We start from the raw sequence: 1,071,254 nt of genomic DNA on the forward strand, positions 1-1,071,254 counted from the left end.
ATCCCATGCTCATGCATTAGAAGAATCAATATCATGAAAATGATCATACTGCCCAGTGCAATATACAGATTCAATGCAATTCCTATAAAAATACCAACTTAGTTTTCACAAAATTAGAAAACACAATCCTAAAATTCATATGGCACCAAAAAAGAGCCCAAATAGTTCAATGCAATCTAAGCAGAAAGAACAAATCTGGAGGCATCATATTACTTTACAAATTATACTAAGGCTATAGTTACCGAAACAGCACGGTACTGGTATAAACGTCGATACGCAGACAAATGGAACAGAATGAATGAACCATGGATGAAGTCAAATACACACAACCAGCTGATCTTCAACAAATAATACAAGAAAGGGCACTCTAGTCAATAAATGATGCTAGGAAAACTGGAAAACCACATGTGGAAGAATAAAACCGGATCCCTCTCTCTCACCATATGTAAAAACCAACTCAAGATGGGTTTAAACTTGAATCTAAGACCTGAAACCGTAAAAATTCTAGAAGAAAACCTAGGAAAACTCTTCTGGATATTTGCTTAGGCAAAGAGTTTGTGCCTAAGACCCCAAAAGCAAATGCAATAAAAACAAAAATAAGTAAATGCAACCTAATTAAACTAAAAATCTTCATCACAGCAAAAGAAATAATCATCAGAGTAAACAGACGATTCACAGAATGGAGAAAATATTTGCAAACTATGTATCTGACAAAGGACTAGTATCCAGAATCTACAAGGAGCTCAAACAAATCAGCAAGAAAAAACAAATCATCCCATCAAAAAGTAGCTGATGACATGAACAGACATTTCTCAAAAGAAGACATAAAAATGGCCAACAAGGAAAGGATGTGCAACCATCACTAATCATCAGGGAGATGCAGATTAAAGCCACAGTGAGACACCTCCTTACCCCAACCAGAAGAGCCATTATTAAAAAGTCAAAAAGCAATAGATGCTGGTGTGGATGCAGGTGAAAGGAAATGGTTTTATCCTGCTAGTGGGAACGTAAATTAGTACAACCTCTATGGAAAACAGTATAGAGATTTCTCAAGGAACTACAAGCAGATCAACCATTTGATCCACAATCCCACTACTAGGTATCTACCCAAAAGAAAAAAAGTCATTCTATCAGGAAGACACCTGTATCTATATGTTTATTGCAGTACAATTCACAACTGCAAAGATATGGAGTCAACCTAAATACCCATCATCAAGTGATGAGTAGATAAAGAAAATGCAATATACAAATACCATAGAATACTACTCAGCCATAAAAAAGAGAGGAAGAACGTTGTTTGCAGCAAGTTGGATAGAGCTGAAGGCCGTTATTCCAAGTGAAGGAATTGGGAATGGAAAATCAAATACCGCATGTTCTCGCTCATAAGTGGAAGCTAAGCTATGGATATGCAAAGGCATATAGAATGGTATAACGGACATTGAAGACTCAGAAAGGGGGAGGGTGGAAGGGCGTGAGGGATTAAAACCTACATATTGGGTACAATGTGTACTACTCGGGTGATGGGTACACTAAAATCTCAGACTTGACCACGGTACAATTCATCGACGTAACCAAAAACTACTTGTACCCCTAAAGCTACTGAAATAAAAAAGAAAAGCAGGCCATGCATGGTGGCTAACGGCTGTAATCCCAGCACTTTGGGAGGCCAAGGTGGGCAGATCACAAGGTCAGGAGATCGAGACCAGCCTGGCCAACATGGTGAAACCCGTCTCTACTAAAATACAAAAAATTAGATGGGCATAGTGGCGGCTGCCTGTAGTCCCAGCTACTCGGGAGGCTGAGGCAGGAGAATTGCTTGAATCCCGGAGGCAGAGGTTGCAGTGAGCTGAGATGGCGCCATTGCATTCCAGCCTGGCGATAGAGCGAGACTCCGTCTCAAAAAAAAAAAAAAAAAAAAAGAAATGTAAATTCAAACCACAATGAGCTGTCACCGCACACCTGTTAGGATGGCTATCATCAAAAAGATCAAAGCTAGCTAGCATAGCCAAGGATGCGGAGAAAAGGGAACCCTTGTGCACTGTCGGTGGGAATGTAAACTGGTTCAGCTGCTATGGAAAACAGTTTGGACAGTCCCCCAACACCTAAAAGTAGAACTACCACGTGATCCATAATTCCACTGCTGGGTATATATCCAAATGAATTGAAATCAGTCTGTTGAAGAGATACCTGCACGCTCACGTTCATGGCAGCGCTATTCACAGCAGCCAAGATAGGAAATCCAGCTAAGTGTCCATCAATAGATGAAGAAAATGTGGTCTGTACACACAATGGGGGCATATTCAGCTAGTAAAAAGAAAGAAATCCTGCCATTTATGACAAGGCGGATGAGCCTGGAGGACACTATGCCAAGTAAAGTATGCCAGGTACAGAAAGACAAATACTGTGTGACCTCACTGCTACATGGAACCTAAAATCGCTGAACCCTCAGATGTGGAGAGTAGAATGGTAGTTACCGGGAGCTGGTGGTGGGGAGTGGTGGAGGGGGCAGGGAATCAGATGTTGGTCAAAGGGCACAAAGTTTCAGTTAGATAGAAAGAAGCTGATTTTGAGATCTATTGCACAGCATGGTGACTGTAGTTAAAATTTCAAAATTGTTAAGAGAATGTATTTCAAACATTCTCATCACAGAAAATGATGTGTGTGAGGTGATGGATGGGTGAATTAGCTAGATTTGATCTTTCCATAATGTACACATATATCAAAACATCTCATCGTACCCCACAGTTACATACAATTGTTATTTGTCAATTAAAGATAAAAATATGTAAAAATATATTTTTTTAAAAGATGCTCAGCATCATTAATCATCAGAGAAATGCAACTCACAACCATGATGAGATACAGTTTGCATCCACTAGGATGGCTAGAATAAAACAGACAGACAACTACAAGTTTTAGCAAGTGTGTGGTGACATCAGATCCCTCATACACTGCTGATGGGGATAAAATGGTTCAGATTCTTTGGAAAATACGTGTTTCCTCAAAAGGTTCAACATAGGCCAGGTGTGGTGGCCCACACCTGTGATTCCAGCACTGAGGCAGGAGGATGGTCTACGCCCAGGGGTTCAAGACCAGCCTGAGAAATGTAGTCAGATTCAATCTCTAAAAATAAATGTTAGCCAGGTGTGGTGGTGTGTGTCTGTAGTCCCAGCTACTCTGGAGGTTAAGATGGGAGGATTGCTTGAACCTAGGAGGTTGAGGCTGCAGTGAGGTATGATTGTGCCACTGCATTACAGGTATTATAGCCTGGGTGACAGAACAAGACCCTGTCTCAAAAAACAAGCAAACAATCAAAAAACTCAATATAGAGTTACCATATGACCCAGCAACCCCACGCCTAGGTATATACCCGAGAGAACTGAACATATATGTCTGCACAAAGACTGGTACACAAATGTTTAGAGCAGCATTCTTTATAATAGCCCCAAACTGGAAGCAACTCAAAGGTCTATCACCTGATAAATGGATAAATAAAATGCAGTCTATCCACGTAATGGAATATTATTTGGCCATAAGGAACACTGAAGTGCTGATACCTGCTATCACATAGGTGAACCCTGAAAACACGCTGAGTGAAAGAGATCAGTCGCAAAAGACCACACAGTGTATGGCTCCATTTATATGAAATGCCCAGAAGAGACAAGTCCAAAGAGAGAGAAAGTAAGGAGTGGTTGCCTCGGGCTGGGAACGGAGCAGGGTTGGGGAGTGACTGCTCAGAGGTGCAGGATTTCTTCTTGGGGTTATGAAAATGTTCTGGAATTAGATGGTGAGGATGGGCGTGCAACTTTGTGAATAAACTAAACACCAGTGAATTGCACACTTTAGAATAAAGTGGTGAATTTTACGGTATGTGAATTATATCTGAAAAAAAGTCAATGAAGGCTTAATGTAGAAAATAAGAAAAGAAGGAAACAGAAATTGCAATTGCAGCATCCGGAGATAATCACTGCAAATGTTTTGATGTAGATTTCCAGACTCTTATGTAAATCTATACAGCTTTGGAAAATAAAGTGGGATCATATAGCCCATGTACTTTAGTGAAAATTTTGTTTTTATATCACTATTACTTTTCCTTTGCATTAAGAAGTAGCCTCTTGGTAGGGCACAGTGACTCATGTCTGTAATCCCAGGACTTTGAGAGGCCAAGGCGGGCAGATCACAAGGTCAGGAGTTCAAGACCAGCATAACCAATATGGTGAAACCCCATCTCTACTAAAAATACAAAAATTAGCCGGGCATGGTGGCATGTGTCTGTAGTCCCAGCTACTCAGGAGGCTGAGGCAGGAGAATCACTTGAACCCCGGAGGCAGACGTTGCAGTGAGCTGAGATCGTGCCACTGCAGTCCAGCCTGGTGACAAAGCCAGACTCCATCAAAAAAAAGCCTCTCTAAGTATTGTGGATTTCACCTCTACGTCTTCTCAAATGTCTCGCCTTTCTGCATTTCTCTGCCAACCCATGCTCCTCTTCCCTGCTCTCTTCTTCAGGAGAACTTCCCAAACTCATCTGCTCTGTCTTCCCTCGGTGCCTCCATCTGCCCTGAGCACCTGCCAGAGCTGCAAGAGGAACCAAGGGGAACTGAGGCCTCCTGGAGCATCATGTTCATGGGACTGAGGGTTATTCTGAAGGGCAGAGTGAAGGTCAAGGCCAGCAGAGTTAGGTGGGCACGTCCACTCCAAGACACGCATACAAGGGGACGGAGGGGAGAGAGCAAGGTCAAAGGAACTCACAACTGGGCCCAAGAGGGATCTGGGAAAGGTGCTGCCAGGCAGTTTATGTGGCCTGAAGGAGTGAGAGGTTCTGGAGTTGGGTCCTGGCTCTGCCTCTTCCTTGCTCTTGGGGGGACTTTATCCCAACAGCTATAAAAGAGGGAACAGAGTGCTGAACTTTTCCCAACAGCAACACCAACTGTCCGCACTCCCAGGCTTGACCCACTTCCAGAGGTTCACCCGGGGGACTGACCCTTCCAGATGCTTCTGTCATGCCACCTAGATGTCTCCATCAGAAGGTAAGGGACAGTGATGCTGTCACAGAAAGAACTGAATTTGCTCCAGTTCACTGAGGGAGAGTCCCCACCTAATTATTACTACTCACAAGTTACTCAGATTCCACTTAGGGCTCTGAGGTTGGGGTCTTGCCCAGTCTTTCACATCTCCTAGGGCTGTGGTTTCCAAACTTGAATATGCACCAGGACCACCTGGAGGGCTTCATGAAACACACCAGCCCCACTCCCAGAGCCTCTGAGCTCGTGGTCTGAGCTGGGGCTGGAGATATTGCATATCTTGTTTTCTTTCTTTTTTTTTTTGAGACAGAGTTTCACTCTTGTTGCCCAGGCTGGAGTGCAATGGTACAATCTTGGCTCACTGCAACCTCTGCCTCCCAGGTTCAAGTGATTCTCCTGCCTCAGCCTCCCGAGTAGCTGGGACTACAGGTGTGTGCCACCCTGCCCAGCTTATTTTTGTATTTTTAGTAGAGACAGGATTTCACCATGTTGGCCAGGATGGTCTCGATATCCTAACCTTTTGATCCTCCTGCCTTGACCTCTGAAAGTGCTGGGATTATAGGCGTGAGCCACTGCACCTGGCTGGGATATTGCATTTCTAATACGTTTCCAGGTGACGCTGATGTTGCTGGTCTAGGGAATCCCATTTCGAGGGGCACCGTTCAACAGCCTCATCTTTTTCCTGCTCCCCAGCCACCTGCAGCAAGTGTCTCCCCACTAAAGTGGGGGATCCCAGTGATTTTGGTTGCTTTCTCCATTCTGGGGATAGTTTGATTGTCATTTCCGTCTCCCCTAATTCCTTTGGTGGAAGGATGGATGATGGAGAGCACGGTGGGTGGGAAGGGGGAGTGAAGGGAAAAAAGCACCAGAGCTTTAATAATAAATGGTAGATTGGGAGGGCGAGGCTGGCGGATCACTTGAGATTAGGAGTTTGAGACCAGCCTCTGGGGAGGCAGAGATTCCAATAAGCCAAGATAGTGCCACTGCACTTCAGTCTGGGTGACAGAGCAATACTCTGTCTCAAAAAAAAAAATGGTAGAACCAATATTTATTTGCACACTGGTCATTCTGATCACAAAGCTCCCTCTTGGAATCACTCTGCTAGATTCCCTTGGAAACATTTTTTTTTCTTTTTGAGACAGAGTTTCTCTCTGTCACCAGGCTGGAGTGCAGTGGCATGATCTCTGCTCACTGCAACCTCTGCCTCCTGGGTTCAAACAATTCTCCTTCCTCAGCCTCCTGAGTAGCTGGGATTGCAGGCGCCCACCACCACACCTAGCCACTTTTTGTATTTTTAGTAGAGACGGGTTTCACCATGTTGGCCAGGATGTTCTCCGTCTCTTGACCTTGTGATCTGTATGCCTTGGCCTCCCAAAGTGCTGGGATTGCAGGCATGAGCCACCGCGCTGGGCCGGAAACATTTTAATAGAGAACCCGCTGACAGGTTGAAGACACTACTTCCCAGCCTCTTTCTGGCAGCCTGGCTCTGCTACTTGTTAACTGTGTGACTTTGGGCAAGTTAAGCTCTCTGTAACTCAGTCTTCTCACCTGTGAAGTGGGGATGGGGATAATAGCACTCCCAATCCTAACATGGATAACGGAATTATCTGTAAAATATTTAGGACAATACCTGGCTCATAAGAAACATTTAATGAACATGTGCTATCATTCCTGGTTCAATACTTTTGTGCAAACTGAACTCCAAGATCACTGTAAAGGCAAATCACATGGGCTGGGCTCCCACTGGGGTTATTCTGGATGCTTCTCTCCACTAATAAGGCTCCTTGACAGGCAAAGCAGAAGCTAAGAATGTGAGAGTTGGAGTCATATTCCCCAGGTTCAATCCTGGCTAAAAAACTCCTTCTTAGTTATGTGAGCTAGACCAAGGCACCTCACTTCTTCCCTCTGTTAAGTGGGGAGAGGAGTGTTATCTGCTTCATAGGATGGTGTGATGGTTAATACTGAGTGTCAACTTGATTGGACTCAAGGATGCAAAGTACTGATCCTGGGTGTTTCTGTGAGGGTGCTGACTGACTTGAAGGATGTGAAGTACTGATCCTGGGTGTGTCTGTGAGGGTGCTGACTGAATTGAAGGATGTGAAGTACTGATCCTGGGTGTGTCTGTGAGGGTGCTGACTGAATTGAAGGATGCGAAGTACTGATCCTGGGTGTGTCTGTGAGGGTGCTGACTGAATTGAAGGATGCAAAGTACTGATCCTGGGTGTTTCTGTGAGGGTGCTGACTGAATTGAAGGATGTGAAGTACTGATCCTGGGTGTGTCTGTGAGGGTGCTGACTGAATTGAAGGATGTGAAGTACTGATCCTGGGTATTTCTGTGAGGGTGCTGACTGAATTGAAGGATGCAAAGTACTGATCCTGGGTGTTTCTGTGAGGGTGCTGACTGAATTGAAGGATGTGAAGTACTGATCCTGGGTATTTCTGTGAGGGTGCTGACTGAATTGAAGGATGCAAAGTACTGATCCTGGGTATTTCTGTGAGGGTGTTGACTGACTTGAAGGATGCAAAGTGCTGACCCAGGGTGTGTCTGTGAAGGTGTTGCCAAAGGAGATTAACATTTGAGTCTGTGGAAAGGCAGACCCACCCTTAATCTGTGTATGCACCATCTAATCAGCTGCCAGCGTGACCAGGATGTAAAGCAGGCAGAAAAATGTGAAAGGAGAGACTGGCCTAGCCTCCCAGCCTACATCTTTCTCCTGTGCTGGATGCTTCCTGCCGTCGAACATCAGACTAAAAGTTCTTCAGTTTTGGGACTCGGACTGGCTCTCCTTGTTCCTCAGCCTGCAGACGACCTGTTGTGGGACCTTGTGATCATGTGAATTTATACTTAATAAACTCCCCTATATATATATTAGTCAGGGTTCTCTGGAGGGACAGAACTAGTATGATGGATATATCATACACAGCATATTCGTTCTGTCCCTCCAGAGAACCCTGACTAATACAGATGGTTTCAAGGATGACCCGAGTGAAACTGCAAGAATGAAGCTTAAGAATAGTGCCCAGTGGCTGGGCATGGTGGCTCATGCCTGTAATCCCAGAACTTTGGGAGGCTGAGGCAGCCAGATCACTTGAGGTCGAGAGTTCGAGACCAGTCTGACAAGCATGGAGAAACCCAGTCTCTACTAAACATACAAAATGAGCTGGCCATGGTGGCGCATGCCTGTAATCCCAGCTATCAGGAGGCTGAGGCAGGAGAATCACTTGAACCTGGGAGGCGAGGCTTGTGGTGAACTGAGATCCTGCCATTGCACTCCAGCCTGGGCAACAAGAGGGAAACTCCATCTCAAAAAAAAAAAAAAAAAAAGAACAGCGCACAGCATGCACTGCAAGTCAGATACCTGTTTGACGGCATTCAGAGGGAGCTGGCACTGCACGTGGCTTGAGAGTCACCAATCTGTTTCTCCAAAGCACATCACCAGCCAGGTCTGTGTCAAACAGTCAGGAAGAGCATATGAGAGCGCAGATGATCCTGGCCTGAACTCGGTGGTTTCTTGGATTTACTTGTTTACAACGAATCACTCCAGGCTTTACTTCTCTTAGGTAGTCTTTCCCTCCAAATTCAAAAGCCTCGGCGGTGTTGTTTCTGAACTGGTGTGTCAAACGCACTTACACCTCAGATGGGTTTCCTCTTCTCGGCTTGCAACTAATGCATGTTTTATAAAGCGCTGTCTCTGGTTTCCTTTCAAACTACAGAGAGGTTAGCCTTTTCCTGTTAAGCTGCAGAACGATTTTTTTTTTCCTTTAAAGTGAAGCATTATCCTCCAGAGTTCTGTAAATAGGTTTGATGTACATATTATGGGGTAGCAAAGAGCTGGAAGGTGAAGTTTTCGTCGGAATTTATGTATACATGAGAAGCCTGTTATCATATTTCAATATATTTCAGGTTTTTACAGCGGTATCCAAGCACCAAGCATTACATATACACTGATACATGTACCACTGAGTTCTTTCTTTACCTTTCTTATATGTTCATTTTAGAAAACTTAAAACGTATAATTTTTAAAAATCACATGTAGTTCTACCAGCTAGAGATAATCACTATTAGCAACTTCCCTTTTTCCATAGGTGCTTGTAAATACTCCTTTAAAAAATGTGGTCAGGCTGCTGGTTAGTTAACACATTGCCTTTACCTTTTTTAAGCTGTAGGCAGCTGTTGGCATATAGTTTTTGGATGCGGCAATTAGTCTGTGTTTGTAGTTACAATCACGATTAACTTTATAAAATGTGTTTTTGAAATTAAAAATTATTAGCAGGCAGAACAAACTATTTAACAATAAATATATCATGAACAATCCTCTATGCCATTAAATATTCTTCTATATTAGTATATATTAAAAAAACACTTTTCTTCACATTGCGAAAGTAGTACATGCTATTTAGATTTTATTTTTGACACAGGGTCTCAGTCACCCAGGCTGGGGTGCAGTGGTACAATCATAGCTCACTTGAGCCTCACAGTGTCTCAACCTCCTAGGGTCAAGTGACTCAGTTTCCCAAGTAGCTGGGACTATGGGCTCACATCACTGCCCAGCAAATTAAAAAAAAAAAAATGAGGTCTCAGCCGGGCACAGTGGCTCACACCTGTAATCCCAGCACTTTGGGAGGCAAGGCAGGTGGATCACCTGAGGCCAGGAGTTTGAGACCAGCCTGGCCAACATGGTGAAATCCCGTTTCTATTAAAAATACAAAAATTAGCCGGGTGTGGTGGTGCATGCCTGTAATCCCAGCTCCTCAGGAGGCTGAGGTGGGAGAATCACTTGAACATGGGAGGCAGAGGTTTCAGTGAGCCAAGATCCCACCACTGCACACCAGGCTGGGTGACAGAGTGAGACTCTGTCTCAAAAAAAAAAAAAAAAAAAATCTGGGCCCTGTAATCCCAGCACTTTGGGAGGCTGAGGCAGGTGAATCATGGGGTCAGGAGTTCCAGACCAGCCTGGCCAACACGGTGAAACCCCATCTCTACTAAAAAAAAAAAAAAAAAATTAGCTGGGCATAGTGGCAGGCACCTGTAATCCCAGCTACTCGGAAGGCTGAGGCAGGAGAATAGCTTGAACCCAGGAGGTGGAGGTTGCAGTGAGCTGAGATTGCACCACTGCACTCCAGCCCGGGTGACAGAGCGAGACTCCATCTCAAATAGAAAAGAAAAGAAAAGAAACATGGTATCACTATACTGCCCAGTCTGGTCTTGAACTCCTGGCCTCAAGCAGTCTTCCTGCTTTGGCCTCTGAAGGCTCTGGGATTAGAGGCTTGAGCCACTGCACCCTGCCACTCTCTCACACTTTTTAAAGCATTTTTTTGGGGGGCTTTTCTCCTACTGATATGGTTTGGCTCTGTGTCCCCACTCAAACCTCATTTTGAATTGTAATTCCCACGTGTCAAGGAAGGGACCTAATGGGAGGTGGTTGGATCACGGGGGTGGTTTCCCCCAAACTGTTCTCATGATAGAGAGTGAGTTCTTACGAGATCTGATAGTTTTCTGTTTGGCAGTTCCTTCGTTCTGTCTCTTTCCTGCCACCTTGTAAAGAAGGTGCTCGCTTTGCCTTTACCTTTTGCCATGGCTGTAAGTTTCCCAAGGCTTCCCCAGTCATGTAAAACTGAGTCAATTAAACCTCTTTCCTTTATAAATTACCCAGTCTTGGATATTTCTTTTTTCTTTTTCTTTTTCTAAGACAGAGTATCACTCTGTTGCCCAGGCTGGAGTGCAGTGGTGCGATCTCGGCTCACTGCAACCTCTGCCTCCCAGCTCAAGCAATTCTCCTGCCTCAGCCTCCCGAGTAGCTACAGGCGCGAGCCACCATGCCCACCTAATTTTTTGTAATTTTAGTAGAGATGGGGTTTCACCAGGATGGTCTCAATCTCCTGACCTCAGATGATCCACTTGCCTCGGCTTCCCAAAGTGCTGGGATTACAGGCATGAGCCACCGTGCCAGCCACGTATTTCTTCATAGCACTGTGAAAATGGACGAATACACCTGCATTCAGTCTTTCCCGTGGCTTTGACTAATTTCGCCAGCTTCTACCTCCTCCTCATTCCAAAGTCACTGGATGCTTTCCAATCAAAAATTGTGTCTTGGTCTTTGAGAGTGTTCACTTTCTAAAGCTGTATGCCATCATCACGACAGGGTCATGGTGTATGAAGGCTCCTAGCCAGGTGTCAGTGTCTAGCCAGTGTCCGGGAGTCAGTCAGACATTTTAAAATATGTCCACTCTGCCATGACTAGTGAACCTATCCCCCTGGGCGAGGCACGGGAGGAACGGGCTGTGGTTATTGTTGCCAGGCAATATGAAGGGGGCAGGTAGGAAGAACAACACACTTGAACACCGCATGGTATAATGACAGAAACAAACACAAAATTTTAACAAGTGTCAAAGCTGCCTGTGGCCATCATTCCGTGTTCTAGGAAGCATCGTGAGAGGCAGCAGGGGGAGGTGTCATAACTTCACACTAGCGAAATATTTCCCAGAAGGACAGGGCACTGTTACCATGTGTATCACCAGAGCGGGATGAGCTTAGCCTGCGTCTTGCTAATTGAGTCGCTTCTGATGTTCTCTGTCCAGTGGTTAGAAATACATCATTTTTGGAGGGTAATTTGCTAATACACAGAGTAAGTATCCTCTATTTTAATGTATTCTCTTTCTCTCTCCATTGTTAGAGTATAGCAGAAAATCGTTTTTCTAACCGAATATGCAACTGGTCTACCGCTTCATTGAAACACCTCAGGATGCTTCATTTCCCTTGTAAAATTGATTTTCACTCCATGTTGGCATGGAAGGCACTCCATGTTTCGAATGTCTGGGCACCGTGTTAGAGGATACGCACACACAGAAGTCCAGACAGCTGGTTTCGGACGACTCCTTCATTGATCACGCTTGTATCAGCTTCACTTTGGAAAGCATTTTAAGGGAATGACAAAGTAGCTTAGTTTCAAAGTTTAGGTTCAAAATGTCTTTCCATTTATCAGTGAACAGTCTAAAATGGCCCAAAATAAAGCAATTAAAGAGGGCTTTAACTATCAGGACTATCTGGAATACCAATGTGTGTAAAGTATGTGGGGCACTACCATGCCGAGCTCCATTTCTAGAACATTCTTTTTTTTTTAACTAAGATCATTTAAATATTATTTTTGATTTCACCAACAATAAAATAGAAATAAACAAATGTTTATACATGTAAACAAATACGTATATTTGTTTATATATAAATATATATATATGTGTTTATATACAAATATGTATATACATATTTGTTTATATGTATATACACATTTTTTTATATGTATACAAATAATATACATACCTGTATATATTATTTTAGGGGGATAATTGATTTCATGTGTTTGAGGTTACAAAACATAATAGGAGTTGATCTGTGTAAATTCAAGTTGCTCTGAATCACTAGCATTTATTAAATTTCCATAGAGTGCAACCTGCATCTCTTTGGTCCATCTATTGATATAATTTCTCCAATTATGAAGAGCAGTGGTGGGGAGGTATTAGGGGAAATGGCAAGCCCACGTGATCTAAGAAATGGGATATAGAGGGAAGAAGAGTGCAGGAAAAGGCTCCTGCTCCCTTCCACAATATGGCCACTGCCCAACAGCCCCGTCCCTCCCCTCACTCTCAGTTTCTGGGATAAAGGCTCCGGGTTTGGGCTGATGGGAGAAGGGGAGTCACTTCCTGTAACTGGCAGCACCGGGAGGCCACTAGTCACTGTCATCAGAATGACTCAGTTGCATATTAATAAAAACCTGAGGTCCAACTTTAATTAGTCCACTCTTGCTGGGCAAAGGGGAGAGAGGGCATCCTGAACGTGTCTTCACCAGGGCCTGCAATCTTAACAGCTTGACATCACAAGGCTTAGATTCTAGTGCATGAAAGATGGGTGATAAACACACACATACATAAGCAAGATAATTTCAGAGAGAGGCAAGCGACGTGAAGAGTAAGAGACTATGACTTGCTGGAGCCTGGCATGGGGGAGTTGCGAAACCCTCTCTGATGGAGTGTAGCTGAGATCTGAGTTATGAGGAATGAATGGTGCTTGAAGGCTTGACTGGTTTGGGATGAAGCTCCCATTTCAGCTCTCTCTCTGGTTCAGGAACACGGGCAGACCTGTGTGCTGCTGTCCCCCCAGGGTTCCGCCCTCTGTCGCTTTTCTTGTGACAGTGTCTTGGTGAGCTCTGCAAGAGAAGGGACTTTGTTTGGTTTACTGCTGCACTCCCGCCCAGCAGAACACTGCAGGGCTCACCACAAGCACCTGTGGAATGAATGGATGAATGAATGGAGTAACTCACCTGTCTTCTCGAAATCACCACACCCGTGTTCCTTAGTGAGAGCAAGTGACACCCCTCCTGGTTCCCCAGCCAGAAATCTCTGGTGTTAGCTGTGACTTGTTCTCCCTGCTCCAGCCTGAGCTGATTCTTTCTCAGGGGTGGCATTGTGGGTTTTGGGCCTCTGCCAATAGCCTCTTCACAGGATCCGCTGTCTTCATCCCCTGCCCTGCCTCTTGCAAATGCTCCCTGCTTCAGCCAGGTGGATGTGATCAAGACCTTTCACTTCAGATGCTCGGCGGCTGCCCACGCCATCCCAGCCCCTGGGGATGGTGCAAGCCTGGCACAGTTCACTGCCAGGACGTGCCCCTGCTCCCCTTTCTTACCCTCCTTTCCCTTTTATCCGGAAACCGGTCGCCCTAAACACCCACAGTGTCTGACCAGTTGGTGTTCAATAAACGGTGCCACTGAACTCAGATGCTGCTGAGAAAGGAGCCAGCTGTGTCCCCAGATCCCTGAGTGGGGGCTGGGTGGGGGAGAATACAAGAGGTGACAACGGAAGCAACTGTGCTAATCTGGGGTCCCCTGGCCATTGGGTTAGAGAGGTCTTTGGGCTGTTGGATACCTACAAAGCACCCACCCCTGCCAGCCTGTGGGATCAAGGGCATCCCAGAGGCCTTTGGCTAAAAGATACGACGTGGGCCCCTGACCCAAGGGACCCCAGGAAGCTGGGTATCAGGGCAGAGGCGAGGGAACCAGGCTCCAGCTTCAGAGCAGCGTGGACACCTGCAAGACTTGCAGGCTGGAGCCCACGTGTTTCTGCAATAGCTCGCCCTGGGGCTTCCTGCCCAGGTGCGGGTGCAGCAGCTCCTGCCCGCTCACCCCCGCGCCTCCCCTCCCAGCTGTCTCGGGGCCCTCTAAAAGCAGGGCCCCAGAGTCAGACCCTGAACTGAAGCCCCGATGGAGCCGAATTTCAGCCCGCGGGTGCAGCCCGCTCAGAGCAGGCTGCCGGCCGAGCACGGCCGCGGGAGGCGCGGGGTGGGGGCAGGTGCCCGGCGAGGAGCGGCGCCCCCCTGTGTTCAGAGTCGGGAAGCGAGCGATTCTGCGGCTACTGCCGCTCTGCATCGGAGAAGATTGATTCGTCCTTCTGATGTGTTGTTTCCATAGAAGCAGGGCTTAACCTTTTAAGCGAAGATTATAAAGCTACCTAATTCATTTAAAATTAGGCTTCAAGCATCTCAGTACTTAACGCTCAAGTGTTTCTGTGGGACTTGCTGTAGTCATTGATCTAACCGCCAGACACAGCCTTCCTAGCGTCTGCAGGCTCTCACCCCGGCAGCAATCTAGGACGTTTCTTTATTTTTTTAAATTAACTTCATCAGGAGATATAACTTCTGTGGGAGTTCATCAGAGTATTAATAATACCTTTTAATTAATGAACAGCATTGACTTCTCTCCATAAACACTTAGGCGCACAGTCAAGATCCGCACGCACGTTCAATTAAAGTATTTATTGTGTTCTTCCAGAATGGACATAAACAGCATCTTGGGAACTGATATCACAACACGATGTTATACACCATCTTCACAACTAGGCTCGCGTGGAATTCTTTTTTAAAGAACATAGTAATTTTTAAAAATCTGAATATTTACATATTAATAAAACATATATACAGAAGATTGAGACATTATCCACAGATATGGATTTTTTTGCTAAGAAAGCCTATAAAAAGGATTTCTGAATAAAGTCTGAACAGTAGTCACAGTAAGTAAACAATTTTAATTTACAAAGTATGATTTTACTGTTGCAGTTTGGATATGTACTTCCAATGTGTGAAGCCATTCATTGTACATAGCTTTGAGCTGAACGAGCCTCAAGCCCCGCCTGTCCTCAAGTGCTCAGCACTCCAAGCGGCCCTGCCTTGGAAGGCCCTGCTTCTGAAGGCTCCCAGCGAAGCTCTAGCAGACCACAGTTGGAAGTTAGTGTTTCTGCCTTTACCAGCAACCTACTCATCCTATGTTAACAGAGTGAAAGGTCACTAAGTAATCTTTTCCCTTCCCTTGGGTAATACTTCCTTCTGGGAGGCAGAGGACAGATTTTTAAACCCAAGCTGCAAAAAACACAAGAGTCCCTCTTTGCAGGACTTCATCTGACCACTGGATACAACAAAGAGACTGTTTTCAGGAAAGGGATTACTTACTGGCCAGAATGGAAAAAGGCTAAAGAAGAGGTATGGTGGGAATAATTTCTCCAAACCTTCCTTGTAGCCCCCAGAAGAAGAAAAATAAGACACACATAGATGAGACGTAACGTGTCTACTAGTTAGATGAATTCCACAAGCCACACCTAAAGCCGGCTTTTTGTCACAGCACAGGGATGACTTCTGTCACCTTTGATGACTGGCTGGTCTTTGGTGGAAGAGGGATTTATCCCAGAGCATCCCCTCCTATCTCTAGGTTTAGCGTTTCAGTGTGATGTCACATTGCGATGTGACCACCCTGGACAGGGTAGTCAGGAAACTGGGGTTCTAGGCAGGGCCCCGGCCACTGAGGGGTTAACAGGCCCTTGGCAACAGCTTACCCTCATTCATCCCCACCTGCAGAACAAGGGGTGGGACTGAGTAGTCTCTACAATAACTTTTAGCTCTTAACATTCTATGCTTTGCTAAATCCAGGGCTAGGGGAAGGCACTGGAACTGCCAGTAGGCAGGTGTGGGTTTGGTGATCGGCAGTCCAAATTGCTTTCATGCCAATTTCTGGTCTTTGGGTCAAATGGCAAAGATTCAATGCAATTTGCTTATACAATAAAGGAAGTGTAAATGCACTGTTTCTAAATAACATAGGATTTTAAATTCACCACCTTATTAGAGAAAGAAATCTGAAGGCAAATATTTCTATAAAACAAATGCCTTCATGGCAAGATACCTTTTAAAAATAAATCCAGATTTTCATATATTAGTTTTATATAAAGCAGAGGGCAAGTATACTGGGAACCAAATAAATGATATTAAGTACATTTTTAGCTAGTTGCCACATGGTGCCAAAACCCTGGACCAGTTAAAACTATCTGTTTTTTAAAATGGCTGTTAGGTATCATGTAGATAATTGATTGATTTTCTCACCTTTTCATTAGTTATTTTGTCATTGTGTTGATGCAAGTTGGGTGAAAAGGCTTTTCTTTCCTAAGGACTCACAGGTCATTTGCACTTACTCAGTTACAAATGGCCGTTTGGGGGGGCACTGATGTCATGGATGATTTCATCTCATAGGTCAGAGGTATCCTGTCTCCCAAAACAACTTTTTCATCTTTCAAGATGATGAGGGTCCAATTACTTTTGGCCTTCACAACTGCTCTCTCAGCACCGGAAAGAGCCACTCTCCTTTATACCGCATCTAAGCAATTTACATTAAAATAAATAGGTTTCAAAGCTCTATGTATTCACATCGAGGTTTTGAATGAAAGCAGGGAAGAGAGAACCACTTCTTTATAACGGACGATGAACTAACTGAATCATATGCCAGACTTTTAAAGGGTAACAAATCAACCCGATAAATGATTTAAAAAATCTTATACCCAATTGGAGGTTTGATTAGCACACATTACAAAGAAAGTATAGGAAACTATTCAACATGACAGGTAAACTTCACAGAACACCCACACTTCGCAGGAACCTGAAATGCTACGTGGATCTTTTCGGAAATTCAAACGGAAGTTACGTATGCCACTGAACAGTGTCACTAAAATCAAGGTCTAGGCAATGAAACCTGGTTCTGTGTCCTCCGTGTTTTCTCTCCTGGTGGCAAATATATTACCTACAACAGAGACAAGAAAATGAAGGGGGAGAGCCGCTTCTCTAAGGAAGAGTTGTACATGTTTCTGTGACATGGCTGGAGGTGGGTGTTCTGGACCAGCAAAGAATTTACTGGGGAAGTATCTGTTTCAGAGTGAAGCTGCCAAGTTTTAGCCAAGGCCTTGGCTGTCCTCCATGAGCAACTGTAGAAATTTGAAATCTGTAATGACTGTTTCTTATGAGAAAATCCATGAATGTGTGTTACTATTAGAGTATATCCACATATTGTACAGGAATAGAAAATGGCCTAATAAAATATAATTTACCTGCAAAACAGAATATCATACAGCTATTAAAATAATGCATATGAAGATTTGCCATAAAGTGGAAAAATGCTTATTAAGGAAAAATAAAAAAAGCTTAGGAAACAAACTTTTACATGTTTGATCCCCGCCGTATAAATAAATAAAATGGAGAAACATTTGAGAAAAATCATCCCATAATGGTTGTCTGTGGGTGGTAAAAGCAATTGAAATGTTCTTCCTTATAGTTTATTAATTCTTTAAAAGAAAAGCATGTAAAATGTCCATTTATGACAATTGCTAAGTCCAGACAAACATCCTCCATTTCAAATTTGAAAGCCCTATTTTAAATTTTAGAAAGCACTGTTTTGATTTCACTTTCTCTTTTTTTTTTAAGATGGGGTTTCTCCATGATGGCCAGGCTGGTCTTGAACTCCTTACCTCAGGTGATCCACCCACCTTAGCCTCCCAGAGTGCTAGGATTACAGGCATGAGCCACTGTGCCCGGCTTGATTTCACTTTCTCTATAATTTTTTTCTTTTAATGCGAATTGTCCCCAGCTCCTAAGTGGCTTTTCTTGAGCCCCAGGCCCTCTCCACATGTCTGTGCTGAGCATTTATGTAATTCTTTCTGCCTCTCACACTAGTCTGAGGGCATCTGTATACCAGCACCCAACACAGGGCTCATCCTGGTAGTTGCCCAAAAAGGCTTAGTGAATAGGGTTAAGGGAATATAAAATAGACAGACCATAGACGGTGCATCCATTTTTGTTAAAACCTGACAAACAGAGGTTGCTTAAATGTAATGCATCCAGACAAATGTCATCTGACGTTCTGCCTGTAACTCTGCCCTCATCACTTCTGGTTCATAGAGACACTTGAGGATTTACGCCCCTTTCCCTGCCTTCCTCCAAACACACAGATCTGGAAGGAGGAAAGAAGACCTTACAAAAGTAATAAAAGCATCGTTGAATCCTGAGAAAGAACTAACTGTTGTTAGCTTGGATAAATGGGATGAGAGTCTGTTTCAGAGCCCCTGGTCGCTTCTGTGGTTCTGACCAGTGAGGCTCAAGTCAAGGATGAAGCCACATGTGTAAGAGAGGTGGAATTCTTAGAGGGCACCTGTTAGTAGCAGCACTGCATTCAAAGAAGCCAATCAGAATGGGAATTTTGCTTTGGAGGCAATCAAGAGACATGCTAGACTATCAAGATTCTTTAATTTTGTTACTGCAAAGTTCGAGCACCAATCTGCAACTTCGTTTCCTGTTTTCTAAATGACGAATGCTTTTATTTATCATGCTGCTTAGTGATTTGTATCAAATATCTATCAATAGTTTAGTGAGAAGACCTGCGGGTGTGTTATACTGTTTTCTTAATTATGACCTCACAGCCTTGGGTAGAGGTTGAGAAAAGGCTGGAAGAAATAAATTTAAGCTGCAGTAAACTGGGCCGACGACAAACATTTAATTGTGAAGACTGAGACAGCAAAGCAGACTCCTAAAGGGATTGGTACATCCATTATCTCTTAGCATCTCTCAGAAACATGCAGAGAAAAGCTGGCTTTGGCTTAGGTATGAGAAAGCTATGTGGTATCATGGCTGGGAGTCCAGGGACCCAGGTTCCGGCCAGGCCATCAACCAGCTGAGACTTTGGGAAAGTCACTTAATGTTTCTGGGCCTCAGGCTTTTTTTCCTGTAAAATAAAAGGACTGGATAAAAAGAAGGGATTGGACTAGATGATCTCTCACACTCCTTCTCATTCTCAGATTCTTTGACATTTTTTTTTTCCCCTGAGCTCAATTTTCTCATCGGAAAGATTTCTACCTCCATCTTCAGATGGGAAAATACAAAGGCATTCTGTACTCACCACTTGGAGGTGAATATAAACTTCAAGGGGAGTGGTTTTCAAATCATAAAAGCCCGCTGTGTCACATGATACAGGGAGGACAGGCAGTGCAGATGCCCGGGGCCGGGGGTGGGAGGAGGTGGCACTTGGGAAGCACAGCTAGAAAGGCATGGTGCTCCCCTGAATGGTGCTCCCCTGAAGGGCCTTTTGAAGGGCAGGTCTATTATGATTAGGATTTCATATATCTGCTGGGAATAGGCCAGGTGATAAGAATGAGGCTGATATGAGTGCCCTGATATTCAGAGAATGACAAACTGGGAAGGAACAACAGAGATCACGTATTTCAATTCTCTTAATTCACAAATGTGGAAAAACAGCCAAATAAGAAGAGAAATTCCTTTTATATGGTGGCGATATATGGGAAGAACTTGATGCAAGCATGTCTTTTTGCATTATGCAGCTTATTTCATTTATCTGTCCATCGATCTGTTGCTTAGCTACTTGCTAAGCAGAGAAAGCAATGTGTTACTTACACGGCTGAATTTTCCTGTTGCTCTGAAGTTCACTAACACATACCCATCCTACACCTGTGAACATGGCTTTCCTTGCCATTTTGGGATATCTGCTGTCAATGAACACATGGCCTAGTGCAGTTCCTACACAGCCTAGAGACTTCACTAATAGTTGCTAAATTTATTTATTGTTTATTTATATATATATTTTTGAGACGGAGTCTTGCCCTGTTGCCCAGGCAGGAGTGCAGTGGTGTGATCTAGGCTCACTGCAACCTCTGCCTCCTAGGTTCAAATGATTGTCCTGCCTGATACAGGGAGGACAGGCAGTGCAGATGCCCGGGGCCAGGGGTGGCACATGCCACCACACCTGGCTAATTTTTTGTATTTTTAGTAGAGACAGGGTTTTGCCATGTTGGTCAGGCTGGTCTTGAACTCCTGACCTCGTGATCTGCCTGCCTTGGCCTCCCAAAGTGTTGGGATTACAGGAGTGAGTCACCGTGCCTGGCCTATTTGCTGAATTTAATTAAAACAGACCACCCCGAATCTAGATGAAAAAACATTTGGCTGAGCTTTTTCAGTAAGAGGGTTTTGTGGGGGTATCTGGGTTTTGTGGACTTGAGAATCTTCAGGTATTCTTTTGAGGGCAGTCAGTAGAGTCTTGTGACCAATGGAGGGAATAAACTGTTTTCCACAAGGCTCATGGATCAGACACCTGCCCCTCTGGCTCTGAGATATGAACCCACACACAGGTAGGAAGCCAGGGTCAGAAGCATTACTTGAGAGTCAGATAATATGAAGCTGGAATTATGTCTATGGCTTAACACAACAGCGGCAGCAAACACTTCCATGGAAGGATGTCTTCAGCTGATTTGGTCCTGGTATTAGGAATGTGCCACTAATGCTGGATGGCTGGCCTTGTTCAAATCACTCAAAACACAGTACTCACTGGGTGTCCATTGACTGACTGCTTAAGGCTCTGAGGCCCTTTGGAGGAGGCGGGAGAGGACAGACTAGTCATGCATTTGATCACACAAAATTACCGGTCCCTGTTTTAAAGCGAAATCTCATTTCATGTTAAAAATATTTTGTAACGTCCAAAGGTTTGGGGAGGCAAAATGTTGTGATGCTTAGTTCTTAGGAGCTGCTCTACTGAGATTTTTATGAAAATAAGAGTGTGAGAAAAAAGGTAGCATTTCATGCTTTTTCTGTACGATGTGAAAAACATCTCTGAGTACGGGGCCTTGAGAAGCTCCAGTGACCAGCGCTTGTGTCCAGGGCAGGAGCAGTTTGCTCAAGCATGTGCACGTCTCATGTTAAAATCATTTTCAATGCAAATATTTTTGTGGGCTGCATTTTCCGGGTGATGAAAATGTAAATGTGTTTTATTTACCTGTTGGTGGGAGAGAAATACCATCCAGTCTTTCATCACCGTCAGCGATCTCTGCTGGTTACAAACATAAAACACAAATCTCATTAGTTTCAGGGAGCGCATTCATTTCACTGAAAACAGTGATATCATTTTTAAAACTCCGGTATGCATTACAGTTTTCGCCATTCTTTTTCCTTTTCAGCTATCGTTGGTTCACATTACAGATGTTAACATCATTATTTGAATAAAATATGTTTTGATGATAGTGATAGAAAATCAACTCTCTTATATTAAAATTTTTATTTAATCTTATGAAGCACATTCTATTGATCATGGATGATTTCTGTGTATTTTCACTTACTTACAAAGGCTTAAAATCAAACCAGCACATGGGTGAATTGTTTAAACAAGGTGATCGAGGGGGTGTGTCAGTGAGTTCCTGTTGTAGACCTGCACTTGGCATGGCCAGAATCACTCCCGGGGGGCAGCTTAGGAAATCCTGAGAATGAACCTTCTTTGGAAATGACCGATTCAGATCCTAGAGCTGCCAATCTAACTCTGGCCTCGATGTGGTCGGAAGAAGCACTAGGTGTTGCTTCATCTTCAAAAGATTCTCCATTTCTACATTTTAAAATGCAAACCTTCGCTCGTCTCTGATAAATGCATCCATCTCCTTGGGAGTTTTCCAAAGGTAGCTCCTTCAGTCACACAAAAAAACCTTGTGTTAAATGCAAAAAAAAGGTGCTCATGTGACTCCTGATAACGGATGGGCTTGTTAGTTTTTCCTAACATGTGGGGACAGGGGAAAAAAATCACATTATGGCCCCTGGGATAGTTTCGATGGTGCCCTCCATGTCCCAGGGCCTGTGCTCCCCACAGGAAGACCCCTGCTGACTGCACAATATGTGTGGGCAGCCCTCGGGAGGCTGTGGAATGAGGTCAGCCTTGGCACCACACTGTAACCCTGAGTCGGGAGAAGGGAAAACTAGTACCACATATTTGTTTTTATTGTTGCTGCTTTAAACGTGATCAGGGCTTAGCTAGGGCTATAAACATTGTAAGCTTCCCCCATCTCCTTCATCCTCCAACGTCTTGTCCTCAGACGGACATTCACTGACATTAGTGAAAGATCCCTTGCCTGCTGACCTGCTAGATCTACCACAAAGAGAAATCACTGAGAAGGGACGAAATACGAAAGACCCATCTAGGCTGGAGAAAATTAGCTGGCACTAAAAATGATGTTGTAGATGAATATTTCATAACATAAAAATATTCCGTCAAACCACAGGATACCTGGTGTGACTAAACTTTTGGAAACGGGTTGATAGAAAAAATTCAGGACATGCTAAAATGTGAACTGTGTTTCCCTCTGGATGAAAGGCTTTAGGGATTTTAAATTTTGTTCTATGGCTTTTAGCAACTGCTTTATATTTGAAAAATAATGAACATATGTTATGTGTATATTTAGAAGACATGCTTTTCTTCTAACTGGTTTGAGTGAGTTGGCAAAGTCAGCTGGTCTTCAGGGTGCTTCTCTCATTGTCTAGGATTTTAAGAATCTTTCAGTAATAATAATAATAATAATAATGATAATCTCTACCATTTATTAAATGCTTGCTGAGCACTGGACATACAACATGCCATTGAACCCTTAGGAAACTCCACAAGGTGGGTCTGTTGTTATGCCCATCTTAACCAATGAGGAAAGTGAGACCGAGGCTAGGAAACTCACTCCAGGTAACACAGCTAGTAACTAACATTGCCAAGGACATGAATTGGGTTACTGTTTAATACCTCTTTGCTATGAATAGTCCAGACATAACATACCATATCATACCATATGCATCATTATGAGCTAATTTCTTTTTCTTTTTTTTTTTTTTAGATGGAGCCTCGCTCTGTCACACAGGCTGAAGTGCAATGGCATGGTCTCAGCTCACTGCAACCTCCATCTCCTGGGTTCAAATGATTCTTCCGCCTCAGCTTCCTGAGTAGCTGGGACTAGAGGCGTGTGCCACCACACCCAGCTAATTTTTGTATTTTTGTAGAGATGGGTTTTCCCCATGTTGGCCAGGCTGGTCTTGAATTCCTGACCTCCAGTGATCGGCCCGCCTTGGCCTCCCAAAGTGCTGGGATTACAGGCATGAGCCACGGTGCCTGGCCTATGAGTTAATTTCTTAAATCTTCGAGTTCTAGTTCGTTTTATATTTTAGCAACTTTCTTTACATGTTTAATTGCTTTTCATTTAGTTATAACAAGGTCAGTTTTGGGTATAAACTGATCTTCCTTTTGTAATTCAGCTATCCTCCCTTTGAAAAAACAGGCCTATGCCATTATGTGCTTCAGTAAGAACACAATACATATAACCAAAAAATTATATAGGTGATTACATATAAATCAAAACATGCGAGCTGCATGAATAGGGGCCGAGAGGCAAGGAGGAAGAGCGTTGTTGCGTTATTCAAATTTAATTATAACATCTATCTGCAACAAGCAGCTCACAATCTTTCTTCCCTGGTGACAATCAAGTTGTTAAATTTGGAAAAGACTGGGCAAGTCCAATAAACATTTAATAGCAGTGACATCTTCACTCTGAGACCTAACACAAATAACACTGCGATTTCAGCTCCGAGATGATCTGATGAAAATGATAAAAATGTGTGCCAGGAGAGGAATCGAGGAATCACTGGAGTTCCCGAATAAAAATTATTCCACGTGATGAGAGCCCCACACGAATTGCTATGTGGATTCGTGCAACAGCCTTTCGAATCTGTGTGGGCACTTCTTTTTTTCTTTTCTAGAGGCTGTGCAGGCTTCCCCAAGTGGCAGCCAATTAGCTTGTGGAGTCAGAGTCTCCACCTCATTCCAAGAATGGAGCCGCATATGGTAAATAAGGTTCAAGTTGCTCAATATCTATGCGACACTGTTTGTATTATCGTTTAGACTGAAAATTGTCAAAACAAAAAGCATGACAGCAAGTCATATTATTGATCCAGACCTCTCGGTTCCTATTGGCATCACAGAAGGAAATACACGCGGCTCTGGTTTCAATTTGCTGGGGCCCCACTTCTGTGCCCTGGAGGAGGATGATGTGTACGGGATTTGACAAAATGGGGAGACAAACTCTATGTGGCAGGTCACTGCTGATGTGCTATCGTTTGGGTCTGCATGTCAGGGTCGGCTTTGTCTTACAGCCACCTTTCACTTCTCAGTTGCTAATAGAACCTGCTAGGAACGCAGAAAAGAAGGGCCAAGGTGCCGATCACTAGTATCTGGGAGGATCATCTAGACCAGTGGTCAAAAGTTACAACGTCTGACATCAAATATTCCTGAAGTCTAAGGGGCAGAAGCGGGCAGTCTTCCACATGAGTGGAGGCTCCTCCAGGAGGGGAGGGGTGGGGAGCAGGCTATGGCTTGGGTCTCATCCTTTAGAAATGGGCAAGCCTGGGGGGAAAATGGGCACTTGTGACATGAATTATTAATAGAAATGTGACGTGGTTAGGGGGTGTGTTCCCTGGTCAGTCTGCTTGTGGGAAAGAGAAGAGGGATTTGTGTTGGTGAGACATGGGGAGAAATAGAGACCAGAATTCATAATAATCAGTCTCAGCATCTAATGATAGAAGGAAAATAAGGTGTGTTTATGTCTAAAAGATGCAGCATGAGGAAGCCACCAGAACAGCATTTAAACTGTGTTTCTTATTCAGTCACATGATCCACCGCCAGCAAGGTCTTTCTGGGTCCCTGAGAACAACCTTCTATAGAATTTCCCCACTCTCTTTTTCTTTAAAGAAAGAGGGTCTTGCTCTGTCACCAGACTGCAGCACAGTGACCAATCAGAGCTCAATGTAGCCTTAAACTCCTGGGCTCAAGTGATCCTCCCATCTTAGCCTCCCAAGTAGGTAGGACAACAGGTGTGTGCCAGCCTGCCTGGTTAACTTTTAAAGGTTGTTTTTGTGTGTGTGTGTGTATATAGATGGGGTCTCCATCTCCACAAAACATCTGGAGATGTTGCTCAGGCTAGTCTCTAACTCCTGGGCTCAAGCAATCCTCCTGCCTCAGCCTCTCAACCATCTTTAATTTTTGAGGAATCTCCATACCGCTTTTCACAATGGCTATGCGAATTTATATGAAATTTAAAAATAGCATCTAGAGATTTGTGGCCTCCTAGAGATAAGTATTCTCATTTGATAGGAGAAAGCCGAATACACAGGGTTTCTTCACTAGTAAATTGGCCCCCACTGTCACTTTGGGGAAGCTGAGACTTCAGTGATCAAATCTGAACAAAGTTCAGCTGGTGTTCACTTTTCCTGGAAGAATAATCCCAGAATCTCTAAGTCCAGAATTTTAAACCCACAACCCACACACACAACTTGTGCACACACACATGCACGCACGCACACACACACACACACACACCCTTAAAATCCCTTTTACTTGATGTTGTGTTTCTGGTAAAAGAGTTTCTTTCTTCCTTTTTTTAATTACCTTAAACAACTTGTACTTTTATAAAGTCATGCAGACCCAAACAATAAAAATCAGTAGGCAAACAGAAGCAAACCACGAAAGAGAGATCCAGTTTTCATATAGAAGACACATTAGACCACAAAGGAGATTAGCACTCTTTTTCACTTGTACTACACTCAGAGCAAATGGCCTGACATAATTTTTACGATTTAGTCTGAAGGTGAGTTTCAAAATTCACTTGAATGAGACTTTAAGAGAGCAAATCATGGCATATTATACAGTGTCTCCTTCAGAAGAAAAGACACTGAAATAACCCAGAGTCAAGTATTGCACTTTACAAAGCCTAAGAATTCCTAAGTGCTTCTGCAATTGCTGTTTTGCATCTTAGTCATACCTGAGCCTCTTTTTAACCTTCTTCTGGCCAGTTTAATTTGATCCTGTAGAATCTGTACCCAATCTCTTGGGCCAGGAAGCTTATCCACATGGTTAGCTGTACAGTACTTTTCTGTGAAGACTAAAAGAAAATGTAAAATATTGTTAAATAACTTAGCAAGGAAAATATGCAGATCAGAAACAGAAATATACTCTAAAAGGAAAACAAAAGTGTACTTCTAAAGGATGTCAGTTCTGCACGATCTATGTTCAATATCTGTGTTATATTTCTTTGGCAAAGATGGATTAGCAAGCCCTGGCTACGTCCAATGCATTGTGCTTCAAAATGAAACTGGCGCTACTCACTAAGTAGCCTGTAAGGAAACTGCTCTTCCTACTGGCTCTGCATCCATGCGTCTGTCTTACAGGCAGAGAAGAAAACGCTTCCTAAGGGTCTACTGACCTTATGACGAGGTCTAGCAAATGTATTAAAAGAGTTCACTCTTTTGTTGTCAATTCAAAATTGAATGTGAAATGACACGAAACGATGGTCTTTCTCATGGTGATTTCTACTAACTCAATCAGCACTCAAATAATAATGCGGTTGGTGTCTTGATGAAAGTTCCAATTCTATCTCAAGTCAATCCCTTGCACATGGCACAAGCTCCCAGGAAAGAACTACCCGATTAAGCCCAAAGGAAACTAAGGAGAACCCCACAGCCGGACACCAGGGAGGCGGGATGGTGATCGTGCATAGGCTGTGCACAGTGTGTGGCCGCACGTGCGGCACTGGTGTGGATGTTTTGGCCTCACACTCACTCCCGGGCACGTTTAAACTCATCTTTTCAACTTGTTCTTCATGAGGCCAAGATCTGGTAGGCCACTGCCTCACACTGCCTCCTTGACATTTAAGATATTGGTAATTTCAATGTTTTAAACGGTTTCTCTTAAAAATATATTGACAGATTCAACTACAGAAAAAGGTAAAATTTCTATTGAAATAGAAATTTCTTATTTTCTGATGAAAAATAAGACATTTCATCAGAATGAGAAAAGCTAGTTGTACTAAATGTGACCAAAAAGGTTCACTACCTGCCAGCAGACAGAGAGCTCATTCAGATAAAAGAGCAGCTTTGAAAGTTCCATAAACAGGCAAAAAACTTTTAACAAAAAATATTAGGAAAAATGTTCAATTAATATGTAAACCAAAGAACTGCAAAACACACCTGCTGCCTACTAAGATTACAAAAACAATGTCAGAAAGCTAATACTTGATCCGGATAAAATTGTGCGGACATGGTACATTCAAACATTTCTGTTGGTGCAAACAGGCAAAAACCCTTTTGAGAAATCAGGGTAATATTTAATGGGAGACATAAAACTGTTGTAGCTTCGGACTGGTAATCTTCCTCCTGGAAATTTATCCTAAGGAAATCGTTTGAAAGAAGAAAAACAGCTATGCATGATCTCCACGGTGAAATGCATGGAAACAATCCAGTTCCGCAGGACGGGATGGATGTCAGTAGAGTGGTGGACACATCTCAGGGTGCCCAGAGTGAAGCAGGGGGCTCCCCTTCAGGCAGCAACTGCCAAAGTCTGAGCTAGTGAAGCATCTAGGGCCTCTCAGAGACTGGCATTGTTTGGTTAATCACATGACGTGGTAAAAAGAGAAGCAAGGGAAGGTGTGTGAGCTGAGAGGACATCGCAGGCTTGCTCTGGAGCATGCTGTTTGGCGTGTCTGTGCAGCACCCATGTGGAGATGGCAGACACAGTCCTGGTTCCAGGACCCCCAGCAGATACCAGAATGTGCAGATGTTCAAGTCCCTGATAACAGGCCAGGCATGGTGGGTCATGCCTGTAATTTCAACACTTTAGGAGGCTAAGGTGGGAGGGTTGCTTGAGGCCAGGAGTTTGAGACCAGCCTGGGTAACACAGTAAGACCCTGTCTCAATCAATCATCAATCAATCAATCATCTGAGAATGATGGTGCAAGCCTGTGGTCCCAGCTACTTAGGAGGCTGAGGCAGGAGGATCGCTTGAGCCTAGGAGTTCGAGAATGCAGTAAGCTATGATCACACCATTACACTCCAGCCTGGGCAATCAAGCGAGATCTTAAGCAACTTGTACAATTGTGCCCTAAGATACCGGCATATACAACAGCAGTGGAGGGGCACCCGGCCTATTTGCGTTATTTTTTATTGTTGCATTGAATTTTTTTTTCTGGATACTTTCAATCCACAGCTGGTTGAATCTGTGGATGCAGAACGTACAGACAAGGAGGCCAAGTGTATTTAGACAGAGAAACCTACAGTTCAGAGAAGGGGCCAAGCTGAAGACACTGGTTTAAGAGGCACAGATATACATGTGGTGATTAAAACAGTGAGAGAAGCTGGGCACGGTGATCTGTAATCCCAGTACTTTGGGAGGCTGAGGTGGGTGGATCACTTGAGGTCAAGAGTTCGAGACCAGCCTGGCCAACATCGTAAAACCCTATCTCTACTAAAAATAGGTAACAGTAGCTGTACATGATGGTGTGCACCTGTAATCCCAGCTACTTAGGAGGCTGAGGCAGGACAATCACTAGAACCTGAGAGGTGGAGATTGCAGTGAGCCGAGATAGCGCCACTGCACTTCAACCTGGGCAACAGAGAAAAGACTCTCACTCAAAAAAAACAAAAAACAAACAAACAAAAAACGGTGAGAGAGAACATTCACCAGACAACACAGAGTGGAAAGTGCACAGGCTGGGTTGGGAGCCCTGGGGAACGCCATGCTGCCAGGGAGAAGGTGGCAGCAGACTAGTGCCTGAAGGGGCCCAAGCGTGGCTGGCCAGCCAGGAGGGGTAGGAAAAGTGGTGTGCAGGTCAGTGAATGGCTCCAATGAAAAGGAGGGACCAGGCTGGGTGTAGTGGCTCATCCCTGTAATCCCAGCACTTTGGGAGGCTGAGGCAGACGGATCACTTGAGGGCCGGAGTTCAAGACCAGCCTGACCAACATGGAGAAACCCTGTCTCTACTAAGAATACAAAATTAGCTGAGCGTGGTGGCACATGCCTGTAATCCCAGGTACTTGGGAGGCTGAGACAGTAGAATTGCTTGAACCTGGAAGGCGGAGGTTGCAGTGGGCCGAGATTGTGCCATTGCACTCCAGCCTGAGCAACAAGGGCAAAATTCTGTCTCAAAAAAAAAAAAAAAAAAAAAAAAAAAAGAGGGACCATAGGGCGGCAGTGCAGAAGAGGGGCAGGAGGGGTGGCTTGGTGCCCTCTGAAGGTCAGTGAGGGCCGGGGAGACTAGCCGCTCTCAGGACGCCTGGCCCAGAGGGGAGGGCGGAAGAAGAGGGGAGACAGGATGGCTGAGGGATGGGGACGTGGGCGTGGGGTGCAGGCTGAGGGAGCAGCGGTGTGGTGGGAGAGAATGACATACAGGGAAAAGGAGTAGACCGTCAAAGGCACCACCCTGGGGGGCTGGGGCTGATGGATCTGGAATAGAAATGGAGGGGCTGCCTCCAATGGAAGGAGGGAATCGTCCTTTTCTCAACCCACGGGAAGGGAAGATGTTCGGTTCAGAAGTGGGTCTAGGCTGCAGCAAACACTCCTGAGGCCTCAGTGAGCTCAGGGGTGAGGGGCTCTGGAGGATGGAGAGTGTAGAGGAAGTGTGGGATCATCTCTGAGAAGAATTGGAGAGGAAGCAGACCATGGACAGCTGCCAACCCGCAGTCTATGTGGTAGGGCCACGCAGCGTGGCCACAGTCTATGCAGGCTGTCCCCCTTGGTCCCCTGCAGCTCCTTCAGGACAATGGACGGTAGGGCTGGTCTAGGCTCAGGACAGTTCTGGCAGAAGAACAGCGATAGAGGCCCTTAAAGATGCTGAAGGTGTGACCTGGCATGAATGAACTCACCTTTCCACTCCCTCCCTTCTCTTTCACCCCCAGATCTAGGAAGGACATGAAAACAGAAAAAGGCTCGTGGGCTTGGAGATGTCCATAGAGATCAGGGAATGCAGATGTGACTGATTGCCAAGCAGGGGTTGTGGCGCTGGAAGAACCAACCCCTGAGATGCCGGAGCATCCGCCAGCAGCTGAGGATGCTAAGGTGTGACCGGTAGTACGGGGCTGACACGCAGCAGAGGTGAATGGCACTACGGATGAGGTCCCGCCGCTACACAGGCTAGGCCATTGGTCATGTGTACAGGGAAGTGATCAGGGTGACAGTGGGGCCGGGGAGCGAGAAGAACACGTAGAGCTATGATAAGAGCTGTAGTGGAAAGGTTCCATCGAAGCCGCACCCGGGGAGAGGGGAAGTGATGGTTAGAAGCAGAATTAATGACTGGGAAGAGAGTCAGCCAGGCTGCCCAGTGTGTGATTTGCGGGGACTGGGTGGGGAGATGCAGAAGAAATGCTATCCCTGGGGGTGGGTGCTTTCAAATCTCTGCCACTAGATTGTAAGTAACGTCAGGGTCTTTCTCTCTCTCGTCTCCCTCAAAGCACCTACTATAATGCCTTTTTCTGAAGAAGAACTCAAGCATTTGATAAATAGGCAAACATATTTTCCAGTTTTCTTTCTAATGGAAGCAAATACATTAGCTTACAAATTTAGACTAATTGGGGGGAAAATGGTCTGTCTGAATTAGCAGGAAGTCTTTAATTAATCTATTTAAAGAAGCAAGGTCTTACTGCATTCAAATGCCCACAAGAACATTTACTAATCATAATTTCCAAAAGGTTCTTGAAGTCCTATTTTAATAAACAGAAGAAAATATTTCTATTTAGCATCCTCTCCATTTATATAACAATGTGTACTACAAAAATGACTGAATCCACTGTCTTAGCAGGTAAGCATCCCTCCCCCCCCGTAATGTTATTTATATAGTTAATTTCCATAGCAACTCCTCTTTTCTTGGGTTGTGAAAAGCATGTGTCCAAATTAGCACACATTAGAAAGTCATGGTTCCAAATTAGCAAAGTGGATTTGGACCATGCCAAACTGAATGATTCCCATGGGTGTGGACAAACAAATTTAAGATAAGCCAAAGGAGGCTGTGGAATCTCTGCTCCCACGTCATGAGGGGGTTCAGATCAGACCTTTCTAGTCCAACCCTGAGCTCAAATATTCCCTCAGTCACTAAAAGGGCAGCTGTGTCTGGTTATTTTTTTCCCAGCCTCAGCGGAAACTAATTTGGTTTCAATAGAAAAAAAGCCAAGAAAATCACTATCTCCCGGGTTTGTGTGTAAGACCTTTGAAGGTGCAGCAATAGGCTTTTCAAAAAATACCTATTCAAATAAATATTTCCACCGGGCATGTTATTGACACTCTAGTTCATGGATTACATCTAAACTTAAAAGAGACTTTTAACTAGAATTTACCTACTGAAGACGAAATCCTATTCTCTCCGTTACGATAGCAGATGAGGCCTCCAGAACAAGGCCAAAAGACTGTCGTTGCATTGATCTGCAAACAGTCAATGTGCTATGTGAATAGAGGTATTGGGGAGACAGAATGCATTTCTGCTACCTGAATCTATAGCTAAAGGTTAAGCTATTATCCTGGTAACAGTTCCATTAGGAGTAATGATGTGAAAAGAGGTATTGCATTAATGCACCGAGTTTTCTACTGTGTTAATAGTGGGTCATTAAGAAGCACAGTCGAATCATTTGCATTCATCTACAGAAGGCAATAGGTTCTAAAAAGAAATTTTCCTCCTTTCCTATTTTAATATATGAAGGAGAAGCAAGGGCTAATTTTAAACGAGCCCAAATAATCTGAAAAAGTGGAATAAGACTAACAATTTAAATAAAGGAGTTAAAGCATCTCTTCTGCTTAATATGAGTCCCAAGGCACAGGGAGTATGTTAGGTCACCAGAGAAGCGACAAAGGCTCAATCTGATCCGTACATAAATAATGACTTTTTCCCAGATGCTGGGCATTCACTTGAACCCTGCCCCTTAATTGTATATAAATAATGAATCAGCTGCTGGTGGCTGGGCAGACCCTTCCTTCAGAATGCTGCTCTTCGTGTAACCATCAAGTGAACATGGCAGCACGTGGCATGTCTGACATGCTGAATGTGCCACTCTGCGAATAGGGCGGGCTGGCCACGTTCCCCAAACAGCGATCTATCTGCACTGTGGTTCTCCTGAGGGACTTTAAATTTGGGTTTTTCTGGCTGGGTGTGCTGGGAAAAGCAGAATATGGCATGGACTTTGAAAGGAAGTCACCGTGTCTAGCAGACACTTTCAGAAGCAGGGGTAGGTTGGGAGAGCTTTCATTTTGAGGTGAAATCCTCAAAGAACCTGGCTAGCAGTCACAGCCCAGCTTCAGATTTGATGACTTAGTTTTAACTTGTGGTCAAATCAAAGTTTACGGCTGGGCATGGTGGCTCATGCCTGTAATCCCAGCACTGGGAGGCCAAGGTGGGTGGATCATGAGGTCAGGAGATTGAGACCATCTTGGCCAATATGGATAAACCCTGTCTCTACTAAAAGTGCAAAAATTAGCTGGGCCTGGTGCGCCTGTAGTACCAGCTACTCAGGAGGCTGAGGCAGGAGAATTGCTTGAACGCAGAGGATGGAGGTTGCAGTGAGCGGAGATTGTACTCCAGCCTGGCGACAGAGCGAGACTCCATCTCAAAAAAAAAAAAAAAACCAAAACAAAACACAACAAACAAAACAATCAAGGTTTACATCGCGCAAGGAAATCAAGGTTTACAGCACATAGAACTGAAAACCAGATCTTCATTAGATCTGCCAAACTCCTAGATCTCGCCAGGGGCGAGGGACAATAGTCTCTACGACCAGGTCCCAGGGGACAAGCAAAGGGACCCAACTGGGGGCGACTTGCAGCCAGGGATGTGCAGAGGGAGAGGGAGTTGTGGGAGAAGCCGGCCCACACATCTGAGCGAGTGGACCACAACCAGGCTCCCTCCCCTCTTTCCTCTTACTGCCTTAGAGCTATCGTTTGAGACTCCCCTGTTGGTATACCCCTCATTTAATCTCGCCGTAACCAGTGGGGGTAGATATTGTGATCCTAAATTACATATGACAAAATCCAAGTATGGACAGCTTAAACACCTGGCTTGAGACTGCACAGCTAACAGGAGTTATTTTCCACATATATGAATTACTTTTACAGTTGTATTTGAGCACACCGTGATTGTAAAAGAAAAATGGTTGAATTGTAAACATAAGCAAATCCATAGCTAAGTACATCCTCCCATGTTAAACTTGAGAATGCTGGGTGTTACTTTCAACCTCACAAAACAGAAGCATGGTGGCCAGCTGGGGAGAGGAACAGGGCAGGGGCTGGCGGGTCACCTGTCCCCAGGAGGCCAGGTGAGTACACGGCAGGGAAGCTGTGCCTGGACACCGGGCCATGGGGAGGATGGATACACAGACATTTCTTGAACTCTGAGATTTGATAACTGTGCCTCAAATTTTATCCGGATCTAACAGAGTATATATTTTCTCCGATAATATTTAGTGTGTCATTCTCCATTTTCAAGGAGAAAGTGGAAACTAAGTCATAGGCTTGATAACCATCGATTGTATTAAGCGGGAGTTGTTTTTGCTCTTGTCGCCCAGGCTGGAGTGCAGTGGCGTGATCTCGGCTTACCGCAACCTCTGCCTCCTGGGTTCAAGTGATTCTCCTGCCTCGGCTTCCCAGGTAGCTGGGATTACAGGCATGTGCCACCACATCCAGCTAATTTTGTATTTTTAATGGAGACGGGGTTTCTGCATGCTGGTCAGGCTGATTTTGAACTCCCAACCTCAGTTGATTCGCCCACCTCGTCCTCCCAAAGTGCTGAGATTACAGGTGTGAGCCACCATGACTGGTCCATCTATTGTATTAAAATAACAGTAACTGTGGCATGTGAAAGGCTACGAGAGGGTGGAAAAGAGCTAGATTCAAGGCTGGCTGTTCAGGCAGGGCCTGATGGTCCTCCACATCTTGGTGCAATTGTTCTAGTCTCGGAATGGGTTCTAAGCATATGGGCTCAGAAATCTCATTTTAGCAGACCACCCAAAAAATTCAGACATAAACCTAAACTTAGACACAATAGTTGATTGATATGCCAACTAGAATGGCAACTAAGTAATATGCAAGGCAGGGGTGAAGGATTTTCTTTCTATATCTGGAACATCTGATGTCATAACCCAGTGCTTTACTTGTTGGGGTCAAGGGGCCAGAAAGAGGGACCAAGCAAACAGAAGGTTGACTAGTAAACGTGGAGAAAGATCAGGATGTCCCCAGGAAACTGCCCACTTCTCGCCCCTGCTGCCCCAATGGGGTACTGCTTTGTTCCAGTGCCCTCTAAGCCACAGCTTGGCTGCAGGATGATGCGCCCTTGACCTAAGTGGAGTCAAGCCACAGGTGCGTCAAGTGATGAGCTGGCCTCTCTCCTGTCCTCCTCCTGAGAATGGCAGGCAATGAGGGAACAAGGGGTTTATCAGGAGCCAGCGATGCTAAAATGTCACAGTGCGAGAAGCATGATGTGTTTGCCATGTGCAAACCAGAACAGCAGGCAAAAGGTGGAAGCCAGCCGGCAGGGAGGTGAATGAAGGGGATGTGCAGAGAGAAGCAGGGACGGGAGACACAGAGATGCAGAGTCCAGGCCTGTCTGCAGCTCTGTTCCTGACCACTTCCACCAGCAGCTGCACCAGACATCTTTTTCCTAAGGGAACTGAGTGGTATTCCACTCTAGAAACCAAAGAGCCTTCTAGAAGAGAGCATTTTATACAGGTTGGAGTAAAGCCTGGCTCTTTCTCTGTTTTAAAGACAGGGGTCTCGCTATGTTGCCCAGGCTGGACTTGGACTGCTGGCCTCAAGCAATCCTTTCGCCTCAGCCTCCTGAGTAGCTGGGATGCCCAGTAAGCCTGACTCTTCATGCACCCTCAACGGCATATGGCTCCTCTTGTTTGGATGCCCCTTAGCCTCAGCCCACTGAGTGGGCACTGCTGGCCTCTGTGCACCCACACATCTTAGAGGCACATCGCAGGACACACAGCCACAAGTGATCTCTTGAGATGTGATCTATTTTAGCATATGGTTTTTCTCACGTTTTCATTGATTCTTATTAAGTGCAATTACAGTGGATGATGTTCTCTGATCCTGTATACAAACTGAGGGTTACGAATCTGGTACTGAAACCTCACTGTGACCTTACTACAAAAATAAGATGCATTAATTCAAGACATATTTGTCCACCACACACAATGTGCCAAGTCTACGCTACGTATTACTGAACAAATGGTCCCTTGTCCCCAAAAAGCCTGCAGTGCAGTGGAGGATAAAGGCAGTAAGAAGTCAAGGACAGCCCAGAGCACACCTGTGATCCCAGAAGCCCAGCAGGTTCACAGCCAAGGGGCACCTCGCCCATTCTCAGGTGGGAAAGTTTTCGGATAAAGTGATGGCTGAGCAGAAACCAAAGAAAAAGTGGACATGAGCTGAAGAAATGAGAAAGAGGCTGGAGAAAGCTCCAGTGAAGAGCATGTGCATTCCAAAGGCACAGCCTGCAACTGTCCTGGGGTGGGTGGGGGTGAGGCAGTGTCACATGAAGCTCAGGTTTCTACACCTGCAGGGTAAGGGCAAGGAGGTCTCAGGCCTATGTGAGCGGGGAGCTGGAACGAAAGCCTCTGGTGAGGCTTTGAAAAATAAGCATCTACCCTTGAGTACAGGGAGGCAACAAGCAAGCTCTGTCTAGGCTCTGAGGGGGAAAAAGAAAGTTTCCTTAGAAAATTCTAAATGCAGCCAGGTATGCTGGCTCACGCCTGTAATCCCAGCACTTTGGGAGGCCAAGGTGGGCAGGTCACTTGAAGTCAGGAGTTTGAGACCAGCCTGGCCAACATGGCCAAACCCTGTCTACTAAAAATATAAAAATTGGCTGGGCATGGTGGCATGCACCTGTAATCCCAGCTACTTAGGAGGCTGAGGAAGGAGAACTGCTTGAACCGGGGAGGTGGAGTTTGCAGTGAGCCAAGATTGTGCCACTGCACACCAGCCTGGGAGACAGGGCAAGCCTCCATCTCAAAAAAAAAAAAAAATTCTAAATGGTTGGCTTGTACCTGGCAGAGGTTTGGAATCTGAGGTTGTACCACTGCATAAAAGTGTAAGTGAGCAGAAGCATTGCTGTTGACACCCCTGGGCTCTGGACAGAAGAAAATGCAGAACGAGTCTGAAAGGATGACCTGAAACCTGGGCCACAACAGACTCACAGAAAAAAGAAAAGGAAAACAGGCCTTCCAGAGATGAGCTCATATTTAAAATAAGGACACATACACAATGACCCAGCAAATGCCAGAGGCAGCAGACTCAGAAGCTGCAGGGTGACAAGCCCCTTGCAGATGGCAACGAACAGCAAAGTAAGTGTGTTTAAAATGAGCAAGGAAAAATTCAAGGTACCAGGAGAATAATGGGCTGATTTCAAAAAGAATCAAATAGAACTTACAGAAATTAAAAACATAGTATCTTGTATTGGCCTGTTCTCACACTGCTAATAAAGACGTACCTGAGATTGGGTAATTTATAAAGGAAAGATTTATTTTATAATTTATAATTGACTCACAGTTCCACATGGTTGGGGAGGTTTCACAGTCATGGTGGAAGGTGAAGGAAGAGCAAAGGCACATCTTACATGGCAGCAGGCAAGAGAGCTTGTGCAGGGGAACTCCCATTTATAAAACCATCAGATTTTGTGACAATTATTTACTAACACAAGAAGAGTATGGGGTAATGACCCTCATGATTCAGTTATTTCCACCTGGCCTGCCCTTGGCACATGGGGATTATTATAATTCAAGGTGGGATCTGGGTGGGGACACAGTCAAACCATATGAAGGGTAAAAACTCAAAGGACATGTTAATTGATAAATTAATATCACTGAGCAGGTCAGGGAGATAGATCTGGAGAATGGAGAATGACTCAGACTGTAACACAGAGATGAGAGATGGAACTAGAACAGATAAGAGATACAAATGATAGGAAAAAAAGTCCAGTAAACACAGTAGATGTTTCAGAGACAGAGAACTAAAAGAATGAAGGAAAGGAAGGAGAGAATAGATGAAAAGTTTTCAGAATTGGTGAGTCATGGATCCTTGGTTCTAAGAAGCACAGTGACCAAGCAGATTAAGAAAAATAAATATATAACTAGACCTGTAGTAAGAAACCAAAGAACACTGAAGGCAAAGAGATCCTACAGGCAACTAGAGCAAAAAGACAGATGATCTACAGAAGAACAACAGCATAATCAGACTCCCCAACAACTGACTCTAGAGAACACTGGAATATCTTCAAATAGTGATGAAAAACCATCCTTGATCTAGAACAAATCACCCAACTAAACTCCACATCATTCCATGGTGATGAGGAAAATTTCAGAACAAAGACTAGAAGAATACAGCACACAGATCCTCATTCAAACAATTACTAAACACTGTGCTTAACCCTTTTATGGTGGAGGTTGCAAATACTTTCTGAAAAAACAAACCTTGGCAATGACCTTGAACCGCAGAATATAAATATCTCCCACAAGCTTAGCATTCCAATAATGGAACACTAGGCATAAATGGGTTCGATCTGTTTATGGGTCACAATAACCCATTCTTTCTTCCCACTTATGGAAGAAGGTGAAGGAAGAGCAAAGGCCCATCTTATGTGGCGGCAGGCAAGAGAGCTTGTGCAGGAGAACTCCCATTTATAAAACCATCAGAACTTGTGAGACTTATTCATTACCCCAAGAACAGTCTGCGGGAACTACACCCCGATTCAGTTATCTCCTGGTCCTCCCGTTTATGGGAAGAAGGAAACAACACAAAGGCAAAGAACTAGAGAGGAGAAAGGGGAGGAGGAGAGCAGAGGGCATGACCTGTAAGATCTTAAGAATTATTACAGTGCCAAAGTAATGAAATGACTCGAATAACAGATGAAGGTAGATAAAAGCCCACATGTAAACACGCGTGAGAGGAGCTCAGTATATGACAGAGACAGAATCGGTAGAATATGGATGCTGCTAAGATGACTGACTGTCCACAGTGAAAAACAATAAAACTAAATCTCTCTCTCACATTTTAGGTAAAAGTAAATTCCAGGTGGATTAAAGACCTGAATATAAAAAATAAAACTTTGTTGAAAAAAAAAAAGAGGATACCATTATATCATCCGAGTAGGGAAGATCTTTTAAAATGGGCACAAAAAGGCAAAAAGCATAAAGAAAATCTGTCTGCCTGTCAAATCTCAACTTTGGAAAGATAAGAGACATGTGGGCAACGTTTTCACAACTGGAAAATAAGGAGCGATATTTGTAATGCATATTGTTGACAGAAAAACCCAAGTCAGTAAGAGAAGAACCCACCTAGTGGAAAAATAGGAAGAGGATAGAAATCCACAGAGGAAAAATAACTAAATCATGACAAATAGGAAAGGATGCAGAACTTCGTCAGTGATCAGAGATTCTACCACTGAGTGTCACTTGAGAACCACCAGACCGGTGGAAATGATAGCCTGGTAACATGAGATCTTGGCAAGAATGCCAGAAAGTTGGATTTCCTCTACCTTGCTGGCGGATGTATCAGTTTATCAGTTTCGAGAGCGACCTGACAATCCCCAGGGACGCCAAAGATGCTGTTCCCTGTTACTTGGCTGTTCCATTGCCTGGTGTGTTCTCTAGAGAAACGCACACATGGGCACCCAGAAACGCAGAGACGACGGCTGCCTTGGGTGACAGGGGAAGAGAAGAGCCAGCTTCTTCTTATGAGAAGCCTGGAGGAAGAAAGGGCTTTGTCATGCAGTGGTTAGCAGACGAAATGGATAAGCTAGAGTTATAATATATTGAGAGGGACAAAGCTTTAAAAAGGAAAAAGGACATGTGAAACGCAACCAAGCTGCACAATTACAGCGTGATGCTGGGGATGCAGATCTGTGAGCATGACACAAAACAATAATAAATAGGATTTATGGGAACACAAGTGGTATGATAAGAATAAATAGGCTGGGCGCGGCGGCTCATGCCTGTAATCCCAGCACTTTGGGAGGTCAAGGTGGGAGGATCATGAGGTCAGGAGTTTGAGACCAGCCTGGCCAACAGGGTGAAACCCCGCCTCTACTAAAAATACAAACATTAGCTGGGTGTAGTGGGTGGTGCCTGTAATCACAGCTACTCGGGAGGCTTAGGCAGGGGAATCGCTGGAACCTGGGAGGCTCAGAGGCTACAGTGAGCCGAGATTGCGCCATTGCACTCCAGCCTGGGCGACGAAGCGAGACTCTGTCTCCAAAAGAATGGATAATTCAGGTTACTCTGGGGCGGGGAAGAGAGAGAATGGAAGGTAGAGGAACATCTTGATTCTTCAAATAGAGAGGCGGTATAAAGTAAATTATTAATAAGAGCTGTTTTAAATCTTAGGGAAAGGTAGAAAAAACAAATCTTGGCAAATGTCTTACCACATTCAAGATGGAAAGGGACACTGTTATTTCAACGTTTTAACCTACAGACTACTGCTAATGGGGACAAATGTCATTCTTCAGTCTGAACAAAATCAGAAAATTTCTCCTAGGGCTATGCCACAGAAACGTCAATGCTGACTAGATTTCAATTACACTCCTTACACACACTCTCTTTTGGGATAAGCACCAAAAGCTATCTTTAAAAGGGAGCTGGGAGAAGATTCAGTAATTTGCCTTCGGGGAAAAACAGAGAAGACATCAGTACATCTCATCCTTCAGGTCTGAACTGAGACGTGACCTTCCCAGATAAGGCCTGCCTGAGTTCGTTAACCAGTGATTTTAAAAATAACAATGTCCAGTGTTCACCAAGACTGCAAGCTCAAAGCGAGGGCAGAGATCAAGCCTTCTGTTCGCTGTTGGCACATAATAGGCAGGTATGAATGTATGCTTCGTGAAAGAATAAATCTGAGAACGCTTTTTCTCTGGTCTGTTACTTAAAGGAACCGAAGGAAGCATTTCTTCAGGAAGTAGCCAGAGGTCTCAAAACATACTGAACCCTGAAGTTCATTCCAGATTTGGTTTGACAGTAAGAGTTTAGCACAGTTCATCAACTACTGCACCTAAAAATGGTACCTTTAAATTAAGGAAATAAAGTATTACAGAGAAGGTATTTACTGATGAAATGAGAATATCTCATTGAGTTATAGATGTGAGGTTTTAGCAGGAGCTGGCATGCGGGGCAGTCAGATGTACAGACACAAAAGTCAAGGATTGCAAAAGCTGGCCGTGAGAACCTCCTCATACTCAGTGCTGACTGCTATGGTCTGGGGCTGTTATTTTCAGTCGGTTGATGTAATGAAAAGGGCCCTAGATATCCATACAATTCATTCCAAGCCATATTTATCTGGTTCTTTAGGTTTACTTCTGAGAATTTGGGCTACCATCTCTGAACCACAGAATCTCTGACCTGGAGACATTTATTATTATTATTTTAACTGGAGACTTTAAAAGTGAGTCAAGCTACACTTTTTTATTTTTCCTGGAGAAAGTGATGGTTCAAGAGCCTGAAAGGCAGTGAGGGGTGAATCTACATCCCATGATGTTCCCTTCATTATCTCCACACTGGTGGGGCTCTGAGGCTGGAAGAGTCTTGTTCAATCCCAGTGATTCTCACCGATTTGAGGCCAGAGCTGTCTCTCCCTCTCTCTCTCATTCTGTGTGTGTGTGCGTTTGTGTGCATGTGTCTGTGTGTGTGTTTGTGTGTGTGTGGGGTGTCCTGGTGGGAGGGGGTTACACAATATCCCTTGTCTTCCTTCATTCAGTTTTGCTGCAACGATATTTCTTTCTTTTTTTTTTTTTGAGACGAAGTTTCGCTCTTGTTACCCAGACCGGAGTGCAATGGCGCAATCTCGGCTCACCACAACCTCCGCCTCCTGGTTTCAAGCAATTCTCCTGCCTCAGCCTCCTAAGTAGCTGGGATTACAGGCGCGCGCCACCATGCCCAGCTAATTTTTGTATTTTCAGTAAAGACAGGGTTTCACCATGTTGACCAGGATGGTCTCGACCTCTTGACCTCATGATCCACCTGCCTCGGCCTCCCAAGGTGCTGGGATTACAGGCGTGAGCCACCACGCCTGGCCTGCAACGACATTTCTATCTAAAAGGAAGTTCCCAAAAGTGCTGATAGTGTTTCTCAAATTAAACAAAGTTAATTTTAATTTCCATCAGTTTAAGGAGGCACCTATTTATAATATAACTGTTGGGAAGAGGGACTTTCCTTTGGTGAGCTGTGTGGCGCCTTTATTTAACACGGTTGGTGTATTTCGATGGAGTAAGTCCTATTTATTAAGTATTAAGATCTGGGTAACAATAAGCTTTAGTGTAATGATGTTTATTTAATCCATTTTTTTTAGCAAAAAAAAAAGTTTCAAAATTATGGGTTTAATAGGCCGGGCACCGTGGCTGATGCCTGTAATCCCAGCACTTTGGGAGGCTGAGGCAGGCGGATCACCTGAGATCAGGAGTTTGAGACCAGCCTGGCCAACATGGTGAAACCCTGTCTCTATTAAAAATACAAAATTAGCTGGGTGCGGTGCTGCACACCTATAGTTCCAACTACTCTGGAGGCCGAGGCAGGAGAATTGCTTGAGCCTGGAAGGCGGAGGTTGCAGTGAGCCAAGATCACACTACTGCACTCCAGCCTGGGTGACAGTGTGAGAAACTGTCTAAAAAAAAAAATTACAGATTTATAGAAATTCTACTTGGAAGATGCCTTATGTTTTGTACAACTTGTTTATCTGTTGTATAGAATAGAACACTGAGGCTCAAGCAACATGAAATTTAAAAGACTGGGAATCACCAGCAGGGACCTTAGGCAAGTGGCAGAAAACACATGCGTTCCCTCCACACAACGTCACTGGGCTTGACCGTTCTTGAGATAAATGAATGAGGAGACAGTCATGAGTTTTTGTGTTTTTAAAGCTAGGGTTTCTCAGTATATGAATTTCAAAGTCATTCCAAGAAGCACTGAGTTTACCCCCTCGCCAGGAGGTCGGAATGAATGCCTCCAGTGCCAGAAGGCTCAGGTCAGACCCCAACCCAGAGGTGACAGAGGCTGGGAGAAGGAAGGTGAGGGGCTGGGAAGGCAGGCGCGGGATGCGGGTCTCACCCATCAGTGGAGATCTGTGCATTTCCCACTGTGGACATTAGGGGAAGAGGTGGGGGCGTTAGGACAGGGTCTGTGCAGCGAGGTATGATTTAATTTCCTGTTCTTTTTTACACGGTGGCAACTCCCTTTTCACTGAGATCAGCTGTAGGAAAATTTGGGGTTCGCATTCTGAGGCTGACAAGAGTTCTCAGAGTTTTATCTGATCCTCTCTCTTTCAGGCACCAAGCTGCTAAGACAAAGGCTAAAATATTCCTGGAGGGAAAGGATACGAATTTGTCAAGAGGTCTTCAGGTAGGAAGACTGGGAAACAGCACATTGAGCCTAACTATGGATAACATTATTCGGTATATTTCAACCAAAAGCCCACAACAAAATGATTATACTTCATCTCTTGAGGATGATTCCTCTCTAGTATGAATGAAAGCAGGACAAACTACACCTTCCTTGTCACATACTGTGGAGCATGTGTGTATTTTTTTAAAGTTTTTTTTTTTTTGCTATAAAAATGTTTTATCAGGCTGAACTACTTACTATGAAAATGCTTTTAAATGCAGCAGGAGGAGATGTAAAGACTCAAAGAAGTGAGTAGTGACGATGGCTATCAGAACACACTGAAGAACCCACACTGCTTCCCCCTTTACCTAGAAAAGGAAGCTTCTGTGCTACCTCCTCCTCCTCAGAGCCCTCACTGAATACAAACTTAAGGTTTTTTAGCTTAGATTACCCTGATGTTTTTGATCCACAAGATTACATTACCCTGAATTCCTTTTTTCTTTAACCTTGATTTAGTCCAAACTACCCTTAATTCCTGTATGCCATTTGATCTGTCTGTCGCTGCTGTTTCTTCTAATCTTCAAATTTATATTCTGCTCCTTGGATTTCAGCTGCCCTTTTCCAAATTCTCATGGAGAGGTTGTGTAGTTATGTTGTTATTCATGCGCTGTACACATCCAATGTGGGAGCACTGTTTTGATTTATATGAAACTGTTTTTTTCAGAGAAGATAAATTGACTGTCTGATTTCTTCCTTCCCTCTTTCCTTCCTTCCTACATTTACTGATCATTAGGTATGTGAGTGGTGCTGTTTCATGGGACAAGGAACATACAAAGCAAACATAAAACATGATCTCTGCCCACAGGAGCTTATAGTCTTGTTGGGAAGATAAGACGCCCTAATATAAACAGCATGACCATATATCCTGTTCTGCCCAGGAAAGTTCAAGTTTAAAGCGCCTGTTTTCCCAATGAGATAAGTAACAGCACCATATTGACTCTCAAGAGTGTCCCAGTGTGGGCAGTAAATGACATGCACTGCTAAGCCGTCTAGAGGCAGTAAGCACAACGGGCACTCAGAGAAAGGGGCAATTGGTACAGGTTAGGGCATCTGAAGAAGTCTCACGGTACAGGGGATGAGACTTGGGCAACACCAGGAAGAACGAGTCAGACTTGTCTATAGAGAGAGGAGAGAAGGGCACCACGACCCTGCAGAGAACAGCATCACATGAAGTCCAGAATGAATGAGTGGTGCTTGAGGAAGTGCCGGTGCTGGGCTGGTTCACCTGGGAGGACGCACCAGGAAATATGTTTGCAACAAGAGAGAAATTAAAGCTGTGGAGGGTTTGGAAAAGGCTGGACTTCAGGTTTAATAGGCCAGGCAGAGGTAAGTAGGAAAACGACGTCACGAGATTTGATTTCATGGGTGGTACAGGCTGTTAGGATACAGTGTGAACTGGAAGGAGAAAGGAGGGCAAGGGAGGATATTTCAAGAGTGTGTCTGCAGAATTTCAAGGACAAAGCAATGCGCAGCTAAACCAGGATGGTGTCGAAGCCAAAGGGCGCTGAATGAGAGAGGAGGGAGAAACAGAGTTGACAGGGTCAGGTAATTAAGGAGGGTTAGTTGCAGAAACAAACAAAAAAAAGCATTCAAGGTATTTCTGAACTTTCAAACTTGAAAAGTGAGTTGATGCCTCTGCTAAAAATAATGTAGTCGAGAGGGGGTATCTGTGTTAGGTGGCCCACGCCACCCCCAAGGTGACTGCTGTGTGGGTAAGCAGGGCTACTGCTGACTCTTCAGAAAGAGGCCAAGCACAGGCCCCACGCCCTGCAGTAAACTTGAATGTCCTATATATCCTGGTCTCCACTGTCCTGGCTTCCTAATTGGGATTGGCCCCCAGGTACCCATACCTGGCTAAGCAGTGATGGTGATGAAGCAGTGTCAGGAGGAAGGTGCTTCAAATAACAAATATTGGATTTACTCGGTGATCAAGGGGCAGGGCTGACGGAAGGACGCTAGGGTCGGGTATAAAAGGGTTTCTGAGAAACACTATGAGCTGACCATGGAGAGATGTCAAAATCTAACCAAGAGCAGGATGCAAGAAACACAACTTGGAAACACAGTCCATACAGCAGAAGACTTGACTGGAGGCAGCAGTCAGTGGGAAAACCCGATTAATTCCAGAAAAGAGCACCTGTCTCTGCTAAGCCTGTTTTTCACAGATAGGTAAAGCTGGGCTTCACTCTTACACAAAAATGTCTGACAGGCAGCCAAAATTGATGGCAGCTTTCAGTTCCATTTTAAATGAAGGTTATGGATTTCTAAGGAATTTTCTTACACTCTTAGTTTTAAGGGGTTTTGCATATACTCTTAGTTTTTTTTGTTTTTGTTTTTGTTTTTTTGACTATTCCATGATCAATTGCAATGCACCTGTAGGGCAGAAATACTAGCAAATACCAATTCTTCAGTCTTTCAGATTTTTGAGGAGTACCTTGTAGGAGATAGTCAATACTTGTTACAGAACTGAAAGGAAACATTTGCTAGATGACTGGCAGCAATTGCAGGTCCAGAAGAAAAGGAATGCGATCTGACTGATTCTGAACTTATTTTCCTTCCCCACAAGGGGAGAGAAAATAGGCGGATGTGGCATTAGAGGATGCTGGTGAGCATCTTTGATGAGCCAAACAGTTCAGCGAGTTAAATAGAAAAGAGATGGGCTGTGCAGAAAACACTGCCTTCTATTTTCAATGCCACAGCTAACCCATATGGAGCCACTGTTCAGATTAGAAAGGTGTCTTTCCTCAGGACACTGTACTTTCACCTGCAGGGAAATGTCACAATAAATATGAAATCCAGTGTCAGCAGCGGCAGTGGTGCCCACAGTGTAGTGTGGTGTGGTGCACGTTCTACTGTAGTGGCCCTGTTTATGCTCCAGAAACTCATCTCTTTTGACATGAGGCTGTTTTTGTCAGTCCTAGTGGTGGTGTTAAAAGGCAGGTTTTGTCAGAATTCAGTAACTGGGAGTTGCAGTTGAATCCCTGCTGGTGAATCCACAACTAGTTCCTGCCCATTATGTGACAGGCTGAAGGAAGATCAATAAAAGCCGCACCCTTCTTAGCAAGTTTCTCCACAGTTCCATTTTTGCTCCCGATGCAGTAAACATATGAATTCATCATTTTGAGGAAGATGAGATCCCTTTTTTGAGCTTCTGGTGATGAAGGAGTGGTAGACTCACTGTGGCCCCAGCCCCAGGGATGTGAATTCATCAGGTCTGGGATGCAGCCGAGGTAGCTTTAAGAAGCAACTCTGAGGCAGCAAACCACACTGCCATGTGTGTACCTATGCAACAATCTTACATGTTCTTCACATGTACCCCAAAACCTAAAATGCAATTTAAAAAAAAAGAAGCAACTTTGGGCTGGGCGCAGTGACTCAACGCCTGTAATCCCAGCACTTTGGGGGGCCACGGCGGGCAGATCATGAGGTCAGGAGTTCGAGACCAGCCTGGCCAACATGGTGAAACCCGACTCTACTGAAAATACAAAAATTAGCTGGGTGTGGTGGTGCTGGTACATGCCTGTAATCCCAGCTACTGGGGAGGCTGAGGCAGGAGAATCACTTGAACCCGGGAGGCAGAGATTGCAGTGAGCCGAGATTGCACCACTGCACTCCAGCCTGTGAGACAGAGCAAGACTCTGTCTCAAAAATAAATAAATAAATAAATAAATAAATAAATAAATAATAAGCAACTTTAAACTTTAAGAAGCACAGCTCTGGCTCAAACGCTTGGAGGTAAACTATCTCTGAGTCCATTTCACTGGCATCATATTCATGAAGTCAAACATTAAGGTAAACAGGTTGCTGAGGGCTTAAGGTCCACCAATGAGAATGAGCCTTAAACAGTTCTGGAGGCAAAATGCTTTCACCCAATGTTTTATTGAATTTAAGCTTCATTAAACATGCTCTGTAGTTAATCTTTTCCATTCTCTCTGCATTTGATATACTTCTCTTCAATCAAGGTCTAGTTCAGACATCATCTATTCTGTGAAGTCTTCCCCTAGTGAGATTACATCCTCTGTGCTTCCTTCTCCCCAAGCCATGTAATAGATATCTGTCATTTATTTTATTTTGCCTTGGAGCATGGCTCTGTTAGGGGTCATCATGATATGTCTTACTAGATTGCACATTCCTTAACATCGGGGCCATGCCTTAGTCACTGGCTTGAGGCAATAAATATGTTGTTGGCAGAAATTTCATGCCTGCTGATGATTTCTAGGATTATGATATCAATGAAATTATTGTAAAGGTTCTAGGGTTCTCATGGCTTACTCCAGTATCTAAAAAGCAGCAAGGATGGTGTCTTCTGTAACACACTGTTCGGGGAAAAGTCAGCTAACAAGTGCTTCAAATATACAGTCAAGGAGACCTTGGCCAAGAGCTTGCCAAGAAGGGATTCTACATTTTTTTTTTTTTTTTTTTGAGACAGAGTCTCGGTCTGTTACCAGGCTGGAGTGCAGTAGTGTGATCTCAGCTCACTGCAACCTCCACCTCCCAAGTTCAAGTGATTCTCCTGTCTCAGCCTCCTGAGTAGCTGGGACTACAGGTGTGCACCACATGGGCCCAGCTAATTTTTGTATCTTTAGTAGAGACGGGGTTTCACCATGTTGGCCAGGATGGTCTTGATCTCTTGACCTTGTGATCCACCTGCCTCGGCCTTCCAAAGTGCTGGGATTACAGGTGTGAGCCACCGCGCCGGGCTGGATTCTACATTTTCTTCAAGACTGTCATGACAAGGTTGTATGGAAAATGAAGTGGCATTTTCCATAAGTGATCCATAGGCGAGATCTATGCTGGAGTCTGGAAACGCCTTCGTCCACCTTGGTGAAGCGGGCAGCTATTCCAGCTAGTCCTGGTGAGGCACTGTAGCCGTGTCTGAAACAGGACCCTTGTGTCATACAACACAAAAAAAAGAATTTCAAACCCCCAATGTTCAAAGAATGATGGCAGCTGAGACAAGGCTACCTTCCTTCTCACTGATTCCAGGAGAGGGGTGGAGCAGCCTTTAGAAAACTAGGTGCTGGTGAGAAACAGCTGAAGGAGCCCAAGCTTCATTGGGGCCGTTGTGTATAGTTGATACCCATGTCATCCCCAGCATTGCTGTTAGAATTGGGGCTGACACCTGTCATCGCTGTTAGACTCGGGGCTGATATCATCATCACTGTAAGACTCGGGGCTGACACCCGTCATTGCTGTTTAGACTTGGGGCCGATATCATCATCACTGTTAGATTCGGGATTGACACCTGTCATCGCTGTTACACTAGGGGCTGATATCATCACCACTGTTAGATTTGGGATTAACACCCATCATTGCTGTTAGACTCAGGGCTGATACCCATCATTTTAGACTCGGTGCCGATATCATCATTACTGTTAGACTCGGGGCTGACACCCGTCATTGCTGTTAGACTCAGGGCTGACACCCGTCATTGCTGTTAGACTTGGGGCTGACACCCGTCATTGCTGTTAGACTCGGGGCTGACACCGTCATTGCTGTTAGACTCGGGGCTGACACCCGTCATTGCTGTTAGACTCGGGGCTGACACCCGTCATTGCTGTTAGACTCGGGGCTGACACCCGTCATTGCTGTTAGACTCGGGGCTGACACCCGTCATTGCTGTTAGACTCGGGCTGACACCCGTCATTGCTGTTAGACTCGGATCGATACCTGTCATCGCTGTTGGACTCGGCAGCTCTGACTGTGCTGCTGCTCCAAGTGGCATCTGAAAGCAATCGGAATCCTCTGCGGCTGTGTGTTCAAAATGCGACTTCTGGGACTACCCTAAACCCACTGAATCTATCTCTGAGTGTGGGACCCATAAGTCTGAATTTTGAACCAACACCCCAGGAAATTCTGATGCACACTAACATATGAGAACCACCATGGAAGGGGCTGGAAACAGAGGGCTACAGATAGAGAACAGCCGAGAGTCAACATGACCTCCTTGTCACTGGGCCTTCATAAATTGTGGGAAAATACCAACTACAACAACAACTAGGTGAGTTACAAACGCAGCCAAGAGGGAAACAATACTTCTGATGTAATTATACTGATGTTATGTATTATGTAAACATATCCTGTTTTAAGCAGATCTGATATGTCAAAATGTGAAGGTAAATCAACAGGTGATTAATCAGCTTCCCAAAAGCCAGTTTAAACATTTGGCAACCAGAACCAGCATTCATCAATCTGTTCTGATTGCCAAACACGTAAACTAGAATTTGATTTACATACAACGTTGGAACACAAGGTATATGAAGTGTTTACTCCCAAGCTCTTTTCTTGTGGTTTTATGTACTGAAATGTCTCAGAAGTACCTCTTTCTTGACGGAAGGGATCAGACTTCTCTTTTCCTCCCAAGCACATTGCGGCTGATTCTCACTATCTTCAAGAAAAGACCTGCCCTCACACTAGTGAAGAAATTGATGTCTAGCTATATTTTAACCAGAAAATCACTTTGAATATGCTTTGCATAAACAAGTAACTGGTCATCGGAAATCATTTGTATGTCCTAGTAAAATTTTAAAGAATCAAAAATGCTGAAGTTTCAGATAGAAATTAAAAAGTGGGACATCTTTCTTTCTTTTCAAATACTCCTTTTAGAAAGATTCAAGTGTTTAGTGTGCTGGAAAATGGCTTTGGAGTCACACAGTCCTCGGGTTAAGTCCTGATTCCACCACTTACTAGTTGTTTAAATTAAATGGGTTTACTTAACTTCTCATAGTCTCAGTGTCCTCTCCCATACATGGAAATAAAATAATCAGCTTGGAGGGATGCTCAAATCCAAGCTAATGTTTCAGCCTTGTTCTTATAAGTTGTTCTGAGAACACAGATAAGTTACTATCAGGAAGTAAAGAAATCAGATGCAAATTCCACGCCAACCATAGTAATTTAAACCTAAGTGAGATCAAATAGAAAATGGCTATTCACTTTTTAAAAATTAAATCCTAATGGAAGTAGAGATACTATAAAATAACAAATGGACCCTGGAAGTATCTAGAGTCACAAGAATAAAACAAGAGACTTGGTGCTGATATCTGCAGAGTCTGTGAAAGTGTGACAGCAGAAGTGACCAGGCATCCGTTCTAATCTTGTAAGAAGGCAGTTACTTTTTTGGAGTGCTATCAACCAAGGAGTGTCCCTCCCAGAGAAGTTTTGATACCTGTGGCTGTCCAGGCGGACCATCAGTGCTGGCTTCTCAGGAGAGCAGCAGTTTATGCTAAGTGGAGTGAACTAAGAACCCCCAACAAGGCCTTTGCTTGACATGCAGATGTAATTTCCACCGAAGGCAAGAAGATTCAAGACTCCAGGACAGTTTGATAGTAATAAAACTTTCTCAACTAATCACTATGAAGCTGAATTAAAAATCCTACATCTGCAGCTCTAAAAATTGCTTTATTGCAACTGCATTTTCTGAAGAGCATTCGGAGACTTAAATATTCTACCATATTTACACAACTCGAACCACGCTAATCTGCATGGTCTACGAGTACATCACAGCAAGAACTAGATGTGGACCAATTCTAGCCTCAGCAGGTAAGGAAAAGCATAGCTTCCACTCTGGCTATAAAATCAACTCCGAATCAAATCCAGGATTCTAAGCTTTATCCCCAGCACTAAAACCTAAGACTCTACTTAGTAAGATCGTAAGTTGCTTCTTCTTCGTTAATTCAAAATGCTCAAGTGAGTGTTTCTAATTAAAAACTCTCTCACCAGCAATACCTTGAGTCACACTTACCAACAAATTTTTAATGAATTATCATTAAGTGTCAGTCACCATAAAACAGATGAGATTATGTAAAAAATACAATCTCTACAAAAGAGGCTTATATTTTATTTTCAAGATACTGTCATTTTTGTAGTGGGAATATTAATTACCGCTACAAAAAGCTTTGCTAATAACCTCCACAACAAACTTTTTTTTCAACTCATTTCTGTTCCTACTTATAAGCATTTTATAGACTTTCATTCATCTTTTTCCCACTGTTGTTTTAACCAATCTAATAATCACTTGAACTCCTAATGTTACTTTCATTTCTGAGATTCTGTAAAATTAACCAGTCTTCCTATGTTCCTAGATAACGGGATTTTTCAAATTAATATACTACTGGCACATCATCCTATGAAAGACTGAGTAAGAAATCCTGTACATTTAAAATTTACAAAATTGTTTTCAAGGGGTGGCAGACAGTAAGAACAGCAAGGACAGCCTTGGTACAGCACTATTACGCATAAAGAAACCATTTATCACTTTCCCATATTACTCAGATTTGAAAGACTCAGGTTAGGAAAGTTTCTTTTTTAAAAAATCTCTACCAATAGCAAAAAAAACAACTGGATATAGCTATTCCCTAAGACCTTCAATTAATTGCTACTTCTTTTTTTTTTTTTTTTTGAGATGGAGTCTCACTCTGTTGTCACCAGACTGGAGTGTAGTGGTGCAATCTCAGCTCACTGCAACATCTGCCTCCTAGGTTCTAGTGATTCTCTTGCCTCAGCCTCCTGAGTAGCTGGGATTACAGGCATGCACCACCATGCCCAGCTAATTTTTCTATTTTTAGTAGAGATGGGGTTTCACTACGTTGGCCAGGATGGTCTTCATCTTTTGACCTTGTGATCCACCTGCCTCGGCCATCCAAAGTGCTGGGATTACAGGCGTGAGCCACCATGCCTGGCCAATAGCTATTTCTTAAAATCACTTTGTATTGTAATATGTGGGTTAACCTACTTTTAACTAAGGAAAATATAGTTAAGAAAAAATGTATTAGGAAGTTAAGAGAGTTGTATTCAAATTTATATTCAATTTTGGTTTCTATGTTTTAGCTTTCATTGGCATTTTACTAACTGGTAGAAATTTACAGCAATGTTTTAATGTCAGTCATTCCAGATGAGTTGTAAGAAGACATGAGGATGGGTATTTAGTACTAGACACATTATGTCAATAAATTAACGTCAAAGTCAAGATGAAAAATAAAAACCTATGCCTCTTCACTCATCCCACATGCATTTACGGAAATCCTGGTCTGTGTGAGCTCTCAGTGATGTGTGTAGGGTAGGGAAGACTTTCCTTCTACCCTCTGAGGGTTCAGTCTAGTCTATGAAATAAACTGATAGCAGGTAAGTTAACAGGAGAAAAGTACACATTTGTCATGTACACAGGAGCACCGTAGGAAAGAAGAGTGAGACCTAGAAGCTTACATACCCTCTTTGTAGGGAGAGGGGAGGGAGGATGGAGTAGATAAATTAGGGGGGAGTAAATGGTTTGGGGGAACGATGAAAGGGCCCTCAGAAGAACAGGTGATATCCTGTGACAAAGTCTCTCTGGGTGTGGTATCACCTCCAGTGCCCTCGCCTGTGATCTGAGTTAATTCCTCCTGGTTCACGACACTTCCAGGGAGGGGGTTCACGACTGAGTTCCTTTTGGAGGATCTGTCTTTGGGCAGATAAGGGAGTTCAGAGAGAGCCCCTCCCTGCATCTGCTGTTCCCCAAGTGCCCACAATTTGAAATAATCTGTGTACCAAAGCAGCATTTCTTACGGTGGCATTTCCTGAGCTCTTTCAAAAACAACAGGTAATTAAAAAATATTTAAGACAAAGCGTGTCCTTAAGAAATTTACAAGAAATTTTCAGCATAAATCAGGTAGAAATGTTGATCAGAATGAAAGAAATGTTCTTATAAAAGAGTCAAATCTGACGCCACATGCACATTTGAGTAAAAACTGTAAGAATGTAACATAACCTTGGAAGAGTGAGACAGATTACGGTGGCCTTTTTGTTCTCTATGCATTTTTAAATCGTTTGCATTTTAAAATAAATATGTATTATTTTTGTAATCAGGAAAAAAATCAAAATCAAAATATATGCCTATGTGTCTATGAATAAACACTGCAAAGAAATAAACTATTTGTTGATTTAGGTTGTTGGTAGCTTATGGGATTTCTATTTGTTTTAAAGTCACTGTGTTGTTATTATAGAATTTTAATTGATTTAATTATAAAGAAATTTTAAGTTCTTCAATGGAATTATCTACTTTATTATATATTGGGAGCAAACACCTCATTGCCATATTTATAGAGTAGAGCCGTGAAGGAAATGAGGTGTGTCCTCTATTTGTAATATACTTTTTCTTTTTTGAGATGAAGTCTGGCTCTGTTGCCCAGGCTAGAGTGCAGTGGTGTGATCTCAGCTCACTGCAACCTCTGCCTCCCAGGTTCAAGTGATTCTCCTGCCTCAGCCTCCTGAGTAGCTGGGACTACAGGTGTGCACTACATGGGCCCAGGTAATTTTTGTATCGTTAGTAGAGATGGGGTGTCACCATGTTGGCCAGGCTGGTCTTGAACTCCTGACCTGCAGTGATCCACCCACCTTGGCCTCCTAAAGTGCTGGGATTACAGGCGTGAGCCACCACGCCCGGCCTGTAATATACTTTTTCAAACTGCTGCATGATGTCCAGTCTAGATGGAAAATGGCAGAAGAAACCCTCATCGATCCACTTGTTATGATTTATTTCGTTACCATCTATTATTAGGATAACTCTTCTACTGCCATTAAAATGGACCATGGTCATTTACAGTTCCCTAATTTCCAAATGCTTTCATAATATTAATATGCTGCCCTGGGGAAAAAAAAGGAAAATTAAAACCATTTCTGGCTGTATTTCAGAAAAGCACCAGTAGCCTTGACCTTCCTATTTTGAGAAGGGCCCCTCTTCACTTCAGGAAGTCCTATTTACATCACTGACCATTTTTCAAATTCTGTCATGTTGTTTTTAGTGTCACTTCGGGCTGAATCATTCTTTTCAGAAATGGCACAGTTTGTGATATCTCTGTAGCTTTTCGTATTTAATACAACTCAACTGTCACTTTAAGTGAAAAAATTCTGATGGAGCATGAGAAATTCTCTGTTAATGAAGGCTTATGTCCTTCTGGCCATGAACAAAGGGTGCCTGGTACTTGCTAGTTCCATTTAAATACCGTATTATTTTATAAAGTTAACTGTGGATTTTCAAGAATCCTTTAAACACTATTGAATTCATTTACTCATTTTGCTAGATAATAGGGAACTGGAGGGGGCAGAGAAAGCCCTCTGAGTCAGTCCCACTTCACAACTGAACAAGGCAGGAACTGAGCTAGTAAGCACTGCACCCCTATCTGTCATTCCAGTTTTAAGCAAGGACTGATTCAGAGTTTAATTTTCATGGAGTTGTGTTTACATTTGAGACTTGGTTAATGTTCTTTTTGGTAAGAACTAAGTAGTTCTATTTCCTAAAGTTACATTCATCCGAATGTGAATATGGACATTTTAAGTTAAGAGAACTAGGTTTAGGATGTGGCACTGGATATGAATGCAGAGGTGCTCCCACACGCCGCTGCGCGCCCACCGTCATGTAGTGGAACACAGACGCATACTCCAAGGAGGTAAGGGGAAGAGACCCACGGTGGTCTCTGCATGGAGCTGGCATGACTCCATGGCACAAAACAAGAGGGAGCAGAGCATGCCAGCCACGTGTGGGGACGTACAGGGTTTGATGTCACAGTAAGGTCACCTAGATTTAAAATGTCTTTAGAAGCAATAACCTCGTAAAGCAACTCTAAACTTTGGAGAGAACCATTTTACTTTATCATTTTTTTTTAAAAAAAAGCATCATAGTTTTATTCTCATTTATAACTAAAAATTTAAGTTGACGTCATATTTTGAGGAAGCTCTTAGTTAGAAATGACAAATTACCTGCATTTTAAAAGTCAAGTAAGAAAAAAACTTCTTTTTGGTTCTGCAGCAAACCGGCTCTTAAATTATTGTTTTAACACATTAACATTACCTTAAATAATGAATTCTAGTGGCATCTGGGGTGGTGAATTACAGAGCTCACACCCACAAGCCATGCCAGTGGCTAAGCGGCCAATGGCAGATGAAGCTGGCCACAAGTCAGTCTACTGCAGTTTCAGCTGCATCCTCATGGAATGAAGGCAAAGCTCAACAAAGAACCCACAAAATGAAACGATGCACACCAACCTTTTATTGCACCCACAATATTTTGGTCTAGGCCTTTCCGGTTGTCATTGAGTCCTCTTTTCCTCTTCCCATTGGGTAAGGAGTTAGCCAAAGTCTTGTCATCAAAAAACGCACACACCAGTTTTCTAAACAGAAGGCTTCCTGAGCGAGTGTAGTTCGACAGTATAGAGTCCAGCTGAGATTTGGGCATAAACACATCAAAGCCTTCAGCAAGTTGTACTTCTGGCTACCAAAAGAACATAAATATTTCATTAAAAGCAAGATTTGAAGCATTTGACTTTGGGTACATGAGCAACAAAAAAAGACATCACTAGCAACTGAAATGTACATCACCTACAAATGAAAACACTCTCGGCTTTGTGTGCCACTATCTGTAATTTATGAAACCAACGACTAGTCCTAACTCACAAAACAAGATGCTGTAATTCCAACACTGGGCCTTGTCAAAAGCAATGGAAAAGGAAGTAGCCAAGAGAAGGCTGGGTAAACGCAGTCGTCCCATTCTAGTCCCAGGTCATTGAGACTTCTGGATGAAATATCTTCATTTTGTAAACGAAGGAGCTAAGGCCCAAAGAGATCATTAAAAAAAAAGACTGAGAAATAATTCAAATGTGTTCAGGACAGTACAGTTACAGATCACTTTCTCATACACTAACTCACTAAATTTCTTCCACCTAAGGACACAAATGTGGGGCTACCCCAGAGGGCCTCTGGCTCTTTCTATGCCAGTGGCTTTTAGCTACGGAGCTATTCTTTTCCCCCAATGAAAACTTTTCTAAACAAATACATAAGATACATAAAAATGATGAGCAGGTTTCCCAGGCAGTTTAAATCCACTCCCTATCCCTGCTTTTGGGAGAAATGTGAAACTATGTCCCAGATCACCCTTGGAAAACCAATGTTCCCCAGCAGGCGTTTCCTGACTGGGATATGGAATCAGAAGACAATCAAGGCGCCTTTCAACTTGGACGCTATCGCACACACTCGGTGCTCAGAACGCCTTTTCCAACAGCATGCCATGAGTTTTACAATTCGCCTTTTTATCTTTCAACCCAGTTCATACCTTTCCTTTGCAAAGCCTTCCAAATGAACTGATCTCCTAACTCCTTCTTGCCTGTGGAGGTAGCTACCACTCTGTTCCTGCTGTTCACTTAGCGGACATATGATTGTCTTTCTTACACTACATTAGAATTATTTGTTAGATTGCAGCCCTTGCTGATCCTGAAGCGCAGACTTTGTTACCTCTAGGATCTAGCATATAGCAGGCACTCAATAACCTCTTGTGGAACAGACAAAAGTTCATTAGTCACTACCTGCACTACTAAGTCATTTGGTTTATTGTGAATTATAACATGGTAGCTTTAAAATAATAACTTTAAAATGAAGAAATGCAATTAGTAAACTGTTATTAGGAAAAAAGCTGAAGAAAACCTCACTGAATGAAGATGTGCTATCAAAGCTGATTCTTAGACCCCCTATTCATCACTTTGCAAAACTGGCCCTGCCTTACAGTTTCTAACTCACATCAGAAATGTGAGGATCCGGGATGAGTTTCTCTCCTGGAAAATAAGAATGGTTACTTTTGCCTTTGTCTTATCACTTTTCAACATGCCACCCGCCTATGGTCAAAGTAAACAGTGCTTAGAGCATGGCTTAAATTCTTTGGATGACACGGGAAGGAGCTTGGGCCTGGTCCCTCCAAAATAGAATTTTTAACTGGAATATCCAGAAAGTCATCTCATGTCTCTGCCTCACTTTGCCATTCCGTGTTTGGTCTCTGAATGTTTGCTGAATATCACCGTACAAGCCAGGTTGTCGGACTTTCCCCCTGACTTCTGGATCTTGCTGCTTGCTGGTCCAGGTCTCCAAAGGAGGTTGTCTGAGCTGGAGGCTGCATCCCTAATTCCCAGAACAGAGGTGGTACATACCAGGCACTCAATAAGTCTCTGTCCAATGATTCAATGTAGACGATATTAGGATTGAGGGAATTTTACCATCATAACCTAAGATGAAGTTTTATTCATAATTAGAATTTTATTTTGCAAATCCTGTGCTGCATTTAGAACTTTTGTTCTAAATAAACTGATCTTGGATTTTTGCTAAGTGCTCTTGTATCATTTGAAAGCTATTTTAAAAAATCCAAGTTTGGCTGGGCACAGTGGCTCAAACCTGTAATCCCACTACTTTGGGAGGCCGAGGCAGGCAGATCACCTGAGATCAGGAGTTTGAGACCAGCCTGGCTAACATGGTGAAACCCTGTCTCTACTAAAAATACATAAGTTAGCCGGGCATGGTGGCAGGCGCCTGTAATCCCAGCTACTCAGGAGGCTGAGGCGGGAGCATCACTTTAACCCGGGAGGCAGAGGTTGCAGTGAGCCAAGATCGTGGGCCATTGCACTCCACCCTGGAGGACAAGAGCAAAACTGAGTCTTTAAAAAAAAAAAAAAAGTTTGTCTTGCAGAAGCTGCTACTCACAGCTATTTGATGGTCTAGGGTGGTTCAAAAGTTCTTAATGGCAAGAGAGGAAGGGGAAGGACACTAGTTACTTATATCATCTCAGTTTGATTCCGATAGATACCGTTAAGCAGGTACTTCAAACTCTGACCTCCAAGACTTCCCCTTCGATTCATCCTGTGAACTTGGACCCCAGTTTGCGAAACAATGACCTGAATGAGCTGCCAGTCGGAACTGGCCACTCCCTTCTTCAAGCGCTCAGACTGTTTTCTAAGAACTCTGTTTACAGCACTTTTCAGCAGCCTTTACTTAGCTGGGAGTTTGCATTTCTCACTGGGAGTGAGGACTCTGGTATTCAGAGTGTCAAGCACCCAGTTAGCACCCAAGAGATATTTGTAAGAATAAACAAAACAGTATGCAAGAATTCATTTAAAATGCCTGGTGTTGATTCAGAGATCTTTTATCCCTGTAAAAGGAAAGTGGGTTTGAAAGTTTGCCACGCTGTGCTCAGCATGTCTGCATCTCCTAACAGTTCACGTGGTAACTGCATGAGTTGGAAGACCTGGAGAACACAGACCCAGCTGATTCAGTACCTAATCACCAAGTCCCCTCCATGTGTAGGAATCTGAAGGCGGGCTCTGCAGACGAGACATATACACATGTAACTATCCTATAAAGTTGAACGTGAGAGAACGGAGCAAATGCTGTCTGAGACAGCATCAGGCAGGAATTGGCTGCTGGGGATGTGGGAGGAAGAGGGCTCTTGGGACTCAGGAGGGGACAGGATAGTATTCTAACAGGACCTTGAAGATGGGATTCAGGAGAGAGATACAGCCGCTGTTTCTGGCATCTGCTGCAGCTCCTAACAACCGGTATCTGGAGGTTTCTGCAGAGCTAAGAGACTTCCAATGCAGAAGCCATCACTGCTTTCCATTCCACTTTCTACTGCCAAATACTGTTATTTTGAACTGTTCTTTCCAGATCAAGGAACATGAACTCACTCCCTTGCAAGTTCCTTGCAAAGGAGGAAGCAGTCTGGTTAGTGGAATGGTGGTGGCAGTGGCAGCCGGCACAGGTGACTGGGCTCTGTCCTTCCTGTTCTTCTCAGCCTGTCTCCTATTCAGATTTCTGAGCCAGGAGTGGATGAGCGCCAATGCCATCTCCCTGTGCCAGGTGCCACAAGGCAACAACGCCTTACAAGAACAAAAGAGGGCAGCTTTGTTTACTGAAACACGAAGAAAAGCTGATGTTCACCAGTTACTTATTTTTACTATGAAATCTGTTTATTTCCTCCAATTGATGAATAAAAACACAGTGGATAACTATCACATAATGATCCACATCTTTGTACGTATATTTAAAAACAGGATCAAGCTCTTTAACTGTATCACCGAATCTCTTAGTTTACGGCTCTAGTTTAAATGAGATCTCTTTGCTTACCGATGGCTATGATGGAAAGCAATACTCTTCCAAATGAGTATCATTTAAAAACCAGACTTCTCTCGACAGATTCACAATTTGATACTCAAGCCAAAATAGAAAGCGAATGAGATTTTACTGAAATAATATGATGAAATAATGTGATGACAAATAAGATGATGACATCTAAACGAACGGTTCAAAATAACAGTCTAAAGTTGGGGCAGAATTGACGACACTTAGAGTCGTCATGTTAAAGGTTGGGAGTCTGACTTCCCACTCTAAATTTGGATTTTCTTTTTTCTTTTCTTCTTCTTCTTTTTTTTGAGATGGAAACTCACTCTGTTACCAGGCTGGAATGCAGTGGCGTGTTCTCAGCTCACTGCAACCTACACCTCCCAGGTTCAAGCAATTCTCCTGACTCAACCTCCTGAGTAGCAGGACTACAGGCTCGCACCACCACGCTCAGCTAATTTTCGTATTTTTGGTAGAGATGGGGTTTCACCATGTTGGCCAGGATGGTCTCCATCTCTTGACCCCATGAGATGTTTGCCTCAGCCTCCCAAAGTGCTGGGATTACAGGCATGAGCGGCCGTGCCCGGCCTAAATTTGGATTTTCATCTATGTCCTGCCTATTTTAGGTACCTCGGCCACTTAGTACAACAATGTATCAAATGCTGAATTTTCCTTATTCATCTACACTGGGTGAAGTTCTGGAGGCAAAAACAGCATACACAGTCATAATGACTATTGAAAATGTCCCTGGATCCAGGCCTGTGGACATTCGCTAATTTGTTTCTTTGCATTTCAGCTGTGGTCTCCCTTTGCTTAGAAGTAGCTGGGGTTAAGATCTCGTTTGGTTGAGGAATCTCCTAAGTAGGTAAATGAAAATGCTCCATTCTCACCCTTCTGCCCCTGTTACACTCCCAAGTCCCCAGGAACGTATCATGTGACTTCACTGGATAATCTAAAGAATAAAAAGTAAGGCCGGGCATGGTGGCTCACGCCTGTAATCCTGGCACTTTGGGAGGCCAGGGCGGGTGGATCACAAGGTCAGGAGATAGAGACATCCTGGCTAACATGGTGAAACCCTGTCTCTACTAAAAATACAAAAAATTAGCTGGGTGTGGTGGCATGCACCTGCAGTCCCAGCTACTCAGGAGGCTGAGGCAGGAGAATCGCTTGAATCTGGGAGGTGCAGGTTGCAGTAAGCTGAGACTACGCCACTGCACTTCAGCCTGGGTGACAGAGAGAGACTTGGTCTCAAAAAAAAAAGAATAAAATGCAAGACAATTTTTAGGAGATCATGCTAGCTAACCACCGAGGGAATATTTCTAACAGGCTATTTTATATAAGGTATTCATAAGTAAGTTACAGTAAGACACATAGCAAGCAACATGTGGTCACTGGTTAAAAGAAGCTCACAAATAATCACATTGGGCATTAACCCCAGATTTTCAATGGCAGATCAATAAATTACACATAATAGTGTGCAGATTCTGTGTATGATATAGGATCCCCTTTGCAGGCACATGCACAAGACTGTTTGGACAAGGTCATCTGCTGGTGGGGATTTGTGGGTCAGTCTCAGGCTGGCTCACCACAAAATGCTGAAAGAAAACTACAGACAAAGAGGCAGCATTCTGCTGAACAAAACTAACTGATTTGGGGCTGAAAAGCTTGTAACAGGGTCTATAAGAATGCTTAAAGGATGTGAATTTAGTCTATGTTCATACTACTATATACAACGATCTTTTGTTCTTAGTGTTTATTTTGCAGTGTATTAGATTTACTTTGAGAAAAATGTTCTTCAGTTTACGAAATTTTAAAACACAAACTTCCCTCATAATTGATTTAATTTTGCTCATAAATGTGATCTGCTTCTGTCTGATAAAAATTAAATGTTCCTGTAACTGAGGTCTGCCCCAGGTGGACATAGCAAGAATCACTATTATCATTTATATTTTCTATTCTTAAATTTTATTTATTTATGTTTTTTAGAGACAGGATCTCAATCTAGTGCCCAGGCTTGTGTACAGTGGCACGATCATAGCTCACTGCAGCCTCCAACTCTTGGGTTCAAGGGATCCTCTCACCTCAACTTCCCAAGTAGCTTGGGCTACAAGTGTGTGCCCAGTAAATTAATTTTTTTTTTTTTAAGATGGAGTTTCGCTCTTGTTACCCAGGCTGGAGTGTAATGACACGATCTCGGCTCACCGCAACCTCCGCCTCCTTGGTTCAGGCAATTCTCCTGCCTCAGCCTCCTGAGTAGCTGGGATTATAGGCACACGCCACCGTGCCCAGCTAATTTTTTGTATTTTTAGTAGAGACGGGGTTTCACCATGTTGACCAGGATGGTCTCGATCTCTTGACCTCGTGATCCACCGCCTCGGCCTCCCAAAGTGCTGGGATTACAGGCTTGAAAAAAAAAAATTTTTTTTTGTAGAGACAGGGTCTTGCTTTGTTTCCTGGGCTGGTCTTGAATTCCTGGCCTCCAGTAATCCTCCCTCCTCAGCCTCCCAAAGTGCTGGGATTACAGGCATGTGCTACCATGCCCAGCCAATTTTTAAAATATATGTATTTATATATTTTGTGTGTAGGGGGTCTCGCTTTGCTGCCCAGGCTGGTCTCAAACTCTCTGCCTCAAGCAATCCTCCTGCCTTGGCCTCCCAAAGTGCTGGGATTATAGGCAGGAGCCGACATGCTTAGCTTGTCAATTATTAAATGCTATGCTGAGAACACAGCCCATGAGGAGGATGGCCACAAGAGTGTGTGGGACTGGACGCTCACCACCATGGCTGGTCCTGTCGAGCAGCTCAGAACAGAGGTGGCCTGGGGACATAGCGGGCCTGAGCCGTAGCATGGATGAAGGAGAAGCATGCGTGGGTCCTATGTCGAGGCTCATAGTGGAAGGCTGCCCTCTTCTCATTAAGCAAAAAATGCTCAGCCAAAAGTCCTATCCAAAAGTATGTGTAATTTACAGGACGGCCTATAGTGAATGTTGAACAGGATAAAAACAACAAGAAATCATCCAACAGCCAATTCTTCATAGACATTTTTAGTGGACAATATTTTGGTAGCACCAAGCATTTAATTTTAGAAAAGAGAATACTGTTTGGTCCCTTGAAAGTTTCTCCATGTACTTGCATAATGAGACATTCCCATCTTTTAGAGATGCCTTTAGCTTTTTCCTTCCTCAGGTAATAAATTAATGACTCTGAAGACCAGGGCTTGATTTATGCTAAAGATATTTGAGCCAAAATGTGTAAGAAGTCTAACCACTGCAATCTAGCTTCTTCTCTCCTAAGGCCACTGACATGGTTCCTCCAAGGTGTCCACTCAGAGAGACTCTCCAGGCTCCAGGTAACCTGACTGCCTGTGCCACAGCTTGCATCCTACGCTATTATAATCACTGTTTGTGAATTTTCCTTCATGTGCTCCTTCAAGCGCAGGGACTATTTCATACACTTCAGTGTGCCCTGGAAAACAGCGATATAATGAATATTTATTTGCTACTTACTGTATTCCAAGCCCTAGGCTAACACATATTATACAGATTCTTTTCTAATTTGATCTTCACCCTTTGAAATGGCTACTATTATTATCCCCAATTTGCAGATGCAAAAACTATGGCTCAGAGGAGTGAAGTAATTTGATTAAGATTATCCAGCTAATACACGATGAAGAAAGGATCAGAATTCCCACAGCCTGCACTGGAATTTATACTCTCAGGCATACACGGCCTCAATCTCAGTGTGTCAATGAGTAAATTTAAAAAATCATTTGCTTGGTTTACTTTACACCAGCCCAGTGGATCACTGCATTTGACCAAGAAGGTGTTAAGAAAACAGATTTCAAGGCCGAGCTTGGTGGCTCACGCCTGTAATCCCAGCACTTTGGGAGCCCGAAGTGGATGGATCACTTGAGGCCAGGAGTTTGAGATCAGCTTGGCCAACATGGTAAAACTCCATCTCTACTAAAAACACAAAAATTAGCTGGGCGTGGTGGTAGGCGCCTGTAGTCCCAGCTACTCTGGAGGCTGAGGCAGGAGCATCGCTTGAGTCCAGAAGCTGGAGGTTGCAGTGAGCTGAGATCACACCACTGCACTCCTGCCTGGATGACAGAGTGAGACTCTGTCTCAATTTAAAAAAAAAAAAGCAGATTTCAGATACAGATATTCTGGTGAACATCCACAATTTATCTTCTGTAAACTTTTAAACTGGCATAATCTAGGATTACTAGAGACTATTTATAGTAAGAACAAATAGAAAAACATTTTCTATTATTAAAAATTATTTAAAAATATTGTTAAAAACCAGTCTGAGTGTTTCGCCAAAGCCGAAAAACAAGAAAAAAGCAACAACAACAAAACAAACTTAGGCCAGGTATATCTGCTCTGAAAACACAAATCAGTACCCACAATCTTGAAACACAGAGACCATAAGAAGTTCACAACTGTCTTGTCTCAACCTTGGTAGAGTATTGGGTTGTGAACTCATGAATAAAGAACCGAATACCGCATTGAAATGTGAAATTTAGTTTGGGGTTTCTGCTTCTGTGCTACTTTCAAAAGGGCCAAATAGTCCTGCCCTAAAAGAGAAATATTTCAGGCTATTCCCTTTCTAAAAACACTATTTGTTCACTGAGAGGGAACTTTTATTTTAAAATAGTTATTCCGATAAAGATATTTAGGTAAGAATGCTAAGATTGAAAAAAGAACTAATAGGCCAGGCACAGTGGCTCACGCCTATAGTCCCAGCACTTTGGGAGGCCGAGGTGGGCAGATTACTTGAGGTCAGGAGTTCGAGACCAGCCTGGCCAACGTGGTAGAACCCCCTCTCCACTAAAAATACAAAAAAATTGGCTGGGCCTGGTGGCGGGCACCTATAATCCCAGCTGCTGAGGCGGGAGAACTGCTTGAACCCGGGAGGCGGAGGTTGCAGTGAGACGAGCTTGTTGCCAGTATACTCCAGCCTGGGCAACAGAGAGAGACTCCATCTCAAAAAAATGAAAAAAGAAAAAGAACTAATATCTATTGAATGCTTAAAATGAGCCAGGCGCTGTTCCCAGTGCTCCAGAAGAATGACGTCATCTAATTCCTCCAACAGGCCAATTCCAGGAGACAAGCACTTGCTACCTCCGTTCTACAGAGAGAGGCGGAGAGGGGAGAGGTCAGGTTCACTTGCTCAGGGTCACACATCTGAGAGTCCAACCCAGACAGCTTGACCTCAGAGCCTGCTCCCTGACCCGTGAAGCTCTCCCCAAGGAACTGCCAAGTAAACACCATCAACAACCACAGCTGAAACTTTCAGTCTTTCATATGATAATCAGACCCTCAACAGTGACTGGGTGTCCCTCACACACAGGCACTGGGCTAGAATGGGCACCCACCAGTCCTCTGCACAGCCGACAAGGGCAGATGACAGACCTGGGGTGGTGGACATACTCCACTTTTCTTGGCTGTGTGAACCTGTGCAGGCTGCCCATAGAAAGCGGACAGTAAGAATACCTCAAAGATGGTACCTAAGTATTATTACTATTAATCACAGTCTGTCTCTGCTCCCTAGAAGCTGGGCTGGAAGGATAGATTATCATGTAAATGATTACCGAACAGTACAGGAAGTTCTATCCAGGAGGATCGTTCAAATCACAGTAGAGCCCTGACGGGGAGTGGGTGGGTACAGAGAGGAGGAAGAGGGAAAACAGTGAAGTGCAGTGAAACTGAGGAGGGGGGTCTCCTTAGAGGTAAGTCCCAGACTTCATGCTTCCTAAGATCATTTTGTACATTGAGCTTAATGCAAATGTATGTTTACTCCTTCGCAGGTTAAACAAATAACACATACTGAGTACCTTTTATGTGCCAGGCACTGCAATAGGATTTTGCCATATATTGTGTCTCATTTGACGCTCACAATACTCTGTCGTTTTGACATTTCGGTTGGTTCCGATTAGAACTTAGTGTTTTTCTGCAACTGAGTAGGGACTGTTGTTATCAGTTTGAAGACAGTGGCTGACCTGCTATGACTGACAGCTCCTTGTGAGCCCTTACATTCGTGTTTGTGCCACAGGTACACACACTGGCATTTGGGTGACACTAAGAGTCACAATGCAAACAGAGGAACTCTATATACACCGAAAACTTTTTACATTTACAAAAGCGATAAAGCATGGGTTTCCAGCATCGCTTTCCATCATTTCTAGAGCTAATCTTTCTCCTGTGCTGCAGGTGTCTAGCGAATGTGTTGAGGATATGAAATTCACTATGCCTTCCATCCAGAGCTGAAAGCCTGTGCTGACCCTGTTCTGCATCTCAGTTAAAGTCCCAGCTGGTAACCCAGTGAGTTTGCCAGATAGGAATCCGGAGCTCAGTTCCCACTCAGTCCCTGAATCCCTCCTGAGTGGCTCTCCCTGCTCCTCCTCTCCAGGCACACTGCTCCTGTCCAGCCCTCCTGATCTCCTGTCCTGCGGGCCGCACTCATCTTCCTCCCACTCTCTCCATCGCTCTGTCAGCCACATGCTGTTCCAGCTACAGTTCCAAAATACAGGCACAATTCTTCCTTTACTGGAAACTTGCAATGGCTCCCTCCTGCCCACATGTAAGGCTGAAGGCCTCACCACTGTACACCTAGACTTTTGCTCTCTCACTCCACCCTACTTTTACCAATGCCAGCCAGCAACACTGGGCCACTTGCCCAATCCTACGATTTTGTTTTTCGTTTTTTTTTTTTTGTTTTTTTTTTTGAGACGGAGTCTCACTGTGTCACCCAGGCTGGAGTGCAGTGGTGTGATCTCGGCTCACTGCAACCTCTGCCTCCTGGGTTCAGGTGGTTCAAGTCTTGAGTAGCTGGGACTATAGGCATGAGTTGCCACGTCTGGCTAATTTTTGTATTTTTAGTAGAGATGGGGTTTCACCATGTTGACCAGGTTGGTCTCGAACTCCTGACTCAGCCTCCCAAAGTGCTAGGATTACAGGTGTAAGCCACCGTGCCCGGCCTCACTTTTCTTTAGAAGCATGTTATTCTTCCAAGACAATCAACAGCTAACCCAGTTTTCATTAGCTGGGTGTGGTGACACACACCTGCAATCCCAGCTACTCAGGAGGCTAAGGTATGAGAATCACTTGAACCCAAGAAGCAGAGGTTGCAGTGAGCCGAGATCACCCCACTGCACTCCAGCCTGGGCAGCAGAGCAAGGCTCTGTCTCGAAAAAGAAAAAAGGCTCAGAAAATGTAGGAACTGAATGTACTTTGTGTTGAATTTACCTCTGTTTCCGAGGATGTGATCTACATGGGGTCTGACTCAGAGCCGTAGCTGCAATAGCAACATGATACCATCACATGAGCTGACTGGCCCAGGGTAGAACATTAGCATCATGAATAATTTTTTTAAATTAAATTTTTAGTCTGGAAGAACTTCTTAACAATTGTAGCATGTGTTTATAGATTTCTTTTTTTTTTTTAAAAAAAGCCTTTAACATCGAGGATCAGGAAAAAGTTCCAACAACTTTCCAACCATATCCAAAAGACTATAAATCGTTCTACTATAAGGACACATGTACACGAATGTTCATTGCAGCACTGTTTACAATAGCAAAGACCTGGAATCAACCAAAATGCTCATTGATAATAGACTGGATTGGAAAAAAGTGGCACATATACACCATGGAATATTATGCAGCAATCAGAAATGATGAATTTGTGTCGTTTGTAGGGACATGGATGAATCTGGAGAACGTCATCCTCAGCAAACTGACACAAGAACAGAAAATGAAACACCGCATATTCTCACTCATAGGCGGGTGATGAAAAATGAGAACACATGGACACAGAAAGGGGAGTACTAAACACTGGGGTCTATTGGGGGGAAAAGGGGAGGGCCAGTGGGAGGGGGAGGTGGGGAGGGATAGCCTGGGGAGAAATGCCAAATGTGAGTAAAGGGGAGAAGGAAAGAAAAGCACACTGCCATGTGTGTTCCTATGCAACTGTCTTACATGCTCTGCTCATGTACCCCAAAACCTAAAATCCAATAAAAAATTAAAAAAAAAAAAAAAAGGTCACAAGATGTTTTCGTCCCCTCCCTCTGTGCAAGACGCAATGTGCATAGACCCTAGCAAACTGTCTTCCCACAATTTGAAAGTGAGTACTTTTTAAAAAAATAGCAATTTGTTTCCTATGTAAAGTTTAAAAGGTACGACCAACCTCCAATCCTATACAGGCCTGTGGGAATTCACAGCAGGATTCTCATCCTATGCAATCGGGTAATAACAGATCCCCCATTCTTGTTTATTTTAAGAACTCTCCCAACAAGTTAATGTTCATAACACAAACATACTTAGAGAAAGACATTGTAAACAGAAATGCAATTGCAAATACAGCACACTATTAAACAAATTCACTTCTGGCCCTATGAATGTAAAATAGCAAGTCAGATGGTTATCTTGGATGTCATGCAGCATTCTGGCCATGATATTAAAATAGGAAAACCTTTGCAAAGCATTAACCTAGCATTACACGGAGTAAATGGCACGGCGCTGCCACCTAATTAGCAGTGTGGCTTGCATCTATAAAATAGAATTAGCATGACTGCTCCTTTTTTATTATTAGTTTGTGTTTCCAGAAAGGTATGACCTTATCTGCATGGTTCTGTTCATTTATGCCCGTCTACAAAGGATCTAATTATATTCTTTTAGGTCTTTATGCTAAGGAAATTGAAAACTGCTACCACAGAATTAAAAATGCAAAAGAAATTAGGGAGCAGATTATTTATGCCACCACCTCCTCCTTTCGGAGGCAAGGACTGGAAACCTGTCTAAGTAAATAAGGCACGAAATTTTCAGAAAAGAAAACTTCAGACAAGAAAATTATTACCGGTCTTCTTTTCTTCTGTCTCACATATATTCTGTAAGTTTATCTAGTTGTCAAAAGGGAAATGTACGAATACTATAAAATTCCTGAAAGTTACATTGCATTAGAGTCAGCAGCCAGAAAATAGCGACTTACATCTGAGGAGGGTGATTGCAGAACAATGCCGAATCCTAGCACGCGGCTCTTCTCCGGGGAGGTGGGCTCAGCTGCCTGGACAGCAGATAGCTCAGAGGCCACCGCCGCCTTCCTCTCAACCTCGGACCCGCCGGGCTTCTGTTTCACAGTAAGAGGTTCCACAGTCTTTGGGGGCACTTTTTTCTTTTTATTTCTCTTTCGTGAGACAGCAGTTCGCTGGGAGCATATAAGGGAAATTGGGGGTTGTTGTCTGTTTTGAGTTCCAACTGCGAATAATAAACAAAAATATGGTACAGGCACATGTGTCTGACTCAGGAAAACTTATCTCCGGTCTGTCCATGTGCTCTACAAACTGAAACCGAAACGAGGAAAACTCCAGGATGAAACTCACCAAATAAATCTCCCACTGGACCTAAATGTTAACAAACGCAAGCTCGGAAGCACTTTGAAGCCCTGAAGGCAGAGGCATACTCAGGAGAAAGCTTTACTGCAGGTGAACCGTGACAGCGTACTGCTGTTGGGTTCAATCCAGAGAAAGGATCATGAGCTGTGAGAACACACTTGAGCGTAGCTTTATAAATCACAGGACATGTTTAAACAAATGAGAACTTCGGGACTTAAATTTAGGTAGAGACGGGCGTGCTTCCCGGTAAGCCTATTTCAGGACGATTCCCACTGTTGTCTGGGTTTAGACTGATCAGGTCCCAATAATCTACAGGTGCCAAAATGGACAAAGATGAAATAGTGATGATCATTTGGGCAAGACTGATCCAAAGTAGTAGTCTGGGATGATTCTATAATACGGACCCGTAAGCAGGTGGGAAAAGCCTATTAGTTACCTAATTAGGACCGGTGAATCCTTCCTCACCAAATATTCTCCACACATCAACCGCCTCCAGAGCACCCTGCTACCTGGCTTCAGACCAGGCCACATCTCTAGACCTCGGTTTCCCATACTGGAAGGAGCAATATCATTCTGTACAAGTCAAACAAATTAGTGAAATCTAGAAACAGTTCCAAAGACAAAAAGCACAGTCCAGGGACCAAGTATTCAAACTGAATCCATACTTAAAGAAATCCAGGATGGCAAATTACAGTTCTCACAGGTGCGCTCTGAGGAGTAATGTTTGCTAACCATTCAAAAATACTCTCTTGGAAAGTGTAATTGAAAACATGGCATCACTGTTTAAATCCTCAAATATTAACATGGCTTCCTAAAGATGGCTACAGGGTGTCCCAGCTTTTCAACAGAAATGAGCCTATTAAACAAGTGAAAACTAAGGTCTTTAAAGGCACATACACATGGATCACTTCCTCTTACCTCTTATCAGTCTGAAAATAAAGAATATTTACACTTTGATCCTGATATTTTTGTCTCCAAATGTGAAAGTGATTCATAAATATTAGAAACAAACTAATTGCATGACAGAAGAGCACCGAAGTTTTTAAACCAGTTGTTATCTAGCTCACTGCTTCTCCACCGTGGCTGTACATCAGAATCACTCGATTGTAAACACTGAGATGCCTCAGCCCCAGCCCAGACTAAGTGAACCGACACTTCCAGGCATGCAGCCTGGGAATAGGTATTGTCTAAAAACTCTTCCAGAAATTCTACTGTGCCGCCAGGGTTGGGAACTTCTCTTTGTTCTATCTGCAATCAACCTCAAGGCTGGGTCTGCACCCCTAAAATCAAAGGGACCACAAATAATGATCATGATGGTCTAGGCCCCAGGCCTCGCTAAGCCTCACGATTCTAAATGAAAAATGACAATCTTTTGGTTAAGAAACACAGGGACTATCTGAGGTTTTCTTCTCCTTTCACAAATCTAGACACAGCCCAAGTCCCTGGCATCCAGATCTTACCTCTAGGTCTTATTCCTTGTCTTCTTAAAAGAAAGGTGAAACTTTCTAAATGTAATTTAAATCTAAGTCTTCAGGCATTAAACCCTTAAGTAAATCTACCCACATGACACAAATTTTTTACGTTTAAGAAAATTAAAGGAGAGTAATTTATTCAGTTGATCCTTTGTGCCATCCTACAGCTTTGGAATCGTTTACCTCCCTAATCTGCAAAGGTTCAGAAAAGAAAACACAGCGACAAAGTGGCATTTACTTAATAGATTCTAAAAAGGCTTCCGTCAAGGATTTAAATGGTTGCAATTTGTAGCTTGCCATTTCAGTAGTAAGGAGCTTAAGTGACAAAATAAATCATTACAATTTCATATGCATATTTTCTTAAGTGCTAACAAATTCCTCCTCGGAGAAAAGAATCCCAACATCATAAAGTAACCTTTCTTTCTGAGCTCCTTATTTAGGAGACGTTAACCTCTGCCAGGTTAATGACAACACGGATTATCATGGTGGAGCAAGGTGAGTCCAATGCATACTGACCTGAGCAAAATGCTTCCTTGGGGTAAAATCAAATTCAGTGATTAAAAAGATGCTGTTTTTCAGAAAGTAGCTCATGCTGCTTCAATGTGATCTTGGATGATTGATATATCTAAGTATTAAGCTTTTCCTACCAAAACCAAATAATTTTTATAATTAAAATTTTTTCTATCAAAAATTATACTAGAATTCACTAAATGGCATCCTGAACAGCTTCTGAGTGGCAACCTCCCTGAATGCCCTTCCGATGAAAGGGCAGGAAAGCCAGTCACGTCATGGCTAAGATCAAGGGATGATTTCCCTTGACAAGAGGGAAAACTTAATAAAATGATTTATTTCTATGTGGGACAAAAACAATTCTGTTTCCCCTCAATTGTGAAGATCAGAAAATACAGCTGCTATTATCAAGACCCAGACTAACAGACTTCTCTAGAACGCTCCATGGACTTTAAGACCACACTAATAAAACAGCTTAGGCTTGTACTATGCCTTATAAAGTTTATTTACATCTACTACGTCATTCTATTTTGACAACAACCCTATGAATTAGACACAAATTCTCCATTTCCAGACAAGAAATAGGAAGCACAGATGCATCACACAGCTCGAAGAGCAGAAAGTGGAGTCCAATCCCAAACCACAAATCCACTGCTCTTCCGTTCCTCAACTTGCCTGACAGCAGTGAAAACGAAAAGAGAAGTCACAGAAACAAAGAGGACGGAGTGGGAGGGTCTCTGAGCTTCTGAATGGCATCCTGAACAGGAGAGAGAAAAGCCACTGAGTACAGCCTGGGGCTCAACATTTCTTATCTGCTTACGTCCTTGAACACTGAAGCCCATGCTTCCTAGAGGGCTCCTCCATATACAAGTGTTCCCAAATTTAATTAACCGACATTTGTGAAGTACCAGGAGATCATGGAATGCAGTCTATCAAGCACACGCATATAATTATATGAGCTGTATCGGTAGCAAGACAAAATACGTTTGATTCGCTAAAGGAAAAATGGATTGCAGAGAAAGCTGAAAAAACAGATAGTTGAAAAGGCACAGCAAGCCAGCAAGGTGAGAAGGAGGCTTTAATAAAAGCATAGTGAACATTCCAACAGAAGATGTCAGATAGGCACTAAAAATCAAAGGACTCATTCCGAGGCCTGAGCCTTGTACCTGCTTGAATTTGCATTAATTTCCGCATGGTCCTGAGTTCCTGGAGAATGGCCTGCAACGTTGCCTGGCAGTTACAAGTACAGCAGCTGGATCCAACTGATGAATTCACCACTGGAAGCTCTCCTGAGCACGAAAGAGAAGAATGACATACTCCAAACAAACAAACAAACAAAACACATAAAGAGCTGGGGAGAAAAAAGAAGTATCTTGGCAGGATTTTGAAGTATGTGTAATTACGATGACACTGTGACTAAGGAAAACGGACCCGCTAATTATCACAGCCTGAATCTGGGGGTCTGACTTTACCTAATGATCCCGGCTCCCATATGCAAGGTATGTGCTGTGGCTCGGTGCCGGAACCCACATGCACACACACACACAGTGAGCGGCCACAGCGGGCCTCCCTATTGTCAGAGCCGTCCATCTCTAGTAACGACACCTCAGAACTCATTGTAAACACACTCACACTAGCTCACACAGAAAAACCCTGACGACAGCCCTGCAAACACTATTTGGTAGCTGTGCGTAAGAGTTCATATCAGGAATTGAGTTCTATTGAAAATAGTTTTGATATTAAGCACATTATTTCAAAAACAAAGACCTGTGCACACACGAAAAGTTTTAGAAGCCTCTGTGGGTGTGGCGTTTGGGGTAGGGAAGGACAGGAGTAGGGATGGGAGGGTATACTGAAATTGGATGGGTTCAAGGGTATTGGCGGGCTGACTGGCTTTTCTTCAATGTAATAAATAAAACCATCCTACCTCTCTTCTGCATTCCTCTTTCTTATCTTTCCCTTACCCTAGCCTCTTTTTCACTGTTTACATTTAATGACTTTTCCAGCTGGGCACAGTGGCTCACGCCTGCAATCCCAGCACTTTGGGAGGCTGAGGCAGGCGGATCACCTGAGGTCAGGAGTTCGAGACCAGCCTGACCAACATGGCGAAACCCTGCCTTTACTAAAAATACAAAAATTAGCTGGGCGTGCTGGTGGGTACCTGTAATCCCAACTACTTGGGAGGCTGAGGCAGGAGAATCACTTGAACCCGGGAAGCGGAGGTTGCAGTGAACCAATATCGTGCCATTGCACTCTGGTCTGGGTGACAGAGCGAGACTCCGTCTCAAAAAAAAAAAAAAAAAAAAAAAAGCAATGCCTTTTCCTTAGTAAACCTATCTTAGTCTGTTTCCCTTATAGGTAAGCAAGTATCTTCCACTGTCCTTAGGATGAAATGAGACATTGGGAAATTGCTCTTACAGTGGGTTCCCTCCAGCACCTGTTCACACCGAGCACCGTAAATGGAGCAGCTTACAGACTCCCAGCTCTTACATTTTCTCGGATGGGAGCAAGGTCAGTTCTACGGCTTTGTTCCAACGATATGTTTTATTATACTTTATATACCTTACATCCTGTAATACGCATTATCTGGGAATACTATAGAAAAATTCACCAGAGCAAAACGATGACATACTTCAAGATAATTTAGTGATCATAGTAGTCCAATTATTTACATTCAAAGTTGTAGCAAAACTGCAATGTTAGAGTGTTAAAACTGCAAATAATCCCAATGAAATACCAAAGTAGTCACAGTTATATGTAATATATTTCTTTTCTTTTCTTTCTTTTTTTTTTTTTTTTTTTTTTTTTGAGACAGGGTCTTGCATTAGGCTCTAGTGCAGTGGCATGATCTTGGTTCACTGTAACCTCCGCCTCCCAAGCTCAAGTGATTCTCCTTCCTCAGCCTCCCAAGTAGCTGGGACTACAGGCACACGTCACCACACCCAGCTAATTTTTGTATTTTTTAGTGGAGATGGGGTTTCGCCATGTTGGCCGTGCTGGTCCGAGCAATCCACTCATCTTGGCCTCCCAAAGTATTAGAACTACAGGCATGAACCACCACTCCTGGCCATGTTTCTGTTGAAAGCATCAAATCAATATCTATTTTCAAACTGATCTGGGGCAATTTATGTTTGTAACTTTTACTAACTTGACTGATACCTTCAAAGCAGACCCACAGTCCCTGCTATACTCTGGGAAATAGAACTCTGTTTACTCAAAAGTAGCCGATGTGGGGTTTATTAACTTCACACACACCTAAGGGTATTTTATTTCTCTTATTCTCTCTTCCATTGCAGTAGCATTGGGACAGTCTCAAAAAATATTTCTAGGCACTATTCTAAGTACCATCTTTATCATTTTTAGAGGACAAAACCAACCCTTTTCAGCTTGTTATAAATCATTTTTTAATTTTAAAGAGAGCTGACTTTTTATTTTTATGGAGGAGTCTTTAAAGAGCCATGTCCCTCTAACCTGGACACATGCCAGCATGGGAACTTTGATACTGGCTTATGTAATATTGAGAGGAAGAGAAGACACCCATACATCTCTGGGGTCCTTCGCTGTCTCACCAATGTCTCAGGATGGCTTTTTACGCCTCTGAACCGCAAAGTGTGTTTAAATAAAAAAACCAAAACAGTTCTCTTTTTCTTGAAGGATATTGTGAAATGAAAATGAAAACGTATGGAAAAAAATCCTTAACTTCTTAAGGAGACTGAAAATGCTTTCTTACCTTTTTCTTGTTCTCTTTGTGAAAACTATAGATCTGCACATCTCCACACTGTTTATAGAACAAATATTATAGCATCCAATGTGGCTGGCTAGAAAACTAGTATGACCAGAGAAAGCATCAGGATTTTTCCTTAAGCTTTGAAAAGAAAAACTGTTGTTTGACTCTTTTCTTAACAATCAGGAAACTTGAATTAAGAAAATTTTAAAGGAATACTTTCCATTGCTAATGAAGTATGTTATAAAATATGGATCACTGGGTCCAGTACTGACATGGGATGCTGGGTTATGGCCCTCCCTTTATCTGGGATTCCTCTGATAATGGGAAAGGCGAAGGAGTAAACGAGAGGATATGTCAGTAACACACCATAGGACCAGGAAGCTTCTTTTAATGACAATGGCCAGCTCTTTCTGCCCTAATGTTCAGTTTTTTTGTGATGATAATATCTGTATATTATCTGTATATTGAACTCCTCTGCTGAGGCCCCACAGAGCCTCCATCAGATATTATCTGACAATATACAGATAATAAATAATCGCTTTAACTTTTTTTTTTTTTTTTTGAGATGAGGTTCCGCTCTTGTTGCCCAGGCTGGAGTGCAATGGTGGGATCTCAGTTCACTGCAACCTCCGCCTCCCAGGTTCAAGCAGTTTGCCTCAGCCTCCCAAGTAGCTGGGATTACAGGTGTGCATTACCACGCCCAGCTAATCTTTTGTGTGTTTTTAGTAGAGGCGGGGTTTCATCATGTTGGCCAGGCAGGTCTTGAACTCCTGACCTCAGGTGATCTGCCCACTTCGGCCTCCCAAAGTGTTGGGATTACAGGCGTGAGCCACTGTGCCTAGCTCGCTTTAACTTCTTAAAGGGCTAAAATCTCTACCAGGAAATCTTCACTTACAACATACAACCCCCATCTTTCCTAATTCTCAATTTCGTTTTTTTTTTTAATACTCTCCAGTTTTGTCCTTTGTGTCTCCCTGCCTTTTATAGTAACTCTGTGAAGGCAGGTAGCTATCGGAAGATTTAATAAATTGAACTCAAATAACACAACAAATATTTAGAAATAAAACACAACAGTACAAATCCCCATGAGAGCCTTCTGAATGTTTGTTGACAACCGTACCGTTGGAGCTCGCAGCAGGGTGGGGCTGGCTTTGGAAGGTTCGAGAACGGGTGCCATACTGCCCTGAGAACTGTCCACTCTGGGGTGGTAGCTCATTCCACACACCACGTGAAGACGGATGGAGGCTCTGTGGGGCCTCAGCAGAGGAGTTCAAACGCGGAGGCCAGACTAGATCCAGGTCCTGGGGCTCTTCCTTTAGTTTCTCTCCTTCTTTGCCAACTCGCTGATATATCCGCCCAGTGCTGTCATTCAGTAGTCTTCTCATCCCTGTAATTTGCTTTTTTATCTCCATGCTTTCATCTCCTAATGGAAACAGGGCCAAAGTTAGCATTCTAAATTAGTGAAAGAGAAAAACCGTTCACCAACCAAAAAGAAGAGAAAGGAAAAAACAACCCTTCTTTGGAAATGGGAAAGAAGACTGATTCTGTAAACTTAATCTGTAAAATGCAAAGGCAGGAGAACTGGCTACAGTCTGAAAAAACCCATCCTATTTCTACTGCATCTCATTTTAAGCTCTTTCTGTAAGTCTCTTACAATAAAAGAGGTTTCTTGAGAGTGTGTCATTGGCAACAAACAGGAAATTCCCTCTTTGGAAGCATTTTCTGAGTGAGAAGGTCATGAGGAAACAGGCTGAGACAAGGTCAAGGATAAGACTGGACAGTAGAAGCCCTCTGCCCTGATGTGCCACAGCCACCTGTGAGGAACAGGCAGGTCGCTAACATGCTCTGCTCACTGTCGGTCAGCTTCAGCAGGCGGGGCGAGGGTAAGGAAGAAAGCCTGGACTGGCAGAGATGCAGGGCATCACTACCAACACGATGTCCTCCAGGATGACACGCTGGAGACATCACCTTCAGAAAGGAGGGCCGAGGCGACAGAGAGGCGCCAAGTGGCAGCGTGACAAGTGAGGGGGCTTTGTTTTTCTGGCACCCTGACTCCCATCACGTCAGCCCTGGTGATGACTGACGGGTCCCTGCCACTTGAGGTCACTGGCTGTACCAGCACAGGAAGGGTGGCAATGCAGCTTCCCCACCTTGCCCTCCTCCCATGCCAAACGCACTGCCACCTCCCCACTGCAGCGTCATTACGTGCGAAAGGTCACGGGCGACTGTGAAACCCCACCTCACCCACACTGACTTTGTTGTTGTTGTTGTTGAGACAGTCTTCCTGTGTCACCCAGGCTGGAGTGCAGTGCCTCCCATCTCAGCTTGCTGCAACCTCCGTCTCCTGGGTTCAAGCGATTCTCTTGCCTCAGCCGCCCGAGTAGCTGGAACTACAAGGTGCGTGCCACCACACCCAGCTAATTTCTGTATTTTTAGTAAGACAGGGTTTCACCGTGTTAGCCAGGCTGGTCTTGATCCCCCAGCCTTGTGATCTGCTGCCTTGGCCTCCCAAAGTGTTGGGATTACAGGTGTGAGCCAGTGTGCCCAGCCTGACTTCTTTTTTTTAAGATATTTCTCCCCCTCAGGAAATTTTTCTTAAACTAAAGAACTTCTATACTGCACTAAAGAGTACTTAATAAATATTACTTAAAGATGTCTATAATATTGTATAGATAGAAAATATTTTCCATCAATAATAATATCAGAGGATGCTGATATCTATTGGGAGCTATTTCAAACATACTATCTTCTTAAACTGTGCATTAGCCAGTTTAAGATGAAGTGTTCTTCATAAAGATGAAGTTCTTCATAAAGAAGAAGAGAAATGGACTTTTTTCCCCTCAAACCCAGAAGATAAAATCTTAGGCCACCAGCAGCCATGGTGGCTCACACCTGTAATCCCAACACTTTAGGAGGCTGAGATTGGTGGATCACTTGAGCTCAGGAGTTTGAGACCAGCCCAGGCAATATGAAGAAACCTTCTCTCTACAAAAAGTACAAAAGGTAGCCCAGCGTGGTGGTGTGTGCCTGTGGTCCCAGCTACTGAGAGGCTGAGGTGGAAAGATTGTGTGAACCCTGAGGCAGAGGTTGCAATGAGCTGAGATCATGCCACTGCTCTCTAGCCTGGGTGACAGAGGCTAACCTTGTCTCAAAAAAAAAAAAAAAAAAAAATCATAGGCCAAGGTATGTGTGTGTAAACATTCATGCAGTTACTCTACTAAATGCTTGCAATTTAAACTGTAGGAGAAAGACTGGCTGGGTGCCGTGGCTCACACCTGTAATCTCAGTACTTTGGGAGGCTGAGGCGGGTAGATCATGAGCTTAAGAGATCAAGAGCATCCCGGCCAACATGGTGAAACCCCATCTGTACTAAAAATACAAAAATTAGCTGCACGTGGTGGCGCACACCTGTAGTCCCAGCTTCTCAGGAGGCTGAGGCAGGAGAATCGCTTGAACCTGGGAGGGAGAGGTTGCAGTGAGTCGAGATCACACCACTGTACTCCAGTTTGAGTGACAGAGCAAGACTCCATCTCGAAAAGAAAAAAAGAACTAACAGACAGCATCTGTTAAGAAAAATACAGCTCCTACAAACAAATACAGCACATTCAAGATAATATGCACTTGGATCATGTACGCCAGGTTTCTGTGTAGAGCTGGGAACTGCATGAGAACCCAGGCACTCGGCGTTGTGCAGTTAGAGATTTGGCTTATTAATAAATGTTCTATGCTACTAAATAAGGAAGTTTATTTTGAATTTGTTGTTCACTATTTTGAAATAAATATCTTCAGTTTTAAAAAATGGCACTAAAAACATTACAGAGTATATTAATTCTGTCTACTTGAACATGGGTGAACACAGAAATAATACAGATTTCCAAATTTACAATATTGCTACGTGTTGCTGGCATGTGCGTGTGAGAAGAAATATTCTAATTTGCAATAAAAGTATCTTTACTTCAAACCCCTGTGAAAACTGCAACAATAAATCATATTCCAGATTTTATGAGAATGAATGACCAAGCGAGATTTAAATAGGGCAGAGTCAGCAAAATGTACTACTTTCTCAAGAAGCTATGAAACAGGGTGTGTCAGGAAGAGCTCCCAGAGGAATCCTGAAAGATAAACCCACAGGCAAATGGGGTATTAATTTCAGCATCCCGACACATATGTTCCCTGCTAGTTAACATCACAATTCAAGCAAGAGGAGGCATCTTTCCTGTGCGGTTTCTACCCACAGCCCTCCCCATCAGGCCAGGCGTGCCCGCATTAAAGGCCGTGCAGAGACTGACCTTTGCTGACATAGGTTGGTGGCTGCCTCCCCCAACTCCAGGCTCCCTGAAAAGAATGGCCACGGCTAGGCGCAGTGGCTCATGCCTGTAATTTCAGCACTTTGGGAGGCTGAGATGGGTGGATCACCTGAGGTCAGGTGGTCAAGACCAGCCAGGCTAATATGGTGAAACCACATTTCTACTAAAAATACAAAAATTAGCCAGGCATGGTGGCACATGCCTATAATCCCAGCTACTCAGGAAGCTGAGACAGGAGAATCGCTTGAACCCGGGAGGCGGAGGTTGCAGTGAGCTGAGATCACGCCGTTGAACTCCAGCTTGGGCAACAAGAGTGAAACTTCTTCTCAAAATAATAATAATAATAATACAAGAAAGAAAGAGAAAAGAGAGGCTACAGCCAGGCGAAACGGGGCAGATGCCCGCCCCGGCTCTCGAGTCCGTGCCAGCTTGCTTCTCCACGCTAACCCACACATCACAGGAGAAGGTATGTGTCTTCTGTCAAAGGTCCTGCCTCGGCTCTGTACATAGAATGCTAGTACACAGGGCTACCATTAAGGAAAGGAAGGTGTCACAAGGATTCTGGAACCTTCTGAGGGCAAATCTGCTTTGTCATGACTTCAGTTTCAGAGTTCTGGAACTTATGCCTATGAAAAGTATGTGGCTGAAAATACAACTGGAGTTTTGCCTAACTTTATATTTTCATTTTGAAAACCAGCATCCTAAGCTGCAGGTGGCGATGCGGGAGGAAGGTAGCAGGTATGAGGGGTTCTGGCAGTAGGCTGCCCTTGCGGTGTACAGAGACATGCCTCCCAAAGGCAAAACAAAACAAAACAAATACACAAAAAATCAGGACGTTGGGGAACTGAGGAGGAAGAACAGTGCTGAAAGGAAGAGGGCAGGAGGCTAGAAGCAGGGCCATCCTCAGAGGAAGTAAGCTCACGGCCTAGCTCACTGTGGCACATTTTAAAGGATGAAACACAGGACTGGGCGCAGTGGCTCACACCTGTAATGTCAGCATCTTGGGAGGCCGAGGCGGGCGGATCACCTGAGGTCAGGAGTTCGAGACCAGCCTGGCAAACAAGGTGATACCCCATCTCTACTAAAAATACAAAAATTATCTGGGTGTGGTGACATGCCTGTAGTCCCAGCTACTCAGGAGGCTGAGACAGAAGAATCACTTGAACACAGGAGGCGGAGGTTACAGCGAGCTGAGATTGCGCCACTGTATTCCAGCCTGGCGACAGAGTGAGACTCAGTCTCAAAAAAAAAAAAAATTATAAAATAAATATAAATAAACAGATAACAAAAAAGGATGGAATATAGAAAACTGCAGTAACTGCAGAGGTCTGCAGGGAAGGCTGAAGAAGGGCAGGGTGGGGAAAGTTCCTTAGGAGAGATGATGGGACGCTCAGGAATGGTCTCTGGGTTTAAGGAGTCACACACTCTTCACCCAAAGCAGCGGGAGCAGCTGAGCAGGTCACCCCTGCAGCTGCTGCCTAGGAGGAGGGAGTTCTGGGGCTCATTCCGCATCGGGAAATGATGAATGACAGGCTTTGGCAGACAGGAAGAAAGAGGTTTCCTTGCACATTTGGGGCAGATGGGGCAGAGGATCAGAAATGAGGCCTGAAGACTTAAAGTGCCAACGACAAAAAAGCTGAGTCAACCTAAATAAACTGGGGACAGTGGGTGCGTGGAGCAGACTAGAAGGCAGAGCTGTAGAAGCTCGGTTGGTGTGGCACAGTGCTAGTGAGGAACAGGACAGGCAGGGCTGCTAGTATATTCTACACCTGGACTCACCTCCTAACTAGACCCACTTGCTAATAGATGCCAGACAAGCCACTGAATATTCTCTGGTTTCCTAAATCCGAAAGCAAAGGTCTGAACCATAATCCGAGGGATGCACGGTAGTCCAGCAGGGACACAGGATTTTCATGGTCACCCAAGTGTTAACCAAGTATTTTGTGGCTCTAGAAGTCACATGCATCCTTTTCAGAAGATGGACCTCTATCATAGTGGAACCTAAGTTCTTTAGTTAAAAACAAAAATGGTGAGAAGTATACAGGAGATTGAGATTGGAAGCATTCATTGACTTCTGCTGGTCTTTCCGGTTATAATTAGTCAATGACTTCTCCATGCATAGACACCAGGAAAAGGAAGCTCTTAAGAGCAATGGGCTCTCAGGATGCTATAAGGAAACTTGTATGTTCTTCCCGATCTCTTTTTAAGAGGCTGAATCCTCATAAGAAAAACGAACAAAAAGAACTCTTATTAAAATGGATCCATGCCACATGGCTACCCTACTGGTAGCCTGAAATCCTGTGGAGAGTTCAGTAACTACACTTCTTGGACAAGATCTAGTAAGACCGCATGCTGGATTCTCCCCCTCACCGAATTTCAGGACTCTAGGGGATCAGGTTCCTTTACACAAAGTCTTGCAGGATCTGATAAGTATGAGGGCAACACAGAAGTCACCACACCAGGTGTCCCTCAATGTAGCTAGGAGAGAAGGAGCCACCACATGGAACATGATTATTCACAGGTCATCATGACAAAAGATGGTAACAAACAGAGAGAGGGCACCGAATGTGCATAATTTTATGTTCCCTTGGCATCCATTTTAAATATAAGTGGGAGTTTCATTCCAGAAGCAAGGCTCTGTCATCTTGACAGTTTCCAGTTCTAGTCACTGTACCCCCAGTTCCTCAACGTGGTCGATCCAGACATCTGCTTTACACAGCTGCTGTCTGGTGACGACCTCGGATAGCTAGAGGCGGCCTGCTGCCCTCGAACCCCATGAGGACTGTGATATGCCACAGTGACTCAGTCCCTGCATGGCCTCCTGCAACCCCTGCCTGCTTGCTTTCAGTCCATCAGTTATAGCTCCCTACAGGAAACCTGTGTGACTAACACTCTTAACACAATAAAGGTAACTGGCCATGGGTTCCTCTCTCCCCTGCCTATGTGCTCTGGCCTGTGTGTGTGTGGCCTCCAGGGGTGCGCTATATCCCCCAGGGTCCACAAGTACTAAAACTTCTTAAACCCTCACACTGAGCTTGTGTCATTAAAGGCCCACAATCCGACCCCTGTCTGGGAGCCTGTCCCAAAGGGACCTGTGCTTGTGGATCTCTTGCTGGTGCTTGTCTGGGCCTCTTGTGGCTGCTGGGGACAATGCTATCAGTTAAATTAATAATGAAACTCAAGGAACTCCATCCAAAACAGAGCAGCTGCACATGTGCTCATCTATATGCCTCCTTATTAGGACAATTGCTGGTAACAGTCACCCTATCTCTGCCCTACAGATGTCCCAGTGCTGATGTACAGTAGGCATTCCATAAGCCTTTCTTAAGTAATTGAAAGAAACCGGCTCATTAAAAACAGAATGAAGTCCAGAGTGCAACACTAAGGTAGTAAACAAATCACAGGAAAGAATGAAAATGTACCAGAAATAAATTATTTGACAAATATTTACCAAGTACCTCCTAGGCTCCAGAGATACCAAGATCATCAGGTATAAATGGAAAAGTGCCCCAACTCCTCCGCAAATCTCTGAATATCTCTTACCCAAATCCCTTTATATAGATTTCTTGCTCACAACAATGGTCCCAGTTTTCCTGGCCCACTGACCCCTGCCTCTTTTAGCTGTGTGCCCTGGAACTCTGCTTGGCAAACTGCCCTCATGGTTGCAGATGGCATGCTCTCTTACGTGATGGAGCTAGACCTGCCTATTCCGCATGGATCCTGCCTTCCCAGTGGCCCCCACATGAAAATGATTCATTCTTCCTTCCGTTGAGGCTGCGGTGGGGACTTGGCAGCTCTTGCTTCTCTTGCTCCCTGAAACACTGCTCTTCTAGCCCCTGGTAGAAGTTCACAGAGGTGTATTACCTTGTACTCCTCTTCCCAAGCAGCAGTTCTACAAGCCAGGAATTTAAGATTCAAAGGAGATGAGGCAGGCAACGGAGCTGGACGCATAGTAAGGCTACCCCACTAGGACACCATGTGAAGGGTGAACTGGAGAACTGTACACTGGAGCCATTGGTTACCAGGCTGGGTTACTTTAGATTCAGGTCTCTTTTCATATAAGGATAGTAAATAATCAGATATATCCTTTAGAAAAACAATTCTGGCAAAATTATGGTGAAACTGGTATGGCGTAGAGAACCCTGTTAGATGTTATCATGGAGGCCTCTGTGAATGGTGACGTCAGTCTACCAGGATTTTTGTGCTGGAAATGGACAGAGATGGGGAGAGAGACACTGAAGAATTTTAATCAAATGGGCTTGAGGATTAGCTGGATTTGCGGGTGGTGGGGATGGGAAGAATCCATGAACAATGACCCCAAAGTTTCTAGCTCGGGTCACTGAATAGATACAAACACCAGTAGGAGAACTGGAAAAAGATGGTTGCAGGGGAGTGGAGATATGGAGACTAGTTTTGACGAAGAAAATTTGGATAATAAGCAGGCAATTGAGCATGGAGCTACAGGAGCATGGAGCTGAGCACGAAGCCACACTTTGGTTCTCTCCATTGGTAGGCTGGCCCCTCTGCATTGAGTAAGCCCCTGACAGTCAAGGATAATTTGGGGTGGGGGGGGATGGAAGACATCTTATAAGGAGATACTAGATCTTCTCCTAATCTAGCATGTAGAGAACTCAAAACATTCATTTGTTACTAAATATTTTTTTAGAAATGACTTCATATGGTCATATGGTTTCAAGCTGGTAAAGTGAGTCAAACCTATCCCTGAGGCAAGTAACTGTACTCTTGATCAGAACCAACTGACTCGCTCTCCCCACACACCAGTCTCAAATCCATCATTCGGTGCCATGCTCGGTAACTCACCTGGGCAGAAAGGACTGAGGGTGTCTGAAAGAAGTGGGGTCCAATCCTACCTCTACCTACACTCAGTATGACACTATCATGTCCCGTTTTGTCGTAGGTTTAAGAGGCCCTTGAGAAACTTGAGGAGATAATGAAAAAGCCAACTGAACAGATGAAAGGAACAGGAAAGATGAGGAAGGGTTGGGTTCTTTCACTAACAAATAAATGGCTGCTTAGTGACTTAATTATCCCTAAATATACTATGGAGTATTATGAGTAGGACATTGTTCTTTATCAACAAGAAAAACAATGAACTGAAAATGCAGCTTCCAGCCTGGAGGTCAGGCCACAGATGCGCGTAAAGAGCTGGCCTTTCCAGTTCGTAAATAGCAGAAACAGCGCAGAAGCATCTGCCAGAGAGGTGGCAATGAGGATGCTTCCCTGTGGTAACAAAAAAGTTCTGGAGGTGGACACACAACACTGTGAACATATTTTAAAGAAAAACACTTTCCAACTCTTTGCATTTTTGGGGGGTGGGGGCGTAACAGCATGCTAAAGAGAAAAAGTTGAGTTTATTAGTGAGAAATAATAAGATGACCAGGATTATACTATACGGTCCAAAATATTTCCTCTTAAAAACTCGTAGAGGTTGGTATGGAGCCTTGCTGTGGATAGACTGATGGGCAGCCTGTCAAGTAGGAGACAGGTGGGAGCGTGGAGCTAGAGCCTTCAGGCCTGCGGGCAGCTCTCCACTCAACCTCCATCAGTGAGATGAAAGAAAAGGAATCTGAAGCAGACCCTGTGCTTTGAGGACCTGAGACCTCATTCCAGACCCTGCTAATGTGCAGATGATATCAAGGTCCCGACTGGCAGCCCGCAGGGACCACAGCCATATTTATGAGGGACACACAAGACTGGGAGCCGAACTCAGCACCAAACACTGTGAAAAGCATCAGTCTATGGAACAGGGCAACGGTTTTCCAAACAAGCCCTTTTTTTTCCCAATTGCAGTCTAAAGTGGGACCCCAATAAATAAAGAGCAAAGCTCTGCTGAGGAGACTGCGCCAGAACGGGGTTCCCGAAGCCGCGCTGAGAGGACGCTCGAGAACTCTAAGGGTTCCACACCTCACAGTCTGAATGGCACGGAAAAGGAAAGGCCGAAAAGTGGCTAGAGAATCATTTCATTGGTTGAATCAAATACTATGAAAAGGAGATACACAAATGTATCTCCATGTGCCTGAGAACCCTGCTCAGCAGAGAACGACAGGTAGAAAATAATTGAGCAACCCTGTGTCTACATAGCATTTACATTTAAAGGACAGCTAAGATCCTTTCAAATCTGTTGTGATACTATCGGGTTCACTCATCCACTTAATAAATATTTATTGTACTACTACTAAATATGAGACCCAATGTGACCGAAAAAAAAAAAAAAGAAAAGAAATGATACACAGTCTCTTCCCTTCAGGAGTTTATAGCCTAGCATGGGAGACAAAGGAGTGTGTACACAGTTCTAAGAGGATAATGGGACTCTTGTGATGCATGGGCAGGCGTAAGTGGCACAGGGTCAGCCACGGCTGGGGGCAGGAGCGCTCTGTAATCACTGCTGGAGATGTGAAGCCAGGACAGGCACCAAGGGGGAATGCCGCGGGTCCTAGCGGGGAAAATAGGCACTGAAAGCCAAAAAGGCACAAAGGGCTCGAGATGGGTATTTAGGGTCCAAAAGAGCAAAGAAATACCAGGAAATGAGGCAAGAAACAGCCGTGCAAAATGAGCCACCAAACGGCTTCTCACCTTTGCCCTCAAACAACACCAAAAGCCAAAGGAGAGTAAGTAATCTATGAGAAGTTTGCGGGCAGAGTCCTAGGAGGGAAATAAGGAACAAACCATTTTCTTAGACGTCCTTAATGTTTTCTTTTAAAAAGTGAAGGCAAGTATTGTCCTATACGCGCCTTGTTTTTGCATTTCATTTTAAAACAACCTTCTATCCACCAAGATGCACAGCTTCCTACGGACCCTGGGCCCCAGCACTGGGCACCCCCGGTTGGTTACAAGTTTGCCAGCTGACAAGCAGGGCCAGGGGTGGGCGGGCTGGCCCATCACAGAGGCAAGGGCTGGTGCTTGTGAGTCAGGCTCTGCAACGTCACCAGCGACACTTCCTAGGAGCACAGTTAACGGTGCCCATGACTGAGCAGAGAAAACTAAGGGAATACATGATGAATGCCTCAGAAATCGCGTAAGTGACAAGTGTTTCAGGAACTACAGAGATAAAGAGATCACTTTGCCCTGGGAGGACTACGTGTCACAAAGATGGCAAGACTGAGGTGGTCCATCAATAACACTAGCGTTTCCATGGGCACTTTGGGGAGGAGAAAAGAGAATGGCACTGAACAAAGCTTGACGGCAGAGAAAAGTGAAGGGCAGTGGTGAATAAGCGAACTTAGCTGGAGCTAAGGCAATGAATGGGGCAAAGTCAAAAACAAAAGGACCCTGACACTGTGACTTTATCCTCAAAGTGACAGGAGATCAATGAAGATTTTTGTAAGAGCTATGGGACACAGAACTACCCAGTGAACTCAAAGATTTCTGTCTACTGATTTCTCCTCCAAATGTTCTTATATCATGGAAAACAAAGTTTTATTTCAGAATCAATATAGCATGGCTGTCCAGTGTTCCCTGAGGAGTAACTGCATCCAACGTTAAGCAGCGCGGTCTGAAACCACCACTTCGAGTAATGTTCAAGAACAATCAAGCCAAAGAATCTAATCTCAAATGCATGGAAGAGGTCTTATAAATCAGTAAAGAAGATGACGCATACTAGTAACGGAAGAATGGGCAAAGGACGTGAACATGTAATTCACAAGAGAAAAAAATGATCAACGCAGCTTTTTAAGTATCTTATCTCCCTAATTATTAATGTAATGAAAATTAACATAAAAGTCCTTGTCTTTTCATGTAATTATAGATTCAAAAAGCCCATTTTTAGTGATAGTTTAGGGTCCCAGGAACTCTCATATGCTGTTGGTAGGGATGTAATTAGGCAAAACCTTTTTGGGGCAGAATATGGCAATTTCACTTGCCAAAATTTATCCTACAGAAATATTCCAACAAGTACCTACGAACGTTCACTACAGCATCATTGTACAAGGGAAATAAATGGGAACAACGCAAACATTTATCATGAGAGAAATGAATTATGGTACAGCAGTAGAATGAAAGTAGGATATTTCATATCTGCAAAGGGTAAAATAGACCCGTCTAGTCATTTGAAAGTATGTGCAAGACAAATTAGAAGCTTCATGAAAGTTGAGCTCATGATCATCTCATTCACTACAGGACAAGTAGGGGCTAAATCTGCCTGGCTCCAAGTAGGCCATCAATATGAGTGAAATAAATGAAGATTAGGTTAAGTGAAAAAAGTTGCAACACGTTATACAGCATAGTTCTATCTTCTTTTTCTGTGACACACACATATTTCACGCACACCTCTACTGGTAATAGTGGTTATCAATGGAAAGTGTGATTGGGACAAGACTTTCTAAATTTTTATTAAAAAACAACAACAACAACAAAACTAGTCAAGGGTGGGGCGTGGTGGCTCATACCTGTAATCCCAGCACTTTGGGAGGGCACCAGGGTGAGTGGATCACTGGAGGTCAGGAGTTCACGGCCAGCCCGGCCAAGACGGTGAAACCCTATCTTTACTTAAAAAATACAAAAATAAGCCAGGCGTGGTGGCAGGCACCTGTAATCCCAGTTACTCAGGAGGCTGAGGCAGGAGAATCATTTGAACGCGGGAAGCAGAGTTGGCAGTGAGCTGAGATGGCACCACTGCACTCCCGCCCGGGCAACAGAGTGAGACTCCATCTCAAAGACTCTCCCAAACCCCCCAAAAAATTAGTCAAGTGTATTAATGAGAAGGGGAAAACAGAGGAAGAAGGAGTTCGACCTACAACTCACTGTGGACAATCAGCTGAGGTAACTCACTAACTTCAGACCAGCCAGGAGCTTTTACTTTTTACTTTGTTTTCCACTTTATAAATTTTAACTTTAAAAATGGTTTCAAAATGAATATATATGACTGTTTTGAAGGAAAAATAATCTAGAAGAATTATTTACAAACTTTTCCTTGTGGTGTTCTCAAGCTGGGTATTAGGCAACTGGTCGATGCAGCTGTGGACCTGAACACATCACCATCAAACTGGGCAGGAAAGACTCAGCAGCGGCTAGAGACAGCAGCAGGGAAAGTCAGGAGGGGAGGGGCTGGGGTGTAGTGTGTTCTGTAATCCCTGGAAGACATGCCTAAGATCAGTTTCTCTTGAAGTTCATTACAAGTCATGTATCCTTAAAAGGCATTTGGATGTATTTAAGGGAAAGCGTGTTAAAGCCATTAATATCACTTACAGAGCACTTAGTATATACCAGGCCTCTGGCGAGCACCCTGCCACATTTAATCCTGACACCAAGCTAAGAGGTTCGAGCACTGACATATACATTTTACCCAGGAGAAGCAGAGACTGTGAGGTAGACTGTGTCAAACCATCCTCACCACAACCTTCTGAGGTCCTCCCGTTATTATCCCTGCTTTTCTGATAAGGAAACTGAGGTGTAGTCAGATTAAAAATTTGTCCAAGGTTACACAGCAAATACTAAAAATGGACCCAAACCCAGGTCCATCTGACTGCAATGAAAATCCAGTTTAAAAAAAATACAAAAATAGAGACAGAATGAAATAGGAAAGGGCAAAACTAAGACTCCAAGCTCCAGAGAAAGGGTAACATGTACTGAAAGCAAAAGCCAGGGAGGACAGAGCCAGGCTTCCTCCTTGTGGGCTCCGGGGATGTTTCACTAAGGACACTGGGATCCAAACTGCAATTTCCTGACACAAACAGGGATACGACATCTTGATGTCCTACGTAACTCACCATCCAAATGGAATTCAGTGTTCTGATATGATTTAGAAGAAAGGAAGCAAGTAAGGATGGGAGGGGGAGAGAGGAGTCCACGCTGATTATATGCGAGTAAGAAAAGGAGGCGAGAGATGAGGATGATGGGTTTGAGTGCATTACTGGGAGGTTAGCGAATCACTAGCAAGTGAAGGGAGGTCAGGTTTTGGAGGAGGAAGGGGTGACATGTTTGCATGTGTAACTGTTACGTGTTGGTGTAAAGTGAAGCTCACTACACCTGTGTGAATGCTGGCAGATGGCTGAAGGCACAGAATGGGACTGTCATTGGAAGCATTTGCTCAGAGAAAACAGGTGGAGCCACACTGTGTCTTCTGTCCATGCCTTTGTCCTGAAGTCCTCTCCTCCTAGACTGTCCTACTTCCTTCCCCTTGGCTCCTGGCAAAATCAGCTCAGAGATCACTGCTTCCAAGAAGTCTTCCCCAGAACAATTTAGTTGCACAAGAAATTTTAAGAGTCAAAAAGGAGAAGCGTTATTAGCAAGACTGAGTGGGTTTTACAGTTAAACACCTATCCAAGGCAGGATCTAAGGTGTGCCTTGTCCCTTCTCTGATTTCCTCTCCAACAGAGATCTGCATTGGATGCATCAGGCTTCTGGGTCCCTATGCTGCACTGCTCTACCAAGCTGCTCAAGAACTAGCTGAATGGCAGGAAGGGCTCCATTTGTGAGACAAACCAGTGTCCAGGGGGCTGTCACAACAAGACACGGGTGCCGTCTGAACTAGCTGGTACCGTAACTACCTAGATATATTAGCACACATGGTGGAAACAAGGAAACCACCAAACCAAACCATCTTCACAGATTCTGACTTAGTTGCACTGCTCCAAACTAAGAAGAATGAGGCTCAGATATTTCCTTTTAAATTGGAAATTGGGACTTGGGAGGCTGCGGCAGGAGGATCACTTGAGCCCAGGAGTTTAAGCATGCAGTATGGTATAACTACACCTGTTAACAGGCTCTGCACTCCAGCCTGGACAGCATAGTGAGATCCTATCTCTTACAAAAAAAACAAACTGGAAACTTGACCCACGTGAAGCCTGTTAGTTCTACAAAAGGCAAAGACGAAATTAAAGTTTATGTTCATGATTCTTTGAAACACATAGCAAAAGTCTCCAAAGGCTGACAACACACCAAGGAAAAAATAGAACAAGATTATAGATTAAGAGCTGCTTCTGAATTCCCACAGTAACATAGGTCTTGCCTTCATTGGACAAGAAAATGTTCATAATTTACTATTTGCAAAGAGACACCCTTTCAATAAAAGCTGAAATGTCGATCCTCTGCTTTCCTGCACAGGAAACTTCTGGAGTCTTGACACAGAAATGCAAATCAGCCATCCTTCTGGGATGTTAATTTCCATATCTACCTCATCGATCCGGTAAGTCTGAACACTATTAAGTACCATCTAGATTATATTTCTTCATTTAAATTTTTCATATATTCTGAGTTAAATACACATGCTATTGCACAATTTCATTTTCAATGTAAATACTATTAATGATGATGACAAATAGATCACATTCACAATGCCCTTTTCTTCCAAGGATCTCATGGGATTTGGGTAATTTTGGGCCCAAGGCACCCGGAGAATGGCAGCCTTCCCTGAGTGAGTCTTGTGGGAAATCTCTGGGACTAAGGCAATAGTACCTTAAATCAGTGGCTTTCCAACTTTTCTGGCCATGGTTCATAGCAAGAAATGCACTTTTCACGATGACTAAGAACTGACATACAGATACGTATACCATGCACAGAATTCTTTCTTTTTTTTTTTTTTTTTTTTGAGAAGGAGTCTCACTCTGTCACCAGGCTGGAGTGCAGTGGCACAATCTCAGTTTGCTTTGACCTCTGCCTCCCCGGTTCAAGTGATTCTCCTGCCTCAGCCTCCCGAGAAGCTGGGAGAACAGGTACCCACCACCACGCCCAGTATGGTCTTGATCTTTTGATCTCATGGTCCACCCACCTCAGCCTCCCAAAGTGCTGGGATTACAGGCATGAGCCACTGCGCCCAGCCCCATGCACACAACTCTTAACAAGAGTGTCATGAGTTTCTCTTTCCTGTATGCAGTGTACCTTGATGTTTTCTATCTTACTCTATTTCTTTCTTCTTCTTATTGCTATTGTTACTGTTGCAGCTACTGTTGGTGACAATCCACTAAACTGATACCATGACCTACTTACAGGTCACAACCACTAGTGTGCAAAACACTGCCTTCAGTGTCCACAGCTTTAGGACACTGGCCCAGGCCGTCTTCACGCCCTCCATGCTCTTCCCGGATCCACCCATCCTCTCTCCTGGCTCCACTGACCATCTGCACAAGAGGACTCCAGCCCAGGTTCCACCTCAAGGTGCCAGAGCCATACATCCAATTGCTTATCAGAGAGCCTCACTTGGACATCTTAAAAGCAATCTTTAACATCATGTCTAAAAATGTTATTTTATCACGACCCTCCCCCCGGCTGAGTAAACAGGCCAACTTAGCTATATGAGCCCAAAACCTGGGAGTTATTCCTCTTCCCCTCCCCACAGCTGACTAGTAGTCACCTAGTGTTGCTTCTCACAACTGTGAAGTTACTTTAGAACCCGACTGCTTCTCCCTACCACCACTCCATCCTTGGTATCCCTCAATGGGGCGACTGCCACAAGCCTTCAGAATTGCTCCCTCCCATTCGATTCTACCCTAAAGCTAAAGTGATCTTTCAAAAATGCAAATTGAATTACGGTGTGAACCTACATGGGGTACCAATACCCCAGGATGGAGCCGCAGCTCCCTGAGGCCTCCTTGCCTTTGCTCCAGCCCTGGCTCCTGCCGCATCTCCCCTATTCTATGGAGATAGCTGGCTCTCAGGTCTGGCTGCACATGAGAACCACTGGGGCAACTTTTAAAAAATAAAAGTGCTGGTTGGGCATGGTGGCTCATGCCTGTAATCCCAGCCCTTGGGAGGCCGAGGTGGATGAATCACCTGAGGTCGGGAGTTTGAGACCAGCCTGACCAACCAGGAGAAACCCCATTTCTACTAAAAATATAAAATTAGTTGGGCATGGTGGCACATGCCTGTAGTCCCAGCTACTTGGGAGGCTGAGGCAGGAGAATTGCCTGAACCCGGGAGGTAGAGGTTGCAGTGAGCTGAATTTGTGCCACTGTACTCCAGCCTGGGTGACAAGAGCAAGATGCCATCTCAAAAATGAATGAATGAATGAATGAATGAATGTGCTCAGGCCTCCCTTCAGAACGATTCAATCATAATCCAAGAAGCGACTGTCTGTGCAGCTCTGGCTCTGCCGAAGGCCTTCCTGTGTCTCAGAAGAGCCCGAGTACTGGTCCCCACATGCTGCCCCTTCTGTGTCCTCAGCCCCAACCCCAGAATTGCCCTTCAGGTCTCAGTTTTAAGGTCATTTTCTTAAGGGCCATATTCCTTACTTCCCCAGGCCTGGGAGGCCTCCTGTTCCATCCATATTGCCACAGCATCCTTAATTTCTCTTATCACAGCCTAGTGCATTCTGCAACCTTCCAGCCGGGCACAGTGGCTTCAGTAAGTATCTACAATATGAATATATTAACTTAAATTCTAACAAAAGATATGACGAGAAGACATGACTGAGGAAAGCTGATGGAAAAACCCCACAACTGATATGCAAGAGACAAACCCAGATCGGAGGCAACTGTGCAGCTCTCCTTTCTGTAGAGTGTGCAGTGGGGTGGCAAGCAGAGCCCATTTGGTGCTTAAATTCGGCCACATCTTCTCATGAAAGCCTTCCCGGAGAGACATGTCTCATCTCCAGCTTCCTCCTAGTTCATCGCAGATTACAGGTAGGAAATTCAGTTTCTCCAACCTCGACAAATGTGAAGACAAAGCTGCCTGTCTAGAATGACCAAGTAAACCAGGGAAGCTGGTTCGACCCAGGGCCACCCCGCTCCACCATGTGCTGGCACCAGGCCCTCCCTCCCAGCAGAGTTAAAAAGAGGAACGCGGAACTCGTAGAGAAATGCTAAAGCTAATATTCCTGCAGCAACTCCTCAACCACATTTCATGCTGTGTATATTAAGGTACCCATTAAAGTCTTGCTAGTAATCGAAAAAATTATCTATGTGCAGTGAGAATGAGTTAATGCAACAGAGGAACCTTAACTTCTGCATCTCCTGACTTTTTACTTTTAAGAGGTCCCTTAACCTTGCTTGCGTTTTGGTGGGGGTCTTCACACTTCCTGTGGAGGTGTGAAGTCATGGTCGAGGTATAACTCCATTCACCATGCGAGCAACTTCATGGTCTATTATGTTGCGTCAACTTTTTCTGTGAAAATAAATTGTTAAGGGTATTATTCCTGGAACAGAATAAATTCTTGGAATTACTGAGTAACTTATGTAGCATTCCACTGTTCCAAGAACACATTACTTATTTTATCATGACAATGTAAAGGTATTAATCTTTTGGCTTCCATTTCAACAATGAGAAATGCTGCAAGAAGCACAGACACCTGCGTTACATTCAGCTCGAGTTTATATCATCATAAACATCTCTGTTTTGGACACCGCAGCCAAACAAATGCTCGCAGAATACTCGATGTAGCATTCGAGTTTATGGGACTATGAAAGCTCCTTGCTGTTAATTACAGAGACAAATGTCTCATCACACATTTGGTTACCAGATAGCATAATTCGTTTTCTCCATTAACCTTTCAGATATAAAATTTGATTTCAAGTAAAAAACATTGTAAACCCCTTGGAATCCAGATAACACGGTGTATTTCTGCATGTTTGAAAAAAATGCAATCATAAGAAAACAATTTTATGGATTCTTATTTACAAGCATATTGGTTGCATGGAACACTGAAAGAAAATCTGTCTAAACTTTGTAATGATTCGAAAATATATTATCAAATATGTGTGCGATAAGCTATCCTTTGTAGATAAATGAGGCACAGTAACCTCACCCAGTGGAATGTCCCCTTTGACCTCTCTCTCCTAAGTATGGTCACAGGGCCAAATTGTTTAGTGCAGCCTCTCATCCGCTCCCCCTTCATCCTGGCATCTGTGAGACAATGGACCAGGGAGGTGTGTTGTTTAGTTGATGGCAATGGAATAGTTTTTTTCTTGTTTGAAGCCAAATTGCCTTCAGGATAACTGATCCCACAACCCTGGCCTGCTACGGGCGGTGCTGCAGAGGGCGCGTTTGACCGGCACAATGTTTAGACGGTGTGCTATCAACATTGATGTACGTTTATGCTGCCAACCTGTGGAGGCTGGGATGAAGACCTCATGTGCCACATGTGACAATACCGCACAAGGAAATGGCCTCAAGTCAACCAGTCGTCCCACTCTGATCTACTGATAACTGGAGGCGCATTACATTTTAACATGTTTAACACAGAACTCATTCATTTATTCAAAAATAGTTATTAAGAGTCTACTCTGTGCCTATTTATTTATTCAAAAATAGTTACAGGAATAGAGCACTGAATATTCAAGAGTCTTGCTCTGAAGGAATTCAAGCTAAGACTGGAAGGATAAATAAAGGATCATGGAGGCAAGGGTAGCTGAGGTCACTCTAGGCAAAGAGGCTGGTAGAGTGCATGCCTGGGTCACAGCGTTGCAAGATTCGAGGGGTGCTGTCCCTTGTGCCATGTGAGTCTGCGAGACCATAGTGTGAGACGGTGGAGGCTGGTTACATACGGGGCACAGTAGCGAATCCAATTTCAGAGTTAGATTTTAAAGAAGGGGGACTGCTACCTAATAAAACAGAAAACAGGCTAGGAGCAGTGGCTCACGCCTGCAATCCTAGCACTTTGGGAGGCCAAGGCAGGTAGATCACTTGAAGTCAGGAGTTCAAGACCTGCCTGGCCAACATGGTGAAACCCTGTCTCTACTAAAAATACAAAAACTAGCCAGGCATGGTGGCATGTGCCTATAATGCCAGCTACTTGTGAGGCTGAGGCAGGAGAATCACTTGAACCTGGGAGGCAGAGGATGCAGTGAGCTGAGACCACACCACTGCACTCCAGCCTGGGTGACAGAGTGAGTTCCATCTCAAAGAAAAAAAAAAGTTTATTTAACAAGTACTTATGATATTTCCTAGAATGTGCCAGACACTGTTCTGCAAACAAAAATGCAGAGATCAGGTTAAATGATAGCAGGACACACACAGGCTCTGAAGAACTGACACCAAAGGAGGCTCTTCGATTTCTAGTGCCAGAGCGCATTATATTTAAGTGTTCAAGTAAAGGCCATATTTTTCAGTCTCCATTGAAGACATATGTGACCGTATGAAAAATAAGGGTTGATTGGAATATCTGGTTATATTCTTTAAGAAGCAAGCAGAACAAATAAACAAAGCAAGCCCTTGCTGCCCTTGTGGGGTTTTCTGTTTGTTTCTGAGACTGCGTCTCACTTGTTGCTCAGGCTGGAGTACAATGGTGCTATCTCAGCTCACTGCAACTTCCACCCCTGCAGGCTCAACTGATATTCCCACCTCAGCCTCCTGAGTAGCTGGGACTACAGGCGTGCACCATGATACCTGGCTAATTTTTGTATTTTTTTGTATAATATTTTTTTTTTGCAGAAGAGTGGCAGGTGTGTCAATGAGGTGAGGAAGTGCACTGCCGAAAATGTAAGGAAGGGGGGCTGCTGCAGGAATGAAAGGTGGCCTGGTATGGTTGCACATGGAGGCCAGAGGGCAGTGTCAGGAATCAGCTGGAAGAAGTTGCCAGGGGGCAGTTAATGCAGGGTCTCAGCTGTCATGCTAAGAAGTGTAGGTACACTTAGATGATAAAGAATTTCAAGTATCATATCTCTAATCCCAGGACTGTGGGAGGCCAAGGCAGGAGGATGGCTTGAAGCCAGGAGTTCAGGACCAGCCTGGGCAACTAGGGAGACCCTGTCTCTACAAAATATCAAAAAGTTAGCTGTGTGTGGTGGTGCATGTCTGCTGTCACAGCTACGTGGGAGGCTGCGTAGGTTGAGCCCAGGAGTCGGAGGCTTCAGTGAGCTATGATTACACCACTGCACTCCAGCCAGGGCAACAGAGTGAGACCTTGTCTCTGAAAGATGGAAAAGAGTTTCAGGCGGAGGAGCAGCCCAAGTTGCAGACAATACTCTGAGGAGCCTAAAGGCACAGTGAGGATGGAAGGCTGCAGGCTGCAGGCTCAGGTCTCTGCCCTGCCCCAGCCCCGCCCCAGCCCTGCTCCCCTCTACTGCGCAGGCACTACTGTCCGGGTTACTTTCTCTGATAATCTGCTACTCAGAAGGATAAGGAACTTCCTGCACGAACGTCCCAGGTCTGTTTTTGACTTGGAGATGCAAAACACACGGGTTCAGAATCTTTATTTCACTGTATAGATGGCCACACGGTTTTCTTCCGAAAACAAAATCATAGGCTGAATTAACACATTTCCTTAGATTCTGCCCTTGATGAATTTATTTATTTATTTATTTTTTAATGATTTGGTCATGACCAGTGTAAGAAAAGTAAAAAACCACAATATATCACACTTCTCATTTACAGGGCAGTTGCTGAACCACACCGAGCCTTCGTGAGAAACAGAAAGAGGTGGCTTTTTCTCAGAACAGCTGCTGCCCCCACGTGGGCCGTGGCGAGCAGGCTGCAGGCTGGATGCCAGCCCCACTGGCCCCTCACTGGGCCCCCTGGGCAGGTACAACTCTGGTGGCTGTGGGCCGGGGCCCAACTCCCTCAGAAACCCGACAGGCACGAAGGTTTGCGGGTGTGATCTTTAAAGCATGGCTGCGTGTCCTTAAATTAAGGTAGAAAAGCTGGCTTCACGTGGAACCTGAGAAGTCTGCAACGTCAACATCAGTTTACAGACGGGCCGGCGCTATCTTAAGCACCTTTCTAAAGCTGAACCTGTGTTAGAGCAGAATAAGGAACAAGCAGAACAAATGTGATTTTCCAGTTTGGGGTTTCAACATGTCACTGGCTTTCATATGCGAGTTCTCCTTTTTGGTCTCCTCTAGATTTGAAAAAAGAAGTTGTATCTCACAAATCAACATCAGAAATCCCACATTTCTACTCCAGCATAACACAGAAGTTTCTTCAAGTTAAATGAAGCATCTTTTAGTTTGGCTCCCTAAATGTCTCTCAAATCTCAATACCGCAGTATACTTCACAGTAAATCTTCAGAGTCCTAAATACAGCGGCCAATATATTTGTGCATTTAAATCACATATCTGAGGACCTATCAGCAGTGCACCTATTACGGATACAGCATTGTGCTAGGTTCTCAAAGGATCCAAAATGAATTCAGGTCACACTTGCCCTCTAGGATCGACAATTTACATTAGGAGAGATTACCAGAGTCCTGCAAATAAACACCTCCATTTCCATGTGGCAGCTGTGAAGGTTCGGGGGAGGACGTGCAGGGTGACTTGGAGCACAACAAAGCCACACACGAAAATAAGGAAATACTAGGGATCACATGGTAAGTGCCAGAAAAGAGTCATGTTATTACCTAGTGCCCAAGTGATCGGAAGAAAAGATAACTCCTAAATTTGGGAGGAGGAGGGAGCAGGGGATAATAAAAACACAAATACAGCGTTTTCGAGTTTGATAAAGGGTTTTACCTCATAGGATTTCCCACGTGCATCAGGAAAACGTGGCGATGGTGGTGAGGGCCAACATTATTATTCTATTACAGATGATGAGGAAAACCCCTCGAGAGTGTTATCCAACGTGTTACAACTGGAGCCTGAGATTCGAGGCAAGGTTTTCTGGCTGTAAATCTGCCTTCTCTCTACTACGCTATGTAAACTGAGAAGGCTTACAAGCCAAGGCAATATTTGAATTGGGCTTTAAAAACCGATAAGGGAGACAGAATTTGACTAGAAGGAGTTTGGAGATAGGGTCAGGTCTGGCAGGAGGCTAGGATGGAGAAGAAGCCACAGGCAAAGGGCGGGGATGAGGTTGGGAGGGAATGACTGGACCAGTTTGACACAGCACATGTTTTCAGTGAGGGTAAAGAGCGAGAAGGCTGAAAGGTAGTCTAGAAACAGACAGTGAACTGAAAGAGGGGAGAGTAGGGCCTCACCCCTCCAAGGCAGCGCAAAGATGACAGCCAGGCCATGTTCAAATTCCAGATCCAAGTTATGTCTCCTAGCTATGATCTTATGCAAATTAACCATTCAAAAGGCCCATTTTTCTCATAAAAAGGTAGAAGTGACAACACCTTCTCAGAGCTTGTCTCAGCGTTAAATGAGACAAAGTTAGCGAGTACCCAGCACACACGGGAGATGTAAACAAACCCTAGCTCCTTTCTTCCTGGCAGGAGGGGGTTTTCCAGGCCGAAGCTCCCCCTAACCCCATTCCTTCTCCCTGAGGTGCCCGCTCTGTGCCTGGAAGTCCTGCTTTGCTAGGACTGGCTCAAGAGAAGGCAGTTACATGAAAGCTGGAAACAGGGAGATACAGATGCGTCCAGCTCAGACCATGCGTAGGAACACTCAGTGAAGAGCTTTGCCTTGATTCTAGAACCCAGGACAAGGCAGCTGAAGGCTCAGAGCTGGAGAGAGGGTGAGGAGTTATGTATTAAGATCAGCCCGGGCCGGGTGCGGTGGCTCACGCCTGTAATCCCAACACTTTGGGAGGCCGAGGTGGGTGGATCACGAGGTGAAGAGATCGAGACCATCTGGTCAACATGGTGAAACCCTGTCTCTACTAAAAATACAAAAATTAGCTGGGCATGGTGGTGCACCCCTGTAGTCCCAGGTACTCAGGAGGCTGAGGCAGGAGAATTGCTTGAACCCAGGAGGCGGAGGTTGTGGTGAGCCGAGATCGAGCCATTGCACTCCAGCCTGGGTAACAAGAGCGAAACTCCGTCTCAAAAAAACAAAAAAAAGATCAGCCCGTGTAGGCAGATTGGAGCAAGGAGTTGTGACAGCTCTGACAAGGTGAAGAACTCAGAAGTAGATGTCAGGAGACCCGACTGGAAAGTGTGGTCAGCTACTAATGACCATGTAGCCTTGGGCAAATCACTTTCATCCCTGATCTCAAGTTCCCATTTGTAAAACATGAGGCAGACCCAACACCAACCTCATAGTGCAGCTGCAATAGAAACTAAATGAGAAATGCGAGTAGCTAGACAGCCTAACTGCAAATGCCTCCCAAACTTTAGGCAACAAGTAATACATGACAGTGACAACGTTTTGCATCCACAGCTACTGAAACACATTTTTATGTGCACATAAATTTAAAGAAGCTGTCGGTATTTAAACTTCCTCAAGAGGCTCTCCAAACTTTGACTTTGCTTGCAATTGTTTTCGAAGCCCGTTTTTCGGTCCTAGAGTATATAACTGGACATATCAGGTGCTATATGAAACCTTGGGAACTGTCTAGACTAGGGGTTTTAAAATAGTGACTGGGGGTACCCTAACATTCTGCAGAGGCCCACGGAGGAATGTGGAACACATGTAAGGCATTCTGGGTCTTCTCGACCTTTCTTCAAGCAGCTCGGCTACCCTTTGATCTGCTGGACAGGCCGAGGGTTCCGCTTGGGAGCGCACTTGAACAAAGCATGCCATGCGGTGAAGGGCTTGCTTAGGAGACGGGCAGACCCTGGCTTGCATCCTGGCTCCGCCACTGAGAAAGGCTGTGAACTCCTCAAATTCTTCATCCATAAAGAGGGAATGACAGTACCTTTCTTGGGACAATGAATGGGATAACATTTACAAAGTCCTTTACATAGTGCCTGGAACACAGCATGCTCTGGGTAAATGACACCTTCTATTACTGGCCACATTGCTAACCCCAAGAGACTCTCCTGGTCGTCTGTCCCATTCACTTCACCATCAAAAAAGGAGAGAACTGACATCAAAGAGGCCAGGGACACAAGGACACAATGGGGTCAGGGAGCTAAAGGTGGAGCTTTCCGGAGGAACAGAGGAAAGCACTTGCTTCCAAATACTGGGATTTCAGGGTTCTACTTTTCCCCTCTTTCCCCCCTTGCCTCTTCATTTTCTCTGAAGTTATAGCTGCTGCCCAAGGAATGGTGACACATCAGATCCTTCTTCCTCTTGGGAGCACAGACTTAGCTCCCTATCCTTCTGAAACCAACCAAGAACCAGGGTGGGACCCAGGCCACCTGATTCCAGGTGAAGAAGGCCTCCTCCATCTTAAAAACCAACCTGCCTAATTCACCAGGGAGGAGAACGATGTTATGGCTAGGAGTTAACTCTCTAACTTGTAAACGTGCACAGGAATTTTTCGAGTGTGTCCTCTTTGGGGAAATTCTGGGGACTCTAGGGGGGGTCAGCTGTCGTCGAGAAAGCCACTGAAAAGAGATTCAGAGTTGGCTGGGCACAGTGGCTCATACCTGTAATCCCAGCACTTTGGGAGGCTGAGGTGGACAGATCACAAGGTCAGGAGTTTGAGACCATCCTGGCCAACAAGGTGAAAGCCCATTTCTATCTAAAAATACAAAAATCAGCCGGATGTGGTGGTGTGCGCCTGTAATCCCAGCTACTCAGGAGGCTGAGGCAGAAGAATCGCTTGAAACTGGGAGGCAGAGGTTTCAGTGAGGCGACATTGCACCATTGCACTCCAGCCTGGGCGACAGAACGAGATTCCGTCTCAAAAAAAAAGAGAGATTCAGAGTTTCAGAAATCTTGACCCTGCTCAGCTGGCGTGGCTGCCACCCTGTGTGCTTCATCTACGGAAAGCTGAACAACTGAACTGAATATGAAAAAGAATAACGAGAACAGGGCTTGGCATGGATGCAGATGGAGTGCAATGAATTTTTGTTGACTGCATAAATGAATGAGACTGAAAACCTGAAAAAGAAACATGTTTCAAATGTACATACTATGATAAAGCTAACCCAACATCCAATGTGTAAAAACGGACTTCATTTAATATTTGCATTACTGCTATGAATAATAAATTAATTGTCTCATTAAAACACTTCTAAAAGGCTCCTGCTAGCAGCTAAGGTCTCCTCCATGCGCCTAGGCTTTGTCTGGCTCCGCATGGCAGAGGGGAAAGATCTTTGAGAGGAGGCCTGGGTTCCTCCGGCCTCTGCTATTCATGAGCAGGTCAGAGAACTGAGCTTCGGCTCCCATTATTATAGGAATCATCATCTGCCCTAAATACCCATAGGTATACAGTAAGAAAACAAATGTAAAGCACTTTCTAAACCATAACATATAGCACTCATGGTTGATTCATAATGATGGTGTTGGTGGCTCCCTCACCCTTCCCACCTGGAATCTTCTCCAGGGAGGAGAAATACGGGGCAACTCTTTCCTGTAGTACAACAGCTTTGCTTTGCAGAGCCCTCTCCTCTACCCCTTCCAGCTCTGCATTAACTGTTGCCCCAACCATTCACACTTGTCATTTAATTACTGTTCACAGAGAGGTGGTTAAGTGGAGCGTTCAACACTCAGGCAGAGGTGCACTGGAACCCCGCCTGTGGCACTTCCTACTTGGGAGACCCTGGGCAGGCCACCTTGACATCTCTAGGCTCATCTACATGGGGATGATGAGAATTCGTACAGACACACTATGAAGAGCAAATCAGGTCTTTCGGGTAAAGCACTCAATGTCCTGCCTTGCACACAGTAAGTGCTCAAACAATTGTAGCCCTTTCGATTGCTGAATACTGCTCCCTGTTCCCCGAATTTGTCCAATTTCCTCCCCAACTGGATTTGAATCCCCAAGATCAAGGTCCCTGTCCTATCCATTTCTGCGACTATCTCTGACCCCACTCCCATCCCAGAAGAGAGCTGAGTTCAGAGTATTTTCTCATAAAGACATTGGCTGAATTGATTTAAAGCAACTGTTTTCCTTCAAACGGTGCTTAAATCTTTATCCCAGTCCCATCGCTTGAGAAGGTCAATGTCCACAGGGTAAAGTAACCTCTTCTGACCCTATTATCCAATTAAAAATATGTGAGTAGGCTGGGCATGGTGGCTCACACCTGTAATCCCAGCACTTTGGGAGGCTGAGGCAGGCATATCACGAGGTCAAGAGATCGAGACCATCCTGGCCAACACGATGAAACCTGATCTCTACTAAAAATACAAAAAATTAGCCAGGCGTGGTGGCATGCGCCTGTATAGTCCCAGCACTTGGGAGGCTACGACAGGAAAATTGCTTGAACCCGGGAGACAAGAGGTTGCAGTAAGCTGAGATTGTGCCACTGCACTCCAGTCTGGGTGACAGAGTGAGACTCCATCTCAAAAAAAAAAAAAAAAAAGTGAGTAATTCCTAAAGCACACAGCCAAGCCATTTATACCACCGAGCTACCCCACCACGTGAGATGTGCTACCTTAGTTAACAGACTAAAAATGTTCCAGAGAAGTGGACTTGATGTAGAAACCTCTGTCACATTCTGGAAGACTCTTTTTCACCTAGGACATAAACTTTGATCTTACAGATACAGACAGTATTAAAGAGAACACATATAATGTAGAAAATCCTATAGAACATCCCTGGGACAGTGCGTCAGTATTTTGTTATAAAAGAAAGAGTACCAAACCCCCTTGGATGTCAAAAGCTTTCCATAAAATTCCACGTCTTTCTGGACAGGCTTTAGCAATTTATAAAATAAACATGACTGAAATGCTTAAATCTATGTTTTGAAAAGGATAACTATAAAACTATAAACCATAACACTGTCAACAAAAAATTCCTACTTTCAGAGACCATCAGTAACTATTCCCAATTGCTCCAGAAATCATGCTGCTGTAACAATTTTTGTTATTTTTTTAACCCACCTGGAGATCACAAAATAAAAATGTTATTTGGGAACCAACTAGGTCGTGCCTTCAGAATGAGCAAAAGATTGGGAATAACACACAGCACACTCCCGGGCGGTTCAGTCTTTTGTCTCTTGGTGTTGAAGGCCTTCTGGAGCAACCACTCTGAAAGTGTATCTATCCCAAGCCTGGTCTTTCATTGGAATTCTTGTATCTTCCTCAACTCGGACTAGGAAGAAGGAAAGCCACTATGTCTACCATCTTCGGGAGCTTCCAGCTCACCGAGTCCTGGGCACTGGCGTCCTGTTGCTCTTCAGATTCCCCTCTCTTATCCTTATAATTCACTTCCTTCACAGCATCTTTACCATTTTCCTAACACACAGAAGCAAGCACGGGAAAGCCTGCGTTGCTAGACAAGAACTAAGTCAAGGATATGATGATCCATTTGTATCGCAAATGTGAATTTTCTACTAAAGGGCAAATTCTTTATTTCAAACGGCTATACAGAGTGGTACTTTAATAATAAAGAATTCCAACTGACCAGCTGAGTGCGGTGGTTCACGCCTGTAATCCCAGCACTTTGGGAGGCTGAGACGAGTGGATCACCTGAGGTCAGGAGCTGGAGACCAGCCTGGTCAACATGGTAAAACCCCGTCTCTACTAAAAATACAAAAATTTAGCCGGGCATGATGGCGGGTGCCTGTAATCCGAGCTACTCGGGAGGCTGACTGAGGCAGGAGAACCACTTGAACCCGGTAGGCGGAGGTGACAGTGCGCTGAGATCGTGCTATTGCACTCCAGCCTGGGCAACAAGAGCAAAACTCAGTCTCAAAAAAAAAAAAGAGTTCTAACTGTTCAAATTTAGGGGGCTGGAAAGCCTGAAATCCATGAATATTCTCTTTCTGGGCCACAGCATTTCACTTGATTATTAACCTTTTGGCTTCTTGCTCTCCTAACAGTAAACAGGCACTGGGAGCAGCGCTGGCCCCAGTACTATTCTTTCCCTCAGCAGAAGGATCCATGTGCCCTCAGTGATCGCTCATGTAAGAAATGCTGACATTTCCCTCCTATTTTCCTCTCAACTTATATATTAATATTTGACTTCTTCCCCATGCATCCCGACCCACTCTTTCCACCCCTCAAAGCAAAACCAGAGAGATTCTGGCGAGAGCTTCGTCTGAAGGAAGACCCACACTGGGTCTGAGCAGCAGTCCTGCTACCTGAAGTTCCCCTTAATGGGGTAATTCTGGCCTTGCTTGTAATTGCTCTCACTCTGACACCTCTCGTGTTCTGCTTCCTTGCTGTGCAGTGCTGGGCCCTCACTCTGCTACCTGGGACTGCAGAGGTCCAAGACCGATAAGGCTGAAGCCAAACGCCACCATCTACTCTCCACTCTGACCTTATGGGTATTTCACTCTTAGAGGCAAAATCCTATTTTTGGCTGATGGTGTGCAAATAAAAAACTTACACATCCCAAGTCCTTCCTGCACAGTATTTGCACCAACACTGCACGTGGAAAAGGTCGCAATGTTTGTGGCTACCTACCCAGCCATCGGGCAGCTACGCTTGCTGGAAAGTCTCGGAGATGCTGCTTTAGCTCTGCTCACCCCTGAGGTGAGCTGGGAACAAGGATGGTAGGAGTTCCTTGCATGCAGCTCCCCCTACCCCAAAATGCTGGTGTCAAAGGAGCACAAAGCCAGGAACGTGAGGAGCTACCCGACGATAACTAGCACTATCAAGAGCTGGTTAGGCAGACAATCACACTTTTATTTTCCTTATGCTTTTTGACTGTAGATTTAATTTAATTTTGTCATGGCAGGATTAGCAACTGGGCCACAGAGGTGAAGGGACATTATAATAAGACAGCACATTAATCCTCTATCCCACCCAAGGCAGAAGCAAAACCAAACAAATAGCAGCTTCCTGGAAATTGAATTTCTGTTATCCAGATGTCAAAGATGTAATACCCCAATTACACAAACTATTGCCAGTGAAGCATGCCAGCGAATATGCAATGTAAATGGGGTGAGCGCAGAGCCACAAAACTGCACAGTCAGCATCTGGCTCTGTGAGTGAGTGATAATTAGCACTGTGTGTAGACACTAATAAACATTTATGTCTGAAATTACAACTTTTAGCAATGTTAATAAGGGATATATTGGCAATCTGTAAAATAAAAGGTCTTGAAAAGAATGTCATACATTAAGCCACGGCAGACATTTCCCGTTCCTCAACAATTTCCTTTTTTCCCCCTAATTGCAAATGGCCACGATGTTTTGCTGAGAAATTAATTGACACAGGAACCTACCTAAAAAAATGGGTTGTGTCTCTTTGGCCTCCCCATTAACATCGCTGCTGAATTCTGGGATCTTATATACCTCATGGTGATAATCTGGCATGAGAAAACAACCAAAAATTAGCCTCCTAATGACTTCAAGACAGGCATAAGCAGTCAAGTCTAGACTCTCATTCTATTTAGTATGTATAATCTATAATTTTTAAATAAACTTTTTGAGAAGTCAATTATCACAGAATTTGTACTCAATAATAATTCCTAAAACGTGCTTATTCTGGAGTACGAAAACTTGGAAAATTACTTTGACTAGAGAAAACGGCTTGGCATGATCACATCATTTTCACGGTAAATTGTGCCCACAGCTGCCAATTTTTAGGCTTCTTTTCTTTGAGGTGACAAGTATGTTTACAAGGAAAAGAAATATCTCGCCCAATCATAGAGCAGGGGAGGTTTCCAAATTTCTCCTCACAACCCATTTTCACCAGTATATCAACAGTATGCTTTAAAGTTAGACAGCACTGCAGTTTTCTCAGTTTACCCAGCAAACCTCAGCCTTTAAGCAGCTTAAAGGCAAGCACACATGTTTCGTTATTTCAAATGTATAGCATAATTTGGATAAGAAAGCAAGATTTTCATCTTTCACACAAATGACTCTTTCGCATTCAAGCTACTGTACTTTATTTAATATGCAATACTTTATTTTCTAAAACCACACCTGCAGAGAGAGAAGAATCAGACCCATAATTTGCCAAAAAAAAAAAAAAAAAAAAAAAAAGAAGGAAAGAAAAAAGGAAAAACTTGCTATGTCAGTCAAAGTTTAAAATACAACACTTTACAAGCTTCTCTATGGAGGCTACTGCACTTTGGCTTCCATTTTTGATAAGTAGGGTTACCTAGAAATAAAAATAGAGTTTCCTCCTTAATACCTACTCCCCTTCCTTTGGCCTTAGACCTCACAGGACAAGGTCAACAAAACTACTCTCACTTTTAAGATAAAGCAGTTAAGTTCTCTGCGGTCAACAAGAAGCAGCAGCCTACCTTCCTGAATGTATCAGATAGCAGCACTAACAGGGCAGTCACCCAGACAGAGACTTTTAAAAGTCCAAGTAACTGAGTAATCAACACGGATGTGGAAAAAAAAAAATTTACTCAGAAAGTGGGAAGAGCCAAGTATTTTGAATGAGTGAAACGATTTCAGGCCTCTTTCATTAAACAGTATCCAAACTAAATTAGGGGAAAGAGATAAGAATAGATCTTCAAAATGCCTATAATCAAACCATTTTCATCACGAACCAAATCCACATCTTAGCTAGCTTAACTCAGTTTGAAAAATTCGATTACTTGCAATTGTCCACAATTTTTCACTAATTTTCATCAGTTTACACGTGACTTTGGCAGTTGTTGAAGAGTTTCTACTCTGATGCCATGCTAGAGAAAACGACAGAGGAAAAGTGGACAGGTTCTATGGCTTTGACCTCAACTTGATTCAAAGACGACATTTAAACAGAGCGAGTGTAAACTCAATATGAGGACTGGTGACATTACAATGAGAAAAGTCATCTGCCCCTAATTAAAGATGACAATGCATTTTGAGACATATTTTCACGATGGCTCTTACCTTAACATTTTTTAAAAAAGTGAAATCAGGAAGATGAAGACACTTAACAAGTAACCGAACACAAGACTGTATTCCACTTTCCCCTCCCTGACCAAATAAAAACCCAAGAGTGTGGTGTACACCTGTTAATTCATCAGGAACTAGCTGGATGTCTTTTCTTTCCTTTCTTTTTTTTTTTTTTTTTTTTTTTTTAAGGATACTTATCTGACTGCTACGTGATAGTGTAAAACACCTTTCCAACCCAAATCAGCTAGCTAGAGATGTTGGATGACAATAATTACACCTTGGGCTTGGACACCGCATGAGCTTCTTTCTCCTTCTTAAAAAGAACAACAACGGGCATCCTTTTTCCTCCTCTTGGCGGGGGGAAGGGGTTAGACCCCAGAAAACAAAAACAGCAAATCTCAGGTCCGAGGGTCCACGCTCGGCCTGATGGCCAGGCAGGTCCGCGGCCGCCCCGGCCCAGCCCCGGAGGCGCCCCGAGGAGGGCTCTGCCCCCCGGTGTCATTGTTTGCTAATTTCCTGAGCTGCCCTCCGACTTGTTTACGTTAAATAACACCCCACCTCCCCCCGCGCAACTTTCCCCGCCGCCCGGCGTGTGCGGCCGCGGCCCTGCCCGCCAGCTCGGCGGAGGCACCGGGCGAGCGGGGAGGACCGGGGGCTCCGGGAGGGCGCGCCCACCGGCGTGGACCCCCGCGGGCGGCCGAGGGCGCGGCGCCCGCAGCCTGCCCCCGCCGCCCGGGCGGCCGCTTACCTCGGCTCACCAGTTTGAAGCTCTGGGATTTCCTGCTTCTTTTCCTCTCGGAGAACTCCATGGTGCGGGGAAGGCGGCGGCGGCGGCTGAGGCGGCGGCGGCGCGGGCTCGTGTCACCGCCGCGAAGCCGCCGGGACCAAGGTCCGCGCCTGGAGTCGGCGGGGGGAGGCCGCGGGACGGGAGGAACCACCGCGAGCCCGCTCGGGGCTGCTGGCGCGGGGCCCGGCGGCGCGGGCTCCCGGGTGAAGTTGCCCCCGCGCGGCGCCGCCTCCAGTGCCCTAGGCGCCCCCGCGGCCCCCGCTCATGCCGGCCCGCGGGTTCCAGACGCCGCCCGCCGCAGCCCAACTTTCCGTTGGGAGCGGGCCGGGCGGGGGCGCGGCGGCGGCGGCGGCGGCGGCGGCGGCGGGGGCGCGGGGGCGCGGGGGCGGGCGGCTCGGGGCGGCCGGCCCGCCTGGGCTCAGCCTGCGGACGCGGTGGCGGCGGCGGCCCCGGGGACGCGGCGGGCGGGCGGGCGGGCTGCGGGGAGGGCGGCGGCGGGTGCGGAGCCGGCCGGGGCGCTGACCGCCCCCGCGGGAGGAGGGGCGCCGGCGGAGGGGGCGGCGCCGCCGGGACCCCGGGGCCACCTGCTGGCGGAGCCCGGCCGCCGCCATCCCCGGGGGCCGCCGCCGCCGCGGGCCTGGTCGTGCGGCGCCCCGAGGAGGCGCGGAGGCCGCGGCGCAGCGCCCCGGCCGGGGCCCGACCGGCCTGCCTGCCCCCGGGGACGCCGCCGCCCGGGCCTCCGCTCGCAGACCCCGCTGGCCGGCCTCCCTCCGCCGCCGCTGGGCCGAGCTCCTCTGAGCACCTCGCGGTGGGTGCGCGGACCGCCCGGCAGCCACCTCCCCGCCCTCGCATCCCGGGCGCCCCGGGGCCCGACGCGCTGATTTTAGGCAAGTTTTAGGGGGGAAAACTTACCCATCTGCGCTCTCTCTGCATGGACAGGAGGTTTGAGAATATTGTGGAGAAGAGTACAGTGGAGAGAGCGCCCGTGTCCTAACCCAGGCTGGGCGGACTGTGGCAAGAGCCGAGGCACATTGAAGGAGAGCACTTGGAATGGGGGGCCTGGAGAGGGTGGAAGGGCGGAGGGGGCCTGGTGGCCCTGGGGACTCTCAGGAGGCCATGGTCAAGGCTGGTGCAGGGCCCTCTGCCTCTCCAGGTCATAAGTCGAAATCATGGACCTAAACACAAAGCGCTTATTCGTTTTGTGTAATATGCCTCTCAGGGTGCAGCGAGAGCACCCCAGGCACCATTTCTTCCTCACATCTTTGGAGTGGGCCCGGAAAAGAATTTGACACCACCTGGGAATGGCAGGGTAGGAACGTGATGGGACATGCGTGAAAGTATCCGCCAAACCCAACCAGGAAGAGGATAAAGAGTCTGGGCGGGGGGCCAACTCTCCAGCACGGGACAAAGGCTGGGGGCCCCAAAAGAGAAGAGAGGAAAAAGGGGAGGTTGACAAATGTAATGGAGTGTCACCATGGGTCCCACCCAAATGAGGCGGCCGCTGAGGGGCCGCTCTTATTTCAGGGACACAGAGCAGGATGACTGCTGAGGAAGGGGGACATTGAGGCAGCTTGCAGAAACACACATGGAAAAAACAGAACCAAAGAACAGGGTAACCAGCAAACCAGGCAATGGAGGCAGGGATGGTACCATCCCGAGGCCTTGGGTGGTACCAAAAGTGGCACACCAGGCAGGCTGGTTATACCTGGCATGGAGGGGAGAGAGCTGTTCTTTCCGTTCCATAAAGCAAATCCTCCAACAGACGTTCATAACCTTTTTGGTCACTGTTTCCTTTGAGATTATGTTCAAAGAGCCCCTTTTCCCAGAAAATATGTGTGGGACACAAAATTTGGTACAGATTTCTTGTAGTTCTTCGACATGCTTGATGCTCTCAGAAAATTAGTGGTAACAGTAAGGCAACTACCCTATTTGGGTTTCTTCCTTCCTTACCATCCCTTTCTTTAAAACCACACATCAAAACCTAAAGATGTTTTGGATTTTTTTTTTTTTTTTTTTTTTTTTGAGACAGAGTCTCATTCTGTCACCCAGGCTGGAGTGCAGTGGTGCGCGCGATATCAGCTCACTGCAACCTCCCCTCCCAGGTTCCAGCAATTCTCCTGCCGTAGCCTCCCGAGTAGCTGGAATTACAGGCACATACCACCATGCCCAGCTAACTTTCTGTATTTTTAGCAGAGATGGGGTTTTGCCCTATTGGCCAGGCTGGTCTCAAACTCCTGACCTCAAGTGATCTGCCCACCTCAGCCTCCCAAAGTGCTGGGATTACAGGAGTGAGCCACCATGCCAGCCTGTTGGGGATGTTTTTAAAGAAGCAAAGCATACTATTTTGTTCCCCAGGCTGGGATCCATTCTTTCTTCATGTAATGCCTTTTAAAATGTTATTCTCAAAGACGTGAGGCTAAGTTCTACACCGACTGAGGAACTTCCAGGATCGTTCATGCCTTGGAGCATATAATGAGATTTTATTATGCTTCAATTATGATGAACTCAGTGAAGGTGTCATCCCAAGAAGTAAATCCCTGGAGAAGGTATTAACAACTTAGCATTTCCAGTTCAAGTGGGAATGCAAATTCCATTTACCAAAGAGAATATTTTTGTTATAGTTAAGAAAATATTTGAGTAATAACATTTTTAAATAGTAATCATTTCTCCTTAACCCTTTTTAACCTGGCCTTCCGAAGATGGTCTATGAGTGAGTTGGCCTGCAGAGGACACAGGCTAGGCCTGTCCTTTTAGCTTGAAGAGAAAATGTCTGTTTACTCTCTACTTGGTGTAAATCACTATGCTCTTATCTAACAAAAATGTATATATCACATTTAGTATCAAGATTAATTATAATATTTAACTAAAATGAGATCACTTGGGGCCTGGTGTGGGGGCTCACACCTGTAATCCCATCACTTTGGGATGCAGAAGGGTTGCTTAAGGTCAGGAATTCAAGACCAACCCGGATAACATCGTGAGACCTGGTTTCTACCAAAAAATGAACATACAAAATAAAACAAAGTGAGATTGCTTTAAGTGGCAGCTATTCACGTAGTAGCCTCTCTATCCTTGGGGAATATGCTCCAAGACCTTCAGTGGATGTCTGAACCTGAGGTTAGTACCAAACCCCATATATACTATGTTAGTATCGAACCCCACGTATACGATGTTTTTTGGTTTATGTTTTCTGATAACTAAACCAACTACCAAGTGACTAATGAGCAGATAGTGCAGACAATGTGGACGCACTGGGCTAAAGAATGATTCCCGTCCGGGCCAGAAGGAGAGGGTTGGCTAAAGATTTCATCATGCCACTCAAAATGGGCCACAATTTAAAACATATGACTTGTTTATTTCTGGAATTTTCCATTTAATATTGTGGGTAACTGAAATCATGGATAAAGGCGACTACTGCGTTAGCCTTCTTAGGCTACCTTAACAAGTACCACATACTGGGTGACTTATACAACAGAAATTAATTTTCTTACCATTCTAAAGGCTGGAAGTTGGAGATTTGTGGCTGGCAGGGTCAGTGTCTGGCAAGGACTCTTTTCTTAGCTTGCATATAGCTACCCCTTACATGGGATAGGGAGACCACGATCTTTCTCTCCCTCTTTTTGTAAGGCCACCAATCTTATCAAATCAGCGCTCTGCCTTTATGACCTCTTTTAACCTGAATTATCTTCTATTAAAGGCTCAGTCTTCCAGACAACAGTCACATTAGGGGTTAGGGCTTCAACATATGAATTTGTGGGGGACACAAATCAGTCTGCAGCCATCTTGTTTTCATTCAAATATAGTGTCTGTATTGGGGGGGGTTCTGGAAAGGCTTCTAGGGGATCTACTAAGGTCGTTTTTTTGCCTCATTCCTCAAAGCCTTCTAAAGTTCCAGAACCACAGGTTTATGTGTTACCGAAGATCAGAGATAATTGGTCAAATATTCAATGACATCACGCAAACCAAACATTTTTTTAGATGACCATGCTTAAACCCACTCGATTATAAAGATTACATGTTGGTTTCAATCCTTGACAAAGCCAGATAATTTGGCCAGAAAGCATTAAGTAAACTTAACCGTAATAAAACTGAAAACTGTCCTGAGAGGAATAGTGTGAAAAGTTTCATCTTTATTTAGAGCTCTGCTGTCGAATAAAAATACAATGCAAGTTATATAGGTAATTTAAAATGCTCTATTAGCCACACTGAAAAAAAGTAAAAATAAACAGATGAAATTCATGTTACTAATTTATCTTGTTTAAGTGAATACATTAAAATATTATCATTTGACATGTAATCAATATGAGAATATTATCTAGATAGTTTATATGCTTTTTGTTGTACAAAGTTTTGAAACTGGTATGCTTCTTACCCTTAGATTACAGATCAATTAAAACTAGCCAGATTTCAGATTCTCCATAGCCACATGTCATTGGTGGTGACTACATTGGGCAGCTCAGATTTAGAAGGAATGTCTGATTTGAACCATGCTATGTACATAGATGTAGTCTGTCTACAACTTGATTATCGTTTAACTGTTTTATTAATAATCCTCAAAAAGAAGATGAGCAGAATGGGATGATTGGGCTTCAGGCTTTTTATAATCTTTGATGGGATTTTCTGGAATTGAATATGCTGTCATTAAATAGATTCTGCGAATCCTTCAGGAAGATTTAATAGTATGAATATCTACTTTGCAGTGTTAGGACAATCACCCATCATGGAAAGAATGGACAGCCCTCCTTTTAGCACCTGTTCCCTAAGCGTGGCTGGCCTAATGCAGTTCTACACTCGTTTACTCCCTTGGTTTTGGTGATTGTAATTGAAGAGAAAGGGGCAGTATTTATGAGATTACATAAGTGAAGATGAGAGTCGGAATTTTCCATGAATAATATTATCCTATATTTATACAGGGCTTCTTTTATAGCTCAAGCATATGTATACATTATCTAATACTCTTAATAGTGCTATGTGATTGGTATATATTAATATTCCAATTTTGCAATTGAGAAAAATCCATTCTTAAGTTCATTTTTTAGTGAAACCAGAATGGTCTGCTGTTTCCTGACTCTTAAATATGACGCATTAACTTTAATTTTTCTTACCTGTTTCTTTAAAATACTTTTTTTCTGTTCTTTTTAAGATCTACCTGATACATAACAAAGAACACAAACCTGAAGTGGATACCTCAGTTAATTTGTTTTGCTTATATGTACATCCATGTATCCTCCACCCTGATGAAGATTCAGAATTTTTTTTTTTTTTTTTTTGAGATGGAGTCTTGCTCCATCACCCAGGCTGGAGTGCAGTGGCACAATCTCGGCTTGCTGCAGCCTCCGCCTCCTGGATTCAAGCACTTGTCCTGTCTCAGCCTCCCGAGTAGCTGGGATTACAGGTGCCGGCCACCACACCTGGCTATTTTTTGTATTTTTAGTAGAGACAGAATTTCACCTTGTTGGTCAGGCTGGTCTTGAATTCCTGACCTCAAGTGATCCACCTGCCTCAGCCTCCCAAAGTGCTGGGATTATAGGTGTGATCCACCATGCCCAGTCTATTTAGAACTTTTCCAGCACGCCTCAGCTCCCCTGAGGCCCCTTGCAGTAGACAGCCCCCAAGGAAACCACACTTCTAACCTCTATCACGATAGCTTGGGTTTGCCTGCTCTTGAACTTCATATAAATGGAATCATACTATGTACTATTTTGTGTTTGACTCCTTTTTTTTGAGACAGTCTCACTTTGTCGTGAGGCTGGAGTGCCGTGGCATGATCTTGGCTCATTGCAACCTCCAGCTCCCTAGTTCAAGCGATTCTCTTGCCTCAGCCTCCAGAGTAGCTGGGATTACATGCACATGCCACCACACCAGGCTAATTTTTGTATTTTTGGTAGAGACGGGGTTTCACCATATTGGCCAGGATGGTCTCGATCTCTGACCTCAGATGATCCGCCCACCTCAGCCTCCCAGAGTTTTGGGATTACAGGTGTGAGCCACCGCGCCAGGCCTTGTGTGTGACTTCTTCTGCTTAATATTATGACTGTGAGAGTCATTCATGATGGTGACTATGGAAGTAGTTCATCTCTTTTTATTGATGTACATTGTTTCATGATAAGAATGTACCACAATTTTTTATCTACTGTTGATAGATATTTTTGTACATTTTTTATGTATTTTGGTACACATAAGCACACTTTATCTCATGTATATCCATTAGTAGGATTGCTGTATTACAGTATACACATTTGTTTAGATCTAGTAGACTACTATTAAAATAGTTTTTCTAAGTGATTCTCTTTTTTTATTTTTTTTGGGGGGACTGAGTCTTGCTCTGTCACCCAGGCTGGAGTGCAGTGGTATGATCTCAACTCACTGCAGCCTTTGCCTCCTGGGTTCAAGCGACTCTCCTGCCTCAGCCTCCCTAGTAGCTGGGATTACAGGTGCATGCCACCATGCCCAGCTAATGTTTTGTATTTTTTAATAGAGGTAGGGTTTCATTATGTTAGTCAGGCTGGTCTTGAACTCCTGACCTCAAGTGATCCACCTGCTTCGGCCTCTCAAACTTCTGGTATTACAGGCATGAGCCACCACTCCCAGCCATTTTTCTAAGTAATTATATCCATTTACACCCCACCTACAGTGTATGAGAATCCTAGTTATTCCATATCTTCACCAACACTTTGTATTATCAGTCCTGTTAATTTTAGCCATAGTGAGAGGGTGTTTTTAATTTGCATTCCCCAATTGTCCAGTGACATTAAGCACATTTTCTTAAGCATATTGGTCATTTGGTCATCCTCTTTTATGATGAGCATGTTCAATCTTTTGCCCATTTAAAAATTTTTGAGTGTTGGTCTTTTAAAAATGATTAGGCTGGTGCAAAAGTAGTTGCAGCTTTGCCATTTGAAGTTCTTTTTATATTCTAGTTATGTCTTTTGTAGGATATTTGTATTACGAATGTCTTCTCACAATCTGTAGCTTGCACTTTCATCTTAATGTTTGTAATTTTAATGAAGCCGAGTTTATAAATGTTTTTATGTCATGTTAAGAAATTTTCTTCTATTCATATAAACTTTTCTCTTAAGCTTGAATTTGTCAGTGTATCAGTTTCCTGAGGCTGCTGTAACAAACGACCACAACCTTGGTGGCTTAAAACAATTAAAAATTTGCTATTTCACCGTCCTAGAGACCAGACGTCTGAAATCAGTAGCACTGGGCTGAAATCAAGGCGTCCTTCAGCCCAGGTCCATCCAGAGGCTCCCAAGGAAAGTCATACCTTGTTGCCTCTTGTCTTTCCTCCTCCAGCTTCTGCAGGCTGCCGGCATTCCTTGGGTTACGGGCGCATCACTGCAATTTCTGCCTTGCTTTCTCTGTCTTCACATCACCATCTTCTGTGTGTGCAAGTCTCCTCCTCATCTCTTATAAGGACACTTACGATGACATTTGGGGCATACCCAGATAATCCAGGATAATCTCCTTTCACAGGATCCTTAATTCATCACAACTGCACCACCACCACCCCGTTGTTTTTTCCAAATAAGGCAACATTCACAGTTCCAAGGATTATGATGTAGGATCTTTTCGGGATTTCTTTTTCTTCCTCCCAGTCAAATTGACTCGGGAGCAACTAAACCCCAAAGACAGTGATATTATAGACAAAATTCTGGATGGGTTTAGGGAGACTCGCTTACCACTCACCATGCAAATTTCTATTATTTGTAAGTTTCAGTTTCTTTATCTATAGAAAGAACATGTGCCTTATCAACTCTGCAAAGTTGTTTGCAGGTGAAATCCTGCATGTGAAAGTGATTTGAAAAATTAAAATTTAGGGTCATTTGGTATTAGTCCATGCCATACCTGAGATGAAATTGAGCACCTTACCGTGATATTGCAGTTCTCATTATTGCAAGGAATGAAACTCTTAGGTAAGGAAATACCTCCTGCAGCATTAGAAGTATTCAGACTGCAGACAGTGTTAACTCCAGTTTTATCCCAAAGGTTTGTGACAGTGTAGCATATGAGTTTGTGGCATATACTCTGGAGACTCCTGGGTTTGAAACTCAGGTTTATCACTTCATAGTGGTACAATACTGGCCAATTCTGTATCTGATACACTACATTACCCTGCCTGTACTATATCCAGGGAAAATTTAATGTAAAGAATTGTTAACTCTTAGAAGATGGTTAGTTACTAAAAGAGGCGTCTAAGGGGTACAGAAGTAGCAGGTGCACAGAGGCAGCCACTACCTTTTGCTAAGGGAGAGGGGATGCTAAAGGAAGGAGGGAGGAGGAAGGCCCCTCACCCCATCCCACCCCACCCCCAGGTGGGGATTCAGTTCATTTTATTAAGAACACGCAGCCTGCTGGAAGCAAACGACTTTCCAAAAGGTGAGGGCCAGGGCTTGTCTGTAGAAGCAGCTACCTGCAAGATCACTATGGCCTGAGCATGCAGCTGGAACTCCACCAAGCTGGCCCCCTGAGTTCCTACAATGAACATGAACAATGGAGGACCAGACCCCTGCACAGGAAGGGACCTCCCCAGGCTGTGGCCCTGCGGCGTCCCTCTGGTGCCCTCTGTTGACAAGACCTAACGTGCCGCCAGTTCTACGGTCACAAAGCAGGGTGGCTCTGGAGTGGAGAGGCGAGCCATTGAAGACTGACTGGCAGTTCTGTATTCTCTTATGCCTTATTTTCTTCACTCAGAAACCAGGATACTAATTGTACCTCTCACATATTGTGAAGAGTGAATGAATTGATGCCCGGAAGTGCTTAGCCCAGGGGCTAACGTGATCTATGTCAGCTCTTCTAGTTGGCTCTTATTCATTCATGATACCAGGCCCATGTGATGAGCTAACATAAAAAGACAAGCGAGACACAGCCTGTGCCCTCATGGAGCTTCATCTCTAGCACCTTTAAGAAGATCGTCAGATCTGGGTGGGCACAGTGGCTCACGCCTGTAATCCCAGCACTTTGGGAGGCCAAGGCAGGTGGATCACTTGAGGTCAGGAGTTTGATACCAGCCTGGCCAACATGGTGAAACCTCTGCCTCTGCCAAAAATACAAAAATTGGCCTGGTGTGGTGGTGCTTGCCTGTAGTCGCAGCTACTCAGGAAGCTAAGTCAAGAGAATCACTTGAATTTTGGGGGCGAAAGAGGTTGCAATGAGCTGAGATCGTGGCACTATACTGCAGCCTGGGTGACAGAGGCAGACTCTGTCTCAAAAAAAAAAAAAAAAGATTGTCAGATTTGAGCTGCTTCCTGCTTTATTTATTAAGGATTAATATGGTCTCAAAGCCTACCATTAGGAATTTTAAGAACTTCTTCCCACAGTATAATAAGTTTTTGTTTTCTTATCTAGCTCTTTTTAGCAGAGAAGTATGCATATCTTTGTTTGATTCTGTAAATAGAGAATCAGTGCCAAGTAATGAGTTCATTCCTTCAACTGATATCTGTTGACTACCCAGGATGAGCCAGGCAGTCTTCTAGGCCTGGGAGGGAGGGTTCAGAAGTGAACAACACAAAACACAGTATCTGTCCTCGTGGAGTTTAAATTCTACTTGGGAAGCCAGGGGACATAGACAATAAATAAAGTAAAAATGTGGGATCAATGATAAATACTATGAAGAAAAAACTGAGAACAGAGTTAGACTTGATTCTTCCCCAACCTTCACCATAAAGGCATGTGAACCAGAGCGACTCCATCTTGAATGGGAGCTTGGTAAAATGAGGCTGAGACCTGCTGGGCTGCATTCCCTGTGATTCCTAAGTCACAGGATGAGATAGGAGGTCGGCACAAGATACAGGCCATAAAGACCTTCCTGATAAAACAGTTTGCAGTAAAAAGCCGGTCCAAGGTGCCCCAAAAGTGAAAGCGACCTCTGGTCCTCCTCACTGCTACACTCCCTCCAGTTTACAGACACTGTGGGCAAGTCAGGAAGTTACCCTATGTGGTCTAAAAGGCGAAGGCTTGAATAATCCACCCCTTGTTTAGCATATAATTGAGAAATAACTATGGAAATAGGCAACCAGCAGCCCCTGGGGCTGCTCTGTCTCTGGAGTAGCCATTCTTTTATTCCTTTACTTTCCTAGTAAACTTTCACTTTACTCAACGGAATCCCCTGAATTCTTCCTTGCGTGAGAAGCAAGAACCCTTTCTTGGTGTTTGGATGTGGACCCCTTTCTTGTAACATCACTAGGGTAAAAGAATGTGTAGTGGAGGTGGTGGTGGTGGTGGTGGTGGTGGTAGTGTGTGTGTGTGTGTTTCAGTGGCAGCTCCGTGCCTATAATTCTCTATCAGTGTGGAAGTCAGAAATTCCAGAATCCCAGGAGACCCTCTGCTGGGAAGTTTTTCCTTTGCACAGAGAGATTCTGGTTAAATTTGAGGGAGGTTCTCCTTTTTAAAAATCTTTCCTTTGTATGGCCGGGTGCGGTGGCTCACGCCTATAATCCCAGCACCTTGGGAGGCCGAGGTGGGCAGATCACAAGGTCAAGAAATTGAGACAATCTGGCCAACATGGTGTAACCCCGTCTCTACTAAAAATACAAAAAATAGCTGGGCGTGGTGGCGTGTGCCTATAATCGCAGCTGTTTGGGAGGCTGAGGCGGGAGAATCGCTTGAAACTGGGAGGCAGAGGTTGCAGTGAGCCAAGATCACGCCACTGCACTCCAGCCTGGTGACAGAATGAGACAACGTCTCAATAATAATAATAATCATCATCATCATCATCATCTTTCCTTCCTTTTATAAATATGTTCAGTCCTTCAGTGTATTCAGATTCATTATCGAATACCTGGGGGATGATGAAGTCCTCTCCCAATGGACAGTCTTTTTTCTCTCCCAGCTGCCCAACTAAGGCGATTATATCTGATGCTCTGCTAAAATCAATCTTTTCACCTGTGTGCCAACATCTCCTTCAATCTGAGCAGGGCCTCCATGTTACTTTCTCCTTTTAACATTGTTTTTCTTTTAAATATGAATATATTTATATCAGGAATGACCAATCTCCAACCTGTGAAGTGGAGGTAGAAGTTTTAGACAAATTTCTTTCATTTAATTCCCGATTCCAAAGACTTTGGAAACAGGTCTGAAAATTATAGGAACCACAAATTTAAAAAGTGTTAGTTTGATATGTCTGAAATTAATGCCTTAATTTATTCACCACAGAATGTCTTCACACATCACTGTTTTCTGTAATTTACACCATATATACTGTCTACTCAAGCTAATGTGTGAAGCACAGTTAAATTATACCCAAAAAGGAAGATGAAAATTATCTACAAGACGGTGACGGGAAGAGGGTCTAACTAGGAGTAATGGGGCAAAATTTAAATGAGACAAATTGAAATAGAAGTCTTAGAAAAACTGTCAGGTATTTCAGATGTGCCTAACTGGAATAAGCGCCTCAGAAAAAGACTTCAAGACATTTAGAGTCCTGGAGATGGAATAGACAAAGCTCTAGAAAAAATATATGTGTGTGTGTATAAATATATGACAGAGTCTTGCTCTGTCACCCAGGCTGAAGTGCAGTGGCACAATCTTGGCTCACTGCAACCTCCCAGGTTCAAGTGATTCTCCTGCCTCAGCCTTCCGAGTAGCTGGGTCTAGAGGCACCCACCACCCTGCCCGGCTAATTTTTGTATTTTTAGTAGCGATGGGATTTCACCACATTGGCCAGGCTGGTCTCAAACTCCTGACCTCGTGATCCACCCTCCTCGGCCTCCCAAAGTGCTGGGATTACAGGCGTGAGCCACCGCGCCCAGCCTAGAAAATATTTCTGTAGGGAATGTGTAATTGTCCATGTGGCCTCAAAAGCAGAGTAGGTAATCAAATAATCTTTTCTGTGTCTCGATCTTTGTTTAATCATGTCAAGGAAGGTTTGGGATAAAGATCACATGAACAATTCTAGAGAAAAGAAGGACATATTTTGTCAATACGATTTCATTTTGTCCTTTTTCCTGATGTGTAGAGCACGGTGGCAGACTTTCATTACTTTCTTATGGCTAATTTAACGCTGGTGGAGGTTGCCGAACTGTTAACTCAGGAGACCCAAGTCTCATACACATTTCCCTGACTTTGCGCTTCAGTCTTGGTCTGGAGTCTGCGTGAGAACTGTCAAGGCAAGAGGATCTCTATGATTCTGTTCTGTTTCATTTTTGAGAGCAATCATATTATACTAATTGGTGTTTTTCTTTCCTTTCTCTCTCTCTCTCTCTCTCTCTCTCTCTCTCTCTCTCTCTCTCTCTCTCTCTCTCGACAGGGTCTTGCTATGTCACCCAGGCTGGAGTGCAGTGGCGCGATCTTGGCTCGTTGCAATCTCTGCTTCCTAGGCTCAGGTGATCCTCCTGCCTCAGCCTCTGGAGTAGCTGGGGCTACAGGTATGCACCACCACGCCTGGCTAATTTTTGTATTTTTAGTAGAGACGGGGTTTCACCATGTTGGTCAGGCTGGTCTCGAACTCCTGGCCTCAAGTGATCCACCCGCCTCAGCCTCCCAAAGTGCTGGGATTACAGGCGTGAGCCACTGTGCCCAGCCACTAATTAGTATTTTTAAATGTTAGCAATTTGGAGGTTGCATTTATTAATTCAGTCTCAATGCCAACTTATGTCCACAGCACTTTGTTCTAGGCTCCAGCCCCTGTAGGAAATGAGGGTATCTAAGAGGCTGCTTCAGCATTCAGTCAGCGCACAGGTTAGCAGGCTGTTAAGATGAGAAGGACCTGCTGTGTTTCACATCAGACGCCACATCAAAAACACTAACAGCAACATGGACTGGAATTCAGACAGGTCGGTGTTTGCAGGTGGAGAGGGAATGTGCAGGAAGAGGGCGCCAGGTCTGGTGAGTCTAGGTTTATTTTCCTCGATGACGTTTAACAGTCTTGCTTTAACCCTGCAGTCATATTTCAGTAGCACAGCACTCTTTTCAGAGAGTTGAAGGTTCAAAATACTTTTTGGAATTCTTCAGTGAAAACAACAGCAGGCTAGTCCCTCACCTGCTCCTGCCTGAACCTTCGTCCTGAAGCCCCACGGTGCCCCACTTCTCTGAACACACCCCAAATGCCTCTCCTTGTTTCTCTGCTCTGATATCTGAGATGCTCCAAGTTCACTCAGGCTCCATCTCATCATTGACCCAAACTCCTTATTCACGGCCCCATATGATTTCAGGCAATGGGGAACGGCTGTGTGCTTCCAGCACCACGGTGACTGCTGTCGAACTGAACTAGCACACTCCTTAGTCTGGACTCACTGAGGGGACCAAACAGCCTCTCATTCTCACACTGTCTCCAGTGCAGTGGTGCCATCTCAGCTTACTGCAACCTCCACCTCCCAGGTTCAAGTGATTTTCCTGCCTCAATTTCCTGAGTAGCTGGGACTACAGGCACATACCACCATACCCAGCTTATTTTTGTGTTTTTATTAGAGACAGGGTTTCACTACGCTGGCCAGGCTCGTCTTGAACTCCTGACCTCAAGTGATCCACCAGCTTTGGCTTCCCAAAGTGCTAGGATTATAGGTGTGAGCCACCGTGGCCAGTGAATGTTTTAAAATTGGAAGGAAATCTATATTGCCAAATTGAGAAAACGTAAAGACCATAGATACTACAATAAAATGTAACTACATTGACTAGGAAAATTTAAAGAGTGATAGCAGGAGGCATTGCAAAAGTGTTCAAAAGCTCGTGATTTTTTTTCTTGAAAAATCTAATACCATTTGAGTAGAAAAGTGAACATTCAAAGTGATAAATACAGTCTTCTGATGTGGCTAACTCACTTTCTTATCTTCAATCCTGATCATTCTTAGAAAAAAAGAAAAAAGGACTCGCACCCCAATTCTTAGCAGATATTGAAACTACAGCAGTGTAACATCATATGACTAAACCATTATTTAAAAGCTAAACAGGGCTGAGTCTTTTTGTATTGTTCAGCAACTAAGTCTTTTCCGGAATCTCTTCAGCTCCCTCCCCCTCACGTTCCTTTGGCTAATGTAGGTCCCATGCCCTGTGCTGGATCATCTGTTGTCAATTCGGTATCAACACTACCCCTTCTAAGGTCTCCTCTGCTTTGAAGAAGAGAAGCCTGGAACTATCTTTGCCAGAATCCCCTTCGTCATATGGCTCCAGGGTAGAATGTAACAATGAAAGGCACCTTGTGCCATAGCAATGAAGAAATCATTCTCTAGACTCAGTTGCATTCACAAGTATCAATGGGTGTGATACTGCTAAAAACTTCAAGGTGAGTTTTAAGAACCACTTGCTTGAGTGCTTCAGGTTGAGAAAGTCAGTGGTAGTGTATTCGTCCTTTCTTGCTATAAAGAACTACCTGAGACTGGGTAATTTATTTTTTTTAAGAAAAAGAGGTTTAATTGGCTCACAGTTCCATAGGGTGTACAGGAAGCTTGGCTGGGAAGGCCTCAGGAAACTTACAATCATGGTGGAAGGGGAACCAGGCACTCCTTATATGGCTGAAACAGGAGGAAGAGAGCGAAGGGAAAGGTACTACACACTTTTAAACAACCAGATCTCATAAGAACTAACTCACTATCATAAGGACAGCAAGGGAAATGTCTGCCCCCATGACCCAGTTATCTCCCCACCAGGTCTGTCCTACAATTTGACATGAAATTTAGGGGGGACACAAATCCAAACCATATCATAGCTTCTGTGACCAATGCTTGTTTAGGTTTTTCTTGGGGGTGTCTGTCCTATGGTGGGGGAGAGGACGGGAACCACCAATTCCCTATATTAAAACCCTTAACATCTCACTACATAGAGTAGCTTCTGGTTTTCTGATTAACATATGAACCTTCCTAAAAGTGACTGATGCAAGGGAAATAAATTGTAACAACCGACAGCTTAATCAGGACTTACCCCCAAAGATAGGTGGGAATATGAACATTTGAACAGAACTGCTGCTCTAACACAAAGAAAAATTAGGTAGAGGTAGGGGACATGATTCCAATATGGAGCAAAATACAATACCAGGAAATTTGGCTTCTGGTAACAGTTATGTAACTTGGTGGGACTAACTTTTCCATAGATAATAATGATAAAGTCTGGTAAATATATCAAAAATCACCTATCTGAAGACACCAGACAGAGACTGAAAGCAGGCAAAAATTGAAGACAAGTCTACCCTTAAAGGGTTGGAACTATACCCGTGTGATTTTTGAGTTTGTAGTTTTTGCCCTGAGATGTTCACTAATCCAATAGGTGGCTCAGAATAAAGAAAGTTGCAGCCTTACTGGACTGTGGTGTCAGAGTTCAGTATTCAGGATTGAAAAGCAGTGAGGAAGTTGGGGATAATTTTAGAAGGGAGGGCTGCATAGAGTAATCAGCCCCCAAATCTGCATATACATTGCTCAAATTCCTGTCTGAAAACGGAAATATGCAAATTAAAGTTAATTCTCTACTAGAACGGAAATCAACACTCTTCTTAGCAATGTAACAGAATCCAGACTCTCTGCAATGGATCATTCATTATGTCTAGTATATAATAGGAAATGACTAAACACATAAGAAACAAGCAAATGTGATACATATGCAACAGAAAAAAACCCCAGTCAATGAGAACCAAACCTTAGGTGGTAATTAGCAAACAAGAATTTTAAGGCAGCTATTATAAGACTGCTTAAAGACTTACAGGAAAATATACATAGTAAATTAACAGATGGAGAATCTTAGCAGCAAAATGGAAACAATGGAAAGATACACATGAAAAATTTAGATGAAAAATACAGTAAATAAAATGAAAAATTTATTGGACATATTTGATGGCAGACTGGAGGTGGCACAAGAGGCAGTGAACTTGAAAATAATGAATGGAAATTATCCAAATTCAAGAAAAGAGCAGGAAAAGATAGAAGATATATGAATAGATATTCAGGGAACTCTAAGAAATACCAAGCAGTCAACACATGAAATTGGACTGCCAGAATTAGAAAAGAGGGAAGAAAAATATATTTGAAGAAATAATGGCCAAAGTCTCTCAGATTTAGTAAAAACATAAACTTACAGATCCAAAAGTTTAGTTAACCACAGCAGAAGAAATGCAAGGAAAATTACACTAAGGACATGGTAGACTGTTGAATTACAAAGAAAAAAAGAAAGAAGCCAGGCAAACAAAAAAAACAACCAAAAAAATCCCACCTCTATACACTATGTAAACAATAACACAAGTGATGACAGACTTCTCGTCAGAAACAATAGGGTCAGAAAACTAAGATGCACACCCAGGTAACCTTCAGTGAAAAACCTGTAGCCCCAGCTGTGAAGAGTGCTGTTAGCAGATACATTGCAGTTGTCCACTTCTTTAGGAATTGCCTCAGCTGTCAAGAATTGCCTCACTCTACATCATACCCCTTCTTGAGGTGCCTATTGGTGTGAATTCATGGCTTTATAGAAAGATAGATAGATATACATGTACTATGTGTATTTATATGTATATTTATATATACCTGTGTATATATCCATGAATATATGTATATAATTGTAGATATATAAACACATACATGTAATTTCTAGTTCTGCCCATATAACTATGTATAGATCTATGAATATGTGCATATACTTGTAGATATATATATACGCATACACGTAATTTCTAGTTCTGTCCTCTGACAAGACTTGAGAATGTCAATACTCCAATGGTACTGAGCACAGCTAAAGACTCAATCTTGCTTTCTGAAAACCATTCTCAACCAAAAAAAAAAAAACCCGAGGCTTTTTGACAAAATCAATGATTTGAGGACTGGGGCAGGGGATGTACAAAGTGAGCCAAAAAGTTTTGCGCAAGGAAATAAGGAAGTCCCCAAATAATGATGGGGCTCTGTTAAAGAGGCATAGGATCCACCTGGAATGGGCTCCCCCAGCCAAATCTGGGACAAGTGACATCCAAATTAATAGTAATCGTAACAAATTGTGGCCGGACACAGTGGCTCATGCCCATAATCCCAGCACTTTGGGAGGCCAAGGCGGGCAGATCACTTGAGGCCAGGAGGTTGAGACCAGCTTGGCCAATATGGTGAAACCCTGTCTCTACTAAAATACAAAAATTAGCTGGCTGTGGTGGCATGTGCCTGTAGTTCCAGGTACTCTAGAGGCTGAGGCAGGGGAATCACTTGAACCCAGGAGGTGGAGGTTGCAGTGAGCCGAGATTGCACCACTGCACTCCAACCTGGGTGACACAGAGTGAGAATTTGTCTCAAAAAAAATTGTAACAAATTATAACTCATTAGATAAAACAGGAATCCATGAGTCCATATTTGGTATAAAGAAATGTGTGAATTAATTGAAAGATGGGGAACAGACATTTACATAGGTTTACTTTACCTCTTCAAAAACTCCTGTTTTCAGGTAATTAAAACATTAATTCCATAGAGTAAAACAGTCACTTTACAGTGGAGAATCGTGGCCAACACCTTCTTAATCAAATGATCAAACATAATACTGAAGCAGAACAGGCAAGCCCCAACATTGAGGCTTAGCCCAGGAGGGTTCTTGGCTTTGCCTGGGAAAGAATTCATGGGTGAGCCAGTGAATTAAACAGTAACTTGGCAGTGTACAGCAGCAGGAAAGGTACAACTCCTTGTGGAGCAGGGTTTCCCCACAGGCAGTGTGCCCAGAGAAGCAGTTCAGAGGTGATTCTGCACCCGTATTTCTACCTATTTTAATTATATGCAAATTAAGGGGTGGTTTATGCAGAAATGCCTAGGATGAGGGTGGTAACTTCCAGGTCATCAGGTCGTTGCCATGGAAAGGCCTTATAATGTCCAGGTGTTGCCATGGCAATGGTAAATGGATATGGCATACAGGTGGGTGTGCCTTATGGAAAGCTGCTTCCCCTGGGAACCTCTTTTAGCTAGTTCTCAATTTGGTCCAGAATCTGAGCCCCACCTCTGGAGTCAAGTTTTGCCTTATATCTCAATATCACTGGTTAATAGGACAAATAGAAATCAGAACCCCCTGTCAGAAGAATACCGTGAGAACACATCACTTCCACGGTGTCACTGTCAAAGATTCACAGCCCAGATCTAATCATGAGGAAACACTGGAAAAACCGAAATGACGGGATATTCCTTAAGGTCACTGTTCTATAGTCATCGGAATTGTCAAGGTCATGAAAATCAAGGAAAGAATAAAGAATAGCTTCAGACTGAAGGAGACTAAAGAGATATGACCAATAAATGCAATGCATAATTGTGGACTGGCTCCTTGCATGAAAGACATTATTGGGACAACTAGAAACTTAAATAGGGTAGAAGGATTAAGTAGTAGTCATGTATTAATGTCAGTTTCCTGATTTTGATGGCAGCATTTTGACTGTGCAGGAGAATATCCATCTGCCGGAAATATAAACAAAAGAATTTGCTAACAAAGCTGTAGGTTTCTGGCTTTCTCCTGTCTTCTTTTACCACTCAATTATCTGTTTTCCATTTTCCTAAATTTTATTTTATTGATTTATTTTATTGTTAATCCTTATCTGTTATTTCCCTCCTGTTCAGTCTTCTTCTTCTTTTTCTTCTTCTTTTTGTGAGAGAGTTTCGCTCTTGTTGCCCAAGTTGGAGTGCAACGGCACGATCTTGGCTCACTGCAACCTCCGCCTCCTGGGTTCAAGTGATTCTCCTGCCTCAGCTTCTTAAGTAGCTGAGATTACAGGCACACCCCACCATACCTGGCTAATTTTTTGGTATTTTTAGTAGAGACAGAGTTTCATCATGTTGACCAGACTGATCTCAAACTCCTGACCTTAGGTGATCTGCCTGCCTTGGCCTCCCAAAGTGCTGGGATTATAGGCATGAGCCACCACGCCCAGCCAGATATCATTATGTAAACAAAACTCTGCTACTTTATATCTTTGTATACCTAGTCCTAATGAACATACTTGTTTAGTCATTCTGCTATATAGAAAATGCAAAAAACTGTTTTGCACAAACTGATGTGGATTGTTATAAAATGTTTTATTGCTACTTAAACACCAGTCCTTCTCAACAAAATACTAGCAAATCAAATTCAACAATGTCTAAAAATTATATACTAGGTGCCTGCCACCATGCCCGGCTAATTTTTGTATTTTTAGTTTTTTAGGTGAGATGGGGTTTCAGCACATTGGCCAGGCTGGTCTTGAACTGCTGACCTCAGGTGATCCAGCTACCTTGGCCTTCCAAAGTGCTAGGATTACAGGCATGAACCACTGCACCCGGACCTCTATATATCTTTTAACAATGATAATGCCTTCAAAAGAAAGGAATGCTAATAGAGTTTATTCCACCAGGTTGGTGGACTGTATCATACATACACATTTGATTCTATATACATAGATATATATTTTTATTTGTTTTGTTTTTGGTTGAAGGGTCATTGCTCCAACCAAAAATATATGTGTCTTTACTTATTTTGTTTTTGGTTGGAGGGTCACTCTGGATGTCAGTCTCTGCCTGCTACAGATAGTGGGTGCCTACCTCAGCAGGCTGTCTCTTGCAGACTCTGGATAATAGATTTTCTTGGATTCAGAACCCAGGTCCATTAGCCGTAAACCTGGTCTGTGGCTCTAAGACAGACCTTTAATATTGAAGAGTCCCTCCAACCTGACTTTTTATAAGCCTTCTTGCGGCTTGCAGTCTGCGACCTTCCCTAGCTTATACAACTGGGCTTCAGCCCTGGTTTCTTGTTTGCATTTTAGCAACCTGGTGGCTCTGGAGCCATGACACAAACCTAGACCTATTTGACTAGATTGTGATTTCCTGTCTAGCTTTTGCCACCTTCTGTGCCCCAGGGTGTCTGACACCGTTCCTTCTAGTTCTAAGAATATTGCAACTTGAATAGACTTCCCTTGGACTCTGGTTCTGGTTCTGCATAAGTTGCTGCTGCTACTCAGTGACTATCGAAGCTGTGCCCTCACTTAGCAAGACAGACTTCCTGGGAGGGTCCAACTTGAGCTGTGGCCAAATTTCTGTTGCTCTGGTGGATACTGTGGCATGAATCCTGGGACCCAACGTTGTTTCTGGGTTGGTTCCGGTCTCCCTGTTTCCAGTTCATTCCCTAGTCCCTGATGGGGAGCCTCTGGAGTCCAACATGCTTCACATTTTGGTCTGTAAGTGTTAGGAAAGAGTAATCAAATCGCAGCACACAGAAGATAGAGAGATAAGCATAAAGGTTATCTCCAGTAAAAACGTGACAAGATGAAAGAGGCATTTTGGGATGATTAATCTCCTAGTGCTGTGCGGGACAGATCAGAAGCCAGGCCAGGTTCCGTGGCTTATGCCTGTAATCCCAGCACTTTGGGTGGCCGAGGCGGGTGGATCACTTGAAGTCAGGAGTTCAAGACACCCTGGCTAACATGGTGACCCCTCATCTCTATTAAAAGTATAAAAAATTAGCCAGACATGGTGGTGTATGTCTGTAGTCCCAGCTACTCGGGAGGCTGAGGCAGGAGAATTGCTTGAACCTGGGAGGTGGAGGTTGCAGTGAGCCAAGATTGTGCCACTGCTCTCCAGCCTGGGTGACAGAGCGAGACTCCATATCAAAAACAAAAAAAAAGAAAAGAAGAAGCAACAGGGGACACTGGCTCACGTGTTAATCCATTAATTGAGGTATTTCATGCTTAAGACCTGGCCTAGGGTAGTAGTGAACATGAGAAGTAATGAATCTAAAATACTTTATGCAAATAAGATGCTATTTGCATAAAGATGTTCGCTACAGAATAACTTGTAATAGCAAAATCTTGCAATGACCTAAATATCCAACAACACAGGAATGATTTGAATAAATTCTGGTTATAGTCCGTCCACTTAATGAAATATTACATAACTAGCGAAGCCACAATGAAGACTGTGAATCAAAATGGGAAATGGATGTGATATGATATTAAGTAAAAGACAAAAGCAGGATGCAAAATAATAGGTCGCACGATTATTACAAAGTCTATACACATGTAATTACAAATGCACCCACATTTTATCAAGCGGTAACAGTGACTGTGTGATAGATTAGAATCATGCATGATTTTATTTTCTCTATTTTCCAAATTCCTATAATATGGTTATATTAGTTGCGAAGATTCTGTGATTCTAACTTCCTATTTAGAGTAATTCTATCTCTAATTTAAGTGATCATGTTGGTAAATTTATTGGTGCCCTGATATCTCCTAGGTCCTAGAATGAACCTCAGGAGAGGGTAAATAGCCACGTCGAGAAAGTCACGTTGTTTGTTTTTATTTTTTCACCAAGGGCCAAGCCAAACCTGCCTTTGGCAGTTGAGGCCCTTGATGAAAAAAGAAAAACAGACAACAAAACATCATCTTCCAGGCACCCCAAGAAGACTTACTTACCGGAAATTTGTGCATTGGATTTATGTTGATTTCTAGCACAGATGGGCCCCAGCTGCTTCCCAGGCCACCAGGTGCCCATACTTTGTACTCATTTTCCCTTTCTGTGGCGGGGTGGGGGGGACCCATAGGAATAATGTTGAAATCAACAAGCCCTAATCATAACTGGCATGTTTTCCCCCCTTAATACTGCTTGTTTTTCATCTTTACCTTGAGGCACTATTAACTTTGTTGATGAAATCATGGACAGACCTGGTTTGAAGTTCTGGGTCTGGTGCTCATACCTGTGTGATCGTGGGCAAGTTACTCAACCATGCTGTGTCTCTATCAGCTCAGGGTATGATATTGACACTTTGTAGGATCGTGGAATCATTGTAAGGAGGTCAAAGAAGAGCTATCAGTAGAGCTATTTTGCCTTCATTTAACCTCACCAGGTTGCTGCTGAGGAAGAAGGGTGCTGGCCTCTGAGTGGATCCTGTACTTCCGTTTGGGGGAGGTCAGGACAGGACTGTGCACAAAGACACCTTACGTTGCAACTTGACACGTTCTGAAATGCTGCCTGCATTCATGACTCTCCTGGGACAGTTTAGATGTCACTCTCATCCAGCATCTAGATGCGCTTAGGCAGCTACAGAATTTATTGAGGTAAACATGCAACGATTTTCAGAAGAGGCTGGAAACAGCATTCTTTGTATATCTTATGATGGCAAAGATGAACATGTCTTAGTCCATGTATGTTGCTAGAAAGGAACACCTGACTGGATAATTTATAAAGAAAAGTTTTTTTTTTTTTGAGATGGAGTTTTGCTCTTGTTACCCAGGCTGGAGTGAAATGGTGCGATCTCAGCTCACCGCAACCTCAGCCTCCTGGGTTCAGGCAATTCTCCTGCCTCAGCCTCCCAAGTAGCTGGGATTACAGGCACGTGCCACCAGGCCCAGCTAATTTTTCTATTTTTAGTAGAGATGGTGTTTCACCTTGTTGACCAGGATGGTCTCGATCTCTTGACCTTGTGATCCACCCACCTCGGCCTCCCAAAGTGCTGGGATTATAGGCGTGAGCCACCGCACCTGGCCTATAAAGAAAAGTTTACTTGGCTCTGCAGGCTACAGTTCTGCAGGCTATACAGGAAGCACTGTGCCAGCATCTGCTTCTGGTGAGGCCTCAGGAAGCTTCCACTTACTGCAGGAGGTGAAGGGGAACCAGCATGTGGCGATCACGTGGTGAGAGAGAAAGCAGGAGAGAGGAGTTGCTGGCTCTCATGTGAACTAATAGAGTGAGAACTCTCATTACTGGAGGATGCACCATGCTGTTCATGAGGGATCCACCCCCATGACCCAACCACCTCCCATTAGTCTCCACCTCCAACGTTCAGGATGAAATTTCAACATGAGGCTTGGGCAACAAGCATCTAAACTGTAGCAAACAGGTAAGTGGGAAGTTCAGAAATAATGAATGAATTTCTAGATAACAGCTCTCAGCCCATCTCGCCTGAATACTCCCTCTTACGGTATCAGTGGTTTTTCCACCACCTCTTCCCAGTATCATCCAGAACCTCTGTGAGGCTGGCTACTGGTTAAATCTATGTGGGATCTCAGGCTGCCAAGGGGCATGTACAGGCCTCCCTTGAGCACCGCAAGGGACTGGACAACCCAAGGCCACAGTCAACTACTAACAAATAGCAAGGGGAGTAATTCAGACAGGTGGTCTCCCAACTGTCTTTCCATATAGCTCACACCTGTCCTTGCAAGAGAGTCCAGAACTCTTCATGTTTACAAAGTTTATAGCTGTTACTGTGCCCATGTTCAGTTCCCCTCATGCATGCTATTCCACCCCAAATTTCCACACCAGTCCTCTATAATACACTCTGAACACCCACCCTGGTAATCTCATGTGTGGCTCCAAGTAAATGATGAGTGAGATTGATGCAGCCCACAGCTGCCAAGACCACTTACAACTCTGGTTCAGTGAGAGTAGGGGCACAGATTACAGGATGCTCACAGGATACTCACACCTCAGAGAGCAACTCCAACTTCCATCAAGAAAACCCAGACTGGAAACCCTGTCTAATAGGTGGAACCTGTTGGAGGAGATGACCTGCCAGTGTGTCTTTCAGCTGGCCAGGTACCCCAGCACATGAGTCCAATGCTCAGTGCGAATGGACTCCTGCTCTGATACTTTGTGCACAGCCTAGAATGCCAAGTATTTATTTCATGATTGCATTCTGCTTTGTGAAAATTCTTCTGGTCCCATCAGATCTTGATCCCTTTGCCCTTCTTCCTGTTTATGGTCCTGAACTTGTCCTCTTTTTTTTTTGGAGACAGAGTCTTGTTCTGTCACCCAGGCTGGAGTGCAGTGGCACAGTCTGGGCTTACTGCAACTTCTCCCTCCTGGGTTCAAGGGATTCTCCTGCCTCAGCCTCATGAGTAGCTGGGATTACAGGCATGCACCACCATGCCCAGCTAATTTTTACATTCTTAGTAGAGACAGGGTTTCATCATGTTGGCCAGGCTGGTCCTGAACCCCTGACCTCAGGTGATACACCTGCCTTGGCCTCTCAGAGTACTGGGATTAAAAGTGTGAGCCACCATGCCCATCCTACTTGTCCCTCTTATGTCATGAGTGATGCTGCCCTTCAGGCACAGACTTCAAAGTTCTCTTCACAACATGGATTTGCTCCTTGCGTTATTTCTGCTTCTGCCTCTCTGAATTAACAATTCTGCCTGGTTCCACCCAGCTCCTACAGCACCTAGCATTACTTCCTCAGGTTGGAGAGTTTCACCCCGATCCTGCTAATAGGAATCACAAATAAGAAACTAACACATAGCCCACCATCTACTGTAGGAACTATAGCATCACAGCAATTTTCACCTTTTTTTTTTTTTTTGAGATGGAGTTTCGCTCTTGTTACCCAGGCCGGAGTGCAATGGTGCGATCTCGGCTCACTGCAACCTCCACCTCCTGGGTTCAGGCAATTCTCCTGCCTCAGCCTCCTGAGTAGCTGGGATTACAGGCACACGCCACCGTGCCCAGCTAATTTTTTTGTAATTTTTAGTAGAGACGGGGTTTCACCATGTTGACCAGGATGATCTCGATCTGTTGACCTCATGATCCACCCGCCTCAGCCTCCCAAAGTGCTGGGATTACAGGCTTGAGCCACCGCGCCCGGCCCAATTTTCACCTTTTTTACCCCACAGAGTCCATATCTAGTGACAGGAGAAAAGTCTATAGAGAACACAGTCAGAAAGCACTTATCTACGAACGTTTTAAGACAGACAGGGTACAGCAAAAAAAGGATGTCAAATATCATTAAAACCAAGAAGCTGTAAGGAATACATTTGTCTAATTTTCTTGCTCATGGATTATGATGTCTGCTTTTTTTTTTTTTTTTTTTGAGATGGAATCTTGCTCTGTGGCCCAGGCTGGAGTACAGTGGATCTCAGCTCACTACAACCTCCATCTCCTGGGTTCAAACAATTCTCTGTCTCAGCCTCCTGAGTAGCTGGGATTACAGGTGCCCACCACCACACCTGGCTAATTTTTGTATTTTTTTTTAGTAGCGATGGGGTTTCATCATCTTGGCCAGAGTGGTCTTGAACTCCTGATCTCATGATCCACCCGCCTTGACCTTCCAAAGTGCTGGGATTACAGGCATGAGCTGCTGCCCTGCCTGGCCTGATGTCTACATTTTTTAACCTATGTTTCCTCTCTCTCTGTCCCTGACTCTAGCATATCTCTTCTTGCCTGAATCCATGAACTTGAAGGCTGTTCTTCTTGACTTAGCTCTTCCACTTGGATTTTTCTTTTTTTTTTGAGACAAGGACTCATTTTGCCATCTAGACTAGAGTGCAGTGGTGCAGTAATGGCTCAGTGCAGCCTTGACCTCCTGGGCTCAAGTGATCTTTCCATCTCAGCCTCCCAAGTAGCTGGGACTGCATATGTGCATCACCACACCTGGCTAACTTTTAAGTATTTTGTAAAGAAGGGGTCTCACTCTGTTGCCCAGGCTGGTCTTGAACTCCTGATCGCATGCTGTCCTCTTGCTTCAGTCTCCCAAAGTATTGAGATCACAGGCATGAGCCACTGCACCAGTCTGTTTAGCATTTTGACAATGGCCCAAATTCTCTATTGCCTGCCTGTTGCTAACCCCCCCTTGTCCAGTATGGAAGACATGTGTGGGTCTTCCTCCTCAACTGGTCCAGTTCTCACCTGACCACTTCTCCCAATGCTGACAAGAAACTGTTCCTCAGCACCCAGCTTCCTCCCACAGGCAATAGAGATTGTTCAACAGGGCTAAAACCCACTATGGGAATTCAGAAGAAAGCTGGGCAAGTGATACGGTGAGGGAATGAAGCCAATAGATAGCAGAAAGTGGGAAAGCGTAGAAACATCAGGAGAGGATCATGGAGGGAGAGGAAGAACCGTAAAGTCATTCAGGTAACAGTTGGATGATGATATGGTTTGTGTAAGAGTTGAGGAAGGAAGAAAGAAGCACAAAAAGTGGTTCAACAGTCAAAAACAGGTTTATTTTAAAGAATAAACCTGAGAGGGGCTTCTGGCAGAGTTAGGTCAGGAGCACTCTCTCTTCCAGACTAAGAGTTTTTAAGAGTTCAGGGTGGGAGAGCTTATCCCAGGCTGGGAATGTTTCTGTGTCTCTTTGTTTTGCTTACGTGGGAGGGAGAGTTTTATGTCTTTTCCCAAAGGTCTTTCTGCAGCTGCAGGCATACTCCTCCCTCCCACCAGGCTGCTTTTAGCTTGCCTATCTTAGTGCACCTAAAGGGAAGGGAATGTGCTTATTAGGGCCCACTGTTTTACAGGAGCCCGTTGTATGAGTGTGAAGTTTGGTGTTTATCCAAGAGACTTTCCCCACTCCTTTGGGGCCTGAGCTGTCTTATCTGTGTTTTACTGTCTGCTGCTTCTGGCTGCTTGTTGTTAGAAGTGATTTCCCTGAAATGGATGAGGTTAGAAAGCGAGCTGGAACTTAAAATGGCAGTGTTTGTCCAAGATGACCGTACTTCTGCTCTGTCGGTTTGGATCTGCATCCCCACCAAATCTCATATTGAATTGTAATCTCCAGGGTTGGAGGTGGTTGGAGGTGACTGTATCACAGGGGTGGATTTCTCATGAATGGTTTAGCATCATCCCCCTTGGTACTATCCTCAGGATGGTGAGTGAGTTCTTGTGAGATCTCGTTCTTTAAAAGTGTGTGGTACCCACTCCCACCCCTGCTCCTGCTTTAGCCATTTATGATGTGCCTGCTCCCACTTTGCCTTCCACCATGATTGGAAGCTTCCTGAGGTCTCCCCAGAAGTCGAGCAGATGCCAGCATCGTGGTTCCTGTACAGCCTGAAGAACTACGAATGAATCAAAGCTCTTTCCTTTATAAATGACCCAGTCTCAGGTATTTCTTTATAGCAATGCAAGAACAGACCAATACAGGCGATAAAACACTAGAAAGAATAAGGATGAGTGGTAAATGGAAATCTATGAAGAAGAAAAACAAAGTGTGTGGTGGTTACAGTTGAAAATAAAAAAAGAAAATGGGTGTAATGTTTGGAGGGAGGTGTGCAGAGGTGGTGAAGGTGGAAAGATGGGCTACAGAGCCATTTCAGGGCAGGATCATGAGGTGGGAACCCGAGACCATCAGCCTATTACTGCCATTAGAGGGGCTGTAATAGCTCTTGCCTTCAAGAAAGGCATGATTCAAAAGGTGGCTTAAATAAATACAAAAATATATAAATAGACTATTAAACACAATAAGAGAAGTACAAATAAAGCATGGTGGCATCACCATGATATGATATTCACATGAATGTCATGATATTCAACATGCTGTCCCTTATCTCTGAAGAATTTTGAGACTGAAATTTGGGGATTCTTTTCTTTTTCTTTCTTTTTTTTTTTTTCTGAGATGGAGTCTTGCTCTGTTGCCCAGGCTGGAGTGCAGTGGCACGTTCTTGGCTCACTGCAACCTCTGCCTCCCAGGTTCAAGCAATTCTCCTGCCTCAGCTTCCTGAGTAGCTGGGATTACAGGCACTTATCACCACGCCCAACTAATTTTTGTATTTTTAGTAGAGACAGTGTTTCACCACATTGGCCAGTCTGGTCTCAAATTCCTGACCTCGTGATCCACCTGTCTCTGCCTCCCAAAGTGCTGGGACTCTCAGTGTGAGCTACCCCACCTGGCCTTGGGAGTTCTTTAGCAGAAAGTTACTATGTAAATATATTAAATTATTAAACATCTTCAGCAATCAAAAGAAAATTATGTTTGATAGCAAAGACTTACTCTGATTTAGGGTCTATTTATAATATTAAATGTATACATTTTGAAATACTTTAATCTTGTTTTTTTTTTGCATGAAAATCTCTGTTGGTTAAGTAAAGTATGATCTGTATTTTGCAAATTACTGGCCTAATAGTACACCTCTTTAAGTGACAAAGCCATTTTCTACTTGTCTTTTTTTTAGTCTTGTGTTTTTTTCTAGATAATTGTTGACATGCTAAAATCTGATATTTTCTGTGATTAATCAGTAGGATTTTTTTTTTTTTTTACTGTAAAGAGTAGAAACTCTGGCCCTATTTTAACTAATCTTTTCACTGGTAGGAGGATGAAACAGAAATAAAATACACTGAGGAGGGTAAGTAGGAATTATGAGGAATTGGCATTTGGCCCTGGTCGTTTCTGAGGAGATTAAAAAGACATAAACATTAACAAAATGCAATGAACTATTCAGCTCCTAGCATCGTCAGTGCTAAATAAATGTTTGTTGAAATAATGAAAGAACGGATGGATGAACTGTAAAACACAGAAATGAATATAATAATACATAAAATGATTGAGTATTTACCATATGGCAGGCATTGTTTTAGCCCACTGTAGGCATCTCATTTTTTTTTTTTTTTTTTTTTTTTGAGATGGAGTCTCACTCTGTCACCCAGGCTGGAGTGCAGTGTTGTGATCTTGGCTCATGGCAACCTCCATCTTCTGGGTTTAAGCAATTCTCTGCCTCAGCCTCCTGAGTAGCTGGGATTACAGGCGCATGCCACCATGTTCGGCTAATTTTTTGTATTTTTAGGAGAGATGAAGTTTCACCATCTTGGCCAGGCTGGTCTTGAACTTCTGACCTCATGATCCACCTGCCTCGGCCTCCCAAAATGCTGGGATTACAGGCATGAGTCACCACGCCTACCCCTAGATATCTCATTTTAATCAACACACTAATTCTCTTACGAAGGTACTGCTACTATTTCCCATTCTGCAGAGGAAGAAACGGAAGTCCAGAAAGATGAAGTAATTATAATACAGAGGCCCTGTCTCATTTATAACACTGCAGCAAGTTCCCGATTTCATAAGAGCCCTGTGGCAAGTTACCTAATTTCATGGTGTAATTAGCCAGCCACACTCTTCCTAAGCCAGCCAAGCCCAAGACCATCCATTGGTTGTTTCTGTTTGTGCTGCCACCTGTGGCTGATGAAACCTGCTCTTGTACCCTTCCACCATCAATTTCAGCTCTGTCTGTGACTTCTTACTCCAAAGGCTGTGATACCACTTCAACCCTAACTGGAGATAAGAGTAGGTGGGAACAAGGCTATTAATTTCAAACATAACGTGGAGATCCAGGACTTGGGCTCCAGGCTTCCATTTCTGCCTTGATTCTCACCTCTGCTTTCTTACCCTTGAAAGCCAATGCAGAATTCTCCGCATCTTCTAGCCAGCCATCCTGTATTTTATTGACTCTATGATAGCCATTTATTCAGAGATTCTGATGTAATTGTTCTGGTATAAAAAGAAGTGTACCGTTAAAAAATTTTCATCACTAAGAAGGAAACATAAACATTCCCGATTATAACTGGGTGATGTTATCAATTGAAAACATGTGTCCCCTTTTCAGAGAAGTTAAATGTGAAAAAAGACATGTTAAACTGGGTGAAATGTGTCTACAACAGTGTCTTGAGAGATATTTCTGACATTTGGGGACATTCCTAGTCAGGGTGCCATGAGTTTTTATATTGTTGGGTGCTACATTCCGCTGTATTCCTTTAAAAAGATTTGCCTTTGATCTGACATGTAGTTGTCATTTGGAATTTGTTCGATCCTTTTGAAACGTGCTTTTAAGCTTTGTTAGGATGAGTTAGAACAGCAGGTTAGTCTAAGGATAATTTAGTCCCATTGCTTGGGTAATTCCCTTTGGATGACTCTGTCCTATGCCTCATATATGCCTATTCCTAGGTGAGCTCTGGGCATGGTGTGTCCCATTGCTGAATTATAGTTCTTGGTCTGGTCTTTGGAGTTTCAGCCAAACATATGCATCTCAGGATTCAGTGACTGATTTGAAGGTACCCCCACTGGAGATCTCTGGAGATCTTCCTACATGCCCCTCTCTCATCTCCAGTACTCTGCCCCATGGATTTCACCTCTTCAGTCTCCCAGAACTGCGATTTCTCTTCCCTCTGTTCAGTGAGACAGGTGGGTTCTGTTTGGGTTTCCCCTATCTGTACTGAATCCTGGAAACTGCTTCAAGGATTCCAGGAATCCAGGAATCCATGAGGTAGGGCTCACCTCATGTGTTTTCTCTTCTCTCTGGAAAGAGAAGAGAAACCCTTTGCTGTTAGTTATCAAACGTCTGAATATAGTTATTTTATATATTTTGTCTGTGTTTTTTTGGTAATTGTTTGTGGTAGGAGAGCAGTTCTTAGGGCAGTTAGCCTTCTATCTCAGAAGCAAAAACTCACTATGCTTTTCCATAATTTGTATGACTATTATAGGAAATTTATATTTCCATTGGATCTGTAAAATCAGTTTCTTCTATTGTAAAACCGTGTGCCATAAGAATGATAAGTGAAACATGGACTCTCTATATTACTTTTTAGAAGTTTGACTTTATGTTATTTTGCCTCCTTTGCCAATAGCATTTTGCTATTCCTTTATTTGGGTGTTGCGTTATGTCCTTCAATAATTTTTATAACTCTTTCCCCATGTAAGCCGGGCACAGTGGCTCACGCCTGTAATCTCAGCACTTTGGGAGGCCAAGGTGGGCATATCACTTGAGGTCAGGAGTTCGAGACGAGGCTAGCCAACATAGAGAAACCCCGTCTCTGCTGAAAATACAAAAATTAGCTGGCACGGTGGTGGGCACCTGTAATTCCAGCTACTTGGGAGGCTGAGGTAGGAGAATCGCTTGAACTCGGGAGGGAGAGGCTGCAGTGAGCTGAGACTGCACCAGCGCACTCCAGCCTGGTGACAGAGTGAGACTCCATCTCAAAAAAAAAAAAAAAGAATTCTAAGTGAAATGTGGACTCTCTGTATGACTTTATGGAAATTTGACTTTATGTTACTTTGCTTCCTTAGCCAATAACATACTTTGCTCTTCCTTTGTTTGGCTGCTGCTTTCTAACCTTCAATAACATTTCATAAATCTTTCCCACGTAATCTGGACTTTCTTTGTTCTTTATTTCTAAGATTTTGTAGTTTTTAACTGTAACATTTTTCTATTTCTACCTTTATCTCATTATTCGCATACACAGAAAAAAACATCAAATTTAAACCTATTTTGATTATAGTTATGTTAAATTTCCTTGCTAATTCTAGTTTAAAAAGACAATGGCTTGTAGGCTTTTCTTGGAGCACGACTGAATCATTGGCAGACTGCAATAATGTTGTCTCCTTTTTTCCAGTATTTCTACTTACTATTAATTTTTTTCTTATTTCTCTCATAGAATATCCAAAACAAGATATTCTATGAGAATAATAAATCATATTTATTTAAATTTATTTTACTCAGTTTTTCAAAAAGTTAATAATGATTCCTAAAATTGAATTAAATGCCTTCTCAGGATTTAAAAAAATGTAATTGTTTATTTTTTCTCTTGTAATTTGTTGACATAATTAATTATTTAGGTAGATTTCCTTGGAATATACCCTACTCAGTCATAGCATGTTTTTTATGCACCGCTAAATTCTATTTGCTAATATTTTAAGCAGCAGCTTTCAATCTATGTTCATGAATGCAATGATGATACATGCATAGTTTTTCATGGGTCCTATATCAGGCTTCATTGTTAACTTTAGAATGGCTTCATAAAACATGCTGGAGAGCTTTCTAAATTTTTCTGTGGTCTAGTATAGTTTTAGTGCAGCAATTCTCAAAAGTGTGGTCCATTTAGGGGATTGGTGAGGTCAAAGCTATTTTTTACAATAACACTAGCATTATCTGCCCTTTTCAGGACGTTGACATTTGCACTGAAGGTACAAGAAACAACAGTCAGCGTGCTGATACATTAGCGTGAGTCAAAACACCTGCACCAAACCTTACTGGCTGTCACAGTCTTCACTGCCACAGGCTCACAGAAAAAAAAAAAAAAGCCAGTTTCACTTAAAGATGTTCTCAATAAAGCAGTAGAAATTACTAATTTTATTAAATCTTGACACTTGAATAAGCATCTTTTTAATATTCTACGTGATGAAACAGGAAATACACATAAGGCACCCTGCTGCATACAAAAGCGTGATGGTGGGCTTTAGAAAAAGCATCGTGCAATTGAATACAAATGGAACTATCTTTTTTTCCCCTTGGAATATTGCTTTTACTAGAAAGAAGAAGCAAGAGACAAACTGGTTACTCCAAGTTGGGTATCTGGTGGACATTTTTTTGCAAATGAACAAAGTGAGCCTATCTTTTGAGGCAAACACCAGACAATATTTGCTGCTAGTGATAAAAGTGAGCTTTCGGTAAAACTTAGCATTTTGGAAAGTTGTATCTGTCACCATGAGCTTGATGTCCTCCCAGGGAATAAAGGCTTTTCTGGTTGCGTGCAGTGGCTCACGCCTGTAATTCTAGCACTTTCGGAGGCAGAGGCAGGCGGGTCACTTGAGCCTGAAAGGCGGAGGTTGCAGTGAGCTGAGACTACGCCACTGCACTCCAGCCTGGGAAGCAGAGCAAGACACTCTCTCTCTATCTCTCTCTCTCTCTCTCTCTCTCTCTCTCCCTCCCCCCCCCCGCCTCTCTCCCTCCCCCCTTCTCTTTTCCTTCCTTCTTCCCTCCCTCCCTCCCTCTCTTTCTTTCTTGTCTTGCTCTGTCGCCAAGGCTGGAGTACAGTGGCTCCATCTTGGCTCACTGCAACCTCTGCCTGCCAAGTTCAAACAATTCCCCTGCCTCAGCCTCCCAAGTAGCTGGGACTACAGGCGTCCGCCACCGTGCCTGGCTAATTTTTTTGTATTTTTAGTAGAAACACGGTTTCACCATGTCAGCTAGGCTGGTCTTGTGCTCCTGACCTCATGATCTGCCCACCTACCTCAGACTCCCAAAGTGCTGAGATTACAGACGTGAGCCACCGTGCCTGGCCTGATTTTCTTTACATACGTAATACTGCCACAGATCAAATGCAGAAGTAGAGAGGAGAATCCATTGTTCTCCCTCTAAGTTAGACATTAAGGAAGTTTGCAACAATATAAAATCCAGGGGGCCCAGAGATTATTATTCATGGTTTACTCTTCACCTGTCTTCTCGAAAATCTGTTTCACTCTTTTTTCTTGATATTCCAACTTTCTTTGCTAAACAGTTTTCTGGTAACCGGCCAATATGGGAGGTGGATCATCGTGGCCGGCGCTGTGCTGGAAATGTTTAAAGTATGGCCACTCTGGGGGAAGAAAAGGTGTGCACATATATACATAGGATTTTTGCTGACATAAAGCATGCAGAGGACACAAGTTATAAATACTAATAAACTGCACGATACTCTTTATCGTAAATTCCATATAGCCCATTGATTCTCCCAGAATGCTTTCATTGATTTTTGCAGCACTCCTGCCTCCCTAGCCAACCTATGGTTTTAATTGATGAACACGTCCAGCTCCATCTGACATGAACACTGGCTGATATTTTTGCTTCAATCAATGAATAAGACAAAAGTGAAACAACAAAGATGTATGTCAGAACTTCACTTGTTTGTCAATGACAGGAGAGACTCAACTGCATCAGATGATAGTCTTCAAATACAAGAAGAATATTTCCTTAATTTTTTTGTCCTATTTACTAAGTAACGGGTACAGACACGACACTTTTAAATTTAATTTTTCTTTGGGAGGCCGAGGTGAGCAGATCACTTGAGGCCAGGAATTCAAGACCAGCCTGGCCAACATGGCAAAATCCCATCTCTACTAAAAATACTAAAATTAGCCAGGTGTGGTGACGCATGCCTGCAGCCCCGTCTACTCGGGAGGCTGAAGCATAAGAATCGCTTGATCGTGAGAGATGGAGGTTGCAGTGAGCAGAGATTGTGCCACTAAACTGTAGCCTGGGCGACAGAGGGAAATTCGGTCTCAATAAATAAATTTAATTTTTATCGGTGGTTCTCCACTAGAGAGAGATTTGGTTTTTCAAAGGACATTTGGCAATCCAGAGTTTTTTTTTTTTTTTTGGTTGTCACAACTAGGAAAGGATGTGACTGGCATCTAATGACATGAGGCCAGGCGCATCCCTCGACAAGAAATTATGTGGTCCACGGTTAAAAAACCCTGATCTGTATTATGAACATTTTCTCCAGAAACTTGAAAGTTTAGATAGCCAACAAAACAATAGCTCAAGTTTGCCAATTTTTGCTGTGTAAATGCTCCCACTGTGATGGTTAATTTTCTGTGTCAACATGAGAAGCCTAAGGGATGCCCACCCAGATCCCGGTAAAACATTATTTCTGGGTGTGTTTGCGAACACGTTTCTGGGAGAGATTAGCATTTGAATCGGTGGACTGAGTCGTGAGTGGGCATCATCCACTTTGTTGAGGGCCAGGAGAGAAGAAGAAGGGTGAATTCTCTCTTTCTTTAATTAATTAATTTTATTTTTAGTAGAGATGGGGTCTTGGTATGTTGCCCAGGCTGGTCTTGAATGCCTGGCCTCAACCGAGCCTTCTGCCTTGACCTCCCAAAGTGTTGGGATTACAGGCGTGAGCCACCGTGCCCCGCCTCTCTCTCTTCTTGAGCTGGACATCGCCTTTTATTCCCCTTTGCCATCAGAATTCCGGGTTCTTGGGTCATCAGACTCTAGGACTTATACTAACTCGGCCAGCTCAACCTCCCATCTCCCTGTTCTCAGGCCTAAGGCCTCCAGCTGAATGACACCCCTGACTTTCCTAGTTCTTCAGCTTGGAGATGGCAGATTGTGGGACTTCACCGCTTCCATAATTGCATGAGCCAATTCCCATAATAAACCTCTTCTGATAAACACCTATATATCCTAGTGGCTCCGTTTCTCTGGAGAACGCTGATGAATATAGTCACTAACGCTGATTCCCAGTTACCAGTGTGGGGTCTTCAAGCCTGGAACTGGTCAGGGGAGTGCGGGTGCCCCCATTTTATAGCATTTCCACCACAAAGATACATGCAGCAGTCCTAAATAACTTGGAGAGCATAACGGTAAGAATGCAGTAAAAGAAGAATTAGGTTCTGTGTATTCATTACATTCGTGTCTAATATCATTGATTTGATTACAAATAAACTCATTTGATTTTTGATAACGGCCATGTTTAACAATGACACAAAATTCTCAAAAATGTAACAGTTGGCTCTGGTGGGACAGTAAGCACTAGCCTGGCGGAAGTGTCTGTCACTCGGGAATTCACGTTTTATCTGTCCTGCGTCTTAGAAAGATCCACTCCATTCCAATTGTAGTTTTTTAGGGAAAGGACTCTGATTGTCCCAGATTGGATGAGGCATTCGCTGTGGTCTAACCCAACAAAGCAGTTTTGTAAATGTGGCTGGATCCGGAGGGAGCCTGTCTCCTTCCCATATGGAAATTCCCAGAAGCAGCATTACTGGGCGTGGACAGGTTCCCTTCAAGGCGCCTGTGACAGGGCTGCAGACAGCACCGACCCAGCCTTCCCCCTCTGCTCCCATTCTCAAGACTGCATTTCAGACAGCAAATGCACTTTCCCCCCCCAGGAGATGACAAAATTATATATATATATATTTGATACGGAGTCTCCCTCTGTCACCCAGGCGGGAGTGCAGTGGTGCGAGCTCGGCTTACTGCAATATCCACCTTCTGGATTCAAGCGATTCTCTTGCCTCTGCCTCCTGAGTAGCTGGGACTCCAGGTGCGCACCACCATGCCCGGCTAATTTTTGTATTTTCAGTAGAGACAGGGTTTCACCATATTAACCAGGCTGTTCTCGAACTCCTGACCTCGTGGTCTGCCCACCTCAGCCTCCCAAAGTGCTGGGGTTACAGGCATGAGCCAGCACGCCTGGCCAACAAAATAATATATTAGGTCGCCAGTTCTCAAAATGTGGCCCCTGGATCAACAGCATCCACTTTCCTTGGGAGTCTGTTCAAAATGCAGATGCTTGGGTCCCAGCCCAAGCCTATGAAAAGACCATTTCTGAAGTTGGGGACCAGCTGTCTGTGTTTCAAAAACTCCTCCAGGTTATCCCGAAGCACGTGAAGAACTGAGAGCCACCGTGTTGAGTCACAGAGCCTTTCTTTGCTGTTTAAGTTACATTCCATCTTTTAGGGCAGCAATGAAACAAATCCGGGTCATGCTGATTCAATCTGGCACTTCCCTTAAGTCTCCAGAAATGGCAAAATGACAAATAATTTCCTACAATGAGTCACCTCCACAGAGGAATATCTCATCTATCCTGTACCGATGCTTACTCTTTAGAGGATAACCGATTTTTAATTTCTGCAATTATAGCCATAGATTACACCGATAAATCGTATATAACTTACATCATTCAACATTTTAACTTTTCAAGAAATATTTCTTGATTCCCCAACTAGCTGGCTATCTCTTTGTGGGCAGGGTGTATGTTTTGGTTTAGGTCACAGAAGCTAATACACTACAGAGCTCATATGTAAGACAGTTAAATATTGGATTGAATAACTACAGAAATTTAAAAAATTCTTTGTCTAATCCTTTATTTCATAGGTATTCTTCAAAATTTGTCATATGCAATGTCTAAAGTAGACATGCTAGAAAATTTATAGTCTGAATAATAATCAAACAGAAAAGGACTGTTATCTGTACCTTCCCCCCCATATTATGAGATTTGTACCAAATTGTAGTATAAAGTAAAACATAAGGGTCTCCAGTTGTTCTGTGGTCCAGAGAAAGACTTGATATTTTGGTACTTTTCCTTCCAATCAATGTTTTATTATGTCTGTATGGTTTTGGTAAAAAGCAGAGCCCATATGCTATAAAGTTTCATTATTCTACCTTTGGACTGAACATTGTATCATGAGCATTCCCATACCACTGAAGTTTTTAAAACATGGTTTTTAATTATGCACGTTATTTGGTTGTATGATGTATGTTAACTGTATTTCTTTCTTTCTTTTTTTTTCTTTTATTTAGGTCATTTATTTTCCTTCTAGTCCTGGGTTCAGTACATAGATGGCTTCTCTTCACCCTTTGGGTTGACAGTTTTCTCCAGGTTGCTGCTCATGATATGATAAAGCTCAGCACAGAAGGCCCTCAGGTCGAGCACCACGGCTCTGAGCTCCCCATATGCTCCCTTATCTCTCTCGTACACCGAGGCCCAGTAATCCATCACAGGAGTCTCCTTGGAGGCCTTGGCCACAGCATCCCCATGTTCTGAGAAACACTTGGAAATGGTTGTCTGGAAAGCTTCCACTTTGGTCTTGATGGCATTCATCCTCTCCAGCACCTTCTCCTGGATTGCTACCCCAAAATCATTTCCATCTTCAATCTTGGGGATCAGGTGCTGGATCCATGTGATCACCAGAATGCATTTCTCTTTGAGAGTCCAGACTTCCGGCTTAACCAGGGCAAGCAGGGACAGGACCTTCTCATTCCCAGGGAGGAATCCACACGTAGGGACTTCTTTTCTTCTCCTGCGTATCTGTTTCCATCTCATCATCCTTGGAGGATCTGGGATGGGGGTGTCCACTGGGGCTGGAGGGAAGTTAGGTCAGCCACATCGAGGGAGTCCTCTTGCAAGAGCTGATTCAGGTATATGATTTTCTGTGGCAAGAATCTGTAGAGGAATTGCTCAGCCTCCTGGAAAAGATTCTGCCCAAAGACCTCCACCTGTTTGTTGGCCTTCCCCACACGGCTTGGCCATGCTGCTTCAAGTCGCTAGATCTCTGGTCTCCTGTATACACTATATTTCATTTAACTATTCCTCCACTTAGGATATTTGGGTTGTTTCCAGTTTTTCACTTTTATTTTTTATTTTATTTATTTTTGTTTTAGAGACAGTGTGTCACGCTGTCGCCCAGGATGGAGTGCAGTGGTGCGATCATTGCTCACTGCAGTCTTGAACTCTAGGGCTTAAGTGATCTTCCTGCCTCAGCCTCCCAAAGTGCTGGGAATACAAGTGTGAGCCAGCATTTCACTTTTTAAATAACGATTGTGATGAAATGGAATGCATGTTTTTTTTAAATGAATATGGTCTCTTTTAGGGTCAGGGTGATTTTTTTCTTTTAAATGTTTCTAGATGCTTCTGGATATCTTTTTTCCTCCCTTTTGAATTAAAACGCTCGCTTGTCAGTCGCTTGTTCAAGTATCTCTCTCAGTCACTCTTTGATCTCAGGCCTTAATCAGGATTTAGTGCATGTTTACATAAACAGAAATCAACGAAAGTCTAAAATGTAAGAGGAGGCTGTTAACTGTAGCTGGTACCTTCTCTGGTTTACACAGATAGTTTCCCAGCTGGCCAGGTGTGGTGTTCTTTGTAAACTTCCATTGCTGTCTCTGTCATCTCTCTTAACCCTTCAGGTTTTTTCCTGGCTAACAGTCCCTAATCCCTAAATCAGGAAAATGTTGATAAATTATTATTTGCCCATTGAATTAGTGGCTTGGGAAACCCACATTCACACAGGAGTGTTGCCATATTTACTTCAAGGAACTTTTCCTATGTTGCTTTATTTCTGGCAAAAGTCAGGTATATTTAAATTTATTTTTCAGACAGGGTCTTACTCTGTGTGCAGTGGCACAATCTCGGCACACTGCAGCCTCTACCTCCCAGGTTCAAGCAATTTTGCTGCCTCAGCCTCCTCAGTAGCTGGGACTACAGGCACCTGCCACCACATCTGGCTAATTTTTGGTATTTTTAGTAGATATAGGGTTTCACCATGATGGCGAGGCTAGTCTCGAACTCCTGACCTCAGGTGATCTGCCTACTTCGGCCTCCCAAAGTGCTGGGATTACAGGCAGGAGCCACCGAGTCAGAACTCAGATATCTAGTAGTTAAAATATTGCCACCCCCCACCAAAAACTTTCTCAATTGAAATGAACAATTCAATTGTTCATTTTTTGTTTTGATAAAGCATCTTACCCATTATCAACTGACTGAACAGAATATTTCTTATCTTTTTTGAGTGAGAAAAACAAAATGTCAAATATTGTTCAATTATGCTTTAACAAAACAATTTTCTTCCTTTTTTTTTTTTTTTTTTTTTGAGACAGTCTCACTCTGTCACCAGGCTGGAGTGCAGTGGCACAAGCTCAGCTCACTGCAACCTCTGCCTCTAGGTTCAAGCAATTCTCCTGCTTCAGCCTCCCGAGTAGCTGGGACTACAGGCATGCGCCATTACACCCAGCTTGTTTTTGTATTTTTAGTAGAGACAGGGTTTCAGCATATTGGCTCAGATGGTCTGGATCTCCTGACCTTGCAATCCACCTGCCGTGGCCTCCCAAGTGCTGGGACTACAGGCATGCGCCACCGCGTGGCCCCAAAACAATTTTTAAACATGCTTCAATGATATAAAACAAATATGTCCAATGTAAACAAGTTTTAGGGTCTTAAAAAAATCTCTGACATGATTTTTCTCTTCAATTTAACTTTTTTTTTCCCGTTGAGTTGGACTTAAAAAAAAAAAAAAGGAATTTCTGATTACATCTCCAGTCATGTCATTGAAAAATCTTGATTGCTAAACACATAACCAAGAAAGTGATTAGTTAGCTTGAGGTAAATGCTCAGTTATCACCAAGACTGGGAAGCAATCTAAAGCAGAGGGGGTAGAGATAAGTTGACTTCTAAAATGCCTTAAATGGATGTAGTCATTTAAGTTCACAAGAAATTTAACGAACTAGTAATGAACACTGCCCTTTCATTCTATACTTACAAGTTAGTATTATTATTTAGATTTTTCTCATTCTTTGGTACACGAATTTTGCAAGCAAGCAACTTCAGAAACCCTGATGTGAACTTCCAGTTAATAAAGATCTTGATTTAACTGGCATAATTGAGGTGTTCTTCGAGAAGGCTTTTGGAACTGAATTAGCAGGTGCAGAGGGTATTATTATAAGACCCAGGTTTCAGTCCACGTTCACATAAACCTATAGGGAAAACTGCAGGCACACTGCCGGAGGGCGCCGCCAGGTGGCACTCACGCACAGCTGCTTTGGCCACCACAGACGCCCCGGGGCGCTCTCTTCCCTCCTCTCGCTCATCCCAGCTTCCGCCGGAAGCGGCCCTTGTCTGTTGTTGTCCTCAGGTGTTTGGGCTTGTTGGGCTGTATATTCAGTAGGTTTGCGGCCGCCGGCCCAGTAGGGCTGTGTCCGAGGAGCTGGAGCGAGAAACTGGAGCTTAAATTCTGTCGGCGAGATGGACATTCTGAAATCAGAGATCCTTCGGAAGCGGCAGTTGGTGGAGGACAGGAACCTGCTGGTGGTGAGGACCCTGTGGTCGTGGGGGTCGGGATGGAAGAGTGAGACTGTGTGTTTCGGGGTGTCGGAGTTTTGGGGTGAGGGTGATGATACTCAGAGGATTTGGGCTGGGAAGGGGCTTAGCGAGAGTCCTGCCACCGCCCCTGGGAGGCTCCCTTTACATCCAACCCTTGGCGTCTCACTGAGGCTGGAAAATAGGGTTTGGGTGCAGGGAACTTGAGGCCAATTCGCGCTGACTTCCCAAAGCTGATCAAAAGGAAAACACCTGGGTCTGGGGGCGGGAACCTGAGGCCAATGAACGCTAACGTCCGAAAGCCAAGCCAAAAGGAAAAGCTCCATCCTCCCACCGCCGAGTAGCAAAGGCTCCAGGCGCCTCTCAGATGGTAAGGGAGCGTGCCCTGCATTGGCCGCAGGCCAAACACGGGCCATCCCTTCATCTGCACAGGGCGCCAATTCACGAAAGCCCTTAATTAGCCACAGACCAAACCCTTCATCCAGATAAGGGGTAACTGATAGGGACCTCAGAAGGAGTACCTGGAACCCAGAAAACTTTGTAACCGGGCCCTCGAGCCGCTAGCTCGGGCTCACTCGCATCCTGTGGAGTGCTTTCTCGCTTTAATAAGTCCCTGCTTTTGCTGCTTCATTCTTGTGCTTTGTTACTTTATTTGTGCGTTTTGTCAAATACTTTGTTCCAAACGCCAAGGACCAGGACAACTCACACTCACGGCCTCCCTTCCTGCAACATCTTGGGAGCCTTAGGGATGGAAGTGTGGGAATTGTAGGAGAACACCAGGTTTTGGCTGTTTTCCTCCTCTGATGCCCCTATTCCCCTCCAGTTTACTTAATTGCCCCCATCCCCACTTCCACCTGTTGGCATTCTGCGGACGCGCCCTGTTATACTGAGACTTCTCTTCCGCCTAAGGAAGGATTTGTGCCTAATTGAAACATGGAGGAAGGGCAGCCGGGCGCGGTGTCTCATGCCTGTAATCCCAGCACTTTGGGAGGCCGAGGTGGGCGGGTCACCTGAGGTCAGGAGTTGGAGACCAGCCTGGCCAACATGGTGAAACCTCGTCTCTTAAAAATATAAAAATTATCCGGACGTGGTGGTTAGCGCTCATAAACCTAGCTACTGAGGAGGCTCAGGCAGGAGAATCGCTTAAAGCGACATCACACCCCTGCACTCCAGCCTGGGCAACAGAGGGAGACACCATCTCAAATAAAACAAAAAATTCTTTCTAGCTAGGCGTGGTGTGCGTGTCTAGTACCAGCTGCTCCGGAGACCAAGGCGAGGAGGAGAGCTTGAAGCCCAGGAGTTCAGGCTATGGTGAGCTGTCCTCATGCCACTGCACTCCAGCCTGGGCAAGAGGGCAAGTCCCTGTCTCTAACAATAAATAAATAATAAAACTTCCTTTTTAATATTAAATCTCAATCTTGTCACTCTATTCCTCCTCCTCCCCTCTTCCTCAACACATGCAAAGTTACCACTGCTTTTCACTCACAGTGCGGATGTCATTAGAGTGAGCAGGCAGATAGTGCCTTACTATAGAAAACAGTTTCTACCTTCTGAGTCCTCTCAGAGGGTCTCCAGGACGCATAGAAATCTGTGGGTCACAGGACATCTGAGTTACTTGGATGTTGCGTACGACTGATGAATATGATGGAGTGTAAGTAAGAGTTCTTAGCTTGGTAGGTGGCAAATTCCATGATCATTGAAACTTTAAAAACGATTCGAAAAATGGAGGTAATAGAATGCCATTTGGTAGATAAGGGGGAAGCTTGTTCATATTTGTAACTGAATGTTTTTACGTCTACTGCAGGGACCTTTTTCTTTGGATAAGTGGTTTGGGAGTATTTTAAATTTAGGTGTTGGAATAGATAGTTCATGTTAGGAAGGGCCAGAGTGTTGAAATCTAAGTGCTTTAAAGGGAATAGTGAGTCACAAAATACTGAGCCCATCTTCATGGTTTACAAAATAAATATTTGCATAATTATGTTCTTTGTCGTTGAAATGGACCAATCTATCAAAATGATCATCTTAAAGAAACCCTCTAGATTCTTCAGGGTCGTTTATGATTTATAATATACAAACTTTTCCTGGCTGTCTTTCATTTTTTAATTTAGCAGTTGATTTAATAATCACATAATTCCAATCCGAAGATAAGATTGATTTTTCCAATCACAGAGCAGTCCAGACGCACAAAGGGCATACATGGAGTGGGAATTAAAGCACTGACATTCATAGTTTCTATTAACAGTGATGTTAGGCATCACGTAACGTGAACAAAGGGTTTGAGGACCAGAGTCCCAGCTGCTGCTACTCATTCTTCCTGAGTTCTGGGAATGTCACCTAACCTAATTCTTGGCTTCTCACCTCCAAAAAAGGGTGAATACTATCCCCCCACCCATTCTCAGGATAGTTTTCATGTTCAGATGATGCCATTGGTTCCTTACCCCAGGAAAAAACTTCATCTTTATATCGAAAAAGCTGTGCTTGTTGTGTGGTAGATAAGTCTGGAAATATTTGAGAATGAACTTAGAAAAACTTTATTCTGAAAGTTTTAAACATAGTAATAGAGTTTAAAGACAAAAATAGAGAAAATTGTATGATGAGTCCCTGTATATCCTTCCCCTGACGCATGTAACTCTGAAAAATGACATGTCCTTTTATAGCTGAAATCTGATCACACCCAACAAAATTGAAATTAGTTTGTTAATCTTATCAAATACTCTCACATTCATATATTTTCCGACATAATTAAAATATATACATATTTATACTTCTACAGTGTTTTTTCAAATCACATCAACATAAAGTTTGCTCATGACATTTTTTTTATTATGAATCTTGGCTTCTTTTAATGAAGAACATTTTCATTTTCCCAGTTTCCCCAGTTTTTTCCCCTGCCATTGACTTGCTGGAGAAATTGGGGCTAGTTTTGTAAAATGTCTTCAGTTTGTCTGATTGTGCCCTGGCATATTGACACTTAGTTAATTCCTCTGTTCTCTATATTTAAAAAAGAATACTTTGTAGACAATGCTGGGTAATTCCTGTGGTATAACATAGGTGGTACGTAATCTTACACATGCCAAGCTCGATCATTGGGTTCAAATGTTGGCAGGCTGATCTTTCCATTGTCACCATCAGCCTTTTTCATAAGGTTTCAGCATCCATTGATGATCATTGCCTGAGTGAATGAGCTTTGGAACTGTAAGTGCTAAATAACGTGTGGAGGTAGTTAGTGTAGAGGTAGTAGTGTATCATTACTGTTAATACAATAGGGCAGTACCTTCATTTGAACAAAGTTGTCAGTTGAGTAATGCCCAAGAGCCATAGCAACAGGCCTCCCGATTACGGACTGTAGATGTAACAATAAGGGTACATTTATGTATAGTATGGAAAGGACTGACATCTTTCTAGATGCAAACAAGACTTAGGACTGCTCTCTTTACATCAAATCATGTTAAAACAAATACCTTGTGAGGATCACTGGAGTCCAGGAAGTCAAAGTTGTGGCCTTAATTGTGCCACTGAACACCAGCGTGTGTGACAGAGAGATACCCTGTCTCAAAAAAAAAAAAAAAAAAAATCTGGAAAGACACACAAAGCCCCAAGTATCCTTAAATTATTTTTTAAATAAAAAGGTTCACCAAGACCACCCTATATCTAGACTAAGGATCGACATGATAAGGTTCCAGGTAACAAGAAAGAACTTAGACATACTCTTGGAGTTCCCTTGTTATGTGGGATTTCAAATGTAGGCCATGTATGTCGTACCTTTGTTTCCGTTAGGAAAAAATAATTGAGATATACCATTTTATGTGGTTCTTAATGAATCCATTTGAAGAATTACCTTTGAACTCAAATGTTAGGAAATTAAAACAGTGTGGACATGGGGAAAATATTCTTGGCCTCCTCTTTGCTGAGGAACATCCCTGCTAATATGATACTACAAGAACAATCCTTGACCTCATCACACATCAGAGCCCATAGTCGTTGTGGGGGGTTGGCGATGTGTTTGGGGAGTCAATGTATTTATCTCTGGAACCAAAAGAATTTATCAAATTCTTGAGAGACTGAAGAATGTTTTCAAAAGGTTTCTAAAGGTACTTGTTGACTATGGGACATGAATTTTGCCCAAGGATATATTACTAACATAATTTTTTTCTTTAACAGGAAAATAAAAAATATTTCAAGCGTAGTGAACTTGCCAAAAAAGAAGAGGAAGCATATTTTGAAAGATGTGGCTACAAGGTAGGAATGCCTGCTTTTATGTTAAATTGTGTGTTTCTGAGTTTTAATTTATACAGCTGTTATTAAATGACAATCATTGATCTCTGTTCAATTTATCAATGTTATACGTTAGCCTATAAATGAGAAGCCATCTGGAGAGGTATGAGTTTTTGGTTTTGCATTTTAAAAAAAATCTTGAATTCAGGAAAATACATGCATGACTTTTGGCTTGGAATGGTTTGGCTTTTTGTGGATGGCATGAAGTGGCTTGACACCAAAGCTTGAATTTTTTTTTTAAATTAAGTCCTGAATCTGAGACTGCCTTATTTTCAACTCCACCACCACTCCTGTCCCCCACCTCTCCCAATAAAACAGCCTATTGGAAAGAGTTCAAAATGTTTATGCATCTAGCCACAGCAGTAGTAGTGGTGGTAATTTCCCTGCCTTCTCTGGAATATTTTAAGCCATTCATTTTATGTTTGCATTGTTAATACGTCCTTTTGGGTCCTAAGAACCTCTGCCTGAAATCTAAAGCCAGATATATTTATATGCTTTTGTTGAAATAAGGTATCACATTTCAAACAATGTTTAGTCTATTGGATAGAAAATGTAATCTTGGAATATTTCTTAGAAATAAATAAGTTGAGGCTGGGCGTGGTGGCTCATGCCTGTAATCCCAGCACTTTGGGAGGCAGGTGGATCACAAGGTTGGGAGTTCAAGACCAGTCTGGCCAACTTAGTGAAATCCTGTCTTTACTAAAAATACAAAAAATTAGTAGGGCAGATACTTGGGAGGCTGAGGCAGGAGAATTGCTTGAATGCGGGAGGCGAGGGTTGTATTGAGCCAAGTTCGCGCCATTGCACTCCAGCCTGGCAACAGAGCGAGACTTCGTCTCAAAAAAAAAAAGGAAGGAGTTGTCTGGAAGGCTTTGCTTGTATATTTTAGAAGCATGACTGAAATTGTCTGAAATTATCTAGTTGATAATGTATTGTGGTTTTATTGGGAGGGGTTAAAGGGTATGAGGTGGAGAAGTTACGTTTAAATTATTTTGAAAGAAGACTATATCTAGCTTAATTTTTAACTCAAAGCTTAGAGATTTTATTGAAATACTTTTGCCAAATCATAAACTGGTAATGAACCTTTTGCTTGTGAAATATCAATATAAGATAATACTTTTGTGCATGTAATGAGGGAAGTTCTGGAAATGGATTTATCCTGCATAGCATTTTTAGAAGGAAGCATGAGGAATGCACCTGGTATGTATATGCATTTGGTTTTCTTTGTAGTGCTGGGAGAAGACACATATTAAAGAAAAATGTAATTTTCAAAAGATACTAAGTGACTTAAAAGTTACTTAAAAATGTAATTATATTTCTGATATGTTTTTAAAATATGGGAAAGTTTACACTTGTATTTTGATGTTTTTCCATAAAGATGTTTGTTTTATTTGCTTAATTAGGAAATGAAAATAAGTTTTATGTGAATAACCACTGAGTAGGTAATCGGGAGCTGTCATTTTTGCCTTGCCCAATGTTGTCTAACGCACACTTGGTCTGGGATAAGAATCACTTGCATAGGTTTACTCTGCTGGCGTGTGGCATTCCCAGAGTCCTAAATTTGAGCCTTTTCAACTTTTTGATAAGGTAGGAAAGTAATTTAATATAATGGCAGTTTTTGCTTTTGTTTAGTGTGCTTTTTTGTTGTTGTTGTTTATATAGAGGAAAGCACTGGAGAAAATAATTACTGTAAAGATACTTGCTTATAACTTTGAGTTTAGCTGATGAAATGACTTAGATCTTTTCCCCAGAGCTATTAACTGCCATTATATAATTAAATGTGTTTTTAATCCTGAGATTTTTTTGGGAAATATGTTTCTGTGCTTAAAAGGTAAAGCACAGGTGTTTCTAAAGATTTTAAATATTTCTGTCTTGGTAGTAATGACATAGTAGTCATTACTTTTATTCTTTTGTAGAAACTAGTTAGCATTTTTTAAGGCTTGCTGCTGATTTGACCTGCAAAAATATAAAGGCTTCGTTTGTTACCTTAATTTTACCTCAATGTCAATTAGTTCTGGTAAACACAGACTTGAACCGTAAGTTGTAGAATCATGAATTATGTAATTTTCACCATACAGCCTTTCTTCATGTGAGTTTCTTTCTTAATGTTGATCTTTTACGTTCATTTGATCTTACTCCTACTTTCAGCATTTCAGATTTATCTTATGGTCAAATGGAAAACCACGTTTCAGTGTTTTTTTTTTTTTTTTACAGACTCCATAATGGGGCTTGTAAATTGCTTAGTTCAGTTTTCCTAAACTGAGACTTGAGCAACAGATTTGAGAAAATATGCGAAGAGATTTTGTTTTTCCTACAGATTCATATGAAGAATGCCCTCTCTTTCCCTGGGTGGCATGAATAGAGAGGTGCCCTGCAGGGTTCATAGCTCAGGCTGTGGACCAGCCCTGTAGAGCATTAGGAATTTTTCCGTATGTCCAACAGTGATTTCCATACATTTGATATAATATGTTTCGAAAAGCTGGAGCTTTGAGCTTCACAGGTTGCTGTTGCAAAGAAATTCTTTTGTCTTCAGTGTAAAGCTGAGCCATAATCAAATAACCCTCTAAGGTGATTAAAGAGGAAAAGCAAGTCGATTGTTTTTAAGGAAAAAGTACAGCTCTTTAGAGTCCGGGGAGAAGGAGACTGCTAACTTCCGCCCTGCTGAATTTGGAATTTGCAAACCGTAATCGTCGTATCACTCTTCTGTAGCAAGAATGCTGATTCCTTTGTGCATGCTCTGCACTTGTGAAGCCTCTGACGTGGATACGTTTGGCCCTCTCTTACAAGCATGCACATTTGTTATGAGCTCTTTCCTTAGAGGAACATTAGAAAACCTTCAGTGTCGAAAACATGGTTAATTTCCATGAATAGCTAAGGTAATAGAATGGTAAATATTAATTATATTTTTAAAGCTGAATTTCATTTCTTTTGGCAATTAATATAGATACAGCCTCAAGAGGAGGACCAGAAACCATTAACTTCATCGAACCCGGTGTTAGAACTTGAACTGGCAGAGGAAAAATTACCCATGACGCTTTCTAGGCAAGAGGTAAGTTTAGTTGTGGTTGTTTCATGATAAAAAGTAAGATCTCGACAGTGTTTACATTTATCTCCAGCTTTTCCAATAAGTTGAATGTCATTATTTCCTGTATAAAGTGACTGACCTAAAAATACTGTGCAGCTAGTTTTCTTCATGAAGTTCTAAACTACTCACTGCTTCTTGATACTATTATCTTAACTTTTTTTAGAGCGTACCCTTTTAAACTTTAAAAAAAAAAGATATTCAAAAATAAGTATAATTAAATGTATTTATGCTAATTGTTTATGGTTAAATTATTATAATTACTATATTGTTTTGTAACATACTTCTTTTTCCCTTATTTAATAAATAGTACATCTTTCCAGATTAAAATACAGAGATCTGCATAATTTTGAATGAGTATATAATTTTTCATTGCTTGTTTGCGGCATAATATTTATATATTTATTTTTGAGACTGATTCTCACTGTGTTGCCCAGGCTCGAACGCGGTGGTGTGATCTTGCTTCACTGCAACCTCCACCTTCAGGTTCAAAGGATTCTCCTGCCTCAGTGTCCTGAGTAGCTGGGATTACAGGTGCCTACCACCACACCCAGCTAAAATTTTTTTTATATTTAGTAGAGATGGGGTTTCATCATGTTGGCCAGGCTGGTCTCAAACTCCTGACCTCAAATGATCCACCTGCCTTGGCCTACCAAAGTGCTGGGATTACAGGTGTGAGCCACCCTGTGCCTGGCTGCACCGTAATATTTTAAAAATCATTTATTAATGATCTTCAGCATATCCTTATTATAAATAATACTAAGATGAGCATCCTTATATAGACATCATTGGATGCATAATGTGTGACTATTTCCTTTGGAAGCATTTCTAAAAGCATGATATCTAGGGCAGACACAATGTATATTTTTAAGACTTTGCTCCGTATTACCAGACAAGTCTTAGGTATTAGACTTGTTTCACTTTATACTCTTCGCTGTCGTGTTTATAGTGTTTGTCTATACCTTGATCGGTATCAACTATTATTTTACTTAAAAAAAATTTAAAAATACTCATGTGATACAAAGAAATCAAATGAATACAGAAGGCTGTAAACCAAAAATTTCTTCTTTTTTCTATCTTCCATTTCCCCCAGTCCCCCTCACTCTGCCCCCGTCTCCTCTCAGTCCTTCTGCTACCCAGTTCTTCACCTGTACAAGCATCAGTGTGTATGTGTATACCTTTTTTCCCTTTCACACAAACAAACACGATTATTTATATGCGTTTGTGCCTTAGTCTTTACACTCAAAATACATTTTGAAGGCCATTTTGTGTTGGGGGGGGGTGTGCCTGAACATTTTTCACAGTAAACGTGATTAAGGCAGGTTAGCTGGTCTGTTCTCCGTTTCCTTATGTCTGAATGAGGGTGATAATTGGGTCTACCTCAGGAGACTTTCATCATAAAATAAGGTAATACATGAAGAGAACAACAGTACTTAATAGTGAGCTACTCAACACATTTAGGTATTGTTTTTAGTAATAGTTTTGTAATTTATTAAAATTAGCCCTTTACTGATGGATATTTAGATTAATTATTTGCCATTACATACAGTGCTAAGGAGAACGTCCTTATACATATGTCTTGATATTTGCAAGAGTTTACAATAGGTAATTTCCTAGGAAAAGAATTTCTGGTCAGAGAGAGTGTCTGTGGTATGTCAAATTGTCTTACAAAGAAGCTGTGCCAATTTACATTCCAACTTTAAGTTTGTAAGACCATTTTCTTAGCATTTCAGTCAACTATTTTCAAATGTTTTAGTCTTTGCCAATCTGAAAGCAGTATTATTTTAAATTTTTGCCAAACCGATGGGTGAAATAGGTATCTTGTGTTAACTGGAAACTTTCTATTAGTGATTATTAGAATTGAACATGTTTTCATGTGTTCAGTGGTCATTAATGTGTTCTTTTTTGTGGAATTGCTGTTTTCATTTTGTGAAATTTGTCTTTATTTTAAATTAACATGTATATGTTAAGGGTGTTAACCTGTGTTCATAGTGTATATGTATCAGATATACATAGTGTGTATATATATGTGTACACACACACACATATATATATGTCAGTGTATTTGTGTTTTGCCATGCAGAAGTTTTAAATTTTTATGTGATGACATCAATCTTTTACATTATATTTTTTGTTTTGGGTATCATGCTTAAAACGATTTCTTCCATTCCTAAGAGTTAAAAAAATATGTATTATTTTTACTACCTTTATGAACTATGTATAGAAAATACTATTTTCTTTATATTTTAATTTTGTATCTCAAGTGAGCATGTATTAACTTCATAGTCAGAAAAATACCTAAAATTTCCTGTCACTTACATGTTTTAGAAATCTGTTACTTTTTGATTTTTTGAGACCAAGTCTTGCTCTGTCACCCAGGCTGGAGTGCTGTTGCGTAATCTCAGCTCACTGCACCCTCCACCTCCTGGGTTCAAGAGATTCTCATGCCTAAGCCTCCCGAGTAGCTGGAACTATAGGTATGCGCCACCATGCCTGGCTAATTTTTTAGTGGAGATGGGGTTTTGCCATGTTGGCCAGGCTGGTCTTGAACTCCTGACCTCAAGTGATCTGCCTGCCTCAGCCTCTCAAAGTGCTGGGATTACAGACATGAGCTGCTGCACCTGGCCTAGAATTTACTTTATCTTTAAACATCGAACAGTTTAGGTTAAAAGACAGTACTTTTAAGAAGTTGTTCTTTTTGTGAGATTCATCATTATTAAATCGTTACTGATTAATAGTGGCTCATCAATTAAGTACTAGACATGATACGGGGAAGATGTCTCTGCCCTCACCGAGGGAGCTTCTATTGAAATAGTAAAAGAGGAGTCAGAGGCTCAAGTTCTTTCTCTGATGTCCTTTTAGTCTCTGTGTCATTTTTTTTGGTGGTATGGGGCGGGGGAGTGGTATATTTCAGCTTTTTTATTGAGAAAAGTTAGAATAATAGAATTCTTGTGCTAAAAGAAATTTCCAAGTCAGGTAGTGTATTACCTTGCAGAACCACTGTCTCGTAATTCCAGATAGATGAGAGTTAATTATTTAAACTGATATCTGGAAAATAGTAAGCGCTCCTCACTAGATGCCTACGTTACAGCACCCAGTCTTAAGCAGTGTTTTACAGTCATAACTAGCTCACATCCCTTTTTGTTTCTCTTTAGGTTCTTTTTGTTTTTGATTGACTGACTTAGGGTCATCTTTCATTTTTATGAGTCCTCAGTAGTCTCTCTGTCACACCTCTGTGATTGTGGATAGGGCTGAATGTAATTCATAGAGATATAGTGTCTAGATCAAAGGCTGTGGATTCTGTACTTCTCACAGGTTGACATGCTGGCAGTATTATTTTTTAGTTCTACATTACCACATTTTTATGATGGACGTTGCACAAAAGGCAACTTTCAGAGGAATGATGACTGACTCTAGAATCCTATGAATCATAATCATCATATGGAGATTAGGTGAAGGAATTTAGAATACTGAGGCTGGAGAGAATTATTAGAGATATCTTAAAGAATGCATTGAAAGTAGCTCTGCTTTTGGAGAATTGGAATATTCTCTGTGGTTTCATAAAGTGAAACTAGGATAAATGGGTAGAAGTTTGAGGGAAGTAGATTTCAGTTTTGAGAAGTAAAACACATCTGTTCAAACAGTGGGACGGGATGTTTCATGAAGAAATATAATTCCTGTCATTGGTCAGACTGGGACCTGACAAGGGTGTTTATGAGGTCATTTCTACATTGATTGGAGATAGCATTAGATGACCTCTTTTTTTTTTTTTTTTAGATGACCTCTTAAATTTCTTTTTTTTTGAGATGGAGTTTTGCTCTTGTTACCCAGAGTGGAGTGCAATGGCGCGATCTCGGCTCACCGCAGCCTCCGCCTCCTGAGTTCAAGCAATTCTCTTACCTCAGCCTCCTGAGTAGCTGGGACTACAGGCACGTGCCACCATACCCAGCTAATTTTTTGTATTTTTAGTAGAGACGGGGTTTCACCTTGTTGACCAGGATGGTCTCGATCTCTTGACCTCGTGATCCACCCGCCTCGGCCTCCCAAAGTGCTGGGATTATAGGCGTGAGCCACCGCGCCTGGTCTTAAATTTCTATTTTAATCTCAAACTTCTGTTAATCCAGTGGGAGCCCTCCCAGTGGATTCTAGGTGTGATGCTATTTATGCTCCAAGGTAAAACTCTTGGTGTTTCTTATTTTTGTGTTTTAAAAAAATTTAGACTAGTCTTTATTTTGTTAATTAAGTTTTCTGGTTCTTCTTTTTTAAAATGAAATATAGCATGTATATAAAGTGTATGAAACATTACGGCAATATCTTACACATGTGAATAATTATGAATAATTACAAAATATTCATGTAACCATCACCCAAGTTTGGAAATAGATCATCAGCATCTCGAAAGCTGTGCATGTGCAGGTTATAAACTCCCTTTCCTCTGAGGGAGAAGTTTTTGGTGTGATGGTGGTATCACAATGCTGACTCTCCATCATGGTAATTGCGTTATCAGCTGGCTTCAGATTTTATTTTCCTTCTCTTTGTAAATGCTGTTATTCCCTCCCATTTTAGTGTTTTTCCTGTGTGTCCTGTTGCACAGATTGGTCCTACCAAAGCAGTTAGCTAAACGACCTAAACTTTATGGTTACCTAAGGTGCAATAATAACACAGTATATGTTTTCATGGAAAATTAAAGAATAAACAGCTTCCTTTTTGCATCTACATTTCAAAACAAGTGTGTGGTCACCAAAAACATGCTGACATAAGGGATTACTGTGGTCTTTCCAGTGTTTCTTAACGAAGACAGAACAGTTAGAGGTATATAAAATGAGGGCCAAAATCATGCCCTTTTTCTTACAAAAAAGAATTTTTTTTTAATCTCACAATAAAAGAGGTGGTTTATATTAGGATCGTTCTTTAGATTTGAATTGTAGATTCATAGACCACTTTCTGGGAGCTATTCGGTAATAAAATTAATAACTGACTTTTGAGTCAAAATAGGTTTTTAACTAAAGAACTTGATTTTGTCTTTGATTCAGAAACAGCTTTGTTTAGCCTAATTGAAATGCTTTAAAATATTTGAAGGCTTTTATACTTTACACAGAAACATGTGTTTAATTAGCTTTATTAAACCTAGGCTTGGCTTTTAAGGTACGATATACAAATTGTTTTGAGATGTGTATTTTTTTCCTCTCTCAAAAGTTAAATAATTTACCGAGTGTTTGTTTCACTTTATAGGTCATCAGAAGGTTGAGAGAAAGAGGAGAACCAATCAGACTATTTGGAGAAACCGATTATGATGCTTTTCAACGTTTAAGAAAAATAGAGATCCTCACACCAGAAGTTAACAAGGTTAGAGGACAGAACAAAGCTCAAAAAATGCCACTGTACCTTGTACACTAGGATAGAGTTTCACTAAGTGCATTACCATAGGCAGCAGTGCAAGAAGAAAGTGGACAGATTACTGCTCCTGAATGGAAGTTTCCATTAATTTTTTGAAAAACACATGTCTTAAGTATAATGTTTAGTGCATTTTGACAAATACATACAAGCATGTAACCACTGCCCTTATAAAGAAACAGAACATTTTCACCACCAAAGAAATACCCCCGAGAGCATCAGGAAGAGCAGCAAATAGATGCTGGGCTTAGTCCCTGGGTGATGGGCTGATCTGTGCAGTGACAGCATGACACACGTTTACCTATAACAACCCTGCACATGTACCCCTGAACTTAAGCGCTGAGAAAAAAGGAAATTTCCCCACGTCCCTTATCAGCCAATCCCCATATCCCTCCTCTTCCACTCCTGGGCAGCCACCGTTTGAATTTTGTCTTCATGGATTAGTTTTGCTTGCTCTACTATTTCATACAGATAGACTCATAGGGTGTGTGTCTGGCTTCTTTTGCTCAGCATAACAGTTTTTAGGTTCATCCATGTTATTGCAGATATCACTAGTTTCCTCTTCATTTTTCAGTTATACTCAGTTATATGAGTATTCAAAATTCATTTCCAGCTTTGGGCTATGGGGAGTCAAACTGCTATGACCATTCTTACGCAGATCTGTTTTTGGAACTATGTTATTTTTCTTGGGTAAATATGTTATATCTTTTGGGAAATACCTAGAAGTAGAATTGGTGGAGAGTAAGAGTAGATGTTGGCTTAACTTCCTAAGAAATGCCACTCATTTCCAAACTTCAGCATGTGGTCTGGTTTTTAAAATTGTAACCCTTCTCTTGTGTCTGGTAGTAGCACACTGTGGCTTTAATCACACTGTCTGATGACTAAAGAGGAGGAGCATCTTTCCATAGACTTGTCTTATATTTTTGTGAAGTCCAGTTTATGCAGTGTCTATTAAAAAAGTCTTTCCTTCCTTATTTATTTTTGAGACATGGTCCTTCTCTGTCACCTACACTAGAATGCCGTGGCATAGCCATGGCTCACTGCAGGCTCAGCCTCCTGGGCTTAAGCAGCCCTCCCACCTCAGTCTCTGGAGTAGCTGGGATTACAGGTGCCTTTTGTTCACTTTAAAGATTAACTTGTCTTTTTGTTGATGGATTATAGGAATTCTTTATATATTCTGGATAGAAGTTCTTTGCCAGATATATGGAAATGTTTTGTGGCTATTTTCTTGTAGTTTATGGCTTTCCTCTTAATTGAATCTTTTGGTGAATAGAAGGGGTGTGTGTGTGTGTGTGTGTGTGTGTGTGTGTACGTGTACGTGTACGTACACACACACTTTTTGAGACAGGGTCCTACTCTCACCCAGGCTGGAGTTCAGTGGCAAAATCATGGCTCATTTGCAGCCTCAAACTCCTGGGCTTAAGTGATCTCCAACCTTAGCCTTCCAGGTAGCTGAGACCACAGGTGTGTACCACTATGCCCAGCTGATTTTTTAATTGTTAGGGAGATGGGGGTCTCCTTATGTTGCCAGGCTGATCTTGAACTCTTGGACTCAAGCGATCCTCCTGCCCTGGCCTCCCAAACTGGCCAGCCCAGAAGTTTTATGTTTTTATGAAGTCCAGTTTATCAGTTTTTTCTTTTATGGTCATTGCTTTTTGTGTCCTGCTTAAGAAATCTTTGCCTATCCCAAGGTTTCAAAGAGATATTCTTTATTTTCTTCTAGAAGCTTAATATTATAGTTTTGCTTTTACATTTAAGGCTCTCATCTTGTTTCATGGCTTAGCATATAGTGTATTCCATGGGCTCTTGAAAAAAGTACTGTTTTGCTTTCATGGTACAGTTCTACACATGTCAGTGATGATAGTGTTGTTCAGATGTTCTGTGGCCTTATTAACTCTGTATCTATTTGCTCTCTCAATTATTGAGAGACAGGTGTGGTATCTATGACTATGTAACAGACTACCCCAAAACTTACTAGTGTTTATTTGTTATAAATTATTATTATAACATCTGTTTTTGGTGACAAGCCGCCCCGAAACCTGGTAGCTTAAGATCATTTGTTATTGTCTTAACCAGCTGTGTGGTTTGTTACTGGGCTGGATGGAGCAGTGTCTTGCTTGGGGTCTTCCTTGTGATTGCAGTCAGATGAAGGCTGTGGCTGAAGTCATCTGAGGCTGTCCTGGACTGGTCCTCTTTCCTGGCATCTCAGTTGGCATGGTGGGAACAGCTGGGGCTGGCCAGGCTCCTCTCCCTCAGTGCTCTCTGTCTGCTAGCTTGGGCTGTCTCACTGCTTTCTCAACCCGCTTTCCTGCTTCACCTCCCAGCATTGCCATTCCAGCCCCACAACACTAGCAGTTGCCTTCAGTCCTCTTTGTCTGTGATTATCACTTTTCCTTTGCCTGCTGTGTTTCTCTCTTGTATGCTGTGGTTGAAATCTTGTTTTTATACTTTTACATGTAATTCAGTGACCACGTATTTTCTCTGAATTGATTTTTGATCTAAGTCAGAATTAATTGCTTCGTTTTCCATGCGCCTATGATAAAACTTTGTTAGTGTCCTTAATGTATTTCACCATTATTAGTTATATGCATATTTAGCTCTTCCTGGTGGGCAAAGGCTGTTTTAGCTTTGTATGCCAAGTCTAGTGATGTGCATCTAGAGGTTTTGAGGACAGAGCACAGGAGCACGAGGTCTAGATTGCATTCCTGGGTTATAATCATCAATTGTGTGACTGTTGGCAAGTTTTTAAAATCTATTTGAGCCTTAGAATCCTCATTGGTAAAACAGAGATAGTGATATCTGGCTCACTGGGATATGGTGAGAATTCAGTGAGATCGCCTCTGGGAATTCCTGGCATCATACTTTATACATAGCAGGTGGTCAGTCAGTGTTTGGGAAATTAAAAGTGTTTTGAGTTGAATGTTTCTCTTCCATGTTTATGAAAGGACAGTAGACGATGGTCAGATGCTTCTCGTGTAAGAACGTTAGGAGTTAACATTGGTCGAATGTGCACCGTGCTCCAGCAACTGTTCAAAGTGCATCGTCCATTTCTTAGCTTGCTTACTTGACGTGATGTTTGTGAGGTTCTGGAACAGCCCCATCACATAGTAACTGTTCACTGCAATAAAAAATGGCATCCTCATGACAGCCCTACATAGTAGATGGTGCTGTTTTTCCTATTTTGTAGGTGAGGCAACTGAGGCATACAGGGGTTAGGCAAGCGGTGGAAGAGCTGTTTAATAGCACCTGGCAAGGATTTGAACCCAGATAGCCTTTGCTCTCAACCATTACCCTAAAGCTACCTCACGGCCATGGTTCCTTGGCTCTTAAACCTTGCAGCTGATTCTCATTCTTAGGAAACTGAGGTTTCCATTTTTTATTAAATGGGCATGAACTATATGTGCATAAAATGCAGAATTTGCTGATTGGGTAGAAACATAGTTGAGAATCTAGGCTATAGATGAGGCACCAATTTTATTCCACTGACATTTCTGAATGTTGTGGGAGTTCACAGTAGTTGAGGTTAGACATTGTAAATGAGCTGGGCAAAAGGGTTGGGGACTCTAGTGGATACCTGTCACTTTCACTAAGCTTCACTAGAAAATTACAGCATTTATGAAGATTCTTGTTTGGATTAGTCACTCAGGTGTATTTTATTTTTCTGACGAGCAGACTGGCCATTGTTCATGCATTATTTGAGTTTAAATATATTCATAAGAATTATCTTTAAAGGACAGTAATGATAGTTGTGTGATAAATGGATGTCATTTTAGTCCCTGCTTTTTCTAAGCTCTTAACTTCTTGGGGAGGGTGGAAATAATAGCAGTTATTAATGAAAAATCAAAGGTGAAACATCAGTGAAATTTCATAACAGTTATTCTTTTTTTTTTTTTTTTTTTTTTTTAACCTTTCTTAGGGATTGAGGAATGATTTGAAAGCAGCCTTGGATAAGATTGATCAGCAGTACCTGAATGAAATCGTGGGTGGTCAGGAGCCTGGAGAGGAAGACACACAGAATGATTTGAAAGTTCATGAGGAAAACACCACAATTGAAGAGTTAGAGGTAGTCTCTACTCTAAGCTCAGTGCATCCCCTCCCACCCCTCTTTCCTGTGGAGCAGATGGCTGAGTCGGACAGATTGTTCAGTGCAGAGCACACTGCCTCTGTTGGGTTTTTTGTTTGTTTATTTACTCCCTGTTTTTATTTATTGACTCCCCTTTTTCTCATCCACCACTCACATTCCCCTACTTCTTGCCTTCAACAGGAACTATTCTAATAGGCTCTTGTGACCTGCAGTGTTTTGTGAGCATGTATTTTTGATTTATATAAATGATGCTATGCTGTGAAATTTTTTATTTTTTACTTTTTTTTTTTTTCAATTAGCACTATGTTTTTAAGAGCCACCCTTAATGCTGTATGTACATTTAATCCTTTGCTTTTAATTGCTGCATAGGGTTCCATGTGTTCTGGCGTTCACTGCATTTGATTTTTTGTTCTCTGGTAATGATGGACAGCTAGATTGTTTCCAGCTCCCTCCTGCCACAGACAGCTTCCTGATGAACAGGCTTGTGTGTAACCACGATGGCCTAACAAAGCAGGACTGTGGGATTTATATATGCATATTTAGCTTAAGTATTGCCAAGTTGCTCTATGGAGTGGCTGTCCTAGTCTACACCAGCAGTGTGAGGGTCTTGTGTCTTTCCAGCCCTGCCAACAGTTGGCAGTATTTTGCTTTCTAATTTCTGCCACAGTTCTGCATGTGGAGTGTTAATGTATAATCTTAATTAAACAGCAATTTTGTATCATGTAAGTAGCATGTAAAATAAATATGACTTTAAGTTCTTAATGCTTAAGGAAACATAAAGTGTTATTTTTCTGTTTAATTCCTGGCTCTTGCACATGTAGCTGTCCCTCTGAATGAGATCACAGTTGAGGAAGATGTCATTTTAATCCCCTCCCTCCTCCAATATCTATCTGTGGTCCCTAAATTTTACTAAAGTAATTGGTACGGGTAACCACTTGTGGGCTTTTTCTTCCTATTTGTGTATTTATTTATTTTTAATCACAATCTATATTTAGAACATTTTTGTTCCCCCCAAAAAAATCCCTATTACCCTCTCTTGTCTTTTCATAAAAGATAACATGTTCTCCAAGTTTCAGGTTTTTGCTTTCAGTTTCTTACCTAGAAATTTCATCTAGTTTTTAAGTAAAAATATGAACAGCATATGTGACCAAGAGCCAAGTTTAGACTGGTGTTGGTAATATATATGTTTAATTGTTGCCCTGTGCTAATGAACAGAAGCATTGTTACTTTCTCTTCAGGCGCTGGGAGAGTCCTTAGGGAAAGGCGATGATCATAAAGACATGGACATCATCACCAAATTCCTGAAGGTGCATGTCTTAGGCTGGGGAGGAGGGTGCTTTGGATCCTTATGAGCTGTTCTTAGATTTTTAGATTACCAGGGGTTAAAGGCTGGAACAGGAAAACCTCAGTACACATTTCTTGCACGTACATGATATGATGTTAATGATATCGCTCTGCATTTGATACAGCAGAGAAAATGCATATTTACTTTTCTTGTTGCTCCTTTTTTTTTTTTTTTGGACACAGTGTCTTGCTCTTGTCTCCCAGGCTAGAGTGCAATCTAGGCTTATTGCAACCTCCACGTCCCAGGTTCAAGCGATTCTCCTGCCTCAACCTCCTGAGTAGCTGGGATTACAGGTGCCCACGACCATACTCGGCTAATTTTTGTGTTTTTAGTGGAGACAGGGTTTCACTATGTTGGCCAGGCTGGTCTTGAACTCCTGACCTCAGGTGATCCACCTGCCTCAGCCTCCTAAAGTGCTGGGATTATAGGTGTGAGCCACTGTGCCTAGTCTACTTTTCTTGTGGTGTATTTTTAAAAACTGGCTTATTAATATAAACACATAGAAAAGAATCACAACAGCAGAATTAATAAGAAGTTGATGGAGTTTCTTATTTTTTTCTTGAGAGAGATAGTGTTGCACTGTCACCCAGGCTGGAATGCAGTGGCATGGTCTTGGCTTGATGCAACCTCTGTTTCCCAAATTCAAGTGATCTCTAGATTCTCCTGCCTCAGCCTCCCAAGTAGCGTGGCACCATACCTGACTAATTTTTTTTTTTTTTGAGTAGAGACAGGGTTTTGCCCTATTGGCCAGGCTGGTCTCGAACTCCTGACTACAAGTGATCTGCCCGCCTTGGCCTCCCAAAGTTCTGGGATTATAGGCATGAGCCATGGCATCCAGCTGAATTTCTTTCTTTTTTTTTTTTTGAGATGGAGTTTCACTCTTGTTACTCAGGCTGGAATGCAATGGTACGATCTCAGCTCACTGCAACCTCCGCCTCCTGGGTTCAGGCAATTCTCCTGCCCCAGCCTCCTGAGTAGCTGGGATTACAGGCATGCGCCACCATGCCCAGCTAATTTTTTGTATTTTTAGTAGAGACGGGGTTTCACCTTGTTGACCAGGATGGTCTCGATCTGTTGACCTCATGATCTACCCGCCTCGGCCTCCCAAAGTGCTGGGATTATAGGCTTGAGCCACCGCGCCCGGCCTGAATTTCTTATTTTTAAAGATAACCCAAAGAAGAAGTGTGAAAGAAGGTTCTACCTTTTTTTTTTGGTAAGAGAAAGGGTCTTTCTGTATTGCCCAGGCTTGTGTAATCATAGCTTGCTGTAACCTTGAAATCCTGGGCTCATAAACCTCCTGAGTAGTAGGGCAGGTACCACTACGCCCAGCTTATTTTTTAGTGTTTTGTAGAGACAGGCTCTCACTTATGTTGCCCAGGCTGTTCTCAAACTCCTGGCCTCAGGCAGTCTGCCTGCCTCCACCTCCCAAAGAGTTGGGATTATAGGTGTGAGCCACCACACCTGGTCTAGAAGCTTTTATGAGAGGTTGACAATGGTCAGGAAAGGCAGGAGGTGGAAAGACACTGTCAGTGAAAGAGGTAAACGCATCCAGAACCTTTCAGAGTGTTCATTTCTCCAGTTCTACAGATGGGTGCCTATTTTTGCCGTGACGTGCTGATTCCAACTTTCTTCTCAACATTCCTCTGTTTAGTGGTCTTAGACGGTGTTTGAACAAATCACAAATATTTTAACTGAATAAACTGAACAGTTTATTCACAAACTGTGTTCAGACTAAGATATGCATGCAAATAATGCTTTTTCTTGTACGTACATTTTAGATACAACATACTAGTCATCAAGACTGAGTATATTGAGAATATGGCATGGAACTATCTAGATAGGGCATAGGAGGTAGTATGAACTAGAATTTCCTCTTTGAAAGATGGCCTCCTCTTTTCTAGGACATGTGTAGACAATGACTAGGGTAGAACACCTTCCTCAGCCTTTTCTGTTACCTACTTCTAGAAAGGGTGCCATTTATACATTTAAACCCAAGGGGCACTGTGGTGGTTTTCTAGGGGTATGGGTGGGGTGAGAATGCTGGGTCATGGTTTCTGTTTCTCTTTTTCCTCCTCCTTTAGTCAGGTGCTTTAGTGGGTTTTAAACTTAATTGTGGTCTCTACAGCTTTCTTGGAACTTGTAACGTTGAATTTTATATATATAATAGAAATACAAATAGAAGTTTATTTCCTGTCAAATAGTTAACTGTGAAACTTGATAGTTCTTTTTTGGGGAAGTACATTATCTTGAGCTAGGAATAGATGTAGACTAGGAGGTTGGTGACTTGCCAGAGGTACTGCTTCTTAGCATCACCATGATGAATGAGCAGAACTACCTTATTCAGTATCATTTGGTGGCGTTTTAATCAAGACATTTACTTTAAGGATGATTGTATTCTGTGTTTGTGTGCTAGAGAGCGTTTAACTTTACTGAACCACTGGGTGGCATTGTGGTCTAAATTGACCCATCCTTTCAACAGTTTCTTCTTGGCGTTTGGGCTAAAGAACTGAATGGCAGAGAAGATTATGTGAAACGCAGTGTGCAGGGTAAACTGAACAGCGCTACCCAGAAGCAGACCGAGTCCTACCTCAGACCGCTTTTCAGAAAGCTACGGAAAAGGGTGAGGTTGCTTGGCAAATACCTTTTTTAACTGACTTAAAAACTACAGTATAGATTTGGAATAAATGCAGTAGTCTGTTTTTTCAGTATACATAGTAGCTTCCAAAATTCTTTTTTTTTTCCAGAATCTTCCTGCGGATATTAAAGAATCAATAACGGATATTATTAAATTCATGTTACAGAGAGAATATGTGAAGGTACATTCCCATGCTATTCTTTGAAATTGTTAAACGTATATCTAGGTTATGTACGTAATATAATGTTCATTTGGGGTAGGAGGATTTTACGTAGTAGATTTAAGAATAAATGTGAGATGAGTTAGTAGTAAAAAATGTTTTATTTTCTATTTTATTTGCCAGCTTTACTGTTAGGCATTGAATAACAAACCTGACTAAGAAAATACAGACCTCAACTTTGTTTTCTTAGTCATTTTTAAAGTCCCTCTGAAGGTGCTTTGGAGCATGAACTGTATATAGGCAGTGTTCATTTGACCAATGGGATTGAATTTCAAAGTTTTGTAAATGGCTGGTTATGGCTTGTAACAAATTTTCCATAGAAGCATTGTATAGATTAGTTTCTCAGGATGGTTCTAAAAGCCCCTTTAATCTGTAATATAGCTGAACAGTTGTACCGATGGTACAGTGGGATTTAACCACTGTTCGTGATTGTTTCTATGGGGAAACAATTCAAGTAGGCTTCCAGGACTCATTTCTCCCATTTCAGCTGTGACAGTAGCAGACCTCATGCAGGGTAAGCCTTTCCTCCCTCGCCCCATGTCTTTACTCCTGAATGAGCTGTGGGAGGTGGTGGTGAGGGAAAGGGCGCTGGTGTCAGGGCTCCCTGCAGTAGAGTTTAGAAATGAATGAGTGGAGGACTCTCAGTTGGTACCGGGTAACAAGAAGAGAAGGGCCCAGTGCACCAGGAGTGGACATGAAGAAAGGACAGAGTTGGAGGGAAGCTTCTTGTGGCTGTGCCTCCCAAGACACTAGGAGTAGAGCATTTCAGTGCAGCAAGCACAGTGCCAGTGCCAGAGGAGTAGGGAACTGGGAATAACATTGCTTCAGTGCTGTATCTGTACACTCACGGAACAAGGGACTGCTGGCATTCCTGAGTGACCGGATGATTTACTTGATTAGAGCCTTAGGCTAATGAGGTTCCTGCAGTGATTTTTACTGCTTTTAAGAGCCAGCCAGTTTTCTCAAAGAAAATATTTTTGCCTTACAATTGTAATTTTGCTTCTTAGATTCTATCAGTTGCATAATTCTTACTAAGGATGATTGCACTGGCATGGATAGATAAGGTCACCATCACTGCAGGAAGAAAATTCACATCACCTGCCTGCTGCAATGGATGCCCCTCCTCTTACAGCTTTTTCTCGTGATCACATATCAGAACTAAGTGCAAGTGTAAGCTTATTTTGTATAAACTACAGAAAGAACCAAGAAGCTTTAATAACCTTTTTAGACAGTTTCTTTGGAATTTGGGGGAAACTGAATAGTGGAATTTTTATCAGTTAAGATCTAATGTTAAAATTTATATGCATGAAAATTAGTGATAAAAATGTACATATGCCCTTAAAAAAATTAAGCTTTCTAAAATCTGTCGAGCAGAACAGGTTCAGATTTATCTTCGGGCTAGAAAATGATCTTCTAGCTACCCTATTTGTAGTATCTGATTTAAAAAAAATTAACTCTACCTATCAATCTCATAGGTATCTGATTTTTTAAATTAAAATCTATTTGAGACCTGGCTTTATAAACTTCTCTTAGCCCTTGAGGTCTTTTAGAATTTATTTGCTTTCTGTTATTTTTATTTTATTTTTTTGTTTTCCGTACAGCTAGCCAGGTTTGGTTAGGAAAAAGAGCCATTTGTCTTCCTTGGTTTCTGTCTTCACTTTTTGTGGCTCTTTAAAGGTTCTTGGCAGGTGGGAGGTTGGATGAGGGGCAAAGTGGAGCGATCTCATCCTTCAGCTATTTGATTAGAGGGCCAGCGTTTCCTCTTTGTTTACACATCTGTTATGGACCCTGTGTGATCATCCCTGCATACTGAGCCCCCACTGCCTTCAGAGAGCCACAGTGCTGTGTAGGGAGTGGATATTGTTTTGGGTTAGACAAAGAAAAACTCATTAGCCCCTGTCTTCTACATGACCCCCTGTGGAGAAGACTGGGCCTGCAGGAGATCGAAGCTAGAATTTTCATCAGTGCATGGAAGTGCCTACTTGCTCATTCCGGATCTGAAATGTTATCGATTCCAGCACACAAAGGCTGCAAAGGAACATTTGCCTTTTTTTTACTCACAACCTAGCTTTGGCTTCTGTTTTTCCATGGACATTTGTGGTCCTGGGTGGGGCAGTCTGCTACCCTATATTTTAATCTCTTTTGTTTGCATAACCGTAATGGTAATATTTTTAATGTACCCAAGAGGTGGATGAAAATTACATCATAAAGGACTGTGAAATACTTGAAATAAGAATTTGGGTCAATACAACTTTTTGCCTATCTGATTTCTTCTTACACGCTCCTTTTAGGCAAATGATGCTTATCTTCAGATGGCCATTGGAAATGCGCCTTGGCCCATCGGTGTCACTATGGTTGGTATCCATGCCAGAACTGGAAGAGAAAAGATTTTTTCCAAGCATGTTGCACATGTTTTAAATGATGAAACTCAGCGGAAATATATTCAGGTAAGCAGTTTGGAGGGCCAGGAATTGCCCTGGAAGTGAATATTCTCTAATTCCCAAAAAACTCTGTAAGTCTGGAAAGCAGGCACAGAATTAAAGCAAATGGAACATAGCATGATAGGATGGAAGTCCCCTCTCGATAAGCACTGGCATTGAAGTCACCTTCACTGAATAAAGTAAAAACCTTTCAGCTTTCACGTTTGATGGAAGACAGGGTGAGTGTTGTGCTTTAGTGTTACCTTAGCGCTGATATAAAATGATTGCCCTTTGCTGCCTTTTTTTTCCTTAAAAGATGTATCTGTCAGCAAATAAAAGTTGCTCATCAGAGAAGTTTGGGAGTGTAGTGAAGAATAACAAACTTAGGAGTATTTTACAATAAACCCTGCTTTGTTACTTTCAAGGTAATCTAACATTTACCGAATTAAAAAGGTATGGAGAGGAAAGACTTGGCTTTACTCTGTATAACCATCTTTAAGTAGCATACAACAATACTTCTCCAGTCATGTGAATAGGTCTGAAGTGTTGATGATTTGTTTTCTCCAGGTTATACATGCCTCCCATAAACTTGTTACTGTGGTTGGGCTAAACTTTTCTCCTTATTGAGAAAATCAACTATAATACAGTTTGCCAAATAGTCATAAATCCGAGATTGTGTCTGTAAAATGACTTGCTGGATGATTGTTCTAAAACTTGATACTGTGGAAGTTTACTTAAAATTTGAAGTTTACTTAAAATGCGTAAAAGCACTTTTAGATTTTGTGCCAGAGAATAGTCATTACCATATTCATGAATTATCTTTTTGTTTTTATTTCACTTCCAAGTGCTGAATGCTAATTTGTGTCATGCTTTATGCCTTAGTCACATAGATTAGCATTTTAAAATACACTTTCAATTGGACTCCCTCATGTGAACCATATACAGAGTTCAAATATGCCTCTAGAAATTCGAACACATTTCCATTTTTTAATAACTCCCAGTGAATGTGTTAAAGGCACAAACTTTTAGTTGAGAAAAAAAGTTACTTGGTTTTGGCCAGGCACGGTGGCTCAAGCCTGTAGTCCTGGCACTTTGGGAGGCCGAGGCGGGTGGATCACGAGGTCAAGAGATCGAGACCATCCTGGTCAACGTGGTGAAACCCCGTCTCTACTAAAGATACAAAAAATTAGCTGGGCATAGTGGCACGTGCCTGTAATCCCAGCTACTCAGGAGGCTGAGGCAGGAGAATTGCCTGAACCCAGGAGGCGGAGGTTGCGGTGAGCCGAGATCGTGCCATTGCACTCCAGCCTGGGTAGCAAGAGCGAGACTCCGTCTCAAAAAAAAAAAAAAAAAAAAGTTACTTGGTTTTAACAACAGAAAACAGATTCCAAGGATTAAATTTGCTAATTGTTTTCATCTATACTGTGGCCAAAGCTATTGTGTATAAAAGTTCATATGATTAAATCAATTGTCTGAAAAATAACATTTCTGATGAACAGTGATGTGATTTTCACTTCCCCAAAGAGTGATTTTTTTTTTTTCTTATGTATACCTAGCATTTATTCAAGAATTCCAGTTTAGTTTGGAAGCTATGTAGTGACCTGTTCTTCCTTTTTAACTGTTCTCCCATTAAAAAAAAATTCTTTTCCCACAACGTGATTAGAGAAAAATGGGTGAGCATACTGAATCTGAAATTTAGGAAGGTTTGATGTAGACCCAATGATATTCTTGTGGATAAGGCAACTCGGGTTGGGCTCATAGCTCATTGAGAGAGGGGGAACCCATGGAGCATTAAACAATGGACTCATGTCTCTTAGAGTCATGCTAGAGATGTATGTCAGGGGTCTTAGGGACCTCAGTGCTATCCATTCAACTTCTAAGGATTGACTTGGATGACTATACAGAAGGATAGGTTTATCAGGTTTGCAGACTCTAAGAAATTAGAAGGGATAGAGTGTATGCTAAGGTGAAAAAGAAACTGCTGTTGTAGAAGTTCTTGACAGACTAGAGAGAAGGACAGAGTAAATATACCTTATGTAGGAAGGAAGGATTACCATCAGAAAATTGGATCCATAACCCATTTGCTTAAGCTTATAATTTAGGCAGTGGATTTAGAAAAAAATTAGAGGCTGGGCATGGTGGCTCACACCTGTAATCCTAACACTTCAAGAGGCTGAGACGGGAGGATTACCTGAGGCCAGGAGTTTATGACCAGCTTGGGCAACATAGCGAGACCCCATTTCTACAAAAAATAAAAACTAGCCATGGTTGTGTGTACCTGTAGTCCCAGCTACTTGAGAGGTTGAAGCTAGAGGATCTCTTCAGCCTGGGAGTTCAAGGTCGCAGTGAGTTGTGATTGTGCCACTGCACTTCAGCCTGGGTGGCAGAGCAAAACCGTGTCAAAAATAAAAAAAGAAAATTTAGTAGACTAAATTTAGTGTAATAAAATTGGTAGTATGATATGGCCATAAGTCCAGAAGGCTTTGATGGCTTATGCTGCATTATGAGACCTAATAACTTAGTGTAGGTTCCGCAGGGCAAAAGCATAGTTCACTGTTGTACCCCTAGAATCTAGAACAGTGTCTGACTAATGCTCAATAAATATTTGCTAATTGAATGAATATGTGATAGAGCAAGAGAGGCGATAATAATAGTTCTTTTTCTAGTCCTCCAGAAAGGAGACTCTCGGTGAGAATCTGGACAAAAGTTGTAGATCAGCAGTCCTTGACATTTTTGGCACCAGGGACTGGTTTCATGGAAGACAATTTTTCCATGGATTGGGGAGGTTGGAGATGGTTTCAGGATGAAACTGTTCCACCCCAGATCATCAGGCTTTAGATTCTCAGAAGCAGCATGCAACCTAGATCCCTCACATGTTCTGTTCACAGTTGGGTTTGCACTCCTGTGAGGATCTAACGCCTCCATGGATGTGACAGGAGATGGAACTCAGGTGGTAGTCCACTCACCCGCTACTCACCTCCTGCTGTGTGGCCGTGTCCTAACAGGCCACGGACCAGGACCGGTCTGCAGCTCAGGGATTGGGGAATTCCTGCTGTAGATAATGGCATAACTTTCTGATGGAAGAGGATTAAACTTGTTTTATACAATTGGACAGATTTTTAGTCAGTGAGACAAAGCTTTTTCAGAAAACCTTTAATTTGAAATAATTTTAGACTCACAAGTTGCAAAAAAAATATTAAGAAGCTTTTTAATAGGTAGAATTGTCTCAAGGTGGGAGATAGAGGAAGATACTCACCTCTTGATGTCTGCAGGCATAAGCCATTGCCCTTTTGGCCCCTCTGGCCAGATCTCTCTCATTTTCTGCCGTTTTCTCTGGAGGCCATTGCTTAAATCTCATGTTTCAACTCATGTGCCCAAGAGTCACTAAGATAACAAATGAGCTGAGTGTTAAAGAAACCTCTGGCCTTCTGTCTTCCATTTCCTACTCTTTATATAGGTGCACCTAGCAGCAGCATTTTATTGTCCTCTGAACTGTGCTGTAAGTGAAATGAATTATGCAGAAGTGATACTGAGCGTCAGTGATGCTTGGCGTCTCTGTTGACAGAGTCAGTTGAGCTCATTGTTAGCTTGTAGGAATGTGGTTCCAGTGTTGCTGGATCTTCCATGTATTTTTTTAATGAGAAGTTAAATTTTGGTTTTTGAAAAAAACATACTCTCCTATTTGTAAAAGGTAGGAATAAAATTTATAAAAAAATTAACATTGTGTAAGGCTAAACAGAATGCCAGTTTATGATCTGTGTCTTAAACTCATAGTGTAACTCAAACAGAAGAATGCAGCCACCCTGTTAGAGTTTTGTGAAATTCTTGGTTGCAATTCACTGAGTAATTTACTAAGCTGTCTAAAAAAATCTTCCTGTTGTTACTTTGGTATCTGGATGAGGTTGATTTGAATTCTCCTAAAAAAAGGACAATTTATTATGTGAAGTTTAAGTCGAGTTGGCAGAATTTTTCTTAAAGGATCAGATAGTGAATATCTTGGGTGTTATATTTCTTGCCGTCTTCAACTACTAACCCATGCAGCTATAGCACGAAAGCAGCCAGTAGCTGTGATCCAGTAAAACAATGTAGAAAACAGGCAAGTGGCCTGAGAACCACAGTTTGCTGCCCCCTAGTACACGTGTAAACCCAAACCTTTTTTACATTAAGATATTGGCTGGTAAATGTGAAAATGTGAAATCATTTAATATTTCTTTTTTTTTTTTTTGAGACAGAGTTTTGCTCTTGTTACCCAGGCTGGAGTGCAATGGTGTGATCTCGGCTCACCACAACCTCCGCCTCCTGGGTTCAGGCAATTCTCCTGCCTCAGCCTCCTGAGTAGCTGGGATTACAGGCATGAGCCACCATGCCCAGCTAATTTTTTGTATTTTTAGTAGAGACGGGGTTTCACCATGTTGACCAGGATGGTCTCGATTTCTTGACCTCGTGATCCACCCGCCTCGGCCTCCCAAAGTGCTGGGATTACAGGCTTGAGCCACCGTGCCCGGCCAGTATTTCTTTTTAAATTGCAGTTTAAAATGCCTCAACAAACACGGTAGTGCTTGAAGTATACTAACCTTAATTATGTAGCCCAGTGATTCTTGATTACATGTCATGTATATCAAGCTATAAACAAGACCTAGAGTTAGAACATTTCCAGCAGATTCCTTGGTGCCTGTTCCCAACCTGAGTCCTCCTCCTATCAGACGTAACCATTATTCTAACACATACCATTATGGGTTAGTTTTGCCTGTTCTTGGACATCACGTAAATGGAAACTTGTAATGTGTGGGATAATTTTTCTTTTATTTAGAAATACTGGTGAAAAAGAGGTTTCATGAAATTTAGAAAATAATTCAAGGGGCTGTTTTACTGGAACATAGATTTCATCTTTTGGTTTTATGCAAACTTCTGTAGAATTTAAACAATGAAAGCTGTTTGAAGTGTTATATTTCTCACAAAATTTAAATCTACCACAGGGAGGGTTCTCCACAGGGAGGGTTCTCTCCAGGCAGATCAAAGAAAAGTTCTATAGCTTATTAGCTTGGTTCGAGTCTAGGGTTAGATGGAAATTGGTGGTGGTAGCTTTAAGGCCTTTGTTCATTCTTCCAAATAGAGATGTAACCACTGGTCCAGACTTTGGGTGAAGCTTCTTTTATATAGATGATAGGAAACTCATGATTATTTACAGACTTTATAATTCAGTAATTCCCAGATAGCTCTTGAAGAGGTTCACATCTTGGGTACTCTTTATTTGTCAAAAAGAAGGGAAGGAAGGTAGACAGGAGAAAAAGCTGAGGTGAAATGCACGTCAGAGAGCTATCACCCTGCCGGAACACTCTCACCCTTCCTCACTGTGTTCCCTCCAGACGTGACTTATCGACGACACTCATAGGCACCCTGGCCCTGTGACTTCTGACTGGAGCAGAGGCTGAGAAAACTGGAAAGCATTTTATAGGTTGGAGGAGAATGAGTTTAGGGTATTTATTTTCCTGACTTCCTTCCTACAGAGGTCCCTAGGGTGACTGCACCCCTCTGCCCGAGGCCATCGCTTCTCTTGGGGGCTGTCTCCATACAGCTACCCTCCCTGGGTTCCAGTGGCCACTCTCCTCCCTTGCCTGCAGAACTTGGGTAGCCACAGCTTCCAAGGATTGCCAGTGCCAGGATGCCCTGCTGTGTCTTGTTGGTCCTAAGTCCTGCCTACTCCTTTGTAACATCCTCAAAACTACCACCATCACAGTATCCAGTTCGACTGCTGGTGTCCTCCTTGATACGTGTAGATGAATTGATCTGTGTACTGTGTTACAGATTCCTTTGGAGGCTAGAAGATTAAGGAATAGTAATCTTCTAAATAATTTATCTTAAGCTTTTGCTATTACAATAGGTAAATGTCCTATAATATTGTTCTCTGGCAAGTTGTTTTCAGTAAGCTAAAGTTTATAAATTTTCTAGTAAAGATATCATTCCAATATTTTATGTCAATTATTTCAATCCATATTTCAGGTTTTGGCATAATCTATACTAGCATTTTCCAAATTTATTTGGCCCTGGAACATTTGTGAATTTGTGATGTGTTCACATGTTACCAAAACTGATAAAACAGAAACATTCATTACTGCAATAGTGATCACAGCTTTATCCGTATGTTGCACACACAGTATCATAACTGCTTGTAAATTCTCCCATGTCTCAGTGCTATAATGTATGTCATATACTTGTGGGTCAAGTGGCTTCATGCCACAGCCTGGCATTCTTGCCTATGAGAAGCCATTTCTTAAAGGCAAGTGGCAAGTTGTTGCATGATGGCAGCTGTCTACCCATTTACTCTTCCTGGCATATTAAGAGAGTACATTTTTAGAAAAACATACTGCTAGTATGTATGTTTTACATAGTAGTACCTTTTAATATCATGGAACATTAGTGTGTTTTGGAAACAGATTTGGGGGAATGCTAATTTAAACTGGGCCATGCTGCTTCTAGCTGGCAGCTTAGTTGATGGGAAAGAGGCATTTTACTTTAGGGTGTTAAATCTTAGGTTTCTCAGCCACATGGTTAGAAAAAGCCAGACCAGTCTCCATTGTGAAAGCCTGGTACATAAGTGAAATCGTCCCTCAAATTAGTCTTTTGAAGTATGTTTTTCCTTAATTTTTGAATTGTTGTTTGTAATTTGGTGTTACTTTCTGTGAAATGAACCTTTGCAACGGAAACTTGTTATCCTATAGAAAACGAAAATACAGATTAAGTAAAAAGAACAGCAGACTGTTTCTTACCATGAATTATGCAGGCGGTTTGAGTTAGTCCCAAGCTGTTTTCTTTAGTTTTTTGATAAGTCCTTCAGATACTGAAGTTTTTGTATGTTTATTACTTACGGTGGGGCTTCTCATTAGAACCAGCGTGCAGTTGCCTTCGTCTGCCATCATCCCTGGTGGCTGAACCCAGATCAGTGATTTGAAAGTCTAGAATGACTTGTTTGGATTAATTCAATTTTAACAATATACTTGTGTGAAGAGAGTTCCTTTAAGCAGTATTTGAAGTATTGGCCTTTTAATGCATGACTACAGATCTTGGTTGAAATGATAGAAATGTACTTATTAAGTACACATTTTTTGAGCATCACATCTCAGGTCAAAAGAGCATTCCTAGAGTATGAAGTTAAGATTAATTTTTTTTTTTTTTTGAGACAGAGTTTCGCTGTTGTTACCCAGACTGGAGTGCAATGGCTCAATCTCAGCTCACCACAACCTCTGCCTTCTGGGTTCAAGCAATTCTCCTGCCTCAGCCTCCCGAGTAGCTGGGACTACAGGCGTGCGCCACCATGCCCAGCTAATTTTTTTGTATTTTAAGTAGTGACAGGGTTTCACCTTGTTGACCAGGATGGTCTCGATCTCTTGACCTCGTGATCCACCCGCCTCAGCCTCCCAAAGTGCTGGGATTAGAGGTGTGAGCTACCGCACCCAGCCTAGGATTAGTTTTTAACTGAAGTATTGCATGTTAATTCATTACTGTATTAGAACTTTTGCAGTTTATGACAGAATTTTAAATAGCTGGGTGGAAAATGTCACTCATCTTACTCCTCATTCACATTTTTAGGATGCACCACTAATTGGATCTGTGCTTTCCTCTTTAAGGCTTTGTTTCATAGTGTAGACTAGCAAAAAATACAGAAATAATTGATTTAATAGAATCTCTTTATATGCCAATATAAAGATTATTTATAAACAAAATATTTTCCTCAAGTTCTGATGATATATTAAAAAGGCAAATCTACGCCATGCATGGTGGCTCACGCCTATAATCCCAGCACTTTGGGAGGCCGAGGTGGGCGGATCACCTGAGGTTGGGTGTTCGAGACCAGCCTGATCAACATGAAGAAACCTGGTCTCTACTAAAAATACAAAATTAGCTGGGCATGGTGGCACATGCCTGTAGTCCCAGCTACTGGCGAGGCTGAGGCAGGAGAATCACTTGGATCTGGGAGGCAGAGGTTGTAGTGAGCCTAGATCGTGCTGTTGTACTCTAGCCTGGACAACAAGAGCAAAACTCCATTTAAAAAAAACGCAAATCTAGGCAAAGAACTGTGATTGCAGTTCGGTTTGTTTTAAAAAGTTTTTGTTTTCTGCAATAACAAATTGCTAATCTTTTTAGTGGATGCAGGTTGGTGGTTTTAATGGTTCATTGATTTCTCTGGGTATAAACAACTCTCATTATCCAGGATATATCCTGTATCACATGCTGTGATACACCAAAGTATGTCTGTATCTGATATTTTTATATCATGTCTGGAACATTCTATATTACTTCCATTTAGACTTAAAAATTGTGACATACATAACATAAAATTTCCCATCTTAACCATTTTTATGTATACAGTTCGCCCATCATATAAAAATGGTTAAGATTTATTTATTTATTTGAGACAGGGTCTCATTCTATCGCCCAGGCTGGAGTGCAGTGGCATGATCTTGGTTCACTGCAACTTCCACCTCCCAGGTTCAAACACTTACTGTGCCTCAGCTTCCTGAGTAGCAGGGTGTGTGCCGCTATGTCTGGCTAATTGTTTTTGTATCTTTATAGGGACAGGGTTTTGCCGTGTTGGCCAGGCTGATATTGAACTCCTGACCTCAAGTGATCTGCCCACCTCGGCCTCCCAGAGTGCTGGGATTACAGGCATGAGCCACGGTACCTGGCCTCACCAATTAGACTTTTAAATGCAGAACATTTTCCTATAAACATATTGATGTTTGAAAAATCAACATAGCTAAATACTGTGTGGGAGGCAGTCATTAAGGAACCCATCAGTTTCCACTGTAGACACTAGAAAAGCTTTGGACGTTGGGGGAATAGTAGGTACTTCTCAAAGGCCAGGCCATGGGAGGAGGCTGAAAATAGGGAGTGGCTGAGAATTAGGATAAGTAGTCCAGAGGTTCCCTGTCCAATTGGGGTCCCTGCCCTCCTCCCACTCTAGCAGAAAATAGGTTTGCTTTTGGACAGATGTGTACTTCTCAGGAAGGGTGGGATGCCACACTGAAAACAGAAAAATTAAGTGGAAGTCTGTCATATTGATGAGACCTTTAGTTTATAGATTCCTCTGATGCTGGCAGCCAGGGTTTTACTTACCAGGTAAGAAGTTGGAGAATTCTGCTCTGTGAAACTGACCCAAGAGAAAGGATCTAAGTTACTAACACTTAGTGTTCCTTCAGTAAAAAAACCATCTTGCTGCCCTGTCAACTGAAAATGCAGTCCTGTGGACAAGCCCCACCCATTCAGGGAGGTTTTCTATTCAGCTGTGTAGTGCCTTACTCATCAGCATGAATATTCACCTAAGATTCATCAGACATTTGAAGAAAATCTCCAACATTAAGACTGAGACCAAAACAGAGCAAAAAAGACCTTCAGAGAAACAGAATGATAAAGAATAGAAAAAACTTCAATGAGAATGATAATATCCTTAGAGGCCAGCAGTGGTGGCTCATGCCTGCAATCTCACAACCTAGGGAGGTTGAGGTGGAAGGAGTACTTGAGACCAGGAGTTCTAGACCATGCTGGACAAAATAGATCCCTTCTCTACAAAAAATAAAAAAGTTAGCTGGGCATGTCTTTAGTCTCAGCTACTTGAGAGGCCGAGGTAGGAGGATTGCTTGAGCTGAGGAGTTTGAGGCTGCATTGAGCTAGGATTGTGCCACTGTACTCCAGCCTGGGTGACAAAGCGAGGCCCTGTCTCAGCTACAGAAAATCTTAGGTAAGGTTGTAGCCATGAAATAAGAACGTTAGACTACAAAAAAAGTTTGAGAATCAAAATGAACTCTTAAACATAGCAGAAATTTAATGATTACATTAGCGGGTTAGAAGATAAAGTTGAGGAAATTTGAAAAGCAGAAAAGATAAAATGTGAGTCAGTTTTTTTGTAGCTATTCCAGTAGACATGGGAAGATAGAAAATAAAGAATTAATGCAAGAAAACTTCCCAGACCTGAAGGACACGAGTTTATAGAATTAAAAGAAGAATTCACTTAACACAGAGCAAATGAATAGGAAGAGTTCACATCAGGGCACAAAAGAATGCAGTGTTGGAAGGCCAAGGCTAAAGATAAGATTTCAAATGCTTCAGGGAAAAGGTCACTTACAAAGGTGCAGGAATTAAAATACTGTCGTACTTCTTGCTGATAGTACTAGAAGCTAGAGGACAGTAGAGCATGTACCTTTGCAATAGCTAGGGAAAAAATGTCCAACTCAGAATTCTTTTTCTGTCTGAAACATCAGGTGAAGGGTAAATATAGGCTAATGACATCTCACATGCACACATTCTCTGCAGTCCTTATTGTCATAGCTGACACTTGTGTAGTGCTCACTCTCTGCTTCCCTTCAGTACTTTACAGCAGCAAAATGAGATGGACACTAACATTTCCCTGTTTTGTAAGTCAGGAAACAGGCATAGCGAAGTGAGTTCTCAAGGTCACATGGCTGGTCAGTAGTAGAATTGGGATTGGATCATGGGCAGTCTTGACTCAACCTGAGGATGTCCTCCACCCAAACAGAGATCCAAGAGCTGAGATCCACCACAGAGCAAGGTGAGAGGAATCCCCAGGTTGGAGGTGCAGGGATGCCATGCTCCAGGATCGTAGCAGTACAAGTGGGTCCAGGTTAGAGTAGATGGATGAAGGACTCCAGGAAGAAAGGGAAGAGGTTATATTCCCTGGTGTGTCTGATCATGTCCTGAGTGATGTTTGGGCATGCGAGAGTCGTCTCATGTTGGAGAATGGATTAGAAAAGCAAAAAAAAAAAAGTATGAAAGGGGAGGTCATTAGCATATATGTTATGTAGCTTTGTTTTGAATGACATTTGTGTAGCCTTTCTAAGGTAAACCTTGAGTATTGATTTCACTAAGAATTGTGGTTTGGGAGTGTGAAGGAGAAAGTGCTTTTTCGGCGTGTGTGTGTATCTGTGACGCCAGTGGGCAGTGTAAGAGTGAGATCCTCTGCTTCACAGTAGGAAGTCAGGAGATGTTACTAGCATCTGAGACAGAAAAACCAAGCACTGCCAGTATAGTATTTAGAAATATGGCAGTAAAGCCAGAGGAACTACTTAAAAGGTTTGAAAAGGGTTGCCTCTGGAGAGCTGGAATTAGGATTTGGGAAGAGTGAGGTAGAGGACTGTTACTATTTGATATAAGCATTGTATGATTTTTTTTTTTATCTCAACACACAAAACCCTGAATTATCTTTGACTTTTTTCTTCCTGTCACAGCCCATATCCTGTCCATGTCAAAGGTTGATGGTTCTATATGCAAAGTATGTCTGGAGCCCGATCCCTTCTCACCACCTTCCCTGCTGCCACTGGGTCCAGCCACCATCTCTCATCTGGATTATTCCAGTGTCTTCTCTCTGGTCCCTGAGCTTCTCTTCTTGCCCCTCTCCAATTTCTTAGCAGCAGTCCCCAGACTGATTGAGTTCAGACACTGTCAGATCGTACATATTGCTCTCTTGTTCAGAGCTCTGCAGTGGCTTCCTAGTATACAGAGTCCAAGCCAGAGTCCTTCAGGTTGCCCCACATGTCCACACACCCCATTTCGCTGCTTTATTTTCTCCAAAGCAATTAGCATCGTTGAACATATTTTTTGTTTTCTATGAGTTTATCTTGTTTCTTGTGTCTTCCCTTATTACAATATAATTTCAGGAGGGTGGGATTTTTTTCTGACTTGTTCTCTACTTTATTCCCAGAGCCTAGAACAGTGTATATAGTAGGCACTGAATAAACATTTATTAGAGAAAGGTATTGCTTTATAAAAATAAACCAATTAAAAATACCACTAGTTTTTAAGCCATTTGCCATAAGCTAAGGTAAGCAGCTTTTTGTTCTACTGGCTTAAGCATCCTTAAGCAATTTGAACTGAAATCCTGAGGGGTCCAATTGAAAAGATTTGTTTCCATATGGAAAATAACCATATGCTGTCCTGAGATGACATACCTTCAAATATCTGTGCCATGTACTCTCAGACCTGTTGACAAAAATTTATCATAGTACTCTGTGGTAACTACTTATGACTCAAACGATTGAGTTTCACAACCTTTGGCAGCTAAGATCTCAGGCAGAGCACTAGTATATATTTTTAAATCACAGAATCTGCTTAGTGAGTATAAATAGGCATCACCCACTCATCTTCTGCAAGGAACATACACCTAAGATTCCAGTTCTTCTAATGTGGGGAAAACCACCTCCCAGGCAAATTATCAGTTTGCCTTCTGCTTGCTCGTAACAGTTCTTGCCTTTCTTTGCTGCTGAGCGAAGCTATTTGTATTTCATCAGGGTGTTCTCTTGCCTGGCTTTGCCCTTCTTCTAACCTATGCCTTCAGGAACCTTCAGATGCCAAATTAGTGTTATCACCTGTATTTCCATGGCTACTGATCACAGTTCCGCATGCACATGATTAGAATTCACAGCAGGAGAAGCTGGACTATGTGAAGGAATGGTCTTTATCCCGAAGCAAATGCCTTATTACACAGGGAACAACAACAAAATAAGCAAAGTGAATCACGTGCACAAAAGCCTTTCTTCTTGCAAATTAGTTGAAAGATAACCTCCCTCCACACCCCTAATTTCTAAATCACATAATATGGGCAATCCTTGAATCCACAAAGTACTTTAAATACTTCACAGTCCTGTTTCTCTGATGTGGAATCTGTTAGATTATGGCTCCATTCATAGAAGTACGTCAGTTGTCCCTTTGCATCCCCAGGGGTTGGTTCCAGGACTGTGCAGATACCGAAATCTGAATGCTCAAGTCCCTGGTAGAAAATGATGTAGTATTTTCATATAATCTACACACGTCCTCCTGTACACCTTAAATCATCTTTAGATTACTTACAATATCTAACACAATGTAAATGCTATTTAAATAGTTATTATACAGTATTTACTTGTATTTTTTTTATTGTGTTCTTTTTTGTTGTTGCTGGTTTTTTTCCAAATATTTTCTAGCCAGGGTTGGTTTACTCTACGGATACATAACCCATGGTGATAAGTATTTGTGTTGCCTGCTTACTATGGGACCAATGAGATTTTGCAGGGATGTTTGTGGTGGTGTTTGTTTTGGTGATTTTACTGAGCTTAACAGTGTTAAGTTACATAGATTTCAGTAAGACCTTTGGCAAAGTCTTTCCTTGTAAACAAAGAAATGTGTGCATTAATGGATTACACAGTTAATAGGATTCATTGCTGGTTATAGACTTCTTTCCAGGACTGTTTTGGAGAGAGCTTGATCATGGCTGTCTCAGGTCTCTGTCCTTGCCCTGGCCTGTTTGCGAAGAGTATTGAGTATTTGGATAATGACTTAGCAGACGTGTTTACTGAGCGAACATGTTTACTGAGTGGTGGATGAGAAAGCTAAGAAGAATAACTCAAGCTAAATGTCAACCAAGGATTTTAAAAGATTGCAGACTGAAGGATGAGTTGAAAGAAACAGGATGAAATTGAATAGTGATAGTTGTTGTCATTAGTTTAAAAAATCACTATAAAGTTTTACACTGGAGAACTGGCCAGGCTGCTGAGGAGACAGAAGGCCCTTGAATTTTGTGAGATCAGTGGGAATTAGGTGTGTGTATTGTAGTTGCCTAAAAACAGCCAAGGGTCATAGTTACAGTTGCAAAGACCCAGAACAAAGTCGATGCAGTCACTGCTTCTAGTGAATTCTGCAAGAATGGCCAGGTCACACTTGGCATGTGGTCCTCAGTTCTTACTGACATATTAAAGTGTTTTTATTGTGTAATGTTTAGTACATACAAAAGAGAACATAGAAGGCACAAGTTATGAAGTAATAAAATGAATGTCTAAAAGCCTTATTCCCAGTTTAAGAACTAGAACATTCTGAAAACCATTGAAACTATTTCCCGTCATACTCCGGAAGTAGCCGTTAGCTTGCATTTATGTTTGTCATTTTCTATGTTTTTGAAGAAGAATTCCACCATGTTAGCTGTGTATTTCTAAGCAATACATTTTTACTTGTTTTTGAATTTTATGAAAAGGATATCACACTGAAGGTAGTAACACTTCATGCCACCTGCTTTTTACATTCAACATTGCTTCTAAGCATCATGTGTTGGCCTTTCCTAGCCAGAGCTCCTCATCTTGACCACAGAACACAGAAAATAATTTCACTGTATTTTCTCAGTCCTCCCAACTGATATGTAAATAGTTTCCTAAGTTTTAGATGCATAGGGGAGAAGTTACCTCATTATTTAAATGGATGCCTTAGGCTGGGCAGTGAGTTTAATTCTCTATTGGAACCTGGTTGAGACAGGCCCAATTGTTAGGTGTAGCTAGAGTTGATTCATTCTTACTGCTGTAAGACATCCCGTTTGTGAGCACACTAAAGTTTTTTCCTATGTCCTCCTATGGATGGAAATTTGTGTTGATTCCAATTTTTTGGTTGTTATTGGGAACAGTTATGTGATGAACATTCTTGTGCGGATCTGTAAGTGTACAGCAAGAAAACATTTCTCTAGGCATACATCTGAGTGAAATTGCTTGGGTCTGCTGCGTTGTGCTGGGGACCCTGACAAACTGATGCAAGTTCAGAGAAGGCAGTTAATAATTTAACCATGTCATAACCAACCTTTGTTTTCTTCATTTTCTTAGGGATTGAAGAGGTTAATGACTATTTGCCAGAAACACTTTCCTACCGATCCATCCAAATGTGTGGAGTACAATGCACTGTGAGATGTGTGTATGGTGTGTAAATAACAGTAAGAAACTTACAGAAGCTGGCTGTGGACTTTCGGAATCACCAACAGGAATGAGGAAAGAAGAAAACTGGAGTTTCCAGTCTCTGAGTTCTACCTGATGTCACCCTTGATTGGTTTTCGGAACTGTGTTGGTCTTCGTAACGTATCTGACCACGAGCTGATTTTTCTTTCTTGCCTTCATTTTAATTAGCCCAAAATTAAGTTTTAAAGACTTTCTATAACAATTTAAATCCGTAGACAACAGAAGGGGGTTTAAAATGACCCTTTTTTCAGTTGATCTGAAAGTTGTGATTAGATGATTAAAAAGAAACATTTGAGGATGGACTTGATTATTTCAGTAAAATACTATAATTTGCATATTGTCTTTTATGTAGTATTTATATAAAATATTTTTATATATTTCAAAAACATGGGACCATTGAATGAAACTTCATAGTCTTTAAATGTTGCTGAACTTTTGCCGTCTTGCGATAGAATTTGAATGTAAATAATATTACTGGTACAACTCGAATGTTATTTTCTTGCATTTCCAAGCTTGCTTTTATCTTCTAAGAACTTTAAATTTTATTATTTGTCATCTCTCAGGGCAGATACAATTAACAGGAAATAGAAGTGTGAAGAAACAAAGATGGCGTATCATACCAAACTAAGTTCAGAACAAAGTAACAACAGTGCATCGAGGTTAAGGTGGGACAGTGGTTTGTGACGCCTGGGAGAGTGGGGAAATTGTGATGAGGTCAGTAGACCCAGGCAGACTGTGTTCCCAGCCACACCTGTCAACAGACGAGGAAGGTGCAGGTACTGATTTCCCCACCTGAGAGTCTGTCCTGGCCTTGGTTTTCCACAGTGAGGGCTCCTTCTAATGTTGCACAGTGTCATACTCAGATCATTGTGACCCGTCACTGTGCTTTAGAACCTGAGAGGCCTCTGTTCATGTGGCAGCATGGGTGAGCGGATGCTGCTGGAGCAGGTGGGGGGCGCTGGATAGTGGTAAGGGCGAGGGCTCCGAAGGCAGAACGTCCAGCTTCAGGTCTCAGCTCAGCACCTGCTCACTGTATGACTTTGGCAAGCAGCTGGATCTTTCTAAGCCTCAGCTTTCTCATCTTCAATGGTAGTTAATAATAATAGTCCATGCTTCACAGCCTCACTGTTGTGCTCAAGTGGAATGCTTAGCACACTGGCAGATAAGAGCTCATCAATATTAGTTGTTGTATCATTGTTGTCTTTAGAGGGGAGCCAAAGTCCCTGTCAAGAGCCCTGTGTTTAGGGGTGCTGTGTGCTCACATAACAATAACAGTAATCATCCTAGTGTCAGCTGCAACAGCAGTAATCATGGAAATTTCACGAAGTATTTACTGTATCTGAGCCCTGTGGCTGCTCCTGCTTTCAGCCAGTTCTGCATCTAGAAGGGCCAAGGATGTGGTGGGAGCTGCATGTCACCAAGTAGGTGGATGTAGATTCACAGTGGCCTATTCTGGCCCCTCTTGGGAAGGTTCAAAAGCCAGTTTTGGCCACTTGTGGTCTTCTGCTGTGCCTAGACAGGATCGTTTCTGCTGGTTACATGCATGGTGGTGGCTGAGGTCCACTGTCTGGAATTGAATTGGGATTCCCTACCTCCCACTCCCCCATTTGGAAATGTTTTCTTGTGATTAAATCAGAGCTTAGTGGAACTTAACCAGCACAAGTGAGAGACAGACTTTCATAATAGGACAGCAATCTAGAGTTTCATCTTGGGGTCTTATGTAGGACCTATTTATAAGTGTTGTTGAATGAATACTCCTCAAGTTACTTTTTCTGTATTCACCATCAGGTCCCAGTAGGATAGTCCATTAATTTCTTGTTATCTTCTGTTTTGCTGTTAATATTCCACATAAAGAGGAAACTGTCATGTGACACCAGTACCTCCTAAAATTGGTCAGTGTGGTTAGATGGTTTGGGGAAAAAAAGGAATCTGTTCCACAGGGCTGGGCTGTGACTGACCATTTGGGGCTGCCAGGGAGGGAAACTCAGAGAAATTTCCATTTCCCTGAAATTTAAGATCTTCAGATGACTGCAAACAACATGAGGATATATAGAAAAATGCCCTTCCCCAATTTTCAAATCGTGAAAATTTGGTTCAGCAGATACTACATATTTCTCTCTGTAGTTGTTTATAAAATCATAAAGACATACCTTTTAAAATCAGCCACAGTCCTTAGATAAATATATTTCTCCCTTTCTTCCTCCCCAGACTCCTATCCATAAGGGTTGTCTCAGAATTCAAATTTAACAAAACACTGAGTTCCCCTCAGCAGTAAACAGTGCATTTCCTAGGCGTATCATCGCCAGCTGCAAAGACAGAGCAGTATTTGTCTCAGTGTTGCAACACAGAGCCTGCAGCAATCTGGAAGTTGTGGCTGTGATTTCAGTCTTTGGGGGACAATTAGGAAAGTAAAGCTGAGGCCAAAGATAATTGACACATAGAGAGACAGAGGACAGTCCAGGTCTCATAGGAAGAAGGCAGTGGTCCTGAGAGACCAGAGCTAGGCAGGCAGCTGTCACTGAGAATGGAACTTTGTGATCTGCTGTGGGCTCAGAGCACTCAGTGAAAACTCAGAGGACTAGGAAACAGGCTTGATGGCAACATGACTTTTTAATGCTAAGCTCTGTCTTCTGGTAATTTCCTAACCGACTCCAGCACTTTAGAGCACTCCAGGGTTTGGTCTTGGTAAATAACTTAGAAGTACAACCATCTTTTTGTTGGAAAGAAAGTAATAATATATTCAGAAAGAAAGCAGATTGGAAAACACTAATGTTTCCAAATCTTTGATAGATTTGAATTTGGGGATTCATATCATTGGCTCCTTTTCAGCCACATGTGCCTGCCCTCACAACCCCACCACCCACCCCCAGCCACCCTGCTCCGCCAGGTTAATGCGTCTTAACACAGAAGGATGGTAGAACTAAGTGGGGCAGTTTGAATGAAAGGGAACATTAAGCTGAACTGTGCCTCTTTCCTTTGTCTGCATATCTAGTAGAACATAACTGAATGGATTGTGCCTCCTCCCTCCCCAGTACACTCCCATGAAGCCCCTAAAGAATAACTTTATCACATAGCAATCTATGGTATGGTGTCAGATTGGGAGTCTTGAGCTGAAAAGCACTTTCTCACGGCATATTGATGCAAGAGCTTCCAGCTGTCCAGAGCACTAGAGCCAGCGCCAGTCCCCAGAGGGTTGCTATGGGAACACTGTTATGGCAACTGGTTTTCATCACAGACTCTACAGTTCCATTGGCCGAACTATAACCACAGGCTAGTCCTTTAATGGTTAACAGTAACCTTACAATGATTTGAAATTTAAAAATAATCTCTGGTGGTGTGGAATAGCTAGGGAGTGCAGCGTGGCCAGCCACACAGCTGTGGTATGAGCTGACCCCATTCAGAATTTTGGGAAAATGCTCTTTATTTATTTATTTATTTATTTATTTTTGAGATAGAGTCTCTGTCGCTAGGCTGGAGTGTAGTGGTGCGATCTCGGCTCACTGCAACCGCCACCTCCTGGGTTCAAGCGATTCTCTTGCAGCCTCCTGAGTAGCTGGGATTACAGGCACGTGCCACCATGTCCAGCTAACTTTTGTATTTTTAGTTGAGACTGGGGGTTCACCATGTTGGCCAAGATGGTCTTGGTCTCTTGACCTGATGATGCAGTTTGGGAGGCCGAGATGGGTGAATCATGAGGTCAGGAGTTTGAGACCAGCCTGGCCAATATGGTGAAATCCTGTCTCTGTTAAAAAAAAAAAAAAAATGTATTTTGTTGTTGGCCAAAACAATTTATCATAAAAGCATTGATGAATTATTTCCCCCTATTGTAAATGTTATGCAGCTTGCTTAAATGAATCCTCATGTGCCTCTGCTGGTTATTCTCACTAGTCCACTTCCTTCTGTTTAGTCTCTTCTGCCCTCTCTTTAAGCACCAGCTTCCTCAACTTTTTCTCACAGTGTTCAAGTGTAACACATGATTTTACCAACGAGAGCAGCTGAGAAGTTTTGAGCTGCCTTTCGGTGATCTCAGACTCATTCACTGAGCTTCAGGCCGGGACAGTCAAGAGTCACTCCCACAATCTGCTGTCCTGGCCCTTCTGAATTCCCTGTTTTACAACTTGCCAAAACTAAATTTCCTTTGCTGCCAACTGCTTTTCCTTTCAGACTCAGGAGATGTTAAGACCAATGAGTGTTGCAGTCTGAGCCTGCCTTTCCAAGTTTGGCCATCCTGGGAAGTAGGAGTGTAAAAGCTGTAGAATTTGAAACTTTTGGACCACAACTCAAAGCAAACAAGTGCATGGAGACCCAGTAGTACATGTACACAGGCACGTATACCTGAAACAAAAGCACTGGCCACACCATGTGCAAGGCATTCTTACGTTTTCTATTCTGTTGTTTCTTTTAAAAATAGGTTGGTGGTTATCGTCAAAATTGGTTGACAACTCATTAATGCGTGGTGGTCAGTTTGAAAATCACTGATTTTTTATTTCTAAAATTTCAGACTTATGGTCATTTCAGGGGTACATGTGCAGGATGTGCGGTTTGTTACATACGTAAGCACATGCCATGGTGGCTTGCTGCACAGGTCATCTCATCACCCGGGTATTAGCCTGGCGTCCCGCTAACTATTCTTCCTGAACTTCTCCCCGCCACCCGCCGCCCTCCAACAGGCCCTAGTGTGTGTTGTTACCCCTGTGTGTCCATGTGTTCTCATTGTTCAGTTCCCACTTAAAAGTGAGAACACGTGGTACTTGCTTTTCTGTTTCTCAGTTAGTTTGCGAAGGATAATGGCCTCCAGCTCCATTCATGTCCCTGCAAAGGACATGATCTCATTCCTTTTTATGGCTATGTAATATTCCATGGTGTGTATGTACCACATTTTCTTTATCCAGTCTGTCACTGATGGGCATTTAGATTGATTCCATGTCTTTGCTATTGTGAATAGTGCTGCAGTGAATGTACATGTGCATGTGTCTTTATAATAGAATGGTTTATATTCCTTTGGTTATATACCCAGGAATGAGATTGTTGGGTTGAATCCCCATGGTATTTCTGTCTCTCGGTCTTTGAAGAATTGCCACACTATCTTCCATAATGGTTGAACTAATTTATACTCCCACCAGTAGTATAAAAGCGTTTCTTTTTCTCCACAACCTTGCCAGCATCTGTTATTTTTTAACTTTTTGATAATAGCCATTCTGACTGGTATGAGATGGTATCTCATTGTGGTTTTGATATGCTCTTCTCTAATGATCAGTGACGTTGAGATTTTTTTTTCATATGTTTGTTGGTTGCATGTATGTCTTCTTTTGCAAAGTGTTCATGTCCTTAGTCTGCTTTTTAATGGAGTTGTTTGGAAACCACTGATTTAAGCAATTATTAGTAGAGTTAAAGAAGGAAATGACCTGTTAGATGAATCTAGGGCAAAAGCACTATAGCTCTTTCTTGGTTATTTATTTATTTATTTATTTATTTTTGAGATGGAGTTTTGCTCTTGTTACCCAGACTGGAGTGCAATGGCATGATCTCGGCTCACCGCATCCTCCGCCTTCTGGGTTCAAGCAGTTCTGCCTCAGCCTCCCGAGTAGCTGGGATTACAGGCACACACCACCATGCCCAGGTAATTTTTGTATTTTTAGTAGAGACAGGGTTTCACCTTGTTGACCCGGATGGTCTCGATCTCTTGACCTCATGATCCACCCGCCTCGGCCTCCCAAAGTGCTGGGATTACAGGCTCGAGCCACTGCTCCCGGCCTTTCTTGTTTTTTTTTAACATGGAAATAACACTTGGCTCTCAAGGTTAGTATGAAATTTAGCAGATTATAGAACCTCAGATGCTTCAAAGCGCTAAATACTTCTGTAGCAATATGTAATTAATATGTAATTCTGAAGTTAAAATGAGGAGATGTTTATAGAAGAATTGAGAAAAGCAGCTTGTAAATCATCTCTAAGAAAATGGGCAGTATGCATAGGTGAGCACCTTGGGCTGGCTGCACATTGTTGGATAAAGCAAGATTAAACGAGGTATTGCAAAATAAATGGGAGGTCAGTTAACGTACGAGATAGGTTTGGCTGGGTGTGGTGGCTCATGCCTGTAAGGCCAGCACTTTGTGAAGCCAAGGCAGTCAGATCGCTTGAGCTCAGGAGTTTGAGACCAGCCTGGGCAACATGGTGAGGCCTCATCTCTACAAAAAATACAAAAGTTAACTGGGCATGGTGGCATGCACATATGGTCCCAGCTACTTGGGTTGAGGTGGAAGGATTATGTGAGCCCAGGAGGTAGAGGCTACAGTGAGCAGTGATCACACCACCACATTCCGGCCTAGGTGACAGAGTGAGATCCTGTCTCAAAAATGAGTAATTAATTATGAGACAGATTTCAGGCAAAAATAGATGCAAGGAGTCTAGTGTTATGCACCAAATGTCTTTTGAGAGGAAAGTGGTTTGGCCCTTTGAAAGTTATTTCCTAAGACTCAGTGCTAAATTACATTTCTTTTAATGTAAATTTTCTTCTTGGCAGTATAACATATACACAGAAACTCACTAGAGTACCACAATATAATAGGTTTTTCACAAAGTAAACATTTCACAAAGTACCAGTAACTAGCACCCAGATCAGAAAAGGTAACTTACCAATGCCCCGGAAATCTCTTCATGTCCTCTCCTAGTCATAGCCATGGTCCTAATTTCTAACATTATAATTTTAAAAAAGTCTTTATTGATGTGTGATTCGCGTACCATTAGTTGCACCCATTTAAAGTGTACAAAGGTTTTCAGTATATTCAGAGTTATACAACCATCACCATAGTCTTAGAATACTTCCATCATTCCAAAAAGAACCCTGTTTGCCTGTATTTAAAATTTGCCTGTTTATAAATGGAATGTATGTGCTTGATTTCTCCGACTCAGCTTAGGGTTCTGATATTTATTCATTCTCATTGTGTGTAGTTGTGGTTTTTCAGTCTTGATGCTGTGTCTCACAGTTTATTCTGCCGATTATGGACCTGAGTTGTTTCTGGTTTTTGCATGGGATGTTTTGTATATGCTTCTTGGTGAACATATATTTCCGTATTTATATTCACAAGAATGTATACCAAGGTGTGAAATTTCTGGGACATAAGGTATGTATAAACTTGGCTATAAAGAGTTTTCCAAAGGGCTTGTACAGTTGACAGTCCCACAGCAAGATGTGAGAGTTCAGTTACTCTACCTCCTTGCCACACTTGATATGTCCTCTGTCCTTTTCATTTTAGCCCTTCTGGTAGTCATAATGGTATCACATTGTGGCTTTAATTTGCATTTCCCTGATGATTAGTACAGTTGAGTACCTTTTTCATATGTTTAATGGAAATATGTTAAATATCATTTGGATATTAACTTCCGTGAGGTTCCTGTTCAATATCTGTTTTTGTCCATTTTTTCCCTACAGAATTGCCTGCTTTTTTCTTACTGATTTATAGTACTTTCTGTATTCTGGCTACATATCTGTATTGCTAATACACCTTCCACTCAGTGGCTTCCCTTTGTACTAGGTTACTTTTTATGCAATGGAGAAATAATCTCATGACTAACTCAAATGTTGATGTAACCTTTGCCAACTATCTTTGCCCGATAGAGTTTATAAAAATCAAATAATGTGTCAAGCTTAAATAACAATTCTTCCTCTTGTTTAAATGATGTGCTTAAGAGTGTAAGACCTGTGTGAAGAGGAAATTATGTGAATTTTTACATGTTTTTGTTAAATGTTGTATTGGATTCTTTTCATTGGAGACGTGGCTATTTTTGTTTTGCTGCTTTTGGTGTGCAAGTTTATGTGCCATCTATGTGTGGTGTAGATATTGCTAGTTACTTACCCAAATTTCATTCTCTCTCTACTAACAGCCCTAATGAGTTTGGAACTGGAATGTGCACAGTTAAAACAACTTGTCCTACCAGGACCTTTTGTAGTTAGGGTTGGCCATGTGACATGATCCTGCCAAGAAGATACAGATGGAAGTTTGTTGGGTGTGTGGGATTTCCTGGAAAGCTGTTGGTTTTCTAAGAGAAAGAGAGACTTGACTGACATCGATATTTTCTTTGTCCTGTGAACATGATGCATAGGTGCGTGGTGTCCATCCTGCAGTCTTGATGATGAAGTTGTGTTAAATATGGCCAAGCAGAAGATAAAGCTTGGGTTTTTAAAATGGCATCCTGGAAGCATTTTGTGGAAAACTTCAACTGCTCTATTAATATTTTACAGAAAACCGAAGAGATAGGAGATAGAGAGGGAGAAAGAGAAGGTTGTTGGCGGAGGATGGAGAGAGATTTATTGTAAGGAATTGGCTGAGAAAATATATGATTGTGATTTCATCATTTTGGGAAAAGCAGCTTGATCTGCTTTGACTTGTTATTACTTACAGTTCCTTCTGAGATAGCAACTCAAGTTACACTAACGTGGGCCAAAAAGTGCTTGCGTGTTTGACCTTCATAAAATTTTTCTAAAATTAAAAAGCTGAAGATTAGTTTGTCTTAAATATGATAGCAATATATTTTAGAGGTCTCTTTGAGATTTGAGAGCCTGTTAGTTCATCCTTTGATTAGGAACTTATAGCCAGGACTCAGGATAAGTGTGCAGTTTCTGGTCAGGAGAGGTGGCTGTGAGGCTATTGTCTCAGCTCCAAACACACCTTCCATACTCTGCTTTGTCACGAGACTCTGCAAACCACATCTGTCCTTTGCTAGATAGCTTTTTGTTAGGATCTGACAGGAACAGACGTGTAAGAGATTGTAAGAGATTGGAACGTGGAGGTGGGAAAAAGGGAGCTGCCCCTTTCTCACTTCCTGTTCCTAACAACGATGGCACAGCCGTGGCTCTCGAGAAGCTGAGCAATGGCTCTTCATTCCAGAAGGAATAGTAGGTTCCAGGGTGTACTTTTCCATACTCGTAGAACCAGCTTCATCTTGCCACTCAAAGGTCGCAGCATTGTCAGCCGGTGCCCCCTCTTCAGAGCTTTGAATTCCAGCTCTTTGGGATCCTCACATTTCTGAGGTGCCAGTACCAGGAGAGTGGTGTTAACTCCTGAGAGGTTTCACTCCTAGCTCCTGGAAAAGCTCCCACATTTTCACGATCCAGGCCTTGCCTGTGGTTCCCAGCCCTAAGCGTGGTGGCTGCCTACTGCCGTTATCTCTGTGATAACTGCCCCTTTTTTGCCTCCCACCTCTTCACTCACTGGTTGACAGTCGTTTTTCAGCCATATCTCTTAGAATAATTGCTGTGGTCTTGGTCCGAGATAAAACAGGCAGCCAGGTTTTCAGCTCCTGGAAAAGAGCTGTGAGATCCAGGTAGGCTTCTACACAATCCCAAGCTCAGGTGGATTTTTCACTAGCTTTCCTCATCACAACATAGGGATCTCTCCCTAGATGATGTGATTCACCCCCACGGGGAGAGCTGCAGGATTAGGGGTAATGAATGTTTCACCTACACCCTGGTCATGAAGACCTCTCCTTGCTCCCTCCTTCATTCCCACCCTGCAGTTCCTAAGACCTCTGTCCCTTCACTCCTCTGTTTTTCCTACTTAATCAGCATATTTTCAGCTTCCCTTTTCTCTAGTCAGTCTGGATACCATTACCATCATTTCAGTCACCCTCCAGTCCCTTCTACTCTTGCATGCTTTTGTTGCCCTGCCATACCCGATGACAAAACCCAAGCCAGAATCATTCCAGTCTCTCTTCTCCCATGCTCTGACGCTAGTAACTGCTGCTGGAGGAAATTCACAGTCTAAGCATCCACTGAGCCAGACCCCGCCCACCCCCACCCCCCACCCCCGCCCGCCGCCATAGCTCTCCGACACCTCTGCTCTGTCCTGATCCTACCCTGCTACCTCCTTCCCATCTCACTTGGAGGGTGGCCTCAACTACCCGTCTCATACAGCTTGAATATAGAGGCAATCTTAAGGTCTAGTTCTACTTCCTAATCCACCAGCATCTTGTCTTACTTGCTTTGGAGAAAAAGCTGTTCCTCCTTCTGTCATAGGCTAAATCTTCCACTGTCCTGCTTTCTATTATGTTATCTAAATTACTTTCTGTTGTCTCCCTCCACTCTCAATGTAATCTAAGTCTTACAAGGGCAGAGAATTTGTATCTCTTTTGTGTAGATGTGAGGTGTGAGGAAAAGAAAGCTGATGAAAAATCTTGGATGATTGTAAGATTTTTGGCCTGAGCACTGGAAGGCCTGGAATTGCCTGTACCTGAGCTGAGGATGGTCATTTGTGAGGCAGATTTGGAGGGAACAGTCAGGAGATTAGTTCAGGACATGTTAGCATGTTAGACATCCATGTGGGGATGTTGTGTAGGCAGTGGGATGTACAACTTTGAGAAAGCAGGTCTAGGGTGTAGGGCTAAATATAGATGTTGTCAACATAAAGATGGCATTTAAAGCCGTGAGACTGGATAGGAGCTCTAAAGAGTAATTGTCAGTATTAAGAGAAGGAGTCTAAGGACTGAGCCTGGGGACACTCCAATGCCAAGAAGTCAGGGAAGAAAAATTACCAGGGAGATTGAAAAGGAGAGCTCTGGACTACGGTAACAGGTGAAAACCAGGACAACGTGGCATCCTGACGTCCCAGTGAAGAAAGCGTTTCAATGAAGTGTCCCACTTCTTCACACTCCAACAAGTGTGGCTGGCAAGTGATACTAGACGAAAACAGAATTAACCATTGGATTCGGCATTGCAGGGAGCCATTGTTGACTCTGACAACAGCGGGCTTAGTATAGTGGAGGGGATGAAAGCATAGTTGCAGTGTGTTTGAGAGAAAATGGATTAATGAAGGAAAAAACAGCTTGTGGGGATAAAAATTATGAAGGTCGAAGTGGGTTTCTGATTTAAAAAGTCAGTCTTGATGCCATTATAATCCTATGGGCTCTTGCAATAACTGTCCACACTGCTTTATTCTTCTGAACGCAATGCAGGTTCTTCAGCTGTTGCCTGAGTAGAGAGCGACTTTGCTGGAGAATGCAGAGGCTTTACCTCTGCAGCACCTCTACTTTTTCCCTGCCATCGCTGACCACTCAACTCAGGTCCCAGTGAGAGACGCGCTGTCTACACACACTCATTGATCACTTATCCTTGGGAATAATTTTAATCTCTTCCTGTTTAATGCTGGTGACCTCCTTTCCCCATATATGCGGTTGCGTGCCTGTTTGTCTCATCTGTGAGAGTAAGCTTTTACGAACTGGAACTCTGCACCAAATGTGCAATGAAGTGACTTTGTTGGAGATCCATTGCCTGCCTGGTGGCTCTCATCAGTGGTGACTTCACACTCGTCTTTTTAAAGAGTTTTATACATAGAACTTTTTTGAACTGGGATTCTGGGAACATAAAGAGCTGGCTGTTTGTAATACCTTCTACTAGGAGTGGGGTGTTTACTTTGTGTTCCTTAATAATCAGCTGTTTGGAATTATCTTTTTGGCACAGTGAAAGGGGAGACAGATCACCAGATTGATAGGTGAAGTGGTGAAAATTAAGAAGGGGTGGGAAAGAAATGGGAAGAGGATGTTCCTATCCAGTTGCTTTCATGTGATAGAGCTTAATGAGAAGATAATAGGTTAATTTCCTGAGCTGTGACATATTTACATGTAAGAGACTTACATAAGGTCCCTTTAAGTGTAGATGATTTTGAGATGGACTGGTTGCTTCCCCAAGGAGAGGAGGCTTCAGGGTCTCCCATGGGCAGTTTTTAGGATGCAGGAAGTAGAGAACACTCTTGATGGGCTCACTTCCAGATGTGATTCTCAGTGGATTGTCTTCGTTTTTGGCTGCATCACCTGGCTCTAGTGGCCAAGGCTTCTGCAAGGCTTCCCATCCAGGAGCTTTTCATCCAGGGATGCTGCTGGAGGCCAGACTTCCAGTTTTGCTAGTAAGAGATGCCTATTAAGTTGCGGGGACAGGGATTCAATTGCAGCAGTCTCTACTCAGGTCAGCCAGTCACCATTTCTTCCATAAGTCAGGGGCTCTTTGTACTTGCAGTCCCAGTAGGTACTTGCTGTGATGATGTGATTTAGACTCAGTGACAGGGTTTGAGCTGCAGTGTGAACATAGAGGATCAATGGCAGTCACAGAGAGCCTGAGCAGCCTGTGTGAGTGACCCTCTGCATCCTACGTGGAACCAAGGGAAAGCATGGAGAGACTAAGGATGATTCCTCAAAGCCTAGCTTCCTTCAGTGTTCCTTCTGCTGTGGACTGTCCTGCAGGGACGGTACACAAGCTGGCACATATTACACATGGGCAGCTGTTTGCAGTGAACAGTGATGCAAAGGCTGAGATAGTATCCTGCTAAAGACTGATCTCTCAAGTCCTTTTTTGTAGTAGGAGGAATATATAATTTAGACAATATTGTCTTCTACAGTTAACAAAAGGAAACTAGAATGAGGGATTTCGCCTCTGCTGATCAAATAAAGCTTCTCTGTATCATCTAGCAAGCCCATAAAAATACCATCCATTGGGGTTTCATCACGTTGGCCAGGCTGGTCTCGAACTCCTGACCTCGTGATCCTCCCTCATTAAAAATAATAATAATACCATCCATAGACTGACTTTAATAAAGGAGCCCCACTGAGGACACAAGCACCTGAATTTACAGATTCCTGGAGCACACACAGGCGTGTATGTCTGACAAAGGAACAAAATCTCCAGGAGGCAGCTGGGATCTTTTCATTTTGAAAATGCTTTAATAAGTGTTGACAACACTGTTTTGCAAAATGTAAAGGTACTATACAAATTCTTAATACAAAAAGAATAAATTAAAAGCAGATTTCTTTTTTAATTCTGCAACTTTGTCTACAACGTACATCTTTTTAATTGATTACAGTTGAACAGAATCCAGTAAAATCATTTTACATGCTCTACAGTCAGTTTCAGGAGCAACCTAATCTTTTTCCCCCCATTATTAAACTAGAGTCCATTTTACACAACTCGTAATAAACTATTGACATGAATGTATATGTAAAACCTTACACCTAGTTAACTAAGCAGTAACTGGTCGTCTGATAGCACCTGGATGGGTTTGCTATATTTAGAACTAAACTAATAATGAAAACAAATTGGAATTTTAACAGATTCAACACTCACCTGCATATAATAAAATAAAAAATCAACCTGGCTCACAACATAGTCTGATGTATGTGTTTCCACCAGTCTTCTGGCTGAAATAGGCAATTTCTTATACTCATCTGAAGAATCCAGTAGGGGCTTTATGTCAGACCAGGGACTTTGCATTTCACCTTATTTTGTTTTAAAGAAATAGGGATATATAAAGAGTTTGCAAGTGCTCGTGTACAATAACTACATCGTTTCCCACCACACTGATCATTAATCATGTCAGCCTCAAAGGACTAACGCTTTATGTACATTTTGTATCAACTGAACTCAGCTAAACAGTAAAACCTGTTTTACTTAATCTCTGTCTTCACTACCAGACTATCATGATGTTTGCTGAAACTGTAATTCCTGCTCCCACTCGCTTTTTCTCTGTCCCCCAAATTGAAAACATAACCCGAGTTTTTAGGCTTTTTGCCTACCATTCCTTGCTTCTCAGCTGGGATAGAATCTTGATGCAGTTTTCTCCAGACTAGATTTCACACTACTGTGCATGGTGTAGAACCTGTAACATGCAGCCTCATCACTTTGTTACCCTGTTGACTTTTCCTCTTGCACACAGTTCAGTCTGATTATGCATGCATCTTCTTTGAGAGAAAGAAAAATGGCCCAATGTATAATGTTTCTGAATGCGAAAGGGAGAAAAATCCCTGCTCTTTGTAGCTCTGACCATGACAATAAAAGCAGCAAAAATATCCCCCAGTGAATCCCTAGAATCATTTAATGATGTAACCGGTTTCTGTTTATTCTGCAGGTGGACACCAAAAGTGTCCTGGGAATACTGATCCCTTCTGCAAGCTGCAATCACCAGTCCAGCCATGCATGGAGCTGGGAAAAGCAGGCCCTGAATCATCTACAGAGACTTGGTGGAGGAGGCCACAGCCTGCCTTTTCCTGGGCAGGCCCCAGCCAGGTGTGTGTGCCCCAGCCCGACTCTCAGTGGTCTCCAGGCTGCAGCAGAGGAACACTGTGAGTATTTATTTTAATGTCCTTCCTTACCCTCCTGGTCTGGTAGAGCCTATGGTTATTCTTGGATTCCACATACATGAAAAACGAAGATTTTTCTGTTCCTTTGATGTTAAAGCTAACTTCAGTTCTGCTTTCCCACAAAACTACCCCCACCCTGGCTCCTGTCCCTGGCTGTCAAATGCCTTTCCAATAGGAAGTCATCAGAGAAAAAAATACCACCCCCCCACCCCCCACCACTTGCGCCAAAAGCACAGCATACCACCTCTGCGGAAACCTTTCTGTGCCATCTTGAATAACCCAACTAAGGTTGTGCACTTGTTAGTTATTATAAAAGTATTTTTGAGGCTTTTGAAGATTGATGGCTTTCCAGTTGTGTTTGAAGCATAGCTCAAAACACATGTAAACATGCAGCTCCCACACGTTAATTTTTCTTCCTCTTTCCTCCTCTTTCACTGTCTGCACACAACTGTGGTGCATGACAGGAACTGATGATATAGACACACAGGCCCTTTGGGAGCTGCTATTTTTTTTTTCACCCCTGCTCTGACTGTTGGCTAGTAGACACATGAGTCAAATCTTCTACCTAAGGGCATCGTTGGGTTCTTGGAGTAAGTGACACACAGGAGAAGTCGGATCTGAGCTCTTTTGTCACACAAGTGCTAACAAACAGAAAATGAGCCACGACAGTTAAACACTGAATGGATCGCAATGTGCTTTTCCCTTGGTTTCCCATAAAAAAGAAAATGAAACACCTTGTGCAAAAAAAAAACAGGATACGCTTTTACTGGTTGTTTTAATGAGAGAGAACCACTTTTGGCCATTATCACCTTACGTTTACTACAGGTCCTGAAAGGAAAGCAGCTTTGAGTCTTGGGCTTGGCTGAATCCCCTGCTTGGACTGGGGCTAACAGTACCCTCCACGACTCCTGCGGGTCTCTCTTCATGTCCAGATGGATGGCAACTGTGAGTGAGCAATGCCAGCCCAGACTCCCTCGTCTTCACCGTTGCATTGGGTTAGTTTCTCAGGCTTTCTACGGAGAGAGACGTGGAGCATGAAGGGAGAAGGCTGGAGAGAGGACACCACTGTACACGGGGTTGACTTTCACTTGTGTGTAGTAGCAGTTCAGAATTTAAAAGCAATTTCCTTGCAGAAAGACTGTCTTCCTCTTGGCCCCTCTTAATTTTTTATGTTTTTGTTAATCTTTGGCAGCACAGAACTGATCGTGGTCCTCCGATGCATCTCTGGTGTCGAGAGCTTGCTTTCTTATCCTCCCCTCCCCCACAGCCACTCCCCACAAACTGTCTCATCAAGGAATACTTCAGGTGTAAACTGAATATGCCACAAGGCCTCCTCTTGGTGCAGTGCTTGGTTGGCCTGTGGGTGGCAGGCTGGACACAGCTGAGTCGTCTTTCTGGGTCACCCTGTAACTTAAGTCCCCTTTCCGGTTTTCTCCCAACACTACTTGTCCGCAGGAATTGGATGCCAGCCGGCCCCCTTGACAATTCCTGGCCTAGGGGCTGTCATGGCAGGGGGAAGCCACCAAGGTGCCATTGAGGATTGGTGTCTGGCTCTCTATGGGCAAGAGAGCCAGGGGACACACAGTGGGACCGGAACCTTCCAGAATGTCTCCTCAGTCAGGTTTTCAAAGGAGAGGGAATGTGGAGACAGGAGAAAAAAAGTGCTGAGGGCCGAAGCTGGTGCAGGGTGACGGTGCGTCTGGGTAAGGCAAATGAGAGGCAGTGAGGTGATCTCAGAATGGCGTTGAGGCGGTCAGATTAGGCCGGGCTGGCTCACACGAGGGTTCCAGGCTTGGCTTTTTCCTGCCCGTACCACTGGACGTCAGCTAGTTCTGGATAGAGGGAGGAATCCAGGAAACAGCTATCATTGTAGCTCCTGCAGGAGGCCCAAGAAAGGAGATGAGATGGTTAGTGGAGGAGGATGGGCTTGGCCAGGCCTGCACTGAGGAGGACGTGTTCACCTTGACAGGGCTCTGTGCTAATCACATGTCATTCCTGTACAGAGCAGTGAGGCCTGAGACCCTCCATAGTGCTGTGTGTACAGAAGGCCCCCAAAGACCCTCAGAATCCACACAAAGGGGCCTCCTATAAAGGAGGAAGATGGAAAGTAACAGTGCAGTGGCTCATGAGTGTGGCTGCATCTGGGGGAGCATCTGGGAACTCTCAGAAATACACATGCCTGGGTCCCTCCTCAGGGAGATGCAGGCCTATTAGGGTCTGGGGTGTGTCTGAGCGCTGGGGCTGTCAGAGTTCCCCACCAGGTGATTCTCAGATGCATCCAAAGCCAGAACCCCTGGACCGTGTTCCTCAGGTGGCTTTTTCCAAACCACAGCTCTGAGAGACCCCAGGGCTAAAAAGATGTCACTAGGAAATTTATATTCTGTCCCGGAAGACCATTTGAAATGTGAAGTTTCCCTATAGTGAAACTGTGGTGGTATTTTGAATTGTGTTTGAAAAATTTTAAAGAAATCAATGCTGACTTTGCTTTATTCTAAGTAATATGTATTGTTTTGTGATTATAAAACTGTGTTCATTTGAAATATGTAGAAAAGTCTAAAGAAGAAAATAAAAGCCTTTTAAAACATATTTTAGGTAGGTATCACCAGCTTGGTTGGGTAGAAGTAATTCTTAAGCAATCATAGATATGTGGATGCCAATAGTCATTACGAGGGATCATGATTAGGAAAAACAGTCTCTCTCCAGTGATCCTGAATGAGCCCTTTGAATTCCTCTCTGGCAACGGATCTCCCCATGGGTAGTGCTAGGGGAGTGGTCAGGGATGGGTGACAGGAAGTGACCCTACGTGAACCTAGTGTAGTTCACGGTAGGTGAGTTTTAGGAGCATTTCAATACCAAACACAGATTCATGATTGAGAATAATCAGTCATCCTGTTTTCTGTTTGATTTGCTAACTTCTCCAGGAACAACTGGATGTTGTAAATGTTTCTCATCTGGCCTTAAAAAAACAAAAAAAAAAAACATGAAAGCTGAAAATGCCAAGGCATCTGTGCCCATGCTGGTGGATTTTAAAGAGAGTCCTGTGCTTGGAACACCAGAAATAAACCAGCTTCACAAGCAAAGTAACAAAAGGCCTTGGATGGTGACCCTGGCCCTGGCCAAGGGTATTACTATATGTAGGTGTTAAGTGGGTGATCCTGGGACACCTGTCCTGCAAACTGTCCACCCTGACTCAGCTGACTTCTGCAATTGTGCCTGAATAACTGAAAAACTTCTAAGGGGAGAGGTGGCTGGGCCCTCCAGGGGGAAAATCCCTCCCTAACTCCATGTGATCCTGGTGGTGCTGTCCACCATGGTACCATCCTCGCTCCCACGGGGGCCAGGGGACAAGGAAGCCAACTGGCCCAGGCCAATGAGAGTCCCCTGAGAGTTCCTGGTTCAAAGATGGCCACATGCCTGAGCAGCTTTGAAACCACAAGGATGTCATTTCCTCCTAAGAACGAAGTTAGCAGGTGGAAGGAGGAGAGCTAGAGATGGAAAGAGACCCAGCCAGCCTGGGCTCCAGTGACATCAGCTGGTATGTGCTCTTTGCTTATGCTTGTTGAATAGAGTTTGTTTTCATATGAAACTAATGAATACTGGCACATTTAAGTAGTTTCTTAAACTGTTGATGTAATTCTTGTTTCTAACACAAGCATGATCTGGGTCTGTTTGGGACAAAACTTTAGCCCTAAGAGGCTTTGTGAGGTCTAAGGAACCACTTTAGCCAGTGTTTCTCAAAGTAGTCCTGTGAGATGCTCTGAGGGAAAAAAAGGTTCCACGGGTAAGTTTGAGGACTGCCTTTCACAGGCCTGAAATGTACATGAGACATATAATAAAGGTTCTGAGAAGTCCTGCATTATGCTGTTTGACCCAGAACTTCTGGAACAGTATCACCTATTAACACCCACAGGACATACTTTGAAAAATACTCAAGCTAATATTATAAAATGTAGTTGACTCTCTTGTATGTTGGATCCTAAAGAAAAAGTTGAGTAATAATTGTGTCACAAATACCAAGTACTTTGGTGACAATATAATCTGCTTCAGAGGGACTAAGTCCACTATGTATTGATCATAAAGGCTCAAGGAAAGACCACGGAGATCAGAGCAGTGACGTCTGGATAAGGCAGACGAGGGTAAGGGTTCTTGTGGTGCTTGATTTGGTACATGAAGAGCCTAGCTCTTGGCTGGCCCATGCTGCTCTCCTGCATTTCATCATGGAGGCTTCTGGGTCACAGAATCCACAGAGAGAGCATTGAGATCTGGATGATGGGGTGGGATGGGAGATGCTGGAATGGTGGTTTGGTTCCCAGGCAGCTCCCAGGGGGGCCGCAGAAACCACTGGCCTGCTCCTGCCTCTGACAAGGGTGGAACTTGCAACAGTCCGGAAAAGGCTGTGACTGGTCTGACATGTACATTTTTTTTTCCAAATTAAAATTTATTTACTAAAGGAGTAAAAGAAAAAACCGAAAATGAAGCCGGAGAAGATGATTTATTTTTCCAAACTTGCAATGTTTTCTTAGTGCTTCCCCATTGCTATTGAAGTAAGGCTTTTTTTGTTTGTTTTTTTTTAGTCAGAGTTTTGCTCTCTGTAACCCACGCTGGAGTGCAGTGGTGAGATCTCGGCTTACTGCAACCTCCGCCTCCCAGGTTTAAGCGATTCTACTGCCTCAGCCTCCCATGTAGTTGGGATTACAGACGTGAGCCACCACGCCCAGCCAAGGTATTTTTAAAGCTATCAATGTTGCTTCATGTGTTGGTCTCTTAGGTTTGGAGAAGAAACCTGGTTGAGCTGCTGAGCTAAGCCTTTGTCTCTCAGTACAAATTCAATTTTACGGTAATAGTTAAGGAATGCCATGTGCTATGAAAGGAAAATTAATAAGAGACCATTTAGGAAGCATTTATTCTTCACGAATAACACAAATGGGGCCATTAAATAGTTGCCCTAGTAAACTGAAGTCAGTCATTCACTGGAACATGAGCCAGGGCAGGATGAGGATCTAGGCATGCTCTCTCAACTATGACCCACAAGAGTGGCTTCGACCTGGGCAGTCTGGGTCACAGAAGTGGTGACTTCAGAATCTGCGATAGCCTATGCCTATGGGGATTTTTCACTGCAAGAGTGCCCTTTCCCAGGGCTATGCTCAGAGATGTGTGGCCTGCAAAGGGTACTCGCTAAGCAAGGGCCCTCTGATAGCAGACAGATGGCAAATTCACCCACATCTCACTGGAGTTTGTGATTTATAACTGCTTGGCATAGGGAGGTAAGGCTGCTGGGAGGGAGGAATTTCAAAACCGAATTATTACTGTAAATGTATATTTCAGCAGTCCTTTCTCTTCATAGCTTAGCATATTTGAGAAACATGGTTTAACTTACAAAACCAACTGGTGACACATACTTTGGTTGTTGAATAGTCCCACAGTTGGTCACAGGCCAGAGGATGGGCGACAAGGCCCTGTAGAGTCATCTGTCTGTCTTACCTGGTCTGGGAAGGGGCTGCTGCTCAGTCTGTGTCCATGCATGTGCACATGTCTGCATGAGCATGCACTCTATATGTGTGGAGGTATTTCAAGCGGACTTGCCTACGTTCTCACAGCAGCTCTTTCAAACCTGGTTAATTCTCAAGTTCTGGCTCTCATCCCTCCCTCCATCACCTTTAGCAGATGATCAGCTCCCCCATCCCAGGGGAGAAAAAGTCCATTCTCCCTACTTCAAAAATGTTGGCTCATGACATCATCCTCTCTTTTTCTGGCATGTGGTTGTTGGTGTGGTGGGGGGAGGGAGTCCACCTTCCTTTCAATGCCTAAGTCCCCCGATTCTCCGTCTCTCTCCTAATTTGTTCATACTGTCCTAACCTACTTTTCAAAAGTCAATTTTTTTTCTACAGTAAAACAAGACTATCTGTTTGCCGCCCTTCACCCTTGTCTCTGCATCCCTGCTTTTGTACTTGGAGTGATCTCTCCCCATCTCCACCTGTCTAAGCCCCGCTCCTCTTCCCTCCAGAGGCCTTTGTGTCTAAGTCTTAGAGCACATAATACGTAAGTGTGGCAGTTTCTCATGCCCCTCGTATATTTCCTGATAGGCAATTGGATTTCAATGCCTAGTGTCCCAGTCAGACTGTAAGGGCCCCGGGGCTAGGAACCAGACCAGGTGGTACTGTTTTCTGCCCCTGTGCTTTGCAAATTTCAGTGTGCATTGATTTGCTCAGGAATCTTGTTACATGCATGTTAGGTTCAGTAGGCCAGGGTGGTGCCCGGGATCTAGCTTTCTAGAGATCAAAATGCTGGCTTATGGACTGAAGAATGTGGGTAGGACATGGTGACCCTAAAACGTACTTTGTGGCCAGGCATGCGAATCACTTAAGGACAGGAGTTTGAGACCAGCCTGGCCAACATGGCAAAACCTCATCTCTACTAAAAATACAACAATTAGCTGGGTGTGTGCCTATAGGTACTAGGGAGGCAGGAGAATCGCTTGAACCTGGGAGGCAGAGGTTGTAGTAAGCCAAGATCGCGCCACTGCACTCCAGCCTGGGAGACAGAACAAGACTCTGTCTCAAAACAAAACATACTTTGGGGGTCTTTTCTGGCAAATAGTGTTGACAATATCTAACATATGATGGAAGAACCTCCATCTAAACATAGAGATCCATGTATCTAGAAATATGGCATAAATACAGCATTCAGATGCCTCCTTGTAGAAACGGTGAGATGGAGAAAAGCAACTCATGGGCATTAGGAAGCAAATTCCCCTTACGGTACCTCTATTCGTCAGTACTTTGGTGAGGTGGAGACTCAGACCCATCCAGAATGGGTGAGTTTTCTGTTGCTTCTCTGAACAAAGGAAAGCAGGAGGAGGAAGAGAAGAGAGGTCATGTTACAGAGAGGAACTGACACAGACACAATTGGTAGCTTATTAATACATCGGAGAGGCCCCCTGATTAGACACGCGAGTTAGCAACAAGGCATGCAGAACTTTCAGTCCCCATAACTGAGTCAAGACCTAGTTTGTTAGGCAGGCCAGGCCCTCTTTGGTGCTTTTTACCCGTGGCCTCATTTCTTATCATATCATAGCGAACGGTTTACGTCAAGAACCAAAATAGCTCTTTTGTTTCAAATTTGTCTTGAGTCCTCACTAGTTGTAGATGGTGAAATAGGCAAGTTTCAAGGCCATCTTAAGTGCACAGGACCCTGAGGAGTGCTTGTACATTTCAGAGCTTGTTGCCAGTGAAATAATACAATCATATATTTGGATCTGGTGACACTGGACATGATTCAGAAAATTTGGAAGCTCTAGAGAGGGATCTTGCGATCTGAAGTTTCTTATTTAAAGGAGGTGGTTTAGTCAGTGGAGGGATGTATTACATATCCGAAAGATGTATCCTCCTCTAATGAATTAATCTTAGACCCTAAACCTTATAGAGGCGGTGTGGCCACACAGGTGAGAGCTGGGGTGTGGGTGGTATCTGAGCAAACGTTAATGATCTGTAGTAAGGACAGATGGGCAGCCAGTGCCCAACAGATGGAGAAGTAGGAGTGGGCACAAGAACACTGAGCTGGGGGATCGGAATCAGAGGCAGCATGGGATCGTTCAGTGACTGTCAAACTTGAGTGCGTGGCAGCATTACCTGGAGGGCTTATTAGATGGTAGATTGCTGGGCTCCACCCCCAGAATTTTGGATTTTTAGGTACAGGTGAGCCCGAGAATTTGCATTTCTGACAAGATCCCAGGTGAGGCTCACTCATGCTGCTGCTTTGGGACCACACTTAAGAACCACTGGTGTAGTGGAAAAAGACAGGATTTGGGGTCATAGAGGGCATGGCTAGAATTTCAGCTCCCTTCAGCTCTCTGATGGTGGGCCAGGCACTTATTTTTCCTTAGCTATGAAACTGTAACATCTGGGTATTTCCCTTGCTAGAGTGCAGTGAGGATTATATAAGCTCATATGTGTTTAGAAGCTGCTCCCAGCCTTTGAGTACACAGCAAGCACTCAATAAATGTTAGGACCCTTTCTTTCTTGCCAGAAAACCTGGTGTAAAATTGCTACAGATAAACTTGTAGGAACAAAAATGTCGGCCAGGAACATGTAATCCCAGCAATTTGGGAAGCCAAGGTGGGCAGATCACCTGAGGTCAGGAATTCGAGACCAGCCTTGTCAACATGGTGAAACCCCTTCTCTACTAAAAGTTAGCCAGGCACGGTGGTGCACACTTCCCAGCTACTTGGGAGGCTGAGGCAGGAGAATCACTTGAACTGCGGGGGTTGCAGTGAGCCGAGATTGTACCACTGCACTCCAGCCTGAGCAACAGAGTGAGACTCCAAGTGTGAGCGCCTGAAAGGCAGGCACTGGAGCCCATTCTGGAACTGTGCTTTTCTCATGATTCAACTCCCAGCTAGTTGTCCGATTTTTCCAGACGTCCCCCGATGCTCCCAAACTGGGGAAGGGGACTCGTTACTCCTCCAACCAATAGATGTTGACAGAACCTAACATCTACTTAGAGACCATGTCTCAGGGACAACAGAAGAGGCAGCTGCTGAAGGGCCAGGCAGGTTACCTGTGTCTGCCAGACCCTCCAGTCGGTCCGAACAATCTCACTGGCCACAACATTCTAATGCTCTTGCACACATAGAAAGCTATCAAAGAAGTTGCCTTTTGGTTTCATTTATTTTGCTGCCTGTAGCCTCTGATGAAAGGCTTCAGGGCACCTGATCTCGTTTGTGTGCTGATAAAGAACAGCGCTTGGCCGGGACAGAGCCTTCTTTCTTGTACCCTGAGACATCCTACAACAGCAGATATCACCTGCCTCTCAGTTAAGCAGCTGGCTCTCTCCTCCTGACATTCTTGCCGGGCATTTTGAGTTGGCCTGGGTATAATCTGAACTGAAATCAAATGCTATCTGGAAATGTGACTCGAGCAGCACAGTCCCCCTTCCTGCTTCCATCTTCCCACATCCCAAGGACCACCACCTACTTTAAGAGAACACAGACAGTTCACCTCTGTAAAGGCACAGCCAGGGAAAGGAGTGGGCAGAGGTGACAGCAGATCATGGGGCTTCTCTTGAAAGGAAGACACTTCCCAGTGGTGAACTCTCATTGTCAGTTTACTGTCTTACCCTTATGTCACTAGGATCTGAACGTCTATGACACTTTGGAGCGGACACAATGAAGAACATGGAATAAGAACCAGGCCAAAGGCCTGGAAGGAGAACTCACCCAGTCTGCCAGGTTAGGATGTGGTGGGGGCTACTTGGGGGGGTGGCTCCAATTTCACTTGAGGGTGTTGAACTTCTCTGGCTTTGAGGTAAGGCAGCTGGATGCAGATGGTGCAACAAAGGCAAAGAGAAGACAGGGATCAGACACAGGCAAAGGGGCTTGTGACTTGCTGGCCAACACCAACCCAGCGGCCAGAGGTCACCCTGTCCAGGAATGCTGGAAAGGACCCCATGTCAGGGTCTCAGCCTCCCTACGGCAAGGTCACAGTGGGGAACCATCTCTGCATGCTCCACCACCCCCCTCCCCTGCAACCTCTGCATTTTCTCGTCACTACCATGCACCTTCCTTCTGAGCCAAGCTGACCTGGGATCCTAGGTCCCCAGTTTGCCATCAGAGAGTGGCCATAGGGATGGTGACAGCTTCTGCAGCAGCAAAGAACCTGATGTCCTCATGTCCTTTGAGAGGACACCTGAGCAGGGCTCATATAGGAAGAGCCTGTTTCTCTGGCCTCAGGGCATTTTCAGTGTGGCCCTGTTTCTCTCCATTGTGAAGACAGTGCACCCAGAAAGATTCTTAAAGCCTGCTCTCTCTGCTGTTTCAGGCTTATCATTGCTACTGTAGTGCGTTTTGAAAAAAGCAGGACTTTTAGTAGCTAATCCAAACCTGACTGGTAGGCATTTACTGATGCAGGCAGATTTAGTAGGAAGTCAGTCCTACTTAAATGCATCCTTTGCTTTCTTGGGAATGGAATCTTTTCCATCAGTAAACTTCAGATACAGCTTCTTAAAAGTTTTACTCTAAAGTATGTTCCAAAAGATCTCCCTAATCTCTTTACATAAAGCAAATCTACTAGACAAGCGCTGCAATTTTGATAGAACATCAACACTCCAGTTTGGCGGAGGTATTTACAAATTGCTGGTTCTTTATCTAATAGGGTCACAGATGAGTGTGCTCAAGATGTTCCTGGGGAGGCAATGGCGAATTTCACTGTGCTGTTTTACAGATGAAGGAGGAATATAAAGAAGGTTCCAGGACCTTGAAGTCCATGGAACTCCCCACGACTGCCTGATCTCTGGAGCTTGTCATTTGGCCAACAACAGGGATATGGGGACAGAAGGCAGGAGCCTGGCTCACTTGGGCAGTCAGCTTCTGCCTCTTTCCCTGCTGTCTCCAGGTACTGAGAATGTCCTACAGTTCCCCCAGGATGAACCCCACATTACCTTTCAGGTCACTCTCTTTCCCCTGATCTTTGTCAAATTCCTGACTCAGAGCTCCTCCCATTGGCTTCTGACTCTCATTTTATCCTTAGTGTTAACCATTTCTGTTCTCTTCATTCTCCCTTTCTGTGAGTGCTAGAGTATGTAAATATGCCAGTGCTGAGACCAGAGCGCAAGGCAACTGCTCAGGGTTGGTCATCACTGTTATTGTTATTAAATGTAGCCTCATTAGGGAATGGTTGGTTGGTTTCTTTCTTTTTTTTACTTGATTCAATACTGCACAATGCTGTTGCTCACAAGAATATAAGGTCAACCTTAACCTTAGATTATGGAAATTTTCAGGCATAATATCCAGGATATTGAAGACGCTTAACTAAAATTAGTTTGTGGCTACGCTGTAACATTGTCACTGAAATGGGAAGCCAGGAGCAGTCAGGAGTTCTGTGACATGCACGGCTCTGGCCCTCTGTTTATCAGCCAGTCTGCCCCTACGTGGGGAGACACTGGCCCAATCTCTAGGATTGACCCAAGCGCATCCCCAACCAGCTTCCTTTGCAAGCCACAGCTGTGGGCTCTCACTTCCTGGCATCCTCTCCTTACTAGGGTAAAGGCGCACCTTTGGTTGGATAAAGCCGGAGACATTACTTAACTTTCTTGGATGGAAGAGATGGTTTAGACCTTGACTAAGCTGGCTTAGTGCCCTCTGGAGGGTCAGGGTGCAATTAGGAAGGGGAGTCAGCACATGCCTCAAGTCTCCCGCAGCTGACAGCAGCGTTCCCGGAGTGAATGACTGACTCTGGTTCCTCACTGCACCCAGATGTAAGGGTACCTCCCGGCAGTAGCCCTGAACACCAGCAGTTCGCACCCAGGCCTTCCCGAACGCGCCCGGCCTCCCCCTCACCTGACGTGGCCTTGCACATCTGAGGCATCCTGGTGACCCTGCTGTGCGCCACAAAGGTGCTCTGGGAGGAGGTGCTGTACTGCGAGCCGCTGTCCGAGGAGGTGGAGCTGGTGTGCGACAGGCGGCTGTGCTCCTTGTGTGAAGCGGTGGAACGCTGGTACCACTGGCGCAGCTCGTCCGACACCGCGGCGCGACCCGCGCCCTTGTCGTGGGAGCCCTCGCGGCCCAGTGATGGAGTCCGCAGGATCTGAGATCGCGATGGCGTCAGGCGGCCCGTGTCGCCCTCGTCACCGCCGCTGCCGCCACCGCGCCAGCTCTCCTTGAACAGGCCACCCGCCGTGTAGGAGTTGGAGGTCTTGAACTGGGCCTTGACACTGTAGTGGCCCTCCTGGTCACTCTCCAGGCTGCGCACCACCACGGGCGTGGCGCCACCCTCGATGTACAGCGGGTACTCCTTGATGCGGTACTGCGAGCTGGGCTGGCTCTGGCTGTGCAGGTACACGCCGCCGCCTGTGCCCCCTGCGCCCCCCACGCCCCCGCGTGCAGCCAGGTTGGGCATGCTGCCCGAGCTGGCTGAGCCCAGCGCGCCCGCTGCCCGCTGTCGCTGCCGCTGCCGCTGGCGCGCCTTGGACGGCGAGTCCTCGGCCAGCGTGGAGTAGTTGGCGTTCATCTGCGCTGGGTAGTAGTGCTCCGAGCTCGAGTGGCTGGTGCACGACGAGCAGTCGTCCATGGGGTCCGAGCCGTTGCTGCTACGAGTCCGCGGGGTATAGAAGTCGGGGCTCCCGGTGTCGTTCTCCGAGCCCAGGAGCTTGCCCTGGGACTCCAGGCTGGAGCTTCGGTGCCTAAAGTGCAGTGCGAGGCTGTGCAGTCGCGTGGGGCTGATGTCCACCGACCTGCCAGGAGACGCCCAGGTTGGTCTGGGGGTGGGAGGTGGGGGGGTGGGCCCGGGGAGGAAGGGGTCCCAGGTAGGGCAATGGGGGCCTCCACGCGGGCTCAGACCCCAGCCCAGCAAGCCAAAGTCTCCCTCAGCAGGGCTGTCCCGGGGATCCGGTAACTGCCTGCTGTTTCCACATGAATGGAATTGTCCTTTGTGGGAGGCGAAGTTAGGGTCTCCACCTTGATTCCCAGTGGGACCGAAGCTAGGACACTCACAGAAGGATTTCCATTTCTGAGGCTTTTTTTTTTTTTTTTTTTTTTTTTTTTTTTTAAGTGGAAATGATTCTGTAGACACAAGGAGAACCACAGAATCATGACTCCAGTATCATGTTAAACCAGCCACCTGGGCACGGTGGCTCAGGCCTGCTATCCCAGGGCTTCAGGATGCTGAAGAGTTGCTTGAGCCTGGGAATTTGAGACCACCCTGTGCAACACAGTAAGGCCTTGTCTCTTTAAAAAAAAAAAAAAAAAAACTTGGAAAATTAGCTGGGTGTAGTATTGTACACCAGTGGTTCCAGCTAGTCAGGAGGTTGAGACGGGAGGATTGCTGGAGGCTGCAGTAAGCTTTGATCAAACCACTGCACTCCAGCCTGGGAGTCTATATTTTTTAAAAAGCAAAAACACAAACCAGATGAAATGTTCATATTTACAAATCAGATCAAAGAACAGTCCTACAGAGGCCCTTCATATAGTTTAACCAAATCCTGTCACAAAATCCATATAAATAGACTTCCTTTTCCTGTGAAAACTGGGAAATAGAAGGCTGATGGCAAATGAGATAATTAAAAAATGAATGATGCAGATACTCACCACACCATTACTTTACAATTCATTCTGCTCATCTGAGTCCATTCAGGGCTCAGGGAAGTGTGAAACAGCATCACATGGCAGATAACGTTGCCTGATGCTGGGACTACACATGAAATTCAGTGGCCCTACTGGCCAAGCACAGGAAGAGGTAAGCCCCACTTCCGACTGCCACTCAGAAAGGAGCTGAAAGCACGCATCACATGGCCTGCAGTGATCTGGTTTGCTTCTTTTCAGAAACAGAAGTTGTGATTCACTGAAGCCTCATTTTTGCATGGCTCTTTGCTCTTGATGAATTTACACTTTGAGGCACTAAAGGAAGTCCAGTATAAATTTAAGCCTCCATAGAAAGATATAAGAGGACCACTGATTAGCGATCACCCAATCCCAGCTCTTCCCATGCTAACCCTGCTAGCCTCTGCTGTCTCTGCTTTGATTAGGAAACCTTCCATGCTCCCTGTCTCCAGGAGCCTGGTGATTCTCTCGCTGATTCCAAGTGCCCTCTGCATGGGTCTCTTGGCTAACGGCGTTGACCGCTGCCAGCCTGGTTTTTTATTCTGCTTCATTTATCCTCCTGGGTTCAGGTTTGACTGCAGCTCATCTATTATTTGGGCCAGCTGGGAGCTGGCAATGCCCAATTTTAAAAAAGAAGGTCTGGTTTGAGCAGGGAGGTGGGACTCACCTTGTGGAATGGACGTAGTGGGGACTCCGGACCCGCAGGTCTGGCGTGGACGGCATGCTGGACTGAGAGTTCCAGTGTGGGAGGCCGCGGATGGGGCTGTTCTGCAAGGAGTTGCTTCCTCCGCCTGCTTCTGCACAGCTTCCTGTGCTGGGGAAGCGCTTGTGGCTGCTACAAAGCAAAGGAGGCCATGTGGTCACTGCCAGACAGACAGCACCTTTGTGGGGGGTGGGGGATGGGTGCTAGCTAGTTCAGGACATTGATTCCAGTATGGGGAAAGCTAGCCCATGACTCCCACCTCGCTTGGTCAGACCTCTACTGTGGTTCTCAGCCTTTCCCCAGCAGTGGGTAGGCATCCTGGTCCCTGAACCGCCCCCCAAGCCCTCTGCAATATGAGACAAAGACCCTCGTCAGCCTTCTCTTTATCAGGCAGTGTGACTGCCCTGCCCTTACAAATTTTGTTTTCCAAGAAACAAATATTGAGCTGTTGTGGTACCCCCTTGAAGCTCAGTAGGGTGACTAAAGGAAATGAGAAAAGCAGAGAAGCAGATCCCAAATGCCTTCCAAAAAAGAACCCTCTCTCCAAGGTTGGCCTGGTAATGAGCTGATAATACACAGCTTGGATTACAGCTGCTTGGCAGGAGAATTCTGCTGGGTGAGGGGGTGGAGTTCTGAACCACTCTGCAGTTGCTACAAGTGGACTTCGACTTGCCATTTCGGAATAGCGCTGCCTGAGATCTCCTAATTAATTCCTCTGGAATTTAACAACATTCAAGCCATCTGCCATCACGTTGATTGTGGGCCAAACCCCAGATTTCCCTTTAAATCACAAATCTGTACCTCAACAGGGTCGGCAGCAGAGGGTGCTGTGAGCACAGCCCCGTGAAAGGCAAACCCCAGAGGGAGGAACTAGGTTGACAGGGATTTTGTCATCGTGGATGCTACTTGGGACAGCCCTTTGATTCTTCCAAAGCATAAACAGAGGCCTCCTCTGGCCTCATTCACAACCCAGCTCACCTGGAATGGCCGTGAGAGGAGCGTTTCTTGACCTTCTCATAGGGCTCATCTAAAGAGGACTCACTCCACATCTTGGGCTTGATGGGGGACTTGTCATAGTCGTTGCGGTGATAGTGCATCTGCCGGAGTCCCTCCAGGGACTGAGGAGGAGGGGGCCTGTTGTGCGAGGGTGGCCGAGGAGGGAGTCCCTTGTGAGGAGAATGTAGGGGGGATATTGTGCTGGTAACCTGAGAGTCTTCTGCACAAAGACAGGAAGAGAGGAACTGAGCCCCGGTCATCCTTTCCACAGGCTGCAACAGAGCCCCTGCCCCCTCCAGCCCCCCACCCCCACCTTGGAGCCACACAGCCAAACCCACACCTTTCCTTCACTCCTGTAATGAGAAACCCTGGGACTCTTCCCCAGTCGCCAAGACAAGTCAAGACGAGTCAAACCAAACCAGGCAAACCAAACCCCGCTGCAGGCGGGACTGCATGGGAAACGAGATGCGTCACTTTTGATTTGACACAAATGGAGAGAAGTCTGAACGTCATTAAACAGCATCGACAAATGACTGCTTCACACCAAACAGCAAAATGTAGTTACTGCTCCAGAGTAAGTTGTCTTTCAACAGACACTAAGCATCTAATTCACTTTGGGAGGGTCTGAGTTTCAGGAGGGTTTTGTCTGTTTCACTTGCTGCTAGATCCTCAGCGCTGTAAATGACAGCCAACACACAGTAGGCGCTTGATAAACATTGGTTGGAGTGAGAAAAATGAATGAGGTCTATCCGTCCATTGTAAATACCTGCCGGGTGGGTCAGGGGCGTCTACTCTGTGCTTTTTTCCCCAGAGCTGTGTATATTCTCTTTTAATCTGTTCCTGTATAATTTTGAAACTGCCTTAAGAAGGAGATGCGCTACAAAGATTAAGTATGAATAAATGATTCCCTGCCTGCAGGAAAGGAATGCTCTCACACGTTAGTGTGCTAGAGGACTGAGAAAAAGCAAATTCAGTGAGACTAGGAGGTCCTGTGAGAGAGGCTGGTCTTGAAGGGGCTTGAGCAGTGGCCAGGCAAAGAGGAGGAGGAGGAACGAAGGGCTTGAAGCAAAGTGTGGAGGCCCCGAGGGCAGGATGCCAGCTTACAGGCACATCCGGCCAGGCAGGGGCTGGTAAGGTGGAGCGGAGGAGTGAGGGAGGCTCTCTGGTCAGCACAGCTGCCTTCTGTGTATACCGTGAGCATCAAGAGCCCAGCTGATGGGGGCCTGGAATTCCAAGCTAAGGAGCTGAGATTTTGAAAAGCCACAGGATAACTTTGCAATGTCTTAAGCACAGATGCATCGGGGTGAAAAATGCTGTTTTACAAGTATTCACCAGGCAGCATTTCTAAAACTAGAAAGGAAGGGAAAAAGACTGGAGGGGGATAAACGAGGACTCCAGGCTGGAGGTCAGCATTGAGGAGAGAGAGGAGAGAATGATTTAAACTTCATGGGAAAGGCAGAGATGGGAGCTGGAGGGCAATAGTGCACAGAAGCAGACCTTAAAAACAATCAACGACCTTTCGCTTGCCCCTAAATCCATTTTCAGTGATTCCTCTCATAGCCTCATTCTCAGTCCCCCAGCAGTGTTCACCCACTTTGCACCTACTCCTTCTTTGCCCTCATATCAGTAAAGGAAGGATCCCCAGAAAAAGAGCCTGCAATGGGACCGTGGGGTGCAAAATGATGTGACGACACCTGTGAGGAAGTCCAGGGTCTGGATCTGGAGCACGGGGAGAAGCTGGAATCTTGAATGATACCTCAGAATTACCTACTGACATTACCTCTTGCTCAGGGCACCACTCTGTTACCAAGGAATAATCTCTCTCAGTCTTTCCTTTTCCCTTGCCAGGAGAGACTGGGGTACTCAGAGGCCAACCATAGGGCTGGGATCCCTGATGCTCAAGCCCCCCGTTTCCTTGTAGCCCCATGTCCCCCCCAACCCACCCTGCCTATGTAATGAAACAGACAAAAATATTCCAATGTGATTTCTAACAGCACAGCCAAGGTGACTGGGTAATAACCCGCCAGACTTTCCCCACATCAAGAGTAATCATTATTATTATTGCAATTATCATGATTACTATGACTAGTGTGGACCTTTTCTGTTTTCCATCTGAACAGCCACTTATCACTGCCTGCCTGAGGTTTCCCTACAGGGCAAAAAAATTAACTGCCACTTAATATATTTCCATATAATTAATGCGCTTGCCTCCCAGTGTGATGGTTCAACATCCACAGGAACATTCTCAGATGGTTCTGGGTTTGGAATTCTTACTTCCCCTACGGAGGGTGGTGGTGGGGGTTGGGGGAGGGATCAGTTCTGTTTTTCTAAGAATTTCCCAAGAAATATCCTGCTAAATTCTAGATTTAAGAGTTCAATGGGAAATAAGAAGACAGTTTTCCAGCCTGACCGTGCGTCTACGGGGATATCTTCCCTCTTACTTTCACTATCGTCTTAGGATGCGACAGAGGGTTTGTTCCATTTCTTCTCACGATCCTTAGACCCTCCTCGTGGGTTTCAGTCTTTGGTTTGTGATCTAAATCAATTTCTACCCTTTTCCTCTAGATACCATGAATACTCAATAGGAAGCTATGCCTAGTATTAGGATTCTCTGTCTAAAAATGTGGTTTTGGGCCGAGTGTGGTGGCTCATGCCTGTAATCACCCCAGCACTTTGGGAGGCCGAGGTGGGTGGCTCGCTTGAGCCCATCAGCAAACATGGCAAAACCCGACTCTACAAAAAAATACAAAAATTAGCAGGGTGTGGTGGCATGCTGTATTGTCAGCTACTGGGAAGGCTGAGGTGGAAGAATCACTTGAGCCCAGGAGGCAGAGGTTGCAGTAAGCTGAGATCACACCACTGCAGGCCAGCCTAGGTGACAGTGTGAGACCCTGTCTCAAAAAAAAAAAAAATGGGTTTGGCTTCTAAAAATGTAAAGCCTCACTCACTGATGAACTTACGTCTAGGCCACAGGAAAGTCTAAAATTCCAATACACATGGGTTAATGCAGCACCCACCCACTCCCAACCAAACAGGTGGATACTGGGAACTGAGAGAGCTTGCTGGGAGCCCAGCTGCCTTGTGGCCTGGCTCGTGCCTTTACACAGGGCAATCCCCAGACTATCTAAGTTCATCTCTGTTTACTCAGCACTTCCCCCGCCTCCTGGTGGAGTTCCCTCAGCCAGGCTTTCTCTTTCTGATGCCCCATTTGAGACCTTCTGCCCCCTTCCAAAGCACTTGGGGGTTCCAAGTTTGTAGGGAGGAAATGCATCAACCTACCATCCTCAAGAACAAGGGCATCTGAGAGGGAGCTGTCTTCACTGGCAATGTTTCCATCTGAGAAGACAAAAAGCAACAGCCTCTGAGTTCAGCACATTCCTCCAACCAAGCCCTGTCTGTAAAAACAGCATGTCTACCACCACCCCGGACCTTTCTCTTTTTAGCCAGAAAGAACCTATGAGATACAATAAAAATGCTGTTGAGTGTTTCTTTCAACAGTCCCTGTGGCGGGCCATTAGCTCGCCCTCCGCACCCCGATGCTGCCATGTGCCCTAGCCTTTGTGTGTTGTGCCCTGGTTTCACAGAATGCTACAATGCCCCAGCCTGATGAAACCACATCATTGTCCCTGCATAAACCCAGGGCATGTACCAGCGAAACCAAAGGAAGCGAACTGCTTTTATTCTACAAATGCGAAACTAGGGTAGGGACTTCGCTTTGCTCCTATGGCAATAAATGGCTTCTCAATAAACTTTGTCAGTCATTAGCAGAGAAAACAAGCGTGCTAAATACAGGCTCCATCTCTCCAAAGCTTATTTTTATAGATGTCATTTAATGAACCAAGAGAACACACCCAAGAGGGAGACAGTAAAATAATCCTGCCTGTTTCACTGCTGGGGAAACTGAGGGGTAGGAAGGGAAGGTGGTTTTGCTTTCTGGCAACGTGAATCAAGGTCTCAAGTCTTCAGATTCCAAGTTTGGTGTTTTCTCTCTTAAAATAATATGCTAAGGAACGAGCAAGAACCTTAATTACTCCTCTAGCTCAGGTGGGCCCTTGGATGTTTTATAGGAAAATGTTTGTTGGCAACCCCCAAGTGCCTTGGGGGCGGGCAGAAGGTCTCAAATGGGGCGTCAGAAAGAGAGAGCTGGGGCTGAACATGGTGGCTCATGCCTGTAATCCCAGCACTTTGGGAGGCCGAGGCAGGCAGATCATGAGGTCGGGAGATCAAGACCACCCTGGCTAACATGGTGAAACCCTGTCTCTACTAATAATATAAAACATCAACCGGGCATGGTGGCACGTGCCTATAGTCCCAGCTACTCGGGAGGCTGAGGCAAGAGAATTGCTTGAACCCAGGAGGCAGAGGTTGCAGTGAACCAAGATTTCGCCACTGCACTCCACCTGGCTGAGGAAGCTCTACTAGGAGGTGGGGGAAAGTTGTGTGGTCTTGGCCAAGGACAACAGGGTAAGACAGGGAAAGATGGTTATTCCAAATTTCCTAGTGCCAAAGGATTAAATTTTTTTTCTCTCTTTTTAACTAAGAATTCACTTTATTAGTGTTGCACGATGGACTATGAGAATACACAGGAGCTCCAAGTTTGACATGTTGGAATCTCCAGCACGTCACTGCCACCCTAGGATACTGAGTTTAGGTTGCAAATCTGTATCTATCTATATTTATCTATCTCTGTAATTGTAGGGAAATATATTAACATCACATTTACCATGTTAACATTTTTTTCTTCAGAGATGCAGTCTTGCTACACTGCCTGGGCTTGAATGCAGTGGTTACTCACAGGCAGAATCATAGTGCACTACAGTCTCAAACCTCTGGCTCAAGTGATCCTTCCGCCTCAGCCTCCTGAGTAGCTGGGACTACAGGTGCATGCCAAAACCCCAGCTTCGTTATTTGTACCTGTACAGTTCAGTGGCTTGAAGCACATTCACACTGTTGTACAACCATCACCATCATCCATCATCTGCTTGAATATTTTCATTTTTCCAGACTGAAACTCTGTATCCATCATGCAGCAACTCCACATTCCCCTGTCCCCTAACCCCATGGAAACACTGTTCTACCTTGTGTCTTTTTACAGCAAAAGTATTTTAAACATGTGTACACATGGAGGAAAGAATGCTTACTGTATAGTTTCAGGAAGTCACTGACTTAGAAAAGAAGGATTCTAACAATTTAGGGGACCTGATGCTTTGTGGGTAGACTCTGGGGGATTTGCTTCTAGAGTTAACCAAAGGTAATCACCCAAATTCCTGACCCCTGACTGGAGCTCAGGATTCCAGACCATCAGATGGTCCAGTCTCCCCAAGCCTCAGCTCAGGGTTCCAGAAAATCAGAGGGGCCAGTCTCCCGAAGCCTCAGCTCAGGGTTCCAGACAGTCAGAGGCCAGTGTCGCCGAGCCTCAGCTCTTGGGATTGGAGGCATATGGGCCAGCAGGTTGGCAGGGGCTGCTCAAGGAGAGGGGTCACTGCTGCTGTGTACCGCAGCCCCACTGTCCTTCCAGATTTGAGTAGGGGCAGTCAGGTCCCTGAGAGTGTCAGCCTGGGCTAGCCCAGTCAACTCAGCTCAGTTCACAGTGAGGGCTGAGAAGAATGCTACCTCCTAGAGGCAGGTTCTCCCAGGGAGGAAGACAATAGGGATACCAACAGTTTGACTCACATAATCCCTTCACCTGTGTCTGGGTCCACGTGGCTTCTCTCTTGGGATGGGATCAGGCCTTATTTGCTTCATTTTACAAATGGGGAAATGAAGGCACCATAGTTAGGTAGCTGCTCAGGTCATGTAGGGACCACTCGTGGAACCTGGTGTCTGGTTCCTGAGGCCTGGGCCTGGGCATGGGAGTGAGGTGGGGGCAGCCAGGTTGGCACTGACCTTCTATTATCAGTGAAGCCCTCTGGGTGGGTTTCTTCCCAGACTTGATACGATTTTCATTGATTGCATTTTCAATCTCCTGCAGTTTCTTCAGTGCATTCAGATACGAGGTTTTTCTTTGTTTCTTCAGTTTTTTGCTGACATTGGGATCACTGGCTAGGCGGCGGGCAGCCTCTGTGATCTGGGACTGAATGGCAAACTCTCGTTCCAGGCGTTCCAGCTCAGCTTCCTGTGGGAGGGAAAGCACCAGTTTGCATTACTGGGGATGCTAAGCAGAGAGACATTCATCTAACCCCTCTTCTATCCCCAGCCCCAAGGCAAGCCCAGTTCCTTGGGAGACACTCAAGAATGGTCCTAATCCTCTGGGGAAATTCAGAGCCCACAGAGGCTTTGAAGTTGCCACTTCCTTTCCATTTTGGATGTAGGATGCAGCATGATTCTTGAAGTTTCTTTATGCCATTCTTCTCTGTGGGCTTGCTACCAAGGAGCTAACACACACGCACCTAACGCATGGCCTCTGACTCATACACTGTGTGACCCTTACATGCATCTAACCTACGGGGCTCTGACCCACATAGTGTGTCTTTCCCTGTATCTTCACATATTGTGGGGATGTGAGGAAAGACGCGTATCCCCACTCATCCGTGTGTCTTTCGGAAGCTCTTTTTTGTTTTTTTAGATGGATCTCGCTGTTGCCCAGGCTGGAGCACAGTGCTGTGATCTCAGCTCACTGTAACCTTTGCCTCCCAGGTTCAAGCAATTCTCCTGCCTCAGCCTCCCAAGTAGATGGGATTACAGGTGCACACCACCACACCTAGCTAATGTTTACATTTCTAGTAGAGACGGGGTTTCACCATGTTGGCCAGGCTGGTCTTGAACTCCTGACCTTAGGTGATCCACCCACCTTGGCCTCCCAAAGTGCTAGGATTACAGGTGTGAGCCACTGCACCCAGACGCAGGAGCTCTTCTGCAAGCTCCAGCTGTCCGTCCCACATCTGCCTGTTCATGGATGCCTGCTGGGCTAAGCCTGGGCCCTTCAAGGGGCAGGGATGGACAGTGGGTGGAGGTGGAGGCAGTCCACCCCCCATGTCCTGCAGCTCATTGGATGTTCTTCCTCTCTTTTTAGTGTAGCTCCCTCCCACTTCCATCCTTTCCTTTGGCCAAGAAGTGCAGATGGATGAGATTCTCCTTAAACAGAGTTTGGGGACCTGGAAGAATGAAGCTGTGGCTGTCAGAAATGGCTGATGGACCTAACGGATGACACCCAGACAGCATGTTTGCTGCTGTCCTTTCTGCTGACCAAGCCTCTCCTCTGCAGATGCGTATTCACCAGCTGCTGAGGGATGGGAGAGGCAGCTCGTGCATGTGTGAGGATTTGGGGGTGAATGCAGAATCCCCCCCAAATTGTTCATTTTTCTATTTCCTCTCTTCCCTAGTGAAACCCCTCTGGATCAGACCTAGCTCTAAACAGCATCTTCTTGGTTGTGTTCTTGAGCAGTGAGCTGTCTTACTGACAGGGTCCTGCAGGGTGGGCATACTTGGGAGCCTGCAGGAGATGTAGGATGTCTGGCTAACTCCACAGCTAGTAAACCCAGGACAAATGCATCAGCAGCCTCTCAAGGCCAGGGAGAGAGCATACAACTTGCCCCAGGAAATTCACAGATTTCTGAAATTGGATGCGAACTGATCTAGCCTAATAGGAGGAGATCAACTGTTGGCTGGAATCAACACATCTTCCTGTTTAGTGGCTCAGTAAAACATCCTTGCCTCTGTGCATAATGCACCAAGCTGGAGGCCACCATCAGGGAGAAGTTCTTAGCCTGATCTCATTGACTTTTGAGCACTTGCGGTCTAAAGAGAGCGGGAACCAGGAGTGAGAGCAAACGGTGAAGGTTCAAGGGAACTATTTCTGAGATAATAAACTCCTGCCAAATCCTGCCAGTGCTGGCTGCATTTGTTCTCTCAGAGGGAAAAGAATATCAACATGGACTCCTGCCTGGGGTCTTGAAATAGGCAAGTCACCAAGGGACAAAGACTGTTCTGTGAGTGTGGGCTCCCCGGGGCAGCTGTTCCTGAGCTGTCACAATAGCCCTGGCGCCAGACTCTGATTCAGAGTTTTGTGGGGAGCCCAGGACAAATTCTCACTATTTAAATAACTAAGACAAGTCCAAGGCTGAACGCCCTGACCGTGCAAACGGCTGCCGAGTGTACGAACAGGGAAGCAAAGCGCATTTCCAGGGGCTGCAGTGCAGGCGCCTCTGCTTTACCCCTGTCGGTGCCAATTCTAGGGACGCCCAAAGAAGTAAAAGTTCCATTTAACAGATCAGGAACTGTCTAACTGAGCTTTAGTTTAGATTTTTCTCTTTCTTTTACTTTTTTTGAGACAGGGTCTCAGTCCGCCGCCCAGGCTGGAGTGCAGTGGTGCGATCCGCAGGTGAGCATGTCATGCTTCTCAGAGGAACTCTGCAGAACGCCAGCTGCTCCCGGGCTGCTTCCTTGTACAACCTTAGGAAAGATCCTGTGTGGCGACAGTAAGGAAGCACATGCCTCGGGCGTTCTCAGGGAGCTAAAGTCACAAGGTACTGAGGTGTGTGAAAGGTTCGGTGGGACTCTGGGAAGATCAAGGAGGAACAGTATTGGGGGAAACTCCCTAAAAGTGGGGTCCCTCTTTAAAGCTTAAGGGCCAGGTATCTGCCCAGCAACAGGAGAAGCTGAAGTTCCTCTTGAGGGAGTCTCTGATGACCGGCAGGATTTGGAAATACCTGACCTCAATCCCACCCTCTGTCCCCTGCAGTTCCTGCCTTGAGTACGGCTCCCTTCCTTTGAGATTTCATCTCCCCTTCCCCTCAAGCAACGGTTTGCTGAGCGTCAAGAGTGCCAAGTACTGGCTCATTCAATCCTAGAGACACCCAAAGAAGTCAGGGCCATAAGCTCCATTTTACAGATCAGGAACTGTCTAATTGAGCTTTAGGGTTTTTTGTTTGTTTGTTTGTTTTCATTTTGAGACAGGGTCTCAGTCTGTTGGCCAGGCTGGAGTACAGTGACAAGATCTCAGCTCACTGCCACCTCCAACTCCCGGGTTCAAGCGATTCTCGCCTCAGCCTCCTGAGTATCCGTGATCACAGGCACGCACCACCATGCCTGGCTAATGTTTTTATTTTTTGGTAGAGACGGGTTTCACCATGTTGGCCAGGCTGCTTTCAATCTCCTGACCTTAAGTGATCTGCCTGCCTCGGCTTCCCAAAGGGCTGGGATTTTGTAGCAAAAGGCGTGAGCCACTGTGCCCCGCCCCATGAGCTTTAGTTTTGATTGAAACACATTGGTGTATGTACCTGTGTCCCAGAGAACTTCCACTGCAGATCTTAGGAGATTCCGCTAACACTCAGATGAGCCGCAAGCTCTTCGGTCCCTCTCTGAATTCACCCTTACCCTAATCCTACCTACCCCAGGGGTCGGTTTTACCCAATCGCTTTCTTAAAAGACTAAATATATACAGTATTACTTTTCCCCCAGGCTCTAAGTCCTGACCTTTTAAGGCCTCTGTTCAAGAGCATGTTAATTAGTAACTTTGTTCAGAATAAATGTGGGAAAGCATTTCCTGGTGGGGCCTGAAGGTATGTATGCCTGGCCTCTACTTTCATTTGGCCTGAGGCTGGATTCTCATTAACCAGCCAGAGATTCAAGTCTTCACTGTTTTTTTTCTTCCCCCAACATCTGAACTCTCCAGCCCCAGCTTCATCGGTGTTCAGTCGGAAGGAAGAAAGTGGCTTCTCCACACACAAACAAGCGAGGCCAGGAGTGCCCAAACATCCTGCACACGTTCTCCTGGGGATTTGAGTAGCCAGGTGAAGCTACCACCACGGGACGGTGCACCCGACCAGTCTCTCCCCAGCCAGTGTACCCTTGCACCTGATGCTATGGCCTCAGTTTTCCTTCTCTTGGTGGCTTTTCTTCCACAGATCAGACATCAAGCTTGGCTCTGAGTAACTGAAGGCTGAGAGGCCATTACAAAGCCCAATACAGACAAATGCCTATGTAAAATGGCATTTGGAGTGAGCATAAATCAGAGTGGGGCATGTCTGTTTCTTAGAACACACGCACGCGCGCACACACACACACGCACATGTGCACACACAAATGCATGCATGTACTTTGATGCACAGATTCAATGCCGATGCCAGAAACATTCACACGAATGCTACTGAAATGTTCTCCCCAAGCTCAACATGGCTGCTTGTGCTAGGCGCACAGTGTCAGACAAGCAGCTTCAACAGACACCCAAATGCCTGCAAATGCAAGCAAACGAATCCTCCCAAGGGGAGCCACGTACCCACTAGCCAGTTCACTCAAGAAAAGTTCTCAGCAAAAATACTGGCGTTGGGCAGAAAGGAAAAGATTGTTACAATAAACCTGGAAGGCCTAACAAATGGGAAAAAGTAGGATAACGCGAGAGAATCCAAGGACAGAAAGGAAGGACACACCTCTCCTTTGGGCAGGATTTTCTGTTCATCCAGCTTGAATGCCGTTCCTATTCTTCTCCGGACAATGGGTGGTTCCTCCCCTGGATCCAGGGGATATTCGACTGGCAGCTTGCCGGTGAGCTCCTGCATATGTGAAATGGCATTCAGAGCGAGCATAAATCACAGTGGGGCATGTCTGCTTCCTAGAACACACATGCAAACACACACACACGCACACAGACGCGCGCGCGCACACACGCACAGACGCATGCGCGCACACACACACACAGACGCGCGCGCGCACACACACACACACACACACATGCGCTTTGATGCAGATCCAATGCCTAGGCTGAAGCATTCACATGAAGCACTACACCTCAGTAAGAGTTCCAGAAAGAAACTCTGTTTCTCTAACAATGTCTCTTACATAGAATAGATGCACTTTCAAAGTTTTTTTCCAAAGTACATTTCTGTTAAGTCAACACAATTACCATTTTGGCTTTCATTATAACACTTTATAACACTTGAATTTCATTATAACACATTATAACACTTGAATTTCATTCATTCGTTAGCTGAACAAATATTTCCTGCCTGCACGCTCTGTACCAGGCAAGCTCACCCAGCCAGTTAGGAGCAGCGTCAAGATGAGTTCTCAGGTCATCCTAACTTCAAATCCCACACTCTTGAAACTGCATCAAATAGTCCCGCTCAAATATCTAAGTTTAAAGCTTCCTTCAAATGAATTTTCACAAGAGGAGTGGTATCTATACAGCAAATCCCAGAAAAGTGCATTATACATAATTTAGAAACGGAGTAAGGGTCGTAATCTACTCTGGCCAGATGCTATAGGAAAAGGCTGTGCTTAAAAGACATTAAACTGTTTAATTTAAAAGTTTTAGTAGAATGGCCAGGCACAGTGGCTTATGTCTGTAATCTCAGTACTTTGGGAGGCAGAGGCAGGCAGATCTCTTGAGGTCAGGAGTTTGAAGCCAGCCTGGCCAAATGATGAAACCCCGGCTCTACTAAAAATACAAAAATTAGCTGGGCATGGTGGTGGCGCCTGTAATCCCAGCTACTTGGGAGGCTGAGGCAGGAGAATTGCTTGAACCCAGAAGACAGAGCTTGCAGTGAGCTGAGATCGTGCCACTGTACTCCAGCCTAGGCAACAGAGTAAGACTCTGTCTATTAAACAAAAAAGTTTAGTAGAAACTGAACATAAAACATATAATCCATGTTACTGACAAGGCTACTAAAAAACATCTGTTGTGTATGTATTTAGGGCCTTGGAAATCTAATTGCTGTAGGTACAAAGACAGTGAATTTAGCTGACAGACTTCCATGGTCAATCCTGGTGGAAGGCTGAGGTTCTGGGGTGATTAAGGATTAGAATCAGGCTGTCTGTGAGTGAGTTGTATCAGGGCTGAACAATGATCAAATCAGTCAGCGGCTGCCCTGCACTGTGGAGGCCAGTCATCAACTGCAAGAAGTCACTTCCAGGGACCAGAAAAGGCTGGGGGACCCACCGTGTGTCTGCCTCCAATGGCAAAGTGGGCACTGCCAGGCAAAGACCAGCTCTGACGTTCTAGTCCAAATCCATGAGGATGCTACACAAAGACTCAGGAGCTGCTCTGACCAGGAAGTTGAGAAGGCTCTTTTCAGGAACATCCGTCAGTCACACAGAAAGCTTTCACGCAGGACAGCCCAGGCCTGAGTGCCCAGCAGGTGGGAAAATCCAAATCGTGAGACAGTGATTCTGGGCCTTCTTCTCTAGCTACTGTGTGCCGAGTGCGTGTGCGTGTGCGTGTGCGTGCGTGTGCATGTGTGCGTGTGCGTGCATGTGACATGAGCATCAGCACAATTAAACCCTCAGTCACCTGCTTCTCCCCTGCTGTGTTCAGATCGTTGGGCAATGACCCCGCGTACTTTATATTCCTCAATGTAAGCATTTCAGAGCACAACAGCCAACTATCTGACTATCAAACTCCCTGCAATTTTCTTCCCTGGTTTTTTCTTTTTTTAAAAAAAATGTGGTTCAAATGTCTCCAAAGTAGTTAAGTGTTTATTCCGCAACTTTTTTTTTTTTTAAATCTGCTTCCCTAAAAGTCTGTCTATAAATAACACAACTATTGAGGGTTTCATATTGTCAGGATTTTATTTTTTCTTTAACCTAGAAACTTCCAAAAAGGAGGGAGAAGTTGTTAAAACTGCCATGGATTTATAACTCTAAACTGTTTGTGGTTTTAAAATCTAGTTTCAATGAAGCTACTGATTTTTTTTCACCATGCACTTGAAGGTATTTGAGTCAAAGTCTTGATTCTCCAGATATTTAATCTGATTTCATGTGTAACTGGAGCTGCATGGCGAAGATATAATTTAACGCTCTGCAGTGGGACCTTGGCTTGGTGCCTCCCTGTATCCTGCCAAATGTTCTCCCTCTCCCTCATTCTAGCTGCCCCTCTCCCCAGCGGTCAAACAGCGCTTCTTGATACTCTGAGCTGAGGGCAGAGATACAAAACAGCACACATTTAGCAAGAAGACTTCCCCCAGCCCTTGAGGACATGGGAGTCAAGAGGCTAAGGTGAGAGAAACTATGGCGGAGAAATCTGCCTGCAACTGACTCCTTGCTGGGTTACTGCCTCCACTCAAGTTACGTTTTCTGGTGTTAGTTAACATTATAAGAAGTGGCAGCTTTGTTTTCCTTCTTTTGCTTTTGTCTTTAAGAGAGTTGCTGAGATTTTTCTGATAACGCATGCTCATCTTGCCCTGACGTGCACCTTGTGTTTTTCAAATGTCGATTGCCTCCTGGGTTTAGGGACTTTTTATTAAAAACAAAATAAGGCTGCCCAAATTATTAAAGGCAGACACCAAAACCCATATTTTTTCCCGTCCTTCAAGCCTATTCTTTATACAAATGTTGCTAATATTAACAGTATCACATAGCGCATTCCCCAGCCAGGCCAATTGCTTTCCTAAGATTTGCAATGGATTTGTGCTAATGTGGTTCTGCTCTGAGCAGGCCCGGGTTTAAATCAAGCCAGACTGTAATTAAGCCAAGTTGAAGTGTAATGTGATCTCACTCCCCGGCCCCTCGTTTCATTCTTCCTGCTGCAAGGCTTCAGTGTTTGGGGGAGGGGCATACATCTCTGACTTTGACTTCCCATTCTGAACTGTTTGCCAGCAGAGCTCTTTGTAACGTTAGGTGGTGCACAGTCGCTCTCTCCCTAGAGAGCTCCCACCCCATTGTGCCCAGGTACACAATGCAGACGTGTGCACACACACACACACACAGTCACGTGTACTGCATAAAAACATGAAGTCTTCAAACACTTCTAACAGAGTCATGCAATAAACAGAAGAAGGTGGAAATGGATATTTAAACAAATGTACACAGCAGCTTGCAGCAACTTCTGTGAGACTAGCACATGCACCGGCTTGAGAAAGCATTACTTTGCATTTCCTGTGTGTGTGTGTGTGTGTGTGTGTGTGTGAGAGACAGGGTCTTGCCCCGTCACCAAGCTGGAGTGCAATGGCGTGATCATGGTTCACTGCAGCCTCAACCTTCCAGGTTCAAGCAATCCTCCCACCTCAGTCTCCCGACTAGCTAGTACAGACACACACCACCACTCTGGGCTATCTTTTTAAAAAGTTTTCTTTGTAGAGATAGGGTCTCAGTATGTTGCCCAGGCTAGTCTCTAACACCTGGCCTCCAGTGATCCTCCTGCCTCTGCCTCCCAAAGTGCTACTATTACAGGTGTGAGCAACTGCGCCCTGGCTACATAACATTTAAAAATGTCATTAGGCTAAGATTTCATCTTTTTTAATGAAAAAGTTAAAGAAACACCAGGTCACAGGGTCTAAAGGTGATTATATATGAAGTGAGATTCTGGTTTCCTTGTTGATCACCAGTGCATCTCACTAAGATGTCCAAAGATGAATCTGAAATACCCTAAAGATGAACAAAAGCCTCCACAACAATAAACGCAGGCACAAAGCCTTGAGAAGATGGTGGCCAGCCATTATCATCAGTGAGGCATCACGTGAGCAGATGCTTTATGAACGACCAAGCCAGGATGAAGGATCGTCATTAGGACCGGGCACATGGACTCCCGTGGGGTCCTATCTGAGATTTTGCCGGCACCAACTTTAACTGGTCCTCATAGTGCTTCATCAACTAATTCTTTGATGGGTTTAGGGACTTTTTCTTTGACTGAAAACAAAACAAGGCTTTCCAAATTATTAAAGGCAGACAACAAAACCCGTATGTTTTCCAACCCTTTAAACATATTCTTTATAAAAATTCACTAATACCAACAGTATCACATAGCGCATTCCCCAGCCAGGCCAATTGCTTTCCTAAGATTTGCGATGGGTTTCTGCTAACGTGGTTCTGCTCTAATTCTTTCTCTGACAAAGCACGTTACAGAGGTTTGGACGTTTCCGACATTTGTGTTGCAGGAGAGTGCTCACCACCCAGATAGGCTCTCTTTTTATCACCACCCTTGTCTTCTGTCAAAATAATCAAATGACATCAAAAAGATCAAATGACATCAAGAAGATCAATGACATCACAGACAACACGAATTTCAACAGGACAAGCTAGGAAAGGCTTACAGCTTCTCGGAGACACAGCTTCTTCAGTTCCTCCAGCCTCTGACGCAGGGTTTCCTCCAGAGCTTCCTGCCTGGACTTCAAGGCAGCCAGCATGTCCTTCTTGGCTGACTGCGAGCTATCTGATTCCTGAGAACCTGTCAATAAACAGTGGGGTTACTTGGCCGGCTGACAGGGGACACACATCTGGACTACTAATGAATTTAACTGGAGCCCACGCTGCGGAGATGGGATTTACCCCAGGAATCAAGGGAGTGTGAAATAAAACAGGTGCTCAGCGCTCTAACTGTGAGAGGCACATTCCAGCACTGCATGGAATTTACAGCTAGGCAGGAGAACCTGCAGGAAGACAGTTTGGTGTCTTCCTGAAAAAGAAGTTTATTTTTCTTGATTATCTTAAGATATGTCACATACCTGTTTTAATTTTACTAGCAAATTCTAATCGACTTTATACAAGAAAGGGGGAAAGAAAAGTACATGCCAGCAATTTTAATATGTATTATTTATTTTGAGACAGTCTCACTCTGTCGCCCAGCCTGGAGTACAGTGGCACTCTCAGCTCACTGCAACCTCTACCTCCCAGATTCAAGCAATTCTCGTGCCTCAGCCTCCCGAGTAGCTGGAGTTACAGGCACCCGCCACTACACCTAGCTAATTTTTGTATTTTTAGTAGAGACAGGGTTTTGCCACATTGGCCAGGCCGGTCTTGAACTCCTGACTTCAAGTGATCTGCCCACCTCAGTTTCCCAAAGTGCTGGGATTCCAGGCGTGAGCCACTGTGCCCAGCCGTAATACATATTTAAAACGTTATTTATTTTAAATACTTAAAATAACGTTTTAAAGTTATTTAAAATGCTTATTTTTGCTTAGTGCAAAGAATGCATGTTGATCATAAAAACTGAAAATGCAGTTAGGTACTGTTATGCATTTTCTTTTGGCATTTTTCCCTAAGCACATATATTTAAAAAGTAAAATTAGAATGTTATTGTATTTTTTAACTTCACATTTTGTATCATGGGCAAATTCCCTCCTAATAAAAGTTATGCATATTTTAACATGCTTTTCCTGGGTAAAACGTGATGATTTCAATAGCAGAGTGCCAGATAGGAAAACTCTGCGGAAGGCAATCTTCAAACCAAACAGAAGGAAAATAAGCTGAAATGCCAACCGGAGGAATTTAGGTTAGACTAAAGGAGTAATTTCTGGACTGCCAGTGTTTGGATTGTGAAATAAGTTTCCTGCAGTGAAACTATTATGCTTTTTCTACCTTGATGGCTTAGAAAAGGAACACTGACTCTCTACAAACGGAAAAGCTGATTATAACTTCACTTTGCATGCCCATGGTGAGCAGAAGTGTCAGAAATGGACAGGTGTTAGTGGGTGTGCATTTCAGGGGCTCCCACCATGCCACTGACAACTGCATCAAAGAACTTCAAATACCTAGGGAGATTAATCTAATTAAAGATGAGCAACACCTCTACCATGAAAAGTATCCCAGTCTGCTGAGAAAAATTAAAGACCTAAGTAAAGAGAGAGATACTGTGGTCAAGGATTAGAAGCCTGATGTTGTGGAGATGTTCATTCTTCATGAATTAAACAACGGAATCAGTGTAACCCCAATAAAACCTTGGCAGGATTTCTTTGCTAAGAGGGAGAAAAAATTGTATTTCCATAGGAAACAACAGAAGTTTTGGACAATTTTAGTAAACAGTTGACAGATGTGAGAATAATCTAGTCAGAATTCCCAGAATCAATAGTTCTGTTTCTTCCAATGGTAGAAAAGGCATCGCAAATCGTAAGGCTAGAAAGAACTGTGCCATGGTGTCAAACAACTCTGCTTTACTTAAATTGTCCCATAAGTATACTATTCTCTTTTATTTAAAGTCTCTGAGCAGAAAACCTGTATTCCATCAATTACCATACATATAGGCTCTTACAACCCTAATCATCAAGAATTCTCAATGTCTAAGGACATTTTGATTCTGACATGGATTTTGTTCTTTCCCTCCTCTACTCAATTTGAGCTTGAAACAGAGAATACATCTATCACCACAGAAACATACTATTTCTATGCCTCCAAAGCAGCTAACAAATATTAGTTTGAAGGAACAACCTAATCAAATGTTCTCAGTCATATGCTTGGATGCTATAATTTTTGTCTCCTCTTGGTAACAAAAATCTAACACCTGTAAGTTGTTCCACTGTAGAACCTATGTTCCAATCTTTGACTTATGTTTGTTGTTTTTTTTTTTTTTTTTTGAGATGGAGTCTTACTCTGTTGCCAGGCTGCAGTACAATGGTGTGGTCTTGGCTCACTACAATCTCCGCCTCCCCAGTTCAAATGATTCTCCTACCTCTGCCTCCCGAGTAGCTGGGATTACAGGCACCCACCACCACACCTGGCTAATTTTTGTATTTTTAGTAGAGTCAGGGTTTTACCATGTTGGTCAGGCTGGTCTTGAACTCCTGACCTCATGATCCACCTGCCTTGGCTGTTTGTAGCTCTTTCCTGGATTTTGATATACTTTAGTTGCAGGTCTCCAAATGCAACTGCACACATGAAAGCTTCATCCTTACCAAAAATCCAGGACCTCATGGTTCTCATCTACTAACTCCATATAGCATCATATTCACACAGCACATCACGGGACATTAATGCAGGTTCCCCTTTTTGAAATGGTTCAGGTTCTCTCCCTCTGTAAGCTAATTACCCTGTGTTTACCAGTCCTCAGTTATCTCTAGTTTATGTCCCTCCTAGGTTACATGGCTAAATCATTGGGACTCTTCATCTGGTTCTCTCAGTAACAGTGGTCAATCACATTTGGAGACTCAGGAACATTGACTGAGGTACTGTCTGCTTCATCCCGGAAAGAATCAATAAGAATGTAAAATAATACTGGAAGGAAGTCAGACTCTAGATTTAAAAAACAGGCCTAGAGAAACTTGGGTCCAAGAAGATTAAAGGATTTCTAGCTCCAGTGAAAAATTCATTGTTTTCCCTTTCACCCCTGCCTAACCTTTCAATAGGAAATGATTTATTAAGTCCAATCTTAGAATTAACTATTCAGGAATGACACAAATCACAACAATATGAATCTCAAGGGAGGTAAAGCACACAATTTTTGGATAATCATGTTGCTAGTTATGGGATTAGTTAAGATTTGGCCCTGAGTTCCACGGCTCATTAATGCTACCCAAATTATTATCATTTACAATAATTAGCCTAGATTCCAAGCCCACAGAAAATAGGCAAGAAAGTCTTGGCAGACTCCATGGCTCAAGAGCCCCTCTCTGTACATGGTAGCATTAATGCTGGTTGGCTCTGTTTCATGCCATTAGCCTTGGAGTTACTTCAGGGCAAAGATGGTGCCTGGGTACCAAGCGAAATCCCTGCAAAGTCCCTGAGCCAGCCTGCCCTGGATATGCAGATTTCCACTGTAGTAGTGGTAACTGGATGGTGGATAGAGGGTAAAACAGATCTGGGTTTGACAGTCAAAACCACTCACTGGATGTGTGTGGCCTTGGGTAAGTTACCTGCCCTCCTTAATTCATAAAGGCTGAATGAGAAAACATATCTCCAGCACTTAGCACTGTGCCTCGAATAGGTTAACCCTCAAACTAGGGCAGGTTGAACATGAGTGTGTGTATGTACACACACTCACACACACACACATGCACACACACACACACATGCACACACACACACACACGCACACGCACCCCCCCCAGTAGAATTAGAAAGAGAGAAATCATTGCAACTGCCTCCTCACTGTTGTTTAATGAAGAATCAGTCACAGAAAAGAGCTTCCTTATTCAATTTTGTGAAACACTTGAGGTCCAAAGTTCACCTTTAGAAAGCAGCAATACAGAACTAGTCAAGATTTTCTTTTCTTTAAAAATTTTTTTTTTAACTGACACATAACAATTGTATATATTTATGGGGTACATAGAGATGTTTTGGTACACACAATGTATAGTAATCAGATCAAAGTAATTAGCATACCCATTATCCAAACATTGATCATTTCTTTGGGTTGGAAATACTCAATATCCTCCCTCTAGCTCTTCAAAGCTATATAATACCCTACTGTTATCTACTATCATCATACAATGATATAGGACACCCAAACAAATTCTTCTTACCTCACTGTAATTTGTGTCCTTCAACAAATCTCTCCCTATCCCCTACGTTCTCTACCCTTCCCAGCTTCTGGAACCTTCTGTTCTACTTTATACTTCTAGGAGCTCCACTTTTTAAAAATACACAGTGTTCACAGATGATGCTTCCTGAGTTCCTGGGTTTACAGCTCCATCATTGAGGCAGCTACGGATGGAGGTGGAGGTGGAGGTGGGGTCAAGGAGGTTCTGTGGCTATTCTTACACAATTCCACTTCACATTCCTCAAAACAGCAGCTCCCTGAGAACCTGCTGCATGTATTCAGGGTGTCCTATTGTAATGAAAAGAGGTTCCCACTGCCTTTTTTGTCATTAAAGGCAATCCACTGTTCTGGGGCAAGGGCTCAGAGCTCTCACAGCTGCTCTATCTCAGAGCTTGTGTGTTCTGTGCCTCTGGGCTGCTCCCTGCAACTAGGCAAATGTGGCCACCAAGCGGAGAGGTGGCCAAGTGTCCAGGGACATGTGCACACTAGGAACATTCCACAGAAGTGGCTCAAAGGGCATCAGGAGGAGGAGCCCAAACTGCCCTCTAATGTTGACCTGCCTTCTCATCTCCCCGACAAAGGCCCACTAGGTATCCCCTGACCCAGCAGGTTGGTTTTAAAAGGGAAGAGGAAAGAAGCTGCCAGACAGGGAGAAATCAGGGAAGTTCACTCTTGCAGGCTGCCTTCATGCCCTCAAGTGACAGAATGACTTCATGAAGAAACTGAGGCAGGGTGGAACCTTAGGGCTCAGGGAAATGGTAATCTTGAAAACTAAAAGCTGGCTCTGGTGGCTCACACCTGTAATCCCAGCACTTGGGGAGGCCAAGGAGGGAGCACATCCCTTGAAGACAGAAGTATGAGACCAGCTGGGGCAACATGGTGAGACTCCATCTCTACAAAACAACAACAAAATGTAACCAAAAATTCTAATTTCAAATCAGCACTTAGACTTCTGCTGATTTATCCATTTCCAGTAATTTGAACACATATCTGCTTTTGCATGTGCAAATCTCTTTGAGGTTGGGTTTAGCCCCTTAAAAATTAAAAAAAAAAAAAAAAAAAAAGATCTAGGCTGGGCGCAGTGGCTCATACCTGTAATCCCAGCACGTTGGGAGGCCGAGGTGGGAGGACTGCTTGAGGACAGGAGTTCGAGACCAGCCTGGCCAACATAGTGAGACCACCTCTCTACTAAAAAAAAAAAAAAAAAAAAAAATTAAAGGATATAAATCTGCTATCATGGAGAGGGCAGTAACTGATAGGAAAGACACCTGGATTTTCATCACATATCTGCCATTAAATGGTGTAAGGCCTTGAGTTACTAACCTCATGGCCCCGTCTATAAAGTGACCAATTGACCAATCTCTAAGATTCCTCAAACTGAAGATGCTATTACTCAATAAACAGCTCACCCGGCTAGTCCCTCTTGCTGCTGGCAGTCATTTTTGCAATTTTGACAATAGGAACCTTATACACGGCTCAATCCTCCCCCGGGTTTTTCGCTACCATCCCAACCTCTAGCCTTCTGCCAACTCTGCTCTCATTTCAGTTACTGCTACAGCCTCTCCTGGGTTGGAAGCATGTGTGTCATTATCAACCAGTGCCTAAAGGACTTACCTCTTCATCTTATCAACATGCTGAAGCAAATATTTGTACACTCAAATGCTGAACAGAGTTTAATCTGAGCTGTCTCTGGGACTAATGAAGTGGAAGATGGATGGAACCTCTTGACTGTAGGTAGAAGAGTGAGATTTCAGATTTTATTGATTGGAAAAACAGTGCTACCTGGAAAGGGCTGTCCAGGTTTAATGAGTTGGTCAGGACTCCAAGGAAAAACAGAGGTGATCTCAATACTTTTTTTGAAAGATACACATAATACACAAATATATAGGTACAATTTTGGTAAAGTTTCGGGCAACACTCAGATTCGTAAGAGTATTCTGAATGTTCTTTGGAAAACACAAACTGGTATTGTACCCTCCTATAAAGCAGAAGCGTACAGCCAGTGGTTTCGAGTTAACAGGGCTGGGTGTGCGTTCCAGCCCTGCTGTTTACCAGCCACGGGGACTTGGGAAGGCCACGTAACCTCACAAAGTCTCAGTTTCCTCCTCTATAAAATGGGAATTAAAACAGGACTTCTTCAAAAGTTGGGAGAATTAAGAGAGACAATGCTTGGAAGAGAGGTCAGAATATATTAAGTGTTACATAAATACTAGTTACTTTTTCTATTTAAAATCGAGGCTGGGGTGGTAGCTCACACCTATAATCCTAGCACTTTGGGAGGCTGAAATGGGAGGATTGCTTGAGGCCAGGCATTTGAGACCAGCTTGGGCAACAGAGCCAGACCTCATCTCTACAAACGTTTAAAAAAATTAGTAAGGCATGGTAGTGCATGCCCGTGGACCCTGCTACTCCAGAGGCTGAGGTGGGAGAATTGCTCTAGCTGGGGGTATCGAGGCTGCCGTGAGCTGTGACTGCACCACTGCACTCCAGGCTGGGAGACAAAGCAAGACCCTGTCTGAACCTCCCCCACTCCCCACCAACACACACCGTTCCTAGCCCTCACTAGGAGTCAGTACCCCAATTCAGAGCGCTCCAAAATGGAGAAGAGAAAGTATATTTAGCGGACAACCAAGGAGACGTGGAATGCTTGTAGACATACCACCCACAGTGGCTGCATCAAGTCAGGGAGCTCAGGAGGAGAAGGGAAAGGAAATGGATTTTTATGGAACTCCTAAATAGGAGCTTCCTACCTGCTGCACAGAAACATCACCCCCATTTTCATAGCAGAGGTCACAGGGGCATAGGGAGGCTGAACTGGGAGTCTAACTCTGTGGTTCTGTCTTGCATAAAACTCCACACGGGGAGGAGCTTTCTGTCTTGGTCCCAGCTGGGATGCCCTAGGAAACCTGTACAGAAGGCAGTCACATCACCTCCCCAGCTGGGGCTCTTTGCATGACAGTGCAGGAATCAAAACCTAAGAGCAGGAAGCAGGAGATGGAGGCAGGGGCTCTTCGGATCTGCCAACAAATAACAGATGCCTCTGGATCCCCTTCCATGTTTGAGGTGGTGTTGGGGAGACAGGAACAGCAGACACACATCCAGCACTCAGAGCTGCTCGCCAGGAGGCAAAAGACAGCCGGCCACAAGAATAGGCCGGGTACGGTGGCTCATGCCTGTAATGCCAGCACTTTGGGAGGCCCTGGTGAGAGGATTACTTAATGCCAGGAGTTTGAGACTAGCCTAGATAACATAGTGAGACCTCGTATCTAAAAATAAAAAAGTAAAAAAATTAGCTGGCTGTGGTGGCGCGTGCCTGTAGTCCCAGCTGCCCGAAAGGCTGAGGCAGGAAGATCTCTTGAACCTGGGAGTTTGAAAATACAGTGAGCTATGATCACACCACTGCACTCCAGCCTGGGTGACAGAGTGAGACCCTGTCTCTAAACAAAGAGACAAAAAAGAATGAGATGGGTAGGAGGTGCTATAGAAGGGGGAACTCGCACCCGGGAGCTAACTGGGTAATTATCCTGGACTGCAACTGGTCACATCTAGCTGGGATTTTTTTTTTTTCTTTTTTGAGATGGAATCTTGCTCTGTTGCCCAGGCTGGAGTGCAGTGGCATGATCTCAGCTCACTGCAACCTCTGCCTCCTGGGTTCAAGTGGTTCCTTTGTCTCAGCCTCCTGAGTTGCTAGGATTACAGCATGCTACCATGCCCAACTAATTTTTCTATTTTTAGTAGAGATGGGGTTTTACCATGTTGGCCAGGCTGGTTTCCAACTCTTGACCTCAAGTGATCTGTCTGCCTTGGCCTCTCAAAGTGCTGGGGTGACAGGCGTGAGCCACCGCGCCTGGCTGGGTGATTTTTTTTTTATTGCCTCTCTGAGGAGGTTAAGCCTGCCTCTTAATTACTGTTAGGAAAACAGAGTATCAGGTCAGCTCTCCAGCAAAAAATCTTTCCTCCCAGTTACTGGAAGGAAAATATCTACTCGAATGATACTAGACTGAAGATAGAATCCGTTGTTTCTGGCGAATTTATGACCACGTTTCAATCCTAATCCAAAGGATTTTTATTGAACCAGGTCACTAATTTGGCCAACAAGGAGGACAAAAAGAGATGATCCTAAAGAGACAGTTCCCAACCGAGCAGAGAGAGATCTAGTGACTCACACCAAGTCAGAAAGTCATTTTTGGGGGTATTTGGAAATCTGTGAACTTCCCAATGCTACGGACATTGTTTGAGACCCTGGAGACTGTGCCTGTGTCACTGAGGGTTTCCCAGTTTCCAGCTGGGGAAGTCCAGACTCCAGCTGGGGGACAGCTGGGCGTGGAGGGGCGGATGTGGAGGGAAGGCCAGCAGCACAAACAGCAGCTCTCCTCCCAGCCGGCGGACGCATGGAAGGGCAACCTCATCCAGCCACAAGCCAGAAATGCTCCAATTGTTCAAAAGACCCCCGGCGACTCAGCACCGGACATGAGTGCACATTCTGCCCAGAGGACATTGTCAGGAGCCACGCATGGCTCATCCGTTTTAGACACAGAGGGAGTACTGATGAGCAGACACTGATTTCAGAAGACAGAGAAGGGGCGCTTTCCTCTCTAGAAGGAGGGGAAACTTCGAGGCAAACAGTGCTCCAGAGAAGAAAGGAATCTGCTGCTCAAGAACTAAGGAAGGGAAATGACAACCTGTCTCTTTAGATTTTTAGGGGGGAAAAATGAAGAAGGCATATCCCCAGCAGATCAAGAAAAGCGGTAAGGAAAAGTTCTGGCAGATACCCCAGGAATAAATATAAGGAAAAGGTTAGAACTCTTCTTTATGATAAAAAGATATTTATTTCCCTGACAAATCCTCAATGATGAATTCCTGACATAAAAGATGTCTTAGGAGACCTGGGGAATAATCCCACATTGCAGATTGCGGGATAAACGTGTCATCTACGGGGACCATGGCAGAGAATTAAATGTGATGCTCGACATGAAAAATTCATGCTTGGAGAACTTTTCATCAGGCTCAGAAATTTTAGAAATAAAATAGTTCATTTCAGAGAGCACTGAAACTGAAGCTCTTTGAAAAGCAAGCGCCTTTTGAGGGTGGCTGGGAGCCTCTGGAATAGCTCTGCTTTCTGGCTAAAGTCCATGGCTCACTGGCAGTTGGTGAAGAGTGCAAATGTAATTTACCAGAAAGAGAGGGAAAGAGAAGAGAGAAAGAAAAACAGAGAGAATAAAAACTGAACAGGCAATTTAAAAAATTGTCAGCATCCAGTAAAATATCCAGTTGAAACTATGGTTTGTAAATGCTACAGTTTCCATTTCTCAGGCTGTGAAATGAGTGAGCTGACCTATCTCCTGGCTCTGAGCTTGGGAGGCTATTGCAATGCCAACGTTTGCAGATTAACTGCGTATTTCAGTGACCCGCGTTCTGTGCTCTCAGCAAAGGAGCACTGGAACAGAGGGCTGCCCTAAATGGGAACAGAGAAATGCTCGTGGGACGTGAGAGTGATATCTCATTTTCAGTATTTAAAATTTCATCACAGTCCTACCCACTCAGGAGGCTGAGGCAGGAGGATCACTTAAGCCCAGGAGTTTGAGGCTGCTGTGAACTAGAATTGCGCCACTGCACTCAGGGGGACAGAGCGAGACCCTGTCTCAAAAAAATTTTCATCATTGGAAAGTCATTCATTTAGGTTACATGTTGTCATTCTGTCCTGGTTCTCTTTAGTGGGCAAATGCTCCTTTATTAGTAATACCTGAAGGCATAAATGACTTTGTTTTTATTTCCCTCAAAATAAGAGCAGAAAGGGATAACTATTCTGTCTCCTTCTCAATTTTGACTCAGGTCAGTCCTGCTCAAACAAATCCAGAACCACTCATCCCCCAGAAAGAGATTTCACAGCTCTCTGGGCACACGGTCCAGCATAAACAAACCCTGGCACACTCTGACTCTGGCTGTGCCCTGCGGCAGAGCAGAGGCTATGACCAAAATTAAGGCCCCTGGAATCCTGTCCATTGTTAGACCTAAAAGGAGAGGCCACAGGCCATTGGTAACAGAGAACTTTAAAAGGCCAGACAGAGAGAGAGAGGTGGGGAGGAGGAGGAGGAAGGGAGAGAGAGGAAAAGGGTAAAGACAAAACCAAAAAACGTCGTGTGGTTTATGGCAGTGCAAGACACTGAACTTTGAGCTGAATACAGCTGCGATCATAACGTTGGCAGAGCCTATCAGCTCTCCTCTCTGTTTGGAGAGATGTCAGATAGCTGGCACCCTCATTGTTACATTAGTTATTAATAAACTCCTTCACAATGGGAGGAAGTGCTAGCATTCAGAGAATGGGAGCGTGTCAACAGTTGAGGACTGAATACGGACAGATCCCAGAGAATGCCGGTCCCACGTTGAGCACAACCTGTTTTCTCCCAGAACGGAAAGTGTCAGAGCCAGGGTACAATGACAGACTGCAGGTTTTGTTTCATTTATTATTATTATTATTATTACTTTTTTTTTTTTGAGACGGAGTTTCGCTCTTGTTACCCAGGCTGGAGCTCAATGGCGCGATCCCGGCTCACTGCAACCTCCACCTCCTGGGTTCAGGCAATTCTCCTGCCTCAGCCTCCTGAGTAGCTGGGATTACAGGCACGTGCCCCCATGCCCAGCTAATTTTTTGTATTTTTAGTAGAGACGGGGTTTCACCATGTTGACCAGGATGGTCTCGATCTGTTGACCTCGTGATCCACCCGCCTCAGCCTCCCAAAGTGCTGGGATTACAGGCGTGGTCATTTTTTATTTTTTAAACCCAAGATCCATCATCAGATTCTTCAGAATCTTGCTGATCACACAACAGATGACTCAATGGCCACCTCATTAATCACACAGCCAAATTCCCATTTGAAAACACAACATATCCCTTAGTTCTGTAGAGAAGGGGTAGTTCACGGCCCTAGACTTCTAGTCAAGAAGCCAAGAGTGGCCTCATCATTCCATGTAAGAAAAGTTGTAGTCCCATTTTTTTGTTTGGGTGGTTAAGGCAACAAGCCACACATCCCTGCAGAACACTGGGTGTTTTCTAAGTGGGTTTGTGCTATTTTCTTTAAAAAGGCTGAGAACAAAAACTAACTCTCCCAGCTCCTACTGAAATCTGAGCTGTTCTCTGACGGCTGGGATGGGTGTGGTGGTTCACGCCTATAATCCCAGCACTTTGGGAGGCTGAGGCAGGCAGCTCACTTGAGCTCAAGAGTCTGAGATCATCCTGGCCAACACGATAAAACCCCATCTCTACTAAAAATACAAAAATTAGCCAAATGTGGTAGCCTGCACCTGTAGTCCCAGCTACTTGGGAGGCAGAAGCAGAATTGCTTGCATCTGGGAGGCAGACGTTGCAGTGAGCCAAGATTGTGCCACTGCACTCCAGCCTGGAGGACAGAGACTCAGTCTCAAAAATGAATGAATGAATGCATGCATGAATGAATGAATGAGTGAATGAACTAGTCTCTAATGGAAAATCCCCAAAACAATGCTTAGAACAACTCTCGGGCTCTTTCTCACTTTCAGACAAGCTACGAAGGGGGCCGTGCATCTCCACCTACAACGATACACACAGATACTGCTGCTTTTGTTGTTATTCCCTTTTTTCTCCCCTCCAGCCTTTTCCGGAATTTCAAGCAATATGAGATGGGAAGGGAGGAATAAACCCATTGAAGTTCCCACAAAATGGATTTTGGATTCTTCTTTTTTTAAAAAAATCTCTGAATATGTTTTAATCAGATGGTTTGAATTCACAGTTATCCTCTTAAACTGTCCCTGAGCCTTCTGAAAATGTGTTATCTGAAAACACAGGAGCAAAAGCAACAGAGAGATACAGCTACAAATGTGGACGCAATCACCATCTCTCCAGCCGTGAATACAACGGGCCCCGCCTGCCCCGCCTGCCCTGCCTCCAGCGGTCAGTAAACAGGCACTGAGTCCTTGTGCAAATGGATTCAGGATATGCTTCCCTGACCTTCCTCCCATCTGAATGCCCCTCAGAGCTGCACCAGGAGGTGAGAATATCATTCCTTTTCTTCCAACACAAGCTCACAGCTTTGACTCCGATGGTTCACCACCTCTAAGGGCCTCCACTTACATCCAGGTGTGCAGGGTCTCACAGGGGACAGCTCACCGCTCTATGTATCACTACTGTGGGATTCAGGGTCCCGGTCTCAAGCTTTAATTAATCACTTCAACTATGCTGAAATCATCCGCCACTGAGTTACTGCAGCGTGATCAGCAGGACTGTGAAGAATCTGGTGATGGATCTTGGGTTTAAAAATTAAAAATGAAACAAAATCTGCAGTCAACTATGTTGACTTTTTCCATTTGAAATGCTAAACCGTGGCTCAGAGCTTTGGTAGACATGGATATTGGCTTCTTACTTATTTATTTTTGAGACAGAGTCTCACTCTGCCTCCAAGGCTGGAGTGCAGTGGCGCAATTTCAGCTCACTGCAACCTCTGCCTCCTGGCTCAAGCAACTCTCCTGCCTCAGTCTCCCAAGTATCTGGGATTAGAGGCGTGTAATTACACGTGTGGCTAGTTTTTGTATGTTTGGTAGAGAGGGGGTTTGGCCATGTTGGCCAGGCTGGTCTCGAACTCCCGCCTGCCTTGGCCTCCCAAAGTGCTGGGATTACGGGCCTGAGCCATTGCGCCTGGCCTGGCTTCTTTAATAGATACCAATGACATTCTTCACTTCTTTAGCATATGAGGCCTCAGATACCAAGTACTAAGCTTCAGTAATTTTAAAGGTAATTAAGTGTCCTTAAATAGGCAAATTACCTTCAAAGTTACTAATAGCTTAGAAAAATTTTATGCCCTTTTTTTTTTTTTGGCATCAATAAGCAGTACACAAACTCTTTGCAGAGATGGGCTATAAGTTTTTAAAGTGCTGGGTATAGGGCCGGGCGCGGTGGCTCATGCCTGTAATCCCAGCACTTTGGGAGGCCCAGGTGGGCGGATCACCTGAGCTTGAGAGTTCAGGACCAGCCTGACCAACATGGAGACACCCCATCTCTACTAAAAATACAAAAAATGAGCTGGGAGTGGTGGCATATGCCTGTAATCCTAGCTACTCAGGAGGCTGAGGCAGGAGAATTGCTTGAACCTGGAGGGAGATGTTGCAATGGCAAAGATTGTGCCATTACACTCCAGCCTGGGCAACAAGACTGAAACTCTGTCAAAAAAAAAAAAAAAATGCTGTGTACAGTACGTGGCAGAGCTGGGAGCTGGCAGAAACGTTTATTCCACAGAAATCTTACAGGGTTGTGACGCTGCTCAGACACACCATGATTTGGGTATAGATGACGGTCGGAGAACGAATGAAAGATGACAAAGGTGGATACCACTGCAGGAGGGGACTGACGTGACACAACCTCAAAGGTCTCATACCAGTGTGACAAAGGCTTACAATAGAATTTGGGAAAAAATACTGGTGGCAGATCCTATGAGAGTTCTCAGCAAGGCCCAAGGTTCCATAAACTCTACGAACATAGAAGATTAGAAGATTCTTTTTTTGTTTGTTTTTTGAGACAGGGTCTTACTCTGTTACCCAGGCTGTAGTACAGTGATGCCATCACAGCTCACTATAGCCTTGAACTTCTGGGCTCAAGTGATCCTCCAGCCTCAGCCTCCCAAGTAGCAGGAAATATAAGCATGCACCACCAGGTCCAGCTATATTAAAAAGAAGATTTTTTTTGGTACACATGGGGTCTTGCTCTGTTGCCCAGGCTGATCTGGAACTCCTGGTCTCAAGTGATCCTTCCTCCTCCGCCTCCCAAATAGGTGTGAGCCACTGTGATAAGCTGAAGATTCTTAGAGCTCAGCACACGCAGGAATCTTACTAGTATTCTTCAGTTTAATTTCAGTAACTGTGCATTGAACACTTATTGGGTGTTGGGCACTGGGCCAGTGTTAGAAAATTCTCAAATGGTGACTAGTTTCTCAAAATGCTTTTAAGAAACATTTATCAGATACCATCTACCAAGGAGGTGAAAGAGAAAACTGTTGACCAAATTGGATAAATGGGATACTGGGTTATGTGCATCACCTTTTCTGAATGGACACCAGAAAACAAAATGCAGCCAGTGTAATATGAAGAGTGTTAACAAGCAGTGGGGCTTGTCCTCTTTGCCAGAACACATTCTAGGCAAGAGGGCAGAAAGGCCGGAAGAAAGGGGTGGAGGTGAGCCAGCCGCCTAGATCTTCAGGCCAAGGCTAGATTTCCCCATTGCAAGGGGTCTGAAAGCAACCCCTTTCAGAAGGCACTGCCAATGGTTTCATCAGGGGAAAGCTTTATCCTCCTGGTGCAAGGAAAGACTGGCAGCCATGAGCCGTCCCAGCGGGAGGGAGAACAAGACTGAGAGATGCTAGAAATTCCCTTTGTTCCCTGATGGAATGTTTCCTGTTTGCAGTGTGTCCCTCCAATGTCTTGGTGCTCCTAAGTCACAGGAGGTGGGTGTGGGGCACCCCAAGGAGCCTCCACCCTGGCATTAAAGGATGTTTTGCAGGCTCAAACTTGCAGGGCTGGGAAGAGTCGGACCTGCCCTCTGGTTGAGTCATGGGGCTTTCTCACCTTCTCACTAGGGTTTCTTCTTGCTCAGCTGTGCAGCAGCAGAAAGGGCTGAGGGCACTGAAACGGATAATGGGAACCGCTCTGCAAGTGGCCCCAGCTGCTCCTACTAACACCTAATCACCTTAGCCTGGGGCCCCAGCGCCAAATGATTAAGCATTTGAAAATCACTTTAATGTTTTGGCATACCGATGCTTATATATTCGGTGTATGGGTGGATTAAGCAAAACGTTTTTCTAAGGATTTATCTTCTAGCCCACCAGATTGATTAGCAGTGTCCAGCCTGCGGGCAGTCATAGAGATGAACAAGTCTTAAAGATGCTTGGATTTCATCTCTCTCTCTCTCTCTGTGTGTGTGTGTGTGTTTCAGACAAAATCTTGCTCTGTTGCCCCCAGGCTGGAGTGCAGTGGTATTATCTCGGTTCACTGCAACCTCTGCCTCTGGAGTTCAAGTGATTCTCCTGCCTCAGCCTTGAAAATAACTGGGATTACAAGTGTGCACCGCCACGCCTAGCTAAGTTGTGTATTTTTAGCAGAGATGGGGTTTCACCATGTTGGCCAGGATGGTCTCAAACTTCTGGCCTCAAGCAATCCACCCGCTTCGGTCTCCCCAAGTATTGAAATTACAGGCACGAGCCACTGCGCCCAGCCAGGTTTCATTTCTGATGGGTGTGTGATATCAATTTCATCTCAGGAGGTTTGGGGGTCCTGTTCACAGCTTCATCTATAGCTGCTATTAAGGTAAACTCTTGCCTTGGTGACCCCTGGGAGTCTGCCAGACACTAGGGGGCCCATGCAGATGGACCAGGACACAGGTTTAAAAGTGGGCATACCTGGGTGCCAGGATCCTGAACTCACCCACCTCAAGCTTTTGTGTCTTCCACAGCAACAAGAGAGTCTCTCTAAGTAAAGTGCCTAGACCCGCAGCATCAGCCTCACTTGGAAACCTGCTAGAGGTATAAATTCTCAGTCTCCCCTCAGATCTACAGAATCAGGAACTCTGAGAGGTGTTTTGACAAGCCCTACAAGCAGTTCTGATGTACACCAAGGTTTGAGAAGCACCGAGCTTGAAGAATCCAAGCTGGAGCCAGCCGGATTCCCTATGCTAAGGGGGAAGGTGGGCTGACAGCCTCTAATCTGACGCTGGGTTTTCACAGGGTTAGGGAAAAAACGAGAGTAGGCTGTATTTAAAACACAAACAAGGTGTTGGCTCTATCTGCTCTGGGTCATTTGGCAGGAGACTGGGAGTGGCTGTAATTCGAGGTAGGGGTCTTCAGCTTAGAATTTCATTCTCTGTGATTCTAGAAGACAACACTCTCTGCAGTCTTCATTGTAAACTCCCAAGCCTCAAAAAGGATGAGCATTGAGCCCATTTTTTGGATGAAACATTTTTGAAGGACCCAAGCAGGATGGGGTTGACAGTGGCCCCCAGATGATGCGGCCGAGGCAGATCTACGTTTATGGGACCTGAAGCTTATATAATTTTAGTGGGTTTTTTTCTTTTGTTTTGAGACAGAGTCTTACTCTGTCGCCCAAGCTGGAGTACAGTGGCACGATCTCAGCTCACTGCAACCTCTGCCTCCTGGGTTCAAGTGACTTTCCTACCTCAGCCTCCTGGGTTCAAGTGACTCTCCTGCCTCAGCCTCCCGGGTAGTGGGATTACAGGTATGCACCACTACACTTGGCTACTTTTTGTGTTTTTAGTGGAGATGGGGTTTCACTATGTTGGCCAGGGTGGTCTCGAACTCCTGACCTCAGGTGATCCGCCTACCTCAGCCTCCCAAAGTGCTGGGATTACAGGCTTGAGCCACCACACCCGCCCTTCAGCAGTTCTATTTAAGAAAAATAATACAAAATATATTATGTTCACAGATTTTGCAGAAACACATGACTGTGTGAATACATGGCTAAGGTCCCCTGAGGGCCGTGGCCTGTCCAAGGAAGGGCGCTGACCTTAGCGCTCCACTGACCCCAACAGTAACCTCGCCTCTCAGTCCAGGAAGGATATCTGTCCTCTGCCTGGTCCTTTAAACTTTTTCCTGGCTCTGATTGGATCACGCCAGCCAGAAGCTAAGGAGACGTTTTTAGCTCCTTTTCCTCTCCTGTCTTTTCCTTTTTCATTTGTTGTTGTTTGCAGCCACTATATACAGTGATATAAATTATTGGGGAAGACTTCCGGCTTTCTTTGCATTGCTCAGAGACAGCTGCACAGCTCCTACATCAGTCAGGGTTTTCCTCATGTTGCCCTTTTCTTTCTGTTTTGTTTCTTGAGACAGGGACTCGCTCTGCCACTCAGGCTGGAATGCAGTGGTGCAGTCATTGCTCACTGCAGCCTCAATCTCCAGGGCTCAGTAATTCTCCCTACTCAGCCTCCCAAGTAGCTGGGACTACAGGTGCTGTGCCACCACACCCGGATAATTTTTTTTTTGTACAGACAGTGTCTCACTATGTTGCCCAGGCTGATCTTGAATTCCTTGGCCTCAAGTGATTCTCCAGCCTCAGCCTCCCACAGTGCCGGGATGACAGGTGTAAACCATTGCGCCTAGCCACAGCACACTTTTCTAACATTTCCAGATCGTGGCTGCCTCCCTCCCTCCCTCCCTGCTTCCTTCAAACCCACTCCTCCTCCTGCCATTTCAGTGAATGGCACCCCCGTTTTTTGGTCAGCCAGATCTAAGACCTTGGAACTCCTCTGTCCCTCCCAACATCAAAAGACAAAATGACTTGGCCAAGGGTGGCTGAAATGCACGGCGGAACCAGATCTCTGACCTGCAATTTCAAAAGGCACTGAGTGGAGAAACCACACCCTGTGACAGCAAGTCTGCCCTTTCCTACACAATATTCTGCATTTTTAAAAGCCTGGAGAAATCACCTGGGAGTAGAATGCAGCATCTCCCTGCACCAGACCCTGAAATTCACAACACACGAGTGGGCACATGAGCGGACCCCACTTTCCACCCTTGGACCTGACATTCCCCAGTCTGCCACTGGCATTCTGAAAGGCTCTGGGGGGTACCTGAAGAGACTGATATGTGACCAGCAGGTCTTCCTGCTGTGAATGTTTCAACTGATCCTTTTTTTTCCCTTCCACTATTTGATTCTATGGAGCCGTTTTCTCAGATTCACGTTTTCTCAGGATCCCAACCTTGGCCTGGAAACCAGAGCGAGCTCTGGAGCAGCCTGCCCAGCAGCGTCCCCTGCTGCAGCTGTCCCCGCCTTCCTGGGTGCCCTCTGGGGTCCCAGCCATGCTCAGGAAGTGCCCCTCCAGCTGGCCCCTGCCTACCTGAGGACAGCAAGCTGCCACTGCTGCCACTGATAATCTTCCCCTTGCTGCCCATGTTGGCCAGCTTGGAGGTCTTCAGCGTCCCCGTCTCGGTCAGGTCGATGGCGATCTCACTCAGACTGCGTGCCGCATGGATTTTGGACTGGAAGGGAAAGAGCAGCAGGTCAAAGAAGGGATGCTCACCCCACAGAGGAGACAGTCATACCTTGCCCGCCCCTGCTCACCTCTCAACATTCCACAAAGGGACTTATCTCCCTGACTGACATGCTGCATCCCTCTGCCTAATCATTAATCACCAAAACTCTCTGCAAAGGGCAGAGGCAGCTCAAGAGCTGCACCAAGGGGGGACGTTTTACGCCTCAGATTCTGTAGGCTGCACTGTGTTGTCCTTAAGAGAACGTCCTGATGGAGGCAGAGTGACTTCATCTTGCTGAGCCTCATTATTCCCAGCCACAAAACAGGGTAGATGCTACTCGCCACCCAGGGGTTGGTTCTGGTCAAAGGGAAGTGTAGGAAGATTATTCCTTCCCTCTCCCTCCTTGTCTGCCTGGCAACACAGCTCTCAATAAATAATGTGATTATAATTATTTGGTGCTTAAACAAGGAGGAAAAAATGATTTTCAGCATTCTGAATGACATATGAGATTTAAACCTCTTAAAGGGTTAGCCATGTGGTCATGGAAAGTTTAGTTGACAGAGAAGTGACAGTGGTTCTCCAGCTTGGGCGACACAGCAAAATCCCTTCTCTACAAAATATTAAAAAATTAGCGAGGTGTGGTGGTGCATGCCTGTAGTCCCAACTACTTGGGAGGCTGACACAGGAGGATTGCTTGAGTCCAGGAGTTGGAGGCAGCAGTGAGCTGTGCAATGCCTCGAAGCTGGCCAACACGGGCCATAATGGTTGCACCATTGTACCCCAGCCTGGGCAACAGAGTGAGACCCTGTCTCTTAAAAAAAAAAAAAAGAGAGAGAAATGACAGTGACAGCTCTCTAGACCTGCAATCACAGGGTGCATGATTGTGGAAAAACTGCTCGTTTGGGTTCTGGGGTCCCACGAACCAGCGTTTGACACGGTGCTTTGCTTGTGTTCTGACATCTAAGTGCATGTGCCCAAGTCTCCCTATTATGGTTCAAAGTCCACTCCCTTCAGTCCACGGTGATTGGTTCTATTTGGTTAACAGTCACAGCAGGTGAGACTAAGTAGAAAACAAGTTCACATTTACATTACAAAAAGCAATGTTTTTTCTCTTTTAATTTTTAATTTTTTTTTTTTTGAGACAGAGTCTCACTTTGTCACCCAGGCTCGAGTGCAGTGGCCCAATCTCAGCTCAATGCAACCTCCGCCTCCAGGATTCAAGTGATTCTCCTGCCTCAGACTCCCTAATAGTTGGGACTACCGGTGCTCCCCACCACACCACGCCCAGCTAATTTCTGTGTTCTTAGTAGAGATGGGGTTTTGCCATGTTGGCCAAGCTCGTCTTGAATGCCTGACCTCAAGTGATCCTCCCGTCACAGCCTCCCAAAGTGCTGGGATTATAGGCATGAACCACCACACCAGCCAAAGCAGTAGCTTTTCTAGGGCTATCTGCTTCCGCTTCCATCTCTAGTAGTGACAATGTGTTTGCATTTCCCACACGTGATTCCAATGTCTGCTTGATTCCTTCTTTAATCAACTTTCTGTGAGTGTACTTAAGGCAACAGGCTTTGCCTGTATGCAGAACTTCGTGAAAACAACTAGAAACAGTGGGATGCCCTGCACATTTGCTCATTTGTCCTTTCTGCGGCACACACATGGGCAGAACTGGGCGAGGTTCACTGTTGAGGCTTTGTGCCTGGCCTGTGGAATGCCACGTCTTTCCCACACAAGGGAGAAAGCAGGTGTGGGGGCACTGGAGAAGGCCGTGCAGGGCTGTGGACCCACCGCTCCTGGATGCCCTCCGTACGGCCTTCCTTCCGTGCCCAGGGGCCCTCATCTGTCCAGCCAGGACTGTCTGGATGCCTGCAACTCTGCCCTTCCTCTGCCCCCAATGTTCCTGTCAGTACTGGCAAGGACAACTTCTGACCTCATGTTAACATGATGGAAATCTGCAGGCCAGAGGAAGCGCTGAGACGTGGCGCTCGTTTTGTTCACCTGGTGTGAACCATCTTCCTCCTCCTCCTTGCCCTAGGCTACAACATCACCTCAGTCACTCAACTAAAGGACAAGCTTCACATGGCTATCGAAGTGTCAGCCACCTCCCTGGCCTCCCTCCAGCGACAAATCACGTCACTGGCCCAGGTAACTCTCCAGAACCAACGGGCCCTTGACCTGCTGACAGCAGAAAAGGGAGGTACCTGTCTGTTTCTTCAGGAGCAGTGCTGCTATGACGTCAATGAAACAGACATTGTAGAAGAAAATGGCAACACTCTCTATCGCCTCCAAGAGGACCTCCGCAAGAAGCAGAAAGCATCAGTCTCGCCTCTTAACTGGTGGCAATCCCCCATGCTAACCTGGCTAACCCCAATTATCACTCCCATCATCGTAGTTTGTCTTCTGGTAATGCTAGCCTCTTTTTCCCTGAGGTTTTACAGGCCTGCATTAGAGAAATTTCCAGGGTGGCCGTAAACCAGATGCTACTTCACCCCTATGTCCGACTCCCAATCGAGGCACCAGCCAATTGACCCTTCTCCCTCACTCTGTCCCTATTCCGCAGGAAGTAGCCAGAAAGAGCAGTGTCCTATATCATCAAAAGGGTCGGAATGTAAGGCCGGTTGCCTCGCCGGGAGGCCAGACACACCCACCTCTGCACTCAGTACCTGACTCTGCACCCGGCGCTTGGCACCTAGCTCTGCCGCATGGCTCCCCTGGAAGGCTCCGGCTGATGCAACCCTGGCCTGCTCTCCCACCAGAAAACCTGCCCAACAACCTGCCAACCAATAGTGGCCCGCCCCGTCCCAATCCCGCTCCCTTGGAGCCAATCAGAGCACCCAGCTGTTGCTCATTCCTCATAGCCATAAAAACCCCACGTCCCAGGAAGTCAGCGTGACTTCTCTGGCCCCCTTTCCCCAGACCATAGAACCTCGCCCGGGAGCTGAATAAATTGGCATTTAATTTTCTTATACTGGCCTCAGTTTCCTCATTTTAAACTCGACAATAACCCTTACAAGTGGTGCCCAAACATTGCTGAGACATGGTGCTCATTATGTTCACCTGGTGTGAACCTCTTCCTCCTCCCCCTCCCCCTCCTGTCTACCCCATGGACCTTTCCTCAACTTTCTTCCTTGCATTCAGACCCAAGTCGACTTCCTCAGGGGAGTTTCCCTGTTCATAAAACAATCCTGGCTGCCAGGCCCTCGAAGGATTTTGGCTTGCTGCAGAAGGAAGGAAAAGGGCCTTTTATTTCATTTTGACACAGCATATCAATTGCACCCATCTGGTTGAGTTTTACCCTCTAAGCAAGCATGGCATGTACATTCCATGACTTTCTTTCTGCACCACTCTGTTACAGAGACCCATGTTTTAATAAAAAGTAGCCCACTCCCAAACGGTGATGTAACAATAACTTACGAAGGCTTAGACCAATTCAACGTGGGGTGAAGTCAGAATGACCTGAATTAGAGGCCGTGCGTGATCGCTCAAGCCTGTCATCCCAATACTTTGGGAGGCTGAGATGGGTAGATCCCTTGTGGGCAGGAGTTTGAGAACAGCCTGGCCAACACGGCAAAACCTTGTCTCTATTAAAAATACAAAAATTAGCACCTGTAGTCCCACAGTCCCAGTCCAAGCTACTCGGGAGGCTGAGGCAGGAAAATCACTTGAAACAGTTGGGGGAAGGGGGGCGGGGGGCAGAGGTTGCAGTGAGCCCAGATCACGCCACTGTGTGATCTCATTCTTGCCTTAGTGCTAGAGTGAGACTGTCTCAAAACACACACACAAACAAAACACAAAAAACAAAACCCCTGAATGAGAACCTTGACTTCCTAGTGAATCACTATTGGACTTTGACCCTTCCCTTTCCTGATCTCAGATACCTGTTTGTAAAATGGAGGTCTTACAACCCACATCCCAGAGTTGTGATAACAATAAATAAAACAAACTCAACCTTCACCTTAAAAAAACAAAAAGAAGCCGGGGCGGGGGGGAGGTGGCTCACGCCTGTAATCCCAGCACTTTGGGAGGCTGAGGCGGGTGGATCACGAGGTCAAGAGATCGAGACCATCCTGGTCAACATGGTGAAACCCCCGTCTCTACTAAAAATACAAAAAATTAGCTGGGCATGGTGGTGCGTGCCTGTAATCCCAGCTACTCAGGAGGCTGAGGCAGGAGAATTGCCTGAACCCAGGAGGCGGAGGTTGCGGTGAGCCGAGATCGCGCCATTGCACTCCAGCCTGGGTAACAAGAGCGAAACTCTGTCTCAAAATAAATAAATAAATAAAGACACCAAGATGAGAAAAAAAAAATAAAGTAGATGATTTATGTAAAGGCCATTGCAGCAAGAATGGGATCTGCATTAGACCCTGGCTGTTGTTTGCTGAGGTTAGATTGATGGCCCAACCAGATATTTTGGGGACCTCACTAATCACATGAAAAACTTGTCCCCCTTGCCATATCAGGACTCTTGCCACACATCAACCTTAAAACAAAAATATGGACAAAAGGCATCCTTCCTAAAGGGGGCTAGATTCCTGGAAGCTTTAGAAAACTACCAGATTTTTTTTCTTTTCTTTTTAAACAGAGTTTTGCTCTGTTGCCCAGGCTGGTGGAGTGTGGTGGCCCGATCTCAGTTCACTGCAACCTCTGCCTCCCTGGTTCCAGCAATTCTCCTGCCTTGGCCTCCTGAGCAGCTGGGACTACAGGCATGGACTACCATGCCTAGCTAATTTTTGTATTTTTTGTAGAGACGGGGTTTCGCCACGTTGGCCAGGCTGGTGTCAAACCCCTGCCCACCTTGGTCTCCTGAATTGCTGAGGTTAAGGGTGTGAGCCACCGTGCCCTGCCCAGATTCTTTCTAGAATGAAAATATCACAGTGACCTAACAGACTCAGTGGAGAGAGGACCAGGAGGACATGGGCACTGACAGGGAGAGTATCTCTTTGCAAAGACCCCAGACTCCGGAACGTTTTGCTCTGCAAGTCTTTCCCGATACATGTGACTCAGTCTTCTCACTGATATTCTGGGAGCAAGGCTTCAGTGTCCCTGTCCCCCTTTTACTCTGCCTTTGACCCTAGATAGAATAGAGAACTGCATCCGGGAGAAAAAAAAACTTTAGGAATAAGGAAAGACGTTTGGATTGGGGGCCAATTCAAGAAGTTCTCACTCTGAGTTCAGAGGGAAAGTGTCTAATGTTTACTCTAAACATTTTGAGCTTTCAAATATTTTCCTGCAAAGTCTCTACGACATTCCTTGGCTCTGCTTCAGAGGCTGCTGGGATCTAGCAGACATTTGTGATCTCTGGGTCAGCATGTAAGTTACCAGTTATAATCGCTGCCTGTGCGGTTTCTCATTCTGAAGGAGCTACAAATAAGCAACCAGCACAGCCTCCCTCCACCCTGTGTTAGATGGTACAATGGTTTCTTGATGTATATGTGTGGAGTGCTGATGGAGGGAGGGAGGGAGGGAGGGAGAATGACAACAGAGAGAAAGGAGGAGAGATTTCCTTAAATGATCTGCACAGCCCCCCTGAAAAGAAAATAACCAAGTGTCAGGAAAGCACCTGAACCCTCACAGCTCCCCACCCTCACTGACTCAAACCACTAGACCGCACTTGTCTCTCTGCGGTTGAGAAAACATCACCCGGGAGGCCTGGGCTTTGCTGAAGCTCTTCAGAGAAAGGAATGATTGGCACGTCCCAGTACAGTGTGAGCAGTGGCCAGAATGCCAGCCAGAACTGGCTGCCCAGAAATATTATGTAGCTCTCTGTCCCAGCCTCGCCAGCCATCACTCACCCAGAGTGTGTGATGCCCATCAGAGATGAATCACATTGCTGTTCTATAAAGAACATTCCGGAAACAAAAAGATGTTGTAATGTAATTCCCAAAGGGAATGTCCTCATCTCTGATTTCATTTGGAGGCCTTTTAGAGAACTTAAACTTCATGCAAGTGTTGGCCAGGGACAGTATGCTAGATTAACATTGACATTCATAAAAGATGGCATGTATTTCCTCAAGCAATTTCACAAACGTGGTGCCATTTGACCAATCAATAAATGAAGTCAGGAATTTTATTTGCTGATAATTGGGGAAAGCAAAGCACCAACGATGAAACGCCCACCCGGGGTCCCAGAGCTGGAAAACAAAGGCCTCCAACTCCCATGTAGTGGGTGGCGACCCTCACCTGTCACTGCCGGCTGGGGAACTGGTTCCTATGAGAAGCGTGGGGGTTTTAGGGCATCTGTGGGTATACCAGGCTTCCTGGGAAAGGTTCTCCCCTTCCTCTTCCTGGGAGTGTGGGCCTTTTCTTTAGTCCCCCAGGGTTACTTTTACAAAAGGGACAACTGAAACTTTCCTAATGCTATGGGCATTTGGTTTTGCCTCCTAAAAGACACATGTTACTAAGTGATCTACTATACACACACACACACACACACACACACACACATATTTGTGTGTGTATATATATTTTATATTTTGAGACAGAGTCTCACTCTGTCAACCAGGCTGGAGTGCAGTGGTACGATCTCAGCTCACTGCAACTTCTGCATCCCTGGGTCAAGCAATTCTTCTGCCTCAGCCTCTCTAGTAGGTGAGATGCCAGGTGCCTGTCACAATGCCTGGCTTTTTTTTTTTTTTGTATTTTTAGTAGAGACGGGGTTTCCTCATATTGGCCAGGCTGGTCTTGAACTCCTGACCTCAACTGATCCGCCCACCTCGGCCTGCCAAAGTACTGGGGTGATAGGCGTGAGCCATGGCACCTGGCCAATAATTTCTTTCTGAGATGTACTTGCTTTGTCAGTGAGGTGACCTGTTAGCCTGTTGAATAACAAGGCTTTCTAGCAGCAGAACGAGACCATCTTCCAGGGTCGGGTGGGAAAGCCCTAAGAACAAGCTTCTTGAGATGCCCAAGAGACCACCTATGTAAAAAACCAGCACAGAGAGGAGAAGCCCGAACAGCCAATGCCGTGCTATCCTCAGGCAAAATACACATTTTCTTTTTCTCTTTCCACACTGTGCTACAGTGTGTGTGGGGTCTGCCCTCAAGAGGAACTGGCAGTGGGGTTCAGGAGCATTGCCTAATCCTCTACCTTCACCATCCATCACCCAACAAAAGAGGATGAAATCAGTGTTCGCAGGTGTTGACCTGCATCGGCTGCCCCTGGAGAGCAAAACCCTGACACCAACCATGTCAATATCTAGCATGAGTCAAAACACTTTGGCCCCGTTTCTTTTGATCTAATCCAGCTTCAAATTCCTGTGCTAGGATCCATCATTGCCAGGAGAGCTGAGGAGAATGAAGTCCTCCGTTCTGCAGTCATTCATCCCAGAAAATGACCAAAATGGGGTTCAGAAAGAAGCCGAGGAAAAAATATTTCACAAAGGAGAAAATAATGGCTACAGGGGACATACCTTGATTTAAAATGGAAGCATAGGGATTGTTTCATGTCTTCCTGTCCTCTTTTCTCCTTTTTTTTTAGTAGAGACAGGGGGTCTCACTATGTTGCCCAGGCTGGTCTCGAACTCCTGAGCAAGGTGATCCTCCTGCCTTGGCCTCCCCAGGCGCTGGGACTACAGATGTGAGCCACTGTGCCCAGCCCGTGTACTCTTTTCTTACTCTCTCTTATCACCTCCCCCTTGACCCCAACTCACTCACTCTCCTCTTCTCCAGGGAGAGAAACCCCTTCAAATACGGAAAAGATGGCAAGAGAAAGAACCGTAGAGGGCACTGATTCAAGTGATTCTTGTGCCCAATAAGCATGGCATCGTGCCACCTTCTCCCAAGAACTCCCACAATGGAGGATTTACCTCCGGAGGTGCTGGAAATCATTAGTGTAGGTGCCCAGCGTGATCTCCGTCTGTATTCCCCCACCCCAAGCCCACAGCATCTTGAGAGAAGCTGCAGGGCCATCTTCGCAGGGCTCTTTCCCTGAGGGAGAATTAATGGGTGTGGCTTGTGGGGGGCTGACAGGGGAGTCTGGGGAGACAGGGCTGGAGGAAGAGGGGGAGAGTGTTGATATAAGCCCTGTGTGAACCAAGGAGACGTCATCCTCTCACCCACCAGAAAATGCAGCTGCGTGCCCAGAGTTGGGGGTGGCCACATCTCCCTGGAGAAGGGCTGTTTACCAAGGCCCCAGGCTCTAGGTCTACCTAAGGGAAACTGGGTGGCTGCTTTTGCTTTTTTTTTTTTTTTTTTTCCACTTTTCCAGTTTTGCACTTAAAAAAAAAAATAGATTTGGCAGTTGGAACTGCCTGAGGGATCTCACAGCAATTACCCTAAACAGTTAAGTGGTGTCTATTCATTGAAAACGATTACATTTTTCTTTTTTTTAAAAGGAAGATAATATGCCACTGTTTAAACACCAAAAAGGGCTTGCCTTTATGCTGCTAGCAGGGGTCTCCCGAGGGCCAGAAGCACAGTGGGAATTCTTCAAAAGGGGCCTACCTGGCCAATACTTTCTTTTTGAGAAGTACTGTGTTAGTGAGTTCACCTGTTAGCCTTTGAATAACAAGGCTTTCCAACTGCCGAGCGAGACCATCTTCTAGGGTGGGGTGGGAAAGCCATAAGAACAAGCTTCTTGAGATGCCCAAGAGACCCTAAGCCCATTCAGCAGCTTGAGCTGCTCTGATGGTAGGCCAGAGCCCCCCGGACCAAGTTTGATGGAATGTTCCCTCTTGAAGAGCCAGTCTCATTCCTCCCACCTACAGCCCTGAGAGGCAAGTCCATACCTGTGCAAGGTATGGACCAGGGCAAGGGACATGGCACCTCCCCCACCCATCCAATTCTCACTCCTAAATGAGAGAGGCTGACAGCGTCCTCAGGCTGCTCTGAAGCTGGCTGAGGGCTTGGTGAGAGGTCTGGTCACTCACCTTACTCTGCTTTCTGTCCAGATAGAACTGGTGTTGGCTTATGGCCATAGCCCAGATGGACTTGATCAATGCAGGACATGCATACCATGTGTGCACCGCGATGCCACTGTGCCCAAACGTCCTCCTTGTCACTGAAGCCCTGGGGAAGAAAGAATCACAGGTTCAACTGTGTTTCTGTTGAGAGAAATCATTTCTTAGTCAACAGCTTCTGTGCAGAACCCACTGGGTCCTGGAAGCCCTGGTGTAAAGGTGGCAGCTGAGCACTCACACACACCTAAACACACACACACTCAGAGACAGTGGCTGGCAAAGGCCACCTTCTGATTTTCTGACCTCCTAGAGTTTGGAATTTGGCCAAGTCTTGGCCTTGTCTGGGATAGGATGGGTCATTCTAGGTCACTGGATGGTCCTTTTCAATCCTGGACCTGGCACTGAGCCAAGACAAACTTCCCAGACAAGAAAACCTTCAATGATGCTCCCTATGAGACAGGAAATGTGCCTATGGTGGGGATGAGTACATTCTTTTCTAATCACCACAGGTTACAGCATCCCAAGGAATCAGGACTTCTGATGTAACTCTAACCCAATGTTTCTTGAAGATTTGGTGATCAATTTCCCATCTATTCAGAGGGCAGGGAGGGTATAAAGAATCAGGAGAGGAAAGGCAGAGAGAAATATGCTCAGTCCCAATTCCTTCAACCTCTGTATATACATTTTTTTTTTAAGACGGAGTCACACTGTGACTCCAGCCCAGGCTGGAGTGTGGTGGTACCATCTAGACTTACTGCAACCTCTGCCTCCCAGGTTCAAGTGATTCTCCTGCCTCAGTCTCCTAAGTAGCCACCACACCTGGCTAATTTTTTGTATTTTTTAGTAGCGAGGGGTTTCACCAGGCTGGTCTCAAACTCCTGACTTCAGGTGATCACCTGCCTTAGCCTCCCAAAATGCTGGGATTACAGGCATGAGCCACCATGCCTGGCCTTGTCTATATATTTTTAAACCTACATGGAGTAATCAGACTTTAAAAATGAAAATGGGAACTGCTTATCTCCATATAATTCACCACATTCATAGAGTTAGGGGAAAAAACGTTATATGGTCATGCTCTCAGTGAAGTATATTTTATAGGATAGGCAGATTATTTTGCAAACGAAATCTGAGAATGTGTGTGTGTGTGTGTGTGTGTGTGTGTGTGTACGTGTCACAAGTTGATGGGAAGGTGAGATGGGATTTGGAGCATTTTATCTAGACATCAGAAACAAAATGTGTGTTCTCAGGATGAATGCATCTAATTTGGAAGAAACCTGGGGTAATTAGGACTTGCAAACAGTAATTTTTTCCCAATGCTAATTGTCCCTTAAAGAACAACTGAAAACTGCCCATGTCATCTTACCTTGGGGGGGGCTAAAGATTTAGAGTGGAGTCTTCCTCACCCTCACTTTTAAGGAGAAATTCAAATCTGGTGGTTAGTTAATGATACGGATTCTACAGGGCTTGTCTTCTCCCTTCAGTTCAAACCAAAGTGAAGGGAAAAAGAAAAAAAAAAAAAAAGCCAGCTTGTGAAAGAGGGTGCAGTTGAAAATAATTGAGAAAAGGAGCCAGTGAGAAAGTGAGGGGGGGATCCCTCCATGGTCTCTATAAATTTAAAAGAAAACAGGATCTGTGCTCCCAGCTTGGCTTCCAAGCAGTTGCTGCTCTTGGAAATAAATGGTTCCTCCCCGCCAACAGAAAAGCCCAATTAGACGAGAAAAGTATCTTGAAAGGTGGTGCAAGGCTAGGTACCTCCATTTTTCAGGAACTGGGAAGAAGAGGTAAGTGGCTGGTCAGGTCCGGGTAGTTCCCCAGAGCATCTAAATCAGATACTCGGAGTTCTTCTCCTGCTCTATTATTAATTTATCTCCTCTCCTCATCTTTCCCTTCAAGCCCTTCCTATTTTGCCCAAACCTTCAAAATGGAATATTGGCCCAGCCTGGAGAACCTGAGGAATGAAGCTAAGTATTGAGTTAGGATCACCAGCAGGAGAAAGTGCACGTGTTTTCCAATGCCCTGCAGGCAACGGTGCAATCACACCTGTGCCCATCAGCTCAGAAAGCAGCCTCTGCCCTAAACAATTCCCATTGATTACATCTTCATTAAATGATTGTATCTGGCGCTTCCCATCCCATTTCTGTGGTTCTGACTCCTTTCCTGGCTTGGGGGAGGGGCTGAGCCCTGAACCCCATCCTACCACGGGGCCAATTCCATTCCTCTTCCCTGCCTCAAATAAGCCAAGCTGCAGGCAACAGGACGACACATTCCACTGAAAAAGCACAACGAGGTATATTTCAAAGTACCCGGAAAAGAGGACTAGCAGGGACACTGAAACAAAAAGAGTAAACAAGGCCGTGGATACTCCACAAAGCCCGCCTTGATCATTCCACGTTCTAGGCACGCAACACACACACGCGTGGCCCGTAAATACATGAAATATTAACTACCAGTACAAGAGAAAAAAGGCGCCGCTAGGATGTGAAAAGAGAACTGAGCGCAAGAACGTCCTTGCAGGTCACAGCTCTGGTTCTGCCACCATGTTAAATAACTGACCTGAAGCCATTTCCTTTCCTCCTATGTCTTTAAGGCTGAAGTCAACCTGGGTCCCGATCTCCGGGCTCCCTGGGCCTCTCCCCCATGCCTGCCTGTCTGCAGGCATATTCAGTGTACTCAGAGCGAGTTTGCCTGGGAGGAGAGACGGCTTCAGTCGTTCCTCTGGGCTCCTCCACCTCCCACTTTCCTCCAGCCAGACCCTCCCTCATTTCTTTACCCTAATTGAAAAGCCCCCACCTGACATCTATGTCCCCCTGAGGGCCCACCACATGGCTTTAATCCTAGTTACTCCTCCAGGTTCTGCTCAGATCTCTTTCCTGGTAAGCCTCTCCCTTCCTGACCAGCCACGCCTCTGGTGACCCTGCCATTCACCCTTCATGGCCTATGACATCTGGCCCTTCTGTACAGTAAAGAGGTGAAGTGCCTGAGCTCCAGGTCAGACATCGTAGGTTCAAATCCTGCCTCTCCTGTCTACAGCTACTTGTCATCTAGAGTAGCTTCTTTTGTTTCTTGTGACACCCCTTAGTTCCTTCTTCTCAGCTGGGTTCCAGGCAGTGGCTCACACTTATAATCCCAGCACTTTGAGAGGCCAAGATGGGAGGATCGTTTGAGTTCAGGAGTTCAAGACCAGCCTGGGCAACCCTGTGAGACCCGGTCTCTCCAAAAAAAAAAAAAGCTGGGTGTGGTGATGTGAGCCTGTAGTCCCAGCTGCTTGGGAGGCTGAGGTGGGAGAATTGCTTGAGCCTGGGAGGTGGAGGTTGCAGTGAGGTATGATTGCACTACTGCATTCCAGCAGGGTGACAGAATGAGATGTTGTCTCTAAAAAAAACAAAAATAAGTTCCTTCTTCTGCCTGTCTTCTCAGCTACATTAGAAGATCTTTAAGGAAGAGGACCCTGCCTCCGACTTCCTTCCTTCTCTGCCACAGCTGACACAGCGCCCGAACATGACACAGAAGCTTCTCAAGAAACGTGACATTGATCACTGCTGTCTAACAGGCCCACTGAATAGCCACGTGTGAGGTCTAGTCTTTCCTATATCCCTGGGCCTTGGGAAAGAGAAGAGAACTTAGTAGCATTCACTGATAGGGTGACAGACGCAGAGAGAACACAAACACACATGCACAGATACACGCTTGTGTGGTTAAAGGATTTGTCCAAGGTGCCTGGGAGTTCACTGAATTCCCAGCAGAGCACAGGCATAGCGGAGGGTCTGTTCCCTGCACTCAGCCCCTTAGATTACGCAGTCCCTCATTTTTATCCTATGGAGAACCCACTGAGGCAAAGTTCATTTCACTTTTTTTTTTTTTTTTTTTGTGAGACAGAGTCTCACTCGATAGCTCAGGCTGCAGTGCAATGGAGTGATCTTGGCTCACTGAAACCTCCGCCTCCTGGATTCAAATGATTCGCCTGCCTCAGCCTCCTGAGTAGCTGGGATTACAGGTGCCCGCCACTATGCCCAGCTAATTTTTGTATTTTTGGTAGAGACGGGGTTTCACCGTGTTAGGCTGGTCTCAAACTCCTGACCTCAGGTGATCCACCTTCTTCGGTCTCCCAAAGTGCTGGGATTACAGGCATGAGCCACCACACCCAGTCCACTCATTTTATACTTAAATTTCCCCTCCTCTTACACACCTAAGAACCTGGTCCGATTCAGTTCACCTGGAAAATGGACAGTAAGTTTCTTCTTGGCTGGAATATTATTTTTGGAATCTCCCTACCTGCCCCGCTTGGCCTGTGCAGATGGATCTGTGCTCCGTGGAGTGGGCTTCCGGCCATGAAACCCTTGCAGAGGGCCCTGAGAAATATCGGATAAAATATTCTTCTCTTAAAGGCTACCATCTTCACCTGACTGCAGAGATGCAGAAACTCTGAGCTGCTCTCCACTATTCCTGCAGTAACTGTGCTGCTGAGATAAGCTTTTCCCCTCTACAGGAGTGGCTGCTGGAGGCAGATTACCCTGGAGGGCAGGCATGGCTTCATTCCTACTGGGTTATCATGGGCTGCAGAGCAGGGGCTATTGCACAGGTCCGAGCCCTCTCACTGGGCAGAGTAACTCCCAGTCTTCCTCCTGTCCAGAGCTCGTGGCGGGGAGGCAGCTTGTTTTGAGCACTAGAAGCCATGTGTGAGCTGGAAATGGTGCCAAGTCCTCTTTCTAAGCCCAGGCTGGAGCATCAACAGCGCCTAAAATCCACTCTGCTCCTCTGTAGGGTCTGATCTTTTCTCCATTTCCCCAGGGCTACCTTCTTAAATGTTTTTGGACTTATGGAAAGTGAGTTTTTAGTTGTCAGGCCCGGTTTTAGGGAATGACGCTGCTGTTTTTGGGATGCCTACAACTTTGGGTCCAGAGGCAGACAAAGAGAGGAAAACAGTGGGTACCAACTGCCCAGACCCCGGCCACTCCGGGCTTCCTGCATTCCAGTCTGGGGCCCCACTGTCTCGAATCTGAATTGGAGAGCAGGGACCTTTTTACAACACTGGTGCTCTCTGGGGTACAGTTTTGGGTGGAGGGAAAAATAATTGCATCCCTTTCACATCCACCCACAATACTAACGCCCTAAAAGTACAGCTCCTGGAATAAAACAATGGAACAACATTTCTGCATTGACTGTCCTGCCTGAAACACTTTTAGAAGCTCTGAGGAGGGATTCCTCAGACTCTTCTGTAGCAAAGATTTCCTATGTGGACTTACTGGTGTGTGTCACGAAGTGCCATAAAGCTTCCTCCAGTGCCCCGGCAGGTCAGACAAACACATACAAACACACACACACATATAAGCCAGGGACACATGTGGCCAGATGAGATGGTCAGGGAATTGCTGCTTACTTCACACACACACACACACACACACACACACACACACGTGCAAACCCACTGCGTTTATCAACATATGTAATCCAAAAGAAAGCCTCACTGATTTGAACTCCATTCCCCCCAGGAACACCCACCCTCCCTCCCTGCCAACTGACGGTCAACCACCACAGTCCCCAAACCATAAGATAAATAACATGCCCGGCCGAGAGCCACGCTGTCCCGTAAGAAAAGGACTTTTCAAGCTTACCTGCGTGGGTCATGAACTTCCACGGAAAACTTCTTTTCTCTGAAATACAGGTTTTCCAACTGTCTCCATTGGAATATCTGGACAGAAAACAATGTAGTTTAAAATTAGGAGGGGCTGGTTCCTGGGCCGTCTTCCCCTCTCTGCTGGTCAACTTTCCACAGCTGGTAGTTTCCTTATCAAAGCAGAGACTGTAGTTTGTGCTTCCTCCGCCCCTTGCTTCACACACACACACACACACACACACACGGACGCACGCAGCTCTCCAGTTCAAAACCAGGCAATGTGGGTGTGGATTTCCCTGCAGGTTCCTTAACTGGAACAAAACAAGTTCTTTTCAAGTTCTCCGCCTTTGGTTGGCCTTTGTTGGTGTGCCCCTGGCGGTCCCCAGCTTGGCAGACTTCTCCCTTGCAGGAGAGGGAGGAGCGATGGAGACGGGAGAGAGGGACCGAGCCGAGAAGGCGGCGGGGCGAGGGGAGAGGAGCGAGAGGCGCGGAGCGAGCTCTCAGGAGGGAGCGGTGGCCATCTGCGTGGAGTGCTGAGTCGGGCTTCCTCCCTCCAGTGCTGAAATGGGAAGGCGTTCAGATTCCCAGCCTCCCATCGGGACTCCACTTCCTGCTCACTAATGGGTAAGAGCCTTGCTAAGGGCGGAGGAGGCTGGGACCTTATTTCGGGACAGGCAACTCAAGATCACAGTGTGAGCCTGTCAAGCCCATTCTTCCTGCCGCAGCACAAAGAAAACCAAGAGTTCTGTCGCCCGGAAGGACGCGGCGTGCAGCCGGAGTCTCTCCCTCAGGCTTGGCCAGGGAGGGTGAGAAGGGGCATGAAGGGGCCCTGGCGGTCCTTCCCCCTTCAGACCAGTGAGCTCGTTAACTAAGAAGCCGACTGTAATGTTTGGAAGTAATTAGGGCTGCCTCCAATTGCTCCAGGAACGCGGTTCCTTTCATTCATTGGATGCAAAAGAAAGTTACTTTCCCCCTCTGGGAAATGTCACAGGAGGTTCAAGTCGTGTGCACACACATTTACACTGATATTGATGGTGACTGCATCGCCTTCAATACACTTGGAATTTCGGTTTATCTTGCAGAAAGAGGGGGTAAAGCAGGAATCTTGTCAAGCTTTCTCTGGTCACTGAGATGAATGCTTTTTAGGGTCTTACCCCCGGACTCCTCAGACCTGAGGCTCCTGACCCTCTCTGACATCCTCATGTTCTCTCCACCTTGGAGACGTGATAGCCATTTCCTGTATCCCACCCACCTGTCTTCCCAGGCTGGGGACACGGCTAATCAACAGTTGGCCAGTGGACCCAGCACCCGGAATAATACTGGGCTGGAATGAAAACGGCCTCTGGAACGGCTGCCTTCTTTTATCTTCCTAATCTGCTCTCTGGGATTTTACAAGTATTTTGTCTGTGTAAGTACTGAGAAGGAGAATATCTATTATCTCTTATTACAGAGCGGCCTCTTTTGTCCTGGGCTCAGAGTGCATTTCACTCTGAAGCCCAAGGAAATAGTATTTTCCTTTCTTGTTAAGCATCAACTCCAGGTGGGTGGAGAGACACTGGGAGGAAAGCAAATGGTCCAAAGCTGATGTTGGCTGATAGCTTTGTGTCACAGATTCAACAGCACCTGAACGGGGTCTTATGCTCCTCTCTGATGCTTGGCCACTATAAATCCTTCAGTGAAAACACCCAAAGTTCCTCTCTGGTATCCAGTTGTTATATATTCAGAGACATTCCACCTGAACTTAGCCAGAGCTACAAAAATACCAGAATGAACAGGTTCTATGACATTGGCCTCATAACCCGGGGGCAGTACACTGAGCAAACTGGTCAGGCACTCAGGCTTTGTGATGTGACTGCATCTGTTTCAATCCAGGCTCTCCTACATTAAAAAAAAAAAAAAATTTGAGACAGTCTTGCTCTATCCCCCAGGTTGGAGTGCAGTGTCATGATCTCGGCTCACTGCAACCTCTGCCTCTCGGGTTCAAGTGATTCCTGTGCCTCAGTCTTCTGAGTAGCTGGGATTACAGAGTGTGCCACCACACCTGGATAATTTTTGTATTTTTTAGTAGAGATGGAGTTTCACCATGTTGGCCAGGCTGGTCTCCAACTCCTGGCCTCAAGTGATCTGGCGGCCTCAGCCTCCCAAAGTGCTGGAATTACAGGGGTGAATCACCATGCCCAGCGCGAACTCCACTACTTCTAAGCTTCTGGATCTTACACAAGTTACAGCACTTCCTTTAGCCTCAGTTTTCCCCTCTGTAAAATGGCAAAAATGACCCCTCTAAGGTAGATCTCAGCAGCCACAGATCTTAGCACGGTGCTGGCACAAAAATGACCTTAGATCTTACTATGAATCCTAATTGTTCTTACTTCCAAATGCTGGCAGATTAAAAGAGAGTAACTCCAAAACAACCAGAGTCATTCTTTTCTTAGATTTCCTAACTCAAGCCCAAACTTTTGGGTTTTAAAAAAATTATTAAGGGTGTGCTGCAAATCCTTACATGCAGATAATTTTTCTCCACTGCCCCTCCCCTCCTCTTAAGTAAGGGATGTGGATGGTATTTCAGTGAAAAGTTGCTGTTGGCTGCACCCCACGGGGGTCTCTCAGTCCCTATCCTGCACCTGCCTTGCTCAGGCAAAGTGAAGTCTTGGACAGGACCAGCCTTCTGGGTGTGCCACCTGAGGGCTCTTTGCTGAGAAGGTCATTGGCTTAGTTTCACAATCTGCTGTTGACATCTTGAAATTCCTAATAGTTTTTTCATTCTTTCTGTCTTTTCTTCCTTCTTCCTTTCCTTTCCTTTTTCCTTTTCCTTCCCTTTCTTCCTCCCTCCCTCCCTCCCTTTTTTTTTTTTTTTTTTTTTTTTTTTTTTTGGTTTTTGTCTTTGTTGCTATATGCTTTAAAAACATTATTTCCATAGGTTTTTGGGGAACAGGTCGGATTTGGTTCTGTGAGTAAGTTCCTTAGTGGTGATCTGTGAGATTCTGGTGAGCCCATCACCTGGGCAGTGTGCACTGAACCCACCTAATGGTTTGATCAAGAGACCCTGCATTTCTATTCTGCACTGGGCCCTGCTCATTGTGGACTTGGTCCTGGCCTTACGTCCTGGGGGGTATTGTGGGGTAAGGTCCCTGCCAGCCTAATGGGCAGGCCCAGGGAGGTGGGACCCTCAAACCCTTCAAGAGGAGGAAAGAAAACAACCATGTGTGAGCATGCTTGAGAAACCCCCTGTGCCTTTCATGGGAAGCCCCCTTCCCACCTGATGAAGAATCCCAGCACAGAATGCTCCGAGGGGTTGTTTCCCTGGAAACTCCTCTTTCCCCCGTTCCATGCAAAATAAAACACAAACCAAGCTTTGCTTTAAGTGCTCCCTGATGCGGTTCGGCATGGAGAGCTGCACGTCTGCCAAAGGGCCTGGACAAAACCATCTGGATTCTGCGGCAGCACCCCATCCGTGGCTGCTGTAGCTGCCCGTGGGAAGGCCTTGCCTCCAGCTTCTGCCCTTGGCCATGAACCATGGAGTCCTGGCTCCCAGGCGTCTCCCCGGGATGACACACTAGACATTTTTGTAACTGGGTGCAGAACAATGGATTCCCTTGATGCTTGCTTTAAGCAGGACCTTTTGTTTTGCAAATGCAATCCTGGGAAGGAAGGGTAAAACTGAGGTGAAGGGATGGGTGGTTTTCAGGATCATATTTTTGCATTGAGACATTAAAGGGTCCAGGAATAGTCCGGGCACAGTGACTTATGCCTGGAATCCCAGCACTTTGGGAGGCTGAGGTGGGCGGATCACTTGAGGTCAGGAGTTCGAGATCAGCCTGGCCCACATGGCGAAACCGCATACAAAAATTAGCCGGGTATGGTGGCAGGTGCCTGTAGTCCCAGCTACTCAGGAGGCTGAGGCAAGAGAATCACTTGAACCTGGGAGGCAGAGGTTGCAGTGAGCCAGGATCACGAGACTGCATTCCAGCCTGGTGACAGAGCAAGACTCCCTCTCAAAACAAACAAACAAACAAACAAAAACAAACAGCTCCCAGGAACAGAAGAGGGGGTGACATGTCAGAACAGTGGCCGGATCCTTTTCTCTTCACTTAGGAGGGAGGGGGTGAGCTGGGGAGCAGGAATATGAAGACAGCAGGGACCAGGAGGGTGGGAGCAGCTTCCCCTTGCCCCAAGCTGGGGAGCAGCTTGCTGGAAAGGCATTGTGCTCTTCATGGGGGCATTTCTGCCCACGGGCTCTTGTGCCCACGGCTCAGAGGCCCTACCTGTTAAATACTTCACTCTGAGGCTGGCAGAGCAAACACAACAAGCAGGAGATGCTCTATCTAGCCTCCCTTTTGTAAACAGGGTAAGGTGGGCTCTGACTGAGCTGGTTTCCGGGCAGCCCCAGTGGTCTGTGCCACATCAGGGGAGCGTCCCCAGCTTGTGCTGGCTCGGCGTAGCCCTCGTAAAGCTGCCAACACATTCTGCCCCTCCGTGTAAAGACACAGCAGACACCCACAGTGATTATCAGGATGACTGGGCAGCTTCCTTTAGGATTCTGTGTAACTCCTATGGCCAATTACACCCAAGGAGCTAATGAAAAAGCTAAAATACATAGTTGTACCAATAATCAAAGAAGGTATTAATTCGTACCTATTAAATCGGGGCGTTTCTGATTCCCTTCATTTAGGCATCTTTAAAAAGCCCTGCAAACATTGTTCCTTTGATCTTTGGCATCCCCCGAGAAGAGGGAGTGGGAAATTTACTTCTTGGGGTAAATGAGGTCCAGAGAAATTAAGGAAAACTGCCTGAGGCCACACAGCAAGTGACTGAGGAAACCGGAAATCGAAGCCAAGGGCACCTGGTCCGTGACTCTAACCTTAACTATGCTGCTGTCCCCAGGAGTCCACCAATAGTGGGAACAACTCCTGCTAATGGATGGTTTACTTTACAAGTGGAATGAGTTTTACAAAGGAGCTACCAGATGATTAAGGAGAGAGTAAAAGAGCAAATCTTTCTCGTCCTGCACCATGGCCTGGCTTTCCTTTTGTACAGTAAATGATAACAAGTATTTTCTTTTTCTTGGAGTCCTGCTTCCTCTAGTTTCCTACACAGCAATGCCTCAGTACTCCATAGCTTTCATCCAAAGACAAAAGCACAACTACAGTTCTGATGAAGAACAGCCCGGGCGGGGCGTGGTGGTGCACGCCTGTAATCCCAGCTACTTGGGAGGCTGAGGCAGGGGAATCACTTGAGCCCAGGAGGTGGAGATTGCAGTGAGCTGAGATCTTACCACTGTACTCCAGCCTGTGCAAAAGAGTGAGATTGCATCTCAAACAACAACAACAAAAACACAACAGCCTGGATGCCGGGATGGTCTGGGCTTGCACGGAACAAAACTTAGAGGAAACCACCAGGAAGTAGCTTCCTTGAGACTACGTCTGTCCCTGTTGTTGGGACTGGCTGATACTGGATGTCGATTCTTGGTTTCTGACCTAGATTTGCTGTGATTCCCAATGCGATCACACGTCCTCCACTTCCCTCTTCTGGGCCTCAATGTCTTCACATATTAAAACAGGAGATGCGAAACATTTATCCACGGAGTGCAAACAAGAGTGGCTAAAAATACTGCCTTTGAGCCCTGAATGCAACAGAGTCCACTGTAAGTACTTAATGAGCAGGGACCAGTTACTGGATTCTAGCTGGCCTGCTGGATTCCCACATCCTGTGTTTGGCTGAAGGTTGGGGCAGAGGAAGGGGCCTTGGCCTCACTGGACTTCCTCCCTGGCCAGCACTTATGGAGAGCTGGGACTGCATGTGGTGTGGTGGGCAAGCTCCCAGGATGCTGCGGAAATAGATGCTTGAGAGGAAGCTTGGTCTGGTGCCTCTGATGCCTGACCAGGACTTTGGAGAACCTTGTCTTCCCCCGTTGTCCCTGAGGCTGAGTCACCGAGCTTCTTACTGACCTCCCTATGAGTAACTTCCTGCATCACCCAGGGGGGCTACTACACAGAATCACAGCAGCCATCTGGTCCACCTCTCCTTGCACAGATAAAGTAACCCCGGTAGACGGAGGTTAAGGGACTGGCAGAAGTTAAATAAGTAACTGATGTTGGCACCCACATCTTGTGGTTTCTGCTCCTGGGCTCTTTCTATCACACCATGAAGCTCTGTCAATGACTAAGAACAAGGTTGTTTCCAGCTTCTTGTTCTGGGTCTCTATGTAAGAAGAATTAGACGCATGGACAGGAATAATCTCCAAGCTCAGAAGGAAACATATCAACTGAAAAACTCACTTCCTTATCTCACTTCTGCCCTTCTTACTTTCTAGAGCAGACTGGCACTTGCAAATCTCTAGGTGGGTTTGTATTTTCAGCAAATGCAAATGGGTTCCTACACATCTAGAGGGCTGCAGCGCAAAACAGAGGAGTCACTGAACCAGAACCGGACGCAATTTAAAATGTGAGAGCACCAAAGAAAGCCCTAAGCCTGTGCTTTCAGAGGACTGGATCCCATGTTTCCTGGTAAGGTTTTGCTACTGGGGCACAGTGGGTTCTATAGGGACAACAGAAGTGTGTGTGTACATATACACACACACACACACACACACACACACATATATATATACTTTTTTTTCCAGAGATAGAGTCTCACTCTGTCCCCCAGGCTGGAGTGCAACAGCACAATCTTGGCTCCTTGCAACCTCTGCTGCCTCCCGGGTTCAAGCAATTCTCTTGTCTAGCCTCCCAAGTAGCTGGAATTACAGGTGCCTGCCATCACACCAAGCTAATTTTGGTATTTTTAGTAGAGATGGGGTTTCATCATGTTGGCCAGGCTGGTCTCAAACCCCTGATCTCAGATGATCCACCCACCTCAGCCTCCCAAAGTGCTGGGATTACAGGCGTGAGCCACCGCATCCGGCCCAGGTATTTGTTTTTAGTGGGCTGAAATCGTGTGTCAGAGGTTTTTTTCTTCCTATCAGTTCGATAGGGATTCAATATATTTTACTTTGCACAAAAAGGAGACAGAAGTAAGGCCCTTGGGTTTTAGGCAACATTGAATTCCCATTCCCTTTCTAACCATTCATGTAGTGGTCATCTATTTTGTACTGGCCTGTTCTAATAGGCAAGAGGAAACATGTGGTGCCTAATATATGTTTATGTTTGTAGGGAGCTTACGATCTACTTGGGAAGGCAAGACATGCATAAAGTGGCCTGTTTTCATGCTATGGGAATCCATGATGGAACTTAAAACCATCTCTGGTGGCCGGGCGCGGTGGCTCAAGCCTGTAATCTCAGCACTTTGGGAGGCTGAGGCGGGTGGATCACGAGGTCAAGAGATCGAGACCATCCTGGTCAACATGGTGAAACCCCGTCTCTACTAAAAATACAAAAAATTAGCTGGGCACGGTGGCGCGTGCCTGTAATCCCAGCTACTCGGGAGGCCGAGGCAGGAGAATTGCCTGAACCCAGGAGGCGGAGGTTGCGGTGAGCCAAGATCGCGCCATTGCACTCCAGCCTGGGTAACAGCAGTGAAACTCCGTCTCAAAACAAAAACAAAAACACAAACAAAAAACCATCTCTGGTTTCTGTACCAGGCTTTCAAAACTCGACAGAAGTGCCACGCTGCCTCATTCAGATATATCTCATGCTTTTGTCTCAAATAATTAAGATTCATGACTATTGTTTATTCTTGATTATTTTGGTTTTTCACTTTGAGGAGCAAGAACCCTGGGTGGGAGGTGGAGCCCTCAGTTCTAGCTCTGACTTTGTAAGGCTCTCTCCATCTTTGCTTTCTCCTCTCTAAAATGAGGGGTGAGTGGGCATTCCTGCATTCTGTGCATGGGCTGAAGGTCGGCATTGTAAATCCAGAGAACGTCAAGCTGCAGTTCTTTGGAATTTAAAAATAAAGTAGCTTGATTTAAACATTTCCTACTGATGGGAGACAATACAGAATAGCATGGATTAAAAGCAGGGTTTTCAATGTCCTACAGCCTGCTGCTTACTGGCTGTGTAGTCTCAGAAATTCAGTTTGTGTCTTAGTTTTTTCATCCTTGAAGTAATAGAAATAATAGCACTTTTCTCATAGGGCTGCTGTATTAATGAATTAATATATATTAAATGCTTAAAATGGTGCCTAGTACATAGCGCTCAGGAAATTATATGAGGCTGGTGTTGTGGCTCACATCTGTAATCCCAGCCCTTTTGGAGGCTGACTCCCATGGATCGTCTGAGATCAGGAGTTAGAGACCATCCTGGCCAACATAGTGAAACCCTGTTTCTACTAAAAATACAAAAATGAGCCAGGCATGGTGGCGTGCACCTGTAATCCCAGCTACTTGGGAGGCCGAGGCAGGAGAATCACTTGAATCAGGAAGGTGGAAGTTGCAGTGAGCTGAGACGTGCCACTGCACTCCAGCCTGGGTGAAACAGTGAGATTCCGTCCCTCCATCCAAAAAATACTATGATCATAAGGGAAATACTTATGATTACATGCCAACATTATTCTTAAAGTAAAACAAACGTACTGAATACTTTCAACACATATCAGCACAAGGTACAGGTTTGTGTAACTTTTTTTTTTTGAAAGACAACTCAAATGGTGCCACGAACATTACAGAAACTCATTTCTGAGTTTTCTGTGAAGCTGGATTTACAGTGCAAGCATAAGCTGGACCCAGGGTTCCCATTCATTCATTTGTGCTGGAGTTTGCTATATTCTCTTTGGGATTGTTTATTCCTAATCTTATTGGCCAATTCTTCTGTTCACTGCAATCTTAATCAGAGTCAGTTTTGACCATTTTCTTGTTACGACTCCTAATCTCAAAACATTCACCCTGAGAAGAAAGTATCCTATTGTAAGATGACGACTCAGTCTTATACGGAACAGAGTGGGCTATAAAGGGAACACATCAGGCCCTCCAAAATACCCAGTGACGGCAGATCATCAGCTTCCTAAATGGGTCAGAGGCCGTCCTCCATAGATGCTAGGGATGCAAAAGGGCTCCCTAGCATCTCTTTTCTTCAGCGATGGCCACATCCCCAGCCCAGGAGACAATGGCTGATTTTTCTCTGCAGCCAGCCTAATGGAAGCAAGACGTTCTTCCGGCCAGTTGCGTCTTCCTCATTGTCAGAGAACAGGAGCTCTAAATTGATTTGATTCATTCAGTGACAGACACCCAGAGTACCAGGCCTTGACCCCTTAATGGATGGGCTCTTTTTAACCCATCAAAAACCTCTTAGCTTCCTTTGGCATAAGAGTCATTACTAGGGGAAAAGAGAAAGAGGTTAACAAGTACTTAACAAGCCCATTGAGATGCAGGCCATTTTGTTTTTCCCCATTGCACTGGATTTCCTTTCATTTTTCTCCCTAGAGGCCTCTCTCTGTATTATATTCTTGTGTATATTTTGGCTTTTCTTGCAGAAAGACTTTACCATGAAGCTTTGGTGAATGTAAATACTTTCAAGAGAAGCTGGAATTGTTTTTCTTTTCCCGTCCTCTGCCCCCAACCCCCCAAATCATTCCTTCCCTCCTCAGAGTGCCCCAAGGGACTGGCTGGGGTCAGCGGGCTGAATGGCTGAAGTTGCCCAGTGATTTGGAATATCTGGGTCTAGCTTTGGTTTTTCTTTTTTCCTCTTCCTCCTTTTTTTTTTTTTTTTGAGATGAAGTCTTGCTCTGTTGACAGGCTAGAGTGCAGTGGCATGATCTTAGCTCACTGCAACCTCTGCCTCCCAGGTTCAAGCAATTCCCCACCTCAGCCTCCCGGGTAGCTGGGACTGCAGTCATGCACCACCCCAGCTAATTCTTTTTTGTATTTTAGTAGAGACAGGGATTTACCATGTTGGCCAGGATGGTCTTGATCTCCTGACATTGTGATCTGCCTGCCTCAGCCTCCCAAAGTGCTGGGATTCCAGGCATGAGCCATTGCACCCAGCCTGGTTTTTCTAGCAATTTAGCACTGTGACCCAGTGATGTATGGCTTAACCTCTCTGTGCTCCAGTCTTTCCTTGAAAAAAAAAAAAAAAAAGCCAAGGCTAATTATGCCTCTATGAGGGACCTCAGTGGGATGCTTCAAAGGGGAATTAATCAGTCTGAGAAGCACTTGGTTCATCTTGGGAGAAAATGATGATGGGCCCTTTCACCTGCTTTGGCCCAGACATTTCTTTCCAGATTGCTGTAAAGTTACTTTCTAAAATTTTTTTAAGTTTTAAAACTTTTTTAATTTTCAAATTTTTTATTTTTGAGATGGAGTCTCACTCTGTTGCCCAGGCTAGAGTGCACTGGCACAATCTTGGTTCAGAGCAACCTGTACCTCCCGGGTTTAAGCGATTCTGCTGCCTCAGCCTCCTGAGTAGCTGGGATTACTGACAGTGCCACCACGCCTGGCTAATTTTTGTATTTTTAGTAGAGACAGGGTTTCTCCATGTTGGCCAGGGTGGTCTTGAACTCCTGACCTCAAGTGATCTGCCTGCCTCAGCCTCCCAAAGTGCTGGGATTACAGGCATGAGCCACCGTGCCTGGCTAATTTTTTTTTTTTTTTTTTTTTTAAACGAGGTTTTGACTACTTTGGAGGACTGCCTTTAGGGAGAAGCCTGTTGTTACTTTTCTTCCCTATTTTTCCAGGGGTGGCAGGGAAGTTGGCAGTTGGCATTTTTCCTATGCCTGCTCCAGCTCTGCCCAGACATGTGGCATCATAGAGACATCCTGATCTCCTCTGTGGACGTCACCAGACTGTATTGAAGATGGTAATGGGACGGAAGGAAATGGACTGGCAGCCAGTTCTGCAGGGAAGTACGGGCATACGCTCACTAACACTGCTCTATCACGCATAACACAAAGAAAAAGAAGCTAATACTCTACCCTAGTGGTATCTGTGTGACAAACTCGAGCCAACCAGCGAGGGCTTCGGCTCTGGGGAATAATGATTTAACAGCGGCTTGTTTGCACTTTGGAACACCTCGTGCTTCCAGAGCCAGCCGATCCTGCCGGGGAGGGGAAGAGGTCCCAGTGCTGCTGTCTGGCAGACCGCGGTTTCGGTGGGCACCCGGGGTGAGGCAGATTGCCTGCTGCTGCAACTTCATGTGTGAGCTCCAGGCTCCCCTGGTTGGAAGGTGCCAGGGAGTGAGGCGGGTGAGCGGGCATCAGGCCAGGGGTTTGTGGTTTGCTTTTCCAAGTCAGGCTGCTGCTGGGAGAACACTTGTGGTCTCGACAGCTGTTCTGCAACAGGAGATGGTGGCCTGCCCCGCTCCAGCCTGGAGGGCCTGGCCTCTCAGCTTGACCCAAGGCATGCAGGGGGCGGCTGCGGCCGGGCCACAGTTCTGCAGCTGGAGCCCTGCTGGACTCTCACGACTCCTTCCTATGGATCCTCTGGCGGGAGCCCTTTGGTATCTGCTCCGTGAGGTTTCCTTCCAGAGAGAAGTGAGGACTTCACATCCAGACTTTCTGTCTTTCCAGGAAGTCTGGTCCTATTTAAACTCTGCTCTTTCCCCCAGAGGACTTCTGCAGTGCACAGGTCGACTTGGGAAACGAATTGAAGGGAGGAGGCGGGGTGGAAACAGAGGAGGAAACTGAGGCTTCTGTTCCACAGCCTGCCTTAAACTATTTTCTTTTCACCAGGGCTGTGCCAAACCTCCCAAAATTCCCAGCCCTGGTCTGGGCTAGTTCTCCCAGATATTCATACATATACCTCAGCCAAAGCAACGATCTTCAGTGCCGTAATGGTTTTTATGCTCTAATGTCTTCCTCAACCAGACTTAAGTTCCTTGAATATGTTTTCCTGGCACCTAGCATATACCTGGGGGCATATTAGGCCCTCGATAGTTGTCTGCTGAGTGAATGAATGGATGGATGAAGAGCTTTTTGAGGTAGGTATTATGGCAACTGAAGTTCAGAAAGGTTAAGTCACTTTCTCAAGGTCACACAGATGACACACGGTGGGAGGTGATACTTGAACCCTTTTCTGTCTGCTCAACTCCATGCTATTTCTATCATGGGAGGAACCTCCAGTGGCTGAACCCAGATATCTTATTAAAAATACATTTCTAACTGGGCGTGATGGCTCAATCCCAGCACTTTAGGAGGCCGATGTGGACGGATCACAAGGTCAGGAGTTTGAGACCAGCCTGACCAACATGGAAAACCCCGTCTCTATAAAAGATACAAAAATTAGCTGGGGATGGTGGTGTATACCTGTAATCCCAGCTACTCAGGAGGCTGGGGCAGGAGAATTGCTTGAACCTGGGAGGCAGAGGTTGCAATGAGCCAAGATCATGCCACTGTACTCCAGCCTGGGCAACAGAGTGAGACTCTGTCTCAAAAAAAAAAAAAAAAATATTAGCTGGGTGTGGTGGCGGGCGCCTGTAGTCCCAGCTACTTGGGAGGCTGAGGCAGGAGAATTGCTTGAACCCAGGAGGTAGAGGTTGCAGTGAACCGAGATTGTGCCACTGCACTCCAGCCTGGTGCCTGGCAACAGAGCAAGACTCTGTCTCAAAAAAAAAAAAAAAAAACCCAAACAAAAAAAATAAAAAATTAAAAAAAAACCTTTCTAAATTGCAAGCGATGCAGTAATAGGGACGTGGCAGTCAGGGTCAGCTCAAGGAGGGAGGACAGTAAGGGGTACAGCCCGGGAGCCACAGCCCTTCTTTCTGGGAGCTCTGTTGGAAATAAACTCTACTATTCCAAGATGAACTGGGGAAGTCTATGATCCCAGCAGCTCATGGTCTCAAATTGGAATCCTGCTCCCAACCTAGAGGTCAGATCTTTGCAAATCACATTGCCTAGAAATTGCCTCTGTTTGTCTGAGCTGTCAAGAATGACCCAAGGCAGGTAGTACCCAGACTGTGCATCGTTGAGCCCCACCTTCAGGTGCCGATCAGAGCCCCAGGCTGGCAGGAAGGGTTGGGCAGAGTTGGGCAGAGTGCTGGCTGTGCTACGGTTTGGTGTTAAACAGGTTTACATTTTCCGGAAGGTCAATTCAGCCTGGGCTTCCCCTCTGAATCAAACTCATTAAGAAGGAGAAGGTGAAAAAAAGCCTTACACAGCTTCCTAAGTATTGGCTGGTTCAGCAGAAACAAGTTGTTAAGACTGGCCAAGACAAAGGTTACTAGAAGTCGACAAGCAGGGTTTCCCAACTGCACACATCCTTAGAAGAAAGAAAAGGAGCTGGGCGTGGTGGCTCAAGTCTGTAATCCCAGCACTTTGGGAGGCCGAGGCGGGTGGATCGCGAGGTCAAGAGATCGAGACCATCCTGGTCAACATGGTGAAACCCCGTCTCTACTAAAAATACAAAAAAAATTAGCTGGGCATGGTGGCACTTGCCTGTAGTCCCAGCTACTAAGGAGGCTGAGGGAGAATTGCCTGAACCCAGGAGACAGAGGTTTCGGTGAGCCGAGATTGCGCCATTGCACTCTAGCCTGGATAACAAGAGCGAAACTCCGTCTCAAAAAAAAAAAAAAAAAAGAAAGAAAGAAAGAAAGAAAAGGAGTCTGGATTATGCAGAATGATTCAAGGTCTGCGCTACTCCCACAACTCACTCGTGATGTCCTGATTACTCTGTGCTCTTTTGGTGCAACAGACAAAAAATAAAATCAAAGGAGAGCACAGATGGGAGCAATTTTTTATGCTTTTCATTTTTTCATCAGCAAACCTAAGCTGTAAAATGCTAGTTTCCCTCTCTTCCATTCTCCTCCCAACTGTCTTACTTGCTATATGGAATTCTCTGCAACCTTTCCTTAGATGAGTTATATATATATATATATATATATATATATATATATTTTGAGACCAAGTCTTGCTCTGTTGTCCAAGCTGCAGTGCAGTGGGACAATCTTGGCTCACTGCAACCTCTGCCTCCTGGGTTTAAGTGATTCCCTTGCCTCAGCCTTCCAAGTAGCTCAGACTACAGGCGCCTGCCACCATGCCCGACTAATTTTTATTTTTTGGTAGAGATGGGGTTTCATTATGTTGGCCAGACTGGTCTCGAACTCCTGACCTCAGGTGATCCACCTACCTCAGCCTCCCAAAGTGCTGAGATTACAGGCATGAGCCACTATGCCTGGCCCCAGTTATGTTCTTAATGCATCAATCTATGAGGCCACTATCCACAGACATAGAGAAGAGTCTTTGACATTGGCAGTGGGTCACAATAAGTGATTAGCTATTCCGCTCCGACAACTTTTATCCATTCAACAACCACTTTGCTGAGTATCTACCATGGCCCAGCACTGTGTCAGGCACTGAGAATACAGCAGTGGATAAAACTGCCTCGTACATTCTTATAAAGGGAGATTGAAAAGAATCAGAAAACTACATGGTACATACAGTAAGTTAAAGGATAACAGGTTTCAAGCACAAAAGTGAAGCATGGAAGGACAGGACAGGGTTTGCCATTGATAACAAGGTAGCCAGGGAAGGCCTTGGTGAAGTGACGTCAAGTCAATATCAGAAAGAAACCAGGGGCAAAGCTGGGCGGCTATGTGAGGGGAAAGAATGACTGCAGATGCAGAAGTCCGGGGCATCATTTGTGTGTGTGTGTTTGCTGTGCTAGTGTAGAAAATGCCGAAATAAACATCAAAGGATGATAGAATATTATGCAGCCCTAAAAAAGGAATGTGGTATTAATGCACACTGCAACAGGGATGAACCTTGCAAATATTTGCTAAGTCAAAGAAGCCAGACAACGAATGGCCATATGCTATATGGTTTCATTTCCAGAACAGGCAAATCCATAGAGAGAGAATAGATGAGTGGGTGCCTTGGGCTTTGGGGGATGGGGAGAAATGGACAGTGACGAGGTGTTCCCCTCATGGCCTTCTACTCCTTTGCCTGCTGAATCCTAGCCTGGATTAATCACAGATCACAAGACAGTCTTTGATTAAAACTCAACAAAACTCTGGTTGGGCCCAGTGGCTCACACCTGTAATCCAAGAACTTTGGGAGGCTGCGGTGGGAGGATCACCTGAGATCAGGAGTTCGAGACCAGTCTGGCCAACATAGTGAAACCTCATCTCTACTAAAATACAAAAATTAGTCGGGCATGGTGGCGTGCACCTGTAGTCCTGGCTACTCAGGAGGCTGAGGCAGGAGAATTGCTTGAATCCAGGAGGCAGAGGTTGCAGTGAGCTGAGATCACATCACTGCACTCTAGCATGGGTGATAGAGCAACAGAGCAAGAGTCCGTCTTAAAAAAAAAAAATTTAAAAAATACACATGTGCATGCCTAAAAATATACACACATGCAGAGGAAATTTTCTCTGCTGTGACTTCTAATGCTCATTAAAGGTAGGACTGGGATTTGATTTTCAGAAAAATGTGAGGATGGGAGAGGCTGCAGGGAGAGCTCCTCTGGCTCTTGGCCTGCCTGTTCAAAAGCCAGAGAAGAGACACCCACGGCAAGGAGTCTGTGCTCGCTCCAGGGGGTACAGGGACCCCATGCAGTGCAGCCGATGCCAGTGTACACCTTCCAGGAAGATTATAAGCATTGGTGAAGAGATCTGCAAAACCCCGTGCAGCCACTAGAAACACCTGTTGGAAAAACTAGAGAGAAATAATTGGGTGGTTGGATGGACCATTTCACTGGCCACGGCTCTTTTCTGTTTTGTTTTTCTGACTCAGGGTCTTGCTCTGTTGCCCAGGCTGGAGTGCAGTGACGTGATGATAGCTCACTGCAGCCTCGAACTCCCGGGCTCAAACAATCTTCCCACCTCAGCCACCCAAGTAGCTGGGACTACAAGCATGTGCCACCACGCCCAGCTAATCAAACAATTTTTTTTTGTAGAGTCAAGGGTCTCTCTCTGTTGTCCAGGCTGGTCTTGAACTCCTAGGCTCAAGCAATCCTCCTGCCTCAATCTCCCAAAGTGTTGAGATTACAGGCGTGAGCCACTGTGCCCGACCTCATGGAGCTCTTTGAAGTCTCTCCAATCACTGCTTTGATTCTCACCTATACACGTTTGTCATGAATTCTGCTATCTGTGGGTAACTTCACCACCACCAACTACAGCCACAAGATAGTAAACTGGAAGTCCTGGCTGACACTTTATGATAAGCAGTATCACTCAAGGGGGCTGTGCGCAGAACATTCGATAGGAGAGGTGGAAAGCAAGGGGCCAAGAGCTGGTTAGCTAGGTCTCCATGCTAGTTAGCTAAGTCTCCATGCTGGTTAGCTAGGTCCCTATGCTGGTTAGCTAGGTCACCATGCTGATTAGCTAGGTCTCCATGCTGGTTAGCTAGGTCCCTATGCTGGTTAGCTAGGTCTCCATGCTGGTTAGCTACATCCCTATGCTGGTTAGCTAGGTCTCCATGCTGGTTAGCTACGTCCCCATGCTGGTTAGCTACGTCCCCATGCTGGTTAGCTACGTCCCTATGCTGGTTAGCTATGTCCCTATGCTGGTTAGCTATGTCCCCATGCTGGTTAGCTACGTCCCCATGCTGGTTAGCTATGTCCCCATGCTGGTTAGCTATGTCCCTATGCTGGTTAGCTATGTCCGTATGCTGGTTAGCTATGTCCCTATGCTGGTTAGCTATGTCCCCATGCTGGTTAGCCAGGTCAACACAAGCCTTTGTTTGCCAGTCACAGTCCTGATTTGTTTGACATCATGGGATAATTATTCACTAATCCCTCTTTTCACCTGCAGTGGTATCTTGGTTTGTGTATTAAAACCCTATGGTTACTAAAAGACAAATAATTTTGATTCCACTTCAACAGAAAGACAAATGACTTTGATTCTATTTCCATCCAACAGAAAGTAGAATGATGGTTCCCAGCAGCTGAGGGGAGAGGAAAGGGGAGTGACTGTTTCATGGGTAAAGTTTCAGCTTTGCAAGATGACAAGCGTTCTAAAGATCCATTGTACAATGATGGGAATATACATTACTGAACTGGCTGCTGAAAAATGGTTACAATGGTAGATTTTATGATGTGTGCATTTTATCACCATTTGAAAAAATCTTGTTAGATGACCCCCAAAACCCCTTACCCACAATTGTGGTATAAAATGTTTGGGAGGATGGAAACTGCGAGGGCATTTTTAGAAATGTTCTTGAGAGGGAGATATTCTGTGAGCTCGCTGCTACCCACAGGGGAAGGTGGAAGATGAACTGTTCTCCTTGGAGCTAGTAGGACAGGGTCCATTAGGGTTACCTGGAGAGCTTAATAGTTGTCCCCAACATCAGACAAACTGAAGCAGGATGGAGCCCAGATGGGAGAATGGAGAGATTTAACTTTACAGCAAGTTTGAAGCCTTGATTATCATAAAGAACTGGCCACTCAATTCTTAAAAGCTTATTTTGCAGCTAGGTGTGGTGGTTCATGCCTGTAATTTCAGAACTTTGGGAGGCCAAAGCAGGTGGATCATGAGTCAGGAGATGGAGACCATCCTGGCCAACATGGTGAAACCCCGTCTTCACTAAAAGTATAAAAAATTAGCCAGGCATGGTGCCGCGTGCCTGCAGTCCCAGCTACTCAGGAGGCTGAGGCTGAAGAATCACTTGAATCCAGGAGGCAGAGGTTTCAGTGAGCCGAGATGGCGCCACTGCACTCCAGCCTGGGTGACAGAGCAAGACTCTGTCTCAAAAAAAGAAAAGCTTATTTTGCTATTTAAAGTGACTGGGTGACTTCATAATACCCGGGAAGGATCAGAAAAGTCAAGGGACTGCCTGTGTTTTGATTGAGAGGCAAGGAAAGAATACATTCAAAGGAACACTGGGAGATAAAAGATAATGTGTCTTTTGAGTCCCAGGTGGTCATTGTTCTTATACTAGCAAAGTCTTCTGATTTTCAGACAGAGAAATTAGATCTGTTCGTAAATTACTACTGGTTCATGACTTCTTTTGGAGGAGCGAGGCGATGGGAAGCTCCCCTGCAGTGGTTTGGGAGCCGATGACAGCATTTGGTTTTGATTTGCTTCTTCAAATTCATCCAAGGACAACGGGGTTCCCTGAGTAGTGGGAACCTCCCTTGGTAGAGTTATTTAGAAGACAGCCAGTCTCAGGGTGGCTGCTGGGTCGTCTGGCTGGGTGTTTATTTGCATATAATAAATACCAAGTGTTGTGTTTGACCCCTACTGTCCACACAATCAACGTGGCTATTTATGTGGCCTCTTCAGAGACAGGGAGAACAGCAAGTGGAGGAGACCAGGCATGATGTGGGAAGCAGATGAATCCCAGGAGACCACATAGCCCCAAAGACATACCAGCTGCAGTAGAAAAGGTGCTTTCAGCTATTTCATCACATCTAGCTTAAGCACTGGTTGTGTGGAAGTCAAAGACAGATGTGGGGTTACCCACTTAGAAATTGGCATTTTTGGCCAGGTGCGGTGGGTCACGCCTGTAATTCCAGTACTTTGGGAGGCCGAGGCAGGTGGATCACCTGAAGTCAGGAGTTCAAAACTAGCCTGACCAACATGGGGGAACCCTGTCTCTACCAAAAATACAAAAAAAACAATTAGCCAGGCATGATGGCACATGCCTGTAATCCTAGCTACTCAGGAGGCTGAGGCAGGAGAATTGCTTGAAACCAGGAGGCGGAGGTTGTGGTGAACCAAGATCATGCCACTGCACTCCAGCCTGGGCAACAGGAGAGAAACTCCATCTCAAAAAAAAAAAAACAAAAAAAAAAAGAAATTGGCATTTTCTTCTTCTGCTTTCTTCTGGGAAACTGCTGCTTTTCATCCTTTCTTTTATTCATGACTCCCCTGTGGCTTTAAAGGGACCTTGCTTTATTTACCTTGTTTTATTTCTCTTTGTTTCTGGTTTTAAGATTCCTTCAACTTCAGGATTCCTGACCATCTGCATCAACCAACTTGTGGAGAAAACTGAGGCCAAGGAAAGTGACTCACAATCGTGTAGAAATGTGAGATGCCTTGACTGCTGGGCCAGATATCCTGCAAATAATGGCAGGGGGCAGGTCCGCATCACCCCAAGGGTATCTCAGGCCTGGAGAATGACCTCAGGGAAAGCTTGGGGAGATTCTTGGAGCTTGAGCGTACCCCTTCCAGGAGGTGCCCGGGAGGGAAGTGTACCCCTTCCAAGATGTCACCTAGGAGAGATTTAGACCTGGCCCTCTTTAAGGGATAATTACATTCCTCCTCTCCTGTAAGTTTCCAGATTCATTACTCTCATGTGATAGCTGCTTTCTTAGAATTATTCACCTGAACAGGGCAATGCTTTTTTTTTCCTTTTTTTTCTGTTCATAGACAGGTCAGCATTCCTCAAAGGTGACAGTTGGTCACCAGCATGGGTGCAATGAAGACACAACAAGATACAGGCTGGCGCGCTTGGAAGCTTGGCTTACTCAGACCAGGCTCAGGATGATCTTCCCAGGACCCCGTGGGAACCGAGGGACCCTGGCTTCCCAGATCCAGTGACCAAGAGAAAAATTAACCCTCTTCACAAAGAGACCTTGTTTGTTTTTTGAGGCCATTTGCCTCTTGAGTTCAGTAAAAGCGACTGTAACGATATTTGCTATGTCAAGGGCAATGGCACTTTTCTCCTGGGGAATGAGAAACTCTGACAAGTAAACTTACTCAAGATGAAGAAAATTAGATGACATCCACGCCGTGTCTCTTAGTCCCCACTTCACAGATTTAAAAAGAGAGGCGCTGAGAGGTTAAATAAATTTCTAATCATGACTTTCTAAAATATCCCGGAAGTGAGTTAGTGCCAAAATTCTTTGGTCAAGAAAATTCTTTTTTGGGGGCCTGGGCAACATGGCGAAACCCTCTATCTGCAACAAAAATACAAAAATTAGCCAAGTGTGTTGGCACAGGCCTGTAGCCTCAGCTACTGGGGAGGCTGAGGTGGGAGGATTGCTCGAACCGGGGAGGTCAAGGCTGCAGTCAGCTATGATTGCACCACTGCATTCCAGCCTGGGAGACAGAGCGAGACCTTGTCTTAAAAAACGAAAACAAAACAAACAAAACAAAACAAAAAGAAAAAGGAAAGAAAATTCGACTTTGGGCCTTGGAGTGGATACGGAGGTCACGGATGTACAAAGCATCTCTCTCTCTGTTTAAAAGTGTAACTGTGCGAAGAAAGGATTTGATTTAACTCAGACTAAAATGCTTTCTTAACAACGATGAAACAGTGACGTAGCATCACAGAGAAAGTTCCTCACTAACTGCCTGTATGCAGAGCAGTGGGCCTTAAGCTTCACACATGTGCTCAAATTCCCTTCAGGGCTTGTGGAATTAGACTGCGGAGTCCCATCCTCACACTTTGAGCTTGTCAGACTCAGGTGGGGATCCTTAGTTTCTATTGCTTTCTTTTTCGGGATGGAGTCTTGCTCTGTTGTCCAGGCTAAAGTGCAGTGGCGTGATCCTGGCTCACTGCAGCCTCAACTTCCTGGGCTCAAGCATCCAGAGTAGTTGGGACTACACAGCCATACCACCATGGCTGGCTACTTTTTGTATTTTTTGTGTGTAGAGATGAGGTTTCGTTACGGTACCTAGGCTGGTCCCCAACTCCTGCAGTCCTCCTGCCTCAGCCTCCCAAAGTGCTGGGGTTACAGGTGTGAGCCACCTAGCCTGGCCATTAATTTCCTTTTTTTTTTTTTTTTTTTGAGACAGGGTCCCACTCTGTCACCCAGGCTGGAGTGCAGTGGCACGATCTTGGCTCACTGCAACCTCCGCCTCCCGAGTTCAAGTGATTTTCCTGCCTCAGCCTCCCTAGTAGCTGGGATTACAGGCACGTGCCACCACACCCAGCTAATTTTGCATATTTAGTAGAGACGGGGTTTTGCCATGTTGGCCAGGGTGGTCCCGAACTCTTGATCTCAGGTGATCCACCCTCCTTGGCCTCCCAAAGTGCCAGGATTACACGTGTGAGCCTCCGCGCCTGGCCTTAGTTTGCATTTCTAACACATTTCCAGGTGATGAGGATGCTGCTGGTCCAAGGACCACACTGAGAACAGTGCTGTAAAAGACACCATGCTCCACTGATGGGCCGCTCTCTCCCTGCAGGACCGAAGGATGCATGCCCTCTCCTGGAACCAGTCTCAGCTACCACCTTGCCCAAGGTTGCCACCCTCTCACCAAGGGGCACACTTGGATCTAATGACTGGTTAATACTGGGGGGTAAGCCTTGGCCCGCAGCCTCAACAGCAATGGCAATGGCTCTGAGGGTCGTTCTAGCTTCAGAGCTTCGTCCAGGTTGAGGGACACCATGCTGGGACTGCACCATAGCTCAGCTTCTCTCTCTGCCGGGTTCTGCTTCCTTTACTTTCCCATTTGTTGTTAGTCCCAGAGCACACCCCAGTGACTTCCTGCCTGCTAGTCCATCTTAGACTGCTTCCCAGGGAATGGTAGGTACAACACTCAGGAGTAGAGAGGCACTGAAATGGACCTAGCTCGGAGAGACCCTTCCTGACCATCCATCACCCTTCCTACTCTTCCTTACTCTGAGCTATTGTCTTCATAGAATTTAACTCTCGGATCTGAACGTGCCTCATCTTGTCTGACCTCGGAAGCTAAGTGCCGTCGGGCCTGGTTAGTATTTGGATGGGAGAATTTAGTGCTCAAACACTAATGTTGCAGATTTCTTTAACAAATACATTTGACCGCCTTCCCCATTAGACTGTCAGCTCTCTGCATGAGGGCTCTAGTCTCTCTTGTTCACTCTCGGTAGTATCTGCAAAGCCAAGGGCAGGGCCTGGCACCCAACAGGCCCTCAGACACCACCTACTGAACAAGTGAATGAAGGTCCAGGCAGGAAGAGTGACACATCCTCACCAACTCCTAGAGTTTCAGAAAACTAGGAAGTCAAGGAACAGGGAAGATGCTTTCAAAAGTGTGATCTGTAATTGGAAATGCCTGAAGTTTGTTTAGTGCCATTTTAATGGAGAGGATTTCATATTCAACACCCTATACTGAAGTTCTAAGTCCGGCTCAGTGCTTTCAGGTGATCACCATTCTTTTTTTTTTGAGTTGAAATTTCGCTCTTGTTGCCCAGGCTGGAATGCAACGGCAAAATCTCACTGCAACCTCCGCCTCCTAGAGGAGCGATTCCTCAGCTTCCCGAGTAGATGCACCACCACGCCCAGCTAATTTTGTGGTTTTAGCAGAGATGGGATTTCACCGTGTTGGTCAGGCTGGTCTCAATCTCCTGACCTAAGGTGATCTGCCCGCCACTGCGCCTGGCCTGTTTTTTTTTTTTTTTTTTTTTTGAGATGGAGTCTTGCTCTGTCACCCAGGATGGAGTGCAGTGGCACAATCTCGGCTCACTGCAACCTCTGCTTCCCAGGTTCAAGCAAATCTCGTGTCTCAGCCTCCTGGGTAGCTGGAACTGCAGGTGAGCAACACCACACCTGGCTAATTTTTATTTTTAGTAGAGGTGGAGTTTCACCACGTTGGCCAGGCTGGTCTCAAACTCCTGACCTCAAGTGATCCACCCACCTGGGCCTCCCAAAGTGTTGGGATTATAGGCATGAGCCACCACACCTGGCCGATTACCAGTCTTAAGAGTTTGGGATAACTTTTCCAAATAGAGATGATTCAGCCATATCTGATATTGGTGGTTTGAGAAGGCAGATGTCTAGGACTGATGCTTTGACAGGAAGATCTCAATTTTCTTAGAATAGGATTCCTTTTTCTTGGAGAGTTATTTTTAAGTAGCAGATTCTGGAATTTTCTGTGCCCTCCACCTTCTACTCCCAAATCCCCACCCCTTCCCCAAAGCAGGCCTGGTCTTTAGCTTTGCCGCCAGCCTCTCTAGAGGCCCAAGACCAGGACCTGCCACTCACAGGCATCGAAAGCTTCCAGGTCCACTCAGCCCCGCACTGTGACCTCAAAGACTGAAGGACTGATAAGATATGTGGAGAAGGCCCTTTGGTCCTAGCCTGTGAATGAGGAAGGGAGGGCTGCAAAATGCTAAGAATGCTGAGTGCATCAACTGAAATGTTTCCCCCAGGTGTGCACAGGGTGTGGTTTCCAAGCAGAATGCAGATGCAGGAATGAGGGAGGCACCCACCCAGGCCGGCCAAGTCAGAGGCCCAGCAAGCAGAAAGCAAGCCAGGCAGATGCCGACAGAAGAGAAAGGTGACTGTACTGCACTGCATAATTTAGCGGGGCGAATCAACGCCAAGTTAATGGAATATTTCCTGTAAATATTATTTTCCCTTCCTGTCTCTTCATCTCATTTTGTTCAAAAATCTTTACCAATCCGGTGGAGTGAAAGTAATGCATCAACTCCCAGAGCCAAAGCCCCTGCTTCTGAAATACCCTTAGGAATCACAGGAAGCCACCATGGCTGCTTGGGGACAGGGGGCAGGCCATTTACTCTGGTTCCTTCTCCTAATGCCTCAGAGGGGAACCCACAGTGCTCCTAATTGTGCATCTAAGTGTACATAAAAGCCCCCCTAATTGCACATCAAATAAATAAGTAAATGCCGTCTGCTGAATATGTAACAAGGACTGATGCTGCTATTCCTTCCCAGTGGGGAGAGTTCATTAAATCTGGGCTGGGAAGTGGGCTGCGTTTCTTAGTGATGATTTACAGAGATTGAATATTCTTTGCAAGGGAGGGTTTTCTGGAGTCAAGTGCCTCAGATACAGCCTGCAGGCGGACTCTATATTCTAACTCTTAGAGTCCCTTTGGAAAGTCTTTTCCGTTTTGATGTATTGTCTCCCGATGATCAGATGGCTGTTTGTCGGCAGGTTTGAGGACTGCGGGACCGGCTGCTATCCCCATGCCTCAGTTACTGACACTGCAAACGAGGGCAGATTGTCTCAGAGATTAGAGCGCTGAGGCTTTCTGGGGCTTCAATCTAAGGAATGTAAAGACCCCTCCCCTAAAGAGGCAGCTGGATGAGACAGATTTTGTCCAGACTTACTTATTTTTTCCCCGTGGGACCCTGATTCTGTGAGATTTAATAAACAAAGCCTCTTCAGTAGATAGTATTTAATTCTCATTCAAATTGCTTTTCTGTACCAGCAACACCTCCCCGAAACCCGTGGGATACCCAGTCTGAGGCATGTCGCTACTGACCGTCATTTCACACAGCTGGCATGAGCCACCATACCTGGCCGATTACCAGTCTTTGGGATAAGCGTTTGGGATAAGCTGGCAGTTTTCTTTTTTGATGGCCTTGGTCTCTTAACTTGACCATAAATGGGAACTAAGATGAAACCTGGGATTTACCTCCAGTGCCTAAATGCTGACCCGACACTGTCTCATTGTCTCCTGAGGCCAGTGGGATTCTAACTGGTGAAATACCGAGCCTCTCACTTCAGCAGCGCTTCTTTTTTTCTTTTTGAGACGGAGTCTCGCTCTGTCGCCAGGCAGGAGTACAGTCAGTGGCGCGATCTCGGCTCACTGCAACCTCTGCCTTCCAGGTTCAAGCGAGTCTCCTGCCTCAGCCTCCTGAATAGCTGCGATTACAGGCATCCCCCACCACGTCCAGCTAAGTTTTGCATTTTTAGTAGAGATGGGGTTTCGCTATGTTGGCCAGGATGGTCTCTATCTCCTGACCTTGTGATCTGCCTGCCTTGGCCTCCCAACGTGCTCGGATTACAGGCGTGAGCCACCACACCCCGGCCAGCAGTGATTCTTTCTATTCCCACACATATGCACATGCTAAAATGGAATTTGGTAACTAGAATAAAATAGGGAGGAACAATTGCTGCAAGATTTGTTTGTTTTGCTAACGTGACTCTTCTACTTCTCTCACCCGCTGCTGAGCCAAGACAGACAGGTAAGATCCTGTCAGCACTGTACCTGGATGCTACATTCACAGCTGTGCAGAGAGACTTCCAACCGTAGCCATGGCAAAGGGGAGAGGAGAGCTGCAAAGAACTCAGAGGGATGTCCCCAAGGGTCAAATGGCATTTGAGTACAAACAGGAGCTCCGAAGTGGGGAGGAAGGCAAAGAGCGAGGGGAAAACAAACCGCTTGCAACTGGAGAGTGAGGGGCGGGCTCCTGCTGTGCTTCCTTCTAGACAGTCATCAGCTACTCTACCTCGGTGCCTTTTCTGTTTGTTTGGGCTTTTTTGTGGGGGAGGAGGGGTGGGTCATATGGAAACACTTGAGTGGATTCTCAAGGCAGCTGCTGAGCCCCCATGGGTGTGCCGACGGGTTGCTGATGCTGTTGGAGTGGTGCAGGCAGTGGACACCTCTGGGCCCTGGGAAGGACAGGGAGCAGACTCCCCCTGCCACGGCCTCTGCTTGGATACTGGCTCTTCTTGCGGTGGTGCTACGTGACAGAGCTGCCATAACTGGGTCAGAGTGTCAGGGAGGGCCTCTGTCTGCTGCAGGCAGGCGGGGAGACGCAGCTGTTGCTGCCGAAGCTTCCAGGTGCACAGTGCTGGGTGCCACTCCCTTGCCTGAGCATCCCTGGAGGCTTAAGGTGGCAGAGGTGTGCCAGGCACCAGAGCCAGGAAGGAGCAGCATCCCCTGGCACACCACCCCTCCCAGATGGTTCACCCAGCCATGAGCCCTGTGCACGGGACCTCCCCTGCCCTTGGTGTGCAGGGACACTGCTGGTCACACCTGTGAGCCTGGCTGTCCTTCCCCACGTCTGAGTTTTCAAAGCACAGAGGGCTGACAGCAGTGGCTTTTGTCTCCAGGCACATATCAGAATCCCTGTGGGGCTTCCACCAGGCTCAGAGGCTTGGTCAGGGTACAGGTGAGTCGGCCTGCAGGGGGCTGTGGCATCTAGACATCCCAGCAGCTTCAGATGAGTTAGTGACGTACACTGGCCCAGAGGCACTGAAGACAGACTTTTGGCACTTCAGATGTGGGCTTGCTTCGACATTCATTCACATGTGTGTGCATCCTTTTAGATTCTGAGATCCAGGATCAGAGGGTGGGCTTTCGGAAGTCTGAGTAACTGACATGTGCCTTAAACATAACAAAGGTGGCCTTTTTATTATAGTGACGAGGTTGGCAATGCAAGAAAAAGAAACAGGCGCCCTGTTTAGGTCTTCATGTAGCTGAGACTCCTTACAATGGCTCTGGTTGTCCATGGCCTTGCCTTTAAGTTCCATTTCACATCTTAGCAGGGGTGGGTACCCCTAGAAGCTAACAAGGCTAAGGTTTTGCTTTTCCTCAAGGGCTTTTCAAAGGCCTGTTCTTTTTTTTTTTTTTTTTTTTCCTGGAGATGGAGTCTTACTCTGTTGCCCAGGGCTGGAGTGCAGTTGTGCAACCTCTGCCTCCCAGGTTCAAGTGATTCAGCCTCCTGAGTAGCTGGGATTATAGGCACCCATCTACCAGGCCCAGCTAATTTTTGTATTTTTAGTAGAGATGGGGTTTCACGATGTTGTCCAGGATGGTCTTGAACTCCTGACCTCAGGTGATTCCCCCACCTCAGCCTCCCAAAGCGCTGGGATTACAGGTGTGAGCCCCCACGCCTGGATAAAGACCTGTTCTTAATTGTATATTCAGATCGTACATTCATTTCTTAAGGAGGACCCCAAATGATGTAAGCTTCAGGGCCCATGCAACGGAAACAGCCTCCGCATCTTACGTGATCATCATGATTGAGAAATGAACCCTTCACTCCCAGCTACTGGTGCGCCAACTGCCAACCCAACCTCCTCTCTCTGTCCAGTCCCTGGTTCAGTGATGCTTTGGAAATTCTTGCTACTTTTGAGCTCCAACCGAAGGCCCCACTGCCTACTAGTCACAGCCACCTGGATGTCCCATCACGCCTGCAGCGTGGCATGTCCCAAGCTGCACTCATCCCTCATCTGTCACTCCCAGTCCTCCCCTTCTTTTAGCGTCCATGCTCTGGTGGAGCCTGAAGCCTGGGAGTTATTCTGCATTGCCTCCTCCTCTCATGGCCTCCCTCTCCCACCCACAGGTGACCAGTAACACATGCCTTCTCAGTGTCTTGGTTCCCCATCTCCATCCTCAAGCCCCGCCAGGTGTGGCCTGCCCTACCATCATCATGTGCTGGTTTCTGAGTTTTGTCGTGGGTTTCTCCTATCCATCCTCCAAGCAGTTTTGAGAGGGTGTTTCTACAGCAATGGAAATCTGACCCTCTCTTCTCACCCAATGTTCCAGTGTGAATGGCACTGTGTCCCCTACCTCTGTCACTGTGGTTTCAGGCACACCGGCCTCTCTCCTGAACGCTTCCCCACCCCGTTCCTCCATCTGCAAAATTCTTTGCATCCTTGAAGACCCACTCCCTCTCTGCTTCCTCTGTGAGGACTTCTCCTTACGCCCAGTTGACAACTGCCTTCTGGAATCACCATCGACCTTCACACAGATTCCTATTACACCGCTCAGACACCGGCTCAATATCACATATCTTGGAGGACAGGATTTATGCCTCATCTCAGTGCCCAGTGATGTGCTTGGCACCTAATAGGTATGCAATAACTGTTTTGTTTTTTGAGATGGAGTCTGGCTCTGTCACACAGGCTGGAGTGCAGTGACGTGATCTCAGCTCACTGCAACCTCTGCCTCCTACGTTCAAGTGATTCTCCTGCTTCACCCTCCTGAATAGCTGGGATTACAGACATGCACCTCCATGTCTGGCTAATTTTGTATTTTTAGTAGAGACAGGGTTTCACCATGGAGGTCAGGCTGGACGTCAGGTGACCTATCCGCCCACCTTGGCCTCCCAAAGTGCTGGGATTACAGGTGTGAGCCACTGCGCCCGACCCCAATGACTATTTTTTTGAGTGAATGATGGCTCTGACAGCTTGGTAGTCTGTCCTAAATTAGAAACAGGCTGGAAAAGTCTAACTTCTTCTTCACAGGCCACAGAAACCCAAGTGATTTTCAATAACAACCCAGTCTGTGTTAGAGCCAATGCCCTGGAAAATGATATTAACCTTTTAACATTTTAAATTCACGGACCCAAATAAGTTCCATTCATTATTGTAAATTCTCTTATTCAATGGCTGATTATTCATGCCTTTGGCTTCTTACTTTTCCTTATCTTAAAGCCTGTTTTAGCATCTTATAATAGTTCTAATTGGCCAAGCATAGTGGCTCATGCCTGTAATCCCAGCACTTTGGGAGGCCAACATGGACGGATCATGAGGTCAGGAGAAGGAGACCATCCTGGCCAATGTGGTGAAACCCCATCTCTGCTAAAAATATAAAAATTAGCCAGATGTGGTGGTGCGTGCCTGTAATCCCAGCTACTCAGAAGGCTGAGGCAGGAAAATTGCTTGTACCTGGGAGGTGGAGGTTGCAGTGAGCCGAGACTGTGCCACTGCAGTCCAGCCTGGCAACACAGCAAGACTCTGTCTCAAAAAAAATATAAACAATAATAATAGTTAAAATTGATCGAGCCCTAGCTATGCGTCTTCTCCTGCGTTTCACATACATTAACTGCTAGCTCATCACCTCTTCAATCTTCATTAGAACCTCAGTTAGAGAAATAAAGCTTAAACATTCAACATATTAATAAATTGAACCCAACAAGTATGAACCCTTACTTGTTACCATGTCTCCTAAAAAGCTTAGAGGGAGAAGAGATTTTAACTGCTGGATTTTAATTATCTGTGCTATAGATCTCCATTATCCACGATGGCCTTGGTCTGCCACCACTACGGGCAAGAGAGAGCTCAATGTATTGCAGCCTGAATTTTGTTCAAGGCTTTAGGGAGTATTCTTGGATTTTGCAAGCAGCAAAAACAGTCGGTTAAAAAAGAGAAGGGTCAGGTCAGGCGCGGTGGCTCATGCCTGGAATCTCAGCCCTTTGAGAGGCTGAAGTAGGCGGATCACTTGAGGTCAGGAGTTTGAAACAGGCCTGGCCAACGTGGTGAAACCTCATCTCTACTAAAAATTATTCGGGCCTGATGGCAGGCACCTGTAATACAGCTACTGGGGAAGCTGAGGCATGAGAATCACTTGAGCCCAGGAAGCAAAGGTTGCAGTGAGCCAAGATTGTGCCCCTGCACTCCAGCCTGGGAGACAGAGCAAGACTGTCTAAAAAAAAAAAAAAAAAGAAAGAAAGAAAAGTCATTGTAAAAAGAAGGAGGGAAGTGAGAAGGAGGGAAGAAAGGCACAGAAAATTATAAAAAGACCACGTGGGAAAATGGCACAGGGGAAGCAGGAAGAAAATACAGGGAGGAAGAGGAATCCCACAATCCAGGAAAACAAAGCCAGAAAAAAGAGGCACAGAGGGTCCAATTCATTTCTCATTGCACATAAAAGGATAAGAAAAGGCTTTGGAGATAGCCTCAAAACAACACCCTCTCCACACCACAAAGAGCCAGCTTCTTCCTGAATGGTACCCAATGAATAATTCCCCCATCATTTGCTCAGGATCTTTTCTTAGAGTTTAACTGCCTTGCTGAACAATGAAGTGAAAATCCTCCCCAACATGGGAATGTTTTTTTCTTCTGTCAATTTAATAAAGAAGTTGGCTAGGGACAGATGTTAACCAGATAGCCTACGATCCACTCAGATGTGTAGTGTGGGTTTCAATGCTATTCGTGGATAAAACAGCTTCGAAAGCAATCTGGAGTGACATAATGGCCCAATATTGCTTTCTGTCTGCTAAAGCAAGTGTGGTTTTGATAGGTTTTTAATATGTTTTTCAGGGTTTGAACTGCATACCATCTCTCTGTTATTCTCTGCCAGGGAATCTGAATGACAGCACTCGCCTCTAAGATTGTTTCCACTATAATTTTTCAATTTGTTCTGGTCTGAAAAATGTGTGTAAGTGAAAACAGAAAATTCAAACACTGTGTCCCCTTCAAACATTCCGTTTTAGGTTTACAAGGACTTTGCAAACCATTCTCTGTTTCTCTCCCTCTTTGGCAAATAATTTTATTTTCTGACCACCTTTACTAGCCAGAAAATATGTGCTGTATTTCCAGGAACCTCTCTCTCTTATTTTTCAGATTTTTTTTTGCTTTTTGTTCTGAGACAAAGTCTCACTCTATCACCCAGGCTGGAGTGCAGCGATGCAATCTTGGCTCACAGCAACCTCCCGGGCTCAAGTGATTCTCATGCTTCAGTGTCCCAAGTAGCTGGGATTACAGGCAGGCACAACCTCGCCTGGCTAATTTTTGTATTTTTAGTAGAGATGGGGTCTCACCATGTTGGCCAGGCTGGTATTGAACTCCTGGCCTTAAGTGATCTGCCTGCTTCTGTCTCCCAAAATGTTGGGATTACAGGCGTGAGCTACTGTGCACAGCCTTTCAGCTCTTTTTGACCTGCAATCTCGTCTTTCAGCTCTCCTACCTCCTTCGATCCTGTCCCAAAAACCTTTGGGAGAACTCAGATGGCTTCAGTATTCAAGAGAAATTTGACATCATTTTCCCAAAGAATGCAGCCCCATTGGAAATTAAGGAATACGACAGTCTCTCAAAAGTCTCTTTGCCCATCTGCTCTGGAGGGAACCGAGCCAGCCATCTCACCTTAAGCAATTATAACAGCTTAGGTTTCCTTAGAGACAGGGAGAAGAAAATGAAAAAATATTTACCCAGAGAACTCAGAAGGGATTACTGTGGAGTAATTTGCATACACTTAAATTAGCAGGGGATTGGGGTGAGGATTTTTTAGTCACTTCTACACCTGCTCCTCTCTGGATCTGAGAGGCATCGCATCCACTCTTACCTTCCTTGGCTTCACTTTATCATGGTAGTCATACTGGAAGATCCCTTTGTAGCTCAGGCCCAGCCACCATGGTATGCCCTGCTTGTCCTAGGACATCAAAAAAAGTGCATGTAATTATGGGGCTGGAGGAAGTAAACACGTGCCAAGTGGAGATTTCCTGGCTTGGGTGCCAGAGGAGGGAAAGTGCCATTTCTTTGGAATGGATGGAGCCCACCTGTCCACTTCATTCCTTAACAGATGCGCCCGCCCCTCATTGAAAGATGCTCTGTTATGTAAGAGGGTACATGGGGAGTGGTGGGGTCTGGGGTCTGGCTCTGCTCCTAATCAGCCACACAGCAGAGGTCCTTTCCCTTTAGAAATAACGAGTGAATGTCCTGCTTTCTCTCTCTCCCTCTCCCTCTTTTTTTAACTTCTAAGACTTTAGGCATTCCATGCTGGGATACCCACTCACCACAAAGGAAAATCTGTGAGATGTGAGATGTCATACCTAATAAAAGGACCCTCTGGGCAGAGAAACTGTCATTGAAGGTCAGAGCCACAGGAGCCATGGGGACTATGGAAAGTGACTCCTCTCATTTTAACAACAAATCACAGGAAAGAGTTGGCCCAGCTTTACCCAGGACCTTCCCCAGCCCTGGGGAGCATGGGCCAGAAGGTGTCACCCCAAGGTCCCGCTCACCCAAGGTCCCGCTCACCCAAGGTCCAGGCAGGGTGTTAGGATTCACGCTGTTGGACAGGTAGCAAAATGAAAGCCGAAACAGTCTCAGGACTGAATTAGAAACACCAAGTCCCTGTTTATTCCTTTTTTCCTTTTTGAGATAGAGTCTTGCTCTGTCACCCAGGCTGGAGTGCAGTGGCATGGTCTTGGCTCACTGCAACATCCACCTCCCATGTTCAAGCAACTTGCCCACCTCAGCCTCCCGAGTAGCCGGGATTGTGGCATGTGCCACCACGTCTGGCTAATTTTTGTATTTTTTTTTTTTTTTTTTTTTTTTTGAGACGGAGTTTCGCTCCTTACCCAGGCTGGAGTGCAATGGCGCGATCTTGGCTCACCGCAACCTCCGCCTCCTGGGTTCAGGCAATTCTCCTGCCTCAGCCTCCTGAGTAGCTGGGATTACAGGCACGCACCACCATGCCCAGCTAATTTTTTGTGTTTTTAATAGAGACGGGGTTTCACCATGTTGACCAGGAGGATCTTGATCTCTTGACCTCGTGATCCACCTGCCTCAGCCTCCCAAAGTGCTGGGATTACAGGCTTGAGCCACCGTGCCTGGCCTAATTTTTGTATTTTTAGTAGAGATGGGGTTTTTACCATGTTGTCCAGGCTGGTCTCAAACTCCTAACCTCAACTGGTTCGCCTACCTTGGCTTTCCAAAGTGCTGGGATTACAGGCGTGAGCCACTGTGCCTGGCCCTCTTGTTTATTCTTTTAACAGAGAACTCTTGTCACCTGAGTGTAAATTGCAATTCTATATGCAAAAAGGATGATTCTGAGTTAATTAGAGCTCCCAGAAGCTAGGATTTTATAGTGAAAGCAGCTTTTCCCTAGATATGCCCTAATAGCCAAGTTTCTAAACAATGTAATACACCCCCATCGTGGGTGTCTGGAAAACTCGAAACTGGCATAATGGTTTCAGAATATTTGTGGGGCATGAGTTGTTTCAAGATGAGCAAAAAGATAAAAGGCAAAAGAGATACATTTTGAAATTTTTTAAAGCTTCAGGGTGTATGGTTAAAAAAAAAAAACTTGAACAGTACTATAAAATTCTCGTCCTAACCCCCTGCCTCTGGGAAGTAGCTGTGTGCACTGCAAAGGCTTCAGAGAACAGAAGAGGAGGAAACCGCATGCCACTGCAACAGCGGATTGACCAGGTAAGTGCTGTCATCACACCGTAAAGCAGGGCATCCATGAGATCACAAGGCCACCAGACAGGGAGCTTGATGCAGCTGGGCCAGGCTTCCTGGATTCGTGCTCTTTTCCAAGTGAGTAAAGAACCATTGCTTATGCTTTGAGATTCTAATCACCAAACTCCCATACTCACTTGGCACTTTGAAAATCACAAGCCCTGCTCTGATCTTTAGCAAACTGAAATAAAGAGCACAGTTTTGAAGTTTCCTTGGAAGGCAGAAAGCATATATATCAGAGGCAGCCTCTCTGTCAAGTTCTAGGGCTGACAAAGAAATGGACCACAGGTTGAAGTAAGTTGAAAGATGGGATGAAGTTTCCTGCATCTCAAATTGTCTCCTCCACAGCATGCAATCTTCCTGACCAAGGTCCCCCTGAGCTCCATTTCCACCAGGAGTTATAAAGAAAAAAAAAATAATGAGGGCTGGGCACGGTGCCTCACGCCTATAATCCCAGCATTTTGGGAGGCTGAGGCAGGAGGATGACCTGAGGTCAGGAGTTCAAAATCAGCCTGGCCAACACAGTGAAACCTCGTCTTAACTAAAAATACAAAAATTAGCTGGGTGTGATGGCAGGTGCCTGTAATCTCAGCTACTCAGGAGGCTGAGGTAGGAGAATCACGTGAATCCGGGAAGCAGAGGTTGCAGTGAGCCAAGATTGTGCCACTGAACTCCAGCCTGAGAGACAGAGTGAGACTCTATCTCAAAAAAAAAAAAGAAAAAGAAAAAAATAATGAGCACTTTTGATTTGTTTGTTTAGGGGAGCTTTAGCAACCTTCACCAAATGAGTTCACTCACCTTCACTGCATAATAGTGAACCCCATAGGTTGGGAGAGATTCCACGATGCTCATGTAGCTGGAAAGACGACACGAAGAAACACACAGAACACACACAAAGCTGGTTACTCAGCAGATCTGGCATCATATACGTATTTGTGTATGTGTGTGTGATCAAGTTCTCGGAGTCATTATTTACTTGAAAACTAAATTGAAACATACCCCCACCCCTCCACTCCCAGATAGGTCTTTGGAGAGGAAATGAACAATCCTGATGTGTGATATATTAACACATACAAACACTATCCCATGCGAGCCGGAAGGGTCACTTACTTCACGATCGCTTGACCTCGTGTCTGACCGTTCAGTTTCTTGTAGTGCTCAATGACTCTGTCTTCGCTGCAATTAGAAGAAAAGAATGCTGTTAGTGGAGTCCCTAGGTCAACAGCCTAGCATCCTGCTGGCGAGGTATTTCTCAGCTCCATCTCATAAGCAGCTCCAAGGCACCAACAGCTCCTGGAAAAGTGATTTGTCCTGGAATGGCATTTCCAAGCTCAGTCTGAGTGCGACCTATTTGGATGTAGATTGACTCAAAAAATGATCTGTTTCCCCTCAAAGGACTTGCATTCTCTTTATCTTGGATTTCTTTTTTTCTTTTCTTTTTTTTTTGAGACGGAGTCTCACTCTGTCACCCAGGCTGGAGTGCAATCAGTGGTGCGATCTTGGTTGACTGCAACCTCCACCTCCTGGGTTCAAGTGATTCTTGTGTCTCAGCCTCCCAAGTAGCTGAGACTACAGGTGCGTGCCACCACACCTGGTTAATTTCTGTATTTTCAGTAGAGACAGGGTTTCATCATGTTGGCCAGGCTGATCTCAAACTCCTGAGCTCAAGTGATCTGCCCACTTTGGCCTCCCCAAATGCTGGGATTACAGGTGTGAGCCACCGTAGCTGGCTTATCTTGGATTTCTAATCAAGAAATATAAGACTGGAGCCCAAGCTGGGTGCAGTGGCTCATGACTGTAATTCCAGTGACTAGGGAGCCTGAGGTGGGCGGATCACTTGAGCCCAGGAGTTTAAAACCAGCCTGGGCAACATAGTAAGACCTTGTCTCTATCTAAAATACAAAAATTAGCCAGGTATGATGGGGTGTGCCTGTAGTCCCAGCCACTTGGCTGAGGTGGGAGGATCGCTTGAGCCCAGGAGGTTGAGGCTGCAGAGAGCTAGGATTGTGCCACTGCCCTCCAGCCTGGGTGACAGAGTGAAACCCTGGCTCAAAATAAAAAACAAAAGAACAAAAAGACTGGTGCCCAGGTTTTGCGATCAGCTCCTTGGAAGCAATGGTACCCTAAGAAGAGGAAGCAGACAGTGTTGACTATGCGTGGATACCCAGACTGAACTCCCTGGGGTCCTTCTTATCCTCATCTCCCGAGTCCTGTCCACATAGGGTCTTATGGGGGGATGGCAGGCATTGACCTTAACCCACAGCCTGCCTGCTCTGAATGAGAAGTCAGGGATGGAAGGCTTCCCAGGAGGATGGAATGTTCTGGAATTTGGGCCTGGTTAATATAAACCATGGGGCAACGAAAGCCACACAGGAACGCTTTGGGGAACAACAACAAACCAGCTACCAGACTTAGACACGAACTCCCTCCCTTTCCGAAAGCTAGTTTTTTTTTTTTTTTGAGAAGCAATCTTGCTTGTTATTCCGGCTGGAGTGCAGTAACTCAGCTCACTGCAACCTCCGCTTCACAGGTTCAAGCAATTCTTGTGCCTCAGCCTCCTGAGTAGTTGGGATTACAGGTGTGCATCATCACACATAGTTAATTTTTGTATTTTTAGTAGAGACGGGGTTTCGCGTGTTGGCCAGGCTGGTCTCAAACTCTGGGTCTCAGGTGATCTGCACATCTCTGCCTCCCAAAGTGTTGGGATTACAGGCGTGAGCCACTGCACCCAGCTGAAATCTTATTTCTACTATGACAAGAGGTTAGCTGGCTCCTTGACAGCAGTGTCAAGCCTACCCCCCGAGATGTGACTCTGGTGCCCATGGGGTAGGAGATACGGCTGCTCCCACTCCTGCCTTCGGATGGGCAGAGCCAACCTCAGGAATCCCAGGGAAGCAGGTGCAGGCAGAAAGCCTTACCCCACCTGCTGAGGTGTGGAGTCTAGACACCTCGGCCTCCCTGGTCCATCCCCAGAGCCTTGGAACCTCAGTTCTCACTCTTCTGTCTCACTCCTTGTCACCCTCCCTGTCCTCCATCAAAGCTCTGTATACCCTCAGGTTCTCATTAGAGGATCTTTATTATCTATTATTATTACTTTTGAGACAGGGGTTTGCTCTATTGCCCAGGCTGGAGTGCAGAGGTATAACCTTGACTCACTGCAACCTCCACCTCCCAGGTTCAAGCAATTCTCCTGCCTCAGCCTCCTGAGTAGCTGGGATTGCAGATGTGCACCACCAGGCCTGGCTAATTTTTGTATATTTAGTAGAGATGGGGTTTCACTACATTGGCCAGGCTGGTCTTAAACTCCTGACCTCAAATGATCTGCCTGCGCCAGCCTCCCTAAGTGCTGGGATTACAGGTGTGAGCCATCACACCGGCCCTATTATGTATTATTCGTCACTACAGGATCTACCTAAAGCCTCCTTCTACCCACATTTTTCTATTTTCATTCTTAGCAAGGTCAGCTTTGCGGTAACAGGTTCTACATGTTCATCACCTAGCCCTTGGGGGTAATTTATTTCCCTCTCAATAACTACCTTAACCTCCGATTAGTATCTTTTAATTTTAATATTCTGGAACTTGATGTGCAGAGGACAGTCAGAAGTCTTGATAAAGAAGGGTCTTTATAAATACCCAGAATGGGGGCCAGTGGGCTACAGGGGGCCTTGCTTCAGCTGGAGCCACTTTTATGGGGTCTGGACATTCTCTATTCAGAAAGGGGCAGACCCAGCCATCTCTCTCCTGGGCTCCCACGTGCCAAGGAAGTTCTATGTTACGTGTGACAAAGTTGTCTCCTGATAGATGATTACTAAAGAGCGTGTCCCCCAGGTGCAGAGCTGGCCTCACTAAATCTGCAGTGCTGTGTCAGGAGGTTCGGTGGTTCCAGTCCCTTCCATCCCACTCCTTCAGTCGACAGCTGCCTCGGAGTGTAGGAACTACCACGTGGTCTGGGGTTTTGTGAGGTTGCCTCCTAGGTCCAGGGTCAAGCAACTCAGTGTAGATAGGGGCCTTTTTCTCTTGCAGCTCTAGGGAGAGGGGGTCCCTGGGATGAGGTGAGGAGGTTCAAGTCATCATAGCATTGTAGCCGCAAACACACAGAAAGCTCCGGAGAAATACCCATGAAGGAAAGTCAAAATCACTGTCAGAAAGCCGCGCTGCTGTTTAACAACATGTCCTGACCACAGGGTTCGGGTGGCTGACAGCTGCAGAAATCTTTGCCACCCCAGTTCGCGCTGGAACGCCTGCTGTCTGAGACCATCTGTGAAGCCACAATCGTGGCCTTCTCCATCCTCAGCTTTTCCTGCTCGCTTTGCCACATGGTGGGCTCATCCTGGGATAGCAGGCTCAACCCTGACCGAGAACCTATTCTGCTCCCAGCTTGTCCCCACCTCTGCTCTGGAACTTCACAGAGGGCTGATGTGCTCTGAGCTCTGCAGACAATTTCCGCATACCCTAGATTTGGAGCAGGGACTCAAGGGGATAACTAGCAGAAATCCAGGACGCAGAGTCAGCACTGTCTGGAGGACGCAGGGTTACATGGAGGAAAAAGGCAAATGAGCAAAGCTGCCTGTGCCCGGGTCGCTGGCTGGGTTGTGTTGCTAAGTCAAACGACCTCTCTGAAGAGAAATGGGTACTGCTTGGTAAAATGCATGGGTGGTGGAAGGAGAAATAGGGGGACAGTGACATGGTTCCCTGTCTCGGATCAGCTGCTAGCCTGCTGTGCTCAGCGGTTTCGCAATGTAGAAAGATGTCCCTGCATAGCTTACTGAGGCGGTAGGGGTGGGCAGGTGGTCCCCACAAACTAGGCCTGCCGGGGAGAATCCAGGTTAGGGTCCTGATCCCACCTTGTTGTGCTCCCCTGGGTCCATCATTCTAACTTTCTGCCTCAGTTGCCTCAACAGGAAAATTGCATGGTGTGAAAAGTCCATGCTTGTCAAACGTGTGGGAAATTGAGCAGAAAGGTTTCTTGCACCATGACTCAGCATGAGTATGCTACTTTCACTGCTTTCCAATGGTGTGATGTGACTGTATATTTCCTCTCTTAATTACCATCTGAGGTAGGTTGGTGGGTGTCATCCCATTTTGCAGAGGAGAAACTGGCGAAAGCCACCTGGATGGTCACTGCACAGGCTTGGCGGGGATGTTAAGACCCACTGCCTGCAGGTTGCCCATTGAATGTGTGAACTACAGCAGGGGCAGGAGAGTCCCCGAAGAATGGTGAGGATGCCTCCTTAGTTCAGGAATGATCAGGGGACTTTGAGACTCTGGGCAACTGTGGTGAGACGGGGAGAAAGGTCTCCCCCACCAGTGAGGGGTCCTGGTTAACCTGGCTGAGTGCTGATTCTGGGGCCCAGAGAGAAAGACAGTGAACAAGCTCTGTGCACCTGCTCACTCTTCATTCTGTATCTGTCTGAAGCATGGATAGCACTTAGCCCTCGCCTTCTGGCTTTGATTTTTAGAAATCTAGATATAAGGGGTACGAAAATAGTTACGTAGAAGGAATACGTTCTAGTATTTAATAGTACAGTAGGGAAATTATAGTTAACGATCATTGGTTGCATATGTCAAAGTAGCCAGAAGAGAAGATTTGTAATGTTTCCAATACAAGGAAATAAATGTTTGTGGTGACAGATATCCCAGTTACCCTGATTTGAACACTCCACATTATGTACAGATATCAGCGTATCACATATACACCAAAAACATGTACAACTATTATGCATCAATAAGAATCAAAAATCCATATAAATAAGGTTGAACTATTAGAGCCAACACCAGCTAGCCAGCTGTGATGAAATGTTGTGGTTGTTCCAGCAGGGTGTCATCAGGAGGATCCCTGTCATTGACATTTATGCATTGGCTGGGCTGTGATGCGGACTGAAAGTCCCCCGTCCTGCCACCCTCTCAGGGCATTTAACACTGGCTTGGGCACTTATGGGTCTGAAGGGGGCTCAGGGGAAGTGCTGGCCTGGTCATGATGGTACTGGACATTCTGGCAAGCCAGCTATAGGTGAAGATGTTCATACTGAGGAGAGACAGAGGGAGTGTAGGGAGGGGAGGTGCTTCTGGGTTCGTAATCATGTGAACACAGAACAGATAATGGAGATGGTGAAGGGAGAATCCAGAGAGGTGGGGCGAGGAGAAGAAATTCAAAACTCTTGAAATGTACATAGCGGTGCTCTAAGGTATGGAAAGGAATGAACGAAGAGATGACTGAGGGACCCACACAGGACAGCTCTCAAAGGCGAGTACATTCCTCCCTGGTCCTCTCTAGTTATGTCTCACATCCCTGTGGCCTTGACCACTGAATTTTTGGAAGTGAACAGCCAGGAGGCTACAGAGGGATAAGGCCCAGCAGCATAAGGAATTCGGGAGGTGGGGAGTAGGGTCCATGAACAAGGAAACAGGACCATCATCTTGGGCTGCAAGTCTCGACATTTGGAAGGTGATGCGTGCAAAATCCCTGCAGGTTAAATAGATTTTGCTCTTTGGGGGCAGATTGTAATTAGAGAAAGCCATTATCTATCTACATCTATGTTTCCAAAAGAGGAGTGGCAATAAAACAGATGAAAGAGATGAAATGAGGGATGCCAGACACAGAAGGGAGCTCGCAGCCTAGGGCCCAGCTCCCCCGGGATGTGATTTATGAGTCAGAGTTGAATCCTGCTAATGAACCCTGCATCAAGCATGCCCCACCCCAGCCAAAGGAATCTCTGAAAGCCACCCGAGTCAATGAACAACTAGTTTACTGTCTGGAAAGTGTCCAGACAAGATGAAATGCTCATAATCCTTATATTTCAGAAACTGTCATCAAAAGCACTTACATAAGTCACATGTTGTGCTTTCCTAGGATCGACCTGGTCTGTGCTTTTGTTTTGCTTTTAAATAAAAGCAGTTGTGGCCAGGAGGTTGCTCATGCCTGTAATCCCAGCACTCTGGGAGGCTGAAGTGGGTGGATCATGAGGTCAAGAGATCGAGACCATCCTGGCCAACATGGTGAAACCCCGTCTCTACTAAAAAATGTGCAAAAAATTAGCTGGATGTGGTGGCGTGCACCTGTAGTCCCAGCTGCTCAGGAGGCTGAGGTGGGAGAATCATTTTAACCAGGCAGGCAGAGGTTGCAGTCAGCCGAGATCAAACTACCGCACTCTATTCTGGGTGACAGAATGAGACTCTGTCTCAAAACAAAACAAAACAGCAGTTGCAATGATTTCTGATAGGGAATCAGAAGGAACATCAGAGAAGCAGTTTCAGAGTTATTGAAGGGCAGTGGTCAGGGCTTAGGAGGCCAGCGAGATTGCAAAACCTTATTCAGGAATGCAAGCCCTGCCCAACTGTGGCCCAAACCACAATCTGGGAACCTTTCAAATGCCTGAATCATTCAGAATCAGTCATTTAGGGGCTGACACATGAGCTTCGGCATAATGTTACATTGCGACGAAATCAGGAGATGTGAAACATCGAGGGAAAATAAAAAAATCAATCAATCTCTTCTGCAAAGAAAAAGACCCTGGTTCTCCCACGTCTAGGAACCTCTCGCATCCTGTCATCAAATGACAGGTGTTCCAATATGAAACTCTAGCAGCACATGAAAGGCTCTCAAAGGCAGTGAAGCTTCCAAAGTGAAAATTTAGAAGGTATTCTTTTTGAAAATTTAAAAAAAAAAAAAAGAAACAGAAAAGGAGAGGTCTCATTTGCAATACTTCATTTAAGTAAATGCAGAAAACGGGCTGGGAGCAGTGACTCATGCCTGTAATCCCAGCACTCTGGGAGGCTGAGGAGGGCAGATCACCTGAGGTCAGGAGTTCAAGATCAGCCCAACCAACATGGTGAAACCCCATCTCTTCTAAAAGTACAAAAATTAGCTGGGTGTGGTGGTGCGAGCCTGTACTCCCAGCTACTCAGGAGGCTGAGGCAGGAGAATGGCTTGAACATGGAAGGTGGAGGTTCTAGTGAGCCAAGATCCCACCACTGCACTCCAGCCTGGGTGACAGAGCGAGATCCGTCTCAAAAAAATAAAAATAGATAAATAAATGCAGAAAACGGTTTCATGAAGACACACGGTACTTGATATGGCTGTGAGTCCAGGCTGGCATGTGGGAGCTGGTGGAGGGAGGGTATATTCAGTTGTCCTGTGTTGAGAAATGCTGGGTGTATGATAAAATCTATTGTTTTCTGAGAAGAACGACAGCAAGGAAGCTACTTGGGGCATTCTAAAGTAGCAAGACAGTATATGTATATCATACACTGGTTAAAACAATTCTTTAAGCACGGGCTATGTGACCCTGCCCCTGTGGCTCCCTCCTGGAGAATACTTTCTAGTTTGTCCTTGATCAGTGGTAAGTGGGCACCAGCTGCCTACATAGTTCATTGGTTCTGTGAGAAACACAGAACACCTGCTTGTTAATAATCATCACCTGTTCAGAGAGAAGAAACACGTGGGTCAGAGTCTGCTTGAGGCCCTCAGCCTGAAATACTGTCAGCACCCTGAGGCTCTCAGCTGGGAAGGCTGCTGGCCCCCAGATAGTCCCACTTTGCTGTTCTATCTGGGTGTCTGCTTCCCAATTCCCTCAGTGCCGCCTGGGTGGGGGACTCTACAGCCGAGCTGGTCTCAGTAGTCCTGTGTCCCCTCACACCCCAGGAAGGGCTCGCTCCTGGGGAAGACACCAGGGGTCTTACCAGTAGGCCAGGGAAGGGTGCTCCTTCAGGGCTTGGGTGGGCAGGGCTGGCAGCTTCTTCAAGTCACTCCTCACGACTTCATTGCTGAAAGAGAGAATGCCCAGAAATGCGCTCACCCGCTGAGAAAATAATCACATTCTCTGATCCCACCTGGGCTGGCTGCCTTGTCTGAGAGACCCCACATCTGCTTCCCTTTTAATAAAAAGCAGTGGGAAGAAGGAGCTCTCTCTTCTTATTTGCTTAATACAGATGTAAACGAAGGCAGAATACACCAAGCCCACTAACCGGCTTTCATGGAGCAGAAAGCTGGCAAAGTGCCCCCAGATGGCCAGGGGTGTCTTCCCAAACACTTCTTTCTCAGAGGGGCACAGACTGAATGCCCCTGAGCATCCCTCATCAGGAATTCAGGGAGAAAGGTCCCCAGGGGTCCCTCAGGGGTCCCCCAGGGCAGAATCCTAGGAGAAGTTCTCCAGGACCCTGCCGTTAGGCTCACAGAGCTCTGAGAATGGGCAAGCAATCTATCCAAATGCTGTTTCCTTAAGAGCATTTGCTCTGTTAATATACAAGGCTGGTTTTCACAGCTTACGTTGACCACGTGCTGGTAACTGTTTTCTGAAATCTGACAAATAAATACTGACAGAGTTTCCTTTATCTGAAATGCTTGGGAGCAAAGGTGTTTCAGATTCCGGATTTTTCAGATGTTTGAATATTTGCATTTTATATACTTACTGGTTGAGCATCACAAAACCTGAACGTCTGAAATCCGAGGCGCTCCAGTGAGCGTCATGTCGTCACTCAGAAAGTTCCAGAGTTTGGAGCATTTTGGATTTCAGATTTTCAGATGAGGGAGACTCAACTTGTAACTTTTGCTTTTGACGAGGCTCAGAAACTACTTAGAAAGTGTGAACTGCACCATCTGGAATAGGCTGAGCATCCCATATCCAAAAATCCCAGATCAGAAATGCTCCAAAATCTGACACTTTGTGAGTGCCAGGATGACGCTCAAAGGCAATGCTTACCGGAGCACTTTTGGATGGCGGATTTTCAGATTTGGGGATGCTCGACCAGTCGGCATATAATGCAAATATTCCAAAATCTGAAGGAAATCGGAAACACTTCTGCTCTCAGGTTTTATCCGTCTGGTCCTGAAAGCAGAAGTTCATTTCCCATAGACTCATGGATGCTTAGGTTTGGAGGATGCTTTAAACTCCCCTAGTTTAGCCAGCCTTCTTCAGGTGCCTGACTCCTCCCGAGACACTCAGCAGGTCGGCATTCCCTCTGGGCTGGACCACCTGTGGTGTCTGCACCCACCAACTATCTCCGGAGTGACCAGCGACAGCCACTTCGGGATGGTTCTGATATTGAAAGAGCGTTTCCCTATCCTGGTCCACCCAAGAGCCTTGGAAGCCTCAGCTGGGTTTGCAAAGGCGCACGTAGGAGAGTTCTGCCTTCGATCCGCAGTTCTGACTTGGGCTATGGTAGCAGCTTCAAGGTTGCTTATACTAATGAAGGCAAGTGCTGGCCACCAAGACCCTGGGCAGTGCCATCTAAAAAGCAATGAAACAGGAACTCAAGGTATAAATCCAAAGGAAGGAAGGAATCTCGCAGCCATAGACGGGAATTCCTGAGGTGCTTGGATGGTGGATACTCCAGCACCCGTGCTGCTAACTGGAGGATGCATCGTTCCCTGTGTCCCTGGCAAGAAACACGGCCAAGGGCAATGCAACCAGCGGTGTGATCATTTGATACCCAGTGCCACTGGGCAAAACCACAGCAATACAAGAACACATTAGTTCTCTATGTGTGTTGATAAAGAAAACATGGAGGTTATGTGACATTAGAGCACTCCCAGAAAAAGCATTTTTCTGGTGCCCTAAGAAAGAATGAGGCCAGGCGTGGTGGCTCATGCCTGTAATCCCAGCATTTTGGGAGGCCGAGGTGGGAGGATCACTTCAGTCCAGGCATTCAAGATCAGCTTTGGCAACATAGTGGGACCCTGTCTCTACAACAAATATAAAAATTACCCATGCATAGTGATGCATGCCTGTAGTCCTAGTTACCCAGGAGGATAGCTTGAGTCTGAGAGGCTGAATTTGCAGTAGGCTGTGATTGCACCACTGCACTCCAGCCTGGGTGACAGAGGGAGAAGCTGCCAAAAAAGAAAAGAGGAAAGGAAAGAAAAAAAGGGAAGTGGAAAGAAAAAGGAAAGAAGAGAAAAAGAAGAGAGACTAAGAGAAGGAGGGAGAGAAAGAGAGAAAAAGAGAAAGAGAAAGAAAAGGAAGGAAGAGAGGAAGAGAGAAGGAAAGAGAAAGAGAAAGAAAGAAAAGGAAAGGAAAAAGGAAAGAAGGAAGCAAGAAAAGATAGGAGGAGAAAGAGTAAGAGGAGAGAAGAAGGCTAGAAAGAGAAAGAAAAGAAAAGAAGGAAGGAAGGAAAACAATGCCATGACTCGTGGTGTTGGTGAATCCTGGCTTTAAATGACCAACCAGAGGGAAAAGCTCAATGTGTCAACTGTTTGAACCAATCTATTCAAGTACTTGAACTGTTAGACTCTAAGTGAGGCAAGGACTGATCAATTGATAATCAATAAGCTGAAGGTGTTGATGAAGCCCCTGCTATTACATGGAAAGAGCTGTAGGGGATGCAAAAAATGATGAGATATGGTCCTTAACCAGCAGGTACCCACGATTTAGCTGGGAAGGTGAGAGGAGCACCTGCAAAGCTCACTGACCACAGGGTAATGTGATCATGTCCATCCAAACAACAGGAAAACTCAGAGGAAATAACAGTCCCCCTGGGCTCTGGTTAAGACTAACTTTAGGGGAGGCTGTGCATGAAGAAAAGCATAAGAATATCACTTTTCTCCCCAGTGGAACACAGACAGACATGGGGTCACATGAACTGAAGAATCCATCAGAGTCAGTGGAATGTCAGGGGCAATACGCTGAAAAGGGCAGGACAGGCACTGAATTGTCAAACTTTAATGCCAGGCTCAGAGGCTTCAACCTCTCCTGGGTTTGATCCAGGAAGCAGATGGCAGGACAGCCCCTGGCGGCTTTCAAATGGGTCAACTCCTAGTGTTCAGGAAGATTCCATTCCAATCCCAAGTATAATTGGTAATTTTTACTCGCATGCTATAAAGGCATAGTTTCAGCAAATTTTCAATTCACTGAATACATGAGGGTCCACTATGATGAATTTCCAGATCTTCTCTCCCTGCTTCACAGTAAGTTCCCTGAGAAAAGGGATTTGATTTATTGGTTCATCAGCATGCAGAGTGCTGGCTTCCATGTGAAAGGCACTGTTCTCAGATGAACTTATTGGATGAAACCATGAGAAAGGCAATTAGTGGCTCCCTGAAGGAGCTGAAACTTGAGTGTGGGTTTACTCACACCCATCACATCTAAAGTATATTTGGGGAAGGAAGGAATTCCAGGAGGAAGGGATCGTTTTACCCACCAAACCCTTGCTTGTTGGCAAACAAGTTTCCCGGGTGACAGCCACAAGTTTGACTTCCTCACTGAAGCCTGTGGTGGGTTCTCTAGTTCTGCTCCAGGGCAAGGTTACACAAAAAAATACAACAAGAAATCACCAAGGCGTGAAGCCTGTCCAAATCCATTATATTCTGGAAGGGATCCATGACCCTTCATCCTTCCCCGAGGACAAATCTGTAGAAATGTTGTTTGCTTTTCTGCTGTTTATAAACATCTGCAATAACTTAGAAGTGTCCAGTCCTGTCAATCCGGCCAAACTCAGTGGCTGAAAATCAGAAAGCTGCCCTAATAGGAAACGTGGTCACTCTACCCCCAGAGACTTGCAAGGCTGTGGCGTAAGGAATGTTCTAGAAGTTCATAGCTTCCTTCCTCAATGTCTTCCACTTCAATGTATTCCCCAGAGTTCATGGCATGTGATAAATGCCAACTTGTAAAAAACTTTAAAACAGTTCATTATGGCTGCTTCCGTTTTTGGAAAAGCAAAAAAGGGCCCGATGTGGTTGGCTCATGCATGTAATCCCAGTACTTTGGGAGGCCGGGGTGGGAGGATCGCTTGAGTCCAGGAGTTTGAGACCAGCCTGGGCAACATAGCGAGACTTCATCTCTACAAAAATAAAAATTAAAAAAATTAGTCAGGTGTAGAGGTTTGCTGTTGTAGTCCCAGCTATTCGGGAGGCTGAAGTGGGAGGATTGCTTGAGCCCAGGAGTTTGACATCACAGTTTGCTATGATCATGCTGCTGCTCTCCAGCCTGGGCAACAGAGGGAGACCCTGTCTCAAAAACAAAAAGAAAATAAAAGAAAAAGAAAAATGCAAAAACCTATCTCGGAGAGCCAGTTGCTGAATTGAGAACAACATTCAAGTCTTCTTATCTTGACTATTAAGCAGCTTTTCTTAAAAACTCTCAGGCAGTTATTCATGTTGCCAGCATGAAGATGGTAGGTCGCTGCTATACTGGTCTTTGATTTAGTGGGGATTTTTTTGAGCTGATGTGCCTGTCTCCTACAGCCTACAGTCCTCCTAAAACAAGGAAAGTTAGAATGATCTACTGAGGAAAAACAAACATTTCTAGCAACATATCAAATAGAGAATTTGCCACAGTGAACAGCAACACATTGAAGCAAGATGCCAAAAGAATTCTTCCTAAAACCAGTCGTTTCTTTTCTTTTCTTTTTTGAGATGGAGTCTTGCTCTGTCACGAGGCTGAAATGCAGTGGCGCAATCTCGGCTCACAGCAACCTCTGCCTCCCGGTTCAAGTGATTCCCCTGCCTCATCCTCCCCAATAGCGGGGACTACAGGCGCATGCCACCAGGCCCAGCTAATTTTTTTGTATGTTTAGTAGAGGTGAGGTTTCACCATATTGTCCAGGTTGGTCTCAAACTCCTGACCTCAGGTGATCCGCCTCGGCCTCCCAAAGTGCTGGGATTATAAGCGTGAGCCACTGTGCCAGGCCCAACCAGTCGTTTCTATCTGCACTGGGACGAAAACAGCAGAGCACAAAACCCTGCATGTTATACTAGCATAACAGAAAGGAAGAGCCTGAAACTCAGAAACAGTAACATAATGTTAGCATCGGCCTAACTCCTCCATATTTTATGAGTAGATTATGAAGGTCAAGTTCTCCGGGGTGGGATATTTCCTAAGTAGAGTATTGCAGGTCCTTAAGCCATTATCACAATTCCCAAATTCAAGAAGCTCTAAGAAACATTTCTGAGTCCATTTGGCTCAGAATCTTTCTGCACAAGGCAAGGATGGACCTTTCTATCTGCACCCACTTGGTAGGCACATCCATGTTCTGTGCGGGGGGTGCTAATGTCTTTAATTCCAGGTGCTGCCCTAGGCCCTGCCCAGGGTGTGGTGCAAGCTCTCTATTACCTGCCTAAAACCTGCCAAGCTCTGATTCCGTAAACACTGAGAACCTAAATTTCTAGATATGTGTATGTGACTCTGTATTCCTTTATGCAATCATACAATGGATCTCGAAAACCAAGACAGATTAATGAGGGAAGTTACAGATATTTTATTCCCTGCTGATCTTTAAGAAATAAGGCAGGAAACAATCTTCTTTCATTTCCCTTTCCTTCCTTCCTCCTTTTGTGGGTAAACCAAGGTGCAGTTGGAGTTACAACAAAGAAAATAGAGCACCTGCCTATCTCTGCCCCATCACAAGCTTTCGTCCCCAGGTGTGCAGGAAAGGCTCCATGAAGCGATGGCTCCAGCAGCATTGCAGGGGTTGTCCACCATCGATTTGGGCCCCGTCTGCCTGAGAAACTTCTCCTGCCACAGTGTGTGACTATTTGCAGACAAAGGGAACCAGCTGGAGGCCCCAGGAGTTTTTCGGATTCTGAATTCTGCGCATGTATCATAGATACATCACATGAATTTACCAAGTGGGGAGGCAACATTGCAAACACATTTATGAATTATGTGCCTTTCTATTTTTTTTTTTTTTTGAGACAGGGTCTTGCTTTGTTGCCCAGGCTGGAGTACAGTTTTGAGATCACGGCTCCCAGCCTCAGTCTCCCAGGCTCAAGTGAACCACCCGCCTTAACTTCCAAGCAGCTGGGACTACAGGTGCTTATCACCATACCTGGCTAACTTTTAAATTTTTTGTAGAGATGAGGTCTCACTATGTTGCCTAGGCAGGTCTTGAACTCCTGGGCTCAAGCAATCCTACTGCCTAGGCTTTCCAAAGTGCTGGGATTATAGGCATGAGCCACAGTGCCTGGCAGTGCCTTTCTTTCTGATGCTAATTGTTAAGTTATTTAAGTAAAGATTTCTTCCTGGATTAGTGAGTCTGGTTTTCTGGGGTGAAAGGAAAGTTTTGGGAATTTCTAATTTAGGTTAGATATAAACATGTAAAATTAAAAACAAGATTAAAAAATTCAGGCCGGGTGCAGTTGCTTATGTCTGTAATCCCAGCACTTTGGGAGGTTAAGGAGGGCAGTTTACAAGGTCAAGAGATCAAGACCATCCTGGCCAACATGGTGAAACCCTGTCTCTACTAAAAATACAAAAATTAGCTGGGCATGGTGGCGCGTGCGTGTAATCCCAGCTACTCAGGAGGCTGAGGCAGAGGAATTGCTTGAATCCAGGAAGTGGAGGTTACAGTGAGTGGAGATCGCACCATTGCACTCCTGCCTGGTGACAGAGCGAGACTCTGTTTCAAAACAAACAAACAAACAAACAAAAAAAACTGTTTCATAAGTCTACAATTTCAGGCAAACAATTTTATTCAAAAACCCCAAGAAGAAATGATTAATTTTCTATATTTCTCAATATCACCCTTTAGTTTGGAAATCTCCACTCAGAAAAACTGATACAGTGCTGTAGTCATGAAACTATTTGCTGTTCACAGGTATAACTCAAAATATGATATTTTAATATGTTAAATAAATGCTTAACAAAAGAAGTAAGCTGTCATAATACAAAAACTTCCTCCTTACTTGGCTTCTAAGCAGTTCGCATAGGATGTGAAGAATATCATCCTGCAGAAAACACCCCATCCCTAGCCAAATACTTTTTATGCTTTGAAAATGTGAATTACATACTTGAAAGCTCAGTGAAATGGACTTTTGTGCACAAAACAAAGCTTTCTGTGACAATTTATAACTTTTACACTTAACCATTTAGCTTCAAATTTTTATAGATTCTGTTTCTTTCAAAAGCTGTTGCTAGTGTGAAAGATTCCAGCTGTCCTTCAATTACTCATGGCCCTTAAAGCCATTTTTAAATCATGGGAAAACACCACACACAATTCTTGTGTGTGTGTGTGTGTGTGTGTGTGTGTGTGTGTGTGTGTGTATACAATAGTATATAAATAGTATATAAGAATAATATTAATTTTAATTCTTCCCACAAAAACTATTCTTTGGGCTGATTAGTGTGTTTCAAGTTTGACAGATAAATGTTTTTTTTTTCTAGGATGTTTCCAATAGAGAACTTTGCAAGTTTAAACAGATATTAAAGATACTGTTAAGTTACATAAGTTATATTCCAAATGTTAACCATTTCAAACATAACTGAGTATTTTTTCACTAATTATCTAAAAGTCTCAGCAAATCTATTTCTCATAGCAGCTGTTTTCTTTCAAGTGGCCAATTAAAAAATTGCAGGGAAATATGCCCCAAATGATCTAATCACGACCTGAAACTGAGCTTTCTTCGAGCTGTAGCAGTAAAACCACTTATGAAAGTGCAAGGAAATGATATTGGGATACCAGGAATGGTGATTCACAGACTGCTGCTTCGGATTAATCAAGTTCTCCATGTGGTAGCTGGCAAGAAAATAACTTTGCCATCTTTTTAAAGATCGCAATAGATATAAATGTTTATATTACTTAAAAAAAAAGTCATTTAAAAGAAAGCTAGTTCTTCGTGTTCTTTTCCTGTGGATCATTTAAAGCTTTTCCTTTAGCCCATGACTTCCTATAAGTCATCCTCTAGCCTGGCAAAAAAGACTTACAATCCTGGAATTTTCAGATACCAGTAAGTTGAGTTGAGTTTATACTAATTCACAAATGGCTCTTTGTAAAGTCAGAACAGATTCCAAAGAGAGAAAGAAAACAATCAAGAAGGTATTTTTTTTTTTTTGGTCATAAAATTTTTTTTCTCTCCACAGTAGTGAGCACACCATTCCGTGATTTATAGAAGATAAAATGCCAAAAGGTCTTCACATGTTGGCCTCTAACTGCTCTCCTGGGCACATGTGGTTTGTGGAAGTTAATGGGAATTTTTTAGCACACATAAATACTCCAACTCCTCTCCTAAAAAGGAAGGGAAAATCAATTTTCCCAGTTAATGAGGGACTGCTATTTGTCTCTATTGATTAGGTGATGCATTGTTTCATTTCTAAAAGCAAGCTGCTTTTCAGTTTTTGTTTTAAAGAAACAGAACTAGTTAACTTGCAGATTCACACCACAGGCACACACTAAGACTTCTTGGCCACCACACACTACGCTCTGATAAGCTGATCTTCTCTCACTTGCACAGGCGTTTCATCTGGAACAGATGTCCTAAAAACTGACCTCCAAGTATACAATCACAACATGAGTTCTTTTCCTTTGGTGACTGTGTTTATTGGGCATGGTGAGCCTGAGACGCAGGGTGCCATCCGTTGCCTCTTAAGCATGGGATGGGCTCCAATGAACAGTCTGCCAGGTAAGCAAAATGTGGCCCAAGAATCTTTACATGGAATTTCCTTACTGTCTGTCTTTTCTAGGTGGTGTTTGCTTTCTGGTCCTAATAAATCTCATGCTGGGAGAATCCTGTTTTAGTGATTAGCATCAGTATATCCAGTCCTTGGAAACAAAGATATTTCCAGATCCCAGAAGATGGTCCAGAGTAACAGTTTTACTGATCTGCTTTCAATAAATCTTTTTAGCAAAAAATTCTATAGAACAGATGTTTTTTACTTGTATCTGTTAATGTACGGACGATTCTTTCAAAGATAGTGTGGTTTTGGCATTTATGATTTGCATTGTTTAGCAGAAAATATTTAAAAAATGTTTCAATATTGTAAAATGCTAAATATTGTTTTTTATTTTATGTTTTGAGACTGGGTCTCACTCTGTTACCCAGGCTGGAATGCAGTGAGGCAGTCTCAGCTCACTGCAGCCTCTGCCCCCTGGGATCATGCAATCCTCCTACCTCAGCCTCCCAAGTAGCTGGGAATACAGGAACACACCACCATGCCTGGCTAATTGTTTTTGGACTTTTAGTGGAGGCGGAGTTTTGCCATGTGGCTCTAGCTGGCTCGAACTCCTGGGCTCAAGCAATCCGTCCACCTCAACCACCCAAAGTGCTGGGATTACAGGCGTGAGCCACCATGCGTTGCTTAAAGTTGTTATTTTAAGAAAATCTGTGGCACATTTTTAGTAAGATCAGAAGGGCTGACAGAGTTGAAGTGATTCTCAAAATCAGGGTAAGGAGATTGGCTAATAAGGGTTTCTGTTAAGGTCTCGTTAGAGACAAAAACCAAAAAATCAAGTTTTTGTATGTAGTGCCTCACTTAATACAGAGTTGCAATAAGACTTACGTTAAATTAAATGAGAATGTAACTAGAAAATGTGTATGTCTTATCAGTGAGTTAAATGAGGTATTCTCTGCACTGACCTTTTTAAGGAAGAGAATTGTTTTTCTACCATAACCCAAGAGTTGAAAAAAGTTTTGAAATAGAAAACACCAGTGCTCCATTCTCAAAGTCCTTCAGTGTTTACGATGAATAAAGTATGTATGAATCATAGATAATGTCTGTTAGCTGACCAATGGTCAACAGCGATTATTGAGAGAGAATGGTTTGTTTTTAAACTGCATCAGCTCTTGTCTTCCAAAAATTTGGTCCACAGCTGCCTTTGTTAACAGCTTGGAGGCTCCTGAATTGTTTTTAAACAGAAATGCCAACTCTACTGACTTCCTGATTGTCGACAGACATGAGGTTCTTTGTTTTACATGTATATACATCAGGAAATGAAATGAGATTACTACATGCTGTGCTAAGGAAAACAATACAAGTGAAAAAATGTTATTTTTAGATAAGACTATTTCCTAAACCTTTAGAGGTATCATAAAAATTTGTCCACCATGTGGTAGAACATGAACATGTGTGGCCCGTATCTCTTCCTATGGCGGAAAATACTAATTATCTATCTATATTACAGTCATTTTCTCTCACTCAGCACGCTAAACCTGACATTTCAGTGTAACGTCCACTACGACAAGGAAGTGAGCCATTCTGTTAACGGGAAAGAAAAGAGACTTATGTAAGAATAAGCCTTCAGGCATCTGCTGAGCAAAAAAGAGCCCAAAAGAAGAAACGGAAGAGCCAGTGAGTTTCATAAGAAAGACTGGTTACAGTTCAGAGTTGACTTTATATAGCTCTCTGTCTGTTAAGGTGTATCAGCACTTTTGACTTCTTTTTTTTTTTTTTTTTTTTGAGAGTTTTGCTCTTGTCGCCCAGGCTTGAGTGCAATGGTGCAATCTTGGCTCACTGCAACCTCCACCTCCCAGGTTCAAGCAACTGTCCTGCCTCAGCCTCCCGAGTAGCTGGGATTACAGGCGTCCGTCATCACACCCAGCTAATTTTTGTATTTTTAGTAGAGATTGGGTTTTACCATGTTGGCCAATGTGGTCTCAAACTCCCGACCTCTGGTGATCCACCATTTTTGTCTCCCAAAGTACTAGGATTACAGGCCTGAGCCACCGTGCCCAGCCCTTGACTTCTCTTTTGTAAAAGTAACCCTCTTTTCTCTTGTACCTCAAGGAAATTGCTCCCATAATTTATGAATTAATACTTATTCCACAGAAATGTAATTTGGATATAGTCCCTGAAATGTAAATATCTAGTATAATAGTATCCTGAAGAAAATAGCCTTTTGGGAAGTCATACATTCAGGCCTCTCAGGCTATGAAAGGGTTACCTTATCTTTTGTGGTGGCCGTTCATTTAAAAGGTTATTGGATCCTCTAGATTTTAGAATATCTTAGATTCAACTCTAGACCCTGTATTATAGCTAGAAAAGCCTTCCCTAGGGTTCTGTGTGTTCTAGGCTGATACTTTATTAATATTGGCTACAGTATGGAAGTCAAAGCCATTCTTTTAAATACAACTAAGGTTGTATAGTCATGCATTTAATAACATAGTGATAGATGCAGGAGGCAAGCAGATGCAGACAAGGAAATCTGTACAGGGTCTTGCCCAGGTGTGCCTGCAAGGGACTGGAGCCCAGATGCACACTGGGAGAAGGGGGTGGAGCCCCCAGGAACTTGCGCCTTATGCAGGGGAGGATCCTGGTATTCAATCTGTGAGGTGGGAGCCTGTTGGCAGAACCCCCCGTTTCTTTGCTGAGAGCCTCCTTTTTGCCTAATAGTCCACTCTCCTCAACCTTCAATGCGTCTGCGTGCCTAATTTTTCCTGATTGTGAGATAAGAACCTGGATTTTAGCTGAACTAAGGAGCAAAAAATCCTGCGTCAATAGCAAAAACAACTTTCTATAAAAAAAGTAAATTAATTTATATAAATTATATAAGTTATGAGAATGAGACATCTAAAATGCCTAATGCTTAGTCACTGAAGCGAACGTGGTCAATTTCAACGTGTTGGGTATCTTCCCTGAAGTAGATGGGAAGAAACGTGTAATTCTCTTGCTCCAGAATTTTAGGCCACAAGTGTACTAGTTTCTCTGGACCTCTGAAGATGGCTTTACTAGCATGGGCCTCCTACAGAAAAAGGGTATTTATCGGGGACTCCCATGTAACAGATCACCCGCACTGTCCATGGTGTAAACTGACCTTTTGGATAAACTGTCTGACCTCTCCCCTCTCCCCTCTCCTCACAGTGAATTCTCTTCCCAGACAGCTGCCCTTACAAACAAATTGCTGGGTAGCAGTAGCACTTTGAAAAATAGAGCGCAACGCAGATCCTTTGTTTCTTCGAACTCAGCCAACAAGCTGGCATTCCAAAAGCTCATAGGGGGCCATGAATTACTGCTGAGGCCAGGCCTACGCTTCCTTCTCCCTGGCAATCCATGTGGCCACACTTTCCCATGATCCAGGGGCCAGATCATGCTATTCCCAGTTGACATTCCATCCTGTCAGGGTACTCTCAAAATAAATAATATTTATGGTAGAGTTCAGAGCTGGCGAAAAAAATGTGGGGGGAAAATCGTATCTTCAGAGTAAGTAGACTAGACACTGGAATCCATCGGATTTGTGGTTTTTAAATCATTTTTTTCATGGGACTTCAGAAATCTTTTAAGTAGATATAGACTGGCACTTATCGAAACCTCAAATTCCAGGGTCTTGAAATGAAAAACCTCAAATGAACGTCATAAAAAAGTAACAAAGAAAAATTGTAACAAGGATTTCGTTTCTATAACCTGAGAACACATGTTCAGCAAATGCACTAAATGGTTATTGGCCACCTACAAAGTTCAAGGTCTCCAGCCAAGGCTACTTACAGTCATTATCTATTTAAAAATTTGACTGCCACTGCTTTGTACCAAAAACTTGGAAAACTTAAATAAAAGGGGCCTGGAAGTCTTTTTATACAAATATTCGAACAGAGCTTGAAGAGATGGGATTTGAGATTAGAATCAGCAAACTACAACCCCCTGGACAAATCCAGTCCTCTGCTTGTTTATGTATTACCTATGAACTAAGGATGGCTTTTACATTTTTAACCAATTAGAAAAAGAAACAAAGGCCAGGTGTGGTGGCTCACACCTATAATCCCAGCACTTTGGGAGGCCAAGGCGGGCAGATCATGAAGTCAAGAGATCAAGACCATCCTGGCCAACATAGTGAAACCCCATCTCTACTAAAATACAAAAATTAGCTGGGCATGGTGGCAGGTGCCTATAGTCCCAGCTACTTGGGAGGCAGAGGAATTGCTTGAACCTGGGAGGTGGAGGTTGCAGTGAGCCGAGATCACGCCACTGTACTCCAGCCTGGTGCCTGGCAACAGAGCAAGACTCTGTCTAAAAAAAAAAAAAAAAAAGAAAGAAAGAAAGAAAGAAAAAGAAATCAAAAGAACAATATCTGGTGATGCATGAACATTTGTAGGAAATTCAAATTTCTGTATCCATAAATCAAGTTTATTGAATGCCATCAGGCTCATTCATTTACTCATCCTATGGGGCATCTTTTGCACTGAGGAAGAGTTGTGTAATTGCAACAGAGATTGTACTGCATGCAAAACTCAACATATTCACAATCTGGCTCTTAACAAAAAAAGCTTGCTGATCCTTGTTTTAGACTGTAAAATAAATTTTTGCTTCTGCTGAGATGTCTGACTAAGAACAGTCAACATGGTGAAACCCCATCTCTACAAAAAAATAAAATAACTAGCCCGGTGCAGTGACCCATGCCTGCAGTCCCACCTACTTGGGAGGCTGACGCAGGAGGATCACTTGAGCCCAGCAGCTGGAGGTTACAGTGAGTCATAATTGCATCACTGTACTCCAGCCTGGGTAAAAGAAGGAGACTCTGTCTCTGAAAACATTTAAAAAACAATAATAATAAAAAGAAAGCCTGAGAATGTACAAGGAAGGCAAGAAGAAAGCGGTTGAGACCTGAAAATCCAGTGACAATGACAACCGCGTACAGGTGGCCACAAACAGAAGCAGTTTTTGCTGTATTTACAGATGAAATCCCTCAAAGCATGGGGAAACAGACAGGTTCTTAGATGGAGTAGAGGTATGATTTGTGTTTCCTTTTACCACTAATTTGCTAATTTCCTGTTGATGGGCCAGAACCTTATGCCTTGATGCTTTCCTTTCCTGTTCATGCAATTCACTCTTTTTGTCTCTAAACCTTGATTCTCAAGAATGGGTTGCCCCAATCTTTTTTTCTTTTATTTTTTTTTTTTCAGAGGAGTTTGATCAAACAGAATCCCAGGAATAACATCTGTCTTTGAGCAGAAAGTCTTACTAGTGGCTGGCTACACCCTCTGCTCTGTGCAGGATCTGGTGATGATCACAAGAGATTTCAGGACAATTTCAGTAATCAACACATGGTGAAGAATGAAATAAATGACAAGTTTGCAGTTTTACAGGGTTATTAACACCATTTACAGATTCCTAGTAGTTGGCTGCTTATATTTTCTCCAACACAATATCCTAAGACGGAAGGAAAGTCGAGGTGGGATGCTTTTATGTTGTTGTAACACTTTCATGAATGAAATTTCCCTGTAAGACATTTTGTCCCTTGAGGGGCAGGGACTACACTGAGAGAAAAAAAGACATCTACATACTTCTTAAAACTGTTGGGTTAGCAGCAACCATAGTCATGCCACAGTGGTGATTCAAACCTTCACGAGACATTTGAGTAGCCTGTCCAACCTCAGGACAATGGGCATGTGACTGGGCCCGAATGTCAGCTTTCCAGCAATCTCTGGGCTTTGTATGTAGTGGAGAATATCTCCCTTGCTATTACTGTGTTTTCTCTGCCTGTTCTGTTTCAATTGGCAAGTTGAGTGTTAGATCTCATTATTAACGTGTAACATTAATAAACTGTCCACCTAAAAAGGACATGGTGAATAGTTTCTTTTAATAGAGAAGCAAGGGCTTACATTTTAAACCAGAAAAAAATAGTAAACTCACCTAGAAAAATCTCCCTTGGCCTCCTGTAGAAGAGAAAATTCAACATCAGCAAAACACACTAAGCCAGTGTTAGATGCTTTCAAGTACATTCTATCATCGTGACAGTTTCTCTACCGAATGAGGTGAGCTCAGCTTCCTGCAGCTATCATCCTATTTGCTGCAGGAATACAATTAAAATGGAATGTATACCTTTGCCATTTGAATATGAGACATGAAATTAGAAAGTTGTATACAAAGACAGGGATTCATAATGACAAAATGCACATTTCCACCTCTAAGCCCGGGTATGACATGTTCTAGTTTAAACATTCTAAATATGAACATGTCTCTGGATAGAACTATCCATTTCTAGGGCTGCTTTTTGTTTTAGTTTGTATTTTATGCTAGTTCCAAATTATACTGAAGACTCTGGAGGTAGGGACCAGGGAAACTTTAGCAAATCCAGGACAATGCCTTGAACATAGCAGTTGCTCAATAAATACTTGTTAAAGGAATAAAGAAATGGTATCATTTTAACGGACCTTGTCATTATTAAGCTAATACTCTGCCACATATATATTTTTGCAAAACCTAAAAAGCTTTTCCTTGTCTTTCGAGGGGGCAGAATATGATTTTTTGGGAACTGACTCTATTCACTTGGCTTTCTCCAGGGTGGCAGTACCAAAGAAAACGGGGTCAGTATATGATCTCAGTTTCTCCCAGGCTCAGGTTAAACACACAACTTCGCTTTACAGGGATTTGCTGTCTTAATGTTTTGAAATCCTACAAACCCCTGTTTATTGCTACGGTATCCATCCATGTCTCTATAGCTCTTTGTAGCTTGTGGCTAAAAAAAGGTAAGATGACAAGTAGTGAGTGATGCAGCTACTGGCCACGCCCTGTAAGCCTTATTTCTTTTCTTCTACGTATGGCTCTGGGACATGAAGAGGAGGAGAACGACTTACCTGTAAAATATAGGAGGCTAATTCAAACACCACTTCACTGTCAACGTCAATGAGCTCCTGAAAGGAACAAGCAACAAAGGAAGAGAGGTTTGGAATTGAACAACCACTTTTTTCTTCTTTTAAAATGACGGTTCTTCTTTGGGTGGATAACTCGAGCCCAGGAGTTTGAGACCAGCCTGGGCAACATGATGAGATCCCGTCTCTACAGAAAATGGAAAAATGAGCCAGGGAGGGTGGTGCACGCCTGCAGACGCAGCTGTTTTGAAGGCTGAGGAAGGAGGATCTCTTAGCCTCAGAGGTTGAGGTTGTAGTGAGCTGTGATAGCAGCAATGCACTCCAGCTTGGGTAATGGGGCGAGACCTGGGCTCAAAAAAAAAAAGCCTCCTTTTCTGAGGAATTTCTCAGAATCTCCAATACTCACTCATAGAACGTCTTGAGTCTCTGAGACCTTATTCAGTCCTAAACGCTCCCCACATCCTCTTTATTGCTCTAAGCCGGGATGGACTAGTGGACCTGGGCCTCCACGGTTATCTCAAAGGCCTCATCTTTAAGTCTTCTGAGAAATTAAGAGGTGCCCTGGGCTTCACCATTTTACAGACCTGTTTGTTCTTGTTATTAATCACGGTAATAGGAATGCTTGACAACCAAATGCATTTTATAAACTAAACTTCAGAACTTTATTGAAAGAAAGACTTTATTGAAAGGCTTTTTTTTGAAAGAAATGTTATAGTGGGATTGTGACTCTTTAAATAAAATGTAAAACAATACTTTCTCAGTTGTACTAGTCACATTTCTTTCATGTGCTCAGTAGTTCAGTGTTGCTACTGACTACCGCACTGTCAGCTCAGGTACAGAACATTTCTATCATTGTAGAAAGTTCTATTGGTCAGCACTGTTACAGAGTGTAAGTTTAAAAATGCTGTCTGGGTGCAGTGATGCAGGCCTGTAATCCCAGCACTGTGGGAGGTCAAGGTGGGCAGATCACAAGGTCAAGAGATCAAGACCATCCCGTCTCTACTAAAAATACAAAAATCAGCTGGGCACAGTGGCACATGCCTGTAATCCCAGCTACTTTGGAGGTTGAGGCAGGAGAATCACTTGAACCAGGGAGTCGGAGTTTGCAGTGAATTGAGATCATGCTACTATACTCTAGCCTGGGCAACAGAACGAGACTCAGCCTCAAAAAAAAAAAAAAATGTTTCTGCCTATTAGTTCTTCCCCCAAATACTTAATTGTGATCTAGAGACTTGGTCTTAAAAGCACTTAAACCACTCCTTGGTTTCTGAAAAAAAATTTTTTTTTCTCTCTTTTCATATTTATATTTTTGAAATATGTATTTCAGAATATTTATAGTTCATATATTTTTAAACAACTTTTTTCTTTTCTTTTCTTTTCTTTTTCTGGGCGGGGGACTGAGTCTCACCGTGTTGCCTAGGCTGGAGTACAGTGGTGCGATCTTGGCTTACTGCAACCCACCTTCCAGGTTCAAGTGATTCTCCTGCCTCAGCCTCCTGAGTAGCTGGGAATACAGGTGCACACCATGACATCTGGCTAATTTTTCTGTATTTAGTAGAGACAGGGTTTCACCAGGTTGGCCAGGCTGGTCTGGAACTCCTGGCCTCAGGTAATCTGCCTCCCTTGGCCTCCCAAAGCACTGGGATGATTATGGGCGTGAGCCACTGTGCCCAGCCAAACCAACTTTATTGAAGTATTTCTGAAACACCTCAAAAACTGCGTATGTTTAATGCAAACAGTTTGATGCATTTGGACAGATGCATATGCCCATGATACCAATATCAGAATCAAGGTAATAAGCAAACAAATCCATCACATCCACAGATTTCCATGTGTGTGTGTGTATGTACGGTAAAAACACTTAACTGGGTGTGGTGGCTCATGCCTGTAATCCCAGCACTTTGGGAGGTCAAGGTGGATGGATCACTTGTGCCCAGGAGTTTGAGGCCAACCTGGCCAACACGGTGAAACCCCATTTTTACTAAAAATACAAAAATCAGCCTGGCGTGGTGATGCCTGTAGTCCCAGCTACTTGGGACCCTGAGGTGGAAGAATCACCTGAGCCTGGGGAGGTTGAGGCTACGACGAGCCATAATCATGCCACTACACTCCAGCCTGGTGACAGAGAAAGACCTGCCTCAAGGTGGGGGGGGGGGGGGGACAAAAAAAACCACCAACAAAGCCACTATACATGGGTTTGTTAATAAACTTCTAAGTGCACATTACCCTCTCATTACACATAGTTCACATGTTAAAGACAAAGAGAAGCCTGGAGTTCATCAGCATGACAGAATAATAAACAACTTAATTGATATATTTCTGGTGTCAAGCTTAAGTTGAAATGTCCATCTTTATTTTTCTTTCCCTAATATCATTAGATCCCACAGTGGCTGACTGGAGGACAGAAAGTTAGAGGTAAGAGAGATTTAGAGACCAGCCAGCCTGACCCTGTGCTTTTACTGAGAATGGAATCCAAAAACATTAAGGGACTTTGCAAAACCACAGGGCCTTAATGGCACTTAAGGGATTGGGAACAAACCCCCAACTACTTGTCCAGTATGTGACCTCCCCTAAGACTTACATTTCCCCCCAAATCAATAGAGACTCAATTGCAGCCAACATATTCTTAGAATGATATCTATAATCCGAGTTTACTTAACAAGAGTTTTTCACTGGCATTACAAGCCAGACTCTGATTCATGGATTTTCTAATTATTTTTTGAGAGGTCCAGAACTGGCTCCTGCAATTTAAAACAATTCATTCAAGCACACCTGAATCTTCTGAAAGAGAGATATAATTCAGACTCCTTCAGGCCTGGGAATTTCAAAGACGGATACTAATATTTGCTCTGGAACCACCTTACAAGTGTGGGTTAAAAAAACTCATGAGGCCAGGCGTGGTGGCTCACTCCTGTAATCCCAGCACTTTGGGTGGCCAAGGTGGGTGGGTCACCTGAGGTGAGGTGGGCGGATCACCCGAGGCCTGGAGTTCCAGACCAGTCTGACCAACATGGTGAAACCCCATCTCTACTAAAAATACAAAATTAGCTGGGTGTGGTGGCACATGCCTGTAATCTCAGCTACTTGGGAGGCTGAGGCAGGAGAATTGCTTGAACCTGGGAGGCGGAGGTTGCAGTGAGCCACGATCGCACCACTGCACTCCAGCCTGAGCAACAAGAGCAAAACTCCATCCCCAAAAAAAGAACTCATGAGAGCCTAAGGAAGAAATTGGGGACAATAATTCCTTACGTTTAACCAGCTGAAAGAGCATTCTGGCGGCTGGAATTGATAGAGACTGTGAGTGCTGGGATGCGGAAGAATGTGTGGAACTGCAGTTCTGGGATTCGCAGCTCCCATCAGAATGTAAATCATTTAACAGTGTACAAATGGCTTCACGGAAACACGGTCCAGGGTTTCCACAATAGATGGTTTCTACTCTCACTGTGTTCATTTCCATTCCCACCTGAATGCCTTGGAGTGCACTTGCTAGTGTACTGCTGTATATACGCTTTTCTGTCAAACATTTACACCTACGTTACAGCCAATGGTCAACTGCGGGCTAATATTTAACGTCTGCTGAGAGGCTTATCTGATGTACAACTCAAAACCAACCATCAGAAAATAACACTTTTAAGTGCGAATGTAGCTTTCGGTTTGCCATTTGATTCATCTGCTAAATGAAAATGTCTATACCTGCGTAGAGGTGGGGGAAACAAAGAAAGGTCTTTTTATTTTATTTTACACAGCCCATTATGCGGTTCCAGGAGACTGTCTTTGGTGAACATTAACTGTAACGTAACTGTTATCCACAGGAAAGCTACTAAATGCAGCGTTAAACATCTAACCCGATTGATCCAAGCTCTCTCTCACTATAGTTGTTCTCAGGGTAAGTGAGAACTGGCACCTTTACTGTGGTGACTTTTCACCTGAAAAGTCTGACCTTGCCCATCTCCCAGTGAAGATATCAAAAACAAGGGGAGTTGAAATGTGGCCAGTGAGAGGGAAAATCATTAAAGAATGAGGTGCCCCAGACACTGCCCACCTTCACGAAATCTGTTGGGAAGAGTGGCGTGATTATTTCGGACCTCTCCTGTTTAACATGCGTTGAGTTCAAGGATCATTTCATTGGCTGTTCTCAGAGGACGCCACAAAGACGGAAAGGGTGTGGATAGGAACAGTCTAGGGTGGCAGGAAGACATATCCTGGCAGTCTTTGCCCAATTCCCCAGTGTCACTTGTTCATGATAGTTTTCCCCCTTGTACATCTCGCCCTTCCAGGTGACTTTATCCTTACGATGCTACCACAATGGAGCCGAGCTTTAGGGTGCAGCTCACTCTGCACATTTCCCATGGTACTTCAAAACCTGAAAGCCACGTTCCACACAGAGGAGTTATTAGATGTTTTCAGGGGTCTTCCTAGCAGAAATGTGCTCCCATATCACATTAAATAAATGACTCTCCCAGCCGGGCATGGTGGCTCATGCCTGTAATCCTAGCACTTTGGGAGGCCAAGGCGGGTGGATCATGAGGTCAAGAGATCAAGACTAACCTGGCTAACATGAAGAAACCTCGTTTCTCCTAAAAATACAAAAGTTAGCTGGGTGTGGTGGTGCGTGCCTGTAGTCCCAGCTACTTGGGAGGCTGAGGCAGGAGAATTGCTTGAAACTGGGATGTGGAGGTTGCAGTGGCTGAGGTCATGCCACTACACTCCAGCCTGGTGACAAAGCAAGATTCTGTCTCAAAAAAAAAAAAAAAAGACTCTCCCTTTTCCTGATCTGACTTCTCCAGCAGTCCAGAGGTGGCTTTTTATTTTTTTTTGAGACAGGATCTCACTGTGTCACCCAGGATGGAGTGCAGTGGTACAATCTCAGCTCACTGCAACCTCTGCCTTCTGGGTTCAAGCAATTCTCATGCCACAGCCTCCCAAGCAGCTAGGATTACAGGTGTGTGTCACCATGCCTGGCTAATGTTTGTATTTTTAATAGAGACAGGGTTTCACCATGTTGGCCAGGCTGGTTTCGAACTCCTGATTTCATGATCCGCCCACCTCGGCTTCCCAAAGTGCATGAGTCCCCACGCCTCACCAGAGGTGGCTTCTTTCATGGGTTTCTGCTCAAGCAGGGGAACTACACTGAAGGAGACCACAAAGAGGGTGTGAAAAATCCCGTTCTTTCCAGGGGCTCTAGGGTTTCCCCTTAACTAAGGACAAAATGGGATCATGGGAGGAGGAGCAGAAGAGGCTTCCAGGAGACTTGAGGGTGGCTTCCATCTGGCCTTATGCAGGGGCTGAGGTGTGACATTCCTCTGTGCTTATGCAATCCACAGCTCTGTGGTGAAGCCCCCCGGTGCTCTTACAGCCATCAGAGGAGGGGTTTCTGCAGGGCCCTACACTGAGCTGGAACTTTGCCTGGGAATCTTGTGCTGTCTGCGGGGCAGGGAATAACTTTACCTTGAGACTCTGGAGAAGCCCAGGGCGATGCTGGCAGGAGGGAATGCAATGTCTTTTGGTGACTGTGGCCACTGGGTGTACACTTTGGGCATCTGCTTTCCTTACTACTGAATAATGCATGCTGCTTCCTTTGATCTTTTGAGAAATAGTATAGAAAGACAAACTGTGACCATCTGCAGGTGTGTGCGTGCGCGTGTGCGGGTGTGCCCTGAGTAGGGGTGGGAAGGGCGGCCCCACTTCCTCCCACACCGTGTTGTTTTATCCCAGGTGACTGAACTGCCGAAGGAAGAGGCCTGAGGTCATCTGTCAGCAGTACCATGGCTAACAATATTCTCAGAAAGATTTTTATCCGAGGGTGTCCAAGTGTTCTAACAAGTAGCCCCGTGGGAACCCCAAACGGCAGGTGTTCTCCAAGAGTCCTGAGAGCCGGAGGACCTCTTTGCTCAGAGGAACTTGGTGGTGGTCTTTACACTTAACCAAGAATCTTAATGAAAAGCAGCCCACCACGGTCCGGAATTGCACGAATTCCAACTCTCATGTAAGACGAATGAGATAATTCCATGAGAAAATGTAATTGACAACCATATGGTAGGTTGAGAAGATTTTGACGAGGACAATCCTTGCAAAGTCCACTCAGAAGCACTGGCAGGGCTGGCCCGAGGGTTCTCCTAATGAATTCTCACCAGTTAACACCACGCTTATTCTTACCCACGAAACATCTAAAGATTATAGCGGCACGGCATTCTCCTGAAGATTATTTCTACTGTCTCCTGAAAGTCCCATATTCTGGTCTTAACCCCCCAATGCCTTGGGGACATGGACTAAACTACCTCACCTTGAGATTGTTTTTCCTTATCAGTAAAATGGGGATAACAATTTTCTTTCCAATTATTTTACTGGGTTTGGGGACGGATAAATGGCAAAGTGATTTGGAAACTATAAAACACACTACAAGTATTAGGTCTATATTATTTATTTCTGCTGACAACTGTCTGTAGATAATCTGAACTCCACAGTCTTGCCTTTGTTCTTCAGTATGTCTTAGCACTTACAGGAATCTTTACTAACATTTTCTTTTAAAATAGATGGGTAGTTCTGTGTGTGTGTGTGTGTGTGTGTGTGTGTGTGTGTGTACTGGTTACCATGTCTGTGATGGTGTATTTTACGTGTCAACTCGACAGGCTGAGTTGCCCAAATCATTCAAATCATTCATTCATTCGTTTATTTTTGAGACAGGGTCTTGCTCTGTTGCCCAGGCTGGAGGACAGCGACACCAGCTCAGCCGACTGCAACCTCCACCTCCTGGGTTCTAGCGATTCTCGTGCCTCAGCTTCGTGAGTAGCTGGGATTACAGGTGCCTATCACCACAACTGGCTAGTTGTTTGTATTTTAGTAGAGATGGGGGTTTTACCATGTTGCCCACACTTGTTTTGAACTCCTGGGCTCAAGTGATCCACTTGCCTTGGCCTCCCAAAATACTGGGATTACAGGTGTGAGCCACTTTGCCCGGCCCCAGGTTGCCCAGATTAAACAGTTTCTGGCTGTGTCTATTAGAGTGTTTCCGGATGAGATCAGCATCTGAATTGGGGGACTCAACAGGCCACCCTCCCCATTGTGGGTGGACATCACCCAATCTTTGAAGGCTTGAATAGAACAAAAGATGCAGGGTGGAGGAGCTCGCCCGTTTTCATTTTTCTTTCTTTTTGTCCCTCGCTTTTTGAGCTGGGAAATCACACCTCATCTTCTCTTGTCCTTGGACTGAGACTTATACCATTGGCCCCCTGGTTCTCAGGCCTTTGGACTCAGCCAGGGGACTAATACCACTGGCTTTCCCAGGTCTCCACTGCAGACAGCAGACTGTGGGATTTCTCAGCCCCCATGATCTTATGAGCCAACTCCTCATAATAAGTCTCTTTCTGTGTATCTGCATATATCCGATGGTTCTGTTCTCTGACTAATACACCGTATATCATGAAAGTGGGACACAATGCCCATATTTAGCCCAACTTGCTCCCTTCTTGCGGCTCTATCCCTCATTGCGCAACTCATCATGACTACGCAAAGCTCCCCCTGGGGCAAACAGGGGCTGTGGTGCAGGATGAGACTGATGCGATCTTGCACAATTCCTCATTCTTAGCCCTCTGCCAGTTTTTCAGCATCAAGTCACCTCATGTTTGTCTAATGATCTGAGAGGTGAATGGCACTCACGCTCAGCTGCGACCCTAATTCTGACCCACTGTGATTTCTCATGCTGTCCGCCCCACTGCATATAGCCCCTGTCAGGATCTCAAGGAATTGCTCTTTTGTTAATTTCTATTTGTAGAAAGATGACTTTTATGTATTTATTTTTGTCGAGACAGGCTCCTGCTTTGTTGCCTGGGATGGAATGCAGAGGCACCATCGTAATTTGCTGCAGCCTTGAACTTCTGGGCTCAAGTCATCCTCCTGCCTCAGCCTCCTGGGTAGTGGGGACCACAGGCACACGCCACCATGTCTAGCTGAATTTAATTTTTTTGAAGAGGGATCTCACTACGTTTCTCAGGCCGGTCTTGAACTCCTGGGCTCAAGTAATCCTCCTGTCTCGGCCTCCCAAAGCGTTGGAATTACAGGTGTGGGCTACTGTGCCTGGCCTGGGATCATTCGTTTAGAGGTCATGGGCATAGCCAAGGTGACAGATCCATGTAAGTTTGATTCTTGAAAGTTGAAAAAGAAGGTGTCTGTCTGTCCTCCTCTTATTCCCCCTCTGGCCTACAAGGGCATGTGCTAAACCAGCATCCATCAGATTAAGAGGAAAGGATAAGAGTTCTGTAAGTGTGAGGCTGATATTTATGTGGCCCTGTAGAATGGGATTCTGGCTTTTGGCTTGGTTCTCCCACCTACAGATGAGATGATGTCATCTGATCATTAGCAAAGCATGTTGACGTTACTGAATAAAAACCATTTATTTCAATATCAACAAGAATGATAGCATTTAGACCTAAACTAAATGTGGCCCAAGGATGATTAAACCACTCTTTTTTATTTTTATTTTTTAAGAGACAAAGTCTCTGTCATACAGGGTGGAGTGCGCCCTAGTGTGATCCTAGCTCACTGTAGCCTCGAACTCGTGGGCTCAAGTGTTCCTCCCATCTCAGCTTCCTAAGTGGTTGGGACTACAGGTGTGTGCCACCATGCCTGCCTAAGTAAATAAAAACATTTTATAGGCTAGGTGTGGTGGCTCATGCTTGTGATCCCAGCACTTTGGGAGGCTGAGGCAGGCGGATCACCTGAGGTTGAGGGTTTGAGACCGGCCTGACCAACATGGAGCAACCCCGTCCCTACAGAAAATACAGAATTAGCCAGGTGTGGTGGTGCGTGTGCCTGTAATCCCAGCTACTTGGGAGGCTGAGGCAGGAGAATCGCTGGAACCTGGGAGGTAAAGGTTGCGATAAGCCCAGATTGTGCTATTGTGCTCCAGCCTGGGCAACAAGAGAGGGAACTCCACCTAAAAAAAAAAAATTTTTTTTTTTTTGTAGAGTTTGGGTCTTGCTATGTTGCCCAGGCTGGTCTCAAACTCCTGGCCTCAAGCCAACTGCCTTGACTTCGCAAAGCGCGGGGATTATAGGTATGAGCCACCACGCTTGGCCAGGAGAGGCTCCCAGACCAATCTGGACAAGACCTGCACCCTCCCAAGAGCACCCATAAAGCAGAAATTTTAAGCCTTTTCCTTTATGTCTCAATTTGTTCTCAGTGCAACGTAGGCAACAAAACTTGGTGATTTCTCAGGAAATATGCAAATCCTTGCTCCCTGGGATTGGAAAGGAACCAACTAAACAGTGATTTTCTGAGCTATGTGCTGAGTACAGTGATAGGCCATGGAAGATGAGCTTAAAAATCTGCTCAGAAAAACGCTGGTACCAACTTCTCCTCCAGCTAAAGAAGCATATTTCAGTCCATCTCCAGATGGCAATCATGGTCCTGTTTCTTTGGTTATCACTGCTGGGGAAGGTTAGTGCTTAGATGAAGGGTAATTGAAATTTGATGAATGTACTTCAAGAGGGCAAGGCCAGCTGGGTGCGGTGGCCCACACCTGTAATCTCAGCACTTTAGGAGGCCAGGGAGAGAGGATCACTGGAGCCTTGGAGTTCGAGACCAGCCTGGGCAACATGGTGAAACCCTATCTCTAACAATACAAAACAAAGCAAAACACACACAAAAAATCCAAATTAGCCAGGTATGGTGGTGGGTGCCTGTAGTCCCAGCTTCTCAGGAGGCTGAGGCAGGAGAATAGCTTGAACCTGGGAGGCAGAGGCTGCAGTGAGCTGAGATTGTGCCACTGCACTCCAGCCTGGGTGACAGAGTGAGACTCCATCTCAAAAAAAAAAAAAAAAGTGCATAGCCTATCCCTTCAGGCCAGGACAAAGTTATACAGGTGAAATATTAAATTCCTGATGTGATCTCAGAGACCAAAATAGATGCCCCTTTATCAACTACGCCAGACACTAGGGTTAAGTTACCTACAAGTCAAGGGTTCAGGGCCAGCTGTCCTAGCGCATTTCTCAATTTCTGTGGCTAAACTCCCTACCAACAGGAGCTGTCAATGCTGGCTAACGACACAGACCTTTACAACTCTGACTTGACAGAGGGTGGCCTTACAAATATTCTCTTCTGAGGACCTACTGCAGACTTGAGGCCGTGTACGGAGGTTGCACACAAATTGTCTTTGTGGCCTGTAGCTCAGCTTGTAAGGTAAAAAGCCTCACATTCCACCTCTTTTTAATGCTAAAAGCCACCCCAGGAAGGAACTGGAGGTCCTAATATTAAGTGAAATAGGCATAGGCCAGGCACGGAAAGACCAAGTTCACATTTTCTCACTTATTTGTGGGAGCTAAAAATACAAACAAATGAACTTATGGAGACAGAGAGTAGAAGGATGGTTCCCAGAGGCTGGGAAGGGTAGTGGGGGTTGGGGAGATGGGGATGGTTAATGGGTACAAAAAAATACAAAGAATGGGTTGTTCCAAGTCTTTGCTATTGTGAACAGTGCCACAATAAACATATGCGTACATGTTTCTTTATAATAGAATGATTTATAATCCTCTGGATATATACCCAGTAATGGGATTGCTGGGTCAAATGGAATTTCTATTTCTAGATCCTTGAGGAGTCGCCACACTGTCTTCCACAATGGTTGAATTAATTTACACTCCCACCAACAGTGTAAAAGTGTTCCTATTTCTCCACATCCTCTCCAGCATCTATCTTCTGATTTTTTAATGATCGCCATTCTAACTGGTGTGAAATGGTATCTCAATGTAGTTTTGATTTACATCTCTCTAATGACCAGAGATGATGAGCATTTTTTCCATATGTTTGTTGGCTGCATAAATGTCTTCTTTTGAAAAGTGTCTGTTCATATCCTCCCCCCACTTTTTGATGGGGTTGTTTTTTTCTTGTAAATTTGGTTAAGTCCTTTGTAGATTCTGGATATTAGCCCTTTGCCAGATGGGTAGATTGCAGAAATGCACATGTACCCCAGAACTCAAAGTATAATAAAAAAATAGAAAGAATGAATAAGACCAAGTATTTGATAACACGACGGGATGACTGTAGTCAATAATGACTGAAATGTACATTTTAATATAACGAAATAGAACTGGATTGTTTGTAACACAAAGGATAAATGTTTGAGGAGGTGGATACCCCATCTGCCCTGATGTAGTTATTAAACATTGCATGCCTGAATCAAAATATCTCATGTACCCCATAAATATATGCACCTAGTATGTACCCACAAAAATTAAAAATTTAAGAAACCGAAACAAAAACGCCACCCAAAGTGAACATGGGACATATGTCACATATATGTCTACCTACTGCACACACACTTGACAGTCCTTCATAAGTATGGACACCTTTTCCCCAAACCTGCTGAAAGCATATGACTTTATTATATAATACAGACACCGAAAGGCGTAAAAACCTGCCCTTCCCCTCTTCAAGGAGGGCATCTTCAATCCACCCTGGAGACTTTCTCATCTCAGCTTGCAAACTGACACTGCCAACGAAGCCCTCCTTTCTCCTCATTAGCCAGCCTGGTGGCCTTCGGATGATACTGAAGGCGCATCCAGTCATTCTGACAGCCACTCACGCCAGCCAGCCTCAATCCAGGAACTATCAAAGTACTTTTCCGAAGAGGTCTTTCAATGTGAGTGCCAATTTTCCTTCCTCACTGAAGGTTTGAGTGTGAATAAGATTGAGAGCTAGTGATAAGATTTCTTGATTTCTAACTGTAAGATGTATAATTTGTGGAAACCTTTCTTTTAAAAAAATGAAACAGATTCTGTCATTTTATGACCTAGGTTTGCAAAGCTTTCAGACATCACGGTGATGACTAATTTTTGATGGTGGGTAATTTTCTTCTGTCAGTGCAGAACCTAGAATAGGCAGGATTCAATCCTGCAGCCTGAAGGTGCGAGAATCGCTGAGGGTCCACATCCCCTGACTCCGCTGCCTTCTGCAGGGGCTGATGGATGGGTGCCTTCAGCTGGATGTTGGAAGCCGTACTGGAAGAGGGAGAGGACCAGATGGAAAGGCATGGTGGAGAGCTATGCCGTCTCATCGGTCTCTTCCCAGGGAACACACAACATTCCAGGCAGACTTCCTGTGGGAGTTTCCCATGGGACAGGACACACACTTCTAAATGAGTTGTACCCACGCCTTAGCCAACGTGCTCTCCATCACCCATCTGTCCCGTTAGGGAGTTCAAGTGCATGAGAAACAGTGATGGACCATGTGGGAATCCCATTCCACATTTCCTCCTGCTCCACCTGAAGCACACAATGGCAACCCTGCTGTCCATGTCCACATTTTAATTTTCTGTAACTTGGATACATTTGACTACATTTTCCTGATCTACTGTAGAAAACAGGGGGATGGAAGAGAAGAGAAAGGGGGAGAAGTGTCCGCTGTGGCCACGCTGCTCACTGCTGGGATAGAGAAAGGAAGGTAGCAGGGCCTTGCCTCACCTTTCCGCTTCTAAAGAGATGAGAGGTTCGTTCTCTGAAGAAGAGCAGGAAGCAGGGATGAGGTGGACGGGAAGTGCAGGAATTACATGGACTTCTATACCCCGTGTGGAGACTATTCCCTCCTGATCTCTGGATGTGGGAGGCCGTGTCCCAGGCAGGAAGGGAAGGGTCTTCTCTGGAGAGAATGGGGAACCAGAGAGGAAAGACGTCCAGATGCTGAGACGCTGATATTCGGGGTTCCCCATGGAAAGAACCAGCTTGTGATGGGAGTCACGTCACAGGGACACCCACCGGGAGACCGTCCCACCCTAAACTGGAGCATCTGCTTAGTGTCTAAGTGCACCCCTCTTAAGTATGAAAGGACAGACCAGGGCCAGCAGACAACTGAGGAAGCCTCCTCCGAGAAAGAGAGACCAACATGAATAAACCGGAAAAGAAAGAGCTGGAAGGAAACACAATAACATGATAATTAATATTATCAGAGTGATGAGAGAGGATATATGTTCCTATAATAATAATAGCATAATATTACAAAAAATCAGAGAATATGAAGAAACTCTTGGAAAAAAAAAACAAACCATAATGGTAAAGGTTAGAAAGTCCAGAGAAGAGATAAAAGTAAATATTGACAGAGCCTCCCAGAAAGTAGAAAAAGAAGACAGAGGCAGTGGGAGAGACAGATATCAGGGTGGCAGGCCATGACCAGCATTTGATAAAGAGGAATTCCAGAAGGAGGAGGCACAGACAAGAGAGGAGAAGATGTCAAAGGAACACTCCAAAAAGAACCCCACAACTAAAACAGAACGCACGTCAGGTCTCCAGGCTAAAAGTGCTCACCATTGAACGCAGAGCACGGTAGATTTACAAAGACTCTTATCAGGGCACTCATCCTGAAATTTTGGATCAAAGGGAGCAAAAAGGAGCTCCTAAAGGATCCCATTGTTGGGGGTCACGAGGGGGTGTCACATCCAATGGATACGATGGTAGGCTTTTCCAGCGCAATGCCTTTGGTAGTCAGAGAGAAATCCTTTTTGTATATTTCTATATCCAAACTATTCATTAGATATGAAGGTAGAATAAAGACTTTTTCAGATATGCCAGGACCCAAACATTTTACTTCCCATATGCACCTTCTCTGGATTGACTGCAGGATGTTCTCCAGCAAAACAATGGTGCAAAACAAAAAACGGAAGACTCCGGATCTGGGAAACAGAGGACCCAATACAGAGCAAGGGAGAAGGAAAGACCCTGATGCGGATGGGGCATCCTGGGTTGAGACTGTGCATGAGATCAACTTCAGATTGGAGCAGGAGGCTGGAAGAGACTAAGAAGGAGATCCTGGAAAAACAACAGCAGTAGCAGCTGCCACGGCAACCAAAATCAAACCAAAGAGGAATGAGAACTACCCAATGTAGCTGGAAATTAATACTGGTAGACATCTGGGAATTTGTAGGAACTTTTTGGAGAAAAGTGAGGAGTATGTAGAAACTAAACAAGTAAAAGCAAGGCATGTATTCCCTTTGGGTAAAACAATGGTTTGTCTAAAAATGGAGCTGCAACCACAGGATACTACTTGGATTAGTCAAGATAATGTCATGCTGATGACTATGGCTTTAAGCCAGAATTGTACAATCATCATATTGAGAAAGCAGAAAAGGAAATAAAAAGTGGGTGGTTGTAATCTACATCTATCTTAATCTTCATCCATATTTTATTTACGTATTTATTTATTTTGAGGCAAGGTCTCGCTCTGTCCACCAGACTAGAGTGCAATTGTGTGATCTGGGCTCCTGGGCTCACTCCCACCTCCACCTTTGGGGTTCAGGCGATCCTCCCACCTCAGCCTCCAGGGGAGCTGGGACTACAGGCATGTGCCGCCACAGCTGGCTAATCTGTATGTTTTTTGTAGAGATGGGATCTCACTATGTTGCCCAGGCTGGTCTTGAACGCCTACGATCACGTAATCCTCTCGCCTCAGCCTCCCAAAGTGCTGGTATTACAGCTGTGAGCCACTGTGCCTGCCCATCTTCATGTATTTTAGCAGGAATTTAATAATCTAAAAATGAATAAATCAAGGAATAATGCCCTGTGTAATTATTTAGCTATATGGAGGCAAATACTAGAAGAAACAGCTAAAACTATTGCAAGGAGCAGGAGCTGCAGGGAGGAGGCCCATTGGTCATAATAAGCCTTGTAGAACCATTTGACTTTTAAATGATGTCATATAGTACTTTGATAGAAACAAATATTCATACTTTAAAAAGTGAATAATGTTGAACTTTGAGAAAGCAGAAATAAGACTTATTCTACCTGGGCAACTTAGATTTTTTTTTTTTTTTTGAGATAGAGTTTTGCTCTTGTTCCCCAGGCTGGAGTGCAATGGTCCAATCTCAGCTCACTGCAACCTCCACCTCCCAAGTTCAAGCGATTCTCTTGCCTCAGTCTCCTGAGTAGCTGGGATTACAGGCATGTGCCACCATGTCTGGCTAATTTTGTATTTTTAGTAGAGATGGGGATTCTCCATGTTGGTCAGGCTGGTCTTGAACTCCCAACCTCAGGTCATCTGTCCATTTCGGCCTCCCAAAGTGTTGGGATTACAGGTGTGAGCCACTTCACCCAGTGACAACTTAGATTTTAATATACAGTAGAAACCATTCCCCAAGAGACAGGGAGGGAGCTGAGGTTACACCCATGCTGGGTAAACCCAGGCCTCCGGGTAGCAGCATCAGGATGGGTTATCTGGGTCTAACACCACTCTCTGGGCTCTCCAAGGCCCCAAGAGCACCAGAGGGCCTTGTGGGTGGCACAAAGAGAATCACAGCCAAGAGAAAAAACTCGGGTCTAAATCCAACTAGCTAATCACATGCCTGGCATGGGACTAAGAACTTTGCAGGCTCTATCTCACTGAATCTTCCCAAGAAGGTTGTGGTTAGAGCCTCATAACATCCTTGCTCAATCAGAGAGGAAAAGGAATCTGGGAGATTTTACAGGAGGTTTCCACATTTAGACAGGGCTGGGAAAAGAACCCGGGCCTGCCCAACAGCAAAAGCTGAACTCTCATTCACTCAGCAGTGCCTTTCAGGACCTTTACACTGACATAGGTAACATGACTATGGCTTTAAGCCAGAATTGTATAATCACCATGTGGAGAAGTGGGAAAAGGAAATAAAATGTGGGTGGTTATAATCTACATCCATCTTTTTTTGAGACAAGGTCTCGTTCTGTCCACCAGGCTGGAGTGCAGTGATGAGATCTGGGGTCCTAGGCTCACCACAACCTCCACCTTTGGGGCTCAGGCAATCCTGATACACAGGCTATCAACCACCCCCCAGTTATTTGTCTCTGAGTCACTTAGCTTCTCTCTACCTACTTGCTCCTCTGGAAAGCTAGTGATTCTTACTCTATCTCATGCACAGACGCCGAGGCTTGAATATCATCATATATATATATAAAATTTAAAAATAAACTTTAGATGCTACTTTGTGCAAATGAAAATATTATTCTTGATCACGGGAGGGAGATGGAGGCCTTGGGATGCAACTTGGTCTCCTTTATCAACCTGAAAGAAGTTGGCTGAGCATGGTGGCTCATGCCTGTAATCCCAGCACTTTGGGAGGCGGAGGCGGGAGAATCACCTGAGGTTGGGAGTTCAGGACCAGCCTAACCAACACGGAGAAACCCCATCTCTACCAAAAACACAAATTTAGCTGGGCATGTGCATGCCTGTAATCCCAGCTACTCAGGAGGCTGAGGCAGGAGAACCACTCTGAACCCAGGAGGTGGAGGATGCGGTGAACTGAGATCGGGCCATTGCACTCCAGCCTGGGGAACAAGAGCAAAACTGCATCTCAAAAAAAAAAAAAAAAAAAAAGCAAAAAAGCGGTCCCTTGGTTATTTGTGCTCATTTGTGTGTGATGCCCAAAGAAAGATTTTGAGAAGAGAGAGCTGGGTTCTGGGGTGACATTCAGCATGTGGACTGATGCTGCCGCGACCTTGATCCTAAATATGGCCGGCTACAAAGGCATCATCCACTTACGGAATCTGTAGTATTTAGTTCTGACATTCATTCTTTTAAATTTCCCCGAATCCCAAAGTCCTCGGCATGCATGATGTTCAGAAGCCTTCAGGGCCAGCTCAGCATTTGGGACAAGACAGAACTGAACAACAACTCTCCCTTTTCCTAGGCATCTACCCAAGTAGGCTTTGGGGCAATTTTTACATGTCCTGCTGGAGAGTGATTTCGTGGGTTCAGCCTTCCCATTCATTTACTTCGCTGCCCAAGGCTGCCACCTAGTGGCGACCGCTCATCTTGCATTTCCGAACTTTGTTTCAAAGCGCTTTCACATTCATTTTTTAAAACACCACTCTTATAATCTGTATGCAAGCTCAGTATTAGTATTTCCAGTTTATAATGAGAAAATGGGATCTTAGAGAGAGGAAGAAATTTGCAAGTACCTGGAACTGCATTTGGTATCTTTTTCCCCCATTTGGCAAACCCCAAAATACCATCCCAGAGTGTGCTGGATTTGAGCCCAGTTTTAGCCCTGGCTCAGTAACTGTCCCGATATGAGGTCTTTTCACAGAACTGAATTTGATCATTACCAGGTCCTCTGTTATTCTGAATATTTTACTTGGTGGAACTATGCTGTGGAGTCATTCCAACTCGTGTGTGTGTTAAGGTTTAATGGGATTTTGCAATCCCCAAAGCCTGAGTTAAATTAAATTTTAAAATCCAGGCAGCGGCATCTCCCTAGACTCCTTTGAATCCATCCATCGAACACCTCACAGACAGGTGTACAAGGAGAACCTCCCTCCAGGGCACTCCATAGCCCGCCCATTCATTAGGTATGCGACCTTGCCTCATCTTTCTCATTGGGAAAAGAGGGATAAAAGGCAGCATCTATCTCTCGGGTTGATGGGTGCAGCAAACCGCCATGGCACATGTATACCTATGTAACAAACCTGCACCTTCTGCACATGTATCCCAGGACTTAAGTATAACAATAATAAAAAACACCTTTTAGAAAATGTAGGACATTCTGGATTTTACATTTATTTATTTTCTTAGTAATTATTTAATCTTCCATTAACGTCCTGATAACCAAAGGAAAATTTCTTACTGAGATCACAGAAATGGCTGAACCCACCAAATCTTCATTTGAAAGTTCTCTGTTTTGTCCATGTGGAATTTGCCCTGACTGAATACACTACCTCGAAATTCCTTATAGAACTCTTTTTTTTTTTTGAGACGGAGTTTCGCTCTTGTTACCCAGGCTGGAGTGCAATGGCGCGATCTCGGCTCACCGCAACCTCCGCCTCCTGGGTTCAGGCAATTCTCCTGCCTCAGCCTCCTGAATAGCTGAGATTACAGGCACGCACCACCACGCCCAGCTAATTTTTTGTATTTTTAGTAGAGACGGGGTTTCACCATGTTGACCAGTATGGTCTCGATCTCTTGACCTCGTGATCCACCCGCCTTGGCCTCTCAAAGTGCTGAGATTACAGGCGTGAGCGACCGCGCCCGGCCAGAACTCTTATTCTAACTAATCCTCACACTTCAGGACTTCAGACGAGTCCCTGACATATTACCCAGGTAAGAGGTGGAACTTAATCTGTGATTTCAGAAAAACGTCTGTCGACTTGCTTTCTGTGGCCCTACATTAATCAGCTGGTATGTACCTCAAACTCTTCTGCTTCTTGTTAATTAAATTTTTAGAATAAGGGGGAATTGTAGGTATAGTATTATTTGATTTACTTGAAGGTATAATGCATTTTGGCCTCCAAGTTAATTACTATCAATAAATTTACACAAAATTCACTCTCAAAAACAAAAATAAAGCACTGTCCGTCTCAAAAGGCATGAAGATTCAGTTACACAGTTCACACGGAGCACTCAGCGACAAGCCTACACATCTATTACTGTAAATGAGCAGTCCTAAGCAGGTATGACGGAGGCTGCATTCATGAGACGCTATGGGCAGGCTGCAGGCAGCCAGTGGAGTGGGTGTTTCCTTTTTAAAATGTTCTTTTAGGGCCTGGAGTGGTGGCTCACACCTGTAATCCCAGCACTTTGGGAGGCTAAGGTGGGTGGATCACCTGAGGTCAGGAGTTTGAGACCAGCCTAGACGACATGGCAAAACCCCATCTCTACTAAAATTACAAAAACTAGCCAGGTGTGGTGGTGCACAACTGTAATCCTAGTTACTCAGGGGGCTGAGGCAGGAGAATCACTTGAACGTGGGAGGCAGAGACTGCAGTGAGCCAAGCTTGTGACATTGCACTCCAGCCTGGGCGACTGAGCGAGACTGTCTCAGAAAACAAAGTTCTTTTAGTGGCAGTTCCTAACCTGGGTGGTATTCTACAAGTCTGTCTTTCCAGGGAGGTGGTCTGTGCTGGAAAGAGGTGCAGGCATTTTGGCTTATCCCACAAAAGGAGACAGACACTACGAGCTTATGGAGCAACTGGATACAGGACAAGAGGCTGGCGCTCTCAATCAGGAATCATCTCTTGAACGGACTTTTTTTCTAAAGAAGATATACAAATGGCCAATCAGCATGTGGAAATACGCTCCACATCACCAGTCATCAGGGAAATGCAAATCAAAACCGCAATGAGATATAGCTCACACCCATTGGGATGGCTATTAATTTAATAAAACCAAATAGAAAATAACAAATGTTGGCGAGGAAGTGGAGAAACTGGAGCCCCTGTGCCCTGCTGGGAGAAATGTAAAATGGTACAGCTGCTATGGAAAACAGCAGAGATGGCGCCTCAGAAAAGGAAAAGTAGAACTACCCTATGATCTGGCAATACCACTTATAGGTATATACCCCGAACAACTGGGAAGAGGGTCTCGAGGAGATATTTAGGCATCCATGTTTGTAACAGCACTATTCGTGATAGTCAAAAGGTAGACATAACCCGTGTCTTTTGATGGATGAATGGATTAACAAAAGGTGATCTACACATACTGAGAGGGGAGACCCCTCCCCATCTCCCTCCTTGCAGGCTTCCTCCCTCCAGTTGAGAAGGAGGGTAAAGAGTGATAAAATACCAAAGAACTGGAATCGTGGTCAAGCGACTTGCTAACGCCACTGACCAGGCGCTCACAAGGCCCAAGGACTGGGAAGATAACTCCCAGTCTATACTATCTATAAACCTTGCAGCGTTGCAAAGAACGTTATTCCTACCAGCCAGAGCCCGGCACTGGGTCACGTCCCCCACTACATGACCCAGACCCTCCTCCTGGAAACACCTCTGCTAATGATGTACTGCCTTTGTCTTGTCTTTGAAAGCCCCTCCCCTGCCTATTCCCTCATGCACTGCATATGATTTAGCAAATCAATAAAGCCAAAGACTGTGAGGTCAGCTACCCAGCCAATGGGCAATAACAGTTTCACCTCTGCTCCCCCTTCAGAGTTGTAAGCCCTTAAAAAGGGACAGAAGCTCCTTCTCAGGGAGCTCAGTGAATAAGGATGCAGCCTTCTGCAGCTCCTGGCCAAATAAAAAGCCACTTCCTTCCTCAGTTCAGTGTTCAAGAGGTTTGTTTCCCACTGCTCCTGCTATAATATAATGAAATATTATTTAACCTTAAAAAGGAAGGCGGCCAAGCATGGTGGCTCACATCTGTAATCCCAGCACTTTGGGAAGCCAAGGCAGGCAGATCACCTGAGCCCAGGAGTTTGAGACCAGCCTTGGCAACATGGCGAAACCCTGTCTCTACAAAGAAATAAAATTAGACGGGTATGGTGGTTCACACCTGTAGTCCCAGCTACTTAGAAGGCTGAGGTGGGAGGATCACTTAAGCCTGGGTTGCAGAAAGCCAAGATTGCCCCACTGAACTCTAGCCTGGATGACAGAGAGACCCTGTCTTAAAAATTTAAAAAGAAAAAGAAAAAAGAAGGAAATTGTAACACATATAACATGGATAAATCTTTTTTTTTTTAAAGACATAGGCTAGAGTGCAATGGCACCATCTTGGCTCTCTGCAAACTCCATCTCCTGGTTTCAAGTGATTCTCCTGCCTCAGCCTCCCCAGTAGCTGGGATTACAGGCTCCCACCACCATGTCTGGCTAATTTTTGTATTTTTAATAGAAATGAGGTTTCACCAAGTTGGCCAGGCTGGTCTCAAACTCCTGATCTCTGGTGATTCGCTGGCCTTGGCCTCCCAAAGTGCTGGGATTACAGGTGTGAGCCACTGTGCCCGGCCAGTATGGATGAACCTCGAGTCCATTATGCTACGTAAAGTAAGCCAGATACAAAAGGACAAATACTACATGATTCCACTTATGTGGAGTACTAGAGTGGTTACATTCATAGAGACAAAAGTAGTGGTTGCCGGGGCTGAGGACAGCGGGGAAGGGGAGTCATTTATTGAGTACAGAGTTTCAGTTTTGCAGATGAAAAGAGTTCCTGGGTAGATGACGATGTGACAGATGTACAACATTGTGAATGTCCTGAATGCCACTGATCTGTACACTTAAAAATGGTCGAGACCACGAATTGAGGTCAGTGTATAATGCCGAGTGAACGGAGCCCCAATTCTCACAAGTCACCGCTAAAGAACTTACTCATGTAACTGAATACCATCTGTCCCCCCAAAACTTATGGAAATATAAAAAAATTGTAAAAATGTTTAAGAGAGTAAATTTATATGCATTTTACAATTTTTTTAAAAAAGAAAGAAACTGTCTCACTGAAAGTGACAAGAGCATCCCTTTGAAAGATGCCGCTAGACCATCAAAAAAGAGTCAAATACACACATATTTGGTTATAAGAAGCTCATTCATACTGAGAGACCTAAGTCGACTGGTATGCTTATCATACTTGTCTAACTTTTTCCCCTTTGTCTCAGTTGACAAAGAAAACTTTAAAATCAGGCCGGGCGCAGTGGCTCACGCCTGTAATCCCAGCACTTTGGGAGACCGAGGCGGGTGGATCACGAGGTAAAGAGATCGAGACCATCCTGGTCAACATGGTGAAACCCTGTCTCTACTAAAAATACAAAAAATTAGCTGGGCACGGTGGCACGTGCCTGTAGTCCCAACTACTCGGGAGGCTGAGGCAGGAGAATTGCCTGAAGCCAGGAGGCGGAGGTTGCGGTGAGCCGAGATCGCGCCATTGCACTCCAGCCTGGGTAACAAGAGCGAAACTCCATCTCAAAAAGAAAAAAAAAAAGAAAAGAAAACTTTAAAATCAGAAGATGTTTAAAATAAACTTAGGAAACATCTCCACAGAGCCAGAAACAGCCACAGATCAAAGGAATCTCATTATTAAATGGCGTCGTTAGCTTCATAACATTCCATTCATGTATAGTAAGTGATTCATAAATGAGTTCTAATCAGTGAAATGGCCTAAGGGGCAGCACTTTGGAATTGTCAGCTTCAAATGATCCTTTTGGATTTCAGTGGGAAACTGAGGGAGGAGGGAGTTCCTACCTTGTAGATGCAGGACTTCGCGTTCAGAAAGAAAAGCTCAATGGTAGCATTATCCTTCAGGTACGAAATGCTTTCTATATAGAACCTGAAAGAGAAAAACGATGCATGAACCACAGAAACAGCAGGTGCAGAAAACACGGTGCTCTCTTGAGCTCCATGACGTGCAGTGAAAGCTGAAACTCCCCGTCCTAAATAAACAAAGGAAAATGTATCATCAGTGGTTTTTCTGTGATCCCCTGTGGAAGACAAACAGTGTTTTTTGAGTTGTGATAGTGGCTTAGGTCTGTCATGCCCTGATGGGGCTCATCATAGCCAAATAATCAGGCCTGCCACCAACCTGTAACAGCAGGTTCTAAAACAGACCTTCTACTTTCTTTGTCCTTTTTGCTTTCTAATTTTATATAATTAATTTGTTATTTGTTTTTTATCACATTTCTTGTCTTTTCTAAACTGTCATTGAGTTGGATTTTCTTTACTTTTATTTTATTTTTTTTAAGAGAGACAGGGTCTTGCTCTGTTGCTCAGGCTGGAGGGCAGTGGTGTGATCATGGCTCACTGTAGCCTCAACCTCCTGGGCTCAAGCAATCTTCCTGCCTCAGCTTCCTGAGTAGCTGAGACTACAGGTGCATACCACCACATTCGGCTTTTTTTTGGGTTGTAGAGATGGAGTCTGGCTTTGTTGCTCAGGCTAGGCTCAAATCATCTGCCCACCTCAGCTTCCCAAAATGCTGAGGTTATAGATGTGAGCCACTGATGGGGACTAGGGAAGGGATAGCAGAAGGTAGGGGGACTGGGGACCGAAAGCATTAGGAGAAATACCTAATGTAGATGATGGGGTGATGGATACGGCAAACCACCATGGCACGTTTACCTATGTAACAAACCTGCACATTCTGCACATCTACCCCAGAACTTAAAGTATAATGAATAAATTTAAAAAGAAAAAGAGAGATAATTTCTTCGGCCTAATCACAGCTTTCTTTGAAATGGTTCCTACTACTCCCAAAGGTGGTGAATTGTGATTTGATTTCTGTACATTTGGTGAGCTGTGCTAAGCTGAGTGATATTAATGCATATTAAGCCAAATGAGAACTGGATTTCATCTGGAGCTTACAGACTTTTTTTTCAAGATGAAACATGCTGACATTATATAAGTTTACACTAAATGTGCCTTTATAATATTGACTTTGGAGTTTATTAAATTTTTTATTTTATTTATTTATTTATTTATTTTTGAGACGGAGTTTCACTCTTGTTACCCAGGCTGGAGTGCAATGGCGCTATCTCGGCTCACCGCAACCTCCGCCTTCTGGGTTCAGGCAATTCTCCTGCCTCAGCCTCCTGAGTAGCTGGGATTACAGGCACGCGCCACCATGCCCAGCTAATTTTTTTTTTTTTTTTGTATTTTTAGTAGAGACGGGGTTTCACCATGTTGACCAGGTTGGTCTCGATCTCTTGACCTCGTGATCCACCCGCCTCGGCCTCCCAAAGAGCTGGGATTACAGGTGTGAGCCACCGCGCCGACAATGCACTTGTACCGTCTAATGACGAGCTGCACTGAAGGATGAGGAATTGAGGCGAGGAGGGAGAAATGTTGAAATGCAGCATCCGGGAGGGAAGAAGGTTCTGAGCTGGTGTGACAACGCTTAGGGTGGGTTAGGAGGGTGCTGAGGACCTGGGGCTCCTGGAAACCGGGTTTACCAAGAAGAGGCAGAAGGTGAGGGAGGTGAAATGGGAAGAAACAAGTACTAGTTTTCTAGAAGTGCATTAAGAGCTGATGGCCAGAATCCTCTGGAGGGAGTCAGAGAGCAGCGGTGGAGTCCCCAGCTCTGTGTGACTTAGGGCAAGCCACATCACCTTGCTGGACTTCTGTTTTTCAGACTGTGAAAGAAGTGGATCTCTAAGAACCCCACTGGTTTTTAAATATTAGAAACGAACTCCAATTTAAACAACAGCAGCGGCAAAAACAAGAAGCCAACGTCCTACAAGGCAAACAAATGATGCCTTTAGCTCTCTAAGTTCTATTTGTAGTAATTCATTAAAATGACTTCTAATCAGTGTAATCACCTAAGGGGCAACAACTTGGAATTTCCAGGTTCAAATGATACTTTTAGATTCCAGCAGGAAATGGAAGAGGAGGAGAGTTTCTACATTGTAGATGCAGGACTTCATGTGTCTTTTCAGAAAGGAAAGCTAGAATGTACCATTACCCTTCAGGTATGGTCAAAGAGAAAAGGATTTATCCATAATTGGCTGGGTACAGGGAATCCCAACGCCTTGTGAGACTGAGGGGGTGGGACCACCTGAGATCAAGAGTTCGAAACCAGCCTGGCTAACAGCCAAGATTGAGCTGTTGCACTCCAGCCTGGGCAACAAGAGCAAAACTCTCTCTCAAAAATAAATAAACTTACATCCTTTGCAAAATGCCTCTGGCAAAGGGTCGTCAGAATAACAAAAGAAACTAAAGGAAGGAAAATAAGGAAAGGGAGTAAAGGGACAGAAAGGGGAGGGAAGGAAGAGAGAAAGCAACCCTAATCCCAGAATATTAACAGAGACCTCCTGAAGTTGACAGCTGCCTTCATACTCTAATGATGATTTTGAGTCTAAATTCATATAGGGTCTGAAATAACATACTTTTCAAAGTAATGCCATATGTTTCTTTAAAAAAATCTCATTTGCCTTAGTTCTAGAGAATTAAAGAGTAAAGACATCCTGTCTCCTCCACCCTAATTTCCACCTGAATAAAAAATTAACAGAATATAACACTTCCCTTTTCAACTCTAAAAGGAAATAAAACTGAAACAAGGTGGCTAATCCTGCATCTTTGTGACCGCGTTAATTCCACCAAGCTCTATGTTGTCTGGCCATAAAAGGGGCAGAGAAGGCACAGGAAACAACACGCATATTCTGAGATGAAGAAAGAAACCACCTCCTCTCGACAGAAGTGGAAAGCAGTTTCCGGTTAACTTTTATCACCAAGATGACAGGCTGGAAAACCCTGTGAGTTCCCGGCCTGTCATATCATTGTTCTGTTAGGGGAGGGTATTGAGCTCGGCCAAACTTTCTCTCCACGCCAGGGAACAGCCGGGCGGGGTGGCTCACGCCTGTAATCCCAGCACTTTGGGAGGCTGAGGAGGGTGGATCACGAGGTCAAGAGATCGAGACCATCCTGGTCAACATGGTGAAACCCTGTCTCTACTAAAAATACAAAAAATTAGCTGGGCACGGTGGTGAGTGCCTGTAGTCCCACTACTCAGGAGGCTGAGACAGGAGAATTGCCTGAACCCAGGAGCAGAGGTTGCACCATTGCACTCCAGCCTGGGTAACAAGAACGAAACTCCATCTCAAAAAAAAAAAAAAAAAAAAATGTCTGCAGAGAAAGAGCTCAGACATCTCCACCTGCATTCCCAGGGAGGCACGGTGCACGCTGGGGTACCAGGACAAGAGCCTTCTGGGGAGATGGGGAGGGCTCATGGTTTGGATTCAAAGTCAAACTTTTTTTCTTTTTTTTTTTTTGAGATGGGGTCTTGCTCTGTCACTCAGGCTGGAGGGCAATGTGCAATCACACCTCACTGCAGCCTAGACCTCCTGGGCTCAAGTGATCCTTTTGCCTCAGCCTCCCAAATAGCTGGGACTACAGGTATAAGCCACCTTGCTGACTAATTTTTTATTTTCTGTCAGGGGATGGGGTCTCTATGTTGCTTAGGCTGGTCTTGAACTCCTGAGCTCAAGTAATATTCCCACCTTGACCTCCTAAAGTACTGGGATTACAGGCCAGCCTCTTCTTCTTCTTCTTCTTTTAAAATCCTGTTTTTGACTGGGCGTAGTGGCTCATGCCTGTAATCCTAGCATTTTGGGAGGCTGAAGCAGGCAGATCACTTGAGGTCAGGAGTTCGAGGCCAGCCTAGTCAACATGGCGAAACCTTGTCTCTACTAAAAATACAAAAATTAGCTGGGCGTGGTGGTGGCTGTCTGTAATCCCAGCTACTTGGGAGGCTAAGGCAGGAGAATCACTTGAACTCAGGAGGCAGAGGCTGCAGTCAGCTGAGATTGCACCACTGCACTCTAGCCTGGGTGACAGAGCAAGACTCTGTCTAAAAAAAAAAAAAAAAAAAAAGGTGGGTTCTTTTTCTGATTTTTCAGGAGAGCCTCAGCAGTAGGTGGCGATGTTGCATTTCCTTAATTATCAGCGTAGGGCAGGGAGTGCTTCCAGGGTTCACAAAGAACATTCCAGGTCTCTGGGTAACCAGGGAAATGAAGGCTGTGTCTCAGATTCAGAGGGTCTGCACGGGCAGTTCCGAGTCTATGTATTAACCATGTCTTTATGATGCTTGGACATCTGTGGCCCTGCTGGGCCTGGAGGGACTGCCGGGGCTGGGGTTAGCCATTTTCCGGAAAGCAAACTTCCACATGTCACCCTGGATCCAGGGTCCCCTCTTCCTCCACCTCTCAGCTCTCACACCCAGGGCCACTATTCCCCTACCCCCACCACCCTGGGACACACCACCAGACAACCAGGGGCAGCCCCCATGCTGCAGAGCCCACTGAAATTATGTAAACTAGCCAATCCCAAGCCTGCTCTCCTGGCCTCGCCCATTCCTCCCCACAGAAACCACAAAAAAGGCTCTTGCCCAATTGTTCCCTGGCTCCCCTGCCTCCTGACTAACCCCGGTGCCTCCCATGTGGCCCCACGTGGCTTGGTGCTGCCCCTCCTCCCAGAAATGAGTGACAATCTTTTCAACGTCCGTCTTCTCCTCATCTGCTGACCTCACCCCAGCTGAATCATAATCAGAACCACACTTTAAACTGTTTTTTGGGGCACATTTAGCAGGACTGAATCTTAGGGCATCCATCTGAGTTGAAAGGAACACTGGATGGACCGCAGACCTCGCTGAGGACTCCTGAACTCCACAAGCAACCTTCCACCCAAGCGAGCCCAGATGACCCGGACCCGAGAATATTTTTATCAGAGAGCCTGAAGGAGAAATAAGTAGGTGCTCTGTGTTTGTGTTTGAGCTTATTAAATATTAAACAGCCTCTGAAGCCTCGGGGGGTCCTGTGCCCTTCTTTGACATGTGAAAGCCTCTGATTGCTACAGACTGAACGCTGCCCGGTCAGATGGCAAGGGCCCAGCCAGATGACATCAGCCAGGTCTCCTCCTCCAACCCCTCCTGCTCTCCCTTCCCTGTTCCCATCCAACCCTGGGCACTTGGGAATCACTGAATATTTACAGCAAGTGTTAATTAAATGGACCAGTGATTTCATTTTGTAATCAACACAAATGTCACATTTGAAATGCCTACTCTGGGTGGCAAATAAGAGCCACGATAATGAGTGCAGTAGCTGTGAGTTTCTGCAGCCAAAGCTCTGATGCTTAGAATCTCGACGGCTCTAAAATCTTAACTGGGACACCCAGCTGAAATATAGCAAGTTCTGGTTAGCAGGAACCTCATTTTAGATCCATGCCATCGTTATTGCGAGCGACAGGAAGGAGCAGCTGCTGTCTCCGCCAGCCGGGGAAGACACCAAGAATCCGGGCCATGGACTTGGCTGAAAATCTTTCCTCCCCGATCAGGCTTCTCCTCTCTTATTTTTCTGCTGCTTGTTTCAGTTGATTGTCTGTGAAGCTCAAAAGTTTGAAGAGGCATATCTAATCTCTGTTTATTTTCTTATAAGGAGTTTAGATGATCAGAGCTACAGGGACACTTGGTAGAAGAATAAACAATTAAAGAATAGTCCAGGCATGAAGGCTTCATTCTGAGCACAGTGTTGTGCCCATATAAAGACCCCCCTCAACACGCACACGCGACATAGACTTCCTTGGGTGTGTATATTTTCCTTCTATTTTTTCTTGACCTATTTCTAAAGCTTACCTGATGAACGATATCAGAGAGACATTGTTCCCAAGCCTTATGGCACTAAATGATGGTTTGCAGTTGAATGTGGTCTTGGTCATATATTGACCACTGGCTGCTTATAAAATGTGTTTGTGGGAGGAGGGGTGTGGTGAGGGGAGTGGGAAGAGGTGAGGCTGGACAGGAGGGCAGAAGTCACATCATACGAGATACACTAAAAATATCCTTTTTGGGGGATAATGGGAAGCTGGAAAAAAATGATGGGCAAGGATCAGATGAGAATTCTAGAAAGATGCTCAGTGTCTTCATATGGGGGAGTTTGGAAGGAATCAAGATCAGACGCAGAGATGAAGGAGGAGATCTTGAGTCCAGGAGAAGTTTACGGAAGCCCTAATTAGGTATTAGGCTGAGTATGGAGAGTAAGGGATGGATATGGAGCCGTTTAAAATGCAGGAATAAAAGGGAGTTCTGACTGACAGATCAGGAGGCGGCAGGTGGGAGGGAGCAGTGAGGTCAAAGTTGACTCCCAAGTCTCTGGCTTGGGGGGCTGCATGGGTGGTGGTGCCCATCGCAAAGACAAGGAGCCGACACCAAAAGGGGAGCAAATTTAGAGGCAAAAAGACGATGATGTCATTAAATTCTGGTTGCATCTGTGCAGAAATGCCAATCAGCAGAGACGGCCTGGAGCTCGGGAGAGAGGTCAGGACTGGGGCAGAGGATGAAGAGTCTCCAGCAGAGACTGCGTTGGCAGCCGTGAGTGGGGGTGAAATCACACCCAGGGAAGGTGCAGGGAGAGACCACAAGCAAGACACAACCTCGTGGACACCAGGGCTCAAGGGACAGCAGAGCAGAGCAGGGAACCTGCCCGGAGCCAGGGACAGAGGGGACAAACAGGAGGAGGCCCAGGAGAGTGCAGTGCCACAGAGCCGGGGAAACAAGGGGAGCACGTTCGATTGAGGCCAGGGCCACAGAGGCCACTTTGGAGCAGGGCAGAAGCACAGCCAGGGAACCAGGGGCAAGAGACCTCTAGTGACCAGGGGAAGATGGTGCCAGAAGCTGGATGACCATGGAATGAGGAAGGAGAGGCCTGTGGGGCCCATTTCTCAGCCACTGCTGTGAGCAAAGCAGAAGGGGCAGCAGAGGGTACTGGCTGGAGGCGGCTGTGCGTCACAGAGGGTGTTTATTTGGTTAGATTGGGAGGTGGTCATGAAGGGGAGGAATCCATGGAGAAGGAGATGCTTAAGATAGAGAAAAAAAGAGGAAAGACTCTAGGGAAAAGCTCAGTGAGGTGGCAGAAGGGGCTGGAATTGAGGCCCACGTGGATGGGTGAGTGCTGGCTGATGGGCTAAGGGTCTTCCTCTGAGATGCTCATGCTTTTGTGTGTGTGTGTGTGTGCAGTGTGTGGGCTGGGAGGCCACAAAAACACAATTAAAGATACAATTAAGTTTGTGGGTAAAGAAGTAGGACTAGGAGCTCCCTGGTGCTGGCTTTTGTTTTCTCTGCAGAAACATAAGCAGGACCATTGTCTGAGAGCAAAAGCCTTGAGTATCTGGAGCCTGCAGCAAGAGGTAAAACCGGAATGGGGAACAGAGATCCTGAGCAGGCACCCCGGGCAGAACTAGCTAGAAACACTGATGATCTGTGTGGGATTCATCACGATGACCATGAACCAACCTGAAGTTGCGTGAACCTTTTCCTGACCACACTCAGAAGCTCATGGGTAGAAATAAAAGGTGTGTGTGTGGCAGGACCTGTCCAACCCTGGGAGGATGTGTGTGTGAGAGAGAGAGAGAAAGGGAGAGACAGAGTGTGAGCAGTAAAGGAAGTTGTGGTCCAGGGCCAAGAAGTGGCTGGAAGGGTGCACTGAATTGGGGGGGAAAAAAAAATAGAACAGGCAGGGCTGATAGGATCTCAGAAGCTGGAGGAAATGGATGTGAAATTGCCTAAGAACAGGGTTTATCAGTTTTGTTCACTGCTCTGTCCTTGGCTCCTAGAGCAGTGTTTCTACCAAGGGACATCTCAAGGGACATCTGTGAGGCCATAATGAAGGCGTGGATAATGGTGCAGAAATGGCGCAGGGGGAGCGATGAGAAAGCTGCTGTACTCCGCAGCTGGGATGATGGTGAACTTGGGCTTGTGTCGGGGGTGACACAGCTCAGGGTGATGACAAGGTGCAAGTGGACCCTGGAGTTTTCTTTCTAGGAGAGGGAAGAGCGCAGTTCAACAAAGCACCCTTCCCGTGGGTGTCCACTGCATCTGAAAATGCAGAAAATGGCAAGACTCTCTTAAGTGGGACCAACAGCAGAGGTTTCGGCTCCTGAAAATCCTTGCTTTGCCATTTGAGATGGCTCTTCCTCCTCCAGTGTGGCATTTCCAAGAGATCCAGCGTATCCCCTCAGAGTGGCAGCCTGCCAAGACCTGTGACTGTGGTTGTCCCTGTGCGGGGGCGCTCTGCCAGGGGAGCTCTGGGTTGGGTAGTGCTGGAACCAGGCTGGAACCAGGCGGGCTCTGTCCCAGGTGCTGGTGTGCGCCTGTCCTGAACACCAGCTCTGCAGGCAGACACTGGGTCTGCAAAGTGTGGGTGACGAGGAAGGCTGGGGTCACCGCCTTTGACTTGGCTGCTCCTGGCCTGCCTGCAGAGGGAGCAGTGGAGATCACTGGCCTGCAGTGGGGGTGTCACTTTTCCCCTGTGTAGACGGATGCTATGCAGTGGGGGAGGGCAGACATAACCGAACAAATGACATCTCATCTCGCCTCCGTAACTTATTAGCCATCCTGGGGAAGAATTTATGGACCATTCCTGGCTCTCATCTCCTTCTCTTTAATTAGGAATAATCAGACCTGCTTCAAGGGTTGCTGCAAAGATTAACAATCACCCTTCGCAATGGGCAGGTGATGAGCAATGGATAGTGCCTGTCTCTCCAACCTTTATCCTTTTTGGGTAATTATTATTATTGAGATGGAGTCTCACTCTGTCACCCAGTCTGGAGTGCAGTGTCGCAATCTCGGCTCACTGTAACTTCCCTTCCACCTCCCAGGTTCAAGTGATTCTCCTGCCTCAGCCTCCCAAGTAGCTGAGACTACAGGCACGTGCCACCATGCCCGGGTAATCTTTGCATTTTTAGTAGGGAAGGGTTTTCACCACGTTGGCCAGGCTGGTCTTCACCTCCTGACTTCGGGTGATCCGCCCACCTTGGCCTCCCAAAGTGCTGGAATTACAGGTGTGAGCCACCACGCCCAGCCTACCATGGCTCTCTTTTATCAGGTGCTTCGATTCTGCTTTGCCATCTGGACATGTGGTATGTAGATCTAATATATAGACATTTATACCAAAGGAGAAAGGATTTGAGGAACCTCAGAGTCAGACTGCATCAAGATACACAGGTGTCACGACTGGAGTGTGGAGGCTGCTCAGAGCCTAACCATGCTGCTGTTTAGAAACACACAGGAAAGGTACCAGCTGGACAGAAGCTCTTTTATGGACTGAAGCCTATTCCAAGTTCTGGGCTTTTGACGAAGATGATTCTCCTACCTCTCCTTTGGAGAAAACTGCCTGTGAGCATCCCTAGGCAGGTGTCAGGTTATAAACAGAGAATACTTCCCAGGATGAAAAGCAAGGTAAAAAGATGAAATTAATTTATGTAGAGAATCTGCCTCCTCTCTTGGAGAAAACAGAATGACTGTTTTTTTTTTGTTACTACACTGTTCGACTAGCTGAGAAGTGAGAACTCAAGATAGTGAGGGTGCCAGGATCCTCTGTGGCTGCGACCCTGGTGACACCCTCCACCCTACCCTTGGAGGCTGCTGCAATAGGTTGACTGACAGGTGAGGGCCTGAGTTCAGGTAACAAAGAGGAGAGGGCAGTGCAGAGGGAGATTTTGTAAGCAGCAGCAGAATTAATGCACACAAAAATTCTAGGTTGGTTTTTGCTGGATACAAAATAAAAACAAAAAAAATATCTAGGTTGGGAGGCCAAGGCGGGTGGATCACCTGAGGTCAGTTCAAGACCAGCCTGACCAACATGGTGAAACCCCATCTCTACTGAAAATACAAAAAGTAGCTGGGTGTGGTGGTAGGCACGTGTGATCCTAGCTACTTGGGAGACTGAGGCAGGATAATCGGTTGAACCCAGGAGGCGGAGGTTGCAGTGAGCTAAGATTGCACCCCTGCACTCCAGCCTGGGCAACAGAGTGAGACTCCATCTCAAAAAAACAAACAAACAAATAAGCAACCAAAATTCAAGGAAGAGGAAAGACTTCAAGATGTGCAGCCTGTGTGACTGAGTGGATGAGGATGCCATAGATTTGATGAGACCGTGGAAGGTTAAGGGAGGAGACAGAAGATAATGAATTTGGCTTTGGATCTGCTGAGTTTGAAGTACTCCAGTGGGGCTCTGCAGGAGGCAACTGGAATGTGACACCTTCCAGAAAGATCTGCTTTCACAGGAGCTGGAGGAGGAGCAGCGTTCTGCTAGATGGTGTGTATAACAGCATAATGGAGAATGGCTGTCCCTAAATGCAGATTCGGAAATTTTCCTCTCTAATGAGTGTTCTGTGAGGTTCCTGCTTTGTCCAACTAGGAAAAAGGGTGGTGATGGTGGAAGCATCTAGGATGGCTGTGGATCAGAAGTGGATGCTGTATCTGGGTCTTCAGCCATCCGGTTCCCTGATTCTCTCTATTGCTAGCACCAATTTTGCCTCTGCAATGCTGGGCTACCTGCTTTCATGCAGAGAAGACAGGCTTGGAGTGATTTGGAAAGATCTGTGTATCTCAGAGACCGATACTTCCACCATCAATGTCAAGGTGCCCCAAGCTCTCCTGCAAGGACCCCCACAAATAACTCAGACACTTGGAAAAAACACCTACTATGCAGCCAAGACCAGGATTTCCTCTTCTTGGCTCACATTGGTGAAAACCACCAGGGAGGCAGGGAGTGCCTGATATATGGTAAATGCACTCACCCACCTGGGATAACAGATTAACGACCTGCTTCCATGCGACAGAAGTCCTGCCTGATACCACCTGCCCCTCCCAGCAGAATTGTTACTCTTTGCTTCATATAGTTGCTTTTCCATTAATCTGAGAAACTGTATACACCATTACAGAGAATATGGCATTGAAATCATTCCCATCAGTAATGGAAATAGCTAAGATGAGACTGGAGATGTTCACAGCTGTTAAACAAATCAAAAACGCATTAAGCTCAAGTTGAAATTTACTCTGCCAGCTGAGGAAAAGCCATACACTTGAGCCTGTTAAGTGGACCCTTTAACTTTTGTTTTAAGTTCTTCTGATGCCTTGTGTGGCTTAAGGATGGCTATGTGTGGAACTGCATTCCTGATCATGCTCTTTAGGAATGACAGAATTGCCTATCATTTGTGTCTCGCTCTTGAATTTTTTTAGCATATTTTAAAGAACAGGGTGTACAGGCTGGGCACAGGTATTAGAGTCCATGTAAAGACGAGGCATCAGGACCTCAATGCTTCTGTAACTGTGTTGCAGTCAAGGTTCTGGACAGAAAGAACCTGGTGGCTTCATAGACTGGGTGTTTAGGAGCTGCTGGATTGAGGGCTCAGATTCTGACTTTGCTACCCAATCAGACTGCCCCTGAACCCCCGACCTTCCCAGCCTCTGGCTTCTCACAACCTTTTGCAAACAGAAGTTACAAGTCCGCTGTCTTCATAAACCTGCTGCAAATATTAACTCTTTAAATCACTATATCCCACAAGTAGTTCCCTTTGCAAGCACAACATTTCTTAGACTAGATTGATGAATAGAAAAATGCCCATTGTCTCTGCTATGTTATTAAGCTGTATCCTCCCTTGCCAGGAAATGCATATGGGCTTGTGGTTTGCTGCTGGGTTTTGACTACTCCTATTTGGGATAAACTCCCCACGTTGCAAGAGATTCAAGTGGCATCCCTTCTAAAAGGAAAGAATGCAAAGGCTTTTGTTGCGTCATTTCAAATTACCACCAAAAAAGAATCCCATGGCCTGTGCTATAAGAGACTCATTGTTGGAAGATACATGACCCTCCCCAAAAATGCAGAAAAACGTTTTCTCTTGTCATTCCACACCCAAGCATCCTAGTGCAAATACACAACACACAGGTCCTTGCCCACTCACAGACACACCCTGCGCCCTCGAACCTTGTGTTTCCATCTATGAGGCATGCCAGCTCTGCTACAACCTTTACCACTGGCGATGATCCAAGACAAACTTGAGTGCCCTTTCCTCTGTTCTGTTCTGGACAGAGGATGTCCAGATTCCTCGGACTCACTCTGCCCTCCCAGAGTTTTCTGATAGAGAACACAAAGAAGCAAAAATGTGGACACCAGGTGTACATACCTGACACAAAAGTATAGAACCACGGGTCCTGACTTTTTAGGAAAGTCGTGTTCCAGTACTCTTCGATCTAGTTGAAGCCAGTTTAAGTGTCCCCTGAGGAAAACAGAGACAAATTGGTTAGGGGTTTGCACTTTGCGGAGGGTTTTTTTTCGGGTTGAAGGTATAGATGGAGCAGAACATAATGGATTGTGGATAAACTGGAACTTTCCCCTATTTAATTTCTTTTAATTTTTATTTTTTGGAGACAAAGTCTTGCTCTGTAACCCGGCTGGAGTGCAGTGACACCATCTTGGCTCACTGTAACCTCCACCTCCTGGGTTCAGGTGATTCTCCAGTCTCAGCCTCCTGAATAGATGCGATTACAGGTGTGAGCCACCACGCCCAGATAAATTTTGTACTTTTAGTAGAGATGGCGTTTCACCATGGTGGTCAGGCTTGTCTCAAACTCCTGCCCTCAGGTGATCTGCCCGCCTCGGCCTTCCAAAGGTTGGGATTATAGGCGTGAGCCATGGCGCCCGGTCACCTTCACCTTATTATTTGATTTACAGTATTCAAGAGCCCAAAGGCACTATGCAGGGGACACCGAGTCAGCAGTAGATCCTGTGTGATGTGAGGGGAGAATGGGAACTGGAAAGTGAAGGGTTTGGAACCTGCTGTTTCCCAGAGTGCACTAAAATGAAAATGTCATCCTAACCCTCCTTGTCCTGAATCGCCTGTCCACTACACTCCCACTGTCTTTTTTCCTGAAGGACTCAAAGCGCACTTTAGAACATGACAGTCTTCACCACATCTTGCTGGAAGTATCTGGGGTGAAAAGTGAACCATACACAGTGTCTTAAAATGTTAAACTCACGGCTAGGGGCAGTGGCTCACGCCTTTAATCCCAGCACTTTGGAAGGCTGAGGCAAGAGATCCTCAGAGGGCAACCACTTTCCAGGCAGAGACTGGCCTGTGCAAAGGCCCTGGGGTCGGGGAGGACCCCGGCATCTTAGTGTCCTGTGAGTGGAAAGCCGTGAGGCTAGGGACAGCCCTGAAGGCCACGTCTCGGAGGTTAGTCTTGGAAGAGTGGGGCAAAGTCACAGAATAACTGAGCTGAAGAATCTACTCTTTTCTTTCCCCTCCTCTCTGTTTCCAATGTCTGCCCATCCTCCTGGAGGAGACAGTCTAATAATCACTTTACAGAGTAAACTCACGTGGAATAGACTCGAGTGGCCTCGCTACATTTCCCCGGGTGGCTGATGCTGCGTGACATGTGTGCAAAAGGCTGTGGATAATCAGAAACAAAATCTGCCTCCATCACTGTCTAAGAATGCTTGCTCCTCTGAGCACATGCTCAGACCCCTGAAACGGAAAGAGGGAACATGCACAAGTGGCTTCCATCCCCTTTCTGAGGCTTCAAACTGCACCTTTTGCACATGGGGAAAAACAAAAATCTCTTTCCACAAAGCCCACACCTGTGGCTATAGGGAAGCCTCGTGAATCTGCCTGACAATAGTGACCACCTGAGGAACTCTGGCCTGTTTTTCCTCCAAGAATCTCCAGCCAGAAAAAAAGTTTCCATTAACTTTATTTTTTTATTTCCTTGCTCTGAATATAGGAAGAGTAAAAACAAATGAAAGAGCCGGGCACAGTGGCTCATGCCTGTAGTCACAGCACTTTGGGAGGCCAAGGTGAGCGGATCACTTGAGGTCTGCAGTTTGAGATTAGCCTGGCCAACATGGTGAAACCCCATCTCTACTAAAAATACAAAAATCAGCTGGCATAGTGGCATGTGCCTGTAATCCCAGCTACTCTGGAGGCTGAGGCAGAAGAATTGCTTGAACCTGGGGGGTGGAGGTTGCAGTGAGCTGAGATGACACCATCGCACTCCAGCTTAGTATACAGGACATTAAGACTCTAGGGTCCTCCCCGACCCCAGGGCCTTTGCACAGGCTAGGCTTTTCTGCCTGCAAAGTGGTTGCCCTCTGAAGATCTCTTGCCTCAGCCTTCCAAAGTGCTGGGATTAAAGGCGTGAGCCACTGCCCCTGGCTGTAAATGTAACGTTCTAAGACCCTGTGTATGGTTTGCTTTTCACTTCCAGCAAGATGTCTTAAGAATTGCTAACATGTTCTAAAAATAAGAATAAATAAATAAATAAAGGGAAGATGATATTGTAAGTAAAATAACAGGACCAACTTCTTCCAGAAAGCTGGGACAAATTCCGTTCTGACTAGAACAAAAGAGCAGGAAACAGAAGGCCTGGGTGCCAATGTCATCTCTGCTCATGCCTGATAATGCCCAACAGGTACCACATGTTTCAAACCTCTGTGACTCTGCTCATGCTGTTCCCTCGGCCCAGTAGGCCTTTCCCTTCCTTCTTCCCTAGTGAGGTCCGGCCCATCCTGCAGGAAGCAGCTGTCATGTCTCTGCTCCAGAAAGTCTTCCCACACCATACAACAGGTGGCATGGGGGCTCCTCCTCCGATACTTACCGCACCCACACTGGGGCCCACCAGTTTCTGTACTTCCCAGTCTACAGAATTTGCTCTCTATGCGTTCATTTTTCCCTAGTTGACTTTTTTTTTTTTTTTTTTTTGAGATGGAATCTCACACTGTCACCCAGGCTGCAGCACAGTGGCACCATGGCCAGTGGAGAGGCAGACTTCCCCATACCTGGTTTCCTTGGACTCGGAGGAGGAAGGAGGTCAGCTGATTCCATTTTAAGAGCTTGTTAAAGTCTCTCATGGAAGGTGGCTTATAAAGGCAGACTGAAGGGACATGTGACTCATCCAAGGCCCCTTATGATAAGTGTCCACTGTTTGGGCAAAAACTAAAAGATGGGCTAAAAAGCAAACTGGAAACCACAATTCTGTGGCTATCACTTTTAGCTGCAGAAGTACTCGTTAAAATATTGTTTTTGGCTGGGAGCAGTGGCTCACGCCTGTAATTCCAGCACATTGGGAGTCCGAGGCAGGCAGATCACCTGAGATCAGGAGTTCAAGACTAGCCTGGCCAACATGAAGAAACCCCATCTCTGCTAAAAATACAAAAATATTAGCTGGGTATGGTGGCGGTTGCCTGTAGTCCCAGCTACTCAGGAGGCTGAGGCAAGAGAATCGCTTGAACCTGGGAGTTGGAGGTTGCAGTCAGCCAAGATTGAGCCACTGCATTCTGGCCTGGGCAACAGAGCGCAACTTCGTCTCAAATAAAATAAAATGTTGTTTTCTGCTCATCGCATTGAGTCCAAAGTCATATTTCCTGTACTCCACAGGGTCAAGAATTCCACACTGCAAAGGGCTTTCCTATTTAACCCTTCACAGTCCTGGCATCAAGTGCCTCCCTCAAATCTTTCATGTTTCCTTTGCATTAGGATGGGAGGTGACGCAAAGCGGTAAAGAAGCATTTCCTTTATATGGTCTAACTAAGAGACGCCTGATAGCTTGGTTTTCACCATTCATTGATTTTTCATTTGAGAATGCGCATCATTGCCTTTGCCAATCATAACACCAAAAAAAGCATCCCAGCAGCCACTCAGAGTATTTTTGTTATTATGTGACCGATAACTATCTCTAAAGCTGAGCAAGATTGTGCTCATTTGGTTTATGGCTGTGGCAGGTCAAACCGTCAGGTCAGTAATAAATACGCGATTGCTTCCAGGCAGTAGAAATTGGATGCGTTCATTTAACAGACGCTTTTAGCTTCTACGTATAAAACAAATCGATTTTTGGTTCAAGTGTTGGTACCTTCAATAGAGACAGCCTCAGGGAGAGCTTTGTTTATAGTTACTGGAGGGTGGGGGTGTGTGATAAGTCACTTTCCAGACCCAGGGGGAGAATAATAATACTGCTTGGCTTCTCCATGTTTTTATGGTAGACAGTTTCATATGGAATGAGTTTCTACAGAAGCCAAAGCGAGAGAGGAAATTCTTATATGTTGATCTATTTAGAGACAAGGTCTCATTCTGTTGCCCAGGCTGGAGTGCTGTGGTGTAATCACAGCTCACTGCAGCCTTGAACTCCTGGGCTCAAGCAATCCTCCTGCATCAGCCTCTGGAGTAGCTGCAACTATAGGCACATCCCTCTGTGCCCAGCTAATTTAAGAACTTTTAATCTTTTTTTTTTTTTTGAGACATGGGTCTTGCTATGTTGTCCAGGCTGGTCTCAAACTCTTGGCTTCAAGCAATCCTCCCACTTCAGACTTCTAAAATGCTGGCATTACCGGTGTTAGCCACCACACCTGGCCAAGTGTATGAAATACTTATAGATGTTGCAGGATGGAAGTAGGGAGAGGAACTCTTCAAATGGAAAAGTGTTGACATATTTAGTGCTCTTGTCTTGTAGTGTGTGTTCATCAACGACAGAACAGGCACTGTGGGAGGCTGAGGCAGGCAGCTCACTTGAGGCCAGGAGTTTGAGACCAGCCTGTCCAACACAGTGAAACCCCGTCTCTACTAAAAATACAAAAATTAGCTGGGTGTAGTGGCAGACACCTGTAATTCTAGCTAGTAGGGAAGCTGAGGCACGAGAATTGCTTGAACTCAGGAGGCAGAGGTTGCAGTGAGCCAAGATCATGCCACTGCACTCCAGACAGAGCAAGACCCCATCTCCAAAAAAAAAAAAAAAAAAGAAAAAAAAAGACAGGTCAGTGATACTAACTACTATAAACCCTTACTAATACAGGAAAGTTAAAGCAGGGTGTGTACTGCGGAGACCAGATTACTCAATCACGGGCTATCCAGCCCAGGAGAAATTGTTTGCTCCACTATGTTTTCTTAAGTCTATTCTAAATTTTCTTTTTAAAAATGTTTCATTTTATTTTATTTTTTAGAGACAGTCTTGTTCTGTTGCCCAGGCTGGAGTGCAGTGGTGCAGTCAGGGCTCACTGCAGCCTTGAACTCCTGGGCTTAAGTGATCTTTCTATCTCAGCTTCCTGCATAGCTGGGACTACAGGTGCACCACTCCTGCCTAATTAAAAAAAAATTTGTGTGTGTGAAGTAGGGGTTTTGCTATGATGCTCAGGTTGGCCTCAAGCAATCTTCCCACCCCAGCCTCCCAAAGCGCTAGGATTGCAGGCATAAGCCACCATACCCAGCCCCCAGTTTTCTTTTCTAGCAGCTTCTCCACCACATTGTGTGATTCACTTCCTAATTTACAAACACAAGCTCAACAAGGAGTCAAGGGCCAGTTTGCTCTGGATCTCCAGTGGTAACAGCAGATGTTAAATAAATATTTGTCAAGAGAATGAATACATCAGCTTCACAATATGCCCTGTAGGTCCATATTCTTGTAGGTTCAGGGACTGCTGTGTAGACACAGCTACCGTCCTAAGCAAACAGTTGCCATATTAAGAATTCACTCAGCTCACCTGTGCCAGGTTCCCATCTCCCTCAAGTCATTTGCATTGGGAAGAAAGGCGAGGAGAACGCCTCATCCCTAAGCTCTCCTTGGAGGGCACCCTTCTTTTTTATTTACCTTAGCTGCACACAGAAAGAGCTACGCTCGTCGGGCGAGGTGGCTCAAGCCTATAATTCCAGCAGTTTGGGAGGCTGAGGTGAATGGATTACAAGGTCAGGAGTTCAAGACCAGCCTGGCCAGCATGGTGAAACACCGTCTCTACTAAAAATACAAAATATTAGCTGGGCATGGTGGTGTGCACCTGTGGTCCCAGCTACTTGGGAGGCTGAGGCAGAAGAATTTCTTGAACCCATCAGGTGGAAGGTGCAGTGAGCTGAGATTGCACCATTGCACACAGCCTGGGCAACAGAGGGAGATTCCGTCTCCCCCCCGCCGCCCCCGCTCCCAAAAAAAAGCTATGCTCAAGCTCTTCTCTGGTCACTAAACATAAGGTACTGTTGTGTATTTGCCATTGTTTCCGACAACACAGTGTGGGTCGTCTGAGAGGTGGTAATGAACGCTGAATGCTGCATTCCCACAAGCCAGGCATGGAGGCCGCAGCCACTGACTCTCTCTCCCACCGTCCAGCAGATAATACATGGAAATCCCAAACCTATTTCTAAATAAATGACTCACCCAGAGCTGCGTCTTGTGGTGGTTTCTTCTGCAACTGGAAAATTGCTTTTCTAGTTTGTTTATTTTTAAATTGTAGATAAGCTTGTGGCCAGGCAGACTGAACGAATGAACCCTTTTCAGAGGCCCAGCAGGTGCTAATCATGGCTGAAACGCAAGGACGCGAGGAGAGCACAGACCGGGACCCGCCCCCTCGCACCCGCGTTCCCCGCAGTGGTTCTAAAGATGCATCTTCAAGGAGTCAGTCGCAGTTACTGTTAACCTTAACAGTTTGGGTAAATCAGACTCCCCAGACAGCACCAATCAGGTGATTCAATTAATTAAGATACAGGCTGCTGAAAGAAAAGATCCTTCACTGTTTACCTTCTAGGTTCTTAAACTAACATCCTGATCTCAGAGTGTCTGTGAACACTCTAAAATGTACGCAAAAATTTATTTTGTATGTAAAATTTTATAAAGGAGAGGGAGTGTAATTCAAATTTCAAAGGGGGCTGCGATAAAATAAGAGATTAAAAGCTACTCTTTTTTTTTTTTTTTTTTTTTTTAAGAGATGGCGGTGGGGGGGGCGGTTCTCCCTCTGTTGCCCAGGTGGGAGTGCAGTGGCGCAATCACAGTTTGCTGCAGCCTCAAACCCTTGGGCTTAAGCAACCCTCGTGCCTCAGCCTCCCAACGTGTTGGGATTACAGGTGAGTCTCAAGCTGAGCCCAAATTATTAATTGGTATGTGAAAATAAATTCCAACGATACCGGTCTTTTAAATTTGCAGTAATGGCTAACCAAATAAACCAACAAGGGATACTTCTGTACAACATTCAACAAGCATTTTCTCAAAATCCTTAAATTTTCTTAAAATTTATGACAGGAGATTCAAATTAAAATTTAAATAGATTATAACAGTCATTACTTTAACTTGGGTGTGTTTGACTATTTCTGCTGAATAGCTTAAAAGTTCGTTAGGCTGTAGCTTTTGATAATGGGATCTTCCATTACATCTCCACCCCCTAGTCCACAAGTTACTTTTTAATTTAATTTAGCTTGTTGTTGTTGAGATGAGGTCTCACTCTGTCAGCCGGGCTGGAGTGCAGTGGTGCAATCTTAGCTCAGTGCAGTCTTGAACTCCTGGGCTCAAGTGATCCTCCTACCTCAGCCTCCTGAGTAGCTGGGACTACAAGTGTGTACAATTTTTTTTTTTTTTTTTTGAGACAGCGTTTCACTCTTTCACCCAGGCTGGAGTGCAGTGGCATGATCTCAGCTCACTGCAACCTCCACCTCCTGGGTTCAAGCAATTCTCGTGTCTCAGTCTCCTGAGTAGCTGGAATTACAGGCACGTACCACCACACCCAGTTATTTTTGTATTTTTAGTAGAGATGGAGTTTCATTATGTTGGCCAGGCTGGTCTCGAACTTCTGACCTCAAGTGATCTGCCTGTCTTGGCCTCCCAAAATGCTGGGATTACAGGGGTGAGCCACGATTTTTTTTTTTTTTTTTTTGGTACAGAAGGGGTCTTGCTGTTGCCCAGGTGAGTCTTGAACTCCTCCTGGCTTTAAGGCATCTTCCCATCTTGGACTCCTAAATTGCTGAAATTACAGGCATGAACCACTGCACTCAGCCCACAATTAAAAAAATAATAATTGAAATTTTGGTCTTAAAACAGTGATAGAAATATTTCAAAAATAAAATGTAAATATGATGTTATCTAAGGGACGGATGCCAGTTTGATAAATGAAAATCTCAGTTACCCTATTTGTACACCTGGAAACATTGAACCTGAACGTCCGAGCTGGTTCTCATACTGTGAGGAATGGAACCTAGAAGGGGTCTGCAGCTTTGGAGGCCCCAGTATGAGTCATTGCTACCCTCCAACATTCAGAGCTGAAGTAGAATCAGCTTTTCTTCTTTGCTCTGGAGGGAGAGAGCAGAGGAAATACTGCAACATTGCCTCTGTCTAGAACAGGTGTTTTCAAATTTGCCTGCACCACTGGAATCAACTGAGAAGCTTTGAAAGATAATGCTTAGGTCACACCTAAGGCAGATTCAATTGGAATTTCTGGGGGTGGGTCCCAGGGGTTGGTATGTTATAGTGTTCCAGGTAATTCCAATGTGCAGCTAGGGTTGAGATCTGTAACTCTGGCAACATATAAATAATTATTTTAACATCGGATTTATACTCTTGGTTAGTTTCAAGATGTCTTTTTTTTTTTTTTTTTGAGACTGAGTTTCGCTGTTGTTACCCAGACTGGAGTGCCATGGCACGATCTCGGCTCACTGCAACCTCCGCCTTCTGGGTTCAAGCAATTCTCCTTCCTCAGCCTCCCGAGTAGCTGGGACTACAGGCGCGTGCCACCATGCCCAGCTAATTTTTTTGTATTTTTAGTAGAGATGGGGTTTCACCTTGTTGAACAGGATGGTCTCGATCTCTTGACCTCGTGATCCACCCACCTCAGCCTCCCAAACTGCTGGGATTATAGGCTTGAGCTACCGCGCCTGGCCCAATTTCTTAGTTTTGATTAAAGAAACATGGTTTGCAAGATGTTGACATTTGTTGAAGTTGGGTGGAGAATTGCCAACATACGGCAACTCCCCAATATGTTTGCAATTCTTGTTTCAGCCTATTTCAAAATTAAAGTTAAAAGATTAAAAAAAGAGAAAGCAGGTGTGGTATTAACGCTGCAAAACCATTGATTGCTAACAATATTAAACATTCTTGGGCGTAGGTTCTTGCACTGTGGACTCAGATGCTTTATTAATGAGTACAACTTACGGGGTGGGAGAAGCTTAGAGAAATTTCCAATTTCCTGTCTACATTTTGCTTTATATATATTTTCTCCAGTTTCATCTAGATTCCACAAAATGTCAACAGCACTTAATCCTGAACGATTCTCTAACAATATATGACTGGTTTTTTTTTGGAATCAGAGTCTCACTCTGTTGCCTAGGCTGGAGTGCAGTGGCACGATCTCAGCCTCTGCCTCCTGGGTTCATGTGATTTTCCTGCCTCAGCCTCCCAAGTTGCTGGGATTACAGGCACATGCCATCACCCCCAACGAATTTTTGTATTTTTAGTAGAGATGGGGTTTCGCCATGTTGGCCAGGCTGGTCTTGAACTCCTGACCTCAGGTAATCCGCCCACCTTGGCCTCCCAAAGTGCTGGGATTACAGGTATGATCCACTGTGCCCCACCTACCATTAGAAATTCTACTCTTAGGAACGATCATGCTGCTGGTAGGAGTATCTTCCACTTGCATAGCACTTTACAGTTTATAACTGCTTTCTACGTGTTAGGCTTGTTTTATTTGCATTAGGAAACAGGCAAATACATGTGATATACATAGGTTATCCAAAAGAATTGAACTACAATTGCATTTTATTATAAAACAGTGTAGCACGTGCACACACACACACACTCACAATACACATGTAGAATTGGAAAACATTATAAAACAATCTTGCTGTAGTGTCCTGTGATACAGAGCTATTATGGGGGACATATTACTGTAAGGCCAGCACTTACCACCTGGGGATCACCAAGTCAGAGCAGGTGACACCCAGGGGTACCATTATGCAAGGGCGGCTCTGGTTCTTTCCTACCAGGAAAAGGAGAAAAGCTCAATGAGGCACTCACAGTGTCTGCTGGCCCCGGCGTTGTCCCGCCAGGACTGACAGCCCCTGAGTCATGGTCTCCCCACTGTCCAACCTTGAAGGTGTCAGCTCTTCACCTCCTCTGGGCTCCTGACACCTGCTCTTTCCCCTGGTGTACCAGGCACATCTGCCAGGTCTTTTTCAGAAACCTTTTGCCAGCTCCAGCGGCTGGCTGACCTCCTGCTGGCTGGCTGCCACTTCTTTTGTGGCTGGAGAGACCCTCCCACCTAGTCTCTGGGGTAGGTGATGGAAGTAGCTGCACTTTCTCTGGATCATGCCACAGGGATGAGGATGGCTCACTTCTCTTCATCACTGCCCCTGACAGAGCCTCCATGCAGCCAAGTCCACCGCTAGCAGAGGGGGCAAGACACTCTTATCCAGCCTGGCTATACACGCTTGTGCACACACACACACACACACACGCACACACACATTTTATCCAGCCTGGCTTCACACACAGACACACACACACACACACACGTGCATGCCTCTTATCCACACACACATTTTATCCAGCCTGGCTCCACACACACACACAAACACACACACACACGTGCATGCCTCTTATCCACACACACAATTTTATCCAGCCTGGCTTCACACACATACACACACACACACACACATGCATGCCTCTTATCCCCCCCCCACGCCTCTTATCCAGCCTGGCTTCTACACACACACACACACACACATGCATGCCTCTTTCCCAGCCTGGCTTCTACACACACACACACACACACACACAATTTTATCCAGCCTGGCTTCACTCACACACACACACACACACATTTTATCCAGCCTGGCTTCTCACACACACACACACACACACGCATGCCTCTTAACCAGCCTGGCTTCTACACACACACACACACACACACACACATTTTATCCAGCCTGGCTTCTCACACACACACACACACACACGTGCATGCCTCTTATCCACACACACACACACCCATGCCTCTTAACCAGCCTGGCTTCTACACACACACACACACACACACACACACACATTTTATCCAGCCTGGCTTCTCACACACACACACACACACACGTGCATGCCTCTTATCCACACACACACACACCCATGCCTCTTAACCAGCCTGGCTTCTACACACACACACACACACACACACACACACATTTTATCCAGCCTGGCTTCTACACACACACACACACACAATTTTATCCAGCCTGGCTTCTACACACACACACACATTTTATCCAGCCTGGTTTCTACACACACACACACACACACACACATTTTATCCAGCCTGGCTTCACACACACACATTTTATCCAGCCTGGCTTCTACACACACACACACACACAAACACACACATTTTATCCAGCCTGGCTTCTACACACACACACACACGTGCATGCCTCTTATCCCCCCCCCACACGCCTCTTATCCAGCCTGGCTTCTACACACACACACACACACACACACACACATTTTATCCAGCCTGGCTTCTACACACACACACACACACACACACACAATTTTATCCAGTCTGGCTTCTACACACACACACACACACACACACATTTCATCCAGCCTGGCTTCACACACACACACACACACACACGCGTGCATGCCTCATCCACACACACACACACGCATGCCTCCTAACCAGCCTGGCTTCTACACACACACATACACACACACACACATTTTATCCAGCCTGGCTTCTACACACACACACACACACACACACATTTATCCAGCCTGGCTTCTACACACACACACACATATTTTATCCAGCCTGGCTTCTACACACACACACACACACACACACACACACACACACATTTTATCCAGCCTGGCTTCACACACACACATTTTATCCAGCCTGGCTTCTACACACACACACAAACACACACATTTTATCCAGCCTGGCTTCTACACACACACACACACACGTGCATGCCTCTTATCCCCCCCCCCACACGCCTCTTATCCAGCCTGGCTTCTACACACACACACACACACACACACACATTTTATCCAGCCTGGCTTCTACACACACACACACACACACACACACACACAATTTTATCCAGTCTGGCTTCTACACACACACACACACACACACACACATTTCATCCAGCCTGGCTTCACACACACACACACACACACACGCGTGCATGCCTCATCCACACACACACACACGCATGCCTCCTAACCAGCCTGGCTTCTACACACACACATACACACACACACACATTTTATCCAGCCTGGCTTCTACACACACACACACACACACACACACACACATTTTATCCAGCCTGGCTTCTACACACACACACACACACACACACACATTTTATCCAGCCTGGCTTCTACACACACACACACACACACACACATTTTATCCAGCCTGGCTTCTACACACACACACACACACACACACACATTTTATCCAGCCTGGCTTCTACACACACACACACACACACACACACACACAATTTTATCCAGCCTGGCTTCTACACACACACACACACACACACACACACAGGTGCATGCCTCTTATCCACACACACACACACCCATGCCTCTTAACCAGCCTGGCTTCTACACACACACACACACACACACACACACATTTTATCCAGCCTGGCTTCTACACACACACACACACATTTTATCCAGCCTGGCTTCTACACACACACACACACATTTTATCCAGCCTGGCTTCACACACACACACACACACACACACACACACACACGCACCCACATGCTTTACTGGTCAGCACAGAGAGCCAGGAGAGCTCAGACCTGGAGCATACCAGCTTAGCTGGATGGGGAAGCTGGACTTGGCTGTGTGCAGCCCCTGCTGTGATGTGTGGCTTTGGTGCTCTCGTCCCTCCTGGGAGAAGAGTGACTTTCTACCTAGGTCTGATTCCTGCCGGCCAGTGCTGTTAGGGCAGTGATCTGAAACGTTGTGCACATGCACATCACCTTCCCCTTCAGCCCAGATCACATGCCCATTTCTCAATTCTTGTTTATTCAAAAGGGAAGCCTAATTGGGGCTCCTCTAGAGTTCATTCCCAGGATCTTTTCAAACTTACGGGGGAAATGTGAACGATAGGAATATGATGAATTGAAACTTGGGGTTTCCTTCTGATTAGTGAAAACAGTCCAAACAGCAATTTAAGTGGTTTACAGTGATTCTCAGGAGAAAGGGGAGAAAATAATCTAAATTTGTAAAAGTGAGAGTTCTAGATGTGCATGTTTTTAAAAGCATTTAAAACAATTGCAGGGGTAGGCCCTTCCCATGAGCGCCCTGAACTTCGCCCACGGGCTTACTTGGCCCGACCTGTGACTCCTCCTGCCCACAGACAGCCACCCCCACCTGCGGTCCAGCTCCCTGCAGGCTCCAGGGTGAGTGGCTGACCTTGCTCCTCCCAGCTTTCTTGAGAGAGATGTGGCTTTGCTCTGGCTGCCTGCTCTCTGAACACACCACAGCCTGAAATGTCCCTGATTTACAGGCTGACCATATGGTCCAGTTTGCCCAAGATAGTCCCAATGACTTCCCCTTTTGTTCAGTGTCCCAATTTGGATAATAAGTCATAGGGCCACCCTATCCACTTGCAGCTCGCCAAGGCCGACTGTGGCCACATGCAGGTACATCTGGTCGCATCTCCCACTGGTTCACGTGGATGCCGCCTGTTCTTGTGTCAGTTTCACCACCTGATTCCCAGGGCCTGGCCTCCCCTGTACTGTCTTGCCCAGCCACTAACCTAACGCTGACCTATTAGTAATTTAGGAAATCATCTCTGTAATTCTAAAGATCTGGAAGAGTCTGTGTGTGTGTGTGTGTGTGTGTGTGTGCATGTGTGCACACACAGGAAAGATAATTATGAACTATTTTCTTAAAATAGCTCATTTTTATCTAGAAATCTATGCAGATATTCACCAAACTCTTTTGATAACAGAACATTAAAAAGGAAATTGAAATTTTAGCAAAGATTTTCCTGACTTGTATTACAAAACAGCACTTTACGGCACCAAAATGAAAAGACCTTTGAAAGCAAATATTCTTCTCATCAGATCAGTGATCTGAATTTCGTATGTTCATAGTCACTCTATTTCAGCTCAGATGGTAAGTCCAGGTTATTTTCTTTTTGAATTTATCATCAAATTCGCTTCCTGTTATTGTTATCCCAACAGTAGAGAGAAATGATTCATTTCCAGAAGTTTTCATTTAACTTAAACAGAAAAACCACATAGATCCACTTTAAAATCATAATAAACATTTCAGTCTGAACACAAACCTGCTTGATTAGAAGAACTAGTTCACCTAATAATTTTGTAATATTAACATCACCCTAATTGTACCCTTTGGCGGTACCAGGCATGACCACAAGGCCTTTGAAATTCAGACGATGAACTTGGACTAACCCCAGACCATGGGACCCAAGTGGCCTGCAGCTGATTTTGCTGCTGACAGCTGGAACGGAGCAGGTTTGGGTTCTGCACTGAGCTCCCCTTCGAGCTATGAGGGCTCCCGGCAGTACTTACGTTTCATCCGTGAACGCGATTCCAAAGTACTCCTTTTCCTTCAGATTAAAGTGAGAAGCCACGAGGTCAAGAAGCTCCTTGGCCAACAGCTTGGGCTGCAAGGAGAATACAGTGAAAGATGGATGAGTGATGACCGACTGCTTTTCCTAGAATATGAAATCTCAGGTTTCCATCATTTTTTCAATGAAATGTCACTAAGCTCAAGTATTTTAAAGCAAATGATTTTTGTAAACCCAAACAAACAGACAATGACACTGATGAGCACACAGCCACGTGAAGGGTCATCAACAGACAGAGACCTTCTGTTTTGTTTCCTAGAAGGTCTTTATTTTTTTCTAAATTGAGATGGAGTCTCAATCTGTCACCCAGCCTGGAGTATAGTGACATGATATTGGCTCAGTGCAACCTCTGTCTCCCAGGTTCAAGCAATTCTCATGCCTCAGCCTCTGGGATTACAGGCATGCGCCACCACACATAGCTAATTTCTTTCTTTTTTGTGTTTTTAGGAAAGATGGGGTTTTACCACATTGGCCAGGCTGATCTCAAACTCCTGGCCTTAAGTGATCCACCCGCCTCAGCCTCCCAAAGTGCTGTGATTATAGGCGTGTGCCACCACGCCTGGGTAATTTTTGTATTTTTATAATCCCAGCTAATTGGGAGGCTGAAGAAGAAGTCCTTGAACCCGGGAGGCAAAGATATCTGTCAATCTAAAGAAGCACACCAGAGCCTCAGAGCTTTAGGCATAAAGTCACGGCACATGTTAGTGTTAACATGTTATTCACGTTGGTCTGTCACTATTGAAATGACCACAGAACACCAGGCACTGAACTGGGGGAGGGAAAGGCTGTCTGATGAGGATACAGCGCCAGAAAAGAAGAGTTATTCCTAAGCTAGCTTCCAGGTCAGGCATCTGAAAATACATTCCCTTTATGAAAATTACTCCTTTCCAAGCACACTCACCAGATTATTTACAAGTTCAGAGCGAAAAGCTCAGATTCCAGAAAGAAAATGACTGTGTATGTGTGTGTGCATGTGTGTGTGTGCGTGTGCGCATGTGTGCATTTATGCATATTGGTTTTGGTCTTCCTGAGTTGATTTTCCATCCTGGTGGCTAGGCATTTCTCTGTTAGGAGAATGGGTAAGATGTATATCAAAAGTTCCACCACAGTAGGTTTCTTATTTCACTTCTTGAGTACTGCTACGGACTGAATGATATCTCCCCAAAATGCATGTGTTGAAGCCCTGACATCCAGTGGTATTTGGAAATGGGACTTTTGGGAGACAATTAGGTTTAAATGAGGTTATGAGGGTGGCGCCCTCAGGACGGGATTCGTGCCCTTATAAGAAGAGGCACCAGAGAGCCTGCTTCCTCTCTCTGCCATGTGGGGCCACAGTGAGAAGGTAGCCCTCACCAGGATCTAACCATGCTGGCACCCTGATCTCAAAATGACTGTTTAATACAACAGACATTTATTTATTTAGTGCCTACTATGTGCAGGGCATTGCCCGCATGCTATAGGAAACAGAAAAATAAGCAAGACACAGCACAGGCCCATAAGAACCTTCGAGTTTTATTAGGGACACAGAGTAGGAGGTGGTGCTCAGTTTGAAAAGCTGAAAAAGATGCTTCATCCTTTTCTGCCCCACTCCCGGGGCCCTGGGTGGCAGCCTCAGGGCCTAGATGACCATCAATTCACCAATGAAAACCACTTAAACAGAAAGAGTCGATTTGAAGCTTCCTCCCCAGCAGACAGGAATTGACAGGAGAATCCAGCGTGATAAATCAACACCTCCTCATAGTCTATACTTCCATTCAAACTGAAATTTGAAAAAGTGAAAAAGCAATCTCTGTAACCAACAGGGAATTCAAGGTGATACATCAGACCCTCCTTCACTCCTACTGGAACGTCTAGTCTGGGAGAACGCAGTGGGGTAAACGTGGCACATCTCAGAATGTTGCTGATGAATTATGAAGCAGAATGCAAGACGGGGGCTCTTGAAGCTTCCAGTAAATGTTGCACCGGCCATGGGCTGTGGCCAGTACTAGCTGCACCCCCAGAAGGTATTTGCTGCCCAATAACAAAGGGTTTGATGGATCACTTGTGACTATGCAGTGTGGCTGCATTTTCAATTGTACTGGCCGGGTGCCATGGCTCATGCCTGTAATCCCAGCACTATGGGAGGCTGAGGCGGGTGGATCGCCTGAGGTCAGGAGTTTGAGACCAGAATGGCCAACTTGGCAAAATCCTGCCTCTACTGAAGATTAGAAAATTTGCCAGACAGGCCGGGCGCGGTGGCTCAAGCCTGTAATCCCAGCACTTTGGGAGGCTGAGGCGGGTGGATCACGAGGTCAAGAGATCGAGACCATCCTGGTCAACATGGTGAAACCCCGTCTCTACTAAAAATACTAAAAATTAGCTGGGCACGGTGGTGTGTGCCTGTAATCCCAGCTACTCAGGAGGCTGAGGGAGGAGAATTGCCTGAACCCAGGAGGCGGAGGTTGCGGTGAGCCGAGATCGCGCCATTGCACTCCAGCCTGGGTAACAAGAGCGAAACTCCATTAAAAAAAAAAAAAAGAAAATTAGCCAGGCGTGGTGGTATGTGCCTGTAATCCCAGCTACTCAGGAGGCTGAGGAAGAAGAATCTCTTGAACCTGGGAGGCGGAGGTTTCAGTGAGTGGAGGTGGTACCACTGTACTCCAGCCTTGGCAACAGAGCGAGACTGTCTCAAAAATAAATAAATAGCAATGTACAGATGCTTCTCGACCCACATGGTGGGGCTACCTCCTGGTAAAATCACTGGAAGTTGAAAATATTGTAAATAAAAAATACACTCAATACACCAGACCCACCAAATATCACAGCTTAGCCTAGTCTACCTTAAAGCTGCCCTAAACACGGCCGTTAGCCTACAGTTGGGCAAAATCGTCTGATGTCAAGCCTGTTTTATCACAGACTGTTGAATATCTTGCGTACTTTGTTGGATACAGTACGCTGTAGACTGTGAGTTGCTTACTCTTGCGACTGTGCGGCTGAGCAGTCGTGCCAGAGAGTGCTGTACCGCGTACTGCCAGCCTGGGAAAAGGTCAGCATTCATCTGGAGTACAGTTGCTACTCAGAGTGCATTGCTTTTGCACCATTGTAAAGCTGAAAAATGATAAGTCAGACCAATGTAGGTAAGGGGACGCCTGTGATAAAATTTACCTGTCCAAATGATTGCCACCCCTTTCAAAGGAGTCACCGTATCTCTCTGATGCTTGCCATTTCTTAAAACATTTTTGATAATCTTTTGGGTTTGCCCTTGAAGCCTGTGTCAGATTTGTCAATGCATTTTCACTGGTGATAAATCTTCTGTGTTGGAGAATGGATTTGATTTTTTTTTTTCCAAATGCCAAAAGTTAGTTAAAGTCAAGTCTAGTGAACAGAGATAGAGGAGGGGGAATGGGTGATTATGTCTGGTCAACCCAATTTCATAAAATGAAGTGTGACTACAAAGTAATTATTGTGGGTTTTTGGGGATCATGGGGAGAGGTTTGGTCCAAGCTTGAAAATGATAAAAATAAGATTTCATTCTGAGATTTTAACTTTAAGGCTGGGCACAGTGACTATTGCCTGTAATCCCAGTGTTTTGAGTCTGAGGCAGGAGGATTTCTTAAGCCCAGGGGTTCAATACCAGCCTGGGCAATATAGTGATACCCCATCTCTAACAAAAAATTTAAAAAATTAGCCAGGTATAATGGCATGCACTATAGGGATTAGACCTAGCTATGCAGGAGGCTTGGACAGGAGGATTGAGTCCAGGAAATTGAGACTGCACTGAGCTATGATCATGCCACTGCACTCCAGCCTGAGCCTGGGCAATAGAGTGAGACCCAGATTCAAAAAAAAAAAGAAAAGAAAGGGAAGGAAGGAAGGAGAAATAGAGAAAGAAAGAAGGAAAGAAATAAAGAGAAATAGAGAAAGAAAGAGGAGGAAGGAAAGGAGAGAAAGAAAGGAAAGAGAAAGGAAGGAAGGGAGAGGGGGAGAGAGAGAGAGAGGAGAGAGAGAGAGAGAGAGGAGAGAGAGAGAGAGAGGAGAGAGAGAGAGAGAGAGAGAGAGAGAGAGAGAGAGAGAGACAGAGAGAGAGAGAGAGAGAGAAGGGGCAGGGTGTGGTGGCTCATGCCTGTAATCCTAGCACTTTGGGAGGCTCAGGTGGGCAGATCATGAGGTCAGGAGTTCAAGACCATCCTGGCCAACATGATGAAACTTCATCTCTACTAAAGAGCAAAAAATTAGCCAGGATGGTGGTGTGCACCTGAAATCTCAGCTACTTGGAGGCTGAGGCAGGAGAATTGCTTGAACCTGGGAGGTGGAGATTGGAGTGAGCTGAGATTGTGCCATTGCACTCCAGCCTGGGCAACAGGATGAGACTCTGTCTCCAAAAAAAAAAAAAAAAAAGAGAGAGAGAGAGAAAGAAAGAAAGAGAAAGAAGAAAGAAAGAGAGCAAGGGAAAGAAGAAAGAAAAGAAAGTTAAACTTTAAAGCCAACATCTCAATAGATTTGATCAGAGATATATAAATTTGCCCAGAAAGAGAAAGAGTGATTCCCAGGGCTGGCATAGTTTATGTAGAACATATATTCATCACTCCATGGAATGATTGGATCTGAATGGAAGAGGGAGACTGGAGACAGGGTGGGAGGGGCAGTTGGGGAAGGGAGATGAACCCAGGAAGCAAATGTGATCTTAGCCAATAGGTGTGGAGTATTTGGATCCCGTACTGGGTGATAAGGTCTTTTATGTAGCAGAAATGGAGGGCTGAGGTTACTTTAGTTGATCATGTTACGTTGAACTCTCCTAATTCCATGGCTCCCGAGGAACAACTACATCCCTTATACATGATCTCATTATCATGTAGAATAGAGATGATTATTCTTTTGCCAAAGAAGATTCTGAGACTGAGAGATGCCAGGCAGGCTGTCCTGGGTCTCACAGCCAAGCCGGGATTCAACCCAAGGTTCAGATACACAGCATAGAATATTATTCAGCCCTAAAAAAGGAATGAAATTCTGAAGTGGATGGATCTGAAGACATTACGCTAAGTGAAAGAAGCCAGACACAAAAGGACAAATATTGCATTATTGCACTTAGATGAGGTAATTAAACAGGCAAATTCATAGAGACAATAGAATAGTTACCACGGGCTGAGGTGGTGGGCAGATGGGGAGTTATTGCTTACTAGTTACAGCATTTCTGTACTAGATGCTGAAAAAGTTTTGGAAATAGTAGTGATTGTTATAAGAAATTGTGAATGCATTTGATGCCACTGAATTGCACGTACAAAAATGGTTAAAATGGTAAGTTTTATGTTACATATATTTTGACACAATTAAGAAAAAGGAAAAAGGGGGAAAAAGAGGTCTCATGGTTTCAAAGCCCACATGTATAAGCCCTCTGCCTGTGTTGACCCTGCTTCCTGGGTGAGGGGTTAAGGATCATGTGCCTCAAGGGCCCTGGCTGGGTGAGGGCTGTTTCACTTACTTGAAACCAGTGCACTGACATTATGGATTTATACAACTTTGAACTTGGTTAATGTGAGTTGTTCCCTGAGAATGAAAAATCAGGTGTCTGAGCCTGCAGAATAAAGAGAAGGCTTAACACACTGAAGAATTCACCAGAGTAATGGATAACACCATGGGAGCCTTGTGGAGGCTGGGTTTTTGCCTTACTATGGTGATATGTCTCTCTGATTTAGCCTGTCATGGTACAATAAGATGACAAGTTTTCTCAGTGACTCATAAACTGAAATCAAGGAAAGGGCTCTGAGCAGTAGCTGCCTGGCTGGAATAAACTTCATCCTTTCAAATAAACTTTTTCAACAGTTATACCTATTGAGTTGTATATCTTTTGTCAAAAAATTTAAAAGGTCAGTCCCCTTACTTTACACAATGGTTATTATAGACCATATGTATCAATTTCCAGGAAGAAAAGCCTAAATTTACTACCTGCAATTTACAAATGGAGAAATAAAGGCTGTGAAGAGGGAGAAAACAGATTCCAGAAGATGTTGAGGTTACAACTCCTGAATCTCAGCTGCTTTTAAACCTACATGCTTTTTTTCTGCTGTCATGGTGACTGGTAACAGCCCAGAAGGTGGCTGCTCTGTCAATGAGAGTGACAACTGATGGATGGGCATGTGGTGGGGGTGAGAAATACACCTCACTGTTTATTTAAGTCACAGAGACTATGGGGGTTGTTTGTCATTGCAGCATAACCTAGCCTATCCTGATTGATTCAGGCACTGAGTCTTTGATTTTCTGTATAGTTGATTTAAAACAATGTGTGGCATCAGTCCCTTGACTTTCTGATCTTGCAAATGGAGACAAGATCCCCCCTTCATGTGATAGTGATTAATATACTACATTGTTCTGAAAGTTTCTTCAACTCCTTTAGAGAAAGTTGCTGGGCAAGCAGAAAGCAATCTGCTCTTATGTGTTTTGAAGGGATGTTTACAGAATCCCGCTGAGTATAATTTGCCAATTACTGGTGCTGTAAACATTTGTGGAGCTTTGCAGGGATCAGACTGGGAACAGGGCCAGAAAGGCAGCTTGTAGCTCAATCACGTTCTATTGGACAACCTGGGCAGGAGCCCAAAGGCCACATGAGCAAGGCAGCCGCATGTTTCCTGGGCTTCTCAGAATTAGCCTCTTGTGGGCCATTGGCCGTCCTGGTTCTAAGAGGTCACTGCATCTAAGACTGACTTCCTCTTAGCCCATAATTAACTTTGTTTACTCAAATAGTTTCGTTCTTCTCTTTTTCTTTTTGTATCTTAGGCTCTTTTTCCATTGTCCCTCTAAGCTTTTATTTCTCCTGATACCTGACAAATAAAATCTCCTTGCAAACATTCCTCCTCAACCTATACTTCTCAGTGGCACCACTCACACAGCTAGTAGGACAGTCTTTCCAACACCAACTGGGCTTGGAAACCTGGGCTTCAGCCATCTGCTTTAGTGAGGAAAGCACTGGTTCTAAGTACTTAGGGAGGAAAGGAGAGAAGCTCTCAATCAGTGCTTTGTGACTCCAGCATCCAGATTTGAGTTCCTGAGAGCTCTGGATGATTCCAGTGAGAACTGTGCACATTCCCAGCATATTATAGGGTTCCAGATCAGGTTCTGGCTACTTCCTGGCCTGCCTTCTTCCAGGTGGGCACAACTGACCAGAATGATCAAAACCACACTTGACGTGTTGCAGGGCTGTAAGGTGCTCTAGGCACACTGATATGGTTTGGTTATGTCCCCACCCAAATCTCACCTTAAATTGTAATAATACCCATGTGTCAAAGGCAGAGCCAGGTGGATATAACTGAATTATGGAGGTGGTTCCCCCAAGTGTTCTCATGGTAATGAATAAGTCTCATGAGACCTGATGGTTTTATAAATGGGAGTTTGCCTGCACAAGCTCTCTTGTTTGCCACCATGTAAGATGTGCCTTTGCTTCTCCTTTGCCTTCCACCATGATTGTGACGCCTCCCCAGCCATGTGGAACAGTGAGTTCACTGAACCTCTTTCCTTTATAAATTACCCAGTCTCAGGTATGTCTTCATTAGCAGTGCGAGAACAGACTAATACTCACACCCACATGACAACGTCCTTTCAGGTGACTTCCATGAGCCCTTCAGGTAAATTCTGATGAAAGGAATTCAAGGATGAGGTAGCACCCAGGCACTTCATCAATTCCTCACAGAATACTATACTCCACCATATACTATATTATAGTATACTATACCCCATATAGTATCAGGTTCTAAATGCTATCCCAGTATTTACCATCACTTATATATCACACCACCGATTTAAACTTGACATGTTTATATCCAGATAGATGATCTTAGACAAATTATACAAGCTCTCTGGGCCTCATTTTGTCTTCTGTGCAAGGATGAAGTAGAGACAGTAAAATGAGTTCCTATCCTAAGACATTATTTATGTTATTATTATTATTTTTAGAGACAGGGACTCACTCTGTTGCCCAGGCTGGAGTGCAATGGCACCATCGTAGCTCATTGCAGTCTCCAACTCAACTCCTGGGCACCAGTGATCCTCCAGCTTCAGCCTCCTGAGTTGGGGCTACTACAGGCATGTACCACCCTGCCTGGCTAATTAAAAAAAACTTTTTTTTAAAAGATGGATTCTTGCTATGTTGCCTAGGCTGTTCTTGAACTCCTAGCCTCAAGTGGCCCCTTTTCTTGGGCTAAACTGCTGGGATGACAAGTGTGAGCCACTGCGCCCAGACTGTCTTCTTTGCGTTATTATTAAACTTAGCTTCTTCCTTAACTACAATCTATCCTGGCTTACCAAGAGTCTTATTCACCCATTCGAAAAAACTCAAAACCATCTGTACCATTCCTGATCTCTTAAACCTAGTCAGTTAATATTCTTTCTTATATGTCTCAGGTAAACATCCCTGTGCCTGTTTCCTCTCAGCTGTAAAATGAGGATAATGACTATACTCAGGTCACGGAGCTGCTATGAGAATTAAATAAATCAGTCTGATCTATATGAAGTGCTCAGAATGTTCCTGGCATGGAATGTTTACATGTGTTCATCATTTCAGATCCTCATCATAAATTATTTAAAAAATTCCATATATGGCCAGGCGCGGTGGCTCATGCCTGTAATCTCAGCATTTTGGGAGGCCGAGGCGGGCAGATCACCTGCGGTCAGGAGTTCGAGACTTGTGTGGCCAACATGGTCAAACCCTGTTTCTACAAAAAATACAAAGAAAATTAGCTGGGAATGGTGGCACATGCCTGTGATCCTAGCTACTTGGAGGTTGAGGCACAAGAATTGCTAGAACCTGGGAGATGGAGGTTGCAGTGAGCTGAGATTGTACCACTGCACTCCAGCCTGGGCGACAGAGAGAGACTGTCTCAAACAAAACAAAACAAATCCCTACTCCATATCACATCAAGTTCTAAATGCTGGTCTGGTATTGAAGATCAACCTTTGACCCCAGCCTCAGTTTACCTATCCAACCACACTTTTGCCCAGTTCCCTACAAAAATATCCATTTCTGTTCTATTTGATTAAACTAAAGAAAACACTGATCTCATTTTTATTTCCAAATCTTTGTGCATACCATTTTCCCTCCTCTCCCTTCCCATTTAAATTTTATTCTGCTCAAAGCCCGCTTCCTCCATGAAGCCCTCCCTGACCATCCTGCCTATAAATGCTCTCTCCCTCCTCCGGATTTTCACAGCACTCAACACAGGCACCTCAGTCACACTCAGTCACGTGTGCTCTTGTGTTGTGGTAGATTTTGTGTGACATGGTTTGTTACACTCTATAGTAGGCAGAATGGTGATCCCCAAAAATGTATGTACCTCTCCCAATCCCAATGTGAGTATTACCTTACATTGCAAAAGACGTGGTTCTTGGGAGGAAGAATGAATCCCAAATTATCTTGGTGGGCCCTAAGTCCCATTATATTGTCTCCTTTTTTTTTTTTCTCCTGAGATGGAGTCTGGATTGCAGGCTGCAGTGCAGTAGCATGATCTCAGGCTGGAATGCAGTGGCATGCTCTCGGTTCACTACAATCTCTGCCTCCCAGTTTCAAGCAGTTCTCATGCCTTAGCCACCCAAGTAACTGGGATTATAGGCAAGCGCCACCACACCCAGCTATTTTTTTTTTTTTGTATTTTTAGTAGAGATGACATTTCTCCATGCTGGCCAGGTGTGTCTCGAACTCCTGAGCTCAAGGGATCCACCCACCTCGGCCTCCCAAAGTACTGGGCTATATTGTCTCCTTGTAAGAGAGATACAGAGGGATTTTCTGAAACAGACATACAGGAGAGAAGACAGAGGCAGAGACCTGAGTGATGAGTGATGAAGACACAGGAGAGGAACCCCAGTCACTAGAAGCTGAAAGAGGTGGGGAAGCGATTCTCCCCTCCAGCTGCCTCCAGAACCATGGATGAATCCGTTTCTGTTATTTTCCAGCCTCCAAGTTTGTGGTTATTTGTTACAGCAGACACAGGAAACCCATACACCCCCAGATGGAAACCCTGAACACCTGCATGGTGCCCCATGCACAGTTCCTAATTGAAGGAAACTCAGCACTGGTCGATTGTGACATGAATAATCTCAGTGTGAAGCCTGCGTTGATACTGGTGTCCTCTCCCCACGGTCTCTGTGGCACTCTGGGCAGGGAAGGCAGGAGGGCCTGGGGCTCAGAGCCAACCCTGGGTCGCTCCACGGTGAAGCGGGCCCCTCAGGCTTCTGCCTGTTATCCTACTCCCTTGGGGTACCTCACAGATTCTAAGTCAAAGGAATTGTCACTTCTGAGTTAATTGCATCAAAAATAAAATGGAAGCGTGAACATCAACCAATGAAGCCACTCCCATCTGTGCTTTGGGAGGAATCATGGTTTCCTCTGAAGTCCATGCTCTTTGCCAAGGGTGTTTCTGACAATTCCTTTGTCACCGCAGAGCCCCCAGTGACAGGGTTTGGGCACACATGGCTGGATGGCACAGCCACAGCCGCTGTTCTGTGCCCAGCACTGCCTGTCTACCTGCTCTGCCTGGGACCCCAGGACCCTCTGGACGGGTGCCTCCTTGCCCTTTAGGAGTGGCTGCAGCTGTGGGATGGCAGATGGGGGTGGTCTAGGAGTGAGTGTAAAATGTGGCTTATCTGCCCCTTCTCTCTGGACAGGAGCGGCTGGGGTTAGCTTTTCTGAAAACCCAGAGGGAGAGATCAGGGAGGTGGGGGGAGGGCAGCTTTGAATAAATGAGCCTGAGCTAGCTGCCGGTCTGAAGGCTGGCCTGTCACTGTGTGTCCCTCTGGGGGCTCTGAGCCCAGCAAGGACACAGCCGCTGCTCATTATTCCCGAGGAGGGGGAGCTGCTGGTGGGGGGAGCATGAGGTCACTTTATGCAGCTCTGTCCACTTTGTGGCCAGCAGGTCTGGGTGGCGACTCCCCTCCCTGTCGCCCTGCTGATTAGCTGGGAAGGCTGGTCTCCTTCCTGCCTCTCCAGCATAGCCCTGGGTTCTGTGGCAGGGGACACAGGGAGGCTGCTTCCTGTAGGCAGACGGTGTGAAGAACAATGGAACCTGCACTGTCTTGGCTCCCAGGCACCCAGAAAAGGTAGGGGAGGTCCCAAAGCCAAGATTAGAGAAGCCCTGCCAGAGGGTGCATCTCTCTTCCCCAAAGGTCCCTGCCCAGCCTGAACCGAGACCCATGTGTGCACATGAGACAAATCCTTTCCCCCTGTAGGAGTGACAGTGGCATCACATAGCTGCAGAACAGCAAAGCTGCCTGCAAACCCAGCAGCCCATAACAACCGGGACCACCTGTGCCCGCCTGCAGCGGCTACTTCACGTGAATTCGTGCAGGCACCCCTAGAAACCGGAGACGTCTGGAGCAGACACCAGGATTACACCGTAGGAGGGAAGTGAGACACAGCCAGAGAAGCAACTTGCCAAATTCACACAGGGAATGAGTGAGAGAACTGAACTGCGGACAGAGGTGGGCGTGGGTCACCTGGGATTACAGAAAGAGCCAGGGAGACCATCTGCCCAGCCCATTTCATTACAGCAGCAGAAAGCAAACCCTAGAGAGGCCAGAGACCTGTCCAGGATGAGGGAGGCACCTCAGTAACCAGCATAGAAGTGGCTCCCACATGCCCGCCACACCTCCATCTTTTACCCCCGCTAATGTTACACTTAGGGGACAGAGCAGGTCTCAAAGCTCAGAAGCAGGAAGGAAAGACACAAAAAAAGTACAAAAGGAAAGGGGGAAAAGTGGTCACTGGTGGAAATGATGCTCAGGTCTAGACTTGCGGGGGTCCCTCTCCCAGCACCAGCATCTTCTGTGTGGCGCCTGCACTGTAAGTTCTGCAGAGCTCATTTACTCTTCAAAACAACCCTGAAACGGTCTGCAGATAGACACTGAGGTTCTGAAATGTTATTTCATGCGTCTGAGATTCTAAGCCACAATGGGTATACAGCCTACGAGGGCTCCGTCCATGGCTGGCTCCACGGCCTTGCTTTTTATTTAACAAAATTAAATCCACTCATCAATTTATTTTTATTCTTAAAGTGTTACAGAATTGACACCAGAAATCGACACCAAAAATATACCTAAGTATCTGGCTGGGCAGGGTGACTCACGCCTGTAATCCCAGCACTTTGGGAGGCCGAGGCAGGTGAATCACTTGAGGTCAGAAGTTCAAGACCAGCCTTGCCAATATGCTGTAACCCTGTGTCTACTAAAAGATACAAAAAAAAAAAAAAAAAAAAAAAAAAAAGTAGCCAGGTGTGGTGGTGCACACCTGTAGTCCCAGCTACCTGGGAGGCTGAGGCAGGAGAATTGCTTGAACCCGAAAGGCAGAGGTTGCAGTGAGCTGAGATCGCACCACTGTTCTCCAGCCTGACCCTGAGCAAGACTCTGTCTCAAAAAAAAAAAAAAAAATATATATATATACATACACATATATATGTATGTATGTATCTGTGGTGTACAATGTGATGTTTTCATGTATATGTACCTGTGGGCTGACCAATCAAGCTAATAACATATCCATCGCCTATCATAATTTTTGTAGTGAGAACATTTAAAAACTACTCTCTTAGTAATTTTCAAGCATTTAAGACATTCTCATTAGCTACCATCACCACAATGTACCACAGATTTCCTCAACAAAGGCCTGCTTGCTTTTAAATGCTGGGGTCGAGATTTAGCAAGTAACAGCCTCTCCTGAAGCCAAAGCCAAGCCACCTTTTCTAAATGCAATAGTATTTTGCCAGACGGTAAGTTTCCGGAAGGGAGGGATCAGATTTGATTGGCATTTGTGGACCTACACCCCAACACAGTGCCTGACACCCAGTAGGTGCCTAATGAAAGTTTCCTATTGGTGGAACGGGACAGAATAAAGGGTGACGTATGCAGTTGTTCTACCAAGAGACAGGATAGAACCTGGATACCCTCTTGAGCTGGTATGAAGGAGAGAACTGCTAGGCAGAGACTGCGGTGCTGCACAGAGCCAGATGGGACCAGGGGTTGCATGCTCACTGATACCAGAGTCACTGGGTTTCAATCAGATCACACCCCTCCAGGCAGCCAGGAAGGGGCCGGTGACAGACACTTGAATGCCCAGGAAGGGATATGTCATCTCCCTGTTCCCAAACCCTATATCTGCATCCTTCTCTTCCTCAATCAACTGCTCCCCAAACCAGTGAAGCCACAGCTCCCTTTAAAAGCTCCTCCTCTCTCCCCTCCTTCTCTCTCTCCTTCCAAGTGACTCTGCCATGTAACCCAGCAGTGAGGACTCCCTGGGAGCAATGCTTTTCGTTTCGCCATTTGCCACCACCCCACCCCACCTTCCCCTTTAGACTTGTATTCCCTGGATATCGTCTTATTTCCACATAGTTTCTTCCCTATTTTCCTAAGATACAGTATGGTCCCAGTGTTCTCTGGAAAGCTGAGACTGATACCCATGTGGGAGGGAGGCTTTCTCATCCATGCATTTGAATGATGCCCAATGGGAAGGCTTTGACAGGCGTACATAATGATTGCTCCTCTAAAAATGCAAAGTGCTCGCCAGCCAGCCAGCCTGGGGGAGCCTGCTCTATTCAGGATTCCCCGGGGACTCTGGGAGGCGGGCAGTTTTTCATTAGGGAGGCCTCTTGATGATTAGAGCAGCCCCCAGACTCCAGCTTGCTCAGGGCAACGTCACCAGGACTGTGAGTCCAGGGTGGCTCCCCTTGGCAAGCCTCTCTGCATTAATGAAATGGTAACTGTTTCGTTGAGGAGAAAACACAAAAAGACAGGCAGTGCTGAACTTGACTCTGCCAGATAGGACTGCCAAGTCTGCAGCCCAAATTCTGAGATATTTATAGCAAATATGGGGACGACAAACGAGGCAGCATCTTGGGATTCCAAGCCCCATCTCCCATGCCCATCTGGTCTGCCACTTCTATTTTCTTTTTGTTGTTGTCATTAAAAGAAAGCCTGCCCTGCGAACTCTGTTATGACCCTATCTTTTCCTGAAGTGAGTAATAAATTACTATTTCAGATAAAAACTGCCCGTGTTTTCCCTGCGAGGTAAGTTCTTTAAGATCAAATGACACATTGGCAGACTGGTACCTTTCCATGGGGCCAAATGGCACCAGGACCAACTCGAAGTAGATGTCTTGATGATGCTGCACACTGAGTGATTCCATTTTCTCGATGCTCAAGGAAGAGCAGAGAAGAGTGTCTGTCAACCAAGCATACAGGGAGCACCATTTGCTACTTTTCCAGTGTAATGGATGAAAGGGTAACTTGTACGACCCCTGCTATCCTTTGCCTTGGCTGTGGCTGGCACTCAAAGACTGTGTCTCCATTGCCACCATACTGGAAAGAAAAAGCTTGCCTTTTAGTAGGATGGTGGTGAGAGTCAAGAGTTCAGAGGGGATTAAAAAATAATAATATATCACTTCCAAGATTAAGTTACAGAAAAATGATACAGTAGAGTCAACCCTTCCTATCCACAGGTTCTGCATCTGCAGATTCAACCTACCATGGATCAAAAATACTAAAAAAAATTAAAAAAATACACCAATAATAAATAACACAAATATATAGTATGATAACTATATAGCATTTATATCATACTAAGTATTAAGAGTAATCAAGAGAATCAAGAAATGATTTCAAGTACAGAGGAGGATGTGTCTAGATTATATGCAAATAACATGACACTTGGGAGTTGCCTCCCCTTATTCCCAGGGAAAACATTCCAGGACTCCCCACAGACACCTGAGACCATGGGTGATACCAAACCCTATAGATACTGGGTTATTCCTTATACGTACATATCTATGATAAAGTATAATTTTTAAATTAGGCAGAGTAAGAGTTTAACAGCTATAACTGGCTGGGTGTGGTGGCTCACGCCTGTAATCCCAGCACTTTGGGAGGCTAGAGCAGATGGATCATGAGGTCAGGAGATTGAGACCATCCTGGCTAACATGGTGAAACCCCCATCTCTACTAAAAATACAAAAATTCACCAGGTGTGGTGGCATGCACCTGTAGTCCCAGCTACTCAGGAGGCCGAGGCAAGAGAATTGCTTGAACCTGGGAGGCGGAGGTTGCAGTGAGTCAAGATCGCACCACTGCACTGCAGCCTGGGCGACAGAGTGAGACTCTGTCTCAAAAAAACCAAAAACCAAAAAACAAACAAACAAAAACTAAAACCATAACTAGTAACAAAATACAACAATTCTGAAAAATGCCAGCATCACTGCACTTGCACTTTGAGGCTATGATGAAGTCAGATAAGGTTGACTTGAACACAAGTGCTGCAATCCTGAGGCAGTTGATCAGATCACTGTGATGGCTACTAGGTGATAAAGGTGGGGAGCGTCTATACCGGGGTCCCCAGTATGGGGGCCGCAGACCAGTATAGGAACTGGGCTGGCAGGGGGTGAGTGAACAGAAGCACCTGATGTCCGCCTCCTGTCAGATAAGCAGTGGCATCAGATTCCCGCAGGAGCCTGGACCCTATTCTGAACTGCACACGTGAGGGATCTAGGGTGTGCTCTCTTTATGAGAATCTAACTAGTGCCTGATGATGTGAGGTGGAACGGTTTCATCCTGAAGCTATCCTTCCCCTCCCCCTGCCCGTCCATGGAAAAATTGTCTTCGATGAACCGATCCCTGGTACCCAAAAGCTTGAGGACCGCTAGGTCTGCACAGTGTGGCAATGCTAGACAAAGGGATGAATCGTGTCCTGGGCAGGGTGGAGCAGGGCAGCATGAGCTCTCATGCTACTCAGAATGCCACCACCTAATTAAAATCCTACAGATGGTTTCTCTCTAGAATCTTTATTACATCTTTTCAGACTGGGTAACTAAAACATGGAAAGTGACACCGAAGATAAGAAGGAGCCGCTGCATGTAAAGGCTGGAGCAGCCAGTGATTTTGGTATCTTAGGCGGGTCCTGGAACCAGTGCCCTGTGGATGCCAAGGGATGACTGTGCTGTGACGTGCAGTCCTGCAACGTAAGTGCCTCTTTGGTGGGATCTGGGTGGTGAATTTGTAGTTGGCCTACAGGGCTCTGGAAGCCAGTTCTGCCCAATGCGTACGTCGATCAGCATCTGCCTCACTTTGAACATTGCAACAATAAACTCTACCTCCCAAAGCTGTCCTGAGGACTCAACAGATGATCATTCTCGAGGGACCTGGTGTGTGAGAGAGGCCGCATAAAAGAGGGTGCCCCCTTTCTCCTTAATCAGTAACCGAATCCCTATTAAAATTATCCCCCCTTCACTTTGACAAAGACCACCTCTGATCAGAATCTACTCTTCGGGCTGAACTGCTGTCCTTCATCTGGGAACCACGAATACATCATCACTACACAGAGAGGGGAGCAGAACATGGGCCACTTCCCTTGGAATTAAACTTATTTGAGCAGCCTTGCCCTACACACACTTTCTCAAGTGTCTGCTTGGAAATACCAGCTGCATTCACTATAGGATTTCTCCTCCTTGTAGCTGTCCCTGCCTATTGGGGTTGAAATCATGCTTATTGGCTGGAAGAAAAAGAAGTCCCTCTCCAGCCCCAGTGATAACGCCCGGAGACACAGTACTGGCTTTTCATTTAATTTGGGAGTTCCCTAAGTGTTCTCCCCCGTGAATCCTCTTCCTAAAGCATTACCTCCCCATGGCTCTTGTGGATGACTGGCTGGTACATGCTGGAGAGATACATTTTGCTCAGCTGATGATGTCATTTTTGATACAATGAAAAAGACACCCTCTCTGGGCTAGGAGAGCAATGAAAAAGTACATGGGAGGCTAAAGAGGGAAGATCAACTCTGGGCTGAAAAATATTTTTTCCTAAACAGCATTTTCATGAAAGTCAGGCCAGCAAGGACATAAAAGCCACACAGCCCCCTCCCTTGTAATTAACGTAATTAATGGATGAAATTAAGTATGTAACTAGCGGATGAAAACAGATCATGTGTCCTTCAGTCTAAAGAAAACTTTAGTCTGTAACACCCTCCGTCCTGGACTGAAAAAATTAATTTATTCTATAATCTACATACTTGCAAAGATTTAGAGGAATTCAAAATAGTACAAAAATAGGGGGACAAGAACATAAGTAAGACAAAGTCCATTGAAGAGAGTGGGGCATTTATGAGGCAACTGAATTTCTACTGCCAGGTACAGAACTGGACTCTGTACAGGGAGATCTCGCGAGGTTATATACGCTTTGTTAGCAGACAAAAGAAACAGGCTAGCCTTTTCCAAGAAATACACATGAGGGATACTAGGAATCATGCTTTCAACACAGTTTCTGAGAAAACCAGAAATGAGGCTGGTATGAACCGTCTCATGGCCCAGCCCCCAACAAAGCCCAGCACACAGCATGATCTGTGCCATTCCCACAGCCTGCAGCAGATTTCAAGCCCATCTCCCGAAACCCGACAGGATATTCTGGGTGAGACCTGTTGTTAGATATTGACATAAGGGAATTGGGCCTGAAATTTTGGAGGCAACATTTTATTAGGTTCTTAACACATGCTAATGTCGGCCATTAGGCAGCTTGGCACTGACATTTTGTCTTGATTCTGAAGCCAAACCACATAATAAATATGAAGTCAGTCTCAATTCAGGCAAAGCAAAACAGCCTCCTGCAGACTGATAAGCAGAGCTAGGAATGTTCCGAAAATCACGGTCAAGAAAGCGAAAGCAGATGAGCTGAGCCCAGGGCCCTGGGATCTGAGAGAGGGGTTTGAAGGTTCCGGCACAGTCTGTAAGTCTGCCAGGAAGCGAGGAATGGCCTAGATGTCCAAGGACACCCTTAGGAGATTGGAGGGTGAGGCCCACATGCCAGGAGGGGCGGGAGAGGAGGAGGAGGAGGAGGAGGAGGAGGAGGAGGAGGAGGAGGAGGAGGAAGGGGCCTGTCTGCTCCTTTCTGCTTTGAAGAGATCTGCTCTTTAATGCTGGGCTCAACTGCTGCATGGCTGCTCTGAGCCCCTTAGCCTCGAAGCCCCTCCCCCGTCTCTGCTACCCAAATACCATTCAGGCAAGACTCGGCTCTGTAGGTCCTCTGCAGAGACAGCTGCCTTGTCAGCAGCTCATGGCAGGGCTCTCAGAGTGCCCCAAGCTACAGCAGACCTCGGCTGAGGCACCTGTCCTACCACATTTCCAGCTCTGTTCCTAAATCCATGCCTTTTCAAGGAGGAAAGCGTCTTGAGAGCAGGGACGGTAGTCTATGCATCTTTTTTTTCTTATTTCTATACATTTAAGGGGTAGAAATGCAGTTTTGTTACATGGATAGACTGTGCAGTGGCAGTCTGGGCTTTAGTATCCATCATCCAAATAGCGAAGATTGTACCCATTAGGCAATTCCTCATCCCTCACCCCCCCCACACACTTTCATTCCTCCAGTGGCCATTATGCCACACTCCACGTCCGTGTGTGCACTTGAAACGAGAACATGCGTATTTGACTTCTTGTTTCTGAGCTATTTCACTTAAGACAAAGACCTCCAGTTCCACCCATGTTGCTGCAAAAGACATGATTTCATTCTTTTTCATGGCTGACTACTATTCCATTGTATATGCATACCACATTTTCTTTATCCAAGTGTCTGCGGATGGAGACGTAAGTGGATTCCGTATCTTTGCTATTGTGAATAGTGCTGTGATAAACCTACAAGTTCAGGTAACTTTTGGTTATAATAATGTCTCTTCCTTTGAGTAGATACCTAGTAGTGGGGCTGCTGGGTTGAACGGGTCTTTGCGTTTTAGTTCTTTGAGAAATCTCCATACCATTTTCCATAGACGTTGCATGAATCTGCATTCCCACCAACAGTGCATAAGCATTCCCCTTTCTCCACATACAAGCCTGACCCAGATGGTCAATGTTAAATGATGGTTTGGATGCATCAATGAATGAAGGGGTGAATGGTGAGGTGGAATAGGATTTTAGCAGGAGAATCTTTCACATTGATAAAAAACAATGCTCCGGCAGGGCATGGTGGCTCACACCTATAATTCCAGCACTTTGAGAGGCCAAGGCAGGAGGACTACTTGAGGCCAGGAGTTTGAGATCAGCCTGGGCAACAAAGTGAGACCCCCATCTCCACAAAAAGTTAAAAAACGTTAGCTGGGTGTAGTGCTGTGTTCCTGAGTTCCCCCCCACAGGAGTTTGAGGCTGCTGTGAGCCATGATTGTGCCACTGCACTCCAGCCCGGGCAAAAGAGTGAGATCCCATCTCAAAAAAAATGCAAAGAGCAAAAACCAGTGTTCCCCTGAGTTCTGTTTCCATGTCCAGGCCCTTCCTAATCCTCATAGGAGCCTGCAGTGACTTCATGTATCCTGCCGGTTCTAACACCCGCTCCATTCAATGCCTCCTAATGCCACGGATGCCTCCTCTCTCAGCTGGTTTCAGGGGTGTCTTTCACCACTGGAGACTTAGACTTGTAGATATGGGCATAGCCTAGGTCCATCACCTTTAGCCTCAACCACCCTTAGTAGGTGGAGCTGAGCATGTGCAGAGGAAGACCCATCTGTGGGAATTCAGGAGAGCCAGGCGAAAGGCACACATCCCCGTCTTTACTTCTGTCAACTGCCTGCCTCTTCTTGCCAAAAGTGTTTCATCAAAATAAATCGGGGGCCTGGCCGGCCATCTGAAATGCTTACCTTGAAGACTTTCCAGGAGATGATTTGCATGCAGTGCAGAAGACCTCTGACCCTTCCTGTCGGTGGTTCCTGATCGGCTCCTAGCAGCGACCTCATCTGAGGATTTGACTGTGTGCCCTGGCACACACTCTCACACTCACACACACACACTCTATCATGAGGCCTTACGTGTTCTCTCTGGAGGAGTTCATGCACTTTACATCCATAATAGTGTGTCACTCTGTAGAGAGATAAATCATCTAAAGCCATGACCCCACGGCAGCAAGTGTCACTGGCTGCCAGGCGGAACGTCCATCAGGCAGGGAGCTGTCACTCCTCGCCCCTCCTTCCCTCCATTTACAGGAGGAGAGGTCACCACTGTCCAGATCACAGACACAAAAGAGATTTTGTGGTCTGGGTTGCTGCCCTTCCAGCCTTTCAGACAGACTCCGGAAGAAGTCAAGGAATCACGAGGGTGACAATGTTAGAACAAGAAGGTTAAAAAATAGCAAGTGTGCATCTTCCTCCCAGAGCATCTCCAAAGCCACATTACAGACTCTCAGTGAGCCCTGAGCCAAGATGAGGGGTCAAGGTTCTTGTCCTGACTCTATGGGCCACAGAATTCTACAGGTATAAGAGAGAAGATGAGATCTATAGCCCCCTCCCAGGGTTCCCCTTTAACCAGGCTGCCCCCTGCAGACCCAGCACGAGATAACACATTAAAGTGACCCCAGCACCGCCATCTAAGGCTCTATGGGAGGCCTTGCTCTACTTACCAGAGAAAGCAAAGCAGCAGGTGTAGAGAAATGGGAAGTCTGACCATGCATGTTCATGTTCAAGGTCACACAGCATCCCTGTGTGTGTACGTGTGCACAGGAGTACTTGATATTGTAAGTTTTGCTTATTATTATTATTATTAGAGACAGAGTCTCTCTCTGTTGCCCAGGCTAGAGTGCAATGGCACATTCTCAGCTCACTGCAACCTCTGCCTCCTGGATTCAAGTGATTCTCATACCTCAGCCTCCCAAGTAGCTGAGATTACAGGCGCCTACTAACCATGCCCGGCTAATTTTTGTATTTTTAGTAGAGACAGGGTTTTGCCACATTGGCCAGGCTGGTCTCGAGCTCCTGACCTCAAGTGATCTGCCTGCCTTAGTGTCCCATAATGCTAGGATTATAGGTGTCAGACACTGCACCTGGCCAGTTTTGCTGTTTAGAAATCACTCCAGAACTGACACTTCGTAGCTAGACAAAGATGTATACACACACAGAGAGAGGTAGGATGCTCACTTCTGCAGTCCCTGCTGGGTTTTAGACCAAACGCAAAGTCTCTGACCTTCTTTAAATGACATCAACCTTAGTGGTCATCATCTGGGGACCTGGGCATCAAATCTCAGCCTGAAGAACCCAGGATCGGCCAGGTATGGTGACACATGCCTGCGGTCCCAGCACTTTGGGAGGCTAAGGCTGAAGGACGGCTTGAGCCTAGGAGTTTGAGACTTGCAGTGAGCTATGATTGCCCCACTGGACTCTAGCTTAGGTGATAGAGTAAGGCCCTATCTCTAGAACAAATAAAATAAGAACCCAAGATCACTGTCAGGGAACAAGAAGGCTCTGAGGTCACACACTTGGACTGGCATCACAGCATCCTGCACCGTTGTGGGATCAGGACCTGGTAGCTTAACTTCTCCAACCTTCTGGACACTGGAGATTAAATAAGATGGTGGGTGGGACATGTAAGTCAGCTCTTGACACATAATTATGACTTACTGCTTGTTAATTCTTTCCACACATCTCCTGTGCACTTCCCTTCCCCATGCCAACCTCTTAACAACATCCCCCTTACATCCATCTCCTGCTTCCTTCTTTGGGTAGGAGATCTCCCAGCTGCCACTGTCTGGAAACACCCCGGCATTCACCGGGGGAGACTGTACTGGGTGAACTCCCTCTATCGGAATTCATGCAGTCCAAGAGCTCAGGGCTTTTTTAGCCAAACAACAACAATCTCCTGCTGGCATATAATTGTCAAGACTTTCACTTCCTCTGTTGGAGTGGACGGAAAAAGAAAACAGAACAAAAGCGAAAAAAACCCAAAAAACAAAAAACCCTGGCCTGGACTTCGATTCTAATGCGTATGAGTGAGGTGGGCTCTGATGATCAATTACACTAATAGAACCAATGAATTACACCAGGAGAACTGAATTCCTGGCCCGGCTCACTGGGGGTGAACCCAGACACTGCTTTTCCTGCCTGCTTTCGGCTGCTTCCTCTCAGCAGCTCTTCCAAGTTGCAGCCCACGCTGAACTTGCTAGCTGCTTGATTGAAGTGCCCTGCCGGTGGGTCCACAGCAATACCAGCATCAGGGATTGTCCACTGCCTTCTCAGGATTCCTTCCTCCAAATGGACCCTCATGCTTCGTCCAGAGTGAGAGGTTTCAGAACACGAAGCAGGAGGTCTGTGCAGAAATGTCACCTGGATGTTCTACATTAGTGATTTCAGCCTTGGGAGCACATTAGAATCAGCGGGACAGTTTAAAAAGCCATAGATGCCTCAGCCACCCTTGTGATCCTGACTTGATTGGTCTTGGGTGGGTCAAGGAATCTGTGGATTCTTTTTTCTTTTTCTTTATTTGGAGAAACGGTCTCACTCTGTCGCTCAGGCCAGAGCACAGTGGTGCAATCACAGCTCACAGCAACCTTGAACTCCTGGGTTCCTGCCAGGAAGCTGGGAATGGCCTAGATCTCTAAGCACACCCATAGGGGACTAGAGGATGAGGCCTGCAGGCCAAGGGATAGGTGGGAGTGATCCTCTCACCTCAGCCTCTCAAATAGCTGAGACTAGAGGTGTATGCCACCACACCTGGCTAATATTGGAATGTTTTACAGAGACAGAGTCTTGCTATGTTGCCCAGGCTGGTGTCGAAAACTCCTAGCCTCAAGCCACCTCCCACCTCGGCCTCCCAAAGCGGGAATCTGTTGATTCTAATGAGTGCAACTAGAACTGAGCATCTGGAAATAAAGAATCACTATGTTGTGGGGAAACGCATGTTTGTGACGTAATCAGCATTCGGATGCCTTTCTATGTACAGTCTGCCTTCACGCATATGTCTCCCTGGACACGTATGTTTCCCTGGATTCAGAACACTATTTATCGAGCACCCACTATGTACTGGGTAGGGTGCTGGGTGCCAGGGATCCATGTAGGAAGCCATGGGCCTTGACTGTGTTAGACTGTTCTCACACTGCTAATATAGACATACCCAAGACTCAGTAATTTATAAAGAAAAAGAGGTTTAATGGATTCACGGTTCCATATGGCTGGGGGGGCCTCTCAATCATGGCAGAAGAACAAGGGACATCTTACAGGTGGCAGGCAAGAGAGAGCTTGTGCAGGGGAACTCCCCTTTATAAAACCATCAGATCTCATGAGATTTACCTGCAACCACGAGAACGGTATGGGGGAAGCGCCCCATGATTCAGTTATATCCACTGGCCCTGCCCTTGACACGTGGGGATGATTACAATTCAAGTGAGATCTGGGTGGGAACACAAACCGTATCACCAACCTGCAGGGGCTCACAGAGTGGCCACAGAGCTCCTGACATTCATGGGGCACCTGCCCTGTGCCCAGTGGTTAAGAGCCCAGATTTGGGAGCGCCTTACTGGCTATGTGGCTTCAGGCAGGTTAAATGAATCTGTCAATACAATATCAGTACCTGTCTCATCGGAGTGTTGTGAGGATCAAAAGCCTCCTAACAGAGAAAGTCCTTAGAACAATGCCTAGGATTTCGTAAGTCTTTACGAGCACCCAGGAACATGATCAGTTAATCATCTCAACAACCCTAGGAGGCAGACCTTATGGTTACGATTATTCCCACAATTAAAGGTCACCTGGCTATGACATGGTGGAGCTGGGCCTTGAGGCAGGCTCTGGGTACTCAAAAGTCAAGTCTAAAGTGGGCAAAGAAGGAGAAAAGTCCTCCTCCCTCAGAACGTATAAGCTGATTTGAAAAATACCAAGCATTCAGGCAGCTGAAGCAGTTCTCTTAAGAAAACAGTCTCTGGACACAAATTAGTCCTGTCGTCCCTAAAATATAACCCGGCCTGCAGACATGAGCTCAGTCCTTTGTGCTCTTTTCCAGGATGAAGAAAAATGGGGAGGCATCAAGCCCCTTCCCCCGGAAGGCTTCTTCGAATTCCTCCAAGTATTAATTTCTGAATAGTCAAAGGGTACCAGAATTTGAAAGACTGATGTGAGAAAGAAAACTTTTGAAGAACTGACTTCATCCCTCGGGGCAGAGGGAAGACGAAATTGATGTGTCTGAAGTTTCTGGTCCAGAGAGTCATCTTCAGCATTACAAAGCACATCAGGAGAACATGGCACAGGAGTCCACAGGAGGTGAACAGGGAACTGGGAGCAGCCGGGGTTGCCATGGACACACCTCCAGGAAGGCTGTTAATAGTGGGTGATTTAAAGGAGCGAGAGACAGAGGCAAATGGCTTTTTAAGCTGACAGGGTTAGCATCACCCCTCTTGACTACACAAGACCTCATTCTAACCTTCGAAATTCTTCTCTGCCCAGTTTTTCCCTTTGTCCCATTTTAGCAAATGGACTTCCAGACAATCAGATAATTCCCTGTGATGGCAGCGTGCACAGAAAACATGTCATGATGATATCATCTATCTAAGACACAAGCGTCAGGCTGCCAGAGGGCGGCCAGAGATGGAGATCATTAGGATGCATAGAAGGAAATATGCTTTCTTATCCTTTTCAAAATGCGTTCATTCAGCTCTGCGGCAAGGGTAATGGTTAAGAGCAAGGCTTTGGGAGCTGCCGAATCTGTCTCTGAGCCCATTTCCTTCACTCCTGGAGCTGTGTGAACCTCAGCAGCCTACTTAACTCTTTGTGCCTCAGTTCCCTTGACAGTGGAACGGAAATAACAACAGTTTATCCTCCTGTTGTCCTAAAGAATTAGTGAAAACAAACGAGGGTAATGGGAGTATGCCTGGCATGTTATCAGTCACCATTTTATATGCGGTTATATACTTTTACATATAGTTCTGTAGACCTTATATATTATTCCTGGAGTCCGCAACCCCGGGGCCATGGACCAGTACAGGAACTGGGCCGCACAGCAGGAGGTGAGTGGCGGGAGAGTGAGTGAAGCTTCATCTGTCTTTACAGCTGCTCCCCCATCATTCGCATTATTGCCTGAGCTCTGCCTCCCTTCACATCAGTGGTGGCATCAGATTCTCACAGAAGTGTGAACCCCATTATGAACTGCGCTCAGAGGGATGTAGGATGCATGCTCCATCAGGCATCTAGTGCCCGATGCTCTGTCCCTGTCTCCCATCACCCCCAGATGGGATGGTCTACTTGCAAAAAAATAAGCTCAGGGCTCACACTGATTTGACATTATGGTGAGTTGTACAATTATTTTATTAGTAATAACAGAAATAAAGTGCACGATAAATGTAATATGCTTGAATCATCCCCAAACCACCCCCTCCTCCCTTCCACCAGTCTGGAAAAATTGTTCCATGAAACTGGTCACTGGCACCAAAAAGGTGGGGGACCACTGTATTATTTATTTATTTATTTATTTATTTATTTATTTATTTATTTATTTAGAGTGAGAGTCTTGCTCTGTAGCCCAGGCTGGAATGCAGTTGTGTGATCTCGGCTCACTGAAACCTCACTGAACCTCTCGGTTCACTGAAACGATGGGGGAGTAAATACAGATGAAGCTTCACTCACTCTCCCGCCACTTACCTCTGCCCTGCCCGAGTCCTGATTCAAGCAATTCTGCCTCAGCCTCCCGAGTAGCTGGGATTACAGACATGTACCACCATACCCAGCTAATTTTTGTAATTTTAGTAGAGATGAGGTTTCACCATGTTGGCCAGGCTGGTCTTGAATTCTAGAACTTGTGATCTGCCTGCCTCGGCCTCCCAAAGTGCTGGGATTAAAGGTTTGAGCCACCGTGCCTGTCCTATTTTTATTCATTAATTTACTAAGTATCTAGAGAGTGCCTACTATGAGCCTGGCACTACACAGCTCAGCAGAAAATTCAAGACTTTCTTTGTTTTGTTTTTGTTTTGAGATGGAGTTTTGCTTTGCTACCCAGGTTGGAGTGTGGTGGCACAATCTCAGCTCACTACAGCCTCTGCCTCTCATATTCAAGCAATTCTCATGTCTCAGCCTTCTGAGTAGCTGGGACTATAGGTGTGAGCCATCATGCCTGGCTAATTTCCGTATTTTTAGTAGAGACAGAGTTTCGCCATGTTGGCCAGGCTGGTCTTGAACTCCTGACTTCAGGTGATCTGCCTGCCTTGGCCTCCCAAAGTGCTGGTATTAGAGGTGTGAGCCAATGCGCCGGGCCAAGATTTTAGTTTTTCTTTAAGGAATGGGTATCGGTCTGCCTTCGAAGAAACTCTTATAGCACTCATCTGATATTTTGGCCACACCATAGCACAAAGCATTTTTATATCATTTCCTTGATCTTGGTAGCTTTCTTTAAAGGAGAAAGAGGTGGTATAGAAATTTTCAATTTGGCCGGGAGCAGTGGCTCAGGCCTGTAATCCCAGCACTTTGGGAGGCCGAGGCGGGTGGATCACGAGGTCAAGAGATGAGACCATCCTGGTCAACAAGGTGAAACCCCGTCTCTACTAAAAATACAAAAATTAGCTGGGCATGGTGGTGCGCGCCTGTAGTCCCAGCTACTCGGGAGGCTGAGGCAGGAGAATTGCTTGAACCCAGGAGGCGGAGGTTGCGGTGAGCTGAGATCGCGCCATTGCACTCCAGCCTGGGTGACAAGAGTAAAACTCCGTCTCAAAAAATATATATATTAAAAAAAAAAGAAATTTTCAATTTGTTTGGGGAAAACAGAGAAAGACAAATGCGAAGTGGCTTGTTCAGAGCCACCTATAACCCCTAGCAGGGCTGGAATAGGTCTCACGTGGTCTCGACAGTCTGTTACAGCACTTCCCAGAGTGTGAATTATTAGGGCCCTGGTTCCACCAGGACTGAAAAAGTCATATGCCCCAAAATGAATTTATGGTCTAGAAGGGAGGGTTTGTCATGGTAAGAGGGGCCTGGAAAGACTGGCCGACCGGGGTCTTCACTCCAGGGCTTGTCACTGGTTCTTAAGCAAACATGCGTAGATCGCCATGGGAACACATGGTGAGGTGTTTCTCAAACTTACTCGACACAGACCCCTCTCCAGCACGTTGTTGGAAATACTGGCTCAGGAAATGCTTTCCTCAAGGGGGTTGCTCTTTGAGACAACCATCCAAAATTACAATACCAGTTTAACCCACCCTAACTGCCGCCTTTCTCCCTCCCTTAATATGGTCATGAAGCTGGGAAGAAACTTCTCACAAAGCACACGGGCTTGAGCCCGGGAAGGTCCAGGGGCCCTGACACTTGGATTCTGGAGTCCTGATTGGGCCTTGAGTCCTGGCCTCTCCCATGACAAGCCCTGAGAAGCCAAGAATTCCAGCCAAGATTCCTGACCTTGCTTAATGAAACTGTTGAGCGCTTTCCGCAGATCAGAAAGCTGGCAGTGAGGCGCCTACAGCAGTTACAAAAGATCACAGGGTCACACTTGCAGCCGCTGCGCTTTTCCTTTTCTAACAGTTGGCCAGATGAGGCAGCTGCTAATTTCCTATCCACTAAGGCAACGTCATTACTCGAGGTCCAGCTCATCTCTTCGTGGGCACCAGTATGTTCACAGGTGCGCTGGCTGACAGCGCAGCCGTGCATTCAACCAGAAGACGTGAATATGGTACGATCACGGTGCCCAGCTTTCCACCATCCAATGCCAATCCCACTCCTCTTCTGCCAGGTGTTCCCTTAACACACACCTCTAGGTGCACAGAACTGCTGGGTTCAATATTTCTATCTTCCCTTCATTTCCTTACTCTCTTCTTCCTGCTTCCTGTTCTGAGGACATGACAGCAATGAGGAATCTGATGGCATCTTTGGTGACCTGACCTGTGAAGACCTCTTAAAGGGACAGAGGAAGAAAGCAGGCTTAGCTCCTCTAGAACTTTCCTTTCCATGGAAAACAGGACATACCTTTCCTTCTCTAATCATCTCTGTATTTAACACATCCCAGGAAACATCACTGAATGATAACCTGCCATCCATTTATTTAGTTATTTGGAGGCAGGATCTTGCTCTGTTGCTCAGGCCAGAGTGCAGTGGCGTGATCATAGCCCACTGAAGCCTCTACCTCCTGGGCTCAAGCAATCCTCCCTCAGGCTTCCCAGTAGCTGGGACTACAGACGTGCACCACCATGACCAGCTATTTTTTTTTTTTTTTAAATAAATGGAGATCTCCCTATGTTGCTGGTCTCAAATTCATGGGCTCCAGTGACCCTCTTTCCTCAGCCTCCCAAAGTGTTGGGATTACAGGCATGAGCCACCATGCCCGGCCACAATGTGCCATTTATGATATCCTTCTGTAAACTCATCTCTTGCTGCTCTGCCTCTCAGTTTGTTATATTGCTTCCTCTCTGGTCTGTTTTTTTTTTGTCTCTCTCTTTTTTTTTTGAGACTGAGTCTTGCTCTCTTGCCCACGCTGGAGTGCAGTGGCACGATCTTGGCTCACTACAATCTCTGCCTCATGGGTTCAAGCAATTCTTGTGCCTCAGCCTTCCAAGTAGCTGGGATTACAGTCATATGCCACCAAGCCCAGCTACTTTTTGTATTTTTAGTAGAGACAGTTTCACCATGTTGGTCAGGCTGATCTCAAATTCCTGACCTCAAGTGATCTGCCCACCTCGGCCTCCTAACGTGCTAGGATTATAGGCGTGAACCACCATCCCCAGCTCTGTTCTGTTTTCTACATACCTTATAATATGGAAGTTATAGTGCTAAGACTGTAAGTTCCTGGGAGATGAGAGCATTGCCTGTTTTCTTTATTAGACAGTCTAAAATACTGACTTCAACCAGGACATTGAATAAAAACCATCCAATGATGATTAAGATACATGCAATGATTAATAAAACTTTAGGCCTTGGCTAGAAGAATCACCATTCCCTTTTTTTTAGAGATAGGGTCTCGTTCTGTCACTCAGGTTGGAGTACAGTGGTAGATCTTGGCTGACTGCAGCCTTGAACTCTTGGGCTCAAGCAATCCTCCTGCCATAGTCTCCTGAGTAGCTGGGACTACAGGCGCATGCTACCACATCTGGCTAATTTAAAAAATGTTTTTGTTTTGTAGAGATGGGGTTTTGCTATGCTGTCCAGGCTACTCTTGAACTCTTGGCCTTCAGCAATCCCCCCTCCTCCCATCTTGGCCTCCCAAAGTTCTAGAATGACAATTGTGAGCCACCATGTCCAGCCAGAATCACCATTTCTAGAGGCATTTTGGGAAAATCACTGTTTATGTAGTCATCCACCTGAATAGGAGACTAAGGAAATTATATTTTTTTGAGAAAATGCTTTCTGAGTGACCCTCCTCCGTGGTCATCTCGGCCAACAGGATTCGTGCCATAAAATGTGCACCAGAATAACGCAGAGGGCATCTGTAGATGCAGTTGTAAAGTCCTAAGGTTTTTGGTGAGACCCCAGTTAAGTTGGCTTTGGGTACCATTGGCATCCTCCTTTTTTCTCCTTTAAGCTTGTGGAACACTGAGAGCTTAAGACACGTGGACTCTTCCAGATTGCCACATGGTCATACAAAAGACGCCGGCTCCAGGCTCAGCAAGCCAGGCCCACATCATAGCTCATGGTGCACAGCCTCCTGGTTCAGGAAAGGAAGGGGGCCTCGAGCCACCAGCCATGTCCCACAGTGCTTGAGATGGGGAGGAGTGGACTCCTAACACCAGAGCGATGACTCAGGTCTGAGGCTGCATGTGCTTCCCAGCCGGAGGCCTGGCTTCCCCTGGAGAAATGCTGAGTCTGAAAGCTCCTGCTGTCTTCAGAGCCAGAGCAGAGCAGACCACTCCTGTGAAGCATAGACCTGCCGGGTGCAGAAAGCAGAGGCTCACCCCAGGCAGCACAGTGTGTCCCTATAAAAATGATGGAGTGAGGCCTGTGGCTGCCTCAGGATGCCGCGCGGTGAGCAGCTTTGCACACATTGCTGCTTTCAGACCTCACAATTGCCTTCCAAAATGTGCATCATTATCTTCTTTTCTTTCCTTTTTTTTCAAAGAAAACGGAGATAGGTTCCAAGGCTTAAAGAGGTCATTTGCTCAAGGTCACTGTTAGGGACTGAACTGTGTGCCTTCCTAAAATTCATTCCTGAAGTCTTAACCCCCAGCACACCTCAGAATGTGCTGCATTTGGCGTTAGGGCCTTTAAAGAGGTAGTTCAGGTTACATGAGGTCATACGGGTGGGGCTGGGTCCTTACAGGAAGAGGAAGAGAACCAGGGATGCTCCAGCATATAGAAAAGGCCAAGTGAGGACACAGGGAGAAGGCAGCTGTCTGCAAGCCAAGGAGAGAGGCCCTCAGCAGACACCAAACTGGCGGAGACTCTGATCCTGGACTCTGGCCTCAAGAACTGTGAGAAATGAACGTTGGTGTTTAAGCCACCCAGTCTATAGTATTTTGTTCTGGCAGCAGGAACTGACTAAAACGGTGACAGTTAAAAAGTGTTCTAAGGGCTGGTGTGATGGCTCACTCCTGTAATCCCAGCACTTTGGGAGGCCAAGGCAGGCAAATCACTTGAGGTCAGAAGTTCGAAACCAGCCTGGCCAACATGGTAAAACCCCATCTCTACTAAAAATATGAAAATTAGCTGGCGTGGTGGTGTGTGCCTATAATCCCAGCTACTTGGGAGGCTGAGGCATGAGAATCACTTGAACCTGGGAGGCGGAGGTTGCAGTGAGCTGAGATTGCGCCACTACATTTCAGCCTGGACAAAAAGAGTGAGACTGTCTAAACAAAAAAAACAGTGGTTTAGGGCCAGATACGATGGCTCATGCCTATAATCCCAGCACTTTGGGAGGCCAAGGTGGGAGGATCATTTGAGCGAGAAGTTTGAGACCAGCCTGAGCAACACAGTGAGACCTTGTCTCTACAGAAAATAAGACAGTTAGCCAGGCATGATGGTGCATGTCTGCAGTCCAAGCTACTAGGGAGGCTGAAGTGGGAGGATAGCTTGAGCCCAGAAGGTTGGGACTGCAGTGAGCCATGATCATGCCATTGCACTTCAACCTGGGTGACAGAGTGAGACCCCCCCATCTAAATAAATAAATAGATGAAATTAAAGAGTGGTCTAATGTACAGTTCATGCTTTGGAGCAGTAGAGACTTTATACATTAACTTTTGTCTTGTTTCAACAATCTTGGGTCAAGGTTTAAGACTCTGGATGCCTGCATCATTAGGTACTATTTTATAATAGAATTTCATTGGCTTTTGTCCCTGATTCCCGGGAGGGAGACAGGAAATCCTTGGAATTTCCTGAGTAATAGGATTATCTTTGTTATTCACGAGCCCTTTGGATCACCCCTGAGTTTATGCTAATGAGAATGACTTCGGATGGGTGTTGATCATCAGAAAGAACAACCATGTGATTAGACCCTGGGCTTTGAGCCATGTGTGACCAGCCTGACCTCCTAACCACCAGGGAGGAGAAGGAGACTAAAGATTGGGTCCCATCACATGGCCAATGATTCAGTCAATCATGCCTATATAATGAACCCCCAATAAAAACGCAGGATGCTGAGGCTCAGTAGAGCCTTCTGGTTGGTGAAAAGAATCAACGTGCCAGGAGAGTGTTGCATAGTAACTCTGGGAGGAAACAGCACAGATGTTTTGCATGTGGAATAAGGCCTGGCCTCCCATGTCTCCTCATTTCATGAGTCCTGGCTTGGCTCCTTTATAATAAAAGCTTCATTATGATTATGGCACTTTTCTGAGTTCTGGTGAGTCATTCTAACAAATTGTTGAGCTGAAGGAGGTCATAGGAACCCTCACGGTTGCAGCCAGTTGGTCAAAATAAAGGTAGTCTGGGGACCCCCAACCTTGCAGCTGGCATCTGAAGTGAGAGGTGTCTCGTGCTCCTAAACTTGTGAAGTCTGCATTAACTCCAGGTGGTTAGTGCCAGAATTCCACTGCAAGATTACAACTTTCCTTCCTCTTGCCCACCCACTCAGCACGTAACACTGCAATACCATGTGCCTCTCACAACAGGGCTCTGTTAGTCACAGGTAGGCTATTATGTAACTGAAATCATTTTTGAATAATTCCAAACACTTGAAGGCAGAGGTGTGTGGGGTCCACAAACCCCCAAGGCTGGTTGAACTTTAGGAATCCAAACAATTATCCCAAGAACAATTTGGTGACCCTGTGACCCATTTCTATGCTCTCCTAGTGTCATCTAGTCTGTACACTTGGGTTTACTTAAAAATGGTTCAGCTGTCCCTTTTGTCACAAATAAATAAGAAAACAGATCATGAAGTTTTGTCTCTGCTAGCCATTCATTCATTCACTAGCCTAGTCAATAACACTGAGCCAGCCTTCTGATGGTCCCAGCCACGACTGATTGGTCACCCGTCTTCCAGAGATAGGGTGTTTGGTTTTCTTATCTCTAATTCTTACCAAAATCCTGCAAGGTAGTTATTATAATTCCCATTTTAGTAATGAGAAATCTGAGGTTCATAAAGGTAAAAACATTTCCCAAGGCCATAGACCATTTATATGAGAAGAGACAAAGAGAATTTGAACCGGATCTGAGTTTGTCTGGAGTGCAAGCTTTTCCCTCATTGGTGGCTCTTAAGTGCCGGTACATTTTCTGTTAGTCAGTGGCAAAACGCAAAAAATAGGATTAATGTTATGTAAGCTTTACATAAAGCTAAATGTATCTTTTTTTTTTTTTTTTTTGAGACAGAGTTTCGCTCTTGTTACCCAGGCTGGAGTGCAGTGGCGCGATCTTGGCTCACCGCAACCTCCGCCTCCTGGGTTCAGGCAATTCTCCTGCCTCAGCCTCCCAAGTAGCTGGGATTATAGGCACACGCCACCATGCCCAGCTAATTTTTTAAAAATATTTTTAGGAGAGACAGGGTTTCACCATGTTGGCCAGGATGGTCTCGATCTCTTGACCTTGTGATCCACCCGCCTCGGCCTCCCAAAGTGCTGGGATTACAGGCTTGAGCCACCGCACCTGGCCTGTATCTTATTTAAAAGGCTGTCCTTATTCAAGGCTGCAGTGAGCTGTGATTGTGCCACTGCACTCTAGCCTGGGTGACAGAGCAAGACCCTATCTCTAAAGAAAAAATTAAAAATAAATAAAAAATAACAGACGGTCCTTTATTCTGATTTCATATCCTTTTCGGTGTGGTTTTACTTTTTATTATGTAAATGAAGATGGAAGTAGATGATAATTTTTTTCATATACTGACTCAGCAAATGCAGAAAACAACTATAGCCCCATCTGCCTTTTATCTGTAAATTTTCTGGTCCCTTAAATCAAAAGTCTAGGAACCGCTGCATCACACTGCCTCTACCTATGAGCCTCCGAGGGAAGCTACAGAAAGGTGCACAATTTGTACTCTTCCCTGCATTCAACTGCTCCAGCCTTGATCCACTGTGCAGTACCAAGCATGAATGCTCCAGTCTGTGCTGCATTCGACTCTGGCTCCATCGCTGGGACCCACTCCCTGCTTCTGCCTCGGTATATTGGGGGCGCTGAATGGGAATTTGCATTTCCACGTCTCAAGTGATGCTGAGGCTGTTTGCCTAGGACCACACTTTGAGAACTGCTGATTTCAATCAGTCACCTTGATTCTGCTCCCTGTGTGAGTAACTGCTTCAGACATGGAAATAACATAGACTGGCTGTGGTCTGGGGTGGAGTCTGGAATTGAGGAGTGGGGAGGGACATCTGGGGAGCAATTTCCTCTATGATAAAAAGAGTCACAACGGGGAGAAACTCCCTTTTCTGCTTTTGTTTTTTGTTTTGGAAACAGAGTCTTGCTCTGTCACCCAGGCTGGAATACAGTGGCATGATCTTGGCTCACTGCAACCTCCGCCTCCCAGGTTCAAGCAATTCTCCTGCCTCAACCTCCTGAGTAGTTGGGATTACAGGCCCCACCACCATGCCTGGCTAAATTCTGTATTTTTAGTAGAGATGGGGTTTCCCCATGTTGGCCAGGCTGGTCTTGAACTCCTGACCTCAGGTAATCCACCCGCCTCAACCTCCCGAAGTGCTGAGATTATCTTTACAAAAGATTGACACTATTTTAAGAATAAGAGGGGCCAAAGTAAAGGAATGCCGATAAAGAACTTTGATAACACCAACATATGGCTCACTTTCTTGTAGTCACATGTCTTAAGGTCTATCAGCAATTTAAAATGTAAGAATCATTGCACTTACTGATCTATTGCTACCCTAAAAGGCCTCCCTCCCTGTGATATTTTAAAATCCTCTTCCCTAAAAGAAAAAATTCTTGATCAGTTTGAAGTGGCACTTAGGCATTTCCTAGAGAATGTCATTCTCCAGGGAATGGTCAAAGATTGCTGGAATTCCAGCAGGCCCTGCTGGTCACGCACTCTTCTGAGCCTTGCACAGTTGACCAGAATATGCTTGGATGCCCCTAAACATGGGTCCCACTGTGCACTACAAAATCACATGCTGCAATCTCTAGGAAGCATACAGCTCCTATTGGGAAGCAACAGTTAATATGTGAACTTGTAGCAACTTCATTTGTGAGTAAAAGTCCAATCACTATCTTGTTAATAAGGGATAATGTATGCCTTCAGTACTTACCTTCCCACAGGTGAAAGCCAATATGATCCGTTTGGATAAAACTGTGCTTCAGTATCATTTTAATGTAAAGTATTAAGGATGGGGTCTTTTGGCCAGGCTTGGTGGCTCAGGCCTGTAATCCCAGCACTTTGGGAGGCTGAGGGGGATGGATCACCTGAGGTCAAGAGTTCGAGACCAGCCTGGCCAACATGGTGAAACTCCATCTCTACTGAAAATAGAACACTAGCCAGGCGTGGTGGTGTGCGCCTGTAATCCCAGCTACCCAGGAGGTTAAGGCAGGAGAATCGCTGGAACCCTGGGGGCAGAGGCTGCAGTGAGCTGAGATTGCATCACTGCACTCCAGCCTGGGCGACAGAGCAAGATTCTGTCTCAAAAAAAAAAAAAAAAAAGGATGGGGTCATTTATAAGATACTGGGACACAACCATTGAAATCATGTTTTCTATTTTATCTGCAAGAATGTCGACTGATTTGACATAATTGGAGCATAAAACCTAGTCCACGTATTTAGATGGCAATCTGAACTCAGCATGAATACATGTGCATATATATTCTGCCTGTCATCCCATGACCTTGACACATGAGTTATGTATGGCATTGGAGGGATGAGCAGCGACAACCAGCATTCATGGAAAGATTGGATGATGTGTTGGAAATCTGGGAGGTCGGGCATTGAAGACATTTTCTGATGGACTGTTAACCCATCACTTGTCAACTGAACTTCCACTGAACTCTATAAATACTCCATGAAGCCTTGCACAGCATCATATGGAAGACCAAATTATGAGGGATAATAGCACCATAAATTATGTAGCACTTCAGAGTCTCCTAAATGCTTTCCTCAAAAGCCAAAGTAGTTAGCATTCCCATTTTACACACGAGGTAGCAAAGGCCAGTGACTTGCCTGGGTTGCCATGGCTACTAAGTGGTCCAGCCAAGGCCTCTGATCCCAGCCTAAGAGATGCCCGTGCTGTGCCAGACAGTCTTCAGAGCACTTCAGATGTTCTAGTCAATTTAATCCCAATCACAAGTCTATGGGGAAGGTACTACTTTCAACGTACAGAGAAAATGACAGCAGGAAGACGGGAGACAGTGTTCCCTGTTTACACATGAAGAACCTGAAGGTTAAGGAGGCTGTGCAACTGGCCAAGGTCACGAAGCTGCCAAGCATCAGAGTCAGGTTTTAAAACCAGCCCATTTGGCTCCAGAGCCTGGGCTCTCAGGGGGCTGGAACCTGCTGGTCCTCTGCAGCCAGGTGGTCTGCTTCTGAATCAGTTCTCTCCCATTTACCAGCTGTGCAACTCTGAGTAAGTTACTTATCTTCTCTGTGCCCCAATTTCCTCATCTGGAAAATGGGAATAATAACACTTCCCTACCTCATAGAGTTGTGGGGCTGAAAAGGTGACTCAGCCCACTCTGTACCAGCTTAGAACAGAGTCTGGTACAAAAATAAGAGTTCAATCAGCTGATGTGATGATTAATCACATACAATTCCCAAAGCATTTGAAATGTGGGATATAAAATTAAGGCTCACTCTACTAGGTTGGTACCAGAGTAACTGTGGTTTTGCCATTACTTTTAATGCAATTACTTTTGCACCAACTAATACATTGAACCTTTCAGGAATGTGTTTGCTTATTAGTATAATGAAACGGATGCGGCCGGGTGCAGTGGCTCACACCTGTAATCCCAGCACTGTGGGAGGTCGAGGTGGGTGGATTTGCTAAGGTCAGGAGTTCAAGACCAGTCTGGCCAACATGGTGAAACCCCATCTCTACTAACAATACAAAAAAATTAGCCAGGTGTGGTGGCATGCACCTGTCATCCCAGCTGTTTGGGAGGCTGAGGCAGGGGAATTGCTTGAACCAGGGAGGTGGAGATTGCAGTGGGCCAAGATTGTGTCACTGCACTCCAGCCTGGGCGACAGAGTGAGACTCCATCTCAAAAGCAAAGAAGAAAAGAAAAAAGGATGCTTACATTCTCTATCATCATCTGTTCTCTACCTAAAGCAGGGATTTGCAAACCCATAGGAGCCTGCTGAGACCCCTCCAGAGCCTCCCTGTCAGTGGGCTTGGGGTGCAAGGTGGTGGGGTTCAGACCCTCTCCATGTTCTGATATTGGACAAAGAATTCCGCAGCAAAAAGAAGTTTGAGAACCGCTGGTCCACAAGACTATATAGTAGGGTCACACAGTGGCTTCTGCCCATTACTATGGACCCAGCTCCCTGCAACTGTCAAGTTTAAAGCCCCAGTTCTGGTGGGCAGAGTATTGTGACTGTAATGGCACAGGCCCTGCCCGGAGAGTAGGTAGTTTGTGCTACAAACTGTACAAAACTGTACTCCTGACCTTTCTGATACACTGTCACTTATAAACAGCTCACAGTCACATCATGGAGGGACTTGAGAGTCAAACAGAGCAATTCAGTGGGGTGGGCTGTTGAGCGCTTCCGAGCAGGGGTGGTCACGATGTAGGCTGGAAGGATGGATGATGTGGTTGTCTCATATAAGATAAACGGGAATGGCCAGTGTGGGAAGTAGAAAAGTTCCTTTTTAAGTTTCCTCTCTTGTTAAAGAATAAATTGTAAGTGTGCTAACAGCTTTGTCAAGCCCTATCCTATGTAGCTGTTAGACATGCCATGCTTAAAGCCACATAGTACATTCTATATCCTTGTACTTTAACCAAGAGATCTGTGCTGGACGTCCTCACAGGGATGTCCCAGCTCTCCACAGCTTTTACCTGTTTAGAAAAGTTTTAAGTTATTAGCCAATCGGGTTTTAGTTTAGATTGTGAGGTCTGGCTGCAGCTAATGGAAACCAGACATAGCAGTAGGGATGACCCCAAATGCGTAAGGGATAAATTTGTGTGTTTTCCTCTGTTCACTGTACTCTCGTGGCACGATGGCTAGCGAGGTACCTTCCTGAAGTCCAGGAAGTGAAAATTGCATTGCTGAAGGATCTTTTGTCTCAGTGCTGACTTTTCTTTTCAGCACTGAGCATCTATTTTCAACAGTCAGGAACACAGAACTCGGCAGGGCAGCAAGGAGCTGTTCCAGTGACAATAGGCATGTGGAGAACGCTGAGTCCAGGGTGGCAAATGTCTACACTGGGGAATGTATTGGAGTGGACAAGGAAAGTTGCTCTCTTACCAGGGAAAAAACAGGCAACTTAAGGATGTCATTGAGAGGCACAGAGAAAACACCACCTGGCCCCTAAAGCCTGGTGGATTCGGAGAATGGTGGGCTTGCTTTCAAAGCAGGTGCAAGAGCAAGATGACCCAGATGGGAGGAGGAGTAGGAATGATGGGCTTGGGTTGCCAGGAGGTGCTGGGGCTGCCACCGAGGTGTTCAGTCACAAAGACCGAGCAGGCGGCCGCAGGGGCGGGACAGGGGCTCTGGCAAGATATGGAAATCTTCCACATGGCTTTGACAGCTGAACTGTCAGCTCTGTGCTGGGCAAGCCAAGAAGCCAGAAACACAGATTCAAGGGCTATAGGGAAGGTCCGCCAGGGTAGAAGACTCAGAGAATATGGAGCAGCTGAGATTTCCCCAGACCTTAGCTTCCTCCCTCCACCAGCTGGGATACCTGGCCAGGCTGCACTTCTCTCTAGGGGAGGGGCTCCCTTCCTCCTTCCCTGCCTCCCTCTCTTCTTCCCTCCCTCCCTTCCTCACTTTCTTCCTTTTCCTTCCTTCCTTCCTTCCTTCCTTCCTTCCTTCCTTCCTTCCTTCCTTCCTTCCTTCCTTCCTCCCTCCCTCCCCCCCTTTCCCTTCCTTCTTTCCTTCCCTCCTTCCTTTCTCCCTCCCTCCCCCCTTCCTTCCTTCCATCTTTCCTTCCTTCCTACCTTCATCCCTCCTTCCCTCCCTCCCTCCCTCCTTCCTTTCCTTCCTTCCCTTCCTTCCTTTGGCTGGATGGGACAAGTTGCAATGAGGCTTCCAGATGAGTAAATCTGTCTCCTGATGTCCTCCTGGATCCCCTTACAGGAAAGGACAGGGTCCAGTGGGTGGAATGTGTGGAGAAGGGAAGCCATGCCAGGCACAGCAGAGCTGAGGAGGAACGCTCGGCCCATTTTAGGAAACAGAATAACCAGCCACTCCTGTACTTGTAAAAAGTTCTGCAACCAAAATAATCATTGATCACCTCTAGACAGGAACTTCTAACCCAAATAAAGGGATGGTCAGATCTGCATAGCACAGTGCTGGAAAAATAATAAATATTTACTCAACAAGGAAGTACTCAAATTAAGCAATGCGCCCCAAAATCAAACTGTGAGTTATGCATTATAAAAACAATGACAGCCACAGATTTGTCACCCTTCAGGTCCCCGTTACCCCATCCTTTCTGAGAGGGCCTGTTTCCCCCACCATTTCCATACTGTACATAGAGCTGTGTGCACACGCATGTGCCTTTCCCCTGTAAATATAATTGTTTGCATTTTGCTGAACTGCACTGTGAGCTGAGTTTGTTTTAATCTCCCTGCTCCCCTCTTATCCTCACTTAGCAGAGACAGAAACTAGGAGCACATAGTTTAATGTCCTATCCTGAGGATCCCATCTGCACAGAGTCTCCTATGGGGCTAACCTAGGGAAGACGTGGAAAGGATTTTGTAAAGATATCATAGAAAAAAAATAACTCAGTCGTAAAACAAACAAACAACCCCCTTCCCAGCATTCTGGAGGGCTAAGTCTTCCCTCCCTTTTTCTCTCTCTCCCTTCTCATTTGGTTTGAGCCACTTGAAATTGTCCTCTTAGTGGGACAAAGTCTGTCAAATATTGGCAATTTCATATAGTTCCCAATGAATACATTTTACAACAGGTTAAAATTGGCATCAAGGGGACAATGGGGCACAGACATGGAAGTGGTCCAGGAAGAAGGGGGAGGGGGCAGGGGTGCAAAGAGAGGGTGTTGCCAGGCAACCAGCAGCGTGGACCAGTTAGACTGCGGAGATGAGGATGGTTTCTTCTCTCAACCTGCACCTGGCGCTGTGTGTGTGTGTGTGTGTGTGTGTGTGTGTGTGTATGTGTGTGTATGGGCAGGGTGAGGGGGATGTCCCCAGATGATCACATCAATCTACTGTATCCTGAAGCTCAGCCCTCTCTCACAGCCTCTCTGCAAGACTAAAATTCCTCTTTGTTCTAACCAGGGCAGAAAGAGAGCTCACCAACTTTTGCACAAAGGCCTCGGCTGCAGAAGGAAGATGGATTGTATCTCCTCTCTCCTCACCAAGGGGAAACGACTTAGCTGCTTGTGCTCCCCAAGTGTATATTTTATAGACTTTTCTTATTCCTCTACATCACTCAATGCATTTTTGATTACAAATAGATTTACCATTGCGTTATCTGTCTGTGCTCTATATCTTAACACGTCTTTCTTCACCATGTGCTTTTCAAATGTTAAATATTATCAGCTACCCCCGGGGGCTGCGAAGACATCTGTTTTGCTCATTTGGTGGAGTGCCCAGCTTCACAGAGAGGAGCCTAATAAATGATGATGGGATCGCAGGGAGGTGTGAGGTCAGCCCAAAGTGGGGCTGCCTGAATCCCTTTGGCTCTTGTTTTAGGAGGTGGCATGGTGGCCTGGGAGGTCCCGGACAGAAGGTTCATAACACTGAGTCCCTCTGTCTGCTCCCAGCTTCTGTATATGCCTTCCCAGCCCTTGGCTGTGACAGCAATTCCTGGTGGATCTAGACCAGACAGGAGCAGATGGCAGACCTGGAGCACGCTTCAGTAGATGGCCCAGCAGGCAGACCACAATGGGCACACCTGCCCGCACTGCGTGGTGGGGAAGATATGGAAGCAACACTGTCTTCTCTGTTTGGCAACATACACTTTGGGGGGATTCCTGCTTTACTTGGTAGAAAATAATCTCTTGCATTTTTGCAGAAGAGTATCACTGACCACAGAAGTCACTGAGGCTGGGCTACAAGGGTGAATATGAATATGGGTGTGCACCTGCACATAGAGAATCCAAGGTTAGGTTAGGTGCGGTGGCTCATGCCTATAATCCCAGTACTTTGGGAGGCCAAGGTGAACGGACCACCTAAGGTTAGGAGTTCGAGACCAGCCTGGCCAACATGGTAAAACCCTGCCTCTAACAAAAATGCAAAAATTAGTTGGCTGTGGTGCACATGCCTATAATCCCAGCTACTCAGGAGGCAGGAGAATAGCTTGAACCCAGGAGACAGAGGTTGCAGTGAGCAGAGATTGTGCCACTGCACTCCAGCCTGGCAACAGAGAGAGACGCCATCTCAAAAAACACACAAAAGAGAGAGCCCAAGTTCATTCATCTATTTTAGGTAGCACTATTACAGTTCTAGATTTTTTGAAAGTCATACACTTTTGTAGCCCATAATAGGCCAGACTATTTACTTACCCTCAATGCTACTTTACTGACAGCTCCTATGAATGTACTTGACCTTTAGGACAGAATAGCACCAGCATCACTGTCAGACAGGAAAGTGGCAGAAAGGCAGCAATTATTTCATCCATGCCTGTGGAAGTTTCTTCCACACCTGCTAGCCCAAGGCTTATGCATGACACAGAAGGCCTCCCTGATGATGTGTCATCTCTTTAAGGCTTTCCCAGATAGATTAGGAGCTGAGGTGAGAGGAATGAAAGACCTGGGTAAGCCTATCTTCAGTTACAGACCTGAGATAAGGTTGAAAGTCTTTAACTGCCGTCCTTGAGGGCTCTGGTTTCAGGGACTGGCAGAGCAGTCATGTTCCAGGTGAACTCTTAATAGATCATGGCTTGGGTTTTTATTACATATACTGGTTGTGGCGCAGGGAAAAGAGAATGGGCTAGACTATCAGAGGACCTGCGCTCAAGCTGTATATGCTTAACTAGTTATGTGACCTTGAGCAAGTTATTTCATCTTTCTGAATTTGTTTGCTTGCTACCTAGTTTACACAGTTACTATGAGGGTTAAACAAGATACACTCCATATAAATTCTATAAAGAATTGTACGCCGGGTGTGATGGCTCATGCCTGTAATCCCAGCTACTAGGGAGGCTGAGATGGCAGAATCACTTTAACCCAGGAGGTGGAGGTTGCAGTGAGCCAAGATCATGCCATTGCACTCCAGCCTGGGCAACAGAGTGAGATTCTGACTCAAAAAAAAAAAACAAAAGAAAAAGAAAAAGGAGTCAAGGGGCCAGTGGCACAATGGATAACGCATCTGACTATGGATAAGAAGAAAAAGGAAAAGAAAAAGAGAAAGAATTGTAAAATGTAGTCATTATCCAGTATTACATCTGGGTAAACCTACACAATTCTATTGCGTTCATAATTTTTTCTCTAGCTTAAATTGTTTTCCCTCTGTCTTCTACAGCAGGAACCCCCAAACTCTGGGCTGTGGATTGGTACCAGTCTATGGCCTGTTAGGAATGGGGCCATGCAGCAGGAGGTGAACGGTGAGAGACGCTTCATCTGTATTTACAGCCGCTCCCCATCTCTCACATTAGTGCCCGAGCCCCGCCTCCTGTCGGATCAGCAGCAGCATTAGATTCTCGCAGGAGCGCAAACCCTACAGTGAACTGCGCATACCAGGGATCTAAGTTGGGTACTCATTATGAGAATCTAATGCCTGATGAGCCGTCACTGTCGCCCATCACTCACAGGTGGGACCATCTAGTTGCAGGAAAACAAGCTCAGGGCTCCCACTGATTTGACGTTATGGTGACCTGCAGAATTATTTCATTATATATTACAATGTAGTAATCATAGAAATAAAGTGCACAATACATGTAATATGCTTGAATCATCCTGAAACCATCCCCCCTGACGCCCCTCTGTGGAAAAATCCTTTTGTGAAACCAGTCCCTGGTGTCAAAAAGGTTTGGGCCTGCTGCTCTAGAGATCGCCATCTAAAAGAAATATAATGTGGGTCACAAAAGTGAGCCCAATATAAGATTTTAATTTTTTTTTTTTTGAGATGGAGTCTTGCTCTGTCGCCAGGCTGGAGTGTAGTGGTGCAATCTCAGCTCACTGCAACCTCCGCCTCCCAGGTTCAAGTGATTCCCTTGCCTCAGCCTCCTGAGTAGCTGAGATTACAGGCACCTGCCACCACGCCCAGCTGATTCTTTGTATTTTAGTAGAGATGGGGTTTCACTGTGTTGGCCAGGATGGTCTTTATCTCCTGACCTTGTGATCCTCCCGCAAAAAGTGCTGAGATTACAGACACGAGCCACCAGGCCCAGCCAAGATTTTAATTTTTTTTAGCAGCCATAGTAAAAAAGCTAAAAGATGAAATTCATTTTATTATATATTTATATCTTACTATATCCAAAACATTATCATTTTAAAATGGATTCACCAAGGCAAAAATCATTTTCAAGACATTTTACTTAAGTTTCATGGGAAGGCTTCAAAATCTGACATGTGATTTATACTCGCCCACATCTCAGTTTGCACTGGCCACATTTTCATCAATGGCCACGTGTGGCTGGTGGCTACTGTGCCACGAGGTGCAGCTTAGATCTTTACAAATGCTCTGTCTTGGTTGCTTCTCAGGATTACGAGCCCTGTGTAATACACGGCAATAGTCTAATTGCTATCTTTATTTCCCCTAGAAAACACTGACAAGTCACAGTTTGCTCCACTTCTCAGAATCATAGGGACAGTTTGTTCCTCCATTTGTACACAGTAAACAGCTGTAAATGTCTTGCCAATGGCCACTAAGGGACTGGGTCAGAGGGGAGAGACACAGAAATCCTAAGGCAGCTTAGAACTTGGAAGGGGGCCTCACATCATGGGGCAACTTCCTACAGAAAGCAAGGTGTGAGGTTCATTGTGGCAGAATTGAGGGGATGGAGCAGACTCCTATGTGTAAAGCTCTATCACTGACGGGAAGGAGGGCCGGACATGGTGGCAGTGGCTCATGCCTGCAATCTTAACACTTTGAGAAGGGCCAAGGCAGGAAGATCACTTGAGCTCCAGAGTTGAAGGCCAGCCTGGGCAGCATACAGATACCCTGTCTCTCTAAAAATTTACAAAATTATCTGGGTGTGGTAGTGCACATCTGTCAGTCCCATCTACTGGGGAGGCTGAGTTGGGAGGAACACTTGAACCCAGAAGGTCAAGTTTGCAGTCAGCTGTAATTGTACCACTGCACTACAGCCTGGGTAACAGGGCGAGAACCTGCCTCAAAACAATGTGGGGGCCAGGTGTGGAGGCTCACACACTATGGATGGAGCACTTTGGATGGAGCCGAGCCATCTTCCAGCTGCTCTTAAGTGGAATTTCAGGACTTAAGGAGCTCTCTGGTAAAGATGTGGCGTCAGGAAATTGCCTGTGGATCTAGGGATGAGCCTCACTTGAGGTCAGGAATTCCAAATTGCAGTAAGCCAAGACAGGCTGGCCAACGTGGCGAAACCCTGTTTCTACTAAAAATACAAAATTAGTTGGGCATGGTGGCGCAGGACTGTAGTCCCAGCAACTTGGGAGGGTGAGACAGGAGAATCGTTTGAACTTAAGAAGCGGAGGTTGCAATGAGGCCAAGATTGCATCACTGCACTCTACCCTGTGTGATAGAGAAAGACTCCAACTCTAAAGAAAAGAAGAAAAAAGTGGGGGTGGGGAAGAAATTCAGCCAATGAAGAATACCTACTCCTCTAAAGTGATGGGGAGAAGCACCGGAGCAAAGCCTGCCTCACAGTGGAAGGTCAGGTCGGTTTTTCTGGTACTGGGCTGGCTGCCTGTGAGACAGGATATCTAGTCTCACAAGCCTCAAGAGAAGCAAATAAGGAAGGGCCACACCTCAGCCATTCCATTCTAGTGAAAATCCGCTCTATTTTTATGAAGGTCAAAAGAAGGCATCCAGAATTTTCCCTACTAACGGCTTCCTGTACCCGACCTAGTGACTCTCACTGTTTGGAAATTCTGACTTAAATCATTCTCACTATGGTAAACGTACACTTCCCTTTCTCTGAGCTCAAAATGTTCCCCAAAATATACATGGAGGTCAGAAAAAAAAATGAAGAAAATAATTTTCAAGGAGCAAGGAGAGGACAAGACCTGGGGAGCTGGGCTGACCATGACATGCTCGGTCCCCACATCTGGCTACAGCATCCTCCAGAAGAGGCAGTTCCAAGACTGAGATGAGGTTGACCCCTCTCATTTTGATGAAGGCTTTTTTCTTTTTCTTTTATTTTTTTGAGACGAAGTCTCGCTCTGTCACCCAGGCTGGAGGGCAGTGGCGTGATCTCGGCTCACTGCAACCTCTGCCTCCCAGGTTCAAGTGATTCTCCTGCCTCATCCTCCCGAGTAGCTGGGATTACAGGTGTGCACCACCACACCTTTTTTTTTTTGTATTTTTAGTAAAGATGGGGTTTCACAATGGTCTCTCATCATTTCAGGAGGTCTTGAACTCCTGACCTCAAGTGGTCCACCTGCCCTGGCCTCCCAAAGTGTTGGGATCACAGGCGTGAGCCACCATGCCCAGCCTGATGAAGACCTTTTTTTTAGTACATTTCCAACTGGTGAAAGCAGCTTTGGAAGACAGAGCAGAAGATGCTGTCTGCAGGCTAAACTGGAGGGCGAGCCAGCTACACAACCTGCCTGTGTCCACGACCAAGGCTGCAGGCATGCTCTGTGGCTGAAGGCTCACGCCATCTTCCAGCTGCTCTTAAGTGGAATTTCAGAACTTAAGGAGCTCCCTGGTAAAGACATAGTGTCAGGAAATCACCTGTGGATCTAGGGATGAGCCTCTCGAATATTAATTCCTAGTATGTCACTCTTGACTGTCTGCCCTCCTCTAGTGTGAGTAGCGTGTGATCTGCTTGGAGCAACAGAGGATTTGGAAGCACGGATTTCACCTGGTCATCTGAAAATGCTGTATGGAATAAGCATGAAACATTAGGATGACAGCCATTTTTTCTCTGCAACCCAGAGAAGGAAAATGTTGCACTCATAGTGGCCAAGTTTACAGCACTGGGTGAAATTATCTGCATGTTTGTCTGCTTAGCACATCCTCCTGGCAAGAGGCAACTGGGGAGTCGATTTTAATGTCACAGCTTTCTTGCCCGACACGAATGCTGCAGAAGCTCCCCTGCTTCTGAAGGTCTGAGGTGTAGCCTTTGATGAGCCTCCTATCCTAACAGTGCCTAAAAACTAATCTCCGTGATCTGCCCCATCTTATCAATGCCTTTCAGTCAGTCACCCTCATGCAAACCCATTCATTTTTCTGGGGGACAGAAACACTTGCTCCGAACCTGACTCTCCATGTTACAAACCTTGTCGGGTCAATGGAGGTGTCTTTTCTACCCATCTCCCTCTCTACAGCTCCAGGCCAAAAGATCAGGAAAGCCGTTGCTTCATCTAAAACTTATTTTTTATTTTATTTTTTTGAGACAAAGTCTCACTCTGTCGCCCAGGCTGGAGTGCAGTGGTGCAATCTCAGTTTACTGCAACCTCCGCCTCCTGGGTTCAAGTAATTCTCCTGCCTCAGCCTCCCGAGTAGCTTGGACTATAGGTGCACACCTCCACATCCACCTCATTTTTGTATTTTTAGTAGAGACAGGGTTTCACCATGTGGTCCAGGATGGTCTCTATCTCTTCACCTCGTGATCCACCTGAATCAGCCTCTGAAAGTGCTGGGATTACAGGCATAAGCCACTGCGGCCGGCCTCATCTAGGGCTTATTACAAATGTTCTGAAATTACTCTTAACAACATCAGTCTCAGGGTTTAATATATTTTGATGACTAAAGTATATATATTTTGATGACTATCACTCTATGAATGGAAAATATGAAAAAGAATAGTATAGATCAAAATGTGCTACTAAAAACCTAGAGGTGGGTCCAGATGAGGTAGAGCATCCAGATTCCCTTAGAAAGAATACTGCCTGACAGAATCCTGGGCAACAGAATTTTGCAGCAGAGGAAAAAAGAGTGATATATTTAAGCTGTCTTTTATTCAGTACTTTAAATTTTGTTTCTCCTCGTCTTGCTGAAGCTCATTCTGCAATTAAATTTAGAATCTCTCCATATATATAAATAAAATATATATATATGTATTTGGCTTAATCTATCTATATATAAATATACACACAATCTATCTGTACATTGATAGATATACACACTCTATGCATAGAGACACACACTATTTGTCTATCCGTACATTGATAGTGTATCTACCTATGTATAGATAGATGGTGTGTGTGTGTGTGTGTGTGTGTGTGTGTGTGTATGTGTGTGTATTAAGCTAAATCCCCTGCCAAGCAACTGGTACTATGGCAAGAAGTCTCTTGGAGAAGTAATGCCAAGGCATCTTATGGTTCATCCATTCTTTCATTCAGCGAGTCTGTATTTAGTGACATTACGTGCTTGACCCTGGGCTACATGCTGGGGATACACCGTGATGGGGACACGGATCAGCCCTCAAACTGTTGGGGCTCCAGGAAGTGATAACAAGTACACAACCAATGACAGTGAGGTGTGGCTATGTCATAAGAAAGAAACTCTGGACAGAGACAGCTAAGACCCAGACTAGGTGGAAGGGGTCAGGGAAAGCACTGGTATGGGTGTCTTCCAAGCTGTGAAGTAAAGACCTAATGGAGACCAGCCAGGTCCAGGGCATGGGGGTGTGGGAAGGAGCATGTTCCAGGAAAAGGGAATAACACAGAAAGCCTGTTCTATAAAGTGGTGGGAAAAACGTGAACTTCTCTCATTCGCCTAATTCAATATTTTCTTAGTTTTATAGGGTTGAGGATAACTGTTCCAAAACAGTTGTACACATCAGTAATTAAATCTATTTTTTTCTCAAAGCAGGCTGCCCAAGAGATAGTTTTTGAACTGCCATTTGCAATCTCATTTCCTATTCCAGAAGGTGGCTTCTTTCTAAACCTCCAAGCTTTGATTCAGGAAAAGCACGTAAAATACACCACACCACTCACCTATAAACTCTTCACACTGACTCTGGGCATTTTGAAGCCTCAAAAGTTTCTCAGTTAACGATTCTGCTAATTAAAGAGATCTCACTCAACTTGATGGTTTCCCTTTATTGCCTCATATCTCCAAATTCAAACCAGAGCTTGACTTTTAGTGACTTTAGGCCATGGAATCCAGCCTAAAAAGGTCATAATCGAAAATGCAGGAGAACCCTGTATATGGGGATATGTTACTCATGGTATTTACCTGTAATAGTGGAAAACTGTTTTTTGTTTTGTTTTTTTCCAGGGCGGAGTTTTTCTGTCACCCAGGCTGGAGTGCAATGGTGCGATCTTGGCTCACCGCAACCTCTGCCTCAAGGGTTCAAGCAATTCTCCTGTGTCAGCCTCCCAAGTAGTTGAGATTTGCAAGCACACACCACCATGCCCAGCTATTTTTTGTCTTTTTTTTTTTTTAGTAAAGATGGAGTTTTACCATCTTGGCCAGGCTGGTCTCGAACTCCTGACCTTGTGATCTTCCCACCTTGGCCTCCCAAAATGCTGGGATTACAAGTGTGAGCCACCGCATCCAGCTAGGAAAACTGTCTTTAAAAAACCCCTTAAATATACTCAAATGGGGGAATGATTAGATAATAATGATATATTAATTTCTAGAATTTACACAGCTGTTCACAAAAATGATAAATTATCGTAACTTAGAAAACGTTAGTGAAAGACAATATTAAGTAGAAAAATAAGATATGTGGAATTACACATATATTTGATTACAGCCATGCAAGAAATATAAATATGAAAAATGCTAGAAAGAAATCCACCCAGGCCGGGCACGGTGGCTCAAGCCTGTAATCCCAGCACTTTGGGAGGCCAAGGCAGGTGGATCACGAGGTCAAGAGATTGAGACCATCCTGGTCAACATGGTGAAACCCCATCTCTACTAAAAATACAAAAAATTAGCTGGGCATGGTGGCGCAGCCTGTAGTCCCAGCTACTCAGGAGGTTGAGGCGAGAGAATTGCCTGAACCCAGGAGGCGGAGGTTGCGGTGAGCCAAGATCGTGCCACTGCACTCCAGCCTGGGTAACAAGAGTGAAACTCCATCTCAAAAAAAAAAAAAAAAAAAAAAAAAGAAAAAGATATCCACCCAAAAGAGAACCGCCCTTGAATTAGTGTCATGTGATTATGAGCCTTTACCTATTTTGTTTCCTGCATTGCATTTATAAAGCCTTTATAATTTGAATCCCATTAAAAGTATTAACCCAAAGTTAGCAGTTTGGTCATTTTCAATTCCAAGCAGCATGTACAAGGCAACATGAGACAAAAGTGTCTGCATGTGAATTTCCCCTTTGAAGACGCATCATTTCCCCCAAGACTGAGCAGGTGTGCATCCTCTCAACCCACTGATGAACTGTGGCTTCTTCGCAGCAAAATGTGATAGAGAATGAGACACAACGTCCCAGAACCTGGAGATAGACATCTAACAATAAATAGCAAGCACATGTAATAAAAGCTGGCATTGAACAACAGATCTGGAATGCTGAACTCTTGAAGTCAGAATTGGAGACACCATTCTTGAGAGCTTTGGGTCAAACAACGGTCTGTTTAAAAGCACGTTGAAAAAGAGGAGGGTCTACGATTCCAATTACTTCTCCAGCTTTGCTGACACTGATGTGTTCTCAGTTGGGATTGATTGATTGATTTCATGCATCTCAGTTTCTCCAGATGCTCACAAGCGATGCCAATGTCGACCCATGGGATGGGTAAGATGGCGTTCGCTTAGCCCTTGGAAAGAGGACAGAGCACAGAGACTGTTCCTCTTTATTCTCAACTGGTAAAGAACAAAGCTTTTTCTCTCCCTTCTTAGCAAGGAAGACTAAATCAATTTTAGTTACAGCAAGAGTTATTTAGGTTACATTGTAGTTAACTCCTTCCAGGCAGAAAGAATAGCTAATGGCATTGTACAATTTCCTTTTCTAGAAATTTGTGACAATAGGGTAGATATACATCTGGCCTTGAATGCCTTCCTTAGGCTGATCTACAGACACAACCAAAATAGCACACACACAAAACACGCTGTTGTGTCCTAGTCATTCTTTCACAGATTTTAACAGACAAAGATTTAAAAACAGTTTACCATCTCCCCCTTCATTCCCAGCCAAATCAAAGTCTGAAACCACATCAGTCTCCAAAGAAACTTAGAAAGTTGATCAAAAGTGATTTACCTGTACTAGGAGTTCTAGCTTCCTGTCATCAAGAAGATGTACTTGGCATCGGCGGCCCTCCGTCATCTAAGAGGGAAGAGAAATAGTAGTCACTGAGAGTCTAGCAGCTTAAGGGTTAGAGAGTCGCTGATGCTGGGCTCTGCCAGTATATTCCTCTGGGCAAAAGTTCCTCTGGGAGTCGGCACTGCATAATGCCAGGAATTGGAAGGATCAGTTCATTCATTCGAAAAAATCTACTGAGCACTTTCTTTCCTTTTGAGACAGAGTCTTGCTGTCACCCAGGCTGGAGTGCAGTGGTGCAGTCTCGGAACACTGCAGCTTCTGCCTCCTGGGTTCAAGCGATTCTCCTGCCTCTGCCTCCCATGTACCTCTACAGGTGTGTGGTGCCACACCTGGCTAATTATTGAATTTTTAGTAGAGACGTGTTTTAATCATGTTGGCCAGGGTGGTCTTGATCTCCTGACCTCATGATCCATCTGCCTCTGCCTCCCAAAGTGCTGGGATTACAGGCGTGAGCCACCTGTGCCCAACCTGAGCACTTTCTATATGCCAGGCACTTTTCTGGGAGCTGGGTGTACCATGGCACATAAGACAAAGTCCCCATCCTCATGGAGTTTATATTTGAATGAAGGAGATATAAAATAAATTAGCAAACACATATATAACATATCCTCAGGGGTGGTAAGTGTTGTCCATTCTTATCTTCCATTCAATAATTGTATCCACATGCACTAGGGTCAGAGCTCAGGATCCAATCTCTGCCTCCTCTTCATTTATCCCACTTGCTGGTAACCAGAAAGCAGATGACCACCCACCTGGCAATGAATTTGATTTCTGTGTTAATCAGCCCGCTTCTTGTGTATGACCTGATTCCCTACAGCGCTGTCACCAACAACAGAAAAGCACTGGAGACGAGCCCGCAGGCAAACCCAACCTTTCCCACTTATGCCTTTCGGGACTAAAATCTCTGAGTGGTCTAACAGAAGGACTGGGAGACACAAGTCTAGTCTTGGTGCTGCTGGTTACAAGGGGCTGCAGGACGCTGGACAAGTCACCATTCGTCTGCGTGCCCCTGTCTCATATACAACAATGAATGGGCCGGGCTTTTCTAGAAGGAAAAAGCCTGATTTGTAGCATTTGCTGGAGCCTGGCAACACCCTCACAGGAAATCCTTCGAAGAACAAGGCTTCTCACGGATGTCAACTGGTGCCCGTTCTAACCATAAATTGGTCTAGCTGCACTCCACATACCTTCACTGTGTGTGACTTCAAGTCACTGTCATGGCAACACACAGACACAGTAGACAAAAGTAACCTCAGCTCACAGAAAACAGTTAAGTGCCACAAAAATCATTAGGATATGTTTTTATTATCTTTGTCTTTTCACACCATGTGTTTAAGCATGTGTATATCATTTAATTGAACAATGGCTACGCGTTACAATTGGCACCCTGCATTCCTGAAAATGTAGCAATTGGCTCTCACAGACTAGTACGAACTAGCTCTAACACAATTGTCTGGACCAGATGACACATAAGTTTCCTTCCTTGTATTTCTTTTTCTCTCTTTCTCTCTCTCTTTTTTTTGATGGAGTCTCCCTCTGTCACTGGGCTGGAGTGCAGTGGCATGATCTCGGCTCACTGCAACCCTGTCTCCTGGGTGCAAGCTATTCTCCTGCCTCAGCCTCCCAAGTACCTAGGACTACAGGTATGTGCCGCCACACCCAGGTAATTTCTGTCTTTTTAGTAGAGATGGGGTTTCACCATGTTGGCCAGGCTGGTCTGGATCTCCTGAACTCATGATCTGCCCGCCTTGTCCTTCCAAAGTGCTGATATTACAGGAGTGAGCCACTGCGTCTGGCCCCTTCCTTGTATTTCTTTAGCGAAATACCTTTAGAGAACTCAATGCCTATTTTATAGGACTCTATAGCTCCCACTAAATACAAGTTCTTTTCCCCAGCTAACTAGTCACTTTAAGAAGATTTGAAAAAAAAGGATGCCCATAGAAGATCCTGGCTTTGTCTCCTTATTCAGCCATGAGGGTCCTTCTCATAAGCCTTTCCACCAGGAAAAATAAAAAAGACAGTCTCGGATGAAACATGATCTTGTCTTTACACATGTAGCACAGTGCCTGGCTCTCAGGGAGCTGTTATTTTAATTTTTTTTTTTTTTGAGACAGAGCCTTGCTCTGTTGTTCAGGCTGGGGTGCAGTGACACAATCTCAACTCTCTGTAACCTCTATGTCCCAGGCTCAAACGATCCTCCCACCTCAGCCTCCTGAGTAGCTGGGACTATAGAGCAGTCTCATTTCTCTCATGAGCCACAGGATACACCAACTCTCCAGGCTAAAAATCCCCCTGACGTTTCTCAAGACCTGTTAGGGCCAGAGCTGCTCCCCTGACAAGAATGAGCGTCTCTGCAAATGGAAGCAGGTGGCACAGTGGCGAGCTGAGGGCGCTATTGCACTCACGGCTCTGTCCCACCCAGTGGCCAGCTGGCCTGCGTCTTCATGACCCTCTCCTCGACCCTGAGCTCCTAAGACCAGGAGTTATGGACTGGAGTGTTTCCCTAAAATGCATAGGGTGAAGCCTTGACCCCCAATGTATTTGCAGGCAGGGCAGAATTAAGTAACAAAAAACGTCTCTTCTCTTCTGGTTCAACAGGGATTATTCACTAATCACCAACATATCCAAAGCTTTAATGAAATCCTGTGAGAAAATTATCTTATTCGTTCCTCAAAAGAAGTCATCCTGTATTTCCATCAAGTCAGATTTCCCTTGTTTTGGGGTCTAAATCAACACAGCACATCCTGCTTACATGGGGATAATCTCGATGTCTCTTGATTCTGAGCTCTAACACTGACTCAGCAGCCCCCAGCTCTGAGAAGAACCGAGAAAAGTTACACATACTCATAAATCCTCCAATGAACAGATTAAAAACCGAGGAAAAACTTCGATCCAAAGCCTTGCCATTCCGCATATACAAGTCCAAGCAGGCAGCTGTGGACATCGGATGGTTCTACGCTGAGTCCTTATTCACCCGTTGAACTCTTAACTGCAGGTGTTAATTGCCTTAGTGGGAAAACGAGCCCAAGTCCTATTTAGAATCCAACAGTCTTGCGCAGAGTAAGCATCCTCACTGACTGACTTAATTTTAAAAATTCCATCAGCTTCCTTTCAATCATTCCCTAAGTTCAATGAAAGCCACTACAATTTTAAATTAGACTGACATAGCTGCTGCTATACCAACATGTATAAATGATTCCTTCATCAAAAAAGCACACTAGAAGTGTTAATTTCAAGTTTCAACAGGGCAGCTAATAGCAATTGCACAGGTACTTTAGATAAAATGTTCAAGCTACACTGATTCAGTTCTCATTAGAAAGAAACTAAGGTTAATAGAGTAAAAGTTTTAAGAAGGAAAATGGTTATCACATTCAGAAACTTTTGCGGAAATTCTTTTAAAACTTTAATCATAGATTTGAGAAAAGTCTCAATCAAGAATAGGAGAGAGTTTTAAGAAAGAAATGCTATTTGTTTTCTGCATTTTAAAACAGTTTTGACCTTGTTTTAATCATAAAAGGTTAAGGATATAAACATGCTCTTGAGTTACTTATTCACAGTCTAATTAATTTTATGAAAACAAACTGGTATCTGAAAGACATTATCGAATCGAAGTTTTAATCACAGTAATAAAGAAGATGAAATGTATCATTTTCTCGAAATATTTCCAAGCTCACAAAGTTCACACACATACTTGTCTTCCCTGAGGTTCTCATTTTCATCTGAAAAAAGAAAAAAAATCTCATTACATGAAATAATCTCACCTTATCTGCTTAGCAATTTAAGGAAGTTACTATGTATCACGATGTTAGTATCCACTCTAAGTCTTCCAATTTCTTTCTTCTCCTTAACAGGAATTCCTGGGAAATTTACAAGCCTACTCCATATTTTAGTGCCTCCCTTTAGAAAGCAAAATGTCTCTGCAAACAGTCAGCACAGAGAAGTGTTTAAACAGGCTCACCTTTGAGTCATCATGTTTTTGAAGGTACAGCTTTCTTTTGATGGCACTCCTGTGGTTTATTTCTCAAAAGGGAGCACCTGTCTGTTGTTCCATACTCAAGATTAGAGTATCCTATTCTTACCATCAGTTCAGAAAAACTTCACCATTCTGGATATGTATACAGAAAGAATTGACATCTGTAGCTTCGTTTGGCTTGCCAGGCACACTGAAATTTTCTTTTCAATACTAACAACAGTGAACTAATACTGCTTTCCTTTTTTTTTTTTTTTCATTTCCAGCTGTTCAGGCACTAGTGGAGCCCTAGCATCACCCTCAAAGGAAATTCTTTAGAGAACAAGGCTTCTCATAGATGTCAGCTGGTGCCCATTCCAATTATCAATTGCCTTGCTATGATACAATTCTAGCCCAAGCAGCGGCCTGCCAAGTGCCCTGTGATTCTACAGGAAATATGGAAAAGTGCTACTTTGAAAGTGAAGTGTCTGCCCCAATTTATCCAGCTTTGCTGTTAAGGTAGACTCTGACATGCAGACTGTGAAGAAACAGGGAAACACATTTATGATACTAGCTTCAGTGAGCACAACAGACTAGCATTGATATGTATCCTAGCTGGGTGCGGTGGTTCACACCTGTAATCCTAGGACTTTGGGAGGCCAAGGCAGGCAGACTGCCTGAGCTCAGGAGTTCAAGACCAATCTGGGCAACATGGAAAAACCCTGTCTCTACTAAAAATACAAATAAAATTAGCTGGGCATGGGGGTGCACGCCTGTAGTACTAGCTACTCGGGAGGCCGAGGCATGAGAATTGCTTGAACCTGGGAGGTGGAGGTTACAGTGAACCAAGACTGTGCCACTGTATTCCAGCCTTGGTGAAAGAGTGAGATGCTGTCTCAAAAAATAAAAATAAAAATATAAAAATAATATGTATCCTAATTGTCATGCACGTGGACAGCGATTAAGAGGTGAAAACAAACACAGAAGTAGATGAGCAAGGGCATTAGGCTTTTGGGTGGCTTACCCCACCCCACCTCACCCCACCCAAATATGTCTTCACATATTCCTTTTATTTTTCAGTTAAAAAAGTATAAAAAAGAAACTTTATCTTTTAGAAAGATGAATGACCCTATTTGACGTCAGGCATAGGAAAATGGAGCACAAGAAGTTTCTTTCCTGGAAAATTTTAGATTGCCTATCTGTTTAACATATCTAATCAAATATTAATAGACACATGACAGTAAGTTGTCACATAAGCCAGAATACTTAAGATTGAACACCTGACACATTCTCACCCTGCAGACAGAATTAACGGGAAGCCAGGCCAGGCTCAGTGGCTCATGACTATAATCTCAACTTTTTGGGAGGCCAAGGAGGGAGGATCATTTGAGGCCATGAATTTGAGACCAGCCTGGGCAACAGAGCAAGACTCCATCTCTACAAAAAATTTAAAAATTAGCCCGGTGTGGGGTGGACACCTGTAGCCCCATCTACTCCAGAGGCTGAGGCAGGAGGACGGTTTAAGCCCAGGAGTTGGAGGCTGCAGTGAACTATGGTCCTGCCACTGCCCTCCAGCTTGGACAGTATCTCTTAAAAAAAAAAAAAAAAAAAAAATGAGCCGTCCATTTTGATCAGAAGTACTTTTGAGAGTGCAGATTTTGGAAAGAAGGATTTATAAATATATTTTTCTGAGGCTATCTGTCTATAATAGCCTGATATATTCTTAAGGGCAGAAGGAATAACTGTTCATATACAGCAGGGGGTTACTGCTATGAGACCTCCCTAAAGCAGCTAACCAGCAATAAGAAATGGTGGTTTCAGGATGGCTTGTAATACGGAGAGCTGCAGGACACTTAGATTAGAGTTGGAATTTAATCTTTCTCGTTGAGGCTTGAATTGGAAACAGTCATAGGACAGCAACTTCAGAACATTCTGCTGTCCACACCACACAGGGACACAGAAAATAATAGAGTTTTCAAGGTTTGGCAAAGTCTCTCTCTGTCTCTCTCTCTCTCTCAACAGAGTCTCATTTTATTGCCCAGGCTGGAGTCCAGTGGTGCCATCTCAGCTCACTGCAACCTCCGCCTCTTGGGTTCAAGCGATTTTCATGCCTCAGCTTCCCAAGTAGCTGGGATTACAAGTGCTCGCCAACACGCTCCGGTAATTTTTGTAGTTTCAGTAGAGACAGGGTTTCACCATGTTAGCCAGGCTGGTCTTGAACTTCTGGCCTGAGGTGATCCTTCTGCCTCAGCATCCAAAAGTGCTGGGATTACAGGAGCGAGCCACCATGCCCCACCATGGCAAAGCCATTTCTTAAAGAAGTGTAAACATTTTGAGTTAAAACAAAAAACAAAAAAACCCAAACATGTTTTACTAAGAATAGTTGCTCTTTGAATTCAAAACCAAGTCAACCCTATTTGCATGCATTGCTTCCTACCCCCTTTTCCTCAACTTAGCACCTTTCTTTCCTCTGTGTCTTTTTGGTTTAGCCACTTCTTGATGTCCTCTCTCTCTGTTTTCTTTCTTGCCCTTTGCAAAATAATTTCTTTCTTTTCTTTTTTCTTTTTTTGAGACAGTCTCCCTCTGTCACCCAGGCTGGAGTGCAGTGGCATGATCTTGCAACCTCTGCCTCCTGAGTTCAAGCGATTCTCCTGCCTCAGCCTCCCAAATAGCTGGGATTACAGGTGCCTACCACCACACTCGGCTAATTTTTGGTATTTTTAGTAGAGAAAGGGTTTCGCCATGTTGTCCAGCCTGGTCTTGAACTCCTGACCTCAGGTGATCCATCCACCTCGGCCTTCCAAAGTGCTGGGATTACAGGCATGAGCCACCACACCCAGCCTGCAAAATAATTTCTATGCTACGGTTCATGCAGGAGGAGCTCAGAAGAAAGAATCCAGTCCCACCGTGTAGAAGGTTTTTGTTTCCTTTTGTTTTTCATTTATTTTTTTTGAGAGAGGATCTCACTCTGTTGCCCAGCCTGGTGTGCAATGGTGTGATCTCAGCTCGCTGCAGCCTCAACCTCCTGGGCTCAATTGATCCTCCCGCCTTGGCCTCCCAGACATGCACTGGAATTACAGGAGTGATCCACCACTCCCGGCTTGGTTCATCTTTTTAAGCCTTGCTCCTTTTCTGTAAAAGAGGGGTAGAATAGATTCTACCTCATGCAAATACTGCGATTATTAAATTAACTAATGTTTGGAAATTTCATAGCTCTGTGCCTGGTACAGAGTATATGTTCATCATAATGTTAGCTGTCAATTATTATCAGTTGTATGGTTTTGGAAATACTTAATATGTGTTGAACCCATAGTCTTCATAAGGCAGGAGACAGATATTATCAAGTTCATTTTATTTTATTTTTATAGACAGGGTCTTGCTTTGTCTCCTAGGCTAGAGTGGTGCTATCAGAGCTCACTGCAGCTTCAACCTTCCAGGCTCAAGCAACCTCCCTGAGTATCTGGGACTACACGCATGCACCACCATGCCCAGCTAATTGTGTTTATTTTTTGTAGAGACAAGGTCTCACTATGCTACCTAGGCTGGTCTCAAACTCCTGACCTCAAGTGATCCACCCACTTTGGCCTCCTAAAGTGCTGGAATCACAAGCATAAGCCACTGTGCCTAGCCTAGAGCATTTTTTTTTTTTGAGACGGAGTCTTATTCTGTCGCCAGGTTGGAGTTCAGTGGCGCAGTCTCAGCTCCCTGTAACTTCCGCCTCCTGGGACCAAGCAATTCTGCTGCCTCAGCTTTCCGAGTAGCGCCTGACTACAGGCACACGCCACAATGCCAAGCTAATTTTTGTATTTTTAGTAGAGAGGTGGTTTCACCATGTTGGCCAGGATGGTCTCGATCTCTTGACCTCGTGATCTGCCTGCCTTGGCCTCCCAAAGTGCTGGGATTACAGGCATGAGCCACCGCGCCTGGCTGAATCTAGAGCATTTTTATAGAAATGTAGTGCAGTTATGCAAACTGACCCTGAACCCAGAAAAATAATGTGTTTTTTAAAACAAAAACTAAAAAATAGTCAATTGCCAAGTGCATTCTCTTAGTTTCCTGAGGCTACGTTACACTGGGGGCGGGGCTGGGGGAGGGGACGGTGAGGGAGGAGAGCCATTTAGTGAAATGTTCACAGGCTCCCAAGAATTTTTTTTAGTCTGCTCACCAACTGCCTACTCATTTGTGTCCCCGTGAAAAGCAAGTCACCAAGTTGTTTCTCATATTTATTTTTGAGACGGGACATTTATAAGACAATAAAATAAGCATTATTAAGAACTCACTAGCATTGCACAAAACAAAAAATTAACCTTTCAAGACATGCTTCATTTAGGAAAATTACCATTACTCCCAAAACCACCTGAAATGCTATCCTTTAAAACTCTGTCATCAGACAGAAAATTCAGATTTCAATAGCCAAGACTCTACCGGTGACTTACCTAGGACAGCATGTCCTCCCGGAGTACAGTCCCGGAAACCGCAGGACACCCTAAGGATGTCGGATGCAGGACAGCAGCCCCTCACAATCTGACCTCTGACCCAGGCTGTTCTGTGGCTCAGAAGGAAATTCCAAGGCGATGACTGTGACTTCCCGGGACAAGTCTTTGCTGGTGCTCCGGGGTGCTGGGTCACCTCAAGAGCCACATCCTTCTCTCTACTTCAGTTTCCTCAGAAAAACGAAGACCCAAAGACCAATCTAGGTACCCAAACACTAGAGGACCACAGAATCTCAATAATCATAAAGCACATCACAGCCAGGAGGTGATGAAGGAATTAACCCACAATTAAAGCAACCTCAAGAAATTCAGCCTCACAGGAAACACACACACGGAGAGAAAGGACTTCAGGTGACTTAAAAATTTGTTAAAAATATGAATCCCTGCACTGTAATCCCAGCACTTTGGAGGTCAAGGTCGGCAGATCACTTGAGGTCAAGAGCAGCCCAGCCAACATGGTGAAACACTGTCCCTACTGAAAATACAAAAGTTAGCCAGGTGTGGTAACATGCACCTGTAATCTCAGCTACTGGGGAGGCTGAGGCAGGAGAATCACTTGAACAGGGGAGGCGGAGGTTGCAGTGAGCCAAGATTGTGCCACTGCACTCCAGTCTGGGTGACAGTGAAATTTTCTCTCAAAAGAAAAAAATTGGATACATATAGACAGTGTAATGGTTACTACCGTGAAGTCAATGTATCTGTCATCTCACATGGTTACTTTTTTTGTAGGACAAGAGCAGCTAAAATGTATTTATGTAACAAAAAACCCTAACTTGATATAATTTTACCTTTCGTCCTCAGGTTGTACATTACATCTCTGGACTTGCTCACCCTGCGTATCTACTACGGATCTGTGTGTTTCTACACATCTGTGTGTATCCAGTCACATTATGATGTAAACTTCAAATAAATACAGTCATATCTTTTTGTTTGTTTTATGTTTTTGAGACAGGGTCTCACTCTGTCGTCCAGGCTGGAGTTCAGTGGCATGATCACAGCTCACTGCAACCTCTGCCTCTCTGGGGCTCAACAGATCCTCTCACCTCAGCCTCCCAAGTAGCTAGGACTATAGGTGTGCACCTCCACACAGGGCTAATTTTTATATTTTCTGTAGAGATGGGGACTCAGCATGTTGTCCAGGCTGGTCTTAAACTCCTGGGCTCAATCATTCTCCTACCACAGACTCCCAAAGTTCTGGGATTACAGGTGTGAGTCTCCACTTGTAGCCCATATATATATACACACATATATATATATATGTGTGTGTATATATATGTATATATATGTGTGTGTATATATATGTGTGTATATATATAATATAAAATAATACATTATATATAACATAATACATTATATAAAAATTATGTATAATAATATAATATAAACTATATATAATAAATAATATGTAGGTTTATTAATTCATCTATCTGGACATGGTGTCTCACCCCTGTAATCCCAGTTACCTAGGAGGCTAAGGCAGGAGGATTGCTTGATCCCAGGAATTGGAGACTAGCCTGGGCAACATAGCAGGAGACCCCATCTCAGAAATAACAATTCATCTATTTCCTGTTCACACTTCACTTGTACAAGGGAAATAACAGATACTACAACAGTGGGCAAGTGGGGGATCTGTCCTAAACCTTTGAAGGTCAAAGGTTGACTATAATTTTTTAATACAAATTTTTATTTTTATAACAATTTTATAATAGAATTATTTTTATTATAACTAATATGATTTTTATAATATTTTTTCCTTCTGGTTTATCTCAAGCTTACTTTTGTTTGGTTTTTGAGTTACATTTTATTGAAATAAATGAAAACAGAAGGAAAAGAGACACAGGTCTGAGACATCAGAAGCCTCATTGAGAGAGGAAGATCTTGTTCCAACTTTGCTCTAGGACCTCTGGCAAACGATGCCACCTCCGTCTTTACTATGACTCTCCTGGATTTAAAAGAACATACGCAGGTGTGGCCAGGCACGGTGGCTCACTCCGGGTAATGGCAGCACTTTGTGAGGCAGGGCGGGAGGATCACTTGAGCTCAGGAGTCTGAGACCTGCCTGAGCAACATGGCAAAACCCCAAAACAAAAATACAAAAAATCAGCAGAACATGATGGTGTGTTTCTGTAGGCCCAGCTACTCAGGAGCTGAGGTGGGAGGATTCCCTTAGCCCCGGAGGCAGAAGTTGCAGTAAGTCGAGATCAGGCCATTGCACTCCAGCCTGGGAGACTGAGTGAGATTCTGTCTCAAAAAACAAAGAAAACATATGCAGGTGTGTCCTTCAGCCTCTTGGCTGCTGGTTACAGGTGCAGCTTATACACCAAATGGAAGTTATTAAGTGAGTGGCTCTATGGGAAAGAAATTAACATGACAATTTGGTGTAATAGAAAATGGAAATAGTGGTGTAGTCTTCAAAGCGCAACCCTCTGTGGGTTCACACCTGAAGTCATTACCGGGGCTGGCTTGTACTCATGGATCTTTGGAAAGCACATCCTAGTGCTGCTGCTGCTGCTGTTCCTACAGCAAAAGGGCAATTCGGTTTCCTCTGACAATGCAAGAGAGACGTCCTGATGTGGGGACTCAAGTCACAAGTCCTCCAGGCCGGGCAGTCAACCATCTCCACATGATGCTACAGGACAGCTTGTCAGAAAACATTAATCATCAGTCTCGGCCGGGTGCGGGGGCTCACGCCTGTCATCCCAGCACTTTGGGAGGCTGAAGCAGTAGGATCACCAGGTCAAGAGATCGAGACCATCCTGCCCAACATGGCGAAACCCCATCTCTACTAAAAACACAAAAATTAACTGGGCGTGGTGGCACACGACTGTAGTCCCAGCTACTCGGGAGGCTGAGGTGGGAGAATCACTTGAAACATGGAGGTGGAGGCTGCAGTGAGCCAAGATCACACCACTACACTCCAGCCTGGTGACAGAGCAAGACTCTTTCCAAAAAAAAAAAAAAAAAAAATCAGTCTCTGGGCCTAAAGTCTAGATGAGGAGGCACAGACCCAGGCAGGTAAAAGACTGGTACAACATGAAGCTCTCCTGAGGCCGTTATGGCATCTCACTGAAGAGGAACTCCTACCCCCAGCTCAGCTGTGGGATGTGGGGAAGGAGGGGTGCGCTTTCCACCTTCCAACCAAACAAGCTATTGGCATGGATGATGGACAGGTGCGACCGACGTGGAAGGCCAAGGTTCCGCTGAGGCAGGTCCACAGGCACCACCCCTGCGCCTGGCAGCCAACACAGACAAGGGCAGATGGACACTGAGAGACGTAATGACGTGGGCCCCAGAGTTAGGTCATGCACCACGGACGCCAAACTGGTAAGCACAGAACAGAAGCCCTCGCAGGTGGCAGGCAGATGCATGAAGGCCTCCAGGCTCCTGGTGCGCAGCGGCGCTTTCTGGGTGACATCCAACTAGCTGGACCCCTAAAATTCGGAGGAACCTGATTTTTCCTCCTAGGTTCTTCCACTGCTAGAGTGTCTTTTGAAAACAGGATTTTATTTACTTCTATTTCGAGTACATTATTAGGATTTCAACCCATTATCTTACTGGAAATACACACACTTAGGAAGATGTATTCACAAGCCCTCAATGGCAACACAACTGCAGGTTTGTACTTTTCACCCAAGCCTGGAAACACAGACAGCTTTGGCCCTGCAACTGGAGCAACCAGAGCCTCTGAAGAGCCACAGAGCCTTAATCCTGCTGAGCACCGGATTGTATTATTATCATTATTAATCATCATTATTAGGAGAGGGGCTGGGGAAGGGAATAGAGTCTAATCCTTACAAAGGAAAGGGAGCTGGGAGTCTATATCAGAGAGGGAGTGCTGCGCAGTCTGAACAGAGGCAGAGGCTGATGGGAACAGAGGTGCGAGGCAGAGAGCAGCCCTTGGGCAGATCTGGACAGAGCCCTGGGGAATGAAGGCCCCAGAGGCCAGTCCCGATGTGGGTGCCGAGTGCGCTGCTAACATCTGGGAAAGGTGGCAGTCTCAACATGGATAACAGGCTCTCTGACATCGGCCTCACCTCACCAGATGCCTTTTGTTCAAATACTCTCCTTCCCCCTGCTCCTCTCAGTCCCAAGACTGGGCCATCTTGGAGTTTCAGAGTCTGTGCCTACAAAGGCCACCCTCTCCCTTGCCATGGGGCCTGGCCCATGCTGTTTCCTTTGGGTTTCACTCTAAGTCCAAGTCTCCTCTATGCCATGCATTCAGCCTGGTGCTGGGGACACAGGTGGCCCAAGGGGCCATGGTCCTGTTTATTGCTGATTACTGGCTTGAGGGAAAGATGCCACATACCTTCTCCTCTCTGAGGGGCATGTCCACAGTACTATCTGGTGGCACTCTGGGCTGTGACATTCCTCCCCTCCCCTCCACACCTAACATGGAGACCACACTGTGTTGCCACCACTGCCATCATGCCAGCCCCAGGTCCAACGAGGCAGGGGACACTACAGAAGGGGAGGCAAGCCCATGGGGGAGATGACTGGACCCAGCCTCATTCAACATTCAGTTATTGATCACAATAGAACCCAACTCAGTGCAATTTACATTGACACATCACGCCTCAGGCGGGAAGGACAGCAGCTGGCGGGGAAAGCTGCCATTCTACATAAGTCATCCAGCCTTCTGTTCTAGAAAATCCAGCACAGCATCATGGCGCAGAACCGTCAGCCCACACCAGGCACTGCATCCTCAGCATGGTTGTGGGCCAGCCAAAGGCCGAGGAAGACCCCACATGGGGCTCCACCAGGCGTTCAGGTTTGCACTAACCTGCATGACTGGGCTGACCTCCCCGCCGGGCATTCACGCTGTTTCTTCCTCCCTCCTCTTCCCAATATACTATTCACGCTTCTGCAGACACTCCAGACACTATACACAAACACACAGGGTTGCGTGGGGTGGGCGCTGTGTACTGCTGCCGCCTACGTGTCACACGTGATGTGTGGATGCCGGACCAGTGACCTCTGACAGGAAGAGATTATGTTGTGCCGGTGCACACCTTGGAAAGACTTAGGTAATGCAAAAGCTTGTTCTTTTTTTAAAAAAATCTGCTGACAAGTTGCTCTAGTAACCCAGAGAAGTGAAGGAGAAAGCAGCTGTCCCACCATGCAGATACTGATTCGTGCAGATGTTTCAGTGCCTCGTGAAACAATAAAAACATGAACGTCTTCCTTGAAAAAATAGAGACCACCTAATCTCACCCTTTCCCAGGTTCAGCTTTTTACAAAAGACTGAGGAAGCCGCTGACTCTGCCGGGTTCTCCCTGCTCTGCTACTCCCTCTCCTGCTCCAGGCCTGGCCTGCAGAGAAGGGCACGGGGGACAGCCAGGGGTCTCTAAACAGCTGTTAGTTCCTCTTGGATCCCACAGACTCAATGGCTTGCTGGGGGTGACAAGGGTGGTGGCAGGCACACATCCCACTCCTGTCCCCCTGCGACTTGGGGACCTGGAGGACTAAGCGTCCCTCGCTATCCTCCCCAGGCCATGCTACTGGGGCTTACTGTGGGTCAGGGCCAGGCCCCAGAGCTCGGCTGCCCGGGGCTGTGGCTTATCCTGACTTGGCTACTTCCTAGCTGAGTGTGATCCTCCAGAAGTTACTTCACCAGCTTGGCCTCCTTCCCTAATCTGTAAAATGGAGATGACCGCAGTACCTACCTCGTAGAGTTGTGAGGAGAAACAAATAAGTCAAAACACATACAAATGCAGAATTCTGAACGCTGAGCTACGGACAGCTACCTACGCACAGGGGAGTCAAGCCCTAATCCAGTGCGCCACTCCCTGCTCCTATGGGAAGGCCAGGGCTGGGGGGCAGGGCTACAGCTCCCTGTCCCCTCATGCCAGGTCTCCTGTGGCTCTGGATGGGTGAGGAGGCTAATTCAGGGCAGATGGCATTGGGGTGGCTATCCCCGGGGACTGAGCAACTGCTAGGCCTTCACAAAATGAAGCTCTGCGGCACTGGTCATTTGTAGAGGCGGACACATCATTCAGACAGGAGGCTTGGAAGCCCAGCTCTTTTTCACAGTAACTGCGGTTCCCAGGGACATCCTGTGCTACCCAGCAATCACTGATAGTGAGCAGACGTAAGGAGCACAGGAGCTGGCCTAAGAAAGAAAGCTTAGGAATACCCATGTATGACCTGTGGGAAAATGCCCAGGTTCTTATACACACACGATTCTTATTCATAGCACATGTTTTCACGCAGACATCCTGCAAGGGTGGCTGGGTAAGGCGTAAACCCCAAAGAAACAGAACAAGCAAGAAGTGGCCAGAACGTACACACCCACCTAACATCCAACTGTTACCTGGGGGAACAGTGAGGAAAGATGGAAAATAACACCTGTTCTCTGCCACATGGAGCTCTGGCTTCAGTATGAGTGACAGAGGTTGTTTACGTGTTTGTTTGTTTGGAATAGAATGAGAGTCTTTTTTCTAAGGGAACGGGTTTAAGCGATTCTCCTGCCTCAGCATCCCGAGTAGCTGGGATAACAGGCACTTGCCACCATGCCCAGCTAATTTCTGTATTTTTAGTAGATACAGGGTTTCACCATGTTGGCTGGGCTGGTCTTGAACTCCTGACCTGAGATAATCCTCCCGCCTCTGCCTCCCAAAGTGCTGGGATTACAGGTGTGAGCCACTGTGCCCAGCCAAGACAGGTTTTAAAAGCCCAGATGAAAAGACAGGGCTGAAAAAAAGATATGACTTTCTGGATCCAAAAGAATATAGTTTGTATGGGAAGGTGACTTTAAACATAAAACTCTGATCACATAATAAAAATAAAATTAAATGAGGAAGTGAAGATTCAGACATGAAGAACACAAGGAGTGTGCTGGAGAACTCTCAAAGGACTCGATTTTAGTATAACAAAGTGTGGAAGACACACAACCTACGAGGAATATTTTCAGATTTTTTGCACACTGAAAGTTTACAGGGAGGGGGTTGCAAAGCTGATATTTACTTATTTTAATTAATTTATGTATTTTTGAGATGGAGTCTTGCTCTGTCGACCAGGCTGGAGTGCATTGGTGTGATCTCAACACTGCAACCTCTTCCTCCCAGGTTCAAGTGATCCTCTTGCCTCAGCCTCCTAGGTAGCTCGGATTACAGGCAGCTGCCACCATGCCCCGCTAATTTTTGTAGTTTTAGTAAAGATGGGGTTTCACCATGTTGGCCAGGCTGGTCTCAAACTCCTGACCTCTGGTGATCCACCCGCCTTGGCCTCCCAGAGTGCTGGGATTACAGGCTGAGCCACCGTGCCTGGTCATGACACTGATATTTAAAACAAGGGAAGTCTAAGAACAAAAGAACCTTTAAAGATATGTTCAAAGCAAGAAGAGCAAGGAAGGGAGCATACTCCATTGTTTGGAGCAAGTGTGTGCTGGCCAGGCGTGGTTGCTCACACCCGTAATTCCAGCACTTTGAGAGGCTGAGGCAGACAGATCTCCAGAGATCAGGAGTTTGAGACCAGCCTGGCCAACATGGTAAAACTCCATCTTTATTAAAAGTACAAAAATAGCTGGGCATGGTAGCACGTGCCTGTAGTCCCAGCTACTTGGGAGGCTGCACCAGGAGACTTGCTTGAACCTGGGAGGCAGAGGTTGTGGTGAGCCGAGATCACGCTACTGCACTCCAGCCTGGGTGACAGAGCTAGACTCCATCTCAAAAAAGAAAAAGAAAAAAAAGAACAGCTGAACAATTCAGCTTCTGTTTGTTCCACTCTTCTCAATCAAGAGGGAAATGAAAGGAATATAAATGAACTACAGCCTTTCCCCAAAATAAATCCCAGGTAGTTTATAAAGTTGAATTTTAAAACCCGGTAGATGATTATTTATCATGCTTCTCTAAGCAAAAGCAATGAGGGAAAAAATTATAGTTTGACTACCATACAAATCATTCTAAAAAATAAATTATACGCCACAAGACCCCATAAGCAAAAGTAAAAAGTTGATGCATATTTCAGGAAGGTATTGTAACAACTAAAATGGGAATTACTGTATTAAAGATCAAATTGTTTAATTAGTAGATAATTACAACTTAATTAGAAGACCACTAACACCTTCCAGGAAATAGAATGCAAACAGCTAAAAAGTTCAGATCATTTGGCTCTGTCATTTCTCTTCTAGGAATTCTCCCCATTGAAACAAGAGAAATACAATAAAGAATTGCGCATAGTAACGTTCACCACAGTGTGTTCACTCAAGTGCTTATGGCATCTTTATTACGCACCAGGTATCTTGTTAGATATATAATAATGAATGTGGTTTTGCTCCTATAATTAAGGAACTTTTATGTCCCGTAGAGGAGACACCCAAGTTAACAGGCAGTTGCAGAGTGATCAGGGTGACTGCAGGGGTGGGTATAAGATGCAATGGGATGAGGACGGGGGACACCATAACTCGCACCTGGTGGAACCGTCAATACCCCAGGGAGGAAGCGATATCTGCGGAACACAGCAACGTGAGGTAAGAAGGGATGAAATGGGAGAGAACATAGAATGTTCTGGAAACGTCAGCCAGGTAATGAGCTGAAGGACAGAGTGGCGGATGAGGAGGCAGCAGTGAGAACTACAGCTGGCCACCATCTTTATGAAAGCAAAGAAGGGGCAACTAATCGTCTGAGAGAGGATGGCTAAATGGCTTGAAATAAGAAATAGGCGCTGAGCACTGTTTTCAAGTCAATTTCATCGTGAGGCCAAAATGAGGGAGTCTGGAGTCAGGGTTGCAATGGCAAGATCTACAAACACTTGGACTGCAAAGTGATATTAGAGTAGAACCTGTCTTCCTCAATCCCTGTATTTCCCCCCAGCGATTGGTAAATGGACACAGAAGGCAAGCATGTCAGATTTACAGATGGCAAAGACATTCGGATGGAAGCTTAAAATGTAAAAGTCGGGGTCATGTTGCTCTTACGGTTTTGTGTCCTGCTCTTCATGCACGGGCTGGAAGCACAGCATCGGAACAACGGAATTAAGAGGCGCCTTGCATTCTGCTGTGGTTATACCACTTCTGGAAATCTGTATTCAATTCTGGGTGCCGTATTTTACATAAAAAGTGAAAGAAACTGGCGAAAGACCAAAGAAGGGTAACCAGACCAGGTGAAGGTCCAGAAACCAGGACTTGCCAGGACTGCTGGCAAAGCTGCATCTGTGGCCACATATCAAAAGGTCTAGTGGTAGTGTCAGCATAGAATCTACTGGTCATTGAGCGAATGCCGTTATTTATTATACAGAGAGATCATGTATAAACTGGGACTGTCCTGGGCTTACCCGATTGGGAGTTTGGAGGACTTGCTAATCTGATGTGTATAAAGTGAAGGCAGGTTAACTTTGCTTTGGTGGGCAAAAAACAGAACCAATGAGTGGAAATTCCAGAGGACACATTCAAATTCAATAGAAGAAAGAACTTCTGAACAAGCATCATTGTTCAAAATGGAATGGATAGCCCCATTATCATTGCAAGTCATCAGGAAGGGACCAGAGACATTAGCAAGGGAAGTTGTAGAAAGGATTACGGGACAGGGACAGACAGACTCTGAGATCCCTTCCCTCCCTCTCCAGTAAGCTGTGATGTATAAGACATGGATATATAGGCACAGCAAGAAACAGAGTTCCAAGAAAATATACTCATTCAGATAGCTGATGTATTTACTTGTAATGTTTCTGGCTGTAATACTACATGCAGTTTGATGAAACAAATTTTTACAACATTCACTCCATGCTTCAGAAGGCTTACAAACATTTCAGTACAGACTGATAGGCACAAACGCGTTTTTCTACTTTTTGATCCTACCAATTTCTCTTGTATAAATGTGCGATCAAACATCCTCTATTTAAAACGTAATGCTGTGCAGAAGAGTTACAGTGTCTGTTGCTGGTTTGGTAGAGAATTCACGTTCTGTAATTCATTGGTATAGAATTCAAAGGCTCCATAACCAAGAACTTTATAACATTTCCCAGTAACATGAATTTGCCTACTTTGTTTTGGTGTCCAATTTAATCTGTCATTTTAAATGAAATTTTAAAAAGTTTTGCTTATATTGTGATCAATGGAAGGAGCTAGTATCATTTACAACCATGGGTCTTATTATACAGTAAGTTTTCACAGTTGTAGACATTTTATTGATATTAAAATGATAATACGTGTGATTAAATTAGAATGATGTGACTGCCATAATAGGCACACAAGACATATTTTATACGAATAATAAACATATTTAAATAGCATGTATCTTTATATGCAGAATTTCAAGGGCAATTATGTAATATAGGTACTATACAACTTAATATACACTCAGTGAACTATGTTTTAATTTGCCTATTCTGTAGAAACATACCCCAAAAGCCAGTCTCGGGAACATGTACATTCTTTGTCATTCACATACCTATGTGACAAGCAGAATCCATTTGGATCTGACCTCTGTGGTGGGTGAAGCCACATAGATAAGAGTTGGGAACGGGCTCCCCTCCTCATAAACAATCTCTTTGTGTATTACTATGGTTGTACTCTCTACTGCCTCCCAGGGAGGTGTGGGCAGAAAATAGTATTCTAGACCACCCTTGGGTCTTTGGTGGCTCTTGATACACAGTGGGAAAACAGCCATTTATGAAGTTGGTATGACCTGCTGGGCCACCCGATTTGCAAAAGCTGCGATGGGTACAAAGTGCCCCTGTCTTAAGTGCCTGAGCCCAAAGGCCACATGCTCAGATGCCACTTCCTGCCCCACCCTGGCAGCTGACTCCAGCAACACCCTAAAATCAGATCCAACTTCTAATGGCATTACAGCAAGACGTGTCTGAGAAACAGGGTCACTCAGAACTGGAGAAACATGAGTCCTCCATGGGGGTCCCAGCTCCAGGAGGTCGAAAGGAAGTCTCCAACCCTCCTCATCCCAATGCAGAACTGCAGGCAGAGCTTGGGGACCCATAGTGCTTCCATGGGGGAGGTTTCCACAGCAACTCTGACATCCACGCAGGGCAGTCCATCTGGGCTGGAGGCTGCCGCCTTTCTGTTTACATAACCAAGTACTCTGGAAAGAGTTCTGCTGGAATGTTGCTGGCAGGGACTTCTTGCTCTTGCATGAGCTGTGCTGGCAGATCCCTCCTTCCATTCTTCTTGGGAGAGGTTTTGACACTGGCTGGCTGCCCCACGAACCATCCCAGACACTTCATGGAGATCTGCCCTGAGTGCCTGGTCTGGTGGCAGCAGCTCCCGGGAGGGGACAAGTCCTAGAGCTGCTCTTCATGTAAGCCTGGGCATGGAGGGTCAGGCCAGAGAGGGATGGAAAGGGCAAGGGAGAGGGCACCCAAACCCAAAAAGCACCCCCCTTCCTCATCAAGCCTCTCGGTGGAAATACTGTCCCAGACAATGCAATGGGCCCGGCAAATGAGAGTTCTAAATATATCCAGGGTGCATATCATTAGTGAGCAGTCACAGAAATAAAGACGTTATGTTGTATCTGTTAGTCAAATCAAAAATTCTAATTGGACACAGAACAATTTCTCAAAGCTTTCAGCAGGAGGTAATTACTGTGTTGACTACTTGTAACAAAAAAAAAAAAAAGGCTGAAATGGAGCCTAGTGTTTGGGCTGTTTCCATGAACCAAGGAAGGAGAGGGATGTTTCTGCCTGAATCTGAGCTGATTAGAAGCTGGCTGGACTCCTGATCTTTGCTTCTTCCTGGTTTAACCAGTGACATTGGTAGCAAGCAGGTCACCATGTCACACCAAGCCCTTTGGTAACCAAGTTGCAGTGTATTTTCAGCATAACCTTCAGCAAAGACCTGGAAATAAGGCCGGGCATGGTGGTTCAAGCCTGTAATCCCAGCACTTTGGGAGGCCGAGGCAGGCAGATCACCTAAGGTTAGGAGTTCAAGACCAGCCTGGCCAGCATGGCGAAACCTCGGCTCTACTAAAAATACAAAAATCAGCTGGGCATGATGGTAAACGCCTGTAATCCCAGCTAACTACTGGAGAGGCTGAGGTAGGAGAATCACTTTAACCCAGGAGGTGGAGGTTGCAGTGAGCTGAGATCACGCCACTGCACTCCAACTCCAACCTGGGAGATAGAGTGAGACCCCATCTCAAAAAAAAAAAAAAATAAGGAAGAAAAGAGCAGGGAGTGGGTCTGTGACTAGATAATGGTATAGGGAAAACCAGAATTTTAAATCAGGACAGATAGATGAGGCGAGGACAGTGATGACATTTTATATCCTTCCTTGTGTCTAGCCCTGAGTGTCACACAAATTATGAACTAAAAGTACAGGGTCACAATTCCTGATTGTGGTGATGGTTTCCCTGGTATAATCATATATTAAAACATACTCAACAGTATATTTTAAATATGTATAGTTTATTGTACATCAATAATATAATAATAAATCAATTTAAATATGAGAGTTCACATTTTGTGAGGCCGAGACTGACCAGCCTAGACAACAGAGTGAGACCCCATCTCTAAAAAAAAAAAAAATACAAAAATTAGCCAGGTGTGGTGGCTCATGCCTGTAACCCCAGTGCTTTGGGCTGGAGTTCGAAACCAGCCTGGGCAACATAGCAAGACCCCATCTCTCCAAAATAAACTTTTTAAAAAATTAGCTGGCTCATACCTGTAATCCCAGCACCTTGGGAGGCGGAGGTGGGTGGATCGCCTGAGATCAGGAGTTCGAGACTAGCCTGACCAAAATAGTGAAACCCCATCTTTACTAAAAATATATATTAAAAAAATTAGCTGGGCATGGTAGCGGGTGCCTGTAATCTCAGCTACTCAGGAGGCTGAGGTGATGAGCCAAGATTGCGCCATTGCACTCCAGCCTGGGCAATAAGAGCGAGACTCTGTCTCAAAAAAGTAAAAATATAAAAAAATAAAAAATTAGCCAGGCTTGGTGGCATGTGCCTATAGTCCCTAGTACTCAGGAGGCTGAGTTGGGAGAATCGCTTTAGCCCAGGAATTGGAATCTACAGTGAGCCATGATGACACCACTTACTCCATCCTGGGCAACAGGGTAATACCATATCCCCCACAAAATAAATAAAATAAAATAAGAGAGAGAAATGTGTTTCACATTATCAAAAAGGGACCATCAGGAGCATGACATTGAGGGTTCAATTTGTACAATAGCACATCTCAACAGAATTCTTCACACATTGAGGAATTCTTTTCTTCTTCTTCCCCTTCCTCCTCCTCCTCTTCCTCCTCCTGCTCTTCTTCCTCTTCTCCTCCTCCTCTTCCTCTTTCCTCCTCCTTCCTCCTCCTCCTCCTCTTCCTGCTCTTCTTCCTCTTGTTCTCCTCCTCCTCCTTCTTCATCCTCCTCTTCCTCTGTCTCCTTTCTCCCTCCTCCCTTCTCCTTTTCCTTCTCTTCCTTCTTCTTTTTGTAGAGATTAGGTCTCACCATGTAACCCAGGCTGGTCTCAAACTCCTGGCCTCAAGCGATTCTCCCATCTCAGCCTCCCGAGTTGCTGGGATTACAGGTGTGAGCCACCACGCCTAGCCATTTTTCATAGGTTATATTCTTTTGATTTGAAGTCTGGCGCTTACGTATGTTCCCAGATGCTGTCATACTCAGTACTGAACCCTGGAGCTGGTGGTCTTTTGTGCTTTAAATATCATTTGTACGTGGGCGAGCTTCAACTCTGTGTTTCCACTGTGGTGCCTCCTGACCCCGGTTTGCAGAGAATTATGTGCAAAACTGCCCTCTGCACACCTCACTTGGAGCCCTGTTAAACATCCCAAGCTCAGTGAGTCCCAGATGGAATTCCTGATCTGTTTCCCCCAAACCACAGCTTCTCCTTCCTGGCAATGGTAGCTCTGCCTTGTCGTCTCCACTTTCTGCCCTTTTGGTCCCAAATTCTGTACTCTTCCCTGTATCACATATCCTACATCAAACCCCCAGAAAATCCTGTTGGTTTGTCTTCAGAATATCCAGAACCTGAACATTTTTCATCATCATCTTCATCATCACCAGCACTTATCTGGATTCTTGCAAATGTGCTTCCAACTCTTCCCACCTTGCAGTCTCACCCCACATGGCACCCAAACCATCCCTGCATGGCTTCCGTGGGACCAGGGGCTCCTCAGCTCCACACTGCCCCCCAGGGTAGAGCCTTAAAGGCCCACGTGACTCCCACCAGTCCTCACCCTGTACCACACGGCTCTGTGACACCAAACCCCTCCTGTTCCCTGCCACACTCCTGCCTCAGTGCCTTTGATAAACTCTGTCCTCTGCTTGAAATGCTCCCCACCTCCTGACACCCTCCTGGCTCACGTCCTCAGATCCTTTCAGTCTCTGCCCAGTGACCACCTTTCCTAGGGGTCTACAAGACCCCCGCATTTCAAAGAGCAACTTATCACACTTCCCTTCCTCTGCATCATTTTTCTTTGTAGCAGTTGCCAGCTTCTAGCATCCTCTGTCATTTACTCATTGATCACGTGGACTGTCTGCCCCTTCCCCTTTGAACACAAGCTCCCCAGGGGCAAGACGTGGTTGGTTTTTCTCACTGCCACATTCCTGGAATGTACAAGGCATACCAATAGAATGACTGAATAACTGGGTGCATGCACGAATGAATGAACTTGTGACACTCAAATACTTTCCGTCATTTGCCAGCTGGGGTTTGCCAGGGTAGCACTTCCATAGAAAAAAAAAAAAAGAGAGCTGGGTGTGGTGGCTCAGACCTGTAATCCCAGAGCTTTGAGAGGCTAAGTGGAAGGATCAACTGAGGTCAGAGTTCAAGGTCAGCCTAGACAACCTAGCGAGAACCCCACCTCAAAAAAATTTCTTTTGGGCATGGTGGTGTACGCCTGTAGTCCCAGATACTGGGGAGGCTGAGATGGGAGGATCACTCAAGCCCAGGAGTTCGAGGCTGCACTGAGCTGTGCACTCCGGTCTGAGTGACAGAGCAAGAATGGGCCAGAGAGAGAAAGAGAGTTGTCACACTATCCTTATTCTCTTCCCTTTTGACATTGAAACAGCAAAGAAAGAAGAGCTGCCTAGCAGAGAGAAGAGCTGACCACAGGCAGGGACCCTTGGCTGGAGTAGGAAACAGTCCCTACAGATCTGTGCAAATGATCTGCAAGTCAAGAAAGGAGAAATGACAAGGGGACAGTGAGTTCCTCAGTCACATTTCTGAGCACCTGCCAAATGCCAGGGATAGCGCTAGGTGCTGTGTAATCAACAATGAAGAAGATACGGTCAGACCCCTAAAAAGTGATGGTGGGAGGCATGTGAACAGGTCCTTCCTGTCCCTGGGATCAAACTGGGACTGCCTTCTAGCACGGATGCTTCAGGAGAATAGAGGAGGAGAACTTGCCTCTGCTTGGAGGAACAGGAGCAGGGAACACTGGAGGCTTAGAGTAAAGGAGCAGGAGCGTTCCAGGCAGGAAAGGAATGGGAGGGGCGTGGCGATGTGAAGGGAGCAATTGCAAAGGCTGAAGTCCAGATGAAGTCAAATATGGTTGGGGAGAGGCAAGAGACAGAGAGAGAGAGAGTGTGTGTGTGTGTGTGTGTGTGCTTGTGTAATGGTTACCATAAGATATTTAAGAAATAAGAAGCCCATAGAGGCTGGGCGTGGTGGCTCACACCTGTAATTCCAGCACTTTAGGAGGCTGAGGTGGGCAGATCACAAGGTCAGGAGTTCAAGACCAGCCTGTGGTGAAACCCTGTCTCTATTAAAAAAAATATATAAAAATTAGCTAGACATGGTGGCAGACACATGTAGTCCCAGGCACCTGTAGTCCCAGCTACTTGGGAGGCTGAGGCAGGATAACCTCTTGAACCCAGGAGGCAGAGGTTGCAGTGATTGCACCACTATACTCCAGCCTGGGTGACAGAGGGAGACTCTGTCTCAAAAAAAAAAAAAGAAGGCCTTTTGTTCCATGTTAAGGACTGTGGTCTATAGAGAATGCAGGTGCAGGGGTGGGGGCTGTGGATGTGGCGGGGGTATAGGAAGCTGGCAAAAGGATGAGCTGTGATGATTTTACAATGACTCAGGAAAGAGAGCCCCTAAACTGTGACAATGGCAGCGAGCACCTCACCCTAAAAGAATGTGGGAAGACAATGTAGGAACGAGGCACTGGAGAAGTTTGATTGGAAAGATTAGCTGCAGAAGAGCTGACTCCTAGCAATGCCCAAAGAGGAAGCTCGAGGCCGGCATGGTGAGTCACATCACAGGACAATGAGGTCTGAGCCTTGGAGGAAGAGGAAGAGGAGTAATGAGAAAACCACAGGTGGGACCAGTAATCACAAAGGGAAACAGCAAGGCATTTGTAAGCTCTGGAATCCTACCCAGGAGGCTGCTTTGGGGCATAGTACTTAGGGAACACTGGTAAGTAGCCAAACCCAGAATCAGCCATTTCAAAGCCAGATGGACAGACAGGCTCCTTCAGGAAAGGTCTGCTGGGAAGGCACAGGGCAGATGCCATGTGTCCTCTCCATCCTCACTGCCCAGCCAGCAGGGCAAGCCACGGCGCTTGAGCTCCTCCATCCCATCTTTCCTACAAACGATGAATGCTCACATATTGGCTTCTATCTACATCCAGTACAAAACCAAAAAAGCCACAGTATAAAACTTAGAGTTTATGCTTTTTTTTTTTTTCAATTGAGACACATGCTCTGTCACCCAGGCAGTAGTGCAGTGTCACTATCACGGCTCACGGCAACCTCCGCCTTCTAAACTCAAGCGATCCTTCCACCTCAGTCTCCTGAGTAGCTGAGACTATGGGTGCATGTCACCACACCCGGCTAATTTTTGTATTTTTTATAGAGATGGGGTTTTACCATGTTGACCAGGTTCATCTCGAACTCCCAACCACAAATGATCCTCTGGTCTCAAGCCCCCCAGAGTGCTGGGATTACAGGCCTTAGCCACTGCGCCCAGCCAGTTTATGAAATTTTTTAGTTGAGTTTTGTCAGTTCTCTAGGAGTGGGGTCAGTTTCACTGGCAAGAAGCAAAGGAGGATCCAGCTGCTTAGGAAACAAAGTGCTGGCCGGGCAGGGTGTCTCATGTCTGTAACCCAGCACTTTGGGAGGCCAAGGCAGGCGGATCACCTGAGGTCAGGAGTTCAAGACTAGCCTTGCCAACATGGTGAAACCTCGTCTCTACTAAAAATACAAAAAAATTAGCCAGGTGCAGGGGTGCATGCCTGTAATACCAGCTACTCAGGAGGCTGAGGCAGGAGAATCACTTGAACCTGGGAGGCGGAGTTTGCAGTGAGCCAAGATCGCGCCACTGCACTCCAGCCTGGGTTAAAAAGCAAGACTTCATCTCAAAGAAATAAAGAAACAAAGCACTGTGTTTTTGAATAGTATTCTCTGAGTAACTGGATACCTCTCCCACTTGGAAATTGCAGATCTCTGCATGGAAATAACACAAAATATCGACTAATTTACAACTGCAGGAACAGGAAGGCAACCGAACTAAATTGCTGTGGATGACAAAAGCCATATTTTCCACAATAAAGCAAGGAAGGAACCACAAACAAATACCAGCTTATAATTTTTCCATCAAATGACAGACACACTCCACCCTGTCTAGGCAAAAGATGGCCATAAGCTGTCCCTCAGAGCTCACCGAAAATATATCCTAGGCTTGGATGCAGATATAATGTTCTATAAATACTCTCCCTGTTTGCACATTTCCTTAATGTCTCTCTTCTGTTGCCTGTGTGTGCCTGTTCAATCAGTCTCCAGAAGACAGATGATCTCTCATTCTGATTTTATTTAACATTTAGAAGGTTATTAAGTGCTTGAAATTTTTCTGATGAATATTATGCAAATTGACATGGTGACTTCTCGTATTACAAGGAAACTATCCCAGTATTTTCACCATGCTTGAGTGGTTGATGAAATGGAAAAGAAAAAAAAAAAACTCCAAAAGGCAAAAGGCATCCCGTATGCTCATGATCTAGGCTTATTTCTGCCATTAACTTGTTGCGTTAATGAGTTGGGTGGAATATAATAAATAAATAGTAGTTGAAAATCTCCCTCATTAATGGCAATACATGGGAAGTACCCAAAGAACATTATGGAGTGATTACAGTGTTGCCTTTTTTGTTCAGAAAAGGATGGAACCACCATTCATTGACCTAATCTTGGTAATTCTTACACCTTTTCTAGTTTTTTTTTTTCAAAATAAAAACTCTTCTGATCATTTTTGGAAAAGAATTGTCAAGCGTCGGGGCTTATGCCTGTAATCCCAGCACTTAGGGTGGCTGAGGCAGGTGAATCACTAGCTCAAGAGTTCAAGACCAGCCGGGCCAAAATTGTGAAACACCGTCTCTACTAAAAATACAAAAAATTAACCAGGCATGGTGCAGCACGCCTGTAATCCCAGCTACTTGGGAGGCTGAGGCAGGAGAACCCCTTGAACTCAGGAGGCAGAGGTTGCAGTGAGCCAAGATCACGTCACTGCACTCCAGCCTGGGTGACAGAGTAAGACTCTATCTTGAGGAAAAAAAAAAAAAAGAAAATTAAAGGATTTTAGAAATTCTTAGAATTGGTGATATAATACATTAGGTCAGAGGCAAAGTCATCTGTCCTTTCTTCTTTCCCCTCCCACAACCAACCTTCTCTACCGTTATGTTCCAGGACTCCCTGGAGACCCAGATGTAGCAGATGAGCTCCCAGTGATAGATCCAATCCCTTTCCACAGCTAGAAGACTCTATGACATCCTGCTACCTGCCATTCTTCACAAACCCTTTCTGTGCCTAACAAGGTAAAAAGGTCTAGGGTCATGCCTTCATCTGCAAAACCCTTTCTGAAAGGCTAAGTGACACTTAGGAAATATCAGAGCTAACATTCGTCCACTTATACTACTTTCTGTCTATAAAATTCATTTCAGTTTTATAAGTGAGGATGCCTTATTGATTTCAGTAGCACCTCTACTTCCACAACAAGCTGCCTTCTTCAGGGGTTCAAATCCCCCCCCAAAGTTAGCATCCTTGGGCCTTCCAGTAATATAAGTAAGCCAGGTTGGGGAGCGGGAAATACAAAGACAAAATCTCTTATATTAGAACAGTCTCCTTGACAAATGCAGTAGCTCATGCCTGTAATCCCAGGGTTTGGGAAGCCAAGGCAGGAGTATCATTTGAGGCCAGGAGTTTGAGACCAGCCTAGGAAACAAAGCAAGATCCCATCCCTCCAGAAAAAAGAGTCTCCTGTACTTTTTGAGAGTTAGATGCTTTGCAGATATTAACTCATTTGCTCCTCTGAATGTTACTTATAAATAAAGCAACCAAGTCTCAGAGAGATTCAGTAATTCACCCAAGGCCGCATAACCCACAGCAGAGTTAGACAACCAAACCCAGGGTGAGATGGTGCCACCCTCCCCTCTGTTTGCCATCGCAGGTTGCACCACGCAGATCCATGTCAGGAGGCAGGGACTCCAGCCTCGGTACAGCAGCTGAGACCAGGGCGAGGTCCCTCAATGCTTATGTGCTCTTCCTCATTTGCAAAAACTATCTAGATACCCCCTTTCATTCCTAAAGCACCATATCTCTAAAACGTTTGATTGGCTGGATAATCCCCAGATTACCCATGCATGTGGTTTGTAGACTGTACCAGGCATTGACCGTGATGGGCAGCCCATGGCTGCGGCTCTTGCTAACAGTAGCCCTTGCTTCAACTGCCTTCTGTCCATGCTTCTCCCCTCCTGCCAAGACCTGCAGGCTACATCTGTGCTGCTGGTCACTCTGTAGTTCCTCTGTTACAAAACACTCAAGCAGCCCCATAAAAGACGATTGAGGAGGCCGAACACTGCTCCCCGTTGTACTGCACTCAGTGTCTGCTTCATGTCCTCATCACCCTCCCCTCTCTTCTGCTCTCTCTCTGGGCAACAGAGAAATAAATATCAGATATGTATCGGGGGAGGCCAGAGGGAGTAGGGAGATGGGCAAGCCAACACTGGACTCCCGGCTATTGGTAGGTATGTCGCCTAGCTCTGGAGCACCTCACACTGTCTGGCTTCCTAGTTCAGGTTTGTCATTTCTATATACTTCTTCCCAGGCATGTGGCGAGGGTGTAATTGTGCATTTTATGGTTGTGAATGGCACAGCCTGGCAACTCGCCGATTATTATTTCCGTTCCCTGTCATGCATTATCAATCTAATTCCCCATTACATGCCGTTTTTTTTTCATGCTTTTCCCATACAGCAAGGGCAAAGAAAGGCAAAAGCCCTGCAAAGAAAGCAACCTTACCAAAGAACAGGTTAATCCCACAGGAAATTGTGGAGTGATAGCTTCAAGTGTGCCAGGAGAGGTTTTGGCTTTGAAGTGAAAAGTACCATTATGAGGTTTGATATTTTGCATTAGGACCAGGAGTCCGGACTTTAAGATTGGTAATGTATTGCTAACTGAGGAAGAGGAGCCACCTCACAGTATAAACGCAGAAGAGTTTAGACACAGGAGGGTCTAACAGGCGACACTGGATCTGTTTAGACTTCAGAAACCTGAAAAACCAGCCAAGCATGGTGGCAGGTGCCTGTGGTCCCAGCTACTCCAGGAGGCTAAAATGGGAGGACTGCTTGAGCCCAACAGTTGGAGGCTACAGTGAGCTACCATTGCACCATTACACTCCAGCCTGGGCAGCAGAGGCCAAACACTGCTGGGGTGTTTAGACCACTGGGGTTTTCCAGATTTCTTTCTTTCTTTACTTTCCTTTTACTTTGTAGAGACAGGGTCTCCTGCTGCTGCCCAGGCTGGAGTGCAATGGTGCGATCGTAGCTCACTGCAGCCTCCAACTTTTGGGCTCAAGCAATCCTCCCATTTTAGCCTCCTGGAGTAGCTGGGACTACAGGCACCTGCCACCATGCTTGGCTGGCTTCTCAGGTTTCTGACGTCTAAGCAGATCCATGTTGGGGTGTGGTCTGAAGCATTCACTTGGTGATTTGCTTATACAACCAGGGTCCGGAGAGTGCTTAATTGTAGTGAGTGTCTGCAAACAAATGTATGCAGTAGCCATGGACTGGCAAATAGTGGCTAAGAAGACAGCAACATCATAAGGTCAAGAGATCAAGACCATCCTGGCCAATATGGTGAAACCCTGTCTCTACTAAAAATACAAAAATTAGTTGGGTGTGGTGGCACATGCCTGTAGTCCCAGCTACTCAGGAGACTGAAGCAGGAGAATCGGTTGAAACTGGAAGGCAGAGGCTGCAGTGAGCTGAGATCATGACGTTGCACTCCAGCCTGGCAACAAAGTGAGACTCTGTCTCAAAAAAAAAAAAAAAAAAGGAAGACAGGAGCAAGGAACATGTGAATGTAAGTCAGAGTCTGGGGCAAAGGGTATGCATGTACCAATGCTCTTGACCACACACAAGTTTCTTCTTGTATTTCATCATTCAATGGACAGCCTCCTCTTTTGTTTTTTTGTTTTGTTTTGTTTTTGTTTTTAGATGGAATCTCACTCTGTCACCCAGGCTGGAGTACAGTGGTGGTGATCTCGGCTCACTGCAACCTCCACCTCCAGGGTTCAAGCAGTTCTCCTGCCCCAGCCTCCTGAGTAGCTGGGATTACAGGTGCATGCTACCACACACACCCAGCCAATTTTTATAGAGACGGGGTTTCACTATGTTCTTCAGGCTGGTCTTGAAGTCCTGACCTCATGATCCACCCACATCAGCCTCCCACACTGGTGGGATTACAGGTGTGAGCACCCTGCCTGGCCGGAGATCCACCTTTAAAACAAAAAGCCAGAAAACTCCACACAGCATAGAGATCGCACTTCCTAACAAGCTATATCCCACAAGCTATTTCTCTGAATGAGAGTTAGTTATGCTTGTACATCTGTAGGGAGGTTACTCAGACCACCACTCATTTCTTCTTGATTATTTGGTAGTAATAAGCCCACTGAACTGAACTGGATCCCCCATAGTCCTCTATTACTTTCCAACAATCGTAGCTTTTATTCTTAGCAGTGATCTCCACCTTTAAGTGGAAGAGGAAGACTGTTTATCTTTGGGGAGAAAATGCCCAATTTCCAAGGATATAGTTAAGAACTGAACACACACACACACACACACACACACACACACACACGCCCCCTAAATAAGCACTAGTGCCATGTACTAAGCAGTAGCACCAGCTCTGATCGACTTCTGTGAAAGGAAGAGAGGAACAGTGATAGGTATTTTTTGAATAATGCCCCACTGGTGGTAGAGCTGGTTACTTGCAATGTAAGGGTGTGTCTAGATTATTCCTTACAAGAGAAAGACGTGCTGATTCCATGGGACAAAGGAAAGGGTGGCAGCTGATGGATTTAGGGAGCTAAAATGAAACTGCTGTGGAGAGAATTTTTGATAAACTGGATTTATGCTGATGCAGAAAACTTCTTGCAGAAGAGAGCGGTGAGACCCATTGTTACTCTGAAGCCCAAAGTTCCAAGAGCTACTGTTCCAGCTCTGAGATGAAATGTTCTGAAACAAAACAGTGGAAAATAGTACTGGGGTACTTGAGTCTGATTACGGCTGGAATAAACGCCTTGAGAGAAAATCCAGCACACCTTTCCCCACGAGATCAGATTTTTAGCAGCCACATTCCCCAATTCTCTGACTCTGATTTTGCTCTTGTAGGAAAAATCAAAATATCTACATACCCTCCACAATGGATGTGATGATCCTTTTGCTTCCTTTTCTCACATCAAAGCCTAACTTTTCAGAGACATCAACATCTTTTTTTTTTTTTTTTTTGAGTTGGAGTCTCACTCTACCACCCAAACTGGAGTATAATGATGCAGTCTTGGCTCACTGCAGCCTCCGCCTCCTGGGTTCAAGCAATTCTTCTGCCTCAGCCTCCCGAGTAGCTGGGACTACAGATGCCCGCCACCATCTCTGGCCAACTTTTGTATTTTTAGTAGAGATAGTGTTTCGCCATGTTGGACCAGGCTGGTCTCGAACTCCTGGCTCAGGTGATCGGCCCATCTCAACCTCCCAAAGTTCTGGGATTACAGACATAAGCCACGGTGCCTGTCCCCAACATCTCTTTGTTGTTGTTGTTCCTTTCATGATATTTCTAGAGAGCAGTGGATAGCGCAGTATCAGAAATGGGTAAGGTGGGGTGAATGGATAAAAATGCAGTGTCCTGGGGGAGGCCACGAGGGCACATGGGCCTGAGTTACCTGCTGATCCTGTTAAGGTAAGAGAGCTCCTGTTTTAGCTCAAGAGGAATATAGTTTTTAGGGTTTAGACAGAAGAATCATTAGAAGGTCATGACCCTATTGCCCTCCTATGAGGCCCCAGAAACTGCTTCTAAGATGCTGAGATTTTTCACAACAAATCAACCGAAAAAGAGAATTTCTGCCACAAGTGTTATCATCACATCAGGTGCTATCCAAACAATATGACGAATGAATTGAAGTCACTGCTGACCCCAGACTGAGACATTCTAATACTCTATGGAGAGTAGTTTAGAAGAACTTCATAAGCTAGCTAACTGTTAGCATGTCTATTTCTCATTTTGACATACTGAACTAGGAATTCTCCAAAATTTATACTATTCCTTTTTAAAAAAATATGCAAAGCTATCTAAGAACAAAGCTTCAGATTGTAAATTGCCCCATTATAGTTTCATTCAGTGTGATGCATCAGGCTAAACCCAAGTCTTGTAAGAGGTAAGTATATGGCTTGCAGGACACATGAAGTGAACTACAAGCATGCTGCACACAGGTGTGCATGCAAACATAAACAATGTGAACACAAGTGGTATATTTACGCAGTAAAGTCAGTAATGATCTTTGATGGTGGTCTCGTGCAACACTTACTTAAAGACAAAGGTAGCCTGGCAAGTCCCCTCAATATGAGACCTCCTGAACCTTCCACATCCTTTTCTTCCACATTACAAACCAACCCCACTTTTTGCATCCACTCCTTAAGGCTGACTCAAGAGCTCTTTCCTTGGTATCTCTTGCATGTCTGCTCTTCTAGAGAGCTCTTCTCCCAAGTTCCAGAACCCAACAAGGACTCATTGTGTGTCTTTTCCTTTGACCTCAGGCTGGAACTTTGCTGTGACAATAAAATCAAGGATGGTGCACATCTGGGACACTGTTTTCATGGATTATGAAATCAGTAACTCACTGAACCTCAAGGGGTCTCAGTTTCCCCAATGACAGGATCATGCTAATGGCGCCAGCCACTTGCCATCGGGAGACTTGAAAACAATGTCTACAAATTACAAAGAGACCCTGTGCCATAAATAACGAGTCTTATTAATACAATTAGTTCAAAACAAATACTAAAACAATATAGTAATAGCAGTGGCAGATCATACTTGGTCAGAACAAAAGAAGGTGGAGAGATTTTCTGATCCTCATTTCTACTAAAATAATTTCCCCTTTAATGAATTTAGTTCCCCTTTATTTCCCCTAAGACATTACTTCTACCCACACAGCTTTAAGCACCAGTCATCACTTCTCTCCAACTTATCTGGAGGACACATTGTATTCATTGGCTGGACAATCTAGTGTTAATTTCAAAGCGAGTCCAAATATTGCCTCTAATTCAATTAATTGTAGCTTTTTAACTTCTCAGGACCAAGTGGATTCAAATCTATTTGCCACAGGACCCATATTCCTGCTGCACCCTAAATGAACTCAAACATCCTTTGCAACAGAATGGATCCAACAGAGTACAACGTACAAATCGGCTCATGTCCTTACCTTCTAGGTTGCAAGAGACAAGTGTAGCACTTTGAGAACCAAACCAGATTTCTGATGATTTGAGACTTTGGTCTGCTGGCCCTATCCAAGTCACACTTCAACATAAACGAGGCTTAATGCTATGAATGGGCTTGATGGAATTTAAAGACCAAAAACAAAATAATGAAATGTGTCTTCCTCTCCCCTCACTCCTGCCCACCCCCCCCCACCCCAGCAAAAGCACATTGCTGCACATTTGAAGGACGAGGCATACACAGCTAAGTTTCATGAAGTCAAAGGGACACATTACTGTATCCAGTTCCTAAGGTACTTTCCCCAGTGTCGGCAGTGGCTTCCCAGGATGAAGTCAGCAGCTTGTCCCCGGCTCTCTGAGCGGTGCTTTCCCACAGATCAGTCATGCTGGTGGACTTACAGATGACTTACGGATGCGAAGTTGGAAGAGGGGTACTAGCGGCTGAACCCTCAATCAGGTCAAGGCACATCCAAGCCCAATAGAACTGGCTGTCACCACCGACCAGCTCAGACTTAGAAATGTGCCTATCTAGGTTTTCCAAGCAACCCCTTTCATCACTATCTGTGAGGATTCCAACTAAAAGAAGCCAGAAACAGCAGTAGCAGCGTCTCCATCGGGAGGCTCCATTCATATGGGAGCCAGAGCCGCCGCATCCATTCATGGTGGGGTCAGGGAGTCCTTTGCGGGCATTGGTTCTCACGTCTCAGCACGCTGCACATCCCGGGGGGCTGGCATGGCTGCCGCGTTCAGAATGAGGATGTCCATTAAGAAGCCGCCGCCAGAGCTATTATTAGCACAGCCACCCCTTGGAAATTTCGCAGAATACGCCTGAATCTACGAGCAGTTACTCTGCTCACAGGGTACTGGAGAAAAAGGCACCGAGTCGCTCGTTACACACAGGCAACCCTCTCCGTGCGGCACCAGGGGATCTTTTCCGAATTCAACGTGCACCAACATTTGAGCAGCTGCCTCCAATATAGAAGCAACACATTTAGCCAATTTTAAGTGAGCACGTACTAAAGGGGGGGGGGTTCCCTTCTGTTTTCCTCCCCTTCCCAGCGTTTTCTCTGCAGCAAACTTGCTGCAGCCATTTGGAACGTAAAAAGCAGTCCATCTTAGCAGCCCCCGGCAGCGGCGACCGCGGCCGGCCCCGCCACCCTTGTCTGCAACGCCCTGTCCTGCACCCCCAGGAAAGGGCTCCCCTGTTACCTCCAAAAAATGGTTTTTAAAAAGCCCACCCAGCCTGCCTAAAGCCACGTCCTTTCCAATCTCTCCGGGTGGATTCGGACAGCGTGGGACTGAGGTGCCCAAGGAGGGGGAGGCGGATGGGGAGAGAGAGAGCGAGAGAGAGCGTGCCGCGGGGAGGGCTGCAGCAGAACGCACAGTATGTGCCCCACGTGGGGTTTGCATTTAAAAACTGTAACATACGCGAAATTAACGACTCCAGGCCCCCAGTCAAGAAGCAGTGGCGCGTCCCTTTCCCCAGCCCAGCGTGAAAACACAGAAGGCAAAGGGCTGCAGCCAGTCGCTTCCCTGCCACTGCCACCGGGAAACAAAGACACATTACCTTTTATTTTTTGCTTTTCCAAAGGAGCGGAGGAACTTCAGGCTGGAAGCGGCTGGTCCCTCGGAACGGGCGTCCCATTCGCCCGGGCGCAGGCCCTTGGCCTACTAGGCGGCCTCGGCGCCCGTAGCCGCCCAGCCAGAGCTGGCGCGCCCCCGCCCCGTCCCCGCCGCCGCCCCTGCCGCGGGCCCTCGGCGTCAGCCCATCGCCCGCTCGCGCCTCTCGCGCCGAGCCTGGCCCGGAGCCAGGGAGCCCCGCCGCCGGCCCGCCCCTCGCCCGCACCCGGCCCGCCGCATGGTGGTGCGCCCCGCGCGCCCCGAGCCAGCCCCCGGCGCGCCGTTAGGTCTGCTGCAAGGCGGGCACCGCGCGCCACCGCCGCCGCCAACGCCCGCTGCGGGGTCTCCGAGAGCCGCCAGATCCTGGACAACAATGCGCGCCCCCGCCCCTCTGTAAAAAAAGAGGGGACGCCCCGGGTCGCCCCCAGAGCTGGCTCGGCTTCCCAGCCCCTCTCCGCCGCACCAGCAGGCGAGACAAAGTTCGCTCGCGGATGAGGCTGCGCGCCGCCGAAGCGCGCGGGATGCCCAGCACGGCGGTCCCCAAGCGGGGGACCCCCGGCTCCTCCACAAAACCCACCCGAAGCCACCGCACGAGGCCCTCTCCTACCCTGCGGACCCGGAGGCAGCAGCTCCCTGGCTGAAGGCGCAGCTCTTACCCCTCGATCTAGTCCAATTGTCTCGAATTTTAGTCTCCCCTCAACTCTTCAATGGAAGTTGCTGCAGGATAACCCAGTCGTGGGCTATTGTCAAGGCTTCGCAACAATGACTGGGAGAGGGAGACTTCCATGGCAAGAGACCCGGGGGAGGAAAACGGGCTGACACGTTCTCTTTCCAAAAAAGAGAAACTCTGGGAAGATTCCCCACCAAGAACAATAACTCAATTCACAGGGTATGTCTAAATGTTTATCGCTTGGGGAGCTCAATTTGCTCTTAGACACTTTTTTTTTTTCATGAATTGTCAAAACATGGTGATAAAATAAAAGGGGATGCTGGCAGGAGCCTCCACTTAGCAAAAGCTGACTTGTTTCTGGGGTAAAAACTTTCTCTAGAATCCGTGCATCTCTTTAATTTCCAACCTGCACCCATCAGGAGAGGCTGGATTTCCTCCCACCACAGTTGATCTAGTACCTGGTAGATCCAGAACCATCATTTCCAGGAGACAGGTGGGCTCTGAGGACTTAGGAACTTTGTAATAAAAAGAAATCACTCACATCTTATCTTCCAGCTGACTGAAAATTACACCCTTTTCCAGTAACAGTTCATGTTTTGTTTTCTAAACAACACTGGCAAAAATTTTTAACAGCTCAAAAGGCCTCACAATCAATAGAAAGGAAAAGTGTAGACAGTGTTGGAATTAAAGTTAAACACTGGTGTTAAGGAGCACCTGTTCTGTTTGTTTTGGAGACAGTTTCACTCTGTCACCCAGGCTGGAGTCTGGTGGTATGATCGTGGCTCATTGTAGCCTCCCCCTCCTGGCCTCAAGTGATCCTCCTGCCTCAGCCTCCTAAGTAGCTGGGACCACAGACACACCCCACCACACCCTGCTAATTTTTGTATTTTTTGTAGAGACAGGGTTTTGTCATGCTCCCCATGCTGGTCTTAATTACCTGTCTTATTTCAAGCTGAGTGGGGACTTGATGATCTGAATCTGAGGAATGGGAAGCCAGGTTTGAATGGGATTCCCAGGTACCTCTCTAAAGTCCGTGGGGCTGATTCCAGTGCAAATCCTCATGTTTTGGTAAAGCAATTGGAGCCCATCTCCTTGTGCTCTGAGGTCCTCACAGGGAGTATTGTTTCTCTGGACTCAGATTAGTTCTAGTCCTGATTCGTTTTGACCGCAACATGTCGTAATGGGCGATGAGGAAATGTTCAGCCCTACAACACTTGTTTTTCTTTTTTGAGACAAAGTCTCGTTCTGTCGCCCAGGCTGGAATGCAGTGGCGCCATCTCGGCTCACTGTAGCCTCCGCTCTGGAATTTAAGTGATTCTTCTGCCTCAGCCTCCCAGGTAGCTGGGATTACAGGCACCCACTACCAAGCCCGACTAATTTTTTAGTATTTTTAGTATAGACGGGGTTTCACCATGTTGGCCAGGCTGGTCTTGAACCCCTGACCTCAAGTGATCCACCCACCTCAGTCAAAGTGCTGGGATTACAGGCATGAGCCACCATGCCCAGCCCAGACCTACAAGATTTCTCTTCTGATAGTTTGTTTCCATCCTGAGAGGAGTTGTTGAATTCTACCCACCTCTATACCTACTGCTTTTCCCCCTTGGCCACTGACATCTTCTGAATGTCCTAAACTGAACTTGTCTCACTGGCCAGTCCTGCCTCTAGGTTCCCTCTCTCAGCAAACACCAGGCTCCCTCTTCCTCCCCAAAGCCAGAAACAGGGAGAGCGGGCTCATTTCCCACCCTCCTTTCTCTCATTCCTCACCTGATCACCTGGTCACCAAGCCTGTCCTCGTAAATACCTCTGGAAAGGTCATGAGGGCAGTCCCCTATCCCAGCAGTGCCTGGTGCTGAGTGACTGCTGACTCCAGGCGTGCGCTGGTCGCCTCGCCTTTCACCAGGGTGTCTCCAGCAGCTTTGTGCATGGGTGCTGATCTTGTCTCTCTCTGATGCCTTCTCCACTTCAGCTGGAGTGATTCTCCTAAAACCCAGGTCTGCTCCTACAACTTCCATTTAAAACTGGTTCAGGGACTCCCTGGCTATAGGGAAAAAAGTCCATATTCCTTCTGATGGCTATAAGGTCCTGAGTACCAGGACCTCCTGGCCATCCAGTATTGTCTTTTGCCACCCAGCCCCACCCAAATCCATGTCACCCCTACCCTCCAGCTACAGAACCCTCTTCCAGACTCCCCTACGTTCCAGGTGGTCACCCATTCCCAGGTCACCCAGCAGCCCAGATTGAAGGAAGAGCTCAGATCACATCACTGCTCTGCTTAAAGACTGCCGGTGGCTTCTTACTGCTCCTGCCACAACCTCTTGGTCTTCATCACACTTTATTCACATTTCCTGCTTCCTCTGCCTGGAAGGCCAGTCCCTGCTCCCTACCCCACTCTTTGGGTAGGTGGCTGCTGGTCGCCTTTCAGGTTCTAGCTCAAATGCCTCCTCTTAGATAACCTTCGGCAGTCAGCGTGTGGGGAATGGTTTCTCCCAGGTACTTAATGTATCACCATCTTGTTTATTTTTTTTCTTAACACTTAGCCACCATCAGTATTCACAGCCCTGTGCAAAGGCCACAGACTGAGGCCATTCTGCCTGGACTTGAATCTTGCCCTTGCCACCTGCTAGCTGTGCAAGTTTAGGCAAGTTTCTTAACCTCTCTGTGCCTCAGTTGAGGACACTCATCTATGAAATGGGGGTGGACAGTCACACTGTCTACCTTATAGGGTCGTTTTGAGGATTAAATGAGCTAATATATGTAAAGCACTTAGAACAGGGCCTGGCTGAATGAGCATAATCCTTGTGGGCTTTTTTCTAAAAAAACAAAAGCTTTTATTTAAGTTTAGGGGTACATGCGTAGGTTTGTTGCATAGGTAAACTAGTGTCATGGGAGTTTGTTGTACAAATTATTTTGTCACTGAGTTATTAAGCCTAGTACCCATTAGTTATTCTTCCAGATCTCTCCCGCCTCTCACCCTCCACCCTCTCACAAGCCCCAGTGTGTGCTGTTCCCCTCCATCTGTCCAGGTGTTCTCATCATTTAACTCCCATTTATCAATGAGAATGTGCAGTATTCGCTTTCCTCCTCTTCTGTTAGTTTGCTAAGGATAGTGGTCCACAGCTCCATGCATGTCCGCGCAAAGGACATGATCTCATTCTTTTTATGGTTGCATAGTATTCCATGGTGTATATGTGCCATGTTTTCACTGTATCCCCACAACCAGAACTACTACCTGGCACAAGATCTCTTTACCGCTCTCAAAACCTTTTGTGCTTGGGGGCCTGGACTGGGAATAGATAAGAATTGAGGGAAGAAAAGCTGCATTTAAAGAATTTGAAGTACTAACAGAAATAGGTCATGGTGACTGAAACACCAAAAGCAATTGCAACAAAGCCAAAATTGACAAATGGGATCTAATTAAACTAAAGAGCTGCACAGCCAAAGAAACTATCATCAGAGTGAACAGGCAACCTACAGAATGGGAGAAAATGTTTGCAATCTACCCATCTGACAAAGGTCTATTATCCAGAATCTACAAGGAACTTAAACAAATTTACAAGAAAAAAACAAGCCCATCAAAAAGTGGGTAAAGGATATGAACAGACACTTTTCAAAAGAAGACATTTATGTGGCCAACAAACATATGAGAAAAAGCTCATCATCACTGGTCATTAGAGAAATGCAAATCAAAACCACATGGAGATACTATCTCACATCAGTTAGAATGGCGATCATTAAAAAATCAGGAGACAACAGATGCTGGTGAAGCTGTGGAGAAATAGGAACGCTTTTACACTGTTAGTGGGAGTGTAAATTAGTTCAAGCATTGTGGAAGACAGTGTGGTGATTCCTCAAGGATCTAGAACCAGAAATACCATTTGACCCAGAAATCCCATTGCTGAGTGTATACTCAAAGGATTATAAATCATTCTACTATGAAGACATACACATGTTTGTTTATTTATTTATGTTTTTATTTTTCTTTTTAACATCTTCTTGAGTTAGCACACATATGTTTATGCAGCACTATTTGCAATAGGAAAGATCTGGAACCGACTCAAATGCCTATCAATGATAGACTGGATAAAGAAAATGTGGCACATATACACCATAGAATACTATAAAGCCATAAAAAAGAATGAGTTCATGTCCTTTGCAGGGACATGGATGAAGCTGGAAGCCATCATTCTCAGCAAACTAACACAGGAACAGAAAAGCAAACACCACATGTTCTCACTCATAAGTGGGAATTGAACAATGAGAACGCATGGATACAGGGAGGGGAATATCACACACCAGGGTTTACTGGGGCTGGAGGGGAAGAGGAAGGAGAGCATTAGGACAAATACTTAACACACGTGTTAAACCTAGATGACGGGTTAACAGGTGCAGCAAACCACCATGGCACATGTATACCTATGTAACAAACCTTCACGTTCTGCACATGTAACCCAGAACTTAAAGTAAAACAAAAGAAAGAAAAAGAAAAGAAATAGGTCATGGTAAAACTTGATGAATAAAATAAAATTCAAGGCCAGGTGTGGTGGCTCACGCCTATAATCCCAGCACTTTGGGAGGCCGAGTTGGGTGGATCACGAGGTCAAGAGATCGAGACCATCGTGGTCAACATGGTGAAACCCCGTCTCTACTAAAAATACAAAAATTAGCTGGGCATAGTGGTGTGTGCCTCTAGTCCCAGCTACTTGGGGGGATGAGGCAGGAGAATTGCCTGAACCCAGGAGGCAGAGGTTGTGGTGAGCCGAGATCGTGCCATTGCACTCCAGCCTGGGTAACAAGAGTGAAACGCCGACTCAAAAATAAATAAATAAATAGAATTCAAACTTAAGTTACTGGAAATGAAAACGTAAAGGAAAAAGATTCCCTGTTTCACCAGTTTTACCCTAGGAGTCCACAGCTAAAAAGCCTTGCCAGCCAGAATGCCACCGTGGACTGTCCCCAAAGAGTAGCCAATTCTACCACTGAGAAGTCAGGCAGCTACTTGCAAAGGTTTAACCCATTTATGCCTGACATTACAGATTTTTGAATTTTTGCATGAAATTCAACTATGTAACCTAGAAAAATTCAAGAAACAAGAATTTGAAGAGAGAAAATTATGTTCCATTGTTAAGTGGCGTTCCAAAAATGGAACACTAGGCATACATGGCCATGAATCGAATAATCTTTTGCAAAATGTTGGTTCACTGACCAACCCTAACATAGAGTTGTGATTAAATAATTTAGAGTGCTTCCATTTTCAGCTTGAGTTGAATACTTTTCGAAGAGTCTTTCTGAAAAGAGAAACATGCAGGCTGGTGTATGGGCCTTTGCCTTGTGTTTTGCTCTCATTGCTGAAGATGAGTCAGAAAGCAGCAGAAATACTTTTCTTTTTGGCATTTTGGTGGGTCAGCAAGATTTGGAGAGCTGAATACCTGGGGTAACCCTTGCTTCTCTTACACAGACTAAAGGAGCTTTATTTTGAAAAGAGCTGAACTCTTAAAGAGAGGAGAGGTGCTCTAAGGTTTGGAAATGGGGGAGGTAGGAAGGGATAGAGAAGGGGGCTAGCAGCCAGAAAAGAAGGAATAGAGAACATCTGTATGTGATGGGCAGATGACATGAGACCCTATGTCTGCTGAGTGCCTCGAGAAGGGGCAGGCCACCCGATAGGACAGTGCCTGGCCTATTCTAAGATATGCGTCTTAGAATTTAGACACATAGGCATAGTGGCTTATGCCTGAAATTCCAGCATTTTGGGAAGCCAAAGTGGGTAGATAACCTGAGGCCAGGAGCTCAAGACCAGCTTCGCCAACATGGTGAAACCCCATCTCTACCAAAAACACAGAAAAAAATTAGCCAGGTGTGGTGGCGGGTGCCTTAGTACCAGCTACTTGGGAGGCTGAGAATTGCTTGAACTTAGGAGACAGAGGCTGCAGTGAGCCGAAATTGCACCACTGCACTCCAGCCTGGGGAACAGAGCGAGACCCTGTCTCTGAATAAAAAAGAAGATGAAGCCACATGCCTGAGGGGACTATGCCAATCAGATTGAACCCAGAGTTGTCCTTTGGAGGCTTGAGCTCTTATTGTCCATGCTTACCTGCCACGTGCTGTACACATGAACTACACTGGCGGTCACAGGCAGCACGGCCGCAGAATTACTTTATATTCACTATTAACTGTGGATGGAGTCCCAGTTACAGTGAACACACCTGGGAGGTGACAGCCTCATGTGCCGTCCCATCAGATCCTAACCTGCGCCATGTGGACATAGCTTTACATTCCCTTTTGTGTTTCTAGTGAATAACACTGGCAACTTTTCCTTTCTTATTCAATCAGGTTTTAAAGATGGAGAGAGACTCCCTCAGGGGCAGGTTAAAGTGCTTGGCTGGTTTCAAGTGAACCCTATAATATTTTTATACCCAATTCTTTTTGCTTCCTACTTCCGGGTCAATTAGAGGCCAATTCTGAACCACTTCAATCAAAAAGGGATAATTCTACCTCCTCTCACGGCCTGCGACCAAATACTTAAAACCAGGGTTCCTGGGGTGTATGAAGAAATTATCCAATGGCTGTGTTATATTTTGTTGTCGTTTTACAAAAATAGCTGTGTCGTTTTGAAATAACTAAGTTTTATAGTTTTGTTGGGCTCTCATTGCATTCGATTGCTGCTTATTATTTTTCCTGGCTCGGAATCATGATTTAGACTGTAACTCATGGCAACAAAAACCCTGAGCAAGGCTTTCTGAAACACAGACAAGGATCAATCAAAACATCGCAGACCAATTAATGTACCTTGGAGCCCCTGGGAGTACCTGCATTCCAGTGAGTACCACAGTATCAAATTGGTTAACATTCTAAGTGTACTTGAGTACCTTAGGCTAACTCTCTCCCCAAGCCTTTTTTGTTTATTTACTCAGAAATATGTATTAATAAGAATACGGCTGGGCGTGGTAGCTCACACCTGTAATCCCAGCACTTTCAGAGGTCAAGGTGGGTGATCAGTTGAGGTCGAGTTTGAGACCAGCCTGGCCAACATGGTAAAACCCCATCTCTACTAAAAATACAAAAATTCGCCAGGCATGGTGGCAGGTGCCTGTAATCCTAGCTACTCTGGAGGCTGAGGCAGGAGAATCACTTGAGCCCAGGTGGCAAAGGGTACAGTGAGCCAAGATCATGCCACTGCACTTCAGTCTGGGTGACAGAGTGAGACCCTGTCTAAAAAAAAAAAAAAGAAAGAAAGAAAAGAAAAGAAATATGTATTAATAAGAATAGTTAACACTTAGTTGTCATTTACCAAGTGCCAGGTACTGATGATGTGTTTTACATATAAGAATTCAGTCTTCTCAATAGACCTCTGAGATGGGCACTATCATTAGCTCCATTTATAGGTGTGGGAAAAGAAGCACAGGGAGAGGTGTGTAACCATCTCAGATCCTACAGACAAGAAGCTGGCCACTGTCAGTTACCAAACTCAGGCAGTCTGATTGCAGAGCTGGTGTTCTCAGCCCTCACGCATGTTCCCTTGTAATAGTCGCATATTAGGTGGTATTGCATCCCTTCTCATGCCTAGCACAAGTAATTATCATTTATTTTTTGGCCTATTGCTTCACTGCAAGAAGTAGCTAAGGCAGAAATATTTGCAAAATTGAATGGAGGCCAGGTTCGGTGGCTCATGCCTGTAATCCCAGCACTTTCGGAGGCTGAGGTGGGCGGATCATCTGAGGTCAGGAGTTTGAGACCAGCCCAGCCAACATGGCGAAACCCTGTCTCTACTAAAAATACAAAAATTAGCTGGGCATGGTGGTGGGTGCCTATAATCCTAGCTACTGGGGAGGTTGAGGCAGGAGAATCTCTCAAGTCTGGGTGGCAGAGGTTGCAGTGAGCTAGATCGTGCCACTGCACTCTAGCCTGGGTGACAGAGTGAGGCTCTATCTCAAAAACAAAAACAAAAAAAATGGAAAAGATTTTCAGCAAATATTATTTTTTCAATTGTAATATCAATTGTTGTGAAGGTTTACATGCACCTTCACAGTGATTGCACAACATGCAAGGGACATCAACCCAACAATCTCTCAAGTGAGCAAGAGGACTGTATTGAAAGGATGGGCCAGAGCAGGAAGTAGGAGCCTCAGTGCCTCTCAGCCCAGGGGTAACAGACGAGTCAGCCTCCTGGAGCTCAGACACACCAAGAAAGTGGCTCCAGTGAGGACTAGGAGGATTTCTTCCGCCACCCCACAGAAGTCAGTCCTACTCCAAATTATAATAGCAAATAATGTGTCAATAAAGAATAATATGGGTCAGGCTGTCAAATTTCTAGGATTCTGACTTCACCAAATAAGAAGATAGGCTATTTGATTTTTTGTTTGTTTGGTTGGTTTAGAGACAGGGTCTCACCCTGTCATCCGGGCTGGAGTACAGTGGCATGATCATAGCTCACTGTAACCTTGAACTCCTGGGCTCAAGTGATCCTCCCATCTCAGCCTCCTGAGTAACTGGGGCTATAGGCATGTACCACAGCACCTGGCTAATTCTTATTTTTTGATTTTTTTTTTGAAAGATAGGGTCTTGCTATGTGACCGAGGCTAGCCTTGAACTCAAGTGATCCTCATGCCTTGGCCTGCCACAGTGTTGGGATTACAGGCATGAGCCACTGTGCCAGCCTAGGCTTATTCGTTGAGATGGGATTGGGTACACGGGGTTAGAATTTAGAGAGAGATCTGCATGGAAAATAAAAAAGTTGGAGATATCCACACATGGAGGGCATTTAGACTAACGGAAATTGATGATTAGGCAAAATACTGGAGAGAGAGAGAGAGAGAGAGAGACAGAGACAGAGACAGACAGACAAGAGTCAACTAAATCAACATGAGAATCCCCTGGAAGACCAGCTGGGCACAGTGGCTCACTCCTATAATCCTAGCACCTTGGGAGGCAGAGGCAGGTGGATCACTTGAGGTCAGGAGTTCGAGACCAGCCTGGCCAATATGGCAAAACCTGGTCTCTACTAAGATACAGAAAAATAGCTGGGCATGGTGGCACATACCTGTAATTGCAGCTACTTGGGAGGCTGAGGCAGGAGGACTGCTTGAACCTGAAGGCAGAGATTGCAGTGAGCCAAGAAAACACTCCCTCCTGATCTCAAGAAAGACTTGGTCTCAAGAAAAAATAAAAAGATTCTTTGGTCTCACCCCCACTCCCATTTCTAACCCAGGCTTTTGATTCTTAGGTTGGGACAGGGTGTAATAACTTACATTTTTAACAGATTCCAAAGACATTGATCCTGCAGATTGGAGCCTCCACTCAGCACAATGATCCTACTGCTTGGCTTTTATTCTGCTCTGAGCACCCTGTCATCTTTAGGCTTGCACTAGCCCCAGGGCCTTTGTACCTCCCTCTGCTTGGAAGGCACTACTCCAGATACCAGCAGGAATCAAGCTCTTGCCTTTTCAGGTCCCTGCTCAGATGTCCCCTTATTAATGAGATCTTTTCTAACCACCTTTCTTAAAACTAGCAACTCCTCCACTGCCCACCTGCTGCTCCTCCTGTTCCTAATCCCTCCCCTAGTTTGTCTCCATTCTTTCTATCATCTTCTAACAGACTGTATAATTGATTTACTTAGCTGTTTTGTTTATTACCTGTCCTTCCCATGCCATTTGGCTTTTTGGTAAACCTCCTGAGCCTAGAACAGTCCTTGGCACATACCAAACATTTAATAAATACTTGTTGAGGCCTCGCATGGGGGCTTGCGCCTGTAATTCCAACACTTTGGAAGGCGAAGGCAGGAGGATAACGCTAGGCCAGGATTTTAAGACCAGCCTGGGCAACATAGCAAGATGCCAACTCTACAAAAAAATTTGTTTTAATAAAAATTATCCAGGTGTAGTGATGCATGCCAGTAGTCCCAGTTACTTGGGAGGCTGAGGCATGAGGATCACTTGAGGCCAAGAGTTTGAGACCAGCTTGGGCAATATAGTGAGACCCCATCTCTAAAAAAAAAAAAAGGATGTGGTGGTGACATGTGCCTGTGGTCCCAGCTACTCGAGAGGCAGAAGTGGGAGGATCACGTGAGCCCAGAGGTTGAAGGCTGCAGCGAGCTAGGATCATGCCACCGCACTCCAGCCTGGGTGACAGAACGAGAGCCTGTTTCTAAAAAAAAAAAACATTGCCCAACGAGTGAATAAAATGAATGAATGAACATTCTTGGATGCAGCATTGCAGTTTTAAGAACTTAATTCTGATGGAAACGCTTTCTAACCAGTTGCTTCCGTATCTAACATGAAATATAATCACGATGCTCCCCCTCTGAAATTATCTCTCACACCCAGAGTGACACCCAAGCTCGTTGGCATTGGTTCCTCACCAGGCACTGGTCGGGGCTGGGACACGGCAGCAAACAGATATGGAAGTGGCCTTTGCCCCCTTCTGCCTACAGTCCAGTCGAAAACAGGGTCTGCCTGCCTGTCCGTTCTCATCAACCATTACTCTCTGCGGGCATTTCACCTCCCGGCCAGTGAGAAGCTCCTATGAGTCCCTGTGCTTCTTGCTTTCTTGCTTTGCACGGCTGTACCTCTGCACAGAAAACCCTCCCATCCTCCCTGACACCTGGTTAACTCCCACTCACTCTTCCAGCTCCGCTCAGCCGCCGCATTCCCCAGGAAGCCTTCCCCAAGGCTCCCCTCTTCCGTGCCCTAAATAACCCGTGCACACCTCTACGCTCAGCACATTTTCCTCACCACCTTTGCATATGTCTTTATGCACTCCGTCAAGGATTTCTCAAAGGTGGGCATCATGGCAGTGCTTTCTGTTTTAATAATTTTATTGTATTCCAGATCCTCAAAATGTGTTACCCTGTACATGGTACACAACATCTAATTTCACTTTATCACTCTCTTTTAGCCAAGCATTGTGATCAGGACCCAACAGATTTTTACAGTTAAATTTGTCCTGCTAATAAAAAGTAGGGGAGTCAGTAATGGTAGAAAACAGCACTTTTTTTTTTTTTTTTTTTGAGACGGAGTAGTCTTGCTCTGTTGCCCAGGCTGGAGTGCAGTGGCACGATCTCAGCTCACTGCAACATACACCTCCCAGGTTCAAGCAAATCCCCTGCCTTAGCCTCCCAGTAACTGGGATTACAGGCACACATCACCATGCCTGGCTAAGAAAACAGCACCTGTAATCCCAGTGCTTTGGGAGGCGAGGCGGGTGGATCACCTGAGGTCAGGAGTTCAAGACCAGCCTGGCCAACATGGTGAAACCCCATCTCTACTAAAAAATACAAAAATTAGCCAGGCATGGTGGCAGATACCTACAATCCCAGCTACTCAGGAGGCTGAGGCAGGAGAGGCATTTGAACCTGGGAGGCAGAGGTTGCAGTGAGCCTAGGTTGCACCACTGCCCTCCAACCTGGGCCACAGAGTGAGACTCTGTCTCAAAAAAGAAAAAGAAAGAAAGAAAGAAAAGGAAAGAAAGAAAGAAAGAAAAGGAAAGCAAGCAAGCAAGCAAGCAAGCAAGCATTTGACCAGAGTTAATATGCAATTCCCTAGAACTGTTTTAAGGAAAGCAGCTTTCCTTAGAATCTGGAACTGTGACAGCTGTTTCTCATAAATGAACAGGGGCCAGTAGTGCAACACGAAAGCCCACCTTTTTGGAGATACCTGCAATGCATTCTGAAGACTCCCAAAAGCTTTTGAGGGGCCTCAATAGAGCAGGTCCCATTTCTATTTAGACCTTGAAATGGACATGCTTCCATCTCTCCCCAGTCTCTCCTTCATAAACTCTGAATTGTTTTCATGTTGACTTTTAGAGATCTAAGCTTCTTCCTTTGTTTCTATGCTTTTAACTTCTTTGTGTGGTTTTGGGAAGGTAGGCACAGATCTTTTCTCAAAAGTGAAATCAAGTTCTCAGCAGAAGAGGAAATATATAGGGAAGAGAAAGGAAAGTACCTTTCAAATCTTCAGAGAATGGCTCTTGTGCCCTTTACAAAGGAAATTCCCTGGAAATGGTTATAAGCTGAACTACTAATATGATCGGTTAATAGTAACAGTGATAAGGATAATCATATTTATGATTTGTTGAGCAGTGCCATCACTACATGCATCATCTATAATCTTTGCAGTCATACTGCACAGTAGGTCTTATTAATTCCCATTGTAGATTCAGATTCACAAACCGAGGCTCAGAAACACTTGCGAAAAGTAACTTGCCAAAGGTCTATACCTAGAAGGAGGCAGATTTGAATCCACGTCAATTTCTTTTCTTTTTTCTTTCTCTCCCTCCCCCTCCCCCTCCCCCTCCCCCCCCCCCTCTCTCTCTCTCTCTGTCTAGCTCTGTCACCCAGGCTGGAGTGCCGTGGTGGGATCTGAGTTCACTGCAACCTCCACTTCCCGGGTTCAAGCAATTCACCTATAACAGCTTCCAGAGTAGTTGGGACTACAGGCACACACCACCATGCCAGGGTAACTTTTTTTGTATTTTGGTAGAGACGGGGTTTCGCTGTGTTGCCCAGGCTGGTCATGAGCTCCTGAGCTCAGACAATCCACCTGCCTCAGCCTCCCAAAGTGCTGGGAAACAGGCGTGAGCCACAGGTAAATTTCTAAGACCTCAAAAGTGCACTCTGTTTTTTCCATCATGGATTACCTTTAGGGAAAAGGAGACATGGGCTGATAAAGGGCTCACAGTGGGAAAAGTCTCAGATTGGTTTCTGGTGGAGTGGAGGGAACCTTGAGGAAAGAATGGTAAGTTGAAGAGCCAAAAATCATGTTCAGGGACAGAACATTTCGGCCATCCCTTGAAATCAGAATCATGGCAATGGAGCAGAGCTCCCCAGACACCTGGAGATGCTCTGGGTCAACAGGGCCTTGCGCCATGATGGAGTGTAGGCTGAGCCTCTGCAGCCCCCAGTCTGTGACCCTGGCATCCTTCTTGGTGTATACTTGAATGCAGCTACTTATGAATTCTGTTGATTTTCAATATAACCCTCATGGCAATCACAGTGACATCTCTGATTTTGCTCCTCCTCCCTGTGGGGCTTTGAACAGGTCACCATGAATCTTCCAGAAGTGTTTTTTGAAAAATCTGTACAGCAGGCTGAAACTGGTGTTCAATCCACTTTCCTGCCCAAAGACACAGAGTATAATAAGATAGTGGTTAGACGTACAGGCTATGGTAGCCGACTCCTGAGATTTGAACCACCAACCAACAGCTTACTGGTTGTGTAACCTTAGGCTAATGAGTTCTAAGGAAACTTTCCTTCGTCTCAGTTTCCTACTTATCGGTGTGCTATGAGGATTGCATTGAGTAATGTATAAAGAGGGAGTTTTGAGCACAGAGCACATATTAAATAAAATATATGCTATGGTATTATTTCCATTATCAACATCCACTAAGGGCGTGAAATCTGGCAGCTTTTGTCTGTATACAACACTGCCTTCTCCACTATGTTAGATGTCGATCCTTGGTTTAAGCCTCATAGGTAACCGCTGTGAGCTTTAATGAGACCCCGGGTGAATTATGTCCTGTAAGTTAATCGTAGGAAACACTCTTGTCCTAAATAATTGTGCCCTACATTCCAATCCCATCCCTGTCCTCTGACTGCACCAAGTGTATGCTCCTTGCAGAGATGTTCCCCTGCTCATGTGTGAATAACGCAGGAAAGAATGCAAGTGCATTTAAATAACCTTTCAGCAATTGAGGGTGCACTGTTTGCCTTCCTGTGGGAATGCCTGTCAGTCATGTCAAAGGTGCTTGCTCAGAACTTCAGCATTTATCCCTGATATGTTGCTACATCTCGTCCTCAACTGTGTGGTGCCATATTATCCATGCCCATAGGTCAACTTCTGGTTCCTTCTGCCTTCTCAGGCCCTTGCGGCCCTGCTTCACTCAGCGAGTCAGTGACAACGGCCAAAAAGTGACACAGAGCCCGTTTTATTCCATCTTTTTTAGGAGTCAGAACTACAACTCTACTTTACATCAGAAGGTGGTCTGTAGAGAGAAGCAGATAATGAACCTGAGCTGTTGAAGTGTGTTCTTACAAAGGAGATTCTTTTGGAAATGGTTATAATCTAAACTATGATCAGCTAATAATAACAGTCATAATAATAATGATAATATCTATGATTTATTGATTGGTGCCATGCATATTATGTGGATTATTTATAATCTTTGCAGCAAGACTGCACAGTAGGTCATGTTAATTCCCATCATATAGATTCAGAAATCAAGGCTCAGGGACATAAAGTAACTTGCCAAAAGTCTATACCTAGAAAGTTGCAGTGTTCAGTTCAAAGGGAAACCCACGGTGTTTCCCAGATCAGACAAAATGAAATGCCACAACCACTCAGGCTTACAACACTCACAGGCTCACAACACTATGTGGCTGTTGTCTTATTCTTTGAGGGTTGAAGGCTTGTGTCAACACCTCCACCTGACAGATGAGGAAATGGGCAGTAAGTTCCTGGCCCAATGGCTTCCAGTGACTGAGGGACATTCAGAATGAGCATAGACAGCTTCTCACTTTAGGTCATGAGTGCCGTTCACCGAGAGCTGTCACCTGCCAGGATCAGTGGAGGGCTGCTGCTAGATCAAATATTTACACAATCATAAGTTGCTTCCTACTGCAGCGAGTTCCTCATAATACAAAAGTACCTAAAATTCTGGGTTTTTAAATTTCAAAGTCACGAAAGAAAGAAAGAAAGAAGAATGCACAGATAGGCCAGGTACAGTGGCTCACACCTGTAATTCCAGCACTTTGGGAGGCTGAGGCAGGTGGATCACCTGAAGTCAGGAGTTCAAGACCAGCTTGGCCAACATGGTGAAACCCCATCTCTACTAAAAATACAAAATTATTCATGACTGGTGGTGAGCACTGAAGATCTCAGCCACTCAGGAGGCTGAGGCAGGAGAATTGCTTGAACCCTGGCAACAAGAGCGAAACACCATCCTCCTCCCCTCACAGAAACAGCACAGATAGTATATTAGACTGCTACGTAAATACTATTAAGGTTAAACACTCTGCCTTATTTGCTTATTGAAAGACGAGAGAGAGAGAGAGAGAGAGAGAGAGAGAGAGAGAGAGAGAGAGAGAGAGAGAGAGAGAGAGAGAGAATGCTAAAGCCATGCCTCTCATCCTTATTCCTTCCCTCCCCAGAAGCTGTCAGTCTCCTAACATAGGTCTCCAGCATTCCCTATTGCTTTTGTCCTTGGACTGCATTTGAATGTAGCTATATGCAGTATACACTGTTTTGTGTGTTTTTCAACCTTAGAGAAATGTAGCCAGAATAGTTATCTTTTCCTGACTTATTTTCCATTCAACATCATGTTTTTGAGATGTATCAATATAAGCGTTTTTGTGTTTCATCCATTTATTGGATTCCATGATACAAATATACCATAGGATATGTCTATGTTCTCCTGCTGAGGGACAAGCTACATCTAAGTTTCTGCTATTTACAAAAAGCCAGGCCCTTTGCTCCTAGCGTTGCCTCTGTCTGCTGGGCTCCTCTTCCAGAAGTTCATTCATTTGATGATCTCATCTTGTCCAATTAATTTGCTCCCTTTCCTTCCCATATTTTTTCTTGGTTATCAGTGGGATTGCCAGAGAAAAGACAGGACATCCAGTTAAATCTGAATTTCAGATAAATAAGTATAGTATAAGTATACCCCAAGTGGTATATGGGATATACTTACCCTAACAAAAAATTCACAATGATCTAAAATTGATGTGAGAATCTTGTGTTTTTGTATTTGTTAAATCTGCGACTCTAATTGTGACATTCTCAGCGAGGCCATCCCTGTACAGACTATTTAAATGTTTAGCCTCCTCCCCCACACTTCCTGTTCATTTTCACTCTCTTATTTTTCTTCACAGCCCTTATCATCAATTTACCTGCAATATATTTCCTTATTTATTTTGCTCTTTGTATGTCTTTTTCCTCTGGAATGTAAGCCCCTTGCAGGCAGGTTTTTTGTTTTGTCTTCTGCTATGTCAGACATAGTATGTGCTTAATAAATACTTGCTGAGTAAATGAGTAAATAAATGTAACAGTGCTAGGACTGTCATTGTACATGTCTCCTTTGTAGTGCATGAGATTTTCTCCAGGGTAAACATTTGGAAATAAAATTGCGTTTTTTAGGGTGTGTGTCTTTACTAGGCTTTGCCAATTTGCTGTCTGAAGTGATTGAACTAATTTCCATTCCCATTAGTAATGTATAAAAAAAGTTCCCATTTCTTAATGCTTTTACACTATTGGGGGGAGTGTAAATTAGTTCAACCACTGTGGAAGACAGTGTGGCAAATCCTCAAGGATCTAGAACTATAAATACCATTTGACCCAGGAATCCCATTACTGGGTATATACCCAAAGGATTATAAATCATTCTATTATAAAGACACATGCACATATATGTTTACTGCTGCACTGTTCACAATAGCAAAGACTCGGAACCAACCCAAATGCCCATCAGTGATAGACTGGCTAAAGAAAATGCGGCACATATATACCATAGAATACTATGCAGCCATAAAAAAGGATGAGTTCATGTCCTTTAAATATTTAAAGGACATGGATGAAGCTGGAAACCATCATTCTCAGCAAACTAACACAAGAACAGAAAACCAAACAGCAAATGTTCTCACTCATAAGTGGGAGTTGAACAATGAGAACACATGGACACCGAGAGGGGAACATCACACACTGTGGCCTATCAGGGGGTGGGGGAGTAGGGAAGGGATAGCATTCGGAGAAATACCTAATGTAGATGACAGAGTGATAGATGCAGCAAACCACCATGGCCCGTGTATAACTATATAACAAACCTGCACATTCTGCCCATGTACCCCAGAACTTAAAGCGTAATGTTAAAATGTTCCCATTTCTTAACACCCACAGTATCTTTCTTTCTTTACCTTTGAAACTGCAATAATTTTGATTTTTGAGTCAACGGTTAAAACCAGCATGGAAACATAAGATAACCACTAGTGAACTCCAATGAGTGAATTCACAACAAACAGTAATTATTAATCCAAAAGGTGTCAGATGTTGTTGGGTGCTTATTTAAAAGATGAGTTAATTATTATGGATGTACAAACAATTCTAAACCACAGTGTCTCTTGTGTAATAAAACAAACAGAAATTGCCCAAACTTATCACTGTTGCAATGCCATTTAAAAGCTCATAATAAAAATTGTTGAAGAAAAGCCATATTATTCATTTCACAACTAAAAAGGAGAAAGTCTTTCCTAAGAAAAATAAAATGAAAACTCATACATAATTTGTGGCATGTTCTTTAATATCTGCTTCAGAATTGCCGGAAACATGCAACTCATATCACAAAGGAAAATTTGAAAAAGTCCCTTGTTATAGATATGGCCAATCTCTTTTAAGTCCAAAAGATGAGGTATTTTAATGCATATACAAATTTTAAAATACATGCATAGACATGTTTTAATATATATACACATCAAATTTTAGTATATATACATATACATATATGTGTATATATATATTAAAAACAGTGTAATTAAAGGATATAACAACATGGCCCATTTTTCTTAGTCAGTCATGAAATAAGTTGTGAAATATTGCAAAAATGGCCACTATCTTTCCCTCCTTCCTGTTTGCATAGCCTTTGTAATGTGACTGTGAAGTGATGTCTAGATGTGAAATCTACTTTTCTTCCATTTGGATCTGGGCTTGTCTTCTGATTTGTCTTGGCCGAGAAAATATAGAAGTGGTAATAGGCTAGTTCAAAATTTAGGTCTCTGAAGGACTTTCATGCTTCAATTTGATCTCTTGGAACACTGCCTAGCTGCCATGTGAACAAGCCTGGGCTAACCTGCTGGAAGATGAGAGACCAGGTGTACCAAAGCTGAGGCAGCCTAGTTATCTCAGCTCAGGCCTCAGAGAGGTGAGAGAGTCCAGCCAACATCAGCAATGTCGTCCACTTGACTTGCAACTGACCACAGATGCATGAGGGAAACCAGAAGAACTGCCTTGCTGAGCCACGCCCGGATTACCAACATATGTGATCACGAGCTACATAAATGTTGGTTGTTTTAACCTACTATATTTTGCAATGGTTTGTTACTTAGCAGTGGTTAACTGGGACACAGGCTCACTTGGTTCTTCACCCTGCAGAAAGCAGATTTGTTACTTTCCTTTTGCTAAATGGATGCTGATGAAAATTGTTGAATATGTTTTAATTTGCAAAGGATTTGATGGGAAAATAACCGATAAAGTTTTTTTTTTCAACAAATATGTGAGTGTTTTATTGAGCACAATATCCACTGGAACCAATAAACAATTATGTACACAGCTGGCACCCAGTAATGATACACAGCTGCATTGGAGCATTCTGCCCTGTGCATGTACCAGAAACCACTGTATCATTCACCAGCACCGTCCTGTTAAGCAACTGGGAGTTTCATGAAACAAACAAACAAACAAACAAAAAAACAACAAAAAACAAAAACCAAAACAACAACAAAAAACAACTAGTGGTTTAAAAACTTGTCTCTTGAAGGAAATCATTAAGAAAATGAAAACTGCCTCTGAAATTTGACTTTAAAAGTCACATTCTGGGCATATCCTTTTCTCCTTCAGCCAGAGAAAGAGCTACATGGAGTTTTCAAACTCATGGATGAATTGTTAGTTTTCTTCAAGGAGAACAAATACAAACAAACAAAAAGTCTGACTACAGCTTTGAAAAATCCAAATAAATAAGATTCATCATGAAGAGTGGCTCACAAAGTTTTTTTTTTTTTCCAACGCTGAACTTCCACAGTTAGCCAGGGCAAAGGAAAGCTAGGAGTGTTTTCTCCTGCACATGGTAAGATCATTTCCAAAAAGTAAAGCTCTGCAAATGAACGCAAACATGGACGGGGAACAATTAATCTTTTGTAACCTCAAGTTCAGTGCATGTTATGAAAATTATAGTGTTGGGGTAAACATATAGAAAAACAGCCTCCATTATCTCACTTCACTAAAATGGTTTTAAGATTCCCAAGAATTTAAGAGATTGACTAGCAAATTAGAATTTATTCAGCTCATCACCTGTAAGAAAATGCATTTTTTTTTTGACATTTTCACCTACAGAAGCCTAAAAATGGGCCACAGATTTGTTACATCTCAAGGAATCTCTTTTTATTTTTATTTTATTTTTTGGAGACAGAGTCTTGCTCTGTTGCCCAGGCTGGAGCACAGTAGGGTGATCTCAGCTCACCGCAACCTTCGCCTCCCAGGTTCAAGAGATTCTTGTATTTCCCGAGTAGCTGGGACTATAGGCATGTGCTAACCTGCCTGGCTAATCTTTTGTATTTTAGTAATGACTGGGTTTCACTATATTACCCAGGGTGGTCTCAAACTTCTGAGCTCAGTCTGCCCTCCTTGGCCTCCCAGAGTGCTAGGATTACAGGTGTGAACCACGTGCCTGGCCTCAAGGAATCTGTTCAGTGATTCTGCTGGTCAAGTATACAAAACGAAGAGAGAATCCTTTTACTTTGTACTCACATATTTGTGAGGTTTAGTTCCTCAAAATATGGAGGCACCAAAACAGAGAAGAGAAACTTTCTAGAAACTGAATCTGATAGCTCCAGCTTTCTTCCCTTTTCTTTAATGCAACTCAGTTTCCCTAAATGAATATGCACAATCCAAATGCTTCTCGTTTTTGTCTTTCCTTTCTTTTTCCTCACAGTAAATATTTTAACTTTGACAATGAACCCTTTATATTATAGAAAAGAATGCAAAGTTTAAAAGGAATGTAACATAAACAATGAGACTCAAATGCAGCATCCTACAATAGCAGCTTTGGGGACAACAGAAGGGACCAGGGCCCCTGTGCACTGCTGGTGGGACTGTGACATGGTACAGCTACTTTGGAAAACAGCCTGGCAGTTCATCAAAATGTTAAACACAGAGGGACTAAGTGACCCATGCCTGGGTATGTAACAAAGAAAATGAAAACATTTATCCACAGAAACTTGCACATCAATGTTCATAGTAACACTATATGTAATAGGCAAAAACAGAAAGAAACTAAATGTCCATCAGCTGACGAGCAGATAAGCAAAATGTGATGTATTCATGTAATAGAGTAATCCTAGCATTTTGGGAGGCCGAGGCAGGTGGATCACCTGAGGTCAGGAGTTCGAGACCAGCCTGACCAACATGGTGAAACCCCATCTTTACTAAAAATACAAAAATTTGCCTGATGTTGTGGTGTGTGCCTGTAATTTCAGTTACTCCAGAGTTGAAACAGGAGAATCCCGTGAACCCAGGAGGTGGAGGTTGCAGTGAGCTGAGGCCATGCCACTGCACTCCAGCCTGGGCACCAAAAGCAAAACTCCTTCTTAAAAAAAAAAAAGAATATTATTCAGAAAAGAAATGAAATACTGATACATGCCACAACACGGATGAACCATGAACACATTATGCTGACTGAAACAAGTCACTTCAAAAAGACCACATACTGTCTGAGTCCACTGATATGAAATGTGCAGAATAGACAAATCTATATATAAAGTAAAGCAGTGTTTTCCTAGGGACAAAGGGATGGAGTTAATGTGTGTGGGGATGCTAGCTAAGAAGTATAGAATTTCTTTTTGGGGTAGTGAAAATGTAAAATTGGGGCAATGGTGGCATGACTGTGAATAATATCCTAACAATCACTGAATTGCATCCGCTAACGAATGAATTGTATGGTATGTGAATTATATTCAATAATAGCAATAAATATAAGCATAATGGTTTGATTAGGTCACCGCCCCCAGGCTCCAGAGTCTCTTGATCTTCTCTGCCATTAGGGTCTTTGGTGCTGGAGGGATTGTAACAAAGGTCTGGAGACATTTAAATAAGGGTCCAGCCACGTCTCCTCAGGTACATGAACCCTATTCATTCACATGACAAACATCTACTGAGGTCCTGTGACATGCCAGGCAGTAGTCCTGGTACTAAGCATACAGTTAGTGAACAGAATAGCCTCCCAAAGTCCCTGTCTCGGTACTGCTGAAGCTGGCATTCCAGTGGCGGAGTTTGACAATGAACAAATAATAAGTAAGTACGCAGAATGTTAGGTGCATATGAGTTCTAGTTCAGGATGGAGGGAGGGGAAGGCAGAGGCCTCTAAGAGACAACTGTGGTGACTGGGGAAGAGCTGGGAGGTGAGCTTGGCTGGCCGGTGAGGCTTGACTGCCTGTGGCCCCCACTCCCCTCCCTCTCCCTGGAAAGGAAGCAGCTGTCAAAGCCCTAGGCAGTCACTCAGCTGTGGCCTCTGTTCAGGAGGCTGTCGTGGTGTGGGCAGACGCCTTCTGTTGTCTGAAGGCAGCGGTGCATGTTGGCCTAATTTCCTCTTTGGGAGCATTACTGGGCAGAGTACACTGTGGTTTCAGTGAAACATTGTACAGAGTTTCTCATGATCTATTCGAGGACAGGATGAAAAAGTATACCCTTATCAAAGGCAGACTTATATAATGGGTAAAATAACCACTTACGATAACCACATATAAAGAATGTCAGTTTCTGGCTCGGCGCAGTGGCTCATGCCTATAATCCCCGCACTTTGGGAGGCTGAGGTGGGCAGAACACGAGGTCAGGAGATCGTGGCCAACCTGGCTAACACAGTGAAACTTTGTTTGTCTCTGCCAAGAATAGAAAAAAGTAGCTGGGTGTGGTGGTGCGTGCCTGTAATCCCAGCTACAGGAAGCTGAGGCAGGAGAATTGCTTGAACCTAGGAGGCAGAGGTTGCAGTGAGCTGAGAGCACCACTGCATTCCAGCCTGGGCGACAGAACGAGATTCTGTCTCAAAAAAATAAAATAAGAAGAATGTCAACTTCTGAAATAATACATTAAGAGACGAATAATGTATCCACTATGCTGGTGATTAGTACTAGCAGTAATACTACTACCAACACTATGATAAATTAATATTGATTGATAAGGTCAATAATCAGTGGCATTCGATATTATTAACAATAATAGCTGTGATCTAATAAGAGCTTCACTGCTCTCTGGTTGTGTACCACAGGTCTTTTACTTTTATGTACTGACAAATACATACATTATCCCTTGGTCGAATTTATGAAATCAGTTTTCAAAATGAGAAACACTTTGCTTAAAAACAAGATTTAAACAGATCAAAGAGAGGCTGACGGATTTCACAGTGTGGAATGAAGATTTAAACAAACCAACCGCATACACGTAGGATGAGAAAAGCAGTTAGGATTAAAAAAAATACACAAATCCATACAACCTGAATGTTATTGACAGGAAGCTGAACAGGAGGCTGGTTGTGATGTGGTGAACCCCAAGGCTAATGCAATATTAGACTATGAAGCAAACCACAAGACTGGGCAACCTAGCGAGACTCTGTCTCTATAAAAAATAAAAAACAATTAGCTGCGCATGGTGATGTGTGCTTGTAATCACAGCTACTCACCAGGATAAGCCAGGAGGATCGTGTGAGCTCATGAGCTGGAGGCTGCAGTGAGCTAGGATTGCACCACTGCCCACCAGCCTGGGCAACAGAGTGAGACCTGGCCCCGAAAACAACAACAAAAACAGCAACAAACCAGTGTTCTCACTGGGAGTTAATAGGACCGCATAGTAACAACACGATGCGGAGTACTGTGTTCTGTTTCACAGCTACATTTTAAGACAGATGTTTGCAAATTTCATTAAGTCCGGTTGAGAGCATTTAGGATGAGCAAGTGTTCAGGACCAACCTCAATGACTGAAGGGAATGGTGATGTCTAGTTCCCAAAAGAATAGCTCTAACAGTGGGAAGGCAGGAGCCAGCTACCTGAAGCATGGTTCTCTGTGAGATTGGATGTGTTAAGTGCTGATGCATGTAAGGAGGACCACTAGGTGGGGAGGGTCAGGAAGTGGGGTGTAAAAGTAGGCAGATTTGGTCGGGCATGGTGGCTCATGCCTGTAATCCCAGCACTTTGGGAGGGTGAGGTGGGAGGATCATGAGGTCAGGATATTGAGACCATCCTGGCCAAAATGGTGAAACTCCCTCTCTGTGAAAAATAAAAAAATTAGCTGGGCGTAGTGGTGCGTGCCTGTAGTCCCAGCTACTTGGGAGGCTGAGGCAGGAGAATCACTTGAACCCAGGAGGTGGAGGTTGCAATGAGCCAAGATTGCACTGCTGCACTCCAGCCTGGTGACAGAGCAAGACTCCATCTAAAAAAAAAAAAAAAAGTGTCGGAGGGGAGCAGATTTTGCAGGGACTGCAGAAAGGCTTTGTGCCACTCAGAGTTGCTACCCGAAGCGGTGGGTGGGTGTCATGTCCCTGGAGTGTTCCTACAGAGGCTGGGCACCACCTGTGCTCCGGCTGCAGCGTGATCCCCGCTCCCCGTGGGCGGGTGGGCTCCTGACCTCCAAGGTCCCTTCTGGCTCTCGGAGTCAGGGACCAGCCACGGTGAACAAAGAGCTCCAGTTGGGGAGTTGGCTCAGGCACTGTGGTTTCCCAACACTAGTAATTTGTATTCAGAGAACAAACACAACATTGTCTGAATTCACCACTGCTGAAGGCACAGATTTGGAGAAGTCGCGATGATCTGGAAAGGCACTGACGGCAGGTCAACTGGAACTGCAAAATCTCTTGAGATGGAAGCCAGCTTTCCGTCTGTGAGCCCTGCCACATGCTGAGGCTGCCTGACGGTGGCCCTGGCTGTGCATTTTGTAGGTTTCATCCCCTCTTCCCCGCTGCAGGTGGCTCTCAGGGAGCCCCTCTCAGCTCATCATCTGCCTGGTCACAGCTGTGGATTGTCCAATTTGGCTTTGCCTCCCGTCCTTTCTTTTGGGTCTGTGGCTGGTCCTCACACTCAGAGGCTCCTGGGTATCAATTTTCCTTTGCCTCCACATCTACTCTTGAGTCCCAGCCCTGCCCATTCCCATTCTGGATTCTGGGGATCCCAGCCCAGGTCAAGGGCTTTATTGCCCCCGAGGGAAGATCCAACTAGTGTGTAGTAATTAATAGTGCCATTTATTGACTAATATATGCCAGATGTTGAACAATCTCGATTTCACATAGTCCTCATAATGACATTTCAGAGCAGGTGTAATGTCCACTTCACAGAAGAGGCTCAGTAACTTGCCTGAGATTCCCCAGTGTGTGGTAGAGCTAGAATTCAAATCTCTCTGCTTCTAAAATCTACATTTTTCTCTAGTGTATCATGCCAGATCATGCTGAAGTCAGCACCTTACAAAAACCATGCCATATTTTCAGTAAATTTATGTTGATTATTTCTTTTGTATTTGTTTGCTTGCTTTTAGGAGAAGAAGAAAAACATTCTACTCATTTCCAAAAAAAGGAAAGAAACAGAAGAAAAAAATAATCTCACATGGCTTTGAAATCAACAGTGATTGAGCACATTGAAAACGAAAGCTTTGTGTGAAATAAATCTGCTTTGAGGTTTTATACTTGGATTGTTCTAAGTAGGGAAAGGATTGCCTTTGTGGGTCCACTGAAGTTTTGGCTCTCAAAACAGCGTTTTTAAAAGTTTCAGTACAGCAGGGATGATGTACTTCCCGATAAAGACTCTCATCATCAAGAAGTGGCTTTAGCGTGATAAATACCAAGTCAAGTGACAGATTATACAGCTCCCGAGCTAGGGTGTGATTCGGATTGGAAAACACAGGAGGGATAAGCATGCCGATATTAATGTTGTTGGGAGATTCTTTTTTTTTTTTTTTTTTGAGAGGGAGTTTTGCTCTTGTTACCCAGGCTGGAGTGCAATGGCGCGATCTCAGCTCACTGCAACCTCTGCCTCCTGGGTTCAGGCAATTCTCCTGCCTCAGCCTCCTGAGTAGCTGGAATTACAGGCACGCGCCACCATGCCCAGCTAATTTTTTGTATTTTTAGTAGAGATGGGGTTTCACCATGTTGACCAGGATGGTCTCGATCTCTTGACCTCGTGATCCACCCGCCTTGGCCTCCCAAAGTGCTGGGATTACAGGCATTGTTGGGAGATTCTACGCAATTCTTCTATCTGGTTCTGTCTTAATACTCATCACAGATTTTTTTTTTTTTTAAGATGGAGTCTTGCTTTGTTACCCAAACTGGAGGATAGTGGCGCAATCTTGGCTCACTCTAACCTCCATTTTCTGGGTTCGGCGATTCTCCTGCCTCAGCCTCCCAAGTAGCTAAGATTACAGGTATGTGCCACCATGCCAGGCTAATTTTTATATCTTTAGTAGAGACAGGGTTTCACCATGTTGGCCAGGCTGGTCTCAAACTCCTGGCCTCAAGTAATCCACCTGCCTCGTCTCCCAAAATGCTAGGATTATAGGCATGAGCCACTATGCTTGGCCCACAGATTTTATTTAATAATGTACACATACTGTACTTTTATTCTCCCTATGGGGTAAACGAACAAATCAATCATCATGAATATGAAACTCCAGAAAAGAGTAACCGGGCAGGATACAAACCAAACAGCTCAGGCTCCCTCATTCCGCAGCTGGCCGGGTTGGCATGGAAGGACCCTCTTTTTGCACTACTTGGCAAAGGGGACAGGAAATCTGAGCCACAGCTGGGCACCAGCACTCATGAGATGCATGGCCTTGGCTGAGCCCTTCAGTCAGTTTCTGATCCTCAGTTTTGTTGCCGATATCATGAGAAGTATCAGGATCTCACAGAGCTGCAGGGACGTTCAGAGGAGGTGGTGTGGGCAAGCGCATTGTCAACTATAAGCATGCTACAAAAAGTGATCACTATTACCTTAGTCAACAGGCATTTCCCAGTGGGGAGAATTCAACTGACCTCCTGTTGAAAAGGAGACCCTCCGCCTAATCCTGCCTCCGACGCTTTCTCTTCCCCAGCACTGATTTCATCTTCTCCTTTGTTTTTATCACTTCCTATATTGTATGTTTATTTATTTGTCCATTGTCTGTTACCCTGTGGTTTTCCTGCAGGTCTGGCTTTGGTCTGTTTCGTTCTCTGGTATCCCCAAAGCCTTAAACAGTGCCTGGCACATACTAGGCTCAATACATCTTTGTTGGGTTAATGAATGCCAAATGACGTCTCTAGTCTAAATGACCCCCACCTTAGCCCTCAGCTCTGATACTGTGAACAAGCAGTAAAAAAGTCATGTAGAATTTTAGGAACTTGAACTTTGGAAGCAGGATGTCAGAGTGGTTCATTTATCTATTCATTCCCTTAACTAATTTTCAGTCAAATTACTATATGCAAAGTTTTGGGCTCTGCTACCTGTCTGTTATGAATATCAGTCAATACTATTTTTTTTTTTTTGAGACAGAGTCTCGCTCTGTTGTAAAGGCTGGAGTGAAGTGATGTGATCTCAGCTCACTGCAACCTCCACTTCTCAGGTTCAAGTGATCCTCCTGCCTCAGCCTCCTGAGTAGCTGGGATTACAGGCGTGCATCACCACACCTGGCTAATTTTTGTACTTTTAGTAGAGACAGCATTTTGCCATGTTGGTCAGGCTGGTCTCGAACTTCCAACCTCAGTGATCCACCTGCCTCAGCCTCCCAAAGTGCTGGGATTACAGGCATGAGCCACTGTTCCTGGCCAGTCAATACTATTATAAAACTAAGCAAAATGGTTTCTTGTAAAAAAATAAAATTTCAAATACATATTCAAATGACAAATGCCCCGCTAATTTCCTATTCATGCCCAAATCATTCGATTTGATGTTTTCCCAGCTAATTTACAGGCATCTGTGCTTTGGTGGCCACTTTTGAGAATTAGAAAGTTCGTCTTAATTTCCAAAGTGACATCTAGTTAGATGTCTAGGGGAAGGTATTGTATTGTCCAACTTCCTCCACACTTGCTTCTTAACTCATTGCAATTACTGGAGATGTGGCTTTAAGAGAGGTCAGGAATGAATACAGTCGATGTACAGAAAAAAAAATGTCCCTTAGCAGAAAAGGTCAAAAAGAAAACTGCTCAACCATGATGAGTTTTAAACAAGCCAGTTGTCTGTGACTTTATTTATACTGCAGTTGGATTTCATTGTACTTAGGAAGCTGTTCAGTCATCACTGTACTAATGAGTTAATAAGTAAGTAGGTGCCTATATTTTCCAATCATGTGCCCCACTTTGTTTCTGCATAGTAACAGGTCCAGGAGAGAAATAAAACTTAGAAAAATCTCCAAACCTTGAGAAACATGTTTCTGGCACAGATGTCTCAAAAAATAACATTTTCACTGGACTTAGGGTAGAGAAAATGCTTCATAGTGAGATTATATATATATAAATTAAAATGAAATTGATATACATAAATTCAATTAATTTATATAGGATTAAATTAATTTTATAAAAATTAAAATGTAGTAATTAAGGAAAGAATACTTTTTCAAAATCCAAGTAATTAAAAAAATTGGATGGAGGCTGGGTGTGGTGGCTCACACCTGTAATCCCAGCACTTTGGGAGACCAAGGAGGGTGGATCACTTGAGGTCAGGAGTTTGAGACCAGCTTGGCCAACATGGTGAAACCCTCTGCCCTTACTAAAAATATAAAATTAGCCAGGTGTGGTGGCATGCGCCTGTAATCCCAGCTATTCAGGAGGCTGAGGCAGGAGAATTGCCTGAACCCAGGAGGCGGAGGTTGCGGTGAGCCGAGATCGCGCCATTGCACTCCAGCCTGGGGAACAAGAGCGAAACTCCGTCTCAAAAGAAAAAAAAGAAAGAAAAAGAAAAAGAAAAAAGTCTTGCTCCCCTTTTAAGAGACAGGAGACATGTAGGAGTGTGGCAGGGGATAATTTCTGAAGTTCTCATGGGCTTCTTTGAGGGCCCCTATTGTGTTATGTAAGCTGGGTTGGGTGCACATGCAGGAGCATAGTTTCAATCCAACTTTTTTTTTTGAGACAGCATCTCAGTCTGCTACAGCAGGTGAGAAAAGCCATCAGATGTAAAGCAATCACAGAGCCACTCCAAGTCTTATGAAACCAGTTTGATGGAACAAAAAGGTCCGGCATTTAGCATTCCTCTGGCATGTAGGCATTTTTTGGTGGAAGCAGAACTTTGGAGCTACTGACTCAGTGCTATCCTCCTCACCTAAGTGTGTTTGTCTCCTTACGACAATCCTGTTCTCAAAAGCTGTGACGAGGTCCTTGAATGAATGCCTTCAATGTGCCCTTTACATCCAGCCTGCCTTCTCCCAGTCCTACCTGGATATTTTGAGAGTGTATGAAATGCATTCACCCAGAATGCAGACTTTAAAGGTAATTACAGGAATTTTTTCTAGGTGGTAAGAATGTACATTTACAATATATCCTTTGGTCACATACAAATTTGGGCACTGCATTTTTGCAACCAAAATCCACAGAACTTGTACTTCACTACGTCCTAATAGGTGTATAGTGGGAAACCATCCCTGTTTAAAGGGGATTTCCCTGTCATTACTAAGGTGTCAGAAATTAAGCACTGTGTTCTCCCGTGGGAGCATTCTCTTTAGACATGTGCCCTGCACTCGGCTCATAAGATCATTCATTATTATTCCAAAATTTTGTGCACATATCATGTTTGTTTGGGCGTGAAAGCCAATTTTTGTGTTCAGATCTCTGCTTTTCCTATTATTTTTAATCCTGCTTAGCACATGACCATTTATCCACAGGTGCTTCAATAGTAGAGTGGTAACTAACATTTAATCAGTTCTCACTGGGTGCCAGGCACTGTGCCATACATGCTACCTGTTTTAATTCACTTAATCCTATAACATCCCCATTTTACAGATGTCTGAGTCTGCTCAGGCTGCTATAGCAAAATACCATAGCCTGGGTGCCATTATGAATAATGGCAATTTATTTCTCACAGTTCTGGAAGCCTAAGATCAGGACACCAGCACCACTGACTTTTGGTGAGGGCTCCTCTTTACCATTGTAGACGGCTGCCTTCTGGCTGTGTGCTCACATGGTAGAAAGGATAAGGGACCTCTCTGGGTCTTTTTATTTTTTTCTATCTTTTTTTTTTTTTTTTTTTTGGCAGAGTCTCACTCTGTCACCCAGGCTGGAGTGCATTGTACAATAATGGCTCATTGAAGACTCGACCTTCTGGGCTCAAGTGATCCTTCCACTTGAGCCTCCCAAGTAGCTGGAACCACAGGCATGTAACACCATGCTTGGCTCATTTTTGTATTTTTGAAGAGATGAGGTCTCAGTATGTTGCCCAGGCTGGTTTCAAACTCTTGGGCTAAAGTGATCCTCCCGCCTTCGCCTCCTGAAGTGTTGGGATTATAGGCGTGAGCCACCATGTCTGGCCTGGTGCCTCTTTTATAAGGGGTACTAATACCATTCGTGAGGGCTTAGCATACCCTCATGACCTAGTGGCCTGTCAAAGGCTTCACCTCCTAATATCATGACCTTGGGGGCTAGGTTTCAACAGAAGAATTTTGGGGAACAGAAACCTTCAAACAATAGCAGCAGATAAGGAAAAAAGTCTTGGAGTTAGTGAGGACAGAACTGAAACTCAAACCCAGACAGCATGGTTCCGTGTGCTTAAATTATTCTCCATTGTTTCTTGTGGCAATCTTTCCCTACTAGTATGTTAAAAATTTAGAAATGTTATATGGTGATTGCTCGGGACTAAATTGTATTCCCCTCCTACAAATTTCTATGTTGAACTCCTAACCTCCAATGTGATGGTATTTGGAGATGAGGCCTTTGGTAGGTGATTAGGTGTAGGTAAGTCCCCAGCCCACATGTTGGGACTAGTGCCCTTAGAAGAGAAAGAAGAAAGACCAGAGCTTTCTCTCTCCGCCACTTGAGGACACAGCAAGCCAGGAAGAGAGCCCTCCCCAGGAACGGAATCTGCTGGCACCTTGATCTTGGACTTCCAGCCTGTAGCACAGTGAGAAATACGTGTCTGTTGGTTAAGCCACTCAGTCTAGGGTATTTTGTTATTGCAGCCCCAGCTCATGATGACAGTGACAATTCATCTGTCTATCCTTTACATTGGTGATAACCAGTGAAGAATTAAAAAAAAAAAAAAAGAAGGTAAATAAAGACAGGCAATGGACTTTAAAATCAATTTCAGTACATGACGATCTTATAGAGCCAGAAAATAGATGCGATCTAACCCTTTGACTTTGTAGAAGAAAGTAAAGCACAAAGAGGTTAAATGACTCGTTTAAGGTCATGTAGAAGTACATACAAGCAGTAGACAGAGCGTTTATTTTATTAGACTAGAGGTGATTGTTTTCCATCTATAAGGTAAGTGGAGTCTGCTCTAAAAATAAAAAAGCCCTCATCCTTCTCAAGCCTCTGCTTGAACTAGAGGATAAAATTCCTGATTTATTATTCTAATGACAAGATCATACAGCGTCTGACTAGAAAAATGCCAAAACATGAGACAAAATTAGCAACGTATGGTGCCAGTTAAAAATCATTTAGAAACCCACAAGTTCCGTGCTTTGGAATTTTTTTTCTCTCTCTCTCTAGGACATAGTAGAACTGAATCATTACAATGAAGCATGTGACAGAAATGTTGACTGTTTCTGCCACGTCTGTCTATTTATGACTTCTACAGACTACAGTAATTGTCAGCAATAAATAGACTGTATTCAAACAGCAGGAATGATTTGCTATTCAGCATTATAACCAACAGTGAGCAGTTCATTCTTCGGTTCAATTATGCTTGTAAGAAGTGAGAAAACAGGATGAGAAAAGAATGCACTCAGTCCATAATGATAACCTAGGCTAATCATGTATTTTCCTGAAGGAAGTAATAAGGAACACACACCTTGGACACACAATAAACAGCATGGCGGGAAACCCTAGAGTCAATGGTCTGTATTGAGTGAGGTTTTTCCAGAGCAATCTTATCCAAAAATCTCTGTCTCTTTGTTTGAATTGTAGAAGCATCCACATATGTTTCCTTGAAGATGATATTTAACTAAGGCCATTCCTTTCATCTAAGGAGAATCTACAGTGTACATGTAAATAACCAGCTTTCTTCTTCAGATGTCAACAAAACCCACGACTAAGTTACACTGTGAAGGAACCGAAGCACCCAGCCTCCAAACAAGTGCTCCTGAGTGTGACATTTTTTGCTTCCAAACTATGGGTGCCACAGCTTTAGACTCAGGCTCTGTGGGCTGGACTCTTATCTGATGAAATAGGAAACAATGCTTCTGCTCACATGTGTGCACACATGCATACTCACAAAAACAAGGTATGTCAGTACAGCATCATGTATACTATGAGATGCAAGTATTCTAATCAGCAAGTGGCTCAAACCTATGCTGATCATAAGGCTTCATTAGTTTTTTTTGCAATAGCTATATCAAACTTACATCTCACACTGAGTTCAAGGTCTGCTAAAAATCAGATTTTTTTTTTTAAAAAACCTGGACTATTGTAAAGGTAGGCCATGTTTATCTTATACATAAGCAGTTGACTGTTAAGATATTTCATCTTATTGGTGCTAGCTGGTCCTAGCAGATTGCTAAAGAATTCACTGATGCAAGGAAGCATTGTTGAATCTCTATGATGTGCCCGCCCTGGGGAGGAATGGTGAGGTGAATATGCTACCACCCTGCTTTCAAGGTTGGCATAGCATTGAAGGAGAGATAGACAAATACACCTGCAAGTCACAGAGCCATGTAATGATAGAGGCAGCATGTGCCATAGGTCAATGACAAACCACGTGGGAGGGACAGACCATCAGGCTGGGGTGGGCTGTAGAGGGGAGGGGGAGGCAGTGGAAGCTGCAATTCAGCTGGGTGTCAAAAGTTAAAAAGAAGCTTTTTAAGATCTAGAAGTTCTTATGTCGCTAGTTTTACGTTATCTGCACATCTCATGGGCATGCTGTCTCTGTTGCCCAGTGAGGGAACGGCTAAAAACTACTCAGGCTATGGAACGTGGCCTCCTTTAGTCTGTGTCCATGCCATGGCCAGAGCAATCCTTTAAAATCGTAAGCCAGATCACAGTATGCCCCAGCTGAGTTCCTCCGATGACTTCCCATCTGATTAAGAGTAAAAGGCAAAGTGCATGCGCCAGCCTAGAAAATCAGCATTATTTGGAAATCTCCTTTCTCCCCCATCTCATTCCGCCCACTTTTCTTCTCTTTCCTTTCCTTCTTTCCAGTCATGGGACAAGCCATGCTCCCACCTCCAGGCCATCAATCACACTTACGGTTCCCTCCGCCTGGGACTCTCTTCCCCCAGATGGCATCTTTTGCCATACAGGACTTTGCTCAGGGAGAAGCAGTCCCCCACCACTCGGTCCAAACCACTTCCATCTCCCTGCCATTGCTCTCCATCCTCCTAGACTGCCTTATTTTTCTTTACGGTGTTGCTCATCATCTGAGATAGTACAGATTTATATTTGTTTATTTCCTGTCTACCCTGAGTCCTCTTAAAAAAGAAATTCCCTGAGCGTGGACAGGGGCATGTTTTATTCTTGGCGTTATCCCTGCTGTTTAGAGGTGTACCTGTCATAGTGTGTTCAGTAGACATCTGTTGAAAGAATCACTTAATAGAGAACGCAGCTGGAGCATTTCTTCATGAATACAGGCTGCAATTATGGTAGCACAATTGGCAAGATCTGCAGTTACGTCTTTCAAGGAAGAGATATCTCCAGGGATGTGGGGTCATCCCATTCTGGGTGAGAATTTAGATTCACTTACTGCACCAATAGTGGGACTTGACCTTGACTGCTGGGTCAAAACAGATGGAGATATACATTAAACAAAGAATTCCTTCTACTCACCATTTTTATTATCAATCAAAAAGTATCTGTATGTTTACTTTTGTGAACAAAAATTCAACTTCCTGAATCTGATCGCTTGATCTTCTGCTCTTGGTCATCCAAACAATTTTCCCAGAAAAGTTAATTTGCACAAGAGGCGTGTGAAAATGCTCTTTAATTTCAGTTCTGCCCCTTTTTAAAAATCCATTTTCAGTGTAACACTATGATGCCCAGTGAAACTTCCACTGTAGTAAAAGGCTTTTTTTTAGTATAAAATTTCCCTTTATTTCATGTAATTCACGTTATCAATCAGTACATTTATATAATTGATTGAGTTTTATGTGAGCTAAAAATTTGCTGCTCAAGGAAATCAACTTTTTATTTCTCCTTTTAGGTGTCTGTTCATCATATGTGGTTCAAAGAGGAAACTCTTGGCTGCAGAGATTTGAAAACCAAAGAGGAGGGGAATATATTCAACCCAATTTCGATCTGTTTCTGCTTCTGCATACTGTGCATTAACTAGAAGTGATGTGAAGATACGAAACAGAAGAGAAAATTCGGCTGTGCATTAGAAAATGTTTGTCAGCCTGCCCCAGCAGACTGTGGACATAGATTCCTAGAAGAACCACTGAAAACCTCATCACTGGGGTCCTTTGCAGCCAAATTGGTCCAGATAGTTGAGATTTGACTGTACGGAATGATCCTTCCTGGACCCCTGAAGGCCTGGGAAAAGGATGATCTCATCGTCTATTCCCTTTTGTGATGAGTATTGATTAACGCCAAGCCAATACCCAAAGCAATTCCAGTACATAACAAAAAGCAATGCAACAGCAGTCCCAGCGATCAGTCGGCAATTTGGAAGCCAAAGGCAAAGACAGGAAGCCTGCTAGATGTCCTCTTTTTCAAATACCAGCAGGAAGCACAATATTTCCTTTTGGTCTACCAGTTGCTGTTGAAACAGAGTTTGGACTGTGGTAAGAGGGGATGTTTGTCTCACCCAGGGCTCACTGACCATGCTGGTCTTCTATGTTTTTACTTAGTGTCCTTACATAACTAAATAAGAAAACTGCCCTACAGGAAACTGTACAAGAACATACAGAATGAAGAGAGCCAAGACACCCACAAGACCCAGATACTCTGAGAGCACAGAAACAAATTCCACCTCAGGGTCACTTCTGCAATTTCTTTTGTCCTGCTGATTGGATTTCCCACCTTTCCAAAGAAGGTAACATGGTCCAGTTCTTCCAAGTCCTAAGAGTTCAACCCAAGCCTTCATTTAAGATTTCTGTTTAGAGGCTGGGTGTGGTGGCTCATGTCTCTAATCCTAGCACTTTGTGAGGCCGAGGCAGGCAGATCACTTGAGGTCAGGAGTTCAAGACCAACCTGGCCAACATGATGAAAACTCATCCTTACTAAAAATACAGAAAAAATTAGCTGGGCCTAGTGGCCCAGACCTGTAATCCCAGCTACTGAGGAGGTTGAGGCAGGGGAATCACTTGAACCCAGGAGGCGGAGGTTGGAGCTGAGATTGCACCATTGTACTCCAGCCTGAGGGACAAAGAGAGTCTCTGTCTCAAAAAAATAAAGGAGAGATTTATTTCAGAATGAAGCCCAGTGTCATCGTTCTCTCCCCTAATGTGTAAAACCATCTATGTAGAAAAACTAATTTTACTATAATAGAAATGTTTCCTAGAACCTAGACTTAGTAAACTCATGGTTGCCCAAGAATTTCTGCTTGAAGATTGATATTTACCGCTTACTGAATCATATATTGGTATCTGATTTTTCTCACAGCACTCAAGAAGTTAAGAATTTTTCATTTCAGTTGGATACAACTGGTTTCTGCCTTTTCTCTGGACATAATTTTTTTTTTGAGACAGTCTTGCTTTGTCGCCAGACGCCAAGCTGGAGTGCAGTGGTGCGATCTCGGCTCACTGCAAAATCTGCCTCCTGAGTTCAAGCAATTCTCCTGCCTCAGCCACTTGAGTAGCTGGGACTACAGGCACGCACCACCACCCTCAGTTAATTTTTGTATTTTAGTAGAGATGGGGTTTCACCATGTTGGCCAGGATGGTCTTGATCTCTTGACCTTGTGATCCACCTGCCTCATCCTCCCAAAGTGCTTCGATTACAGGCATGAGCCACTGTGCCTAGCCTGGACATAAGTTCTAACAGGAGCAGGGAAATAATTGTAAAATAGTCAAAAAATACCCTTTGCATAAGGAAAAGATCAGAACAAGGGTCTAGTTATTTTCATTAGGCTGTTCTCTTCTACAAGTGATGCTAACATGATAATAAAATGCCAGGACTATAAATTCTATAAATGTGTAGAAACTGTCCATAGAGAAGAGAAGGCTGTAATTTCATCACAACATATGGAAAGTAAGCACAATTTGATCTTTAGATTTTAAAGTAGTTGGCTTTAAAATCTTTTTCCAACACTTTTTAAAGTGTTGGAAATTCAAGCAACTTGAGTTTGTTTGCAGCACGTAAGTTAAGATGGAGCTCATAAGAAATGTAACAGATTTTTTCCCCTTGGTATTATTTTTAGAGTCCATTTTCAGAATTCAATTGAACTGTATTTAGAATTTAAAATTATAGCTCAATGATCCATTTAAAAATGAGAAATTCAGCTGGGAGAAACAGGATAATTATACTTAACATATCTTATTTTTTTTGAGACAAGTTCTCGCTCTATTGCAGAGGCTGGGGTGCAGTAGTGCAATCCCGGCTCTCTGCAGTCTTGACCTCTCAGGCTCAAGCAATCCTCCTATCTCAGCCTCCCAAGTAGTTGGGACTACAGGTGTGTTCACCATGCCTGGCCAACTTTTTAAATGTTTTGTAGAGACGAAGTCTCCCTATGTTACCTAACCTAGTCTTGAACTCCTGGACTCAAGCGATCCACCCACCTCAGTCTCCCAAAGTGCTGAAAGGCCCAGCCTTACTTAACATATCTTTAGCTGGATTTGTTTTTTTTTGAAGTAGAAGAGAAAAACAAACTCTGAACAAACTGAGTTTGTTTTTCTTCTCTACTTAAAGAAAAAAACTTAAACTTGGAATTCGAATAGATGAAAATCAAGTTATTTGCACAAGTATTTGAACTGGCATTTATATCCTGGCAAACGATCTAAATGCACATTTTTAAAAGCCATGGGATTAAAAAGATAAAGACCCCCACCAGGAGACTAGCAGTTGGTTTTTTATGTTAGTGGCTCCGTTTCATTTCTTTTTACACTCAGTGATAAATGGCGATCATATATTCTCCTTAATGGCCTGTTCGTGATTTTGCATCATGCTGAGGCTGGCTGGTGGTGGCTCTGAAGATATGTGGGGGTGCCCCTGGGGAAGAGAGGAGATACTGCTGAAAGGCATGCACCATCCCCTCTCCCTCTGCTCCAGTGCTAGGGTCCGGTTGGGCCACCCAGCCAGCACAGACGGCTTGGTGGGCACAGTTATGAGGGACTTCCTCCAGCTTCCTTTTTCCTCTCCGTTACTGCCTGTTCAGAGACGTGCAACAGAATAATGAGAAGCAGGAGGCCTCCTTGGAATAATGTCACATGGAACTCTCAATTTAATATGGCCTCCAGTTTGTTCTAAACATGCTTGCGCATTTGATGGCATATTAGAAACTGATCTGAAAGTAACCGGACATGCTTGGCACCCTTTTCTTCTTGTGCCAAACAATTTTGTTATTCCCACATTTTATTTCCTTATTATTCGTAAGAGTGCTTGGCTACACAGCAAGCCACACGTTATTTGTGGGATGGCAGCCTGCAGTCGTTTTTTATTTTTAAATTAAGTTGCCACTTGACATATAAAATGTAAATGTTCCATAATCATATAATCACAGTGACAGTCCCATGTTTCATAATTTGTCCAGGCTCCATTCTCTTTCTGCATGGAATACTCAGCAGCCAGTCTGGGGGACTTTCCGTGCAGAAGACCACCCTGAGCTGGAGGTACAGCTTGCTGCCTGGGCACCCTTCATGCCTGCCTATGCCCTGGTCACCTGCTCACCCTAGTGCTGCATCTTCAAGGTTTGTCAGGGTAGAGCCTGGTCTGGAAGCAGTGTGGTCCCTTCCAGAATGAAAACCGATTTATGAAGGAGAGAATCAGCCGGGTGCGGTGGCTCATGCCTGTAATCCCAGTACTCTGGGAGGCTGAGGCGGATGGATCACCTGAGGTCAGGAGTTTGAGACCAGCCTGATCAACATGGTGAAAACCTGTCTCTACTAAAAATACCAAAAAGTAGCCAGGCGTAGTGGCATGCACCTATAATCCCAGCTACTCAGCAGGCTGAGACAGGAGAATCGCTTGAACCTGGGAGGCAGAGGTTGCAGTGAGCCGAGATCATGCCATTGCACTCCAGTGTGGGCAACAAGAGTGAAATTCCATCTCAAAACAAAAAGCAAACAAAAAACATGAGAACCAACATCAGCTCTGGAAGGAAAATCAGAACGTTGAACACCTGGGATTCAGGCTTATTTTGCCACCTGAACAAATCGGGGGGCAGTGGGGAGGGAATAGCACTCCCCAGAGCTGGAGGCCTAGTTTCTATGATTGGTTCAAAGTCATCGCTGAGTATGAACTTAGGCAAAATATGTGTAACTTTCAGTATTTTAGTTCTCAGCACGCAAAATGGCAGCAGGCTGGAGTGGTGGAGACGCGAACTGCAGTCAGACTCTGTGAGTTCGAATCTTGGCTGTGCCACTTTCTAGCACCATGATGGAAGCAAATTAACTCGGACTTTCTATGTGTCAGTTTGCTCATCTATTAAATGGGCATAAATACTCTCACAGGGTTGCTGTGAAGATTACATTAGGTATTCCATGAAAATCATACAGCAAAGAGCCAGCTACGTAATAAACAAGCAATAAATAGTAACCAAATGGATCACAGTAATTATTATTCAGTGCCAGGACATAGAGTGAGAATGAGTCATTTCCTCTCTAAGAAAATTTAATTTCCAGAAAGAAGGGATATGTAACAATAACGTAGTATTTCAAAGTTGGTGAGAAGATGAAGATGATGTCACTCATGCACAGCGCTATGTATTTGTGGAGCGCTTCCAGCTTAAGATCTCCATAGGCAGCCGGGTGCACTGGTTAACTCCGTAATCCCAGCTCTTTGGGAGGCAGAGGTGGGCAGATCACTTGGGATCAGGAGTTCGAGACCATCCTGGCCAACATGGTGAAACCCCGTCTCTACCAAAAATACAAAAATTAACTGGGCATGATGGCACATGCCTGTAATTCAAGCTATTTGGGAGGCTGAGGCAGGAGAATCTCTTGAACCCGGGAGATGGAGGTTGAGGCGAGCCAAGATCAGGCCACTACATTCCAGCATGGGAGACAGAGAGAGGCCCCATCTTGAAAAATAAAAAATCTCCATAGGCTCAGCCGGGTCTGCACAGGGCTGAACAAGGCTCTACCTCATTCACTCACTACGCCCTGCTTTCATCAAAGGTGTCCACTGTGTTTGGTGGTTTGTGTGGTTTTGGCCCAGAACTGCAATAAAGAGGTGACGAGTGACAAGAGAGAGCTCCTGCTACTCTCTAGCTTCTCCATTAAGTGTCTGATAATGCTGGTCTCTGCTAGATAAGCCACTGGAGTTACTTGTCCTGTGTGAGCTTTTCAAGGAGTCAGAAAGGAAATCTCAGTTCTGCAGACCCATTGATGGCCGTGGAGGCTCGGGCACAAGCCTATGGATTGTTTTTGGGTAAGGTATTGTTTGTCCCGGTGGTTTTGAAAATGATTCTCTGTCATCTATTGGAAAACCCAGTCCCATGCAAAGAGTATCGCTGCCAGACATTCCCAAAGGGACTAGGGGGCAAGAGGCAGATACAGGGATTGCAGATTTAGGAGAAAATGTCATTTGAAGGAACGAATGCTTAAATAGGAATATAACAGTACAGAATGAAGAATAAAAAGGCAAAGGACCATTGCTATAGAACCCTAAACCAGTGGTTCTTAATCCAAATCACACTGTTCTTTGGAAATATTTCTAAAATTTTAGCTTATTTATTAATTTTTTTTTAGAGATGGTGTCTGGCTCTGCTGCTCAGGTTGGAATGCAGTGGTGAAATCACAGCTCACTGCAGCCCCCAAATCCTGGACCCAGAAGATCCTCCTGCCTCAGCCTCCTGCCTAGCTGGGACTGCAAGTGCACACTACCATATCCAGCTAATGTTTAGAAACTGTCTGCATAGACGGAATCTCTCTATGTTGCCCAGGCTGGTCTCAAACTCCTGGCCTGAAGTGATCCTTTCACCTGAGCCTCCCAAAGCCCTTGGCCTAAAATGTTAATCTTAGACCCAAGGTGTGATGGAGCCATAAAGAGGTCAAGGGAGGAGAAGATTAGAGATGATCCAACCCATCAACATGTTTCCAGGAAAGGAAGCTGATCCAAAAGAGACTCAGTCAGTTGCCCAAAGCCCCAGAGCTAAGTCAAGGCCAAGGTAGAACCAGAGTCCACTGGCCTCCAGCTCTAGGGCTTCTCTGTATCCCCACCTACCCCTTCCGGACTGTATGACTCTAGCCAGTGAGAGCTACAGTTTCAGCACCAGCCAAATCCATTCTTTTTCTAGGTTTTATCCATTGCTGTGCCCCTGAAAACCCTTGCACCAATGACCATGGTTTCTAATGAGTTCCTCTGCATCCTCTACATCTAAGAGTGGAGAATTCACTGTGTGGATTCCACAGGACTCCCAGGGATAGGTTGGCTGCTCCTTTCCTGTGCTGTAAAGCCTCGCCCTATCCCCTATCCCTGCACAGCTCACATGGGGTATAACTGCCTTTTCTTGAGGGAGTTAAAAAACTTGCAATTAAGGCTGGGTATGATGGCTTATGCTTGTAATTTCAGCACTTTGGGAGGCCATGGTGGGCAGATCACCTGAGGTCAGGGGTTTGAGACCAGCCTGGCCAACATGGCAAAATCTCATCTTTACTAAAAATAAATAAATAAATAAATAAATAAATAAATTAGCCTGGTGCAGTGGTGTGTGTCTATAATTCCAGATACTTGGGAGGCTGAGGCGGGAGAATCGCTTGAGCCTGGGAGGTGGAGGTTGCAGTGAGCCATGATCATGTCACTGCACTCCAGCGTGGGCAACAGAGCAAGACTCTGTCTCAAAAACCAACCAGCCAATCGATCAAACTAACCAATCAAACCAGCCAACCAACCAACCAGCCAATCATACTAATCCCTTCTACAGTACTCAATAGAAACATAAAGATGAAGAATTAAGAAACAATAAGGTAAATGGCCTCTTTAGTTTCCACAGAATTGTAGAGATGTAGTCCTAACCCATATTCCATTGCTCCCTGGGAAAACATTTTTGCCCAGACCCTTTGACCAAGTCTAAGTTTTGCAGAAGCAATAACCTGGTCCTCTGCTGTGCCCGTGGTTCTTCTAGGATGTAGCACAGTAAGTGGCTCATAGGAGGTGCTCACCAAATGTTTGTTCAATGAAAGTTGAATGAATGCCTTAATGTCAGCTAATTAAGAATGGGTCATGTCCTCTCTGCAGCTTTTCTTCTTGCAGCTAAACATTTCCATTTTTTTTCTGTTTCTCATAGACAGTGTCTAGAGTCTTCATCTCCTGAAAGCCCCTTCTGGACAAACTCCTGGTTTCCAGGTCTGTTTAGCTAGTGACTTTGCAGATGCCACACCTTGTTCCATGAGGAGAAGGCAGGGCAGTCTCACTTGCTCCTCCTAGGAATTGGTCTGTTTCTAAGGAAGTGACTTTCAATTGTGTTGCCTTCCTTAATGACCGGCCAATGCTCTTGGTTCATTTTAAACTTATCCCCATTCAAGGCCACCCCGAATGTTTAGCAGGGATGGCTCCCTGGGACTTACAGTCTATTTGAGTAAGTTATAATAGTAATAACACCCAAAAAAGGATAGTGAATGATACATCTTAATATACAGGTGTGCGATTACTCTAAAAAGTAATTGATTTTGTTCGTTATAATTCAAAAATAGTTGGCCCAAGGGTTTCTTCCCCATACAACCGTGCTTGACTAGCTTAAAAACATATTTCTAAAAGGCTGGGTGCAGTGGCTCACGCCTGTAATCCCAGCACTTTGGAGGCTAAGGTGGGTGGAAAACTTTGGGTCAGGAGTTCGATACCAGCCTGGCCAACATGGTGAAACCCCGTAACTACTAAAAATACAAAAATTAGCTGGGCATGGTGGCAGGGGCCTGTAATCCCAGGTACTTGGCAGGCTGAGGCAGGGGAATTGCTTGAACCTGGGAGGCGGAAGTTGCAGTGAGCTGAAATTGTGCCATTGCACTCCAGTCTGGATGACAAGAGTGAGACTCTGTCTCAAAAGAAAAAAAATTTCTTATTAAGGCAGGAAAATATGGTCTGGAGGCAAGGAACTAAGGCCGATGAACACGTCAGCTATGACAACAGGAAATATTCTTTCCATAGGGCGTACACCGAGTAAATGGCTTTGTAAATTTACTTCATCCCCTCCATCCACACAGGGCATACACTAAGTAACCAATGGAATCCTCTAGAGGGTATTGAAACCAGCACAAATTCTGTAACGAGGCCCTTGAGCCCACAATGTGGAGTGTGCTTTCATTTTCAATGAATCCCTTCCTTCCTTCCTTGCTCTGTTTGTGCATTTTGTCCAATTCTTTGTTCAAGACGCCAAAAACCTGAACACCCTCCATCGGTAACATTACTACATTTGAAAGAGTGGAGGGTTTCAAAATTTTGTCCATGATAGGAGTCACTCTATCCCACTGGCATAGTGAGTGTGTCAATAGGGGAACGAGATGTGTTTTACAGTCAGATTCACCCACATTTAAACATTTCTTTTCCAGAGTTTCCACATAAGAAGTTTGTTGCTGTTATTGTTGATATTTTGGGTAGTGGTGGCCAATGTCTGTGGCCTCTCTCCTGTGTCTCTGCCTCTAGTGGCCCCTGAGACACAAATAGAAAGGAGGCAGCTTCCCCAGGGAATTGGACCACAGACAAGCTGGCTAGGGAGCGGGGGGCAGGTGGTGAAACAGGGAAAAAGCTCATTTCTATGAACCATCGGGGAACCTGAACTCTGGGCAAAATCTATAAATGTTCCCAGGATAACTGTGTAGGGAGATACATCATCCTTGACAGCTCTATAACTATCATGCAGAAAATAGCAACAGCCAGAATCAACTAAGGTTGTAAAGGAACATGAAAACCATTATGAAGGAGATCTAAAAGAAGTGATCAGAAAAGCACTACAGAATTTGGCAAGCACCTGCACGTGGGGTTAATTCAATTTTTACACTCTGGAAAAAATAGAGGAGCTCTATGCCTAAAAAACATTGACAATGACAGCATTGAAGGTGGTGAGGGACAGAGAAGGAGCCCTGGGGAGGGCAAGAAAGTACTCTGTTACAGGGACATACTGATTTTAATTCTTATCATACCTCACTCAAACGATGGCTAGAACAGGGAACAGATTCTAGTAAGGTGTAGACAATCTAGCTTCTAATTGTACTAGCCAGGAGAACAGAGAGAACTATTCTTTTTAGCATATGGACATCAGAATTTAGAGAAAAGTCTGAACTCTTTCCCTCCACAAAAATCTAGGAATCCTTTATTGATCGAATTCCTGGATAGACAAGCTTAATTTTATAGCTGGAAAAGCAGGGCTGAAAGTGTCCTAGTCATTTATTTAAATTAAAAAAAAAATAGAGATGTTGGCTTTCCTTTCATATTTATTAACCAAAAGAAAAAGGGAAGCAAACTTTGCAGGGAATTCCCACTTACATCTGGGTCGACAAAGACTGAAGCTTCCTTAGGACCTAAGCTTTTTTACTCTACAATTGTCGCAATAAAATGGCTGGTCCTTTTGCTCTCCATCTCTTGCAGGGAGAGCAACATTTTTACATAAATAGCATACGTTAGAATGCTAAATCGTTTTTTGGTTTTGTTTCAGATAAACTAGAAATGGAACACATGATAATTACCTCGTAAAAAATTCAATACCAGGTTATGAAGAGAACCATGTGTTGTAGTCCCTTTGGGCTGTTATAACAAAATTTCTTTGACTGGGTAATTTATAAACATTAGAAATTTATTGCCAACAGTTCTGGGGGCTGGGAAGTCCAAGAGCATGGAGCTGCTAAATTTGGTGTCTGGTGAGGCCTCTGTCTGCTTCATATATGGCACTTTCTTGCTGTGTTCTTACATGTTAGAAGGGCAAGGCAGCTCTCCAGGGCCTCTTTCACAAGGGCACTCATCTCATTCACGAAGGCAGAATCCCATTCATGAATTTTGCAGAGACACAAGCATTCAGGCCTTAAAACCATGAAAATCCAAGATTAGAGCAGCAGCCCTCATTTTAGAAGTGATAACAAATGGGCCGGGTGTGGTGGCTTACACCTGTAATTCCAACACTTTGGTAGGCTGAGCAAGTGGATCACCTGAGGTCAGGAGTTCAAGACCAGCTTGGCCAACATGATGAAACCCTGTCTCTACTAAAAATGCAAAACCAGGCGTAATGGTGCACATCTGCAATCCCAGCTACTCAGCAGGCTGAGGCAGGAGAATCTCTTGAACCCGGGAGGAGTAGGTTGCAGTGAGCCAAGATCATGCCATTGCACTCTAGCCTGGGCAACAAGAGTAAACTCCATCTCAAAAAAAAAAAAGTGATACCAAATCAAGGATTTTCAGGAAAATCTCAGGACAATCTGCACACAATATGTTAGGTGAAAATATTGTTATATATGGTGTGCCCTGTTTTCCAGAAAATCAATGAAGACAAGTTTCTCATCTCTGAGATTTATTTTTCAGTGGTGACATGAAGCACGGCAAGAAAGCAGGGAACAGCCTCGGAGCCCTTTTCTAAGCACCTGCTATGTACCAGGGCTGTGTTGTGCTATTTCTACTTATTCTCATGTTGGAGTTTCGTATCAGACCCAGCAGCTTAGATGCTTCTAGCTCTCTTCCTACTAACAAGAAATTGAGGTTCAAGAAGCTACATGAATTTCCTCAAGACATGCCTTCTGCAAGTAGTAAAAGCAAGAGTCAAACCCAAGTCTGTTTAACTCTAGAATCTGTGTGCTTGCCATTGCACCAGGTTGCCCTGACCAGCATGTGTCTTTCTCTTTTGTGCCCTTTCTGCTGCCATGGTAGATTTGTGTAAATAAAGGGAAATGAATAAAAATCATTTATTTAGATTCTCCTTTGTCCCAGCTATTGAATCAGATATGGACTCAGTTATACTAAACAAGATGTAAGATCTTATATTGAATAAGATAAATGAAGTGTATATAATTCTTACCCTGCAGGTGCTGGCACACGAGTAACCACAAGACAGATGTGTGTAATCTAGGAAAGCTTCCTGGAGGAATCAGCGTATGAACTTAGGAGACAGTAAAGAGCTTCAGCTGGACTCCTGGTTTCATGCAGCACAGCAATCATCATTCTAAGTCATCAAGAGGTGCTGGAGTGGCAAAAATGGCGGGAGTCTTAGGACTCAGTTCTGCCACCAAACTCCTTGGCCCAGACTTCTATTCATCTTGGATGAACTGAAAAGAATGGCTCTTTGCTATAGACCAAATATGTTCCTCCAAAATTCCTATGTTAGAATCCTTAATCCCAAGGTGATGGCATTTGGATGGAGAGACTTTGGGAGGTGATTAGGTCATGAGGGTGAAGTCCCCTGAATGAGGTTAGAGTCCTCATGAGATACAGACCCTAGAAATCTCCCTCACCCCTTCTGCCATGTGAGGACACAAAGAGAGGACTGCTCTCTACGAACCAAGAAGTGAACCCTTATCAGACACCAAATCGACCGCCACTTTGATCTTGGACTTCACAGGCCGTAGAATGTAGGGAATACATTTCTGTTGTTTATGAGCCATCTAGTCTACGGCATTCTATTGTAGCAGCCTGAACAGATGAAGACTCTCTTCCTTGCAAACGAAAGGGTGAGCCAAGGATGCTCAGGTTGCTTTGTGTCTTAGAGATCTAAGATTCTATGTTCTACGTTGATTTTTAAAAGCCTTTCTCATTTTATTACATTTTCATCACTTACATGGCACACTCGTGTTAACTAAGCTTTTCCCTTTGAATAAATTGTCTTGACATTTCTTTCATGCAGTGCCCTTCTGGCTGGGCTTCTTAAAGGAGCCTTGAGTTTTCAGCAAATGGAAACACTGCCGGCGGCAAATGAAGGGTTTCAAAAGTTCCCTGGGGGTGACATTTCTGCAAACCTTTTGTTGGGTAACCCCCTTTCTCCCCAGAAAGCTACAAATCCATCCCCAGAAGCTTAATGTCTTTGGAAAGAGGAAAGGCTAACACTCATTTGATAACAGCAGCCTTCAGGTGGGTGGTGAAGGACCTCACCCTCTGATTTCAGAGGTGCTTCCCGGAAGACCTGAAATCACTGTCCCTATGGAGAAGGTACTTAGAGAAGCAGAAAGGGATATGCTAATTCAGCAGATGAACTAAAAAACTTTATGAGCAGATACCTGAGAGTTAACACTTCACGTTGTAGAAGTCAAAACTACAACCCCTGTCACCAACCCAACACCCAGCCTTTAAATGTTCCACCCATACTTAGAGTGTTGTTCCTTTAAATATGATCACTGATAAAGAGGGGTAATCCCAGCACTTTGGGAGGCTGAGGTGGGTGGATCACGAGGTCAAGAGATTGAGATCATCCTGGTCAGCATGGTGAAACCCCGTCTCTACTAAAAATAGAAAAAATTAGCTGGGCACGGTGGCGCGTGCCTGTAATCCCAGCTACTCAGGAGGCTGAGGCAGGAGAATTGCCTGAACCCAGGAGGCGGAGGTTGTGGTGAGCCGAGATCGCGCCATTGCACTCCAGCCTGGGTAACAAGAGAGAAACTCCGTCTCAAAAAAAAAAAAAAAAAAAAAAAAAAAAAGAGGGGTGCCTTTTAGGTTTACAGCCACCTCAAACTGAGTAGCACATCAGCTCTTTCACACTCAAGCTGCATTTTGGTTAACGGCAGCAGTGATGTTCATTATCTTTCGTGAGTGAGCCCTGAGGCTCTTTGGGCACCGGTGCTCATAAATTAATATTTATGATGAAGATTAATAAAACCAAAATGAAAAAAAGGGACTTAAAATTAAAATTTAAAAAGCTCTTCAATCTCTAAATCTATTTCCAGTGAGACGGATGGAAGAACAGTTAGTACCACGTGTGTTCTCAAGCATTTATCAGTAGACAGATCTCTTAATTGTAACCATTATATTATGTTATGAATGATCCACTAATCCCTCAATTTCATTCTTCACTGTTTCTCATTTAAGTGTATTCTATGCCTAGTTCTTCAGTTAAAGAAGGAAAATGAATTTCTTATGAAAAAATTTACTTTTCCTTTGTATTCTTATATACCCACATGCTTTTCTGTTTATCCTTTTGGTTAAATATGAAATAAACTGAACAAAACATCTGAAAAAGGAATTTAAGAGACGTCTACGCTATTTACTTGCCTCTAAACCAACACCACAGATAATCTTCTAATTTTTAAAGACCTTCAAAGAATGGCATTAATGCATTTCATTACTAAGCACTCTTCAGTATTAGAAGTTTTTCTTGTGTTCAGAAAGCACTCTTGGTGTGTGTGTGTGTGTGTGTGTGTGTGTGTGTGTGTGTGTGTGTGTTTGAGACAAAGTCTCGCTCTGTCACCCAGGCTGGAGTGCAGTGGCATGATCTCGGCTCGCTGCAACCTCTGCCTCCTGGGTTAAAGCGATTCTCCTGCCTCAGCCTCCCAAGTAGCTTGGATTACAGGTGCACACCACCATGCCCAGCCAATTTTTGTATTCTTAGTAGAGATGGGGTTTTACCACATTGTCCAGGGTGGTCTCAAACTCCCGACCTCAGGCAATCTGTCCACCTCATCCTAAGTGCTAGGATAGCAGGCATGAGCCACTATGCCTGGCCTCTTACTGTGACTTTAATATACTACTTTTTGCTCTTGTCTTATATCGCCTCAATGGAGCATACTCTTACATTTTTATCCAGCACAAATTTTAGGTTGAGTCTTGGCAAACTTTACACAGGGCACGGAAGGGTTAACAGTGATCCTCTTACTAGGGGTGATTTTGCACCCCTGCTCCCCAGCCCATGGGGGACATTCAGCAACATCAGGAGATACCTTTGATTGTCACAACCTGGAAGGTGCTACCAGCATCAGTTGGTAGAGGCCAGGAATGCTGCTAAGCATGCTAGAATGCCCAGAACAGCGCCATCTTCCCCGCCCTCCAGCAGAGAATGATCTGGCCCCAAATGTCAATAGTACCAAGGATGAGAAACCCTGGGTTAAGAGGAAGTGGCAGCTACACGCTAAGGCAAGACTGTTGAAACAGCTGCAGGGAATTCAACGCCAGTACCAATCATGTGGTTCACATTGCTCCCAGTTTCCTGGGATTAATCAGAGTAGGGTGAGATTAGGCAGTGAAACCAACCTGGAGATCATTTGAGGTTTTGAAAATGGTTAACCACATGATTTTAGTTATATTTTGTATCTACTTTTTATTTTATTGTGAGATCACCAATGCAATTAGCCTCTATTTTTCATAAGGTAAAAGCTGTAATGCATTATTTGGGAATTCTAATTTTTCAGGAAGCATTTTAGCTTGGACAGCATAACTGTCAATGCCTGACATGCTTCCCTGGCATAATGAGTGGGGTTTATTCGCAATATAAACTTCTGGCTGGCTAGTTCCTGGCTCTTTAGAAACTGCCACGTTTTTGAGGGTTGTACTTTCCCAACATTAACATGAGAGTTTGAATGTTATTTTTCCTCCAGAAAAATGTCCACATGTCAAAGGTCAATGATATAAAAGTATTCGAATTTAATAGCAGGCATGACTAAATATAGAATGGAACAAAATCCTGGAATTACGTTCCAGAGCCAACAACAACAAGAATAATCAGTACTGCACAGTGACCCCCTCTCAGACAACTTCTGGATGTGCCATATTTCTTTTCAACAGGACAGCCACAGGGGCAGTCAGTATCTAGCCTTTGTTAAATCAGATTTCCCATTCTGGCAGCAAAAAGGGTTTCCCATCTCATCCCCTTAGCTGGAAAACAAAGCTCACTGTCCTGATAGTTGCAGTTGCTTTCTAAAGTGCAAAGGGACACACATTTGTAAGGCATATAAAGGTGTTTGGTTACAATTATTTGGCCATGCAAACAGTGCCGCTCTTTGATTGAAATAAATATGAGAAAACAACTTAAAACTTGTTGAAATCCAGCTAGTCATTCGGCTCTGCGGGTTAGGAAGGAAGAAACATCACTACAGCCCAGGGGTACCTGGGGAAGCTGAAGGAGTTTGTGCCCTCATGTTTGCTCAAGTACTCATGGGGTGAAGTCATATTTCTCAGTACATGCTTCCTCGGGGGCCTGACAGTGCTCCACTCAGAGCAGCATTAACTGAGGCCAAGGTCATGGGTTGACTTCTTCAAGATCACACGTTGGCTTTTCCCATGGGCAGTCAACTTCTTCAAGGCTTTGTCCGCTTGTCGTCTGCGTAGTTGCTGACTTTTCGATTGGGTCTCTGAGTGGACACCCAGAATGTTGATGATGAAGTATTTCTGTTACTTGGTTTTCCTTCTACCAGTCTAGCCCCTTCGCTGTACGACTGCTGAGGTCCGCTCCAGACCCTGCTTGTCTGGGGTGCACCTCTAGCAGCTGTGGCACAGCGAGGGATTCTACCAGTTTCTTTTTCTGCTATCTTTGTCCCAGGATGATGCCTGCCTAATGTCAGTCTTGCATATTCTCACTCATAGGTGGGTGATGAAAAATGAGAACACATGGACACAGAAAGGGGAGTACTAAACACTGGGGTCTATTGGGGGGAAAAGGGGAGGGCCAGTGGGAGGGGGAGGTAGGGAGGGATAGCCTGGGGAGAAATGCCAAATGTGGGTGAAGGGGAGAAGAAAAGCAAAGCACACTGCCATGTGTGTACCTACGCAACTGTCTTGCATGCTCTGCTCAAGTACCCCAAAACCTAAAATCCAATAAAAAATTAAAAAAAAAAAAAAAAAAAAACTTCTTCAAGGCCTGTGGCTAAAACTACCCCTCCTTGCCTTTCCTCACTCTCCACTTAGGAATACGTCAAGTGTTGCCATGTAAGGGGCTGGAATGTGAGGACTTTCCTACCGGCTTCTTCCATGGGAGGACAGCATTCAATGTAGAGTTGGTTTCATACTCGAAAGACAGGACTTCACATTTAATTTGATGCCATCTATGTTATGATTTCTTGTCCTATTAAAAAATATGGTCTTCTATTAAAATTAGATTTCTGCATAATGCCTCTGCATAGGCCGGAGGGCCTATCTCAACCTCCATGCCATGAGCCTGGAACAGAAATGGCTCCATCTTTGCCTCTTCACACAAGGTTAACTCTCTCGCTAGGTGGATTCTGAAAGGACGGAGTAACTGAGGCTGACCTGGGTGCTGCTGGGATGAGAATGTCAAGACAGAATGTCCTTGGGCGGACAACAGTGTCTTGGCGGAGCTTCCATATCATCTTTCCAAGCCAATGTCTTTATGATTTCCTAGTCCAACCCTCCAGTAAACCATGGGCCAGAGTAGTTGTGTCAGCCAGTGATCACACAGCTGGTCAGTGGCCAGGCTGGGATTAGTTCTCTACTCTCTGGGACTGCTGACTATAAAGGAAGAAGCAAGATGGGAGGATTCTAATGAACTCACAAGGAGGACGGGGTAGGAGAGCAAGGATGTGAAATCCCAGTATCCAAGAACCATGGGGCTAGAAAGGGTCCAATTTAGCTAAATGCAAAGCATGTGATATGGTTTGGCTGTGTCCCAACACATAATTCCCAAGTGTTGTGGGAGGGACCTGGTGGGAGATGATGGAATCATGGGGGTGGTTTCCCCCATACTGTTCTCATGGTAGTGAATAAGTCTCATGAGATCTGATGGTTTTATAAAGGGTTTCCCCTTTCACTTGGTTCTCATTCTCTCTTGTCTGCTGCCAGGTAAGACATGCCTTTCACCTTCTGCCATGATTGTGAGGCCTCCCCAGCCACGTTGAACTGTGAGTCCACTTTTTCTTGATAGGTTACCCAGTCTCAGGTATGTCTTTATCAGCAGTGTGAAAACGGACGAATACCACGTGTATGCAAAGCGAAATGTACAATCTTACTTGGTCAAAAAAATGGTATCCCAAGAAACTACGAAGGCTCAAAAAGCAAAGCAAAAGCGAGAGGGTAAGAGAAGAATCTCAGGTCATAGACACCAGACAGGTTACCTAGGGGAGCTTTGGTGCTACTTGGAGGTTTGAGCTGATGGAATTATAGTTAGGATTTGTGCTTGCCCTTAGAGAGAAGGGCAGGCCAGGTGTGCCTGGACTCCTGTCATTCCAACAGTCTACAGGACACATGTCTGGCATTTTGCCAACCAAGACTCCTAGAAAAGGCGTCAATGGCTTGCTTGACATCACTTTATGTAGATCTCTGAATGTTTCATGAAAACACAAAGCCTTAGAGAGAAGGTTGCCTCAGCCTCCTAGCTGGCCCTGGGAGGGAGGGAGCCCTCTCTTTTCTACTATATCAGTAGGATCAGTGTTATGTTTTTTCGTGGTCTGAAACCCCGAGTCTGGGAAGTACCCATATGAGGGGAGCTCATAGTGGGCCAAAGCAGAAAAGCCACAGGGTCTTCCGCAGCAGTCACTCCAGCTACCTCCCTTGGTGAGGGAAGGTGTGGTTTTCTGAAGACACCATGCCCTGTTTCAGGCCCTTAATGGGATCAGGTTTTCATGGCAGTTTCTTTGTGATGGAGAGGCCCTATCCTTTCTCATGCCTGAGAGCTGCTCTGCCACAGGGTAAATGATTCAGAAAGTTTCTGATTCAGCCACAAATGAAACTGGGGAAGCCTCATTAGCGGCATTAATGAGCGTTCCCTTTCATCCCAGGCACTGTCTTGATGTCTCCACAGCTGTCTCTGCAATGACGGGCCCCTCCCTGTGTACTGCCTAGGAGAGCAGCCAGGGCAGATGTGCCATGGGGGTTGAGCTCTGTGAACAAAGGAGGCCTCCCGTCTGAAAGGCAAGCCCATGTTGAGGGCATCAGAAAGAGAAAACTGAGCTACTACAGGTGCCAGCTGCGAGGCTGGCTGAGGGCCTGCCTGGACTCTTGTCATTAGGACAGTCTACAGGACACATGGCTGGCATTTTGCTGACCAAGCCCCTAGAAAAGGTATGAATGAATTGTTTTACATCATTTTCAAAGGATCTGGGGAGTTTGTGCAAACACAGAAAGCCTTGTTCCCAGATGGTGAAGAAAGGGTTAAAAAAAAAAAGATCTGTGTCTTTTGGTTTTATTTTCCTTGAGAGAAGCAAAATGTCTTGTGGTTTCTGTCATAAAATCTCTGATCACGCAAAGGGGGAGGTAGTCCATGGATTATAAAATCATGTCATTCTAAAACTGAGTGAGTGATACATTTCACATCACACATTTCAATTACATGTGGGAAGACTGTGCTTTCTCACATGGCAAGATGCACAGGACAAGAACACAAAAGGAACCTTAGGCAGGTCTGCAAAGGCTCAAGGTGGGCATCTCCTATTCCAGCGGTTGCCCCTCCGGCCTCTCCACTAGCAATGGTGCAGTGAGAGTAACAGGGAAACGGACCCAGGCCTGCGGGAGGTTGGAAGCCAGCAAATACAGATAATTGAGTAAAAATAGATAATTTGCTGAAAAGTAGACCTACATCAAAGAGTGGTATTTTGCATGTAGCTCTAAAGCAAATGGTTTTCCTTCTGATTAGGTAACGCAGAAGCTGAATATTGATTATATCTTTAAAAATACTTGGAATGGAAATAGGTTGGTATGGACAAGATAAATTGCTGTGGAAAGTCTGACTCAGATGAACTGGAGCAGAGTGGCCCTGCTCAGAGGGAAGAAAGGCACCCTCAAGGTGACAGCATAAAAGATGAGGCCACAAATGACTCGGGTCATCGGTGAGGGCACTCAGAATGTTTCTTCCACTCAGACAACTGAATTAAAGAGCTAGACAAACCAAGAGTCCATCTGTCCAAGGCCTCTCTTCAGGCAGATGAATACCAAAACCACCAGAGCTATCTCTTTATTTCTTGGAGATCTTATATAACAGGGGTCCCCAAACCCCGGGCCATGGACTGGCTGAACAGCAGGAGGTAAGCCATGGGAAGGTGAAGCTTCATCTGTATTTACAACCACTCCCTATTGCTCTGCGTTCCATCAGATCAGCAGTGGCATTAGGTTCCCATAGGAGCACAAGTCCTGTTGTGAACTGCACATGCCAGGGATCTAGGTTGCTCGCTCCTTATGAGAATCTGTTGTCTGATGATCTGTCACTGTCTCTCATCATCCTCAGGGGGGACCATCTAGTAGCAGGAAAACAAACTCAGAGTTCCCACTGATTCTATATTACGGTGAGTTGTGGAATTATTTCATTATATATTTCAATGTAATAATGATAGAAATAAAATGCACAATAAATGTAATGAGCTTAAATTATCCTGAAACAATTCCCCCCATCTCAGTCCTTGGAAAAACTGTCCTCCAAGAAACAGTTCCCTGGTGTCAAAAAAGTTGGGACCTGTGGGACCATATACGCTTCAACAGAATATGACAGGTCTGCATAAGGTTCAAGGTGTTTTCCCCGACATCAGATAGAAAACTCTTCTGTTTACATATTTGTAGTTATTTCTGCAGACTAATGCTGCCTCATTTGCTCACTCATTGTTCAGAAAGTTCCTTCCATAAAAAAGAAAGGCTTAAAAAATACATTCTAATGATACATGCCTTCTCTGTGCACACAGCATCAAATAGAAAGTGACCTCTTATCCCTCCAATGAAGAACACTGAATAGCTAAGTCTTTGCCAGACATAGCCTGACGGGAATCCTGTGGTATGGCCATCCTCATGGGGAGTTCAGTGTGATCAAGGTTGAACCATGTTTACGTGATGTCACCTAGGCGGGAATTGACACTGGATTTCCGTGGGCCTTTCCCATTCCAGTGGCTGTCCCTCCAGCCTCTCCACTAGCAACAGTGCAGTGGGTGTAACAGGGAAATAGATCCAGCCCTGGTGGGAGGCTGGAAGGCACTAAGAAGCCAAACTAGTGCCAAACTTAGAAACAAAAGGGAAGAAGTCGAGTGAATGAACAGGCACATAAAAAGAAAGGAATTTCTTTGGTAGGTATGACAAAAACAGCCAAGTGCATATCTTAAATATTTTCTTTCCAGTAAAATTTTAATCCGCCACTTTGGGATAGGGTTTGCATGGTTAGTCTTCTTCTAAAAGTGGGTCCAGCTGCTTGGTTTGTCATATGATTTTTTTTAAGTAATGTGAATTTTTAATAGGTTTCTTTCTTCTCTTTCCCTCCTATGAGGGACTTGGGAAAGGGGCTGAAAGCCAGAACGCTATCAAATCCTTTATGAAACATTTGGGGCTAATTACCCTTGCTGGAAGTCTCGGGATTTTTTTCCTTGCCTTTTCCCCCCATTTTAATGGAACACAGTTTAAGTCTCATAAATGCTTAAATATGTAGTCATAAAGTTCCAGATGCCTCATGGACACTGCTGTCTGCAAATCTACCAGGCAAGGCTCTGCAGAGGTTCAAATTTGAACTGGTTTCTGCCTCTCACAAAGTGTGTTATATAAGCTGGGCTGGGAGAAGTTACATGCTCCATGCACCCAGTCATTTAATAAAGCTTGCTCGATTATAGAGCCAGGGTCACCTCAGGAAGTCTTGCCACCTCCCCATTTAAACAGTGAGAGGGACTATGCATTTGGCTGTTGCTTTCTCCTGATCCAATTATCCCCAGGAAGTGATCCTTCATTTCCTTGCTCATGGCTCCAGGCTCCAAGGAAGAAGCCAGACCAGGCCAGGGTCAGAGGTCCCAGTTTCACCTTCCTCTGGCTGCAAACAAAACCATCAATCAGAGCCCAAGCGTTTACACAGCCCTAGGAGTTGCCTTCTTGTGTCTCTGAGCAATGCACCAGCATGCAGTTAGGGAGGTAATAATAGGACTGTCCCTGTGTGGAATAATTTTGGACTTCACAACTAAGAGTTGGAATCAAAAGGGGGACAATCAAGGGACTCCACTGGTTTATGACCCTTTCCTGACCTGGGATGCCTGGGGAGAGCCAGTGAACTCAGAGGTACACGCAAGTTCTTCCTCCATCTCAGAGCTAGGAGAATGAACTCCAAAGGACTTTTTAGGCAGATGCTTCCCTAAAGCCAAGAATCTTGCTGATGGGCTGAGGCCTGAGGCTGGAATCAGGAAGCTGAGAGAGGTAGTCGTTCCTCAGAGTCCCTGTCTCTACCTCAGCCATCTTGTCAACCACGTCAGCGAACGCTAGAGGCTTCAGGAGGAGAAGGGAGTATTTTCTCACCATAAAAAGATATTCTAGGTGCTCCTATGTCATTGTCACTTGTTTATTCATCTAACACAACTTTCCCAAGTCATGTAAATGTGTCTTTTAAACACCGAACACATACCACTTCCCTTGGGTCAGTCTGGAAACTGGTGTAGACTCGGCCACCGACTCACTTTTTAGTGGTCCTTTACCATGAGAAAATCACCCAGTCTTTTCTTTTTTCTCATCTTTCTTCCACATCTTCCAAATTCCACTGCTGTTCTTTTACTTGCCTTCTCCTTGCCAGGTGATTGATCTATTAAAGATCAGCATGGCCAGCCTATAAAGGTTGCAAAGAAAGAACTGGCAAGGTAAGGTGTGTGTCAGATGGATGGTGTGTTCTGTCTGTCTGTCTGTCTGTCTGTGTGTGTGTCTACCTCTCGATGGCTATCCTATACCGGCTTGGCACTCTGAGCTGAAGATGCCAGAGTAAACAGCAGGCCTGGCTTCAGGGAGCTTATGGCACAAAGAAAAGGAAGACAGACATGAGACAAATGATTATACAGACAAGAGGAGTGCTCATATGGGGAAGCTTGGGAGGCTTCAGGAAGGTACCTGAGCTGTAGGACTTCAGCGAGGGGATTGTTACGGGTTATATAGGGTCATCACTGAAGCCTTCAATCAAGGCACGTCTGAAAGGCTGGGTAGGAATCTAACCATCTGAAAGGAAGAGTTGCATTAACTTCCAGCCTTCCAGGCTATGGACACTTCAGGGAGGAAAGCAGAGCCCTAAGTGTCCCAGGGGTTTTGGGGACAAGGAATAAAGGATTTGACTACATGGAGGCAATGGAGGCACTAGGAGAAAGAGTCAAGTTTGGAAATAGTAGCACTCTGTGTACACTTCATCTTCAGCGGACTGCTATCATGTCCAATTAAACAGATGAGGAAACTGAGGCACAGAGGCTGAATTGCCCCAAATCTCACAAGAGTAAATAATCAAGCAGGATTTTAGCTGAGGGGGGATTCTTCCAGAGTCCACTGACTTAAAACCAGGTCACTCAGTTATACCTCTTTGTGGTAAGATGGAGTGGAGTTGGGAAGGTCTTGGATGACCAAACCTAGATCTGTGGTCATACGGGATGCCTAGGGGATTCTGTGAAGACTGGATTTTGTCATCATTTTAAAGAAAGACACACATGCAACACTCACACACGCACGCAGTATATATACCATGCCTACCATTTTCACTCAAATACGTGCCATAGCACAGCAGAGGCCTCCAGTGTTTAATCTGTGCTGCCCGTCTTGCATGTCTTGGTAAAGAAGGTAGCTCTTTCTGCCATCACTTTGGATCTGTTTGCAACTTTCCCAAATGCCTCATTGGTTAGTTCTTCTCTGTGTCATCCCGAGTCAACAAGAGTAACTCTTTCCTGTCCTTTTCAAATATTCTGGCCTGCGCATGTCCACTCAAAAACACACACAGAGACCAAAATAATAAGACAAACTTATCAGGCTGGGCATAGTGGCTCATGACTGTAATCCCAGCACTTTGAGAGGCCAAGGTGGGAAGATTGCTTAAAGTCAGCGATTCAAGACCAGCCTGGGCAACATAGCAAGATCTTGCTATAAAAAATAAAAGTAAATTGAAATAAAAAAAAAAACCTCATCAGCATGTTCCAGGATTTTTTTTTTATTGTGCAACCAAATATGGTTCTTGTTAAATAGACTTGAAATAAATAAATGTTATTCACTTTGCTGCTAAAATGTCATGTTGAAATACATATATATTTTAAGATACTGGATTCTCACTGTCACCCAGGCTGGAGGGCAGTGATGCAGTCATAGCTCACTGCGATCCTCCTGCCTTAGCCTCCCAAAGCACTGGGATTACAGGTGTGAGCCACTGTGCCCAGCCTGAAATCTATTTCATATATTGCGAGTTTAGTATAGGGTTCTACCAAAGGTTTTTGCTGCTGAAATATCTGGCCCTAAAATAGGCAATCAAGAGCCACTAAAGGTATTGATATCTTAGCAGACAAGTGACTTGCACAATGATGGGTAAATGGACTGAAGGTGAAGATGATAGGATGAAGATGGGGAGGGGTTAGGAGCATTTTGCAGGCAGCTCTAAGGCACAGGATGGGTGAAAAGGATCTAAGCAGAGAGCAGGTGATGGGATGGGAAGAACTGATAAGCCCATGGAACAGAGGATTTTTTTTTTTTTTTTTGAGACGGAGTTTCGCTCTTGTTACCCAGGCTGGAGTGCAATGGAGCGATCTTGGCTCACTGCAACCTCCACCTCCTGGGTTCAAGCAATTCTCCTGCCTCAGTCTCCTGAGTAGCTGGGACTACAGGCACGTGCCACCATGCCCAGCTAATTTTTAGTATTTTTAGTAGAGACGGGGTTTCACCATGTTGACCAGGATGGTCTCGATCTCTTGACCTCGTGATCCACCCGCCTCGGCCTCCCAAAGTGCTGGGATTACAGGCTTCAGCCACCAAGCCTGGCCAGGATTTTTAATGAGTTAAAATGCAAACAACTTATTTGATTATTTAAATATTGTGACATTTGAAATCATGTTCAAGCTACCTAAAGTATAGACAGTTGTGAGTGCTTAGGAAATGGAGTTTGTTGATTTTCATCGCTGATGAAATCTTTTAGGGAATTAACACAATTCAACACACGCCATTGGATAGTCTTCAGTGACTATGTAACCACTTCTAAAGGTCTTTCACTTTCAAGATCGATAAACTAAGTAAAGCCAGTTCTGCTATTCACAATCAGGTTGAAAGAAGTTGTTGGCCCAGGTACAGGTGAATTTGTGAGAGGAGCTCCAAAGTTCTAAGTTCTAAGGGCTGGGTATGATGGCTCATGCCTGTAATCCCAGCACTTTGGGAGGCTGAGGAGGGTGGATCATGAGGTCAGGAGTTCGAGACCAATATGGCCAATATATGGTAAAACCCTGTCTCTACTAAAAATATGAAAATTAGGTGGGCGTGGTGGCGGACCCCTGTACGCTCAGCTACTTGGGAGGCTAAGGCAGGAGAATTGCTTGAACCCTGGAGGTGGAAGTTGCAGTGAGCTGAGATCACGCCACTGTACTCCAGCTTGGGCAACAGAATGAGACTCTGTCCCAGACACAAAGAAACAAATAGGATGGGGTAATGAGAGGTTTTCTACTTGCATTTTCTAACTTTTAAAAAATATAATTAGATGCCTTAATTTTGTGTAAGTTAACTTTTTAAGTACAACTTTACTTACACATAGGAGTTTAGTTCCCATGGGAATTTATACATGACTTCCAGTTGAGTTTTCTTTGTGTACTCATCTTCCAGATTTGGGAAATACATCATGGTTCCTAAAAACTCACATCTAGGACCATACTTAATCAAAAAGAGTGTATTGAAGACCAGAATTGATATTGCCGAGAGTTTTGAAAAGCCTGAGATTCCTTGCATTTCATCAGACCCTTTGTGACTTACAAAGCAATTCCACAAACTTGCAGCCTTCGCATCAATACTATTGGATAGATTTTATAATTTTTTCTTTTATAAATGAGGACACTAAGACCCAGAGTGCGTAAGGGACATCCCAAGTCACACATTTAATAAATGTGACCAAGTTGGTGCTGGAGCCTAGGTTTTCTGACAAGACTCAAGCTGCACCCTAAACCATGGAGATTTCTCAGCGTCTTGTTTCAGAAGCACTGGGGTATGAAAAGCAGTGCTCACATCTGTGTGCTTTTCTCTTTGGAATGCATGAAATAAGATGTTAGTCATCTTCCATGTCATCAAGAATCAACACTTCTTATGACAGATCACAACATCGAAGAAAACGTTTCTTTCATTAGCCACGTTACTGACTTCACAACTCTTTCCCGGGGAAGGAGTCTTTGGGGTTAATTTGGTCTGACCTTAGCCCATGTTAGGAATTCTCCTCCACCCACAGCTGGTCCTGTGGGGATGAAAAACATACACACACCCTAAAATCCTGTCCCAGATGAGTGGCTTTAGGGGATGCTAAATTCCCAGGCAGGCGGAGGCAAAAAAAGAAAGGGACACTTGGCCTTTGCCGTGGTAACTGAATTTTACTGATGTTTCAGTGTGATGTTATTTCTGGCATCATCTTGATCTGTGACTCAAGGCTGTTTTTAACTTGGGAAAGTCAGAATCTTCACAGATTTCATTTCTGTCTTCTCTATCTTCACTGAAATTGGACTAATTTAACACTGTGTTGATCTAGCGCTGGAGGGGTTAGAAAAATAAGTAAGATCTGATCTTTCCACTAGAGATAGAAAGCATGATATAAATAATTGTAAAAAAATAAAATAAATGCCACAACAAGGCAGAATGGACCAGGTAGGATCATAGAAGGAGCAAGGGAGGTGGGGACTTAACATGTCCTGGGGAATCTGCCTATCCAGCCTCTCTCTCTTCCACCCTCCCATTTACTCACTAAGCTCTAGCCACACTGTCTGTCCTCTCTTCCTACATGTGCTATATTTGTTTCTGCCTCAGGACCTTTGCACGAGCTCTTCCCTGTGTTCTTTCCCAATAACTTTGCTTGGCTCATTCTTTTTCCTCATTGGGGTTTCAGCTCAGATGCCATCAGTCAGGAAGTCCTTCCTGATGACCTTATCCTGCTTATTTGTTTACTTATCTTCTCTCTTGCCCTGGAAAATGGAGGCTTCCCTTATATTTGAGAGTCGTGGATGAGCTAAGATGAGAACATAATGGTATAAAAAAGTACTGAGATTCGAAGGGAGTAGAGAGAGAGAAGAGGACAACACTGAGAATTCCTCTTTGGGTTTATCCATTTCAGTGGGATGAGGAGCAAGAGTAACCAGCAATGAGAAGGCTCAGAGAAGGAGGAAAAGGCATGGGCTAGGACAGGGAGAGAGAAACCAAGGGTGCTGGGTGCTTCTGCAGAAGGAGATGATCAAAGATACAGAAACATTGAGGTAGATGGGGAAATGGCACTGGGCGTGACAACCGAATGGCCACTGGTGATCTTTCAGGGAAGGAGAGATAGCAGGAGCAGAGCTCAAGGTTATGAGGGCATATGGAGTGGGTGGTGAGGATGCAGCACTCCAGCAAAAGTGTGTTGCCCTGATGGCTAGTGGGGTTGGGAGCAGAGAAGTAGTGCACCATCTGGGATCGTAGCAGCATCAAGAGAACATATTTTCTAAGATTGATGGGAAGATCTAAGTTTGAATGCAGACTCAGAGGAAAACCACAGAGGGAGGCATTGAAGCTGAAAGAAGTGGGGGAAGTTGAAAGAGAAAGCTACTGAAAGAGATGGAGCAGAAGGGATGGAGAGTACAGATGAAGGATCCATCCAGCCGTGTTTGGGGGAGGTGTGCTGATAGCACAAATGTTAAGGCGATCAGGTATTACAATCTCAACTTGTGGCTGGGCACAGTGGCTCACACCTGTAATCACAGCACTTTGGGAGGCTGAGGCTAGAAGATCACCTGGGGTCAGGAGTTCAAGACCAGCCTGGCCAACATGGCGAAACCTCATCTCTACTAAAAATACAAAACTTAGCTGGGTATGGTAGCACACGCCTGTAATCCCAGCTACTCAGGAGGCTGAGGCAGGAGAATCACTTGAACCTGGGAGGAGGAGATTGCAGTGAGATGAGATCGTGTTACTGCACTGCAGCCTGGGGTACAGAATGAGACTCCATCTCAATAATAATAATAATAATGAAATAAATAAAACAATCTAAAATTTTACAGAGAAGTGGTTGGTGCAAAATATCTATTCTCTTTGCTTTTTCAAGTTTTGGAGTTCTTTTCTTAAGTTCTTTAAGATATTCCTCTTAAATTGGGAAGTGGCTTCTTTTAGAGCCAATTAAATCCAGTTTAATTTAAAATCTTCAAGATGAAGGAAGTGTAACTTTTTTTCATGATGTTTGTGGTTTTTTTTTCTTTTTAAGTCTTTAAAGATTTTTTTCAAGTAATATATGCTCAATTTTTTTTTTTTTAAATGGAGTGGCCAGCTGGGTGCCGTAGCTCATGTCTGTAATCTCAGCACTTTGGGAGGTTGAGACAGGACAATTGTTCAAGGCCAGGAGTTCAAGACCAGCCTGGGCTACATGGCAAGACTCCCCCTCTCAAAAAGAATTTTTTAAATGAGCTAGGTGTGGTAACACACACCTGTGGTCTTAGCTGCTTGGAAGGCTGAGGATGGAGGATCACTTGTGCCCAGGAGTTGGAGGCTACAGTGAGCGAAGATGACACTACATTTCAGCGCAGGTGACAGAGTGAGACCCTGTCTCTAAAAAAGAAAACAACAACAAAAAAAGAAAACACTGAAAAGTGAAAGGAATTTAAAATGTATCTGTAATGCCTACCCCAAAATAACTGCTATATGGCAAAGAGTGCAAATTCTAGAAGCATCATGGTTCAAATCTGGCTCTGTCACTTCTTACTGAGGGGTGGTTGCAAATTATGTAAAAACTTTATTTTTTATTTTTAAAAATTTTTTGAGATGGAGTCTCACTCTGTCTCCCAGGCTGGAGTGCAGTGGCGTGATCTCGGCTCACTGCAACCTCCACCTCCCAGGTTCAAGTGATTCTCCTGCCGCTGTCTCCCAAGTAGCTGGGACTACAGGCACACGTCACCATGCCTGGCTAATTTTTTTTGTATTTTTAGTAGAGATGGGATTTCACCATATTGGCCAGCCTGGTCTCGAACTGCTGACCTCGGGTGATCCACCTGCCTCAGCCTCCCAAAGTGCTGGGATTACAGGTGTGAGCCACCATGCCCAGCCTAAATTATATAAACTTTAAAGCTTAGTAGTTCTCTTCTGTAGGACGGGGATGATGGTTGTAGTTACTACCTCACACAAGCTGATGTGTAGATCAAATTATCTCCAGAACCTGTAGCCCATATAGGAACTACTCAAAGACCCCTGCTTTTACGATAATGTGGTTTTCCTCGCAGGCTCTTCCAGAAAGATGCTTTTCCCTTCGTGAAAGTGAGGTTGCTTCGTATAAACAGTTTTGTATCCTGTTTTTGTTCTCACCTACTCTGAGCTTGTGAACATTTTCCCATAAACATTTACATTTGCCTTTTCATCCTGCTACGGCAGGATGCCCCCAAGAAAGTGATGACTGCACACCACAGTCCCCAGGTATCTAGTTTTGCTTTCCAAGGCTTTGGTTAACCATGGTCAACCAAAGACAAAGATATTCAATGGAAAATTCCAGAAGTAATAATTCATGAGTTTTAAATTGCATATTATTCTGAGTAGCATGATGAACTCTCACCCCCACCACCCCATCCCTCCTGGAGCACGGACCCTTCCTCCTGTCTAGCATTTCCCTGCTGTCCACATTTCTCACCCGCTAGTCACCTAGTAGCCATCTTGATTCCCAGACTGTCTTGAGATCATAGTACTTGTATTCAAGTCACTCTTACTTTACTTAATAGCCTCAAGCACAAGAGCAATGAACCTGGCACATTGTTAGAATCGTATTTATTAGTTATAATGGTTCATCTCTTACAACGCCTAATTTGTAAATGAGACTTTATCCTAAGTAATGTATATATGGTGTATATAGCGTTTGGTAGTATTTGAGGTTTCAGGCACCCACTGAGGGTCGTGGAAGGGATCCCCCAAGGATAAGGGTGGATGGCTGCATATTGTCATTACTCTTGCAGTATCAAATATTTTTACCCTCTTTAGAGTTTAAGAACTCAGCAGCATCATCATGATGCCAGAAGTTCACTTTACAAAGGATCACTGTAGGGCAGCAGCGGGTACTCATTCCTTCTCTACAAAAACAAATCAGAAGCAAAAACAAATGATCCAGCCCTTGTGCTAGGACATCAGGGCAGAAACAGACCAAAGACTACACAGCGTTCAGTGGTCATTCAGCTTTGCTGCTTCTCCACAGGCTGGGTTGGGTTTGTACAGAAATAAACAAAAGAAGAGTCCCTCTTGCTAATTAGTAGAAATCCACCTGCCTCCCAAAGTGCTGAGATTACAGGTGTGAGCCGCGGTGCCTGGCAGGGAGCTTCCCTTTATACATCAGATATCCTGAAACGTATTCACTATCATGAGAACAGCATGGGAAAGACTTGCCCCCATGATTCAATCACCTCCCACCCGGTCGCTCTCACCATACATGGGAATCCTGGGAGCTACAATTCAAGACGAGATTTGCGTGGGGACACAGCCAAACCCAGTCAGTGGCTTCAATGGCCAAGTGATGGGAAGGGGAATTGCGATGAGAAATGTGGCCCCAGCACCATCGGAACCTTGCAGACCCTGGTGTCACCATCCATGGGAAGGGGAATTGAGATGAGAAACGTGGCCCCAACACCATCGGAGCCCTGCAGACCCTGGTGTCAGCATCCATGGGAAGGGGAATTGAGATGAGAAATGTGGCCCCAGCACCACTGGAACCTTGCATACCCCGGTGTCACCATCCATGCATGGCAGCGTGGCCCCATGGCCTGCAGCCTGTGTGAGTCATTGGGGTCATTATCATAGATCTGCCAAGGCAGCACCTGGAGTTCATCTCAGATGCCCTGGCTTATGTTCAAAACCCCGTACCAAACCCTTTCAGAGTGTCAGTATTCAATGCAGGGTCTTCCCTCAACCCCCTCTCTCGCATTAGACTTTTAACTTGAGATGCATTAGATCGTAGGGCTAGAACCCACTGGCATATTATCTTTAGAAGCAATTTGGATTTTCTTCTGATTAAAGACATTGACTTCAATTCTTTTAGCCATGAATACAATTTTCTTTCTTAGGGCCAATTTTTCAAATGTCGCAGACTACTAACAAAGCATACATCATATCCAATTGTCTGTGGTAAGGCTGTCTTCCAACCTCATTTTAATAATCCTGCTTTTTTTCTTTTTTTGAGACAGTATCGCTCTGTCACCAGGGCTGGAGTGCAGTGGCACAATTTCAACTCACTGCAGCCTCTGCCTCCTGGGTTCAAATGATTCTTGTACCTCAATCTTCCGAGTAGGTGGGACTAGAGGCGTTCACCACCACGCCCAGCTAATTTTTGTATTTTTAGTAGAGACAAGTTTTCGCCACGTTGGCCAGGCTGTCTTGAACTCCTGACCTCAAGTGATCTGCCTGCCTCAGCTTCCCAAAGAGCTGGGATTACGGGCATTAGCCATTACGCTCAGCTGAATTCTGCTCCTAAATGCCATTTGATGATGGGTGATTCATCATACTTTTAATCCAAGTCACTGAAGCATCTGGTGGCTACAGGGACTACCAACACAGCGGGGTGGAGAAGATTCCTTTTGGCCCTAGGCATTTCTTTTCTGCAGATGAGCCGCAGATGATACTAGTCCACAGGCCTTTGCATATGGCTAGAAAACAACCCTTGAAGTCTGGGGCTACAGTTTCCCTCCTTAATTAAAAGCACATTGTAATAGCAGAAATGGCGCCTGATGGCAAGCTTATTTGCCAACATGGAGCCAGTGCCCTGCTGGGGTCTACTTTGTTTTGGAATTTCTAGCACGTTAAAGGCGCTACAGAAAAACTGTGTTCCATATGTGGAGATAACCAGCCTTCCAGAAAAGCACGATGAGAAGGAAGGTGGCGCTGGTGAGTAGTCAACGCTGACAGGAAGGAAAGGACAATAGTAGAACCACACAAAGCAGCGTGTGCGGTGAATCCTCCGCGTTTTCCAGTTTCTCCCATTCTTGGCTTGAAATTGGTAACGCACAATTGTGATAAACATCCAGGTGGCTTTTATTTTATACCCTTTCAAATTCATCTTTAAAGTTGTTGCAAAGGGATCTTCCTAGAAAGGTAGATTCCCAGGATTACTTCAACACTGAGTAAAGTATTAATAGTAAAATACTACCATTTATGGAGCACCTTATTTGTGCTATACGGTCTGCTAAGTGATTTATGTAGAATTCTTTTTTTTTTTTTTTTTTGAGACAGAGTCTTGCTCTGTCACCCAGGCTGGAGTGCAGTGGGCCAGTCTTGACTCACTGCAACCTCTGCCTCCCAGGTTCAAGTGATTCTTGTGCCTCAGCCTCCTGAGTAGCTGGGACTACAGGCATGAGCCACCGCACTGGGCTAAATTTGTATTTTTAATAAAGATGGGGTTTCAACATGTTGGCCAGGCTGGTCTTGAACTCCTGACCTCAAGTTGATCTGCCTGCCTTGGCCTCCCAAAGTGTTGAGATTATAGGCATGAGCCACTAAGCTAGCCATATGTAGGGTTCTTTACCTTTAAGACAATCCTAAAAGAAATTGATTTTGACCCTATTTAACAGAAGACAAAATTGAGGCTCAGGACAATAAAGGCATGCCAAGCCCATGCATAAGTAAATGGTGGAGCTGGACAAAGGCACGCCAAGTCCATGCATAAGTAAATGGTGGAGCTGGACAAAGGCGCGCCAAGCCCATGCATGGGTAAATGGTGGAGCTGGACAAAGGTACGCCAAGCCCATGCATGGGTAAATGGTGGAGCTGGACAGAGGCGCGCCAAGCCCATGCATGGGTAAATGGTGGAGCTGGAAAAAGGCGCGCCAAGCCCATGCATGGGTAAATGGTGGAGCTGGACAAAGGTACGCCAAGCCCATGCATGGGTAAATGGTGGAGCTGGACAGAGGCATGCCAAGCCCATGCATGGGTAAATGGTGGAGCTGGACAGAGGCACGCCAAGCCCATGCATGGGTAAATGGTGGAGCTGGACAGAGGCGCGCCAAGTCCATGCATGGGTAAATGGTGGAGCTGGACAGAGGCACGCCAACCCCATGCATGGGTAAATGGTGGAGCTGGACAGAGGCGCACCAAGTCCATGCATGGGTAAATGGTGGAGCTGGACAGAGGCACGCCAAGCCCATGCATGGGTAAATGGTGGAGCTGGACAGAGGCGCGCCAAGTCCATGCATGGGTAAATGGTGGAGCTAGACAAAGGTACGCCAAGTCCATGCATGGGTAAATGGTGGAGCTGGACAGAGGCACACCAAGCCCATGTATGGGTAAATGGTGGAGCTGGACAGAGGCGTGCCAAGTCCATGCATGGGTAAATGGTGGAGCTGGAGTTTGAACCCATGTCAGTGTGACGCCAACGTCACCAAAGCTCATCTTGCCTACACCATGAGGCTAATTTAAAATTTCTAGCAGAGGGCAAAGAAAATAATTGTGGATCTATAACTGTGTGTTTTTCTCAGCAGCAGAGAAAACTGTTAGTTTTCTAGACAATTTAGTAGGGAGTACTAAGATTCAAATGAATTGACCTGAATTTTCCAGCAGCATAAAGATTTTGTAAAACAGCAAGAGGGTGGGTGAGAAAACAACACAAATGGGCTACTCCCTGGTGTTGGCTCTTAGCAGAAGCCTGGCAAGGGGGAAAGTGTAGACGTTGAGCATTTTTGAAAACTGAGACTCACAATCAGTTCCACATTTGCTGTGATCCTCCCTCCAGCCCCCACGCTGGGCACTTCCTCAAGGCCTCAGAACTGGGTGTCTGCTTGTCCAGAACATTCTTGTTAAATAATTGGCTTAGAAAGTAGTGAAAGGAGTCAACCAGCTCTGAACCACAGGGAAACCCAAACAGTTTATGAAGAACAGGATCAGCCCCCTTTCTAGTGGATGCCTCTGACTCAGCGGAGCTGTGTGTGGACAGGCAAAGCCAGCCTTGAAGCTGAAACTTTCAACAAACAGGCAGATACCTCAGGGAGGCCACAATGCCCCAGTGTTTCTGTTTCTGCATCTTACCCCTCATTTTAATGTTTTTTGAGATGGAGTTTTGCTTTTGTTGCCCAGACTGGAGTGCAGTGGTGTGATCTTGGCTCACTGCAACCTCCGTCTCCTGCATTCAAACAAGTGCCCTGCCTCAGCCTCTCAAGTAGCTGGGATTACAGGCATGTACCACCACTCCCAGCTATTTTTTTTTTTTTATTTTTAGTAGAGATGAGGTTCCACCATGTTGACCAGGCAGGCCTCGAACTTCTGACCTCAGGTGATCCACCCACCTTAGCCTCACAAAGTGCTGAGATTATAGATGTGAGCCACGATGCCTGGCCGTACCCTTCCTTTTTGATTAGCACTTTATCATACACAGAGTCCAGAGAAAAAAGAGGAAGAGTAAAAACCCTCCTTCTCTGGGTAAAGCACAGTGTCTCAAGATTTCGAATCAAGCTGGGAACCGGGAACCTTTAGTGTTGATTTCTGCAAGAAATAAGAATTCAGAGGATTGAACATGCTAGCCCTTTTTGCATTTCCAGTTTTCCATTCCATTTATTCTTTATTGTGTCCTTGTATATTTTTGGTCCCCGAAACTTGCCCACTCCCTTTCTTTCTCTCTTTGCACTGTAAGCCACTTAGAAAGTTGATTATATATGGCGACTATGAATCCACTGTTCTTTTTCCCACACCTTTCCCTATGTTTGCCTTTTTTCTTTGCTTGAAAACCCTCCCCTCTCTGAGAGCATATATAAATCCTGTCTGTTCTTCAGCTTCCTCCACGAATCCTGCTCTCAACGCTGGTTGCTTCTTCCTCTGAAATCCAATGGTATTTACTGTCTGAATTTCTCACCTGGCCCCTATACACGACTGCAGCACATTGCTAGTCATCTTTTTCCTACTTACTGACTGATTTACCTAGTTATTCTGAAAGTTGCAGCAAAGACCGTATCCTATCGTTTTGTGTTTCTCTCTTGGTATCAGCACATGGGCTGGCTTCTAACTCATTAAAGGTTGTGTGATTCGGGGTAAAACTGTCGCGTGAACAACAGCCATGACCACCTTTCATGGAATGCTTATGGTCTATCAGAATGATGCTAAGAGCTTTACGTACAATATCCCATTCATTGCAACAAGATTTTGAGATCATATTATTCCCATTTCACAGCAAAGGAAGCTGAAGTTACATAACAGGAACATGAACACACAGCTAGTAGCTGCTGAAACTAAGATTTACCTCCCGCCAGGCATGGTAGCTCATGCTTATAATCCCAGCACTTTGGAAGGCTGAGGCAGGTGGATCATTTGAGGTCAGGAGTTTGAAACCAGCCGGGTCAACATGATGAAATCTCGTCTCTACTAAAAATACAGGAATTACCCAGGCGTGGTGGTGCATACATGTCCGTCACAGCCACTCAGAAGGCCGAGGCAGGAGAATCACTTGAACCTGGGCGATGGAGGTTGCAGTGAGCTGAGACTGAACCACTGCACTCCAGCCTGGGTGACAGAGCAAGACTCTGTCTCAAACAAAACAAAACAAAAACAAACAAAAAAAATCTGAAACAAAACAAAAACAGAGAAAGATTCAGCTCCAGAGCTACGGTATTCCATGACCACCATGCCTCCCTGTCCCCAATCTGTTTGATGATTGATTAAAACATCAATGAAATGAATGAGGACATTTGAAGTTCTGATGAACATGACTGTAGAAATGGGGAACAAGCAAGTTCAGCTGAAAGAGGAAGGAGATTATCTGAGGATTCCATAAAAATACCTTGGGAGATAGCAGATTTCTCAATATGACCCCCCTAGGATGGGCCATATTGCCTGGTGCTTGAAACCCTGGACTTCGAAGTAAAACTGACTGGGTTCAAATTCTGCTGTATAAATCACTAGCTGGGTGATCTTCGGGAAATGATTTAAAGCTCACTGTGACTCAGTTTCCTCATGCATAAAATTGGACAATAAGGCACTCCCCTCATCTCACTGCCTTGAGGATGAAACCTATATATGTGAAGTGTGCATGCATTGAGCATTAAACAAACGTCTGCTGTTATTATGAAGAACTTCTAACTTAGTCCAAACCCGTAGAATCTGATCTGAAAGGTTAAATCAGCTATTTCACAAGACTTCAGTGAGTGAGAAAGAGCTACTTTTACCTTTCAATCCCAAACATGACAGAGAAAGTGCAGACAGAAAGGTTTATCAGACAAAGGAAGGCAACCAACTGACTGTATTTAAAGCATTACCAAATGCACCAACACTGTGCTGACCTCATCAGGACCTGGACTGAGGCAGTCTTTGCCCAAATGGCTGCAAGGGTAAGGGAGGAAAAGAGGAAGGAACTCTGGTGGTAGGCGGTTAACACTCTGATAGGTGAATCAGTGTTTTCCACAATTACTAAACACAGCGATTAAGAGCCGGCTCAGATCTGATCTCTGTGTGATCACGGGCTATGTGACCAAGTCTCCATTTTCTTATCCATAAAATGGGGTAATTAAGCAGAGTAGCTACCTCAGAGGATCATCGGGAGAATTAAGATGCATGCAAAGCACCTGAAACAGAACTAAATAAACACCATTTGTTTATTCTGCTTTTTTTGTCGGGGAAGGAGTCTCACTCTCTCTCCCAGGCTGGAGTGCAGTGCGGCGATCTCGGCTCACTGCAACCTCTGCCTCCTGGGTTTAAGAGATTCTCCTTTCTCACCCTCCTGAGTAGCTGGGGCATTACAGGTGGGCACCACCTTGCCTAGCTAATTTTTTTTTGTATTTTTTAGTACAGATGGGGTTTCGTCATGTTGGTCCGGCTGGTCTTGAACATCTGACCTCAGGTGATCCATCCATCTCAGCCTTCCAAAGTGCTGGGATTGCAGGCATGATCCACCATGCCCGGCCTATTCTGCTCTTTTCAATTACAACCAGTCTAGACCAGTAGTTTCTTTGGATAGTTGAGATGTAGCCTTGATGGAAGGCGAGGGATTACATTGGACTAAGTTAACAATTTTCCCCAGCACTCTGAGTATTTTATTCTGTGAAATGGCTTAAATATGGGAATTTTATTGGCCAGCCTTGGCTGGGATTCTCAGCAATGGGCACTTGTGAGTATGAGAATTACTTCTTAATAAAAGTCCCCTCTCCCTGCAACAATGATAATCAGAGAATGTCTTTCCACATTGAGAACCTGTGAGTGGGCCGGGTACAGTGGCTCACGCCTGTAATCCCAGTGCTTTGAGAGGCCCAGGAGAATGGATCACAAGGTCAGGCGTTTGAGACCAGCCAGCCACCCTGTCTCTACTAAAAATATAAAAACTAGCCGGGTGTGGTGGTGGGTGCCTGTAGTCCCATTTACTTGGGGGGCAAAGGCAGAAGAATAGCTTGAAACCGGGAGGCAGAGGTTGCAGTAAGCCAAGATCGCACCACTGCACTCCATCCTGGGCGACAGAGCAAGACTGCCTCGAAAACAAACAAACAAAAACAAAAGCTGTGAGTGATTTTTTAGATGTGTAATCATCAGGCAATAGGTTCACTATTCTTCAAAGACCTTTTAGAGGAGGGTATTCTAGACGACAGCCAGGTTGTGTCATGACAGCTGAGCTCATTTTTTCATGGGCTTACCCACTTCATGAGCTTGGGAGGCAAACCACATATAACACAGTTGTTAAAATGAGGCCACGCCAACCTCATGCCTGTGCTCAATTTCTACCCGGGAGCACGGTGGGAGCTGGCACTTCCTGCCCTTCTGCTGCCATTCCTGGATCAGAGCCCTGCAACACAGGGTCAGCTGCAATTTGCCCCCAAGGCTGAGTATCAACAGGCACTTCCCCTCGCTCTGAAAATGCTTGGGGGTGTCCTTGGGCTCTCTATTCTGCCAAGAGAGAACACGAACCGGAGGTTATTTGGCCCAGGCCAGTAGATGCTGTGGAAAAGCCACGGTGGCTGCCCTAGATCGGGCAAATCACAAAATGCTCACCTTAGGAAGCACAAACAAAGCCACATGGTGTAGGAGGGGCAGCCCCGCATTCGGATCTAGGTTCGGAGGGAGGAGAGAACAGACGGATTTTTAGATTTCTAGGAACCACTAACTCTGTGACGTCACTTCACTCTGCTCTGAGCCCCCAGGAGGCATCTGCTACCCAAGACACCAACATTGCCTGCCTACAATCTTTGGTGGCAGCGTGTTTCCTGACCAATTTTTTTTTTTGTCAAAAGCCTTCATTGAATTTCCCCCGGAAACTTAAAATTATGATAATAATAACAATCCTACACTTATTTTGGAAATGGAAGCTTTAATTTTTTGAAACATTAAAAGATATTGTTCTCTACTCATCATTTCTCAGATGACACAGAAAGATCAGGCATCTCAAGATTTGCTTTGATTTTGTAGCCAGGGAATAAATTGATCACCGTGGCTTAACATTGATTGGATATGTACTGTTTATTAGGTTTGGTCTAAGTACTTTACACATAATGTCTCATTCATTCCTATGGATAACACTAGGTGGCAAATAACATTATTGCCATTTTATAGATGAGAGGATTTGGGCTCCAAAGGGGAAGTGATTTGTCCTCGAACTTCCCATCTTGGAGTAGGGACTTAGACATAATTCATGAACTTCAGGGCACATGCTCTTAATCCCATGACAAGCTGACTGTCTGTATGAGCTGACATGCAGCCCACCTACCTGCCCTTCCCAGTCTGTGTGGTAGTTGGGTGTGGTCATGTGACCAAGTTCTGGCCAATGAGAAGAAGGAGAGCACCACTTCTTGGTCTGACCCTTACAAATCTCTCACCAGACCTCTTCTATTCTCTGCCCTCGTTTTCTAAGTGAAGAGGACACCGAGACCTGGAGAAGGGCAGAGTTACAAGATGACATCAAATGATTCTACAGAAGGCTGTCTTCCTTCCAGAGCTTCTTTAACTTTAAATGAGTAAGAAACACATTTCTCTTGTGTTATATCACTGAGATTTCCAAGTTATCCACTGCAGAAGCTAATGTTACTTTAGTTGATGACCCCTATGGTGAAGATGGATTGAGCACAGTTAAACCATTATTTGGAGTGGACCCTAAGGCCAGAATTTATGTCTCTTTCCAAACGGTAAGCTCTCTCTCTCAATCTGTAGGGGATGTGGACACAACCAGGAAATTCTCCTCCAACTTATAAAGATGAAAGACAACCCATATCCTGTTTCCATTTTTCAAAGGGAGTTAGCACAAAGGACATGAAAATAATCAGATTGCAGGATAATCATTCATTGGAAACCCATCTGGTGTGGTGATGAGCTCATACCCTTGAATGAAGAAAATTTCCATCTGAGGCTGGGTGGTGAGGCTTCCAAAATAGGCCAGCTGGTTTTCAAAAGGGCCAGTGGTGGGCACGACAGTGCTTAGTAGAGAGGGCCAGTGGCCAAGCTGTATAGGCAACATTACTGTAAATGATTTTAAACACATGATGCTTAGTAAATAAGGCCACATGATGGTTCGGAGCTCTTGTCCTCCCGTCTGCCATAGCAACTTTGGTTTGATACCAAATGTCACTCCTGCCCATCCACTTCCTGTCACCTTGGCCTAGTTTATTCCTACTGATCTTTAAGACCTCTGCCCAAATCCTGCCTCTTCAAGCAGCTCTCCTCAACATCACAGAAAAGGCAAGGCCCCCCTTAGGTTATCAGGTGCCTTGTCCTTAAAGCACTGACCTCCAATTTTAATTTGACTTGAATCTGTCTAATCATTATATTAATGCTGCTGAATAAACGATGTCAGATTTCCACCTTTATAAGCATATGGAATTGTATTTTTTTTGTTTACCATTCCATCTCCAGAGTGTAGCTCTATGTCTGGCACATAGAGGATCTTCATTAATTATTTGTTAGATGAATAAACAAAGACATGAATGAATGAATGAGTGAATGAATGAATTTACCATTTCTATCTCCAGAACTTAGCTCAATGTCTGGCACATAGAGGGTGTTCATTAATTATTTGTTAGATGAATGAACAAACACATGAATGAATGAATGAATGAATGAGTGAGTGAATTTACCATTCTGTCTCCAGAACTTAGCTCAATGTCTGGCACATAGAGGGTGTTCATTAATTATTTGTTAGATGAATGAACAAACACATGAATGAAAATGAATGAATGAATGAACGAATCTTCATGTAATTAATGGAGAATCAGAGGCAGCAGAGGAATTTAGATAGTTGGCTTCTGCAGCTGCTGCTAGCCATCATCTTTCAAATGACTTTGTTGAAAGAGACTACTCCGAATAAACCATCTCTTCCGTAGCTGATCATTGTCCCAGAACAAATGTTTACAGTGTGGCTCTTGAGCCTCTTCCTCAGAGGAGACCAACCACTAACTTCTCTGAGCCTTGTTATGATACCCTTATTTATAAAAATGAAGATGACAGTACTTCCACCCAGGGGTATTGAGAAGCAAAAGTAATAAAATGCATTTGAAAATACACTCTGTACATTTCAAAAAGATATGCATATATATAGTTTTTTCAGTGTAAAAACTTGTCTTTCACAGGATAGAATTTTGAAAAGACACCAATTTTTGAGAAATAGGACCTTTTGAGCATGGTAAGCAAACAGTCTCTCCATTTAATGAAATATGCACTTTTTTCAAGGGAATAGCAGAACAATTAGATTCTTGATCATCTCCATCAGCTCCACCATAAGAGACTCCAAAACAAACACAATTTAAGTAAATATCTGCCTGTTCTCCTTCCAGTGGGATTACTATTCCTGAGCTCCACCTAAGTAGACCTTTAGAAGCCCTCACTGTTCAAAGGTAGTTGGCTATTGATCAAAAGCTCAACTTCTGAGTTGATTGCTACAATGCTTTGGTGGTAGATTAGCAAACGGTGGGAGAGACAGACCTCAAATTACTGGTGGCTGATGCCAAACAGAGTGTGATTTACTCACTGGAACAAAGAGAAGTGCTTTCGAGGAGAACGAAAATATCCCCTATGTCATGTCAGATTCAAGAATGTTGTATGAACACAGTAAAAATCGAGCTGTGATGTTGTTTGCAAATACTGTCCACATCAAGGAAGAACAATTTGAAAGTGTAAGAAGTGAGAGTTTTGCTTTCCATCCTATTGCAAAAATATGTTTCCGTGTCGATTTAAGAAAGTACCATTGCAAAAGACAGGGTGAGTGAAATTGAAGCACAAGGGGAGAAATGCAAACACATCTACTGACAGGCACCAGCGGCCTTAATGAATGCCAGAAAAAGCTACAACAAACAAATGTGAAGACTTGACAACAAAATTTAATAAATTTGCTCATTGTTCTTCCTTGGTGCAAGCCTCTTTTTTTTTTCCCCCCTGTAACCACACGTGTTGTAGAACATCAGAGCAAAGGACAAGCCCACACCATATGCAGGCACTAAATAATACTCAGTGTATCACTCTTTACAACATACATTGCCGTAACGAAATGATGAAAGGGAAACAGCAAAAATAGCAAATTGAGAATCAAAGCCCAACTTTGCACATGTGGAAACATTTGGTTGGGTCATGGCGGAATCCATCAGTCCCAGATTGGTTGTATGAGTCATGTGTGAAGATAAAAACGAATCATTGAAAACCCAATCTCATTTTAGAGGAACGGTTCTTCACGAGGAGAATGGATCATTGATGTCATTCTAACTAATCATGTGCACAGTTGACAGACATGCATTTTCAAAATAATTATTATAGAAGTTCTCAGTTTCAGAAGCATATTTTCTACAAAGAAGAAAACACACAAAATGTTCTACGTAATTACAAACCCTATTCCAGGTTGATAGGTGATGTCATATATTAGCTCACTTGTTTTTCTTACAGAGTGTGTGGGAAATTCAGTATTATGGGTCATTGCAGTTCTGACTCTGTGGTCTCAGACAGCCAGTGTTAGAGCGTTAGATTCGAACCACCATGCACATTAGGAACAGGACTCTCCCCAAATCCCTAACACTTGGATGGTCACTCTAGCCACTGGTCCATATTTCCTTTCTAGAAGCAGCAGTGATGAGTGAACCACTGATAATCTTAAAACCATGTAACAGTCAAGGGCATTCATGCTTGAAGGAAGGTGGGATTTGCCTGTGACTCTCAACACAGCCGTCCCAGAATCAGGGAGAGGAAAAGACCCGGCATGTTGTCTTGTCGGTGCATCGTCAACAGGCATTAGAAAATAAAAAAACAGAAACAAAGTCCACAACTCTGATGAAGGATGCAGTTTCTACAAATAGACAAAAAAAAAAAAAAAAAAACACCCCACCAGAAAGAACCAAATACAACCCCCTTCCTGCTGACAAACGAATGACATTCAACTTAAAAAGAAAGATGTAAAACAGGGTTACATATGCCATACATATGTGTTTTACATCTTTGGGGCCAGAAGCAATTTACAGTAAGCCAATAATTCAGACTGTTGGTCTTATTTCATTTGTTTTTCTTATAGTTTTACTGCATAGCCAGGAGTGGTGTGGAGCTGGAGGTGCGATGGGGGTGGGTGGGAGCAACAGAGAGGACAGAGGTCGATTTGTCATAAAACTAACGAAGCTTAAACTTCAAGGTTCCTCCTTTCATGGGATCTCTTCCAAGTCTCTGGTTGATTCCTAGCAAGATGTTAATACATTCATTGTTTGTAAAAGTGAGATATTTTAATTGTTATCAGTTATGACTAATGCCTCTTTTCTTTTCTTTCTTTTTTTTTTTTTTGAGATGGAGTCTCACTCTGTCACCAGGCTGGAGTGCAGTGGTGCGATCTCGGCTCACTGCAACCTCTGCCTCCTGTGTTCAAGTGATTCTCCCCCTCTCAGCCTCCTGAGTAGCTGGGACTGCAGGTGCATGCCACCATGCCCAGCTAATTTTTTTGTTTTTGTTTTTAGTAGAGATGGGGTTTCACCATGTTGGCCAGAATGATCTCAATATCTTGACCTTGTGATCTGTTTGCCTCAGCCTCCCAAAGTGCTGGGATTACAGGCACGAGTCACCTCGCCTGTGACTAATGCCTCTTTCTATGTTCATTTCCCCTCTGTTAAATTTCCCCTTTGGCTCAGGTAACATTGGAGTGACCACTGGACTTTTTTTTTTTTTTTTTAATTTAGCTAAGGGGAAGAACAGTCATGATACATTCAATTTGGGAGACAGGGATATATTTGAGGTCCACAGACATTGCCAAGTTACGGTGAGCTGCACCAGCGTAGAAAAGGCTTCTAGCAAGAATCCTCACCCCTAAGTGCTGACTCCCCCACCTTGTTCATGAAGGACTAGAGATCTTATCAAGATGTAGCTGTGTCTTATGGCGCCAGGCTGGGAAAGTATGTGGCTAGCAAAAGAGAAAGAAAGTTTAAAATTCAAAGAAACCTGTCTGTGGAGGAATCTTCCAATCATCAGACTGATAGGATGATAAGTAGGGAGTTCCATTCTCACACCTCCTGGTCACAAGTGGAAGAGTTCGCACTGCCAGGAGTAAATTTGATATATGGTATACACGATTACAAAAGCACCAGATAATGTTTCATTTATTGAAGAAACTAGAATCAATTGGATTTTCCTGGAATCTTTGAGTGTAGAGGGCACATACCTGTAATCTCAACAGGATGTTCTACAAGAGATCATATAAAAAGAAACCTGCAAGAAGTCTTCCCAAATTCTGCAATAATTCTAAAAATCTGTATAATATTTTCAATGACAAGTTATGAATCGGAAAGAACCCTTTCTTTCTTTCAGCAATGAAAGGACAAATTTTGATCAGCCATGCCATGGGAAAGACAGACTTAACTTTCTCTTCTCCCTCTGTAGCGAATGTTACTAAGTCATTATCTCGTGAAGAAGAGATCAAAGAGTAGGCAACGAAAATCGGAAGGAAGAATAGGGTAACAGGGATGTTGGCTGGTTAATTAATAAACGCATATTCCTTTCCTGAATTTTGTGATGCTTCTGATAGTTGTCAACTTTCTTACATTTGTAACTTGTGATTTTCCTTTCACATCTAAGTTTGTATAATTTTTTTTTTTTTTAGGCGGAGTTTTGCTCTTGTTGCCCAGACTGAAGTGCAGTGGTGCAATCTCGGCTCACTGCGACCTCCACCTCCCAGGTTCACGTGATTCCCCTGCCTCAGGCTCCCCAGTAGCTGGAATTACAGGTGCTCACCAGCACGCTGGCTACTTTTTTTTGTATTTTTAGTAGAGACAGGGTTTCACTATGTTGGCCAGGCTGGTCTTGAACTCCTGACCTCAGGTGATCTGCCCATCTCAGTTTCCCATGGTGTAAGTTGGTATAATTTTTAATGATTTTCCTTTTAAGTCTCCCCCACCCCCAATTATATTAAGTTGGTACAAAAGTAATTGTGGTTGTTGCTGCAATTAAAAGTAATGGCAAAAACTGCAATTACTTTTGCACTAACCTAATAGAACCTGCAGGCTCTACCATTAACCCTGGTTTGGGAGAGTAACTTGATAAAGAGGTCATCCAAAAGTCCCAGCTGAGAAGAGACTGGGGAGGTACAGGGAGCTGCCACTCACCCACAGCCATGGTGCTGGGAGTGAGATGGAAATTTGGACATCAGGGAAGTCTTCCTCCAGGGTTGGGCTGAGTGCAGCTGAGGGAAGGGCATTGCTGTGCTGAGTAGCACCTCAGACTTGCTCCCTGCTTCTGAGTATGACCTGCAGTGATCACATTCTTTCTTGAGATGACAAAAACAGAAGTCAGCTGGGAGCGGTGGCTCACACCTGTCATCCCAGCACTTTGGGAGGCCAAGGCGGGTAGATCGCGAGATCAAGAGATCAAGACCACCCTGGTCAACATGGTGAAACCCCATCTCTACTAAAAATACAAAAATTAGTTGGGCATGGTGGGAGCACCTGTAGTCCCAGCTACCAGGGAGGCTAAGGCAGGAGAGTTGCTTGAACCCGGGAGGCAGAGGTTGCAGTGAGCAGAGATCGTGCCACCGAACTCCAGCCTGGCAAGAGAGCGAGACTGTCTCAAAACAAAACAAAACAAACAAAACAAAACAAAAAAAGCAGAAGTCATTAAACAAACAAACAAAATACTTGCACATGCATATTTATAGCAGCACAATTTGCAATTGCAAAAATGTGGAATCAACCCAAATGCCTATCAATCAATGAGTGGATAAAGAAACCATGATATAGACATACGATGGAATATTACTTAGCCATAAAAAGGAATGAATGAATGGCATTCACGGCCACCTGAATGCGGTTGGAGACTTACTATTCTAAGTGAAGTAACTTGGGAATGGAAAACCAAACATTGCGTGTTCTCACTTATAAGTGGGAGCTAAGCTACGAGGACGCAGAAGTATACAAATGATACAATGGACTTTGGGGATTTGAGGAAAGGGTGGGAAGTGGGTGAAGGATAAAAGACTACACATTGGGTGCAGTGTACACTGCTCAGGTGATGGGTGCACCAAAATCACACAAATCACCGCTAAAGGACTTACTCGTGTAACCAAACCAATAATCTACGGAAATAAGAAAAAAAAAACACCCCAGCTAACCTGGATTGGTTGCCTCAGATGTGCCAAGCCATAGGCTTAACTTGAATGAGCTGAGTCAATCCTCAGGGTCATCTCGACAAATCATTGCCATGACCTCATTTGTGAGGTGCCACGTACTACTTTTGTCCTCTGTTAGTGGTTCCTGCTAATATCAGGAATCACATGTTAAGCATACAGACTGTGTAGGCCGAGCGCAGTGGCTCACAGCTGTAATCCCGGCACTTTGGGAGGATGTGGCAGGAGGACGGCTTGAGCTCAGGAGTTTGAGACCAGTTTGGACAACATGACAAAAACCCAACTCTACAAAAAATACAAAAATTAGCTGGGCATGGTGGTGCATGCCTGGTCCCAACTACTTGGGAGGCTGAGGTGGAAGATCCGTAGTGCCTGGGAGGTCGAGGCTGCAGTGAGCCATGATTGCACCACTGCACTTCAGCCTGGGTGATGGAGCGAGACCCTATCTCAAAAACAAAAAAGAAAAAAACTAAAGGAATACAGATCATTTGTCTACGAGATAGATTTCCAGAAAGATTACAGGATCTGTATCACCAGGCCCTACCCTCAAATAATCTTATTAAGTCTAAGGGCGGGGGCTTATGACATTTTATACATATTTAGAGCACCCCCCTGCCCCACCCAGTGATCACAATGCTGTCTTTTACTATGCGCAGAATGAGGACCCTTCAGCTCAGTGGCTCCAGCTGGACTGCACCTTAGAATAAAAAAACCTTTAGACCATTGCAATACCTAAGCCTTGGTTCGACTAAATCACAACCATTGGGAGTCAGGACTGAGTATGGGTGTTTTAAGCAGTTCCAGCTGGGCGCAGTGTCTCACGCTTGTAATCCCAGCACTTTGGGAGGCCAAGATGGCTGATCACGAGGTCAAGAGTTCAAGACCAGCTTGACCAACATGGTGAAACCCGGTCTCTACTAAAAATATAAAAATTAGCGAGGCGTGGTGGCGCCCGCCTGTAATCCCAGCTACTCAGGAGGCTGAGGCAGGAGAATCACTGGAACCTAGGGGCAGAGGTTGCAGTGAGCCAAGATTGCGCCACTGCACTCCAGCCTGGATGACTGAGTGACTCCATCTCAAAAAAAAAAAAGTTCCCCAGGTGTACAAAAAATACAGCTTAAACAAAATATACAAAAAAGGCCCTTAATCACCATATCACTAATAAATAAATATACTCTCAATGAGTCTTTCATGAGATAATTTAAATAAAGCAATCACCAAGTTAATCCCCATATCACTCATAAATATACGCTCAATGAGTCTTTCATGAGATACTTTAAAAAAGCAAAAATACAACATTTCAACAAAAACATTTCACACTTGTATCTTTCTCAGTCTTTGTGACACAGACACGCTTTCACATCCATCGCTTGCTTAATCCCGACCACGCTCTGAAGCTATTAGCCCCATTCTGTAATGGAGAAAGCAAAGGGAGTAGCTTTTGTTTTTGGCTCTTTCCTGTGAGGCTATGAAGAGTGAGAGATGGCCCGTGTATTACTGCAGATGTGCCTTTAAAACAGTCCTGCCTGGCAGTAGGAAGGAGCCCTGGGGCAGGTAAGCGCTGACCATGGGGAACTCCAGCAGACCACCCCAGCCCCCGGCCCAGCTGCCTTGCTCCGGGCTGCCTCTTCTTTTACCAGCCCCCTCCACCTGGCTCTGTAAGCTGCTAACCCGTTCTTGTTCACCGAGCTTCCCAGGTTGGTGAATTGGTTGAAACTTGCCATCCCAAATGCCTTCCAGACCCACCTGTGGGGATTACTTCCCAGCTGCCTGGGTTGGACATACCTGTCCCCATGGGCCTGGCTTGGCCAGAGACCACAGACAAGCATGAGGTGTGGTTAGCCTTTGAGTCCCAACTGCCCGAGACAGGGCCAGGCACATAACTACTGCTCGGGACCTGTCTGTGGGCTTGAACGGAGCCATGCTAGAGCAGGAATGTATTCTTTTTCCAGGCCTGGTGGCCCATCATTCAGCATTCTCTTCAGTATACTTACAGTGTTAATGGAAATCCTCAAAAAGGCCCCTGAGCAGGGCTAGCCCACCCTGCTTAGTTGATTTAAAATACAAAGAGGGCCAGGTGTGACGGCTGGCACCTGTAATCCTGGCATTTTGGGAGGCCAAGGCAGGAGGATTGCTGGAGGACAGGAGTTCAAAACTAGCCTGACCAACATCGTGAGACCCCATCTCTCAAAAAAATTTTAATTAGCTGGGCATAGTGGCATGGTCCTAGCTATTTGGGAGGCTGAGGTGGGAGGATCACCTGAGCCCAGGGAGGTTGAGGCTGGAATGAGTCATGACTGCAGCACTGCACTCCAGCCTGGGTGACAGAGCAAGACCCTGTTCCACCTCCCCCCAAAAAAGAAAGGAGATGAAAAGAAAGTGAGAGGTAGAGGCCAGGAGCCAGGGCTTCAAAACCCATTTGTAATCACTGGAAAGACAGAATCGTCATGACTAAGTAATTACCCCCAAATGCCCAGCTCAGGGACTTTTGACTGTAAATCATTGGTTTCAGAAAAGCTTCAAATCGACAAACCAGCCATATTACTGCTTGAATCTCCCAGCTGGGGAGTTTTTTTCCCCCAGGAGTCTTTCAGATTCACAACTTGTCATGGGAAATCTTATGTAAATTTTTTGGATGCTTGTCAAATTTGGAAGGATTTCTCTGAAAGTTTCTTATATACGATCTGTGACAGACACACTTGCTGTTTAGAGTAAAGCTTTTAGATACGTGCCCTTCAAGCACAAGAATTCTAGAGAAGTCTTCAGAAGCCATGTAAAGGGTCTTCCCCCTGCCTGCCCAGGGGCAGGTGAAGAAGCAGGAGGAAGGGTCCGGGGGGGCTGTGCCCATCTGTGAAATCAACTCGAAACCCTTAGGCACATCTTCCAAGGAGACTCTCTTCCCTCAAAGTCCACACATTCCAGGAGGAGGGGTGGAGTGGGGGGGATGGGTGGCTACACGGTCCCTAGTTGTTTAGCCAGTGCATTTTATTAAGGGATTATAGGCCACCAAATTACAGCTAATATACAAATGCCAGCTGTGCATGCTGGGTTCCAAGTATTGTCATGAGCTAGCTCACAGAAAGAGGGCCAAACCACTCAAGTCGGCTTAATGAAATAAACTGGGTTACAAACACTCGTAAAAGAGGAGGAAAAACAAGCGACACCCCCTCAAGAGCCAGGCCAAGATTCTTTAACCTGCCATGCTGCCTGCACCCCCACTCCTCCCACCATCTGGGTCCTCTCAGGCAGGGCTGGGGATATCAGGACTGAAGTCTCCATGGCCAGCAGGGATGTGGCTTAATGCCGCCAAACTGGACAAGGCAGACATACTTGTCTGCCCTTTTTGAAGTGCTCTGCACCCCCAGTTAACTGACTCAGAAGTGCCACTCTCCTGCAGGAACGTTTCTCTCTTTTCCTCATATTTGGGTTGAGGGGTATGTGTCTGAATCCAGAGGCCACTATGTAAAGGAAAGGAGGTTCAGTACTGGTGCCTGGGGGTCTTCCTGCTTTGCCTCCCCAGTGTGTCCCACACATCACACTCCCCTTACCAGCTTGTCACCACCCCAACACACAGGTGCACACACATGGGCACACTCACACACACATGCATGCATGCACACATGCACACCCACGCATACATAATGCCCCCCCACATGCACACATACATACTCACATGCACACACATGCACGCACACGCACGCACACATGCACACACATGCACACACTGCATGTTTGCAGAACTTGATAAATCATCCATTGTGAGAAGAGCATAGACTCATGGAAAAAACATTCTCTGTCTTTGCGGCCAGGAAAACTTTGGTTGAAATCATCAGGCTCTGTCTGAGTGACTTTGAGCAACTTACATTCCTCTCTGAGTTTCAATAATCTCATCTCAAAATGGTGACAATAATAATCAAGATGGCACTCCTCGATCTGGTGGCTCTGAAAGCCAAATTAAACCGTGTTTCTGGTGCACTGCATGCATTGCACTGTATGGCACGCATGGCACTTGGAAGAGGAGGCTCTGTTCATGTGAACTGCCACATGTAACATGCTTCAGAGTCACATGTGACAACAGCTCAAGCCCCGTTCCCCACCATTCACCACCACTTTCCCATGCTGCAAAGAAATGTACCAGGAACTTCCGGTCCCACCTGATAGACGGCCCTGGAGATGCACCATGGCTTTAGCATCAGCCGCAGAACTCGAAGATTCCCCGCTTGGCAGGTCCTCAGCGCCCGGCAAGTCAGGTTCCAGCTCCATGGCAGGTCCTCAGAGCTAAGCAGCCCAGTGGCCATGCCAGCCCCAGAATCTGCTGCCACCCCTCTGGTCCCTGGCCCCACAACCAGGGCTGTGTTCTTTTAGTGGCACAAAGTGCCAATGTCAGTGAGATTTAATCAGGCAAGGAAAAAATGCTGTCCAAATAACTCTGATTCCTCTGGCTCTCCTCCCCCTACCTACCCTCACCACCACCCTCACTAATCCTCAGAGACTGCTTTCCTTCAAGGATAAGCAAAAGGCTCCTAACTCCCTCCTAAAATGTTTTCTCCCTGTCTCTGGGGACTCACCAGGGACAAGGTAAAAATAAACTTCAGCGCTTGGATAACGGCACATCCCTGTTTCTCACTGGACTGAGGCTGGCTTTTCGGCAGATCAAACAGAACTTAGGGAAGACCTCAGACCCAGAAGCATCACCGAGTGCCGGGATCCCCTCCAGGGTGAGAAAGCTAAGAGCAGAGAGCGGCAGCCTTCCCTGCCAACATTCCCCAGACATTCCATCTATGTTCTTAACTCTTTACGAGTTGGAGAACCCACGAGTTTCCACACAGTCAAGCAAAAAGTCCCATTCTGCAGCAGCACTGGAGAAATTGCTATTTCCGTGGGCAATTTGTAAAAACCCAGGCATTTTCTTTGGAAGCCTCCCAAGTTTAGGCTGGGATTGAAATGGCTGTAAAGAATACTTATCTGATGAATTTCATATCAACATCCAAGATTTGGAGGAAAGCAGGGAAAAGGAGGTAAAGTCAACTCATCCTGTTTTTCTTCCCATGATGGGTTACTTCCTAAAAATGGTCTTGCTGTTTTATTACATGCTGGGTAAGCTACAGGTAGAGCTTAACCCAAGGAAAATCACTTAATTAAATGAGTTATAACTATTGGAATTTCATACGTTGTTTTGATTGTTGATTATTTTAGAAGGGCATCTGCATCCTAATTCAATAAATTATATCCCAAAGGGTATATAATTCCATAGCTAGAAGGGAAAGAAGGGGGAGGGGAGAACACGGCCACAGCCTAGCTGTACAATTAAGGGAAAGAGCACGTTTAATTTTTAACGTCATTTTGATGGCCTAGTCCTGAAAAATCATGGTAAGTTACAACGCATGCTTGCCTTCTCCACGTTTGCTTATTTATTATCTGTCTCTTCGACCCTAAACTTTAATACCATCAGAAAATAGAAACGTAAAATCTACTAATCTACTGGAGTGTCATGGAGTCCTATGTAACCACAGTTTGCATTTGGCTCTGTCATTTCCTGTGTGACTTCGGACAAATTAATTAACTCCTCTGACTTATTTCTTGATCTGTTGGATGGAAATAATGCCTACCTTGCTAGGTTGTGAGGATTACATGAGGTGACTTACTGAAAGTGGATAATAAAGAGCATGGCATGTGGCTGATATTATTCCCCCCGCCACCTTATCATGATCTGGTAATTCGAGGACACTGTCCACTACTGATAATATGAAACTCTTAGCATAAAAATTTGTGTTTCTGTAAATTATGTTCTTTTATTACCTTTTCTCCTTTTGCTATGGATTTATGCATTGATTTGTTTAATTAATATAGGATAGCCTCTATTTGTTTATTTTTGGAGGAGTCTCTCTATGTTGCCCAGACTGATCTCAAGCTCCTGCCCTCCTGAGATCCTCCTGCCTCAGCCTCCCAGAGTGCTGGGATTACAGGCATGAGCTACCTCACCTGGACCATTTTAATTTAAACCCTTTTTTGGATAGTTTTATCATTTTTCCATGAATAACGGCTCTAGGGCAAAACACGATGCATATTTTATTTCTGTATACTACTCCTTTATTTTTATACCCCAATAATGAAAAGCAAATGGGTACTACAGAATCCTGCCTTTCTACAAACATCCCATCACCAGAAAGTTTTATGTAAGAGGGAAGGGAAGGGAGGGGAGGGGAGGGGAGGGGAGGGGAGGGGAGGGGAGGAAAGTAGGACGATAGGAAGAGAAGAAGAAAGGAAGGAAGGGAGGAAGCGGAAGAAAGGCAGGGAGGGAGAGTGAAAAGGGAGGGAGAGAGAAAAAGAAATTAAATTAAAAAGCCAATAGTATGCAGAAAATGATGCTTCCATTAACATTAGCTAACCACATTGGTATTTTCATGAAAAAACAAATGCAAGATATCACAGTTAGCCTCAGTGTGTGTGCCCTGAACTCATGCTCTCCATCCTCTGGGGACTTTGGCTGTAAACCAGACTCTTATCTGAAGTATATAATTATGGAAGAGATAGGGACAGTTCTAAAGGCATTGTTTTATTCTATGATTAAATAATGTGACTTTAAAAATGAAAAAAGTTAAATATATATTTACTCTATGGTCTGGGAATCTTTAAGTATAAAGGTGCCACAATAAGCTCTTTTTAGAAAATGACTGAATATAAACAAGAATTCCTGAGAACAGCAACACCTACTCAAGTTTCCCTGAAATCTTTGCCATTTGTGGGGATGAGTGGCGTTCTTTAGGTGGTCTTGCTCTGGAGTCTGGAATTGGAGCCCGGTGACACCAGCAATCTTTGTGCCCACGAAAACTTGGGGTGACAGTGCTGTCGAAGGATGCTGCCGGATTTTGCTGGCCCTGTATCTCCAATCACCTACATGATTTTGCTCTAGCCTTTACTGATTGATTGACTGATGGAGGCAGATTCTCGCTTTGACACCCAGGCTGAAGTGCAGTGGTGCGATCTTGGCTCATTGCAACCTCTGCCTCCCAGGTTCAAGTGATTCTCCAGCCTCAGTCTCCCAAGTAGCTGGGATTACAGGCGCCCACCACCACGCCCAGCTAATTTTTGTGTTTTTAGTAGAGATGGAGTTTCACATGTTGGCCAGACTGGTCTCAAACTCCTGACCTCAGGTGATTCACCTGCCTTGCTCTCCCTGAGTGCTGGGATTACAGGTGTGAGTCACTGTGCCTGGCACTGCCCTAGCCTTTAAATCACTAATTCAGAGTGTCACAGGGCAGCTCCCCAGATGGCCTCTGAGAAGCTACGCATGCAAGTGGCATGGCTGTTATTGACCACAATGCCCTTGCTCTTCAAAGGGATTTAGAAACCTCAGAGCAATTCACAATAGGTGTGTGTGTCCATGTGAGTGCATGACTGTGTCTATGTGTGTCTGAGTATGCATGCGTGTCTCTCTGAGTCTCTGTGTGTGTATCTATGTGTGCCCATGTGTGCCTGTGTATGTGTGTGTGTGCCTGGCTCTGAGAGTCTCTATATATGTGCCTGTGTGTCTACTGTGTGTCTGTGTGTCTGTCTTTGTGAGTCTCTGTCTGTGTGTATGTCTATGATATGTTCATGTGTGTGTGTACATATGCATGTGCCTATCTCTGAGTCTCTATGTATGTGTCTGTGTCTGTGTGTACGTGTGTGTGTCTACTGTATCTGTCTTTGTCTCTATGTGTGTGTCTGTGCATATGTGTGTCTCTTGTGTCTATGTGTGTGTCTGTGGGTCTGTTATATGTCTGCATGCGTCATTGTGTGTCTGTGTGTTTGTGTGGGTCACTGTATCTATGTGTCTATATCTCTTGTGTTTCTATGTGTGTGTGTATATACCTTCTTCTTATGGAGGGGGAAGTCCCAGCATAGAGGGTGCAAGCAGGTGGCCAGGCCACCTGAACACTGTGACAAAGCTGGAGTAAGACACCAGGGCTCACCAGGCGAACACATGACCTGGACTGGTCTAACTCCCACTCCTCTTCATCAATTTCCTTATTCTTTTCTCGAGAATTATAGAAAATAAGCATCTTCTAGGCAATTTACCACTTAGTTGATCACAAAACTTGTAATGGATAAGGACAGAGTGACCTCTTGGTGTCTAAAGGGTGGGAACACCATGTTTGACACCAGGAAGACAGAATGAGAAACAGTCACTGGCTCACCCCTCCTTCCATGAGATTTTAGCTACTATTTGGGGTGAAAAGAGTCAAGTACTGAGTTGGCTGGCCAGATAGGGTGAGTTGCTGAGTGCCTATTATAAGCCCTGGGGAAACATCCCAAGTGGAAGCTGAGGTCTTGGTCCTAAGATTGCACATTGGGGAAGGGAACTAAGGCTGGGAGCTCTAACTCAGAGGCTGACCTGGGATGGAGGCAGGCGTTGCTGGTGCCAGGAGTTCCCTGAGCAGAAGAGGAGCTGGGACCTTGCATGGCAGAGCTGACTGCCGGGCACTGACACCCAGCCCCTTGTCCTGCAGCTCCCACTTCCGTCCCACTGGTTAATCAATCATCTTCCCTCTCTCTGCATTTCTGTGTTTTCTAACCCTGCTCCCAGACCCTCATTCACTGCTTTTGTAAAGACAGAGGAATTTTTTTTTAAAAAGCAACAAATGCCTTTGCCTGGCTCTGGGGATGTTTTACGACATAATTACTGCTTTGAAAAGGAATTTTCAAGAGAAACCACGTTGTAAGTAATGTGTAGTGCAATTATGAAAGAAACTTGCAAATGCAGAAATATGCAGAAAACAGCACACACACGCAGAAGTATATTTATAGCAACTAGAGAAATGTGTTCAGAAGTGCAGTCTCATGCAACCCATCTTAATCTTTCAGGGGTTATTTATTTATAAAATGTCAGCCATAAGATTGGTTGAAGAACTCCTATCTCAGGTTAAAGTCAGCTGCTAGTACAAGTAGCATTTTAAGAAAGATTCTCTTGGACGCATTTTGTTATCTTTTACTGATCTGATCCGAAGGTAAAGGACAATTTCTCCACTAGCAAAGCCCAGTACATATGAGGCCCAATATCAAGAAACTTCAAGGAATTAAGGCCTTAGCATAAGCCAGATCTGTTCTTTTGGAAGAACAAAAGATGATCAATAGGCGATTTATTTCAAAGTGAGGCTGAGAAGGTGAAAGGAAAATAAACAAATCCACAAGACAGAGGGAAAGGCAGAGATGCACTCAGAAACGCCCATTAGCTGTATTTTCTAGTTTTGTAGAAAGCAGATTTCTTTTGTGCTTTGTGTGCAGTGAGCAGGCATCCTCTGCTTCTGTGTCACGTAAGGACTTTTCCAGGTCTTAACTACTAATCTGCGTTTTAATTTCACATTCCTTTCCTGCCTTCCGACACAGGACTCAAACTGAGGTTGAAATTTGCTGCACATTTCTTTCTCTCATTCCACTGAATGCCACAAAGCAATCTCCACCTGTAATCAGAACGCCGGGCGGGGGTTATGTTGGAAGCTTTGTTCTTTAAACGAACGCGGCCCATCACTCTGGCAGCGCTCTTTCTTTCTTTTTAATTTAGTGTTAACTTTGTCTACACGCTCATTTCAGGTTAGATATTTGATCAACATCATTACGCATCAGTGCCCTTAAAAATGTAAAAATACCTTATTTATAACTGATATACCATACACTTCAGTCATTTAAAATGTACAATTCAGTGGTTTCTCGGTTTCGCGATAGGATTGTACAACCATTGCCACAATCTAATTTGAGCACGTTTTCATCCCCCCAAAAGAAAACCCCATACTCATTAGCTGTGATTGTCATTCCCTATCTCTCCTCACTCCCTCTAGCTACTGGCAGCCTTTTATCTCCTTTCTGTCTCCACAGATTTGCCTATTTTGGACGTTTTATATTAATGGGGTCTTTGTGGCTGACTTCTTTCACTCAGCATAATGTTTTTAAGATTCATCCATTTGTAGCACGTGCCAGTGCATTTTTTTCCTTTGCTGAATAAGACTTGATTATGTGGATAGATCACATTTTGTTTATCCATGCATCAGTTGACGGGCATTTGGGTTGTGCCCACTCTCTGGCTATTGTGAATGGTGCTGCTGTGAACACCTCTGCAGGCATTTTTGCAAGGTGTATGTTTTTCGTGTCTGTTGGGCACATGCCTAGGAGTGGAATTGCTGGGTCAGATGGTCACTCTATGTTGAACTATTTGAAGAGCTGTCAGACAGTTTTCCAAAGCAGCTGTACCTTCTACATTTCCACTAGCGGGGTGTGAAGGTTCCAGCTTCTCTACCTCCTTGCTAATCTCATTTCTGATTACAGCCATCCTTGTGAGTGTGAAGTGGTTTTTGGTTTTCTAGCATTCTTGGTTTTCTAGCTGGATCCCATGACGTGGCCTTTGGGTAGGATAGGGTGGAGGCAGCAACAGAAAGGGCTGTTTCTAGGGGCCTGGACTGCTGTCCCCCTTGCTTTAGCCCCCAGCGGGCTGCCGCAGATGGAATCTGGGGGAAAGAGGATGGGGTACTGAGAGCCTGGAATGTTCTCTTCCTCTCTCAACAGCCCTTCCATACCACCTTCTTCTGCTCCTGACTCTCTCACACCCACCATGGAGGCAAAAGTCCAAATATTTTTGGAAGTTACCATTTGTCATTTTCTAATCCGGGTTGCCGTTCGTTGGAAAAAAAGGATATTTAGAAATAGCACTGGTATGGTTAAGTGAGTGGGTGATATGCAAAACTCAAACCCAAACAGTCTTGAAATCCCAAGGCACTTCAGGACTGCTCACTAACACATTTAATCCCATATTTGGGTCTGGAAAATGTCCCAGCTCCAACCAAGAGCCATCATGGCATCATCATCTCTCAACCTGAGATCCCAAGAAACCCATTTATATAAATGCTAGGAAACTCACTAGGTTCATTTTGGGGTCTGGAGAATAATCTTTAAAAAATGCTTTGCTGTGTATATAAAAATATTTTGGGTCCCTGGGAAAGTACAGGAGAGGCAGGAGCTGCCCTGTGGCTTAAGCACTCCCGAGCAGCAAGCCAAGAGCTACGTTTAGAAGTATCCCCCCCAAGCTCCACACATGATTATACAAGGGATCCTATGGCCATAAAGTGATATCATCTATCAATTACCCATTAGGAAAGTAGGCTCCCATATGCATACCAGGCCCCAGTAGAAATAAAATCAGAGCCGCCTGAATTAAATCAGTTCAGGCCAGGAAACGGAAATTAAATGTCCTCAGACCCTCTTTTCTTAATCTCTGGTTATTTGGTTTCCATGAAATTCACCCTTTCCCAAGGATGATTTTTGAGTACGTACTTTGCAAGCATGTGTGTGTGTAATCAAAGCCTTATGTGAAAAAACACATACTTTGTTTTGTTTAGGGGTTACATACACTCAAAAGAGCGATGGTCTGGGGCCTGGTGGGAGTGAAGCTATAAAGTAGAGGTCCTGTTCATAACAAAAGGGGATCTGCTTGCTTAAGAAAGGGGTCTCAAGCTTGAGAAGGGGAGGTGGTCCTAGAGTCACTTCCCTTACTCAGAGGAAGATTAAGCTAAGTGAATGCTCATAGGAGATTTCTTTGGGAGATGATTAACACTTCCTTTCCAAAGAGGAATTGAGAAGAGGTTAGAGAATGTGTGTCTAGAAGCTGGGAAGAAGTTGGAGGATTGCTCAGTGAGGAGAAAGTCAAAGTCTCTTTCAGATATAAAGGAGGTCGAGTAGAATTTTTAAGAGGTAAATAGACCTAAGAACACTTTGTTTTAACCTGTAACTTAAATTCCTTTGAACTCTTGACTCGGGGGTATTCTGTTGTTTATAATAGCTATTAGAAGGGTTTTCAGGCCGGGTGCGGTGGCTCACGCCTGTAATCCCAGCACTTTGGGAGGCCGAGGCGGGTGGATCACGAGGTCAAGAGATCGAGACCATCCTGGTCAACATGGTGAAACCCCGTCTCTACTAAAAATACAAAAATTAGCTGGGCATGGTGGCGCGTGCCTGTAATCCCAGCTACTCAGGAGACTGAGGCAGGAGAATTGCCTGAACCCAGGAGGCGGAGGTTGCTGTGAGCGGAGATCGCGCCATTGCACTCCAACCTAGGTAACAAGAGTGAAACTCCCATCTCAAAAAAAAAAAAAAAAAAAGAAAGAAAAATCCAACACAATAAAACAAAACAGAAAGCTGCCGTGAATGATCTGTCTTGAGTTGGTCAATGGAGATTGGATCAGTCAATGAATCAGATTTGTATTCAAACTCAAAGTAAGAAAAAAACGAGTCCTTTGATACATGCAAAATCAGGCCTGTTTTAGGATAATCTTGTTAATTTAGTGAGTTGCTTAGACTACTGCTGATGAATTTAGGCTGTCCTTTCTCATGAAGATCTCTTAAAGAAAATATATGCATTTTGAGCTCTGCTTCTTGGAACCATTTAAATGAGCCTACCTGCAGGTGATGTGGTGTGTTCTTGGTCTGTATTTGACTGAGGATGGTAGATATGGGTTATGATTTGGTAACGGAGCTTGGAAAACCAAGAACTATCATGGGTTGGAGGTCCAGGGAAGTTATGGAAGTCCGCACAGTCACACAGGCAACCAGAATCATCCAGAATTTAAAGAGGGGTCAAGGTGAATCAATAGGTTTAAAGCAGTCAATCAAAGTGTCTGTTAATAAGGAATCCAGAGTTTAGGTCGACCAGGAGGACAGGACCTAGGCATGCTGACAGCAAAGGGACCAACAGGTGCATGAAAAGACAAGCTATGGTGGACATCACACTTAAGGGAGGCCAGAGCAGGTAGGAGGCTGCTCCATTTCCCTGTGCCAGGGATTTTCTGTTCTTCCTGTTAGGGCAGGGGTCAGGCTCCCCGGGGAGCTCCAGTGATGTGCCAGTGGAAGCAGGTAGGTGTGCAGGTGAGGAGAAAGTGAGGCCAGGTTATCCGCCAGGTTATATGTATTGGGGCTCAGAAAATGTTACCCAAAAATGAAGGCCTTAGAAGCAGCTCTCTTTGAACTTTTCTCAACTCTGGCCCTCCTGTCTCTGGCCCCTTATCCTCCCCCAAACCTAGCCATACAAACTAGAATCCCTCTTCCCCAGGGCAGTTTCTAGGAACCAGAACCTCTTTTCCCAAGCTAGCCATAAAGCCTAAAAATATTAATTTAAATTTCCCCTTTCACACCTTTCTATGTAAAAACTAGCCACAAAGAAATTCTCAGCTGGGGATAGTGGCTCATGCCTGTAATCCTAGCACTTTGGGAGGTCAAGGTAGGAGGATCACTTGAGCCCAAGAGTTTGAGTCCACCCTGGGCAATACAGGAAGATCCCATCTCTACAGAAAAAAAAAAATAAAAATTAGCTGGGAATGGTTGTACATGCCTGTAATCCCAACACTTAGAGAGGCTGAGGTAGGAGAATCACTTGAGCCCAGGAGGTCGAGGCTACACAGTGAGCTGTGATTGTGCCACTATACTCCAGCCTGGGTGACAGAGTGAGAACTCATCTCACAAGAAAGGAAAGGAAAGGAAAGGAGAGGGAAGGGGAGGGGAGGGGAGGGGAGAGGGGAGGGGAGGGGAGAGGGGAAAGGAAAGAAAAGAAAAAAGAAAAGAGAGAAGAGAAGAGAAAAGGAAAGAGAAAGGAAAGAGGGAAGGGAAGACAAGGGAGGGGAGGAGAGGGAAGGGAAGGCAGGGGAGGGAAGGGATTCTCTGACCTACCCTGTTTGACTATAGGTCATAAGAGCCCCATTCCGAAGAGGGTCCTGCCCTATGTATACTCAGAAGAAAAGAACACTGCTCAGAGAGGTCAAGAAGAAACTAGAAAGATAGGCCTTGCTGGATCTTCCCACTCAGCCCATTAGCATCAGGTCAGACACTTTGTCTAGTTGAATTATCTGCATGGCTGCCCATACTTCATTGAACCTAAGCATAAAAATGGACAGTTTGCCTGGATCTTTGGGTCTTCATTTTGAAGGCTCCTGTGTCCTGTAAAAGCACGATCAAACACATTTGTGCCTTTTCCCCTATGAATCTGCCTTTTGTCAGCGGATGTTCGGCAAACTTTCTGAGGGCAAAGGTAAAGATTTCTCCTCACCCAATAGCAACATCAGCCGACAAGAAGTCCCTCATTTTGGACCTCCTCTTTGTCCTGCCAATTTCTTTTCTTTTCTTTTCTTTTTGAGACAGGGTCTTGATCTGTCATGCAGTGGCGAGATCTTGGCTCACTGTAACTGCCACCCTTGGGTTCAAGCGATTCTTGATTCTCTTGCCTCAGCCTCCCGAGTAGCTGGGACTATAGGTGCACACCACTACACCTGGCTAATTTTCATATTTTTTGTAGAGATGGGGTTTCACCATGTCGGCCAGGGTGGCCGCCAATTTCTGACAGAGGCCAAGTGGCCCGTATAGGTGAAATCTTTTCTTAACCTAAGGCTCAACGTGTTCCTGAATGTGCAAGCAGTCCTCTTCCTCATTCACAGTAAAGCAAAGTTCATCCTTCCCTGAGCTGAGGCAACCGTGAAATTGGCGAGCTAGGAGGAGCCAGGAAATGCCCAATGGAAAGAAGTGCAATGTCCTTTAATGCTTCAAGAGAAAAAAAAAAAACGTAATTACATCCTCCTAGGCCGTGAAGGCACTGAAAATCTATAAGGACAATGAGCTTACACTTGATTGTTGGATTCATTATAAAAAACAGAATAAATTTTTTCCTTTTTTTTTCAGAAAAATGTATCTGGGTAGTATAATTTGATGTAAATTATAATAAAATATAGTTCCCTAGAGAAGAAGGAAATTGGTTCAAAGTATTGGTTATTTCCCTCTTGTTGCAGGAACAAAGGTGATGATTTAAAATTCATAGACCAGGAGATGCCCAGTAGCTGAGAGCTGTCTGTTAGTGTTTCTTAATAAACTGGGGGTCCAACGTGGTGGCTCACGTCTGGTCTGTAATTCCAGCACTTTGGGAGGCTGAGATAGGCAGATCACCTGAGGTCAGGAGTTCAAGACCAACCTGGCCAACATGGTGAAACCCTGTTTCTACTAAAAATACACACACACAAATTAGCCATGTGTGATGGTGGGTGCCTGTAATCCCAGCTACTTGGAGCCTGAGGCAGGAGAATCGCTTGAACTTGGGAGGCATAAATTGCAGTGAGCCGGGATTGCGCCATTGCACTCTACCCTGGGTGACAGAATGAGAGTCTGTCTCAAAAACAAACAGACAAACAAGGCTGGGTGCAGTGGTTCATGCCTGTAATTCCAGCACTTTGGGAGGCTGAGGCGGGTAGATCACTAGGTTAGGAGTTTGAGACCAGCCTGGTCAAAATACTGAAACCCCGGCTCTACTAAAAATGCAAAGAATTATCTGGGTGTGGTACTAGGTGTCTGTAGTCCCAGCTACTTGGGAGGCTGAGGCAGGAGAATCGCTTGAACCTGGGAGGCGGAGGTTGCAGTGAGTGGAGATTGCGCCATTGCACTTCAGCCCACGTGACAGTGTGAGACTCTGCCTCAAAACAAACAACAAACAAAAACAACAATAAAACCCAGGAACTGTGGCTTCATTGTTGCTCAGCTGGAACTAGGCATCTCAGGAGTGAGCCCGGATAAGGGGCAAGTCTGCGGTCCCCTTCCTGAGTCTGCCCACAGTGAAGTCACCTGGGGTGCTCTCTGCAGGGGCATGCCCGCTCCTTCACCAAAACTCAGGAGACATTTCAAAGCATTAAAACCAGGGCGGCCCACATGGTGGGGTTTCCAGAAGTCTGACGTGTGCTCAGAGCCCAGGGGTGATGTTCTCCCTTGTGGCCAGATTAACAACCCCTTCCTCATTTCATGTGTGATGGACAGAAGCACCTACCTGCGGGCATCCTACCCCAGCCCTCTCAGTTCCAGACACTGATCTATTTGTATTGTGGTAAAATATACATCATATAAACTTGACAATTTTAAGTCAAGTTTAAATGTGCAATTCTGTGGCATTAAGTACATTCACAATGTTGTGCAGCCACCTCCAGAAGCTTTTCAGATTGCAAAACTGAACCTCGCTACCCATCAAACAGTAACTTCCCACTCCTCCCCGCTCCATCTTCTGGTAACTCTATGTTGCTTTCTGTCCCTGTGGGTGTGACAATTCTTCATAGCTTGTACAAGAGGAAGCATATATCAACAATATTTGTTTTTAGTGACTGGCTAATTTCACTCAGCGCAATGTGCTCAGGGTTTGCCTGTGATGTAACACGTGTCAGAATTCGCTTCTCTTTTTTTGAGACGGAGTTTCGCTGTTGTTATCCAGGCTGGAGTGCAATGGCATGATGTCGGCTGACTGCAACCTCCACCTTCTGGGTTCAAGCAATTCTCCTGCCTCAGCCTCCCGAGTAGCTGCGGCTACAGGCATGCACCACCATGCCCAGCTAATTTTTTGTATTTTCAGTAGAGACGGGGTTTCACCATGTTGACCAGGATGGTCTCGATCTCTTGACCTCGTGATCCACCCGCCTCGGCCTCCTAAAGTGCTGGGATTATAGGCGTGAGCCATCGCGCTTGGCCTGAGAATTTGCTTCTTTTTTAAGGCTGAGTAATGTTCCACTGTGTGGAGAGATCACATTCATCCATCATTGGACTCCTGCGTTGTTTCCACTTTTTGGCTACTGTGACTAGCATTGCTATGAACAGGAGTGCATAAATATCTCCCCAAGTCCCTGCTTCCCATTCCTTTGGGGATTTACCCACAAGTGAGATTGCTGCTCCCATGGTGATTCTGTGTGCAGTTTTAGGGAAGCTCTATGCCATTAGACACTGTTAGATGCGCATCTTTCCCACCTACCGCTTCTGCTGCAAGCAGCACTTGCTCCACTCCCGAGGCAGGCGGGGACGCTGCCCACAGACATGCCTGCTGACATCTAGGACAGGTTTAGCCTTCTGAGCCCTGCCGGGGTGGGATTCAGGTAACCCCATGCCCCTTTGACTCCCAAGGTGGCCAGCTCACCCTGACCTTTCCTCCATCTGCTTGGTTTGCATTCGCGTGCCAGGCTGGAATGGGAGCCTTGCTCTGAAGTCCAGCTCATATGTTTGGCCCGTAGGCCTCACTCTGGGGTCTCCCTCCTCCTGCACACTCAGGGCTGGCTGCTGTGCTCATTGGGAACCTGGGGCCTTGGTGGTAAGGCCAGCTGGTCTCTCTGCTCAGGGCCATGGGACAAGAAGGAGGCTGGAATGGAGGATGCCTGGTGAGCATATCCCACTGGCCTCGGTGGTTTGAGGGTCGGTGGCTGCAGGCTGATTCGGGCTCCAGACCCATTTAAATCTCCTTGAATGTAGGTGGCCTTCAGGGAGTGGGTGTGAGTTCAGGTCAGGCCTAAGAGCCTGGAAAGCCAGGCATATGCTAAGCCTGGGACACTGGAGAGAGAATAGGATCCTTTTACATGTGAACAAGGGCCCTGAGCTGGGAGCAGGGTTAGCAAAAGCCCGGCATGGCACCATGTCGCAGCCCCGGCAGGCTCCAGTCTCCATGGGAAAGCAGAGAACAGGTCCAGGCTGAGGGCATGAGCCTACGGGGTTAGCCTGGGTTTGGGAAGAAGCAACCACAGCTTAGGGCAAAGGAGAGCCGCTGGCCCATCCTAAGCCATTGACACAAGCTTTAGAGCAGGAAGACGCTGCTCACTAGCATACAGCTGACCTCTAGAAGTCCGCCAGCCTTAACCGATGCTGATTTAGGAATGAAGCAGGCTGGCACCTCTTCACGCCGGCAGCTAGGAGGGATGAGGAGGTACAATCTGGCAGGACCCCACCAGCTAGCTCCAAACGAAGCCCCTCCCCAGCCCCTCTGCCCCGACACGGCAGCTTTGGTCATCATCTCTGTTGTCTAGAGCTGTGAGTTTCTAGGGCCTGCCTGGATTCTGCACAATGGCCGCAGGTCTCCTTTCACAGACATAGACATTACAGCAAGCGCGGCAACCGTCTCCCACCTGGAGTCCCAGGGTGTCAGCCCCAGCTGCCCATGGGGGTCCCCCGGGAAGTTTTATGAAAAGCTTTTCTCTGCATCCCCCACTAGGGATTCCGATTGTACTGATCTGGTGGAGGGACTTGGTATTATTATTTTTGAGAAACATCTTAGGGTTTCTAGGGTACAGCCATGAACAAGAACCACTGCTGTAGATTCCTAGACCACTAGGTCTCACCGGCTTGCAGATGAGTTCTTCAGTTCACGATGGAACCTAAGGGTCTAGGTCAGTGGTTCTCCTGCCTGTATTAGAATCACCTGCAGGGTGTGGTAAACCACATTTCAGACAGGTTCCCAGGACAGACTGATGTTCTGACTGTGGGAATATACTTTGAGAGCCACAGATCCAGGCCCATGATCAACCTTAATTCTTGGATTTAGGGCTATTGAAAGAAATAGAAGCAAGTCGTGTCCGTCACTGTACTTAATGTTTACAGCTTCCTATTTTCACGTGGCTTCAAAAGATCCGCCCCTTTGCCTCTAAACTATCAGGGGATAGAAACTCCAGCAGAGCAACTGCCCCATGGAACGGGTTAATAAATGATCCCTTCCCCATATGTAGAATGGAAAGTTGACACTTAAGAACCTTTCGCCCAACTTTTTCCCACCCCTCCCCTGAAAAAAAATGAAATAGTGAAAAGAAATATTTTGTTTAAAGTAATAGGATGTCTCTTTCCACCATGAGGTCCCACTTACAGAGCTGAAAAGCCTGAATACTAGTAGCACGCATTTCTTTCTACATTAAAGTAGTTTCTTAATGGCATGGTATTTCAGTACTTGAGTTTGCCCAATGTCAGGAATGAAGCAACCAAACCAAGACCCTGATCACTCCCTCCTGTGTCTCTGATGGGCAACTGGAATAGTCAGAGGTTATAATCTGCAGCCAACAGAAAGCATTTCGACTCTTTTTAGAAATGAGAGACTCATCCATGACTCATCTACTCATCCATCTCTCTTCCCCAACCACGAGGAAACACACTCACTTTTCTTTATCTCGACACACAAAGAACACAAATGTTGCTGATCCTGAGACTCAACTTCCTGTTATTAAAGAGGAAATACTACAATTTAATAGAACAAGATTTTTAAGCAAAGCAGAAAGTCTAATAATTTCAGAGTTTGCTTCCCACCTACAGTTAACTAGGTCACAGCTGTAAAGGAAGAGAAAAAATAAATCACTCCAAACCAGGAGCACGTAAAGTCATCTGTGGCCAAAAAATAAATTCTTTAGTTTTTCTTTTTTAAAAGAGGGGACTGTCAATCTAACAGAAACAAGCACATCTGATATATGCTAGAAGAAAAAAACCCATCTGATCAGACAGTAGGTAAAGGCAGTATCTCAGGCCCACTAATTTAATCGTTATACAAAACAGAGAAGGAGTGAAAATCATGTACTTCATATCTAAAGGCTACAATACCCCTTTAATCCATGCAAAGCACATCTTTAGTATTCTACACAACCCATAAAGACTCCCATTGGTCATGCAGGAGTTGGAGTCTTTAAGGCCCAGGACTGCTCAGGTCTGTAGGACTTCCAAATTCTCATAGTGGACTCTCTGACCTTGGTAGGATGTCAGAGAGGGAGAGATCCCTTCAGAGTGGATTGTATTTTTAAGCATTCCCAGTATCCCAGAACGGAATGCTTTCAAACAGGGACATTTCAATGTGTTTAGTCCCTTCCTTTCTCTCTTATGATCCCCTGCACCGGGGGGAGTTTGCTTCTCTTTGAGTGGGTTGTACGGTCACTACTAATTTTGTCTAAATGTTTGCATAAAATGGTCATGGTAAAGATGGATGGATAGAGGGATGAATAGACAGGTATCTACACATACACATAGATAGATGAATGGATGGGTAGATGGATGAATTGATGGATCAATACCAATAGATGATAGATAGATAGACAAACAGATCTCTATAGATGAACAGATGGATGGATAGACAGATGGATAGATAGGCAGATCTCTATATAAATTTCTATAGAGATCTATCAGCCTATCTATCTATCTATCATCTATCTATCTATCTATCTATCTATCTATCTATCTATCTATCTATCATCTATCTATCTATCTGAAACAAAGATGAAAAAGAAAAATAATCTACATGCTTGTACATCCGAGAGGACATTTTAGATCCTTGACCTCAAAGTGCCCTTAATGGGCTCCAGCATCAGCAACTACAGGGGAACTACAGCAGACTGCATCTGCACTTGACAAGGCTCCCAGGCAATTCCATTATAAATTGACATTAGAGAAGCCTGGATTTAGAACAGTAATTTTCAATAACATTTTTTTGGTCATTTATGGAAATCTTTTCCCAAATGAAATATTTGATGGGGACATGAGAAATATCTTAGAAGCAGAACTCTGGTTGACCAGGGGCAAGGGGGTGTCAGTCTTCCTGTCCCCTAGTGGCACCTCCCACCCCACACTGCGTCTCAGCGATAGTGGCTTCTGCTTCTGAGTTGCTTCTGAGTGGGTACCAGGGGTCCCTGGTGCTTTTGACTATGTTGTATCCCAACACCTTGCAGCCCAGAGGCTACCATGTTGGTTCTTCTGAACTAAGAAGCCCTGGCATATTATGGATACTCAGGTAATACTAGATGATCATTAATAAATGATTTTAAAGTAAGAATACATGGACAGGTACAGCTCAGACGTTCCAGAGATGGGCATCAGAGGAGAAATGGAAGAAAGCAGGGACACAGCCTATTGACGGTGAGAGGAAGACAAGACAGAGGGCAGAGAGATGGGAGTGGCCCTATAGTTAAGAGTTTCCAGATAAAATACAGGACACCCAGTTACATTTGAATTTCAGATAAACTCCATGGAACACGCTTAAAGAACGATTCGCTGTTTATTAAAATTCGATGTAATCTGGCATCCTGTATTTTCATTTGTTGAATCTGGTGACCCAACCTAGAGTTCCAGTCTTTATATATCTTTTTTAACTTTATTTTATGTATTTATTTTAGATGGAGTTTTGGTCTTGTTGCCCAGGCTGGAGTGCAATGGCACGATCTCAGCTCACTGCAACCTCCGCCTCCTGGGTTCAAGTGATTCTCCTGCCTCAGCCTCCCGAGTAGCTGGGATTTCAAAAAACAAACAAACAAACAAACAAACAAACAAACAAACAAACAAACAAACAAACAAAAAAAGCAGAGCCAATCTCACCAGGCTGCTCTGAGGGTCAGAGGAGAAAACATCTGCATAGATTAAACACGCAGAAAATGCTCATTAAAGGTGCTTTCTATTCTTGTCTGTCAAGGCAAGCTCTTCAGGGTCTCAGTCACTTCCCTCTCTGCCTGGATTTGCTCCTGGCCATTTTCTTGGAGCATCTAGAGGGGAATGTGGGACAAGAAGCCGGGAGGAAGTGGAGCCTGAGAAGGCTCAGAAATGTGCTTTCCTCTTCTTTCCAGGGTCCTGGCCCAGCTTGTCTGTTGGGCAGTCCGCTTCCTTCCTGGCCTTCCTGGTGGGGAGTGTCTGGGGGTGTGCTAGGGAAGGAGGGAGGAAAATGTGTAACTTGATATCTGCTCCTTGACCCTGGCCGACCCGGTTAACTCACTCCAGGATGGAAGTGAAGAAGCCTGCACGGGAGACCTTCCCTGGCCGGAACATCTTGGCCTGAAGCTTAGTCATCAGGAGCCTGACCAGCTTCCTGGATGCTGAGCAGAACAACAGGAGCCCAGCAGCCGGGCGAGGCTGACAATCCCTAGGCCAGTGATATCTCAGATCTCCAGATCGGAAACTCTCAGAAACCTTTAAGTGCCAGAATCTGCATTTGGGAATCTGTTATTTCTCCCTCTGTGAGCCCACCTGATCCACCCCGGAGGTCTCACTGTCTCTCAGCCCTTGTTTCCATTTTTCTTTCCAGGAACACCACAATCAGACATGAGGTTCCAGTAATGACGGTTCTTGAAATTTAAATAAATCAAACAGAAAGCCAAGGTATGGAGCTGGGGATCTCCACATTCCCCCAGAGGAGACACTGGGGTCAGGTTCTGAGGTGGATTTGGAGCCAGAATCCCTAATGGAATTGAACAGTTATCCCGAAGCTGCTCTCTGAAAGCTGTGATTTTCCTAAAACAGTGATCTTGGCGTGCCTGGTCTTCTTGGCACTGGCCCATGGCCTGCAGCAGCAAATCATTCCCAGGAAGCTATTGTTATTTGTGCATCTGATAGTATCCAGCTGAGTACACTGACAGCAACATTGAGAAAGGAAAAGAAAAAAGAAGCATAAAGTGAAAAGAACAAAAAGGAGGCTTCCAACATCCTGGTGGGAACAGAAAACCAGCAAAGCCTCTTTCCCAACCCTCATCCTTATGAATTTAGACTCTGCGGAACTGCAGCGTATATGAAGGTGGGCGCCAGGCACAGAGATTCAGAAGGACAGTGCGCACCTGCTGCCTTCCATCAGGGACCTGCCTCACCCCCTGTTCTTCCCAGGAATGCCTGTCAACTGCCACTGCCTCTAGGGGCTGCACCAAGTCCCCGTGTACTCCCAGGACACAATGGGGTGGAATAGAGTGGCTCTGTGTGGTCAAGCCCTAACATTCCAAACGCATTCATTCCCTTCTGGGAAAAAAGAATCACCTTGTTCAGAACACAGCGTTCCCATGTCTCGGCTTACCTTGAAGCATTTCTGATGCACCTGCTGGGACAATGCATTCTGCCAAGAGAAGCGAAGTAGCATACTTTGTTCTATTTTTTACATTCAATGGGCTACACTTCTATTGTGTTGGTTTCCCTTGCAGAAAGTAACACACAGAGAAGAGAAAGTTGTAGGTTTCCATGCTGCTTGGCAGGGGTGCAAAATATGTGCACGTATTTACACAGAACATGAGGGTAAACTAGGGAATTAAGGGAAATCTAAAATAGAAAAAATGAAAGTACAAAAAGGCATCCAGAACGAGCAAGTTACTGAGGTTGTGCCTCAGCTTTAGCTTTGAGTTTCCTGGCAGCAAAGGTAAAAAGGTAAGCACATTGAATCACATGCTTGTTATCTTCTGAAAGGAATTAACAGAGAGGAATATTTAAAAGGTACTGAGTAACATAAGGAACAAGATTCTCAATGATCATTTTGAAAAAGCCTCAGAAGCATGTTTATAGATGTTTCTTCTGCTGGCTTTCTCAGCCATATGACACTAACTACCATCCTGTCCACCTCATCTTTGCCCATAGCCCAGGCTGTGCCTAGACATGCCTGGAGCTATGACACGGTTTGAGGGGTTTCTACAGACTCTTGCTCCTATCTCTTCTTTAAACTGCCTTCTCCTCTGATTTCTTTGGTCTCCACCTGTTTGTTTCTTTCTTGATTCTCCAGCCACATTTGACACATCTAACCAGACGTATGAGTGAGCCTGTCTGTGGGCTCACTTGCTGGCTCAGTGCCCCCAGCAAACTCCCATGCCTGGCCCCGGGCGCTGCCCACCCACCCCCGTGTCCTGCCTAAGTCTCAGGTCACGTGGCCAGCCCCAGTCCAGGCCTAAAATAGGCTGCTGCACATTCAAAACAAAGATGACACTAAACGTCAGCTGTCAATAAAGAGGAATTAAATCTTAACTTCGTAAAATAATTTCAGCAGGGAATTGAGGAAATACAGCCCCAGTGATGTGATATTTGATTATTTAACTTAATAACGATCTAGTGTAGGCCAGGCGTGGTGGCTCACGCCTATAATCCCAGCACTTTGGGAGGCCTAAGTGGGTGGATCACCTGAGGTCAGGAGTTTGAGACCAGCCTGACCAACATGGTGAAACCCCATTTCTACTAAAAATACAAAAATTAGCCAAGCAGGATGGCACATGCCTGTAATCCCAGCTACTCAGGAGGCTGAAGAAGGAGAATTGCTTGAACCCAGGAGGTGGAGGTTGCAGTGAAACAAGATTGTGCCACTGCACTCCAGCCTGGGCAATAGAGTGAGACTGTCTCAAAAAAAAAAAAAAAAAAAGGATCTAGTGTAAAGGGATTAAAGTAACGACTAGCCAACATGTTCACTGATCACTGATCTGCTTCTCTTGGGTGTGAAACGTCCCTACAAAACTTTTGGCTAAGTGTTAGAAGCCAGTGAATTCATAGTTGCTCTATCTGGCAAGAGACAGAAATGAGGACATCATAAGATTAAAACTGAAGAGTTGCGGCTGGGCGCAGTGGCACACCTGTAATCCCAGCACTTTGGGAGACTGAGGGGGGGTGGATCATGAGGTCAAGAGATCGAGACCATCCTGGTCAACATGGTGAAACCCCGTCTCTACTAAAAAAAATACAAAAAATTAGCTGGGCATGGTGGCGCGTGCCTGGAATCCCAGCTACTCAGGAGGCTGAGGCAGGAGAATTGCCTGAACCCAGGAGGCGGAGGTTGCGGTGAGCCGAGATCGCGCCATTGCACTGCAGCCTGGGTAACAAGAGCAAAAAACTCCATCTCAAAACAAAAACAAAAACAAAAAAACCTGAAGAGTTGCATCTCTGCTGTGGAGGTGACAAGTGCGAGCTGCTGTTTAGAAGGGACACTGGAGAAGCCTGCCTTGCCTCCTTCCCCAGCAGGGTACCCTTCCATTTTGACATCGTGGTGAGGTCCAGGGTTCCTAAGGGCAGAGCCAATGCTTCAGTCAGAAAAGGAGCTGTGAATCCATTCAAGTTCTTGCTCAAGGACTTGGCTGGGACCCCAGAATTCCACTCCATCCAGCATGAAAGAGATGATTTAGAACTAAAGGGTTTTAGTTCAGCTGTTACCAGTCAGCCACCTTGATCATAAAAGAACCTCTGTTTGGCTGTTGTGCAATCTCTAGTTTTAAGCAGGACCACACACTGCAAATTTAAGTTAGCAAAATGTACCTCTAGGTAGGTGGTAAAGTGATTGTTCTATTGGCTGAAACTGCTTGATTTGTTCCATTTTAACACCATCAATGGGGAGTATCCTCCCAAAACAAAAGAACGTTGCTGATGATATTAAAAAGCTGTTCTGGCCGGGCGCGGTGGCTCACGCCTGTAATCCCAGCACTTTGGGAGGCCGAGGCGGGTGGATCACGAGGTCAACAGATCGAGACCATCCTGGTCAACATGGTGAAACCCCGTCTCTACTAAAAATACAAAAAATTAGCTGGGCATGGTGGCGCTTGCCTGTAATCCCAGTTACTCGGGAGGCTGAGGCAGGAGAATTGCCTGAACCCAGGAGGCAGAGGTTGCAGTGAGCCGAGATCGTGCCATTGCACTCCAGCCTGGGTAACAAGAGTGAAACTCTGTCTCAAAAAAAAATAATAATAAAATAAAATAAAATAAAAAAAGCTGTTCTATGATGCAGTAATTAGGCCATAGGTTCAGTGGCTTCTGAAGTTCGGGTCCTCTTGCTAAGTAATAAAACCATGCTCCCAGCAAAGAGGATGTCATCTTCCTGTTTCTTCTAGCTGGAGGACATGTAGTCAATTTATTCAAATGCATTTTAAAATTTGCATTTGACCTGTCAGGAGAGATTTGAAAAAAAATAACATTCTGATTTAGCACTAGGATTATGCTCCAGCTGGAGGGCCTGAGGATCTATTTCAAGATTAGGTTTTTTGCACCAAAATGTTTCTTTTTATGTTATTTAGGGTGGGACGGTCCTTTTTTTTTTTTTTTTGAGACAGAGTCTTGTTCTGTTGCCTCGGCTGGAGTACAGTGGTGTGACCTTGGCTTGCTGCAATCTTCACCTCCTGGATTCAGTGATTCTCCTGTCTCAGCCTACCAGACACATGCCATCATGCCCAGCTATTTTTTTTTTTAATTGGAGTCTCACTCTGTCACCAGGTTGGAGTTCAGCGGCGTGATCTCAGCTCACTCTAATTTCTGCCTCCCAGGTTCAAGTGATTCCCCTACCTCAGCCTCCTGACAAGCTGGGACTACAGGCACACACCACCACACACAGTTAATTTTTTGTATTTTAGTAGAGATGAGGTTTCACCATATTGGCCAGGATGGTCTCGATCTTCTGACCTTGTAATCCGCCTTCCTCAGCCTCCAAAAGTGCTGGGATTACAGGCGTGAGCCACTGCAACTGGTTCATTTTTGTATATTTGTAGACACAAGGTTTCACCATGTTGGCCAGGCTGGTCTCAAACTCCTGACCTCAGGTGATCCGCCCACCTCGGGACAGTGCTCTTTTTCTTGTAGAAATTGAAAACTGGCATCTTGTGGGTGAAATGTAGCCTAAAAATATACTTTGTTTGGCATGCGATGTTATCCTTTAAAGTTGGATTATAAAAATGGGGATATATCTCTCACTCTCACTCTCTTTCTCACATATACACAAAAATACATATGTATTTTTTTCTTAAACATAAGAAAAATGGATACATTTTCTTTGGAAAAACTAGAAGATCCAGGAACGCTGGCCCCAGTTTTCCCATGGCATGGCTGAGTAGTAGCTGGCCGCACTCGCTGGGCAGGAGTTCTCTGATTTGCAATGCGCCTCTTTCCTTATTTTCCTGTTACATTTCTTTTCCCTGCCTGGCTGCTATACACATTTTAGTTTATAATGCCTCTATGAGGTTGTATTTTCTAAGATGACTAGAGTGAACAGAAGCGCAGCCCCAGGAGTGAAGATAAAAGATTAGGTCCCTTGGGTACCATCTGAGATAGAAATCAACTCTCAAACATAGCCAATTTCTGACTGCTGGATCTCTTAAGGACATAACTTTTCTTGCCCTGCATGGACTCTACTCTAAGACACATGAGACATGTTTTTCTTATGCCACCTTAAGGCCAGTGACAAGAAAAAAGAAAGTTACAGAGTCCTGAAGATATTTTTGTTTGCTATTAGGTATGTTGGTTTATATCCTCAAGGAGAACACAGAACACCCGATCAGGAATTCTACTAGAAATAAAGGGCGAATAAGATGATCTAGGCTGGCATGGTGGCTCACACCTGTAAGCCCACCACTTTGGGAGGCTAGGCGGGTGCATTGCTTGAGACCAAGAGTTTAAGACCAGCCTGGCCCACATAATGAAACCCTATCTCTACTAAAAATACAAAAATTAACTGGGTATATTGGTGCATGCCTGTAATCCCAGCTACTTGGGACGCTGAGGCACAAGAATCTCTAGAACTGGGGGGTGGAGGTTGTAGTGAGCTCAGATTGTGCCACTGCACTCCAGCCTGGGCAACAGAGCAAGACTCTGTCTGAAACAAACACAAGATGATCTGCAGATGGACACTATGGCTGAACCAAATGCCACAGGATCTAGGTACTGCCCCTTGAGAGTAATGTTGAATGGCATGGCATATGGTCTTGGGAACCAGGCTTCTGCTCACTGGGCCTTGGTCTTCAGGAAGCCAAGTTGACCAGTAGGCTGATATGAACACACCATTCTACATTGTTGATTTCAAATCAACACGTGCCCACATGCATTTCCAGATTGCTTTTTTTCTTAATGAGATCCTCTCCTAAATGCTCTGCCACTTGACAACCCAAAGCTGGGGCTCGGCTGGGGAGAAAGTTCCCTCTCCTAGCCTTCCCTTTAAGGACTGCATCTTAGCTTCTCCAGGCTGCTCTAACAAATCACATAAACTACGGAGCTTACAAACAACAGAATTTTATTGCTTGTAGTTCTGGTAACTGGAAAGTCTAATATCAAGGCAGATTCGGTGCCTGGGGAGGGCTCACTTTCTGGCTGACAGGCAACACTTCCTTTCTGTATCCTCAGAGAGTGGAAGGGGCTACTGAGCTCTTTAGCACCTCTTTCATAAGGGCACTAATTGTCTCCTAAAGGCCCCATCCCTTAACGCCATTACTTTAGGGGATAGGATTTCAACATATTAATTGCAGAGGAACAAAACATTCAGACCATAGCACACTCGGTTAACATCTTAATGGCGGTGACTCCTGAACCTGATACCTGCACTGCTGGGTGGACCTGGCACCTACGCACCAGGCCAGCGACGAAGCAAGGCTGTCACTGCCCCCGCAGAGAAAGAGCATTCGCAGAGCCCTGGTGACTCTGCTCATCCACACCCAGGCACACAAAATTTCACTTCAGTAACAAAATCGGCAAATTCACAAGCATCGGCACAGACTCGTGGGAGAGCCACGTACTACTTGTCTGCTTTTAAAACTTCTTTTTCATTGATTAGAATTTCACGTGTCAGAGGTACCTTCTTACTTAAAGAAAACGAAAGGGGCTAGGAAAGGGGAACTAGGCATAATGTAATTGGGCAAACCCCGCATAGAAAGCCTTTTTGGGATGGGATCTACATGGAAGACTTTGTTCCAAGCGTTGGTGGCTGTTACTTAACGATCCTTCAGCCTAACTGGCAGAGAATAGCTGGATTTTCTTCGACAAGAACTCCATGAGATGTTAGATGTGATTTCTTCCAATTCAATTCAAATCCATTTGCTTTTACAGAATGGATGTCAATCCCCAAATTCATAGTTACACAAATTAGGACTTGCTCATTTCGGGCAGCTGACGGCCAACTCAACCCTAACTGATACTTTCTAAATCTATTCTGGGACTCAGCTGGGTTATGAAGCCCTGACATGTGATTACATCAAGACACTGAAAAGGAAATTCAAAGGCACAACAAAACAAAACAGGTTTTCCCTGCTAGGTCTTAGGACAGCGAAGAGTTGGTGGCGTTTGACATAGGCGACCAATAGCTGTTACTGATATGACTCATCTTCTCTCTTGCCTTTATTTTGCAGGGGTGGTATGAGCTGGAAAAGATCTAAGGGACAATTGCAGCTCCATTTTTCTGATAAAGTGGCTTAAGGGAGGGATATTTAAAACAGGACACAGTGTTTCTTCGGTGCTATTGGGAAGAAACTGACTCTTGGCCTTGATTGTAATCAGCTTCACCCACTGAGTCTCCACCATGGTGTCCAATTGCTCTGTCTGTCCAGGACCAACCTTAGGGTGAGTAAAATTTGTTCTAAGAGTTTCTCTCTTTTCCCATCTGCATTATTTATCCCTTCCTGTGTTACATTCTTTTCTCTACCCCACTGTGCCTGCTTTTCTGGAACACTATGTATTAAAGCTCTGCTTTTCAAACTGTCTTCTATGTTACAGGCCCCTGAGAATTAGGTTCAGTATGTCTGAGGTTGAGAGCAGACATCTGAGCCATGCACTGAACTTAGAAACAAATGGCAATTCTTTTTTTTTTTTTTTTGAGATTAAAAAAAAATAAGCCTGTCACTCAGGCTGGACTGCAGTGGTGCAATCTTGGCTCACTACAGCCTCGACCTCTTGGGTTCGAGCAAGCCTTCCATCTCAGCCTCCCGAGTAGCTGGGACTACTGTCAAGTGCCGCCACACCTGGCTAACTTTTTGTAGAGACGGAGTTTTGCCGTGTTGTCCAGTCTGGTCTCAAAACTCCTGACCTCAAGTGATCCGCCTACCTCCGCCTCCCAAAGTGCTGGGATTACAGGCATGAGCCACTATGCCCTGCTAACACATAGCAATTCTGATGCATGGAGTTTATGCAATTTTTATGATAATATACAATAAAGTTAGTCCTTATCTCACTTGACTATCAGCAGCAATGGAAAATGCATCATGTCCTTCTGGGACTTTTGTCTTCAATCCTCTTTCTACCTCACTGGCTGCTCCCTGCTAGTCTTCTTTGCTGGTTCCACCACGTGGAGCCCATCTCTAAGCTTCGGAGTGGCTTTGGGTCCAGTTTGCTGACATTTCTTTATTCATCCATGCACATTCCCCAGGTGTTATCATATAGTCCTCTGGCTTAAATGCCAATCTCCAGTGGTTTACTGGAGAACGCAGAACTGTCATCAACTCTCTAGGGGAAAAAAAGCTCTGCTTTGTAATGTTTGCCAATTTCCATGGTGTAAATTCCTCGTCACGGCCCATTTCAAGCTGGTCATGTGTCATCACTGAATGTAGAGCTGAGAAGAAATCAGATAACCGGCTCTGCAGAGCCTGCCAAGCCAGCTCCAGTGCACCCCTGATAATGTCCACATCCTATCTCCAGTCCAGACCTCTCACCCAAACACAAAACATATGTTTTTAACATCCTACTGTATATCTCCACTTGAATTTTTTACTCATTATCTCAAGTTTAGCACATCAGAAATAGAACCCATCTCTCTGGCCCAGGCTGTCATCACTGAGCAGCTCTTCCTGCAGTGGTTCCTGTCTTGGTAAGTGTCAGCTCCAGGCTACAGCTGCTCAGGGGCCATTCTTGACTCCCGTCTTCCTCTCTCCCTCCACACCCAATCTGTCTGCAAATCCTGCCAGCTTTCCCTTCTAGATAAATCCAGGGTCCATCCACTTCACTTCTCACCACCTCCAGGGTATCCACTGGCCTAAACCACCATTGTTTCTCACTAAGATGATTGTACTAGTGGCCTCATGCATCATCCAATGACAGCCTTCTTCTCTATCAACCTAGTAGCTAACATCATCCTTCAGCCCCTGACCCACTGATCTTTTTCCGTCTCAACCAGAGTAAAACCCAAAGGTCCTTCTCATGACCTGCACAGCCTGTGCCAGCTGAGCTCTTAACTCTTCTCTGACTCTTTATCCTCACCTCTGACCCACCCTATCTCACCCTTTTACACTGCTCCAGCTCCAGCTACCCCCTTGCCATCCCTCAAGTACATCAGGTCCACTCCTGCCTCTGGCCTGTTGTACATGCTATACCTTCTGTATGGGATGTTCTTTCCCCACATAGCCTCATGGCTTGGTCCCAAATCCCTTCCGGTCCTTCCTTGAGAGCCACATTATATAACGATGCTGCACGCTCCATTTTCCTCCTCTTCACTCTCCGTTATTTCTCTTTAGAGAACCCAGCACCGCTTAACTTATTACCAGTTCATGAAAGCACAGACTTAGCTGTATGTCTTGGGCCTAGAACACTGTCTGGCATGTAGTCAATGTTAAATAAAAATCTGTGAAATTAACAAATAAAATGTTATGTCCTAGGTATTCCATTCCCAAGGATACCTGTATTCTGGGACTGATTCTGTGTGGATGGACTAGGACCACATTTTCTAGTAATGATCAATATACTTGTAACGCTTATTGGCTTTCTTCACTAGTGTTCTAATAGGGTGACTGGAGAAATTACATCTAAATGGCCCCTCCAATTCCTCCAGTTACTTTGCTGGAACATTAATAAGGAAAGCCAATAAGGCTTGGAAGCCTTTGGCATGTTTGAGAAAAGTCAGCAAACAATGTAGAAAAATGATCAGAGGCAGCCGGGCGCGATGGCTCAAGCCTGTAATCCCACCACTTTGGGAGGGAGGCCGAGGCGGGTGGATCATGAGGTCAAGAGATCGAGACCATCCTGGTCAACAAGGTGAAACCCCGTCTCTACTAAAAATACAAAATATTAGCTGGGCATGGTGGCACGTGCCTGTAATCCCAGCTACTTAGGAGGCTGAGGCAGAAGAATTCCCTGAACCCAGGAGGCGGAGGTTGCGGTGAGCCGAGATTGTGCCATTGCACTCCAGCCTGGGTAACAAGAGCAAAACTCCGTCTCAAAATTAAAAAAAAAAAAAAAAAAAAAGAAAGAAAAATGATCAGAGGCATATTTCTGGACTGTCTCACAACATCCCCACACGGGTTCTCATTCGGAAGAAAAGGGGCTGCCCATGCACCCAAAGGTGCTAATTGTGTAGCAGGATTTTAGGAAGCTTTTCATGATAACTTCTCCATCAAGAAGAGCTAGCATCTTAAAATAAGTTACCGTTAGGACTGATGATGACACAGATGTTCATCTTCATACAAACACAGCCATACGGCAACCCTGTCCCACGAAGGACAACAATTTTTTATTAAAGGTTTGAGTTTATAAGCACAGAGAGACTCCTTTTGTTCAGGTACTCAGCATTCCCTCAATGAATATTTGTTTATCCTATCATTATCCCACATTTTGTTTTAGGCTCTGAGACTTAGTAGAAAAACTGACCAAGTCCTTTGAAGTGTTAGTTATCAAGTGACCAGTAGGATATGACAAAAAAGAATTAAAAATCCATACATGTGGTTCATCTGTTCCCAGATCAGAATAAAGGCTCATGGTATAGTCTCTTTTATATTGCTTTATAGGTGTAGAATAAATAATACTATCCTCTGAGGCTCATTGATGAGTAAATACAAATAAAAGTGGATTGTTTTCAACTATGAGATCAAAGAAAGCCTTATATTACACAGGTGGATGTTCATTATGCTAGAGCAGTTTCTAAGAGATCTGTGTCAAAGCACTTATGGAAAGCCATCTCCCCCTGGTCGGGTGCAATGACTCACACCTGTAATCCCAGCACTTTGGGAGGCTGAAGTGGGCGGATCACTTGAGGTCAGGAATTCAAGACCAGCCTGGCCAACATGGTGAAACTCCACCTCTACTAAAAATACAAAAATTAGCCGGGCATGGTAATGGGTGCCTGTAATCTCAACTACTCAGGAGGCTGAGGCAGGAAAACTACTTGAACCCAGGAGGGGGAGGTTGCAGTGAGCTAAAATCATGCCACTGCGCTTCAGCCTGGGTGACAGAGCAAGACTCCATCTCCAAACAAAACAAAACAAAAACAAAAAAAATCATCTCCCCTTTCTTCTGAGAACACACGGTTTACTTTGTGAATTTGCAATAGGGCAGATCGAAAGACACACAAAAGGGACCTTGTCCACGCACCAGTCGAGAAAAGAAGCATACAGGAGAAGCTGGATTGGGTATTTTGGGTCGTAAATAGCCTGGAAGGAAGTCATTGCAGGATTCTAGACTCTGTGACTTCAGAAGGCTGCAGGTAACTATCTACAGACTGTCCCGAATGTGCTTGACACTGAGTAGGATGTCCCAGGAATATGAATCCTTTCAACTTTCAACTTTCAAGGAGCTTAAATAGTTTTTTTCCCCTATCGAGAATGACACAACCCAAAACCTGAACACAATCAACCTTTTCCTTTCTCTTTTATGTGAGGACACTAGAAAACACAAAAACTAGCTAACTTCCTCATGCTGGCATCTTGCCCAAATCATCTATCTTGGAAATATTATTTCCTTGGGGCGATGTTATCAATGTCGCTGCATGATAGAATCACCTGGGGATTTAAATACTGATGCCTGGATCCCATCCCCAGAGATTCTGATGTACGTGGTCTGGGGTACAGATAGGGCATTGGGGTTTTAAAAAGCTCCTTGTTTCCAATGTGACACCGATGTTGAAAAGCACTGCTTTAAGATGACCCATGGCATGATGGCAAGGCATGAGGAGGAGTCAGGACTTGGGGACAAGCCATCCAATGAGAAGAACTGTGTTCAGTTTCAGGCCCAGCCTGTGAGCTGCCATTTTGCGTAGGATGCGGAAATGCCTGGGAGTCCTGATCCTTTGCATAGAGGTTTGCAATCATGCTTTCCACATGAGCTTGAGGAAGGAAAACTATGAGGTGGTACCCATAGAGGCAGCCTTTCCTTCCCCACACTGAGCCAACAAGCAATGTCATTCTGCCCAAGATGAGAAGTCAATGGTTTAACATGACATAAGCTGCTATACCAAATAAAATAAAGATTGGTTCACCAAGTTTGGGTCACTTAAAATTGCATGGGACTAACCAACGCAGGGAAAATGGCCTTCAATGCATTCTGTGAACCAGAGAATTGGAGTCCCCAATAGTCCATGTTCTTTTTCTCCAGAGAGGCGTATATTTATAGAAGGAACAAAACCTCGTGCAGGATGAGGGGGTTGGCTAATAATATGTGTGAATACACTGATCTGTCTGAACTGTTCTTGGCTGCCTGCTCTCAATGGTAATAAATATCCACTGAAAGCCGTCTGCTGTATGTGTTTTTGGTAACGTCTCACACTTCCCTGCATGAATACATTCAGAATGTAAGCACCGCACACTCGACTATAGAGACTCTGTTGTATTCTGAATTCTTAAGTTATGCAGCTTAGCAGCTGTGATAATGTAATGGTTTGCAAAATAATAGACTGGCAATACGTCAACCTGGAATAACACATCATGTAATGAATGATGTGAGTACGAAAAGGTTTAATTTATGCTGTGTTAAAAATATCACTCCAGAAATATCCCGCCATTTCAGTGTTTCCTAGACACACAAAAACCCTTTCACCTAAAATTATTGGAATCATTGTGGTCAAAGAGAATGCTTTCCTGTCTCATTTTCCCCCCGATAAAACCGTCAAATTTGAACCACGTTGTGAAGAGACATAAGATTTGAGTCTGATCGACTGTTCATGCATACATTTGTTTCATTTAAAGATGTGTGGCATGGTCTTAGAGATCCAAATAAGTAAGAGGAGAGCCTTTTGCTTTCTCTGCTTGTTCTAACATGTAAGAGGGAACACATTTTCCACCAGAGATAATGCGACTTATGGTAGGTTATCACGGGGATGAAGGCTGTTCCAGTGTAGGTCTTAATGCTGATCCTCTTGTCAGATATTCTCACTGAGAGAAGTTTATATGAACTTTCACATTTCATTCATTCTGTCATCTAGTGGATATTTATTGCACTCCTGTTACAAACCAGAAACCAAAGGGTGTTCCTTGTCCTCAAGATGCCTGCCATGGTATGGAGGATGATGACTGATGCGGACCAGTGATTTCAATGCAGTGTGATTTGTGCTACTGTAAGGAAATTCTAGAGTGCTACAGGAGCCTGCAGGGAAAGCACTTACTCAGACATGGGGAGGAGATGGGGTGCCTGGAAGGGCTTCCTGTGAAATTCTGTCTTTAGGCTGAAAGAAGCAAAGTGGGTAGAGGGAGGAGGCAGAAAGTGCCAGGAAGATGAAAACACATGCAAAGGCCATGGGGCAAGAGTGAGCTTGGTAATTTTGGAGGAAGTGCAAACACATCCATGTTTTTGGTTGGAATATAACACTCCCAGGGTAAGGCATGGGAAGAGGTAAGGCTAGAGGGCAGTGATTCTGAAAAGCCTTGTAATTTGTACTTATCCCAAGGCAGGGGGCCACTTAAGGGTTTTCAGTAGACAAGGGACATGATCACCCCTAGGTTTTAGAAAGATCACAGTGGCTGCAGCACAGAGCATGAACTGAGGGGAGCAAGACTGGCCATGGGGAGAAGGTAACATGCAGGTGAGATGACGGCGGGCTGGACCAAAGAATGAGGAGCAGGAAGGGGACAGACATTTCAGAGCTGGAACGGACAGTGCACTGTGGCTGTGAGAAGGAGACAATGGAAAGAGTTGGGGCAGAAAGATGCCCGGGGTCTAGTTTGGGTTGTAGGAAGTGGGTGGTGTTGGAGAAGCAGGATTATTGGGAGAGATGATGAAGTCCATTGTGGACATGCTGCATTTGATGTGTTGAGATGTTTCAGAGAACAGTGAGGTTCAGTCCACCCCGGGATCTGTGGGTGTGGGTATCAGAGAGGAAAAGTCAATGGGGCAGATGAGCATCCCAATAAATGCAGGAAGTTATGCTCCCACTTCAATAGATGATCTTACAGCTGGAAAATCAGTGGGTGAAAATGGAGATCCACCAACTGGTAAGTATCTGCAGGACTGGGTCAGAGCCCTCACAGGCGGGCATCTCAGGGTGTGAAGAAATACACATTTCTCAGCTTCCTGGAGCCCAAGCTAGAGAAATGAATAGACAGCAGCCTAGCAGATTTCACCTCCACATAAAACCACAAACTAAAACAACAATGGTTGGGCCACGTAAAAGGTTCGCTCACTTATTTTTAGGCTTTGCTTCTATAAAGGTAATCTCCAACATAAAACCATTTCCTCAGATTGCAGAGTTACACTCGTTTAATAAAAACTTTCCCCCTGCCCCAAGGCAAACTCCCAGGAAAAAATTTCCACATTTTCTCTTTCCTTAACTCATTTATATGTTTTGTTCTTACATTTATTAGAATTTTCCATGAAGCTCATTTTTACTTTGCTTCTGGAATAAAAACATCTGGCTTTAGAAGGAAGAAACTGTGTAGAAGGATAGGGCTTGAGTAAGTTGAGTTACTTGGCAGTCACGTGTAGCCAGTTTGAAAGATTTTGTTTTCCATGTGTCTTACATAAAATTGGGAGTCCAAGAAAAGTTATCACTATGACACAAAATGCTGCTTTTCTTGGCTTTAGCAGGTGAATAGCCCTAAAGGACCTCTCCAGGAGACAGGGGTGTGTGTCTAAGTATAAAAAACTGTCATCAGTTATTAAAATACAAGACTGGATGTGGTGGCTCATACCTGTAATCCCAGCACTTTGGGAGGCTGAGGCGGGTGGATCACCTGAGGTCAGGAGTTCAAGACCAGCCTGGCCAACATGGTGAAACCCCAACTCTACTAAAAATATGAAATTATCCAGGTACGGTGGCACATGCCTGTAATGCCAGTTACTCTTGAGGCTGAGGCAGGAGAATCATTTGAGCCCGAGAGGTGGAGGTTGCAGTGAGCCAAGATTGTGCCACTGCACCCTAGGCAACATAGTGAGACTCTGTCTCGAACAAAACAAAATAAAACAAATAAAGAAACAAACGATACAAGCCAAGTGTTCTTATACACAAAGATAGGCAACCCTAAAAACAATGCCTATCATTACGGATTGCATCTTGTAGGACTGTCAGGTATCGTGTTAGGTCCTTGCATATACATGCTTGCTGGTCCTTTCCGGGCACTGCCAAGGAGTGGGTAGTGTGGATAAATAAACCAAAACGGAGAAAGTTTGAGTCACATGGTTAAGGCCATATGACTTGTACATAGTCAACAGTCAATGGTAAATAGTATAAAACTCGTAAATAGCAAATAGACAAGCCTCACTCTTGTCACCCCACCACGCTGCTTTCACCCAAATTGTCTTTGTTACTTATTTTGTGGCTTAATTGTAGCCTGTATGGTATTGACGTCTAATTGTTCTATTTATATAAACTTTACACGTCTAATTTCTCCTCCCATACCAAACACGGCATTTTCTATTTCTTTTCTGTGTTCCACCCTGCCTCGCACAGCGATGTGCTCATGGAATTCTGAAGAAACGTGAACCAGAACTAAGCCTGGTCACTCAGGATTTGGTGGATAGTTGCAGGGTTAAAAAATTGTGATTCTTTCTTTCAACGCAGCCTCTAGGCAGTTGGAAACAGAAGCAATTGTTGAACCCTGGACACCCAAGGGCTCAGGACTTTCAGTGTCCTGGAAATCATGTTCTTCTCTTTGGTTTTCGGCACCTCTGACTGGCATGTCTTCTATATTTCCTATAACATGAATACCGGTGACGAGTTAGTTATCACCCTTTTCCCAGGGCCAGGCTGCCATGTCAGGGCTCCTCCAGAGAGCAAAGACGAAACGTGATCCCATGGCAAGGACATGCCATGCCAGGCCCCTGGATTTAGGTCCTACTCTGTCATTGATTGTATATTCCTATACAGAATGATTAAACTTCTCTGTGCCTTGGTTTCCCTATTTATACAAGACAAGGGTAGGAACCCCTGGGCTCTGTGCCTCGTTAGTAACTCGTGATGGTAAAGTAGGGGAATGGACTGAAAGTCTTAAACAAATGCAAGGTCATCTACGTCATTAGATATCGTGAGACAATGGAAACCAGCTCAGATGCCTGGCACCCTCAAGGCTGCTGAAGCAACTGCAAAAGCTGCTGTTGTTTAAACTCAGGGAGTCCCAGGGTAAGAGTGCCAGCTGTCAGTGTTTGCCCTCACCTCTCCTCCTGTTATGTAAACACAGGACTCCATTCTGAAAACTGTCACAGAACTGTCAATTCCACTGACCCACAGTGTAAGATGTCCAGTGAAATTGACAGGACACGGAACATTTCAATTTGTTCCACTCTCCATTGCTGTGGAGGGTGAGGTGGTAGATTCATCAGGAAGACCCAATGTTCCAAGGATGTGCTGCACTAGAGGGCCCCAAAGCTGCTATGCTGGAGGGTTCCCAAGCTGCTATGCTGGAGGTTTCCCAAGCTGCTATGCTGGAGGGCCCCAAAGCTTCTATGCTGGAGGGCCCCAAAGCTGCTATGCTGGAGGGTTCTGAAGCCGCTATGCTGGAGGGTTCCCAAGCTGCTATGCTGGAGGGCCCCAGAGCTTCTATGCTGGAGGGCCCCAAAGCTTCTATGCTGGAGGGCCCCAAAGCTGCTATGCTGGAGGGCCCCAAAGCTGCTATGCTGGAGGGTTCCGAAGCCGCTATGCTGGAGGGCTCTGAAGCATTCAGACCATACTCACATTAAGGCCAGTGGGTATGTGCTTAAGGGCAGAACAGTGGGGTGTGCTTAAGGGCAGAAAACAGGCCTGTGTGCTTTGAAAGCAAGTATGTGCAAACATACCCAATAACAGACAAGTTTTGTGTATGACACTATATCCCTATATCACCACTTTTTCTTAAATTAGTAAACAATGAATTACAGAAGTGGTAACTGCATCTATCTGAATTTATGTACACATACATTATTTATTAAACATTTTATATGGAGAGCATAATGGTATAAATAGAGGTTTCCAGGTGACTGCATTTGTGTGTGCATGTATGGGCATCTATAAAGGATGACTATCTGCTCAATCCTGCCATTGGCACGCCTTAAGGCACACAATTCACATTTCCATGTCACATTTGTGAATAAATATCTTAATAAGAGAACACACGATAAGAATTCAGTTACCATACAGACCAAAGAGTTTTCACTAACACCTAAAATCACACTCAATAGCAGCCTGATCGATGTGTAAATTTTGCTATCACTGATGGCCTAAGCTCTAAGCTATTGGTATAACATGAAATACACAGTAAGCATTTAACATATATTAGCTGATGATCTTGACATTCAGAACAAGAAATAATTCTCAAAATAAAGACCTACACACAACTAGAATAGAAAGGGAAGCCTTTTTCATTATTCAAATGGCAGAAAAAAAACTCATTAAAACTCAGGAAATCAACCCTAACTATTTAGACAGCCCCTCATATTTTTAAACCGTTAGTTTTTTTTTTTAATTTAAACATCACTGAGTAGTAAGTATACCACCGGAAAAAGTCACAATTTAATTCTGATCTTTATAAGATGCTGTGGGTTGCTGATTCAGCAAGAGAGCTTCATGTGACGCTATTTGCTTTATCAGGTCCTACGCTACACCTTGACCGAAGATGTCTACGCAGATGACAAAAACTCACGGAAGGACTTGCCACGATTCAAACAGGGGCTTTTGGGGTTTCTGAGAGCCACAAAACCGTCATACACTTTGTGGATGGTGAGCCTGCCATCCCAACGACAACCAGCTTTCAGTTAACTATAGTCAGCCCCAAACTGCATCTGTTACTCCAGAGAAGGACAAATCCTTATTATTTTATAGGATCTTCTCTGCTAGGGGCTTCCATAAAGTAACTGTGCTTTCAGGAAATTAACAGAGTAATTTTAAGCCAAAATCTATAGTATTAAAAACACATAAACCCCAAATGATAGCAATGTATGGTAGGGGACGGGGGGTGGGCGGGAAAAGAGCTTTTATAATCAACTGCCTGCATAATTTAAACCGGCAAAGCTTTGAAGCTCCTTAATGTCACCATCACCTCCCTTTTAGACACTGTCACCCAGCAGAAGAAATTCACAGTCCTGCTGCACTAATGAGTAAGTTTCAATAAACACAGAAGAAATCAGTTTCACAGCCCCCATACATTTCTCGACAAGCACTCAAATCTTTCATACCCATTCCAGGGGGAAGCTCCCATCCCAGTCTTTTCCCTCATATTTCATCTCTAAGAGCACCCCTCCCCCCTCCAAGATCCACAAGTGACAAAAATTGCTGTTTCAGGTCTCTCATCATTATCTGTTGAAAAACTAAAACTACAGATGAGATCGTATTGTACTGTCCCAGGAGCTCTAACTGTTCAGGAAACATTAGTAACAGAAGTAACGCTGTATACAATGAAAACAAACATCTCCCTGTCTTTGGAGCAAATGAAAAGCAAACAGCCGGCCACATAGCTTACCCTTTCAACGCTGCGCCTTCTCAGAGATCCATAAGGTATTTTCAGCAAAAGTCTTTGGGATCTATTCGGAGCCACTGCAGCCTGAACCACCATGGTGTACAGCTGTGTGTGTGTGTGTGTGTGTGTGTGTGTGTTCCCAGCAAAGAGAGAAGGAGCCTCCCTCAAAAAATAAGTTATGGTCTCCTGGAAGGTTCCCAAATATCAAATAACTGAAAGAGTTTTTCTTTCGACCATATGAATCAAGATGTGGTTGGTCAGGAGGAGGGGGGATGGGAAAAAAGAAAAGCAGACCAAGTTCTTCAACTTGAGCCCACACGAAGCAACATCTCTAGCTTTCTTCCATCCGTCCCTCTGTACAGCTGGCTCAGCGAGACTGCCGTGTCCTGGTCACAGACAAGTGACGCTTCTGGGGAGAGTGATCCAGAAATGTCAACTTTGTTTCTTGTGGCTGCAGATGGTAACCAGGTCAGTTGTCTAATCACAGCTCTATCAGACGTATTATTCATTCCATCACGTGACTCCCAAGCCCCTCGGCTGTACAGGAGGTCACATGCTCACCTTAAAAAGACTATTTGGAATATCACCATCTGGAGTGGAGATTAACGCAGAATCCTACATTCTGATTTTACTCTCTTCTGAATGCAGGAACAATATTTGAAGACCAGAGACAGAACACATCAGGGACCTCTTTGCAGTCATAAATTCTATCTATAAAGCCAAGCATCGGACATGCGTATCTGTCTTTCCCCCCTGCTTTCTAACACATAAAAATAAACGCACGTGTGTAACTCATTGTATATGTGAGTACAGTCCACAGAGAGAAAGTAGGAGGGAAAGAAGAAGAAAGGGTTTCAATCAATGGTTCAGATGAATTGAATCAAATAGAACAGACTTGCATTTGGCATCTTCTCATTTAAATGTCTGTGTTATAGAATATTTATTTCTATGCATGCCAGTAAACATGGAGAAATTATGTTTCATTTTACAAGGCTCTGTCGAAGCAGATACATCCATCACGTCTGTCAATTCTTTTCTGATCACATTGTGTGATTTCAGGCCAGATAGCCTTCTTTGATGGATGGCATAAATGGTCTCAAACATTAACTTTTCTGCAATATTTTCATCTATCCCCCCATCTCTACTCCTCCCTAAGTCAGTTTATTTCCACAGCAGAAAAAATTACTACAAAGAAAATCAAGTAAGGGGCTTTCAGGATATGGGGTATGTTCAGGTTTTTTTTCTCTCTTTATTTTTAAAGCATTTCAACATATGCCGCTTCTGTCTGTTCTGAGTTTTGTGAAAGGGATGGCCATTTCTTTGGTGGTCATTCCATGATTTTTGGTATTAGCCTGGACACCTCTCATATGCTCTGGGCACCAGCTCTATGAGACACTGTCTGCAGACCAGAGCTTAGTTTATTGAAAATAATGGAAAAGAAGGTTCTGTTTACTCAAACAAACCTAGTAGGAAATGGGAGTGGGATGTGAAGGAAAGCAGCAGAGTTTTACACTATGAGAAAATGAATCAGAAGCAAAGAGGGGAGGGGTGCCACGGTGGTGGCGGCGTGCAGGCTGGAAACCTGGGTTCAGCCCTCCAGTGCAGGCACACATCGAAAGTCAGTTAAAGAAAGCATCAAGTTGATGTGGGAAATTCCAAATATACAACAATTGGGCTTTGTTCATAATTGGTTCCATGTGTGCAGTGGGAGAGTCAGTGAGAGGGTGAGGGAGGTAGGAGGGAGATGGAAACCTCTTAACCACGACTCACATGGCGTCTTTGGTGAGGTGGTTTAGGCTTACATCTCTTTTTGCCCCTCTCTCTTGTATCTTGCCTGAACTGCTTGGTTTCAGAGTATTGGGGTGGGGCGTGGGGGACAGAATCTGGAATGATACCTGATTATTGAGCCAAAGCAAGATAATGTCATTTCTTGGTAAAACTGCATTTGACGGTGTAACACTTTTGAACAAAGGACAGGCACATTTTCAAAACACTATCTGTTGAGAGTCATAGGATGTCGTTCTTTCCGCTCAGTTTTGGGGTCGGTGGGCGGACAGCGATGAGATGGACTGAGAAGCCACTGCCTCTTCTCTGACCCAGGCTAGGGCGAAGCCCCGGGGAGCTGAATTTATTTATATTTGACTAAATGCAACTTCCTGTTTCCCAGGGGTATTAATGAACGTTTCACTGGAGAGCTTAGGCTTTATGGCATAGCTCAGATCATAAGGGACATTTTGATGAACTAAGTGCAAATAAAACAAAAACACATGCATTCGGTTAAGGTTAAAATACATATAGACGAGAACGTCAATGGAAACAAAAATAACCCTGGGCCAGACTCCCACACATCTGAGTCTCACACATTCCACCTCCTTCCCATGGGAGGCTGGAGAAGGATCACTTTTCATATTAGCACAAGAGCCTCCTCCCAGATAATGGGGCCCTCCCCAGTCCCCCTGGAGGAGGTGACCGCCTCCTCTGAGTGATTTAAATGCTCTCAAAGGTTGGCTTGTCCAAAAATATCTTTCTGATTGTCTTGCATGGGCGTTAGAGACATAAATTCAAAATTAATTATTGAATTAAAGTCTTTCTTTAAGAAAAAATAGAGACAGGGTCTCACTATATTGCTCAGGCTCATCTTGAACTCCTGGGCTCAAGCAGTCTTCTCACTTCAGTCCCACAAAGTGCTAGGATTACAGGCATGAGCCACCAGGCCTGGCCAAGTATTTCTTTCCCTTGTTAGAATACACATATGTTTCCCAGGAGGGGATATGCATTCATACTCTCGTAGTTATAACCACTTTAGGAGAAACAAGGGGAGCGGATGTTCACCTAGCACCCATCCATCGCCAGGCCATGTGCTGTGAGGTTATCAAAGGACTTCCAGGGAGGAAATGAGTTCCTTTAATTCTGTTTAAGTCGTGAAGTAACTGGTGCTCAGAGGGGTTTAGTAAGTTGGGCAAGGCAGCACAGCTAGAAATTCGGAGCTAGGACGAAAGCCAAAGGCAACTGGTGTGTGATTTCAGGGCTCAGGTTGCCGGTCCCACAGGACTTCATCAGATTACAGCAGTTTGGAAATCCCAAAGGAAGATACATCCGTTGAGTCCAACAGGAAATGGAAAACTCTCTTTGAAAAGAAGAGAATGTCCATACAGGAAACTGTTAGATTGAGCAACTTTAGAGCTTCTGGAGCGCAGCTTTGATGTTGCCAGAAGTTGGGCACAGGGGCCAGAGGGGCTGAGAAGCACAAAGGAGGCAGGGAGGCTGGCGCAAGCCCTGGCCTAAGGGTTCAAGGGAGGAGCTGAGCCTGGGGCCAGGATCACTGGGTGGAGGCTGGAACCTTGGAGACCCACCCTATGGGAGACTCAGCCTGCTGGAGCCTTTGTCCATGGTCAAGGGGAGGTGAGGAGAAATACCCGGCTGCTCCTTTCTATCCGCCTTCCAACCTCCTGACAGCATCTTCCAGCTAGCTGACGGGCAACTATGGAAATAAACATACAGGCAGGGCAGGGAATGGGTGAGCCATAGATCTGAGTGTATGTGGCCCTGGGCCAACCCTGAGGGACAGAGACATTGGACCAAAGGACCGGGAAATGATGAACTGAGGGTGAACTGAAAATAATAGCAAGAGGAGGCTGGGTGCGGTAGCTCAGGCCTGTAATCTCAGCACTTTGGGAGGTAGAGGTGGGCAGATCACCTGAAGGGAGTTAGACCAGCCTGGCCAACATGGTGAAACGCTGTTTCTACTAAGAACACAAAAATTAGCCAGGCATGGGGGTGGGCGCCTGTAATCCCAGCTACTGGAGAGACTAAGGCAGGAGAATCACTTGAACCTGGGAGGTGGAGGTTGCAGTGAGCCGAAATTGTGCCATTGCACTCCAGCCTGGGAAACTCTGGGGGTCTATGGAGATTTCTCTCTGCAATTCCTGGGTCCAAGTGAGTCTCTCTTCCAATGAGCCATTTCAGGTGCTTCTCTTTCCCTGGGCCCCACACCCCGCCTTTGTCTTCCTCTCCCTCCTCTCACAGCCTGGAGTTGAGGTCAGTGAGGGGTTTCAATCCTGCTTCTCAGACATGCTTTGTGCATCCTGCTTAGGGGCCTAACCCCTTGCATGGCGTCTCAAAACAACAACAACAACAACAACAACACCAAACACAACAACAAATACACACACACACACACACATACAGCAAGAAGAAAACCCATGGAACAGAGTATTACACAGAAAGAGCAGGTTGTTGTCAGGCCGGTGGATGACGTGGTGCCCTCTGCATCCAGGAACAGCCTAATGGCTGCTGGATGTGGGGTGGGAATCAGGGGGGATAGATGCCTCGGGGATGGGGAGGAGGGCAGTCAATGAACCACATGAAGGAGAGGGAGATGTAGAAGACACTCTTCAGTTCTAGACCCTGCAAAGCTGTGGCTTTTGATGCCTTGGGGCGCAGTGCATATAAGGCCGGTGAAGCTTTTTGTTTGCTTTGAACATTTCCTTCTAGTCTGAATGAAAATGTTTGCATTAAAATCCTGGAAGGAAAATACATAGGAATCAATTAAGACAGGTTTCAGGAAGGTGGATGGTCTTGCCATGCCACAGCAAGATGTACCAAAGCCAATGGGTGTTTTTGGTTGTGAATAGCAGGGTGTGAAAGGGGTGGGGAGCTGGGGGTAACGTTCATTGGAGAGAGAGCGTTTTGCAGCGTTGGTGGTAATGGAGGCAGCAGCAGGAGGGGGAAGAGCCCACCGGGCCCACGTGTGTGCGGTCATAGGAAGGGACTCATAGATCAAGCCAGTTCCTGGGCAGACGCATGCTGAAAAGCCACGTGAAGGGTAAGTAATCTCCCGACGGAATCCTGGGTGCTGGCACAGACGTGTGGCCTGGTCATTTCAGCCCAGGGTGAGCCTGATGAACCTACCCCTTATCTACGTGTCCAACTATTTCCCCAGTGCCTGAAATAACTGCTAGTGAGGCTGACCTGTCTGTCCCTTGGAAGTCCACTCACGTGTGTGTCTGACCTCAGAACTGCCACTTGCTGGCACTAAGTAAACTCATTTGCATTGCTTTTGTACGGTTAGCAGAATACTGAAAGGACAGGTCACAGGACAGAGAAGTTTGAGCTGGGGAGGTGATGGAGGTCACACTGTATAATGTGTGCTGTCACGACACTCCCAGGGCAGAAGGCAGGCTGAGACCGCCATGAGCCCCAGCAGAAGGGGCAAAGGATGGTGTGCTGGAGGAAGAGTTTCGAAGGAGACCTGAGGGGCCTTTCTGATTTTGTTCCTTATCATTCTTTCCCTTACAAAAGGTGAAACAATCCAAGGCTGACTGTGTAAATATCTGTCCTAACTTCCACCTTGAGCCGTAATTCCCGGTAACATCTTGCAGGGTGTTAAAAGCGGGCTCTTAGTGTAGTTTGAGGTCACCAGGCAACAGGTGACAACTGTTCCCACCTTCTCCGACATGCCACGCAAGGGGTCAGCCCCGTAAGCAGGACTCGCACATGCCACATCTGAGAAGCAGGTTTGAAACCCCTCCTTGACCTCACCCCCAGGCTGGAGGAGGAGGGAGAGGAAGACTAAGGAGGGGCGTGGGGCCCAGAGAAAGAGAGACACCTGAAATGGCTCATTGGAAGAGAGACATCACTTGGACCAGGGAATTGCAGAGAGAAATTCCCAGAGATTCCCAGCCAGAAACCCACAAAGCACTCCACAAGGACAAGAGTTGGACTTAAACACCCACAAGTCCCAGAGAAAACCAAGGCCGTCCCATAACAGCTGAGTCACGTCAAGCTCCCTGCTGGGCCCTCACCTCTGGTCTGCTTCAGCCCTGGAAGGGTGAAGCCAGCGCAGTGAGTACTGGGGAGATGGGGGGACGCAGCAGAGGGGACTCAGAGCTGGAGGCACGCACCCACAATTCCCGCTACAGCCATCACCCCAACCTGCCCCCAGCTGGGGGATGGGAGAAACCGTAGCTTTGATTGAAGCTGGTGTTGTAAGTATTGTCAAGTGAAGCAAGGAAGAGGCTAAGCAGGATGAAATTGAACCAAACACACACAGGAAGAAAATAGATTCCTCCTAAATAGACTAAATCATTACACATTCTATGCATGTAACAAAATATCACATGTCCCCCATAAATATGTACCTGTATTATAAATCAATACAAAAGTGAAAAAAGAGCTCAATCTTCAAGGAGTACATTCTTAAAAGACTTGGAAAATTCCCAGGTGGGAGTGGGGAGTTTGGAAGGGAAACTGTGTTTCTTCAACATTCCTTCCCCATCCCGTTACCTCCCGACCCAGTGACAGCCTAGGTAATTCATGTCACGTCTCATTAGAGGAAGCTGGGACTGAGGTTAGACAAACAGAAAGGCTGCCTACATCCATAATTTTCTGTTTGAAAACTGGCTGGAATGTAGGCCAAACATGAAACCCAATATCCGTAAGAACAGGACCAAGACATCAAGCAACACTCCTATCACTAGACCTCGCGTGCCCAGGGCCTGCGAGATTATCTCCAGCTCACCAGTGTGGGAAAGTTTAGCTTTCTCTTGGTTTTACCTAGGGGTTCCTCTGACACAGTGCGCTGTGTGCAGTATCTGTCTTTGGCCAGACTTTTTCTCCTCCTGTGGTGTTTGGAAGACTCTCGGCAGAATTGTAGCTAGCTTGGGCGAGCAGTTACAATTTTTTCCTCCCCCCTCCCTCCCTCCCTTCTTTCCTTCTCTTCTTCCTCCCTTCTCTCCCTCCCTCCCTCCCTCCCACCCTCCCTCCCTCCCTCCCTTCCTTCTCTCCCTTCCTTACTCCCTTCCTCCCTCTTTCCTCCCTCCCTCCCTCCCTTTTTTCCTCCTTTTCTCCTTCCCTTCCTTTCTTCCCTTACTCTTCTCTCCTTTCTTCCCTTTCCCTTCTGCTCCCCTCCCCTCCCCTCTTTCCCCTTCCTTTCCCTTCCTTCCCTTGCTTGTGGGATTGCAGTCTAGGCTTTATTTAATACTTATTCTCCAGGAGCAGCCAAGCAAACGAGCTAAAGGACCTTTAGACTGAATTGTGCAGCTTGCCTCCTGCCTATCCTTGCTGGGAGAGAGGAGCTGCTGTTCTAGGATAAGTGAGTCAGTTCCTTACTTCTGCCATAACACTGTCCGTGCTCCTTTTGTGTTCTGTACCAAGCTCTATGATACTGGCTCCATTCTTGTCTAAATGAATTGTATTATTTTCATTTATTGCTTATGCCAAATTGTTCATTCAACCATTATTTTACTGACTGTCTAACAAAATAATGCAACTCCCTTATATGGCATATTCTATTATAGGCACTATTCTAAAGTTTTAAAATATTTAATTTATTTAGCTCTCATGACACCTTATCAGATAGTACTCTTATTTCCCTGGATGAAGAAAAAAGAACTGAGGCACAGAGATTGAAGTAACTCACTCAAGATCACATCGAGAGGCTCCAGAGTCCATTGACCACCTCCCTCTTCTGTGTCCCTACAACAGATCCAGTGCTGAGCCAAGAACAGGGGCTGCAAGAGAACTTTTGCTTACTGGAAGAGTTTTCTTTTGTTCCTCAAACTCAGCTCCTCTCTGTGATGAGGTATCTGTGGTGAAGTGAAAGATGGCTGGCCTTAGCCCTGAGTCTGCATGTGAAACTGTCATCACAAGGGGAACCAGACGTGGCTCTCTTCCCTGTCTTGCAGCCTGTGTTGCATGCGCACCTCCCGTGCTAATCGGGAGCCTCAGAATCTCACTCAGCCTTTATCATAGCAACCATCAATCACTCAATCTTTAACACAGCAGGCATCCATCATAGAGAATGTCAAGTCTACTGAGCACCTTCCCAACAGGATGAAATGAAACAATGCTTGTGAAAGCTCTTTGTAAACAATACGTGTGCACCTTCCCTTTTCTTCCAGTCTCAATTCTGCACATGGTTTTCCTGTTGTCTCATTTGCCACAAGAGCCTCTTGTACGTCGCCACCTAGCCGTCTGCCTCTTCATGTCTGTTCTGCTATAGGGTCCATGTTTCATCCGTCTGAATTCCTTAAAGGCCATTGGGCTTATTCACGTATTTTGAGTGGGAAAGAGACTTCTTCCTGAACCTTTGAGAGCTCCCTGTTCAGCAGATTTCATTTGAGTAACTATGAATAGAGAATTAATTCGCCCAAGCTAAGACCCCCTATCCCCATCAACTCAAAATCACACACTACAAAGGAAACTGGACCTTATCCTCCTACAGGGCAGGGAGGAAAATGCACCATCTGCTCTATGGAAACCTCATGTGCAAATCGGGCATCCTAGACTCTTACTTGATCTTTCTGGCAAGGATTTCGCCATAGAGGATGTCAAATGTGAATGACCAGTGTGGAGGATTAGTCAGTATCAGTATTTGTCTTAGAAGGCCTTGCTTTACGGACATCAAGGACGGGGCCCATCAGCATGTGCAGGTTGTTCAGCTCTTCCTCCATGGAAAGGGAGCAGACAGATCTTGCTCACAACTGAAGATGGATTTTATGCCTCCACAAGAAGGTCCTTCACATCTGGCCTTGATATGATTTGTCCCCCTGAGAACTCCACTTGCCCTTCCCAGCAGGAGGCCAAATCAGGCCATCCGTGGCTACAGCTTGGGCTAAGGGCTATTCTGCATGGCAGTAATGGCTTACTGTGTGTGCCGTTAGGAGTGATGGTCATGCCCAGAGTCTGAGGAATCAACGCTCTTGCAAGACGGCTGTGTGATTAAGCGGGTAATAAGCTGACCTCTGTGAAGCTGGCTGTGTAGATGGGCTTTCAAGATCATTTTGCTAAACCCTTTTGTATGTGCTGTCAGTTTGGATGGATTTTGATAACTGGCATTGATTTGCCATGTTTATGAAGCGCAGTTTGCACAGGGTAAACTGTGTAATTGCACCTGGAATGACAATATAAATAATGTCCTTATCTATGGTATTGACTGCCAGGATTCGCTGAATAAATATAGTATCCTCCAAACAGAGCCAACGCCTGTTGACTCAACTTTTACTAGGCTTAGCTCTCAAATTTCAGGTGTCTTAGATAAGCATTGGGTGGCGAATGATCAACTTTTACATCTGCTTCTAATTTCCATGCTTCCTTTTTCCAGGAGGAGAAATTTAACAAGCAATTTTCTTCAACAGGAGAATAGTTCATCTTGGTTTAAGTAATCCCTCTGGCGCTGCACAGGACAATGGCTTTCTTTAGGGCCATCAGATTGCTTTCCCCCCTGTGCCCAGGGACATAGCAGTCCCAGGGTCAACCGCCCATTTGCTCATGGACATCTGGGATAAGCCACATGGCATATTTTCCCAAAGTGAGGAAAGAAGGAAAGAAAGCATCTTGAATTTGTTAGAAAGACTGTTGCTTTGAAGCCTCATTCATGGGAATATGGTTAATATTAAATGTGCTCCAGAGAATACTCAACACCCTGTAAATCAAATGCCAAAGGATTCCTCAGCACAAGCTTATGATGAGAATGGGTAAAACCTCTCCAGTGGACAAATCCTTACAGGTAGATGAGGATGAGTAGGGGATCATAACAGTTCTTGCTTGCTGGGGGTACTGCGTTCTATGCATTTTAAACCTCTATGGCACGAACGCACTTAATAGACTGTTGACATGAAAATAACATGACATAGCACAGTCCTGCCTGTGAGAACAAGGGTGGTAAGAAATGACATTAAGGCAAGATTCTGATTTGCATACAATAGAACAATATCTTTTAGATCTCATTCCATTAGCAAGGGGGAGCCATTAAAAGTTATTTTTAGGAAGGAGGTGACACCATCCAACCTGAGTTTTGGGGACTTGATTGATAAAAGATGAAGGGTAGGGCCAGGCATGGTGGTGCACATCTGGAATCCCAGCACTTTGGGAGGCTGAGGTGGGCAGATCATGAGGTCAAGAGATCAAGACCATTCTGGCCAACGTGGTGAAACTCCATCTCTACTAAAAATATAAAAATTAGCTGGGCGTGGTGGTGTTCGCCTGTAGTCTCAGCTACTCAGGAGGCTGAGGCAGGAGAATCACTTGAACCCAGGAGGCAGAGGTTGCAGTGAGTCAAGATCACACCACTGGACTCCAGCCTGGTGACAGAGACTCTGTCTCAATAAATAAATAAACAAATAAAAAGATGAATGGTAGAATGAAGAACTAAGGTGTATTGGAGGCCAAGAGAGCAGTTATAAGACTGCAGTTGTACAAATGAGAAATGATTACGTGCAGAACTAGGACATTGTTCTTCTACAACTTCTGTTTTGATAGACTAGAGGAAGGATGGTCCTATTAGTCAAGATAAATGCACAGGAGAAGGGGAAGGTTTGGGGAGATAACAATGAGTAGCTCTGGGCATGCAGAGCTTCTGATGCCTGAACATTTTGATCTGCCGCTTAGGAGAGGAGTCAAGCCTATACATGCAGCTCTGGATTTCAAGAGCAGACTCCCAATCACTCAATAAGTTATTAGTTAGGTGTGAGGGCAGACATTCAATAACACACATTTTCTTCTCATACACCTTTACTGGAAGATGTCCCCAGCAGAAGAATGTTAGAAGAGAATCTGAAGTCCAAGAAAAGAAGAACAGATCACAGGAGAGGGGCCAAGGGAAAAGAGAATCCTCAAGAAACCAGTCACGCAGGAGACCAAGAGAAGAGCCAATCAACTGATGCATGAGGATGGGGGGCTTCAGAAAGAATGTTTCAATAAAAAAAAAAAGGAGTAGGTTAAGTAGCTGATGAATTTACCAAATTGAGAGGACATATCTAGCTCTATTGAAAATCTTAGATAAAAATGATTCATGAATACACAGAACATAAAGCAAACACTGAAATAAGGCAACTGCCAACTCCAGGAAAAACATAAAGTTGTAAAATCCAGGACATGCCATCATGATGTATAATATTTCTCAGCTGTAAATAATATTTTAATATTCATAATAAACTGAATTTTGATTTAAACTGTGATATCAATATATTGAGAATACAGAGGGGGAAGAGATGTGTGTGCTCGTTGGGAAAGAGACTTAGAAGTTGGGAGGAAAAGACTGGAGCCGAGGGCTTTTCTTTCAAAGCCTTCCAGTACTCTTCAACTTTCAAATGCTATGAATATTGCCATGCGCATATGTTATCTTGATCAAAATAAAAATTAAGTTGTAAACAGCAGGATCAATGTTACAGGGGATTTGAGCTAGATAAGGACAGACAGTGATGGGGCTGATGCCTTTGAGAACGTGTCCTTGCAATGTCGGTAGCAGAAGCAGAGCTGTGGAGGGTGAGCTGGAACCACAAGCCTCTTTCTGAAAGGACAGATTTCAGTCCGATACTGGGTTATTTAATCCAATGAAAAATGTTTCAGGAAATCTGCTTGATTTCCTCTGTTTCTTTTTTTCCTTTGGTGTGCGGCGTGGGGCTCCTAATCTAAGGATCTGCTGCTGAAAAGCTGCTGAATGCAAAGCCTCCAAGGTATGCCTCGGAGAGGAGCATTTTAAATCTTCTGAACCGAGATGCAGACAGACAAAAATGAAACAGGACAAAGACATCACTGGGGGTACTGCCAACACTCCCGGAGCCAGTCCTGAGGAGCCATTTGTGTGTTTGGACTGACCTCCGGTCCTGTGCTCTTGGCATCGGAGCAGGATCCTATGTGTGCATTTGCATGTGTGAGCTTATGCACACGAACCTGTGTGCTCCTTCCTCTCATGAACCCAGCAGCATCGCAGCAGCGAGAGAAGCCCCAGAGTGGTGACAACTAATTATGAAACACCAGTCTGATATGTCCCTTTTATCTCATCTTGCAGAAGCCTCGTATTCCCCCAAAGCCCCCCAGTAGCCCTTTGTAATCCCAGAAAAGAAGTGTCAATATGGAAACAGCTGTTCTTGAGATAGCGGGATGACATCCTAATGAGTATGCCATCAGCTACAGAGGAAACCCAAGGCTAATGAGCTTCTGATGCAAATATTCTTTCTAGATGATCCGACTCACATGAGAAAGGCTGCAATCCCCAGCAACGCTGGCAGAGGAGACACTGGCCTGTAGATGTCAAGTCCTCTTTTGTTCTTATTTAGGGTTTTAGCCTCTCAAACCCTGTAGGGCAACAGACAGTCTCCCTGGTGCATCCGGAAGGTGATTCTGGAAAAAGGCAGCCCAGAGTTTTTTGTTTTGTTTTATTTTTTGCTCAGAGGCCATGCTAGGAAAGCCAATTTCGATAGCAGGAGAAATAGCCACAGGTTGCTGTAGTTCAGACAGGGAGTGAAGGCTGCGCATAGAAAGAACTCGCATTCTCAATCATTCAAGGGGGGATGGTTAGGGAGTAATAGCAGTGGGAGAGAGCTCTAGGGGTGGAGGAAAGGGAGATGATAGATTGCAGCACGTGATCTGAGGCAGATGCCTTTTCTAGGAGGAAAGCCAGGGAGGAAGAGAACTGACCCATCACGTGCCTCCTTGGCATCAGGCACAGCCCTGGGCACTTTCTCAGTATCACCTCTTCTGACTCTTCACTGTGACCCTGTAAGCTGAGTAGCTTTAGCTACTCTTCATTGATAAGGAAACTGAAGTTCACAAACATGAAATACTTGCCTATAACCTCACATCTAGAAAGTGGTACCAAGCTGGGATTGAGACTTAAGTGGAAGAGACTTTAAAGCTCCCCCTCAATTTTCTTTAGGGATGTATACATAGGTGGCGAAGCTATACAGAAAATAAAAAAATCCTATAAAAAAGCTGGGGGGTCCAGACACGGTGGCTCACACCTGTAATAATCCTAGCATGTTGGGAGACTGAAGCAAAAGGATTGCTTGAACCCAGACATTCAAGACAAGTCTGGGCAACATAACAAGACCTCGTCTCTACAAAAATTAAAGAAACAAACAACAACAACAAAAGCTGGGCGTGGTTGCTTACACCTGTAGTCCCAGCTACTTGGGAGGCTGAGGTGGGAGGACTGCATAAGCCCAGGAGGTCAAGGCTGCAGTGATCCATGATCATGTCACTGAACTTCAGCCTAGATGATAGAGGTAGATCCTGTCTCAAATGAATGAATGAATGAATGAATGAATGAATGAATGAATGCCGGGGAAGGGTGGTGTTTCTCTCTGGGGGAGGGAGAGAATTTTAATCGAGAGGGGATGCCCAGAGACTCCTGGAGCCCTCATCACAATATTTCATTTTTAATCTGGGTGGTGGTTACACAGGGTGTTCACATTGTAAATTACCCTTTAGACTATACATACATGTTTTATGAGATTTTTTGCACCTCACCAGTATCTTACAATAACAAATTACAAACAAAAAAGAGAGTCCCTATTCTTTGTACATCCAGTGATTTCTTCAGTATGTCAACAGGATGGCCTCTGAAATGACTGTGTCAGACACCAGATTACAACCCGGTGAGAAATGCATGGGATCAGGAGATTTCTGTCTTTTGCATTTTACCGCCCCCACCAAAAGTTAAATTTTACAATGACAGTAAAAATATACTAGTTAGAAATCAACCAATTGAAATGTATCTATTGAGGTCCCTGTATACAGTATCCTAGGTGCCATGGAGGTTACAAAGGCATCCTTGCCTTTTGGATCTCAGAATCACCTTGAGGAGGAGGCAAGACAGAAACAGAACGAGATAATTAACTAAGTAAGGCCAATAAATAATGAGTGGTGCAGACAGGAAGTGCGACAGAAATCCACGTGTCTCAGCTTCTCAGAGGAGAGAGAATTTCCTTGGGGCTTGAAGGATGTGTGAACCTCAGACAGGTCAAGAGGAAGCAGAATTACAACCACAAAGACATAGTAATATGAAGAGGCTCACTGTCTCGCAGAGACCAGTGTTGACCAGTTTGGAGCGCAGGAACCCACAATGGGAAATTACAGGAGATAGGCTTAAAAGAGAACTTGACCTTCAAAACCTTGTGCGATCTGGCTCATACCTTTGTCTAGCTGCCTGGGTTTGTTTGGGTCACATAATTTAATACAAACATGGCAGAAAGCTAAGTGGGACTTAAACGGGTCTCAAGGGAGAAGTAGGGGCACACAAATGTTGCTCCAGAGGGCAGGCAAGTGCTGTCTGTGCAAATAAGGGTTAAAATTGAGTGTGGGGAGGTTGGGCTAGAGATGATACAGGGTGAAAGAATCGGAGGGGGGTGTTGGATGCGGGAGGATGACGAGAAGGTGAGTTCAAGTGAGAAGTCAAGGAAGCAAACGGGGGCTGGGGAAAAATGGGGTGTATTTAGAGAAAAGGAGGGAGAATGTGGCCCCATTCTCTTTCAAGGGGAGTGCATCTTGGAGCTTTGAAAGGAGACAAAGGTGGCAGAAGTATTAGGAGAGCAGCCTGTAGGTAGAGGAAGTTAGGGACGGAAAGGGAATACATTAATGACCTTGTGGTATTTAAATAAAACAGTTCCCTGATTAATTCACTTGCTCTGAGATGACCAAACTCACAGCAACCCTTTGGCATGCCACAGATCACCCCCAAGAGTGACTCCACAGCCACCAGCCACCATCCCCACCATCCCAGGCAGTGGCTGCCAGGCAGAGGAAATCCATTGTTCAAGAAACCTCCCTGTCCTGCCGTTCAGTGTCTATTCATACTTCTCATAAAGTCATGACCCTGGCTATGAATCTCCATCCCTGGAAACCCAGAAGGATGCTGTCCCTTCTGGACACATTCCCCTTCCAGGCATAACTTCCAACACTAAGGTCAGGACGAATGTGAGTCGCCCAGAGCCCCATACCCAACCCTGGGAGGGGCGATCCCCTCTGGGAATTCTGCCAGCACAATGTTGCCTCAATTTGAAGACAAATTTTAAATTAATAACGAAAAAAAGCCTCAGACTCTCACATCTGCCAAAATACACCATTCCCTGAAAGTTTCCTGAAAAGGACTCAGTGATGTACTGTAAAGAAAGCGCCAATCCTCTGTAGTCTTTTCCAGATGCAAGATGCAGACTGGCGGGTCCTGGAAAGGTAACACGGCTCACAGCCGCCTTCCCGCGGGCAGCGCGGTGTTGTTCTTGGATCAAGAACACTTCTCGGCTGCCTTACCACCTGCGCATTTCACAGCCTGCAGTTCCCTAAGCCCCTATGAATATCACAGAACCAACAGACCCATGGCCGACCGAAACCCTGAGAAAAGTACTGGAAGAATGAGTGTGGTTGGTTTAAGATAGAAGAGATGTGAAGGCTGCAGTGTGCGCCCTGGAGTTTGCAGAGTGCCTCGCTAAAATGATCACAGGAATAGAACGGTCCTTGTCAGTTGCTCTTTTCTTTAGCAGAGAATCACTCAAACAGCCTCAGGCCATCAAATCACTTCCTGAAGAACTCTTGGTAACTGAATGCCTCTCCAAGTAGCAGGGATCCCAGACATTGGAATTCTGAGGGCTGTGAAGTTCATCCCTCTACCCTAGTTGCAGCATTCTGTACAAAAACACTAGCATTTTGAGCACCCTTCCCCATTTTTTTCCTGGAATGGTCACTTCACAAACAACTCTTGTTCTTTCAGGGAATAGCTATTGAAGCTGCTTTGATGTCTTCTGGCAAATGTTTTCTATTTCTTCACTCTGTTCATTCAGATTTCTGCAAGTGACTTGATTCTAAACCCATATCTCTGCTATTTCATCTGCAGGGACTATCATGTGTCACTCAGGCATTTAGGAACTTTATGGTTTTCTCCCCTGATGGCACATGAGTAAGAATAAATCATGAGGACTTGGGAACTGCACAGTTGCAGATTAGAATAAGATTCCATAATTGGGACAGGGTCCCAAGGACTTTGAGAGTGGCAGGGGAGACCGACTCTCTTGCGCATGGAATATGAAAAGCCTTTACTTACAAATACGTCCATGAGCAGGTGTTCCAGTGTCACCTCAAAGTCTTCCAGCCTGGCAGCCAGTGTCATGATGGATGTCCCGATTTGCTCCCAGTCCCCGCTGACAGACCAGCCCTATAAACTCTCCAGCTCAGGAAACACAGTCAGCGTCAAATTTGTTTACAGGGCAGGGTTGGCACTAATGGGAAGTAGAAGCCCTTAAAAGAAAGCAGAACGTCGCAGGCTGGACTGCATCTTGGAGCTTCGTAGTCAGAAACTGCGAAAGGGTTTAAACAAACAAACAAAATAACACCAAATGCTAATAATGGTGCTATGGGACCAGACGGGGCATAAAGTGAGGTCCCCAGATGAAGACTTCAGCCACTGCCTTCTTTGTATAACTTCACAGTCCAAGGCACTGGCCAAGTGCAGAGAACCTCACCAGTGAGGGAAAGAGAAAGAAGTGAGAAGGAGTGAAAGCAAGAGTGGGGAAAATGGAATAGACCGTCTGAGTCTGATATTTATAGGGCCACATGTTTTTGACTCTAGCCCATTTCTCAGTTGATTTCTGACCTTTCATAAATGGCTACACACACTGGAGCGTATTGTCGAACGGGGGCAGTGGGTCCCACAGAAGTTGGCTGTGACCAATGCTAGGGCAATTCACACAGACATGCCATCAATAGTTCTTTGTGGAGAACGTATCAGACCTTGTTTTGTACACGATGAGTGAAAAGCACATAGTCTTGTGAAACTCAAGGAAACGAAAGTTGTGGGGGTACTACATTTTTCCTCGGAATATTATTAGATTCCTCATACTCTCTTCCTTCTCCATCCTCCGCACCCCCTCTGCTGTGAGAGCTGATAAACATCAAGGAAATTAATATCTCGTGTCAACTCCTCAAGCTTCTGCCAGTTACAGAACAGCCACGAAATCTTGCAAATGCAGTTTCTCCTTTTCTGCTTCCAAAGTTTGCTTTTTTAAAACAAATAATTTAAAAATGTTCGGAAATTGTGGTAAAATATACGTCACATAAAATGTGCCATCTTAACTATTTCTAAGTGTGCATTCACCTTGTACTTGGTTCGCCTTGTACTGTTATAAACAAGATAGACTTGTTTATTTCATCAATGCTCTTCCTGAGATCGACAAGGGCTCAGACCCTGGATAACAGTTAGTGTTTCTTATTTAAGGCAGTCTCCCAATCTCAACAGTGACTTTACATGGCTATTGTCTAAGAAAAATTTGGGGGCCTTAAGGATAGTTATGATTACATCAGCATTCACCTCCAGAACTCTTTTCATTTTGCAAAACGGAAACACTGTAACAACGAAACAACAACTCCATTTCCCCCTCCCACAGCCACCTGGCTGTCACCATTCTATTTTCTGTCTCTAGGGATCTCGTATAAGTGAGATCACCCTGTGTTTGTCTTTTTGGTGACTGGCTTATTTCACTTAGCATAATGTCCTCAAGGTTCATCCACGGTGTACCATGTGTCAGACTCTCTTCCCTTTTCACGGCTGAAATCATACATCCTAAGCAAGATACTGCTTCGGACAGTTTTTCAGGACTGAGAAAATCTCTCAGGGACACTTGGTTGTCAAGACACTAACGGCCATCCTTGCTGTGACTGTAGTAACATAAGCAGCCTTGGTCTAGCAAGCCAGTCCCCAGTTCTGTCCTCTCAGTTCCCTAAACACGTGCTATTAAACTCTAGTCTCCTGATTGCAAAGAGTGTGATCACTCAACACTCAAGGATCATGTCTAAGAAGGTGGCCCCGATGAGATCGGAAGGGAAATAGAGTTTCTGCTTCACAGTAGAACTCCCTTCTCGGGATGTCAGAGCTCTCTCGGCCATGAACAGTTAAAACTCTCCATTTTAGTATCTCTCTGTGAATTTTCCTTTTCCCAGAGGAGAGACACAGACTTAATTCAACATTTAACGCTTAAACAAAGCTACCATAAAATTAAGGGCAAAGATAAAGAAATGAATAAAAAGCACTGTATTATTTTAAAAGCAGATTTGGAATCTGTCTGATGCATTTAGCTTGACAGTTGGTCCTAAATGGTACATGCATGTTCTTCGAGTAATGGTTTCTATTTTGTTTTTAGGTCTCTAATGGAAGAATTAGAGCGGGTCCCACAGCAGGTGTCTCTTGTTAGGAACCGCACCAGGAAGGGGCGGGCAGTGCTGTGATGAATGTCTTCAATAGCCAAGAATGTACAGAAAATCTATTTCCCTGATGGGCCAACTGAGCTACAGACCTTCCGAGGGGCTCAGGGGTTTGCAATGTCTGAAATTGATTCAATAACCAGCTGCAGTACATCAGCCATAAAGTCTCAACACAAGAGAACTTCTTGCTACATACTTGCCACCTTTTGTTAAAACTATTGCTACGCTGAAGGCCCTCAAAAAGCCAAGTGCTTTCTCGCACTAAGCAAAAGAGCCTGATGCCCACGAGGGGCCCTATCACCAGGAGACTGTCGGGGAGGGTGTGTATCTACATGGGTGCAACATTGTTCTAGTTCCCAGCAATCTCAGGGGAGTGTTCAACATCAAGTTTTCTTTTTTTCAAAAAAAAGTTTATTTTTAAGTTTTGTGGGTGCATAGTAGGTGCATGTATTTATGGGTTACATGAGATATTTTGATCCAGGCATGCAATGTGTAATAATCACATCATGGAAAATGGGGTTATCCATCCCTTCAAGTACTTATCCTTTGACAATCAAGTTCTCTTGGCCCCTTTCCTTACAAATTAAATTTGGACAAAATGGTTTTAGTAGCCGGAATTTCGTAAGAGATATACTACTAGTTTATTTCATCAACTCCCCTCCCCGGTTCCTGGAATGGACAAGGGATCAGACCGTGGCGAAGAGCTAATGTTTCTCATTTAAGGCAGTTGCCAAGAGACAGCTGAGTCTCCCAGTCTCAGCCATGACTTTAGGTGACTATTTTCTAACACACTTTTTGTGGGGGGCTTTAAAAACCGTCAATGTGGCTGTGTGTGGTGGCTCATGCCTGTAATCTCAGCATTTTGGGATGCCAAGGCGGGCGGATCACCTGAGGTCAGGAGTTTGAGACCAGCCTGACCAATAAGATGAAACCCCATCTCTACTAGAAATACAAAAATTAACCAGGGGTGGTGGCACGCGCCTGTAATCCCAGCTACTCGGGAGGCTGAGACAGGAGAATCGCTTGAACCTGGGAGGCGGGGGTTGCAGCGAGCCGAGCTCAAGCCATTGCACTCCAGCCTGGGCAACAAGAGCGAAACTCCATCACAAAACCCAAAAACAATCAAAACAAAACCAGAAACAGTTAATGCATTGGCTTCTCTTAGAATATAAACAGTAAACTTTAGGGATAAGAAACTTTGCATGATTTGGGCAGTGTATGTGGTTTGTACTCTAGCACTGGAGCTCTAGGAAGAACATATTCAGAACATCCTGTTCTTTGAACAAACATCACTTTAACAGTTTCCAAAGGAGAGAAATCGACCAGAAGGGGGTTAGCCTGAAGACTGCACAGAAAATTAGTGTATGCGGATGTCACCCCAAAGAGACCTTAATCATGAATTTGGATTTTAGTGAATGACGCAAGCCACTTGGAGTCATTGGGTACCAGGGAGGAAGTAGAACCATGCCAGTGTTAAGACAGAGAAACTGTTGGAGATACATTCATACAGCAAGTTCACTGGTGTCAGCACTTACCAGTATATGAGAACATGGCGAAGGCTGGCTTGGGCAGATTGATTGCAGATGTTTTCTTAGCAACTATATTCTAACTACCCAATATATATTTTTTGATAATTATGGGGACATTTTATTGATGCTTACATCAAATCTGAACATTCATTTGTTCATTCATTAGTGTATCCTTTGTACGAATATTTATTTACTAATTGGGCCATATATTGGCATAGGTAGGTGCCTACAAAGACGATTAAGATACAGTTTCTGCTTCAAATTTTTACCATCTAGAAAAGAGGAGGCCTGATGTGTGTGATGTAATCTTACGCTATCTTTTCTTGGGAAATATGAATGTAGCACACACTTCCTTATCAGGGGATTCACTCTGGGACTTGGGGATGAGGAGCATCACTGATAAAGGGGGAGAAGGGGCTACTGCCCTAAGTGAGAAACATGAACTGTTCTCCATGCTCTGATCCCTTGTCCACCTCGGGAAGAGGGTTGATGAAATAAACAAATACTATGTCTCTTAGGAAAATCCAGATATTAAAAACATTTTGTTTAGATTTAACTCATAAGGAGAGGGACTAAGTGAACTTGACTTTGAAAGGATAAATGCTTCAGGGATGGATACTTCCATTTTCCATGATGTGATTATTACGTATTGCATGCTTGTATCAATATTAATACTTCTAACCTATGGGAAAGGCAATGAGTGGGAACGAGGGAGATACATGGGATACCTCCCAAGGTTGCGATTTGCAGCACTAAGTGGCAGGGACAACAGAGCAGTGATGGATCCTAGGGTTGAGCCCAGGGAGCCCTGGGTTTGAAGAGCTGACAGCCAAGGTCTCAGTGCTACAGCCCAGGATCCTTCTACCATTTATACACATCCTTTGATGGTATAAATCTCTGTTGGAAAAACATACACTTTAACCATTGATCAAAGCTTGGTGGCCAGCTAAGAATGATCTGGCATGAGCCACCCTGCTGAGGCTGTCCAGTTGAGAACAATTAATCAGCGACACATTCTACATGGTAGGCAAACACCAGCATCTGTTCTGTGCATTTAAAAAAACAACACTTGTGGGTATGTTTTTAAATTCAGAACTGTTAAATTTCTTTCTGTTTGAACTTCAGATGCCCATCTCCTTCTCCCATTTCTAAGGAACATCTTCCCCAGCAGGCTTAACGTTTTGGTGACAAGACTCAAACAAAATAGAAGTCTTGGGGGAGGGGTGGGCATTGGCTGAATTCTCTGTACAGGCATGAAGCTGGTTTCTCCTTAATCCTTCTCCCTAGGAAAACGGTGGGCAGATCATTCTTCTAGAGAGTATTACAGATTTCTGCAGCCCTGAAAATGAATTATCTGCTTCAAATGCATGAGTGCTCCGCAACGGTGAGGTTCTCGGTTCAACTAGATTAGTTCAGTTCATATCAGCCAATCTCTATTAAGGACAACCATGTGTAAGCCCAAAGCAGTAGGCAACCGCATATACAAAATGTGTTTCTTGAACCATATTCGTGTCCACCCTAGAGCAGTAGTTTCCTACTCAGCAAGACTACATATCTGAAGATCAGGGTTGGGCAAGACATCAGCCCATCACACAGTGGATTGGAATCAGTGGCAAAATACCTTGGTACCTATTTTAGTGCCTGCAATAGTAAATCTAAGTAGAGACTTGGTCCAATTATTAAATAAGTACTGAGATATTTTTAAAAAGCAAAACCACCAGCTTTTGTTTTGATTAGTCCTACGGATCCAGTCTATGGTGGTTTTTTGAAACCACTACATGTTTGTTTTCAATCTCTTTTGAGCTGATTTTTGTTTGCTGTGAGACAAAGGTCCAATTTCATTCTTCTGCATGTGGATATCGAGTTTTTTACAACAATATTTATCGAAGAGATTGTCTTTTTCCCAAACCTGGAGGATATTATGCTAAGTGAAAAATGCCAGACACAGAAAAACACACACTGACTCATCTCACTTCTGTGTAGGAGCTAAAATAGTCAAACTCACAGAGGAACAGGGTAGAATGTGATTGTCAGGAGCTGGGGGAGGGGGCAGTGGGGAGATACTGATGAAGGGGTACAAAGTTTCAGTTACGCAGGAGTAGCTGAATAAGTTCTGGGGACCCAATGCACAGCCATGTGACTGAGTTAGCAATGCTGTATTGTATACTTGAAACTTGTTAAGAGGATAGATCTTAACCGTTCTCATTATAAAGTGTTTTCTAAAAAAAGAAAGCAAAAAAGAAAATGGTAACTATATGAGGTGATAGCTTTGTTAATTAGTGTGATCCTGGCGATTATTTCACAACACCTGCACAAGAACATTAAATTGTACACCTTAAATGCATACAATTTTTGTCAGTGATATCTCCGTAAAGATGGCAAAGAGAACTCTCAATGATATGTGTAAATGCAATGGATATTCATGTCCTATTGATGTACTTGTCTGTCAAGCTTCTGCCTTACCTTAAAACTAGAAAGAGAGGATTTTAAAGACATTTGCCTTGTTTAAGTAAAACAAGCCCTCTTGATGGCTATATAGACAGCAAGCTGCCTGTCTGGGTCTAGTTAAAGGCTGGCCTGTCCGCTCTAGTCGTCTCTTAGAAAACAAACATGTTAATTTAAAGGTTTGCTTCTGTAGGGCCCCTGGCAGCCTGGCACTGGCCTGGAATCAGGCAGTGGTTCTCAGAAGACTACACTCCTAGTGTCTGTCCTTATTCTTCCATGTTTGTGTAGATGGCTTATACAACCAAGCTTGTCTTTCCCACTGGGGCTGCATTTTCCATTTTGACAACCTCTCCAACAAGTACAGAGCCTCTATTCCTCTACATCCATCCCCCACCCCACTGCAGTCCCTGCCTCCTGCACCCACAACCCCTGACCATTCACAAGGATGAATTTCAAGACGTTCAAAACTCACAGGCAGTGAAATGAGTGTCAGGCACACCCAGAAGTACCCTGAACTTATGACGGGGTGAAACATAATAACTCATCTTTTCTCAGTCTTGCCATCTGTCACTTACAGTACCATCTGGAGTACAAGGAAGGGGCTTGGAGGGATTCTGAGGTCACCACCAGAAGTGTGCAATTGGAATGTGCCAGGAATGATCGCCTGGGCTTCACCACGTGGACTTTCTAAGGCACTTGTGTTCTAGGGTTCAAATGCACATTGTGAAGACAATAATCCTTATTGCATCCTCCTGAATCTTTCACAGACTTTTTTTTTTTTTTTTAAGATGTTTTGTTCTTGTTGCCCAGGCTGGAGTACAATGGTATGATCTCAGCTCACTGCAACCTCCACCTCCCAGGTTCAAGTGATTCTCCTGCCTCAGCCTCCCGAGTAGCAGAGGTTACAGTAGCAGAGGTTGTGTGGTGTACACCACCACATCTGGCTAATTTTTGCATTTTTAGTAGAGACAGGGTTGGGTTGGTGGGGTTGGTCTCGAACTCCTGACCTCAGGTGATCCACCCACTTCAGCCTCCCAAAGTGCTGGGATTATAGGCATGCCCAGCCTTACAGATGTTTTTTTAATGGCTCTTTTCCGTCTGTAACAGACACACAGGGTTTAAAGATTTCCATGACTTTCAGAGTGGTTTAGAGAATGAAGGCCTGAGCTCTAGACGAAGCTCTTAGAGCCAATCTGAAATCAGAAGCTATGGAATAGGAGCTTGAGTTATGTGGTGATGCTACCATTGCACGTTCTGCACTTTGGGTACCTTCGAGTGAGCATTTTGCTCATTGATGTAATTGCCAAATCCGGGAAGTCTGATGGTCATAAAACAATCTTCAGGGAGAACCACCATCCATTTCACCCAACTCTGACTTAGATTTGTTTTTCCTCCCGCAGTGCCTTTCCCATGAGCCTTAGAATGATCAATGACTTTTAATCCTTTTAGAGTTAGTGGCCTTTCTTCCAAGAAATATTCTAATTTTTCAATTTTTTGAGATGGGGTCTTTCCATGTTGCCCAGGCTGGCCCCAAACTCCCAGACTCAAGCAATCCTCAGGCCTCAGCCTCTCGAGTAGTTGGGACTTCAGGCATTCTACCATTCCTGGCTCTAACAAGTACTTAAAAATACCCTTTACTGTCCTCAAATAAAATTCATGGATAATGCAAGCTGCTTACACATATTATTTAAAACATATTAGCACAATTCTGTTATGTAAACAAAAGATAGGAAAGATAGCAGGAAAGTAATCTGTCAGCAAATAACATACAATACACAAATGTTGCAGATAATGCAACTACAACCAGAAATCATAAGGAAGTGGTCAATTTCTTAATCGCTGTAAGGCCAGAGCTACAAATGCTAATTGCCAATGGCCTGTTGTGTGGGAGACTCAAATGCCACTGGGGTATTGACATTAGTGAAGCGCTTTTCCCGAAACATGAATAGTTCTTGGGAAAGTTCCAACTAAAACAAAGCATTATTACCCCTTGACTTGCATGACAGTTGCATACTTGGAAGAGTCTAAATGGTGAAATGCAAGTACCCCAATCCACACCTGCTGCCCCTCCCTCACTGTTGCTGCCTGGGAACTACGTTGCTACCACTTCCTGTGAAGACCATCAGAGGGCGCCGGCAAGGGGGAGGTGCTGGCAGACACCATCTCAAGACGCCCACCCTTGGTCAATATGGTGGTCTGTGCCCTGTCCACCATCACCCCTCACCCCATCTGTTGCCAGGAGCCAGCATCCCTGGACTACGCTAGTGATAAAAGGCAGGGGACATCCTGCAGGAAGGAAATGGGGCTGAGTGTGTTTGTGTCTTTGAGCAGGAGACAGGGGTGGGTGGAATCATGTACACTCTGTTTCCCTGTCTTGATAACTTTACCTGGCATTCCCAGATAAACCCAAGAGCGATTCAGGTGGCTTCAGTAGTCACCAGGTAGGTCCGGAATGAACTGAATATCTGTTAGGCTCCACTACATTCTTTCCAGATAATTTTATTTGAGGTTCAGGGGCACATGTGCTTGTTTGTTACATGGAAATTATTAATACATGTGCATTGGCAGGGGTGGGTTTCTAGTGTAACCATCACCCAAATATTGAGCATTGTACTCAATAGCTAAAGTCATGGAACCAACCTAAGTGTCCACCAAAAGCTGATTGGATAAAGAATATGTGATAGGCTGGGTGTGTGAGCTCACACCTGTAATCTCAGCACTTTGGGAGGCTGAGGCAGGTAGATCACTTGAGCTCAGGGGTTCAAGACCAGCCTGGCCAACATGGCATAACTCCGTCTCTACTAAAAATACAAAAATCAGCTGGGCATGGTGGCACATGCCTGTAATCCCAGTTACTTGGGAGACTGAGGCAGGAAATCGCTTGAATCCAAGAACTGGAGGTTGCAGGGAGCTGAGATCGTGTCATTGCACTTCAGCCTGGGCAAAAGAGCAAAACTCCATCTCAACAAAACAAAAGAGAGAAAGAAAAAGAAAGTGTAATATATAGATACCATGGAATACTACACAGCCATAAAAATGAACAAAATTATGTCCTTTGCAGCAACATGAATGGAGCTTGAGGCATTCTTCTTAAGTAAACTAAGTCAGAAGCAGAAAATCAAATATCATGTGTTCTCACTGATAAGTGGGAGCTAAACACAGCTCCACTATGTTGATATATTATGTCCCCCAATAACAAGAGCTATCTATTATAAAAGACATTTTTCCATTTGGTCCCTAGCATCCCCCACTAAGGACAGGCTTGGGAGGTCATGGCACTGTGTACCCTGCCTTTCCCCAGATGCTCATCAAATGCATTTGTTGCATTGGGCATATTCTTACCTGCTCCCTAGGCTGTGGAGGAGCTATGGGACCCCGCTGGTCATCTGTGGCAGGCTGGCAGCCAGTGAGCACAGCTCTCAGGGTTCCAAGTGATCAGAATCCAGAGACGCAAATTTCTGACCACTGCTGGATCCTTGAACAGACAGGGCCCTATGTTTCCCACACCTGCGCTCCAGAACTTAGAAGAAGAGCTTCAAGAACAGATGGCTGAAGCATAGCCATGGGAGGATGCCTCTTGCCCTTTAAGTATGAGGTGAATATATACAGTCTCCATCCCTGAGAAAAAGGAAGCTTCCACGAGACAACAGATAAATATTTTCATGAGAATGACTCTGAAGGGAGGGACAGTCAGATCCGATCCTGGGGGGTGGCTGGGACTCTAATTGCACTTCGCAACCCTAATCAATAATTAACCTGAGCTCCTTGTTCAGTTTACAAGTCCTTGGTCAAGTTTACCTCAAAGAGAGACGGATGTCCAAAGACCTGAATTTATCTTACAATGGCAGTGCTGTGCCTGAGACCAGGTTCATGCATCTTCACCCAGGCCGTCCGTAGAGAAGGATGCATCTCCTCATTGGCTCTCTAACATGACTGCAACAACTACAACCTTGGGGACAATTTCCTGGTGGGAGGACATGCCCAATAACTCAGGTGCACAGTGGAACACCAGCACCACTTAGTTGGTAACTTGAGGAACTCGTTTTCTCTGGGTTCAGTTTCCTTATGTGTCAAATTCCAGGATTAACAATGAGGGTTTCCAGACTTTGAGTAATGTAACAGCACAATTTGAAAATGAAATTAAATATTGGGAGGATAACCTATAGGCTTGTTAGTACCTTATATGCTTTAGTACTTTAGGGCATCAAAAACAAACAAAATGGGCCGGGCATGGTGGCTTATGCCTGTAATCCCAGCACTTTGGGAGGCCAAGGTGGGTGGATCGCCTGGGGTCAGGAGTTCGAGACCAGCTTGGACAACAGGGTGAAACCCTGTCTCTCCTAACAATACAAAATTAGCTGGGTGTGGTAGCATGCACCTGTCATCCCAGCTACTCAAGAGGCTGAAGCAGGAGGATCGTGTGAATTCGGGAGGTGAGGCTGCAGTGAGCCAAGATCACGCCACTACACGTCTGAGCAACAAAGCAAGACTCCATCTCAAAAACAAACAAAACGAAACAAGCCAAATATCATCTGCTATCTCCATAATTTCATTAAGGAAAAGATATTTTAACACACACTGAAAACAGGAGAGATAAAAACCTCGGGTTTTAAAGTGGGATAAATTTGGCTTGATAGAAAATTCCTTCTGTTGTCTGTACTTTTCTCCTGGGCTACATCCCCGTGAGGACTTTATTATAATGGAGATCAGAAACTGGCATCTGGGACCAGAGGATCCCAGCCGCAATCCAGCTGGAACATCTGTGATTTTTATCTCTAGTTTTAAACAAATCCTCGCACTGTTCCTATGAAATCGACTAAAGATATGCAAGAAGCAAACTAGTAAGTGAAGCTCTAGAAACGGAATCCTCCATCCTCCACCTTCGTTGCCATGTGCTTTGCTTCTCTGACCATCTCAATGCCAACTCACAGAAGAGAACATCAGCAATGTGGAAAGGGAAAGCTGCAAAAATAAACACCCTGCCTTCCTTTCAGGGGCTGCAGAGGAGAGACAAAGCCAGGCCGTGAGGCAGCGGAGGGGAGGGATGCTTGTTTCACTTCTTAATCAACCTGGATTGCTTGCAGTTGTACTTTCTGGGTGATGCTATCCACTTCCTACCATGATGGAATAACTGATTTTCACCTCTTCTCTAAGCAAATGCTTGAGAAGGAGCAACTCAATCTTTTTTTTTTTTTTTTTAAGACGGAGTCTCACTTTTGCCCAGGCTGGAGTATAGAGGCACAAACTCAGCTCACTGCAACCTCCATCTCTCAGGCTCAAGCAATTCTCCTGCCACAGCCTCCTGAGCACCTGGAATTACAGACTCATGGCTATTAAACCTGCCTAATTTTTTTTATTTTTAGTAGAGATGGGGTTTTGCCATGTTGGCCAGGCTGGTCTTGAACTCCTGAACTCAAGTGATGCGTCTGCTTCAGCCTCCCATAGTGGTGGAATTACAGGCATGAGCTACTGTGCTGAGCCGGAAGCAACCTAATTCTTACCCTCAAGACTGAAGAGCTCTTTTTGAAACTCCTTTGTTAATAGTTTTTGAGTAGGCAATATATGCAGATGATACGAAATTCAAAATTAACAAGAGAGCAGAAATAAAAAGTTAACTTCTCTTATACCTCTGACCTACAGTCACCCGGTTCTCATTAGCAGCAACCAGTTTTACATGTTCCTTGAGATATTCTAATCAGATTCAGGCATAAAATATTACTATTTATGATTACACACAAACACACAAATAGAACATACTTTACAACTGTAAATTTTACTTCACTCTCTGGATATGGAATATTTCTTTTTTCAATTTTTTTTTTGAGACAGTCTCGCAATGTCATCCAGGCTAAAGTGCAGTGCACTTGGCCTCCAGGGTTCAAGTGATTCTCCTGCCTCAGCCTCCCAAGTTTCTGGGATTAAAGATGTGCACCACCACACACACCTAATTTTTGTATTTTTAGTAGAGACGGGTTTTTCCCATGTTGGCCAGGCTGGTCTTGAACTCCTGACATCATGTGATCCGCCCACTTTAGCCTCTCAAAGTGCTGGAATTACAGGTGTGAGCTGCCGCGCCTGGCCCACTGTCTGGAATATTTCATTGAACCAGTCCTCTATTGATGGATATTTGAAGATGTCACTAATTCAATGTGAAAATGTTTTTGTAGATCTGTCAATGTATCTCTAAGGTGGTCTTCTAGGAGTAGAATTGTTGGCTCAAAGTTCATGTGTATTTAAAAAAAGAAGACATTGTCAATTTTGCCTCCCATGGAGGTTATACCAATTTATACACCAAGAATAGAGAGTGTCTGACTCTCTCCACCCTTATGTCATAGTGCGGGTGTGTAAAATAAAACTTTCAAATCTTGGGCACTGTGATGGGTGAAAAATGGCATCTCATTTTTATTTCAATTGTTAATCTCCTTTCACAAGCTGCTTCACAAAATTTCCCCAAGACCAATTGCCCTTTTTAAACCAAGCTTCCATTGATCCAAATGGATCTGGCTATGTCCCATAAACATTCTAATAATGGACCGAAGCTAATAATTAAGAGAAAGATGTTAGAACCATGTGCCCACTGAAGTCCACATTTAAAGGCAATTTACGAGAATCTTTATTAATGGTTCCCTTACGCATCTCTGTATTGTACCTGCCAAGCACACCTGTTAGGGGAGATGAAAATTAACACCATGCAAAGCAAAAACAAAGGGATGGATTCATCCAAATATTCCCCTTCGTCCAGTTTCCCCTTAGCCTCGAACAGAGATAGCCAAGCCCTGAAAAGATTGAATCTTGGAAGACTCCAGACGATGACACTGATCAGATGTGGACTGTACAAAATTGATAACAGTTGTCAGCTACTCAAGCTCAAATCTACCAAGCTCAGAAACTAATCTCATAAATGATGAGCAGGACAGGCAATAAAGGTCCTCCAAATTTCCACTGTGTGTGAAGATATACAAGAGCAGCAGCTCCTCCAAGTAAGGCTGAAGGTTCCCCGGTGACTTGGCTGAGCTAAAACTTGTTACTTACAACTTGTATCAATCAGGCTGATCCCAGCACCTCACTAAGTGTATAACTGGTGCCTGTGTTACCCTACTGAGAGTCTGATTGGGTTTCTACTTATTCTCAAGGTCACTATCTGTGTTTGGACAAAGCAATAATATCAGCCTCCAGGACACCATTTCTTGAGCATTTTTGAAAAGGCCAGTGTGCAGAACACCATTAATTTCTCAAGCACATAAGAAAATCATTATAGAACAGCAGCCAATGAGCTTTAATAGTTTAATCACTTTAACATATTCAATATTTACCGAGCTTGTTGCTTTCTATTGAATTTGCATTGTGGTTGTAGTGATTTTTGTCGTGTACTGCAAGCATCGGGCTATTGATACTGTGGCTGAAATGCTTAGACTCATGAATTGTGAGCCATGTTTTAGAATGTGAGCTGTACAAGCTGTACTTGTGTTGTTATTTAATTATATCCTTTTGCTCATAAGAGGGTAGGTGCTGTACATGCCATATCAAAGGTCTTTCACATCTAAAAATTTGCATTTCTAATTTCTAAGTACGATCTTTTTGCTGCTCACTTCTCTGTCTGTCTGTCTGTCTGTCTATCTTGAAAGGAAAATAAATCTTGGAATCCCAAAATCACTAAGCTAAATGGAAAAGTCAAGCTGGGAACTGCTCAGGGCAAACGCACCTCCCATTCTTTTCAAAATCGTCCCTCTGCTACTGAGATAAATGCATATCTGATTGCTTCCTTTGGAAAGGCCGGTCAGAAACTCAAAAGAATGCAACCATTTGTCTCTTATCTACCTATGACCTGGAAGCCCTCCTCCTCACTTTGAGTTGTCGTGGCTTTTTTGACCGAACCAACGTGCATCTTACATATACTGACTGATGTCTCATGTCTTCCTAAAATGTAACACCAAGCTGTGCCCCAGCCACCTTGGGCACATGGTGTCAGGACCTCTTGAGACTGTGTCACGGACATGCATCCTTAACTTTGGCAAAATAAACTTTCTAAATTGAGACTTGTCTCAGATATTTGGGGTTCATATATGTATGTATGTATATGTATCCATCTATCTATCATCTCACTTTATCTCTGCTCTGTGCCAGGCACTGTTCCAAGTGCCATAGAAATACGAGCTTACTTAATCCTCACAACAGCCCCATACACTGCTTAATCATTTTTACCATCCCCATTTTACAGACGTAGAAACTCAGGAACAGAGAGGTTAAGTCCCTGGCTCATAGTCACACAGCCAGTCGAGTGGCAGAGCTTGAATAGGAACGCAATCCTTCTGGCTCCAGAGTCAGTGATAATCACCACTCCACTGGCCTTGTGTGTATACAACATTCTAATTTTTGTGAACAGTCACTTGCTCCCTGTCACCAAGGGAAAATCCTTCTTCTGTAGAATCAAACAGAGCGTTCTTGTGGGGAAGCAAAGCTGGGTAAGAAGGATGTGTAGCAGGGCTGTCGGGGTGGTTTCTGGAAAATGTTTGGTATTCATTTACAAGATAATCCTAATAGCATCTCCATTGTGTAATGGAGACACTCAATAATGGTGCTAAAGGAATTTAGTTGAAGTTAATGTTGGACCAAAAAACACAGAATGACGCAATTCTTTAACTCTGGGAGGAGAGTAACATTCATCTGAGATGCACTGCATTTTGGAGATGAGGGAACAGGCCCCAGGGACTTTGGCCTTATTCGACCTGTTTGCTGAAGGCCATGCATGGTGTCTGCGACCAGAATCCAGACTCTGCCCTCGCCATTAGACTCTGCACTCTCTCTTATTCAGTTCCCATTAACGGGACGGTACTCCTCAGAAACTATAGACTGTCTCAAATTTCTCCTTCCCTGTCTGCAAATGTGTTCTCCAGAGGAAATAAGGTCAGATGGTGATGTGAGCTCAGTCCTACAGTGGATATAGTGGTTTCGGCTTCATGTACACAGGTGTTCCCTTTAATGAGGTGTTGATGGGAAAGTAGTTGAAAGGGAAACATACAGAGTGTGAGAAGAAGGAACGTAAGATGTCTATTACCCACAAGCACGGAGAAATCTAATTCTCTAGGCTGCAAAGTAGCAAGTGCCAGGACTTTGGAGTAGAATAACTCTTCTACTTCCTCTTAATCAAAGGAATTATATGACTCCCCTGCGAGAAAGCAAAATGACTTATTTTATCATAATGAAGCTTTTAAAATGGCAACTCGCAGTACTTTGAATAAGTCATGGAGTATATGGAGTTACACTCATTTCTTTGTTTTGTTTCAGTTTTTAGTTTTGGTGCTGAAATTGGACAATCAGAGCACATGTCAAACACTTCTGCTTTCTTCAAATAAAACAGAGCTCTTTCTGTGCCTCAAATTCTTCTGAGCTGCTTTTAAGGGGGCCTAACTTGGCTCCTTATCACTTTTTTCAAAAAGCGTTTTTTATGACGTTCTTCAAAAAGTCTTGTTTTGTTGTAGTTTCCAATATTTCAACGTTTTTATTTTACAGATTAACTTGTCATCATGAAAATTCTGACTAATGTCCTTTCGTCTGTTTATAAATTAGTTTCGTTTTCCGCCACCAAGAGGGAAACATACTGTGATCCCCGTACCTGGGCCATTTTGTCAAATGAGAGTTAAAATCAGTAAACATTTACAAACAAGTTATGTCTAGGCATATACCCAAAAGAAATGAGTCCATATGAACCCCAAAAAGACGTGACCAGGGATTGCCGTAGCAGCACTATTCATAATAGCTTGATTTGATTTGATTCAAATCGAAAAGGATCGAAATGTTCATCAGAGGTAGAAAAAATAGATATGTAGTCTATGCATAAGGTAGAATCATATAATGGGACAAAATATAGCAATGATAAGGAATGGAGTTCCTTTTTACAGTTGAGTTCAGAAACATGGATCAATCTTATAAGTATTTTTGAGTAAAAGAAGCTAGGCACAAACAAATATGAATTGTGTTGTTATGTTTATATAATGTTTAAAAACAGTGAAAGCTCAACTGTGCTGGTGGAAGCCAGAACAGGGGCTATGTTTGTGGAGGGAGGCCGTGACTGGAATGAGTACCAGGAGCCTGCAGGGTGCTGGAGATGCTCTAGTACAAGATCCTTACTCACGTGTGTTCACCTTGTGGTTATTTACGATAAAGGTGTACTCGTGATTTGTACTCTTTCCTGAGTGCAGTTATAGTTAAATAAGAAATTTATTTGGAAACAGCCTGGCAGGGTGGCTCACACCTGTAAATCCCAGCACTTTAGGAGGCCGAGGCAGGCAGATCACTTGAGGTCGGGAATATGAGACCAGCCTGGACAACATGGTGAAACCCCATCTTTATTAAAAATACAAAGGCCGGGTGTGGTGGCTCACGCCTGTAATCCCAGAACTTTGGGAGGCAGAGGTAGGTGGATCATAAGGTCAGGAGATCAAGAGCAGCCTGGCCAAGATGGTGAAACCCCATCTCTACTGAAAAAATAGAAAAATTAGCCGGGCATGGGTGGTGGGTATATCTAATCCTAGCTACTTGGGAGGCTGAGGCAGAGTATTACTTCAACCAGGAGGAAGAGGTTGCAATGAGCCAAGATCACGCCACTGCACTCCAGACTGGGTGACAGAGCAAAACTCCATCTCAAAAAAAAAAAAAAAAAAGAAATTTATTTGAAAACAAAACTTAGTGCTGAATTCTCCCTGGTGCAGAAAGAGAAAATCAACTTGTACAATCCTCATGACAAAAATCTATATATTTTCACCAGTCACTTGGAAACTGTTCAAGTCTTCCAGGTGTAGAGATGGAACAGCATATATATATATATCTACATACATACATATTTAGTTGTAGTCTTGCTCTGTCGCCCAGGCTGCAGTGTGGAGGCATGATGTTGGCTCACTGCAACCTCTGCCTCCCCAGTTCAAGCGATTCTCCTGCCTCAGCCTCCCAAGTAGCTGGGACTACAGGCAGATGCCACCACACCGAGCTAATTTTTCATATTTTTAATAGAGATGGGGTTTCGCCATGTTAGCCAGGATGGTCTTGATCTCCTGGCCTCATGATCGGCCCGCCTCAGCCTCCCAAAGTGCTGGGATTATAGGTGTGAGCCACTGTGCCCAGCCGAGAAAAAAATTTGTAACAATCCTTTTACTTCCAGAAGGTTACCATGTTATCTGTCTATATGTTGACAAAAACATTTTCTTCACCAAAAAATGTGCACATTTAACATTAAAGTTGCTGAGAATTCAATACAAATATATTTCTGAGGGATTTTTTCATGAGAAATTCTAGCTAAATGTTGCAAGTTAGAATTCTAAAATTTGATGTGTACTGTGTGAATATAAAGGTGATACTCAAAGGAAAAGTCGGAGAACGTATATTTATATTTTGTAACAGGATTAAATCACGATTTATCCACAATGTTTTCTTCCTTTACCAACCTCACACTTTGCCCATTGATTTCTTGAATTATCCCCTTTCATCTCCTCTCTTCCTCTCTGATATGCAGTTGAGGTGTGTGTCAAAGTTCTCCCTTCTCCCCTCTTCTGTCCTCTCAGCATCTGGAATTTTATCCAATGTGATGAGGATTTCTCTATTTCCTTTGGCTGGATGACTTCTCACTCTCCAGCACCTGCTCTATGCTGTCTATCACTCCAACCTCGACTGTACAGCTCCCTGGACAGGCACAGACAACGACACCTTCCACCAGCATTACAGTAGAAGACACAAAGTCAAACTGACTACTCACCAAACCAGCTGCAGCTTTCCACTGCCTTACCTAGGTTAGCAGTACTGTCACTCAACTAGGTGTCCAGTCCCAGATCTCTGGGTCATCTCTCTTTTTTTTTTCTTTCTTAGAGACAGGGTCCTGCTCTGTTGCCCAGACTGCAGTGCAGTGGTGCAATCACAGTTCACTACAACCTCAAACTGTGGGGCTCAAACATTCTTTCTACTGCATCCTCCTGAATAGCTGGGACTACAGGCAAATACCACCATGCCTGACTATTTTTTAAAACTTATTTGTAGAGATGGGGTCTCACTGTGTTGCCCAGGCTGATCTCCAATTCCTGGCCTCAAGTGATCCTTCTGCCTTAGCCTCCCTAGTCTCCGGGATAACAGGTATGAGCCACTGTGCCCTACCTTTTGGGTCATCTCTAACTTCTCTGCCCTCCAATTCCAAATCAGTTGTCCAACCCAGTTGATTCCACCTTTTACATTCTCTCTTCTATTGCCCCTTTGCTTCCCACAGTGTTGTTACTGTGGTTTGGGCTCTCATTGTCTAAGCCATGTGGCTCTTTACTAATCTCTCCATTGCCATCTTTTCTTTCTCTAGTTCTTTCCGTGTTCGGCTGCTTCACTATTTAGAATAGTGTCCCGCGACCCCATTCCTGTCTGGTGAAACCTGTGAATGTGACCTTATTTGGAAATGGGGTCTTGGTACATGTTTTCGAGTTAACACGAAGTCATCCTGGATTAGGGTGTGCCCTAAATCCAACATGACGGGTCCTTCTAAGAAGAGTGAACTTGGACACAGACACATAGAAAGAACATCATGTGGGGACAGAGGCATATTGGAAGAGGCATCCAGAAGCCCGGGAATGCCAAGGACTGCTGGCAAGCAGCAGGAGCCGGGAGAGGCCACAGAACACACTTCCCCTGAGGCTTCAGAGGCAGCGGGGCTCTGCCGACACCTCAATTTCATCCTTGGAGGCTTGGGCACTGTGGAAGAACAGATTGCTGCTGCTTTAAAGCAGCCAGTCTGTGACACTTCGTTATGGAAGGCTTAAGAATGTAACACAGCTACCACCATAACCTTCACAGAACATTGTTTTCAAACATGATTCTGCTCTGCTCAAGAACATCCAATGCCTGTCTCTTGTCTACCAGATTGAATTAAGTGATACCGTTGCCAGTCAGGCTACATTCTCTGGCTCCTTTTTCGTTTCTTTGAAACAGGGTCTTACTGTGTCACCCAGGCTGGAGTGCAGTGGTGAACAGCCTCAAACTCTTGGCCTCAAGTGATCTTCTCACCTCAGCCTCCCGAATATCTGGGACTACAGGCACCCACCACCATGCCCAGCTAACTTTTGCATTTTTTTGTGGGTCTAGTTATGTTGCCCAGGCTAGTCTTGAACTCCTGGACTCAAGCGATCCTCCCAAAGTGCTGGGATTACAGCAACGAGCCAGGGTGCCTGGCCATTCTCTGGTACTTCTGCCATTATAACTTCCTGCGACTTATGCTGTAGCCTAGCAAAACTGCTTGCTCCTCCTTCCTTAGGCCTGTGCCTTTTCTGCCTGGTGTGCAAGGTCTGCTGTGTTCTCACTTTGACATCTTCCCATTAACACTGTATGGCTTTTGTAAGGTGTTCAGGTGCCACTGACTTCATGACGCTTTCCTAGGTTCAGCCAGGTATGGGTACTCCCTCTCTTGATGCTCACTGCTGATACCTCTATTACGCACACACTTTGCCCTCTTTGATGGTGAGTTATATGCTTTAATTTATTAGAAATCATTTAAGATATAACCAAAGTATGTAAGGCTATTGAATAATTTGTATGTGAATACATATTATATATTATATATAATAAATTATAATTATATGTAATATGATATAATCATATATGATATATGATAATTATAATAATCATATTATGATATAATTAATTTATAATATATATGTCTACCAGACGTATATACAATATCATATAAATCTATAATTATATTATATATATAATTATACATAATAGATATATGTAATTGCCTACAAATATATATAATCATATTATATGCTAGAATTATAATAAAATATATTTTAATTATCTTATATCATATGTATTCAACACATTATTCAGTTGCATACATATGTATTCATATTATTCAATACATGCATATTATTCATTATACATATGTATTCATATTATACATATTACATATTACCAATATGTATGTATTAAAAAGTATATTTCAATGATAGAATGCACTAAAACAGCATTTATTTAAATAAACACATTTGATCATTGAAATATACTTTCATATTTACTAATCAAATATAATAGCTCATTTGGGATCATTAGCTTTGATACATTCTATCATACTCACAAATCTTGACTCACTTTCCTCAACTTTTGTTAAATACTTGGTTAAAATAATTCAAGTTCTTATTTAAAACACACTTGGACCTTGTAGTGGCTGCAGCTCTAAAGTGACTTACAGTGATGAGGAGTTGTGACACTTTTCCTTATATAAACCCTTGGGTTGAAAGTTTGTTAATGTCGCAAGAGGAGCCGCTCTTTTCCTCTTTTCCACTCATGTATATGCTGCATAACATAAAAAGCCACATGGCAAGATGAAAGCTGTTTCGCACTTTTTTTTAAAAGAACATTTCCAGACCAACTGAGCCCAAAGTGGCTAATTTGATGATATTTTAAGAAAATGAAAGGCAGAAGTATTTTAATATTTCTTAATGCCAAGGTAGAACTCATTTTTAACTCTACTTTTTTGCTGGTGATCCTATCCCTGGTTTCAACCTTTCTGGTTCCTGACTTAATAGAGGAAATCATTTCTGTTTGCCTAGAATGATGATCAAACCCTCAACATTCGTGAAGGTGCTCACAGCTATAATGCTTTGATGGACAGGGATTTAGTATCTTGCCTGGCTCTGCCCTGGAGCAGCCTGAAGACTGGGCAAGGAAATGATTTTGTGGCTGCTCTAATGAGGAAAATCCAAGTTAATCCATACATGAGGATATAAAATTCCCATCCAGTGCCACCTCCCACCATTGTGAGGCGTCATAGTCACTGGGCAGGGTCTTTACTGTGTATGAAGTTACATCCTGGGGCCATGTTATCCACAGTCCTGATTTGTCAGAAGATGGGGTGGTTGGCCTCCACCTCCAACATAACTCCCAGAATGTGGTAGAATGACTCTCTGTGAGGCATAGTGAGAATTCCGATGACTTTTGTGTCACAATGGCAATTCTATGAAATAGATTCATTGAGTAAAGGATAGACTGTGATGGAAATTCACCAAAGCAAACTGCTTCATTTTACCCTCTCTATCCTTTGGAATTTTGCTTTTATTAATAGTCTTGCTGGGTGGAAAAGAAGAACCAAGGAGGTTACATGGGTATGACATTGTGCATAGCACCTGATGTGCTCTCGTTTTAATAGGCTGGTATCTCACAATAAGACAGTTGTTGTGGTCTGGGTATGAAAGGAAGGTGCAAGAAAGGTCTTCATAGGCCTGCCTACCAGTATGTGATCCACGCACACTTCCTCTCTTTCCTCTTGTTCCCTGATGGGAATGTCCACCTTCAAGGAGCTCTAGAGGAACCAGCCTTTGTAAAGATTCTGGGAGCAGTGGCTAAATGTGTTCATGGAGGCAAAGGGTGCAATCCCCGAACACTGCAGCTCACACTGGAATGTGGTTCAGAGCATGGCGCCCCGTCTGCCCGGAACAAAGTAACAGGATGCCTTTGTTGTTGGCATGAACCTTTCGGAGCCTGGGCCTGAGGTGACTAATGTGAGGTTTTTTTTCAGATGCCTAGGAGGCAATCTCCTAGGCATCCGAAAACCAGCCTCAGATTAGTCACTTTAGAGGGTCTCAGAGCTCGAGCCACACCACTTACACTAGCTAAGCCTGACTTTGAACACTTGATTGCTTTGGGAGAAACTCCTTTTAAAATTTGTGGAGTCAACATTGATTGTGTTTCCAGGGATTTTTCCTTTGGGCCTTTTAACCTCAAGGATGTGAGCCCTCAAAGACTATGAACAACGTCTGTGTAAAGTATGTGTGCATGGTTCTAGGCAGAGGGGCCATGGATTTATCAACTTCTTAACAGGGCTCATGAGAGCATCATCAAAACAACAAAATAAATATAAACAAGCCCTGGCACCATTGCTCACACCTGCAATCCCAGCACTTTGGGAGGCTGAGGAGGGCAGATCATCAGGTCAAGAGATCGAGACCATCCTGGCCAATGTGGTGAAACCCCGTCTCTACTAAAAATACAAAAAATTAGTTGGGCATGGTGGCACACACCTGTAGTCCCAACTACTCAGGAGGCTGAGGCAGGAGAATCACCTGAACCTGGGAGTGGAGGTTGCAGTGAGCCAAGATTACGAGATTGCGCCATTGCACTCCAGCCTGGGCGACAGAGTGAGACTCCATCTCAAAAGCAAACAAACAAAAAAATAAATGAAAGAAAGAAAATAGAAGTAAGCAAACAAGATATGGCAGAAACAGGAAACAGAATCCACTGTGTTAATTTCAGTTTGTCAAACTAGAGCTCAGTCAATTTTCCATAATTTTCAGTCATTTCAGAGGCCACAGGGTGATGGAAGATTGATAGGAACTCTAGGCAATCTTTAATCTGTACAGTCTTTAATGCTCAACAGCTGATTATCAGTTGATGGGAAAGATAACTTAAATATTCTTGTAAATTTCTCTCCTCATCAAGTTCCCAAAACCCAAAGAAGAGCCCCATTGTTCTGGTCCTCAATAATCCAGGAAGCAAAACTGACTGCAGAGTGAAAAGTGAAACTTTAGGGCTGAAAAGTACCTTCCATCTTGGAAATATTTTCTTTTGAGAAATTTCCACTTCCAGCAAATATGGGAGAATGGAACCCTTTGGGGTTTTAGGAGGCGGCCCTGGAATTATTCAGAGTGGAGTCAGAATTGTGGCACTGTGCTTCCCACTTACATGGCCTGGGTAGACTATTGAAGTTAGGTCTTGGCTTTCTTCACCACCAAATGGGGCAACAATTCCCACCGCATGGAGCCATTTTGACCATTTAATAACAAATGCATAAGGCATTGAGCGCACAGCCTAGCACATAGTCATTCAATCAAAAACATATTATTGTCTGTTTTGTTAATCAGTAAGAACCCAAGACAAGGTGGGAACAGGGGGCGATCTTCTGGAGGAGAAGAAACTAGAGTGGAAATAGAGGAGGAGGTGGGCAAAGCGGAGCAATAGCCAGCTGTTCCGAACTAAAGAAGGTAGTGCCCTACCATGATATTGCTAGGACTGATGCCACTGCCCTGAAAGTCCCAACCAGTTACATGACCCAGAATACTCCCCATGGATGTTCAAGCCAGAGCACACGACTGCTGGGACTGGAATGGATTTGGACCGGGAAGCAGAAACTTCGCAAAATCCAGCCAGTAGACTTTGAAACCGCCTATTTGCTTCGCTTTCCTCTAAAGAGCACACCCTCTCATTTTGTGGGACTGATTTTTTGGGAACCCCCCACTATGTTACTACACGATGCCAGAATTTCATAGTAGTAAAAACAATAATTTTTGTAAAAAGAATAGGTCTCTCCCTGGTTGTTACTAAGACAATGCTATTTCTTTTCTGCTGGTCCTGGAGACTTCCATTCCCTGACTGTTCCTCCATGTGCCTCAAGTGTGCTCAGAAACATGACGGGAGGGCCAGGCGTGGTGGCTCATGTGGGTAATCCCAGGATTTTGGGAGGCCAAGGTGGGTGGATCACTTGACGTCAGGAGTTCAAGACCAGCTTGGCCAACACAGTGAAACCCTCTCTCTACTAAAAATATAAAGATTAGCCAGGCGTGGTAGCACACACCTGTAGTCCCAGCTACTCGGGAGGCTGAGGCAGCAGAATCACTGGAGACAGAGGTTGCAGTGAGCTGAGATTGTGTCACTGCACTCCAGCCTGGGTGACGGAGTGACACTTTGTCTCAAAAAAAAAAAAAAAAAAAAAAGTAATATGGTGGAAGTAGGAAGGGCCTGTAACAATAAAAGGTCTTATTGTCAAAATGTGGAAAATCCACGTGTAGCTCAAAAAGCAGGATGCTTGGTAGGATCACTGCCACCAGTGTTCTGTGTTCAGGAACTCCAGGGGCTTGGAGAATCATTAATAAGAAGTTGAGAAGCAAGTCACCCTGAGAAAGAAGTGTTGGCTCTGTCTACTGCTATACTCCTGACGTGGACTAGTTCAGTTCATTACAGAACCAGGATGAGAGCAGCTGAGACCTTTCTCGTGCATTTTCATATAAAGATGAAGATAGTAAACAGAGCAATTAAACCAATTAAAATTACAAATCACAGTGGAGATTCTGGGGATGAGGAATCACTGCCCGTGTAGGTAATTAATGGTGAGGTATAGAATTTCACACTAGATGGGGTTTTCAAAACAGGTTGAGAACAGGAAATCAGGAGCGACGCACTGGCAAGTATTCAAGATCTTCAGGGACCAGAGGTGGACTCTGACCTTTTAAAAACTGGAATTCCCCACAGTATGGGTTTCCGTGCATTAGGAAGGAGGTCAGCCCACCTGTGTCCTTCCCTGGCTACATAACTCATAATGTCATAATGTAAATATTTTCTTCCTCTCAAATTTCCTTAGGGGCAGTTGGATTTTATCTGTTTCAGAGCTGAGTCTTACTGTGGAAAGATTTGATGAAAATGAGGAAAATGGTCAGGAGTTTGAGACCAGCCTGGCCAACAAGGCAAAATCCTGTCTCTACTGAAAATATAAAAATTAGCCAGGCGTGGTGGCACACGCCTATAATCACAGCTACTAGGGAGGCTGAGGCAGGAGAATCGCTTGAACCCAGGAGGCAGAGGTTGCAGTGAGCCGAGATCATGCCACTGTACTCCAGCCTGGGCAACAGAGAGAGACTCCATCTCAAAATAAATAAATAAATAAGGACAATTTTTGCTTTTATGAGCTGTCTTTTTGCAGTTGTCTCATCCTGCACACCTGCCACATGTACTTCTGTCTAGCACATGTTCTCACGTCAAAAATGTTTCCTGAGCACCTGTGCCACGGAGGCGAGAGTTGCCTTTCAGTGTTGTCTTTGGCGCCATCACTTACACACTGCATGATGTTAGGCCATTGCCTACCTTTTCTGTGCCTCAGTGTTTTCCATCTGTAAAATGGGGCTAATGACATTCTTCTCACTGAATTATTGTGAGGATTAAATGAATTAATACGCATAATGCACTCGGGACCTCGCCTGGCAGAAAGCAAAGACACATTAAGCAGGGACTGCTCTCACTCACTGAACTGTTTACCTGTGCCAGGTGCTGCTATCCTGAGAACTTTCAGTGAATAAATCCATTTACTTCCCACAGCACCCTGTGAGGTAGGTACGATTATTACCCCATTTTGCAGATGGCAAAACTGAGGCTTAGAGATGGTAAGTAATGCTCTGGTTATTGTAAAGACTAATAGAGTTGATGAAAGATATGATAAAATACAAATTACTATTGTGATATAATAAAAAATAAATATTTGGTCTTTGTACCCAGTTTCTGGGACAGAGCTCCTATCTTTTGTATGCTAGTGAGATTGGCTCATGAGAGGTAGCCTGGGGATGGAGGCTGGTCACCAGAAGGACCAAGGTGTAATTAGAGGGTTGGCAGTTTCAGTCCCACTCCCTGACCTCCAGGGAGGGCAGGGGGCTGCAGATTGAGTCTATCACCCATGACCCATGATTTAACCAACCACGCCTATGTAATGAAACTTCAATAAAACTACCCTAATCAATAGGCTCTAAAGAGCTTCCAGAGGGGTGAACCAATGGAGGTCCTTGCAAGGGGCTGCACCCAGAAAAGGCCTGGAAGCTCCATATCCTCCCCCATGCCCTGCCCAGTGCATCTCTTCCATTTGGCTGCCTCTTTATAATAAACTGGTAAACATAAGCGCAGCATTTTCCTGACTTTTGTAAGTCATTCTAGTGTTGAGAAATGCTGAGTGCATGATAAAATCTATTGTTTGCTGAGAAGAATGATGGCAAGGAAGCTACTTGGGGCATTCTGAAGTAGCAAGACAGTATATGTATATCATACACTGGTTAAAACAACTCTTTAAGCACGGGCTATGTGACCCTGCCCCTGTGGCTCCCTCCTGGAGAATACTTTGTAGTTTGTCCTTGATCAGTGGTAAGTGGGCACCAGCTGCCTACCTAGTTTATCCTAGTTCTGTGAGAAAACACAGAACTGTTAGTTAATAATAATTAACTAATTATTAATTATTATTCTTAATAATTAATAATTTCTCTGTTCAGAGAAAATAAATACATGGGTCTGAATCTGCTTGAGGCCTTCAGCCCAGAATGCTGTCAGCCCCCTGAGACTCTCAGCTCAGAAGGCTGCTGGCCCCCAGATAGTCCCACTTTGCTGTTCTATCTGGGTGTCTGCTTCTTAATGCTTTCAGTGCTGCCTGGGTGGGGGTCTCTATGGCCAAGCTGGACTTGGTATTCTAGCAAGTGATTGAAACTGAGGAGGGGATGTGGTTTCATTGCCAGTCTGGTATGGGAGGCCCAGGCTTGCCATTGGTAGTCTTGTGGCCTGAGCCCTTTATTTGTGGGGTATGATGCTGATTTTTGTTACAGCAGCCACCAGAAGCTCATATGCACAGCTGTATCTGTCTGTTTTGTATTGCTATAAAGGAATACCTGAAGCTGGATAATTTATAAAGAAAAGAGGTTTTTTTGGCTCACAGTTCTGTAGGCTGTACAAGCATGTCATCAGCATCTGCTTGGCTTCTGGTAAGGCCTCAGGAAGCTTTTACTCATGGCAGAAAGGAAGGGGAGGCAGTGTGTGACATGGCAAGAGAAAAAGCAAGAGAGAGCAGAGGAGGGACCAGGCTCTTTTTTTCTTTTTTTGAGATGGGGTATCACTCTGGTTGCCCAGGTTGGAGTGCAATGGCAAGGTCTCAGCTCACTACAACCTCTGCCTCCCAGGTTCAAGCAATTCTCCTGCTTCAGCCTCTGGAGTAGCTGGGATTTCAGGTGCCCACCACCATGCCTCACTTTTTTTTTTTTTTTTTTTTTTTGTATTTTTAGTAGAAATTAGGTTTCACCGTGTTGGCCAGGCTGGTCTTGAACTCCTGACCTCAAGTGATAACTCATTCATTACTGCCAGAAGGGTGCCAAGCCATGCATGAGAGATCTGTCCCCATGATCCCGACATCTCCCACCAGTCCCCATTTCCCACACAACAAGATATTTGGAGGGAACAAACATCCAAACCATACCCACACCTTAGACACCTTCCTAAGCACTCCCAAACCATGTGAGCAAATGTTTTGATGGGTTTCTATGAAGATGATGGGACCAGAAACACAAAAACACTGTGTTGTGATTTGTTTGTTTTCTCTCAGGTAAATAATTATAAGGAAAAGAGGTCATGCAGCCATGTCTCTACAGAGTGTCGGATTAGCAGACACCACGGCACTGATCCCTGATGGTGGAGCATGGCTGATGTTCTGTGCCAAAGGAGGGTGAGATCCCATGAGTAATTCTGCTTCCCTGTAAACAAACAAGTCTCACCACATGAGGATTATGGGGCACCTTGTGCAGCCTGAAAACCATGTTAATCTTATAGCTTTATTATCAGCAGAGCCCAGTCTCACTGATTGATCCCCAGGGGAAGCTGGAATGCTCCTATTTTCCATGCCCTTCACCTCCCTAGAACTCAGCTTCCAATGCACTGTTCCCATTTTCCCTTGCCTACCTATCCTCTGACAGCTCAGGTAAGTGCCTCATTTCTCTGAGAACTTGGTTTTAGTTATGAATTTTTTACCCCCATGGCCTAGGAGGCATCCATCTTTGACTTGGAAGGAAGGTTACACTTGATTTTTATACCCAGATTGTAATGGCCCCCATCCACCTCCATCAGAAAGACCCTTGTGGCTGGGCATGGTGGCATATGCCTGTAATGCAAAGGTATTGGGAGGCTGAGGTGAGGTAAGAGGACTGCTTGAGGCAAGGAATTTGAGACCAGCCAGGGCCACACAGCAAGATCCTGTCTCTACAAAAAAATTAAAAATCTAGTGGAGCGTGGTGGTGCAGGAGTCCCAGCTGTGCAGGAGGATTGCTTGAGCACAGTAGCTTCAGGCTGCAATGAGTTATGAGCACGCCACTGCACTCCAGCCTCAGCAATAGAGTGAGACCCTGTCCCTACAATTTTTTTTTAAATTAGCTAGGTACCTGTAGTCCTAGCTACTTGGGAGGCTGACGTGGAAGGACTTTTTGAGCCCAGGAATTTAAGGCTGCAGTGAGCTCTGATTGCACCACTACACTCCAGCCTCCATGACAGAGTGAGACTCTTGTCTCTTAATAAAAATGACACTGTGGTTTCTCAGTGCTTCCGGAGGCCCTATCTTCAGCACAGCCCAGTTATCTGGAGCAAAGGCCCTATCTGGAACAAACTGCCCCAGTTCTTTGTCTCCAGCCTTTTTATCTCACTGTTGTAGCCTTGCCACCTCTTCTGTAGCTGCTGACCCTGGAGAGGTCACCTCCCCTGCCCCAGCACTGTGACTTTCCCAGTGTGGATTCAGGAAAAGTGATGCTGCTTTTTCTCCCCTGAATGACTCTGTCCTACGAATGGACACAGCCTTGCCCTAATTTCCCAAAACACAGCTGAGGCCAGTGGAAAACTTATCATACAGCTATACTGCAGGTTCAACGATACTGCAAAGAAAAATGAAATTTTCTCTATGGTGTGGATTCAAGCTGGAGTCTTCTACACACCTAGCATCCTATTTGGTCCCTGAGCAGTGTCCAGTGAACAGGGGCAGGACACCCACACCCAGCACCCTTGAGGCTTAGAGCTCCTGTGCCTCATTGTCAGGAGAAACTGTTCCCTCCAATGCCAAGTGATATGGTTTTGCTCTGTCCCCATCCAAATCTCATCTTGAATTGTAGCTCCCATAATCCCCACAAGTTGCGGGAGGGACCTGGTGGGAGGTAATTGAATTATGGGGGCAGGGTTTTTCCCTGCTGCTCTTGTGATAGTGAATAAGTCTCACGAAATCTGATGGTTTTATAAAGGGCAGTTCCCTTGCACACGCACTCTTGCTTGCCACTGTGTAAGATGTGCCTTTGTTCTTCCTTTGCCTTTTGCCATGATTGTGAGGCCTCCCCAGTCATGTGGAACTGTGAGTCCTTTAAATCTCTCTCCTTTATAAATTACTCAGTCTCAGGTATGTCGTTATAGCAGCATGAGAACAGACCCAAGAGAAGGAGCTTTCTCCCCACCTTGTTGGATCTTCCATTTTTGCCTTTCCCCAGGAAGATGGGAGGTGAGAGCACTGATGTACTTCACAGAAGATCCAAGGTCTATATTCTTTGGCCCTCTGTCCCCAGTATCTCAACTATAGTCACTTTGTTAATAAATGAATGAATAGATCAATGTTCCATCTTCTTCCAAAGGTGATTCAAGAAACCCAGGTTTTCAGGTTACTCTGTGTGGATACGGATTGGTGGGTCCAGTCTTTCCAGATGCCATCTTCATCCTCACATCTTTATGATGTTTCCCATCAAGGCAGTAAGATGTGCAGTAATAGAGGGTAAGGCTTGTGTTCCCTCTTTTCTGACTTCCCTGTACTTTATCCCTGTGCTAATACAGCTACAACACACACACACACACACACGCACACACACACACCTCTCTCTCTCTCTCTCTCTCAGTCAAGACCTAAGACAGTGAATTGCACATAGCACGCTGTATGATCACTAGACTTATCTTCTCACAAAGATTCTGCAACAACTGAGAGATTCAAGACTACATTGTGCCTGCCCTCAGGTTACAGACAGTTGCTCTTTGCAGTTTTTTTTTTTTTTTTGAGACGGAGTTTCGCTCTTGTTACCCAGGCTGGAGTGCAATGGCGCAATCTCGGCTCACCGCAACCTCCGCCTCCTGGGCTCAGGCAATCCTCCTGCCTCAGCCTCCCGAGTAGCTGGGATTACAGGCACGCGCCACCATGCCCAGCTAATTTTTGTATTTTTAGTAGAGACGGGGTTTCACCATGTTGACCTGGATGGTCTCAATCTCTTGACCTTGTGATCCACCCGTCTCGGCCTCCCAAAGTGCTGGGATTACAGGCGTGAGCCACCGCGCCCGGCCCTCTTTGCAGTTTTAAAACATCAACTTTATTTCCTTGATGTAATAGAAATTTTTTTTAACTTTTTATTTTTGTGGGTCCATAGTAGGTATATATATATTTATGGGGTACATGAGATGTTTTGAGACAGGCATGCAATGTGCAATGATCACATCATGGAGAATGGCGTACCCATTCCCTCATTTATCCTTAGTGTCATAAACAATCCAACCATACTCATTTCAGTATTTTAACATGTACAATGAAATAATCGTTGACTAGAGTCACCCTATTGTGCTATCAAATACCAAATATCATTATTTTTTTGGAGATGGAGTTTCACTCTATCATCTAGGTTGAAGTGCAGTGGCATGATCTTGGCTCACTGCAACCTCCACCTCTGGGGTTCAAGTGATTCTTTTGCCTCAGTCCCTAAAGTAGCTGGGATTACAGATACGTGCCACCATGCCTGGCTAGTTTTTGTATTTTTAGTAGAGATGGGGTTTCTCTCTGTTGGTCAGGCTGGTCTTGAACTTCTGGCCTCAAGTGCTATGCCTGCCTCAGCCTCCCAAAGTGTTGAGATGACAGGCATGAGCCACCAGACCTGACCTTATTAATGGTTTATAACTATGTTTTGTGCTGATTAAACATCCACCCTTCCCCTCAACTTCCTTGTGATTGAAAAACAAATTTTAAAGTTTTTTTTCCCCCAGTATTTCTTCAGTTACAGCCTCTGTCCCAGCGAACGACTTCCTCAGACTTCTGAATAAGTAGGTCGAATTCATTCTTTCTAAGCATATTTTTTGTATCCATGAAACGTTCTCACTCCCCCACTTAATGCCTGTAACTGAATAATTTTTTAAGTTTTGGCGCCAGTGTTTCTCCAGTCGCATCCTTTGTCCCAGGTAACTCCTTCCTTCCTTGGCCTCTCTGGTGCACGTGGCGTTGCTTATTTGCTGCTGGCTTTCTAAACTGCTGCACACTCATCTTTCGCCCTCTGGAGACCTCCCACCATCTGCTGCAGTTCATTCATGCGCAAATCATCAGGCGTTTCACACCCAAGCTCCTTGCTGCTTTGTTTTTTCTAGGGAGAGAAAGGAGCTTGTATTATAGTTCTTATTCTGTGTCCTTCTTAATTTTTTTTTTAAAGGTATTGCTTGTGAGATATTTGGAAAAATTCTTGTTCCTGGCATCTCCCCAGTTAACAAGTGAGTCTTTTGTGGCCCTTTTTAGGTCTGGTAGACTATGTTTTTGTCCCCAAACCTTGAAGCCTTAGTCAGTGGCAATGTTCTGTATCTCTCCTGGTTTGTCACAGCTGGGCAGCAGCAGATGAGAAAAATGCAACTCTTCTTCACTCAGGCCTAGGGAACGAGGCCTCAGAGGGTTTTGCAATGAAAGGCATTTTGCTTATGGGTCAGCGGATGTTATGTAATGTAATACTGTCAATATAGTTCCTAGGTTCTTAATGATTTGCCTCTGGGTTGTGGCAACACAAACAGAGAACACACAGTCACCTCAGATTCCCATAAATACAGGGATATCGTCCACTAAACAAAAGCAATAAAAGAGAGATCTTCCCCCTGTTCAGCACAAGCTGAATATAGTCTCTTCACACAGTGTCTGCACCCTAGAGCTGCGTTTCTGGGACTAGGTCATGTTGACAAACACGACAAAATAATAAACTCCAGGCTTCATGGCTGTTTTGTGTTACTGCTTCAATTCAAGAAATTTCAAGGGAAAGGGAACATGAATCAAGCAAAGCCAACGCATGCTGCGGCCAGGTTTGAAACCAAAGGCCTCCCTTCCCATTGACTGTGAATTTATGATCTTCGCTCTCATTGGACGTGTCGGTTTCTCTTGGAACCAAATCCAGTTTGCGTGTCTGCATTAGCGGACATGACTTTTTTTGGAAGTAATAACACTCACTCAGAAATAAAAAGAAAGCTCCAATCAGGAAGTAATATATAGCTACATGCAAGTAAAACCATTCATGATTCTCACCTTGGCCTTCCAGTGACCCTGGCGTAGACGTGTGTGTTTTCTGGTTCCTTCAATGGGTAGAACTGGGGAGAAACGATTAGGAAACTCCAGGATGGGGGAAGGAGGTGACAGTCCCCAAATGCTGGCTTCCCAAGCTCATAGGGACTAGAAAGCAGAGGGGATTTTGGCTATCTTTATACTGAATTCATCCTCCCATAAAATTCATTTAGGGTCAATCTGAAGTTTGAGCTTACTTTTTCAAAGAGAAATTATCATTTGCTGTATGTTTGAGATGCTTACTTTTACTTTCAAAATATTTATTTCTCATCCTAGAATCTTTTTCCCAATTATTTTTTAGGTATGTTGTCCAGTCTAGATCAATAAACTGTGGCAGGCGATGGAAGAGTCTGGGAGAGAAGAGATGTAAATGATATATTTATATTTTTGAGATGAAGTCTCGCTCTGTTGCCCAAGCTGGAGTTCAGTGACGTGATCTCAGCTCATTGCAACCTCTGCCTCCCAGGTTCAAGCGATTCTCCTGCCTCAGCTTCCTGTGTGGGTAATTTTTTTTTTTTTTTTAGTAGAGATGGGGTTTCACTGTGTTGGCCAGGATGGTCTTGATCTCCTGACCTTGTGATCTGCCCGCCTTGGCCTCCCAAAATGCTGGGATTACAGGCATGAGTCACTGTGCCCAGCTCAAATAATGTTTTTTTTTTATAATATCCATGTTACCATTCATATCCAAGACTTCCCATTTTCTATAGTGTGGTTAAAAACTAGAAAAAAAATGACTACATTTCATAAGAAGGATAATGATAGAAATTCACTGTTGACTGGTAACCAAGTCTAGGAACGCACAGATTGGATTCTCAAGGTCCGTTTTCTGCTTCTTACATGACCAGAGAGAGACTGGCTGACAGGAACACTGAACACATCCCTGTAGGGTGGTCCTTGAGGTTACATGAGGGCCTTGGGTGGAGGACCATAAGCCACAGGGTCCCTGTGACTACAGGGTCTCCCAAGAGCTGATTAGCTGGGCATGATCACATATATCCACCCGCTAAATCACAGCTCCAAATGCAACATCCAGCACTCAGAGGCCACATGTGGACTTGTAGGTCACCATGATCATGCATGGTATCTACCCTTGGTTTAGAAAGTGGCGGGGGGTGGGGGCAGGGTCAAGGGAAAAGAACGTCCTGGTCAAACTAAAAATGGTTGTCATTGTCAGACACTGCATTTGGATATAACTGAGAGAAAACAAAAGACAAAATGCAAAGGATACCTTCTTTCTCCAGCTGTTTTGATTAAAAAAGAGCTAAAATACAAAGTGCTTACTCCAAGTCATATCAGAATTGAAAGGACGTGCCAACCTGGTCCAAATTTAATTCAGCTTTGTGAATGTCATTGTGGAGTCTAATATTTGTGTATAAATAAAATCACGTGGTTACTGTTGGCTCCTCCCTCCTCTGAAATTCCAGTGCTATTACCTCCTAAATCAAGAATAATGCACAGGCTACAGGTAGGATTCCTGTATTGAACCTCAACCACCAGTGTGGCAGTTTCTGGAGAGGGTCTCTCTAAGGATGGAATTAAGAATAAATAATATCATATGAATGGGGCCCTGATCCAATAGGATTAGTGACCTTATAAGAAGAGGTGTAAGAGAGCCCTCTCTTTCTCTCTTTCTCTTTCTCTCCATGTGTGAACCAATGAAAGGCTATGTGAGCAGAAAGTGAGAAGGTGGCCACCTCAAGCTAGGGGGAGGGCTCTCACTGGGAAGTGGGTAAGTGGGAACATTGACCTAGAACTCTCCAGCATCCAGAACTGTGAGAAATACATTTCTATTGTTTAGGCCCCCAGTCTGCTCTATTTTGTTATCACCGCCTCAGCAGACTAAGACACCATCCCTCTGCCTATTCAGTTGGTTGATTCAATAACGGAAGCTTCTCATGAGTATCTCAAAATTGTTCTCCACCCTCCTCTAATCAACAGGCAGGCTCTGACAATTGTTTGAAATCAATCAATGATATCCTTTGAGTAGTCAGAATAGCTATTGCATATTTTATATTTTCAGTGTGCCAGGCACTCTTCCAGGTATGAATGTATTTAATAATTACAACAATCCTATGAGCTAGATGCTATTATTACACCATTTTATAGAAACGGAAACTGAGGCATAGTGGGGCTAACTAGCTAACTCGAGATTACTCAACCAGTAAGTATTGGGAGAAGGATTCCAGCCCATGCAGTCTGATTCCACAGCCTGCACCTTTAGCTACTCTACCTCTCAGTTTAAGCCGCAGCTGGCATTGACTGCATCCTCCCTTTGAGCCTGCTGCCAAGCACTGTACATCGATTCACTTATTTAATGACCACATCCAAGACTTTCCATTTTCTATAGTGTGTTAAAAACTAGATAAAAATGGCCACATTTCATAAGAAGGATAAAGACAGACATTCACTGTTGGCTGGGAACACAGTCTAGGGAGGCACAGATTGGATTCTCAAGGTCCTTTCTTTGCTTCTTACATGACCAGAGGGAGACTGGCTGGCAGGAACACTGAACACATCGCTGTAGGGGATATCAACTCTACGAAATAGGTACTATTATTACAATCCTGTTTTGCATAAGAGAAAAATGGAAGCTCAGAGAGGTGAGTAATGTGCTTAAGGTCATCTGAGGTGACTGCTATTACAAGTGGACTAGTTGGGAAGCCAGCCAGCCACTCTTGCTCTGAAGCCTGCCCTCTTCAGTAGAAGGCATTTTTATGTTCAAAGACAAGCACTAGGCCTATTTTTATGCCTCCTCCTACTCTGAACCCCAAGCAAAGTGCTTTCAACATTGGAAAAATCAGTAATATGTGTCAAATGCCTAATTTTCAAAAGATAAGGTACACAAATCATTTCCATATATGGGAAGTTGGTGGGTAATAAAGATGGATTATTTGATTCATGTTTTCTGGTTCAAATGGCTAGCCACTTATATAAAAAGGAAATATAGGTGAATTTTTTTTTATCTTTGGGTCCCAATTGTCTTCTAAGCATGATAACAAAGCCAAAAATAGTATTAAAAAATTTAAAATTCTCTGTGGCAAAACCTAACATAAGTAATGTTAAGAGACTGAGTCATTAGTAGAAAAATTAGCAACATTTTTGATTCTTATATATAAGATTTTCTTTACCTAATATACTCAGAGCACTTACAAACCAATAAGAAAAAAAAATGAGCAAAGGGCAGAGTATATAATTATGTAGTTTTATAAAACAAGAGCCAACATAGCCAACATTTTGGCTATAAATGTGCAATATTTAAAAGCACATTCTGGCTACAAATATGCAATATTTAAAAGCACATTTAGGCCTGGTGCAGTGGCTCATGCCTTTAATTCCAGCACTTTGGGAGGATGAGGCAGGTGGATCACCTGTGGTTCGAAACAAGCCTGGCCAACATGGTGAAAACCTGTCTCTACTAAAAATATATAATTAGCTTGGTGTGGTGGCACACGCCTGTAATCCTAGCACTTTGGGAGGCCAAGGCAGGTAGATCACCTGAGATCAGGGGTTTGAGACCAGGCTGACCAACATGGGGAAACCCCATCTCTATTAAAATTACAAAAATTAGCCTGGTGTGGTGGCATGCACCTGTATTCCCAGCTCCTTGGGAGGCTGAGGCAGAAGAATTGCTTGAACCTGAGAGGTGGAGATTGCAGTGAGCCAAGATCATGCCACTGCTTGAGGGACAAAGTGAGAGAGAGACAAAAAACACATTTAATAAACAAAATATTAAAAAGCTATCATTTTAAATGTATTATTGAATGACAAGGATAGAAAATCAGGTGCTCATAATGTAAATATAATTTGGGTACAATCTTTCCAGAGAATAGTTTGTTCATTTCCTCCCTGTCCTGAGACTTTTCTAGCTAGTAGATCACTAACTTCTGATTTCTGTTCAGTTCCCAGCCCATTCTGGCTAAATGAAACACAGAGAAATTGGCAGGGAGCTCTGGGAAATGGTGTCCTTGTGAGGGCAAGATGCAGAGGAGGAAATACCCCCCTTCTTCCCATGGGTATTGTCACGTGATGCCTGGAACTGAGACTCCACTGAGTGATCCATGAAGCCCAACCCAATCCATTGAAAATACCACATGAGCCACAGGAGAAAAGACCTTATGTTTGGTGGCATCACTGAGTCGCTGACTTAGGACTAGAATGCCCCAACTTCCAAAATCTTGTTATGTGACAGTCAATTCCTTACTTAAAACAAGTTCTTCAATTGAATCTCTTGGTCCTTGCAGCTAACAGAATTCTGACAAATCAAAACTCAAAATGTGCATACCCTTTAAACAAAAAATGTAATTTCTAAAGCTTTGACTCAAGGAAATATTCAGACAAGTAAACACAGGCATCTATAACATACCATTTATAGTACTGAAAAACTAGAAAGTCACTTAAACGCCCTTAAGAAAGAAATTGGTTAAATACATGGGTAAGTGGTCCACTTATACACAGCCAATAAGATGTGATATGGATTAATGCAGACAAAAATGTTTAGTGGAGATCTATTGTTCAGGGAGAAAAAGAAGATTACAAAAGGGCACATACAGGTAGGATCTCATTTATGTAGAATTATATGTATCTGATTACAGAGATGCAATGGAAGGATATTCACCATGCTGGGAGTGGGGTGGATTGATCGGCCATAGAAGTATAGAAAGGAAACTCCTAGAGATAAACATAATCGGGGTCTGTGTGGCCAATGCTGAAATGGGGGAAAAAACGCTTAGCCACTGAGCTTCAAGCATTTTTATACCGATGGCGAAACTGTCTCTAAGAAGACGATAAATATAAGGCATTGTAACCAATGAGCTTCAAGTATTTCTGGTCTCACTGGCAAGACCATCTCTTGTGAGATGGTGCATCTATCTAAGTGTCATTTGTTTTCATTTGGATGCCTTCAGCTGTACGTTACAGAATTCCCAGCTTTCAACGGTGAGGGAATTCTTTCTTTTATTTATTTATTTATTCATTCTGAGATGGAATCTTGTTCTATCACATGGCTGGAGTACAGTGGCATGATCTCAGTTCTTTGCAACCTCTGCCACTTGGGTTTGAGTGATTCCCCTGTCTCAGCCTCCCAGGTAGCTGGGCCTACAGGCACACGCTACCTTGCCCAGCTAGTTTTTGTAGTTTTAGTAGATGCGGGGTTTCACCATGTTGGCCAAGATGCTCTTGATCTCTTGACCTCATGATCGGCCTGCCTCAGCCTCCCAAGTGCTGGGATTACAGGCATGAGCCACTGTACTTGGCCAACAGTGAGGAAATTATTATCTCACTTAACTGAAGTCCTAAGCTGAAGTGGACTTCAGTTGTGATTGACTCAGGTGCCACTGATTCATCAAAGACTCAGTCCTGGCCAGGCACAGTGGCTCACTTATGTAATTCCAGCACTTTGGGAGGCCAAGGCAGATGGATTGCTTAAGCTCAGGAGTTTGAGACCAGACTTGGCAATATAGTGAGACCCTCATCTCTATAAAAACTACAAAAATTAGCTAGGTGTCATGGTACACACCTGTAGTCCCAGCTACTGAGGAGGCTGAGGTGGGAGGACTGCTTGAGCCTGGGGAGGTCAAGGCTGCAGTGAGCTGTGATCATGCCACTGCACTCCAGCTTGAGTGAGAGACAGACCCTGTCTTAAAAAAACAAAAACAAAACCCCAGTCCTCCCCTTCTTTCTACTCTGCTGTCCTCAGTGTTGGCTTCATCCTCAGGTTGGTGACAAGAGGCCTGCAGAAGTTCTAGGTGTCACATCCAGTCCAGACACTGCACAAAGAAAGAAGAGAGGCCATCCTTTTCCATAATTCCCTCTTGAAGCTTCCCAGTAGACTTCTGGCTCATCTAACCAACCACATTCTCACTGCTGAATGGAAACTGTTTGCAAAAAGAATGGGATCCTCCTATCCCAAGCGAGTTGACCTTCAGAGCAAGGGTGCATGGCCTCACCTGAGTGGTGGGTACCTGAACAAAATTAGAGTAACGTTAAGAAGAAACTGGGACTGGGCATGTTGGCTTATGCCTGCAATCCCAACTCTTTAAGAGGCCCAGGAGGGCAGACCAATTGAGGTCAGGAGTCCAAGACCAGCCTGGCTAACATGGTGAAGCCCCATCTCTACTAAAGATACAAAAATTAGCCAAGCATGGTGCACATGCCAGTAGTCCCAGCTACTCAGGAGGCTCAGGCAGGAGAATAACTTGAATCCAGGAGGTGGAGGTTGCAGTGAGCCAGGATTGTGCCACTGCACTTCAGCAAAAGTGGGAGATATGTGGATGGTGGATAGGCAACTTACAGTGTCCATTAAGCCACACCAATGGCCATTTTATTCCTCCAGTTCCTGTGTTTTAAATCCTAGTGGTTTTGTCTACAGAGATGAAGTGTGCTGATCCTACAGATATTGAGTTGTTTCCTGTTTCACTGACAGGACTTCTCATGATAACTCCAATTACACAACTTAGTTATGACTTATGAAACACTTAATATGGGCCAGACATGATTTTAAGAGCTTTATACTTAAGAGGCAGAGAATGTATTTTGCAGACATGAATATTTCCATTTCCAGGAATAAATCTGCTTATTTTTCATTTTAAGATTGACAGCATGTTGGTGCTCAGCTGGGGCTCCCAGAAGTTATGGTTAGAGTGTGTTCGGTTCCAGCTTGAATGACTCCTAGATGTTCATGAGAGTCAGTCTCTGACTCTTCAAAAGAGGCAAGATTCAGATCCTTCCTCTAGCTTCAGCCCTGAATTGGCTCATTGAAATGAGCCAGAAATTTGCTGTGCCATTTACATTTATTATGTTATTGTCCTTTTGACAACACTAAGATGAATTTTATTATCTCTGAATATTTTATAGATATAAAAATTGAGATTCAGAGAATTCAAGGAACATAGCCCAAATTAAAGAGCTGGAAAGTACGATTAAAAGTGAGTTCTTAACATTATGTTACCTTTTCTCATTAAAAAAATTATGTCATATGTTTGAATTGTGCAACCTTAGATACACTCCTTGTAATTCTGTTGAAACCCACTAGGGTTTGACTGGATGTTGGGCACACAGTTATCTCTTAATAACTATCTGGCTATTATCCAATCAAGGAAGGATAGACAGGGGACCACCGTTTTAAACCACACAATCTTGTATGTGGATTTAGCTAACTCCCATCTGGTATGCATTCTCCTGTCAGTGCATTCTAAACTCCTTAGGATTTCTATCTGCCTCAGTAAGAAAGATCCCACAATCAAAATATGAGAATTAACTCTACTTGTTATATATGTGTCATCAAAAAACTGCCCCAGGAGTTTTCAGCGTGCTAAAAATTAAGAATCTGAAAATAGAAATTTTACGGCTTCCTTGAGATGTCTGAGCCCCACTGAATGGTTCAAAAGCTTAAGAGCAGCATTATATCAACCAGGGATTTGAAAAATCAAGTCATGTTCTTCCCGCTCCTTAAGTCAATACCACGGGTAAAGATTTTGCAATCAGAAACTCGCTAGCAAATGCTGGGAAGTGCTCACCAATGGAATTCCACTTAATTCTCCCCAGCTGGGTGTGAGCTACAGCCCCACAGTGGCCAAGTGTGCTGCCCTTGCAAAATATGACTCAGAAGCATTCAAAGAGCTGAGATAATGAGGTCCTGAAAACAGGCTATTTTTATATTGATGTTTTCCCTAACTACGGCCTTGCTGAAAGAATGCATGTGTTCGCAGTTCCACTTTTCCTTCTGTAGTGCTTTTAAATTACACGTCGTTAAGGCCACTTCCAGTAGTCTCAGACATATTCCTCCTTGTAAAACAGTGCCCTGTGAAAACTACCATCAAATTCTTCCACTCCACATTGCCGTGGTCACCTGAGGCCTTGGGAAGGAATACATGCTTATTCCTGTGAAATTCTGATTTCTTCTGGGTAAACTTATCCAGGGTCTTAGCTGATTCTCATTACTGTGGTCCTCCTGGACTTCAGCAATCTACTTATTTATTTACTTATTTTTGAAACAGAGTCTTACTCTGTCACCCCGGCTGGAATGTAGCAGCATAATCTCAGCTCACTGCAACCTCCCCCTCCCAGGTTCAAGCAATTCTCCTGCCTCAGCCTCCCAAGTAGCTGGGACTACAGGCGCATGTCACGATGCTTGGCTAATTTTTGTATTTTTAGTAGAGATGGCGTTTCACCACGTTGGTCAGGCTGGTCTCGAACTCCTGACCTCAGGTGATCCACCCGCTTTGGCCTCCCAGAGTGCTGAGATTACAGACATGAGCCACCACTCCCAGCATCTGCTTATTTTCAGCAGTGAAGCAATTGATCATTCATTGAAATGGCAGCAGAAGCAATATTAGAATGCAAAACTGCAGTGGTAATAGTATATTAGAGCTTTGCCACCACACATTTATTGAATAGCACACTGTGTTTAAGCACTTTCACGTATACTACTGAATTTGAGTGGTAGGGAGTGCCAAATCCATGTTGTGGGCTCATGCGGTTCTTGTTCACACCTAACATTGACGATCATTTTATCAGCGACAGGAGGAAACAGGTAGAGAAGAGCCTCATTGGGACTTTAAAAAATTTAATTTAATTAATTTATTTATTTTGAGACACGATCTCTCTCTGTCACCCAGACTGAAGTGCAGTGTTGCAATCTCAGCTCACTGCAACCTCTGTCTTCTGGGTTCAAGTAATTATCATGTCTCAGCCTCCCAAGTAGCTGGGACTACAGGCATTCACCACCATATCTAACAAATTTTTGTATTTTTAGTAGAGACGGAGTTTCACCATCTCCTGACCTCAGGTGATCTACCTGCCTTGGCCTCCCAAAGTGCTGGGCTTACAGGTGTGAGCCACTGTACCCAGCCCTAATTCAGTGGAACTTTGTCTTTCTAGTTCTCCTTTGAGGTAGCATCCAGGTGGTGGTCACAGTGCAGCTTCCTTCAATTCACCATTGAAATACCTAAGACCCGTCAAACTGCCACTCAAGCCCCAAAACTTGAGTAAAATCTCACTAAAGCCCCCAAAACTAAAATATCAAGAAACAGAATTTAAAGACATGTCCACTCTCAGAAAGGCTAATGAAACCAAAGTTAGATAAACAGTGGCCCAATCATGCTTGATTTTATAAAACAAAGAATCCCCGCTCTCATGAAAGAAGACAGGAACAACACACTTTCTTCCTCCTCTGTGTGTCCTTGGCTCAATGACACAGAGTCAAATAAACCAGGAAAGGGGGTCATAGCATTCTTCCCTGCATGTAGCAGGTTGGAGATGCCCGGAGTCCTAGCCCCGTTATCCCTGCTGACATCATTCTACTGCCATCAACATGCTACAACTTACAGAAAACAACATATGAGGACGTATGAAGTGGGGGCATGTGCATGCGTGTGTGTGTGTGTGTGTGTGTGTGTGTGTGTGACTGTCAGTTGGGGGAGCAGGATGAGAATAGCTCAGTGCCTTCTGGGAGGCATATCCTTTGGACAAATATAATAGCAGCACATAAGAGAAAACAAATATTCAGAAACACTCCACTGATTCAGAGTTGCAGACACCTGGGCAACTGAGGAGGAGGAGATCCGCCTTAGTATGATAGAGCTGCACTAGGCGTTGGCCAGAAGCTGTGTAACCTGCTGCCAAGGCAAAGTCACATACCTCCTCTGACAACTTCCTTTGGGGCTGTCCCCATCTGTGTGCACAGGGAACGCATGGGTATGCATCTGTTTCCTCAGTTCAGTGCCTTAAGATCAGGAACCTGGCTGATTGTAGCTTGGGCAGGCATTTAATATTTGTTGAAGACACAAGCAAATGCTTTGAGTCTGGTTAGACAGAATGAGTAGGGAAGATAAAGTGTGAAGGGGTGGGTGGGCGTGTGTGTGCGCATGTGTGTGCGTGTGTGTGTGCGTGCGTGTGTGCATGCGTGTGTGTGTGTGCACGTGTGCGTGCTGGAAGTGGGAAGAGAACTGTATAAATTGTACACAGAAGAACAACAGGAAACATACAGCATCCAAAAACTTCAGACCTGGAGCCTATGTCTGTGTGCTGTACACTGAATTCATGCAAAAAGGCCCCCAAAGGACTAAGAAGGTCAAAGCAGATTGAAAAGGGATGCAGAATTGATACTGGCAATAAAAGCCATGAAACTTTATGTAGCAAATCACCTAGCATAAAATTATGCAAAGCAAAACCTATCAAAAATAGAAAGAGAAATTGAGGGGAACATGATCATTATTGTCACGAGAGACTTAAATGCACTTTTTTCAGTTTCAACTGATGGAATAGACAAAACCCAGTAATAATGTGGGAAAATGTTAACTACCATGAGGTATATCAGTAGATGTACATTTAACCTTCTATCCTTCAGGGAATAAACCCTTTCATGAGAGCTCATACACCAACTTGTAATGCAATATGTCAAATAGAAAATATTAGTATGTCTCTCATTGATATTAATAACAAGTATTTAGACAATAATAACCAGTACAGAGGAGAATAGGGAAGACTTACTAAGACAACACTTAAAGAAAAAGAAAGCTAGCATAGAACAATCAATCAGCTTTATTTATGACAGCAAACTAGGAAATAACACCAATATATCAGCTCTGTTGCCCACTGCCTTATTAACAACACTATCATGAACACACACCCAAATGTGTATATACAAACGGAGCCATTTCAGTAGCAGTAGCAGAAGCAGAAGCAGAAGCAGAAGCACCAGCGCTAATTTTAGGCATGAGAAATAACTAACATAGTAAGACCACGAGCACTTTGGATAAGTCTTTTTCCACTTCAAACAGCATCTCCATCCAAACGTCATTCTATCTGAAATTCCACCTTCAGAAGTGCGCTTTATCAAATTAAACCATGTGCTTTCTGGGATCATCTTTCAAAGTATAAATGTGCCTGAGAGCAGTGACATCATCAGTCACTAACACCTTAGCAGGAATTATGGGTTATGCTATGAAGCCAATTTTTTCCAGGCTCAGGCCCGGGCTGGGAGTACAGGAGTCAGGGGCAGAGGCTCAGCTGGTATCAGTAGGTGGAAATGGGCACCAACTCTCTGGGTTGTGATCGTACCATGTATCTGAACAGAGCATTTGGGAGAGTGAAATGCTTATGCCTAAGAACTGCTAATACATATCAGATCTCCAGTATGTATTTGCTTTCCTGTGAATTGCGGTTTTGTAATCTTAAGTGTGAAGCAGAAAGATTCTAGTTCAATAAAGCTTTGATTACTCTTAAAATAGTAAATATTTATATTGTATTTTGTTCATTACATTTGTATTTAAACCTGACTTTGGCCTGTATTAAGTACTTACAGTTGGAGTTCTTAGCCTTGGAGTCAGCAAAAAGTTCTGAGGATTGGGAGGAAGATTTTTCTCCTTTCCTTGATGAAATTAATTAAATTCTATTGTAAAGAAACAATAATACTTTACATTTGACACCACTTACATATGTGTGAGTTAAAAAAGTTCTCACACATATATAATCATAGACTGCTGTGTAGGAGCCAAACCGAAGATATTCACATATTAGAACATTTATTAGATTAGGTTTTAGGCTAAGTGAGATGATGGAAGAAAGCTGCCTTATTTAGTGAGTTCATTCTCTCTCTGTCTCTCTTATGTCCCGAATGATTTGTGGGTTTATTATTCTCTCATGTCAAAGTGCATGGTTTTTGTTCTCTCTCCTCAGTGGCTCTCTGTTTCCAATACCTCCATCCCCACCCCCAGTCCCAGCTCTGCCTCCAGGGTAGGAAGAGGGAGGATTTGCTGATGTACTTTTCTTTAGTGCTAGGGAAATATCACTGGCCTTCTATGTTATATTCTCAGGGCATTAAGTAGTTTGGCTAAGTCAACGTTGGACTTATGACTTGGGTCATGTGAATTTTATTTCTTGCTATGCCACTAATTCAAATGGTGATAGGCTGTAAGTTATTGAACTGCCATACCTCAGTATACACAGTCATAAAAAATGACTGAATAGCCATGGCATGTTTAATTCAAATGACTAGTCTCTGTAAACACAGTGGGTCCTCTGCAGCATAGGTGCTTGCCTTGGAGATGAACTCCTTGGATTTCTTTGTGGAAGCTTTTGTACGTGTGCATATTTGTGGGTAGGGGAGAGGGTTTGTAAGTTTTACTGAGACCCGTGTGCCCTGAAGCCTCAAAAATAGCTGTTCCCAAAAACTCATCTGGGGAGCCGTTAATAATTTTTCATTGATCTATGACAGCATGTGAAAAACACTACAAGAGCAATTTAAGGGGATTTCCACAAAGCTAAATGTATTAAGCTTTAAAGACTATACTTTATTTAAAAATACACATTTTCTGACATTTTTGTGGTTAAATTTACTATTATTTTATAGTGTTAATGTTGGTTAGTTCTCCCTCCCCCTGCCCCAGTGGCTTCCCTTAGCAAAATTTAAAAGTTAGTTTCAAAAGGCTTTTTAATATTTGCAAGGCCCATGGAACTAAATATTTGGGAATTACAGCTTTTCTAGAGAATTCTCCTGGCCCTTTATTTGCCCTTCTACCTTTTACTATCTGTCTTCGGCTATTTCAGGAATAATATTAACAAAGTACATTGAGCTGCCTCTGAGGCCAATCTGCTCAGCACAAATCAACAGCCATTGACTTTAAAGAACAAGTAGATCTTCACCAGGATGCTCTTGAAGGGACAGCTTACACAGCACATTGCTGCATATAGACTTTCTCTTCCCTCAAATCACACATACACCGGAGCTGCTCAGTGTCCGTCTCTCTGTCCCCACACTGCCACATTGTCTCTGAATTCTCCACCTCTCTCAGAGTGCTGTGACATGCCCACCCCTTGGGAGCCTCCTCATTTGGGACCCTCCACCTGCACAGACCCCTGTGAGGTGCAGTCCAGCACCTCCTCTACCCACACTTCCTCCTCTCAGCAGTCTTCCTAGGATTTTGGAAGAGAAACTCTTGCAACTTTGTAATGGAATTTACAGCTCAAATTGGTGACACTCCAAAATGACAACTCTCAACTACAATCATCATCCTTCATCTTCATTTGTCTCCTTTCCCTCCCCAATATCTTTCTGCTACATTTTGTTATCAGTTTGGAAAGTCAGCCCACTGGAAAATAATTGAATGGAGGTAAAATGAACAAGGAAGGTAAGCATTGAAGAGATGGGGAATTAGAAGAGCTGGCAGAAGAAGGGACGTGATAATGGAATGAGCACCTTCTGTTTGGGGTTTCAGAGACACTGGACCCCTCATTGACCTGAGGGCTCTGAAGCTTCTTTGGTCTGTTGTCTATGTTGCAGTCCTAGTCTTTGTTATATCTTGGTTCACTTGTTTATTTAACATCTTTCTATTAAGTGCCGGTTGTGTGCTAGACATCATGCCAGGTACTGGGATTATGACAGTGAACAAATGCAGACATGGTTTCTGCAAACACTGTTGATACTGATCCTGAATCATCGGGATTGGGGAGAAAGGCACAGTTAAAGATCACTGACTTGTTTTTGACAGATCCAATGCTAAAGGAAGTTTCCTTAGCTTCTTAAAAGAATATTCAAAGATTTCAGGACACAATTGACACATCCAATCAAAGAGAACAGACGGATTGCAAGACAAAATTCATGGCAGTCAATCTTCAGTAGCTATTCTCTGGAAAAAGGCTTAGACAGAGATCACTGATGTACCAAGGCAAATGCCCCTTACCAGGGAATATGAGTCCTTCTGACTTTCTTTTTTTTTTTTTTTTTGAGACGGAGTTTCGCTCTTGTTACCCAGGCTGGAGTGCAATGGCACGATCTCGGCTCACTGCAACCTCCGCCTCCTGGGTTCAGGCAATTCTCCTGCCTCAGCCTCCTGAGTAGCTGGGATTACAGGCATGCACCACCGTGCCCAGCTAATTTTTTGTATTTTTAGTAGAGACGGGGTTTCACCATGTTGACCAGGATGCTCTCGATCTTTTGACCTCGCGATCCACCCGCCTCGGCCTCCCCTGACTTTCTTGATTTGCCTTTCTGATGCTCCATGTAGCTGTTCCATGCATGAGGACTTTTAGATCTCAGTTTCTCAGAAGTCAGTAAAGAGTAAACAAGAATCAAAGCCTAAGTCCCCTCTGAAACTACATGCCACATTCAGAAAGGACACTAATTATCTAAGACACCAAGATTAAATAAGGCTGGCATCTTTGATCTGCTGGGGAGGAAGTCTGTTTAATGCAACTGACCTCTAATAGAGTTCATATTAACAGTGACCACCATGTACATCCTGCTTTTTTAGCTGAAAGATAAACCCCATACCCATGTTATAGAAAAACGTAAGAAAACATTGGTTTTGGATAAATTACATTTAAAAATTGAAATGGAAAAATCTTTGTAAATGACCCAGTAATTTTCCATCATTTGAAAACAACATTTTATATAAAGAAACAATTAGAGAAGAAAAAGACCTATTTTAAATTAGGAGAGAAAGAGGTGGAGATGGGATGGAAAAAGAAGTTAACATGCAAATTATTAGTGTCCTTAAACTCAGTTTTTAGGAGGTAAGCAGGCTGGGCTTGGGTGTTCTTGGTAGCTTGGGATATGGGTGCAGATAGTACAGAGAGGACCAGATATGTGTGCAGAAAGATATGCACTTAGTGGGATCGTCTGCAAGTAAGTGTTGAATGTAGAATTAGACTTGATGAGGACACTGGGTGAGGATGAACTCTGAGGCGGATCCTTGGATGAGGTAGGAGCCTGTGGCTGAGAGAGTGAAAGGAGGAGGTGGTAGGAAGAGTTTTCTTCCCTGTGTTGCAAGGCTGCTTCTCTTACTTTTGTGACTTTAGCACAAAGCACAGAGAACTGTGACCAACGTTTAATAAGACTTTAATAAATGTTGATATTGATACCTAAAATTCCACCCATTAGACATTGATTTATGTTAACAACTTCCTTCTTAAAATAAAAATTCTCTTGGGAAGGTTCAAGTCAATTGACTATTCATTCTTTATGATGAATGTTTAATAAGACTGCTTTCTTCTGGATATCTAGTTGAGATCAGCTGAACAATGAGAGTTTGATGGCTAAATGGATATGAAGACACAAGGCAATTTAGGGTCACGGAGATGCTGGGCTGAGTTCAAGCATAAACGGGTCTTGGGAAGTCAGAAGTTCTTACTGCTCTGGATAATATCGTCAAAAAAGCAAGTGAAGAAGACATTAAGGAGAATAAGCCAAAAATAACAACTGTGGCTACATAATTCTGAGCACGAAGTTGGATTCACATATCCTCCATCCTTCTACTTTGTAAACATTATTCAGAAAATTAAAAGTCTAAAAGATTATAAAATTATGAATTAAAAATCTGTGCGTTAGCGTCAACTTGTCTTTTAAAGCCTAATGCTTTCTGAGTGTCAGTTGAGTTACCATAAGAAGCAAGCCACCAGATTTGCCATCCAGGACTGGGATGCACACCCTCATTTCCAGCAAGATGTAAAGCAGGCTTTTCACAACAGTTGAAGCTGCATCACAATCATCGCCACAAAGGACCATTTATCAGTTATTTTGGGAAAGGGGAGGGTTTTTTTTTTAGAAGAGAGGAAACCATGCTAATAAGCTTTTTGTCTGCAATCCTTTCCCACTGAGATTCCATATCAGTACATCTCCATTTGCTACATATTTAGCTCTAAAGGAAAATGAGGTGAGATGGAGATACGTGAGTTATAACAGCAATAAAACATGCTTCTGGAAAATAGCTTTTCTTCCAGTCCGCAGACCTGCACTTCCCAGACATAAAGTTTGTTTAATCAACAAAAGTCTTGGTCAAGCATAGCCAGGGATACTGATTATTAGAAAAATATATACATATGTTTATAATTCATTTGAAGGGAAAGAGAAAGCCAAAAGGGGGCTAAAAAAATAACAGCATTAGAAAAAAAGAAAAGAAACAAAAAGAAGACTTGTACTAAGAGGACCTTTTGTAACCTGCACCCTTCCCAGCTGTCCAGTCAACCCAGGGTGCCTCCATCTCTCGGCTCAGAGTGTTGGTGACAGGTGGTGTCTTTTATTCATATGTCCTTCCCAGGGCTTTGATGACTGGTGTATTTCTTGTTGTCCCTTTAGGAGGCTGGGAGTGGCAGTGGGAGTGAGGGTAAATTATCCCTGGCTTGTTAATGGAGCTGAAGGGAGGGCTACAAGGTGATTGATGGGATGAAGCTGGAAGCTTCTTTGGTGGGAAGGTATTCTAGGTCATGAAGAATTAGATCCATTAAATTGCTGTAAGAAATGACCCATTCTTGAGTTCCTGAGTGATTGACTTAATCTGTCCATCAGTCTTTGTGTGTTTGGTTTTGTGGTTGTGTGAATTAATCTAGACACCAAGGATGCTGGATATACCCTCCCAAACCAAAATATCACTGGGGGCTGGGGTCACTAATTATTTGGCTGGTGTCCATGATGGAAGAGATCTCAGGGATGATGGCTGATGTGATTGGCATTGTCTTGGCTTGCCCAAGGGCTGCTGTAGAAGAAAGGAATGGAGCAGGGGAAGTTCAGGGGAATTAGTGTGTCATGTTCATGGGTTTTCCACCATCGCCAGGATCCTGTTGTGATCCACCCATTGGTCAAGATGAAATCCCCGATAACTCAGCTGTTGAGAGACTGGAGGTTGCCCCGTATAAACTGGGTCATCAAAAGTTCCTTTTAGACTTTGCATAGGTCAGTGGCTCACACCAATAATCCCAGTACTTTGGGAGGCTGAAGTGGGTGAATCACTTGAGGTCATGAGTTCGAGACCAGACTGGCCAACAGAGTGAAACCCCATTTCTACTAAAATACAAAAATTAGCCAGGAGGCATGGTGGTGTGTGCCTGTAATCCCAGCTACTTGGTAGGCTGAGGCAGGAGATTTGCTTGAACCCTGGACACAGAGATTGAAGTGAGCTGAGATCTCACCAGCCTAGATAACAGAGCGAGACTGCCTCAAAAAAAAATTGTTTTTGCCTAGGTAGTACCATAGTACCAAGAAAGTGCTTAGGTGATAAGTACATAGGTGGCCAAGGTGAGTTCTGAGGGTGTAGAATGGGGTCTCCATGGAGACAGCAAATAACGAAGCAGCAGATGAGGGGGAGGGGTGTATGCTCCAAGGTTGTGCCAACTCTGCACGACTCAAGGTTCCATGCTCCAGGCCTCTACTTGTCTAGAGCTGAGAGTCAGATTCAGATGGTGCAAATGTTTAAGATCTGGGTCTTCAACAAGATGAATGATTAGCTATTTCACAGCTGCAGTGTTGGATATGCACAGATGATAACAGCAACAGCAATCAGAATCAACAGTTGAAAAGACCTGGCAGACACTGTGAAGAACTGCTGGGCTGAGCAGCAGGATTCCTGTGCCCTGGTGCAACGCCCATGGGGATTCATGCTTTCAGAGGGTCACACCTAAGGAACTGGCAGAAGGGCAAGCGTCTCATCTGGCAGGGCATTGATTTAATCTGCATGCATGCTTGGCTATAAAACTAGCTCCTCCCCGTTACCGTTTTTGAGTTCCTGCCGGACTCAAATTCCACAGATTCTGGAATGTGTCCAGAAACGCGATGATTAGTTAAACTTATGGCTACACACAGTTGGCTGGAATGGAGACGGATTCCACTGATGAGACTCACATAGGACAGGAGATAATTTTAAGAGGATAACCCCGGTAAGCCACGGTGGCTGTGTAAGAGAAAAGCTCTCTGACCTTGACTTCTAGGAATTTACTCTTAGATGGTTTAATCTAGATACTACCAGAGCATGTGATACAGCAAATCGTGCAGGTAGAGAGAAGAGATTACCCAGAATTAGTTGACGGTCTGTATTCTATAGAGCAGAGTCCAAGAAAGATGTCCTTATGAATTAAAAAAACAAGCAAAAACAAAAACAAACAACAAAAAAACAAGCAAACTATGATAATTTGAACCAGTTTCCAGTGCTAACATAGCACTGCCAAGAGGAGACCCTGAGGTTACTGCTGGTCACTAGATACAGCTTATTGTAAGTCACAGTCACATTTACACAAAAACTATAAATGGTCTACATCACCTTGGAAAATGGTGTTTTGCTCCAGTCATAAGCATTTATGTCCCGGTGAAATCCTGATCATCTGATTATTATTATCTAACACCCAGGCACATGTTAGATGCTTGACCTCCATAACCATAACCATGTTTGACCATTAGAACAAGAGTGTGTGTGTGTGGTTCATTATTTCTATTTTCCAAATCAGGAGACCAAGGTCTATAGAGATTACGTAGCCTTCCCGGGCACTAAGAACAGAGACAGAACTGAAGCCTGTGTCTATCTGCTTCTGTCGTTGCTCCTTCCAACATACCATGTTGCTTCTCAAAGCCAAGAGTGGAAAAGTATACTTTAGCGTAACCTGAGCTGAAATAGTTTAGGTACGAATGAGTGAAGTGTCACTGGGCATTCATGATACAAATTTCTTATAGGCCAAATATATGCATGTGTGTGTAGTATGTGTATACCTTTATATCCATATGCTATGTAGTATGTGTGTATACATATAGTATGTATGTATGGGTATATTTTATATTTATACACACACACACACACACACACACATATATATATATACATGTATAAACCATTAATCTAGCACTCAACAAATCACCTTTGATGACATTTCTGCATTGTTCTAAAGCCAGAGAGAAAAGCTTCCCCCAGTTACAGGAAGAGATTGTGTATTTGTGTCTGTGCTTACTTTCTCACAATGTCTGCATGTTGGACAGAACTTGGCCTAATCCTCGTGTTTATGGTAATATGCCACCTATATTGAACCACAGGAGGATGGAACATTTACCAGAAGAACCTGACCTTAATGGATGGCAACTCTGTCTTACTCCCGCTGCTCACTTAGGCCTCTGAATTACTGGGCCTCGTTACACAAGGCTGGCTCACCATGCACCCCTTCACTTGTTCATTTGCCCAGCATGTGTCTAAACCAGCCATCCACTGCTGTGTCATGAAGAACTGTGTGTGGATCCCCACCTGTCTTTCCCAGGTTACCTGAGAGTTAACCAAAGACCTGATATTTTTTGGGCATGGCGAAAGATGAAAATGTGCTTGGGTTTACTTTGTCATATGCAGGGCTAGGTTAAAGCCATCATGTAATGAAGCTAGATCCCCATTTTAATGTGGATCATTGTTAGATGCATTACTATGAATTCTGGGGTGGGGGAAAGCGTCAACATGGAAAAAATCCACAGATTTCTCTTTTTCTACACTTGTCTGTATCTCCTTCATTTGTTGCTTCCACAGGTATTCCCTGGGTATTGACATTGACTACTTGTCTCAGAATACAAAGCTACATGAGATGTGGTCCTTGTCCTCAATAAGCACACAAGTCAGGGAGGTAGAGGGGAGATTATGAGTAAGAAAAAGACGCAGAGGTGAGGAGAAGTGTCTAAGCCGCCAGGATCTCCAGGGAGAGGGAAGAGTCTGGAGGCTAATGGAGAAGATAGCTCTTGGGGGTGTTGCCCTTTGATCCTCTCACAGAGGTCCTGGGCCTAGGAGGACTTTACAATTTCCATCAGAGCCAGCCTGCTGTCACCCAAACACCTAGAGAAGTGAGGAGACGCCGGAAATCCCAGGTTCTCTGACAGCACTTGGGTAAGCACTTCCATGCACTTGGAACCAAGGACCATCTCCAAGACAAAAAATATACGTTATAAGAATTCTATTTTGGTCCTCCAACTTCTGGTTCTATAAATGCTGTTCTCACTGTCTGGGAAGTAGGATTTGGACCTGGCCAGTGGAGATTTAGTTTTTTCATCTGTCACTTGATGCCTGTGGAACATTTGACAAAAGCCTGACCTCTTAGAGCTTTGTTTTTTTACATCCATCAAATAAGAATAGTAATAATAACGATAACAGTAACAATAATGTCTAACCCACTGATCTCTCAGGGTTGCCATGAGACTTAAAGGGTGCTGTGCAAAGTCTGAAACTGTGTCGGAACTCTTGGCAGTCATTTTTATCGGTATTGGCAAAATGGCCATTTCTGCACCCCGTTCCATTTGAGTAGTAAGCCTTTTCTCATCCTGCTATTAGGAGGTCACTCGTGTCAATGCTGAGAGGCCCATGGCAGCCTGGCAGTTTGATGTTGCATCTGTGAGAATTGATTCATTGGAGCCATCTCCCCTTAAGGTTTGATGAATGCATTAATTTTTAGAAGCAAACCTGTTTGAATTGAGGCTCGGTGTCTAATGGTTGGTGGATTATATAACTGAATTGTAGATGCTAAATTGCATCTTCTGAAATACTGAGAAATAGTCCCACTCTCATTTGGCTTAACATCCATCTAGAATATTCCCAATTTCCTGTTGCTGGGAGACATATGTGTTACACAGCATGCATGTGCTCATGTGGTCTCACCCACCCACGAGCATGGCATAGGTGGGGAAAGAAGGAGAAGATGACAAACGTTTTATAAGATAAACTCAACTGGGAAAACTATTACATGATGGTATACAATTTCAGCTTCAATTCACCTGATGATGGCCCTGGCTTCAAGAATTAATGACCTTGTTACTAGATTTCTCAGGCAGACAGCATCTCGTTGCAAGGGACCATTTCGATGAATGAATAATCACAATAAATACAGACCACCGGCCAGAGGGTCAGCTTCTACTGTCTGCTTAGCGGGAACATGAACCAACCCAGCCTTGGTTATAACATTCTCATGGCCATTCTTTTGAAATCCCAAGTGGGGGAAGGACCTGGGGGGTCGTTGTGCTGTTTTTTTTTTTTGTGTGTGTGTGTGTTCAGGCGAGATTACCTCCAAACCAACCCAATGAGATAGAATCCACACTGATACTCTCCTGGGAACAGGCTCAGGGCTGCTGGGACATCTTCCAACTTGTGTCAAATCTAACATTTGTCTTTCATTTAGTTGAGACCAATCTATACATCTCCAAGTTAAAGGGAAACTGCCTCTCACCTGCAGAAGACACAGGCAGTGGCTCAGGTGACCTGTGAGCATGGAATCTGCCTCTTTCAACAACAAGTTACTGAGCTCCTACTACATGTGAGGTGCTCTCCTGGATGTGTTGTGTTTTATAGTATTTGACATCTGTTTTCTCATGTGACCCTCACAACAACTTTATGTGTTTAGGGCACAGTGCGGGGTGTGACCACTATGGGATGGATGAAAAAAACGAAGCTTGAAGAAGTTATGTGAATTGCCTGAAGTCCAGAGATGGCCAAGTTCAAACTCAGGTCTTCTGGCTCCAAGCCCATGTTTCCTCTTCTAATACATTAACCCCTCCCTGCCCTGGGCTGCCTAGTGGCACCATCCCTTTTGCTGGAAACTGGTGTATCTGCCTTAGTGTCTTCCAGCTGGGTGATGCTTGTGTTAAAGCATATTCTGGAGGCCTCTTGGGATTTCTTCACTGGCAAAGGGAAAGAGGAGCAACCCTAGATTTCCCTTGGAAGGGTTATCCTTAGAGCTTGGGACAATCAGAGGAAAAGACTTAAGTGTCCTGGGTTTGGTCATCCCTGAGTGCTCTTTTGCTTTTGAAATAGAAATAGACCTTGCATCTGTTGGGCCTATAGTACTAGCTCCTGCTCTAGGTGTTTTGCAGGGCACTGCATGTTGAATTCTCACATAAACCCCATGAGGTTTGTGCTGTTGTTACCCCAACATTATGGATGGGGAAAGTGAACTGAGGGGAGTTTACATAGGGAGGTGACAAATGGCCAAACTGGGATTTGAATCCTTCCCGGGAATCTGCTCTTAGCCTCTCTACTGTGTTAAGGGGCCTGGGCTCCAGCAACCCTTCCGTCTGCCTGCTGCCCTTGGACCATTGAAGGAGAAGCCCAGACCTCCTGATATTCTGGACACTCAGAGAAAACCAAACCCTGGAAAGTCAGCCATTCCATCTCAAAAGTGAAAGAAAAGTCAATCGAACAAAAATGACAGAAGTGTTTTCTAATATTTTCATTAATGAAAATTATGATTCCTGATTTCATCTTTTTGACATCCAACCCCAATGTACAGGTAATCGAGCCCCTAGAATAATGGTGTCTAATGAAAAGGGTGAAACGTGCAGTGCCTTAAGGCAACACATTTACCATGGCTAGAGAGTAGTGGGACGTGCTGATGTGATTCTGTGTGTGCCTTAGTACCTCAAAGACCCACGATGCTTAGTAAGACCGTGACAACAGAACCGAGCAGTTTGTGTACTTGTAATGTGCTGCCTGGGACCAGGCTGAGACTTAGAACTGTGTGTTTTGCTTTTTCACATTCACTGCTGATTATGTTGAGGAACTGGATGTGAAGGTGGGCCAGGGATGGGGCAGAATGTGTACCCAGAAACACAGTGAGGGCCTGTGGTCAAGGATGTGGAGTTTCTACCCACTTGGCAAGGGGTGGGGAGGCTGAGTCTATACAATTAAATCACTCCCTGGGTCCATCGTGCCTGGCACATGAGCAGCTCCAGTTAGGAGGAAAAGGTCAAAACCTCTTCTTGGACCTCCTGCCTGGACCTCCCTGCTCTGAAGCAGGAACTGAACATAAAACGCAGCCTGGGCCAGCCCTGCCTGTGTCTGGGAAGGGAGAGGTGCCTGCAGTTGTGGCGAGTGGGCCAGCCCCTGGCAGCACATGCAGCCACAATGATGTCCCACCTGGTGGGCTCCTCACCCACAAAGGCCGCCACTCCAGCCTGCCCCCTACCGTGCACCTGGAGTGTCTCTGGAGAGGTATTTCCAGACTGCTCATTCCCTGCCACTCTTCACTTCTGTGTGAATCTTGTGCCATCTGAAGAACATATTTATGGTGTTCTCTATCTCCACTTCCTCTCCCATGTTGTTTTGCCTTCTGAGACATTGGAATTGGCTCCTGAACAAGGTGTTCGTCTAGGAAGGGAGCCCCACCTGCCATGATGGGAACCCCCTGGCACCTCAGACTCCTTTTCATCCAATTCATGGGGAGCAGTGATTTGACAAGCAGGACAGGCTCTATCCTCTGGCCTTGTGAGTGCCCCAGCCAAGATGACTGAGCCTCTTCTGGGGTGGGGACTGTTTGCCAATGGTTTGCTGCATCAGATAGACTTTTGGATCCTGGGCACAGTGACAATTACAGAAGGGTCATTGGAAGCCACTAATCCATCCCTGTCATTTTGCAGATGAGGAAACTGAAGACTGGGAGGGTAGATATTCAGCGTGAATTTAGGGTCAGCAAGAGGATGCATTGGGAAAAGAGCCCAAGGTGGTCAGTGCCCAGTTGGCATCTCTGTACCTTGTGGTGCTGTCTTCCTGCCCCATTGCCAGGCTTGGATCATCAAAATAAGAAACTGATCTCCGGGAGACAAATGTGTCAAGTCAGACAGGCTTCAAGTAAAGAAAGGCACTCCGGTTTACAGTGCTCCAGTGGGGAGCATTCTGCTGGGGACCTCTGCAGCTCAGACGTTGATGGAGCCGTCATCTCTGTAAGTGGAGACAGTAAGCACCGTCCTAACTAAATCACAGCTCTCTGCTGCTTTTATATAAAGATTACTCATGTTGTAATAATGGCCCATAAATTAATAAGTACCATTAAGTTTATGGGCTTCTCCTAGTCAGATCCTTTCTAGCTATCAATTTAGTTTTTAATAAACTCTCCGTGACTTATAAATCCATGGTAGTCCAGTTTTGGACTATGCTGAGTGGCATTTCTAATACTGACTTCCTTCTCTGCATGTGTGCAATGAAGGCAAAAGGACCCATAACAAAACAATTAGACCACAAGACACGTGTCAGCTTATCATACTAGGCAGCTGTATTAAGGCCAATGTACCTCCTTCAGGGTCTGGGTGCCTGCAACCATTGCGGGTCTTGCAGGCATCTAGCAGGATAGGAGAATAGTTCAGATGGAAGAACAGACAACGAACCCACTGCCCAATGAGATCCGGTGAAGGAGGAGCCCCTGTGCAGTGGCAGAATTGAGTAAGAAACATGGCTGACCTAGCAAGGAACTTAACTTCTCATCTAAAAATCATACCAGTCCTGCATACCTCCTAGGAGCAACTGAAGATAAAAATAAGTGAAGGTTCAGTATAAGCTTAATCTCATGGAAAATATGAAAGTGCCATCATACAATAATCATAATAATACAGAGCTGTGATATGCAAAATGCCTTTTATCATGCAAAGCACTGTGCCAAGCACTAGACATTCATTCTTGTTCTTGATCCCTGCTGCACTCCCAGAATTCAAGAAGTCTCACTCTCCCAAGGCTCAGAGAGGATGGCACCTTGCTTAAGGTGACACAGCAAACCTACTGTGGCAAATTTAGAATTCCAATACAGGTCACTGGCTCCAAAGACCACAGTCTTGCACTGCCCCAGACCATTTAACATGTCATCTTTATTAGGTTTTATTTGTCCTCATTCACTCCACACTTTTTTTCTTTTTCCTTTTATTTTTCTTTTTTTCTTGAGACAGAGCCTCATTCTGTCACCCAGGCTGGAGTACAGTGGTGCCATCCCAGCTCACTGCAACCTCCACCTCCTGGGTTCAAGCAATTCTCCTGCCTCAGCCTCCCGAGTAGTTGGGACTACAGGTGTGTGCCACCACGCCTGGTTAACTTTTTTGTATTTTTAGTAGAGACAGAGTTTCACCATGTTAGCCAGAATAGTCTCAATCTCCTGACCTTACGATCTGCCCATCTCAGCCTCCCAAAGTGCTGGATTACAGGCGTGAGCCACCATGCTTGGCCACTCCACAATTTTAAAAGATTTTCTATCAATGGTCAAAAACACAAATACAATCTAAGACATTTTTATTAATAGCCCAGGCTTGGATTCTGCAAAAGATGTGCAATCTCTGTTGATAACCAACACAAGTAATTTCAGACAGAACTACTACCAAACTAGATATCAATCACTTAAGTAGGCTGATGAACCTTAACTTCTCTTTCCTAGGAGTAGCTAGAAACCCTACAGACTTGAAGGGTAAGGAATGAGGTATAGACATTGTGAATCCTGGAAATGAATTAGTGATCTTTCTTCCATGCTGTGGTATCTCTGAGGCTGGGTAGTATAACCAGTGGCCCATGGTTGTGCATTTCATTGCAACCCAAGCTGTAGTGAGGTGGAGCTGAGGCCCCAGTGTTGAAGTTGGGTGAGGAAAAGGCACCTGAAACTCAAGTGCATTTCAGTTACTGATTGGTCTTCATGGGCACTGCTAAAATGTAAAGAGAGGATTAGCCTCTAATACCAAATTACAAAAATTAGCCAGGTGTGGTGGCACATGCCTATAATACCAGCCACTCAGAAGGCTGTGTCAGGAGAACTGCTTGAACTCAAGAGGGAGAGGTTGCAGTGAGCCAAGATCACACCACTGCCCTATGGCCTGGGTGACAGAGTGAGACTCCCTCTAAAAAAAAAAAAAAAAAAAAATGTAAAGAGAATGGTTTTGTAGCCCATACGCCAAAGTCTGCAAATCATCCCTCCTGTGGCATTTTCGGAGCTACCCATGACCATGAAAGGTAGCCATTAACAGGGATGAGTTTGGTTATGATTGATGGGCAGTGCCCCACAGAGCTCTGACAAAGACCTGAGCCAATAGATTTTTCTAGAATGTTCAGTATTTTGTTCCCAGCACCTAGTAGAGTGTCTTATAAATAGCATACACTGATACATATTTGCCAAACAAGACAGGTACTAATGTCTTAATTTATTGGAACAAAGACTCCAAGAAGGTAAATCCACTAACTTGTTGCACATCACACAGATCTAACTAAAAGACAAGGTAAGATTTGAAGTTGGGTCTGTCTGACTGCAGAGCCCCTGCCTCGATCACTAAAACAATTCTAGAACCTTCCGTGGAGACTGAATCTGTAGGATCCTTGCCATAAACGCCTCAGGTAATGTTGGTACAAGTGGATCAGACTTGAAAAAAGACCATTCTAGTGACATCTGAATGACAGCTGACACATTTGAGCTCCTACTCGGTCCTCAGCATAGTTATGTAATCTCACCAATCCCAGGAGGTAGGTTCTATGACTGTTGTATTCTAGAGATTGAAGACATCAAAGCAAACCTGAAGCACGGAGAGATTAGGAAACGAGCTCTGGTTACTGCGTTAGTGAGGGATGGATTCAGAAGAGGACTTCAATAGTGACACTGCAGAGGACCTGCTCTTGGCCATCACACTCTGCCAGCTCTGCGAGGAGGGGAGGGAGGGAGGGTGGAGTGTGACGGACTCTTACTGTCTCCATTTGGTTTTGTCTTGGCATAGAGGGAACGGAGTCCTTAGACCCCTCCAGGAGAAAAAGCTCAAAGCCGCAGCGCTCTGGCCCTGGGGTTGGTCTGTATTCACACCTAAGGGCTGAGCTATGTTGTGAATTTGACAGAGGACTTGGACAGTGTCTCTAGTTGCCCTGGTTACAGCTGTTGTTAGTATCCACCAACGGGTGAGGAGATGCTTCCAGCGGATTGCTCTCTTAGCCACCATCCCGTCATTTATGGTAGCAAAGGAAGCCGACGATTACAAAAGATGGAAAAAAAACCAGAAAATCTTGGAGCGAGCGTCATCCTATAAAAAGCATATGGTGACATCAATAACTGTTAGACACCTTCTCCCCACCTTCGCACAACTGTAACTCTGTGGTTGTTGAAGGAGCACATGATCATATTTCTAAGAAAGAATGCCATGATTCAAGCCCCGGAGCGAATAAAGACTCATTTATGGGAGGTTATGCCCAGAGGAAAATAGTAAACGGGCATGTGTTTTAGCCCTTTTAGACTTGTAAATGGTCCACATGTGGTGTGCTCCAAAAATGGCAAAATCGTCCCCTAAAGCGCTCACAGCCATGATTGCTGCTTGCACCATCACGGGGGCAAGTGAAAAAGCCCAGAGGGTTATTTTAATTAATATGTGCCCTCCTGTATGAACTATATTTCAAATTTTCTATGTTTTGTTATGCTTTGACATCTCGAGTCTTGCAGACTGGAGGAGAGATGCCCCTTCCTGGCATTCACCAATTCCTAGAGGTCCCAAGCCAGTTGCCCGTGAACACACTTTTGATATGCAAACCACCCAATTCAGAGTTCATACTCCTACCCACCTCCTTTATCAGGGTCCTGCCATCTGCTACACAATCCTTCTGCCCTAAATCACCCCAGGGCCAGCTACCAGACAGCTAGGACCCCGCCCCCCTCCCATATAACCCAGAGCCCACTGAACACATTTGAACTCCTTTGAACCAGCCCTAAGCCTGCCCTCCTGCTTACCCTGCCTCGACTGCTCCTTCTCCTGAAAACCACCATAAATGCATGTGTCCATGCTTTTTCCTCACTCCTACCTCCTGGCTGACCCTGGTGCTTCCCCGCGTGGCCCCGTGTAGCATGGTTTGCCCCCTGCTCTTGAAAACTGTAAGTAACAAACTATCTTTCATGGTCTGTAGACCTTGCCACATCTGAATAAAAACAAAGTCCCCAGGTAGGCTCGGAAACACCTTCTCACTGAAAACCAGAATACACCCTCCTAATTCTTACAAAGGGAATCCCACCTCCACCTGTTTATCAATCAAGAAGCATTCATCACATGCTCTGAAAACTTTCATACAAAGTAGGTTGCTCGTGCCATCGTAGAAGCATGGTTGAGCACAGGGGTGTTTGGAGATGAAGACACGCACTTCTTTTTTTTTTCCTTGATGGAGTCTTGCTCAATTACCCAGGCTGGAGTGCAGTGGTGCCATGTCAGCTCACTGCAGTCTCCACCTCCTGGGTTCAAGCGATTCTCCTGACTCAGCCTCCTGAGTAGCTGGGATTACAGGCACCTGCCACCACACTCAGCTAATTTTTGTATTTTTAGTAGAAATGGGGTTTCACCATGTTGGCCAGGCTGGTCTCGAACTCCTGACCTCATAATCCCTCTACCTCAGCCTCCCAAAGCACTGGGATTATAGGCCTGAGCCTCTGCGCCGGGCCAAACACATGCAGTTGACTCCTGACTCCTGTTTAGTATCTGTGTAGCCTTGTGGAGGTTATTCTCTTTAAGTCCCAGCTTTGTCATCTGAAAATGCACTGCAGATGTGGGGTTTCCATGAGTTGATGGATGCAAAGAACCCAGCAGATTGTTGGCTTTCAGTTAGTACTGCACAAATAGTAGCTTTTCCGCACTTCTTTTCTCTCCAATCTACGATCTCGGTACTGTCAGTCCACAGCCCTGGATGAGGCTCTGATGCCTTATAGGGAGGATGTGTTCTCATCAGAAAGCCTTTCTGAGGCAGAGAGACAGATCAGATCTCAGAAGCACGCTTTTAGAGGGCCTGTCTTTCAACTCAAGCCCACGAGGATGCTGGAGACACAGCCTGCCTCACGTGTGGGACACCACCACGCACCAGAGAGCTCAGCCTGCGGAGCACAGAGCAAAACTGCAGCTATCTTCCCATCTATTCATTTGTGCTCACTGTCCTGTGAAAACCTCCTCTCTGTAAAATTGGTGGAGTCACGATTTTGGGGCTGGACCATCTGCCTGGTCCCAAATGTAATTCATGAACTTGGAGGGATTTGTATGAACTGCTCATTTCAGCAGGAAGAATGATCAATTCATTTCACAGCTTTGAGAATCTGCACCTTTTTTTCTGGACTGCGGCAGGCATATATGGGTTCTGGCGTTTTGATTAGCAAAGCAGCCAAATTTTCCCTTTTTTTTTTTTTTTTGCAAAATCCTATCTTCCACTTTGAATGCCAGTAAATATTTTATGCTAAGGCCTTTCCAGAGCACCTTGCCCTATTTAAAGGCATATATTTCCACCCTAAATATCTATTTCTCTAGTAAATTTACACATGAAGTGTACATGTAAAATAAATGAAAATAGTATACATTTCTAGTTATCTCCAAAGAAGTAAAACTAATTAGATAGACTTCGGAAAGGGCTATGCTGATTAATTTAATTACCTGTTTAACTAAAGGCTAAACAGAAAGCTTATTGAGGTTTCTACCCTCATAATAAAAGCAATCTTTAAAGGTATAAGCCCACTTGTATGCCTTCTGTAGACTAAACATGTAACTAATTTTGGTAATTCAGCTCTGACTGAGCCTCAGGTTCACTAATGTTGACATCAAGTTGGTTGACATAAAAGATGAATTGGATTTTCATGTGTTCTAAGCAAATGTTAGAAAAAATTGTGTAAAAAAATCTTCATAGCTTATTTTTTAACATTTGCATCTTATCCCTGTTAAGTGGAGAGCAGGATTACTTTCCACTAACAGAATTGGGGAGAATCAACTTTCATTAAAAAGTATTTTATCACAAACTCTTCTCATCTCCAGTGCAAAAGGTAATGGCTGTTTCCGACAAAGACTGTATCACCATTTTGGGGCAAAGTTTACTGCCCTCCCCACCAGGATATGGTTTAACATCCCAAGGAAAGCCTATCCTAAAAACCTTCTTTGCATCAATCTCTTATGAGAGTTTATTTATATAATGTATGGGTTTTTTTTTTTTCCCAGAATTATGAGTAATCACCATAACGTAAAGAGACCACTGAGCGCGCTCATTCACAGTCTTCCCTCTGATTCTGGGAGATCCAGAGCTCTGGCTCTGTCACTAACACCAGGGAGTTGGAGAAACCATTTTGCTGCTCTGGAGCTCAGCTTCCTGATTTTAGGGGGGATGTTTTGGAGATGTGGATGTACCACATCTGGAATTCTGGGATTATATGGTGCCTTATATCAGCAGTAGGGGGTGTGTATTGATAAGCAGACATCCTGGGTTGCCCAGCATTGAGAGAGGGTTCCTGGGACCTGGGAACTGGAGTGTGAACCTGGAATCCGCCAAGGCAAATTGGAACCAGTTGACTCCCCTGGTTACCAGGGTGGGCATGCGGTTTGGTGTGTGTGAGCCCAGCCTCTGATTTATGGAATTATAAATTACATATTAATTATATAATGTATAAATTATATTTATATATTTATAATATTAATTATATATTAATTATATTATACATAAATGTATAGGATTATAAATTCTATATTAATTATATAATATTTAAGTTATATTTATAGAATCAATTACATATTAATTATATAATATATAAATTATATTTATATAATTATAACTTATACATTAATTATATAATATAATCATATTTATAGCATTATAAATTATATATAAAAATATAAATATCTTTATATAAACTACACATAATAATATACAAATTATATTTATGTATTTATAAAATTATAAATTATATTTATATATTTATAGAATTATGAAATACATATTAATTATATTTAATTCCAAGCATTAGGGTGAGGAGGAAGGTATACAGGTAAAGTGTGTTGTATATTTTCTGGCACAGAAGCCCTAAGTAAACGTTAGCTATGATTATTATTGTTTTTCTCAAGTGTTTCCACACTTTTCATCTCAGAGTCACAGCGCCTATGTGTGTGGCTGAAGCGCTCAGACTGACAGGTGAAACGACTTCATCAGGACCCTGGCTCCTTGTGGAATAAGAGTGGAAACCAGGCCTTCTCAGTTGAAGAACCTGAACAAACAGCAGCCCTGACATACTGATCTCAGTTTGCCTGTGTGAGAAATAGGAATGAAATGTGAACTGTGAATAAGGCCTCACTCAGAAGATGGCTATGATTTCAACAGCCTGTCGGCAGCACGGATTTCAGAGTAACTTACAATCAATACTGAATCTTAACCACAGTGCCGTGTGCACCCATTATTAAAACAGAAGGGGAAACAAAAGGAGACTGAGAGGACTGCTTTTGAAGGCTCATGCTGCAGGGGATAGTCAGGGACTGTTTGTCCTTCACAGGAGGAATCAGATTCCTTTATGTCTCTAAAGTCACCTTGGTATCTGGAAGGACAGAGAAGCTGTCAGAGCCTGCTTTACTCAGCAGCCTAGGATGCTAATTTATTTGGCTTTTTCTTATAGTAATGTCCTTATCAGTAAAAAGGGGCAGGAAATTGGGGCTGTTGTGGGGAGATGTGGCTGAGACAATGGAAAAAGAATTACTCTCCTGTAATCCCAGCACTCTGGGAAGTTGAGTTGGGAAGAACGCTTGATTCCAGGGGTTCGAGACCAGCCTGGCAACATGATGAAACCCTGTCTCTACAAAAACAATCTGACAATTAGCTGAGTGCGGTGGTATGCATCTGTGGTGCCAGCTGCTTGGGAAGCTGCGGTAGGAGGACTGACTGAGCCTGGGTGGTTGAGGCTCAATAAGCCTAATTGTGTCACTACTCCAGCCTGGGTGATAGAGCAAGACTCTTTCTCAAAAAAAAAAAAAAGGAAGGAAGAAAGAGGAAGGAAGGAAGGAAGGAAGGAAGGAAGGAAGGAAGGAAGGAAGGAAAGGAGGGAGGGAGGGAGGGAGGGAGAGAAGGAGGGAAGGAGGAAGAATCAGGCCAGACATAGTGGCTCAAGCCTGTAATTCCAGAATTTTGGAAGGCTGAGGTGTGTGGATCTATCTGAGGTCAGGAGTTCGAGACAAGCCTGGCCTACATGGTGAAGCCCCATCTCTACCAATAAATGCAAAAACTAGCCGGGCATGGTGGCGCGTGTCTGTGGTCCCAGATACTTGGGAGGCTGAGGAAGGACAATTGCTTGAACCCGGGAGGTAGAAATTGCAGTGAGCTGAGATTGCACCACTGCACTCCAGCCTGTGTGAGAATATCTCTAAATACACACACACACACACACACACACACACACACACACACAAATAGTCCAGTTTGCCCATGCTCCGGGGGCAGCGGCAGGACCTGCTCAGATTCCTGAGGGGGCCGGGCAAGCTTGGAGTGGGATGAAACAGCAACTTGTAGTGCTCAGAAAATGACGGTTCCCTTGAAGGAGCTAAAGTCTGTATTGAGGTTTGCGATGGTTTCCACCATGTGTGGACTCACGCAGGGTTCATCCTTAGCTAAGTCTTCCACACCATTCGCCTGCAGGTGGTTGCACACGCTGGGGTGCATACCTTTTCTCTCCCACGCTCATGCCACTGTCCCAGCCTATACTGTCCTTCTTGATGCTCCTTCTGTCACCAACACATTTCCCATTTACCCAGACTCGTGTCGCCTGACCCAACTGAGGAGCGATGCTGTGAGTGAGATAGTCCCTGGGAATGCTGCCACCAAAACAGTGCGTTTGAAAACTTACTGATAAGAAGAACCAGGCTGAGTCTGTTCCTGGAATGCTGGGTCAGAGGTTGCAGAGAATGAGCATGACACTGTGTGGGCACATCTGGAAATCGCTCCTGGAAATGCACGATGTGGACTGGCGTACATAGGCACCTTGTAGGTACGCACTCAGTCCTCACATCAACGCTACGCACAGGAGGTACTGGGTTTTCCCGGTGTCGCAGACCCCTCGGCTGCGGCCACAGCTCAATGCCCTCTGTGTGCTTTGCTGCTGACAGCTTCCAGCAGCTCCTGCTTCAGAGGATGGCTCTTGGACACCTGGTGCTGTTTGGATCAAAAGGAGAGAACCAGGGGTGCATAAGATTTAAGTCCATGCTGTCACCCTTGCTGTGACTCAGCTCGTGACAAGGTCTGAAAGCTGAGCTCCCTTTCCTGAAGAGGCAGCAAACTCCAAGATGCAATTTGCACTCCACATCTTCAGTGGGGTGGGAACTGGTAGCAGCTGGGGCTCCACCTGAGCTCGCACCATTACCTGGCTGCTTCTTCCATCTAGCTTGCTTGCCCAGAGTGGCAAAGATAAGTGCAGGGGTGAGGTGCGGCTGCTGGGCAGAGCCTGGAAGATGAGCCCTCATTGATGAGGAAGCCCGTGGAGTTGGCCCAGTGATGGTAAAATCAGCTGTGGAAGTCAATGGAGTTTCCCAGGGCTTGAAGTCCATTGACTTTCCCAGCTGATATTGCCATCACAAAGCTTCCTTTTGACTGTACCTGTTTTCCCACAGGCCCCTGGCACTGGTTCTTCTGGAGGTTGAGTTTCTGTGGGGAGAGAAGAGTGCCCAGTGGGACCGCTGTTGGCTGACCTCCCATGCATTATTCCTTGTTTCTCCCACTGGGGCCCAGTGGACCAGCCCTGCAGTGCTGAAGCCACTTAGCACAGTTCCCAGAGGACGGGCTGGCCCAAGTCTGCATGGTCACCTGCTCTGGGGAGAACAAAGCCCCTCTCCTCCACCTTTCCCGCAGCATGCTGGGCACGGGGCCAGCCTGTCCTACGCTTTCAGTAAATTTTCAAACATGCTGGTTTTGGTGGCAGCTTTCACAGTGATTATCTCATTAGGGGCTTGGCCCCGAAACACCTATTTATTGTGGATTGAAAAAAGTTCACCTTTTCAAGCATTAAAAAAAAAAAAAATAGCAAGAGAAGGAAAAAAAAGCGGGCTATATTTTCCTGGAAAATTTTCGCCTGTGGGAAAATAGCTCCCTGGCCTGTGGAGAGACGCTGCCATCAGCAGTGCGCAGTGATCAGATGGGATTGGTCTGGCTTCATGGGGATGGGCACACAGTGTAGATGTCCAGGTGGTTTCCAGACCTTGTTTTGCTTGCTGTGTCCTCTTTAGAAACCTGCGGATTGAATCTGATGGGCCCACAAGTTCCTGATGGCTTCGTATATACCATACAGGTTTTTTTTTCTTTCAGGAAAATAGATCTTGCTCTATCCTGACACAGCAGGGGCGATATTCTCCAGGAGAGAGGGGTTCTCTAGAATGGATGGCAGCACTGAGTGTGTAACCCAAACAGCACGCTGAAATAGTACAACTCCACCAGAGGGGCAGATGGCTGCTGGGAGAATATTTATAGCAGGGATCTAGAAATAGTCATAAGGGAAAAGCCTTCTGAGGAGGAATGGAGGAAGAGTCTGCAGGGTGGCACTTGGCAGAGGAGATACCCTTGCTCTTGCCTGAGGTCCTGGAGGGCTGCAGGCTGACCGTTGCATGGGAGAGAATCTGTGTGGTATTCAGAGGGTGCACAGAAGGCATACTTCCTGTAGCTGTGTGCCACACAGATGTGACAGCTAGGACTCGGAAACAGGAAGAGAGGCAGGAGGACGACGAGGAGCGTAACTGCCACGTGTTGTGCAGTCAAGGCAGAATCCCTGGGAGGACCGGGCACTGCCAAGCTCCAGGATAGAGCCTGAGGACATGACAGTTAGCAAGCCCGTGGGTATGATGGAAACACCACTTTGCCAGGACCTGAGAGAAGTGCAGGAAGGAAATGTAGACACAGGTCAAGGAGCACAGGGTAGGGTTAGAATCAGGCAGCATCGCCCCATCCGCTCCGTGCTAAAGCCTTTGTCGATTGCCCAGAGAGTGCGGGCTCTTAGTGAACGTTGGAACCATATTGCAATAAGGCCAGGGTACTGCTTGTAGTTTTCTGTTTCTCTCTAACTTGATGAACTGCATCACGTATACTTCACAGCATGGGTTCAGCACTTTGCAGCAGATCTTCTTGTCATTGGTATACATTCATGAGCTTCAGTTTCATTAAAGAGAAGTACTCAAATGAAGTATTCTAACATTTGAAAATCAGACTAACATTTGGAAATTTAATTTTATTTATGTTTATTTTGATTTTTTAAGAGACAGGGGTTCACTATGTTGCTCAGGCTGGACTCAAACTCCTGGGTTCCAGCAGTCCTCTTGCCTCAGCCTCCTGAGTATCTGGGACTGTAAGCACACACCACCACACTAAGCTCAAACTAACATTTTACTACTAGTGAAATATTATCTAGTCACGATTCCAGGGCCCTGAGAGCTTAGACCAGCAAAACATCAGAATGACACCAAACCTATTCAAACTGCAAGGCATGAGCAGGATTTCAAGAAAAGAGATGGAAGAATGTTTAGATTCCTAAAAATCTTCTTCAAAGAGAACTCATAACTTTCCACAAAATTTACTTAATTTTTAAAGACATTTTTATCTTTCAAAAGCCTGGTAAATTTGACCCAGCAATCCCATTACTGAGTATATATATTCAAAGGACTATAAATCATTCTACTATAAGGACACATACACACGAATGTTCATTGCAGCACTGTTTACAATAGCAAAGACCTGGAACCAACCCAAATGCCCATCGATGATAGACTGGACTGGGAAAATGTGGCACATATATACCATGGAATATTATGCAGCAATCAAAAATGATGAGTTTGTGTCCTTTGCAGGGACATGGATGAATCTGGAGAACATCATTCTCAGCAAACTGACACAAGAACAGAAAATGAAATACCGCATATTCTCACTCATAGGCAGGTGATGAACAATGAGAACACATGGACACAGGGAAGGGAGCACTACACACTGGGGTCTATTGGGGGGAATAGGGGAGGGACGCGGTGGGGGGAGCTGGGGAGGGATAGCATGGGGAGAAATGCCAAGTGCCAAATGGGGGGAAGAAGGCAGCAAAACACACTGCCACATGTGTACCTATGCAACTATCTTGCATGTTCTGCACATGTACCCCAAAACCTAAAATGCAATTAACAAAAAAAGCAATCAGATATTCTGTGTGTGCATGTATACAGCAGTAAATGTATCTCCCACATGGCACTGAAAAAAGGCAAACGAACCCAAAACACCACTAGAACTCAAATTTGGAGAAAATAGCTGCATGTAAAAACTGCACTGTGTGTATAAATTTTTTTTGAGAGGGAGTTTTTGCTCTTGTTGCCCAGGCTGTAGTGCAATGGCATGATCTTGGCTCACTGCAATCTTCACCTCCTGGGTTCAAGTAATTCTCTTGCCTCAGATTCCCAAGTAGCTGGGATTACAGGCTACCTATGCCACCACGCCCAGCTAATCTTGTATTTTTAGTAGAGACAAGGTTTCTCCATGTTGGTCAGGCTGATCTAGAACTCCTGACCTTGGGTGATCCACCCACCTCGGCCTCCCAAAGTGCTGGGATTACAGGCATGAGCCGCCATGCCCAGCCTCAAGATTTTTTTTTTTTTTTTTTTTTTTTTGGAGTGTCTCTTCCTGAACGGATATTTCCGTTTTTAGTTTTTTTACTAGGGTATTTTTCCCTGTCTGCCTCATTTTAGGGGGGGAAACCAAGAGAAGCTTGGCAATGACTTATTTGCTTTCCAGTTAATATATTCTGCCATCGGTTAAATGTATCTTTAAGTTTCCAACTGGAATCACCAATATTCTTAAAAACTCAGGCCACTCACTTTCAAGATAATGAACATATTATTACACGCACAGCCACTCTGGAAAATACAACTGTCCACTACATATAGAAACGTGGCCTCAGATGATCTCATATTCTTAGCAAGGGACAGTTTGCATTCCCCTGAACCCCACCTCACAGCTCTCGATTGCACGACTGAAGCTAAGGCAAGGTCAGTTTCTGCTACCGACTTGAATCTCTCTCACAGCAAGTTAACCCGGCGGGGCTTGAGTGGTCTTTGAAGGAAACAGTGCCTACAAGCAGGTCCCACTCATCCTGCCAAAGGTTTTATTATGTATGAGTGGGTGTGAGCATGTGTGAGTGTGTGTGTTTTCTTTAGATGGCAAGTGAACCTCATGATTATGTCAAGGATCCCAGTGTCATTACTCTTTGATTAATTTCTCCATGTAACCACCATCTTCCTCTCTCATCCTATTAAACTCAACGTTAACATTCTTCTAGCAGGCAGAGCCTAGGATCTCATATTACTTCTGCTTTGGGAAGACTCTAAACCTTCAAATGTATTAAAAGACACTAAAATCTTAGTGCACATACTTCCAATTAGTTTATTTATGTGCTGCCTGGTTTTTAAACTAAATGCACTTTGTTCAGAGGGGAAGAAAACAATCATAAATAAACTGAAAAGGCAGTTTCCAGAAACTGCTGAGCCATGCAAGTGGCCTGCCAAGACCCACCTTGCTGGGATCAGGAAGGCATGCACAGTCATTCCATGGCCTTCACACCTCCCCTCCCACGTGATCCCCGTCCACGGCCCCTAATCTGGCCTTGGCCTTGGGTCCTTAACAGAAGTGATGCAGGGAGCTCTAGTTCACACACTCTGAGCCAGGCAGATTTCTTAGGTCTGCTCCTGTACTGTACTGGCTGCTGGGGCCATTGACCACGTAGAACCCCGAAGACAGTGACTGGGTAAATAACTCAGCACTCGGGTTCCATTCTCCTGTTGAATAAAGGCAGCATGAACCTGTCTGTTGACAGCGATTGAAAGCATTTCATTCCAAATTGAGCTGCACACTCTGGTGTCTTCAGGTACAGCTAGGTAGGGCCAAGACAGTTGGCTGTAACAGCACTGGGCCAACTGGGAGCCCAGGTGAGGCAGGGCTGGGGACGGACTCAGTTGGTTCTCCCAAGGCCACTTAGGAGAACACACAAGGGCAAAATGAGAATCTGGAGGTAGCTATAAGCTCTCTGATGGCAGGGACTGTGTCTTACTTCCACTGTGTTGCCAGTGCCCAGCTCAGAGTCTAGCACACAGTAACCTTCCATCAGTGTTTGCTGCCTATAGACGTCAGAGAAAGCTGGAGTTTGCAGGGGTGATCCTCGCTGAAGCGATGCATGCATCATGGTCCTCCACTTAGTGGAGGACACCGTTGGGGACCTGGAGGTGGTGATATTCAGCAATTCACAGGCATGTATTTGGCACCGAAGGAGGGAGTTTTATCAAATAGGGGGGCCCTGGGACCAGGCTGGGATACAAAGGTGGGACTTTAGGCCTTGGAGAGTCTAGCCAGAACAAGGTAGCATGAGATGAGGTCAACTGTTCACCAGAACGGGACTCAGGCCTGGGAGACAGCAGAGACCTGGGTATAGAGAAAGAGCCAGGAATGTGGAGAAGTCCAGTCGTGAGAACTGGAGTGTAAGGTCAATATAACTGACCCAGTGATACTGCTGTGCTCAAGAGCATTCATCTGGAACTAGAGCTACCTGGATCGCTTCTGTTAAGGACCCAAGGCCAAGGCCAGATTAGGGGCCATGGATGGGGATCACGTGGGAGGGGAGGTGTGAAGGCCGTGGAATGACTGTGCCTGCCTTCCTGATCCCAGCAAGGTGGGTCTTGGCAGGCCACTTGCATGGCTCAGCAGTTTCTGGAAACTGCCTTTTCAGTTTATTTATGATTGTTTTCTTCCCCTCTGAACAAAGTGCATTTAGTTTAAAAACCAGGCAGCACATAAATAAACCAATTAGAAGTATGTGCACTAAGATTTTAGTGTCTTTTAATACATTTGAAGGTTTAGAGTCTTCCCAAAGCAGAAGTAATATGAGATCCTAGGCTCTACCTACTAGAAAAATGTTAATGTTGAGTTTAATAGGATGAGAGAGGAAGATGGTGGTTACATGGAGAAATTAATCAAAGAGTAATGACACTGAAATCCTTGACACACTTGCCATCTAAAGAAAACACACATCACACATGCTCACACCCACTCATACATAATAAAAGCTTTGACGGGATGAGTGGGACCTGCTTGTATGCACTATTTTCTGCAAAACAATATGTTTATGGGCAATAAATGCAGGTATTTGATTTCAACCATATTATGAAAGAAATTGCCAGCAGAGTGCTAAGAGGAAGTTCCATAATAAATCTTGGCATTTTCTCATTTAATAGAGACGAGATGTCCTGCTTAAAGCTGCAGTTTGTCTCCTATTAGGTACAGATGTCACCGCCCATGACTCCTACAAGGATGTTTACGACCTGCAATTAGATATCCTAGAATGTTTAATTCTGCTTGCCTTTGAATTTCCTTTCAAAAGCAGCCCTCTTTCCCTCGCTGTTCACTGCCACCTAGTGAATTTATCTGGGAAAGAAATCACAGCTGGGAAGAAGATGCTTTTTTAAAAAAAGACAACAGCTTTCATCCGTGATTGCCTTGTCAATGATAATGGAGCAGGAGGATGGAGGCTCTTGGCGAACAGGCCTTGGCAGAGACAATGAAATGCAACCCATCAGAGCAGAACACATTAAGAAAGGCCCTGTCCAGGGGAAGGTTCTGGAAGGAGCAGCTCAGGTGAGCAACTCATGACACCTCCAGGCTTCTGATCTGACAGTCTGGGTCAACAGAATGAAAGTCTCTTCCCTTTGATTCCCCTTTGGTTGAACCCAAATGTAAGGCAACAAGGCGCGTTGCCCACCCCGGGTGGATGTTAGAGGCTTGGTACAGAGAAAGGGTGTGTGGAATGATGAGGCCTGTGCAGGAGCCCCAGTCTACATGGGAGGCATGAAAACCATGTTAACGATACCCCCTGGGGGACAATCACAGAACTGAAGCAAGCGGTAATTAGAATGGGAATGTAAGGACGTGCCACGATCTTGCAATCCTGCTTCCCTACTCTGGTGTGGGGCAGTCTCTGAACACAAAGCCTGGAATCTCCTTTCAAACGGAGAGCAGCCTCCACCCAGGGTCACCGTGCTGTTCTTCCATCACCCAGACAGAAAACTGCCTGAGAGAGGTTGGCATGAGACTGATTCAGTGAGCCCTGCCTGGCTCCCTGTGGCCCTAGAAAATTTCTAACTGCTTCGAAATTCACCTTGCCTCTCAATCCACCTTGCCTCTCTCTATTGGCATGAGGTTGGCAAGGGTGATCTTTGGTGACTCTGCTCTGTCCATGTTCTTTTTATTTTTTGAGACAGAGTCTTATTGTGTCACCCAGGCTGGAGTGCAATGGCGCAATCTCGGCTCACTTCACTGCAACCTCTGCCTCCCAGGTTCAAGCAATACTCTGCCTCAGCCTCCCGAGTAGCTGGGACTACGGTTGCCCACCACCACGCCTGGCTAATTTTTGTATTTTTAGTAGAGACGGGGTTTCAGTATGTTGGCCAGACTGGTCTCAAACTTCGGACCTTGTGATCCACCCACCTTGGCCTCCCAAAGTGCTGGGATTACAGGCGTGAGCCACTGCACCCGGCCTGTTTGTTTCTTATGTTCGTTTCAAAAACAAACTGAATTGATGCCTCTGTAGCTCCCGAGAAAGATGCACTGGAGATCTGCAGTGGCTACTGCCGCATCCCAAGTGTGCATGTGTGGCCATATGTACATGGATGTATATCTATGCCTGCACATGAATGTGCATGGTTGTGTATGCACATGTGTATGTGTGTGTGTGAACACATGTGCATGGATGTATATCTATGCCTGTGCATGAACGTGCATGCTTGTGTATGCACATGTGTATATGTGTGTGTGTGAACATATGTGCATGGATGTATATGCCTCATGAATGTGCATGCTTGTGTATGCACATGTGTATGACTGTGTGTGAACACATGCACAGATGTACATCTGTATGTACATCTGTGCATGTCTGTGTGTGATGGAGAAGGAACTGACGACTTTGAGTCTCATTACCGTGAATTGTCTCTGAAGGGTGAGTTTTAATGACTGTGATAGTTAAGGGGAAATGAAGACAAAGAAACCAATGATGTTAATAATTAAACGAGACCAAAATGAAACTCTAACATTCATTTTTTTCATGCAAGAGACCACTGACCATTCAGCTCATGACACCTCTCCCACCAGCATTCTCCAGAGTAAATGTTTCTCTCCCCAGGGACTAGTTCAGGTTTTAAAAGATTCTGCATGAGACTGCCTGGGTGCTTCCTGCTAGCCCTAAATTTCATGCTCAGAATAGATTCTCCCTGTTGCAAAAATGGCGCTGTCACTTGGCACTGGGCCACTCACTGATTTGATGCCATTCATATCATAATTTACAGTTGTCAATTGAATTGGAAAGCTTAAACTATTCATGGGGATATAAGCTATTAATAGAGCAATGCATAAAGAGCCGAAACACCTCGCCAGGATACCACAGTTTGAATTATTTTACATACATACTTCTAAATGCACTCTCAACCTTAGGACTTTGCAGCCTGTGGGCCAGGCTGCATCCATTTCTCCAAAATTGTTTCACTCCAGCACAGTGAATCAAATCTCTGTTCAACACTAAGCAATGAAACAAAGACCACATGTGCCAGTTTTAGCCCATATACGATGTGGCATGTAAATAAGCCTAGCCACCATGCTTTCCAAAATATGACCCACTTCTCCAGAGTTTAATCATGCATGCTGAGGCCTCTTCCAGAGGGTGGGGGTCCCACTCCAGGGCAAGCCCACATCAATGGAAATGGCCAGAGCACTCACTGTCCATGAATCACTAAAACCGGAAGATGAACAGGAAGACATACGGAGTGTGAGTGGAAAACTGGAACGCTACAGTAATGCTCTGAATTTGGATCATATGTGCCCAATTGTGAGAGGCTATAAAAATAACCCTCACCATCCTGTTCTTGTGGAAAAAAAAGGCACCAAGCCTTCTGCTGTGATCGGGTTATTCCCCTCCAAAATTCATGTTGAAATCTAATTCCCAATGCGTTGGTATTAAGAAGTGGGACTTTTGGGAGGTGATTAGATCATGAAAGAGGAATCTTCATGAATGGGATTAGTGTCTTTATAAAAGAGGCGGGAGGGAAAATGTTTGCTCCTTCTGTTATATGAGGACACGCAGAAGGGACATCTGTGAAAGCTGGGCCCTCACCAGACACCAGATCTGCTGTCGCTTTGATCTTGAACTTCCCAGCCCCCAAAACTGTGAGCGATCAATTTCTCTTGCTTATAAACTATCCAGTCCAAGGTATTTTGTTATAGCAGCTTGAATTGACTAAGGCAGCTGCTTTAATTGACTTCTTTTCCTGGCAACTATGTAGAGAGACTTCTGATCGCCAAATCCCACTAGATGTAGGGAGCTAAGATTTGCTTTCCTAACAGAGATCTTCTAGGCAACTTTGGGGCAAATTACTTCTTAAACTAACTCTGCAAATAAATATGTTTTTCAGTATTAGATAATTCGCTCCAAAGCTTCAAGACATAAATCACCTAAAAAGGGAAAGGTTGAAGCAGCTGATTTTGCAGGGGACACATTTTGCTTGGCCATGAAAAGAGCTGGGTAGACCTGAACTCTGCTCTGCGGGAGTTGACAACTCAGGAGAGAAAGCTGAACATGAGCATTATGGGAACATTATGACAATGCATTATTTTCCACCCACATCACATTTAGCTACATTGTATCCTATTTATTCACTAAAGAACACAACAGCAGGCTGGGCACGGTGGCTCACGCCTATAATCCCAACACTTTGGGAGGACAAGGCACAACGAGCACCTGAGGTCAGGAGTTTGAGATGAGCCTGGCCAATGTGGTGAAACCCCGTCTCTACTAAAAATACAAAAATTATCCAGGCGTGGTGTCAGGTGCCTGTAATCCCAGCTACTCGGGAGGCTGAGGCAGGAGAATCGCTTGAATGTGGGAAGTGGAAATTGCAGTGAGCCAAGATCATGTCATTGCACTCCAGTCTGGGTGACACAGCAAGACTCCGTCTCCAAAAATAAAAAAATAAAAAAAAGAGTCATTTATGGAAGACATCCTGCTATATGCTATGGATTCTCTATCTGTAGGAAATTTTAGAAATAGAATTTTTGAGAAATTTTAACTGCTTAAATGAGTTACAATAAAGTTTTTAAAAAGTCATTCATTCCAATTGCTGACTTTTGTTCTCTGGCTAACAGGAAGGGTTAAGGCAGTAAGAAATATTAATAACTATTCCGATAATAAAGCAGCTAGTATTTAATGAACACTATGTTCTAGGCAACTGTGCTACATGCTATTAAGTGAATCATCTTTTTAATCTTAATTTTCACAATGTTCTTTAAGACAATCTTACCTGTCTGCCTTAAACAGGAGGAAGTTGAATTGCCCAAGTTCGAACAGGTAACATAGAACAGAACTGAGGTGAAAACTTTGGATTGTTAGATTCCAAATTTAGTGCTCTTAATTATTATACTTATAGATATATTATGTCTTAGGTATTTAGTTATATATATAATATATAAGCAAATTATAATTTATAATTTATAGATTATAGAATTTATTATATACATTATATGCAATATAAATTATGTATGAAAATTATGTTATACAATTTATCAATTTCATTATTATTTTTAGACAGAGCCTCGATCTGTCACCCAAGCTGGAGTGCAATGGCATGATCTTGGCTCACTGCAACTTCTGCCTCCTGGGTTTAAGCAATTCTTCCGCCTCAGCCTCCCCAGTAGCTGGGACTACAGGCGCTTGCCACCATGCTCGGCTAATTTTTGTGTTTCTTTTTTTAGTAGAGATGGATTTTCCCCATGTTGGCCAGTCTGCTCTTGATCTCCAGACCTCATGATCCACCTGCCTCAGCCTCCCAAGGTGCTGGGATGACAGGCGTGAGCCACCACGCCCGGCCTATGCTATATAATTTATTTTCCTAGCCCGAGAAGCTCTCACTGGATTACTGCAGTAGCCTTCGAACCGGTCACCCGTAATTCCTGACTCTTCTCAAGTACATCCATCCCTGTAAATTTCCACTGGAGTCGTGGTCCCAACGTGCAAGCCGTATCATTCTCTCTGACATTCTCAATCCAATGTTTCTCAATCATTCCCTTTGCTTCACTGATAAAGGAAATATTTCTGAATATGGTTCTCAAGAACCCCCCAATCTAGTCTCTTACCCTGGTGCATCCCTAGCACCCAATTCGGACATCTTTGTTCAATGGTCACAGGGCCTGAGACCTTCGCTCACACCATGGACCTGGCCTGTCCTGCTGTCCCGGCACAGCACAACACAGTGGGCATGTGTATGAGCTTTGGAGTTGCTGGAGCGAGGACTGGAACTCCAGCTCTGCCACTTTTCAGTGGTAGGACCTTGGATTACTTGTGCAGCTTTTCTAAGCCTTCTTTTCTTCATCTGAAAGACATGCATTGTTGAGAGCATCCAATGAAATCACAGGTGTACTTCACTTAGCACACAGTATTCATGAAATGGAAGCTGTTTTATTTGTTCTGGGGAACTCTATGCCCTTTCTTAGATCTGCTTTTTGAGGACATCCAGGTATATAGGTCTCGCCCCATCTCAGTGGAGCCTCAGACTCCATCAATGCCACACTCAGGCCTGACATTTGGCTTAAACTCTGAGCCCATATCCATGGTTCAGCTTTCCTCTTACTGCTAGTCCTGATGTAATTCAAGTCACCTCTTCCAAATGTGACCAGCAAAATGCTCCCTATAGTCTAAATTTATAGGACAGAATTAGCAAAGAGATGAGAGATAGAAAACATCAGAAAACTTCCAGGATAATTATGATCAGAATAGCTATGACTTCTTGAACACTATGGAGCAAATCCTGCTCTAAGTGTTTATGTGCACAGCCCTCCCTCGGTGTATGGGGAGGATTGATTCCAGGATCCCTGCATGTGCCCACACCCCGGCACACCCAAGCCCCACAATCAGCTCTAAAGAACTCGTATTCAAAAGTGGGCCCTGTTAATATGTGGGCTTCACATCCCGTGAATATGATATTTTTGATACTAATTTGGTTGAAAAACAAAAACCTTTCGTAAGTGGACCTGTGCAGTTCAAATCCATGCTGTTCAAGGGTCAACTGTATTTACTTAATAAATGTTCAAAGTGCGGTGTAATTTTTAGTGGTCCCCTTTACATCTATTACTTAGAGAGATTAACTACTTTGTAAATAATGGAGCCCAATAATCTTTTTAAACTTTTTGACTTTTGGGCAATCTCTGTTGCCCAGGCTGGTCTCAAACTCTTGGGCTCAAGTGATCTTCCAGGCTCAGCTTACCAAGTAGCTGGAGCCTCCTTTGAACCAAGGCAACCAGGCTTTGTGGCCTCAGCTCTGAGCAGGTACCTTCTCCCTCCGTCCCCTGCCTGGCTGTCTCCTCAATTCTCCATCCCTGCTCTGTATACAGACTCCAGGGTAGAGCACAGATCTCTGGTTTTCACCCGCACGTCCCAGATGGGTGGCTCAGCCACTCCTTGTTTTGCAGTCAGCTCAGCAAACCCAGTTGCTGTGCCTGGCTGGCTCTGTCATTTATGTCCACTTCATTTCCACTGCCATCTCGATTCACCTGAACTTATGAATTTAAAATCACTTACTGCATGTGGTGAAAGAAACATTTCCATTTTCTCAGTTTTTTATTTGAAGTAGCATCCATGCCAGAGCTTCAAAGAATTAGAAAAACTCGACTGCAGCTAGAGCGTGACATTCTTGGATGCTTGGAAAGAACATCTAGAAAAATTCCTTGTAAAAAAGATTTCCAAATTATTCCATCATTATCTGCAAGGATAGGCTGGGTTTGGGCCTCAGAACCCTAGTTAGAGAGTAGGAAGAGCTATTTCAAAAAGACTTTTCCACCATATTTTCTCCCCCTCTAAAAGTCTGAATAAATGAAAGAAATCAACCTTTCTAGATACGGTTAGGGTCTAGGATCTGGGATATTTTATTTTATCTACCTGCTGGGTCTTAGATCAGCTACACGGTGAATCAATATGAGAAAGGCCAATCTGTTCAAGATGGTTGAAGTTAAGATTATTGAAGATTATTTCATGCCGAAAATAGAATATATATATATCTGATTGATGGGGTTTTCCGTGCATTTCACTTCCCCCACCCTACTTCCTATACTTTATAGGTTTTCTAATGACAGAAAAAAATAAATATCTAAGGGAAAATCAATCATCTGATTACTTTAGAGGAAAACTCTGAACACTTTGGAATGTTAGATGCAGTTTTAATTCTGTGTCTTTCGGCACCTGAGAACCCAAACTTTTGGGTCCTCACAACGAGTGGGTTGGTTGGAGCTGCAATGTTTAGACCTCAGGCCCCACACCCCAGGGTTCCCAAAAGAACCTCTGTCATTCCCTAACCCCTTAGCCCTGAACCACCCCAGGTTTCTAGCAAAACAGCTCTGTGTTATCTATTTCATGTTTTACCCCAGGCGCGGTGGCTCAAGCCTGTAATCCCAGCACTTTGGGAGGCCGAGGCGGGTGGATCAAGAGGTCAAGAGATCGAGACCATTCTGGTCAACATGGTGAAACCCCGTCTCTACTAAAAATACACAAAATTAGCTGGGCACGGTGGCGCGTGCCTGTAATCCCAGCTACTCAGGAGGCTGAGGCAGGAGAATTGCCTGAACCCAGGAGGCAGAGGTTGCGGTGAGCTGAGATCACGCCATTGCACTCCAGCCTGGGTAACAAGAGCGAAACTCCGTCTCAAAAAAAACAAAAGATTCCCCATAATATTTCTATTTAAAAACATCTGACTTGTAACAAAAAAGTTTGAAAATCTCTGGGCTAGGTGGCTTTTCCTCTGTGATTTCATAATCCCATGGCTGATGACGACTGCAGGCTCTGCTCTCCCAGAACTTTCTACAGTATTCTTCCTTGGGGGCAATGAAACTCGTGGAATTGGTCTGCAATAATTAATTTTGCTGAGACACTTCCCAGACTTTTTTCTTAAAATCATTACTTGCTGCAGGGTTAGTTCTATGAATAGATGAAATAGGACTAGGTAGTCTGCTCCTCAAAAGGCCCTCAGATACTCACCATTGGCTGAAATTCTAAGGACATTCATTTAAGCTCTATTCCAGTTTGCGTATGAATTAGTTTCAACACATCTTTTGAGATATGAGGAGAGAGAAAAAAATAACACTGAGGATCTAGAGAGATAGCACGTCAGATGATGGGCAAAGTGGCGAAGAAAGGAGATGAAAAGAAAAATTGATGACACTTTTTTTTTGAGATAATCTCACTCTATCACCCAGGCTGGAGTGCAATGGCACAATCTTGGCTCACTGCAGCCTTCGCCTCTGGGGTCCAGGTGATTCTCCTGTCTAGCTGGGATTACAGGCATGGACCACCACACCTAGCTAATTTTTGTATTTTTAGTAGAAATGGGTTTCACCTTGTTGGCCAAGATGTTCTCCATCTCCTGACTTCGTGATTCACCTGGCTTGTCCTCCCCAAGTGCTGGGATTACAGGTGTGAACCACCACACCCAGTCAGCACTTTCTTCTTATGTCATACCCTATGCATATTTGGACCTGGTTCCCATGATCACTATCTCCATGCTTGTGAGCTTCTACCTTCAAATATGCCTGGTTTCTAACACAACAATCTCTCCTTGTGAATAATGTCCATAAACTCTTCAAAGAGCAAAGCACAGAGGTATACTCTCTTCCACTTCCCTTCCTCTTCATTTTGGTATATTCTCTCAAGAGCATCTTGTCTTATTTTAGACATATCTCCCATCAATTACTGGATGACCATCATTTCTTACCTATCTGTAGAACATAATGCAAAAAATCAAGCTGCTTTTACTGGATTTAAGTCCAACCCCTAGACTACCATGCTTTTAGAGAACAGAAGATGCACATTTCTTCCCAATTAAGCATCTTTTGGGAAAACACAAGATATAAAAGAGCTCAGAAAAAGCTACAAGAGAAGAACACAAGTGGGGTGGTCCACAGATTGGAAGATTCTTTCCTAAGTGACGGAGCCTAAGCTTCTGATATCAGCAGTAAGTCTCCTGGAATGCCTTTGCAGCGGGAAGCTTAATCACCTTCAAGAGATGGACTGGGCCGGGCACTGTGACTCATGCCTGTCATTCCAGCACCTTGGGAGGCCGAGGCAAGCAGATGACTTGAGGTCAGCAGTTTGAGACCAGCCTGGCCAACACAGTGAAACCCCATCTCTACTAAAAATATAAAAACTAGTCAGGTGTGGTGGCACAGGCCCATAGTCCCAGTTACTCAGGAGGCTGAGGCAGGAGAATCACTTGAACTCGGAAGGTGGACACACTGAGTAATTCCCTGTTTATTTCTCCTTCACCCAGCTCTTCATTGCACAGGTATGTCAGGGTGCTCTGACCATCGAGGACCAAAACCCAATCCATGCTCCCAGAATGCATTGGTTATCTCACAACCCACAATTTTAAATGCTTTGGAAATTAAGGGACTTTTAGTGAGAAGGCATACTTCATTTCCTTGAAAATAGTCTCAGTTTTATCCACAGCAAATATCTGAACTTCAAAAGCGTACTCAAATTAGATGGATTTGGCTTCTAGTACAACTTTCTTAGTCTTGAAGATAGTGAGAAAAAAAATCCTGCAGAAGTGTACTGCAAAGAGAAAGGCTTGGGTGTTCTCATTTTGGCATGTAGCCCTTAAAGAGATCTGACAGCTCAATTTTCCAATATGATATGCAGGAAATATGAAATTAGCTCTCAATTATACCTGGTACAGTGATTATGTGCATGGGAGGTTTTACATGGGGCAACCTGTCACAGCCACTTTCTGAAGCTTTATTTTTCTAGAATTCAAAACCCAGCCTATAGGAAATGGAAAGCTCTCGGGAGAAAGTTGGAGGGAGGAAAGGATTTACTTTTCATTCTATGTGGATGTGATTCCTATCTAATTTCATCACGGAAGACTCTCCTTCACACAGGTGCCCTGGCCAAAGCAGGCCCTACTGCTGAACAGACAGAGATGGCCAGCATCCATCCCAACAGGCTTCACTGTCTTTTTCATTTCATTCGGATCAGCAACGTTGTCATCTCATCTAAAAAAATTATACAAATGCAGCCTCACTCAGATGTGTTCTGTGACTAAGCTTTGCCTAATGGGGTGTTAACAGAAATCTCCTGAAAATGGTTGGGGTGAACCTTCTCTCCCTTTTTCCTACTGCAGCCTGAAATACAGACGCGATGCCTGGATCTCAAGCAGCCATCTGGGGCCATGAGGAGGGTGGAGGAGGAAAATACCAGAGGCCTAGGTCTCTGCTCACTACAGAACTTCCAAAGCAGTCCCGTATCAACTACCTACGGGCTGTTTTTTTTTTTTTTCCCACAAAAGAAAAATAAAGATCTATCTTGTTTAAGCCACTATTGGTACATCTAGTAAGTGTTAGTTTTTCTATTATATAAAGCTGAATGTAAAATGAATTGATATCATTAGTGTATTTATTTCAAATATCAGGTTCTCATTAGGACGTAATTGCTAAGATAAGGCAGCACACTCTACGGGCACCTTACTTCACCTGCCCACTCTATGGCCAGAGTTGCTATTGGAATAATTAGTTGGAAGGTCACTGAGATGTTTTTCTTCCCTCCCTTCCTATCATCTATCTTTTTTCTATGATAATGCCTAGAATTTTTTTCAATTCTAACTTTTATAAAGATCACATTGAAATGATGTATTTAAAATGACTGAACTCATCCTAAGCTAAAAGAATTACGTATAGTCAATGGTTACTACTAAGCTTAAGTCAACCAGCTACAGATAAGGTATGGTAGGATGCCAGTTCCTCCTTGCTGTGAATTGGAGCAAATGCTGGCTTAGAGAATGGTCTTTTCTCAGTTTTTCCCATGCTTTATGTGCTTTCCATGGTCCTCCTGCCATCGAGGTCTATACTGTCATCGAGGGTACACTGCCACTGAGGTCACACTGCTGTCAATGTCTACACTGCCATCAAGGTCTACACTGTGATGCTCACTTCTCTTTGGTCTACTTCTCTAAGCGAGTTTCCTTTCTTCCCAGATGCTCTATTTCCTGGAAAGGGAAGGTGAAGCCATACAGAGCAGAGCCCATCTACCCCTTCCCATCCCCAAGGCTCCACAGTGGCCCTGCTCAGTGCCCCTGTCCCATCTGTGCTATAACCCCAGGCTGGCCTAAGTAGAAAGGCCAGTGAAACACAAAGCCAAGAGACTTTCCCCAACCAGTCCTGGCACTCAGAAGGCTGAGGTTAGATAGAGCATGGGAAATTGCCAATCTTTGGCCACAGTGGGCACATGAAGCTGGCAATGTCATGTGGTGCAACTCAGTCCAAGAGCTCTTACCATGTGCACCTCTCCCATCTGGGAAAACCAGACCATTTCAGGCAAGCCTAACAGAGCAGCTGCCTTTGAAAATTCTGAGTTGAGTACGGTATGGGGGCAGGCCTGAGAAGTGTCGTCAAGAGCTCTGGCAGTGTTTAGGAATCCAACTGACTCAATTACACCAAGCTCTTCCCCACTGTGGCAGGACTTCTGGTCATGGGGTCCCGTCCCCACAGGGTCCTTTCCATCATCCCAGATCCTCACCCAGTGGGGATCCTCACAACCTTTCGTTCTCACAACCTCAGCTCATGCGTTCTACCTACTCATCACTGCATCTCTAGCACTGAGCCTGGTCCATAAGAGATGGATCATTTTAAGAGCGATATGTCAGAGTTATTTTCAGGGTCACTGTTTTCTTCAGGCCTCCTAACACCCAAGAAATTTACTGTAATTTATAAGCTTGAAAACAATAAGTTTAACAATAAAATAAAGTTTGTCAGATGGCTGGCCATGGTGAATTATGCCTATAATCTCAGCACTTTGGGTGGCCAAGAGGGGAGGATCGCTTGAGCCCAGGAGTTTGAGACCAGCCTGGGCAACACAGCAAGACCCCATCTCCACAAAAACAAAAATAAAAAATAATAAAAATAAAATTTGTTACATATACATTTCTAGAACTTTTCTCAATGCAATTATTATAATAGAGTTACTATAAATAATTTTAATGGACTTTTATATAAATTAATATATTGTCACTTATAACATTATAGTTTACATCTCTAGAAGATAGAGATTTAAAGAAAAAAACCATAATGCCATTCTTAAACCATAATGTCTTAATGTTCTCAAATGATGCTTAGATTTCCTCAACTGTGTGTGTATTTTTTTTGAAAAAGTTTGTTTGTTTGAAGAAGGATCTGAATAAGGCCCATAAATAGCAGTTGACCGATATGTCTCACTTCTCTCTTAATTTACAGATTTCCCCCAATTTTTTTTTCTTGTAAATCTTCTTGAACACACTGGATCATTTGCTTTTACAGTTTCCTGTGATCTGGATTTTACTAATTGAATCTCTGCGGTGTCATTTATCATGTTCCTCTGTTTCCTGTATTTCTTGTAAGTTTGGCAAGACTAAATCACCACTGGTGGTGTCTCCTTCCACCCAGGGTTACATAATGTCTGGTTTTCTCTCTTTTTTTGATATCGTCATTTGTTGATCTTTGCCTAACTCTATTAATTCTTTAGGAATTGCCAATATTGTCATTCTTATTTCATCATTCCTACATTATTTACTAGTTAGAATATATCCACAACAGAAAACTCCCTTTATTCACCAATTTTCAAAATTCACCAATTTTCACCATGCCTACGTGTCATCCAAATGTGACTGATGAATTTATTTAAAGCATCAATATTCATTTATGGAGTCAAGTAAATTGGATATGTTTTCATTTTTATCTTGAAATCAAATTGTCTTGGGATCCCAAATTTATCTTGGGATCAAATTGTCACCCCAGCAATAAGAACTATTCAGTTGCTCCTGAATATGTTTGAAACACTTTCAGTAGTCGTTTAGTTTCTTTGCTTTTTGGTGCTACCATTTATTTAAGGGGGTTGGTTCTTTTTAGTGGGAAATAGTATCTAGATCCACCATTGGGGGATGAGGAATACTACTTACTACTGGATTGGTTGTTCCTAGGACTTTGCAGGGTGCAAAATTGGGACATTTTAAGTATTTTTTTAAATGTAAATTAAATCAGACATTTATTCTGGTATTTCCAATTCAAAATCGGGACTAGAGTTTTACACAATCTCATCAATTTCCTTTTTCTGCATGACAAAAATCTGGATCTCAATGACACCAACACTGTTCCTCACTTGCTTTATCCATGCTACTCACAAGACAGCCTCAGAAGAACAAAATCACCACTACCAACACTAAACTGACTGGTCATAATTGCAGATTTTTCAAAGTTCATTTTGTCCTTCAGGATGTATAATGAAATTGCTGTGACATAAAAGTTGCTTTGCAGTTTGGAGATTTCTGAAGGAACTTGAAACCAAGATACCATTTCTCCCAGCAATCCCATCAGTGGGCATGTACCCAAAATAAAAGAAATCATTCTAGCCAAAAGACATCCACACTTATATATTATCACAGCACTACTTACAACAGCAAAGATAGGGACTCAAGCTAAGTGCCCAGCAACAGCAGGCTGGATAAATAAAATGTGGTACACATACACCATGGAATACTATGCAGTCTTGAAAAAGATTGAAATCATGTTCTTTGCAGCAACATGGATGCAGCTGGAGGCCATTATCCTGAGCAAATAAATGCAGGAACAGAAAACCAAATACCGCATGTTCTCACTTCTAAGGGGGAGTTAAACAATGGGTACTTGTGGACATAAATATGGGAATAAAAGATGCTGGGGACTACTTAAGAAGGTAGAGAGGGAAGGGACAAGGGCTGAAGAACTATCTATTGGGTACTCTGCTCACTATTGGGCTGACAGGATCATTTGTAACCCAAACGTCAGTGTGACACAATATACCTGAGTAACAAACCTGCATGTGAACCCCCCAAGTATAAAATAAAAGTTAAAATTGTAATACAGTAAACTAAAGTTGCTTTAAATAGTTCCTCTCTGTGTGTTTATCAACCAGATGTACACTTAGGTTTATTTTTTTTTAACATTTAGGTGTGGTTTAAAGTTAGCTTTTTAATATTTATACAACAGGTTTACATCATTCTAAATCTGTAAAATAAGATATAGCCAAGCTCATAGCTTCTATCATTATCTCATTCACGTTGTTGCATCATTTTTCCTGTAGGTAACTAGTTAACCCCTCTGTGTGTGTGATTGGTGATACCTTGGCTTGATTTAACAAATAAAAACAAATGTGTTTATATATTCATTTCTTCCCTTTTCTAGAAAACAGCATATACTTTCTCACCTAACTTTTGCATATAATAATATATCTCGAAAAGCACTCTATAGCTGTATATAGAAGAGTTACTTATTTCTTTTTAGAGCTATGAGATATTCTTTCATGTGGCTGGACCACAGTTTATTTACCCAGACATCAACGGATGGACATTTGGGTTATTTTAGGTTACTTTTCTTTTGCTATGATAAATAATGCTGCAATGAGTAGCCTTAGGAATAAGTGTTTTCGTATTCTGTCTTAGGGGTAGATATCCAGAAGTGAACCAAAGAGTAAATGCGCATGTGATTTTGCTATACGTGTCATCAAATTCCCGTTCACAGGCACTGGACTGTCTTGCATTCCCACCAGCAGTCTCTGCAAGTGCCTACTTCGTTACAGTGTTTCCAATAGAATTCATTGCCAAACTGTGGGCTTTTCGTCCCTCTGTAGTGAGAAATGCCATTTTCATGTCGCTTTAATTGGCATTTCTCTTACTGTTAGCAAGAACAGCATCTTTCTTAGGTTTCAGCTCTATTTTCAGATAAATGCACTTTAAAACATCTCACAAGCTAGGCATTATTATTTAGCTTTAATGTATGGGTTATATTTTGGGATAGTGATTAAGTGCATTTGAGCTGGCTATTCAGCAGATCTTTATGACCACTGATCACCAAATCTGTCTGAAGTTTCTAGAAATCTCTTCTACTTTAGGACAGCACACTTGAGAAGTAGTATTATGAGGGCTGAGGTTTAAACTCTTTGGCATATCTGGGGTGTGTGATCGGAAATGCGTCTGAATTGGAATGTTGCCTTAATGAACATTTGTATCGAACTTCACTATTAATTCTAATGAGAATTCTGAACCTAAAGAAACCAGACACCTCTTCATCAAGAACTAAACCTAATTAGACAGTCCTGTTTAGCAGAAAGAAGGACAGGGGAAATGGCTTGTTTAAAATTACCTTGGAGAAATTACTCTTACAGGCTGGGTCTCCCCATAGGAAAAATAAGATAGAGAGTTGAAGAATCAACAATATGCCCCTCAGATTTGCTAAAGAAATGAAATAGAATGAATTCCTGAAGGGCAGGGATAAAATAAAAAAGGACCAACAGAAGAAAATTATTCCACGGAAACAAAAACAAATTCAATGGGGAAAAGTAGAAAGAGACAAGAGAAAAATTCCTATGGACTCCTGCAATCCCAAAGTCTCTGGATGCCACGGGACCTTCCCAGATCTTTGCAGGTCATATAACTTTTCACATTTTTTCTGACTTATTGATAAGGTCAGCCATTTTCCCCCTTTCTTGATTGCATTCAATTTAATCCCTTATTGATCATATCCTGTCTCTTACTACTCTTCATTTGTTTCACTTACATGAAAGGCTCTACAAGGGTTGGAGAGTCCAAGAGATCCCAAGCTCCTCCTATGGACTTTCTGGATGGAGAAACAAATATGGACTGAAAGGGACTGATTGAGTAAAAGCATCTCAGAAAAAAAAAACAAAAGCCTCCGAAGAAGCTCCTCAAAAGAAGCAATGGGTGAGGTATTGCACCTGCAAAGGCTAGGAAGCAATCATTCATTCATTCTCTTCCAGAGGCTGTTCCTTAGCAGACCATAATCTCCAGTTTGTTTCCTAGTGGATGAAAGTTACAAAGAGCGTGAAAGTTCTGTAAAGAAGGAGAAGAGAAGAACAAAATAATGCAAAACGAGTGTTGCAAAAAAAAAAAAAATCAACAGATATATACTTGTTTCTTTTAAAGAACATAGAGTGTCCCAATTACTGTTATCACCTGCACTTAAAATTGAACATATTCTCCTGCTGCAGAACAAAATACATAATCTACTGTGTTTCTCTTTGTGTCTAAGCTGCCAGAAAAATTGGAGCGAAATTCATCAAGAATATGTGTCAACTTCTCAATGTAAGTGCCTAGAAGTTTACATGTTCCCACTTCCTAAAAGTACTGTGACTGGGTTTGGTGGCTCATGTTTGTAATCTCAGCACTTTGGGAGGCTGAGGTGGGCAGATCATTTAAGGTCGGGAGTTTGAGACCAGCCTGGTCAACAGCCTACAAACCCTGTTTCTACTAAAACTATAAAAATTAGCCTGATATGATAGCGGGTATCCCAGCTACTTGGGAGGTTGAGGGAGGAGAATTGCTTGAACCAGGAGGCAGAGGTTTCAGTGAGCTGAGATCATGACACTGCACTCCAGACTGGGTGACACAGCAAAACTCCATCTCGGGGTGGGGGGAGCTTTCTACCTGGGAGGCTGAGGTAGGAGGATCACTTGAGCTCAGGAGGTCAAGGCTGCAGTGAGCTGAGATTGCACCACTGCACTCCAGGCTGGGCAACAAAGCAAGACACTGTCAAAAAAACAAAAGCTTTTTTCTTCCGTTTTAATATTATAGATGTGGTTAAAAAAAAAAGAAAAACAAGTATGTACACACAAACACTGCTTTCCAATATTCCAATATATAAGAGGGATTTTATTAAAAGGTCAACCAAAACTTTATGTCTAGTTTAGAAGATTAAATAAGGAGAAACTGGTTCATGAAAGAATTCACTCAAAAGGAAACACACATCCTTTTGCCCATGATCAAACGTGTAAATGGAGTTGCTGACACAGACATCCCTGTCATTGAAAACAACAAACATGAGAGCTCTTATAAACTGTAAATGATCTATAAGGCTATTCTCCTTTTCATTATTCAAGATGAGAATGCAGAAATAAACATTTGGGACAACTGAGGCATTCATTCATTTATTAAGATGGCAAGATTGGAAGCTATTCCTAAGAATGGTCCATCTAGTCACCTGAACTATGTTAGAGTAGATATTTTGCTTATAAAGAAAACCCTGTAAATTCAGTTGTTATCTGAAAACCACTGCAAAGGCTTTTTTTTTTTTTTTTGCCCATCACTGAAATGATTTTAATCTGCCAAATATATGTCAGAATTCTTTCACAAGCAGTTAATTTTTTTTAATGGTTATTTAAATTTTTTAGTTCTGTGTATTTTATTTCATTATTACTTGTTTTAGAGACAGTGTCTGGTTCTGTCACCCAGGCTGGAGTGCAGTAGTGCAATCATAGGTCACCACAGCCTTGAATTATTGGGCTCAAGCATCCTCCTGCCTCAGCCTCCCAAGTAGCTGGGACTACAGTCATGCTAAACATTTTTAAGAACTGTGAGAAAGTACAGATATCATAAAATTTACTGTCTTTATTTTTAAGTTCAGTAGTGTCAATTACATTTATGTTGTCACACAAGTAACCTCCGAAACAGAAACGTTGTATCCATTAAGCAATTTTATCTAGCAAAATGGAAACTTTGTGTCCATTAAACAATTACTCCCTCTGTACCCTAGCTTAGCCCCTGGTAACTACCATTCTGCTTTCTGTCTCTACGAATTTGACAATTCTAGGAATTCATATAAGTGGAATTGTATATTATTTCTTTCTATGACTGGCTTATTTCACTTAGCATAATGTCCTCCAGGTGCAGAGGCAATATTTTACCCTCGATTTATTTACTCTTCCTTTTAAAATCATGAGCCTCTCTATGCCATGGGTTTCTCTGAGGCATGGATCCACTGAGAATGATGAAATAACATCCCAAGCTGTGATTTGCCTCAAGGTTTTGTTGTTGCCATTGGACAGTTATGAAATGCCCAGATGTCTACCTCAGGAATTACTTCACCTTACACAGTCCTCTACCCTGCAGGGATATCAAAGCTTGCAGCATTATAGACAGGGAAAGATAAAAAGTACAGAAGTCATTAGATGAAGTTTTAATAGAATTGATCCACCAATTCGTTGTAGATTAATTAATTCATCTACAATAAATTCATACATATAAGAAACGTCTATGAAACATACTGTTACGGGCAATGCATTATGTCATGTACCAAAAAGAATACGCCATGATCCTGGCATGGAGAAATCTTACTGAGAGATGAGGCAAATAGATTTTTGAGTAGCATAAGAGCTGTTACAGGATTTTATGATGAATTGACAAACTAATGCCAAATATTAAGTGGTATGTGCTCTGGAGGAGGAAGACATCCTGCAGGGCTGGCGGAGGAGCGGGTAGGAATCACTCACAGCTCCTAATCTATTGTAGATAATCCATGATAAAGGAAGGAAAGAAGGAAGGGAGGGAGGGAGGGAGGGAGGGAGAAAAGGAGGGAGAAAAGGAGGGAGGGAAGGAGGGAGAGAAGGAGGGAGGGAGGGAGAAAAGGAGGGAGGGAAGAAGGGAGGGAAGGAAAAGACAAACAGAATGAGGAAAGAGCTTTATGGCCTAGGGAATAGTGTGAGCAAATGCTTGGTGTTGAGAAAATGTACAATTAATTTGAGAAATGGTAAGCTGACTCATTTGTCAGAAGGAAGGGTAGAAACACAGAAAGATGTAGGTAAGGGGGCCAGCCATGAAATGTGCCCAACTGGGGAGGGCCTGGAGCAGTCAAGTCCATGTTTAAATTTAATTCACTAAGTAATTAGGAGCTATGAATATCAGTGAGCAGCAATAACATGATTAATGTGACATTTTAGGAGGATTAATCTGGCAGGTGCGTGTGATGGAGGAGCACAGAGAAGAGGGTAGAAGACGAGAGAGCCATTTGCAGGGATCTCAATGTGGCTGTGGCTGTGTTTTCTTGCAATTGATTTCAAAAGAATAAAATAGCTTTTAAGAGATAACAGTAGCTCCACCAGGACCTCCCTTGTCTTCACACTGGGCTCCGCTTATAGGAAGGAATGATTCAACTTTCTTTTTTTTGTGATAGAGTCTCACTCTGTCACCCATCTAGGAAGATGGTTGGAGCACAGTGGTGCCATCTCTGCTCACTGTAACCTCTGCCTCCGGGGTTCAAGCTATTCTCCTGCCTCAGCCTCCCAGTAGCTGGGATTATAGGCATCTGCCACCATGTCCAGCTAATTTTTGTGTTTTTTAGTAGAGATGGGGTTTCACCATGTTGGCCAGGCTGGTCTTGAACTCCTGACCTCAGGTGATCTGCCCACCTAGGCCTCCCAAAGTACTGGGATTACAGGCATGAGCCACTGTACCCAGCCCCCTGATTAAACTAGCTTTCTTTCCAAGCAAGTTTATTATTCTATTAGTTATTTATTTTATTAAACAAGCTTCCATCTCCCCCTTCCCTCAATGTGTATAATGACTACAGTTATGGAGACAGATAAAGAGGTTATTAAATAGTGCTTCTGTGTAGGTGTGGGCTAAGGGTGAAACACTCACCAAGAGGGTAGCCCTCTCGGGGATTTGAACTGGAATCCCTTTTAATGGCAGGGTTGTATTCTGCAGACTAAGGATTCTTAGCTCAAAGAATCCTGCCTGGTGTGCTGATTTTCATTTCATTTGTCATTGTTATTACTGTATGTTTAAAAAATAGATACAAATAGACATATCATTTAACAGTTATACAGTCGACTCTTGAACAATGCAGTTGAGCTGCGAGGGTCCGCTTACAGGTGAATTTTCTTCTGCCTCTGCCACTCCTGAACCAGCAAAACCAACCCCTCCTCTTCATCCTCAGCCCACCCAACGTGAAGATGAGAAAGATAAAGGCCTTCATCATGATCCAGCTCCACTTCCACCTAATGAATAGAAAATACATTTTCTCTTCCTTGTGATTTTCTCAGTAACATTTTATTTTCTCTAGCTTACTTTGTTGTGAGGATACAGTCGAGAAAGCTGGAACATACAGAATATGTGTTAAGTGGCTGTTTGTGTTATTGATAAGGCTTCTGGTCACGATCAACAGTAGACTATTAGTAGTTAAGTCTGCGGGAGTCAGAAGGTATGCCCAGATTTCTGATAGCAAGGGCTATCAGTGCCCCAACCCCTATGTTGTTCAAGGATCAACTGTAAATAATAAAGCCATTTCCAGAAATTATGTGTTGCCTGTTTCTTCAAGTTATTCAAATCAAAAGCTTTTTAGTAATTCTCTAATTGGTCAAAAGCCATTGTAAAGCCTTAACTGGAAATGCATACGTGTGTGTGTGTGTGTGTGTGTGTGTGTGTGTGTGTGTGTGCTGCCATTATTCTCCTCTTCCTCCTCCTCTTCCAGCAGGGCTCTATTATTGAAAAGCACACCTTTATCTGCTGCCTGAATAACTGGGAGTCACACCTCTGAGCCTCTGCTGCTCTGCACTCCACCTCACCCCCAGCGCATCCTATCGCCAAGGATGCTGAGAGTTACTGTGAGCTGGCCAGACTCCAGCAGGGCATGGCCTTGGGCTGCGGTCTCAGTGGGGGGTGCTTTCAAAGGCTCAAGCACACATACATGTGGATACAGCTGCTTTTGGAAATTTTGTCTTCTCCCTGTGGCTTCTTTCTCTGAAAGGTCAGTCATCGCCCACTGCGTGTTCCAACAAAGATTCTAGGGAGATGGCTGAGGCTCGCTTCCTACAGACTTGGGTGGATTCATTCCCAATTCCTTTGGTTTTCTGCCTCAGGCTCTCTTCTCTGTGGGTGAGCTCTGGCCTTTCCCCCAGCCAGGTCCTATTTCGGAGACACAGGTAGGGCTTAAAGAGCCTCATTTGCGTCAGCTGGGGTCCCTGGGCTCACTTCCATTGATTTCAAAACCCCGGGAAGAGCCAGTGGAAAGGGCATATACCTATGGTCCAAAGCTTCTGCCCATCATTTAGAGGACGGTTCTTCCAGTCTTCACTTGGAATGGATTTATTTCTATTTTTAGCCATCATTCTAGTAAGTCCATTTTTCTGTTTCCTCAATTGTCATTCATTTACAGCTTGTAATGTAGGAGAGGAAGACCCGAAAAAAGCAGAAGGAACGGACAGCTGCAAAGCTGACAATGAGTGAGTGGTGTGAAGGAAGACTCAGTGCAGAGATGGTGGCCACAGAACTACTCCCTAAAACCCCAGCTATCAGATAAAACAGAGAAAGGCCAAATGCCTCCTCGGGGTCAGCTGACATTTTTTGGAGACACTGGGGAGGGAACAAATAGGGAGGAAATCTGAATGTCTAGTGTTAAGACCCGTTCAGGGAGTTGCAGAATCCTGCAGAGCCGCCAATAGGCATCTCAGCCTGCAAAATCCCATCTAAGCTATCAGGATTAGCAGATGCTGATGTGTTCAGCACTGGATCCATGCCGGCCATTTGCCTATTGGATGTCGAAGAGCAAGCTCTGAGTGGATGTCTAAGAAGGTACCGAAGTACTATAGGAGCAGAAAGAATGGGGCAGAAAGAGTGGATACCAAGTGATATCAAACTGCCTACTGCTACCCATACACTCACTCGCCCACCCACCCAGCAAGCATCTTAGACCAACTAGTACCTTCCAGGGACGGGAGAACCTATCCCCTGGAAGCTTACAGTCTAGGGCAGCCCACCTTCAAAATCCAATGTGTGTTTTATACTAACAGCACACCTCAATTCAAAGCAGTCACTCTGCAAGTGAAAACAGACACCTGTACTTATGGCTACTCCATTGCACCTGCAGGCGTAGGCAAATCTGGCTATTCCTTGACCACTGCTAATGGAAAAGTCTCAGTCCATCTGTGGCTGGCCTCTTATAACTTATTTCATAGCTCTCACAAAATCACAAATACATAGGAAAAGTAATAATTACTCTTACCTAGTTAGCTAGACTGGGACTAGTCTTACAGTCATCTTCCCAGAGATAAGGATATTGCTTATGTAATTATCCTCCTCTCTCCCTTACTCACGGACATTGATATAGTTTGGATATTTGTCCCCTTCAAACCTCATGTGGAAATGTGTGACTCCTAGTGTTGGAGGCGGGACCTGGTGGGAGATGTCTGGATCTTGGGAAACGATCCTTCATGAAAGGCTTGGTGCTGTCCTTGTGGGAATGAGTCAGTTCTCACTCATATGCACAAGAACTGGTTGTTTCAAAAGAGCCTGGTACCTTCCTCCCCGCTTTCTCTTGCCATGTGACATCCCTGCCCTCTCTCCACCTTCTGCTATGATTGGAAGCTTCCTGAGGTCTGTACCAGAAGCAGGTGCCAGTGCCATGGTTCTTGTCTGCAGAACCAGAATAAACCTCCTTTTTTTTTTTTTACAAATGACCCAGCCTCAGGTATCTCTTCATAGCAATGCAAATGGACTAAGACAAACTTCATTGTAAAATGCCACTGAGCTCCTTGGAAGCCCACACTCTCAACTCTCAGCCTTGCTGGCCCTATAGCATTCTCCAAAAAAAGCACTGCCCATAATAGGCACTCAATAAATAGCTTTGAATGAATGGCTGAAGAAGTAGTTTGCAAGTGTCATTTTCAAGGCACCAGGAAAACAGGACCAATATTCAGAAATACGTCAGCCTGTGCGTGCCTTAGTTGTTTTTCTCCTCGGGCTATTACAGCTTCTGAGCATGCAAATAGAGGGGTTCATTATGAAAATTGCATGCCCCGCATCATTACTCTGTCCTATTAGGAATCAGACCCGACAGACACACAGGGACATGTTTCACTACAGAAACGTGTGCAGCATTTGTTAGGAAACCTGCAAACTGCCACGACAGCTTGTTGTTCACCTCGGATTCAAGCAAAGAATGCACACTGCTGGGTGGTTTATGCACATTCATTCCTCTGCTAATATCACATTGAGCCCATTGGAATGGGTGGATTAACAGAAATAATGCAGTGTTTTATCTCTTGTGTTTTCTACCTTGGCTGAAAGCAGATACGGAGAGTTACCCCAACCCTTGCTTGTCTTGGGATCCACCAAATTCTGACACTACAAATAAACTAGGCTTGACATCAGACATGGCCAGAGGGGTGCGGGAAAGCTTATAGTCACAGGGTCTGGGGGCTAAAAGGAGCCTCAGCGAGTTACAGAACTCAACTTCGTCACCATGGAGAGACCCCATTCATAGCAGCTTTAAAAACAAGCAGTAAACAAACACCATGTAATAAAAATTCTTGCCCAGTCCCATGGCCCTCCATAAATAAGACAGTGAAACCAGCACCTGACATAATTTATCTTCACCTGCCATAATTTCTTTCTTGCTTCCAGAAGAGAGAAAATGGCTATTGGCCTAGCAAACCTACATCATCCAAAGAAGGGGTATTTAACCTTCTGTTATGTTACATCTATCTTGATGCTGAAATTTGCTTGTGCTTTCTTGGCTTATTTTTGGTCAAACACATGGCTCTGTGGCCACCAGGAGAATGTCCCTAGCAGATCTCCTGCAGCAGAGATCATCACTGGTTGAAGACCCAGTGCTATGAATTGAAATGCATCTCTGTGCTTGCACTGAGGCCCTGCCTTCTGTGGGCTGTTCCATGTCAGTGACTGAGTACAGCAGAGATACCTAAGGCAGTTTATTCCTGGAAGACACTGGCATTTCCCTAATACACTCCTTTCATAAAAATTTCTGTCTGGTGTCTTCTTGGAGGACCTAGACTCACACGGACTCTTCCACTGATACAGAAGAAGGCAAGAGTCTATGACAAGGCAGAGCCTGAACAGCGTCTAGCATGTGACAGGTACTCAAGAAATATTTACTGAATGAATGAATGAGGGGGCCTTCAACAGTGAATGAGGTGGCCCTAGCAAGGAGGATGGATCTTTTTATGAAATTATACAAGCAACAGCCTGCTGGCCTCCCATCACTGGGACCAGAGCCCTCTACCTCTGAGCTAGCGGAGCCCCATTTCCTAGAAGTTGATAGGTGGTTCTCATGCCATGGAGATGCAGACTCTGGGTCTCTGAGATTCTCCCTTAGCATTTAGCAGCCTGCTTCATTGAGCCCAGGGTTCCCAAAGCATCAGAGAAAGGAGGCCCCATCCAAATGGCAGCATTGTTAGGTGAAGGCTGAAGTTCACTAGAAGCAAGACAGGCTGGTCACCTGTGGAAAAGAGAAGGTGGAAGGAGAGTGGAAGTAGAGTTTGAAAAGCTGGCTACATCCATTCATTCAGTGAGTATTTCTTGAGTGCCTGTCACATGCTAGCTAGGTGCCTTTCAGGCCCTGCCTTATGATGGACTTTTGCCTTCTTCTGGGTGAGCAGAAAGGAGTCCTTGCAAGTGTGGGTCCTCCAAGAAGAGCTGAATTGCAGTACAATTTCAACATGGGTAATGTGGGCACCTATACATACAGAGAGGTCTTCATCTGTCCCAAGAAATTACCCTTGTGCCTCATGGGGACAAATTTAGGGTAATATGGAAACCTAGGATGGTTGTCTTTTCCCTGCTATGGATGTGTGATCCTGTTTAGAGTATGGGGTGAGGCCTGGATGGCAAAATTACCCAAGCAGTAAGTGTAGACCCTGCCACATGGTGATATTTTAAGAGATTATGAAACTGCCAAAGAATCTAAATGGCAAATCTCCATATAAGTTTGACCAAACACCTACTCTGGAGCTGAGCCCTAGGAATCTGAATTTTAACAAGCATCTTGGAGACTCTAGCCTCTCAATGTTGCCTCTGTAGCCGGAGTTAAAGTACCACATTTGGCAACCTTAGGCGAAACAGAGCCATTCTTGGCGGCACATCGAAAAGGTGGGAGGTCAGAGAGTCTTGGAGGACCCAGACTCTGTAAATTTCCGCAGAAACTTAATGGAAGGAACTTTAATCACTGGCCAAATAGAATCAGAAACCAAGGCTCTTCTTCCCCTGAATGCCCAGAGTCTTGATTTACACACTTTTGCTTTGTGGCACAGGCATTCAGTTGCAGAACTTTAGGCATAGTTCCTGACTATATTACGCTGTTCTCATGCTGTGAATAAAGACATACCCGAGACTGGGTAATTTATAAGGAAAAGAGGTTTAATGGACTCACAGTTCCACATGGCTGGGGAGGCCGTGGTGGAAGATGAAGGAAGAGCAAAGTGACATCTTACATGGCGGCAGGCAAGAGAGCTTGTGCAGGGGAATCTCCCATTTATAATACCATCAGATCTCATAAGACTTATTCACTACAGTGAGAACAGTATGAGGGAAACTGCCCCCATGATTCAATTATCTTCCCTTGGCCCCCACCCTTGACATGTGGAGATTATTACAATTCAAGGTGAGATTTGCATAGGGACACAGCCAAACCATGTAACTGACCAATAACCCTGAATCTTCACAACTCTCTGGCTCTCTTGGAAATTCCATGACCACCTGAGTGACCGACCTTTTAATGAATTTTCTTCCCGCACAGCCAACCGGATATGTCTCTTCAGTGATGAACTAAGAACCCCAATGGCCTGACCCTTTGTTGGAGGAGGTCTTGGTTTCCGACTGAGCATGTGGATCACGGAGGTGACCACAAGTGGTGCCAAGTGGCACAAGAGTCACCTGTAAGCACTCAGGGCAGGCCAAGTGAGCCTTCAATGTCAAAGGGTGACAGACACCTCAGAGGGTGACTCAATTCTACCCCTGCTGGCACCTGTGAATGAAGATGTGCTGGAAAAGCACTTATCAGGAGCCTCCTTAGGACAGAAAGAACAGGTACAAAGTGAGGGGATTATCCTCTGAAATAAGCCTTGAAACTCCACCTTCAGTACAAGAACCCATCATCAGCAGAAGACAGAACCAGGCTGGGCAAGAGGACAGAGCTCCTGATTTCTCAGGTGGGGCCAAACCCCAGGGACCTGAAGGAGGAGAAGGGACAGAGTGAGATTCCTTAATGTGCAGATATTATGTTCTCCTTCCTAAAATGTTTATCTGGGAATGAAGCCTGGGCTGGTGATGGTGATGTTTTCTGTAACATGTTGGCAGCATTTGGAGGCAGCTCAGGGAGCAGTAGTGAGGTTACTGCAACAGCAAGCTTCAAATCCACCTGTCCCTTTTGCATTCAGAATGTCATGACATGTGACTAATGGGGGCCTATAGCTCAACAAGTTAGAGGAGATGACATTGTGTGGGCTACTACCTGCTCTGATTAAATAATTAATCACTCCCTAATTATGAAGGACAGAACTTTGCATCCTGCCCCACAGACCTTCCAAAGGACATATTTAGTGGGGTGACAATTTGGAGGAGATGAGATTTCCAGCTTCTCAGAAAGCCCATGGCCAAATAAGGCTGAGGGAATATGTGGAATGCACATAGCCCTCGGTTAGGTAACGAGTCCCCAGGGCAGAGCAGGTGACAGCTGTTCCAGGACGATAAAGTGTGGGCTAATTTGAAGCAGCTTGCACCTTGATTCTTGCAGATGTGCAAAGTGCATTTAGTGAGGAACTTCAATGTCATTTGCTTTTTTTCTTTCTTTCTTTCTGGGCAACTAGGCATGAGGATGGCAGGCAAGTGTGTGGACAGAGCTATTTGCATCTTTTCTTGCCAGGATGGGCCAGACAATGGGTCCACTTTCCCCATCTCCAGGAGACAGGCAAATCAGCCATTTTTGAATTGTATTCCTTTATACCTCCATCACCCCTTACACCACCATTTGGCCTATGAACATCTCAGTTTCCCAAGTCGAGTTCCTCCATCGCTTCACACACACTGCTTTTGTTCTGAAGTCTTGAGTCTTCCTATGTCACTCTGCCTACTTTCTTTCTTTCTTAGGTCTAAACTCAGTTCAATGTCACTTCCTCCAGGAAGCCTTCCTTGAGTTTGCTGCCTGATGCCAGTACCATCCTCTGTATTCCCAGAGCACTCGTGCAGATTGCTTCCCTCTAGATGCCAAGCTTTTCAAGTTCTTCCATACAGCAGCTGTTAGTAAATGTTCACTGAATGAATAAATTAATGCATGGATGAATAAATGAATCGTATTCACTACTCAGCAGATTATTAATTCATTGAATGAATAAATAAACAATGTGAGCTAAACATTTCCAGTGAACTAAGGTTGAGACTGCTGGCTGTTGCCCAAACCTTCCTGAGCACTCCTTTTCCACTTTTCCTTGCAGTTAGTGGAGTGTGAGGGAGACAAACTGGGGAACACTTCTAGTTTTGTGGGGAGCAGAGCCCTCTCTGCTGCTGTGATATTACATGAGTGAGAAATAAACACTTACGATGTGAAGACACTGACACTTAGGGGTCTGTTATAGCAGCTACTCTTGCCTTAACCAGCACACAACCTGCTAGATGCAAAGTATCTCTCCTGGCTGACGTCTCTTCACATGGCACTGAGATGTGGGCACCTTGGCTGGCTGTTGGAGAGAAGCTTTCCTCTCCTCCTTGGCTGGGAAGCAGTGGGATTTAAGAGCAGTTTCCTGGCACGATCTCACCCTGCTGTAACTGAGATCAGTGTGCCTCACCCTGTCATGTACCTTACCCCTGTCATGTACATATGAATCAGCTGGGGACCTTGTTAAAACAGATTCTGGCCGGGTGTGGTGACTCACGCCTATAATCCCAGCACTTTGGGAGACTGAGGTAGGTAGATCACCTGAGGTGATCAAGACCAGCCTGGCCAACCTAGTGAAACCCCATCTCTAGTAAACATACAAAAATTAGGTGGGCCTGGTGGCACACACCTGTAGTCCCAGCTACTCAGGAGGCTGAAGCAGGAGAATCTCTTGAACCCAGGAGATGGAGTTTGCAGTGAGCCGAGATTGTGCCACTGCACTCCACCCTGGGTGACAGAGTGAGACTCTGTCTCAAAAAAAAAAAAAAAAAAGGGCAGGCTTAAAATATGTGTCATTTTTCACCTCTGGTTGAGCCCTTCCTTGGTGATCGACAATAAGACCCGTGACTGAATATGATTTCAGACAGCATTTGGAGAAGGACAGAGAGAGGGAGAAGATAGTGCTTCCCATGATAACGTCAATTTTTCAGTGCATGAAGCCCTGTGTGGTGCTTCCCTTTACAAATGAGGGAGAAGAAAGCGAAGTTAATGAAGCAACTCAGCTATCACCGGAATGCAGCAGAAGTAATCAAGTCTGGGACTAAGGGACAGTTGCCATGACATTCCAACGCATGCACCATGATCACTGTCAATGACGCTTCCCTCGTCTGATGGATGGCAGCTTGCCTCTCTGTTCTTGTAAGCAAATGTGATAACAATATTAAACAATCACAAGGAATGTCCCTAGCTGCTTTTCCACTGCCTTTGAAACATTTTAGATCTACTGAAATAATTGCAAACCCATTAACAAGGAAGGGGGTGCATGGATCCCTGCCTTCCTGAGTGGTACATTTGCCGAAAGACAAGAGGATGACAAGCCTCCTTCCAGAACATTCAGAGACACAGCACCCTGCCAAGCAGACTGAGACTTGCAAAGGTCCAATGCCCCTTTTAAGAAGCTTGCTGAATGACCTCTTTAAACATACAAGCATGAAGATGAGGCACAATCAGGGTGAGGGGGGCTGATAAGCAGGCATTTTGCCTGCTCTAAAGTTAGAATGCATCTTGTCCACCAAAGTGTGGTTACCTGACCTCCACAATGCTGGAGCCCAGCTAAATCCTGCAAATATTTATCCACTATTGACTTTGGAAAAAACGATAATGTGCTGTGGGGAATCCAGTCTCTCTCTCTTTCTGTCTCTGTTTCTCTCTCTCTTTGTCTCTCTCTCTTTCTGTCTCTGTCTCTCTGTCTCTCTGTGTGTCTCTCTCTCTCTCTGAGACACACACACACACACACACACACACACACACACACACACACACACACACGGCTCCTGCTATCTCGGAGCTTCCGGGCTGGTAAGGAGAAAGTGCAAACATTAGTAGGTAAGTCTGCTCCCAGCGGGAACGTGATAAGCAGAATAAACAGGTACCACATAGCATGATAGAAGCAAACAGGAGGTGGAGATGAGTCTGACTCTGTTTCATTTATGAAACTGATGATGGAACAGCGTATGAGAGACTTGCCTGGTTTCAGCCATTTTCCCCATCATGTTTATGTTTTGTTTTCTTTCTTTTCTTTTCCTGAGACAAAGTCTTACTCTGCCGCTCAGACTGGAGTGCAATGGAGTAATCTCAGCTCACTGCAACATCCACCTCCTGGGCTCAAGCAATCTTCCCACCTCAGCCTGCTGAGTAGCTGGGACTACAGGTGCATGCCACCAGACCTGGCTAATTTTTGTATATTTTGTAGAGATGGGGTTTCACTGTGTTGCCCAGGTTGATCACAAACTCCTGGGCTCAAGTGATCTGGGCACCTCAGCATCCCAAAGTGCTGGGATTAGAGGCATGAGCCACTCCACCTGGCATATTTTGCTTTCTGGCTACACGTAATTATAGGAACATATGGTCTCCCCTTTCACTCAAATGTGAAGTTATTGAGGGCAAGCCCTATTAGCATAGCCAAATTTCAAGAGTCCTGGGCACTCAAATCTGATGCAAAATTGGCCATGCTTTTCCTGCGACAATAAATTTGCTTGTTTGTGCTTGGATTTACATATCATACCTGAGCAAATCTAAGATCTAAGATTTTCTGCCTCCCAACTCAGTGGACCATACGTTACTGCGGACAAGTCTCCTAGTTTTGTAATGAGAAAATGCACATGGTAACATTTTGCAGGTTGCAAAGCACTGCATGCATATTAAACAGCTTCATCATCATTACCACCACCGTTATCGTCATCACTGCTGTCAGACCCGACATCACCTCCAGCATGGCCTCAGCGCTCCTTTAACCTCACTTCCTTCCGTCTGCCCTACACTCTCACCCCTGAGTTATGACAGTCAGACAAGATAAAGAACCTGAAAAACTGCTGGGTGCATGGATGCACGGATACACGGCTGCATCGATGGAAGGTACGCTGGTCCTGGAGAGAGAAGGAACCATGTATGCTGTGCTTTGTTTTCTAGCTGATTAAATAAGCTTCCCTTTCAAGTTTATGCAAGTCTGCATATCAGCAGTACAGGTGTGACCCCCTCATACCATATTTCCTCTTCCCCTCCCCACATCTTCTCCAGACTCATGACCTGCGGATGAGAATCAACATTTCCATGAACAGTGGCTTCCATCTCAATAGCCTCTAATCATTCTCTCTCCTCCACTGCGAACGATAGTGCAGTACCTTATTACAGTATATCTAGTTAGCAATTCAAGAAGCCAAGGCATAGAGACTTTTTTTTTCTTTGTTCATTAGAAAAACAATGAAACAAACAAACAAAAGCACTCTGAGAGCCTCAGGGGTTGCTTACTGATTAAAAATCACTAATAATTTATAACAACACAGTTATAATTCATATATATATATATATATATATATATATATATATATATATATGAGCTGTAGAGCACATTTAGAATCATTAAGAAACCAGCTTAAGATCACAGATCACAGAGGGGGTCAATACCAGGGTAGCACCCAGGAAGGACAGAAGTCTGACTTTAGACAATGCCCTGCTAGGAATAAAAATCTCCAGGTGGCTCATCTGCTGGGTGGGAGGCCTGCCACTGTCCCAAAATATACATCAAGGGACCATCACCCTTGGAACAAGGGTCATTCAAACGCATCTGTCAGTGAAGTGTTGCATGGGCTGCCTTGGGTAATTAGTTCTGTGTGCTATTTTGCTGGATTTATGTATTCCTACTCCCTCATCTTTCAGGACTCCTGGGAAATATCTGAAATATAAGACAGGAACTCTGACCTTTGGATGGTATAAATAGCTTTAATTAACACTCAACAACGAGAAGTCAGTGGTTGATATTTGAAGTTGGCAAACTTCCTTGCCTGCAAGCTGCCAGATTTTCCATCTGTGGGCACCTGGCACCTGGCTTTCCACGACTGGAGCTGGGGCGAGATGTTCCACTCCCTCTTCCCTGTGGTGGCCCTCTTTGTTCTCTTGCTATGATTCCAGGCTTATTCTCACTCCCTGCCTCCCAAGCTGTGACCTGTCACTGGATTCTGGCTGCCACTGTGATTGTGGGCCTGCCTTGCTCTCCAACCCAGGGGTTCCCTCCTCCTGAGTCCCTGGTGATGTTCATGGATGGTGGAAACCCACAGATGCCTTTCATTCTTCCCTTTGCTTTAGCCAGAGACTTTTTGTCCTCCACCAAACCAGGGACTCCTTCCTCCATGACACTGGCCATAGTAAATACTCTTTCTAAATTTTTTATTATTTTAAAAACTGATTCATTAATTTTTGTAGAGATGGTCTCACTCTGTTGCCCAGGCTGGAGTGCAGTGGTGTGATCATAGCTCACTGTCGGAAATAGAAACTCGGCACTGAGACAAAGAATCTCTCAGCAAGCAATTTTTACTTCTTGTAGGAAGGGTACCCTGTCTAGCCATCTTGCCATGAGAGTACAATGAACAAAGGAAAAGCAGATATATTTATCCCTTATGCATTTGGGGTTGTCCTTATTGCTGTGTCTGATCTCTGCTGGCTGGAGCCAGACCTCACAATCTAAACTAAAACCCGATTGGCTAATAACTTAAACTTTTTAAAACAGGTAAGGGGCATAGGCTGTGAGCTGGGACATGCCTGTGAGCACATCCAGCACAGATGTCTTGGTTAAAGTACAAGGATATAGAATATATTATGTGCCTGTAAGCATGGCATATCTAACAGCTTCATAGGCTAGGGTTTAACAAAGAGTTATAAGCAAATTCATTCTTTAACAGGAAAGGAAACTTTGAAGAGGAACTTTTCATTCAAATTTTCATTCCCACACTCACTGTCACCTTGAACTCTAGGGCTCAAGTGATGCTCCCACCTCAGCCTCCCAAGTAGCTGGGACTGCAGGTGCATGCCACCATGTCAAGCTAATTAAAAAAAATTTTTTTAGAGATAGAGTCTCGTTATGATGCCCAGGCTCCTGGCCATAATCAATCCTCCCACCCTGGCCTCCCAAAGTGCAGGGATTACAGGCATGAGCCAACAGACCCAGCCTACAGTAAACATTCTTTTTCAGGATTTGTTGCCAGGTTTGGTGTGTAAAAACAGTCCCCGATGATATTGGTAAGGGCAAACTGACACATCGCTGGTGGTTTCTCATTCAAATTTGAAACAGAGGCCAGGCGCAGTGGCTCAAGCCTGTAATCCCAGCACTTTGGGAGGCCAAGGCGGGTGGATCACAAGGTCGAGAGATCGAGACCATCCTGGTCAACATGGTGAAACCCCATCTCTACTAAAAATACAAAAAATTAGCTGAGCACGGTGGTGCATGCCTGTAATCCCAGCTACTCAGGAGGCTGAGGCAGGAGAATTTCCTGAACCCAGGAGGCGGAGGTTGCGGTGAGCCAAGATCGCGCCATTGCACTCCACCCTGGGTAACAAGAGTAAAACTCTGTCTCAAAAAAAAAAAAAAAATTTGAAACACAATGTGATCATCATAGTGTCTAAAAACTGTACATAAACTGTGCAAACGAAGGATAGGCACTGCTACCTATCTGCGTGCCTATATTGGTAAATACAATATATTTATTTGACATAGGAAATAAGGCTTTGCACATTCATCTCAAAACTCCTTAGCTCCTGGCTCTCATTAGGTCCAAACTGTTTGGCTTAGGATTAAGCCTCTACAATTTTAAAGTTCTCCAACGTGAGATTCAATGGGTAGTCCTAGTCAGAGCTCAGACTTCAGTCCGCTTCTTCAGTGCAGCATGGTGGAAACTTAGCATCCTTGTTTTGCATGCCTGCCACCAGAAGGAGAAAGCAAGAACTACTCTTCTTTTAGAAAAGGTTAGCAGCACCAGTGTGTGGAATTCCCATGTAACACCTCCATGTTCTCCTATAATTAGCCCTGTTACACTGTAAGTTCCCAGCTGCAGCATCTGTAGTAGGGAATGTAACCACGCAAATCCCCAAATGATACTTTTGCAAGAAAAGGGGAAACAATGAATCGCAGAATTCACAGATCTCTCCTCTAATGACAACACACCTGAAATACAAGGACGGGTGAAACCACCAGCAAGAAGAGAGGCTTGGGTGATACAGAAGCTTCGTCTGTTGAGGGAGGAACTCCAGAATGAACAGAAGATGGTGGCGGTAGAAGCAAAGCCACCCTTCTGGCTGCTTTAGCTCCTTAGCCCAAGTCACTGTGCGCTCCAGCCACCCTGCTGTTTCTAGGTGCTGTCTACCCTGAGTCACTTTGGTTCAATACCCAGCCTCGAAGATGAAGTCCAGTTACGTGTGACTGTTCTGGAGGATGTCAGGAAAGACAGATTCCAAACCTGAACAACACAGACAACGTAACTTCGTTAAGTGTCTGTGGCTCCTGGATGTGACTGCCTCAGCTTCCATGACAAATGTCATGCTTCCATCTAAGGCTTCTGATCCTCCTGTCCATCGATTAAAAGATATTTGGGCATAGACAAAAACATATCTTAAAATCTTGACTCAGGAAACTGAGGCAAGACACCGTACCACAAGATGAATCAGGTCACTTTCTGTACTTCACTGACTAAAGGCATCTGGCCCTTCCTTTCCTTCTGAGCCTGTAAGAGGCTGTCCTGGCTGGGAGCTGGAATGTCAAAATCATGCACCTCTGGCCTTTTCTTATAACCATTCAGGGACTCCTTTATCCTGATCAAAACACCTGTACCTCCGTGGCCCTGAGTGAAGACCCCACTTCGTTCACAGTTACTCTGGTCTACAGTCACACCAGCAATTTCTAATTTCTTATCCCCAACCAAAAGGCATAAAACTCAGACATAAGGCCAGGTACGGGGGCTCACGTCTATAATCCTAGCACTTCAGAAGACCAAGGTGGGTGAATTACTGGAGGTCAGGAGTTTGAGACCAGCCTGGCCAACATGGTGAAACCCCATCTCTACTAAAAAATGTAAAACTTAGCTGGGCGTGGTGGTGGGCACCTGTAGTGCTAGATCCTCAAGAGGCTGAGGCAGGAGAATCACTTGAGCCCAGGAGGAGGAGGTTGCAGTGAGCCGAGATCGTGTCACTGCACTCCAGCCTGGGTGACAGAGCTAGATTACATCTCAAAACACAAACAAAAACCTTAAACCTTAAACATCCAATCAGGTGAGAGCTCCCAGAGCCACATTTTTCTCCCCAAGTTGTCTAACAATCAGACTGGGAAATAAAGAGGGAAAAAGAGGGCAGAGCAAGTGTGGAGAGGGGAGGATGCTCAGAGTGGGAGCAGACAACAGGCTATGTGTCCATTTTAGTGACGGTGACTCTGCAGAGGTTGTTGCCAATCTGGCTGACCACTGTTTGTTCCCCACGTGCACCTGGGAAAATGATGTGACTCTCATCATGGAAAGGAGAGAAGGAGAGCAGAGACGGTGGGTCCGGTGTATTTCCCACAGCCCCCCATTCCTCTTCTCCGAATCCTCTCATTTGATGTTGGGAGTTTTATTGGCACACGGCAGGTGGGCAGGCCAGGGCTGTCTGGGAAGTTGAGGATCAGGGCGTGATCATGGCCACTGTGGGGCTCTGATGAAGGCCTAGCTGCCAGAGGGCCTACATGTGGGAAGCCCTATCCTCTGGGAGTCACATGATGAATGGAGGGAAACTGCTGTTATCCAGCCTTAGGCATGGTTTGGCCCCATGGTGAGCTTGTACTCAATGGGAGTGGCTTTGAAGCAGATTCAGCAACAATACTTCCTGGTACCGTGAGAATTCTAAAGACAAGGCAGCCATCCTGGTTTTCTCTTTTACGAAGAGCTAATCCTGTTTTATACTCATGCCCTCATCAGTAAGATCAGAATAAGGATATTATCACTGAAATCAGAGTAAGTTAGTTTTTACCAAACTTCAGGAATACTTGGTTCAAGATTTCATGGTGAAAGGAAGTACATTTTTGTGAAAAATGATTTCAATTTAGCACATGATAGGGGCAACTGAAGTTGAATTCACAGGATTAGATGTCTTGCTAAAGAGCACTTGAGACATTACTACTAGGGTCGTGAGGCCTCCAAGCAAATATCACTTTGTTAAAGCCTGAAGGCTTTAAATATAAAGCTGGTATCAAGTAAATAATGAAACAATTTGCTTTTAAGCACCAAAGTGATGTTGAGAATGTATTAGGCTGGTGCAAAAGTAACAACCTAATTATGTTTGTAACAACCTAATAGTCATTCTGGTGTCTGGCCATATGTTTTGAAGGCATTTGTGGGTCCCTATGAATGGCAGCACCCTCTCTAGATGCTTGGGCATCTCAACAAGAAGCAGGACTGCACCCAGCTGGCTACCATGGGGAGGGCCTGATGGCCATGGCTGGTGACAGTCTGAGCCCACAGGACCCCAAGAGTTCCAGCAGCTGCTGAGTCTGGGCTGCAAACACATTGGTCCTTTGCTGGCTAGAAGAGGAAGGACCAAGCTCCCTCTGGCACTCTCCTCCTCTGGCACCCTCCCTCAAGGACCAAGAACCACTCTGTTCCCTGCTCTCACTCCCGTGTGCTACATCATTTGTGGAAAGGGAGGAGTAATCAACTTTCACTATCCTTTTTGTCTCGGATCTGCCTGTTTCTTCTCCATAAAGACTTGGAGAACCATATCTTGTGAGTCTGTATTCCCTGAGTAAAAGCCCATCATTTAGAGGACAAGGGGCCTACATCTAACTCCACCTCTGGAAGGAAAAATTAGTCCCACCTATGATGAATTCAGATGGGAAAACAGAGTTTGTTGGGGGCATATGGTGATGGACAGAAAGAGGGAGAAATAAGGTAAAGTTTGAAGAACTTATTTCTCTTGGTATCTGATTGGAGTCCACCTTGTGACTCCTCTGAGTCTTGGCCAGACTGGTTTCTCCTATTTGCTTTGACTGCTAGAAAATGTAGAGCCATATGATTTATCTTTTGATAATTTCTACAAGGCTTCTGGTAAATAGTCTTATGGACTGACTTTTCCTTGGGTTTAATGTTACCATTTTTCTGTCTATTTTTTCTTTATTCCCATTCTGTTGTATAGCATATGTTTTGTAACATGTCTTGAAATCTTTTTGGAATGAGAATTGGAAAGAATGAATGGATGGAAGGATGTATGTATGTATGTATAGGTAGATAAATGGATGAATGGGTGAATGGGTAGACAAATGGGTAGATGGATGGATGAATAAACAGGTGAATGGGTGGATGGATGGATGGATGGATGGACTGATGGATGGGGGATAGGTGGATAAATAGATGTGCAGATATATGGGGGAATGAATGGATGGATGGATGAATGGGTCAATGGGTTGATGGATTGGTAAAAAAATGGATGGGTAGATGGGTAGATGGGAAGATGGATGAATGAATGAGGGATGGATAAATGGATGGATAAATGGGTGAACAGGTAGATGGATTGGTAAAAAAAAATGGATGGGTGGATGGGTAGATGGATGGATGGTTGAATAAGGGGTGGATAAATGGATGGATGAACGGGTGAATGGGTAGATAAATGAATGGGTGAATAGATGGGGGTAAAAATGAATTGATGGATGGGTAGGTGGATAGATGGGTGGATGGATGGATGGGTGGATAGATGGATGGGTAAGCGGGTGAGTGGATATGTGGACCATTACAGATACAGATAGATAAATGAAATCGGGAGGTATGGAGACCCAAAGAGTGAGTAGAAAAGTATGAAACACCATTATCTGGCTGTTGACAAGAAAGACTAAAGAAAAACAGAAGGCTTACCAAAGATAAAGACTCAACCAAAGTTAAAAACATGTGACCACAAACCCTGTTATACTTGAGATCAGAAATAAAATGCCCTTTTCAATTACATAAATGGGAAATGTTTGTAGATGAAGAGATGTTGAGGGACTGATTTTTTCTTTTTGAGGACTAGAGGTTGTACATGTAACCTACAATTCTATTTCCATAGTTGTTTCATGAAGAAATCTTTTAAAAGTAAGCAAACAAGCATTCTGTCCATCAGCAGTATTGAACTGGAAATTCTACTTTCAGATTCACTTTTTCAAGTTTTCAGAGTGTTAATGCAAACTTAATATGGCCTGAGAAGGACTCCATACATCTATATTTGAGTCCTTGTGGATGACTGCAACCTAGCTTGTCAGACAAGGCTGAAAACTTAACTTAGGAGTATGTGCCTGTGACAACAACTGAGTCTTGACCAATCCCAGAGGCCGCACCTCAACCACTCAGACTGCTAAGTGTTCAAACTGTGTTCAAATAAGGCAAATGCCATCCTGTAACCAACCCAGCTGTTTCTATACCTTACTGCCAATTTCTGTACATCACTTCCCTCTTTTTGTCTATAAATCTTCTTCCACCATGTGGCTGCATTGCAGTCTCTGTGAATCTGCTGTGATTCTGGGGACTGCCTGATTTGCAAATTGTTCATTGCTCAATTAAACTCCTTTAAATTTAATTCAGCTGAAGGTTTTTTTTTTAATCAATAGGCATAGAAGTTCAGAGATAAACTCTCACAAGGACAGGAGGAAGATTTGGGTTTGTGCAAGCACAGAAAAACATATTTGACTATGAAGATACATCACAGAAGCAAAGGGGAACATGAGATGATACTTTCTATGAAAATATTGATCAAAAACCAAATTAACATGATGCGTGATTCCACTTACGGAATATAAAGTGCTTTATTTTATTTTGTGGAATAAAGTTTCTCAAGCCCTGCATCTATCAGTCATAGCCAAGAGACAGGTTACTCTGGCTGGAGGAGCTTGTATGACACAGAATCTAGTTCAGTTAAATAAGGAAAATTGAACAAAAATAGAACATTGGACTGAATACAATGGTCATGGCAAATATAGAAATTATTCTTGGTATTATAAGAAACTGTATATTCTAACAATCACACAAATAAAGGTGCTATATTGAAATGCATGTTCAACTTGTTCTGAACATACCCTGGTTCCTCCCAACACCTACTGTTTCTTCTTAACAAGGTTGGCCCTGACTCTCTGGCTGCCATGTCTAGTCAGGCTGTTCAAGGTTTTTCTATCATCTTGTTAATTAATCCCTAGGAACCAGTAGGTTCCAAGTGCTCATAATTAGTGCTACGCATTTTACAGGAATGAGACAGTGAGGGAAATTCAGGTGCCACCAGTGGGGTAAGTGAGAGGAAAATAAATCTCCGGACCCGTAATCACTAAGCCAAAGGGAAAAGTCAGGCTGTGAACTGCGTCAGGCAAACCTGCCTCCCATTTTACTCCTAAATATGACAACTCCAAAGATAAAAAAGCTGCACACCGCCCTCACAATTTGCCCACAAGTAACCTACAGATTGTGGACCTCAAGATATTAACCCCAAAACAGTTCGGTTAAATTTCGCCCTTGAATTGTAAATGGATAGCTTATCTTCACAGGGACAGAAAGCTATCCCTCTGCTCACCCGAGACAAATCCATGTCTGATTGCGTCCTCTGCCCTATTGTTTATGTAAAGAGGCAGATTCACTGAGCCAGACTAAGTCAGAAGTGACTACTCCTCTACCCGCGTCTCAAAGGTAAACTGTACTCAGTGAAAGGGTGATCCAAGACCCAAAAGAATGCCATCATGTGTCTCTTATCTCCCTATAACCTGGAACTTACCCCCACCCCTGCCCAAGCCCACTAGCTTACACTAGTCTCACCCTTCCCGACTGAACCAATGCACATCAGCGTACATCTTACACATATCCATTGGTGTCCCTTGTCTTCCTAAAATGCATAAAAGCAAGCTGTACCCCGACCACCTTGGGCACACATCGTCAGGATCTCCTGAGGCTGCATCATAGCTGTGTCCTTAACCTTGGCAAAATAAACTTTCTAAATGGACTGAGACCTGTCTCAATTACTTTGCATTCACAGGTAATTAATGCCAAATTATGGTATACCTCCTGTGGATACACATTTTTGTCCACGTCACGGCCAGGTAACTTTCTCATGATTCACATCACGTGCCTGCTCTCCATCAATGATTGTCATTTGCTGATTATTGCAACTCAACAAGAGCCCTGCCATGAGGCAAAGTCACCAATAGTCCTGCTTTCCTGATCGCTGGTGATCCAGCACACATGGGCAAATTTTCATAAGGTCTCACCTCCAAAAGAGTCTCGTCATTTCATCTTTGCTTCCCTTTCACTGGAATGGGATGCATATAATTTAGACCTTTGTTCATTAAAAATCCTCCTCCTCTGTGGGAATAACTCCCCCTTGCCCAGTGGAAGGATGCATCCCGACTCTGAAACAAGATTTGCAGTCTACACACAAGCATGTGGAGGTATTTGATCTGTGCTTTTACTTCTACCTGGCAATGTGTATGTTTTGAAGCTGAGTGACAAAAAGGTGTTACGTTTGACTGAACCGAAAGCTTTGAGATGGTTTGGCATCTTCCCCTCTTTCTTCCTCTCCCATTGAGACTCCCACCCTTTGAATTTTGCCTTCCTACATGGGCGCTATCAGCACATACTGATTTCAACATCAAGTAATTGTTTGCCTAATATGAGTAAAGTGATTGAAGTTGAGTAGAGACGGTGGAGAGGCATGATGAAAATTCATGCTACGTAGCTCAGGAAAACCTGTTCTCATTGAAGGCAAACACCTCCCCCACCCGTTTCCTTGTGTGAATCTCTCTCTTGTTCATACCCTGCAATCATCTCTGTTAATTAGCCATCTATTGCATATATGTTTTCCCCACCTCTCAATATGCAAGGGCATTCCCTGCCCTCCTTCCCCCATGTTCTAATTTAATTTTAATTCTATCTAAGCATATCTTTATCCCTGACTCTCCTTTTTCCCTTCTGTCTTTCTTTCACTTTCATGAGCTGAGATTATGTAAGCCCCAAGTGCTTTTTCTCTGGGAAGTATTTGGGAGCCGGGCATCCCAACGTACTTTGAACACAGCTGCTCTGCAATCACCCTGCCAGTAAGCAAGTGTGCACCTGCTCTTCACAATAAGAAGGCAGTTGTTAGATACAAAGACTGCCTCAACATCACATTAAGTAAGCCAGTGGGGCCAAAGTGCTTAGAACATATTTACCTAAAGGGAGTGGAAAATGTAGGTCATTGCATTTGCCATTAGTGCTGGACCACGAAGAAATCAAGAATAAACTTGTTCATTCATTCACAAACACTGATTGATCACTTTCTATGTGCCCAGCACAGTGTCAGGTGCTGCAAACACCAAGGTGACCAAGACATGCCTTTGCTCTCAAGGACTCACAACATGGTGGGCAGGAGGAAGCAGCTGAGTCCCACTGGGTCCAGCTGACAAAGCCTCTCTACAGCCTCTTCTACAAAGACAATGATCTATTTCTAGTTATGAAGTAAAGGTTTGATGGCAATAGAAAAATAAATAAATTCAACCTGCTTTACTAATTTCCTAATGCTGTTGGGGTAACAGACCAGTAGAAAATTGGGGGCCAAGTAATTTGAACCTACTTCTAGCATCAGTAATACTCAGGTAGTGCGACTGCTGAGCTAGGTTGTTAAACCGCAGGAATACTTCTTCACTGGTCTGTAGATAGCCATTGTCCTTGAGCCCTGTGAGTGTTCTGGCCCCCATAACCTGCAATGCCGGGCCATCCCTGCCTCTTCTCTGGGACCTCCGGACCTCGAAGTGATCCACCATGGCTAGGAACATCAATGATCCTGCTCTAATGCAACGAGTAGCCTTCTTTCTGAGTGGCAAGCATCTACATCCTATTATTAACATTTTTTGTAATCATTATTGTTTGTACTGTTACTACATAAAAATAGCAGAAGCAGGAAGAGATATGCATGACATATAAAGCCAATAATTTTTCTTGGAATTTGGCAGTCAAACAATGGTTATAATAGTGGTATGATGTCAGAGATACAATGGCTATGAAACTAGAAGCATCTAATGAGTATAACTTCGTTTACAACGTCTGTATTTCAGTCAAGTGTATTATTCCACTTCTTAAATGCTCCACACTAAAGGTTGCTGAAGTCATAGACTAAGCAATGTCCTTATCTCTACTGAACAGATAAGTTATAAATTCTATCAAAAACATCTTTCTTCCTTCCTTTTCTTTCTCTTTTTTCTCTTTCTTTTCTCTCTTCACTCCCTTCTTTCTTGCTTGCTTTTCTTGCTTTCTCTTCCTTCATTTCATTCATTTTTTCCTTCCTTACTCCCTCCCTCCCTTTCTTCCTTGCTTTCTTGCCTATCTTCCCTCCTTCCTTCCTTCCCTCCCTCCTTCCTCTCTTTCTTTCTTTTCCTTCCTTCCTTCCCTCCTTCCTCTCTTTCTTTCTTTTCCTTTCTTCCTTCATTCCTTCCTTCTTGACAAGGTCTCACTCTGTCACCAAGGCTGCAGTAAGGTGGCTCAACCATGGCTCTCTGCAATCTTGGCCTCCTGGGCTCAGGCAATCCTCCTACCTCAGCCTCCCAGGTTGCTGGGACCACAGGTGCATGCCGCCATACTCAGCTGACTTTTTTTTATGATCCGTAGAGATGGGTTCTCACTATGTTGGCTGGGCCAGTCCTGAATGCCTGGGCTGAAGCAGTCCTCCCACTTCAGCCTCTCAAACTGTTGAGATTACAGATATGAGTCATTGAACCTGGCCAAATATGTTTCCTACAAGAGATATCATTACTCTCGTCTTCCTGAACAGCTGATTTGGTTCACTTCTCTTTCTAGAAACCCCTCAAATATTAATCTCTATGAATTTTCTACATATACTGTAACTTTTTTCTTTACTTTCATGTATATCCACGTACTACTAGACAATTTAGAAACACTATAACTGAAAGATGGGCTTTCACAAATGCATTCTATATATTCTTTATTATTCACGTTAAATCATACTTACATATATTTTGAAGTCTACCTAAATTCAAGGCTCCAGGATAGCAGGAAGAAAATGCACTTTATTTCATGTGTTTTATTTTGAGATGGAGTCTCGCTCTGTCGCCCAGGCTGGAGTGCAGTGGCGCAACCTCGGCTCACTGCAACCTCCATCTCCCGGGCTGAAGTGAGTCTTCTGCCTCAGCCTCCTGAGTAGCTGGGACTACCGGTGAGTGCCACTACACCTGGCTAATTTTTATATTTTTAGTAGAGATGTGGTTTCACCATATTGGTCTTGAAATTCTGATCTCATGATCCATCCGCCTCGGCCTCCCAAAGTGCTGAGATTACAGGCATGAGCCATCGCACCTAGCCCACGCTGCTCCACCTTCTGCCCCCAACGCCCTTCTCCACCCGCTGCCCCACTCCCTAGACCTAATGAGATCCTATTTCTCCTTTAAGCGAGATCTCAGAGCCCTTTTTCCCTGTCCTTCGATGATCATTCCAGCCTCACCCGCTTCTCACTGGGGGTGAAATTAACTGCATGTCTCCTTGCACTGCACCTGGTAGTTACTTCCTTTTTCTTCTCTCCAGCACTTCTTACCATGTGGTCTTTCTGATTTAGAGTTGGGGTGTCTGTGTGCACACGCGTGTGTTTCACCCACAAGATGATGGCTGCTTGTGTCCTTGGCTCCTCTGATGCCTAGCATAGTGACTGAATTCAATAAAGGTCGATTGCCTGAAAAATCTCATTTCCCTTTAGGCATCTGAAAATGTGTATTTGCTCTAACAGGCTATGTTGCCACAAAGAAAGGTTCATAAGAAAGGCAGGGTTTGAGTGACTGGTTTTCATTAGGATCAATAATATATGACAAAAGCTCTAATACAGATGAAGACATTATAAGAAATAGAAAAACTTTTTATTTTTTAAAAAAACTACTACAAACAAGAAAGATTTTTTTCCTAAGAGAGTCCCAGCTTTCTTGTTTCTCTGAATATGCTTCTTCTCTGTCATGCAATCATGGGTATTCAGTACGTGTGCATCATTTATATACATGTCCCGGTGACAGTCTCTAAATTGTTGAGCACAGGTTTTTCTAAGTAAAGTGTACTGTTCTGCTATTAAGGGAAACTGTCGAGCAATTTAAGCAGAAAATTTGATCTAGTAAAATGCTGACCCTTCAAAAGCTATAATCTCATGGTGACTGCTTCTTGGAGTCTAAATACTGTCAAAAATCCATCCTACACCCTAAGAGATTTAAGAGAAACAGAAGGACTGAGCTATGCTTGCATCTTTAACTGGAAATCTGGTACTAAGACATGGATTTGAAGAGTTAGTGTACAATAAGCACCCCAAAGCCAAAGTTTGAATCACTATTACCATCCAGGACTTTATAACATGGAAGAGACCTTGAAAAATTATATAATCCAGTGCAGGCATTTATAGATGAGGGAAACTGAGTCCAGATGGGTAAAGAGAAGTACTTAAAGCCAGATAGTATTTCAACAGGCCGAATGAAAATCCAAGCTTTTTAGAATGTCTGAACTTGGATCTTCCCAGTACATTTGGCTGCCTAGGCAATTTTATTCATATACTAAAAATGGAATCCAATTAAAAAATGGGCAAAGGACTTGAATAGACATTTCTCCAAAGAAGAAATATGAATGGCCAATAAATACATGAAAAGATACTCAACATCACTAATGATTAGGAAAATGCAAATCAAACCCACAGTGAGATGCCACCTCACCTCATTAGGATGGCTATGAGGAAAAACAAAAACAAGTGTTGGCAAGGATGTGGAGAAGCTGGAGCCCTTGTGTACTGTCGGTGGGATGCAAAATGGCGCAGCTGCTACGGAAAACAGCATGGCGGTTTCTCAAAAAGATAAATATCTAATTATCATATGATTCCGCAATTACACTTCAGGGCGTGACCCGAAAGAACGGAAGGCGAGGAGTCTAAGAGATGGTTGTGCTTCCCATTATCACAGTGCTATTTGCAATCGCCAAAAATTGGACACGGTCCAAGTGCTCACCAATGGATGAACGAATAAACCAAACACAGTATATGCATACAATTATATATTATGTAGCCTTAACAAGGAAGGAAACCCTGAGACACGCACCACATGGGTGACACGTGAGGACATCACACCAAGTGAAATAAACTGGTCACAAAAGTAATATATGATTCCTTTTAAATAAGTTTATCATTATAGTGATAGTCATAGACACAAGTTGAATGGTGTTTGGGGAGACTGAACTGGGAATTCTTATTTAACAGGGAGAGTTTCAATTTTGCGAAATGGATGGATGAGGTGACAGCCGCATAGCAATGGGAATGTATTTAATGCCACTGAATTATGCACTTAAGATGGTTACAGTGGTATTTTTTTTTAGACAGAGTCTTGTTCTGTCACTCAGGCTGCAGTGCAATGGCACTGATCTCAGCTCACCGCAAGTTCTACCTCCTGGGTTTAAGCAGTTCTCCCACCTTAGCCTCCCAGGTAGCTGGGATTACAGGCACCCGCCATCAGGCCTGGCTAATTTTTGTATTTTTGTAGAGATGGGGTTTTATCATGTTGACTGGGCTGGTCTTGAACTTTTGACCTCAGGTGATCCGCCTCAGCCTCCCAAAGTGCTGGGATTACAGGTGTCAGCCACCATGCCCAGGCAATGGTGAATTTTATGTTAAATATATTTTGTCACAGTTAAAATATTTTTACATTGAAAAATGGAGCAAAATGTTGACTATATGCATCTTTTCCACTAAGCAAGTACAAAGGGGATGAGAGGTTGTAAGAGCTAGAATAAAATGCTCAAACGGGGCGAGGCTAACATATGGGCAGCGCACATGAGGATTTGAAGAGGGAATGCTGTCTACATGCTCCTGGGCAGGGATCAGTGTCCCCCAGATTCCTCCCCACCTGTGAACTGACTGACCTTCAACATTTTTTCCTTGACGTTTCATTTCTTTTTTGACAGGAGGTTGTGTTAAAATACAAATCAGCCTCACTCCTGGGGGCTGCAGTGCAGTCACACCTGTAACCTGGACCTTTAGGAACCCCTCTGAGAACTGGTTCTGCGGGGAGAAAGGGGAGTGGGAGCAGAGGAGAGGAGGAATCAAAAAAGGAATCTCCAAAGAATTCTTTCTTATTTCTCTCAGTCCTGTTTGCTGCTGTTGTTTAAATCTACAGTGTGGTCAAGTGAATCTTTCAAGCAGCGCAAATTATTTTTGCTCTGCATCATACACAAGTTTCATTACATGAATTGAAAACTGAGAGACCCTGATGAGTTTCTGCTCAAAACCACCTCACTGGCAATAGGGTGTTTCAGCAGCCCTCTTCTATCTACTGTCTGTGGCACTATTCTATGTGTGATCATTGTCTCAGCACAATCTGTGTCACTCAGAAGGGTGCTGTCATGCTGGGGTGCCTCAGAAGGGTGCTGTCATGCTGGGGTGCCTCAGAAGGGTGCTGTCATGCTGGGGTGCCTCAGAAGGGTGCTGTCATGCTGGGGTGCCTCAGAAGTGTGCTCTCATGCTGGGGTGCCTCAGAAGGGTGCTCTCATGCTGGGGTGCCATCCGGTAGTTTGCTCTGGTAGAGATGGGATAGTCATCCAGGAGCTGGCGAGAGACGCGGTGATTTCCCAAGCCTTTGGCCAAACAGGGAGTAGCTTTGGAAGCAGAAACACCTAGATGCTTCATATGATGGTTGGTTCTGGGACAGGTGACGAAGAGCAGTAGACAACATGGTGAAACTACAGAGAAGGACTTGGGGTCAAGAGGAGTTTTGGAGGCAGCAAGGATTGGATTTAGGCAAAGATGTGGAAACAATCTCTTCGCTGAGAGGTCCTTAGAAAGCATCTACTGCTGCTGCTTCATTTGACGGATGCCTGGTGGAACTGTGGGTGGTTGATTAGATCGTGGTGGCAGCGAAAATAAAGGAAGCCAAAGTCATTTCAAGGTCTATCTCTGGGTGACTTGGAGAATGGTGTTACCATGAGCTTACACAGAAACAGAACGGCAGAACAAACACAGAGAGATAAGGACGCATGAGGAGGCATCAGTAATACTCACAAGGAAGGTGACAGTACACTGCAGAATTGCTAAGTAAGCAAGAAAGCCCCAGGAACCTCAAATTGTAATCCTAACTCTACCGCTGATTTACTGAATCACTTTGGAAAAGTCACTTAATTAACCTCCCCCAGATCAAACTCATCGTTCTCTTCTCCATATCAAGATAATGTATACAATTAACTAATTCAGATTTTTAAAACGTGTTCTATTTATAGACCATTAAGAGACTCAGTGTCTCAGAACCATGTCTGAGCACTGCTCTTTAAGAAGGTTGCAGACAATGACCAGTGACCGTGTATGTCCAGAGGACAGGCCCAGGCTGCGGGGAAGTGGGCAATAGTCACGTATCTATTGTTACTGTGCCAGGCTCTGTTTTACATACAAAAATGGTTTTTAAATTATGAAAATTTGATTTTGCAGACACTATTACTAGTTGAATTGTATTTACTATTACTAGATATAGAAACTGAGGCACAGAGAGGTTAAGCAACATGTCCTGTGTCACCAAACTGATGGTTACAGAATTGGGATTTGAACTTGTGCTGCCTAGACCCGGAAGACAGGATCTTAATTTCTCACTATGCTGCCTGAGAGAGAGAAACAGACCAAGAGAATTGGGGGCATGTTCACCTTTCTTTGAGGGGAGAGGGTACCAAATTTCTTTATTTGAAGGAAGGGTACAAAGAACTTAAGTGGATGTTTTGGTACAACTTATAGAAAAGGTAAAGGAAACCCCAACATGCATGCACTGCCTTGGTGACCAGGGAAGTCACCCCGTGGCTGTGGGGAAATTAGCTTTCATTATCACTGTCTCCCAGGATGTGCTTCTCAAAGAGGTATCCTGCCAAGCCAGATTGGGGTGCTCCCATCTTGTGCAAGTTGGTCATGTGGTCACCCAATTCTTTGATTTCACCTGCTCATTCAGATAATGCGTTGCAATGAAGTCACACAAACGGGGGTCATATTTGTCAGTGGCCAGTTTGCGCAGTTCCAGTAGTGACTGAGTCACATATCTTTCCCAAATGTAAGGCACACTCCATCGCATTCAGCCTGCTCTCCCAGTCATCATGGTCTGGTTTCTTGATGTCCTGAAGGAAGATGCGGCCACCTCGTTGGTTCTGCAGCTTCATGAGTTTCTTGGCATGTTCCCTGTCCTCATAAGATTGGTGAAGAAAGTATTTGGCAAAGTTCTTCAAAGCCACATCATCGTGGTCCAACTGGTAAGACACGGACAGGTAGACACAGGAGGCGCAGTGCTCCAGGTTGATCTGGTGGTGGATGGTGGCCTCTGAGTCTTGGTGGTAGCTCTGGCGCACCTGTGAGGGGCACGCGGTCCTCCTGGCAGCGGCTAAGGAGAGGAGGCGGCGGGGACCTTGGGGCAGTCCGAGGCATGGTGTGGAGCTGATGGAGGGCTGGCTATGGGTGGCTGGCCGGGGTGGGGGACAAGTGCCAGGTTCCATCTGTGGCGACTCTCAGGGAAGAACGTCTGGCCATGTTCACCTTCTTTCCAAGCAAGGAGGTAAATCTCTGATCCAGGGTTTCAACCGTTTCCATTCAGAAGAACGTGCCTAGTCTGTTCTGAAATGATGATAATTAGAACCAGTGGATCACAGGCACTTGAAGATACATTTCAGATGAAGCTTAGAAAGTTTTCCTAACATATCATCTAGACATGAAAGAATCATTGCAAAAGGCTAAGTGGTTAAGAGCGCTGTCCTCTGCTGGCTGTGTAACCTTGAGGAAATTACTTAACATCTCTGTGCCTCAATGTCCTCATCTCTGTAATAAGGAGAGTAACAGGACTCTTAGAGTTATTGTAAGGGTTAAGGAAGTTGATACGTGGGAAATATTTAAAAGGCGGCACATAGTAAGTTACAATAAATGTCTGCTTTGGTCTTTGTCATCATTTCTCTACTGCACTGAATGTGGCAGCTAGATTACGTGACAGCAATGTGACGAGGAGAAAGCGATCCCTACATAGCATGGAAAACAGCCAGGATGTCCATTTTCTCCTCACAGCTGTGTGAGTTCAGAAACATTACAATAGGATAGGATATGACATGCTATGATACAACACAACTCAACGCAACACAACATAACAATTCACTACAAGTACAGAGCAAAATACTATCTAGCATTTTGATGTGCTCTCTGTTGACCCCTGTCCTGGCTGTTGTCAATAACCAATATATGAAGAGGAAGCTGATGCCTGTTAGAGTCGTGAGTCTAGAGATTTGTTCTCTCAGCACTGCCTGATTTTTTGCTTTCGGAATCCGTATTTATAACACTAATGACTCAATTCGGAACTAAGTTCCATGGAATCCAGTTCTCGGCCGTTGCTCAACCCGTGCCAGACTTTCTCCAAGGCTAACTGTCAGCTTAGGGGACAGGGACAATCGTGAATTAAGTACCGTTGTCTCACCAAGAGCACACAGCACTTGCCAGGCACATGAGTCAACTGATGGACTAGAAATGAATATGCATTCTGCACATACTCAGTCGAGGCAAATGACAGAGCAATAACTGTAATGCTTAATTACAGTAAATATCATCTATTTGCTTCATTTCCTTCTCACATTTGGAACTTTCTATTTTTGTTTAATAAATGTAGATATGCATGCCTTTATTCTAAGTTGCTCCAGCTCCATTTTGGATGCAAGGTATAAATTAGAAATAAACACACCAAGGCCAGAAAGGCAGGTTCATTGAAAGATGGCCTGGATCGTGCAGATTTGGGACTTAGGGCGTATTATCTTTTTGGTAAGGAACACATTTTCCTTTTCTTATGCCAACCTGCAGCAGAAGGAAAGTTGATGAGTCAGATCAGTGGAGGGTCTGAAGGTCAGGGAGGGGATCAGACAGTTCACAACCAACCCTGGTGGTCACTACGTTCCTAAGAGTGGGACAGTTGTCTCCAGATGCTGGGCCCAAATGGTAGCTGCAGGCCAGAGATACTGTTTAACAGTGGTCCCAGACCATTTTGGCATCAGGGACTGGCTTTGTGGAAGATGTTTTTTCCATGGACTGGGGTCGGGGGGCTGGAAATAGTTTCAGGATGATTCAGGTGCATTACCTTTCTTGTGTGCCTTATTTCTATTATTACATTATAATATATAAGGAAATAATTATACAATTCACCATCATGTAGAATAAGTGTGAGCTCTGAGCTTGTTTTCCTGCAACTAGATGGTCCTATTTGGGGTGATGGGAGATAGTGACGGATTATCAGGCATTAGATTCTCATAAAGTGCGCACCTAGATCCCTCGCATGCACAGTTCACAGTAAGGTTTGTGCTTCTATGAGAATCCAATGCCACTGCTGATCTGACAGGAGTTGGAGCTCGGTGGTAATGCTGCCTTGCCCACCACTCCCCTCCTGTGGTGTGGCCTGTTTCCTAACACATCATGGACCAGTACTGGTCTGCACCCCGGGGGCTGGGGGCCCCTGATGTAGAGTGCTGTTAGGCTAGCAGGCCCTGGAACCACACACCGCCTAGATTCAAATCCCAGCTCTTCTGCTTTCCATGTTGGGACAATCACTCAATGTTTCTGTGCCTGTATTTCTTTGTCTGTAAAGGAGTAGATTACCTAAACAATCCCTACCTCAAGGTGTTGTAGGATGATTCAATTCCAGTAATATTCTTAGATCTCTGTCTGGGACAATACTCAGTAACATTGGCGGTTTTCATTCCCTTACGAGGAACATCCTCCATTAACGTGTATTGTGCAAATTGTCCAATGTCATGAGGTGTTGGAGAAAAGTCAGACCTACCACCAAGCATGTGATGCGCACCCACACCCTCTTATTATTCTGGAGTCCAAAAGATGTAGTTTGATGTCGAAAGGAAGTAAAAGTGTTTTAATTCTCCTCCTTCGGTTCCAGTTTAATGAGCTCTATGGAGCTTACAGGCCATGACTGTTTAAATATTTTCTCTTTTATAGGAACTACCTTTGTATCTTTCAACATGGTTGACTAAAACAGGGCCACCATCATCTCAACCAGGAACTCGCCTTTGAAAGAGTGAATGAACAGAGCTGACATTTTCAAAGGGATTAAGAATTGAGAGAAAACCTTTTCAGCTGTTGTTTAAGAAACACTGAGAATAACCTTCCCCACCCTGTTTCGGAGGACTTACCCATCTGGAAACATTTAACTTAAGATCTGAGGCAATACCTTATAGTGTTAATGTGATTTGTTGATTATTAGCGGTTTACACGGAAATTTTATGTCCCACATACATACCCAGACAAATGCGAATGCTCACACACTTGTAATTACAAATGAGCTATAATATGTAATTATGTACACATCACTGAAAACAAACCTAATTCACACACCAGAGCACATACATAACAAAATATTGATAAGGATGTTTCTAAGAACTCATAAACACCATGAACGAACCCCAAGCCACATTCTTAAAACTTTCTGGGCTGTACCTGTGTACAGTCCATATATATACTTTCATAGACCATTGCTTGCAGAGAAAACCCATGCCCCTGTACGTTTTAAGATTCATCAGAAAACCAGATGCCTCCTGTAATATGCCTAATATTTAAATATTAGTTACACTGGAGATACAGAAATATGTAGTGAGATTGATGAAAAGGTATTTTAAATACTCCCTGCTCATCTTTTATTTATGTATTTATTTTTAGAGACAAGGTCCCACCCAGTCACCCAGGCTGGAGTGCAGTAGCATGATCATAGCTCACTGTGGTCTGAAACTTCTGAGCTCAAATGATCCACCTGCCTCAGCCTCCAAAGTAGCTGGAACTAGAGGTATGTGCCACCATTCCTGGGTAGTTTTTGTATTTTTTGTAGAGATGGGGTCCTGCTCTGTCATCCAGGCTACAGTGCAGTCGTGTCGTCACAGCTCACTGCAGCCTGGAACTCCTGGGTGCCAGTGGTCCTCCTGCCTCAGCCTCCCAAAGCACTGGGATTACAGGCATGAGCCACCAAGCCTAGCAACCGCTTGTCATTTTAAACACATTGTTGGTTCATTGGTCCATCCACACCGTATTTCCCATCTTCAGGAAAAGTGGGAGACGAGCTGTGACTATCAGAGGTATTTATGGGTAGTTAAGTGAGTGTTTATGGGTAGTTAAGTAAGTTCATTTCCTGAGGTGGCACCCCTCATCCCAGCCAGCTCTCCTTCCTTTAGGTCCTATATTAATTAGTCCATTCTCACATTGCTATAAAGAACTACCTGAGATTGGGTCATTTACAAAGAAAAGAGGCTTAATTGACTCATAGTTCACAGGCTGTACAGGAGACATGCCTGGGGAGGCCTCGGGAAGCTTATAATCATGGCAGAAGGTGAAAGGGGAGCAAGCACATCTTCACACAGTGGCAGGTGAGAGCGTGAATAAGGAAGTGCTACACACTTTTAAACAACCAGATCTCATGAGAACTCACTCACTCTCATGAGAACAGCAAAGGGGAAATCCGTCCCCCTGATCCAATCACCTCCCACCAGAGCCCTCTCTCAACACAGGATTACAATTCAACATGAGATCTGGGTGGGGATAAAGAGCCAAACTATATCAGGTCCTAGTCCACAGCATTGATCCTAAAAGGAAGGAGATGAAAGAGCTTGGAGAGAGAAATGCATAGTTTATATATGGCCTCCATTGCTAAAACAATCAGAGCCTGCGAACTGCTGATAAGGAGTATCGGCTTCATTCTCAGAGGATAATTAGATGGTTATTCCATTTATAATGCAAAGCTGAAATGAAGATAATGTTATTATTTCATCTATACATTACTCAATTTTTTGCATAATGGGGCTGAACTGTTCTAGATTTCATTTCTGTCCAGCCAATGGATCTGTCTGTATTTCTCCTACCCTCTCCCAGTCTCCCCGCACCCCACCTCTACCTCATCAGTCTCCCCGCACCCCACCTCATCAGTCTCCCCGCACCCCACCTCATCAGTCTCCCCGCACCCCACCTCTACCTCATCAGTCTCCCCGCACCCCACCTCTACCTCATCAGTCTCCCCACACCCCACCTCATCAGTCTCCCCGCACCCCACCTCTACCTCATCAGCAGTTCCTAAAGATTTCACTCAGAATGCAGTATTTTCTTTATTAATTAAAGACCTGGGGCTCTGCCAGTGATTTATTTTTTCCTTTCTCTGTGCATATTCACTTTCATATTTCTCCCTCTTCTCACCCTTCAGAGAGCCCGCTGCACTCAATCCCAGGTGGTTTCCTAGGAAACACGCTCACAGCCAGGAACCCCCAACCACACATTTCCATTTGCCTCCCCGCTCCTCTCCCAATAAGCATTAGCTAAGAAAACAAGGTGAAAACACATCAGTGCTTTTAGAAATTACTCCACCAAGGCAGGTTACGAATTTCATATTCTTTCATGGAAAGATGAAGGAATTTGCAGACTATGGGCTTTTTCTGGAGAAATTGCAGTTTTTAGCATCTTATCTACTATCCTAAGTATTGGATTTGTCACCTGCCCGGTAATGGTACAGGTGCTCAGAGGCTAAGATTGAGGTTATTTATTTATTTTATTTTTTTGAGACAGAGTCTTGCTCTGTCACCAGGCACCAGGTTGGAGTGCAGTGTCGCGAGCTTGGCTCACTGCAACCAGGTTCAAGCAATGCTCCTGCCTCAGCCTCCCAAGTAGCTGGGACTACAGGTGTGCCCCACCACACCCATCTAATTTTTGTGTTTTTTCGTAGAGATGGGGTTTCACCATGTTGGCCAGGATAGTCTCAATCTCTTGACTTTGTGATCTGTCCGCCTTGGCCTCCCACAGTGCTGGGATTACAGGTGTGAGCCACCACCCCTGGCCAGGATTGAGGTTGTTAAAATTCCTTGACTTCTTGATTCCAAGCTTCCTAAGGAAGTTGCAGTAGTTCCTATTTACCAATCCCTCCTGAGTCTGGTAGGGCGTCTATCCACTGCAGGAACAGCAACTCCACCCAAAGGAAAATAAATCATTATATCAAAAAGACATAGGCACTCATATGTTTCTCTCAACACCATTTACAATGGCAAAGTCATGGAACCAACCCAAGCATTCACCAACAGTTGATTTGATAAAGAAAATGTGGTACACATATACCATGGAATACTATGCAGCCATGAAAAGTGAAATCATGTTCTTTGCAGCAACATGGATGGAGCTGGAGGCCATTATCTTAAGTGAACTAACAGGGAGCACAAAATAAAACATTGCATGTTCTTACTTTAAAGTGGGGGCTAAATAAAGGATACACACGAACATAAAGATGAAAGAAACAGATTCTGGTGATTCCAAAGGGAGCAGGACAGGAGAGGAGAGGGTTGAAAAATTACCTACTAGGTACAGTGTCTAATATTGGAGTGGTGGGTACACTAGGAGTCTAATTCCCCACTTTACACATGTAATACCGATGTAATAAGCAAGTGCTCATACCCTCTGAATAGAAAATATATATGCTATATATTAATACTTCATATATAAATATATATTATTAGCATATCTAATATCCTAAGTAGTGGATTTGTCACATGCCTAGGGATTGTACATGTGCTCACAGGCTAAGATTGAGGTTATTAAAATTCCTTAACTTCTCGATTCCAAGCTCCAAAAGGAAGCTAGAGTCGTTCCTATTTACTGATCCCTCCTGAGTCTGGTAGGAATATAATATAATATAATATGTTAATATATTATATATTACAATATATTATATGTAACTAATATAGACTATATTTAGTATACAGACTATAATACAGAATATATTTAATATATATTACATATTTCATACATCTCTCTATATTATTATATAATATATATTATTTTAGGTTCAGAGGGTACATGTACTTGCTTATTACAAGAATAGAGAGAAGCTGGATGCAGTGGCTCACCCCTGTAATCTCAATATTCAATATACATATATATGTGTATGTGTGTGTGTATATATATGTGTATATATATATATGTGTGTGTGTATAAGCATACATGTGTATACATATGTGTGTCTGTGTGTATATATATGTGTGTTTATATATATATATATATACACATATATATATATGAAAAACCAGAACCTTCTGCAGTGAGAGCAACTCTTCCCTCGTGCAGCCCTTTCCACCCTCCTCCCTCCCATTCCCAGGGTACATTTCTCAGAAATACTGTAGGCTAAGTTTTGGAGATGTTTAGTTAATTTATTTTCTCCCTGTTTCTCTTCTTTGTTTTTCAAGGGCAGCAGGCCCCTGTGCCCTTCACTTAAGAAGAGTTCCCACTTCAGCCCAAAGGCAGAAACTGCTTGCAGGACACTTTCTACCCCAGTTTCTATTTCTGAGAACCAAGCTTGGTCAAAAGATGTTGCCAGGCTTCCTGGGGGAGAGGACAGAGAGGGGCGGGGACTTCACACAGCGTGAAGGGAGGGTGATGTAATGGGTTCATGTCAGCTGTCTCAATATACTACAATTTGCTGGAAAATAAATAAACACATAGCTAAACCAGGATATGTTTGTGTAGTTCTACTAGAAACGCCTAAAGACAGTTACTCCTAAAATTAGTATCAAACTAAAATTAATTATCTTACTGGCACGTTGGTTGCATTGACCCAGAGGACAACAGAGAATCAATGTCCTCATTTTCACCTTCATTGTGACGCCTGTGTATTAAGAATGGAGAGAAGCCAGGTGCAGTGGCTCACCCCCATAATCTCACCACTTTGGGAGGCCAAGATGGGAGGATCACTTGAGGCCAGGAGTTCAAAACAAGCCTGGGCAACACAGCAAGACACTGTCTCCACTAACAAATTTTTTTTTAATTAGCTGGGTGTGGTGGTATGTGTCTGTAGTCCCACCTACTCAGGAGGCTGAGGAGGGAGGATCGCTGGAGCCTAGGAAGTTGAGGCTGCAGTGAGCTATGACTGTACCACTGCACTCCAGCCTAGATGACAGAACAAGACCTTGCCTCTGAAAAGGGGGGGAAAAAATGGAGAGAAGAGAGGATCCTCCAGTTGGGAAGATGGGGAGCCCAGGCATTCCAGAGCAGTAGCAATCTTTACCCTAGCCTCTGGCAGAGCCCCAGGAAGGAGGCAAGATCCCAGGGGGCCCCTGGGAATGCTGGGTCCTGAGCACTACAGCCCCAGGCCTTGGCAGAGACTCATGGACTCCACACAAGGCAGGGAGGCTGAGAGCTGCCCTACTGCCCTACTGAGGTCTTTCCAATGAGCTTTCAACAGGGACAATGAGGTGTTGCAGTGCAGAGGGCTTTTTCCATTTTTCATGAAAATAAAGAGTGACAAGATTGAAATCCCTGCCCATCCAGAGAGGCAAGGGCTTAGACTCAAATGAATTCTTTTTAATAAAATAAAGATACTGAGATTGTTGCACACCCAGGTTTGCAGATACATTAAGGTTCACAACTGCTCCACATGGATGCTAACTTTTGTGTTGCCTTCTGTATGATTTTTCTGATGAAACCGGGATACAGGGATGGTCTATAACCAATGATGCCTATACCTCCCTTTCTGTACTCACAGCAGACATTATTAATCAAGATATCATTCTTTCCTGGCTACTCACACACAGATGAAGCCACAGGAACCTTGGCACAGGGTTCCAAGCAACTACAGCAACCAGTCAGAACTGGTATAAAACTGGAATCCTATTTGCCTTTCCTGCTGTATGATGAGGCTAGACCAGTGTATAGAGTATGGAGTCATCTACAGATGGTCATTCCCAGCATAAATTATCTAGGAGGAGGGAAGGGTCAGGCAGAAAGAAAACCGAGAATGGGAGGCTTGTCTCCATGTGCCTGCTGCCAGCTCTGCTCTGCATCACAGGAAGTGCATTCCCCAGGTTCTCTGTCCAATCAGCTTTGGCACTGGGAAGCACTGGCAAGAAGGTTGGAGGGTAGAATAGGAGAGAACCTTCTCGTTCCTTCTCATAGTGCTGCCTTCCCTCCCAGACATTATTAATCAATCTTTTTTTCCTAACTACACAGGCACAGATGGAATAGTCCCTGCTGTAATTCTCACTCCTGGCAGATGGCTCTGCCTCTACCCTCTGGTAGCCTCCTCTCCTGGCTGTGTCCCTGCAGCCCTGATGAGGTTGCAGCCTCCTGCTGTCACCTCGCCATCCCCTGCTTGGCCTCTGAACTCTTCCAGAACCTGGGTGACCCATTCTCTGTCTTAAACCATCTGTGTTTGAAATACCTGACTGGAAAGTATCTGGCAATGACACCCTGATAGATTAGGGAAGGGAGGTTCTGTCTTTCTCTTGACTTCAAGGTCTAGGGTATGGATTTTGAAAACCTGCTTCAGCTTTGAGGGACCCGCAGGTGTTGAAGACCAAGAAAGGGGGCAAATGGTAGACCAGATGAGGACCCAAAGCTGAAGAGGAGTGAATTACCTCCTTGTCATCAAGATTAGCATTGCAAATCTGTCTGTTTCCATTTTTTGATATCATTGAAATTGTAGAAAGCCTTATTTAAATGTTCCAGCTGGGCCTCAGCTATATGGAGAGGTTTGATTTCACTTTAAATGTATGATTTATGGATCCCTTTCAAAAAACAACCTACTTCTGGACCCCCAGTGCTGTCTTCACTTATTTTTATCTTAACTTTCGTTCCTTAAATATGGCTGAAACAATTAAAAATACAATCTCCTCATGCTGAAGAGTTCTTATGTAACTAGAAAGTCAAACAAAATTTTAAATTAAATCCAAATACATAAAATTAATAAAGTTCAAATTTATTGCTTTACCCTTGTATTGGTTTTTTTGGCTGAAACAAAATTGCAGCTCTCAGCGTGAATGTTTCTGACTCCTCATCTGTGGGTCCCTTTGAGTTTGGCATGTCTATGTTACCCCATGAACAAAGATGAAGAGTCATTTCTCCTATCATTTTTGTCTCTACTCAACCTTCTGCAAACCTTGAACACTACAGGGAGAGGCCCTTAGCTTACATTTGACAGAACCCCATCATTTGTTACTAGGTAAATCTTCAGTCTTTGTTGGTCTGAAAGTACTATGTCAGACAAAACAGTCCTGGGCCAGTACTCAACTATGAAGTGGTCATCATGTGGTCCCCAATCCTCTGCTGCTCTTTGTGTCTTTAAGATTATTGTGGACCGGGTGTGCTGTCCTCATACGTGTCATCCCAGCACTTTGGGAGGAGGATCCTCCTTGCAAGCAGGAGGATCACTTTCTAGCCAGGAATTTGAGACCAGCCTGGGCAACCCAGTGAGATCTCATCTCCACAAAAACATATTTTTAAAAATGTAGTCAGTGTGGTGGCACATGTCTGTAGTCCCAGCTACTCAGGAGCCTGAGGCAGGAGGATCACTTGAGCTCAGGAGTTGGAGGCTACAGTGAGCTATGATGGTACCACTGTACTCCAGCCTGGGAGACAGAGCAAGCCCCTGTCTCTAAATAAATAAATAAATAAATACATACATACATACATAAACAAATAGATTCTTGTGTTATAAAAGAAAAATTCTTATGGAGGTCCTCTTAGAGACAGTAAGAGTAAGGGTCACCCTGAGCGCAGCCCAGCACTGGGGGAAATACATAATGAGTAATCCCTGGGGAAGCTGGGCTTTCAAAGAAAGAAACTACAACTCTAGGGCTTAGCATCTGTCCCTTCCCACATGGTGATTCTCCTTCCTCCATAGCCATAAAGGATGTGGGCTTGTTTTTAGTCACAGAGTCCAGCAGGTTTTCTTACATTTTTTATGAGTTTTATGTACAGAAAATAAAATCATGTCACCTCTGATCACGTTATATGGATTAATGCCACATACAATGCAATGCCACTGGCGAGGGCTGTAAGATATTGGGATAAGACAATTGAAAGTTAGAAAATTAAAAAAAAAAAAGAAAGTAAATGTTAGGTAAGAGTGAGAGAGGATGGAGGTTTTGGAAGAAAACAATCAGGTAATCTCTCCTTACATTTTCAGAGCACAATGAAACAAGTATAATAAATGTTCTACATGTAGATAGAAACACATTCTTTTTTGACATCATCCTTAATTATGTGTAGATGCACATGTCACACAAAACAGTGAAAATATAGGTGTCATTTGGGAAAATAAAACACATTTCAATGGTCACCGTCTTTGGAGAGCAATATAGTAAATGTTAGGACACCCGTACCTCACAATCCAGCAATTCCCCTCCTGGGTATAGACACTGGGAAACTTTTCCCCATCAGCTAAAAGGAGATGTATATATAAATGGCCATGGCGGTATTGCTTGTAATGGTTAAAACAATGGGAAAAGTCCACTCACAAGTCAACAGATACGTGACTTGTGGTATATTCACACACTGTTGTACTCAATTCATTCAGGAGGGCAAATGAATGACCTACAACAATACACATCCAAGTTGAATGAACTGCAACATTACACACCCATGATGAATGAATTACAATTCACACCCATGATGAATGAATTACAGTTCACACCCACGATGAATGAATTACAATTCACACCCATGATGAATGAATTACAACAATACACACCCATGATGAATGAATTACAACATTACACACCCATGATGAATGAATTACAATTCACACCCATGATGAATGAATTACAACATTACACACCCATGATGAATGAATTACAATTCACACGCATATTGGTGACTCTTACACTAAAACTATTGAGTGAAATAAACAAATTGCAGACGATTCATACACTTAGATATCATCTCTTGAAAGCACCAAAATATACATGCAATGTTGTTTATTTTTATTATAAACATGTTTGTAATATAAATATCAATAATGGTATCAGATGATAAATACCAAATTCAGGGTGGCAGTTACCCCTGAGAGGATAGAGGGAGGGAGATAATGAGGGAAGTTATATGGGGACCTCTATTCTACTAGGGATGTTTTAGTTCTTAAGCTCCAAAGAGATCTACGTAGATTTATACCCTTTGTATGTTTTTGAGTACCTGGAGTAAGTCCAGATTTTGACAAATCAGCCATTTTACATAAAATTCAACCCTACTTGGGAAACACTTTAATGGGAACCTTTGACATTTCCATGGACTTCTGGCTCTTCCTGGAACATAGCTTATAAACCTGAGCACAGGTTCTGCTCAATGATCTCATTGGGTTTCTCTATCCAAGAGGCTCCTTTATCCTTTGTTAGTCTATCAAGACTCTTTGTGAAAACATTAGTAAAGCAAAATAGACTTGCCACCAGTCTAGATAGTTTCTTTAAGCCGACACACCCTTGTTTAAAGCAGTTGCTTCCATTGTTGTGCTGGTTCATCGGTCTGACAGAGGAAAAGCTCCTTGGAGCAGAGCAGAGGAACATATGTTTTCAACTCCCCACCCCACAGAGCCTAGAGGTTGAGGTCTGAAGGCTGCAGCAAAAGTCTAGACTGAATCTAAAACTAAGTTGCAAAACAACTCTCTTTGTGCTCCCCAAGGGAAGATCCAATACATCAGACCAATCTACTAAGAGGTCACAACATGGTTGCCCTAAGGCTGGGGGACCTGGACCTTACACAGTCTTCATATCTGCTCCCCAACTCTCTTTGTCTATCTCTGCACCTAAGAGGACCCCATGACCTACTGCTCTCTGGCTCCTCCACACTCTTCTCCCTGGGGAATTAGGTCATCATTGCCTCTATATCACACTCTGAATACCACCAACTACAACATGAATTCAGGAGGTATTTGGTAGCGTGGAAGAGTTTAGCTCTTGGCTGTATCCCTCGGTGGTTGTTGAGCCTTGGGCAAGTAATTTCACTTTTTGAGTCCGTTTTAGAACAGGGATGGTAACATCTAACTCATGCACTGATTGCAGTGGCTGGAACTCAGCAAATGTCATCATCGTCCCCATCACCCTGGAGTCCAGCCAACTCCAGCACTGACGCACATCCCTTGCTATGGGTGAGCTTCACTGCCCTGGCTGAGGTAAGGGCCACCTGGTCTTAGCATCCTGCACGCACACATCTGTAGGTGAATTTTAGTCTTCTATTGTAGAGCACACACAGGACATGAGGCAGATTTCTGAGAAATGAAAATCTGACTCTGCATCTGGCCAAACTGATTACATACGTAGGACAAGCCTGAGAAATTAATTTTTAGGGACAGTTTTACATTTTTCAAAAAGCATTAGTATCTGTTCAATGCCTGTATAGTAGGTATCATGTGTACACAGAGAGTGGAGTCTGGGAAAAGAAGACCGTGAGTCTTAAGAACCGAAGTCTGAGCTTCAGCTCAGGAAAAGATTCATGGAAAAAGTTGAGTTAACTTCAGGGGACAATAGAATTTTCAGACAGAGGCTGGGCATGGTGGTTCACTCATGTAATCGCAGCACTTTGGGAGGCTGAGGTGGGTGGGTCATCTGAGGTCGGGGGATCAAGACCAGCCTGACCAACATGGAAAAATCCCATCTCTACTAAAAATACAAAAAAAAAAAAAAAAATAGCTGGGCATGGTGGCACATCCCTGCAATCACAGCTACTTGTGAGGCTGAGGCAGGAGAACCCCTTGAACCTGGAAGGCAGCGGTTGTGGTGAGCCAAGATTGCACCATGGCACTCCAGCCTGGGTAACAAGAGCAAAACTCCATCTCAAAAAAAAAAAAAATCAATTAATTAATTATTTTAAAGAAAGAATTTTCAGGCAGACAAGGAAAAGAACAGAACCCAGGCATGAAGCTCAGCATGGGCAGAGGCATAGGGGACATGGAAACCATGGCCTTCTGATGAAACACCAGCAATGTTAGAGCAAAATGTCCTGAAGCAGTAGTGATAGCTCAGACTGGAAAAACCTGCGGGGTTCTGTTCATAAAGAGCCTTGAATGTCATATAAGGGCGAGGGTGGGAGAATCTCCTCCTGTAGGCAATGGGAGCACCTAGAGAAGAATTTGGAGAAGAAAAGTGGCATGATTAGATTTGTGTTTCACAGTAGCAGCTCTACCAGTAAGAAATTGACTGGTTAGAGGAAGTGAGTGTTGGAGATGAGAAACTTGGCTAGGAGACTAGGGCAAGAATTCAGTCAGGAGATGGCCTCTGTGGTCAGGAGGAGTCGCTCATGCCTATAATCTGACTGCTTTGGGAGGCCGAGGCAGGAAGACTGCTTGAAGCCAGGAACTCAAACCAGCCTGGGCAACACAGCAAGATCCCAACTCTACAAAAAAAATAATTAAAAGTTTGCTGAGTATGGTGGTGCAAGTCTGTGGCCCCAGCTACTCGGGAGCTGAGACAGGAGGATTGCTTGAGCCCAGGAATTAGAGGCTGCAGTGAGCAAGAATCATGCCACAGCTCTCAGGTCTGGGTAACAGAGAGAGTGAGACCCCATCTCAAAAATGAAGAAAGAAAAAGGAGGAGGAGGAGGGGGGGGGCAAGAAGAAGGAGGAGAAGGAGGAGGAGAAGTAAGAGGAGGAGTAAAAGGAGAAGGAAGAGAAGGAGGAAGAGGAGGGGGAAGAGGAGGAGGAAGAAGAGGAAGAGGAGCATGAGGAAGAAAAATGAGGAGAAAAAGGAGGGGGAAAAGGAAGAGGAGGTAGTCTTCTATACCAGAAGCATGCCCACCATGTGGATGAAGAGGAAGAAACAAATACAAGATATCTTGAAGAGATGAAGTAACAGGATGTGGAAACCAACTGAATGTGAAAAGGAAGGCGAAAGGAGAACATATAAAGGCAAATTGTTGGCTTGAGTGTCTGGATGGAGTGGACCACCATTTAATAGGACGAGACAGAGAGAAAGAGAGGAGAGCAGCCCAATAAGGATTACGACGAGGTCCCAATTATGGTACATTAACATCTGGGACAATCAGGGATTGCTGGAAAATATATAAACAAACCAAAAACCTACTTGGGCATATAGCCATTAAACTTGAGGGAATGCATGTTCTCTAGCTCAAGGCCATGCAATGCAGTTACGATTTGAGCCACATATCTAATTTCAGACTTTCTAATAGCTACGTCCAATAGCATTTCTATACATCAGTAAGGAAGTAGCTGAAAACGAAATCAAGAGAGAAATCCCATTTACAATTCCTACCAAAAAATAAAATACTGAGGAAGAAATTTAACCAAAGAAATGGAAAGACCTCTACAAAGAAGACTATAAAATGCTGATGAAAGAAAACAAAGAAGACAGAAGACACAAACAGATGAAGACATCTCATGCTTAGGGGTCAGAAGAATTAATATTATTAAAATAATTGTGATCATATTACCCAAAGCAATCTACAGAGTCAATGTAATTCCTATCAAAATCCCAATGACATTTTTCACAAAAATAGAAAATAGAAAAAAAATCCTAAAATTTGTATGAAATCCCAAAAGAACCTGAATAGCCAAAGCAATGTTTTGACCAAAAAAAAAAATAAAAAAAGAAAGAAAGAAAAAAGAAAAAACAGAAACAACAAAAAAAGGCTAGAAGTATCACCTGATAGAACTTCAAAATATATTGAAAGCTGGCTGGGTGTGGTGGCTCACGTCTGCAATCCTACCACATTGGGAGGCTGAGGCGGGAGGATTGCCTGAGCTCAGGAGTTCAAGATCAGCCTGGGCAAACACAGTGAAACCTTGTCTCTAATAAAATACGAAAAATTAGCCAGGTGTGGTGATGGACACCTGTAATCCCAGCTACTCAGGAGGCTGGGGCAGGAGAATTGCTTGAACCTGGGAAGTGGAGGCTGCAGTGAGCCAAGATCATGCCACTGCACTCCAGCCTGGGCAACAGAGCGAGACTCTGTCTCCAAAAAACAAAACAAACAAACAAAAAACAACAAAAACGATAAAAAACCAAAACAAATGCTATAATAACCTAAACATGGTATTGGTATAAAAACAGACACATATATCAATGGAACAGAGTAGAGAACCCAGTTACAAATAACTATATATTTATAGCAACTGATTTTTGAAAAAGGGGCCAAGAACATACACTGAGGAATGAACATCCTCTTCAATAATGGTGCTGGGAAAACTGGATACCCTCTCTCTCACCATATAAAAAATCAATGCAAAATGGATTAAAAGCTTAAATGTAAGACCTGAAATTATAAAATTCCTAGAAGAAAACAGGGGAAACAATCCAGGACATTGGTCTTGGCAGAGGTTTCATGACTCAGACCTCAAAAGTACAGGCAGCAACACAAAAATAGGCAAATGCAACAACATTAAACTAAAAAGCCTCTGCCCAGAAAAAGAAACACTCAGCAGAGTGGAGAGACACCTACCGAATGGGAGAGAATATTTGTAAATTATTCATCTGACAAGGAACTAGTATCCAGAACATTCAAGGAACTCAAACAACTCAACAGCAAATAACAATAGTAATAATCCCATGAAAATGTGGATTATTTCTCAAAAGAAATCGCCGACAGATACATGAAAAAATGCTTAACATCACTAATCATCAGGGAAACGCAAATCAAAACCACAGGGAGTTATCATTTTACCCCACTTAGAATGGTGGTTATTAAAGAGACGAAAAATAACAGATGATGGCAAGGATGTGGAGAAAAGGGAATTCATACACTGTTGACAGGAATGTACATTAGTGTAGCCATTATAGAAAATGACATGAAGTTTTTTTTTTTAATTTTGAGGCCAATTTCACTATTGTCACCCAGGCTGTAGTGCAATGGTGCGATCTCAACTTACTGCAACCTCCACCTCCCGGGTTCGAGTGATCTACTGCCTCAGCCTCTCGAGTAGCTGGGATTACAGGTACCTGTCACCACACCTGGCCAATTTTTTGTATTTTTAGTACAGACAGGGTTTCATTATGTTGGCCAGGCTGGTCTTGAACTCCCGACCTCAGGTAATCCACCCGCCTCAGCCTCTCAAAGTGTTGGGATTACAGGTGTGAGCTAGTATAAAGATTTCTTAAACTAAAAATAGAACTATCATATAATCCAGCAATTGCACTATTGGGTATTTATGCAAAGGAAAGGAAATCAGTCTATCAAAGAGATACCTGCACCCCCATGTTTACTGCAGTGTAATTTATAGTAGCCAGGATATGAAATCAACCTGAGTGTCCATCACTGGATGAATGCATAAAGAAAATGTGACATATATACACAATAGAATATTGTTTGGACATAAAAAAGAATGAACTCCTGCCACTTGCAGCAATATGGATGGAAATGGAGGTCATGATGAAATAAGCCAGGCACGGAAAAACAACTATTGCATATTCTCACTCACATGTGGGAACTAAAATAGTTGATCTCATAGAGACAGAGAGTAGCATAAGTTACTAGAAGCTGCCGGGGGGGGGGGGGGTGTGTTGGAGAGGGGTTAGGAAGAGAGGTTGATTAATGGGTACAAACCTACAGCTGGATACAAGAAAAAGTTCTAGTGGTTGATAGCACAGTAGGTGACGATAGCTCATATTATATTTTTCAAAATAGCTAGAAGATCTGAAATGTTCTCCATACAAAGAAATGATAAATGTTCAAGGTGATGAACCCTCTAACGTCCTGATTTGATCCCTACACATTGTATGTATGGATCAAAATATCACATGTATACCATGAATATGCCCAAATATTACATATCAATATGAAAAGGCATAAAAATAGTTAAAAGCAATTCTAATAATGCATTTATATTAAACTATATTTAAGTTATATATATTTTATATAATTCATTTAGACAAATAAATCTAATCTATTTTCATGTCACCATGTAATGAATTGAAAAATTAAGGTATTTTTTATATATACATATTTTTTATACTAAACCTTCAAAATCTAGTGTGCATTTTATGCTGATAGCACATCTCAAGGCAGACTGGCCACATTTCAAGTGTTCAATAGTCATGTGGTCAGTGGTCACCACACTAGACCAGGCATCTCTAACTGATTCCCTGGCCCCACTATAGAATCCATAAAGCTGTGGCCGGGCGCAGTGGCTCATGCCTATAATCCCAGCACTTTGGGAGGCTGAGGCGGGTGGATCACGAGGTTGAGAGATCGAGACCATCCTGGTCAACAAGGTGAAACCCCGTCTCTACTAAAAATACAAAAATTAGCTGGGCATGGAGGCGTGCACCTGTAGTCCCAGCTGCTTGGGAGGCTGAGGCAGGAGAAATGCTTGAAACCAGGAAGCGGAGGTTGTGGTGAGCCGAGATAGCGCCATTGCACTCCAGCCTGGGTAACAAGAACGAAACTCCATCACAAAAAAAAAAGAAAATAAATAAATAAATAAAATCCATAAAGCTGGGATTTGTCTACTACTGGAAAATCGTGATTGCTGCTCTAACAGCTTATTATGACAATGTAGTTGCTCCCAGTGCTATTTTGTAATTGGGATTCTGGCATATCCTAGGGCCTCTGGTACAATGGAATTTAGCGGCATCAATGCCCGAAGTGCTTTGACCTCTGCGGTGAAAGCTGATGGTCACACACAAGGAATGAAGGAACTCAGCACTCTCATTGTACAGGAGGGACACAGGGTCTGGTTGAGGGGGATGCATTGGGCACAGAAAAACCAAGCTGAACTAACCAGTCAACTTGGTCCTGTACCCCACTCTCCTCCCAGCCAATTGAACAAGAGTCTTGAGTGTCTCTGTTTTCTTTCTTCTTTTTTCCATTTGAAGTATTACATGAGATTTTCTCTTTTCACTTAACTGCATTCCTGTTGGGATTTTCATCAGCTGGTTGCTGCAGCTACCAGGACACTAGGTTGAACTATGCTCAGCATAGAGTAAATGTTAATATCTTTCAAATCTACCCAGAATGACATGCCCAGGAGCCTTACCCAAGAGCTATGCATGATTTACTCGACCTGTAAAATAAATTAAAAGTTGCTTTAAAGCCTGTACGGTAATATGTAAATCCTGCTCCATTCCTTCCACACACGTCGGCATAGCCATTAGAATCTCTTTCACAAGCATTAAGTTTGAAAGTGAATGACAGCTGTGCACACAGGCTTAATAGGAATCTCCAGCCAAAAATCTATAGAGACCAAAGAATAATAGAAAGTCCATGGATGTAACTGGGGGTTATTTGAGTTCTCAATGCTAATTTTTTTTTTTTAAAAAAAAGAGATGAAGTAAGAGTTTGATCTTTGTTGAGTTTCATGGTGCCCTACACTGTATTTTTAAAACTGGTTTCCACAGTGTTAAAGACATTGTTTTACTTTGAAATTTTAGGAGAAATGGCTAAATTTCAGTTTCCCCCTTTATAAAATATGTCCAAGTTCATGCTCTTTGTGTAAGATAAAGGAGACCTTCTGAGGCTTGATAGGATCCCCCTGAAGGCATTTTTATTCCTTTGAAGATGCTAAGTTATTACCATTAACATAATTCCCTTTGAATATCAATGTGGAGTTAATTTACCCAATCGCTATCATCCACTTGTATTAAAAGCATCACACTCAGTGAAAAGTAATGTGGCTTTGGGAAAAAATCATCTGCTTCTAGCTTCCATAGAGCTTGTGCTCCGATTTGTTTTCGGGAGAAACTGAATGGGTCTCTTTGTTTCGTCCGTGGACTCTTTGTTAAACTTTTCCTTTTGTTTGCACATTTCTGACAAAAGGATACGTGTTTATTACCTGACACTCGATACCAGCACTTAATAAATCCTTGTTGGATGAATAAGTAAATGTGATTGCAGAATTGCCAGGTTACCTTTCCCTTCTCAGCTGCTTCCATGCTTCTCCCCCTGCCTGAGATGTAGCAGACAGGTCTGGCCCAGAAAGGAACAGAATTACTACAAATAAACAAATGCCTTCATGTTTGAGACGTCAGAAATCCCCAGAAATCTTCATCTCACCCCACTCCGCTCCCCAGCTGTGTTCCCTTCTTTCTGCCACACTCAGATTCCAGCATGAGGTCACTGGCTTGGGGCCTCTGGGAGGTCTTTTTCTCAGCTGAACGAATACCTTCCTCTGCAAGTACATTGTGGTCCACCAGCCCCAGGGCGTGGCAACCCAGGGCCCTGTGATTGCCTCTGATGAGGCCAATGGCCCGTGTATTTTCTCATTCCTCAGGGCCATCCAGATGGCTTCCATGGAGACTTCCTAATGTCTCCTGGGCCAACAGGATATTTGTTGGCACGCAACGGAAAAGGCTACAAACCAACCATGGCTTTGAAAGCCCAGCAGCAACACGGTTGGCATATGTAGTCTGTTTCTAGATCTTTTGTCTACCTTCTAGGGCACGAGTTTCCATTCTGTATTCACCCAGGCCTGGTCTTCAAGCACAAAAGCCTTGACTGTTGAGAAACAGGCAAACCACTCTGGCTGGGAGAATGGCAGGGATGACCTGCACCTGGTTCCTGTACCTGGGCCTATAGCTGATCCCTGTGCTCTAGTCCCACGCAGCTGGCAATGAGCCCCAGGTCCTGCACCCCAGGCGATCCCAAAGCCAGTTTGTGCAGTGTCTACCGTAAGGCTATTCAGGAATCAAGCTGTCTCAGGAGTCACATGATTAAAAATACATGAACTTGGCCTGGCGTGGTGGCTCACACCTATAATCCTAACACTTTGGGAGGCTGAGGTGGGTGGATCACCTGAGGTTGGGAGTTCGAGACCAGCCTGACCAACATGGAGACACTGTGTCTCTATTAAAAACACAAAATTATCCAGGCATGGTAGCAGGTGCCTGTTATCCCAGCTACTGGGGAAGCTGAGGCAAGAGAACTGCTTGAACCTGGGATATAGAAGTTGCCATGAGTGAGATTGCACCATTACACTCCAGCCTGGGCAACAAGAGTGAATCTCCATCTCAAATAATAATAATAAATGAAAAGAAAACATATGAACTTGTGGGTTAAACACTAAGCTAGCCTATCCCATGATTCCTGGCGCTCAGTAAGGTGAGGTGGGACCCAGCCTCTCCTCCTCCTTAGTCTTCATTTCTGTGTTGGGAACAGGGAGCATGTGGTATTGGAAAGAAGATGGAGCCAGTCAATGGTAACTTCAAAGCCCTGATTTCTCCACTGCCATTTCCATAGATCTGAGGAACTCAACCTCTTGGAGCCTGGTTTCTCATCTATAAAAAGAGGTTAAAAATGTCTACTTTCCAAAATTCTCATAAGGATTAGGTCAAGTTTGTCCAACTGCAGCCCTCGATGGCTTTGAATGCAGCCCAACACAAATCAACAAAGTTTCTTAAAACATTATGAGATTATGCATGGACCTTCTCTTTTCATTTTCTTTTTTTTTTTTTTTTTTTTTTTGCTCATCACCTATAGTTGATGTTAGTGTATTTTATGTGTGGCCCAAACAATTCTTCCAGTGTGGCCCAGGGAAGCCAAAAGATTAAACCCCTGGATTAGATATTTTTTAAAAATTATCTTTATAGTAGAGCTCCTGCACAGCCAAAGAAACTATCAACAGAGTAAACAGACAACCTACAGAATGGGAGAAAGTATTTGCAAACTATGCATCAGAAACAGGAGTAATATCCAGAATCTATAAAGGACTTAAATCAATAAGGAAAACCATAACAACAAATGACCTCATTAAGAAGTAGGCAAAGGATATGAACAGATGTTTTTCAAAAGACAATGAAGCCATCAACAAACATATGAAAAAAATGCTCAGCATCACTGATCATCAGAAAAGCACAAATCAAAACCAGCGAGAGCCATCCACACCAATCAGAATGGTTACGACTAAAAAGCCGAAAAATAACAGATGCTGGTGAAGCTGCGGAGAAAAAGGAACACCTACACACTGTTGGTGGGAAGATAATTAGTTCAACCCCTGTTTAAAGAAGTTTGGAGATTTCTCAAAGAACTAAAAATAGAACTACCATTCAACCCAGCAATCCCATTACTGGGTATATACCCAAAGGAAAAGAAATTATTCTACCAAAAAGACACCTGCATTTCTATGCTTATCACAGCACTATCCACGATAGCAAAGGCATGGAATCAACCTCGCCACCCATCAACAATGGCTGGATAAAGGAAACGTGGTATGTATACACCATGAAATACTATGCAGCCATAAAAAGAATGAATCATGTCCTTTGCAGCAACATGGATGGAGCTGGAGCCCATTATCTTAAGCACATTAACGCAGGAAGAGAAAACCAAATGCTACATGTTCTCACTTGTAAGTCGGAGATATACATTGAGTACTCATGGACATAAAGATGGGTACAATAAACACTGGGGACTCCAAAAGACGAGAGGGAGAGAGTAGGGCAAGGGCTGAAAATCTTCCTATTCGGTCCTATGTTCACTATTTGAGTGATGGGATCAACAGAAGCCCAGACCTTAGCAACATGCAATATACCCTTGTAACAAATCTGCCTATGTGCCCCCTGGATCTAAAATTAAAATAAAACCTGTCTTCATAGTAAATGCTCAATAAATGGCAATTACGATTATACTACTATTAAAGTATTATCTTAAAATATATATTATTATTTTATAACTAATATATAAACATATTCTATTAACATACTATACTGTATAATCAATACCAATGTTGTATGAATATATTAACATGTTTAGAAATATATTAATAAATATATACTAACATGTTACAATATTATATTAAATATCAATACATTATGACTATTAGAGTAACCATGGTGGCTCACACCTGTAATCCCAGCACTTTGGGAGGCCGAGGCGGGTGGATCACGAGGTCAAGAGATCGAGACCATCCTGGTCAACATGGTGAAACCCCGTCTCTACTAAAAATACAAAAATTAGCTGGGCATGGTGGCGCGTGCCTGTAGTTCCAGCTACTCAGGAGGCTGAGGCAGGAGAATTTCCTGAACCCAGGAGGTGGAGGTTGCGGTGAGCCGAGATCGCGCCATTGCACTCCAGCCTGGGTAACAAGAGTGAAACTCCGTCTCAAAACAAAACAAAACAAAACAAAGTAGAATAATTCTTTATATATTATTATATTGTACTAATATATTATTGTTGTTCACACTTCACTACTTCAAATATTGATTAATATGGTTTCAAAATGATACAATAACTTGTTTTACTGTTTCTAGCTAGTTTCTCTATGAAGATACATTGGAAGTAGGCAAAAGTAGAGTCAGCGTTTTTTCCTGTTTGCTCAAAGTAAGCACAGCTTTGTTTTATTTGGAAAATAATCATTTGCTTTTTCAACAAAAGTGAAGTCATTCAAACATTTTGGAATCTAAAGCTCCGAATGGAAGTCAGGGATAACAAATCAACCCAATCCAAAGTCAACGTTCACCTTGAGTTACGGCATCTTCATAGGTAGAGCCCCCTCTGCCCCTGCAGCTATTCAAAGTCAGTCAATGCTGGTTATTATTCCTCACCCAAAGGACAGGATAGGAAAAGGACAATGAATGGCCTGCCCATTACTAGCCCCTAAATATTCTTTCTGATTGCCTTCATTCTGTGGAATTTGCCCATATTATTTCATGGAGATAGTTCTACCCCAGTTCTAACCAGCCACTCTGGCCTTCACGTCCAATTTATCAAACTCCATGACCCCGTAGAGAGCCTATGGGTGCTCCTTGTTCATTCACTCAGTTAATAAATATGTACAGAGGCCCTGTAATATTTCTGTACCATGCTATGTACTAGGCTCACAAGGATGAACAAGATACAATGGGACAAATATACACTTAGAAGAAATAAGCCCTTGTTTCTGATACATCAACAGGGTGATGATAGTTAATATGAATCAATGGTCTATTTCAAAATAGCCTGAAGAGAATAATTAGAATGTTCTGAGCTCAAAGAAAAAATAAATATTTAAGGTGATGGATATCCCAGTGACCCTGATTTGATTATATAAATGTATGAAATTATCATATCTATCCAGAAAATAAGTACATCATATATGTACCAATAAAGTTAAATACAGACATAAGAACAGGGCCAGGCATGGTAGCTCACGCCTGTAATCTGAGCACTTTGGGAGGCCAAGGTGGGTGGATCACTTGAGGTTTGAAGTTCAAGACCAGCCTAGCTAACATGGGGAAACCCCATCTTTACTAAAAATGTAAAGATTAGCTGGGTGTGATGGTGGACACTTGTAGTAATCCCAGCTACTCGGGAAGCTGAGGTGGCAGAATTGCTTGAACCTGGGAGGCAGAGGTGGCAGTGAGCCAAGATCATGACGCTACACTCCAGCCTGGGTGACAGAGCAAGACTCCATCTCTCAAAAGAGAGGGGGGGGAGTGGGGAGGGAGAGGGAGAAATAAGAACACAGTATAGTGGAGAGGTGCACGGCCCACTGCAATTGATAAATATGTGGGGCATTAGAGTGTGAGGAAGGCTTGGAAAAAGGTAAGCGGAGCATGCGAAGGACACCTAGCCCTGTCTTAGGGCTTCAGAGATTTCCCAGAGGATGTGGCAACCATACTGCTACCCAAAGGTGGCCTTAGAGTCAGCAGGGTAGACAGGCAGGTTGTGAAAGGCAGTGTCTCCAGGGAGGAGAGCACGCTGCAAGATCTGGAAGGTGGGAAGTACACTAGGCTTAGGAAGCTGCAAAGCATCCCAGTGGGTAGACACAGTGTTTCTTCAGCACGTGGTGGGAGGATCACCTGCATCAGAGTCCTTCAGCCTTTTGGCACAAATGCATGGTTCTTGGATTTAGTGAGTTGGGATTTCTGGAAGAGAGGGCTGAGAATCTTCACTTTTAGACATGTTCTCAGGTGAATAGAAGGCAAGCTGAAGCCTGAACTTCAAATGCAGAAGAGAGACAAGGCAGAGTGGGCAGGAGAGGGCAAGGCATGAAAAACCTACAAGTCCAGAGGAAATGCTTGGACTTTCTCGTGAGGGTCCCAGGTGGTGGCATCCTGGTAAATGACTAACAAGCAGTTCTGGTGTGGGAGTGGAAGTGGTTAATTCACAGCTTGTTGATTTCTGGGTTGTAACTACTGCAAAGATCATGTGATCACCTGTGTCCAACTTTAAGAGCTAAACTATGGAAGAAAGATAAGTTGTTATTCTCTTATTGAGAAGATACCTTTTGGCTTTGCTGAATCCACAGTGTTTTCTTCTAAACAATCCACCTATCACCATTATTCGGCATGAAAGCCTTTATTGTCATGAGCGTTGATACACTCTGCCAAAAAATCTGTTTTGTTCTGACCTCTTTGAACACACTGGACAGGGATGCACCCTGACCTCCCAGGAATCTTGCAAGCATCACCCAGAAGATAGATCATCTGCCATTCCCACTTGTATACATGACAATCACAATTAGTTCCAAGCACTGGTCATGAGATTCGCACTTCTTCACATATTCATTCATACATTTGTTTACACATTAATGCTAGTAATAACTAACATTTATTATGAGGTGCCAAGACCTTACAGGTATGAATATACTAACTTCTCAAAATGACCTGTAAATCCTATTACTGCATATACTTTATACAGAAGGAAACTGAGACTCAGAAAATTTACATCCTAGTAAGTGTCAGAGCTAGAATCTGAGTGCAGGAAGTCTGTCTGGGAATAGGCTATGATGTCGGTCACATTTCCTTTTCATTAACTAAACACACTGTCCTATGGCCCTCAACAGTCTTCCCACAATCCACAGATACCTTGAAGGGGGTTGTTCTGAAAAAGAATGACGTTATTTCCTGTTTGCACCCAACTAAGGTCAGCAGTTTAGTAACTGCTCTTTGTAAGAGAATCTGATGTGTGCATCATACACCAACCTATTTCTGGTTTTATTGGCTTTATGGTAAAAATTTAACAGCACCATAAGAATATACCATGTCTGCATCAGCTCCTCCTGGCTTCTCAGGTGGAAGGATACCTTTTCGGGGAGGAGTATCCTTCCCTGTTTGAGGAGTGTCACTCCTAGATGCAGTGACCCCCCCTTGAATGCTAATCTGCCGTGTTGACTTCTGATTAGCCTCAGTTCTGCGAATGCCTCCTGGTTCCTACTTTATTTACCGTTCCTAGTGTAAGAACACGTCAACCTTGATGGGTTCACACAAACTGTAGGCTGTGACACGCATAGCACGTTTGCCTGTTCTGGAGGTTTGCCTTTAATTGTCCTGTCCAGAGCATGCACAACCTTATTCGTGGTAGATATGCCCCGGGTCTGGGGGTAACAATATGGAAATCTCCCTGTCTTTCTGCCACCAAAGATCATGCTTCCATCTGTAAGTCCCCCAAATAAATCACCCTTCCTATCAGAGCATGCACAACCTTATTCATGGTAGATATGCCCCGGGTCTGAGGGTAACAATATGGAAATCTCCCTGTCTTTCTGCCACCAAAGATCATGCTTCCATCTGTAAGTCCCCCAAATAAATCACCCTTTACCAAAAAGTGGATTTTGTCCCCACTCTTTGGTTTCTTGCCTCCTCCTGCATTTGGGGGTCACTTTTTGTATACGGCTCTTTCTTGAAACACTATTTCAGAGGCCCCTTCAGATTAGAAACTGCGTCAAACTTTCTTAGGAAAACATTTTGATATCAGCAAACATTTCCTTGAATCTAATCTAAACCTGTCACTCTTCAGCTCCTGCAAATCTCCTCTTATTCAAGTCTCCATTAAGATAAAGTATAGGCTGTCATTGGCTCGGCCATAATCTTGTGTGATATTGAGTGTATTTGCAAGTAATTGTCAAGCCTTCCCCAGTCATCCCACTCAGGCCAACCCATTCCTTACCCCTTAGTGATTTCTGGTTCACAGAATTCTTTACATTAGGAATTCCAGTGCTTGATCTGAATCCATGTACAAGCAGTGGCACACAATGGATCATTCCAGACACTATTCTCCATGGAGTCCTGGCAAAGTTTCAAGCAGATGTCCAATAATTCTAAGTGACTTTAAGGGTTTCATATACTCTATAATAATGGCCCTAAAGAGCCACAGAGCCTTTGACTGTACACATTTTAATCTTCCCTTTGATTCTATATTGTGTGTAATTTTAGAATTTTGATACCTTACTTCTGTATCTAATGTGTTTCCAAAAATGTAGCATGATCAGGAAGGGCAGTTCTTGAACTAACCCTAGCTATGTGTGGCTGGCTATTCTCCCTAGGTACATAAGAGTGGGACTCGCCAGACACAATTGCTGTGCTAATTTCAAATGCTCCTTCTTTAGAAGATCGGCTTCCATTTCCCCTTAACTGCCCCTTTCATAAAATGACCAAATCCTCTAAGAGAAGACTTCCTTTAGAAAGCTGCTTTATGCCACCAATCAGAAGCATTCCTTTAAAAAAGCATCTGAAGTACAGTCCAGGATACAATGTCTTCGTGGGAGAAGTAAGACAGGGTCAGAAGGACAAAAAGACAGCATCTCTGGGGAGTTAGGTGATTGTCAACTGAAAGCAGATATTAAAGGGATCCATACTGGAGTATTCAAACAACACTCAAATCAGCACACAAAATAGTTCGTCAACTTTTTAAAAGTTACGACTATCCTTTCCAGAGGTTAATTTCCATCCACTCTCTATTTACGATACAAACATTTGGTTAAAAACATAGCTATAATCTTGTTTGGACATAAAACAAAGAGCTCCAACCAAGCCATCTTCTCTCCTTCCCTCCCCTACCTCTCTTCCTGGGCCTCTTCTCCCCTGTCCTCTCCTCTCCTCTTTTCTTCCCCTCCCTTCCTCACTATCTTCTTTTGATGCTGCAGTTTCTTTGACACTCCTTACAAACATGAAAAGTAGAGACTTGGCTTGATTTTGTATGGGCCTATCAAAGTGCTCCCTGCAAATTTTACAGCCACCATGAATCACAAGAAGCTGAATACGAGGGGAGTTTTTTTTTTTGAGACGGAGTTTCGCTCTTGTTACCCAGGCTGGAGTGCAATGGCGCGATCTCGGCTCACTGCAACCTCCGCCTCCTGGGTTCAGGCAATTCTCCCGCCTCAGCCTCCTGAGTAGCTGGGATTACAGGCACGCACCACCATGCCCAGCTAATTTTTTGTATTTTTAGTAGAGACGGGGTTTCACCATGTTGACCAGGATGGTCTCGATCTCTTGACCTCGTGATCTACCTGCCTTGGACTCCCAAAGTGCTGGGATTACAGGCGTGAGCCACCGCGCCCTGCCTGTTTTTTTTTTTTTTTTTTTTTTTTTTGCCAGCCTCACTCACTGGAAGCAGTGCTCGGAAGATTAGAGAGAAGTATGAAGTTTGGACTAAAACTCGAACTAAAAGGACACTTGTAAAAAATGCACAGAGGTGACTGATTAAAAAATGATTTCTTTTACTCTCAGAGAAAAATGACTCAATCACCTTATCTCTCTCTCTCTCTTTTTTTTCTGCTTTTTTCCCACCCCTGCCTCTGCAAACATCATTTGCTATGGTTGGAATCCTGAGACCTGTGTCAGGGCCTGCCAGAAGGCCAGTTAGAAGTACATCCATCAACCTAGAGACTCTTTTAGATTGCATTAAATATAAAAGGAAGAATAAGCGGTGTGCCCAAGTGAATCCAGCCAAAAGCCAAAGCTGTGCAATGGCTGTGTATCACTGACAACACACTAACTGTGATGAGGGAGGCCAGCTGCCATCCTGTCTGCTTCCAGGTATGTCAAGTGTGGCTGCCCACCCAGGAGACAGAGCGTGTTCAGGTGCCCTCTTTGCAACTGCCTTGATTTCAACGCTCATGAACGTTTTCTCACCCTGTTTTGCCATTTCCAGTTAATCTCATGCATATTTATTTGCCAATTATGCAAATCCCAAGATAAAAATGCATTAAGCACCCATGATTTAGACTGGTTAAGTCCATTACATGGTGTAATGAAATTATTGCATGATGTCCAATTTACCTCAATGCTTGCTTTAAACCGTCCATAAGTTATTAAGTAACCATAACATGCCAAAATTTAGCTCTAGGAGGCTTCCTTTGTCTGACCTATCATGATACCAGGAAATCAGAAACTTCAAGCTTAATCCTCACCAAAGGGAGAAAATATTTCAGAATAGACTTAAGGAGGCATAATGTGACTGAAGTTTAAGCAAACGACCACATTGTCATGGATCTGTCTTAGGACAAATTAAAAATATCACTGGATAATTTCAACAACATTCAGACAGAGCAACTTGGATTCTAAAACCAAGCCTTGTCAATGGGACTCTCCTCTTGCCATCTTGCCGGGTTGGGTCTTGTTCCCTGAGTCATGATGACACTGTAGGTCACTGAATTCAAAGGCAATTTGAATTTTCAATATGGAAATATCCATTTCCAGCATCAGAAATAAAGAGACTAAAAAAGAATTCACAGAAGCAATATAAAACACACACATAGACAAATCTCTTGAAACCTAAAAACTGAAGGGTTTGAATGAGAAGCTATTTGCTATGCAGAGATTTTATGTTTAAACTTTGGTAGGACCCAAAGCCCACAGTTTCCATGTTTATTAGACTATATGAGGATCAAGACACAAGCCATGATGTGAGTGATACTGGTAAACATGGTATGTGAGCAGTCTGAGCCACCGACATCCATTTCTCCCCCGACTACGGCATGCCATTTTAATCAGCTCATAGTGTGATTTACACAGAGCCTGGGTCCTGATTATTTGCATAGGGAACTCCCTTCGAAGTCTACGAGAGTTGTACTTGCGAGAGGTTACGAGCTCAGATCCACAGATGTGTTAAGTGCCAGAGACTGCACAATACTGGGATAGTCTGCAATTTGAAAACCTGGTCAAATGAACAGATTATGATGCCATTTCCCAAAGCATTTGAACCTCATCCTGTCAATCAAGTGGGCTAGGATGCCAGTGTCTTTTGCCATTTTCTTGGCTGTGATAGAGGATCGGGAAACAGGACCTGCTGTTTCTACAGCACCTTGGATTGAAGTGTGTCGTCTGTAGGCAACAGCACTTTAGCTGCCTGCCCAGCGAGAACGAATGGGTCACCGAGGGGATCTCAAAGAAGACCTGCCAGCCTGCTGAAGGGCTGGAGTTAGAGCCTTTGTAACAAACTCTCACTTGAGGCTCTCCTTCTAATGAATGACTCTCAGAGGCTGGTGAACATAACAGAGATGGGAAATTCTTGCAAAGGATGGGGATGTCTTCATGCACAAGACCTACTTCTAACATTCTCCGAAAACATTGTGGTCAGGCTCATTAACCAGCAGGAAAAAAAACCAAACAAAACGTTCAATGACAAAAGAGTGTATCTGTGACCAAATCATTAAACAGGTCATCAGAGATGAGGTCAACCAAAGCCTTATCCTACTCACTTTAACTCTGCTGTCTTTAGAGAGCTATTTGCCCCCTGATTTTTTTCTTGAAATTTCTGATTAAGAAAAGTAATATTTCTAGCATTACTGAAAACTTTTGACTTATCCATTTAGAGTGATAGGTAAATAGAGCAGATATCCAATAGCACCTTCATCATCTGAGCTTCTAATGGAAAACCTCACATTCAAATCAGCCCTTGAAAGTGAAAAAGCAAACTCCAGCCAAGAAGAACAAGTGCTTAGAGTCTTCAGGAGACCAAAACCAGTTTCCTGTGAGCATGTCTAAATGTTACAGGACCAACTTCAACATGTCAGGCCAGTGCAGTGTCCTGAAATCTCTTCTGCAGGTCTGCCAGTTTTCCGAGAACACATTGGCCTCCAGAATGCATTAACCTACTTTCTGCAGGGAGGATTCCCTGGTCCTCCTGCTCTGAAGAAGAGGAGGAGGAAGAGGAAAGAGGCTATTTGAAGTGGGAGCTGGACACACTCTTTGCCTTAAACGTGTTACTCCTCCTGCTAAACAGCAACGTAGGCGGAGAAACTGGTACTTCCTGCAAACGAACAGCTCCAGGGGTTTGCACGGCCCCAAATCAAGAGTGATTGGAAATCCTGCTAAAATATGGCTGTCTAATCAACCGAGAGGCGAACTCATTTACTGAGGTTCCCATTGTCCACGCTGACAGATGGCTCGCTCCCCGCCCGTCTCCCCTTCCCCTCAGACCGCGCTGCCGTGCAGGCAAGCCTATTCTTTGAGACATCCAGTTGCCATCGCCAGCCTAGTTCTGAAATAAGACAAAAGCTCCGCGAGCCTCCTCCCATGCACAGAGCCTTTTCTGTCCCTCCAAGCAGAAGCAAAGGAAATCCAGATCCACTCGGCTTACCTTCGTCCTCATCGGAGACAGGAGCCCTTCCATGGTGGCAGAATCCTCATGCCAGCTGCTGCCTCCTGCAAGTTACTCTCGCCGTGTGCCGTGTGCCGGGCTTAAGCATCCCACATGAAAAGAGCCATGTGGGGAGCCACGGCGGCTCCCCTCTCCCGGGTGGCGCCTCTGCACCGCCACCCGGTCTAACTTGAATCCCCAGTGCCTGCAAAGCACGGATCCTGGAGAAGCCTGCTCCTCTCCTCGCCCTGGTCCCCGCTCTCTTTCTCCCTCTCCCGCGCTCTTTCTCCTCCCTCTCTCTCCTCCCTCTCTCTTTCCATAATCTGCCTACGGCTCTCTGTGTACCCTGCTCACTTGACAAATGATCTCTGTCTTAGGTAACGCGTTTGAGCCAAGAAAAGTGATCTGAACCAACCCACAGGGCAGCTCATCCAGGGCAGGAGGCGAGGGGGGCTGAGCTTTGCGGGAGCATCCAGTGGCTTTGGCTCTGTAGCTTGTGCTCCCTGGAGCTGATAGCGCTGCTGCATTTGTTCCTTAGTTTGTCCATTCATTCATTCATTCATTCACTCCTCTCCTAAGAAGTGGGACTCCCACAGGAATGAGTCTAGTCGACACCATTACTGAGCTGCTCTTCTGGTTTGTGTACAGAAACCTGGAAATCCCACCACTTGGGTATTTCTGAATACCCATGTTTAGCCCAGTGTGAATTTCACATCTGGATAGTTAACTGGTTTTTTGTTTTTGTTTTTTTCAGTTTGGCCTGATGTTAGAGGCACATACTGTAGCCTCTTTTTAGAGAAAGTTTCAGAAACAGGTTTATGGACTCTGTTCCTGAATAGCTGAGTATTAAAAAGATAAGTGTGTGTGTGTGTGTGTGTGTACACGTGTGCATGCACACTGTCCAGGACTCCAAATAAATCAGGATTGACTATTTCATTCAGCATTACTGGTCACTTTGAAAAAATAGACAATGAAAGAAAAATTGCAAAGACCTAGGCCAAACCATAACGCAGTTGAAAAAATGAGATTCTTCTGAACTTCTTTATGCTTGAGGAATTTTCTCTGTGAGAATAATTCAACATCTCTTCTTCAACTGGTCACTCTTTAAATGTGGCTACACACATCTATGGCATTACCAGGGTTCCAGGACACTTTTACACCATATATGTGACACATGCGTACTATACATGAACCTGTCAATGCAATTTAAGGCAGATGCCCCAGTCCCTTGCCCTTTTTTCCATCTGCAGTTCTTGTGCTCACAAGACATCCCCAAGATAGGCTGAGCCACTCCGTCCTCCAGATGGAATCACAGACTGGTCCCTGCCCCTGCCTCTTCCTTCATTGATGTTTTTCATCCATAATTCACATGCTTCTCCTCCTCCAGTTCACACATCAGTACTCTATGAACTTCAGAATCTGTGCCAACACTACCTCTTGATCATCTTCTTGATATTCTACAGTTGTTTCTTTCTTTTTCTTTCTTTCTCTCTCTCTCTCTCCCCTTTTCTCTTCTCTTCTTCTCTCTCTCTCTCTCTCTCTTTCTTTCACAGGGTCTCTGTCTGTTGCCAAGGCCAGAGTGCAGTGGTGCAAATCATAGTTCACTGCAGCCTTGAACTCCTGGGTTCAAGAGGTCCTCCTGCCTCAGCCTCCTGAATATCTGGGACTGTAGGTGTGCACCAACATGCCCAGGTAATTTTTAAATGTTTTTATGGAGATGGGGTCTTGCTATGTTGCCCAGGCCGGTCTCAAATTCCTGGCCTCAAAAGATCCCTCTGCCTCAGCCTCCCACAGTGTTGGGATTACAGCTGTGAGCTACCACCTGGGGTTCAATCTTCTATTCTTAATGCTTTCTCTACTTCACCTTAGGTGCAGGCCACAACCTCATTCTCACTTTACCAGGCAGGTATATCCTTTGACCAGAGTCAGAGCATCCTGACAAATCTGTAGACCCAACACATGGAGTGCAACTCACTGTCCTTATATAAAAGATTATTGCCACTTCTGGGGGGCTCTGATCCTTATTTCTTTGGTATTGAATTAAACAATACTTCTTATTTTGTATCATAGCGTTTGGGGTTCCTCAATCTTTTCTTCTATTCATGTAGTCATTCAAAATAGTTGTAAGGCACCTACCATGTGCTGGAAGCTGTTCTTGTTCAGATGATATAGTGGAGAATAGTGCAGACAAAGTCCTTGTTCCATTTGTCTATACTTTATAGTAGCTTTGATACAAAACCCACCCAACTCCTCAGTCCCTTCCACCGATCACTGCATTACTCACATCAACCTCTCCCCCTGTTACTGGGCTTCTCTGCAGGACTGTAAACCCTCTGATGTGACTTTCATTTCCAGTCCAGTGCCATTCTCTTTGTGACTCTTCTACCTGGATACCCATGATCAACTTTCTCCTAGGAACTAAAACACTCTATTGTCTCCATAAGAATCTCATTTCCTGACCTGCATTTTTTTTTTTTTTTTTGAGACAGAGTTTCACTCTGTGGCCCAGGCTGGAGTACAGTAGCACACTCTCAGCTGAGTGTAATCTCTGCCTCCTGAGTTCAAGTGAATCTCCTGCATTAGCCTCCCAAGTAGCTGGGATTACAGGTGCATGCCACCATGCCCAGCTAATATTTGTATTTTTAGTAGAGACAGGGTTTCACCATGTTGGCCAGGATGGTCTCAATCTCCTGACCTTGGGATCTGCCCACCTCCCTAAGTGCTGGGATTACAGGTGTGAGCCACCATGCCTGGCCTCACCTCCATCTTTAATTCTATTCTCTCTCCTCTTCCCCAGATCCTTCCTCTATTTCCTCAAAGTCTTCATTTTTCAGCGTCAGGGAAGGAAATCACTCTTGTTTACTCAAAACAGAGATGCCATTCCTCATCTTCTCCGGTTATGGGCCCTGAACCATTAAAACAACCTGTTATCCCACTCACTGTTGAGACATCGCCCATGCCTCATGCCCTATTTAGCTTCCATCCTGCTTGACTCTTCAATAACTAGAATAGGCTACAACCATCACTTGCTTTTTTACTTTCGACAAGTGTTTCCTGAAGCACTCTGCCCTGTTCGTTAACAGGTTCACGCTGTTTGCACCCTTTCTAACCCCAGAAAACCCTTTCATCAGAATTTCCAATCACATTCCCTCCTCCTCCTCCTTCTTCTTTTTTTTTTTTTGAGACAAAGTCTCGCTCTGTTGCCCAGGCTAGAGTGCAGTGGCATGATCTTGGCTCGTTGCCATCTCTGCCTCTTGGGTTCAAGCGATTCTCATGCCTCAGCCTCCACTACGCCCAGCTAATTTGCTGTATTTTTTAGTAGAGACAGGGTTTTGCTATATTGGCCAGGCTGGTATTGAATTCCTGGCTACAGGTGATCTGCCCACCTTGGGCTCCCAAAGTGCTGGGATTACAGAAATTTGCCACTGTGCCTGGCCTCAGTCACGTCCCCTTCTCAAGAATTTTCTCCTTGATATTAAAAAAAAAAAAAAAGTCTCTGGTATGATTGCTTACCTGGCCCCCTGCCTCCTGGCCCTCTGTACTCTCTCTGGCCCTTAATCTCCCAAGACATGTGTTCAAAGTGGATAGAAAAGAGGGGGGACTATGTCAAGGTTAAATAAAATTAGACTGATTGCATATTTAAAGTTGGTTGTTTTCTGAAAAACTCCACACAGATTTTGGAAACAGAACAGCTTTCCTGAGCCAAAGGAAAGGACATTCAGAAGGAATTTGGAACGTTCTGTAGAACTGCAGCACTTAGGGAAGGTAGAGCTTTTCTGTACTGTACACCAGCCCTGTAATCCCTGGAGCCTGCAGTTGTTGACCATAATTTCTTTAATGGTCTGAGAGGTCCTTGACTAAACCAAACCCCTGGAATCAATAGGACCTCGAACCTATCAATTAGTCCCTGAGATGATGCTGATGTTGATGGTAAAGATGAGGATGGCAATAGCTGTTGAATGCTTACCTGTGACAGGCACAGGCCTACGTGATTTCATGCAGTAGTTCACACAATTCCCTTACCGCCACCCCCGCCCCCCCGCCACGAGGGAGGTACTATTCTTACTGCTATATTGCAGTAGCTTCAGCTGAGTAATTCACCCACACAGCATTCAGTTCAATGAAGCCACTGCTAGTGCACTATTTCCACCTTGTCTTATTTCATTAAAAATATTCCCCACCAACATAAGACATAGAAAGACTTAAAAGTTCATTTTACATTTCTGTTCTTTATTAGTCAGGGGCTGCAAAGTAAGCATTTGAAACTGTATTATTTTAGGCTATTGCACTAACTCTGACTGCGTTCACTTATGCATTCAGGAAATCAATATTTGTTGAACATCCACCTCAAGCCAGGTTCTGTGTTAGACACTTACCAAGTGCAAAGTCTTGTGTTTATCAAAGATAAACATTTATAAGACGGAGCACACTAGTCCATTTATCACTTATCATTTCCACCTTCTTTAGCTACTGATGACCACATCTTTATGTCTTGTGTTAAGTACCGGGATTGCTGCAGGGTGAAAGGGGCACAAGGAGAGGGATGGTGGTGGGGATTAGGAAATATTTTAACCTGGGCAAAAAACGTCAGTGAAGAATAATTGTCAGATCATCAGGCACCTTAACACCCTTGACATTGATCAATGCTGCAGAAGTATTCAGAAGCGAGAACAATTTGCATTTTTGCCTCCCAGATTTCTTTGAATTAGGGCACTCTCTGCTTGCAATTTACCATCTGGGATTAACCTAATCTTAGAGAAAAAAGTCAATAAATATCAAATATATAGACACTGGTGAAATATCAATTATGTTTACACTGCAAGAGAAAGGGAGTCTTCTCTCAAATCTGACTTAAGAAATTTCTACTCTGTGCTGGGTGGGCTTCTAACCAACAGAGGAAAACTCCCTGGACCAAGGCACCTTTCTCAGCAAATGCCCTTGTCCTTTAAGCTATCCTTCTTTCATATTTTGATGTTAAAAAAGAGAGAGAAATAATAACTTCATAATAAACTTCTCTAGACTACAGCACTTGTAAATGTCACAAAGGCTATTAGGTATGTCATGGTTGGAGGCTCTGGTTTTCCATCTCTCGTGCTTAAACACTGACCCTTTCTTCCCCATATATTTGCCATTTTTGAGGTTAATTTCTTTAGGCCCCTTACAGTCTCTAGGGATCATAGCTAGTTGTACAATTAAGGTTTATTATCTGGGGTTGCACTGCCTGCATCATAAACAGCTTCTGATTTATTAAGGTAAGAGGATTGTGACCTGACCACCATCAAGGCTTTACCCTCTGTGACCTGCTCATCACTCTTTACTTGTTTTAGTAATATCTTCATCAAGTTTTAGGCTTTGGGATGATAATGGATAGAAAAGGCCTTCTTCCTGGATCAGTTGCAGATATCTTGGGTAATACTGAAAGAGTTACTTAACTAACACGACAAATCTCCTTCCCCATTTTTCTCTCTGCCCCAACACTCCTAAGTCACACGTATTTGCTCCGATTTATAATATAAATATCCAAACCTAGCACAGAGAAAATTTCTACTTGCTACATACTAAAGTGCTCAATAAAAATTGTGATATGATATTTAAGTGCTTGAATTTATTCATGTCTAGGTAAGAGTAAACATTCTATAAGTTCATGCAATACAATCATTATATAGCCATTAACATTCTTTCAAAGTGTTTTTACATGTGTTTGCCTTTTTAAAAACCTCACGATGATCCCATGAGATGTGACAGGTATTCATCCTCATTTTACAAGACTGGAGAGATGAATAGGAAAAAGTAATAGTTATTATTTATGTATTTATTTTTTTGAGATGGAGTTTCATTCTTGTTGCCCAGGCTGGAGTGCAATGGCGTGATCTCGGCTCACGGCAACCTCCGCCTCCTGGGTTCAGGCAATTCTCCTGCCTCAGCCTCCTGAGTAGCTGGGATTACAGGCACGTGCCACCATGTCCAGCTAATTTTTTGTATTTTTAGTAGAGACAGGATTTCACCATCTTGATCAGGATGGTCTCGATCTCTTGACCTTGTGATCCACCTGCCGCGGCCTCCCAAAGTGCTGGGATTACAGGCATGAGCCACCGCGCCTGGCCCAAAAGTAATATTTATTAAGCATCAGCTTTGTTCCAGGGTTCCAGCTGGGTACTCTTCACTGTCATCTCACTTAATTTTCACAGGTGTATTGTTACTCCCATTTAACAGATGATGACCTGATATTGAGATAATTAAGTATGGTAGTAGATAACATCATTCAGTCCTGATTATTCATACATTTTGTTAACCATACAAGTTGCTATGTGACTTTGCTACCCTCTCTTTTTTCCCAAGTATGGATAGAATGGATAGCTAAGGTGGTACAAGCAGAATTTTGAAAATGCCCATGGGAAAGACACACCCAGGCTAGTCTGCTCATTCCAGCAGGAGGATGAGAGAGGACCCAACCTCCATTAGACACTTATGAGCAAGCCAGAGAATCACAAATGAGTGAGACCAGCCAAGATCAGCTGAGCCCATCCTACATCAGCAAAACTCTACAATCGTCTGAAAAACCGTTGCTTCCTACTGTGTGGCACCAGTCATTGCATTTGTTATGCAGCCAATGGATATGATTCCCTATCCAAAATGAGAGTTCCTAAACAGCAGAGCTGACGGACCCCAAGCACAGGGTTTTCTCACTCCAAAAATTTCAAGTTCCTCCAATGTTCACATTTCTGCAGCTCACTCATGCAGTGTGATAGGTTGTATAACTACTGAAGTATTTTCCAGACCCCGAGATCAATGTCTAAGCTCCAAGACATGCCTACTGGCACTTCTATGTTATTGGATGTCAAGTACAGGATCTACTGTCTTTTATTTACAATTGTTTAAAATTGTGGCACACTGGAGGAAATGTGGTATTAGGTTCTCTGCCTTGGTTGATCAGTCATCTCCTCTTTATGATCTTTTAGATTCTCTGCCCCATTTTCTAAAGAACAGCGATTGTCTAAAGTTATCAGCAATCGGTACAGAAGTTAATTGGAATCTAGCCCTTGGAGACGTTTTCCTTCGGCAGCTCTCGCCTTTCGGAAAAAGTGCCTCACAGTGGGAGAAATAAAACTGCTTTTTTTCATTATCATAAACACTTCAGCTGGAAATGGTTCTCTACCTGCTCCGATGTTGTGTGAAAACATTTAAAGAGCACAGTGACAATATTTTGCAGTTTTTGAAAAGAGGTATTTCCACTTTTTTTTTTTTTTTCTTAAGGTTTGTGGTTTAAGTGTTTTTGTCAAGAGGGAGAAGAAAACCAACAGCTGCTGCGGCCCCAGATCGTTGCTCCCGTGTTTGCTCAGAAGACCTCTGGGAGTTCAGAGAAGGAGAAAGCCTAGAGACGGGCATCTGGGTGGAAGCACGGCCTCCTCCTTCCCATCCTCATAGAGGGGAGCAGGTGGATGTTCTGCAAAGTTAGCATGCGGGGTAGCATTTTTAAGAACTCCTGATTTTGCTGCGTTATTTCCAAGCTCCAAACTAAAGAACAGTGCTGATGGAAATTATATAGGGAAACATTTTTTTAATTTTTGACAAATAAAAATTGTATATAGTTTGGGTATAAAACACAATGTTCTGACATATGTATGCATTTTGAAATGATTACCATGAAATTATATATTTTTTGAAACAGGATCTCATTCTGTTGTCCAGGCTGGAGTGCAGTGGCATAATCACAGCTCACTGCAACCTCCACCTCCTGAGCTCAAGCTACCCTTCTGACTCAGCCTCCCCAGTAGCTGGGACTACAGGTGTGCACCATCACGCCCAGCTAATGTGTGTATCTTAAGTTGAGATGGGGTTTTGCCGTATTGATCAGGCTGGTCTTGAACTCCTGAACTCAAGTGATCTGCCCTCCTGGGCCTCCCAAAGTGCTAGGATTACAGGTGTGAGCCACGGTGCCCAGACTACATTTTTTCTTGCTATTTCTGTCAAAATGATCAGGATTGTCAGGACTTCCTTGGACGAACCACTTTCAAAAGCTTTATTTGTGGCTTTTTCTTTATAAGAGGCAACCCAACACTACTACCAAACTGCCCTGTAATTGTTTATCAAACCTGGACTGGGAGGGGACAAAAACGATAGTGATCAATGGAGATGGGAAATGACACATTTTCTGCCTCTGAGACTTCTTTGAACCTCAAGCTGCATTTTTATAAAGAGAGAGAGACACACACAGAGAGAGAGAGAGAGAGAGAGAGAGAGAGAGAGAGAGAGACTGGGTACAGTAGCATATGTCTGGAATCCCAATGCTTTTGGAGGCTGAGGCAGCAGGATTGCTTGGGGCCAGTAGTTCAAGACCAGCTTGGGTAACACAACAAGACACTGTCTCTACAAAAAAAAAAAAAAATTAGCCAGGCATGGTGGCACGTACCTGTAGTCCCAACTACTTGGAAGGTTGAGGCAGGAGGAGAGTTTGAGCCCAGGAGTTTGAGGCTGCAATGATATATGATTGTGCTACTGCCCTCCAGTTTGGGCAACAGAGTGAGACAAGACAAAAGTAATTTTTTTTCTCTAATTGGCCCATCCCGCACGGTGGGGGTGTGAAAGATACCCCCATCTTCTACCCTAAAAGGAATTCATGAACTCCTTGTTACAGGGATGCTCCGAGGTTCCTTCAAGGTGGATACATGTGCCGAGAACATCCTTTAAGGCAGGTTGGACCCGTGGCTCTGCCCCAAGCTCACCAGGATGAAGAGGACAGGTGAAGGCTGTTCAAGAACTCCAAGGACTGGAGGTAATCACTTAAACCTGCTGAACTTTACTGAGCGAGAACTAGCAGGAGGGTCGAACAATTCCAGTGGAAGCAAAGGTTGGGGGAAGGACTAATTTCATCTGGGAGTGTCAATTCCTCTGCTTGGAGGGAAATCCTATTGTTGAAACTTCGACCATCTGGAGGAGGTTAGGATGTTGGCACGTGTGGTTGTCATAAGCAGGATGGGGCAGAGACATGTGGGAGGTGAGAGGACTTCAGACAGAGAGACTGACCCATGGCAAAAAGCTCAGAGCTAGACAATAACATATTCGAAGAGAAAAACAAGAACACTGAAGTTGACAGAGTGCTGACAAGTGATCTCCAGATTATATGGTCTCAGACTAGATATTTCTAAATGTAAAACCTAATTTACACCTCACTTTATTTGAAAACATTCATGTGTCACCCACAAATGAAATAATGTGCAGTCAGAGTTCACTTTACATCATTAGTGGTGTCTTAGAAAGTTGCAAGTTAATTTATTTAGAAAGCTGCAGGAAATTCCTTCATGTTACTAAAGCTCATTCTAAGTTATTCTAATTTTATAAGTTGGAATGGGCCCTACCTGCATAGCGTTTGATGGTCCCTTTAATTATCAGTGCTGGGATTGCCATTAATGGGATTATGTTTAAATTGTGACCTTTCAAACAATAAATGTGCTTAATATGCATTATTTTCATAGCTCTAAGGAGTTTTCTTTTTTTCTTTTTCTTTTCAAATCACTCCTGTGTCTTCAATTTCCTTGGCCAGCTTCAACCTGAGGCACAGAGGAAAGTAATTGCTTGATTCAATTTCTCACTGTGTCAAAATAAAGAAATTAATGATAGATATTGATGGGCATCTTTTATCCCCAAACCTGGAAATGCATTCTGTTTTGCAAACTGAATCTTAATCATGCTATGTAAATATGTTCATTGAAAGCAAAACTACTCTCTTTTAAAAATGTTCATAATTAGAGACACTCGTGCCTGAGGTCATGGAGTCAGCTGGCATTTTGATCAGGTGTGAAGGATATTTCTGCCTCGATTTTAATAGGACATGGTTTTCCTGACTCAGAACCTCAGCATAACCTAAGAAACCAAACTTTGTGAATAGTATTGACGGTAAACACCACGGTAATTATAAGAACCAAGGGAAATTATGAGATACGGAGGATACCTCCAGAAATGAAGGCTTAATTTTAAAACTTTGCTGCGGTTTCTAAGCATGTTTTTACCTGGTCATGGTTTGTAGAAAGGAGTTGGACCTTCTAAAAGCAGGTCACCAAAGAGCTTACACCTGAACCATTTTCTTTATTCTTTTTCTTTTTTTTGAGACAGAGGCTTGTTCTCTGTCACCCAGGCTGGAGTGCAGTGGGGTGATCTCCACTCACAGCAAACTCTGCCTCCTGGGTTAAACTATTCTCTGGCCTTAGCCTCCAGAGTTGCTGGGATTACAGGTGCACATCACCACATCCGGCTAATTTTTGTATTTTTAGTAGAGACAGCGTTTCACCTTGTTGGCCAGGCTGGTCTGGAACTCCTGACCTCAAGTGATCTCTCACCTCGGCCTCCCAAAGTGCTGGGATTACAGGCATGAGTCAAGACGCCGGCTTCTGAGCCCATTTTCTGTACCTGGCTTGTTGAGTAATCTTGGTTATTCGTCTACCTTCTCTTAGCTAACTTTCTATTCTACTAAATTTTTTTTAAATGGGGAAATTACTACTCTAATGGTTAAAAAAGGTATTATTTTTCAATTTAAGGGAATCTGTTTGCTCAAAAAAGGCTGAAATGCTTTATTCAAGGCACCATGCCCATCTCCTGAGTAGCCTCTGAATGTTCCCAGAAGCACATGCCCAGGCCAGGCAAAGCATGGCTTCTGTTTCACCTCTCCATGAAATCAATCCCCTTAAGCTTTCTTTCAAAGCAACCCAGATGTGTAGCTCACAGGCTGTAAGTCAGACGAAAGAAGAGAAGTTTGGTGAATAAAGGCGTGTTTTCTCATTTATGTGTATTTTCTTCTTGAAGGGAATGATAGATTTCCTCACCACATCCTCTCGCATGGCCGGCCCGAACACCACTGCGCGGGCACGATGGAGCACAAACACACACGACCACTAAGTTCATGTGGGGTGTTTCCCTTTCATGTCTGAATTTGTTTAGACAGTTACACAGCCAGAGAGCTTGGAATGAAAGAAAACAATGCCCAGGAGAAAGGAATGCTTTGAATCTAGGTCTTGGAGCCTTGATACTTTCTCTTCGTTAAATCAACCCAAGGCCGCTCCATATGCTGATCATCTTTTGCCAATGTCTGTGTCTGAACAGGTTTTCCCAGGCACACAGCTCAGAAAGAACCTTTCATCCTACTTTTCCTGTTATGTGTATAATGTGGTGTAGCCCAAAGCCACTGTGGGGGCTAATTTGCATGTCTATTTCAAGAAGCCCGGAAACTATTTGCATAAGACTCTTGCTTCCTGAGAGATCCCAGCAGAAGGATTTAAGATAGAGTCTTTCATTTTTTTCATGTAGTTCTAGATATCCACAGTGAGAGATCTATGTGCCTAAATTCCAACATCTGTAGAGTGCTTGTGAAAAACTGTACCACCCTAAGAGAAAGGAGACCTACTACAGATGAGAAAATGTGGCAGGGAGGACTGGGAGAATTTTGACAAATCCTGTAGTTTTTCTGATCAAACTTCTGTGAGTTTGTCTGAGGCTATGGAAACACAGAGCAAGATCACCAGAAATTCAATGTTTTCTGGCAGGGGAAGAAAATAGGTATGATGACTTGGAGGGAATATACTTCATGTGTAGGAAACTATAAGGGCAGTTGTTAGCTTTGCAGGTGAATGAGAGAGGGGATAGCAGCTGCCCAGAGAGTGGCATTTTCAGCAGTTCTAGAGGGAAGGATGGTGACAGCAATAGGGAAAGCCAGTACCAGCCAAAGCAGCAGAGAAGTGTCATCCAGACTAGTCCTGGGGGAACAGGGTAGGCAGGGCAGGGCAGGGCAGGGCCCAGAAGAAGCATCCATGACCAGCTTTCCTACAGAGTGGGATAGAACGGCAATGGCAACAGGGCAGAGAGAGACTTAGCAGCAGCTGCAAAGGTGACAGCAGGCAAGACTGCAGCCGAAACAGAATGAGGTGCATCAAGTGAAATGAAAAGTATGAACCCAGAGGATCGCGTGCGCGGGGTCCCTGGAGATGGAGCCCTGGAGGTGGCAGAGGTGCTGGCTGAGACCTACACCATAAAAGAGACGCTAAAACCATAGTCCAAAGAGATAAAGACACCAATGACTGACAGAATTTCTTGAGCTTACAAAATCTCAGATTAAAAAAAAAAGCCAGGCATGGTGGCTCACGCCTGTAATCCCAGCACTTTGGGAGGCTGAGGCGGGTGGATCACCTCAGGTTGGGAGTTTGAGACCAGCCTGATCGACATGGAGAAACCCCGTCTTCACTAAAAATATGAAATTATCCAGGCGTGGTGGCACATGCTTGTAGTTCCAGCTACTCGGGAGGCTGAGGCAGGAGAATCACGTGAACCTGGGAGGTGGAGGTTGCAGTGAGCTGAGATTGTGCCACTGCACTCTAGCCTGGGCAACAAGAGTGAAACACCATCTCAAAACAACGACAACAACAACAACAACAACAACAACAAAAACACAAACAAACAACTGTCCAAAATGCAAAAACTCCCTCCTCTTACAGGATAAGAAAACTGGCTGCCATTCATTGGAAACAGTATGACCAACTAGAGCCTGTACAGAACCAGCTTGTGACGTCACAGTCTGAACTTCCGCCACGTTTCACACTAACGCCTCCTGAACTTGCACATGGGACCCATGAGGAGGCATGAAGAGATCACTGCTCATGCCCCAAAACTTTCTAGCTTTCCCCTTTCCTTCCACCAATCACCCACTAATCCCAGAATCCACCCCCTAAACTTTTGCTAATAAAGTTACTCCCTTGAAGCCAGCAGAGGGAGACAGCTCTGAGCTGACTCCTGTCTCCTTGGGAACAAAAAAAGCTTTGCTTTTCTCAAAAAACTGATGTCATCATGTTGGCACACTGGGCAGTGAGTGCTTTGGTTCCATGGCAAACATGATGGTCTAGGGACCCTGCTGCCCTCCTGTTCAGTCTCAGGTGACCCAGAGGCTAGACTATGCATCCTCTTCCTTCTTACCTACATTCACATCCTCACGAGAGAAGGGAGGGTTATATCACATCCTCACGAGAGAAGGGAGGGTTATATCACATCCTCACGAGAGAAGGGAGGGTTATATCACATCCTCACGAGAGAAGGGAGGGTTATATCACATCCTCACGAGAGAAGGGAGGGTTATATCACATCCTCACGAGAGAAGGGAGGGTTATATCACATCCTCACGAGAGAAGGGAGGGTTATATCACATCCTCACGAGAGAAGGGAGGGTTATATCACATCCTCACGAGAGAAGGGAGGGTTATATCACATCCTCACGAGAGAAGGGAGGGTTATATTCACATCCTCACGAGAGAAGGGAGGGTTATATCACATCCTCACGAGAGAAGGGAGGGTTATATCACATCCTCACGAGAGAAGGGAGGGTTATATCACATCCTCACGAGAGAAGGGAGGGTTATATCATATCCTCATAAGAGAAGGGAGGGTTTTCGACCTCAGAGGATGCAGATGTTGTATTCAGCCCCAGGATCCCCAGGGGATCTAGCAAAGAAGACCACAGCTCTGGCTGCTCAGGATACAAGTTGTACCCTTAAAGAATACCCTTCTTTGCCCAGGATGGTGGTTCATGCCTGTAATCACAGCATTTTGGGAGGCCAAGGAGGGAAGATCACTTGAGCCCAGGAGTTTTGAGACCAGGCTGGACAACATACTAACATACTGAGACCCCCATCTCTACAAAATATAACAAAATTAGCCAGATGTGGTGGTGCACATTCCTAGCTACTAGTAAGGCAGAGGCAACAGGATTACTTGAGCCCAGGAGTTTGGGCGGCAGTGAGTTATGATCATGTCTTTGTACTGCAGCTTGGGTTACAGAGCAAGGCTCTGTCTCAGAAGAAGGAAGGGAGCGAGGAACAAAGGAAGGGAGGGAGGGAAAGAGGGAGGGAGGGAGGCTCCTTACAACAAGTAACAGCTTGCCTTCTATAAATGCAATGACGCAATATCTTAAAGGCACTATGAGCCTAACTTCATGATACAAGATCATAGGATATTAGAGTCAAATTATGTATCAACTCATCCATCATTTCACAGATAAGTAAATTGAGTGTCAGAGAGTTCAGTGACGTGCCTAAGATCACAGAAGTCCTCAGCCTTCCTAATCTGATGGTCTTTCTTTTTCAACATACTGCTGGCTACATATGTCCTTTGTAAATAAAGGAATCAAGCCATCATGGAGGAATGACTTAGGGGATGCTCCATGGACATTTGCTTCGACCTGTATCCCATGTCTTTACCCCCAAACTGACACAGAAAAAGATCAGCCAGATACAGTGGCTGGGAGGGATACCAAGAATCCTGTCACAGAGAAGGAACTCAATAAATATGTGCTAAAATAGAAGCAGACTTGGGGAATTTGGTTTTATTTGATTCCATAATTCACTAGAAGGAAAGAGAGATATAAAACAGAGAGATAAAATATGCCATTAGCTTTATGGGCCTTGGGACTGCGGGGTTCCCAGTTTCCCCTGGAGATGGTGATGGGGTGCCTTCAAGCAGTCCCACAATGCAATTTTCCCACCTCTAGTGTCCCATTGGGAAGATATCTCCACCTGCTTGCAGCTTCTCCATACTGAATACACCCAAAAGTCCCCTCTAACCTTCTTTCTCCCAAAGGAGCTCCTTCCTTAGACTTTCCAGGTACAATCTCTGGTGCTAATCTTTCATCTAGTCAACCTTTGGTTTTTGATGTAAAAATGACTTATTTCATTATTTGCCGGAATTTTTTTCACGAAATGCCTGGAATCAAATAAAAAATTCCTGGATTCTGAAGTCACCCTTACTGGATCCCTGCCTCTCCCCCTGTGCCGAGGACCCGTGACCAGCTGCCTGGGCTCTTTCTGTGGTCTGGCTGCTTTTCTCAGACTTGTGTGCTTCCCTCTGAAATCCTACAATTGGGCATTCCCTACTGAAAATCTATAATGGCTTCTCATTACCCAAGCTCCTGACTCTGGCTTCTAGAATCATCCACCATCTCCTTTCCTATTTGCCTCCCTTCCTGCCAAACTCATTATCCAAACATTCCCTCTTCAGTCAGTCCCACCTTTCCACCTTTATGCCCGTATCCAGAATCCAACCTTTAATCAAGGCGAGAAAGCAGGCAAAGGCCCAATGTTCATTACTTAACACGCCCTCAATAGACATTCGCTTTCTTCAAAGTCCACATCAACTCCTTTTCTTGGCTGGGCACAGTGGGTCGCACCTATAATCCCAGAACTTTGGGAGGCTGAAGTGAAAGGCTCACTCGAGCCCAGGAGTTTGAGACAAGCCTGGGCAACATAGTGAGACCCCGTCTCTACGAAAAATCAAAAAATTAGCTGAGCATGGTGACACATGCCTGTAGTCCCAGCAATTCAGAAGGCTGGGGTGGGAGGATCACCTGAGCCTGGGAGGTTGAGGCTGCAATGAGCAGTGATTACAGCACTGTCGTCCATTTTGGGCAACAGAGCTAGACTCTATCTCAAAACAAAACAAAACAAAACAAAACAAAATCCCCCAATAAAACAATTCCACACATGGTGGCTTATGCCTGTAATCTCAGCACTTTGGAAGGCTGAGGCAGGCAGATCACAAGGTCAGGAGCTCAAGACCAGCCTGATCAACATGGTAAAACCCCGTCTCTACTAAAAATACAAAATTAGCTTGGTGTGGTGGTGCACACCTGTAATCCCAGCTACTCGGGAAGCTGAGGCAGGAGAACTGCTTGAACCCAGGAGGCGGAGGTTGCAGTAAGCCGAGATTGCGCCATTGCACTTCAGCCTGGGCGGCAGACTGAGACCTCCATCTCAAAGAAAACAAAACACACAAACGAGAAAAACACTAACTCTTTTCTGGGATGCATTTCCTGAACAACGCAGCTCACCTCGGCTTATCTCCACTGCCTGTTTGACATTTAGCTCGTTTCCTCGTGCTGTCATCTTTTAACCCTGAACTGTATTTTAACCCTCAAGCACAGAGTCTCACGGCTGTGTATTTCCGCCTCTGTGCATGGCGTCCTGTAGACAGTAAGAGCTGAACATCCTGCATCAGTGACAATGCTGCAGCATTGCCACAATGTCACCCTTAGCGCCAAACATGCCTGTGCCACTGGCTCACCTTTAAAATCCCAATAGCAAAATGCCAGAAATGCAAGAATGTGGGGTGGAAAGGGGGGTAAGGGGAGGAAGAGAACGAATATTTACAGACTGCCTTCTCTCTACAAAGTCACATTCTTTGTTCTTATATAAATGTCCTCTCATATAAAGAAGAAAATAGGGGCCAGGCACGGTGGCTCAAGCCTGTAATCCCAGCACTTTGGGAGGTCGAGGCGGGTGGATCACGAGGTCAAGAGATCAAGACCATCCTGGTCAACATGGTGAAACCCCGTCTCTACTAAAAATACAAAAAAATTAGCTGGGCATGGTGGCGCGTGCCTGCAATCTGAGCTACTCAGGAGGCTGAGGCAGGAGAATTGCCTGAACCCAGGAGGCGGAGGTTGCGGTGAGCCGAGATCGCGCCATTGCACTCCAGCCTGGGTTACAAGAGTGAAACTCCGTCTCAAAAAAAAAGAAGAAATAAACGAAAAGAGGGAATTGATTCAGTCAGTGTGACAGACGTTGGTGTCATCACTTAGGACTCAAGCCCATAGACTTCTGACTCCCACTGAAAACAGCCTACATCAAGGTGAGTTTAGACAGATCTTAACTCAGCCTGATGCTCATTAATGAGAAAGATGGCAAACGTGTTGGGAACTTGAGTTGGCATCAGTAGGAAAAGCCTTGTAAATGTAATGAGAGCTCAGGAGAGATTTCTGTCTGTCTTACTTAGGCTTGCAGACTTCACAGGTTTCATTCTGACTCCAGGTTAAATCATGCAGCACCTTGATAACTCTCATACATAAGCCCAAGTCAGTAAGTCAGGTTCTCCCCCCACACACACCACTTTCCAAAATACGTTTGACTAAACTTCTCTAAGTGTTTCATAGACATTACCCTCCAAGTAAGAAAAAGGTTTTGGTTTTCACTCCCATTTCACAGACAGGAAAACTGTGGAACAGATTCTGATGCCACAGTATGCGCTTGCCCTAGCAGACTAGTTTGCTGCTCATCCTGAAGTGAACATGGTAGCTTCTTCACAGCAAACGACGACCCCTCTCGTGAGGGTACATCTATCACTTCCAAGACAACTGTGTTACCAAAAAAAAGGGCTCACTGCTGGATGTGCTGGAAGCCAGTACTATGACACCAGGTGGTTGGTTGGTTGGTTGGTTTTTGTTTATTTTTCAGAGTCAGGGTCTTGCTCTGTTGCCCAGGCTGGAATGCAGTGGCACCATTACAGCTCACGGCAGCCTCAACCTCCAAGGCTTTAGCAATCCTGCCTCACGAGTAGCTGAGACCACCTCTGCCTCTCAAGTAGCCGAGACCACAGGCATGTGCTACCATGCCTGGCTAACAAATTTTTTGTAGAGCTGCGATTTCCTTGTGTTCCCAGTCTGGTCTCAAATTCCTGGCCTCCAGTGATCCTTCCACCTTGGCCCCACCTGTTGGGATTACAGGTGTGAGCCACAGCACTCATTATCCAATTATTCTGGATTTTTCAGAAAAGCAAAGCTTTATATTGCAAGTCTACTCACAAGGAGACAGGAGTCAAGCTCAAATCTGTCTATCTGTGCTGGCTTCAAGGCAGTATTTTTTACTGGAAAAGGTTCAGGGTGTGCATTTGGGGATAAGCAGGTGAGCAGTGGAAGGAAGCAGGAGGTCTGCAAAGTCCTTGGGCATGCTCAGTTATCTTTCCGTGATGCGTCCTGGGGTTGTGTGTACAAATTTAGAGGAAGTTAGTGTGAAGCCTGGGTGGAAATTCAGGTTGTGACATCATCAAGCTGGTTCTCCACAGACTCCAGTCAGCCATATTGGCTCCAGCCAATATGAACATTAGCCAGTTCTCTTATCTCATAGGTGGAGAGAGTTTTAGTGTTGCAGTAAGAGGTTTCTTTGCTTATGTGTTAACCTGCAAACTCAAGAATTTGTATTAGTTATTGGTCGCACTCTTGGGGGCATAGTCTCAGTTTCAGCTTTTCAGCAAGTTTTTTCTTATATGTTATCCTGTAAGCCCCAGAAGTTAGTCACTGGCTTCTTTAACTCTTTGGGGCGTGGTTTCAGTTGGGCATCCCAAATAGAAGGGGTCCTCTGCTTTGAGAGAATTTTATCTAAATGGACACACAACTCATGAAACAGTAATACTTGAGAGAAAGCAATGGGTCATGGGGTCAAAGGTGAACAGCCAGTAGAAGCGCCAGCTCCATTGGATTGAACCCAGGACCAATCCGAATAAAATTCCTGTCCCATGACCCCTGATCTCTGTGTAGCTAATTAAGAAATATAATCAACCGCTCCTCTCTGTTTCCTATGCCGTACAGCCACCAGCATGTGCCTACACAAGAGAACAGAAAGTAGTATCGACCGTTGCTATGGAGACTTAGGAACCATGCGAATTGCCATGGCATCGTAAAAGCGAAATTCCAATCATCAATCTTTAACTATAGGGCTGTTGAAATCTATCTCGTATTTTTAGAATGTGTGACATTTAACACATTGATGAATATTTCCAGCCTCAGAATATAGTCCCTGCTTTCATATTTAGATAGAATTTTTCAGCTCAACTGGCTGGGATTTTTTCCTCTCTCTCCTGGCGAATGTTTCATCTCCTCACAAGCGACTACAACTCTTTCTGTACTTTCCTAGATGTTGCTTCATTCTTGCTTCCTGTTTTTTCTTTATTCTATAATTAAAAGTGTTTTCTCACTCACTGTCTGTCTCCACTTCCAGGAGACCACACTTTCACATCCCTGGTTGACATTCCATCCAGGTTTTAATCTCCACTGGTCTTAACTAATCCCACTTTAAGCCAGAGTTGCTAATAATCAACAATTCTGAGCCCCAGCCAGAGTGCCCAGGTACCTCCTGGGTGACTTTTTTATCCCTGAAGTCACCTTTGTGAGAATTGCTAACTGGGTTTTGTTTAGCTGTATATCCAGCAACATTTTGAATATAAGCGTGTATATACACACACACCTGTTTTGTTTATCTCATTTGAAAAATGTTAAGAGAGATGGATCAACTTGTTTAAAGTAACAGCTCTTATAACCTAATTAGCTTAGAAGCAAAAATGGGAAAGTGTAATTATATACATCAGGAAATATAAATTCACATAACAAAACTCTGCTAAAAGAAACCTGTTACAGTAGTGCACTATTGTGTGATAAATTTCCTCCACATTCCTTTCATTCTTCCAGCATCAGCCTCTTCAGATCTTCATGTGTATGTAAGAAACTTCTCCTTTTAACGTCCTTCCTTAAGAGAGCTTCAGGATCTCTTGGACTTATTTATTTTCATCTCCTCTTTAAACCTCTCCAAAGAAAAGCTTTCTTATTCCCTCCACAGTATAAGACAATAAGCTCAAGTACATCAGTACACCATGGTATTACCAAGGTGTGATTTTATTCTGCGAGTTTCCAAGAATGAACATCTCTCCTCTAAGTTACTGAATTCTAAAACATAATGAATTCCTTGAAAGAGTCTTTAAGCATTTTTGTGTCAATTTTTTCTTTCAGGGGTCACCAAAGGATGATTTATTTATTCACTGTTGCATTTATAATCACCCCAATAGGCTGTGGTTGTCAGTGCTGTGTACACAGCAACGTGAACTAAATATATTTGCACAGACAGTAATGCCACAAAAAGAAATGAAGAATAACAGCCTGTATTTGCTGACTCGAACATCAAGGACGGCACTGTTATCCTTGTCAATATCTAGGTCAAGTTAAATACTGTTTTCAGAAATTCTACTCTGGGGCTAATTTTATTTTTTGTTTGAATGGGGTTTCTGGTAATCATGATATTCAGAAGAACACATTCTTACTTCGGAGGATTTCTAAACACATTAGACCGTCTGTAAACCAATGAACAGAACTTTACCTTGCTTTTTCCCTGATAGGTTGCCTCTTAATTAATCAATCCATCAACTGAGAGTAATGCACCGAGTTATGTGCCTCACATTGGGAACTGTGCAATGAAAGCATGAACGAACCTTTGTGACATTTTTACTTAACACTTTTGGGTCCAGAGACTGTCTTATCACCCAGAAACCAAAATTCTAGAAAACGGAAATGTCATATTTCACTGCTTTTTAATTCTTGCTGTTTTACCACACACACACACACACACACACACACACACACAGGGTGTGTAATGAAAACTTGTGAAGTGCATGAAAAACCAGAAGGATGAATTCAGAACAAGACCCAGTCTGGTCTTTGAAGCACATACAATTTATCTGGGTAGAGAAGAGACCAGAAACATTCATAAGCAATAAAAGATGGCCTGGAACCCTATGCAAAAGGGTGCAGGGAGGATCAGCAGTTCTGGTTTACAAATTTTAAACAACTACAAATTCCAGGCTCCTCTCACTAAGACACTGGCACACTTCTCAGTTTGATACTGATGGAAATATATTGCTTCTTTCCTCGACGTCTCAGTCTCTAGAAGATTCTGTTGTGAACACTGATTCATTCCAACCCATGACCCCTGCTTCTCTGAATTTTTCCTGTATCAAAGTTGATACACACAAACTATGGAAATTCCCTTTCTTTTTTAATTCCATGAAGACCAGACTTTAAGACACAGAATTTCTATGCATTACATTTACATAACTAGCTATATGTGTTGGCAAAAGCACAAACCTGTAAATGAACAAGACCCCAGGGGTTTCCTCTGTGATTTTAATTTTCATTTTTATACTTATCTTCGTTTTGAAAATTTCCTACAATCAGCTTCTATAACCACAAAAGTAAAAACAAAAAAAAACAACAAAGCACTTTGGCGATGCGAGAACATTCCCTTATTCCTTCACTGACTCATCCATCTCTACGTTCCTTCATTCACTCATCAACCCTACTTATGCTCCTTTTACTTCTCACAGCACTATGCTGGGCATTGTGGGGAAAGTGTGTTAAAAAACAAAGGGGGTGCCAGGCGCAGTGGGTCACGCCTGTAATCCCAGGCCTTTGGGAGGCAGAGGTGGGTGCATCACGAGGTCGGGAGATGGAGACCCTCCTGGCAAATGTGGTGAAACCCCGTCTCTATAAAAATACAAAAATTAGCTGGGCGTGGTGACACGTGCCTGTAATCCTAGCTACTTGGGAGGCTGAGGCAGAAGAATCGGTTGCAGTGAGCCAAGATCGCGCCATTGCACTCCAGCCTGGCGACCGAGCGAGACTCTGTCTCAAAACAAACACAGAAACAAAACAACAGGAAACGTCGAGGCTCCCGACTTCAGGAACTGCTCATTTCTGAGATGTCAGCGGATAAAGTTTCTGAAATCTCTTATTTTACGGTTGTCTCTTTTTTATCTCCTTAAAACACATAAAAGTGTCTTGATTCTAAGAAGTATTATTCAATTTATAGTATTATTAATCTATATTAGCGATCATATTATATCATTCATATTATGAATCTATGTACAATCTATTATTAATCTGTTAACATTATATTATTCTCTTGCACATGCCCTTTGAAAAATAGCTTAGCTGATTTTTCAGATGCTGTTAGCTTAAAATTAGGAACTATATCCATGTCTTAGAGAAGTGCCCCTATTTCATTTTAGATTGGTCAAAGTATTAAATCATCATCTCTCTGTTTCCTTAAATTTTTTTTTCATTCCTTAAAAGTTAAATAGCCATTCTTATTCTCTGGCAGGCTTACACAGAACAATGAGAATTAGCAGTAGTGCTAGATGCTATTTCTTTCTCCCAAACATCAAAAATAATCTACCGGATTCCCTTGGCATTGCTTTTGATGTAGGCTAGATGTCTTAATTCCTGTTTTTGCTTGAGTAGAAACAGGTCCAGCATGTTTAAGGATATTACTGGTTAAAATCCAGCAAATTAGAAATGGAGCAAGCAGCAGAAACCAAAGCTCCAGAATCTTGTTTTAGAAACTTGGTGGAATTTAAAAAGAAAAAAACATACCTAGGAGGGAGTCACATCTGCACAAATAGTAAATCTTTCTGACAAAAGTAAATTGTCTCTCCTGTGCTTTCTTTCATAAAAAAAAAAAACAATACTCAGCTGCCAACAGAAAATAGCAGAGGGAAGTCGGACTGCAGTTAGAGACAGAAAACTACCCATAAAGACCATTTCCCTAAGGTTCCCCACTTATTCCATTCTCTCCTTGTGTAACAAATAAACTTGCTCAGTTTTGATCATCAAGCATGACTCTTCGTGCAGTGAGATCTCCATGTGTCCCCGCTGCAGGGAGCGTCAAGCTGGGGCTAATCAGTTCCTTACATGAGCGCCAGCAGGAAGGTGGTAATATTCATGACTGCAAAGACCAGAATGAAACCAGCTCCTTTTCTGAGGACAAAGCCCAGGATAAGATGAACAGTAGCAACGCCTTGGATTCAGTGCACTGTGGCCCCTGTGTGCAAAGAGGTCAGGAAAGGTAATACAGAAGGTCACAGTTTTTCTGCTTATATTGGACCCATATAAACTAAGAATCTACGCCTGGTAGTTCCTTACCACTTTGTGACACTCTGAAATGTTTTCTTCAGCATATTTACAGAGTAGCTATTATATGTCTGTGTGAGCTTTTGTGAAAGATCAGTGGAGGCAGGGCATCCACAAAGGCTTTTCCAGGGAAGGCAAGTTAGTTAAAATGGCCAGGAACTGGCCAGGTGTGGTGGTTCACACCTGTAATCCCAGCACTTTGGGAGGCTGAGGTGGGCAGATCATGAGGTCAGGAGTTTGAGACCAGCCTGACCAACATGGTGAAACCCTGTCTCTACTGAAAATATAAAAAATAGCAGGGTGTGGTGGTGCACACCTGTAACCCCAGCTTCTCGGGAGTCTGAGGCAGGAGAACCACTTGAACCTGGGAGGCAGAGGTTGCAGTGAGCTGAGATCGTGCCACTGCACTCCAGCCTGGGTGACAGAGCGAGGCTCCATCTCAAAGAAAAGAAAAACAAAAACAGGAACCGCAAAAACAAATTCTGATTCCCACGCTAAAACCCATCCAACATGACCATAAACACACAGGTGCGCACATACACCTATATACTCACACACACACAAGCACACACACACGTATACACACAGGCACACATACACATACACACACACACATGCAGTCATGGACATATGGCAGGAATCTCTTTATTAGAGGCTGAGAGCTGAGGCTGCGTAAGACCAGCAATCCAGCTCAACTCAACCTTGGGCTACTCAAACCGGACCCACCCTCCAAGGACTGATCCCAGAATCCCTGCCAGACTGACTTTCACCCATGGACCTAATAGCCCAAGCTGCAGGAGTTCCCGATAGGCTGTAAAACATTAAAATGTTCCTGTTATCGACCAGGCGAGGTGGATCAAACCTGTAATCCCAGCACTTTGGGAGGTCGAGGCAGGCAAATCACTTGAAGTCAGGAGTTCAAGAGAAGCCTGGTCAACATGGTGAAGCCCCATCTCTATTAAAATTACAAAAAGTTAGCTGGGCGTGCTGGCAGGCACCTTTAATCCCAGCTACTTGGGAGGATGAGGTGAAAGAATCATTTCAACCCGGGAGATGGGGGTTGCAGTGAGCTGAGGTCACCCCACTGCACTCCAGTCCGGGCAACAAGAGTGAAACTCCATGTCAAAAAAACAAACAAACAAACAAACAAACAAAACGAACGGCTCCTGTTATCAAACAGCATCGGGGCACCTGAAGGACATACATGATTGAAATTAAAGGCTAATGCTCAATTTAAATAAAAACCTGAAGTCTTTATTTTTATACAAGAAAACAATTTTTTATATTTTTAGAATTTTAAGTAAAAATAATGCCCAAACCAAAACAATACTTCCTGCATAATTCTTAGATATGGAGAGAAATTGACAGCTATGTGGTTGTATAAAAATTGATTAAAACAGAGTCTAAAGTATACTTTATATTATTTGGTGTTGGATTAGAAATGCCATTCTTAATGTAAATTGCTAGCCCATAGAAATCAGTTAATAAACGTTAACTGTTATTTGGATTACCAGTGTTAACTGTGGTTGCTTGAATCCAAAATTTGAAGCACTAAGCAATTCGTTCCCATCTTTGTCTAGTCCTAGTTCTTTAAATGGTTTGGGCTAAAGCTCTTACCCTGGGGAGGAATGAGAGAGAAGGGAGGTCAAGGGCAGACAGGGGAAGGCAGGCGACACTGTCTAGCGTCCATGCAATCTCAATAGCCTCTGAGGCCAATCTCCATGAATTGGAAACCAACGAATTGGGTGAATCCTAGAATTGCAGTCAGTGTTCTCAAAGCCCCTGCCAGCCTAAAGACCCAGAACCATCCTGATGGATATTTAAGCCAGCTCAGAAATCTGCCACCAGGGGGTGCCACAACAAGGCTGGGAACCAGCAACTCAACCCAGAAACTCCATGGTGTGGCACCTTATTTGTTCAATTCATTAACCTCACAATAAGGGAATCCCACGTTTTATACAATTTTATACATGCAAATCAGGATAACATGATTGTGTTATGGCTAGGGGAAACATGTAACCACCTGATAACTTCTTACAGGCAAAAGGAGACACTGAAGAACAATAAATGGCATATAAATCATAAAAATGTTCAAAGCAAGCACGATATACAATCACTCTAGCTTTTTTATTTTATTTATTATTATCATTATTTTGAAATGGAGTCTTGCTCTGTTGTCCAGGCTGGAGTGCAGTGGTGGCATCTCAGCTCATTGCAACCTCCGCCTACCATGTTCAAGTGACTCTCCAGTCTCAGCCTACCAAGTAGCTGGGATTACAGGTGCCCGCCACCATGCCCACCCAATTTTTGTATTTTTAGTAGACACAGGGTTTCACCACATTGACCAGGCTGGTCTTGAACTCCTGACTTCAAGTGATCCACCCACCTCAGCCTCCCAAAATGCTGGGATTACAGGCATGAGCCACCATGCCTGACCAGAATCACTCCTAGGTATGACAAAGTTCACTGTACCAGGAAATTATTATTTTATTATTATTATTTCAGTTGTATTGCCTAGCAACTGTTCCACATGCAAGCAAACTTGTAAACTTTGGTGCTCAAAATGCCAACTTCACTCTAATGCTTAGGAGTTTGTCCATAATTATTAAATCGTAGAAAATGTGCACATAATATATGCAATCCTTGAAAAACAAATCCCACAGTAACATTCACAAGACAGCATATCCTACTTATTCCTCCCTGACCACGTGTCATAGCACACCTAACTGCTTGCCTGGAGTTTCCTCTCCGGCTCTTTGGTGAGCTGGGAGTCCGCAGGATGGACCTGGCCAATGTGGTGTTTTCCAACGCTCACTCTCTATCCAGCAAAGTGCATCCCACCAGGAAACATGCCTGCAGTTTTCTGAGCTGCCTAGACCTTCAAACCACTCTGCCAGAGCATAAGAGTTGAGATGGTGGCACAAATCACAGCAATCGATACCAGCAGAGAGTAGCTGCTTGGGCTCATAGTAGATCATTTATTTGGGATTGTCAGATATATTGAAGGAACAGATCTCAAGGACTGCATTTTTTGTGTGAACACAGGGTCTTTGAGTGAGAGCAATGAGGACATTCCTGTCCACGTGACCTCATTTGGACATCAGGCTGGAGAGACCTGGGATGTTGAAGCACACCTGGTGCGCAAGTGCTACCAGGTGGCGGTGCATGGCCCTTGGCCAGGCAGGATAGAAGTGAGGTCTACTGAAAGGGCCAGGCCATTTCATGCAGTGGAGGGGGAAGGAAAGGGGAGCAAAGGTCCAGGGGGCCAGGGAGCTGCATGACAGGGAAAGTGAGGGCTTTGAGGAGCAAGCCAGTTTCACAGGGACATGGCTGATTCCCTAGGTCCTTGAGTTTTGTAGTTTGTTTCCTCCCATTTCATCCGTACTCTCTTTTCTGACTTTTGCCCTCATTGTCCTCTTATCACAGACATGTTTTGTTGACTCACTCAGTATTTCAGTGTTACTGTGGGATCTCAGCGACATCACATGCACCGACTCACTTGAATTAAGTCTCCCCCTGCATCCACAGCACACTATCTCATAGCTTTCCCACAGAACTCCAGCTCTTCATCTAGACAGAACTGGCAGAATTAAATTCCAGCTCCGTAATTTCATGAGCTGCATCTCAGTTTTCTCATCTATTAAATATGAGGATAACAGCAGCATCTGCCTTACGGAGCTATTGTGAGGTTTAAATGAAACACCACTTTCAAAGTACTTAGTAGAGTGCCTGTCATTCATTCTTTAAATGCTTGTACCTGGAAATTATGCACAGTTACATTTAAGCTCATTGTTTCTATCTTACCTTTCCCTGTTTTCTCTATCTTAAAATTAATTACCCTTTCTTATCCAATCAATTTTCCTTTCTTATCCAAAAAGCAAAGCAATTCAATTGTACTGGTTTTAAAGTGTTACTGGTGGGTTTTAAATTTTTTATGTTGTTTATATTTCATTTTGAAGTTTTAATCTCCTTTGCTTTCTATCATTTTAATGCTTGTTTGTTACTTATTCTTTATTATTTTTGCATTAATTCTACTGTTTGATTTTTAAGTGTCTGATTTTATTTATTTATCATTATTATTATTTTGAGACAGTCTCCCTCTGTCACCCAAGCTGGAGTGCAGTGGCTCAATCCTGGCTCACCTCAATCTCCACCTCTCAGGCTCAAGTGATTCTCCTGCCTCTGCCTCCTGAGTAGCTGGGATTACAGGCATGTGCCACCATGCCCAGCTAATTTTTGTATTTCTAGTAGAGACCTGGTTTCACCATGTTGGCCAGGCTGATCTCGAACTCCTGACCTCAGGTGGTATCATTTTTTAAAGGAAATAGACCTATAGTCAGGGATATGGAGAAGAGACACTAAGGGAGAGAAGTTCAATGGGGATTAATTTTGCAGGAAAGGGAATCATAAAATGCTGAGCCCTGTGCGAGGTGAGCAGCCTCCTCAGCCTTCTCTCTGGAACCTTCCATACAATCTATATGATTCACAGTCCCATTTGGCAAGCTATGGCTCTTCCTTTTCAAATCTGCCCTTCGAGGTGCTTCTTCCTGGTGCTTAGGCTGGGCTTACAGGGAAGCTTGGCTCCAGCGTCTCTTCTAGGTTCTGCCAATAGGGGGCGCTGGAGGGAGACTGCAAGGCTGAAGGGCTCGTTTCTTCCTGTTTAGGTTCCTGTTGCAGTCTCCATGAAGCCATTCTGGCTGCTCCTACCTGCCAGGGGCGTCTCATTCCAGCAACGCCAGCAGTAGGAACAGCTGAATCCAGCTTGCAGTTTTTCCAGTGCTGGCAGAACCAGCTTCACCGCTTCTACTCAGACACCAGCCCTAGCTTCCGGAACCCCTTCCTCAGAGCTCAGTGTCTGGCCCTGCAGACCCCTCCTCTCAGCTCAGAGAGAAACAACAAGAAGCAGCAGCCCCACCCCGAAGGTCTGACTTGCAGCTCTGCGGGGCTCTTCCTCCAAGCGTCTCGGTTTTCGTAATTCCAGCTCTCCTCTTGCTCCCAGTCCTTGGAGTAGCTGCTTCTTGCAGCAGCAGTCTCCCTGATTCCCTACTGCCCTTCTCTTTGCCTTTCAAGTGACCTAGTTAGCAATTCTTTATATCAAATTCTCCCTGTTAGAGTAACTGGCATGGGTTCCATCTCCTAACTGGACCCTGACTGAAAGTGGATTCTCTTCTGGGCCACTGCAAAGAGAGTCTTAGGTATTGCTTCAGGGATAGCTTGGGAGGAAATAATACAGGCTCCTTCTCATAAGAACACATCCGAGTTGTATTAATATTGCCTTCCCTCTCCCATTTGCTTTAGTTTCTGCCTTATAATTTATTTCTCACGATGTCCAGCAAAAAAAGGGGTGGTCTGAGAGGAGAGAACCCCCTCTTTAAACCAGAAAAGCTGTTGCACTTGGCTTCAGCTGTGAACAAACCCACCCTTTAAAATGCCTCTCTGACAAACCAGGGAGACCTGTGGCTGATGCGTCTCTGGAGCTGTGGTTCCTTCTGGACACGTGGCAGATGACTTCATTGCATGGGGCTGCTTTCCAGCAGCCCACACAAACCAGTCCATGTATGAAGACCTCTGTGCTAGAGCCTGTGGATTCTAGCAAACCAAGTCAGTGGTGTGCAGAGCCAGGCAGAAGCCTTCCTGTCTGTGCCCTGGCCTGACTTTGTGATGTCACAGAAGGTGGTGATGTCCCCTCCAATGGGAAGAGACACAGGAAAGCCTCTCTGGAGGGTCTGAACAGGAATAGGTGTCTTCATCTCAAGCACCTGGTTAGATTGATTGACTGACTGACTGATTGATTGATTGATTGATTTGACTGAGTCTCCCTCTGTTGCCGAGGCTAGAGTGCAGTGGCGTGATCTCGGCTCATTGCAACCTGGGCTTCCTTGGTTTAAGCAATTCTCCTGCCTCAGCCTCCCGAGTAGCTGGGATTACAGGCGAGCGCCACCATGCCTGGCTAATTTTTGTCTTTTTAGTAGAGATGGAGTTTTGCCATGTTGGAAAAAGCTGGTCTTGAACTCCTGATATCAAGTGATCCACCTGCCTCAGCCTCCCCAAAGAGCTGGGATTACAGGCATGATCCACCGTGCCAGGCCACACCTGGTTAGTTTTGAATTTAGGGTTACTATGCATCTCATCACTGAATGTTCTCTCTTTGCAGTGGCTGCTGATTATTTTATTTTTTTGAAACAGGGTCTCACTCTATCACCCAAGCTGGAGTGCAGGGGTGCAATCATGGCTTAATGTAGCCCTGACTTCCCAGGCTCAAGTGATCCTCTCACCTTAGCCTCCTGAGTAGCTGGGACTACTAGGCAGGCACCACCATGCCTGGCTAATTTTTGTATTTTTTGTAGAGACAGGGTTTTTCCACGTTGCCTAGGCTGGTCTCGAACCCCTGGGCTCAAGGGATCCACCTGCCTCAGCCTCTCAAGGTGCTGAGATTATAGGCGTCAGCCACCATGCCTGGCCACACACTGAACATTTTAGAGTCAAGTTTATGTCTGACACTTGCAGGGCGTGTAGAAATACGGTGGTATACCACACACTTGCTGGCCTGCCTCCTCTACTGTCCTTTTGCCTCTGTTTCTTCACTCTTTTATTTATTTATTTATTTTTTGAGATGGAGTTTCACTCTTGTTACCCAGGCTGGAGTGCAATGGCGCGATCTTGGCTCACCGCAACCTCTGCCTCCTGGGTTCAAGCAATTCTCCTGCCTCAGCCTCCTGAGTAGCTGGGACTACAGGCACGCACCACCATGCCCAGCTAATTTTTGTATTTTTAGTAGAGATGGGGTTTCACCTTGTTTGACCAGGATGGTCTCGATCTCTTGACCTCGTGATCCCCCCGCCTCGGCCTCCCAAAGTGCTGGGATTACAGACGTGAGCCACCACGCCTGGCCTCTTCACTCTTTTAATTTAGATTTTTATTGCAGCATATATACATTTTAAAAATAATCAGTCTTTGAATGTTTGATCTAGAAGAAACTGACAACAATATCATTTCCCCATTTTCCATTTCAACGTTCATTAGAGATGGGCTTTCCCCAAGTGAGCCGAATTGACATCCCGTTTTGCTGTGGTTAATGTACAATGTTTTTGCAATGTCACACTCATGATAGGGCACATCCAATAAACATTTGACTGAAGATAACACGGGATTCTAGAAAGCATCCAGACACTAGAAAGCAGGCAGTGGTGACAGAAGTTAATTAACAATAACAATGTCAAGTGTCTGGAACATGAAGAACAGATATTAACTAGGCTAAATTTGCTCTTATTTTCTCACACTCTTCATGATTTGGTTTTTGAAGCAGTAAGTGCTTCCCGTGGGGGTCACCTTGTTTGTCATGTTGTCATTTGGCTGCGTCCCATCGTCATTAGAAATTCTTGCAGTTCCCCTTTCTCCCATTTCTGCATTTATTGGGAGGCACATTATGCTAACGGGACTGCTGTATCCCGAGTTGCTATCTGATTAGAACTTCCCTCGACTTTTAAAATGTTCCTCCTCGAAAACCATTCGAGTTGTGCCTAAAATTACTCCAGCCGCTGTGAGGTATTATCTCGGCTAACCGTCCTTCCTCTTGAGCAAGATCTATTTGCCTAACGTAGTTTGACTCACAGTTTCTACCAGATTATCAGCAACAAGTAGCCCAGTAACATCTGAAGGGCTTTCGCTGAAGTCACAGAAGTTCTGTAGTTCTTCGTTACTAGACATTAGAAAAGCTAGCCAACATGCTTAATCAGGTGCCTGCTGCTCTGAAAAATTACTGAAAGGAAGGAAGGAGAGACTCACTTAAAGACATCACTGGCCAGGAGCGGTGGCTCAAGCCTGTAATCCCAGCACTTTGGGAGGCTGAGGCGTGTGGATCACGAGGTCAAGAGATCGAGACCATCCTGGTCAACATGGTGAAACCCTGTCTCTACTAAAAATACAAAAAACTAGCTGGGCATGGTGGTGCGTGCCTGTAATCCCAGCTACTCAGGAGGCTGAGGCAGGAGAATTGCCTGAACCCAGGAGGCAGAGGTTGCGGTGAGCCGAGATCACGCCATTGCACTCCAGCCTGTGTAACAAGAGCAAAATTCTGTCTTGAAAAAAAAAAAAAAAAAGACATCACTAGACATGTGTTTCAAGATAGCTTTTACTCCTTGTGATCCCCCAGCTTTATTAAGGTATAACTGACAAATATACATCATTTTTTAAAACTTATTTTGGGGGGCAGTTTTAGGTTCACAGCAAAATCCAGGAAGTGCAGATTAGAATTTCCCTTGCCTTTTATATATACTCTCTGCTCCCACAGATGCACAACTCCGTGCTATCAATATCCCCAACTGGAGTGGCACATTTCTTTTTTTTTTTTTTTAATTGTACTTTAAGTTCTGGAGAACATGTGCAGATCTTGCAGGATTGTTTTACAATTCATTTATAAACAAGGTGTCCAGGAGGGTGATCATGTTTATCTTGTTCACTTTTTAAAAAGTCATTCTGAAAAAGCAATAACTTCAAAGGAAGTTGCAAAAAAAAAAAAATCTATCACTATAGGGTGGAAGTAGTGACTCATGCTGTAATCCTAACACTTTGGAAACCGAGGCGGGAGGATTGCTTCAGACCCGGAGTTCAAGACCAGCCTGGGCAACAAGGCAAAACCCTGTCTTTACAAAAAAAAAAAAAAAAAAAAAAAAATTAGCCTGATGTGATGGTGCACGACTATAGTCCCAGCTACTCAGGAGGCTGAGGTGGGAGAATCAACGAGTCCAGGGAGGTTGAGGCTGCAGCAAACTGTGATCAACCACTGAACCCCAGCCTGGATGATAGTGAGACTCTGTCTCAAAAAAAAAAATCACTATATTATCCATAACTAATTATTAATTAGGATAACTAGGTTTTACCCAGGAGAGGAAACTCTGAATTACTGTACGTCAAGGTGAATTGCCATAGTCAAGGTTAATTCCTTTCCTTGCAATTACAAAATGAATGGAGACAGATCACTTCAGCAAGGAATAAGAAAGGGAAATAGCTCATGAGCTGCCTTTTGTAGGACCCTCTCTTTTTCTTCCTAAAGTTGCAATTTGTTTATTTCTCTAGGTGGGCACATCATGGAAACTGTCATACTTTATCGCAGCCTGGAGAGAGAGATGCCACCATCTCGCTCACATATGCATAGCAGGAAGGAGCAGAGAAACTGAGAAGATTAAGCAGAGTGCTTTAATACCCGAGATAACCCAGCTGTGTGCAAAATCAAGGCTATTGAACGCGAAAGCACTGCAACACCAAAATAAATGCTTTCACCAGGAAGAAGAAGAACCGACGCCCCCACATACCCAGAGAGCCACACAGAGGCAGGCTGCATTTCAAAGCCACTGCTGTTGTCCCCACCCCAAGTGTCTCTGCCTCAACCCTTCCTTACCAAACTTTTGCCTAACCATTTATTTATTTATTTTTGCTTTACTTCTTTGAGACAATGTAAACCAAAATCTCTGGGCTAAAACAAGATCTGGGCTTTTGACAACGTTAGCCATAGCAACAAAAATAATTTTCAGGGCCGGACGCGGTGGCTCATGCCTATAATCTCAGCACTTTGGGAGCCTGAGGTGGGCGGATCACAGGCTCAGGAATTTGAGACCAGCCTGACCAACATGGTAAAACCCTGTCTCTACTAAAAATACAAAAATTAGCTGAGAGTGGTGGTGCACGCACATAATCCCAGCTACTCAGGAGGCTGAGGCAGGAGAATCGCTTGAACCCAGGAGGCAGAGGTTGCAGTGAGCCGAGACGATGCCACTGCACTCCCGCCTGGACACAGAGCAAGACTTGGTCTCAATCTCAGGTGACTAAGTTTAAAAATTAATTCAAATTAAACCAGATTTAACATTTAACTCCTTAGCTGTACTAGCAACCTCTCAGCTACTGAATAGCCACATGTGGCTAGTGGCTACTGAACCAACCACACAGACATAGAGCATTTCCATCATCACAGAAAGTTCTCTAGGCCATGGGAGGATTACATACAGCTTCATGTATGCACATTTATTTGTATTCCTAGGAGTTTTCTGACACTGATAGGTTGCCCAACTGGCTTCCTGATTGACCTTCTGATATTACTGTGCATGTGGACTAAGAAACCAGGATTCCCCAGGGTAACTCAGGTTATATAAAAATTATAGGGTAGATGGAGTGGCTCCTCCCTGTAACCTCAGCACTTTGGGAGGCCAAGGTGGGGTGATCACTTGAGGCCAGGAGTTTGAGACCAGCCTGACCAACATGGTGAAACCCCATCTCCACAAGAAATACAAAACTTAGCCAGGTGTGGTGGCTGGTGCCTGTAGTCCCAGTTACTCAGGAGGCTGAGATGGGGGAATCACTTGAGCCCCACAGGTGGAGGCTACCGTGAAGTGAGATTGCGCCACTGCACTCCAGCCTGGGTGACAGAGCAAGACTCTGTCTCCAAAAAATAAAAGGAATTATGTTTAGTCTCGCAGGCCACTAGGACTCTGCTTCATTTGGGATGTAAAAGGAGACTTATCTTCCTAATTTTAAAGTAGCCTCTCAAGTTCTCTTCTCAAAGTAGTACAAGCCTCGTTTCTTGAAACTCTTACTTCTATCCACGATTGATGGTAATTCTGGAGGGAGTGGATTCAGACAGAAAAACTGCTCTCTGCTAGTTTTCCCATGGGCCACTCTCCTTGTCAGCGACCAGTCTGCTTCTCTATGTGACGGACAGCGTGTCCCACTACTGGTAATAGAAGCCCAGCAATTGATTGGTCATTAGGTTATTTTCAAAGCTCAATATTCAGAATAATCTAACAGATGCTACAGAACCACAGGGACACATAGGGCTCTCAAAATGAAGTGCACATTTCATCTTTCCCTCCCAGCAACAAACTGACAACCCAGTCAGCACTGAAGTTGGGGGAAAAGATTAATTAAAAGAAGAATCTACCACCTATAGGTTAAAACAAAGAAAGTACTATTGCAGCTGTCTTCTCCATGCCAGAGGCCTGTGGTTTGAATTTTAATATCTTCATCTCCTTTCTGTTCTGTTGTTCCTTTTATTCTTTATTTCTTGTCACTGTCTCTTATTTGTAGTCACAAATGTTTTGTATTAAAAAGCTATTGAAAAACCTAATCTTTAAAAACAGAAACAAAGGTAGTGGCTCACACCTATAATCCCAGCCTTTGAGAGGCTGAGGCAGGTGAATTGCTTGAGGTCAGGAGTTTGTGGCCAGCCTAGGCAACATGGCAAAACACGTTGTCTACTATTAAAAAAAAAAATTAGCCAGGCATGGTGGGACGCTCCTGTAATCCCAGCTACTCAGGAGGCTGAGGCTCGAGAATCACTTGAACCCGGGAGGCAGAGATTGCAGTGAGCTGAGATTGTGCCACTGCACTCCAGCCTGGGCAACAGTGAGACTCTGTCTCAAAAAAAAATTTTTTTTAATTGCAAAAAATCCTAAAGGTGATATCCACAGGTGCATGCCCCACTGATTGGAACGCAAAATGATACAATACCTCTGGAAGTAATTGCATCCAGACCAATCCAGTGGCTTTAAAATAATTTGTCACCTTGGACCTAATATCTACTTTTAGGACACTGGTGTACAAAGACTTCTGTGCAATGATGTTCATCACAGTGTTATTTGTAATGCTAACAAGCTGAAGAGAAGACCTGAACTGTTCCAAAGAGGGAAATGGTTAGATAAACAACGTATCTATGGAATACTCAGGAATGTGATACAAACTTCCCAGGTCATCTTTCAGAACAATTAATCCTATGAAAGATGCTCATGGTATCATGTTAAGTGTCTACATCAGTGGACCCCAGTCTTTCTGGCACCAAGGACAGGCTGTTGTGGGAGACAGTTTTTCCATGGTTGGAGTTGGGGGTGATGGTTTCAGGATGATTCAAGCAGATTACATTTCTGTGCACTTTATTTCTATTATGACATTGCAATATCTAATGAAATAATTCTACAACTCACCATCATGTTAAATCAGTGGGAGTCCTGAGCTTGTTTTCCTGCCACTAGATGGTCCCGTCTGGGGGTGATGGGAGACAGTGACAGATCATCAGGCACTAGATTCTCATAAGGAGCATGCAGCCTACATCCCTGGCACGTGCAGTTTACAACAGTGTTTGAGTTCCATCTAATGCCACCACTGATCTGACAGGAGGTGGAGCTCAGATGGTGCTGTGAGTGATGGGGGCGCCTGTAAATACAGGTGAAGCACTGCTTGTTTGCCTGCCACTCCCCTCCTGCTAAGCAGCCCAGTTCCTAACAGGCCATGGCTAGTTCCAGCCCATGGCCTGGGGTTTGGGGGCCCCCTGGTCTACAGCACAATATAACCCTGTATATAAAATATGACTTCAATTTAGGCCTCAGTCTTTTCATCGGTAAAATGCTGTTAATTACATGTCCTTTCCCTTATAAGGTTTTCTGTAGGAGTTAAAGAAAACACACTTCATCGATTGCTCAACACTGGTAGGAGAGCTGTAAATGTCAGCTGTCATCCTATGTAACAAAACACACACACACACACACAATCGGAGGGGGAGAGAATGAAGATTAGGAATCAACACACAATGTATTAGTAGGCATTGGGGTTACTGGTGCTTTGTATATTCTTTTTTATTTCCTTCTTTATACTGTTTACATTTTCAGTGTTATACAATAAGCATATATTACTTCTGTAATCAGAAGAAGGCAGTCTAAACCTCACCTTAATATAATAAAATAAAATTATTGGTTGGGCACAGTGGCTCACATCTGTCATCCTAGCACTTTGGGAGGCTGAGGCCAGTGGATCGCTTGAGCTTAGGAGTTCAAGACCAGCCTGGGCAACACAGTGAGACTTTATCTCTACAAAAACTACAAAAATTAGCCAGGCATGGTGGTGTGTGCCTGTTCTCCCAGCAACTTGGGAGGCTGAGGTGAAGGATGGCCTGAGCCCAGGAGGTGGAGGTTATAATGCGCTCTGATCACGCCACTGCACTCTAGCCTGATCAACAGAGCCAGACCCAGTCTCAAAACAAACAAACAAACAAAACCAACCAGAAAACAAAAACCAAAGTTATTGCTTAAATCCTACATGCCGTCTTGAAGCTATCGCAGGCCAGAGTTCCGGTGTAACTGCGAGGGATAAAGTGCGTTGTTCAAGGTGCCCATGGCTCTGGGGTCCCCCAGGTCTCTGGGGAGGGCTGTCCCCTCCATCACAGAGAATGTCATTAGCATACTCACCCCCTCCTAGTCTTACTCATATGCTTTCATATTATCTACCACATAGATGCTGCAGGGGAGTGACATCCTAGTTACTCCCAAGAGCCAGACTGCCCCAAGCTCACTCTAACAAGCCCTGCCCTGGGGAAGGAGGAGGGGCGTCTGAGAGCCTCCTAGCTAGACTGAAGCAAAGCCACTCATCACCCCACCCCTCCCAACCTCGGCCCTCTGTGCTCCTAGTAGGCCACTTGCCACTGCCTACAGGCTTGGAATGTCAAGGCCATGGTGACCTCTGGCATCCCCTGAATCCAGAGCTTTCCCTTTTCGAGGGGGTAGACTGAGACCTGGAGCAGAGCTGAGTCCAGTTTGGGACTCTGGTCTCTTCTCACGTACCCGTATTTGTCCCATGCCTGGTTCCCATTCCCAGATCCTTGGAAGATCCATGTTGATGAAACAGTGAACGGGGATGGGCGCTGCGAGACCACTAAGATGCTCCCCGAACATTTTCCCCTCCCACACTCTCCTGTGGTCTTCAGTACTTCATAGGGACCTCCTGACACTCTGGAGGGGTGAGCGTATCACAGAAGGCCAGTGGTAGGGAGGCTGTGGGCGAGGTCAGGAACTGTGTACCTCCCTAACATCTGCAAATGGTTCCATTTCCAAGGCCACAGGTCCCACCATAAAGGCAAGTTATTTGACAGAATATTTGGATTTCTGGGTGCCTCTATTCGTGCTGGCATTTTAACACTCCTGTAGCAGATTGCATAGTATTCCCTCCAAAGACATCTACCTGGAACTTGTGAAAGCATCCTTATTTGGAAAAATAAAATCTATATGTGTAATTAAATCCAGCACCTCAAGATGAGATCATCTTGGATTAGAGTGAGCCACACATCCAATGACAAGAGTCCTCATAAGGAAAGTATAAAGCTGGGCATGGTGGCTCATGCCTGTAATCCCACCACTTTGGGAGGCCAAGCGGGGAGGATCATTTGAGCCCAGGAGCTTGATTTGAGACCCTCCTGGGTAACATGGCAAGATCCCATCTCTCTAAAATAAATAAAAATATAGCCGGACATGGTGGTGCGTGCCTGCAGTCCCAGCTAATCCCAGGAGACTAGGGTGAAAGGACCACTTGAGCCTGAGAGGTGGAGGCTGCAGTGAGCTGTAATCACGCCACTGCCCTCCAGCCTGGGTGACAGAGTGAGACCGTCTCAAAAGAAAAGTGTCAGGAGAGACACACAGAGGAGGAGGCCATGTGAAGATGGAAGCGGAGATTGCAGGGATGAGGCCACCAGGCAAGGAAAGTGAGGAAGAGGGAAGGAAGGATTCCAGGAGCAGCCACCCCACAGCTGTGTCAATTTCACACTTCAGGACTTCAGAAAAGTGAGAGAAGAAATTCCTGTTGCTTGAAGCCACCAAGCCTTGATACTTTGTGCCAGCCTACTATAGCCCAAATGATCATATCTCCCCAAAATCATGATGTTGAAATCCTAACTCCCAAAGTGATGGTTATTAGGAGACAAAGTCTTTGCAAAGTGGTTTGTCCTGTTATAAAATAGGCCCAAGGGAGGTCTTTTGCCTGTTTCACCATGTCAGGATGGAGTGACAAGGTACCATCTATGAATCAGAAAATGAGCCCAGGCACCAAGTCTGCTAGCGCCTTGATCCTGGACTTCCCAGCCTCAGAACTGGGAGACATCGCTACTGGTGAAAAGATACTTAGTTTATGGCATTTTTCTACAGCAGCCCAAACAGACTAAGATGTAGCAAACTAATATAACCCCTAAATTCCAGAAGTCCTGGAGTGAGTTCCCTGAACACACCCTGCGATGCCATGCCTTCTTCTATTTGCTCAAACTCTGCCACACAGTGTAGACCTTCAGCATCATTTACTGAGCACCTATTATGTGCCAGCCAGGAGTCGGTGCTAAAGACCCCAGATGGCTAAGTCAGGGTCCCGGCCCGTAAGGGGTCAGTCCTGTGCATCTCCAATAGCCCCACTGCATCACGTGGGCCTTGACCATGGATATTTGTTTATTTAGGAAGTGTTATCACACGGGGGAAATAAAATGAAATTTTTAGTTTAGAAGAATTAGGTTCCTGTCCCCACATCTCACTTCCCTGGTATAACAGTACTAGTCAAATAAATTAATGTATAATGGTTGAGAATATAAACAACATTATTAGCTAAATTTTTTTGAAAGCCTGTACTGTAATAGATCTATTCTAAGCATGCCAGTCACTTCAACCTCTCCAAAACCCCATGTGGCAGGGACTGTCATAAACCCCAATGAACAGGTTGACAAAACCGAAGCTTGAAGTGAGGTTGATTGCTCAGTGTTCCCGATTCAGTGAGAGGCACATCGTGGATCTGAAGTCACAAAGGTCTGGTCTGGGGGCCTATGCTTTGAATTACTGCATTCCACAGTAGCCTCTTAAGGCATCCATCACTACTGCATGGACTAGAAGACAGAGGTTTATGTACTTCTACGGAGCTGCTATAGGAATCAAACCACACGACGCATGCTGTCTGTCAAGAGCCAGTTACCATTTCTCTCACTGTTCACAATAACAAAGACTCGGAACCAACCCAAATGCCCATCAGTGATAGACAATTTGGAACTTTTAGAGTTAAAAACGTGGCTTTGAGAAAGATACTCTTAAGAGAATCAGAACCAGAAATACCATTTGACTCAGTAATCTCATTACTGGGTATCCACCTAAAGGATTATATATCATTCTACAATAAAGACACATGCACACGTAAACTGCAGCAGTATTTACAATAGCAAAGACTTGGAACCAACCCAAATGCCCATCAATGATAGAATACACAAAGAAAATTTGGCATATACACACCACAGAATACTGTGCACTCATAAAAAATAATGAGTTCATGTCCTTTGCGGGGACATGGATGAAGTTGGAAACCATCATTCTCAGGAAACTAACACAGGAATGGAAAACCCAACACCGCATGTTTTCACTCATAAGTGGGAGTTGAACAATGAGAAGACATGGACACAGGGAGGGCAACATCACACACTGAGGCCTGTCGGAGGGCAGGGGGCTAGAGGAGGGACAGCATTAGGAGAAACACCTAATGTAGATGACAGGCTGACATGTGCAGCAAACCACCATGCCACATGTATACCTTTGTAACAAACCTGCATGTTCATCACATGTGCCCCAGAGAAAGTATAATTTAAAAGAGAGAGAGAGAGAGAGAGAGAGAGAGAGAGAGCGAGAGAGAGAGAGAGCGCACGAGAGAGCCAGTTACTATTTCCCCTAAATCCCATCCTCCTTTTTCCTGCCATCATAAGATTTTTAAGGTCAGAGATTATATTCTACTTATCTTGGATCCTCCTGCAGCTTAGCCTGCTATCCCCGACACAGCAAATGACAATTGTCTACAACAGACCAGGCTGGATCGTGACGTATTTCAAAGTTCTAAAACCCTTGAAGCATTTGAGGCTGGCTTCTAACAGTTAAGTAAGAATCACAAGAGTGATTCAAATTAGTGTGAAAACCTGTCATGTCTTATAGCACATTATAAACCCACTTCCTAATGGAAGTTGCAGAGGGGCTGCTGTGAGAGAGATTTCAGTTTGAAAGACTTAAAAGCCTGACTATCTCTCAGTGGTGCCTCAGCGCTGGGGAAGGGGCTGCCTGGTGTTTCTCTGTGATGGAGACTTGTGTGATGGCATGAAGCAGCACCAAGCTCCAAGATGATGCTTGGGGTACAGATGGCCATTCCCTGTGACGCTTCCAACAGCAAGTCTTTGTTGGGGCTACAGAAAAAGTGCCCCAAGATAGCTCCAAATTACATCTCCTCTCCCAGGGAGAGCAGGGGAGCTATGCCCTTCTACCCAGCACCACACCCCTCACCTTCCTTATGGGATCCCCACTAACAAGAGGTTGCCTGCAGCCACCACCAATAGCCAGTGGCACAGAGGACTGCAGGAGCCGCCTGGGAGAAAAGTCATTGGGAGACTATGAATGACAAGAGGTGGCACATCACTAGCCTTTGCCTGCTGAGACTTTTTTTTTCTAAGGAGGGGTGGGACAGCTCCCATTGTCCTTGCAGCATCATCTAAATGACCTCCACCCCACCCCCACCTTGTCAGAGGACAAAGAGTGGATCAGATGTTTGCTATGAGCTCCTAGCATCCAGGGATCTCATTTCCTCCTTAATGGAAAAGCAGATCTGCTCTCCTGATACTGAATAAAAATCCTTATCCTCTGTGATGTCTGCTGCCAGCTCAGCTCTCCCCATCTAGAGGCTGGATACCAGGAAAAAAAGCAATATACATACAGTAGATCTTTCATGTGCATGAAGATGTCCTGAAACCAGAGTAGGCGCCCAGGTGGATGACTGATGTTTGTTGTGAGCAATAAATGAGTTGTTTTTGGAGATGGGATTTCAAAATTTGAAAACTGTAACTGCCTTAATGCCTTTGGAATGAACTGCTTAGCATCTGTGGTGGCTGAGCAGGAGATGCTGGGATGGTTTACTCATGAATGCATTTTTCACGGTGGTCCAGGTACCTGTTTGCTCTTTTTTCTCTGCCTTGAACACTGCTGTCAAGAAGAAGAAAGTGGAGATTTCTCCTGAAGCTGTGAAGTCCTCAGTGGAGTCAATTACATCAAACCACGTGCTGGGTTCTGAAATCTAGGGTGGATCAGATGCAGGAGTTCATGCCTGTAATCCCAGCACTTTGGAAGGCTGAGGCAGGAGGGTCTCTCAAGGTCGGGAGCTTGAGACCAGCCTTGGCAACATACAGAGATCCCATCTTTACAACAAATTTAAAAATTAGCCGGGTGTCACCACACCTGGTATGCACTTGTAGTCCCAGCTACTTAGGAGGCTGAGGCAGGAGGATCCCTCAAAGCTGGGAATTGGAGGCTGCAGTGAGCTATGACTGTGCCACCACACTCCAGCCTGAGTGACAGAGAAAGACCCTGTCTCAAAACAAATAAATAAACAAATAAATGAATCTAGGATACATCAGAACCCTTATGGTTGAAATAACAAATATTTATATCAGATTTACTATGGACCAGGTACTCTGGTAATTGCTCTGTAAACACGATCTTACTTAATTCTCTCAACAACCCTGTGAGGTAGGTGCTATTATTTTTGCACTCAGAGAGGGCAAGTAGCTTGCCCAAGGCCACACAGTCATCAGTAAAGCTGGTATTCAAGCTCTGGTCCAGCTTTTAACACCACCAAAGATTCTTGAAGTGACCAACCCTGATGGGACTAGATCATCCCTCAGGTTACCCCAGACTAGGATGGTCTACACAAACAAGACCACCAGAGAACAGAGGGCCAGAGGGAGGTAAAGCACGGCAGCACGCCCGCCCATCATGTTCTCCATCTGTATGAATCCCACCCTCAATTGGAGAGTCTCCCCACCGGGGGTGGTGATATGGTTTGGCTGTGTCCCACCCATATCTCATTTTGAATGATAGCTCCCATAATCCCCAAGTCTTATAGGAGGGGCCTGATGGGAAGTAACTGAATCATGGGAGTTGTTTTCCCCATAATGCTCTCATGGTAGTAAGTCTCATGAGATCTGATGGTTTTATAAGGGGAACAAAACCCCTTTGGCTTGGGTTTCGTTCTCTCTTATCTGTCTCCATGTAAGACATGCCTTTCACCTTCAGCCAAGCTGTTCTTGTGATAGTGAATAAGTCTCATGAGATCTGATGGTTTTATAAAGAGGGGTTCCTCTGCACACACTCTCTTGCCTGCAGCCATGTAAAACATGCCTTTGCTCTTCCTTCACCTGCTGCCATGATTATGAGGCCTCCCCAGCCAGGTGGAACTGTGAGTCCATTAAACCTCTTTTTCTTTTTAAATTACCTAGTCTCAGGTATTTCTTTTCTTTTTTTTTTTTTTTTTTTTGAGATGTAGTCTTGCTCTGTCACCCAGGCTGGAGTGCAGTGGCGCAATCTCAGCTCACTGCAACCTCTGCCTCCCGAGCTCAAGCAATTCTCCTGCTTCAGTCTCCCGAGTAGCTGGGACCACAGGTGCGCACCACCACACCCAGCTAATTTTTGTAGTTTTAGTAGAGATGGGGTTTCCCCATGTTGGTCAAGCTGGTCTTGAACTTCTGACCTCGTGATCTGCCTGCCTTAGCCTCCCAAAGTGCTGGGATTACAGGTTTGAGTCACTCACTGAGCCTGGCCTCAGGTATTTCTTTATAGCAGTATGAAAATGAACTTATACCATTGGTCATCAGAGTCCTTGGAAATGACACCTCCTAGAGACGTACAAAACCCAGGCTGCAGAACTCTACCTGGAGGCCCTGAATGCAGTTCTGCGAACCCCAAACCACATCCCATGTCTGGGCAGTCATGCTACATGAAGTCCTAGGATGGGAGTTGGCTGACACTGGATCTAGCTTTGACTCTGCCACATATAAGCTGAATGACCTTAGACAAGTAACTCAACCTCTCTGAACCTCAGTTTTCTCTCTGGAAAATAAAGGAATGACTTTAAAGTTCTGGCAAGCTCTAATAACCTGTCTCATTTGAACCTAAAATATTTATACCTTAGTACTTAATATACATTATCTGTACAGTATCATTTCCATAGATCTAAATTTCTATCATATTTTTCTAAAAATTATGAGTTTTTTAGGTAAAAACTCTAGATCCTCAATTAACGCTTACTCAGCTTTGAATGTTTATAGTCCTATTGTCTATAGATAATCTTGTGCTGGATATATTTCCCATATGCCTCCAAGTCTACTATCATGGCACCTCATGATAGTAGAACAAAAATTGTAGCATTCTGCAAAATATAGAAAGGAAGGAAGCTAACTGTGATTTTTAAAAACTTGCTTTTTATTGTGCCTACATGTAAACAAAGAACTACCTACACAAAGCCTCCTGCTAACTTACACTTTAACATCATAACCTATAGGAGTGAATTGTACCAATAAATCTAACAGGCATGGACCAAAAAGAAACACTGTTCCCGGTTTTAGTAGAGAGGCTAAATAGTGGCTTCAAAGTCATTTTAAATTCCACGTGTACAGTTCAGTGAAAAACAAACCAGGCCCTAAAATAATTAAAGCCATCAACAGGCACCACTCGAGTTTGAAGGGACCCAATATTTCCTACTCATAAAAAAAATGAAATAACGTGTGCAATTTGGTTTCTTTGCCATCTGCTACTTGAATTGCAAGGCGTTGTTAAAAAGTTAATTGAACACCCAAATATAATTATTAGGACTGTAGAATGCCTAATCTTTGCATTAAAGAATGGCTTTCTTTTTGACTGCAGTTTTAAACTTCATAACCTAAAATAACAAAAGTAATTTTACACTTTTCAGGCTCTCTCTCTCTCTCTTAGAGCAAAATAACATTAAGGAATCAGGGGGAAAGCAAATTTAATAAAATTTTGTGTAATGACACAATTCCCTGCAGAATACAGTGGCAAGGTGTTCAGCTGTTTCTCCCACTCATTTTGAAAGCTTTTCTTAGAGGTTCTATTTGAGGATCTTGGGGAAACCTAGAGAGAATCGTGCCAGCATATGAGCGAAGGTCTACATTAACTAATCAGTCAGTACACTCACCAAGTTTAACCCAAGAATGAGGAAAGCCTACCATGAAATTAACCATTTCACACTTTTTAAGAACTTTGTCATGGGAGTCTCATTGCTACTGTCCTTGTTTCAGAGCTACCCTCTGTGTCGAAGTGGGGATAATCTTACTACCCTGCTCAGGCTCTTCAATTTTCTTCTTGGAAGGAATGAAAAAACCCACTTTGTTTTCCTCTTGAAAATCCTGTGAGCTGAAATTGCAATCTCCATTGGGGAAAGAAGTTTGGGTGGGGAGCTGGGGAGGGATAACATGGGGAGAAATGCCAGGTATAGGTGATGGGGAGGAAGGCAGCAAACCACATTGCCATGTATGTATCTATGCAACAATCTTACATGTTCTTCACATGTATCCCAAACCTAAAATGCAATAAAATGTGTATATATATATACATATATATAAAAGAAGTTCAACCACACTTTCTGAAGTGGCACCTAAGGCCATATTGTGCTGCTTTTAGACAGGAACTCTATGTCTGGGTGTTCGAAACCCCACCAGTTTGCATAAACTGATTATTCCAAAATTCCCTCCCAGAGGCTGAGATTTACTGAATCAATGTGACTGACCCTAACCTCGCCATTCCTGATTGAACTGACTTCCAACCAATTCAAACTCAGTTCCATTTTCTCTCCTCTCTTCCTAAGCACCCCAACAGTTTAGGGCTCTTTCTTGGTTTCTTTACATTTTCCAGGTAAATTAACAGGAATCACATCCGCACTTCTAGTAGGTACAAGAGCTGTATTTGCTCAAAAGTGGAAGAGAAGGCCATGGGCAGTGGCTCATGCCTGTAATCCCAGCACTTTGGGAGGCCGAGGAGGGTAGATCACTTGAGCTCAAGAGGAGTTCAAGACCAGCCTGACCAATAGGGTGGAACCCCATCTCTAAAAATAAAAATTTTTTTTTTTTAATTTTAAAAAGTGGAAGAGACTTGATTTTGTCTGAAATATCCTTGGTTATTGGAAGAGGCTATGTCTTCAAAAGACGATGCAAATTACTAGTCTTGCCCCAGCCCCCGCATTCGCCAATGATTTTCAGATTCTCAAGACAGGAACCAAATCCTTAAAGTCTGTGTCTCCAGAACCTTTCTTTGTTTTTCTCCTTTTTTCCAACTTCCCATGCTTCCCCTTAGTTTTCTGATGTATATTTCCTAAGTGTCTATCATGTGCCTGTAACATGGCACGTAGGCTAGGAGGGTCTCCACTGGAAGAGCGATCATTTCTACTCTCTTTTTTGCAGTCTATAGCTAGACACTTCCCAATTCCATAATGATTCAGTTTGTTTAAGTTGGTCTGAAATGCAGTTGAGGATTTTCCTAAAGATTGTATACACCAATCCTGAGGACAAGGGAACATGCTGGGAAGTCCACCTGACAGTCAGTCAGCAGACAGGGGGCATGGCCTCCATGTGACCTACTCAAGAGTCATCTTTTCTGTTACTCTACTTGATTCAGATATCTTTTTTGTTTAAACATTTTACCATACAGAATGTTTCCAAATAAATATGCACACTTGTCCAGGCACAGTGGCTCACGCCTGTAATCCCAGCACTTTGGGGGGCTGATGCAGGCGGATCACAAGGTCAGGAGTTTGAGACCAGCCTAGCCAACATGGTGAAACCCCATCTCTACTAAAAATACAAAAATTAGCTGGGTGTGGTGGTGGGCACCTGTAATCCCAGCTACTCAGGAGGCTGAGGCAGGAGAATAGCTTGAACCTGGGAGGTGGAAGGTGCAGTGAGCTGAGACCGTGCTGTTGCACTCCAGCCTGGGTGACAGAGCAAGACTCCATTTCAGATATAAATAAATAAATATGCACACTCACCCAGAGAGAATTTTAAAAGACGTCAAATAAAACCATCACAAACATTGATCCCTAGGGTATCCCATGATTTCTGTTTTGGACCACTGATAGGGTTTAGCTGTGTCCCCACCCAATTCTCATCTTGAATTGTAGCTCCCATAATTCATCAGGGTTTAGCTGTGTCCCCACCCAAATCTCATCTTGAATTGTAGCTCCCATAATTTCCACCTGCTGAGGAAGGGAGCCGGTGGGAAATCACTGAATCATGGGGGCTATTTCCCCCATAATGTTCTCAGGGTAGTCAGTAGGTTGCACAAAAGGTGATGGTTATATATGGGGAAACCCCTTTCACTTGGGCTTTGTTCTCTCATCTGGCCACCATGAAAGACGTGCCTTTCGCCTTCTACCATGATTGTGAGGCCTCCCCAGCAGTGTGGAACTGTGAGTCCACTAAACATCTTTTTTTGTACAAATTACCCAGTCTTGATTATGTCTTCATCAGCAGCATTAAAACAAACTAATACAACCACCCAGCAGGGTCGGGAGGTGGTGACCTAGTCAAAGGGCATTGGGGCTAAAATCCAGCTGGCTCTCTGCAACCCTCGCCCCCACTCCCAGACAGGTATCTTTCCACCATAGTAAGGATTACCTTTTGAAAATTCTCACACAGGTGCTGTGTAGGCTGGCAGGGTCTCCACCAAGATAGTGATCATTTATTTCTACTCTCTTTTTTTTTTACTTTGAGACAGAGTCTTACTCTGTCATTTAGGATGGAGTGCAGTGGCACGATCTCAGCTCACTGGAACCTCCACCTCCTGGGTTCACGCAATCCTCATCTCAGCCTCCTCAGTAGCTGAGATTACAGGCATGCACCACCATGCCCAGCTAATTTCTGTATTTTTAGTAGAGACAGGGTTTCATCATGTTGAACAGGCTGGTCTCAAACGCCTGACCTCAAGTGATCTGCCCTCCTGGACCTCCCAAAGTGCTGGGATTACAGGTGTGAGACACAATGCGCAGCCTACTTCTCTGTTCTTTTGCAATCTGTATCCAGACACTTCCCAATTCTATCAAGATTCAGTTTGTTTAAATCTGCATGAAATGCAGTTGAAGATTTTCTTAAAGATTATACACACTGATTTCCTTCTTATCCATATGCCCATTCACACCAGCAGAGAATGTAACTGAGGAGTTGGACTAATTCCTTCTTTCACCTAGTGGGCGTAGTTGTTTAAATGCTCATCCTCTGCCATAGATTAGAACTCAAAACAGTTAAGGTATCATCCTTCGGATTAACCCACTAGCTTTCAGTTACATGAAAATCAACATAATCGCTTACATTTGCATAAGATTTTACAGTTTATGGAGTTCTTTATATTTACAATCTCATGTCATCTCATGTGATTCGCTTAAATTGCGAGAGGTCACAGGGCTGGATTAAGATGTATATTAGCGGCTGGGTGAGGCGGCTTAAACCTGTGATCCCAGCACTTTGGGAAGCCCAAGCAGGTGGATCACCTGAGGTCAGGAGATCAAGACCAACTTGATCAACATGGAGAAACCCAGTCTCTACTGAAAATACAAAAATTAGCCAAGAATGGTGGTGGGCATCTGTAATCCTAGCTACTCAGAAGGCTGAGGCAGGAGAGTGGCTTAACCAGGGAGGCAGAGGTTGTAGTGAGCCAAGACTATGTCATTGCACTCCAGCCTGGGTGACAAGATAGAGACTTCATCTCAAAAAAAAAAAAAAAAAAATGGTCTTAGCTCTAGAGTTACGAACCATAGTAAGAAGAGGATAAGAGGAGGGGCTAGGAACATAGGAAGTAAGAGGAAGTCAAGCGAAAGGGATACCTGAGAAAGCCAGATTCACAAGGCTCAATTTGCTTAACAAAGAGAGATAGAAACACAACAACAAAGACCTCTAAACTAGTGCTTCCACTCTGTTTTGCATTTTCTGAGCACTAGGATGGGTTCCCTTTGAGACCACAGGCATCTTGCTTGAGTCTCAGAATCCCCATCTTAAGGGACAATCATTCTCTGTTGGAGGACACTCTTTCTGTCCCCGCTGCCCCTTTAATAAGGACCTGGTACCTATGTCAGGACTGACGTATGAAATTAGCTAATTCACGACCTCCCACAAATATTCACGGAGCACCTACTTTATGGCAGCGTATTTTTCTACCACCATAAATTTGCAAAGTAATATTATTCTCCCTATTCACAAATGAGGGAACTGTGCTTGGAGATGGCCAGGCAGCTCTCTGAGGTCATGGTACAAGGTGGAAGCTGACTTCAGATTCCGTCACATCTGATGCTACAAACCATTGTGTTTTCCACTGAATTGCACTGCTCGGTGTGATCCTGACAGTTCCTAAGGACTGTTTCATTTTTCAAGACATGAGAGTCCACAGCTGAGCCCCATGAAACACCTTCAGAGAGTGGACTGGGGAACTTCAGAAGTGCCTAGGGGAAAGTTGGGGGTGCTGTGTGCATCCTCATTCCAGACTCCAGACTCATTCAGGGAATGTAGTCTACCGATGGGGAGGAGAAAAGATGTTTTTCGTCAAGACCTGTTTTTTTCAGATGTTTAATTGCAAGCTATGCTAGTCCTGCCTGAAACCCTGAAGTACCTGCTATTGAGGGTGAAGAAAGTACATTTTCCCCTAATTCAAGATGAGAGAAAAGGGTGGAGATTCCTGGAATGTATGTCTCCCTATCTATTGCGAATGGTAACCTAGAGCCTATCTGTGAAGTGACAGAGCAGTTTTCATGCCAGGCTGTCTACTGTCCATGATGACCACATGGTCCTGACAAGCCTGGGTCTGTGCTGTCCTCTGCTGTCATCCTAGAACTCAAGTTCTAGTGACTAGCATCCATTTGCACTTGTCCTTCTAAAGGATAAAACTGTTCGGCACTGATGAACCGCAATGTACCATCATACTCAAAGGGACCCCCAAGCACCAAGTCAGTGGTCAGTATGAGTCCTGACCTCCACCAAGTCAAGCCTCAAAGTACCTTGTTTATATGGCCCCACTTCAGGAAACCACTTTGGCTTTATTTGGTGGCAATATTACTAATTTGTCACACTCATTCAAAAATAAAATCAGTTGTCAACATAAACTCCTGCAAGCACTTTGTGGTCAGAGGAGGTGAGTCTGACTTTTAGGGAGGTCGTGTTCACCATTAGTCACCTCCCTCCCTGCCAAAGGGGGTGCCAAGATGACCTCATCTTGAGGCCAAGAATTGAAATTTTTTTGCATGTGAGTCCTTCTACATGAAATTCTTCACATTGCCACACTCTCTGAAATCTCACCAATTAGAGGAAATTTGCTTATCCTGAAAGCCTTCTGATTCTGCAGGAAGTGACTCTTAAATTCACTGATCTCATTGTGGCAGTGGGAGTGTCAGAGATCAGAGTCATTCACTACAGGACCAGCAAAAAAGGGGTGCCTGCATGGAGGCTTGGCAGTCCTGGCACACAAGATGCAACCAGAGGAGTTGGCTGAGTAGCACGCACGTGTGTGTGTGTGTATGTGTGAGAGAGAGAGTTGGCGGCTCCCACAGCTCAGAGGCAGGTGGTGTCACAGAGTGGGAACTCTACTGTATTGTTTGCAGTGAAGAGTAGAACTCTACCATATTGACTGGATTGAGGAGCAGGAACCCTACCGTATTGACTGGATTGAGGAGCAGGAACCCTACCATATTGGCTGGATGGAGGAGCAGGAACTCTACCATATTGGCTGGATCGAGGAGCAGGAACTCTACCATATTGGCTGGATCGAGGAGCAGGAACTCTACCATATTGGCTGGATCGAGGAGCAGGAACCCTACCATATTGGCTGGATGGAGGAGCAGGAACCCTACCATATTGGCTGGATGGAGGAGCAGGAACTCTACCATATTGGCTGGATCGAGGAGCAGGAACTCTACCATATTGGCTGGATCGAGGAGCAGGAACCCTACCATATTGGCTGGATGGAGGAGCAGGAACCCTACCATATTGGCTGGATCGAGGAGCAGGAACCCTACCATATTGGCTGGATCGAGGAGCAGGAACCCTACCATATTGGCTGGATGGAGGAGCAGGAACCCTACCATATTGGCTGGATGGAGGAGCAGGAACTCTACCATATTGGCTGGATCGAGGAGCAGGAACTCTACCATATTGGCTGGATCGAGGAGCAGGAACCCTACCATATTGGCTGGATGGAGGAGCAGGAACCCTACCATATTGGCTGGATCGAGGAGCAGGAACCCTACCATATTGGCTGGATCGAGGAGCAGGAACCCTACCATATTGGCTGGATCGAGGAGCAGGAACCCTACCATATTGGCTGGATCGAGGAGCAGGAACCCTACCATATTGGCTGGATCGAGGAGCAGGAACTCTACCATATTGGCTGGATCGAGGAGCAGGAACCCTACCATATTGGCTGGATCGAGGAGCAGGAACCCTACCATATTGGCTGGATCGAGGAGCAGGAACCCTACCATATTGGCTGGATGGAGGAGCAGGAACCCTACCATATTGGCTGGATCGAGGAGCAGGAACCCTACCATATTGGCTGGATCGAGGAGCAGGAACCCTACCATATTGGCTGGATCGAGGAGCAGGAACCCTACCATATTGGCTGGATGGAGGAGCAGGAACCCTACCATATTGGCTGGATCGAGGAGCAGGAACCCTACCATATTGGCTGGATCGAGGAGCAGGAACCCTACCATATTGGCTGGATCGAGGAGCAGGAACCCTACCATATTGGCTGGATGGAGGAGCAGGAACCCTACCATATTGGCTGGATGGAGGAGCAGGAACCCTACCATATTGGCTGGATCGAGGAGCAGGAACCCTACCATATTGGCTGGATCGAGGAGCAGGAACCCTACCATATTGGCTGGATCGAGGAGCAGGAACCCTACCATATTGGCTGGATCGAGGAGCAGGAACTCTACCATATTGGCTGGATCGAGGAGCAGGAACCCTACCATATTGGCTGGATGGAGGAGCAGGAACCCTACCATATTGGCTGGATGGAGGAGCAGGAACCCTACCATATTGGCTGGATGGAGGAGCAGGAACCCTACCGTACTGACTGGATTCAACCCTACCATATTGACTGGATTAAAGAGCAGGAACCCTACCATATTGGTTAGATTGAAGAGCAAGAACCCTACCATATTGACTGGATTGAGGAGCAGGAACCCTACCATATTGACTGGATGGAGGAGCAGGAACCCTACCATACTGGCTGGATTGAGGAGCAGAGAGATTGAGAAAAGACTTTTCCTAAATAAACATGGAAATCATGCAGCAAATGGTAGCAAGCCTTGGGCACAGGAGAAGCAAGGTACAAACTCAGGTTCCTCCTTGATAGGCAGAGCAGAGCAAGCTGATGATCTGAAGCATCAGGGGCTGCCCTACTGCCGCGAGGCCCCTTAACTTTTCTTACCTGGATCAGCACTTTTGTCAGAGTTTAGCTCTAGGCTTGCTGTCCATAGGTCAGGGATAACTGCTCCAATTGTGGAGGGTAGAGAGTCTTTGGGGACGGGAAACAAGTGTAGAACTTTGGTGGAGATGGAACCTAATTTCATAGCCCAGAGAACCAAGGAAAAGGACGCCTGGGAGTTATCCCAGATACAGGCTCTCTTACCCTGGTGTGTTAAGGCCAATCCTGAATGGTGTGATCTGGAGAGAGGAATTGCAACACTTTGCCTTTTCCAAAACCAAATTGGTTTACTCTTCCCCAACATCATTGCTTTCAATATTAGGGAAAAGTCTGACTATATTTCCATTTCTTAATCTGCTGAGTGCTTATGTCAATGATTTTTTTTTTTTTTTTGAGACAAGGTCTTGTTCTGTCACCCAGGCTAGAGTGCAGTGGTGTGATCATGGCTGACTGCAGCTTCCGGCTCCTGGGCTCAAGCGATCCTCCCACCTCAGCCTTCCAAGTAGCTGGAACTACAGGTACACAGCACCATACGAGATAATTTCTTTTGTTTATAGAGACAGGGTCTCACTATGCTGCCCAGGCTGCTCTCAAACTCCTGGGCTTAAGCAATCCTCCTGCCTCACCCTCCCAAAATGCTGGGATTACAGATGCGAGCCACAATGCTTGGCCAGTGATTTTCTTTCTGAACCCGTCTGCGGTACTGGAGGGGCTGCAGTAGGTACTGGGTTGTGAGGCCCCAGTTTGCTTTGCTAGATAGCAGGCTTAACAATGATTGCTGCTTCTCAGGAAGGTAGGTAATTACTTCTTGCAGGTTTTGCAGTCCCTGTCTTTTTAAAGGGAGAAAATGATTGTTCATTTGCCCACTACCACATATGCCATATGTGTCCAATGTCTCAATTTTAGTTCATCAGCGAAGTATGAAATTATTTTAAAATGACATATCTTTCGATATTCAAATGAGACTCAATCTGGCATGGAAAATTACATGATGTTAATTATTCTTTGTGCATATAAATCAGCTGTGAAATCACTTGAAACTCCTGTGCGTCTGGGTCCTTTGTCGACAGTGCCGAATAATTATCAACAAACCTCACTGAGCCTCACTTAGCAAAAGGTCTCACTATTCAATGTGAGTGTGGCTTTGAACTTGGAAGTAGAGGTACTCTCCAGCATGTGAAATGAATAGCCAAGCTTGGCCCCGGGCTGAGCGTACCTGGAAAAGCTAAGTGATGTCTGTCCAGTTGCCCAATAATCAGAATCATCTTTGGAAAACAGAAGATGTGAGGAACTTGATTAGAGAGAGAGAGAGAGAGAGAAAGAGAGAGAAACCAAGCCATCTGTAACAGCAGACATTCTAAATCAAGAGTAGGAACAGATACTTAGAAATTAGAAGTTACTTCTTACAACGATATTCAAAGTGTGACTCTCATTACATATAACCTCTTCCCACTCACATTTTGCTTTTCTCCATCCTTCTCCCTCCCCATTGCAGAATCAGAACATGGCATTGAGTAGAAGAGGACTGCAGTGAACTCTCCTTAAAAAGATAAACATTATTTATTGTTTTCTTGTTGATTTCAAGTGGCATGGTGGCTTTGTTGATTGCCACAGGCTCTGAAAATACGCTAGTAGGCTGGGCATGATGCCTCATGCCTGTAATCCCAGCACTTTGGGAGGCTCACCTGAGAGTGGGCAGATCACTTGAGGTCAGGAGTTTGAGACCAGTCTAGCTAACATGGTAAAAACCCCGTCTCTACTAAAAATACAAAAATTAGCCTGGCATATTCCCAGCTACTCTGGAGACTGAGGCATGAGAATTGTTTGAACCTGGGAGTCGTAAGTTGCAGTGAGCCGAGATTGCACCACTGCACTCCAGCCTGGGCAACACAGTGAGACTCTGTCTCAAAAACAACAACAACAAAACGCCAGTGACAGCCACTGGCCTAGTGATTCTCACCTCCCCTGAGACGACCCACACCCCCATATGGAGCAGGCACAACTTCTAGGCAAAGTCATCACGGTGCACTCTCCCTGAAATCACCTTTTCTCCATTGGGACCAGCCCTCACTGTGTGAGCAAGGAGGAAATTCTTCCTTTCTTCCCACACACCTAGCACGGAGGTCAAATCCAGGCTTATCTCTTGGAAGAGCTGCTCTTTGGAAGGCAACAGACTACACAGTCATTGGCTCCACTGCATTTTCTTTGGAGTTCTTGACAAAAAGAGTCAAATAGGGGCTGGGTGTGGTGGCTCATGCCTGTAATACCAGCACTTCTGGAGGCCAAGGCAGGAGGATCACTTGAGCCAACCAAGAGTTCAAGACCAGCCTGGGCAACATAGGGAAACCCTGTCTCTACAAAATATCAAAAAATTAGCCAGGCATGGTGACGCACACCTACAATCCCAGCTGCTCAGGAGGCTTAGGTGAGAGGATCACTTCTCCCTGGGAGGTTGAGGCTGCAGTGAGCTATGATTGCAATACTGCACTCCAGCCTTGGTAACAGAGCAACCATGTCTCAAAATGAGAGAGAGGGAGAGCGAGAGCAAGAGTGAGAGAGAGAGAGAGAGAGAGAGAGAGCATGTCAAATGCAATCTATGGCTAGAAGACCACGTCTCAAAATGAAAGAGACAGAGAGAGAGCGCGCACACCAAATGCAATCTATGGCTAGAAGAGGAAATTCTAGTAACCCCACACCTCTGCAACCCATAGGCACTGTGGGATGAATGCTCCATTTCTCTACCCTCATCAACTCTTTCCTGCTAACCAACTAACTGAAAAGATTTGAGAGGACTCTTCTCTAAAATGGATCATCTGGAACAGGGAACTTTGCCCTGCACTCCCTCAAATCACTTCCTTTGCAAAGGGACATGCATTAGTTCACTGCTGTGCTCAGGGGAGAAGTCTGTGCATCTCAAAGACGGGATAGGGCTGCTTCGCCCCATCTGATGGGGAGAACTAGCGCCTCTTTTAAATCTGTCTCTTCCCTGCCAAAAGAAAAAGAGAAAGTGTGCAGAAAGCCAACTCCACAAAAATAGCCCAGTTTCAGAGGGATGTCCCAAAGAACCAAGGTCCTTGTTTCTAAAAGTGTTGCAGACACCTGCAGACCTGCCTGTGTGTTCCAAGATCTCTCCACCACCCTCCTTCTTCAGCACTTTGTAGCTTTCCTAGAACACTTGCCACAGTGACCTGCGTACATGTCCACCTCCCCACCAAAGGGGGGCCCTGTGAGAGCACAGCTGCGTTTTTGTTCACTTGGTCTTTCTTCCCTCATTTACTCTCCTACTCAGACTAGGGAGAAAGACTTTGCTCCCAGCCAATTACAAGGCCAGTTAATCTATTTACCAGGGAAGCATTCTGGATAGTCAAAATTGTTTGCACCTTGATTAAATTCTGAATTTATTTATTATTATTATTTTTTTGCCTGTAAAGAGTTTCGAAGTATTAGCATCTGGCAAACCAGCCTACGTGTATAAAATTTCAACTGTAAGTTTTAACCATTCAGGGCCCCACCTAGATTCCAATCCCAAAGCAGCGAAAGATAAGAGAGGAAGCTTAAAAGAGACTCCCATTTATCTCCTTGGAGCATGTGAATTTTGGTGACAGTATGTTAAGAGGAGAGAATTGACTAATTTCATTTCACTGGCCTGAAGCTATGGGGACATAGGCCAAGTTTTGTCAACTTTTTTTTGTAAGTCTAAGTTGCAGCTGATGTAAAGCAGGCCCAGAGGAAGCCGTTGTTCACCTACTTAATAAAGTGGAAGGAAAATATGCAGGAGGACTCACAGGTACAAAGGCAAATCTTCAGCAAACATGCCCTGCCTGCTCTCATCATGATGCACATCAGCTGAACTCTAAAAGAACCCAAGTGTTCCCCATAGTAAGAGAGTCACCCGACTGCAAAGAAGCCTGACATTCTTGTTAGAATTTGCAGGAGGAGTGAAAGAATACATATAAACCAGATAGCAGTAAGTTAATAATATTTTACAAACTAACACAAAACATCACTGAAAAACATTCAACCTAAAAGCATCACGACTAAAATCATCTCTTTGATCATATTAAATTTATAAAATATAAATGAGAAGTATGGTGAAATCTCATCCCCAGCCCTCAATCCCAACCCCATGGCCAAGAATGTGGAAATGAAGGAAGAGAAACTTTAAAATCAACACCTAATGGATGAAAGCAGATACGCAATTGTTTCAAAGAAGGCAAGAGGTCCTAGGGTAGCAGGGAAAGTCTTCCATCTGATCGAAGAGATTAATATTCCCAAGGGAAACTGGGCCTTCATTCACATGGAGTGGGTCATCTATGGAAGCAGTACAAATAGCAAAAGGAAATTCTTTTAGATGAGATTTGGCCCCAGTTCCACGCACTGTCCAGGGCAGAGGGCAGCCAGCTGACAGCTGATGGGACAGAGGGATGTACAGTCCGCTTGGCAATCCCCTCCCGATTGTGGGGGGTACCATATCAGGCTACCGCAGCCTGGTCTCATTACAAATGCACACTATTAACTCCTTTGTTCTGACTGCACGTCCACCAGACAACCTGATGATTTGCTTCCCACTGTGGCTCTTCTGAAAGTGACAGAAGAGGCTGCTTAGACAGACACGTGGATCTGTTCTACCTGGCAGTTCGGTTTCTCCTGATACATGAATAAACTGGTGTTTGGGTTCTAGATATTGTTGCTCTTAAGTTTTGTATGAGTCAGAATCTCCCAGTGTGATCTAGGGCCATCTCGAAGGGGCCATTTCTTGGCCAAAGCTGGCCTCTGGGTGGTCGGTCATTCTACGAATATGCTGGTCTCGCTAGTTCCCACAAGTAGATATTCTAAAGCAATGCGTAACGAGGTTTTTAGTCCGCTTCATATGTGAAGAAAATGTCTGATACCAAAGCTACAGTAGTGTTCTCTCCCAGGTCACCTCCCTTGCATGTTTTTTCATTTTAATTTTTTAAAATTTTACTTTAAGTTCCAGGATACATGAGCAGAATGTGCAGGTTTGTTACGTAGGTATACATGCGCCACGGTGGTTTGCTGCCCTGTCAACTCCTCACCCAGGTTTTAAGCCCTGCATGTTTCCCCTTGGTGAGTGACGTGCAGGGGACTCCCCAGTCAGAAACTCCATGCCCCGCTCTCTCTCCCAAGCCTGCACCACCCAACTGCTCACTGTACCTCTCTCCTTGGAGATCACACCGGCACCCAAAGCCAACATGTTAAAAATTACATTATCATCATATACATCTGTGTGTTTCAGCTCTTTTGTTTCTGTTCCAGAGACCCGGTGGCTTCAACAATAGAAATGTATGGTCTCACAGTTCTGGAAGCAAGAAATGCCAAAGCAAGGGTTTGCAGTGCTGGCTCCTCCAATCGCCACACTGGAAGGATCCCTTCCAGGCCTCTCTCTCCCTGGCTGGTAGATGGACGTCTTCTCCCTGGGGCTTCACATCTTTCCTCTGTCTGGGTCTGTGTCCGAACTTCCCTGCATTCTAAGGACATGGCTGGCTAGACTCCAACATAGGAATGTGAGTAGAACACAGCTCAACACAAAGCGCCATCCTGCTTTCCTCACACTCCCCTGGTCACCACATCAAATGTGTGGACCTGCCTGCAAGCCTCCACCTCATGAGGGTCTCTCAGTCATGCCGCTGCTGTCTGCCAGGCATTCATCCTTCCTTGCTGTCTCTGGCCCGCTTCACCGCCCTCCTGCTCCCCGCTGCCTCCCAAGACCCCAATTGACTCCTCACACCTAGACTGAGAGGTCTTTCTTTAAAACACCTGCCATTGCCTTTAAAGCACTTCAATGGGGCCCAAAGACCCTCCTATAAAGAAAAAAATTTTTATCATAGTTCTTCAGGCCTGTCAGGGTCTAGTGTCCACTCACCCAGCCTCATGGCCAGGCCACTCTCCACAAGGGCCATACATGCCAGCAAGATGCATCTACTTCCAATTCCATGAAGGTGCCAAGCTTTCTCTTGCACCCAGGGGCTTGGGATGCTCTTCCCTCAGCCTAGAGCACTCTGGTTCATCTTTTTAGTTGGCTCCTTCTCCTCCCCCTTCGTTCCTCCTCCTCCTCTTCCTTTTTTCTCCTTCTCCTTTTTCTTCCTCCTCTTCTTCCTCCTCCTCCTCCTCCCCTTCTTCTTCTTTTCTTTTGAGGCAGAGTCTCACTCTGTCACCCAGACTGGAGTGCAGTGGCATGATCTCAGCTCACTGCAACCTTCACCTCCTGGGTTCAAGTGATTCTCCTGCCTCAGCCTCCTGAGTAGCTGATATTACAGGCATGCACCCTCACACCTGGCTAATTTTTGTATTTTTAGTAGAGATGGGGGTTTTGCCATGTTGGCCAGGCTGGTCTTGAACCCCTGACCTCAAGTGATCTACCTGCCTGGGTCTCCCAAAGTGCTGGGATTATAGGCATGGGCCAGGGTGTCCAGCCTCTCGAGTCTTCTAGCCTCCCCATTCCTATGCTTTCAGCTTGGGCGTCACTTACACCAAGCCTGCATGAAGTGTCCTCTTTCTATTTTCTCATAACATCCTTTCTTTTACTCATAAAATACCAAATTACCCCATTTCTGCATCCACATTCTTCACTAGATTGGAAGCTCTGGGACGCATTAGATGCCATTGGTCACACAATCGCATCTCTAGACACCAGCACAGGTTCCTGGCTCATAGTAGGTGTTGACCAGCATAGCTAAGAATTTGTTGAAAATAATAACATTATAATTATTTTGCTTTCTCACAGTTTTCTGGCCAGATTTTTTTTTTTTTTTTTTGAAATAGAGTCTTGCTCTCTCACCCAGGCTGGAGTACAGTGGCACAATCTTGGCTCACTGCAACCTCTGCCTCCTGGGTTCAAGGGATTCTCCTGCCTCAGACTCCCGAGTTCCTGCGACTACAGGCGTGTAGCACCATGCCTGGCTAGTTTTTGCGTTTTTTGGGTAGAGATGGGGTTTTGCCATGTAGGCCAGGCTTGCCTTGGACTCCTGACCTCAGGTGATCCAGACGCCTCAGCCTCCCAAAATTCTGGGAATACAGGTGTGAGCCATCGTGCCCTGCCCAGAAATTTTAATCGAACCATTTAGATTCAAAGTTGTTGATAATGTTGGAAGACTTCTGTCATTGTTTTTGTTGCAAAACTCAAGCCCAGGAATTCAAATCCAATTTATATCCTCACAGAGGGTATACAATGACAATATATTCACAAAAATACAGTGAACATATGTTCCCATTTGATTGGGACCATTCAGCTTAAGTTTATTATCTGAGCATAATTATTAATAATGCTCCCACTGACTCTCCTGAGGGCTCTGGCTTGGGTGATTAATTACCTACTCATAAGCCAATTTGTAAATGTTTAATTTTGTAGGTGAGAATAGTGTTTTGCTAACCCCGTTTTCTTAGAAGAAAGCACAAAGTTATTGTCCAAAATGCAGAATGAAGTTTATTTGAGAAAATCTCATTTAGAAACAAGAGAGTGGTATAGCCGAGGTTTGTAAGATGCAGACTTTTAACCTACAGCAAAAGTGAAACAAAGAATCTGAGTCCACTTACAACCAACCCAACAGGAGATTCTTACATATGGAGTAACTGAGTTAAAGCAGATTAGGTTCTAGATTAATACAAATCACTAATTTCTATTTGTTTGCGTTTTTAAAGTAATTGAAAAATACATGCAATTAATTTCTGACATGAAGAAAAATTACAATCAATCCCTCACTGTTCAAAAGCAGAAATCTGGGTAGGTCAGTTGTCTAGATCTTCTGCATCCGTTGGTCCAAGGTTGCTTTATTTAGTTTTAAGCACTGAGGATTCCCACAATAGCAGTTTAAACACGCTATGATAGCAGCATTAAAATACACCCCACAGTCTAACATGAACCCTGGTGGAATCATTTGTTCTCATGGACTTTTCTTATCTTTGTTCCCGTCCAGCAGTACTGATATTGGAGAAATGTCTTTTTAAGATGCTAAAATCAGGCCTTTTGAATGATGGGCGGGGAAGAGACCCTGAATTCATTTCCAGGATAAGACGACTTTCTCATTTGACTAGTTCAATTTTTAAAGCCTACTTAAGAAAATACATTCTAATAGAGGTAATAAAATAAAGCACTGACCACATAAGCATTGACCTAGGATTTAAACACATTGTTTAAAACCAAGTTGGTTGCATGGGTGGATATGTGAGTTGCATATAGCCCATCATTTAAACTTGCGCTACTCAAAATATTACATTTAAGTAGACCCACTTTTGAAACTGAAATCAGCTATGGACATACAGCAACCAGAAAAACTTATGTACTCTCACAAAATAAATTATGTACTCTTACTCTTACGATTTGAGCAATCATAGCTAACTGCAGCCTCAACCTCCCATGCTTAAGAGATCCTCCCACCCCAGTAGCTGGGAATACAGGTGTGCACCACAATGCTCGGCTAATTAAAAAAAATGGTAGAGACAGGGTCTCAATAAGTTGCCTAGGCTGGTCTTGAACTCATGGGCACAAGCAATCCTCCCACCTCAGCCTCTCAAAGTGTTGGAAATATAGGCGGGAGCCACTGCACCCAGCAACACACACACACACACACACACACACACACACACACACAAACCACACATTCATTTTTTAAAAACCAAGCCATTTAACATCGACATATCCTATATAAAATATAAAACTAAAGTTCTGACTCCCTAGAGCTATCACATTGACACAAAACTGAACGCTCACACAATCTGGCTAGCCTGGCCTCTCTACATGGGGTCATTCTGCCCCAAATCAAAACATGAATTGTCCTATGAACTATAAAAGTTGAGTTCATGCCCTTTGAGAATTGGTGGAAAATCCAATTTGCTTCTTTCCATCTCAGTCTACAGAGGAAGGCTGATCTAATTGCGAGAGAGGTTTTCCGAGCTCAACTGCGTAGGGAGCTTCTTGTAAACAGTCACTGCCCATCTTTCTAATGACAGCCGTGTATACGCATTTCTGAATAAAACACAAGCAAAGGTACATACCTCTTCTTTACAGTCTATAGAGGTTCACCACAGTTGCTCATTTCCCAGATGAGAGATGTGGGACCCTCTCTCCGCTAACATCATGGGATAAAAACACGGAATTTAGGTACCATTTTGCCAGCTGCTGCCATCACTAAAGAACGGTTAAGAATGTGGAATCTGGATCCTAGGTAGACCTGAGTTTGAAGCTCAACTCCACTAAGAAACATGTGTGTCCTGTGCACATTTCTTCAGCTAGTCTAGGTCTCACTTTCCCTAGTTTTGAAATGGGAATAAAAATAATCCTCAGAAAATGACTGTGGGGATTATGAAGATGATGTACATAAAGATCCTGGCTCCTGGTAGATGCTCAATCCATATTAGATGTCATCATTGTCATTTGTTTTGGTTGTGGCTGTGTGATTGCTACTCACAGGAGCTATCATTGGTACTCCTAATTCCTGACAATAATTTCTTTTATTTTTTATTATGATTTTTTCTTCCCAACTTTTATTTTAGGTTCAGGGGATATATTTTGGAGTATGCCCAATTGCTTTGTTAGGACTTCCAATAATTTTAGTTCTACAGATAGAGTTGTATAGTAGAAAAAAATACATGAGACAGGTATTTCAACCCTGTCTGACACATAGTAGTTGCATGCCTCTCTGGCATTTACTTAATCCTTTTGAGACTCAGTTTCCTTATCTGTAAGATGGGAATAATGTCAACAGGATTATTGTGAACTAAAGGTAACGCATATGAAAGTAACTGAGACAGTGTAAGCAGTCACTAAATGGTTGCTCTTGATTTGATATAATTAATTATCCTACCCCCATTGAAAAGCAAAAAATATATATCCTCAGAACCATCCAATTCCATGAAATCCTCCTCACACAAAATTCAATTTATCCAGCTAGGTACAGTGGCTCATGTCTGTAATCCCAACACTTTGGGAGGCCAAGGCAGGCAGATCACCTGAGGTCAGGAGTTCAGGACCAGCCTTGCCAACATGGTGAAACCCCATCTCTACTAAAAATACAAAAAATTAGCCAGGCATGGTGGTGCATACCTATAATCCCAGCTACTCAGGAGTCTGAGGGAGGAGAATTGCTTGAACCCAGGAGGTGGAGGTTGCAGTGGGTGGATATCGCACTACTGCACTCCAGCCTGGGTGATAGAGCGAGGCTCCATTTCAAAACAAACAAACAAACACCTCAATCATCCTGAGTGCCTTTGTGGCCCTAGTTAGTACAGGATGTAAGAGCTTTGGAAATTCACAAGAATCAGAACAGACTGGAAAAGAATAAAAAGAGGCATGCAGAAAAAGACTCACTGCTTTTGCTTCCCTGCAAAAGAAAGCGCTCAGCACAGGTGGGAGGCAGGGAGAAGGAGAGGAGCTGCAATTAGGCTGCACAGCTATGCAGCTGATTGGCTTTTGCAATTTCAAGAGCTAAAGTCAGAATCAGAATCTGTTTCAGATTTTAATTCAGCATGTAAAAGGCTGGAGAGATGTTTTTGAAAGTGAGTCTGCAATAATAAATCAATGTGACACAGGGAAAATATTCTAAATAGGCAACATTTTTCCACTGCTGAAAATTTAAATCTCTCTTCCTTTCTGCTGTGCCAAGATAAAGGGCTAAGAAAGAAATCCCAAGCTAATGGCATAGAAAACTAATGTATTCCCTCCCAAGACTAAGCACAGAACACACATTCTCACTCTGCTCAGCCGCAGACAGGCAGATAAATAAAATGCATCTTTTTTGTCCGAACCCCTGACATAGCATCTAGTAATAGTGATTCCCTATTCAGTAGGACTTCAGGGAAGAAGAAAAAACAATCCAGCAGTGGCTGAACCAACCACTGCAACCCTACATTTCTGGGTTGGTTGGTTGGAGTCCCTGGTGTAATGTCTGTAAGTTTCTGAGGCCACCCACCACACTGATCAAAACATCAGAGACTGGCTTTGGTTTTATCTCTGTGCATTCAATGAAGTTCTTATCAGCAACATTCTCTTTTCCGTGGGTCCCTGGATCTCAGAGGGATTCTGGGGTTGATGTGAAATTAAGCATGAGGGAATTCCTCTTAGGTAGCAGTCAGCCCACGTTACCCTGGGACATCAGATACAAGGCTGTGGCTCTACTGGGGACGCCATAGCAGGGCTGGAATTCGGCATTCTAAAGGCACATTTAATGCCAAAGCCGGTCTTCTGTGACTAGGGTCTATGGATTTGTCATGTGGGTCCCAAGTAGAAGAGCCTTGGCTTTGTTCTCCAAACAGAACTTGATAACCACAGTGGGAACTCGATGGTAAACGCCAATTCTCCCATACTAAGATGGCTAACACATTTTAGCCAGAGCAGCTAGGGAGGTGTCTCTATGCTGATGAAACCTTCCCCTTTCATCATCAGATGCCACGTCCTCATAACCCCACATCCACTAACAGCCCCTGTGGCTCTCCGTTAGATCAGGTGCTGCTGTGTCTCATGCAGGATCCACGAGTTACAGGAAATTTTTGGCACCACACTAGAATTGCTCCAAGCTCTGACTTTCAAGTGTTTATCTTTAGCAACTGCACTTTTTTAGTGCTCATTACTTTGTTCTTATTTGTTGCTATGTAGGTACCTGCAGAGGCGGAAGGGGTAGTTCCCTTCCAGTCCTGTAATTAGTTCACCTGTTGCTGTTTGGGCTGGCACAACATGGTGTTTTCTGGGTCTCCGTGATGTAAAAGGCAGGGCTTTAGGGGTAACCTAACCTGTCTTTTGGCGGCACCCAATGGCATCTTTTTTCTGTAGACACTCACCTCTGCATTGCCAGGAGGTGCTCTATTTTATGGTTGTTCCTGGTTTACACTAGAATACATCTTCCAGAGTAATGTTAACACTTATCCATTTGTTGCTCAGATAGGGTGGTTTGTTCCTGAACACTTGTTATTCCTGTTAACACGTATATTACAGAATTCACCACTGCCATGGGTTCAGTGGGTGAGCTTCCCACCCGTGACTCTCTGGCAGCTTGAGACAGCTGTGCTGTTACAGCCTTCACACAAAATCAGCAGAGGATCCCAGAGTGCAGCAGAATATCTTCTGTCCTTGGGACTATTTGCTGGTGTTGCCATGTGGTAAGCAAAGGACATAATTAGGCTTGAGCTGCCATGATTTTCTAAGTACTGTATAGAATTAGCACACACCATGATCCCCATGTCAAACTGTATTCACCCATGATTCTTCCAAGAATCAGGCAGCAAAGCCAAACTTTGACATTTAAAGATGCAACAACCCAGGCCAAAAGAGAGGGTTTCTAAGTCTCACTAAATCCTGGAGCAAGAATTTGACAGGTCCTGGAAGAAGGTGAAACAGAGTGGGCTTCATCTAGCTTCACGCATGATCACCCGCCATCCGCCAGGGAGGCTCTGAGTCTTTCTTTCCTATTCTTGAGGATTTCCTGAAAGGGATGCCCTTCGTGCACTTGCCTTCAACCTGATGGCAGAAGACATCAGAGTAAAACCCTTTTCCTCAGTCCCATTTCATCCTCAGCCTTGTCCCTGTTTATAGGTCTTTAGGAGGAGTTGGGTCCTGGGCAGACCACGCCGTCAGTAGAATGCACGCATGAAGCATGGATGAGGAGCTCTTAGTTGTAATCCAAGAAGGAAATTCAGGCTGATCCAAGCAAAGAGGTGTGATTGGAAGGATTTGAAGAATTCACTGAACTGGGAGTAAGACTAGAGAACTACAGGCAGAGGATGAGCAGGAGCTGGATTCTAGGTGGCAGAAGAGACAGCTGATGTCCCATAGTCACAACAAGGACACTGCTCTTGGCCCTGTACCACTGGACGCTGCTGGAGCCTGGGCCAGCTCTGAAGATCTCTACCTGCCCTGCTGGGGTGCGCTGCCTCTGCAGATCCCCAGGACCAGACAAGGGCTTCTAATCAGCTGGGACTAGGTCACGAGTTTGTGCCCAGGTCCCCGAGAGCCAGAGAGCCCCGGTCAGGTGTCATACTGCCTTATCTACTGGATGAGAGAGTACCCAAATCCGCAAGGTGTTCAGAGGATGGTCGGCCAACAGATAAATAATCCAACAATGAGCAAACATCCAGAACAGATGCTATTTAATAACAAGGACAGCTAACGTTTCAAGGAAGATCCACCTTCCTCCTGTGTGACCGTGGTTCTGTGTTTGGGTCTGGGTCTGCTCATCTATAAAGTATAGCTAGCGAAACTTGTATTTTAAGAGTTTCTGTGAGAATTAGATATACTGTATTTAAATTATCCTTGGAAGAAACTCAGGTCAGAAAAAAAAATTGGTCTTTAAAAAAATGTTTGAACTTTTTTGGTAGAGACGGGGTCTTGCTATACCGCCCATGCTGGTTTCGAACTCCTGGCCTCAAGCAATCCTCTTGCCTCAGCCTCCCAAAGTGTTGGAATTATAGGCATGAACCACAATGACCAGCCTTGATAACTGTTATTCAACCATAAAAAAATGGCTTCACCAAAGAACACTTTCGTAAGAACAGGGTCAACACCTCTCTGGCTCATTTTCTTTTTCTATAGGACTTAGAAGCAAAATTACACAATTGAAGATGTAAAAGGGTGGCAAATGCTGTAACAGGGAGGAACTGGAAAGGGAGGAAGGAAGAAGGGACTTCGGGGGTCTGTAGTAGGTTTTGACATCATTGAGTGTGTAGCACAGAGATCTTGTTAAGCTGGGAGAAGAGAGAGGAGGGTTGAGGAGGAGGAGAGGTGTTTGTGAACACTGGAAAGGGGGATACACATTCTGAGCAGATTTCCCAACCCTGAGCCAGTTTGGTGTTGAAGAGCTAGGCCAGGCAAGAGCTCCACAGCCCTGAAGGGCAGGGTGGGATGGGGTGGGGGCTCTAACTACAGCCAGACAATGGAGTCCATGGCTCAGTTCCTGGCCCAGGATGTAAAGACCCAGGAATAGCTTAGAAAATGACAGCAATTACTTTCTGGGTTTCCTCCCAGACTGTAAGTGGCCAGCAGTCCCAGCTTGTCTGGGATTCAGTGGATTCTTCAGAATAGTCTCTGGAGTACTTCAGAGAACCCCCTTTACTGTAGCAGTTGCAGAATAAGACCCAGGGAATCCCAACCCTGGGGTCCTGGTGTAAACTCTAATGAGGCTCCCATAGGAGCAATGCCAACTACTGTGTTTGGTAACCACCCTACCAAGACCAGACCACAGATGGAGTGGGTTTCTTGCCCAACGGAAGAGGAGCTTCGTGTCCATTGGGGAGAGTACACCGGAGCACCTGGTTTACTACTGAATGTGGCAATACCTTCTTGAGACTTTCTTGTTCTCTAGCTACATTCCAGAGCTCATTGCATGCAGGGCATGGCTTTGAAAAGCACAGGCATGCTGGCGTTGCTCAGATTCATTTCTCCATCCCAGGTATGTCTCCTGGGGGCTGCATGCAAACATCCATCTGCATGCGTCATCACCACTTACATGCGCTTAGTAGGGCTAAGCTGCGTTTAGGACGTGGAGCCCTCACAAGCTTTAGCGATACTCATTGACTGTAATTTGACATCAGCTGCATCAAAGACCTCACACCTTTCATATTCGTTGCTACTGAGTTTGGCAGAAAAGATCAATAGCGATCACTGCACTATTAGTAGTACTTCTCACGCTTATTGCAGCCAAGATGAGCTACAAGTGTGAAAGCTGAAGGAAACTCACATGTGCGTTAAATCACTAGAGAGACCACTACTGGACTGTAACTTCACTGAGCATGATTTGCCCGAAGGAAAATCTGATGAAAAGACTTAGATGCAGCCGGGCGTGGTGGCTCACGCCTGTAATCCCAGCACTATGGGAGGCCGAGGCGGGTGGATCACGAGGTCAGGAGATCGAGACCATGCTGGTCAACATGGTGAAACCCCGTCTCTACTAAAAATACAAAAAATTAGCTGGGCATGGTGGCGTGTGCCTGTAATCCCAGCTACTCAGGAGGCTGAGGCAGGAGAATTGCCTGAACCCAGGAGGCGGAGGTTGCGGTGAGCCAAGATTGTGCCATTGCACTTCAGCCTGGGTAACAAGAGCGAAACTCCATCTCAAAAGAAAAAAAAAAAAAAAGATTTAGATGCTAAGTACAGAGTGGTCAAATTTCTAACACTTAAATGTTAAGGTATTTAAAAAGAGGTACATTACATAAAGGTCAAAGTTTCCCAAGATTCTCCCTATTCTTTTGTTGTTATAATGCTTATTGTGACTAAATAAAGACAAATATTTCTTCTATTATGTGAATAGATGGAGTGGGAACTTATTGATACGATGAGCTATTGATGGCATTTATTTTGTATCCTGACGTATTTTCAACAGGCAGTGATATGGTTTGGTTGTGTTCCTGCCCAAATCTCATCTTGAATTGTAGCTCTCATAATTCCCACGTGTTGTGGGAGGGACCCGGTAGGAGACAATTGAATAATCACGGGGACAGTTTCCCTCATACTGTTCTCACTCATGGTAGTGAATAAATCTCGTGAGATCTGTTTTTTGTTTTTTGAGACAGAGTCTTACTCTGTTGCCCAGGCTGGAGTATAGTGGTGTGATCTTGGCTCACTGCAACCTCCGCCTCTCGGGGTCAAGCAATTCTCCTGCCTCAGCTTCTGGAGTAGCTAGGATCACAGGCATGTGCCACCAAGCCCAGCTAATTTTTGTATTTTTTTTGTAGAGACGGGATTTCATCTTGTCGGTCAGGCTGGTCCTGAACTCCTGATCTCATGATCCGCCTGCCTCAGCCTCCCAAAGTGCTGGGATTACAGGCGTGATCCATTGCGCCAGCCAATCTGATGTTTTTATAACGGGTTTCTCCTTCTGCTTGGCTCTTGTTCTCTCTTGCCAGCTGCCATGATTGTGAGGCCTCTCCAGCTACATGGATCTGTGAGTCCATTAAGCCTCTTTTTCTTTGTAAATCACCCAGTCTCAGGTATGTCTTTATCAGCAGGGTGAAAACAGACTGATACAGGCAGAGTTTACACTACAGATCAGGTCTCCGTGAGTGCAATATCCCGAGCTTCTTCGCCTTCAGCAAACCCTGCGCTCTTCATTCTAAATTTGAATGAAAAAAATTCTAATGCCCACAAATACTTAAATGTTGTATTCTTCTACTAGAAAAATATTCTACCCAGTGGTTTGTGCCTTCTGATGTTTTGATAACTGTAGCATTTTATTACAAATGAAGTTAAGACGACTCAGAACAAGTACCTCAAATCTGAAAATTCTTACTACGGAGTGATTTAAGGAACACGGTCATGCATGCATTAGTCATTTATCAACTTTTTGTTCTTTTGAGGCAGAGTCTTGCTCTGTTGCCCAGGCTGAAGTGCAATAGGGCCGTCAGAGCTCACTGCAGCCTCAATCTCCTAGGCTCAAGCGATCCTCCCACCTCAGTCTCTCCACCTCCTGAGTAGCTGGAACTACAAGCATGAACCGACATACCCGACTAAGTTTTAAATTACTATATTGTAGAGATGAAAGTCTCCCTATGCTGCCCAGGCTGGTCTTGAACTCCTGAGCTTAAGGGATCTTCCCACCTTGGCCTCTCAAAGTGCTGGGATTACAGGCATGACCCACTATGCCCAGCCTTACCAACTGTTTTGAGCTCACACTATGCACTCAGCCCTGTGTCAGTTACTGAGACCCTGTCGTGACGAGGGCATTGCCTTTGTGGTGCTGTAGAAAAAGCAGACAAAGCACAGGCAACAACAGCACTGTGTGGGAGGAAGGGCTCTGACAGGTCAAGTTCAAGGTGGCAGGAGGTCACAGGGGCACCTGTCAGAGACTTAGCGGAGGGGTGGTCAGGGTAGGCTTCCTGGAGGAGGTGACCGCTAAGCTGAGATCTGAAGGAAGAGAGCAGTGAGCTGGGCAATGAGGGCCTGGAGGCAGAGGGGGACGTGGGTGCCCAGGCAGAGGTGGCAGTGGCCTCAGCAGATGGGATTTCCTGGCAGGGGACTTGTTATCGTTTCTCTTCCCTCTTTTTCCCTTCCCTGTCTTCTAAAGCTAATAACTAACCGGGGTTTTATTCCCATTGGTTTTCCAAGCCTTTTCACATCTATCTCCACATTTGTGCCTGCAACAGCCCCCTGAGGTCTATGTCTTTCATGCCATAGCTTCTCCTTTGCAAAGGAGGACTGGATGGAGCCCCAGAGGGCGGAAGTGACCTGCCCATGTCCAACAGCAACCAGAAAGAAGAGTCTGAGCCCCAGCCTGGGAGTTCTTTCCTGATAGCCGCTGCCCATCCCACTGGGTAAGGAGCCAGGGAGATGTGGCCAAACCTAGGAGGAGCTCAGCCTGCCCTGATCCTGTCATTCTGACCTTTCACTTCATGTTTTGTGGTGGGATTTTCAAGGGTGAAGGAGGGGGAAAGACTTGCTCTTGACATTTCTGTGTGAATCCGGCAAAGGGAATGGACGCTGTGGGGGCACAAAAGGGCTCTGAATCGTAATCCAGCACCCCATGCATTCGGGCAAGGCCACAGCCCAGGCTCAGCATATCCACAGGGACACAGGCCACCTGGCCCCACAGAAGGCAAACCCTTGAGCCAGCCCAGCAACTGCACATCTTCCTTTCACCCTGTTGAATGCTATATCCCAGTGGAATATGTTTTTTCTTCTTACAAAATCTACAAGCTGAGCATCTTCAAATATTAAACTGGCACTTTCCTATGGCTCTGGCCTCTGTTCTCCCTGGTGGCAGATGCCTTATGTTGTTGTTAGAGCTTCTTTGTTAAAGGTTTATAAAGCAGTCTGAGTTTGGGTTCCCTGGATGCAGGGTGTGAGAAGAAATCCCGAGAATTAGTAGTGAGAGGGGAGGAAGGCGAGACAGAGAAAGAGAAAGCCACAAAGTTTTGTTGCTGAATGGAGTGCCGCACTGCGCTGGTGGGCTCAGGCTTGCCGGGGGCCCTCTAAGCAACCTAGTAGCATGACCTCAGAACTGTCCCTCCAAGGATGGGAAGCTGGCCCATTTATCCACCATCTCCCATCCCTCCTGGTTAATGGTTGCCCCTAAGAGTGTTAACCTCCCCTTTCAGGGTCAAAGACTTCTGGGGAAATCCCAGAAGCAGAAAACAACAAGAGCAAGCTACTGAGAAACTGAGATCCTGTTGCTTTTGGTGAATTCTCGGCCACACACAGGGTGCCACAGCTGCACAGAAGTCAGATGGGAAGAGGAGATAGAACCTGGAGTGACAAGCATTGTCACAGTAAGCCAAGACTCTAGAATATGGAATTTGGGGTTAGGACATGTGTTTCTTATATTTTTCAGCTGATGCATTTAATCAGGGACAAGTCACACATTTTGAACATCAATTTCTTTTTTTTTTTTTTTTTTGAGATGGAGTCACACCCTGTTGCCCAGGCTGGAGTAGTGCAGTGGCACAATCTCAGCTCACTGCAACCTCTGCCTCCGGGGTTCATGTGATTCTTCTGCCTCAGCCTCCCATGTAGCTGGGATTACAGGTGCACATCACAACACCCAGCTAATTTTTGTATTTTTCATAGAAACGGGGTTTCACCATGTTGGCCAGTCTGGTCTCAAACTCCTGATCTCAACTGATCCATCCACCTTGGCCTCCCAAAGTGCTGGGATTACAGGCATGAACAACCACACCTGGCTGCATCAACTTCTCTTCTGTTGCAAGAGACAGATAAGTAAGGGGTGGGGGGAGAGAGAGAGAATTCCAGCTCGGTTTATGCTGTATGGCTGTTGCTAGGTCCAAACAGGATAATGCGAGGAACAGCCACCACGCCTGGCTGCATCAACTTCTCTTCTGTTGCAAGAGACAGATAAGTAAGGAGAGAGAGAGAGAGAGAGAGAGAGAGAGAGAGAGAGAGAGAGAGAGAGAGAGAATTCCAGCTCGGTTTATGCTGTATGGCTGTTGCTAGGTCCAAACAGGATAATGCGAGGAACAGCCAACTGGTAGACAAATGTTATTTATTATGTTGACCTCTTAAGGTCCCTTCTGGGAATCCATTATTTACTCTGGGTCCACAGAACACTGACTATGATGAGGGGGCTAAGGCTGCTGGCTAGGGTTTCCCTCTGCCAGCTTCTCCTAGCAGCAGGGCACACACAGCCCTGGTTTCTCATCTGCTTTCAGTAGCATTTACCTCCTATGCCACTCAGGTCATTCAAGGGTCCCACGATAGGTCTGTGCATTCACAGGACCCCTCCCACCAGTGCTCCCTCCTGGAGTTCACCTGAAAACTTTCCCAGCAATTTAACAGAACAGCAAGGTACCAGTTACACTTCTCTACCCTTTACTGCCAAGTTGCAACAGGCCGGGCACTATAGTAAGCACCTTATATGTGGGGTGTCATCTCATTCTCATAATAATTCTGCAAGGTGGATAGAACTATCTTCCCAAGTTTCTGGGAGAAGTGGAGACTTACTTAGATTAAATAACTTGTCTAAAATGTTCTGGTGCTCAACGCCGACAACAGTAAATCGGTCCAGGCCTGAGTCTTAACCACTGTGTGAGGTTCCACTACGAAATCTGATAGTCACCAACGTCACTTCTTCCTCAGGAAAATAATCCCATATGTGTCCCATCATTTCCTCAAAGATCTTTTAACATATCACTTTCCTTTCCCCCTTTCTTTTTGAGCAAGAGGCACTTTTAAATTTTATTTATTTATTTATTTATATTTCAAGTTCTGTGATACATGTGCAGAACATGCAGGTTTGTTAAAGAGGCATACCTGTGCCATGGTGGTTTGCTGCACCTACCAACCCATCATCTAGGTTTTTAGCCCCACATGCATTATGTATTTGTCCTAATGCTCTCCCTCCCCTTGTCCCCACATCCCTACAGGCCCCAGTGTGTGATGTTCCCCTCCCTGTGTCCATGTGTTCTCACTGTTCAACTCTCACTTATGAGTGCGAATATGCGGTGTTTGGTTTTCTGCTCCTTTGTTAGTTTGCTGAGAATGATGATTTCCAGCTTCATCCATGTCCCTGCAAAGCTGCAAAGAACATGAATTCATTCTTTTTTATGGCTGTATAGTATTCCATGGTGTATGCGTGCCACATTTTCTTTATCCAGCCTATCACTGATGGCCATTTGGGTTGGTTCCAAGTCTTTGCTATTGTAAATCGGAGACACTTGTATGGATTAATTTCTACTCTTCCTTTCTCATGGCCTATACAAATATATGTCAATATTGAGAACACACAGGCTTGACATTGCACACTGAAGCCGCTGGCATTTTAACTATCTGGCACACTCATAGAAAAGCATCCCAGAGATGCCTCATTTTACTTTTCATCTGTTGAATCATTTGAGAATTAAAATCTCAGAAACAAGAACGCTACTTAGGTTGTGTAACACTACATGGCTTAATAGACTCCTGGATCTCCTTAATTTGCTCTAAACTAAAAGTGTCTTTTAAATTGATAAAAAGCAAAACGTTTTGTTGAGATTTGTTCTTTCAAAACTGGCAAAAGCCAGGTAGGGTAGGCAGGTTTCTATTGATCCAAAATGTAACTATTCAAACTTCCTCACTTCCAGCCCGACTGTTGAGATTGCACAGGCTGGCCCAGTGGAACAGAGAATGGAAGAGAGAGAAAGGGAAAAAGAAAAGATGCTTTCTGAGTGAGTGTTTGCTCAACTCAAAGCATGGTGTGAGTTCTGGAAATGTCCATTCATGCTAGGATTACTTTTAGCCAATCTGTTCAATGAATAGAGGTGTTTTTGCTGGAATGGATGTAACACCTTTAGAAAAGTAAATAACATGGTCCTTTGCACCTCAGAAAGTGCATTACATCATGAGACATTTGGTGAACTGTAAATCAAATCACGTATTGATTTAGAGGGTGCTCCGAACGTGTGCTCACCTGACTACCGATAATAGATTCTACTATGTTGATGGCTGTCACAGTCCCAACACTGATGGAGCAACAGCATCGTCATTGTTCTCACCCGTGCTCTCTCCCTTCCTCTCTGAACCTTCCCCCAAAGAGGCAGGGTGGTTACATAGTAAATCTCATGCCGTCACACAACCACAAGGCCCTGTTGTAAGTTGCAGACAGAAATCACAAAGGCAGATGCCTGACGAGGACTTGTGATTTCTCAGACTTTTCTCCAATGCTCTCTTTTCCCGGTGTGTGCGTGACATTTCTGTCCTGTGGCATTCTCAGTGCATGTGTCAGGCCTCACCCTTAGCAGGCCTGCTGGTGTATGAAGATAAATAGTGCCATGATCTGCAGTGATTCCCACCCCTCTACATCCTGGCAAAAGTCGCCTAGCAACTGTTGTTATGGGCAACACCAGCGTGTTTAGTTCAATTCAGTGGCTACAGGCCATCTTTGGTCTCCCGATGGAGGTTCAAGTCTATGTCCTGGAGATTCAGATCCCCTCACAAAGGCAGACACCTGTGATAACTCCCCTGGCACCTGCATAACATTTAACCATCATTACTAAATTCGCCCATTTAGCAAGACCGAAACTGCCATTGGGAAGCGACTGCACCTTCCACACGGGCAGTGAGAAAGGACTAACATCTGAATTGTACCACAAGGTAACAGCTTAGCTTCATTCTCTTTGCTGTTTAATATTCACAATACGGACTTTAAAATGGTTTCCAAACTATGGAGTGTGGTATAAAAACAAAAAGTAGGAACAGAAGAAGAAAGTCCTTTATTAAGCCCCTGCTGAGATCCCTTTCTCTTTAATGCACTTCAAAAAATAATTCTGGGCAATTTTGTATTCAGATGCATCAATGGAACCAGGCCGCAAATGTCTGCAATGGTGGATTACATCACCCCCTACTGATTGATCCTCTTAATGGCTCAGCATTTTGCAAATGAAGGAGCAGTTACCTCTGTTCTGTTGGCTATTAATTCCGTCTGTACAGGTTTCTGCTGGTTTAACGATGGCTGAATATCTTCCACCAAAACCCAGTGCTTTCAAGGTTTGCAATAAAACAGCCTATGTTAAAACTAGCCTATAAAAGTAGCTTATGGTAAAATAGCCCAGCTAATGTAAAATTTAATTCCTTCACTGTATGTATGAAATAGGCAAGCAGTCCTCATTCAGAGAAAACAGAATGTGTACCAGGCAAAATCAGCTTTGACCCGATCGCTTGAAACTCAACCTTAACTCAGCTGGAACCATCTGATCTTGTTTCTTGAAATAGCTGCTAGAACCTTCCTACGACTGTCAGCATTTTCAGAACAACTCTGTATTCAGGTGAGCCTGATTATTCAACATTAATTCAGATTTCCATCTGGCATAAAAGAGATGTTTGATTATGGGTTTATTTTTAATTCTCTGTTAAAAAATAGTTTTCTGTTTGTGAAAAGCAGAAGTACAATGGCCGGAAGGACAACTGTGTACTCAGATACTGATCTTTGGAATTTATACCTTATTAGCCAACACCCAATTCCACAGTGACTCGAATCCCCTTTGACAGAATATTGGAGGGGTGTTTGCTTTTCCTTCCTTAAAAAAAAAAAAGAGCCAACTGATGAGAATTAAACAGAGGTGCTGCCAGAACAGACATTACAAATATAAAATGAACAGAACAGAAGAGCTGTCAAGGTGTTTGCTGTCCATCTGCCTGCAGGATCGGAAGAGTGGCTTTCTGAGGACCCCAAGGCCATGCATGCTGGGATTTCTGGAGTGACAGGAAGAGTGAGACCATCCTAAGGATATCTTTTGTCTTCCTAAGCTGCGTCGTCACCAAGCTGCTTTGCCTGTGACGCTGAGCACAGGACAAAGAGGGAAGTGCTGTTTTCTAAGACAGTGCTGATGCTCCAGTGGGTATCAGCCTGGAGGAGGACCTGTTGCCTAGTTCTATACTCACTCCTCGAGGCACTTGTACCTGTTGTCCCAAACTAAGCACACCAGGCTTGAGACCACTTCCAAAGTGAAAAGGGATAGCCAGCTCTGAGAAGACAGAGACAGTCCATGAGTTGGATATTTATTACCATCAGGAGTCATATGGAGCGTAGGGAGGGGAAGGAGAATGTCCAAAGATGATACTTTCTTTATTCCCCAAGCGTTCTTTCCCAATATGCTGTTAGATTTATCTAGCACACCTAAAAGTCAGACGCGAAACTCACATCAGAAGCATTCCTCAAGCTAATTTCATTCTTGCAAATCTCTAAGGGACTGCATTATTATGTTAGATTTTGAAGATATTTCTTACACATTGTTGCTAAGGATGTTGGAGAAATTCAGTGATAGATAGCCCACAGGTATAGGTAGTATATTAATGGTAATAAAAAATGACAAAAATCCAATAAAGACATACGAAGGAGAACTTCTGCGTTTACATGTTCTTTGTAAGGATTTAAAGTGTAACCTATGCCTCTAGCACATGACCTCTGAACAAAATTACAAAGTAAAACAAGGATAAGGAGGCAATAAATGCCAAATTAAGTCAAGATAGATGGAACACAAGAGGGACCCTGTCCTTCGTACAAATAATCTGAAGCAAAACAACTATACCGCCAGACTCTTCATGGGGAAGTCACACCTGGAGTTAGAAGCCCAAGAGATGCTGCTGAAGACAGTGAGAACTGTGCATTCACTGTGGGAAACAGTATGGAGCTTCCTCAAAAAATTAAACACAGAATTACAGAACAATCGCACGATTCCACTTCTGGATATAGATCCAAAGGCATTAAAAACAATGTCTCCGACAGATATTTTGAGATATTCATGCTCATGGAGGCATTATTTATAAAGGGCTAAAAGGTGGAAGTAAACTTTGTACCCATTATAGATGAATGGATAAATAAAACATGGTGTCATCTGTCTATCTATCCTTCTAGCTGTCCATCCATCTATCCATTTATACACACATGCTGGAATACTATTCAACCTTAGAAAGGTAGGAAATTCTGACCCATGCTACAACACAAATAAACCTTGACGACATTCTGCTGAATGAAATAAGCCAGTGAGATCGTTTGGCGCTGTGTCCTACCCAAATTGTAACCCCTATAATGCTCACGTGTTGAGGGAGAGACCTGGTGGGAGGCGATTGGATCATGCGGGTGGTTTCCCTCATGTTGTTCTTGTGATAGTGAGTTCTCATGAGATCTGATGGTTTTATAAGTGTTTCACAGTTCCTCCTTCACATGCTCTTTCTTGCCTGTCACCACATAAGACATGCCTGTTTCGTCTTCTGCCATGATTGTAAGTTTCCTGAGGCCATCCCAGCCATGCAGAATTGTGAGTCAATAAAACCTCTTTTTCAAGTAAATGACCCAGTCTCAGGCAGTTCTTTATAGCAGTGTGAAAACAGATTAGTACAGCCAGTCACAAAAACACAAATATTATGTGAGTTCATGTATATGAGGTACCTAGAATATGGTGGTCAAATTCATAGAGACAGAATGTAGAGTGGTGGTTCCTAGGTGCCAGGGGAGGGGAAATGGGGAGTTCTTGCTTAATGGATACAGAGTTTCAGTTTGGGAAGATTAAAAAAATAAAATAAAAACTTCTAAAGATGGATGATAATGACGGTTGCACAATATGCATGTATATTCACATTGCCATTAAACTGAACACTTAAAAATGGTTCAAAAGATACATTTTTGTGTTATGCATATATTACCACAATAACAAAAAGGAGTAGTCAGCCCCAGGACTGCAATCTAATTACATTTAGGTAGACATTAGGAAGAAATGGGACCCTCAGTTGTATATCTAAAATAAAAACGATCATCAAAATCTTCTTCTCAACCTGTGGTCAAACGCCTTCTTTATCAATGCATCTACACAACTCCACCTGGAAAGCTCAGAGAATAAATACTGACTTTGGGATATTAATGGCTAATTTTCCCCAAAAAAGATGAGAGAGCAAGAAGACATGTGAACAAATCAATTAGCCCTTTTAATGAGTATGAATTAAGTCTTGCTCGAAAAAAAGCAAATGGAACAGAACACAATTGCTTTAAAAAAAAAAAAAAGCAGGAGGATGTGTAATAATTGCTACCCTTCACTGAACACCTCAGATGCTACCCTGTGCTAAGGGAGCATCCTCACTGCTGTTCACCAGCCTTCCACCTTCTGGGCTCCAGAGTGCCTACCCTCTGGCCCCCACATGGTTAGGTGGAGCCCAGTGATTAGGGTCTAAGGAGCTATAAGCAGAAGCAACGAATGTCATATCCAAACTCAAGCATCTCATTGCTGGTGCAAGATCCCAGCAATCTCTGCCCATTACAGTGCCTGAGATAGGGGCTCTTGTATTAGAATGAGGAGTCGTGGCAGACATTTGACATTTAAATATGATATTGATATTATATTATAATTTGATGTGACATTTAAAGGTAGTTGTAAACTACTAAGATCAGGGATAATTTGTTACCTTGTTTTAGCTTACCCTGTGTTTCCTACAAAATAAAATGAAAAACCAACCTGAACACTGACCTGGGCACATTACCTATATAATCGATAATCCTACAATAACCCTGCAAGGAAATATTACATGCCCATTTTCCAGATGAAGCATCTGAATCTGAAACATCACAGTAAGGAAGGCAGCGCTTACTGTCAAATACAGATACATCTGGCTCCACAGCCTGTGCTCTTTCCACAGTAATACTGAGTTCTCTTTAATACTCAGGCTTACTTTGACCATTAAGGCGCATCAAGAGTCATTTTCCGTCACCTCTAAATGGCTATAATGCTCCTTCTCCTCAGGCAATAAAAGATGGTTTCTCTGGCTCACTTTACTGGCCTCCAGTTAGGCACAATCTTTCTCGAAGAACAATCTCCTTTGGTCAGCAGAGACCTTCTGAGCTCTTACATTCCTTGAATGTGGAATCTTGTGCTAAAGGCTCAGGCTCTTAGTTTGCAAGCTGTGAAATGGGCGTACTGATGACTCATCACAAGTTTGCCCGTGGACATTGCAAGGTCATAACCGCACCTGTGCCTGGGTCCCCAGGAGCAAGTGAAGTCATGGGCCTTTCTTAGGCTGCCAGGGCTGGGATCAGAGGTGGTGCAGGACATGGGCCACTGGTCGGCATGGGAGGAGAGCATGGGCACTGGCCTCAGGTCTTGGGGTTCATTGGTCAGGTACCAGCTCTGAGGCATGAGCAGGCTGTCTTTTCTAGTTTCCTCTTGAGTAAAATGCAGATGACCAAGGGATTGCTTTGTGAAGGAAATTCATCCAAACAAATAAAACACTCAGGGAGTAAGGTAGAGAAGAATGTCTAGAGTATCTGCGCAGTGGAAGAGAGAAAAATGCTTTCCAGAAGCTGTTCAAGCCCTGTTGTGGGCAGAATTATATCTCCCTTTCCCCCCAAACTCATCTGCTGAAGTCCTAGCCCCCACTACCTTGGAATGTGAATGTTTTCGGAGACAGGCTCATTAAAAATAATTAAGTTAAAGGAGGTTATTATGGTGGCCCTAATCCAATAAGGCTGATGTCTCTATAAGAGGAGGAAATTTGGACAGACGTAGCAAGACCACGTGAAGACGCAGGGAGGAGACAGCATCTACTAGCCAAAAAGAGAGGTCTCGGAAGGAACTTCTGCCAACGCCTCAATCTTGGACTGCTGATCTCCAGAACTGTAATAAATTTTTGTTGGTGAAGCTCTCAGTCTGTGGTACTTTACTATGGCAGCCCAAGAAAACTCACATGAGCTCCTTCTAGTTCCAAGAGCCAGATTAACTCTGAAAACCCTCACTGGATGCTGAGGCTGAGCCACTTAGCTGGCTGTGCCTGAAATAGGACACAGCAGCATATCAGCCACGCAGAACCTCCCTCTGTCATCTGCCTTTGCTGTCATCATTCCAAAAACCGAGTCAAAGGAGGCTCAAGGGCTGTCTGCCCTGCGACTGCAAGGAGCTCCTCAGATACTCCCACCCCCAAAGACTGACGTGGTCCCAGATTCAGCAGAGAAATTCCATGTCAGTGCTTAGTTTGTTGTTGAATCGACATAGGTCTCCCAGGTCCAATTAAGAGTTAGGTCTTCAGTTTAGAAGTGTTACAGAGAGACGGGGGCAAAATCAATTTATCAAGAAGAAACTTGGTATCTCAACTCAGCACAAAACCTACTGTCATTAGCATCAGGAAAGTAGTTTATGAGCAGCTACACAGATCCATAAAGTGCTAGTTCAGAAACAAAAAAACATACACACAAACACAAATCACAAACATACACACATGCATACACACACATGCACTCATACACAATCACACACATACACGTGTATATACATGCACACACAAAGGCACACATACACATACATTCATGCACTCATACACAATCACACACATACACATGTATACACATGCACACACAAATGCACACATACACATACATTCATGCACTCATACACAATCACACACATACATGTGTATATACATGCACACACAAATGCACACATACACATACATTCATGCACTCATACACAATCACACACATACACGTGTATATACATGCACACACAAATGCACACATACACATACATTCATGCACTCATACAATCACACACATACACATGTATATACATGCACACACAAATGCACACATACACATATGTGCATGCACACACACATGTATGTATACACAATCACATGTGCATGTACATATATGCACACATGCATGCACACATTCATAGTCACACATGCGATCACACATGTACACACATACATGCTCATATACACATCTGCACACACACACATATACAGCCTTAATGCCACTGTTATAATAATGAACTGTAAGTAATTAAGTCACTTTGACTAAACACCAGATCTACCAGGTAAAAGTGTTTAACGCCATTCCCAAAGGACGTTTGGTGCCAAAAAGCGAGAAAGGGAGGTTAGGTCCTGCCTCAAGGGAAATACAAAAGAGAGAAAACACAGAGAAAGACTGTGCTTCAGGTGGAAGGGGAGGGCTGTGTGGCAGGAAGGGAAGGGGCACCCAGGGACCGTGGCAGGGAAGGGGTAGTCACCAGGTAGTACAGCTGCACTGTGTGAACACGGCACAGTCAGAGGGCGCGGGCTGCCCTGAGGGGTCTATCAAGCTCTAGAATGCTTTTTCTTCACAGGAGGTTTTTAAAGACTACCCAGATTGTTCTCCACTTCCCTTTCTGTACAGACAGGACTCATAAGCTCTTTTAGCCCATGCACCGATCTGGGTTGGAGCATGGGCTAAAACCACATCTCAGCTCAACCCTGCCGATCCCCTCTGGCCACATAGAGACTAGTGACCCAAAGACCAGTGGGGGACTGTGATGGCCATGCTCAGAGTTACCCCGCTTCCATCCTGGTGGAAGTCAGTTTCCCAGCTATATGACTAGAGAGAGACATTCACTTTTAGCTCAGACGGTCCCCACTGCTAAAGCACTGGGCCTGAAGAACTAGATTCAAGCCTCAGGCCCTGCGATATAGACATTTACATGGTGCCCAGAACAATGGCAAATTGAAAATGCAGCTCATAGCACCTGTCAAAAGAAGTAAGATCACATTAAAATTCTTGCCATTTCCTTTTCTTGCTAAACTAGGTAGGTTAACATGCAGATAGGCCCCTCTTGCTCTCTCTCTCACTTTCTCTCTTTCTCACTCGCTCTTTCTCTCTCTTCACTCCACAGTCAGTTTTCTGGAGTGGGGCCCAAAGATCCATATGCCAAAACCTGGCAGAGGAAACTGGTACCACAATCACATTTATTTCCTTCCTTTCAAAAGGGCTTGGGAAATTAGCCCCTCCATTTAGGGAAGTTCAGCTGAAGAAGCAGGAAGAGAGGGGAAGGCCTTATGGGGCACAGGACTAGTTCTCATTGCTGGAAGTCTCAGCCTTGGCCTAAAGCCCAGCCTCTGCTCTCTGCTTAGATTGCCTGTGAGGGCACAGGAGATCTTGGTTGTAATTTTAAAAATCCTTCCAAGCATTGTGTAAAAGTCAGAGAGCTCTGTTGGACCTTCACACAAAACAGCATTTTCATGAGTCCAAAAAAAAAAAAAAGGAAACAAATGGCTCTCTGTGGCCATACCCCGTCCTAAGCCAAATGATAAAATAAGTCAAGTTTGCCTTCTGTTCCCTCTATTTTAAAACTTCCTGTTGTCCCTACCCCCGGCACCTCAGTGGGTGCTTATCTGTTCCGTCCCTCGGCTGCCCGACTCACCATGTAAAACGAGCTAGCATTAATTGAGCACCTGCTGTGTGCTAGGCAGAGATATACGTGCCTTGTAAACATCACATTTTTATTGTCTCACAACATTATGAGTCACAAAACTAATACATCTGCCTAAATGTAAGCAGACCCATCTTCTCCAATGAGAAGCTCTTGCATCAACACTTTAAAAAAATCCAGTTGACTCTATAAATTCAAGGATATAAATACAATAAATATGACTTAGAAAATATATTAATTCAGTTGCACATGCCTATTTAAAACCACATACCATTTAAATAATACATTAATGTAGAAATAGTGCCATTTTCCAGTCTTACATATTACATAAAGATTCATCAATGTGTTTGTTATCTCCAGAGCCAATTTTAGAGTCATTCAATTCATTTTTTGCAGGACACGTCATCTTCCATCTCAATTGTTTGAGACGTAGGGCACGGTCACTGGACTTTTTTTCCCAAGCTGAGGATAAACATGCATTAACATCAAATTAGGACAGCTGTTTTATTTATTCACGCTATTGGTGCATATTAAGGGGTTCCACAATATAACTATTTACCTTATTGCTTTTCAAAGACTCTTCACATTGTTTACGGTGGCCTCCAATACTTGCATTCATGAGGTCATACCCCAAGGAATAATTGCTAAATGGGTGTTCAATTACTTGCCTCCTTTCTGTTCACTGATTCCATCAGAGTACCTCAGTAAGTACTCCTAACTGGCACTGATCAAAGTCCTTTCAGGCCAACGTGCTGTCCTTGAACAATTCCATGTTTGGCAAGTTAAATGAAATAGCATCCCAAGGTTTGATACAATTGGTAAGGATTCTTTTATTTGGAAATGCCTTCTTTTCTAAGGTAGAATTTTGGTAAAATCATTTGGACCTATGTTTTGACATACATTTAAGTCCATTTTACAGATGACAAAACTGAGGTTCCAATATTGAAATAACTGGCCTGGTGTGGCGACTCGAGCCTGTAATCCCAGCACTTTGGGAGGCTAAGGTCGTCAGATCATCTGAGGTCAGGAGTTTGAGACCAGTCTGACCAATATGGTGAAACCCTGCCTCTACTAAAAATACAAAAATTATCCGGACATGGTGGTATACACCTGTAATCCCAGCTACTCTGGAGGCTGAGGCAGCAGAATCATTTGAACCTGGGAGGTGGAGGTTGCAGTGAGCCGAGATTGCGCCATTGTACTCCAGCCTGGGCAACAGAGCGAGACTCCATCTCAAACAAACAAAACCCCGACAGATACTGAAATAACTCCTAAAATCAAAGAACCAGTGTTTGTGTGGAATGAAGCTGGAACCAGAAGCCAGGACTGTCTTCCTCTAGGGCCCCCGTGCTGAGCCCCCAGGCTGCACTGCCCATACCACCCCAGAGTGCCCATCACCTCATGTCTGCTTCTGTAGCCCCTTCCCTTCCAGAACCTTCAATGCTGCTCTCAGCATCCATAACAATGTCCACTTCCTCTTCTGACCCAGATATTTCACTTACAAGAATGTCACTGAAGGAAATCCTCACAGATATGCAAAATAACTTAGCACAAGAATATTCATGTCAGCATTATTCTTAAGGGAAAAAACTCGGAAACAAAGTAAAAATTCGTAATGGGGGATGCATCACACTAAGCTATAGGCATGTGATGGAAGACAAAGCAATCATGCTTAACATTCATGAAATCATGAGCAGAAAAAGAGAGAGGTTGGGTAAAGTAATTCTAGTTCTTTCTTTTAATAAAAGTATGTGTCGGCTGGGCGCAGTGGCTCAAGCCTGTAATCCCAGCACTTTGGGAGGCCAAGGCGGGTGGATCACGGGGTCAAGAGGTCGAGACCATCCTGGTCAATGTGGTGAAACCCCGTCTCTACTAAAAATACAAAAAATTAGCTTGGCATGGTGGCACGTGCCTGTAATCCCAGCTACTCGGGAGGCTGAGGCAGGAGAATTGCCTGAACCCAGGAGGCGGAGGTTGCGGTGAGCTGAGATTGCGCCATTGCACTCCGGCCTGGGTAACAAGAGCGAAACTCTGTCTCAAAAAAAAAAAAAAAAAAAAAAAGTATGTGTCAAAAAATAAGAAAGAAGCACAACAACGTATTAATGTAGTTACTCTCTCGGTGATGGAACTAAATAAGATGATTTTCTTGTTTTTATTTTTCTTATTTACTTATTATTTTTGAGACAGTGTTTTGCTCTTATTGCCCAGGCTGGGGTGCAATGGTGTGATCTCGGCTCACTACAACCCCTGCCTTCTGGGCTCAAGTGAATTCTCCTGTCTCAGCCTCCCGAGTATCTGGGATTGCAGATGCATTTGCCACCACACCTGGTTGATTTTTGTATTTTTAGTAGAGTTGGGGTTTCACCATGTTGGCCACGCTGGTCTCAAACTCCAGACCTCAGGTGATCTGCCCACCTCGGCCTCCCCAAGTGCTGGGATTACAGGCGTGAGCTACCGCACCTGGCCTGTTTTTACTTTTCTATTCCTCCTCCTCATAAAAACTGTGCCCATTTCAAAGGAAAAATTCCAACAGTGAGAATTTGGGAGTAAAGAAAGAGGAAGCATAGAATAGCAGGACAAATACCTGGTGAAATGGCGTCTTGTTTTAAGCTGCTGCCTACTCTACCTTTTACAAAGGTGTTGCCCTATAAAAGGATTTTCCAATTAAGGGGAAGAGATTAGGGCTGTAATCCTGGGATGTTATCAAGTCTATAATCTGTTTGGTCTCTCTATTACAACTACCCAGGTATAATAGCCTGTCTTGTAGAACCAACAAAGTGTATAAACCACTCAGCCATATGTCAGATGCTCTGCAGGGTCAAAAATCAAGCAAGCTCTCCTAGAGAATTAGCTAGTTCTCCTTTAAACCAGTCCCTGGCTTCAGGGCTGTGCTAGGTGGGAAGGAACAGATTTAGCAAAAATGACACATTTCCTACCCTCGGGGAGTCGAGCATCGGTTGCTGATGAAGACATGGGCACAGTGAACAGAGAGGGAATGGGCAGTCTCAGGGGGAGGCCCAGGAGTGACAGCCAGGCACTTGCTGGTCACTGGGAGTGTTGTCCAGCACCTACAGGGCTAACGGTACCAGAATGCAAAACATAAGACAAGGCCAATTTGTATTCATTGCCAGGAAGAAGCAAAGCTGCCTCTTAGAAAGTTAGCATTCCATGCCCTAGTTGCACAGTTTCTAGCTGTATTCAAAACCTGGCCTCTTTCAAGAGATCACAGTCCCCAAAGGGAACAGCCAAAAATATGTCCCCAGCCATATCTAAACTCTATAGTGGGCAGCCTCAAGACAGCCCCATCTCCTAGCAGTTACTTCCAGTGTAACCCCTCTCTTTCAGAGCAGGATAAACTTACTGATTTGTTTCTAACTATTTATTAGACTATTAATTAGAAACAAATCAATACAGCAGAAGTGAAGGAATGTCACTTCTGGGATTTGATTGTAAAAAGATTGTAGCTTCTGTCTGGGGTGTGTTCTCTTTTATTCTTTCTTGTATTGCTAATCCAGGGGAGGCCAGCTGCTATGTCATGAAGCAGCTCTGTGGGAGGTCCACATAGTGCTGAACATAGGCCTGCCAATGATGACAAGAATGATCTTAGAAGCAAATATCCCCCAGTTGAGCCTTCAGATAAAACTGCAGCCCCAGTCAAACGCTTCACTACAACCTCAGGAGAGATCTTGAAGCAGAGGTGTTTTGCTAAGCTGCACCCAAATTCCTATCCAGAGAAACTATGAGATACTAAATGTCTGTCATTTCAAGCCACTAAGTTTTGGGGTAATACATGAGGCATAAACAGATAACTAATACAGACTCCAAATAAAGACTTTCAAAGAGGGGTTTCAGATGGTACTCAGGAGTTTTGAAATAAGACTCTTTGATTGGCTCAGTCTTTACATGGACCCTGGAGCCAGATTCCTGGGAGTTCATATCCCAGCCCCAACACTGACTAGGATGAGTCCAGAGGCAAATCACTTAACATTTCTGTCCCTTCATTTTCTGGTCTGAAAATGGGAATAATATTGCTAAGTTTATGGGAGGAAGATAAATGTGTACATGTACACACACACATGCTCACACACACACACACACACACACACACACACAATTTAAAACAGAGCCTGGCAGAGAGGAAACGCTGTATAATGCTTATTGTGATGATTAGTAAAGAATGAGAAAAGGAGACATTAGTATCATACTATGTATTTTTAAGTTTCTAAAACTTGCATATATTTTAAAACTTTAAAACTTGCATATATTTTATTTGAACAAACTTTGTACTTATACAAAAGTTTAAAGAATAGAAAAAAATAATTACCAATGTTCTTATCCTAGATTCCTAAAATGTTAACTTGTTATTAAGTTCATTTCAGCCTTCTCTTTCTCTTTTCCTCTCCTACTTTATTTTTGGGTTGATTTAAGAAAAATGCATCCACAGATACCCAGGGTGTCCTTCCACAAAGTGAAAAATGTTCTTACCTACAGGAAATTATCAAAACGGACATATGAACATTGAAGTAATATTATCATCTAGTTAAGACTGTCCTAAGCTGGGCACAATGGCTCACGCCTGTAATCCCAGCACTTTGGGAGGCCAAGGTGGGCAGATCACCTGAGGTGGGGAGTTCGAGACCAGCCTGACCAACATGGAGAAGCCCCATCTCTACTAAAAATACAAAAATTAGCAGGGTATGGTAGTGCATGCCTGCAATCCCAGCTACTCGGGAAACTGAGGCAGGAGACTGGCTTGAACCTGGGAGTTGGAGGTTGCAGTGAGCAGAGATTGCACCATTGCACTCCAGCCTGGGCAACAAGAGTGAAACTCTCTCTCTCTCTCAAAAAAAAAAAAAAAAAAGTCCTTTGCAGGAAAAGAAAATCCAAAAATCATGGGCTACATGGAGACTTCATGTGTCTTTAGTAGCAGTTCTTCACTTTTGGGGGGGGTTATTTTATGACATTGATATTTCTGAGGAGCATTGGCCAGACATTTTGGAGAATATTCCTCAATTTGGGGTTGCCCCGTATTTCCTCATAATTAGATTCAGGTTATGGCCCTTGGGCAGGAGTACTCCAGAAATGATGGTGAGTTCTCAGGTCACTCATAACAGGAGGCCCATGCTGTTGATTCATGCCATTTCTGGGAATGTTAACTTTGATCATCGGTTAAGGTGGTATGTGCCACATATCTCTATTATAATATTACTTTTTATCCTTTGTAACAAGAAGTGCCTTAAGGGGATATACTTTGAGACTATGTAAACATTCTTTTATTCCTCAAACTTTAATACACTGGGTTAGAACCAGTAATTACTATGATGGTTAGCAAATTGATATTTTTCTAATTCCATCATTCATTCTATATTTATCTGTTAGTATTCTACTAAGTATAAGGAAGAGCTTTCCCTTTTTCTCCATCCATTTATTCATTCATTCAGTCAGTCTTTATTCATTCATTTACATCAGTGTAGACTCATGGACTCCCACCTTATTAGATAAGGTGTAACCTTTTATTATACATAATTTACATTAAACCCAAATATAAATCTAAAAAGCTTTGAGTCAAATAGATTCTTTTGACATTTATTGACCAAGAAAAGATATACTTATCTCTAAAAAACACAGGTATATTTTCTTTTATTAGAGCAGAGATTTTGCTCATGTTAAAAACTGTTGTTTTTGTCCATGCTCTGGTCAAGGTTAGCACTGCTGAAGACTGAGAAACTGCGTTGGCGTCGTTATTAATCATCCCTGCAGAATGTGACAGTAAGAAACTTCAAGATAAATAGTGGATGTCTGCTATGAATTTAAGAAACCTGGTTTTATTCCCATATTTTCCCATCATCTTAGCAAAGAATTCCCACATGACCAACTTTTTTATAGGTGTTTTTGTGCAAGTGTAATTGGTATAGCAAGTGAACTGATTTCACAGGGTGGAATATGAGAAATCAACTTTTTTTTGAAAAGCATTTTCTTTAGATAAATTCTGTCTAATTCTTTGTCATAGTCCTGGACAAAGCATTATAGCTTTAGTTAATTATTTCTGGTATCAGAAGGACTTCATTACAAAGCACCCAAAACTCCTGCTCAATAGAAATAAATGTCTCATGTGAGGCATGGTAATCCCAGCACTTTGGGAGGCCAAGGTGGGCAGATCATGAGGTCAAAATATTGAGACCAAACTGGCCAACATGGTGAAACATCATCTCTACTAAAAATGCAAAAATTAGCTGGATGTGGTGGCAGGCACCTGTAATCACAGCTACTAGGGAGGCTGAGGCAGAAGAATTGCCTGAACCTGGTAGGTGGAGGTTGCAGCGAAAATATTGAGACCAAACTGGCCAACATGGTGAAACATCATCTCTACTAAAAATGCAAAAATTAGCTGGATGTGGTGGCAGGCACCTGTAATCGCAGCTACTAGGGAGGCTGAGGCAGAAGAATTGCCTGAACCTGGTAGGTGGAGGTTGCAGCGAGTTAAGATTGCACCACTGCATTCCAACCTGGGGACAGAATGAGACTCTGTCGAAGGAAGGAAGGAAGGAAGGGAGGGAGGGAGGGAGGGAGGGAGGGAGGGAGGGAGGGAGGGAAATGCAGAAATGCTTCAGTTGCTCATTCATTTAAAATTCTTCCCTTCCCCAGGAGCTCTAGATAAAGATAAAGAGTCTTCAGTGGAGTTTGGCAGTGACAGACATGGGGATAGAGAACATGGTCTGTTCACTCTTCCTTCACCTTGCTCTTCTTTTCCTTCTTCCTCCACTTACTGTTTTGCTCTTGGTTTCTCTAGCACCAAGGACAGGGCAAAGTGTTGAATAGGGAAGCAGGGTGAGAGAGCAAGAATCTTACTTGGTGGGTAATGTTGTAATTTGGTTTATGTATCCTCTGTGGGCCAATTGCCCAAATGCCAACTTTCTATCTCTCATAGGGTGCTTTTATGGGCCCAGCAGAGACAGCCACCTCTCTGACACTTCCAGCATGTAGTTCCCCTCTGCAGATGATACACTCTCGCACTAACCTCTCATGACTCTCCTGACACTAGGTTCCTCTCTTGGCTTCTGTGACGCTCACTGGCTCAAGGAAAAATGCTGTGTCTTTGCCCCTACACTCTGGAGGTGCAGATTACTCCTCCTCTCTCATCCCTCCATTGAGCGTCAATCAGCCTTTCACCCCTAGACATTCTTCCAGGCAAAAATCCATGGAATGTGATGGCACCTTCCTCCTACTTTAACTCCAGGAACCAAGTCAATTTCTTCCAGAAACTCATCACTTTACACCCTTAGGTGGGCCAACAGGACTTCTCCAGTTCAGTATGCAACTATTCAGGATTATATGTCAGGTTCTCTTTCTGGAAAGTAACCCTACTTGTAATTCTTTTTAATGTCCTTTGCTTGGTCTAAAGTGGAAGAAGGACATCCTTCAGGAGGGAGAACACAGGACATGCTGACAACTTTCTCCAGGGAAATCTTGGCTCTCCCTCACCGGCACAATCCTTCCTTCTCCTATGTACCAGGCTTGAAGTGGGAGCCAGCTAATGGTGGAAGATCTAGTCTGGATCACATGTTTTCCTGTGGATATGCCTAGCACCTTTCTTTAGAATGTGGGGGTTTTTTTGACACCTTCTTAACCTCAAATATTACAAAAAGTCTAATATTTGCAAAAGAAATGCTTTGCAAATTGTATTTCTTCTCATCTATTATAAGAAGAATAGCCTGGGTTTTAATGGGAAGAGTAGATAAGGCAGTAACGCAGGAAGAGCTTGTACAAATGTTCAAGAAAAATTCCTCTTTCTGTAAAAGCTTCTGAGCTTTGATGGAGCATTCCAATGAATCAACCCCAGTCCTTAAAGTCTCAACGTCATTTTTCTCCAAACTGCTCATCTTTCCAACTTCCTATTAAGAATGGCATTTTTTGTCGGGACATGGATGAATCTGGAAACCATCCGTCTCAGCAAACTGACACAAGAACAGAAAACCAAATACCACAGGTTCATAGGTGCCTGTTGAACAATGAGAATACATGAGCACAGGGAGGGGAGCATCACCCATTGGGGTCTGTTGAGGGGGATAAGGAGGGGGTTGTGGAGGTTGGGGAAGGATAACACGGGGAGAAATGCCAGATATAGGGGATGGGGGAGGGTGGAGGCAGCAAACCACCTTGCCATGTATGTACCCATGCAACAATCCTGCGTGATCTGCACATGTACCCCAGAACCTAAAGTACAATTTAAAAAAAAATTGCCACTCGTTTGTGACCCACCAAGCAAATGCTACCAGCTTCCCATTGACATGCCTATGAAATAGGAGGAAAAGTTCAGAATGTGCAACCGCCTCAAAATCAGCAGTGGCTGTTTGTTGCTAAAATCTGGAAGAATTTCCATTACCTGCAAAAACGACAGAAAAATGCCAGCAATGAACTAAACCATCTGCCAAAAAGTGAAAGAAAAATCATTCCTGCCTCTTCCATTGTCTTCTTTCTCTGTTTATAAATCTGGACCATGCTGAAAGCCAGATGACCTCCTCTATTGCCTATTTGCTGCCTTCTCACATAGCCACAGTGCCACCCATATCAGCTCTCTTCCACATGTGGACAGAGTCATTCTCAGAAAAACATACAAGCCATGAACTAGGACAGAAACCGGTAATGGAACATTGTACCAAAATATGGCATCAAAAGGGAAGACCTCTAGACGGGGACACAAAAAGAACCCTGCTTGCACCACATACTTTGAATTGTACATTTTAATGCACCTCGGTGTTCAGCGTTTCAGAGACCAATGCAGCAAGGCCAGGAGACAATCAGATTAGCACAATGGCCCTTTGCCAGATTCTGGAAATTAAGCTATGGCTGAAGACATAAACCTGCCCTCAAATTGCAGCTCTGAAAGGAGCTTAGTCCAGTCACCGGAAAACAAGTCAGCAAGAAGACTAGAAGAAAAAAACATCGAGTTTAAACTTTGGTTGCCAGGCCAGGTGCAGTGGCTCATGTCTGTAATTCCAGCACTTTGGGAGGACAAGGCAGATGGATAACTTGAGGCCAGTTCAAGACCAGCCTGGCCAACATAGCAAAACCCCATCTCTACTAAAAATACAAAAATTAGCCAGGGATGGTGGCATGTACCTGCAATCCCAGCTACTTGTGAGGCTCAGGCACAAGAATTGCTTGAACCTGAGAGGCAGAGGTTGCAGTGACTCAAGATCATGCCACCTCACTCCAGCCTGGGCAACAGAGAAGCCACCATCTAAAAAAAGAAAAGCTTGCTAAAAGGAAATGAAAACAATTTTTTAAAACTATAGAATTAATAAGTAATTTTAGTAAGTGACCAGATAAAAGATAAATGTACCAAGCACATCTGTTTTCCTATCTACAGCAAAAACTGATTTTTAAAATAGAAAAATATTTATAATATATGGCAAAAATTGAAAAATATCTAAGAATGCCTTGCTAAGAAGAAATACATAATAGAAACCCAGATGATGAAAGCTATAAAGCTTTAATGAAAGACATAAAAGACTTACAAAAAAGAAGACATATACAAATTTCTCTATGGCATGACTGTAATTGAGAAAGTGACAGTTATCCCCCAAATCATGCATTGGTAAAATGCTATTTCACTAGAAATTATGATGGACTGGAATCTGACAACTTTCAAATAATTATTTTAAACCTCATCTTGAAGAATAAGCAGAGAAAAAAATGAAAGTGATGGAAAATTTTCTAAATTTTTCATGGCAATTATAATGTTATAATGAATGTAAGAGTGTTGGTACAACGAATCTCAACAATAGTAACATGATAAAATAAGCATGGAATTGGCCCTAACATAGGTGTTTATAAAAGCTTACTATACTGTAAAGGAAATAACACAAAGTTAATGAGATAAATTATTCCACAAACAGAATTTTTGTTAAAGCATGTGTAAGCTGGGTGCAGTGGCTCTTGCCTATAATACCAACACTTTGGGTGGCTGAGGTGTAAGGATTGCTTGAGGCCAGAAGTTTGAGACCAGCCTGGGAAACAACAGTGAGACCCTGTCTCTTCAAAAATCTTTTAAAATAAATGTGCAAAATAAATGTATATGTAATAACATATACATATTTATGTAAGGTTATAAACATGCATGGGTATATAGAAAAATTTTTTTAAATAAATACTAGGCAGTAGGATAAGAAAGGGATATTATTTATTTTGGGGGGAAAAAAACTTACAGTGTAACCAGATACCATACTCCAAAATTTACTCCAGATTTTTGAAAGTTAATTAACTGGCTGGGTGCTGTGGCTCATGCCTGTAATCCCAGCACTTTGGGAGGCCAAGGCAGGGCAGATCACCTGAGGTCAGGAGTTCAAGACCAGCCTGGCCGACTTGGTAAAACTCCATCTCTACTAAAAATATAAAAATTGCATTCTCTCCCTTCTGTACTGCACAGACTCTCATGTGCTTTAAGAGGAATTAGAATTTGGCATGAGGATCTATTTATCCTTGAGTAAACTAACAGAGACGTTTTAGTCCCTACAAGCAAAGCCATCCAGCAGAGAGAGACTGTCCAGTCTGCAAATACTGACACCAAATGGTGTCTGTGTCAACAGGTCAAGCCACAGAACAGCTGCAATGATGCAGGGAAAGCATGAAATGTCCTCTCGGGCTCAGAGTTCACACACAGACCCGATCAAAGGCGTATCAGTCATCCTACATGCTCATTAAATCACAAGTACAGAGTGTTTCCTTTCATGGCATGCCAGCTCAAGGACAGTGCTGAATAACTTTTAAGATTAGACCTGAAGCCAGAGCAATCACTATTCAAAGCACATTCAAATCATCACCACTTCAAATGGGCCACACCTGGCTATCTCCCATCAGTAGACAAAAATGTTCACAGCCTCATGGCCAGAACCTTTGCCTTTGTTCTTAAGAGAAACACCCAGAGATGATGAAACAGGGATTTTGTCAAGGCAAATGATTTCCTTAACTATAAAAGTGCATTAAAAATAAAACATGAATATGGGTGAAAACCTGGATGCTTCCCCAAGGACCACAGCAGAGAGGCATAAAGCTCAGAACAGTGGATTCTGAGAAGAGCCCTGGGGTCAGGCTTGGCCACTAACTCCGCTGGGCACTTCGTTCACCTCACCTGGTCTCGGCTTTTTCATCTGGTAAAACGTGTGTGTGGAGGTGATCTCTAAAATCTTTGGACCTGATAAGAAATGCTAGGTGTGGGCCGGGCACGGTGGCTCACGCCTGTAATCCCAGCACTTCGGGAGGCCAAGGCGGGTGAATCACGAGGTCAAGGGATCGAGACCATCCTGGTCAATGTGGTGAAACCCCGTCTCTATGAAAAACACAAAAAATTAGCTGGTCATGGTGGCGCGCACCTGTAATCCCAGCTACTCGGGAGGCTGAGGCAGGAGAATTGCCTGAACCCAGGAGGCAGAGGTTGCGGTGAGCCGAGATCACGCCATTGTACTCCAGCCTGGGTAACAAGAGCCAAACTCCCTCTCAAAAAAAAAAAAAAAAAAGAAATTCTAGATGCTTGGTGTATGATTGCTGAAAAACACTGAGTGTATGATAGAATATATTGTTTGCTAGGAAGAACGACGGCAAGGAAAACCTAGCCGGCCTCCCCACAAGTAGAAAACCACCTGGGGCATTCTAAAGTGGCAGGACGATATATAAATATCATACACCAGTTAAAACAATTCTTTAAGGGCAGAACATCTGACCCTGCCCCTGTGGCTCCCTCATGGAGAATACCTTTTAGTTTCTCTGTGATCAGTGGTAAGTGGGCACCAGCTGCCTGCCTACTTGGTATACTTTGTGTTATGCAAAAATACAGAACATCTGTTTGTTAATGATCATCACCTGTTCACAGAGAATAACTAGGTGGGTCAGAGTCTGCTCGAGGCTCTCAGCCCAGAATGTGGTCAGCCCCTGAGGCTCTCAGCTTGGAAGGCTGTTGGTGCACCCAGAGAGTCCCACTTTGCTGTTCTATCTGGGTGTCTGCTTCTCAATTCCTTCAGCGCTCCCTCAATTCCTTCCATGGCTGAGCTGGACTCGATATGCACCTAACCATCTAAATGGAATTCAAATACAAAATGGGATGTGGGACTGAGAGGGGTCAGAGCTTGGCTTTGAGCCATAAAGCAGTTTATGGTCTCTCTGTTCCAGGCAGGGCCCAATCCCTCCTTCCGTGGGGCAGTTCGCCTCATGGTTCAGCCTTGAAGAGAGTGGCTGCATGGAACCGTGATTTAGGAGGGTGTCAAAACATCCGGGTTAAACACTGGCAAATATGATCACCATTATATTTGCTTATGTGCTCGATTATGAGTTTCTTATCCATGATGGGTTAAATAACTATTTGGAGAGTGAATGAATGAATGAATGCAGTATGCAGAATTCTGTGGGCCATGTTTTAATGTCGCTAACCCGACTGCTGTTGTCCACTTGGGTACTCAGGTTTCCTGAACTGAAAACTGACTTGCTCACCAATGAATCTAACACTTTTTCTTCCCTGAGGACTCAAATTAAAGCTGCCACTTCTGTCAATGAAACGGCTGTCAGAGAAGCAACTTCCCAACAGTTGCTACTTCCCGGGAAATGCTCTTCCAAAGAGTATGCCATTGCAATGCCATCCTATCCAGCTTTAACCTGGGCTCTACAACCCCAAGGGAAGGAGGCAGTGGGCACCATCCTAGAGAAGACCTGGGCTCTCATTCCAGCTCTGCCCACGGTTAGTTGTGCAGCCCTGGGTCCATCATTTAGTTTCTCTGGACCTTAGTGTCTTTGTCTATAAACTACAGGAGCCAGGAGGGACCATTTTTCCCCCAGTACTAATGTAGAAACCGTAAAGGTCTCTTAATCCTTACCCTAAGTTATTGGGTGCTAATCTGTGTCTAAAACATAATAAATTAGGTGCTCCACCCCAGCTTCTATTATTTTAATGTGGCTTGTTAACCAGCCAGGGGCTGCTGAGAGGCAGATATTCAGATTCCATTTCTCACCATACCACAAAGACACACACACACACACACACCCCACCTTACTCTCCCCAGTCCCCCCAGCCTGCTTCTCTCTCTCTCCATCTCGTTTTATTTGTCTTCAGCATAATTCCTCTCCCTCTGTGCAATTCCAAAATTTGAAAAGCAATCTTTGATAAGAGTTTGGGGGAAAACCCATCTTCAAGCGGCAAAACCACAAACTGCAGAGAGACTTCACATTTCAGTTCATGCCTTTCTCCAAATTTCTACATAGGGGCTGAGAGATCACTTTCCGTTACCTACTTAGCCCGGTTCTCTCTTCTCAGCCCCTGATGCTAACTAGGTAACCCTGGGTGAGTTACCCACCATCTCTGAATCCCGGTTCTGTAACAAGGGGGAGGAAATGCCAACTTCATCGGGTAATGTGCATGTTAAAATTCCACTGCTTGGCAAAGGGTAAGTTCTTGGTAACTATTATATAAAAATACTAGTAATGATATTAATGACCTCACTTGTGTGTCAAGGCTTATCTGAAAGGCTCTGGAATGCAAGTATATGTAGTTCTGTCAGCTCAGTCCGGCTGGCGTAAGTCCAGAACTGGGGCTTCTCCATCCTGGGGCTAAATCGCCCTCACCTCATTCTCCTGACTCAGTCCCTTGCCAGAGCTCATGAGTTAGAGACACACAAAAGGCTCCTGGGTGGTGAGGAGCAGAAGGAATTTAAAATGAGCCTCTTTTCTTTCTTGGAGAACTTGAGAGAGAAATTATAAAGCTCCAGTTAATTAATGGGGAAAAAGAACTCCTCCGACCTGAGAGTGGTCATCTCGGGGCCTCACACCACCATGCCGGTTCATAAGGACATAGATGCACTCAGCATCAGCACGCTTTAAGTCAGACTTAAAGCACACTTTCTTTTACAAGTAAATCAAACAAGTCAGCGTGCGGCATAGCTCTCCTGCTCGTCAGGAAATCCGGAGGGCAAGGCATGAAAGAAGCAAATGACAAATGCAGCCCATGCTGTTCTCATTCTGTCAGCACAGGCGTGGGGGGAAATACACCAGCCCAGTATTGCCCTGGCTGGGATCCTTGCCCATCCTTGCTCAGAAATTTTCTTTCGGGACAAATGGCCTATGAAGGGGACCCACGTGCTATTTTCTGATGACAGCTTTAATATAAATACAGCCATAAGGTTTGGACTGACTTGATTCTAGAAAGCAGGAAATGAATATACCCACTTTTAGGAACTGGCATGACAGCCCGGTGGCCCAGCTTGGTTCCCTCCCTGCCAGCCCCGTCTGGGTGAAGCTCCTGCTTGGTAGAGCTCAGGCCTCTGCACAGAAACAGGGCATATGGCTTTGACTTCAGCTGGCACAGGAGGGGGAAGGGAAAAGGCCCCATAAATCACTTTCGAGGCTGCCAGCCAGACTTGCTGTTAAGAATCACCCCAAATTTCCTCGGTCTTCCTTGGTTTTGTGAACTGTTTTTTAATTTCAAGAAGCATCTCCATTCGACGTGCTCCGAAAATATCAACATTGCTCATTATTGATTGCCTTCACCCCTCACCAGAAAGTCACCCTTGCCCACAATCAGCTCTGAGTCCCCTGAATCTCTTCTCTCATCACAAACTGACTGTCCTCTGCTCCAGGAAGATGCTTCTGGGACTGTAATAGAGATGAAGTCATCAAGGATGGGAGGGACCTTTGGATCCCAGAGGTGGGTTCTCTAAGCTCCTTTGTGTTTCAGAGTTAGGGCACAGGCGGAGCACAGAATGTTCAGGGAGTTCCCTGGAGTCACAGAAGATGACCATCAGGTTCTTGGTTTTCACTGTGACTGGCACCCACCCTTGATAAGCTGAAGGCAAATCCAATTAAGACATTTCAGCAGCCAGGTCAGTTGTCAGCAAAGGCATCACAGAGGAAGGCATTTGGGGTAGATTGGAGCTGGGGAATAAGTAGTCGTTAGGAATTGAAAGGAAGTAACCAGCGGAAGCAGCACCAAGCCCCTCTCCTGTGAGCAAGCACTGCACCAGCCTCAAAGAGCGGATGCACTAATTACATGTCTCCTTGCTAAGATTCGCTCCCAGAGTGTCTACGAAAACTAATGACTGCAATCACAGCACTTCTCAAGAACTTTTCACCTGCCAAGCGCTTTACAAGATTAGCTCATTAATCTACTCTGCCCTCCTGTGAAGCTGGTAATTATCATTGTGCCCAGTTCAGAGATGGGGCAACTGGGCAGCCACGAAGCAGCCGCCCGAAATCCCTGGGCACATCACAGCCCCTCTCGTTCCGCAAAGCAGAGCACAGGTCTTGGAGCTGTCTTACTTCTTTTTTACCTTTTATCCCAGCTTCCTCACTAATACAGGCAGCCCAGAAGAGGGTGGAAAGTAGATGAGCTGGATCTTCACTCCCTGCAACGGCTGATTAATTCCCCTTTAAAGCAATCAGTACTAAAAGCAACAAAAAAAGTGACTGTTTTATAAACGAGGTATTGCTGGACTCTAGCCACGGACCTACTTATTGCCAAAACGATGAATTAATTCAATCAACAGGCACTTATCAAACACCTTCCATATTTCAAACACTATACCGTGTACTGTGTACAGTGCTTAGTGTAAATGATACGGACGCACCTTATTTTGTTGTAATGTTATTTAATCCAAATATAGGGAATTCCTACGCACTATTTAATTAAAATACCTATTGTTTTTTAATTCCCTTTGACCCTAACTTTTGCTTCCTCTAGATTGCATTGATTTAGAAGAACTAATTGTTTAACACTGTAATCCATCAACATTGTCCCAAGTCTTGGAAAAGAAACACAACTTTTGCACATTAATGGCTCTGAAGTTTTTCTACAGCAAATTCTGTTAACTGACACAAGTAGGTGTTTCCCCTCTCAGTACCCACAGTAGAGCAGGCAGTCCTCCTCATGCCAAGGGGATAGGAAAACCTAGAGTGTCAAAGATTGAGGATGTTAATTTTCATTATGATCATGGTCCTTTTTTTAAAAAACCTCTCCTTCAATGCCCTGAGTTTAAGGTTCTGGGAGTCTGGGAGATGAAAATGAGGTGATGTTTTATCCTTGGCTATGTCTGTAGGATTTTTGTTTTGTAACCTAAAGGTTTTCATAAGGATCCAAGACTGACACCTTTGTATTTATGAAATATTAAATACATGCGATTACTTCTTGGATTAAAATTCTAAAAAGGAAATCATATGAATTTTGAAACAAGAACCCACGTACACAAGTTTGTAGAGGCTAGAAACTGTAAGAACAAAGCTTTTAAGGCCTCAGTGCATTCTGAGGGTAGAAAAGCAAAATGATGATTTCTCCAGCGATTTCTGATTTTCCCAACTGAGATTAAAAGCAAGTGGGAATTGTATCAACATGGCAAGGATAGAGGAATGATTCTAGCTCAAAGGATGCAGCTATGGAAGTCTACGAAATAGAGATAGTTCAGATCTGCATATTAAAATCCCAAATCAGTTCCTTCCAGAAAGGTCTGGAATGTGACTGCCCCTGTATGTATTGTTGGTGGCCAGAGCAGCTGGGAAGGGAGCGGGAACCATTTATCATAAATCCCTCCTGGGGTGCCTCATCACATCCTCCTTGTGTTGGGCAAACCACCTCTACCAGCCCCAAAGGCACAGTAAAGACCTTATCAGATAAAGTCATTGAGAATGAACGATCACGGTGTCAACTGGGCCAACATCTGCAGTTTGAGGGAGGAAGACTCAAGACTTGGAGGCCACAAATGCAAATACTGTGGGTCCACTGGAACCAGTGAGCCGAATGGGTGTGGGTTTCAAGCAGCTTCCCAACCTTGGTAGTAGGGACTTTCTGGGCTGGTTAATTCTTTGTCCTGGTGGTGGGGGGTGGGAGGGTCTGTCCCTTGCATTGTAGGATGCTAAGCAGCATCCCCATCTCTACCTACTAAAAGCCAATAGCACCCCCGAACTGTGACAACCAAAAATCTCTCCAGACAATGACGAATGTCATGGGGGTGGGAGGAGTGAATAAAATACCCCAACTAAGAACCACTGTGGCACATATACACCATGGAATATTATGCAGCAATCAGAAATGATGAGTTCGTGTCGTTTGTAGGGACATGGATGAATCTGGAGAACATCATTCTCAGCAAACTGACACAAGAACAGAAAATGAAACACTGCATATTCTCACTCATAGGCGGGTGATGAAAAATGAGAACACATAGACACAGAGAGGGGAGTACTAAACACTGGGGTCTATTGGGGGGAAAAGGGGAGGGCCAGTGGGAAGGGGAGGTGGGGAGGGATAGCCTGGGGAGAAACACCAAATGTGGGTGAAGGGGAGGAAGGAAGCAAAACACACTGCCATGTGTGTACCTATGCAACTGTGTTGCATGCTCTGCACATGTACCCCAAAACCTAAAATGCAATAAAAAAAAAATAAGAAAAAAAAAAAAGAACCACTGTTTATCTCAAGTACTTTTTCCCAAATTAGATAAAGTTTGGAGAGATGCTTTAAGATTCTCAGCAGGAGAATTGCCTGAACCCAGGAGGCAGAGGTTGCGGTGAGCCAAGATCGTACCATTGCACTCCAGCCTGGGTAACAAGAGCAAAACTCTGTCTCAAAAAAAATAAAAAATAAATAAAAATTAAAAAAAGATTCTATATATTTTCTGTTAAATGCCATTGAACTACTGTATGAGGTAAAGCTCATTTCTAGTAGATGTTGTGCCGTGTGTGTGTGTGTATGTGTGTGTGTGAGGCTGTGTAGGGTTGTTTCACACACTCAGAAAAGCATAAAGCAGACAAATCTGTGTGAAAATGTTCCCCAAAAGATTCATGATATAAAGAGAATATATTCATAAAAGAAAAAAATGGGAGGAGAAAAAAATCATGTTTTTATACTTCAGATATGCATTCATTGAACTGCCTTTATTTTCTTTATTGTCATAAAGAGACTCCAAGATATGTAACTAAAGTTAATTATACTATTATAAACTATATGCTTTTACTACTTCCTGGGGAATACTAGGAATTTTAGGGTGAATAGATGTGTATAAAAATACCTGGAGTAGTCAACAGATGACTTACAGCACTGAGCTAGCATAAATATAATGAATCCCACCATGAGCCATGGAAATAATCAAGACAAGACTCTTTCTCCTTTGGAATTTCTAAGAAGCATTTAAGGTTTAGTGTCGCTAGTGCTGTGTATGGACAAAACACATTTTATTCGAGAGACTCTGCCTGGGGCAGGCAGATAGGTGCAGTTAACAGAGTTAGAACAAATGTACACAAAGAAGATATAATGAGCTTGAATTCTACAAATAGAGTCCATGGCTTAAGAGAAAATGTGAGATTAAGAAAGGCATGAGGTCAGGACCTTGGGATTTTTAAAGTTATTTTATAAACCACATGTCTCTTTCAGACACACAAGGCTCTGTTGGAGTTCCTGGGAACACACATCCCTCTGGAGGTTTACAATAAGGAAGAGAAGAAATAAGGAAAAAATAGAAGCAGCTCAAGGGACATCTTCATATATCACCTCATTTTATTCTTATGCTATCCCTGGTCAGTAGGTATTATTGCTCCATTCTAGAGATCACGAAACTAGAGGCCTGCAAGTAACCTGTCCAATGTCAAGGAGAGAGCAAAGATGCCAGATGCCACAGCCTAAGCTCAGGTCTGTTCAATTTCAAGGCCCTTCTTTTACCCGTACGCCATTTGGCAGTAGCCTTTCTGGCGGGAATGACTATGTCTGTATCTAGAATGGACTACACCCTTCATTTTCTTTCAACATCTATAATTCAAGCAATTAGGAATTCATTTCGAATAAATGAATTTAAAACTACAAATAAGTCTGGGTTCAAAACATACAAATCAAGTATGCATTCAGATAAATAAATATAAAGAGATGAGCACATTTTTCTGGATTTTCAATCTGAGACCTGGCGTCTTTGTTTACCAGCTAAGTGTAATGGAGAATATCACTTAGAGATGGGAAAACTCAAACGCCATATGTTGGCACAGGACCTAATCTAGATACCTAACCCCTCTTTAGGATTATTTTATAGGAAATAATGCATTCTGGAATCTGAATCACTGAATTACAAATGTTAGACTACAGCCCCTCCCATTAAACAGAGGACATTTGTATCTTAAATCTAGTTTTGGTCTAGTAATTTGTTAGTGGGTAACTAATCTGGGTTTTATAATTTGTAAATAATACTTATGCCACCTCTGTCACGACTGCGTTGTAGGCATCACATGGGATAATATATGGCAGTCTTCTCTGGAACATGATGAAAAAGGTGTCATTATTGTCATTATTATTACTTAAATGTGTGTGTATGTATGTCTACTTTTCAACTAAAAAAAGAAAAAAAGAATTACTGTGTTCTCTATCATCTAGACATTTGTGTTCATTTTTGTTTTTGTTTTGCTTCAAAATCTAAAATGGTCAACTCATGGCATAGTGATAAACTACAAAAAAAAAATACCTTTCGATATAAATGTCATGAAGCAAAAGGCAGTTTCTCCCAGCATGATAGGCCACTTGTGCCATCCACAACAATGCCCACGACAGATCACTGAACATGATTTCTTTTTATAAATGTTGTCAGTCTAATCAATGCACACCTTAGACGCTCTTCATCCATATTGCTTCAGCCCGAGTTCTATTTATTTCTGCAAATAGCCCTAAGCAGTGCACATGAAATATATTGTAAGACTCCCTCAATTTATTTATTTTTTCATTCATCTTCATAAGAACAATACAGCAGCAAAATAGCTACAGTTCTTTACATGCTACCTACCTGCCAAGGACTCCAACAAACTAGTGAAGATTAACTCATATTTTGAGAAAGCCATTTTAAGCCTGAAATATTTGATGCATCATGAAATCTGTAACACATCCCCATGGAAATACAAAGCTTGGGGACTCTTTATTTGCAATTCATGTGTATGCCTCAGACAATCAGAGGCAATAGTCTACCCAGGCTAAGCCAATAGCCAATAGAGGTATGTCAGCATTTCCTGCTATGTGAAAGCTCCCTGGGAGCCAGGCTAATTTTTCAGAGTTTCCACATATCTTGTGCTTCTAAACACTTCAAATCAAATGGAAGTTTGGCTTAAAAATCTCCCCATATTTGAAGCAACAATTGGTTAATAATTGCCCACCAAGCGTATTGCGTTAGGATGAAAGCCAATGACAGGTAGCCAGTAACGAGACTTTCTGAGGTTTGGGTAAAATAATTAAGGGCAGAAATTGGGGACCTCAGATATATTTCTATTTCTAGTTGATTGCATGCAGAGCTGTGAAGTCCCATGACAATAGCTCTGGGATGCCATTGGATTGGCAAGGCTGTGGGATGGGCTGGTGGCTGCTCCTGAAGTAATAAAAGCAACTTTATAGGCAGCATCACTAATGCATCTATTCACAGGCTCAGCACGGAACATGCTCTGAACAGCAACTGTAGCACAGGTTAGCTGTATCTGAAACTGGCTGCTTTATGGGTAGCCCGAAAATCAACCGTGGTCGTATTCATTGTCTATTGCTGCTGTAAAAAAAAAATAGCACGAGTTTAGCAGCTTAAACCACCCAACTATTATGTTACACTTCTGCAGGTCAGGGTCTCATGGGGCTGAAATCAGGGTGTCCACAGGACTGTGTTCCTTCTGGAGGCCCTAGAAAAGACTCCATTTCCTTGCCTTTCCCAGCTTCTAGAGGCCATCTGCTTTCCTTGGCTTGTGGCCCCTTCCTCTGCCTTCAGAGCCAGTGGCATAGCATCTCTCTGACCCTACTTGTTCATTGCATCTCTTTCTCTGACTCCAACAGGGAAAACTCTGGACCTAAGGGACACCATGGGATTAAGGTCTGCATTGCCTTGATTAGGCCAGGTCCATTTGCATAATTAGGATACTCTCCCTATTTCAAGGTCCTTAACCTTAATCCCTTTTGTAAGGTCCCTGTGATGGAAGATTTTGGGTGTCAATGTGACTGAATTAAGTGATAATAATTAATGGATGGTAATTAAGGGAATAAATTATTTATTTTGAATCATTGCATTAATTACTCTCAATGCTTCATCAGGACAGAAGCAGCCCCTCTCCTGCAGAAAGGGAAACCCAGGTAATCTGGCATTTGATTAGAATGTTTGGGCTGCCCCAGGGGTGGGGAAGATCTGCCCTCAGTGTGGGTGGGCAGCATCCCATTGTCTGGGGGCCCAGATGGAACAAACAGGCTTAAGGATGGATTTTTCCTATCTCTCCTGGATCTGGGGCACTGTCTTCTGTCCTTGGATGTCATGACTCCAGGTTCTCTGGCTTTGGGACTTCAGGAGGAGAACCAGTGGCCCTCCCAGTCTCTTGGGCCTTTGGCGTCAGACTGACTAAGAGTGACACCATCATCATCTCTGTTCTGAAGCCTTGGGACTCCGACTGAGCCATGTTATGGTTTTTGCTGATTCTCCAGCTTGCAGATGGCCTATCATGGGACTTCTCACTGCACAGTCGAAGGAGCCAATTCCCCTAATAAATTCTTTCTCATCTCTCCCCCTAAGCATTTATCATGTCAGTTCTGTCTCTCTGGAAAACCCTGACTCAACAGTCTCTTTTGCAGTGTAAGGTAACATTGTCACAGGTTCTAGGGATTAGGACAAGGGCATCTTTGGAAGGTTGTTATCCTGTCTACCACCATGGTCTATGATCTAGAGATGACCAAATCCTTCACCTATCCATCCACTTAGTGGGAAATGCCTCCCATCCTCTGCAGAGAGCCATCTAGAGTTAGGCAGAGCATAGCTGCAGAACTCTTTCTACCCGCAGCATATTAACCCTGAGAACCCATTATTGCTATTAATCATTTATACAACAAACTCTCAAAGCTTCGCGTGACAGGTGTCATTAGGACAACTGTTAGAGCACATCTCACTTAACGTTGTCAATAGACTCTTGGAAAATGCAACTTTAAGTGAAAAGACATAAAATGACTTTCCCATGGGCTAAGTGATATACATAAGAGTGACATTCCCAGGGAACATTTTGGGTCACAGAAACATCACTAAACTTCTAAGTAAAGATAAAATGACTCCTAATAGTAAACATTGAGATAGATATGAACTACATGTATTACACTATTCTTGAATTGCTGTAAAGATACACCTGAGACTGTATAATTTATAAGAAAAGAGACTTCATTGGCTCATGGTTTTGCCGGTGGCTGGACAGGAAGTGTAACACCAGTATCTGCTTCTGGAGAGGCCTCAGGAAGCTCCCAACTATGGTAGAAGGCAAGGGAGGGCAAGTGTAACATATGAAAGCTGCAGGGACAAGGCTGGAGGTGCCACAGACTTTTAGATGACCAGATCTTGGGTGAACTCAGAGCGACAGCTCACTTGTCACCAAGGGGATGGCCCCCATATCCAAATGCCTCCTACCAGTCTCCATCTCCAACACTGGGGGTCACATTTCAACATGATATTCAGGCAGGGACAAATATCCAAAGTACATCACAATACATACATTTTTGTTTAAAGATTAGTAAAAATAAAATTATTCACCCCATAATTCCCGGTCAGGGTTGCAGGTGGCTGGAGCCCACCCTGGCAGCTCAGGGAGCAAGGCAGAGCCCAGGCCCTAGATAGGACACTACCCCTTCGCAGGGCGCTCACACACACACCCGCACTCACACTGGGACACAAACCTCACGTGCACATCTTTGGGATGTGTGAGAAAACAGGAGTACCTGAAGAAACCCCTTGCAAATGGGTGGTACAGCAGGCCAACTCCACACAGAGAGTGGCCTCCACCAGGAAGCAATGTTTTTTCCTCGTCAATGTTATAAAGAAATGCTGTTGAGTTAAAAGTCATTATTCAAGGACCCAATGGATAGCTGTGTTCTCTTACTGCCTCCTCTGCACCTTCTTGCAATACTGGATGTGGGGTAACCTGGCATTAAATATCCTTCTTATTTAATGGCTGGCATCTATAAAAATGTAAAGCTCACTGGGAAGCCAGGGAAGCATTTTTCTGCTGACCTGAGGCATGATTTGCATTTTTAAAAATGCACTTCATAAGCACTTAGCTGGAGTGAAATAAACTTGCAGTGCTCTGAGAAACTGCAGAGTGGCCGAGGTCACGGCTTTCATGAAGTCTTATCAGTGGAACTCTTATGGCTGCTACCTGGTAATTAGCTTACTTGGTACATTATAATTAATTTTTATAATAATTTAATTTAATAATTAATATTTTGGTTCTTTCACCCAACCACACTGGCAAAGAAAAATCAGGAAAAAAAAAAAAAAAACCCATACTGATCAGGTTACAATAGGCCATGCAGCAGCATGAACAAATCCTGATATCTCAAAACAATCTAATAAAATAAAGGTTTAGATTTTTCTTATGTAAAGTTGGATGCAGCTCGGGTAACCTCACCCCAGCTTGCAGTTATACCATCAGGAAAGCATAGTTGCCTCCTGGGAGGAAAGAGATGGAATGCCCATGCTGGCTCTGAACTGCTCAGTGAGAAAGGGACACACTGCCACTTCCCCTCACATGACCCTAACCTGCATCCAGAGGAGACCAGGTAATCCAGGGGTGCACATGGTCATGGGGTGAGGGCTGTTTGTCACTGCCAATCTATGACCGTCAACCCTTTCACTGACTCCATTGACCTTCTTGTGAAAGACGACGAAATGGAGGTCAATGTGATCTACAGGCAAACTGACCAAGACACTCTCCATCCTAACACCTCTATTAGCATCCTGACATTTTGATTCTCTAGACTTCTCTGAAGGTAGGATCACTTTCTCTCTCTATGACCAATTCTCTCAAGAATTTATAAGAAAAGAGGTTTAATTGGCTCATGGTTCTGCAGGCTGTACAGGAAGCATAACCGAGTGCAGCTAGATTCCATTAAAGCCGTGGCGATTTCAGCGACTGACAGTTTGAAGCCACATCATTTGTCTTTCTCTGGCTGACTTCCCTTGAAGGCAGTCAGGAATATTGACTTGCTTTAATCTCTTGCTTCACCATGGGGCATGAATCCCACTTTCTCAGATATGTTTGAGGTTAGTATTGAATCAATTGGATTTAAGATTATTTTACTCAAATAGACGTCTTGGTCTTTAGAATACCTTCCTGTTGCCTTTTAGAAACATACTTTGGCTGGACACGGTGGCTCGCATCTGTAAACCCAGCACTTTGGGAACCTGAGCCAGATGGATTGCCTGAGCTCAGAAGTTCAAGACCAGCCTGGGCAACATGTCCAAACCCTGTCTTTACCAAAAATGCACACACACACACACACACATACACACAAATAGCCAGGCATGGTGGTGCATATGTATGGTCCTAGCTACTCAGGAGGCTGAAGTGGGAGGATTGCTTGAGCCTGGGAGGTACAGGTTGTGGTGAACCAAGATTGTGCCACTCTACTCTAGCCTGGGTGACAAAGTGAGAACCTGCCTCAGAAAAAAATATATACATATATCTTTTCAGGAGGCAATGAAATAACCAATTCTGCCACTTTAGAGAGCTGGGATAATTTGAAATTACATGGACAGATTAAGAAACATAAGGACACTCCTTTATTCTGCTGATCTATGTTCAAACATTCAACTTTCGTCTCTCGGTCATAACACTTGCTTCTTACAACACTGCAAAAAATGATATTTCCAAATGAAATATTAAAATTAGTAATATAAATGTATCAGCTCATATAGGCTGAAGATTTTTTTTAAGTGAATGAAATTAGCAGTCTTCCCTGCTCATCTTTTCAAATTGGAATAGAGCCTGGATCAAGATAAAAATGAATTCTAACCTCTGCATAGACTCTTCTAGATTCAAACACTAGGCACAGTCGTGGCCAGAGATGTGATGAGATCTAATCCCCACACACCTGTGGCTTGAGGATCTAGGTGGTCAATGTAGGCTCCAGGGTTCTTGTTTGCAGTGGGCTCCATATCCATCAGGAAGAGCAGAGAGACGGACTCTGGGCCCTCTGATTAAAATTGATGGATATTGATAGTCAGGCTGTCTCATAGAGAAGTTGAGACTTATTAAGTCATTCAACAAACACTTTTGAACACTTACTAGTGCCAGGCACTGTGCTGGAATCTCTTCTAGAACAATCGCTTATATGAAGAGGAAAACATCAACCCTGACCTTTGAAGGTCAGAAGTTAGTAAGAAAGAGGATGCTGAGGGAGATGGTAGGGGAAGAAATAAACTCCAAAATATTAATTATGAATAATGCTCAGTGCCATGGGGGAAAATAAAAAGGGTGTTTGTGCAGATAATCCCAAAGGGGGGTGCTGTGTACAGACAGGGAACATGCCCTGAAGCAAGGCCTGGAGGAAGAGCTGAGTCTTGCCCTTAGCACAGAGAGGTGCCAGTCAGGCCCCCGGTGGCCATCAGCTCAGGCCTGGGGCAGCCACCCATGAAAGCCAACCCCTGGAGGGATGCCCACCCTCTGCCCTATCTCTGCAGATTACGATCACCAGGAAGCTTCTTGAAGATGACCCCAGTTCCAAGCTCTTCCTATGCTTCATACAGGTGAGGAAACGGAAGCACAGAGAGGTGAGGTAACTCACCTCAGCCCAAACAGTGGTAGATCCAGGGCCCACCTCTTTTTTTTTTTTTTTTTTTTTTGCTCTGTCACCCAGTGCAAAGGCATGATCTCAGCTCACTGCAACCTCCACCTCCCGGGTTTAAGCGATTCTCTTGCCTTAGCCTCCCGAGTAGCTGGGATTACAGGCATCCACCACCATGCCTAGCTAATTTTGTAGTTTTAGTAGAGACCGGGTCTCTCCATGTTGGTCAGGCTGGTCTCAAACTCCTGACCTCAGGTGATCCATGTGCTTCGGCCTCCCAAAGTGCTGAGATTACAGGCGTGAACCACTGCACCCAGCCGGGCCCACACTTTTACTCACTCTGCTATTTCACCATAGAGAGGTTCGCTCTGAGGAAAAGAACAGCTCATAGGAGATCTCAAAGCTTAGCGACTGGAGGAAGGAGCGCCCAGCCAGTTCTGGAAGGCTGTTAGAGCTGCCGCCCCAGTGTGGCTGCAGCCAGAGAGTCTCAATGAACCAGGGCTCTTGATATTTCTACAAGGCTGGAAACACAAAGGCTGAACCTCAACCAGGGATGCTGAAGGGAGGATTTGGAGAAAGGAAGGGACAAAAGAGGAGGATCCTCTCCTGCATCTTACAGACATAATAATAAAGTATTGCTCAGCCAAGGGCACATTTTTCAAGTGCCTCCTATCCAGCCCATCTGCACATCATGGTGGCACCTGGAAAGTCCCTGGCCTAGCCAGCCAGACAGGGCTGCCCCAGGGCTGCTCCCAGGAGTACCTGACCCTTCTTTTTCCAGGTCATCAACCTCCTCCCATTTTGGTTTGGGACCTGAATTCTCAATCAGTTCTCACTCCTGTCCTTGGGTCTTCACATTGAAATTTCAGTTTTCAGGCTGACTTCTGGCTCTCTCTCTCAAGGTGTGATCTTAGATGGTTCTAGCACGTCTGCCCTGTTTGCAACAGTCTCTGGTGCACACTTCCTGCCCGGATCAATCCTTCAAAACACAAACTGTGACCCCAGCTGCTGGTCAGCACCAGTCTGTTCCCCCTGAGTCCTCCTGGGGGTCAGGCTCTCGGCTCCATCCAGATGCATGGAGACCACACAGGAAGCCTCTCCTGGACTCTGACCTCCCAGGACTTACAGTCAAGTCATAGTAACTAGACCGACTGAAGGAGAGTAACAGTAATTGCTGGAATCCCAGCTGCTCCCAACAGACTTAGACATTTAAAAATCCACTTAACGTTTATAAGAAGAGTCTAAGCACTGGACATGATTACATGGTGAAGATGGGCAAAGCACATCGTGGAGACGTCACAACCTTATTTTTTTTTTAACCAAAATGTCCAGACACAACTTGTGTTTCCATAAGCACCCACACAGTTGGCGGCCATTTGAATATTTTAAGGCTAGGGACAGATGTCAGGCAGTGCAAAGAAAGGGGGAAAGGACGAGGAAAAAATCCAAGAGCAGAATAAAGCCAGTTTACACCTTCAGATGCCATTTCTTATGTTCAGTTTGTTTTAAAATTTTTTCCTTTTCTTTTGTATAACCAGACTTCCACGAGATGATCAAGGTGGTTACCTGCAAGCATCTCTGAATTTAAGTAAAGTGTTAAGCCTTTTTTCTCAAGCTTCCACCCCCTGTCTTCAAAAGTACAAAATGGAGAGTGGCCGGGAGCGGTGGCTCATACCTGTAACCCCAGCAGTTTGGGAGGCTGAGGCAGGAGGATCACTTAAGCCCAGGAGTTCGAGACCAGCCTGAGCAACATAGCAAGACCCCATCCCTACAAAAAATACAAAAGTTAGCCAGAAGTAGTGATGCATGCCTGCAGTCTCAGCTACTTGGGAGGCTAAGGTGGGAGGATCACTTGAGCCTGGGAGGAGGAGGTTTCAGTGAGCTATGATCACACCACTGCTCTCCAGCCTGGGCAACAGGACAAGACCTTGTCTCCAAAAAAAAAAACAACAAAAGCAAACAAACAAAATGGGAGAGTGAGTCAGGAGACCTGGCTCTGGTCTTGGCCCTGCTGATGCTTGACACTGATTAAATCACATGACCTCTGGGGGATCGTTTTCCCACTGGAAGGCAGTATTTTACACTAGTCAACCTGCAAGGACCCTTTTTGCTCTAAAATTCCTGCCTCAGTGTCATGCCTGCCAGGTGCTGCCTGTGGCACTGGCCAGGCAAGGCCATGGAGCATTCATGGGAGCTGGGGAGGAAGAGGTGAGAAGAAGCTACATGTGAACAGCTTCACGGTCTGGTACAGTTTTGACTCAACGTGGCGACTTCCTCTGTGTGGCCTCCCAAGACGGCCATGAGAGCCACTTGGCGCAAACCTCACCACATGTCTTTTGCTTTGCTCTGGCCTCTTGGGAAACCTATTCAGAAGGAAAGCTCCCTTGAGAATCTCTTAATGAAAAGGCCCCAGTCATGTGGCCTTTTGGCTCAGAAACTTCATGTCCTCGTTTTAAGGTACAATTTGCCACTTTGGCCCTCTGCCTCTGGCTTCTGTTCCTGCCCAGGGAAGCCCAAAGTTGGGTAAAATTGTGTGAGAAGAGACAGCTCTGGCACCGGGCCTCACGGGCAGAAGGAAACAGGCGAGAGGATCCTCACATCTCCAGAGCCAGCCAGGGGGATCCTTGCATCTCCAGAGCTGGCCAGGGGGATCCTCGCGTCTGCAGAGCTGGCCAGGGACCCCCTGCCTTTCTGTTGGTTTGTTTGCTTCTCTGTGGTGTGAAGCCCGACCTTCCCATCTGCCCCTCTGTTCTTCATGCCCCACACTATGCACATTTGTGAGGATGTTGCAGGCACGATCTCAACCCCGGGCTGGGATTTTATTATTATTTTTTAAATGTTTACTCATTTGAGACAAGGTCTCACTCTGTCTTCCAGGCTGGAGTCCAGTGGCACCATCTTGGCTCACTGCAACCTCCACCTCCCGGGTTCAAGTGATCCTCCCACCTCAGCCTCCCAGGTAGCTGGTATTACAGGTGCCCACTACCACACCTGGCTAAGTTTTGTATATTTTGTAGATATAGGGTTTTGCTATCTTGCCCAGGTTAGTCTCAATCTCCTGGATTTGAGCAGTCCTCCTGCCTTAGTCTCCCAAAGTGCTGGGATTATAGGTATGAGCTACCATACCTGGCCCCAGGCTGGGATCTGAATGTTGACCATGTGAGAGTCTCAGAAGAAGCCCTCACAGTAACAGGAAAAAAGGTTCAAATCTGAATCTGAGCTCCGGGATGGATGAAAGAGGCTCTGGTGTGAATAATTGTGTGTCCCCAAATTTACATGTTGAAATCCTCACCTGCAAGGTGATGGTATTAGGAGGGGGGTGGCTAGGAGGTGAATAGGTTATGAGGATGGAACTGTTATGAATGGGATTAGCGTGCTTATAATAGGAACCCCAGGCCAGGTACAGTGGCTCATGCCTGTAATCCCAGCACTTTGGGAGGCTGAGGTAGGCGGTCACAAAGTCAGGAGTTCAAGACCAGCCTGGCCAATATGGTGAAACTCCATCTCTACTAAAAATACAAAAGTAGCCAGGAGTGGTGGCGGGTGCCTGTAATCCCAGGTACTTGGGAAGCTGTGGCAGGAGAATCACTTGAACCTGGGAGGCGGAGGTTGCAGTGAGCTGAGATCGTGCTACTGCTCTGTCTCAAAAAAAAAAAGGGACCCCAGTGAGCTGCCTCACCCCTTCCATCCTGTGAGAATGTGGAGAGAAGGTGCCACCTATGAGCCAAAAAGCAGATTCCAAATTCCCAGATTCCAAATTGCCAGTGCTTGATTTTAGACTTCTCGGCCTCCAGAACTCTGAGCAATAATTACTTGTTAAGTCACCCAGTTCATGGTATTAGCACTTATTTTGTTAGAGCAGCCTGAACAAACCACGACAGGGAAGTCAGAGTTCATGCATGAACATAAGCATCTCAGTGAACCAGGAGGCAGTGCCTCCCCGCAGTTTCGTTCTTCCTTACAGCCTGTCCACTCCTCATGCTGAGTTGCCTGCTGAAGACACTGTGAGGGGGCCCAGATCAGCAGGACCCAGGGAGAGGGGAGCTCAAGCGTTCTCTGACTTCTCAAGGTCATTTCTCCCAGTGGCCTGAGCTCCCTTTAATGAACACAACAGCTGGTTATAAATATACCTACTGAAGTTCAGCACGAGGGAGTAGGTCATGCCTTGCCATGTTTTGAATGATTGAATTGAATGGTGCCCAGTTACCCCAGTACCTTCCTCCCAGCTGACATCTGGCCTGAGCTGCCCACCTAACGCCCAGCACAATGCCGGTCACTTTTCCCGACATTCTGGACCACTTGGCAGGTTGGGGTTCTCCTTTCCTCATCTGTTGGAAGGCTTTCTGGGTTTGAAACCGGGGCTTTCCCAGACAGAGCTCTACCCTGTTGGTTCTCAGGTCACTCAGTAACCAAGTCCAAGGAATGACCTGTCCTTGAAACTGCATTTGCTAAGATTAAACAGCTGAGAGCTAAATGACTTATTTTTAAATCTCCTTTTTCCACCCTACCCTTGTTTCCCTGATTTACAAATAGTTTCCAAAATCAAGATTGTACCTCTTCACCACACTGCTGTCTCCAGGTTCCCCAGCTGGGCAATTGAGGCTAAGGCTCTGATTGTGGCTTGAAATGCCATCGATGGTTTATTTCTTGTTACTAACTTGAAAATACTTATCAAAGGTCATCATAATTTAGCATTAAAATGCGACAATTCCCCCACATTCCCAGAAGTCTTCCTTTCAGTGATGCCTCCAAGTAGCTTTGAAATATTCTTACAACCCTTTCTTGAAATAAATAAATAGGGCCAGGCTGCACTTTCTTAATTGAAACAAAAGCCAATAGAAGTGGCACGTGTTAAGTGGGTCTGCAGGTAAGAAGGGGAAAAGAATCTCGCTTGCCTGAGCCTGGAATTGGAATGGGGACGTGTTTTCCAGCTGACCACGAGAAACAGGCTGTGCACACTTTACATCTCCCAAGCTCTGTGCCCGGCCTAATGAAGCCATCGATTTCTTCCCGTCTGACAAATGTTACAAGGAGACCGGCAGCCAGGAGAATGAGAGGGCAATCTTTTTATTTTCTGCTTTTTTGCTTTTAATTCTGTGTACTCAGGAAGAAATGTATGGATTTCTTTGTTCTGGCTAATCACAGCGGCGCTGTTGTAACTGCCTCCTTTCCCTTCAGTCTTGTTTTCCTTGGTTCATCACCCAGGGAAGGGATGGACGCTTCTTTCCTCTGATACATCTAACAGGGTTGGGGCCATTTCAGGGAATGTGGAGCCCCCGTGTTGGACCCCACTGCAGTGAACCTGCTGGTATTGATCTGTGCGTATTTGGAAAGAGGTGGATTCGCCCCAAACCCTCTACCGAACCACCACGTGAGCGATTCGTGTGTAGAAACAACATAACTTACCTCCATTCAAATCAATGTTTAAAAATTAAATACAATCATATTCCCAAACAGTCCAATGACAAATAGCTCTAGTTTTAGCTATCAAAGGGACGGGATTCTGTCCTGTCTTGCCAGACTTTGCTCTCAGAGAGGTATTTGAAAATATCTTGGTCTTTGTATGGCGATTCTAAAAGTCCCTAGGTATGTGGATTTCCAAAAAGCTTGCAGGAAACTCTTGTGCTTCATTTGAGAACCTGAGTGAAAAGTCTGAAGTTTTGGGCTCCCTCTGATGACCAAGTCCAATGTGGTCTATTGTTACGGTGGTTGTGACAGGCTCCATGGTGTTTCCCCAATATTTATTCGAAGCTCCAGCCCCTGTACTCACAAAGCGGCCATTTAAAGATAGGGCCTAAAATGGAGTCATACAGGTGAGCCCTGATCCAACCTGACTGCTTTCACTGTAAGAAGAAGAAATTAGGGCACGGACGGGTACAGCGTGAAGACCAGGGCCGAGATCGTGCCACTGCACTGCAGTCTGGGTAACAACAGTGAAACTCCGTCTCAAAAAAAAAAAAAAAAAAAAAAAAGACACAGGAAAGACAGCCAGCTATCAGGTTGGTGCAAAAGTAACTGCGGTTTTTGCCGTAAGTCAAGGAGCAAGGCCATGGAAAAAAACCAACCCAGCTGACACATTGATCTCAGACTTCTAGCCTCCAGGACTGTGAGAACATGAATTCCTATTGTTTAAACCCTCCAGTCTGGGGTACTTTATTATGGCAGCCCTAGCAAACTAATACAACTGTGGTAAAAGACACACATCATAAAATTTACCAATGTAACCATTTTTCTTTATTTTAGATGGAGTTTCACTCTTGTTTTCCAGGCTGGAGTATAGTGGTGCTATCTTAGCTCACTGCAACCTCCGCCTCTCGGGTTCAAGTGATCCTCCTGCCTCGCCCTCCTGACTAGCTGGGACTGCAGATGCATGCCACAACGTCCAGCTAATTTTTTGTATTTTTAGTAGAGATGGGGTTTCACCTTGTTGCCAGGCTGGTCTCAAATTCCTGGCCTCAGGTGATCCACCACCCTCAGCCTCCCAAAGTACTGGGATTACAGGTGTGAGCCACCATGCCTGGCCAGCATTGTAACCATTGTTAAGTGTACAGTTCAGTGGCATTAAGTACATTCACAATGCTCTGCCACCATTGCCCCATCAACTCCAGAACATTTTCCTCTTTCCCAGCTGAAACTCTGCACCCGTTAAACATTACCACCCCATTTTAATTTAGTCTTAAATCATATGCAGTGCAACTGCCTGCCTTCTAGGCCAAAACCACCTTTTCTCACTTGATTCCAATGCATGTGGGGTAAACTCACACAGGGACATGTAGTAACAAGTTGGTCTATACATTAGGGACCATGTGTGAAAATATATTCATTAGTCCATTTTCACACTGCTGATAAAGAAATACCTGGAGGGCAGGTGATTTATGAAGAAAAAGAGGGTTAATGAACTCATAGTTCCACCAGGCTGGGGAAGCCTCTTATCATGGTGGAAGGCGAAAAGCACGTCTTACATGGCAGCAGACAAGAGAAGGAATAAGAACCAAGAGAAAGGGGTTTCTCCTTAACAAACCATCAGATCTCATGAGACTTATTTACTCCCATGAGAACAGTATGGGGAAAAACTGCCCCATGATTCAATTAGCTCCCACTAGGTCCTTCCCACAACATGTGGGAATTGGGGGAGCTACAATTCAAGATGAGATCTGGGTGAGCACACAGCCTGAATATCCATATCCATTAGGGGCCAGCAAGTAACCCTCCTAAAGGTACGGGGGCTTGATTTAGACTCTGATCCACACCAAGAAGTTTCACAGTCTCCTAAGTCAACTCTCCTGCTTGCAGACAAGATAAACTAGCAATTCTGATTCATCTATCCTTCCAGAAGGCTTAGGAGTCTCTAGGCAAGTGCTCTAATAAAATGAGTAATCGCCTTTGCTTTAGCCATGAGGAAGCAACAACAGCTCAGCAGCTTAAGTAAAGGTAGGAGGGATGGGGGAACTAATAAATTCTAATACAGCCCTGTCACAAGCTCCCAAGGAGATTCTCTGCAGTTACCCTCACTACTCACTGGAGCCAAACACACTCTGAAAAAGTGTGGGGACCTTCCAGGATTTAAAGCAAAATCAACTGCATAAGGAAACTGAGAAATCAGTGGTGCTCTGACTACAGGTGTTAGTAGAAACAGGTTTAATGAGAACACATCTACAATGGGACCTGCACAAGTTTGCTCACCATTTGATTGATCATTTAACTGTGGTAAAAATTTGCAATCAGGGTTCTCCAAGCAAAAATTTATGTAAACAACCTTCCTTCTGCCTACCGCTCTGAGAGACATCTTATTACACACACTGATATGTTCTCCTTAGATTGCTGAGTCGGGAGACACCACTTCAGCCTTAGCTACAACCAGAAAAAGTGGTTTCCCAGGATTTGCTGTATCATTAAAGTGCATCCCTCCAGAAAGCACTGTGAAAGCTAAAATCCAAATAACATTGCCACTGGACATTTAAGAGCTATGTTGGGCCGGGCGCGGTGGCTCAAGCCTGTAATCCCAGCACTTTGGGAGGCCGAGGCGGGTGGATCACGAGGTCAAGAGATCGAGACCATCGTGGTCAAAATGGTGAAACCCTGTTTCTACTAAAGATACAAAAAATTAGCTGGGCACGGTGGCGCGTGCCTGTAATCCCAGCTACTCAGGAGGCTGAGACAGGAGAATTGCCTGAACCCAAGAGGCGGAGGTTGCGGTGAGCCGAGATCGCGCCATTGCTCTCCAGCCTGGGTAACAAGAGCGAAACTCCGTCTCAAAAAAAAAAAAGAGCTATGTCTTCAAGGGATGTCAGTGTCTCTTATAAGTTCCAGGCATCAGCCGAAAGCTTAAACTCACAAATTGGAAGGGATTATCAAACAACAGCGTCAACAGAAGAACATCCCTTGCTAAATGTCATTCACAAGCTTCTCCTTCAACCATCGTTCTCAGCTGGATCACCCAACCTCAGATTTGGATTCCCTGTGGAAGCTAAGCTTAGTAAGATGTCAAGGGTTAAACGGTTTTCAATTTGAATGGCTTCTGTCAAATTTTGTGGTTGTTAAATAGCGTTGCCAAATTGGCAATGGCTGAAAAGCTGATCATTGAAAAGACAGTGAAATATAAAAGAAATTACATACCAGGCCTAATTACATGCTTATTTTATTATCCTACCCTATAGATCCCCATATTCATGGTAAAGATGGAAAAGACCGAGGAAAACAACCCAGATAAAATAGACTATGAAAAAGATAAAACACAGAGAAAATGGACTATGAAAAGTAAATCCAAGAAGGGATTTGAGGATTGGCTCTGAGCATTGCTTTTCAAAATTCTGGAGGGTTTCTTTTCCCCTATTCTCAGACCCATTTACTCACTACCTCACAATTACAAGGATTCCTTTGATAGTGTGTAATGTTGACCTTCACTTATTTGTTTATAATATATGTCATTTCAACAACTTTGTTTTTTTGAAAATTTGCCTGTAGGTCATTGACTCTGAGTTCTGGTTTTAAAACACCCAATCCTGGGCAAGTTTATTAACCTCTCTGAAAAAATAATAATTAAAAATATCTATCATTCATTCAGATTTATTATGGAGCCAGGCCTGGGCCAAGGATCAAATAGATCACCTCAACTGATCCTTTCACAAGCCTTTGAGGAGTGTGCTGATATTACTCTCAATTTGTTAATGAGAAAACTGATACTTGAAGAGGTAAGTAACTTGCTCATGGTCAAAAAAATAGCTGGTAAGTAAAGAGTTAGTGTCCACACCCAAATAGCCCAACTATCCTATTTTACTTCTCAGTTATCTCAACTATAAAATATGGGTAAAAGTACTCAATGCATACGGTTGTTGTAAAATTTAAATGATTACTTATGTAATCAGTTCCACAGAGGCTGGTAAATAGCAGGAACTCAAGAAGCATTAGAGTGCTAACACTGCTCACCCTCCTACAGTGGCCAGAATTGTCACAATGCCCACAACCATCCAATAAACTCTACCAACACGTACTTAGTGTGATTTGGAAATAGGCCAAATCACATTTTTGGATAGCGAAGGTGACAGTTGAAATTTATGCCAACAAAACCCAATTTAAAATCTTGTTGCAGGCTATATATATTCATCAGGATCTCTCAGCAATAATATATAAATGTAGCGACTGAAAACTTGTGTGATGCTATATGCACTGGTGTACGACTTATGTTATATGCTTCTATGGTGGTAATACAGCTCCAGTCCTCATTCTTGCCTTCCCTTCCTGGAAAACTCCTATTCATCCTCCAAGCTCCCACTCAAATGCTTCTTTCTCTGGGAAGCCTTCTTTTATCCCCACAGGAGGAGGGAGCTGCCCTCTCCTCTGTCCTACTACAAAAGCACACTAGATGGTAGTCTAGAGCAGGGACCACATCCTAGGAGACATTTGATACCCAGGTGCAATGCAGAGCCCCATACAAAGAAGGTATACGGCATTGGTTTGTTTAAGGAAGGAACACTTTCAACCTGCTGATTTTGAATTTTTAATAGTCTGAATATCTAAGATTGTATAGAGTAAGGCTTAACGTGTTAAGTATTGAGAAGTCCTCCAACGCTCATTAGACTTTTCATATTAGAGTAAGTGACACAACTTCACAGTGTGGTAAGAGTGAGGGTCAGACAAGCAAAGTAGGGCTCCTCCAACTCAGCTTTCCTAATTTCCATATTCACATTCTTGGGTCTGAGCCTAATTATTGTCTTCACAAAGCCCTGTCTAGGGTTCCTAGTTGCACTGGGGCTACAGGCATTAGCCTGCATTTCACAGGCAAGAGAAAAGATGCAGGTGAAAAACACAAGCTTGAACAGCAAAGCTCAATGGGGTCACCATCGGAGGCACTGGGGTAGGCTCTCTCTTTTACCTAAATGGAATTTTAAAAGATTTCACTGGCAGGACAGCTCTTGCCCCTGGAGGCATGTGGAAAGCAAAATCCTAATATCCCTTGTTGCTCCAATCACTGCCTTCGTGTTGTGGAAAGACAGCCGCTTCAGAGTGACGCTGCTCTGTCCCCTGGTTCTATCACGTGCTGTGAGACTGTAAGTGATTGGGTCAACTCATCTGACCATCTGTAAATGGGTATAGTAATACATCTCAAAGTTGTGAGGTCTACATCAAATACAGGTATTAAGTACCTACTGTGGAACTGAAGACTGAATATGCTCACTAAACATTAATTCCTTTGTTGATTTCCTTCCCCCTTCACTAGCTCTTTCCACCGAAGTAATCTAAGTCATGGTCCCATGTCATGGATCACTGCCAGCTGACTGGCAAGCAATACATCACATTCTCAATTTGCCTCAACCTCCAGTAAACTAATCAAACGGTAATGATGATGTTTTGGTCTGAACAGGTGGAACTGGGAAACACTAATCTGCTACCCATTTAATAAAAAACACAAAATGGCGGATCCATAAAATTCAAAATGGTGGATCCATGAAAGAACTTCCAAGTTCCCAAAATATCACATCAATGTAACATGTGGATCATTAGAATTCTCCTCGTGTTTTGTGGTGCTAATTTAAGATCAGAAATTGTCCTTACTTATTCTTAATTCCAAAGTGTTGGCATTCTCATTTAAGCTCCTGTTCTTCTTGGACTCAGTAAATGGATCTGTTTTTGGCTGGCTGAGAAAAGGAATTGAAAATGCTCCATAGAACTTTCTTCTCTCATCCTCTCAACACTGAGAAACTCAAAAAGAGAAAGAAAGGATATGGTAGCTTTTGATTCTATTCTCCCTCAACCATTTCTTAGACTGTCTCTTGAATGGAAGCATGGGAAGGAAAAGACCCTCCTGTGTCCCTCAGAAATATTGCCAAACCTTCTGGCTGAATGAACCTCTGCGTCTTGGCCTCTTGCCTTTCCAAGTTTTTTACTCAAATAGCATTTTTTATATTCATGCTGCTCCTTCTTAAGTTATGGCTTGAGAAAAAAATGTGCCAGGAAAATCAAAATTTTTATGATAGGAAAAGAGCTACATGAAGAGAAACAACAAAATCTCCCACTCCTGGGTGAGTCTGAGTAATAACACCCCAAAAGTCAAACAGCTGTGTTTTCCAGCAAGATGCAAGAATCCTGGTGTGCACCTGTCTCTATTGCCAGAAGTCACTTTCACCGTTGCAGACGTGCCCTTTGGAGGCCATAATCTTTCCCCAGCATGAGGAGTATGAAAACCCTTCGTCTGCTCTATGTAAAATAAGCGTAAACAAATTCACCCTTCAGAAAATCCATTTGGTTTGAAGGCAGCGATGAGACAAAAGGAGGTGATGGAGGGAGACAGAGTCCACAGTGGGAAGCTCCCTGGACAGGGCAAACTATCAAACAATAGGACTCTCATTGCCCTCGCTGCTGAGGCCACCAGAAGTGAAATGGTAATGGTCGCATAGCCTCCTGTTAAATGACAGGAACAACTTTGCATTCTCACATAGAGTATGTTTCAAGTCACTCTTGATGTTCTGCACTGTTAAAATCAATCTCTAATAAAATTGCAAAGCAGGCAAAGTCTGTCTTCTGACTTCCCACCAGTGTCCCAATATTTCTTCTTGCTGCCATCTCACTCTTTGACGGGGTCCCCTGTGCTGCATGCATGCTCTCAGGTGGTCATCAGGCATGGACCTGCTCAGATGTAGACTGGCCATTGTGCTGTTCCTCTTCTGTGTTTCTGTAGAGATCGTATGTGTGTATATTTGTGTAAAGAAATGGATCCCATTGTTAAGATTGCCGCTTTCTTACATGTACAGCATAGCCTGCAAATTCCTTAAGGGAAAAGGTCTGTCTCCTTCCTTTTTGTATCCTCTCATGTTAGCATTGATTTTTACACTAGTAGTTACAGAATGCACTTTTTTAAAAAAAAGAATTAAATGAAGTGATTAGGATGTTAGTTGATGAAACCTTAAGTATATTTTCTCTGAGTCATATAAATATTTCAAAAGAAGATGACAAAGGACGAAATCTTTAGATCCAAAGAGTCTTGCCCCCATTGATGGGGGCAAGAGACTGCACCCAACAACTTCTCAGACCCAACTGTCTGCGTAGTCACCGCCAACATTTACGAAGGAGATAGTTTCTATTGTGAAGGTATTCGTGTTCTCACTAGTTAGGATATATGGTGCCTCTCCACCGCCACACCAAAAAATAAAATAAATAAAATACTTAGAAATGAACCTACCTTGTTACTCACCACTCACAGTACACTCCACCTTCTTAGGAATGCTTTCTCTGCCAGTTCTTGAAGTCTTTTTGCAAAGACTTAGCAGGTAAAATGAATGACAAATACCAGTTTTGAGATAATTAGGATGTTAGAATCATAATTCTTTAACTTCAGAATTGACAAAACAGCTCTTTTCCAAAAACCTCAAAATGGCTTACACATTAACCATATGAATTCTTCCTAGACTCCCATCAAAAAACAAGATGTTTATCCTTCATTTTCAGAGGAAATTGATTCTCTAGATGAAATGACTTTCTACGGTGAAGAGATGTGGATGAAAAGACACTGGCTCTGAGAAGAAAGACATGCCAACCCATCCCCTCTCATTGCCCTTTTCATCTTTTCCATTCCTATTTTCAAGAAATGTGAGTATGACTTGGAGAGTTTAATCAGGTTAGTTAAGAACAGGGGGATTCATAACAAAGCTCACAGTTGAACTTCCCAACAGTAAAGTAGTAGGATGCCCCATTGCTCCCAAATCAAAATTGCAAAATCTTTAAAGTGAGCCTTCAGCCCTCTTAGAATGTACTGATGTGGTTTACCTGGAGTTGGGGGTGATGGGGGTGGAGGGAAGGGAAGGGGACACAGGTTTGCTCAAATTAAAATGAAACCTAACATACGAAGGGAAATATGTACAATTGTACACTGGGAATTTAGACTTTCTATGGCCTAAAGAAGCCATCACCATGTGTTAACAATACCCCAATAGGCTAAGGGATACTGCATTACGGTATGGAAGAAGAACATTGTGGGGCTTCATCTTGTAAGATTTTAAGCAAGTTATGCAACCTATTAAAAATTATTAATTTATTTTTTAAATTTCTATTGTGCTAAGAACACAACATGAGATCTACTCTGACAAATTTTTAAGTGTACAATATTTTACATCGTTAACAATATAGCTATTGTTACCTATAGGCACAGTGTTACACAGCATGTCTCCACGATTTATTCTTGCTAACTATAACTTTATGCCTGCTGAACAGCAATGCCCCATTTCTCCATCTCCTCCAGCCCCTGCAACCACCTTCGACTCTCCGTTTCCATGGCTTTGACTATTTCAGATTTCTCAGGGATGTAATCACACAGTATCTGTCCTTCTGTGCCTTGCTTATTTCACTTAACATAATGTCCTCCAGGTTCACTCACGTTGTTGCATATGACAGGATTTCTTCTTTTTCTTAATGATGGTAACATTTTCTTCATCTTTCAATGAACATTTAGGTTGTTTCTATATCTGGACTATTGTAAATAATGCTGCAGTGAACATACGAGTACTTATGTCTCTTCAAGATCTTAATTTTAATTCTTTAATATATACCCAGAGGTGGGATTGCTGGTTTATATGATAATTTCATTTTTAATTTTTTAAGGACTCATCATACTGTTTTTCATAGTGGCTGCACCATTTTATATTCCCATGAATGGTGTACAAGGGTTTCAGTTCCTTTATATCTCACCAATATTTGTTGTCTATTGTTTTTTGTTTTTTTTTAAGAAAATAACAGCCATCATAACAAACGTGATGTGACATCATGTGGTTGTTTCATATGCATTTTCCTGACGATTAGTGATGCTGAGCACTGTTGGCTACTTATATGTCTACTTTGGAGAAAAATCTATTCAAGTCCTTTGTCCAGGTTTTAGTTGAGCTATTATTTATTTGCAATTCAGTTATAGAAATTTCTTGTGTATTTTGGATAGTAATCCCTTGTCAGATATATGGTTTGCAAATATTTTCTCCAATTTTGTAGACTGCCTTTTTACAACAAACTACATATAAAAGTAGTGTGCCTCAACACAATGAAGTCCATGTATGAAAAGCCCCCAGCTAACACCATACTCAGTGATGGAAACCTCTAAGAGTGGAAACAAAGCAAGGATGGCTACTTTCACCACTTGCATAAAATGCAATACTGGAAGTCCTAGCCGGAGTCATTGGGTGAGAAAAAGAAAGAAGTCCAAATCAAAAAGGAAGTAGTTAAATGGCTACTGTTTCCCGATGATATGCTCTTAAATGTAGAAAAATTCTAAGGACTCCACGAAAACCTCTCAGGATAAATAATAAAGTTGCAAGACACAAGTCAACATACAAAAACCAGTCATCTTTCTATATATTGATGGTGAACTATCTGAAAAGGAATTTGAGGAAACAATCCTATTTATAATTACATCAAATCAAATAAAATACTTAGAAATAAGATGTGCTCGCTTTGGCAGCACGTAGAGTAAAATTCTTAGAAATAAGCTTAACTAAAGAGATGAAAGACTTGACACTGAAAATTATAAATCAAGATACAAATGGAAAGACATCCTGTGTTTATGGCTAGAAGACTTAATATTGCCCAAATGCCCCTATTACCAAAAGCCACCTATAGATTTAATGCAATCCCTATCAAAATTCTAATGGCATTTTTATAGAAATAAAAAAAGTCCTAAAAATCGTTTGAAACTACAAATGACCCTGAATCACCAAAGCAATCTTGAGAAAGAAGAAGAAAATGAAAGGCATCAAACTTCCTGATTTCAAAATATAATACAAAGTTATAATAATTAAAACAGTGTGCTGCTGTCATAAAAACAGACATACATACCAATGGAAGAGAAAAGAGAACTCAGAAATCAATTTGTATTTATATGCAGTCAACTGATCTTTGACAATGGTGCCAGAAATACATACTGGGGAAGAGACCATCTTTTCAACCAATGGTGTTGCCAAAATTGAGCAACCACATGCAAAAAAATAAAATTGAATCCTTATCTTACAGCACACACACACATAAATCAAGTCAAAATGAACAAAAAATGTAAGCACAAGACCTGGAACTATAAAACTTCTAGAAGAAAACACAGGGAACAGCATCATGAGACTGTGCTTGGCAATGATTTCTTGGATGTGACGCCAAAAGAACAGGCAACAAAGGCGAAATTAGACAAGTGCGACAACTACAAACTAAAAAGCTTCTGCATAGCAAAGGATATTTAAAATCTTTTAAATCCACTCTCCTCGCCTGTAAAATGGGAATAATGGTGCCTACCTCATTTAACTTGGGTTCCAAAATAAGTAAAATACATGATAAATGACTTAGCACAATGTCTGGCAAATAGGAACTCAATAAAAGGTGTCTATTACTACTATTAAAATTATTTTTTTACCCCAGTATAATTAATGAACGCTTCAGAAATGTGGCAACTATCCACAGCAAGTTAGAATATAAATAAAATGAAAAAACAAAACAAAACAAAAAAACTATGATCTTTTTCATTCACCTATTACTTCCTGAGAGTGATACTATGAAGGAAGGGAAGATTCAAGTTAAACCAGGGAATTCCTTCCTATTTTCAACTTCTATAAAGATAGAAAGAATGAAGAATATTTGCTTTTTTCTGCACATAGATCCATAATACTGGAAATAACATAAAGATCACAAATTCATACATTTTTAATACCATCCAAAATTTGTAATGACTTTCCAATTTTCTTACAAAAGAGGAAACTGAAAATAAGAGATTGACAAATAAGAAAATTTGTGCTATTTCAATTAAAATCAGGTAGCCTGACAACAGCACATGGGTTTTATTATGAAAAGTGTATGCTGGAGAAAGATTTAAATATAGATATCCTAACTCAGGGTCTAGATCATTCTACTACACTACCATGTATAAAAATGGCTAATCATCATGTTTTCTTGGTTTTATGCCAAGAATGCAAGGTTGGCTTAATAGAGTAATATAATTTACCTCATTAACAGCTTAAAGGATAAATACCATCTGATCATTTCTGCAGATGTCAAAATAATAATTCAACAAAATATAACATCTATTCATGATAAAAATAAACCAATTAGGAATAGAAAGAAACTTCATCATCCTGATATCTTTAAAAAGTATATTTATATGAAAACCTCTAGAAAATAACATATTTAATGGAAAAAAGTTAAAAGCATTACATTTAAGAGCAGGAACAAGCTAAAAATTCCCACCATGACTACTCCTACTGTAGTAGCATGGTAAGATAAAAAACTATACACATATATAGGAATTGGAATTATATTATTGTTCAAATAAAACTTAAAAGAATTAGTGAATAAATTAATAGGGAAGCTTAAAAGATTAAATGATTAAATTTAGTCTCTTTAAAATGTTATGTGTTAAAGTTACCATCATACTAGTTATACAAGCATACATATTTCTTCAGAATAAATCTAAGTACATATAGGTGCTTTATAAAGAAAATGAGAAAACTTTAATCAAAGACTACAGAGACCTAAATAGACATCTGAATAATTCATGGATAAGAAGGTTTGAAGTGTTAATTTTCCCCAAAGTGATCCATGTATTCAATGCAATTTCATTGAAAATTCCAAAAGGGGTATTTATAAAACTGGATGAGATGATTCTGCAGTTTATATGGAAACATACTTGGAAGGAGGATTTGTCTTACAGATGTCACATGTTTTATGAAACTATAGTAGTTAAGACAGTGAGATATTGGCATATGTATGAGAAATAAGCCAATGGAATACAACTGAATGCTCAGAAATAAGCCCATGCTTATATGGAGATTTATCACAGAAGGATATTGAAGACCAGTGGGGGAATGACAGATAATTCAATCAATGATGCAGAGACATCATTCCAAATGCAAAAACTTAAATGGCATATCTTCCTCACATGCTACAAAAAAATACATTCCTGGTGAATTTTATTATATTTAACAAGAAAAATGAAAACATTTTTTAGAAGAAATAGGAGTTTATGACATTCAGGTAGAATTTCTTAAACAAAACATGAATACATAATCTGTAAAAGATTTGTAAATTTGATTACATTAAAATAAAAAATGTCTGTTCACTAAAAGCTATTAAGAAGAGTGAAAATATAAACCACCAAATGGAGATATTACATTTATAGCTAACAAGGGATAAGTATCATGAACATGTAACAAACTGATAAAAATTTAGAAAAAGACAAACAAGTGATAGAAACATGTACAAAAGATATTGCTATGGCTTGAATGTGTTTTCCAAAGTTCATGTGTTAGAAACTTAATCTCCAGTACAACAGTGTTGGGAGGTATGGCCTAATAAAAGGTAATTAGATCATAAGGGCAAAGCCTAATAAATTAATGTTGTTATCATGGGAGTTCGTTATCACAGAAGTGGCTTTTTTTGATCCTTTCTGCTCTCTTACACTTGCACTCTCTTGCCCTCCCACCTTCCACCATAGAATGATGCAGCACAAAGGTTCTTACCAGATGCTGGTGTCATGCTTTGGACTTCCCAGCCTCCAGAACTATGAGCCAAATAAATTCATATTGCTTATACACAGTCTCATTTATATCAATCATAGCAACACAAAATGGACTAAGCCATATAATGACTGGGATTTTACAAAAGAGTAAATGCAAACGTCCTATGAACAAAAATGCTGTACTTCACTGATAATCAGGCAAACAACAAAAATCATCTAACACTTAGCATTGTATTATCACTTTACACTATCAGGTTGGCAATTTTAAGTTTTGATGAAGATAGACAAAAAAACAAGCAAATGCCTCTTGACTGCTGGTTAGAGATTAAAATGTAGCACAACCTCTTAGGAAACATTTTGACATGATTCAAGTTGTGTTTATCCTAAGATCCAACAATTCCACTTCTTGGTATAAACCCTGGAGAAACTCTTGTACCAGGAAACATAATTCAGGAATGTCCACATAGCATCGTCACACTTGTGAAAATCTGAAAACAATGCAGATGTGTATCAACAGTAGAATGAATCAGTAAATGTGGTATGTTCACAATTGAACATTATATCAATGTCAAGGAACCTCAAAGATAATGTAAAGTTAAAGAAGAAACAACATGCAGGATGATGCTGATTACATAGAGTTAGGCAAAACTAAATGTATTACTTGGGAATAATTACCCAGAACAACTACCAAGAAAAGCAATGAAATTATTAACACAAAATACAGGCTGGTTGATACCTCCAGGTGGGGTGGGAGAGTGTGCAGTCAGAGGCACCCAGGGAATTCCAGGTGCCACTAATTTTGTTTCCCGACAAGACTGGTAGTTATATGGATGTTTATTTTATCCTTCTTTACACCAACCCTATGTTTGCTATATTATTTTGTGCATATGATGTATTTTCTGAATTTTTAATAAAATTTTATTTAATAAATATTAAATAAATAAAAATTATTTAATAAATATTAAATAAATAAAATTTTATAAAAAATTCAGAAAATACATCATGATGCTAAAAGTCAAGACCTCATAGGCCAGAGGTCCAAACAGCTTCGTGTGGAATAATAAAAGAGAAACAGGTAAACACACATGTTAGGTGTTCTCCACGTTCACAAGGCTTGAGGTAGATAAAATAATAAGGCCATGGGGCCTTGCACTGAATGCAATATCTCTGCAAAGTATTGCAATCCATAGTTCACTGACCTCAATATAGGCATGATTATCATGCTCTCTTCATGCGTAGCGTAAACTGGCCCCCAGTTCAGGCAGATTCTAATGGACAAACCAGTGAAATGGAAGCCTGCAGTAATCTTAAAAAAAAAAGACTAATAAAGACATAAAGCCTTTTTCTCCACAACACTGAGCACATTCTGCATTGCGTTAACCTGCTGACACTATTTGTAATGGCATAGAAAGGTCACTAAAGCCTAAATCCGCTCAGCAAGATTCGCTACCACAATCTTCGAAAAAAACACGAGCTTTATTAAATATCAGCTCTCATCTTATTTCCAAGAAGGCAATCCAAAGGTTATGGCGGGCTCAGGTGTGAGGAGCATGGCGATTATTGCGTCCTGCATTTACATAGCATCTGCCCTAAGAATCATTCAGCACTGCCTTCTTGACGGTCTCACATTAATCGGCAATCTATCCTGGTAACACACGGATGGGATAAGCTGGGATTCCCTGCTTTTTTGTAAATGGTGAAACCAAAGTCAGACAAGAAGACAAAGTACTTTTAGTAATGAGATTAATTCTCTCCCTCATTAAGGCAGTAATTCCAAAGGACGTCAGCCTCTATGAACTCAGGCCTTGGCATAGTTTTACATGGAGTGGAAGAAATGAGGGAGCCCAACATCAATACGCGTGGGGTCTCTGCAGCCTTCCAGATTATCCCAGTGGGTGAGCCCCTTGGTACAGCATCAGGTACACGGAAAAGCCACTTCCTGATTTCACTCCTGCCTCCATGTCCTGCCCTTGTTTTACTGGGAGGATTTACACAGGGTGGTGAAATACCCAACTTCCACTGAAGACCTAATTCACTCTGATTTTTTTTTTTAACTAAAGTGGTTTACAAACTTCAAATCAAGAGAAAACTGCAAGCTGGTTTCATTTCTGTTTTGCTTGTTGAGATGCAAGGAGGAGAGATGTTGAGGTCACCCTGGTCCCATTCCTTGAGCTTTCCATTTCAGCCTCTGCTGCCTCAGTCTCTCCATGTTTCCCAATTCCATGCCAAGAAAACTGCTGTGCTCAGCTTCTATTTTGTGGCAGGTCCATTAGAGTCATATGCTAAGGGCATCGTCTGGACTATGGGCTACCCCTCTCCAGTGGTGCCATGGGGAGAGATGAGGAGGAGATGCAGCTTACAAAATACAGCTGCAGCACGTGGGCTGTGGGTGGCCGGCTCTCCCTTAGGTGGAGTTTGGGAGAGGGGGAGTGGGCAGAAATATACTTTTTTGTTTATTTCACATCTTAAAGAAATGTACTTAAATGTACTTAAAGAAAAAGCCTCTGCATATACTAACATGTACATACATTGAACATAATAAGCCTTCAAAACAGAACTGCTAGGTTATGGCAAAAATAACCGAAGACAACGAAATGCAGCAGTTTAAACTATACCTACATAATGCAGTGAAATATCTTTTCCAAAGTGCCGTGACATGTTATGTCTCTCTTTGCCTAGGTGCTCTGTTAAGAATTTTTTTTTTTCCCTATGACTGTTTCTACTTTTTAAATTGCTTAACAAAAAAATGACTTCATGGCTGTAGGAGAAAATGCAAAAGTAATCACCTAGCCTGGCAGGGGAGGGGCTGTGGTCATAACTCACCTCCTACTCCCACCAGAAGAAAAATAGAGCCAAGATAGACTGGGTGATGTATGCAAAATTTTAAGCACTTTATTGGGTGAGAATATTTCCTGCAAAGGCCTTTGGCCAAAGTAATACAATTCTAGCCTGGCTGTTCATGGGCAGGAACACACAGACAGAAACCCCGAGCCAGGGCTCTGTAGCAAGAGCTAATATTTGATCTCCTGCTCTGAGATGTGGAGGGCAGAGTTTTTTGCCTTGCGGTAGAATTCTCTGCTCAATTCCCTGGCTGTCTCCTGAGAAAGGCCTTCCTGCCCTTTCCTCTCTCAAGCCTCTGGGCCTGACCTTCCAGAGGTAATGTTTCTGATCCCCATGCCTTTGTGACTCACCTCCAAACTGCCCGCAAGTGTCAGCTGGCTCCATCCCCCTGCAGTGTCTGTAACACCCAGATGATCCCAGACACACCAGGGAATTCATTCATGATTTCCTGTCTATTTTCTCATTTATATTCTTGAGTCATTACCATAAATTACAACCACTCCCTCCCCCAACCCCCGCCCACCTGGGGCATTTCTCCATCTTAGAATCCTTGGTTTCTGCAGCTTAGTCTTCATTATCATCTCAGGGAGGAACATCAAACGGAAGCGAAACTCATACAATTCCCTTTCCCCACCAGTTCTCATCCTGTCCTAACTTAGTGAAAGGAAACACATGGCCTTGGTGCTCCTTCCTTCTGTGCCAGGGCAGACATCACCAGTCAATCACAGAACTCTCAAAGCCTGGACACAGCTTCCAGTACTTTTCATCATAGTGCTGCAGGTGTCGTGGACACGCGAACAGCAACAGCTCGCAAGATGAAGCCTACTTGTCATCTCCCACCAACAGTCCTTCCAGATCCGGAGAATGCCAGCTCACCATAGGTTCTTTTTAGATGTTCTCTTTCTCATTTTTCTTTTCTTAGAAAAAGTCAAGAAGACATAGAAGAAGAACATGCTTATCACTCAGGCTGCCATTTTAAGAAATCATACTTGGAGCAAAAGCGATGGGTGTTGTACTTCTTTTTTTTGAGACAGAGTTTTGCTCTTGTTACCCAGGCTGGAGTGCAATGGAGCGATCTCAGCTCACCGCAACCTCCGCCTCCTGGGTTCAGGCAATTCTCCTGCCTCAGCCTCCTGAGTAGCTGGGATTACAGGCACGCACCACCACGCCCAGCTAATTTTTTGTATTTTTAGTAGAGATGGGGTTTCACCACATTGACCAGGATGGTCTTTATCTGTTGACCTCGTGATCCACCCGCCTCGGCCTCCCAAAGTGCTGGGATTACAGGCGTGAGCCACCGTGCCCGGCGGGTGTTGTACTTCTAAGGCACATGAGAGTCATGTCATTACAGATGAACAAGGGAGAAACAGCTCATTATCACATGTTTTGCTAAACTTCCATCCTTATTCCTGTAGCTGCAATCATATCACAGTGTCCAGAAGGGTAGGGGTAAAATGCAGGGTGGGAAGCAGACCCAGGAGTAAAGTCAGACCATAAGAACCAGGGTCAGAAAGGCAGAGAGGGAACTGTGTAAGGAAGTATGGATGGCTCGTCATTATCAGAATCACACCAGGGAAACTTCATTTGTGAGGTGAACAAACATTGTCTTCAATGCTTCCTATCTCCCCCACACCCAATAGAACCTATTCAGTCTCCCTGACTGAACCCCAGACCCTCTCCAAATTCCTGCATGTGTTTAATAAGCATCTACTCTATGTGAACCACTTTTTGTAAAGCACGTGTTTACAGAAAACATATGAGGCAGGACCTGTAACTTGGCACAGACATGAGATGCTCAAGACAGTCGATGATTGAGAGCCCAGGTGAGCAGCTCTGGGATGAGCTGCCGGGAGTCTAGGGAGAGAGAGCCTTGTGGTGACTGGAGACTATGGCAGTCATGAATGGAGACATGAAGTGGTTTTATTTCTGCTAGGCCTTTAAGAGGTTAAAAGCCAAGATCTCAGCATCAGTTCAGCCACAGAACAGCAATTAATGTCATTTCACTGGGTTTTCTCAGCTGCAACATGAGGGAAATAAAGTAGATCAGGAACCAGCACTACCTGAGGGCCAAATACAGCCCAGTGCCTGTTTTTGTAAATAAAGTTTCGTTGGAACGTAGCCACGTTTGCTTCTTTATCTAAGTTTGCTTTCATACTATCAAAACAAAGGTGAGCAGTTGCAACAATTAATGTATGTCCCTCTATTCCTTAAATATTTACTATCTGGCCCTTTTCAGAAGAAAAATTTGCCATCCTCTGCACTATACAAAAAACTCCCAAGATTCAATGTCTACATGAACCTGACAAGTAACATACACCAGTGAAGGAGGGAAGATATAAGAAAAATTACTGAGGCCAGGTGCGGTTGCTCAAGCCTGTAATCCCAGCACTTTGGGAGGCCGAGGTGGGTGGATCACGAGGTCGAGAGATCGAGACCAACCTGGTCAACATGGTGAAACCCCGTCTCTACTAAAAATACAAAAATTAGCTGGGCATGGTGGCGCGTGCCTGTAATCCCAGCTACTCAGGAGGCTGAGGCAGGAGAATTGCCTGAACCCAGGAGGCGGAGGTTGCGGTGAGCCGAGATCGCGCCATTGCACTCCAGCCTGGGTAACAAGAGCGAAACTCTGTCTCGAAAAAAAGAAAAATTACTGAATCCTCTTGGTCCAGCTTCCATCTCAGTTTTAAATAGAAACATGGCACAGAGAGAGCTATTTCTCCACTGGAAGAAAAGCACAGTGAAAAATGCAACTGGCCCTCAGTCTCTGTGTGAGGTGGGATCTGTGGCAAACCAGGGCACCCATGCCCTGCCTGAGTGCAGCCCCTACTCAGCTGCAAGAAATACAGGCAACTGTTGCCTGCTTCTGCATGTTACCTAGAGAAGCTACAAGTGTAGATTTTTATGTGACATCTCTCCACTTAAAAAGGTTAATTTTCAGTCTAGGAACAATCCAAGCTTTCTGCACAACACCCTTGCCTTGTGACGGCCACTTTGTGACCTTTGGATCAACACGATGCTGACTGGCTGGACCTGTGTTCATGGCCTTTATAGGGAAGAGCCCTTCAGAAGACAGGGAAGAACAGCACAATGAAGGCCTCCCAATGGGAAGGCACTGAGAAGGATGGAGGGAGCTGTTAGGAGCAACGAGGAGGGGAGGAGGGCACTCCAGTGAGGCAGGAGGGAAACAGAATCATCTTGGGAGGAGCTCCCTTCCCAGGTAGTAGTATCTGGATTACTCAGAGGATGAAACGATGTTTTGAGCTCGACTTTCATGGTGGAGTTACCTACAGTGTTGGGGAAAAAGAGGTCACTGGAAGATGACCAAAGTTTCCCATTTTCCTGGGACTGAGTCATTTCTTTGGTCGTTGGACATTCAGTGATCAAACTGAGACAGTTCTGGGACAATGGGCATTTGTCCAGCCTTATAGAGACAAAATGAGCTGTCAGGAGGCTACCCTAGCAGTCTAGATAGAAAGTGGCGAGATCCTGAGCTAAGGATATCCCATTCTGTTTTGATGGAAAACTTGTCAAAGTCCATGAAAAAGAACAGCCTGCTTTGCTTTGTTCCAGCTGCATTTTAGCCCCAGCCTTCTGGCCGTAAAACCTTACCCCAGTGGACTGGTTCAGCAGCAGGAACATGGCCACATGGGTTGGCCAGAGGAGAAGCTATTGGGTAGGAGTCATCTGGTGCAGGAAGGAAAGCTTGCTGTCACTCATACTAATTAAGGCTCCCATGGAGGGGTACCTGCTATAGCCTGGTACTTCACTTAATATTTATAAAGCACCACACAATGCAAGGATTATTTTTACCCCATTTCACAAGTAAGGCAGCTGAAAAGTTGAGGAATTTATCTGGTGTCATCTGGCAACAAATGCGGGACCGGAACGTAAATCGAGCATCATCCCAACCTCCATTCCCGCAGCACACCTCACCTCTCCCCACTCCACCGTCCTTGTCTCCTCTGTCCTTTTGAAGGTTCTGGCCATAAGCACAGAAGCCTACCTCCTGGGAACTCAACGAGCTGCCTCAGACAAGGCACATCAACTACCAGAAAGGAGCCAGTAGCCTGAAGGGAATTCAGAGGAGAGCCAGATGAATAATTAAGAGCCTAGAAGGATTGATCTGTCAGGAAAGATTAGAAGAATACAGTAGTTGTCGTTTGGCTAAGCCGAGACTGAAGGAGGAGGTGTCTGGGGCCAGAAAGCAGAGTCCTTGCAACATGGGTGGGCTGTCCACTTGTTACAACATGAGGAAGCAAAGCTGGGAAGAAGACGTGACAAAGAGTAAGTGCAAAGGGAAGGCTGAAGGATGACCTCCCAAGGAACAAATTCCCCCCCGCCAGAATCCAGACAGGAACTCAGTCTAGCTCCTCCAGAACTAGAACTTCTATGATTTTTTTTATTTAGAACTTTCTGTAGGGCTTCTGCACGAAGGTATGAAAGCCCCAGAGCTCTGTTTTCCCTCTTTCCAAGTGGAATGTATTTCCTTAGCCAAGTATTAAATTCAAGGTCCTTGCCATATCTCTCCATCCCCCAGGTCTTCTCCAGGTCTCTGACCTCTGACATTGAACTGCTTTCTTCTGTGAAAGTCAACTCTCAATTACCCAGGAGAGTGAAGGCTTGGAGGTGGGATGGGCTGATTAGAGCACTGACTTTGCCACGCCCTGTACCAAGCATTGCATAAACATCTCGTCCTGCATTCACTTGCCTAAGATCACATGAGTGGCTAGACAGTCTGCGATTTTTTAAAAATCCCAAGCTCCACTCTGTACTTATTTCTGAAGGTAATTTAGCATCACTTCTGCCACAAACTAGCGACTGATGTTATCTCTTGTGAGGGAAATAAGTGCTTGCCCAAAACTGGGTCTACAGTGGCAACCAAGGCAGAGGTGGTCCCTACCTTCATGGGATGTCCAATCCTATGAGGAAGATGGACATTAAAGTGATACTTAACACAGGCCACTGATGTACACTGGTGAAGGTAAATACTGGAATGTTTATGATGATGTAAAACCAGAATTCAGCTCCATCTAAGGAGACAGAAGGGCTTCTCCTCCAAGGAAAGCAGAGTAGATGTGCTATGCAGGGAAGAATTAACATTACCTAAACAGAGATCTCACTTTTCCCTTTGCTGCTGGGAGGTGATTTCTAGGCCCACTGGAATGTTATGTTTCATTAATGTAACTCTGTTTGCCTGAGAGTTTTGGCTAACAAATGGTCTAGCAATGTGATTTATTTACAAAGGGAGCTTTGGGTGATGTTGTATCAGCCATCTAACCTCCAGGAGGGATGGAGAATAAAAGTCAGCCAGGGGGAAGTCTGACACCTTGTGTGGTGTGACCGAGCCCCCAGTAAAAACTCTAGACATTAAAGCTCAGGTGAGATTCCCTGGTTGGCATACTGTCACTCATAAACGCCAGGAAAGTAACATTGTCCTGACTCCATGGAGAGGGCAATGGGAGCCTCATATTTTGTACTTTTTCACGTATGTTCTTCTTTTCTTGGCTGCCATTAATCTGTATCCTTCCCCTGTAATAAAGTCTAACCATGAGCATAATAGCTGTTACTGAGTTCTGTGAGTCTTTCTACAAACTATTGAACCTAAGGGTGGTTTTGGAAACCCCTCAAACTTGCGATTGGGATAGCCTCCTGTGAGGACTGTTACTTTAAACTCTCACAGGTGTAGACACAGCAAACATCTCCTAGGCAGAAGGCAGGGTGTGAGACAGATGCCTTCTATTTTACTTTTGACATTGCACCAGTTTCTCTTAATAGCAATAACTATTTTCTGACTATGCCCCAAACTCATTATTTTATTCAACTGACTAAATATTGGCCATTACGAAAAACGTTCTGCATCTAAAGATTTCTGTTGGATTTTTTTCATTTACATGATCTTCTTTCTATAATCTCAAACCCTATTCATAAAACTATGTTTCATATATAGTTCCTTTTCTATAAGAAAACATGTTTTCCAATGTAATGGCAGGCTTCAGAAATGCCAAATTCACTCAGGACCAGAAAAGATTCATGGGCAGTAAAATTTGATACTGCAATTCAAGAAGGGAAAATTGAGCCTCTGATTTTTAAAAAGGTAAATGGAAATTGCCTGAAGAATAGAATATATAACACTGGATGGTTGGGTGCAGGTTGGAGCAACTCAGTGAGCAGGAGCTGAGTGGTCCAAGGATGCCAAGTAGGAAAGGATTGACAGAAGAAAGTCATTCCCAGGGGAGTATTTCAGACAAATCTGGGGAAAGAAAATTCTGAAACCATCACCTCAATGTTCAAACAGCTGTGGAAGTGACCCCATTGTAATGGAAAGGGTTTGATTTTTATACAGTGTATTTGATGGTCATTTTCTTAAGTCCCTTTGTGAATTTCTTTTTTTTTTTTTTTTTTTTTGGAGAGGGAGTTTCGCTCTTGTTACCCAGGCTGGAGTGCAATGGCGAGATCTCGGCTCACCGCAACCTCCGCCTCCTGGGTTCAGGCAATTCTCCTGCCTCAGCCTCCTGAGTAGCTGGGATTACAGGCACGCACCACCGTGCCCAGCTAATTTTTTGTATTTTTAATAGAGACGGGGTTTCACCACGTTGACCAGGAGTGAATTTCTCATTTACTCCAACCCTGTCCTTAAATGTCAGTTTCCCTCCAGGTTCTTTTCTCTACCCACCTGCCTGAAGCCAACTCTAGGACATGACAAATCTTGACCATTATTAGAAGCTGAACTAGTTGGTTAGGGAAAAAATACAAGTTGTAACTGTTAAGAACTAAACTTAAATGTCAAGCAGAGCCAAGCTGGATTCAGCACAAGAGCTACACAGTAAAACCCCTGCCCCAATATAATGTATTGACTCAGGTCTTCTCACTTTGTATTAAAGAAACTTTGTACAAAAATAGCATCATGGTTAAAAGTATGGTCTCTGGAGTCAGATTCCAGATTCCAACTTTGCCACAAACAAGCTATGCTACTTTGAACAAGTTATTAAACTCTGCACTTCAATTTCCTTCAATACACAATGGAGATAAATAGGTTTTTATGAGGATTAAATCAGTGAACATGTATGGACTTCTTAGAATAGTGCTTAGCACGTAATAATTGCTCAAAAGATAGAGAATGGGAGGTGAAAGGCACCACTTTCTATACAGTCAGAGGCTGAAGTCATTCTAGTGTCCAAATATGGTAGAACAGTTTAAGTCCTGATTCCAAAAGTTAACACTAGGATATCTCATTAGATGGGCAGGGTCTGTATGCTTACACATCCTGACTGCTGATGGTCAGCGGTCACCAGCCAAGAACATTGTGCACAGGGACAGAACTTGGTTAGGAGTAAGCCCTATATCAAGGCAGAGGTCCAGAGAGAGGGGCTCTCAAAAGCAGCAATAGACAGCAGGACTCTTCAGAAAAAAAAATAGACTCTGATCTTTGAGGAGTGGGGCGTAGGGAAACAAGACATTGAAAAGAATAGTATCTCAGGCAGGAATCCCACTGTTCAAATAATGTCAATGCAAGGTGCCAAAGACTGCCCTATAGGAGTGGATCCTGGCCGCAGCTGCATGACAATTCCCTGGAGAGCTTCTGAAAAACGTCAAGGCCCATAGTCCATTTCAAGGCAACTCAGTCAGAATTTGAGTACTGGCAATTTTCAGATAGCCTCCTCATACCCCTTAACCCCGCAATTCTAATGGGTAACCTGGGTTAAGAACCACAGCTCTGGAGTCTACCCAACTGCTTCTCAAATTTTAACACACACAGGAATCACCAGTGGTCCTTGCCGAAATTCAGGCTCTGATTCAATGGGTCAGGGTGAGACACAAGAGTCTGCATTTCCCACAAGCCCCTTGGTGATGCCACTGCCGCTGGTCAGTGGTTTGTAGGCTCTAGGGCCTGGCAGCACTGGCGGTGTTTGGGAAGAAGCCTAAAGTGGATGCTAAATAATTGCAATTTGGCTACCAAGTCTTTGGATTGGAGAGGGTGTTCAATCCTAAGCCCTACTGGGCAGGAAGAAAGGAAAATCTATCATGCCTTTCTCATGCCCTGGGGTAGGCAGAAGATTAAATTTATGGGCAGTCAGTGAATTCAGCTGTGCAGAACTGGGGCAAAAGAGGACAGGGGCTGACGCAGACAGCATGTGTAGCCAGGATGAGGGAGTCTAACACTTGAAAGTAAAAAGAGGTAGAGGAGTTAGAGGAGTCTGGTATATGGCAGCAGTAGCTTTTTCCCCCTTCATTCCCCCTTTCTCACCCTTGGCAACCATCATCCTGATTTCTGTCTCTATAGTTTATTATTATTATGGTTTATTCTTCTCTAGAATAATACATTCTAGATCCTCTTATAAGTAGAACCATGTGCTATTTGTCCTTTTGTGTCTGGCTTATTTCCTTGAGCGTAATGCCATCAAGGTTTCCATGTTGTAGCATATGTCAGAGTTCTCTTTCTTTTTCAGGTTGAATAATATTCCATTTTACAAACCATATATGTGGGGTTTTTTTGTTTGTTCTTTTTTTTTTTTTTGTATTTTTAATAGAGACAGGGTTTCACTATGTTGGTCAGAGGTTGGTCTTGAACTCTTGACCTCATGATCCACCTGCCTCAGCCTCCCAAAGTGATGAGATTATAGACGTGAGCCGCCGCACCCAGCAAGCACATCTTTTTATCCATCCATCCACTGAGAGACACTTGAGTTGCTTCCACCTTTTGGCCACTATGAATAATGCTGCTATGAACATGGATATAAAAATATCTCAATACCCTGCTTTTAATTCTTCTGGATATATACCCGGAATTGCTGGATCATATGGTAATTCTATTTTTAGGTTTTTGAGGGACTGCCATACCCACTTTCCAAATAGCAGCTGCACCATTTTACATTCTCACCAACAGTGCACAAGGGCCCCAGCTTCCTTAGAGCCTTGCCAACACCCGCTGTTTTCTGTGGATTCTTTTTTATCATTGCCATCCTGATGGGTGTGAAGGGGCATCTCATTTTGGCTTTGACGTGCATTTTCCTAATGATTAGTGATGTTGACAGCAGACGTTTTGGTAAAAATGGAAACCTCTCACTCTTGGCTTTATAGGCTGCATCTCCTGATTTCCTGCTTCATCATATACTTGCTCATGGTACCTGCTCAGGCCAGCGTGAACGCTAGTCTTACTCCCAATCTAGGCTGAAGAATGCTTTGATCAAGGAGATGTCATTTCTCTCCCATAACCTGGGAGCACGTTGAGTCTGGCCAAGCTCATGAGGACTTCTCTGTTCACTGATTTTGTGGAAAGGACTGTCTATGTCCCACCAGATCTCCTCAATCATGCTACCATTTTAAAACTGCCTGCTTGAGGACCCTGGGGCTAGGCAGTAGGAGAACCTTCTTTCCCCACAGAGCATATTATAATGGCCAAATCAGAAATGCTGGAGAATGAATGTCCCCAGAACTCACTCCACCAGTGGTGATGGGAAACTGGTGGATAAATATCCCGGCTACATCTCCCTTGAGCTGGGATAACTCTAAAGTGTGTTCTAGACTGTCTCCGAGAGGGTGCTGACTGTGTGGCAGCTGCTCACAGCAGAACTAGGTTTGATAAAGCCTCTCTTTTTGGTTTCCCTACCTTGCTTCCCTACAAGTGTTTGCTGGGATCACCCCCTTCATAAACAGCCTGAGCTTGAATCCTTATCTTAGGGTCCACTTCTGGGGGAAACCAACTCAATACAGATAATATGATGCCTCTTTCAGCTATGAATACCTGTTACCAGCATGTGTCCAGTCTTGGTCAGTCTGAAAAGCAATTAGTGAAACATTTTTAGGCCCATAAAAATGCTCAGGGGAACCTGTGCTTTTTCCTTAAGCTATTTATCAAGTTCTATTATTTACATTTCCCCAAAATATGTGTGTGCCTAAGGAAGAATCCTGTGTCCCATATCCTCACCTCTAGTTACAAAATACTCTAAGGTAGCATACAGCACACAGGAAATTGCTGAAAAATAGTGAATAGATTATATATCTAAGAAATATGGTTTGTAATCTCTCCCATTAAATATGCTTATGTCCCCAGTATAACATTGTAACATATATTGGAATCCACAAAGCTCTCATGCCAAGGAAACATCCTTGAAGAGTTTAATGCTGGTAACAAAATAATACGCTTGCTAATCAAGGCAATCTTGAAGGCCAGATGGTATCTCTGCTGGGCTCTTCTTGGGGTTTTCTATACCTTCAGAAACCTGGTTCTTGACTTTATAGAGAGGGAGACTCTATAACAATTCTCTTATAAATATACATGCACACATATGTTTACTGCAGCACCGTTCACAATAGCAAAGACGTGGAATCAACCTAAATGCTTGTCACGGAGAGACTGGATAAAGAATATGTGGTTCATATATACAGGGGAATATCATGCAGCCATAAAAAAGAATGAGATCGTGTCCTTTGCAGGGTCATGGATGGAGCTAGAAGTCGTTATCCTCAGCAAACTAATGGAGGAATAGAAAATCAAATACTGCATATTCTTACTTATAAGTGGGAGGTGAATGATGAGAACAAATGGACACATAGGAAAAAGCAAAACACACTGGGACCTGTGGGAGGGTTGGGGATGGGAGAAGAGATAGCATCAGGAAGAATGGCTAACAGATGTGAAGGCTTAATAACTAGGTGACAGGATCATCTGTACAGCAAATCACCATGGCACATATTTATACAACGAACATACACATCCTGCACATGCACCCTAGAACTTTTAAAATAAAAGCTGGAAATTTAAAATGGGGAAATCTTTTTTTAAAAAGAAAGAAATTCTCTGTTCACACAACTGTTAGATGAGAAGCATAAAAGCTTTTCCTGTAGAAAATTACATACACATTTTAAAGCAGAAGAGTGAAAATTAATATTAGCTAAGTTCCAAATGGAAAAGAGAGGAAGGAACAGTGAGATGCCCGTTTCCAACACAGAGGGGTCATCAGAACTATCATCGTGGGAAAGTAAAAGTTTACCCAAGAGAAGCCCACAGACTGCTCCAAAATGGAGCCACAAATAGTAACCAGTTAATGCTTGTAACACGGCAAACAGCTGAGCAAACTGCGATGACACAGAATCTTTTCAATGCTCTGTCTCAAGGTTATGGACATTATACTAGCAGGTCCTGAGCATCTTTGAATTTCAGTATGTGGAAAACAGAGGCCCTCCCCACCAGGCATCTGTTCATTTTCTCCAAGGAAAAGCATTTAGGAAGTCTATTCTGATGTTTTACGAAGTGTGTTGTTTAATCCTATGCCCTATAAGGGGAACGCACTTGTTATAAAAAAAGAAGAAAGGCGGAGATAATGACTCAGTAGACATTCAGTGGAGGTTCTCTGTTTAAGGGGTAACGGTTGCAAATTTTATTTCAAATGTCTTCAGCTCTTGAAAGGGTAAAATGATCTGTCCATGATTTTAAATCCATGATTTTACTTTATATATTTGAAACTCTGAACCTAAAGCAATTTTAGTGTGTACAGGTGGGGGGGTGGGAAGAGAAGGCAGAGGAACCAAGGACAGGTACGACATTTAGCAAATTCATAATCCTATTAAAAAACCTTTTTAGCTTCCAGTAAGACCATACTCCTCTTACTAACACAGGAGCCAGGAAGACGCAGAACATGTGAAATGCAACCATGTTGATGACGGGCAAATGTGTCTGCTATTTACAAATCCATTCACATTTATTAGCCATTAATTCTGCTTATTAATTTTGATTCCTGGTTTCTGACTTCTGATACTTCTCTGAGAAAACATTTGCATTTATGTGTCACTAGAAACAAAATATGCATTAGTAAAGCTACTAATTTAGAACCCAAGAACGAATTTGAGAAAAGTATACAGAGAAGAAAATTGACACTGCAGGAAGGATCAGAGCCTTGCAGGAAGCCCTGTTAGCCAGTCAGGGAGAATATCCACAAATGACAAATCACTCCCCCAAAAAATTAGCCATCAAAAGAAAAAGAAGATGAGTGCATGACAGATTTTATTTGTCCTGGCTTGTCATTAGTGACATGCACACAACCTGTTTGAAATCCATCTTGAAGAGCAAATGCTAAGCCTCTGTTTCTTCTCTTTCTAATTCCACACCACCCAGAGCCGGAACGACAAATCTAAACTCCATCCATCTGACTGGAACATCTCTCTCACTGGCTACACATGTTCAGGTAATGCAGAAGGAAACCTACAGGCAAGAAACAAAGTGGTCCTTCCTAGGGTGACAACTTGTAGGATAGGAATAGTCCATCTCCATTGGGGGGGCTTTCAGAAATAAGGAGTAGAGATTGTGAAAACCCACAGTTTTTGTCCAGTTACAGTGATTTACTTTCTCAGGCATCCCCCCCACTCACCGAGCTCCACGGAAGATAAGGGAATTAGTCCTAGAGAAGCCAGGAGTTACACTGGCTTCTCTAGCCAGAAGTACACTGGAGAGAGAGAGAGATGTTTGTGTTCATCTTAGAACAGACTCTCGCCCTGGGTCCTAGTTCTTTACTGGGGTCCTTCAATTTCTCACTCTCCACCTTCTCATTCTTCTCCTTTCATTATGAGATGAGTTGTTGAAAATCGTGTGTGGCAAAGGTGCTAAAGTACATAGATACACTTTCTCCCCTCTGAATCAACAACGACAGTAAAGGGAAATACTAATTTTCAGGGCTCCGAGGCTTAGTCTTTCAAACAAAGGAGGACTTGCTCAATAAAGTTTCATTTGTAATCCTTTAGCTATAGTTAAACGAAGCCAGTTTCGAAGAGCATTTCAAAATGTATTGATGACCAAATTGCGCTATTGATTGATACCAACTGTAAACTCGAAGCTCCTCATCCACATCCCTTTAATTGGTCTTGAATGACACTCTTTTAAATGACTTTGGGAAGTGAAGGGGAAGAAATGTGCCAACGATAATTTGCACAAAGAAAATTTGCATCTCGTCTTTGTTTCATTTTTTTCTGGCATAGATACTGACTACCAATTTATTATTTATTTTTCCTTGAGGAAAGTAGTGAGAATACGAACAGCAGTCTGGATTTTTCTTGTTCTGTTTCCATAATTAGGAAAATAGACTAAAATTATGCAGGAGCAGATTGAGGGAAAAATACAACCTGCTCTCCTATGATATAGCTAACTCTTTTTTAAATTTGAAGATCTCCCCCTCTCACCCCCAGCCTCTTTTTCTCTCTGCCTAGTGACTGTGTCTCTTTTAAGTTTATCTTCAGTTTAATGACAAGAGTATTATTCAAAAAGGTTTAAGCAATGAAGCGTGTTCATGACCATACCACTGTTGGTTTGAAAACAACATACTAATACCTTGCTGTCTTCCCAGTAGACTCAGGCCATAAAAACCAGCACCCCACAATCACAGGGTACTTACAAAATTAGGTTGGGCTTGAAGAAACTAGTCAAATTGTTTTCATATAAGTTGAAAATGTGACCTACCAAATAACCCACTGGTTAGTCATCCTAGAAGGCACAGCTAACATGGGGAAAAATTATGAAAACTCATTCAGCAGATGCATTTTTAAATGTACCTAAAAAGTTATTCAAAGATTCGGTGGTATTTCCACTTCGACACCTGCCTTTCTTTCCATCACCTTTTTTGTTGAAACCCAGCCTCCAGGCTCCACCTCCTACCTCCGTATCTAACAGTGGGTACAGTGTTTTTTTACCGCTCAGGCTCCCTACGCCTCCCTCAAGTCCGGCAGTCACTTCCTAACTGATCAGCCCACGACCATTTCCTCTTCCCAGTGTAGTCTTCTCATCACATAACTGCCTGCTCAAGAATCTCTCGTGAATCCTTGTTTGCTTCCTATTTCAAACCCTATTCTTCAGCTTAAAAGTAAAGAATCCCTTCTAACCTGATTCCCTCCCCACATTCCCTCCATCTGAACCCCCAGCAGGACTGGCCATTCTTCCAGCACTTGAGATGTCCTTCGCCCTCCTACATCTCAGTGCTGGGGTGCTGCCCTCCCAGCTCCTCTTCTGCAGCCCTAAGGGTTGACCCCAATGCATCCTCGAGGATCCTGTGTTGGATGTGGCCCTGCGTCCCCAGCTGGCTGGGATCTCCCTCCTGCTTAGCCTTCTCTGGAGCTCGCGCCTTACTGGGTTTTGTCGTTCATTTTTTTACTCAATTAGCCCTTCACTGCCCTTCAACTTGCCTACATCTTAACTCCTTGAGTGAATGAACTTTCCTGGTTGGCCTTTCACTCCCCTCCAGCAACTGATGATATACAGGAGCTAGAAAGAAATTATTTAGGCAGATAGTAAGGGCAAAAGAGTTCTTGGCAGAATTTCCCTTTTAACAAAAAGCAGCCCCAAAGTAATTTCTTTTCTAACAAAGAGCAGCCTGAAAAATTGAGCTGTAAACATAAATAAGCAAGCTGAAATCCTGCACAGGTGAATGCCGGCAGCCATGCCAACAGGAAAAGGCTACCTGGAACCCAGGTATGTTCCACATGGAGGCTCCATCCTCCCTTTTCTTTGTCCACAAATACAGTAAAAGAATAGGCAACATGGAGCCAGCCAGATAGCAAACCCATCCGCCTAATAAAAGATTAGGTTGGGGACTACCAGAAATTCATGCCCTACGCAAACAGCATACCTACCCCAACCAGTTTTTTTGTGCCCTATGAAAATAGCAAACCCCATCCAACCAATCATTTGTGCCCTATGTAAATCAGACACCACCTCCTCAAGTTCAGCTATAACCAAAAATCTCTTCAGGACCCCTCTCTCTGCAAGCGAGAGAGCTCTTCTCTTTCCTCTCACTGTTAAAGTTTCTGCTCTTAAGCTAACTCCTTGTGTGTCTGTGTCTTAGTTTTCTGTGGCTGTGAGAAAACAAATCTTGGGTATTTACCCCAGATGAATGACACCGCTTCACTAGCGTGGGTCCAAACACAGCAGACCCTCAAGGAGGGCTTACTAGGTTGCTTGATAGACTCTCCTGCTACCTTCACATGTCTTCCAGGCTTGGTTCCTGGCTTGGAAACCCCTCTTGCATCTCCCTGTGTGTCTGTGGCCACCAGCGCACCAGCAACACAGCCCTTTGCAGTCCCACACCTCGAATCCCAAACAAGCCTCCCCACCTGTCTCCTGAATTTCCACCTCCTCCTTCCCCCACCACTGCAGTCCCCAGTGGAAGAGCTTCTTGAACATCTCCCCGAGTCCTGGAAAACCACTATCTCGACCTCTGCAGACTTGACACATTTAGATAAATTCATAAAGCTTTGGAACATAAGAAGGGTCACATTTCCTAAGAAAGTTCCAATGCCAATTTAACTGGCTGAGTGTGAGATCCCAGAACATGAGCCATCTGGTTCTATAGGACCATGCTGCCTATAGAACATCCTCTTGTCCCCCAAATGCCCTTTCTGGTATGGCCAATTCATTTTATATTATTTCTTATATTTTTCCTACCAAGCATGGCCTTCTGCCACATAGTACCCCCACCCTCCCACCCGCACTCATTTCCGCATCTCTCTCTCTCTCCCCCTCCATCTTTCCTCACCTTCCGGCTCATGCCTTACTCAGCTCCAGGTGGTCATGGCAGCCACGTCCTGCTCTTCAGGGTGTTCTATCTTCTCCCTCCTGTCCCACAAAACCAAGCCAACGCCCCCATCTGTCTCTTAGAGGTTCCTGACAGCTCCTATGCACAGTGATTTCTTCCTTCTTTGTATTTCCAAACATGAATAAACTATGTAGTTGAGCACTTACATATTCCATTTCATTTGTCCTTTCATGACTTAAGTTGTAGAGAGAGTGTTGATTTTTCCACCCAAATTATAAGGTCATTGAGGGTAGGGACCACGTCTTAAAATTTTTCTGATATGGAACTCCCTGGTGTTAAATGATTACCAGGGACCAGCATGTATTCATAGATGAAATTTCAATCTTAGATATCTGCTCAGTAAAATGTGCAAGATTTCTTTGTGCTGTAGGTTAAAATTAATTTGATTCCTGAAAAGCATAATAAACAATTTCCTCAGTGAAAGTAAGAAAGAGTGGGGAGCATTCTGAGAATGAGAGTGAAATTCGGGTATGATTCGTGGGATATGAAATTAAAAGGCCATCTGCCTTTGAGAGGCAGCAGATGTGTCATTGATATTCACTGCCCATTTGCCACTCGAATTCTGCAGACATTTAATGCTGTAATGGTTTATACAGTAAGATTCTAAACACCCTTTGGAGAATAGCTTACTTTTCCTACAGTCCCCATACTTCCAATCAGCCTATAAGAACCGGTTCTTATTTTCCTGGAACTTCAAAAGTGGAATTGCTTTTTAAAAAAATGCATGCTATCCCTTTGAAGATGATAATTTTACAATATCTACAAGAATTTAAAATTATATACTTTTGATCCAGCATCATCCACTTATGAATTTATCATACATTATACACAAGCCATATGCACAAAGATGTCTGCACATAAATGTTCACTGCAGGATAGTTTATAATTATAAAATATTTAAAATAGCATAAATGTCCGTCAGTGAGGGACTGATTAAATAAATTATGAGTCATTTATACAATATAATACTAGGCAGGCTTTACAAAGAATGACGTAGCAAAACCATATCTCTATTTAAAAAGAATACAAAAAAATTAGCCAGGCATAGTGGTGGGTGCCTGTAGTCCCAACTACTCAAGAGGCTGAGATGGGAGGATCACCCGAGCCTGGAAGATGGAGGCTGCAGTGAGCCGTGAGTGTGCCACTGCACTCTAGCTTGGACAACAGAGTAAGACCCTGTCACAAAAGAATAAATAAAACAGAATGAGGTAGCACTACAGGAATTGACAGGCAAAGATGTTGCATATGTGCAGATAATTTCTAGATGGATACACAAGAAACGAAAGTATTAAGAATCTAAAGTAGTAGGCAAACCTGGTTTCATTGTATAAATGTTTGCATTTTTTTAACCACGTGAAAGAATTTTTATTTTCAAAAGCTAAGGCCAGGAGTGGTGGCTCAAACCTGTCATCCCAGTATTTTGGGAGACTGAGGTGGGAAAACCACTTGAGCCCAGAGTTCTTCACCAGCCTGGGCAACATAGTGAGATCCCATTTCTAAAAAAATTTTTTTTTTAAATTAACCAGGTGTGGTGGTGCATGTCTGTATTCCTAGCTACTAGGGAGACTGAGATGGGAGGATCACTTGAGCCCAGGATGTTGAAGGCACAGTGAGCTATGATTATGCCACTGCACTCCACCTTACATAACAGAGCAAGACCCTGTCTCAGAAGAAATAAATAAAAACTAACATAAAAAATGGTAATAGTAGTTAAAAAAATTTGGATTCAATATTGGCATGGCTAATTATCTACAGAGAGTTTCAGAAACATCTTTGTCATATTGCCTCTTTGTCTACACAATGGTAACTAAAATTCTAATACTTAGGTTTTTTCTTTTTCTATTTTCTTTTTGCTCATTAGATTCCAACTATTTGGTAACTATTATCTCTCAGATTTGGAGAGGGTCCTGACTGCTGTCAGCTGTGTGAACAGAAACGGAACAGGGACAGATGTTTGTACAAACAGTTCTTTCATGTAATCACGTTCATGGAATGATGGCAATATTTTCAATATTTTGAAATCCTCCTAAGAAACTCACGTACCAAATAAAAGAAAGCATGTCTCATCTACTCTATTCACAGACCTATCTATATCCACACTTATCTAGAAGATTCTTTTGGTTGTCTGCACAGCCGCCATTGCTCTGAACATTCTTTCTTACAGGAAGAGCCTAAAAATGCAGCTACTCTTTTCCCAGCCTCCACGACAGCTGCCTTGTGTATTGCTCAGGATTGTTAGTTGCAGACAACAAAGTCTTCTCTAATTAGAATAAGCAGAAAGGGATTTCTTATTGAATATTAGACAGTTTAAGAACTTATGGGAAAACCAGATAACCAAGTACATTTGCCAGAAAGGCAAAAGAAATGCCCAACCACAGCTCAAGACTGTTACAGCAAAGATGCCACTACTGTCATTCAGCGCCACCTCTGACACCAGAGAGCAGACACTGGCGCTTCCACAGGAGCTGGTCCAAAACAATCTAACACTCCGGCCACCCTGCTTGCTAGAAAGTCTGATCCACAATTGTTCCTTCCAGTTAGTCACTTCAGCTCACCTCTCGATGGTGGGCACCAGTGAGCTGGCATGGTGGAAGTCAGATCACATGCAGGACCCTAGCTGTAAGGAAGGCAAGGAAATGCACTTTGTTTTTTTGTTTTTTTTTTTGAGATGGAGTTTCGCTCTTGTTACCCAGGCTGGAGTGCAATGGCGCGATCTCGGCTCACCACAACCTCCGCCTCCTGGGTTCAGGCGATTCTCCTGCCTCAGCCTCCTGAGTAGCTGGGATTACAGGCCGCGCCACCATGCCCAGCTAATTTTTTGTAATTTTAGTAGAGACGGGGTTTCACCAAATTGACCAGATGGTCTTGATCTCTTGACCTCATGATCCACCCGCCTCGGCCTCCCAAAGTGCTGGGATTACAGGCTTGAGCCACCGCGCCCGGCCCAAGAAATGCATCTTTTAAGATCCCCAGCCTCTATTGTTTAGAAAGGCATTCTGGTGAGGGGTTATGGGAGGAAGCTGTGTGAGCTAACCTGCCCTATTTTGGCCAATGAAAAATAAAGGGAAGTGTTCTGGGGAGCTTCTAGGAGAGATTTTCCTCCTTGATAAAAAGAAACACAAGGAGAGCTTTCTTTACCATTCTTCCTCTTGTCTGCTTTTGGACACAGGTGCCAGGGATATGATGCTTAGAGCTGCGGCAGCCATCTTGGAACCATGAGAGGAAGCATTGTCAACATGTACACCCACTCATATTTTTTATTTTGCCATCTCTCTAAGCCTCTTTCCTTGAGTTTATAACAATATTCACCATTTTCCCATCTCTAAAATCTCTCCCTGGTTTCCTCCAACTCTTCAGGCTACCATCCAATATCTTTCCTCCCTATCTCCTCGACATTTATTCTGTGTTTACTCATTCCCCTCCTATTTCCTCCTCATTCACTTGCAGCCTGGCTCTGAATCTGTTATACTCACAAAGCATCGTATCACGAGATCACCACTGCCATGTGACTGGTGAATCTTATACATACCTTAAACATTTTTTTCAGTTTTTGCTTTCCTTAATTTCCTTGCTGTACTTAACTCTTGATCGCTCTTTTTTTTTGTCTGTCTTGAAAGCCTCCACCCTCTTGATATCAAAAAGGTATATTCTCCTGGAATTCCAGTTACCTTTTTGACTGTTCCTTTCTTTACTTTTTTATGTACTCTCTCCTTCCACTTCCTCCCCTTTCAATGCCTCATCCATGGATCCTGGCTCTTGTCTGTCTACTCTGCCCAGGTGTTTTCATCTTTTCTAATTATCATCTGAATACTGATGACCCTGAATATGTATGTCCAGCCCACAGTCTTCTCAAGCTTCACATACATACCTCTGACCTCAGCTACATACCTCCACTAGAATGTCTCGTGGCTCCCTGAAATGAACCTGTCCAAAACAAAGGTATCATGAGTCCTTAGAAACCTGTTTCTTCCGGAATCTCCACCTGCTTCCTCATCCAGCATAAAGATCTGAGGTCATCCTTGCCTCCTCCCTCTGCCTCATGTATGTGAGTAAAAGCTGATCCACTGCTGATTTCACCTCATCATTTCTTACCCGTGTCCCTGCAGCACATTCCTACATATCACTGGCAAAATGATACAGCCCAAACGCAAACATGATTATTTTGTTCCCTCGCCTAAAGTTTTTCTAATGTTTTCCATTGTTTTCAAGATACGGATCAAGCTCCTCAGCAGAGCATTATGCTTCATCTTCTGACTTTTCCTGCTTTAGATTTTTGTTTTAGAAAATCTAAAACAGAGCCCTGACTTTTCAAAAGGTATCATGCAACCATGTGATTCTCTACTCTTCCTGATACTTAAATTCTGCCTTAAACTATTCCTCTATTGCTTCACCTGGTCTGTACCTTCAAGTTCAGATACTAACTCTTCCTACATGCCCTTACTCATGTAACAGATGTTTACTAAACACTTAGTATGTGCCAGGCACTGAGCTAGGAGCTAAAGAATCAATGGTGGATGACACAGAGTCCCTGCTCTCAAGAAATTTACAGTCCACATACTGACCTCCAATTTTGCTGGGTGGGTTGGGTGCCCTTCTCTGTGCTCTCTAGTCAAAGACACTGTTGGTTGCCCATGCAGCAACCATATCCACCTTCTTTTTTCCTTTGTATGTGAGACCATGGGAATCTACCCCATTCCCAGCTTTAGCAGTAGATATTGATATATCTGTGCCAAGCATGGTGATTCCATACTTCTTTTTTTTTTTTTTTTGAGAAGGAGTTTCGCTCTTGTTACCTAGGCTGGAGTGCAATGGCGCGATCTCGGCTCACTGCAACCTCCGCCTCCTTGGTTCAGGCAATTCTCCTACCTCAGCCTCCTGAGTAGCTGGGATTACAGGCACGCGCCACCATGCCCAGCTAATTTTTTGTATTTTTAGTAGAGATGGGGTTTCACCATGTTGAACAGGATGGTCTCTATCTGTTGACCTAGTGATCCACCCGCCTCGGCCTCCCAAAGTGCTGGGATTACAGGCATGAGCCACCGCGCCCGGTCGATTCCATACTTCTTAACTAGTATCCAATTCAGGATCCCAGGTGCTGTGGTTTGAATATTTGTTCCCTCCAAAACTCATGATAACATTTAATTGTCCTTGTAACGATATTAAGAGGTACTGTTTTCAAGAGGAGATTCGATCATAAAGATTCCACCTTCATGGGTGAATTGGTGTGTTTATAAAGGGGTGAGTTCATCCCCCTCTTGCTCTTTCTTGCCCCTCTGTCTTTGCCGTGAGATGATGTAGCAAGAAGGGCCTCCCCAGATGCCTGCTTCTTGATCTCGGACTTCTCTGACCAGTGGAACTGTGAAAAAATAGATTTCTGTTCATTACAAATTTCCCGGTCTATAGTATTTTGTTAAAGCAGCAAAAAAAAAAAAAAAGAACTAAAATACCAGGTTTAAGCCAATCAGCCCTTGAGTCTTTTTCCTGGGGAGGTAAAATGACCTGAGTTGGCTCTCTCAAAAGAAAAGAATTTATTGTTCCCATTTCGAGGACAGGTGTTTCTCCTTTTTCTCTAAGCTTGAACAAGAAAGCATATTGAACGGTTGCAGCAGGCAGCGATCTGGTGACTGCATGAGGAACGTGAGGCTGAAGACAAAGCTTATAGACAAGAGCAGAGCCAAAAATCTAGTGCTGATAGAGGACGAATAGTACCAGAGCCACAGCCTGGGAACAGCTCCACCCTGGACTTAATATGTGAACTAAAAACACGTCCTGTTTTAAAGGCTGTTTAAGCAGGTTTTAATTTCGTTATAAATGTGACTCAACAAGCACCGTCCACTGGAAGTTCCCAGGTGAAGCTCAATCCACACTCTCTCCCATTCTCGCCTCTCCTGGCATTAGTTCAAGTCCACTTTATTGCCCAGTTGTATGACTTTAATATCTTCTTATCCAAATTCCTTTGCCTCAGATTCACCCCTTCTTTCAATTTATTCTCCATGTCATTTCCAGCATATTTCTACATCTCAACTCAGATCATGTCCTTCCCTGCCTAAAATCATTGATGACTGTTTGCAGAATTCAAGACAAAGTTCAAATTCCTTGCCATTTACTCAGAAGATACTTCACGTCTGCCCCCAGCCAGGATCTTGACCTCTCCTCTATTCCTCTTTGCCTTCCTCATATCCAAATGTCACATAGTTGCTGGGTCATGTGACTTTCCAATTTGCATTTGTGTATGTTGTTCTCTGTATCTGGAACTACTGCCCACCGCCACCTACCTCACCCACCCCCACTCTTCCAAGAACTTCAGCTCTACTTTAGAAGTCTCTGCACTGTGTTCCTGTGCTTTAAAGCATTTTGACTATTTCTCTGCCATCACATTTATCTCACTCTGTTGCCATCGTTTGTTTATTGGCCTTTCCAACTAAACTCTAAACTTCTTGAGAGTAGGGATTAGGTGGTATTTACACATATATCCACATATCCTCAGTGCTTACCACCATGTCTCTGACTGAGACCCTCCATAAATGTTTTTAACAAAGAGAAGAGAAGGGAATAGAAAGGGAACAGGAAAGGAAGGAAGAGGAGGAGAAGACAAGACCAAAGACAGAAAATAAAAAGGAAATAATCAGTTCTTCCTTCTTGGGAAAAAAGAAGGCCAAAGAAGTCCAGAAAACAGTCACAGATTCTACTCTGAACAGCCCAAATAACTAGTGGTCCTGTTTAGATACAGGGTCTGAGTTTTAATGCATTTTCTTGCTGGAAAATTCAAAATATATAAAAGGATGTTGCACTCAAAGGACCTCAGCTTCAAATTTTCCCTCCCATTGGTGCTTCATGCCCGTGGGATGTATACTAAAGAGGCTGCCTCACTCGGTAATCACAGAGAATGGAAGGAAAACAAATAGTTGGTGATACAGGTAATGTTCATGTTTCCCCACTGCAGCAGCATATGGCACGAGTTGTAACGGCCTAACGTAAAGCATTCCCAGACGATATTAATGACCAGCTAGGTTAATGACCAAAGACTCAGCCTCAGGCCCTGAACATATTCTCCTGTTCATTAATCCCTAGGAAATGACCTCAGCCATGTTCATTATGGCTCAATTACACTCACATTCCCTCATGAGGAAAGAAAGCATTGCAGTCCTAATACCAAGCTATATCCTTTTTTTTTTTTTTTTAACTTTGACACATGGGCAATAAAGACATAAAACAAGTTATTGGTTCCAAGGTCAAGCATGTAAAGGAAGCAACACTATTGCCTTATCAGTTCCCAATCATCAATAAGAACTACATTTGGGACCTCAGAGGTCACAGAGCAGGCAGACCAGGATTGATGCATCCTCTGAGTGTTCTTTGAAGGTGTGGTAGGCACTAAGCACATGTTAGCCTCAGTTGTTCAGGGTTTGGATGAACATCTGAAAACTCAAAAGGCAACTCTTCGCTAGTGTGGGAAAAAAGGGCTTCTTCAGATATCAACCTATCATTCAATCAATCAATATTTATACATTTTCTCTGAGTAAAGTCCCATAGACAGGTTGTAATTCAGAAAAGAGTCTCAAGGAACATAAAATTAAGTTACACAAAATGAACATACCCCATGGTGGCTTGAAACATGTCCTGAACCACACTGATGCCTCCGTCATCAACGGACAGTCTATATCCTTTCACCTTGGATCTAGCCTTAATGACTTGTCTGTAACCAAGAAAATGCAACAGGATCAAGTCTGCATGACTTCTGAGACTGGGTTATGAGAGATCATGCAGCTGTGCCTTGTTAACTCAGATACTCAGTTTTGCACCCTGGGCCACTGTGCAAATCCACCTACCCTGAAGCAGCCATATTTTGAGGATGCCCACACCATGTACGGAGGCTCTCATGTTATGGTTCACAGAACCAGCTGCGGTCCAGCTGACAATAGCATTCACCACCATATATATAAGTGAAGACTTATCTCCAGAAGATTCCAGGGCTAGCTGTTGAATCACCCTGGCCATCAGCTCTTCACAGCTGAGGCTCTGGTGTGGAGCAGAGACAAGCCATTCCCACTGTACCCTATTGGAACTCCTGACCCACAACATTTATGAGGGTAACAAAATTGTTGTTTTGTACTGAATTTTGTACAAAAATTACAAAGTGTGGGACAGTTTGTTATACAGCAGTAGTAATTGAATCTCTCTCTCTCCTCTCTCTCTCACACACACACACACGACAAATACATATAGCTGCCTGGTGAAGTTTAGTTCTTCTCTCTCTCTCTCTCTCTCTCTCTCTCTCTCTCTCTCTCACACACACACACACACACACACACACACACACACACACACAAAATACATACCAGCCACCTTGCGAGGTTTAGCAATAGTTTGCATGTATATGTTTCTGGTTTAGCCACGCCTACAGAAATCTTTGAGGAAGTAGCATCATCTAATAGACCTGCATTTAACCTGCAATCTATTAATAGCAAAAATCATCAAGACTTCTTCAATAGGGCCATGTGACACTTTCAATGTGAAGAAAATTAGTTCCAAAGTCAAGGGAACATTGATTAGGCACAAATACTGCCTCGCCTCACAAGGTGATAAACTCCTTCTGACTGTCTGTTAGAATGCGCCTCTCTCAGGCCTGGCCTCCTGTTCTTTCCTCTCTACAGTCTCTAGGATTACTGAGCGTCAGTGTCACTGCCAGATATGCCCCCCATACCAAATCCAATCTAGGACTTACCCCAGCCTGCACCTCCAACTGCCCACCCTCCACCTCTACTGGCAAATCTCATTATTTCCTCAGCACCTTCAGCTCTGTAGTCCTCAGTCAATAGGAAGCTATTCTTATTCAAATAGTTATTTCCCACTCCAGAGTGGCTTGGTCCCTGCACCTCCAGGAGCCACAGAGTTGTCCCAGCTGGCTCCTCCCTATGTACACCCATGTCATCCATCTCCTGTCCAATCCTGATAGCTCTCCCTTCAGAACGTTCCAGAATTCATCCCCCTTCCTCTCTTTTTACTGCCAGCTTTGTGCCACCTCTTTACCTCCCACCCAAATTCATGCAATTGCCTCTAAACTGGCTTTCTCCTTCCAGTGTCCCCAGCACACCCTGCCCTTCACCACTAAGTTAAGCATTCCGATTCCCATCCCCACCCATTAAATCAGTCCCATCCAAGAACCTGGAGAGGCGTCAGCGTCTGCAGCCACAATCCAGATGCTCCCGAGAGCATTTGCAATGTCTTCCCTTATTCTTTAGCCAGCATTCCACCTCCTCCATGAGACAGACCCTTTAGCAAAATATCGGTCCCTCCCTTCATACTCCCACATCTGCCCTCCCTGACCCTACCCTCGGCTATTTATCATCTCCTCCTGAATTTCCTAATGATTTTGTTCCCTCCAAAGCTACTCTTTCCCTCCCTTCCCCAGTCAACATGATATACACTCTTCAACATAGCTCAATGCCATTTTCTACAAACTAGGTTTCTAGATCTAGATTTCTAGATCTCACACCCCTGTCCCTGCCCCTGCTTCTGATTTCTTCAAACATCTTGTTAGTAAATACCACACCTTCCATATGGGGCCATTTCCCATCATGCAATGTTACCGAGGCATGTTCAGTGCTCATTTCTCTAATGAGACATAAGAGCCCAGGCAAGGGCCATGCACTGTACTCACCAGAATTCCTCCCAGAGTGTAGTGTGAGGCCAAGCTGCCAGGAAGCAATCAATGCCTCCATCTACCAAATATATTGAGAAGAGTGCACACTGCTGGAGCCTGCTAAATTCCTTCCCACCCAGGGTCCATGGCCCTGGTTAGAAGGCATGCCCATGACTTTTCCACCCTTGGCTGCTTCTTGTAATGTACCCTTCAGCTCAAATGCGACCTCTTCTAAGAAGGCATCCACAGTCACTCCTCTAAAGCTGTCATCTAAACACTGTCTCAAATAATCATTTTTAATTCTCTATAGGGACCATATAGTTATCCCGTTTATTTTCAACGTGAGAGTGTGTGTGTGTGTGTGTGTGTGTGTGTGTGTGTGTGTGTGTCTTTCTTCAGGAGAGTGTGAGCTTGATGACAGCAGAAAGACTTTCTGTCTGACTCACCACTGTATCCCTTCTATTGAAACAGTGTCTAGAAGAGAGTATGTGTTTAATAAATATGGGTTAAATGAGTGGAAGAATGAAATGAATGAATAAAGTGTAGAGAAATATTCTATACTCATGAGGCACTCACAATCTATTAAGAAAAACAGATACAAATGTCAAATACCATCTAGCAATAAGTAAAATTATGTATATATGAAATAAAGGAGAAAGAGAGGAGGGTAGAATAACATTCCAAATAATAGAAAGTGTACAATTCAGAAGTGCACACTCTTGAGCCTGCATGTCATCTGTGGGGGACAGAAATGTCCGACACTTCATGGGAGTATGAAATTTGAGGGGTGGAGGGACTGTGGGACATGAGGTTGGGCAGGTGGGCAGAGACCAGATCTGTAAGTGACTAATGTGGTGTATTAAAAAGCTAGAGCCTTATCCTATGTAAAATTAGGCACAACCGAACAATTTTAGGCAGAGAAATTAAACCTTTATTTTATAACTATCACCCTAGAGAAAGTACAGAAGACAGGCAACAGTGATAAGAGACTAGAAGCAGGAAGAACAGGTAAGTGGCCCTGCAGGTATTACACAGGTGTTATGCAGGTCATCCAGGTGTTATGGTTTGCAACTGTGCCCCTGCCCAAATCTGAAGTCTGAATTGTAATCCCCAGTTACGAAGGAGGGGCCTGGTGGAGGGTGACTGGATGGTAGGGGTGGACTTCTCCCTCGCTGTTCCTGTGACAGGGAGTGAGTTCTCATGAGAGCTGGTTGTTTAAAAGTGTGTAGCACTTCCCCCTTTGCTCCCTCCTCCTCCTGCTGCCATCATTTAAGATGTGCCTCCTCCCGCTTCATCTTCTGCCATGACTCTAAGTTTCCTGAGGCTTCTCCAGCTGTGCTTCCTGCACAGCCTGTGAAACTGTGAGTCAATTAAACCTCTTTTCTTTATAAATTACCCAGTCTCGGGTAGCTCTTTATAGCAACACAAGAATGAACCACTACACTAGGTATGAGAGAGTGGAGGCCTGGACTAAGTAAGGCAGGGTAAGTGAGTACATAGGAGGGGCCAGATTCAACAGAAAGTGAGGCAGAAGCAGCAAGGCCCAGCTGAACCAGGTGGATGAGAGAGAGCAAGGACTCAAACACTAATCCTGGGGTAACAAGCACAATGGTGCCACCACCAACCAAGGTTGGGGAGAAGATCATAAATTCTGCATTTGAGCTGTGCTGAGGTGTGGAACAAGCAGGAGACTAAATCTGATAAGCACTTGGACTTGCAGTTACTAGGAGCATGGGGCAAGGCCTGAGCCAAAGACATTATTTGGGAGCCACGAGTGTACAGATGACAGTGAAAACCACAGGTGCGCATGATGTGCTTGGAAAGATGAATTAGATCTATCACTCAGGAAATTGCTTCTCCAGGTCCAGTCTGTGAGGCTAAGATTTCAATACCCAGGATTATAAAAAGCACTCATCACAATGCAACGGAAGTTGCAGGCCAGTGTTGCCTTGATATTGGAATTCAGTCTCCCCACTCGACGGGAACCACATGGTCTGGGTAGAGCGTGTTTTCAGGACCTTTGATCACTATCAGGCTAAATACCATATGTTCCATTAAGCTTCATATTCTGGCATAGAGGTCAATGAGAAACTGCTACCTGCACCAGTAACATATGCTCTATAAACCACTATTACACTTTGCAAAGCTGCTGTACGATTAATTTTTAGCAGAGATGCACTCATAGCTGTCCCATCATGTGTAGAAAGTACGCATTTTGCCTTTCCCAGAGAGAACATATTGCAGCCCATATTTTAGTCATCTCCCTTCAAAGGGTAAGAAAATTTTGTGAGTTAATCAAGATAGGAATGCAAATTTAAATTTGCTCATGACTAGAATGGCTCACAAGACCAGAACAACTGTTTTTCTGAACACACTAGCTGATTGTCTAGAGGTGGTCACTCATTGCCCAGAGACTGGGATGAAGAAGGAGAGAACTGGGCAACTTGTTTTTAGATTCATTTTGATTCATGCAAGAGTCCCATGAGATGAATGCAGGCAGATGATCATTTCTTATCTTTTTAAGATGAAGAAAGGGGCTACTACTATGTACTGTGCTATTTGCTTTGGGCCAAAAATAGCACTAGGAACTTTACATGCATATCTGGTTGAATTATCCCAAATCTCACATGGTAGCTATTATCTCATTTCACAGATGGTGAGACTTGTTCAACCTAGCATAAAATATTTAGACAATTGTGCTTCTCCATTTAGATTTATTTTGGGGACAAGTGAAGCCATGATTTGGGATTTACCGATGCTTTACCTCCCTGACTAGTTAGTTTTGTAGATGACCTATCAGGGTATGCAAGATGCACAGACCACTGTAATAGGTATCGACAGTTTTTACCTTCCTGGCATTCCCTTCTGATAAAACAGCATCCCCTCTCCTGATAATGTAGCTCTTCTTTTTTTGCAACCTGCCCTTCCCACCTCATGTGATTCAGACAGTTATCTGCCAGTTGACTCCTTCCTTCCTCTCAACAGATCTAGACACATTAGCCAGCCTGATTACTCAGAAATCTCCTTCTCTATACCCAGCAATTGGCCCGCAACAAGCTTATTATTCAAGAGATCCAAAGACAGCTTGTAAAAGACGACCATGAAAGAGAGTCCTGTTCATTTACCTACACTCACTAACTCCAAGAACAAGTAACCCTAGAGCTGCTAGGGGAAGAATCTGCCAAAAAATAAAGTCAACACAAAGAAAAGCAAGCCAGAGAAACAGGGTTCAGATGCCACCATTCAAAGTCCCTGATCCAGCTTCTCCTGGAGCTGGTTTATTCCTGAGACTCTCTGGTCATGTCAGTCGATAAATTTCCCTTTTTGCCAATGCTAGCAGTTCAAGTTAGTCTCTGTAAATTAAAGTTACAGAAACAGGTCTGGCAGAAAATGAAATCAAAATATATTCAGCAAAATATTATCTGAGTTAGTCTTACAGTCATTGATTTCAAATTTCACCATTTGAAACAGATAAATTTATATACTGAATAACAACTAAAAAATATTAATAGCAAGATTTCAAAGATACCCATTGGTAAATTTTATCTTGGGTGCAATAGTTTAAGCTTAAGAAGGATTTCACCACTGAATGGCAGGACCATTTCTCGGAGATTTTTTGGCATCTGTCTTACTTATGAATAAACCAGAAAGACAGAGATGATACTAAATATCAGTATCACCCTTAAACCCAAATATCTAGGACCTCTCCCCTGGGCCCCAAGCCTGGCCGGCCATACTCTGTATGCAGTGCTTTGGGTGGCTACACTGTATTACCATGAAATTATTATTCTCCAGATTTCCATAAAGGTTGTCATTATCACTTTTTTCAAATGTATGCATGAACCATCATGACAACTGGAGTAATATCTCAATGTTGTGTATTTATTTATTTGTTTATTTTTTATTGTTTTGAGATGGAGTCCCACTCTGTCACCCAGGCTGGAGCGCAGCAGTGTGATCTCAGCTCAGTGCAACCTCTGCCTCCTTGGTTCAAGGGATTCTCCTGCTTCAGCCTCCCAAGCAGATGGGACAATAAGCACATGCCATCATTCCTGGCTAATTTTTATATTTTTAGTAGAGCTGGGGTTTTACCATATTGGCCAGGCTAGTCTCGAACTCCTGACCTCAGGTAATCTGCCTGCCTCCGCTTCCCAAAGTGCTGGGATTACAGCCATGAGCCACCGCACCCGGCCTGTATCTCAATTTTATCACAAATTATCTGAGTCATGTTGGGCAAGCCCTTTGACTTCTCTGGACCCCTGCTTCGTCAGATAATAGGAAGATGTCATGCCTAAACTGCCTGGATTGTTGAGGGACAAAGATGCAAAAGCACTTTGAAAAACACAGAGATTATTAATTTAAGAGCAAGCGTCCTTAAGACAGAACTCAATTATACTCTATGCTTTCTGCCAATTGGGATCTGGGGAAAAGCCATAGGCTTATTCAAAATTCTGAATCTCTTTTCAGAATCGAATCTGAATCTGTCAGATTAGACCTGTCACAGGTCAAATGCAGAGGATTCTATTGTAATAACAGAACTAGCACCTTGGTCACACCTCCAACCTGCCTTTCTGACCTCGCAACCCTTTGTCATCTACAGGAAATCTGCCCAAACCAGTCTACTCCCCATCTCCCAAACACAATCTAGACTTTGCTCTGATTCATCCACTCCCCTCACCTCATGTCTGCTCTCTTAACTCATCCATCACGCAACATCTTACTCGAACCTCAAGAGCAAGTTCCTCCACTCTGACAACCGGTGCCCCTTGGGCTCACTTGGTGATGAGTTATGCACTGTCTGGTTATAGTTCTTATGTGATTCTCTGAAGATGTTCTGTAAATTTCTGATTGTTATAGTTCCGGCGGATCTCCAACCTGTCTTGCCAATTAGACTGTAAGTATGCTAAAGCCAGTCGCTGCCTTGTATTTTTCTTGCACAAAGTAGATATTCAGCAAATATTTGTGGAATAGTTAAAAAGAAAATTGTCCAAAGGAGGAAAATGGCTAAGAAAAGAATTTATGATGAAATGAAATGAGGGAGATAAAATCACAGAACAGCAGGTTATCCATTGAAATCTATTCAACATAGACCAGGGAGCTGGTCTATTCAAAAGAAGCCCAGAAATCTGAAATCAAATTTTTAGAATGGAAAGAAACTTTAGGATAACCTACTTGACATTCTTCGTTCATTGTGGTCAATCACCCACTAACTTCTCTGAGTTGTGAATTGAATTTTTACATATTAAAATTTTTATATTATAAAACATGACCCTAGGCAATTTCCTAGAAACAAGGTCTGAGAGAATAGAACCTTAAAAAATGGCAGGTATGTCATGGATATAAAAAATACTTCTTGTTAGAGTCAAGCCAGGCATCTTGAGCCAGACTTGCATTACTTTTTATTTTACACTTCAATATGGAAAAGAACAGATATTTACAGAAAGACAGGATTCCCCATCTAGAAACACAGAAAATGCTGACTGGTTCAGAAGGGAGATCCCTTCTGATTCAGGAGTGAATCCAAAGTGTTAGAAGGTCCTAGAAGTCAAATTGTTAAGCTTTGATACACTGTCAGAGAAAGCACTGGCTTGGGACTCAGAGGACCTAGATTTTTAGACCTTGCTTCATCAATTTCAGTTGTGTGACCATTGATGGGTTCCCAGATTCTCATTATCAGAATTCTTTTGGTCTAAAAACAGGGTCGTGGATGGAATCAAATAAGATGACGTATGGAATGACACCTTGTTTATAGAAAAGCATAATTCGCATTATTTATTATCCAGTTAATTTACATTAAAAAGTATTTTAATCTAGCTGTCCCAAGGGTGTGAGCTTTTAGAATCTAAGAACCAAAATGTCATCATACCACCACTGAAGACCCTTGGTTTTACATCCTTATCCTGGCTTTAAAGAAATGATCAGGCTGGGCACAGTGGCTCACACCTGCAATCCCTGCACTTTGGGAGGTCAAGGCAGGTGGATTTCATGGTCAGGAGATGGAGACCAGCCTGGCCAACATGGTGAAACCTTGTCTCTATTAAAAACACAAAAACTAGCTGGGTGAGATGACATGCATCTGTAATCCCAGTTACTCAGGAGGTTGAGGTAGGAGAATCATTTGAACCTGGGAGGCGAAGTTTGCAGTGAGCTGAGATCGCACGACTGCATTCCAGCCTGGGCAACAAAGCAAGACTCTGTCCTCCCCCAAAAAAAGAAAAAAAGAAAGAAATGATCAATGAATCCTCAGCTCTAGCATGTTCCAGCCCTTGCAACTTTCCCTGAACTCATACGCCCTCAACAAACGACACACAGCCAAGAGTTTCCTGCTCTACAGTTAGTCACACCACGCTGAAGGCTCCTCACAGTTTGGTGAACACAGCAGTATTTTCTTACACTTCCTGAGATTCTTGCAAAGATGGAAGAGGCAGCTTTTCAACAGCCTGAAAGGCCACCTCCACGACCAGAACCCATGTTCTCTCCAAGTCTACCCTCCTGTGGTCATTTGAGCGGCTCTGTCTTACATGGAGAGGCATCACTGCCCTCTGTGAGCTCTCCGTTGAAAGAATCGGTGAGGTCCTGCCACCTCAAGATGGTCCAGGCATGCTCACCAACTGGGACCCCTCGCAGCTGACCACAACCCAGCCCCACCTTGAAAAAGCCGCTGAGCAATCAGAAATGATGAGTTCGTGTCGTTTGTAGGGACATGGATGAATCTGGAAAACATCATCCTCAGCAAACTGACACAAGAACAGAAAATGAAACACCGCATATTCTCACTCATAGGTGGGTGATGAAAAATGAGAACACATGGACACAGAAAGGGGAGTACTAAACACTGGGGTCTATTGGGGGGAAAAGGGGAGGGCCAGTGGGAGGGGGAGGTGGGGAGGGATAGCCTGGGGAGAAATGCCAAATGTGGGTGAAGGGGAGAAGAAAAGCAAAGCACACTGCCATGTGTGTACCTACGCAACTGTCTTGCATGCTCTGCTCATGTACCCCAAAACCTATAATCCAATAAAAAATTAAAAAAAAAAAAAAAAAAAAGACGCTGAGACACTGTTCAAAAGTCAATAGTGTTTTTGTCCAATAGACTAGCTTAGGTTCTTGTGGGGTAAGATTCCTGACAGCAGAGTATGAATGAACACCAGTGATCATCCATGTCAGCTAATAATATGAAACATACCTGCCCTGGCATAAAAGCCAGAGTGGGAATACACTCCACCATTCTCAGAGCAATACTGCTCATGCATGAGGTTGGAAATAGAGACATAATGCTAAATAATGCCCTCGAATTAGCTATCCCAGAACTTCATCTGTACCTTGTTTCTTAGAGATCTTAAATTGTGTTTAACAGATCGGAAGGGACCCTGGACATCAGACAGCACTCTCAGTTAGCAAATGGCATCACTAAGGCACAGAAAAAGTAAGTGACATTCCCAGGATCACTCAATGAGAGGCAAGGCTAGAATGGAGCGCAGGGCTGTCCAACCCTCCAGGTTCTGTGGCCGATTCTGTAACCAAATAAATATGCTAAATATCCCTGAAGCATTTAGCATCTAATCTGAACATAACCTCTGGTTGTCTCCTTATCCAAAAGCAAGCGGTATGGCCAGATGATTTCCCCAGCTATCCCTTAGCCCCGATTCTTCCACAGCACGAAATCAGAACTGTAATCCAGCAACCTGGTATCAACCTTCCACAGACTGTGAGTTGATGAGATCTGGCTCTTGCTATTACACCAGGCTACTTTCCTCCGTGAGCAGACACTCGATAAATACTAACTGATTGGCTGACGAATGAGCAATAAATAATACTGCTTACAGCTTCCTTCCTGAACTCACAGCCACAGCGACTCCGCTAAACGGCCTCTTTTCCTCTGTTCTTTCCTCCTTGGCTTGCTTATAAATTTTCAGACATATCATACAAGATGTCAGGGAAGCAATTACTTCGGGGTTTACCCTTAAAAAGGAAAAAAAAAAAAAAGTAGCACCAAAGTCCATAGGGAAAAATTTCCCTGAACTAAACCTGAACCAGAAAATGTACACTGACTTCAATTACACACAGTGCTCCAGGGTTCTTGAATCAAATGGTCCATCAAGGTATCAAGACCTCTTTCCCCTGGTTTCCGAGAGATGAGAACAGCATCCTTTATTCTAGGCAAGAGGTGAGTGCCAGGGAGTGAGCTAAGGGCAGAGGCCACTGACAAATGGAAGATAAGGTCTGAGATGTAGACCCCACCAGGACAGCAGCCGTAGTATGTGGAAGACCCAGGGACAGAAAAGCCCGTGTGTGTATGCGTGTGTGTGTGTGTATGCATGTGTGTGTGTGTGCATGTGCATATGTGTGTGCATTTAACAGCAGAAATGGATGCTATTCAATCAATTTGGATACCGAGGATTTATGTTTAGGGGCTTGGAATAAAGCAGATACACATCTTTCTTCTAAGCACAGAGGAAAGGTCCAAGTAGAAGGCTAAGGCAAGCAGGTATAACTCTCCCTGAAGCTATTTTCCAAGAAAACTTTTATCCTCTATATTCACATTACACAGGATTTATTTCTGTTAAGTATACTAGATACTGTACATATGCATGTGTGTATGCATGTGTGTGCCTGTATTTCAGTGCATATAACCCAGGTTCCCAGAAGTCCCCAAAGAGGCTTCATTTTAGTGCCAGATACCATCACGAATACTCAATGATAGTCTAAAAATTCCTATCCAATTTATCTGACCATAGGTGGACAATGGCGGATAAAGTATCAACAGACAATAGAATTAGTAAGGGAAAGAAGTCAGGGAACGGGTAATTTCTCTTGAAAAGGACAATTTCATTTCTTCTAGTCCTTCTTCCCCAGTGAAATCAGAAGTCAGCAGAGGCCCATGAGATAGAGTTCAGGTGATTCAACCAGATCAGTGGACCCAACGGCATTCTGAGCAACAAATAGCCACGACATCTGTTCCTTTGAATTTGACCTGGCTTGCCACCCAGGGGGCCGGCTTGCCACTGACGGCTCTTCCCAGTCACCTCCACAAACTCATCAGCTCTTGCAAAGCTGCAATTACTCTCCCCAGTCAGAAGACACAAATCAATATACACAGAAGCATTTAGGCTTGGTTCATAAAACCTCCTGTGCAAATGCTGGAACCATTTCCATGCCAAACCTGAGGCAGGCTACTTCCAAGGACAGCCAGCATCACTGCACTGTGCGGGGGACCCCAGGAAAGGAGAGAGAGTGCAAAACCATGGCAAAAGCCAAGGCTGAACCCAGTGTCAAGCCAGAAACCAGCTGGGCTGGAACAGGACAGTACCTATGTCCTTGAGTGCTTTCATATGGCAAGAGCAAGGGCTTTCTTCACATGCTGAAAATTCCAGAGGGGCCTAAGGTGAGTCAGCTGCTCACACCCAGATAAATGCCCGGATGAGGCCTGCCAAGGTTTGCCATCAATGGTAGATAGGAAACAAGCTGCTCCCAACTCAGCAGCCCAAGCGTCACTGAGGCCACAGCGAACCTCCTCCACCACCTCTACAGGAAAATACGAGCAGATATGTGGGTGGCTAGAAAGAACACCTCATTCCATCACCCCATGGGCAAAAAATTTCATACTTGCCAGGAGAAGATACCCAAAAACAAACAAACACAATTGGCTCAATTTAGATGCAAAAGACAAGAGGGAAAGGATGCCGGGAGCTGGAGGAGGCATCCTAGCAGTCTATTTAGAGGAGCTCTTAGCACCTGTTTGCAAGCACAGCTCTCAAAATAGCATTCAGCAACAAGTTTCTGAAATAGCAAATCTACAGCTTCTTTTCCCCCGCGAGTGCTTTGTCATGCTGATACTCTGACCCATGAAAGCATTTCCAAAGAGTCTGCTGGATAAAGCGGAGCAACGCTGAACATGTCTGCAGCCACTGCAGCGGCGGCGGCAGCCCACGGTGCAGGGGAGGCTGGAGTGGACTTTGCCTGGGCCCCACCTCCTCGCTCAACACTCACCATCAGCAGGCCGAGAGCGGAGTCGGGAACCAGCTGCACTGCCATGGTCTCTGATTCCCATGCACGAATCTTGCTGCGTAGTCAGTCCGCCTGGGCCCCGGGTGGCTACAGAGCATCCAAAAGCACCTGCAGGAAAAGCAGCAGAAATCCAGACTTAGGGAGCAAAAGGCTCAAGGGGAAAGGAGGCCACCTTACACAGGGTGGGGAGGAGGGCACGGGATTTTTGGAAAGAAGACAGGATGGGAACTGTGCTTAGGGAGAAAAAAGAAGAAGGAAAAGAGGAAGCTGCAGGTTATTTAAAGGTGAGCCCTCCCTAGCTTCACCAAGCTGCACAGAAACAGAGACCGCATCAAACACAAATGTGAAAGCTTAGAACATGGAATTTTTAACTGCTACCTTTGCCTTGGCAGCAATTCTTCCTTTAACTGACAATTAAAATAAAACATTCCTTATTGCAGATAAGCAGCCCGAGCCACCCCCTCTCTTTGCATCTCTCAGCAATTCTGCTGCATAAACATGCTGAATGTCACAACATACCGCTCGCAATCTGGTCAGTGTCTTCTTTGCTGCAGATAGGTGTGTCCCTTTTTGCAAAATCAGATATCTGAGAGTGAGGGAACCGGGTCTGACCATGAGGCTCCAGGCAGTCACTGGAGATCAGCAGATGCCCTCACCATCCCCGAGGAGGAAGTCACTGAGGAACTGACCCTTCCACCTTCCCCTAATCTACTTTTCCTATCCAAGTAGACTGGCCAGCTCAGCTCCCGGAAGGGCTAACATACTTAGGAGGAACATGGAATTGCACTGCCTGTTCTGTGAGCGTTCTGATCTCCCTGGCTGTACCACATGTACGCCGCATACAGACACACTCTACCTCTCTCTCCTCCCTTCCTCCCACCCTTCCTCCCTCCCATCCCTTCCCTCCCATCTCTCCACAGGGCTGCCTGTTAGGAATTTTGAAGGAGCCTCCCTAGCTCAGGGAGGCAGAGGAGGCAGATTTGTGACAAGGGACACTGCTTAAGAGAAAAAGACAAGTTAGCCTTGAAAATCATATCATGCAGCCTTTTCCCTGGAAGATGTCAATGAAGGGAAAAAAAGAAAAAGGAAAAAACCTGCCGAATCTTGTTATATAACGGGTGGCTCAGAGGGCTTTCCAGAGCCAAAGAGTTAAGGAAATTAGACATCTACTGGGCACAGTGGCTCATGCCTGTAATCCCAGCACTTTGAGAGGCCAAGGCGGGCAGATCACAAGATCAGGAGATCGAGACCATCTTGGCTGACACGGTGAAACCCCGTCTCTACTAAAAATAAAAAAAATTAGCCAGTGTGGTGGCACGCACCTGTAATCCCAGCTACTTGGGAGGCTGAGGCAGGAGAATCACTTGTATCTGGGAGGTAGAGGTTGCAGTGAGCCAAGATCGCACCACTGCACTCCAGCCTGGAGACAGACAGAGACTCAGTCTCAAAGGAAAAAATAAAAGGAAAAAAAAAGGAAATTAGATATCTTTTCATGAGCACTGTCAAGCTTGTGATCTTCTTATGAAGTCCGTGTATTCAACTAAAAATGGTGATTCCTGGTACCCCTAGGATGTCCTTTTCTGATCTCTTTTTTTCCTCACCTCCTCTAATGGCTCCAAAAAATCCTTAAAATTAACTAGATAGTGTGAAATGTAGAAACACAGAGAGCAATTTTCTAAATAATAAACTAGGGGGAGGAAATTAATGACCTTTAAATATTTCTGTGTGCAAGCAGACCAGTTGTTTCTATATTACTTATACTTTAAAAAGTACTGATTTGGGCCAGGCATGGGAGCTCACTCCTGTATTCGCAGCACTTAGGGGGGTTGAGGCTGGAAAATAGCTTAAGCCCAGTAATTCGGGATGAGCCTAGGAAAGATAGCAAGGCTTCATGTCTACAAAAAATAGAAAGAAAAAAATTAGCCTAGTGTGGTAGTGCGTACCTAGAGTCTCAGCTACTTGGGAGGCTGAGGTGGAGGATCAGGTCAGCCCAGGAGTTTAAGGCTGCAGGGAGCTGTGATTGCACTTCTGCACTCCAGCCTGGGGGACAAAACAAGACTCTGTCTCTAAAAAAAATTAAAAAGTATTTGCTCATTGCAGTGCTTGGCACACAGTAAGTGGTAAAATACATTCAATAAGTGAGTGAAGTCTGGGTATGGTGGCTGATGCCTATAACCCCGGCACTTTGGGAGGCTGAGGCTGGTGGATCACCTGTGGTCAGGAGTTCGAGACCAGCCTAGCCAACATGGTGAAACCCTGTCTCTACAAAAAAAAAAAAAAAAAAACCACACACAAAAATTAGCTGGGCTTGGTGGGCACCTATAATCCCAGCTACTTGGGAGGCTGAGGCAGAAGAATCAATTGAAGCTGGGAGGTGGAGGTTGCAGTGAGCTGAGATTGCACCATTGCACTCCAGCCTGGGCAACAGAGCGAGACTCTGTCTCAAAAACAAAATACAGTAATAAGTGAGTGAAAAGGTTTCTCCCTCATTGTTTTTCCTGTGGTGGCCCAATGAGCTTGAAACTTCATTCCACCGTGTGCGGATGGAGTCTAATGTTACTGACCTTCAGAACACCTGAGAGCATCACTCCTTGCCAGCAGGTGCCCGGAGATTCAAAGCATGACCTGTGTCGCATGCATGTGGCCTCGCACAGGACTGTCAGGACATCCCGGACATGCCGTGGATTGCAATACTATCCAAAATAACATGTATATTCACAGTTGAAAAATAATAGCAATCATTTAAGGAACAAGTCTATAATAATGATTTAAGGGACTTTATCCTAATGTAACTTTGCAGATGGATTTCTAAATGTATTCAACTGATATTTGCAGAACGCTGACTTTGTACCTCTGCCTTCAAGGAACTTTTAATCTGGTAGAATCGTTTATGATACAAGATAATATGTAACAAATGCAAAAAACAAGCAAACAAAAACCTCCAAATAGTTTGGATTGCATGGAGTAGGGAGAGTTTACTTTTTTTTTTTTTTTTTTTTTTTTTTTGCAGCTTTTGCACTGGAACTACAGGAGCAGCAGAATATCTTTTTCACAACGTTTGTTTTCTGACTTTACATGGAATTTTGGAAAATAATGAAAGTATAAGAAAAAAAGTTAATGTTGGAGCTATTGCCACTGCTGGATATGGGCAGAGGGAGGACAAGCCCTGAGGAGAAACGGGCAGGAGCAGCCTCACGTTCTGAGGAAAATGTGATTCTCCTGAGAGCTGTGGTGTGGTGTGGGTGGCTTTGAGCCCGGGAAACCCGCTAGGCTATTTTATTCTCAGGAATCTGAAGGCTTATTCTGTAATTTTCTCTAGGATCTAGAGTAAAAATTACAAGGGTGAGGTCAGACTCAAAATATTATTTATGGCCAGGCGCGGTGGCTCATGCTGTAATCCCCGCACTTTGGGAGGCCAAGGCAAGCAGATCACCTGCGGTCAGGAGTTTGAGACCAGAATGACCAACCTGGTGAAACACCATCTCTACTCAAAATACAAAAATTAGCCAGGCGTGGTGGTGCATGCCTGTAATCCCCGCTACTTGGGAGGCTGAGGCAGGAGAATCACTTGAATCTGGGAGCAGGAGGTTGTGGCAAGCCCTCCCACTGACCAAAAAGAAAATATTATTTATTAGACCTTTTTTCAAGTTGCACACAGTACACATTCAATAACTGTGAGTTATCTTTCAATCCCCCTTTAATTCTGATGAGAATAAAGCACCTAATCACACTTGGCACATTTGACTGCTGGAATGCCCAAAACCTAATTTCACTTTCAATTACAGCAGATATTATCATAGTTGGCATTATTACTTCCCTCATTTTTTCAATCTTATTTTTCCTTCTAATTCATACTGTATTAATCTTACATAGTCGGCCTTTTTGCCAGTAAGCCATCTGAAATTCATTTTTAGAAAGAGATGGGACATAAATCATTCGCTAATGTATAAACTGTGCTCAAGTATTTTTGGCACCCTGTGAAATATTTTACAGCTATTAAAATGGCAATTATGAAACTATTTAGAAGTATTGCAAATGTCTGAGATGTTTATTCGCGAGTAATATGAGACATATTCTCTAACTTCAACCATGTCAATATTTGTATTTTAAGAATATATGAAGGAACTCCTGCTTCTATCCAAGACAGAATTAGAGGAAGCACATCTATACTTCAAATGAAACACACAAAAAATGTAAAATATATAAAACGTTACTTTTCAAGACGATGGACAACAAAGGAGAGTGATCCATGAAAGATAAGAAACAAATGAGATAAGCCTTACAATGGTCCTGGATTCCTGAATGAAGAGTATTTCCGGGCCACAGAACAGAGTGGAGCTGTGTGGAATCAAGTGTTCTTCCAGAGTCATGGAGACAGAGCTGAGAGTCAGGAAAGACTGGGATGAACACAGTTCACAAGACAGAGCGCCAAAGAGGAGAAAGGTGCAGAGAGAAAGAGAACTTCTGAGGTCTTCAAAGAGTCCCAGTGAGCACTCAGTTGAGTGCTGATCACCAGATAGCTGTGGGGAAACCACTCAAGGCTGGGGAAAGAGCCACATAAGAAGACTGGAAGGAATGGTGAGCAGTGCTCATACCCGCCATACTGGAGAACTTCATCATTCCCAGGACATTATTAGAACACTCAGTGAGAAATAATTGGTCATAGACTGATCACTGTCCCGAATCTGCCCAACAATTCCAAAAAGTGAGACCCAAAAGGATTAAACAATTTCCACATAACTGCATTCCAAACAAACTTAAAGAACATTTATAAAATTACAAAAATATCCAACTCTCAATGAGGTTGAATTTAGAGTGTAAATTTACATTGTATATAGTTTACATGTAGATTTACAAATTACAATGTCATGTAATAAAAATTACCAGGTATGAAAGAAGTAGGAAAATATGGCCACTAAATAGAAAACAAATCGACCAAAATCATCCAGAACAAACATAGATGTTAGAGGAAGCGGAAAATAACATTAAAACAATTATTTTAATTGTATTCAATATATTCAAAAAGTTAATGAGGCATGGAAAATATTTAAGAATTCAAAAAACAAAAGGAGCATCAGTCAGCTATGGAACATCTTCAAATAGCATAATATATATTTAATTTGTATACTCGAGAAAAGAGAGACATAGAAAATATAGTTGAAGAAATAATAGCCAGTATGTCCCTGATACATGGTGAACGAATTCTAAGCATTAGAAACATGAAGAAAACTATACCAAGGCACATCATAACCAAACTGCTCAATATCAGTGATAAAGGGAATCTTTTGAAAGCAACCAGGAATGGAAAACATATATCACATACACAGGGACAAAGAAAAGGATAACCGTAGATTTTGTTTTTGGAAACAATGCAAAGAAGAACCCAGCATTCTTCTAAAAATTTTAAAAAAAATTATCAGTATGAAATTCTGTGCCTACAAAACTGTCACTCAAAAGTGAAAGCCAAATAAAGATTATTTTAGAGACATAAAGTAAATAAAAGGCAAATCGCTTGGAACAGAAGTAAAAATTCTCACAAAGAAAACCCCAGGCCCGGATAGTTTTACCGGTAGAGTCTAGCAAAGATTTAAGGAAGAGTATACCAACTTTGCATACATTCTTTGGGAACACTGAAGAGGAGTCAGTATTTATGAAGTCATTTATGGGACACCCACATTACCCTGTTATCAAAAACAAAGACAATAAAAGAAAAGAAAGGAACAGCTCATTGTCCCTCAGAAGCAAAGATGAAAAAATTTTAGACAAAATGACAAACGTATCGCACCCAAGAATATACTAAAAAGATAAAGCATTGCGACCAACCAGGCCATACTGTGGGACTGCAAGGTTATCATTCTAAAAGCCTTCAGTGTAATTTACTATATTAACAAAAAGTAGAAAAACCATATGATTAGCTGAATGGAGGAATAAAAAGCATTTGACAAAATGCAATGTCTATTCCTGATTTTTTTAAAACAATTCAGCAAACAAGGAATAGAAGGGAACGTCCTTAATCTCAATAAAGGACATGTACAGAAATGTATAGCTGTCTTTATAATTAATGCAAAAGATTGAATGTTTTTCCCCGAAAATCAGAAATAAGGCAAGGATGTCCATTCTCAGCACCTTTCCTCAACATTATGCTGGAAATTCTAGACACTGCAGTAAGTCAAGAAAAGAAGATAAAAGCTATCCAGGTTGAAAAAGAGAAAGTAAAACTGTATATTCATAGCCAATATGATCTTCTTGGGGGTGGTAAAAGTGTTCTAAAATTGTACTGTGTTGATGGTTGCAGAGTTCTGGAAATTTACTAGAAAGAACTGAATAATATACTTGCAATAGGTAAATTTTATGATATGTAAATTTTACCTTCAAAAAGCTGAAATTTTTAATAAAAATGAGTTATTAATACAATCAGCAATGTGAATAAATCTGAAAATAATTATACCGAGTGAAAGAAGTCAGAAAAAAAAAAGAAGTCATACTGTGTTTTCACTTACGTAAAATTCTAGATAACTCCAACTCATGCATAGTAATAAAGAGCAGATCAGATGCCTGGGGGCAGGAACAGCATGGGAGAAACTGTAGCAAGGAGCAGAGGGAGAAATTACAAAGGGGAGACTTTGGGGTGGTGGTTATATTCACTATCTTGATTATGGTGATGGTTTCATGGCTATGTACATGCGTCGAAACCCACTGTAATATCTGCAGATGACGGTATGCCCATAGACTCAGTACAGCGGTTCTTTAAGGGACGTGAACGGTATCGCTGCAGAAAGATACAATTAGTTCTGTTAGAATGCTGGGAGTTTGAGTGACTTTTTCTTTTCTTTTTTTGAGACAGAGTCTCACTATTGGCTCAGCACAACCTCCACCTCCTGGGTTCAAGTGATTCTCCTCCCTCAGACTTGGAAGTAGCTGAGATTACAGGCATGTGCCACCATGCTCAGCAAATTTTTTTTTTTTTTTTTTTTTTTTGAGACAGAGTTTCGCTCGTTACCCAGGCTGGAGTGCAATGGCGTGATCTCGGCTCACCGCAACCTCCGCCTCCTGGGCTCAGGCAATTCTCCTGTCTCAGCCTCCTGAGTAGCTGGGATTACAGGCACGCACCACCATGCCCAGCTAATTTTTTGTATTTTTAGTAGAGACGGGGTTTCACCTTGTTGACCAGGATGGTCTCGATCTCTTGACCTCGTGATCCACCCGCCTCGGCCTCCCAAAGTGCTGGGATTACAGGCGTGAGCCACCGCGCCCGGCCAAATTTTTTTATTTTTAGTAGAGAAGAGGTTTTGCCATGTTGGCCAGGCTGGTCATGATCTCCTGACCTCAGGTGATCTGCCTGCCTCAGCCTCCCAAAGTGCTGGGATTACAGACATGAGCCACCATGATGTGATTTTCTCATTTCAGAATTTTTAACTTGTCGTTGCATTTTCACTAATTAAAATAACAATGTTTTCAGGAATCATTTATTATTTAAATAAGAAGGAAGGCTCGGAAAACCAGTAGAGTCAAGGGAAGATGCTGTTTTCTGGGGTATTGCTGTTAAGGGCAGAAGAGCCCTGGGTATATTTTAAGGCACGTCACCAGAAGCCGATAAGATGAAAAGAAAAGGTTTCTGTAAGGAGAATTCTGAAGGGGAATACGAACCCAAGCAGATGGATTATTTTCCTAGAAAAGAGTGTTGTTAGTTTACATGAGATGAAAAGAAAGGAAAACAAAGGTAAAAATGCCAAGAACTGTTGATAAATGTGAAAGGGTATAACAGAGGTTTTAATCTGGTAAGAACTTGCAGGTCCCTTCATTCAAGAGTCTTGATCTCAGCAGAGGCTCTGCATGTTTCTGCTCCCTTCTTCTTCTTCTGCCTTGACCATGATAATGGTATACCACGGTAGCTTCTGGTCCCAGGTTGATGGCTCCTGCCTCCGGCATCCTCTCCCGTGCCAGGCCCCTCCCTCGGAGTTGCTGCCTAACCTGACTATAGAAGGTTCCAGAGTGGATGCAGAAAAAGCCCCCAAGATGCAAGTCCGAACCTGCTCTACACACCCAGACCTCTGGGAGCTGAGAATAAACTGACTAGGGAAGATCTGACCACCCAACATAAGGCCTGGTTGAGCCAGGTTTCTCTGAGTACTCTCCCTATTGCTGTCTCAGAACCCTAGGACCAGGTCTGGACCAGTCCCCTGAAACACCTACCCATCTGAAGTAGAGCTGTCCATGGTAGCCCCACTCTGGCCTCTGCGGGGCCTTCTAGGAGGGTCAGGGATGCCTCAGCTGTCTCAGCTCAGAGTCAGTATAAAGTAGAGTGAGGGGTCCACTGGTATCATCCTGCATTGCCCCAAGGGGACCTGGTACTTGCAGCCTTCACCGGCCACATCCTTGCTTGGGCAGCTGGACTCATATAGCTGCTTCTCTCCATGTCCTCTACCAAGCATTCCGGTCTCACCAGACTCCAACCCTGGCCCCAAACCCTAGGTCATGTGGCTGTGATCCAAAACCCTAGAGAGCTCTTGCCTCTTTGGGCAGGCTGCATCCTCTTCAGTCCTCATTTTCTCCAGCCCCTTGCCCAGCTACTGACCACTGTCTTACTGGCTAACAACCTATCTTCAGATGACAACATCTGCTGGGAGCAACTCAGCTTGACGGCTCCCCCAAAACCTAGAGTCTTGCAGCTCAGGTGCCTCCATGAAGCACAACAGCTTGAGCCAACTTCCCCAGTCCCACACGCCCCATGACTCCCTGCCTCAAGAAGCCACAAAACAAAGGTATAAATAGACTTGAAGTTTACGCCCATCCCAATTCTTTAAAAAAAAAAAAATGAGCAATACTGTCTAAGGAGGTCAAAGCATAGAAAATGCTCATTCAATACCTTTTTTTTTGAGAGAGTGTTTTGCTCTTGTTGCCGAGGCTGGAGTGTAATGGCATGATCTCGGCTCATTGCAACCTCTGCCTCCTGGGTTGAAGCGATTCTCCTGCCTCAGCCTCCCAAGTAGCTGCGATTACAGGCATGCTCCACCACACCCAGCTAGTTTTATATTTTTAGTAGAGACAGGTTTTCACCATATTGGTCAGGCTGGTCTCGAACTCCCGACCTCAGGTAATCTACCCACCTCAGCCTCCCAAAGGGCTGGGATTACAGGTGTGAGTCACTGCGCCCGGCCTCAATACATTTTTTTGCAACACCCGAACATCGCCTACCAATCCACTAATACAGTATGTCAATGTTTACATTCGTTCTTCAATGTTAACTTTTGAAATTTTACACAAATTACAATCCAGATTTCTTCATCTAGACCCAACCATCCTTCTCGAGGACATCTTCTGTATTTATCCATAGGTACACATTTTCCTGTCTTTGGATCATGGGGAGAATGTCGTGTTCTATTTTTTCTATTTTTCTACGTTCCTACCTCAGATTCACAGTAAGCATGAAACTGATTTAGGCATCAGATTATTAAACTATAGATTACTTCATCATCGTTCTCCAGTTTTTAAACATTTATCTGGTTTCTAGTTATTGTTTATAATTACAGGTAACCCAGGGCTACTATAATGTATCTTTGTAAAAGTAGCACTTATCTCCTTTTAAATTATTTTCATATAAAAACTTCCCTTCAATAGGACTCCCAAAATAAACCTAAAATATTTTATTTTTATTTATTCATTTTTTGAGACGGAGTCTCACTGTGTCACCCAGGCTGAAGTGCAATGGCACAATCTTGGCTCATGGCAACCTCCGTCTCCCACCTTTAAGTGATTCTCCTGCCTCAGCCTCCTGAGTACCTGAGACTACAGGCATTCACCATCACACCCAGTTAATTTTTGTATTTTTACTAGAGATGGAGTTTCACTACATTGGCCAGGCTGGTCTTGAACTCAGGAGGAATATAATTCACCTGCCTTAGCCTCCTAGGTCTGGGATTGCAGGTGTGAGCCACCATGCCTGGCAGCTAAGAATATTTCAGTGGTGCCTAAAACATCACTGTGTTAAAGGACTGAACTCATAAATGATGTAATTTCTAGTGCAGAGAGCACCTTTCCTTCAAGATTCACCAACACTTCCCCCAGATATAGGCTTATTAAGTAGATGTGAAATTAACCTCAGAAATTATTTAATTTCTATTTCTTTCCTTGTAAATGATGTGAAGTAATTTCTCTTTTGTGTGACTTATTTGTGTGTATGTGAGTATATTTGCCTATTGGAGACTGGGTGGTAATTTTAGAAATTTTATGAGCTTTTTAAGTCTCCATCTGTTGTAAGGAGATTTGAAAAATGTCAGAAACTCTGAAGAACATTTGGTAGAACTGCCTGGATGATACTTGGACTTCCTGCAGTTACTTAAAACAAAATATTTTATTTTGCTACTATTTTGTCTTTTATTCTAATTGTGCAGATGTTTGAATTCTACTAAAACACCTTTGTCCATTTTTCCTTCAAAACATCTTCAATAATGTAACCTGGTTTCTCCATTTGGTTAAATAAACTATTTCTTTGTGTAAGATTTAATTTTTCATTGTAATTCTTTGAAATAATTCTTGCCATATTGAAACAGTTATTCCAGCAGCACGTACAAAATAATTGTGTCCTTTATGATTTTACTATACTCATTTGCCATGTTTTCACGTGTTTAAAATTATTAATGCACACTCTATTATATTTCAGCGGTCTATATTCCTCCTTCTAACCTAGTGTTACCCTGGTTCAGTTATTGTTTTTAAAATCAGTCCATTCTCTGAGATAATTATTATTCTTTCATTAGCCCTCTAATATTCTTATCTATCTTTCCCAGCGCACTGTAGAATCAATTATTCGGAATTCTATAAAATGGCCATGATAGCATTGGTATTTTAACTGAAATTATATTAAACCTACGAATTAAACCAGAAATAATGACAACTTCTATTTGATTTCTCTACCCAGGAGTAGAACATACTTCTCGTGTTTTCAAGCCTTTTTCCCCCCATTAAAATTTTGTAGACTTCTTCGATACATATTATATACCTTATATAGGTTTAATTGATACACAATTCAATTCTGTGGCTATGATAAATCAGAAGTCTTCTACTACCATAGTTTTGGCTGGCTAATAAAGGCATTTGAGTATTGAACTGATTTCTTATTGTATCTTTTCAACAGCAGTTTTTCTTTGCTGTTCTATTGTCTCTAATAGATTTCTGGTTGATTCCTTTAGCTCTTCTAAATATATAATCACATAGGCTTCTAACAGTGTTCCTTTTAAATCTCCTTTCTTTCCTGCACTTTATTGTGCTGCCAGGAAAACATAAATCTATATAAAATAGTCATTTCCAAAGCTCTCCCTCCATTATTCCTGCTACTCATGCCAAAAAGAAACTTTCATTCCATATCTGACCTGTCAGTGACACCTGCTGCTGCTCCCTTCAAAACAGCTCCATCATCCAGCTCCTTCTCTCCGCCTCCCCTCTACCACCCTGCGCTCAGCCACCCACCACTCTCACGTGGATGACTGTGCTGGCCTACTAATCATGAGCCCAAGATCGCTAGAGCTATTTCTGAGAACTTTTCAGATATGGTCACCACATTCAAAACCCTCCAGAGTCCTGATAGCCCCTCGCAAAGTCCCATGCGCTCTGCCTCCTCCACCTGTCTGATTTTACTTCCTACTGCTCAGCCACAGCAGACTTTTCTTTCCAGACACAGGAGACTCCGTGTTATTCCCTGAGCACCGCAGCTATGCTCCTACCTCAAGGCCTTTACACTGGCTGCTTCCTCTGCCTGGAAAACCCTTCCCTGGGTATCTGCACCAGCCTCTCTGCTTACCTCCTCCAAGTGTTTGCTCAAATGTCAGAGTCTCAGGGAGGCCTTCCCCGACTCCCTTATTTAAATTGGCATCATCTTCCTCTTTGTTTCCTACGCCCTTCCTCTTCCATTGTTTTCCATTGTACTTTTCACCATCTGACGTTCTATATATTTATTTCTCATCTCCCATCTTCTTTCTATAGATATACCACCAAACTAAAATATAAGCTTCAGAGAGCAAGGATTTCTACCTGTTTTTCTCTTTATTGTCTCCTTGGCATGAGAAAATAGATGCTCAATAAATAATTGTACTGACTTAAAGCACATCTATGTTTTTATCAGGTTATGTACGAGCTGCTCTGAAATATCGAAATGATTTTTATCTGTGATATTAAGTAGACCTTTTTATCATATTGATGAAGAACACTTTTATCCCTAACTTTCATGGGAGAGGTTAGGAATAGGTGCTGAATTTTATTAAACACTCATCAGGCAGATGCCATTTTATGTACTATGGCATCCTACTGAGGAGTAAATAGGTCACTAAGGGTCTCTCTTTAATAATTAAATAAAGTGTGTCTCCAGGGATCAACCTAAAACTATTGGATGTGCCAGGCACAGTGGCTCACGTCTGTAATCCTAGCACTTTGGGAGGCTGAGGTGGTGGATCACCTGAGATCAGGAGTTTGAGACCAGCCTGACCAACATGGAGAAACCTCATCTCTACTAAAAATACAAAATCAGCTGAATGTGATGGTGCATGCCTGTAATCCCAGCTACTTGGGAGGCTGAGGCAGAGAACTGCTTGAACCCGGGAGGCAGAGGTTACGATGAGCTGAGATCGCACCATTGCACTCCAGCCTGAGCAACAAAACCTTGTCTCAAAATACATATATAGGATGTATTGTTCAGCTGGACTTATTTCCTTCTCATGATTACAGACCAATGGTTGGTACACCAGAGAGCAGTAAGAGGAAATTCTAGTGATTTAACCAACATGAAAATTAAGCAAGATGAGAAGATGCCTTGCTGAAATATTTCAAATTGACCCCTGTGAATATGTTTCCTCTATTTGTGTCTATAGCATTGATTAATGATTGTGTCTGAATTTGTTGATGGGAGTTCCAATGATCAACAATGACTTTTATGCAGACAGTATTTCTTTGTCATTATACAGCCTAGAGTTGTCATTTCTTTTAATCTCTTTGATCGCCTGGAAGTTTCTCTATTGCCTATATTCTTACAAATAATAGACACACAGGTAAGCAGATGTAAAAGGTGAACTTACTCATTTGGGTTTTAATTCTAACATGTATTCTGTGATTCTAGCATGGAAAGCATACAAGTATTTTAATAAATAAATTACATTAACATTTGTCTTTCAGTGGTAAAAGTCTGCTGTTTGCCATAAGATTCTGAAGACTTAGAATTTTTGCATTGTTTTTATACTTTTAATATTAAAAAGCCAATTGAAATTTTAACCATCAGAAATTCAAATATTTTGCCAATTTTAGGTAGTTTGGGTTCATTTCATATCAACACAGTCTTTCACTATCCAAAGTTAACATTATGGTCATACTTTGTTTCAAGGTAAAGCTGTGTTCTCAACAGGTAGCATATAAACTTCTTTATCATCTTTTAAGTATGCAGTGGAAATTCGTCATTAAAAAAGGCTATACCTGGCAAACTCTACCTCAGCTGGGTGTAGTCAATGTCAAATCAACAGCAATAAGTCATGTTGGCATTATGTACCCTTCATACAATATGCTAAAATGGCACCAACCTCTGTGATCTTTCCTCAAAACATACAACTCCAGCATCAGGCAAATCCCTCCTGGGGGGCAGTCCACAAAACACCTGAGCAGTACTCCCCAAAGCTGCCAAGGTCATCAAACACAAGGAAAGTCTGAGAAAGTGTCACAGCCAAGAGAAAACTAAGAGATATGACAGCTAAATGCACTAAGGCATCCCGGACGGGATCCCAGAACAGAAAAACGGACATGAGGAAAAGAATATGGCCTTTAGTTAATAGTTACACATTAATATTGGTTCATTAATCGAGATGACCACACCCTAAGCTGTAGGACATTAAATATCAAAGAAAACTATATGGAAGTTCTCTGTACTATCTTTGTAATTTTTCTGTAAATCTCATATTACTCTAACATAAAAAGCTTATTTAAAAAATAGAATTGTTAACATAGCCGAAACTTGGCCAACGTTTAATTATTCTTGTGATTGGCTTTCATGACTGATAATAAAAAGAGTTTGAAACCTATATGTGAATATTTGAATAAGATATTTTATAGGTATATAATAATATCCATTCAGGTAAATGACAGTATGCATTCAGGTGACTTTTCCTTCAATTTTGTAAAGATTTCATAGTAATCTTTAACTTGAATTACCCAGATGATTATCTCAGTATTCCATGTTGCTTATATTTGTGGAAATAACCTATCTTTATAGAAACTTGAACAAAGAGATAGCAAATCAAAAAACGTAAGAGAGCAACATTGGTTTTAACTGATAAGTGGAATAATAAAGAACAGATATGGATCCTACTCAAAAGAAGAAAAAATGCTGTGAGAAATATTTTTGAAAACTGGTGACCTTGTAACATATACAACCATTGGGTTTTTTCTCTTCATGAATGTTGATTTTTGCACACTATGTTAATTTAAGGTAGTATCTCTACAAACAGAAAACCGTAAAGTATATCCACTGGCATCAAACCAAAAATCACCCGAGAAAGCAGGGGTCACCAGCCAAATAACCACAAAGGTCAGAAAGCTCTGGGCCTATTTACACAGTCAGAAACAGAGCACCAGCCAGAAGGAAAACTTCCTGCACTTGAGAATTGATAAACCCATCATTATCCCACAGGAGCTAACAGGGTTGGGCCCTATCAGAGCAACAAGCTGAATACACATGAATTCACACATGAAGTTAGCCTTTTTTTCTTTTTAAGATGGAGTTTCACTCTTGTTGCCCAGACTGGAGTGCAATGGTGCCATCTCGCCTCACTGTAACCTCCACCTGCTGGGTTCAAGCGATCCTCTCTGCCTCAGCCTCCCCAGTAGCTAGGATTACAGGCATGTGCCACCATGCCCGGCTAACTTTGTATTTTTAGTAGAGACAGGGTTTCTCCATGTTGGTCAGGCTGGTCTTGAACTCCCCACCTCAGGTGATCCGCCCACCTCGGCCTTCCAAAGTGCTGGGACTACAGGCCTGAGCCACTGTGCCTGGCCGAAGTTAGCCTTTTTACTCATCACCCTAGCTAGTGTCAAGGAAGAAAACAAATGCAGCCTAATCAGATCTTGAAAAACATTGCAGAGAATGCTTGACATAAAACAATTAATGCCAAAAGCACAAAAGGTCCATATCTACATCGTAACATTCATGTTTACTGTGAAACAGTATTAACGACATGGTTATGTTACATATTCCTCTTCTTATACACCATGTGTTAATAATATACAGCAAAAGAAAATACATAAATGCTGGGAGTTCTACTCTAATTATTAGTTTTGCCCATTTACTTTATAGTTGCTGTTGGGGATAGGTGTTGAGTACTTGGATAGAATATGGTTAAGGCTAATTTTACATAATATCTAAGTACTCCTCTCATTTTTCCACCAAAGTGGTCAAACATATCTCATTAGGTCCCAATTATCTGTGTACAAAGGCTCTGTAAAGCCTTTCCCAGGCTCACATGCTTGCTAAACAGTTTTATAAACAAGATTAGCCCTCCTTTTAGAATCTGCAAAGTGACAGCATCTCCAAGTCTCAAAAGTCCATTCCAAGAACTTCATTTCCATACTGGGTCATGCACTGCTTCTTCCCAGGAACACCATGGCCATTCTGTGTGGGGAGAGAGCTAAAGAGCTCTGGGTAGGGGGCACCCATCAGGGGGTGTGCTGGCTCCTTGCCCAGGACAAATCCCTTGTGACAGCCTCCTCGGATGGGAGGCAGGAGGCAGGAGGCAGGGCTGCCAGCAGGGAGTTGCATCCACAATGGTTTCCTCCATTTAAACTTTGGAAAAACAGGGGCTAATAGCATCTATAAGAAAGGGGAGAAAAAGGATGCTGAGTCATTTGTTCTGGCCAGGAGTGTAGAAATTCAAGCAGCATTCTGCAGCAACCAGCACTATGCTTCTGACCCCTTCTAGTCTCAGTATCCAAATCCAACAACTTATCCCAAATATAGAAAGAAACACAGGCCCAAAGGTCCAGAATTGAAAACCCACTGATGTCCTGGTAGACATTTGGCGATGAGCTTATTAGAAATGTAATTTTTTTTAATTTGCTCCATTTTCCTCCACCTTTTTTTGGTTCGGGCTTCTGTAGTGACAGGGAAATTCTAAGGGTATATGCAGTAGACAGAAGATGGAATTAGTTGGAATACCTATAAATGGGCTTGGGACCATCGCATTGAAATGAAACTGCCCGTGAGGTTACTCAGCTTTCTCAAACTCAGAGCTGCTCCGTCCATTGATGTCTTACACAGTATATTAGTCAGGGTTCTCTAGAAGGACAGAACTAATAGGATAGACATATACATAAAGGGGAATTTATTAAGGAGTATTCACTCATAAGATTGCAAGGTGACATCCCAAAACAGGCCATCTGCAAGCTGAGAAGCAAGGAATTTATTCAAAAGTAGGGAAGCCAACAATGCAGACTTCTGTCTGTGATCAAAGGGCCAGGAGTTCCAGAGGTGAAGAACTTGGGGTCTGATGTTCAAGGACAGGAAGCATCCCGCCTGGGAGGAAGATGGAGGCTGGAAGACTCAGCCAGTCTGGTTTTTCCATGTTCCTCTGCCTGCTTTTATCCTGGCTGCACTGGCAGTTGATTGGATGCTGGCCACCCAGATTGAGGGTGGGTCTGCCTCTCCCAGCCCACTGACTCAAATGTTAATCTCCTTTGGCAACGCCCTCACAGACACATCTAGAAATGATATTTTGCATCTTTCAATCCAATCAAGTTGACACTCAATATTTACCATCACGGATGGGGAGAATGAGTTTAAGAGGAAGAGCAAGAGGGTGTCCTCAAGGTGAGTTCAAAGAGGTTCCTAAAGAAGAGGGCCTCGGGAGGGGGCGTGATGGCTCACGCCTGTAATCCCAGCACTTTGGGAGGCCGAGGCGGGTGGATCACAAGGTCAAGAGATCAAGACCATCCTGGTCAACATGGTGAAACCCCATCTCTACTAAAAATACAAAAAATTAGCTGGGCATGGTGGCGAGTGCCTGTAATCCCAGCTACTCAGGAGGCTGAGGCAGGAGAATTGTCTGAACCCAGGAGGCGGAGGTTGCATTGAGCCGAGATTGCACCATTGCACTCCAGACTGGGTAACAAGAGCGAAACTCTGTCTCAAAAAAAAAAAAAAAAAAAAAAAGAAGAAGAAGAAGAGGGCCTCTAGAGCAAGAGAGGAGTGGTGCAAACTGCCAACTGAACCAGTTAGACGGCCTGCTTGCATCCCACTTCTGGACTCTGATGCTCCAAACACAGAAAGAAATCCCCTAAAAAGCCATCTGAGTAGGTCTGCTTTAAAATGCCAGAGCATGTACTCACAACCAGTTCATATTCCATTTGTGATTTGGTAAATAGGGTGTGATGACTGATTTTCTGTGTCAACTTGACTGGCCTAAGGGATGCCCAGATAGCTGGTAAAACATTAATTCTGGGTTTTCCTGGAAGAGACTAGCATTTGAATCAGGAGACTGGGTACAGACCCACCCTCACCAAGGCGGGCAGGCATTATCTAAACTGCTGAGGGTCAGAACACAACAGAAAAATCAAAGGACAGGCAAATTCTCTCTACTTGATCTGAGACTTCCCTTGGACATCTGAGCTCCCAATTCTCAGGCATTAGTGAAGCGGTGTTGTCATTTGGAGTAATACCCAAAGTTCGTCATCTCATGCCAAGGAAAATGAGTACGTGGACACAAGAAGTGAGTCTAGGAGTAGAGGTTTACTAAGCAAAAAAAAAAAAAAAGAGAGAGAGAGAAAGGAGAACAGCTCTTGCTCTTCCAAGAGAGAGGGGCACCCAAGTAGGACTTCCAGCTCACACCAGAGTGCACTGGATTTTATAGACTGGCTTGAGAAGGTGGTGTCTGATTTACATAGGGCCCAGAGATTGGTTGGCTCAGGTGCGACGTTTACATAGTTGGTGGGAAAGTTGGCTGTCCCATCCTAATCTTATTAACCAAATGGGGTCTTTGCCTGGCCGGGCCATGTTTTCTGCTCTCTACTGTGCATGTGGTTGACAAGGAAAGTGGAAGATGGAGCCTCCATGTTGACCATGCCTAGCCTCAGGTAGCCTTTTCCCACTGACACAGCTGCCGGCATTCACCTGTGCAAGCTTCCAGCTTGCTTATCTATGTCTGCAGCTTGATTTTACAGGCTGCTCTTTGTTAGAGAAGAAATTATTTGGGGGCTGCTCTTCATTAAAAGGGAAATCTTACCGAGGACTTCTTTACCCTCCCTATTTGCCTAAATAATTTCTTTTTAGCTCCTATATCATGAGGACTCTAGGGCACGCATGCATGTACTCACACACACACACACACACACACACATGCACACTTGTTCTCAGGTTTTCAAACTAATACTGAATTATACCACTGACTTTCTTGATTCTCCAGCTTTTAGGTGGTAGGTGGTGGGACTTTCTGACCTCCATAATCATGTGAGCCAATTCCCATAATAAAACACACAGTGTGTATGTATTATATATTATCTGTCTCTCTCTCTCGGTCTCTCTCTATCTGTCTAATCATCTATACTCATCCCTCAGTATCTACGACAAATTGATTCCAGAAGCCCTGATAGATACCAAAATCCACAGACAATCAAGTCCTTATTTAGAATGGCGTAGTCTTTGCATATAACCTATACACATCCTCCCATGTACTTTAAATCACCTCTACATTACTTATAATACCTAATACAATGTAAACACCATGTAAATAGTATTTCTACTATTTTTAATTTGTAATATTTTCATTGTTGTATCATTATTTTTATTGCCTTTTTTCCTCAATATTTTTGATTCAATGTTGGTTGAATTCGCGGATGTAAAATCCCCACTTAGGAAGGGCTGAGTATATCTATCTATCCTATTGGTTCTGTTTCACCGGATAACCCCACTGATACATAGGGCCAATCCTAAGTAAAGTGCAAGGTGTGTCAAGTGCTCCAGTGACCCTCATGCCACTGGACCCCCGTGCCCTCAGGTCCCTCTGTAGGCGAGCAGTGCCAGGGCCTCTGTAGATGCCCTTTTTTGTGGGATTAATTTACTCTTCCTGAAGCCCCTTCCTTCACCACGTCTAACACACAGCCTATGTTGCTGTGCATAGTTACTTATTCACCTGCATGTGCAGCCTACCAGGTTGCATGTGCTTTAGCAGAATTAAGCTTATCTGTATCTTCATGTTCTCCTGCAGTGCCCTAACAATGTTGATCTCAATAAAGATTTGCTGAGTCAACAAACACATGCATAAAATGGACAGACACTACTTCGGAGGCTGAGGGGCAAGGACTACTGGACTCCAGGAGCTCAAGCCTGCAGTAAGCTAAGATCCTACCCCTACACTCCAGCCTGGGTGACAGAGTGAGAAACTCTCTTAAAAAACAAAAGGACAGACAATGTATAACCCAAAAGAATGAAAAGAAAGGTCTCTAATGGCATTTCATTCTCCATCACACCTGAGTGCTATAAAGAAGGACTTTTTATTTGCTTGTACCTAGAAGTGCTTTCTTATGGATCTCATCAGTTTCTGCAGACATGCATAAATTTTTAAGCATTTTTTGAAAGAGACTTCGAGGGACATAAACAACAAAAAATACTGAAATCACTCTGCTTCCTGGGATATAAAACATAAACATAACTGATTTTCTCTGTTCTTCTTTTACACTGAAATTTGACATTTTATGATCCATAGTCACAGATCACAGCACAGCAGTAATTTGTCTTCTTTCACCACTAGCTCGATTTGCAGCAGAGCAAGAGGTTTCCCAATCATTCAGCCTACCAGGGTCAAAAAAGTCTTCCTAGACTGATATTCATCCCTCTATGATTGCGGTGTCAATATATAGTCCTAATCAGCTACCATGACATTATTACACATGGCTTCAAATCTTCATTCTCAAAAAAAAAAAAAACAAATTAGAGAAAATTATTCCTGTTTGTCCAAACTTTATACGTGCAAATTGGCAGATGAAGTGCAGAGATTTTTCTTTTCTTTTCTTGAGAAAGCTGTTTCTGTTTTATATACACATGGGATCTTACTGTTAACCAGGTTTTAGCACATGAACAAATTTTCTCCTTATATAAACAAAGTTAACAGATGATAGATCAGACAGGAAGACAAACAAACACACATGTGTGGAAGAGAGGATTAACATGACTTTTGATTCAGTGTATATTCATACTGTATCAAGGAAAAATGCCAATCAATCTAGGAAAATGCCTTACAGGTGGTGAGATATAACTTAGGCATGAAAAAAAATTGAAGGCAAAAGGCTGACCAGATGGAAGTTATCCAGGCAAAAAGAGAGGCTTTCTTAAAGGGTCAAGGAGGGAAGAATGACTGGCTCTGAAGCCAGGTGAGTGGGTGGTGACAGATGAGTAGCATGAGGGAGAGCAGAGCCAAACAGTTCTAGTTTGGCTAGATCATTTTAACTAAATTATGTTTATTTAATATCATTAAAGATTCATGCAGTAAGGATTCATTTACTAAAGACATTATGTCATTCATTTTGCTAGCACCTCCAGTAGAAATGATGTTTATATATAATGACATATGTACAATTATGGACAAATATAATTTATTCACATACAAAAAATCCTTATAACTTAGTAAATTATATTCATGATTTAGCTATCCTAATCATAAATGTAACTGTACACATACACACACACATACACGCACACATAGAGAGAGAGAGAGAAGAGGGTTGGGGGGAGATCCCACAGGTACTCATATGGGAAGGCTGAGATCCCTTCTTTAAAAGATACAGAAAGCCATGGTACAGGTAATTTGTAAGAAATTAACTATGCTTTGGTTTTGTTTGGCTTGATTCTTGTGCTGAAGTTTCCTTACAACAGAATGATGTATTTTCTCAACACTTCACCATTTAAGAAGACAGTCCAAAGCCTTTGAGCCTTCGAAATCAGGACTTGACTTATCTGAAAGGAATGAACAGATTCTGTTTTCAAAAGTATAGGCTATCAGCCAGGCGCGGTGGCTCAAGCCTGTAATCCCAGCACTTTGGGAGATCGAGGCGGGTGGATCACGAGGTCAACAAATCGAGACCATCCTAGTCAACATGGTGAAACCCCATCTCTACTAAAAATACAAAAAATTAGCTGGGCATGGTGGCATGTGCCTGTAATCCCAGCTACTCAGGAGGCTGAGGCAGGAGAATTGTCTGAACCCAGGAGGTGGAGGTTGCGGTGAGCCGAGATTGCGCCATTGCACTCCAGCCTGGGTAACAAGAGCGAAACTCCGTCTCAAAAAAAAAAAGTGTAAGCTAACAAGACAAGAGAAGAGACTTATTGAAAAAGAGGAGAGCTCTAATAATTGGAAGACAGAAAACTGGCCCAGCCAAGAAGATGACAGGGAGGAGAGAAAGGGATAGTGCAGTCCACAAGTGGTAGGGGCTTGCCTTCGGTCTCCATGAGGCTGCCTGGAGATGGGATGGCAGGAAGGCTGGACACTAAGCCCATAGCATTATGAGCTAAGCAAGGGTCCCCTCAGATCTCAGTGAGGAGCTCCCCACAACCAGTGCAGCTGTCTGGAGATCAGAACAGCAAGGGCTTCGTGTAGCATATGCAGCTGTGGCAACACTGGTGTACCTGTCAGGGTGTTCTGATTGTAAGCAAATAATGCTGGCCACCGAAAGAGGATAAATAAGGAGTAATTCACAGAATCAATGAGAAAGCTGGAATCCAGGCCTCAGAAAAGAAAGAAATAAAAGCAGTTCAGGAGATCTAGATAACCAGCCATGTCCACTCTCCTGGGGACTCCACTGTGGCAAGGCATCAGGTTTCACCCATTTTCTGTCCAGATGTCAAGAACACAGCTCCAGTTCAAACTCCCAGAAAAGTGAGTGTGACTGGCTTGGCTGGATTGGTCACCCACCTATTGGCCCAGGAGGGGCAGGTCACTTGATTGACTATCCCATTAAACTATATACAACTGGTGAGGACTCATTTGCCAAATGAACACGAGGAGCTGGTGGCTAAAACAACGGAGCATGCGGGCAAAAATGCAGGTGTCCACTACAGATGGTGACACTGTGAGCTAAAGGAGCGGCCTCTTCCAATGTTTCCCATACTCGCACAAGATCCAGGATTTTTATATAACCCATTGTCAAATACTGGAGTCTCCTGAGGACAGCTATTTGTGATCTATGATAATGATGGCACCTTGAGCCAGTTTTATCCTGATTGCATAAAACAGTGAGGCATTTCCTATGCTTGGCATAGTGGGGAAAATTCATTCCTACGGTAGCTGCTGGTGATCTTCTTACCCTTCACTGATACCCCCAAAGGTTGACCTATGTGAGGGGCATACGGGCTTTCTGATCCTGTTTCCTGACTGTGTTGGCTTCTTCACAGGAGGTAACAGCTTCATCTCATTGAAGGGGACTTCCCTGCCTCTTGTTAGTATTCCTAACCCCCACAACCTCAGCTTTACAAAAAGTCCCTCGCGGAGTTTAACTCCATCATCCTCCCTTACTACAAAACCCCGGTGCAGTAGCCTCCCTTGAAGAGTCTTCCTTTCCATGTTGAACAGGTGTCAGGAAAAGTTTTGTTTTTTTTTTTTTTTTGAGATGGAGTTTCGCTCTTGTTACCCAGGCTGGAGTGCAATGGCGCGACCTCGGCTCACCGGAACCTCCGCCTCCTGAGTTCAGGCAATTCTCCTGCCTCAGCCTCCTGAACAGCTGGTATTACAGGCATGCGCCACCGTGCCCAGCTAATTTTTTGTATTTTTAGTAGAGACGGGGTTTCACCGTGTTGACCAGGATGGTCTCGATCTCTTGACCTCGTGATCCACCCGCCTCGACCTCCCAAAGTGCTGGGATTACAGGCTTGAGCCACCGCGCCTGGCCAGAAAAGTTTTTATTTAGAAGTTATGGCACCTGCAATTTGGACAGCAATTTGGATCAGATTCGTCACCGGATCCCCAGACCTCTTTCAGAACCCCAAATATGTACCTTTGAAGCCCTTGTGTTCACTCCTGGCCAACTGATTGGAAATCGTTTGTGAGTCTGACTCCTGAGCCAGTAATCTCAATGGCAGACCACTGAAGTACAAGATTCCCCCCATAAAATGCCAGATGGCTCACACTATTCACCAAATATCCTCTACCACCAAGTCCCAACAGATGGGCTGCCTGATCCTTAATGAACAAATGGCAGCTGACGGAGAAAATGGACTTACATTGTTCAAGGGAAAGAAGCCCGTCTCTTCTTGAATGAGAAGGGGGACTGGGGACTGAAAAAGATTATCTTTTTGACCTAACTCTAGTCAGGCTCCTCTAAGTCCTCAGGGACCCTGAACTGGGGCTCTGTCCTTGGCCTGTTTTGTCCAGGTTTAGCAAGAACCCTGCTCCATTTGTTTAGCAAAAATCTCCATGGTTGATACCTGATCAATTGCTCTTCCGTTGCCCTCAATACTGGGTCACACTGGCCCATCCTCAGCAAGAATCCTGTTGAGTGGATTAAGCAAGAATTCCCTGTTCTTGATTTTTTCTCTTAGTAATTCTCCATCCATTGACCCCATCCTGCTCCTTGGCTATAAATCTCCACTTGTCCTTGTTGTATCTGGAGTTGAGTTGGATTTTCTACCTACTGTAAAACTACATTGTAGCAGACCCTCTCGACTTGAATATAATCTTCCTTGCCATCTTAAAAACAAAGTCTCTTTGATTAACATTCTGTAATTACTCCATTGGAGGATTCCTTCTGTCTCTTGCCAGGACCCTGATGGATACATTAAAGAGCAAATTCAGATTGAATAATCAGAAAACCAATAACTAGCATGACTGGATCAATCCACACCCTGTTGTCCAAGCATGTGCTCGTCCCTCCTTCTCCCAAGATTAAACATGATCTGAGCAGCTGTGAATCTGTGTTTAGCAAAGAGCTCAGGAAGGCCAGGGAGTAGCTTTCAGTGCAGCTTGCTCTCAGGAGAGCCTGGAGCCAGAAGTCACAGGAGTCCATAAAACTCCCCAGCTCCTTACATCAAAGAAATGAAAATGCAGGGTTAGCTCAGCTCACTTGACACCCATAAAAGGGCGAGATGGCTGCTGGGTTTGGGCACCACTGCACCGTCATGCCTTTCCTCACCACATCACATGGGGCCATTGCCAGAGCCCATTCTCACCCCACTGGCTGTCAAGGGCTGTGTCAGGGCCACCTTGGAAGGTTTGTGCCCAGTTGAAATCATGGAAGTAGGTGGCTAGGCCACAGACATTACATATGTAAACGTGCTAGTGCCAATTAGCAGCATACATTGTCGATCCTCTTTCAAAATATGCGACAGTCAGTGGTATCACGAGAGAGGAGAAGGTGGAGCCAATCAGAGGTAGATTCAGAGGCAGAATACCACGCAGTGTTACTGTTATACAGAGCTGCAGCCTGTCCCAGGAATAGAACTGTGAGAACAAAAGCCATAGCAGAGGGATGTGGTGCTTAGACGTTTAAAGAATCACCTTTTGCTTGTAATATGCTTGGAAGACAGTTGCAACAACCATCTGACAGTTTCTTCTACAGGTTGGAAAGTAGCTGCTGTAAATTGTCAGAGCCTTCTAAACGTAACCTTCACAGCCTTCACAAAGAAAAGAGCATGAAAGAGTTAAATCTCAAACCCCAAAACTGCTAGATGACAAAGCGGGAGGGAGGCAGAACTTAAGGGTATGCCAAAAGTAGAAACTACGGAGAAGTCTAAAGAAATGAGGATGTCTAAAACCACTCAGAGGGTTTCTCCTCTAGACAAAGGCCAAGGCAGAAGAGAAATGTCGTCCCACCTCTGGCAGACGCTAAGGCTGGCTGAATTGACAACAATCCAACTTATCTAGCTTCTTCGTGTCCCTTGCTAGATTACAGATACTCAGATGTCAAAAATGACATCATTCCTCAGACTCTCCTGCATCCAGAGTTCTGCATACGACTTGTGTTCAACTAATTCAGTGCATCCATGACAGACATAAACGCAGTGCTAGTTACAAGGAGAGATGGGAGGTGAGGAGCATCCACGGGGCTGGCTCAGATCATGGCAGAGGCAGGATGGCTCTACAGTCAGGAGTTTCCCGGGTTGTGTTTATCCTGTGGCAGAAGCAGCGACGTCCCAGTCTCCCAGGATTTACATAGATGTGTAAGGGTGGGGCATGGTGAATAGGGGATCAGGTTCAGTTGCAGAAAGCAAACTTTTCTAACTAGTTTAAGCAGAAAGAAATTTGACACCAGATTTTAAGTGGCTTACATGTTTGGGAGGAGTAGAGGAGCAAATCCCAGGCCAAGTTCTCAGGACGTTTTCCTGAGTCATGAAGCCATACATCATGATAAGTGACATAGGAATTATAGCACAGGACCTAAAGAGAAATAAGAGACAAGAAAAGACCCAAGAGCTCCACATCATGCAGTCTTTGTACTGGTTTCTTGTGGTTGCTGTAATGAAGTACTACAGACTGGGCAGTTTAAGAAAATAGAAATGTATTATCTCACAGTTCAGGAGGCTGGAAGTCTGAAACTGAGGGGTTAGTAGGGTTGGCTACCCCTAAAGGCTCTGGAGAATAAACCAGCTCATGCCTCTCTCCTAGCTTCTGATGGTTGCTGGCAAGCCTTGGTGCTCCTTGGCCTGTGGCAATATAACTTGCATCTCCGCTGCTAATTGTCACATGGCATTTTCCCTGGGTGTGTGTGTCTGTGCCTCTTCTCTTCTTATGAGGATACCAGTCATACTGGATTATAGCCCTCCCTACTCTAGTATGACTTCATCTTGATTACATCTACAAAGGTAACTTTCATAGGAAAGCAGAATTTGAACTTAAAGACATGTTTTTGGAGAATACAGTTCAACCCACAGCAGTCCTTTTTCCTTCATGAAAAAAAAATGGAAGTTCACTTCAGAGTCTTGCCATGGTTATAGCTGTGTAGTCCGGTGGTTGCTGAATTAATCGAAAATAGTTTAACTGTCACTCAATAGAACGTGTTCAGCTTCTCAACTAATCTTTTTGCTCCCTTTGAAATAACTCAGAGCTTTCAATAGCTCCATGGTATGCAAAAACTCTAAGTTGAAAATAAAACATATATTATTTAGAGAAAATGAGAAAAACCTAAAATGATCAAGGTCTATAATGAACTACAGGACATGATATTATAAACATACCAACTTTTCTCCTAATGAATCTATAGATTTAATGTAATCCCAGCCAAACTATCAGAAGTTGTTTTTATAAAAGAAATGGACAGATTCTAAAATTTTCACGGAATTTTAGAGGCCAAGAAGAGCAAAGGCCATCATGAACAAGATGAACCAAATGAGAGAACTTCCAGACTTTGTAAGTCCTATTTTAAAGCTATGGTATTAATATACTATATATTACTAATATAAGGCAAGAATAGAATAGACACAAGAATAACCAAAATGGCCAGAGGAATAGAAGACCCACAAAGAGTTTTACATATATAGTCACATAAGGACAAATTTATGACTTTGAAGTAGGCAGAGATTTCTTAAACAGGAAACACCCACAAACCTAAACTTAAAGGGAAAATTGATAAATTTTACCATATTAAAATCAAGAAATTCTGTTTTCATGAAGAGACAAAAAGACAATTCACAGAGGACTTCCACCAAGATGGTCGAATTCTAAAATTCGACCTCCAGTGCGTAGCTCCCAGTGAGAGAGACGCAGAAAGTGGAGTGATCTCTGCATCTCCAAATGAGGTAACAGACTCATTTCAGTCAGACTGGTTGGACAGTTGGCATAGCCCAAAGTGGGCAGAGTGCTGCTCCACTCGGGAAGGGCATCTGATTGGAGGATCAGGGGCTTCCCCGTCTTCTGGCACACCAGTCCAGATACTGCACTTCTCTCAAAGCCTCTGCAACCCACAGACCAGGATATCTTCACAGGGCTGAAAAGTGCCCAAATTACCTGCATAGAGCTGAATAGCAGCCCTGGTTGGTGCTGTGGATTGTCGGAACAGATCTAGGTGGATGCATTGGCTGGTAAGAAGGATTGAGTTCAGTGTGGGGAAGGGTATCCATCATTACAGAGGAAGACCTAATCTCCCTGTGTAAACAAAAGACACAGGAAGCCTAAACAGCAGCCGGACTGCATCTGTGGCAGCCCAGGAGCACCTCTACAGGCAGACAAGGGACAGACTACATCATCATCACCTCCCTGAGATCAAAACTAGATAAATCCACAAAGATGGGAAGAAACCAGAGCAAAATGAATAAAACCATCAAAGACCAGAATGCCTCTCCTCCTCCAAGGGATCACAACTCCTCACCAGCAAGGGAACAAAACAGGATAGAGAATGAGTTTGACAAATTGATAGAAGCAGGCTTGAGAAGGTGGATAATAACAAACTTCTCTGAGCTAAAGGAACATGTTCTAACCCAATGCAAGGAAACCAAAAACCTTGAAAAAAAAGTTTGATGTAATGCTAACTAGAACCACCACACTAGAGAAGAACATAAGCAACCTGATGGAGCTGAAAAACACAGCACAAGAACTTTGTGAAGCATACACAGGTTTCAATAGACAAATTGGTCAAGCAGAAGAAAGGATATCAGAGATAGAAGATCAACTCAATGAAATAAAATGAGAAGGCAAGACTAGAGAAAAAAGAGTAAAAAGAAATGAACAAACCTTCCAAGAAATATGGGATTATGTGAAAAGACTTAATCTGCGCTTGATCAGTGTATCTGAATGTGATGGGGAGCATGAATCCAAGCTGACACTCTCCAGGATATTATCCAGGAGAACTTCCCCAACCTGGCAAAGCAGGCCAGAATTCAAATCCAGGAAATAGAGAACACCACAGAGACATTCCTCAAGAAAAGCAACCCCAAGGCACATAATCGTCAGATTCACCAGGGTTGAATGAAGGAAAAAATGCTAAGAGCAGCTAGAGATAAAGTCCAGGTCCCCCACAAAGGGAAGCCCATCAGATTCACAGTGGATCGCCGTGAAGAAACCCTACGAGCCAGAAGAGAGTGGGGGCCAATATTCAACAACCTTAAAGAAAAGAACTTTCAACTCAGAATCTCATATCCAGCCAAACTAAGCTTCATAAGTGAAGGAGAAATAAAATCCTTTATGGACAAGCAACTACTGAGAGACTTTGTCACCACCAGACCTGCCCTATGAGAGCTTCTAAAGGGAACACTAAACATGAAAAAGAAAAACCAGTACCAGCCACTACAAAAACGTACCAAATGGTAAAGACCAACGATGCAATGAAGAAATCACATCAACTAAAGGGCAAAAAAAAAAAAAAAAAAAAAAACAGCCAATAACAAAAATTGCAGAATCAAATTTATACATGACAATATTAACATTAAATGTAAACAGCCTAAATGCCCCAGTCAAAAGACACAGACTGGCAAACTGGATAAAAAGTCAAGACCCATCAGTGTGCTGTATTCAGAAGACCCATCTCGCAAGCAAAGACACACATAGACTCAAAATAAAGGGATGGAAGAAGATTTACCAAGCAAATGGAGAGCAGAAAAAAAGCAGGGGTTGCAATCCTAGCCTCTGATGAAACAAACTTCAAACCAACAAAGATAAAAATAGAAAAAGAAGGGCATTACACAATGGTAAAAGGATCAATCCAATGAGAAGCGATAACTATCCTAAATATATATGCACTTAATACAGGAGTACCCTGATACATAAAGCAAGTTCTTAATGACCTACAAAGAGACTTGGACTCCCACATAATAATAGTTTAACCACTATTTTAACACTCCACTGTCAACATTAGACAGATCAATCAGACAAAAAATCAAAAAGGACATCCAGGACTTGTACCCAGATCTGGACAAAGCAGACCTAATAGACATCTAGAGAACTCTCCGCCCTAAATCCACAGAACATACATTCTTCTCAGCACCACATCTCACTTACTCTAAAATTAACCTTTTGGAAGTAAATCACTCCTCAGCAAATGCGAAACAACAGAAATCATAACAAACAGTCTCTCAGACCACAGTGCTATCAAATTAGAACTCAGAATTAAGAAACTCACTCAAAACTGTACAACAACATGGAAACAGAACAACATGCTCTTGATTGTTGACTGGATAAACAATGAAATGAAGGCAGAAATAAAGATGTTCTTTGAAACCAATGAGAATGAAGACACAGCATACCAGAATCTCTGGAAAACATTTAAAGCAGTGTCTAGAGGGAAATTTATAGCAATAAATGCCCACATGAGAAGCAAGGAAATATCTAAAATCAACACCCTATCATCAAAATTGAAAGAGCTAGAGATCAAAACAGTGTTTTGATCAAGATCAAAAACACTCAAAAGCTAGCAGAAGACAATAAATAGAGACACAAAAAGACCTTCAAAATATCAATAAGACCAAGAGCTGGTTTTTTTAAAAAAATCAACAAATAGACAGTCCACTAGCCAGACTAGTAAAAAAGAAAAGAGAGAAGAATCAAATAGATGCAATAAAAAATGATAAAGAGGATATCACCACAGAAACCACAGAAATATAAACCACTATCAGAGATTACTACAAACAACTCTATGCACATAAACCAGCAAATCCAGAAGAAATTAACAAATTCCTGGACACTTATGCCCTCCCAAGACCAAACCAGGAAGAAGTTGAATTCCTGAATAGACCAATAACAAGATCTGAAGTTGAGGCAGCAACTAATAGCCTACCCACCAAAAAAAAGTCCAAGTCCAGAAGGGTTTACAGCCAAATTCTACCAGATGTACAAAGAGGAGCTGGTACCATTCCTTCTGAAACTATTCCAAACAATACAAAAAGAGGGAATCCTCCCTAACTCATTTTATTACACCAACATCATCCTGATACCAAAACTGGGCAGAGACTCAACTAAAAAAGAAAACTTCAGGCCAATATTCATGATGAACATCGATGTAAAAATCTTCAATAAAATACTGGCGAGTCAAATGCAACAGCACATCAAAAAGCTTATCCAACACGATCAAGTAGGCTTCATCCTAGAGATGCAAGACTGGTTCAACATACACAAGTCTACAAACTTAACCATCACATAAACAGAACCAAAGAAAAAAACCACATGATCATTTGAATAGATGCAGAGAAGGCCTTTGAGAAAATTCAACAGCCCTTTATTGCTAAAAACTCTTAATAAACTAGGTACTGATGGAATGTATCTCAAAATAATAAAAGCTATTTACAACAAACCCACAGCCAATATCATACTAAACGAGAAAACTGGAAGCATTTCCTCTGAAAACTGGCACTAGACAAGGATGCCCTCTCTCACTACTCCTATTCAATATAGTACTGGAAGTTCTAGCCAGAGCAACCAGGCAAGAAAAAGAAATAAAGGATATTCAATTAGGAAAAGAAGATGTCAAATTGTCTCTATTTGCAGATGATATGATTATATATTTAAAAGACTCCATTGTCTCAGCCCAAAATCTCCTTAAGCTGATAAGCAACTTCAGCAAAGTGTCCAGATACAAAAATCAATGTGCAGAAATCACAAGCATTCCTACACACCAATAATAGATAAACAGAGAGCCAAATCATGAGTGAACTCCCATTCACAATTGCTACAAAGAGAATAAAACACCTAGTAATACAACTAACAAAGGAAATGAAGGACCTCTTTAAGGAGAACTTCAAACCACGATTCAAGGAAATAAGAGAGAACACAAAGAGATAGAAAAACATTCCATGCTCATGGTTAGGAAGAATCAATATCATGAAAATGGCCATACTGCCCAAAGTAATTTATAGATTCAATGCTATCCCTATCAAGCTACCTTATTCACAGAACTGGAAAAAACCACTTTAAACTTCATATGGAGCCAAAAAAGAGCCCGCATAGCCAAGGCAATCCTAAGCAAAAAGAACAAAGCTGGAGGCATCAGCTACCTGACTTCAAACTATACTACAAGGCTACTATAATCAAAACAGCATGGTACTGGTACCAAAACAGAGACATAAACCAATGAAACAGAACAGAGGCCTCAGAAGAAATATCACATATCTACAACCATCTGATCTTCAACAAACCTGACAAAAGCAAGCAATGGGGAAAGGATTCCCCGTTTAATAAATGGTGTTGGGAAAACCGGCTAGCCATCTGCAGAAAGCTGAAACTGGACCCCTTCCTTACACCCTACACTAAGATTAACTCCAGATGAATTAAAGATCTAAACATAAAACCTAACACCATAAAAATCCTAGAAGAAAACCTAGGCAAAACCATTGAGGACATAGGCATAGGCAAGGACTTCATGACTAAAACACCAAAAGCAATGGCAACAAAAGCCAAAATAGACAAATGGGATCTAATTAAACTTAAGAGTTTCTGCACAGTGAAAGAACCAATCATCAGAGTGAACTGGCAACTAATAGAACGGGAAACAATGTTTGCAATCTACCCATCTGACAAAGGCCTAATATCAAGAATCTACAAAGAACTAAAGCAGATCTACAAGAAAAAAAAAACCATTCAAAAGTGGGCAAAAGATATGAACAGAAAAGAAGACATTTACGAGGCCAACAAACATGAAAAAATGTTCCTCATCACTGGTCATCAGAGAAATGTAAACCAAAACCACCTTGGGACACCATCTCACACCATTAAAAAATCAGGAGACAGCAGAGGATGAAGAGGATGTGGAGAAATAGGAACACTCTTACACTGTTGGTGGAGTGTAAATTAGTTCAACCACTGTGTGAAAGGCAGCATGGCAATTCCTCAAGGACCTAGAAATAGAAATTTCATTTGACCAAGCAATCCCATTACTGGGTACATATCCAAAGGATTATAAATCAATCTATTATAAGGACACATGCACACGAATGTTCATTGCAGCACTGTTTACAATAGCAAAGATGGGGAACCAACCCAAGTGCTCATCAATGATAGACTGGACAAAGAAAATGTGCCCCACATACACCGTGGAATATTATACAGCCATAAAAAATGATGAGTTCATGTCCTTTGTAGGGACATGGATGAATCTGGAAACCATTATTCTCAGCAAACTGACACAAGAACAGAAAACAAAATACCACATGGTCTTTCTCATAGGTGGGTGTTGAACAATGAGAGCACATGAGCACGAGGAGGGGAACATCACACATTGGGGTCTGTTGCCGGGGGGCTAGAGGTGGGACAGCAGAGGGTTATGGGGAGATCAGGGAGAGATAACATGGGGAGAAATGCCAGATATAGGTGATGGGGGGATGGAGGCAGCAAACCACTTTGCCATGTATGTACCCATGCAACAATCCTGCAAGATCTGCACATGTACCCCAGAACCTACAGTACAACTAAAAAAAGACAATTCACAGAATGGAAGAAGGTATTTGCACATATCTGACAAGTGATTTATATGCAGACAATATCAAGAAGTCCTACTAATTGATTTAAAAAGAAAAAGAAAACCTAATAGAAAAACTGACTGGAACCAACACTTCACACAAAAAAAGACTGGAACTGACACTTCAGAAAAGGGGATTGCCAAATGCTAGTAAACAGATTGAAAGTGTTTGTCATCACTGTTTATCAGGGAAATGCAAATTAAACCTACAATGTGGTACCACTACACACCTGCCAAAATGGCTAAAACAAAAAAAGGCACACTATATCATATCACATATTGGCAAGGATTTGAAGCAAATCCTTAGAACCTGCAAAGTGATGTCTTCTCCAGGTCTCAAAAGTTCATTCTAAGAACTTCATTTCCATAAACATTAGAAACATGAAGAAAACTACACCAAGGCAAATCATAAACAAATTGCTCAATATAACTACAAAGAGAATGTTTTGAAATCAACCAGGAGAGGAAAAACATATATCACATACACAGGGACAAAGATAAGGATAACAGAGTTCTTCTAAGAATGTAAAGAAAAATTATCAGTGTAAGATTCTATACCCTACAAAACTATCTTTCAAAAGTGAAAGCTACTGCTGAAGAGAATTTAAGTTTGTACAATCACTTTAAAAATCCATTTCATAGTATCTCCTAAAGTTGAACATATGCAGAAACATCCCGGAAGCTAGTAATACTCTGTACCTTCACCTAAGTGTTTGCTTCATGAATATCCTTGAGCTGTATACTTTTCTGTGTACACTCTATAAATATTACTTTTTAAAAGTTTGATGTATTGTTTAATAGTGTTTTTGAATATTGTTAAGCAAGTAGCTTGGCTTTATGAATCTACCTAGATAATCATGAGAACATTGGAGCCTAGAGTTAACATAGGTGTCTTAGCTTGGGTTTCCCCAGAAACAAACCCTGAGACAGGGAGATTTAAGAAGTGAACCCAGGAAATACTGATATGAAAATAGGGAAGTGACACAGGGAATGAAAGAAGCCAGTAAAGGGTCCACAATCAGAGCAGTTACCATTGAGGGCAAGTGAAGCTGAAGGGTACCCTAGCAGATGCAGGAAAGTTGGTATTTTTCCACCAACTTTCCACCTGTCATGTGCCCAGAGCTGCTCCCAAGCCATTATTAAATCTCCAGCATGTTTTGATTTTCCCTGAAAGTAGACTGAGCATGCTCACTAAACAGACAGTTGTCTTGAGGCAGAGTCTCAGTTGCTCACAGTATGCACTTTGGTGTCTAGAGGAATGCCAGAGGATACAGTTATGGTGCCAGCTCAAATCCACCCTCTGGCATGTCAAGTTTGCTATGTCCTTCAAGATGGTGACGACTTACAATTAAAAATATTTTTTTAAAGGTTTGCATTGGGAGTATCAGTGGGGCAAGCTACAACTTGATTTCTGCAGTTGGCCTCAAACCTAATGGACACTCACCTTCTCCTCCACCACCTACTGTCGATTCCTCACACCCTTGGTCAGCATTTCTGTTGTTGTAGTTTGCCTGCATGGTTAGTAACTCAGACCTTCCTTCCTAAAGATATCTGAGTCCTGGGTACCATGCCCTTATCAAGCTTTGGTTGTTGGCATTGTCTGTTTTCAGTAATCAGTGGTATGGACGCACCAATATGTTCCCAATTAATCACCTGGGGGTTTCCAGACACACACTTCCACTATCGTTTGAATAATGGTGTTATCACCTCCAAAATTTATGTTGAGAATTCCTATTGAGGTGGGCCTTTTGGGAAGGTGATTAGGTCATGAGCCTTCATGAATAGATTATGACCCTTATAAAAAAAGCTCTTCCACTCTACCATGTAAAGGACACATTATTCATCCCCCTTTTGCCCTTCAGCTTTCTGCCATGTAAGGACTCAGCAAGAAGGTTCTCACCAGACACCAAATGCTGACAACTTGATCTTGGACTTTCCATCCTCCAAAACTGTGAGAAAGAAATCTCTGTTCTTGATAAATTACCCAGTCTTAGCTATTTTGTTACAGCCTCACAAATAGACTGTGACACCTTTCCTACCCCATTATGTAGTAGCTGCCATAATTCCTCATGACAATCTATGCCAGTTATGACTGCCAGTGCAGTTACACTTCCCTGCTAGACTACTGGCAGGAGGAGCCCAAAATGACCAGGAGGCAGTTGGGGCTTTAGATTAAGTGGTATCCTTTTAAGGTATCCCCTGCTAGGAGAACCTCACTCCCCCTCAACAAAAACACCCTGAAGTTAAAAGGACGGGAAGAAAACATTCCCCACTGGGTCACTAGGGTATGATGAGAGAAGCCAGTTCTACCTGTACCCACTCCTGACTGCCTCTTTCTCAAGGACACAGCATCATATCAGAGCCATTGGTTCAAAATATGGCATCTTGAAAAAGAATACCTCAAACCCCCAGGGTTTCATCTCTAAGCTGGCCCCTTAGCTGCCCATTGAAGGGACCATTCCAACATTCGGGTTGGCAATTTCTGGCAGATTTAGCACAGTAGGACCGTGAACCCTGGAGTCATCTCCTTTGTGATTAAGTTGGTCTCTTGGTCCAAGAGGATGCTATTGAAGATCCCATGACAATAAGTCAGACACTGAGTGAGGCTTTGGAGGGATTTACTGTCTGAGACACAGTGGGCAAAAAAAGTCAAGCTCCTTATCTATAACATACAGACTCATTGCAATGCAGGAGAACTGATGAGTGTATTTGTAAAAAGTATTGATGTCAGCCAGGCACAGTGGCTCAGGCCTGTAATCCCAGCATTTTGGGAAGCTTAGGTGGGTGGATCACGAGGTCAGGAGATCAAGACAAGCCTGATTAACATGGTGAAACCCGTCTCTACTAAAAATACAAAATAAAATTAGCCAGGCACAGTGGCACGTGCCTGTAGTCCCAGCTACTTGGGAGGTTGAGGCAGGAGAATTGCTTGAACCTCAGAGGCGGAGGTTGCAGTGAGCCAAGATGGTGCCACTGCACTCAAGCCTGGGTGACAGGGCGAGATTCCATCTCAAAAAAAACAGAAACAAACCTCAATGTCATAAAAGACAAAGAAAGGCTATGGAAATGTTCTATCAATAAATGGAAGGAGACTGAGGAGACTTCACAATAAATGCAATACCTGATCCTAGAGCAGCTGCTATACCACAGGGGGAATATAAGTTATAAATAACACTTTGGGATAATTAAGACTGTTGAAATATCAGTGATAGATAAAGTACTGGGTTAATGTTAAATTTGCTGAGGTTAATTACACAGTTTTGTAGAGAATATGTTTATTCTTAGCAAACACATGCTAGCATTTGAGGATAAACAACCATGATATATGCAACCTAGTCTCAAATGACTCAGGAAAAAAATACTATTATGAATACAGAAAAAGAGAGAAAGTGAGAAAAATAAAGCATGTGCAAATGAAAATGTCAACAAACAGCAGTGACTCCGAGTCAATTATATGCAGGTGTTCCCTGTCCTTTTCCTTGCATCTATTCTTTAAGTTTGAATTTCTGAACAAAATATTTTTTTAAGTTCCAATTGAGTTCAGCAGAAGAATACTCATAGAGAACTTACTATGCACCAAGCCTTGTGGACACGAATGTGACAGAGACCTGGCCTCTGTCTTTTAGGAGTCCTTGTCTAGTGTAGAAGGAGGAACAGCCCTTGAATTAGGACAATGTGTTACACTCATTTTCTCCAGGACCAAAATTTTATTTGACCCACAGGAATGGATAATTCCATCTCCTACTTTATGAACTCCTTCTGCTCACTGATCTAACCACCATTGAATTATTCTTTACCACTTGATTATTTGTGTGCAACAAAATCTCCCACATGCCCCCTTCCCATACACAGGGGCCAAGTATGGAGCCCTGGATTGAGACCCATAGTCCATAGAGCCTCTGTTGCCTTTTTCTCTTCTAGGCCACCTGAAAGCCATAGGGGAGAAGCGATTCACCCTAGAGTGTCAGAGGCCTCCAAAGGCTGAGTCGCCTACAGAAAAGCTGAGCTGCTCCCAGGAAGGCTGGCCACCTCGTTTGGGTCAATGGGCTGGATTTTTGGCAGAACTTTGCTTGCCCTCAAATTTCAATTGCAAATGACCCTTCCAGGCCAGACTAATTGGCTTTGTCTTTACTCATTACCAAAGGTTACTGGGCGCTAAAGAAGTCAACGTGTTCCAACTTGCTGTATCCACCTCCAGCTCAGAGCAGGTGTTTTAAAAAGCAACTCTCTGAAATCATGTGCAATGAATGAATGAATCCTTTCTCTCTGCAACACAGTTGCTGTGGACTAAGACAGTTAGTGACAGGATGGGACTTGTAACCTGAAATACACAATTCTCCAAAAGACTGTTTTAAAATGGGATTCACCATAACCATGCTGTTGGCACTGAGCTTCCCATTGGGATTGAAGTTGTGCTTTACTTTTCAAACAGCGTATTTATTCTGAAGGGAAAATCTGTCCTATTTTACAGCAGTGATGGGTCATTGCACCAGCCACCTTGCTTGTAGTCAGTTTCGAAGCCATCTAGATCTCATGCAGTTTCATCAATGCTGGCAGAGCCTGAGCTCTGCCAGATGTCAACAGTATCGTACATATTTTTTCTGAAGTTCACTTTCTGTACCACCTGCATTTGGTACAAGACACTGTGACTCTCCAGTAAAATGTTAAACTACTTGAGACTTCTGTTCCTCCACTCTCTTCGTCCATTTTGTGCTGCTATTACAGAATACGTGGAACTAGGTCATTTATAGACAACAGAGATTTATTTCTTATAGTTCTGGAGGCTGGTCAAGGGGCTGACATCTGGTGAGAATCTTCTTGCTACATCATCTCATGGCAGAAGGTAAAAGGGAAAGAGGGCACATATATGCCCAAGAAAATGTGTGCATACACAAGAGAGGGGGAGAAAGAAAAAAGACAGAGAGAAGAAAAGGGGACCATGCTCATCCTTTTATCAGGAGCCCATTCCCATGATCTCCCACGATGAAAGCGTTAATCTGTCATAAGTTCAGAGCCCTCATGACCTAATCACCTCTTAAAAGTCCCACCTGTTAACACCATTGCATTGGGGATTAAGTTTCCAACACACAAACTTTAGGAAATGCATAGAAATCATAGCACGTACCTCCCACCCACATCTTGGCTCTTCACTGTCAAGGTATATTAGTTGTTGAGGGAATAGAAACATACTCATTGTATAAACACATGAAAACCTTTATCTCCTTTCAATCCAATACTTACTGGAATTATGTCAGGCCTCTTGTGGTCAGAGATGAGGACTTCTCTTTATTTTGTCATTCTTCTACTCCCATGTCTCCAAATAACAGTGAAATGTTAAGAACCTAGACAGCCTCCAGTAAGTGCCCACTGACTCCCTTGCTCTCAGCAATGGCTGGTTTCTCTGCTGATCTTCAGCTGGGTCCCACCCAGGTTGGGAGATGCCAGAAGCATGGCTGCAGAAAAGCAATCTGCCTTCATAGTGACTGTCACGCTGCTGCTGCTCTTGCCATTTGTATTTCTACCACCACCACCATGGCTGGGGAGCTGCCATGCCAGATGCCAGAGCACTTTACAAACGTGCCCCATTTACACCCTGTGGTATACAGCCACATTCTCAAACATTTTGAATCTCAGTATGAAAATCTGAAGAATTTCCACCACAGAAATTTAAACTGATAATTTTTTTAAAGTTACTTGTTAACTTATTTAACATAGTAACAAAACCTTACATTACCCAAATAGCTATATTTTTTAATCCAAGCGCACTTCAGTGAAAAGGGTGGCATGAGTTTATATTTTTGTAAAAACTCTTAAATGTCGGCTCAAAAGGAAACAGCTGGCATTCTCATATCTGCTTCCACATTCAATCAGCTGAGCTATCACACATCATGAAGCCTCTGGAAAATTCCACCATACACTTGTGGGAGAATGAAAATGATGAGAATGTGAAAGGAAAATGTGCTTTGTATCACTGTATACAATAGTTTTGGCCTTTCAGATCCTCAAAGAATAGCCAATATAGATACAGTAGTTATAATCAAAGGATGGTGGTTGAATTCTGGCTCCAATATCTCGCTGCGCTGGCTCAAAAGGTGCCACTCACTCACTATGTACCTCTTCCTGTCTGCCTCAATTTCTCCATTCATCGTTCAATCAGAAAAAGTGTATTGAGAACCCATTGTGGGCTACATACAGTTCTAGGCGCTGGCAATACACCATGGAGGGTTTCTGTCTCTGCTAAATTTCTGTGTTGAGGTTTCAGCCCCCAGCGTGATGGTATTTGGAGCCAGGGCCTTTGAGAGGTAATTAGGTCATGAAGGTATAGTCCTCACAAATGGGATTAGCACCTTAAAAAAATGGACTCCAGAGAGCCCTCTTGCTGTCCTTCCACCACGTGAAGATACAAGAAGATGATCAACTGTCCTCCCCAGAACCCAACCATGCTGACACCCACCTGATCTTAGACGCCCAGCCTCTAGAACCATGAAAAATAAATCTCTGTTGTTGAAAAGCTGTCCAGTATACAGAACTTTATTACAGCAGCCTAAATGGACTTCAGCACTGAGCAAAGCAGACAGCGCTTGTACTGAGGGAGCTGATATTCTAGAGGAGGAATAATAAAAGTTCCTAAATCATTGCAAAGACTCACCAGAGAATTCATGTAAAGTGCTTTCTCTATAATCATGCTAGCCACCATTACTATATCTATTTTATATGTGAAGAAATTAAGACAGAGAAGTTAAACATGTCCAGAGTCACATGATACAAGGCAACAGCCAGGATTTGAACCCAAGTCTTAACCACAAGACCCACTACTAGTTTTCAGTCCCTGCCCCTCTTGTCTGTCATAAGGTGCAAAAGTGAAGACAAGAGAAAGTGGCTAAGGAAGGGTGACCCTCATAGAAGAGCAGATGGCTAGCACCTTCTCAAATGTAACTAAGACAACATGACGAATGCATTAATGTTACATTTTAAGATCCACTCTCCCCCAAAAGCTGCTATTCCACCTAAATCTTAGGATGCTCAAACTGCAAAAGATCTCAGATGTATTCACACCATATCCAAATGTAACAGATGAGTCAGAGGAGGTTCCAACTGAGACACTTTCAAAAATTAGATATGCATGCTTTCTACATATTTGCTTTTCCTACAAAACCCAGTAGCTACTCAAGGAGCTACCAAGAACCCAGCTGGGGCTGCAGAAGCCAAGTCAGGGCCCAGCAGACAGCATGAGTTTCAGACTCTGAGGTCAGGACAGATTGGAAGCCCCCACCTCACTGCAGCAGCCAAGGCTGGCCCTTCATGCCCTCTTAAAACATTCTCATCCTCTCTCCTGGTAGCTTCCCTCCCTCTCACCTTTCTGGTCTTTCTTTTCAGTATCCTCTTCATGGATACTTGAATGAAGTATTCATGTATCATTTTAAAATTTTCAAAGAGGCAGGGTCTCACTCTGTTGCCCAGGCTGGATGTGCAGTGGTGTAATCACTGCTCACTGCAGCCTTGATCTCCCAGGCTCAAGTGATCCTCACATCTCAGCCTCCTGAGTAGCTGGGACTATAGGCGGCACGCACCACTATGCCTGGCTAATGTTTTTATGTTTTGTAGATGCAGGTTCTCACTATGCTTCCCAGGCTGGTCTCAAACTCCTGGGTTCAAACAATCCTCCTGCCTCTGTCTCTAAAAGTGCTAGGATTATAAGCATGAGCCACTGTGCCTGGCCACATAGAGCTTTCACATTATATCTGATGACTTCAAGTCTTTCTCTGCAGCCTCAACCTCTCCATGCACTTGAGGTTTGAGTAGCCAACAGCTGACACACACTTCGCCTCGTGTGCCCCACAGACACCTGGTGATAGCCAAGACCCCTCATAAACCAACCACTCAGGTGCCCAGGCCAGAGAAACGTCACGTCTTCAACATGTCCAGATGTCTGAAACTACCCTCCAGTTTGGGGCTTCTCCACTCACATGAACTATCATGATTCCCTTTTAACGGCACCCCCGACCAATCACTCTTAGTGGTCTGAGCACCTAAGGAGGGCCTACTATATGCCAGGCATGAGGCTCCGTGCACACAAGCATCCCATCTGGTCTCCTTTAAATTCACCATTCACACTGTAAGCAAAGGTTTCTAGTCCCAGCCCTTTCCTACTTACGTAGTATCGGAAATGGGCTCAGTGTGTGGGTTTTTGAGACAGACCTGGATAAACATTCTGATTGTTCTATTTGCACCCTTATAACCTGGGGAAAGTTAACTTCTTGGTACTTTGGTTTTCTCCCTTGTAAAAGGAGGACAATCATTCCTAACTACAAGGTTATTCCCAAAATTTAGTAGTCTGTGAAGCGCCTGGCGCATTGGATAGCACATAGCAAGTTCTCATTACGGGGTAATTATTGACAGCTATGTAAAGCCCATACAGAGCATGCCAACATCAACAGAAAGTCTTCTGTGTACCCCACAACAGCATCCAAGGCTGCCACTGCTGCCATCGGAGCTTCAGGGCCTCAATCCCACCCTCTGTTGCTCATAGTTCCCACTCAACTCCATGGTGCTGCCCCTGCGGTCTCTCCCCCTGGAACATGCTCACCTCTTCTATGTCATCTGTCAACTCTCCCAGGAAGCCCCCTCCAGTGCCTTGCTCCCCAGCAATGTTGAGCCTGCACATGAGGTACAGCTGCAACAAACGGGGTAAAGCCAAGGCCCAGCAGACCCACAGTGTCACAAATCTTTTTTTTTTTTTTTTAAACAGAGCCTTACTCTGTCACCAGGCTGGAGTGCAATGGCATAATCTCAGCTCACAGCAACCTCCACCTCCCAGGTTCAAGCGATTCTCCTGCCTCAGCCTCCTGAGTAGCTGGGACTACAGGCCCATGCCACCACACCCAGCTAATTTTTATATTTTTAGTAGAGACGGGGTTTCACCATATTGGCCAGGATGGTCTCGATCTCTTGACCTCGTGATATACCCGCCTCAGCTTCCCAAACTGCTGGGATTACAGGTGTGAGCCACCGCGCCCAGAAACCTACGCAGTCACCTTGGTGAAGCACTGCTGCCCAGGCCCACTGCGTGCCCATCTTAACCACTCCGGGCTTCCTTTTTCCACAGTCTCTTCAGCTGGAGTGAGCTGGACAGTGGGAGGAAGAGGGCTGCTCTGGTGAATTTCTGGCACCCTGGTAGGCAAATACCCAGTGCCCCCAAGTCTCCTGAGGAAGTGACCACCTGCCGCCAGCCAGGGCTGCCCGAGTGTCACCTCCACTTGTCTCCTCATGGGAACTACAGCCTCCGTAGAACACCGTGCAGGCTGATATATGTCAGGGCTGCCATAGCCTAGTGTTCTAGGGCTCATCGTGAAATTATCAAATCCTTCCCAGCCCAAACTCATATAACTAAATGCTGAAATATTTCCTGTTTTATTAACTCCAGTAAACAGCTGATTTTCCCCAGAGTTGACATTTAGCCAATGATGTGCCCCATGACCTAGCCGATAAGCTGTCCCAGGGCGACGGTCACCTGCAAAGGCCCACGTTCCCAGCCAAGACTGCTGTCAACAGTCGCTACCATCACCATCTCATGGCTCTATCCAATCACCGCTTGTCACCCTGAACATGCCTGTTTGCCTTCCTCTAACATACCATTCTGTAGGTGGGGCCAAGATGAGTAGAATGTTTAATGCATCTTTTTTTTTGAGACGGAGTTTCGCTCTTGTGACCCAGGCTGGAGTGCAATGGCGCGATCTCGGCTCACCGCAACCTCTGCCTCCTGGGTTCAGGCAATTCTCCTGCCTCAGCCTCCCAAGTAGCTGGGATTATAGGCACGCGCCACCATGCCCAGCTAATTTTTTGTATTTTTAGTAGAGACAGGGTCTCACCATGTTGACCAAGATGGTCTCGATCTCTTGACCTCATGATCCACCCGCCTCGGCCTCCCAAAGTGCTGAGATTACAGGCTTGAGCCACCGCGCCCGGCCTGTTTAATGCATCTTTATACCCCCAGCACCAAGCCCCGCCTGGCACATCAGCAGCACCCAGTGAAATGCTGAATTCTTTGCTGATTGGCCCAGTTCTCCTCCCCACCTCAGGAAGCTGAGAATTGGCTGCAGAGATTCCAGAGGCAGCTTAGAAAACACGACACTCAGAGCTAAGGAGGTCAGACGGAGCTGCCAATTACCCCAACTTCCCCTCTGACCCTTTCTAAAAACAGAAGACCCCAGAAGTGGGGCTGACAGCCACCTCCAGTCAGTGGAACCTTCCGGAGGTGCCACTCACACAGGCAGACTACAGACAGAACAGACCTGGCACCATATCATTCATCCTGAATAGAAATAAAAGCCATCATCTGTCACCGAACATCCTCTGTCCCATCCAATTTAAATAATCCTGGCTCCAGGCTTGCTGGCCTGCTCCATTTTAATAGCTCAGCCTACTATTTTAGTTGTAGACGGAGATATCTGCTGTTTTCAAATTAGCCTCTAGTGCCCATCAGTAAGTCATCAGATCTTTCCTTGCCAAAACTCATATACCCAAATGCTGACGTATTTCCTGTTTTGTTAACTCCAATAAACAGCTGATTTTCCCCAGAGTTGACGTTCAGCTGATGATGTGCCCCATGGCCTAGCTGATCAGCTCTCCCAGGGCACATGGTCACCTGCAGAGGCCCATGTTCCCATCTATGTTGACAACTGCTGTTCCCCATAGGCAACCTGCCTCTGGCAAAAGAATACTTGGGGAAAGCGTAATAGACAAGTTGTTTGCCAGTCACTTGGCTTCTGTTACAACACAGCAGCGGGGAAAGGCTTTGGCACCAGAAATCCCAGGGTTCAAATCCCAGCCCTATTATTTACCATCCGTGTGACCTCAGGCAAGTTGCTTAACCTCTCTGAACTTGTTTTCTCTTCTGCAAAACCTGGGCTAATCATACCCACCTCAGAGTTTTGGGTTAACACTGCAGGAGGTAATATATACTAAGTGCCTGGTGCCTAATCAGCCTTAGACAAATGCTAGCTCCCTTTCCCTTCCTTTCTCTCAACTAGAGTGGTATTCATTGGTGTTTTATGTTTCATGAACCACTGAGAAGGTTAGAACTGAGTTTCTGGTGTGAGCTGCTAAGTTTACAGTTGTTAAAGACGAGGCCTAAAGCTCAAACCCCTTCTAAAAAGCATAAGAATTAGTAGCTGTGCAAACTCTCCCCTTCTTTCTTACCTTAATTGTGACATTGCTCCTCAGTAGAGTGGGAAACCCTTCACATCCACCAGAAAGAGACTCTGTTTATGGCTTCAGCACGGAAACGGTTGCATAGGCTGTGCACTGCACAATTAAGGAAGTGCATTCACACAAACAATGATGGGAATGGCACCCCCAAAATTTTGAGCCACAGGTCCTTGGATGTTCTATAAAGAAAGGGACACCCCTTGTCCTCTGAGGTGGAACCAACCTCACACCTGGCTGCTGTTGTGGAGTTTGTGGAGCCCAAGAAGGCTGACTGGGACCCTGGCCTCAGAGAATGAAGTGGAAACTCTGGTGTCTGACAGCACCTCAGCTTGAAACAAGGGCCAGATTATAAATACTCAAGTGGTAAGTAGTCACAAAAACTCTGTGGGGTGCTACGGCACACTACAACAGGAACGGCCCCCATTTGCTCCTACCTCCTGGCATCCATGCCTGCAGGTGTTCCGTCTCTCACGCTGACTCTGGGCTTGGCCATGTGACTTGCTTAGGTCAATAGGGCAGCAGACAAACGTGATAGAAGTGGGGATTTGAAGAGCGCTTGCAACTCAGAACGTGCCATCTTGGTGCTCTTGGTCTCTGCAGCCAGCATGTCAGCAGGCCCCAGCCAGACTTCTTGAGGACAAACGACCCTGTAGAAAGGGCCCCCAGCCATCCAGCATCCAAGATAAGGCCCTGACAAGCCAGTCCTCCCCCTCTGGCCTACAGCTGACCACAGACCTGTGAGCCAGTCTAGCTAAGATATGCAGAGCCCAGCCAAGAACAGAATTGTGCAGCCACACCCAGCCCAAATTGCCAAGATGCAAAATGACTAAGTGTTCAGCTGGTTTGTTACACAGTAAAAACAAACTGATGCAGATGCCACCTTAGGCTTTGCAGGGGAGCCATGCCTGAGATCAATAAAAGAAGAAAGAAAGAAACTATAGGACCCATAATCTACTTGGACAGAAAGGCTGTATGCATATGAAGAAACACGTGGATTAAAGCTAAGAGTCAAATGAGGGCTAAGTACTCAGAGGAGCCCTCACGGAGGAGAAACTTTAGTTGTCCTTGAAGGACATCACTTATTCCCGCCAGCAAATGTTTATCACATGTTTATCACACAGTACTGCCGGGTCTGCTCCACAGGCTCTGCCCCAGTGAGGGATGAAAGGAGCTCACAGACACAGGTATTCTGCCTGTGAGCATGGCTCGGGGACCAAACGGCTTAGCATAGCTCCCAATAAGCTGGAGATGTTCACATTTATTTAGTACAGATTTAATGACAAGGGCCTAGAGCAAACACCATTTGTGGGTAATTAACACTGGCAACCCCCCCAGAACAAGGCAGTCTGCACAAAGATGATCAAGTCAGTTTCCAGAGAAATAGGTAAACGAACTTATCTGGATAAAAAATTCCTTTGCCCTCCCTTGTTATCCGCCCTCTGCCGTTAGCTCAAGGTAGGAGGATTGAGCTGTCTTCAGCCATAACCATTTCCCGAAGCTTTTGCAAAACCTCCCGGCCTTCCAAGAAGGTCTGCGTCTTTTCTATAATTTTTCCACCACCCTGACCAAACTACACAGTACTGGGTGCTATGCCGAGTGTGTACCTCAGGTATAGCACCCCCCGCCCCAGCATTCTCATCTCCTATGTGAGGGCGCGGTTGTCATCTGTACTTGCAGATAGGGTTCTTGCCCAGATTCACACAGAAACAAAGTGGCAGTCCAGGAATTTGAATCCAGACAGTCTTACTCCATAACTCAACATCTTCAATTACCTTCAATTCAGGGGTAACTGATACAATATCCAACATGTACCTTTGATTAGACCCAATCTAGTGCCCTGCATGTTATCTCTGAGACATAGCCACATGAAGCAGCCATACAACTCCATTAATGAATATTTTATTCTCATTATTATTATTATTATCATTATTTTAGAGGCAAAGTCTCACTCTGTCACCTGGGCTGGAGAGCAATGGCACAATTCACAGCTCTCTGCAGCCGCAACCTCCCCAGGCTCAGGCACTCCTCTCACCCTCAGCACCCCAAGTAGCTGGGACTACAGGTGCACACCAACAAGCCCAGCTAATTTTTATAATTTTTTTTTGTAGAGATGGGGTCTTACCATGTTGCCCAGGCTGGTCTCAAACTCCTGGGCTGAAGCAGTCTGCGCATCTCAGCCTCCCAAAATGTTGGGATTATAGGTGTGATCCACTGTACCTGGCCTTTTTTTTGGAGGGGGGGCCAAAAGACTGTAAATGACTAAAGGGACCATTTTCTACATTTACTGTACCAATTTTGGGTGGGGTAACTTGGTGCTGGATGATGATGGCAGCCAGTGGAGAAAGAACCTTGCTGGCCCTCCACTAAAGCTTCCTCCAGTAGGGTCAGGTGGGAAGGAGGAAGATGGAGACAGAAATGCAAGAGGTAAATCCAAGCATTCCAGTGCCTGCCTGTTACTAGGTAGATGAAACCAGGAAAAGGGAATAACCATGTTATTCCCTTTTTTTTTTTTTTTTCTGAGACGGAGTTTCGCTCTTGTTACCCAGGCTGGAGTGCAATGGTGTGATCTCAGCTCACCGCAACCTCCGCCTCCTGGGTTCAGGCAATTCTCCTGCCTCAACCTCCCGAGTAGCTGGGATTACAGGCACGCACCACCATGCCCAGCTAATTTTTTTGTATTTTTAGTAGAGACGGGGTTTCACCATGTTGACCAGGATGGTCTCAATCGCTTGACCTCGTGATCCACACGCCTCGGCCTCCCAAAGTGCTGGGATTACAGGCTTGAGCCACCGCACCCAGCCGGTTATTCCCTTTTAAGAATAAGATCTTGCCTTTATAAATCTCATAATAACCAACACCATCTTTTCTCATGTATTATGTTTAATCTGGGAATATTAATAGATCTGGTTCTAGCTATGCTTTGCGGGAGTTATAATTTCACTTGTTTGTACCTATAAATAAGAGGATATTATTTACTCACATCATTCTGGGCAGGGATTATTATGATGTTGATAAGACTGTGTTGGCATGTACTTAGAAATTCTCAAAAATGGAAGATACCTCTAGACCCCAGATTAAACAGTAGTTAATATTTATTGCACACTTACTAAGCACCAGACACTGTGCTAATTGCTTTCCATGCACTCTATCAGTTGAAACTCTCAACAAGGCTGTGAAGAAAGGGCTATTCATTTTTCCATTTTAAAGATGAGAAAATTGAGACTTAACAGAAATAATTTATCTGAGGTCACACAGCTGGCAAATGAAAGAGACAGCATTTAATCCTGGCAATTTGGCATCATAGCCCATGCTTTGAGCCACTCTGCCATTCTATCTCCATTTAAACACGATACCAAGCTCAAAGAAGGTGAATTTTCAGAGATTCAAAATATATGTAACAAACAGAAGAATAGGATATTCACTCAAAGACATTGTGCAGACCAAAAATATTTATAGGCAAACTCAAGATTTCTATCTTGAGATAGAGCTATTAAAGGAAAGATAGATATACTAGAAACATAACCCTAAGCCACCTAGAATAATATATAGTAGAAATTTTTTTTTTTTTTTTTTTAGGGAAAAAGAGAAAAAGAAGGGGAAAAAAAGAAAAAGAGGGAAAAAGGAATATTACTTCATTCCTAAAATGGGTTTCAATAATGGCCGATCAATATTTTGAGTGTTTAAAGTGGTTAATGCATATTTTATGTGTTTAAAATGGAGACCTCTATTGTGTTTATTTGTTCTGGCTCTGAGTTCAAATCCTGGATATCGTTATCAATTTGTTGTCTCGTTGAATCTAAATCTATGTGTCTTATGTATCTGGGTGTTAAGATCTCTTATTGTTACATTAATCCTTTTACCCTTGTATCCTTATAGCTTTGAAATCTATTTTGTCAAATGTGAAAATTGCAACTCCTGCTTTTTATTTATTTATTTTTGCTCTCCATTTGGTTGGTACGTTTTTTTTTTCCAACCCTTTATTTTGAGTCTATGTATATCTTTGGATATACCATTAGATTTTGTCTGTATCTTTTGATTGGGAGATTTGGTTGATTTAACTTTAGGGTTGCTGCCATTTGATATTAACTGGCTATTTTGTCCTTTTGTTGATAAAAATTCTTCTTTATGTTAACGCTCTTTACTTTTTGGTGTATTTTTAGAAAGGATCATACTGGTTGTTCCTTTCTGTGTATAATGCTTCTTTTAGAAGTTCTTGTAAAGCGGGCCTGGTGGTAATAAAATCTCTGAGTACTTGCTTGTTCCTAAAAGATTTTATTTTTCCTTCAAATGTAAAGCTTAAATTGGCAGGATATGAAATTCTGGGCTGAAAGTTTTGTTCTTTAAGTATATTGAATATTGGCCCCCACTCTCTTCTAGCTTGTAGGGTTTCCGTTGAGAGATCTGCTGTAAGCCTAATAGGCTTACCTTTATGGGTAACTTGATCTTTCTCTCTGGCTGCCCTTAATATTTTCTCCTTCGTTTCGATCTTGGTGAATCTAACGATTATGTGCCTTGGGGTTGGTCTTCTTGAGGAATATCTTTGTGGTGTTCTCTGTATTGCCTGGGGTTGAATAGTGTCCTGCTTTGCTAAATTAGGAAAATTTTCCTGGATAATGTCCTGGAGAGTATTTTCCAGCTTGACTTCATTCTCTCCGTCACATTCAGGTACACCAATCAAGCGTATATTAGGTCTTTTCACATAGTCCCATATTTCTTGGAGACTTTGCTCATTCCTTTTTATCCTTTTTTCTCTATTCTTGTCTTGTCGTTTTGTTTCATTAAGTTGGTCTTCGACCTCTAATACCCTTTCTTCTGCTTGATCCATTCGGCTGTTTAAGCTTGTACATATTTCACTAAGTTCTCGTGTTGTATTTTTCAACTCCATAAGTTCATTTGTATTCCTTTCTATATTGTCCATTCTTTTCAACATTTCATCTAACCTTTTTTCCAAGTTCTTAGTTTCTTTACATTGGGTTAGAACAAGTTCCTTTAACTCCCAGAAGTTTCTTATCATCCACCTTTTAAAGCCTACTTCAGATAATGGAACACAGTCCTTTTCCATCAGGGCTTGTTCCGTTACTGATGAGTCCTTTTCCATCAGGGCTTGTTCGGTTGCTGATGAGTCCTTTTCCATCAGGGCTTGTTCCGTTGCTGATGGGTTCTGATTTTGAGTATACTCGGCCTTCTTAGGCTGTTTTTTTCCCTTCATTTTAGATGACCCGCCTTTCTAATTAGTTTTCTGAGTCGACGTCCGACTTACTGATTCCCAGTGCTGGGATCCGAGCCACCCACTGTGGCAGCCTAAATAGCAGCGATAAGACTGATGGTGCTCTTCTGCCCGGGAATCTCTGGTCTGGCTTCCCTCTTGAGTCCGCAACAAGCGGCTCTGACTTCCCGGAGCTCCAAACTCTGGTCAGTAGGGGAAGCGGTCCCGTTGGCTCTGCGTGAAGAGCTGCTGCGCCGAGACGCTGGCAAAACCGCTGCAGCGGCCACAAGAGTCGCGCTGGCGACCCGTGGGGCTCCTCCACTGGGAGTCGGCTAATCGGTGAGTGACGAAAATTCGTCTAATGATGTGGCGTCGTCTCGTTCTCTGAGCTTTCACTGGGAGCTACAATCCTGAGCTGTTAGTGGTCGGCCATCTTGGATAGTAGAAATTTAAAATAATATATAGTAGAAATTTAAAATCGGGCTAGTTAGTATTGAATTTAGCTGTAAAGAACAAAAGAACCCTCATAGTGATATAAAGCAGGTCAGCAATTTGTTTTGCGCTTATGTAAACAAAGGCACTTAATTCTCATTGCTCTTCCCACCTCTTCAAGTATCTTCGATCTGGTTCAAGAGGCTACTGTAGCTCCAGCCATCATATCTGCATTCCAGCTAGCAGGAGAGGGGAAAGGAAGAGACAGACACACCCTCTCCCTGAAGGACGATTCCTGAAAATTGCACATACCACTTCCATTTACAGCCCATTGGCCAGGATTTCATCACATGGTCCATATCCATTTGCAAAGGAGGCAGAAGTACATGGTTTTTATTCTAAGAGGCCATATACAGAACAGATTTGGTGGAGATAATGGATAGTGGTAGCGCAATGAGCAGCATCTGTCACAGAATAATAAGACTTTATAGTCAGGTCACTTCTCTTCTGTCTTTGACAATCCACCAGTCCTAAGTCAACACCCATCCCCTCTGTTTCAACTATGTTTAACTATATGCATTTACCTAAGCACACTAGAGCCTCCCCACACTCTGGGCCTTTTCTCGCTGCCTGGTTGAGCTTCTGTGCCTCCTTTCTCCTTTCCAACTTCTTCCCTCCTACCTCTTTGTCAAGCCCCATTCTCCTGTGGGCTGCCCTGATGACCCTCTCTCCCCTTTCCCCAGCAGCTGCTCTTCTCTGAGATCCGCAGCCCCTGTGCTTCCCTCGCATTTGGCTCTCAATACATCATCGCCAGCTGCTATGGTTGGAATGGGTCCCCAAAAATTCATGTGTTGGGAACTTAATCTCCAATGCAACAGTGTTGGGAAGTGGGGCCTTTGTGGAGGCATTTAGGTCATCAGGGCTCTGCTTTCGTGAATGGATTAACGCCACCACAAAAAAAAAAACTCCACAGAGGGAATTCAGCCTTCTTGTCCTTCCACCTTCCACCTTGTGAGGACATAGTGCTCCTCTCCTCCAGAGGGTGCAGCGACAAGCTGTCATCTTAAAAACAGAGACTGGACCCTTACCAGACACCGAACATGCTGGTGAATACACAGAGGGTCTTGCGCCCATGTTTCCTTCTACTCCATTTCTGCTGCCTCTCAAAGGAACTATTTTTATTAGTTTTCTCCCACCCGCCCATGTTTCTTTGTACATATGTGAGCAAAGATGAATATATGCATATTTTCCTCTATTTCTGCTTCTTGCTTTTTTTCCACTGAACATATCCTAGCAAGCTTACTACGTCAGTAAAAAGAGAGTGTTCCGATTCCTCTTTCCAGGGGCATAGCATGCCATTACGCACATGGAGCACTGCTGCTCTTAACTAGTCCTTTGTCATTACCAAAAAAGATGCAGATGACATTTCACATGCATGAAAGTGAACCTATGAAATAAATTTCAAAAGTGGGATTTCTGCATGAAAACGTAAACGCTTTTGTCATTTTGGTAGCTATTGTGGCATGACACTCCTAAACTCAAAAAAAAAGAAAAGAAAGGAAAAAGGACTAAATCTGAAGAAAGTTCTTTGGTGAGCACTGGAACATCATTTTCTCTAAGGAAATAGACCATGAAGACAGGGCCAATTACTTCATTCACAGGGATATTTTCTCACATCCATAGGAGATGAGGGTGGGCACCAGGTGTGAGAAATTACTCTGGCTTTGCTCCTTTCTACACACAGGGCCTCTCAACCCAGCGATTTCCTTGGCATTTATAAAAAGGCCATTTCTATCCAGGGTTTGTGCTACTACAAGGCTTGTAATGGACCTAGAGACAAAATGACAAATTTTCCACACTGGGGGCATTTTCCTGGAAGCGTATACTTGAGCTTCACGTCCCATTCTGGGAGCTTTGGAAACACTGCAACATATCAAATTGCTGTGCCATCTGTGGTTTCCTGCCCATGGGTAGGGAGAGGGGACAGACAGAAGCTGCCTCTCTGGACCTCAGCAAATATGCTGGGCTGAGGCCACAAACCAGGGCACCAGGACCCTTCTGTTCCCAACAGATGCCATTTGTGAGTTCAGAGCTTCTGCCACCTGTCTGAACAGGCACCAAAACTAGCAGCCGAAACATCCTCCATTCCACAAAAGCCAGTCTTCCAGGAGCTTATACACTTAGCAGCTTATCCACAGTCACACAGAAACCAGAGCTGTCAAGGACTAGAACAACGTAAGGAGGGCCGATGCTTCCCACCTACTGCAAACAAGCCTGAAGCACCGGCGTGGCTCTGCATGAGGCGGGGATGTCCCTCACGCAGGGTAGTGAGGTCACCTGGCCCATGACCCAGAGCCTGGTACGGCAGGGTCAGTAGTGAGCCACTCCTCCCACAGCAGGTGGCTCTGCAGTCAGATGCATCTTCAGGAGGCAGAACAACGTGGGGCAGCACCGGGAATAGACAAAGTTACCAAGATGACAGCGCTTCTTGGCTTCCAGGTCCTCAAATCCAAACCCTCCTTTGCATGTTTCCCTTTGCCACATCCCCCACTGTCATTGTCACCTGGATCGTGGCCACAGGCCCCCCACTGACTCCACCATTTTCCCACGCCACCCTAAACCCAGGTGCCACAGTAATAAACAGTCTCAGTTTAACCTGACTATGGCGACTCTCTGCTCAAAACCTGTAACAGCCCCTGTTCCATTCAGAGCATGATCTGACCTCCCTGGGCTTTCTGGCCTCCTCTGCCCCCTCTCTCCCAGGGCCCTGCATTCCCACCACACCAGCCCTTCGCTGCTCTTCCATCGATGTCAGAGACCCACCTCCGGGCTTCTGCACTCCCTGTGCCCCTGGCCTGGGACAACCCCCAGCCTCTAATCACACAGGTCTCCTCTTTCAGGTCCTCATTTCTCCCTGGACCATCTGCGCTTTCCTGTCCAGAGGCTGGAATAGCAGCAGACTGAAGCTGCCTTTCTGGACCTCAGCAAAGGTGCTGGCGTAAGGCCATGGACAAGGGCACCAGGCTCCTTCCGTGCCCAACAGATGCCTTTCATGAGCTCAGAGTCTCTGCCACTTGTCTGAGCAGGCAACTAAATCAGCAACTCAAACCTCCTCCACCACACAAAAGCCAGTCTACGCGCTCTGTTCAGACAGCGGCCCTTTCCTGATTATCCTTCTCAAAAAAGGCACCACTGATCCCCCTCCCACTGGAAACCTTTACCTCCCTCTGCTTTTTCTCCAAAGCTCTCAGCATCATCTACATCAATTGTTCATTTTATATATTTATGTGTTCATCATCCCCTCCCCGCACTAGACTAGAAGTTCTGTGGGGGCACAGACTTGTATTCGTTTTGATGACCACCATATCCCCCACATCTAAAGCACTGCCAGGGCACGTAGGAGGCCCCTGAATATCTGCTGAATGAATGAATACAGAAATGAGGAATCTATGTCCTGTAAGCAACTTCATCTCAATTGTCACAGAAGAAACTGTCTAGAAATCCGTGCACGAGAAGGTTCTATCACTGCCCCGCCCCAGTCCATCCCTGTCACCATAAAGGGCACGTTGTCACTGTTGCATTTTAAATGAGAAAGGCCAGTGCCTAACAGGAAGGGAAGGAGCTGTATCGTGGATGTTTTAGGCCAGGGCGAGTGGGGGAGGTCATTTTGAGCACAGAGCTTTCCTGGGTATCAAGGGGCCCCCCTCCGTCATTTGCCCCAGCCTCTGGCAATAACGGTGTGAAAGAGCTCTCACAGGCTCTGGTGTGCCAGCACAGAGGTCATGGGACTGTATCACACACCTGGAGGGAAACTCTCAGGCTGGGTGTGACCAGAGCACCCAGCCACAGCAGCGCAAGTGGTGAGCAAATAAACATAAACAGAGTGGCGTCGGTCCTCTTCCACCACACTTATGCTTTCCTGGTCGGTCCCCTTCCACTACACTCATGCTTTCCTGCGTCGGTCCTCTTCCACCACACTCGTGCTTTCCTGGTCGGTCCCCTTCCACTACACTCATGCTTTCCTGCATCGCCTCTTCCACCACACTTATGCTTTCCTAGTTAGTTTGTATTTGACATCAAGGCCAAATGACAATACTTTTTTTTTCTTTTGAAACTGGGTCTCACTCTGTTACCCAGGCTGGAGTGCAGTGGCGCCACCTCGTCTCACTGCGGCCTTGACCTCCCACAGCTCACATGATCCTCCCAACTAAGCCTCCCAAGTAGCTAGGGATACAGGTGCATTCCACCACGCCCATTGTATTTTTGTTTTTGTTTTTTTTTTGGTAGCGATAGGGTTTTACCATGTTGCCAAGCTGATCTCGAACTCCTGGGCTCGAGCAGTCCACCTGCCTCAGCCTTCCAAAGCTCTGGGATTACAGGCGTGAGCCACTGCAGCCCCGGCCTTGACAGTCACTTTCAAATTATTTAACTTTTCTAGTGACCTAATGATTCATCCTTTTATTTGATCATGAGTTTTCATATCGATATCTATATATAAAATATACATACACAGATATGTATAAAATATATGTGCAGATATGTAGACAGATGGTCTACAGTTCTATATACACACACGTACACATATATATGGTCTATAAACACACACTCTATTACGTACTTTTGACACTAACAACCATGTGGTCTTTCTAGAAAGTGATAGGCTAGAGTAATAAACCATCTCTCTAGTCTTAGGTATAATTTCTCTGCAGGGCATGGTGCTGTAAAAGATGACAGTATGGGCAGGGCGCGGTGGCTCAAGACTGTAATCCCAGCACTTTGGGAGGCCGAGGCAGGTGGATCACGAGGTCAAGAGATCGAGACCATCCTGGTCAACATGGTGAAACCCCGTCTCTACTCAAAATACAAAAAATTAGCTGGGCATGGTGGCACGTGCCTGTAATCCCAGCTACTCAGGAGGCTAAGGCAGGAGAATTGCCTGAACCCAGGAGGCGGAGGTTGTGGTGAGCCGAGATCGTGCCATTGCACTCCAGCCTGGGTAACAAGAGCGAAACTCCATCTCAAAAAAAAAAAAAAAAAAAAAAGATGACAGTATGAAGATTACAATGGCAATGAACACTACTGTGAAGCCTCATGGTGGTGTTGGTAAAGGAAGTTCCAAAAAGCAGGTGAGGTTCTGCAGGTGGAATATGACAAGCTGGGACTGCAGAACCGAAGTCCTCATGGCTTCCTCCCACGGTAGTTGTGAGGCCTCAGGAGGTCATGCAATAGTCTGAGCGCCCATATTCTTGGCTGGTAATATTAGCGTTATGCTAGAGGCAGCCTAATGTCTTTCAAAATGCACATGTCTCATCAAGACCAAAGCAGCTTCTCTCTCAGGCAAAGCAGGAACTTGGAAAGAGGCAATTAAAAGATGACTCTAAGGCAGGGCACAGTGGCTCACACCTGTAATCCCAGCACTTTGTGGGGGGCCAAGGAGGGTGGATCATCTGAGGTCAGCAGTTGGAGACCAGCCTAGCCAACATGGTAAAATCCCCTCTCTACTAAAAATACAAAAAAAAAAAAAATTAGCCAGCTGTAGTGGTAGGCACCTATAATCCCAGCTACACTGGAAGCTTAGGCAGGAGGCTCACTTGAACCAGTGAGCCAAGATTGCACCACTGCACTCCAGCCTGGGCGACAGAGTGACACTCTGTCTCACAAATAAATAAATAAAGATTCTTTGAGTCCTGATGTACTCTAAATCAAAGTTCTTGAAGCCTGGAACACCAGAGCTTCCATACAGGCTTTCCATGGTTTGACCCGAATCAATAGATCTGAAGTGTCATTTAGATGAATGTGGCAGCAGTTCTCTGGAAATCCCCTCTGAAGTCAGATTTCACTGTCTGCTCTGAAGCTTGTTTCAAGAAAGGAAATTGTCAGTAAAAGCGTCGTCTGCTTCCCTATGATATAGACAACTAGCCAGGCTCAGCTTTTACCGCCATCATCGCTATTTAATCATTTACATTAATCTTCTCAGTGGCCCAGGGAAATTGGAGTGCCATCATTAATTTGAAACATAATAAAAGTTCTACACTGAGCCATTTCCTGCATTCTTAAAACAAGGACTATCTATATCTAACCTTATATATTCCCAAGCTCAAGGTCACCAACTCTCTCCAGGTTAGGTCAAGCGATCAGTCTCCATTCCCCTCCTCTTCCTAGTGACCTATCCTTCCTCACTTACATTTGCTCCCATCATTACAGAGTTTGAGGACCAGAGCCCTTTCCCCTTTGGGCTCCTGTCATCAGTGAGGCCCTGGCTGTCCCACCAAGTATTTCCCTGGAGGCCATTCTTGAAACCACCTTTGCAAACTTATGACTGAGACGGTGAAAGAAATCTAACAAACGGCTCCATCTTGCTTCTAACCTCCAAACTGCCTTGTTCATTCCTGGGTGTAGGCTGAAGTAACTTTGGGAGAAACTTTACAGTTTAAAACAAAGATGATAACAGCCCTTTCTCAAACAGACCTCCTTCTTGCCTGGGGACTAGATTGCATTTGTCGAACTAACATTAGCCACAAGATTAGAAATTATGGTTTAGGAGTCATGCAGCTGGAGGCTACAAGACTTTGACCCTCCCTAAACTGCTCCTAAGATCAGTGCCTGAGACAGTTTGCAGACCCTGCACTTGATGGATCAACTGGCACCACCCAGATCAATAAAATGGCTCATCTGATTGTGTAGCCTCCACCCAGGAACGGACTCAGCACAAGAAGACAACTCTGACTCCCTGTGATTTCATCTCTGACCAATCAGCACTGCTGACTCACTGGTTAGCTCCCCACCCACCAAGTTATCCTTGAAAACTCTGCTCCCTGAATGTTCAAGGGGACTGACGTGAGTAATAATCAAACTCCAGTCTCCCGCACAGCTGGCTCTGCGTGAATTATCCTTTCTCTATTGCAATTCCTCTGTCTTGAGGAACCAGCTCTGTATAGGCAGCAGGCAAGGAGAACCCACTGGGGAGCTACAATCTGAGCTATTTGCATGTGCTTTCTTGGGATTTCATTTTCTTCTTCTCTCCAATTCTTCCATGAGCCTGCACCTGGAGTGTCGAAATTGCCTCCTAGCTGGTCTTCTTGCCTCTGGTTCCTCATCTACATACATCTAGAATCATCTTCCTATAGGACCAATGGGATCCCTTCAATCACCTTAGTTCACTTTAACGCTTATTGAGCAAGGTCTGGTGGATATAAAAAGCGGAAGCAGAGACATCCCTAGTATGACGGTTAACATGGGTGTCAACTTGAAGGATGGAAGGATACAAAGTATTGATCCTGGGTGTGCTTGTGAGGGCGCTGCCCAAGGAGATTAACATATGAGTCTGTGGACTGCACGAGGCAGAGCCACCCTCAGTCTGGGTGGGCACTAATCAGCTGCCATCACAGCTAGGATCAAAGCAGACAGAGGAACGTGGAAGGACCAGACTGGCTGAGTCTTCCTGCCTTCATCTTTCTCCCGTGCTGGATGCCTCCTGCCCTCAAACATCAGATTCCAAGTTCTTCAGCTTTTGGACTCTTGGGCATACACCATTGGTTTGCCAGGGGCTCTCAGGCCTTTGACCACAGACTGAAGCCTGCACTGTCAGCTTTTGAGGTTTTGGGACTCGGACTAGCTTCCTTGCCCCTCAGCTTGCAGACGGTCTATTGTAGGAATTCATCTTGTGATTGCATGAGTCAATACTCCTTAATAAACTCCCTTTCATATGTATAGCTATCCTATTAGTCCTGTCCCTCTAGAGAACCCTAATTTACCTGTCTCCAAAAAATGCAGCTCTAGGAGTTTGATGACTCCCCACAATTGCAGGCTCTTCAGTCCGCAAACATGCTCTTTCATCAGCTTCCCCTGCTTGTTTCTCCAGCTCATTTCCACGTATTTTCTCACATGCATACTCCACCCCAGCCATACCTGCTACCAGGACCACTGGAATATTCTGAGTCTCTTTCCCCTCTCTTCCTCTGTATCCTTAACGTCTCAAATCAAACTTCTTCTCCTGTTTGCATTGAATTTTTAGTCCGGAATAAGTTACAATCCTCCTCTGATGTACAGTTGTCCTGGACAAAATGCTATTCAAGTTTTTTTTTTTACTTTGCTTTAATTGTGCATTTTATCTAAATTGTTTATTTTCTTGTCTGTCTCTCCCACTAGGCTATGCTCTTTGAGAACATGTCAATGTCAGAGGCATTTTGACCAGAGCAACTTCATCTTGAATAGGGGCTGGATAAGATAAGGCTGAGACCTGCTGGGCTGCATTCCCAATCCTTAGGCATTCTTAGACACAGGATGAGATAGGAGGTCCTAGGCACAAGATAAAGGTCATAAAATCCTTGCTAATGAAACAGGTAGCAGTAAAGAAATACATCCAATACCATCAAAACAGCCAATACCATCAAAACCAAGATGGCAACAAGAGTGACCTGGTCATCCTCACTGCTTATTATATGCTAATTACAATACATCAGTATACTAAAGGACACTCCCACCTGCTCCATGACAGTTTACAGATGCAGTGGCAATAGTCAGGAAGTTACTCTATACAGTCTAACAAGGGGAAGAACCCTCAGTTCTAAAAACTGCCCATTGCTTTCTGGAAAACTCATGAATAATCCACACCCTATTTAGCATAAAATCAAGAAATAACTATAAGTATCCTTAGTCCAGCAGCCCAAGCTGCTGCTCTGCCTATGGAGTAGCCATTTTTATTTCTTTCCTTTCTTAATTAACTTGTTTTCACTTTACTTTATGGACTCATTCCAAATTCTTTATTGCCCCAGATCCAAGAACCCTCTCCTGGGGTCTGGACTAGGACCCCTTTCCAGTAACAGTAATATTTTATTCATTTTTCTACCCATAGCCTTTCACAGTGTCTGGCGTAAGCATGCAATCAATAAAACTTTTGTTCAATAAATAAGAGCTTTGTGAAATGAGCTCATTATTTTTTTCCCTTGTGTAGATGAGGTAGACCCACAGCCAGGTTTGACTTCTTGCATTGTTACCAAGCAACCGAAGGGCTTGTTTCCCAACGTGCATAGTAGCCAGTACCATGGCGCTAGCTTTTGAGAAAAGAAAAGCTTTATTGCAAGTTGACTAGAAAAGAGACGAAACGAAATGCTCAAATCGGTCTCCCTGGGTAAGGGGCTGAGCATGGGGTTTTATAAGCATAGGGTAATGAGGCAAGATCTGATTGGGTCTTGCAATGACATGATGCTGGCAATCTGATTGGATCCTGCCACGGAGCAATACCAGGCTCAATCTGATTGGATCTTGAATCCTGTCATGTGATGTCCGCTTCTTAATTAAATCCTGCTCTTCTGTCAAAGCTCTTAGGATCCACCTGCAGGTGGTCTACCTGTGCATGCACAGGACACGTGACCTTCAACCTTTGGCGGTCCACGGCGACTGAAAAACAACTGGCAACTTCCTTGCATAAAAGCTAAGCCACATTGGTCTGGCACAATGACAGCATTACCTAAAGCATGTGTTCATGCATGTAAGATTCTGGGTCCCTGTTCAGTGACAGATGACACTGTTGCTCCAGCAGCCTCTTCACTTCCTTCCTCCTAAGTGTGTCTCCATGATAAAAGACACTGTGGACTCATTCTAGGCCTGTCAATTCTAACGCAGGTTAATCTTTTCAATGCAAGTTGACTAGAAAGGAGACCAGACGGAATGCTCAAATCTGTCTCCCTAGGTAAGGGGCTGAGCTTGGGGTTTTATAGGAATAGGGTAACAAGGCAAGATCTGATTGGGTCTTGCAATGACGTGATGCTAGGAGGCACGATCTGATTGGATCCTGCCATGGAGTAACACCAGGCTCAATCTGATTGAATCTTGAATCTTTTCAATGCCAAGTGACCTTAACTCTAAGAAAAGCATCTGTATTCTAAATACAAACAGGCCCCGAAACTGCCACACTCTGCACCTGCAAAAATGATCCCAATGGCATGACAGGTATCGGAGGAGATGGGCTTTGCCCTGAGCTTAGCACAAAGAGCATCTTCTATTATGTCCCCGGCCCTCGTCTCCTTCCTTCCCACAAGCCCTTGAACCCAAGTCCAGCCAGGTCCCTGCTGGCCACTTCTCCCGCAGAAGGTAAGGGTGACACCAGTCACCATGTTCCAATTTAGAAGGACAAAGGAAAGGAGTGGAACTGCTCTGCATACAAAAGTAGGGCACATTTGAGATTCTTCTGTGGAGAGGAACAATTAAACTTCAAAATGGGGAGAGGAGGAGAGCTAGGAGAAGGTCACAGGGAGGAGAGAGAAGCTTGAGAAAATGGCGGTAGGTAAGACATGGCCAATGAGCAACTGGGAATGAGGCAGGGAACGCGTCTGAAAGATTGTCATCTTACTACCCAAGCCTTACACCATAGTTTGCACTGTCCTTGAATTCTACTGCGTGCCTGCAAACACTCCAGCAAGTGGTGCAATGCAGCAGCCCAACATCAGTGATTCTTATGGGGATGAACAGACACAGGGGCCAGTGCTAGGCATCCTTGGCTGGGAAGGAAGACAGCAGCCCCAGGAGCAAGGGCCAGCAGCAGCTGCATTCTGTGAACCGATACAAAACTGCCTTTGCGGTTGAACAAGAAGACATGGCATGGAGAAACTATATTCTCAAAAATTACAGACCCCCTGAGACCTTCCTCTTCAAAATCCTATCGGTAAGAATGGAAGATCCCATTCCTGCCTGAAAGATCTGAGGTCTCATTGACACGGAGATGCAGCCTAGATTTCCAAGGCAAGTGCAGCGCTTCAGATAAGGGCTTTGAGGGCACAGAATTCTACATTTCTCTTAACCCTGTAGTTTCCAAGGAAACGGAACCCTGAGTCAGCTCCCCAGCTCAGCCTGACGTTAATTACACACAGCCCTGCTTTGCACTCATCAAAACACTGCTTCATTTGAATTTTAGCTAAATCCCTTCATTTCCTCAAATCCTAGAATAACCTCTTGCTCGCTTTGTTTGATAAGGTCCTCTGTGGCTTTCTGGGGGCACTTGCCCTTTATGCAACATGGTATTAACAATAAACTCTGGCCGGGCATGGTGATTCACGCCTGTAATCCCAACACTGGAAGGCTGAGGTGGGTGGATCACCTGAAATCAGGAGTTCGAGACCAGCCTGGCTAACATGGCAAAACTCCACCGCTACTAAAAATAAAAATAAATTAGTTGGGCATGATGGTGCACACCTGTAATTTCAACTACTCGGGAGGCTGATGCTGGAGAATCGCTTGAACCTGGAAGGCGGAGGTTGCAGTGAGCTGAGATCACACCGCTGGATTCCAGCCTGGGTGACGACAGAGTGAGATTTCATCTCAAAAATAATAATAATAATAAACTTCACCATGGAAAATGCATGTTTACTTCTGGTCTCTACTATTTCAGATGTTCCAGGGAACGTCTATCATCCCTAAACTTGTGAGATACTGTGGAGGGTGAGAAATGATCCCCAAAACTGTAACAGTTCGGGATCTCTGAGCAATGTGGAGATTTAAAAAATATTAATGATTGGCCAGGCATGGTGGTTCACGCCTGTAATCCAAGCACTTTGGAGGCCGAGGCGGGTGAATCACCTGAGGTTGGGAGTTCAAGACCAGCCTGACCAACATGGTGAAACCCTGCCTTTTTTTTAAATATTAAAAAAAAAAAGAAAAAATATATTAATGATGAAAAGGAATGTAGCATAGTAGGAAGCAACCAGGGATTTCAGAGCAAGAAAGTCCCAGGTAAAGCTTCAGATCTCTGATTTACTACTAGTAGGGTGTTAGCTAACCTGTCTAAACTTTTGTCCTCTTTCTCTTGGGCTGTTGCCAGGATTTAATGAGGTAATGTGTGCTCAATGCCTTTCACTGTGCCTGTCATATATTAACCACTCTACATTGTTCATTATCACTATTTGTAAAATATCAATGGAGATGAACAGGGAATGGAAAGAACTGTGGAAACACTAAGAGACAAACATCAGCCCTGCCAAGGTTGTAAGATGGAGCGATTTTCGTTTGTATCCTACAACACTGCTTTCCTTTCATCCTTGCAGCTCCTTTCTCTCCTGGGCATGCAGTGATACCACAGGTCTGCTCTTCTCCCAATTTCCCTGTCTTGGGTAAATGGCAGCTCCATTCATCCAGGTGCTTAGTCCAAAGAACTTGGAGTCAACCTTGATCCCCAATCTCCTGCCTCCCATCCAAAATATGGTAAACCTTGTTGGCTCTTCCTTCAGCATCTCTCCAAAATTCTACCCCTTGTTGCCACCTTCAATGCTACAATCTCATCCAATCACCCTTCACCTCGGTTATTGAAACTGCATCCTAACTAGGCTTCCTGATTCTACTATGACCCCCTTAACGTTCACCCCCCGCTCAGCCGCAGGACGGTCCTTCCAACCTGTAAACATCTTCCTAGGCTTAGTACCTACAGTGACTCACTAAATCCTTACAATAGCTTACGAGGTCCTACACAATCCGGCCCTGATCACCTATCTGAACTCTTCTCTCCCATCTCCTTTTCTTCATGACCCTGCACCAGCCATACCAGCCTCTGGGCTATTCTTGAAATGCCAAGAATGTGCTCACCTTAGGGCTTTCATGCTTGCTGTTCCCTCTGCCTGGAGCACTCTTCCTCCAGATCTCCATGTGGCTCCTTCCCTCACTTGCTTCAAAGCCTATGTTCAAGTGTCACCTTGTTGGAGATAATTCCCTGACCACTATGCTTGCACACGTGCACACACACACAGATACACATACACTCACACACACATGCACAGATACACACTCACATATACACACATGCACACACACACACACACACACACACAGATTCCTCCCATAGCATCTATTGGCCATGAACATACAACATATTTACTTTTTTTTTTTGAGACAGATTCTTACTCTGTCACCAGAGTGCAGTGGCATGATCTTGGCTCACTCACTGCCACCTCGGCCTCCTGGGTTTAAGCAATTCCCCTGCCTCAGCCTCCCAAGTAGCTGGGATTACAGGCACGTGCCACCACACCCAGCTAATTTTTGTATTTCAGTAGACATGGGGTTTCACCACATTAGCCAGGATGGTCTCCATCTCCTGATCTTGTGATCCACCAACCTCAGCCTCCCAAAGTGTTAGGATTACAGGCATTAGTCACCATGCCTGGCCTCACTTTTCTATATGCTTATTTCTTACCTCTGTCACCAGAAAAAAAAAATTCCATGTGATCAGGGACTTGCTCTGTTTTGTTCACTACTCTGTCTCTAGCAGATGGAACAGAGTGGCACAAAGTGGACGTTCAAGTAGCATGTATTCAATGAACTGAATGAAGTCAAAGGCTTTAGAGAGTATTAATTCCCATGCACTCCTGAGTGAGAGAAACAATCTCATTTTTCCTTTTGATCACATGAAAGAAACAATAGAAAAAAAAATAAGTGGTTTTCCCCCAGCTGTAGCAGTGCCAGGTACTTTCCACCTGCTGCTTCTGCTTAGAGAAGCAGTGGTGTTTGAAAAATTCTTGGAGGTCATGAGCTCGGGTGTCTATGTTCTGACACCTACCCCCCCACACACCCTTGCACAGTGCGGAACAGAAGGAAACCCTCCTGAGAGAGGTAGGCAGTCCATGTCCAAGCTGCAGAGAACAGTAGCTGAAATCACTGCTACGTTAAGGACCCTAAATTAGCTTGCTTCATGACCCCACAGAGTGACACTGATGGTTTTCATGCAGTGTGTCTCAAAGAGTGGGCCAGAGCAGCAGCGGCACCTGGAAACTTGCTGGGAATTTGAATGCTTCAACCCACCCCAGACCCACCGAATAGAAGCCTGGAAGGGTTCGGCCCAGCACTCTGTGTTTTAATGGGCCCTTTGGGAATTCTGATGCACCAAAGTTTGAGAACTTCTGCCTCAGTGGACAAACAAGAATGTCTTGGAGGAAGATAAAGTATCAAAAAACTGGCAACATTTTTTAAATGCCATGTTAACGCTGGTGTAGTGGCTCATGCCTGCAATCTTAGCACTTTGGAAGGCTGACACAAGAGGACTGCTTGAGCCCAGGAGTTTGAGACCAGCTTGAGCAGCACAGGCAGAGTCTATCTCTACAAAATAAATTAAAAATAGCCAGGCACGATGGTGTATGCCTGCAATCCCAGCTATTTGAAAGGCTGAGATGGGAGGATCACTTGAGACCAGGAGATGGAGGTGCAGTGAGCCATGATCTTGTCACTGCCCTCTAGCATCTAGGTAACAGAGTGAGAACCTGTCTCCAAAAAATTGAAATGAAACAAAACAAAATAAAGGCCATGTTAATCCTAATACTGAGCTCTGGCTTTACTTATTGAGCTGTATGAAACTGAAATACGAAAGCCGGACGTGGTGGCTCACACCTGTAATACCAGCACTTTGGGAGGCTGAGTCAAGCAGATCACCTAAGGTCAGGAGTTCAAGACCAGCCTGACCAATATGGTGAAACCCTGTCTTAGAAAAAAAAATAATAAATTAATAAATAAACAAATAAAGAGACCGAAATGAGAACATCAGGGTGAGGGGGGGTGCTCTCGGGAGAGGGGAAATCCTATTTCTTCTTCATCGCTGACTGCTTGCTCCAATCTGGCTGTTTCTGTCAGGCTGGTGTGAAATGAATTAGCAATGTCACCAGCTTCCCAAGGAACAGGTGTCTCTGCCATACTTCCAGCAGTCAGGATCAGGGCTTCCGCTAATTTCTCTGCCCTTATGAGGCCCTTTGAGGATCGTGGGAACTAAGTGGGCCCTGAAGACTGAGTGACCCTTTGCCTGCTCAGAGCTGCCTTTAATCCCAACTACATGCCCCCACCCCAGTGGTGCCCCAGTGCACAGCAAACATGGAGCCCCAGAGTAGCAATACAGAAGCATGAGTCACTGCTGAAGCCTGCGAGAGGAACACAGAACTCAGGACTTCTGCTGTAATTACCCTTGACTTTTGCCCATTGTGAACAGGAACTCTTATGGTTGATGATATCCTCGGCATCTGCCCTCTCTGCTGCTGGATCCGGGAGCTCGTATTGCTGGAGAAATTCACACAGAGAGGGGAATCACTTCTCAAAATGAACATTTGGGCCAGGTGCAGTGATTCCTGCCTGTAATCCCAGCCTGTGTCAAGTGATGGTGAGGCAGAGGTGGGCAGATCACATGAGACCAGGAGTTTGAGACCAGCCTGGTCAACATGTCTTCTAAAAATATAAAAATCAGCCAGGAATGGTGATACACATCTGTAATCCCAGCCACTGGGGAGCTGAGACATGAGAATTGCTTGAATCCAGGAGGATTGCAGTGAACCAAGATTGTGCCACTGTACTGCAGCCTGGGTGACAGAGTGAGATGCTGTCTGAGAAAGAAAGGAAAGAGAAAGGAAGGAAGGAAGGAAGGAAGGAAGGAAGGAAGGAAGGAAGGAAGGAAGGAAGGGAGGGAGGGAGGGAGGGAGGGAGGGAGGGAGGGAGGGAGGGAGGGAGGGAGGGGCCAAGATTGTGCCAGTGTACTGCAGCCTGGGTGACAGTGAGATGCTGTCTGAGAAAGAAAGGAAAGAGAAATGAAGGAAGGAAGGCAGGCAGGCAGGCAGGAAGGAAGGAGGGAGGGAGGGAGGGAGGGAGGGAGGGAGGGAGGGAGGGAGGGAAAGAAGGATAGAAGGAAGGGAGGGAGGGAGGGAGGGAGGGAGGAGGAAAATTAGCTCATGTCACTCCCCTGCTTCAGCACCCCACAATGCCTTTCCACTGAACTTAGAATAGAACCTAAAACCCCTCAATAACAAAATTTGAATAGAGATTTCTCCAAAGAAGACCCAAACACGCACTACGCACATGGAGAGATGCTCACTGTCACTCACCAGTAGAGAAATGCAAATTAAAGCCACAGTGACATGGGACTTCACATCCACAGGATGCTATTACGAAACACACACATTCAGAAAATTACAAGTGTCGGCAAAGAATGGAGAAGCTGGAACACTCGCAAATGGCCAGCGGAAATGTAAAACACTATAATCGCTGTGAAAAATGGTACGGCAGGTCCTGAAAACCTAAACAAAGCATGACTGCAGGCTGCAGCAATTCCATTCCTGGATAGAGTTCCTGAATTGAAAGTAGGGACTCAAACAGGTATCTGTAAACCCAGGTTCACTGCAACATTATTCACAATAGCCAAGAGGTGGAAGCAACCAAAATGTCTCTCAGCAGGTAAACGGACCAGCAAAATGTCACATATCCACACAGTGGAATACTATTCAGCCTTGAAAAGAAAAGAAATTCTAGCACATGTTCCAAAGGGCTGAATCTTGAAGACATTATGGTCAGTGAAGTAAGCCAGACATAAAAGGACAGAATTTGTAAGATTCCTCTGTTGAGGTTCCCAGAGTAGCCAATTCAGAGTAAGTAGAGTGGAGGTTACCAGGGCTGCCGGGGAGAGAGGAATGGGGAGTTAGTATTTAATGGGTAGAGAGTTGCAGTTTGAGATGATGAAAAAGTTATGGAGAGGCTGGGCACGGTGGTTCACGCCTGTAATCCCAGCCCTTTGGGAGGCCCAGGCAGGAGAATCACCTGAGGTCAGGAGTTTGAGACCAGCCTGACCAACATGGAGAAACCCCATCTCTCCTAAAAATACAAAATTAACCGGGTGTGGTGATGCATGCCTGTAGTCCCAGCTACTTGGGAGGCTGAGGCAGGAGAATTGCTTGAACCCAGGAGGTGGAGGTTGCAGTGAACCAAGATCACGCCACTGTACTCCATCCTGAGCAACGAGAGCAAAACTCCATCTCAAAAAAAGAAAAGGAAAAGTTATGGAGATAGATGGTGGTGACGGTGGCACTATAATGTGAATGTACCTAGTGCCGCTTAAACATAATTAAGATGGTGACTTTGATATTATGTATATTTTTCAACAATAAGAAATTCTCAAATCCCAAACCCCTCTCCTGTACGGCCCCTTCTCATCCGTCCGCCACTCTCTGACATTCCTTTATCTCTTGCTTCTGTACTTCAGACATCCTGTTTTAATTTCAGCTCCTCAAAAAATGCCAGTCTTGCTCTCAACTTCAGAGCCTTTGCACCTATCACTTCCTTGATGGGGAACATTTTTTTTCTGAGATGGAGTCTCGCTCTCTCGCCCAGGCTGGAGTGCAGTGGCATGATCTTGACTCACTGCAACCTCCAACTCCCTGGTTCAAGCGATTCTCCTGCCTCCGCCTCCCAAGTAGCTGGGATTACAGGCATGCGCCACCACACCCAGCTAATTTTTGTATTTTTAGTAGAGACAGGGCTTCACCATGTTGATCAGGCTGGTCTCAAACTCCTGAGCTCAGGTAATACACCCGGTGTTGGCCTCCCAAAGTGCTGGGATTACAGGTGTGAGCCACCACACCCGGCCTGGGAACACTTTTCTCTCTATTCTTTACAGGGATTAATCCTTTTAATGTTTTGTATGTGTGGCAGAGACTAGCTAGATGCTCAAAATTAAGCTGTTTTCTCTTCTACCTGGGCATACCTATCTCACTCAGCATACCTGATCTTCCTGGGCTACATCTTACATCCCAGCCTCCCTTGCAGTTAGATGTGTCAAGTGATGGTGAGAAAGAAAACTGCTGTCATTACTTGCAGTCTTTTTACCCACTCTGGAGAAAACCCTGACACTGAAGAGCATGGGGCTTTTTTGGGAGGGAAATGTTAAAAACTGAAGAGCCACAGATGGATGGAGCCAGGGTCCCTGAATCACCACATGGAAGCGAGGCACCTACTGATCAAGCCATGTTCATTTTGGATCTTATATGGGTGGAAAGAAAACAACTCATTTTTGAGCCACAATACATTTTGGGGTGATCTTATTAGGCTTAAAACAGCTAGTTTGACTATAATATGAACCCAAGGCAGAGGTCTTCTCTATCCACCAATGTCAGATATCTTGCCCCCACCATCCATCATTCTCTGTCCCATTGTGTTGTTTCTTGTCCTAGTTTCATAGTTTGTAACTTGTTTATTCATTTTCTTACACCGATGTGGGGACATTTTCCCCTCTAGATGGCAACCTTCTTTGATACACAAACTGTGCATCTTGTCACTGCATTTCCCTAACATGCCTAACACAAGCTCCATAAACATTTACTGCGCGAAGGAATCAAGGTCTGAATTTCAGCCTGGTCATAAGTGGTGCTTACCCATTCTGTTAGACTCTCCTCTGCACTCCTGCCATTTCCTGTCTTGTGCCTTTAGTCACAGTCCCTTCACCGACAGCCTCAGAGCTATTTGAAACCTGTGCACCTTCCGGATGAACCTTTTAACACAGCATTTGGTGATGCTGCAATGAATGCCGAATGCTGGTCTCTCCCCGACAGACTGAGTCTCTCCAGGGTGCGTTGGCATTCCTAGGGTCTAACAGGTAGTAAGTCTGCAAATGAACCAATGAACTGGTACACTAATGAATTTGTCTGAAGAATTTGAGACTGATCCTATCTCAATTCAGAGGCAGAGCACAGAATGCAACATCATCAAAGACTGGCCTGTCCCTCTTCTAGACAACTGCTGCGAGTCACCACATCCCGGCACACTGCCTGGTTGGGAAAGAGCCCTGGCTGGGCTGCAGGGGACATGAAGTCAGAGCCTGCCCTGTGCCCAGCTCACTGAGCACTCTGGCAAACCACCTTCTTTGGCTGACTCAGTCATCTTAGCCACAAAACGTGGGATTTGGGCTAAATAATACCAAAACTGTGTTAACCTTATAGTGACACTATTTAAACCCAGGCAGCCAACAAGAAAGTAAAGAACAATGCTTTCTACCTGTGTTGTCTCATTCAGAAGCCACGAACCACATGTGGCTACCTAACACTTGAAATGTGGCCTGCCCAAATTCAGATGTATTGTAAGTACAAGACTCACTAGATTTCAGAGACTTAGTACAAAAAATGTACATTTCTCATTAATAATGTTTATATTGATTTCATGTTGAAATAATATTTTGGAAATGTTAGGTTCAATAAAACACACTATTAGAGTCATTTTGCCCAATTCTGTTTACTTTTCTTAAATGTGGCACTAGAAATTTTAAATTTACATATGCGAGCTGGATTTTGGCCAGCACCACTCTATGCCATTATTAGTACTGCAATTCCGCTATGTACTTCAAACTGGAATGCATAAGTCATTGTTTCTAAGTCCTTTCTTGAGTTCTCCAAACTCATTGTCAAACTAATCCTAAAAAGTTTCACTAAAGTTGATCTAGCTACAATGAAACTTCACTAGGAATGGGCAACCACGTAGACATTATGCTGTTTTTATTTCATAACCAGTGGGTTTTAGGTTAAAACCATTTCTGAGAAAGAAAACAATTCCAACAATTGAAAATGATAGGGCAGGCCAGGTGTGGTGGCTCACACCTGTAATCCTAGCACTTTGGGAGGCCGAGGCAGGTGGATCACCTGAGGTTGGGAGTTCAAGACCAGCCTAACTAACATGATGAAACCTCATCTCTACCAAAATACTAAAAATTAGCAGGTGTGGTGGCAGATGCCTGTAGTCCCAGCTACTTGGGAGGCTGAGGCAGGAGAATCACTTGAATCCTGGAGGTGGAGATTTCAGTGAGCTGAGATCAAGCCACTGCCCTCCAGCCTGGTGACAGACCAAGACTCAGTCTCAAAAAAAAAAACAAAACATAAAATATTAGGCTTACATGTAGGAAAAGCTCTTAATGATAGTAGCACTGGACTTATGTTGTTACCAGATCAATTTGCTCAGCTCTGTACTGTTGCATTGCAAAATCGAATGGCATGAGAGATGCTCACCGCAGCCCAAGGAGGGTTTGCACCTGACTGCATGCTCAACGCTGTGTGTCTATCCCTGACCATTCTCACGATGCTACTCTCCTTGCAAAGCCATGGTGGGCATAGTTTTTTATTAACTGTGTTTTTAATTCTCCTTTGCTTACCCTGTTATCTGTAATCTACACCAACTATGCCTTCCCCATGTATCTGTAAGGGTATTTTCCTACAATTGAGTATCAAATTGAGGCCAAATATGAAGGAAAATTAAATATTAGATTTGAACTCAATTGAACACAGACACAAATAATGGTCACTAAATCCCGGAACAGGTTGTGTGAACCCCTCAAGGCTTTCATCCAGCGCTGTTTCAGAGAAATCTCTATTTCAATCTATTCCTGTACATTAGCTATTGAAAGACAATAGTCAATCACAAAAATTGACCTTTTTGTGTTCCTTGAGAGCAGTCACGAAGGGCCCTCATGACTGGACCTCACACCAAACAACTCTTTACAAAAAGAGCTAGGGTCTCAGACAGCACTGAAGCCTTATGAGACCTCTCCTCATCTGTGCACGGACAAGCGGCCAACTCTGGAGCCCAGGACGTTGCTTCCCGGTCTGGTGGTGAATCCTCCATAGTTGGGTGAGTGTAAGTATCTTTTCTCTTCTCCCCTTCCCATTGCAATTTGCTTATTATATCAATCTGCTTATTATGTCATTCGCTTATCATTATACCATTTGCTTATTATATCCGCATTGCCATTTACATGAGATAAAGGTTGTTTACCCATAAAGGTATTGTGTGTGTGTCTTTTCTCCTCGCACGCATTTCCCACACAGAACATCGGCTTCCCGATGTGCTGGAATTATGGGCATGAGCCACCACTCCTGACCTGTTTCATTTATTTTAGAAATGACCAAATTGTGAGCTGAGATAAGTGGGTGCCTCATGAGCTGAGCTGGTATATTTCTAAAAAGGAGAAATAGTGGTAAGAAGTGTGGGTAAAAGTAAGTGTCCATATGAGAAGTGAGAAGTTTGAGAGAAGCAGAGAGAAACCAGGAGAGAGGCCTCGGAGGTTGCCTGTGGGGTCAGCAGCATCAACATCACCTGGGAACTTGATGGAAACACAAATTCTTGGGCCCATTCCGCAGGTTAATACGGCAGCACTCAGCTGCTATCCAGGACTTTTTTCTGTTTGTGGAGTCTTGGAAAAGCACTCCATTAGGGCTGGGGTTTCCCAGCTGTAGGTCTCGAAACTTTTCCGGATAAATCCTGAAGCCAGTTATCATCCTTGTCTGTACATCAACATCCCACCTCCATAGGTCACCTAAAATTATTAGATTGGTGCAAATGTAAATGCAGTTTTGCATTGTTGGAATTTGCCATTTGATGTTGAAACAATGTTAGACAAAAAACAAATTCAAGTGCTTTTCTTAACTGAGTTCAAAATGGGTCGTAAAGCAGCAAAGACAACTTGCGACATCAACAATGCATTTGGCCCACGGTTCCAATAACCATACAGTGCAGTGGTGGTTCAAGAAGTGTTGCAAAGACGAGAGCATTGAAGATGAGGAGCGCAGTAGCTGGCCATCGGTTGACAGCAATCATCGGAGCTGATCCTCTTACGACTACCGGAGAAGTTGCTGATAACTCAGTGACAGCAATTCTACAGTCATTCGGCATTTGAAGCAAATTGGAAAGATGTAAAAGCTTGATAAGTGGGTGCCTCATGAGCTGAGCAAAAATAAGAAAACATCGTTGTTTCGAAGTGTCATCTCTTATTTTATGCAAAAACGACAAGCCACTTTTTGATCAGATTGTGACATGCAAAGAAAAGTGGATCTTATACGCCAACCAGTGACCACCAGTTTGGTGGCTGGACCGGGAAGAAACTCCAAACCACCTCCCAAAGCCAAACTTGCACCAAAACAAGGTCGTGGTCACTGTTTGGTGGTCTACTGCTGGCCTGATCCACCACAGCTTTGTGAATCCCAGGGAAGCCATTACATCTGAGAAGTACACTCAGTAAATCAATGAGATGCACTGAACACTGCAACGCCCTCACGGGCATCGGCCAACGGAAAGGGCCCAATTCTTCGCAGCAACACCTGACCGCAGGTTGCACAACCAATGCTTCCAAAATTGAACAAATTGGACTACAAAGTTTTGCCTCATGCGCCATCCTCACGTGACCTCTTGCCAACCAACTACTACTTCTTCGAGCACCTTGACAACTTTTTGCAGGGAAAACGCTTCCACAACCAGCAGGATGCAGAAAATGCTTTTCAAGAGTTAGGTGAATCCCAAAACACAGACTTTTACACTACAGGAATGAACAAACTTGTTTCTTGTTGGCAAAAGTGTGTTGATTGTCATGGTCCCTATTTTTATTAATTAAGATGTTTTTGAACCTAGTTATAGTGATGTAAAAATTCATGGCTCAAAACCGCAATTACTTTTGCACCAACATGGCAGGAAGGACCTCTACTTTGGCCTCAGGACCTTATCGTCAGCGAAGTCTTCCTCCCACCAGCAGTACCCATCCTGCTACCTCCAGTGACTCCACCACCTTTGTAGAAAAGGCTCATCTGTAGAACTATGAATCTGGAGCCGGGCGCGGTGGCTCACGCCTATAATCCCAGCACTTTGGGAGGCCGAGGCGGGTGGATCACGAGGTCAAGAGATCGAGACCATCCTGGTCAACAAGGTGAAACCCCGTCTCTACTAAAAATACAAAAATTAGCTGGGCGTGGTGGTGCACACCTGTAGTCCCAGCCATTTGGGAGGCTGAGGCAGGAGAATTGCTTGAACCCAGGAGACGGAGGTTGCAGTGAGCCGAGATCGTGCCATTGTACTCCAGTCTGGGTAACAACAGCGAAACTCTGTCTAAGAAAAAAAAAAAAAAGAACTACGAATCTGGTACTTTCCAAATGAATTACACAGACACTGAAGACAGGTTAGGAGATAACTCATCTCTAGATGTTTTGTAGTTCCTTGGTTTCAATTACCAAAGCACTGAAAGGGAAAAGAATAAAGAGCCACACCAGGCAAGTTTGTTTTGAAAAGCCTCAAGAGTTCCTGTTATTGCCATCTTAATTCTCAGCCATGCCCTTAATGCAAGCGGACTGTAAACATAAAGGAGGAACATGCCTTTAGGCTGAAAGTCCTCTTCCAGGAAGCCCTCCATCTCAATCAGGTTCCCCAGTTTTAATATTTCATTACACTTTTCTCTATAACACTTATTGCAACTGGAAAATATGTGTGTACATACATTTATTTGCTTAATTTCAGTTCTTCTACTCGACCGTATGCTCCGTGGAGGCAAAAACCTTTTCTATCTTTTTCACCTCCGTACCCTTGGGACCTGCCAGTGTGCAGGTGCCTACTGGACATTTTAGAAATATTTGCTGGAGGGGTAAGTATCCAAAAAGTACTTTGTAATTATGAAATAACCCTAAGACTTTGTACTTCCACTTTTTTTCTGAAAAGAAACTGGATCTGTAGAAGCGTCATGGCCAAGAGCAGCAAACAGGCCAGCAAAGGGGTCAGGGCCCTGGGAGCTTTGGGTTCATTTTGTTCATGACAGCTTTCAACGTGGGTCAAAAAGCCTGAGGGCCAACACCCACCTGGCACAAAAGGGAAGGAAAGTGATTCCAAGAGAAGAAACCTTCTGGGTGTAACTGACCCATAACCAACAGAGACCAGAGAAAACTACAGAAGTTGAATTTTTTTTAAAGGCCAGTGTTCATGGTGAGATTTTCCAATGACAAATTAAGGAACTTATGTCTTCCTGAACTAGGTCTAACCTGGGTCAAATCCCAAATGCGTCTCCTAAGTATTTACTGGATCTCATTTCCACAGTTGACTGGCCAACTCTTACCCATCACTATCTTCCTTCTACACAATGTTGCTAATGATACCTTCTTCTCCACTTCTTCTAGAACCTTCTCAACAAAACACACCAGAGGAGAGAGCCTAAGAAGATCTGTAGCAGAAAGTCCCCAGTGAACTGTTTATCTGTTTTCTCCACAGATCTACAATCCCACATTGTTCAGCTGGAAACACTAGTAGGCTTCGTCACTTGCCCTAAATAAATAAGCTTTGCAGAAATGAACAGATGGAGGAAAATTTCAAAGCAGCATGTGGGCGTTTCAGGCCCAAATCCCATTAACAGATAACAGGATTTATAACAGCAGTTCCCATGCAAAGCTTTGGAAATTTTGAATTTGTGTGTAATAGATTGGGCTCCCTCTCCCCTAAATTATCTGTATGTTGTTCCCATATTGGGGCCAAGCCCCTTTCTACAAGCAAAAGAGCCCACATTGTCAGCTAAGAAATGTATGTTTTGGCTGGGTACGGTGGCTCACACCTGTAATCCCAGCACAGGTGTGGGAGGTTGAGGCAGGCAGATCACTTGAGGTCAGGAGTTGGAGACCAGCCTGGCCAACATGATGAAACCGCGTATCTAGTGAAAATACAACAATTATCCAGGTGTGGTGGTGCATGTCTGTAATCCCAGCTACTCAGGAGGCTGAGGCAGAAGAATCCTTGAACCTGGGAGGCGGAGGTTGCAGTGAGCTGAGATCACGCCACTGTACTCCAGGCTGGATGGCAGACTGAGACTGTGCCTCCAAAAAGAAAAAGAAAAAGAAGAACAACAACAACAAGAAGAAATGTGTGTGTTGGGAGTAGCAGGAATGGGGCACAGGCCCACACAGGGGCAGCACCAACTGGTCTTCTTTATATTGTTTCTTAGTTCTCTTGTTCTTCGGCAGAAGAATTGCGACAAGTTCTGGAGAGGTCGGGGATGGGTTGTGGCAAACTGGAATCTTGGATCAAAGGAAAGACAACTAGAAGACTGGATGTGGTCAGGAACCCAAAGCACATGGCTGCCTTGTCTCAACAAAACAAGAGAACCTAGACCCAACTTAATATCAGCATATTGGAATGCACCTCCTGGCACCATCACAAAGATATTGACACAGTGACTGAAACAGGCCCAGATCACTCAGAGGCAGTCTGGAAAGAACTTCTCATAGCTACGCAGAAGTAGATCTAAGAAACCCCAAGCATTCCTTGATGGAACGGGGAGGACTTGTGGGCTGAACTCCCAGACGGAGCTGTAGATGCCATTGTTAGTGAGATGTGTAGTTGCTTTATACTCCCCTTCAGTCTGATGGGGTGTGAACACCTGAATTACCCCAATTATTAGGACTAGAGTAGAAAGGAAGGCTCTTAATCAGGTCATTGACTACCCTTATACTGTTTTAATACTTAAGGATAAAAATCCATAAACAGCCATGGCTCAAGGCTGAAGAAAGCCTGTAAGTTTCCCCCCTCCAGCAACTGACCTGGCTGCAGGTCTCCTAAGTTCATGCATGTCCCATTGCATCACCATCCTCCAGAGATGCATAGACACAGGAAGCAACTTTGTGACCAATTCAAGTGGTCAGAGAATATAGTATCAGTGAGTGGGGGTTCCAGGCACATCTTATAACCCAGTCAAAATAGCATCCACACTACACACCGATACACAAATACTTCCAACTTGTTTCAGCTTTGATTTCCACAAGGAAGCCTTCCTGACTTTCCTGGCTCCCTCTTAAATGTGCCCATGACATCCAGTTCTTCTTCACTGGATCTGCCCTGCCTGTCATTAGGCAATTAATGAGGTTCCATTATATACTTAAAATGTCTTCTTTGCTGGACTGTGAAAGTGGAAAACATGTCTATTTGTCTCACGATGTTAACACCAGAGCTTAAAAAGTATATGTTAACTAACTCCCAACTAATGGCCTAGAAGAGTTTAGGCATTATTTAATAAACAAAGAACTGAGTGAATAAATGACTGAACTGGTTATTTACCGACCACCAATAGTGGTCAATGTGGGGGAGTAGATTTTATAAAATTTCTTCAAATAGGGGAGGATAATGCATGAAAAGTTGTAACCAAAGCCCTAGTCATACACTATAAAATCAAAATCACTATTAACAGGACTCGGTTGGGCTGGATGGGCACACTGACCTTCAAAAGGTTCAATGAAAACCCTTGGTTGAAGGTAATAAGCCAAAACCTCAACTTCAATGCTTGTCAAATGCGTATTTCTCCAATCTGGTTTATTTTCAGCGGCCCTGGCAAGCAAGGAGTGTCTTGATATATTTCCTTTGCAGAACCAGATCCCCTGAGGAAATTATGGTATTACTTACAGCGATGATCACCTGTGGATAACCAGACAGCCATTATTCGAGAATTCAGAATGTGTACTCAAAAAGTGTACGTGACACTGAATCCTAAGTACCACAGGAGGCCAAGAGCAATCTTTGCTCACTTTACCCACTTCTTTTGAACATATACATATGCAGTATTTACTAGGCTATATTTATGCTGACAATCTAGAACATGGTAGCTCTAAGTGTATCAAGTGATTATGCAGAATGCCCTATATTCATTACATAACTTTGGCTGCCTACTTTTATTTATGTAAAGTGGATCCCACTCCTAGTTGAACACAGATGGACTAATGGACCACCACATGTATTAATCTTACTGCTTCGGTGAGGCTTTTGTGTCGATTTAAGAGGGAGTATATGCATTTTCTCAGTCTCTCACATCTGATCAACAGCAGTCATATGATCAGGTATCAAAGTCTTGGATTCTAGAAGTATAGCACGCTCATTTAAGCTTAAGAGCAAAGGTTGACAGACTTCATTTTAAACCATGTGAGCTTTCTGGTTGTGATGGTTAATTTTTTGGGTCAGCTTAACTGGGTTAAGGGATGCCCAGATACCTGGTAAAACATTATTTCCACGTGTGTGTGTGAGGGTGTTTTCAGAAGAGGTTAGCATTTGAATTGGCAGGCTGAGTAAAGAAGATCACCTCACCAATGTGACAAGCATCATTCAATTTATTGAGGCCAGAAGAGAATTTTAAAAATGGAGGAAGGATAAATTCTCTTAATTTTCCTTTTTTTAAGAGATGAGGTCTTGCTTTGTTGCCCAGGCAGGCTAGTCTGGAACTACTGCCTCAAGTGATCCTCCCACCTCAGCTTCCCAAAGTGCTGGGATTACAAGTGTGAGCCACTATGCCCAGCCATCTCTTCTTAAGTTGAGTGAGACATGCATCTTCTCCTGCCCTCAGACATTAGAGCTCCTGGTTCTTGGGTCTTTGGACTCGGAGATATAACATTAATGAATTCCCAATTTCTTAGGTCTTTGGACTCAGAAGATGCACTACTGGCCGCCCTAGTTCTGAAGTCTTCAGACTCGAACTGAATCACCTCATGAGCTTCCCCAGGTCTTCAGTTAGAAGACGGCATATCATGGGACTTGATGGCCTCCATCATTATGTGAAGGAACTCCCTTAATCAATCAATCAATCAATCCCTTTCCTTCTCCCCTGACCCTCTTCCCCACATCCAAAGGTTTCTGCTTTTGGCTGAAGATCGTTGTAAAATTGTATTCTGTTGACCACCAAATACGAGCACTGCTTAATTTAACTTTTCTTATTTTGTTGAGATTAGGAAGCGCTTTGCCCAGAACTCTGAGTTTTTGTTTTTGTTTTGAGATGGAGTCTCACTCTGTTGTCCAGGCTGGAGTGCAGTGGCGAGATCACAGCTCACTGCAACCTTCGCCTCCCAGTTTCAAGCCATTTTCATGCCTCAGCCCCACAAGAAGCTGGAATTACAGCTGTGTGCTGGCACGCCCAGCTGATGTTTGTATTTTTAGTAGAGATGAGGTTTCACCGTGTTGGCCAGGCTGGTCTCAAACTTCTGACCTCAGGTGATCCACCCACCTTAGTTAGCCCTCCGAAGTGCTAGGATTAGAGGCACAAGCTACTGCACCCAACCACTTTGAGTTCTTGGACTCATTTTACAAAGTTTAGTTTATTTCAAGATTTGACCCTATCAAAGCCATTGCAACCTTATCTTTTTCTAGTTTTTACTAAGACTATAATAATATGATTCTAAGTTTATCACTTTTTATTTTCATGGGAGCAAGCAATCTTAATTTGGGAAAATAAAGGAGGTGTAGTTATACTCCAAGGACAACAGGACTATTTATGGCCGTTATTTTTAACATAGGTACAATATTGTATTTTTAATGACTTAACCCACTTAGCATGACTTTGTGGTAAACTTTTGTATTTTCATATGGTGTCCTGAGAGCTGAGACAAAGAACTGTGGACTGTGAAATGCTTTGTTGGAGTGGGAGGAGTAGGGAGAGGGAGAATATATGAAAATGTATTAGGCTATTTGTTTTACACCCAGGAAAAGTTAGGTAAGACAGGCCCTTGGGCCTTACTCAATGCACTGCTGTGCTATAATGCACAGGCTGGGTTGTCCCAGCAGAATGCTCTAAGTTTAGAGCAGAATTCTAAACATGTCACTCCTCCTATCACTATTACGCTAGTGTCATTACTTATAGTGGTAAAAACCACAATTACTTTTGCACCAATCTAATATCATCTACAACATCTTGAGTTTCCATCATTCTGTTTCATACCAGTGCCAGGCCTAGGAAAATATGTGCAGTGAGCCTCCCTTTCTCTGCCCTCCCCCTCTCTGACAGCCCCTCTCCTGATTCGTCACACCACTCACTTGTTCAATGCCTTGTTCTTTCACTTTTTTTTTTTTTTTTTTTTTTTTTTTTGAGACAGAGTCTCACTCAGTGGCCCAGGCTAGAGTCCAGGGGCACGATCGCGGCTCACTGTAACCTCCACCTCCTGGGTTCAGGCAATTCTCCCTGTCTCAGCCTCCCAAGCAGCCAAAATTACAGGTGCCTGCCATCACGCCTGCTAATTTTTATATTTTTAGTAGAGTTGGGGTTTCACTACATTGGCCAGGCTGATCTAGAACTCCTGACCTTAGGTGATCCGCCTGCCTTGGCCTCCCAAAGTGCTGGGATCATAGGCATGAGCCACTGCACCCAGGCCTTTCTTTTACTTTTTGAGCTCTCCAACAAAATCCAACCTCAGGAAGTAATCTGATAAACTCATGTACATTTAGGCATTCATGTCTGAAAACAGACGAACTGGCGACCTCTTCCAGGAGCACTCGCTTGCTAATAAAATAACAGGCTTATGTCAGAAGAATGATTTTCTGTTGGCAAACTTTCAGGACTCACTGACTTGGTGGCCATGAGTGGAATCGCACTTTGGGAGGCCCCAGAGTCCACTACCTTTTCGTTGAATGCCTGGTATCCATTTCCCCCATTACCCAGGTCATAGTTTTATTCATTGTTTCTGCTTTGAAATTCCCTCTCCATCCAGAGCACACCAACGGCTGTCATCAGAAGAACAGGGTGTAAAAGTCAGCTCCAAACATTTCTTGGACTCTAATTGCAGTACAATCAGTCCCAGAACTGATGGTACCCACGATCCATCTAATGCCAGAGAGGAGTTGAAGGCATGGGTCTGGGGAAATTGTGACTATAGAAAGAAAAGCGTCAAAAGCTCACAAAACGCGATTGTCATCTTAAAGGTTAGGGGCCCAATAAATTAAGAAGTCTCACGGGGTGTTGCAATCCCCATCAATGTGACAGTTGTAAAAAAAAATGGCTGCTACTAACCACATGCAGCGTGGTTTAAATCTGACTCATCTGCTAGGCATCCCATCCTAATCAAAAGCTATTCAGTGACTGGAAGGCAACCACCAAGCTGAGGCAGCAACGTGCCAGGGCCCACAGCTGCACGGCTGAAAATGTCATGCCAGGGGCTGGCTGCCTCCCCTGCCCTGAACACCGCATCCCTCCTGCTTAGTGGGGGCTGGTTGGGCTGCCCAGCCAGCTGTGTCTGATGCCACAGTTGTCCGCGAGTCTCACCTTCCTTTTTCCTTGACCTGTGGTGCTTGTGCTTCAAAGGAAAACAAAAGCTGCAAAGTCAAACAATGAAGAGACCAGGGAACTGAACACAGTTTCCTGCCCAAACCAAATAATATCCTCTCCTGCAGGGACTCTGGTCAACCTTCCAGTTCATTTTTCTCAAGATGTGCAACTGGACCATCTTTTCACTACTTAAGGTATTAAGTTGAGGTTGCTCTGTTTATTAGTACTTGGAAGCAGGTACTATAAGGAAGAGAAAATCAGCAATGAAACAAAGAGAGTATATATATATATACTTGAGATGGAGTATTACTCTGTCGCCCAGCATGGAATGCAGCAGCAAAATCTCAGCTGAATGCAACCTCCACCTCCTGAGTTCAAGTGATTCTCTGCCTCAGCCTCCTGAGTAGCTGGGATTACAGGCAACAGCCACCATGCCCAGCTAATTTTTGTATTTTTAGTAGAAATGGGGTTTCACCATCTTGGCCAGGCTGGTCTTGAACTCCTGACCTCATGATCCACCCTCCTCAGCCTCCCGAAGTGCTGGGATTACAGGCATGAGCCACCACGCTCGGCTATATATTTCATTGTTTACATTTTAAAACAGACCATCTTTGAGGACCATTTGCATTCCTCAAGAACATGAGGATTCAAAGCGGCGCCTAGCCTCTGCACGTCTAGAATTTCAAAATTAGGAAGTGGGTGCTTCTGAATAAAGACTCAATGATGTATTGAGCATGTAGCATGCCCAAGAGACCAGTGCAGATCTTACATCTGTAAACAGAGACTTGGGGTGCCTAGAGATTTACTCAAAATCACAACGTTAATATCTTAGGTTTATAAGCTAAGTCCTCTTACTCTCTTTTCAGGATTTCCTACCATATCATGTTGGCTTTCCCAAGAATTTTTAGATCTGGCAAAAAGGAAAAGAAATACAAAATAAATAACTAATGCACAGTATTATATAAACTATGCCTGGTGGTCTCAGAAAGACATACTCCACATGTCCTCACTTATTTGTAGAAGCTGAAAATTAAAACAGTTGAACTCATGGAAACAGAGAGAATGATGGTAACAGAGGCTGGGAAGGGTAGTGAGGTGGTGGGGTGGTAGGGGGAGTGTGGTTAATAGGTACAAATAAGTAGTTAGAAATAATGAATAATATCTAGTATTTGGTAGAACAAGAGGGTAACTATAGTCAATAAGAATTTAATCATACATTTTTAAGTAGCTGAAAGAGTATAATTGGATTGTACGTAACACAAAGATAAATGCCTGAGGCTATGGGGCTCCATTCACACTGATGTGATTATTACATAATCCATGACCATACCCAAATATCTCAGGTATCCCAGAAATATATACACTACGTACCCACAAAATTAAAAGTAAAAATATTGAAAAAAATATATGCTCCATGAACAATATGGTTAAGAAAAGCCAAAAGAAGTTGCTAGAAATCAAAGTTGGTGAAAAGCTAAAATGGTGGGAGAATAATTGAAAGAGGATATAGGACATCATTTGTAGCTTGAGAATATATGGACTAAGTAGAGTGAGTGAGAAAAAGTAGGTAATTCCAGTATATAAGAATGATTACAGTGGTTTTGCAGAGGACAGAAATGGTTTGGGCCATTCTGGCTGTAATTACATGAGAAAGCTAACAGGAAGTCAGATCACAGAGACTAGCAATAGGAATTTCACCTTGTAGAAAATGGGAAGACACAAGAGTTTCATATAAGAGAAATGTATAGAAACTTTCTGGTTGGGAATAGTGACTCATGTCCATAATGCAGCACTTTGGGAGGCCAAGGCAGGAGGATCACTTGAGCCCAGAAGTTCAAGACTAGCCTGGGCAACATAGCGTAATCCCATCTCTACAAAAATTAGCTGATGTGTTAGCACATGCCATTAGTCCTAGCTACTTGGGAGGCTGAGGTGGGAGGATCGCTTGAGCCCAGGATATTGAAATCCATGGAAAGCCTCATTATTCTTCTCTAGAAATTTCATGATTCCTATGGCCTATGAAACAAAATTAGGGTAGAGAAGGGACTAGAAGGGTGGCTAGGACCTGGACATTCCCTCCTTAAATCTAGCACAAGGCCATGAGGTTGTGAGCTAAGGTGGAGGTGGTGGAAAGAAACGGAAGGGTTGAGTGACAAGGTGCACTGAGGAAGGACAGGGTTTGGTAAGGCTAAACATGGATCAGATCCATCAGTCAGGGTGGTTGATATTAACATTGCCCTCATTCCAGTCTCTTCCTTGCCACTGATTATCAAGTGTGACTTCGGATTCGTCCATTCGGCGCCAAGGAAAGGTTTTATGAATGATTAGTCATCATTGAGATTGACGCACTTTTTTAGTCCATTAAATTTCCTAGGAGCAACATCTCTTTACCCACATCACCTTCACTTAGCTAAACACGAAATTGTCTTGGTTGAAATGAGAAAGTTAAAGTTATTATAAATAACCATTAGCATCTGTGCTTGGAGGCACTCTATTATATTTCACAATCTAATCAATTGCTATCTCCCTCTCTTTAGTCCATCAGTGTCTTCTGGTCCCTCCTCCTCATCAGCGTCAACTCCATGGCTGATCATCTGAGCTTCTCTGCTGTCTTGTACCCAATTCTCTTGCACCCAATTCCTCCTGCCCACTTGCCTACCAAGACCTCATTCTTACATTAGTACTATGTTCTACCTTCTCTGTTTCTGAACACAAAAGAAAAAAAGCTCCTAATAAGGGACATTGCATAGCGGGTCTACAAAGTCCTGGTCTGCATCTGAAAAGGGTTCTTGGTTTTTTACTCACTGCTGGCCAGCTCCCTCTCCCCTGAATGACTATTCCAAATCATCTCTCTTCCATCAACAAACTTGACGCTGCCATCCTCCTCCTGAAACTGTCCATTTCCATTTCTGTGATGCAGCCTCTCCTGGTTCTGCCAGGCTCTCCTCTCCTTCATCTACGGCTCTTCTGTCTGCACTAGCTCCAAATGTTGGTGTTTCATCCTCAACTCTTTACCCCTATCTTGAATGAGCTCATAATCCCATTGTTTGAAACACCAAATAGATGTTGTATTAGGCAGGACAGGGTCCCCTCCCAAAAATCTATGTTTTTCCTGGAGACTCAGAACGCAAGCTTATTTGTAAATGGGGTCTCTGAAGATGTAATTAGTTATGATGAGGTCCTGTGGAATAGGATGGCCCTAAATCAGTGACTAGAGTCTCCATTAGAGGAGAAGAGACACAGAGGCAGACATGGGGAGAACACCTTGTGAAGACAGTGGCAGAGATGGGAGTGATAGGTCCAAAGCCAATGGACTCCAGGAATTGTGGGTAACCATCAGAAGCCAGGAGAGAAACATGGAGCAGATTCTCCCTGGATCTTCCAGTAGGAACCAAGCCTGACGCCTTGACTTCAGACTTCCGGCCTCCAAAAACAGTGAGAGAATACATTTCTGTTGTTGTAAGCCACCCAGTCTGTGGTTCTCAGCAACAGCAGCCGCTGGAAACACATGCTGATGACTTGCAAACAGATACCACCAGCTTAGCCTCCTCCCCAAGCCCCAAACTCATGTGTCCAATTCCTGTTTCCACCTGGCCTCTCTCCTGAACTTCCTGCCTGTGGGCCACAGCAGAAATCATGCTCCTGCCTGTACTCACTGCCACTCTTCTGTGCTGGGGATATAGACGGCATTTTTTGGTCTCTCCTTTCTCAATACCCAGTAACTAAGTCCAGGTCTTGATCCTCTGTTGACTGAATTTCTGCAAAATCTTCCTTCACTGATCTCCTGCTCAGTTTCCCCACCCGCCAGTCTCTTCTACACAGCCAAGAGTGTGTCGTCTACAAGGCAAATCTGACGCTATAAATGCTTAAAATACTCACCAACACTCAAAGGTTTTCTATCCATTAAGAGCCATGCTCTGTGCTTAGCATGGTGTACAGGGCTCCCAGAATCTGCCCTGCCTATCTCTGTGGACTCATCACACACTCCCTCCTCCCTCTCCACGCTCAGAGAATCCCATGTTGCCTCCAGGACCCCATGTTTGTTGATTGTCCCTGTGCCTGTGCTCCTGTGGCCAGTCCTCTTTCCCTCTTCCTATCCCAGCATCTTTCATGTCTGACTTGACTCTTTCTTTTAGATCTGACTCAGTGTCCCCTCCCTCAGGAAGCCTGCCCTGATACACCACTTACCCCTCTCTCTCTGCACCCCACCCCTAAGCACGTTGCATGCGTCCTCTCTACACCTGTAATCCTTTGAGAATGGCTCATAAGAACCTCACTTAAGTTCTGGGATACACGTGCAGAACGTGCAGGTTTGTTACATAGGTAAACATGTGCCATGGTGGTTTGCTGCGCCTATCAACCCATCATTCATTAGGTATTTGTCCTAATGCTCTCCCTCCCCTTGCCCTCACCCCCCAACAAGCCCCAGTGTGTGATGTTCCCCTCCCTGTGTCATTGTGTTCTCATTGTTCAACTCCCACTTATGAGTGAGAACATGCAGTATTTGGTTTTCTGTTCCTGTGTTAGTTTGCTGAGAATGATGCTTTCCAGTTTTATCCATGTCCCTGCAAAGGACATGAACCTATTCTTTTTATGACTGCATAGTATTCCGTGCTGTGTGTGTGCCACATTTCCTTTATCCAGTCTGCCACTGATGGGCATCCTTGTTGGTTTCAAGTCTTTGATTGATATATGAGTTCCTCCCTCGACAGGAAAAATGTCTTGACAGGTAGTATATGGTCACACCAGGGACAGCACAGGCTCTCAATCAGTGTTTAATGAATGAATGAATGAATGAGGGTCTACCTTCTTTACCAGTCACAATCCATGTTTCTTTTTGGTCAGTTGAACAATAACTCTTTCCAGTCTCATTTCTCTCTTTCTGCCATTTGTGCCCCTCTAAGTATCTGAGAATAGGGCAGTTTAGGACAAAGTTTAAACCGAAGGCAAATCAATGGCTTTTACGCCTTCTAGTTTTGTTCCATTTCCCACACACCTCTCATCTGCGTAACGGCCAGCTGAGATGTGTTCAATGGCGACCCCAAGAAAGGTTTGGGCCTGTCTTAGAACTGTGAATGTGACCTCATTTGGAAAAAAACACCCTGGCCATCTCAGAACTGCATGCTGCTGCCTGCAAGAAACCAGTATTAAGGACCCAGGTGATCACTGAGTGGCTCTTATTCTTGGAAAAACAATCCTGAGCAAGCACTGAGTCGATAATAAAAACAGGTTATTTTTATTAGTACAACAACAAGAATAGTTTAGGTGGCTCTTACCACGTGCCAGGTGGACTCCTAATCATTTCACATCTAGTACCTCCTTTAATCCTCCTGACAACCCTAAGAGGCAGCTACTGTTACTATCTCCATTTTGCAGACAAGTAAACTGAACTCAGAGTGGTTTTCTCGCTTTCCCAGGCTCTCATAGAAATGAGCAGCAGGCAGGGCTCAGCCACGTCTTTGTGTGAAGTACAGTGAAGCGCAGAAGAGCGTGCTAGGTCCGGATGTCTTTGGGGACGTTGCCTGACCTCTCTGAGCTGAACCTCTCTGAGCTCTGGTCCACCTCCCCAGTTCTGACATTCTGGGGTCTCCCAAATCTGCCCTAGCTCTAAAATGTTATGATTTCTAAACGAGGTTTTTCATATTAATGGTGATTTTACATTCTTACAGAGCTCTCCTGTCAGAATCTATACACCTGGCCTGCTTTGCCATTCAGTCAGGAAAAATAACCAGAAACGCAACAGAATCAGCGCATTCCCCAAGCCATACGGAGGGATGGCGAGAAATGTGCCTCGTATTTTAAAATGTCCCCTTCCTCCCACAGCCAGGCCTCACTGACAAAGCAGGCCCTGGGGCTGCCAGGGAACCAAACTGCCTCTCATTCTTATATTTAAATTTAATTTAACCGTAGTGTTACCCTACATGTCAACAGTTCAGGACAAATTGATGGATTCCAGTTTAACTATTTAGCTGTGCCAGTGGTAATGTGTGCAACCATGCATTAAATTAAAAATGACACTTGGAAATACGTATCTCCTGGACCTCAGTTCTGTGCACCAAATAGGAAAAAGATTTAAAACGCTGTCTACTGGCGGATTACCACTGAAGAAGCATGAATCTCATTACCGCAGGCGGCACAGAACACATTTGCAAAGCTCCGTTTAAAAGCTCTCTGATGGTAGCAGCCTGGTTATCTGGCTGGATAAACATGACGTTTCCTTTCTGTAATAGGAAGCCCAGTTGCTGCCAAAGCAAAGATGTTGTCAGTGTCCTCAACCTCCTCACACCCACCTTGATTCTGGGCGCCCTCGCTCAGCTTATGTGTCACCATGCCCGTTGTCCTCTCCTACCAAGATCACAGTCCCACCCTTCACACAGACGTTAATGAACTTATCCACAGACAAATCACTAGAAAAGTATAGTCATTACCATTTATTAAGTACCTAGTATGTGCTAGCCATATTGCCAGGCAGTTCTCACAATACCTTATTTAACATTCCTATGATGTCATTGTTTTTACTTCATTTCGGCATATGCAGAAAGTGACGCTCAGAGGTGAAGTCCATTTTTCAAGATCACACGGTGAGGAAGGGCAGAGCCAAGGCCTGTCTAATTCCAAAGCTTGGCCTCTTTAACCATCGGGAGCAGTGCTACTGGAACCATTACTCCTAAAAATGCCCAGTTAATTGAGCTTCTGTTCATATTTTGCATTCATCCATGCAATCAAATGAGCCTAAGGTACATCCTAGGTAAGAATTGCCAAGTAAAGTGCATTTGCTGAGAATTCTCCTACTCTCATTGCTGTGCCCTTTCTCTCTGCAAGCAGACAAGTCCCTCTACTATGAACTCCTTATGGGTAGGGATCAGACTTGCGTATCTCCTATATCCAACACTCCGCCCCATGCCCAGCCTAGAGAGGGTGCCCATGGACATTTGTCCAGATGCAGTGTGCTGGGTGCTGGGCACAAGATGGGAGAGAACATGTAGGGGTGCCAGTGAGGTCCAGGAAGAGCAGGGGCAGAGGACGTGCCCATTGGAGGAACACAGTCATCAGGAATGTAATGGCGGGAGAGGGAAAGCTCATCACCGTCATTCTCACGCTAACAGAAAGGCATTTTCCCCCAGGGGCCAAGCCATTGTTATCATGGAAATAGCAGCCTTCAAATTCTTTCATCTTCCTGAAATGTAACTTCAGATCATTTGACTCTGAATCACAAGAGAAAGCCTAACAGCAAATTTTCTCCACACTAAGTACAAATTTGGGTAAACAAGAAAGCAAAAAGGAATGCAGGGAAAGAAGAGAAAGACGAATGATCTAAAACGAAACTGTGGTAGTCTGACGGGTGATCGCACAGCCTGGCACTGTCTTCCTGCTTCTCCACGTAGACGGGCACTACCATCGCATTGGCAAAAATGCAAATCAACCTCACTGTTGCGTGAAAAAGTCCAAGCACATAACCCAATTAAGTCCACTGTTCCTGAAACAAATGGATCTTCTAGGAAATGAACACAGATCAAGTTGAAGACATTTTCCTATTCACCCAACTCCGATTCTGCTTATTTGTCCCCTTTTCCCATGCTCCATCCCACTTCCATCTCCTAATGACAGGCTAGCAGTTTCTTTTCTAAACAAAAACTTCACAGCCACCCAGTTTTGCATTTATTCAGCACATTTCCTGCTGAGAACTGTCCATTAGTGGGATTTTTACTATGACCTAACCTTGCAACGTTCTGGGTTGAGTTGGCATGGGCTGGGGAAAGGATGGAAGCAGGAGGCAGCAGAAATTAACCTGATTTCAGCAGTTGGCTCCTGAGTGTGTTTGCATCTGTTGTCTTAATGGACTGTGAGAGCTGCCAGGTTGTCTGCCAGAACCTGCCGTCAAGATGGAGGGAAATAGGCAGGCAGCCGGAGGGAGCCTGCAGTCTGGGTGCTCACCTTGCACTGCCAGGCTGGTCTACCTGGAAGCCTTCAGTTTCTGGTTAAGTTTTTGTTTTGTTTTGTTTTGTTTTGTTTTGTTTTTGAGATGGAGTCTCGCTCTGTTGCCCAGCCTAGAGTACAATGGCGCAATCATGGCTCACTGTAACCTCCGCCCCCCGGGTTCAAGTGATTCTTATGCCTCAGCCTCTTCAGTAGCTGGGATTACAGACACATGCTACCACACCCGGCTAATTTTTGTATTTTTAGTAAAGGCAGGGTTTCCTCATGTGGGCCAGGCTGGTCTTGTACTTCTGACCTCAAGCAATCCGCGTGCTTCAACCTCCCAAAGTGCTGGGATTACAGGCGTGAGCCACCACACCCAGCCAGTTTTTCTTTTAAAAATAAAGGAACTATTCGGTCCAGGGTGGGTTTGTTCAATCATAACTGAAACCGACCATTTTCATCAACCATGATTCCTGGGAACCCATTTTCATGTCTTATTCATGGTGAGAAGGCAGGTTCTTCCACATCCAATTCCCAATCACAGACCCCAGCAAAGCACACTCACTGAGAGCCCTCAACCATATAGAGGGGTTCTATTCAATCAGACTGAAATTATACCTTCTTGCCTCCTAAAGAAAAGTTGCATCTGTTATTCTTTTCTTTTCTTTCTTTTTCTTTTTTCTTTGAAACGCTCTCTCGCTCTGTTGCCCAGGCTGAAGTATAGTAGCACAATCTTGGCTCACTGCAACCTCTGCCTCCCAGGTTCAAGTGACTTTCCTGCCACAGCCTCCTGAGTAGCCGGGATTACAGGTATGTGCCACCACACCCAACTAATTTTTTTTTTTTTTCAGTAGAGACGGGGTTTCACCCTGTTGGTCAGGCTGGTCTCAAATTCCTGACCCCGTGATTTGCCCACCTTGGCCTCCCAAAGTGCTAGGGTTACAGGCATGAGCCACCGTACCCAGCCACAACTGTTATTATTTTCTAAAACACAATAAGCTATTACTTATTGAATATAAACTGCCTTCTAAGCTTTATGATGAACACCTTAATTAGCCTGATTATTGTCCCCATATCACAGATGAGAACACTGAGGTCAACAGAGGGCATGGACTCTGGCCAGAAGAGGCCTTACAGAGCTAGAAAGGGAGGAATAGGGCTGAAATTCAAACCCAAGTCATTTGATTCCACAGTCTATCCTTCCTGGTTTCTGTAAGGGGACAGATTCTACTCCCAGGAACCTCCATCACTTTATCTGGTTCCTGGGAACAGAAACCAACTCTAAAGAGGAAAGTAGTTTGCTGAGGCTCATTCTGCTCCACTATTTCCATCCTTTTCCAATATTAAAATCCGTTTGAGCTTTTTTTTTTTTTTTTTTTGAGATAGAGTCTTGCTCTCTTCCCAGGTTGGACTGTGGTGGTGTGATCTCAGCTCACTACAACCTCCACCTCCCAGGTTGAAGTGATTCTCCTGCCTCAGCCTCCCGCGTAGCTGGGATTACAGGTGTCTGCCATCATGCATGGCTAATGTTTGTCTTTTCAGTAGAGCCAGGGTTTCACCATGTTGGCCAGGCTGGTCTTGAACTCCTGACCTAGGTGATCCATCTGCCTCAGTCTCCCAAAGTGCTAGGATTACAGGATTATGCCCAGCCTTTGTGTTTTCAAAACAGTATCATGATAATCACTACATCTTCAGTCCACATTGAATAAGGGAAGAGGCTCCTATGAATTTGATGCTGTTTATAAACAAATATGTATCTTATTCATGACAATCAAATCCACAGACATTTCATATGTGGTAAGTCATGTTATCCAGGCAATGCACACTTCTTAGAGCACATGGGGATTCTTAGATTCCATGAATCGATCTAGAAATCCACAGCCGGCATTGATTTCTGTCTCTGCTCTTTGTCTCATGGGTGGGTACCCAAATTAGATGATGTAAAGATGGATAAGAATTCTGGCTTTAAAATAACAGCACAACAATGATAACAAAGGAAATACATCTAAATACTTCAATAAAGTGGGAATCTAAGGAGATACTGAACTTACTGCCAATGTTCTCTTCTTCTTAGGGTCTGACACAAAGTCAGCCTGCAGAAGGATTAAAGGTTGTTTGCCTTGTAAAGAGAGCTTCTAGAGCCTTGAAGAAAGGGCCTGATTGAAATGAAATTTTTGTCACACGAGGACAAAATGCCCAGGACTGCCCATTCACTGCCTGGGGTCTCACCAGGATTGTGTGTTGTATTATTTCATTTTGCCAGAATGCCAGGGTCTTGTCTCTCCAGTTTGGTTATGCTACCACATTGAGTGGAAAAACACCAAGACTATCTGTCCCTTCCTTTGGATCTGATCAGCCCTGGATCAGCTCTAACAAAAAAAGCAAGGGAGCTTCTTTCAAATTGCTATTTACTCTCTTGATGGAGTTGTCAGAGGTGTATGAACCAGAGCAACTCCATCTTGAGCAGGAGCTGAGCGAAATGAGGCTGAAACCTACTGGGCTGCATTAAGGCATTCTAAGCCACAGGATGAGACAGGGGTTTGGCACAAGATACAGGTCATAAAGACCTTGCTGATAAAACAGGTATCAGTAAAGAAGCCAGCCAAAACCTACCAAAACCAAGATGGCAACGAGAGTGACCTCTGGTCATCCTCACTGCTACACTCTCACCAGCGCCACGACAGTTTACAAATGCCATGGCAACATCAGAAGTTACCCTATATGGTCTAAAAAGGGGAGGCGTGAATAATCTACCCCTTGTTTAGCATATCAGCAAGAAATAACCATAAAAAATGGGCAACCAGAAGCCTCCGGGGCTGCTCTGTCTATGGAGCAACCACGCTTTATTCCTTTACTTTTCTAAGAAACTTTCTTTCACTTTATGGCTTCACCTTGAATTTTTTTCTTACACAAGATCCAAGACCCCTCTCTTGAGGTCTGGATTAGTACAGCTTTTCTGTAACAGTGACCCGATTTTCTGAGTTTCATGGTCTCAAATGGCTGCAGGAAAGCTAAGCAATCCACCATCACAATGCTGCCTAACCACAGACACACATCAAGATCTGCTGACCTTACCACTAGCAAATATTTTCACTTCTCTTATCCTTAAGATGAGTTTTGAATAGTTCCTGGCATCAAAGGAATAATCACCTTCCCAGAATTATAGGGAGGCTCTCAATGCTGGATATGTGTCTATTCTGAAATCAATATGGGAAGGACAGTTCATTCTGAATGCATTTGATCAGAGACCTGGACTTTAAATCCATATTACTACCGTTGCCATTTATCCCAGGCAGAGGAAGGTGGCAAAGGATTACTTGTGTGTGTAACATGAGGGGTGTCCCTACAGGGCCCCACCAATTCCTGTGTCTCTGTTTGGACAGAGTTTATTCAACAGGGTCTCACACTCCTGTCCACACGTGACAGTGCTCACGCAAGTACCTTTAGCCGTGAAGCTGACATCTGGGAGGGAATTTCTGACTCCAGCCCCACCTCCAGTTCTCACCCAGCCAAAGTGCAACTCAGATTCCAAGCTCTGCCTCAGCCAGGCAACCAGAGTCCCCTCAATTTGTGATTTGTCAAGGAATTCATTTGCAACAGAAACTGGAAGAGCATGGTACAGTAGGACCAGGGGAAGGACACTGATTCTTGTGAATTCTTAAGTGGGGTTTTATGGGTTTTATTTTTTAAGAGATGGGGTCTTGCTGTATTGCCCAGGCTGGAGTGCAGTGGCATGATCACAGCTCACTGCAGTCTCATAGTTGTTCATGCAGTCTTCCCACCTTATCTCCCAAGTAGCTGGGATTACAGAGCATGCTACCATGCCCAACTAATTTTTTATTTTTTAAATTTTCTATAGAAAAGGAGTCTCACTGTATTTCCCAGGCTGGTCTTGAATACCTGGGCTCAAGTGATCCTCCCGCCTCAGCCTCCCAAAGTACCAGGATTCTGGATGTGAACCCCTGTGCTCAGCTTCTAATGGGGTTTTATAGCAGGCTTGACGTGCCAATCTTCAAAATTCTCGGTGAGACAAACCACATTTTGATTTTTCTTTACTTAGGATGGTCTGAAACAGAGATCTTGTGCTGTGTGAGGTCAAACAAGTCAGTCAGCAAAGCCACACATACAACTGGCATTCCATCACTCACCTTTTCTTTCTTTCTTTTTTTTTTTGTTGAGACGGAGTTTCTCTCTTGTTACCCAGGCTGGAGTGCAATGGCGCGATCTCAGCTCACCGCAACCTCCGCCTCCTGGGTTCAGGCAATTCTCCTGCCTCAGCCTCCCGAGTAGCTGGGATTACAGGCATGCGCCACCATGCCCAGATAATTTTTTGTATTTTTAGTAGAGACGGGGTTTCACCATGTTGACCAGGATGGTCTCGATCGCTTGACCTCGTGATCCACCCGCCTCGGCCTCCCAAAGTGCTGGGATTACAGGCTTGAGCCACCACACCTTTTCTACTAACACACTGGGGCATAAGGAAAAGACTTGGCATTGGGTCCCCAAACCCCCAAACTGAATGAACAAAGAAACTGAGATAAAACTGAAAGGTTTTTTAGAAAGTGAGGAAAGCGGTGGCTCACACTTGTAATCCCAGCACTTTGAGAGGCTGAGACAGGTGGTGTCACTTGAGGTCATGAGTTCGAGACCAGCCTGGTAAATGTGGCGAAACTCCATTCTCTACTAAAATTACAAAAATTAGCCAGGTATGGTGGCACATGCCTGTAATCCCAGGTACTCCAGAAGGCTTAAGCAGGAGAATCACTTGAACCCGGAAGACGGAGGCTGCAGTGAGCTGAGACCTCACTACTGAACTGCAGCCTGGGTGACAGAGTGAGAGCCCATCTGAGAAAAAAAAAAAAAAAGAGAGAGGAGAGGAGAAGAGATGAGAATGAAAAATTTAAAAAAAGAAAAGAAAGCAAGGGAAGGAGAAAGGGCTCAGAACACAGGTGAGGCTGGCTTTGGATACAGGATATGGGATACTAGCTGTCAGCATGTGGTCAACTGTGCAACCATCTAAGTATCAGTTTCCTTGGCTGTCAGTGGGATTAAACAGCAGTTGCATCATATAGCTGTCACGAGGATTAATGAAGATAAGATACGTAAAGCTTGGAACAAACAGGTTTCTGTCCTCCAATGTCTACTTAGCTCAGGGTGGAGCTAGTCTCCCACACATGGCTTTCACGGTCCTTATATAACGCTGAGCCTCATTGTGTGGTTGTACAGCAGGGTCACAACAAAAGAACAGCAACCCGTGTGGAAATTTCAGTCACCGCTTCTCACTCAAATGTTTAAGGCAAATCAGAAGCTAAGTCCACGCCACTGGTATTAAGATCTCCTCTCCTGGCTGGGTACAGTGGCTCATGCCTGTAATCCCAGCACTCTGGGAGGCCAAGGCAGGTGGATTGCCTGAGATCAGGAGTTCGAGACAAGCCTAGCCAACATGGTGAAACCCTGTCTCTACTAAAAAATTAGCTGGGCATGGTAGCACTTGCCTGTAATCCCAGCTACTCAGGAGGCTGAGACTGGAGAACCCAGGAGGCGGACGTTGCAGTGAGCTGAGATTGTGCCAGGGCACTTCAGCCTGGGTGACAGAGCAAGACTCCATCTCAAAAAAAAAAAAAGATATCTTCTCCTTTATATTTCTCTGGTCCCTCAGTCTCCTGGGGCTTTTTCACTCTATTGCTCAAATGAAATGCCTCATCCACTCCTTCCCGCTCACATCCCTGTCCCCAGTTCCTTTGCTTCTCCATGTAACATGCTATATACACCTTAGCACATTGCCTCAACTCTCTCCACCGCCAAGAAATATGTATTTATATTTTTCTAAGAATCTGATCATGTAGTCTATTCCTTTTTTCTTCCAATAAAGCAGGGTTGGAGAAGGTGCCAAGACAAAGGGAACTGGGGAACTGTGAACTCCTGCATGTAAATAATTTTTATACCATCTCATAGAATTAAAACACAAGATTCTTTATTTTCTCAAGTAGCATCTTGGTATATATAGTTTTGAAATTTCCCAGGCGTTTAAATAAAACCTTTTATATAGTCCATAAATTGTGATATTAGCCCGTGGATGGCATGGGAAACACTAATTTTTTCCTGGCCAACAAAATTATTCCTAGCATCACTGCCAACTCAGTACAGTTTATAACCCTCTGTGGATTTTTTTTCATTCCAATACTTATTTATATTTTAACAGTCATTTGTCCAAAGACTCCTTTTTTTTTTTTTTATAAACGTAACTGAAAACATATTTTTCGCTCTTGACATAGCCAAGAATAGCCAAGGGTAGCCTGGTTCCACGCACTATTATAAGATAAGAATATTTACTACTGAATATACTTACTCTGTAGGGAACAAGCTTGGAGACTATAAAAAGTCATAGGAAATTTAGATTTGTTCATTATAAATGCTAACTGATGAGGGAGATGACAATAGACCGTCTTTGGTGTGTCGAAGTAAAATAGAAGAAATATCTCAATAAAAACCAACACCCTACTACTATTTTTAAATTATGAAACTAAATGGCAGAAATGCTTTGGCCTAAATTCCCTGGAGCCCAAACACTCTGATTAGATTTCTTGATCGTTCTGTTTCAGCATGTGGGTAACTCCCTAGATTTCCGCTTTACGTCACCTGTGTGACTGCTGCTCGGTGCCCAACTCACCCTAACGGTGTCCTTCAATCTATCTGATCTCCAATGGGTGACTCTCTTTTTTTTTTTTATTAGCCTCTTGGAGTCTTGTCCCCTCCTCCTACCTTCTGTACTGATTACTATCAGAATTAAGCTAAAATAAACACTAAAAGCAAAGATAGAAACGCTGGTTACTAGAACTCTTTGCTTATATCACCAAGGACTTAGAGGAGAGGTGCCTAGGCAGAAAACCCATTCATCTGAGCACCTGTGACAAGAAACAAGAAAGTGGCTGCTTGAGATGAAGACAAAGGTCACAGCAAAGTGGAAAATACATCATTGCCAAAATTTCTGGCATCCACCAAGAGGGCGGAGTTGTCTGAATTAAAAATCAAAACAATTGAAAATGGAAGGTCTCAATCTTGGGCTTTAGCCTAGCTGTGCCCTTGATCTGTGCTGTGACTTTACAGGAAACAGCTTCTCCCTCACTGAATTAGATTGGTAAGTCCCAATACATTGTATTATTCTCATTTCTTTCCTACCATTTGGCCAAAAATGGTACAACCAGCTCACCTTCAGCAGGAAGACTACGGGAAGTAACTGGAAATCAGGACAGCCTCCTGACTAGCAATAGTAATTACACAAAGCAGAATCACACAGTCGCTAATCTGTGTCAGAAAAACACAGACGTCCTTGGAACTAAAACCATGAAAAACAACCACCACCAATTAGTCTTTCTGAGTCACAGCACTATGGACGATTTCATATTCTTGTTTACTTCAATTTTTCTAATTTTTTTCTACAGAAACCTATGTTACTATTCAAGGAATAGAAAAAAGGAATAAAATACATCTTATTTTTTGGATAAATTTGTGATTTTTAAAATCACTCTTCTTTTCTAAACTATATACTGTTTTACGTAAATTAGCGCCATTATCATTACAACTATTGACAGATGACCTGCTAAGGATTACGTGATCTTCGGAAATCCAGGAGGTGCATTACCAGGTAACTCAGAAATACAATCGTGATTTTTATTAAGAGTTTTTGGAGGGCTTTCTTGTTTGCTACAATTAAAGGCCTGCGTTGTGCGAATTCCACTTACAGCAATGAGCCTCTCTTTTCAGTAATTCAAGTGTCAAGCAGGGAGCTAAGATGTAATGGTTTCCTTCAGATTGCTCCTAAATGACCTGATTTATTCAAAGAATGCAGATATCTGACAATCCTTGCCTTTCCATTGAAAAGCTTTTGGTTAGAAATTTTTTTAAGACGTAATTTCATTGTTCAAAAATAATCATTGTAATTAAAACAAATATTAACAAATCAAAAGGAGTATACAATGAGACAGCTATCTTAGATTTTATTAGACAACGTACACATTGACCCAAAAGTATCACCACAAATCAAATTTTATAGTGACCATGAGCTGAAAAAGCTGTTGATTTTATTGCTGTCAGGTTTCTCTGCATTTCAGCTGTTACATGGAGATTTAGAGCACTACCTGCAGCTCTGCTCACAACAGCCAAGATGTGGAAACCGCTAAGCATCAGCTGATGCATGCATGCATGCGCACACACACACAGAATATTACTCAGCTATAGAAAAGGAAATTCTCTCATTTGCAATAACACGGATGGCCTTAGAGGGCATTATGCTAAGTAAAATAAGCCAGGGACATAAAGACAAATACTGCATGTCCTCACTTATACATGGAATTTTAAAAAGTGAAACTTGCAGAAAAAGAGAACAGATTGGTAGTTACCAGCAACTAGGGAGTTGGAAAATGGGGAGATATTGGTCAAACGGCACAACGTTTCAGTTATAAGAGGAAGTAGTTTTGGAGACCTAAGGTACAGCATGCTGACTATGGTTCATAGATAATACCACGTTGTACACTTGAGATTTGTTTGAAGAGCAGATCTTAAATATTCCAGAAAGGAAGAAGGGAGGGGAGGAAGGCAGGACGGTCTGGTACTTGATGGCACAACAGGTGACTATAGTCAGTAATAATTTAATTGTGCATTTAAAAGAGTATAACTAGATTGCATATAACACACAGGTTAGTGCTTGAGGGGACAGATTCTCCATTTACCCTGATGTGATTATCACATACACACTGTATGCCTGTATCAACGTATCTCCTATACCCCGTAAACATATATAACTACTATATACCCACAAAAATAAAAACTAAAAATTGAAAGAAGAAAAAGAAAAGAGAAGGGAACAGAAGGGAATGAGGGAGTGTGGGAAGGAGGGAGGGAGGGAGGGAGGGAGGGAGGCAAGGCTGGCTGGCTATGTTAGGTGATGGATAAGTTAATTAGCTGGTTTGTGGTAAGCATTTCACAGTGTATATGTATATCAAATCATCACATTGTACATCTTGAGTATATACAATTTTTACTTGTCAATTATACCTCAATATAGCTAGGAGACAGATTAGGGCACTGTAGAAGCTGCTGGCCACCTAAGACTCTGCAGTGGGGATCATAACAGCACAACAGATTCTCAATTAACATCTTCAGTAGGTTCTTGGAAACTGCAACTTCAGGCAAAACGATATATAATGAAACCATTTTTTTTCCTCTATCAACAAAACAATGTTGAAGGAAACAGCATTATTCCAGGACCAGCTATACATCGTTTCACTTAAAGTCACAGTTTCCAAGAATCTACCAAGAACGTTAAGTGAGGACCTACTATACCCATCTCACAGGGGCACAGGGAGGATTTAATTACATAATTATGTACATAAGAGCCTAGAACAATGATGGATATGCCCTAAAAACACTACATGAGCAACAGTCATTGTCCTCTTGGGATCACAAAGGTCTATGAATCTATGTTCTCATATCCTCAACACCCTCTTCTTGCCCTCTCAGCTCAGGCTTGAACCCTAGAAATATGTGTTACAGTGAAGTTGGATAACTCCAACCTCAGAGTTATGTGGCCTTAGGCTTATTCATCCATCCTAAAATCTGTTAGCGCAACCTGGTCCAAGTTTGAACCCCAGCCCTACTGCTTTATATGGCAAGCCTAGCACGTCTATAAAATAAGCACAGTCCCTGGCCTGCAAGGGTACTTTAAGACTCTAAAGTCAGTGTGTATAAGGTTTATACGTAAAACTTGGTACCTCACAGGCACTCCATGCATGGTAAGTAATAGCATTGTTATTGCAATTTCTAAAAGCTCAAGAAGGCACTGAGTTAACTGGGGGTTCTTTTGTTTCCCAGATTTCCTGCCCTTGATATAGCCATGGAGAAAAAGTGAGAAAAGGGCTCTGAAAACCTTGGAGTTCTTCCCTAGCGGAAATAGCCAGTGAGGACGTCAGAGATGTTTGCACCAGAGCAACTCCATCTTGAATAGGAGCTGCGAGTTGCAATATAAGGCTGAGACCTACTGGGCTGCATGCCCAGGTGTTTAAGCATTCTAAGTCACAGGATAAGATAGGAGGTCAGCACAAAATACAGGTCATAAAGACCTTGATGATCAAACAGTTTGCAGTAAGGAAGCCAGCCAAAACCCACCAAAAGCAAGATGGCAATGAGAGTGACCTCTGGTCATCCTAACCGCTATACTCACATCAGCACCAGGACAGTTTACAAATGCCATCCCAACATCAGGAAGTTACCCTATATGGCCCACAAAGAAGAGGCATGAATAATCCACCCCTTGTTCAGCATATCATCAAGAAATAACCATAAAAATGGGCAAGCAGCCCCTGGGGGTGCTCTGTCTATGGAGTAGCCGTTCTTTTATTTCTCTGCTTTCTTAATAAACTTGCTTTCACTTTACTCTATGGACTGCCCTGAATTCTTTCTTCTTTAAGATCCCATCTCATGTGGTCACAGGGAGGATTAATTGCATAATTATGAATATAAGAGCCCGGAACTTGGATTGGGTCTGGATTGGTCTTGGACTGGGTCTGGACTGGTCTTGGACTGGGTCTGGATTGGTCTTGAATTGGGTCTGGACTGGTCTTGGACTGGGTCTGGATTGGTCTTGAATTAGGTCTGGATTGGTCTTGGACTGGGTCTGGATTGGTCTTGGACTGGGTCTGGATTGGTCTTGGATTAGGTCTGGATTGGTCTTGGACTGGGTCTGGATTGGTCTTGGATTGGGTCTGGATTGGTCTTGGATTAGGTCTGGATTGATCTTGATTGGGTCTGGATTGGTCTTGGATTAGGTCTGGATTGGTCTTGAATTAGGTCTGGATTGGTCTTGGACTGGGTCTGGATTGGTCTTGAATTAGGTCTGGATTGGTCTTGGATGGGGTATGGATTAGGACTCCTTTCCAGTAACAAGGACTCCCCCGTGAAACAGCTAACACTGAAGAAATGTGAGGTGTGTATGGTGATGTCAGCTTTCTTGTCTGAGTCCTGGCAGATTTAGAAATAGGAATGCCCCTGGGGAAGGAGCAACTCGCTACATGTGATCATTTTAGTCTACGGGGGGAATTGAGACAAACACCCAGTTATAGGCTGTAATGTGTGTATTGCTATGCATTCCCAGATCTCAAAGCTACCACTACAAGCTAAATCTCAGACCTGGAGTCCAGCAAAATAAATTGTACCCATCGAAGTGCCCCTGGGAAGTTACTTTATATGCAATGGTCAGCTTACCTTGTCAAGGCTTCATCGAACTTAATTATTTGATTTATGAATGGTCAATGTTATTGACCATCCAGCCGCCCATAAACTCTTCCACTTAATAAAACAGTGGCCTATTAGCCCACACGTTCAATAAACAAGCATTGAAGGGAAGCAGAATCTGTGGGGACAGCCAACAAGAGACAGCCAGTCTCTCCTAGCTCCGTCAGCAACCTCCCAAAGAGGGTAAAGATTTCACTTTGAATCTATAGATGCCTTGTCGGGTTTTGCATAAAGAAATTACCAGAGTAACTGAACCATCACTTAGTTCTTCTAAATAGCAGTGAATATTTAAAAGCTTCAAGGACACTGCTGGAAACTTTCCCAAATATATACATACCTAGGAAAAAAGAGCACATTCATCCTGTAGACTACTCAGCATTCCAGCCATATTCCAGGTCTTATAAATGTCAATGAAAAGAGTCAAACTCTATCACATATGCAAAGAGATTTATTCTGAGCCAAATATGAGTGACCACGGCCCACGACACATCCCTCTGGAGGTCCTGAGAACATGTGCCCAAGGTGGCTAGAGGGCAGCTTGGCTTTATACATTTTAGGGAGGCATGAGAGATCAATCAAAGACATCTGAGAAATACATTGGTTTGGTCAAGAAAGGACGGACAATTCAAAGTGGGAGGCTTCTAGGTCGTAGGTAAATTTAAACCCTTTCTTGTTGACAATTGATGAAGTTTGTCTAAAGACCAGGGATCAATAGAAAGAAAATATTCAAGTTAAGAGAAAAGACTGTGGAGACTGAGGTTATTTCGAAGTCTCATAGTGGCTGCCCTTAGAGAATAGAGTTGACAAATGTTTCCCTTTCAAACCCTCAAAAGGTGCTAGACTCTCAGTTACCCTCTTCAGGACTGGGAAGGCCTGCAATAAAAAGACCTAGCTGTGTTAATAGACATTCTTTACAGATTGCACATTTCCCCCACAAAGGACGGCTTTGCAGGGCGATTTCAAAATATGCCAGAGAAACATGTTTTGGGATAAAATATTTTGATTTTCTTCTTTGTCACATAATGTTACACCAGAGTCAGACTGGAAAGTAACTCACAATATATAGGGTTAAACAGAACACATCTGATGAAAATTTATGGTTGGTAGGGCACGACTCCCCAGACCCCTCAGATACTTGGTCAAGATAAGAAAGAAAATCAGAGCTTAGTTCTCACAAAAGTTAATTAATTCCTGTGCTGCTGCATTTGTGACTCCATTAAAAAGAACATGGTTAGGGCCGGGCGCGGTGGCTCACGCCTATAATCCCAGCACTTTGGGAGGCCGAGGCGGGTGGATCACTAGGTCAAGAGATCGAGACCATCCTGGTCAACATGGTGAAACCCCGTCTCTATTAAAAACACAAAATTTAGCTGGGCATGGTGGTGCAGCCTGCAGTCCCAGCTACTCAGGAGGCTGAGGTAGGAGAATTGCTTGAACCCAGGAGACGGAGGTTGCCGTGAGCTGAGATCGCGCCATTGCACTCCAGCCTGGGTAATAAGAGCGAAACTCTGTCTCAAAAAAAAAAAAGAACATGGTTAGAAGTGACATCTTTTGCAGTGCAATAATATTCAGTCCACAGCAAGGAAACAAGGGGTTCTTTAAGATGAGAGCCCCAGCATGAGGACAAGGTCTCTGTGTGTCTCCTTTCTTTGAAGATTTGCCAGATCTCACACATCTGACAAAAAGATCCAACCCCAAGGCCATCATCCTAATGAAGTGTCCCCCTAGTCTGGCAGGTTTCTGCACTCTCATCCCTTCCACTATAATCAAACTGTAACCTAGGAGTTCTCATTTTGAGCACATACAGCCAAGATCAGAGTTTAATACTTGTCTCTTGCTGTCTCTGAACAGATTGTGAGTTTGGTCTCGCAGTATAAGAGCACATTAAGAATTCCAAGACTCTTACAGTCCTCACTGGAAGCGATGCTTGAGACTTGCTTTACAAACCCTACAAGAGGCAAGCAGAAATCCCATTCGACCTCACTTGGCATGTGGTTCTGAAGAAAGCTTTCTACAAATAGCAACCTGAGAATGTCAGAGGTGTGTGAACCAGAATGACTCCATCTTGAATAGCGGATGTGTAAAGTAAGGCTGAGACCTACTGGGCTGCGTTCCCAGATGGTTAAGGCCTTCTAAGTCACAGAATGAGATAGCAGGTCAGCACAAGATACAGGCCATAAAGACCTTGAGAGGTTGCAGTAAGGAAGCCAGCCCAAATCCACCAAAACCAAGATGGCGATGAGTGACCTCTGATTTTTCTCACTGCTCCAATCCCATCGGCACTGCCATTACAGTTTACAAATGACATGGTAATGTCAGGAAGTTACCCTAGATGGTCTAAAAAGACATTAATTGTAAGGTCTTTTAGGCTGATTGATGGCACTGTGGATACTGTGGCGACTCCGTGACCTGCACATACACCTCTGGAGGGCCTTCCAGAATTAGTAACTGGGAGACCATGAAAATCAGAAGAATCACCAACCCCTGCGGTGCCTAACTAACTTGAGACATTCTTCTATTGTTTCTTATTCTGGCCCCGATTGATAAGGCCATTGGACTTTATAACTGACCCAGATCAACCTTGTGACTCCAGACCCTATGACCCCCCCTCAGCTTGCAAAAAAACTGCCCTAAACTATAACTTCTGTAACTTTCTGCTGTTTACCCCAAACCTATAACACCAACTCCTAACCCACCGCCCTCCACTGACTCTCTTTTGAGACTCAGCCTGCCTGCACCTGGGTGAATAAACAGCCATGGTGCTCACACAAAGCCTGGGGGATCTCTTCATTCAGAGCACCCATTTTAACATTAATAACACATAATCAAGAAATAACCATAAAAAATGGGTGCTCTTTTATGGTTTGGGAGGCTGAGGTGGGCAGATCACCTGAGGTCAGGAGTTCAAGACCAGCCTGGCCAACATGGTGAAACCCCTGTCTCTACTAAAAATACAAAAATTAGCCAGTCACGGTGGCAGGTGTCTGCAATTTCAGCTACTTGGGAGGCTGAGGCAGGAGAATTGCTTGGGCCTGGGAGGCAGAGGTTGCAGTGAGCTGAGTTCTTGCTATTGCACTCCAGCCTGGGCAACAGAGCAAGACTCTGTCTCAAATAAATAAATAAATAAATAAAACAAGAAAAAAACAAAAACAAACAAACAAACAAACAAAATGGGCAACGAGCAGCCCTCAGGACTGCTCTATGGAGCAGCCATTCTTTTATTCCTTTACTTTCCTAATAAACCTGCTTTTACTTTACTCTGTCAACTTGCCCTGAATTTTTTCTAGTACAAGATCCAAGAACCTTCTCTTGGGGTCTGGACTGGGACCCTTTCCAGTAACAAGAGCATTCTATTGCAATGTGCTCACCCCCTGTGTACTGCCAAGTACTACTGATTTTGTTCCTTACTGTACTCAGACCTCTCATTTAAGCCCCTGTATCTACGTAAGTACATGTGAAGGCTGGAAGAGTCTGGAAGCGAACAAATACTAGAGTGGACCAGGCCAGGGCTGAACTGACCTTTAAATGTTACAATCACCCGTGAAAACCTGGTAATCTGGAAGCCACTGAGACATGTAAGAGAACTGAGAACTTCTGAGAATGTTTTATTCATTTTGCTAAATATTTTAAAAATAATTTAATCATTGATGAATTAATTCAATATTCTTGGGTCAATAATATTTACTGTTTGGCATGAATTATCATTTAAACATATAAATAACTTATACGTTAATTTGGTTTGCCTGGTATTCCATAGTTGTCATTCATGGAAAAATTGAGAAAAAATTTTAATGCATGCCCACTCAAATAGAAAACTTTTGTCACGGGGTGGGGAAGCCATCATATAGAGGTGTGAGTGGCAGCATCTGTACACTTCCATGTTATGAAAAGAAAGATTATTAAAATTGCTGGAAGGTATATTTTTACATTTAGCTATGCAACTCCTCAATTTATTAAAACAGAAATGAAATCTCGAGCAACAGGAAGTTTGCTGCACTTCACTTTTGAAAGGAAAAGGCAAATGAAAACAAAGCAATCTTATATTAAGGATTGATGTTATAACACTTATTGTAAATCCTGAAGTATATGTAGGTGATACTACATATATGGAACTGTCAGCTATATAAGATGGTTTTCAAATATTAAATAATGGCTGGGCGCAGTGGCTCATCCCTATAAGCCCAGAGCTTCAGGAGGCAGAGGCAAGTGGATCATGAAGTCAGGAGTTCGAGACCAGCCTGACCAATATGGTGAGACCTCGTCTCTACTAAAAATACAAAAATTAGCCAGGCATAGTGATGGGTGCCTGTAATCCCAGCTACTCAGGAGGCTGAGGCAGGAGAATAACTTGAAATTCTGACCTCAGGTGATCCACCAACCTCAGTCTCCCAAAGTGCCGGGTGTACAGGCATGAGCCACCGCACCTGGCCACATGCACTTCTTGTAAAGTTCGTGAGCCATAGAGAAGACATTTTAAAAATCGTTGTGCCTGGTAAGTGGCGTAATTGTCCCTCTCTACAGAACTGAATCAGCCACAGAACATGCCACTGCTCTAAGGGTATTTTTAGCTTTCCTTTTTTAGACTGTAAATGTACACAACTCCAGTGGCATCCACCCACTCCTGTTAATTCTGCCTGGATAATTTCTATTTACACCACTGGTTCCAAAGTTTTCATCTCTTAAAAGAGACCTCCGTGGGCCCAGAGGGTATAGACTGAAAGATCCTAATAGGTAATATCACTTCATTTAATGGTATTCAATGACAGCAAAGGCTGAAAGCCTGAAGTGGAAAGGAAGCCCTTAATTCTACCCTTAATTATCATGATTAAGTGGAAGCTCTGACATTTGATGTTCTTCTTTTACTCGGAACTCTTGCTGGCTTTCACCAGCCACAGCCGGCGTGCTCAGAAGGCTTTCTGCTGTAATGAGCTGAACTCTCGACCTGACAAAAGCCATTCTCTCAGCCACATAGTCTACTTGAAGCCAAAGGAATCCAGGCACCATTACCCTCAACACATCAGGCCGTTCAAGCCCCTCCAACCGCAGGTTTTGCCCAGCATGTTCCCACCGCAACGAAGCCTCTTACTTGCATATCTGCCTGGCTAACTCAATTCTCATGACCCAGCTCGAGGATCACCTCCTCAGTCTTCTTTCTTTTTGACTCTTTTATCTGTGAGTTGCTCCTTTCCCTAGGCTTCTATAGCATTGAACTAATACCTGAATATTAGTGTTGATCACTTTATCAGTTTAGGTTTTGCTACAGTAAGAATCAACACTCCAAATCTTAACTGTTATGTAAACAAAGGCTTCTATTTCAGGTGAAGCCTGCTCAGGTAATGGTGATTCTCCAGGACCAGCCTGATAAGTAGTAGCTGGACAGTTGGGAATGTGGGGTCCATTCTTTGAGACAGCAGGGGAGGAGAAGGCTGGCCTAGAATTTATGCTGTCACTTGCATGCACAGCTCATTGGCCAGAAAGAATCATGTTGGTCATGCCTAACTGCAAGGGGAAAATCTATGCCCAGGAAAATGGCTTAAGATATGAGCTAGCATCACAAATCTGACCGTAACTAATTTCGATGTACCTAGTCAAAGGCAGCGTCTCCAACGAGAGGGTGTGAGCATCTTAATCAGGGGAATCATGGCTATTCATCTCCCTGCTATAGCCCTGGTTCCAGAAACAGTGCCTAGAACTGAAAACATAGCCAGTAAATATTGAACGGATGAACTAATGGTTTAGGCTAATTGAAACCAGCTGCCTGGGACTGAGGGCGAGTCTAGCTTGTCCAAAAGTACAGGGCTGCCCAAAAAACAGAAAGAAATCAAGGTCTGTTGGAAAAATAAAGGAGATAAAATGGCTGCTGAGGAGGTATCGGTGTTGGCTGTAGCACTTCAGAGAGACCTGTTAATTGAGGGAAGGGATGGATCACTGGATGGGTGGATGGCGGGGGGGGGTACATTACTTCCCTGTCCCTATTGCTGCCGCTTCTGCTCTTACACAGATTACCATCACGATCACGTGATTATTATAATGGCTCTGCATGCATGTCATCGTCTACCACCGTTTTTCTCCCTCTCAATATATAATCGACATTGATGTGAGAATCTCTTCTAAAACTCAGATCGAATCATGACATCAGACTCTTACTGCATATTCTCACTCATAGGTGGGTGATGAAAAATGAGAACACATGAACACAGGGAAGGGAGTACCAAACACTGGGGTCTATTGGGGGGAACAGGGGAGGGACAGCGGGGGTGGGGGGGAGCTGGGGACGGATAGCCTGGGGAGAAATGCCAAATGTGGGTGAAGGGGAGGAAGGCAGCAAAACACACTGCCATGTGTGTACCTATGCAAATGTCATGCATGTTCTGCTCATGTACCCCAAAACCTAAAATGCAATTTAAAATAAATAAATAAAAATATTCCACCATTTCAAAAAATCACCCAAATCCTTCCTATGATATTTAAGATCCTTCGCAATTTGATTGGAACATGTGCACCTCCACCTTCCTCCACCTACGTGGTCTTCCCACACACGCCCAGTTCACTGTAGCTACACTGTACAATTGAAGAGTGTGTATCTCCCCGCTTGAGGCCCTCTGCTTAGTCTTCTGTTTCTGTCAGACATCTAAGTCAACTATGCTTCCTCCCTAAAACCTTCCTAGAACTCTTCAGACAGAATGTATCACTCCCTTTTATAGTTCTCCAATTACACATAGTGCATATTTCCGGGAAAAAAAACACTTCAAACTGCATTGTATTTGTCTTTAACCTATTAGAGCTGGGAAAAGGATTCTCTAGTTTTGTACATGTATCTGTTGTATTGCGCTGTTGTCAGAGACGTTTGAACCAGAGCAAGTCCATCTTCCATGGAGGCTGGGTAACATGAGGCTGCATTCCCAGGTGATTAAGACATCCTAAGTCACAGGATGAGATAGCAGTTTGGCACAAGACACAGGTCATAAAGACCTTGCTGATGAAACAGGTATCAGTACGGGAGTGACCTCTGGTCGTCCTCACGCTACACTCCCACCAGCACCATGACAGTTTATAAATGCCATGGCAACATCAGAAAGTCAACCTATTTGACCTAGAAAGGAGAGGCATAAATAATCCACCCCTTGTTTACCATCAAGAAATAACATAAAAATGCACAACCAGCAGCCCTTGGGGCTGTTCTGCCTACAGAGTAGACATTCTTTTATTCCTTTACTTTCCTAATAAACTTGCTTTCACTTTATGGACTCCCCCTCAATTCTTTCCTGTGTGAGATCCAAGAACCTTCTCTTGGGGTCTGGATCCAGACCCCTTTCCTGTAACAGTTTCTTGAGACCAAGAGCCATGCTTGACTCTCTTGATTAGAATAATGCACAGCATATTATAAGCAGTCATTCATGCTTTCATTCAACAAGTGCTATGGAGTGCCAAGTATGCGCCAGACCGTGAACAAGACAATTAACCTTCATAGAAATGAATTAAATCCCTAGTACACTTCCATTCGCCCATAGCCCTTTGTCATTTTCACAGAGTACATAATGCCACCTGATGGTTAATTCATTAACTGGTTTCACAATTTAATGTGAACTTCATTATCTTGTCCAAATGCCTATAGCACTCCTGATACACAGTCTTAAAACAAAACAGAGACCCTCACTGTGAAATACTTCCCAGATAGTATCTAATATTCCTTTCCCAAGAGATGAGGTTGCCACTCTCTGAATTTTATGGAACTTTTTATTGGCCCACCTGACCTTTTGGAGACACACTTGTATTGGTGACAAGATGCAGAAGTTGGGCTCCCTGCGTTTATTGCTGCTCATATCCCATTACTCAACGCGAAATGTTTGTGATGTTTTTAAGATGATCCTTAATCTTCTGAATGGCCACATAAAACTATTCTTGTGTACACTGGGGCTTCCTTTCACTTCTTTGTAAGGCACTGATAGAGAAAAACGCACGTTTTCAGACAGCTCCCATTTTCTTCACAGTGCAGAGGTTGCATATCGAAATGTGCCCTGCATTTCCCTTTCCATGGCTTTAGGAGCACACAGCTAGCGCTCCACAGTAAACCATCATTCCTACTCCAGATCCAGCCCCTGAACTCCCATTAAAGTTAATGGAGACGATTATGTCCGCAAACCAAAGGGAAAAGAAACCCCTTCATTTGTAAATTAGCCCAATTCCAGTGGATTTTCTATGTCAAACCAAGAAAGAACAACATGAAAACATGTCGATCATGAGTCCCTCTATTTAATTGTCTGAAATTAGCGTTGATCTGGGAAGCTTACCATTCATTCCCTCTTAGATGAAAAGGAATAACGAATTCTCAACAGCTACTTGGGACATTGGTCTGCAAGCTTTCCCCATTTTCTTCCTGAATCTTTTTGGTAAATAGTAAATGGCCAGTCTGGTGATTGCTTTTGGTGTCCCCATAAATCCTCATAGATCACGTCCCACTTTCCAGAAGTCATTCCATATGGAGACAGATTGGCTTTCTTCTCATTGTGCTCATTGTTTATTAGAACAAATGAGAGTAGACATCTTTCTAAGATGATTAAATACTGAAAAGCACTTTTCTCCTTTCTGTGAACGACTGCATCTAAGAACAACTGCATCTAAATTTGGTTCTCATTTAAGAAAGTCACAGGTTGACTACCAATGGGAGGACTGAAATCTCCAAGAGCACTGGCCCAGAAGAGTATTCGGAATTTATCTTAGGAGTTTCTTCCTTTCCAGGGAAAGACACTCAGCAAACATCCCATTGTCATCGAGATGTGGGGACTAAAGGGAAGCTTCGGATACAACACTCAAGATTCACCTGCCTACTTCTCCCTTAGAGGAAAACTAGTGTATTTCAAAAGTGAAATGAAGTGTGGAGATTCATTTCCACCTACAGAAGCTGTCGTCCATGCAGCATTCCCCTAGGACATTCCATCTTCATCTTGACTATTTGACTATTCTCCTCCCATACCACAGTGACTAAGAATATAACTCAAACAAGAACATGCATTCTTTTCCCTCTGGGCACTTCGTCCTCACCAGGGATGTGCTGCCCCTGGTTAATAATTGCCCTATAGCTAAGGCTGCTTAGTCCTGACAGCCAGAAATCCCGACAGGTTACCAGAGGAGCAGTTGCCTTCCCTTGTTCTCATTAATCCTGTCTACATTCAAAGTCAAGTCCATTATGCTTCAAAAAGATTATTTCAAACCCAATATTAAAGTTATAGAAAGATAATATACAGGGATATTTACAAGCTATTTTACAAAGATACACAATTAAGACAAAATTCAAGGAAATTAAGACTTTCAGACTGTTAGTAAGGATGATTGCAGCATTATTGACAATAATGAGAAATTATTTCTGTTGTTTTCACAGCTGAGTAGCCAGTGTTGTTTATTATACAGCAATCATTAAATACTTGCTAAATTGATGAATGGTAAATAACTTATGAGTCTTTCCTAGTTCAAAACCTCAATTCCTTTTAGATCAGAAATACAATTCTCCAATAATGCTGCGAGTAGAACTGAACAATACCTGGAGGTATTGGGTGGAGTAAGCACAAGTCCATGGGATGCTGCAGGTGCTGATATGGGTAGTGGTTGCATGAAGATACACACACACTCACTCATCCAGATGAACATTTGTGACTAGTGCATTTCATGTACTTGATTGCTTCTATGATATCCTCAGTTTTTTAGAAAGTAGATAACGACGGTATGATGCTTCTAATCTATGTGAAAATCTGTTTTGTTCTCCACCGAGAAGACCCTTCTCTACTTTTGCTTTTTAAGGATCCTTTATTCCTGGGCCTATGTGTTTGCTGTTTGATTAGCATGTACCTATTGGCCCTATTTTCCCTTAGCTCTTGCTTAAATGATTTATAGTTCCAGATAATTGTCTGATTTCATTTTGCTTTTCTGAAAAACAAAACCCACAAAACTTGAAACCATACAACAAAAACCCTAAAAAAAAAAGCACATTTGGACACCCTAGAATATGATTTTACAAAAATAATATAAAGTTGATCACTATTCAGTGTTCTTAGAATCCTAAGACTTCTAATTAAGGAAGTATCAAAAATAACATGGAAACCCCCTCTATAGTTTGCAAAATTGATGGGCCTTTCTTGCCAAGCAACTCTCTACTGTACTTAGAGAGCTCCTAAAAACGTCAAACCACAGTCACCAGTGAATGTGCTATTATGGATGGAGACCCCCTTACAATGTGACTTTGAACTGGCCCCATAGCCTCTTTCTCCGGGCTTCGATCTCCCCAAAACATAAGAGGCTGCATTTAGATCTGAGGTCACAGTCAATGCTGTCTTTCTCAATAAAAGATGAATTTTAGTTATGTTAGAAGTACTTCTGAAGTCTTCAATTTGGTTGAATAACTAGATATTACAGCCAAAATATGGACTCAGTCTAAGTGCCCCTCAATGGATGAGCAGATGAAGAAAACATGGAACAAGAAAAAATGAAATCCTGTCATTTGCAGCATCATGGACGAAACTGGAGGTCATTACCGAAATAAGCCAAGCACATATGGACAAATATCACATTTTCACTCATAAGTGGGAGCTAAAAAAAAGTGTATTTCATCAATAGAGAGAGTAGACTGGTGGTTGCCAGAGGCCAGGAAGGGGTGGGGGAAGGAGATGATCCAGAGAAGTTGGTTAATGGGTACAAATTTATCATTGGCTAGAAAAAATAAGACCTAGTATTACATGGATCAGTAGCGTGACTACGGTTTACAATATGCTGTTGTATACTTCAAAATAGCTGGAAGATATGAATTCATAAAGAAAAGACAAATATTTGAGGTGATGGGTATCCCAGGTACACTGATATGATCCCTACAAATTATACAAATGTATGAAATTATCACATGAAATTATATACATCTTCTATGCATCAGTTTATGAAAAGAATAACTAGAATTTGTTTTCTTTCATTGTCTACGTAAAAATGATTTAGGTTTCATTTCCCAAGTCAATAATGCAAATGATTGTTGTCTGCTGTAACAAAGGTTTAACAAATACTAGTTAGAGACAAGGAATTTGATTGTTACATGGCACCAAATTGAGTATACTTTACTGTCTCTCAATAAATATTAATGACTTTGTAGCTATTAAAATTAGTATCTCCAGTGCCCCAGAGTTAATACATTACTACTAAGTAAGCAGCTCATCTCCATTTTAGAAGTCTGGACTGGCTCTAGAATTTTCCTATAGTTTATAATCAGACCACCCTTGATGTCAATAAGTATTAATATTTTGACCGAACTGGATGAAAACCAGGAAAAGTCAAAAATAAAGGCTAAAACGAGTACAGCTCTGTACTTGTTCTATGAACATAAAAAGGCCAGAAATAAATGAGGCATACCACCTTAAGCGTCTCTGCACTTCCATACTAATCTGCTGGCAGGATTAGTTTGCTTGTTTTAAAGGAATAATGAGCTCAAGATACTGTCTTAACCTTAAGCTGGAATTTCTTAATATTGATTTAGTGTCACCATGAACGAAATGCACTTGTGCTGCTAAGCTGAGGATATCTATTATTTCTTCATTATCACCATCCCTTGTTCAAGAACCTGCCTCACCCACAGCTCAGAGGGGGCAAACCCACCTATGACAGCTTCTAGAACTGGGGAAGGTGGCGCCCAACCTAGACCAGTCCAAGAGATCCTTCCATGCAGAAATTTGAAAGTGAGGCACAAACTGTGAAGTCATCACATGGTGCTGAATTGAAAGCACGGCCATATAAAGTTAGGTGCCATTTGGTATATAAAAACCAAATACAAGGTAAAGTCATGGTGATTAGGAACCAGGAAGCTGGCTGAGAAAGCAGGTAACTGAGTGGGGAATATCACAGATCATAGAGGGAAGATTGGACCCAGAAAGAACAGGTTAGAGATGATGCATGCCTTATGGCATCTGGTCCCTGTGATACACTGCTATACCCCTGGCCATGGGGCTTGTGTGTGTGTTAGTATATTTAAAAATCGACACATAATAATTATACATATTTATGGAGTACAGTGTGATGTATCAATGCATATCTGCATTGCAAAGTGAATGCTACTGGGTTTTAAAAGATCATATGTAGTCGTAATCAATCCCTACTTAGCTTTGCCATTGAAAAAGTGATACATATGAGTATTTATAGCCTCATCCTGTCTCTCACACTCATCCACATACACGTTTACACACACTCATATAAGTGGGAGGTAGAACCAGCACGGAATTAAAGAAGGCAGAATGACTACACTTGATGTGTATTAGAGAAGAAGAAAGCTACTGAAGAAATATACCCAGGACAGACTGTGTGGGGAGAAGTTTGAGATATTTTGAGAGAATTAAATAAGACTAAGGGTAGTTAGGATAATAAATGACACATCAGAAAAGAGTTTACAACGTGTTTACCGTTTGTTTAAATTGAATCCTTTTTTGGAACTCTTCAGGTTGTTTTGGTAAAGATTTTATGTTCCAAAGCCTTCTTAGGAAATAGTCTTGCATTTCTTTCTTAATGAGATCCTGTGCTGAGACTGGACAGAAGGCAGCCCAGTGTTATCTGGGTTATGGCAAACCCCGATCTCTTTCATGGTCCTGTGTTTCTCAACAGGACTCTAATAGCATTTTTAATGGGACAATTCTTCATTGTGCAGTACCATACATTAGCTTGCAGTAGGGTTAGCATCACTCGCCCCTGGGCACTAAATGACAGAGTGTTTCTCAGTCACTCTGACAACTAAACACCTTCTGCACACATTTCCAAATGCCCCCAGGAAAGGAGAATGTCCCCAGTGGTGGAACACCACTGATCTAGACATTAATAAATTGGTTTCCATTCATTGCAATGTGACAATTCCTGATGAAGACACTAACTCATAAATAAGAATATCAGAATCATTTTAATTCTTCCCTAAAGCACTCAACTGAATGATATATGGGATCCTAGTTAGCAAACATGATGCTATTTGTTTCATGATGAACAAGGATTGCAAATGCAGCATAAGATAATATCCTCCTAGTCTTAACACAAAATCCTGAAACTGAAAGTAAGTAATGGCAACTAACGTCAATGGAAAGATAGTAGAGGAGGCCTTTTGCAAAAAGAACAAGGCAGATGGCAAAGAGAAAATGGGCCTCAGCCCAGAGAAGGGGTTAAGAAAGTTCATGACCATTCAATATGATATTGCTGTGGGTTTGTCATAAATAGCATTCCCTTTGAAATCTGGCACTAGACAAAGATGCCCTCTCTCACACTCCTATTCAATGTAGTATTGGAAGTTCTAGCCAGAGCAATCAGGAAAGAAAAAGAAATAAAGGGTATTTGATTAGGAAAGGAGGAAGTCAAATTTTCTCTATTTGCAGATGACACGATTATATATTTAGAAGACCCCATTGTCTCAGCCCAAAATCTCCTGAAACTGATAAGCAACTTCAGCAAAATCTCAGAATACAAAATCAATGTGTAAAAGTCACAAGCATTCCTATACACCAATAACAGACTTAAAGAGAGCCAAATCAAGAACGAACTGCCATTCACAATTGCTACAAAGAGAATAAAATACCTAGGAATACAACTAACAAAGAATGTAAAGGACCTCTTCAACGAGAACTATAAACCACTGCTCAACGAAATAAGAAAGGACACAAACAGATGGAGAAATATTCCATGCTCATGGTTAGGAAGAATCAATATCGTGAAAATGGCCATACTGCCCAAAGTAATTTGTAGATTCAATGCTATCCCCATCAAGCTACCAATGACCTTCTTCACAGAACTTAATATAGAACTTCACAGAACTTCACCTTAAACTTCATATAGAACCAAAAGAAAGCCCACATAGCCAAGTGAACGCTAAGCAAAAAGAACAAACCTGGAGGCATCACACTACCTGACTTCAAACTGTACTACAAGGCTACTATAATCAAAACAGCATGGTGCCAAAACAGAGACATAGACCAATGGAACAGAACGGAGGCCTCAGAAGAAACATCACACATCTACAATCATCTGATCTTTGACAAACCTGACAGAAACAAGCAACGGGGAAAGGATTCCCTGTTTAATAAATGGTATTGGGAAAACCAGCTAGCCATCTGCAGAAAACTGAAACTGGACCCCTTCCTTACACCCTACAATAAAATTAACTCCAGATGGATTAAAGATCTAAACATACAACCTAATACCATAAAAATCCTAGGAGAAAGCCTAGGCAAACCATTCCGGACATAGGCATAGGCAAGTACTTCATGATTAAAACACCAAAAGCATTGGCAACAAAAGCCAAAATAGACAAATGGGACCTAATTAAACTCCAGAGCTACTGCACAGCAAAAGAAACCATCATTAGAGTGAATCAGCGTGCAACAGAATGGGAAAAAATTTTTGCAATCTACCCATCTGACAAAGGGCTAATATCCAGAATCTACAAATAACTAAAACAGATTTACAGGAAAAAAACAAGCCCATTTAAAAGTGGGCAAAGTATATGAACAGACACCTTACAAAAGAAGACACATATGAGGCCAATAAACGTATGAAAAAATGCTCATCATCACTGGTCATCAGAGAGATGCAAATCAAAACTACATTGAGATACCATCTCATGCCAGTTAGAATGGTGATCATTAAAAAATCTGGAGACAACAGATGCTGGACAGCATGTGGAGAAATAGGAACACTTTTACACTGTTGGTGGGAGTGTAAATTAGTTCAACCATTGTGGAAGACAGTGTGGTGATTTCTCAAGGACCTAGAAATAGAAATTCCATTTGACCCAGCAATCCTATTACTGGGTATATATCCAAAGGATTATAAATTGATCTATTATAAGGACACATGCACACGAATGTTCATTGCAGCACTGTTTACAATAGCAAAGACTTGGAACCAACCCAAATGCCCATCGATGATAGACAGGACAGGGGAAAATGTGGCACATAATACACCATGGAATACTATGCAGCCATAAAAAACTATGAGTTCGTGTCCTTTGCAGAGACATGGATGAACCTGGAAATCATCATTCCCAGCAAACTAACATAAGAACAGAAAATCAAACACCTCATGTTCTCACTCATAGGATGGTGTTGAACAATGAGAACACATGGACACAGGGAGGGGAGCACCATACACTGAGGTCTGTGGCAGGGAATGAGGAGAGGGACAGTGGGGGGTGGGGAGTTTGGGAGGGATAACATGGGGATCAATGCCAGATATAGGTGATGGGGAGGAAGGCAGCAAACCACATTGCCATGTATGTACCTATGCAACAATCCTGCATGTTCTTCACATGCACCCCAAAACCTAAAACGCAATAAAAAAATATATACATATATATAAAGAAAGTTCATGACCTCAGAAAGACAAAATTAGAGTGTATCCATATGCTATTGTTTAGATGTTTGTCCCACCAAAATTTGTGCTGAAATTTGATTCCCAGTGTTGGAGGTGAGGGCCTAATGGGAAGTGATTGGGTCATGGGGGTGAATTCCTTATAATTAGATTAATGCTCTCCCTATAGGGGTGAGTGATTTCCATAACAACTGGTTATTATAAAAAGCTTGGTGCCTCTCTCTCTCTCTCTCTCTCTCTCTCTCTCTCTCCCCTCTCTCTCTCTTGCATCCTCTCTCACTATGTGATCTCTGCACAAGCTACAAGCTAGCTCCCCTTCACCTTCCCATGAGTGGTAACAGCCTGAGGATGTCACTAGATGCTGGGACCATGCTTCCTGTACAGCCTGCAGAACCAGAAACCAGATAAACCTCTTTTCTTCATCAATTACCCAGTGGCAGGTATTTCCTTATAGCAACACAAAATGGACTAAGACAACAAACGTTAGTAATAATTATGGAAATCCCGTAATACCAAGGCTAAATGCATGAATGGAAGTAAACGACTTGAGCACACCCTGTGCTAGGCACTGGCTGGAAAATGCTACCATTCTTAGACAAATAAAGGCAAGCACTACTTCGTAAGGTGAGGTTCTTAAAAACTGTGGTTCAGCAAAAATGCATTTAAAAAATAAGATTTGTGTACTTGTTTCTCTCTCTACTCTCTACAGTGTTCTTCTCCCAGATAATCACATGAGCCACCTGCCCACCGTTTTCGTGGCTGTGTGAAAATACCAGCTTCTCAGTGAGGCCATCTGATCACCCAGTTTGAAATGGCAGCCTCCACTCTGAGCCCATCACTGTCTGTTTCTCCTCTCTTATCTGTTCTTCACCACAGCTGTTCTCACCATTCAATATACTGTGCATTCACTCTTTTTTTTTTAATCTAGGTGGAAGGCAGTATCCCTTCACTGGGATGTAGGGGATTTTTTAAAAATCTAGGTTGAAGGCAATATCCCTTCACAGTGATGAATGGAACTTTCTCGTCTTTTACTCAGTGCCTAGAAGAGAGCTCACCAATTGTAAATAGTTAATAAATATTTACTGAAATAATGTCTGAATGAATAGGTTTAAGAATAATTCAAATGAATAGATACATAATAAACGCACAGAGAAGAATTAAAGAAGGCTACAGACATAATTTCACCAAGGGTTCTACCACTGTATGTTCTAATCTGGTTTTGACGGTGGGGAAAGACCACAGGGTGTGTCCTCCTTGATGTCACCTGTGTCAGCAGGAGCTCCTGGAGCAGTACTGCCCACACCTCACCATTTCCAACAGGACAAATAGAGAAGAGCACTCTTGCATTCCTTCATTCAAGCATCACGTCTTGAGGGCTTATGATGAGCTAGCCATGACAGGCACTGTGCTCTAGTGATACAGCCGAGACCTAGTCCCTGTCCTGCAGTGTCTGCAGCCTCGTGACATAACTGAGGAGCAGCCTTGGAGGGGAGGCTCACAGGGAAGTGTGTATGGGGGATCTGGGAAGGAAGAAGTGGGAGAGAGAATTATCCTGCCCGGAGCCAGGACTGGGAAGCTTTCCCTCTAATCAAAGCCAGATAATCCTCTCTGTTACTTGGTTTTCTTTTGTTTCTTCTTAATTATGATAAAATGTACATAAAATTTATCCTTTTATTAAGTGTATAGCTTAGGAGTATTAAATACATTCACATTGTGCAACCATCACCCCCATCCATCCCCAGAACTTTCTTCATCTTCCCAAACTGAACCTCTGTAACCACGCAACAGCAACTCCCTATGTCTCCCTCCCCAGCCTGTGGCAACCACCATTCTACCTTCTGTCACTGTGAAGTCTGACTGCTCTAGAGACCTCATATACATGGAATCATAAAATTCTTGTCTTTTTGTGTCTGGCTTATTGAACTTAGCGTAATATTTGTAAGGTTCATGCATGTCTCAGCATGTATCAGAATTTCATTTCTTCTTAAGGTTAAGTCAATTCAATTGTCTGTATGTATCATACTTGTTTGTCATTTATTGATGCATGCTGGGTTGTTTCTACCCTTTGGCTGTTATTAATAATACTGTTATGAACATGGTTGTACAAAGAACTCTTCAAGTCCCTGCTTCCACTTCTTTTCAGCATATATCCTGTTTCTTGTTTTTAAGACAGATGGTATAGCCTCACATTCATGTTCACTGGCAGGTAAAGATCAGACATTAAATTTAAAGTTGACTCTTCCCATTCACTTGTTTGTGATATTTACTCAGAGTGTATTCATGTTATCTGTATCAACAGAGGAAGCCAGAGTCTTCATGACTTAACACAATAAAGGTCTAATGTGGTTGGTGGAGACTCTTTTCCATTTGGTGACTCAGGAATTAAGGATCTCTGCATCCCATCCATGCTGCTGTCATCTCAACAATGTTGAGTCACTGCATCAGAAGAAGAAACAGATGGCTCTTGACTGTCCTAGCCCAGAAGTGATGCTGTCCATTTGCCACAACTAGTCACATGGCCTGACCTTACTGCAAGATAGTCTGGGAAACACAACAGAGCTGATGTAGTATTTAGCAAGCACGAACCGTCTGTGCCACAGTACAGTGCAAGGATACTGCCTTCCACCCAGATTTTTAAAAAAAAAGCGTGAATGCACAGCTGGGCTCAGTACATCATCACATCCTGCTGACCTACTCAAAGGGGAAATAGACAGGAGTCTTTTTAAGAACGTTTATGTGGTGGACAACTTTCAGGTACTCCAGTCTAAAACCAGGCCGGGTATGGTGGCTCACATCTGTAATCCCAGCACTTTGGGAGGCCAAGGCAGGCAGATCTCTTGAGGCCAGGAGTTCGAGACCAGCCTGACCAACAAGGTGAAGCCCTGTCTTTACTAAAAGTACAAAATAAACCAGCCAGGCATGGTGGTGCATCTCTGTAATGCAAGCTACTCAGAAGGCTGCAGCATGAGAATTACTTGAACCCAGGAGGCAGAGTTTGCGATAAGCTGAGGTGGGGCCACTGCACTCCAGCCTGGATGACAAAGTAAGGTTCTGTCTCAATCAATCAATCAATAAAATAATACTAATTAAAAAAACCAAAAGATCTGTAGAATTGTCCTACTCTGCTCTCCCACCACTAATCCTGACCCTAATCATACAAAAACTAAACAAAGTATCCTCCAGCGTGGCATTTTGGAAAGAGCCTAAGCTAAAGATGCCAGACAGCTGACTGCAGTCACTAGGCAGAGAACCTCAGCGCTATGTCAGGATTCTGAGACCAGAGCCTGCTGAAGGGAGGCTTCGTGGCACGGTGTGTACAGACACAGGGCAAGAGGAAGATGCCCGCGTGGGGAGATCCCTGCACCAAAGTCTGGGCCACAGTTGCACGATCTCCTTAAGTACAACCCCCAACAAGCAAAATGTGGGAGGCAAAGGTCCCATTTAGATGAACCTCCGTCTAATGTACCTGAAAATAAATGCAACATAAGATTTATCTTAAGAGTAACAAAACCTTGGCTACCCCATTTGCTCTGATGTCGTTACTACACATTGCATGCCTGTATCAAAATATTTCATGTGACCCATAAATATGTACACCTATTATGTAACCAGAAAAATTAAATATTACATCTGAAAACACTAAAAAAATAAAAATAAAAAAGAAAGAATAGTGGAGGAAGAAAATCCAATTGAGCTCTTACCGGTCCTGTTATTCTGTTCTGAATTTTAAAACCTCCTAGTTGGGAAGACAAATGAAAAGGCTAATAAGAAGGTGAAGTCCAGGCTGAAAAGAAACCTACCCCCACGACCACATAAGTGGCATGATAATGTCCGGGTGCTGCCTCAGACCTCACAGTGACTATCTTTGTGTGAAGCATAAAACAGACCGATTCAGACAGAACTGAAAATGCACCAGAAAAAAATCATCTGGACCCTGGTGAAAAATGAAATCTATTTCAAAAGCTTCAATCCTCCCTTTGCTGCACTAGCCTGTAGGTGATTATGAATTTAAGAGTTGTGTTTCATTATTAATTGCAATATTTTTCAAAGCTATTATACTCCAGGTCTGGCGACCACATTTGACTCAGGTTTGGTGGTCTGCCGCAGAGGGAGATTTCTTTATTGAAGATTTTCTTTTAGTTGGATGAGGACAAAAGGGAATCAAGATGGGTAGAAATCATAGCTTTCATCCTTAGTGAAGAGTCATGGCTTCTAGAAATATCTACCACCTATTCCTACGATAGTCATTTGACAAATTTCTGTTGAGCATATATGCCAGGCACTGTTCTAGACCCTTGGGATACATCAACAATTCAAACAGAGAAGCAGCCTGCCCTCTAGCAGCTTCCTTTCTGGAGAAAATTCTAAAATATGACTTTAGATACTCTTTGATTACTTGACCTATTGATTTCTGTTTAGCAGAAAATTTTGTGACAGCATTGAGGGTCGAGAAAGAGTTTTCAGGCTGGGTGCAGTGGCTCACACCTATAATCCCAGCATTTCAGGAGACCAAGATGGGCAGATCAACTGAGGTCAGGAGTTCCAGACCAGTCTGGCCAACATAGCGAAACCCCATTTCTACTAAAAATACAAAAAGACTATCCAGGTGTGGTAGCATGTGCCTGTGATCCCAGCTCCTCAGGAGGCTGAGGCAGGAGAATCACTTGAACCCAGGAGGCAGAGGTTGCAGTGAGCCAAGATTGTGCCACTGCACTCCAGCCCAGGTGACAGCACGACTGTCTCAAAAAAAAAAAAAAAAAAAAAAGAGTTTTCAAAAAATGTCCTGGTGCTCCCTTAGAAACCATCACTAAAAATTTCATCTTTGCTTCCACTTATAGTATTGTGGAAGCAAATATATATGCAGAGTGTTCTGTGGTAAGGAATTGTGCTAAGAAGCAGGAGGGGATAGAAACATATGTGAGACATGTCTGTCCACTTATCCTTTGATGGTTCCACCCACACCACAGTTGCAAAGGAAAATACTATCGTCTCTATGTTACAATGGCCAGGCAACAGCCTACTGCCCATGGTACCTCCAGTAAATAGAGAACAGAGCGGGGACTCTACCTTCCACTCAATTAAAGCCCCTTGTGGTTCAAATATTTGGACCATAGAAACCAAAAAATGAAGCAAAGTCCAAACAGCAGTGGATGGGGCAGAAGGGTCTTTTAATCCTGGGTCTGAGAATCAGCATTCTAAAGAGATAAAAACCCACCCAGTGTCCCCAGAGGCAGAAATAGGATGCACGCTGCCTGTCATCTGATGGTCAGAGACCATGTATTGTTCTCTCTGTTCAGATCCATCACTGAGGTGTTTATGACAGAAGGCTATCTTGAAGGATTGCTTTATCTCGCTTTGCACATACTACAAGACAACCAGAGCTGCCATGTTTGTGCTGGAAGAACTAACAGAGCTGGGCTGCAGCGGGGTGGAGGATGGGAGAGGTAGGAGGGCAGAGGGCTACTGATTCTGGTTTTTTTAGCTAATCGATATATGGTTTGGGACTCAAGATGTGGTCAAATGTTGTTAAGGTATGTTCAGCAGTAAAACTTGACCACATTTTGAGTACCAAACCATATTCTACAACTTTTTTCATATATTTGGTGTAATCCTCAATTTTCTATTTTTAAGTTTGACAAAAAGGGGTCAAGAAAATATAAACACATTTTGAGAGTTTGTTTGTTTGGCTGGTTTTGTTTTTTTTGAGATGGAGTCTCGCTCTGTTATCCAGGCTGCAGTGCAGTGGCGCCATCTCGGCTCCAAGTTTAAGCCTTCCAAGTTCAAGCGATTCCCCTGACTCAGCCTCCCGAGTAGCTGGGACTACAGGTGCTCACCACCACACCCAGCTAATTTTTGTATTTTTAGTAGAGGCAGGGTTTCACCATCTTGGCCAGGCTGGTCTTGAACTCCTGACCTCATGATCCACGTACTTCGGCCTCTCAAAGTGCTAGGATCAAAGATGTAAGCCACCATGCCTGGCCCATTTTGAGAGTATTTTAGATCTCCAAGGGTCTGGAAGAATAATACCTTGATAGGTTAGGTATAAATAATTCAGAAACATATGAATAAAATTTACTTCTATATATCAGAATTTAACACAAAGTAAGGAGAAATATTAAGCTCTACTCAGCTTGGTGGCAGCCCAATGTTTAAAGAAGTGCATCAGCATGAACAACCTGGGCTGCTTCCCCTCACGCTTTGGTATGCATCTCTTTCTCTTTTTCTCCCTTCCTTTCAAGCTGCCTAGAACATATACTAGACTTCAGGTATACTGTAAGGAATAATAGCTGGTAGCTTGAGGGACCCCCACATCCATTTCCCGGCAAGAATCATGATTCCCCAGAGATGCGATGTTCAGCAAATATGAACACACACAGCAAAAATCTCTGCTGTGCTCTCGGCCACACTGACAGAGGTTTCTCTAGCATTCCATCCAATTCCAGCCTTCCGCTTGTCTGAGAAATGGATGAGGGTCAGGGGTGTGACAGAAACAGCTTCATAACTGGCAGAACTCAGAACGAAATGAAAACGTAGGTCCCTTGTTCAATAAGTATTAAGAATTTTAGGATGGCAGCAGCAAAGCATTTGAAGAAGGCTGAGAAGTTTGGCCCAGGAAGCCGGCCCCCATGTGGCAATGCCCTCAGGCATTTTTTCCCTTTAACATTTCTTTCTTTTTTGAGACACAGTCTTGTTCTGTTGGCCAGGCTGGAGTACAGTGGTACAATCTCAACTCACCGCAACCTCTGCCTCCTGGGTTCAAATGATTCTCCTGCACCAGCCTCCCAAGTAGCCAGGATTACAGGCACCCACCATCATGTCTGAATAATCTTTTCTGTATTTTTAGTAGAGACGGGGGTTTCACCATGTTGGCCAGGCTGGTCTCGAACTCCTTGCCTCAGGTGATCTGCCTGCTTTGACCTCCCAAAGTGCTGAGGTTACAGGCATGAGCCTACCTCGCCCGCCTACTTGTGCAATTTTTTATTTTACCACATGCCTTATTCGGTATTGCCTAAATGGAGATCTCCACCTATTCCCCCACAGTTACCAGAGACAAGAAATGTGTAAAGCAACAGCTGCTGCCCTCTGAAGTCACCTCGCAACAATCTCTTTCAAGACGAGTCTTGAGAATGAGGGCACCTAATCTAAATGTGGGCATTGCCCATAGCATTTCTTTCCAGAAATTTTGCACATGGCCCACTTTTATCTGTTTATTTTTAAAAGAAATATTTTTTCTGTTGATAAAAATTTGAACGATAATATAGAAATATGTGGAGTACAAAAGTGAAATCCCTTGGTTATTTCAATCTCTTTTGTAAGAAGCCTGTTAATATCCTTTGAAGTTTTTCTACAAGCTTTGTCATTGTACATTATAAAGAGCACTTTATAAGTTCAGCATTTTTTTACAGTTTCTCATTTGTCTTTGTTTGTTTGCCTGTACAGTCCATTAAGACTTGCTTTTAGGAAAAAAGGAGAACCAGAAACAGTGCATCACATTCTTTACACAGAATTTGCTCTCATTTTTAAAGAATTGATTCTATTTTTTAGCCGATCAGCATAAAGTGCTTCATTAAGGATTCAATTGTACCAGGTACTTTATCTTATTTATTTAAATTGAATGTGTTTTATGCATACATTTAAAAATTATCAAAAAAGCAACAGTCAGTGCTTCATATATTACAGATAATAAGTGTTAATTCAGTAAACAAACTAGAAATTATTCATTATGCCAAAGACTTGGCTTGAGACGAACTATCAATTTAGTTGCATTCAGGAAGTATCTATTAAGCATCTGCTGATGCTACCTTTGCTGAGTACTTACTGCAGTAAGTCGGACTACGTTCTGACCCGGTGCAAGTCTGCTCCATCGAATTCTTATAGGTGGTAAAATGCACAATTACTACAGCCTAAATGAAGTACTAGAAGGAAAGAAGTCTTTCCTGGCAGAGTGGGCCAGATGACTTCATAAGTCTTTCATTTCAAATCTATGTCATCTCATAAATACCAGAGCAATGTGTGACAACACAAAGACCTCCCTTCGTACACTCCACTAGGGGACACTTCCCAGAAGACTGGAAAGTATTTCAAACAACATAATCTAAGCTTGTCAGATTGAGTGAGCAAAGGCCATCTGAGGACACATTTATTTTCTCTGACTTTCTTCTCTGGAGCTTTTTCAATTCCTTGCAAGTTTTCAAGATTTAGTAGTTGATGGCTGATTCCAGAGCAAGAGCAAAGAATCAGGTAGGTCTGATGGTAAGAACCACTGGAACAGTCAGAGTAGACTGAAACCATCCTAAGCAAGCCAAGCTGAGGAAACTGACGCTATATAGGAATTTCCTACTGAGCCTGGCGTGGTGGCTCACGCCTGTAATCCCAGCACTTTGGGAGGCCGAGGTGGGCAGATCACCTGAGGTCAGGAGTTTGACACCAGCCTGATCAACATGGAGAAACCCCGTCTCTATTAAAAATGCAAAATTAGCCAGGTGTGGTGGTGCATGCCTGTAATCCCAGCTATTTGGGAGGCTGAAGCAGGAGAATCGCTTGAACCAAGGCGGAGGTTGCTGTAAGCCAAGATCATGCCATTGCACTCCAGCCTGGGTGACAAGAGCAAATCTCTGTCTTAAAACAAAAAAAGAATACTTCCTTGAAACATGAATTTTTTTTTAAAAAGTCACACAATAAAAGTAGTATGATAGTGTTAATATAAGTATCAAAAAACACAAAAACCAAACGAGAAAGATTTATATTTATATAATAAAACTATAATTAAAAGCAAGGAAATGATGGGCACAAAAATTAGAATATTTTTAATCCCTGGGAATAAAGAAAGAAAATATGAACATAAAATGCTAGCCATATTCTTAAACTGAATAGTGAGTATATGGCTGTCAATCATTCTTCATATGTTAAATATAAATATATGTCTTTTTACATACAAAATAGGTCATAATTATTTTTAAATTAAGAAAGAAAAATACAGCCAGGCACAGTGGCTCAAGCCTGTAATCCCAGCACTTTGGGAGGCCAACGCGGGTGGATCAAGAGGTCAAGATATAGAGACCATCCTGGTCAACATGGTGAAACCCCGTCTCTACTAAAGATACAAAAAATTAGCTGGGCATGGTGGTGCATGCCTGTAATCCCAGCTACTCAGGAGGCTGAGGCAGGAGAATTGCCTGAACCCAGGAGGCGGAGGTTGCGGTGAGCCGAGATCGCGCCATTGCACTCCAGTCTGGGTAACAAGCCGAAACTCCGTCTCAAAAAAAACAAAAAAAAGAAAGAAAGAAAAATACAAAAAAATCAAATGACTAGCCAGGGAATTTAGGTACATGCATGAAAATTTTTACTTCTGTAAACACTATACCAGCAAAACATTGTGTTGTAAAGCGATGGGCGCTTGGGGCTTCTTCTGTGCACCACTTTTAATTTCTCATCGTATCAACCTTTGCTTTAGGGCTACTGGTTGCAGTCAAGAGCAAAGCCCAGTATTCCCCCTTGTTGACATTTTCTTTTAATCAAAGTATGTATTTTACGTCTTCTTACAAGAGTGGACGCTGTTTGGGCACCCCTTTGGGTTAGTTCTCAGTGGTAAACAAATTTGTCAGGCAATCTGGCAGCACAAAATGTCAAAGTGCTCATGTGGAAAGGAAGCGGGAGAGAGGAGACGGCGGCAATATTTATTCCATGATGCCATTTAATTATTGATATGTGGGAGACCCAAACGTACACGGGCTTTTTAAACATAATGGGACTGTGCTATAGAAAAATGTGTTCCTGGGGCTAGGCTATCACTATGCAGAAATCGGCCATTGGGAAGCGCTCTGTTCTTTCTTCCAAAAACTAAACACTGTTTTGTTCGTCGCTACTGTAACTGCGAGAAAGAAGAAACGTACATATGATCATTTTTGTTTATAAAATTATTCTGAATATATAAATAGGCAGCTAGGCAAGCTATTAATCACTGTTACCCTTCTTCCCCAGATAAAATACATGAGGCAGGAATAAGGAATTGATTTGCCATAGGCTAGACTCTCAACCCAGGTTAGAAAATCATATCCATCTCCTGCCTAATCTGAGGCTGATTCAGTAGGACAGTAGATTTTTAATTGTTTTAACCATAAAACTCTTTGCACAATAAAGTCTCACAAATTGTTAGTTAATACAATGAATAGAAGTTGAGTAACTCTGGCCTGAACAGGAGGATCTGGGGACAGTCAGCTTGGCCCCTCGCCCAGAAAGAGGGAACAGAGGGCCACACCTAACGCCCTAGCAGCCAAAGGCCACTCCTGACCTTGAAGCTGCTGAAGGTCAGAGGGAAGGAGCCAGGAGCTTTCCAAGCAATCTAACTGGATCCCAAGTGATACAGTGTTTTGTTGGCCCCCAACATGAAGTCACTTTCTCCAAGGCCAGCTGGTAATGCCTGGGTGGCTGAATCAGGGAGAGTCAAGGGTCCCCAGCAGCCAGAACAGCACCTTCCACCAGTAGGCACTCAGGGACCATCTATCACGACTAAGCAAATGAACAAGCACATCCACACTGAAGAAGCAATGTTGCCCGACACCATCACCCAGCATGGCATGCAAGGCTGAGGCCCTCTTGTGACAGTCTGTCCTGCTACTGCGGAAAGAAGGCACCTCAGAACTCGATACCTTTCCTGTCTTTCTCACACTGTGGTGTTGACGCAAGTGTCCTCTCATTTGTCCCCACCATGGTCTGCTGCAGGCAACACCTTTAGAGAGTTCCGAGTCCACCATAGCAACAGGGCCTGGCTGGGCAAGCCCCTGCCCCCAGCTGTCCTCACCAGGTCCCCAGCCCCTGTGGTCAGGCCGTGGTGCCATGATGCAGGAGCTCCTGCAGGGCCCTCTCCGACAGCCCCCCTCCCTGCCCTTCCCTGTGAGGACGCTGGAGGTGCTCATTGTCTTGTATCACCATTTGTCACCCACTTTCTCCTGTGCATTTGGCTTTCGGTGACAGGTCCTAGATGCAAGAGAGGGAAGGGGATCAGGGAGGCCTGGGGTTCCCTACTGGGTTGCCTGTTCTCTACAAAGGAAATAGGATGTGAGCTGAGCACAAGGTGGGGACATGCGAAGGAAGCTGGCTTTAAAGCCACAAACAGTTAGCTACAAAGAAATCCAGTCACAGCCAGGGCGGGAGAGGGGAAGGATAGTGAGAGAAAGCAGCACAGGCAAGGAGGGAGGAGACGGAAGGAGGAATAAAGGAGAGGGACGATCAGCAGGAGGGGAGGGGTAGGGAGGGCAAGGGAGGCGGCTCTCTCCTTTTGATGGCTGAGAGCCATCTGGGCAGTGGTGCAAACGCTGGGATGTGAAAGGATCACGACACCAGCTTTTAACTTAGTCCCAGCTGTGGGAGCTGCCTTGCTCAGGAAGCCCACATTTCTCTTCTGCCTCTAAACTCTCCTCATTTGGTGATTACATTCCCCTCCAACTCCAATATACCACCTCCAACATGCGCATACACATGTATATACATAAAACCACACACACACGTGCACACAACATACACACGCACATACATATGCATGTGGGCACACATACAACCATGTAAACACAACCACATATACACACATGCACACAACATACACATGCACACACATACACATGTGGGCATGAGTACAACCATGTATACACACAACCACACAAACACGTGCACATAACATACACATGCACATGCATACATATGTGGGCACACAATCATCCACATACACAACCACACATACATGTGCACATAATATACACACACAATATACACATACACATGTGGGCACACATACAACCATTTAAACAATCATACATACACACATATATACACAATATACACATGCACATTCATACACATATGGGCACACAACCATGTACACAACCACACATACACAGGCAAATACAATATACACATGTACACACATAAACCTGCACACAATTGCATAAAACACTCATGTACATGCATACATGCACACACACGTGTGCACAACCATGTGTGTGTGCATACATATGTGCACAGCATATACATATATACATGCATGAGCACCACATAAACAAACACATGTACACATGCAAATTCACTTACATATTACATACACATGTATATGCATGACACACAAATACACATGCACATGCACATGGGTTAAACGTATGCACATATGTGCACACATGCAAACGTGTGAGTGCACATTCATGCTCACACAGATACACATGCACACATACTCATAGTACACACGCATGCAGACATACACGAATGCACACATACATATCCACATATATACACACACAAGCACATCCATACACACACCATGACATTTAATGATCAAATGGTCACACTTAATTCTAGTAAAGGAAAAGCAAGTCAAATGCAGAGGCATTTCTGGATCTGACATCTGATCACGTGAACAGAAATGGGTCCCTCTGACTCAGCTGAGGCCTCCCTGGAAGAACTGTGTGGAAATTCTTCAGGAAGGAATGAGAGTTTCCACTCTCCAGCAAGCAGAGCCACTCTGCCTGGCAGGACCATAAGCTCTTCTCCCTCAGCCAGTGCTGGCCCTACCCACCGTGCAGAAGGATCACAGAGGTCCTGGGGTCCCCCTGACACTGTCAGGGTCACAAGTCAAGGGCCTGTCAAACTCTGTTCCTTGAATGCCTTTCCTGGCTGAGAGAGGGCAGCTGGCAGGGCCCCGGGCGAGCTTGGCATTTTGAAAAACAGTCCACTTTGGTTATCTGCAGTCGTTATGTTCTACAAAGTCACTGCAACCGCTGAATTAGTGAAGAGTGAATCACTGCTTCTAGGGGATTATCATGTTAAACCCTAAAAACAACTCTTCCTGTAGATGCTATTTCGTCCATTTCATAAACGAGTATGAGGCTCGGAATGGTGAAGTGACTTCCCTAGGCCTGCCATGCGAACAGGTGGCAGGCCTGGGATTTAAACCTGGCAGCTGGCCCCAGAGCAGCGCTCCCTGCAGGGACCGGCCACCTCCTTCCTCTGGTCATCCCTGTATGGAGCCCAGACAGAAAGCCTGGTTGAACCCTAGTGGGAAACATGGTCTTACAGCGATTCAAATGTCTCACCACAAGAACTGATTTGGGGTTACAAATAAATGCTTACAAGAGGCAAATTTGTAAGTACAGAATCCACCAATAAGAAGGATCGATTATATTTGTCCATATGTAGAGTTTCCACAGTGGGTAGCATCTGAAGGATGGCTGCTATAACCATTTTTGGACAAACGGTGATACAGTTCTACCCTCTTTATTTTATGTTTATTTTTTTGAGACAGAGTCATGCTGTCACCCAGGCTGGAGTGCAATGGCACAGTCTCAGCTCACTACAACCTCTGCCGCCTGGGTTCAAGCATTTCTCCTGCCTCAGTCTCCCAAGAAGCTGGGATTACAGGCACGTGCCACCATACCCAGCTAATTTTTATTTTTTATTTTTTTTTTTTTTTTGAGACGGAGTTTCTCTCTTGTTACCTAGGCTGGAGTGCAATGGCGCGATCTCGGCTCACCGCAACCTCCGCCTCCTGGGTTCAGGCAATTCTCCTGCCTCAGCCTCCCGAGTAGCTGGGATTACAGGCACACGCCACCATGCCCAGCTAATTTTTTTGTATTTTTAGTAGAGACGGGGTTTCACCATGTTGACTAGGCTGGTCTTGAACTCCTGACCTCGTAATGTACCAGCCTCAACCTCCCAAAGTGCTGGGATTACAGGCATGAGCTGTTGTGCCCAACCACCACCCTCATTTTTTACGAGGAGATACAGGATTGGGTTGGGGAGCATGTCCAGTGCACTGGGAGTGGCTCCTTGGAGGATTCTACATCTAGGCATGGCTTGGTGGGCAAAGGACTGGAGGCTTGGCCAGGCATGCAGATGCTGCAGTAGTTATGTTCTACTGCAGTTCTCAAGGAACCACCTGCAGTTCTCAAGGAAACTAACTCCAGGTGATGCTGCCCGAGGCCTCACAGCAAGTCAGCGGCTCTGCTGGGACAAGCATGAGGCCCCCAGCTTCCAGCTCAGGTAATTCTACTCTGCTGAGCTACTTTCTGTGCCGTGCCGTGAGAAGAAAATGAACTACAAATCAAAGCACTGAGTTCCCCCTGTCTGGGCTCTGCCACATCCTCTGCTGGGTGACCTTGGACAAGGCCCTTGCTTTGTAAATCACCATCTATTAAAGGTTGAAGCTTCAGGCTGGGGCCTCCTGGGAAAGATGGCCACAGCAACTTCAGAATCAGTGGAAGTCCTCCTGCCACTATGTTTGCCCATGAGCTGGAGAGGCAACCTGAAGAGGAGGCAACCACGTGCCCAGGGCTTTGCAAATTACCCCCAGTACAAATAAAGGTTCACGTCTAGAGTGCTGCCCTCTGTTTTTGCCTCCTTCACAATAGAGATGCTCTGCGGATATACACGGCCAAGAAGCATATGAAGAAATGCTCAACATCACTGATCATCAGAGAAATACAGACCAAAACCACCATAAGATACCACCTCACACCAGTCAGAATGGCAGTTATGAAAAAGTCAAAAAATAACAGATATGGGCAAGGTTGTGGAGAAAGGACAGTCTCTTCGATAAATGGTGCTGGGAAAACTGGATATCCACATGCAGAAGAATAAAACGAAACCCCTACTCTCAACAAGCACAAGTATCAAATAAAAATGGAATAATCACTCAAACGCAAGACCCAAAACTATAAAATTACTAGAAGAAAACGGAAGAAAAAGCTTTTTTACTTCAACCTTGGTGATCAGTTTTTTTGGATATGGCACTAAAAACACAGGCAAGAAAAGCACAAATAGAGAATAGCTGGGTCTACATCAAATGAGAAAACTTCCGCACCGCAAAGGAAACCATCAACAGAGGGAAAAGGCAACCACAGAATGGGAGAGAATATCTGCAAACCGCATATCTGATAAGGGGTTGATATGGTTTGGCTGTGTCTCCACCAAAATCTCCACTTGAGCTGTATCTCCCAGAATTCCCACACGTTGTGGGAGGGACTCAGGGGAGGTAATTGAATCATAGGGGCCAGCCTTTCTTGTGCTATTCTCGTGACCGTGGGTAAGTCTCACAAGCTCGAATGGGTTTCTCAGGAGCTTCTGCTTTGGCCTCCCCTCATTCTCTCTTGCTGCTGCCATGTAAGACGTGCCATCTGCATTGTGCTATGATTCTGAGGCCTCCCTAGCCACGTGGAACTGTATGTCCAATTAAACCTCTTTTTCTTCCCAGTATCGGGTATGGTAGCTGTGTGAAAACAGACTAATACAGGGTTTAATACTTAAAACATAAGCCTTCCCTGGAAGGACTACATGGACATTCTTACGTAAAAAAATTCAATAGCAAAAAATTCTCATGCAACTCAAATTCTCCTACAACACAGTAGCAAAAAAAAAAAACACAAATAGCCAAATTTAAGAATGAATAAAGTTCCTCAAAAAACTAAAAAATAAGGTACCATATGATCCACCCATTCCACTGCTGAGTATATACCCAAAAGAAAGGAAATCAATATATAAAAGAGATCCCTGCACTTGTGTTTGTTGTAGCTCTGTTGAAAATAGCCAAGATGTATGAGTAACCATTCATCCATTAACAGAAGAATAAAAAGAACGTGTGGTCCTTAAACACAATGGAGCAGTATTCAACCATAAAAAAAGAATGAGATCCAGTCATTTGCAATAACACAAATGGAACCAGAGGTCATGATGTTAAGTGAAATAGACCGGGCACAGAAAGACAAACATCACATGTTCTCACTTACTTGTGGAATCTAAAACTCAAAAAATTGAACACATGGAGATAGAGAGTAGAAGGATGGTTATCGGGGGCAGGGAAGGGGGGAGGTGCGGATGGTTAACTGGTACAAAAAAATAGAGTCAGTAAGACCTGGTATTTGATGGCACAACAGGGTGACTAGTCAATAATAATTTAACTCACTTTTTCTTAAAATAACTAAAAGAGCATAAATGGATTGTCTGTAACCAAGAATGAATGCTTCAGAGGATGAATACCCCACCCTCCATGATGTGGTAAGTACGCACTGCATGCCTGTATCAAAACACCCCACATACCTCATAAAAATATGCATCTACTATGGACCCTCAAAAATTAAAGATTAAATTTTTTTAAGCCCATCAATAATAGACCAGATAAAGAAAATACAGCACATATACACCATGGAAAACGATGCAGCAATAAAAGAGTGAGTTCATGTCCTTTGCAGGGACATGGGTGAAGCTGGAAACCATCATTCTCAGCAAACTGACACAGAAACAGAAAACCAAACGCCGCAAGTTCTCACTCGTAAGTGGGAGTTGAACAATGAGAACACACAGACACAGGGAGAGGAACATCGCACAGTGGGGCCTGTTGGGAGCGGGGAAGGGGAGGGAGAACATTCAGACAAATACCTAATGTATGCGGGGCTTAAAACTGAGATGGTAGGTTCATAGGCGCAGCAAACCGCCTCGGCACATCTCTACCTATTTAACCTGCCCGTTCTGCGCATGGATCCCAGAACTTAAAGTAAAATACATTTTTTTAAAAAAAAGAAGAAGAAAAGTGAAAACATGAGGAAAGGACCAGACGTTTCTGGAAAGGAGGAAAAGAAATGGCCGACAGAGAGCTGCTTCATTTTTGCCAGGGCTTCCTCCTTCTCACAGATTCACAGATTACCTCTTTCATTTTGAAGGTGCAGCTGAAGGAGAAGTAAGGTCGTTCTTCTTTCGTGAGCTGGGATCCAGCGACCGTTCAGGGACACGGGTGGGCAGCAGATAGGCACCGCTGCAGAGCCGAGAGTGGCCAACGCGCCCCAGTCCCTCAGGGAGAGACCAGACTGCAGCCATTAGCTGGCCGGGGCCTGGGGCCATGCTCCTGACAAATCGCCCCACTAGGTGCACTTGAAAAATACTTCCTTACGTTTTCAATCCACAGGTGTGTGACGAAACGTTCCCTGAAGTAAGTCGCACGCCTGCAGCCTGAGCACTGTGCCTGGCGTATGGTGGTCACGTGACAAGCATTTCTTGAATAAACGTAATAAAGAAAAGATAGGAGTTCCTATCACCAGTTCTCCTGAGACACAGCAGCCCTGGGGGATGTAGCGTCCTTAGCTCCAAACTGAATCCCAACGGAGAGTGGAAGTATCCAAGGATAAAGGCACAGTTGATTTGAAAACTGCCTCTCTGGGTGGGCAATTCCACCCCTCCCTGCGTAGGATTCTGTAAATGTCCCAGGCTGATAAGGAGCACCTGGAGAGAGGGGAAAGCCTGGGAGATCTGGCCCACCTGTGCCTGCAAAGTACGATGCCCAAAGGACGCTTGCTTTAAGAAATTACATTTTAATCTTCCTTGCATACTTAATCGAGAGCCAATTATTTCTCTGTCCAGAAGAGTGACTGCATTCTCCAAAACCCTACAGTGGAAAAGCATTCATGTCATGCCCTTTCATTTCCAACAAAAGATAATTTGCACATGCTCTTTCCACAGGAGCATGTCATTTCAACCAAAATCAGATTTCTTTAAAAAAATCAAAAAAGGAAAATGAAAGGAAAAAAATTAATGAGACATTCAGAAAAAAAAAAAAAAGCCATCCCCCAGAAAATTTTCCAGTCCATGTCAAAATGACTATCCACGGGGACTCTGCACAGAGGACCATTACCGTATTCCCTTTGCCCATCACTCTTACATCTTAGAAGACTTAATAAAAATCACTCACCAGACACTCATAGTAGTCACCATGGGCTGAGTTTACATCCACATTTGAGTCTCAAATGGGAAACAGCCCTGTAAGGCTACAAGCGGCACGTTGGTTTATTGATGGCGCAGGTCTTCTTAATGGAATGGATTAGTTCCTTGGCGTGATTATGATCAGCTGCCTCTGGCACCGCATTTATTCGGTCCGCACAGCCTGACTATGAAAGAGAATCTCCTAGAGACTACGTTTCCTTCCTACTTCAATATGCAAATTGTTAAAAGAAAATTGCTGACTTAAAGTAAAGAGTTGGCATAAGTGAAAAATGAATATGGGGTATCAAAATTCATCTGTCTTGAAACTGTAATACGAAGGCAAAATGACATCCTTTCTCTCTACGGCAGAAGGCGAAGAGTAAGAACGAGCACATCAGTATCCTCACAGCAAAAAGTAATTCTAATGCCGCCAGCACCACCACCACCAACGTGGTGAGACTGATAGGCCCCTTACAAAGCCTTCTGCAGCTCCACTTCCAACACCTGGCCCAAGCCACCGTCTCTCTCACCTGGGCATCTAGAGAGGCCTTTCACACACCTTGCCTCCGCTGCAGGCCAGAGCTAATAAGGTGCTCACCTCACATGCGAAATATAAAAGGCTGCAAAACCACTCAGCAATCAAGAACTATAGCATTTTAATACAATAGTTTTTTTGAATCTAGTTAGCACAAATATATCCATGATAAACAAAACAAAAATTTTACATAAAGACAGGACACAACAGTGCCATGCCAAGTTACAGTGGTTCCAGGGGTTCAAGGAAAACTGTTCACATCCAGCTACAGGCTTGTGTTTTGTTTTGTTCTGTTTCCCGAGACGGAGTCTTGCTCTGTCGCCCAGGCTGGAGTGCAGTGGTGTGATCTCAGCTCTCTGCAACCTCTGCCTCCCAGGTTCAAGCGATTCTCCCACCTCAGCCTCCCAAGTAGCTGGGATTACAGGCTTGCACCACCATGCCTGGCTAATTTTTATGTTTTTAGTAGAGACGGGGTTTTGCCATGTTGGCCAAGCTGGTCTTGAACTCCTGGCCTCAGGTGACCCATCTGCCTCGGCCTCCCCAAGTGCTGGGATTATAGGCATTAGCCACCATGCACAACCTATATAGCTCACAGCGCTTCTGCACTTACCCTATATAGAGGCTTTTAACATACATTTAAAATGTTTTTTACTAAAAGTAGTTTAAAATACTGAAACAGTTGATGTATTTAAAATCACAATGTCATCTTAAGTTTAAATATTTTATTTATACCCCCAAAGGAATTTGCTATAATTTTACTTTTCTGGATATAATGAAAGCCAACACATTAATAATATTTTCAAAATCTACATCTTTGCTTATCTTCTTTTTAATTGAAAGTTGTTTATTGTAACCCCGAAGACAAAGTAATTGAAAGTGTGTTTGATGGATGTTCAATTTTAGAGGAGATAGGAATACGTTTTCTGAGTATTTTGATGTAAAATAATTACACAAGTTTTAGTACACCTACTTTCCCATTTCCCAAAATTTTTCAATTACTTTAATGTTCTAAAAAAATTAACCATTAAAAATATATAAAAACAAGTATAACAGGTCACCCATCTTCCTTCACATGGCGGGCCTCAGTGTGCCTTGGTACGACACTGTCAGATATGGTTTTTATTTAAAATTTTGATATTTGGCTCATCAGGAATTTTTTGTTGCATTAACTTTTTTCTTTCTTTTTCTTTTTTTTTTTTTTTTTGAAATGAAGTATCTCTTTGTCGCCCAAGCTGGAGTGCAGTGGTGCAATCTCAGGTCACTGCAACCTCTGCCTCCTGGGTTCAAGTGATTCTCCTGTCTCAGCCTCCCAAGTAGTTGGGACTACAAATGTGCGCCATCATGCCCTGCTAATTTTTGTATTTTGAGGAGAGATGGGGTTTCACTATGTTGGCCAGGCTGGTCTCGAACTCCTGACCTCGTGATCTGGCGCCTCAGCCTCCCAAGGTGCTGGGATTACAGGCATAAGCCACCACGCCTAGCCTGCATTAACCTTATTTCTAAAATTTTGCATTAAAGTATTATCTATTTTGATGACCACATTTTCTGTGTTGCCTTGACTTTTTCAGCCACTTCATCCTGATTCTGGCCTTCCTCCTACTCTGACTGTACTTGCTGAGGAGCAGAAAGATGGGTTGTCTCAGGATTAAATAAGCTCACAGCACTTCTGCACTTAAAACCCTCCAGGGATGTCCTGTGCCCTTTGGGTGCAATCAGACTTAGGGTCCTGACGAGTAAGGTTCTGTGTGAGCCAGTTCCTGGATCTCGCTCCAACCCCATCTCTTCTCTCTCATTATAATCCAGACACACAACGTCAAATTCTCTGCCTCCACGCCTGGGAGACTGCTGCCTCTGTCCCCTGGCTGGCTCCTTCTCATCCTTTTAATCCCTCTATAAACATCCCCTTCCACAGAGACCTCCTGCACCCAGCTTGTCTACAGTTAAGCCCCTGTGATGGTTATTAACCACGCTAGGCTGTGGCACCCAGGTTTCAGTCACACGCCAGTCAAGATGTCGTTAGGAAGGTATTTTTTTAGATGTGAAAAATACAATCAGTGAACTTTGAGTAAAGCAGAGAAATCTCCCTCTATAATGTGGGTGGGCTTCATCCAATCAGTTGAAGACCCTCTAACAAAGTCTGAGTTTTCCAGAAAAAGAAGAAATTCTGCCACAAGACTACAGCGGCCAATCCTGCCTGAGTTTCTGCTGGTCTGCCCTATGGATTTTGGACTTGCCAGCTCCCAGCATCATATAACCCCATTCTTTAGAATAAGTCAGTATCTCTTTCTCTCCCACCTCTTCCTCTTTATTTTAACCTTCTTTGGTCCTTCACAGAACTTAGAAGTAATGCCATTAAATGTAATGGCAAAAATTATAATTGCTTTTGCACCAACCGAATACGTAGGCTGTAATTAAGGTATTCAATGGTCTTAGCTGGGGTGTGTGGGTTAGTTTCATGGCTGTTTTAATGTTCTGTATCCCTCTGCTAAACTGTCAGCCCTCTGAGGACAGGAACTGTGTCCTGTCCATCTCTGAACCCCAGCTCCTAGCACAGAACCTGGCCAGGAAGCAGGGAAAATGCTGGCCTCTGAGGCAACCGAGGTAACAGTGCCATGGCCATAGGCCTGAGCTCTGGGGAGAGGTAAGAAAGGAAGTGCTGGGGCTCCAGGCACCTTGGCAACGAGGGTTGTTCAGGCACAGAGCTCAAGGAGGAGACAGTCTCCAGAACCCAGAGAATAAAAGATAGGCAGTGTTTGGACAAGAATATACTATAGTCACCAGGATGAGCATAACATCTCTAGATGCTGCTCCCCAGAAAGTCAGAGCTGCCCAACTATTGAGCTAATCCTCCAACTTGTCTCCTGCTGCCTTTGGCTGGCTGGTATCTTCTACAGCAGCAGTCACACAGAGCCCATTAAAACACTATTGGGTCCCATCATTCCCTCGCCTAGACCCCCTCCAATGGTGTTTCCATCTGGAGCAAAAGACTCAAATTCCTTACAACAGCCCTCAAGGAGTTCAAGACCAGCCTGGCCAACATGCTGAAACACTGTCTCTACTAAAAACACAAAAATTAGCTAGGCATGGTGGCAGGCCCCTACAATCCTAGCTACTCGGGAGGCTGAGGCGGAGGTTGCAGTGAGACGAGATTGTGCCACTGCACTCCAGCCTTGGGGACAGAGCGAGACTCCATCTCAAAAATAAAAGTTGAAATTCAAGATGTAAGTAGATAAACAATCTCAGGTAAGGCAATACAATGGATTTTCTGCCTTGGGCAAGGATGGCGCTTGCCAGCTTGTCTACAGTGTTTCACCCAGCTGCTGCTTCCAGACTCAAAGGAATGGCCCATCTCCTACACCTGCAGCTGGAAAGAGAATCCATAACTTTCATCAGATTATATGACTATTCCTTTCTCCTACCCTGCAACAACATAAAAGTTTTTAAAGCACTAATATAGGCAAGAAAATGAAAAAGTCAGGCTGGGAGCGGTGGCTCAAGCCTGTAATCCCAGCACTTTGGGAGGCCGAGGCGGGTGGATCACAAGGTCAAGAGATCGAGAGCATCCTGGTCAGCATGGTGAAACCCCGTCTCTACTAAAAATACAAAAATTAGCTGGGCATGGTGGCATGTGCCTGTAATCCCAGCTACTCAGGAGGCTGAGGCAGGAGAATTGCCTGAACCCAGGAGGCGGAGGTTGCAGTGAGCCGAGATCACACCATTGCCCTCCAGCCTGGGTAACAAGAGTGAAACTCCGTCTCAAAAAAAAAAAAAAGAAAATGAAAAAGTCAAGAACTGGGCCCTAGTAAAAATGAACAAACAAATGAAATGTTGAAGACTAGGAGTGGTTTAAGAAGTAGCAACACCAGCAGAGAGGAATTTGGTGCTTGTTAAAGCAACGTAAGGAAAGAGATGGAAGGAAGGAGCAGTAGATGATGTCACGTATTTTCGACACACACCTGAAATAAAACTCTGAACAGTTGGATCAGAGGTCACCTTATGAAATAGGTGGGTTAGGAGGAAATGGCTGTTCAGAAATTGGGGCAAGTACACATAGGTTTCTTTCCTCTAGGTAGGATATAAAAGCTCGCTTTGAATCAACACACCTGCTAAAGTGACTTAGGGAAAATGGATATTTTAAAATATCACTTATTTTTTAAAGTCCCAGGACTTCTATGGATGCAAAGAGGTCTAAAGGAACTGAATGTGGCGCCCTTCCCGGGTGACCAGAGGCCAGCAGACACTTTCCCCCCTGGGGCATCTGCTGAGTCTAGAAATAGAGAGAGAGGGGGTCTGGGAGGCCAGAGTTAGAAACTTTTTTGGCAAATGGAGAAAACAGATGTGCTTTGAATAATCCCCAGGAAGTGGTATGACAGATTGGGATCTGTAGGAAAGCTAATTTTCTCCACTCACTGTTCTCTCTAATGGGATATTCTGTGGATTACACAGCAGCAGCTACCATACCTGAGTGTAAGGGTGGGAACTAGGCTAGAAAACAAAGAAAGATCTCCACAGCTTCATGGTGCCTACACCAGAATCCTGCTACAGGCAGGCACCTGGAATACAAACAGGATATACTACACTCGAGATGCTTGAGAAATAGACTCAGAGGTAAATTAAACCTAACTAAAGCTGCAACCCAGCCCTGATCCAGCTTAGTTCCTGGATAGGCTTCCCAGAAGGCAAGGCATCACAGAAAAAAGAATCAGAAAACTTGAAGACTGGTCCACAGAAATTGTCCGAACTAAAACACAGAGATGGCCGGGTGCGGTGGCTCAAGCCTGTAATCCCAGCACTTTGGGAGGCCGAGGCAGGTGGATCACAAGGTCAAGAGATCAAGACCATCCTGGTCAACATGGTGAAACCCCATCTCTACTAAAAAATATACAAAAAATTAGCTGGACATGGTGGTGCGTGCCTGTAATCCCAGCTACTCAGGAGGCTGAGGCAGGAGAATTGCCTGAACCCAGGCGGCAGAGGTTGCCGTGAGCCGAGATCGCGCCATTGCATTCCAACCTGGGTAACAAGCGCAAAACTCTGTCTCAAAAAAAAAAAAAAAAAACCAGAGATGAGACCAAAAACATAAAAGAGATAGAAAGGAGTAAGAGACATTTGGGACAACATAACAGGTCTAAGAAACATGTAACCAGCATCCAAGAAGGAGCGAGACAATAGAGCATAATCAATGTTTGAGGAAGTAATGGCTTAGAAGTTTCCAAAACTGGAAAGACATGAGCCAACAGACTCAAGATGCTCAGATGATCCCAGTCAAAATAAATACAAAGAAAACCATACCAAGGCACATTGTAGTCAAACTGCTGAAAGCCAGTGATAAAAAGACAAGAAGCATCAATTCATTGTTTTGAAAGTGTGTTATTGAAAGGAAAGTGAAATCAAAGGGGTGTGGTGTATTTAAATACATTGTTGTTGTATCAGATGGGAAATACTGAGTGCGTTTATAAGCAAAGGGAAAGAAGAAAGTAGAAGAGGACATACTTAAGCGGTATGGTATGGTAGTTAGGATCTGTGGGGTTGGAGCGATGTATGAGTCTGTTCTCCACTGCTGATAGAGACATACCAGAGACTGGGTGATTTATGAAGAAAAATAGGTTTACTGGACTTACAGTTATACGTGGCTGGGGAGGCCTCACAATCATGGCAGAAGGCAAAGGAGGAGCAAAGTCATGTCTTAGGTGGCAGCAGGCAAGAGAGGAAGCATGTGCAGAGGAACTCTCCTTTATAACATTGTCAGATCTCATGAGACTTATTCACTATCATGAGAACAGCATGGGAAAAACCCACCCTCATGATTCAGCTACCTCCTACCAGGTCCCTCCCATGACATATGAGAATTGTGGGAGCTACAATTTGAGATTTGGGTGGGGACACAGCCAAACCGTATCAAGTGAGAGACTAATATGGGTATGAATCTCAACTCTGACTTACCACTAACTATGTAACCCTTGGCAGATAACACCAACTCTAACAATCCGTTTTATCAATTTTAAATGGGGAGGGTGATGATAGTAACTACCTCTTACAGTTGTTGTGAGGCTTAATTTAAATAACTCATATATTGTGATTGTAGAGTATCTAGTTCATAGATGGTATATTAGTCTGTTCTCACACTGCTGTAAAGAAATACCTGAGACTGGGCAATTGACAAAGAAAGAGGTTTAGTTGGCTTAGGGTTCTGCAGGCTGTGAAGGAAGTGTTAAAGACAGTGAGCTCCAAGATTCTTCAAAGAATCAGTATGTCAGTATGTTCAACTCTCTTATTCTTTGTTCTCCATTTTAAAGTTTAACTTCCTAGTTCTCTTCTCCCCTTGCCTCTAGTTTCAGTAAACAACTTTCCTACCAGTTCTAATTGGTAGTTCACATCTATTCCACTAGTCACCTGTTCTGACCTGAGTCAACTTTAGTTACCTATTCTGTAACCATCCTTCCTGCTGAACTGCTCACCCTACGGCTCTGGCTCATATCCCTGCTCCCTTTAAAATAGTCAGAATTAGCTTAGACTGTGCAGTCCAACCCTAGCCAATAAAGGAATGACACAGCAGTAAAGGCTACCTGAATCAGGGATAAGAACCCCTTCCCCTCCCATGTTCATATGTGTGCTCACCATTGCTTCATCTGTAAGACACACCCTTCTATAGAAGTAAATTGCCTTGCTAAGAAAATTTATATTCAGGTGCTATTTCTTTTGCAGCACTGACAATTTACATATAACAGGAAGCATAGCAGCTTCTGCTTCTGGGAAGGCCTCAGTAAACTTACAACCATGGTAGAAGGTGAAGGGGAAGCAGGCACATCTTACATGGCCAGAGCAGGAGCAAGAGAGAGGGATGGGGGAGGTACTGCACACTTTTAAGCAACCAGATCTTGCCATAAGTCACTCACTATTTGGAGAACAGCACAACAAAGACAGTGCTAAACCATTCAAGAGGGATCCACCCCCCATGATAAAATCACCTCCCACCACACCCCACCTTCAACATTGGGGATTATAATTTGACATGAGATTTGGGTGGGGACACAGATCCCAACCATATCAGAAGGTATTCAGTAAAGCATGGCCAGCAGTGCTGCTAGCAGAAGTAGCACTTACAGAAGTACAAGTTATCAAACTGCAGGAGAGGAGAAGGAGAAGCATTCACAAAGAAAGATCTTAAAGGAGGCAGGAAAAGACAGAGGAATACTGTGCTTGAAGAAACCAATCTTGAAAAGTTACTAATATTAGCCAAAATCATGGCAGACAAAGTAATTTAGACAAACTTTCTCACTGAAGACACCTAGAAAATCTGAACAAAATATAAAATTCTTTGCAACAGAGAGATAAATAAGATAGTGAAGAATTTCCTGTGCTGGGATACACAGAGGTCCAGGGAAGACAGCTGGTATTTAGGACTGATTTCCCCTAAAAGTGTTTGCCAGTTTCTAAGGCCAGCTAAGAGACTGACTGCTGCTTCTGACAGGGCAATAGGTTTAAAGTCCAGAGTTAAGAAGGGAGAAGTCCCATGATGCTCCTTTCTTTGAGTTAGGACATGAAAGTGCTACATCCTAGGAATAATCATCTTTTTTTTTTGAGATGGAGTTTTACTCTGGTTGCCCAGTCAGGGGTACAATGGTGCAATCTCAGCTTACTGCAACCTCCACCTCCCAGGTTCAAGTGATTCTTCTGCCTCAACCTCCAAAGTATCTGGGATTACAGGCTTGTGCCACCACACCTGCCTAAAAATATTAGCCACGTTTCTCCATGTTGGTCAGGCTGGTCTCAAACTCCCCACCGCAGGTGATTCACCTGCCTTAGCCTCCCAAAGTGGGCTGAATGATCTTAACTCTTAAATTGTTACTGAGGAAATATCAGATGGTTAGTGCCACCCACACTACTGGCAGACGAAAATAAAATCATCCTAGGCCTCATATGACATCTACAAATAATTTTGTAAATGCACAATCAAAAATAACCCAGCACACATGAATATATAAGGCAACATGATGAAAATGAGCAGAAACAACAGTCAAGAGAAACAGACCTGCAAGATTCTAGATATTGTATTATCAAACACAGACTTTATGATTACAAGGGTCAAGGAGATCAACAAGACTGAAAGTTTCAACAGAAAACTTGAAAACAAGAAAGTGAAGTAAATGTCATCTATATCTAGTGAAATTATCCAACAATAATTAATGTGAGATAGAGATATTTTCAAATAAGCAAAAGCAGAGAATTTATCTTGCTCTGCAAGAAATACAAAGACAAAATTCTTTTTCAGGACAGAGGCCCACTGAAAAAGAAAAGTATTTAGGTAAATACTAATAATTTTTATTTTTGAGACAGGGACTTGCTCTGTTGCCCAGGCTAGAGTGCAGTGGCACCATCACAGCTCACTGTAGCCTCAACTTTCCAGGCTCAATTGATCCTCCTACCTCAGCCTCCTGAGTAGCTGGGACTAGAGGCACGCAAAACCACATTCAGCTAATTTTTGTAGTTTTTCTGTAGAGACAGGGTTTGCCATGTTGCCCAGGTCAGTCTTGAACTCCTAGGCTCAAGTGATCCGCCTACCTCAGCCTCCCAAAGGGCGGGGATTACAGGCATGCACCACTGCATCCAGCCATGAGTAAGTTTTGACTACTTAAAGAAAAGGTGTTGTAGTGTATAAAATAGAGAATTCAAATACTCAGAAGTAGATGGCACATGAGTTGGAAAAGGGTTCAACTTAGAAAAGTGCTACAAGGACCTTGCATTATCCAAAAAGAGCAGAAAGTAGCAGTTAGACTTCAGTTAGACTTTGAGAAGTCAGGGGTTATGATGGAAAACTGAAGAAAACACTTGAAATTATAATAAAAGGAAAGTCAGCATTTAAGCTAATAGCAGGCTGTCTTTACGTCTTCTAAGAATCTTTCCTAAAGAATTTACTTGAAACTCAAGCAAAGATGAATGTACAAATTTATTCACTGTAGTGATATTTGTGATAGCAAACATTAGAATCAAAAGTTCAGGATTGGAAAATCTTTATTGGTGTGATGAAATATTATACGGCATTTAAAATGATGCCTTCATGGTTGGGCACCGTGACTCATGCCTGTAATCCCAGCACTTTGAGAAGCCAAGGTGGGAGGATCATTGGAAGTTAGGAGTTCAAGACCAGCCTGGCCAACATGCTGAAACCCATCTCTACTAAAACTACAAAAAAAATTAGCTGGGTGTGGTGACTCACATCTGTAATCCCAGCTACTCAAGAGGCTGAAGCAGGAGAATCACTTGAACCTGGAAGGCGAAGGTTGCAGTGAGCCAAGATCATGCCACTGCACTCCAGCCTGGGCAACAAAGTGAGACTCCATCTAAAAAAATTATAATAAAACAAAAATAAATAAAAATAAAGTGATACCTCCAAATAATATTTAGTAACATTGAGAAAATGTTATGGAAATAAGAATAAGTGAAAAGGGCCAGAAATAAACATTGTTAATGAAGTATAAGCAAATTTAGTCTTTAAAGTTCACATTCACAGAGAAGACACCATAAAATATAAACAAAATAGGACTTCCATGCCTAGGGAGAAAATCATAAGTGACTTTTATTTTCTTCTCCCTATTTTTACTGATTTTGTATCATAAGCGTATGTTACTTTATAATCAGAAAAAAGTACTTAACTAGCAATAAGCTGATTGTTTTCTTTTAAAAGTAAAAGAAATCATGATATCTCTTTCTCTTAGACAAAAGAAAACTCAGGATGTGTGAAAACAGATCTTTTCCATGTTGGTTTTTTAAATCCCTCTGAATAAATGAGGATATCTGCTTTTTACCCATGTAGCTCCATTTATGTCTATGTACAGCCAATGTAGCACATTCATTGATTCAAAGTCTCAAATCTCTTTTCTTTCCACATTTTATATATATATATTATACGTGAACACAGGAAAAATAAAATATGTACTGTACTGGAACACTGGGATTCTGGGTTGTTTTAAAAAAATCCCTGTTACTGCTTTTATAGCATGGTTCATGTGATTTTCTTTTTAAAGCTTGGCTTGGTTGAGCTGGCTCCATGGTAACTTCTGGAAAGGTTAAGTGCAGTGTTCCCTAACCACCTATCAATCATCCTCCCGGAGTGAGATCTTGGAGCTTGGAAGCATTACTCACAATGCCCAGCCATCTGTGACCTGGACTTGTGTCCTTCATGGCTTGTGATGTGAAGTCATCCTGGAAGAAGACGGAGCGAGTGCTGGAGTCCTGGAACGATGCCCACACTCTAGAAGGAAATAGGCATCCATTTGGTTTGACGCTAATGTCTTCTCCATTTTCAATCTGTTTTGAGTTTATTTCCAGAGAGGGCTACTGAGGATTATAAGAAAGATACCCTGGCATGGCTCAGGGGTTTTCGACTTCCTAGATTTTTTTCCCTCAATTTCCCTATCTATAATTATTTTTTAAAAGACTATTTGTTGAAGTTAGATTCATAAATAAAGTTAATTAAAAAGCAATATAAAAATCAGGATATGCCAAACAGGTGTTCCACGCTCATATTTCCTCAGAACTCCCTGCAGGAACATTACATCTGTGATAGCTCAGAGTGGCTTTTCCTAAGAACAGACACCATTCCTAACAGAGCAGGCGGGAGAGGGGGGGACACGGGGGTCAGCTGTCTACTGGGCAGGTTGAGCAACACAGCCAGGGCCAAGGTCTTGGCGGAGCCTGCCCAGGAGTAAGTGCCACAACGCCCCTGTCTCCAGGCAGCTCATTTCTTCACCTTCCAAGAAGGGATTCCTAGGTCACCATGAAAACCTTCGCTGAAGGACTATGCATCTTTCATTAAAAAGAAACAGCGCAGGTCCCAGCTTCAGCCTCCGCCATGATTTGTACAGGTGACTGAGGCATTTCCTGGGCGAGAATCATTCTAGTGGGAGAAGAAGTGAGTATGGAATGTAGGGGCTGTAAGTGGAGCACGTGGACTCCTCCTTCAGTCCAAGAAGAAGGAAGGCTACAAGTGAACACAGAAAGGCTGTTTCATTAAAATACATGTAGGAAGACAGCACTTTTGGAGGCCAAGGTGGGTGGATCACCTGAGGTCAGGAGTTCGAGACCAGCCTGGCCAACATGGTGAAACCTCATCTCTACTAAAAATACAAAAATTAGCCGGGCATAGTGGCAGGCACCTATAACCCCAGCTACTCAGGAGGCTGAGGCAGGAGAACTGCTTGAACACAGGAGGCAAAGGTTGCAGTGAGCTGAGATCATGCCAATGCACTCTAGCTTAAGCAACAGAGCAAAACTCTATATCCAAAAAAAAAAGAACTTCATGGTTCATGGTAGAATTTCATGGTGCATGTGTCACAGATTGCACACCCACAACATGAATACACACGTGTACATGTGCACACTCAGAGAGCAACACACAGAGAGGAGTTGGTCCTCCTTCATCCTTCCCCAGATCACCACACAGTTCTGGCACCAGGAGGGCCCCAGTGAATGAGGAGCAATGCCCAGAGGAAGTTGTGAAAGTGTCTTTGGAAGACCACAGGGACCAGCAAAAGATAACAGGACACTAAGTGCCCGGAGGATCCCGCATGCTCACTACAGGGACAGCACTACAAGGAGCCACTTACTCAAGGGCAAGGAAGTCTCCCCCCGGGGAGATTCTGAGAGGCACTAAAATTGAGGTCACCAGGGTGAACAGAGGGGCAAGGGGGCATTAGTAAGAGACAATAAAATTTGAGTTACAACTCATAATGTGACCCCATTAGACACGCAGGCTGGTGAAGCTCAGGGAAGTACAGGCTCCAAGAACCTCTGAGGCTGTAATTAACAGCCCATTTATTTTCGCTGGCGACAGGGGCAGAAGCTTGGTAATTGGAGGAGAGCCGTGCAAAGGCTCAGACAAATTGTGTTCCCTTCTGTTCCATATTTTACAGAGAACGCGTACAACCACCTGAACTCTGGAACAGACCATGGCTCGTTACTTTTGACAAGTTGTGCCAGAAAACACGGATCGCCAAGTGATTCATCAGCGCTTCTACCCAGATCATAAATCCTTATTTTCCAAATGCTGGGCTTTGGATTCGGGGCGGAATGTCGTGTTGATTCTTTTTGGTTGGCAGTTGGAAGAATCGTCTACTGATGCCCTTTTTTATGGATTTTATCGGCTCTCTGGGAACCATTCTACTCTCTGGCTTGTGACTTGTTTTCCACTCAACTAGAAAAAAAAATACAGTTTCAGAAAAGGTGGAAGGGATTCTCATAAGTCAGTGTTCAAATACTTTTGGGGTGACTGTGTTGGCTTAACCCCCGTTAAACTGTAGTTCACTGGTTCATCTATAATACAGAATTACAAACGGTGCCTAAACCTAAAATAAACTTTCTGAAATTTCTAAGGCTGTGAAATTACTATTTTTGAAAATCTTACTTTTTAAAGAAATGATGTTAAGATTATAAACAAAAAGCATGAAAGGAATGGTTTATCACTCACCAGATACCAGGCCCTTCATAGAAATACAGCAAGCCTCATTTAATCCCCCCGCAAACCCTGCCAAATGGTCATTGTTAGAGTGCCAAGACACTTTTCTCCATCACTGGAGACTTCTGGGGTCCTGGAGTAATTTAAAGGTTAACATTGATCTGGCTCCAAGTGTTCCAAGAAGATTTTGTTGGCATGATGTCAGCTGGACATCATGGGAACCATACCATGGAAATCTACATCCCTGGGGACATTCGAGTCAAGGCTTGTCCATGAAAAAGCAAACCCTGCTCACATTTCACAATCCCCTCACTACGTTAGCCCTACCCCATATGGGCAGCTCATATCCTGTATATAAGAGGGTTGGAGAACATGATTAGGGAGATTCAGGATGCATGAGCTTTCTTCCAGAACCTTCCTTCAACTCAGAGACGTTGGTCCTGGAAGACACCTTCTATTTCCCTGCAAGGGTTCTTGTCACCTGGCCACATTCAGGCAGACATTTGATACTTAGGACCCTCGTTTACTTTTCAAATCAGATGACAATACCAAAATCATAGAGATCCTTCGTGTCATTTTGGGGAACATAAAGGCAAAATATTCAAAGATAGAGTGTACTGCACATCACCATGGGAGTGTCTGTCTTAAAGATAAGAAAATGCAGGTGTCCAGGCAGCAGCAGGGAAGAAATACTCAGGAAAGTTGCTCTGCCTCCAGCATTACTTCCTCTACTGAAGTGACGGGAGATTAACATTATTCACCCAATTCGAATAGTGATTCAGGTATTGATTCCCCCAAATGAGATGCGATGTCCAATTCACATACCCTCAAGGTTATGCCCACCTTATTTTAAAGAGAAGAAACTGACCAGGGAAGTCAAGTAATGATACAGGAGGTAGAAGGAAATGATTTAGGCAGTTAGTGAGGGCAAAGGAATCCTCAGCAGAGCTTCTTTTCTAACAAAGAGCAGCCTAAAAACTCTAGCTACACGTGGTGACTCACATCTGTAATCCCAGCACTTTGGAAGGCCAAGGTGGGCAGATCACAAGATCAAGAGACTAAGACCATTCTGGCCAACATAGTGAAACCCCATCTCTACTAAAAAATACAAAAATTTGTTGGCTGGGCATGGTGGTGCACATCCGTAATCCTAGCTACACGGGAGGGTGAGGCAGGAGAATTGCTTGCACCTGGGAGGTGGAGGTTGCAGTGAGCAGAGATTGTGCTGCTGCACTTCGGCGTGGCAACAGAGTAAGACTCCGTCTTAAAAAAAAAACCTCACGCCTGTAATCCCAGCACTTTGGGAGGCCGAGGCGGGTGGATCACGAGGTCAAGAGATCGAGATCATCCTGGTCAACATGGTGAAACCCCATCTCTACTAAAAATACAAAAAATTAGCTGGGCATGGTGGCGCGTGCCTGTAATCCCAGCTACTCAGGAGGCTGAGGCAGGAGAATTGCCTGAACCCAGGAGGCGGAGGTTGCAGTGAGCCAAGATCGCGCCATTGCACTCCAGCCTGGGTAACAAGAGTGAAACTACATCTCAAAAAAAAAAAAAAAAAATCATGGGGGGGGATGGCAGCAAACCACCTTGCCATGTATGTACCTATGCAACAATCCCGCATGATCTGCACATGTACCCCAGAACCTAAAGTGCAATAAAAAAAAATTGAGCTACAAACAAATAAGAAATCTAAAGGCTTGCATGGGGGAATGCTGGCAGCTGCACCAATAGAATAGTGCTACTTGGGGGCCAGGCATGTCCAATGTGGAGGCTCCGTCTTCTCTTTTGTTGTTGTTGCCACGTGTACAGTAACAAAGAAATTGGCAACATGGCACAGCTCAGGCAGAGAACTCGCCTGCAGAATAAAAGATTAGGGTAGGGGCTACCAGAAATTCACACCCTATGCAAATGGCGCAGCTGGTCTAACCAGGTTTTCCTGCCTTATGTAAATCAGACATCACCTCCTCACCAGCTCGTCTATATAACCCCCTGCATTTCACCATGGATCCGGCAAACCCATTTTTTCAGAACCCCTCTCTGCTGCAGAGAACTATTTATTCTCTTTCTTTCGCCTATCAGACTTCCGCTCTCAGCCTCAGTCTTTGTGTGTCCACGTCCTTGTTCTCCATGACTGTACAACAATGAACCTCGAGGGTTACTCCCAACAATGAGGCTATTTTAGTAATCTGTTCCATACCACACAGCAACTAATGGGGAGGCCAGGATTTGAAGCCAAGTTTGACCACAAGGCTTGTGATCTGTGCATTGTGCTGTGTTGTGTCCATGGAGGAGCCAACATGACTCTGTGCCTGGTGATGAACAACCTGAGCTCAACAGAGGTGATCATTGCCCTGAATTTGCTTCACACCTCAGACTTCAGGAGTGTGGCTGCGTAAGTGACAGTGGGCACCAATCTCAGCACAGAAGTCCAATGAACAGAGGAAGAATACACATCCTGTATTTTAAAACTCTTGCGTTAAAAACCCTGACATCACTTCCAAAAAATCGAGCAAAGCAAGGGAGAAAGAATAACTATACTGTGGAGGCTCCTGGCAAGCGCCTCCTAACCCCAGGATTGAAGCCCACATCATCAATAATGACCCGTGGATGCCACATGCCCTGGTAAGATGGGGGCAGAACAAAACTTCACCTCTGTGGTCTTCCTCCCAGAGACCCACAACCCCAGTCTAGTGAGAAAAACATCGGACAGACTCAAACTGAGGGACTTTCTACAAATAGCTGACCAGTACTCATTAAAACTACAAAGGTGAAAAACAACAAGGAAAGTCTAAGAAGCTGTCCAGGCAAAAAGAAACTAAAGAACTGGAACAACTGAACACATTTCAAGGGGGTGCACTGAACCCCAGATCAGGAAAGGGCAGTAAAGGCAAAAAACAGGTGAAATCCAAACAAAGCCTGGAATTGAGTCGGCAGTAATGCACCCATGTGGATCTCCTATCTTTGAGAAACACACCACAGGCATGTAAGACAGCACTGAAGGAAAGTGAAGCAGGTGAGGGATATAGAGAATTGCTCTACACTTGCTTTGGAACTTGGCTGTAAATCTAAAATTACTCTAAATAAAAAGGATATTTTTAAAAAAATAAAATGGCAATAAACACTCTGACCCTTTCAAAAAAAAAAAGTTGAATGAACGCACCTGTAATTCCAGCACTTTAGGAGGCTGAGCAGGTGGATCATCAGAGGTCAGGAGTTCAAGACCAGCCTGGCCAACGTGGCAAAACCCTATCTCCACTAAAAATATAAAAATAAAAAACATTAGCCGGGTGTAGTGGCACATGCCTGTACTCCCAGCTACTTGGGAGGCTGAGGCAGGAGAATTGCTTGAACCCGGGAGGCAGAGGTTACCGTGAGCCAAGATCATGCCACTGCACTCCAGCTTGGGTGACAGGGTGAGATTCCATTTCAAAAAAAAAAAGAGAGAATTAATTTTTTCTCAAAAAAAGAGAAAAAGTCTTCATTTACACACACACAGACACACAGACACACACACACACACAACCCACTCCTCACACCCGAGCCACCAGCCAAGCCCTGCCAATTTTAGCTCTAAACCACTCCTCAAATCCTTCCCTTCTCTCCATTGCCACCATCACTGCCCTCGTTCAGCCTTTGTGAGATCTCCTGAACTCTTGCAACAGTCTTCTTCCAGAATCCCCTGCTCCTGGGCTCTCCCTCCAGCCCCCGTCCACTCAACCCCAGGACAATATGTAGAAAAGCAAAAACAACCAGTTCACATCCCTTATAAAATGCTTCAGTGCCTGAGATGGGTTCTGTTTATTAAAATCCTGTTGCTCCTACAAAAAAAATAAATAAATAAAAAATAAAAAACACTTCAGTGGCTCCCATCCTCAGACACCCTTCATTGCTTCCCCAGCCAGCCTCTGGGTCCTCTACGGGTTGGACATCACCCTCTCTCCCTCCAGAACCCTAGCAGCCTCTCCCCTCCTAGACAGTCACAGCCCGTTACCTTCATGTACACTCTTCCCCAGCCCAGCTAGATCTTCCCTGCATTCTTTGCCCACTGACTCTACCCAGCCCTCGGGATCTGATCCATAGAACCTTCCCTTGATTCCCACTCTGTCCACTAGGGCTCTTGACTAACCCCGTTGAAACCCTCTTTCTGGGTCTGTCTCCTCCACTCCTGGACCCTACGTTCTCAAAACACAGAAACCATTTATACATCCCTGGCACCCAGCATCATGCCTGGCCTGGGATGGTTATTTCAGAAAAGTTGGCTGAACTGACTAGAAATAGGTGGAGAAGCACCAAGAAATAGGGCATCCGGAGCCAGCACGAGGGGCAGACTCATGGCTCCTGGTGAGAATCATCCAGAAAAGGTGGCAAAGCCAAAAAAGGAATGGAGAAGACAGTGGTAGATTCTGGAACAGAAACGACTCCATAAACCAAGCAAGGTAAGATAAGGGCTGTGGCTAAGGGCGTGAGGAAGATGAGGAAGGAGATGATAGGAGCAGGTGACCCCCTGCCCACCTGATACCATGTCACAGCCTCCTATGGACTTTTTTGTCTTTTTTTTTTTTTTTACAGTAATTCAAGTTACTTTTAGGGGAAGAGTTATAAGAAAGCAAGCTACACTTATTAGGAAAAAAAGGCCAGGTGTGGTGGCTCACGCCTGTAATCCCAGCGCTTTGGAATGCCGAGGCGGGTGGATCACCATGTCAGGAGATCGAGACCATCCTGGCCAACATGGTGAAACTCTGTCTCCACTAAAAATACAAACACACATTTTTTTTTTGAGACGGAGTTTCGCTCTTGTTACCCAGGCTGGAGTGCAATAGTGCGATCTCGGCTCACCACAACCTCCACCTCCTGGGTTCAGGCAATTCTCCTGCCTCAGCCTCCTGAGTAGCTGGGATTACAGGCACGCACCACCATGCCCAGCACCACCATGTTGACCAGGATGGTCTCAGTCTCTTGACCTCGTGATCCACCTGCCTCGGCCTACCAAAGTGCTGGGATTACAGGCTTGAGCCACCGCACCCGGCCGGGGACCATGGTTTAAGCCATCCCATCTGTGATACGTTATTACAGCAGCCTGAGCAAACTAATGCAATGACAAAAGATGAATATTGTTGTTTCAAGCTACTAGAGTTTGGGGGTAATTTGCTACATAGCAATGCATAATCAGCATATCCCAATCTCCCAGAAATAAATATTTTTTAATTACTGGCACAAAAGAGGTTCTATAACCTCCACAGAAATGTATTTCATATAGAAAAGTGATCGCAATGTTTTGAAACTGACATTCTTCTTCCTGACGCTTAATTGTTATTTTGCTGTGTCCCACTGAGAAGAGAATATGAGGGAGTGGGCTTTCCAGGCACCTGCAGAACAAACACACACGGAAGAAAGAAGAAAGGGGAGCTGTGACAGAGAACCCTGCTCGCAAGACTCCAGCCTCCCAGGCTGCTATAAGAGTGGAGAAGTTAATTGCCGAGCTATGAAAATGCAATGACTATTAGGTCTCTCCATGTGCAATCATCTATTAGCATCATGACAACTGCAGAATTAGGTGAAGCAAACGTGCTTCCCAGCCTCCCAGCTGAAACACTGCAAAAGGTTAATTGAATTTCATTACAAAATCTGTGCACCTCCTAGGAGGCTGTACGTGTTCACAGCAAAACAAGGTGCTGGATGGTGAGAGAATTTGGTTCCCTCGTGGTCCGAAATGGCACGTTGCCTATCCCTAAATTGACAAGAATGCCATTGTCAGATTTTGAGCCTTTTTTGCCCCAAAGTTTCAAGCCTCTATCGATGAACAGGTGTTCCCGCTCCCTGACTCGAACATCAACAAAGACCTCGGAGTTGTGTCTCTTTGTAGAGAAAATAAAAGAAGTGTGGAGTGAGCTAAGCCATTTCCAGAGTCATTTCACTCTTGTGGGTGAGCCCAGAGTTGCCAATAACATGTGAAATGCATTGATTTCCTCCCAGTTTGTGGTTATGTCACAGACAGCTAAAAAGACTCTGCCAAAACCCCAAGTAGAATTCCAGGGCGGCGAACCATGCGCCCATAGTCTGATGTATGGCTTTTGAAACTGAGGTGTCAGGAATTTATATGGTACCTCTCCCAACACAAAGGTATGTCTGGGACAGCACCCAATCCCATCTTTTCTTTGAGCCCTTCACACTCCCAGCAAGGAGGAAATGTGGAGGTCATCATTCAGCCTTATGATTGTAAAACCCATTCAAAAGCTCTGAATGAGGGTCCCAAAATGTGTATGATGTCATCTCTTTCTCTGTGTAACCCACTTTGGAATGAGTTGGGGCACCGGTAAGGAATGTTGAATTGAGCTGATAACTTGTACAATTTAAAGCCACTTCCAAACTAGGTCCATACTCTCTATGGGAAGACAGGGCTAGGTGCAGTGGCTCACGCTTGTAATTCCAGCGCTTTGGGAGGCTAAGGTAGCAGGATCACTTGAGCTCAGGAGTTCAAGACCAGCCTGGGAAATATAGTGAGGCCCAATCTCTACAAAATATTAAGAAATCAGCCAGGTGTGGTGGCATGTGGCATATGCCTGTAGTTCCAGCTACTTGGGAGTCAGAGATGGGAGGATTGCTTGGCCTGGGTGGCAGATGCTTTCATTTCTGAGATGCTTTCTCAGAAAAAAATAAAAACAAAAAAAGAAGACAGCACTTGTTGACCAAGCATCTGCTCCCCACATTTTCTTTGCTACACACAGTTTGTGCCAAGTTCAAAGCCACAGGATTTGGCAAAAATCCTAAAGGATGTAGCCATTGGACGTGAGAAAAGAATGGTTGGGTTAGTCAGGGGGTACCCCTGTCCTGAGCTTGAGAAGGCTCTAACCCAGGGAGCTCCAGACAGGAAACTGGAAGACAAAAGAAGGGAGAATGGAGATGTTGGGTACAGCCTGTACCACTCTTAAGCCTGGCCAACCAGACCCCTGCCCTCAGCGCTTACCTGCTCCTTCTCCAGCTAGGACGCTCCTCATGGAGAGAGCAGTTCCCAAGGTCAAGGAAATGCTCCAATCTCCAAGCTCATACCTGTGCTTCTAGGCCCTGGAATTCTCCAATTAAACTGTCTGGTGATCCCTTCCAGAGCAGCCACTGCCCTGTTCTCCATTCTCTGGTCTGCAGAGAGGCTCGAGCTGTGTAAGTGCACCACCTGGACGAAGAGTACCCACGGGTGGGTGTGTGCAGGGGAAGGGGATAGAGGTCCCGTGGTGCTGACCAGGAGAGACAGGCCGTGTTCTGAGCTCTGCCATGCCACTTCCAGGAGTTCACAAACGATGAAGCCCTTAGCCACAGGAGGCCATGGGAGAACCTACCCCATTTTTCTCCCCTTCCTCCCTACTCCATCACCCCCAAGACAGCAGACTGAACCATCACGTTCTTAGTTCATCCTTCTAATCTTTCTTGTCTAACACAAGTGAAATGTTTCGCGTCTCATTTCAAAAGCAAACTTCACCTTTTGCTGTGTCCCTGGACCGATTTCTTATGAGTTACTGATCCTTGCTGGAAAACACGGCACACCCTGCGGAGGCTCTTGTCTCTCGTACTGGCTAGTTGTGTGTGAAGAATGAAAGGTGCTTCATGGCTGGGAGGAGCCCTGCCCCTGGAGGGGTAAAGCCAGGCCTGCATAAGTCACAGCTGAGCAACAGCAACTCAGTTCACCCCTGAGTTTATATTCCCATATCCCTCATAACCCTCAGAGGGACAGGGGGACTCCGTGACTTGCTCATATTCGGCAGATATTTCAGTGTAAAACCAGTAACCCAACCCAGATTGCTTCCCAGATGGGAATAAGAGAAAAAGATTTGAATAAAGTCACATGGCTAATTCAAGAACCAGATCGAAATAGAATAAAATTAAGCTGGAACTGGGATTCAGGAGAAGAAAATAGTTCTTTTCGTGTGTCTGTGCCAGAGCCTCAGCAGTGCAGGCTTGAGGTAGGAGATCTAATTTGCAAAGCCACAAGGAATCTGCTAGTTCAAATTTCCTCTACTCCTCACTTTTTGTTCCAAGTCAGAAGCCACCAAAGCTGGCAGCCGCCCCCGGGCAGGTCCACTGGAAGCTATGGAGAGAGGGACCTCTAGTGTTGAGATACTTCGCTGTCGTCCAGCAGCACGATCTGCTGGGGTCATTTTCTATTTAGCTGTGATTTTTCCAACACTGTTCTTCTGAGAAAAACTTCTATTCAAATGTCTAAAATGAGCAGTGTTCTTTCGCTTCCGAGAAAACTTTAAGAAATACAGGAATGGCAGCATATAAGCTGTGACAAGATTAAGGAAAGTCTTAAGTAACCAAAAAATATGTGTTAAGGGCATGGTAGCATGTGCCAGTGGTCCCTGCTACTCAGGAGGCTGAGGCAGGAGGATCACTTGAGGCGGAGAGTTGGAGGCTGCAGTGAGCCGTGATCGTACCACTGCACTCCAGGCTGGGTGACAGACAGACCCTATCTCAAAAAATAAGAGGTGGGGAGCTTATTAAATCTTCGAGCCTGGAATAAGTGCTGTATTCATCTGTTTTCACACTGCTCTAATGATACTAAGACTGGATAATGTATAAAGGGAAGAGGTTTAACTAACTCTCAGTTCCACATGGCTGAGGAAGCCTCAGGAATCCTACAATCACAACAGAAGGCAAAAGGGAAGCAAGGATCTTCTTTACATGGTGGCAGGAGAGAGAAGTGCAAGCAGGGAAATATCAGACACTTATTAAAAAACTATCAGATCCTGGCCAGGTGCCGTGGGTCATGCCTGTAATCCCAGCACTTTTGGCGATTGAAGTGGGCAGATCACTTGAGGTAAGGGGTTGAAGATGAGCCTGGCCATCATGGTGAAACCCTGTCTCTACTAAAAAAATAAAATAAAATTACCTGGGCATAGTGGCATGTGCCTGTAGTCCCAGCTACTTGGGAAGCTGAGAGAGGAGAATCACTTGAACCCAGAGGCAAAGGTTGGAGTGAACCAAGATCACACCACTGCACTCCAGCCTGGGCGACAGAGCAACGCTCCATCTCAAAAAGAAAAACAAAAAGCCATCAGCTCTCGTAAGAACTCACTCACTATTATGAGAAGCTGGACCTCTGCAAACGCTACTGCAAGTGACCCATCCCATCTGACCAGAGTCCAGCTAAGGAGACTGGGGTCCCCCCTGAAGGCAAATGAGAACCATGGAACTAGGGAGGATCAAAACAGGATCCTTAGGGTCCCCATAGGGAGATCAAGTGGCATTCTTTTTTTCAGGACTTTGGAAGACAAGACAGGAAGTAAGGTGATAAGATTTTCATTTTTTAAATACTAACAGGTGATTGCTTAAAAGATGAATTGAGGGGCACAGAAGTCTTCTTTGCATAATTGCAATCACACACCACTCAGAGACTCTTGAATTAGATTTTTGGGACCTCTATCGAACAGAAAAGAGCTGGAGTAAATATTGTTTCCATTATCATTCTTCCCATTACTCTCTAGAATTAATAATAGTAATAACCACCAAATCACAAATATGTAGTACGCATTTAGAATAGGCAACGCCTGGTTCTAAGAGACTTACATGGGAACCCTTATGAGAGACACTCCCCATAAAACAGGTAAAACAATCAAGGATCCCAGATGCTAGGAATTGGCCCGAGTTCATACAGCTACCTGGTAGAGGATCTCAGATTTTTCAGATCCTCAAGCCCACCTTTTTGCCCCTATATTATCTTCCATTTTTTTTACCATTAATCAGGGCCCCTTGCTGATGATGAACACTCTTGCTAGAATGTATGCCACTGTGTTATTCGTCTGAGATATCATACTACTGGGCATGGGGCAGCAGGAAGGGTCAAGTGATATCTTTGTTGCCAACGTGTTACATGAAGGCTGGAAAGTGTTCAGCGCTAACAGGACAGTGTTATCTGTCCCGTACTATGCTGACCATGAACCAGAAGAACATAAAAAGACAATTTCAAGGCCAAAACTTACAAGATCCCTCCCACCTTCCCCCATTGTCCTATCAGTGATCCTATCTATGAGCAGAGCATCTGGTCTGGGTGCCAGCAGGAGGCGCTAAACCAGGAGGGAATTATGAAAGGTCAAAGAGCGCCGGGCACGGTGGTTCACGCCTGTAATCCCAGGTACTCGGGAGGCTGAGAAAGAAGAACCACCAACCAGGGAGGTGGAGGTTGCAGTGAGCCAGGATAGTGCCACTGCACTCCAGCCTGGTGACAGAGCAAGAATCCATCTCAAGAAAGAAAGAGAGAGAGAGGAAAAAAGGAAGGAAAGAAGGAGGAAGGAAGGGAGGGAGGGAGGGAGGGAAGGGAGGGAGGGAGGAAGAAAGGAAGGAGGAATGGAGAGAGGGAGGGAGGGAAGGAAGGGAGGGAGGGAGGGAAGGAAAGAAGGAAGGAAGGAAGGAAGGAAGGAAGGAAGGAAGGAAGGAAGGAAGGGAGGGAGGGAGGGAGGGAGGGAGGGAGGGAGGGAAGGAGGAAGGAGGAATGGAGAGAGGGAGGGAGAGAGGGAAGGAAAGAAGGAAGGAAGGAAAGAAGGAAGGAAGGAAGGAAGGAAGGAGGAAGGAAGGGTGGGTCCAAGAGGAAAGGGGTTTTTCTTCAACAGAGCTCTTATGAAAAACTCCCTTTGAGCTAGTCTTCCATCATACCCATAATCTGCTCCAACATGGCAGCTGGCATAAGGGTTCTATAAAATATCCTAGAAATTCTGGAAGCCAGGGAAGTCTCTGGCTTCTTGACTATAACTCAGGACTCTGAATTTCTAATGGGAAAAGGAGGAATTCTGCGGGCAGCAAGCAGGACATTCCTTAAGTCTGCCCATGGGTAAGAGCTTCTCTTGATAATGGGAAGACTCAGCAAGTCCTGAAATGCTGCTTCAAGAGCCGACAATGTCCGGGGCCGCTGGGGCGACACCAAAGCACCTTGCGGCCATTCTTCAGAAGTCCAACGGCAAAGCGAGGACAGATCCTTGCCCTGCTTACTAGGTGTTCCAGATAGAAGACCTTGTACTGAGGCCGTGAGCAAAATTCTATGGTTGTGACCCTCTGTTACTCCCCGACAAAAACGAGTTCTTCTGTTTTTTTCTCCTCTCTGTCTCTGCTGTTATCTCCTTCCTCACAAGCTTTCTTTTCGTTTCCCGTGGCTTATGCGTCTTCCCTGGAGGAATTCCATTACCAATAGTACCAGCATGCTGATCACCCGCAAGGCCAGCGAGATGACTAACCCTTGGCATTGCCCAAAAGCTGTGTCAGAGGGTCAGCCGAATGTACACTGGTGTGCTCAGTCTGCCTCGGACCCTTTTTCCCCCTTTAACCCTCCTTGGTACTTAAATTCTAGGTGGAGCAGTTACTTTCCACCTCGAGCAGTTCGTTTCTCCTTGAACGAAATGGACAGCTGGAGGTAGTCAAAGCCGAGCTGAAATGATCGTTTACTACTGTAAAGCTCCCTTCGCCCATACGCTTACCATTCATCTCCCAGGAAAATAATAGAATGGCCAAGAGGGATTGCTGGTATTAACAGAATCTTGTCAGCCGAGGACAGACCCAACCAAACACAGCCATTGGGAACTATTCTATCACCTTATTATCTCTGAAGGATTGTCCCGCTGGTAGACCAGAGCTATGTGCTCATAAAGAAACGCCTGCCCTTCAGGGGGGCACTGCAGACACCAAGCAGACAGACCACTGGCCGCCGGGCTCCGCCTTCTGACACGCTTACATCTACACGTTTGGTTTTGTTTTGTTTCTTTTTGAGGCAAAGCGTCACTCTGTTGCCCAGGCTGAAGTGCAGGGTCGCGATCTCAGATCACTGCAACCTCCGCCTCCGGGTTCAAGGGATTCTCATACCTCAGCCTCCCAAGTAGCTGGGATTACAGGCACGCACCACCACACCCTAATTTTTGTATTTTCAGTAGAGATGGAGTTTCACCGTGTTGGCCAGGCTGGTCTCGAACTCCTGACCTCAAGTGATTTGCTCACTTCGGCCTCCCAGAGTGCTGGGATTACAGGTGTGAGCCACTGTTCTCAGCCCATCTCCAGGATTTTTAGAAGGCTGATTTGTTAACTAGAAGCTTGATTGAGTACCATGCAATAAAATGCAAGGTATTTTTAATTCAGTCATGAACATCTACTAAATTTCTAAGAAAGTTGTTTTGTAAAATCCAGCACCACAGAAGGGGAAGAATGTGGTTAACTCAGCTTAGCTAGTCGCCCTTTTCAATGTCCACAGATGATAAGTGCAAAGGGAATCAAGTTCACACATTCAGCAAATTTTTTTAAGAGACAGAGTCTTGTTCTGTTGCCCAGGCTGGAGTGCAGTGCTGTGATGAGAGCTCACAGCAGCCTCAACTTCTGGCCTCAAGCGGTCCTCCCACCTCAGCCTCCAAGTAGCTAAGACTATAGGTGCATGCCACCACACCCAACCCATTTTTATTTTCTTATTTTTAGTAGAGATAGAGCCTCACTATGTTGCCCAGGCTGGTCTCAAACTGCTGGGCTCAAGCATCGGCCTCCGAAAGCCCTGGGATTACAGGCAGGCGCCCATAATTGGCACCATGCCCAGCCACATTCAGCAAATAGTGAGCGACGGCTTCTGCGTGCCACATGTTGCTCTAGGTGCTAGGAGAAAGAAGTCAGCAAACAAAGCCCCTGGCCTCTTGGGGGCTTTGTTTACATCTACGTTGAGGGGAAAGACGAAAAGAAAATATATAAATACATAATACAACATCAAGGAATGACGAGTTCCAAGAAATAAAAATAAAGCAAGGCAAGTAAGTGCGGGTAATGGTGGGAAGATGAGACGCAGGAACGGTCCTTCTCGAGACCTGAGTGAAGCGAGGAGATGCACTGTGAGAGCAACTGGGGGAGGGGCCAGTCCTGCAGCAGGAAGAGTCCTGCAAAGGCCCTGGGGCAGCGCGCTTGGCAGGCTCAAAGGAATGGGCTATGGTAGCAGACTTGGTGCAGCCAAGCAAGTGCTTTACCATCTAAGTAATGAGAGTGCACATATCATAACGAGGCTGCCGCTTTTGGAATGTCCCTTTCAGAATCACCTTCAGATTGCTATTCCCATCCTCTCTTCTCCAGCTCCCACTAAAACAACCAAAGATCATAAAAAGAAACAAAACAAACCGGTGGCTCATGCCTGTAATCCCAACGCTTTGGGAGGCCGAGGCGGGCGGATCACGAGGTCAGGAGATCAAGACCATCCCGGCCATGGTGAAACCCCGTCTCTACTAAAATACAAAAAATCAGCTGGGCATGGTGGTGTTCACCAGTAGTTCCAGCTACTCAGGAGGCTGAGGCAGGGGAATCACTTGAATCCAGGAGACAGAGGTTACAGTGAGCTGAGATGGTGCCACCGCACTCCAGCCTGGTGAAAGAGCAAGACTCTGTCTCAAGAAAAAGAAACAAAAATAAATAGTGCCAGGAAATAGCAGAGAGGACCGTCAGCAGGCCAGAAATTTTGAGAAAATGTTGGATAGTGTGAGGCAGATGGGATCAAACTGACAGAAAATATGATCAGGACTGACTGTAATTCAGAGTCAACCGGGAGCCTCACTGGGAAGGGGAAGAACTCCCACAGAGTCCTGATGAATCCCCAGCTCAGCTCTGACCGGGGGTAGGAGTGAGCTGAAGACACAGGTAGCAAGGAATAAACAGGAAAACGTCTCTCATTGCACAGGTGGCCAGTCCCCATCCCCAGCTGCAGGTGGGGTGGAGGTAAAAGGTCATGTCCTGATGCCAATGGCGGGTGGAGAACCAAGAGAACCCGGTACCCCAGGTAGCCTGTGTGTGCCACAGCAAATGGAAAGGGAACGTTATTTATAGCAGCCTTGCACCTGTGTTCACTTCATGAACGTTGATGACATGAATTGGGTCACTCTTGTCAGACTCAACTAATACAAAGCTGAGAAGCCAGGGCAAGGGGGATGCACTCTGGATACACGACATATAAGCTTGCTCCAAGATGTCCTTCCCTGCAAGCCCAGCTGCTGAGAGTGCCTGTCGGAACCCAAAACCAGTTGTGTGTAACAGCTCTGAAGCCACCTGCTGGGACTCTAAGACTAGTTTTACCTGCTGCCAGCACTTGCCAATCAGAAAGTTCCAACTACCCAACACTTTACTTGTGCCAATGAATTTCCTTGAAGGACAAAACCTAACATTTCTCTCTCTTTTTCAAAAAAAAAAAAAAAAAGGAAACCTTCAGCCAGGCACGGTGGCTCAGGCCTGTAATCCCAGCACTTTGGGAGCCCAAGGTGGGTGGATCACGAGGTCAGGAGTTTGAGACCAGCCTGGCCAACATGGTGAAACCCTGTCTCTACTAAAAATGCAAAAATTAGCTGGGCAAAGTGGCAGGTGCCTGTAATCCCAGCTACTGGGGAGGCTGAGGCAGGAGAATCACTTGAACCCTGGAGGCAGAGGTGGCAGTGAGCCAAGACCGTGCCACTGCACTCCAGCCTGGGCAACAGAGCAAGACTCTATTTCACAAAAATTAAATAAATAAATAAAACCTCTGATCTTCTCTTTGTTCTTTGGAAATCCCAAAGACCACCTGGTCTGTGGGTGTGTCCCACACTGCCATTTTTGCTTCCCCAATACAAAGTCCTAAATGTACAGATTCATTTTTATCTTTTATTTCACTTCGACCACTCCTTCCCTATTTCCTACCCCTAACCACAACCAGAAGATCTCAAGTAGACAGATGGGACGGGGACGAACCAGGTTTTGTCACTTTCCTGACAGCCCCATCCAAGGAGCAGCCGAATGACCTCCAAGCTGCCTTTGATAAAAGGGTGCTCATCCCCAAGGGAAGCCCTGCCCGCACCGTGGGCACCCAAACACCAGCCGCCAGTCTGCTTCCAGGCCACATGGCCCTGTGGGAAACCAGTGGCAGCTTCTCCTGCCCCTGCAGCAGGCCCAGAACCACCCTGTCGCTCACTCGGGAATCTACGTCCTGGTAGCTGTCATGGTGCCAGCTCCACTGATGTTTTCTCTGTGTGTTTTCGTCGTGTTTTTCTTTTCCTTTCCTGACATATGTGGGATTTGTTACATTTTTTATTGTTCTTTCCCATATTCGTTTTGAAGTTCTACATCCTATTTCTATTCTACTAGAATGTTACTTAAATTTTTAGCTAACGTAATTCAACAATATATTTCTGCATCATTAATAATTAAATAATATGTACAACCCCCCCTTTCTCCAAGTCTAATGAAATGAAGCGTTTGCAACCTTTTGTGCCCCTCCTGTTAATGGCTCCTTGAATTTAGTTTCAAGATTATAATGATTATTACAGGGCTGATTTTATTTTGCTTTGTATACGCTCTTTATCTTCTAATAGCTCTATGTCTTTTAGCAGTTTTAAGAGCACAGTAAAATTGAGCAGAAAGTTCAGAAGGTTCCCATATATCCCCCACCCAGAAGGTTCCCATATATTCCCCACCCAGAAGGTTCCCATATATCCCCCAACTAGAAGGTTCCCATATACCCCCCACCCTCACAAATACACAGCTTTTTTCATCAACATCCTGCATCAAAACGGTACACCTGTTATCATTGATGAACCTACATTAACACATCAGTATCATCCACAGTCCATAGGGCACATTAGGGATCACTGCTGGAGTTGTACATTCTGTGACTTTTGATAAATGTGTAATGACATGTATCCACCATTATAGCATCTTACGAAACAGTTTCGCTGCCCCCAAATCTTCTATGTTCCACTAGTTATCTTTCCTTTTCCCCAACCCCTGGCAACCCTGATCTTTTTACTGTCTTCTAAAGTTTTGCCTTTTGCTGAATGTCATATAGTTGGAATCATACAGTATGTATGTAGCCTTTTCAGGCTACATTTGAGGGTCTGCCATGCCTTTGTTGGCTTCATAGCACCTTTTCTTTTCATCACTGAATAATATTCCATTGCCTGGACACACCAGAGTTTATCCATTCATCTACAGAAGAACACCTTGGTTGCTTCCAAACTTTGGCAATTATGAACAGAGCTGCCATAGCATCTCTGTGTCATTTTTTAAATTATTATTATACTTTTCTGGAGTACACGTGCAGAACGTGCAGGTCCATTCCATAGGTGTACACGTGCCACGGTGGTTTGCTGCACCCGTCAACCCATCATCTACAGTAAGTATTTCTCCTAATGCTGTTCTTTCCCTAGCCCCCCAACCCCACGACAAGCCCTAGTGTGTGATATTCCCCTCCCTGTGTCTATGTGTTCTCATTGTTTAAATCCCACTTATGAGTGAGAACATGTAGTGTTTGGTTTTCTGTTCTTGTGTCAGTTTGCTGAGAATGATGGGTTCCAGCTTCATCCATGTCCCTGCAAAGGATATGAACTCATCCTTTATATGGCTGCATAGTATTCCATGGTGTGTATGTGTGCCACATTTTCTTTATCCATTGATGGGCATTTGGTTTGGTTCCAAGTCTTTGCTGCTGTGAACAGTGCAGCAATAAACATACGTGTGCATGCGTCTTTATAATGGAATGATTTCTAATCCTTTGGGTATATACTCAGTAATGGGATTGCTGGGTCAAATGGTATTTCTGGTTCTAGATCCTTGAGGAATCGCCACACCGTCTTCCACATGGTTGAACTAAGTTACACTCCCACCAACAGTGTAAAAGTGTTTCTATTTCTCCACATGCTCTCCAGCATCTGCAAATCTGTAGCCTCTGGCCTACTTCTCCCCAATTTCTTTCCCTCTCTACCCCCAATAACCACTGTTATACTGTTTCCATTTAGTTGGCTTTTGACTGCTTTTTAGTGCTATTCTGACATCTTTTTTAAACTAATAAACTTTATTTTTAGAGGTTTTAGGTTCACAGCAAAAAAAAAAAAAAAGGCATCTCTCATTTCATTTTCTAAATGTTTGTTGCCAGTATATAAAAGACATCGATTTTCCTACATTGGTATTCTATCCATAATCCTGATAAGCTTTTTATTAAATCTAATTAGTTTTATATAGATTTGTTTCCACTTCCCATATATACATCATGACATCTACAAATAACAACAGTTTTGTTTCTTTATAATCCTTATACTTTTATTTATTTTTCTTGCTTTACTGTCCTTTATAAGACCACCATTATAATGATTATTAAAGATCTTGGCCAGGCACGGTGGCTCAGGCCTGCAATCCCAGCACTTTGGGAGGCCATGGTGGGAGGACTGCTTGAGCTCAGGAGTTCAAGAGCAGCCTAGGCAACATAGTGAAACCCTGTCTCCACAAAAAAGACAAAATTAGCCAGGTGTGATGGTGAACACCCAGTTGTCCCAGCTACTCTGGAGGCTGAGGTGGGAGGATTGCTTGAGCCCAGAGGTGGCAGTGAGCTGAGACTGCACCACTGCACTCCAGCCTGGGCAACGGATTTTTTTTTTAGGTATAATTTATGTTAAGGCTGCTACGTACTAGCCATGTGACCTTAGACACATTCCTTTATTTCTCTCTGCCTCAGCTAAATGGAGGTAATAACACAACATCACTCTTAAGATGAATGTACAAATTGATACGTGAAGCACTGAGAAAAATACCTGGCACATGGTAAAGGTTGCCTGCTGTTATATCAGAAAACTGTAAGTAGCTTGAGGAAGATGGCCGGTGTGACTGGGACTGTAGCCTAATGATAGAAAAATTGAACCGTATGATATCGACAAGGAAGAAGATTTCTCTGCAAGGCAGTAAGAGGCTCAGATTTGTGCTTCAGGAAATAACTGGCCTATTGTGAATGAAGAGCGATGGGAAGCAGGGAATGGAGGAGGTGAGCCTTCTGTTAGTCACTGTGAGAAATGGTTTCGTGCTCTGTCCATTGTATATGTGTGTTCATGGATGTGCATGCGTGTGTGTGAGTGATCTGTTTTCCCCCACAGACTTCCATCTACCCAGTGGCAGGAGCCCTGGCTTCCTTACTCACCTGGGGCTCCTGTGCCTGGTACCCATGTGCAGGATGAATGAATGTGTGAAACTGCAATTCTTACAACACTTGACCGTGGGCAGCAACAGGATAGCAAGACCATTTTACAGACGAGGAAAACCACATCGGGAGGCTCAGTGACTCCCCCACTGCTCTCACGGTAAGAGGCAGCACCGGGTCTAGAAAAGGGGAATTTTTGCTCTTGGTGCCTGAACCTTTCCTATCAAACCGATGGGTGTAGTAATCACAACACCTACGACTCATGATTTGAACTAGTTTACCTCAGACCAAGAACAGAAGATCAGAACTCAATAAATTAATTAACAGATTATAATTCTCGTTTTTATAGAGATAGAATGGAGTCTCACTATGTTGAGCAGCCTGGTTTCGAACAACTGGCCTCAAGCCATTCTCCCACCTCACCCTCCCGAAGTGCTAGAATTATAGGTGTGAGCCACCACTCTTAGCTAACTTTTTAAATTTTGTATACAAATGGGAGGCGAGTGGGGGGTCTTGCTATTTTCTCCAGAGTAGTCTCGAACTTCTGACCTCAAGCAATCCTCCCTCCTTAGCCTCCCAAAGTGCTGGGATTCCAGGCATGAGCCACACACTGTGCCCAACCTAATGAATTGCGATTCTAATTTTAAAAAACTAAGAAGTTCTGCTGGTGCACACTAGGTGGCAGCATCGCACATCATTTTCAAGATGGTGAGCGTCCCGGCCGCACCCCCGGCAGGGTCTGTGTAACCCTGGCCCTCAGCTAGGGCTGCTAGGACTGGGTTTTATGATTTCCTGCAGCCTCCCATCAGCTCAGTACTGCAGATTTAAACATCTTAGCAGAAAGGATTAAGTCCCAACTTGCAGAAGCCTAATGTCACCAACCTTGCTACTGCCAGAGCCGCCAGGGAAGTTTCTCTTCCTCTCTGTAGGCCAACGATTGACTCCCTCGCCCAGTCACAGAAGAAGCCACTCAGGGGAAGCCTTGATTTCTAGAAACGGCTTAATGAGGGGTTCTTCCTGCAGGGACATAGGCTTAGAACGGGCCTTAGAACGGGCCAACGAAACCTACCATCTGCCTTCCTCACCGGCAAGTCACCTTGACACTGGCTGGGCTGGGTCAGCCCTGGACACACTGGTGACAAACCATGCAGGCCAGTGCCTGGCTCCCTCTTTCCAAGCCCTGTCACTTAATAGCAAATATTTCCTGAGGACCTACTATGCGCCAGGCCGTGTCCCAGCCTCCAACTCCACATGCTTCACATCCACGCCGTCCACCACTGACCCCCTCCTGTCCCAGGCTCCTCAGGGCTCCTGACTGGCTTCTCCACACCTGAGTGCTCAGGGCCTGGCCCCACTTCTCTCTTCCCACGCCACAAGGGGTTGTCCTGTCTGTCCCCGATGCTTGAGGATGCATTTAGTATCTCTGCCAGGTAGAAAAGGGTCAATGCTCTGTCTTTCTCCAGATGATGGGAGTGTTGAAATTTTACCACTCCATGGTGGTTGGGACTTTAAAGGTTAACATGCAGCAGGGAGCAGTGGCTTATGCCTGTGATCCCAGCACTTTCGGAGGCTGAGGCAGGTGGATCACCTGAGGTCGGAAGGTCAAGACCAGCCTGGCCAACATGGTGAAACCCCATCTCTACTGAAAATACAAAAATTAGCCAGGTGTGATGGCACATGCCTGTAATCCCAGCTACTTGGGAGGGTGAATCTCTTGAACCCAGAAGATGGAGTTTGCGGTGGCCCAAGATGGCGCCACTGTAGTCCAGCCTGGTTGACAAGAGCAAAACTCGGTCTCAAAAAAAGAAAAAGTTAGCAGTGTAGGATTTTAGAAGAGGCATCTGGTGGCAGGTGGACGTTATGGCTTCAAATCATACCCTATGGTGAGGGGCTGCAGCTAGGATGGCCGGTCCTATGCAACACGGCAGCCACTTTGCCCACACCAGAGCCCGCGACTGAGCCCGGACTTCCTGAACCTCATAAACACAGCATGAAGATAACAAATAGGAAGAAAAGCACACCAACAATCATCATCACTAATGTTTACTAAGCACTTAACATGAATCTCCTTTAGCACTTCTTTTTTCAAAGAGGAAGCTCCCTCTGACACCCAGGCCGGAGTGCAGTGGTGCAGTCGTGGCTCACTGCAGCCTCAGCTTCCTGGGCTCAAGCAGTCCTTCCACCTCATCCTCTCAAGGAGCAGGGACTACAGGCCAGTGCCACCACGTCTGGCTAGATTTTATTAGAGACACGGTTTCACTATGTTGCCCAGGGTGGTTTGGAACTCCTGGCCTCAAGTGTTCCTCTCACCTCGGCCTCCCAAAGTGCTGAGATTACAGACATAAGCCACTCCTAAGCCACATTCTTAGCCTACTCCATTAACTCTTACAACAATTCAATGAAGCGAACAAAATCATTATGTCCATTTTATTTTATTTTTTAGTTTTTGAGACAGAGTCTTGCTCTGTTGCCCAGGCTGGAGTGCAATGATGCGATCACGACTCCCAGCAACCTCCGCCCCCAGGGTTCAAGCGATTCTTATGTTTCAGCCTCCTGAGTAGGTGGGATTTCAGGCACAAACCATTATGCCTGGCTCATTTTTGTAGTTTTAGTAGAGGTGGGGTTTCACCATGTTGGCCAGGCTGGTTTTGAACTCCTGACCTCAAGTGATCTACCTACCTCAGCCTCTCAAAGTACTGGGATTGCAGGTGTGAGCCACCATGCCTGGCTGATTATGCCCATTTTAAAGAGGAGAAAACTGAGGCCAAAGATTTATTTTCCCAGAATCACAAAGCTAGAAAGGGACTACGATTCAAATCCAAGTTCCCTGATTCCAGACCCTGCGCTGCATATTCTATTGCCCACTCAATTGTTCCCCCCAAATCCAAGCCAACATCCCATGTGAATTTCATCTGACCTTGGTTATGGAAAGCAGTCCCCTCCCCTTCACCCAGGCACATACCCCCACACATACATGCACACGCACACACACACATAGCCCTTCTATCACAGGAGACCAGCCCCCAATGCCTCCTGGAATCATGCTGTCAGCAGGGAGGACTAGTCCAGCAGCTGGAGAGAGGAAGCCACCAAGAACCGAGAGCTGGCTGTTGCCTTCATTCTCGGCATTTCCCTCTCCTACAAAGCAGCGTGCGTGTGTGGAGCCTCTCAGTATGTCCACACGGTGACACAGACAAGACCGTGGTACTCTCTTGTGACACCTGGATCTGACCCTCCCTGGAATTCTTAGGAAAATGTAATTTGCACTTTCGTGGCCTCAACAGCACTTTTTGTATCTACTTTGGTCAAGGTCACCATATAGGGAGGATCCTTGCGTACTGGGAACACTCGCTTACCTGTGGGGCCTCCCAAGAATCGGCCCACGGGTGGACACTCGGCCCACTCACTTTTATTCTCATGCCGACTAGCACAAGGCCGGTACCCGATGTCCGCCAGGTGACACGAAATACAGTGAGCACGCCCTAGGCAGAGGAGAGGAGAGGAAAAGGTGGGTCTTCTCTTGACTCTCATCACCGTTGCTATCTGCAGTACCTGCTCCTTCGCCTCCCTTCCCTGGAGCCTCCCAGTCTGTCTTGCCTCACTGCTCCGTCACAGGGAGAGAGGGGTGACAATTCCCCAGACCCAAAGCCGTCATGTGCAAATTCAGGCAGGAGGAAAGAATATACAGTTCTACCCAAAGAGCCAGGCCAGCCTGGAGGAGTAAGATGCCTTAGGAAGGCACCTCGGGATCCTGTATAAGAAACGTAAACCATGATAAAAAATAAAGTCGTACAAGCAGTAACCTCCAAGACAGAAAGTGGATTCATTAGTGCCTCTGGGTTGCCTGAGTGTGGAAAAGAGCTCTCCTGGCTGAATAACCATTTATGATCAGCAGTTAAGACATCTCGCTTGTTTTACGTTGTAAGAAGAAGAGAAGAGAGGAGGGGAGAAAGGGAGGGAAAGGCAGTGCGTTGTGTTGAGGTTGAGAGCAGAGATTGATCTTTAAGACTAATAGCTTGTCAGTAAGAGTCTGTAAATAGCCTGCCTTTGAGATCAGCCAAGTCCTGATTATATATTACATTCCCTTCCCTGAAAAATAAACTGAACGAGACAGGGAAATTATGTACATTCCATGTTATGGGAATCAGACTTGGCCATGATCTTCCTGTCTGCCTAGTGGTTTCCACTTGGCTGGATCTACTGGCATGACTTGCCTTGTGGGTTCACCCTCCCTGGGCTCCTGCTTCTATAGGGGGCTAAGAGTCTTTGTGGGCCATGCAACAGTATGAGAGAAGGCCCTTCCATGCAGACCCACCCACAGTGTCTGCAGAGAGAACCCGGGGCAGAGCTCTGAGATTGCAGGGTGGCGTCTTCCAGCACACAGGTAAGTAACAAGCTTTGTGGTAAATCTGCAATGCAAAATAACCACTCGTCAGCTGCAAGAGTAGATATATTTTACTTTTTTTTGGTATGTATTAGTAATTTATTCTTTTTTTTTAATTGTACTTTAGGTTCTGGGGTACATTTGCAGATCATGTAGGCTTATTGCATAGGTACATGGCAAGGTGGTTTACTGCCTCCATCCCCCTGTCACCTATATCTGGCATTTCTCCCCATGTTATCCCTTCCCAACCTCCCCATCCCCCGCTGTCCCTCCCCTAGCCTTCTCCAACAGACCCCAGTGTATGATGTTCCCCTCCCTGTGTTCAACTCCCACCTATGAGTAAGAACATGCAGTGTTTGATTTTCTGTTCTTGTGTCAGTTTGCTGAGAATGATAGTTTCCAGATTCTTCCATGTCCCTACGAAGGACACGAACTCATCGTTTTTTATGGCTGCAACATTTTACTTTTTTAAGTGTTGTGTGTACCCTTAAATATGTGTAGTGCCTAACTGGAGCTCCTTTGAGTTTGTTGAAAGGATTCAAGTCTTGATTGATTGATTGATTGATTTTTGATTGTGTCTTATATTTTTGTTCAAGCCACTTGGCAAACGAATGCCCTAGAGATTATCCTTTGAGAGAATTCAGTACTATTGATCCTCCTACACCAAGCTTCAAACACCGGAATTTTGATAGAGATTGCATTGAATCTATAGGTTGCTTTGGGTAGTATGAACATTTTAACATTATTAATTCTTCAATCCATGAACATAGGATAACTTTCCATTTATTTGTGTCTTTTTCAATTTCTTTCATCATTGTTTTATAAATTTCAGTTTACAAGTCTTTCACCTCCTTGGTTAAATTTATTCCAAAGCATCTTCTTTTTTTGTAGCTATTGTAAATGGGATTTTTCCCTCGATTTCTTTTTCAGGGAGTTCACTGTTGGCATTAGAAATGCAACTGATTGCTGTGTGTTGATTTCATAGCCCACAACTTTACTGTGTTTATTAGGTATAACAGTTTTTTAGAAAAATTTGTAAGATTTTCTATATATAAGATCACTTTCTCACCAGTGACTATATATCTTACTTTTTATTTCTTCCTTTTGTCTAATAATTCTGGCAAAGACATCCAATACTATGTTGCATATGGCAAGAAGTGGGTATCTTTGTCTTACTGCAGATCTTAGAGAAAAGGCTTTCAATTTTTTACTGTTGCAGAAAACGTTAGGTGTGAGTTTCTCATATATGTTGTTTGTAATATTGAAGTACACTTCTTCAGTAAGAGTTTTTATTTCTTTTTCAAATTACTGCTCCTTGCAAAACAGGGCTACCGCATAGGCAACATGCCCAGAGTAGCTAGTACACTTTTTTTTTAATCATGAAAGAATATTGAATTTTGTCAAATGCTGTCTTTTAATCCAATGAAATGGTCGTATAATTTTTGTCCTTCATTGTTAATGTGATGTATCACATTTATTGGTTTGTGTATGTTGAATTCTGTCTGCATGCCAAGGATAAATCCTACTTGATTATAGTGGATGATCCTTTTAATGTGGTATTTAATTCAATTTGCTAGTATTTTCTTGAGGATTTTTGCATGTATGTTTATCAAGAATAGTGGCCTATAATTTTCTTTTCCTGTAATGTCTCTTTTTGGCTTTAATATCATGTAATCCTGGCCTTGTAAAAAGATTTAAGAAATATTTTATCCCCTTCAACTATCAGAAAGAGTTTGAGAAGAGTCAGTAATAGTTCTTTTTCAGACGTCTGATAAAATCCAGAAATAAATCCATTAGGTCTTGTGTTTTTTACTTTTTTTTAAGAATCAGGGTCTCACTCTGTCACCCTGGCTGGAGTGCAGTGTCATGATCATAGTTCACTGCTGACTCCAACTCCTGGCCTCAACTGTTTTCTCTGCCTCAGCCTCCTGAGGAACTAGGACAGCCATCAATTACCTTTAATGACATGGGGTCTCATTATGCTCCCCAAGCTGGTGTTGAACTGACCTCAGCCTCCCAAAGTGCTGGGATTACAGGTGTGAGCTACCATGCTCTACCCCGTGCTTTTCTTTGATGAGAGAGTTGTGTGTTTTGTTTTGTTTTTTTACTGATTCAATGTCCTTACTCATTACTGCTCTATTCAGACTTCTGGCTTCTCTGATTCAATCTTGATAGATTATATGTGTCTAGGAATTTATCCATTTCTGGGTTATCCAATTAAAATTCCACTCTTTTTAATCTATCTTCTTTTTGGCTAAGAATACTTTTTAATCTATCTTTCTTTTGGCTAAGAATAAATTTTTGAACCTCTCGATTTTTATCACTAGCTCTTTTCCTGGCTCACTTCAGTAGAAGCACATGTGAGAATAGGTAAAAAGCAACAGCATCACCTTGAGTGGCAGTTGCTGCCCAACATTCTATTAAAGAGAACATAGAGGTTTATTCTGTATACAGTAAATTTGTGCTCAAGCTCTTAATGTCTTTAAGCTATTCTCATGGTGGCGGCATAAATGACAATCGTAGAACACAGAGATTAAAAGCATAAACTTTGATATCAGTCAAACTGGGTTTGAGTCCTGGTTCTGCTGTATATTGACCATGTATACTCTGGGAAGTTCACTCAGTCATTTGACAAACATTTGTTGAGTGCCTATTGTATGCCAAGCCCTAAACGGAGAACACTGCAGTGAACAAGACAGATATTATACCCAACTTCATAGCTCACATACATAAGAGAGACATTAATTAATTACACATGGATCAATTTACCTAATGTTGCAAAGAGGAAGTGACACTGTGTTATGAGATTGATTTGACATGCTCTCCACAGTTAGGAAAGCTTCCCTAAGGAAGTTGGGGCTGAAGGGTCCAACATGAGTTAACTAATCACAAAGAGATGGGAACTTTGAGGCAAGGAAATTGGTAGGCGGGAAAGGCCTGGAGCAGAGGGGAGGCTGGTAAGTCTGGAACAAGGAGAACAAGGGCAGCAGTGCAAGAGGAATTGGTAACGGAGGCAGGGGCCACAGCATGATGGGCCTGGGGGCCATGTGAAGGATTTTGGTCTTTGACCTAAAATCAATGGGAAGTCTTCAAGCAAGGGAGGAACACAGTCAGATTTGCCTTTGCCAAAGATCATTTGGAGAGCACAGAGCAGATTGAGGCCAAAGTGAGAGCAGGGCCCATCACAAAGCCGCTGTTCTAAAATGGGTAGTGGGATTGCAGAGGAGTAGAGAAATTCACTGGATATTTATGAGGTAGAGTGGAAAGAAGTCCATTGAATTGGAGGGTGAGGCTGGGTCAAAGACGAGTCCCAAATTTTCAACTTACAGGACTGGATGGAGAGTGATGCCATTTATGAAGACTGGGACTATGGATGAAGGTGCATTTTTGGAGGAGCAGGCCTTCAGTTCAGTTACAGTGGTCTCCCTTAAAACGCGATTTCACTTCCCCTGGTTTGACTGTTACCCACAGTTGACCACAGGTCAAAAATATTCAACGGAAAATTCCAGAAATAAACAAGTCATAAGGTTCTCATCACAGGGCATTCAGAGTAGTGTGATGAAATCTCAATCCACCCACCCAGGATGGGAATCCTCCCTTTGTCCAGGATGTCCATGCCGTCTATGCTATCGGGACATTAGTCATTCAGTAAGCCATCTTGGTTATCAGACGGAAGAAACATAATACATCAAGGGCTCGGTACTATCTATGGCTTCAGGCACCCACTGGGAGTCTTGGAAGAAACCCCCAAGGAGAAGCAGAGACTACTGTCCTCAACTATGGTGACCTTCAGTTCCCTCTCCTCTACAGGAGAGATGACAATAATGTTCTCCCCACAGGAATATGGTGAGAATTCCACTGGACCCCGAATATGAAGCACTGAGCGTGGTGCCTGGCATATGGAGGGTGGCAACGGCTGGTGACTCTTGTTCTGCTCATCAGCCATTAGGGACAGGGGCACCTGTTCTCATGGTGTCCTGCCCTCAGGGTGAGGTGCACCATTCACCATATTGTCATTTTACATGCATCTCTGTGTGACCCCTTGAATAACATTTATCTGCTCACTCCATTTTAAGCTCCGAAAAGGCAGAGGCTGAGATGATTTTGCCGCGATACTGGGCATTGTGATGAAAATGGACAAACACACAGCCTGAGCATGAAACACACACTTCCTCAGAGGCCCATTCATTCCTGTCACCAGGTACCCGCAGCAGGTGCACGGGGACAGCCTGCCATTTGGCTGTTATTGACTACGCCACAGCAAACCACACAGGCTCTTCAGATTTCACTGCTACGACGCGAATCAAAACTCACCCACAGCCTAACCTCCAGCACCTGAGGAAGTTAGTTGGAAACAGACCACAGGTGTCTCCTAGCAACAGTGCAAGTGGTTGTGCCTCGGGGAAGCAGTAGGCTGATTTGCTGTTCCCACTTCCTGCTTGCCCTCTCCCCAGCGGCCTATTACTGCTACCCACAAAAACCTGGCTTCTCAAACTGTTCCGTCATATTTTTTTGAAGAAGAGTCTGCGAAGCAGAGAGGAAGATCAAGAAGAAAAGAAAATTTACATTTAATTTAAAACATCATTTGGAACCATTAATTTCCACTGCCTCCCTCGGAGAACATTAATACGAGCATCTATCTAGCAATAAAACCATTTGATTTAGGGTGTGTATCCTCTTTTCTTAATTTGCTCCCATAGTTCTTATCTTCGAAACATTCATGTGGCATTTTATTTCATGCCTGTTATTATTTATTACATCTGATGCAGTGTCTCATCTCTGAGTAAGATTATAAACACCTTCCAGGGCTGGAACTAGCTCCTAGCAAGATGTCTTGTCAATATATTCAGTAAGCACGTGTGCCTCATTGATTTGCTTATCTCTGAGAAACAGAAATCACTGAGGAAGGAAAAGGGAAGGCAAAGAAAGAGAGCAAACCGAGGTGAGTCCCACCAGATAGCAAAGCACCAACTCACTGAATTAAAGCCACACTGCAGCAGCTAGAATGTTCCCTTCATGCACATGAGTTTGCACAATGAATTTTTTCTTCATTGAGCTTATAGGCTGGCTATCAACTCTAATGGAGGCTTCTACAAACCCTGATTCTGGTTCATAGCCTGTTGTGTAAGGTACTTCCCTCCTGGGTGGCAGATTTTTTTTTTTTTTTTTTTTTTTTTTTGAGTCGGAGTTTCGCTCTTGTTACCCAGGCTGGAGTGCAATGGCGCAATCTCGGCTCACCGCAACCTCCGCCTCCTGGGTTCAGGCAATTCTCCTGCCTCAGCCTCCTGAGTAGCTGGGATTACAAGCATGCGCCACCCTACCCAGCTAATTTTTGTATTTTTAGTAGAGACAGGGTTTCACCATGTTGACCAGGATGGTCTCGATCTCTTGACCTCATGATCCACCCGCCTCGTCCTCCCAAAGTGCTGGGATTACAGGCGTGAGCCACCGCGCCTGGCCTTTTTTGAGACAGAATCCTGCTCTGTCCCGCAGGCTGAAGTGCAGTAGTGCAATCTCATCTCACTGCAACCTCCCCCTCCCGGGTTCAAGCAATTCTCCTACCTCAGCCTCCGGAGTAGTACAGCTTACAGGCATGCACCACCCACGCCCTGCTAATTTCTGTATTTTTAGTAGAGCTGGGGGTGGCGGGGGGGGGGGGGAAGCGGTGGGTTTCACCATGTTGGCCAGGCTGGTCTCTAACTGCCAACCTCAAATGATCCACCTGCCTCAGCCTCCCAAAGTGCTGGGCCCAGCCAAAGCAGTAGATGTTTTTAATCATGCTGCTTTCACGGTTTGTTGGCACCTGGCTAACACAGGTGCCATTATTTCCTGGACCCTCTTAAATGAGTAAATAACCACGGAAAACAAACCCAGGAGGTCCCCATGAGATCGCACTTCGAGCTTCAATCGTGAAGTCACAACAGGGGCGGCTGCAGCTGCCACTCTCTGCTGCTAATCTACCGTTAGCCAGCCTCTGTGACGGCTTCTATTAAGCTCATAAATTAAATCCAAAGAGTCATTGTTTCTCCAAGGCTTGGCTAGCTCCTTTCCTAAGCTTCTATCTCAAGTATTCAACCAGAAGGAGAGGAAAGAGTAATAAATCGACTCTTAGTAATATGATGAAGGCCCCACCTGGAATCGAGGGAGAAGGGAAACAGAATTCCGCAATCATCCAAGAGAGAACATCTGCCAGGAAGACTTTGACCGGCCAAGCTGGGGCTCCCCCAAGGCCCTGCGCACACCGAGGGGCAGTATTTTACTGCTGAGCCGCTGATTCCTCACTTCCAAGTCACTTTGACCCCGGCCAATGAAAACAAAGAAGGAAAACCTGAGGACTCTAAGTAACCTCAGTCGCTGAGTCCCCGGGAGCAGCGGAAAACTCCGAAGGGCAATGCTGTTTTCACGGCAACGCTTATGCCCCTCCGGTCTCTTATGAGGAGCCCCAGCTCAGATCTTTGTTCCACCCTTTCGGGTTAGCAAATCATGGAAACATGTCTCACTGCCCCTCTGGAGTCAAAGCTTCTCTCTATTTTTTGCCAGACCTTTTTTCCTTCGACGATTTCAACTGTATTTTATTTATTTATTTTTGAGACGAGTCTCGCACTGTCACCCAGGCGGGCGGGCGATGGCGCGATCTCGCCTCACTGCAACCTGTGCCTCCCGGGTTCATGCAATTCTCTGCCTCAGCCCCCTGAGTAGCTGGGATTAGGGGCGCTCACCACCATGCCCGACTAACTTTTTGTATTTTTTAGTAGAGACGGGGGTTTCACTATGTTGGCCAGACTGGTCTCAGACTCCTAACCTCATGATCCGCCCGCCTCGGCCTCCCAAAGTGCTGGGATTACAGGCGTGCACCACCGCTCCCAGCTGATTTCAACTATAGGTCTGCATATTTGGGGAACATTTAAACCACTATTGTATTCTCTCACAGTGCATTCACTGCACACACCAATAATGATGACATTAACCGTGTTTAGATTTTAAGGGATAGTTTTGTATTAAGCACATTTATTTTCCAAACTTTTCTTTTCTTTTATGCCCTTCTAAACACGAGTGATTCAAGGACTCATTCTGATTGTAAACAATTTTAAATACATGTAAATATTGGCCAGGTGCCGTGGCTCAGGCCTGTAATCCCAGCATTTTGGGAGGCTGAGGAGGGTGAATCACTTGAGCCCCAGAGTTTGAGACCAGCCTGGGCGAGATAGTAAGAGCCTGTCTCCACAAAAATAAAAAATAAAATAAAAATAAAACAGAAAAATTAGCCAGATTTGGTGGCGAGTGCCTGTAGTCCTAGCTACTCGGGAGGCTGAGGTAGGAGGGAGATTGAGGCTGCGGTGAGCCATGATCGCCCCACTGCCTGAGCAACACTGAGACCCTGTCTTGGTGGAAAAAAAAAATCACAAATATGCAGATTACATACAGAAGCCCCTCTATTTCTGGCCTTAAATTCCTTCCCTCCCCTACAAGTTGCCACTGTCAATAGGTTAGGTAAACTTCCAGTCCTATTTGCAAGCATTTGTGTAGAGTATGGATATGAAATACTTACATTTTTTTCATATAAATGACATTATACATATGTTGTTCTGCAGATTGCTTCTTTTGTTGTTGATAATAATCAAAATTTTATTTCAGGTCAATCCAAACAGAAAAGCAAGGTCAATCCATAAATGTTTTCAGGTTTCTGCAGGGAGAAAAATGAAAGTGTATTATAAGAGAAATACTACTTTCTTATGAGCAGTTCATAGGCTATTTGGGTCAATACTTATTTTCAGGAATTTTCGTTTATAATTTTTTATTTTTAATTATTTTGGATACAGAATAGTTGTACATATTCATGGGATATAGCTCAAAGCCTGATTTACATATATGCATAATACTGTATTATTTTAAAAGCTGCATTACAGTTCGTAAAGAGAATGTGAATGTACTAGACTTAATCTATCAAACCACTGCTAGATAAGCGGGTTGTTTACAAGAAAAATTATGATAAATGCTGTGAATATTTCTTTTTTCCTTTTTTAGAGATAAAAATGTTTGCTCTTTGTTGCCCAGACTGGTCTGGAACTCCTGGGCCCAAGCAGTCCTCCCATCCTGGCCTTCAGAGTAGCTGTGACTACAGGCGCACGCCACCACACCTGGCCGCCGAGGTCTCTGAAGAACGATCTCTATGTGCATAAATATTTCTGAAGGTCACATTCCTAGAAATGCGATTGGTGTGTCCAAAGATATGTGCATTTTTAAATTTGTATTGTTTCAGAGGTTTATCCATGTTGAAGCATTTATCGGTGCTTTCTTTCTTTTTATGGCTCAATAATATTCTGCTGTGTGGCCATAGCACATTTGCATGTCCATTTATCAATTCATGGATGTCTGGATTTCTTCCACACTTTATTATAAATAATCTTGCTGTAAACATTTGTGTGCAAGGCTCTGTGTGTGCGTATATGTTTTCCTTTCTCTTGGGTAAATACTTAGGAGCAGGATTGCTGGGTCATGTGCTATATCTATGTTTAACTCCTTAAGAAACTATCGAACATTTCCAAAGTACCTGTCCCGTTTTACATTTCACCAGCAACGAAACAAGGCATTTAATTTCTCCACATCCCAGTCAACATTTGTTATTGTCTATCTTTTTTTGTTGTATCCATTCTAGAGGGTGTGAAAATATGTTTTTAAATTGGCTTGACTAATTTGCACTTCCCTGTTGGGGATGCTTCTCTGCATCCTCACCAACCATAGCTATGATCAGTCCTTTAGATTGTTGCCTTGTGAATATTTGTGTAACGTTATCTCATTGTCGTTTTAGTTTGCATTTTTCTGATAGTAGTAAACATCACTTCATACGTCAATGGACCATTTTTATTTCATTTTCTATGCATTGCCTGTTCATATACTTTTTTTTTTACTAGATTGACATTTACAGACATTTGGTATGTAATCCAGATATTGCTGTATATGTAATATGCCTTAGTCTGTGACACTTAACCTTTCTTATATTTTGTACAAAAGCATTTAGTTTTCACTAGTTACATCTGTCAGTTTTCTTCATTATGGATTTTGGGCTAAATGTTATGCTTAGGAAAGCTTCCTTCAACCCTAGGATTATAGAAATATTCCCTTACATTTTCTTCTAATAATTCTACAGTTTTGCTTTTATGGTGAACACTAATAAACCACAAAATTATTCTTACACAGAGGAATATATATTTGTTTCATTCCAATTGCCCCCAAACTTTTCACTGAATTGGTTATCCTTTCCTAACTCATCTGAAATAAAATTCTGCCTCAATCATTGTAAATTTCAACACGCAAATCAGTCTTTTTCTGGACTTTGTATGCCACTCGATTGAACAGTTTGTCTTCTCTGAGCCACCATTGGTCCCATTAAATTACTATTGCTTGAAGGTGCATTTTAGTATCTGGTCTGGTAAATTCCCCTTCATAACTCTTATCTGTAAGGAAAATATCAGAACTAATCTTTATAAGTGTAATGAAAATATTTCTGGTTTAACAATACCTCATACTATAAGAAAAATAAGGTAGAACCACACAAAGGGTTAAAATGGAAAAATGATGATTTTACCTTTTTTTAGTGTCATTACTACAAGCGCAAGGACACTTTCATCCACTAGCAACTTTCTTGTGTACCTGTAGTGCCAGATCATGTTTCTATTCCTCATCCGAAAATAAAAAATCAGGACTCCCTGAAAGGCACACAGTCCTATCTCTTGTGTCAGAATAAAAATGGATTAGGATGGCCCCCAACATCCTACTGTTATAACAAAGTAAGAATGCTGTCACAAGCATCAAAAACAAAAGAATAAGCTTGAAGGGCTTCCACCAGCCAAGCTGTAATATTCTGAGTGTCTGAAAAAGGAGATGAAGAAATAATTTGAATTTATAAAGGGCCACACATTCATAGAGACTCCAAAAGAAAAAGGAGTTCCAATATAAAATTAAGATGATAATAGGACATGGCTAAGGGACTATCCATAGATGTATGAACATTTTGTTTGTCGGATGAAGAATACACGTGTTCGTAAACCATAGGTATGTGTTTGTTTCCAGCGATGCTCACAGGAAAGAATAAACAAAAAAATCATAGGATAAACTGGAAAAACATAGTAGAAAAAGATGAAAGAAGCCAAGCACAGTGGCACACACCTGTCATCCCAGCATTCTGGGAGGCTGAGGAAGGAGGATCACTTGAGGCCAGGAGTTCAAGACCAGCCTGGGCTGTAACATAGTGAGACCCTGTCTCTTCAAAAAAGTTGAAGAAAATTACCCAGGCATGGTGGTGCATGCCTATAGTCTCAGCTATTTGGGAGGCTGAGATGGAAGGCTCGCTTGAGCTTGGGAGGTCAAGGCTGCAGTGAGCCAAGATCGCACCACTGCACTCCAGCCAGGGCGACAGAATCCTGAGACTCTGAAACATAAAACAAAATCATCATCAGTGGTCACATATAATAAACACAAATAAAGGAGTCCATTTGATCATATATGATCACGGATGAAAGAGAATCCAGGCCGGGTGCGGTGGCTCACGCCTGTAATCCCAGCACTTCAGGAGGCCAAGGTGGGTGGATCACAAGGTCAAGAGATTGAGACCATCCTGGTCAACATGGTGAAACCCTGTCTCTACTAAAAATACAAAAAAAAATTAGCTGGTCATGGTGGCGCATGCCTGTAATCCCAGCTACTCAGGAGGCTGAGGCAGGAGAATTGACTGAACCCAGGAGGTGGAGGTTGCGGTGAGCCGAGATCACGCCATTGCCCTCCAGCCTGGGTAACAAGAGCGAAACTCCGTCTCAAAAAAAAAAAAAAGAGAATCCAGCAGTTATGTCCAAAGATAAGAAATAGCCAAATATCCCAGAAACGAGTTCACCACACAGACTTGATGACTCTTACTAGACAAATATCTCCAAATAATCCTATTTATATGAGATATTCAGAAGGCATATGTAAGTTTTCAGTATCACTAATGGACAAGATCAATAGATCATAAAGACAAGGCAATGAGTAGGTCAGGCTGACCATGCAAAATGAAAGCATGCACCATTTCTGGGAGGGACACCAAGTTTCCAAAACGAAAGAAGAAATGGCAAGATATTAAAAATTCCATGACAAAGCAAGGAAGAATTAATTGTAACAGAAGACTTTATCCAGGGCTCGTGGCCCATGATTGCAGCAGCTTAAACTGCGCTGCCAGGCCCTCTGTATTAAGAATCAGTCAACAATCCATATTTTGCTCCTAAGTGAGCCTAAGTGGGTATTTCTTTCCTTTAGTCTTGTTAAAATTACTGCAAGCCCAGAAAGTAGAATATAAGTGAATACCTAGGAGAATATGAAAATAAATACGGCTGTAGTAGTAGGAAAGTGTTTTTAAAAGTATAAAACTAATGGACAAATGGCCAGGCACGGTGGCTCATGCTTGTAATCCCAGCACGTTGGGAGGCCAAGGTAGGAGGATCACTTGAGGCCAGGAGTTCCAGACCAGTCTGGGCAACATACTGAGACCTTCTCTACAAAAAAATAATTAGCAGGCATGGTGGTGTATACCTGTAGTTCCAGCTACTTGGGAGGCTGAGGCGAGAGGATAGGTTGACCCAGGCAGTCAAGGCTGTAGTGATCACACCATTGCACTCCAGCCTGGGTAACAGAGAGACTATCTCAAAAACAATTATAGACACAACGCTTGCTTTTAAAAATGGGGTAAGTTATTTTCAAAATGTGCTAACCATTGTGTTCAAGTATAGTCAATGTATTGTTTAAGGAGTCTAGAAGGTTTCAAACCATCAGATATTCTCAATCTATAGTTGCACTTTAGGCTGTTTGAAGGGATTTAATTAATTCACAATACATGTTTAAATGCTCCAGAAAAATTGCTGTTTGTTTTCTTGCTTCCTTCCTTCCTAATTCAGTCAAAAAGCCACTAGGCAGCGCCTGGGTGGTAAAGGTGGCTGAGGAAGGTCAGGGGATAGAGAAAATAAATAAATGAATGGCAGACAGTGGCAGCTAGGGTTGTCACCGCTGGAGGAGGGAGCAACAATTTCAGAAAGGGGGAAAATAACATACCACCAAGATGGGACTGGAGGGATCAATGTGACCTCATGATATTCTATAAATATAGACATAAAAATAAACATCAATGCAAATGTGTGCATCCATATTTACACTTAGAGACACACGCCCAGATATAGATTGAGGGGGTCCAGGAGTGGCAGCCCTGCAGTAGAAATAAACACACTTTCAAT

At 44.2% G+C, this 1,071,254-nt stretch overlaps 3 protein-coding genes, 3 long non-coding RNA genes, 1 other non-coding gene and 1 pseudogene across 81 annotated transcripts; 4 read left to right on the plus strand and 4 right to left on the minus strand.

The window, feature by feature from the left end:
- Positions 1 to 13,078: 13,078 nt before the first annotated feature.
- Positions 13,079 to 107,142, minus strand: BEND7 (BEN domain containing 7). 29 transcript variants are annotated; one of them, XM_078329504.1, is made up of 10 exons: positions 103,469 to 103,496; positions 91,637 to 91,756; positions 91,113 to 91,254; positions 74,515 to 74,817; positions 70,834 to 70,956; positions 67,283 to 67,548; positions 54,412 to 54,637; positions 25,992 to 26,111; positions 21,155 to 21,208; positions 13,080 to 13,222 (listed from the first exon to the last, which is right to left on the minus strand). In XM_078329504.1, the coding sequence occupies exons 4-10, from the start codon at positions 74,804 to 74,806 to the stop codon at positions 13,137 to 13,139; spliced, it is 1,167 nt and encodes a 388-aa protein (XP_078185630.1). In that variant the 5' UTR covers positions 74,807 to 74,817; positions 91,113 to 91,254; positions 91,637 to 91,756; positions 103,469 to 103,496; the 3' UTR covers positions 13,080 to 13,136. The 29 variants fall into 29 exon arrangements, with proteins under 29 accessions (XP_078185627.1, XP_078185625.1, XP_078185630.1 ...); XM_078329505.1 differs by lacking the exon at positions 91,113 to 91,254 and adding an exon at positions 105,358 to 105,542 and having other exon boundaries at positions 13,081 to 13,222; positions 103,469 to 103,552; XM_054236793.2 differs by lacking the exons at positions 91,113 to 91,254; positions 91,637 to 91,756 and adding an exon at positions 105,829 to 105,962 and having other exon boundaries at positions 13,081 to 13,222; positions 103,469 to 103,552.
- On the plus strand, positions 78,309 to 95,615 carry LOC118143162 (uncharacterized). Of its 6 annotated transcripts, none has more exons than XR_004727354.3 (4): positions 84,060 to 84,330; positions 88,763 to 88,844; positions 89,647 to 89,812; positions 94,964 to 95,615. It is a non-coding gene; the product is annotated as an uncharacterized LOC118143162 (long non-coding RNA). The 6 variants fall into 6 exon arrangements; XR_004727352.3 differs by lacking the exon at positions 94,964 to 95,615 and adding an exon at positions 90,955 to 91,758; XR_004727353.3 differs by lacking the exon at positions 94,964 to 95,615 and adding an exon at positions 88,034 to 88,193 and having other exon boundaries at positions 89,647 to 90,404.
- Positions 105,647 to 184,360, plus strand: PRPF18 (pre-mRNA processing factor 18). 12 transcript variants are annotated; one of them, XM_035252824.3, is made up of 13 exons: positions 105,647 to 105,969; positions 118,118 to 118,235; positions 118,472 to 118,695; positions 149,976 to 150,053; positions 150,166 to 150,192; positions 153,034 to 153,138; positions 158,404 to 158,517; positions 162,482 to 162,628; positions 163,888 to 163,956; positions 166,474 to 166,614; positions 166,739 to 166,810; positions 169,141 to 169,296; positions 183,897 to 184,360. In XM_035252824.3, exons 3-13 carry the CDS (start codon positions 118,624 to 118,626, stop codon positions 183,975 to 183,977), a joined length of 1,062 nt encoding a protein of 353 aa, XP_035108715.1. In that variant the 5' UTR covers positions 105,647 to 105,969; positions 118,118 to 118,235; positions 118,472 to 118,623; the 3' UTR covers positions 183,978 to 184,360. The 12 variants fall into 12 exon arrangements, with proteins under 12 accessions (XP_035108715.1, XP_035108717.1, XP_035108716.1 ...); XM_078329513.1 differs by lacking the exon at positions 105,647 to 105,969 and adding an exon at positions 106,477 to 106,754; XM_035252826.3 differs by lacking the exon at positions 163,888 to 163,956.
- Positions 142,084 to 143,283, minus strand: LOC108592718 (proteasome activator complex subunit 2 pseudogene; annotated as a pseudogene).
- Positions 184,361 to 188,356: 3,996 nt separating the features above from the next.
- Positions 188,357 to 228,947, plus strand: LOC103794101 (uncharacterized). Of its 2 annotated transcripts, XR_013519527.1 has the most exons (6): positions 188,357 to 189,645; positions 197,912 to 201,678; positions 202,718 to 202,866; positions 207,272 to 207,369; positions 208,292 to 210,386; positions 219,945 to 228,947. It is a non-coding gene; the product is annotated as an uncharacterized LOC103794101 (long non-coding RNA). The 2 variants fall into 2 exon arrangements; XR_013519526.1 differs by lacking the exon at positions 188,357 to 189,645 and having other exon boundaries at positions 197,250 to 201,678.
- FRMD4A (FERM domain containing 4A) lies at positions 196,711 to 893,410 on the minus strand. Of its 26 annotated transcripts, XM_078329485.1 has the most exons (26): positions 893,113 to 893,410; positions 892,576 to 892,701; positions 414,913 to 414,978; positions 365,454 to 365,548; positions 351,278 to 351,370; positions 339,076 to 339,160; positions 317,168 to 317,224; positions 316,224 to 316,246; positions 301,636 to 301,719; positions 294,067 to 294,132; positions 293,755 to 293,812; positions 291,053 to 291,139; positions 260,562 to 260,638; positions 254,920 to 255,058; positions 245,920 to 246,061; positions 233,145 to 233,240; positions 227,896 to 228,029; positions 223,300 to 223,422; positions 218,819 to 219,047; positions 216,212 to 216,268; positions 212,915 to 213,152; positions 211,901 to 212,068; positions 209,476 to 210,368; positions 207,358 to 207,454; positions 204,906 to 204,977; positions 196,711 to 200,019 (listed from the first exon to the last, which is right to left on the minus strand). In XM_078329485.1, the coding sequence occupies exons 2-25, from the start codon at positions 892,618 to 892,620 to the stop codon at positions 204,908 to 204,910; spliced, it is 3,222 nt and encodes a 1,073-aa protein (XP_078185611.1). In that variant the 5' UTR covers positions 892,621 to 892,701; positions 893,113 to 893,410; the 3' UTR covers positions 196,711 to 200,019; positions 204,906 to 204,907. The 26 variants fall into 26 exon arrangements, with proteins under 26 accessions (XP_078185611.1, XP_078185614.1, XP_054092762.1 ...); XM_078329488.1 differs by lacking the exon at positions 233,145 to 233,240; XM_054236787.2 differs by lacking the exon at positions 204,906 to 204,977.
- LOC128928301 (uncharacterized) lies at positions 260,862 to 283,935 on the plus strand. Of its 5 annotated transcripts, none has more exons than XR_013519528.1 (3): positions 260,862 to 261,187; positions 265,233 to 267,066; positions 271,166 to 283,935. It is a non-coding gene; the product is annotated as an uncharacterized LOC128928301 (long non-coding RNA). The 5 variants fall into 5 exon arrangements; XR_008473162.2 differs by lacking the exon at positions 265,233 to 267,066 and having other exon boundaries at positions 279,297 to 279,443; positions 279,733 to 283,935; XR_008473164.2 differs by lacking the exon at positions 265,233 to 267,066 and having other exon boundaries at positions 279,297 to 279,389; positions 279,733 to 283,935.
- LOC118143499 (small nucleolar RNA SNORD78) lies at positions 537,111 to 537,175 on the minus strand. The gene has a single exon (XR_004727705.1). It is a non-coding gene; the product is annotated as a small nucleolar RNA SNORD78 (small nucleolar RNA).
- Positions 893,411 to 1,071,254: the final 177,844 nt, after the last annotated feature.

Source organism: Callithrix jacchus, chromosome 7 (genome assembly GCF_049354715.1).
Source record: "Callithrix jacchus isolate 240 chromosome 7, calJac240_pri, whole genome shotgun sequence".
NCBI classification, from domain to species: Eukaryota; Metazoa; Chordata; class Mammalia; order Primates; family Cebidae; genus Callithrix; species Callithrix jacchus.

Bases quoted from the DNA above. Each gene is read 5' to 3' on its own strand.
- BEND7 (XM_054236793.2), bottom strand. From the start codon at position 105,889: ATGGAGTTCTCCGAGAGGAAAAGAAGCAGGAAATCCCAGAGCTTCAAA. The intron at 103,553-105,828 runs GTAAGCGGCCGC...TTCTCATGCCAG, and splicing joins CTTCAAACTGGTGAGCCGAG to ATTATCACCATGAGGTATAT. The intron at 21,209-25,991 runs GTATGACTAAGA...GTTTGTAACCAG, and splicing joins AAGGTTAAAAAGAGGCTCAG to CAGAGATCGCTGACGGTGAT.
- PRPF18 (XM_035252824.3), top strand. From the start codon at position 118,624: ATGGACTGGAATTCAGACAGGTCGGTGTTTGCAGGTGGAGAGGGAATG. The intron at 150,193-153,033 runs GTATGAGTTTTT...CAATTAATATAG, and splicing joins ATGAGAAGCCATCTGGAGAG to ATACAGCCTCAAGAGGAGGA. The intron at 153,139-158,403 runs GTAAGTTTAGTT...TTCACTTTATAG, and splicing joins TGACGCTTTCTAGGCAAGAG to GTCATCAGAAGGTTGAGAGA.
- FRMD4A (XM_035252795.3), bottom strand. From the start codon at position 531,872: ATGGCCACTGGGCTGCTTAGCTCTGAGGACCTGCCATGGAGCTGGAAC. The intron at 246,062-254,919 runs GTGAGTGACCAG...TTTCCCTTCCAG, and splicing joins TGGACAGAAAGCAGAGTAAG to TCCAAAATCCATGCGGCACG. The intron at 200,020-207,357 runs GTGAGTTCTCCT...GGCCTCCTGCAG, and splicing joins ATCCTAACCTGGCAGACTGG to GAGCTACAATGATAGCTGTT.